Consider the following 1153433-nt stretch of genomic DNA (forward strand, 5'->3'; position numbering starts at 1 on the left):
CAATGGTCAAAAGCTCATGCACTGCAACTACTGAACCTGTGCACCATATTTACAGAGAAACCCACAGGCTGCAATGAAAGATACTGCATTTTGCATTGAAGATCCTGTGTGCCATAACTAAGACTCAACACAGCCAAATAAATAAATAATAAAAAATAAAGAGAGAGAAGGGAAAATGCCTATTTGGAACAGGTTTCAGTACAGCAGCCATTGTGGAAAACTGGTTTTAAATTCTGTACGACCTCTTACTAATCACTGAAGACCTTTTAATGCCAAGAAAAGTGTTTCCCATAAGGTTTTGATTAAGCTTTGAAGGCCATCCCAATACAGTTCACCTTTTCTTCCCAAGATCTCGTTTATATACAAAGGTTTCCATCTGAATCTCCTACAGTGTTTCTTTGTGAGAGGTGAGACACAGTCCTGGAAGACATAATAAAATGAAATGTATTGACTCTATATGTAATCCCAGTCTTTCCACTGGTTGTTCTCCTGGTTCCCCTAAATGAGTAAGCATGGCAATGCTCACGTTGGAAGGTCTTGGGAAATAGAAATAGTTTCTGAAATGATCCATGAGTCAGTTTGACCGACACAAAACAAAAATTTGGACTAAAAATAAGATTCTGGGCTCAGTGGAAAAGAATCCACCTTCCAATGCATGAGACACGGGCTTGATTCCTGGTCCAGGAGGATTCCACATGCCTCGGAGCAGCTAAGCCCGTGTGCCACAGCTACTGAGTCTGTGCTCTAGTGTCCAAGAGCCACAACTACTGAAGTCTGTGTGCCCTAAAGCCTATGCTCCACAATGAGAGAAGCCACTGCAGTGAGAAGCCTAGGCATTGCAAATAGAAAGTAGCTCCCACTCACCATAAAGAAAGCCCCACACAGCAGTGAAGACCCAGCACAGCCAAAAATAAACAAATAAAATTGAAAAAAAAACAAGATTCCATGGAGTTCCAATGTGCATCGTGTTTCAGTTCTAAAAATAGTTTTAGAACAAAAGTCATGTATGATCAAAATCGTCTGTTAAGACTTCCCGCAAGTATGGTATGTCTGATTGTGTGTTTACAGCCCTACTCACTTAAGTCATAGACAAGTCACGTGCTCAGACAAGTGTTTAAACCAGCAAACATCAGCCTCTGAATGTCTGGATATTAGATGGTTCTGATTTTATTGACTCCCTTGCAGGAAACAGAGATACATGCCCTCTTTCTCAGTGGGGTTTGTTTCATTCTATTTTCGTATTATCTCTCTAACCATTCATCTAGCCAGTATTTCTTTTTTAAAATTGAAGAACAGTTGATATACAATGTTATATAAGCTGTGTGTGCTATGTGCTAAGTCGCTTCAGTTGTGTCTGACTCTTTGCCACCCTATGGACTGTAGCCTGCCAGGCTCATCTGTCCATGGGATTCTTCAGGCAAGAATACTGGAGTAGGTTGTCATGCCCTCCTCCAGGGGATCTTCCCAACCCAGGGGTTGGGCCCGCATGTCTTACATTTCCTGCATTGGCAAGCAGGTTCTTTACCACAGGTGTAAAATATAGTGATTTACTTTTTTTTTTTCCATGCCACACAGCATGCGGGATCTTGGTTCTCTGACCAGGGCTTGAACCTACGCCTCCTGTAAGGGAAGCACAGAGTCCCAACCGGTGGAACCACCAGGGAATTCCCAGTGATTCACAATTTTTAAAGGTTATACTCCATTTGAAGTTATTATAAAATATTGGCTGTATTCCCTGTGCTGCACAATACATCCTTATAGCTTATTTCACACCTAAGAGTTTGTACCTCTATATCTGACCCCTTCATTGCCCCCACCCCTTTCCTCTCCGCTGGTAACCACTCATTTTTTCTCTGTATCTGTGAGTCTGTTTCTCTTTTGACATATTCACTAGTTCATTGCATTTCTTAGATTCCATCTATAAGTGATATCATGCAGTATTTGTCTTTCTCTGACTTATTTTGCTTAGCCCAATGCCCTCCAAGTCCAGCCATGTTGTTCCCAATGGCGACATTTCACTCTTTTAGAGAGTAGTGGTCCATTGTATTAGAGAAGGCACTGGCGACCCACTCCAGTACTCTTGCCTAGAAAATCCCATGGATGGAGGAGCCTGGTAGGCTGCAGTCCATGGGGTCACTAAGAGTTGGACACGACTGAGCGACTTCACTTTCACTTTTCACTTTCATGCATTGGAGAAGGAAATGGCAACCCACTTCAGTATTCTTGCCTGGAGAATCCCAGGGACCGAGGAGCCTGGTGGGCTGCAGTCTATGGGGTCACACAGAGTTGGACATGACTGAAGCGACTTAGCAGCAGCAGCAGCAGGTCCATTGTATATATGTATCACATCTTTATCTATTTGTCTGTAGATGGAAACTCGGTGTTTTCCATATCTTTGGTCAATATTTCTTTCTTTTTTAAAATTAAAAAAAATTTTTTTTTGGCCATGTCATGTGGCATGTGGGATCTTAGTTACTGGACCAGGAATCAAAACCATATCCTCTGCATTGGAAGCATGGAATCTTAACCACTGGACTGCCAGGGAAATCCCCTTAGCCAGTATTTCTTATAGCAGTTGAGACAGACACTGCTCTCTGGTGTGGATATCATAATGAACACTCCTTGCCCTTATTGGAGGGGTCACTTCCTAGTGGGCTCAACCATTCACACAGACATGGATGGATGATTACAAGCAGCCAGTGAGAATGCAGCCAATGCTCAGGAAGGGATCAGATCAAAAGTCCATGAGAATATGCTCCACAGGGCAGTTATTCTTCCAAAGTTAGAGTGAAAACCCCAGCTAAGGCACTACAGGTCATTTCCAAGAGAATTGTATTAGACTCTAAAGGAACTTCTGGTAAAAATGAATACAAAAAAAGTCTGTGTGAGGGGAGTGTGTCAACTTGAAAAAATAAAAATGACTTCATCTTTATCTGTGGCCACAATCTATTTTAAAGATATTATTTTACAATCTACTTCTTTCTTCAAACTCATTAATAGTCCTTAAAAATCCAGGCTGAAAGAAATATCTTCCCTCCAAATTACACAATTCTGCTAAATTACAAAATCTTTCTTCTTAGGAAAAAAAAAAACTTCATGATGCCATTATCAGTAGAAGCCTTCGAACTCTTTCTACAATCTTTAGAAAGCTCCAGCTATTAGGAGAGTCACGCTTCATTTAAAGTGGATTTTCTTCTTTAGCATCTAATATAAAAATATGCTAAGTATTTCCTCCAAATCAGAAAGGTTAATAACCAGGCATTTGCAAGAAGGCAGAGAATGAGGAACCAAGTAATACTAGGAGACTAGCTTTCTGACTTGGTATTTGGTGCAAATTCCCCCATTTTAGAAACAGCTGGAAAAACAACTCACAGATCTTCAGATTTCTGCTTGCTAAGAAGGGTTGCCTCTCTGTATTACAGAGTCTAGGCTCATATTGCTCATATTGACGTGTACAACAGGTCAATATATCAAGAGAGGAGATGTTGGGGCAAAGGAAAGCAACTTCATTTAAAAAGCCAGCAGATTGAGAAGATGGTGGACAAGTGTCCCAAAAAACCATCTTCCCGAAGTTAGAATTCAGACTCCTTTGATACTAGAAGGGGAGAGGGTGTGGCTGGTTGTTGCAAACTTCTTGGTGCGGGAATCCTTTGTTCTTGCAGTTGTCCATGTAGGTCAGGTCACCATGTTCCTCTAAAAGTCTAACAAGACAAATATTATTCTCTGTTCTGAAGCATTTTATCTCTGTATGGATGGAAAGGTGTTATACCTTTAAAGATCAGAGCCTTGAGAAGGGCCCTCCTGTATATTTTGGGCTATAGGGAGCATTCTTTTACAAAAGGTGCAGGGCCAGCGTGACTCAGCCCAGGCCAAAGAGCACAAGAGTTACAGCTAAAGGAATAGATCCAACATGGAGTCAGATTTGCTCCTCTCTGTTGCATTGTTCCTTTCCTATCCTGTCTCTCCCAGTGTCTAATAGACACTGCTGCTGCTAAGTTGCTTCAGTCGTGTCCAACTCTGTGCGACCCCATAGATGGCAGCCCACCAGGCTCCCCCGTCCCTGGGATTCTCCAGGCAAGAACACTGGAGTGGGTTGCCATTTCCTTCTCCAGTGCATGAAAGGGAAAATTGATAGTGAAGTTGCTCAGTCGTGTCCGACTCCTAGCGACCCCATGGACTGTAGCCTATCAGGCTCCTCCGTCCATGGGATTTTCCAGGCAAGAGTACTGGAGTGGGGTACCATTGCCTTCTCCACAAATAGACACTATCCAGTGTCTAAATGAGTTTAGAGGCTCAGTGGGCATATAAAAAATGATAATACACAAGGTGATTGAAAAAACATCTGTGTTTATGACTTAAAATAGTGTCATTACTCCAATTTTGTCAGTAATCACAAACATTAACTGGACACTGTGTGCCGGTCAGGGTGCTCAGTGCTGATGACCTTGAACTTCACCAGAGCTCTGTGTTCCTGGAAAACAGCAAAGGTTAAGAAATGCACTTCCCACGTTTATGTTCAGGGAAATGGTTTACTGAAAAGGACTTCCCTTCCCCACGTGGCTTACATGGACTCACAGATTGCCTACTCCCCCCACTTCCCATGCACCTCTCCTTTCTCAGGTTCTGGTCCAGCGTTAGTCAGAGGCAGCAGAGAGCTCATCCATCACAGCCTCCCATCCCCACCCCCAACAGGCTAGTCTCAGGACACAGACATCTCCCACACATCCCACTTCCCCATACCAGGCTCTTTTGAAGCCTTGTTTCCTCTTCCTAGATTTAATAAAAAATCCACTTTGCAAAACGCAGGAGATGCTTGCAAATCTTATTGTCAGAGAGTCCTCTCTATTGCAAGAGTCCTCTCTATCCCACTTCCCCATACCGGGCTCTTTTGAAGCCTTGTTTCCTCTTCCTAGATTTAATAAAAAATCCACTTTGCAAAACGCAGGAGATGCTTGCAAATCTTATTGTCAGAGAGTCCTCTCTATTGCAAGAAATCCTCACAAATCCACTCCAATAAAATCTCTCTTTGCTAACTCAAGATTTGCTTCTTTTTGACAGTGTCTAATGTGCGATGTCTCAATCCACACACCAACCCCATGACTTAACAGATGAGGAAACTGAGGCTCTGAAACTGGTCCTGAGTCACAAGGGTGGAAAGAGATGGAGCCAGAAAGCAGACACAGGGCTGCTTAGACTGTTTTCTCGTCTCTCTCATTCCCCTACCCCCCAACATTCTCTCTCTCTCTGTCTCATATTCTCTCTCTCATTCTCTCCTTGTCCCTCTCTCTCCAACACTACGTGTGGTTGTCTCCTTATCCCATGCACTTAGTCGTCAGCTAGACTCTAAGGAGTTTAGTTTGCACATGAACTAGACAACTGTGCAACCCAAGTCAAAGGGAACCGAAAAGGATCAGAGTGTGTGACACCCAAATATGCCTCTTGGTCATACAGATTATTCTGAACTGAAGTCGGTGCCAAGATGAGCGACTGAAAGTGGCACGGTTGTGTCTGACTCTGTAACCCCATCGGCTACAGCCTGCCAGGCTCCTTGGTCCGTGGGATTTTTCTAGGCAAGAATACTGGAGTGGATTGCCATTTCCTTCTCCAGGGGATCTTCCCAACCCAGGAATCAAAACCAGGTCTCCTATCTTGCAGGCGGTTTCTTTACCATCTGAGCCATCGGACAAACAAACTTGACTAAATAACATTCATCTTCCATTAGTTTCCCTATCTGTTTATCTTCCCAAAACTGATTGCCCCTAGAATCTCAAATCCCTTTTCCATTTGAGGCAGGAGGTAGATGCCTGCCTGCCATTCCAGGGTAAAGCAATTGTAGATTCATTCCTTGTGGACTGAAACTTCAAGACAAGAACACCAGAACAATTAAGAAAAGGCTAGGCCCTGCCCAGACTACATGCTTCTCATTCAGTCAGGAGACCTCCCTGACCATATGTGTGCAGAAGGACTCCTTGGAGGTCAAAGGGGAATGAGGCTAACTAATGTCAGGCTACCCATAGGCATTTGCAGTAGAATCCATCTTGGCTAAGAGATGCATGCACATACATGGGAGGATCCTGAGAGATACCAAAAATGGACTGTGAATCAGGCAAATCAAAATGATTGGCCAAAGGAAGCTAGAAGAATTGCCCTGTATAAGTGATTTAAACATGACTCAGGGATTTTCCCTCTGTGTCTAATGTGTCCTATACTCTTTTCCTCCTAATGAATACTTGCTTTACTACTTTCTGTCCTTGTGGAAATCCTCTACAGAGCTGAAAGACCAGGGCCCTTGTCACTGACCACTGGTCCTAGGTCTAGTGGCTAGGTTCTGGTGCTCTCGCCATGTGACCTGGCCTCAGTCTCTGGCTGGGAACCCGAGCCTTGCTTCAAGTCATTGCAGGCCGAGGCCACCAGAGATCATTTTGTCTTTTCACATCTCCACATATATCATGTCCTTTGTAGAAACTGTATATAAGTCTCTGCCTCTGTAGGAGTTTCACTTCTGTGAGCCTTCATATGCATGTGAATAAACCTGTTCCTCCTATCATCTGTCTTTTGTCACATTTGCAGGATTCTGGCCACTGAACCAACAGGGTAGAGGAAAGAGACATTTTCTCTCATGTAAGTTTTAATATCAATATGTTTATTTTGAATGAATTGCATAGTTAGGAGTATTGTTCTTTGTTGATCAGTAGAACCAAGATAGAATTTTGATCAATAGGTCTTAAATATGTCTGCAAGCATGTTAAGTCCCTTCAGTCATGTCTGACTCTTTGCAACCCTGTGGACTGTTGCCCATCAGGCTCCTCTGTCCTTGGGATTCTCCAGGCAAGACTACTGGAGTGGGTTGCCACGCCCTCCTCCAGGGGATCTTTCTGACCCAGGGATCGAACCCACATCTCTTATGTCTCCTGCATTGGCAGGCAGGTTCTTTACCACTAATGCCATCTAGGAAGCCCAGGTCTTAAATATAATAAGACTTTATCATTTTTAGGATGTTTTTAGCAGCCTGAAAACAACTGTTCTTGAGATAACCTCATAAACTACGATATTGCCATTATTCAAAATTTTTTCTATTTTGTGGTGGCAGAAGACTACACCAATATATTAACTAAGCACATATTTTTTTGCACGCTCACATACAGGTACACACTTACATTAATTCTTTGTGAAAATTAGACCATTTTGAGCTTATTACATATGGGACTGGAGGCAGGCATTGCCAGACCAGATTCAGATACAAAAGAGTCAAATTCTTGGCTTTGAGTTGCTAAGAAGCCTTTGGAACTTCCAGAGAGAGAAAACAAGAGTCTTGAAAACCAAGGCTTTTGAATTGCAAAGCAGAGGTTTCTGAGAGAGAAAGAAAGGTTCTGTTAGTTCAAAACAGAAGGTCTAGACAGTCATCAGAAGCAAAGTCCTGAAGGACTCAAGACATAATGTCTGTGCTTTAATGATCAGATTGGAAAGAAAACAGATGAGGACTCGGGTCACCTGGGCCTTGAAAATTTGAGGTGTAGCAAGGCAACAAATCAGCTGCCATTCAAAAACACTGATTCACTGTTGCCAGGAGGAGGGGGTACTTTGTGCCTTGAGGACCACACAGGAAGCACCAGGGTCCATCAGGAGGCAGAGGAAGCTGGTGAAGGGGATATGCATTAAGCCCACATTTTGCCCAGTCACGAGGAGCAGAAGCCTCCGTTAATGATTTTTTTTTTCATTGGACAATAGTTTTTTGTTTTTAAAAAATATTTATTTTAATTATTTATTTGGCTGCTGCGGGTCTTAGCTGCAGCACACAGAATCTTTTGTTCCGACATGTGGGCTGTCTCAACCATTGGACCCCCAGGGAAGCCCTGGAACACAGATGATTTACAATGTGGTGTTAGTTTCAGATGTACAGCAAAGTGATCCAGTGATACATGTATATATTCTTTTTTCAGATTCATTTCCCTTATAGGTTTTTACAAAATATTGAGTGCAGTTCCCTGGGCTATACAGTGGGTCCTTGTTGGTTATCTATTTTATATTTAGTAGTGTGTTTATGTACATCCCAAGCTCCCAATTTATCCCTCCCTACTTTTCTATTAATGATTTTGGTGCTTTTCTAGGTATGAGAAGATGTAAAAAACTGAGCTTATAAAATATTCTCCTGAAAAGGTCTAATTATCTGAAGGCATGTTCTGCCAGTATCTTTCGGAGCACAGAGGGCCTCCTTCCTGACTTCCACTCTCAATTCCTTTCAGGGTGTGTTGAAGATCAGTGGCTGCGGTGACCAGTGACTCTGTCTTTGTAGAATCAGAGGGTGAGTGACAGCTTTCAGCCATTAGATCTAGGACTTGGAACTCAGGACTACTTCCAGTTCAGTGTCTATTCTCCAAACTAAGGTAGTCCTATGCCCCATTTTGACAGGAAGTTATGACAGGTATAGTTGCCTAGTTCCCTAAATTAAAACTGAGCAGGTCTCTGTGGGGCTCTGGAGTACAGGTCTGTTCTGCGTTCTGCATTTCTTGTCTGTTTGATATAGGCTTCATTCAGCCTCCTCGACTTTCCCTGAGTTCCAAAGGGTGGATTCAAACACTTGCTAATCAGGGAAGGGAGGGGATACAAAAACAGAGGAGAAACAATCAAATGGTGGTACAGCCTTGAGACAGCGTCCTGGTTCCTATTTATCATAACAATATCTTTGAGTTCTTTTACAGAACTGAGGCCCCCACCTAAGTGGAGGATGGCAGCTTCAGGCTGAGCACAAGATTCCTGGAGCACAGCTCTGTTGCCTCACCACCAACCAATCAAAGTCACAAACTCTGCAGCCCTCACTCCAAATGTTGCTTTCTGTTTCTGGGGACCAGTGGTGACCATCCTGTTAGGTCTCCGGTTTGGCCCCTATCTATTTCATCTCTGAAAGGAGCCAACAGTTTTAAACTAAATCACTGTTATTGCAAGGGTGAATGCTGGTTTCAGACAAAAAATACCTTGATTTAGATCAGGTAGAGAGAGACTTCTGCTCTTCTAGGCAGGCCTACGCCCATGCACAGCAGGAAGAAGTTAGAGAAAAAAGAGACCTCCACCTCAATTCCCAAGAAGTATCTTGAGTATGAAGTCTCTCAGGAGGGAGTTGTTAGGGGAAGCACACTGACTGAAACTGCTCACCCCGGCCAGGCACCATAGTAACCATTTGCATGATTTGTTTTATGACAGGAGGTCCTGGTAAGGAACACAGAACTAATAAGCTACCACCAACCGGAAGAGTTCGGGAAAGGTCAAAAGGAGACACCACATGTCCGATCAACTCCCAGAATCCTTCTTTCTGGCATCCATCTTAGCTGAACAAGGCGTGCACCACCAGGAAGGACTCTGAGTCAGAATGATTTGCTAAAGACAACCTGGAAACTAATCCCATCACCGTAAAACCAGAGATTGCGAGCTGCAGAGCTGTACTCCTGGGTTCCCTTACCTTACTGCTCTCCACCCGGGTGCCCTTTCCCAATAAAATCTCCTGCTTTGTCAGCACATGTGTCTCCTCGTACAATTCATTTCCGAGCGTTAGGCAAGAGCCCAGTTTCAGGCCCTGGAAGGGGGTCCCCCTTCCTGCAACATTTCATATTTAGTAGTGTACATATATTCATTCCAAGCTCCCAATCTGTCTCTCCCTACTCCCTATTAATGATGTTGGTGCTTTTCTAAATATGAGAAGATGTAAAAAACTGGGCTTATAAAATCTTCTCCTGAAAAGGTCTAATTATCTGAAGACATGTTCTGCCAGTATCTTCCAGAGCACAGAGGGCCTCCTTCCTGACTTCGCTGTGAATTCCTTTCAGGGTGTGTTGAAGATCAGTGGCTGCAGGGACCAGTGACTTTGTAGAACCAGAGGGTGAGTGACAGCTTTCAGCCATCAGAGTAAAGTCAGGTCCCTGCCACTGGGCCGACCTGTGCAGGTAATGAGAAAGAATTCCCCAGGTGTCACCTCATATCTTTTTTTTTTTTGCATCTTTAAAAAAAATTATTTATTTCTTTTTGGATGTGTTGGGTCTCCACTGTTGTGTGTGGCCTTTCTCTAGTTGAAGCAAGTCGGGGCTACTCCCTACTTGCAGTGCTTTGATTTCTCACTATGATGCCTTCTCTTGTTGCGAAGCACGAGCTCTAGGATGCGAGGGCTCAGTAGCTGTGGCGCATGGGCTTAGTTGCTCTGCAGCATGTGGGATCTTCCCGGACGAGGGATCGAACCCATGTTCCCTGCATTGGCAGGCAAACTCTTAACACTGGACTACCAGGGAAGTCCCACCCCGTCTCTTTAATTCTCTCTGTTGGGGTTTCCTTTCTTACATTTATTTATGACAACCCAACACATGCAGGTAAATTTGTACTGAGACGTGTGTTTTGCAGTTACCCACTCTCCATCTTCACAACTCTCTAATAATTGTCCTCCTTTTGCAACCTCCAATCCACAGGCATGGGTAATATCACAAATAGAATTTTCAAGGTGTTAAAAACATAATTCTATGAATGAGACTATGTCAGGTTTCATTTAACACATTAGTGAGGGAGCCAGTGGGAAATCAAAACCAGTTTAAAGGACATGAGGAACTGATGTCTGTGCATCAATAAAATTCTAAAAATTATAAAATAGGATCATGTCAAATGGTAGGTATAGTGGTTGCTCTAAATCATTTGCGTTGAATTTGACAAAAATTATTTTTAATATCTAAATATTTAAACTTGTAACATGTCTGACTCCTAATCGATTACACACACACACACACACACACACACACACACACAGAGTCTCTCTTCCTTGGAACTCTTAATGGTGGCTACGATTAGCTGGTCCAGGAATGAACATTCGATCCAAGATAGGCAATCAATCTTTCTCTGAAAATTTTGAGCTGGAAAGAGAGAAAACTGCAACAAATGTTACAGAAAAGAGCAGAATGTGAAATGAGAGAGAGAAAGAGAGTTTTAAAGAATTCAATTACCAGAATTTGGTTGTTCAGGCTGTATTTCTTGTCCTTTGTTTTAAAGGGACACCTCTTATCTTTAAAATAAGTTCTCTGTTTTGCTTACATTAGTTTGGGTTGAATGGAAATGGCATTCTTGTAACTACCTAAGTGCTGTTGCTGAAGGAGCCTGCTTGGATGGCTGCAGAGTCATTAGTACAGGGCACCAAAAGGTCAAACTGAAAAGCTCTAAGCTGGCTCCAGCCTTTGCGGCTCCTGGCATTCCTTGGCTTTTAGCAGCATCACTTCAATCTCTGCCTCTTTCTTCACAGGACACCCTCTGTTTGTCTGGATGTTATGAACTGAAATGTATCAAATTCGTATGTTGAAGCCTCAACTCTGAATGTGACTTTTGTGTGTGTGCTCAGTTGCTTCAGTTGCATCCAACTCTCTGCGACCCCATGGACTGCAGCCCGCCAGGCTCCTCTCTCCATGGGATTCTCCAGACAAGAATGCTGGAGTGGGTTGCCATTTCCTCCTCCAGGGCATCTTCCTGACCCAGGGATTGAACCTGAGTCTCTTGTGCCTCCTGCATTGGCAGGTGGGTTCTTTACGGCTGAGCCTCAGCGGAAGTCCTTTCATAGATAAGGCCTCTAGGGAGAGGGTTAAGAATAAATAGAATCATTAGAATGGGTCCCTACTCCAGTAGGACTGGTGTGGAAGATGAAGGAGGAGGGAACACAGTAGGGAGCAGGAGCAGAAGCCAGAGGAAATATCAGAGATCTCTTTTGCTCCCACATGCTCAGAGGAAAGGCCACCTGAGGACACAGCAAGGAAACCGTGTATAAGCCAGAAGATGGGTCTCACTAGAGACCATCCCTGGTGGCTCCTTCATCTTGGACTCTCAGGCTCTAGAACCTTGAAAATAAAGGTCCATCGTGAGCCACCCCATCTTGTATTTTACCGTGGCACTTTAACTGATACACTATGTCTTCTTTTCTCTCTTCTAAAAGGACACTCATTCTTGGATTCCCCCCTCACCTTTATCCAGGGTGGTCTCATCTTGAGATCCTCATTTTATTTACATTTGCAGAGATGCTCGGTCCAACAGAATCATGTTCCTAGGTTCTAGGTGAACATACCTCCTGGGAGCTTGATTCAACCTGCTTCCGCAGAACATATCATTTTTTAGCCAATTTAAGACCACTTATATATAACCCAAGGCAGGGCCTCAGTATTTACAGAATGTAATGTGCCTGGCACACTTCTGCATTTATGCAAGGCATAGCCTCCCTCACAGACACAGGCAGCCACTGTGAATGTGGGTTATTTAGGTAGCAGGCCACAGCGTGGCTAGGAGGGCAGCTCTGGGAAAGGGTGGAGAGTGGGGTTATTTGACATCAAATCCCGTGAGATCAATCAGAGGGCTTGTTAGCTACCTCATGGAATTAGGAGGTGGGTGCCGCGGAAGAAAGGAGAACATCAAGGCTCTGGCGAAAGATGTGAGCGCTTTAAAAATCATCAAATTCTTGAGTGCTTATCCTGGAAGTGTAATGGCTGCAAACATTCTTTAGGACTATTTGGTTTTATATGTGTGTGTAAAAATACTGGAGTGGGTTGCTATGCTCTCCTCTAGGGGATCTTTCTGATCCAGGGATCAAACCCACGTCTCATGTGTCTCCTGAATTGGTAGGCAGATTCTTTTTCACTATGCCACCTGGGAAGCTCCATATATAAATCAGTTCAGTTCAGTCGCTCAGTCGTGTCCGACTCTTTGCGACTCCATGAATCGCAGCACGCCAGGCCTCCCTGTCCATCACCAACTCCCAGAGTTTACCCAAACCCATGTCCATCGAGTCGGTGATGCCATCCAACCATCTCATCCTCTGTCGTCCCCTTCTCATCCTGCCCCCAATCCCTCTCAGCATCAGGGTCTTTTCTAATGAGTCAGCTCTTCGCATGAGGTGGTCAAAGTATTGGAATTTCAGCTTCAACATCAGTCCTTCCAATGAACACCCAGGACTGATCTCCTTTAGGATGGACTGGTTGGATCTCCTTGCAGTCCAAGGGACTCTCAAGAGTCTTCTCCATCACCACAGTTCAAAAGCACCAATTCTTCGGTGCTCAGCTTTCTTCACCGTCCAACTCTCACATCCATACATGACCACTGGAAAAACCATAGCCTTGACTAGACGGACCTTTGTTGGCAAAGTAATATCTCTGCTTTTAAATATGCTATCTAGGTTGGTCATAACCTTCCTTCGAAGGAGTACATAAATATATGCACATATAGTGCAGCATGGAGCATGGAGAATGTTTCACTGAAATAACACTCTAATGATTTCATCCTGCAGCAGGCACTAAGTCTATATGTAGTTTGAATATATGTATATTTAAATATTTATCTAAATCCATATGTGAATATATATTTAAATAATTTGTTTTGATTTGTAAATTATTTTCTAAATTTATAATTATTTATAAAATTATAAATGTGTATTTATAAATGCATAAAGAAAATAATAACAATTAAAATGAACTATAACTAAAAATAAAATTAACTTTGTTTTATTGATTATAATTTATAATGACCTATATTAAAGATAAAATAGTATTTATAATTATTTATACATAACCAAATACACAAAAATAATTTTTATGTAGTTTATTGATTGTAATAAAAATTGTTTATAGTTAAGAATAAAATTATCTATGTGAAAGTGAAAGTTTCTCAGTTGTGTCTGACTCTTTGTAACCCCATGAACTATACAGTCCATGGAATTCTCCAGGCCAGAATACTGGAGTGGGTAGCCTTTCCCTTCTCTAGGGGAATCTTCCTAACCCAGGGATCGAACCCAGGTCTCCCGCATTGCAGGCAGATTCTTTACCAGCTGAGCCACAAGGGAAGCCAAAATTATCTATAATTATGCATAAAATATTGGATTGGTTAAAAAGTTCATTCAAGTTTTCCCTTAAGATGTTATGGAAAAATTGGAATGAACTATTGAACCAACCAAATATATCTTGTTTATAAAATACATGATTTTATATATATAAAAAAACATATATGTAACATATATAACATATGTGTGTATACATGTTATATATATATATATATAAAACCAAATTATACATATAACTTTGACCTAGAAATTTCACTTTCAGAGATTTATCCCAAAGACACAATCAGGGATGATTAAAAGTTTATATGAAAGGTAAATACAGCACAGTGTTAATTATAATGACCAACAATTCCAACAATGCAAATATCCAGAAATAGCAAATTGGTTGTTGCTGTATAGTTTTAACACGGATAACGTGCAGCTTTTAGAATTTAAAATATAAATGATATGATTGGACAAGGAAACATAGATCGCCTAGTATGTAAAGTATGATCTCAGTTTTATTGAAATTTACACCTCTATGTGCATAAATCAGAACTTGTAATGGTTCACAGGTGTGTATTTGGGTGATGAGGTTATGGGTAACATTTATTTACTTGTGTGTTTTTTCTGTGGTCTTTAAGCTTCCCAAAGTGAACATATTTTATTTTTGTAGGTTAAAAATGACATTTTAAAAATTATTATTAAACAATAATAATGATTATAGAATAATAAATGAAGAAGGAAAAATAATCACAAAGCCCTGAAATCTCCATCTGTCAGTGACTAATCTTGAGTCCCATTAAGTCAAAATGGTGATATGAAATGCTAACATATGTTTTCTGGAACCGACTAGCTAAGGCCACTACATAAAATGAAGGGCATCATTCCCTCTTATTCCTAAATGTCTCACTGGAGCTATCTCTTCAAAAAAGAGTCTTAAATATCTTCATCGAGAACAAAAACCATGCTTCGTTTAACCATTTCATTGGCATCTGGCTTAAGGCTGTATTTCGGTTGTCTTGGAAGTGGTTAATAAAACTGTAGTGAAGCAGAAGTTGGACATAGCCATAGGGCACATTTCAGGTACACTGCCATAGGCTTGAAAGTGGAAGTGCTTATTTCATCCCCAGACTAGCACCTGACTTTTATCTGAGTGGGTTTAGGGGGAGATTTGGAGTCTCTTTCTAGGAAACTATGGCATGATGGGTAAAGGATCCATATGACCAGTGTTGAAATTAACCTAATTGAAAGTAATGGTTCTGTGACTGTGGTGTCAGGCGTGTCAAGTCCACATAGACCCTACTTGGTGAAATCCTGGCATTGAGTGCGCTCTGTGGATTCATCGCAGGCATTCGGGATGCTAGCTTCAATTTAAAGACAGCTCTGAGCGCCCTCAAAAGAAAACTCTGCCAGTTGCTAAGCCTGCTTTGTTTTAGTAGCCACTATATATTTTTTTCATGTGTTAATAATCAAGATAAATTACAACGTGGCCATTTTGTTAGACTGCAGTTCCGAATTTTTGGTTAAAGGTTTTGGCTGATGTAGAAATGTTATTTTAAATATATTTTGAATTATAAGAACAGAAACTTTTTAATAGTTTTTTTCCCCATTTAATTGGAATGATTTCCAAGTTTCTGCAAATAAGGTAATTGTAAATTTAAAGAATTAAGCATTTATTGGTGAATAATGTATATCTTCTCATTCTGAGAAATATAAGTGGGTCAAGTCAAAATAAATCCTTTAAAGTTTACTATGCTGCCAGTAGTTTCACAGCCATTCTCTTGTATTTATTTTTCAGTTAAAGTCAAATAAAAATGATTAAGACTGAAAGAAAAGTGGTAGCCAGAGTCACCTAAGATTTAAGGGCCAGTCCAGGAGCACTGAATTAACCAAATGTAGGTGATTTCTGAGTTCTCAGAACTCATCTCTCGTTACCTCATAACCTCAGTTATTCGAATTTGAAAATCTCCAAAGAAGAGGCTTCATCTTTCCTGGTGGAAGGCAGGAGTGGTGAACTACACTGGAAGAGAAGAAATGAGCCCTCTTTCTATATGAGCAATTTGTAACGCAAGTCTCCTCAAAAAAAAAAAAAAAACCCCACAGGATTAATACTTCATTATCACTGGATGGGAAAGTGTCATCTATCTTTGGGCTTTCTGGTCCTGCCTCTGGCTGAGTCTTGACTGGTGAGCAGTGAAGCTCAGACAACAAGGCTGCAGTTGGGGAAAACCTTTTTGGTTAATCTTTCTCGTCCATAACATTTCCATGAAAAAATAAAGAAACCGTTTGTCAAGAGCTTGTCACAAGCCATGGAGGCTTCCATGTGGAAACCAACCATTTAATGCCTCAGTGGCAGCCGAGAATTTTTCATTAAGTTGTCCAGTATAATTTCATCATTCTGGGAAGTATTTCGCTTTCTTCTGTTCCTTTGTATTGGAGTGAAGCCAGTCATTGGAAAGTCGACAGCTCTATCTAGGTGCACGGTCAGGGTGAAATCCTTGAAGCATGCTCTTAAAATCCATTATTTACCACTTTGCTCTTAACTGATATGTGAGTATATCTTTTCATAATTTGTTCTTTCAAGATGGACACTTGGTTGTTATCTCCGTGTCTCCAATGACAATCCATTCTGATCTCTTCCAGCTTTGCTTCAAACGGGGTTCACCCATTTACCCATTATCTGTTCACTCCACAAGCAATCTTTGATCATTTGTTATGGATCAGATATTGGTGTAGACATTGGGGAAGTTGGCTGTGAACCAAGGAGGGCAAGACTCCTACCGTCACAGTGGGGTATATTCTAGAGCAGGGGTCCCCAACTTCCAAGATCTAATGCCTGATGATCTGAGGTGGAGTTGATGCAATAATAATAGAAATAAATAAATTGCACAATAAATATAATGCACTTTAATCATCCTGAAACCATCTCCTCCCAGTCCATGGAAAAATTATCTCCCTTGAAACTGGTCCCTGGTGGCAAAAAAGTTTGGGGACCACTGTAGAGGTCTGCGCTCCTCCCACTCCTGGGCATAAGGACCTATTTCTGGAAGTATCAAGGCTTTAGGGAGATGCGAACCAATGTCACATCTATCTCTTTACATGACACAGCTTTGATTTGTGTAATTACCCTTCTACATAAAGGTTATTTATAGTTTAAGCTTAATTGAATCAAGCATTAGCAGATATCTGATGGGATCTGAACAATTTTCAGAGATTACTTGTACTGCAGAATGGCCCACGTTATTACTGGGGCCCTGGGGAAATAAAATGAGAAGTGGTAACTTTAACATAAGTGATCCATCAACATTACATGTGCAAACGGGCCCATACATGCACATACATTTCTAAGAATTTCCTAGAGAAACATTGCCGACAGCTTCTTCTATAAAAAGGCTGTTGTTTCTTCCCCTGTCTTTGGATTCAATATGAAATGGAAATATGTGGACACCAGCTACTATGGCTTTTACTTTTTAATATATTTTTTAAAATATTTTTTATTTATTTGGCTGTGTTGGGTCTTAGTTGCAGCATTCAGGATCTTTAGTTGTGGCATGTGGAACCTAGTTCCCTGACCAGGGATCAAACCTAGGCCCCTTGCATTGGGAGCTCACAGTCTCAGCCACTGGACCACCAGGGACATCTCTACTGTGTCTTTTAAATGTATGTCTTTAAAACATATGTTTAAAGGTTCCTAGGAATCAAGGCTTTTTGTTTAAATTTTTAACACTTTAATGAGGTAACACTGTTTATAACACTCTATGGTCCCCATGTCCTGACTTCTGTGTACATTGGAGAGCACTCACCACCTAAAGTTTAGGTTCCCGGAGTTTCCTGGTGGTCCAGTCCTCCAGGTTTAGGACTCTGCACTTTCACTGCAGCAGCTGGAATTCAATCCCCGGTTGGGGAGCTAAAATCCCACAAGAGAGAAACTAAGGAGCTATCCAATAGACCAACAGTTTTTAGTTTTCATCCGTGACAATACAGCCCCTTCCCCTCTGATAACTACCACTCTGTTCTCTGTATCTGTGTACTTGCTTTGTTCGGCTTGTTCCTTTTCTTTCCTTCTTATGTCTCCATATAAGTGAAATCCTAAGGTATTTGTATCCTCCATCTGACTTATTCCACTTAGCATAATACTCTCACGGTCCACGCTGTTCCAAGAGGTAAGATTTCATCTTTTAGTATTCTACTGTGTGTTTGTGTGTGTGTGTGAGTATGCATCTCACATCTTCTTTATCTACACATCTATTAATAGACGCTTAGGTTTCTTGCATGGGATTCCCTGGTAGCTCAGCTGGTGAAGAATCTGCCAGCAATGCAGGAGAACTGGGTCTGATCCCTGGGTTGGGAAGATCCCCTGGAGAAGGAAATGGCAACCCACTCCAGTATTCTTGCCTGGAGAATCCCATGGACAGAGGAGCCTGGCAGGCTACAGTTCATGGGGTCACAAAGAGTTGGACACGACTGAGAGACTAAGCACAGCACAGCACAGGTTGCTTGCATATCTTGGCTGTTGTAAATATTGTTGTAATAAACATGGGGGCTGTGCATACAGCATGGGGGGCTCATGACCCCTTCCTTCATCCTCAAGTTCAGTTCAGTTCAGTTGCTCAGTTGTGTCCGACTCTTTGCGGCCCCATGGACTGCAGCACACCAGGCCTCACTGTCAAAACCAACTCTCCGAGTTTACTCAAACTCATGTCCATTGAGTCAGTGATGTCATCCAACCATCTCATCCTCTGTTGTCCTCTTCTTCTCCTGCCTTCAATCTTTCCCAGCATCAGGGTCTTTTCAAATGAATCAGCTCTATGCATCAGGTGGCCAAAGTATTGGAGTTTCAGCTTCAACATCAGTCCTTCCAATGAATATTCAGGGCTGATTTCCTTCAGGATGGACTGCTTGGATCTCCTTGCTGTCCAAGGGACTCTCAAGAGTCTTCTCCAACACCACAGTTCAAAAGCATCAATTCTTTAGCGCTCAGCTTCCTTTATAGTTCAACTCTCACATCCATACATGACTACTAGAAAAACCATAACCTTGACTAGACAGACCTTTGTTGGCAAAGTAATGTCTCTGATTTTTAATATGCTGTCTCAGTTCAGTTCAGTTCAGTAGCTCAGTCGTGTCTGACTCTTTGCGACCCCATGAATCATAGCACACCAGGCCTCCCTGTCCATCACCAACTCTCAGACTTTACCCAAACCCATGTCCATCGAGTTAGTGATGCCGTCCAACCATCTCATCCTCTGTCGTCCCCTTCTCCTCCTGCCCCCAATCCTTCCCAGCATCAGGGTCTTTTCTAATGAGTCAAATCTTCGCATGAGGTGGCCAAAGTACTGGAGTTTCAGCTTCAACATCAGTCCTTCCAATAAACACCCAGGACTCATCTCCTTTAGGATGGACTGGTTGGATCTCCTTGCAATCCAAGGGACTCTCAAGAGTCTTCTCCAACACCACAGTTCAAAAGCATCAATTCTTCGGCACTCAGCTCTCTTCACCATCCAACTCTCACAGCAATACATGACCACTGGAAAAACCATAGCCTTGACTAGATGGACCTTTGTTGGCAAAGTAATGTCTCTGCTTTTAAATATGCTATCTAGGTTGGTCATAACCTTCCTTCCAAGGAGTAAGCGTCTTTTAATTTCATGGCTACAATCACCATTTGTAGTGATTTTGGAGCCCCAAAAAATAAAGTCTCTCACTGTTTCCACTGTTTTCCCATCTATTTCCCATGAAGTGATGGGACCAGATGCCATGATCTTAGTTTTCTGAACGTTGAGCTTTAAGCCAACTTTTTCACTCTCCACTTTCACATTCATCAAGAGGCTCTTTAGTTCTTCTTCACTTTCTGCTATAAGGGTGGTGTCATCTGCATATCTGAGGTTATTGATATTTCTCCCAGCAATCTTGATTCCAGCTTGTGCTTCATCCAGCCTAGCATTTCTCATGAAGTACTCCACATATAAGTTAAATAAGCAAGGTGGCAATATACCGCCTTGACGTACTCCTTTTCCTATTTGGAACCAGTCTGTTGTTCCATGTCCAGTTCTAACTGTTGTTTCCTGACCTGCATACAGGTTTCTCAAGAGGCAGGTCAGGTGTTCTGGAATTCCCATCTCTTTCAGAGTTTCCACAGTTTATTGTGATCCACACAGTCAAAGGCTTTGGCATAGTCAATAAAGCAGAAATAGATGTTTTTCTGGAGATCTCTTCCTTCTTCGATGATCCAGTGGATGTTGGCAATTTGATCTCTGGTTCCTCTGCCTTTTCTAAAACAGCTTGAACATCTGGAAGTTCACGGTTCACATATTGCTGAAGCCCGGTTTGGAGAATTTTGAGCATTACTTTGTTAGTATGTGAGACGAGTGCAATTGTGCAGTAGTTTGAGCATTCTTTGACGTTGCCTTTCTTTAGGACTGGAATGAAAACTGACCTTTACCAGTCCTGTGGCCACTGCTGAGTTTTCCAGATTTGCTGACATATTGAGTGCAGCATTTTCACAGCATCATCTTTTAGGATTTGAAATAGCTCAATTGGAATTCCATCACCTCCACTAGCTTTGTTTGTAGTGATGCTTCCTAGGGCCCACTTGACTTCACATTCCAGGATGTCTGGCTCTAGGTGAGCGATCACACCATCATGATTATCTGGGTTGTGAAGATCTTTTTTGTGCAGTTCTTCTGTGTATTCTTGCCACCTCTTCTTAATATCTTCTGCTTCTGTTATGTCCATACCATTTCTGTCCTTTATTGAGCCCATCTTTGCATGAAATGTTCCACTGATATCTTTAATTTTCTTGACAAGATCTCTAGTCTTTCCCATTCTACTCTTTTCCTCTATTTCTTTGCACTGATCACTGAGGAAGGCTTTCTTATCTCTCCTTGCTATTCTTTGGAACTCTGCATTCAGTTGGGAATATCTTTCCTTTTCTCCTTTGCTTTTCACTTCTCTTCTTTTTACAGCTATTTGTAAGGCCTCCTCAGGCAGCCATTGTGCTTTTTTGCATTTCTTTTTCTTGGGGATGGTCTTGCTCCCCGTCTCCTGTACAATGTCATGAACCTCCATCCATAGTTCATCAGGCACTCTGTCTATAAGATCTAGTCCCTTAAATCTATTTCTCACTTCCACTGTATAATCGTTAGGGGTTTGATTTAGGTCATACCTGAATGGTTAGTTGTTTTCCCTATTTTCTTCAATTTAAGTCTGAATTTGGCAATAAGGAGTTAATGATCTGAGCCACAGTCAGCTCCCGGTCTTGTTTTTGCTGACTGTATAGAGCTTCTCCGTCTTTGGCTGCAAAGAATATAATCAATCTTATTTAGGGGTTGACCATCTGGTGATGTCCATGTGTAGTGTCTTCTCTTATGTTGTTGAAAGAGGATGTTTGCTATGACCAGTGCATTCCCTTGGTAGAACTCTATTAGCCTTTGCCCTGCTTCATTCTGTACTCCAAGGCCAAATTTGCCTGTTACTCCAGGTGTTTCTTGATTTCCTATTTTTGCATTCCAGTCCCCTATAATGAAAAGGACATCTTTTTGGGGTGTTAACTCCAGAAGGTCTTGTAGGTCTTCATAGAATTGTTCAACCTCAGCTTCTTCAGCCTTACTGGTTGTGGCATAGACTTGGGTTACTGTGATACTGAATGGTTTGCCTTGGAAACAAACAGAGATCATTCTGTCATTTTTGATTGAATCCAACTACTGCATTTCGGACTTTTTTGTTGACTATGATGGCTACTCCATTTCTCCTAAGGGATTCTTGCCCACGGTAGTAGATATAATGGTCATCTGAGTTAAATTCACCCATTCCAGTCCATTTTAGTTCGCTGATTCCTAAAATGTCCACGTTCGCTCTTGCCATCTCCTGTTTGATCACTTCCAATTTAGCTTGATTCATGGATGTAACATTCCAGGTTCCTATGGAATATTGCTCTTTACAGCATCAGACCTTGCTTCCATCACATCCACAACTGGGTGTTGTTTTTGCTTTGGCTGCATCTCTTCATTCTTTTTGCCCATCCTCAAAGCTCACAGCATATCTTCAAATCTTGCTCTCTGCCCTCTGCTTCTGTCTTCACATCTCTTGCTATGACCCTCTGTTTTATCCCTCTGATAAGAATTTTTGATGACACTGAGCCTACCTGAATGATCCAGGAGCATGTCTTCATATTAGGACCCTTCACTGAATCACACCTGCAAAGTGTCCTTTGCTATAAAAGGTAACATAATCACAAGGTCCATAGATTAAGATATTGGAATCTTTTTAGGGGAGGTCGTATTCTATTAACCACAATGTCTAAATCAAGAGTTAGGAGGGCAGAAACACAGAACTAATTTGATTAACCCACATTCCTGGCTTCTGCAAATCCATTTATCCTAGGTCCATCTTAAGAATATGTCATTTAGAAAACTGAATGGCAACGTGATCAGCTAATTTCTACTCAATGTCGTTGTTTTTCAGTTGCTAAGTCATGTCTGACTCTTTGCAACCTCATGGACTGCAGCACTCCCGGCTTACCTGTCCTTCACCATCTCCTGGAGTTTGCTCAAACTCATGTCCAATGAATGTTTATTAAATCTTACTGATACCTACCGGAGTTCTTCATCTTGTCCAATCAATGGAAACTGATACAAGGCCAGACAGGAAATTCAGGCAAAGTTTTATTGGGGCTCCTGCTACAGCAGAGAGGAGTGAGAACAAGTAACAGATTCCTTTGTTCTTTAGCTCCCTGAATGGGTGGCAAGCTTGTTCCTTATATGGGGTGTATCCAGAAGTCGGATTGGAGAGGTGGCTTAGGTGGTTTGCCCACTTCTCTGATGGCTTTGAGTGTAGGGGGCATGCGCCGTACCCTGTTTTTGCTCCCTGCTCTTCAGAAGTGGCAGTTGCATTTTTGGTCCTTTCGTATCTTTTGTCCAGAATTTGTCCCAACTATATGTACATGCAGTTATTTTTAGTCCCTTTAGGCTTTCTATTTTGTTGCTCAAGGGGACATTTGTCCAGATTCAAGCACCGTAGCAAAGGGTCCCAGGTCCCAGCCTGTCCAACTACAATGCACATTTGTGACATCTTTCACTAAGTAGGTTCTTAGTAAGATTTTTGCGGAATTATGAGTGATAATAGTGGTAGCTTGCACTCACAGAGTTCTTCCTTTGTTTCAGGTCCTGTTCTATTCCATTAATACATACGTGCGCATTCTAGGCAGAAGGTAGTAAAAGCTCTTTCTGGAGGGTTACAGTGCTAATATATTACTGACCTTTTATTTTAGCTAAGCCTATTCACTTTTTCCATTATTTTCAGAGAGTGCAATCTATAGAATTAACTCCCAGTGGTGTTGGGCTTCTAATTGCAACTTCCTTAGGTGACTATTTCCCTGGGAAAGGGAGCAAAGATTAAAATTGGGCTGGGACAGTGGGAATTTATCAGATGGCAATGAACCATTTTACTTAATAGTTCTTCTGAAAGCCTACTTGTTGTTTTCCCACACTTTGTCTTTCTTTAAAACAATCAGCAATGATTTGAGGGAGGAGCCCGGGAAGAGGAGGTGGGAGGGCTACAAAAATGACCCTAGCGTCTTGTCAGTACATTCATCTATAGTCTTATTTTCTGGACTTCTGTGATGGTCCAGTGGTTAAGAATCTGCCTGCCAGTGCAGGGGACACAGGTTTGATCCCTGGTCTGGGAAGATCCCACATGCCACAGGGCAACAAAGCCCGTGAGCTGCAACCACTGAGCCTCCGCACCCTAGAGACTGTGCTCCGAAACAAGAGAAGCCACCTGAATGAGAAGCCCATGTACAGCAACTAAAAAAAGCCTGCACACAGTAACAAAGACCCAGCCCAGTCAAAAAACAAAAGTCTGTTTTCCTACTCCTGGGTGAGAAACAGTCTGGCCTTTTGACCCGCCTTAGAGAAAAGAATGCAACAGAACCAGTGTCTTAGGAGTCCTGAGTCTGGACCCAAGAAGTGTTACATGCTCTTGATCATTTTCTTAGAAACCTTCAGAACCACTACGTAAATAAGCCCAGGCTAGCTGGCTGGAAGATGAGAGCCTTGGTGGGGCATAGAGAAGTCGTTCGAGCTGAGGCCTCCTTACACCATCCGGACCACAGCTGACCAGACACCCAACCACAGAAACATGGGCTGGTGATCCCAGCCACAGTCAGCCATCGTGGCTTAGATCAGTGAGACCACAGATTCCTGAGCAATAATCATAATAATTAACGAACCATTACATGCTTAGTCACTCAGTCATGTCTGACTCTTTGCGACCCCATGGACTGTAGCCCACCAGGCTTTTCTGTCCATGGGGATTTTCCAGACAAGAATACTGGAGTGAGTTGCCATGCCCTTCTCCAGGGGATCTTCCCAACCCAGGGATCGAACCCAGGTAAATCATTATAATACATTATAATTCATAAACCGTATGATATTACAGTTAATAATAACAGAATATGATAATGAAAAATAAGCTATCCATTTTCATTCTAGGTCACTGACATTTGGTGTGTGTGTTTGTTTTCTGCAATAATAAACAACACAGAGTTAACTTGGGTGGGCTCTTCAAGCTGGATCTGAAAGAATCACAGAACCGTCCCTGACAGTACAGTGGTTAGGATGCTGCACTTCCACTGACGAGGCCCAGGTTCAATCCCTGGTTGAGGAACTAGCATCCTGCATGCCGCACGGCCAAAATAATAAGAATAAAAAATATAAAAGAATCACAAATATGCTGGTCATGTTTGGGTTAACAATTTCAAGCATCATATTGTCGTAGCAAGTTCTAACTCAGAGGTTGTAATGTGATCTGTACAGTTATTAAAAACCAAACTGAGTCAATATTTTAGCACTGAGATATTTTATAAAGAAATCCTAATTTTGGTCTCTTTCCAGAAAACAAAACATCTGTCAATGCTGAGTGTGGCTTCCCCAAAGGCAGCAACTGACTCTCAACCATTGCTTCTGGGGGATGCAAGCTTGCATCCTCACCACCTGATTCTGACTCCTGTTGTCAGTTGTAGTGTTGAAAACCAAGCTGGATTGTGTTGAGATGTCAGGATTCCAGCCCCTGATTGATTTCATGCATGTAAGGTCATGCCTTCTGCAGCCAGACTGCTCTGTACTGAGCCCTAGACCTGCTATTTTCTAGCTATGATAGCAGGTACACTATTCAAGCCCTTTCTGCCTCGGTTTCCTCATCTGTAAAATGGGGCTATAAAGGTAATCTACTTTCTGGGTTTGTTGTGAGAATACAATAACTTATGATGTACAAAGTGATTGTCCAGTCCCTGGCACCCTGACAGCACTACGCAGGTGTTAACTATTCTTATCATTATGATCTTTATTAATTTCTGTTCCCTGTTATGCCCTGTAGGTATGTGAGGGTTTTTGAAAGTATTTATTTATTTATTTGGCTACACTGGGTCTTAGCTGTGGCACTCAAGATCTCTGATCCTCGTTGCAGTATGCAGCATCTTCAGCTGCAGCATGGGGGATCTAGTTCCTGACTAGGAACTGAACTCAGTCCCCAGGCATTGGAAGCATGGAGTCTTAGTCACTGGACCACCAGGGAAGTCCCACTATGTGAGTTCTAAAACTTCTGCTCGAATTCCCTTTCGCTGCTTTACTTCCTACCCTGCTCGTGTGCTGTTAATCTACAGAAGTGAAAAGAAAGGACAGCAGTCTAGAATACAGATTTGGGATACTGTAAGATTCCTAGGATATAGATTTTCAATTCTGTGTGAAGTTTTTCCATCGACTCCATGGTAGGAAACCTCCTTAAGGCTATGTTGCTTTTAAGAAAACTGCATGAGCGTAGCCACTTTGAAGGACAGTCTGGCAGAAAATATTAAAAGTAAAGATGTGATGCCTTGTGACTAGGAAATTCCCCTTCTTAAAGGCCACTCCAGCTCCCCTCCCATGGTGCATGGGTAGTCAGGATAGCAATTATGCAAGAGGAATAAACTTTCAAATTAATTTAATTAAAAATTAGCAAGCAATAAAATCAGCTTTCTTTGTGTATAGAGTTCCATGAATTTTAGATGTATGGATTCACGGAATTAACACCAGGATCAGGATACAGAAAATTCTTTGTGCCTTCCTTTATTTTTACAAGTCAAATAAATAGTTTTTATTTCTAAATTGAATTTCTTTTCTAGATCTTTGCCTCCTTTATTTTTAATAAACTTTCTTATTGGAATGTAGTTGATTTACAATGTGTGTTAGTTTCAGGTGCATAGTAAAGTGAGTCAGTTCTATATGTATATATATCCACTCTTTTTTAGATTCTATTCCCATATCGGTTATTACAGAGTGTTGAGTAGAGTTTCCTGTGCTATACAGTAGGTTCTCATCGGTTATCTATCCTATATATAACAGTGTGTATGTGTCAATCCCAGTCTTTCAATTTATCCCTCCCCCCTTCTCCCCCTTGTACCTCCCTTTTTAATTACACCCTCCCTCCCCCACCCCTTACCTCTGATGACCACAGTATCTTCTCCATAGGTGCAGCTTTTTTGAGGCTATCACAGAAATGGAATCGTACATACATCATGTAAGCTTTTGAGATCTGGCTATCAATATCTATAATAGTGCAAAACTGAAACTCACCTAAAAGTATACCAATAGGGGAATGATTTAATAAACTGCACATATATCCTATGAAATACCATGCAGCAGTTAAAAAAAAATTAGGTAACTCTATATATGCCAACAAGGATAGAATTCCATGACATATACTATTGGGTAAAAAATTGCCAATGGATATATTTGACATATTATCCGTTTATGCTAATTTCCTCCCTCATATATAGGTTCTACATAAATGCACAGAGAGGGGCTTCCCCAGTGGTCCAGTGGTCCAGACTCCATGCTGTCAGATCAGGGCCATGGATTTGATCCCTGGTTGGGGAACTAAAATCCTGCATGCCTCACGGCTCGACCTTAAAAAAAATGCATAGACAAAGGACTAAAAGGAAGAACACCAAGTAGATAACAGTGGGTATCTTTTCTTTTCTAACCTCCCCAGATGATGTTGACGTCCATCCAGTATTAAGAATCATTGCACTAGTTCAGTAGTTCATCACCTTGACTGTATATTAGCGTCATCTGGGGGGGCTTTTATTTCTTTATTATTATTTCTTGGGGGAATGCTGCAGGGCATGCAGGATGTTAGTTCTCTGACCAGAGAGCCAACCCACAGCCCCTACGTTGGAAGCATGGAGTCTCAACCACTGAACCACCCGGGAAGTACCAATAGTGGATATCTTATAAGACTAAAATTCTCTACCTGTTTCCCATCCGTGTCTGTCTCCCCCGCCCCCAACTGTCCTCACCTCCATCCCCTAGCCCCGGGGCTGTGCTGAATATTTCCAGTTTTGTTATGAATGTTGTGAAAACAGTTTCCAACATGGTGTCCAGTGATCCCTGCCATTTCCATCTCTATACAATTCCCCTCCCAAGTAGACTAAACCTGACCTGTGTAACTGTCTCAAGGCTCCAGCTGGGGAAGAGGGAGATGCTTCTAAGCCCACCCACGTGGCTGCTGATCATCCTCGCTGCTTTGCCACATGGACTTCCCATGGGGCTGCCACCAGAGCTGGCAACCCAAGAGAGAGTCTTTTTTTCTCTTTCTCTTTAAAGAGAGTCTCTTTGAAGACTGTAGCTTTCCGTTCTTCTGACAGGGAAGCTACAGCCTTCTTATAACCTTTTTTATAATCCATCTCTTCTGCCACATTGTATTAGTTAGAATTGGGTTGCTAAGTCCAGATCACATATAATGGGAGAGGATGGCCCAGGGTGTGAACATCAGAAGCCTAGGGTCACGGATTGGGGTGGGGGAAGCTTTAGAGACTGTGGCTATAACATCTGTAGACACCAACATAAATGACACAAAGCAACTTTCTGAAGACATTTCACTTCCATCTTTTAGAAACATTCAAACTATACCGGGATTTAGAAAGCAGTATTTTTGTTTTGTTTTTAAAATCTAACCCCATAGGTACTTCCATGGCAGTCCAATGGTTAAGACTGTGCTTCCACTTCAGGGGACACAGATTTAATCTCTGGTCAAGGAACTAAGATCCCACATGCTGTGTGGCATGCCCCCCCCCCCCGCCAAATCTAACCCCTTAAATAAGCAACACATTTAAATGGTTCAAAAATAATATCCCCATTGCCCTTCCTCCTTTTACCCCCAACAGGTCATTATTTTAATTATTTGTGTCTTATTACAGAGCATCTTCATGCAAGCAGCATCTTCATGCAAGCAGAAGCAAATACAAAATACATTCATATTTCCCCCATTTTTCATATAACTAGTTGTAGTGCTATGCATACTATTATGTAATCTTATTTTTCTCCCTTGTTGAAATGTGTCTCTGTCTTCATCAGTACACATTTACCTCTTTCCTTTTCTTTTTCAGATGCACTCTTTTCGATTATATATTCTGTTGGATATAATGCAATTTATCCAACCAGTTCCTTGATGATGGACATATGGGTTATTCTCAATCTTTTGCTCTCACCACATAAATGTAGCAGTGAATACTCTTATGGACATGTATTCCTGCATTTCAAATATATGGGTGGGATATATTCACAGCAGAAGAGTAGATGGGTCAAAGGTATGTGTATTTCTAATTTGATGAACACTGCCAAATTAATCCATATGGAGCTTGTATCAGCTTACGTTTCCACCATCTACGTAGGAGCGTCTGCTCTCCCTCAGCTTTACCAGCACAGTGTGTTGCCAGGCTTTGGGATCTGTGCCAAGCTGCTAGGTTAAAAACATAATATTTCAATCTGCTTCTAGTCTATACTTGTGATACTATGGAGTCAAGTTGAACCTTTTCCCATATGTTTGAGAGTAATTTTTTTTCCATGTCTGTTCACAAATGGCATTTTCAAGTCTCTGTATTTTCCCATACCAAATTTTTAAATTAGCATACCTTTGCCTCCTTACAGCTGGGGAGTTCCTTAACCCCACCCTTGAGTTCACGACTCATCAGAACTCCCAGAGCTCAGCAAAGCTATTACACTCATATTGTTGTTGTTAAGTCGCTAAATTGTGTCTGACTCTTTGCAACCCCATGGACTGCAGCACACCAGGCTCCTCTGTCCTTCATTATCTCAAGTTTGCTTGAACTCATGTCCATCCTGTTGGTGATGCTATCTAACCATCTCATTCTCTGTCGCCCCCTTCTCCTCCTGCCCTCAGTCTTTCCCAGCATCAGGGTCTTTTCCAACGAGTCAGCTCTTTGCCTCAGGTGGCCAAAGTATTGGAGCTCCAGCTTCAGCATCACTCCTTCCAGTGAATATTCAGGGTTGATTTCCTTTAGGATTGACTGGTTTGATCTCCTTGCTGTCCAAGGGACATACTCATGATTATGTTTAATTACAGAAAAAGGATACAGGATAGAATTAGCAGATAGAAGACATATATAAGGACGATAATGAGTGAAGAAGTACATTGTGGGTAGCTAGCTCAGCTTAGAGTGTAGATTCCTGGAAGACCCAGTTGAATTTGGGAATAGAGTTGGACACGACTTAGCAACTGAACAACAGAATTTGAGTACGAGGAACACTGGGTCAGGAATTTTGTATTAGTCAGGATGGGTTATCTGACATGAACAGTGGCTAACAGTTTGTTCCTTGTTCATTTAACAGTTTGGGGCATGTGTATAGTAGGCATCTTCCACATGGTGACTCAGGAACCCAGATTCTTTCCATCTTGTGGCTCTGCCCTCCTCTAGGGCTTCACCATTTAGCTGGTAGATGGGGGAAAGACAAAGATCATGCCCACAGGCTTTCTTTGCTCCATGCTTTAATTGGCAGATATCATTTTCTCCCATATTTCTATTGACCACGCCTCAGGCATTTGCTTTCTTCCACCACAAGGAACCCTGAGAAATTTAGTTTAGCTGTGTTCGCAAGTGGAAAGGAAATTGAGGTTTGGTGAACCCTTAGCAACTTCTGCCAGAGTCCCTGGACTAAACAGCTCTATCTCCTTGCTTTCCCCTCTCTGTTGGGTAGGATGGAGTTCACCTAAGCTCGCTAGTGTCAGAAGCAGGAGTGTGAGGTCAAGGAGGAGGAGGATGCAGGAGGGATGAAAGCACTTCCAATGGGGAGGCAGACAGGCAGCCAGGAGGCTTCCCTGATGAACTAGCAAACGCGGGCTCCATAGTCTTCCCTGGATCACCTGTAAGGGCCTTCCTTGCCGTGCAAACTGTTGCTAAGTATTTTTAGCAAGGCCAAAAGTTCCCTTAAGCACTGTAATTATCTCCGTTGGAGATGTCAGGAGAGTTTACTGTTAAAGCAGAAGTTGGCTTTCCGCCAGCGTGATAAGAAAGTACGCTCTGTGCGGTGTTTATAACTTTGGGACAGAGCGCTCCTGAAGAGATGTTACATACGGACTGGGGGCTCACTTGTCCTCTGGGGGAACCAAAGAGGCACCATTTGTCTTCAGTGGAGTAGGGTAGGGTACGTTATTCTGATCCACGCCGCTCCCACCTCGGGAGGGAAGAAAATCAGTCAACACTCTGTGCAAAAGCTTCCCTCCTTAGACCCAGCTCTGATGAGAACCCCTGGGGGTCTTGCTGGTCTGAAGGCAGCACCCAGGCTGGATTCCACAGAAAAAAAAAAAGTCTGAGGTTATGCAAGAGAGCTTTGTCAGAAACTGGGGACTGTGTAAAGAGAAATAGAACGTGAGTGTTTCACCAGGAGAGAAGTCATCTGTTGAAATAAATGGGCTGAGAGAGAGGAGGTTGATTGTGAGAATCAAGAGAGTATGTCCGGGGGAGTCAAACCCCCAGATCTGAGGTCAGGCTCCGCCAATGACCAGCTCTGTGACAGTGGGCAGGTCCTCTGTTACCTTATACACGTAAATGGGAGCCTGTAAGGTAAGTCCGTGACTAGCCAGCTGAGGCTGATTATTTTCCAGTATCAAATGACCCCAGATCCAGAGACCTGCAACCACTGAGATTCATTTCAGGCTCATATGTGTCTACCATGACAGAATGGCTCCTATTCACGATGCTTCCAATCTAGTGGTGGAAGAAAAAGAAGAAGAGTGGCGATCATTCAGCGATGCTCTGCCTGGGAAATAGTGAAAGCCACGTCTATTCACATCCCAGTGCCTAAAGCAAGTCAGTGGTGATGCCTGACCGCATGGTTCTCCCATAGAAACTGGACCTTAGGGGAGGAGCCGGAGTGATTGTTTTAAACAACAACCCATGGCACACGGGGCTTAGTTGCCCAGCAGCATCTGGAATCTTAGTTCCTAGACCAGGGATTGAACTCGTGTTCCCTGCATTGGCAGGTGGATTCTTAACCACTGGACCACCAGGGAAGTCCCCCTCTAGTAAACTTTTTTCTTTAATTTATTTTCGATTAAAAGATAATTGCTTTACAATATTGTGTTGGTTTCTGCCATTCAGCAATGTGAATCAGCCATAAGTATACATATGTCCCCTCCCTCTTAAACCTCCCCCTCCACCTCTTACCCCATCTCTTCCCTCTAGGTGGTCACAGAGTACTGTACTGTGCTCCCTTTGTTATACATATATTTGTTTTATTTCTAGTTTTTAAGGAATCTCTGCAGTGGCTGTATCAATGTATTCTACTTTCTGTCTTTGTGAATTTGAATTCCAGGTACCTTGTATAAGTAGAATGATGCAGTGTTTGTCCTTCATATCATTTATTCTACCAAGCACAGTGTTTTCAAGGTCCACCTATGTTGTAGCATGATATCAAATTTTCATTACTTTTAATGGCTGAATAACGTTCCATTGTAGATAGACACCACATTTTGCTTAACTACTCATCTCTAGATGGACATTTGGATTGTCTCTACCTTTTAAATATTGTGAATAATGCTTCCAGGAATGTGGTATACAAATAACCTGGAGTCTCTACTTTTAATTCTTCAAAATTATTCTTTTTTTAAAAAAAATATATTTATTTGGCTGTGCTGGGTCTTAGTTGCCACATGAGGGATCTTCAGTCTTTGTTGTGGCATGTGGATTCTTTAGTTTCAGCATACAAACTCTTAGTTGCTGCATATGGGATCTTGTTTCCTGATTAGGGATTGAACCCTGGCCCCCTGCATTGGAAGCACAGAGTCTTAGCCATTGGACCATCAGGGAAGTCCGTTTCAAAATTATTCTTACTGATTCATTACCATGCTAGAAAACTTCATAACACACTCTCTCTCAGAAAACCAACACACACATCTTCGTATTTCTCTTACTGAACAAGTGTTAATGAATCTACTCAATTTAACCATCTCTACTTTACTTTGGGGTTCTTCTGAATCATTAGTTTTCAGCAAATCTCTGTCATTTCCAGAAATTTATATGCTCATCTGTAACTGGGGACCTCAACAAAGCCATTCTCTTCCTGATATTTTCCCCCATCTTCACTAAAAACTTTCCAGTCTGGTGTGCACCTCGCCAAGCCTTGCTAAATAATGACAGCCAATTTTACTGAATCGTGTCAAAAATAATGGATAAAAATCCCTCCTCCCTGGGAACATATTTGCATCTGCCTAGGATCTAAAGCATCTTAACTTAGGGCAATGTTGAATGCAGGGAGTTTTGGCATCCAGCTACCATGATGGAGGGAAGGATAATTGGAGTTTGAGGACTTTTTTAGGTTAGGAAGCCCCCTCATCACAACAATTGATCATCAATCAGGCTGTCAGCTTTACACCAAGAAAGATGTGCAGTCAGCCCCAAAGTCTGCCCCTGCCCCCAGCCTTAGCTCGCTGCTTGCATCTGCTTTGCCAGGGAACCCTGTGGATTCTGAGAGAGAAGCTGTTTTTCATGGCTCCTCTCTCCCACTAACAGCCAGGAAATCCACTCAAAGGTCAGTTCTGTTTTTGAGAGATGTGACATTTTTTCAGTCAGTTAATGACAAACTGGGGAATTGAAGTGTGTTGGTCCGTGATGCTCAGATCAGGGGAAGACAGATGGCTCATATTTGAACTTCAGACTTTGGGTGAAAGAGTAGGAATCTGCTTCTGCGCGCACACACACACACACACACACACACACACACACACACACACACAGAGTCTCCCCAACTGGCCTCCATGAGTCACAACTGGTGACACACAAGTGCTGGCTGGTCCTCTCAGTGAGTGCTTTGCTTTCCTCTAGAGGTTTAAGTTCTCTTTGTACCTTTCATGGAGACCAGCGCATTCCAGAAGCACTGCTTACATTCCTCATCTGTAAGAGGGTGGAGAAGTGAAATGGTAAATGCCTCTTCACCTTAGTGGGTCCATCCTGACTCACCCCTCTCCAGCCCATGCTGCACACAGCACTCAGAGGCATCTTGTATTCACACAAGTTGTAAACAAGATGATGGCACAGCTAAGAGCTTCTCATTGCATTGAGAAGAAAAATCTTACCTCCCATCATAGCCACAGAAAGTAAAAAAGTGTCAGTTGCTCAGTCGTGTCCAACTCGTTATGACCCCATGGAGTGTAGCCCACCAGGCTGCCCTGCCCATGGGATTCTTCAGGCAAAAATACTGGAATGGGCAGTCATTCCCTTGTCTGGGAGATCTTCCTTACTCAGGGATCAAACTCAGGTCTCCCGCACTGTGTGCAGATTCTTTATTGGCTGAGCCACCAGGGAAGCCGCTAGGACGGCCCTGCCCCTCCTGTCCCTCGGGGACGCTGCCCCTTGACCCCTGCCATCCTCTCTCCTGCGGTAACTCCTTCCCCCATGCTCAGACTGCTGACTCGATTGTCACATCCTGTGCAGAGACCTCGTTGTTCACCTTCTCCAAAGAGCTGTCTACTTAAGACTTCACTGTATCACCCAGTTTTGTTTTTTGTTTTTAAATTTTATTTATCTACTGTTTTTGTCTGTGCTAAGTCATTGTTGCTGTGCGGGCTCTTCTCTAGTTGCATTGAGCGAGGGCTGCTCTTTTTCTGCGAGTATCACCCAGTTTTATCTTCTGTATGGCACCTGTCAGTGTCTGACATGACCTTGCCCATTGATGGCTTTCTTTGCTAACCGTTGGCCCCACCTCTGACCGCTGTGCTGGACTCCACACTAACAACACTACCCGCCAGCAGGGGCGCTCCAGCGAGACGTGAAAAAGGAATGAATCCTTCAGTTGAGTTCAGTCGCTCAGTCGTGTCCAACTCTTTGCGACCCAATGGACTGCAGAACACCAAGCCTCCCTGTCCATCGCCAACTCCCGGTGTTTACCCAAACTCATGTCCATTGAATCTATTGATGGCCATCCAGCCATCTCATCCTCTGTCATCCCCTTCTCCTCGTACCTTCAATCTTTCCCAGCATCAGATTCTTTTCAAATGAGTCACTTCTTCGAATCAGGTGGCCAAAGTATTGTAGCTTCAACTTCAGCATCAGTCCTTTCAATGAATATTCAGGGCTGATTTCTTTTAGGATGCACTGGCTGGATCTCCTTGCAGTCCAAGGGACTCTCAAGAGTCTTCTCCAACGCCACAGTTCAAAAGCATCAGTATTTCGGCGCTCAGCTTTCTTTATAGTCCAACTCTCACATTCAATGACTACTGGAAAAACCACAGCTTTGACTAGATGGACCTTTGCTGGCAAAATAATGTCTCTGCTTTTTAATATGCTGTCTAGGTTGGTCATAACTTTTCTTCCAAGGAGTAAACCTCTTTTAATTTCATGGCTGCAGTCACCATGTCCAGTGATTTTGGAGCCCCCCAAAATAAAGTCTGTCACTGTTTCCATTGTTTCCCCATCTATTTGCCCTGAAGTGATGGGACCAGATGCCATAATCTTAGTTTTCTGAATGTTGAGTTTTAAGCCAACTTTTTCACTCTCCTCTTTCACTTTCATTAAGAGGCTCTTTAGTTCTTCACTTTCTGCCACAATATAAAATAAAAATTAAATTAATAAAAAAAAAAAGATAATAATAGATTCATTTAAAATAGGAAATCAGGCTGAAACCTAGACTTAAAATGGACAGGAAAGGACCAAGGGATCAGAACAGGAGGATAATGCAGAAGCTGAGGGCACCTGGGTGGACATCCTCTGAATGGAGGAGGCTCAGGCAACTTGACTGACAGCTTCACCCGACTGCATCCAATCGGGCTCAGCCAGTAAAGAGTCTGCATGCAGTGCGGGAGACCCAGTATCCATCCCTGGGTTGGAAGATTCCTTGAAGAAGGCAATGGCTACCCACTCCAGTATTCTTGCCTGGAGAATTACATGGAAAGTGGAACCTGGCGGGTCACAGCCCATGAGGTCGCAAGGAATCAGACATGACTGAGTGACTAAACTTTCACTTTCAGCTTCCTCAAAGCAAATTTGAGATGCTGTCACCAGAGAAAGAGTGATACTAAAACTGCAAAACAACATGTGACCATGATGTCCTGTTTTATCATTTTTTTTTACTATGTAATTTTTTGGATGTAATGCAATACCTTTCAAAAGGCAATTTTTAAACTTAATAACTTAATATTAATAATGCCAAGTTTTGCTATCTAAAACTTACTGTTGCAAGTTGATACACTTCATGCAGGCATTCCCAATTTAGAAAAATGTGTTTTGCAAGCTTCACAGAAAAACATTTGACCACATTAAATATCACTGCACCAATGAACAGAGATCTCATATTCCTTTGATTTCCTCCTTTTCTGATTTCTACATCTTTTATTTATCTATTTATTTGGCTGTGTTGAGGAGTAGTTGTGGCATGTAGCACCTTTTGTTGCAAGCGCATGGACTCTCTAGCTGTGGCATGTAGGCTGAGTAGTTGCAAGTGGCCTTGGTTGTTCCAAGGCATGTGGGGTCTTAGTTCCCCAACCAGAAATCAAATCCACATCCCCTGCACTGCAAGGCAGATTTTAAACCACTGGACCACCAGGGAAGTCCCTCTACATTGATTATATTATGAGCAGACGTTGCCAAAGAAAAGGCAATAAATTACTATAAAAGACAACAATGATTCTTAGGAAGAAAGGATAGCAAAAATCAGCTCTTTTATGTGACCAAGGAATCTCTTTATTTAGTGTTCTTAATAATGTGAACTGAACCTAAAAATGTGAACATCTAGATATATATATATTGCTTAATTCCAGTTTTACCTGCATTAGATAAACTGCCTATAACTTCTTTTCTTAAAGAATAATTGTGTATGTTTCTTTTCCTCAATTTCTCACTAAACTTCAAATCATTTTGGGGTAAATAGTACAGTAAGGTATTATATAAATATGAAAAAGTTTAATACTACGTAAGACATTGTAAGATGCCTTCTTTTACATTTATTTTTTTTATTGAAGTATAGTTGATTTACAATGTTGTATTAATTTCTGCTGTAAAGCAAAGTGGCTCAGCTACACACCTATATTATACATTCTTTTTTAAATAATATCCTCTTCCATTATGGTTTATCCCAGGAGATTGGATATAGTTCCCTGTGCTATACAGTAGGACCTTGCTGTTTATCCATCTATATATAATAGTTTGCATCTACTAACCTTAAACTCCCAGTCCATCCTTCTCCCTCCCTGCCCCCTTGGCAACTACAAGTCTGTTCTCTATGTCCATGATTCTATTTCATAGATAAGTTCATTTGTGCCATATTTTAGATTCCACGTATAAGTGAAATATGGTATTTGTCTTTCTCTGACTTATTTCACTTAGTATGATAATCTCTAGTTGCATCCATGTTGCTGCAAATGGCATTATTTAATTCATTTTTAGTATTCCAGTATTTATGTGTAACACATCTTTATTCATTCACCTGCCGATGGACATTTAGGTTGTTTCCGTGTCTTGGCTATTGTGAATAGTGCTGCTGTAAACATTGGGAGTGCGTGTATATTTTTGAATTATGGTCATGTTTGGGTATATGTCCAGGAGTGGAATTGCTGGATTCTATGGTAATTTTATTTTTAGTTTTTTAAGGAACCTCCATACTGTTCTCCATAGTGGCTGCACCAACTTATATTACCACCAACAGTGTAGGAGGGTTCCCTTTTTCCTACACCCTCTCCAGCATTGGTAATTTGTAGACATTTTGATGATGACCATTCTGATCACTGAGAGATGATACCTCACTGTGGTTTTGATTTGCATTTCTCTAATAATTGGCGATATTGAACATCTTTTCACTATGCCTTCTTTTTTAAACTGATCCTCTTGATAGATGCAGTGACTGTATTCAAAATATTTAATGAGTAGTGCGAACCCTGCCCAATCAGAGTGGATGTGGGATAGCCCTGTAGTGGTGCAGCAGTGAACACCAGCCCCACTGCAGGTACACAATTATATTCTTATAGAAGTTTTTCCCTCTCCTGAAAGCTGGAGAAGTAAAAATAAACACACACTGGTTTCTTGTTTGTATCGTCTTCTTTTTCTGTATATTCATCTCTGGATAATTTTGGAGCCAGTGTGCCTAACAGGATGCACTGTGTTAGGACTCCTGACATTCTGTCATTTCGACTCACCTTCTTAAATCAGTCTTGTTGTTTTACCAAGGGTCTCAGGGTTCCCACTGTGAAACTGGGGCAAGGGACCTTTAAATCCAATTGACCTCAACAAGTTTCTTAAGATCCTGTTCACCTAGCATCTCTTAGCAACAGTTGACAGTCATTAATTGTAGAAAAGCAACAATTTCTGAATGAGTTGGCCACTCGGATTCTGTTTCTTTAGACTGATCAGTAAGATAGCCTAGAACTTGAAGATTTCTGTCTCTCACATGGATAAAAGTTAAAACTACACACACACTACTGTCTGTTTAGCATCTCTGCTGTCAGCGTTAGCTTCACCTGGAGAAACCTTCCCTTCCAAAAAAAAAAGACAAAACAATGCCAAAACAGGGTCTCTCTTCATCTTGAAGAACAACAGCTTAATTGGCTCAGCCATTTAGAAGCCAAATCACCGATATGTAGACTAATGAAATGTTTCATGCTCTTTGGAGCCTTTGAGGGGAAAAAAGAAAAACGTTCACGCTGATCTATAAATCACATTAAATAATTTCTATTCCCTTCCAAGGAAACTTTTTTCACTCCTTGTATGTTATATTATCTGCGTGAAACAGACACTGGCAGAGGGAAAAATGACAGGACACTCTAAGCAAATTTAATGAAGTAGCTCCAAATATTGTATCAAAATAAATGAGGTGACTAATACAAGAGCTCATTCCTGGGTCTCTTTTCACAACAATAACCATTGTGCGAAACACACACCAGAGGGGATTCCGATGGATGGCTGAGTCTGAAGGCGTCACTGTGATGTATCACATACCAGGACACAATAGGCAGCTTCAATTGCTACATTTAATTTCAGTAATTCTTTGAGCCTGGTAACTGGGAAATAGGAAGGGAGGGGAGAATGAGAATGACAGCCCTTTCGAGCTGTCTACAAGCAGTGTTTGCTTTGGCTTCCATCAAAAAAACTAGATGGGTTCTTGATTTTTTTTAAATTATTTTTAATTCTATTGAAGTATAGTTGATTATAATGATGTACAACAAAGTGACTCCATTATACATTTGTTACTAGTGGTGGTGTTTAATCGCTAGTCATGTCCAGCTTTTTTGCAACACCATGAACTGTAGCCCACCAGGCTCCTCTGTCCATGGGATTTGCCAGGCAAGAATCCTGGAGCAGGTTACTGATTTCTTCTCTAGGGGATCTTCCCAATCCAGGGATCAAACCGGCACCTCCTGCTTGGCAGGTGGATTCTTTACCACTGAGCCACCTAGGAAGCCCCCGGTATACATATGTGTGTTCTTTTTCATATTCTTTTCAATTCTGACTTATCAGTTCAGTTCAGTTGCTCAGTTGTGTTTGACTCTTTGCGAGCCCATGAACTGCAGCACGCCAGGCCTCCCTGTCCATCACCAACTCCCGGAGTCCACCCAAACCCATGTTCATTGAGTCAGTGATGCCATACAACCATCTCATCCTCTGTCATCCCCTTCTCCTCCTGCCCTCAATCTTTCCCAGCATCAGGATCTTTTCAAATGAGTCAGCTCTTCACATCAAGCAGCCAGAGTATTGGAGTTTCAGCTTCAACATCAGTCCTTCCAATGAACACCCAGGACTGATCTCCTTTAGGATGGACTGGTTGGATCTCCTTGCAGTCCAAGGGACTCTCAAGAGTCTTCTCCAACACCACAGTTCAAAAGCATCAGTTCTTCAGTGCTCAGCTTTCTTTATAGTCTAACTCTTACATCCATACATGACCACTGGAAAAACCATAGCCTTGAGTTGACGGACCTTTGTTGACAAAGTAATGTCTCTGCTTTTTAATATGCTATCTAGGTTGGTCATAATTTTCCTTCCAAGGAGTAAACGTCTTTTAATTTCATGGCTGCAGTCACCATCTCCAGTGATTTTGGAGCCCAGAAAAATAAAGTCAGCCACTGTTTCCACTGTTTCCCCATCTATTTGCCATGAAGTGATGGGACCGGATGGCATGATCTTAGTTTTTTGAATGCTGAACTTTAAGCCAACTTTTTCACTCTCCTCTTTCACTTTCATCAAGAGGTTCTTTAGTTCTTCTTCGCTTTCTGCCATAATGGTAGTGTCATCTGCATATCTGAAGTTATTGATATTTCTTCTGGCAATCTTGATTCCAGCTTGTGCTTCCTCTAGCCCAGTGTTTCTCATGATGTACTCTGCATATAAGTTAAATAAGCAGGGTGACAATATACAGCCTTGACGGACTCCTTTTCCTATTTGGAACCAGTCCGTTGATCCATGTCCAGTTCTAACTGTTGCTTCCTGACCTGCATACAGGTTTCTCAAGAGGCAGGTCAGGTGGTCTGATATTCCCATCTGTTTCAGAATTTTCCACAGTTTATTGTGATCCACACAGTCAAAGGCTTTGGCATAGTCAATAAAGCAGAAATAGATGTTTTTCTGGAACTCTCTTGCCTTTTTGATGATCCATTGGATGTTGGCAATTTGATCTCTGGTCCTCTGCCTTTTCTAAAACCAGCTTGAACATCTGGAAGTTCATGGTTCACGTATTGCCGAAGCCTGGCTTGGAGGATTTTAAGCATTACTTTACTAGTGTGTGAGATGAGTGCAGTTGTGCGGTAGTTTGAGCATTCTTTGGCATTGCCTTTCTTTGGGAGTGGAATGAAAACTGATGTTAAATATAGTTCCCTGTGCTGTGCAGTAGGAACTTGTTGTTTATTCATCCTATACATGCTAGTTTGCATCTGCTAACCCCCAAACTCCCAATCCTTCCTTCTCCTCCCAACTTTTGGCAACCACAAGTCTATCCTCTCTGTCTGTGACTCTGTTTTTGTTCTGTAGGTAAGTTCATCTGTGTTGTATTTTAGATTCCACATATAAATTGTATCATATGGTATTTGTCTTTCTCTGACTTAACTTGACTTAGTATGATAATCTCTAGGTCTATCCATGTTGGTGCATGGGTTCTTCAGTTTTTTTTAAGATGTTTACTTAAATTTATTTTTAATTATCTATTTTTTGACTGCACCACTCAGCATGTGGCATCTTAATTCCCCAACCAGGGATCAAACCCCTGTGCCAGCAATGGAAGTGCATATTCTTAACCACTGCACTGCCAGGGTTTTGACTCTCTGGATCTCTTGGTGGGACTCCCTCTGTTGTCTGAGGGAGCACTGCTTAGAAATTAGTGGCTCCCACTAGGGTGGACCTTTGTCATCGTTTGGTTGTCCAACACTGGTGATTCCCTTAGGGAAGCCCTCAGTGTGAAAGAGTGAGATTCCATCTCTGACAGTGAGGGGGTAGCACATGGCCTGGATTTGGCCAACCTCATTCTTTTCCCAAGAATTCTGATTCTTGAATGATAGGTGCAGGGAGTCTGGGAGTACAGAAGGTCACACAATATGGTGACATATAGAGGTCACATATAGAGGTGATCACTGTATGTCCTATAGCTGGGACATAAGTGGCTTTTGTCACCTTTTCTGTGGTCCCTGATAGTTGGTTCTCTTGGTTCCTGTTCATTTCTCGGGTTTTTAATCCCTGCCTCTGATATCCTTCTAATAATGGGTCACTTTCTGTTGCTTGCAACCAAGAAAACCAACTCTCTTCAACAAGCTTCTTGGAAGAACATGCCCTTTGTATTTTTGCCTTGGGGGAAGAAGAGGTGGGAGGTATTTTGAAAATATCTTGAGGCTGAAGATAAGAAGATAACATGCCGCCAATTCATTAAACTTGTGCTATGCGTCAGAAGTGGTTCTAAGCAGTTTGTATCTATGAACTCAATCCTCACTATTATATTTTTTTAAAAATTTATTATTCTTCCCATTTTAAAGATTAGAAAATGAAGGCAGAGAGATGATAAATAAATCATATATGTGGGTCAAAGTAAAAAGTAGAAGGGCCAGAAATTGAACTCAGGGAGTCTGGATCTAGCTTTTGTTTTTTAAGGATATCTGTTGCCTCTCTCAAATGATAAAACTGTCCAACTTTTTCCAAGATGGATTCCAGCCCAGAGGCCTCTGGGATCACTTATTAGCATCACATATTATGGGTTGGTGCCGTCTCCCTTTTGACCCCCACAGAGCCTTTCTGCCCATGAGCAGTGTCTCTCTTGCCCCAAGGATGGGAAATATGAGACCTCCTGATCCTTTACTCAGACAAAGCTTAGCCCATCTCTGTTCCTGCCATGACCATTATCTTACAGTGTCCACAGGAGGCAAAGCCTGGCTGTTTACCCTGTTTCAGTTGGTACTTCCATTCTAGAGAGCAAATAGCAAGCTGATTATAAATGCCTAACCTGAAGCCTGTCTATCTCTTGCTTCACTACCATTTAGATAGCACAGTAGGCTAGAAATATTATATTTTGGACATAATGGAGGTAGTTTTTGCTGCTTTTAGCAATTATCTGGCAGCTGTGTGCCCTCTGTTTAGGTCTTGGCTAAATTTGCTATACCTGGTCCTTCTCAAACCTTGTAGAATTAAGATTCCTCTATCCAAGGATATCATTATGCAGTTCCATCACAGTCTCGCATGTGTTACCTTGTTGTTTTTATACTATTAGTGGACAACATAGCACAAGGCCTAAAATTTTACTCAAAATGGCATGTGAGATTTAGGAGCTGTGGCTCATTCAAAGTTGTCTTTTAGGGGACTTCCCTGGCAGTCCAGTGGTTAAGACTATACACTCCCACTGCAGAGGGTATGGGTTCGATCCTCAGAGAACTATTATCCCACAAGCTGCATGCTGCAGGCAAATAAAGTATCAAGCAAGTTTTTTTTTTTTTTGTCTTTGAAATCAGGAAAGATGTTTTAGGGTAGTTTCAGAGTAGCACAGCTAGGGATGTAAGAGGCTTGAAAACCTTTCCTTGGGGTTTTCTGCAACGCTGGACAGACAGAATGGCACTGCCACCATTTTCCTTGGGGAAAGAGAAGGCTTTATTGATTATCACCCCTCCCAGACCTCTGGAATCCATTAATAAAGATTTATCCTTTGCATTGACTGCAGAAGTTGTAGCTTGTGTAGGATTTATGCATCAAATTACTCCTTCCTCCTTGTACCCCAGGCTTCTGCTTCTGTTCTTCATGGGATTACTTAAGCTTTACCTGGGGACCTCCCAGGTGGTACTAGTGGTAAAGAGTCCACTTGCAATGCAGGAAACCTGGGTTTGATCCCTGCGTCAGGAAGATCCCCTGGAGGAGGAAATGGCAACCCACTCCAGCATTATTGCCTGAAAAATCCCATGGACAGAGGAACCTGATGGGCTACAGTCCATAGGGCTGCACAGAGTTGGACACGACTGAAGTGACTTAGCAAGCATGCAAACTTTACCTAGCTACTTTTTCTCCAGGTATAGCTTTTCTGGCTTGGCCAATCTCCCTCTAGTCTTGCAGATTTGGAAATACAATCCAATTACTCTCAATTTCTCCCAACTACTGTCTAGGTCTTGCATCTGTAAGCACATATTTTTATTATTTTTTATTTACCATTAAGTTGACAAGCACCATGGACAGGTCTGCTCATCTACTTCTATTATACCTTGTGGTAATGATCAAGCTGAGTGAGTTTTGGGCTCAGCCTTGGTATCATAAGTGCATTATCACCAACCTAATCTTGTTAACAGATTGAGAAGTTGTAATTAATATGATAGCTTTTCACATAGGACATTTCATCTACAGAAATAAATCACAAGAAACATGCATTGCTTTCAGTTAAGGTGAACTCAACTGAATTACGGAGAAGTTATGGCCTCACTGGGAGAGCTGAGTGCCTTGAAAACAAAAGTAGGACATGAATTAAAGTTAGTCTTAAGGAGACAGACACAGATGTGAGTTGGGATTGTCACCTTGAGTTGCTGTGTGCGTATGTGTGTGTGTGTATCTACATGCCACATGTATCTATAGAACAGGGATTAAGAATACAGGCTTTGGAGGCAGCCTGTCTAGTTTCATACCGTGGGCCTGCTAATTATGAGCTGTGTGATCTGGGGCACATACCAGTGAACTCAGAAATTGAGCCCAGGCATTCTGGCTCCAAGTCCAACCCTTAAGCTACCATGCTCTACTGCTTAAGACAAACCAGTGTCCTTCCCACATCCCCTTTGGTCTTCTGATTCTCTTCAAACAAACTTACTAGTTTCTTATTTTTTTTAATTAATTATTGCTTTTAATTTTTTAATTGAAAAGTTTCAGGTGTGCTGTGCTATGACTTGATATTTGCATAATTATGAAATGATCACCATGATAAGTCTAGTAACTATCGGTCCTCGTGCAAAGTTATTACAATATTGTTGACCATATTCCTTATGCTGTATATTCCCATGACTTATTTAAGATATGAATGGAGGTTTGTGCCTCTTAATCCCCTATTTTGCTCCCTACTCTCTCTTCTCTGGCAACCCTCTATTTGTTCTCTGTTTCTGTGTATCTGATTTTTGTTTGATTTGTTTTTAAGATTCTACATATAAGGGAGACTGTGGTATTTGTCTTTCTCTGACTTATTTCTTTCAGAACAATACACTCTAGATTCATCCACGTTGCGACAAATGGAAAGATTTTATTCTTTTTTATGGCTGAGTAATATTTCATTGTGTGTGTGTGTGTGTGTGTGTATGTATGTGCTGTGTTGTGCTCAGATGCTCAGTCATGTCCAACTCTTTGCAACCCCATGGACTGTAGCCTGCCAGGCTCCTCTGTCCATGGAGATTCTCCAGGCAAGAATACTGGAGTGGGTTGCCATGCCATGCTCCAGGGAATCTTCCCAACGCAAGGATTGAACCCAGGTCTCCCACACTGCAGGTGGATTATTTCCCACCTGGACCACCAGAGAAGCCCATATATAAGTATATATATCATCTAAGTCAAAACATTTTGTGTTTATTTTTGTATATGGTGTGAGAAATTAGTCTAATTTTATTCTTTTGCATATAGCTGTCCATTTTTCCCAGCACCATTTATTAAAGAGGTTGTCCTTTTTCCATTGTATATTCTTTCTCCTTTTGACAGGTTAATTGACCATATAAGTATGGGTTGAGTTATGGTTTCTTATGTACCACTCCAGTAATATCGATTTTAATTAAGCGTGACCTAGTCCTCATATCTACATGTTTGGCTTAGCAACAGAACATAGAGTGTTCATGTTATGTAAAGACATCCTTCATTCCTTTTAGTATGCTTTATTTAAACTCCACTGAATGGAGCTGGCCCTGATGTGAGATAGGGTGTGGGCACTCCTACTAGAGTGACATCATGCTTGTGAACAGAGGGTGAGCAGCTCAGCCAACACCCAGGTTGACTTTTCCAAAGCCACTCACAATGACAAGACCCCCTATATGGCTGTGGTGGCCTTGTGGCCAACATCTTCCTCAGAGACATCTATTTCAATGATGATGGAAAGGAGTTCCTGGGAGCCTGTGGTGTCTTCATATGTCCAGGGAGACCTTATGGACCCTCTATTACCATGAAACCTATAGGTTCTATGTGGCAAGAGGAAGCCACACTGACTCTACAAATTAAGGAATCATCATGGTCTTACCAAGATGTATCAGTCAGCTATTACTGTGTAACATCCAAGCACAAAAAGTCCTATTGCTTAAATTAACAAACATCCTTTAGCTTCTGAGTCTGTGCATTGGCTGGACATTTCTTCTGATCTTGGCTGGGCTTACTGATATTCCTATGTCAGTTGGTGGGTCAACAGTTAGATTGATTTTGCTGATTTTGGCTGGGCTCTCGGGTGTTTGGAGTTTTGACAGGACAACTGCATTTCCTCTCCTGCTATATATGACTCATTTTTCAGCAGGCTACTCCCAGCTCATTGATGTAGAAGCAGAAAGTTCCAAGGAGCGAGCAGGATCAGGGCGCTTGAGACCTAGGTGTTTCCACAAGTGTCACTTCCACTATAATTTGTGGGCTAAGGCAAGTAACAAGACTAGCTCAAATTTGAAGGGTGAGGAAATATACTGGGAATATACTCTACCTTTTTTTTTTTTTTTAATCTTTTTAAGATCCTAATTGTTTACCATTTCCCCACAAGCTCAGTTCTTCTTTTTTTTTTTAAAAAAAAATTTTATTTATTTATTTTTGGCTGTGCTGGGTCTTGATTGCTGCACAGACTTTTCTCTAGTTGAGTTCAGCAGAAGTTACTCTCTAGTTGTGGTATGGAGGCTTCTTCTTCTTGTTGCAATGGCTTCTCTTGTTGTGGAACAGGGGCTCTAGGGTGTGTGTGGGTTTTAGCAGTTGCAGCATAAGGGCTCAGTAGTTGCAGTGCCCAATAGTCGTGGCACATGGGCCCAACTGCTCTGCAGCATGTGGGATTCACCTGGATCAGGGGACCCATGTCCCTTGCACTGGCAGGCAGACTCTCCACCACTGAGCCACCAAGGAAGCCCTCTACCTCTTAATAGAGGGAGCTTCAAAGTTACATTGAAAATGGTGTGTGCCTGGGGAAAAGAATTGGAGGCCCTTTTTGCAATCAATGCATCACACAACTAGAATATACTGTCCCAGAAGCTTGGAGACACTCACAGGTTGAAAAAAGACCTTGGAAGCCTCTACTGACTGCTAGCAGAAGTTCATGTGCCTGACACACAATGAGGCCAAGCAAACTGAAATGACAGAGTTTGGAGCAGAGAAATGTTTACTGTAGGACCATGCAAGGAGACGGGTGATTCATGCCCTAAAAAACCCTGAGCTCCCGAAGGGTTTTGACAAAGCGCTTTAAAAATCTAAGTTAGGGGATGGGTGGGGGTGTCACAGGATATATAATCAGCTTGTGCACAATTCTCTGGTAAAGCAACAAGGTGGTATCACAGGGGTTGACATTATCAGTCCTTAGGCTCCAGGAGGGCTGAGGCTATGAGCTCATGAATGTCAATTAGTTAACATCTTCCATTTGGTGAGAGGTTTTCACATCTGCAAAACAATTCAGGAAATGTGCATCAAATACTGTTATCTAGATACTTTGGAGAGGAGCTAAAGCAGAGGATATGGAGGAGGGCCTGTCCCCCCACCCTCAGGAAGGCCCTAAGGGGTCCTGCTTGGTTACCTGACCACTTGGGGCCTGAGAAGCTAGTTATAACCCAGAGAGCTAGAGATGCCCCTTGGACTCTGCAGCCAGTTCCCTTTTGATTGTTTTCAGTATTTTGTCACTCCAAAGAGCTGAGCAAGAAATATCCTGTCTCCATCTGTCTTTGTGCAAAAGTTCAGGTCCAGCTATAGGATAACTCCCATGGACAGAGGAGCCTGGTGGGCTACACTCCATGGGGCTACAAAAGAGTCAAATACGACTTAGCGACTGAACAAAAAAAGCAGGCCCTTGAAGAGATAATCCTCCTTTTTGGGGAAGGAATGTTTGGTAAGGTATCTAAATAACTCCATGCAGGCAGGGGCTTCCCAGATGGCTCAAGAATCTGCCTGCCAATGCAGGAGGCACAGGTTCAGTCTTGGGGTTGGGAAGATCCCCTGGAGGAGGAAATGGCAACTGGTTCCAATATTCTTGCCTGAAAAAATCCCACGGACACAGGAGCCTGTTGCGTTCCTCTGTCCATGGGGGTCACAAAGAGTCGGACACAACTGAGCAACTGAGCACGCACACACTGGCTCCATGCAAAACAGTTCTCCTTGAAACCTGTTCCTAGAGGCTGATTCATCATCAGAAGCACCAGTGTCTAGGAGCAGTGGTCATTCTCTGCGCCCAACCTCTGCTATCTCTCCCCGCCAGCATTCAGCATCAGTCTTCCAGACAACGTTCCATGGAGTGCCTCTCCCCTCTGCTGGGCACACAGAACCAAGGACTGAAACCAGATCTCGGTTGAATGGCTCAGTATTGCAGGGCATCCTGATTCCAGTCCCACAGGCCGGTGCTATTGTTTAAAGAGAGGATTCTTTGCCCATCTCTGACCTTGGGAACTCACCCAAGGCTTGCAGGTGAATGCCAAATGCTAAGAGGAATGCTACTGATCAGGACTAGAAGGAGGAAGGAAGCTGAGTCATAAATGCTTATTAATGGCTAGAAAAGGGACTGACGCTGGGATTTTTGGCATGAAGATAAAAGGGCAGAGAGCGAAGTTAAAGAACTGGAATTAAAAATCTCTGCCTTGGAGTAGCCAGTACTCAGACCAGATTTGCAACAGAATCAACTGGGGAAACTTTTAAAAATACAAGTTCCCAGCCTGGACCCAGCCTTATCAACTCAAAACTTCTTGAGGGAGAGGGCGTAGATTTTTCAAGTCATATTTTGTAAAAGCTCTCCAAGTGGATTTTAGGAACTGCTGACGTGGTCCAATGCTGTGATCCACTCCTCATCACCCTTGAAGGATGAACCCAGTGATATTTACAACCATGGTAAGTCCTGTTTGTGAGGCTGACTGTGGCCAGGCAAAGTGCATTATTTCATCATGCTTCCTGCCAAAGCTATCTATCTGTGTGTTGTTTAGTCGCTAAGTTATGTCCAGCTCTTTGCAGCTACATGGACTATGTAGCCCGTCAGGCTCCTCTTTTCCATGGAATCTCTGTCAGGGATTCTCCAGGCAAGAATAGTGGAGTGGGTTGTCATTTCCTTCTCCAGAGGATCTTCCTGACCCAGGAATCAAACCCACATCTCTTGCATTGGCAGGTGGATTCTTTACCACTGAGCCACCAGGGAAGCCCCAGTCCTATATAATGAACAATATAATCATTATTCCCATTTTCCACGTAAAATAATTGAGGATTAGAGGGATGGAGTAAACAAAGGCACACAGAAGGGGAGTGGCAGAAAGTGAAAGTGTTAGTTGCTCAGTTGTATCCCACTCTTTGCGACCCCATAGACTGTAGCCCACCAAAGAGTATATATGCGTATTGGGCTAACCAAAAAGTTCATTAGGGTTTTCTGCAAGACTTTTTTTAAATTGTTTATTCATTTATGGCTTCGCTGGGTCTCTGTTGCTGTGTGCGTGCTTTCTCTAGATGCGGCTAGCGGGAATTACGCTTCATTGCAGTGCATGGGCTTCTTGTTGCAGTGGCGTCTCTTGCTGTGAATCATGGGCTCTAGGCGTGCTGGCTTCAGTAGTTGTAGTTGGAGCACCCAGGCTTGGTTGCCCCTTGGCATGTCGGATTCTCCCAGACCAGGGATCGAGACTGGGTTGATCCTCTGGGTTGGCAGGTGGACTTTTAACCACTGGACCACCAGAGAAGTCCTTTTCCATAAGATCTTATGAGAAAAAAACAAATGAGCTTTACGGCTAACTCTGCATATAGTATTTATGCTTATATGTACTGAAACTGAAGCTGAAGCTCCAATACTTTGACCATCTCATGAGAAGAGTCAACTTATTGGAAAAGACCCTAATGCTGGGAAAGATAGAAGGCGGGAGGAGAAGGGGACAACAGAGGGCGAGATGGTTGGATGGTATCACCAACTCAGTGGACATGAGTTTGAGCAAGCTCCAGGAGTTGGTGATGGACAGGGAAGCATGGCATGCTGCAGTTCATGGGGTCACAAAGAGTCGGACACGACTGAACAACTGAACAACAAAATGCATATATATAAAGTGTGTGTATATGTATACACACAGTTGTGTATACAAATGTGTGTGTATATGTATGTATGTGCATAAACATTTCTGCATTTGTATGTGGGTATGTATGCATGTATAAATGTATGTATCAGTGTGCATAAAGGTATATGTGTTTATATATGTATAAATGCACATATATGTGTATATGTCTCTATATCATCTCCACACATACTTAGCCAAGGAAACTGGAATCTGTGTGCCTTCTTCGTATCACGTCTGGGAGATCCAGTGAGATGGCCTTTCAGGGCCTGGGGCAGAGCTTACCCATTGTCCCCAGAATCCAGTCTTCCTATATTCCCTTTAGAAAAAGGATCCCCCGCCTTTGAGCCAGGCATAGGGCAGCTCAGGTGGTGATATTTCCCGGCATCCCTTGCAGCCCTGGGTGGACCTGAGACAAGTACAGGCCAGCGGGATGTGAGTGGAAGAGAGGTGAGCACAGTCAGGGTCATGTCCTTCCGAAAGGAGGTTACTCACTCTCTACTGCTTTTCCTTTCTCCCTTCCTCCCTGAAGGCTGGAATGAGAACCCTGTTTTGGTGACACAGCACTGAGTGGTTCTCATCCAGAAGCAATTTTGCCTGGAGACACATTCTCCTATCACACGACAGAGGGGGTTGCTGCTGACATCTCATGGGTAGAGATGCTGTAAAGTATCCTGTGATACACAGGAACCCCCCTCTCCCAAATAAAGAATTGTTGTTGTTGCTGTTTAGTTGCTCAGTCGGATGTGATTCAGTCACATCTGACTCTTTGCAACCCCAAGGACTGTAGCCTGCCAGGCTCCTCTGTCCATGGAATTCTCCAGGCAAGAATACTGGAGTGGGCTGCCATGCCCACTTCCAGGGGATCGTCCTGACCCAGGGATTGAATTCACATCTCCTGCACTGGCAGGTAGATTCTTTACCACTGAACTACCAGTCCAAATAAAGAATCATCCAGCATCAAAACGTCAACTGTGTGTAAGCTGAGAAAGGTTGTAATAAATGTCTCTAAATAAATATTTCCTTTTTCCTACAAGCTTAGCTTGTACCACCATATGGGACTTTATTAAAGCATAGGGCATCAGAGATCCCCAAATGATTGTGGCCCAGATGCCATTCTGGGAGAACAGAGAAGCCCTTTTATTATCAGGAAGCATAACAGGAAGACCAGTTTTTAAAGATAAGATGTCTGATGGAAGGCAGGAAACTGACATGCTCATTAATACAAGCAAAATATAATTTCCTGGAAGGTGACTGAGAACTGTCAGAATCACTGGGGAGACTGGAAACAGGCAGAGAACAGGAGAGCTTTGGAGACTGGGAGGTAAAACCACAAAAATGTTCCCAAGCAGGAACAAATTGGATGAGTGGGTCCAAACTGGATGGATGCAATTTCATCTGCTTCTTCTGTCCTTGGGTCACTTGTTGGAGAGTTAATGTCTCTAGTTAGCATCTACCTGGTTCAGTTCAGTTCAGTTCAGTCGCTCAGTCGTGTCCGACTCTTTGCAACCCCATGAACTGCAGCACGCCAGGCCTCCCTGTCCATCACCAACTCCTGGAGTTTACTCAAACTCATGTCCATTGAGTTGGTGATGCATTCAACCATCTCATCCTCTGTCGTCCCCTTCTCCTCCTGCCCTCAATCTTTCCCAGCATCAGGGTCTTTTCCAATGAGTCAGCTCTTCGCATCAGGTGGCCAAAGTATTGGAGTTTCAGCTTCAACATCAGTCCTTCCAGTGAACACCCAGGACTGATCTCCTTTAGGGTGGACTGGTTGGATCTCCTTGTAGTTTAAGGGACTCTCAAGAGTCTTCTCCAACACCACAGTTCAAAAGCATCAGTTCTTCTGTGCTCAACTTTCTTTATAGTCCAACTCTCACATCCATACATGACTACTGGAAAAACCATAGCCTTGACTAGACGGACCTCTGTTGGCAAAGTAATGTCTCTGCTTTTTAATATGCTGTCTAGGTTGGTCATAACTTTCTTTCCAAGAAGTAAGCGTCTTTTAATTTCATGGCTGCAATCACCATCTGCAGTGATTTTGGAGCCCAAAAGAGTAAAGTCTGTCACTGTTTCCATTGTTTCCCCATCTATTTGCCATGAAGTGATGGGACCAAATGCCATGATCTTAGTTTTCTGAATGTTGAGCTTTAAACCAACTTTTTCACTCTCCTCTTTCACTTTCATCAAGAGCCTCTTTAGTTCTTCTTCACTTTCTGCCATAAGGGTGGTGTCATCTGCATATCTGAGGTTATTGATATTTCTCCTGGCAATCTTGATTCCAGCTTGTGCTTCAACGCTTGTAGCCCAGCATTTCTCATGATGTACTCTGCATATAAATTAAATAAGCAGGGTAACAATATACCGCCTTGACGTACTCCTTTTCCTATTTGGAACCAGTCTGTTGTTCCATGTCCATTTCTAACTGTTGCTTCCTGACCTGCATACAGGTTTCTCAAGAGACAGGTCAGATGGTCTGGTATTCCCATCTGTTTCAGAATTGTCCACAGTTTGTTGTGATCCACACAGTCAAAGGCTTTGGCATAGTCAATAAAGCAGAAATAGATGTTTTTCTGGAACTCTCTTGCTTTTTTGATGATCCAGTGGATGTTGGCAATTTGATCTCTGGTTCCTCTGCTTTTTCTACCTGGTTAACCAAGCTTAGACTCTGAGCCCACCTGCTGGCTGGGTGCCCAGTAGAGATAGGAGGGCGGTCACGCAAGAACTCTTCAGGTGACCTCTGACCTCTGTGGCAGACAATCCGCCACCTCCCTATACTGTCTGACCAAGAATGCACATAATGGGACATCCCTGGTGGTTCAAGGGTTATGAATCTGCCTTACAATGCAGGGGACATGGGTCTGATTCCTGGTCAGGGACCTAAGATCACACATGCTGCCAGGCAGCTAAGCCCTCACGCCACAACTGGAGAGTCTAGGTGTTGCAACAAAAGATCCACACAATGCAATGGAGATCCTGTATGCCACAATTGAGACCTGATGCAGCCAAATAAGTAAACTAAAAAAATAATAATAAAATAAAATTAAAAAGGGTATTAAAGAAAGAATGCCCACAATGGAGTAAGATAATAGCAAAGGAATTTGGAATCACAGTGAGAAATGGGATTGAATGCTATTGTAGCCCTAATGAATGATTCATGTTAGGAAGTCAAAAGAGGAGATTCAACCACTGGCTTTGCCACTTGCTAGCCATGTGACTCTGAGAAAATCCCTTTGATTTTTGGGGAGCCTGATGATCAAGACTAGAATCTCAAACGATCCACATCCTCCAACTTGAAATATCTCAGATCCACTCAAGCAAGTGCAAAAGATGATTAATAGCTGCTGGTAATAGATTACCCTGCTTGGCAAGATCTATATATTGACACCTACAGCTCATGCTATTTGTCTGTCCAATTACACATCCAAAAAAAGGGAACATTTTAATTGCACGTATTGATTTTGTCCTAGGGATTTGAGGGGCTTGGAGACGGACTGGGAATTTTCTTCAAAGCCTTCATGTGCTTGAAAGCATCTCAGAAGTTGGGAAGAAGCAGAGCAAGGTTTCCTGTGCTGTGAATAAGCCATCTAGCCATAGAGAGGCAGTGAGGAAGTCGCATCATCCCAATCGTGTGCTTAGGGACTTCCCTCGCAGCTCAGTCTGTAAAGAATCTGCCTGCAATGCAGCACACCTGGGTTCAATCCTTGGGTCAGAAAGATTCCCTGGAGAAGGAAATGGCAACCCATTCCAGTAGTCTTGCCTGGGGAATCCCATGGACAGAGGAGCCTGGTGGGTTACAGTCCATGGGGTCACAAAGAGTCGGACATGTTTATCCTACTCTAAATCTCCTGAGTTTGAACCACAGATGCTCATTATCACCCTGGGCTATGTCTAATCACACAGCCCCGAGAAATGTGGACTTTCTAATGCTTCTCGATGACATAGTTCTTCCAAATGAGGTTGTCTAAGATGAATCTTGGCCCATCCAGTTCTCATAAAAACCCTTTCTTCTTGGCATGGTGATTTGGTTTCTGTTTCCATGGAGGTGGCAGTCAAGCCAGAGATCATTATTTAACGCATGCTCTCTCTCTCTCTCCGTCTCTCTCCCAACCACAGTTATTTTCAAACACCTTTTTTGAGAACACTGAGTTTTGCATATTCCTTGAGGCTTTTTTAAACTGGAAGGATTGAGATTTTGTTTACTTATCCATGGAGAAAAGTACAATTTGGGAAATCTTCTCATTTGTCGGTGCCTGAGCTCTGCCCCAGGGGCCCCTCCAGGCTCGGTGTAGAGCTCTCCTCCATGTGGTAAATCGCAGGTGACAGTCATGTCTGGGAGAACAGCTCTTGGGAACACAGAGATTCATACCGAGAGCGGCAAGAACTGCCTGTAGTGTCAGAGGCAGCCATGAGTGCCAGAGCAAGCGATGGCAGGGGACCAGCAAAGGATGACCAGGTAGTTACCCCCTTCAGAACAGAGGGGGCCCAGAATCATCCCAAATAGTGGAAATGGGTGGTTCCATTCAGAGCAATGAAGATTTTGAAAAATTTGAAATATCAGTGGGATAGTAAGCTTAACCTGGTGACTTGATATATATTCTTGGGTCTATGTTTTCCTAAGATGGTGGGGGAAAAAGATAGGGCTAAAAGAAAAGCAAGGATCTCATCTTCTAGGACTTCCATCGATCTACTGGGAAGTTACAAAACTCCCCTTCCACCAGGGTCCAGGTCTCCTGGGCTGCTGTACTCTCTCATTCTTCTAAGGCTGAAAAAAACCCATATCTGTTTTGGTAGATGGATACAAGATTCAAATAGGTGGTTGGTTCGAGATCATGACCTTCTATAACTTCAGCTCCTGAAATATCTGGGGCTAGAGTGGTCAAAGGACAAAAGAATTGGTGCCAAGCTCATGGTCAGTCAAAGAGGATGCTGCCTTGCAGGGTCCCCAAGGATACTCCGTGCCCCATTCAAGACACTCACCTTCATCGAGGGCTATTGATGTCCTTGTTTTAACAGCTCTTTCTGCATCCACATCGAGAAGAGCTTGCTACTTGGCAAAGATGTCATGGATAACCTTACAAGGTCACCCCAATCATCTTAATGGGGTAGCTGTGGTCTTCTCATGACAGCCTTGCCTGTGATAGCAAACCTCTGCGTCATGGAGCAGGAAGCACAGGAGACGGAGTGGAGAAAAAGGAAGCCTCCCGCACTGTTGGTGGGAGTGGAAATTGGTCCAGCCACTATGGAGAACAGTATGGAGTTTCCTTAAAAAACTAAAGATAGAGTTACCATATGATCCAGCATCCCCACTCCAAGGCACGTAACTGGAGAAAATACTAATTTGAAAAGATATGTCCACCCCTATGTTCCTAGCAGCACTATTTACAATAGCCAAGATATGGGAAAAACCTAAATGTCCATTGACAGATGAATGGATGAAGATGTGGTACATATATACAATGGAATATTACTCAGCCATAAAAAAGAATGAAATGATACCATTTGTAGCTACATGGATGAACCTAGAGATGATCATACTAAATGAAATCGGAGAAAGCCAAGTATCATATGATGTTGTTTATATGTGGAATCTAAGAAAATGATTACAAATGAACATATTTGTAAAACGGAAATGGCTTCCCTGGTGGCTCAGTGGTAAAGAAACCACCTGCAATGTGGGAGACTCGAGATCAGTTTCTGGGAAGATCCCCTGGAGAAGGAAATGGCAACCCCACTCCAGTATTTTTGCCTGGGAAATCCCGTGGACAGAGGAGCCTGGCGGGCTACCGTCCATGGGGTCACTAGAGTTGAACACAACTTAGAGACTAAACCACCAACCACCATAAAACAGATATAGACTCACAGACATAGAAAACAAACTTACGGTTATCAAAGGGGAAAGTGGGGAGAGAGGGATAAATAAGGAGCTTGGGATTAACGGATACGCACTGTATGCATGTGTGTGCTCAGTTGCTCAGTCATGTCCAACTCTTTGTAACCCTAAGGAATAAATTAGATAACCAACAAGGACATACCGTATAGCACAAGATACTCAATATCTTGTAATAACATAGTGAGAAAGAATCTAAAAAGGAACATATATATATATATATATATATTATATTCACATATTCATACACACATTGTGTGTTGCACTTAGTTGTTCAGCCATCTCTGACTCTTTGTAACCCCATGGACTATAGCCCACTGGGCTCCTCTGTCCAGGAGGATTCTCCAGGCAAGAATGCTGGAGTGGGTTGCCATGCCCTCCTCCAGGGGATCTTCCCAACCCAGGGATTGAACCCAGGTCTCCTGCATAGGAAGGCAGATTCTTTACCATCTGAGCCACCTGGGCAGCCCATATATACATACACATATATGTAAAAAAGCAAATCTTAATTTTTAAAAGTACAATTAAAAAATTTTAAAAAAAAGATGAATCACTTTGTTGTCCACCTGAAACTTTATAAATCAACTATATTTTTATAAAATTTTTTTAAAAATAAAATATAACTAAAAATAAGCAGACACCATAGATGCCAATCAACTAAATGGGGTCAGCTGAGGTCAGCAGGCAGGAAGTGAGAATTTCTGTGGCTCAGTTATGAAAAGGGTGGTCCCTCAGAGAGCAGCAGTGGCCACTAGGCAAAGCACAGGAGTGAGGTCCACAGAGATTCTTCCAGGCAGGACCACTGCTATATTGTCAAAGATACAGTGGTGCAGGCAAAGAAGTGTCACTAAGCCAGGTGACATTCTCTCCATATCGCAGGTGATGCATTTGAGGCTGGCTTGTGTTGGTTCCCGGCTCCCTTACAGAATCTGATCTTAGCAGCACGAAACGCTTCAAACAGCAGCAAGAGGGAGCTTCCCTGGTGGTCCAGCGAAGACTCTGTGCTCCCAATGTAGGGGGCCTGGGTTCCATCCCTGGTCAAGGAACTAGATCCCACATGCGGCAAATAAGAGTTCACATACCATACCTAAAGATCCTGCGCGCTGCAGCTAAGACCCGGCACAGACAAATACATTTAAACAGACAAACAAACATCCACACGGGAACACAGAAGATTTCAGGCAACCTCAGCTTTCCTTCCAGCATCTGAGGCCACATGGACGTCCAAGTCTGAACGTCTGCCCACATCCGCTGCTCATAGGAGTGGGAGTTGGACCCAAGCTGCCTCCTGCTGTTTCCTGACCTTAAGCAGCCTGGTGGGTCTGGGAAGCTGGGACAGGAGCTGGGAGGCATGGCTGAGTGGAACTCGCCCCCTTAGAACTGTAGTACCCACATCCCCGTGCAGCATCGATACGTGTGCTTCAAAGAGGAGCTTGGGAGCAGGGCCACCAGGGAAGCTGGGACAGTCAACCAGCACAGAGGCCTTTGGGGATGGTCAGGCTGCTGAGCGACGTTGTCACAGACAGAGCAAAGCAGAGACACTCCTTTCTCAGCAGCCTAATTAGTTCACACCAGCCACGAGACACCGGCAAGAAAGTCCCTGGTCGTTTCCTCAAGTTGGTAATAAGAAGCCCAATTAGGCCTCGAGAGACCGCGTCCCTCTTAAGATGCTATGCTTGTTCCGCTCCTTCAGGCCAAGCCGGCATGAGCGTCCAAGTCACGCGGATCCTCAAAGGGGGAAAAAGAGCCTGGTTTGGCATGAATCCGGCCCCCTCCCTCTGCACTCCCATCTTTACAAGGAAGGTCAGCTCCCCGGAATACAGCCACTCTATAAGCCAAGAAGCTTCTACTGAACGGCTAGTGCATCAATCAGGCAGGAGTAGGCACTGCTATAAACAAACCAGAACAGCAGTCAGTGAAACCCAATAAAGGACTGTTTCTTGTCCAGAAGGGTCTGGGAGGGTCTGATCCTCTCTAAGGCCATGAACCTCCCACATGTCCCTGGGTCCTTGGGGACCTGGGCTCCCTCCAACCGGTGGCATGACATATTGGCCTGTGTCCTCCCCAAATACCATAGGATACCACTTATGTGTGGAATATAAAATACGACAAACGAACCTGCCTAGGAAACAAACAGAATCATGGCCATAGAGAACAGACTGGTGGTTGCCAAGGGGTGGGGATGTAGAGGGAAGGATTGGGAGTTTGGGGTTAGCAGACGCAAACTATTATATATAGGATGGATAAACAATAAGGTCCTACTGTAGAGCACAGGGAACTATATTCAATATCCTGTGATAAGTCACCATGGAAAAGCATATGAAAAAGAATATAGATACGTATATATATCTGAATCACTTTGGTGTATAGCAGAAATGAACATCATAAGTCAACTATATTTTAATAAAGAAAAGCCCCCAAACATGTGTCTTCCCAGTCACTGAGGCAGGATAAGAGAGAGCATGCACAGGTCACTCACCCTGGCTCCTGACCGCCTCTGCTGGGAGTGACCTGTCATCCCTGTTCACAGTCGTTGCCAGAACTACCAGTCATGCAGACCCAACTAAACTGCAAGGCCGATTGGGAAATGTATTGAGCAGGTGTCCAAGCATGCCCCAAGGATGTGGGGGCTCCAGACAAGGAAGAGAACCCCCTTCCTTTCCTGGGGGATGTGAAAAAGCCAGAGAGATGTCTATTTGTTTTTTCAGTAGACTCTGGAAATTCTGATCGAATGGAGCATGACTGACAAGATTTTGACTCAAGTGAAGACCTCCACACAATGAGGTTGACCTGGGAAGAGGGGGGGATGCTTAATTCTTACCATGCTTCACTCGCAGAGGGCTAGGCCTTGATGGCAAGCCAGCAAGGTCTGTATAGAAACAGAGGACAAGAGATATTGCCTTCTGTGCCCCTCTTGAGGGCAGGAGTTGCATCTAACTATTTTTGTTGCCCCCAGAGTGACCAAATCTAAAGACTCAGGGGAAGATGTTGGTGTTACATCCAAGTGGAAGCACACCTACACTGTATTAAAAAAGCCTCTGGCAGCAGTTTAGTTCCTGGTTCCCACTAGGTGCCTAGCTTAATTTATCAGACTGTGCTTTTGTCATCCATGCTCTGCAAACCATTCATTGTCTGTTTGCCCCACCATCCATTCATTCAAACATCCATCCATACAGCCAAACATTTCTCTATCCTTTCAAGCATCTAATCATCCAACTATTCATGTGTTTATTCATCCAAACATCCAGTCACTCAACCATCAATCCATCCATCCATTCACTCACCCATGCAAATATTCACTCATCCATCCAAACATCCATCCATCCATCTCTTTTCATCTATCCATCCAAGCATTCACCCATCCACCCAAACATTCATCAGTCCATCCAAGAATCTAATCATCCATCTATCCATCCATCCATCCAAACATTTGTCCATCTATTCAAACCTATAATCTTCCATCTATCCAACTGTCCATCCATTCAAACATCCATGAGCTCAACTACCCATCATTCCATTCATCCATTCACTCATCATCCAAACATCCACCCATTCCTCCAAACATCCATCCATCCAAGTATTCATCCATCTATCCAAACATTCATCTATCCATTCAAGCATCTAATCATCCACCTGTCCATCCATCTGTCCAAGCAAACGTTTCCTGATTGCTGACTCTTGCTAGGCATGGCTCGAGTCATGGGGTATACAGCAGAAGACAGGTAGGACTAGATCCTTACTCTTCTGGAACTTATCTTCTACGAGGGAACATGCATAGCAACAAGGAAGCAAATACTTGGAAAGGACAACGCCGGAGTTGTCTAGGAGATACAGAGACTGTAAGATGGGATGATGACTGGAGGTGAGGGGGGAGGTCAGGGACTTAAATGGAGGGGGTGTGAAGCTGCTCTCAGGTGGCTAGAGAAAGCCTCACTGAAGAAGCGACCTGTGAGCTAAGATCTGAATGGTGATGAGGAGTCCAGCCTGTGACAATACGGGAGAATAGAGTTTCGGAAAGAAGAGGGAAAAGGGACATAAGCTCTGAGGTGGGGATGGGCTTGTTTTACCAGAAAAAATAGACAAAAGGGAACCAGTGGGACTAGAGTTAGTGACCAAGTGTGGCTGCGGTGGGAATTGAAGGTGGGGTGATGGGCAGCACTGGTGACAAAGTCTGGATTTCATTCTAGGATTTATGAGCATCTATTGGAGGGTTTTAAGCTGGGGAGTGACATGATGTGAATTATGTTTCTAAAAGGTCACTCTGTTAATTTTCATTTAGCAAACATTGACTATCTGCTTAGTAGATTCATTTCAGAGGCATGAAATGTTCTGGAGGTAGGGGAAGCAGAGGAGAGCAAGACAGAAGCTTTTAAAGTTATAAAACAAACACTGGCCATCGTGTTTTGAGTCCATTAGCATCACTGGCGGACTTGATTGAACATCAGGGGAAAAAGGTCATGAGATGTTCAAAGTCTGAATGTCCTGGACAGAGGAGGTGACCCAGAGCCTGATGCCCCCAGGACTCTCTACGGGACACCCAGCCAAGACTGACAGATGGGTTTCCACGGTGGACCCACACAGTTTGCTTGTGAAGGGTGTTTGCTCTCTCCTCTTCAGCTTGGACCTCAATCTTCTGGGGTCCTGTACATGTGGTTCCAGAGTCTTCCTCAATGTCCAGAAAGCAAAGCTCATGGGAATGGAATTGGGGGTGGGGAAGCCAGGAAAAGGCAGTGAAAGGGGGGAGGGGAGCCATTGCTTTGCAGAACAAACATCCATTTTATTGCAAAAATATCTTGATATTCCCTTGGAAGTTAGTCCTTTCTCACTTTACTTTTTTTTTTTTTTAACCAAGATTTAATGTACATTTATTCTGTTTATTTAAAGCTGAATTTTATTTGTTTATTTATTTTTAAATTTTGGTTGTGCTGGGTCTTCGTTGTGGCATGCGAGCTTCTCTAGTTGCGACACTTGGGCTTAGTTGCCCCGAGACAACTGGGATCTTAGTTCCTTGACCAAGGATGGAACCTGCTTCCCCTGCATTGAAAGGCAGATTCTTAACTCCTGGACCACCAAGGAAGTCCCTTGTACATTTATTCTCAGTGTGTGGAACATATAGTATAAAGGTTTCATACTGAATAAAAGATATTCGTTAAGCCAAAAAGGGAGGAATTCACATCAAGTTTCAGTTACCTTGTTTGCAATACAAATATGCAGATTTACCACTGAAAGAAATCTCACTTGTGTTTCTTCCTCAGAAACTTCAACTGAACCTAGAACTTTTTAACACCTCGATCAGAAACAAAGTAAAACAAAAATATAGGAAATAAAAAAATGTAAGTTGATTGATTGCTGAGACAGCAAGGTACTAATCTCTCCCCCAGGCTCCAGGGTTAGAGGGAGATGCCTGTGATGGAGGCCTGGACATTGCATCTTGCAGGTGACAGATTTGACTTCTGTTCAGCTTGTGACTCCAGCCAGCCAATAGGAGTCAATTGAAGGACTTCATCTGAAAGTGTCAGGACACTTACTGTCTTTAACTCAAAATTTCTTTCATGAGAAATTACCAAGGCTAGAGTTTCCGGAGGCCACCTTCAATGCAAGAGCTTTGCCTGAGCCTGAAGTCAAATAAGCCAAGACTGGGCCAAGAGTAGGAGAGGGGAAGAGATAAAAGCCTGGGTCCGACCATTTCTGAAGCCAGCTTCACCTCCGCTTGTCCAGTCCTATGCTGTGTGTGCTTAGTCACGTACAGTTCTTTGAGGCCTCATGGACTGTATGTAGCCTTCCAGGCTTCTCTGCCCAAGGAACTTTCCAGGCGAGAACACTGGAATGGGGTGACATTTCTTTCTCCAGGAGATCTTCCTGACCCTGGGATCAAACCTGTGTCTCCTGCACTGGCAGGCAGATTCATTACCAGTAGTTCCACTTGGGAAGCCCGTTGTCCAGTCCTAGGGAGCAATAAATTCTGTCTACCGCCCCTATTATTCTTCCTGAAGTTTGGTTAGAAAATAATGTTTAAAATCACTTGCTGTATAGATTTTCTCCAAAGCAAACATCAAAACAGGACTTCTTCTCTCCTAAGGGGACTATTTCCTCCCTGGAGTGGGAAGAATTGTCTTCCTGAAAAGATATGTTGACAGTCCTAACCCTCATAACCTGGGACTGCAGCCTTATCTGGAAAGACCATCTTTGGAAAGACCATCTTTGGAAAGCGCTAAAGGATTCTACAGATTGCTAGTGACCAGCAAAACCCAGGGAAGAAGCATGAGACAGATTCTCTCTTTCAGAGCCAAGAACCAATTCGATTAACACCTCGATTCTGGGCTCCAGAATGGGGAGTAAATACATTCCTGTTGTCTTAAACCCTTAGTTTGTGATACTTTATGATGGTCACTCCAGGAAAAAAAGTACACCTCCCAGAGGACATGTAGCCTTAGTCCTTTCAATTCTCTTATCTACGGGAGGCTAGATACACAGCTCAGCACTTTTCTCCACATGTCTTGTGATAGACACGTCAACTGGGGCCAGATGTAGGCCAAGTGTACCATAGAGAACTTAAGAGGAAGGCCTTTGGGGGCCAAGCAGGGGTCAAACTTGCATCTGGACCTCTGGCCACAGCATGCTCTTCGCTCCAAATCCCCTGTCCATCACCCCTCAGGTCATCAATGACGGCTGGATTTGAGGAGCTGGTCCACCCTGTCAGGACATCCTTGCTTCACCCACATTTCTGCCAGAATCTCCATGGCTGCAGCCACAGCAAAGAGATGGAGTGGTCCCCAGTGAGGAGCTAATGACTGCTAATGACTGTGTCTCCGGAAGCAACACATGGGGTAATTAATTCACAGTTCAGTTCTGAGCTTCCCCAGAGGGAAACAGATAAACTGTTCCCTTCCCTTGCTCTCCCAGGGTGTCCTTGCACAGTCTCATTTGTAAAGTGGGTGTGAAATTGAGGATGAGGTGAGGCTTTTCAAAATAAGACAGTTTCCTGGAAGCCCAGTGCTCTGGTTGGTCCATGGAGCAGTCAATTGCTCTCAGTCTGCTCATGAGTTTAGCTGCCTTAGACCTCTGGCCAGAGGCCAGGGTTATGACTTTGTTTGTGCCCCTCACATTAATGGATTGAAGTCCTAACTGCCCAGTAACTAGATGTGACTTTGTTTGGAAATGGGGTCTTTGTGGATGTAGTTAGTTAAGACGAGTCTTCCTGGAGCAGGGCGGGCTCAACTCCAGCTTGCCTGGTGTTCATTTATAAAGGGGAAATTTGGGGACCTCCCTGGCAGTCTAGTGGTTAAAACTCTGCACTTCCAGTGTAGCAGGCACAAGTTTGATTCCTGGTTAGGGAACTAAAGGAGTTTCCCTGGTGTCTCAGATGGTAAAGAATCTGCTTGCAGGAGACATGGGTGTGATCTTTGGGTTGGGAAGATCCCCAGGAGGAGGGCCTGCAACCCACTCCAGTATTCTTGCCTGGAGAATCCCACGGACAGAGGAGCCTGGCGGGCTACAGCCCACAGTGTGGCAGAGAGTAGGACAGGACTGAGCGACTAACACTTTCACTTTCAGGGAACTAAGATCCCACGTGCCTCGGGGCCAAAACAAAAAAACCTGATGACCAAAGAACCCGCATAGCAGCTCTGAATGCAGACCTTCAGTCCTCTTCCCTATAAGAGAGAAATAAAATACAAATAAAAAACAAAACGAGGAAATGTGGACACGCACACACCCACATCACGTGGAAAACGCCATGTGAGCATGGAGGGAGAGATGGGGTGAAGCCGCTGCCGGACAAGAGCCACCACCAGGAGGCAGAGAGGGGCTGGATCAGAGCCCCGTAGAGCCTCAGAAGGAACCGACCCTGTGGACACCTGATCTTGGACTTCCGGCCTCAAGACAGTGAGCACATTTCTGTTGTTCAGGTCGCAGAGTGTGTGGAACTGTTAAGGGAATGGATTGCTCAACTCTGGGGCACTAAACGCTGCAGGAAGCCACGGCGTCCACCAGGGGGCGCTGGTGACCCTGGTTTTTGTGGGCTTGTTGTATTAAGTCTGCTGCTGCTGCTAAGTCGCTTCAGTCGTGCCCGACTCTGTGCGACCCCATAGACGGCAGCCTACCAAGCTGCTCCATCCCTGGGATTCTCCAGGCAAGAACACTGGAGTGGGTTGCCATTTCCTTCTCCAATGCATGAAAGTGAAAAGTGAAAGTGAAGTCGCTCAGTCGTGTTTGACTCTTCGAGACCCCATGGACTGCAGCCCACCAGGCTCCTCCGTCCATGGGATTTTCCAGGCAAGAGCACTGGAGTGGGTCGCCACTGCCTTCTCTGTCTCAAGTCTACTGGGTCGGAACTCACCACTTGGCGGGGTGGGGGGCCCACGAGGGGTGGCAATGAGCAAGCAGGTCAGGCTAGGAGAAACTGCGCAGCATCCCTTATTTTATTTACACCCCAAAGACACCCTGTTGAAAAGTCAGTTCGTTAAGATGTTCCCTATCATTTCTTTCTCCGACTCTGGGTACACAGATCACATTATGAGCTGTGTTTTTTAAACCAGCAGTCCCCAGCCTTTTTGGCACTAGGGACTGGATTCGAGGAAGACAATTTTTCCATGGAAGGGGTGGGGATGGTTTGGGGATGAGTCAAGCGTATTAACATTTACTGTGCACTTTTCTATTATTATTATGTCAGCTCCATTTTAGATCATCAGGCATTAGACCTCTGAGACTGGGGATCCCTTTAGACAACAATCTCTGTTTTCCTAGGAGACACGAGGGTACTCTCTTTAACATAACAATATACTTCTCCTAATTTTGTCTAGAGAACACACAGCTCTCTCCATTTATTTTTGTTTTCAGCACTTCTGGGTAGAGACACAGCTGGGGAGAAATATTTCCTTATTAGAAGAAAAATGGTGAAACAGATGGCAAATGAAATTTGCCCTCTGGGTCAGGGAGACAATCTGGGTGTGGAGGGACCTGCAGGGGCGTGGGGGCATCCTGCCTGGAGGTGATAGCAGTAAATTCAGGATGTCCAATTAGGGCCAAGGTGGATTCTAAGACCCACCTCGCCAGAATCTGAATTTTCATGAGAAGACATAAATTCAGATTTTTTTAGGTGCAATGGCCAAAGTCTTAAGCATTGATCCAGTCTTTTTCTATACCATAACCTACTTTATTATCCTTCATACAATGTATGATGATCTGAAAATTACACTGTTTGTTGTTAATCTCCTCCACCCCACACTAGAGGTCTTTGAGAGTAGGCATGGGTCTATTTACCACTCATCAGTGGCCTGCAAGGAGATCAAACCAGTCAGTCCTAAAGGAAAACCACCCTGACTATTCATTGGAAGGACTGATGCTGAAGGCGAAGCTCCAATACTTTGGCCACTTGATGCGAAGAGCCGACTCATTGGAAAAGACCCTGATGCTGGGAAAGATTGAGGGCAAGAGGAGAAGGGAGTGACAGAGGATGAGATGGTTGGATGGCATCACCAACGCGATGGACATGAATTTGAGAAAGCTCTGGGAGATAGTGAAGGACAGGGAAGCCTGGTGCGCTGCAGTCCATGGGATCGCAAAGAGCTGGACATGACAGTGAGTGAACAACAACTAGCGTATAGTAGGTGCTCAATAGATACCAGCTGAATAAGAGAATGATACGTCACTTGATATTGCTTGCATGAAGACAAAGATATCATGCAAATTCTTTGTCCATGGACTCATCTTGGGACTGCAACTGATTATCAGAGGAATCTGAAAATCAACCTTAAAAAAGTTATTTATTTGGCTACATTAGGTCTTAGTTGCAGCACATGGGATCTTCGCTCTGGCAGGCACACTTCTCTCTAGTTGAGGTGCAAGAGTTCAGTAGTTGTGGCATGCAGGCTTAGTGGCCCTGCAACATGTGGGATCTTAGTTCCCCGAACAGTTACTGACCCTACGTCCCCTGCACTGGAAGGCGGATTCCTAACCACTGGGCCACCATGAAATTCCCGGAAAAATCAACCTCATAAAAAAAAAAACCCAGCCCACAGTCACCGTGGGCACATACATCCTTCAGGAAATCGACCTCTGAACGTACATGAGCGATCCAAAGAGAGGACAGAGCCCATTCGTTCCCTCACTCCAGCCCAAAGGGAGGCTGGGATACACGCTTGCCTGCCGTGGTTCTCACTTACCGCCATCAGTCAGCAGGCTTTTAGCAGAGAATTGCATGTGTGATTGATTTGCAAATCCTTTCAGGTCCTGAAGGAGAGATACTTAGTACACAACGTACTTTGTCATCGTGTGTCAACATCGCCTCAATGCGGACAGTGGCATTACACGATGTAAGTGTGTAATTGGATTGTTGCTGGGATCTTTCCATCTGCATTTTCATTTACCCAGAGCCACAGCTTTGGAGGGTCATTTGCTGAGGATGCCAGCCACTGACGCGGGGGAGGGGGTGGTGTGAGTGCGTAGAAAGACAAAGGACAGCCATAGCCGCAGAAGGCAAACTTTATATTTACAGTTGGTAAGTTTATAAATATATATTACATTCTTATAATCTACAATACATTCTGCACGCAGACGGATTGGAGAGGGGGCATCGACTGCGGTATGAAAACGAGGGAAAGGCTGGAAGGAACAGGAGTGGGTTACTGAAAGCAAAGGATTATCATTGAAGAGGGGTGACCGTTTAGTCACCCAGCCAGACAACGTAAGTCAACGTGGGGACAGGAGCAGGTGGCTGATGGCTCCTGGACTCTCAGTCTTAGGGCAAACGGACAGCACCTTAGTTTGAGACAGAGTGCTGAGGTTGAGAGGATGAACTGGTGGAATTACACACTTGATCTCAGGAGAATTCAATTATATGCACACAGAGAGAGACAGAGACACAGAGAGAGAGGAAGCAGAGAGACACAGAGACAGAGGGACACACAGAGAAAGAGAAATTGACCTTAGAACCCAATTCTTGAATAACCCAGCTCTCTGCCCCATAGGCGGGTACCACGGGCCCCTCTATCCCTCGAAGGTGAGGAAGCAGCAGTCTCATGTTCCCCCTGCATGTGAGTGGGGCCAGATTTCCTGCCCGACCCTCCTCATCACACACACTGAATCTCACCCTGTACCCCGCTATGGGCACGCCCAGATTTATCTCAGCAGCCTTGGGCAGCAGACCAGATGGGACTGTTGAAAGACCCATCACAGACCATCACTCCTTCTTTCCAGAAAAGCCAGGAGAATGAGCATCTTTGGGTGTCGAATTCCTTGTGAGCACTGCTGACCCCCAAAGACTAGCCTTTTGAAAGCAACACACGTGTGAAGTTGGCCCCATGGGGCTTCAGTGTAGACTGTCACCTGGTGATTGACACAGAGGCCACAGTGGAAGAGACTCAGCAAACAGTGACACGGCTCCCCACTGCCCACGAGTGATCAATGACTTTTGGAAAGGTGGCGATGCAAGGAAGGGTACAAATGTGGACAGAGTAAATTTGCTAAAAAAAAAAAAAAAAGCCTGGTTCTTTGAACCTGACTGAAACTCTATGCCCAGGATCCCTAGTTTACCAATAAAGGGATGCTCTGAATGGTTCAGGGGGTTTTGTTTCCTGGGTGTTTGTTCTTGACATCTAGTTACAAAGGTATTGGTGACCTGTTTGCCCTCTTTTCCCCTTTCAACCCCTTGTCAACGATTGCCTTGGTTTGTCAATAACCCGGGGTTTACCCTGACCCAGCCTTTGGGAGAAAACTGGAAATCATGCTTTCCAAGAGCTGACTAGGCGGCGCTAGACTCCGCTTCTGCTCAGGCTCACAGCCAGGTGAGTTTCCATGACGCACTTCCTCCCATCCATCCCGCCCAACCTGAGTCTCCTTTTTCTCCTGTGGTCTGCAACATTGAATATTGCAGCCGTGTGGCTTTGGCAATATCCAAATTGCTTCGATTAAAGAAAGAGAGATGGCAGGAGAGGGACAGTTCTTTCCTGGAGGCTGTTGGAAGCTCAGTGACTCAGAACTCATTTTTCTTCCAAGTTGAAAAAAAATCTCGCCATGCGTGCTAAACCTCTTTTCATCGACTGAGACATCGGACCCTGGAAAGTGGACATCGATTCCAACTCGGGGCCTCGCTGGGGGAGCCAGGGTCGTTTTCTGGGGCTCTGAGGATAGTGTCAGCCTGATCGTGTCCTTTTTTTTTTTTTTTTGCCGCGCCTGGGGGCATGAGGGACCTTAGTTCCCTTACCAGGGATCAAACCCACGTCCCCTACAGTGCAAGCATTGAGTCCTAACCACTGAACAGCCAGGGAAGTCCCCCCTGTCTTTTCATTCCCCCCACTGCGGGTCCCCATTGCCCCAAATCCCCAAGTTAAAGGCCGAAAGGTGAGTGAGAACCAATGTCTGCAAATGCCCAGCTTACACATCTTCACGTAATCCTTCCCTGTAGCCACGTGACTCTTGGCCTCCCCCAGGGTCCAGATCCTGGCCGACCCAGTTCACGGTATCCTCGCTGCCCGCCGCTAGGGAGTTCACGGTTGGGCATCCATCCTCCGGAGAGAGGGTGGCGAAAGTGGTGAATTTGACTCTTTTCCTTTTTGAGGTAGGGGACGTTGGGGGCTCGCTTTTCTGATCTTTCCCGTCCGCGAGGGTGGGTCCTGAAGATCTGAACAGCTGTCCGTTGATGCTCTTTTGGGAGTCTGTGCAGAGCAGATATTTACTCTCTTCGAAGTCCATGCCCCTGTCGATGGCGGTGATCTGCTCCTCTTGGGAGGAGGCAAAGTGGAGCTGGCTCTCCAGCAGTTCGGTCCGGTGGCTCAGGCCGACCCAGTCGTGGGAGTGAGTCATCCCTTCCTGTTCTTCGAAGGGGACCTGTTTGTGCCTGTACTTGAATGCAAAGGTCACGCAGTTGATGAGGAAGACCACAATGGCCAGGCAGAAGACCCCCAGCAGGGCATACATTCCGATCTCCAGGTCGCTCAGCCCTTTGGAGGACTGGGGGTCGCTCTCCTCTGTTTCCCCGTGGCTTCTGGGCAGGTCCACCTGGGCTGGGAAGCTGGTGAGGTCGATGGAGATGGTCTGCAAATGGCTGCCATCATCCAGAAGGCTTTCCTGGCCTCTGTTCTTCTGGAAGGTGGACCTCTCCGTCGTGGAGCCCCTGCCTTCCATGAGGCCCATGGAGGAACTGCCGTAGTACTCTCCCTCCTGACTCCCCCATTCCTGCAAGGGCTTTTTGGGTCTTCTGTCTCCGATGTTATTATCCAGGGGACCTCCTGCCCCCGTGTGTCTGCTGTCGCTGGTGTTGGGGGTGGCGTCGTTTTGGCCAAACTTCACTTTGATGTTGGCTGTCCCCACCGCCAGCACGCTCTTTCGCTTGGATTTCTGGCACGATTCGCAAATGACCATTTCGATCTTCACCAGGGCCCCCTGTCCTTCAGCTTCAGCGGTAATTATAGGCCACTTGAATTTGGGGTCTTGGTGGATGGAGACCACCTTCTCATCCAGGGATGTGGCCATCAGGGAGAAGTCTTTTGCATCATAAATATCCAAGGGGGTGACAGAGCCATCACTGAATTGGACCCAGCAACTGATGGCTGCTTCCTGTTGAAAAGAATAAGTAAGTTCATCAAAGATGGACACGGAGGGGGAAGGGGAAGGTGGAACAAACTGGAAGAGTAGCATTGACATATACACATGACCACGTGTAAGATAGACAGCTGCTGGGAAGCTGCTGTATAGCACAGGGAGCTCAGCTCCATGCTCTGTGATGACCTAGAGGGTGGATGGAGTGGGTGGGGAGGAGGTCCCAGAGGGAGGGGATATATGTATACTTATAGCTGATTCATGTAGTTGTACAGCAGAAACTAACACAACAGTAACACTGTAAAGCAATTATACTCCAATTAAAAAATAAGTTAAAAAAAATGGGTCCCATAGCTCATTGCGCACAAAGACACTCTGTAAGCAAAGAGAATGCAACAAGAACAAAGGGAAACCTGTTACACAGTATAGAAGTAAGAAGCACAAAGGGTATAAAATGGAATGAATTCTTGTAAAGACAAGAGAACCTAAAGAAAAACCACAGCAGTAAAATGACAACCACGAAATACGACCAGGAATAAACACCTCCTAATAAGATTTGCTTTCTTTCCTGAGGTGTTGAAAGAAAGATTTTTTTTTTCCCCTTCACTGCAAGATCTACTTCTGCACAATAATAGATTGCATGTCAAAGGAGATTTACTGGCTAGTGGGTCATTCACAAGTACTACACGTTTAAATGAAACATATTTATTACATTACTTTTGAGTTGCTTTAATAGCCAGTCTCTGAACACTATCCACAACACAGATGAAAGCCCCTGATCTAGACTAGGGTGCCTCAGAGGTGCTGCCAGCTTTAGGCTTTAGTTGTGTTGGGTCCTGCCATATATGCCTCTAAGGATAGGCTTGTATTGGCTTGTGGACACAGTCCTGGCTTAGAGGTGAGGGGTAATGCCGTCCAGGCAGAGAGAGGGGTTGGGGTGAAGATTAAGGTTAAGAAGCTCTCTATTGGGAGAATCTTTGTCCCCCATCCATCCTCCAACCCACCCATTGGGGGAAATTGGGAGACCAAAGAGTAGCCAGGGCCAACGTTTGTGTATATCCCAATTTCTTTTTACTTTGTTGCTTTAGATCCGATTTCCTTGGGACTAGTCTGACCAGGGAGATCATAAGAGATGAGATAATCTCATCTCAGCCGCAAGAGGCTTATGCCCCTACCCACCTGGCCATAGCTGACCTAACCCAGAGGATGGCTGCTGTCAGAGCCATTCATCTCAGCAGCTCTGAGCCCGCCGGCATCTCCCCCTCCAGTTTGAAATAAGAAAGACAGTACTGAAGCTCTTAGTTGTGGACAGATGAGTGGGAGCTCTTATGAAACTGGGGAACGAAGCCCCACTTTGGAGCAACTACAATGGATCAAGTACAAGCACATGTCTGGACTCAGCATTCATCTAATGAGATAATGCATGTGAGAGAGACTTGAACCCATTTTACCAAGTTCTTACAGCTGGGCTTCTCTGCTGGCTCAGACCGTGGCGGATATGTCTGCAGTGAGAGAGACCTGGGTTCAATCCCTGGGTCGGGAGGATCCCTTGGAGAAGGGAATGGCTACTCACTCCTGGAGTAAGCCAAGTGTTCTTGTCTGGAGAATTCCATGGACAGAGGAGCCTGGCAGGTTATACAGTCCATGGAGTTGCAAAGAATCAGTCATGACTGAGCAACTAACACTTTCACAAAAGCCTTGCTAACCTCGTAATAAACCCAGTGTTATTTAAACTTGCTTGAGTGGATTTCTCTTTCTTGAAACCAAGGCACCCCCAACCGCAATAGAGTAAGTTTTCCTGGTGGTTTCTGGCCTTTGCAAGTGAGACGGAAGCTTCGCACATGAGACTGGTGTCTTTTGCTCCTTCTTCGGCTCAGTCGGGAAATCCAGACCTTGTTAGACATTGGCTTGGACTGGCTGCTAGGTGGAAAACACCACTGAGAGACAGTGCAAAAGCCACTGGGCATAATGCTGGTTTACAGGGTCTATTTTTTTTTTTTTTAAAGCTGTGCCAGGTCTTAGTTGGGGCCTGTGAACTTCTTAGTTGCAGCATGTGGGTTCTAGTTCCCTGTTCAGAGGTCAAACCCTGGCCCCCTGCATTGGGAGCACAAAATTTTAGCCACTGGATCACTAGGGAAGTCCTCTACTAGGGTCTTTCGATTGGCCATGAAATCACAGCAGGTAATGCAAATGCACACTGGATTTCTTGAAACTGAAATGTCAGAGCCAAGTTGCAGGCAGAGGCCCAAGCTCCATCCAAACCAAGCACAGAGCAAACCTCAGGGTCACATGGTTTGCTCTGCATGTGGGGAATGGATCAGCTCTGTGGCCTTATTCTAACTGCCTTATCGCTTCCTTAACTCCTCACTGGCCATCGTCTGATTGGATCGCCCCAGGAAGACAGGAAGAAGCCTCAGATTATTTCTCCTTTGCTACTTGGAACTTGCATCCTGGCTGGCATTGTGCCCTGAGAAGAGGGAGGTTTGCCTTCGGCAAGAATTCGTATCCGTTACTGAGATCACCCACTTTCAGGTGCTTTGTAGTCCAAAGTCTTGTGCACAGAGACCATAGTGAAAGGGCAATTGATTAGCTAACCCCTGATGGAGGAGCATTCAGTGATGGATATGGGCTGGGGAAACCGCAAGACTCTGCGTTCAGGGGAAGGTCCGGCTTAGTCACAGCCTCAGCGGGTGCACAAGGGGCCCAAGTCGTAATGCACCTGCTGAGCATAGAGCTGCCAGGAAAAGGGCTCTTGATTGACAAAGGGAATTGCCTGAAAACCCCCAAAAGGACTGGAGGCCTTCCAGCATCCCCTCGGGAGGACGGTCTGTTTCACGGGGCACAAAGAATCAGCAGCCTGAGACCACCGTCCTTGGGTGTTTGGTAAACAAGGCTCCCCAGAATCACAATCCAGGTTCTTTCTAAGAAATAATGTTTCTCCACCTCTGATGAGGGAGGAGATCAGATGACATTTCCAAGTGCCCTATTTGTTTGGAAACCGTGGTATCAACACACAAACATGCACTGCATGTTACAACATGTACACAACACACAGGACACACAAAACACACAGTACAAACATACACACACACAGAACACATAACACACAGCACACATACACATTCTATTAGCACATGCTCTTTTCCAATAAAGAGAAAGAACACCACGTACAACATAACCACCAGTTTGTTACTTCTGCTCAGAGCTAAATGTAAATGTAGAAGCTACAGTAAATGTAGAAGCAACTCCTCCAATCTCCTTCTGACCCCCTAGACCTGTGACCCCATCATAGAGGGGCAGGGACCTAACAGAAGGCTGGACACCTCCTAGGGTCTGTTCCTGCCCTTGCCTTCACCTCACCGCTCAGGGAAGTCAGCATGGTGAAGAGCCCGGACCGTCATGATGGTGGAGAAATAGCACACGTGATGTCCAATGGGATGTGAAGCCTGCATTGAGCCCCTCTGGCTCCGGGTGCCTAGAATCCATCACTCATGGCAACCTTGTTGTTCAGCATCTCCATTTAAGAGGGTAGGAAGCCTGAGGCTGAGCAGTCACTCCTTCACAAACCCTTTTCAAGACTAACAAGGACATACTGTATAGCACAAGGAACTCTACTCGGCACTCGGTAATGACCTATACGGGGAAAGAATCTAAACTAGAGAAAGAGTAGATATACGTATATGCATAGCTGATTGACTCTTCTGTACACCTGAAACTAACACAACATTGAGAATCAACTATAGTCCAATAAAATAAAATAAAAATAGACTGAGGAACACCCAGTGTGCAAGCCCACTCTTTTGTGGGAACCCCCCCCCAAACTGGTGACTCCACCAGATGGGCAACCTCACCTGCTACGTGACCTCAGCTGGTGTGCGACCTCACTTGATGTGTGTGTGAGACCTGCTCAGGGTAAGACCCCACTCAGTGAATAAACCCACCGATGTGTAACCCAACCCCACCATGTGGCTCCAAGACACGTAGGATTTCCCCCTGGTGTGTGACCCTCCCAGTCCCGTGACCTACCCATTCCCACCCCCACACCTGTTTGGGCCTTTGCAGAAGTTCTTGAGCCACTGCAGTGGCGAAGATGGCTCTGTTGCTCCCTGGGCTTAGCTGCAGGGAGAGGGATAGTCCCGTCACCAGCTGGACCCCGAGGTCCGTGATCGTCACCTTCTCGTCCAGCACGGTGACCGTCTTCTCGGCCAAGATGGCATCTGACAGAGGCGACAGGATCTGAAAAGCAGAAATGACATAGCTCTCTGGTTTCAGCAAGCTCCTCTTTGGTGTAAAGGATGCTCCATGTGGGGGAGGGGAAGAGGCAGACAGATGAGTGGGTCAGCTGCAGGAATTTAGATCTTTTGAGCAAAAGTCGGCTGTGAAGATTGCAAGTGCTTGTCTATGGGGCAGGTGTGTTTTGTTTGACATAGTACTTTAAAACGGGATGAATGGCCATCCTTAAAAAAGAGAGGATTTCATATTAAGGATAGCTTTCTAGCTTTTCTGGAAAACTGGCAATATCTCTCCATGCTGGGCTCCCATTTCCGCTTTGGCAGCTTTTGGAGAGGAATAGCAGCCTCTTCTTCATCACACTCCTCACCGCTCCCTATTGTGCTCCTCACACTTAGGTTCCAAATCAGTCATCTTTCATCTGACACCCATCCTGCTTTTCTCACTGACGGTTCCTTCTCAGCTTTTAGAGAGCAATGGAACATGTGACTCCTGGGTCCCAGTTCAAAGCAATCTATTTTCCTCCTTGATAAAATGATCTCTTTTATTTTCACTTTTTTTTTTACCAGTGGCAAAAGTACTTTATTAAATTATGTCGTTTGCAAGTGGTTTCATAAGAATATCTAAAGGGAAAGTTATAAAACATTCTCAAAAAAGTATAGGGTTAACAGCAAAATTACATTTTCTTGATCATATAAATGAAAACATTTTGTTTCAATAGGCTGTCTGAATATTTTATAACATATGTCCCAAATGACAGCTGCAATAAATCTATTTTAATGAGAAGTCCCATGGTTAATTAAGTCATTTGTTAATAACGGGTTCAAAAATGATCTCTTTTAAATTCAAGCCCGTTTCCCAGAGTGATTTAAATTTTCCACAATCTTTGCTATGCACAAACATTTTAGAAACCTCACTTGTTGCTTAAGAGGACGATCGCCTCTCCTACAAATGGGGCAGCCACCGAGGAACAATATTTGGTCTCAGACAGGAGGAAAATGACTAAACCCTAGTGGCCCTCCTGGAACCCTGTCTTGTGAAAGTGTTTGTGTCAAAACTCCCATGTTGCACACTGATCTACCCCATCCATTCCCAGGAGGACGTGCTCACAAGCCTGGTGGGGTCATAATAACTTTGTTACTCTCTTCAGCACATTTCTAGAATGTGTGGGAGGCTGTAACCTGGTGGATGCGGCTGAGCATCACGGCAGCATGCAGAGCTTCCAGGTGACAAGGCTCAGTGAGGTAGAGCGGCAGAGCGAGGAGCTGCTGGCCACGCCCCGGATACCGATGAGGTTAGTCCCTCTCCAGAGCTCTTGAAATATTTTTAATTTAAAAAATTTTTAATTTTTATTTTATATTGGGGTAGAGTTGATTTACAATGTTGTGTTAGTTTCAGGTGTACAACAAAGTGATCCAGTTATACATACCCACGTATCTGTTCTTTTTCAGATTCTTTTCTCGCATAGGTTCTTACAGAGTATCGAGCAGAGGTCCCTGTGCTACACAGTAGGTGCTTGCTGATTATCTATTTTATATATGCAGTGTGCATATTTTAATCTCAGATGCCTAATTTATTCCTCCATCTATTCCCTTTTAATAACTGTAAGTTTGTTTTCTATGTCAGTGAGGCTATTTCTGTTTCGTAGATAAGTTCATTTGTATCATTTTTTAGATGATACAAATGAAATTAATCTCATATGATATTTGTCTTTCTCTGACTGGCTTACTCCATTTAGTATGATAATCTCTAGGTCCATCCATGTTGTTGCAACTGGCATGGTTTTGTTCTTTTTAATGTCTGAGTAATATTCCATTATATATATGTGTGTGTGTATATATATATATATATCTCACATATTCTTTATTCATTCACCTGTTGATGGACACTTAAGTTGCTCCCATATCTTGGCTATTGTAAATAGAGCTGCTATGAACACTGGGATGCACGTGTCTTTTCCAGATATATGCCCAGAAGTACAACTGCTGAATCATATATATAGTGGCTCTATTTCTAGAGCTTTTGTTCCAAGATGGTAACATCCACCATGTCTTAGAGACAAGTAATGTCTTGAAGTTTCAGACATGATTCAACCCAAGAAGTCAGTCCAGTGTTGCTCAAATAAAAGGCATATGTAAGGGATTTAAAGGCTCTTGTCACATTATTATACCATTTATGTTATTTACTTGACAGTTCTTTTCAACCTGCTCACTCTGAAAATGGGCATTGTCAAATAGAGTTACCACATGATCCAGGGATAGCATTCCTGAGCAAACATCTAGAGAAAACTCTAATTTGAAAAAATAAATATACCTCTATGCTCATTGCTGCACTATTTGCAGTAGCCAGGGCATGGGAACAGCCTAACTGTCCGTTGACAAATGAATGAATAAGGAGATGTGGTACATATATTCAATGGAATACTACTTAGTCATAAAAAGAATGAAATAGCGCCATTTGCAGCATCATGGACAACCTAGACATTATCAAACTAAGTGAAATAAGCCAGATAGAGAAAGACAAATACATTATATCATTCATATGTTGAATTTAAAATATACACATACATATATACATACTACTACACACTACTATATATAAAATTGATAAACAACAAGGACCTACTGTGCAGCACAGGGAACTGTATTCAGTATCTTCTAATAATCTATAAGGGAAAAGAATCTCAAAGAGAACAGACACATATGCATGTACAACTGAATCACTTTGTTGCACACCTGAAACTAACACAATATTGTAAATTAACTGTACTTTAATTAAGACCAGATATTTTTCCAAGAGACAAATAACAGAGTTCTCATCGGAGATGTCTTACCTGAATGGTGGTCATCCCCAGTTCCTGGCCAATCAGGACTTGTCCCCCTTGCAGCTTGGCGATCCGGGGCTCCTCCACCTTCATGAAGTCATTTACCAGCTCCGTGATGTCCACCTGCCAATCGGAGCCCAGCAGGTGGGCCAGCTGCCCCCCAGGCTCAGCTGCTTCCGCCACAAACTGAGTCAAGACCCGCACCATGGCATGCTGGTATTGGAGCGCACATCCCCTGTTCCTCTTCTCGTCTTCATCCTCCTCCTCGCTGTCCTGAGCTGGCCTGTCAAAGGGGTGGTTCGGTTTAACAGATGCTGATTTGTTGGGTCAACAGTCGGGGGGCTGGGTGTGAAACATCACAGGGGCTGCAATGGTGAGTGGGCGTTAAGTCCTGCCGTCATGGAGTTCATAGCCTGGGGTGAGCTTCGACAGATGTGCAGGGGTGATGCTCAGAATATTTGACCACTGCTGTGGCCTGAGGATGGGCTTCCCCAGTGGCTCAGCGGTAAAGAATTCACCTGCAATGCAGGAGATGCAGGAGACTCGGTTTTGATCTCTGGGTCGGTATGATTCCCTGGAGGAGGGCATGGCAACCTGTTCCAGTATTCTTGCCTGGAGAATCCCATGGACAGAGGAGGCTCGTGGGCTACAGTCCATGGGGTCACAAAGAGATGTGACTGAGCACCCACCCACACACTTATGGCCTGAGTACACGCCTCCCTAGTGGCTCAGCCGCAAACAACCCACCTGCCAATGCAGGAGACACATATTAGATCCCTGGGTGGGGAAGATCCCCTGGAGAAGGAAATGGCAACACACTCCAGTATTCTTGCCTAGGAAATCCCATGGACAAAGGAGCCTTACATGGCTACAGTCCATGGGTCACTAAGAGTTGGACACGACATAGCGACTAAATAACATGGCCTGAGTACTGACCAGTCAGAATGGACTCGTGTGGCCAGCAGAGGTCTAAAGTGTCCCTAAAACCCCCCCTCACCTCCTAGTATTCATTTTGTGAAATCCCCTTCTCTTTGAGTGTGGGCTGGACCTAATAAATTTCTCCCGAAGTTAAGATAACAGCAAAAGTTACAGGATGTTACTTTCAAGATCAGATTTTAAGATATTTTCTTGTTTGGCTCTCTTTCCTTGGTTCTTCTCTCTTGCTTGCCCTGAAGAAGCCAATTGCCATGCTGTGGGCAGCCCAATGAGGACATCCCACAGCTAGAAACTGAGCAGCCTCTGGCCAACAGCCAGTGAGGCACTGTGGCCCTCAGCTCAGTAGCCTGTGAGGATCTGAGACTAGCCAGCAACCATGTGAGCTTAGCTGCAGGTCCATGCCCACCGAGCCTCATGATGGGACCACAGCTCTGGCTGACAACTGGATGGCAGCCTGAGAGAGATGCAAGCCTTGCCTCGGCTCCTGATGCAGAAGAACTGTGAGATGCCAGGTTTTTCCTTTAAGCCACTTGGTTTTGGGATAAGCCATTATATCATGTCGTGGCAGTCAATACAATAAGGCTCTGGATGACCAGTGTAGCCCTATAAACCTGTACACAAGGAAAGTGAGTGTTTCACTCAAGGTATTTGGTGACGATAAATGTTGAAATAACAAGGATGGTGGCCAGGAAGCAGATGTTAGCTGTTCCCTCAACATCTGATACTTATGCACTCTCAGACCTTCCCAGCACCATCATGATCTCCATCAGGTCAGCTGTTGATTCCTTGAAGTAGTTCTGTAGCTATATCTGAGCTTGAAAGTTGTGACATCATCTGGACTGTCCATAATGAGACTTGGCCAGTTCTTTCTTTTTCTTTTTTTTCAGCCAAATGGCATGTGGGATCTTAGTTCCCCAACCAGAGATTGAACCTGCACCCCTGCATTGGAAACATGGCATCTTAATCACTGGATCACTAGGGAAGTCCCCAAATCCTTGGTGAGTCTCTCCCTGCGACTGCCTGCCCTCAGGAGCATCAGTAACCATGCTGAATTCCACTCTCCCAACTCAACATTAGAAACCCCTGTGGTTAAGAAAAAGATCATGGCTGAAACCATCTTCCAATTGCACATGGAACCCAAACCTCCATTCCTGAAGTCACGCCCTCTCCCAGGGGCCACAAGAACTCAAAGGGGTGGACTTCCAAGGGCAAGAATGTAAAAGCTATCCCTCACATAAGTACCAATTCTCTCCTCTCTGTTGAGTACTCAGACTCCAGGAATATTTCCTTGTCTAATTCTGCACATGCTCACTTTTGCCTTTCTATAAAGTCACTTGTATATGATTCTTTAAGCATGGGTCTCTCTGAGATGACAAAGTTCTCTGAACAAAATTCTCTTTTTATCTGATGCCCGCTTATTTGCCTCATGTGGATAGTGCAGACTTGTCATTCCATCAAACACCATCAGAGTGATGCACCAGGCACACAGGTGACAAGCTTTGGACTTCATCTCCCCAAAGGAAAGCAATCTCAGAGTTTCTGGGGGCACAAAGAGACTTCCCAGGTGAGGAAGCATCTGTTCAGACAGGTCTCTAGTGAACCTCTGTGGCTTGGGTCCTCCCAGATCAATTCTCCCTTCTTCTGATATTGATCCCTTGGTTTAGGCAGGGTTGACCTTCTTTCTTTAGCTCCTCTGGCTCCAGCCAGAGGAACGTGGCTGCAGCCTAGCTGGCCAATCAGTGTATTCTATCTCCCCTGCTTCTCCTCCTCTTCTACAGTGATTAGATCAGGCATGGACACACAACCCAAGTAAGAATAACACTTAACTCCAAGTCTCTAGCAGGAATTATTGGGGAAGAGAGGATGTACTTTTTGCAGAGTCACAAAGAAGGTAGACTAGAAGTCTGGAAGCTCAGGAGCAAAACTTAATAGGGAATGAAGCTGATATAAAGCAAGCTGGAGCTGAGAAGGGGAGAGAGACACACACCCTTAGGCTACCCCTGCACCCCTGGAATGAGACATGCCTGAAGTTAGCTATCCTGTAAATTTCCACCTTTAGCCTAAGTGTACTTGACCTGGGTTGCTGCTGTGGAGCCTGATCAGCACACCCACCTCTTGCTGGAGACGATGGGGACTCTCCAGCCCTTGATCTGGTTGAGCTCAGTGTCCGAGATCTCGATCTGCAGGGGCAACCGGGGCACCCATACCGTCATCTCCAGAGGAGTGTTCAGGTGCTGGAAGGTGAAGTTCACCACCACGCCCACCTTGCCCTTCATTTCCTTCCCATTGACAAAGACGTAGTCACATCTGTCAGAAACCTGGAAGAAGAGAGAGAGGGGTGGGGGACCCATGAGTGAGTTTTTATCACACCCCCAAGTGGTGGAGAAGACTCTTGAGAGTCCCTTGGACGGCAAGGAGATCAAACCAGTCAATCCTCAGGGAAATCAGCCCTGAATATTCATGCAAGGACTGATGCTGAAGCTGAAGTTCCAATACTTTGACCACCTGATGCGAAGAGCCGACTGACTGGAAAAGACTCTGATGCTGGGAAAGACTGAGGGCAAGAGAAGTGGGCAACAGAGGATGAGATGGTTGGATGGCATCACTGACTTAATGGACATGAGTTTGAGCAAACTCAGAGAGATAGTGAAGGACAGGGAAGCCTGGCGTGCTGTGGTCAGTGGAGTCACAGAGTCAGACATGACTTAGTGACTGAACAACAACATAGGAACGGCAAGAGAAAGCAGAGGAGAAAACTGAAGTGTCGCAGCTCTTTTGGGGTCACGATCATGAGAAGTAAGTGGACACTGCTTTTTTTTTTTTGGCCACACCACATGGCTTGTGGGATCTTAGTTCCAGACCAGGGATCGAACCCACGCTCTTGGCAGTGAAGGTGCAGAGTCCGAACCACTGCACTGCCATGGAGTTCCCTGGATACTGGTTTTTGCTTTCTGATACAGCAGAGGCTACAGTGACAGATACCATGGGCCCCCCCACACCTCTCCTTGGAGCTCTTTGACTAGTTGAGGTCACTCATCCACACCGGCTGCAGGTGTTCTGCTGATAACTTATGCTGCACCTCCTCTGGGAGACTGCCCTTAGGTGATGGAGCTGTACCTGCAGAGTTACTTGTGTGTTACAGACCACCCATCCCATCCCATCCCATCTCATCCCATCCCATCCCATCTCTTTGCCCAGTGATGACTTCCTGGTTTGTCTGAAGGAGGAACAGACTGCGTATTAACACATCCAGGCACATGTTAGCTCATTTCATCCTCAGAACAACCCCGAGACAGGTGTTAGTCCCATCTTCCAGATGAGGAAACAGAATGGAGGAGTTTGACTACAGTCCCCTGCTGGGCAGGAGCAGCCATGAATCAGCCCTGGGGTCTGGTTTTGGAATCCACATTCTCACCTTGTGCTCACGTATGGGACGGCTCCTCTCCGTCAACAGTTGAGAGAAGAGGCAAGTTCAGAGCACCTTGTCCCCTCATCTTTGTGTCCCAGCCCTGCAGGGGAGCCCATGCTCGTCCTAAACAAGACTTGGGGCAAAGCTTTGGGGTCCTGCAGTAGGATGAATGATGGCCCTCAAAGATACCAAATCCTAACTTCCGGAACTGGTACATTGGTTTATTTGGCAAAAATGACTTCGCGGGTGTGATGAAGTTAAGGGTCTTGAGATGAGCAGGTAGTAGTAGATTATCCAGGTGGTCCCTAAACATAATCCGAGTGTCCTTACAGGAAAGAAGCAGAGGGACATTTGAGAACCTCGGGCGGAGGAAGGCTGTGTGTTGCCAAAATAAGATGCTACGCGGCCAGCTTTGTGGATGGAGGAAAGGGTCAAGGAGCCCAGAGAAAGCATCTCTAGGAGTTTGGGGAGTCAGGGAAGTGTTCTCTCCTCTAGAATCTCGGGGTTGAGGGGGAGTGCAGCCCTGCTGACACCTTGTGAAGCTGATGAAGGGTTTCTTCTCTCAGAACGTGTGGAATACATGTGTGTGGTTTTCAAGAAACTTTTTATTTTTTGACTTGCGAGATCTTAGTCCCCCAATCAGGGATTGAACCCACGCCCCCTGCAGTGGAAGTGTGGAATCTTAACCACTGAACCACCAGGGAAGTTCCTATACATGGATTTTTTCCCCCAAGATTTTTTGATGTGGACCATTTAATAAATCTTTACTGAATTTGTTGCAATATTGCTTCTGTTTTTACCCCTCTGGCCACCAGGCATATGGCATCCAGCTCCCTGACCAGGGATTGAAGCTGCATGCCCTACATTGGAAGGTGAAGTCTTAACCCCTGGACCACCAGGGAAGTCTCATATGTATGGTTTTAAGTCACCAGATTTGTGGTCATTTGTCCCAGAAGCCACAAGAGATGGATACTGAGAGGGAGAGGAGGACAGAACTAGAGGCCATGAGGGTGCCTTCCCTGCTCAGGGCTTGGCTGGTTGAGCTTGGGGCGGGATATGAACAGGAGTGAAGCTCTTGGTTTACTGAGCACCTATACTTGCCCAGCCCAGCAGGTGACACCTTCCATGTATGGTTCCAGTTAGTAGCCAGTCACAAGAACCCAGGAGGTGGGGCCATTACTGTCATTTCACAGGTCCAAGAATTAAGTACCATTTCCTAAGCACACTTCCCAGGTGGCGCTAGTTGTAAAGAATTCGTCTGCTAATGCAGGAGATGCAAGAGACGCAGTTTTGATCCCTGGGTTGAGAAGATCCCCTGGAGTAGGAAATGTCAACCCACTCCAGTATTCTTGCCTGGGAAATCCCATGGACAGAAGAGCCTGGTGGGCCATGGTCCATGGGGTCACAAAGAGTCAGACATGACTGAGCACACACACACACACACACTACACACACACACACACGACGCAGGGCTGGAAAGTGGAAAAGACCAGATTCAACCCAAGTCACCTCCCAGCTGCCTCCTGTTTCAGTACAGGCATCACTCTTGCCTGGATGCTCTGTTGTGGTCTGTTTTTTTTTTTTAAAGGATACAAACCTCCCTCCAGCACTTAGAGAGGCATGAAGAAAGCAATGCAGAAATGGCTAGGTTGTTCAAACATCTTAGAAAGGATTGCTGATGATGGCTCCTTGATCTTCCCAGTGAGGCAACAAGGGGGCCAGGGAGGCTCACGGGGGGCCAAGGAGGCTCGACATCCAGGGGATGGTCAGTGACTTGGAGGGAAACGTGGGCCCGGGTCCACTTCTGAGTGGAGTTGGTTGTCCTCCTAAATGTCTTGCCAATGGTGGGAGTACTGAAATCTGATTGGAAAGTGGAATGGAACCAGCCCAGGTAGTTTTATTGTAATTTGTCTTGATCACTGACATTTCATCTTCAGGGCTGCCAAGTCTTGAATCTTAGGCATTTTCTTTCTTTAAATATTTTATTCTTTTTGATGCTTTTGTAAGTGGAAATATTTTCTTTTTAAATTTTATTTTGGGTATACTGGATCTTTGTCATGGATTTGAGTCAGTTATAGTGAGGTGGATGAACCTAGAGCCTGTTATATAGAGTGAAGTAAGTCAGAAAGAGAAAAACAGATACAGTATATTAATACATTTATATGGAATTTAGAAAAATGATATTGATGACCCTGTGCAGAGAAGGAATGGAGACAGAGATATAGAGAATGGACTTGTGGACACAGGACAGGAAGGAAAGAGTGGGATGAACAGAGAAAGTAGCATCGACACACATACACTATCATGTGTAAAGCAGATAGCTGGTGAGAAGTTGCTGTATAACACAGGGAGCCCAGCCAGATGCTCTGTGATGACCTAGAGGGGTGGGGGGAGGGGAGGGAGGCTCAAGAGGAGGTGATATATGTATTCTTATGGCTGTTTGCGTCGTTGTACAGCAGAAACTAACTCAACATTGTCAAGCAATTTTCCTCCAATTAAAAAATAAAAAAGATAGTAACTAGAAAAAAAACCCTCAGTTTTTAACTTTGTAAACCACATCTGAGAGACTTGGCACTTCTGCATTATCATGTTTAATTTCTTTTTTTTTTTCTATTTTGGTTGAGGACAGTAGAAGAAGATTTTTCTGGCATTCTTGTTCAGTTGGTTACATTTGTCTAAACTTAATGATTACCAGTTGCTCAGATAGCAAGTGACAAGGCAGAATTCTTTAAAGTGTTCAAGTTCCTTAAATCTGAGGCTAAATCCTGAATACAGTACTGAATTGTTTAATATTCTGATGGCTAGCATTGACAGGTGCACATTTGGCATGCTTTGGTGTTCGGTTCTTGTTGGACTTTATTTTTCATTGCAGGTTTATGTGGTAACGTACAGTAAATTTTGTAAACTTGCATCAAGTTTATGAATAAAGAATCAGTAAAAAAGAAGACGGCCCTTCTGGTTTTCCATACCCGGCTCCCGTCCTTGCCCTGGGCGTGGAGGCATCACTAAAGTGTTTGCCAACCACACCTGGTTCTTCTTCGGTGACACAGTAGGGGAGGGAGGGGGGAGAGGAGGGGAGAGGAAGGAAGCAGGGGAGAGAGAACTTTGGAGAATTCCTCTGGCTGGTGGGGGATCCCTGGTGGTGGTGGGGTCTTCCCACCCCTGCTTATCCCCTGGGCAGCTTGTGGCCAAGCACTGGCTGTATGAGTATGCTTGAGGACAACGTCTCTAGTACATTTCAAACTCCAGAGCTGGCGTGGGGGAGTAGGGTCTCCCGAACCCTATCCGTGGAAGGCTGAATAATGGTTCACAAAGATGTCAGATCCCGATCCTTAGAAACTGTAAATGTCACCGTCTATGGAAAAAGGATGTAATTAAGTCCAGGATTTGGGGATGAGAGCATCCTGGATTATGGGCCCTGAATGCAATCCCAGAGTCCTTATCTGGGAGAGGCAGAGGAGGCTGGACATGGACAGAATAGCAGTCCACGTGGAAAGGAGCAGTGATGTGGCCACAAGCCAATGAAAGCTGGCTGCGCTGCCACAAGCAGTTGGAGCAACTTCTCCCCTGGGGCTCCCAGAGGGAGCATGACTTCAGTCTTCCGGCCTCCAAGACTGTGAGAGAAGGCTGTGTTTTTTTAGAGTCCTTTTTTTCCCCCGAAGAGTTTTATTTATTTATTTGTTTACTTATTTATTGGCTGCACCTTGAAGCATTTGAGATCTTAGTTCCCTTCAGTTCAGTTCAGTTCAGTTCAGTTCAGTCACTCAGTCATGTCCAATTCTTTGCAACATGGACTGCAGCATGCCAGGCTTCCCTGTCCATCACCAACTCCTGGAGCTTGCTCAAACTCATGTCCATCGAGTCAGTGATGCCATCCAACCATCTCATGCTTTGTCATCTCCTTCTCCTCCTGCCTTCAATCTTTCCCAGCATCAGGGTCTTTTCCAATGAGTCAGTTCTTCGCATCAGGTGGCCAAAGTATTGGAGTTTCAGCTTCAGCATCAGTCTTTTCAATGATCAAACCCATGCCCCCTGCATTGGAAGGCAGTGTCTTAACCACTGGACCACCAGGCAACTCCCAAGGTGTGGTTTTAAGACTCTAAGTCTGTGGTCATTGGTGACAGTGGCCACAGGAATCTAATATACCATCCTGGCTCATCTCTCCCCTTGCCCTGTTCTGCCCCCTCACCCCTTACTCCCATATTTCTCTGGGGTGGGGGGGTTTCATCAATGGGTCTCATACACAGTGCCTCAGCTACAGGGAATCTGACCTAAGACTTGGTGACTTTCAGTTGGGAAGACACCAGTCTGGTTTCCCAAGGGCAGACCTGGCCCCTGACCACTTCCTTGGCGTCTGCTCAGGACAGACGAGCTGAACTGTGTTCCCACAGGAGCCGATGGGGCAGAACTGGTCCTTCTAGCTTGACATCCATCTTTCCCTCCATCTCCTTGGCTATGGAATTCTAGCACCAATTCCTCCTCCCTGAGCAGCTGAACCAGAGAAACAGGACAGTCTAGGTGAGCTGACAAGACCTGTTCATTCCCTCTTGTTTAAATACAACTGACTGTACATGTCCAATAATTCATTAACCACCACTTTACAATGCTGAAGGTTTGAAGGAAGGATCCGTTAAAACTCTTCAATCCCTCTCATAATACATTTCCAGCCAGCTGCACTGTTCCATGATGGGAAAATGGTTAATATTTCTGACTCTGGGTGTGTACAATCTGGCACTTTCGTGAATTTAATGCCATTTGCTTCTTTTCTGTTTAAATGCTGTACAAATTTAAATCTTATTTAAATATCACCAACATTTGTGGTGAAACGTATGTTCTTCTGATGTTTTTCTTTTTTTTTTTTAAGACCGAGAGCTAAGGATATTAAAATTCCATCCCTCTTCCCTTTAAATTTGGCAAAAAGACAGTCTGCAGGAGTATTTGTATCCAATTCTCAAGTTAGGCATTACCTTCCTGAGATTAGTGTTTATCTTGGACAAAAATGGTACCATTAATAATAGCAGTAACAAGAAAAGCAGTGACTGATATTTATTGAATGCTTACTGTATGCCAGGCACTGGGTTAAGCATCATTCCATTTAGTCCTCATGATAAATCTATTAGGTAAATGCTATTATCCCATGTTTCAGAGGAGAAACTGAGGTGCCGTGTCCTATGGGCTTGAGGGACATGTAGTGAAGTGACAGTCACTCAGTCGTGCCTGACTCTTTGTGACCCCATGGACTGTAGCCCACCAGGCTCCTCTGTCTATGGGATTCTCCAGGCGAGAATCCTGGAGTGGGTTGCCATTTCCTTCTCTGAGAGACATGTAACACTGGGCTAATTAATGGGAAGAGAATTTCCCAAGCTTGTGACACTGGTTAATTTATTGGGAGACAATTTGTCTACCTCAGCGGTGTCTATAAATGCATAATAGACACTTTTCTGCCAAGAGAAAAGTTCTACATGAACACAATGGAGGAGGAAAAGCCAACGCAGGGAGTATATGCAGGTCCTGAGGCTGGCGCTCAGGTGGATGGAGATGCCTGGTGTTGTTATTGTTGTTGTTTATTCAGTAAGTGGAGTCCGACTCTTTGCAACTCCATGGACTGCAGCATGCCAGGCTTTCCTGTCTTGCACTATCTCCTGGAGTTTGCTCAGACTCACGTCCTAGTCAGTGATGCTATCTCGCCATCTCATCCTCTGTCATCCCCTTCTCCTCCTGCCTTCAATCTTTCTCAGCATTAGGGTCATTTCCAATGAGTTGGTTCTTCACATCAGGTGGCCAAAGTACCGGAGCTTCAGCTTCAGCATCAGTCCTTCTAATGAGTATTCAGGGTTGATTTCCTTTAGGATGGACTGGTTTGATCACCTTGGTAGCTTGTAGGAAAAGGTTTCTAAAACAACATGAGGGGTGAAGGTTACAAGGGTGAACATTGGTTGGGTGGTTAGGTAATAGGGTGGTGTTTCAAGAATTTCATTCATCAATTTTATGGCTCTAACAGGTCTGGGGTCTATGTGCTGGTGGTTAGCATACAGTCAACTTTTTCCACCTGGTAGGGATTTTAGTAAGGATATGGCTCAAGGAAATGGCTCAAGATATTATCTGTAGCCCTTGAGAAGGAACTAAAGATCATTGACTTTGCTTTATGGATAAACCATTATTATTCTGTCTTGCTTGACTGCTTTCCTTAGTTTCTACATTTTTCTCACTTCTCTGATTAAATTTGCTCTTTGGAGATTGGGGAAAGACTAGGAGACTAAAGCTTTTCTACAGAGAGGCCAGGGATGTGGTGGAGTCTGTCCCCAGGAAGGTCCTGTAGGATCCTATTCAGTTCCAAGAGCCCTATTTGGAAGGAGCATCTGAGGTCCCTTCCATGTCACCACAATGAATCTCTTCTTGAACCCAGATATTTTCACATTTTTGGAATCATTTATATTAGATCCTATTTTTCTTCCATTAATAAAACCCTAAATTTAAGCTCCCAAGAAGCTCTGTTATTTTTAACTCAAAACAGAACATTTTTACACAACGCTACATTCTCACTTTTCCTCTTTCCTGGGTCAGAAGAAATAACACATTCAGTGAATGTTCTCTTTTCTTTGTTCTTGAAATTACCCCATGTGGTCTGGGTCACCATTGTTTTCCCACAGTTGCCAATGAGTGCTCTGATAGAAAAGAATTTTCATACCAACCAACCCAAGCAGCTCTTGCCCTATGCCAGTCTCGGCACTGTCAACAACTGGGGATGGATAGTTCTTTGTTACAAAGGGCTGTTTCGGGCAGGCTAGAATGTTTAGCAGCATCCCTGGTCTCCACATGCTAGGAGCAACCTTCCCTCCAGTTGTGACAATAATATTGTCTCCAGTTATTGTCAAATGCCTCCTGGGCTGAAAAGTCACCCTCAGAAAACTGTCATTTTGAGCACTTCTAAATGATTCCTTTGAGCGTTACAAGACCCTATGTCACAGATTGTACAACTACGTACAGAGGGGGGTACTCTTTCAATTTAGAAACATTTACATGTTTCTACATTTTGCTTTTTAAACCATGTGATAACGAATGTCTTTGTGCACACTCCCTGTGCCCCAGTGTATGCCTGGCTTCAGTGCAAACTGAGAAGCTTGCCCTAGGGAATTCCACTAGGTCTTTCTGCTTTTCCCAGCAGTCCTGGGAGGTGGATGTGATGACATTGATTTTTTTTCTGGGTAGAGAACTTTGAGACTCAGAGATGTGAGGGAATGTGGTAGATTGTATTTCCAAAGGTGGCCACAATTTCTTCCAGCTCACACGCTCTTCCCCATGAGGCCTCACTGTACCCCACAGAAGAGGTGGAACCCAATTCCTCTCCTTGAGTTTGGACTGGTCTTAGTGACTTTCTGGACTTACAGAGTGTGACAGAAGTGGTAACCTGGGACTTCTGATGCCAGGTCATGAGAAGCCCTCCACCTATGGTTCCTGAAACACCTGCCCTTCAGATGCTCCCCCTCAGAACTCATGTGCCAATAACCTAAGAAGCCTAGGCCAGGTGGAAGGCCACCTGTGGGCTCTACCATCTACAGCTCACACTGGGCTCCCAGCTAACCACAAGTACCAGTTGCTATCTGCATGGGTGTTCCATCTTGGATGTTGGCCTGGTTCAACCTTCAGGTGGCTCCATCCAAGAGCCACCGATAGCAACCACAGGAGGTCATGAAAACTGCTCAGCTGTGTTTAGTCAACCCACAGAACTGTGGTCTGTTGTGCAAATAACCAGAACAAGAAAGTAAGTGTGAAAACCGAGAAGCTGGCCTTGAACCAAGATATGCCTTCCAATTGTTTGTTCTCAGACCCCAGGACAGTCAGCAGCGTGGCTCCCGTCTTGGTTATATCACATGCCTAAGAGAGTCCGCTCTTTTGGCTCTCATGGATAGTGTCTCAGGAGCACAGAATCTGTGTTCTGGCTTTCCATCCCCAATGTGTTCAGCACTTTGCTTCACCACATCCCTCTCTGTGTCAGAAATTTCAGATTTCCCCTTATATGAATGGTGTCCAGTGTCTTGGGTTCTTGTCAGCTCTGCCCCAATGCCTTGTTTGCCTCAGAGCTCGGTTCCTCAGCCTGGCCTCATCGGGTACAACTCTTCATTGAGACTTTTGAAGCCAGAAGATCTAGCATTGATATGTTCTGCTGCTGCTAAGTCGCTTCAGTCGTGTCCAACTCTGTGCGACCCCATAGATGGCAGCCCACCAGGCTCCCCCGTCCCTGGGATTCTCCAGGCAAGAATACTGGAGTGGGTTGCCATTTCTTTCTCCAATGCATGAAAGTGAAAAGTGAAAGTGAAGTCGCTCAGTCGTGTCGGACTCCTAGCGAGCCCATAGACTGCAGCCTACTAGGCTCCTCCGTCCATGGGATTTTCCAGGCAAGAGTACTGGAGTGGGTTGCCATTGCCTTCTCCGGATTGATACGTTCTAGGCTCTGCATTAACCACCTTACATACATTCACTTACATCTGATGATAATCTTCTACGTAAACAGAGGGGCAGAAAGGGAGGCCTCATTGCTGAAGAGTTGCAAATTAAGAATATAAAATTTCTACAAACTTATGGTTACCAAAGGGAAAAGGGAGGGGAACGGATAAATTAGGAGCTTGAGGTTAACATATACATACCAGGCCTCCCTGGTGGCTCAGATGGTAAAGAATCCGCCTGCAATGCAGGAGACCTGGACTTGATTCCTGGGTTGGGAAGATCCCCTGGAGAAGGGAATGGCTACTCACTCCAGTATTCTGGCCTGGAGAATCCCATGGACAGAGGAGCCTGGCGTGCTTCAGTCCACAGGATCGCCAAGAGTTGGACACGACTGAGTCACTAACACTGTTGAACTTTCAATATACACACTACTACATATAAAATAGATAACCAACAAGGACCTATTGTATAGCACAAGGAACTATACTCAATATCTTATAATAACCTACTATGGAAAAGAATCTGAACAGAATATACACACACATACAAACACACACACATATAAATAAAACTGGATCACTTTGTTGTATGCCTGAAACTAATATAAGATCATAAATCAACTACACTTCCATAAAAATTAAAACAAAAAGAATGCAAAATTTCTACAATCTGTGCTGGGTCTTGGAAGAGAGTCTGGGTAAGGGAGGGGCCGTCAAGCTTAAGCTGCATTAGCTTCACGGTAGATCTGCCTCTGGGTAAGAATGATTATTATCCCCAGTTTACAGATGAGGAAACTGAGGCATGGATTTATTTGCCTTGAAAATATTTATGTAAGCTAGAAAATGACAGAGTCAGAACTCTGTCCCTAGAAGACTAATAAGTTGTCAACACTGAGTCACACCCTCTCTAGGCAGTGGTCTTCTAAACAGTGTTTGTCCCCAGGCAATGGTGTGATGGTAAGTGTAACAACCAGCTCTCTGTGAAATAAAGACAAGCCTTATTTATAGCATGTGATTTCCGTGGTATAAACGCTCCTGATGCTATGCTATCAATCTAAAGTCACTGGATGCAGACTTGAGAAGAGATGAGCAAGGATGAGTCGTGCTAGATTTACAAGCCAACTCCCATGCACCTCCATCCCAGGACTCTCTGGTTCATGGGGTCCCACAATCCCCGATTGCCTTGCCACAAGCATTGGATTGGCAACCCCCTAAAAGAGGGGGCATCACAAGAGGGAGAGAATCAGCAATGCTACCAGACTCGAAACTCAGTTTTCCAGATGAGAGAACTGTCCGAAAGAGGAAGCCTTCAGGGCCATGAAGAATCACATACATTTCCCAGTGTTACTCAGCCATTAAATTGTAGATACGAGATCTGACCCAAAGGTTTCCCTGGCCCTGGTGTCCTTGCTCATTTCATCATCTCATGCTGTTTTCCCCCTTAGCCCTATCAGTTCAGCCCTTTCATCCATTTATCAGGAAAGAGCTATTCCAGAGAGAACAGCATTTGTACTGATAGTGAGAAATTGGAGGAGAAATGCTGATGGCAACCCAGATCCTTTGGCAACTTTCTGGTTATAAATGAGAACCCATAAATACAACAATGGTTATAAAAACACAGAGAAAGAGCTGGTCTTCGGGGCATGTCATCATAAACCCCATGCAACCTCATGCTGTGCAGGTGATGAAGCCTGTGCATCAATGTCGCTGCCTTCATTCCCCATAGAATGGAACAGACACGGGAACAAGCCAGCTTCAGGGCAGTGGAAGCCTTGGACGTGAGACTAAGAAGGTGGCAGAAGCAGCTCTTGTCCGACTGATGAAGCTCTTGACTCCATCCTCATCACCAAGGAACACAGGAAAGTAAACTGACGATGTATTTGTGAGTCAAACCAGTGAACTGTCAAGAGCCACGCTTACAGAAAGACTCTGACCCATCTCTTTCTGGGGTATGTATAGAAACACGTTCATCATTAATCATACACACAGAGATGAAAATATAGATAAAGAGGGGAAATTGGAAATCTCAAATCTCTAAATGGACGAATGCTTCTTTTGCTACCAGCTGTTGAGTTTTGTTTCCCTCCCTTGCTAAACCTTTCTTTAAATACCTTTTTAAAAAAATTATTCATGTATTTGACTTTGATGGATCTTAGCTGCGGCACTCGGGCTCCGGAGCACGTGGGCTCAGTAGTTGCAGTGCGGGGATGGCTACATCTCTGACCTCCTATCTGGATATTTAACTAAAAGCTTTCACGGTTGAGTAAAATTTTTGAAGATGGTTTTTGGGGACACTGAGTCCACTATCTCCCCAGATTGCTGGCTTTCTGATTAAAAGCATCTTTCCTTTCTACCAAAATTTGTTTCCCTTGAGTATTGAATTTTGAGCAGCAAGCAGCCAGACCTGAGTTTGGTAATACAGGTAGAGACCTTGTTTCTAATTCTCATTTCTCTTTTCATTCCTGACACTCCCCACCTCCTTGAATTAAGCACGGCTGTGAGATTTACTTTGGCCAATAAGGCAGAAATGTGTCTCACTTCTGATCAGAAGCATTTAGGGACCAGTGTATGTTCTTTGAGTCCTTTTCCCTGTCTGGGAGTCCCAAGACGCAAGTGCCCCCGATGCAAGAGGTCTGGGAGGCTGTGCTGTTACTCCATGAAGGATACTTCCCCTGGGGAGCTGTCAACTGCTGTCTCTGTGAGCGAGAAGAAAAGTCAACAGTGGGAACCTGCTGAGGTTCTGGTGCTGTTTGTTATCTCAGCATCTTCTAACCTATTCTGACTAATTGCCTGTTCATCCATTGTATTCACCGTGCCCAGAATTGGACCTGGCATACAATAGGTACACAAGACAGAAATGTTGAATGAATAAATAAAAGAGACCCACTTTGCAAGAAAGTCTTAACTGCAGCTAAGATAAAGCACACACTTCCTAACACCGTGGTTTTCAACCTTATCAGACATAATACCTCCATTGTTCAATGCATATTTTATAACGCCTTCAAAATTCTGAAGTGAAATTCACAGATAATGTAATCCATCTGCAAGATCTTTTTATTAAGATAAATATAATGCCCTAAATGGATACCAAGTAAAATAAAAATGAATTTATAATAGAATGATACATATTTCAACAGTACCTTCTTAAGTATAATTCGCTAGGATACGTAGTAAAGGCAGATTTTCCCCCTTCTCCCCCACTCAATAGAGCCATCATAAATGCTACAGCTATGAGGGTGCTGGTACAGAAGGTGGAGTGGTTGGTGGGGAGATTTTGTCCTGTGGGCACACTGTTGGTAAAGTTACAAACAAACACAAAATATTTCTTTTTAAAAACATTCATTCACTTATTTTTGGCACTGCTGGGTCTTATTACCACATGCAGGGCTTTTGCTAGTTGCAGTGAGCAGGGGTTACTCTCTAGTTCTGGTGCTTCTCACTGCAGTGGCTTCTCTTGTTGCACAGCATGGGCTCTAGACAGTATGTGGGCTTCCGTAGTTGTGGTGTACGAGCTCAGCTGCCCCTTCCCAGACCAGGGACTGAACCCGTGTCCCCTTATTGGCAGGTGGATTCTTTACCACTGTACCACTAGGGAAGTCCAAGTATTCTTTTGATTTACCCTGAGTTCGCATTACTGAGAAATTCTCAGTTGTGTGTATTAAGCTGCTATACAGATAATCACAGTTCCCCCCCCTAGTTTGGAGGGACATCTAAAAGTCAAGAAGGTATGGAATAATTTTCTATAGTGTGGAGCTGTCCTGGACATTACAGGACATTAGTACCTCTGATGTTTGCTGATTAGTACCTCTGATTAACTGCTGGTAATCCCTAATCCTTATGAACAACAACAAACTACTCTCACAAATGTGCCAAACACCCCTGGATCTCTATCACAATCTGGGGCTTCAGACTGAGTATTTTAATCTTAGTACATGCCCAGTCACTGCCCCCTGCTGGGTGCATGTCAGGCACTCCATGACCATGATAGATGTGGCTACTTCTACTGTCCAGGTCCCAGTGACCAAAAGGAAGATGTAAGCGGATGTAAGGGGAAGAGGACCATCTCTTTTGGGTGTGTGGGCACAGGAGTTAACAACAGTGCATTTTCATTCACCAAGTTCCAGGGGTGTGGAGGGATGGGTCAGGTGGAACACTCCATGTGCCTTATGTTTGGGTGGCAGGAAAAGAAAGAAAAAGAAGCTTCTGGCGACTGCAGAGAAAAAACACAGCTCTCTTCCATGCAAACAGGAACAAGGCAAAGCTTTCCTATTAATGGCCATCCTCTCTCCATCACTCTCATCCTGACCTCCTCCTTTGCGATGTGATTGGCACAAAGCAACCACGAAATGGTCTCTTTACATTCGAGAAGCCAGCTCGGTCCCCTTCTCTGGATATCAGGAAGCGGCTGCTTCTGGCCCCTCTATTGGCAGAGGGTGCCCAGGTGTGACCCAGGTCACTGCTCTGAGTTTTTCTTCAGGAAGGAGGAGGGGGTGCTCTTCAAACCAAGGCATCCATGTGAATGATACCCACCCAGAGTTCTGCAGTGCACAACCTATTCAAACATACACTGCAATTCCAGAAGGCAGTTCTTGACTTTATAACTCTGGAAAACAATATTAAGTCATCCCATCACTGGTCCTTTTGCCAAATGCATCATGGACACTTCTTGGTCAATTTCTTTCCTGGTGATGAGTCCTCCCACGCTAAATGTGCTGGGCATCCCCTGCGGTCATCCTGGCAGCTGCAAAGCACAGGGTTTCTGGGGCTTCTGTGTAGTATGTGTTTTGGTTAATATTTACAAGCAAATAGAACCGCCCACTCTTGTTTCTGAAACCATACAGACTTTTTTTTTTTTAATCAGTCAATCTTTATGAAATAATGCCATTTGTAGCAACATGGATGGACCTAGAGATTGTCATACTGAGTGAAATCTAAAAAGAAATGATACAAGTTAACTTATTTACAGAACATAAATAGACTCACAGACTTTAGAGAACAAATTTATGGTTGGCAGGAGGGGTAAGAATGATGGGAAGGGATAGTTAGGGAGTTTGGGACGGACGTGTGCACACTGCTGTATAGCAGTGTGCTGTATAGCACAGGGAACTCTGCTCACTGTTATGTAGCAGCCTGGATGGGAGGGGAGTTTGGGGGGAGAATGGCTACATGTATACGTATGGCTGAGTCCCTTTGCTGTCCACCTGAAATTATCACTACATTGTTAACTGGCTATACTCCAATATAAAATAAAAGTTTCTTTTTTAAAAGAAAAATAAACCTTCCTTTGATGTTTAAAAGAGGTGTGGGTGCAGAGCATAAGAGACGTTGAGGGGCGCAGCTCCAGAAGTGAGGGAGTAATCAACACAAACCAGACAGTTTTTACCCTTGAAGCAGGGGACTCGCTACCAGTCACCGAACAGGAAGACTTGCTTAGTTTTCCGGATGACTTTTCAGACTTTTAGGGGGAGAAATCCCACTAACATCCCAAAGAGGGCAGCAGTGCAGAGAGGCAGAGTGGGGGCTCTGCACCTGCTCACAGACCTGGCATCACAAGTAAGTGCCCTCCCTTCTCTGCTCCTCCTCTGAGCTGGTCTTCACTTCACAGGGATGGAGAGTCACATGGTGCCCTTACGGCACTTAGAGCAGGTCCAGAACACGGTGAAGGGCATACATTTATTAATACTTAAAACTATGAAAACTCAGGCTCATCACCTACAAATCCAGAAGCCTCTGGCATCCCGTATGTCTTTACCCCAGGTAAGGCAGCTTTTTCTGAAGTTGAAAGTCTAGCCTGAACCCGTGTTGCTGCGGAAGGTATTGATACCTACCTCCCATGCTTGGCCCTCACGTACCATCTGTGTTGTGCTTAGTCACTCAGTCGTGTCCGACTCTACGACCCCATGGTCTGTAGCCACCAGGCTCCTCTGTCCATGGGGATTCTCCAGGCAAGAATACTGGAATCGGTTATCATGCCCTCCTCCAGAGGATCTTCCCAATGCAGGGATCACAACTGGATCTCCCGCATTGCAGGCGGATTCTTTACCGTCTGAGCCACCAGGGAAGCCCCACGTATCGTCTCTCACACAAAAATGCCACAAGCTCTCCGGGGGTCCTTCCTGCGACCCCGCATTTGCCTTAGACTGTGTGGCTTCTAGGAAACTTCCTGCGAGTTCATTTTGGCTCTGATTTTGGCAGGTGGGTGTGACTCAGGCTGCTTGTCCCACATCCTGATCTGGTTTTTGGCAGCATTACTGGGTTTGGGAAGATAGGTCAGATCTCAAAGCCTTGGATGGCTTATTTGGGTGGCAGCTGTGAAGTTTGCAGGAAGAGGGGAGACCACACTGGTCAGATTAATGACCCCTCTTCCCCCTGAAGCTGAAGCTCCCCCGCCCTTAGTCAGGTCCAAGGAAAGCCTGAGCTGCTTGGTTTATGCAGACTTTTCTGTCTCCTCTAGCATTTGGGGGAGGACCTCTCTAGCCATCACTCACAGCTGTACTATTTTCCAAACTCCAGCAATGCTCAGTCCACCCACAGAATGACTACCAATCACACATCACCTACAGTTTAGGATTTTGATTAAAGCGTTGACCTCCTGTTTTTAACCATTTGTTATGACAAATTTTAAACAAAGAAGAATGAAATCATACAGCAAACACTCATGCACCCACGACCAAGCTTCTTTCATCAACGCAATCTGGATGGGCTTTATCACACATCTATCCACTTTTTAGCCTGCAGTCCATCTCCTTTTATGATCCATTTCAAAAGAAGTTGCAAACAATCAGTTTTCCCTAAATGCTTCAACCTGCCTGTTAATAACTAAAGTTCAAGAATCAATTTTTTTCACTTATAAACTTTGTACTATTGTCAGAGATGGAAAACTATCATCAGAATGCATACATAGAATTAATTCCTCTTAAATAAGAATAATGAAAACACTGCAGGGCTAGAAGAAACAAGAATTTGTTCAGAACTTTTACATGATGGAAAGGTCTGTGTGAGTTTTTCCTTCTGGGTAAATTCCAAGGCAGTCTAGTATCACTAGGTTCTGGATCCAGATGTTCCACGCATTTTACATTATACCAGCTCCTTCATTCACTGGCTGTGTGACCTCGGACAAATCACTTAACCTCTCTATGCCTTGGTTTCCTCACCTGTGAAACGGAAGTGGTGAAGGGTTCAAGCTTCATGCACAGTTTGAAGAATAAATGAGTTAATATACATGCAGTTCTGAGGCTTCTGCATGCATTCAGCAAACAACAAAAACTATTGACCACTGTTTGCTTTAGGGTCTACTCTGATGAGGGTGGCAGAATAGATGCTCAGCAGTTGTGAGGAGTGCCATTCAGACTTCCCTTCAGTGGGAGTCCACCATCAGGAGTGTCATTTGCTGACTCCATCTGCCTGCAGGGCCCCCAACATCTGCCAGCCAGTGTTCAAACACGGTGATGGAACAAGGATGACCATTTTGACCTAGCATCAGTTTTCCAGGTCCTCTGCTTAATGGCCTGAGAATTAGTCCATGGGGTAGCAAAGAGTCAGACATAACTGTGCTTGGACGCATGCATCCTCAATGGTGTAATAACAATGCTCTTCTGTTCAGTCTCATCAGAGGTGTCTATGTAAGAGGAGAAGAGGGGGGGAAATGCTGACAGAGGAATAGGAGGACCAAGGATGTGCTCTGCCTGCTTCCTGACTCTGCTCAGTATCTCCCTGTTGGCACAGGTAACATGAGGGCCACGCTGCTCAGGTGGACCTGTGACCTTCTATGTGAATCACACAGGTGCTAGCTGGACATACACCTTGTGGGCTATGGACACAACACTGGTAGGGCAAAGGGGCAGACTGGTCCTCTGCCCACTGAAATCAAGGGATCCAGGATACATCCAGAAATGAGAAAAGCCAGTGCCCACACAGAGGCCATCCTGGCTGATAGATCATTGAAAATCTCAACTGTATTCTACGGCATCGCTGTCCTCAGTCTCCAGGTCACCCCTGCCACTCCCGGGATTCCTGGGGCCTCTCCATGGCAGAGCAAGGAAGGGGTTTCTCTGTCTTGAAGGAGTCTTGGGGGTGGGATAAATTGGGAGATTAGGTCTGACACATATACACTATTGATACTATGTATAAAATTGGTAACTAATGAGAATCCAATGTGTAGCACAGGGAACTCTATTCAATGTTCTGTGGTGACCTGAATGGGAAGGAAATCCAAAAAGAGAGGATATATGTATATATATATAGCTGATTCACTTTGCTGTACAGCAGAAACTGACACAACATTGTAAAGCAACTATATTCCAACAAAAAAAGTTTTAAATGGCCAAACTGGGTGGTTTACAAACAGCAGACATTTATTTCTGACAGCTCTGGGGATGGAAGTCCAAGATCATGGCTCCATCAGATTTGGTGCCCACTACCTGCTGCGTAGATGAATGTCTTCTCTGTGTCTTCATGTGGTGGAACAGGCCAGGGCACTCTCTGGGTCTTTCATAAGGGTACTAATCCCAAAGTAAGGGCCCCATCCACCTGACCTAATCACCTCCCAAAGGCCCCACCTCCTGTGACCATTACATTGGGCACCAGGTTTCAACTATGGATTTTGGGGAGGACACAGACCCTTGGTCTAGAGTACCACCTATGATAAGAGCTTATTTTAAAAAATATTATTTATTTATTTGTTTATTTATTTTTGGCTGCCCTGGGTCTTCATTGCTGGGTGTAGGCCTTCTCTAGTTTCAGAGAGCAGGAGCTTTTCTCTAGTTGTGGTGCATGGGTTTTCATTGCAGGGGCTTCTCTTGTTGTGAAGCACATGTTCTAGGTTCATGGGCTTCAGTAGTTGCAGCATGCAGGCTCAGTAGTTGCAACGTGCAGGCTCTAGACATGCAGGCTTTAGCAGTTGCAGCACGTGGGCTCAGTAGTTGTGGTGCATGGGTTTAGTTGATCCATGATATGTAAAATCTTCCTGGACCAGAGATTGAACCTGTGTCCCCTGCATTGGCAGGCAGATTCTTATCCACTGCACCACCAGGCAAGTCCCAATGAGAGTTTCTTGGTGTGTCTTTCCCTCCAGGCAACTTTTGATTTGTCTTGCTTTAGTGGAGAAGAGTTCATATCGGCAGGTTCCTCACCTCAGATGGTCACAGACCAAGGTCATGGTTCTGATGGCTGAGTTTCCACTAACAGGGTGCTACATAAGATGAGGATTGCCTGAATTTCACTGTTATTTGAAGTCATGTGGACATATACCCAAATAAAAAAATATATATATAACAAATACAAATCCCTAGGCTCTTTTGCAGATCTATGGTAGTGGATTGAATCCTCCCAAATTCCTGTCTACCCAGAAACTCAGATTGTGACCTTATTTAGAAATAGCGTCCTTGCAGATGGAATTAGTTAAAATGCAGTCAGACTGGATTAGGGTGGATTCTAAATCCAAGGAGAGTGTCCCTGTAAGAGACAAAAAAGGAGACACAGAGACTCAGGAAACCAGGCCACATGAGGATGGAGGCAGAGACGGAGGGATGTGGCCGTGGGTCAGAGAATGTCCAGGGACGCCGGGAGCTGGAAGAGGCAGGAAGGATCCTTCTCTGGACCCTTTGAAGGAGCACAGCCTTGCCCACACCTTGATTTTGGAATTCAGACCTCCAGAATTGTGCGAGAGTGAATGAACTGATCCAGTTGGTGGCGATTTATTACAGTAGCCTCAGAAAATGAGCAGACTTCCTAGGCGAGCCCTCCCAGTTAAGCCAGTGAATCTGCATTTTGACAGATGGTGTGGCCCCACCACTGGAGTAAAGGCGAACCTCTTTACTGATATCATAGCTTAGTCTTCCTTGTTTTTAGTTAGGAATATCGAGTCAGCACTGGGTGGACACCAGGAGCCTGTAGGCACACCGACCTGGCAAGAAGGATGAGCACTGCCCGCAGGCTTGTGGAAGCCAGAGCCCAGGACAGTCAACGTCACAAGTGCCAAGGTGACACATGAGCGCTACCTGGATGACTTCCTGGTACTTCCTGGCAGGACTGGCTGCAGGCTTTGGTGCAGGGGGCCCTGCACATGGCAGGTGAGGGCAGCCACACCTCCTTTCGGCTCGACACACTCTTTTTTTTTTCTTTCTACTTTTTATTTTCTATTGGAGTATAGCCGATTAATGGGCTTCCCATGTGGCGCCAGAGATAAAGAGCCTGCCTGACAATGCAGGAGACTTTAGAGACGCACGTTTGATCCCTGGGTCAGGAAGATCTCCTGGAGGAGGGCATGGCAACCTACTCCAGTGTTCTTGCCTGGAGAATCCCCATAGACAGAGGAGCCTAGAGGGCTATAGTCCATAGGGTCGCAAAGAGTCGGACACAACTAAAGAGATTTAGCACAGCACAGCACAGGACACAGTCGATTAACAATGTGTGATAGTTTCAGGTGAACAGCAAAAGGACTCAGCTATACATATCCCTGTATCCATTCTCCCCCAAATTTCCCTCCCATCCAGGCTGCCACATAACATCGGGCAGATTTCCCTGTGTTATATAGTAGGTCTTTGTTGGTTATCCATTTTAAATATAGCAGTATGGACATGCTGATCCTGAGCTCTCTAACAGCAAAAACCAACCCTTGTCATTTATTAGTGATAATAACAGTTAATGTTTTGACAAACGACAGGCTGAGAGAAAATTTTTGCATGCATCTGATAAAGGCTGGCATCCAAAATATACAAAGGATTCTTAAAACTTAACAATAAGAAAAAAATTTAAATCAGTGAAAGATCTGAACAGATACCTCACCCAAGAAGGTACCCAGATGGCAAATAAGAATATGCAAAGATGCTCCATATGTCATCAGGGAATTGCGAATTAAAACAACAATGAGATGCTGCCACACACCCATTAGAATGGCTAAAATCCAAAACGTTAACAACACCAAATGCTGGCGAGGATGCAGAGCAAAGGAGACTCTTCTTCACCGCTGGTGGGAATACAAAACGGTACTCAGCCACTTGGAAGGCCATTTGGCAGTGTCTTACAAAGCTGAGCACATTCTTACAATATGATCCAGCAACTGTGCTCCTTGGTATTTACCCAAGCGAGCTGAACAACATATGTCTACACGAAAACCTGAGCACAAATGTTTGTAGCAGTTTTATTCATCATTGCCAAAATCTGGAAGCAACTAAGATATCCTTCATAGCAGGTGAATGGATGAATACACTATGGTCCATCCAGACAAAGGAGTATTTAGTGCTCAAAAGAAATGAGCTACCAAGTCATGCAAAGACATGGAGGAGACTTAAATGCATATTGCTAAGTGAAAGAAGCCGAACTGAAAAGGTTAGGTACTGTATGATTCCAATTCCATGACACTCTGGGAAAAGCCAAACTGCAGATGATAAAAGGATGAAGGGTGAGGAGGGAGGGAGGAATAAGTAGGCAGAGGACTTTTAGGGCTGTGAAATTATTCTGTATGACACTGTGAAGGCAGATACATGTCATATTGTTGTTGTTTAGTTGCTGAGTCATGTCCAACTCCTTGTGAACCCATGGACTGTAGCCCACCAGGCTCCTCTGTCCATGAGACCTCACAGGCAAGAATACTAGAGTGGGTTACCATTTCCTTTTCCAAGAGATCTTCCCAAACCCAAGGATCAAACTAGAGTTTCCTGCATTGGCAGGCAGATTCTTTACCACTGAGCCATCAGGGAAGCCCACACATGTCATGTACATTGGTCAAAATCCACAGAAGCCACAATGTAGACGTTTCACCAAAAATGAAGTCAAGAGAATGAAATAATGCGATATGCAGCTACATGGATGGAACTGGAGACTATCATTCTAAGGGAAGTAAATCAGATAGAGAAAGACAAATATCACATGAGATCACTTAAATGTGGAATCTAAAATATGATACAAATGAACTATTTATGAAACACAAACAGACTCACAAGCAGAGAAAACAAACTTATGTTTATTAAGGGGATGGAGGAAGGATAAATTAGGAGTTCAGGATTAGATATACACACTACTATATAGAAAATAAATAGACAACAAGCTCCTACTGTACAGCACAGGAAGCTATTCACATATTCAATATCCTGTAATAAAGTATAATGGAAAAGAATCTGAAAAAATGTGTGTAAGTATATATAACTTCGCTGTATACCAGAAACTAACATAATGCTGCAAATCAACTATACTTCAATAAAAAAGAGTGGAAACTATGGACTTCAGTTATTAATAAAGTATCAAGATTGGTTCAAAAAGCCCCCCAATGTTTATTATAGTATTTTATATATTGCAGGCACTATTTTAAGTGCTTTCCATGTTTTACTGAATCTTCATAACAACTCAGTGAGGTAAGTATTTTTATCATGATTTTTTTTTTCATGATTATTTTTTTGAGAGAGGAAACTAAAGCACTGAATGGCCCAAGTCACAGCTGGCAAGAACCTAAGCACTCTTGTTTCCTGAGGCTGCACTGTTAGGCTCTCTCCTATAACAGCCTCGGAACACACCAGTCAGTTCCCAAAGGACAGTCTGAGCTCAGACTCCATAGCCATGCAAAGAAACACTTCTATCCATGAGTACAGGTTTCCCTGCAATGATTTTTTAAAATTCATAAAACTTTGTCATATATTCTAAACATTTCAGATTGGCTTTTCAAGTCTGAATACCTCATTGGAGATTCTCAACTATTAATTATTTTTCAGTATAAAAATGGAAAGTTGATACAGGCTCATGGTTTAAAGTCAAATAGAACAGGAAGAAACATTTGCAGTGAAACAAGTGTAAATCCCTCCAACTCCAAGCTGGAGCTCCCCCTGCTTCCCACCCTGAAAGGAACCATAGTCAGTAATCTCTTGAGCCTCCTTCCAGAAGAGTCTATGCATGTACAAGCATTTACGTATACACCTTTCTCATTTTTTAAAAACGTGATGGCCAACATTCTATGTTCTGAGCTTTTCCCTTAAAAATACAGCTTGTGGGTAGTTCTAAGTTATTCTCAGTCCATTCCAGATTTCTAACATTCGGGCATCTAAGAATCAAAACCATACTTTTGAGTTGCCATATATCCCACTCCTGGGCATACATCCAGACAAAACTATAATTCAAAAAGATACATGCAGCCTTATGTTCATAGAAGCACTATTCTCAATAGCTAAGACATGGAAACAATCTAAATGTCCATTGACAGATGAATAGATAAAGATGATATGGCATATAGACACAATGGCATACTACTCAGTCATAAAAAGAATGAAATAGTATCATTTGCAATAACATGGATAGACCTAGAAATTATCATACTAAGTGAAGTAAGTCAGGGAAAGAAAAATGTCATATGATATCACTTATATGTGCAATCTAAAATACAACACAAAATGAACTTATCTACGAAACAGAAGCAGAATCATGGACAAAGAGAATGGACTTGTGGTTGTCAAGGAGGAAGTGGGTAGGGAAGGGATGGACTGGGAGTTTGGGGTTAGCAGATGCAAACTATGTACATAGAATGGATAAACAACAAGGTCCTACTGTATAGCACAAAGAACTACATTGAGTGTCCTGATAAACCATAAAGGAAAAGAACATTTAAAAAAAGAATGTATATATTAATATATGTATAACTGAGCCACTTTGCTGTACAGCAGATATTAACACATTGAAGACTAATTATATTCCCATCAAAGGCCATCAAAATCATACTTTTGAAGATGATGGTTAAATGTAAAATGGACACCAACTTTATTTTAAGCATAGGGGATGGACACGGAAAAGGTGTCGTGAATTAGGAAGCATATGGTACAGTTGGAGCACAAGGCAGCTTGCAGAGTGGCTTCCCCAGAAACTCTGGGGTGTGTGCTCTCAGTCAGCCAGGAATACCCATGGTGACCCCCTAGCCATCTCACTCCCCTGGGGGAGGGCACTGCACCCCTTTCATCACCTGCCCCTCCTGTAGCACTGGTTCCCAGTACCCTGACTGCTCTGGATTCCAGGGATGCAGAGACCCAGGAATGTCAGGCTGCCCAATGGCCCATTGCAATGGTGTGTGTTCTCTAACACCTTTCTTATTTTTAATTGGAGTATAATCACTTTACTACGTTGTGTTAGTTTCTGCTGTATAACAACGTGAATCAGCTGTAAGTATACATATATCCCCTACTTCTTGAGCCTTCCCCCCTCCCATCCCAGCCCTCTAGGTCATCACAGAGCACCGAGCTGAGTTCCCTGTGTTATATAGCAGCTTCTCTGATAACTTCTGCATACAATGATCAACCCCAGGTCCTTTGAAAGGACATGAAATTAAACAGTGCTGCTTGCAATGAACATCAAAGCAGAGTGGACTTGGGTGCTGCTGTTTGGAGATCAAAAAAGATCTTTGGTGAGATTGCTCTGGAATGAGACAGGCCATGGAGTATACTCAATGATGTCCTGGCAACACCAGGCAAGGGTCCATGTCTCACCAGCGTCTCTCCTCTGCGGTGAAAGCTCTGATGCGGTATATACCACAGCTCACACACAAGGGCACCGCAGAGAAAGGGACTCAGGGAGAGCAGCATCTCTGCTGCTCAGAGACTCATAAAAGATCCACTTCTCTTTTCTTCTGTCTGCAGAGGCAGCCTCACTGCTCTGACAAATGAGCTGTCCTAAAAGCAGGCTTTCTGAACTAACACTGTCCCCAGAGAAAAAGAATGCAAACCACGTCATCCTTGCTTTTTTTTTTTAAATTAATTTTTATTGGAGTACAGTTGATTGACAGTGTTGTGTTAGTTTCAGGTGTACAGCAGAGTGAATCAGTTATACATATATTGCCTCTTTCTTAGATTCTTTTCCCATATAGGTCATTATTTCCTGGTGGCTCAGAGGGTAAAGAATCTGTCTGCAATGTGGAAGACCCAGGTTCGATCCCTGGGTCAGGGAGATCCCCTGGAGAAGGAAATGGCAACCCACTGCAGTATTCTTGCCTGGAGAATTCCATGGACAGAGGAGTCTGGCAGGCTATGGTCCATGAAGTCACAAAGAGTCGGACACAGCTGAGTGACTAATACACAGACACAGACACACACACACACACACACACGTCATTACAGAGTATTGAGTAAAGTTACCTGTGCTGTACAGCAGGTGCTTATTAGAAATCTGTTTTATATATAGCAGTGTGTATATGTCCATCCCAGTTTCCCAATTTATCCCTCCCTCCCCCCTTGATAACTGTAAGCTTGTTTTCTACTAATGTGACTCTATTTATGTTTTGTAAATAGGCTCGTTTTTTTTTAGATTCCACATATTGTTTTTTTTTTTTTTAAATAACAGCTTTATTGAGACTTTATACTATACAATTCAGTTATTTGAAATGTACAGTTCAGTGGTTTTTAGTCTATTCAGAGTTGCACAATCATTGTTTTAGGCTATTTTTATCTTCTTGTTGCCAGAGTGTTTTTTTTTTTAACTTCATGTAGTTTTTAATGTATGTATTGAAGTCTAGTTGATGTACAACATTATATGTTACAGGTGTACAAGAGAGTGAGTCACCATCTTAAGTTATAGTTCATTTATAGTTATAGTAAAACATTGGCTATATTCCCCATGCTGGACAATATACCCTTGTAGCTTATTTTCTGCCTAATAGTTTGTACCTCTTCATCTCCTCCCCCCACCTAACCCCTCCCCCTTCATTGTCCCCATAGTAATCACTAGTTTGTTCTCTACATCTCCAGGTCTGTTCTTTGTTGTTATATTCACTAGTCAGTTGTATTTTTTAGATTCCACATGTAAGAGATTTCATACAGTATTTATCTTTCTCTGCCTGATTTATTTCATTCAGCATAATATTCTCCAAGTCCATCCATGTGGCTGCAAATACATTGCCCTTGTTTTTAAGCATCTTCCATAAGCTGTTCCATGACAGGACACTGATCACAGTAATTGAGGGGATTTTGATGGGGGCCACAGGACAGGATGAACTCAAGCAGTTGGTAAAATGCCAACTTGGGAAGACAAGGCCTAAAAATGCTGTCTCTTGACCGGATTTTACAGGTAGGCATTATGTTACCAAACCTGGAGGTGCTAGAATTAGGGCTCCCTTGGAGTCTGAAAAAGGTTGCTTGAATCAATGAAATGAAGTACTCCTTGATCTGATGTTGGCTAGAGCTATGAACAGGGCACACAGGATTAAAGGAATTCATTAATCCAACCCATGTTTTATGAGCACCTTTTAGGAGCCAGGTACTGTCCTCAACGCCAAAGATAAAGCAGTGAATGATAAGTCAGACAGAGAAAGACAAATATCATATGATCTCACTTATACATAGAATCTAAAAGAAATACAAATGGGTTTATTGGCAAAACAGAAATAGACGCACAGAGAAAACAAATTTTATGGTATACATATGTAACACTGAATTCACTTCGCCATAAACTGGAAACTAACACAACATTGTATGTTAACTATACTTCAAAAAAGCAGTGGATGGTAGAGATTAAGTGTTTGATTTCAAGAAGCTTATAGTGGACTGCCCTGGTGGTCCAGTTGTTAAGAATCCACCAGCCAATGCAGGGGACACGGGTTCGATCCCTAGTCTGGGAAGATTTCATATGCCGCAGGGCTACGAAGCCTGTGTACCACAATTACTGAGCCCATGCTCTAGAGCCCGGGAGCCCCAGTTATTGAAGCTTTCGTGCCCTTGAGCCTGTGCTCCACAGTAAGAGGAGCCCCTGCAATGAGAGTAGCCACTGCTTGCTGCAACTAGAGAAAGCCCACACGTAGCAACGAAGACCCAGCACAGTCAAACATAAATAAATAAATAATAAGAAAAGAAGAAACTTATGGTATCACTGGGGGCAAAGACATGCATTCAGATCACGGTGGGATTTGAGAAAATGAAATAGAACCCCACACTGGGCCACAGAAGAGTGAGGAAGGTAATAGAGACAGGGAAGGAGGTGATATTTTAACTGAGATCTGAATCCTAAGTCATGGATCAACCATGAGAGGACCTGAGCAGAGGGTATTTAGGAAGAGGGAAAAGCAAGTGTAAAAGTCAGACAATAGAAATGAGCATGACATCTTGGAGAAATAAACCAAATGCAGAACAGGATAACTGAAGCAGAAGGGAGAGAGGCAATGTGGGTGAAAGGAATTTGGCAGGGCCAGATCATACAAGGCCTGAAAGGTTAAAGTGAGGAGGTTAGATTTTAGTAACAGCACTGCAAAAGGCCATTAGGATGCTTTCTGCATGGGAGCGATACAGCTGACTTACATGTTTAAAATCCACTTTGACTACTTGGTGAGGTGTGGATTGTGGGGAGGAAGGGCGAAGGCAACATCCCTGGGTGACATTAACATCAGTGGGTGAATGTCTAAGGAGAAATGATATATTTGCATGGCATCAGAATACCACCCTGAGATTAATTGCAAAGGGAAAGAAGTAACTTCTCAGTGGAGAAATCTGGCTGACACTACCTACCTTAGCCACATAATCAAAGTGAACATCGCCAGGAAGAAAGCATGTTGATATCATCTCACCTCATTTCTGTGCTGTGTTTGCCAGAAAAGCATAACCTCTAATCAGGAGAAAATATCAGACAGACCCACATCGGGAAACACTCTACAGTGTTTCTGACCGAGACTTTTCAAAAATGCCAAGATCATGAAAAATAAAGCATGGACAGATTGTCCATAGTGCCCACTTGGCCTCAGGAGGATCAGTTTCACCCATGTCTTACTACCTGAATGTGCACACATCTTACCTGCACAACTCGGTGGACGCCTGCATGTGTACACACCTATACAGCCCTCCCAACTCCAGATCACCCGCAGCCCTCTCGAAGTCTCCCTCCTCCTTCTCTTCGTCACTCCCCGAACCGTTCACGACTAGTTTGGCTTTTCTTCCCAAGGATTAGTTTTGTGTCTTCTAGAACTCCCCAGAGGAGAAACGATGCCGTGTCTCCTCTCTTCTTTCCAGCTTCATTAGCTCACCTTTAAGCTTGTGGGCTGTGTCCATGCTCACTGCTCTCTCTGAGCAGCGGGTTGTTATACGAACCCCCAGCCGTGTGTTTATCTATCCTCCTAAAGATGGGCGTTTGGCTCGTTTCCAGCTTCCGGCGATCACACATGATGCTGCTGCGAACATTCTCATACACAACTTCTTTTTTCATCTCTTTTTTAATTAAAAAAATTTTTTTGAAGTGTAGCTTATTTACAAAGCTGTGTTAGTTTCAGGTGTACAGCAAAGTGATTCAGATTCTTTTCCTATGTGAGTTACTACAAAATATTACACCATACAGTAGGGCCTTGTCATTTATCTATTTTATATATAGTAGTGTGTATGATACTTTTGAACCAGGGTGCTGAAGAAGACTCTTAAATCCATTGGATAGCAAGGAGATCAAACCAGACAATCCTAAAGGAAATCAACCCTGAATATTCATTGGACGGACTGATGATGAAGCTCCAATGTTTTGGCTACCTGATGCAAAGAGCCGAGTCATTGGAAAAGATCCTGATGCTGGGAAAGACTGATGGCAGGAGTGGAAGGGGGTGACAGAGGATGAGATGATCGGATGGCATCATCGACTCATTGGACACGAGTCTGAGCAAACTCCGAGAGCTGGTGAAGGACAGGGAAGCCTGGTGTGCTGCAGTCCATGTGGTTCCAAACAGTTGGACACAACTTAGTGGCTGAACAACAACAGTGTGTATCTGTTAAACCCAAACTCCTAATTTATCCCTCCCCACAGCCCTTCCCCTTTGGCAGCCATAAGCTTGCTTTCTTTTCTTTGTTAAGGTTTATTTATTTTTTTTTATGGCTGTGCCAGATCTTCATTTCAGTGCATGGGCTTCTCATTGTAGCGGCTGCTCTTGTTGCTGAGCACAGGCTCTAGAGTGCGGGCTCAGTACTTGTGGCACATGGGCTTAGTTGCTCGGTGGCATGTGGAATCTTCCCAGATCAGGGATCAAACCTGTGTCTCTTGCATTGGCAGGCAGATTCTTAACCACTTTTGGGACATCAGGGAAGTCCTATAAGTTTGTTTTCTAGGTCTGTGAGTCTGCTTCTGTTTTGTAAAGTTCCTTTGTACCCCTTTGTTTTAGATTCCACATTTAAGTGATATCATATGATATTTGTCCTTTGCGGTCTGACTTACTCAGCCATAAAAATGAATGAAATAATGCCATTTGCAGCAAGATGGATGGACCTAGAGATGATCACACTAAGTGAAATAAGTGGTATACAACTTTTGATGACACACGCATGCCCTCATTTTTCTTGGGCGCATTTGCTCGGTTCTGGACAGGTCTATGTTTCATTCCCCAAACACTTGCCCTTCTCCCTCGGCCAATAAACTCAGTTTCTGCTCTGAGAGGAAGTCTTGTGCCCACTATTAACGTAATTACATTTCCCCATCTCGTTACAATGAAGTGGCTGCCGCTATAACTAATCCCAGGAGGAAGACGAGAGGAGACTGGACCGTTTGCCTTCCGAATGAAGCACATCCCGACAAGCCTGGGAGAGACAGGGAGATGCCTGATGTTTATTAACGATGTTTCATGCTCTCCTGTCGGTTCCCAAAGAGCGATAATGCGACCCAGCTCAGAAATAATGGGATGTGTTCCTGGAAGTGTGCTCATTTCTAGAGGGATTACGTATGTTGATATTAGAAAAATCTAGACCCACCATTAAGCACTCTTCTGGGACATGATCTCCCAATAGAAATTCTACCAGAGAAGTTGAGAGCCACATCCCGTAAACTCTTCCCCAAAGTTTAGCAAGAAACTAGCTCAGTGGGTCTGAGTTGTGTCAATTCAGTTCTTTCAGCTCAGGGCTCCTTCATCTCTGTGTAATAAAGAAAGTTGATTTTTTTCTTTGATTTCCAATCTAGCACAGACTAACATTTTTGTAAAACACAATGAAAATGTATTTGGAATCTAAAAAGAAATGATACAAACGATCTTACTTACAAAACAGAAACAGACTCACAGATTTAAAGAAGGAATTTATGATTACTGTGCAGAAGGCTGGGGGGAAGGGATAGTTAGGGAGTTTGGGATGGACCTGTACACACTGCTGTATTTAAAACGGACAACCAACAAGGACCTGTGTATAGCACAGGAACCTCTGCACCCTGTATGGGAGGGGAGTTGGGGGAGAATGGATACATGTATATATATGGCTGAGACTCTCTGCTGTGCATCTGAAACTATCCCAACACTGTTAACCAGCTATACTCCAACATAAAACAAAAAGTTTTACAGAATGTGTTTGGAGGATGTGATGATGCTGAGTTGCTGTAGCCTTACTGAGACAAGAGATGTGATGATGTCTTCCCCTTGGCCAGATAGTTCCTATCAAAACATCATTGACACGGTGTTCCTTGCCCTTCCCAATCTTCTGCTAATTTACACAGTGTCCAGGGCAGGTGACCCCCTGGAGGACATGTCCTGTCTGCCCAGCTGTGCCTGACCCAAGCACACCCCTCTGTGAGGTAACAGGAGCTTGGAGCATTGAGTGCATCTTAATTTTCCTTTTCTTTTGCTCAATGAAAAGCAAGAAGTACACGGGCTTTAAAGTTATCCCAGGCCAGACACACAGACAGAATATTGAAATGCACTGATATTAATATCTATAATTGCTCTCTATTTATATCTATATGCTCTTATTCATGGACTTCCCAGGTGGCACTAGTGGTAAAGAACCTGCCTGCCGATGCAGGAGACTAAGAGACTAAGTTCGATCCCTGGGTTGGGAAGATCCCTTGGAGGAGAGCATGGCAACCCACTCCAGTATTCTTGCTTGGAGAATCCCATGTGCAGAGGAGCCTGGTGGGCTACAAAGGGTTGCAAAGAGTCAGACACAATTGAAGTGACTTAGCACGCATATTCATATTCATGTAAATATCTGTGGTATCTATTTCAGTGGCATTTCAGAGCCAATTAAAAACCTTTGCCTTCAGTCATAAAAAAGAACGAGAGAATGCCACTTGCAGCAACATGGATGGACATATGGACGGTCATACTAAGTGAAGTACATCAGACAGAGAAAGACAAATACCATATGATATCACTTACATGTGGAATCTTAAAAATGATGCAAATGAACTTATATACAAAACAGACACAGAATCATAGACAGAGAAAACAAATTTATAGTTACCAAAGTAGAGAGGTTGGCGGGGGGCAGGGAGAATGGAATAAATTAAAGAGTTGGAGATTAACAGATACAAGCTACTATATATAAAATAGATAAACAACAAATAAGGTCCTGCTATATAGCACAGAGAAACATAATAACTTACAATGGAAAAGAACATGAAAAAGAAGATATATACATATATATATTTAGATATATATATATTCAGATATATATATATATATATATATATATGAATCACTTTGCTGTACACCTGAAGTTAACACAACAATGTAAATCAACTATGTGCTAAGTCGCTTCAGTCGTCTCTGACTCTTTGTGACCCCTGGACTGTAGCTCGCCAGGCTCCTCTGTCCATGGGGTTCTCCCTCCCCCATTGACAAGAATACTGGAGTGGGGGGCCATGCTCTCCTCCAGGATCTTCTCCACCCAAGGGTCAAATCCATGTCTGTTGCACCTCCTACATTGGTAGGCAGGTTCTTTATCATTAACGCCACCTGGGAAGCCCCAACTATACTCCAATAAAAAAAAAAAATCTTTGGGCGGTTCTGAGACCTTGGGGCCGTGGCTTTCCCTCTGTTGTCTCTACTTTTGCCTTTTCCAGCAAGATCTTTTTTGCAGTTTCTGGCCCCCAGGCCTCTCCTCCAGCAGAAGCATTTGAATAAGGAAGGGATAGACCTCAGAAGCAGCAAGAAACTCTCCGGTGGATTTCTTCTATCTTAGTTTAATTAACGTAGATAACATCTTGTGTACAGGAACCCACTCAATGCTGCAAGCCTCTCCTCTGTAGCTAAGGAATCTGGCTAATTGAAGAACAAAAATATGCCAGCGCTATCAGGCTGGTGGGTGAATGGTATGGGAATAACTACATCACAATATGTATGCATGTGGCAGGAATTTATATTAGGGAGTGAATTAGCATTCCTTGAATTAACTCAGGGTTCTAGTTTAATACATTTTTCAAGACTCTGATAAAATGAGCTAGAACAGAGAGTTTTTCCTCTTAACAGCACTACATTTTTAAACTTAAGAAAGAGCTTTTCTCTTCCTTATTAGCATCAGGCAGTTACAAGAGAGGACCAAGCTCTACAAGAAAAGACATGTCATTAGGGCTAACAGATCTGTCACTGGGATGCTGAGATGCCAAGAGTCATGAGAAAGATGTCGCATCTGATTCTGGGGTGTGGGATGCCCTGTAGTTGCGGATGACATTGGAGAGAGGCAGTCTGAACTAACCTGATGGCCTCAGAGAAATATTCAGAGGAAAAACATTTAGTGCCGAGGAATGACAGACCTGTCCATCCATCATGGAGCCAAGAGGGAGAGGGACTCATAAAATGAATGACATTTGCATTGTATCCTATCAACCCCCCAAAAGGTACTGGAGCGTGCGTGTCCTTGATGAAGCTTTTCATATTTCCAATCACTTGCATGCCAAGAGCACTTGTTCTCCACAACTTAGGATTTTTTTTTTTAAAGAAAGACTAGCTCATGGTGTGAAGCAGTGCACAAACGTCTCCTGCCTCCTTGTGCCAAATGCCTCACTAGTCCCAAATCCAAACAGCCCCGGAGCATCTGAGGCTAATTTCATTATAGCGGCTGAGATTCAACAATTGTCAGATGTGGGGAGACTTGGCCTGTGCCGGTGGCTTCCAGCAGGTCCGGAAGGTTTCCCAGGAGCCAAATTTTGGTCCTTATGCATACATAGATGAAAGCAAATAAGCCAAATGCCCAAGAAAATTGGCTGTTCAAGGGTATGTAAACAGCCCACACTCCAGGCATCTGCTAAATACTGGGGCTTTTGAAAATGCTTCTATTTTACCCTAGGTGCTTGGCCAGGTTGAAAGCAGAAAGCCACAGAAATGGTCCTTGAGCCAAGAAAGAAGCAGCTAATTCAAACACAGCAAAAGAGATTTTTGCCTAATTGGTGCATCTAAGTTTAAAGGTTCATATAGTCAAAGCTCTGGCTTTTTCCAGTCATGTATGGATGTGAGATTTGGGCCATAAAGAAAGCTGAGTGCCAAAGAATTGATGCTTTCAAACTGTAGTGCTAGAGAAGACTCTTCAGAGTCCCTTGGACAGCAAGGAGATCAAACCAGTCAATCCTAAAGGAAATCAACCCTGAATATTCATTTGAAGGACTGATACTGAAGCTGATATTTCAATACTTTGGACTCCTGATGGGAAGAGCTGACTCACTGGAAAAGACCCTGATTCTGAGAAAGATAGAAGGCAGGAGGAGAAGGGGATGACAGAAGATAAGATGGTTGGATGGCATCACTGACTCAAGGGACATGAGTTTGAGCATACTCTGGGAGACGGTGACAGACAGGGAAACCTGGTGTGCTGCAGTCCGTAGGGTTGCAAAGATTCAGACACAAGTTAGCGACTGAACAAAAACAACAACATATTTCTAAATGAAGATGTCTGGCTGATCAAGAGGAAGGGTAAGAATGGCTGGTGTTTTGTACTGGACACCTCCTGCATCCTGTCTCATACGCTCTTGCCTGCAGTTTAACCTTGATGGTTGCTGCTGGAATCAGCATCCTGCAGGTCTAGCCCAAAGGCTCTCTTTGGTTGCCACCTGGTGCCTGGAGGAACTGTCTGGGTTGCCCAGGATGGAAGAGTTTCCTTGGATGTGGGACCTTCAGCGCTCAAACTGGGGCAGTCTTGGGCAAATCAGAACAGCTGGTCACCTCCTGTTGGCCTCAGGAAGGCACGTGCATACTTGAAGTGCAAGGGAGTTAATGTCCCTGGTGGGCCCTGGACCAGTGGGGGAAGGAAGCTGGTAGGGAATTACTCCCCTTCCTGGGGTCATGGACACACGATTCTCAGATGTCTTCTGCATGCCTCCTCTGAGGGTTCTGAGCAGGATGGAGCCCTGTGGCCCACAGCTTGATGTGTTGTTTTAGTTATTAAGTTGTGTCTGACTCATTGCGACCCCATGGACTGTAGCCCGCCAGGCTCCTATGTCCATGGAATTTCCCAGGCAAGAATACTGGAGTGGGCTGTCATTTCCTCCTCCAGGGGATCTTCCTGACCCAGGGATTGAACCCATGTCTCCTGCTGATATGAATAAATACATCCTTCACTCTCCCCAGCCCTCTAAACCTGCTCCTTGGGTTAACTCTCCAAGGTGAAGTTTGTAAGCTTGAAAATCAAAGGTCTGTTTTGGGGTATGGGGAAGCAGAAAGTTCCTTTCTGAAGTAGTTTTGAGCACTGTGATGCTTGCTGTGATGCGCGCCGCCCCCCCCCCCCCCCCCCCCGCCTCAAACTCCAGACCCTCATCTCCAGGAAGGAAGGAAGGGTGAGTTTACTCAGCTGCCAGTGGTGCGGCTAGAAGATGGTCCTTCACTGTTACCCCTCAGGGGATGGCTTCAGCCGAAGAAAACCAAGTCCCCCAGGGTGGCTCTCCTTCCAGGGATGCCTGTATATCTGGTGACTGGTCAGTGTCGGGGTGCAGAGGTCCAGCCATCTCGCTCTAATTCCCAGCCCCAGGTCCTCCTGGGGGCCCCTCGCTGAGCCCTCCTGGGGGCTGCAATGCACCCAGCTTCTCCCTGCTCCCCACTGTGCTTCTGTCCCCTCTCTTTCACAGGTGTGGATCCCCAAGGAATATCATGCAGGCTTACCTCCATCTCGGGGTCTTCTCAGCGGAGCCCAACCTGCTAAAGCACTTTCTAGAATGTTCTAGACACTTGAGACATAACAGCTAAAAAGTCCTGTCTTTGTGGAACTTTATTCTAGGAAGGGATGTAGGCAATAATCAAAGAGACAGACAGATTTAGGGGCTTTCCTGGTGGTCCAGTGGCTAAGACTTCGCACACCCAATGCAGGGAGCCTAGGTTCGATCCCTGGTCAGGGAACTATCCTGCATGCCATAACTAAGACCTGGTGCTGCCAAGTAAAGTGAAAGTGAAAAGTGAAAGTGAAGTCGCTCAGTCGTGTCCGACTCTTTGCGACCCCATGGACTGCAGCCTACCAGGCTTCTCTGTCCATGGGATTTTCCCAGCAAGGGTACTGGAGTGGGGTGCCATTTCCTTCTCCAGGGGATCTTCCCAACCCAGGAATTGAACCCAGGTCTTCAACATTGCAGGCAGGTGCTTCACCCTCTGAGCCACCAGGGAAGCCCCTGCCAAGTAAAGAAATAAATATTTTTTTAAAGAAAGGAACAGATTCAGAGCACAGTGTCAGAGAGTGAGAGGCTCTATGAAGATCAGTAAAGCCTGGTAGGGTGTGGAGAGTGAGGGCTGTTCTAGGCAAGGTGATTAGGAGGATGTTCTGGGGGAGGGGTATGCTTTAAAGAATCAGTTAACCAATACCTGCTACAGAAATTAGCAAGAACCTCACACCTGCCGGTTATCCTGGATGTGTACTTAGACACTGACTAAGACTAAAATGTTGGGGCTGAGCCCAGAGTGTGTTTTTCCACACATTAGGATCATCTGGATAGCTTTAAGAAGGCCAATTCCTGGGCTTCCCCAGTGGTCCAGTCATTAAGACTCTGTGCTTCCCCTGCAGGGAATTCGGGTTCTATCCGTACTGGGGAATTAAGATCACACATGCTGTCCAGAGCAGCCAAAAAAAAAAAAAAAAGCCAGTTCCCAGGGTCCATGCCAAGAGGTTCTGATTCAACTGGACAAGAGTGGGGCCCAGGCATGAGCACTGTAAAGCCCCCGGGGTGTTTTATGTGCATTTGGGTTGATACTAGTCATCTAAACACTTGTTCAGTTGATCTACCTGGAGGAGTGTGACATACAGATAACAAAAATTACTAATGAGAAACTGAAACACAAATTGTGTCTTTCCGTGCAATTACATTATATTTATAGTCATATTCATCACATGTGTGCATGCTCAAGTAGCTTCGGTCATGTCCGACTCTTTGTGACCCCACGGACTGTAGCTCATCAGGCTCCTCTGTCCATGGATTCTCCAGGCAAGAATACTGGAGTGGGTTGCCATTCCCTTCTCCAGGGGATCTTCCTGACCCAGGGATCAAACCCATGTCTCCTGCATTGCAGGCGGATTCTTTACCATCTGAGCCACTGGGGAAACCCATGTATCACATCAGTTCAGTTCAGTCGCTCAGTCGTGTCCAACTCTGTGCGATCCCATGAACTGCAGCACGCCAGTCTTCCCTGTCTATCACCAACTCCCTGAGTCCACCCAAAGCCATGTCCAATGAGTTGGTGATGCCATCCAGCCATCTCATCCTCTATCATCTCCTTCTCCTCCTGCCCTCAATCCTTCCCAGCATCAGGGTCTTTTCCAATGTGTCAGCTCTTCACATTAGGTGGCCAAAGTATTGGAGTTTCAGCTTCAACATCAGTCCTTCCAATGAACACCCAGGACTGATTTCCTTTAGGATGGACTGGTTGGATCTCCTTGCAGTCCAAGGGACTCTCAAGAGTCTTCTCCAGCACCACAGTTCAAAAGCATTAATACATACATGACTGCAAAAGTGTGTATGAACTCAGAACACATTGGCGAGGTATTCCAGATTCCAGTGCATTTTCCTGCTTTTGGGGTCCAGAGATGCCCCCTTTGAGAAGAAACTGGCACCTACATGTTAGAGATTCTCCTAAAAATTGCAGGTGGTGAGCAGGTATCAGAATCCAGCACACTCAAAATATGTTTAATGAAAAAGTCATGAAAAAGAAATCACCAAGCGATGCTTACAACTTTATGCTTAAATAACAACCAACTCTATTTTCCTGAATTTTCATGGAGTCCATTAAACCCCAATAACTTTCTCTAATAATTAAATTCCTACTAAGAGCACATAATCTTTGCTCTTGGATACTTTCAATGAACTAACCCAAATTAAAAGCAAATATTTTCTTAATATTTTCAAATTTTTGCAGGAGGACAAACACTGAATTTTTAGCTAGTCTTCACTTGAATGCTTTCTCATTTAGCCAGCCCAAATAGTTTAAATCAAGACTGCAAAGATTCATGGGTGTAAAGCAATTATGCTCTGTGTATGAAAGAGCTGAATTCTAAGTTTTATCCTATCTTCACTCTCGTTTTTACTTGCAATGAGTAATTTAAAAAGGATTTTTAAGGGAAAGAAAAGCTGGTATAATTCTATTGCTCTTATAGAAATGCTTTCCTTTAAGTATGTTTGCCAGGAATCTGTTTGCAAAATAGTAGAAAACACACACACACATGCACACACACACATATATTACTCATATATATATATATGTACATATATATTACTATGTGTGTGTTAGCCGCTCAGTTATTTCCAACTCTTTGCTACCTCATGGACTGTAGCCCATCAGGCTTCTCTGTCCATGGAATTCTCCAGGCAAGAATACTGGAGTGGATTGCCATTCCCTTCTCCAGAGGTTCTTTCTGACCCAGGGATCGAATCCTGGTTTCCTGAATTGCAGGCAGATTCTTTACCATTTGAGTTACAGGGAGATCTCTCTCTATACTACTATATACATGTACATATAAAATGTATAACATATCATATACACATAATATACATATAATAAAATACATATAATTAAATATAAACTATATACTGTGTATATATTGTATAATGTAATAATAATAATATAATAATATATCTCTATATGATATATTTATATTATATATATCTTAAGTTCCTAAATTTATAGCAGTTAGTCTTAAGGAAACAGGAATGCAGCTCTCATACTTAGAATTTAAAAATAGTTATATTATGAGCAATTGTTTCTCTGGTCAGTTAAAAGCAACAATTTTCATTTTCATTGATATTTAATAAACAGACAAAAAGAGATTTGTCCCAAGCAAATGGTGAAGGACAGAGTGACCTGGTGTGCTGAAGTCCTTGGGGTCACAAAGAGTCAGCCACAACTAAGCTACTGAAAAACAGACCTTGAATCCAAGTCTCAGTGACTGCATGTCCCATATTATATTCACCCCTCTTCAACTCTGGTGTTCACCCCTTTCTGCCCTGACAGTGTTCAGTGCTGCAGTATGTCTTTCTACCTTTCTAACTTCCCTTGAAGGTGCCAGTGGCTATGTGATACCTTTTGGACAATAAGAAGGATGCTGTTAGGTTCTGGAAATGTTTTGCTTCCCTGATAAAGCCTGTGCCCCTTCCTGCTTCCTTCTTTTTTCTACTTAGAATGTAGACTTGTGGCTGGAGGTGTGGCAACCATCTTGTGACCATGAGGCGACAGATCTGAGCAACAAAACCATCACACTAAAGACAATGTTGCAAAAAAGGAGAAAGAGACGGCTTCCTGTTATCATTGCTGAACAGCTGCAACAACTCTGGACTCCAACTTCTGGACTCCTTGTCACAAGTCCAATCCTAAAAATAGAATTTTGGTTCTTCTGCATGCTGCTATTGTCAGATCCTTGTTATTTTAAGCCACATGTGACCCTAATCTGATTCCTGAATACAAATACAGCTTCCTTCTGTTTTAGGAATGCTGGTTTCTAAATTTTTCCCTAGAAGTTTTAATTGAATTTGGGGTCCAATAACTACAGAGGGTATATAAATAATAAATAATATAAATAGACAAGTGTAAACAAAAAGCTCTCTCCCAGGCAGAAGAAGGATAGCTATTAAGATTATCTGACTGTTGCCCTGTTAAAAAAAAAAGGGGTCACTGCTGCCAGCTATTTTATTTTCTAAAAAAAGCTATAAATCCCATTTTAAATGCAACTTTTAATATAACAATCCCAGATTTAAAAATTTTGGCCAATATTAAAAAACTTTAAGGCCAAACACAACGTGTGTATTGGCTGCACATAACCCAAGGACCTCGAACTGGCAACCTCTGACTTAGAATAAAAAGCTGGCATCATGACATTTATTTAGTATAGGATATTGGAGAAGAAAAGAGCCATAAGAAAGCAGGCTGGGACTCTGTGATCTTTGAACCAGCCGTAAAAACCAACAGCAAAAACATGTTGACAAATAGAATCTCCTCACATTGACATTGTTCATCACCATCAACACCAAGACTGGGAACCATGAAATACTGCGACGGGAAGCCCCATCTTCAGCTTCTGCTGTGTCTCTAATTGTAGTACCCACACCAATGACCCCGCCTTCACTCTGAGGACAAATGGGTGCCCCCAGACTTACACTTGGATGCTGACTTCTGGTGCTGTAAACAGCAGCCTTGACTATTTTAGTAAGAGCACATTAAAATCCCCCCCTTGCCCAAACACTGACTTTTTTTTTTTCAATATCAGTTGAAGCTTGCAGGAAGCAGGAAAGATGAGTCCCAGTTCAGTTAGGAAAAGAGAGAGAGGGGAAAAAAAATATATCAATTTTCCAAGGTCCTGCAGGAGGGAGTCTGATGCTGCCTGGATTTGGTTGCATAACTTTTAATATATATAAATTTTTAAAATTTATTTTAATGGTAATTAATTTTTGTTGGAGTATAGTTGATTTACAATGTTGTGTTAGTTTCTGCTGTAGAGCAAAGTGTATCACTTATACATATCCACTCTTCTCTAGATTCTATTCCCATATGGATCATTAAAGAGTACTGAACAGAGTTCCCTCTGCTATAGAGTAGGTCCTTATTAGTTATTTTACATATAGTAGTGTGCATATGTCAATCTCAATCTCCCAATTTATCCCCTCCCCCTTCCTTAGTAAGAGAGTCCCTTGGACAGCAAAGAGATCAAACCAGTCAGTCCTAAAGGAAATCAACCCTGAATACGCATTGGAAGGACTGATGCTGAAGCTGAAGCTCCAATACTCTGGGCACTTGATGCGAAGAGCCCACTCATTGGAAAAGACCCTGAAACTGGGAAAGATTGAGGGCAGGAGGAGAAGGGAATGACAGAGGATGAGATGGTTAGATAGCATCACTGACTCAATGGACATGAGTTTGAGCAAACTCATGGAAAGAGTGAAAGACAGGGAAGCTTGGCAGGCTGGGGTCAAAAAGAGTCGGACGTGACAGCAACTTATCAACAACCGTAAGTTTGTTTTCTACTTTTGTGACTCTATTTCTGTTTTTTAGATGGGTTCATTTGTACCACTTTTGTTTTCAGATTCCACAATAAGTTATATCATGATATTTGTCTTTGTTTGTCTGACTTACTTCACTTAGTATGATAATTATGACCTCGCCCACTTTTTCACTCTCAGAGGAAATTCCCTGGACATTTAATTTGGAGCTGTCTTGTGACAGCTGAGCGGCACCCCATTCATTATTTAGCTTTTCTGTTGTTGGACCCTTATCTACTCCAAGAGCTGATCAGTGGCCTGAGGGTTAAGATGGCATCTTCTTACCTTGCTTGGTACCCTCTCCTACGCCTAGCATCAAGGTTTCCTTGCAGAATCTCAATTAATGAAGAAGAGAAGTGGGGAGAAAGGAAAACAAGGATGCACTAGGGTGAAGGACAAGCCTTAAAACTCCAGAACAAGCAGAGCATGGAAAAGACACACCAGGAATTACATACTAGTCACTCTACAGTAGAGGTTGTGCTAATGGCCCCTAATCATTCCTGCCCCACAGTGGACAGATCCTTGGGGTTAGGGTCCCTTTCCATATTGACTCTGGGCTTCATGTCAAAATGATGATTTTCCAACTTGCTCTGGCCAAAGTAGCATCGGCAAGCACACAGAGGCTTGCTAGGTGCCTGGAGAGAAAGCCCTAGTTGGCCAAGCGGAGAAGCCTGGTGTAGGAGAACCAAGGCCACCAGCTGACAGTCTGGCTGATGCTCAGACCTGTGAGGGGGCGTCTGGGACCACCCAGCCCTGATTGGGCTGCTGGACGACTCTAGCTACCTGTGTGCTCACAGCAGAGGTAAGTTCAATTTGCAGTTATACCTATATTTATACAACTTAGAGACTGAACAACAACAACATATATTTACATATAAATGATTTGTTATTTAACACTCTGGCTTTTCATGCAGTAATAGATAATTGATGCACATTCCATTTGCAAACTCAATTTGTAATGATCTAAGGCAGTGTGTGTGTGTGTGTATGTGTTTATATATCTGTATATATAAATACAGGGCTTTTCTGGTGGCTCAGAGTGTAAAGAATCTGTCCACAGTGCAGGAGACCTGGCTTCGATCTTTCTGTGTCAGAAGATCCCCTGGAGAAGGAAATGGCAATCCACTCCAGTATTCTTGCCTGGAGAAGTCCATGGATAGAGGGGTCTGGGAGGTAACAGTCATAGGGTTGCAAAGAGCTGAACACGACTGAGCAACTAACACACACACACATATAAACACATATAGGAATTTATATGCATGCATTATTTTGTACACATATAGACTGAAACACAAGTGTTCATATATAAGCACATATAACCAAAACGAAAGTTGTAAAAATAAGACTTGCTGCTATTACATGCATGACAGTATTTTCTATGCCTTTCCTTTCCTTTATTCCATTCTTTCATTCTTTCTCTTTTTTTCTCTAATTCTGGTCAAAAACCCACTGAATCGATTTCATAACCCACTAATGGCTCATTACTCACAGTTGGAGTCCCTGATCTCGAGAAGAGCTTTTTAACTTGGACAAGGAGGGAGGGACTTCAGGGATGACCTTCCAAGGTCATTCCTTAAATTTATATGAATGTTTTTTTAGTGCAAGTGGGCTTCCAGGAGAGAATCCCAGATTTCATCAGATTAAAAGAACCCACCACTGATCCTGAGAGTCACCCTACCTGGTGACATCATGCACAACAGCATTGTCACCAAGGTGACGGTGATAACTCTGAGTCTCTGTCTCTGACCCTGAGCTCTGGGCTCCAGCCAACAGCCCACTGGACATTTCCATCTGATGTCCTTAGGGCACCCCAAATGCATTAAGTTTCCAAAATTTTTCAATTTTTTTACTGTGCAATTTTTGAAAAAAATTTAATACAGTCAATGTTTTTTCTTCCATTTATGCTAACATCCACTATAAAGTATTGTCCACTTCACAACATAAAACCATTTCTAGATAATTGTTGACTGTATCAAGAAGTAGGTAAGCTAAAACCAACAAATCTGTACAGTTGGGAGGAATGAAAATAGCTGGGACCCAGCAGAAGCATTCTGAACCCTCCTGCTTCCACACTGTGGGCCGATGGAGTCCATCTACAGCCTTTAGGATTTTTCAGGATGACAACTGCACATCCTCTGCCCCAAACCAGCTCCTCTTGCCATTTTCCAAGCCAGAAGCCTGGAGAGGCATTCATTAAAAAAAATCACTGAAGTATAGTTGATTTCTCACATCATGAGAAATGCCAGGCTGGATGAGATACAAGCTGGAATCAAGGCAGGCAGGAGAAATACCAACAACCTCACGTAAGCGGACGATACCACTCTAATGGCAGAAAACGAAGAGGAACTAAAGAACCTCTTGATGAGGGTGAAGGAGGAGGGTGTAAGAGCTGGCTTAAAACTAAATATTAAAAAAAACCTAAGATCCATTACTTCCAGCCCCATTACTTCATGGCGTATAGAAGGGGAAAAGGTGGAAGTAGTGACAGATTTTCTCTTCTTGGGCTCTAAAATAACTGTGGATGGTGACTGCAGCCATGAAATCAGGAAATAATTGCTTCTTGGCAGTTAAGTTATGATAAACCTAGACAGCGTGTTGAAAAGCAGAGACATTGCTCTGTCGACAAAGGTCCGTATAGTCAAGGCTATGGTCTTCCCAGTGGTCACACATGGTTACGAGACCTGAACCATAAAGAAGGCAGAAAGCCAAAGAATTGATGCCTTCGAACTGTCATGCTGGAGAAGATTCCTGAAAGTCCCTTGGACAGCAAGGAAATCAAAGCAGTCTATTTTAAGGGAGATCAACCCTGAATATTCACTGGAAGGACTGATGCTGAGGCTGAAGCTCCAGTATTTGGTCATCTGATACAAACAGCTGATTCATTGGAAAAGTCCCTGATGCTGGGAAAGATTGAGGGCTGAAGGAGAAGAGGGCATCAGAGGATGAGATGGCTGGATGGCATCACTGATGCAATGGACATGAACTTGGGCAAACTTTGGCAGATGGTGAGGGACAGAGAGGCCTGGCACACTGCAGTCCATGGGGTCACAGAGCAGGACATGATCTGATGACTAAACAACAACAACAATAGCTGATTTACAATGTTGTGTTCATTTTAGGTGTTCAGTTATGTATACATCATTCTTTTCATATTCTTCTCCATTCTCATTTATCACAGAATATTGAATGTAGTTCCCTGTGCTATACAGTAGGATCTGTTTATCCATCCTATATATACTAGCTTGCATCTGCTAATCCTAAATTCTCAATCCTTCCTTACCCTTTGACAACCACAAATCTGTTTTCTATGTCTCTGAGTCTGTCAGTTTCATAAATAAGTTCATTTGTGTCACATTTTAGATTCATCTTATAAGTGATATTCTATGATATTTGTCTTTCTCTTTCTGACTGACTTCACTTAGCATGATAATCTCTAGGTCCATTTGCTTTGCTGCAAATGGCATTGTTTTGTTCTTTTATATAGCTGAGTAATATTCCATTGTATATATGTACCAGATTTTCTTTATCCATTCATCTGTTGATGGACATTTAGGTTGTTTCCATGTCTTGGCTATTGTGAATAGTGCTGCTATGAACATAAGCTTGCATATATCTTTTTGAGTTACAGTTTTGTCTGGATATATGCCCAGGAATGGGATGGCTGGATCATATGGTGACACTATTTTTATGTTTTTGAGGACCTCTGTACTGTTTTATACAGTGGCTGTACCAACCAACATTTCCACAAACAGCATAAGAGGGTTGGGCAGGCATTCTTGAAGTTTCCTCATCACCCACCAGATCACATCACTCAAACTGTGCAGATTCTACCAACTGTATCTACTAAACATCTCCAAATCCTTTCCTCCCATTTGGTCTTCCTGCAGTTTCCCTGGTTCCAGTTTTCATTATCTGTTCCATGAATGGTCACCATCCCTAAGACTTGCTGTCACGTTATTTCAATTGGTCAGATCCATTTTCTACGATGACCGCCAGGGTAGTCTTTGAGAATTTCAAATATTAAGCCATCTCTCACCTGTGTGGACCTACATTAATCACTCAAACACCAACCACACTACAGAACAACTAATAACCTTCATTTGTGTGGGTGAAAGGCACTTCATCGTCTGGCCGCTCCTCACCTGTCCAACTTATGCCACATCCCACCTCTCACTAGTTTTCAGCAACATTTCCTGCAAATCGGCAATGCTCTTATCGTACATAGCCAGCTGGCAAACTTTTACGCATCCTCCAGATCTCAGCTAAATGTTATCTTTCCTGGCGATAATAACACAGGCAGTTCTGCTGAGCCCAGAACCCTCTTCCAGGGCCTTCATGTGAGTTAGTTCATCTGAGCCACACATGGTCCAACCAGGGAGGTGCTGTTGGAATCCTTATTTTACAGATGGGTAAACTGAGTCTCAGGGGAATCACAAAATGTGCTGAAGTTAACAGAGACAATGAGAGGGTACAGCTGAGACTCAATCCCAGGCAAGTCTGGCGTCTGAGCTCACATTGTGTTCATTAAAAATTGCTTTTCATTTGGAAATAATGTCAAGCTTATAGGAAAGCTGAAACAGTAATACAAAGAGGGCTTCCCTAGTGGCTCAGTGGTAAAGAATTCACCTGCCAATGCAGGAGACACCGGTTTGATCCCTGGTCCCTGCAGGAGACACCGGTTTGATCCCACATGCCGCAGAGCACCTAAGCCCCTGCACCACGACTACTGAGCCTGTGCTCTAGAGTCCGTACTCTGGCAACAAGAGAAGCCACCCCAACTAGAGAGCAGCCACCGCTCTCTGCAACTAAAGAAAAGCCTGAGCAGCAATGAAGACCCAGCATAGCCAAAAATAAATAAATAAAATTAAACAACAAACAATAATACAAAGAGTTTTCTTGACCTACATCCATCTACTGTCAATATTTCACCCATCTGCCATAATGTGTTCTAACCACGAATCTACTATTATCAATTTATCAATCATCTTCTATCCATCTATCTATAATCTAACATCTGTCCACAATTTCCTTTTGAACAATATGAGAGTGAGTTACATACATCGTGGCCCACTGCTCTTAGATACTCAAGTATGAATTTGTCAAGAGCAAGGATATTCTTCTTGAGAAATTCATACTTGAGTATTTAAGAGCAATGGGCCAGGATAACCACAGTATAGTTATCAAATTCAAGAAACAACCTTTCAGTTAAATTCATCTGATCTTCCATTCATATCCCAAGAATGTTTTCATAATTATTTTTTCTCTCCAGGACAAGAGCCTGGAGTCGTAGATTGGGCATTGCATTAGGTGTCATAGTTTTTCTTTAATTTGGAACATTTCATCATATGATAGCACTTAAGTGTGTGTGTGTGTGTGTGTGTGTGTGGTGTGTATGTGTGCGTACTCAGTCATATTTGAGATCCGATGGACTGTAGCCTGCCAGGCTCTTCTGTCCCTGGGACTTTCCAGGCGAGAATACTGGAGTGGGTTGCCATTCAGAATTGAAAAAAATGATACAAATGAACTTATTTAGAAAACAGACTCCGCAAATGAATTTATGGTTCCAGGGAGGGAGGGATGGTGGTCGGGAGGGAGTGTGGGTGGACAATGTACACACTGCTGTGTTTAAAATGGATAACCAGCAAGGACCCACAGTATAGCACAGGGAACTCTTCTCAGTGTTCTGTAATAACCTAAATGAGAAGTGAATTTGAAGAAGAATAGATCGAAGGACTTGGAACATTTCCTTGACCTTTTGTTCTCTTTCGCAATATTGACATTTTTGAGGAATTTGCCGATTTTTAAAAATAGGATGTTCCCCATCTGGGGCCAATCTAACAGTTTCCTCATGATTAGACAACTCGACGCCTTTCCAGCTGGGGATGCTGCTTAGGGGATGCTGTATCCTTCTTGGGAGAATTCCATCCACAGGCATGGGATGTCCATCTGCCCCTCATTAGTGGTGTGAATTTTGATCACTCCTGGTCAAGGTGTGGTTTGATTTCTTCACCCCAGACTTCCTACTTTTTCTTCTTCTTGTAACTTATAAGGATTGCGAGACACCTAAGACCGTGAGAGTATCCCACTCCATTCAACACCCTCCTACCACCCTAGATTTAGCGTGACTGACAATTGTTGTCAGAACTAACTTGAGTGTGATCATTTTGAAATCATGACTTTCCATTTCTAGCACTGTCTCCACATTTCCTGGCCAGCACCTGCACAGATGCCATGATTCCCTTCATTCTTCCAGACTTAGGCATCCCATATTTACATCCCCACGCTACTACGACCGTAATTTACTGCTTTGTGATTGCTTTGTTAACCTAGCTTTTTCTCTATTAAACCTCCGAGCTGACTGAAGGCAAACACCCCACCTTTTCCTCTTTGTATCTGCAGTGCTTTTAAAGAGCTTGTCCTAAAATAAGCACTCAGAATTTGCTTTTTTAAAAACTATTTATTTTTCTTTATTTAGCTGTGCTGGGTCTTAGTTGTGGCACATGGGATCTGGTTCCCTGTCCAGGGATCGAACCTGGAGGAGTCCCTGCATGGGGAGGGCGGAGTCTTAGCCGCTGGACCACCAGGGAAGTTTCAGCATTTGCTTTTGAATGAGATAAAATCTGTAGCCTACTAGGGTGGATAGACTAATGCCTCCCCTCCACCCCATAAGATGTCCACATCCTAAGCCCTGGAACCAGAGAATATATTGCTTGCACAGGAATGGGAACTTTACAAATGTGATTCAACTAAGGATCCTGAGATGGACAGATTATCTGCTTGGCTACCCCAGACCCCTTCCTGGGACCCTCCCTCTAGACATGCCCAATATACAGCAACTAAAGGTCCATCCTAAAGGAAATCAGTCTTGAATATTCATTGGAAGGACTGATGCTAAAGCTGAAACTCCAATACTTTGGCCACCTAATGTGAAGAACTGACTCATTGGAAAAAACCCTGATGCTGGGAAAGATTGAAGGCAGGAGGAGAATGGGAAGACAGAGGATGAGATGGTTGGAAGGCAGAGGATGAGATGGTTGGAAGGCATCACCGACTCGATGGACATGAGTTTGAGCAGGCTCCAGGAGTTGGTGATGGACAGGGAAGCCTGGCGTGCTGCACTCCAAGGGGTCGCAAAGAGTCAGACACGACCGAGCGACTGAACTGAATTGAACTGAACTGAAAGGGAAGGCCGGGCTTCTGGCACTGAAACTGCTGTCTGCCTGTGCTTGGTTAACAAAGGCACCTTTATGACATATCTGTATATCATTGATCCAAATCCATATGCTTTTAATTTTATTATTTGGTTACCCTGTGCCTTTTATAAATTCCAGCTTTACTGAGGTATAATATTATAAGATATTAAAAGTGCACATGGTGGTGATTTGATATGTATACACATTGTGAAAGGATTCTGCAATCTAGTTAATTAACACATCCATCACCTCACATATTTATCTTTGTTTATTTTTTGTTGTGACCATTTAAGTTCTACTCTTTTAGCAAATTTCACTGATACAATACAGTGTTATCACCTGTAGTCACATAGTACCTTCATTCCTCACACCTCATTCATCCTATGTACCTTTGAATCAAATTACTTTTGAAATCAATGTACTTTATGAATTATATGAAATATTTAAATTGCTAGTTTTCAAAATTTTTTTTTAAATATCTTTTTTTAGCTGTGCCCCTGGCTTGTGAGATCTTATTTCCCTGATCAGGGATCTAATCTGTGCCCCTTGCAGTGGAAGCATCGAGTCTTAATCACTGGACCCCCAGGGAATTTCCTTAATCAATTTACTTTAAAGGAAACAAGCAGTGCACTCTGGGTTTCTGTAGATGGGCTGGGACTTCTCCTGCAAGGTCTTCCAGTCTCTCTGTTACTGGGTGACAGGGTGTTGAAATAGAGCGTTTTCCCATATTCCTGCCAACTTGAAAATACCATCAGCCGAGGTGGTAATGCAGAGCCTCCAACCCATCTCATCGTCAATCTGCCTTTTGATCAGTGTCAGGGGAGGGGAAGCAGGGGCAGTTGGGTTGTTAACTCTGCAGTCCTCTTAACCTTCTGCCCAGTAAGGCAGGAGCACCGAGAATGTGCTTGAAAATCCCCCAGGTGGGGCCTGAGATAGGTCTGGGCTCCAGTGGGAAGGCATTGCAATTGCCAGCACTTTGTCTTGGAATGGCTGCCCTTGTGAGAATCTCCAACCATTGCTGCAAGGGCGTTTTCTAACCAGGAGGTGAAAGAGGTCTCCCAGCCATAGGGGTTCTGGAGCATCCAAGGGGAGAATCAGGATTCTGGGAGGAAGGCTCTCTCTCTCTTGTGTAAGGTAGAAGTGGTATCCTGGGTGCCTGGAGTTTCCTCCTGTGAATTTCACTCCCCCGCTACCCCCACCAGCACTGCTCTGAATCACAGGTCTTTGCAAACCATTCCCAGGCTTCATGGTCAGCTGGCTTCCAAGTAGGTTCAGCCAAGTGGAGGCATTGGTGGGGGTGGAGAGGGGTGGGGATACTGAGGGAGATCCAATAATATGATACAGGGTTATCACCTATAGTTACATTGTACCTCAAATCCTCACACTCACTCTCTCTGTGTTCAGGACAGCATCTCTGGTAGGGGCTGGGTGACTCTGTGGTTCTGGAGAAATCACCTCATCCATTCATCCTTCCAGACCCACTACTCATGGTGCTTGCTGCCCGCTGCTGCTAATCTCTCAAGTCTTTCACGATCTCCCCTTGGCCCTTTCAGCTACTTGACACCAGTCCCACACCTTAAATGCCCTCTGTGGAGGCTTTTGCTTTGGTTTCTGGTGTCCTGATTGCATGTGGCTTAATGCATCGACTTTGTATCCAGCCTGGTGCCCAGCATGGGGAGAGAAGGATTCAGACACGATGATGTATCATAGGTGCAGACCAGAGAGATGGTTGTACAACATCCTTGGGAGAGTTGATGATCACTGATCACAGACTTTAAATGTGATGCTGCCCATAGTATACAGAGTCTGAATATGATGGAATCAGGGATTTCTGCCTACATATATGGAAACGGATGTTCTGAAGCTTTTCTGTCTCCCCCTCTGAAGCTGGATCTCAGCGTTCAGGTCCCAGTGAAATGTCACAACCTCCTAGGTTCTGATGGCAAGACTGGAAAGACAGCTGTGTATACTAATTATTTATTTCTACCTTTGACTTTTCTGTGCTTTCCTTAGTGATTCTCAGAAGCTGACTTGGTGAGGAATTTTCACACTTGTAAATAGATATAATAAAGATTGCATCTGAAAAACTAATAATTGCTTTTCAAAACTGCCACATCAGAAGGAAGGAAGGTGACTTTTCAAAGAACCCCAGGCTTGGCTGGTGGTGACCACCACTGCCAGCCAAGACCAGGAGTTCCTGGGAATCCCATCATTTTAGTTGAGAATCAGTGACAGAGATAGAGGTATCAGGGGGAGTTTATTGGGATGACTCTGGGGGCGGGGATGGTGGTCCTGCATCTTCTCCTGTGTGCCCAGGATGATGTTGGCTCTTATTTCAGTTGGGAGTCATTTCACAGACTGGAAAGTGACACAGGAAATGTATTTTGCAGGAGTGGAGCCCATTAAAAGTCAGAAGACGATACATCACAGCTGCCCATTCTAGGCAAGACTTATTCAGAACATTGACTAAGTTTCTGGTTATTCTCTCATTGTTACAATTTTCTCTGAAAATCATAATTCATCTTATATTTAAAATGCATGACATCTGGGCTTTCTTGGTGGTCCAGTGGTTAAGAATCCATCTTGCAATGCAAGGGACACTGTTTTGACACCTGGTCCTGGAAGATCCCACATGTTGCAGAGCAACGGAGCCTGAGCGCCACAACTACTAACCCCGTGCTCTAGAGCCCTCGAGCCACAATGACTGACCCCATGTGCTGCAACTACTGAAGTCTGAGAGCCTAGAGCCTATGCTCCGCAACAAGAGAAGCATCTGCAATGAGAAGCCCCCACACTGCAATGAAGAGCAGCCCCTGCTTGCTGCAACTAGAGAAAGTCCGTGCGCAGCAACAAAGACCCAGCACAACCAAAAATATACAAATAAATACATCTAAAAAAATGCACGACATCGTCACATGTCATTGCCTCCTTCTCGACCAATGGGGACAGTGTGATAGATTGCTGGGGGGTCCACAGAAGGCAGTTTGAGACGTTCTGGGGATGCGGTGAGAGATAGTGAGCGAGAGACAGTGCTCCAGGAGAGCAGAGGGACAGGCTGGAACCTGTATCCAGAGGACCACATGTATCATTCCCATTTGAGTATTGCCTTCCTTCCCGTTTTTTAGAAATCGTGGAAAGTGTGCTTAAGTTTCCCCAATTTTGCAATGTACATTAGAGAGCTAGGATGAGATGATATAGATTGATTCGTTAATTCCACAAATACTGACTCTTTAGCATTGGTGATGTACAGAGTTGTATAAAGGGTGGATTTTGTTTTTGGGTACTGTGTCTTCAACATTTGGCATCCTCAGATTATTTAATCAGTGTTTGGATGCAGAGCACACGTTTATAAATAAGACATAATCTTTTGAGATTTAATAATAATGATACTAATATTACTAAGAATGATCATATTTCTGATGATTACACCTCTGAGTCAATGACAGGTAGCTTACACCCTAAGCTTGCTTGCTTGCTTCTTCTTTCTTTCTTGCCCTTTTTCTTTCCTCCCTCCTTCCTTCCTTCTTTTCTCCCTCGCTTCCTTCCATTCTTTCTTTCTCCTGGCTCATCAGAGACAGCAGGTAGAATGAATTGGTTCTAATACTTCTGGATGTCTGAAGTGACCACAGACTCACAGCATTTGCTGTGGCTTTTAATTGCCAACTGCTTCCTGAGAGTTACGTAATTCCTGCCCCTTTTGCTGCACACCCCTTGAATGGACACATTCCCACTCCATCTTTGATCATATCTACACTTCTCTGACATTACAGAGTCAAGATCAGGTAGCATATTGTCGACCACAAAATAATGAACAGAATATGAAGTATCTAACATTTCTTTCTCATACACACGAGAAACAGCACACACACTGAGAGCTGTTTTGTATGAAACAGGCATTTGTAAAATAAAATATTTGCGAGAACACACTGATACAAGTAATTGCTTTTCTGCAGAGAAAGTTGTCTGATAAAGGAACTGACCAATACCGTACTGCACTCTCTTCAGGCATATCTGGTATTCAATTTGCAGCTGACTTTGAAGGCTTCTTAGAACTAGTGTGCAAGGTACTCGTTTTACGCTACAAGGAAGACACACATCTTTGATGGTGATTATGTAATTTTGATTTCTTTACCTTTAAACATGATGCTAATTTGGTATAAAAAGCATTATGTTGCTTTTGCTATAAAAGGATTATTAGAGAAGTACTTCTTTTTCGAAATGTCACAAACATTTCCATGGCTTCCTGTCAGTTAAGTAAAATCCAATTTTCAGGGAGTCATCATTATTCTTACTAGTTACTTTTTTCTTCTTCATGAAAGCTCACCATATTTTCAGATTCACTGCCTCAGTACATTCAGATCTACATTTGGGATTTGCCCACTCTTTATGTTCATATCATCATTCTGGATAAAATACTAATATTACTAATTTAATCACTAAGTTTGATACTTAGTTAACCTGTGTGGAGTCACTGACCTATTTTTATGGATTTGGAGTATAATGACAACACGATAGAAACGATCCACTTTGCAAACTTAACAAATGCCAGCAAAAGCCGCAAATCATATAAAAATACATTGACTGATATTAATTCCACCCTGATCACTGAACATTCAGTGCAAACAAAAGCCCAGACCATCTGGTCTTTGCAATGCCTATACAACTTTAAAGTTGTAACGATTATTAAGAACATAATGTGGTTTCTTTGATAATCACATTCCATCTTACATTTAAAATTTATGACATCTCTAACTCCATTGCCTTTTCCTCGGCAGCTGTCAACGCACTAGCTAGATGGCTGGATGTAATCTACTAGGAGAAGAGGAGTGAAATTTATAGCACAGCATGTTGGTAGAAGTGTAGTTCAGTTTGGCTGGAAAAATACATTTTGACAGGTGAATGGGGACAAGGTGGGAGTAGGGAGGGAAGCAGAGGCCAGACTGTGACATACTTTGGTACCAGAGAGTGATAGGTCAGGTTTATATTTTAGTTGGCTCGGAGAGGGTAAAACTGGGGACCCAAGAATGATGTCGGAAGTTATTGTAGATGTGCAGTTGAGAGGTGATGGTGGCCTGGTTGAGGAGAGTTGTGACAAAGAAGGAGAGAAGGACTTCTCTCGTGGCCCAGTAGTAAAGAATCTGCCTTCAAATGCAGGGGATGCAGGTTCTATCCCTGGTCGGGGGACTAAGATCCCACATGCCACAGAGCAACTGAGCCTGCACGTTGCAACTACTGAGCCTGTGCACTCTGGAGCCCACTTCACAACTGTAGAGTCTGTGTGTCATAGCAGAGAGTCCATGCACCGCAAGGAAAGAGCCTGTGTGCTGCAACTAAGACCCAATGCAGCCAAATACATACATAAATAAAAGGAGGGAAGAAGACGTCTTGAAGATATACTAAGGAAGATAAGCCTCAGATCAGTGGTTGACTCCCAGTGAACAAGCACATGTATGTTTTGCATGTAGGAGGAGACAACTGAAGAAGTAGGAGGAATCAGAAATGGCTCTCCTTCTGAAGCAGAAAATGCAGCTGGATGAGGAGGTTGGGGGCGGGGGGTAGTGTGCTTTGATTCTGGACATTTTGCATTCAAGAGGTCCACATGGCAAGTGAGCAGGTATGTGGCAGAGACACTGGAGTTCAAGACAAACAACTGGGTCGGGATTCATACTTGAGGATCACCAGTTGATGTAGGACCATGGAAATGGGTGGGAACTCTCAGAGTGAGTGACACCATGAGAAATGGAGAGGCAGAGGACGGAACATCAGTCTTTAAGTTGCCAACTGAAGAATGTTGCCTGGCCACTGGCCCTAACGGTTGAGTCATTTGTCACTGCGGTCGCTGATTTTCAAGCGACTGGAAGGAGTTCAGGGTGGAGATCAGGATTAGGGTCCTCTGTGCTCTGGGAAAACTGGCAGAACAGACCTTCTGATAGATATTTTCAGGAGAAATTTTTTGTAAACCTGGATTTTTGCATCTTCCCATACATTGAAAAGCATCAAAACCATTAACTAAGACCTCTGTTCCTTATGACTAGCAGAAACCTTCTATCAAGATGTATGATTGGTTTTAAGTATCCCCTTCAGCAAAATTACATATACATTGATCTCCCCCCTTATCTTTTCAGATCAGTTTCTCAGAGGTACCTGAGAGGCTGTCTCCCTGGCTATAGTCCTCAGTACGATGCTGAATAAACCTGACTCACAGCTTTTACATCATGTATTTTTTTTTAAGTTGACAAAGTCTTGGCCAGGAGGATAAGAGCCAAATGAAGGGACAGGAGATAAACTGGAAGAATGTATCATGGAATTCAGGGAAGATGGCTTTTCAAGGAAGAGAGAATGGTCAGTTTTATTAAATGTTGGGAGTTCAAGCAGGATGTGGATGGAAAGTGTGTCTTTTTTTAACAGCAACTATTTGGTTCTGTGACCCTGGCAGGAGCATTTTTAACCCAGTGACATGACAGATGACAGTGGGTTGGGGGTTGAGATTGAATAGGGTATAATAGAGGACCTCGTGGGTGCAGACGATGCCTACAAGATTCTAAGCTGTGAAAAAGCCCCAAACTGGCCACTAGCTGGAGGACACCCTACGTAGAAGGTCACTCTTTTCTCCCCCTTTTAACATGGAAGGAGCTTAAACATGTTGATGTCTGGGGAAGAGAGACAGATGAGAAAGAAAAATATCACATGATACTACCTATAAAAAAAAGGTACAAATGAACTTATTTAAAAAACAGAAATAGAACCACAAACATAGAAGACAAACTGATGGTTACCAGAGGGAAAAAGGGGAAAGTATAAACTAGGAGTTTGAGATTAACAGATACACACTATCATTATAAAGTAGATAAACAATAAGGCCCTACTGTATAGCACAGGGAACTAAATTAAATATTTTGTAATAACCTATAAGGGAAAGGGCTTCTTCCCAGGTGGTGCTAGTGGTAAAGAACCCACCTGCCAATGCAGGAGATATAAGAGAATCCAGTTTCATCTCTGGGTCAGGACAATCCCGTGGAGGAGGGCATGAGAACCTATTTCAGTATTCTTGCCTGGAGAATCCCCTGGACAGAGGAGCTTGGTGGGCTACAGTCCATGGGGTTGGACGTTACTGAAGTGACTTGGTGCACATGCATAAGGGAAAAGAATCTGAAGATTTCATATGTATCTATGTGCTGTACACTTGAAACTAACACAACATTGCAAAGCGGCTATGCTTCAATGAAAGACGCAAGAGATGCAGCTTCGATCCCTGGGTAAGGGGGAGCAAATGGCAACCCACTCTAGTATTTTTGCCTGAGAAATCCCACGGACAGAGGAGCCTGGTGAGGCATAGTTGATAGGGTCTCAAAGAGCTGGACATGACTTAGTGACTAAACCACCACCACCACCACCACACACACACACACACACACACACAGCGCTACATGTGACATGCAGAATAGAAAAGGAGAAAGAAAAAGACAAGGATCGTTGGGATTCAGAGTGAAACAGGTTCAGCTACGCCTCTAAGCGGAGGATGGCCACACCAGCCCTGTGACAGGAGGGAAGGAGGGTGGGATGACTATAGATGCAGGTGGGCGTTTTGATCTGACTGTCTCTGGTTTCTCTGTAGACTAAGTACTGAGCTGTTGCCTGAGAGGGGTGAAGCGGCAGGATCAGAATAGGAAAGTGCGGGTCACGTGTAAAATATCCACAGCTGTACATGAGGTGAACCGTCATCAATCACAGAGTATATCACAGCTGACTGTGCTTCTGAAGGAATCTACACTTCGCCAGAGCACCAGTTCCTGGTGGATATTTGTTGGGCATCTGTTGTCTCGTTCCGTACCAGCCCACTGCATCCTCTCTTAGATACAGAATTCCTATTTTCCTTGGGGAATCACCTTTCTCCTTCTCTCAGGTCAGGTGGTTCACATGGCTCGCTTCAAAAGCAGCACACACCCATGTCTTGCCAATCAATCAATCCCATTCTATCTGGTCACACGGATTGGCTCAGAGATGGGCAAATAGCCCAGAATGCATTAATCAGACTCAGTTCTAGGGTAAAAATGATTGGAGAAAAGAATGTCTCTTTCAATTGTACTGCTGACTGTGTGGACCACGTAACTCAAACTGCTGATGTCCATTTTATTTGAGAATGAAGCCAACTTGTGGGCAACCAGAGTTGAGAGGTGGGTAGAGACTCGTATTGATGAGAGTGTTTGAAATCCTAGTTCAAGCTGTATCTGAAAGAAGCACCCCTGGATTTTCAGTTACACAGGTTAACAATTCCATTGGGATTAAGTTTTCTGATCTTCCAAAGGAAGGGTCCTGATTACTACACAAGGACATGACCTGATAGATTTGGGCACAGAATGGAAAGTTATCCGAGGTAACTCAAACGAAGAAAGCAACAGGACTTGACCGACTGAATATGAGAGATGGCAAAATGAGAGTTTTCCAGTGTGAGTGCCTGAAAGAACAGAGAGATGCTATTTACAGCAATGCAGATCACGAGTTGAGGGAGATAACAGATTTGGCTTTAGATGAGCTGGTCTGAGATGTGGTCGGATCACTGTAGGCAGACAAGTCCATGCCAACACGACTTGGAGAATTCAGGGGATGCAGTGTTCAGTGGAAAAATTTGGTTCATTTCTCTTAGAAATGAGAAGTGAAGCTGCAGGAATGGATCAGTAACTTGAGGAAGAGAAAGAGAGAAGGAATAAGGCTGAAGACAGGACTTTGCGAGGTGTCCAAGTTGCAGGATGAATGGATGGATGCAATCATAGAGGCAACTGAGAAATCACGGGTCCTGGGAAGTGGAAGGATGTGAATGTAGGCAGATATTACGAGAAGAATAAACAATTTACCAACATCACCCAGAAAGACGGGAGAAGACAGGTGACCAGGATGGTTTGAGGTGGGGACACAGCAAAGAAAAGATTTCATTCAATGGTCAAGACAGCAATTGGCTGAAGGAAAAGAATAGGCTGAACTGCTGAGCAGAGGGGTGTGTTCTGGGATCAGAGAGGCATGTGTGAAGTTAAGGAGCTGAAAAGTGGCACAGACTAAGCAATAAATTCAATACGTATAGAGGTCCTCTGCTGTTTCTTTTATTCCTCCAGCTTCATTGAGATTTAATTGACTCACAACACGGCAGAAGTTTAAAGTGTAGAATGTGATGATCCAATAGGTGGTTATGTTGCAGAATGATGACCACAATAAGACGAGTTAACATTTCCATCACCTCATACAGTTGTCATTTCTTTTTGTACTGAGAATTTTCAAGAACTACGTTCTTGGCAACTTACAAGTGTATGACACATTATTGCAACTACAGACACTACGCCATACATTAGCTCCTAGGACTTAATCTTCTTGTAACTAGAAGCTTGTACCCTTGTTCCCACATCTTCCCATCCTTCCTTTGCCCCATAACTCCCGTCAAATACCATTCTACTCTCTGTTTCTATGAGCTGTTTTTTTTTTTAAACAAAGAGTTTACATGTAAGTGATTTCATGCAGAATTTGCTTTTATCTGATTTATTTCACTTAGGGTAATGCCCTCAAGAGTAATTGATGTTGCCTCAAATGGTGGACTTTGTATGACTGAATAATATTCCCTTGGATATACATACTACATTTCTTTATCTGTGCATCCATCCATGGGCACTTAGGTTATTTCCACACCTTGGCTATTGTGAATAGTCAACACGGGGGTGCAGCTGGGTCAAGACAGTGTTTTCCTTTCCTGAACACATGATGAAATGCACATTTATTTCTTATGCTTACAATAATCCTGAAAAAAAAAATCAGAGTGGAAGCATTTAAATGAGCACCTTAGGCTTTTGGAACAGGCTTCCAGATATAAAAATCCAGAACTTTCTGGTGAGCAAAACTTTCTGTGGACATTTAGCATGATAACTGATTTATCTCAAGGAACTAAGAGGCCTGAGAAAAATTATAATAGATTCTTTTTATGTTAACAAAACGAAGTATATAATATCTCACTTCTCAACCAATCCTTTATGCATTTCCAGTAATTTTGCAATCTCTTATGTAACTGCTCATGTGCAAGAAGCTACATCATAATTCTTCTCTTCTCTTTCAGCTTCTGGTAAAGCATTACTTCCTAAGAACCTGCTGGTTTTCTGTTGAACTGCTAAGTTCTTCCTATATTTACCTTATCGCTTGGACAATTTCACTTTTTCCCTGACTTTTTATTTTCCACAGCACCAGCAATACCAAGATTTTTGTTAGGATTTTGTTTAAAAGCTAAAGCTTTGAGCAGATTCTGAGAAGAAACATTCTTCTTCCTTCATGTGCTCACAACTCGTTCTTTTTGCTGGGGGGTGGGAAATGAGTTTAATGTGTTACCTTTACCTTTTTAAAAAAATTTTATTTATTTTTAATTGAAAGATAATTGCTCATCAATACTGCATTGGTTTCTGCCATACATCAACATGAATCAGTCATACAACTAGTCCCATCTTGTTGTTACATCCTAAAGCCCCGTGTCACAAATTTCTTCTTGCTTCTCTCTACGACCTGGATTGATTCTGACCTGGTGGGTACATTAACATGCTGGTTGGCTTCTGTTCCAGTTATTTTCTTTGTTGTTGTTTAGTTGATGAGTTGTGTTTGACTCCTTGTGACCTCATGGACTGTAGCCTGCCAGGCTCCTCTGTCTATGGGACTTCCCAGGCAAGAATATTGGAGTGGGTTACCATTTCCTTCTCCAGGAGATCTTCCTGATCCAGGGGTCGAACCCGTGTCTCCTGCTTGGCGGTGAATTCTTTACTGCTGATCCATCTTGGTACCTTGGCCATTTGGAGTCAGACATGCTACCTTTACATGGTGAGGTCCTGGTACACCTGGCCATTCTGGACTATGAACTGCTTGAAATACCAGCTCTTCTACATAGGAACCAGCTAATCAATCCCCTGAATCCTCTGTCCTCTTCTCTCTTCTCAGGTCCTGGAACGAAAAACTTATACTCTCCTTTTGAAAATAGTTGTAATTGACAGGAAACATCTAAACACCCCTCATTAAGAAACTGATTAAATAAATCACGATGCATCCATGCCACAGAATACTACAGAGCAGTTACAGCAGAATGAGCCAATTCTATGCATGTTGGTATTGTGATTTATAAGAAATCACATTAGAAATATACATTTGGTCTTCTCCATGGTTCCTGGCTCATAGCCTCCCAGGCCTTTGAGATTTCCTCAGCTATAAAAACAATGAAAGCATCTTTTGCTATAACATTTGGCCTCTTGTCCTCAGTTCCTGAAAAACTGCTTCAGAACCATGAAGATAAAATGAGTGTCTTATTATTCATAACAAGCCCCTCTCAACCTCAACAGGGTTCATGCTAATGAGGCAACTTTTGGAAATCTTTTAAAGATGGGGAAGCTGGTTGCCAGGGGAACCAACCTTGAATAGAAGGTTAGAACTTTCAGTCCCATCCTCTGATTTTCTGGAGAAAATGGGAGCGGGGCTGGAGCCTGAATCAATCACCAACAGTCATTGATTTTGTCAATATTGCCTGTGTAATGAGGCTTCCATAAAACCCTAAAAGGATGGGATTCAGAGACCTTTCAGGTTGGGGTATCAGAACATGTTTTTGTGCCTTCTGTTGGGGCTCAGACTCCCCTAGGACAGAAGCTCCTTTGTTTGGGACTCCACCTTAAATATCTCTTCCTCTGAATCCCAGGGACAGCGGAGCCTGGTGGGCTGCTGTCTATGGGGTCGCACAGAGTCGGACACGACTGAAGCGACTTAGCAGCAGCAGCAGCTGCCTGTTGACTTGTATCTTTTAATACCCTTTGTAATAAGCCAGTAATCTAGTGAATAAACTGATTCCTTGAGTTATGGTCTAGCAGACTAGTTGAACCCATGGAGTAGATGCAGGAACCTCTGACTTACAAACAGTTGATCAAAAGCACAGGTGATGACTATGGACTTGCAATTGGTGTCAGAAGTGGGATGGGGGTGTCTTGTAAGATTGAGCCCTTAACCTGTAGGATCTGATGTCCCCAGGTAGAGTGTGTCAGAATTGAGTTGAAATGTAGGACACCCAACTTTGGAGAACTGCTTGCTGGTGGGGAATTCCACCCCACTCCCCCAACACACAGACACATTTGAATTGATTCCAGAACTTTTAGTATGCTAATCTGGTGTGATTACTGAATTTTAGGGTTGAGTGGAGAAAGCAAGGTACAGGACCCTAGAAATAGTGTGATACAGTTGTGTATCAAACAGGAGGGGGCTAGATATACAGAGGTCTAGAAGCTCACTGAGCATTTGAACTGGATGCTAAGTAGAATGGGTATCTCAGGTGGATGAGCTGGGCACCTGGGTTCAGGTGTGTCTTTACATCACTTCACTCATGAGAGGGCATTAAAGTCCTATACATGAGTTGATGTTAACACATGAGTCCTATAAACAGATAGCCTGGGTACCAATCCTAGCCTCTCCACTTAACCATGAGTCACTGCACACAAGTTATTTAACCTCACTGAGGCTCAGTTTTTCTATCTGTATAGTAGAGATAATAATAATAATTACTTTCTATGGTTGTCACAAAGATTATATGAATTAATGCATGATTTTTTAATTGGCTCATATTAAGTGCTATATGAGTGTTAATTATTATATGATCCCTTGTTGGAATGCTTTATCATAGACATGTAAAGCCTTTATTAAATTAGAGGAAAATGTGTGAAAATAGATGAAGGTAAAAAAGTAAAACATTTCACACACAGACACTGATTGGACTCAAAAGCACCTCTTGTCAAGCCCAGGAAATGAGTGATCTTTTCTCTTCACTGCCTGCCACCTCAGCTCCCAGCTTCACCAAAGATGAAAGCAGAGAGAAGCAAGGCTGCCCAGAGAAAAAGACAGCACTTTTGAAAAGGACTGAATAACTGTGTCTAGATGCAGTAAATGCCAAAGGAGATGGAACCCAGAGGTTCTCAAGCCAGGGGGCTCCAGTTGAAAGTTGACTGGAAAATTCAAATAAACTGGTTGGAACCTCCATCCCATCTTCTATGGTGAGACCTTCCTGGCCTGAGAAACAAAAAAATATCAAGGTCTTCACACTTTTCTGGTCAGTTCAGTTCTGAGCCCTCTTCTTCTTTACCAAGGCCCTGTGGTTCTTTTGTACATCCTATCACCCCTGCAGAACAATGCCAAATTCCCTTCCTCCTCCTCCAGGATACCTCCACGAGGTAGCAAACACACCAGACTTTTACTGATCTTTTGGAGGAAGAGTGAGGTCTGCTGGGCAGAGGACAGACATTTACCCTTGCATCCTGGACATTGGTGGAGAAGGAAATGGCAGCCCACTCCAGTATTCTTGCCTGGAGAATCCTGTGGATGGAGGAGCCTGGTAGGCTGCTGTCCATAGGGTTGCACAGAGTCGGGCATGACTGAGGTGACTTAGCATGCATGCATGCATTGGAGAAGGAAATGGCAACCCACTCCAGTATTCTTGCCTGGAGAATCCCAGGGACAGAGGAGCCTGGTGGGCTGCCGTCTATGGGGTCGCACGGAGTCAGACACGACTGAAGCGACTTAGCAGCAGCAGCAGCCTGGACCCTGGGCCAGCACATGTAGTTCTAAGTCCAGCCACTGGGGGGCGGTGACTGGCCGCCGAGCTCTGTTGTTTCTTCCTAGTCCTTTTCCTTCCCCGCCTTCCAAATGCCAGTCTCCAACCTCCACTTGATGGCTTCTATGCTTACAGCACTCACTTCATATCCATCCCCTCCTTCTAGATCATACCTTGTCCTTAGGGTTAAAGATGGTGGCAGGGAAAATAGTGCAAGGTGGAGGAGGGCACTGACTTATTTTCTGCCCTCTAACAGCTATTAAAGTGGTTTCTTAAATCTATCAACAATTTTCTGAACACATCTTCTCTGATATAGCTTTGCCTCTTTCTCCATCCCTCTAACAGGCAGAGATGTAGTTGGAGGACCACTGAAATGGTCATGGTCCAAATGGTCCAAATGAAGTGGTCCAAATGAGGCCAGCCTGTCCTATGCAATGAGTAGTAGCCACAGGCGCCCTTGAGGATGACCTACTTTGCTGAATCAGAATCTCATCATTCTGAAAACGAAGCACTATGAAGCATCTATTGTCCTGGAGAAAACGGATAGTAAAAATTCTTGTGGGCTTCTAAAGCAGAATCCTCCTAACACTCCTTTGGTGCTAGGAAGGAGGCAGATTTTTAAAATCAAGTGAGGGTATTGAATGATCCAAAGAGGGATGTTAATCAGTAAGGATAGTCTGACTGCTAGGAAGGAGGCAGATTTTTAAAATCAAGTGAGGGTATTGAATGATCCAAAGAGGGATGTTAATCAGTAAAGATAGTGTGACTTGGTGACTCAGGATTAGGACAAAACCTAATGGTTTGGGGACTTCCTTGGTGGTCCAGGGGTTAAGAATCTGCCTTGCAATGCAGGGGACCCGGGTTCGATCTCTGGTTGGGGAACTAAGATCCTACATGTCACAGGACAACTGAGCCCATGTGACTCAACTAGAGAGAAGCCTGACACAGCCAAATAAATAAATAAAAAAATTTTAAAAGCCTAATGATTTTGTTGCAGAGTATGTAGTCTCACCCTCTGAAGTGTCATGCTTGAGGATCAACAATTTTACCTTTAGACTAAATTGTATGTTTTCTCCACCTTCAGTTCCTATGTTGAAGCCCCAATTCCCAATATATTTGGAGACAACAAGTCTCCCCGCCCCGCCCCTTTCCTGAATGCACGGAGGGAAAGCCATGTGAAGACACAGCAAAAAGGTAGCCCTTTGCCATCCAGGAAGAGAGACACAGGAAACCAGCTCTGATAGCACCTTGATCTTGGATGTTCGGCCTTCAGAACAATGAGAAAATAAATTTCCGCTGCCCAGTCTGGGGTATTTTGTAACAACAGCTCAAGTAGGGTAAAGGAGTGAACATGTGAAGTAAGTGAGGATTGATCTTGGAGTCTGCGCAGCCTTGTCTCAGTCCTGGGTTAACAAGGTCTCCACCCCAACATCAATCACCAGGCGGCTGACTCTGCAGACGCACTACTCAGCAGTGCCGCCAAGTGGCCGCAGGATGCAACGGCAGCCGTGAACCCATCGCGCGGAAACCTCCCCCATGCTCCCCCTGGCCCACCCTCCTTGTTCTCTGCAAGCCACTGTAGTTCTTGGACAATGCGTTAGTGGGTGGCCATTGAAAGGAAGATTCTAAACATCCTGATAATAAGGCAGGTGTGTGCTTAAGAAATTAGCTTGCAACAATACAAGAGGTAATTAATTGTATTTGTGTCCAAATTGGTGAAGCGTTTCATGAGATAACAATGCTAAAGCAGCTGCAGCAGTTATTGTTTTAAATAGCATTTTAATTTCTTATTCCTACATTGAAGTAACAGCTTCTATGATTTCAATGAGCTTTGGGATTGTACTTTTTTTTTTTACTCTCTACCTCTCCTGATATATTCTCTGCCCTTCCCTTCCCTTGTCCTCCCCCAGGAAGTAGACTTCCATGAATCAGATCAATAGATTTCCTTTTTTTTTTCCCCCCAAAATATAATTTTATTTATATATTTATTTTTGGCTTTGCTGGGTCTTTGTTGCTGAGTGGGTTTTTCTCTAGTTGCAGTGAATGGGGGCTCCCTCTAGTCCTGGTACATGGGCTTCTCATTGCTGTGGCTTCTCGTGTTGTGGAGCATGGGCTCTAGGCCATGCAGGCTTCAGTAGTTGCAGCTCCTGGGCTCTAGAGGACAGAATCAGTAGTTGTGCACAGGCTTAGTTCCTCCACGGCATGTGGGATCCTCCGAGATCAGAGACTGAACCCCTGTCTTCTGAATTGGCAGGCAGATTCTTTATCACTGAACCATCAGGGAAGTCCCATCAGATATCCTTTTTCCACTAGATTCTGGGCTGGGTTTGACCAAAGGAACACAATGACAGGAAGTCTGACTAGCAGCAGAGAAAGGTTGGGATATTTATTCTCCCACCTACTCCCTGCCAGGCTGCTGATTGGTCCCTGGTGCCTTGCTTCCTGTGTCCATGTGCATAGCTGCTCCTGAGCAGTGTCTCTCCTGCTCTGACTTTGTCTGGAGTTCAGCACCGGCAACCTTTCCCTGTCCCTTTCCCCCAGGAGTTAACAGCTTCTCATTGTTACTATTTCCCGGGTTCTGCATCATGTTTGCCCACGCCTGTGAAAATGCCCTTCATTCAATTCTGTTTAGTTACCTCTGCAAGTTTCTTGCTAACCCTGAATGTTGTTGCTCAGTCATTCAGTCGTATCTGACCCATTGCGACTCCATGGACTGCCCCACACCCGGCCTCCCTGTCCTTCACCATCTCCTGGAGCTTGCTCAAACTCAAGTCCACTGCGTCGGTGATGCCATCCAACCATCTTGTCCTCTGTCGTCCCCTTCCCCTCCTGCCTTCAGTCTTTCCCAGCATCAGGGTCTTTTATAATGAGCTGGCTCTTTGTGCATCAGGTGGCCAAAGTATTGGAGCTTCAGCTTCAGCATCAGTCCTTCCAATGAATATTCAGGACTGATTTCCTTTAGGAATGATGGATTTGATCTCCTTGCAGTCGAAGGACCCTCAAGAGTCTTCCCAACACCACAATTCAAAAGCATCAATTCTTCAGGGCTCAACCTTCTTTATGGTCCAACTCTCACATCCATACATGACTACCGGAAAAACCATAGCTTTGACTATATGGACCTTTGTTGGTAAAGTAATGTCTCCGCTTTTTAATATGCTGTTTAAGTTTGTCATAGCTTTTCTTCCAAGGAGCAAGCATCTTTTAATTTCATGGCTGCAGTCACCATCTGCGGTGATTTTGGAGTCCGAGAAAATAAAGTCTGAAAACAAACCCTGAATGGTACAGGATAATTGACTCCTTATTCTACTCTAGTTCAACCATCTTTACTCCTTAGTCCTTTTCACCCAAAATTACAATCTACTCTGCAGGAAAGAGAAACGTTTAGGTGAATCAATGGGATGGAAAATGACGCCAAATGATTGTCCGTTCTTTGTCCAAGCATGTGGTTTCTGTGACACTGCGTGGCCTCCTTGTGACCAAGGGCCCCCAATACCGCAATCTTCTCTGGCAAGTTTCCCCGTGGCACTTGGATTGATATGCAAAGTCAACCAATTGTGGGGAAAACCCAGGATGCAGGGCTAGGGTCTGGAAGCTGGTGGGGCATCATTTCAGCTTCCAGCTTTGTGTCCCCAAGAAACACGTTCCCTGGTCAGCTGGTGGTAAGAACTGGATCTGACGCTTTTGTTCTGAAGCAAGTCGGACATTGTTGTCTCTGGTGCCCACAGGTCTGCACTGTTCTGGTGGCTCCTTCACCACAATGCGATCTGACAGCAACCACTGGAGTGGCTGCAATTAGAAGGGCTAAGAGCATCATTTAAATATTGCCTGAACGTTGGCAAAAATATGTAGCAATTTGAACTCAGACTTGGTGGGTGGGGAGTTTGGTTCTTTCTAATTGTAGGGCTTATGACCCAGATATTTCACTCATATTTACAGGAAAGCAATGAAAATCGTGTCCACATAAAGATTTCCATGTGGGGCTTCCCTGATGACTTAGTGGTAAACAATCCACCTGCCAATGCAGGAGGCACGGGTTCCATCTCTGGTTTGGGAATCCCACATGCCTCCGAGCAACTAACCCCGTGCATCACAACTATTGAGTGCTTTGTCAAGAGCCCAGGAACTGCAATTACTGAAGCCTGAACTCCCTAGAGTCCATATTCCACGACAAGAGAAGCCACAGCAATGAGAAGCCCAAGAACAACAGCTAAAGAGTAGCTCCTGCTTGTCGCAACTAGAGAAATATCCATGTAGCAATTAAGACCCAGCACAGCCAAATAAAATTCTTTTAAAAAAGATTTACATATGAATGTCCCTCTGTCCATGGGGATTTTCCAAGCAAGAACAGTGGAGGGTGTTGCCATGCCCTTCCCCAGGGGATCTTCCCAACCGAGAGATTGAACCCAAGTCTCCCACATTGCAGGCAGATTCTTTACTGTCTGAGCCACCAGGGAAGCCCCAAAATTATTTTAAAAAGGATTTACATATGAATGTCCATACCAGTACTCATATGAGCTAAAAACTGGAATCACACAAAGAGTGGGATATTCAGAGAAGAGAATGGAAAACTATCCAGCCATCAGAAGGAAAGAATTATTGATCCACATGATACTACGAATAAGCCTCAAAAATATTGCACTAAATGAAAGAAATGTTCCAGACACGATTTCATTTATGTGAAATTCTGAGACAAGGAAACTAATCTATTGAGAAAAATCTCAGAATAGTGGTTGCCTCTGAAGAAGGCTAGGGTTGACTGGAAAGAGGGATAAAGGAACTTTCTTTTTTTCTTAATTTTACTTTCATTAGAGTATAGTTGATTTCTAATGTTGTGTTAGTTTTAAGTGTACAGCAAAGTGACTCAGTTGTACCTATACAGATATTCATTCTTTTTTAGATTCTTTCCTCACATAGGTTATTCCAGAATATTGAGTAGAGTTCCTGGTGCTATACAGTAGGTGAACGAACTTTCTTGAACAGTGGGAATGTTTTGTCTTAACAAATGTTTTGGGTACAAAGGTATATGGTTTTGTCAAAACCCATCACTTAAGGGGACTTTCCTGGTGCTTCAGTGGTTAAGAATATGCCTACCAATGCAGGGCACATTGCTGGTTTAGGAAGATCCCACACGCCATGGGACAGCTAAGCCCATGAGCCACAACCATTGAGCCTGCACTCTAGAGCCCAGGAGCCATAACTACTGAGCCCGCATGCTGCAACTACTGAAGCCTGGATGCCTAAAGCTTTGCAACAAGAGAAGCCACCACAATTAGACGTCCAAGCACTGTGGTGAAGAGTAGTCCTCACTTCCTGCAACTTGAGAAAGCCGACATACAGCAATGAAGACCCAGTGCAGCCAAAAAAAGTAAAAATAAAATAAAAGAACTGTTTCCTTTAAAAAAATCACTCGGTACTGTTAAGATCACTGCATTTCATGCCATAAATTTCATGGAAATAAATTGAAACAAATACTGAACTCCAGTTGATGTAGACATACTTAAGTGTTCAGAGGTGAAATGGACTGATATCTGCAACTAACCTTAAAATATACAAATAAATAGGTCAGTGGTAGTAGGTATGAATAGATAATTAAAAGTAAAATAAAGTATGTATAGCAAAATATTAATTTAGAAAATTAGACCTTTCTTAACATGGTTTCTCAAACATTATTCTCTAAATGTACTCTGTGCTGTGTGCTAAGTTGTTTGAGTCGTGTCCAACTCTGGCTGACCCCATGGACTATAGCCTTCCAGGCTCTTCTGTCCATGGGACTCTCCAGGCAAGAACACTGGAATAGGTTGCCATTTCCTTCTCCAGGGGATCTTCCCGACCCAGGGATCAAACCCAGGTCTTACAAATTGCAGGCAGATTCTTTACCATCTGAGCCAAAATTACTAACTGATGAAATGTACTCCTACCACCCCCAAGTGGAAACAGACTGGCATCACAAATGTAGGTCTGGCCATGGGCAGGGCAGTGTCACAGCTTGCTACCCCCGCTCTTTTTTGAAATTTTTTTTGCCTGCAGAAGACATGCATGTTAAAAACAAAGCATTAGAGAAAGTTAAATAATGACACCAAGGATGCCATCCTAGAGAACCTTGAATTCTTCTGGCTAGATGTTCCCTAGGTTGTTTCTGTTGGTGTGTAAGTACAGAAAAAAAAAATCATAGAACTGATGCCTGTATGATCACTGGCAGAGGCAGGTACTGCCATGGGATGCATAATTTATGACTTTTTCCTTTAGAAGAATCATCCTACAGGGTCCTGGTAACTTGACAACAGCTAATGTTGCAGAGAGAAGTCAGTTCTGATTTCATGTCAAAGCTGTTTTTTTGACTTGCTTTCCGTTGCTTTTGTTATTATAATCACACATAAAGGCCCACCTCAGAGAATCCTGCCCCTCTGCCTGATACTGTTAAGCTCAAGTGCCTTTGTCGTAACCCTGTCTACCTGTAGATGGCAGGAAGGAAGAAATCAACACATCCCCCTGCCTGAGGCTTGCCATTCTAGGAGATATTTGCAAGATTGATGGCCCTTTTAGTTTGTTTTCTCCCCTCACATCCCCCATCTCTGATCCATAAAAGAACCTGGAATCCAGACCCAGACAAGATGGTTATTTTGAGACTTTAGTCTGCCATCTTCCCGGTCAGTCAACTCTCCAACTAAAGTTGTATTCCTTGCCCAACACCTCGTCTCTCGGACTCATCAGCCCATTGGGCGGCAAGCAGAACTTGGACTCAGTAACACTAAGACCAATATCTAAAGCCAAATGATGATGTTCTTTATTAAGGACTGAATATTTACTTCCTCCCAAAATTCATATGTTGGAGCCTTATCCCTTAACGTGTTGATATTAGGAAGTGGGGGCTTTTTAAAGGTTTAGATGAGGTCATGAGAGTAGGACCTCCGTGATGGGATTGGTGGCCTTAGAAGTAGAGGAAGTGACCAGAGCTTGCTGTCTCTCTCCCCCAAGTCAGGACACAGTATGAAGATCATCTGCTAGCCAGGTTCTGGGCTCTCACCAGGAACTGAACCTCCCAGGCTTTGATCTTGGACTTGCCAGCCTGGAGAACCTTGAGAAATAAATGTCTGTTGTTTATGCCGCCAGTGTATACTATTTCATCAGAGTAGACAGAACCAACTAAGACATTCATGACATTATTAATAGCGACCATTCATTTTATAGCTTACTTTGGGCCAGGCACTGATTTATCTTATTTACATGTATTCTTTTTAATTCTCACAGCCACCATTTGAAAGTACAGCTAGTATGAACATCATTTTAAGCATGATCAAAACTAGGTTCAGTGAAGTTATGTAAGTAGCTTCGTCACACAGTGAATCATTCGGGGACTGGGACTTGACAACTAGTCTTTAGGATTTAAAACCAGGTGTCAGAAACTCAAATGCCTGCAGGGCTCAAGCAGGAAAAGAGAAACAATGGGCTTTGTGCAAAGGGGAATGCCTGACAGGGCCAGCTCACCCTCACTTGATTCAGTGTTGGGGTTGAACAGGGGTTGGTGGGGACTGCAGCAAACCAGACACCCCATGCCCTGCTTCTGTTTAAAGGGCCAGATTGATTTCAGCTCCAGCTGACGTCTGGTGAGCATGTATGTGGACTGGGTGTTGCAGGCTTTTTGGTATCTCAACTGATGCCAAATATATATTCTGATCCCAAATACCTAAATACTTAAATATCAGAAATGAATTCAATATTAAAGTGCTGTAAATTAGCCAGTGTTACATTAACCTTAAAATACACTATTAAAATATAGACATGTACATGCGTGCATGCTAAGTAGCTTCAGTTGTGTCCGATTCTTTGTGACCCTACGGACTGTAGCCCGGCACGCTACTCTGTCTGTGGGATTCTCCAGGCAAGAATACTGGAGTGGGTAGCCATCTCCTCTCCCAGGGGATCTTCCTGACCCAGGAATCGAACTCCCATCTCTTACATCTCCTGCATTGGCTGGCGGGTTCTTTACCACTAGCGCCACCTGGGAAGCCCAAAATATAAAAGCAAACAATAACAAAAAAAACTAAAGCTTATTTCTGAGCAGAACAGGGAACTTCTATTGTAAGACTCTGGATGTAACTACTACATAAATTGCCAGGCATTTCTGGCCCTATGCAAAGGACCACTTATGGTGGGTAGCGGTGGTCAATGGCAGAGACACAAGAGACACAGTGCTGTTGCCTGGGACTGCTGGGCAACCACGCTGATGCTGAGATGGGTAGCAAGCAGAATATTTCTTAAGTGACCTCAGGAACTCCATATGTTCCTTGGCTAGCAGGCTCACTGGGGCCAGTGGTTCTGGCCATTGCACAGTGGGAGGCATGCAGTCAACTCAACATCTTCTGAGATCAAGGTGCCCCCCGCCAGGAGAGGCGGCAGAGTCACTACCTACTAGGCAGCTAGCTTCCCTGACAAGTCCTATAAATAACTGACATCTAAAACCAGACTGCTGCTCTCTAGGTTGTCGGCTGCTCTACCAGCTGACAAGGTTGCCTCACACCTGCCAGGTAAAAAGCAACTGCGGCAGCAGGAGTCAGGGCCCCTCTGCAGGTCCCCCGCAGCCCTTGGTCTCAGCACATCTCTCCATGGGATGAGGAAAGATCGGGGAAACTTGCCTTCTCTAGCTGCTGCTTCTTTTCTTTTTTTTTTAATTTATTTATTTTTGGCTGCGCTGGGTCTTCATTGCTGTGTGTGGGCTTTCTCAAGTTGTGGGGAGAGGGGCCACTCTCCAGCTGCGGTGGCTTTTCACTGTGGTGGCTTCTCTTGTTACGGAGCACGGGCTCCAGAGGGCGTAGCCTTCAGCAGTTGTGGCGCATGGGGTTAGTTGCCCAGCAGCATGTGGGACCTTCCCGGACCAGCGATCGAACCCTTGTCCCCTGCACTGACAGGCAGATTCTTATCCACTGTGCTCCCAGGGAAGTCCCTCTCTTGCTGCTCCTTGATTCATGACTTTCCCCACGAAAGCCCACCTCTGAAATACACAATGTGGCATTTTCACATTGACATTGTGGAATTCGCCTTAACCTATTTTGCACCAGAGTAGCCAAAACAAAGGTCTACAGGATAATGCAAGCATTTATGCAACATTTAAATAATCGAATTTTGAATTCAGAGAGTTTCTAAGATGTGCAAGCTTGGCGAAGAATTACCTTGACCCCAAATACTAGGGAGGCTGCAGTGAGCTCAAAGGGCTCCTGCACTTCTAGCTGCTTAAGGAATGTGTGAGGATGGGTGGAAGAAGAACTCTGTAGAAAACAGTCTTTTTCATAGTGATTATCAAAACAATCAAGCTTTTTGCAAAAGGTAAAAGTGACAGCCATAGTCACAGAGATAAGATGACATATTCAGAGCTAATAGAAGGAAAAGTATCCAGTCATGATGATTCTTGGAAAAATGTATTCTCTTTTCAAAAAAGCTAAGGCATTAGCAGCAGGAAAATTGCAGCTTTTTCTGAGATAGCACCATGGTTTCTCAACAGAAAGAAAAGTCTTCAGCACGGGAAATGGTTTCACTAAAGAGTCCTCGGTTTAAGCTTTTCAATTTATCCCCCCATCTTTTTCCCCCCAAGAACAGCTCTATTAAGATTTTGTTTCCATACCATGAAAATAATCCTTTTATGTGCACAATTAAGTAGTTTCAACCATATTCACAGAATTGTGTAATCATCACCACTTCCAGTTTTCATCACCCCAAACAGGAAACCCCCAGACCCATTAGCAGTCAATATTCTTTACCCTTCCTGCCAACTTTGGGCAACAAATAACCTTCTTTCTTAAGGATTTGCCTCTTCTAGATCTTTCATATAAATGGAATCCTAAAACACGTGGCCTTTTGTGTCTGGTGCCCTTCGCTTAACAGAATGTTTTCAAGGTTCAACTGTGTTGTGACATCCCTAGAGCCATTCCAGGGTTTCCCAGCCTTGGCACTATTCACATTTGGGGCTGGATAATTATTTTGCGGTGCTATCCTTTGTACTGTAGGCTGTTTAGCATCATTCCTGTCTTCCACCCCCTTTGATGCTAGTAGCATCTCCTCTTATTTTGATGGCAACCAAAAACATCCCCAGATACTGCCAAAGGTCCCATGATGAGGGGAATTGCTCCTGGTTGAAAACAACTGATCTGATCAAACCTCTTCTCAAAACTCCCCTCTCCCTCGCACTCCTTTTACCATTTAAATAAATGAAATCTGGGAAGTTAACTCAATTCCTCTAACCACACAGTTAGCTAGTGACCAAGAAAGGGACCAGAACCCTAGCACTTGATAACCTACTTTATGTCTTGTTAGCATCTACCTTTCAAATTTAACTTGACTAAAATCAGGCTGCTTTTTACCCGAACAGCATTTTTCTAAGGAAGTGGTTTTTAAACTTCATAATGCAACCAAGTCATCTGAAGGGCTTGCTAAAATATAGATTACTGGTCACCACCCTCGGAGTTCTAGATTTGGTTGGTCTGGGGTAGGATCCAAGAATTTGCATCTCTATGCAATTTCCAGGTGAGGTTGATACTGTGAGTCTGGGGATCCTACTCTGAGAATCAACGGCGGAGAGTAAACTCATCCTATCCTTTATTATGGACTAAGACTCTCAATCACAAATATCTTCTGTGGCCAGGCAGGAAACACAACTATGGGACATGGTGGTGTGAGGATGTTGTGGCTGGAGCTGTGGCAGCCATTATGTGACAGTGAATAAAAAACCAAGAGAATCACTAGAAGCCAGGTTGAAGCCCTGATATCAGGGGCTGCTGACACAGCTGCATCTGGAACTGGCAAGCTCTGAACACGTTGTCTTGTAGAATGGATTATCAGTTCAGTTCAGTTGCTCAGTCATGTCTGACTCTTTAAGACCCCATGGACTGCAGCACACCAGGCTTCCCTGTCCATCACCAACTCCCAGAGCTTGCTCAAACTCATATCCATCGAGTCGGTGATGCCATCCAACCATCTCAACTTCTGTTGTCCCCTTCTCCTCCTGCCTTCAATCTTTCACAGCATCAGGGTCTTTTTCAATGAGTCAGTTCTTCGCATCAGGTGGCCAAAGTATTGGAGTTTCAACTTCAGCATCAGTCAGTCCTCCCAATGAATATTCAGGACTTATTTCCTTTAGGATTGACTGGTTACTCCTATTATCAACCACTTTTAGTCTGTTATTCTGTTATTTTTATCTAATAGTATCCTGAAAGATACATTCCCACTTTAGGATGTAAATAGCATGATGGAAGTTACTTCATCTATTTTTTGATTATCTCTGTATTTCCACTACCTAGAGAAAGGTCTGACATTCAGAGGGTATTCAAGATGTACTTACTTACTGAATGAATGAAATTACTGCTTACCCTTGTCAAGCTTCAGTCATCCATGTATGCCATTTTTACCGTTACCACATATCTAAGCACCATTTCTATTATTACCATTTTTTTTTTCCTATTTTTTGGCTGCACCCTAGGGCTTCTGGGATCTTAATTCCCTGACTACGGATCAATCCAGATTTCCCTGCAGTGAAAGCATGGTGTCTTAACCACTAGAGCACTGGGGAAGTCCCTATTACTATTTTTTTTTTTAACCCTGACCTTCTTACAAGTAAAATATTTGCAATCCCAGTTTTGATATGTTACTTACAGTTTCTAAGAGATTAAATGAAACACACAAATATTGTGTTTCAAAAGCATCCATCTATGTACCACCTAGAATTCTTACACTGGCTATGAGTTGAATCATGTCCACACTTAGGGATATCCTGCTGGACCGCAGCCAGTCCTTAATTGGGTCCAGGGCGGTCTGACTTTTTCATGAATAATCAGGAAGTCTCCAAATCCCTTTCTCCCTTAGAGCTGCTCCTTCTAGGTTAGGGGTGAAGCAATGAGGGGAGACTGTTTCTGGAATGCTCTTAGCGTATGCAAACTGTGAATAAATAAAAGATGGTGACATCTGAGCCTGGCAGAGAAGATCCTCGAGGCAGTAACTAATCACCAACAGATGTGAGGTATGAATTACAGTGAAGAGAGTAAGCAAATACGCCCAGGATTTATTGCTACAAAGATGAATAAACCTTGCCTCCTCCAAAACTCTCTAAAATGGACTGTGTTTTAAGAAAAACTGCTTGTGAGATGAAGGGCATGATACTTTGTGTCCCTGGACATTTCTCTTACATTGTACCTAAAAAACTGTAAAAAAGGATGTTCTCTAATGAGACATTATTTCTCAGGCCAGCTCAAGCAGCCTGTTTCTAGCTGCCTCTTTTTGGTCCAAACCCTGTTTATTTCTCACCAAAGATTCCCAGCCTGGGAGACTCTTCATCCCGTGAGTAGATGATCTTTTCAACACCAGCAGGGCAGTTTCTGATTCTCACATTGCATTAATGCAATTTTCTTTTGTGATTTATATTTATGCCAATGCTCAATTCTTCCACTTTCTTGTTCCCACAGCCTCAATTTCCTCTCCAATTCTTTTCATCCTGATAATATCATTTTTGTAGCTAAGTCATAGGCTGTCACTTTGCATTTGTGAATGGAGACAGAGATGTGTGTGATTATTTTTATGAATGTCCGTAATGAGTAATGCATTGATTGAATCTCGAGGGAGGGGCTTTAACTTCTACCTAACTGAAGCGACTTAGCAGCAGCAGCAATGGATTGTCTCCTCCCTCCACGAAATGCTCAGCTTTTTAACAATCTGCCTGTGCAGAACAGGTGATGAAAATCTGTCATTCTTTTTCAGGGTTTTCGGAGATTGTGAAGAAAGGCAAGCCTATCTTCCAATTGCTTGAATTTCAGAATCATTTTAAGTTGTGGTTCAAAAGAAGAGGGAAATGCACTTCTATTTTAATAAGAATTGGACCACAATGAGCTTAGCCTGGCTATATAAATACTCCTTCAAAGTCATAATTAGGCCATCTGAAAAAACAGTGATCTGTTTTTCAAGGGAAATACAACATCGTGGGCTGAGATGACCCCAGAGCATGATATCCAGAGCTAGGTTTCTGTCACCTCTGACTTGCCCATCAGATATCAAGAGTGTCATTTAACATTATGTGTTTCCATTTCCTCATTTGTCTTACAAGTTTCTGTAAATTAGGACAATATAAGAAATTATTCAGAAACCTATAAAGTGCTATATAAATGAAATCATCCTAATACAGCAAAACAGCTTAACAAAATTGATTATTGTTGCAAATGCAATGATACTTTGTCTACCTAACATCCTGGAATTAGTATCCTTAGCCTTCCAAGTTTGTTTTTTTAAAAGAAATAATTTTATTTATTTATTTTTGACTGTGGTGGGTCTTTGCTGCTGCTTGAGCTCTCTTCTAATTGCAGAGAGTGGGGGCCACTTTCTAGTTGTGGTTCGAGGGCTTCTCATTGTGATGGCTTCTGTTGTTGTGGAGCATGGGGTCTAGGGCGAGAGGGCTTCAGTAGGTGCGGTTCCTGGGCTTGAGAGCACAGGCTCAGTAGTTGCAGTGCATGGGTTTAGTGATCCACTACATGCGAGATCTTCCTGGAACAGGAAGTGAACCCGTGTCTCCTGTGTCAGCAGGCAGATTCTTTATCACTGAGCCACCAGGGAAGGCCCCAAGTTTGTTTTTGTCACGCCCAAGAACCTTCTAGTTTTAGCAGAATGAAATCTTCTATAGGGGTGAGGATGTAAGGCAAAATATTTTGCAGAACTTATACTTCCACCTCCCTCATTGCAAACTCTTTGAGAAGCATTGCATTGGAACCAGAGACTGTCTCAATAATTCCAACATGGTCTGGCACCCTCCCAGCTCTAGAATTGGTCATCATTTTTCAGTTGAGTGCTGGATCCAATGAGGGGGCTTGGGTCAGGGACCATGCTGTGTGAAACTAGGCATTTTCAGAAGCTACCGCAGGGAGATGCTCACATCCTGAGAACTGTCTGGGGAAGGAGATCATCGGGGAAGAGTAGATTCTGGCTCCCTTCTCTCCATTGCCCCCAGGAAGCTCCTCTGCATGTGGAAGGTGTGAGATCTCCTTATTATTTGATTAACACTTCTCTTTTGAGGGACTTCCCTGGTGGTCCATGATTAAGACACCAATGCAGGGGGCACAGGTTCGATCCCTGGTCTTAGAACTAAGATCCCACAGGCCTCATGGCATGGCAAAAAAAAAAAAAAAAAAAATTTCTCTCTCTAAGCTCATGTGTATACTTGAATTTCCATGACAAATTCACATATGATATGGTTCTACTGGGCTCAGATGCAGCTGCCATTTATAACTATAACTCCTGAATATTCATTGGCAGGACTGATGCTGAAGCTGAAGCTCCAATACTTTGGCCACCTGATGTGAAGAACTGACCCATTAGAAAAGACCCTGAGGCTGGGAAAGATTGAGGGCAGGAGGAAAAGGGGGCGGGAGAGATGGGATGCTTAGATAACATCACTGACTCAACGGACATGAATTTGAGCAAACTCAGGGAGATAGTGAAGGACACGGAGGCCTGGTGTGCTACAGTTCATGGGGTCAGAGAATCAAACACGACTTAGCGGTTGAACAACAACTTGAACTTCAGAAAATCTTCCCACCACATGGCAAAAACCATAGAAGAAAGCAGGTCTCCAAAAGAAGTCTAAATATCAATATAATTTTTAAAAGATACTTATTACTTTTTGGCCACTCCAAAAGGCATGCACGATCTTCACTCCCCAACCAGAGATTGTACCTCTGCCCACTGCAGTGGAATCATGGAGTCTTAACCACTGGACTGCCAGGGAAGTCCCGAGACATCTAAATATCAGAAACATCACTTTTTTGTTCTCTGTGCTAGAACTAGGCAAATCCTGGTCTTCTGGAACTCTTCAACCCCTATTCACTTTGCTTGGATGACTCTTTCTGCAGCCCTACAGAGAATACATTTCTTTCCATTACAGGCATTAAAATCCATTTTGAGGCTTCTGCTGGGGCCTCTGAGAAAATGTGAAGATCTCACTGTCAGTAATTAGCTTTGCTGAAGGGTAGCCAGTGATGGCAGCCTGGCCCTGCTAGTCACAGGTGTGAGGACCAAGTTCAGTAATTAGTGTCTGAGAAATACAGCTACTTCCTCGACATGCGTCTTGGGCATTGCCCAGTCCCAGCTGTGACCAAGCAAAGTGCCAGGCACGGAGGTGTATTCAGGCCGAGAACAAAAGCTGCCATTTGGGAAACAGTCTGTCAAATACATTGGAAGGGAAATATGCCAATAAAGCCAAGGGTTGCCTTCAATGGCTTTGCTCAAACGCCATAGCTTTCTCTCTCTCTTTTAATATGTGTTTATTTATTTGGCTGCATTGGGTCTTAGCTGTGGCATGCAGGGTCTTTCCCTGTGGTGTGCAGGCTCAGCAGTTGCAGCTCACAGGCTTAAGTGGCCCACGGCACGTGGGATCTTAGTTCCTGGACCAGGGATTGAACCCACGTCTCTTGCATTGGAACACTGATTCTTAAGTGTCAGACCACTAAAGAAGTCCCACTAGAGTCTTCTCTAACATGGCACCTGGTGTGGAGATTCCAAAGTCCTGAAAATTATCCTGTTGGCAAAACCACAACGGGTGATATTTAATTCTCAGGAAATGGGGAATTAATAGGATGAAAGGAAAAAAATATCATTAAATACTTACAAGTGGAATCACAAGGAAGGGTTACTCTCACTTGTAAGTTGTCAATGAATTCATTCATTAAAACATATATTTTATTGAGGACCTAATGAGTGCTCAATGAGAAATGTCCCTGCATGGGCTCCATCAGTCAATAAAACAAAAATTCCTGTTCTTGTGGGGCACATATTCTAATGTGGGTAGAGACAATAAACAATCAATATGATAAATAAGTACACTACATAGTAGGTTGGAAAATAATGAATGACATGAAAAAATCAAGCAGAAGATGGAGAGCCCAAGTGGTTTTAAATGAGTAGGGATTCCCTGGTGGTCCAGTGGTTAAGAATCCACCTTCCAATATACGGGACATGGGTTTGATCCCTGATCAGGGAACTGAGATCCCATGTGCTTTAGGACAACTAAGCCCACACACAACTACTGAGACCGAGGGCCACAGCCAGAGAGCCCTTGCACTGCAACTATGTCAACACTGACATACTGAGTTCCTACTGTGTGCCCTGCACTGTTCCAGGCATCCAGAAGATGCTGAAGCCAAGGAAGTCAGCTCTTTGCTTTCATGGATATCACAGAGAAACTTTTGGATAGCATGGCAAATAGATGGGGAAACAATGGAAACAGTGACAGACTTTATTTTTGGGGGCTCCAAAATCATGGCAGATGGTGAATTCAGCCATGAAATTAAAAGACGCTTGCTCCTTGGAAGAAAAGCTATGACCAACCTAGACAGCATATTAAAAAGCAGAGACATTACTTTACCACAAAGGTCCGTCTAGTCAAAGCTATGGTTTTTCCAGTAGTCATGGGTGGATGTGAGAGTTGGACTATGAAGAAAGCTGAGCACCGAAGAATTGATGCTTTTGAACTGTGGTGTTGGAGAAGACTCTTGAGAGTCCCTTGGACTGCAAGGAGATCCAACCAGTCAATCTTAAAGCAAATCAGTCCTGAATATTCACTGGAAGGACTGATCCTGAAGCTGAAACTCCTGTACTTTGGCCACCTGATGCGAAGAACTGACTCATTGGAAGAGACCCTGATGCTGGGAAAGATTGAAGGCAGGAGGAGAAGGGGATGACAGAGGATGAGATGGCTGGATGGCGTCACTGATGCGATGGACATGAGTTTGAGTAGGCTCCGGGAGTTGGTGATGGACAGGGAAGCCTGGCATGCGGCAATCCATGGGGTTGCAAAGAGTCAGACACGACTGAGCGACTGAACTGAAACTGAACCGAATGTCTGTGAAGGAAATGATGGGAAATATTAAGTAGAGCAATGGGACTGCTTAAGATGGGGGTGGTCAGGACAGGTCTTTGAGAAAGTGACATTTGAGAGTCTTACCCCAGATGTGGGGTAAGAGCAGACAGGAAGCAGAAAGGGCAGAGAGCATAAGCCCCTTCTGTTGTCTCCTGGCTCATCAAGCACTGCCCTCCAAGAGAAAAGGAAAGCAGAACAGGGTAGTCATAATCCGGTAAGGGGAACATGGTAAGAATTAGGGTCAGATGACATTGAGCCTTATAAACCATGGAGAGGAGTTTAGACATTTTTTTTTTTTCCTGGGGGGATGACAAGATACTGGAGGGCATCAGCAGAGAGAGGACACAATTTGATGGACTTTATGGGATCATGGACGGAAATATGGAGACCCATAAGAAGGATGTTGCAATTATCCAGGTGAAGGATGATGGGCTGGACTCAGATCGTAGTAGTTTGGATGGAATATGTGAGCAGACACAGGAAATGCTTCAGGCAATGCATACTCATTATAAACAAACTAAGTTCATTTCTCTGCAAATTTGTTTCTTCCCTTGCTTAGAGGTCAGGTGCTACTTTCCATTCAGATTTGTGGAAGCCGGCTGAAATTCCTCCTCCTCCTTCATTTCCGATACCCAATCAGTCATCCAAGCTGGCAGACTCCATCTAAAATAAAGCCTCTAAAATACGTCCTCTTCTCTGTATCCCTACTTTATCATGTCTCACCCAGACTATTACAATGACCTCCAGGTTGATCTCTTGGCCTCTGATTCCTCACCCTGCTTTGATTGATTCTGCAACACGAGGGAGAGTTTTCTGAAATGGAAATCTGAAGATGCCATTGCATTTCTGAAATCTACGCAATGACTCCCATCCCTGCAGGATAAAGCCCAAACCTTAGCAGGGCTCATATATTGCTCTCTAGATGATCCCTTCCCACCTCTCCTGCCTGATTTCCCAGCAAGGTCCTAGCTCTAACTCTAGGTTAACCTGCCAGATGTAGGACCCAGGCTGTTTTCCTCTCTGCCTTGTGAAAAGCCATTTCCTTTGCTTACGATGCATCTCTTCTAAATCACACACTAGATGAGACTCTGTTTAATCTCAGCTGGTCCAGCTTCAGAGTCATCTTTTGACCACCCTCTTCCTCTGTGCAGCTGTGACTGTTCCCTCCTGTGTGGACCTGTTACGCTCCATTCATTTTTCTATCATCTCCCATGTAATACTTTAGTGCACTGATTTGAAAAGCTGTTTTTCTTTTAGTGCAGACAGATTCCTCTGTTTCTTACTGCCACCATGTGTTTTATTCATCTCAGTGTCCCTAGCACCTAGCAAAGCTTCTGACACACATCAAACACAGAACATAGGCGGGGGCAGGCATGAGCGAAGGTATGAAGGATTTCTCTGCCACCATATGAATGAAATGTGGAGCAAAAGCAACTGACTTTCCTGTTGAATGGTGGGTGTATCCTGCAACCACAAAATGAGCAAGACCAAAACCACCCACACTTGCCTTGGTGGAAAGGTGTATCAATCAGGGTTCTCTAGAGAAACAAAGCTAGTGGGGTGTATGAGTGTGTCTGTGCATGTGTGTCTCTGTGTGTTTGTACACATACATTCATATCTACTTCTGTAGATATGAGTGGATATCTATATCAGCTACCTATACCTTGTGTGACTGCTCAGTCCTGTCTGATTCTTTGCGACCCGATGGACGATAGCCTTCCAGGCTCCTCTGTCCATGGGATTCTCTAGGCAGGAACACTGGAGTGGGTTGCCATTTCCTTCTCCTGGGGATCTTTCTGATCAGGGATCAAACCCACGTCTCCTGCTTGGCAGGTGGATTCTTTAGCACTGAGCCACGAGAGAAGCCCACTGATAAAGCTGTTACCCCCGAGAGAGAGAGAGATTTTACCCCAAAACCTGGATTTCTAATTTCTCTTGAAGAGTTACTAGCTCTGGCAGCACTGGGCCAGTGTCTGGTCACAGGGACGATTATTTGGGGCTGGGTGGTGAGAGAGTCAGTTCCTAGGCAGGTTGATAAAAAGTCTGGGGATCCCCGGGGATAGAGGGGTCAGGGGTTCTCGAGGAGGAGATAGGGGTCTGGAATTCTCCAGGAGGAAAGGACAAACTTTTTTTTTTTTTCTTTACATTCCTTAGTCTTGTTACATAAAACAGTTATTTTCTTTAAGCCCGGAACTGATGATTACACAACAAACAACTCAATTTAAACTCTGTACTAAGGATCATATAACAACAATATATCCTGCTTGCGGACAGTTTCTCCTTCTTTAAAACCTTCTGACTAATCCTGATATCTTAGAATGTATATTATGGGAGTGGATCTGGTAGGATCTTTCTATTGTTAAGTTCTAGCAGGTCAGGAAGCAACAGTTAGAACTGGACATGGAACAACAGACTGGTTCCAAATAGGAAAAGGAGTACATCAAGGCTGTATATTGTCTCCCTGCTTATTTAACTTATATGCAAAGTACATCATGAGAAACGCTGGGCTGGAAGAAGCACAAGCTGGAATCAAGATTGCTGGGAGAAATATCAATAACCTCAGATATGCAGATACCATCCTTATGGCAGAAAGTGAAGAGGAACTAAAAAGCCTCTTGATGAAAGTGAAAGAGGAGAGTGAAAAGGTTGGCTTAAAGCTCAACATTCAGAAAACAAAGATCATGGCATCCAGACCCATCACTTCATGGAAAATGGATGGGGAAACAGTGGAAACAGTGTCAGACTTTATTTTTCTGGGCTCCAGAATCAATGCAGATGGTGATTGCAGCCATGAAATTAAAAGACACTTACTCCTTGGAAGGAAAGTTATGACCAGCCTAGACAGCATATTAAAAAGCAGAGACATTACTTGGCCAACAAAGGTCCATCTAGTCAAGGCTATGGTTTTTCCAGTAGTCATGTATGGATGTGAGAGTTGGACTATAAAGAAAGCTGAGCGCTGAAGAATTGATGCTTTTGAACTGTGGTGTTGGAGAAGACTCTTGAGAGTCCCTTGGACTGCAAGGAGATCCAACCAGTCCATCCTAAAGGAAATCAGTCCTGAATATTCATTGGAAGGACTGATGTTGAAGCTGAAACTCCAATACTTTGGCCATCTCATGCGAAGAGTTGACTCATTTGAAAAGACCCTGATGCTGGGAAGGATTGGGGGCAGGAAGAGAAGGGGACGACAGAGGATGAGATGGCTGGATGGCATCACCGACTCGATGGACATGGGTTTGGGTAGACTCCGGGAGTTGGTGATGGACAGGGAGGCCTGGCGTGCTGCAATTCATGGGGTTGCAAAGAGTTGGATACAACTGAGCGACTGAACTGAACTGAACTGAATCCTGTTATCCTAAAATGTAAATTGTGGGAGTGGGTCTGCTAAAATTTTTTACAACCTGAGACATTCTTTTGGTTTATTGTAATAACTAAATAAAAAAGTATGTAATTCCCTTCCTTGCTAACTCTAGCAAGGGGGGCGTTTTCCGTCCCCCTTCTGAGGTCTACGTCAGAAGCTTTCTCTGCCCCTTTTCACTGTAATAAAACTTCTGCCACATAAGAGCCCTGAGTGGTCAAGCCTGGTCTCTGGTCCCAAAGCTAAATCTTCTTTGGAGATCACGAATCGGACATCGTTCACTATAAGCTATCAGGGGCGGCTGCCCCCCTTTGGTGGGGATCTTCTCTGCAGTTTTACAGAAAGCCCTCCACGTTTTCCCTCTGAAAAGTAGTTACATGCTGGGTGCCATTTATTGTTGAGCTAATGTTGATGTGTATTATTTTTCTCCATAGAGGTAAATTTCCCTGTGGCCATGGTTTTATTACAAGAGAGACACAAAAGCTGCCTTGGGGGAACAATGTGTACACACATGCCCTCCACATCCCCCTCCCCAATCACTCATGTCACCATGCTCCCTGCCACCACTGAGTCCCTGTGCAGGCTGCACTGTTACTGCCTCCCAGCCTCTCCCTTCTGTCTCCTCCTTCATCACAAATTGTCTTCATCTGTGATGAGCAGCCTGGTGAAGCCTGGAGCCAGACAGCCTGAGTCCCAGCTTGGGCACAAGCCCCCAGTTTCTCATCTATAACACAGGACCTTCCTTATGGAGACACTAGGAAGGCGAAGTGAGTGATGGGTATAAGTGATCAGGACAGTGCTGGGACCAGCAAGAGCATGAAGGGTTACTGTGTACTCACCATTATTTGCTAAACTGTAATAGCAACTGCAAATTCATTGCAAAAGGACAACTTTATTGCTTCACAATTGATTTTGCGTGATATTAGTATCATTTTTTTGGGGGGGTGTTGCACCGTGCAGCATGTGGGATCTTTGTTTTTAGACCAGGGATCAAACCTACACCCCTTGCACTGGAAGTGTGGAACCTTAACCACTGGATGGCCATGGAAGTCTTAGTATAATATTAGTATCTTATGAAGGTTCAGAATTTATTAAAATAATGTTTATTCATAGCAGCACTGTTTACAATGGCCAAGACATGGAAGCAACCTACATGTCCATCAACAGATGAATGGATAAAGAAGATGTGGTATGTATACACAATGGAATATTGGTGGTTTAGTCACCAAGTAGTGTCTGACTCTGTGCAACCCTATGGACTATAGCCCACCAGCCTCATCTGTCCATAGGATTTTCTGGAGAAGAATACTGGAGTGGGTTGCCATTTCCTTCTTCATAACAGAGTACTACTTAGCCGTAAAAAGGAATAAAATAATGCCATTTGAAACAACATGGGGGACCTGAAGATTATTATACTAAGTGAAGTAAGCCAGATAGAGAACGACAAATATATGATATCACTTATATGTGAAATCTAAAATATTATACAAATGAACTTATTTACAAAACAGAAATAGGCTCACAGACGTTGAAAACAAACATGGCCACCAAAGTGAGGGTGGGGGATAAATTAGGAATACAGGATTAACATATACACACTGCTATATAGAAAATAGATAATCAACAAGGTCTTGCTGTATAGCACAGGGAACTATATTCATTATCTTGTAATAAACTAAAATGGAAAAGAATCGGAAAAAAACATAAACACACACACACACACGTATATACATGAAAGAATCACTTCACCATACGCCTGAAACACCATAAATCAACTATACTTCAATTTAAATTTTTTAAAAAGTGAATATTTAGTACATTTAGTACCATTTTAGATATCATATTTTTATGTGTGATAAAAATCTGGGGTAAATCATACCTTTCTAACATGACACACGTGTCAATTTAATATAAATAATTAGCTGCCTACAGGCTCTCCTACTTCTTGAGACCTGAGTCCCCTCCACCCCGAGAACTTCTTTGTCAGTACACACCTAGCCTCCCTTGCACTTAGGTAAGACCATGTGACTGTGTTCCAGCCAATGACAGGAGAGCAGAGGCACATCTCGCTCAGGCCTAGCCATCGACCACTGTGCGTGATTCGCCACGCTCTCCGCAGCTCCACCAGATGGCGCTAGAGGAGCCCCAGGGGATGGAGAAGCGATGAGCTAGAAGGAGCTCGGATCCCTTCACCACCACGTGGAGGATGACAACCAATGCCAAGATTGTAGAAAGGAAAGTAAACTCTGATTGTGTTAGGCTGTGTAAATATGGAGCTTTATTTGTTACAGCAGCAAGCCTTACTGTAACAGACACAGATGGAGAAGGGGAGATGGGAGAATACTATTAATAAGTGAGTAGCATCAAGGTTCAAGCTTCAAGCTGCAAGGAGATCAAGCCAGTCCATCCTAAAGGAAATCAGTCCTGAATATTCATTGGAAGGACTGATGCTGAAGCTGAAACTCCAATACTTTGGCCACCTAATGTGAAGAACTGACTCCTTGGAAAAGACCCTGATGCTGGGCAAGATTGACGGTGGGAGGAGAAGGGGACGACAGAGGATGAGATGGTTGGATGGCATCACCGACTCTATGGACACGAGTTTGAGCAAGCTCCAGGAGTTGGTGATGGACAGGGAAGCCTGGTGTGTTGCAGTCCATGGGGTCGCAAAGAGTCGGACATGACTGAGTGACTGAACTGAACTGAGCTTCACAGTCTTAGAAAATGGGGCTGGAGGGATTTAGGCAAGGGTGTCCAGGATGTGATGGTGGTGATGGAAGGGTGAGCAGCGAGAAACTGGAGTGAAAGTCTCAAATTGTATTACTTAAACGGTATTTTAAATTTAGCTTAGGTTATAAACCTCTATCATGAAACCAGAACTTTAAATTTAAATATATATATATATATATATTTATTTGGCTGCTTTGTGTCTTTGTTGTGGCACATGAAATCTTCAGTCTTTGAGGCAGCAAACAGGATCTTTAGTTGCGGCATGTGGGATCTAGTTCCCTGACCAGGGATTGAACCCGGGCCCCCTGCATTTGGGAGTGTGGTCTTAGCCACTGGACCACCAGGCAAGTCCCCAGAACCTTTACTTTTTAAAAATACGAATAAAATCAGCTATACAAAGTGGGGGTTTGTTTTTCGACAGTTAGAATGATGACCTCTAGTTCTGGCCTTCCAGGAAGTGACGGTGAATCATTGTATGACACTGGAGCCTTACCTGTGTCTTCTCCTACAGAGTCACACTTTTAATGAGTACACAACAGAGCCATCTCCCATTTCCATGAAGAGGGTTACCCACGCTTATTGAAGAAGGTAATGATTTCTCCACTTTAACGCAACCGTATGTCAAAGCGGCATCATCTGATCCCTTGTGTACCACCTTCACTGTTATTCTTCCCACGTACCACCTGTATTATCATTTACTAGTATGTTTCTTTACATCTTCTTTATACTAACAACTTTCTAAATTTAGTCTGGTCCCAAGGAAGAATATCCGTAAAATCACAGTTGGATGTCCCAGACATATGTTAGCCTAGTAAACATTAAAATAAATAGAAACCGCTAATATACAAAGTGTTCTTCTCACCCTCTAGAAAAATGTTGTATGTTCTACCTTAGGAAACACCGCATGAAAGGATCCAGGACGTGAATTTTCCTTAAACTGAACAGCTCAGTGTGTGAACCCCAGAGGCCTTCCAGAATCACTATCGTGTTCCTTCCAAGTCTAACCTCAGGGGTGACTTTTCCTTTGGAAATGGCATTCAATTATAGATTGCTTTTCAGTGAGAGACTGCTTTCTGGCTCTGAGCCACAGAACACACATCAGTGCTCACGGTTCAGTTTCTCTAAGCTCAGAATTCTTGCCCTAAATATCAGATGTACCCCATCCAGTGAAGCAAGCACAGCCTCTTGGCTCCTATTTGGGGTCACTGCACACCCTGGTTTGCCCAGGACAAGTCAGCTTTACATCTTTCATCATGAATACCATCTCCCTCCATTCTCAAACATGGCCCAATGTGAGAAATATACTAAATAACATTCTACCTATTAGCTGTCCTGATTACATTATTCCTTCAGCATCTGAAATATCAAACACGGCGTGGCTATACTGTTTGAACTTCACATCTCCTCTTGTCCCCACAAACTTGCTTCCTCAGTATTTTGGTGAATGGAAACACTGTCCCCCAATACGCTCAAGTCAGCCATGGCTGGTCAACGAGGGGATTGGGATTGCAGAATAAGGGGTTGTTTTATTGTGGGAGGATAGTGTTTCTGAGAGGAAAATTGCCCTGGTCCTCAGTTCCTCAGGAGAGAGGAAAGTCCTTGAGAGGTTACTGTCCATCGAACCATCAGAAGGAAGCCCCCCAAACACCTAAAGCATTTGGAGGCATCCAAACTATCCCCCTTCACAATGTCAGAGGCTGGTGACCCATCCTCTGAAAGTGTGGGAGCTCTTGAACCAACAGAGCATCTGATACTGCTTGGAGATAATGAAAGTGAGACTAAAAGGGTGGTTTGAGGTGAAAATTCTCAAGTCTCCAACTGCTGAGAAGTAAGGGAGAGGGTTCCTGCTCAGGCTTTGGAATTAAAGCCAAGAGATTGGGTGATGGTGGGGGTGAGCTTGCAAGAGGCAAGAGGGACAAGCAAAGGAATATGGCACATGGCTACCACCCACTCCTGCAAAGTGTAGCTGGATATGAAGGGCTGAGCTGGGTTGACCCAGTGCCCCCTACCGATGGATAAAACATGTGATGTTCAATGTGGAGGAAGGTGTGCATGGCCATCGCAAGCCATGGGAGACCACGTTTGGTTTTTCTCTCTCCTGTTGTGTCCCCTCTAAGCCAGAGATGTTCGTCAGGAGAAAAGGGTGTATGTGACACTTTGTCGTCTAAATATCAAGAGAAGCACATCAGGTTGGCGGAGATGCTGGCAAGGTAGCCTGTGGTGGGCAGGACAATGTGCCCCCAAGGATGTCAACATTCTGCTTCCTGGAAACTGTGCACAGATTGGGTTGCACGACAGAGGTTGTAGATGGAATCAAGTCTGTGATCAGCCGACTGTGAGACACAAAGACCATCCTGGGTGATTCAGGAGGGCCCAGTGTAGCCAGGGGGCCCTTGGAAGTGGAGGACAGAGGCAGAAAAAGGGAATCAGAGCGAGCACAGAGATGCAACTCTGCTGACTTCGCAGATGGAGGAAGGAAGGGGCCACAGACAAGATGAGGGTGGTCTTTAGCTACTTTCTTAAAGGCAGATTTTCAATTTTAAGTGGGAACACCTTTGAAGTGTTAGCCAATATGCCTCCTACTTTGAGCATTTAGACACACCTTCCCTAAGGACACTGAAAAGTAAAACCAACAAAAAGAACCCTTTTAAAAATCTAGCATTTGCCTAAAGCAGACTTTACAAGCCTAGTAGGATTCTGTCCCTAAAAAAAGGACTGAATTTCATCTGTCCTTAGACTGTTCTTCTCGCCTGCTCTCTGTAACATCACCAAAACCAGGACACGCTTCACAATCAACAGTGTCAGCCTTGGGTCACGTTTTACCTCCAGTATTTTTCTTTCTTAGTGGTATTTGAAATCAGTGTGAAAATCAATGATGGATTAAGTCAGATGAAATATGAAAATTGATTTATTCTTTCATTTTTATAAGCATCATGAAGGCTTATTTAAGTTTATTGTATTTTATTACTTTGTTATTACAGCTATTATAATCCTTCCTATTTTTATCCATTTTGTTTTCACAGAGACAAAAAACCAGAATCACCTCTGGTTTCAATATTAGACCTGTTTTTTGCTCCCTTTCCCCTCCTTGCTTTAATGAGATGTACTCAACATGTAACATTGTGTAAGTTTAAGGCATACAACCATGATGATTTGACACATGATCCCACATGCCACAACTAAGACCCTGACTTTGCCAAAAATTAAAATTAATTGATTAAAAAAGATGAAAATTTCTACAGGATATAGATAGATTATATAGACTATATATATAAATACGCACTATGCATCTGTAAATAAACAATATGCAAACAGGATATTTACACATATATCCTAGTTTTCACCTCCATGGAGAAAACTATATATATGAAACTACATATATATATGAAAGTATATATATAGGATATATATCCTCCTACACATAGGTGTGTGCTAAGTTGCTTCAGTCATGTGACTTTCGTGACCCTATGAATTGTAGCCCACCAGGCTCCTGCTCATGGAATTCTCCAGGCAAGAATACTGGAGTGGGTTGCCATGCCTTCCTCCATGGGATCTTCCCGACTCAGGGATCGAACCCGTGTCTCTCATGTCTCCTGCACTGGCAGGTGGGCTGTTTACTACCAGTGCCCCCTGGGAAGCCCACATCTGCTTATATATGAAACTATATATTATAGATTGTATCAGATATAAAATTTATAAGAAAATATCTCCTACTTTACTCCTCTGTAAAGTATATGAAATTATATTTGTGAAGAAATATGTATAAGATATAGGAGATATAGTATATATATGTGAAAATGGGGTTTTCTTTTTTCCTGTTGTAATCATGAGGGCAGGACTTTGTTTGGCTCACTCCTGAATCTACAGCACCTGAAAACCATGCCTTCTGTGCATCAAAAAATCAGTAATTATTTGTGGAATGATTTATGTTTATAATTAAGCTCTTCATTAGATTAGTTATAAGCTTTTCAGTGCAGTTTTAATTTGGAATACAATATGGTAGCCTCCACAATATTTTCTGAACTTTGGGCCTCTAGAGTCTTAATCTGACTCTGGAAAAAAAAAGATATTTCCATGGAGAGTGGTGGCCTGAATGCTCACCTCTGGTTTTCATCAATACCTGAGCATTACCTGGGCTGGCCTCTGCTATTTCTTATGGCCTGAGTTGTGCCCAGACTGGAGAGGCCTGGGACCTGGGATGGATCTCTGAACCCTCCAGCCAGTTCAGTGTTGCTCAGAGACTTGAGGGTCCAAAGAGGGTCTGCATGTGGGATCTGAAATCACACTGATTCTTCTCCTTGACTGTGACCACTGCCTACAAACTGAGAAATCTGACTCACTAATTTATTTGCAAGGGCCCCAAGCTGGGTTTTTGTCTTAGTCACAAACACTCATTATGCTCCTGGCATTTTCTCTCCTCTTCTTGGATCAAAGATCATTCCCTTGGGGAAAAGCCAGCAGAAGCTTCTGTAACTCACCCTAAAATTAAAGTCAAGTCTCTGTGTCAAGTTCTTATAAGGCAGAAACCCTCAGTGCCAGGCCTGGAAAGACAAATAATGAAAAAAAAAACAAACCCCAAACTCCACAACTTTTGGCTAAGTATAATATCAAATGTCAGATTTTGTAAGTACATTTTTGCCATCATTTCCCTCCCTCTATTAATTTTAACTCTGTAGAAGCAGAAGGTAAAGATGTATTGATGGGTTGGTACTTATTATCTCCTGCTGTCTTCATTGATGAGCGTTTCTGATGTGAGTTGGGGGTTGAATCACAGCAGTGTGTTCTACACTCACATACATTTTAGATGTGATGTGTGAGCTGCTAGCTGCATGCCTCATTTTACTACCAATGGAGGTCTGACTCCTAAATCATCATGCAAAACACCATCGTTCTTATGTTGGGTTTCAAAAGGAGAGTGCAGTTGCTCTGTGTCAACGACATGGACCCTATGCAGGACAGCGTTTAAATGTCTGAGCATTGACTCAGAGGATTTAAAAGGACTTAGGACCTATAACTCATGCCTTAACGCACCTGATGTCAATATGTTTTCCTTCTTCATATAACAACGTACTTGTTGCCACAAAATTGTAAGTCAAAGTAATAATTTCTATCACAGAAATGGAGGGAGGTTGAGCCAAGATGGCAGAGAGGGAAGACACAGGGTCAGTGTCTCCCCACACCCAGGATACTCGCCAGATGCTTGTGGGGGACCTATGAAAACTAGGTGGACAGAAGTAACCCCAGAGTGACCAGCACTGTTTACAATAGCCAGGGGATGGAAGCAGTCTAGATGGCCATCGACAGATGAATGAATAAAGAAGATGTCATACATGTATACAATGAAATATTACTCAGTCATAAAGAGGAGTGAAATTGAGTCAGTTGAAGTGATGTGGATGAATCTAGAGCTTGTCATACAGAGTTAAGTCAAAAAGAGAAAAACAAATATCGTATATTATTGCATATATATGGAATCTAGAAAAATGGTACTAATGAACCTATTTGCAGGGCAGGAATGGAGGCACAGACATAGAGAATGGACTTGTGGACATGGTGAGGGGGAAGAAAAAGGGTGATGAATTGAAAGAGTAGCATTCACATATACACACTATCATGGGTAAAACAGATAGCATGTGGGGAGCTGCTGTATACCACACAGGGGGCTCATCTCAGTGCTCTGTGATGACCTAGAGGGGAGGGGTGGGAGCATGGAAAGGAGGCTCAAGAGCGAGCGGATATGTGTATGCATATGGCTGATTCACGATGTTGTATGACACAAGCTGACACAATGCTGTAGAGCAATCATATTACAATTAAAAATAGAAGAAAATGGAGGGGAATTAGTTAGTCTCATCCTTATAGGCATTTTAGAATCCTGGAAGGTGCTATGCCTGCAATTTGGGCTTCTGCCACCAGGTAGTGCTCATCAAGCAACCTTTAGCTCATAATGAATGAGAGAGTCCTTTCCTAGGCAGGTTGATAAGAAGTCTAGGGGTCCCCAAGGAGAGAGGGGTCTGGAATTCTCAAGTAGGAAGAAAGGACAAACTTTTTCTTTTCTCTATATATTCCTTAGGATTATATAACAATAATGCATCCCGCCTGAGGACAGTCTCTGGATTAAACTTTCTGGCTAATTCTGTTATCTTAAAATGTAAATTATGGGAGTAGGTCTGTCTTTACAAGGATTGTATAACAATAATGTATCCTGCCTGAGGGCAGTGTCTGGATTAAATTTTATGGCTAATCCTGTTATCTTACAGTATATAACTCCACTGCTAACACTAGCAAGGGGGTACTCTTTCTGCCCCCTTCTGATGTCTATGTCAGAAGCTTTCTGTATCCCTTTTATACTTTAATAAACTCTATCGCACAAAAGCTCTGAGCGATCAAGCCTCATCTCTGGCCCCGGATTGAATTCCTCTCCTCCGGAGGCCAAGAATCCCGGCCGTCTTTTCGTGATTCAGCAACAACCTTTCAGTGAACATCTGGCTCCAGGTATAGGTAGATGATGCCTCTTGGCACCCAGCAAACAATACATCCAAAATCCAAATTTCATAAAGTATGTGTGTTAACAAAAAGTGTAACAGAAAATGCTATGGCAAGGGAATGGAGAGGATCTGATACTTTGTGCCTCACTGGATGTTTATCAATGCTCAATACAAATCTGGGTTTATTCTACCATGGATTCATTCCACAAACATTTATTTATTAAGAAACTGCTACAGCCAGACTCTCAGTTAAGTCCAGGAAGACAGAAATAAGTCAGAAAAGTCCCCGATCTAGAATGTCTCCAAACCTAACATGCAAATAGCTGAGGATAACCACATTCCACACAGAGTCACATCTTACCTAAGAGTTAAAGTCTAAAGAAAGGTGCATCCACCTAAAGTGGAAATTACTCTTGAAAATCTTTTAAATTGGGGTTTTTTTTGGACCACAAATGTATTGCTTGACTTCTAACATCTGACTTCTGTCATTTTGATCTTTAGCATCTTGGAAGTAACAGTGTACAATTCTCCTGCACAGTCTAATTGCCTACCCAGTGTCTGAGAAAGAACGCTCAGCCCCTGGCTTCTTGTTACCATTTAAGCTGCCAAAGAATCCTAATTAGCTGTCACAGTTCCTCCTTCATGTAGAAAACAGAAAATACGGAGGAGTAGCAGTGGAGCTGGATCCCTTTCTTTCTGACCTTGCCTTTACAGCCAAGGTATTATCATTTCTATAGCCACCCTCATCATATCTTTAGTGTTTTCTGAGTCAAACTAACAGAGCCATTTAAATACAATCCTGAAAGTTGTCCCTCAACTCAATATCCATCACCAACTGGAACTCCTGCATGTTTTCTCTTGGTCCTGGAGAAGATTCCCACCCACCATCCTTTAAATGATCTTGCTTTTTCATATAAAGGTTTGGAGAAATTCTGCTGCACAATGAATATATAGGTGTCTCCTCCCTTCAAAGAGGAGAATGCTGAGATGGGTTATTCGTTGATTTTTTTCCTACTGCAGGGAAGTTTGCCTTGGATATCAGAATCTTCCATGTCACAATCAAGAGAGATGGAACTCTTCTCCTTCATCTGCTTTGTGACTTCGTAGATTAGACCCTTCCTGTCAACAGTTATTGACAAAGCAGCAGGCATTGTTCTAGGCATTGGAAAATCATCAATGGTCAAACCAAAAAGGTCTTGGCCTCATAAAGGTGGACAGTGAACAGATGAACAAGGTTATGGTGACTACGTTCCAGGAAGAAAAATAAACCAGGGAAGCAGGGTGGCGAGTTGGGGAGTGATGGAGCTGGCATATTGCCATGTGTGCTGGAGACTCTGGAGGTAAGACCTGAAGGAAGTGAAGGGGTGAGCTGTGTGTGGATCTGGTAGAAGAGACAGCAGATGTTTGAAGGTCTTAGGCGGGAGCATGCCTGCGAGGCATCTGCAATCTTCAGAAGGCAGTTTGGCTGAAGGGAGAGTCAGGAAATGAGGTCAGGTGGTGAAGATCCAGGGGGGAGGATGGGGAAATCGGATGGTCTTAGTGGCAATTGTAAGGCATTTTAGCTTTTATTTTGAGAAAATGGAGAAGCCACAGGACAATTCTGAGTGGAAGAGTGATGGGATGTGTCTCACATTTCTAAAGGAATACTTTCACTGATGAGTTGAGAGTAGTTTTTGGGGTGGAGGACAAAATCAAGAGCAGTAACATGCTTGAGGAAGTTGTGGAAAGTTCATTTTACCTTCTAACCTTGACCCCACTTATTAAGTTCTAAATGAAACTTGAAAAGATTTTGTGCAGATACTCCTGAAGTTAAGACTGTAGCTTAGAGGCAAATTCCTACTTATAAAACAAATATACAAGTGATCAAAGTGGCTCTAATAGATTGCTCTCCTTACACAGTGCAGAATCAAATTTGTCATAAGAATGTTATATCCATTTTACAACTGAAGAAACTGAGGAAAAGGAATTTTAAATATCCAGACTCGATCCCATTTATAAATATCAAGAGCTAGGATTTAAATCCAGGCAATCTGACATGAGAGCCCAAACTCTTAAGCACCGTGTGTACTCTTTTTGTATAGCAATAATCACATAGGATGTGGCATTGGCTGCACCTTTAGACAGGATATATGCTGCTCAGTTTGCTGCAGTCTCTACTATTTCCTATCTCCTTTACACATTTAAGCTATTGTGTGCATCCTGTTTTCTGGGGTGATGATCCTTGGTCTAAATGTTTTCCAAGATCCTTTATGTAAACTGTAGGTCAGAGATGATGAAGAGGTTTCATTTCTTAATTCCATGATTGATGGTGTTGAGAAGAGCTCCCAGGAATGTGTGAACATAATAGAAAGATGTGTTATATTTGACTGGTGATGCTGAGTATTTTGTATGAGGTATGTTTGCTGATGCTGCTCTTGGCTAACCCAGGATGGAAGGCAAGGTTGGTTTGCCCTCTCTGACTCAATCTATCCCATTTCCCCAAAAGGCAGAATCTCTGCCTGTCCTGATTTTGACTACCAAAGAGCAAAGTTGATCTAAGCAAGTTCATTCTGACAAAATTTTCAGGAAGAGAGATATATATATATACAGTCTCTCCCAGAAGTACGTTCAGTTTGACAAAGGAGTGTAGGGAGAATGAGTGGTTAGTGCAATAGTATGATGTCTTGTTGGAGGGATTGCAAGCATCCATGTGTGGAGGAGTTATTTTTGGCTGGTAGTGTGGGCTTTCCATGTGCCATGGTAAATGATCATCCACAGAAGGAAAGCCTGGTTAGAGTCCTTGAACAGAGGTGGGCAAATATTTTCTGTAAAGAAATGGATGGTAAGCATTTTTGGCTTTGTGGACTGTGTGATTGTTCTCACAGCTACTTAAGTCTGCCACAGCAGTGCTAAAGCAGCACTGATAAATGGATAGATATTCCCAACTTGTTACCATGGCAGCCATAGTTTGCCAACCCCTATCCTGAATGATGAGTGATGGAAGCAAAAGCAAAACAGGCCTTGGAAATGGGTATCATGGGTCTTGGTTTCTGATGATGTGTTAAAACTCTGTGCATTCATTTTCCAAGAGAACTTTGCAGGGAGAATTCTTGCCCCAGCCCACTCCTGACAAAATCCATTTAGAAATACAAAAATCCAACCAGATTTAACCCAATCTTAGAAAATCCTGAGCATGTACAATTTTAAACATGTGGTTTCTTTAGAGAATATCTCAGGGTAGCACTAAGTACCTTTAGTTTCCTAGATACCTTTAGTCTGTCTGCAAAGGGAAGCCAATATTCAATAATTGATGCTTTAGTATCTTATTTCATTTGGAAACGATCTATCCATTAACCCCCCCCCAGCCTCCCCCCAAAACAAACAAAAAAAACTGTGTTCACAGCAGCCAATTGACAAAAGGTTGAAGCAACCCAAGTTCCCACTGATGGATGAATGGATAAATGGTCTGTCCATACAATGGAATATGACTTAGCCTTCAAAAGGAAGGAAATTCTGACCCATGCAAAAACATGCATGAACCTTGAGGATGTTACAGTCAGTGAAATAAGCCAGACACAGAGGACAAATACTGTTCAGTTCAGTTCAGTCGCTCAGTTGTGTCCGACTCTTTGTGACCCCATGGACCGCAGCACGCCAGGCCTCCCTGTCCATCACCAACTCCTGGAGTTTACTCAAACTCATGTCCATTGAGTCAGTGATGCCATCCAGCCATCGCATCCTCTGTTGTCCCCTTGTCCTCCCGCCTTCAATCTTTCCCAGCATCAGGGTCTTTTCAAATGAGTCAGCTCTTCACATCAGGTGGCCAAAGTATTGGAGTTTCAGCTTCAACATCAGTCCTTCCAAAGAACACCCAGGACTGATTTCTTCTAGGATGGATTGGTTGGATCTCCTTGCAGTCCAAGACTCTCAAGAGTCTTCTCCAACACCACAGTTCAAAAGCATCAATTCTTCGGCGCTCAGCTTTCTTTATAGTCCAACTCTCACATCCATACATGACTACTGGAAAAACTATAGCCTTGACTAGATGGACCTTTGTTGGCAAAGTAATGTCTCTGCTCTTTAATATGCTGTCTAGGTTGGTCATAACAAATACTGTATGATTCCACTAATATGCAGTACCTAGAGTGGTCAAATTCACAAAGACAGAAAGTGGAGTAGAGACTACCAGGGCAGAGGGAATTAGTGCTTAACTGGGACTTAGTGTTTAAATGGGTACCGAATTTCAGCTTTGCAAGAAGAAAAGAGTCCTGGAGATGGATGGTGGTGATGGTTGCTCAACAATGTGAATGTACATGACAATACTGCCCTGTACACTTTGAAATTGCTAAGATGGTAATCTTATATGTATTTTGTCAGTTTAAACAAAAGACCTCTGGGTGCCTCAATGTTCTTATTTGAAATATACAATAAAAATAACACTATTTCTTGGGGTCGTTGTGAGGATCAACGAAACGCTACCTTCTGTGTAATGAACACCCAGGATGCCTGAAAACATTGCTATTTCTATTATTATTATAATACTTCTCATGTTTAACCTGGGTCAGGAGTCAAGACCTACTGACAACTCTGAAATGATGCTTTGTGTATTAGAAACTGACAAGTGGATAGAAAGGAAGAGAATTAGGTCTAAAAGCTGGGTCTAGATTTGAGGAAGAGAAATATTGTTTTCTCTAAACTGCAACATTTATTCTCAATCAAGCACTAAAAAAGTTCTGACACTAGTGAGTCAACGTCAGGGAAGGAACACCGTTATTTGGTGTCCAAATAGGATGCTGCCACATGAAGAGAGATGGCAGAAGATGTACAAGCAGAGTTGATTGCAGCCTATACTGATGTGCAGCCTATAGGTTCTTTTTCTGCCTCTGCTGCTTCATTTGCATCCAAGAGTGTCTCTACTGATAGTGGAAGGACAAATATGAGTCCAGACTCTGCATCCTGCAGGTGGCTTCACCCCACTCTGTAGCTACAGATTCTATTCCTATATGAGAGGTTTATTTTAAAAATAACCACAGATACAATCTAAATGTTCATTGACAGATAAATGGATAAAGGTGTGGGATATTTATACAATGGAATATTACTCAGCCATAAAAAGAATGAAACAATGCTATCTGCAGCAACATACTTGGACCTAGAGATTATCCTACTAAGTGAAGAAAGCCAGGCAGAGAAAGACAAACATCATATGATATCACTTAGAGGTAGAAGCTTAAGAAAACACATACAAATGAATTTATACACAAAACAGACCCACAGACATAGAAAACGAACTTACGGTTATCAAAGGGAGAAGGAATGGGGGAGGAGGGATGAATTTGGAATTTGTGATTAACAGATGTGTGTGCTCAGTCACTCAGCTGTATCCAACTCTTTGGGACCCCATGGACTGTAGCCCACCAGGCTCCTCTGTCCATGGGCTTTTACAGGCAGGAATACTGGAGTGGGTCACCATTTCCTTCTCTAGGGGATCTTCCTGACCCAGGGACTGAACCCATGTCTCCTATGTCTTCTGCATTGACAAGTGGATTCTTTACCTCTGAGCCACTTGGGAATCCCAATTAGCAGATACACACTACTATATATACACTAGATAACCAACAAGGACCTACTGTATAGCACAGGGAACTATACTCAATATTTTGTAAATATCTGCAAGGGAAAAGAATGCGATATATATACACACACACATATATGTATATGTATAACTGAATCAGTTTGCTGTACACCTGAAACTAACACAACATAGTAAATCACTTATACTTCAATAAAGATAAAATTAAAAAAGAACAAATGCTAAAAAATGATATTGAGGAAACAACAGCAACAAATAGCTACCCAGTGCATGCAAGATGGATTGAAGAAGGGGAATATTGAGAGGTTATTCTAATCTAACAGTCTTGCTCAATAAAGGAACTCAAGGGATATGTCTTCACCAAATGAAAAGTGCGTCACCTATATCAGTGCCTGAAAAGCATCACGCTCCTTCTTGGAGGATGCCATGTCCTACAGCCAAACCGCTTTCCAGGAGCTCTTCCCCTGCAAGTAACACAGGGAAAGTCTGAAGAGGAGGCAGCAGGGCTGATCGAACAGGCATAATCCATACAATTTCCCGATTCCTTGGCTGGTATTTAAAGAACCACTTGGGGGACTTTCCTGGTGGTCCAGTGGTTAAGAATCCACCTTGCAATGCAGGGGACGTGAGTTTGATCCCTGGTCAGGGAGATAAACTCGCACGTGCCATGGAGCAACTAAGCCCACACACAACTAGAGAGAATCTTTATGCCACAATGAAAGAGCCTGCATAATGCAACAAAGATCCCACGTGCTGCAACTAAGACCCAAAAGAGCCAAGTAAGTAAATAAATAAAACTAAAAAAAAAGGAGCCACTTCTCTCTGGGAGGGGACAAAAACGATGAGCCCCAGTAAAGGATCAGCAGACTGAGAAAAAAAAAAAGAAGGGACTCAAGAGGATGCTCTCTCTGTGGCTGATCAGGTGAGGGGAAGTTCAGCAGGGGTCCCGAAAGCGGGCTGCATAGTGGGCAGGGCTCCCCTCCCCCACTTCCTCCTCTGGAGCAAGGCCACCGCCAGGACAAGCCATAGCCTGCAGCCCACAGCACAGCTCCCCGGTGGGGAGGCAATCTCTGCTACTCCTTTCCTCTCTCGGGTTGTTAAGTGTCTCATTCCAGTCCTGAAATCACCCTCTTTCCCCTGGCGGCGGCGGTCTGCTTCTGTGGCAGGAACATTTCTGCCTGGATCAGCCTTGGGAGAACATGTCAGGCTTGATTAAGCCCAGTTTCCAACCTTTGTGAGTTTCTGCTGGAAAGCGGGGTAGGTCAGAGTATTAGAAGATGCTGAAGCAGGCTCCCTGAATCCAGCTGCGATGAGCAGGGGCTGACCTCCCTTCACTGGTAACAGAGGACTTTTCTGCCATTTGGGGAAGATACTTGTCTGTTTAGGAGCAGTTAATGAACACTTTAAAAACAACTCAGCAAAAAAAGGAAACCTCCTACACTATTGGTTGGAATGTAAATTGGTGCAGCCACTATGGAGAACAGTATGGCGGTTCCTTAAAAAACTAAAAATAGAGCTACCATATGATCCAGCAATCCCACTCTTTGGCATATATCCAGAGAAAAATCTAAGATACATGCACTCAAATGTTCATAGCAACATTACTTACAACAGCCAAGATGTGGAAGCAACTCAGTGTCCACCAACAGGTGAATGGATAAAGAAGATGTGGTATATATACACTGAATTGAAGTGTTAGTCGCTCAGTCCTGTCTGACTCTGTGACCCCATGGACTGTAGCCCACCATGTTCCTCTATCCATGGAATTCTCCAGGCAAGAATACTGGAGTGGGTTGCCATTTCCTTCTCCAGGGGATCTTCCCAACCCAGGGATTGAACCTGGGTCTTCTGCATTGCAGGCAGATTGTTTACCTTCTGAGCCACTGGAGAAGCCCATATATACACCAAAATATATTAAAAAAAAAGAATAAAATAATGCCATCTGTAGCAACATGGATGGACCAAGAGATTATACTAAATAAAGACAGACAGAGAAAGACAAATGTCACATGACATCACTTATATGTGAAATCTAATTTTTGAACTTATTTGCAAAACAGACTCACAGATAGAGAAAACTAATTTATGATTACCAAAGGGAACATGTGGGGTAGGGGAGGGATGAGTTAGGAGTTTGGGATTAGAGATACACACTGCTGTTGCTGCTGCTGCTAAATCGCTTCAGTCGTGTCCGACTCTTAGCGACCCCACAGACTGCAGCCTACCAGGCTCCTCCGTCCATGGGATTTTCCAGGCAAGAGTACTGGAGTGGGTTGCCATTGCCTTCTCCGGAGATACACACTACTATATATAAAACACATAAACAATGAGATCCTACTGTATAGCATAAAGAACTATATTTAATACCTTGTAATAACATATGATGGAAAAAATGAAAAAGAATCTCTCTATATACATCTATAAAAATATGTATCTCTCTATATTCTATTACCATATATCTGAATACCTCTGCTGTACAACAGAAACTAATCAACATTGTAAATCAGCTGTTGTTCACTCATTAAGTCATGTTTGACAAATCATGTCTGAGTCTCTGAGACCCCATGGACTGCAGTATGCCAGGCTTCCCTGTTCTTCACCATCTTTGGGAGTTTGCTCAAACTCATGTCCATTGAGTTGGTCATGCTATCCAACAATCTCATCCTCTGTTGTCCCCTTCTCCTCCTGCCTTCAGTCTTTCCCAGCATTAGGGCCTTTTCCAATGAGTCAGCTCTTTGCGCATCAAGTGGGGTCAAACTATTAGAGCTTCAGCTTCAGCATCAGTTCTTCCAATGAATATTCAGGGCTGAATTCCTTTAGGATTGATTAGCTGGATCTCCTTGCTGTCCAAGGGACTCTCAAGGGTCTTCTCTAGCACCACAATTCAAAAGCATCAATTCTTCAGCATTCAGCCTTATTTATAGTCCAACTCTCATGTCCGTATTTCAATTAAAATAAAAAAAAAACTCGGCAAGCATTTCAGGAGTGACTCTTGAGCCCAAATCAGACTTCTTTGCTATGTGTAAAAGTGTAGTTTGGCTTTCCAGTACAGCAACTTCCCACAGGGGCTCTTAAAGGTCCTGACCTCCATAGCTCTGCCAGTCCTAAGTGGCTGTATGCGGTATATGCTGTTTCTGTTTCTCAGAGGCCCCTACCATATTCTGTGGTAAAGGCACACAGAATTCCTGGGGCGGGGGGGCCTGCCCCTCTCCCCACAACCCCTCCTTTTTTAGTTCGTGTCCTTTGGAGTGATGTAGGCTTTGGACAATCAGTGTTTTAGGGTGTCTGAGCTTCAAGGATAAGGAGGTGACCTAAACAGGTCCCATGAGAGCATATTCCAGGACTTACACTAGACTGGCCTGGAGGACGTAGATTCTCTCCTGTTGGATTTGAACCAGTTCTGAGGCATCCATTTTGCTCCCACAAGGGCAGCCTCTGTCAGAATGAAACTCACCCACAAGAAAGTGTGGCTATATGTGAGGGGGTGGGAAAGAGACAGAAAATGTTCCTGTGCATCTGAACAAAACTTTCAGAAACTAGTCCTGACTGAACTCTCCAATGACGTCAGCCACACTTTTTTCCTATTTAAACTTAAGCCAGTGTGGGTGGAATTTCCTGTTATTTCCAACTCCTAAGAATCACAATAGATATTCTCATCAATATCTGAAATGCATCCATGAGGGACCCGCTGCCTTCTTAAAAACCCAGAAGCCTTGGGAGACACAAGGTAACCTGCCTTCATGTAATTTACGATTCAGGCCAAATGAGTTTTCCAGTGGATCTCCTGAGAGGTGGTTTTGTATGGAGGGAGGAGAATGCAAGAGCTTATTGGGCTTCTGGCTAGGGAAAGAAGAGAAAGCAAATGAAAATAAAAAGATGTAGGGTGGGGGAGATGGGCTTTAAAGACAGACCTGCTGCTCAGAGATTTCCCAGGAGCCTCTGAGCAGGTTTTGAGATGCTTCTCCAAGGATTCCTTGGCTTTCTTTCTCAAGGGTCTACAAATGGCACCAAAACATTATCTACACCAAGTGATTCTCTTTCAACACCTGTGATTCATAGAGCAGCACGGTGACAGCTGTGCAGGCTGTGGGGTTTGATTTTCAAGTTGTTCACCAGGTGGTGAGGTCTGTGGATGGACGTGAAACTGAACACAGGAAGGTTTTCCACTTTTCTTGAGTCTCCGCATTTCTGACAATGATTTCATGGACTCCCGAGATGACCCAAGTCATTCTGTACTCTTTAGGGCACAAATATAAACACGGACTTCTTTGGTGACTGGTATTATAAGACAAACAGAAACTGCTTTACACAAAAAGGACTCCATCGGTTTATGTTTAGGCAGTAGTGTGGTGGGATTCGAGGTCTTGAGCAGTGTCATAAGTTCCTGATTTTTCTGCACAGTGGTTCTGACTTCCTCTATTGTTTCTAATTCCCTGGCAGGTTCCTTTCTCAAGATGGAATCTGGACATCCCTAGTGGTACAGTGGATTAGAATCTGCCTGCCAATGCAGGCGACATGGGTTTGATCCCTGGTCCAGGAAGATTCCACATGCTGTGGAGCAACAAAGCCTGTGCACCACAACTTCTAAGCCCACAAGCTGCAACTACTGAGCCCGTGTGCTGCACCTATTGAAGCCTGTGTGCCTAGAGGCCATGCTCCACAACAAGAGAAGCCACTACAATGAGAAGCCTATGCACTGCAGTGAAGAGTAGCTTTCAGTTGCAGCAACTAGAGAAAGCCTGCACACAGCAACAGAGTCCCAGGGCAACTGAAAATTAAAAAAAAAAAAAAAGGAACTTAATAACTCTGGCATATCCTCTCAAGGATAAGGAGTAAGGACAAAAGGAGAGAAAATGTTCTCTAGCAGGAGTTTTGGCCAAAGTCTCAGGATTGCATCCCACTGACTGGGATTGGAGACTGTGTCTCCCCCTGAGCCAAAGTCTCTGGAGGGATGCAGTGCTTTGATTGGTCACTGTGGGTCACATGACCACTGGAAGCTGGGTTGGACACCATACTATTTAAATTGCCTAGATTTAAAATAAATGAGGCATGGTTATGAAATACACAGCATGGGAATACAGTCAATAACTATGTAATATCTTCGTGTGATGACATAGTGACTAGACTTAAACCATGGTGATCATTTTGAAATATATAGAAATCTCAAATTACTCCGTTGCATAACACAAACTAACATGGTGTTGCAGGTCAGTTATACTCCAAAAAACAAACAGAGACACAAAAGAGATCAGATTTGTGGTTATTAGAGGCGAGGGGTGAGGTGAGAGGGAATTGGATGAAGGCAACCAAAGATACAGATTCCTAGCTATAAGATAAATAGGTGTTAGAGATGTAATGTGAAGTGAAGTGAAGTGAAAGTTGCTCAGTCGTGTCTAACTCTTTGAGACCCCATAGACTATATAGTCCATGGAATTCTCCAGGCCAGAATACTGGAGTGGGTAGCCTTTCCCTTCTCCAGGGGATCTTCCCAACCCAGAGATGTAATGTACAACATGATAAATAGAAGTAACACTGCTGTATGTTACATATGAAAGTTGTTATGAGAGAAAATCTTAAGAGTGAGGATCACAAGAAAAAAAAGTTTTTTTTCTGTTTATTTATGTATCCCCCTGGAGTGAGAAGCAACTCACTCCAATATTGCCTGGAGAATCCCATGGACAGGGGAATCTGGCAGGCTCAGACTGACTGAGCACACAATTATGTATCCATGTGAAGTGATGGATATTCACTAAACTTATTATGATCATCATTTTGCGACGTACATAAGTTAAAATATTATGCTGGACACCTTAAACCTATACAGTGCTGTATATCAATGATATCCCAATCGAACTGGAAGAAAAATTTTAAATAAATTTTAAAAGTTAAAAAAAATCGAGACTCTCATACAGTGAAGTTAAGTCACAAAGAGGAAAACACTGTATATCACTTATAGGAGGAATCTAGAAAAATGGTACAGATGAACTTACTTGCAAAGCAGAAATAGAAACGCAGATGTAGAGAACAAAAGTATGGATACCAAAAGGGTGGGTAGGATAAACTGGGAGACTGAGATTGGCATATACACACTACTATGTATAAAACAGGTAACTAATGAGAACCTACTGAATTGCACAGGGGACTCTACTCAGTGCTCTGTGGTGACCTAAATGGGATGGAAATCCAAAAAAGAGCGGATGTAGGTATACATATAACTGATTCACTCTGCTGTACAGCAGAAACTAACACAACATTGTAAAGCAACTATACTCCAATAAAAATTTAAAAAAATAAAGAATTTTGGGGGAGAAAAGGAAAAATCTTGTATGAATTCGGTGGAGGGATTTTTAGAGAATATCAGGTTATTGTTATCAGAAGAACAGCAAATGGCAGCTGCAGGACAAACCTTCCTGTCCACTGTCGGAATCAGTAGTACTTCCTAAAAGTGGCACAAACAGGAAGAAACTCACAGTGGATGATTTACCTAATTCATAATAAATAAGCAAGAAAGACTGTCTGGAATATAAAATGCCACCCACAACGTTGCAAACTGGAAGCTGGTACAAGTTTAAGCAACAGACCTCCCCAGGGCTATTTATGGTTTCCATGATCTTTCCCTTCTGTAGGTTCACCTTCAGAGTTTCCTTAGTGTTTTCCTGGAGCGATAATGGAGAGGATCCTTAGTAAATAATAAGCTAGATCGAATGGCATATGATTTTTACACAATTTTACAAAACTTACCCAGGGGGCTTCCCTGGTGGCTCAGTGGTAAAGAATCCACCTGCCAATGCAGGAGACACAGGATTGATCCTTGGCCCGGGAAGATCCCACATGCTGCGGAGCAATGAAGCCCCTGCTCCACAAATCCTAAGCCTGTGCTCTAGAGCCTGGACATGGCAAATACTGAGCATACATGCCGCAGCCACTGAAGCCTGCAAGCCCTAGAGCCCATGTTCTGAAACAAGAGAAGTTATCACAATGAGAAGCCTGCGTACCACAACTAAAGAAGTACAAGTGGCCCCTGCTTGCTGCAACTAAAGAAAGTCGGGCACACCAACAAAGACCTAGCACAGCCAAGAATAAAATAAATAATATCATATATATATATATATATATAACTTGCTCAGGAAAGAGTTTAGCAAGAAGATAAAGGGGTGAGCATGCTGGGCAACCGTTGAGGGGAAGAGAGTTAGGAGCTGGCGGAGCAGAAGGGTGTCTGAACTGTTAGAGGAAAAGTGAAGTCTGCAGGGTGCTTGGAACAGAAGTGGTGAGAGGGTGCATGACCAGAGTGAGGTCGGAGTTGAGGCAGGCACAGTAGGCTGGGCTGTACTTCCCCTGTCCTGGTAAATCCTTTGGCTTTACCTTTGAGGTGGGAGGAGGCCAGTGGATGGTTCTGAGCTAAGGAATGACATCACTAGGCTTTCACGTGAATCATCCCAGCTGCCGCAGGCGGCCACTGGGAAGCCAACAAGGTCACTGCTTTGACCCAGGAGAGTAATGGTGGCTTGGGCTGGAGTGTTGGCTGTGGGGACTGCTTGGCTCGTGGGTGTGTTTAGAAAGCACAGACAACGGGATTCGGTGAAGGACTGGATGTGGGGAGAGAGAGAGAACAAGTAATATGGGATGTGCCAAGACACTGGTTTAAAGGATGTGCCAAGATACTGGTCTGAGCCACTGGAAAGATGAATGTGCATGTACTGATGTTCAGGGAATTCTGGGTAGGATGTGTTGTATAATGTGTCACACGGCTCGGTCATCTCACAGCACTGCCTTCTCTCTGAGATGCCAAGGACAGGGCTGTGCCTCTAACTTGTAGTCCCAACATCTGAAACTGGACTTGGCACTCAGCGATGAATCAATCTGCATTTGTCCACTGCCTTCTCGTGGGTGGAAACGCTCCCTGGGGTTCAGTGGGGTCAGAAAGGCCCTTCAGTCCCTGAGCAGAACAGGCAGGAAGGCTGGTGGGCTCTGACGAGTCCTGGGACCACAAGGATGGGAGTCCCCCATGCTCCCCACCGCATCCCTTCCAGCCTGGGGCATTTGCTGGGAGGCTGGCTCAGAGGAGGTGCCAGGAAGCCTCTGTCTGCACAGTGGGTGGCAGCAGCGTGACAAACCCCTCTCCCCTGCCGACTGGCATCACACTACAAGCTGCTTGGCAGAGCAAACTAGGCGCCCCCTCCCTCCCCAGGCAACGCATCCCCCAAAGGGCCTTTGTTTTAGATCCCTTTGCACTCAATTTAAAAGGTGAAAGAAGCAGCCAGAGAGGAGGAAGGAATCTTCAGCATTTAAACTAGGGACGGGGAGAGCTGGTCACCCCATCCCTAAGTTATGGAGAATCCTGCTGGTTAGCCAGGGGAGTGGAACTGAGTTGTGAATCTTCACTGATCCTCCAAAAACGCTCTGTGCTATGAAATCATCCTAGAGCGTGGCCACATACTCCTCAACCTAGTTTCTGATTCTGCCTCCTCTCCCCTTCCGAGCCAGTGCGAACAGCGGCGGGGACAGTAAGCTCTATTTGGATGGTGGTCCCTCATCCCTTGGCCATCCTCCCTGGGGGCGCGGAAGAGGTCACAGCATTTGGAAACGCAGACGATGGTCAGGAGCATCACTGACCAGGACTAACATTCCCCACCACTCTCCCACCCCCACCACCCCCTGGAGCACCATTCCTTCTCATCCTGATCTAATCTCGGGCAGGGAATGGAAGCAGCAGGATAACCAGAGTGGGATGGGGGATGGGGGGTCTCGGGGGACCCCGTGGTCCCATCCGGTCGACAAGCACTGATGCTGACATGATAGCGGATTTCTGCAGGGACCAGGGGGTGTCAACTTGCCTTAATGACATCTTCATCAGACGATCGGCACTCCACGGACTTGAGATCTGTCACTGTGCCGTCCTCCTCCACAGAGACCACCTTCACGGGCACGGCCACCGTCTTCCCGGTGAGGATGGCTGTGTTCAGGATTTCCGCCTCCTGGAAGAGGGAAAGTATCCCGCCATCACATCCTGACGCGCATGCACACCGCCTTCCCCCAGGTTCCCTGCAGAAACCCGCCCCCACTCAGGGTCAGGAAGCCTCGCATTCAGCCCCAGCCGAGGGGTCACGGCGGCCCAGATAACGTTCCTCCATCACCCAGACTTTTGAGGGGTTGAATATGATGGAGAGGGGGTATGGGATGCAGAGGGCGGGGGAGCAAATTCATCATGAATATTGTATTTGCAAACTTCACCATGCACCAAGAGCTGTCCTAGCACTGTATAAGTACGGACCTGTGACGTCTCACAGAATCATTTAACGTGCATCAGATGTGCCCTACTATGTGGCTGGCACAGAGAGATTTCGTTACTTGACACAGCTAAGAAATGGTGAAGCTGAGATTAGAACCCAGGATGTTCAACCCCTGAGTCTACGTGTTCACGTTCCAACTGGTCTAAATTCACACAAAAGGATTCCATTGTAAGCAGCCAACTGTTGGCCAGGGAACAAGATGCCTAATGCGGGGGACATAAGGAGACTGAGAGACTGTTACTCTGTATGCTGTGGCTCTTGCTTTCTTTTACTTCCTGTCAATTTTCCAAGGTTATCCTGGCCTCTTTGTGTGTCTGGAATGCTATGATGACCCCAGTGACACTCCCAGAGCCCCATCAATGTGACACATGCACGCACAACACACACACACACACACTCACCCAAACGTGTATTTTCCCTGCTAAACACCTCCTCCAGAGCTCAGCTCAACATGTGTCATTTGGGACCTCCCTGTTTGCTTCTGTTATTTGCTTTCAGAGCCAAGAACATGACAGTCCCTCAGAGCCCAGGGAAGAAAGGCATGGGCTCTCCTCTGGGGCATCTGACACCACTGCAGTTTTGCTATTCCTTATAGTTGTTCAATCCTTTCATCCTCCTTCTAGACAGTAACCTCTGTGGGGCTGCCTCTGCTTCCTGCTCAATAGAAGCTCACCCAGAGCCTGTGGAAAGCATGGAGAAGGACCCAGCAAGGAAGGAACTGGAATCCACACTAGTATCTTCATCTCCTTGTTCTGTATGTTAGTCCTCTGTGCATAAGTCCCTTCTTTTTTATTTTTATTTTTTTACTGACATAGTTGCTTTACAATGTTATGCTATTTCTGGTACATGGCAAGGTGATTCAGATATGTATATATATATATATATATAAAATTTTTCAGATTCTTTTCCATTATAGCTTATTCCAAGATACTGAATATAGTTCCCTGCGCTATATGATAGGTCCTTGTTGTTTATCTCTTTTATATATAGTAGTGTAGAAAAAGAAATGGCAACCCACTCCAGTATTCTTGCCTGGAGAATCCCATGGACAGAAGAGCCTGGAGGGCTACAGTCCATGGGGTCACAAAGAGTTGGACACGACTGAGCGACTAACAAACACACACACATATAGTAGTGTGTACCTGTTAATCCTAAACTCCTAGTTTATCCTTCCCCTGCCTTCCTTTTTGGTAACCACAGTTTGTTTTCTATGCCTGTGAGTCTATTTCTGTTTTTGTAGGTAAGTTCACTTGAATCATTTTTTTTAGATTTCACATATAAGTGATATCATGTGACATATGTCTGCATGAGTTCTCTCTTCTTGGCAATGGGTACCTTTTCTCTGTGTCGAGATCTCCTGGAGAAGGAAAGAGCAATCCACTCCAGTATTCTTGCCTGGGAAATCCCATGGACAGAGGAGCCTGACAGAGTACAGTCCATGCTGTCGCAAAGAGTCGGATACGACTCAGCTACTGAGCACACATGCACCTTTTCCTGGACACTGAGCAAGAATCCTCTCTGCACTTCTGTCTCCAACAAGCCCGTGACATCTAGGGTTACTCTTACACTCTTGCGGTCTGTGAACTGGTGCAGTCCTATGAGATCCTGTGAGCCTATTTCTCTATTTCAACACTGGGCTCCAAGCAACAGAAATCTCATTCCTCTCTGCAAGGACCGGCTCCTCTAACCACGTGAAGATCAAAATTCCCATATAAGCCTCAATCTCTGTACAACAAGACATTCAAGTTCTAGCCCTCGACATTCTCGGTTCAATCCCCGTTCATCACATGTCAGTCATGCTCCTAAAAGATCTTATGTCAGCATGCACACTGAGTTTCTTCTATTCATCTGAACCCGACCAGGTGAGCCTTGGTACAGCAACAACAACATGTCTGGACGGGCCTTAGGAGCTAGTGAGGGAGCCTCTTACATCTTTTAGAGACAGGCTTGCAGAGATTCTTGTTAATTTGGTTTTCATGTGAAATCAAAATCGCCCATTTAGCCGTATGCCAGAAGAAGGCGTAGAAGTTTATCAGCTTAAAATTACATAACCGTTTTCCTTATGTTAACTTTCTATTTCTTATGTAAGATTTTACTTTTCCTTTATAGGAGTCAGTTCGTTTTATAATTAGTTCATTTGGCTTAGCCTTTGGATATGATAATATATATATATATATATATACACACATACATGGATATATATGTGTGTATATATATATATACATATATATTCTGTTTCTTTAATTCTAAAAGACAAGACTACAGTTTGTAATGTTCCTGAATTTCAAAGACTATGCCTCAAACTGTCTGAATATGCATAGGCCTCCAAATGCCCCATTGCTTATGCACCTTTTTTCCCTCCCCTGTGGGTTCCCAGTGGATTTTTATTTTATTTTGGGTACAAACATAGTAAAAGAATGAAGGAACCCAATCAGTGTGGTGTCGCTACTTCCTACTGCCTCTGGGGAGGAAAAAGGCCAGGCGTATTTTTTCACTCTAAAGGGTAGAGATCAAAAGGAACTGTTCACACTTCGAGAAGAAGTGGAAAAACGCAATTTAACTCTTGGGCCCAAACTGGCTTATCTCTAAGGGAAAAAGCAGACTAGAGAAACAGCATTAGAACATCAGCTTCAGGGAAAACAATTTTGCACACCAGTGGTAGAAAAGTAAAGAGCATCTCTGCTCCAACAATAAAACTCAAAAGGCCTGTAATGCATTTGCAGCCAGGTCAGCATTGTGGGAAATGACCCTGGGACAACCACTGAGCCACTATGAGCCCACAGGTCTAGGGTGTTTTCTTATCCTCTAAACAGAATGCATCAGTCCGTCTGCAAGATCTCAGTGGGGATTAGGGACCAAGCTTTCAAGCCTGGCATTTTCCTGCCTCCTCTGTGTGATTCTTTGATATCAAGCAACTTCTCTTCACTCTGCTTAATATTCAGCAACAATCTAAATGAGAAAAAGGATTTGAAAAAGAATAGACACATGCATATGTATCACTGAATCACTGTGCTGTACGCCTGAAACTAACACAGCATTGTTAACCAACTATGTGTATGTGCTCAGTTGCTCAGTCACGGCCGATCCTTTGTGACCCCATGGACTTTAGCTCACCAAGCTCCTCTGTCCATAGAGTTTTCCAGGCAAGAATGCTGGAGTGGGTTTCCATTTCCTATTCCAGGTTATCTTCCCGACCCAGGGATCGAACCTGTGTCTCCTGCATCGGTAGGCAAATTCTTTACTGCTGAGCTACCTGGGAAGCCAACTTCAATATAAAATAGAAATTAAAAAAGAAACCTATATCTAATCCACGCAATAATTCATGACTTCATGGTTATACAATGCAATATATTCCCTACTGCCTTTTTTTAAAAAAAACATTATAGCTGTGTTTTTTGGAATTAGTTAAGTTTGGTTCTTTCACTTGCATTAGTAAGGTTCTGAGGGACTTTCCTGGTGGTCCAATGGTTGAGAACCTACTTTCCAGTGCAGGGGACAAGGGTTCGATCTCTGGTCCGGGAAGATCCCACATGCCATGGGGGCAATGAAGCCTGGGTGCCACAACTACTGAGTCCCGGCTCTAGAGCCCGTGCTCCGCAGCAAGAGAAGCCTGAGTCCCACAGCACAGACCCAGCATAGACAAGAAACAAAGAAGGAAACATAAAGAAGTTCTGAGTAGTGCAAAAAGTAAAATAAAGATGAAAAGAGAAGAGAGCCTTCTCTTGTGCATCGCTGACTTTCTCCAGGAGGTGACTGGTGTGTGGATGGCTCACAAAAGTCTCTGGACAAGAGGATGGTGGTGAATGTGCCTGCAGAGGCCTGGCGTGGGTTGAGAGGTGATCCCATAAAACCCTTGAAGGCTCAGTTGCCTTATTGCCCTGAGTTCCCCTTATCACAGCCCCTGAGCCTCAGAAACAAAGGCAGGCATGTCTTGAGAAAGCCCTGTCTCAGTTCTTACTGGTAGCTCCATGCTTGTCTTCTGCCATCTGGACACCGTGTTCTTGCCAGTAAGTCCTTTCTGGGAATTGGACCACACGGCTGCAGAATTTCAGGGTCATCAGAGGCTAGGAGAGGGCAAGAGGGGGAAGAGACACTGACTGTGGCACCAGGAAAAGGGACGACCTCGTGAGTGAGGGTACAGATCCTTTCTTGAAATGTAACTCATTATCCCCTATTGTCAGGCAACAATGACTGTCCTCGTTTTACTTGAGAAACGATGATCCGCATCTTAGTTTGGAAAGGCCCCGGAAACAGATGCTGGAATGAGGATTCAAGAGCCATTTGTTTCAGAGACTCAGGAAACCTCAAGAAGGAAGTGGGGAAGTGATACAGGGAAAAAGAGGCAGCCAACAAGGATGTATGTCCTGCCAACGACCAGAGTTGGGAGCTAATCCTGCAAGAGTTGATCCCTATGATGAAACATATCGGGTACGTTACATATTTTAATATGTTGAAATGTTTTATCATATATTTTCCTGTGGGGGAAGCTATCTAAAAGACACAGCTGAGGGGCTCCCCTGGTGGTCCAGGGGTTAATGCTCCCAATGGAAAGGGGCCCAGGTTCAATTGCTGGTCAGGGAACTAGATCCCACATGCCCCAAACTAAGAACATTAGTGGCGCAGCCAAATAAAGTAAAAAAAAAACCCACCAAAATAATTACAAAACACCAAAAAAAACAAAACAGCTAAAAATGATTACACGGAAGGGAGAGGGAGCTCGAGTTTTATCCATCAGCTCCTGCGAGCTGACAATCCCCTGGCTCGTCCAGCCTGCTGTGTGTGCAGACAGACAATCTCAACAAAAGATCCTGGCAGACGGTGACGCTAGGATTGGTCTGGAGCACTCTGGCAGGGTGTAAGAGAAATGCACACAGCCCTGACAGTCTGCTGTGACTTAAGCGTGAAATACTTTGTCATATGGAGGTCTGATGGTTTGGAATCAACGTTAGGGTGTTTTTTTTTTTTAATTTCCTCTTGTTTCTAGGGTTCTGATTTTATGTACAAACACAGTCATTTCTTCATGTGCTCTCTTGAAAATTATTTTTAAAACAGAGGAGTGGAAGATAATGGATACAGGAAAACACTATTTTTGAAGGAGGACCCTCTAAAACACATGAAAAACAGAAATAGACTCCCAGGCATAGAAAACAAACTTATGGTTACCAAAGGGGAAAGGGCGGGAGGAATAAATTAGGAATTTGGGATTAACAGATACTGTATAGCACAGGGAACTATATTCAATATTTTGTAATAACCTATAATGAAAAAAGATTCTAAAAGAATATATATGTATGATTTAATAACTTTGCTGTATGCCTGAAACTAACACAACGTTGTAAACTAATTCTATTTCAATAAAAATCAAAAAAGAAAAACACATCAAAAGATGGATCTGTGTGTTATAGGTGGTTTGTAACTCATCCAGTGCATATTCTGCCTTCCTGCTTACCTAACAAAATGCCAATTTCCTTTAAGGCTGTAAAATGCCCAGCTAAAATTATTACATCTTTTTGGCTGCCCTTAATCTGTGATATGGTTTTGGTCCATGAGATATAAATGGCAGTCTCTGGGTGAAGTTGCCAGGGAAGTCTGTTTTAAAAAAGCAGATTCTGAAGGTTTGTTTTGCATTTTCCTTTGCTTCCAGCCCACCATGCACAGATGATGCTGGAGTTGGGGCTGTCTCGTGCACCCCCAAAGGTGGAGCTTGCTGTTAAGACCTACATGGTTCAGTGTAGTACAAAGGTTAAGAGCAGGGAGACTCTTGTAGGACCACTGCGTTCAAATCTCATTTTTGACATGACCCACTGGGTGACCTCAGGCAACCTACATAGCTTTTTTTTTTTAATCTCTTATTAAGTATACTATTTTTTTTTTAGCTTTTTGGCTGCGCTTCACAGCATATGGGATCTTAGTTCTCTGAACCCACACCACTTAAATTGGAAGCTCAGAGTCTTAACCACGGGACTGTCAGGGAAGTGTAACTAACTTAACTCTTGGTGCCTAAATTTTCTCAACTATAACATGAGGATAATAGTGCCCACCTCTTGCTTTTGACCTGAGTTTCAGTGGGTTAAGAATTGCCCGGTGCCTAAGAAGTTCAAGTTACAAACTTTCAAAGATGCTAACGTGCATTCCATCAATGTCAGGTGAGAGTGAAATTGCAGCTTGCCCTCCATCTCCTGTTGCTGACGATCTGCGGCTCTGCTATCGCCCACCTTCTCTCCCTCCTCCGGCCAGTGGCTCTTCTTGCCCAATCACCTGATGCCAGCGCTTGCATGCTAGCTGTTGCACTCTACTACTGTACTTTTCAAGGTCCTGTCCTGTAAGATTAAATATATTTTATTTTTTTGTATTTTTTAACATACTATTTGTGTGAAAAGTATTATCCTATTATAGTATAGTACTATACAGCCGATGCTGTTGGTTGGGCACCTGGCTGACTTTGTAGGACTTAGGAACAAATTGGATTTAGCAATGTGCTCTCAGAACCGAAGTCATTCATATGTAGAGAACTGACTATACCCAAAGGTGCATGATGACTGTGATGGGGTGAACAGTGATCCCCAGAGTTCTTTTCTACCCAGAACCTCAGGACATGATTTTATTTGAACAGAGAGTCTTTGCAGATATAATTAGTTAAAATGAGGCCCTAATCCAACAACCAGTGTCCTCATAGGAAGGGAAAACACAGTCAAGAGGCACAGGGAAGATGGTCCTGTGAGGACAGAAGCAGAGATGGGATGGATGCAGCTACCAGCTGAGGAACATCAAAGATGCTGGCAATGCCAGAAAGTGGAGGAAGCAGGAACCGTCCTCCTGAAGAACAATCAGAGGGAGCATGGCCCTGTCGACACTTGAATTTTAGGATTATTGAACTGTGAGAGAATAAATTTCTGGTTTTTTTTTTTAACTGAAGTATAGTTGACTTACAACATTGTGTTAATTTCTACCGTATGGCACAGTGATTCAATTATACATATCCATACATCCTTTTTCATATTCTTCTCCATGATGGTTTATCATAGGATACTGAATATAGCTCCCTGTGCTGTACAGTAGGACCTTGTTGTTTATCCATTCTCTATATAGTAGTTTGCATCTGCTAATTCAAAACTCTCAATCCTTCTTTTCCCTCTGCCCTTGGCAACCACAAGTCTGTTCTTTTCGTCTGTGAGTCTGTTTTTGTTTCATAGGTAAGTTCATTTGTGTCATAGCCTAGATTTCACATATAAGTGATATCATGATATTCATCTTCCTCTTTCAGACTTACTTCACTCAGTATGATCATCTCTAGTTGCCTCCACATTGCTGCAAATGGCAAGATTTCATTCTTTGTTATGGCTGAGTAATATTCCATTATATATATGTACCACATCTTCTTTATCCATTCATCTGTCGATAGACACTTAGATTGTTTCCATGTAAATTTCTGTTGTTTGAAGCCACCACATTTGAGGTACCTTGTTACAGCAGCCCCAGGAAACTAGTACCATGGCTGAGTCTCAAAGAGAAGCAGCCTGATGGTAGATGCCTCACAGCACGAAGCTTGGGCTGCTTCCTCTGAACACATCTGAAGAGAAGACTAAAGTCCTGCCTCTTCATCCTTTTGTGTGTGCATGTGTGTGTCCCTGTCACTCATAGATAATCACAGTCCTATCTGACACATCTTGGAAGGAAGAAATATTCATCCGTTTTCACAGGTCTTGGGCTAAAAGAAGTAAGTTAAATTGCCTATTGTTTCTAATGAGAAGAACATGATTTAGGAACTTCAACATTACTGTGGCTTTGGGAAATCATTTTAATATGTGGTTTTGAATGATCCCACAAATGTTAAACTCGAAGAACGAGGTTGGAATAGAATAAATGTGGTGTTAGCTGGGTTCACTGCTTCTTCTCTAAACAGAAGCATCACAGACAGAGCTTTGAGTGCCCCATTGGAGGAGGGCAGAGAAGGGCAAACATCCTATAAAACAAACAGGGTGAAGCATCAGTGGAAGCCCGGCTCTCAGCTGTGATGTGGGAAGCCTGGCTTAGGGTCAGCATTTGCAAAATCAGAGGCTTATCTGAGCAGAGTGCACACGATCCCATCCCCTTACCTCCAAGCAGGGCATTTCACATCTTTTTAACTCAGTGCGAGAGAAATTTGAAAGATGGGCGTTATGAGGAGGTGGCAATAAAAGTGAACTGGCACACTCAGCTTGATTTTACTTAGATGTGCACAAAGATAGCATTTCCTCTGGGGGCTCATGAGGACAGAAGAAGAGCATGCAAGCTCTCCAACAAATGGGGCTTGAGTGAAATATCAAAGTCAATTTCCTTATATTGACAAAAAACTCGTTTGGATTTTTCTGTAACATCTTTTGGAAAAAGCCAAATGAACATTTTAGTCAATGCAGTAATATTTTTAAAGAAATATAATGAGTTTCTGCGATGGACAGCTTTGATTTTCACCTGCCCCAAGTCCTTCTGGATAACAGGACTTCAGTTTTCTTTTGGAAATACAATCCCTTCATTTTTTAAAAATGTCTGAACATGATTCATTCTGGAGCTTCATACTATGGATTAGCACTGACATAGGGACTGACAAGTACATCTGTGTAACACACTAGAGGGCCTACAAACAGATTTCTATTATAAACAGCAATTTATAGTATTAATATAAATAAATTTCTATTTACTAGAAATTGGTATATGACATGGACCGATTTAGAAATAGCCAGGGAATGGCTAGACTGGCTGAAACCATCCGTTTTTTTAGGACTGAAAATCAGCATAACCCTCTGCCCCTAGTGACCTCTGAAGCTCTGCCAATCAAGCCCTCTAACCCTGGGATCTGAATTTCATTCAAGGAGACCGAGGCAAGAGCCAAGAATGTTTGGATTCTATTTCTTGCGTTGGGGGCACCTGGAAAAGTCTGTCATTTGTCCTGTTACCTGTATTTCCACTAAGGTCCTGGTTCCTGCCTTCTAAACTGTTTTATCCATTCTCCAATAGAGCCTGTATTCGTTAGGTAATTACCTTTTTAGAGCGTAGTGAAACTGAAAGCAGAAGTGTTAGTTGCTCAGTCGTGTCCAGCTCTTTGCAACACCATGGACTGTAGCCCAACAGGCTCCTCTGTCCATGGGATTCTCCAGGCAAGAATACTGGAGTGGATTGCCATGTCCTTCTCCAGGGGATCTTCCCGACTCAGGGATCAAATCTCCTGCATTGCAGGCGGATTCTTTACCATCTGAACCACCAGAGGGTACAGCATGTGTTAAATGTTCTCACCACATACATGAGTAATAATAATGATGCTAATAAAGGGGGAGGGAGGAAACATTGAGAGGTGTTGGCGCCGTCCATGATCTTAGTGGTGTCTATAGCTTCACAGGTATATGTGTGCATGCTGTTTCTTCAGTTCCTGACTGACTCTTTGCAACCGTATGAACTGTAGCCTGCCAGGCTCCTATGTCCATGGAATTTTCCAAGCAACAATACTGGAGTGGGTTGCCACGCCCTCCTCCAGGGGATCTTCCTGGTCCAGGGATCGAACCCACGTCTCTTTTGTCTCCTGCAGTGGCAGGCTGGTTCTTTACTACTAGTGCCACTTGGGAAGCCCTCACAGGTATATGTGCTGTGCTGTCCTTAGTTGCTCAGTCATGTCCAGCTCTTTGTGACCCTATGGACTGTAGCCCGCCAGGCTCCTCTGTCCTTGGGGATTCTCCAGGCAAGAATACTAGAGTGGGTTGTCATGCCCTCCTCCAGAGGATCTTCCCAACCCAGGGATTGTACCCAGGTCTCCCGCATTGCAGGCAGATTCTTTACTGTCTGAGTCACCAGGGAAGACCAAGAATACTGGAGTGGGTAGTCTATCCTTTCTCCAGGGGAACTTCCTGACCCAGGAATCAAACTGAGGTCTCCTGCATTGCAGGTGGATTCTTTACCAACTGAGCCACCAAGGAAGCCCTAAAGTACTGGAGTGGAATGCCTATACCTTCTGCAGGGGATCTTCCTGGCCCAGGAATTCAACCAGGGTCTGTTGAATTGCAGGACCATCAAAGGTATATCAGTTCAGTTCAGTTCAGCTCAGTCACTCAGCCGTGTCCGACTCTTTGTGACCCCATGGACTGCAGCACACCAGGCCTCCCTGTCCATCACCAACTCCTGGAGTTTACCCAAACTCAGGTCCATTGAGTCGGTGATGCCATCCAACCATCTCACCCTCTGTCAACCCCTTCTCCTCCTGCCTTCAATCTTACCCAGCATCAGGGTCTTTCCCAGTGAGTCAGTTCTTTGCATCAGGTGGCCAAAGTATTGAAGTTTCAGCTTCAGCATCAGTCCTTCCAATGAATATTCAGGACTGATTTCCTTTAGGGTGGACTGGTTGGATCTCCTTGCAGTCCAAGGGACTCTCAAGAGTCTTCTCCAACACCACAGTTCAAAAGCATCAATTCTTCGGCGCTCAGCTTTCTTTATAGTCCAACTCTATACAACAACATCCATACATGACTACTGGAAAAACCATAGCCTTGATTAGATGGACCTTTGTTGGCAAAGTAATGTCTCTGCTTTTTAACATGCTGTCTAGGTATATACTTATCCCCAAACTCACTGAGTTGTATCCATTAAATATGTACAGCTTTTTACATGTCAATCATACCTCAAGTGTGGTTAAAAAAGAAAAATTAACCAGCATCATTTTCTTTTGGTTACAAAGAATCCCAATCAATAAAGTTGACCAGGAAGGTAGTTAGATGAAAGCACCTTGGTTTACGAAGTTTCCTTCTACTTCTTATTGAGATGCAAACTTGGTGATTCTTTAACTATTATCAAGCTCACTTTGCCAATGTGCAAATTGGATATTGCATTAGTCTGAGTTTTCCCCAAAGCAGAGCCTGAGCCAAGGCTTTGGATGAAGTTGATTTATTTGCAGGGGGCAGGCGTCCCTATGGGTCATCAGGAGATGAAGAATTCACACACCCTGAATTAAGGATCCACCCTGGGAGCCTTGGCACCATCTGAGGAGCTGACATGGCTGAGGAGCTGACATGGCTCCTTTTGGAGCACAGTTTAGATCTACCTACAATTTGCAACATTCTTACTCTCCTCCTGATACTTCTGCAACTTCCTATATTGCTAATAGATTTTCAAAATGGGTACTTGATGTCTTACAATATTTACCCATTCTTCAAAGTATCTTGGAAATGATGTTCAGTTTTGAGAAAAACGTTGTAAGTCAGGGATCTTAGTTGCACACAACAGAATCCAATACAGCTCAATTCAGCTGAAAGGGATTTGTTGAGTGTGGACAGAGCCCTGCACTGTTTACAGGATCGAAGGAACGGACTCCAGCCCCACCTCCGAAGCTCAATGTCTGGAAACACAAAGTTGGCCCACTTGCTGCTTCTGCCTTGATTAGGAAGTTGACAAATCAGGGAGATTGTTCTAGAATCTCACCGCCTCTTCCAAAATCTCAGGCACACATCCTTTCTCATCGCAGCATTGGAAACAAAGCATCACAAGTGTATCCAACTGGCAGAGACCAAATCATGATCGTAAATCCCCATGGACACTTTGAGCGCACAAGCTCTCTCTCTCTCTTTCAAGGGAGGCTGCATGAAGCAGGTTTTAGGAGTTTACCTAGAGAAGATGAGATTTACACTGTAGGGTACAAAGAGGGTACTTTGGGGCAACTACAAATGATAGTTTTCCACACTACGTGCACTGGTATTTTCCTGATGTTAAAATACAAAGAGTATTCTATTAAGTCTGTTAACACTCTTAAATTAACATTCTATAAAGGTATGATTCACCCTCTGCTCTTGATGACACCTCGAACAACACAAACAAACAGTATCTTATGATTCTCTGTCCAGAGCAGACTGAATTCTAGGACCTCCAATGTCAAAAGGATATAAGGAGTGAGAATTTAGGTTTCACACTAAACTAAGCACACTGTTGAGTTAAAGATGGATGTCCAAATCAGGTATAGAAATGACTTTCCCCTTCTGCCAAAACATATCATATTCAAAAGTGACAATTAGAATATGGACTGGGGCAGGGGATCCCAACCTCTGGGATCTAATGCCCTGATGATCTGAGGTGGACCTGATGTAATAATAATAGAAATGAAGTGCACAGTAAATATAATGAACTTGAATCATCCTGAAGCCACCCCCTCCAACTCCAGTCCATGGAAAATTTGTCTTCCATGAAACCAGTTCCTGGTGCCAAACAGATTGGGGACCACTGGGTGGAGGGACCCTAAAACACTGGTATGGCATGGGTACCAATTAATCAGAAGGGATGCCTGGCAAGTTAGGCTGGATGTTGGTGAGTATGCTATGCAAGTGAGTTCCAGTTTATGGCAAAAAAGGAAGGCTCAGCAATATGTCATTTGCTCCTTTATATTTTCCTTACTTTCTACCCTTGCAGATAGAGCCATGCAAACACTTACAGCCACTAAAATGTGAGAGTCAATGTTATTTGCTACTTCTGGGTTGAAGCACTAAAGCTTTCATGAACAATTATCTGTTCTTTCTCATTACCTGCCCTGATGACTGAAAAGGCTATGCTTCCCAGTTGGTTCAGCTCCAAGACGGTACAGCATGTTAGATCCAAGTCAGCGTATGGAGAAGAGGTTCCTAGTGGCCCATGTAAGACATGACGCAGGAGTAATAAAAATGCTTTCCTTGTCTTAAGGCAACAAGGTGGTGGAGCTACTCGTGACTGCAGTGTAACCCAATCCACTCTAATACACAATACTTCCCAACTTCAGTTTCAAAAAATATATATTCATTGAGTTCTGGACTGTGCCCCAGGCCAAAGTATTTTAATAGACAGCTCAGGTATGAAAACTCAACATTGCTGGGTGGTTGGCCCTTCATCTCCTGGTTGACTGTCCTGATTTTTGTTGAAATGACTGGGGCAGACACAGAACAGGAACCTAACATCATCAATGCCATGTTTTCCTCAACGTGATTCCTTCACTGTAGTTAATTTCTTAAATCTTTTCAATCCACTTCCCAACAAAGATCAACAACCTAATAAATAGAATAGTGACTCATCATCTTGTTGATCTCTTGCTTGTTTGGACAAGGTCTGTTATTCCAACTCCCCCATCTGTACCACTAATGAATACCAAACAGGCCAATTCATACCACATTAAACAGAAAAGCCATTAGATGACCATGGAAATACTCTATCTCATTAGTGATAATGCTGCATCATGATAAATAACCTCTGTGCTTCTTTTAACAAGTGGGAGCATCAGTCAATTTGGCACCTGCTTTGCAAGCAAATTCATAAACCACTCCGTTTTTGAAGGTACATCAGCCCTCGGGTTTAATAGCATGGTATGGAGAATTATTTCAGCAGCCATACAGGCTGCTAAGAAAATAAAAATTTTCTCCCTTCCATGGAGAAGCAGAGAAATGTCATACCACAGAGCCCACAGGAGACTGGCAGGAGACTGGCGATCTGCTCATGCCTTTCATGGTTAGGCTGTCTTTCAAATGACATTAAGACGCAAACCCAATGCATGGTGTGTTTACATTTTTATGTGAATTAAAAAATTTTATCAAGGTTGTATAACCTCATTGTTAAAATTTTACACTTGTGAAAAGGTTTACCATAAAATACCACAAAAAGTCATCTCATCCGTCCTACTTTCAACTCTTCCACTATGTTAGGAAGGCTTTTTCCCCGTATATCTAAATAACATGCTCTATTATAGTTTCTTGACATAGTATGCTCAAGTATTATCTACTGATTTTCTGGGATGACATGGATGAAATCTTTCTCCCCCTGCAATTTCTCCTGTCCCAGTCCACACAATTAAGTTCCTGGTTTGATTCAACTATTAGCTGTCTTTTTTTCTTTTTAAGAACAGAACCTTGCTGTATAGCAACGTTAACTTTTTAAAAAAATATATTTATTTATTTGACGGTGCCAGGTCTTAGTTGCAGCATGTGGGGTCTTTGGTATGGCATGTGGGATCTAGTTCCCTGACCAAGGATTGACCTCAAGCCCCCAGCATTGAGGATGCAAAGTCTTAGCCATTGGGCCACCAGGGAAGTCCCTCGATAAGCTTATTTTTTTTTTTTTCATTTTAAGCGAAACATACCTCTCATCAAGAGACAATGTGTTGAGTCCCAAGTGGTTTAAAAGTCTGCCTGTCCAGTTTTTGACCCTGCCTATGCAGAAGTGGAGTCCAGGGAGCCTCCCCTGCAGTACAGCCTGGACTTAGTGACTCACATTCTGAAGCTGAGAATGCAAATAAAGTGATATGTTTTTTCTGAGAGTCAGTCATCCAGAGCAATACAACTTCTAGTTTTCTCCCTGGGGATCCTTGTTCTTGGAACTCAACCGCCACGCTGTGAGGGAACCCAGGCCACATGGGGAGGCCACTGGCATGTAAGTGGCTGAGTTAGCAGCAAAAACCCAGCACTGACCCACCAGATCCATCAATGAGGAAGACTTTGAGGGTACTCCCCCAGCCAAGTAGGAGCCAGATAGCTGAGTCCTGTCAACTCCCAGAACCGGGACAGAAACAATATAAATCACAATCATCATGTTATGCCACAACATAACACTGTTCTTTCTAATGCAGAGAGAGGTAACTGAGACCCCACACACTTTATAAGATGAGAATATTAGTGCGGCTTAAAGCCCCTTCAGCTTGTAATATCACAACGACCTTCCAAGTTTTTTTATTTCTAACTGTTCCTTGTATCCTCTTCAGGTTGATAACATCTCCTCTGAAATATAATAAAGCCTCCTTTGCTTGGCACAACGGTTGAATCTAAAAGTTAAAAACTGGTAATGGATCTATTACGCTCATATAAATATTGTTCACTGAAAGTGAAAGTGAAGTCGCTCAGTGGTGTTCGACTCTTTGTGACCCCATGGACTGTAGCCTGCACCAGGTTTCTCGATCCATGGGATTTTCCAGGCAAGAGTATTGGAGTGGGTTGCCATTTCCTTCTCCAGGGGATCTTCCTGACCCAGGGATCGAACCCAGGTCTCGGGGATCGAACCCAGGTCTTCTATGTTGCAGGCAGACGCTTTACCCTCTGAGCCACCAGGGAAGCTTGTTCACTGGGGGGCAGAAATTCTCCGTCTAGACTATTGATGTTTGGGGCTAGAAAAGTCTTTGCTCTCAGGCTATTCTGTGCACTTCATGTATTTAGCAACATCCCTGGGCTCAGCACACAGTGTCATTCTCCTGTCGTGATGACCAAAAATGTCTCCAGACTTCTGATGTCACGTCAGTTGAGAACTGTGGTACGGCAAAAGATAGCACTGTTTCATTGCTTTCCATGCTATTGATAATACTGAGTTGGCCAAAAAGTTTGTTTGGGTTTTACATAAGATGGGATGGAAAACTCGAATGAACTTTTGGGCCAAGCCAATATTCACAGATGCGGGTGTCTCTGAGCACCTATTTCTTCTCTTGCCTTTCACAATTCTCTTTATCATAGCCTTAATTGTTGTCAAGCTCTTCACTGACTTCTCCATTCTCCTGGGAGTGTTCCCAGGAGAACTTTCCATGCTTCTGTTCCTGCTAACACATCCTCCAAGCCTACTGCATAGATTTAACTTGGGGATTTTCCTTTCCTAGATTTAGGCTTTAATAAATACATGCACCAAAGGATAGAAAAAAGTTTATTGTTAAAGTAGGAGGGATGGAAATCCTTGATTTTCTTCATGTCAGTAACAATTACAATAGCACTGGTTATCTGTAGGAGATGTGCCTTTGAAAACTGAATATAAACAAATTTGAAAAATCATACTTTTTGTGCCAGTGGAGCTCACTGTTAAAAATGATCCTAAAATGTTAAGATCAAGGTCCAGCTCAAATGGGACATCTTTCTTAATCTCTCTGGGTAGAAACAATCAGTATGCTATTGTGTAAAGTTTATTACAGATATTATAGAAAATAAATTATATATGGGGACAGTATATCAAAAAGTGAATAATACTGGCTCTGAAGCCAGACGGGCTGACTTTGAACCCCACTTTCTGTCCCTACTAGCTCTGTGGCTCTAGACAAACTAGTGCCTGCACTGTGCCTCAGTTTCTCATCTGTACAATGGGAATTGCAAATATTTCCATATTATTGATTTGCTGTGAGGATTGTATGCACGAAAAGTACTTAGATCTGTGACTGGCTTGTGGCCAGCAAAAATGCATGCTAGCTATGTCTAAACACAACTCTAATTCAAAAAGATACATGCCCCCCTATATTCATAAGCAGCACTACTTAAAATAGCCAAGACATGAAAACAACCTAAATGTTCATTGAGAGATGAATGGATAAAGGAGATGTGGTACATAATGGAATATTACTCAGCCATAAAAAGAACAAAACAGTGCCATTTGCAGCAATGTGGACAGACCTAGAGATAATCATACTAATTAAAGTCAGTCAGAGAAAGACAAATATCATATGATATCATGTCTTTGTGGAATCTAAGATATGACATAAATGAACTAATTTACAAGACAGAAATAGACTCAGAGACATAGAGAACAGACTTTTGGTTGCTAGGGTGGAAGGGGTGGGGGAGGGATGGATTGGAAATTTTGGATTAGTGGATACAAACTATTATATAGAGAATGGATAAACAATAAGGTCCTATTGCATAGCACAGGGAACTATGTTCAATATTCTGTGATAAAACATAATGGAAAAGAATATGTGTGTGCTTAGTTGCTCAGTTGTTTCCAACTCTGTGCAACCCCATGGACTGTAACCCACCAGGCTCCTAGCCCATGGAAGTTTCCAGGCAGGAATATTGGAGCAGGGTGCCGTTTCCTGCTCCAGGGGATCTTCCTGACCCAGGGATTGAACCTGCGTCTCTTGCATCTCCTGCACTGGCAGGTGGATTCTTTACCATTGTGACACCTGGGAAGCCTATATCTATCATCTCTCTATATCTGAATCGCTTTGATGTACAGCAGAAATCAACACAACACTGTAAATCAACTACACTTCAATGCAATTTTAAAAAATAAAACAAAATCATGAATTTATGGCCATGTTTATTCTTCATGCAAATCCACATCAGTTTTATTTCTGGAGAAAACATCTGGGCAGGACTGCAGGACCATGTGCTCAGACCTGGAATATTTTTATTCATGTCCATGTTTCCTATTGAGATTTTCAGAGCCTCCAAGTGAGAGCTCACACAACATCTCAAGGGACAGGGCAATTCTCAGACAGTTTGCTCCTACCTTGAGTGGCGTTTTCTCTTGGTCCAGACCCTGGACTTGGTAACTCAGGTGTGTGTGTGTGTGTGCTCTGCCATGTCCAACTCCTCTTGACCCCACAGACTGTAGCCCATCAGGCTCCTCTGTCCATGGGATTTTACCGGCAAGAATACTAAAATGGGTTGCCATTTCCTACTCCAGAGGATCTTCCCGACCCAAGGATCAAACCTGTGTCTCTGGCATCTCCTGAGTTGGCAGGTGGGTTCTTCACCACTGCACTACCTGGGAAGCCCTGGTGTCTCTGGACGTGGTATCAGAGCTTTGGTTTCAGCCAGCCTGGGAGGTGATGAGGTAACACGGTGACCCTGGTTCTCCCATCTGATCAAAAGTGGGCAGTTTTAGCTCCAGCTAAGGGCTACCATGTAAAAATGTGGACCTGGAGTTTGCATGGTTTCTGATTTTCCAAGAGATACCAAGAATCAATATTTTTATGTGTTGTTCAAGCTCTGAGTTATGTCCGTATCTTTGCAATCTCATATACTGCAGCATGCCAAGCCCCCTTGTCTTCCACCATCTCCCGAAGTTTGCTTAAATTCATGTCCTTTGAGTCGGTGATGCTATCTAACCATTTTATTCTCTGCCACCCCCTCCTCCTTTCGCCCTCCATCTTTCTCAGCATCAGGGTCTTACCCAGTGTGTTGGCACTTCGCATCAGGTGGCCAAAGTATTGGAGCTTCAGCTTCCGCATCAGTCCTTCCAATGAATATTCAGGGTTGAGTTCCTTTAGGACTGACTGGTTTTTATGTGAGATCTGATTTTTTACCTTTGGTGAAAACCACTGGGAAGCCCAAACAAAACACATTTACCAGTTATGTTGACCTATGGGTTCCAGTTTGTGACTTCTGTCATAGTAGATAATAATCATTCATAACAGAGAAGTTCCTTTGGGATAAAAAGGGGGAAGTTCAAACTCTACTTGTCCGCACTCCCCAGCAGGGTAAGCATTTTCCCAGGACCCCATTTCATCTCTCTGTGTCACCCCATGACCCCTACTGGCTGGGAATAAGGTCCCCTTTCTTCTGGGCCATGAGAAGAAATCCCCTGGTATCACAAAAGCACTGCTTATTTTTGCATCACTAATTTCAAATCTCATTTAGCATCAAGTTTCAGAATTAAGAAACTAAGTGACAGCTGTTTAATTAACTCCTTAAGCTGATTAGACAGCTTTACTGAAATTCCCTCAAGGAGGAATGTATAACTGTAGGGAGAACCCAGGACCACGCTGCCGCCACCGTTTACATTTTGAAAGATGCTAAAATTGGCCAAGCGTTCTTGACATCCCCAAGGATGTGGTCAAACAGAGATTTTTATTTATTACATTAAGTGCTACAGAACACTCCAAATGATAACACTAACATGAACTTATTTACACCTGCTAAGCAAACGTGTCCTGCATGTGAAAAAGAAAAGGAAAAGGAATGAATTGGGGGTTTTCAAAAAGCACTTTAAGACGCACAGAAATTCCAAGTGTTTCGTTGTGTTGTTTAGAAGGATTTGGATTAACCCTTGGTCCTCACATAATGGGCTGTATATCCTCCTCCTGATTTATAAGACAAAAGCATATTAATGAATTTAAGACTTTAAGCCAATTTTGTCCTTAAGATTTCTGTTTCTAAAGTGAAATTTCCAAGGAAGAGAAGAAATCGTCATTTTTGCCTGATTTTATATGTGAGTCTGAGGTTGGCTGGACATCCTAGCCCTGGAGAAAGGGTGCAAAACAATGGATTCACCTCCCCCCGCCTCCCATTTTTCTATTCCCTATTTGGGCAACATTGAACAGATGAGAATAAACCATGGAGTGAAGAGAATGTCAAACATCTTGCAGACAGAGAGTCTAGCAGAATAAACTCTCATTTGCCTAAACTTCAGAAACAGAAGATAAGTTTAACTTCAGTTTTTAAATTCTTTTTCATTTAAGTATAGCTGATTGACAATGTTGTGTTAGTTTCTGATGTACAGTGATTCAGTCATACATGTATGCATGCAGGCTCAGGCGCTTCAGTCTGACTCTTTGTGATCCTCTGGACTGTAGCCCGCCAGGCTCCTCTGTCCATGGGATTCTCCATGCAAGAATACTGACATGGGTTGCCATGCCCTCCTCCAGGGGATCTTCCTGACCCAGGGATTGAACCCACATCCCCTGTGGCTCCTACGTTGCAGGCACATGTTTTATCACTGAGCCACCAGGGAAGCTTTCTACACGTATTCTTTTAAAAATTCTTTTCCATTATGGTTTTTCACAGGATACTGGATATAGTTCCCTGTGTTCTACAGTAGGACCTTGTCTTGTTTATCCCTTCCATATATAATGGTTTTTATCTGTTGTAAGTTTAACTTTTGAATTGAGTTTTAGAAGGATGTTTCCAAGAGGTTGAGGATGCATGGTATGGTGCAGATATGGTAGGCTGGTTTTGTATGCTGAAAATTTCAGTTCCTTGCTCAAGGCATAGAGGTTTTTGCCATTATTTGTTTTCTAGATGGGCTTCTCTGGTAGCTCAGTGGTAAAGAATCTACCTGTCAATGCAGGAGATGTGGGTTTGATCCCTGGGTCAGGAAGATCCCCTGGAGGAAAGCATGGCAATGCACTCCAGTATTCTTGCCTGGGAAATCCCATGGACAGAGGAGCCTGGTGAGCACACAGGGCTGCAAAGAGTCAGACAGGACTTAGCGACTAAACAACAACAACAATTTTTCAGACAGCTTCATGGAGATGTAATTCACATAATATACAGTTCACTCATTTAAAGTGTACTATTCTTTAGCTTTTAATATATTCACAGGTATGTGCAACCTTTACCATTTCAGAACATTTTTGTCACCTCAAAAAGAAGCCCTGTATCCTGTAGCTTTCTTCCCTTACCTCCTCCAATCACCATTTTCACTCTGACCTTAAGCAATTACTAACCTACCTCCTGTCCCTATGGATTTTCCTGTTCTGAATATCTCATAGGAATTGAATTATGCAATGTGTGATCTTTTGTTTCTGCTTTTTTTACTTGACTTTTATCCTTTTTAATTTTTAAGAATTGATGTACAATATTACATAAGTTACAGGTGTAAAATATGGTAATTCATAATTTTTAAAGGTTATACTTCATTTTAGTTATTATAAAATATTGGCTATATTCCTCATACTGATTCATTGATGAACTGACTCATTGGAAAAGACTCTGATGCTGGGAAAGACTGAAGGCAGGAGAAGGGGACGGCAGAGGATGAGATGGTTGGATGGCATCACCGACTCAATAGACATGAGTTTGAGCAAGCTTCAGGAGTTGGTGATGGACAGGGAAGCCTGGCGCACTGCATTCCATGGGGTCGCAAAGAATCGGACACGACTGAGAGACTGAACTGAACTGAATATTCCTCGTAGTGTACAATATATCCTGGTAGCTTATTTTATACCTAATAGGTTGTATTTCTTAATCCCTCACCCCTGTCCTACCCCTTCCCCCTTCCCTCACCCCACTGGTAACCACTAGTTTGTTCTTTATATCTGTGAACCTGCTTCTTTTTTGTTACATTCACTAGTTTGTTGTATTTTTCAGATTCTATATATAAGTGATACCATATGGTATTTGCCATTCTCTGCCTGACTTATTTCATTAAGCATAATATTCTCCAGGTCCATCCCCACTGCTGCAAATGGTAGAATTTCATTCTTTTTTTATGGCTGAGTAGTATTTCATTGTGTATATGTATCACATCTTCTTTTTCTATTCATTTGTCAGTGGACACTCAGGTTGCTTCCATATCTTGGCTATTGTGAATAATGCTGCTATGAACATTAGGGTGCACATATCTTTGTGAATTAGTGCTTTTATTTCTTCTTTTGTTTTGGATAAGTACCTAGGAGTGAGTGGAGTTGCTGAATCATACAGAAACTCTATTTTTAGTTTTCTGAGGACCCTTCATACTCTTTTCCACAGTGGTTGCACCATTTTACATTCCTACTGACAATGTATGAGGGTTCCCTTTTCTCCACATCCTTGCCAACATTTGTTATGTGTGTTCCCTTTGATGACAGTCATTTTAACTGGCTTCTTTTACAAAGTGTAATGCCATCAAAGTTCATCTGTGGTGTAGCATGTATCAGCACTTTATTCCTTTCATGGCTGAATAATATTCCTCAAGGCATGGAGTTTTACTGTCTTCCATTTTGTAGAAGACAATTCTAATGCTGTTCAAGTTAGAGTTTGTAAATTTGGGCTCTGCCCACAGATATACTTTGCTTTGATTGTACAGATTTAATTCTTTTTAATAGATCACAACATCTAAAAATTGGGACATATGCAGAAATCTGAATTTCTGATTTGTCTTGAAAAATGAGAAGTGCAGGCAATTCTGGGGCATCCTTCAGTGGGCATGAAGTAGTACCTCTTTCCATTTCACCAAGGTCCACTTATCCTTTGTACAACATAGCTGGCTGCAGCAGGCTTTGAAGCTGGGGTCACTTGTTTAGATGTTTGGAGACTGGCAACATGTGTATAATGCAGCAACGCCAGGATACAAATATTGCCCAATCCCAACAACTAAAGCTAAAACATATAGGAAAGTATGAAAGGCACAAGAGTTAAGTACTCAGTTTCCTTTATAACACTTCTTTTGGAAAGCAAATTATAAATCCAGTGATTCATTGCCCTCTCTGGTAAGAAAAGTCTGACATATGACAAAAATACTACTGAGTGCACTTAGCATTTATCAAAGATTGACAACTCTGGATGTTGGTGAGGGTTCTTCTAAGAAACTTAAACTTCATTTACTTCATTTATAGCCTCCAAACAGCAATTCCATGAAACTTGGCATGAATATTTAATTTATGTCTGTTGATAGAATCCTCTTGATATCATAAAGTATTGGCTTTTTGAAACTAGGGGAGTTTTTGCCTGTAGCCCCGAATGAAACCAGCTGTTGGACCATTTCCCCTATTGCTGCAGAAAAATGCATGTCAGGTTGTCAAAGGCAACAGAATTTTCTGTAGGCTGGAAGAAGCCTATTGGTTTTCTGAAACTAAGGAATTAACTCAGTTAGTGCGGAAAGGACATACGAAATTAAGAAACATGAAAGACTTCCTTTCACTGAGTGGGTGCACCTCAAAGTGGATCTAGAATCCCAACCCTCCAGAGGGACTGTAAGTGGTTCTGAGTGCTTTTCTGACCTACAAGCTATAGGGATCTCAACAAGACTTATTAGTGGGGCTTGGAGCCCAGCCTTGATGATCTATGCTAATGAGGATTCAGCGGTATGCCTAATTTGAGATGGTGTAAAGTCCAAAAGTCATTTGCAGTTTGGCCCCAGAATACACTATGTGCTTTTTCTTTTTTTTTTCCCATCAGACAACTTCTTAATTATGTTTTTCTTAGGCTAATATAAAAATGAATTTGCATGTCTTGAGCCCAAACTAATTAGGAAGAGAGGGGATGCAATTAACATTATTTTGGGAGGCAGGGGACATTCCATTTGGGATTTTAAATTGGCTACAGTCACTCATTCATTGACTTCAGCCCCATAATATCTTGGCCATGAAAATGCTTTTAAGGCATTGGTGGTGGCGGTGGTCGGTGCTACCTTTGAGAGGGACAAAATCAGTATTCTCTCATTTTGTCTTTGTATCTTTCAGTCTTTTCTCAGTATGTAAGCCTCGGATTCTATGATTCCTGGGTGTGGCTGCCCTCAGATCAGAAAGGCAGATGAGGATCACAGGAGCTAGATGTGAATGAAGATGCTTACAGACCCTATTTCACAATAAAGCTCTATGATCAAGCTCATGGACACTGATCTTATTCTCAACCTGTTTGAAAATACAGAGAAATGTGTGATCCTTTGTGGGCCACATTGCCATGGAAGACAGCACCCTGGAAGGTGATGTCATCCAGTCCCAGGATATTGAAACCAAGCAGGACCTTGTGGGTCTCCTGATTGCAAAAGCCCTTCTCTGTTCCCTTCCCTAAGTTCCAAAGGGTAGGTTCAAACAGTTGTTAACCAGGCAAGGAAGGGCATATAGAGATAAGGGAAGAGCAGTCAAGAAACACCAGTGCTGGGTTGGGGCAGGATCCTGGTTCCACCTTAGAGGATACACAGAACAATATCTTTGAGCTCTTCTGTTGAAATAAAACCTTCCCCAAGTGGGGTTAAGATGCTAACTTCTTGATGAAGCATTTTTCAAGCCACAAAAGGTCACAGTGTGAACATCACCACTTGATACCCAATGATCTCTAGATTGATCAGCAACCCTGCCCCTGGACTGTAAGACTCCAGACAACCACCTCTCCACCCCAGGTGGGAACACACAGTTTTGAGGGCATTAACCCACCGTGACTGCCTTTGTTTGGCAAAGCAATAAAGCAATTCTTTTGTATTTCACTGAAACTCTATCTCCAAGATTCAACTTGGTGCCAGTGTACAAAGGCTTGATTTTTGGCTACAATATTCACATTCTGTTCATTTCCAGATTATGTCTCCAGCTCTGACCTCTCCCATGAGCTCCAGACTCAGATGTTCCCTGGCTATTCAACCTCTGTTCTTGAGGGTGTCTCAAACTCTCCATGTTGTAGAAGACAGGCCCCTTCCTGAGCCCAAGAGTGGGCTCTTGTGAACACTCGGAAATGAATTGTCTGAGGAGACACACATGCTGACAAAGCAAGAGACTTTATTGGGAAGGGTAGCCCAGGCAGAGGGCAGGAGGGTAAGGGAACCCAGGAGGACTGCTCTGCCACGTGGCTCATAGTCTCATGTTTTATGGTAATTCGGTTAGTTTCTGGGTTGTCCCTGGCCAATCACTCTGACTCAGGGTCCTTTCTGCTGGCACAGGCATCACTCAGCCAGGAGGATTCTGGGAGGTTAGTAGTACATTGAACTGGCATCTCCTCTCTCCTTTTGTTATTTCCTGAATTCTCTTGGTTGGTATTAACTTATTAGTTTGGCATTTCTTACCAGGACCTCCTGTTGAAAGATAACTCATGCAAATGGTTACTATGGTGCCTGGCTGGGGTAGGTGGTTTTGGTCGGTGTTTCTCCTAATATCTGGGTCCAAGATAGAACTCATGAGAGCCTCCCTCAAACCTGCTCCTCTTTCACTCTTCTGAATGGCAAACTGTGCCACTGGGCACCTGGGTGCTCCAGCCAGAAACCTCAGGAGTCATCCTTCACTTTCTTCTTTAGCTCATTCCCATGTCTCATCCATCCATGAGGTCCTGGCCATGGAAATGGTCCTGTAAGCACTGTCCCAACATGTTCTGTCAGCCCAGCCACTTCCTTCCACCTCCACTGCTATCACCTTAAATTAACCACCATGATGTGAATCCAAGGTTATGAGAAAGTCTTTGAAACCACTCACCTTGTTTATTTTACTCCATTTAAGAGAGTATTTGTCCCTCTCAGAAATTGTTTTTTCCCCTATGAATTTATTGCCTGTTTGACCAGATCAGCATGTAAGCTCCAGAAGGGCTGGGCTTTTGTGTGGCTCCACACGCAATCCAGAGTTGACACCCGGACGCAAGTGGGACTCACACGTCAAACTTCGAAGTGCCACATGCTTAACAAGGGACTCATCAGTATCCCTGGAGTCAGCAACTGAAGTCCTTCCTTCCCTCAGTCCATCTTCAGCAGATACTCTGTATTACAATCAGGTTTTCTATCCCCCTCTCTTTTGTTTTTTAAATGATGGGTATTTTAAAATTTATTCACTTATTTATTTTTGGATGCCCTGGATCTTCACGGCTGCACATCAGATTTTTTGAGTTGTGGCGCATGAACTTGTCCTTGCATTGGCTTCTCTTGTTGTGGAGCACAGGCTGAGGATACACGGGCTTCAGCAGTTGTGGCACGTGGACTTTAGAGCATGCAGTGTGGTGCACAGGCTTAGTTGCTCCATGGCATATGGAATCTTCCTGGACCAGGGATCAAACGCATGTCCCCTGCATTGGCAGGCAGATTCTTTACCACTGGACCACCAGGGAAGTCCAGTCAGATTCTCTGGGATATTTTGTTCCACAGTGAAAGCTAAATACATCCTTGGTGGACCCTTGTAGAAAGATCTCTAGCTTGCCACATTTCCTGGCTGGACTTGGGAAATCTTGTCACCTCCATACACCTTAAAGTGAAAAATGAGTCACATATTTAAAGTGACCAGACTTCAACAGACTTTGTCCAATTCAGAGCAAGAACTTAAGGCAGGGTTACCTCATTTGCTGGAATTGCCATCATTATTATCATTATTTTTTACTTAACTGAGCTGGACTTTGGCAGAAGTCTTCCAATTGATGGGCAGCCAAGGAAGCATCTGTTGTTGATGAGTTCAGCTGGTCAGAGCACGGTGTTAATGAGTCCAAAGCCATGGGTCCATCCCCACCTGGCTGTAGGTTTGCTCAAAATCAGCCAGCTGAGATGATAACAGTAACTCTGGCCAACAGCTTAACGCATAGAAGAGGAAGCATGGATACATGAGAGCCAAACCGTCTTGTCTTTCTTAAGGCTCTGGGGCACCTGAAGTTGGCTCCAGAGCACTGCTTCTCAACCAAGGCCATGGAAGATAATCCTGCAGGGAGGTGTGAAAAATACCAAAGCCAGGAACCCATCTCAAACCAATTATATCACCATCTCTAGGAACAGAGGGGCTTCCCAGGGGAGTGGTAAAGAAACTGCCTGTCAATGGAGGAGATGCAAGTTCAATCCCTGGGTTGGGAGGATTCCCTGAAGAAAGGCATGGTAACCCAGTATTTTCCAATATTCCTTTCTGGAGAATCCCATGGGCAGAGGAGCCTGGTGGGCTATAGACTGCGGGGTCGCAAAGAGTCAAATGTGACTGAGCACGAGGGACAGAGACTCAGACACCAGTCATCTTCTGATATCTTCACGGGTGATTCTAACCTAATGGTCCTCAAACTTTGCTGCACATTAGAATCACCTGGGGAGACTAAATATACTGATGCTGGATCCTGTACTTAGGGAGTCTGATTTAATTGTTACGGATTTCGGTCTCAATTTTGAGAGGTTTCAACTCTCCCCAGAGTTCTCATGAGATCCGCTGAGAATCATCTCTGTCCATAAAGGATGGTCACTTCACCAGCCCACTCAGTCCAATGTATAAAACACGTGCACACACCAACATGGCCCAAGACAAATGACTTGACAGAGAGGGCAATCGGCAAAGCAGTGTGAGGCAGAAGGTTTACTGCTCAACGTTCAAGGAATATTAAAAGAGAGTGATGGTGCCATAAAGGAAACACAGAAGCAAGGAAAGTTGGCTGAGCACAGAGCTAAATTTAGGAAGAATCATGTGGGCTTGGACTTGCCACTCCCACCCAATCTGGTCCAGAGATTCCAAGATGCATCCTTGGGAGGCAAGATGTCAGGGGTGAGGCACTGCTTCCTTCCTCCAGCCCTTAATTCACGTTTTCATTCAAATACCATTGCCTCAGAGGGGCTTCTCAAACTGATACACTGTTAGTTGCCCTCCGCTTCTGGCTCACAACCACTGCCCGTCCATGAGGATGCCTCCTTTTTCATTTTGCCTTGAAAATGATCTTACTTTTACACATATTTAGTTTTAAAATGTAATTCATTAAATTAAATATTATTAAAGGTCTGTCTAGTCAAGGCTATGGTTTTTCCAGTATGGTTTTTCATGTATGGATGTGAGAGTTGGACTATAAAGAAAGCTGAGCGCCAAAGAATTGATGCTTTTGAACATAAATTGGTGTTGGAGAAGACTCTTGAGAATCCCTTGGACTTCAAGGAGATCCAACCAGTCCATCCTAAAGAAGATCAGTCCTGGGTGAACTGATGTTGAAGCTGAAACTCCAATACTTTGGCCACCTGATGCGAAGAGCTGACTCATTTGAAAAGACCCTGATGCTGGGAAAGATTGAGGGCAGGAGGAGAAGGGGACGACAGAGGATGAGATAGTTGGATGCCATCACTGACTCAATGGACATGAGTTTGGGTAGGCTCCTGGAGTTGGTGATGGACAGGGAGGCCTGGCATGCTGCGGTTCAAGGGGTTGCAAAGAGTCGGACATGATTGAGCGACTGAACTGAACTGAACTGAACTAAAGTGACTGAAACACAAAAGTAATTAAAATGATCAAATAATTCATCTTAATGAATTATTAACTTTGAAAGTTGTCTGCCTCCTATGCTAACTTTAAAATGTGTGAGCACAAGGATGGTGTGTGTTTTGCTCACTGCTCTGATCCCACATAGGATGTAGTGACACCCAGTGCTGGCTTTCAATCATCCTTGTATGAATGGATGGATGAGTGTTCCTACAATTTTTGGAAAAAAAGATTCTTTTCCTCCCTAGGCTTATGCTTCTTTTTCACACTCAGATCCCCCAAACAGTAATTTATCTTTTAAAAATGATGTCCTGTTTTAGTGGTTTTGAAAGCTCTTATATCTGGTGTCATTATAGGATATATTTTTGGTGAGAGCAGGATTTATTCTATGAAATATGCCTCCTAGTATCCTGGAGAAACTGAAGCAAACAAGGTGATATAGATACCAACGTACCTTGGGAGGACAGACTGAAATCACAAAGCAACAGTACTAATTTTATTTTAACGTGATTGGGTCTCTATGTTTCCAAGCGTCAATGGATTAAAATAAAAACAGCAAAGTACATATTTTAAAAATCACAACCTGGCTAATTGTTGCAATAAGTAGTCTAAGAAAAACAGAAAGAAAGAAAATGACACTGGATATAAACGTGTCCAATGACTTTCAAGCCAAATCTTTAATGAGGGTTGTAAAGAGGTCTTTGTTTTCCAGACCCCTAAGTCAGATATATGCATAAATACAGGTTCTGAAATGTAAACTCTGTTCAGCCTGTGGTGAAACGTGACTTTAGGAGTTTGAGGGTTGAGACGAATTTCTAAATGTGATTGTAGAAGAAAATTAAACCCACTCCATATCATCTCTATTGCCATGCAGGAAGGTTGCTCAGAAATTAAAGAATGGAAATTAAAATAAGGGAAAATTATGGAGATCATGCTGCCTGTTATTTGCAAATCTAGGGAGGTTTGGAAATGGGGAATTGAAGAAACCATTATGAAGAGACAGAATCTGTCTTGCAATAACATTCTTAGAAAGTCCTGCAAGTAAAGGCTTGCAAGCCTTTCTCACTGTAGCCTCTGCAGCAACAGTTAACTAGCTCATCTTTTCCGACTGCTTCCAAGAGAATTTATGTTAATGCTCACTATGTGCTCAAGAAAATAAATCTGAGCTTGACTTTGGCTTTCAAGCCCATGCCTTGAAAAATCTACATTTCTCCAAAATCTGATTTCTAATGACCTGTAATCTTGTTCTCACCTGCCCCGAACACAAAACCAGTATTTCTTTTCTGCTCTTTTACCAGAATGAAGTACATTTTGTGAAATATCCTACTTTATCTAAATCTCTTTAAAATACCATAGGCACACAGAATCACAAATCCATAAAGAGAGCCAATAGTAATGACTTCTTGTGTTAACTGGATAGGTTTTTAATAACTGATAGAAATAGAAGTACTATTATTACGGGTGAATATAATGATTTTTATTCACAAAGGCAATCTATGTGAGTGAAATCCATTATCTTAGAAGTATTTTGATAAGGATAAATCTATGGAGAAAGGGCTATGTATCTTGCCTGCAATTGTTAAACTCCATTAAACACGCTTAATAATTAGTTGGCCAAAGAATCTCATTAGATGTACATTAAATGCGTATTTAAGGCATATTTGAGACACTTCATTAAGAGTGACATGGTAAGCTTTACTACAAGACTTTAATAAAAATTCTAGTCAAATTAAAACTTGAATTTATGGTCAGTCTTACTATAGCTTTGAGAACAGAATACTGCCTTGAATTCTGTTTTTTTTTTTTTTCTCCACAAGGACCAGTCCTGGCCACGATACATATTTCATAACTGCTGTATTTAGATATAATTTACATATGATAAGGGCTTCCCTGGTGGCTCAGATGGTAAAGAATCTATCTGCAATGCAGGAGACCCAGGTTCAATCTCTGGGTTGGGAAGATCCCCTGGAGAAGGAAATGGCAACCCACTCCAGTATTCTTGCCTGGAGAATTCCATGGACAGAGGAGCCTGAAGAGCTATAGTCCTTGAGGCCACAAACAGTCACACACAACTGAGCGACCAACACTTTCACTACATACAATAAAGTCAATGACTTCAAAGAATTTGATGTTTTAGTAAAAGTATACAATTTTGCAACAATCACCATAATCCATTTCCCCAACCCTAAAAAGTTCCTTCAGATCCCTTAGTAGTCAATCCTGACTCCCAACCCACAACTCTGATTTTTTTCACTAGCTTTGCATTTTCTGGAAATTTCTTATATGTGTCTCCATACAATATATCGCCTTTTGTGACTAGTTTTATCTTAGTATAATATCTTCATGTAATCTGTGTAATGTAACTTTTGTTGCTGTGTATGTCTGAAGGTCATTTCTTTTTCATTGCAGAGTAATATTTAATTATGAGGATATATTACAATTGGTTCATACATTTGTCAGTTAATAAACATTCTGGCTGCCTCCTTTGGCTATGATAACTTTTTTGTGGGGGGAGGGGGCCTGCACCATGCAGCATGTGGGATCATAGCTCCTGACCAGGGATGGAACCCATACCCTCTTCAGTGGAAGTTTGGAGTCTTGACTACTGGATTGCCAGGGAAGTTCCTCATTTGGCTATGATGAATAATACCTATTTGAATATTCACATACAAGTCTCTGTGTGGACATATGCTTTCATTTTCTTTCTTTTTTTTTTTTTTTGGTTGGGTGGAAATGCTGGATCTTATGGAAGTTTATGTAACTTTAAAATTCCGCTGTTTTCCAACAAGACTGTACCATTTACATTCCCACCAGCAAAGATGCGGATTCTCCACAGCCTTTCCAACACTTGATATTGTCGATCTTTCAAATTTTACCCATTTTAGCAAGTGTGTAGTTGCATCTCATTGTGGTTTTACTGTGCATTTACCTAACAACTGATGATGTTGAATATATTTTTACATACTTATTAGTCACTTGTATATCTACTCTCATGAAGTGTTTATTCAAAAAGTTTGGCTATTTCTATAGGGTTCTTTGTCCTGTATTCTGATTTATAGGATTGACGATGAAAAGTGTTTTTTAACACACACTGGATACAAGTTCTCAAAAAGGTGTCATTTTTTGAGTCCCTTTGGTGTCTGTGTGTGGCTACAGTATTAGTACAATCCTGGCCTTATAAAATAAAGTGGAAAATTATTTTTAATCTTTGTAAGGATCACAGATTGGTATTAATTTCTTTAATTAAACACCTTTCTTGGGGTATATGTGTCATGTTCCTGCGTGCTAAGTCACTTCAGTTGTATACGATTCTTTGCAGCCCCATGCAACCCCACGTAGCCCACCAGGCTCCTCTGTCCATGGGATTCTTCAGGCAAGAATACTGGAGAGGGTCGCCATGCTGTCCACCAGGGGATCTTCCCAACCTAGGGATTGGACTTGCATCACTTATGTATCCTGTGTTGGCAGGTGGGTTCTTTACCACTAGCACCACCTAGGGAGCCCATATATGTCATGAAATCAACCACATATATTTAAAGTCCACTGTTAAGTGTTGTATGTATACACCAGTGAAGCCATCTCTACAAGCAATCAATACAATGAACATATCCATCAGCCTCAAAATTTTCTCGTAACTTTTGGTCATTCTTAACTTACACCTCTCTGCTACCACCTCTCTTCCCCACCCCATCTCTGGGTGGGGAATATGTAACTTTACACCCCAAGTATACATATACACCCCAAGTATATCTGTCCCTATAGATTAGTGTGAATTTTCTAGAATTTTATATAAATGGAATCATGTAGTATTATTGTACCATGCAACTAAGTTTGAGAACACCCCCCAAAAGATATATTCCAATCCTCATCCTCAGTTATTTATGAAGCTTATTTGGAAATGAGGTCATTTTTATGGAATTAAGGTGAGTTCCAACTGAATGAGAAAAAGTGAGAACTGTTAGTTGCACAATTGTGTCTGACTCTTTGCAAATCCCATGGACTGCAGCCTGCCAGGATCCTCTGTCCATGGGGTTCCCCAGGCAAGAATTCTGGAGTGGGTTGCCATGCCCTTCTCCAGGGGATCTTCCCAATCCAGGGATCGAACCTGGGTCTCCCTCATTGCAGGTAATTCTTTACTGTCTGAGCTACAAGGGAAGCCCTACTGAATAAGGGTGGACCTTAATCCAATGACTGGTGTCCTTGTGATGAAAGGGAAATTTGGACACTGACACAGAAAAGGGGGAATGCCACGCGATAGCTTGGGCAGAGACTGGAGTGATGCGTCTACAAGCTAAGGAATGCCAAAGATTGCACCCACCAGGGTTAGAGTTAGGGTTCGAGGGGAAAGGAAAGATTCTTCCCTAGAACCTTCAGGGAGAAAGCATGGCCCCACTGAATTCAGACTTCTATCTCCAGAACTTTCTGTTGCTTTAAGCCACCCAGATATGCAGGAATTTGCTAAGGCAGCCTTGTGTGTGTGCGTGTGCATGTTCAGTCATGTGCAACTCTTTGCAACTCCAGGGACTGTAGCCCTCCAGACTCCTCTGCCCACTGGACTTTCCAGGCAAAAATACTGGATTGGGCTGCCATTTCCTACTCCAGGGGGGTCTTCCTGACCTCGGGATCAAATCCACATCTCCTGCATTGGCAGGCAGATTCTTTACCACTGAGCCACCTGGGAAACCCAAGGCAGCTTTAGGACACTATCATACTTCATTTTGAACAACTGTGATTTCATTTCCCTGGGTCTGGACCCAGATTTCCTGAACATACTTCCTCTCAATAGCTTGACAAAACTGATCATGTTTTAGCCAGAAGGGAGAAATGACCATTAGGTCAGTGATCAGTGATGCCTGCCTCCCTGTTCAAAAACATGGACATCCTCTCTTTTGCATTAGTGATAAAAATTGACTCAGCATGAAAATCGTAGAACATTTGGAAGCTACATGGAAGCATAAAGAAGAAAACAGACATAAGCAGGAATCTTACCATCCAGACAGAACCTCTGTTAAATTGTCATTGCATGTCCTCCAGGACTTCCAATATGTATAAATATTTGTTGGTTTCATGTATAAAATGACTCCTTAGCCTGGTTGTGGCATGTGGATGCCTCTCATTTCCTATTCTATTGCTAATGTACATTTCTTCAAACCTGGTCCAGTAAATTGGTTTGAATTTCCCCCAGGGTAGCAATGATTATGACATTCAAGTAGAGGTTATATCACAGAGAGACTGAGCTAGCTGGGACCTCGTCAATTCTCAGACAATTTGTGTTGAATGAACAAGAACTTTAGAATTGTTCCAAATGACTTCCCTGGTAGTCTAGTGGTTAATACTATGCATTTTCAATGCAGAGGGCATGGATTCGATCCATGGTTGGGGAATTAAGATCCCACATGCCGAGCAATCAAAAAAAAATTAAAAAATAAAGAACTGTTCCAAATGAGCATGTATGCACTTAGACAATGTCATGTCTCTGAACTATAATATCAAGAAGCAGAATGAAGGGAGTTACCAGAATCAGCATGCAGAATAACCTCCTGATCCGTGATTTTTTAAAAAAGGCTTTGTGATCTGTGAGTGCTGAATTCACTGGTGCCTTAATTATATTTTTATGGATATTTTCTCCCCTAGACTAAACACTTCAAGGTCGAGGCAGTGAGCCTTGTTTATAATATTTACATGGATGCCCAATCTCTAAGGTACCTACATCAAATTCAGTATATGCATACCTGTGAACTTCCCCCATAAACTTAGCACACTTGAATTTTTCGCATCTTTGAGAAGGACATTACCTTCTCTCCAGGTGTGCAGGCTATCAGCCTAGGAAGCTCAAAGACATCTCTTCACCTCCCTGTCCATCCATCACTGTGTCCTGTCTCCATTCAACCTTCTGAATCTCCCCCTACCCCATCCCCTTCTCTCCATACCCACCCTATCCATCCCAACCCATAAACACCATCATCCAACCCCCATGTTCTCCTGCCTGGATTTGGGCAATAGAATGGACTCAGTTGTTGGCCCACCCACCTCTAAACATACTCTAGCCAGAAAACTCCTTCTCATCTCCTGGTTGCCCATTCCCTGCCCTTCTGCACCTCCAGCCCCAAACCAACTTCAATATGTTCCATTGCTCCTAGAACAGAAAATTTTCCTTGATCTGACTGACCCACAAGGTTCTGTTTATGACACTCTCCCTGTTCTCTGTTCTCCAGTCTCAGTCCTGCTTCCAGCAACCCTGTAAGATGCTCCCTCCTGCCTCAGGTTCTCTGCATATGGTATTTCCTCACCCTGGAACATGGTACCCTCCCCTGGGACCCTGGTTCCTTCACATCCACCCTTCAGATCTCTAAGCATCACTTACTTGGAGAAAGCTCCTCCAACTTCTCCTAACAAGTCAACCTCAGTACTGTACCTCTTCTAGCACATTCTATCTCCTTCAAAGCACTTGTCAGAGATAAATTTTGCTATTTCTTTGTGTAATTATTTGATTAGGATCTATCTTGCTCACAGAATTCTGTGGTCCCCGGGGGCAGAGACCGAGCATGTTCTGTTTTCCATTCTATCTTTGGCGTGTAACGATGTGTTTGGAAAAGGGCAGATAATCAAAAATATTTCCTGATTAGATGATGCATGTGCTCAGTTGTGTCTGACTCTTTGCAATCCCGTGGACTATAGCCCGCTAGGCTCCTCAGTCCATGGGATTGCCCAAGCAAGAATACTGGAGTGGGTTGCCATTTCCTTCTCCAGGGGCTCTTCCTGACCCAGGGACTGAAACTGCATCTCTTGTATCTCCTGCATCGGCAGACAGATTCTTTAGCATTGTGCCACCTGGGAAGCCCCCATACAGATGATGCCTAGAAGGTGCCAATAATAATAAAGAAGAATGCATGAAGAGAGAAAACCAAACTTATCTAAGGAAAGAAAAAAATGCATTATCCCCTTCGACCTAACTATTCTGAGTGTGTGAGAGAGACAGACAGACAGAATAAGGGAGAGAGGCCTTGAAGATTGATCCACTGATCCTGAGCTGTACTCTGTGACAATCATTCCTAGTGTTCAAATGGGTCTCCATTGGGACACTAGGGTTTTCAATAAGAATGTCATTGAAAAATGGCTGTCAGCTCAATTCTTTTCTTTTTTATTAATTTTTATTGCAGTATAGTTAATTTACAATTTGTGGTAGTTTCAGGTGTACAGCAAAGTGAGTCAATTAGACACACACACACACATTCACTCTTTTTTAGATTCTTTCCCCATATAGGCTATTACAGAGTATTGAGTAGAGCTCCCTGTGCTATTCAGTAGGTCCTTATTACTTATATATAGTAGTGTGTATATGTGGGAGGAGGGCATGGTAACCCACTCCATTACTCTTGCCTGGAGAATCCCATGGACAGAGGAGCCTGGTAGGGTGACAAAGAGCTGAACACAACTGAAGTGATTTAGCAGGCAGGCAGGCAGGCAGTGTGTGTATGTCAAGCCCACTCTTCCAATTTATCGTTCAGCTGGTAAAGAATCTGCCTGTAATGAGGGAGACCTGGGTTTGATCCCTGGGTTGGAAAGATCCCTTGGAGAAGGGAATGGCTTCCAACTCCAGTATCCTGGCCTGGAGAATTCCATGGACTGTATAGTCCATGGGGTCACAAAGAGTCAGACATGACTGAGCGACTTTAATTTTTCACTTTCACTTTTCCCTTTGGTAACCAGAAGTTTTGTTTTCTACATCTGTGATTCTATTTCTGTTTTGTAAATAAGTTCATTTGTACCATTTTTTTAAAAAGGTTCCACATTAAAGCGATATAAGCCCATCTCTGGACAGTGGGGTTTTATAGCTTATCCTATTGACTTGTTCTAGAGTTTAACCCTCCTCCACTTCAGGAAGGTTTCCTTATGTCCAATAAATTTGCTTTTCATCCCAGGAGAGGAGTAAGGTTTCAGAAGCCTATTATTTTTGATGAAATATATGTGAATGCAGAAAGGGTATAGAATACATATATGTGGGTACATAGATGGATAGATAGATATGTCTACTTATACTTTTTGCTTCAAATCTATTCACTTGATAGTTATATAGCCACACTAATTTTCTTTTAATTAGGATTTGCTTTGTATATAATTTTCCAACCATTTACTTTCAATCTTTCTTTGTGTGTATATGTTGAATGTGTGTGTTCAGTAAAAACATATAACTGGAGGATTATATTTTTAAGTAGTCTTATAATTGTGGTGTTTAATTGCAGAGTTTAATTCATTTTTATTGGTTATCATTATCTATATATTTGAATTCATTCATTTCATGCTTTGGGCTTCCCAGGTGGTGCTAGTGGTAAAGAATCCACCTGCCAATGCAGGAGACACAAGACATGCAGGTTTGATCCATGGGTTGGGAAGATCCCCTGGAATAGGAAATGGCAACCTGCTCCAGTATTCTTGCCTGGAAAATTGCATGGGCGGAGGAGCCTGGTGGGCTACAGTGCATGGGACACAAAAGTTGGACACAACTGAGCATAGCACTCTTGTGTTTTATATATTTTGTGTTTTCTATTTGCCTAGGCTTTTAAAATGTATGTGATTTCTTATTTTTCCTCTTCTTGCTCCTTGTTTGGTTTCTGTTTTTCTTTGGTTGTTATTTTCTTCCTTCTTTCAATTTTTTCCCCTCTATTTTCTATACCCTAATTTCCCCTCATTCCAATTTTCAGTAGTTACTCCAGAGATTTTATTTTTAATGGTCCACTGATTTGTTCTTAAATCATTTAATTGTTACTGAACTGTGATGAAATGCCAGACCCTGGAAATGTGAAAATAAATAAAGCATCCTTGAGGACACTATCATTTAGTGACAGAAGCAACAGTTTTAAATTAGGGTCTACAAGGATGGCCTGGAGGCTAGCTTTCCCAAAGCTTGTGTATAGAAACACTATTTTTAACTTTTTATTTATTTTTAGGCCATACCATCAGGCATGCAAAATCTTAGTTCCCAGACCAGGAATGGAACCTATGCCCCCTGCAGTGGAGGTGCATATTTTAATCACTGGACAACCAGGGAAAGTCCTTGGAAAACACTGTTAATGGGATGCAAAATCTAGACTTCCCTTCATGATTCTCTCAAAAATCAGTGGTTGGATTTAGCCCTTCAGCATAGTCTGGAGAAGCTAAGCAAGCACATGGATGCACCTATTCACACATTTACATGCATACTTTTGTCACCTCTGGTCAGAATGGATAAACCATAGTACAAATCACTAGATGCTTTTTTCAAATATGATATAAGCATATGGAGCCTTATAGTTGTAGTTAAAAGCCCTTTTACTTGCTCATAGCTTTTCCCCAAGGTTGGTAATTTTTTTCATTTTCTATCTTTTTTCTTTAACTTTATTTTTGGCTGTGTGGGGCCTTCTTTGCTTCCCATGGGCTTTTCTCTAGTTGTGGTGACTGGGGGCTGCTCAGCTGCAGTGTGTAGACTTCTTATGGTGGTGGCTTCTTTTATTGTGGAGCACAGGTCCTAGTCATGAGGGCTCAGCAGTTGCAATGTGCAGGCTTAGTTGCCCTACAGCATATGGGATCTTAGCTCCCCTGTCTTGGAAGACAGATTCTGTTTCACAGTGGTTTCTGATTCCATTTTACAGATGAGGACTTGCGAGTTTAGTAGTCAGAAGAGATGAACCTAAGATTTATGAACAACATGGCCCTCTTTCTATTATACTGCAGTTGTTGGATAAGCATAATTTGCATAAAGACATATTTAGATGATATTTGCCTTGTTGTGTGTAGGCTGTAAAAGTGTATATGGGTTAGAAGCCCCTAGGGCGGGAGGGTTGCAAATCCAGCTCAGTGGAGTCCTACTCTTTGCATACTTGTGCAACTGCTGAAGCAATATGATTTTGCACCCTAGATTAGAATAGCTGGAAAGAGTATGACCTTTGGCTGATTTCTTTGTCAACACAGGGCTTTATCTCCAGGTATTTTGTGAGTCGCATTCTTGTCATCAGGTGAGATTTGATTTTTATTCTTGTAAAGGTGAGTCTAATGCAAAGTAAATTAGATTCTGTAATGGGATTTTCTTTAGCATGAATGAGAAATAGAAAAATGTCAATATCAAATAGCAAATTATTCTTGATTAATTTTTTAATGGGTTTAGCTAACAACCGATTGAATACATCTTAGATAATTACTTCTATGACTCCCGTATCTTGGAATTTTAATTAACTGTTCAAATGCTCTCGTTTTGATGGATTTCGGTTTTTTTTTTCCTTGAGTAAATGAAGCAAGTACCTGGCTTAGTTTTACATCTGGAATCTTAACACCCCTCAGGGAGGGAGTACTAGAGACTCCTATGTTCACAGTCACTGTTCCCCCAAGGACAAGGGCAGTGGTGAAGAGTGAGGGGGGTGGTCACAGGAAGTTACCACCACTGACCACAAAACCAAGGACAAATATTTCACTGTCTGCATGCATTTTGAATTTATCATGCAGAAATTAGAAAAGGGCAAGAAATGAATTAGAAACTAGGAAAAATGAAGATGGTGAGCTTAGAAAGATTGACTTACTGTGCCAGAAAATAAAAATCTTAGGAGCAACTTAATATTATAACTCTCTCTTAAAGCACTGAATAGTATCCCATTGTCTGGATGTGCCTCAGTTTGACTTATTCACCTGCTGAAGAATATCTTGATTGCTTTCAATTAGGGGTCAATTATGAATAAAACTACTATAAACATTTGTATGCAGCTCACTCCTTATTATATTAGAACATATGTCTGGATAAAGAGAGTTTTTGCCCTCGGTCAATTTCTGATGTCAGCTGACATATTAACAACTTACACTTCCCATATTTTGGGGGGGTCGCGGTTTGTTTTTAAAGGACAATGACAGTGGGCGAAGTGGGAGACAGGGTATTGCCATGGCTACAAAGCCAGCAGAAGGCAAAGTGGCAGAGACAGAAAAAACTGACACGATATAAAACAGAATGTGAGAACCGGCATCCCAGAAGGCAGACCCGGCCCACAGATGGGTTCTGTTTAGCCTGCCTGTTTTATTTTTTTTTAAGAGAGTTACTTGCCAGCTTATAAAAATCAGGAAGTTTCACATAAAAATAGAAAATTGGGACTTTTATTGAAAAAAACTGGAGAATCTGTCAGCTTGAGGTACTCTTCTGGCAGGACATCAGCTGACCGATTTGAGAGGCAGCTGTCCCCTTTTAGCTAGAATATGTACTGGTGGACTTGTCATCTTTCCTGCCTGACCCTTTTCATAGCACCCACTGACTTCTACAGGCATTTAAGTTTTTCATTTTACAAAGCAGGTTACCATGTTCATAGACAACCTGAAGCAACTCTAAGTCCTTTTAGAGGGAAGATCACATGGTGTAATCACAGCAAGACAGCACCAAGCAGAATCATCGAGGCTGCTTTTCCTTTTCAACATACAAACCTGAGCTGGTAGAAAAAGAGACATGGAAACCTATGGAAAGAGATCAGGTAACAGCTCAACAAGGTCACAGTTGAGGGACTTCCTGGTGGTCCCGTGGCTGAGTCTCTGTGCTTCCAATGCAAGGGGTACAAGGTTTCATCCCTGGTGGGGAAACTAAGATCCCACATGCTGCAAGGCCAAGAAAGGGGGAAAAAAAAAAAAAGAAATAGGATAAAAAGATGCTCTACACCCAAAGACAAAGAAGAAGCTGTCTTCATTGTGGCTTCTTTTTTGTCTTTGAATGTAGGGTATCTATAAAAAAGTCACAGATGAGACTGTACATAATAGGATCAAAAGTTATCATGCCCAAGACGTGCCAAATACATTATTAGTGGCAGGCCAGTTCTGTTCATTTACTGGAGGGTCTTTTATGGTCTAGAATAAATTATATATTTAGCCAACCATTTTTTTCATTAAGCTGGTATTGAAGGTGTGAAAACTGTAACCGCTATAATATGGATTCCCTTTGTTTACAACCCTTGTTCCTTAATCAAAAAGATGCTTCAAAAGCCTTCTAAGTAGCTCATTTTACTTTCTTGAAAAATGTTTATTAGCAAATCGCTAAAGCTAAAAATCTGGAGGTCAAGGTAGATTTTCTTTGGGAAGTGGACATATTGTTATCAATTTATATTTCTCTAATTCTTCAGATGTGGACTTGGTCATAGAGGTTTTTCTGCATTTCAGGCCAGACATAAATGGGCAGACCTCACATGTGCAGAGGGCGAGCATTGGGATCAACATGTAAAATAATGACATTTACAAGAGATATACAGACCAGATTGCCAGTTTCTCTCTCTCTGGCTTTCAGAATCACAACATATATTAAGCTATCACCCTCCTAAAGTATTATTGAAATAGGTCATGCTCTGGATTTGGCAACTAAATGACATTTTCTGGTATTTAGATGACCATGAAAACCAAATCCTGAACTGCTCTCTCTCCTGTAATATTTTTCTGTGCTTCTCATTATTTTTCACAGACAGGGAACAACATTTGAGTGTAAATTGTCCTGATAAGATTCATAAGAATGTGGAACAAAGACAGATACAATACTATTGAAAATAACTACACATGGTTCTATCTAGAATAATGGTACATAATATTGTCTAGAATAATGAGGCAGAATATTATCTAGAATCACTGAAACAGTCACTAGCTCTCAGGAAAATTTCCTCATTGTGGATGAGATGTTTCAAGTCAAGGTATGGGGTTGGCTAATGTGCAAACTGAAAATGGTTCTGCCTGGTTAGAAAGGTGTCACTGAAATTGGAGGCTTCCAGCCTCAAGGAGCAGTTTTTCATGATACAACCTGAAGAACAGGAAACTTGTGCTTTGAAGCAACAAAGTTCCAAGCTAGCAATGACATCTTAATAGATAAATAAGATTGCATTGATTATTTACATACCTATAACATACAATTCAAGTCAAACCTTTAATTATTCTCTATCTTGATATCATGGACAACTTCTGCAAGTCTCTTTGCAAAGAAGGGCAAAATGTCTTCATATCAAATTCAAATACCTAATAATTTGTATCACATTTGACTTGTGATTTTGAGACAAAGGATGATCACTGAGGAATCTACCTGTGTTGAAATGTTTGCTGAAAGAAATAGCGTTTGTTCACTTAATGCTGAAACTGTGTCACAGGTGGTTGATTTCCCCATCAACTTTGTGCCAGTACTCAATATAATCCTCTGATCTCACACTAATTAACTCAGCTATCACGAAAGGCTGCTGCAGATACTCTTAATATTATAAAATAATGAAGATGTTCTGCCTTGCAAAATCCATTCTACAAGTGAAATGAAGACAACTCTAATGGATTCATTTAAAAATCGAATTCAGAATCCTCATTGTGGTCTAGCATAGAAATCACTGAAAGTGCTGAACTAGTACCAAATAAACGGCTATTTACTGCTGCACAAAGGACTTAGAAACTAATGAGAAGAGAGGGTTTCTTTTTTTTTATTAAAATGTCTGTTTTAAATTTCTTTTCAGACGAGATCAGTATTATAGAAGCTATCTCATCTCTAAAATCTCACGACGCTATAAGACAGCTCATTAAGCATAATAAAATCACCTTACGATCATGGAGGTACTTTGTCATGTTTTAGAATACTGAATTAAATTGAAAAATCATGTTTATAATCAGTGCTTCCTGGGGAAGCCCTAAAATGCTTTCCAAATCTTTGATTATCTAAAGAACCCTGTCACATCCAGGCGTCATACAGTTGCTTAAAGAAGGTCTTCTTAGCATTGAGAACTACTTGCAATTAATATGTTCATTTATAAGCTTACTCATTGTCCTGCCCCACTGAAGGAGGCACCAACAAGAAGCGGCTGGAGAGCACACTTGTTTGTGAAGGGTGGAAGCAGCTATTGTCCTCATGAGGTCACTGTGGGACAGAGGTGTGGCTGCCAAGCCCCTTCTACCTGCCTCCACTGGCCTTCTCCCATGTCCCCTTCCAGATGGAATCTCCCTTCTTCTGTCCTTGCTTGGTGACCTGGGTGGTGACTGGTATGGAGTCCCTTTGCCCTACTGGCTTCTGGTTTGGTTCCTGGGTGGGTTCAGCCCATGGGAAGCACCAGAGAAGATCTGATGGAAGGAAGTTAGCACCTGGTCCTCCTCCTTGAAAGGTGTCTCTGTTGGCTCCATCCTTTTTACAGAAGGTCTCAGTAGTTCTAAGTCAGCCTTGACCACACAACCCTCTCTGTCTTCCAATCCTGGTAGTTATTTTCTCTTCTCATCCACTCAAGTCTCAGCGGTCTGTGAACATCTTTGCTAAATTCTTTGTTAAACTTGCCTCAGATCCTCCTAATGTGAGTGAGCCAACTGTTTTCTACTGGGTCTGTGAATAACCCACTGTCCAATTTCTAAATGTGGTTCTAAGTTTTCCCTCTGTGATTCTTTGAGCCATTCGGTATCTTTTAACTTAAACTCCTTTTCTGGCTCTGTCAGCCAGGGGGAATATCTGTTATTGCAACTGAGAGCCCTGATGGACATAGAGATTGGTCACTCCACATGGGCAAGACCCTGGCCCATATTACCTGAACCTGTTATGGGGACTGCCACATAGAAGGAACTCAGTATGGATTTGTTGAATGACTGAATGAGTGTGGCCAATGAAAAAAGACTGATGGTTCAACATATGTCACAATTATATGCAATGCATTCTGGGACCTTCAAAGTTGTTCCTTTGGAAAGTCATCTATTTTTTTCATTGCTTAAAATATTCTTGGAATACGATGTGACTGACAAGGATTTAATTCCCAGAATATACAAACAGCTCATTCAGCTCATACAAACAGCTCATTCAGCTCAATAATGAAAAACCAAACAAGCCAATCAAACAATGGGAAGAAGATCTAAACAGAAATTTCTACAAAGAAAACAGATAGATGGCCAGTAAGCACATGAAATGCAAACCAAAACTACATTGAGGTATTAGCTCATGCTGGTCAGAATGACCATCATTAAAAAGTCTACAAATAACAAATGCTGGAGAGGGTGGGGAGAAAAGAGAACCCTCCGACACTGTTGGTGAGAAGGTAAATTGGTGCAGTCACTATGGAAAACAGTATGTAGGGTCTTTAGAAAACTAAAAATAGAGTTGCCATGTGATCCAGCAATCCCACTCTCAGGCATAGATCTTTTCTCAGGAAAAGATTAAAACTCTAATTCGAAAAGACACATGCATCTCAATGTCCATAACAGTTCTAGTCACAATACCCAAGACATGGTAGCAACCTAAATGTCCACTGACAGATGAATGGATAAAGAAGATGTGACACATATATACAATGGAATATTACTCAGCCATGAAAAAGTGAAATAATGCCATTTACAGCAACATGGATGGATCTAGAGATTATCATACTAAGTGAAGTAAGTCAGACAGAGAAAGACAAATATCACTGTCTTGATATTATTTATATGTGGAGTCTAGAAAAACAATACAAATGAACTTGCTTACAAAATAGAAACAAACTCACAGAAATAAAAAATAAACTTATACCAAAGGTGAAAGTGGTACAGGGAGGGATAAATTAGGAGTTTGGGATTAATAGATACAAACTACTATACATAAAATAGATAAACAATGAAGTCCTACTATATACCACAGGGAATTGTATTCAGTATCTTTTAGTAAACTATAATGGAAAAGAATCTAAAAAATAATATATAGGTGAGCATATATTCACATATATTATATATATATATATGTGAATCAGTTTGCTGTGCACCAAAAATTAACACAACATTGTAAATCAACTATACTTAAATTTAAAAATCCTTGGAAACTCTTCCTTTTAGAATTACCTTTAGAGTAAAACAGTTCATCATTTGTGTAAGTTGCATGGAGGGAAACACTTACTTCAGTTTGCTCAACAGCATAAATCCTACTCTACTCCAGTCTTCCTGGACTTCTGACAAGGGTCCAGGGCAGACAGAGTACTTCTGCACAGACTAAATAAAAAGAGGCATGACAGCCCCAAGCTTCTCTTGGACCAGTGGTTCCTCTTAGACCAAATGTCTACTTATGTAGAAAATGAGTGATTCATTCATTCTCTCTTTGGGGTGGTTGAAAACAATTTAGTGACAGAGATGCCCAAGTTTTCCAGGAGTATCCCCCGATACATATGGGCTGCTGGTGGTGGCTGGCCCTGGGGAGAATGACCAGATTCTCCAAAGACAAGAATTCAAGCTTAACTGGAGTCAGGCTCTGGTCCATTGGGGGAAGGTCATGCACCCCATGTTCACGAGTGGGAAGAGAGTGTGAGAGGCTAACTCATGGATTTCCAACCCCAGATTTCCTCGCGCAGAGGAGTTATATTTTACATAAGAGGTAGTTTATGTCAGCAAGTGCATAAGGTAAAGCTGTGTGTAATCAAAAGAAGTTTAGAAAATCAGCTTAGTTGCCCATAAATTTCAACTTCCAAGGTTTAATGTGTGCAACCCTGAACAAACAATTCTCATGCACGCTGAAGTTTGGAAGCACTGAACAAGACAAAAGGAAGGAGTGGAAAGGTAGCTCTGATGTGGTCACTGAAATTCCTCTGCCCTGAAGTTAACTATCAAATCCCTTGCATGGATGAAGGATGTACAAATATTTCTTAAATGTTCTGCTTGTCAGCAGGAAGTCCTTCATTTTACCTTATTGTAAGCCTCTAACTTTTACCTATTCACATTTTTCTTGAAGACTCAATGAGATAGAGGAACTGAATATGGTGTTAGAGTGTTAAGGTCAGTGTTTTTGGCACAGACTCTAACCACCTACCTTCACTCTCCCCTTTTTTCTAGGACACAAGGCTGGACTACATTTCCCAGCTTCCCTTGCTGCTGGGTGTTGTCATGTGACTTAGAATCACCAAAGAATGAGTTGAGATAGAATAATGAATGCTCTTTGGAACATCTCCTTTAAGAGAGCAAGGATGCCTGTTCCATGCTCCTTATTGGCCTTTGTGCCTGAACCCTGGATGTGATGACTCCAGGGACATGGCAGAGACACAAGATAGAAGGAACCCAGGCCCCTAAATCACTACTTGGATGAGAGCTCCTTGGTAACTGGAAGTGTCCACCTGTCCACCCTCTACCTTTATGCAAGTGAGAAATACTTCTATCATGGTTGGGTCATTGCATTTGGGGGCTTATTTGTTACAGCAGCTTAGTTTCCCTCACTAATACAAGGTAGTCAAATCATCCACCTATTTAATAAATATTTCTGTGTCTACATCCATATGATGAGTAGCACAGAACCTCCCTGACTCCTATATTTCAAATTTACAAAATCTTAGAAAATGAGAGGATTGTTTAGAAAATAAAAGGAGAGACATAGGCCTAAGATCTCAGGTGAGTAAAGAAAGAGAAGAACCAGAATATGAATAGGGTGTTTTGTCCAGAAGTAGAGGAATGGGTGTGGGATCTGCTTGTGCCCGAGATGGAGGGGTGTTTTCCTGGGTATGTATCTTTGGCTGTATCTTTGGATGAGGTGGCAGGAGGCAGGAGAATGGGGCACCAAGAGAGAAGGTGATTTCTGATTTCAGGCTTCTTGCTGACACTGCAGGAATCTGTAGACGCGACTGATGGTGAAGCCAGGCAGAAGACCACAGATTGCCCCCTAGAAGGATTTCAGGTTCCCAAGCAAGGCCTGGAATCCTCAGAGAACCCCCAGTTCAAGCTGCCAAGATGACCGAGGCAATGGCCTCCTAGCAGTGCCCTCACAGGGAGGGTGATCTGAGGACATTATGGGCCCACCCCACCCAAAGTCCCAGTACTCTCTGAGTTCATTCACCACACGTTTCAGTGACCTCAGAAACAACCCAAAAGACACCAGGGTTAATTTTTCTGCCAAACCATAAATAATGGGGACTAGGAAAAGTAATTAAGTTGAGTTACAGAAAAACAAAGAAATAAATATTTCTTGATGACTTGAGCCTGTCCACTGAGATTTATACCCACTGGAGTCGGGCTTTGGGTGTTGAGCAAAAAGGAAGACCTCAGATCTACCAGCCAGAAGCGAGTTTTCTGTTGCGCATCTCAACTGAACTCAGCCCGTTGCAAAGGGCAGGTGTCACAAAGCAGGGATGCATTGAAAGGAAGTGCAGATTTAGCTGATTCCTTTCTGGAGCCTTCTGAGGACTATCTCCTTTGTTTTCACTTCTCTTTCTGGGAGGGTGGTGGGACCGACTTTCCTGAAAACTCAAAGACTCCTAGCTGAGCATCTGTGCTTCCAGGTGAGGTGGGATCTGGTGATTCTTCCCACAGTAATAATTAGGAGGAGAAATAAAGGCGCAGTTGTGAAAAATTAATTTCTTACTGAAGCCATTTGAATCAAAAAGACTCTTTGAAAAGAGGTGGGAGTCAGTGGGCAATATAAAAGCTCCAAACAAAACCCAGCATCATAGACTCTCTTAGAAGTGATCAGACTTAGGGATGTTGGCTTTCCTGTCAGAAGTGGAGGAACCGATGTCGCAGTGAGGCCAATTATTATTGTACTGTGGGAGGTCTGGTGCCCAAAAGACCTGCAGGCACAAATCCTTCAGCCAGGGCATCCTCATCCTGTGGGAAGTTGTGGGAAACTCCCCAAATGAGAAAGTTGCATAACGAAGCTATACTCAAAACTGAGGAGGGTTTCTTTTTTTAATTATGTTTTCATTATTGTGGTACAAGTCATATAATATTAAAAATACTATTTTAACCATATTTAACTGTACATTTCAGTGGCACTAAGTACATTCAAATTGTTGTGCAACTGTTACCATCATCCAGACTTCGAATTTTTCCCCTTCCTAAACTGAAACTCTGTCCCTATTAAAGACTAACTCCCCATCTCCATCCCCCTATCTCACCCTCAGCCCCTGATATCGACTAATGTACTTTCTGACTCTATGAATTTGACTATTCTAGGTACCTCTTTTTTTTTTTTTTAATTTTTACAATGTTGTGTTTGTTTCTGCCATACAACAACGTGAATCAGCCATAATTATACATATATTCCCTTTCTCCAGAGTCTCTCTCCCCTTCCCTCTCCTATGCCTCCAGATCATCACAGAGTGCCAGACTGGGTTCCCTGTGCTACACAGGGGGGTTTTTTAAATGGTGCCGATGCTTCATAGCATCCCTTAGAAGAATGGAGAATTGAAGGAGGAGCATGGGGTTAGGTGGTCTGGTTCAATCCCATTCTGCCACTTCTTGTATCTGGGACTTAGCAAATTAATCTCCTCTGATTAATCTATCAGATCCCTCAGTAATCAAATGGAAATAAATAAGAGTATCTAAATTGTAGAGCTGCAGGGAGGATTCAATGAGATCATGTCTGTAAAGAGCTTATTGCAGTCCTTGGAGCATTCAAAGGCTCAGTGAATATTATGGAGCTTTGTTTTTCCTCAGACGGCATGCCTGTCAAGGACAAGGCTCTTCTGACCACTTCTGGGATGGGTCCTACTCAGGGACACTTCTGTGAATCTCTTTTCTCATTCTCCCCCACCACCTGCCTCCCCTTCCAGTTTATACATATCTTTATGTTGTTGTGTGGGTTTAGTCGCTGTACATTATTTGAACATACTTTTCCTAAAAAAATAATTTTTTATCTGAAATTTAGTAAATTTTACCTGCTAACTCTTGCAACCTTATAAAGCTGATACTTGGAGATGGAGAGGAATCAGGTCCCTACAGGGGGACAGTTTGAGCCCCTGGATCAAGTCTTGCCTGAACACATCCATTACAAAAACAAAAAATTCCCTTTCAGTTTAAGCTTGAGTTGGGTTTTCTGTGGCTTGCAACCAGAGACCTGACTATTTTCCATGGTGTAGAGGGAAAGGTGAGACTTGTAGGCTAGAATGACTGGATTGCAACCTGGTTAAGCTCAGTGGTGAAGAACCCAACTGCCAATGCAGGAGACATGGGTATGACCTCTGGTTCAGGAAGATCCCCTGGAAGAGGAAATGGCAACCCACTCCAGTATTCTTGCCTGGGAAATTCCATGGACAGAAGAGCTTGGTGGACTACAGTCCATGGGGTCTTAAAGAGTCTGACATGACTGAGTCAACACACACACATGTGTATAGGTAATATGCAAATACTATACTAATACTGCATAGGCAATACTACAGATGGATATGTGACCTAGACAGAGATATTGAAGTGTAACAGTTTCGATTTTCTAAGAGATGATTTTCTGGAGTTTCTAAGAGACGCCACTGGAATTGAATCTAGGAGGACTGAACTTGAACTACTGTGGGCATCTCGACACTACGTAGCTATGTATGGAGCTACCTGAGAATGGAGCTGGCTCAAGGGATGGAGAGAAAGCAGATCCTAGTGACCTTGTTTGAGCTCCTGGATCAAGCCATACCTGAAGTCAGTGCCCCCGACTGTCCTATTACATGCTATTTACATGAGCTGTACAGTTATGTGAGCCTTTTCTAAGCCATTTTGGGTTATGTTATCAATCTTTTGCAGTGAAAAAAGTCCTAACTGATACAACAATTAAGAGAGGGCGCACAGCCTTCTCACACCCCATTATTTAAATAGAACACATTTTTTTTTTTTCATAAATCTAGACACATGTGTTTGAATTCTATTCCAGTCCCTTCTGGATGGCTCATCCTGGCCAAGTCATTTAAACTCTGAGCTTCAGTAGTCTCACTTACAAAGCTGGGCTAGATCCCACTTAATTTACAGGGTTGTTTTGAAGATTAAATGAAGTCATCTATGTAAATCAGATAGTACATACATACATGAGCCACTGTCATGGGCTGTCACTGTCACTATCAAGGGTAATTATTATTATCAATGTCATTATTAATAGTGATTGGAATATCCTACATACATGTAGGTAGGGTGACTATTCTGGATCTTTTCTGCAAAAATGGCACATTCCACGCCTACAAGCTGCTTATTCTCAAATTAAGGAATAAATCATTCCTAATATGTATTGGCTTACGGACAGCCATTGGGAGAAATAATTTCTGAATGGGAAGTTATGTGATGGTCCTAAATGAATTCCGACTGACATCTGCAAGGGGAAGGATAATGACCCCAGCCATGTGTTCACTTTTTGCCTTGGTGCCAGAAGCCAATCAATTTACTAGTCAGTCACGGAAGACAGGCTGTCTGCTTTGCATGGACTCATTTGTTCAATTTTTCATTTTCTCATGTAATATTTTTGGGCACCCATTATCCACCAAGCACTGCTCTGGGCTTGAATGGCATTGGACATGGATCTCCTCCTTTCACAGAACTTACAGTGAGAAAAAAGAACAGGAAATAAGCAAACAAATAAATCAACTGCATAAATTCAGAAAATGATCAGTGATTCCCAGCGGCTCTGCTGATAAAGAATCTGCCTGTCAGTGCAGGAGATGCAAGAGACTCAGGTTTGATTCCTGAGTTGGGAAGATCCCCTGGAGAAGGAAATGGCAACTCACTCTAGTATTCTTGTCTGGAGAATTCCATGGACAGAGGAGCCTGGTGGGCTATAGTCCATGGGGTCGCAAAGAGTTGGACACAACTGAGCGCACATGCTTGCACACGTGCATGAAGTAAATAAACAGGATAATGGGACAATGTGTGTCTTGGGTTCAGTTTCCAGAAGCAGAGTCAGAGATAAGGTTTGTGACTTATCAAGGGTGTGATCTTCTAGAAATGCCAAAAAGTAATGAGGGAAGCAGATGAGCAAGAACGCGTCTCATGTAGAGAATGGACTTGTGGACACAGAGAAGGAAGGAGATGGTGGGACGAATTGAGGGAGTAGCACTGACATATATACTCAACCATGTGTGAAATAGAGGGCTAGTGGGAAGCCACTGTATAGCACAGGGAGCTCAGCTCAGGCGCTGTGGTGACCTAGGTGGGTGGGAGGGAGGTCCAAGAGGGAGATGATATATGCATACTTAGAGCTGATTCATGTTGTTGTATAGCAGAAACTAACACAACATCGTAAAGCAATTATCCTCCAATTTTTTTAAAAAAAGAATGTGTCTCAGGTGGAGTCTAGGATTGGTAGAGCCTCATAGGCTACTGGGGCATCAACCATACAGCATGAGTGTCCACAACTTAGATCCAGACATCAGCCAACCACTGGCTCTGAGCCACCCTCGGGAGGACCACTGCCTCCCAGGTTAGATGAGACCAGATCGGGAGGGGTGGGGATCAAGAGTTTCATCCAGCCATGCTGAGTCTGAAATGCATCCAACATCCTCAAGGAACTATCGAGTAGGTAGTTGGATGCAAGGGTATGAATATCCGTGGAGAAGTCAGGCTTAGAGATTAGGTTTGAAATTTCAAGCTTAGCAATGAAAGAAAAGAGCTGTGGATGGACACCTGAGGCACTCTAAACTGGGGAGCTCAGCAAAGCTACCCAAGGAGACTGAGAAGGAGTGGGCTTGAAGGTGGGAGGAGAGAAAGCAGGAAAGGCCGAGGATAAAGATGCTGAGACAACAACAAGTGTCTGGAGGCTGATGGAGGCACCCACCGTCTTAATTCCACTGAGAGGCGGGGTGAGATGAGAACAGAGGGCTACCACTCGACCAGGCCCACTGGAGTTCCTTGGTGGCTGTGAGAAGAGTGGTTTCAGTCAAGCGGTTGGGGTCACAGCTGACTCAGACCACATAGAAAAAAGTAAGAAGTGAACAGGGACGGGACTTCCCTGGTGATCCAGTGGTTAAGACTTTGCCTTCTAATGCAGGGCGTGTGTGTTTGATCTCTGGTTGGGGAAGTAAGATCCCCACACACCTCGAGGCCAAAAAACCCAAGACTTGAAGCAGAAGCAATATTGTAACAAATTTAATAAAGACTTTAAAAATGGCCCACCTCCAAAAACCTTGGAAAAAAAAGAAGTGAGCAAAGGATTCAGATATTCATTTAAAAATGTTTCCAGGAAGGTGGCTTGTAGCTTGAGGAAGAGAGGAGGTCTAAGGGAGGGTGTTTTTAAATTGAAGTCTAGTTACGTTACCATATTATATATTTCAGGTGTACTATATATTGACTATATATTGTACTATTTATTTATTATTGTACTATTTATTGTACTATTACTTATGCCAAAGCCTTTGACTGTGTGGATCACAACAAACTCTGGAAAATTCTTCAAGAGATGGGAATACTAGGCCACCTGATCTGCCTCCTGAGAAATTAGTATGCAGGTCAAGAAGCAACAGTTAGAACTGGACATGGAACAACAGACTGGTTCCAAATAGGGAAGGAGTATGCCAAGGCTGAATATTGTTACCCTGCTTATTTAATTTCTATGCAGAGTACATCATGCAAAATGCTGGGCTGGATGAAGCATGAGCTGGAATCAAGATTGCCGGGAGAAATATCATTAATCTTAGATATGCAGATGACACCACCCTTATGGTAGAAAGTGAAGAAGAACTAAAGAGCCTCTTGATGAAAGTGAAAGAGGAGAGTGAAAAAGTTGACTTAAAGCTCAACATTCAGAAAACTAAGATCATGGCATCTGGTCCCATCACTTCATTGCAAATAGATAGGGAAACAATGGAAACAGTGAAAGACTTTATTTTGGGGGGCTCCAAAATCACTGCAGCCATGAAATTAAAAGATGCTTGTTCCTTGGAAGAAAAACTATGACCAACCTAGACAGCATATTAAAAAGCAGAGACATTACTTTGACAACAAAGGTCTGTCTAGTCAAAGCTATGGTTTTTCCAGTAGTCATGTATGGATGTGAGAGTTGGACCATAAAGAAAGCTGAGGGCCGAAGAATTGATGCTTTTGAACTGTGGTACTGGAGAAGACTCTTGAGAGTCCCTTGGACTTCTAGAGATCAAATCAGTCCATCCTAAAGGAAATCAGTCCTGAATGTTCATTGGAAGGACTGATGCTGAAGCTGAGGCTCCAATACTTTGGCCACCTGATGTGAAGAACTGACTCATTGGAAAAGACCTTGATTCTGGGAAAGATTGAAGGCAGGAGGTGAAGGGGACAACAGAGTATGAGATGGTTGGATGACATCACTGAATCAATGGACATGAGTTTGAGCAAGCTCTGGGAGTTGATGGAAAGGGAACCCTGGTGCACCTCAGTCCGTGGGGTTCCAAAGAGTTGGACACAACTGAGCGACTGAACGGATATAGTGATTTACAGTTTTTAAAGGCTATAGTTCATTTATAACTTCATTTATAGTTATAAGATATTGGCTGTATTCCCCATGTTGTACAATATACCCTTTTAGCTTATTTTATACATAATAGTTTGTACCTCTTACTCCGCTACCCCTATCTTGCCCCTTTCCCAGCCTATCCCCTCTGGTAACTAGTGGTTTGTTCTCTAAATCTGCGAGTCCTCTTCTTTCTGTTGCATTCACCACTGTGCTTTATTTTTTTAGATTCCACATATAAGTGATATCATACAGTATTTGTCCACATATAAGTGATATCATACAGTATTTGTCTTCCTCTGTCTGACTTATTTCACCTAGTATAATGCTCTCCAAGTCCGCCCATCTTGCTACAAGTGGCAGAATTTCATTCTTTTTTATGACTGAGGAGTATTCAATTATTATTCAATTATATATGCACCACATCTCCTTTATCCATTCATCTGTGCTGGGACATTTAGGTTGCTTCCATATCTTGGTTGTTATAAATAATGCTGCTGTGAACAATGGGGTGCATGGATCTTCCTGAATTAGTGTTTTCCTTTTTTTCAGATATGTACCCAGGTTTGGAACTGCTGGGTCCTATGGTAGCTCTATTTTTAGTTTTTAGAGGACCCTCCATTCTGTTTCCCACAGGGGCTGCACCATTTTATACTCTGTATAAAATGTACAGTGTATGATGGCTCAAAGGAGGGGTTTGTAATAGTCTGTATCAGTGAAGCTTGGCTTCAACAACAGAAATGTATGTTCTCACAATTCTGGAGGCTAGAAGTCTACGGCCAGGGTGTCAGCAGGGTTGGTTTCTCCTGAGGCCTCTCTCTTTGGTGTGTAGACGGCTGTCTTCTCCCTGTGTCTTCAGTTGGTCATCCCTCTATGTGTGTCTGTGTCTTAACTCCTCTTCGCGTAGGGATACAGTCATTAGGATGGACCATCAACTTAATCACCTCTTTAAAGACCTTATCTCCAGTTACATTACCTTCTGTGGTGCTGGAGTTAGGATTTCAACATATAAATTTGAGAAGATACACTTCATTTCATTACAAGGTACTAGAGCATATTCTCTTGAAGATATAAATGGGAGAAATGGACGATGCAACAGAGAGGAAGATATCTCAGGTGGCCATGTCCATAGGTGGGTCAGAGGGGATGTGTCCAGGGGCACCAGCACAAGGGCTGGTCTTTTCCCAGAACCCATTTCCTCCAAAGCCTATGCCTGCATATCACTGCCTGTCGTGGCTGCTCATGTACTATTTGTTAAAAGGATTCACCAATAATGCAGAGTTTCAGCTAATTTCTTATGGTACTATCCGTGATCAAGGCAAACGACCTTAATTGAATAAGCAATTAGCTTTGAAAATATTAGTGCACACAAAGGCATAACAAATGAGTTTTCTAATTATTCTTTCCTGCCAGAAGCATCAGCTGTTTTGGTCTTTGACAGGAAGCTTCTAATCCTTGTAGGTAAGATATTAGCTTCTAGGTAGCTATTGAGTTCTGGGCATGATAAAGGTATAAGGCATATGTCCCAGACTCATGTGTCTGCTGGGTTGGGAAGGTAGTGATGGGGTGAATGAGCACAGAGAGTAAGAGCTATGAGATTCGAGAAAGTACACACTGCAACTTAAGAAATAATTGTGGAAGAACGTGGGCTCAGGGTGACCTGTTGAGTCTTTCACAAAAAAGGCAGCAGGACCCATGGAAACCATGAATGTATTCTCACTGATATGACCCGAGAGGCCCCAGTGTGCCACCTCTATTCTGGGGTACCACTACCCCTTTTGGAGGTTCATGGTCCAGATGGAGGAAGTTGAGGTGGTTAGCAAAATCCATGCACAAGGTGTTTTGAGCACAGGTTAGGACAGGACCAATGAGTAACAATAACTCAAACTCATGTTCTATATACCTCATCCTCCAGATTAGTCACCATGCTCAGTGATCTGGAGGCTGACCAGTATGGGCTAACCACAGCTCCTTGACCTTGGGTTTCCAGTTGGTTAGTCCAGTGGGGAGCTCCAGCAGCAGACCAGAGACAAGGGACAAAGTAAATCTGAAGATTCATTCCCCATTCCCCTGAGCACCTATTCTCTGCAGGGTCACCTGGGCTGGCTCTGTCCTTTGTCTGAGGCCACTGCTCCTGCCCAGTGACCCTCTCCACATAGTGTCTTTCTGGGTTTGAGTAACAGCATCCTCTACTCATTTCTTGAGATCCATGTATGGAAATGGTTCCTTGTTGTCACAAATCCTGATACATTACACAGAGCTTTGTTGTTTCTCTACATCCCTTTATTATACTCTTCTCAAATGCCCCGATTTGGTTATTCTTTCTTTTTTTTCTGATGGTGTCTTAGAAAACACTGGCAATATGGTTGACAATGTTCTAACTGGTTGGAGATCACTTCATCAAACATTATATCATTCCTATATTGCAGATGTTAAGCCTGAGGTGTAGATTTGCCCAACGTCACACAAATGGTAAGCGATGGAGCTGGAGTTTAAACCCAGGCAGTCCATCTGTAGATTCTGTGCTCTTGACTGATATACAGAAAGGAGTCATTTATACCAAGATAGCAGGAGGTCACAATGATCAGGAAAATCTTAAAGATGAACTATTTTAACAGTGTCTAGAAGGATGGACATATAGGCAGAAAGGCAGTGAGGGAGAAGAAGGAAGGACACACCAGACATACAACTGCTGTGAGCAGAAAAGGGGATTCTGTAGAGGTGTCAAGGTGCTGATGAAGCAACTCTTTTTACCCAAGAGTAAAATACCAATCCTTGAAGAGAGAGGAAAAGGAAGCAGAAGGACAGGACATGTAGGGTTCTTCAGAACAAAACAGAAGGGTCTGAATATAAGACAGGGAGTGTATATAGTCACCACTGTATCAGATTCAAGTGACAGGAAGTCAGTTGACAATAGATTAAGAAAAAGGAACTTGTGGACTCATGTGACTGGAAGTCCAAGAGGAGGCTCAGCTTTGGGGTGTGGGAGTCAGGATCTGTTTGAGAAATATGCTTTTGCTCTGCATGTGATGTGTAGAGCTCTACACACGACCAATAATCTACAATGTTGCCTAAAACATCAGTATGCCCTTTCTCACCTTACTTGCTCCCCATCTCCCTTGGAGTCACACCCAGTGATGTTCCTATGACCTGCGTAGCTAAACATGATGGGTCATGCTCCTCCTGCATTCTCACTGCTTCCATGACTCCATGTCTACTCTCCTCCCCTTGGTTCCTAAACTCCAGCCACTGTGGCCTCCTCTGTGAGTCTACATCACTCTTCTGCTGCAGGTGTTTGTACTCAATACCCTCTTTGCTTGCAGAGCTCTTCCCCAAGAAACCCAGATGCCCAACTCCCATCTTCTATCAAATGCCACATTCTTAGTGAGGTCTCCTCAGACCACCCTAACCAAAAATGTTAACCCCTCCCCTAGCTCCTTGGAAGAAAGGCTATGACAAACCTAGACGGCATATTAAAAAGCAAAGATATCACTTTGCCAACAAAGCTCCATACAGTCAAAGCTATGGTTTTTCCAGTGGTCATGTATGGATGTGAGAGTTGGACCATAAAGAAGGCTGAGCACTGAAGAATTGACGCTTTGGAACTGTGTGCTGGAGAAGACTCTGGAGAGCCCCTTGGACAGCAAGGAGATTAAACCAGTCAATCTTAAAGGAAATCAACTTTGAAGATTCATTGGAAGGACTGATGCTGAAGCTGAAGTTGCAGTACTTTGGCTGCCTGATGTGAAGAGCTGACTCATTGGAAAAGAACCTGATGCTGGGAAAGACTGAAGGCAGGAGGAGAAGGGAGTGGCAGAGGATGAGATGGATGAATGGCATCACCGACTCAAAAGACATGAGGTTCAGCAAACTCAGGGAGATAGTGAAGGACAGGGAAGCCTGGCGTGCTGCAGTTCATGGGATCTCAAAGAGTCAGACATGACTTAGTAACTCAACAACAACAACAACCCCTCCCAGACACTGCTGTCCCACTTACCTGCTTTATATTATTATTCTCTTTAAGGTCCATCATTAATAGAGCATTCATCTTACTCATTTATTATAGTTATTATGTCTTTCCAATAATGATGTAAAACAAAGATGTTTTGTTTGTTTTGTCCATTGCCTAACTTGGCATGCTCAGTCGTGTCTGACTCTTTGCGACCCTATAGACTGTGGCCCACCAGGCTCCTCTGTTCATTGAATTTCCCAGGCAAGAATACTGGAGTGGGTCCATTTCCTTCTCCAGGAGATCTTCCCAACCCAGGGATCAAACCTGCATCTCCTGCACCGACAGGCAGGTTCTTTACTACTGAGCCTATAGGGAAGCCCCTCATCAATTCTTTACTTGGTATCATAATGAACTTTAAATAGCTACCCCTCCCTCGTTTAAAAACCTCCAGTGGCTTCTGATCACACTCTATAATCAAATGCAACTTCTCACAAGTCCTGAGATAGGGACCCTCCGAACCCTTTGGGATGTCCTGTTTCATTCTCTGGATCATCACACTCCAGTCACAAGGGCCTTCCTTCTCTTTTCAAACAGGCCTGATACCTGTTTGGGTTTTTCCATTAGCTGTGTCCCCTTCTAATTACACTTTTTTCCTTATCTTTGCATAACTGGCTCTTTCATCTTACTCAGATCTCAGACTACGTCAAAGGGAAACTTCCCGATCCCCCAGTCAAAGGGCATCTTTCGTATTTCCTTACTTTATGTCCTTTCCCGAACAGTACTTATTGTAACATTCTCTACCCACTCCTTCTTTCCCTCCCTCCCCTCCTTCCTTTCTGATGTCGGTTCCACTGGATTGTCAGTTACACGAAAGCAGGGATTTTTACATGAAAGCAGGGACTTTGCCAACCTTGGACTCTGTTCCATTTTCCTAACCCTAAAAAGGTACTTCATAAGTCAGACATATCAATAAGCATTTGTTGAATGAATGGATGAGTGTATGAATTCCTTAGGTGTTCATGGACAACATGGCAGACAGAATGGGGAGGTGGGTTATCAGCACAGGATGACGGCAAAGAGAGAGGAGATAAGTCTGGCAACTCCATACTTAACAGAATCCTCAGGGATCCATGTTCTCAGATCTACTTCAGCTCCTCCCCCCTCCCTCCCACTGGCAGTCTGGTCCTTTGTGTCTCATACTGGGTCAGAGTTGGAGCAGGCTTCCTCTGAGCAGTGACTTGATCTAGTTTTCATGCTGTATGCAGAACCCAGCATCTTGTTAGTGAAAGTGCCAGAACAACAGGGCTTCAGCTAGTGCCACTTAGTGATGGATGGCATGTGACCAAGCTCCTCCAAAAGGGAAGGTGTAGGCGTGAACTCAGGGGGTACCATCTGGTGAATGAATGACACTGACAGCTGGGTCAGATTGGGACAATCCAGCGAGCCGGTCGGGGAAAGTTGAGGAAGAGAGGAGAGGCTCTCACAGGAATCTGACATGCTCTGGCTTTTCAGAATCGTCAATTTTTAAGTCTTGATTTCTGTTCTTGGTGCTGGTGTCCTGTATGCAGACAAGGTCATGCTGGTTCTGCATCTGCTCTGTTTTCTCAGTTTTCTTCCAGCAATGATTTATCATCTGCATCTCTGCCAGAAAGGTAAGTGATGTCAAGAGCAGGTCCTGTAACCAAAGCCGAACAGCAGCATCAGGACTAGAAACTGGCCCTCGCCTATCTGGCCTTGTTCCCATAGAATCGACCTAGAACATAGGGTACCACCTGAGTTTAAATTCTCAGACTTGAAGAGACACGGATGACTTCTGGAAAATGAAAGTATTTGGACAAGCTGTTCAAGAACTGTCTGCATCATTAAGCAAGGTGGTACTAGTCAACACATGCCATCTTATATTTCCTGTGAGAACAAAGCTTTGAGACATACCCCACTTAAACGCCATTAGAATTCAGTCTAGACAAATCTCCATCAAGTGACAGAATACGAAATGCAATTGCATATTTAGAGGGTTTCCCTTTGATTTTTTGAAATGCCTTACATCTTTCATGATCAAAATCCCACGTGGTTGGCGTGAGTGTGAGAGTGTGTGTCGAGGAAATAGGTGTGTACAGCCAATGGCTCAAGTTGCAAAAATACATACTTTTTGTTTTGCTAGGCAAGTGAAAGTCTAAACTGTTCAGCTAACAAAAGGCTGCGATGTTTTCAAATTAGTCCTCATCCTACAAGTTGGTCACATGTCAAAATATTAGCATCCCTTTAGAATTCATCACAGATAATTATGGGCATGACAAGGTTTAATGTGCATTTTAAAACTGGTTGTTGTTGAGTATCTTACTGGAGCATCTGTGGGCCTGGCTTTATCATAGGCACGGATATTTTTGACCTACATGGTGGTTCCCCATGACAGCTGCCTCAAAGGCTTCATTGTTGAGAGCAAATAAAGGACTAATGCTCATATTTTATAATGTCACAGAGGTGCACAAAGATTTTGTTGTTGTTGTTTTTTGGTGGGTTTTTCTGTTTTTGGAGTGTATTTTCCTTAAAGCTGTAGCTTTTGAGTTGTGTTTGTAAAGCTGATTAAAAAAAAAAAGACCAAGCCATGTTTTGCTGATACTGAGTGATGCTGTCAGGGAAAACAAGACAAAAAAATACAGACAGCCTACTCTCTCAAAATTGGGAGCTCCTTTAAGTGGGTATTCAAGAGGACTGTGATTCTTAGCTTTGTAACATCACAGCTAAAAGCAGGGTTAGAGAGCTTTCTTTCAATAATCTGACTCAAAACATTATATCTCTTCTGTGCAAAGAGAGATCTCACGAAGATTTTCCTTCTCCAAAGTTGGGATAGTTGAATGCCAGGTACTAAAACATTTCAGGGGTGATAGGACCAGAAAGCAAAAGACACCTCAAGTCATGTAGTAGTTGGCTCTTCCAAGGAAAGTCCTTAGGGCACCAGAGATAACATCGTCTGGGAGTTTGCCAGCAATGCAGAGTCCCAGGTTCATTCAAGACCAACTCCACCAGTCTTCAGTGTAACCAGATTGCCAGGGAATGTCTGCACATCAGATCTGGGAAGCACTGCTTTAGTGAGTCAGGGGATCTAGTCATCAATAACCCTTGGTTTTAACGCTGGAGGATCAACTGCCACCTTCATTAGATGAATTTATTGGAAACATGATTTGTGATTAAATCTGTAATAGAAATCCCACAAATCTTAACACTGGAGTCCCATGAGGCTCTTCACAAATTGGATATTTCTTTACTATTGAGACACAGTCTTGTCCTTAAGCATGTTTTGCATTTGACTTCTAATACAGGACTGACTGTGTCTTTATTTTGCCAGTTATGGAGACATGAAAAGCACACCTAATTTAGACACATTCTGTACTTGCCACGTTTAAGAAGATACATTCTTTTTGCTGTGCATCCCATTACTGTGGAATAGAGGATGGACTTTAAATGATCAGTTTGCTCCATAAAATTGGGAGCTGGGCATGAATGTTAGAAAGAATGGGGCCTTGCCTGTCCATCCCATGGGAATAATTTTACTCAAAACTGTGGGCTCTTCAAGCTTATAGAAAACAGGACAGAAAACTACCATGAGATACTGCCTCACACCAGTCAGAACGGCCATCAACAAAACCACTACAAACAATAAATGCTGGAAAGGGTGTAGAGAACAGGAACCCTCCCACACTGTTGGCAGAAAAGTAAATTAATTGGTGGAGCCAGGATGGAGAACAGTACAGAGATTCCTTAGAAAACCAAAATTAGAGCTACCGTATGATCCAGCAATTGGGCATCTATGCTGAGAAAATCTTGGTTTGAAAGGATACCTGCACCCCAGTGTTCATTGCAGCAATAACTGTGACAGCCAAGACGCGGAATCAACCTAAATACCTATCAACAGATGAACGGATAAAGATGTGGTACGTATATACAATGGAATATTACGCGGCCATTAAAAAGAATGAAGGAACTCCATTTGCAGCAACAAGGATGGACCTGTAGATCTTCACACTAAGTGAAGTAAGTCAGACAAAAATAAATATATGATATAACTTGATATATGATTTTTTTCAGGACCTAAAACAAATGAAACAAATGAACTTATTTACAAAACAGAAATAGACTCACAAACTTAGAAAACAAACTAATGGTTACCAACGGGAAGACGAGGTGGGCAGGATAAATTGGGAGTTTGGGATTCACATATATACTAAACTATGCATAAAATAAACAAAAAGGACCTACTGTTTAGCACAGGGAACTTTGCTCAATGTTCTGTAATGACCTAAAAGGGAAAATAATTTGAAAAAGAATAGATAACATAGTGTATCTATAACTGAATCACTTTGTTGTATACCTGAAACTAACAGAACATGATTAATCAACTCTAGGCCAATATAAAATAAATGTTGATAAAAAAGGACAGAGTCTGCTTCTGCAACAGCTGTTCCAGCAGCAGAATTCTTGGGTCTAGAGTTTCTCAGATGGTGGCACTGGGCCCGGTTTCAGCATGCACGGATGGCAGGAAAAAAACACAAAGAGATGTTGTAGGGTCCCCTCTTCAACCACCGTGTCCAGTGGTTCTGGGGACATTACAGAGTTTGATGCTGGTGTGACCATCCTTCAAACACTGCCAACTCCTTCCCCACATTTTTTTTTTCTTTTAACAAAGAATAAGACACCTTTTCCTGGCAAGGAGATGCACTGGGATTGTTTGCTTTATAATAGCACTATTTTTACAGTTATCTTATTGCAAGCAATCAGAGCAATAAAAGCAATACAAAATATCTTTAAAAACATTTATTAAATGAAGAGTTAAGTCTGCTTGCAGAAGAGCACAAACCTGTTAGCAGAAGTAGGGATACAGAACCACCCGAAGTCATGCAGGTTGAACTTGTGGTGACTGAAATTGGAGCAAGGCTGTTGTGATTTAAGCAATAACGGGTTTATTCATTATTTAGTATCAGTTTATTTCAGTGCCACTTGCCAGATTTGAAAAGAAGCTAAGAACGCAAACCACATGCTCAGAAAACTCAAACCCCACATAGAGTGGAGTTTCCAAAATAAATCATTCGAGAGGGACACAGAGCAGCTGAAACACCGCCCCCCAGGGGATGGGAGGACATGGTGGTAAAGGGCAGAGGGATTTGTGTTCCATCTTTGTTCATTCTACAGCTGCTATCAGACTCCTCCCAAGTCCCAGTGAAATGGAGCAGAGGACTAGGGTTCTTCACAGCGCCCCCCCCCACCAAGTCCTCCACCTGCATTCTGTCTTCAAAAAACTTCAGGCAAAGAATAAATTTAATAAGAGAAGTGAGAAAATGCAGAAACAATGGAAAATAGTCCAACAAGACTAAATAATAATTTAGTCCATAAGCAAAGTCAAGGACCTCTAGTTCCTTCTCAAGGGCTAAAGATAATATTCTGAGCCATCTCCTGTAAGCTGTCTTATAGATACTGAAGCCCCCATCCAGGGAGAAGTTAACTACATGATGACCAGACTGTAGCCATGACATAAGCTGCCACAATTCCAAGAATTGGCCTCAAGAATGGGAGCAAACTGAAGATTAACTGTACTTAATCAAGATGATGCTGGTCGGATCACAGATGACCAATTTCAAGATGACTGTCAGAGCTGACTATGCTGTTTCTGCACGTGGCCCCTTCCCTCTGTCTATAAAAGCTCCCGTTCACTGACTGTTCAGGGGTGGGAGGTGGCTTTTGAACAGGAGTCTGCCCTCCCCACAGGTTGCCAGCATACAAAATAAAACAAACTTTTCTGTCTACTAACTTGCTCCCTTTAATAGCTTTTGAGGGGTGAGCAGCCGGACCCCACTTTCAGTTATACCAGGTCCCTTGTAAGTCACTAAAACCATTCTTGAGATCAGGGACCTTTCCCGACCCAGAGGAGTAGCATCTACAAGGGTATGAGCCTAACCATTGAATGGCTTTTTTAGACTCTATCCATTTAGAAATATAATAGCTACATAGCTCCCTGATCACTCTTTCATGCAAACTTTCTCTCTGAATTGTTACCCAAAGATAAAATGTTTGCTACCCAAGGCACCATTTTATTGAATAGCATCTTTTATCAGGAACTAAGTAATTGGCAACTCTGAAAACTATACTGTTAATCTGTGGGGAGCGTGCAAATTTTTTTTCTTTTAGAGATAGCTTTCAAGGACACTGATGATAAATCTATGAAAAGAGCTCTTACAAGCCAGGGATTTATGGAATTTGCCAGTTATTTGTGTCTTTGCTTTTGTCAGTAACACTACGATCTGCTGTTGGTGTGGAATTATCCACTGACCCAAATCCTAGCAAGCTATCAAAATCTGTTTCTCAGATAAAGTCGGTCAGGGGGGAGATACATTTATCAGTGCCAGGCAGGCGGCCACTCCACAGAGGGGGCTATTTGTGACTCCTTTCAGTGCCGGTCGAAACGGAGAATTAGGGATAAATCACAACCCACTTACACAAATAGTTTTCAACCATTACTAAGCACTCATTGTTTAAAAAGTACCATCACAGAAAGGCTGTCTCCTGGTTTCCTGTGAACTTTTAAAGGATAATGACACCCAATTTGTTTATCTAATGCACAGCCCTGAGAATTACTGACACGGCCAACATGATGTATTGTTCTCACCTTATGCAAAGTACTCTGGGGAGATCATGGCTCATTATGCAAATTCAAAACCATCGCTGTTCACTTCAGTGAGTCTCAATGCGTCACTACCAGGTGCCCTATTTGACTGACAACCGTGTTTGTCAGCGACCTGGTGCCTAAGAGTTCAAGGCAAGACCGAAATGCCAAGTATAGAGCCTTATGTGGGGAGATGCCAAGTTGGACCAACATCTGGTCCAAATAATGAAAGGCAGCACACAGGTGCTCAATAATGAAAAGGTGAACCTCAGGGTCTTAGAACACAAACTGGAGAGAAAACGGTGGCTGCGTTTAACACAAAAACTTGAGGAAAAAAGCTGGCTTTCTCCCTTTATTTTTCCGGCTAGAGGGAAGTGGACTGTGTGCTTCTGAGTCTCTTTTTTTAAAAAGTTATTTATTTTTAGTTGCACTGGGTCTTCACTGTGGTGTGAGGGCTTCTCATTACGATGGTTTCTCTTGTTTCACAGCACAGGCTCTAGGCACGTGGGCTGCAGTAGTTGTGGCTCATGGGCTAGTTGCTCCATGGCATGTGGGATCTTCCTGGACCAAGGATTGAACCCATGTCCCCTGCATTGGCAGACAGATTCCTAACCACTGTACTACCAGGGAAGTCCCTAGGAGTCTCTTTAAAAAAAGGAAATTTATTCTTCTCAACTACCAGACCCAAGTCTTAGTGGTATCTATGTCAGATTAGAGCTTCATCGTTACTTTGAAATAGTTATTATAAAATAGTTCTATTAGTTTAGAGATCTACTCAGATTATCACAAGAGATTTCAGCATTCAGTTTGTCACGAGAAAAAGACACAGTTTCAACTGATGGAAATTTTTGAATGTTTGTAAAAATGATTAAATGTATTTTATTACCTATTTATCAATGCTGACTATCAAGAATTTGAAAGGCTCATTAAAAAAGGATTTGATGTGACCGTTTCAAGAATGAAACCAGATAGTTAAAAGTTATGCACAGGCATGCCAGCTAAAGTTTCTCATTAACAAATTTAAAAGGTTGTTATTTGGAAGTTATAAACAAATTTAGCATCCAACTTTTTAAATTGCTTGTATTGTGTTTTTTTTTAATCATAATCAGATCATTGTAAGAAACACACCACATTTTCAGGAGCTCTCATATATTCTCTGAAGATCCTCTCAATCCCCCAGAGCTGCTCAAAAATTTGTGTGGATGATAAAGTTTGGGATATGCTGACCCCAAGAATGATTTCATAGGTGTAAGAACTCTCCTCTCCTTGTATTATCTTTGAAAACTCCATCTCTATGTAGAGAGAAATGTCCAGACCTTAGTTGAATATCAGCTTTCTGGTCAACCCTCTGCCATTTGCAATGAGAGAATCCAAACCGGAGTGAGAGATCGAGAACTCAGGAACAAGTGGGGCCAACAGGTAAGAACTCAGATACAGGGTGGGGTCAACAACTGGTCCTCCTCAAGACAGATCTGGTCTTAGACTGGCTTGAGTCTTCTTCTTTTAATTTTATTGGTTTACAGTTGATTTACAATGCTGTGTTAGTTTCAGGTGTACAGAAAAGTGATTCAGTTATATATCCATTCTTTTTCATGTATGCATACATCCATACATATATCCATTCTTTTTCAGATTCTTTTCTCCTATAGATTATCACAGAATATTGAGTAGAGTTACATGTGCTATATAGTAAGTCCTTATTGGTTATATATCTTATATACAGTAGTGTGTGTATGTTCATCCCAAGCTTCTGATTTATAACCCCTCCCAAATTTCCCCTTTGGTAACTATAAGTTTGTTTTCGATATCTATAAGTTTGTTTTGTCAATAAGTTAATTTGTATCACTTTTTAAAAACTTAAATCCCATATATGAATGATATCATATGATATTTGTCTTTGATGTGAACGTAAATTAGTAAAACCATAAAGAGAACAGTATGGAGGTTCCTTAAAAACTAAAAATAGAACTATCTTATGACCTAGCAATCCCACCACTGGGCATATATCCAGAGAAAACCACAACTAGAAAAGACATATGCATCCCAATGTTCATTTCAGGACTATTTTCAATAGCCAAGACATGAAAGCAACTTAAATGTCTATGGACAGAAGAATGGATAAAGAAGATGTAGTACATATTAATAGATACAATGGAATATTACTCGGCCATAAAAATGAATGCAATAATGCCATTTGCAGCAATGTGTATGAACCTAGAGATTATCATACTAAGTGGCGTAAGCCAGCTTGAGTCTTAACTGTTCTCTCCTTTACATCCCATCTCCGCTCCTCCCAAGCCCTCAACTGTAATGCAGTCTAGCAGCACGTTTCCTTGAGATCCCTATTGCCTCTGTGAGTTCAACACAGCAGCAAACTTTGTATCACAGAGATGGATGTCAAATGAGTAATGAACTCAGAGCTGGGGGAGGGGGATTCAGGGACTGTCATTCCTGGGAATGACCCAATGACAGTAGCTGGACACACACAGACCCCTGGGTCATGCTGCTATGTTACTGCTAGGAGAAGGTCAATGAAAAATCTGGGGAGGAATTTTTCAAAGAAGGGAAGGGATTAGTTCAGAAGGGAGCAGTAATGATTTCATTCCAAACCAAGCCCTCCAAGGCTCCATTTTAACCCCAATCTTTCATCTGGGTCCCAGCCGTGCTTGGCTTCTAGAGGAGAGAGCAACTCTGCCAGCTTTCCAGGGTCAAGTGGCCATTTGACTGCATTGGATTCCTCTTCAGGAAACTAGATAACCATTGCTGTTTGAAAAAGGCACCTGTGGCACAAAGGCTTCTATGGATTTTGGCTCTGGGAGGAATAAAGAGAACTTGGTTTTAGAAAGAATCGTGCTTTCCTTCCTTCAAAGAAATCTATTATGTGGTCATAATGGCCAGCCCTGAATGGTAGATAAATAAGCAGGAGACATGATGAATGTTGTGTACATGAACAACTTGCTCAATCTGGGACAATATTTATTTAGACATCATTTTGCTATTGTTGCTGTTTAGATCAGAGGTCTCCCACAAATGGGGCCAAAATGGAGTGGATTGGGTGGGTCCTGAGGTCCACTGGAAAATGCAGTTCTGAATTGGAGAAGCTTCAGCAGGCTGTGACCAAGCAGGGTTCTCACCTGCCTGTCAGCTTCTAGTTTTACAAGACAACTCAGAAATTCAGAATTGACATAAGTTTGCTGATGTTAAACCTAGCAATAAAATTTATATATTTTTCTTTTAGAAAAAAATCTCTGTGAGTAATCAAGATACCCTTCAGTAGGTGAATGAATCAATAATCTGTGGTCATTGTAGATTTTTTGATGATAGCTGTTCTGATCAGTGTGAGGTGATATCTCATGGTAATTTTGATTTGCATTTCTCTAATAATTAGTGATATTCAGCATCTTTTCATATGCTTTTTGATCATGTGTATTTCTTCGTTGGATAAATGTCTATTTAGATCTACTGCCCATTTTTGGACTGGGTTGTGGTTAATAATGGAATATTGCTTGTGTGTGTTAAGTTGCTTCAGTCATGTCTGATTCTTTGAGACCCTATGGACTGTAGCCTGCCAGGCTCCTCTGTCCATGGGATTCTCCAGGCAAGAATAATGGAGTGGGTTGCCATGTTCTCCTCCAGGGGATCTTCCCGACCCGGGATTGAATCCATGTCTCCTGCATTGGAAGAGGATTCTTTACCGTTGAACCACCAGGGAAGCCCATGAAATATTATTCAGGAATTAAAAAAAAAAAGGCTATCAAGCCATGACAAGACATGGAGTAACCTTAAATCTACACTACTAGGTGAAAAGGCTACATACAGCACGATTCCAACTATATGATATGAAAAAGGCAAAATGGTGGAGAAAATAGCTCAGTGGTTTCCAGGGGTGGGATGGCGGGGAGGATGAATAGGGAGCACAGAGGATGTTTAGGGCAGTGGAAATACTCCATGAGACCGTAATAATGGATATATTTCATTATACATTTATCCAAATCCATAAAATGTAAATTACAGCCTTCAGGTAATAACGGATGTCAGTGCAGGCTCATCAGTTCTAACAAACGTCCACTTTGGCAGGGAATGTTGACAATGGAGGTGTGCTTATGTGGGAGCTGGGGTGAATGGGAAATTTCCCCTCAAGTTTGCTCTGAACCTAAAATTGCTCAAAAAAGTGAAATCAAAAAAAGGTCCTGTGTAGCCCAAGCACGACATATCTGACTGAGAGGACACCAATTTGCAATTTTTGATTCAAAAGGAGCAGTTAGTATCATCTATTTGGGGGCTTCTAAGGTGGTGCTGGGACTTCCCTCATAGCTCAGTTGGTAAAGAATCTGCGTGCAATGCAGGAGACCCAGGTTCGATTCCTGGGTTGGTGAGATCCGCTGGAGAAGGGAACGGCAACCCACTCCAGTGTTCTTGCCTGGAGAATCCCATGGACAGAGGAGCCTGGCAGGCTAGTCTACGGGGTCACGGCTCAGACGGTAAAGCGTCTGCCTACAGTGAGGGAGACCTGTGTTCGATCCCTCGGTCGGGAAGATCCCCTGGAGGAGAGCATGGCAACCCACTCCAGTATTCTTGCCTGGAGAATCCCACGGATGAAGGAGCCTGGTGGGCTACAGTCCATGGGGTCACAAAGAGTAGGACACGACTGAGAGACTTCACTTTCTGACTTTCTTTCTGAAGAGTCAGAAACAACTGAGTTGACGAAGCGTGCGTGCGCAATGTGGTGGTAGTGGTAAAGAAACCGCCAGTGCAGGCAGACATAGAAAACACGGATTCGATCCTTAGGTTGGGAAGATCCCCTGGAGGAGGGCATGACAACCCACTCTAGTATTCTTGCCTGGAGAATCCTATGGACGGAGGAGCCTGGTGGGCTGCAGTCCATAGGTTCGCACAGTCGGACAAGACTGAAGCGACTTACCACGCGTGCATGCAAGCCCTACCATCTAATTAGTATGTAATTAAGACTCTTATGGAAATAGGATTTTCTCTTGCAGAATAATGGTCACTACCTAAAACTCGGTGAACCAAGAGCATATTAAGAAAGTATAACCCTAGTGGACCTTGGCAAAATAATAAATGTTGTGGCAAAGTGGCAGATGTTTTTTTCCACTTCCTCTGCTTCCTAAAGAAATTTTTAGAAATGAGGACTTTGTACTCATTTAGGAATTACTGGAGAGCTCTGGCAATTTGTGAAACATCATCTTAAAACTGCAAACCTGGAATAGAAATCCTAACCACACTTTGCACTGTTTGAAAAAAAGGTGTGAAAATTCCCTAATGGCTGCAGTCTTTAATATTTGATTTTTTTTTTACCTTGAATTTTTTTGGTAGAAAAGCCCCAAACCTAGAAAACCTTTTACCAAGAGTTTAAATAATGAATTAGAGCCAATCCTTTAAGGGCACTAAGTCACTGGGAATCCTACCATTTCTTAAAATGTGGAACTCTTGGTCTCATGAGTGAAAACTGAGAAATCGTGAAAAAGAAATGTTCTGTCCACCCTTCTTCATGGCTCTGTCACACGACTAGGAAAATCAGTAACAGTACAAGCATCCAATGATGATCTCATTTTTTTTTATGGAGCTGCGTCAATTCACTGCTAAATGATGGCACTTCATAAAGGACACAGTCAGATAATTCCATTGTATCTGAAGTTGAGTACGTTAATGTAGCCTGAATTAATGTCCTTGGTGTTAAAGTGCAAACTGGGCTAATAAAAGTGACACATTGACTTTTCCAGAGAATAATGTGCAGCTTATGAGGAATGGCAGCGTAAATGAAAATTAGCCTCAAGACAATGTTAGTTATCCTCTACCCATTAGCAGGAGGGGAATTGAATGACTCATTTTACAGCAAAGAAAACCCTGCTGGCTCCGTAAAGGGAAACTATAGTATTTAATGTTCTAATTAAGGCTAACAATGTGGCTGTATAGAGAGAAGAAAGGGTGAAATATAGTACATTCAAGATACAAACTATGAGTGCCATCTTGTTGAGTTCTTTTAACACTCTCATCTTCCCTCTGATTTCTAAGAAACTGCTTTATAAAAAGCATTCAAGACAGGTACTGCGGACTTCCCTGGTGGTTCAGTGTTTAAGAATCCACCTGCTGATGCCGGGGACACAGGTTCCATCCCTGGTCCGGGAAGATCCCACATGCTACATGGCAACTAAGCCCATGTACCACAGCTGCTGAGCCCGAGCTCTAGAGTCTGGGAGCAGCCAGTACAGAAGCCCTCACACCTAGAGCTTGTGCTCCACAATAAGAGAAGCCACCGTAATGGGAAGACCACGCACCACAAATAGAGAGCAGCCCCCGCAGGGCAATGAAGACCTAACACAGCCAAAAATAAATCAATAGTCCTTTAAAACATTTTAAAAAAGAGAGATACTGTGATGGCAATAATTTCCATGACACACAGGGACCCTGGGAACACAAAGCTAGTATATTATTGCAGATACAATTGAAACCAATATAATTGCATTTACAGTGTATACATAATACAGTATTTGTTTTTTTCCAGAAAAATATAAAATGATTGATTTTTATAAAAAACAGACAGACATCTCCTTAGTTTTTTTTTTTTATAAGCAGGAGGTTCACTTTTAATTGTTAATTTTTGTCCAACATTTTAGAAAATAGAATACAAAGAGACAAAATTTCAGAAAGTACTCCATAGCTCTAATGGGTAGAATAAGAAGCAAATAATTAAAAATTTGGAGATCTTACTGTATGATAATTTTTAGCTTTTTCTGTAAAAGTCAATTACTGCATGCATGCCAGTGAAGTTCAAAAAGAGAGAGAAAAGTTTAAGCAGTAAATGCTGTGAACATTTAAATAAATATCACATGTATGTACATATACAGCTTTCTAGTAGGTATATATCATTTCTGCCTGGTAATTTTCTCCCTCCCCTCTGTGTCTTCCACTTCAGCACAATACAATATGACAAAAACAACAGCAATGGGGAAAAAAATAAAACCTAAAAATACAACTACCATATGACCCAGCCGTCCCACTGGGTTTTCCTTAGGTCTTTTATCAAAAAGTGAAAGTGAAAGTCATTTAGTCGTGTCCAACTCTCTGTGACCCCATAGACTACACAGTCCATAGAATTCTCCAGGCCAGAATACTGGGGTGGGTAGCTGTTCCCTTCTGCAGGGGATCTTCCCAACCCAGGTCTTCCCACATTGCAGGCAGATTCTTTACCAGCTGAGCCACCATGTTTCCTACCAACTCCCTACTTTGCTGTAGAACTTCAGGAGCTGGCTTAGATGGGTTCATGCCAAAGCTGCTGATGGATACATACAGATTTCCCACTGGCTTGAGTCTGAATCTTGTGGCTGGAGAGGCATTTGTTTTACAAAATTTGAAATCATGTGGTTAAACTAGATTTTGTTAACTCACTGAGTATGGAAAGAAATTTCTTTTATTTCCCTGTTTTTATTTTATTTTGGAGTATTGCCAATTAATAAAGTTGTGATAGTTTCAGGTGGACAGCAAAGGGACTGAGCCATATAAATACATGTATCCATTCTCCTTCAAATTCCCCCTCCCATCCAGGTCACCCCATAGCATTGAACAGAGTTCCTTGTGCTACGTAGTAGGTCCTGGTGGGTTATCCATTTAAAATATAGTAGTGTGTACATGTCCATCCCAAATTCCTTAATTATCCCATCCCCCTGTTCTTCTGACAATGGAAAGAATCTTCTTGATGCCTCAGTGGTAGAGCATAGTGCTCAGATGTATCCAGTTATCTTCTATCTTCTTTGTCTAAATAAACAGGACCGTTATTGACGCCCCCATCCCAACTCTGAATCTGCTGCTGGGGTTGATGCTAATAGCTTATAGTTCAGGAATCCTGAGAACTACCTTTGGACAATGGGAGCTGCCTCCCCTGGTATTATCTGCAAGATTCTGCTTTTCCTAAAAACCACCCCAAACCATGGCCCATGCCAGACTGATGGGGAAGACAAAAGACCGTCTTCCTTGCCCCCTGGGGCCTCCATTTAGTGATGCATTCACTAGGACAGCAGTCCCCAACCTTTTTGGCACCAGGAACTGGTTCATGGAAGACAGTTTTTCCATGGACTGGAAGTGGGGAGGTTTGGGGATGATTCAAGCACATATGTTTATTGTGCACTTTATTTCTAATCTAATGCTGCCAGTGTTCTGACAGGAGGTACCAGTCTGCCACCTGGAGTTTGGGGACCCCTAACCTAGAGCTTCCCATGGGGTCAGGCTGAGGATCGGCTTCCATGAACCCCTGGCTTGGCTTCTCACCTGGCTATCTGTTCCCCTCCTGCTTTCCTTATAGGTCTCTGCTGAAACCACCTCCTCAATTAGTCACTTAGATGAGAAACTTCATCCCACTTCTAGAAAACCCAACCTAAAACAGAGTCATAGGTGTGATATCCATAACTCAGAAATACAGTGAACAGAAAGCTGAGGGTTCCTGCAACCTGACTCCATGCTGGGCTGAACTGCAGAAGGAATAATAACACCTTCAGGTAAAGTGATGGCTCAGATGGTAAAGAATCTGCCTGCAACACAGGAAACTCAAGTTCAATCCTTGGCTCAAGAAGATACCTTGGAGGACCAAATGGCTACCCACTCCAGTATTCTTGCCTGGAGAATCCCATGAACAGAAGAGCCTGGTGGGCTACAGTCCACACAGTTGCAAAGAGTCGGACATGACGGAGAGATTAGTATATTACTATATTCGGGTCAAGTTGGGAATAGGAGAGCAGAGGGAAGAGAGCCATCTGCCTAGTTTTGCCCCACAGCATATACTGGGAACTGACATGGTTACCTTCTGAAGACAGCAGCTGAAGTATTAAACAAAATCTGCATGAACAGACATACAGACTTAGGAAACAAACTTATGGTTACCAAAGGGAAAAGGTGGGGGAAAGAATAAATTTAGAGTTTGGGATTGACACACTGCTATATTTAAAATAGATAACCAACAAGGACCTACTGTATGGCGCAGGGTACTCTGCCCAATATTCTGTAAGTAATCTAAATGGGAAAAGAATTTGAATAAGAAAGGGGACTTCCCTGGTGGTCCAGTGGTTGAGAGTCCACCTTCCAACGCAGAGGATGTGAGCTGGATCCCTGGTCGGTTGGGGAACTAAGAACCCACATACTGTGGGGAAACCAAGCCTGAGCACTACAACTACTGAGCCAGAACGCCAAAACTAGAGAGTCTGTGCGCAAAACTAGAGTCCGCGCGCCCGCGCGCCGTAACTAGAGAGTCCGCGTGCCAAAACTAGAGAGTCTGTGTGCTGTGACAAAAGATCCCACGTGCTACAACCAAGACCTGATGCAGCCAAATAAATGAATAAGCATTTTTTAAAAAGAAAGAAAAAGAATAGATACATGTATAACTGAATCAGTTGGCTGTACATCTGAAAGTAACACAACGTTGTTAAACTATACTTTAACATAAAACAAAAATTAAAAAAATAATCTGAGTGTAATTAAGGTTTGAGACAGCTTGGGAGCATGCTACATCTCCCAGTGGTAAGGGAGTAGAAGGGACATGGGCATGGCTCAGAACCATGGCATCTCTATAGACAGCAGTGGTTCAGACGAAGACCAGTAACATCTGGGTTGATTCACAACCCCAGGAGGAAAGAAGGATTGACACAGAGGTTTGAGGACCTCCCCTTGAACCCAAGGAATGACTTGGCAAATAAGAAAGTCCCTGGAATTTCTGTTGGATCCTGGAGAAAGAGAGAGTTGAAACTTTGGATCACCTGAGGTATAGGAGGAATGCAGGAGAAAATGAAAAACAAGGGGAGAATTATAGAATAATAGATACATTTCTTGCATGAGTAAGGTACTGAGATGATGGTCACACCTGAAAAAGAAGTGAAAAGTTAAAGTGTTGGTTGCTCAGTCATGTCCGACTCTCTCCGACCCTTATAGACTATAGCCCACCAGGCTCCTCTGTCCATGGAATTCTCCAGGCAAGAATACTGGAAGCCATTCCCTTCTCCAGGGATCTTCCTGACCCAGGGATTGAACCTGGGTCTCCTGCATTGCAGGCAGATTTTTTATCATAAGCCACCAGGGAAGTCCCATGATGGTGGCATCTAGTAGGCTTCAAAAGCATTTCAGATCCTGATCATCTGTTGGATGCTCCAGTCCCAAAGAACAAGCTATGAAAGCAAAAGTATCTAAACTATGAAGCATGGGGTTGGGGATGCTTTTGTCACTTGTGCCACCTAATAAAGGCACCTGGGTCAGTCTTATGGGTATAATATTAGCATTTCTGGGCACCTGTATCTGAATGGGTAAGTTTCCTGGGCACAAGAAGAGAAAAAAATCCTTGATTCTCAGGTCTGCTCAGAAGCTCTGTTAACACTGAGTCACAGATGGGACTTGTCAGGAAAGAGCTGACAGTCACAGATCTGTCATTCCTTCATCCGTTCATTCAGGCATTCATGAATCAAATGACATTTATCAAACATCTACTATAAATCAGACATTCTTTGGTTTGGGGCATTTAGCAGCTATGGCAACAGAAAAGGACTCATTCTCATAGATATTACATTCTAGAGGAGAAGAAAGACAATTCATAAATAAATACCAATATAATTTTAGATAGTGATAAGTGCTCCAAAAATTAAAAAAAAAAAAGTGCTCTATTTCCTATGCACCAGAACCTCTCATGAGTGTTTTAAGGGGTTCACTCACTTAATCATAATAAAAAACCCTCACAAGATGCATAAAATTGTTGTCCTAGCCACTCCAGGATTCTTGACTGGATGATCCCATGGACAGAGGAGCCTGGGACTCTACAGTCCAGGAGGTCGCAAAGAGTCAGACAGGACTTGAGCACGCACGCATGCACACACGTAATTTGATAGAAGTATAAATGGAGGGACAGAGGAATAAGAGATACGCTTAAGATCAAGGCTAGGAAATGGTGGAATGTAGTTTGCAGACTAGATGGTTCAATTTCAGTGTCCATATGACTGTGGTTGGCTGTTGCCAGCCTGGCATTATACTACAGCCACAATATAATGTGAGTCTATAGACCCCGCCTCACAGCACTGTGACTGCAACTGAAAGATCCACTTAAATGGTTACTTTTACATTATTTGACTCCACCTCAATAAATTATATTTAAAGGCAATTATATTACCTTCATGTCTAAAACAGTGTCCTTCCACAGTGACATGGTCTTCTGTACGGTAAAGACTGATAACAGTCTCAGACTGGGACCATGATTCAGGAACAGATCAACAGTAACCAGATGAAAGGCACCATTCTGATTCCAAGAACTGGGAAACCATCCCCAGGTCATGACTACTGATCTATGATATAACCAGAGAAAGTTATGTCATAATAAAAGTGAAATGCCTGAAAAACTTACTTTCACTTTTATTTTCTCAAATAAGTTTCTATTTTGATGTGTTGTAGCCAATTATATTTAAAATGAGTTGCCTAGAATATACATGTGAAAAATACCTTTTTTTCTCCTTCCATCATTATAATTCGGTCTACCTCACTCTTCCCTTCCTACACCAGCAGTATTCTCCCTTCTGCTTCTCCAGTTAGCCTCTCAAAATCTTCTCCTCTAATCTAGATTTTTCTTTAGCTGTAGTGTGTTGTAGAAACAATATAACTTTACTAACCACATCTCACAGTTTCATGTTTCTATTTATTCAGATCAGACGCTTAAAAAAAAAAAAACCATGTTATGAAGGCCTCTCATTTTCTTATTGGTAACAAGAGAGTTTTATTTTAAATGAACAGTTTATAGAAGGCTGTGGCCACCAACCCCTGAGTCCAATTATGGAGGGAAGGTTTCTGGAGTTTGGGGTTCATTAGGAAGAAAGTTGAACTAAAAATAAAATAACTAGAACCTGAGTTTCAGACATGCCAGCTTGCCACAATCCACTTTAGATTGTTTTACAGGGAAAACAGCTGATGATAAACCCCAAAAGAGTGCAGAACCCAAAATACATGTGGGCCATGGTGTTTCACTTTTGGTGGTGAATGAAATTCAGAAAACATCACCACGGCCAGATTTGAAGCTGTCCTGATCTCCTTATAGATCAGCTGAGATATTTTTTAGTGACAAGGGACATGGATAATCTACTGGGAATGTGACCAAGGAGACAGGCTTGAAGGATTACATTGCAGGGTTATTTTTAAGAGTGAAAGTTGGAAGCCTAGGACATGGGTAAATAAAGAGGGCTCAGCATACTCAGCGCTACTGTAATGGCAACAGTGCTGCATGCTCATCACACTGCATCCTTTTCTGGGTGTTGAAAACATAAGATTTCTCTGTCTCCCTGATCTTAGGTTGGGAGTGTGTGACTGAGAGCCAGCAACTGGGAATGAGAGCAGTGGATGAAGCACTGTGTCTGTTCCAAGACAGGGCAAGCCCCTAGAATGCAGATCTTGGAGCCAAAATAACGTCTTCAATAAAAGGAACCAGGGATCCTTGGAGAAATGGCAGATGCCAGTCTGTAACACGACAGGTACAAGATGAGCCTGGACCTCTTCTGAAAGTGAAAGTGTTAGTACCTCAGTCATGTCCGACTCTTTGCAAACCCATGCACTGTAACCTGCTGGGCTTCTCTGTCCATGGAATTCTCCTGGGTTGCCATTCCCTTCTGCAGGGGATCTTCCCAACCTAGGAATCAAACCTGGGTCTCCAGCATTGCAGGCAGATTCTTTACCATCTGAGCTACAAGGGAAGCCCACGACTCTCATGGTGGCGGGCAATTTTAAAAGTGCTCAAAAAAAAACCCCCCAAAAACCAGAATAATGGCATCCTGAAAGGGCACAAGGACCAACTGAAGGAGTTTTAAATGGACAAATCTGGGATAACTTGAGCAAGAAACTAAATCATGAGAAGGATAGATTGTATTCCACAGAATAAAACAAATATCCACGGGTCCTTAGCTGATATACACACATAGTGGAATACATAAATGAACTGCAATTAATAAACATAGAAGGAAGGATGGAAATAGAAAATCAGCAGAGGTAAACACTATAGCAATGATTGTTTCAGAGTTGAATCAAAGGATGCCACAATTTGTAGGCAAAGTATGACAATTAATAGGATATTTACATAGTCTCAAAGTATCTCTACAGTTATTTAATACACAGGGGAAAACAGAAAGGTGACAGTGTATAAGTCTGGAAGATGCTACCTTAACCAAATGCTCCAAATTAGCCTCCCCTGTAACAGGATATAATGATGCCATCCACCTGTCAATACAACTCACCAAGAAGGGCACAGCATAATTTCCATGGTATTCATGCCAAAAAAGGACATCCTGAATTTAATCACAAGGAAACATTAGCCAAACCCAAACTGAGGCACATCCTACAAGATAATTGACCCATTCTTACTGAAGGCAAAAGGAGAAGGGAGTGGCAGAGGATGACATGGTTAGACAGCATCACCAACTCAATGGATGTGAATTTGAGCAAACTTTGGGAGAGGCGTCTGGCATGCTGCAGTCCATGGGGTCACAAAGAGTCGGACACAACTTAGTGACTGAACAACAACAACTCATTAAAAATTGCAAGGTCATGAAAAATTAAGACAGTATAAGGAATTATCCCAGAGTAAGTGTGTGACTCGGAGAGGGCGATGGCACCCCACTCCAGTACTCTTGCCTGGAGGGTCCCATGGACGGAGGAGCCTGGTGGGCTACAGTCCATGGGGTCGCTGGGAGTTGGACGACTGAGCGACTTCACTTTCACTTTTCCCTTTCATGCACTGGAGAAGGAAACGGCAACCCACTCCAGTATTCTTGCCTGGAGAATCCCAGGGATGGCGGAGCCTGGTGGGCTGCCGTCTATGGGGTCGCACAGAGTCGGACACGACTGAAGCGACTTAGCAGCAGCAGCAGCAAGTGTGTGACTCATGCCAGAAAAGGGAATTAATGGGACAATGGTGGAATCCAAATAGGTCTGTATTGATTCACATTCCCATATTAATGTTTATTTCCTGGTTTTGATCAATTGCACTGTGGTTATGTAACATGTTGACATTTAGGGAATTTCAGTAAAGGGCCAATGGGAATTCTATTATTTTTGCAACATATTTTTAAGCCTAAATTATTTCAAAATGAAAATGGAACAAGTAAGGCCCATGTGTTTCCTCCACCCCTCTCTTTCCTTTCCATATTATTCTTGGAAATGATGCATTGAGGTGGGAGCATCACGAAATTGAAAAAGCCTGGATCCCCGAGTCAGCGGATAAAAAAGCTCCTTGCCAACCTGATGGTAACTCTACATGAGTGAGAAATACATTTTTGTTGTGCTAAGACCCTGGTCCAGGAACACTGGTTACTGTACTATAACCTACATTATTCTGGTTAACATAACTATGTGCCAGCTAATGGGAATAACTGGTTCTATGTGCAGAGACATGGGCAGATTGCTAGAAATGTTACTGGTGAACAAACAAGGAAGTTGCAAGGCAATAACTTCAGAATGACAGCTTTGATGTGGAAATAAAATCTCCAACATTCACTACAGATTTCACATGTGCATGAATGTGTATGTGTATGTGATGTGGACTAATGTGTATGATATGCATATATTCTACATGTGCATGAATGAGCATATAAAAGCCTAGAACAAGGTTGAAAAGAACACCCGGTTAAAACAGTGGTCATTCCTGACTGGGGGGAGGGGTAGAAGACAGTAAGATGGGAAACTTCTATGCAATACTTTAAAGGTAATAATATATTCAGCAATCATTCTTACAATTAAAATTCACAATAAAAGCAGGCCATTAAGTTGTTGACCTCAACCAGGTGATGTGTCAACCCATGGCAAAGATGTATTTTCATAGCAGACATCATTAGTCTGGTAGGGTCAGACTCTATTTATTGTATAACGAAGTTGCATTTCCCTAGAGGATTAAGCCTCAGAGTCAGAGCAAGACAGAAGCAGCATAAAGTTCATTACTCTTAAAACTTTCCTTAATTGTCCATAAAGTATGGTGTAGGTGGTTTCATGTGTCCAATCAACACAGCGATCTTTACAGACTTGAATGTTGAAGAATCACTGGGATGGGACTTCCCTGGTGGTCCAGTGGGTAAGAATCTGCCTGCCAATGCAGAGGACATGGGTTTGATCCCTGGTCTGTGAAGATTCTACATGCCTTGGGGTAACTAAGCCCATACGCCACAACTATCAAGCCTCTGTGCCCTGGAGTCCATGCTCCACAACAAGAGAAGCCACCACAATGAGAAGCCTGCGTACCACAGCTACAGAGTAACTCGAGCACAGCAACCGAGACTCAGTGCAGCCAAAAAGAAATAAATCAATAAGTAAAATTTGTGAAAAATCATCGAGCTAAAGAGAGAAACCAGACCAAATTCCAGGTGCAGACATCTAGGATAATGCCCTCCAACATTAAGTACACAATCCCTATGAGCCAGTGGCTGGAGAAACATCCGTATATGATTTCTTCTACTCTAATATTCTGTGTCTCAAGTTTAAAGCATGCTAAAAGATGTCCAGTATTGCAGAATTAAGTAAAATAACGAAGTTTCATCTTCCTGGGGTTCATTTCCAAAGATAGTTCTTAAATTAATTACAGCCCAATTTCATTTTACGAGGCTTTCTTTCATTTTTTTTTAAATTTTTTATTGGAGCAGAGTTGATTTACAATGTTGTGTTAGTTTCAGGTGTACAGCAAAGTGACTCAGTTATACACATACACATATCCACTCTTTTTTAGATTCTTTCCTCATACGGCTCATTACAGAGTTTTGAGCGGAGTTTCCTGTGCTATACAGTAGGTCCTTATTAGTTATCTATTTTATATATAGTAGTGTGTATATATATCAATCCCAACCTCCCAATTTATCCCTTAGTAACAAGGAGGCTTTCTCAACAGAGACTACATCTTGTCTGTAATCTTTCCATTTGGCTCTTTCTCACAGTGGTCTGGAATAATTACAATTCTCTTGTTTTCTTCTAGACTTTTTGTCTTAATCTGAACTACTGAACCCCGTCTGCCATCTTTCCCCGCCTCCCCTACCTGGAGGGACCTATTTTTAAGAAATATATTCATTACTTTTATACCAGCAGGTAGGCAATAGAAGAAGATGCTCAGTAAAACTTGGGGGCACAGGCTATGAAGTTGGAACTCAAGATCTTTGCAGGGTTGGTTTTGACTTGACTATTAAGATAGTCTGGGCTTCCCAGGTGGCTCAGTGGTGAAAGAATCTGCCTGCTGATTCAAGAGAAGAAAGGGATGCAGATTTGATCCCTGGATCAGGAAGATCCTCTGGAGGAGGAAATGGCAACCTACTCCAGTATTCTTGCCTGGGGAATCCCATGGGCAGAGGAGTCTGATGGGCTACAGTTCATAGGGTCACAAAAAGTCAGATGCGACTGAGCATGCAAGCATGATTAAGATAGCCCATGGGCTGCAGAGTCCCTTGCAGTGGCTCTAGGACTCCCTCTGGGGTCTTGTATCACTGGGAAGTGGGAGCTGGAGGGGCGAGAAGATCTTTGGGAGGAGGGCTCAGGGATGGCTATGAGGTTATGGTAGAGTAATGATTTGTAGCCTGAGAAGCGGCTGGGAGGCTGGGGAAGGTCAAAGTAAGCGTCGCATCTGAGGGAGAAGGTGGAAGAGTTTGCTGCAGGGAATCAGAAAGACAGACTGAATGGGTCTGGAGAAGCCCAGGTAAGAAAACCAGAAGGTTAGCGGAGATGGAGGAAGAAACTCTTTAATATGATTCCACAGCACAGCCTGTGGTGGGGAGGAACAAATGAAGCTGAGATGATTAGAGCATGCCTGTCACACAGGATGGGGTTTATAATGAGGATTGACTTATATACACTACCATGCATAAAATAAATAGCTATTGAGGATGTATATCATAGGGAGCTGAGCTTGGTGCCCACTGGGAATCCAGCAGGGTGGGATGGTGGGGTGGGGGTGGGGTGGGAGAGAGGTCCAAGAGGGAGGAGGTATATGTATACATATAGCTGATTCACTTCATTGTATAGCAGAAACTAATACAACATTGTAAAGCGGTTATTCGGTATGTCTAACTGAGTCACAACATTGTAAATCAACTATGCGCCTGCTCAGTCGCTCAGTCATGTCTGACTCTTTGCGATCCCATGGACTGTAGCCCACCAAGCTCCTCTGTCCATGAGCTTTCCCAGGCAAGATTGCTAGAGTGGGTTGGCCATTTCCTCCTCCAGGGGATCTTCCCGGCCCGAGGATCAAACCCACGTCTCCTGCATCTCCTGCATTAGTAGGTAGATTCTTTACCACTCCATCACCTTGGGAGCCCTCAAATCAACTATACTTCAATAAAATTTTATAAAGAGACATGGGAGAACATTAATAAAGGGCAAACTTATTTCTACTGGTGCTAGTCACAATCTTTGTATGACTCAGCAAACAAACTCATTCTTATCAGTGAGAGGAGAAATGATGCTCCTCTCCCACTTCCCAAACGTAGCCCTAATGTGGTCAGCAGAGCAAACAACAGAAGAAATCCATCATCATCTTCCCCCCTAGCCCTCCTGAGCAAAGCAAATAATGATGCCTGGGCAGACAAAGCTCCTCATAAAAAGAGGGAGCTACCCACATAGGCCTCTCATTGCCAGTCAAATCACACCCATGAGTGAATGAGGGTGATGCATCCTTTAAAGAGAGCCTTTAACTAGAGAAACGCAGGGGTTAATTACCAAAGGAAAAGGACCAGCAAGCACACTTCAGCCTTATTCTTGAGCATCTCAGTTCCAGACTCAGATTTATAAGCTTTACTTCTGGTTCCTTATATCTTGCACCACTTGTCCTTGGTATAGACAAACACAGAAAAATGCAAGTAGAAACACTCAGAGAGTTCAGCTGGTATTACTGAGGATTATAAAGACATTCTTTTTTAATGATGTATAATTATGAATAATAGAGACGCGCACGGACTTCCTAGGTGGCTCTAGTGGTAAAGAACCCACTTGCCAATGCAGAAGATATAAGAGATATGAGTTTGATCTCTGGGTCAGGAAGATCTACTGGAGGAGGGCATGGCAACCCACTCCAGTATTCTTGCCCAGAGAACCCACGGACAGAGGAACCTGGTAGGCTACAGAGTCTGACATAACCGAAGCAACTTAGCACTTACACAGGCATGCACAGACATACACATGATTAATTATGGCGTTGTGTGGAAGAGATGTGCAAATGAAATGTAGAGAAGAAAGCAAAATAAAGAGAGAAATTTTTTTCCTGGCTTCTGATTTCCAAAAATCTACACTGGAATGGAAAAAAAAATACAGCCAATGTTAAGGTTTGAAGGAATACTCAGTGAGTAATGGCAAGTGTCCTTTAATTTCCTGAATTTGCTTCCTCTAGCCAAGAAGAGGGGAAGACAGTCAGTGAAGAAGTGGGGTGGGATTCACACAGAGTCTTAAGACTTCAAACTAAGGAGAGATGAGTATGAGAGCAGCGAAGTGGCTCCATTTCTTGCTTCCTGAGGCAAGTTCCCAGGGATGTGAAGAGTCTCCAAAGATAAGATTTTCTTGAGATTTCACTAGGCTGACAGAGTATCTTGGACATGTGCCATGGGTTGTAGAGAAGCAGCAGAAATATTCTTGTCTGCCCAGGAGTGGCTTGGAAGTAGCCAAGGGAGCTTCTGGACCGGAAAAGATGCTTCACTATATAGATGAGGGTTAAAAGCATTTCCTAGTGGATTGTTTGCATGGAGACTTTCATGGGCCAATGTGTAAAAGCCAGATGGGAAAGTTGGCATCTCAGAAGATGCTTGCAAGAACACATTCTATGCATTCAGATGTCTCCATCTCCAGACACTTTAAATATATATATTCTGGGACTGGAATATATATTCTGGGACTTCTCGGTACGTAAACAACCCAAGAAGAAAAGGGGAAGTGGATAAGATTAGATTTCTGATAACTAGCCTAGCAGAAACTTGGAAACTTGAAAAAAATTGACTTATTGAAAAGCAATAAAAAATATTGATCTTGCATCTTGGCGTTTATGGCTCAGGACACTATTTCCATGGATGGATAGTGAACATTTATGTAATCAGAATACAGTGAGTGATACGGACCCAAATTCAATGCTTCTACCATGATTTAGAATACACTGTAAGATTTTAAACACCTCGAATACAAATTATATATATGGGGAAATCAACAGCTGGCATATCTTTATGTCTATTTCCTAATCTGTAAAACAAAGTCATTAGAGGAAATATTTTATGAAGTGAAACCATGCAATCAAGCTTATCATAAAATTCATCAATTGCTTGCCTTGTGTTAGGGACTTGGGGCTCAAACAATGAAGGCATCATGGGGAGGCATAGGGCCAGAGTTTTTCTCACTAACTGTGTCCAGACAGCCAACCCTCATTCTGACCATGGGGGCTTGGTGGACAGCTGACATGAGCAAGGACTACAGGAGGGACTCTGGGAGAGCTGAGCATTTCTTACACAGAAAACACATCGAAACTCTGTGTTCTCAGCACCACCTCACACTGATTTCTGAGATGTCTGGAACATCCAAGTAATGAGCAATTTTATTCACTCTCTCTCTCCACCCTGCCTCTCTCTATTAATCAATATATCCCCCTCACCCTTCTGTAGGTGGTTGGCTACCTCTGGTCTGCTAATTCAATTACCCCTGACAGTCATCGTTCCACTTTTCAACATTTTGTTGCAATCTCTCATATTACTGTTGACCTTTTTCTTCAGTTTGATGGGTTTTTTGAGAAAAAGAAAAAAAAAACACTTCACTGTTGTGATGGTTAATTTTATGGATCAGCTTGACTGGGCTTTGGGGTCCCCAGATAGTTGGTTAAACATTATCCTGAGTGTTTCTGTGAGAATATTTTTGGATGAGATTGACGATGAAAGCAGACTGTTCTCCATAACATGGTGGGCCTCATCCAATCAGTTGAACGCCTGAATTGAACAAAAAGAGCGGCGTCTACTGAGCAAGAGAGAATTCTCTTGCACGCTGCCTTCAGACTTCATTTGCAACAACAGCTCTTCCTGGCTCAGCAGAAGACAGCCTCTAGACTCAAACTGGAACACTGGCGGCTTGTATCCTCAGTCTGCTAGTCTATCCTGCGGATTTCAGACTTAACAGACTCCATAATTATTCTTTATAATAAGTGTCTTCGTATATATGTGTATACATACATATATAAGTCTGTGTGTATATATATATGTATATATACACATTTGCATATATGTATAAAAGTAAAAGTATATGCAGGCACACCTCATTTCATTCTGCTTTGCTTTATTGCGTTTTCAGATACTGTGTTTTTTTGTTTTGTTTTTGTGTGTGTGGTTTTCTCTCTCTCTCTTTTTTTTTTTTACAAATTCAAGGTTTGCGGCAACCTTGTATTGAGCAACTCTGTCAATGCCCCCTTTTTCCAATAGCATTTGCTCATTTTGTGTCACTGGGTCCCATTTTGGTTAATCTCTCAATATTTCAAACTTCTGCAGTATTATTATATTTGTTACGTTTATTTGTGGTCAGTGACCTTTGATGCTATAACTATGACTTGCTGAAGACCCAGATGACTGTTAACATTTTTAGAATTTTATTTATTTTTGGCCATGCTGGGTCTTCATCGCTGTGCTGGCTTTTCCCTAATGCAGTGAGCGTGGGCTACTTTGTAGTTTCAGTGCACAATATTCTCATTGCTGTGGTTTTTCTTGTTTCAGAGCACTGGCCTCTAGGGTGTGTGGGCTTCAATCGTTGCCGTTCCCCAGCTTTAGAGCACAGGCGCAATAGCTGTGGTGCATGCGCTTAGTTGCTCTGCGGCATTTGGGATCTTCCCAGACCGGGGCCTGAACCCATGTCTTCTGCATTGGTGCGTGGATTCTTTACCACTGAGCCACCAGGGAAGCCCCAAATTTTTATTAATAAAGTATTTTTGAATTAAGGTATGTTCAGTATTATTTTAGACATAATGCTGTTGTACACAGTAGACTACAGTATGGTATAAATATAACTTATGTAAGCACTGGGAAACTAAAAAAATTCATGTGACTCACTTTATTGTGATATTTGCTTTACTGCAGTGGTCTGGAACCAAACCCACAATATCTCTGAGGTGTGCCTATATATATACTATTGGTTCTGTTTTGCTGGATCACCTTGACCAATACAATAGTAAATGTAACTAAACAACCCGCCATAGAAGTCTAGATTTGATAACAATAAAGCCTTTGAATTGCCTTGTATGTGTTGGGAGAATCTGAATACATTATCCCGTTTAAACCTCCCAATGGTGTTGTAGAGAGATGCTTAGATTGGATAACTGGTTTGCCAAAGGGAAAAGGGCAGTACAGGTATTTCTTATATTAAAAATGTTTTCAGTTGTATTGAAGTATAACTGACAAATAAATTGTAGTATATTTAAAGTGCAGAATATGATGATTTAATGTATATATTATTACCACAGTCAAGCTAACACATCTCTCATCGCACACAGTTACCTTTTCGAAAAAAGGATACTTTGGATCTATTCTTAGTATATTTCAAGTGCATAATGCATAATTATTAACTATAGTCACCACACTGTCCCCAGAACTTGTTCACTTAATAACTAGAAGTTTGGGCCCTTGGGCCAACATCTTCCCATCCCCCACCCCCAGACACTGGTAACCACCATTCTACTCTCCGTTTCTATGAGCTCAACTCTTTCTTTTTAGATTCCACATATATGTGATAGCAAAGAGTGTTTGTGTTTCTCAGTCCAGCTTATTTCCCAGTCTCATACCCTTGGAAGGACTGCAAGTTGGTACAACTATTAAGAAAAACAGAATGGAGGTTCCCCCTACTCCCCAACTTAAAATAGACCTACCACTTCTCTCCAGTGACCCCACTTCTGGGTATACATCCAAAGGCAAAGAAATCAGTATCTGGAAGAGATATCTGCACCCCTGTGTTTACTGAAGCCTATTCACAGCAGCCAAGGTAGGAAGCAACTTAAATGTCCATTGATGGATGAATGGATAAAGAAAATGCACTATATGTATTCAGCCATAAGAAAGTAGGAAATTCTGCCATTTGTCACAACAGAACAGATATTTTAATCTAAGTACACCACACCAGAGTTAACTCTCTGATCACCTCTAAATCACCTTTACATTCCGTTCTAGAAGCAACAAGATGTCGTTTGGGCAGAATCAAAGAATCTCCTGTATTACGTACTTTGACTTCATGGTTTTCACAGCCATGCAGCCTCATTAGTGGACAAACATTAGAAGCTTCTGGACCATCCTACTGTTTCTATGGCTGAGGTGACTCTGGATAAAGCCTGTAATTCTGTCTTACTGAAGTTCCCTACACCTCCCCCAACAAGTTCCATAATGTCCTGGGTGTGTAAGGTACTTTAAGGTGTCTGAGAAAGAAAAGGCACCCACCTCTTCCAAATGAATCATACATAGTTGCTCAGCCTGTATTCTACAGAAAACCTGAGGCAGAGGTTATGTGTTGTGAAACATGAGAGTATGCTAGCCCTTGGGCAGGAGTGCAGAAAAGGGGAGAGAAACAGGAATGAAGGAAATTGGCATGAACATGCATGATGGAGCTGGTCAGTGTTTGATGTCAAGCATGACAAATTGCTCAAAGTTGCCAGACTCTCTTCTGGGACCAGACACATGGATGCTTCTCAGACCCATCCATTTGGGGAGGGATTTATCCACTAGGTTCCATCTTTTTTTGGTCAAAGATGTGTCCTGAAGGATGCTAATTCCTCTTTGCTTCTGGGTACCATGTGTATACTTGACCACAACATCTTTTCCATTTCAGAATGAACAAGACAGTTCTAGCAGGACAGCACAGACCTAAAGTCAGATGCTGATTTTTGCGTGTGTGTGACTCTCCAGAGTCACTAGGGAGCTTGTTACTACAGTAGCTGGAAAGAATGGCCCAATGCCCCTGCATCAGGTAGAGCTGAGAAGATCTGAAATGGCACAAAGATATATGACTGATACAAATTCTTTAGTCCAGCTCTTTCCCTGTTCTCCGAAGGCCATGCTGAGTGACTCTGGCCTGGCTAAATCTCCTAGTGGGCACAGAACAAGTATTCTGATGATACTGCTTAAGTTCCTGGATCAAGCCATACCTGAAATCCATGTGCAGACTGCTTCTTATGGAAGTCAATCAACATCTCTGTTTGGTTTCACCCAGTTGACTTGATTTCTGCCACATGCAACAAAGAGTTTTGACAGTTTAACACTGGACTGATGTTTCTCCAAAGCACATTTTGGTCCAAAACTATATAAAGAAAAACTTAGAGAAAGCTAGGGCAGCTCAGAAAATGTATTATATGTGACAACTCCTCTCAATTTCCCCCACCCCACCTCTCATCAAACTGGAATTACTGAACAATTGACATTTTTTTAAAACTTTTGGAACATGCAGACACTATAAATAAGAGGTCATTTTCACATCTTCACCGACACTAGATTTAATTCACTGCAGAGACAAAATAGAAGCATTTACTACGTCTTTCTCAGATGTCCTTCAGGATGTTCTCACAGTGGTGCTAAAGAAGAGGAAGCCATCATCTCTATGAACCTTTTGGTGCTGTAAAGTTAAGCAGGTTTCTTCAATGAACCATCCCAGTCTGACAGCTCTCCAATCGTGCTCCATCATTTCAAACACACAAAGATAACTTGAGCTCTTTAAAGACTGACCCAAAAAAAGAGTGCAAAAATAAAGAAAAAAAATAAAACCTCACACCTTTTCTTTTTTTCAAATCTCTGCACATTTGGAGTTTGGGCACAAAGAAGATTCACAGAATAATGACTGCTTTCGTGGGCATTTCAAGACATATGGGGGAGCCAGCTAATCTCAGAGGCGATGGTGAATACTTGAGCAGCTACTTAATAAAGATGCAGGTATGTGTGGTGTGAGTCCAATACTCCCAAGGCCAATCAGTGCTCAGAGAAACTATTAACCCACAGAGCAAGACACCTTGCCAGACAGTTATCCTGTAAAAGGAGAGAATTCTGAGAGTCATAAAAATGGGAATGTGGGACTTCCCTGATAGTCCAGTGGTTAAGAATCTACCTTGCAATGCAAGGGACCCCAGTTCAGTCCCAGGTCCAGGAAGATGCCACATGCTGAACAGAGCAGCTAAGCCTGTGCACCACGACTACTGAAGCCCATATGCCCTGGAGCCCGTGCTCTGCAACAAGACAAGCCACTGCATTAAGAAGCCTGCGCATAACTAGAGAGTAGTGCCCCTCACTGCAACTAGACAAAGCTCACGTACAGCAACAAAGACCCACCATAGCCAAAATAAATAAATAAATCTTAAGAAAGGAAAGGAAAAAAAGTGCGTGCGGGGGCGGGGGGGTCATTGATTCATTCAGGTAAAAAAGACATTCAATGTTGTTGGTAGCCAGGGCTATGAATGGAAAAAGAGTGCTACAGATAACCAGGGGCACCTGCCCAACTTAAGACCTCGCTCAGTTGAGTCTGACTCTGTGCAGCCCATGGACTGCAGTCCGCCAGGCTCCTCTGTCCATGGAACTTTCCAGGCAAGAATACTAGAGAGGGTTGCCATTTCCTCCTCCAGGGGATCTTCCTGACCCGGGAATTGAACCCGCATCTCCTGCATTGGCAGGCAGATTCTTTACCACTATTACCACCTGGGAAGCGCCACTTAAGAGCTTACACACATGCAAGCACCTGTTAACGTCCTTTTATTACTTTCCTGTCGCTGCTGTAACACATGGCCACAAGCCTGGTGGCTCAGAACAATGCAAATAAATTCTCTTTCACTTTTGCAGGTCAGAAGTATAAAAGCAAGGTGTCCTCAGGGCATGTTCTTCCTGGAGGCTTGGGGGGGGAATTTGTCTGCTTGCCGTTTCAAACATTAGAGGCAGCCACCATTCCATGGCTTGTGGCCCCATTCCAACTCCAGCCTGTCGCTTCCCTCAGCCTCCTTTTGAAAAATCCCCACATCCGAGTCCTCCTGTAGCCAAATTCTGCTGCTGCTTCTATCAGGACATTTGTGATCACATCCATACTGATGATCAGGGCAACCCCCTGTTTACTTCCTTAACAACACCTGTAAAGCCCCTTTTGTCACAGAAGTGGACATTCCTAGGTTCCAGAATCAAGGACATGGAATATCTTGGGGCCATTATTTGTTTATTTATTCAGCTTTGCCAGATTTTAGTTGCACCCCACAGGATCTGGTTCCCTGACCAGGTATTGAACCTAGGCCTCCTGCATCGGGAGCAGAGAGCCTTAGCCACTGGACCACCAGGAAAGTCCCTCCCACACAATCTTGAAAGCAGATGATGGAAATCAATGCACAAACTCCCATTTCAGAAAGGATTGTCCCATTAGACAATAGTCCCATTGGGTTTTGCTGTGTCATTTATTCAAGCTTCTTGCTTATGCTCAATGCTTTCCAGAGTTTTGTTTCATAGGTCCTTGTATTAAAAATATTAATATCTGGATCCTCTTCCATGTGTATACTGCATGTCCCTGTATAGAGCTTGGGAGGGGGGATGGCTCATGGCATTGTTCCAGCTCTTTTCTGTCTCAACATTTATTCAGTAATGTTGAACAAAGATCTTTCATGAGATGTTGAAAGAAAAGAGACTCATACAGAAGACTGAAGTGTCTGTGGTAATTTACTTCCTCGTCAAACTTGTTTCCAAAGCACAGACATTCCTGGGACTTTCCTGATGGTTCAGTGGCTAAGACTGTGTGTCCCCAATGCAGGAGGCCTGGGTTCAATCCCTGGTCAGGGAACTAGATCCTACATGCTGCAACTAAGTGTTCACCTGCTGCAGTGAAGACAGAAGATCCCGTGTGCTGCAACTAAGACCTGGTGCAGCCAAGTAGATGAATATTTTTTTAAAAAGCTTAGATGTTCTTCTTATTCTCCAGACTGAGAACCAGAGTGCCCCTGCTGTATGAGGCATGGTTTGGGGGCTTTTATGTATTATTTAATTAAATCTACCCTCCTCTGCAAGGCCAGTAGATGGGTATTATTGCCCTATTTAACAAATGACAAAACTGAGGTTTAGGGAGATTCAGTGAAATATCCAACACCAAGAGAGAGTAAGTGGCAGATACAGAATTCACTCTCAGCGTTGTCTAAATTCCAGGCCCTGCCTTTCAAGCACCATAATCTATTGCCTCAAGTGAAGATGTTGCTGGGAAGGAACAGAATATTTTAGGTAGGTGCATTGTTTTGCTGTCATTTTTTAAAATTCTTATTTTATATTGGAGTATTGGGCTGCCCTGGTGGCTCAGACAATAAAGAATCTGCCTGTAAAAGCAGGAAACCCAGGTTCGATCCCTGGGCTGGGAAGATCCCCTGGAGAAGGAAATGGCAATCCACTCCGGTATTGTTGCCCAGAGAATCCCATGCACAGAGGAGACTGGTGGGCTACAGTTCATGGGATCACAAAGAGTTGGACACAACTGAGCATGCGCGCACACACACACACACATATATACATCGTTGATGAACAATGTTGTGCTTGTTTGAGGTGTACAGCAAAATGATTCGGTCATACATATTCAACTACCTATTCTTTTTCAAATTCTTTTCCCACTTAGGTTATTACATAATATTGAGCAGAGTTCCCTGTGCTATGCAGTAGGTCCTTGTTGGTTATATATTTTGAATATAGTAGTGTGTATATGTCTATCCCAAACTCCCACTCTACCACTCCTGGTAACCATAAATTCACAGGTGCATTGTTTGAGACCTTCACAGCACCAAAAGACCTGGAGAGCTATCAACTCTTTTTTTTCCCCTTTATATCTTGCATTCACAGCATTTATCTAAAGGGCATAAACTGAAGCTATTGTGAATCTTAGCAGATTCTCAGGCTCCAAAGACTTTGCTTAAGAAGAGTCAGAACAGGACTTATCCATATTCATAAGGCGTGTCTGCCACACTTCCTACGGCTGGGACCGGTGTTTCTGAAGGGCTCTGACTCAGTTAGCCAGCGATGTACAACACAAAGCATTTATTCTCAGCATCCCTGATCCTTAGGTCAGCTGATGATGCTCTGCTTCAGGCTGTGGGTCAGCTGGGCTCAGAAGGTCCACAGAATTTGGCTCCAGGCTCCAGATGGCGTTCAGTTCTTCTCCACACATCTCTCAGTCTCCTGGGACCGCCAGACTACACGACATGCTTTTCTCATAATGATGCCAGAAGCACAAGAGGACAAGTCTGGTCACATAAGCATGTTTCCAGCACCTGCTCTGCTCACATCTGCCATCATCGCCTTGGCCAAAGCAAGATGCATGGCAAAGTTCAAAGCCAATGGGAGAGGAAGTGAACTCCACCTTCTAGGAAGCAGGGAGGCAAATACAAAATTTAGGATGGAGATCTGGGGTCCCAATGTAACCTACCGCAGCCTGTTCATTTCTGGTTATTTTCCTGACAGTGATTCTTTCACTTCTACATCTGCTTTGATGGAGGAAAAGCCAAAAAAATAAAACACAATGTATTCTACCCCACTTGCAATTTCTTGCTCTCAACTCCATCCCCAACCCTTAAATTCATCCCCAAGGACTAAGCGTCAATATTTTCACTTCAATGCCACCTGATTCTTTGTCCGTGCTGTCTCACTGCATCCCATCTCCATCATCACAAGATGTTCAGAGCTCCAAGCAGCGCCCTTGACTCTGTACATCCACCCTGTTTTCACACACTGGCTAGGGTGGTCCTTTGAAGCAGGGGTCCCCAACTTCCAGGATCTAATGCCTGATGATCTGAGGTGGAGCTGATGTAATAATAATATAAATAAGGTGCACAATAAGTGTAATGTTCTTGAATCATCCTGAAACCATCCTCCCACCTTCGGTCCATGGAAAAATTGTCTTCCACGAGACCAGTCCCGGGTGCCATAGAGGTTGGGAACCACTGCTTTAACGTGTAAACTCCCTACTTTACAACTGTGTACTTACAATAAAATTCAAATTCCAGATCATGCTCCAAAAGACCCCGTCTTCCCCAAGGTCCTGCCAACCTCTCTCGTGTCATCTTGTCACCATCCCCCAACCTTTGTGTCCCAAGCATACCTGGGTCTTGTCTTTTTTCCAGTTCATGACTAAGTTATTTATTTAGGCCATCTCTTGCTCTAAGCAAAGGGAAGATCAGTATAAAGGTCATCAAGTATGTGTCTACGTGCATGTGTGCTATGTTGCTTCAGTCGGGTGCGACTGTTTGTGATCCTATGGACCGTAGCCCACCAAGTAATGATCATCAAATATAATGGTCATCACTGGATATAAGAAGCTGAGCTATCGATCATATAATTAAACATTTCCAATAAATATCTTATACAACAACAAAAAAGAAGGTAGGCTCAAGGTCCCATACACTCTTCTGGCTCACGAGTGGAGAGCAGTGGTCCAAGTTAGCGTTGAGGTCCCCACTGGGTAGTGGTCCAGGTTCTCTTTGTTCATCTTCATAGCTTGGATCTGATGTGCCCGTGAAGATAGGTGACGAACTCGGGTCTCTCCTCTCCACAGTGAGACTTCAGGAAGAGTTCAGCTTGCTCATTCCCACCCCTGGGAGTGCAACGGAGTAGGAGAGGGCCTTCCACACGCAAGCTGAGCCCTCCTTGACATGGGCATCATTTGAAATAGGCTGACTCAACTACAGTCCAGAACAATCTTGCAGCTCAGAAACCAGCTGTCGCCGCCATCTTCCACCTCCATCACCGCCTACCTGGGTTCTCTAATTTGTTGTTAGAACTTGCTGTTCTCTTTATCTGGGGGCATTGCGACCCTGGATCTTCACACTGCTAACCCCTCTTGATATCCACATCTCTTAAAGGCTAACTACGGTGGCTCAGTGGTAAAGAACCCGTCTGCCAATGCAGGAGATGCAAGTGGCGATCCTTGGGTGGGGAAGATCCCCTGGGGAAGGAAATGGCAACTCACTCCAGTATTCTTGCCTGGGAAATCCCATGGACAGAAGACCCTGGTGGGCTACAGTCCATGGGGTCGCCAAGAGTGGGACACGACTGAGCGACTAGAGAACAACAACAACGGTACCTGCAAAATCACCCCCCCCCTCGCAACCACCACAAACTAAACTGTTCTTATGTTGGTATCACTTGGCGCTGCCAGTTTCTTCCTTAGAAAGGAACTTACCAGAGCAGGGACCTTATCAGCCCAATTCAGCACTGTTCCCCCAACAGCAAACACAGTGCCAGCTTATAATAACAGCTCCCTAAATACTGTGTCGAATCAGAAAAATGATCAAACAGAGACATCTGAACAAGAAACTCACACACAGAAAGTTGGAGAAAGTGATGCTTCGTAGAGATCACTGGACACTAAAGCAACATTGCTCCAAGTCTGAGCTGCTCATTAGTGTCAGCTCATGCCTACACGTACCGCTGGTATTTGGGAAATGGAAGCTTGATTGAGTTTCACAGAGTTCAAGGGCCACTGTGCTTTCTGAGGCTTGGTCAAGGGTCTTATGTAACCCCCAAAGAGTAGAACATCAAGATCTGTGTTAGTTACAAAGTCAAGGTGAAGTAAAAATGCATTCCGATAGAAAGTAGGTACAAATACTGTTCAATTCTCCTTAAACAAGATACACCCCCCCACCCCAAGAGTAGTCAAATTCATAGGGTCAGAAAGTACGTTGACAGATGTCAGGGGCTGGGGTGGGGCAGGTGGTGGGGAGGGGGAGTTAGTGTTTAATGGGGACAGAGTTTCAGTTTAGGAAGGTGAAACATTTGGGAAATGGATGGTGGTGAGAGCTGCAAGGCAATATGAATGTAGTTAGTGCCACTGAATTGTACAGTTAAGTATGGTTAAAGGAGTATGTTTCATATTATATGACTTTTACCACAATAAAAAACATTAAAAAAACAAAGTCAAGGTCATGTATGTCTGAGGACAGATAGTTACGTGATGTATTGCCAAGCTGATGAAAGATAGCCTGATAGGGGTCTGAGCTTTGGAGCTGACTGTCTGTGTTAGAATTTGGTCAGTTTCTTCCTTCTCTTAACCTCAGTCTCAGCATCATTAAAATGAGGATAATAATAGTCCCTACCTCCTAGGCTATCATGAAGATTAAATGGGTTAGTTCATGCAAAGCCCTTGTGAACACTGCTTGGTACATAGTAAGCAATCCATCTGGGTTGGCTATTATTAGTATAAATAAATATTAATTTGGATCAAATTGTAGATACAAAGTGGGGAGAGAGAGGGGAAAAATCATAATTAGAGCTGTTAAATAACACTTGTTATAATTTGCCTGTGGTGCCTTCTCAAAATAAGGTCTTCTGTAAATGCCACTTCAAATCTCAGAACTCAGCAACTCACCCACCAGCCAGCTGTCGGAAAATGGGTTTAACTCGTAGAAGTGATTCTGTTCAGCCATTTCTTTTTCTCTGACAATGTGATCTCAGGGTTACCCAGCAGAAAAGTTATACTGCTTATTATAACCATAGTACAAACAAGGCCTGGGATTTATGTAACACCTCGGATACCAAAAGCTAAAAAGCACATCTAAGTGAGCCAGTTCTGTCTCTTTTCACAACATCCATGAAAAATCAAGAGAGTTTGATAATATGGTTCCCTAAGCAGATAAAGAGATCAAGAAGAAATCAAAGAACTCCTTCCGGGTGACCCAGGAGAGAAGTTACATAGCTGAAAAGAAGTCTGAAAACCAATGTTAACATGCCAAACCTTCTGTAAATTACCCGACTTTACATTTTTGATCTGTTTACTTATATTTTATCTCTTTCCAAAAAAGGAATGGGGACTTCCCTGGTGGTCCAGTGGTTGAGAATCTGCCTTCCAATGCAGGGGACACAGACAGGTTCCATCTCTGGTCAGGAAGATTCCACATGCCGTGGGGCATTTAAGCCTGTGTACCACAATTATCGAGTCTGCACTGTAGAGCCTGTGCTCTGCAACAAGAGAAGCCACCACAGTGAGAAGCCTGTGCACTACAGCTAGAGAGTGGCCCTGCTCGCTGCAACTAGAGAAAGACTGCAAGCAGCAATGCAGATCCCGAATCCTACAACAAACACCAGACACAGCCAAATAAATAAGTAAATATATTAAAAAATAATAAAGGAATTGGAAATATATTTAATATGTCAAGTAAGATACCCCAAATTGCATCCTATAGAACAATTACAGATGGTGGTGATGGTGACTTGGGAAAAATCCACTGGCAAATAGGATTCCATGGTGAAGAACATCTTAACCCCCTTCATGCAGAAAAGGGTCATTATTTACAGTTCTGAGTGGCCCTACTGCAGAGAAGCCTGCTAACTTTGGTTAGCCCAGCATTTTACATCCCTGGCAAAGCATTTTTTTAAATACAAAATCAATGCTCTGCAGAGTGTTAGTGTTCCATGGATCATCTGTTTGGAAAATGCTGACTTGAAGAAATCATGGTACAGAGGAAAATAAGGATGATAACAAGAAACCCAGGGTCAGGCAAGTGCATGAGTCCAAACCACCACTGCTTTTGCATCCAGTGGCTGTGAGCAGGCTGCAAATGTGGCCATAAGCATCCTACAGGCCAAGGAAAAGGTAAAAATATCAGTGATTCTAAGCATCAGGTTATGAACAAAAGGTAAGTCTTGAAACAGCTCATTTTGGGGTGTTTGGTGAGCCTTTAACCTCGGCTTCTTCTTCAAATATTTTAAGATTCGAAATAAAGAAGCAACACAGGACGGTGAGTAAAGACTACCCTGGCTTTCTTTTTCCTAAATAAATTTAGCAATTCCAAACGCAACGCATGACATTCATAGAGGTACTATTTAAACTTGCTTTAAAATTAGTGCTACTAGTTTGAAAACGATAGTGTATATTAATGCAGAAAATTTTCAGAGTTCCTAGGAGAATTAGAGAGAAACTTGGAAACATTATGGAAAGGATAATAATTTATACAAATGACAGTAACTATAAGGCATCTATAATGCACCTAACAGAGACTGGGTATTCAGCGAATGACCCCCTGACATTATTATTACTGCTATTTAAAAAAATTAAAAAAACACTAGTGGAAATGTTGTAACTTAAGCTTCCATGTTGTGCTTAGTTGGTAATTCAAGCCTAGAGATCCTTTTCGGCAATAAACGCATGATTTATATGAAGGTTGTAAACTTAACTCGTCTTCCTATTGAAATGGAGCAATGAAATGGTCCTTGCCCACCATGGCCTCCACCTGCCTTCTGTCTGTGGAAAAACGTTAGCCACAGAATAACTTTAATCATAGAAGTGAGAAAATGTAGATACAAAGTAAAACAGTCCAACAAGACTAAATAATAGTAGTTTAGTCATTAAGCATAGTCAAGGACCTCTGGTTCCTTCTCAAGGGCTAGAAATAATACGCTAAGCCATATCCTGTCTCCTGTCTGATAGATACTGACACCCCCACCGGGTAGAATAAGTTAACTACATGATGACCAGACTACAGCCATGACATAAGCAGCCACAATTTTGAAAATTGGCCTCAAAAAATGGGAAACAAACTCACCCTGGAACTGAAGATTAACTGTACTTAAAACAATCAAGATAACACTGGTTTGACCACTGATGACCAATTTCAAGATGACTGTCAGAGCTGACTGTGCTGTTCCTGCACGTAGCCCCCTCCCTCCGTCTATAAAAGCCCTTGCCCACTGACTGTCAGGGGGAGGAGTTGGCCTCCGGACAGGAGTCCGCCCTCTACCCCAGTTGCCAGCACCCAAAATAAAGCAAACTTTCCTTTCCATCAATCTGGTCTTTTTAACAGCTTTTGAGTGGCGAGCAGCTGGACCACATTTTTGGTTACATATTTTCCAAGCATTCCCAAATGTACATATCAATAACTAAACTCTTGATTTCTCCTTGCAATCATGTCATCTGCTTCTTCACCTCTCCAGTTTGCAGCAACACTTCCTTATTTCTATTTATTTGAAAATCAGACACGGACTTCTCAGGATTCTCTTCCTAAATGCCCACATGATCACCCACCAGCAAGGCTCAACTTCTTCACCTCTCCAGTTTGCAGCAACACTTCCTTATTTCTATTTATTTGAAAATCAGACACGGACTTCTCAGGATCCTCTTCCTAAATGCCCACATGATCATCCACCAGCAAGGCTCAACAGCTATTCCTCTCAGGATAACCTCAGGTATCTTGACTCCGCCCCCTTCTCTCCGCCCACCCTCTGCCATGGTTTCTCTTCAGGACGCTGTAAAGTAGTCCACAGGTGGTCTTGCTGTCTCCATCTCTGCTCTGCTCCAATACAATCCCCGCTCACAAAGTATTTAAAATCCATAATATATATATTTAAAAATTCTTTAATTGACACTCCCCAAATTCTAACTACTGCACTTGAGATAAAATCCAGAGAGTCATTTCAAGATCATTCTGAGGTACTTTTCTCTAATTTCTTGCCTTCTGGCCTCGCAGGTCACCTTGAGTCCTTTTTCACCTTAGACTCCACCTGCAGAAGTTTCCTTCTGTCTGCAGTCACATTCTTTGCATTATGCAGGAGTAACATACCTTTATCCTGTAAGCCTCAGTTTATTAATTTTTACTGGAGTATATTTGCTTCCCACTGGGCTTCCCTGATGGCTCAGCAGTAAAGAATCTGCCTGCAATGCAGCAGCTGCAGGAGTCAAGGGTTCAGTCTTTGAGTTGGGAAGATTCCCTGGAGGAGGGCATGGCAACCCACTCCAGTATTTCTACCTGGAGAATCCCATGGACAGAGGAGCCTTGTGGGCTCCAGTCCATAGCGTTTCAAAGACTGAAGTGACTGAAGTCCATAGGGTCGGACACGAGTGAAGCGACTTAGCATGCATGAAATATAATTGCTTTACAATTGTGTGTGTTTCTGCTGTACAGCAAAGTGAGTCAGCTATACGTACACATACATCTCTTCCTTTTTAGATTTCCTTTCCATTTAAGACACCACAGAGCACTGACTAGAGTTCCTGAGCTACACAGGAGGTTCTCATTAGCTATCTATTTTATACATAGTATGAACAGTGTATATATATCAATCCCAATCTTCCAATTCATCCCACTCCCACTTCCCCTTGTGGTATCCCTATGTTTCCATAAGTCTCAGTTTAAACACCACCTCCTTAAGGCTGATTTTCCCTAATGTTCCAAACTAAGCACCCTCCCTTCCATGATCCTGAATTCTCTATCATGATATTCTGTTTGATATTTTATACTATGTTGTCTGATACTCACAATGTTTGCTTTACTTATCTGTTGCCTATGTCTTTACTGCTAACTTCATGGGATTGGGATCTATCTGTTTATTTACCAAACCTTACACTTTACCTAGTATATTCAAGGCATGTAAACACACACACACACAAACACACACACATACACACACATTTGCAGAAAATATGCATGACTGAATGAATGAGGAAAACGCCACAAAGGATTCTTTATGAAAAAGGAATATAATTTGAATTCATGGTACGTTATGTAGATGATTTTCAAAACATCCATGAAAGGCTGATTCATTAATTAATTCCATTTTTCTCTGCCACAAAACCCACTTTGGCCAGCATATCAAAACACAAGCAGGCCTTGCTCACTATCATTTCCCTTGAAAATAATCAATGACCCGTTGGCTTGTTTAGAAATCATAAATTGATTGCAGCAGCAACATAAAATAATTTTCTAGAAAGAGGAGAATACTGCTCAGTTAACTCTCGAGCGAATAAAAAAACATGATAAACAGCCCATGCCAGTTAGACGGATTTATTAACTAGGGTTTACGGAAAGAAAGAGCACTTGTAATTCAGCCATTCTTTCTGGACCAATCCCAGCTACACATGGGCAGATAATATTTGATGGAATGAAGATGTCCTAGGTAAGTGGTCTCCATCTGCTAGGACGGGACCAACAGTGGACTCTAGGTGGATACTGATTAATTTGCCATTTTAGATGTTAATCTAAATGACATTCTTAAAGGTGCTATCAATATAATGGAAGTAGGTAGTTGCTAGGAAGGGAATATCTGTAGCTTTTGGCCAAAATTTGCAAGGAAAAGTACATAAGGGTAAGTAGCTAATGTGAACTTACTCTTTAGAATACACATGGTCTTCACAACCTCAATTTACCCATCCACTGGAGGAAGATCAACCCTCCCTCTCTCTATGTCATTTGTGTAACCTCCTGAACAAACACATTCAAAAGCCAGCTATGTAGTATAGCCATTAATAGCAAAATCCATCATCAATATCTTCTCTAAAGATTGAGAAAAATGATACAGATGATCCTATTTGCAAGGCAGAAATAGAGAAACAGACATAACAAATGTATGGATATCAAGGGGGAAGTCAGAGTGGGATGAACTGGGAGACTGGGATTGACACAAACACACTACTGATACTATGCATGAAATGGGTAAGTAATGAGAACCTCTTGTATAGCACAGGGGACTCTATTGAATACATTGTGGTGACTTGAAGGGTGAGGAGGCCCAAAAAGGAGGGGATACATGTTTGTGCATAGCTAGTGCATTTTGCTATAAAAACTTTTGCAGTAGCAACTAACACAACATCGTAAGGCAACTATACTCCAATAAAAATAAATTTTAAAAAGTAAACACACACAAAAATATCAAACTTTTCCTGGGTCCCTCATCATACATTCCCTCTGGTTCTTTCTGAAAGTTGAGTTGATTCTTTTAATGTTCTTTTGGTGGTTGCTGGTGACATTTTGTTGTTAAATGCAAAGGAAATAAACTGTCCAATTACCTATTTAATTACTAGTTCAGTAATTACTTTATCACTACTTAGGTACCAAATTATCTCAATAGCTTGTGTTCCAAGATCTGTCTTGTAACAAATCCTCTGGGATTTGTCTCTTCGATACACTGGGTTGGCCAAAAAGTTCATTTGAGTTTTTTTTTCTGTAACATCTTATGCAAAAAGCTGAATGAGATTTTTGGACAGCTCAATACTTTTGGCGCTCTCTCTTTCCACGTGTTAATGTGGGTGGAGTCCTTACGGATGAAAGTTGGACTGGGATTGAGGTGTTCTGTGACTGAAGATGCTTCATAGGTGATGGTCTGACCTGCCATCCAGTTTCAGAGGCACTCCCAGCCTGACCATCTGGGGGAGACCTGGACTTCAGGCAGGACCCATGAAGTCTGACCCTCCTCTTTGTCCATATTTGTTAATTAGTCCACACACATTAGGAGGACAAGGAATCTTACAGCCTGAACAATTAAGATGTGCTCAGGGACTTCCCTGGCGGGCTCAGTGATAAAGAATTCGCCTGCCAAGGCAGGAGACATTGGTTCGATTGGTCTGGGAAGATCCCACATGCCTCGTAGCAACTGAGCCCATGTGCCACAACTACTGAGCCTGCAGGCTGCAACTCCCAAAGCCCACACATCCTAGAGTTTGTGCTCTGCAACAAGAGAAGCCACTGCAATGAGAAGCCCGTGCCCTGCAACTAGAGGAAGAGGGGGAAAACTGAAATTCTGCATTCAAAAGGCAAGTGATTGATAGAGGAAGAAAAGCCACAAACATCTGAAGGTCTAAGTTTGGCCAGGGAAGGGACAGGTGGGAGTCTTGTGGTGAGAAATGGGTCTTTTTAAAATCTTTTATTTTTTTTAAAGGTGGACATTTTAAAAATTATTTATTTATTTATGGCTGTGCTGGGTGTTCGTTGCTGCAGAGACTTTTCTCTAGTTTTGGTGAGCAGGGGCTACTCCCTAGTTGAGGTACATGGGCTTCTCACTGCGGTGGCTTCTCTTGTTGCAGGGCACAGGCTGTAGGGTGCCAGGGCTTCAGTAGTTGCAGCTCCCAGCTTCTGGAGCACAGGCTCAATAGTTGTGGCCCACGGGCTTAGCTGCTGTGCGGCATGTGGGATCTTCCTGGACCAGGGATCAAACCCATGTCTCCTGCATTAGCAGGTGGATTCTTTACCACAGAGCCACCAGGGAAGTCCAGATCTTTTTTTTAAATTAATTTTTATTGGAGTATAGTTGTTTCACAATATTGTGTTAGTTTCTGCTGTACAGCAAGGTGAATCAGCTGTATGTATATATATATCCACTCTTTCTCCGATTTCTTTCCCATTTAGGTCACCACAGAGCACTGAGTAGAGTTCCCTGTGCTGTAAAGCAGGTTCTCATTAGTTATTTTATTCACTGTTGTGTACATGTCTGTGCCAATCTCCTTGCAGGAGGATTCCCGGGGCATCAATCAGGGTTCCAATAGAAAACAGGAGGGCAGGTTGAGAAGGGTTCATTTAAGAAGGTGGTGACATAGAGGGACCATAGAAAACCCATCAGTAATCTGAAGCCAGCACCAGGCTGCAGTTGCCACCCCTTGGCTGGAGGGTAGGAGGGATGTTGGGAGGACCAGAGACGTTTAGTAGATGGACCCCTCCTCCAGGGCCTCCCCCAGCGTCCTGGGAAACTTGCAGAGAGGCAGTCAGGAGGGAAAATGTTGATAACTACTCTGCCTCCCTCCACTCCTGCCATCTGGACTCCTGCTGGGGCCTCCAGAGACTTCTCTTTGGCCAAGCCTGGCAACAGACCAGAGGGTCTTGAAGTCCTTTAATGTAGAAAGGGGATGACAAAAACAAATGGGTCTGCAGAAGCAAAAAGATTCCAGGCACACACATCCAGGAAAAGGAAAGCTTTCAGAAAATGGTATCAGGTACCAAAATGCCTCATTCCCATTTGTGCTTCCATTCTGTAGTCAGAGAATCGTCAGAGCAGAAGTGAGAGGGGATAAGAAGGAACTGGACTCCCAACTGGATAAATAATTTGCAAGCCATCACCGAATCTTTTTTTTTTTTTGGCCCCCACAGTGAGCCTTGCAGGATCTTAGTTCCCTGACCAGGAATCAAACTCATGCCCCCCCGTAGTGGAAGCATGGAATATTAACCATTGGGCAATGAGGGAAGTCCCTCATTGAGCCTTTTTAAATGAGATCAAGCCTTCATAATTGAATGTATCACTCTGGGGGACAGACAGACAGACTTTGTAGTGTTTTACTGAACCTTTGAGGAACCATAAAGAGGCAGAAAAACCCTTGAATAAATTCCAGTGAACAAAAATGGACAGGACAGAAAGTCGATTATAAAAACTATAGATTAGTAAGCCTGAAGTCAAAAGAGACATGGGTGTAAAACAGGTGATCATGGATAAAGAAAGTGTAGTATGTATAAACAATGGAATATTACTCAGTCATAAAAAGGAGCGAATTTGAGTCAGTCGTAATGAGGTAGATGGACCTAGAGCCCGTCATACAGAGTAAAGTAAGTTAGAAAGAGAAAAACAAAAATCATATATTTAATGCATATAAATGGAATCTAGAAAATGGTACTGATAAACCTATTTGCAAGGAGGGAATGGAGACACAGACATAGAGAATGAACTTGTGGACATAGTGGGGGAAGAAGAGGGTGGGACAAATTAAGTAGCACTGACATATATACACTACCATGTGTGAAATAGATGGCTAATGGGAAGCTGCTATATCAAACTTGGAGCATGGCCATCTATGAATATAGTTATGACTAATTTGCATTGTTGTACAGCAGAAACCAACACAACACTGTAAAGCAATTTTCCCCCAATTAAAAAAAAAACAACTGACAATCACTAGAAGTTGCTATGGCTTCATAAGGACATGCCATGTCTGAATAATTTCAGTATTAATTGGTTGGATGTTATACGCATCAACATTTAATCATCCAACAAATACTCTGAGCCCCTACAGTGTGCCAGTTAATATTCTAGGTGTGTAGATACCACATCAATCAACATGGACAAGCACCCTGAGCTTAAGAAGTTTAAAACCTGTGTGTGTGAGTGTGTGTGAGTGTGTGTGTGTGCTAAATTGCTTCAGTCATGTCTGACTCTTTGCAATCCTATGGACTGTAGCCCACCAGGCTCCTCTGTCCATGGGATTCTCTGGACAAGAATACTGGAGTGGGTTGCCATGCCCTTCTCTAGGAGATCTTCCAGGGATCTAACCCACATGTCTTGCGTCTCCTGCATTAGCAGATGGGTTCACCACTAACACCACCTGGGAAGCCCTTAAAACCTAGGAGGGGAGAAACAAACTCATAAGTCGATATAAAAATAGGGAGGATAATTTCAGACAACTAAAAATAAAACAAAGCAGATAAGCCATGGGATGGAATGTCTTGACGGTGGTGGAGGCAACACTGATTTCTTCACTGATTGAAGAAAGCTTATAAAGAGAGGACAGGTTGATGATGAGTCAGCTGTGAGACATGCTTGTGATAGAGACTTCCAGGCAGGAGAACAGCTAGTGCAAACCCACTGAGGTCAGAGTAAGTATCAGGAAGACCAGAGAATGGGATTGTGAAGCTTACCAGCAAGCGAGTTGGTTTTAGGAAATGAGGTCAAAGAGGCAGGAAGGGATCAGACAATGAAGGAGTCTTTGAGTCTCAGTAAGAACTCTGAATTTTATTTTAAGTGTGGATGGAAGTGCATGCAATGATTTCAAGCAGAAAAGATGGGTAGATGTCTCGTATTTTATAACGATTTTCCAGCTGATATGGGGAAAATGGATCAAGTGGGAGTAGGGGTGGAAAAAAGTGGAGGAAAGGAGACCACGTAATTAGGGCAAGACATTGAAATGTCTTGAACTTAGGGAATAGCAGAAGAGATCAAACTTGAGGATATACTTTGGAGACAAAACAAAAAACTGGGACTTCTCTGGTTTGATCCCTGGTTGGGGAGCTAAGATCCCACATGCCTTGCGGCCAAAAAATCAAAACACTAAACAGAGACAGTATCATAACAAATTCAATAAAGCTTTTAAATATGGTCCACATTAAAAAAAATCTTAAGAGAAAAAAATCCTAAAAACTAATGTGGTTATTGGTTGGCTTGTCAGATAACAAAAATCAGTACCACAAAGAACTCTTAGGTTATTGTGTTGAGAACAAGGTAGATTGAAGTATAATTTATTGAGATGCTGAACCCAGGAGAAGAAAAGGTTTGGGGGAAATTTTTATTAACTTTTAGAATATGATAGACTTGTTGTAGCTGGGATATTGGTCAGACTGTGATAGAATATCTCACTGTGTCATTTTAGACAATGAGAAATCATATGAATCTGAATGAGGGGACATCTGTCATTTACTTATCCATCAATTTATTCATCTGAAACATTTTTGAACACTTACAATGCATTACAGATTGTTTTAGATACTAAAAATAAACATGTAAAAAGACACACAAAAATTCCTGCCCCTTGGACTTATAGTTTGAGGAACTAGACAATGAACTGATGATCAAGTAAACTGGACGGCGTGTCAGCTGATGTCCTGTACCAGAATGAAATCAGGTTCTGGATTTATTGTGAATGTAGGACTATCAGGATCAACCAAGGGGTTAGATGTGAGGTCTGAAGGCAAAAGACTCCATAGTTTGGGTCTGAGCAATTGGCACAAGGGAATTGACTGAAATGGGGGTGTTTACAGAAGGAATACATTTGCAGAGTGAAGATCAAGGGTTTGGTTTGGGATGTGCTAGTGGGAAACACCTACCAAAAAGTCAAGAGTGGTTGTGGAAACTAGAATTCAGGGAAGAATTTCAGGCTTTAGACGCATATTGTGGAATTATCAGTGACTAGATGATGTTTAACATCCAAGAAAGGATGCAGTCACCAAAGAAGTCAAAGTAGGCAGAAAGGAATGCTGAAGACTTCCCTGGAGCAGAGCAGGTGGGTAGATGAGAAGGAATGAGTGAAGCAGGGTCAGGAAAGTAGCCCACAAATCAGGAAGAAAAGCTGGCATGTGTGCTACCGCAGAAGCTTTGGAATTCCACAGAGGGTGCTGTCCTAATCCCTTTTCTGTTCAGAATTCCAATTAATGAACTAAATGAGGATACTAACAGGATGCTAATTATAGTCATACATGACATCAAGCTGAAACATATCATCAAAATGCTCCAACACAGATTCAGAACCCTAAAATATTTCAAGGAGCTGAAATGATGATGAACTGTATCCAACGAGATTAGATTTGAGAGAGAAATGACACTTCTAGCTTTCTGGATCCAAACCCTCACTGATCCAGAACAATCATAGACAAGATGCGCTGAGGACCGTGTGTGAAAAGGACAGAGATCTGTGTAACTGGAGTCAGCAATGCCATGAAGCTTCCCAAGAAGGGTCATGGCAAATTGGCCACCATTCATGGGGATATGGTGACCCCAAATGAGATATTAGAGCCAAGCTACACTCTCTTGCCAGCTCACGCCCTCAGTGCTATTTTCAGTTCCAGGACTACAAATTAGTTCGGGATCAAAACTGAGACTCAAGCATAATTGAATGCTGAAAAGAAGCGGAGCAGTCATCTCCAAGGACACTAATAACCCAAGGGTATTTAGAGAAGAATGCCTGACATAGTTAGAGAGTAATAACAGTTGAAAGAACTGAGAGATATTTAAACCCAAGAAAGACTGGAGACTGTGCTGTGGATTCGCCAGCTCCTTCTTAGGCAGAGAAAACTACAATTTGCAATTCTCTTGCAGAAGAAAATGATGTCAGAAGAGACTGGAAAGGTAGGTAAGGTGTCGGTCACAGACAGTAGGCTTCACATCTCAGGTTAAGCATTCTGGTGCCTCTTCCCAGAGCAATAAGAAGTTATTCGAATGCTTCAAGCAGGAAGTAGTGACATCATCAAAGTTGAGTTTCTAAAAGATTACTATCTGCAGTGTAGAGAGCGACCTCCTGGAGAGGGATTAAAAGTGATGAAATATGAGACTTCCCTGGTGGTCCAGTGGTAAAAAAATAATATATGTATGTTCGTATAACTGAATCACCTTGCTGTGTACTGGAAACACTGTAAGCAATGATACTTCAGTAAAATATTTATATGAAAAAAGAGTGATGAAACATAGGTAATGACTAGAAATGAAGATGATTTGATACAACAGTGGCAGTACATATGGGAAGAAATGGATGGTTTTGAGAATTAGGAGGTAAAATAAAAAGTTCTTGGTAGTGGGTTGAATGTGAGGATATGGGACAGAGGAGAATCAAAGATGACTTGAGTGGGTAGCAAAATGGCAAGGAAGCTATCGACTAGGTGCTGAGCGTTACAAATCTCTCTCTGTGTGTCTTCATATGTGTATCACTTATAGCTAAATTATCTCTATCATCCATATTCATATTTTACCCATGTCTTTGCCTTCACCAATTATGTCTGTAGCATGGGTTCTCCTAAGAGGTAGTGCATTATTCTCTATACCCAGAGAGGATCAATAAAGGCCTACACAAGTCCCTGGTGAGGGGTGCCATAAGGGGAATTCTATCTTAATATGAAAAACTCATAGGTTATTGTCAAATATGCTACTACGGATCTAACAAAATGTCAAGAATTCTATTCAGTGGATGGGCTCAGTGTGGCATTATTTCATAGATAAGGAAAGGGAGACACAAATCAGAAACTTGCCAAAGTTACTGTGAGAAGAGGTGACAGTGACATGGGTTTTCTTTCATGGTAGTCTCATTTATTTTCTCCAGTCATTCAGAAAGCTCCCAACATCATCCGTCTACCATTTAGCCCGACCATAGCTCTGCTTTCTCGTCTTCTGTTTGAAGAGAAACATATCTGGGACCATTGCATGAAGTACACCTTTACCACCCATCCATGTATGGGATCGATGTTTTATATTTGCTTGTCTTAAGGCACATAGGTGTGTCTTATGTCCTATGTTTCCGTTCAGAGAAGAAAGGATGTTTCTGCATATTCTTAGTAGCATAATTCCACATTTAAACCCTGCTGGTTAACAAGTACCAGACTCTTTCTAACTGTATGACTTTTGGTAACTTATTTTCTTTCCACGATCCTCAGTTTTCCCATTTGAAAAATGGCCATGATGCTTCTCATGGTATTGTGGAGCATAAATAAGATCTAGAAAAATGGTACAGATGAACCTAGTTCCAAGGCAGAAACAGAGATGCAGATGCAGAGAATGGACATGTGGACATGGGGTTGGGGACAGGAGAGGGTGGAACAAATTGGGAGATTAGGACTGACGTATATTCACTACCATGTGTAAAATAGAAAGCTAGTAGGAAGCTGCCATATAACACAGGGAGCTCGGCTCACTACTCTCTGATGACCTAGAAAGGTGGGATGGGGGTGAGAGGGAGGTCCAAGAGGGAGGGGATATATGTATGGCTGATCTACTCTGTTGTACAGCAGAAACTAACACAACATTGTAAAACAATTATATTCCAGTTTTAAAGAAAAAGTTTTGTAAAGAGCCTACATGGTGACTCAGGCAATAGAACACAATGTAGATACTCAATAAATCAGAGTCTGCTTCTTCTTGCATGATTGAACCCTTTTCTTAGTAATTGAATTGCATGCTTACTATGATTCCACAACTTCATTAGCACAAAGAGAATTTAAAATCAAGGACAGATTTTTCTAGAAAGACATGGGAACTAGGTTCTATCACTCTACCTGGATTCACAGACTGGAAGGCTAAATTTGCCTCCTGTCCTGTATTTCAGAAATGAGTTCAACCTTTTTCTGTTTTTTAAAAAGATGAATCTGGTATTCACCATAAGAGGTAGGTAATACCTAATGCTCTGATATTCGTTAAAAGAATTAACTGGCTAGTCACACACATATTTTCAAAATGGAGAAAGGCAAGATTTATGGATAGAACTCTCAGATCTCTGGTAACATGCCTAGCAAAATCCTTTTCTTAATTATTCCACTGCTTTTCCATACGTTAGCTTATTATACTTTTATATAACTACAAATTCATAAGGACTGATGGCCCCCATTTCCATTTCACATTGTCAGGCAAGCAGATCTGCCTGGAACACACAGGGAAGTTTAAATATTTCCTGTCCCACAGTTTGCTGTTCACAGGTCTACGAAAAATAACTTCTGTTAAAAAAAGTCACTTTCAACTATAAGCACCACATCCCTCAGATAGTAATTTTGAAGAATTTTGCTGCAGGGCAATCATTGTGATGTTTTATCATGTAGCTCCCTTTTTAGACAAGGTGTGCAAAAGTCCCTTCTTCCTATTACTGTTAATATTTCTCATGTTTTTACAATTAAAAAAGCTTAAAGGCTAACTTCTTCCATCTTTTCTGATCTAGTCATGATAGTCTCTGACACATATGATCATTCTATTAGTAGAAAAATGAATACACACCCACTTGCTATGGCCCTGGAGACGAACACCAAGCTTTGAGAACATGTTCCAAACAGAGAAATAAACAGACAAACACAATCTAGCATTAGATAAATTAATCAACCAAAGACTCACTGCCGGTGAGCCATAGAGAATTAAATTGATTCTGAAGAAGAGTGCTGATTTATTAGGAAAGTAGGCTTAGAGGTAGTTTGGACTGGAGCTTAAGATGGTCAACTTATTCTGTTACATTTTGCTAAAATCCCTTTTGATGGGATGTTCACAGATCATAGATAAATACATTGCAAAGCTTTAAACCTTGGCTGAAGCTCAATATTCAAGTATTTTATTTTTTTAATTGAAATATAGCTGATTTACAATGTTGTATCAGTTTCTGGTGTACAACAAAGGGATTCATATATATGCACCTATTCTTTTTCAGAATTTTTTTCTCTATGCTATATAGTAAATCATTTTTATTTATCTATTTTATATATAATAGTTCATATGTATCTGACAATTCTGAACTCTTAATTTATGTCCCTCCCCACTTTCCCCTTTGGTAACCGTAAGTTTGTTTTCTATGTCTGTGAGTCTATTTCTGTTTTGTGAAGGTAAAATTCGCTCAGTCATGTCTGACTCTTTGCGACCCCCAGGACTATACAGTCCATGGAATTCTTTAGGCCAGAATACTGGAATGGGTAGCCGTTCCCTTCTCCAGGGGATCTTCCCTACCCAGGGATTGAACTGGGGTCTCCCGTATTGCAGGTGGATTCTTTACCAGCTGAACCAGCAGGGAAGCCCAAGAATAATGGAGTGGGTAGCCTATCCCTTCTCCAGCAGATCTTCCCCACCCAGAATCGAACTGGGGTCTCCGGCATTGCACACGGATTCTTTATCAGCTGACCTACCAGCTCTGTTTTGTAAATACATTCATTTTTATTATTCTTCATATCCCACATACAAACAATATCATATATCTGTCTTTCTCTTCCTGACTTACTTCACTTAGTATGATCCTCTCTAGGTCCCTCTGTGTTGCTGCAAATGGCATTATTTCATTCATTTACTATGGCTGAGTAATTCAGTCCTTAACTTTTAATATTACTAACCAAGCATTTTACATCAGCTATTGTGATGAACTATAGCAAGACCCTGATGGTTGCTTCATTAAGGACCACAGTAGCATTGGCAGTATCCCAAAGGTGGGGACTAATTTGTTTCATACTGTACACAGGTGTGTTTCACTAATGAAGGATGGTGTGTGGGTTCTTTCTTCACAAGTCTATTATTTTGATTTTTCAAGCACCTTCTCTATTGAAAAGTTTTCACTGTTGTTGGTTTTAAGGTGTGTTTTGTACATGATATGGAAAGGTGATTTATCTCCTTTCACCCAGAACTCTATGTGATAATATATATCCTGTGTTTTTCTGCTGGAGATTTTCCAGGACACCTCCATGTCATATGTTCCTGTTCTTTCTTCCCTCCTTCTTATCAGAAACCTGGTATTTTTTGAATACCCATCCTTACTTACAGCTAGTGGATTCAGAGAATGCTGACATCATACTCCATCATAGCCAAGCATTGTGGTACTATCCCCTTGGCTGGAATGAATTTAGAAAGTCAGCCTGAAACTTTTCATAGTATCTGGTGATTGTTTCGGGGGCAAGTGATCAAAGATTGAATCTGGCATGAGCTGATCAAGAGGAAGGACTTCTATCTGATAGTTGCAGGAGAGCTGCGCTTCTTTCTCTGGCTGAATGTGAGCAAAGAATCCCTTTGCCCAGGGGTTTGATGATAACCATGAAGGCCTCATGGAGGACAAGACCAAGCCACAGCAGAGCAGGACTGAGAGAAGTACAGCGAAACAGGGCGGGCACCCTGGACTGGTCCCACCCCAGAGACTGCTGCCCTACACTCCTTAGGAGGTGGCATGAGACATTTGCTCGTGGTGTTTGCACGTGTGAACTAGGTCCCCTGATTCTTGCATTCTGAAATCATCTCAACTGATGACACACTGATACCTCATAAATGCAGTAATAAGATCCTTAGGTGGCCCTCAATCTGCTGTCCGTAAGCTGGAGACCTAGGAGAGCTGGTGGTATAAGTCCAGGCAGGGTCCATAGGTCTGAAAAGCAGGGGAGCTGGTGGTATTAATCCCAGTCCAAAGGCAGGATGAGAGATGTCCCAACTCCAGCAGTGAGGCAAGGGACAAGGGGATAAATTTCCTCCTTTTCTTAGTGTATAATGTAATATTGATATGAAGAAAAGGAGAATAATAATATAATTATATAATATATATAAACATATGGAGATAGATATATATCTACATATCTATTTCTCTATCTATCATCTGTCTATTATCTATTTATCTATTTACCTATCATCCCCCTATTATCTCTCATGTATCTATCTATCTGGGTGTCCTGGGTAGCTCAGTGGTAAAGAATCCACCTGCCAATGCAGAATATGCAAGAGACACGGGTTCGATTCCTAGGTTGGAAAGATCCCCTAGAGAAGGAAATGGCAACCGACTCCAATATTTTTCCCTGGAAAATTCTACGGACAGAGGAGCCTGATCGGCTACAGTCTACAGAACCATAAAGAATTGAACATGACTGAGCAACTGAGCACATTTATCTATCATCTATCATCCATCTATTATTTCTATCTCTCTACCTACCTACCTATCTATTTACCAGATTTTCTCTGGAAAACCTTGACAAATACAGGAAGAGAGAAAGGAATAGGGGAGAGAGAACAGGAGGAGAGAAAAAGGGAAAAGATAGTCTCTTTCACCAAAGTAACAGTCGAGAAGGCATGTCTTCTGCATTTGTATTCATAATCTCTTTGAAGCAAAAGAGAAATTGCATTTAAGGATAAATCAATCTCTTTTGCTTAGGCTAAATTTAAGGAATAATTTAACCACACAACTGAAAATATTGGTTTATACCAACTGAAAAGACAGATTTTATTCCCTAATTTCCCCATATTGCAAAGCTCTAACTCTGCCTTTACCACCCATCACACAAAGATTAATAGAGCAAAGAGCTTGTGGAAATGTTACTTAAAAAGGAGTTTTCTTTAATTCTACACCAACTCAAATTTTCAGCATCTATTGAAATTTCCAGTTTTCTTAGCATCTGTCAAGAAAATAATGCTTTTTGTTGATCACTTCTGAGTTAAAGAACACTGAGAAAATAGTTAAGCCCCACATGAGAAAACCACTACTTTTTGAAAATACATATTTTAATGTGCTCTTTGGAAAAAATGTTCAAAAATTTTAATAATATCCTTTTCTCATGACTGACACGTAATTACCAGCATGTATATATTTAGACTCTTCATGTTTTGTATGAGAGTTCTCTGCCTTCCCTTATGCTTTACAGCCAACACTGGTGAATGCAGAATGACTTCTTATTTAAGATAAACATTATCTAAAAGAAAGAAACTAAGGTATCCTAGAAACTCTCTTATTTGGGGCTGTTCTTCACATGCTATTCTATTACAGGACATTTGTATTTTCAAGTCTTGATGTCTTATTAAAAAGACACCAGATGCATACTAAGTTAACCTTAAAATGCATTCCAATATACAGTACATGCCGGAGAAGGCAATGGCAACCCACTCCAGTACTCTTGCCTGGAAAAATCCCATGGACGGAGGAGCCTGGTAGGCTGCAGTCCATGGGGTCACGAAGAATCAGACATGACTGAGCGACTTCACTTTCACGCATTGGAGAAGGAAATGGCAACCCACTCCAGTGTTCTTGCCTGGAGAATCCCAGGGATGGGGAAGCCTGGTGGGCTGCCGTCTATGGGGTCGCACAGAGTCGGACACGACTGAAGTGACTTAGCAGCAGCAGCAGCAGCAGCATACAGTACGTGCAGATGAATACTGTTTGATTCCCCTTACATAAGGTATTGAGAATAGTCAAATCTGTAGCGTCAGAAAATACATTGGTAGATGCCAGGGGCCAGGGGGTGGGGTGGATGGGGAGTCAGTGTTTAGTGGGGACAGAGTTTCAGTTTAGGAAGGTGAAAAAGTTGGGAGATGGATGATGGTGAGAGTAGTACAGCAATGTGAATATCCTTAGTGCCAGTGAACTGTACAGTTAAATATGGTTAAATTAGTATGTTTTATATTATGTGACTTTTACCACAATAAAAAAAATTAAAGACAATAAATGCCATTTGTCATTCATGTCAAATGTCATTCACATCTTGACAATATTTTTGGATGGTGGAGTCACCAGGTTTCATAGAAGCTATGCAGTCAGACATCTGAATATTCAGTCTTGTCTGATGGATTTGCATGCTTCTTTGAAGAGTAAGTTTGCAAAATCTATGCAAGTTCACTTTGCCTGAGCAACATAAAGAGGCACAGTGGAATCCATGTGTGCCCCTTACAGCATCTGTGTCTTTCTTCTTGCTTTAATAGTCAGAGACATTTCTTTGAGGAACCATTTCTCATCTTTGGGAAATGGACTTGGGAAAATCAGGATTTGAGACCTGCATAGTCCTCAACATTGTGCTACCAAGAGGGGATCAGCCTGAGGGTGAAGCTGGTTCCTGGGTGACAACCAGTACGAGAGAATTTCAGGGAAGCAGACTCAGATCCTGGGTGATATCACATAAGTTTTTGGAATTAAATTGGTCAGAAGTCAGCCTTTGATCTTTGAAGTTATGTGTTTTCAGAAGACTTGGCTCATTGCTAGGGACATCTCGTCTACCCATTTCCTCAGTACTGGAGCTTCAGTTTTATTTAGGCATAGACTTGCCATATATTGCATACCCCCAGAATTGTACTATAATGCAGCCCTCTTTCAGAGCCCCTGGACTCAGCCCAAAGACTTCATTTCCCAGTATTCCCAAATATGACCATATAATTATGTTCTGACTGAGGAGATATAAGCAGAAGTGTAGGGGGAGGCTGCCAGGGAGGCTCCTTACAGGAAGCAGATTCTGATATTAGGTGAATTTTTGGTTCCTTTCCTTCTTCCTCTTTAAGTCTGTAACTCAGACTTGATGGCTGGAGCTTCATTAGCTGTTTTGGATCAAGAGGTGATTTGAGAATGGAGTCCCATGGTAGACAGACACATCCAGGTGGCTCCTGGAGCCCTGATAACCAGGAAGTTGCCATACATTTCTCAAAATGCCTACCTCTGGACTTCTTTCCGATGCAAAAGAGATAAACTTCCATTGCTGTTATAGTCATTGTGTTTTGGGGTCTCTTGAACGCAGCCAAATGAATCTAATTTTACACAGGGAGTCAATCAATTCTGATTTCTGCGTAAACCAATTTGGGTTGAATTTGAATATGTCCTCAGATTCATCATTGTCATTCTGTGCCCACATAACAGTTTACTTAAGTCTCTATGTACAGAACTTAGCTATTATTACTTACTATTTTTTTTCTTATTTTTTTAAATTGAAGTATAGTTGATTTACAATGTTGTATTATTTTCAGGTGTACAGCAAGTGATTCAATTATACATACATATTTACTTATTGTTTAAAATGTTAAAGTCACTTCATTTAAAATTGAGTCATTTCATCTCTATAAGGCATTCAAAGCTTATTTTCCCATAATTTCTTGGAAAGCTTGTAGAAGAAGAATATTGAGAAAATAATAAATACTTCAATATTTTGTGCTAATATCCACAAATACACCTTCTTTGTTTGTTATTATTCTTAATAGTAGCAAGAGTATTTATTGTACAGTCACTAAGTGCCAGATCCTGTGCCAAATATTTTACTTTGACTTATTAAATTTTACATCACTCTATAAGGTACCTTCATTGATGAAACCATCATTATCCCCATTTTCTAGATAAGAAAAGTGAGGTGCAGAGAGGTAGTTTAGTTTGCAAAGGGTCCACACAGTTATAAACTCTCATCCTGGAATACTAATTCAGCTCCATCTGATTCATTCTACATCACAAGCATGTTTACAGAGACTCTACTGTGGGCCAGACACTGGTCTCAGTGCTACAGATTCAGCATGAGCCCCACAGGCCATGCCTCTATTTCCTTGGTGTTTGTAGGCTGAACAAAATCAATCTATGATATGTTACGTGTCAAGAAATACCATGGAGAGAAAGAAAATAAAGATAAGGAGGTCAGAGTGAGAGAGCATGCTCTTTAGATGGTGGTGGTGGTTGCTGTTGTTCAGTTGCTAAGTCTTGCTTGACTCTTTGTGACCCATGGATTGTAGCCCGCCAGGCTCCTCTGTCCTTCAGCATCTCCCAGAGTTTGCTCAAATACACATCCATTGAGTTAGTGATGCTATCTAATCACCTCATCCTCTGCATCCCCTTCTCCTTTTGGCTTCAATCCCTCCCAGCATCTGGGTCTTTTCCAATGAGTTGGCTCTTTGCATCAGGTGGCCAAAGTACTGAGGCTTCATTTTCAGCATCAGTCCTTCCAATGAATATTCAGGGTTGATTTCCTTTGGGATTGACTGGTTTGATATCCTTGCTGTCCAAAGGACTCTTAAGATACAGTGGTGGAGGAAACTTTCCTGATGAAGTTGGATTTTATGGACCACAATGTGGACCATGTGGTATATAATGCCAAATTCTGACCCTAACATATAAGCAGGTAGCTAGTATCTCAAAAATACATGGATCCTGATATCTTCCAAAAGTTTGAGTTGGGTTTAGGTCATCTCTTTTGTGAGAAAAATATCAAGTTTCACAGATAGACAACAGCGGGTTGGTTGTTGGCCTAAATGTATGAAAAGCCCATGGATCATCTATGCAATCCTGTTTTCTGAGAGGTGTTTTCACCTTCTTGTAATTGCTGCCAAGATTGTGGAGGTACTGGAGTGAGCCAGCCCTTAGCAAATCATTCAAGAGACAAGGAAATGTTGACGCTGAGATTTAGTGGCAAGCATGCCCTTAGATCAGTTACCAGTTCTCTTTTTCTTGTACCACCTTCAACTCTTGGATAATGAGGTTAATTGGAAGGTTAATGGAAGCAGTACAGCCAACAAATTTTGATATCATCCAGTGGAAATCACCAAAGAGGAAGACGATGAAGTTAACCAAAGAATGTGAGGAATACTGAGACAGATTTAAGAAGAATAAACATCATGAGTGTGTGGGGGTTCTCCCAGGACTCTGCAAAGATGGAAGGCATTCATTTGATTCTAAGTGTCAGGAAGGTTTGTTTCGCTCAAGAGGGGAATTAACAAGTACAAAGTCAAGTAGTCAAAATTGAGATGTTGAGAGTGTGATTGTGGCTCAGACTACCTGCTCTGGCTACCCGGAATCTTTTGGAAACTCTTTATGCAGTGGCATATGGTGGGAAATGTACCATGTTTACGGCAGAAAATACACTTTTTTCATGCTAATGTTACTATTTAAATTTGTTTTTATTTTTAGGGAAGCTTTCATGCCAAGTGGTTTAGTCACTAAGTCCTGTCTGACTCTTGAGACCCCATCGACTGTAGCCCTCCAGGCTTCTCTGTCGATGGGATTTTCCAGGTAGGAATATCGGAGTTGCCATTTTCTTCTCCAGGGGATCTTCCCAACCCACGGGTCAAACCCTGGTCTCCTGCATTGCAGGTGGCAAAAAGGTCAAGCCTTACAGCATATCTGGACTCCAAGGGAGGGGATGTTCTCAACTTGCAGAAGAAGAAACTGAGGCAATGAAGAGACTACGTCTACATTAGATCAGCAATGGGCAAATTATGGCCAGCAAGCTATAGTTTTTGTACAGCCTGCAGCTAAGAATAGTTTTTATATTTGGGAGAAAAAGACAGTTTTCACATTTGGAAAAAAATCAAGAGAAGCATACTTTTTTTGGTGACACATGTACATTACATAAAATTCAAATTTCAGTCCCCAGAAATAGTTCCACTGGAACTCAGCCACGCCCATGTGCTTACGTGTTATGGCTGCTTCTGAGTTACAAGAATACGGCTGAATTGTTGCAACAAAGACTGTACGGCCTGCAAACCTGAAAATATTTACTATCTGTGCCCTCACAGAAAACATTTGTCAGCGCCATTGTTTTTGGCCCTTTTGGAGCTGTTGCTCCTTTTATATAACAAATGAAGTAGTGTTGACTTTATTATCCAAAATAAGAACCATAATGAATATAATCTTCCAACACACATGCTTAAAAAAAATATAACGTCGTAACTGAATTATAAAAGCAGAAATAAAAGTGAATCATTTATAATAAAATAATATGTACTTCAATGCATGCATTCGGGGGCAGGAACTATACAAAAAGACGTAACATTCAGGTTAATTTCACCTAATTGTTGAAGGAGTGCGAATAAGACAACTATTAGTGCACATGGACACTGATGCCTGTATTTGCAACACAAACTCTACAGCTGGTGTTGATTCAGTTCCTTAACCACACTTTTGACTGACAGGAGCTGGTGCTATTGATAGAACAACACAGTCATTGAGAAATGGTGGCTTATCAGGGAAGGAAGTAAGGGAAAACAAAAGCCAACCTTTCTTTTCACCCAATGATCTTCTTCCATTTACTGGACCCAACCAGTGGGCAAGACAGCCCACTGGAGGTGATCCATACAAGAAAGACTCCAAGAGCATAGCTCAGGGTGCAGAAGAGTGGAGTGTGGTCCACAGACCATGTGGAGATTGTACAGACCACCATCTCAAAAAACAGCACGATGGCCCTCTCAGTTTCCCAAACCAAAAGTTTAGCACTGTACTGTCTAATCTGATAGACACTAGCTCATATGAGTATTTAAATTTAAATTAATTAAATTACACGAAATATTCAGTTCCTCCATGATACAAGCCACCTTTCCAGAGCTCAATAATCCCATGTGGCAATGGCCACCATATTAGATGGCTCATATTTTAGAACATCTCAGCGCTTCCCAGGTGGCACAGTGGTAAAGAATCTGCCTGCCAATGCAAGAGATGCAAGAGAAGTAGATTTGCTCCCTGGGTTGGGAAGATCCCCTAGAGGAGGAAATAGCAACCCCCTCCAGTAATCTTGCCTAGAAAATCTCATGGACAGAGAAAACTGGCAGGCTACAGTCCGTGAGTCACAAAGAGTTGGACATGACTGAGTAACTGAGCAACAAGAGAGACCTATTGGACTATAAGGAAACAGTGACTAATCCAGCCTATTTCATCTCCCCATCCAGACACACTCCTTATCTATAAGCAGTTTCTGATGGCTACACTGAGAAAGGACAACCCAAGACCTTCCAGTTGTCTTCAGTATCGCCATCAGCCTAGCCCAAGTCCTCATCCTTTTTCACCTGGACCATTAAAGTAGCTTCCAGTGTGATATTTCCATTTTCATTGTTGCCCCCCTTCCAAATTTGTTCCCCCCTTGGTGTTCAGAGTGATATTTTAAAAACAGATCATGAATTACATGAGATTTAAGCACAGAGAAATCAGAAATCCTACTGCACACATCATGGCTGATAAGGAACCTACTCCAGTGTCTGCCTGCCCTGACCTCACCTCCCCATCTCACTGTTCTCCAGCTTCACTGGATGCTCTCCATTCCAAGGCTCATCAAGCTGGCCTTGCTTTGGGCTTTGGCATCCACTTCTCCTTCTGTCTGGAAAGCCAGCTCTTCTCAGATCTCTCCATTTGGGTCCTTTCTGGCAGCTCAAATATCACCCCTGCAGAGATGACCCCATCTCAAAGAGCTTGCCCAGACAGTCCTTCTCCTTCCCAACCTTCTGTTCTATTTTCTCCTAAACATATATCAGTTCTGAATTCACCTTGGTCAATTATTTTTACTTATTTTTTAAACTGAACTATGCTTGGTTTGGGCTTCCATGTGGTACGAGTGGTGAAGAACCCTCCTGCCAGTGCAAGAGACATAAGAGACATGAGTTTGACCCCTGCGTTGGGAAGATCCCCTGGAGGAGGGCATGGCAACCCATTCTAGTATTCTTGCCTGGAGAACCTCATGGACAGAGGAGCCTGGCGGGAGACAGTCCAAAGGATCTCAAAGAGTTGGACATGACTGAAGCAACTTAGCATGCATGCTTGGTTTACAAAGTTGTCTTAGTTTCAGGTATACAGCAAAGTAATTCAGTAATTCAGATCTTTATATATAAATATAAAGAAAATATATAAATATGTATATATTTATATATATTCTTTTCCATTATATGCAGTTACAAGATATTGAATATAGTTCCCTGTGCTGTACAGTAGGTCCTTGCTGTTTACCTGTTTGATATATAGCACTGTGCGTATGTAAATCCCAAACTCCTAGTTTATCCCTTCCCTTCCCCTTTGGTAGCCATAAGTGTGTATTCTATGTCTGTGAGTCTATTTCAGTTCTGTAAATATGTTCATCTGGATCATTTTTTTTAGATTCCACACATTAAATGATATCATACAATATTTGTCCTTTTCTGCCTGACTTATTTCACTTAATATGATGTCTAGGTCGATCCATGTTGTTTCAAGAGCATTACTGCCTTCTTTTTTATGGCTGAGTAGTAGTCCATTATATTAATATAATATGCACCACACTTCCTTTATCCATTCATCTCTTTATGGACATTTAGGTCGCTTCCATGTGTTGGCTATTGTGAATAGCGCTGCTGTGAACATTGGGGTGCGTGTAACTTTTCAAATTACAGTTTTGTCTGGATGGATGCCCAGGACTGCTGGATCATATATAGTACATTTTTTACCAGCCACCTCCCATGAGTGGGATGCTCGCTCTGTTATCCCATTCTCACAAAGGCCACTGCCTGGCATGTAGCGGGAACTCAGTAAATGCTTCTTCAATGAACTGCCTTTCTGGGGTGCCTGCAAAATGAGTTACATCATGAGCATTTGTTCACTGAGAACAATCAGTTGTACAGTCTCTGGGGCTGTAATAACCACACAACAAACAACAATAGCAGTAAGTCTCCCAATTTGTTTTGCACCATGTACCTTTAAAAGCACTGAGGTGCAGCCGCCGCTGTCTCATTATAAATCACCTCTGGAGAGGACAGCTCATTAGCGAGCATCAAAGGTAGCACAGTGGGCTGAAAAGAAAAGGCAGTGGCTTTGTGCGTAATAAATAATTCATTTTCAGATGACTTTTCCTATTTCAGTTGAGACTTCTCAATTTCATATTTTTACAAGTGCACGTTCTTGCATTTGCATTTTCCAAAGATCTTTCCACATATTGAGCTGATCAACAGCCTTAACTCTGTTTTCAGGGAGGTGCAGCGTATAGGTTGCGAGTACAGACTCTGCAGCCCATCTATCTAGAATCTAATTCCAGCTCAGTGTCTCAACTGAATTGCTTGGTGCCATTCTTCAAACACTGCATGCCTTCATCCATCTGTGAAATGGGCATAAGAGTAGTCCAGGGACATCCCTGGTGATCCAGGGGTTAAGAATCTGCCTGCCATTGCAGGCGTGGACATGCGTTCAATCTCTGGTCCGGGAAGATTCCAAACCTGTGGGTCTTAGACTAAGCCCATGCACCACAATTATTGAGCCCGTGTGCTTAGAGCCTGTGATCTGCAACAAGAGAAGCCAGTGCAATGAGAAGCCTGCACACCACAACTAGAGGGCAGCAGTGAAGATCCAGCAGAGCCAAAAATAAATAATAAAAGTAAATAAAATTATAAAAAGAGTAGTACCAACATTAGTGGGTCTCTTAGAATTGAATGAGTTAATCCCTGCAAGGAGTGACCTAGAGCCATACCTGGTACATAATAAACAGTAAGGACCTAGTGTCATTATGACTGATGGTGTTTTGGGGAGTCATAGTGACTCAACAGACACACAAAGAAACGAGTGCGTTTTGGAGCAGAGATTTTTCTCAAGGCCTGTTGCAGCATCTTAATTTGCACTTGGTTGAGAAAGTATAAAAATGAAAGCAGTGCTATGCCATCCAGTGTGACTGAATTTTCAAAAAGTCCGAGGAAAACAACGGAGGGTATCTGGCATATTAATTAGCAGGCTGACACAGGAAAAGGATATCATGAGAAGTCAAATAAAAAAAGAGCCAAGAAATCTGCTTTGATGACAAAAATAGAAAGAAACTTCATTACTGGAGCCAGGAGAGAGAGTTTTTCTTCCATAATTTGGAAGCCTTATCTCAAGTTCAGATCTCAGAAGGTGACTGTCATGGCATATGACCTGTGCTAAGTTCACAGTTGATGGGGGATGAAGCAGCTGGTGTGACCCTACAAGACCCGCATGGCTCTAGTGACAGATAAAACTGTTCTCCAGGCTTCTACTATGGGTGGTACCATGCCTTCAGCCAGGAATACAAATGTGAAGGGGACATGGTTTGATAACAATCACAGTGTTCGCAGGAGATCATCCAGGCAAGGTGGTGTGCAAGAAGATTAATTCCTGAAGATCTTAAAATCAGGGGAAGGTGCGGGGGATGAAAGGGCAGTTCATTTGCTTTAAGGAGATAAATGCATTCAATTCAGGAAAGCTTACTTAAAATGCATTTATTTCATCAGGAGCTTTACAATAGCAAATTATATGGTAATGAACGTGGGGGTGAGTTTTGTCTGTAAGGTTTACAGAAATGGCATTTCTGCTGAAGCCTGGATTTAGGAGGACATGCCTTGATTGGTAAGATTTAAGAAGATGCAAATGAGACCAGGAGGGAAGAGGTTACTTGATGATTACTTTCTTGAAATCCCCAAAATTGTAGGAGGAAGAACACAGGCCTCAGTCAAGTAAGAGAAGGATCTGGCTACGTCTAAACTGCATGGTTCCCTGGGACTTCCCTGGTGGTCCAGTGGCTAAGACACTGTGCTCCCAATGCAGGGGGCCCAGATTCGATCCCTGGTCAAGGAACTAGATCCCACATGCTCCAAATAAGAGTGTGTGTGTATCGCAACTAAAGATCCTGCGTGCTGCAACTGAAACCCGGCACAACCAATATATAAATAATAAAAATTTTTAAATGGCTGCTACCTGCTCTTGTCTGGCTTATGAGACCCTTAACTAAGGCAAACTCAAGAGAAGAAGGCATTTGGTTTGGACAGAAATGGTAAGTCAGGGGTGGTGTCCTGGAGTCTCGCTCCTTCTACTTTGGAAGAAGGACCTGGAGATCAGAAGGATTTAGGAGGAGTTCAAACAATAAGATGACATAAGGAAGGACTTTGAAGGTACGTGAAAGGACATCCTGAGTTTACGTCTTTCCAAGCATCTTGGGTACAGCTCTTGCTCCCAATGGTGTGATCTCAACCAGCAAAATGAATTGAAGAATGTTTGAATTCCCCAACTTGACCGTTACCCTCACTGTGTGCAAGGAAACTGTGCGGTAGTCACAGCAGAAGGTCCAATAAGCATCACGTCTGGCTGTGAAGATCCAGGAGGACTCCCTGGAGGAGGTGGCAGGGGAAATGGGCTTATACAGAGAATTCTGACTGATATCTGTTCTCCCATGAGTGTCATGTTTGAAGAAAGGTTTGGAATATATCAAACTGCACTTCATAAAGAGCACATGGCACATCTGACTCTGTTTTTGCTTAAAAACTCTGTTGGCCTTCCCCAAGCATCTTCAGGGCTGTGTCTGGCAGACACATCTGTACTCTTATGTCATCTTATGTAAATACCATGAAACGTCACCATCATCAAGTCACTTTAGGGTTAGAGTCCTCCTTTGGTTATTTTCAAGAATGACTGCCTGTCCAGACTGTATCTCGTGATTAATTTTTATCTAAAGTTCCAACTCAATTCTAATAACTAAAATTCAGGGACTTCCCTGGTGATCCAGTGGCTAATACTCCATGCTCCCAATGCAGGGTGCACGGGTTCAATCCCTGGTCAGGGAACTAGATTCCACATGCCGCAACTAAGAGTGTGCAAGCCGCAACTAAAGATTTCACATGCCTCAATGGAGATCGAAGATCTTGTGTGCCACAACTAAAACCCAGTGTAGTCAAAGAAGTAAATATTAAAAAAATAAAATTCAGTGGTCAAGGCTGAGACACAGCAAAATCAGAAACATCAGAAGCTCAGCATTAAGAGGAGGGTGTGCCGTTACAATCCAGGGGAGAGCAGAGTCACCCACATCCATCCTACATTCAGGACAGCCATCACAGTTCTGGTACCCAAATAGCTACTGCCCAGCACGAATGAAAACATTGTTTGTTTTATATTAAAATAAAGAACACATGTTAATAGGTTTGAAAGGATATTCAACTAACTGATACGGCATTCAAATTGATGAATATCAGTCTCATCATCTTTGAATCCCCACAGAAGCTCAAAACACTTGTTTTAGCCAAAACACAGGAGGCAGATAGGAGAGAATGATAAAGAACCTTGAGAAACTGGGTGCCCACTCCCCACCCCTGGAAGAATATTTTCTGACTCTTCTAAGAAATGCAAACATGCTCCCCAGAACCCACCAATGACATGCAGTTACAGACAAACACTAATTAGATTAATGGCAGTGCTCATTCAATGACCTTTTCTTCAGAATTTTCTCCCAAAGGGCAAAAAAAAAAAAAAAAAAAAAAGATTTACTCACGAGATATTAAGGGACCATTTTCTGAACAGAAAAACAAAATACTGTAACAACAGAGAGATACACGAATGGATTTAGGAAAAAGAAATACACAAGTTTTAAGGCCATAGACATCAGGAAAAATATGCAAAATATTGAGAAAGAAACAAACATCTTTTGGAAAATGAACTTTGAATGGAAGGGCTTAAGTGCATGTCACCTCAAAGCTTTCCTGGAGATGAAGTTACACATCTCAGAAAGAACAGAGGGGCCACGTGCTCACCCCATGTGTACAGGGAGTCACAACTGCATTTACTTTTAGCATTATTTTCTGAAGATTATGGTCCTACCTATTCAAATATGCTGTGGGGGGACATTTTAATATTTGGAGGTTTTACAAGAACGCAAAAAACAGGCATGATTTTTCCTCTTGGTTATAATTAGGGAGAGAGGAAAAGATACCCACTATGGAAAAGATCAGTAGATTTGACTGCATAAAAATTAAACAAATACCCACAAACTTCTGCATGCTATAATATATACAGTAAGTGACACCAGAAGATAAATGGTAAACTGGGAGGAATATTTACAGCGCGTCGATCAAAAGGCATGATAACAGAAAGTAGAAGGCATTTCTAAGGGCTGGGGCGGGGGGGGGCGGGGCTAGTGTTCAGTGAGTGTAGAGTTTCAGGACTGCCAGAGGAAAATATTCTGAAGATCTGTTGCACAACAGTGAAAATATTTAACACTAATAAACTGGACAGTTAAAAGGGACTGAGGCTTTCCAGGTGGCGCTAGTGGTACAGAACCTATCTGCTAATGCTGGAGACATAAGAGATGCAGTCTGTGGGTCCCCTGGAGGAGGGCAGTTTGGTGGCTCTTATAAAAAAATATTATAGTACTGCAAATTCTTTGATTCCCATCCTTTGATCCAAACGTATTTCTAAAAGTTTATCAGAGATGTGAGCAAAGAGGAGGGTGAAAATGAAGACCACAGGAAATTTTATAATAGAAAATCCTTTTAAAAAACATTTTAAGTTTTTGTGATGCTATCATATAATCACTGCAGATGGTAATTGCAACCATGAAATTAAAAGACACTTGCTCCTTGGAAGTAAAGTGATGACAAACCTAGATAGTGTATTAAAAAAGCAGAGATTTCACTTGGGCAACAAATGTCCATATACTCAAAGCTATGGTTTTTCCAGCAGTCATGTACGGAAGTGAAAGTTGGAAATGAAGGCTGAGTGCCGAAGAATTGATGCTTTCCTACTCGGGTGCTGGAGAAGACTCTTGAGAGTCCCTTGGACTGCAGGGGGATCAAACCAGTCAATCCTAAAGGAAATCAGCCCTGAATATTCATTGGGAGGACTGATGCTGAAGCTCCAATACTTGGCCACCTGATGCAAAGAACGGACTTACTGGAAAAGACCCTGATGCTGGGAATGATTGATGGCAGAAGGAGAAGGGGACAGCAGGGGATGATATGGTTAGACAGCATCACTGACGCAATGGACATGAACTGGAGCAAACTCCTGGAGATAGTGGAGGACAGAGGAGCCTGGCATGCCACAGTCCATGGACTGCAAAGAGTTGGACATGACTTAGCAACTGAACAACAACAATCATATATAGGGAACTTTGGGGTTGGGTCTAAAATCAGACTCATCTTTTCCCCCACATCCTTCCTTCACACCTATAACCAATGTATTGAAAAGTCCCATCATTCACCTGCTAAGATGTATCCTAAAATGGTCTACCTCTGCATCTCTCCACGGAGATCACCACAGTCCACTGGAGTGGTCCAGAATAACCTTAGTGTTTCCCCATTATACACCTCTCTATATATACATTCCCCATATACATTTTCACCAAATACATCTACAGCTGGCCACAGGGGTTCCTGTGATAAAGCTCACTCTCCCAGTCTCCCTTGCTCTGGACATTATCACTCAGCTGAGTTCACGGGCTGATGGGATGGGAGCAGAGGTGGTGGATTCAGAGAAGGGTCATGTCCTTCGTGGAGAGGGGCACACCCTCCCCTTGCACCCTTGTCCTAGTCCTGTTGGCTGCCACCTGGACATGTCTGTTATTAATTTGGGGCCATGTGGATAAGGTCAGTGTCTTTGGAGTCACTTGGCAAGAGGATAGAAGGATGCTATGTTCTACTCCTTGCGGCCACCTGATAACGCTGCTCACATTCAGGTGGGAGAGGTGGGGACAAGCAAACACCTCATTTCTTAAGTCACGGTTATTTTACAGCAGCCAGAGTAGCCCTCTCTGATGCCTCCTTGCTCTCCCAGGTCCACTATCTACATATAGCCAGAGTGCTTTCTAAACACATTCATCAGCACGTGGCTGCTGTGCTGAAAGCCTTTCAGTGACTCCTTATCACACTTAAATACCCACCTCTGTACTCTAGCTTACAAGCCTCCATGTGACCTTGAGCTCAACTCAAAGTATTCTCTCCTCATGGACTCATTATGGTCCAGGTGAGCTGGCCTTCCTTCTGTCTCTAACATCTCAAAAAAATGTAACACATATAAGTGATATCATATGGTATTTGTCTTTCCCTTTCTGGCTTACTTGACTTAGTATGATATCACTGTGTGCATCCATGTTGCTTCAAATGGCATCATTTCATTCTTTTTAATGGACAAGTAGCATACCATTGTCGGAGAAGGCAATGGCACCTCACTCCAGTACTTTTGCCTGGAAAATCCCATGGACGGAGGAGCCTGGTGGGCTGCAGTCCATGGGGTCGCTAAGAGTCGCATACGACTGAGCGACTTCACTTTCACTTTTCACTTTCATGCATTGGAGAAGGAAATGGCACCCCACTCCAGTGTTCTTACCTGCAGAATCCCAGGGACGGCAGAGCCTGGTAGGCTGCCATCTATGGGGTTGCACAGGGTCGGACACGACTGACGCGACTTAGCAGCAGCAGCAGCAGCATTCCATTGTATGTATGTATCACTTCTTCTTTATGTACTCATCTGTGGATGGACATTTAGGTTTTTTCCATGTCTTGGCTGTTGTGTTTCTGTGAACGTAGCAGGGCATGTATCTTTTTGAATTATAGTTTTGTTTGGTTATATTTCCAGGAGTGAGATGGCTGGATCTGGCACAAATGAACCTATCTATAAAACAGAAACAGACTCATAGACATAGAGAGCAGACTTGTGGTTGCCAAGGAGGAGGTAGGGGAGGAAAAGGGGTGGACGAGAACTTTGGGATTGGTAGATGCAAATTATTGCATTTAGAATGGATAAACAATAAGGTTTAATGTACAGCACAGGGAACTATATTCAATATCCTGTCATAAACTATAATGGAAAAGAATATAAAAAGAATGTCTCTATGTGTATAACTGAGTCACTTTGCTGTACAGCAGAGATTGGCACAACATTGTCAATCAATCATACTTCAATAAAAAAGAATATGTAGCACAAATGAGTAGATAAATAGACACAATGATATCAGATTTCTTTCAAATACCTCTTAAAAAACATATAATGAACAACAAAAAAAAGTAAAAATGAAAATAAATGGCAAAAAGTCTATTTAATGGCAACTCCCCTAAAAACAGGGAAAGCTTTTTCCAATCAAGTCAAAGGTGAAATGATGCAACTTTCTCTGGAAAGGGACTCAAAATGCTCCAAATACAAAAAGACTAGGGAGTCAGGACCCTGAAGATTTTAAGTTCCAGAGGAAGAGGTGCAGAGGGTACTAGTAAAAACTCCTCAGACCACATATGTTTTAATGCAACTTTAACGTAATTCACTCATTTCCGTTCAAGAATTAGAGAGCATCCCCCAATATTCAGAGCAGCCTATTCACGATAGCCAAGACATGGAAACAACCTAAGTGTCCAACCACAGATGAGTAGATAAGGAAGATGTGGTGTATATAAACAATAGAATATGCCTCAGCCATAAAAAGGAACATAATTTTGCCATTTGGAGCAACATGGAAGAACTTGGAAGGCATTATGCTAAGTGAAATAAGTCAGAGAAAGACATAAATTGTATGATATCACTTATATGTGGAATCTAAAACAATACAACAGACTAGTGAATATAACAAAAAAGAAGCAGACTCACAGATCTAGAGAACAACCGAAGTTGTCATTTGGGAGAGGTGGTGAACAAGCGATATAGGGTAAGAGAGAGGGCGGTAAGAAGTATTGACTGTAAGGTAGGCTCAAAGACTCATTGTAACAACATGGGGAATATAGCTGATACTTTGTAATAACTGTAAATGGAGTGTAACTGTTTAAAATTGTTTAAAAAAAAGAATCAGTGAGCATCTACACACTGCCTAGCACTCTTCTTATCCTGGGAAACATGGGGACTGGGAACATTCCCTTTCCTGAAAGACTTCACAACATAATTGCTAGGGAATTATTTATCTTTTGCATTTAGTAACTAAGTGATTGTAATAAGAGCAAATATTTATTGTATGCTTGACTTCACTGGGCACTCTTCCAGGCCCTCTTGAATTATCACTGTCTCTTACATCAACCTTATGAATATTACCTCTTTCACCCTTTGTAGATGAGGAAACTGAGCCAGGGTGAAATCAAGCATGGTTGCATAGCTAATAATGGCAACCCACTCCAGTATTCTTGCCCGGGAAATCCTATGGACAGAGGAGCCTGGTGGGCTACAGTCCATAGGGTCGCAAAGAGTCGAACATGACTGAGTGACTAAACAACAACCATAGCTGGTAAAAGGAGACTAAGATAAATGTATATTTTATTTTGCTTCCCCGGAGGCTCATAAAAATGAGCACAGAATGGAAAACAGGTGCCAGGATTAGGAACCGCTTCAAGCCTCAGTTTACTCATCTGGAAATGGAGAGGGATTGTTTCAAATACTGCTCATTGCCTTGAAATATCTAATCTCTTGTTGTCTCCTTGTAACAGAACCTGAGCAATGTGCCATGCTAAAAAGTAGACTTATCAGTCCTCCTTCCAACTAAGTATGCCCATATAACCAAGTTCTTGTTCATTGGATACACAGAGAAATATGGCTTCCTATGAAGACTTCTTGAAAGGGAAAAGGAACTGATCCAATTCTTTATCTCTTACTTTTTCTGGGTGGCAGAATATGGATATGCTGGCTGGCATCTCAGCAGCCATTTTGGACCATAAGGTAACCATGAGGATAGAATGTATGCCCTCGAGAGTTGAAGCAGAAATAAAGAGGAAGACTGAGTCTCAGATTGCATGGGGCAATGTACCAGCCCTGCACTACAAACCTTAGGAGTTCTTTTACATGAAAGAAAAACACACTTGTGTTAAAGCGACTATTGGCCTGGGTAAAGTGGAGTCAGTGGGGAGGGCTAGGTTTGGAGTTAAGGTTAGGGCTTGTTTGCAGCCAAATGCAATTCCTAACTGATAAAAACTGAGATTCTCCTAGCTCTACCATTACACACACTTCTACAATTACACGTATCATAGCCAGAAAGGGTGTTGCAAGGTGAGAATGGTTTCAGAGACCAGTAGAGGACAGAAAGTGGATTCATGTGAGCAGGGATTCATGTAGGTTATGAAGAACAGTGGGGTTTGAAACAGGCTGACAGTCTAGGCAGAAGAAATGCTGAACTCAGGAAACCAAGCAGACTTCTGATGCTGAGCCAAGCAACAGAAGCTGTGCAGTGTATGGCTAAAAGCTCATCAGACTAAAGGTGCTGAAAAGGGGAACAAATTCAAATAATTACTTATTCAAGACAAATGGTCTTGCCATTGCCAGTAATAGAACCACTAATAGCCTAAACGAAGGAGAGCTGCTGTCACATGTGAAATAATGTACCAGGGGAAATTTGGCGCCTTTAAAATATAATAAAAGAAATAGTTAATAAGAGCCCTTATCAACTGAAGGACCCCAACACCTTTACATCACCTAATGAACAGCATAATAACCAACTTAGTGTCACTAGGCAACTGTCCATGTTACCTTATATTGAAAGATTGATTCCTGACATCCTTTCATGGCCCCATAATAACGCTTGTCAATAATTTCTAATAGATAGTGAGGGGGAGACATGAGGCTGTCAATGGATAGATCAACCAATCCTTCACTTCCAACAGTAAAAGCACTTTTGTAACATGAGGAAGCTCAAAGTACGCTCAGCAGATTCTCAGTCCCAAGCATTTGCACTGTGAAAACTCACATTAGGAAAACATATTATTCCTTCGCAGAGAGACCCTGGGAAAACATTGAGGCTAGACAAGGCATTGGTGTGTTTGTTGAGGTCAGTCTGGGTGGTTAGTCTTCCCACAGGCAATGTGGTCCATTGCATAGTGACCAGGGGGTGGGTCCTTCTATGGATGAAAACCTATCTCTGTTCTACAAATTCTATGAAACACATGGACCGACTTAGAGACCCAAATCTTCTACAAGTTACAAATAGATGGCCTGTGAATGGATTTTAGCTAATCCTTTCCTAGACAAGCTTGATTTAAAATAAAATCAGTTCTAACAAGAAGGAGTTGATGGTTCACACTAAAAATACATGGATGTTTTCTGTTGAAAAGTCAGTAGGTCTTAAGAATTCAGACTTTTCCTTGGCTTTCCTGCATGGCTTTCCTGGATTTCCTGCATGGCTTTCCTGGATTTCCTGCATGGCTTTCCTGGATTTCCTGCATGGCTTTCCTGGATTTCCTGCATGGCTTTCCTGTTGGCTAGGCCTTTTCACTAGGTATTTGTCAAGTCACTTGTCACCTTTCACTCAGATTCTAGATCTGTCTGGTCTCTGCAGGTATACATGTTTAAGACCCCTGAATAGTCTCCAGTGTATCATACAAACGCCTTGATAAAATCATCAATACTTTTCTTATAGTGGAAGACCCAAATCCAATGCCTGGATTTTGATTATTTTCTAAGTAATATCTTAAAGATATATATAAGTATGTATTTAGAATCAGCAATTTGCAGTAACTTTGTCAGTTTTCCCTGACCCTGGTTCTGGGCTCACTGACATTTTCCCAGTGTGTTTAGGTCATGGTGTGATGCTTTGTCTTTCCCTGAGGTCTGCATTAACAGCCCAGGGCAGGGACTTTCTTACCATGGCCAGTGGGACGACTCCGATCAAGTCTTTCTGGCTCACGTAGATCTTGGAGACACCCAAGTCAGATGTGATGTCTCCTGGATATTCAACCTGCCATGTGACAAGCTGTGTGGCCGGCGGGTCACTGGGTTCTTCGATTTCTACGTCGATCTGCATGACTTCATAGGAGGCACCATTTGCACTGGACAGAAGGAGAGAGAAGGAGAGAACAATACTGAGGACTGGGTGGGCATGCCTGGCAGGCAATAGACAATTTTCATGTGCATTTATACTATCTTTCAAAGAGTTTGTTGGAAAAGCAATCTTCGATGACCATGGACAGATGAATGGATAAAGAAGATGTGATATATGCATATATATAATCTATATGATATATACATATATTTATATATAATAGAAAATTACTCAGTCCTAAAAAATGAAATAAATGCTATTTGCAGCAATGTGGATGGACCTAGAGATTATTATACTAAGTGAAATATATCAAAGATTAATATCATATGATATCATTTATATGTGAAATCTAAAAAAGATATAAATGAACTTGTTTACAAAACAGAAATAGACTCACAGACAAAAACAAACTTATAGTTACCAAAGGGGAAGGGGTGGGGGAGGGAGGAGAGATAAGTTAGGAGTTTGAGATTAACAGGTACACACTACTATATATATGATAGATAAGCAACGTGGATTTACTGTATAGCACGGGGAACTATATTCAATATCTTGTAATACTATAATGGAAAATAATCTGAAAAAGAATAGATACATATAAATGTATAACTGAATCACTTTGTTGTACACCTGAAACTAGTACAACATTGTAAATCAGCGGTATACCAATGAAAAAAGAAAGAAAAAAAAAAGAAATTCAGTATCCAAAAGAACAGCCTTTAAGAAGATTCACAGCCTTGGCCTGGCCTTAGACACCATTGCTCAAGCTTCCCCACCCTTGTTTCTTGTCAGCTGCTCAGAGTCCCCAGAACAGGTGTTTGTGGATGACTACATGAAGTGCTGATTGAATTTCCTAAATCTTTCTTCCGCGAGCTCCATCTAGGAGGACAGGATTCTTTCTCCCACTCCCAGAAATCTCTTTGCTGCCTATATTGGATTTTCCAAAGCCACAGTCCTTTCAAGTTGGATGCACAGAATTTTAAAGGTGTTTGAGGGTGATGTGGCTTTTTATTTCTGGTGGGAATGAGAAAGAAGTGAAGAGAATCAGAGATGAGCCATGAACAGAAGACCGGGGCTATGGGACCCACACAGATGAGCAAGGAGAAGTAGCCAGATGTTACCTGGAAACAGGAGTGATTATGACAATGATTAGTTTTCAGACGTCTTGGGTTTTCTGTAAACACATATCTGAAAATGAATCCAAGTCAGAATATCAGGATGATTTTTGCAGGTATTTTGGTTAGTTTAATTCACTGGCTACCTCTTCTTCTTTTTTATAGTCAGCTTTTATAAAATGACTGCTTTTCTAAGTGACAGGTGAAAAAGAGGCAGTGTGGTGCCAGCCACTCCCCAAGGGAAGATATGAAGAAATACAGGTGAGAGTTCACCAAGGAGGCAGCAAGGAGAGATGCTTTTTAACCCTACGTGACCAAAGCCACTTCCACCTATCAGATCTGTCTCTAGAGATTGGAATTTCACATAATTGCAAAAATGATCACTGACCTTGACATTTAAGAGGACAAGAATTGGCCTTTAGCATATGAAAAAGCTACTGAAACATTTATCATACCATCAGATCCATGCAAATGTACCAATAAGAAGCTCAGAGACAAATGGTGGGGAATGTGGAACATGAGGAGGAGGGCAAGAAAGAGAGAAGGAAGATCAGAAGATCTTCCCAAAGAGAGAGCACCAGTCACAGGGATAAACTTCCCGCATGAGCAGCGACCTCTCATATGGAACCAGAGTAGCTACAGTGAACTGTGGGCAACGGCGAGAACAAAATGGTGCCAGTTTTTATTTTATTTAATTAGTTAATTTATTTTTTATTTAACTTTTCTAGTTTTTATTGGAGTATCATTGGTGGGCAATGTCGTGTTAGTTTCATGTGTACAGCAAAGTGAATCAGTTATAAATCCATAATTCGAAAAGATACAAGCACTCCAGTGTTCATAGCAGCACTATGCACAAGAGACAAGACACGGAAACAACATAAATGCCCATTCATCAATGACAGATGAGTGGATATGTGGTGCATGTATACAATGGACTATTACTCAGCCATAAGAAAGAACAAAATAATGCCATCGCGGCAATATGAATAGACCTAGAGATGATCATACTAAGTGAAGTCAGAGAAAGACAAATATATATCAGTCATATGTGGAATCTAAAACAAAATGGTATCAATGAACTTATTTACAAAAGAGAATAGCACCTGGTTTTTAAATCCTACAAAAATCACTCTCTCTTGGCATCTGAAAGAAAGACGTTGAACTCTTTAAGAAACAGTGGCTGTGATAAGAATTAGAAACACATTGTGTCAGCCACTGTGGACTGATACCCTCTGTAGATTTCTTTTCCTAAGACACATGCCATTGCCTTTTTGGAACATTGAACAAGCATTTCCACAAGCACAGGAAACTTGGGAAAGTGATGCTAGAATGCATCTTGGTTTTTATATTTGGAATTTGCAAGCATTTCAGTATTCCTCTCCCATTCATGAAATGGGATAATCCTTCTTTTGGCTGTTCTGAGCCTTGCTTTCTATGTTTAGTCACAAGGAAAGGGAGATTCACAGAGCAGAACTGGTAAAAGTTGAATTCAGAAACTCAACTACACAATGGAGGCACGTGGGAATTCCTTCAGAGTAGTAATTCCTCGTATGCAGTATCGTGACCCTACTCCATACCTTACACTGTTCTCTTTTTATTTTCCCCTTCCAGGTGCCCTAACCTCAAGAAAACTGAACAATTCCAGATTCCACTGGAATATGGGACTTTTCTTACCGCCACATCCCCACATTTTACTCACAGAGTTCACGTTATCAGAAATACCTTTATAAATCTCTCCATTTAGTCAAATTCTTCCGATTCTGCAAGACCCATCTAAAACAACATCAGCAATGTATTTATTTTACTTATTGGGATAAAGTTGTTTTACAATGCTAGTTGTTAGTTTCTAAAATGTTAGTTTCTGCTGTACAGTGAAGTGAATCAGCTATAAGTTTACATACATTCCCTCCTTCTTGGATTTCCCTCCCATTGCCCCCCTTCATCTTACCCATCTAAGTCACCCAGAGCACCAACCTGAGCTCCCTGTACTATGCAGTAGCATATAATTAGTTATCTATTTTATACATGGTAGCACATATATGTCAATCTCAATCTCCCAATTCATCCCACCCCCTTACCCCCAACCCCATGTTCATACATCCATTCTCTAGGTCTGCATCTCTATTCCTGCTCTGCAAATAGGTTCATCTGTGCCATTTTTCTAGATTCCACATATATGCACTAAATATTTTTCTCTTTTGGACTGACTTCATTCTGTATGACAGACTCTAGGTCTATCTAGAATGAAATGACCCAATTTCATTCTTTTTCATGACTGAGTAATATTCTATTATATATATATACCACATCTTTATCCATTTTCCAAAGAAGACATACAGATGGCCAAGAGGCACATGCAAAGATGTTCAACATCACTAATTACTAGAGAAATGCAGATCAAAACTACAATGAGGTACCATTCCACACTGGTCAGAATAACAATAATGTTTAAAGTGCTCCATTTACTTCCTCTAATTTTACTCCTTCAGTAACCTTGCAGGTTCTCCCATCAAGTCTGATTTTCTCTTTGCCCTTAGACCCCTTGCCTGGCCAAAGGGTAAAGTAAGAAGTTTCTTTTGAGCTAACTTTCTTCTATTTGATTTGCTGATGAAAACAACCTAGGTTGGAAACTCTTAACCTGGTAGCTAGAGCAAACTCTAGGAAGGTTATGTATTCTGAAATTGTGTGTTTTTCTTGAATGATTCCTTAGCATGCAGGAGCTTCTCAATATTTCTGATCCAGTAGGGTATGCACCAGGTACCTGACAGTTTCCTCTGTAAATTCTGCATATGGTGATCTAGCTTTGGAAGATCTCAAATTGTGTGTCTTAGCAAATCACTGGAAATTTGAATTTTAATACCTTTTTGTAAATATTTAGCACTTGGGAGCTTCCAGAACTCTCGCATATTTGGCAATATTTATCACTTCTTCATGTTTAACTGGAAAGCTTAGGACTGTACTTTTGCAGTTGGAGTGTTTGGGTTTTAGCCTGAAATACTCCGAAAAGAGTAGTCATGCTTAGCCTGTTCCTAGAGTGCCTAGGGCAGAGGACAACACCTGGTATCTACTGTGTTATAGGAAACAGACAAAGTACTGTAAAGTAGAAGCTTATGAGATATGTCTGCATATATCATATGCAGTGTTTCTCCACTTTACCCAGGGATTAGAAATATCTGGGGAGAACTTCACAAATAAACTAATGACCAGGCAACACTCTGAGTTCTGATTGTTTCTGAGTGGGGTGAGGCACAGGTTTTGTTTTTTCTTTTCTCTTCTCTTTTTTTTCTTTTCTCATTTCCCTTTCTTTCTCTTTTTCTCCTTCTTTCTTTCTTCTCCTCCTCCACCCCTTTCCCTCCCCTTCCTCCTTCTTCTCTCTCTCTCCCTTCCCTTCCTTCCTTCCACCCTTGCTTCCATCTTTCTCTCTTTCCTTTATCCAGGTCATGCTATTATGCCACCAGATCATGAGCAACTATGTTAGAAGTTTTAAAATTTAATTACATGGATATCCACACTCTTCAAAATATTTTGTATATAATGGTATTTGAAATGGAATGGCCTAACTGAGCGGATTTGGGAAATATGGTCAGTAAAATCTGTGAAGACACAGATGAACCAAGAAGAAGAAACATTCAGGGTTTCCGATGTCCATCAGTGTGAGAATGAGGAAGGAAAACAACAGAGCTCCAGCCAAGGGCGCCTGGTGGTCTGGAGCAGCGTAAAGCGTTCAGATGCCACTTTCAGTGGCCCCAGCCCCAGCCCCACCCGTTCTGCCTCCTTCTTCTCCTTCCCTCACTGTTAGCCGCTCAGTCATGTCTGACTTTCTGTGAAACCATGAACTGTAGCTTGCCAGGTTCCTCTGCCCATGTAATTCTCCAGGCAAGACTACCAGAGTGGATAGCCATTCCCTTCTCCAGGGGATCTTTCTGATCCAGGGATCAAACCCAGGGCTCCTGCATTGTAGACAGATTCTTTACCACCACCAGGGAAGCTCCCTCCCCACAGAAACGAGTTAGATAATTAGCAAGAGGGATGGGCAACGCTCTGTGTGTGAACTCTGTCTGGAAGGCAGTATTGCTGTTGAGTTTGAGCAGAGTTTGCATGGAAAACAGTGCAGTCACCCATGGAGAAGCTCAGTTCTGGGTCACATATGGACCTCAGAGCACTAGATTCTTCCACTGGTGTGGCTCCTACCAGCACAGGAAGCCAAGAGCCACCTTCCTGCCCTGTCTTGCTTGCAGCTGTCCTTTGCACACAAGACAGAAATGGAAGCAGGAGTGGGGGAATGCACCCTCTCAGGGACTCCTCAGATCCCTACTGACTGGTTGCACCTGTGTTGGCTTGGAGGCATCTCTTAGTAGTTCTCTTTCACAGAGAAGTTGAATAATATATCTTTGATTTAAGGAACTCTTCTTATTTGCCCATAGCTTTCCCCCACATGGGCCACTTGGTGCACTGGGTTCAAAATCTCAACCTTCAATTTCTTAATTTTGAAAAAATTTTATTTATTTATTTATTTTTGGGCTGTGTTTGGTCTTTGTTGTCACACTTGGGGCTTTCTCTAGTTGCAGTAAGCGGGGGCTACTCTTTGTTGCAATGCACAGGCTTCTCATTGCAGAGGCTTCTCTGGTTGCAGAGCCTTCTCTGGCTGCAGAGCCTTCTCTGGCTGCAGAGCTTGGGTTCTAGTGCATGGGCCCAGTAGCTCCGGTGCATGGGTTTAGTTGCCCCTCAGCATGTAGGATCTTCATAGACCAGGGATTGAATCCGTGTCCCCTGCATTGGCAGGTGGATTCTTCACCACTGGACCACCAGCGAAGTCCCCAAATCTAAGCCTTTTAGATAAGCAATAAGGACCTACTGTGTGGCACAGGGACTGATATCCACTACCTCATAATAACCTGTAATGGAATCTAATCTGCAAAAACACTGAAACGCTATGCTGTACACCTGATACCAACATATTGTAAATCAACTATACTTTAATAAAAATCTAAGTGCTTTTCACTAGGAAGGGCTCTCTTTAAATAAAGACACATGGTTGTTGACATAGCCTGTTGTTGTTCAGTTGCTAAGTTGTGTCTGACTCTTTGCAACCCCATAGACTGTAGTCCACCAGGCATCTTTGTCCCTGGGATTTCCCAGGCAAGAATACTAGAGTGGGTTGCCATTTCCTTCTCGAGGGTATCTTTCTTACCCAGGGATCTGACCCCCGTCTCCTGCATGGAAAGGCAGATTCTTTACCTCTGAGCCACCAGAGAAGCTCCGCCATAGCCTGAGCCTTCTTCAGATTTAAGGAAAAGAAAACACCCTTTCAGAAAACAAGGCTCTGGGTCAGCTCAGATAGTCAACGACCACATCCTCCAGGATCAAATAGGACCACTCCAGCGCATCCCAAGGCCAAGGAAGGGCATCACTTTCAAGCAAAAAGAAAATCTTCTGGATGGATATGCATCTTTTCCCAAAGTGATGGAATAATTACCACTCACTGAGTACTTTTAATGTGAGCTGTTTTAAGGGCATTTTATATCTTACCTCTTGTTATCCTCACAGTAAGCAGATCAGGAAGCAACAGTTAGAACTGGACATGGAACAACAGACTGGTTCCAAATAGGAAAAGGAGTACGTCAAGGCTGTATATTGTCACCATGCTTATTTAACTTATATGCAGAGTGCATCATGAGAAACGCTGGGCTGGAGGAAGCACAAGCTGAATCAAGATTGCCGGGAGAAATATCAATAATCTCAGATATGCAGATGACGCCACCTTTATGGCAGAAAGTGAAGAAGAACTAAAGAGCCTCTTGATGAAAGTGAAAGAGGAGAGTGAAAAAATTGGCTTAAAACTCAACATTCAGAAAATGAAGATCATGTCATCCAGTCCCATCACTTCATGGCAAATAGATGGATAAACAGTGGAAACAGTGTCAGACTTGAGTTTTTTGGGCTCAAAAATCACCGCAGATGGTGACTGAAGCCATGAAATTAAAAGACGCTTACTCCTTGGAAGAAAAGTTATGACCAACTTAGACAGCATATTAAAAAGCAGAGACATTATTTTGCCAACAAAGGTCCGTCTAGTCATGGCTATGGTTTTCCAGTAGTCATGTATGGATGTGAGAGTTGGACTATAAAGAAAGCTGAGCACAGAAGAATTGATGCTTTTGAACTGTGGTGTTGGAGAAGGCTCTTGAGAGTCCCTTGGACTGCAAGGAAACCCAACCAGTCCATCCTAAAGGAAATCAGTCCTGAATGTTCATCGGAAGGACTGATGCTGAAGCTGAAACTTCAATACTTTGGCCACCTGATATGAAGAGCTGACTCATTTGAAAAGACCCTGATGCTGGGAAAGATTGAATGTGAGAGAAGGGGATGACAGAGGATGAGACGGTTGGATGGCATCACGGACTCAATGAACATGAGTTTGAGTAAACTCCGGGAGTTGGTGATGGACAGGGAGGCCTGGCATGCTGCAGTCCATGGGGTTGCAAAGAGTCGGACACGATTGAGCGACTGAACTGAACTGATCCTCACAATATTCCAATAAATAGCTGTTATTTACTCCCAGTTAGTGGATGAGGAACTTGGGGCCAAGGAGGGTAAACCATCTGTCCAGGGTCACCCATCTACCAAAAGAAGGATCCAGGAGATATGGGTACAGGATGCCCACTCTGGATCCCTGGGTTATAAACCCCTACCTCTTTTTCCAGTGCCAGGACAGGTATGCTTACTAGCAATGAAGATCAGTAAACCAATTTCTCAAAGCCTGAGAGAAACACAAGTCAAGGCATTACACAGGGCTTCCTCAAGACCCCAAACCGGATGCTTCAAGTGAATTCTGTATAACCAAAGCTGGGACATTTTTATAACAAGATGTTTTGAGATGAGCTTGCCTTTAAGGTCTTCAGCCAACTATTTTAAGTTCCACAATGTGTCCATGAATCAGAACAGAGATGTGGAAACAAAAGCATTAGATATAGAGGCCTACCATCATCGTTTGGAGAGATGAGAAACCATGCAGACACGGACCTCCCAGCATTAGAACAGTTAAGAACTAAGTATTTGAGAATCAAGTCAATGCATGTTGAAGTTACCCGTAATTTTTTTTCCAGTTTAGAAAATCAACATATTATAATAAAAAAAGAAAAAAAAGTGTGCCAACAATCAGAGTGCATTCTGTAACCAATCACGTGGACAATCGGTTTCCACCACAAGTGTGAGTGTCCCGGGTGATATGGCGGGGTGGGTGGGAGGAAGTAGAGAGTGAAATTTCATTTCCAACTTAGGTTTCTTTTTCCCAGATGGCACTCTAAAAGATAAATGGGTAAAACTGCTGGAAACAAATGTAAAGCTGGAGAGAGGTCGCATCTAGTATCTGAATGACTGTGCCCTTAAGAAACAGTTCGAGATGTGTTCTAAAAACTTCAGGACACTTTCTAGAGGTCATGTGAATGAGAGTCACTTATGACCGGGGAACAAATTGTGATGGACAGTGTCAGAGTTCCAACCAAATCTCCTCATATTCCTTCATCATTTCCATATGCCTTACTCCTGGATTGTAAGTGCTTTTTCTTTTTGAAATTTCACTTTTTAAAATTATTTACACAATTTTTAAAGGTTACTTTCCATTTATAGTTATTACAAAATTATCAACTATATTCCTTGTGTTATACAGAGAATCCCTGAGCCCATCTTACACCCAATAGTTTATACTACCCACTCCCCTCCCTCTGTCTTGCTCCTCCCCCTTCCCTCTCCCCACTGGTAACCACTAGTTTGTTCTCTACATCTGTGACCACTTCTTTGTAAAATTATATTCACTAGTTTGCTGTAAATCTTTTTAGATTTCACATATAGGTGCTATTATATATTATTTAGGAGAAGGAAATGGCGACCCACTCCAGTATTCTTGCCTGGGAAATCCCATGGACAGAGGGGTTTGGCAGGCTATAGTCCATGGGGTTGCAGAAGAGTCAGACACGACTTAGCGACTGAACTGAACTGATCCTCCTAGTACTGCAATAAATAGCTGTTATTTACTCCCAGTTAGCGGATGAGGAACTGGGTGTTCATTGGAAGGACTGATGTTGAAGCTGAAACTCCAATACTTACGCCACCTGATGTGAAGAGCTGACTCATTTGAAAAGGCCCTGATGCTGGGAAAGATTGAAGGCAGGAGGAGAAGGGGACGACAGAGGATGAGATGGTTGGATGGCATCACTAACTTGATGGACACGAGTTTGGGCAAACTCCGGGAGGTGGTAGTGGACAGGGAGGCCTGGCGTGCTGCAATTCATGGGGTCGCAAAGAGTCAGACATGACTGAGCGACTGAACTGAACTATTCCATCAGGATTTTCCAGGTGGCACACTGGTAAAGACTCTGCCCGTCAGTGCAGGAGATGCAACAGACATGGGGTTCGACCCTGGGTCTGGAAGATCCCCTGGAGGAGGGCACGGCCACCCACTCCAGTATTCTTGCCTGGAGAATATCATGGACAGAGGAGCCTTGCGGGCTACAGTCCATGGGGTCTCAAAGAGTCGAACACACCTGAGCAGGCACACTTGTACTGTACCATTCCACTGAATGTATGTACCACATCTTCTTTATTCATTCATCAGTTGAAGGAAACTTAGGTGGTTTCCATGTCTTGGCTATTGTAAATAATGTTCCCATGAACACTGGAGTGCATGTATCTTTTCAAATTACTGTTTGTTTCTTTCAGATATATACCCAGGAGTGGAATTGCTGGGTCATATGGTAGTTCTATTTTCATTTTTTGAGAGCCGTCTATACTGTTTTCTGCTATGGCTGCACCAGTTTACATCCTCACTCACGGTGTAGGAGGGTTCCCTTTTCTCCACATCTAAGTGCTTTCATTTGTAATGATGTCTACCTATGACTTTCCCTGGATGGCTTTTCTTGAGTTTCTGGAGCCATCTTGTCCACAAGTACAAAGGGCTGCACGTGCTGTAGAGATCACCACCCTTGGATGTTGCCCTTGGGCAGAGCTGATGGTGCAGAAGGTGAGCCCTGACCTCCAGTTGAATCAGTTGGAGGCACTGAGCATGCGCCATGGGCTCCCTGTGGGGTTAGGCTAAAACCACCCTGCACGTGACTTCGAAAACAGCACGAGTGCCTGGGTTCTTCTCTCCTTCTTCTACTCTCCCTGACCTCTTACTGGTTTATTGGGGACATTTCCCTTATAAATCACACACAGTCTTGTCTCAGGATCTGCTTGTTGGGAAACTGAAGGAATTTTTCAAGTAAAGAAGACACCACAGGCAAATGACAAATGCTATGTGAATGATTCTATCAATGAAAGAGACATGAGGAATGAGTGAAGGGGTGGAGGAGCCATCAGTCCAGGCACTAACCCTTTCCAGCTCCACATGCAGGCATCCTGCTGACCAAGCCAGTATTTTTCTGCAGTGGCATTTTGGAACTTTGCATCAAATCCAGACACGGGCAACCAGATGTCTCCTAAATGCAATAGACTTCCTTTTCCTTCCCTTCACATCTCATGTTCAAGATTAAAATAAGGATATTACTCAAACAAATTGGTTTTTCTCAGACATTATCACAGGATGAAAGTTTTCCATTACTGATATCTTTTTTCTAACTTTTTCATTAAACATTTCAGAATAAAAACCTCTAATTAGGAGGTAAAATATACACGATCCCTTTAATATATGTACTTCATAATTAGGGCTTCCCTGGTGGCTCAGTGGTAAACAATCCACCTGCCAATGCAGGAGATGTAGGTTTGATCCCTGGGTCGGGAAGATCCCCTGAAAAAGGAAAGGGCTATCCACTCCAGTATTCTTGCCTGGAAAATTCCATGGACAGAGGAGTCTGGCAGGTTATAGTCCATGGGGTCACAAAGAGTCAGACAGACCGAGCGATTGAGCTTGCACGCACTTTATAATGAAATTTTTGTCCCCATAAATTTGTCTTCTCATGTCCTCTGTTTCTACCTCATAATACTCTGAGGTCAGGTAACCAGAGTACTTCTGGAGAAGCAAAATGGAAAGCTTGCAGCTTGAACCAAATTATGCTTCATTTCCTCCTTTCATCTATGCTTTCTTGCTCTCCCTGCCAATATTTACTTCATTCATTCGTTCACTCAAGTGATATGTCAGGAATTCTTATTTACTGGCCACTGCTGGGTGATAGAGATGCAGATACAAAAGTTAGCTTAAAAAGATGAAGATCCAGTGGTTGCCCAGGCTGAGCTGATTCTGAACATCTTCCACCTCCACATGCACTGACGTCATTTTAGTAGCTTGACTTTGACTGGAGTGAAAATATTTTCTTTTCTAAGATTTTTTATTGAGGTATAGTTGATTTATAATTTTGTGTTACTTTCTGCTGTACAACAAAGTGCATCAGTTATATATGTATATATACCACCCTCCCCCTCTTTTAGATTCTTTTCCCACACAGGCCATTACAGAGTATTGAGTAGAGTTCCCTGTGCTGTACAATAGGTGCTTATTAGTTATCTATTTTATATATAGTAGTGTGTATATGTCAGTTCCAATCTCCCAATTTAACCCTCCTCCGCTTACCCTCTGGTAACCATAGGTTTGTTTTCCACATCCGTAACTCTATTTCTGTTTTGTAAATAAGTTCGTTTGTACCCATTATTTAGATTCCACATGTACATCGTGTCATGATTATTCTTCTTTATCTGTTTGATTTATTTCATTCTGCATGACAGTCTCTAGGTCCATCCGTCTTGCTACAAATGGCAATATTTTGTTCCTTTTTATGGCTGAGTAATATTCCATTGTATATATGTACCACACCTTCTGTATCCATTCCTCCGTCAATGGACATTTAGGTTACTTCCTGGCTATTACGCATAGTGCTGCAACGAACATAGAGGTGCATGTATCTTTTCAAATTATAGTTTTCTCCAGGTCTATTGCAGAAGCAAATGATGACCCACTCCAGTATTCTGGCCTGGAAAATTCCACGGACAGAGGAGCTTGGCAGGCTACAGTCCATGGGGTCACACAGAGTTGGACACAACTGAGCACACTACACACTGGATATATGCCCAGGAGGGGGACTGAGAGATCATACAGTAACGCTATTCTGCTTTTTAAGGAACTTCCATACTGTTCTCCATAGTAGCTGCACCAATTTACAATCCCACCAACAGTGTAGGAGGGTTCTGAGGTTGGGGGGAATAGTCGTATCATGGAAACTGGCAAATTTCATAATCCAGGGTTCCTTCTTAGCCCCCAAAGGGCAGATGGATAAAGATTCTTGCTCTTCCAGAGCATACATTCTAGTGAGGAAGATGGATATGAAATAAATGATCCAGTAAACAAATGTAAATTAGCCACTGTAAGAAGAGGTGAGAAACAGAAGCAGCTGGTGAAATGAGAGCTATGTTAGAGGACCCTGGTGTACTCAGGGAGATAAGGATGTGTTTCCTGGTGTAACAAGCCTCGGCTTGTGATCTCCAGACCAAGTTCCAGGACGGGTTCCAGGCAGAAGGAACTGCACATACAAATGCCCTGAGCTTGGAGGGGGCAGGGTGGGTTGAAGAAAACAAAAGAAACCAATGTGACTGGAACAATGCAGAGGCCTTGGAACTGAAGCATGAGAGACACAGCTGGAGGGTGGCAGAGGGAGAGAGTCCTTGTAGTCACATTCAGAGTTGTTGTTTATTTATTTTTTTTCCCAGAGTCAGCAAACTATGGTCAGTGGTCAAATCCAGCCAAAGCTTGTCTGTGCATAGATCCTGGGCTAAAAGCAGCTTTGCCATTTTTAAACATTGTTTAAAAAGAAACAAGATTATGCAGGCTAGAAAGCATATGGCCCACAAAGCCAAAAATATTTACTATCTTACCCCTTATGGGAAAAGTTTGCAAATCTCTTTATCATAAGAGAAATGGGAAATTATTAAACCTATAAAAAATAATAAACTAACATTGATTTCAATATGTAAATGGTTGGAAATTATCATCACTGGAAGATATTAGGAGGTGGGGAAATATTTATTCCCAAGGATGAAAAATAAATTTGGATTTAAGAGTTGATCTGAGACTGTTCTGAATGAGAAAAACAGGAAACAAAAAAACACAAGTGTGTGCACAAGCCCTGGAATAAAAACTGTACATAGGATAAGAATTCACAGACCAGACTTATTGTTATAAGATAATTTAAAAAGTACAGAATGACACAGAATTATATTCAATACCCTATGGTAAACCATAATGGAAAAGAATACTAAAAAAAATAGAATGTATATGTATGTATATCTGAATCACTTTGCTGTATAGCAGAAATTAACACAACCCTGTGGGTCAACAATACTTCAATTTTTAAAAAAGTACAGAATGATCTTAATTGAACTAGGAACAATAAGTCAAGCTAAATTATAGATAACTGAAATAGGGAAAAGTGAAAAAAAGTCACACTCTTTCAGGTGAGTTATGAGTCCTACAAAAATGTCTGCAGAACATTAGAATTTCAAACTGTATAAGGGACATTCTTCATTGTGTGGAACCATCTGCCATTCTGGACCCCGCCTACAGGTGCTGAAAGCAAATCCCAATCATCATGATGACTATTACTATGCTAAACCACACTCAACACTCTCTAAAGAGAAGTACAGGCTTGCTGTGTGTCTACGATCCTTATGTATTTTTTCTGTCTTTAGGAACTGCTTCTGTAAACCAGGTGGGGTTCAGAAATGGTTATTTCCTTTCTTTTCTTCCAGTTGCACATCCAATTTTTAGCACTGAGAGCCTTCATGTAAAAGTATGAGTGTAGGATCAGTGGGGAAGAAGTTGGGGAATGGATGAAACAAGAGGAGGACTTTGGATGGGAGGAGGCAGTGATTACTTGCTCATATCACCATGTGGCAGGGGGCAGGTTCCCCTGAAACTCATGACCACACCTACCCTCCATCTGAGCACCCAATAAAGCTTCCTGATCAGAGTATGCTGGGTAGGTTTGCAGTGGGAATGCAGATGGAGGGTGCTCCAGATGAGTCCATGATGGGTGGGGGTCAGGAAAGCCTGCCATAAGGAAGTCAATCCAAGAAGTGAGGACTCCCCCGGAAAAGTGGCTACCACCTTCTTGATCAAGCCATTTCTGATCCCTCACCTGGATGCCTCCCACTGTAGAGTTTGGCTTTTGTCTTCATTGTTCTGATGACAAAAGTGACTTGTAGAGTCTGCATGTCAGCATATAGCTCCTTCCTGGATAGACCCACTGCTGGGGTCTGACGGAAGGGACTATAGGGGTCAAGCATTCAAACCATGAATGGGTTTGTCCTTGTCTAGAAACACAAGTTTCCCTGGTGGCTCAGATGGTAAAGAATCCACCTGCAATGCAGGAGATCTGGGTTCGATCCCTGGGTTGGGACGATCCCCCGGAGGACGGCATGGCAACCCACCCTAGTATTCTTGTCTAGAGAGTCCCATGGACAGAGCAGCCTGGGAGGGGGGATACAGTTCATGGGGTCACAACTGAGCGACTAAGCACACACAGAGAAACACATATGAACTTTTGTAGTCAGGGCATCTGGGGGCACACCAAGACATTACACCTGCCAAAGCAGCCCCAGAGTCCCAAGTCTAAATAGGATTCCATCATAAGGGGGGATGGTTTGAAAACAACACGATGGCTACAGTGCTGAGAATGCATCACAGGTGAATCAGAGAATACCAGGTAGAAGTTAAAAGAAATAAGGCTGTGGGAGAGACACACTTAAGCTTGGGTGGGCAGTGGGAGTTTGCAGGACTGAGGCTCATGGTATATATATGAATTTCTGTCTGGATTTTTTAGTTTTTTTTCTACTTTATTAAACTTTTTTAAACTAAAATTTTTTATTTTGTACTGGAGTATAGTCGATTAACAACGTTGTGATAGTTTCAGGTGGACAGCAAAGGGACTCAAGCCATACACATACATGTATCCATTCTCCCCCAAGCTCCCTCCCACCCAAGTTGCCGCGTAACCCTGAGCAGAGTTCCCTTTGCTATGATGCTATGATGCTATGATGCTATGTGGCTCAGTCACTAAAGAATCCACCTGCAATGCAGGAGACCCAGGTTCTATCCTTCGGTCAGAAAGATTTCCTGGAGAAGGAAATGGCAACCCACTTCAGTATTCTTGCCTGGCGAATCCCATGGATAGAAGAGCCTGGTAGGTTAGAGTCCATGAAGATGCAAGAGTTGGACACAATTTAGCAACTAAACCACCACCACCACCCTGTGCTATACAGCAAGTTCCTGTTGGTTATCCACTTTAAATACAGCGCTGTGTACCTGTTCATCCCAAATCTGTGTTGATTTTTTAAACTCCTGTTGATAGAGTCACGATCTTCCTGCCCAATGATTGTGAAGACACTAGTTAACACCTATTATTGCAGGTTTGCCTGAAACAAGATACACCACAAATACATTCACTGCTCCTTATAACCACAAACACATGAAGGCATACAGACCAAGCTTCCCTACAGCAAGGAAGGGAAAATGAGGAGACAGAAGGCAGGGAAGATAGCAGAAGAAATACAGGGCCTCCTTGCACTGGACAAGGGCTCTGTGATGCCGTTGATGGAAATGTAGACCTCATTCGGTGATCTCTTTACACTCAGCATCTGCATCCTCAATGTCCATCATAAATGTCACTGTTGTGTGAACTCTTATATAGAGAATGGATGAACAACAAGGTCCTACTGTATAGCACAGGGAACTATATTCAACATCCTGTGATAAACCATCACGGAAGAGAATATGGCAAAGAATGTATATATGTGTGTAACTGAATCACTTTGGTATACAGTAGAAATTAAATCAAATATTGAAGTAAAAAATTAAATGTCATCACTGATTGCTATTTGTACACAGAACACAGTCACACGCAAACACCATGCAGATCTACTACAAAGGGATATTTTTAATTTTTTAAAAACTGTCACATTTAATAAAATCCACCAATGGAATTTTGAAGAGAATTGCTTGCATTACTTGATTCACACATGAAATGACTGACAAGCAAAGGCTTGGCAGAGTTAAACGTGTTAAGAGAAAATATACAAGGATGCTGACAATTTAGGAAGTCAAAAACATATGATGTAACAAAGGCACAAGATACGCCTTTGAGAAAAGTTAATGAAAACCTAGATTACTTTTTAAAAATTGATCAAAACTGAAAGAAGTTCCCCCTCCCCCAAAGATTACTTCTCCCACTCAATGAATACAGGTTTCAGTCTTTATCTGAGAATAAGACCATAATTCTAACTTTTGCATATTTAAGGTGAAATAACCTGATCTTCTCTGTCTTAAGCTTCATTTATAAATTGTAAGTTCCCTAATCAAAACTCATTTTAAACCACTTTTACTATGATATTTCAACCTCTATTTGACATAGATGGACTTTCCTGGAAGTATAGTTGATTTACAAGGTTGTGTTAGTTTCAGCTGTACAGCAAAGTGTATCAGTTATACATATACATATATCTTTTCCAGGTTCTTTTCTCTTGTAGGTTATTACAGAATATTGAGTAGAGTTCCCTGTGCTATACAATAGATACTTATTAGTTATCTATTTTATATTTAGTAGCGTGTATATGACCTAGATGGACTTAAAATTATTTTTTAAAGAGCATGTATTGTCCTCCGCGAAAGAGAGTTTCCAATACTCACAGTAAGAGAGACATGGGACTGAAGTGGGGGGAATGGAGGGTCAGAATCTATGAAGAGGCCCTCCCTCGTTGTCCAACAGCTAAGACCCAGTGCTCCCAATGCAGGGGGCCCGAGGTTCGATGCCTGGTCAGGGAATTAGATCCCACATGGGATCCAGTGAAGACCCGGCACAGCCAAATTAAAAAATAAATACTAAAAAAAAGGATCCATTAAAAGTCTCTGCTCAGAATTAGGAAAGAAAGGCAAAATTCTATCTGAAAGTGAAATGTTCTTGGAGTGATCCTAGAAGTGCCTCCCCCGGCCTTCCTCCCATCAGAAAGTATTTTCCACACATGAGTTGGAAGCGCTGCTGCAGATAAATACAGAAAGAAAAATACAGTAAACTCTTTTCTCTCCATAGCCTGACATTTTCTTAAACATATTTTATGTATTTATTTTTGTTGGGAGTATTATTTTTTACTTAAAAAATCCGATTTGTAGGGCACAAACACATTAGCATCCTTGCCAGGACTGCAGGCGGGTAGAGATCAACAACTCGTCTGCATAAACAGGTAATGAGAACGCCATCAACTCAGTCTGCTCAGCAGCTCCGATGAAACCCTTGGTACACTTTGGGCAGAACACACAAAATCAGAATAGAGTGGAATTGGCAGGGAAGGGAAGCAACCTAGTTATGTATAATTAACTCTAAATGTCTCAGTCTCTCCTCTTTGGGGACTGGGAAGAGGGTCTATCTGAAACAGCAGCTCTGTGCACAGGTTCCTTCACCCTTCTAAGTCAGATTGACAGCTGTTTATGGTACAGAATTTCTCCCTCATCTTCGCCCTCAATAATTCTTTAAAAATATCTTTTGATGTGGACCATTTTTAAAGTCTTTATTGAATTTATTACAGTATTACTTCTGTTTTATGTTTCTTTGGAATTTTGGCACAAGGCACGTGGGATCTTGGTTCCTGGACTGTGGATTAAACCTGAACCCCTCTGCATCGAAAGGTGAAGTCTTAACAACTGGACCACCAGGGAAATCCTTGCTCTCAATAATTTTCAATGAAAAATATTTCCTCTGCAATCTACTATATAACACAGGAAACTAGATTTACTATTTCATAATAATTTATAATTGAAAAGAATCTGAAAAAGAAAACATATATAATATATATATATATAAAACTGAATCACTGAACTACTGTGCTATACATCTGAAACTAACCAATATTGTAAATCAACTACAGTTCAATACAAAAAATTTTCAAATTAGTATTTCAAAAATTAAAAAGAAATTTTCCTCTAATCCCTTCACTTTAATGCATTTGTTAAGAGAGCACACTAAGAAAAAACTGTCTATAAAGACTCTGTCTCTGCAGGCTGTGTTACCAGACGGGTCAAAGGAAAACATTTTGCAATGAAATTCTTTGTGTCTTGACAAGGGTTTTAGTAACTCATCTTAGGGGCAGTGCTACAGCTCACAGGTGATGGCCAAAGAACTGTCTTCATCAGAAAAGCAAGGTTGGACTCCCTAAACAAGTACCTCTGACAGGTACATTGCATGCAAAATCTTAGCACAAAAATCTAACAACATCAGCTTGATCCTGGAAGTCACGATAAGCAGAGACAAATTTTCTTTAACTAGCCATGATCTCTTTAAGCATGCAGCTGAATTTGTGGAGTAGAGTCTCCATTCATGTGAAAAGGCAAACAGGACTATTAATTGATAGAGACTGGCTCTCCCAATGGTTTTCTCAACTTCCATCTGATGTGACAAACGAAAGCTGAGAGGCTCAGATGTTTTATTCTTTCACAACAAAAAGTAATTCAAATACGTATCTAGTGAATTTCTCCTCTGCAAGCGAGGGTTCTGTTTCTTTAGGCTTAGCCAGTCGATTCCCACATGACCAAGCCACACCACATCCCATGATCAATTTGTAACTGTGCTCCAGCCCTTCACATGCTCTAGGCCTGAGGTTGAAGAATTAATTTGCTGATCGAGGTTAATAGAATGTCAATGAATTTCTCAGTATAAATGTCAATACATTCAGTTAAGCTTCATGATTTAAATATAATTAAAGACAAACTTTAAGTCAGTGTTGCCTTTCTGGTTTGGGGTATGATGGGGGATTTGCTGAAATCTCGCAAAGCTGCCGTGAAGGAGAATTTCATCAGAAAGTTTGTTTTTCTCATAGAGGCACTTGGATGTGTTTGTTATCAGTTTCATTCGAGGAAAGAAAAATCACTTACATTATTTTATCAAAGGCTTCAAACATTCACCTATTAAGCTTCACAGGTCAGGCCACTCCCAGAGAGATTTTACAGCACGAAAGTTTATTTCACCATCATGAACATCCTCTAGACAAGATAGTATGCAGGCAAATATAGTAGTTGACAGAATGGACTTTGGAGTGAATTACACTCAGAATAGAATCCTGACTGCTACTAGTTATGAGATCTAATTTTTAATCTCCTTAAGCCTCGGGTTTCTCAACTCTAAAATAGTCAATAATCACAACTCCTTCTGCACACATGATCCCATTTAACCACCATCATCAGTGCTAGGATTGCCTCATACATTGGTGTAGGTTGTGCACTGCCCAACTCAAAGATACACCACACTGACTATGTGAATGATGTCCCTAAAATAGTTCAGTGCACATCTGCACATTGTACTCTGAGGGCTGATCACCACGCCAAGGGATAGATATGATTGTTGATTAATTACTCATTTACATATCCATTTCTCATAGCAGAGAGTGAATATTTTGAGGACAGGAAGTATTCTTTCCTCTTCTCGTTTCCTTCCATCTTTCATTGCTTTCTTCCTTCTTTCTTTTCTTCCTTATCTCCTTCCTCCGTCAGTCCCTCCTTTTTGTTATTCCTTTTGTTTTCACTGTTGCTGTTACTCAAACCTTATAGATCCCCATAGGTTCTAGGTACATGAGTATTCAATGATGGAATGATTCAATAACTATGTGACCAATGTTGGATCTACAGTAAGTTCCCTACATACAAATGAGCTATGTTCTAAGAGAGCATTCATTAAGTTCAGTTTGTTCATAAGTCCAACAAGGTTAGCCTAGCAAGGATGGTAAAGAATCTGTCTGCCATGCAGGAGACTCAGATTCAATTCCTGGGTCGGGAAGATCCTCTGGAGAAGGGAATGGCAACCCATCTCTAGTATTCCCGCCTAGAGAATCCCATGGACAGAGGAGCCTGGTGGGCTACGGTCCACAGGGTTCCAAAGAGTTGGACACGGCTGAGCGACTAACACACACAGATACCCAACAAAAGCAATCAGGTATATAACACTGTACTGCAATAGGTTTATAATCCTTTCCACACTAATAATACATAAAAAACAAACAAACACGAAAAATAAAGAAAACATTTTTCATCTCACAGTACCTTGAAATGTACAGTAGTATAGTACAACAGCTGGCATACAGGGGCTGGCACTGAGTGAATAGGCAAGAAGAGTTACTGACCGGAGGAGGGAGAGGAGGTGGGAGATGGTAGAGCTGAAGGACTGTCATGTGTATATTTCTGGAAATCTATTTTGTAGCTTCCGGGAAACAAGATTTTCCCTGATAGAGAGCTGAAATGTCAGAGGGCATACACTTTCCACCCTCCCCTCTTTCTCTTTCTTGCCTGGGATGCACATGTGATGCCTGGAGGTGCAGCTGCCATCTTGTGATGGTGAGATGGCACAGCAGGAAGGTAGAAGGAGGAGACCTCAGTGGGTCATTTAGCCATCATATCAGGCTCAGAGTACCTACCTATATCTTTTTGTTATTTGAAATACACAACCCCAATGTTTTAATGGTAACTATCTCCTCAATCAACGACCCAGTTTTAAAAAATCTAACTCGATAAAAATTATCTGTTCCTCATGTTTTTTTTTTTTTTTAATTTAGATATCAGTCTTGCTGTATTAGTAGTTCTATATCTGAGCATTGTCAGGTGAATTAGATAGGAAATTCAGCCAAGGGCACACTATACTAATCTTTGCTAGAATTCTGGAGAATACAATCACAAGCTCAGCCCATCGTGTTTAAATGCTCATATTTAAACATGTAGCTGGTAGCTGGATCACAGGAGCCAGTGCCCCTCTGTCATTTATTCTTTAAATGTCCCGCCTCACTGTTGAGAGGCAACTTGGGGCAGATCTAAATAGTTGGGGCTCTATCTGCCAGAAGCCTAATTTGCAAAGATCGCTGCAAGATGAAAGTGATATGAAACATGACAACTGAATTTTCCAGCAGTAAAGAGAATAGCCAAAGGGATGAACAGCCATCTTAAGCTACAAACAGGGAAAGGGAGGGGAAAGCTTCTCTTAGGAAAAGATTAAAGCCAGGTAAGATCAAGTAATTTCAGCGTGCTTGTAAGCTCTTTGTATTTGACACATATAAGGTTAGAGTATTGGGAAAAAGAACTCCAGTTTCAAACACTACAAAGACCAAACAGGTCACACAGTGAGGGGCACAGTGAGCTGAAGGAAAACAGTAGTGGTAGAGACTGTTGACAACTGGAGAAGGTTCTGAAAAGAAATGCAGTATTGGCAGATCTTCTAATCCTTTTAAAAGAAAAATCCATTTTTTTAAAAAAATTGAAAGCTCCTTATTACTAAACATGGATAACTGATTAAACATGTATAAGTTTTGTTTTTTTTAATTTCTTAAAACCAACATGCAGGCCAAACAAATATGTCTTCAGACCAGGTTTGGCACAAATGGCTTGCAATGTCTTCAAGGACACTTAGAGACTGGGTGTTTCACTCTATATTGCCATGAAGCTCTGAAAGTGATAAAGGTTTCCAGAGAATCCTCCTGACCTTTGACGTCATGGTCTCTGAGCAGGGCTGGTCTGTATGGCGCTTGTGTGAATTAGTGCACTGCTCCTTCTCTCTGAAGTGACAGCTCATGTCAGCCATGGCACTGGTAATAGAATGAAGTTGGGGTTCAGAGCCCCTTCCTGTAGAACAACTTAAATAATCAGCCTTGTCCATGAAGGGCCTCCATTAGGTCTTTTTTTAAAAGCTGGAGTGTAATTACTTTACAATGTTGTGTTAGTTTCTGTGCAACACTGTGAATCAGCTATATGTATACATATATCCCCGATCTCTTGAGCCTCCCTCCCACCCCAGGTCTTAATCTTAGTAGACAAAATACATGCTCTTCCTTCCAGATTTTATGAGTTCACTTTTTTACATAAAAGTTTTACACAATAAAGTAACACTAACCATCTGATCTTTAAAAAAGACGATTTTGATCATGACAATGATGATGACAAAGGCAGTGGTGATGATAACGATAATGATGGTGGCGATAGTGATGATGGTGGTGATGATAATTGATAACTGTGATTATGATGCTGATGGTGGTGATGGTGGTGGGGCACTGATTAGAAACCGAAAAATACTAGAGTCTGTACATCTCTATACTTATCTGCTAAATGTGGCTCAATGTTGTGGGGGTATCAAGAGACACTGAACAACTTATCTGCCCCCACATTATCTTGCCAAGTCATGATCATGAGCAGTAGGGCACTTCCTATTGGGCTAACATATATTCTGCAGCCCAGATCCTGACTCTACCACAATGTTTGTTTTGGTGGTAGTTAATGTATGGGTCAGTGTGAGCATGTGATACAATTTATCCCTCAGTGGTTGAGAAGAAAGAAGGGGCTGTTGCTGTCAGCCCCTGGGCAGGCAGCAGCAGGGAAGGTCTGCTGCTGGCTGGGGCCGTGGATGGGTGGGTGTCACAGGCAGAAGGATCATGGGGCATGGAGAAAAGAATGCGTTACCGCCTTTCACTTTCTTCTCTATCACATCCCCAATATTTCTTTCAACTAAGAACCAGTGTGGTCAAGCTGAATAACAACCCCCAAAGATACCTACACCCTAATCCACAGAACCTGCAAATGCTTCCTTATATGGCTAAGAAAGACTTTGCAGCTGTGATTAAGTTAAGGCTCTTGAGATGAAGAGATTATCCTGGATTATCTAGCCAGGTCCTGAATGTCATTACAAGTGTTCTCATAAGAGGGAGATTTCCCCATGAGAGAGAGAAGGCCATGTGACAACGACAGAAACTGGAGGGGTGAGCTTTGAAGATGGAAGGAGAGGTTATAAGCCAAGGAACACAGGGGCCTCTACAAGCTCAAAAAGACAAGGAAACAGTTTTTCCATCAGACCCGCCAGAAGGGACTAGCCCTGTGGACACCAGTGAGACTGACTGCAGCCTCCGACTTCCAGATCTGTGAGAGAATAAATGTCTATTGCTTTAAGTCTCACTTTAGTGGTAACTGGTTACAGAGGCCATAGGGAACAAATACAAACAGGGACCCTCTCATTGTTAGAAAGACCAGCCTACTAAGGCACCATTCTATTGCAAATATTTAGAGAACCAGATGCCAAGGGCTGCAGACTGAACGTCTGGGGCCCTCCAATATTCATCTGTTAAGCCCTAACCCTTAATGTGATGGTTTTAGGAGATGGGAACTTTGGAAGTGATTAGATCATGAGGGGAGCCCCCACGAATGGGATCAGTGCCCTTTTAAAAGAGACCCCAGAGAGTTCCCTGGCCCCTACCACTGGTGAGGACACAGCCAGGAGAAGCCAACTATAAACCAGGAGGAGGGTCCTCACCAGACACCGAATATACTGTCGCCTCGATCTTAGTCATTCCCATCTCCCAAACTGTGAGAGACAGATGTTTATTGTTTAATCCCAGCCTATGGTATTTGGTTAGAGCTACCTGAGAAGACTAGCACACCGAGTTTTCTTTAGATAGATACGTGCATCTGCATGCATTGTGGAAAATGACTTCACGTCATCACTTATGTGAACAAATCCTTCCAGCCTTCCACCAGCTTCTTTCGTGGCTCAGATGGTAAAGAATCCACCTGCAATGCAGGAGACCCAGGTTTGACCCCTGGGCCAGGATGACCCCATTGAGAAGGAAATGACCACCCGCTCCAGTACTCTTGTCTGGAGAATTCCATGGGCAGAGGAGCCTGGCATGCTACAGTCCATGGGGTCGCAAAGAGTTGGACAAGACTGAGCAACTAACTCTTTCCTTTTCCTTCCAGCCTAATTTATTACCCCTCCACTACCCCATCTGTCAAGCCCCCTTCCAATCATAACTGTATTTAAGTGATAAACATTTGGGCCTCATAAAAATAGAGAAATCTTACAATGAGCATCATGAATTTGTTAAAAAATATTATATAGAAACTTCTTGGCATATAATAAACACTTCCTGTTTCTTAATGGTGTCATCCAGGTCACATTTATATTAACTCTAGAAAGCAAAGATCTGGTTCATTCATTTTTTTTCTTTAAATAGGATTTAATTTTTAGAATAGTTTTAGATTTACAGAAAAATTGAGAACACATTTCAGAGAATTTCCATATATTCAACACTGAGATTCCCCAACAATTAACATCTTAGATTACTAAGGTATATTTGTTACAATATACCATACTGGGAAAGATCAAAGACAAAAGGAGAAGAGGGGCAGCAGAGGATGAGATGGTTGGATGGCATCACAGACTCAATAGACATGAGTTTGAGCAAACTCCAGGAGATGGTGAAGGACAGGGAGGCCTGGCATGCTGCGGTCCATGGGGTCACAAAGAATCAGACCTGACTTAGCGACTGAACAACAACAATAATTTGTTTCAATTAATAAACCAATATTGATACATTATTATTAACTGAAGTCCATAATTTACCCATATTTGCTTAGCTTTAATCTAATGTTTTTTTTCTGTTCAGGATCCCATCCAAGTTTCTACAAAATATTGAGCTTCTGCATCTCCTTAGCTCTTCTTGGCTGTAAAAGCTTCTCAGGCTTCCCATGCATCTGACGACCTTACCAGTTTGGGGGCATACTGGTAAAATATTCTGTAGTATATCTCCGCTACTGAAATATGTTTGATGTTTCTTCTCATGATAAGACTAGAGTTTTTGGTTACGGGGAGGAAGACGGATTGTTTTATACATTTGTAATAGAGTTAAATTGTCTTGTCACCTCTGCATTCCTTCCTGAGATGCTCTGACTTCCTACATGATTTAAGGCTCACTGTGCTGTAAGGCTCTATAGGTTCTGACAAATGCGTGTCATGGATTCACTCTGACAGTATCACATAGGATATTTAAGGACTACAAGGTACAAAATGAAGCCAAGCCACCTGAGGATTATGGTAGGGTAACATTTTTGAAAAAAAATTAACCAGCTATTTTCTTGATTTTTCTCTTTTCTTCCTTTCACTCTATCAGGCAGAGAGACTGTGGGAGCTTAGAGCTTCTGAGAAACAAGAAAGAATGGAGTTTCCTTCCTGGCTGCTAAATTTCAAAGGTCTAGAGTCTTAGGGAAATATTAAAAAAATAAATGAGCAAAAGAAAGAAATGAAAAGCTTAAAGAATAAAACAGAATGTGTAAGAATGCATTTCCCCCAGTCCCCGAAGAATTGTCCAAGGACAACTAATCCTACCAGATGAGGGCTCTACTCTTACGACCTTATCTAACTTTAATTACCTCCTAAAGCCCCGTCTCCAAATACAGTCCCAGTGGTGGCTGAGGACCTCATCATGAATTTTGGAGAGGGAGGGACATCATTCTGTCCAGAGTAGATGCTTTGGGCTGAGAGTAGAAGGGGATTCAGAGACGGTAGGAACAAGAGGTCTCTAGGTGAGAAGTGAGGACCAGTGCTGAGGAGAAAAGAGTCATGGAACAGTCTCACAGCTTTGTTTTGAGAAAGTCAAATCATCACTGGGACCCAAGCGCTGTGCTGGGCATTTTCAGGTTGCCTGTGGTATTTCCTTTTAGTGACTGCATCACAAGGCCTGATGGGTGACAGCAAGAAGGACACTAATTTTGTCCCAAGCCTGCTTAACATAGTTTGGCTTACTAGATGTAAACAACCCACTGACCCAATATTTCAGGAAGCATTAGAGAAGGAGGAAAAAGCTGGTAGGGTTAGCAGTGAAGTGGAGTATAATACTTCAAAAACTCTACTTGGGTGGGGCTTCAGGTCACTTCTGGGGAACCACTAAAATGTACCCCAGCTCCAGGAAACATCATAACAACTCCTACCTGGCACTCTCCCTACCTGGGCAGACCAACAGTACTCCAGCCACTTAGAATAGCTATGCCGGAACTTCCCCAGTGGTACAGTGGTTAAGAATCAATCCCTGGTCAGGGGACTAAGATCCCACATGCTGTGGGGCAACTAAGTCCTTACACTCTGGAGCCTAGGCTCCACAACTAGAGAGAAATCCTGCATGCTGCAACTAGGGAAGACTGTGTGCTGCAATGAAGCTCCTGGGAGCCTCAGCCAAGATCCAACACTGCCAAGTAAATAAAAAAACAAATAAATATATTAAAAAAAGAACAGCTCTGTCTTTGCATGGCCAACCAGAGGAATTCTCAAAGTGACATAAATGTCAGCCACAGCACCATGCACAGGGAATGTGGGTGCCCTTCAGCTTCCTTTATCTCTCATCATTTCTGCCACAACAGATCCAATAGTCATTTGCCACTGCATGTAAAGGAGATGATAAATCAACATCAAATGTATTATGTTCAGCCTTATAATAATTCAATAAATTATTCAGTACAGCAGTCAGTAAATACAGAGTACTTTACAAATAGCCTAATCATGAGAGATTGTGATTCAGGCCAAACATCTGCAGTTGTGTCTACACTGCAGACTCAAGATTGGTGTCGTTTCGGAACAGAGGTTTATGACGTGGGCTGCATACTGGGGACCACCTGCATTGCCAGGTAATACTGATGCCTCCCATAGAGTTTGATTTAATCTTTCTGGAGTGTGCACTGGGCATGTCTCTGGGTTTTAAAAAATTGCCTTGCACCAATCAAATATAAAGTCATGATTAAGAACCACCATTTTTGAGTACAAGGAAACTAAACTGCTTGGACCACTTAAACCAATCAGATTTGGGAAGAAAGGGTGGCAAAGGGACCACTTAAATCAATGTCCTCTCCTGGAGAGCATATTAGAATCACCTGGATCAGTTGAAGCCTCACCTACATTGGAGGTCAGTGTCCCCTTCTCCCATCCCCTCCTCCCCCACTTCCTAATAAGTGTTTTCCCCACAGCCTCACCAGTAAAACTTCTGCAGTCAACTCTTTTCCTTAAAGTCCATTTCCAAGGAAATTTATCTAAGAGTAAAGCTCTGAAGAATACGTAATAAAGGGAGGGAATAGACGCCCCACTTTTAATACAGCAGGCATAGAAGATGTTATCACAATCACAGAAAACTAATCAAAATGATCACATGGATCACAGTCTTGTGTAACTCAGTGAAACTATGAGCCATACCATGCAGGGCCACCCAAGACGAACAAGTCATGGTGGATAGTTCTGACAAAACGTGGTCAACTGGAAAAGGGAATGGTAAACCAGGCTGAAGCTGAAGATCCAATACTTTGGCCACCTGATGTGAAGAGCCGACTCATTGGAAAAGACCCTTATGCTGGGAAAGATTGAAGGCAGGAGGAGAAGCGGATGACAGAGGATGAGGTGGTTAGATGGCATCACCAACTCAGTGGACATGAGTTTGAGCAAGCTCCAGGAGATGGTGAAGGACAGGGAAGGCTGGCATGCTGCAGTCCATGGGGTTTCCAAGAGTTGGACACAACTTAGAGACTGAACAACAAGAAAAGATGTTATGGGCTGAATGATGTACCCCCAATTTTCATATATGCTAGTCCTATCCTTCCCACTGCCCAGTACTTCAAAATGTGACTCATTGGGGAGATACGGTCTTTAATGAAGACATTAAGCTTAAACAAGGTCTTTAGGGTGTTCTAATACCAAACAACTTGTGTCCTTATAAAAAGAGAAGACTGGGAAATAGACACACTCATGCAGAGGAATGACAATTGAAGACAGAAAGAGAATATGGCCAGGTACAAATCAAGAGGCGAGGCCTCAGAAGAAATCAATCACTGAGCTCATATTTCTAGCCTCTAGAACTAGGAGAAAATAAACAAATTAATGTGGTTTAAGCCACCAAGTCTGTGGTCCTTTGTTATGGTACTTCCAGAAAACTGATACAGAAGGCTTCTCTGGACATCAGACATTTCAAACAAATCTAATTCAAGAGAGATATAAACTATGGGGACGTCTTAGAGAATAGCATTCCAGAAAAGGGAAGAGCAAAGGCATTACATTCTCAACCTACATTAAGACATGTTAAATGAAATAGTAGAATTAAAAAGGAAATATTCTTCCAATTTTTGAGATATTGCCAAGGGCATGGTCCACCATATTCCATAGTGTCCCTTCTCTGAGGATCAACATAAAACCTCCATCCAGATCCTGTTACCAAGAGAAGTTGTGCATCCCTGAGTTACTGGTTTGGATTCATTTTGTGGTCTCTTTGAATCTTTTACTTGATTGAATTCTTTGATCTGTTGACCATTAGGATTTTTAGAAAGAAGCATCTGATTTACCACCTGCAACTGTGAAGAACCACGTGGTGTTTATTTCCATTATGAATCCTTACTTAACTTTTCTGTTTCCATCTTTGTTTTCCTTTCACTCCCTAATTCTTCATATTTTATCTTTTCTATAATTAACTATGGTCATCAAGCCACTTTAAGTCATCTTAAAGTGGAGTGAAGTAGGTATAAATACATGAACAGTGAAGTGTTCACATCATAAGAATGTATGAACTACAGTCACCATCTTCAAAGTCAACATTATTTTGCAAACTTACCAGTTTCTGTGCCTGCTGCCAATATCCTGAAATATCTGCACACATCTCTCTTAATGACATTTAATGATCACTACAACCTCTTTTCTTTTTCAAGGTCACATCAAAATAATCATTTTCTCAAAGTGAAACTTCAAAATTAGTGGAGAACAATCAGGTGCCCCAAAACTCAAAGGGTATTTTAATTAAAATTTGTGACGCTATTTTAAGGGCAAGACCATGCACATCATATATTCAGTTCTGCAGAGGCAGGCAAGTCCAGCCTTTGAGGCCATATTCTAGGTCTAACATGGATTCCAAAGTTGATCAAAGCAATGCTACTTTCAGTTATCCAGCACTTTGAGGGCAGTTCTGCCACCCAGCACTCTTCAAGCTAATTGAAAGCAGTGGTCAGGCTGTGTCCTGATACACACACACTTTCAAAGTTCTCCATAGCTAAGAGTCTATTTCTCAGGAGCTAATCAAAGGTTTTGGGGGGAACCTGAGACAAAGAGCTTCATCTGAAACAGAAAATGAAATAATAGGGTCTCTCCATGCTCTGCTAGCTACCTCTTAGGGCTCTCTGCCCTGAAGCTGAACAGGCCAGCTCTAAATGGAAGAATGCCGCCCCCGTTCTCCTTTCAGCTATGTGCAGGATCCCATTTCCTCGCTATAGAGGCTCGGTGAACTGTGGCGGAGTGGAGCTATTTTCAAAGGTAGCCATCAGCACCATTACTGATGGCTGTATGTTTTCAGTGAAGACGCACATGCCTTTGGAAAAGTTCAGTTGATACAAATGGCAGAGGTGGATGGAGTAAATTTTGAAATAAATGTCTTAAGCAGCTTCAGAGACAGAAACAAATAGAAGCAATGAGTGTTAGTTTCAATCACAACATGCCTTTGAATGTTGCAGGGAGCTAATTGCCCAGGAACACTGGTGTGCTCAATCAGATAGGTCTCCTCAGAATATGCCTTTAATTCAATCAATGGATTACATTTAATAAACCTGATTATGGGTAATAAACGATAAAAATGTGTTATCCTGGAGATGGTTTTCATTGCAACATGTGATTTAATGTTGTGGAAACATTCTTTCAGTCCCGTTCAGCCCATATCTGAATCTGCTCACAGCCCTGCACACAATTACACACACACATACACACACACAAACACATGTGGATAAGCGTAGGCAGTTAAATTACAGGCCTAATAGTCTGCATTCAATAAGAATAAAAAGAAGGTAAGACATTCTGCACAGTTTTCAAACCTGCACCCCCTGCATCAAAAGGTGGAGTCTCGATCACTAGAAGCAACTTTGATATAAATCACCAGGCCATTTAATCACCCCTGTAAGGTGATAAGAGGTAGAAGATACAACGGAAACTCATGGTTAATTCCAGAAGCTTAATGTGTGGGAAAGAATCCAGAGAAGACCCAAGAGATGCAGGTTCAATCCCTGGGTCAGGAAGAACCCCTCAAAGAGGAAATGGCAACCCACTCCAGTATTCTTACCTGGAAAATTCCAAAGACGGAGGAACCTGGAGGGTTATAGTCCATGGGGTTGCAAAGAGTTGGCCACAACTGAGTGACTGGGCACACACACACACACAAACACAGAGAGAGAGAGAGAGAGAGAGAGACACACACACACACATTGTGTTTGAAATCAACTTTTGAACACCTGTATTTTCTTTTTACAACACAGTTATCTCTAAGCGCAACTATGCCTTTTAGTATTTGACTCCTTGTTACTTTCCTCACAGAAACTCATAGACAGACTAATAAACAGTGATAATGTTACCCAGAAAACCTAGCAAATGAGGGCGATTTGGCTCTGAATGACTCACAAAAGGATTATCTGCCTCTGAGAACATTGGAAATCACTTCTATCCTTTCAAACAATCACCTGACTTGGCATTACAGCTTTTCATTACAATTAGGTTGGTAACATTCTTTCTGGTTTTTTTTCCTTGTTCTTTTTTTTTTTTTTAATGATTTATTTAACAAATGCTTCTAGAGTGCTTGCTGCCATCTCTGAGGTAGATTTTTCTTATGACTCCCACTTTGCACGTAGGGAAATGTAAACCCAGCGTGGTTCCAAGAGTTTCCTCAGGTTCCGTGGCTCTGAAGTGAAAACCCAGTATCTGACTCCAGGCAGTCTGGCTCTGGTGTTGGTTTGATTCCCTTATAATTGTTTAAACTTTGCCATGAAGAATATTATACCTTCACGAAAGTCCACATGGCATAGAGGCAAAGCCTGACACATTTTCATAAAATTAGTCAGGTAGTCAGCAACTGAATCAAGTAACAGGAAATTAACAACATCCCAGAAGTTCCTCTCCAGAAACTGCCCTTTTGCCCAACAGTAATCACATACCTGGCCTTTCAAGGGATGCATGTGTGCCTGCTACATCACTTCAGTCACGTCCAACTCTTTGCAACCCTATGTACTGTAGCCCGGCAGGCTGCTCTGTCCATGGGATACTCCAGGCAAGAATATTGGAATGGGTTTCCATGCCTCCCGCTTCAAAGCACAGATTTGTTTCCCTGTCTTGGTACTTCATGTAAATGAAATGACAGTATGGACTCTCTTATGCTTCACTCCTTTCATTTAACATGAGCTCATCCCTATTGTTGAGTACAATCATGGATTGTTAATTCTCATAGCAGTATTGTGTTGCCTTGTGTGACTACACTGGAATTTATTCATTCTACTCTTGAAGGGTATTTCAGTAGTCTGCCAGTTTGGGCCATGTTCTATGTACATTCTAGTCCATATCTTCTGGTAACATGCATGCACCCATTTCTTCTGGAGTATAATTCACTCAGGAGTGTAACTGATGGGTCAGAATCCATCATCCTAAACATGGCACCATGTTCTTGGAAAAATTTGTTGGTGGTTGAAGTACTGTAAAAGCCTACGAGATTTCAATAACAATTGGAATTTCCATTCTGCTACTGAAAAAGAACTTCTATGCTAAAATATTCAAGAGTCAGTTTAAATATCAAACCTTCTAGCCGATAATCAAATGTCAATTCAGAAGCCAGTTTACAAGACTCTTTCTTTGAAATTTACCACTTTTCAAGCCACTGTCATTTAAGTCAAGATTAGAACATCCGATCACAGTTTTTTGAGCACTTAAATTCTTTCCAGCCCATTAAACTGAAAAGGGGTATTCAATTACCAAGTATTACTGTAATCATCCCTGAAAAATCACCTCTATATAGAGACTCGCTCCAGCAAAAATAATAATTGTCACTTGTTCACCAAATTGACCAGTAGTGCTGGACTCGAGATCCCTTTAGCAGGGCAGTTTACAGGTAAGGTGATCTGTGAAGTGGAAAAGTACAGGCTACCCACTGTTGCACTGTACTGCTTGATAGTAGAAACATAAAGTCCTAAACCTCAAGTGTTAAAGAAAATATTGATTCAATTGAACCAGAAGGAAGAGGATACCCTAATTATTAACCCTATGAAGTGCTATTAACTAGAAATCATTACTTTTCCATGATTGTATGCATCACTTTCATTGTAGGTAAAAACGCTAGGCTAGGTCAATTTTCACACCATGGCATCTTCAGTTTGTCAACCTTGTATGTAACTTAGAAAACTGGCCTCTTTTCACGATACAGAGTTTTTTGAAAGAGTGAAATATGAGAGTTGGGGTGAAGGCATGTTTAGACCGCACATTCCCCCAAAAGCCAGGTGCCCAGGGACAGGAGAAATTCTAGTTTTCAGACTTCCCTGGTGATCCAGGGGTTAAGAATCTCCCTGCCAATGCAGGGCACACAGGTTTGGCCCCTGTTCAGTGAAGATTCCACACGCCGTGTGTCGTGGTTCGGGCGTGGGTTGGAAAAGAATTTCCAGACATGAGACAGAATGAGAGGGAATAAAGTTTAACAGAGTGGGAGACACTGTTAAAACAGCGGGCCAGCTCAAGGGAGAACTGACATTGAACACGGGTCCTCAGTCCACTTTTATACCCAGGGTACAAGAAGTGGGATAGGGGTCTTGCGGGTTGTTTGCTGATTGGATGAGGCACGTATACTGGGTGGGGCGGGGAAGAGTAACGCAAATACCTTCTCCCTATGGGAAAGGAAGGGAGACAGGTTACACTGATCAGGAGGACCTGAAGTCTGTTAATAGTTACAGCATGGGGGAGGGAAAGACGATAAGGGTCTGGTTTTTTCCGTTCCGGCATTCCAAGACCCTCCTTGATTTTATCTGCTCTTTCATCCTTGGGCCACTACACCATGGAACAACTACATCTGTGCGCTGTGACTTCTGAAGCCCATGCTCTAGAGCCCATGCTTGAGAAGCCACCACAATGAGAAGCCTGAGCACCGCAACTAGAGAGGGGCCTCCATGCTGCTACGAAGACCCAGCACAACAGCAGCAAAACCAACAAAAGTATAGAATTTCACAGAATCAAACTCAAGACCAAATGGCAAACAGAGATGATACACCAATACAGAGATTCAACAACGTGCTCCCAACACTCCTACAGCACGTGCTCATCACGAGAAACAAGGAGGTGCAGACCAAGGGATGCACTGAAAGTATCTGGGGGCGAGCTTGATTAGAAGAACCTCGTGTACAAAAACGCAACATTCGGCTGCCAAGTCAACTACTGAAAATTTAAAAGAGCTTATTGAAACTTTAAGATTGACTTAAAACAAAAAGGAGCAAAACAAACAGTGGAAAACAGACAAAAGACAGCTGGCAACAAATTGCATCACAATAGGAAGGGCTCCACAAAGCTGTCTGCGTGTAAATCTCCAAGAAATTAACATTCAGTAGAACTCATGGGGATTTAGACCATGCTTTTTTTGTCTTTTCTGCAGGTCAAAATGTCTCAAAATTCAAGGTGATCGGTGGGTTCCTAGAAAACAGATGACATGGCAGCGCTTTGCTTTCCTGGCTCTGTTTATGGATAGAAGGTACACATCAGGTTATCATTCCACTTTTTCCTCAAGGATGAACCTTGGCTACTCAATGTGTGGTCCACAGACCTGCACCTCTTAGAACTGGTTGAAAAGAACCTTCTCAAGCTTGCTCCAGACCTCCTGGATCACAGTGAGCATTTGAACACAATCTCTAGGTGATTTGTACATACAAAACAGTCTTGAAGCACCGGGGAAAAAGTTCCTATACTTCCTTCCATGTTAGAGCGCAAGTGTTTATGCTTCCATTTTAAGGTGTCACGTTCTATCTTAAAGTCATGGAAAATACAAAAAAGAAGCCAATTATCGCTCTTTCCCAAGACGGCATGTGTTGATGGACTCTTAGAGTCAGAAACTATTCCACTCATCTCAAATTGTCTGTAATATACATACATCATCTGAAACTGCAGCTTTGTCCCTCTCTGTATCCCAATGAGCATTTTAAATGGTTCAAGTGCTTCTTAAACTTACTGGATTATAGATTTAGTGGGACACTTGGGAAAAACAGTTTTGTATCTTTGTTATTCCCAGTGACCTGAAAATAAACAGATTATTCATTCATCTCCCATCCATCAGACTGTCTGGTTGATTTTTAAGAGAACAAGACTGCAATCTCCCTCTTCTTTAAATATGCAGCAAGAATTAGTCAAAAACACAAATCAAATTTCCCAGGCACTGACAGGAGAGTTAGGAGACAAGATTAACTGCTAAAAATGTCTCCCTTTCTTATTTTCAGGTTTAATAATTTAGAGCTTGAATTGTTTGCTCAGAAAGCAAACAATATCTTCTGTTGCATATTTTATGACTGTGTATTACAGAGAGCAGCGGGCCAGCAGCCAAACCATTGGTGCATACTTAACTGACTCCCCAGAGAGAGAATCTCTATTAGGAAAAGAAGAGGAAGAGCCTGGGATCAACCCTGACATGCTGGCTCAGAGGCTCAGAGAGGATCAATGCATCAGGGTGAGTGTTAGAGAACCTCTTAATTAATTTCCACCGAAGACAGGCCACTATGCGGTGTAAATAGTTCCCACACCGTTCCTGCAGGTCTCTGTCTCTGATGGTCTCTCTACACAATGGCCAGTTAGGACAACACTTCCTGATAATTCACTGTGGCTCAGTGCTGTGTAATGAACTGATTTATGAGATGCACACAGCCCTAAACCCCCTGTTACGTCAGGGTTTCTGATGCTTGCAATGGAACATGCTCCTGACCAATCATGGAAACAGGAACCAAAGTGCAGAGTGATTGTTTCTCAGGACTGATGACACAAATACTAATATCAATACCAACATTAATACTGACCTTGGCCCAAAACCCAACACTGATACTAACACTGACCTGGCGCCAAATCCAACACTAATATTAATACTAACTCAGACCCCAAACCCAATACTAATACTGACACTAACCTTGACCCTGAACCCAAAACTAACACTAATGCAAATACTAACACTAACTATGATACTAACACAAGTACTAACCCTAATACTAACAGCAACACTAACCCCAACCCTAATCCTAACCCTAATATGATATTAACACTGATTCTGCTACCAAAAGAGTGTGTGGGGATCTGGCTGCTCACCACTCAAAAGCCAATAAACAGGCCAGGCTGGTGGAAAGGAAAGTTTGCTTTATTTCAGACGAAGGGATGCATGCCAGTGATGGGGCAGGGGGAGGGCAGACGTCTGTCCAAAGGCCCACTCGCACCCTGTCAACCAGTGGGCAAGAGCTTTTATAGACAGTAGGAGGGGGCTACATGCAGAAACAGCACAGTCTGCTCTGACAGTCATCTTGAAATTGGTTACTGGTGCTTGGATCAGCATCATCTTGGTTATTTTAGGTATAGTACCCACTCGACTATCCTTGCCTGGAGAATCCCATGGACAGAGGAGCCTGGTGGGCTACAGTCCACACGATCACAAAAGAGTCAGACCCAACTGAAGTGACTTAGCACGCACACAATCTTCAGTTCCAGGGTCCATTTGTTCCCATTTCTTTAAGGCCAGTTCTTGGAACTGTGGCAGCTTATGTTGTGGGTACAATCTGGTCATCACGTAGTTAACTTCTTAAACTTCTTCCACCTGGGGTTTCAGTGTCTATAAGACAGCTCACAGGATATGGCTCAGAATGTTATCTATAGTCCTTAAGAAGGAACTAAAGGTCCTTGACAATGTTTAATTACTCCATTATTATTACTTGGTCTCCTTTGACTTGTTTTCCTTTGTTTTGGTACGTTCTCATTCCTCTCATTAAACTTATTCTTTGACTAAAGTTTTCCACAGACAAAAGGCAGGCAGAGGACATGGCGGGGGGAAGGGGCGGCAAGGACCCATAGGGTCCTGCTCTGTTTAAATTCCAACAGGAACACAAATTCTAATACTAACTCTAATACTGATATTAACCCTAACACTAATATCAACTAACACTAACACTATATACCAACCCTATCCCTTACCCTAGTCCCAATACTAATACTAATGCTAGTGTTCATGCTAATACTGTACTATATTTATACCAATACATTCATTAATACCAGGCTTCCCTGGTAGCTCAGCTGGTAAAGAATCCGCTTGCAATGCAGGAGACCCTGGTTTCATTCCTGGGTTGGGAAGATCCCCTGGAGAAGGGATAGGCTACTGACTCCAGCATTCTTGGACTTCCCTGGTAACTCAGATGGTAAAGAATCCACCTGCAATGTGGGAGATCTGGGGTTCCATCTCTGGGTTGGGAAGAGCCCCTGGAGGAGGGCATGGCAACCATTCCAGTATTCTTGGCTGGAGAATCCCATGGACAGAGGAGCCTGGCAGGCTACAGTCCATGGGGTTGCAAAGAGTTGGGCATGACTGAATGACTAAGCACAGTGCATTCATTAATACCATGCTAATATTGGAACTAATGATATTCTATAAATAAAGTTATAAGAGCTACCAAAGTTTGAGCATTTACTATCTGCTCTATGCTATACAAACTATTTGATCATTTAATTCCTAAAAACCTCTTGAAAATAGAGATATTACCATTCCCAGGAAATGCTGAAGAGGCTGAAGCAGAGAGTGGCTAGGTTACTTGTCCAAGGTCAAATGTATGAAGAGAAAGGATGTGAAGATACACAGCCTGATGACATAATTGAGGATTGTTAATTCCTCTTCTACTACTGGAAATTTCAAGTGTAAACCCCACCAACAAGTTTCCAAGAAATGTTATATTCAGTCTGAATGGGAGGGGAGTTTGGTGGAGAATAGATACACGTTTTCCTATGGCTGAGTTCATTCCCTGTTCACCTGAAACTGTTACAACATGGTTGATGGGCTACACCCCAGGATAAAATAAGAAGTTTGAAAATAAAATAAAAACTAAGAAATGCCATATAGGGACCATTGCCATCAGCGACTATCAAGACCTCCTCCTAGAGCATCAGGACCACACCTCCCACATCTGAATCTCACCATCAGCTGCGATGCTGGAGGACCAGCTGAGGAGGAAAATGACAGGGATTATCATCTTGTGGAGGCACAGATGCTCCTATACTTTCTAACACCAACAAACTCCTCTAGAATATAGTCTACACCAGAGGCTGACAAACTAGAGGCAAGAGCAAATCAGGCCTCTCTCTGTTTTTGTACATAAAGTTCTACTGGAACACAGCACATCCACCTGTTTACAGAGTATGTGTGGCTCTTTAGGATCACAACGACTGAGATGAGCAACTGTGCATTTCTTTTTCTTTGTGATGCTTCTGGTCACTGCCTCCTGTACAATGTTAAAGACCTCTGTCCATAGTTCTTCTGATACCCTGTCTGCAGGATCTAATCCCTTGAATCTATTCATCACTTCCACTGTATAATTATAAAGAATTTGATTTAGGTCATACCTGAATGGCCTAATAGATTTTGCAATAAGGAGCTCATGGTCTGAGTCACAGTCAGCTCTCAGTCTTGCTTTTGCTGACTGTACAGAGCTTCTACATCTTCAGTTGCACTATGACCCATCGGTCTTGGATGGCCCTGAACGGCATAGCTCATAGCTTCGTTCAGTTACGCAAGCCGCTTTACCACGACAAGGTTGTGATCCATGAAGGTGGGATCAGCTATATGTATACATAGATTACCTTTTAAAAAAGTTTTCCCCTTTCATTTAGGTCACTGGAGAGCATTGAGTTGAGTTCCCTGTGCTGTACAGTTGGTTCTTATTAGTTACCTATTTATACATGGAAACAACATAAATGTCCATCAACAGATGAATGGATAAAGAAGATATGGTACATATATACAATGGAATATTACTCAGCCCTTAAAAGGAATGAAATTGGGTCATTTGCAGAGATGTGGATGGACCGAGAGACTGTCATACAGTAACGTACGTCAGAAAGAGAAAAACAAGTATTCTGTATTAACACATATATGTGGAATCTAGAAAAGATGGTATTGATGATCTTATTTGATGCTGATATTACATGTGGAAGGATCAGAGATTCCTGATGTCCTCTCTTCTCTCCGTGGTTGAGCCATGAGTCAGGGCAAGCCTCCAGAGGAGAACTCAGGTGTACTCACTGGCAGGGCAGGTACATATGCTGGGAGGAAATCCAAATGACTGTCCATTATCACCTCCTATTTGCGGGTTTCAAAGGACTATCCTTGGTCCTCATGCTTCTTCCTGGTGACTCTGTGATCACCAGTCCCTAACCCTTATTGTCACTTGATCTCATCTGGGTCAGCCTTTTCTATCTAGGGTATAGTATAAGAGCAGAGGGGGGACTTCCCTGGTGGCTCAGTGGGAAAGAATCTACCTGATAATACAGGAGATGCAGGTTCGATTCCTGGGTCGGGAAGATCCCCTGGAGAAATAAACAGTAACTCACTTCAGTATTCTTGCCTGGAAAATCCCAAGGTTAGAGGAGCCTGCCGGGCTACCGTCCACGGGTTCACAGAAGAGTTAGACGTGACTTAGTGACGAAACAACGACATAGGAGCAGAGTACATCTGTTGAAGATAAGGATCAAGGAGCCAGGCTGTGTTCTTACCCTCAGCTCCACACTATTGCTGGGGTGTTGAGAAGGTTACTTCAATTCTTCTTATGTTAGCTTGTTTACTTTTAAAATGTGGGTCTTAACATTACACACATGGTGGGATTTGTGTGAAACAATTATTTAACATGTCTTAATATTCATACATACATATGTACCATATATATGTGTGTATACATATATACATATATTCTAGCACAATGTAGGTTCTGTATACTGTTGATTATTATATCTGTAGATTAATAAGACCATTATTCTTTCAATGGTTACTTTTTTCTCTTTACCCTACGAAAAGTGAATCTCAAGGTTCTGCATTAGCATGCTTTTTGTAATTTCACTATTTTCCTTCGATGAACTTATTACTACCTGAACACTGACACAATAATGACATAATATTATTATTATTAGCAGATGATATGGCGTGCTTGCCACTTGTATATATGCTCAGTCACTCAGTCATTACAGATGGTTTTGATTTTTCAAGATGCTGGAAGCCTAGATTTTCACATGAAAGCCCTTGACTTTTCAAACAAGGTGTGTAATGAATTTTCATGAACCACATCCTGGTAGCAACCTAAGTGTCCACTGACAGATGAATGGATACAGGTGTGGTACATATATACAATGGAATACTACTCAGCTATAAAAAGAATGAAATAATGCCATTTGCAACAACGTGGGTGGATCTAGAGACTATCACACTAAGTGAAGTCAGTCAGAAAGAGCAAGCCAAATACCATAGGCTCCCACTTATAAGTGGAATCTAAAACATGATATAAATGAGCTCATTTACAAAACAGAAACAGACTCACAGACATAGAAAACAAACTTATGGCTACCCAAGGGAAAAGAGGGTGGGAGAAGGATAAATTGTGAGTATAGGATTAACAATATAAACTACTATTAACATATATAAAATAGATAAACAAGGTCCAACAGTATAGCACAGAGAACTATATTCAATATCCTGTAAAAAACTGTAATGGAAATGGATATGTGTATATAGAGATATTTATGTATATCTATTATCTATATCTATATATACATTGTTAGTTACTCACCTGCATCCAACTCTTTGTGTATGTATATATACGTGTGTGTGTGTGTGTGTGTGTGTGTGTATAAAACCACTTGGCTGTACACCAGAAACTAACACATTTTATATCAACTATACTTCAAAAGAAAAAAGTCTCATTGGACAACAGAAGTGCTATCTGTGGGTCACACTCAGCCAGTGGATGTGAGTTTCTGATTTCTGATCTAGACTGTCAGAGTTCCTGGAAGGAAGGGCTATGTCATATGGACCATCTTTGCCCAAGGTGTGTGACTGCAGGGGTACAAAAGTGTGTAAGCTAATAAATGAGTGAATGAATCAATGAAGGTGAGTGAATAAACCAACCAGCTCTGTGTTGAAAATGTCCATCAGCCATGCTGTGTCAATTTGTTTCACTGGCCAGCATTTAGATGTAGTGACTTCTGTCTTTTTCCAGGAGAGTGGTGGTTGTGTCTGAGGAGTGGCTCAGAGTATGTTACAGGGTTTGCTGAAGGCATACTTAACCTTCTTCCACTGGGATGGCATAGGGCCAGACTGCAGCCTCCGTGTTCTCTTTTTGAGGGGAGCAAAGTTCACATACTTGCCGTAGGCTGCTTCTCAGAAACTTGGCTAAATTGAAAACTACTTCCTTTTACCTAACCTTGAAAAACTTTTCAAAAGCCCCTCCGGAAAAGTCTTGAGTGGCTGTATTTTCATGAAAGACTCCAGCTGGCTTGAACACCTCAGCCAGCAACTCATGGCAAACTGAAGTGGTTTTCCTTCGGTGGAGTACAGTAACATCCATCACTCAAAAATGTCCATCACAACCCACAGTGACACATGGACACAGAAGGAGCAAAGCAGTGCTAAGTACCAACCACTGTCACGCTCTTCCTTGAGAAACATAAATTGTTGTTGTTCAGTTTCTAAGTCATATCTGACTCTTTTGCGACCCCATAGATTGTAGCCTGCCAGGGTCCTCTATCCATGGGATTTCCCAGGCAAGAATACTGGAATAGGTTGCCATTTCCTTCTCCAGGGTATCTTCCCAACCCAGGGATCAAACCCACGGCTCCTGCATGGCAGGCAGATTCTTTACTACCAAGCCACCAGGGAAGCCTGGAAACATAAATATCATCCCAGAATTCAATCACTTATCTGTCAGGCTTCTCCAAAGAGACATCCACCTCACAACCAAATAGAAATACTTTTCTTGACAGGACCATCATTTAAAATTAATATTGAAATAAGCAGCAAGGCTTTTCATCATCACCTCGTTAACAAGGCAGAATTACAAATTGAATTAAACGGCTTCCATCTCAAAGCAGTTTTGTGGCAGTGTACATTTTTCAGTAACAAGCCGAGAACGCTAAACCATTGATCAAATTCTGCCATCTCAGAATGATGGGCGGGGAAAGAAATAACACTGGCCTCTGAGCTGGGAGTTGTAGCTGTTACTGTCAATTATGGTTTCTGCTGAGAAACATGAAGAGATTTTATCCCTGCTGGCTGCTGCTTCCTTCAATACATTTTTGAAAGAACTGGGGATACAAACCCGGAACATGAAAAGAGGTGATTACGACTGCCTGCTAGGCTGAAATACTACTCAGAAACTCAAGGACTGGACCCGGTTGGTCGATAAAATTATTGAGATCAGTTGGCTCAGAAATGACAGTAAGTGTTTTTCTCCCTGATTACTAACTAAAGAAACAGCTAAATCTCTGAGATTCTGCATTATTTCTTGGAAACTTCTGTGGAAGGTTCTGCTGCTGCTGCTGCTGCTAAGTCGCGTCAGTCGTGTCCGACTCTGTGCGACCCCATAGACGGCAGCCCAACAGGCTCCCCTGTCCCTGGGATTCTCCAGGCAAGAATACTGGAGTGGGTTGCCATTTCCTTCTCCAGTGCATGAAAGTGAAAAGTGAAAGTGAAGTCGCTCAGTCGTGTCTGACTCTTCGTGACCCCATGGGCTGCAGCCTACCAGGCTCCTCTGTCCATGGGGTTTCCCAGGCAAGAGTACTGGAGTAGGGTGCCATTGCCTTCTCTGGTGGAAGGTTCTAGGGGTGATAAAGAACTCCCAAAGCTGGGTCACCCCAGAGTTGGGAGAAGTCAGAAGGAGTTTCCCAGGGGAAGGAGTTTAGAAGCAGGGGAACAGCATTTGATGATGTTTTGAGCTTGGTGCCTCTGTTGTGCTAAACCATGCACATAAGATGCCCTAAAGGAACTTCCCTGGTACCAATGGTTAAGAATATGCCTGCCAGTGCAGGGGACCTCAGTTCGATCCTTGGTCAGGGAACTAAGATCCCCCGTGCCTCTGGGCAACTAGAGAAGCCCATGCATTGCAGCGAAGAGCCTGTGCAGCCAAAAAAATTTTTCTCTTAAATAATAAAAATTTTTAAAACGATGCCCTAAACACAGTGACATCACACCACCTAGAAACACAACAATATTGAAAAGACCACATATTATATGATTCCATTTATATGAAATGTCCAGAAAAGGCAAATCTCTAGACAGAAATTAAGTGTGTAGTTGCCTGGGGCTGGTGGCGAAGAGGGAGATTGACTTCAAAGGCTCCCTGTGATCTTTTTGGGGTGATGGAGGTGTTTTAAAGTTGGATTGTGGTGATGGTTACACAATTCTGTACATAAGCCAAAATGCACACTGAATTGTACACAAAAACAGGGAATTTGACAAAATGTAAATTATGCATCTGTAAAGTGTTTAAAAAAACACGACATTGAAGACTCTGGCATCTATTCACTGTCCTCTATGTAAGTACCCCATCAAGGGTATGAGTACACCAAATCATCTAAGAATTTCTACCACCAAGTAGAACAGGAGATTCAAAATAGAAATTAACTTTTATTATGAAATATTTGAGATATCATTTTTTTTTAATCCATTTGCATAGCGTGTATGCTCAGTCATGTCTGACTCCTTGCTATCCTATGGACTGTAGCCGGCCAGGCTCCTTTGTCCATGGGATTTTCCAGGCAAGAATACTGGAGTGGGGGCCGATTGTGACTTTTGACAGTAAGAAGGAGAGCAAAAACGAGGAGGTGGTATTCTAGTGTAACTTGGTGGGGTGGTGAGTTGCTAAGACCACACTGGGGAGGAATTATGAATATGTGTTATGTGCTAAGTCGCTTCAGTCGTGTCCGATTCTCTGCGACTTTATGGATTGTAGCCCTTCAGGCTCTTCTGTCCACCAGATTCTCCATGCAAGAATACTGAAGTAGTTGCCATGCCCTCATCATATATGAATATGGGTATGGATTAATCTCAGAAAACAAATTCAGTGAAAGGAAAAATTGCAAAACACTATGTTCAGTATATTTATTTATGTAAAATGAAAATTAATTCACATTCACATAAAATAGAGATGCACACCAAACAAAGGACAGAGGTGAGTCATGGGACGGTGGGGAAAAGGATGAGATTGGAGGAGGTGGTTGTGGAAGAAACTGCTAACTGTCTCCTCCAATTCATTTCCCTTCTTCCTGCTAATAATAGGACCCTGATTCATAAGCTGAGTTTATGATCTGCTATATTCATAACATCAGTTCAGTTCAGTTTCTCAGTCATGTCCAACTCTTTGTGACCTCACGGACTACAGCATGCCAGGCTTCCCTGTCTATCACCAACTCCCAGAGATTGCTCAAACTCATATCCATCGAGTCAGTGATGCCATCCAACCATCTCATCCTCTGCATCCCCTTCTCCTCTTGCTTTCAGTCTTTCCCAGCATCAGAGTCATTTCCAGTGAATCAGTTCTTCGCATCAGGTGGCCAAAGTATTGGAGCTTCAGCTTTACCATCAGTCCTTCCGATGAATATTCAGGACTGATTTCCTTTAGGATGGACTGGTTTGATCTCTTTGCAGTCCAAGGGACTCTCAAGAATCTTCTCCAACACCACAGTTCAAAAGCATCAATTCTTCAGTGTTCATTGGTTGTGAATTGGCCAAACCTGAACAAACTTTCTGGCCAACCCAATACCACTTAGCTGTAGACATGTGACTAAGTTGTATCCACTGGAAGATGAGAAAAAATCACCTGTGTAACCTCAAGGTCACATCTGTAAGTGGAATTTCCTTAATGGCCACCTGTTCTTTCCTTTCTTTCTAACTGAAAGAAGGACTTGATGGTGCTGGGCCATTTGTATCCATGTGGACAAGCGCACTGTCCTAGAAAACAAGACACTAGAAAGAGTCTAGGTCTTGAACAACCATGTAGTGTGGATCTGCCTTCCTAGCCTGGGTAACTAGGCAGCTGGATTTTTGTAGAAGAAAAGAATAAAATCTTTATCTTTTTCACATTGCTAATGATTCTTTCTTAAAGCACCTCAACTCAACACCCTACATAAGGTCCTATTTAAAGATGATGTTATATCTGAACATTTTTATTTCTTAACAAATCCAAGAGCAAATATGATAAAACCATATTGCTGTTCATTTTGATGGAAATAAGCTATGTATACAGAGTTATTTCTACAAACGTGCTAGTTTTTACACTTTCCTGAAATTTTATCTTTGTCCAAGAAAATATAAAGACAGTCAAACTAATTGTGCACTCAAAATTATAACTTAAGATCCGTTTCCAGGGACCTGCTTGGTGGTCCAGTGGTTAAGAATCCAAGCTTCCACTGCAGGAGCCTGAATTCAATCCCTAGTTGGGGAACTAAGATCCCACATGCTGCGTGGTGCAGCCAAAAAAAAAATCTGTTTCCACAAGGTGTCTATGCTATCTATCCTATAAACACACTTATTTGATTATTTTGTTTGTGGGTTGTTGTTGTTCAGTCGCTAAGTCATGTCCAACTCTTTGCGACCCCATGGACTGCAGCACACCATCTTACCTGTCCTTCACTATCTCCCAGAGTTTGCTCAAACTCATGTCCATTGAGTCAGTGATGCCATCCAACCATCTCATGTTCTGTCACCCCTTTCTCCTCCTGCTGTCAATCTTTCCCAGTATCATGGTCTTTTCCAGTGAGTGGGCTCTTTGCATCAAGTGTCCAAAGTATTGGAGCTTCAGCTTGTGGGTAAGTTTATTTAATAACTCATATCTTCTCCCAAGCCCTGATCAGAAGAATAAACCGATTCTTAATCTTATAGGAACATTGCCAATATATTCTTAGTTTTTTTAGTACTCTGGGATGTAAGAGCCTGTAGTCCACTTTGAGCATCTCACCTCACACAGTGCATCTCAGTATAGAAAACACAATGAATGTTTATTGACCTCTCCAAGTGGCCTTTAATTAATTCGTCTTTGCCCAGTGAGCTTTCTAAGGAGTCTTGCTTGTCTGGGAGATGGAGTTTTCCATGCCCATCGCTCACCAAGTGTGTGGTTGTGTCATTTAGGGTCAGAAAGTATATTTAATTGTGTTCTTGATGAACAGCATTCTTTACAACAGCACCGATCCTTAACTGTGTTATGCATTTAACCTTTCCAGCAAACACCACAAAACTTAATGAAAAATAGCCCTAGAAGGCAATCAGAGTAGTATCTATCAAAAACTTGGTTGAATACTTTCTCATTTCTTGATTCTATTATGCCCATCCTGGGACTGAGGATCAACAGAGAAAAGAATCTGGGAGCTGAGAATTCAGGAAAACTGCAGTCAGTATCTTCATTCATCTTTCTCGATGTCTGGGAATGTATCTGATGCAATCAGTGATCATTCTGGGGTGGTTGAATGATTTTCCACTCAACAAACAATTCTACTCTTCTGTCAGCCAACATTCTTTTCCCTAAAATGGCCTCGACTGGAAAGCACAGCTTAATAGCAGCATCCAGTCTGGAGAATCCACATCTGCTTTGGCTCCACTGAGCTCTACTTTGATTCATCTCAGGTTGTGGAACCACAACCACAACCACAACCTGTGGAACCTCGCTAGAAGGCAAAAGTCAACCCACAGTCGTGGAGTTGACAGACCACTGCAATCAGGGCCTTTTATTTAGGGCCAAAGCTGTGGTTCCTGCATGGGAACATCTTAGGGAAATAGTATATGTAATACCTGAAAGTCACAGAGGATGAGAGGAGAAGAGACTGGGGAAACCTGTACCCCAGGAGTTAGAGGGAAATCCAGAATGAAGACTAGGTGAAAAGACCAAGTTCATGGTTAGTGGGAATAAATATGTAAGGGCAAATCTCCAAAATTATTACTCAGTTGAGACAGGCTGGGACTGGGACGCTTTGCTGCAGTGCTTGTATCTGGACAAACAACTCCTCGAATAACAAAATACAAAGAAATTATAAGGGACTAGAAATAACTCTGCACATGTGTAGTTGGGGCAAATTATGGACAAGATACAAAACGATAAAAAAAAACCCAACTGCTGCTTCTGAAGAGCTGGGAGCTAAAACAAGGGTTCAGGAGCTAAAGCAGGGTACTGTACAAGCCCCCTGCACACAACACCAGCAAAGGGGTAGGCAAAACACCTAAGCCACCCCTCCAGCTGAACCTCAAGACACATCCCTCCCTTCACCCCATATAAGGAACCAGCTCACCCTCGACTTGGGGAGTGAGAGCACAAGGGAGCCTCTTATTTGCTCTCTCTTCCCTCTGCTGCAGGAGGGGCCCCAATAAAGCCTTGTCTGAATTTCTATTCTGGCCTCTGATAAATTTCTATTGATTAAGGAAGGCCAAGAACCCTGGTTGGTATCACAGATGTGGGCACATTAGTTAACACAGAATCCTTTCAGTTTGAATCTGTAACCTATGCTGGGTTGAACCACAGTCCTGCCAATGGGTTAACATGGCCCACACCTCTTTATATGCAGGGCCACCTGGGCTACTTTGGCAGTAAAATTGATTCATTCTGCATCTCCAAGTTCCAATCAATGAACTGCAGGGTCCAATCCACTCAACACTGATGTTTTCAAATCAGTATGATGGGAAAGGAGTTGTATAAGTTGCACTTTCTGGAAGAAAAACTCTTGGGGAAAATATATAATCTGGATGCCAAGTTACATATGTAATATTTTTCGCATTAACTCTCAGTTGTTCCATTCGAGTGGGAAAACTACCAAGATCTTTGTGGGAAAAACGTGAATCACAGCAGGTTGGTCATTTAGAAATTATTCAACGAGGGAAAAATACAGCATAATTTCTTCCAGTCTGACTTCCCAAACATGAGCAAAGTTCTGAGCATGCATGCAGTCCTCTGAGGCTATTTCTCCATCGACAGACCTAGGGTGATGCTTCTCTTCCTTTACACCCCTCAAGTTTTCACTGAACTCCGCTGTTGGTTTAATTTTTCTGCACTGAGTTTGGCTGTGAGGGAGATGTGTGATTTGGGGCTGAAGAATGAACACATAACACTCTGATCTGTCAGTGCTCGACCACCACAGTCTCTTTATGGGAAATCGGTGGAAGGGCTCAGGATTATGCAGAGCCCTCTGAGGAAGTGTCCACATAAAAGTGATAGTTATAGGACCACCCAAGGTGCCAGTATCAAAAACTGTGCTTTACACACACTAACCCATATAACCCTCATCCTGACCCTATGAAGAAGGCAGGCTGTTCTCTACTTCACAGAAGAGCGAGAGGCGGCACAGAGAGGTCAAGTAACCACTCCTAGGTCACACAGCAAATGAGTTGGGATTGGAGCCCTGGCTTCTGGATTAAAGTCTCAGCTTCTGGCTTGAGTCTGGATGCCCTTCCCTCTACTCCCCCACCTCCTCTGTTCTCTTCAGTCTCAGTGACCAGAACAGTCTGGCTCTCTATATTCACCTGCACGTGTTTAAGGATGTGAACTGACCCAGTGAGGTCAGCCTGTAGACTCAGTTCCTCTTCTCTTGACGGGTCTGCTAGCTCTGTGATGGTGGGTGCCCCAGTCTCAGTACCACCAGGGGAAGCGAATGGAGGGAAATGAGTTCACTAAGAAGCCCAACCACTCAGGCTCCAATTCCATCCAGTTCTACAACCCAGCATCTCCAAGGGCAGAAAGCAACTACCCTAGACTCCATGCGGGGGCGGGGGGGGGGATGAGTTTCTTCACTAGTCGGGTTTCCCGTGTGTGCATTTACCATCTACTTTTGGAATTTGTTGTTGCTGTTGTTTGTCTGGAGGATGACAAAGAGAGAAAGATGGGAAACTCTTAGGAGCATCTTGACAACCAGCTTTGAACAGATTTCCTAGAAGTCTGCCCCTAAGGCTTCATAAAAGAAATCAAACTCAGGGTGGTAGCTAGAATCCAACATTCGTTTGAGCCTGCATAGCTCCAGTTCAATGACATTTTCACTGGGGACCAAAAGAAAGATGGTCTGTAAGAGTCCCTCTGAGAAGATGTCTGGGAGGTAGAGGTCACTGCTTGTCACATGGGTCTATGAGCTTTCTTACTGAGGTTCTCAACCAGAAATGTTAAATCTCAGCTAATCAACATGCCTCAGCCCTTCAGTTCAGGGATGAGATGTGATTCATCCATTTCATTCTGTAATTGATGGGGTAGAGAAAGTGTTTATTTTCCACTGGCCATTAGGCTGAGAGGATGGCCAGGGAGTCTGGTGGGACAGCTGGTGAAGAGCAGAGAGATTGAGGATCTAGTCCTGGGGGTATATTTCTGTCAGCATCTGGAGGCAATCTTATTTCTGAATGTCCACTTACTTACATCGATGAATTCTCCTTTGTTTACCAGTTTGAATTGTGTTTTTCAGCCACGGGTTGTCAAAGAAGACCCATCCAACAGAATCATTTACCAGGATTGTGGTCAGCTCCTTGAAAGTTCCAACTGAGTGCCAAATACAAATTATTAAAGGACTTTGTCATAAATAAACAATAGTCATCACTTAGCAGGTCCCTCCAAGTCACCTCAATTCCCAAAGGATAAAGTTCCTATGGCTTGAGTAATTCCATTGCTTGTTATCAAAGACTTGTCAGGCAAGGTGACTGCTACAGTGAGTCTCCATGTGATTAGAAGACTCATCTGGAATGCTGAAAAGCAGCAAATGGCTTTAGAAAATGTTCCCAGGCATGTCTCTCTTAGGAGAATGTAGACACATCCTTTAGAATACACACGTATCTCCTTAAAAAGAGTGTTGTAAGGAGGAAATTCACAAAACAGATGTTAGGAAGTGATGGCAGAGCATTCACGTGAAGTGAACAATCTCAAATAGAAAACTGCACTAATGCATTTTAAATAGATTTTCACCTGCAAAAATTCAGGTCATATGTAACTGCTGAAGAACACATCTGCTGTGGAAAGTGCAATGCACTTGTAATGAGGGAAAAAAATCAGACAAAAGCAAGGACCTCTCCTGAACAATTTGTCACTGTTCATTTATGTGTGCAATTGCTATCTCTGGAGCATCTACTACTTGTCAGGCAAGGTTGTAGCAACTGTGGATATAGAGGAATGTGAGATGGAAAAGGTCCCTGTTATTGGCATTCTGCTGAGTGAGTGACATCGTGTTAGTCTTTATTTTTAATTAAAATTTTTAAAATTTAAACTTTAATTAAAAACTAATTGAAATATAATTGATTTACAATGCTGCTTTAGTTTCAGGTGTATAGCAAAGTGATTCAGATATATATATTGTTTAGTCGCTAAGTCGTGTCTGACTTTATAATCCCATGGGCTGTAGCCAGCCAGGCATCTCTGTCCATGGGATTTCCTATGCAAGAATACTGGAGTGGGTTGCCATTTCCTATTCCAGGGGATCTTCCCAACCCAGGGATCCAATTGGCATCTCTTAGGTCTCCTGCATTTGCAGACAGGTTCTTCACCACTAGCGCCACCTGGGAAGCCATATATTTGTTCTGGACAAAAGATACAAAGAGACTTAAAAAAAAAAAAAAAAAACCTAACTGAAGAGCCTGGAGCAAAAATGGGGTGTTGGGAGCAAAAGTACAATACTGCACATGCCCTTTGCACAGAAAACCACCAGGGGGTGGGCAAACTACCTAAGCCACCCCTCCTGCCTGACCCTTGGACACACACCTACCCTCACTCCATTTAAGGAACCAGCTCACTCCCTCCTTGGAGCAAGCAAGGAAATCTGTTGTTTATTCTTCCTCCCCATTGCTGCAACAGAGGCCCCAATAAAACCTTGCCTAAAAATTTTTTTAATTGAAATATGACTGCTGTACAATTTTATTTTCATTTCAGGTGTATAGCAGAGTGATTCATATATATATGTAAATGTATATGTATATATATGTATATTCTTTTTATAGATTCTCTAAAACTCATAAATTCATGATAATATGTAAAGTAGATGGAGAATAAAGAGGACATTAATTAGGAAGATTGATCAGGAAAGGCTCTTTGCAGAGGTCACCTTCAAGAAAGGAGCTGGATGATGTGCGAGAGCCAACCAAGAGAGAGCAAAGAGAAGTGTGTTCCAGGTGGAGGGGAAGAGCATGAGCAAAGGCCCTGAGGTTGGTGTGTGCTGGGCATGTGTGAGGGATGGCAAGGAAAGAGACAATGGGCCAGAAACTATAAGGTCTTTCTCTCTGATAAAGATTCTGGATTTTATTGTGAGTGACACAGGAAGTCACTTTAGTTCTTTAGCACAGAGGCTATCTGATTTGAATGTTAAAAACAGTAATCATTTTTTGAAATGTAAAAATGGATGGAATATAAAAATAAAGGTATAACATTCTAATCGTGGGACCATGGTGTGGATATGAATGAAATGGGGACAAGACTTCTCAATGTATATATTTCCATGTCATTTTGTTATTGGAGTCTAATTGCTTTATAATGTTGTGTTAGTTTGTACTGTACAACTCATTGAATCAGCCACATGTATACAAACACTCCCTCTCTCTTGGGCCTCCTTCCCACCCTCCCCACATCCCGCCCACTGAGGTCATCACAGAGCACTGAGCTGAGCTCCCTGTGCTGTGTAGCAGGCTCCTACTAGCTGTCTGTTTTACACATGGTAGTGTACATATGTCATGACCCAGAAATCCCACTCCTGGGCATATATCAGGAGAAAACTCTGATTTGAAAAGATACGTACATCCCCATGTATGTACAATACAATGTACAATAGCCAAGACACGGAAGAAACCTAAATGCCCACCGACAGAGCAATGGATAAAGACGATGTGGTACATATATCCATCATTTTGATTTTTGAAAAACTTAAATGTTAGTTATTGAGTAAGACCATACATACGAGATTTATGAGAATCTCCCTGGATGTTGGGTGAAGAGGAGGCCGTGGGGACAAGGGAAGAAGCAAGGAGTGACGTTGGGGGGGGTGAGCTGACAAGTGGCCAGATTCATGATTTCTTTTGCAGAGTAGACCCAATGGCATTTGCTGATGGATTCAGAGTGGGTGAAAATAAGAAAGTCAAGGATGACTCCTTCAAAGACTGTCATATTTCTTTATGAGGACGAATCCCTCCTCCCCACCTCCCATCCTCCCACAGTTCATCACCTGTAGAGATACAGAGTAAGTAGATGACTTCCTTTGAATCTTACAAAAGAGGAAAAATGAGAGTTCATGAAAGTGGGACTTCCCTGGCAATCCAGTGGTTAAGACTGCGCTTTCATGTCAGCGGGCATGGATTCAATCCCTTGTCAGGGAACTAAGATCCCGTGTAGCCAAAAAAGAAAGAAAACAAAAAGAAAAATTCTTGAATTGAATAAAAATGAAAATACAACATATAGACTTAAAAATCATTTTAAAAAAGAATTTATGAAAGATACCAGGTATTTTTCTTTAGAATTTCTTTTTTTCTTCTTAAAGGAAAATTTAATCATGTTCTCATTTTTTTTAAGATAATGGTTTATTAGACAATTTAATTAAAATGCCCAAATTTCCATAGAATCCAATTAGTTTGATTCACTCAGTTCTGTTCCATCACTCAGTCATGTTTGTCTCTTTGCGACCCCATGGAGCGCAGCACGCCAGGCTTCCCTGTCCATTACTAACTCCCAGAGCTTGATCAAACTCATGTCCAACGAGTCGGTGATGCCATCCATCCATCTCATCCTTTGTCATCCCCCTCTCTTTCTGCCTTCAATCTTTCCCAACATCAGGGTCTTTTCCAGTGAGTCAGTTCTTCACATCAGGTGGCCAAAGTATTGGAGTTTCAGCTTCAGCATCAGTCCTTCCAGTGAATATTCAGGACTGATTTCCTTTAGGATGGACTGGTTGAATCTCCTTGCCAAGGGACTCTCAAGAGTCTTCTCCAACACCACAGCTCAAAAGCATGAATTCTTCAATGCTCAGCTTTCTTTATGGCCCAAATCTCACATCCATACATGACTACTGGAAAAACCACAGCTTTGACTAGATGGACCTTTGTAGACAAAATAATGTCTCTGCTTTTTAATATGCTGTCTAGGTTGGCCATAGCTTTTCTTCCATGAAGCAAAGGTCTTTTTATTTCATGGCTGCAGTCACCATCTGCAGTGATTTTGGCACCAAGAAAATAAGTTTGTCATTTTTTCCATTGTTTCCCCATCTATTCACCATGAAGTGATGGGACTGGATATAATGATCTTCGTTTTTTGAACGTTGAGTTTTAAGCTAGCTTTTTCACTCTCCCCTTTCACTTTCATCAAGAGGCTCTTCAGTTCCTCTTCGTTCTCTGCCATAAGGGTGGTGTCATCTGCATATCTGAGGTTATTGATATTTCTCCCAGCAATCTTGATTCCAGCTTGTATTTCATCCAGCCCGGCATTTCTCCTGATGTACTCTGCATATAAGTTAAATAAGCAGGATGACAATATACAGCCTTGATGGAATCCTTTCCCAATTTGGAGCCAGTCTGTTGTTCCATGTCCAGTTCTAACTGTTGCTTCTTGACCTGCATACAGATTTCTTAGGAGGCAGGTAAGGTGGTCTGGTATTCCCATCTCTTGAAGAATCTTCCACAGTTTGTTGTGATCCACACAGTCCAAGAAGGCTTTGGCATAGTCAGTAAAGCAGAAGTAGATGTTTTTCTGGACTCTCTTGCTTTTTCTATGATCCAACTGCTAAGTTGCTTCAGTCGTGTCCGACTCTGTGCGACCCCATAGACAGCAGCCCACCAGGCTCCCCCGTCCCTGGGATTCTCCAGGCAAGAACACTGGAGTGGGTTGCCATTTCCTTCTCCAATGCATGAAAATGAAAAGTGAAAGTGAAGTCACTCAGTCATGTCCGACTCTTCACGACCCCATGGACTGCAGCCTACCAGGCTCCTCTGTCCATGGGATTTTCCAGGCAAGAGTACTGGAGTGGGGTGCCATTGCCTTCTCCATATGATCCAACAGATGTTAGCAATTTGATATCTGGTTCCTATACCTTTTCTAAATCCAGCTTGAACATCTGGAAGTTCTGGGTTCACGTACTGTTGAAGCCTAGCTTGGAGAATTTTGAGCATTATTTTGCTAGCGTGTGAGATGAGTGCAGTTGTGCAGTAGTTTGAATATCCTTTGGCCTTGCCTTTCTTTGGGCTTGGAATGAAAACTGGCTTTTTCCAGTCCTGGGGCCACTGCTGAGTTTTCCAAATTTGCTGGCATATTGAGTGCAGCACTTCCACAGGATCATCTCTTAGGACTTGAAATAGCTCAACTGGAATTCCATCACCTCCACTAGATTCACTCAGAAGCCTCATAAAAAGAGAAGTATCCTTCTTCAATACATTCATTAATTACATTAAATACATTCATTAATATATTATAAATACATTTTTCATGATGGTTATACAAAAATAAAATTCAAACTTGTCAAGAATCTAGTCAAGTACTTGTGTTTTAGAGTAATTCAACTTTAGTCTTACAAACTATACTTTTGGAAAACAGTGCTTGTTTATATACTTTAACTGAAAGTGAATTAGGAGCAAAGAAAGTTTTTAAAGCAGACTTCAATGTATATTTTTACAAAATATGTACACATATACATATTTATACAAAAGTATTTATATATACGGGCTTCCCAGGTGGGTCAGTGGTAAAGAATCCACCTGCCAAGACAGGAGATTTGGGTTCATTCCCTGGGTTGGGAAGATCCCCTGGAGTAGGAAATGGCAACCCATTCCAATATTCTTGCTTGGGAAATCCCATGGAGAGAGGAGCCTGGTAGGCTACAGTTCATAGGGTCCAAAAGAGTTGGACAGGACTTAAGAGACTAAACAGCAGCAGCATTTATACAGACACATACAAACACATAATTACACATGCATGTGCCTATATGCATCCATATGTTTTGTATGTATTAATGCATACATGGATATTTATGATAAGTAGACACACACGCCCATACACTGCACATTAGGCACGCACCTGAAGCTTCAGCATTGAGACAAATGAGACCAGGTTGCTTCCTATGTCTCACGGGTGGTGGGTCATATATTTAGACTCTTGTGTGAAAGCATCCTACTCACCTCAAACTGTGCAATATACCAACTATGCTCCCAGGAGTAGTGTTCTCAGGTACAGACACAGAATACAGAGCTCTGTTGGAGCCTGTTAATCTTTCTCCTTGCGTTGTTTCTCTCTTCCTCCAACATACCCTGCATGTTAATGACAGACTAATTTTCTTTTAACAATGCTCTTATTAGATAAAGCAAAGGTCCCCTTGATATAAGAAAAATGCTACCAGAAAAGGCAACTTGAAATTAAGCATGTAAATTATCATATGTGAAACGAATCGCCAGTCCAGGTTTGATGCATGATACAAGGCGCTCGGGGCTGGTGCACCAGGAAGACCCAGAGGGATGGGATGGGGAGGGAGGTGGGAGGGGGGTTCTGGAAGGGGAAAACATGTACACCCATGGTGGATTCATGTCAATGTATAGAAAAACAAATACAATATTGTAAAGTTAAAAAATAGATAAATGAACTAATTAAAAAATAAAATAAAATAAAGTTCATCATTACAATGTTAAAAAAAAAATGAAATTACTTTTCCTAAACCACGGTCCAACTTTTCTAAATCAACAATGAAAGAAAAAATTAAGGCTTGATTAAGACCTAATTTAGGAAGCTAAAGTTATTAAAATGTTTGCTATATATCACTTTAGCAACATTTAGGTTTTAATTGCAATTACAGAGTGAGTCGCAGGAAAAACAGAATGCAAGCCAAGTCATTCTCTAATTAACACGATTTTTACAGAGGTTAAAAATGTTAATTTGCTAAATATAAACCTTTAAAATACAACATGACACTTGTAACTGTCTTTGCCATTTCTTCATTAGTTAGAATAGTGGAATTCTTACAAATGGGAAGTGACCCTGGCACTCTCTGTCTCTGAGAAGCTCAGAGAAAAAGTCATAAGATTGAAGTTTAAATTAATGTATTTAGGCATAAATGATCTTATCTGCAAAGCATAAATAGAGACCCAGACATAGAGAACAAATATATGGATACAAAGTGAGAAGGTGAGTGTGTGTGGAATGAATTAGATTGGAATTGACACATATACACTATTCATACTATGTATAAAATATTAATAGATAACTAACGAGAACCTGCTGTATAGTACAAGGAACTTTACTTAATGCACTGTGGTAACCTGAATAGGAACGAAGTCCAAAAGGGCGGGGTACATATATAGGGATAGCTGATTCACTGTATCCATACAGTAGAAACTAACACAACATTGTAAAGCAACTATACTCCAATAAAAATTAAGAAAAAAAAGTCCCCAGGGAAACCAAAGGTAAAAATAATGCCCCACTTAACCATATAATGTGCCTGGATCTTACTTAGGGCAAGGCTGATTAACCCAAAAGGCAATGAGTGTATGTATATCAATTCTAACTTTTTAATAATAATCAATAATAACTAATACTTATTGAGATTTTGTAACAAGATTTGTTCTAAATGCTTTGTACTTTTTTGAGTTTTTAGTGAATAAAAATTAAATTTTCTTTACAGAATATTCATGTATTTATTTTATTAGACACAAATACAGACATATCTAGATAACCACGGTGGGATGATTTGAAATGCCACCATGAATAGATGCTAAATTACTAAAATAAACAAGTTCATTTCTGGATTTGAAAGATCGGTGCCATTGACCCATAGTTCTTAGAGAAACCTTTCCAAGCAATCCATCCTATTTTAGCATTGTATTCTCCCTGGACCACCACCCTTTACACTGTTTTATTTTTACCATCAGTCTGTCTGTAAGACAGCGTTTTCCCCTCCATTTTCCACACATTAGAACATAAAGGATCTTGCCTTTCTTGCTTAATTTCAGCACTTGGACAGTGTCTGGCATCATGTTTACTCATAGAGTATGAATTTTTCCATTCTATTTTTTCATGATGTAGTTATTAGCATGTAGATTTATAATTTATTTGCAGGATGTAGCTTCCTTTTTTGAAATATTTTGGTTATTTCATTACTTCTCTTTTTTGAAATACTTTTGTTCTTTTAAGCATTCTTTTTTCTAGATGAATTTGAGAATTATTTGGTTATTTTTCTGACCACCCTGTTAGGATTTTAATGAGCAGAATACTGCATTTATAAATTAATTTGCTGTGAATCTGCCACTTCTTGGTATCAATTTTTTTTTTAATCATCCAGGAACATGAATAAGACTTCAATGACTAAAGTCTTATTTCTTATCACTTAGTTGAGTTTGGGGACTTTTTTCCATATTGTTGCCAACTGTCCTTGTGTTTATTCCTGGGTACCTTATATTTTCACACACGGTCATTTAATACCATTGAGAGATGGTCAAAGGAAAAGCAATAAAGCATGCTCTGGTCAGTGGCTCTAAAATTTTTGGGTCACTAATTTCTTTGAGAATATGAAGTTCATGACATTTATGAACTCTCTGTACATATAGATGTGTGTATATGTGTGGGTCTGAGTTTCATGGGTTCCATGAACATAGGTTGACCATAGGTAGGTAACCCTTCTGTAATGACTTTTTAAAACATTTTTATTTACTTGGCTTTCCTTGGTCTTCATTGCTGCATGCGGGCTTTTTCTAGTTGGCGGCGAGCAAGGGCTACTCATCACTGCAGTGCATGGGCTTCTCATTGCAGAGCACAGGCTCTAGGCGCATGGGCTTCAGTAGCTGTGGCTCTCGGGCTTAGTTGCTCTGCAACATGTGGGATCTTCCCAGACCAGGGATTGAACCCGTGTCTCCTGCATTGGCAGGCAGATTCTTAACCACTGGCCCATCAGGGAAGTCTTGTAATGACTTTTTAAGTATAGAGACTGATAGACATTCAGAGAGGAAATCCTCTTTTATTTAAAGGAAGCATTATGTCTGTATGTCTCTACTCCAACTTACTTACGTCTTTCTTGGGAAAAAAGAATGTGTAAGAAATAGAAGTGAGTAATGCTTAAAATTCTCCAAGCCAGCCTTCAGCAATACGTGAACCGTGAAATTCTAGATGTTCAAGCTGGTTTTAGAAAAGGCAGAGGAACCAGAGATCAAATTGCCAACATCTGCTGGATCATCGAAAAAGCAAGAGAGTTCCAGAAAAACATCTATGTCTGCCTCATTGACTATGCCAAAGCCTTTGACTGTGTGGATCACAATAAACTGTGGAAAATTCTGAGAGATGGGAATACCAGACCACCCGACCTGCCTCATGAGAAACCTGTATGCAGGTCAGGAAGCAACAGTTAGAACTGGACATGGAACAACAGACGAGCTCCAAATAGGAAAAGGAGTACGTCAAGGCTGTATATTGTCACCCTGCTTGTTTAACTTATATGCAGAGTACATCATGAGAAATGCTGGGCTGGAGGAAGCACAAGCTGGAGTCAAGATTGCTGGGAGAAATATCAATATCCTCAGATATGCAGATGACACCACCCTTATGGCAGAAAGTGAAGAAGAACTAAAGAGCCTCTTGATGAAAGTGAAAGTGGAGAGTGAAAAAGTTGGCTTAAAGCTCAACACTCAGAAAACTAAGATCATGGCATTCGGACCCATGACTTCATGGCAGATAGATGGGGAAACAGTGGAAACAGTGGCTGACTTTATTTTTCTGGGCTCCAAGATCACTGCTGATGGTGACTGCAGCCATGAAATTAAAAGACGCTTACTCCTTGGAAGGAAAGTTATGACCAATCTAGATAGCATTTAAAAAGCAGAAACATTACTTTGCCTACAAAGTCCGTCTAGTCAAGGCTATGGTTTTTCCCGTGGTCATGTATGGATGTGAGAGTTGGACTATAAAGAAAGCTGAGCACCGAAGAATTGATGCTTTTGAACTGTGGTGTTGGAGAAGACTCTTGAGAGTCCCTTGGACCGCAAGGAGATCCAACAAGTCCATCCTAAAGGAGATCAGTCCTGGGTGTTCATTGGAAGGACTGATGTTGCAGCTGAAACTCCAATACTTTGGCCACCTGATGTGAAGAGCTGACTCATTGGAAAAGACCCTGATGCTGGGAAAGATTGAGGGCAGGAGGAGAAGGGGACGACAGAGGATGAGATGGCTGGATGGCATCACTGACTCAATGGACATGGGTTTGGGTGGACTTAGGGAGTTAGTGATGGACAAGGAGGCCTGGTGTGCTGCGATTCATGGGGTTGCAGAGAGTCGGACACGACTGAGCGACTAAACTGAACTGAAGATAGAAAGTCTGTCTGTCTGAAACACACATATACACAGACAAATTTGTGTGAACACAGGTTCAGAAGAGGACAAGCAAAGCAATATGAATATTTTACTGGATCCTCTTAGAGAAAACATAAACATTTTCTGTGTCTTTAATCATTTCTGTTCCAGTGACAAAGACACCACGGGAGAAAATTTTTCATCCTGTGGATGCTGAGAACCTAGTGGGTGAACCACATGTAGGAAATGTGAATGACAGTGTTCAGCAATTCAGGAGATTATTTTGCCAGCAATGTTCTGAAATTTCCCTATATTGTTCTAACTTCTGTAAGATAAACAGAAACATTTCTTTACATATAGAGTGTGAAAGCACTGGTACCTATAAATAGTAAATACACATATTTGAGCACTACGTTATTTCATATTTATATGTTACAGAACTCTGACGGTGGAGCTTAATAAGGCCTATAAAATAGTAAACATCATTCACTCACTTTGATACAAGCACAGAAACACAACCGAAATGCCTGAATGGCCCAGAAAGTCAAGCATGTTTATAAATGGATAGAAAAAAAAAAAAAACTAGAGGAATGTAAAATCTGCCAAGCTCAGTAATGCTCTGGGAAGCTGACATGCTTTTAGAATAAATCTTTGGTTTTCAAAAATATTTAATTTATTTACTTTTGGTTGTGCTAGGTCTTTGTTGCTGCCCCTGAACTTTCTCTAGTTGCAGCGAGCGGAAGCTACTATCTAGTTGTGGTGTGTGGGCTTCTCGTTGTGGTGGCTTCTCTTGTTGCAAAGCACGGGCTCTTGAGCTTGGTAGTTGCAGCACGTGGCTTAGCTGTTCTGAGGCATGTGGGATCTTCCGAGACCAGGGATCAAATCCACATCCCCTGCATTGGCAGATAGATTCTTCACCACTGGACCACAAGGGAAGTCCCAAATCTTTGAGTTTTTTATACATTTTCATTTTAAAATATTTTTATAATGAACATACACATAAAAATCATAATCATCATAAGCAATATGGCTATTTCCACTTGGAGAGAAAATACAAAATTTTCTAGCACAAAAACTGTGGCCAGAGTGACTGAAATCACTTAAAATTTTAATTTAAATAGCCACAGGTGTCCAGTGGTGTCCATAATGGACAGTGTGAGTTCACTTCCATGGAACAATAGTGAGAAGCAAGAAAACAAAGACTATATGGATTTAAGATACCTGGTTTATTTATATTTATATTATTATATATTCTCCTAAGAGAATCCCATGGACAGGGGAGCTTAGCGGGCTATAGTCCGCAGCATCGCAGACGCTACATGACTGAGCAGCTGAGCACACACACGTAAGGCTGCTCCTAAGGATGTCCGCAGGATGAACAATGCTGATGCCTGAGGCACCCTCAAGCAAGCAAGCAGGCTCCTATATTCTTTCATTTACCTCCCAAGTCCTACTTGACACGTTCTTACACTTGCTTTTTGCAAGCTCTCCCGATCTATCTCCCAATTCCTCTTTGCAGGTGGAGCTCACAAAACAGGTGTTACTATGGCAAACTACTGTTGATATCATCAGCAGGAGCAGGGACCAATGAATGAGTGCATTGCAGTGGTACCCGAGTGGTTCAAATGCAGGCAGAGGTCACCTTTCAGGGGTGAATTCCGCACATCTTTCCCTATGACAAACAACCTTGCAAGATGCACATCCAACTTTTCATGTATTAATATTTGACAGTGTCCATTGAAGAAAGGTCTCTTCACCTGGAATTGCTGGTCAAACAGCACATGCCTGTCTAATCATTGGGATATCATCAAATTCCCTCCCTTAGGAGTTGTGCCATTTTTAATTCATCTGCTCACTTCCTCACGGCTATGCCAAAAGAGGATGCTATGAAACATTCGGTCTTTTATTAATTTGGTTGTAGGGATTGAGATGTGGTATCTCAAAACACTTTTAATTTACATCTCCCTTTATATGAGCAAGAGTGAGCATATTTAATATATTGAGTGACCATGTGCTTTTACTTTCTGCAAACTGTTTACACCTCTGAACGTTATGCTACATGGCCAGTGACCTTTTTTCTCTCTGGTTTTAAAATTCCTCGTAGGTATATGGTTAGGTCTGTCCTACAATTTGTAGACATTTTCTAAAGTTTGTTATGTTTGCCTTCTTGCGAATTTTTCCCCATGCATAGCTTTGTTTATGTCATCCTATTTGTCTTTTTTTTTTTTTTTTTTGCTCTGAATTTTGGGTCCTAGAAGGGTTTTTTTTCCCTCAGTTTCAGATTATGGAGGAATTCATCTATATCATCTACTAGTATTTGCATTTATTGCTTCAGTGTGTTTTGGTTTTACCTTTAAATCTCTGATTCATGTGTTATTTACCCTGTTATGATATGTGCAGAGCAGCTACAATCATGTCATTTTCACGAGGTGTATTCAGCCATTCCTACACCTCTTATTAAAAAGTTCTTTTCTCCACTGATTTGTAATGCTTTCTCATAATAAATTTCAGTATGACGAATTTTTTTCTACTATGATCTATGGATTTATCTCACTACCCATGTAACAATACTGCAAAGACCAATACTATGATCCTGCTTTAGTTATAGATTTCTGATAGGTTTTTTAAATTTTTTTTATATTTATTTATCTATTTGGCTGTGGCAGGTCTTAGTTGCAGCATGCAAACACTTAGTTGCAGCATGTGGGATCTAGTTCCCTGACTAGGGACTGAACTCAGGTCCCCTGAGTTGGAAGCATGGAGTCAGCCACTGGACTACCAGGGAAGTTCCAGTCTCATATGTTTGAAGATTAGGTAGGCTTCCCTGGTGGCTCAGACGGGAAAGAATCCACCTGCAATCCAGGAGACCTGGGTTTGACCTCTGAGTTGGGAAGATCCCCTGGAGGAGGGCATGGCAACCCACTCCAGTATTCTAGCCTGGAGAATCCCCATGGACAGAGGGGCCTGGTGGGCTACAGTCCATGGGGTCACCAAGAGTCAGACATGATTGAGTGACTAAGGACAGCACAGCACAGGTATACTGCACCTTGTTTTTCTTGTTCAGTATATTCATGAATCTTCTTGTTCATTTAGTTTTCCAAATGAACTTTTAAAGCAACCTGTATAGCTCCAGAAAAAAAAAATATGAAAGCAATTTTATTGAAAATGCACTGAGTTTATTCCTTTCAGGAAAACTACCTTCATGCTGTAAAGGCTTCCTATTCAAGGACATGGTATATCTTTCCATTTTGAAATAGGGTTTTCATTTTTCTTTTGAACTTTAAAGAAGATTTTATAATTTCCTACATTTTGGTTTTGAATTTTTTTTCTAAGTTTGTGCTTCAGCACTTTATGTATTTTTTGCTGTTACAAGAGCAGTCTTGTTAATGTGTTTTGTTGTTGTCTGCATATAGAATGCCTATGAATTTTGCGCTGATTTTTATAAATCCATTATTTCATTAGTTTGTCTTACTGTTTTTCTCAGTTTTCCCATTGATTCCTTGGAATCTTCTGGGTATATAATTATATCATCTGCAAAGAGAGATGCTTTCATGTCTCCTTTTCCAATTCTTATGCCTCTAATTGCTTTCATTTGTCTAATTAATGAAGTAATATCACCAACACAATGTTAAACACTAGCTTTCTGCTAGACTAGATCTTTTTGAGTCCTAAGCTCTCTGAGGTTCTGTGGGGACACATTGCCCTTCAGCTGTTCATCCCTACACCTGGGGCCACACTGTCCCCGGCCCCTCCATTCACACAGACACTGCATCCCCTCTTCCCAGGCCCCTATACCTCATCTTTCTCTGATCCGTGTTCATAGCCTTTTCTTTTCTTTTCTATATTTTATATGGTACCTTGGCAGGGAAGGATATAATATGCATGTACAAACGTGAAAGTTGTGCAGTTGTGTCCAACTCTTTGTGACCCGATGGACTATAGAGTCCATGGTATTCTCCAGAGCAGAATACTGGAGTGGGTAGCTGTTCCCTTTTCCAGGCGATCTTTCCAACCCAGGAATTGAACTCATGTCTTCCGCATTGCAGGTGGATTCTTTACCAGCTGAGCCATAAGGGAAGCCCAAGAATACTGGAGTGGGTAGACTATCCCTTCTCCAGTGGATCTTCCCAACCCAGGAATCAAACTGAGGTCTCCTGCATTGCTGGTGGATTCTTTACCAACTGAGCCCCTATGGAAGCCCATGTGTGTATAAGCCTCACTTTAAGCTAGATTTACCAAACGAGAAGTTGACTGAAATGTAGTTCTCCTCTCAACCACCTTTTTTGTTGTTGCTGTTCATTTGCTTTGAAAATTAGTTTATCAACAGTCTGCATTGGAACAATTAGCCAAAATGTCAGAGAATCTCATTTGAAAGACAGTCTATATATACAATATCAATATTTATTTTTCAATGTATTTATATTTAAAATATAAGTGTATTTAATAAACATATATGACCATCATATGCATTATATATCATATATAATAATACATATTATATATCATAGATACAACATACGACATATATAATATATATATATGGCAGACAAATTCTATGGTAAATGCTATAATAGAGGTTTTAGACGGTGAGCTAAAATTTACAAAAATACTCATTGCTTTTGAAGAGTCTAAAGTCTATTTTTTAGAAAATAAAATATGACTGAGCTGTCTCTCTGAGGCAGGAGCAGTTTGAATAAATTGACTTGTTTACTCAGGAACCCCGTGTGGATGACATTGCTAGTCGTCTATCCAAAATCCATTTCCCCTTTTCTCTTATTATAAGAGCCTTGATTTTGCTTGAGTTGGCAGTGATCCTAGCTTTGATAAACACAAACAACGACTTCCCTCGCCTTTAGGGTGGCCAGGGCACAGTTCTGCCAGGCGCTTAGGATGCAGAAGTCTGCTGGGGATTCTGAAAACACTTAGCTTTCCTGCTCTACGTGTCACTCCTGCCTCGTTCTTCCTTCAGAGAAGGAAGGAGGAGGAAGAGCTGTCTGAAAACCAACAGGGAGAAAGCCATACTTTGGGGACAGGATAGTGGAAAGATGGTGCCAGCCTGGGACATCGAATGCGTCAATCCTGGACCATCTTCCTCTGGGCTGATTTTCTTTTTGAGAAAACTGTAATCCTCTATTGGGTGAAAGAAGTTAAAGTACAGTAGTCCAGTTTCAGCCACACAGATTCAAACAACATCTAGTGAAGGCAGATTTCTGTATACTTAATATCTTTAGTTTGAGATTGAAAATTCCTCTAGAAAGTAAGCCATGTTATTTCCTACAGTTTGGGCATCAACCCCTTTGGGAGGATGGGGTGATTTTTGCACCCTAAGAAATACAGGCGATATTAGAAAACAGTAGATAAATCCCCTTTACAGCAAGCACCATTCTAGAACCTTTAGTCTTTGAAAGATGGTAATACATCCTCAAGGTTTCAAGTTCCACAAATATTTATTGCACGCCAAGTACTTCGCTGAGTGCAACATGAATAGGAAACTCTTATTTTGACCTTGGAGAGATTACACTTTATCTATTCTAGGAGACAGACAATCAAACAATATGGTAAATACTGCAATAGAGGTTTTGGACAGTGATCTATTGAAATACAAACAAAGGAGTAATTATTCTTTCCATGAAGTCATATGAATTAAGTATTAAAAACATCTTAGCTGGCCATGAATGAACAATGTCTTACACCCAATAAGCCCTTACAAAATATTTTCTAAGCAGAATTAAACCATTTCACTATGCCTCCAGTGAGAACACAATCCACACATACCTTTGAGTGTCCTAGCTCTGTGATGCAGTATTATAAAGAATCAAAATCAAGTCACTAAACTTCTCTGGTGGCTCAGATGGTAAAGAATCTGCCTGCAATGCAGGAGACCCCGGTTCAATCCCTGGGTTAGCAAGATCCTTGGAGGAGGGCATGGCAACCCACTTCAGTATTCTTGCCTGAAGAATCCCATGGACAGAGGAGCCTGGTGGGCTACAGTCCACAGGGTTGCACAGAGTTGGACACGACAGATGCAACTTAGCACAACGTGGTGTTAAATACTGCCCCTCAAATAGTCGTGATTACAGACTTTATGATGATGTCAAAGTGATATGCATTTAATAGAAACTGTACTTTGAGTTTTGAATTGTGATCTTATCCCAGGCTGGTGATACGTGATGCAATCCTCTCTCAAGATTCTGGATAGTGGCAGCTACATCTCGCATCAGCCACACCATGACCAGAGTAAACAACCGATACACTTAAAACCATCCTTGACCAGACAACCTTTCTGTTTTTCACTTTCACTACAGTATTTAATAAATTACATGAGACATTCAACACTTTATGATAAAATAAGTTTTGTGACAGGTGATTTTGCCCAACTGTAGGCTAACGTATGTGTTCTGAGCAGGGCCAGGCTAAGTTACGATGTTCAGGAGTTTAGATGTATCAAATGCATTTTTGACTTACAATATTTTCAACTTAAGATAGGTTATATTAAGACATATTGAGACATAATCCTATTGTAAATCGAGGAAGATCTGTACTTGGAACCTGAAAATGTGACCTTAAATAGAGTTTTTACAGTTGTAATTAGTTAAGATGAGATCATAATGTATCAGGGCCCTAAACTCAACAGCTGGTGTCCCTAAATCCAATGGCTGGTCTCAGAAGCAGATAAAAAAGCCATGTAAAGGTCCAGTGGTGAAGAAACTGTCTGCCAATGAAGATGACACAGGTTTGATCACTGGTCTAGGAAGATCTCACGTGCCACAGAGCAACAAAGCCCATATGCTCTAACTACTAAAGCCCACATGCCTAGAGCTCTGGAGCCACAACGAGGGAAGCCACAACAATGAGAAGCCCACACACTGCAACAAAGAGTTGCCCCTGCTCACTGCAACTAGAGAAAAACCTACAGCAATGAAGACCCATCACAGCCATAAATAAATATACATAAATCAAATAATTTTTAAAGAGCCATGTAAAGACACAGGGGCAGATACACACTCAGGGAGAAGGTCATGTGATGATGGAGGAGGAAATTAGACGGATGCACTACAATCAAGGACACCAAGGATTCCTGACAACAACAGAAGCTTGAAGGAAACAAGGAGAAGTCCAACCCTGGAGGTTTCAGAGGGAGCAGAGCCCTGCCAGCACCTTGATTCCAGATTTCTAGTCCATGCAACTGTGAGAGGATGAATTTCCATTATCTGAAGCCACCTAGTTTGTGGTACTTTATTCCTACAAATTAGGTGCAGGAAACTAATCCACCATCTTTCCTGAATTTTCCTTGAGGAGTCACCATTTCCCCAGCTTCACTCCCAGGTTCCGGAGGTGCTAATGTCATCCCCATGTTTCCATGGTGGCTGTAGGACACAGATCTGGCCAATCAGTCTTGGCTGTGATGGGGTCACATGGAGGACGGATGTGACCCAGTTTTGGCCAAAGAGAGAGGACTGAATTCCAGAAATTCCATGGAAACTCCTGAAGCATTTCTATTTCCCTTGGATGCGCTGGGATAAAGATGTAAGTTCAGGTGCAGCAGCAAGCATTTTGCCACCATGAGGGAGACAGGTACTGACAGAAGACATGTGTGGAGCTTAAAGACAAAGGCTTCCACAGAAGTAATACGGCAAAGAAGATAGAAACCCTGATCCTGGTAACATCACTCAGGGGTATTAATGAAGCTTTGCCTCAAACCAGAACCACCACTCTACTTTTCAGTGATGCAAGCTAATGTTACCTTACATGGGCAACCTACCTCAACGTGTACTATCTGTTAGTTATAACCAAGAAAATCCTAAACAAGTAAATAAATAGTGTATATATATGTATGTATATAGGCTATACTACACTATGTTTTCTTCACTGCATCCACAGTTAAACTCTATCACATATGAATATAAAATGCCAAGTCCACAGTCTTTCACTTCACAGGTAGCAAGTAGCCATTAGAGATTTTATTTAGTCATATATATTTTTTTTAAATGTAAATATAGATTGTATGATATCACTTATATGCAAAATCTAAAAAGAAATTACACATATGGACTTATTTACAAAACAGAAAGAGACTCAGACTTAGAGAACAAATTTATGGTTACCAGGGGGCAAGGGTGGTTGGTAGGGGAGGGATAATTAGGGAGTTGGGATGGACATGTACAAACTGCTGTATTTAAAATGAATAACCAACCAGGACCTACTGTACAGCACAGGGAACTCTGCTCAATATTCTGTAACAACCTAAATGGGAAAACAATTTGAAAAACAATCTATACATGTATATGCATAGATGAATCACTTTGCTGTACACCTGAAATTATCATAATGTTGTTTATCAATAACACTCCAATATAAAATAAGAAGTTAGAAAAAAATGACCTGAATGGGAAGGAAGTCCAAAAAAGAGGGAATATGTGTATATGAATCAGCTGTACGTACAGCTGATTCACTTTGTGGTACAGCAGAAACTACCACAACATTGTAAAGCAATTATACTCCAATAAAAATTAATTTTAAAAAACTGTCAATCATCTCCACACACATCCTGTCGCTGACAGTTCCAAATCATGCCTGAGAAAGCAGACTGTCGTTTCCTGGGCACAGCATCATGGCAGACCTGTCCAATAAATGAAGAAAACAGCAGGGGAAAATTGCGAGCCAACAGGACAGCCAGAAAAACCGAAACCAAATCTATTTCTTTCGCTGGATTGTTTACGTACTTTCTCACCACGCTCAGGTCCAGCAGGCAGTTACAAAGGCAGATAATCATCCCTGCTGCCAAAAGCTGTCAGTACAACCAACAAAACGGTGAAGGATAAAGGCCCCCCATCGCCCCAGTACACACCCTCATTTCTGCCTCCCTCCAAAATCTATCTCCAACTAAACCAACAGGAGTAGGTGCAGCCTCCAATATTTTTTGCGTAGTGACATAGGATACTCAATATAAACCTACTCATTGGTGAAAGATTCCAGGAACGTTTTTATATTTCCATATTTAAGCATTACATATGGTGTCTGATGTGGAGTTTTGGTATCTAGTCTTCACATAGTTAAAAAAAAATTCTCATCCATTCCTACAATTTGAGCTTTATTGTGTATTTTAAAAATCAAGAAACGGCATTAAATTTTGAGACATTTTCCCATGTGCTAGCCATTGTAAATAGTGCTGCAATGAACAATGGGATACTTGTGTGTCTTTTTTGATTTTGGTTTCCTCAGGGTATATGCCTAGGAATGGGCTTGATGGGTCATATGGTGGCTTTATTCCTAGTTTTTTGGGAATTTGCTGTATGGCTCAGAAAATTCAAACAGGGGCTCTGTATCAACCTAGAGGGGTGAGATGGAGAGGGAGATGGGAGGGAGATGCAAAGGGGAGGGGATATATGTATTCCTATGGCTGATTCATGTTGAGGTTTGACAGAAAAAAACAAAATTTTGTAAAGTAATTATCTTTCAATAAAAATCAATAAATTAAAAGAAACCCAAAAACCTTAGCATAGGGCATCAACAGCCACATCCCCAAAGAGAAGCTGCCAGAGGCCAGCAAACATCTGGAAAATGCTCTTCCTTATGAGCAGTCAAGTCAAGGCAAAATAGAACCACAAAGATTACACAGTTCCTCATCAGATTAGGAAAAAATAAGCTAACATCTAAGTCCAGGGACCTTATGGCTAAATAAGAACTTTCACAAAACGTTGTCAGACAAATGAATTGCTTCGATGTTCTGAAAATTAATTTGGCCTTGCTTATTATCTTAAAGAATTAAATGTTCTTTGACCCATAAATCTCAATTGGGATTTTATCTTCAGTAATAAAATCACGTACTACGTAAGGATGTATGCAGAATTATTCACACTGACAAAATATTGGGAAGAGACTTACCTGTCAGTAGGTGAATGGCTGAAGCAATTATAGTAAAACTATCCTTTTGATTATCACGCAGATTTTTTTAAAAAAGAAAGAAGTAATTCAGTATGTATTGATGTGGAAGAAGAAGAATACACAGAATATATCTTTAAGCCAAAATATGTTAATCTTTTATGAAAAGCTATGCACATATACAAACATTCACTTAGATAGTATAGCTGACATTTCAGGCTTCCCTGGTGGCTCAGTGGTAAAGAATCCACCTGCCAATGCAGGAGACATGAGTTTGATCCCTGGGTCCGGAAGATCCCCTGGAGGAGGAAATGGCAACCTGTTTCAGTATTCTTGCCTGGAAAATCCCATGGACAGAAGAGTCTGGTCAGCTACAGTCCATGGGGTCACAAAGAGTCAGACATGACTAAAGCGACTTAGCACAGCTGACATTTTAAGTCTGAAATCATATCATTTGATAGTTTCCTTTCTTTGTTTTTCCTCTCCTGCACGAAAACATGAAAAAGCGCTCTGCAGATTATAGTCGAACTAGGACATGTGATGGAGGATGAGATGGCTGGATAACATCATAAATTCAATGGACATGAGCGTGAGTAAATTCCGGGAGATAGTGAAGGACAGGGAAGCCTGGCCTGCTGCAGTCCACATGGTCGCAAAGAGTCAAACACAACCGAGTGACTGAACAACAACAAAAAGATGGAAACAAGCCACAGTGGACTGACTTACATGACTGAGCGCACTGCAAGTCTTTGCACTGGTAACAATCACTGTACCTGTCCTGTCTTGTCACAGAAAGCACACTGTCTTTCATGACATTTTGGTGACATTCTCCTTAGGGGGCCTGATTCTTCCAGAGTTGGGCTAGCAAATAGATTGAATCTCAAAAGCAAACTTGGGTGATTGGTGGTGGCAGTCTGAAGCTAGGTCAGGGCTCGATGGAGAAACATCATGATTAATTACCAAAGCCTTCCTTCCACAGATGGAGGCAGGGACTGTTGAAGAAGAGTCTGAATGTTGACAATCTAGTTACAGATGCTGTTTAAGACAGGTGTTCTGGGGATTTCCGGTGGTTCAGTGGTCAAGACTCTGTGCTTCTACTGCAGGGGGGACGGGTTTGATCCCTGGTCAGGGAACTAAGATCCCCACATGCTGTGGTATGGTCAGAAAAAAAGGAGATACAAAAGAAAAAAACAGACAGGTGTTCTGTGATGGGAAACAGAAATCACTGTGTCCATTAGTAGAAGGAACTAATACCAGATACCTTCAGAATGTCTCTACATAAATATTAACTTGTAATAGCATCATCTATTGACTTGAAGTAGAAAGATGTCACAAATTTTGATAAGGAAAGCCCATCACATTCTGATTTTTTAAAACATATTTTTACAATCACAGCCATTTAGGGCACGAAATCCAATTCATTAAAGCCAAACAGATCATAAGTGTGAAATTCCTTCGATTTATAATAGCCTCATGGGTAAGTCTCCTGGGCAGCTTTGGCTGATAAAATACTTGACATTTTTAGAAAATTACATAAAATTTTTCCAACCTTTAAAAAAATCTTTACAAAGATGTATTATTTCCTATGAGTATTATATCTGTTTGATACTAATGACACTTGGATGATGATAATCAAGAAATTGAGAAGCATTTCTGTACACGGATGACTTACTTCCCAAAAAGTTACCGCTAAGTCCTTTCATTTGTGTTCAAGGTGAGTCTACGACAAAACTTTCTTAATAGGATTTCCACTCTTTTTACCATGAAGTTTCCCAAGAATCTTGTAGTTTTCTCTCAACATCACACCAACGATCTAGGTGTTCAATATTGGGGCTGACTCTCCAATATAACATTAACAGTTTCTTCCATCCTATCACCCTTCCCTTTCCTCACCCTAATTTTGACTTAGCCAAGGCATTTCTACCTCTTATTTGATAATACTCTAGCCTTCAGAATTCTTCCTATTTTCCATTGACTCTTAAAATACACAAAGAATTCTTCACCATGAAACAACTTTGGGGTTTTAAAACATATGTATTGAAGTGCATTTTAAATAGTATTTAATACAACCATTGCTGGTGTATATTTCAATCACTGTAATTACATTTACCAAATTGTGCAATCATCATTATAGACCATTTTGAGGGTATTTCCTTCATCCTAGAACGATCCCTCATGCTTATTTACAGTTAATCTCCATTTCTACCCTAAGCCCCTGGCAACCACTAATCTACCTTCTGTCTCTGTAACAATTTGCCTTCTCTGGACATTTCATATAAATGGAATCATGTAATATGTGGTTTTGTGTCTGCTTCTTTCACTTAGAATAATGGTTTTGAGGTTCAGCCCATGTTGCCATCTTTATCAACCGACCATTTCTTTTTATTGCTTAGTGTTTCTTTGCATGAATATCGCACTTTGGGTTTACCCATTCATAAGCTGATGGACATTTGTGCTGCTTCCAATTTTTTTATCATTGTTAATAATGGTGCTGAAATCATTCATGTGCAAGTCTTCGTGTGGACATAAAATTTCATTTCTCTTGCATACATATCTAGTGTTGAAATTGCCAGGTCATGTGGTAAAGCTATGTTTAGCATTGTAAGACAAAGTTTTCCAAAGTTGCTGCACCTTCTTCCATTTCTACCAGCAAGGTAGGAGGGTTCCTGTTCACCATATGCTTACATTGTAGGTTTGTTTTTTAATCCCTATGTTTGTTTCATTATAATGGAAGTTTTTATATTGCAGTTGGTTTTACCCTAATTGGCATTATAAGATTAAGATACATATGTCCCAACCTTCATAGCAGCTCTATTTACAATAGCCAAGATACAGAAGCAATCTAAGTGTCCCAAAACAGACAAATGGATTAAGAAGATGTGATATATACTTGATAGAATATTACTTAGTCATAAAAAGAATGAAGTAATACCATTTGCAGCAACATGGATGGACCTAGAGAATATTATGCTTAGTGAAATAAGTCATACAAAGACAAATACCATATATCATTTGTATGTGGACTTTAAAAAAATAATACAAATGAATATATATATATATACACAAAACAGAAACAGACTTACACATATAGAAGACAAACTTCTGGTTACCAAAGGGGAGAAGAAAGTTGGGAGGGACAAATTAGGGGTATGGAATTAACAGATAAAAACTACTATGTATAAAATAGATAAGTAACAAAAGGATACTGTAGAGCACAAGGAATTATATCAAATATCTTATAAAAAACTTACAATGTTATCTAATCTGCAAAAAAAAAAACAAAAAACCACCTAAATCACCATGCTGTACACATGAAACTCATATAACATTTCAAATCAACTCAGTTCAGTCGCTCAGTCGTGTCTGACTGTGACCCCATGAATCACAGCACGGCAGGCCTCCCTGTCCATCACCAACTCCCGGAGTCTACCCAAACTCATGTCCATCGAGTCGGTGATGCCATCCAGCCATCTCATCCTCTGTTGTCCCCTTCTCCTCCTGCCTCTAATCCTTCCCAGCATTAGGGTCTTTTCCAATGAGTCAACCCTTCCCATGAGGTGGCCAAAGTATTGGAGTTTCAGCTTCAACATCAGTCCTTCCAGTGAACACCCAGGACTGATCTTTAGGATGGACTGGTTGGATCTCCTTGCAGTCCAAGGGACTCTCAAGAGTCTTCTCCATCACCACAGTTCAAAAGCATCAATTCTTCAGCGCTCAGCTTTCTTCACCATCCAACTCTCACATCCATACATGACCACTGGAAAAACCATAGCCTTGACTAGATAGACCTTTGTTGGCAGAGTAATGTCTCTGCTTTTCAATATGCTATCTAGGTTGGTCATAACCTTCCTTCCAAGGAGTAAGCGTCTTTTAATTTCATGGCTGCAATCACCATCAGCAGTGATTTTGGAGCTCCAAAAAATAAAGCCTGACACTGTTTCCCCATCTATTTCCCATGAGGTGATGGGACCAGATGCCATGATCTTAGTTTTCTGAATGTTGAGCTTTAAGCCAACTTTTTCACTCCCCACTTTCACTGTCATCAAGAGGCTCTTTAGTTCTTCTTCGCTTTCTGCCATAAGGGTGGTGTCTAAAAACATTAATCTCTTTCGAAAAACACTCTGGAAATACAACAACATGCAGATGACTAAACAAACATGGTGCTCAAGAAAAAGTGACCATCAGACTTCCCTGGTGGTCCAGTGGCTAAGACTCCACACTATCAATACAGGGGACCCAGGTTCGACCCCTGGTCAGGGAACTAGATCCCATATGCCACAACTAAGAGTTCACATGCTGCAACGAAGACAGCAGATCCTGAGTGCCACAACTATTAACAAGATCTGTGTAGTCAAATAAACAAATATTTAAGAAAAGAAAAAGTGACCACACATACATATCCTGACATAGCTTAATCACGCCCTTCTTTTTGAAGCAGAACTTTGTTCCTGTTTATATAGTCAAATAGAAGTGAGTTTCTGATACTGATGTGAGGTGGGCAGGATATGGTATTCCCAGTTGCCATTCACCGAACATGTTTCAAGAACAGGAACCAACTGTGATCATTTCAGCTTTATTGTGTGTGGTTTAGAACAACCCAGCGAAGCAGCTTCGATTGTCTCCATCTACACGCTCAGAGACTAGCATTTGGAAAAGTTTAGTACATTTCCCAGGTCTGCACAGGCAATGCAGGACTGAGATGACATGTGAAGCCTTGCCATAACATGTGAAGATCTCATGTTCCGGCATGAGATCTATGGGAGGAGAGTATGACAATTGGTGTACATTTGAAGAAGAATGGGACGTGGCTGTGTTTGGTGCACACAATTTCAGGGACCCAGGAAACTGGCAGCTGAGAGACACCCATCTCTCTATCTAGGTCCACTGAAGGCCACTGTTAGTATTGGCTCGAAATTGTGCTCAGGAGCTTGAAAGTGAAACCAGAGGAGTGATTGCTTTTTCTCAAGCAGCCACGAGTCCAGAAGTAGGCACTTCAGGTTTGCATAACATCTTGTGTCTTCATGACCTAGTGCATGGCCTTCATCTTATAACTACTGCCTCATGGTCACAAGATGGCTGCACCACATCCTTCCTTCAGTCAGCAATTCAGGAAGGGAGATTATGAAGGAGAAAACAACAAGGAGAAAGAAGGCTCCTTGAGCAAAAAAGGAAAACCTTTCCAGAAACCTTTTGGAATCCCTTTCATAAGACCCCACCTAAGACCAGAGGAGGCTCAGAAATGTAGTCTTATAGCTGAGACAGTTGTTTCTCTGCACTGACTCAGGATTCTGTAATATGAAAGGAGGCAGAAGGAGGATGAGGAAGGTAGTGAGTAGCAGTTGCCACGTTAATGTTTAAATGTCTCTCATCTTAAGATAAGCTGAACACACTCCCTTTCCAATCCTGTCTCAAATTGTTAAAATATTGGAAGAACCACTTGCTGAGCATGATATTTATAAATAATAATAATGATAATAGCAACCGCTAACACACAGTGCTTACTGTGAAACAAGGGCTCTTCTAAGCTCTTTACATATATTAATTAAATTTATTTAATTTTTATTGGAGTACAGTTGCTTTTTTTCCACACTCTGCAGCATGTGGGATCTTAGTTTCCCGACCAGGGATTGAACCTGCAGCCCCTGCAGTGGAAGCTCAGAGTCCTAACCACTGGACCACTAGGGAAGTCTCAAAACATTAACTAAGTTTAAATCCAACAATCATGTGAGGGAAGTAATATGTGAGTATCATCACCATTATTCAAATGGGGACACTGAGGCACAGAGAGGTTGAGTAATTTGCCTCAAGCCACACAGTCTGGAAGTAGCAGAAGTGGAAGGAGCCACGGGTGCAGTGTGGCTGCAATGTATGTGTTTCATTCATCTGAAACTCTTTCACAAGCAGAATGTGTGGTCTCGTTTAGAGACCTGCAACCTCTTAAGAGATACATGACCTTGGCAAAGTCACTTTCCTCTTGCTGAAGTTTTCTTGCTCATGTGCCATGAGGGTGATGACAAAAATCTCAAAGGATGTTTGTGAGGAATAAATAAGACCTCATATGTGAAGCACACATACTGAGCAATCTTTGCATCATCAGTGCTTATGCTGAAGTGTTTATCATCTCTTCAATTTGAATCTCATTTAGGGTAAGAACAATGATGTGTGGATGGTAGGAGATAGGGAGGCGGATGACCCAGGGGGTAAACTTGCCAGGTATGGCAGGGTGATAACACTCCATCATTTCTTCTCTTGGTCAGAATATAAAGCCAGGGCTTCCCTGGTTGGCTCAGCGGTAAAGAATCTGCCTGCCAATGCAGGAGACATGGGTTCAATCCCTGATCTGGGAAGATCCCACATGCCGAGGAGCAGCTAAGCCCATGCACCACAACTACTGAGCTCAGGAGCCACAACTACTAAAGCCCTCATGCCTAGAGCCTGTGCTCCGCAACAAGGGAAGCCACGGCAATGAGAAGCTGGAGCGTCATAACTAGAGGGTAGTAGTTCTTGCTCGCTGCAACTAGAGAAAAAGCCTGTGCAGCAACGAAGACGCAGCACAGTCAGTAGATAAATAAACAGAGGAATATAAAGCTTACCGTTAAGAAAGCCTCCTTTGCTTTTCATTTGATCCCAGTCATTTTGACTCCCTATGCACCCCAGTTTTTTTTAAGAATACTGTAAAATTAAAAAGCACTTTAAAAAAATAGCATTTCTGGGAGAAAGGGAGGCTTGTAAATTTCCTACAGAAGGAAAATAAAATAGTGGATCTGGGGATACCGTAATGCAAGAGGTATTAAGACTTTGAGTTTATTTCAAGGGGGATTTTCACTTTAATTGCTGAATTAACAGATCTTCCAGGTATTAAGTCCCACTGAGCTGATCTCAATCATCTTTTCACATCCTGTCTCTGCTCTTATTGCTGTGTTTTCAATCCTTTCTACGATTAATGGAAATTTGTAGATGGGTCACTGAAGCTTCTATAAAAATTTATATACAATAGTATATGTTTTCAACTACCTGATAAACAAAAACACAAAATCCAGGAAGGGAAGAGTGAACAGAGGGACAAAAAACAAACACAGAAACACAAAGAAGAGAAAACCAAGAACACGGCAGGTCAGATGTGACAGAATTGGGGACAAGAAATTGGTTTCTTTTATGTGAATTTAAAAATCAATTTTAAAATTGGATAGTTCAGCGTCCAGGTGTATTTTACAAATATGTCACAACACAACAACATCTTGTTATAGAACATCAAAACACTTTTCCTTTAAAACAAAAACAAAAGGAAAAAAGAAACCCTTCAGGGCCCAAGTGTGAAATTTGAATGATGAAGACCAAAGAGGTGAAGTCTTCGAATTTGCATTTTTCTATTTTACAACTTTGTGATTAATGTGATCCATGTTCAAGAATTCTTAACATGTGTTATTACTGGGATGAGGGAGTCCATTGCTTATACACGACAGAGAGGGTTCAAATAGAAACTTTGATTTTTATTTACTTTTATGGCCCTAGGACAAAATCTAGTTTTCCTTGGTAGAGAAATGGATTAGCCATGGCCAGTTCTCAATTTTTCATATTCATGAAGGCTGACATCAAACACCCAAAGACAACCCAAAACAAAACAGAAAATAATATTTGGCTTCAGGAGGCATTATGCTTTTTAATGTAAATACATGTCTTGGACATTTTCTCAAGGGAAAAGCTATTACCTTTCATCACCTGGTCCTCAATCCTTAAGAAGGCACTTGAGAACAATGAATTCCTCTCACCACTGTGGGGGAGGGGATGGAGAAAATGCCATCAGCCATGGCTAGAAGTTCTCCTTGGGAAAAAAGCCCCCTTGAGAGCAGCTGAAGAAATGTGAATTTTGCCACTTAATTGCATTCAACAGCTCATCATCACTCATCGGAAATCTCTTAGGTTGGTCTGGCCAAGTGTTTGGGAATTGCGCCCTAAACTCTACTGGATGCTGAATTAGATGAGCTGGGTCTGTCAGTAGGGGTTCAGCTGCCATTCACAGAAAGCCCCCTCATCGCGATCCACAGCAAGGGAAGGTTACTAGATGGAATGACTTTACAAAATCATTGTTAGATTAATATGATTAATTAATCAAGAGCTGGAGAAACCAGCTCCAGAGTGGGATTAGAAACCCACAGAGAAGGACCACCAAGGAGTGGCTGCAGCCTCTGCTGATTAGGAATTCAGACACTCAGGAAACACTGTCCCGCCAGTGGCTCCTGGAACACACTTTAGCTCTTGTTGGGGAAGTTTGGCCAGAACTGCTGGATCCAGAGCACTGACACTGGCCCTTGTTAGATCCACATCAGGTAAAGGTTGCTTCGAGCCTGCTGCTTATCACCTTATGAGGTAGTTCTGAGGTTTGATTGTGTTTGAGAGCATCTGATAGACAAATCCTTAATCTGCAGGATCTTGGCTTCCTGGGAGTCTGGAAAGTACGGTTTTTAGATTTTCCATCTTTAAAGTCTCAAAGGATGTTGACTGGGCCAGCTGACCGTTCCTACCTCATCTGGGTTTAAACCCAGTTCTGCATTTTGCCTGTGGAACAGCCCTTAGACACCACTCTGCCTTATTTTTCTGATCTGTAAATAGTGATAAACTACCTCATGGGGTTGATTGTGAGAATTAAATCACTATAAAGCCCATGACAATGTGCAAGCTCACAGTAAATGCTGATTAGCCCTGACTCCCCTGATCTTTTCCCATGGGTACTAACTTCCAGCTGGCAACAAGAGATGGAGACACACAGGAAGGAAAATGTTCTTGCTCCTTAAACTTGGGGAGGTAAGGACGGATATTGCTAAGGAGAGTGGAGGAGACAGGCATATGTCTCAGCCAAATTAGACTGAATACCCAGTGCATCCTCTGGCTAGGCCTTGGAGTGCATGCCTGGTGGTGGGAACCTGGCTTGAGATGAAGGATCAGTGATGGCTAGCTTAGACTCACTGGGTACAATCCTAGGACTCAGTCATGTCCAGCTCTTTGTGACCTCATGGATCATCACCCACCAGGCTCCTCTGTCTGTGGAATTTTTCAGGTAAGAATACTGGAGTGGGTTCCCAACATCCTCCTCTAGGGGATCTTCCTGACCCAGGGATCAAACGCGTGTCTCTTGCATCTCCTGCATTGACAGATGGATTCTTTACCACTGTGCCTCCAGGGAAGACCCCAGATTCATGTTCTTCTGGCTTTATTCTGGGGAGCTTCCAAAAATGGAAACTGGTCCTGCACTTCCTTATCACAGCAAGTAGGATGGATGCCTCCCACCTCTATTTCATCAGGTACTCACAACTTCCCCTTGTGGGGGCCACTGTCCTTGTCCCATATTTGCAAAAAAGGACACCGAGTTTCAGAGCGATTGAGTGACTTACTCGATGATCCCAGCAGCTGAGTCTAGTGCTCGCATGTTTCCACGTCAATGTGCTGCTCATCTGGATTTCCCAAAGGATTATTCTTCTGGGCTTCAGATGTTACAGAAAGTCAATTTCCTTTCAGTTTACCTCCCATGGGAGATGAAGGGCAAAGACCCATCTGTCATGTCTGGGCTGAGAGCCTGAGAACCCAGCTGCCTGGAGTCTCTCGTCTTCTCCAAGTGATGCACATGGGATTCTTTTTGGGTATTGGATCCGATCAGTGGGTCTTACTTTACACATCAGATCTGGGTTCCAACCACGTGTTCCCACCTTTATCACTTGCTCTGCTGGAAGCTATCATCACCTCCTCCAGAAGAATTATCGGGTTGGTCAAAGAGTCCATTCAGGTTTTCCATAAGATCTTACAGAAAAAGCCAAATGAACTTTTTGGCCAGCCCGATATAGTAGCCTAAGAGCCTAAGTGGACATCCTGTTCCACCGTGACCCCTGTAATTTTATTGTTCGTGTAGCAGCCAGGAAGGACTCAGAACAGACCTCTCATCTCCACTGGTTTCCCATCTCACTCTGAACAAAACTTGAGTGCTCATCACCTGCCCAAGTCCCCACATGGTCTGGTCCTAGGCTCCTTGGTTGGCTCACCTCTCATTCCCTGCTACTCCTCTGCTCCATCCCATTGGCATCTGCACTTTCCTCAATTCAGTTCAGTTCAGTTTGGTTGCTCAGTCGTGTCCGACTCTTTGCGACCCCACGAATCGCAGCACGCTAGGCCTCCCTGTCCATCATCAACTCCTAATGCACAGCAATTGCATGCCTGCCCCAGAGCCTTTGCACCTGCTATTTTCTCTGTCTTTTCTCCTCCCACGTACCTACAGAACAGTCAGATCTCTCTCTGATGTGACACCATCAGAGAGAACTTCTTCCACCATCCAACACAAAATTCCACTGAAACTTACTTCATCATCTTGCTTTATCCATCTCCAAGCATTTACCCATACTCACAGGTTAAGTAGCTAGGTATGTTTGGATTTTACTTCCTCCTACTAGCTTTCAAATTGTGCTGAAGAATACTCTTTAGAGTCCTTGGACAGCAAGGAGATCAAACCAGTCAATCCTAAAGAAAATTAACCCTGAATATTCATTGGAAGGACTAATGCTGAAAGTGAAGCTCCAATACTTTGGCCACCTGATTCGAAGAGCTGACTCGTTGGAAAAGACTCTAATGCTGGGGAAGACTGAGGGCAGGAGAAGCAGGGGGCGACAGAGGAAAAGATGGAGGGCATCACTGACTTGACATGAGTTTGAGCAAACTCTGGGAGATGATAGTGAAGAACAGGGAAGCCTGGCGTGCTGCAGTCCATGGGGTCACAAGGAGTCCAACGTGACTTAGCAATTGAACAACAACGAGGATGTAAGCTTCTTTTCATGACATGCATAGGTCAGAATTCCTTTCTACTTTTTAAAAATGTATTTTATGGAATTAGAGTTGATTTAGAGTTGATTTACAATGTTGTGTTCATTTCTAGTGCACAGCAAAGTGACTCAGTTAAATATATACATATACATTCTTTTTCATGTTCTTTTCTATGATGGCTTATCACAGGACATTGAATATAGTTGCCTGTGCTACACAGTAGGACCTTGTTGTTTACCCATTCTCTATATACTATTGCATCTACTAATCATAAACTCACAATCATTTTATATTTATCTATCGATATATATATATATATATATATATACACACATCACATCTTATTTATCCATTCATCTATCGATGGACATGTAGGTTGTTTCCATGTCTTGGCTATTGTAAACAGTGCTGCTACGAACATAAGGGTGCATGTATCTGTTTGAATTACAGTTTTCTCTGAATATATGTTCAGGAGTGGGATTGCTGGATCCTATCACAACTCTTCAGTTTTTTGAGAAACCTCTATACTGTTCTCCACAGTGGCTGCATCAATTTACATTCCCACCAACAGTATAAGAGGGTTTCCTTTTCTCTACACCCTCCCTAGCATTTGTTATTTGTATATTTTTTTAATGACGGCCATTCTGGCTGGTATGAGGTGGTACCTCACTGTAGTTTTGCTTTAAAACACATGCATGTTTCTGACAAGCAGAAAATTCTGAGCTCACCTGGGTAAAAGCTTAGTATCTGCCAAGGGAGGTTGCTGCTTGGGGAGCCATCACACCTCACCTGGCCTGCTTTCACACCTTTACGTTACTCTCCTGGCTACTTCAGGCAACTGAAGGTGATGTTCAAATCAGTCCTAAAGGTTGGTTTCTTACCTCCTTGCTTTTCTCATACCACCTCTCTACCTCAAATATTCTCCACTCCATTCTCCCTGGTCAACTCTTGATTCTTCTTAGGGTTTACCTCCCCAGGAACCTCCGGGGACCCCTTGGGTTTGTACACTCTTACTCAATGCTCAAAGAAGGCATCTGTGCAGACCTGTATTCCTGCCCTTGCCCCATCACTCAACCCTCCTGTTAGGACCTAACGTCTATTGACTGGTATTGCTCTACAAATATTACATATAATTTACTCTTTCCAACAATCCCACAAGGAAGTGTGGTGCATATCATTACCAAAAGCATCTGTACAAAGGCTGGCTCCCTCCAGCTGACAATGAGTGGGCAAAAGATTTTATGGACAGAGGGAGGGGGCTATATGGAGAAACAGCACCGTCAGCTCTGACAGTCATCTTCACACTGGTCATCAGTGGTCTGACCCGTGTCACTCTTGGTTGTTTTAGGTACAGTTAATCTTCAGTTCCAGGGTCAGATTCTTTCCATTTCTTTGAGGCCAGTTCTCAGAACTGCAGCAGCTTATGTCATGGCGACAAGCTGGTCATCATGTAATTAACTTATCTTCCTGGTGGGGGTTTCAGTACCTATAAGACAGCTCACAGGAGATGGTTCAGAATATTATCTACAGCCCTTGCTGCTGCTGCTGCTGCTGCTAAGTCGCTTCAGTCGTGTCTGACTCTGTGCGACCCCATGGACTTTAGCCTACCAGGCTCCTCCGTCCATGGGATTTTCCAGGCAAGAGTACTGGAGTGGGGTGCCATTGCCTTCTCTATAGCCCTTGAGGAGGAACTAAAGGTCCTTGATTATGCTTAATGAGTACATTATTATTATTATTATTTGGTCTTCTTTGACTGTTTTCCTCTGTTTCTACATTTTCTCGCTTCTGTGATTAAACTTATTCTTTGGCTGAAGTTTTTCTATAGACAAAAGGCAGACAGGGGACATGGAGGTCAGGGGCCATAAAGTCCTGCTCTGCTTCAGTATCACCCTCATTTATAGAAGGGGAAACAGGACAGAACAAGCCCGGCCAAGAACATTCACCCGGCACATGGCCAGGTCAAGATTTAGTATCAGGACGTCTGGCTTCGGACTCCAGGATCCTATTTACTATAGGAGACTATCTCTCCTGTACACTGGAGTTTATTTATTGAACAGTCTCCTTCATTAGTGAGAGAAATTCTAGAAGGGAGAAGATGCATCTCTTCCATCCTCTCCTGGTTGCTGCATCTCATCGTCTGACCTAAGAAGAATGTTTTCATTCTACAGCAACTCATGTCTACAGTACATGAGATCTTAGAATGTCATTCAGGTATGTGCAACCCTGGAATGAATATCAGGGATGGTATTCCAGTTGGGTTTATCCCCCAAAATATTGCCTAGTGACACTTCCCTTGTTCCTTGGTTACTGGGTACAAATTTAGGCTCATAAAATGAATTGTGTAAGAAATATCAGTATCTCTGTTTGTGTGTGTGCTAAGTCACTTCAGTCATGTCCGACTCTTTGCGACCCTTTGGACTGTAGCCCACTAGACTCCTCTGTCCATGGGATTCTCCAGGCAAGAATACTGGAGTGGGTTGCCATGCCCTCCTCCAGGGGATCTTCTGGATCCAGGGATCAAATCCTCATGTCTTATGTCTCTTGCATTGGCAGATGGGTTCTTTACCACTGTCCCACCTTGGAAGCCCACGTCTCTTTACTGCAACTCAAATCACTTTTTAATTCCAGAACCCATCAGTCTCTCTGCTGCTGCTGCTAAGTCGCTTCAGTTGTGTCCGACTCTGTGTGACCCCATAGACGGCAGCCCAACAGGCTCCCCCGTCCCTGGGATTCTCCAGGCAAGAACACTGGAGTGGGTTGCCATTTCCTTCTCCAATGCATGAAAGTGAAAAGTGAAAGTGAAGTCGTTCAGTTGTGTCCAACTCTTAGCGACCCCATGGACTGCAGCCTACCAGGCTCCTCTGTCCATGGGATTTTCCAGGCAAGAGTACTGGAGTGGGGTGCCATTGCCTTCTCCGACTCTCTGGTGGACATTTAAACTCTACTATGCTCAGGAATTTTCCCCCAATCTTTTTGTTAAAGTGTTTTAAAAGATTGAAAACATGGTCATACTTGTGTTTAGAAAAGATCAAAAAAATCAACTAAAGAAAAGACCTTTTGATGATGTCAAGTGTTGGTGAGGATATGGAATAACTGGAGCGCTCCTACACTGCTGGGGAGATGAGTGGAACTTGGCATAACCACCCTGAGAAAGTGTTTGCCAGCGTTCACGCTAAACATACCTACTCTGTACAAATGTATGGTATCCATACAAATGTGTGGATACCAAGGGGGAAGCGGGGTGGGGTGAACTGGGAGATTGGGACTGTCATATATACGCTACTATTATAAAACAGATAACTAAAGAGAACCTACTGTATAGCACAGGGAACTCTACTCATTGCTCTGTGGTGACTTAAATGGGAAGGAAATCCAAAAAAGGGGATATATGTATATGTAGAGCTGACTCACGTCACTGTACAGCAGAAACCAACACAACATTGTAAAGTAATTATACTCCAATAAAAATTAATTTAAAATGAAAAAAAGAAAACATATCTCCTTACAATATCATAGATAAATCTCACTGATACAATTTTAAGCAAAAGAAGACAGACACGAAAGAGTGTATACTGTGTGACTTCATTTCTGTGAAGCTCAGTAACAGGGAAGACAAGTTTATGATGAGAGAGGTCCGAATAACTCTTCTCCTCCAGTGGAGGCGGGTCCTGGCATGCAAGAGCGAGAGCATCTGCTGGGATGGTGGAGAAGTTCTGGATTTAGATCTGGGAGGTGGGGACCCGGCTGCACATCTGACATGTCATCACGATTGACACTTGAGACTTTTGCACATTTACTGTATATGTTAGAATTTGCTAATTTTAAAAATTATATTCTCCTAGCATCAATAAAGTGCTGAACAGGAATAAACTGTAATTAAAGGGTAACTCAGACATAATATGACAGAGCAGTATGTGTTTTCAGAATCAGTTTACTTGTCAGTTCCATGTATAGTATGCCATATGGTATCTGCTTTGAAAGTTTTTTTTAATTTCAATTCTCAATGGAATTGCTTATGCAATAGCTTCTGGCCACTGTTTTCTCATTCCAAATCCCCAGGTTTTATGCCTGGTATAGGGTTAAAAACAGACCAATAGTTACAGGATTCATAACTCCCTTTCGGGATTTTCCTCCTATAAACATTGCTGCAGGAAATTAGGGGGAAAGCACACTATAGCAGGAATTGGGACTTTGGGAATTACTCTTAATAACAACATTAACACATTAATATTAAATACCCCAAACTGGAAATGTACAAAATTAATCAGGTTTACTTTGGGGATCACATTCCTTTCTTTAGGGGCTCTGAAACGCAGTACAAGAGGTTCTGTTTGGGTCAAATATCCCCACCTGGTAACAGACAAATCCCGGTAAGAATAAGGTCAGTCCAGACACCTGATGGTCACGATTCTGCTTGCATATATGGCAAGATCATGTTTTTTTTTTAATTTTTTTTACATTGAAGTATAGTTGATTTATAACATTGTGTTAGCTTCTGCTATACAACAAACTGACTCCATGATACATACATATATATACACATTCTTTTTCATTGTAGTTTATCACAGGATATTGAATAGAGTTGTCTGTGCTCTACAGTAGGACCTTGTTGTTTATCCATCCTCTATAAAACAGTTTGCATCTGCTAACCCCAACCTCCCACTTCATCCCTCTTCCACCCCCTGCCTTCCCTCTTGGCAACCACAAATCTGTTCTCTATGAGACTATTTTTTAAACATTAGCTTAGGTCTGCCCTACTCCCTGCTTTTGTCTCTTAACCCACTTTATCTTCACCATTCACCCATAATCTAGTCGGTTCTGTTCTTAATGTTCAGCATAAGGGCAGACACAGACTGTTTCCCAGGCAGTGAAATTTTCAAAAGTGTGGCAGATTATTCAATTGTTTCCAAATATATGCTGGCCCTCCTTTTGGTAGGATTCTGTTTTCCTGCCTGTTGATATCAAGCTTGGACACGTGACTTGCTTTAATCCATGAAGAGTTAACAGAAGTGACATATGGCACTTTGAGACAGATGCTTAAAGAACTATGATGTGTTTCCACGATATTTCTTTATCCCCAAACAAAGCTGTCCTTGACAGCAATGGAACATAGATAGACTGGAAAAGAGGTGCCCTATAGCTACCTGTCACCAAGCATGGACTGGCAGAGAGAGCAAAAAGCAAGCTTTGGTTGGCATGAGCCCCTGAGACTTCAGGGTCATCTGTTACCTAAGCTGACTTGCATAAAACATAGTTCTCCTAGGAAACAAGAAGGACACAGGTGCACAAAAGTCAAAATGGATTTTGAAGTATCCATGATAATGTAAGAGTGAAGCATCCAGTTCTCAAAACAAAAATTGTTTTTTTTTTTTTTTTTCCAAATGAATTTACAAGATAGACAATTGAAAAGAAAGCAAGGAATGAGTAGAAACTGTGGGCATCTGGAAAAAATGGCCAAGTCTGTCTCCCTAAGTCTCAGAGAGAAGGCTGTAGACAATGAAGAGATTTAGGGAGTGAAGAGCCATGGAGACCATGACTCTATCTCTTAAACAGGAGCAAGAACCCAGAGAGGAAATGCTTGTGCAGTGTGATGAGGCAAAGGATTCAAACAACAGGAGGTATTTTTCCAGATTCAGTGATGTAAGGACATGATGATAAACATCTCACATGTCCCATAGAAGCTGTGGAGTCTTTGAGGCATCTCTGTGCGTTGGAGTCATTCTCCATGACTTGTAGAATGAAAGATTCATGATGTAGAAAAAGCCTAGAGAGACCCATACCTGAAGCCCAGGTAGACCTCAGACATCTCAGATGTTAGCTGGCTAAGTGATGAGCAAATACAATTTCCCTTCACTTTCCTCTTGAACCCTTGGCAACTGCAGATCACTCAAGACTTAGATACAATTGTGCAAAACAACTGGAAGCCTGGATCAGCAGGGTGAGTGTTTGCAAGAACCTGACATGATTGAGAGTGAAGTGCCTTCATCCAAAAGAATGGAAGTCTGAAGTAGATACTAAGAGCAACTATAAAAAAATAATATTAAGTCTTCCCCATAGGAGTTTTTAGATTGAGATTTGTATTCATCTCTATTCTATTTACCAATTATTTTGAGATTTTCATTTATCTAGCTTTGATTAGTGATCTTATGGGTTTAGAGTCCATTCAGGAAAACAGTCTTTGTCTAGAGTTAACAGAGAGAATTTAATCCAGGGGATTAGTTTAGAAGATGTTGGATGTCTATGAAGATGTACAAAATCATATGCACTTAACTGTATACATAATACACTTTAGCAAAAAATTAAAAAGGTATTGGAAGAACCAAAAACCATAAAAAGAAATAGTGAGGCAACTCAGGAAAGCAACTAACATCTCCAGGGATGGAGGCGACCAGAAGGAGGTGGCCTTCTTACTAGAGTCAGAAACTGAAGCCACCTGTTAGGAGCTGGAGTCATAGTGGAGGATGTTTGGTATGAGATGGAGCCATAGGGGAGGGATGGCCACTGAGTGAGATGTTGCCCACAACAGAGACAGAGAGACAGAAAGAGACAAAGCGACAGAAATCCTGGGTTCTCTATTCTTCCTGCTCTCAAATCTCCTAACCTTTCTTCCATTGACTAAACCTTATGAGCACCCAGTGGGCAAGAGAGCTTGAAATATGGGATTTGGAACAATCAACCCTATGTGATTGAAAGCAGAGGAAGGAAAGTGTGAAGAAGGGGTCTGTGAACAACTTGCCAGGAATACCTGGTTCTACATGTGCATCCCTAGTGGCTCAGAAGGTAAAGCATCTGCATGCAATGCGGGAGACTTGGGTTCGATCCCTGGGTTGGGAAGATCCCCCAGAGGAGGGTATGGCAACCCACCCTAGTATTCCTGCCTGGAGAATCCCCATGGACAGAGGGGCCTGGCGGGCTATAGTTCATGGGGTTGCAAAGACTCGGACATGACAGTGACTAAGCACATTCTTAGCTCTCTCTTAGGAGAGAGCTCCATGCCTCCATGGTAAAGTAGAAATGTTCTTGGACTTAGATGTCTCAAGACCCTTCCCTTTACCCCACTGTGTAATTCTGGGCAATTCACTGAACAGTCTCCATGTTCTGAAGGATACAAGCCAGGACTTGACAAGCTGTGAGGGAGTAGTGGAGTCTTGAAATATTCCACCTAATTCCCCTTCCGTTTTGTCCTGGTGCCTCTTGAGTGGTACAGATAGGTTTGGAACAGGGTGCTGGAATTGACTGTAGTTTAAAAGCACAGCAAAACCCTGAACACACATCTGTGGTTGATGATGCCAGAATGTACACCCAATGCAGTACAACTGCATCTGGATTAGATGTGGGAATTTCCTTCTATGAACACAGTCAAAACAAGGAAAAGGGAAGAGCCACATGCATTTCATTCATGACCCAGAGTCCTTCCAATTCCTTATCTTTATTCAGTAAATAAAGTATATAATGGGCTTCCCCAATGGCTCAGTGGTAAAGAATTTGCCCACAATGCAAGATACATAGGAGACATGGGTTTGATCCCTGGGTCAGGAAGATCCCCTGGAGGAGGAAATGGCAACCTGCTCAAGTATTCCTGACTGGAAAATCCCATGGACAGAGGAGCCTGGTGGGCTACAGTCAACAGGGTTGCAAAGAGTTGGACACAACTGAAGCGACTAAACACACACCATGGATGTCGTGGGGTGCTTTATCTGCCCTGCTTCCAGATGAAGGCAAGGATCCCCAGCTGATTGGCACATTGGGAGTGGACAACTTCTAGGAACTGCCCCCAGATGAACAGACCCACCGACCCACTGCCTCCCACCCCATGCCAGGTCACGCTCCCTTCCAGACAGAAGCTGCTGTTGAAAGACTGGTCGAGGTGGATACAAAGATCTGGTACCCTGGCTTCACCCCAGCCTCAGAGCTCCCCTAGGGATGGACTGAGACCTTTGCTGAAATCACACTGACTATGCCCAGTCCTGCTTCCTCCATAAGCTTTTCCCAAGGACACACCCCTAAACACCTCCTGCACACACAAATCTCCATCTCAAAGCCTGCTTCCTGGGGAACCCTGGCTAAGATAAGGGTGACCTTCAATAATGGGATTGTCAAGGTTATCTTCCTCCTCCACTGTCTCCTACACCTCAAGGTCTCTATAAATCCATGAGCCCTGAAGAACTCTAGAATTTGCAATGTTACATCCCATTCTGATATCACCAAAAGCTGCTTTGCATGATCTCTGATTTGATGATAAAGATAAAAGCGAGGCTTGGTGAGAACTTCCCTGGTGGCTCAGAGGTTAAAGCGTCTGCCTCCAATGCTGGAGACCCGAGTTCGACCCCTGGGTCGGGGAGATCCCCTGGAGAAGGAACTGGCAACCCACTCCAGTATTCTTGCCTGGAGAATCCCATGGACGGAGGAGCCTGGTAGGTTACAGTCCATGGGGTCGCAAAGAGTCGGACACGACTGAGCGACTTCACTTTGGTGAGCAATGACTTATCCCACAGATGCGAAGCCCAGGTGTCCTTGAACACCTTCTCCCATGCCTGCCTCCTTGTTCTCACCCTGATTCTGCCTCTCCCTTTTTCCCTCTCTCTTCTCTTTCTCTGTTTCCTCTCTTTCCGCCCCCTCTCCTCTTCCCAACTACAGTTAACATATTTAATTTCCATTCTCTTGCTCAAAACTTCTCTCTCCTCTAGAGAGCCTCTGTCTGCCACTACTGGTCTATGTGGTCCAGGAGCTGTGTATGCTTTCCTCCTCAGATCCAGAAGTGAGCATCTAAATTAGGCTTGGTCAATAAATATATTTCATATTCTTTGTCCATAGAGATTGCTTTCAGTATGACCATTTGATCCAAATGACTACAATGATCTAAATCCAGAATATATATATTTTTTTCTGAACTGACAAAGGAAAGATTTTCTTTCTTTCAGAATCCAAAGTGCTAGGATCTAAGCTTCCAATTTCTGGAGGCCATCTCCTCACTGCCCAAAGTATCTGCCTAAGACTGAAACCAACCCAGAGAAAAGAGGGGATAAAGATGGAAACTGATTAAATGATGGTGCCATCATATGAACCCCTGGATCCAGCCATACCTGAAGCTCCATCCACTGATTTTTATCAGTGTATGAGTCAGTCAATTACTATACAGGCTTAAGTCATTGTGGGTTGAGTGTCTGTCTCTTGCAGCTTAAAATCCTGGCCTTCATCCAAATAAATCAATCACAGCAGAACTCACTGCGTAGCCCATGTGGGACATTTTTATTGTTATGCATTGCAGGTCAGGCTTCCCAAGAAGCTGACTCTGAGATAGATTCACATGCAGAAATTGTACTGAGGAGTGTTACTGGGGTAAACATCTCTAGGGAAGGGAAGGAAGCAGAATGGGACAGAGGGAAAAAATCAAACCATGATACAGTCACAGGGAGCCTATCCCCAGGGAGGTATGGAGCTGGGATGGTCCTTAAAGGGTTGCTCCAAATTGAATCCAGGGCCTGAACCTTTATACAGCTGTGTCCTCCAGTCAGTGGACACATGCTGCTCCAGTAAAGGAGCCAGATACCCTGAATGCTGCTCAGGGCAAATTCAGAAGAGGGTATAAGCTGATAGGTATTGGCTGACCCACCCTAGCAGCTGGTGGGGGAAGAACCGCAGGGCTGGAGCAGAAGAGGTGGGTGGTGCACCAAGACACACACCACTAGTCCAGCGAGTCCTTCAGGGAAGAGAGAATGGGAGACCTTGCAGAGAATGTGACTTGGTCAGTGCTTCCATCCCTATGACCCAGGGTTGCAGGATCGCTGCTTACACTAGATACAGCTTGACTTTCAGGGCTGTGCACCTTAGCTGCCCTGCTGGTTCCCATGCAGAAATGATTTATCTATTCATTCAAAGCTATGTGCTGAGAATACAATGTCCCAGATGTGGGAGGTCCAGCAGTGCATGAAGGAGACAAGATTCCTGTCCTCACAGTAGAATAAGACATTGAATCAGCACATGAATATACCTATGGATGTATTTATGAATTGACGCTTAATGTCTCCTGTTGACATGAACATTTCTCAGATCTCTGCCCTTTAAGAACCCGGTCCTCCCTTGCCTTCTGAGCCAGGCTGAGCAGTAAACTACATCCGCTGTTCCACATCTGGCCGAGTGAGGTGTGTGAAACTGATTAAAAGCAGGCTATTGAAAGCTGGTGTCAACGATATCTTTCAGGCTTTGGTTTTTCTCTTTCTTTCACTTTAAGAAGAAAGATGCTGTAGGGAGTAAGTTCTTCACTGTGCTTGTTTGTGGTTGTGCTTAGTCGCTCAGTCGTGTCAGACTCTTTGCGACCCCATGGACTGTAGCCCGCCTAGCTCCTCTGGGCATGAGGATTCTCCAGGCATGAATACTGGAGTGGGTTGCCATGCCTTCCTCCAAGGGATCTTCCCAACCCAGGGATTGAACCCAGGTCTCCTACACTGCAGGTGGATTCTTCACCATTCAAGCCACCAGGGAAGCCCAAGAATACTGGAGTGTGTAGCCTATCCTTTCTCCAGGGGGAGCTTCCCGACCTAGGAATCAAACCAGGGTCTCCTGCATTGCAGGTGAATTCTTTACCAGCTGAGCTACTCGGGTCTTCATTAGAAACAGCAATTGTACCTGCCAAGCCTTAATAATTTGTCTGGCCGTGAGACCAGGCTGGCATTAGCTATCTTTCCCAGGAATGAAATGCCTCTGATTCTGACCACACAGCAAAGCCCCGAAGTGGACCACACATGGCATTATTTAACCATTATTTGAACTCTAAAATAGGGTAATCTACGATGATAAAAGCCTGGAATCCCAGGTGCTGAGTTTGTCCTTCTCAGACACAAACTGACAATTTCTCTGTTTCTCTTCTCATCTTCCTTGACACAAGGAAAGTGACTTTTTGGCACAGAAGCCACTGAACACATGCACAATTTGCTTTTCCAACTACTATTCAAAACGCAGCACTTTCTCCAATTTTATCTTTTCTTGAAAGAGTTATTTTTAGCTCAGTAAATAGTCTGGCTCAGGGCTTTTCTGCTTCAGTCATTCTGGAATCCGATGTTTGCTCCATATGCATACAAGTGGCACTGTTAGGCAAACTTAATATTTTTATTAAATTGACTTGCTTTCTTGACTTAAATACATTCATTTGGAAAGGAAGTTTTATTGCACGGCTGTTAAGTTAAAATCGTGCTATTTGCCATAAATAGAAGGCAGTCATAAACACAACCAAGGCGAAAATAAACAACATGATTAATTCTAACTGTATACTACTGCCTGCCAAAGGCTCTGCCTCTGACTTGTACTTCACTGTGAAAAATGAGAGAAGCAAATATGGGGATTTAAAGTCACCCGAGTATGAATGGATAAAGAAGGTGTGGTATATATACATACAAAGGAATATTACTCAGCCATAAAAAGAATGAAATAATGTCATTGCAACAACAGGGATAGACTCAGACGTTATCATACCAAGTGAAGTAAGCCAGACAAAGAAAGACAAATATCATGTGATATCACTTGTATGTGGAATCTAAAAAATGATGGAAATAAACACATTTACCAAACAGGGAAAAGAAAAAAAGCCTCACAGACATGGAAAACAAACATATTGGTTTCCAAAGGAGATGGGGGGAATAAGTTAAGAGTTTGGGATTAACAGATAACACACTACTACACTACTAAATATAAAATAGATAAACAACTAGGACCAATTGCATAGCACAGGGAACTATATTCAATATGCTATAATAACCTATAAAGGAAAAGAATCTTTAAAAGAATATATATATATACACACATATATGTATATATATACACATAAATCACTGAACCGTACACCTGAAACTACTACAACACTGTAAATCAACTATCTTCAGTAAAAAAAAGACCTCCCTAGTATCAAATAGAACCTTTCTACATGGGGGGATTATGTATGGCTGGAAAAGAAAGGAAAAGAGATTCACATTCTCACTCCATGAATTACCGTTATCTACTGCTGTGTCCATGTTCCTGTACTGCAGCACCTTCAGCTTTCCTAGATATATGATAATGCAAATACATGGTTGTTCATCTGGTGATGTGGAAGCAACATCAGAATCAGGAGCCTTTAGTTCCTGGTCTCTGCCACTAACCAGCTGTGTGAAGCTACCTCGTCATCACTCATCTGGGTACCACTCATCTGAGTTGTAATAATCTTTAAGCCTGACCACCAGTAAACCGTGAGTTCCTGGAAGTTGAAAATCACACTTTGTGTGTTGCTAGCTTGAGGACAGGCAGAAAAAGAGAGGAGAACTTTCAGCATGATGCTCAGTGCACTGTAAGTGCTCAGTGAATTTATGTGTGCTGAATGTCCGGGCACCGGGCACTTTACATATTAATGACTTTATTCTTGACAATTACACAACAGAGTATTCATTCTCTGTGCTTCACAGGTGAGGAAACTGAGACTTACTTTGGTTATTATTCTTGACAATTACACAACAGAGTATTCATTCTCTGTGTTTCACAGATGAGGAAACTGAGACTTACTTTGGCTAAACAACTTTTTCAAAGGAGGTACCAATATGTGGTGAAGTATATAGTTTTTTAAACTTTTTTTTTTCATTCTGAAACACTTGAAGTCCACAGGTATAATAGAGGGAATGACATAATGAAAGCTTGCAAATCCTGCACCTGGAAGTAAACAGCTGTCTCTGCTCTGTCATATTTGCTCTGTCTCATACTAAAAGGCAAAAGCACTTGAAAGTAATGTACAGTAAATCCCCTACATACGAACCTTCAAGTTGAGAACTTTCAACAATGCAAACATACATGCCAGCCCTTGTATGACAGCTGTTGTACTATATTACTGTACTATTCAAGGTACTGTACTGTAAGATTAAACATGCTTTCTTTATTTTTATATTTGTTTGTCTTCTATGTATTATTTGTGTGAGAAGTATTATAAACTTGTTGCAGTACTATAGAGTCAATTGTGTTATTCTGGTACCTGAGCTAACTGTGAAATTAAAAGATGCTTGCTCCTTGGAAGAAAAGCTATGACAAACCTAGATAGCATATTAAAAAGCAAAGACATCACTTTGCTGACTCTATCTAGTCAAAGCTATGGTTTTTCCAGTAGTCATGTATAGACTGAGAGTTGGACCATAAAGAAGGCTGAGCACCAAAGAATTGATGTTTTCGAACTATGGTGCTGGACAAGACTCTTGAGAGTCCCTTTGACAGCAAGATGGTCAAACCAGTCAATCCTAAAGGACATCAACTCTGAATATTCATTGAAAGGACTGATGCTGAAGCTGAAGTTCCAATACTTTGGCCACCTGAGGCAAAGTGCCAGCTCACTGGAAAAGACCCTGATACTGAGAAAGATTGAGGGCATGAGGAGAAGGGGGTGACAGAGGATGAGATGGCTGCATGGTATCACCAATTCAATGGACATGAGTTTGAGCAAACTGTGAGAGATAGTGAAGGACAGGGAAACCTGGTGTGCTGAAGTCCATGGGGTCACAAAGAGTTGGACATGACTGAGGGACTGAACAATAACAAGCTAACTTTGTTTGACATCTGAACAAATTGGACTTATGAGCGTGCTCTCAGGACAGAACTTGTTTATATGGAGGGGACTTACTATAGTAGTTTCTTATTCATTCCTACACTATACTTACTGCTATAGATTGAATAGTTGTCACCTCTTCCTCCACTAAAAAATGCACATGCTGAAACCCGATGCCCAGTGTGATGGTATCAGGAGATGGGGCCTTTGGGAGGTGATCAGGTCATGAGGATGGAGTCCCCATGAATGGGGTTAGTGCCCCTATTAAAGAGGCCCAAGAGCTCCCTCTTTCCTCCCACCATGTGAAGATGCAGCGACCAGAATTCACCCTCACTGCCCCCTGATCTCAGACTTCCAGGATCTAGAATGGTGAGAACTAAATTTCTGTCCTTTGCAAGCCACCCAGTCTGTGGTATTTCTCTATACCAGCCCAAACAGACTAAGTTCCTATTTGATGTAATGCCAGTAACATATCACAACTCAAATATTTTCAAAAGACTGAATGTATCAATACTCTGTGCTCAAATCTGCTAACAGAAAGATAAGGGACCCCAGTACTCCATTTAGCCATTAGTCACCAATCAGATAGTGAGGAAGATTTTGAAGCTCTCTCTCACCCCCATATGACTTGCCTGTTTTTGATCTTCTGATAAGTGAGATTTCATTGTTCACAGTGGGTATGGAGTTTGGTTGGGGGGTTGGAAAGGGTGTAGGAAAGAGCAGAGCTATTGGCATTGGGAGGTCCAAGGTTCAAATCCCAGGTCAGCCACTTCGTCAGTCTTGTGCATTTATCTATTAAATGGTAACAATTTAAAAAATCAGCTTCATAAAAAATGCTTTGAGAATAAGTTACTTGATGACAATGTTTAACCCTGCCCAGCACTCAATCAGGGAGCTCACTGGTCCAGTGGAGTAAACTCGCAGGGGATGGTAAGATTGCAGTGTAAGTGTCCACCACGTCCAATGGGCCTTCAGAGGCTTAGGAGAAGTCTCTGCGGTGTAACACAGCTTTACACCTCCAGATTTTGTTGGAGAAGCAACTATTATATGAGCTTGCCCTCCCAATCAGCACCCTAAGTGTGGAACAGTCCTTAGGTGGAGGCCAGATGAGAAGTTTCGTTCGGTCCATATTCTTCTTCCAGATTAGAAGAAACATTTCTGCTGTTCCAGGCACCCAGTGAACTTCATAATATTGACCAAGAATGTGGCCATGTGGCACCTGACATCAACCCCATCAGTATATCTGCCCACCTTGGGGAGGAAATGGGTCTTTGTCTGCAGCACGAGTGGGGTACCTGCAGCCCATCAGTTGGTGGGAGCCTTTAGGAGGGACCAGTCACTTCTTCCTGCCACTGGTGCCTTGTGTGTTAAGCCTTCCTTGGCATCTCCAAGCCTGGAGATGATGCAATGGCCTCAGGTCTGTGGGCGCCTACTTCTTGTGCTTGGCATCATCGGGATCTTTGTCCTTCACTTGGTGGGAGGCCTTCTTTGGGGTTGATAGGTGAATCTTCCAGCCTCCCGTGGTCATGCTAGACAGTAACACAAATCCTGTAGAATTTCAGCGTACGTGTGGTTACTTATACAAATGCAGCTTCAAATGACATTGACAATCAGGCTGATCGTCCATCCAACTGATCAGCACCTTGGAGAGTGATTCGATGGGTGGCATGAATACGCTGTCTTCTAGAATCTCACAGTATGACAAATCTCAGCACACCAAGTATGAGTCCAGGGTGTGAAAATGTACATTTTCCTACAGCGTGCTCCTTGGTGTCAACCAGCCAACCAGCGACTTCTTTGGGTACCTCAGAAAAACAAAACAAACCTCACAAGCCAGAAACTGTAATCTGCTCAGTGCTGGGGGATAAACATATGTTTGATTAGTTGAAAGTGAGTATACTTGTCTTGTGATAAGGATTTTCAAAAGTGATTTTGATTCTAAGTGATTTTCAATGATGCTTTGATTTCAGTCTGATCCTTATGTAAGTTAAGATTCCAGGTTTGATTTTTAAGTAGCAGTGAAACGTACTCCTATTAGAAAAGAAAAAAAGCAAACAGTGCTATGCTTTGCAAAATTATTAACTATAATGTCCTGATAGTAGCATCAGCTGTGAAACTTGCAAATTACTCTGCTTCTTTGCAAATAGCAGATATTAGGGCTCATTAAAGAAATCACTTGGCATCCAGACAGGCATTTCTGCCCTGGGAAGTTTCCATAACTTCTTATCAAGGTTTCCTGGGCTTTCTGGCAAGTGTCTGACTTTTGCTTCCCAATGCAGTGAAATGCAAATCATGGTCCACAGACACTCTGTCTTCTGTGAATGTTCACTTCATGGGTTTCCCACGAAGTGACTGAAGCTCCTCCATGTTGTCAAGGAAAACAAAATACACAGATGCTTGCAAGAAGGTCTTCATAAATATACCTCCCCCAAAATATGTTGGAATTTACCCAGCTGGCAACACAGACCTCTGATAAACAGGCATTAATCATGGTAGAAGCATCATTAAAACTCCGATCTGTATTGCTGCATAGCTGCCCCCCCTTATGCACCTTGTTTCCCTGTGTAAACATTTTGCTGCATATCTGGTGCCTGCAGACTGCACATTAGTTATAGCTTCTATGGAACTCACACAGAAGTTTGAGTGGCAATTACAGGGCAATAAATCATGTAAACTAACTAAATCTTCAGAAAGAAGGGACCCAGCATATTGATAACTGAGCAGAAACAGTTTGCAAAATATGTAAAGCCAAAGAAAGAACTTTAAGAACAAAGCAGAGATAAAGTAAATTCATTAAAGATGTCAAAAATCAGAAATCTGACTATAGAGGTTTGTCAGTTTAATGCGACCTGCCCAAATTAAGGTTCTTCTCCTGTAACAAGTAATCCAGATAAAGAACAGCCAGGGGCTTTCCTGGTGGTTCAGTGGTAAAGAATCCACCTGCCAATGCAGGAGACACACGTTCAATCCCTGGTCTGGGAAGATCCCATAGGCTATCGGGCAGTTAAGCCTGTGTGCCACAGCTGTTGAGCCTGTGCTCTAAAGCGCAGGATCCACAACTACCGAAGCCCACATACCTAAAGCCTGTGTTCCACAACAAGAGAAGCCACCGCGATGAGATCACATACAGCAACTAGAGAGTAGCCCCCGTTTGCCGCAACTAGAGAAAACCCTGTGCAACAATGAAGACCCATCACAGCCATAAACAAACAAAATTATATACATAAGGACAGCCAGGACTGGGCAGCAGCTTAATGATGACAAGAGGAACCCAGGCAGGAGGGGAAAGGATCCAGACTGAAGATGTATGTTCCTTAAGTATATCCTCCTAGGAGCTCCACCTGGAAAATTCCACCTGTACTTACTACAAGAATTATGTCACATGACTTCTTAGTGGCAAAGATGTCTAGGAAGGTGGTTTCACCTGGAACACTGTTCTGTCCCATGGTGAGTGGGGAGGAAGGGCAGAATTGACATTAAGCAGACAAACAGCCATCTGCCACAGTGACATAAAAGGTTGGAACAAATAGTTCATCTTGAATCTGGGTTCCTTGAGCTCAGTATAAAGAGATGAAATGCTGTCTCCCAGCCCTGGGGAACGTTCCTCTTTTTCCTCATTTCCTCAAAGACACCACTCAGGAATCATGATGGATGATACTTCCCCCTACCCCATTCCACTTGGCCCACTTTTCAGAGCAGCAAGGAGAATTGTGGGATTTTGCTTGAAAGGAGGGCAGTGTGGAATAGTGCCTGCTTGGGGAAAAAAATAGTGTGTGGACCCTGGAAAGAAATTCTGTTTATTGCAAGGACAACTATAAATGGACATGAGTTGATGGAGAATCAAAAGTCTTCACACTTGCTTTCTTATCTATCAATAAAACTTGGAAGTCATCTCCAAAAGGAAGGATGCTGTTTTCGTCAATCACACTCAAGATGAGATGCTGATTGCATTCTTTCTTTCTGCTTTCCCTGGATGTTGACTTAACTCTTGTCACGGTTATAATCTTCATCACAACCCAAGTCTCTGTTTATGTTTCCCAGCCAGTGTCTGCAGAAATTAAAGGGCGTTCACATCGGTGGTGACACTGTCCTAACAGAAACATCCTGGTAATTCACGAGTTGATCATTTTTACTTTTAAACCTTTGTTGAGCCGTGGTTTCTGAGTACTTTTTTAGAATGAAGGATGGATGGGAGGGAGGAAGAGAGGAAGGAAAGAAGGAGGGAGGGAGGGACAGAAACCTGTTATTTACCCTTTGTTTCCTCAGATTCACTCATACCCCCATCCCCCACCCTCTGCAACAGTTTAACCAGGATGCAGTGTACAGATTCTTTTACCATATTTTAGGATTACCTTTGCATTCTACCTCTTAGCACAAATCCAGGCATATTGTAGATGACCTAAAAATCTTTGCAGACTAAAAAGTGAGTGACTATATCTGTTCGTTTCTGCCTCCTGGCTTCTGTGCGTGGCAATCCTTGGCCTGGAATTTCCTACCACAATATTCAATCGTTTCTAAACCCAAGTTGTATTCAAAGAAGGGGTTAAAGCTGCTTCCTCCAACTGAACAAAACTCTTTCCAATAATCATCTCGGTTGGTTGCAAATACTAGAAACCTTAAACTAACTGAAGCTAACAATAATCATTTTAAAAAGAATGTATTCGCATGCAATGAAACAGTCTAGCAGTGGCTGGACCCAGGGGTTCAAACCAGGTGCGGGCATAGCATAGCTACTTCCTTTAGCTGTTTCTGTTTGTTTTCTAGCTTTATTGAGGTGTAATTGTCATATATTTCAAGTATACAGCGTGGTGATTCTTCCAGCTCTTGACTGCGTTATCCATCTCCTCTGTGACTCCATTCCCTTGGACAGGCCCTGGGAGCTACAGGCTTCCATGCTCAGTGCCATTAAACCCAGGGTATTAGAACCGTCTCATGTTTAAGGTCTACCCAACAGCCCTAGAATTAAATCTCATCGTGTCCTGTTGACTTGGCTTGGGTCCTGCACTCACACTGGAGCTAATCACTGTCACTACTGTCTGTGTGTGTGTGTCTCGTTGTGTGCATGCTTGTGTGTCTATGTGTGCTCATCTGTCTTTGTGCCTGTGTGTGTATCTGTGTGTTTGTGTATATTTGTGTGTCTGTGCATATGTGTGTGTATCCGTCACGTCTCTATGTGTATCTCTGTGTGTTTTTATTCATGTGTGTGTCTCTGTGTATATCTCAGTGACAGTGTCTGCGTACATCTCTCTGTGTTTGTATCTGTAAGTGTGCCTATGTGTGTCTCTGTGTGTATATGGGTGTGTATCCATGTGTGTCTGTGGGTGTATCTGAGTATGTGTTCATTTGTGCAAGTGTGTAAGTGTCTGTGCATGTGTGTGATGCTCTGTTTGGTTTTCCTTTGTTCTCACATCCCCTCCCCAACTCCCATCCCCAAGCCAGGGTCCTGTCAATTACTCCTTAACCACATAACAGGAGAGGTAGTTGGAGTTCTATTTCTAAAACGGCTACTAAGTAGCAACCATAATGCTTCCTCTCTATCACCACTCATGATATACCTTGTTGAATAAATCTCCGCAGAGTTCGATTATCTCTCAGGCAAGAACATAACTCCTCCAGGTCACATTCTGTGTCTTCCAGCTTGTTTCCTGCCGGTGCTAAACGGAGTGCACAACTATTATGCATCTCACTGAATGACAGTTTTGAGCATCATTATTAGTATTGAAGAACATTCAATTCTTCTTAAACTATTATATTGGAGACATTAAATTACTCCTAATATTGAAAATACACTATGGGGGCTTCCCTGGTAGCTCAATGGTAAAGAATCTGCTTGGCAATGCAGGAGACATGGGTTTGATCCCTGATCTAGGAGATCCCACATACTGTGGGGCAACTAAGGCTGTGCACCACAACTACTGTGCTCTAGAGCCCGGGAACCACAACTACTGAGCCCATGTGCTATAACTACTGAAGCCCACTGCCTAGAGCCTGTGCTCCGCAACAAGAGAAGCCCACACGCTGCAACTAGAGAGTAACTAACCCCTGCTCGCTGCAACTAGAGAAAAGTCTGCATAGCAACAGAGACCCAGCACAGCCCAAAATAAATAAATAAATAAATAATTTTTTTATAAAAAGAAAATACACAATGGAATTTTAGAAAAGATGAGACTTCGGATGTAGGGCTTTCAGTGTAAGGTCCTCCCCTGACCGGTGATGGAGCAGTGGGTGTGGTGCAAAGTGACTGACTCGAGGAGCAAAGTCAACAGGGGCAGTAAGATCTGGGAGGCACCAAGTCACACTCCTGTGAAAGATTTTCCCTGTGAGGAGATCATATAGGCGCTGCCACTGACTTTAAGAGGTCTCCATTTTTGCTTCTAGCTGGGGGATGAAATAGAGTTCTGTGGTGGTTAATTTAAGGCTCTCTAGGCACAATGATACTTCACTAGCAAGTGAAAAGTGTCTTTACCAATGTGCTAAACCAAATAATCCCTCAGTTGGCGTAGGAGCATTGCATTTGCCCTCCAAAATAGGAGCTTTCTCCCCGGAAATCACCTCTTCAGTCCTTGCATTAGCCAAGGATAGTACCATCTAAGAAGGAGTTGATTCTCCCACAAGAAGGTGTACTTCCTGTCCCTCTCTGCCCCTCCTCTCCAGCTCACAGACACTGCGTTCTGAGCCACTGTCTGTGACTATCATTACCGTTCAAGATAGCAGGCAGTCTGTCTGCCTGTTTGTTTTTCTCCAAGAACTCCATGGCTGCAAACACTGGACGTGACCTCCCATCTCTCATGCATGACAACCAAAGTTAAGTGCAAGAAATTCAGCTAATTAACAGCTGATCTTTAGAGAGTTTGAAAAGAGTCCAAAAGGCAAAGGGGACTCATAATCCAGCATGCTTGCTCAGAACCACAGGCAACATGTCTAAAGTAGACAGGTGTAGGTATGGGAGCCCGAAAGCTCACAGGGTTCATCAATTGACAGCCAAGTGTCTGGGCTCTGGCTGCTGATTCCAGGAGCATTTATCCAATAAATATGCATTTGGGTTTTATCAGGGTCTAGAACTATAAAAGTTTAGGGCGTCCTGGGGGGCCTCAGTGGTAAAGAATCCACCTGACAATGTAAGAGGTGTGTGTTTGATCCCTGGATAGGGAAGATCTCTTGAAGAAGGAAATGGGAACTCACTCCAGTATTCTTCCCTGGGAAATCCCATGGACAGAGGAGTTTGGTGTACTAAGGTCCATGGGGTCACAAAGAGACAGGACCTGGTGACTAAACAACAACAACAAGAAGGACAGTCAGCGATAAGCACACAAAACCATGGGATACGACACACACGCTGTAGAGGGATGAGTGATGCCATAGAGCAGTAAGAATGAGCAAAGCTAGGGGCTGGGGTTGACATCCTGGCTCTAACCCAACTTCAGCACTTAAATGCTGTGCATCTTTGGACAGAGTACTTGACCTTTTTAAGTCTCCACTTTCCCAACTTGAATTGAGGATAATCATACACTTGTCTCACCAGGCTTTTCTTTTTACTACCGGAGGTAATATGAATGATTGTGTTACCATTTTAAAGATCACAGATTTGAGGTGGAAGCTGACTTCAGCAATGTGATTACAACACATTGTGATGACAAACATAATGAGGAGAAAGGGCAGAAGAGGAGGACAAATAACTTAGAAGGAGGGAGCTGGGGAAGGCTTGTAAGGAGAGCATCATTTCCCTGGGTGTTGAATTGTTACTAAGAATCCTCCATGTGGGGAGAAGGAAGAAGGGAACTACAAGCAGAAATCACAGCATGTGCAAAACCATCGAGTGTTCCAGCAGAGGTCTGATACATGGCTGTAGCTTAAAGGGCAGAAAGCAGTGCCTAGGGAGAAGCTGCTGGTGAGAATGGTTTGGATCGTCTTGTGATGATGACCTTGCCTTGGGGCGAAATGGAGGTTGTACTTGTCCTCTGGGGAGCCAGAGGTTTTCAGTTCAGGGGACAATGGTTGTGTTTTTTCCCAGAAGGACAACTCTACTCTTTGCGTGTAGGACAGGCTTCTCACAAGAAGAGACAGGACAAGCAGGAAAATGATTTAAGGGCTCAGCACAATCACCCAGGAAAGACATGATGGCGGGAGGTGAAGAGTTCAAAAGATGCTTAGTAGACAGAACAGACAGAACCACATTATTGATTGGACATGCAGACGAAAGGATATTGAAGAAGTTAGGAGAAAAATGAGGATATGTAAGGAGATATATATACATATAGGCTTCCCAGGTGGTGCTAGTGGTAAAGAACTCTCCTGCCAATGCAGGAGACATAGACATGTGGGTTCGATCCCTGGGTCAGAAAGATCCCCTGGAGGAGGGCATGACAAGCCACTCTAGTATTCTTGCTTGGAGAATCGCATGGACAGAGGAGCCTTGTGGGCTATAGTCCATAGAGTGGCAAAGAGTCGAACACGGCTGAAACGACTTAGCGTATATATCACAAGAAACTCTGTTCCAATATAATGGAACAACCTAAATGGGAGGAGAATTTGAAAAACAATCCATACATGTATATGAATAACTGAATCTCTTTGCTGTACGCCAGAAACTAACACAAAATTGTTAATCAACTTCAACATAAAATACAAATTAAAAAAAAACAACAAAAAAGTTAAGGGAAAAACCTCGAGACTCAAATAGCACCAACCTCAGATCCTGAGTTTGCCACCTAATCACTCTGTGTGGATATATTATTATGCGTGTGTACACCGTTTCCTCATTTCTCAACTGGAGACGATTTTAGTGGCGCTTTTATTTTTTTAGGACCATCAAGAGGATTAAATCAAAGAACATTAAAAGTTGTTAGCATAGAGCCAGATTCATGGAAAGCGTCCAGGAGATGTTAGTGGCTATTATCACTGATTTTATTACCATTGTCATTATAATGATCGTGGTGACACGGTGGGGGGGTGGGGTAGAGGGAGGCACGAGGGGCGGGGGCTGGAGCGGGGAGGGAGAGGAAATACACTGAGTTCTCCCGACTCCTGGTGAGCCTGTCTCAGGGTCCCCTGGCTTAGACGCCAACCCCAACATCTTCCCTTCTTTCCAGTCACTGACACCCTAGTATCTTCAGATTCTTCCTGGGACAAATGGAGCTGGCCTTCCAGATGGCCCTCTCTCTGCAGATATAAAACAAACAGTCCCTGAGTACAACATCAAGAGCCTGTGTTTGTCCCTGAAAAACGAAGTAGTGGGCCCACCACCCATTGTCTTTTTAGCTGCAGGTCTCTTCATCTGCTCCCTTTATCAATAAGTAATTAATAGAGCTGGGTTTTCTCTATTTATATCCCTCCCCCACCTACCCATCTGCCACCCCAGTTCCACCCCCCTTCCTTCTGCTCTGTTCTAGAACCCCTAAGGGCTGCAGCTCTAAGATCCTTTACTTTCTGGCTTCTGGTTGGTTCTGGACAAAGGATAGAGGCACAGAGGGGAAGGGTGTTTATTCCCCAACTCTCCCCTGATCAGTTGCCCCATTTATGACAGCAGTTGAATCTCTCTGGGCTAACAGCTCTTATCCTGGGGTCCTTCTCCAGGAGTCCAGCTCCACCTTCACTTTGGATAATGTTTTCTCTCTTGGTCCTCAGACCCAGGGAGGTAAGCGCTTCCTGCTGCTTTAGTCACTTATTGGGTCTTTCTCCCTGCCCACACCTCTATGAATAATCTCTCTGTAACTCTTTCTCTCCACTCTCACTGTATCTCTTCTATTTCCTGCTGTGACTTCAGGTGTAACAGCAATAAATGGAGCAAAAACTCAGCCAGGCTGACTCATCTTTTGGTGTAAGTCCACTCCACTGCAGAGGATATTAAAGGGAAAAAAGAGCATAACAACAATATAATAACATTGCTATTTCACAAGCTAGTATTTGCCTTACATCTGAGTAGGAAGAGGTTTGTGTTTTATTTTTTTTCCTCAAGATGGGATTTGAGTCCACTGATAATGATACCACAAGACACAAGCTAAAATCATTACAATTTTCTTTCTTTTCTACTAAAAGACCTTCTGATGTGGTTTAATCAGATACCTCGGAGAAGGATAATTACACAGACAGCTTTGGGCATCACACAGAGAAAGAAATAGATTTCGAAGATCTGCTGATGAAACTCGGTCCTAAAGGGGTTTGAACTCACAGCCTTCCAACCAGGAGTTAAGAGGTTCCAAGAAAGAGGCAACAAACTAAACAGCAGAGTTCATAAGGAACACCCTGGACTTCCTTGGTGGTCCAGTGGTTAAGAGTCCACCTGCCAATGCAGGGGTCACAGATTCCCTCCCTGGTCCAGGAAAGATTCCACATTGTTGTTTTTCAGTAGCTAAGTCTTGTCCGACTCTTTGCGACCCCATGGGCTGCAGCACACCAGGCTTCCCTGTCCTTTACTATCTCCCGGAGTTTGCTCAGACTCATGTCCATTGTGTCAGTGATGCCAGCCAACCATCTCATCCTCCGTTCCCCTCCTGCTCCTCTTATCCTCAATCTTTCTCGGCAACAGAGTCTTTTCCAGTGAGTCAGTTCTTTGCATCAAGTGGCCAAAGTACTGGAACTTCAGCTTCAGTATCTGTCCTTCCAATGAATATTCAGGGTGGATTACCTTTAGGATCTACTGGTTTGGTTTCCTTGCTGACATGCCGCAGTGCAATTAAGCCCCTGAGCCACGACTACTGAACCTGAGGACCCTAGAGCCTGTGTTCGACAATAAGAGAAGCGACTGCAATAAGAAGCCTGTGGACCACAATTAGAGAGTGACCCTGGTTTGCTGAAACTAAAGAAAACCTGTGCACAGCAATGAAGACCCAGTGCAGCCAAAAATAAATAAATAAATAAATTTTAAAGAAAGAAAGAACACCAGGTCTCTGCTAAATTATTCCCCCAGAGAGGCTCACGGTAGTTCTGAAATTCACCAGATATAACCTACAGCAAGACTGGAACTGAACACACACACACATAAGTCAGCTTTCTACTCTGACAGTTTCACCCAGGAAGTTGAGAGAAATGACATCCAGCTCAGGGTCGGTAGGTAAGACCCACTGAATCATGAACCTGGGAGCTAGAAGGCAGCTCAGAAACCATGGTCTTCATGCTCTCCCGTTTGACAGAAGAGGGAAAGACATTTTTCTCAATTACCAAGAAAAAGCCCAGGGCTAGTGTTTTCTGCCTGAGGTTTGGAACATCACAAGTTTCCTGAATGAGCCCACTGGGGCTCTTTGCTCAGCAGGTTGTAATGACACCAGAAACACCTCCCCGTGTGTTCTCTGAATATCTCCAATGACGTTCCTGTCACTTTGGCACCTGGTGACACTCTGCTAGATGGATATCCTGGGGAAGCTCAGAGAATCCCCCGGAAATGAGGACAAGCTGCAGGCTGGTATTCCTGCTGACGTCCATAAAAGGATTCTTTCTGCAGTCAAAATCAAGAAAGCATCCATTTTCTTCAATGACTAGGATCGGAACACTCTTTCCTCATTTGCAATGCTTTGTTTTTGCACAGTGTAAACGACTGGCCATGCTAATTCAGTCACAGATCCATCAAATGTATACTGAGCCCCTAAAACTTGGCAGGAGCTGTTCTTGGGTGCTGAAGTTACATGGTGGACAAGGCAGACAAGATTCCATGAGGATGGGCAACACAGACTATAGGCAAAATGATTTCCATTTGTAATGGTAATATGAGTATTTTACAAAATGTGAATTGTATGGCTAGACATATTCTAGAACACTGGCTAAAAGCGAGACTTCACCTAGGTTGGTGTTCTGAATTCTTGTACAATATGAATATTTGGAACTTGCAAAAGAGAAAATGAATGTCCCAGGAATTCTCAGAGGATTTTTAAAATCATAGGTTATTCCTAAAATACTACCAACACTTCACACTCTCTACTCATCATTATGGATAAACAAAGTGTGTCTAATAAGTCTTACATTTAGTTGAATTTATAGATAACGATACTCCATGGTGAATATTGCAAATCTAGAAAAACACTAGCGAACATTTTGGGGTAGTCTATGAATAATTTTACATTAATATTTCGTATTAGGGTGAATGGTAATCACAGAAATGGCCAATTTAAGCACTTAATTTGCTTTGAAGATGTGTTATTTCTTGATATGTTATTCCAAGGGTTGATATAAAGTGTGCTGTGTGTACAAACATATTGTTATTTCTTTTATTAGCAATAGTGACACTGTTAATAGAAGTCAGGGCCACCAGCAAATATCAAAAGGGACACAGTTACAATAAAGACCCATTAGATCTCAAGGGATTTACCCCTACATCCTGCAACTTCAGTGTTCCCAAATGTTCACCTTACCCTTCAGTGCCACTCTCAGTGTTTCCGCTCCTATTTTCACCTTGACTTTGGTGAATTTTCCTGAAGCAGGACATCTCTGTGTGGTTTGTTAAGTTTGAATACTTGTGTAAGAACTGCCATACTTCTTCTCAATTTCCCCACTCATTTTTCTCAGGATTCAAGATTCGAAACATCTCAAGATGTTTCTCAAGACAGGCTGGGAAGAAATTCCTGCCTGGGAACACTAACTCATGCTGTCTGTGTTCAAGGAGCAGCTGTGTTATTCACTGGCACGGATCAACTTTTCAAGTTTGGATGTTTCGCTAACCTTCTATGGGACTCCCTCTCCTTGTCTGAAAAGGGCATAATAATTGGCACTTGTGTCATAGAACTGAAGTGAGATTAGATTCTTGAATGGGTAGAAAGCAGTGAAAACAGCATTTGGTATGTAATTAGCACTGAATAAATGTTAGCTGTTGTTAAAAAGGTTACAGTTGGGATTGCTGACAAATGTATGCAGAAAACGAGGGATGAATCAGTGAAGACTTATGTGTTTGCATATGTGTGTGATGAGTCACTACAGAATTCAGTGAGCTGATTAGGAAGGCCATACAGAAATGCCTAAGGTGATTATAAAGACCTTACTTCTCACCGGGTGCTGAGGACACCCCCATTTTCAGATACCAATGGCTATAAGGCTAACCCAGAGTGCTAAAGGCCCCCCCAAAACTGAAAGTGAAATTGAAGCAAGTGTGTGAAGCATGTTACTGGATACCTAACATACATTAAATGAGAAGAGTTAACTTGGGCTGGCCGGATGTGAATGGAGGTGGTCCTTGAAGAGGTTACAGACTTTCTGGTTACCAAGTTCACCAGTGTGAGTTTGATGGCAGAGCTGTAACTTTTACAGTGACTCTGCTGATCAAGGTTGAAGGTGATGGGAAGTCCAGTCAATATAACTATGAACAGTAAAGGCTTAGAAGAAATCAGTTGGATGGAGGAAATAGAGACAAGAAAGCACAGAGGCTTGCAGTTCAGGAAGGTTTTTTATTTTGCTGGAAGGTTCCATTCAGGAATATGCAGCCTAAGCCAAGAGAAAGACCAAGAACTAGAATGGGGACTCCAGGAACAAAGTCAAGTGTGACCGATGACCTGAGCTTTTCAGTGGATGCAGGGAAAGAGATTCAAATGGAAACTCTTAAAGGGCAGAGTTAGACATGTGGATTGAGAAACAAGACCCAGAGATTCAGTTAGCCCAGTGGCCTGACAGGTAAAAGGGGTGTTTGGTTTGTAAACAGACATAGATGGACTCAGATAAAAAAAGTAAAACCAAAACAAACAACAAAAACAAACCCAGGGACTTCTTTGGTGGTCCAGCGGTTAGGACTTTGCCTTTCAATGCAGGGGGTATGGTCTAGGAGCTGGTCAGGGAGCTAAGATGCTACATGCCTTGTGGCCAAAAAACATAAAACAGAAACAATATTTTAACAAATTCAATAAAAACTTTAAAAATGGTACACATAAAAACAATTTCAAGGGGAAAAATAAAAAAAAACTCAAAGAGAATCCCGGTAGGTGAGAAAAAATCTCTGTCCTTGTGTTTCATGAAAGGATCAGTCTAAAAATTCCACCTTCCTTCTGACTCGTTCATCTTTCTGAGGGTCTTCACATGAAACTGGAAAGGCTAGAGGGGCTGAGCAGATGTGTAAGCTCTTTTTCCAGGGACCAAGAAAGAAGAGAAGACAACCAATTGATGGATGATCGATAGATTCATATAGGTAGACGTGTACATATGGACATGTTCTTCTCAAAGATGGAAGGCTCAGTTCAAGAAGATTGTGTAAGGAGGCACCAGAGGCTAGACGTTCCAGGAAACTTTATCTCATTTAATTCTCCAAAATTCTAGAAGGGAGGAGGCATTGCTAGCTTGGGTTACAGACAGAATGTTTGAGGGACTTCCCTGGTGGTCCAGTGGTTAAGAACCTGACTTTCGATGCAGGAAAAAAAGGGGGTTCAATCCCCGGTTGGGGAATCAAGACCCCACATGCCTGCAACTACTGAGCCTGTGTACTCTAGAGCCTGTGCTCCACAACTAGAGAAGCCCCCATGTGTCACAACTAGAAAAAAGCCCACAGACCACAATGAACAGCCTGCATGCTGCAGTGAAGACCCAATGCAGCCAAATAATAATAATTTGAGAATGGATAAAGAAGCTGTGGTACATATATACAATGGAATATTGCTCAGCCATTAAAAGGAACACATTAGAGTCAGTGCTAATGAGTGGATGAACCTAGAACCTTTATACAGAGTGAAGTAAGCCAGAAGAAGAAAAACAAATATTGTATATTAACACATACATATGGAATCTAGAAAGATGGTACTGCTGAACCTATTTGCAGGGCAGCAATGGAGATCCAGACATAGAGAACAGACTTATGGATGTGGTGGTGGTGGGGAGGGGAGTAGGAAGGAGAGAGTGGGACAAATGCAAAGAGTAGCTTGGAAACATATACACTAACATATGTAAATTAGATAGCCAATGAGAATTTGTTGTATGACTCAGGGAGTTCAAACTGGGGCTCTGTACCAACCTAGAGGGATGGGATGGGAAGGGAGGTGAGAGGGAGGTTCAAGAGGGAGGGGACATAGGTATGCTTATGTCTGATCTATGTTGATGTATGGCAGAAATCAGCACAATATTGTAATTATCCTTCAATTAAAAAGTAAGAAAAACAAACAGAAAAAGTAATTTGAGCAGGAAGAAAGAGTTAAGTGACTCACTCTGAGTTTCAGAGCTGGGATCTGAACCAGATCTGAATGACATTAAAACCCAGGGCCTTTCTTCTGAAGGGGTAGGGGAGAAGAGAAATTCACAAACTGAGGAGAAATGAATCTTTGCAGTGAGATCACTGTAGGGGCACTTTTTTCCAAAGTTTAAAGAGAGGGATGAATAGGAGACACTGATGAAGGATATGCTTAAGACGGGCATTCCATAGACAGAGAGAGACAGAGACACAGAGACAGAGACCAATGGAAGGAGGCAGAGACAGGAAAAAAAAAAAGAAGGCAGGGCGGACACATGGAGAAACCCTGAAAGTACAGGGACTTGATTTTCTTCTTAAAATGGACAAGGAGTTTGAGGAATTGAAATGGTATCACAGACCAGAATAAGAAAAAGTGTTACAATTGTGAGTTACAAATCTGAGTTGTCATTTTCACATTTGTATAACAGAACTAAAATGGTGCTTAGGACAGGGTTTTATGGCTGACTTTGCAAAGGAAATTATTATGAAATCTATGCAGTTAATAAACACTATTCACATTACCAGTCTCTCAGCCCTCTGACTACTGTGGGGGTTGAAGCATAACACACCCAATTAATTTTACAACAGCACTAAATATCCCTCTTTGTTAGACAGAAATTGCCTGCACAAACAAGGCTGCAGCAATTAAATTTTGGCTACCCTTGGGATATGATAATAAAGAATTCTTTTGTCCAATTAACAACCTCAAATTGATTATAAATGGGACTTTTCGAATGGGAGGTCAAGGCAATAGAGAATTAACCCGTTGAATTTTAAGCCTTCCATGGAATGAGACGTGTAGTCCATACCCTGCTCATCTTATGCCTTTCACCACTTTTATGGGAAGCAGGTCTTGGCAAATAGAGAGGCTCCATTGACTTTGATTCAGGGAATCCATCCAGGAATCTCAGAGCATACGTGCGTGCATACTCAGTTGCTTTAGTCATGTCCAACTCTTTGTGACCCTATGGACTGTAGCCTGCCAGACTCCTCTATCCATGGGATTCTCCAGCAAGAATACTGGAGTGGGTTGCCATGTCCTCCTCCAGGGCAGAGCCCACAGCAAACCACAAAATTTCAAGCTGATAGACATGCGGAATTCTTATTTTAAGACGTCTGATCTAAAGGGCACACAAAAGGATATTGGATCCAGCCAACATCACTTATTCCTCAGATACAGTTGATCAGATTGTTTTGAACAAGAGCTCAGAATAGAGACGGTCCTTCCTGGTTTTCCCTCCTACCAGCCTTTGAGCACGCATATTCACTTAACTGGAGGATAAACTGGAGCCTTGTTTGTACAGGCAATTTCTGTCTATCTGGATGAACTTGGTCTCTTAGCCTCATTTCTTTCATTTAAAAAATGGAGACAGTTTCCTGGTGGTTCAGTGGCTCAGGGGCTTCCCTGGTGGCTCAGTGGTCGAGAATCTACCTGTAATTCAGGAGACATAGGAGATGTGGGTTCGATCCCTGGGTTGGGAAGATCCCCTGGAGAAGGAAATGGCAACCCACTACAGTACTCTTGGTGGGAAAATCCCATGGATAGAGGAGCCTCGTGGGCTACAGTCCGTGGGGTTGCAAAGAGTCAGACATGACTGAGTGACTAAGCACTCACTTACTCGGTGTCAAAGACACCAAGGTCCCAATGCAGAGGGCGTGGTTCCATCCCCGGTCAGGGAACTAGATCCCACATGTCACCACTAAGACTAGGTCAAGTTAAATAAATAAATAAGAATAAAATATGAAAATAAAAATAAGAATATTCATAATTTCTGTATCTCTGGATTACTATCAACAATGATTGACACAATGCAAGTAAATTGCTTAACACAATTCCTAGCACAGAGAAAAGCCTTCACAAATAACAAATCATTGCTGTTAAGAATACTTTTGTTATCATTTGCTACATGCCCAATCCAATTAAATGACAAAGGCTGTCATGTCTGGTCTCTCATTCACAGTTGGTTTGACGAGAAAGACTAGTATAACACTGGTTGGTTGAGCAAATTTTTAATTTTCACATAACAATTTATTTATCTGAGCCTCAATGAATCATTCCTTCTCACAGTAGCTGTTATGAATTTTCTACGACCTGTAGCAGCACTTGACAATGATGTTCACTCATTAACTCACTCACTCACATACATTCCTTTGGGAAAGTACTGCTCCTTAGGTACTTCAGAAATCAGCTGGGGGAATTCCCTGGCAGTCCAGTGGTGAAGATTCAACGCTTTCATAAATACCATATATTTATATGGAGTTTATTTGGAGTTTAGAAAGATGGCACTGATGACCTTATGTGCAGGGTAGCAAAGGAGATGCAGGGGGCTTCCCTGGTGGCTCAGACAGTAAAGAATCTCCCTGCAATGCAGGAGACCTGGGTTCAATCCCTGGGTTGGGAAGATCCCCTGGAGAAGGGAATGGCAATCCACTCCAGTATTCTTGCCTGGGAGAATCCCATGGACAGAGGAGCCTGGTGGGCTACAGTCCATGGGGTTGCAGAGCTGGACATGACTGAGAAACTGACACTAAATGAGACACGGACATAAAGGACAGACTTTTGGACTTAATGGGGGAAGGAGTGGGTGGGAAGAATGGAGAGAGTAGCATGAAAACATAAAATAGACAGCCAGTGGGAATTTGCTGTATAATGCAGGGAACCCAAAGCCGGTGCTTTGTGAAAACTTGGAGGGGTGGGATGGGGAGGGAGGTCTAAAAGGGAGGGGATGTAAGTACACCTATGACTGATTCATGTTGATGTATGCAAGAAACCATCACAATATTGTCAAGTAACTATCCTCCAATTAAAAATAAAATAAAATAAAAAAATTTTAAAAAGACTCCACACTTTCGATGCAAGGGGCATGGTTTAGATCCTTGGTCAGAGAGCTAAGGTCTCACATTCTGTGTGGTGCAGCCAAAAAAATAAAAGTGGGGATCAGTCAAGAACATTGGACAGTCTCCCTGCCATGACGAATTACGTGTACTTTCCCCCCCAAATCACTATACACCCTCTTATTTGTTCTCACCTATTATTTCCTTAGCTTGGAATGCTTAGTCCCTGGTGACCTGGTAGGAAACTCTTATTTATTCTTCAACATCCAGCTTAAATGTCACTACCTCCAAGAAGTCTACTCAGTTATATATGGAGTTGCAGGAACAAGGCAGATTCTCCAAAGTGTCTACTAAGCTACATTGCACTGCTGAAATTATTTACATCTCCCCCATTTAGTTGGATCAATAGCCCTTAAGAGGCAGGAACTGAACTCAGTGCCTAATAGGGAATCTGAGAGATACTACATACTTCATAAAAAGTATGTTAAGTGAATAATCGAAAACAAAATTTAAAATATGCATCCACGATTATAATCCAGCCAAGAAAATAAATGCTACTGCTTTTATAAGTACTTACATGGAAAAGTCAGTAACACAACTCTGGCTTAGATCAAAAAGAAAATAATTTATTGGGTTATAGCCCTGGGAAATTCAAATGGTGGGTCTTAATCCAGACCCAGCTGAATCCACAGTTTAAATTCTGTCGCCAGGATGTGCTTTGAGCCTTGCTTTTCTCCATCTCAATTTTATTCCCAAGCAGCCTCTCAGAGGTTGTGGAGAGCAACTCCAAGCTTATGTGATACCAGCTCTGTTCTCTCCCTAGAAAGAGAGGGATTTGCCTCGTAACTTCAGCCAAAGTCCAGGGATGGAATCTTATTGTCTATACTTGAATCATATGACCACCCCCAGCCAATCACTGTGGCCCAGGGGAATGGGTTGTTCTGATTGATGGGGCCTCAGTTACCTGCCCACATCTCTCAAAGAGAGCAGATTCCCCTTACACACTCAGGATGCAAATAAGGGGAAGAAGAGGCAAGGATGCTTGGCAGCCAGAGGAGCAAACCTCTACCTTACGAACCTCATAAAGAAAATGAGATATCTCCTAGGAATTCAGAAATGATGACAGGGCAGGCATGGAGGGGTCAAGGCATGTGTACATGGCCTTCAAACCAGGAAGAATTTAGACAAGTAGACGGGCCTCCTATTGGAAGGCACCAAATGGTGATGGGTCCAGCTCTGCGCTTGAACAACTTTGTTGTTCAGTCACTCAGTTGTGTCTGACTGTTTCCGACCCCATGGACAGCAGCACACCATGCTTTCCTGTTCTTCACCATCTCCCAGAGTTTGCTCAAACTCATGTCCATTGAATGGGTGATGCCATCCAACCATCTCACCCTCTGTCAGCCCCTTCTCTTCCTGCCTTCAATCTTTCCCAACATCAGAGTCTTTTCCAGTGAGTCACTTCTTTGCATCAGGTGGCCAAAGTATTGGAGCTTGAGCTTCAGCATCAGTCTTTCCAATGAATATTCAGGGTTGATTTCTTTTAGGATTGACTGGTTTGATCTCCTTGCAGTCCAAGGGACTCTCAAGAGTCTTCTTCAGCACCACAGTTCAAAAGCATCAGTTCTTCGGTGCTCAGCCTTCTTTATGGCCCAACTCTCACATCCATACCTAATTACTGGAAACACCATAGCTTTGACTAGATGGATCTTTGTAGGCAAAGTAATGGCTCTGCTTTTTAATACGCCATCTAGGTTTACATAGCTTTTCTTCCAAGGAGCAAAGGTCTTTTAATTTCATGGTTGCAGTCACCATCCACAGTGATTTTGGAGCCCAAGAAAATAAAATCTGTCACTGTTTCCATTGTTTCCCCATCTATTTGCCCTGAAGTGATGGGTCAGATGCCATGATCTTAGTTTTTTGAATGTTGAGTTTTAAGCCAGCCTTTTCACTCTCTTCTTTCACCTTCATCAAAAGGCTCTTTAGTTTCTCTTCACTTTATGCCATAAGGGTAGTGTCATCTGCATATCTGAAGTTATTGATATTTCTCCTGGCAATCTTGATTCCAGCTTGTGCTTCATCCAGCCCAGCATTTTACATGTATATAAGTTAAATAAGCAGGTGACAATATATAGCCTTGATGTATTCCTTTACCAATTTTGAACAATTACAATGGGCTAGGCATTTGGAAATGCAGTTTAGAACCAGTGCCCCAAAGACCTTGCATGCTGGGCTGCAGGAGCTGAATTTTATTGAGAAGCCAGTGGAAGACCACTGTAGCTTTTCACTTGCAAGGAGGATGGAACCAATTGCTGCTTTAGAAAGCTGGATCAGGCAGCTGCATGCGCTATGCCTGGGGGAGCATGAAGAGAGAGGTTCAGTCATCCAGGTAACAGATAAGGAGAGCCTGGCATTCTAAGAAAAGCACATGGGACAGTGGGATTCGGGAGCGACTGGGAAAGCAAGGGCTGCTTCTGAAGTAGTGTTTCCACACAGAAAGCTCCTCACTTCAGCCACTCGGCATCTGGGGATGGCATTTAGGAGAGAAAGCAAAGATGTTTTCAAGGGCTAGCGTATTAGGCATTACACACAACTACTTTTGTTTTTTTTTTCCCCTGGCTTCTGCCTCCCAGGAGTTGCTTTTTCTTTCTCTTGCAGAGAGAAGAGGGAGATGAGCCAGGAAGGCGATTTCCATCACTCTTTGTGGTGCTCTGACTCTGAGTGAGGCAACTCGTGGCTGATTCCTCTGGATCGTGATGACTGGAGACAGAAGGTGGGAAGCCCACGTTCCTGGTTCCCTTCCTGGACACATGCACATCAGCATCCATTATCGCAAAGGCGACGTGGAAGGTGCTGATTCCACTGTGGCCCGCCCATCATTCCCACATCCCCAGCAGGACAGTGAAGCAAAGAGAACTTGTCACCACCCCCAGCCTCAAAGAGGCTCCAAGCATCCACCCAGCCCCTTCAGAAACCTTCCATCGATAGCTTTGGCTTCCCAAAATGCAGTTCATGAGGCCTTCATCAAGAATGCAACTTGGGCTTTCCTGGTGGCTCAGTGGTAAAGAATCTCCTGCCAATGCAGGGGACACAGGTTCGAGCCCTGATCTGGGAAGATCCCTCCTGCCAAGGGGGAACGAAGTCCATGTGCCGCAACTACCAAAGCCCAGGTGTCTGGAGCCCATGCTGAGCAACAAGAAAAAGCACTGTAATTAGAAGCCCACACCCTGCAACTAGAGTAGCCCCCGCACACTGCAAATGGAGAAGGCCCACGCACAGCAACCAAGACCCAGGGCAGCCATAAATAAATCAATCCGTAAAAAAATGCCAACTAGATCAGAAATATTTCCCCAATTGTATCTCGGTGATTACATTTCTTTGAAACCCCCCTCAGCAGCCTCTCCTGTTCTGTCTTCACACTTCATGAAACAATATTTTCCATGTGATACTTTGCAAACTACTTTTTACCCTGACACTCGTATATTTCTAATTACTCCAAGCTGAGGGTGCATGCTGCATTTTATTTTGCCTTATCTTTATGATTGGATAAATCAATTTTAATGTCATGCCTTTAAAAATCTGGCTTCTTCCAGCTGGAAACAGATGTTTTGTTTTCTTGATGATACCTTAATGGGTCATTCTTTGAAAGAGGCCCCAGTGGTAAGACAGGCTTCTTAAACTCTCATATCTTACATGATGCTCCAAAGCTGCATGTCACCTTACACATTAAAACAGCAAGAAAACAAAACTCCTCCCTGACTTAATGAAGAAAAATAGCCCACAGACAAGGGACCATAAGATCAAAAAGAAAGAGCTTGATTACATGCTCTAAAGATACAAGAGACTGTATCTTTTTTTAAAAAAAAAATTATTTTGTACTGGAATATAGCCAATTAACAATGTTGTGATAGTTTCAGGTGCACAGCAGAGTGACTCAGCCATATATACACATGAATCCAACCTCCCTCTGATGGCTCAGACCATAAAGAATCTGCCTGCAAGACAGGAGACTCGGGTTCAGTTCCTGGGTCAGGAAGATCTCCTGGAGAAGGGAATGACAACCCACTCTAGTATTCTTCCCTGGAGAGACTCATGGGCAGAGGAGCCTGGTGGGCTACAATCAATGAGGTTGCAAAGAGTTGGACAAGACAGAGGGACTAACATAATCTCCCCCAAATTCTCCTCCCATCCAGGCTGCCACATAACATTGAGCACAGTTCCCTGTGCTATACAGTAGGTCCTTGTTGGTTATCCATTTAGAATACAGCAATGTGTTCATGTCTATCCGAAACTCTTAACTATCTTTTCCCCCACTCCTTTACCCCTGGTAACTATGGATTTCTTTTCTAAGTCTACAAATCTGTTTCAGTTTTGTAAATAAGTTCATCTGTATCATTTCCTTTTAGATTCTGCATATAGGGGATAGCATACCATATTTCCCTTTCTCTGTTTGACTTACTTCACTCAGTATGACAATCTCTAGATCCATCCATGTTGCTGCAAATGGAGATTGTATCTTTTTAAAAATTTTTTTAAAATAAGTTTTATATTCTTATTTCAAAGTAATACATGATAATTGTATAAAATTAGGAAAATGAAAATAAGTAAAAAGATGATAAGTATTCTTGCCTGGAAAAAAATCCCATTACCAGAGGAGCCTGGTGGGCTACAGTCCATGGAGTCACAAAGAGTCGGACATGACTGAGTACGCATGCACACACAAAAAGATGATCAAGCATCAGCTACAAATATTCCACTCATATATGAGGTGTTTTTGGTGTTTTCTTGTTTCACTTTACAATGTGTACCTGTGTAATCTATCTACCTACCTGTCTATCTATCATCTGTCTCTTTGTCAATGTCAGACTATATTGTAAGTAGTTTCCTTTATTTTTCATCCGACAATACGTTACCGATAGCTTTAACAGGATGACTTTCAGGTGGTCCTTTTCTCCCATTCTCTTTCATAGAACGGCCTGATAGCTCTTTAATACAATGCATTCATTTACTTTGAATTATCAGGTATGTTTTTTAGAAGTGTTTTGTGAACCACCTTGTTCTAAGTTCAATTGGTTGATGAGGAATTTTAATTGAGAAAATTTCAAGGCAGAAAAAGAAAGCATAAGAAAAATGACCAGAACTAGAGAATTATTAACTAGAAACAAGTTAATAGCTTTTGAAATTTTTTTCCTGATTTTTAAATAAAAACAAAACAAAACCACTCCAATTCCCAACTTGTCTCCGAGCTCTTGTGATTTATATTTCAATTCAACCTCTACTATTTGTAAATTGCTATTGTAAATGTACTCCTGTGGGTGACACATGGACCTGATTTTCACAGAATGAATACTTTTTAGATATTTATTGCATATTTCACCCATAAGAGACCGTCAATTATGCAGTCCTTGAGAGAAAGCAAGACTGCTACTTTTTTGTCTTCCATTAGTACAACAGACATTTATTCATTGCCTCGAATCAAAAGACTAAAAATGTCTGTCTTGAAAGGATAAAGAAGAGGTGGTACAAAATATACAATGGAATATTACTCAAAGAAAGAATGAAATAATACCATTTGTAGCAACATAGATGGACCTAGAGATTATCATACTAAGTGAAGTCAGACAGAGAAAGACAAATATCCTATGATATCACTTATATGTCAATCTAAAAAAAGATATACAAATAAACTTATATACAAAAACAGAAACAGGCTAACAGACATAGAAAACCAATCACTGGTTACCAAAGGGAAGACAAGGGAGGGAAGGAATCAAGTAGAAGGCTGGGATTAACAGATACACACTATATACAAAACAAATAACAACAAGAACCCACTGTACAGCCCAGGGAACTAGACTGAATATTTTATAATAATCTATAAGGAGAAAAATTCTGAAATTGATTTTATATATATGTACGTATATATACATATGTATCTGAGTCACACTGCTATAAACCTGAAACTAACACATTATAAATTAATTACATTTTAATTTTAAAATGTCTGTCTTTTCTAGCTTCTATGCATGTAAGACATTTTTGTTTTTGAGTCTACAGATGTTTAAAACAATTGAGGGGTTGAAACGTGATAGGAGTTCTCGAAGTGTGTCCCACCACCTGGGAGCTTGTTAGAAACACAAAGTCTCCAGACCGATTAAATCTGAAATTCCGAGAGTGGGCCTAGCAATCTGTGTTTTAACAAGCCCTCCAGGGTGATTCTACTAAGTGTTAAAATTTAAGAACCACTCCTGTAGGGTAATTGAGAAATTAAAAATTAAAACAGTCTAATGAGAGAACAGAATGTTCATTCCATCCATCATCACTAACAGAATCACTGATCATGTATTCATTTCAAGATACAGGACACTGACCACCCCACCGGGCACAGAGACTGAGAACAATATTCATCATCATTGCTGCTGTAGTATAGCTTTTTTTTTTTTTATGGAGAGAATGTAGGATCTATGAGATTATTAATAATTGCATTTCTTTTTTAAATATTTATTTATTTAGTTTTGGCTGAGGCAGGCTTACTTGAGCCACAGCATGTGGGATCTTAGTTCCCTGACTGGGGACTGAAATCACCTCCCTTGCACTGGAAGGCAGATTCTTGACCACTAGACCACCAGGGAAGTCTCTGTAATATAGCTCTTGCTTTCTTACAAAGTCAGACAGAAAGACCTCTGTATGTATCCAAAATTTACCTCAGGGACTTCAGATTACAAAGATCCAAACATTGTGGACTTTCCACTGGGGTAAACCTGTGCAAAAGGAAATAAGAATTTCCCCCTACAAAGCTGAAAGGACAGACTTCAGCCTATGTTTTCACATCACTTTGAGTTGTTGCCTCTGTCAAAACCCCAGAAGCACCTCTAAAGTGAAATCACAGAAAACGTTTGGCAAGGTGATGTTGGGAAACTTAAAACTACCCCCCCTCCCGAGCCCCTGTTGGATGCAAAATTAACCTTTATGAACTGCCACTCCCAAAAAGGAAGTGAACGTTTGGAGCTTCCCTAGTGGCTCAAATGGTAAAGAATCTGTCTGCAATGCAGGAGATCTGGGTTCGATCCCTGGATCAGGAAGATGCCCTGGAGAAGGGAATGGCAACCCACTCCAGTATTCTGGCCTGGAGAATTCCATGGACAGAGGAGCCTGGTGGACTATAGTCCATAGAGTCGCAAGGAGTCAGACACGACTGAGCAACTAATGCTTCTCACTGGGGTCATAGTCCCCTTCAAGCCTTCGTAAAACATGCTGAGTGGAAAAGGTATCGACTATGTAATTTTGAAGAGGGATGGAATGTAGCTGCCTGGCCTGAAAAGAGCATGTGAATTACCTGGAATCTATAGATGGGAAGATACTGGGCTGATCAATCTTTATTCCCAGGCAATCAAGCAAGGTAGCGTCTTCAGTTCTCTCCACCGACGGCTCATAAAATGGGGGTATTGATCAAGGGGTCTAAATTTGTCATTTTGACTATAAAAGCAATTTGTTTTTGTGGAATGGTCATAAAAGATGAATGCATTTGGGTTCCGAACTTCAAAAACTATTCCTCTGGATAACTTTGCTAGGTAGGTTTTGCCACAGGTTTCTTTGGGAAGTTACCAAGCCGTTTTCAAGTATTTTTATGGGTATTTTTACGCACGTGTAAATTACTTTAGGTGATTGAAGTGCCTACCAACACATCTGGAAGCATATTTCATACAGAAGATCATACTTTTCAACCCTCTGAAAGACATAAGCTAGCATTTATTAAGGGTTCCCTACTTTGTGTCAGGCATATTATGAGGATTTTGCTTATGATTCCTGATTTAATGTATCCTCCTGATAAGTCTATGTGTGGGATATTTGGGTTTTTGTCTTTATTTTTTGGGTGAGGAAACTTTTGCTACAACAGTGATGTAATGTGCCTAAGGACACATAGCTAGGAAGCCAATAAGGGACTCAGGGCTGTTCCTTTCAAAATCCTGTATTCCTTAAGAAGATTAAAAATATTGTGGAAAAGGTACATGTGGGTTCCAGGCCACGTATACCACAGGCAAAGATGTATACAATTTTAGAAACAGCTTCTTTCCTCCAAAACGGACATTTATGAAACAAGTTGCTCCTTCATGGAGCTAAAAACTGGCCTATACGTTGTCTTAGCACCTTTTGTCCCTAGAAAAGTAGAGGAAGAGTGTAATTTGTGGTGAGAGTTTGGAGGTAATCAGCAGTATATGTAAACATACATCAGTAAATGATTCTGGTGGCTCAGATGGTAAAGAGTCTGCCTGCAATGCAAGAGACCCGCGTTCGAAGCCTGAGTCAGGAAGATCCCCTGGAGGAGGGCATGGTAACCCACTCCAGTATTCTTGCCTGGAGAATCCCATGGACAGAGGAGCCTGGTGGGCTACAATCCACAGGGTCACAAAGAGTTGGACACGACTGAGTAACTAACATACACATACACACACACACACACACACACACACACAAGTATCTGGTAGCTCAGTCGTAAAGAATCCACCTGCCAATTCAGGAGACGCAAGAGATGCAGGTTCTATCCCTGGGTCAAGAAGATCCCTGGAGAAGGAATAGGCAATCTTCTGCTCCAGTATTCTCACCTGGAAAATCCCATGGACAGAGGAGCCAGGTGGGTTGCAAGAGTCAGACACAACTGAGTGACTGAGCACGCATACTTCCCTTCTAACGGTTCTGATGCCTGTATTAATTCAGGTCAGTGGGTGACAGAGCTGTTTCTCAATGCTAATCCTTCAAAGACATCTGCAGTATAGTAGAGGATTCTGGCATACAGGAGTTCTCAAAATTGTAGAAATACTATAGCGACATGTATGCATATAGCAACATGTATGCATAGATACATTCTCTTCTAACATGTTACCTATTAATTTGCTGAGTGCTCGCTCTGGACCAGGTCCAGTGGTGCTTTAGGTAATTTATTATGTTTGATTTTCACATCAATCCATCACTCGGGTGAAGCAGGTATGATTATTCTCTTGTTAGGGCTGTAGAAACTAAAGCTCAGAGGTAAGATAGTTTCCATAAGAAGTTCATGGAAAATAAGTAGAATCACTGGTGCCAAGTGATGTCCATGGCACCAAAGTGTGTAGGGCTGACATGCAGCTCACTTTCCTTTTGTGAAGGCTAAACTTGTGTCTCTACCGACCCACTGTTGAAAGTAGAAGGGATTCGGTGACAGACACACCAAACATTGTGTCACACTGGCAGGTGAAAATTCCATCAATGTGCACAGCTCACGTCGACCATATCTAACCTACCGGCCACAATACGGTGAAGACTAAATCATAGGATATCTCTACTGGCTCAGTCTGCTGGGCCATCTTGTCCAACTCAGGTATCAGACTGAGATATTTTCTGGAATGTGTGACATCGGCCTCACGAGGTTAGCACCATAGTCTAGCTTTTAAATATTTGGGAGAGGACAGAAAAAGAAAGAGGAAGGACTTCCTTGGTGGTCCAGTGGTTAAGAACCTGCCTTCCAATGCAGAGACAAAGGTTCGATCCCTGGCTTGGGAACTAAGATCCCACACACTATGAGGCAACTAAGCCCATGCATCACAACTAAGTTTGTGTTCTAGAGCCCAGGTTCCACAACCAGAAAAGCCACACACTGCAACTGGAGAGTAGCCCCATTCACCATAACTAGAGAAAGCCTGTGAACAGCAACAAAGACCCAGAGCAGCCAAAAATAAAACAAATATTTTAACAAAAGAAAGGTGACATTAACTGAGACATAAAGAATAAGCCGGACGCTGCTCAATAAGTAGCAAGGTGCCAGCATAGATGAAGGTCCTGGTGTGGAAATTGCTTGGTGTTCCAGGAACCTCAAAAAAGGTCACTGTGGCTGGACGTTCCTGGATGATGAGAAGGTAGGATGCTGGAGTTCAGAAGGCATCTCCCATCGCCCATCCTTGTGTTAACTCACTCTGTGTACATGACCCTTCATGAAGCAGGGCCTACTAGAATAAGCTTGCCTCCACAAATCAGGGCGTATAGGAAAGAACACACACAAAACACAGAGAGGGAAAATAAAGGGGTCATATCTTTTTAAAAAAGTGGATTTTGCTTGGAATCTGCCCAGGATAGTATTTTCAATGCCCCTTCTTTATAACAAATGTGTTTTGTACTCTTTCCTCTCTAAAATGAAATTCATATATAACAGGATTATCTACATGCATAATTCAAAAGAAATATAATGACTTATCCAGAAGGTAATGAACCCATGAAAACAAAGTGATTTCGAATGAAACAATATGCATTTCAATGTGAAGATGCACCAACATGACTACTCTGAAAGGCACAATGAAATCGTCAAAGGCTTTAGCCATTGGAAGAGATATCATAAATGTGGTACCATACAAAGTAATAGACTTCTCTAGAAAGCTTAATAACTTTTGAAACTGCTCTGAACTCAACAGAATGCAATCTTATCTTGATTTGCCCAGTGATTGCATCCCCCAAATTTGGTGTATATTGAAATGATGCAAAATATTGTATTTATATATCAATGGTGTCAAGCAGTAAGACCCACTATTTATATATGGGCTTCCCTATCTGTCATCATACTTCCCTGATGGCTCATCAGTAAAGAATTTGCCTGCAATGCAGGAGCTGCAGGAGATGTGGGTTCGATTCCTAGGTCGGGAAGATCCCATGGAGGAGGGCATGGCAACCCACTCCAGTATTCTTGCCTGGAGAATCTCATGGACAGGGGAACCTGGCAGGCTTCAGTCCATGGGGCTGCAAAGAGTCAGACATGGTTGACGTGACTGAGCATGCATGCACACACGCATCTATCATCACCACTGTCCTGTACAGTATTTGAAAACTGACTCGATTCTCTGTTGGATGAACAGCCCCATCCCATCACTATAGGAGATTAAACATCCCTGGTCTTTGTCCACTAAACATGAATGACATCCCCCGGCAAGTATGTCGACCAAAAATAATGCCTCCCACACATTATGTGGTGTGTGCATGTGTATCCATGCTTGCAGGCAGTGCGGGCGGAGAGGGGCACTGTTAGGAAAATCTGTGGGGCTGTAGCTTTTGATTGGGGACTCACCATGCTGAGAAGCGATGCTCTTGTGACCAGAAGGATGAAGATATCAGCATGACTTCCTAAATTGTACTTGACCAGGTGACCCACAGCCATATTTACATATATTTGTGTATTAATAAAGGAGAATGAAAACAGCCTGATAAATGAAATGCTATATTCCTGAAAGGAAAAACTCATGATCTCAAAGATGTCTGTCCTCCAGCCAACTAATCTATAAATTCATCACAGTTCCAATCCACATACCAGTGGTATTTATGAGGGGATCTTCCAGACGATTTTTAAATCCACACGAAGGAGGAGGGATCTGTAAGAATAACCACCACGATTCTGCAAATGGTGAACCATTAGGGAGGAAATGTGGTACCCACTATCAAAGACAGAAGTATAAAGTTCACACAATTAAAAGAGGGTGATATTTGCTCAGTGGAGCGGGGACTGGGATGAAACAGAATAGTGAGTCTAGAAATAGGTGGACTGGATTCGCACACAGTGATCACTACACAGCAAAATTGGATATTTCAGATTAGCAGGAAAAGGAGATTAGTTATTCCATAAATGGCCTTAGAATATTTTGGATATCCAGGGCAGAACTGGTGGAGGGGGGTCTTTAAGGTATCTGTGAGATTAAAAAGAAAAATGAGAAAATTTACATGAAAGTCGTTATGGTAGGATAGGGACTTCCCTGGTGGTGCAGTGAATGGTTAAGACTCAGCGCTCCCAATGTGGGGGACCTGGGTTCCATCCTGGTCAGGGAGCTAGATCCCACTTATCACAACTAAAGATCCCACGTGTGGCAACTAAGACTCGGCACAGACGAATTAATTACTTAATTATAAAATGAATTTGTTAAAAAAATTACTAATACTGTTGGAATGTAACAGTAGATTCAATGTGAAGAATGACTGTCATCCCCAAATGAGCCAGTGTTGAAGTTCAGGATGAAAGGCTGCATGACAATTAAAGGTTTTAGTTGCCCTGACCATTCATTTTTCAAAAGATATTTTAGCTTCTTCTAAAAATGAAATAAAATATAATAATTAACTAATTAATTAATAAAATATAATGATATGTGCATTATAGAAATAAAAATAAATTATAAATAATTTATAGTTATATTATTATAGAGATGGAAAAATAAATTATAATTAATCATCTAATTAATTAATTAGTGGATCCACTGCACAAACACTAAATTAACTCCCGAAGTGTCGTCTCTCTGACTGTGAGTGTTCCACACTTTGCTTAGGTAACAGCGTTGTTCGGCTGTGGAGAACCTGGCCCAGGTTACTCCGACCTTGATCTTCCCATCACTCTGTGGGGCCAATGGATGCCACCTGTTGCTCAGTTTTATGCTAAAGCTCACATTCTCTAAATTAATTAAGAGCACATCTCTGAGCTTGCCATGCTGAAATACTGTCAGGTATAGTTTCTCAACCTGGACATCTCGGGCCAAATAATTCCCTGTTTTAGGAAGCCCTTCTGTGCACTGTAGGCTGTTTAGCAGCATACTGGGGTGGCATCTAACCACTGGATACCAGTAGCAAATCTGTCTCCTACAAAAAATGTGCTGAAAATCTGCCAATCTACCCAACCTGAGAACCACTGGAGTAAAATGTAATATTTGATTTCTTTTGGTGTTACCAAAAACGGGAATCCAGCTGCTTGCCATTCAGCAGACAATAAAGAGGCCAAGTTGGTGGCAAGGAAAGTTTGCTTTATTTTGGATGCCGGCAACTGAGGGTTGGTGGGGAGGGCAGACATCTGTCCAAAGGTCGACTCCCCCACTGACAATCAGGGGGCAAGAGCTTTTACGTTACAGATGCAGGGAGAGGGCTCCATGCAGAAACAGCACAGTCAGCTCTGACAGCCATCTTGAAATTGGTCATCAGTGATCTGACCAGCATCATCTTGATTGTTCTAAGTACAGTTAATCTTCAGTTCCAGGGTCGGCCTGTTTCCATTTTCTTGAGGCCAATTCTTAGCATTGTGACAGCGTATGTCATGCCTACAGTCTGGTCATCGTGTGGTTAACTTCTTCCACCTAGTGGGGGTTTCAGTATCTACAAGACAGCTCTCAAGATATGGCTCAGAATATTATCTTTAGCCCTTAAGAAGGAACTGAAGGTCCCTGACTATGGTTACTGCCTAAACTACTACTATTTGGTTCCTTTGTTTCTGCATTTTCTCACTTCTCTGTTAACTTATTGGCTAAAGTTTTTCCACAGACAAAAGGCAGACTGAGGACATGCGGGGCAAGTTCTATAGGGTCCCGCTCCACTTCCCTGAAAAGACTCTTCAGCTGTCTTAAGAGTCCCCTTGTGCTTTACAAGCTTGACATGCTGAGATATCCTATGCTAACTCTTATAACTGCCCCCGGCCGAAATAGAGATGCAAAGGGAGAGACAAAAAAAAGATAATTTTTTAAAATCTTGCCTTTTCTTCACTAGATCATCATCTTCTGTTTCAAAAGTGTCTCCTCCTCTTAAACCTGGCCTCTGCCTCAAGGTGTAAGTTTGGAGATCATCAGGTTAAAAATATATATCTATATATATACTGGACCAAACTGACAAGGCTGGGGTTTGTAGTGGCCTTTTATCTGTGGGGCAGTTCAGAACATGCAGGCAAGCATTTCATCTGAAACCAGACGGAGGCACCCATAGTGTCTTTCCATCTCACTTTCCAAAGCTCCTTGGCTGTGCTGAGAAAATTTCCCACTTGGCTTCAAAACTGACTACACATTTAGCTGTAAGGGATGCAGGATGCTGACTTCAAATTTTAGAATCTGAGCTTCATAAAGAAGTTTCCTTTGGACAAGACTGAAGGTACAATAAAATGTGACTCAGTTCAGTTCAGTCGCTCAGTCGTGTCTGACTCTTTGCGACCCCATGAATTGCAGCACGCCAGGCCTCTCTGTCCATCACCAACTCCCGGAGTCTACCCAAACCCATGTCCATTGAGTCGGTGATGCCATCCAACCATCTCATCCTCTGTCATCCCCTTCTCCTCCTGCCCCCAATCCTTCCCAGCATTAGGGTCTTTTCCAATGAGTCAACCCTTCGCATGAGGTGGCCAAAGTATTGGAGTTTCAGCTTCAACATCAGTCCTTCCAATGAACACCCAGGACTGATCTCCTTTAGGATGGACTGGTTGGATCTCCTTGCAGTCCAAGGGACTCTCAAGAGTCTTCTCCAACACCACAGTTCAAAAGCATCAATTCTGCGGCGCTCAGCTTTCTTCACCGTCCAACTCTCACATCCATACATGACTACTGGAAAAACCATAGCCTTGACTAGACGGACTTTTGTTGGCAAAGTAATGTCTCTGCTTTTAAATATGCTATCTAGGTTGGCCATAACCTTCCTTCCAAGGAGTAAGCGTCTTTTAATTTCATGGCTGCAATCACCATCAGCAGTGATTTTGGAGCCCCAAAAAATAAAGTCTGACAGTGTTTCCACTGTTCCCCCATCTATTTCCCATGAAGTGATGGGATCAGATGCCATGATCTTAGTTTTCTGAACACTGAGCTTTAAGCCAACTTTTTCACTACCTGCCCCTTTTTCATTTTTCAGGTTTTTAGGGTTTGGTATTCTTCCCTGATAGCTCAGCAGGTAAAGAAGCTGCCTGCAGCGCAGGACACAGGAGACATAGGTTCAATCCCTGGGTTGGGAAGATCCCCTGAAGAAGGAAAATGGCAACCCCGTCCAGTATTCTTGCCTGGGAAATCCCATGGACAGAGGAGCTTGGTGAGCTATAGTCCAAAGTGTAGCAAAGAGTCGGATACAACTGAGCAACTATGCACACATGATTCTGCCCTCCAACATCACAATGACTTAAAATGTTAGAAATACATACAAAGAGAAATCAACACCTGTGAATGAGGACATATTTGCTGGGCACTGCTGGAGCAGAATTCATCATTTAATCCTCTCTGTTCTCTGCCCTCTGATGGGTTTCCAGTGACTGCATCTTCGATTTACATCCAGTTGGTTGGGACCACCTCAAGAACTCACTGTTGAGAACAACCTTTTCAGACAAGGATATTCTGTCAGTAGCCTTTGAATCCTCAGCACCCAAAAAAGTACAAGAAATGAATTTGATTTCATTTTGTTAAAAAGTCTGCTGAAAACCAGTCCTTATTATTAAGGGAAGCAGGAAGAGATTCCACCATATGGACAAGCCCAGGCAAAGAAAAACGAAACCAAACCTTTATTTTGCTGCAAATTTAAGGACTCTATGTCTAAATTGGGAATAAAGAGAATGATCTCCTTTACTGGTTAAGTGTCTAGCCTGGAGATCAGAATCTGGGGTTTCTGGGAGGTTGGAATCCCAAAGAACACTACTGGCCTTCATGTTGTTGTTTAGTTGCTTCAGTTGTGTCCGACTCTTTGCAACCGCATAGACTGTAGCCCGTCAGGCTCCTCTGTCCATGGATTTCCCAGGCAAGAATACTGGAGTGGGTTGTCATTTCCTCCTCTAGGGGATTTTCCTGACCCAGGGATCGAGCCAGGGTCTCCTGCATTGGCAGGCAGATTCTTTACCCCTGACCCACCAAGGAAGCACCTCTTAAATATTTACTGAACTTCCAAGATATCCCAGGCACTGCAGGTACAGGAATAAAACAATAAAAAGTAAAATAATATCAAATAAATGATCTAGGGTATAGCTGAAGTCTAGGGATCTAATAGAACAGTTCTATTGAACAAGAACTTAAGGAAGAGTTTAATACACAAAAAGATTTCCCCCAAAGTATACAACAACCACCTATATATAAAAGAAGAAAATTGTAAAACAGTTTACAGAAGAGGGGTATCTGGCTGAACAGCAAATACATGAAAGATTCTCAATCTTAGTTTTGGTAAAGGAAATGGAAACTAAGCAGATAACAGTTTTCACCTATAATATTGTTAAATTTAAAAATTAACATTTACTATGTGCATCGATTTTGGAGATGAGCTCTCACAGGTTCCTTGTGATAATGATAACAGCCGCACCTTTTTGTAAGGTGATTTGCAGGGTTTACTAAGATTATAACTGTATATACTCTTTGACCAAGTAAAATTGCTCTTGGGACTTTGCTGGCAGTCCAGTGGTTAGGAATCTGCGTTTCCATTGCAGGGAGTATGTCTTTGATCCCTGGTTGGGAACTAAGGTTACACATGCTGTGGAACAGAGTAAAAAAAAATAAGACTGCTCTTAAGTGGCTCCAGGGGGCCACTTCCCCTGATAGCCATACCATTCTGTACCCATCCCCCGCACCACACACATGCAGACATTGGACTTGACCATGACACTTGCTTTAGCCAATGGAACATGAGGATGTATGAGGCAATGACAAGGCTTGGATCATTCCCTCTTGGAAACCTAAAAACCGCCATGTTGTTACACTCCAGCCATACTGAGAGATCTTCTGAGACAAAACAAAGTGGTCCAGCTGATCAGACAGAAGGAGGTCCCAGACCTACAGCCTTAGTAGAGCTGGGTCAGTCACACCCTAGCCATTCAGGGAATCCTAGCTGAGACCTCAGATGTCATGCCCCAGAGTTGAACCATCTCCACCACAGTTGTATCCTTACTGCAATGAGTGGAGTGGTGAAAAACAGATGCAGCCAGAATGTCTACCAACAGGGGAGGGATGAAGGGACCAGGCTACATCCCTTCTATAGACTCAAGTGTGAGGACCACAGTAGAAAAAATCTTACACCTGCCCATCTGAATACATATCATCCTACGATAAATGGAAAACGGCAGCATTGTAGACAATCCTGGTGTTGTAAAAATACGTTCAAATCCTTAAATAAATGCAAAGTAAATCTCTGTATGAGCAGGAAGAATACGGAAGACTGTATCAGGTTGTTGATACGAGCTATTTCAGGAGGATGGGAGGAGGGACATGGTGAGGTGGAGATTATTGCCTTTTTAAATCTGTTTTTAAAGTAATGCAGTCATTACACACACGATTCTGGTAATTAAAGGAAATCTAATGAAAAAATGGGAGCACAAACAGCGTTTTAAAAAGATTAGCCTCTGAAATAAATCAACATAAAAGAAAAAAAAGCTGGGAGAGTAAAACTAAGGGTGCCTGCAGGAAGGTTCTTTCACAAAATTTAAATGAGCATTATTTTTTTTTGGCCAGCCTTAAATTCAGATTAATTATGTGAAAAGTTTCAGTAGCTTTTTTCCACCTGGGTTTTCAAGATTCATTTAATATGATTATTTGGCATTTTTCCTAGCAAGTTCCACTGGAAAGGGCAAACATCTGCTTTTATCTCTGTGAACATATTTACTGTGTGTGCGTCTGGGTGTTGCAGGAAGTGCACTAAATGATCAATTTAAATCCTTTTGCTCTGGAATTCAAATGACCTGGAAGCTTAAGAAAATATTTTGTCTTCTAAATATCATACACATGGAACAAATGATCCCAAAATGTTGCTGTCTGATACCTGCCATTGTGTTTCTTTTTTTGTAGGAAACTTCTCCATGTACAATAGAATCTAGACAAATTCATGCCAATATGCTTGACTTTTTCCTTCCTTTGTCTAATACCATGGTTCTCCACTTTGCCTTCCTACTGCAAACTTCTAGAAGGCTTTGCAAATATACAAGTGCCTGGATCTTACCCAGGGATTTTGACTTAATGTGGACGAAGCCTCGGCATGAGCATTTTTGAAAGAAACCTCAGGTGATTTTAATCTGCACTGTTTCACTTTTCCCTTTCATGCACTGGAGAAGGAAATGGCAACCCACTCCAGTATTCTTGCCTGGAGAATCCCAGGGACGGCGGAGCCTGGTGGGCTGCCGTCTATGGGGTCGCACAGAGTTGGACACGACTGAAGCGACTTAGCAGCAGCAGCAACATTGAGAACCACTGTTGTTACGAGGAGTACGAGTAATAATTATTCTCAATGAACACTTAACATATTTTTATCTTTTCTTTCGAATCCATGACAAATTGAATACTATTTCACAAAGTTTTAACATGAATTGTACTTTACAGGAGTTGAGTTGTTTGAAAACTGGTAAAAGAAATTATCATTTAATTAAAAAATTCAGCTAACCAGGAATATCATTTAATGTGAACACAAATCTTATGTGAATTACAAGAGGTTTTCAGAGGCTGGCATGTGTGTTTCCATATCAAAATATCAAAGCCTCACTTGATAGTGACACAAAACAGTGTTCAGGACTTGGTGCTATAGTTAGGTTGGCATTTCATAGCTGTGTTGTAATGTTTAATCAGGTTGTAGCATTTCATTCACAAAACTCCTTCCATGAGGTAACCTCTGATTCATGTCAATGTATGGCAAAACAAATACAATATTGTAAAGTTAAAAAATAGATAAGTAAACTAATTTAAAAAAAATAAAAAAATCTGTTTCACAATAATTTTTCTCTAATTTAGTTTGAACTTAACAAAACATATGTGGACAAGCTCCCTTTAAAATCGTGAACTTAGAATAGCATTGACATGGATACACCACCTTTTGTAAAACAGAAAGGTAGCAGACACCTGCTGTACAGCACAGGGAACTCAGCTCAGTACTCTGTGATGACCTAGAGAAGTGGGTTGGGGAGATGGGAGAGAGGCTCAAGAGGGAGCGGGTATATGTCTACATACAGCTGATTCACACTGTTGTACAGCAGAAGCCAACACAACACTGTATAGCATTATACTCCAATTAAAAAGACACACAGAGAATCATGAACTTGCCCTGAATTGATCTTCACTCATTTCTTTACTCTTAAAAGCATCTTTGAGCAGTTGATTTTCCGCCTCAAATGCTTCTAAACTCTTCCCCTGGACTGTACATTTCTCCAGGAGACAGAAAGTTTGTGTTCACAGTGCTAGGCACATAATAGGGTAATTAAATGCCTGTTTCCCTGGTTAATCATTTTTGCTCAGCAACTTTGTTTGCTATAAAATATCATCCTATGCACTAGAAAGGTCGTCGAGATTCTGGCATATTTGAGGAAAAGTCATCAGCTCCCTGGGGTTTTGACAAGTGGCATATTTACTCTGTGAGTGGTGAGACAGACTTCATCTTGTTGCTTTTCTCAAAAAGTCTAATGTGTTCTCTTGTGACTCTTGGGTCTTCATCAGCCCAGTATCAGCCCACCATAACAAAGAACCTCAGACTGGGTGACTTACAAAAATCAGACATTAATTTTTCACAGTTCTGGAAGCTGAAACTCCAAGATGTCAGTGCCAGTAAGGTCAGGATCTGGTGAGAGACCTCTGCTAGACTGAAGCCTTCTTATTGTGTCCTCACACGGCTGAAAGAGAGATTTCTGGCCTTCTCTTGTGTATTCATGCATGCTAAGTCACTTCTGCTGTGTCCAACTCTTTGTCAACCCATGGACTATAGCCCGCCAGGCTCCTCTGTCCATGGGATTCTCCAGGCAAGGATACTGGAGTGGGTTGCCATGCCCTCCTCCAGGGGATCTTCCCAACCCAGGGACTGAACCTGTGTCTCTTATACCTCCTGTATTGGCAGGCAGGTTCTTTACCACTTGTGCCACCTGGGAAGCTTGTGTCCTCTTAAAAGGGCACTAATCCCATTTGTGTGACCTCCACCCTCATGATCTATTCACCCTCCAAAGGCCCCATCTCCTAATACCATCACAGTAGGGATTATGACAATGACTTCTTGGGGTCATTTGGCTGCTGTGAGGTCAGCTTTCATGGGTACAGTAAGGACAGAGGCGCTAGCAGTCAGGCACTATCAGTGTTCAACATCTGGGGACCATGAAAGCTGTTGTCCCAGTGGACCAAACCCACTTCTGCATCTGCACATCCTCTTCCCTGGATGCATTCTCAGCGAACCCACATGGGTCCACTGCCCATGTGTTTACAGCCAGACCCGAGGGGTGGCGAGGGGCAGCCCTTTGCAGAAGGCACTGAAGACGCTCTCCAAATGCCTGTGTTTGCCGCTCATGGTTGGCCAGGTGGTGAGGCTTGGAAGCGGGCCCAGGCTGATTGTGCCATGGGACACAGATTCCAAGGCAGAATCTGAGGACTTGCATCCAAGAATTCTGGATCCTAACGTGGCAGCCCAGGTAGTTACAAAGGTAGATTAGTCATGGTGGGAGGACAGAGCATCTTTTATTTATCAGTTTGTTTACTTGATTTATAACTCTTGAGTATGGAGACATATGTTGTATGCAGCAGATGCTGAGGGTGCCCCACCCCCTCGTGTTCCTAGGCTTCCCCATTCAGGTGCACTCAGCCTGACTTCCAGTTGTCAAGACTGCATCTCTGTGCCTCGGGGCTTCAGGCTCCTGCTGGGGTCTGCTCTGCTGCTAGAACAGCAGACGGGACATGAGAGGAATGGGTCTCCCAGGAGCTACTTCCAACAAAAGACCGATGGGCATTGGGACAGAAGTACCCCAGGTTCTCCACCCAGGGGTGTTCGCCCTCAGAGTTACCCCATCAGGGGAAGTCTGCCGTCATCCACATGACTGACATGCTTGATGACACCTTTTATTGGCTCTACACCCTCTCTTGTCTTACTTCCCCTCTCCTTCTTGTCCACAAAATACATCTGCATTTCAATGCTTGTTTCAGCTGCTGCTTCTGGGAGACTCCAAACCAAGATGGTGCACAAGCTCCATTTTTGTGCTTGTCCCAAGTCCACAAATGTAAGGAGGTGGGCCTGGTGTGACCGCTTTGTCTCCCTCATCTTGACTCCTCACTTCAGCCAAATGAACGAGGTTGTGATGATCCCCGTTTGAAAAGGCTTTGAGCATGAAAGTCATTTGTCCAAGGCCCCAGATTAAGACATAAGACAATAATTAAAAGTGTATATAATCTCATCTGTCCCTTACTTGCTGTGTATCCTTGTGCAGGCAGCATCTGATGCACAAGATGGAGATGATGGGTAAGTCGTATCCATCTGAACTGTTTACTGGGCTGCTGCCAAGGTCCAGGGAGATGATGGCAGTGAGAGATCAGATACACTATGAACCGCTTTACTTCTCAGGATTATTACATCCACACTGCCCTAACCTCAGGACAACGGAATTGGGTTCCCACCTCTTCTCTACCTCTTTATCAATTTCTTATTTCTTCTTCCCTTTCCTCTCTTCCCTTCTGAGACTTGAATGATAAGAATTAAGATTTCTTATTTTATGACAATCACAATTATCTAGACTCAAGTAAAAAATATAAGACAAAATTTTCTCCTTGAATGTCCCTCTTTTTCAGTATAACTTCAGTTGAACAAAAACTAAGGTCTTGACTGTGGCCTAACTGCTGTGCTAGAACCACGGAAACATCAGATATTAGTGTCCCTAGTCAAAGAATTCAGGGGCTTCCCACGTGGCTCAGTGGTAAAGAATCCACCTGAAAATGCAGGAGACTCGAGTTCAATCTCTGGGTCAGGAAAATGCCCTGGAGAAGGAAATGGAAACCTCCTGCAGTATTCTTGCCTGGGAAATCCCACGGACAGAGCGGCCCGGCAAGCTACAGTCCAAAGGGTCGCAAAGAGTCAGACAGGACTGAGAGACTAAACACCACAAAGTCAAAGAATCCACTAGCTCTTGGGAATGCATGTCATCTGTAATAAATGTTGATTGGTTCTCAAACAGTATCTGAGCATCGAGAAACAAAAAACACAATTATGTAAGATTCTGTCTTGTGTGCATGCTAAGTTGCCTCAGCAGTGCCCAACTCTTTGTGACGCTGTGGACTGTAGTCCACCAGGCTCCTCTGTCCATGGGATTCTCCAGGCAAGAATACTGGAGTAGGTTACCATGCCCTCCTCCAGGGGATCATCCCAATCCAGGGATCGAACACATATCTCTTAAATCTCCTGCATTGGCAGGTGGGTTCTTTACCACTAGCACTACCTGGGCCACCTAAGATATTATCTTATTTATTTAAAATAAAATGATCAGGGATACTTGTGAATGTATATGTGTCACGTGTATATGTTAAGTGACACACATTCCTTGGCCCTATAGTTTTGACAACTGCAGTTGTAAATGTTATTTGGCCTTGACCTTTTAAAGAACACCATTTTTATGTGCTATATTCCTGTGAGATCATTTGAGGGAAATGGGAATCATTAGGGTAGAATATAATTATCTCTTTAAAAACTTTTTTTATTTTCTAAAATATGCAAATAGTATTTCTAAACAGTAGACGAGCTCATAATTACAGATATGCAAGTGGATTCTTAAAATCATCATTATAAAATCCCACCATCCAAAGAGAATCACATTAACATTTTGATACAGATTCTTTTAAAGTCTTTTGTATATAATACAACAGTTGTCCACATGACTAGCTGACCCATTCTTTCAGGACAGAGACTAAGCCCTCCTTCCCATTGCTTATCTGCTGAGAGAGAGAAAGCGTATCTAGGCAACCAGAGGCCCATGGGGACAGAGACTAAATCCATGTGCCTCTCGAAATTATAGTAAGCAGGTTCTTTCTTAAAATGCTTTGGGCTTAAACATATACCAAGTAAAGCTTTCCAACTATTTCATCATATCTAATGACCAGACGATATTCTGTTTAATATAGCTCTATAATCCATTTGGTCAATTCGGAATGAGTGGATATTTGAGCTTCTCTAGTATCAATCTACTATATACAATACTCATAAATAAATAAGTTTCTACACCCATTTCAGGGCACTTGACATAATTTGCCAATCTGTTTGCTTCAGATCTCCAGATACCCACTTGGCTTTGTAAGACCCATGAAAACATCAGTTCCTTCAACTACCAGCTAGAATTTGCAGACAGATGACCCACAGAGGTATTCTATTTGTTCTAGACGATATTTTCAATATTTGAAAACTCCACCTGAATATATGAATGTCTTCTTTCTCAGAAAGAACTCTGGCCACTGTAGATCCATAACCCCATACAGCAATAAGCAGCAGGGTCTGAGTTTCAGGGCCTCATTAGTGTGTACCCTGGTTTCCACAATATCCTCCTCCCCACACCCTCACTCACAATTCGTTTGCTCATTCCTAGCTCCTGCCTGCCTCCCTCCTCAGGCATTTCAGTGTGTGGCCCTCTGTCAGTCACCATGGATTTCTTAGTCAATGAATGGCACCAGCCTGTGTTACCCTGTAAGCACTGGAGTCTGGGCTAAAACGTAATGTCCCAACTCTAAATTTAAGAGATGTGAGACTTCAGACAACTGAGTTTCCTGCCCTCTGATGATATAATGTCATTAACTCATGGTCTTTATGAATATCAAATTAGATAACTCAAGTTGAAAGCCCCTTGAATACAGCACAATCCCCAACAAATGTGCACTATAATTATCAGCCCATGGGAGAAAGCTTCTTGTTCCGTTAATATGACCACTCTTAGTGCAAGATAAAAATGAGGGCAAGGATAGCGCAAGAAGACCAAATAGACTATTAACTTACAGTAAAGAATAACGAAACACCAAATTTACATTATTGGTGTCACCAATGCTCATTGGCTGTTCACCAAAACCATTTCTTCTTATTTGTGGCACAGAGATAGACTACATTTCCCAAGCTATCTTGCTGCATAGATGGTCATGTGACTGAGGTCAACAGAATGTGAACATAAGTGATGTATGCCACTCAGGTCTATCCCAATAGCTTCTCCCATGATCCTCACTGCTTTCTTCCTCCCTTCACTTCACCCTGATAACTTTGGTAAACTTGGAACCTACGTACCAAAGGCAATGGGATGAAATTGGACTTGTCAATCTTTGCTTAATGAGAGCTATCTATTGGCAATATCTGTTTATATTTTATATGCAATAGAAATGAATGTCATGTGTATAAGCCATTATCATTTTGGGTGTGTTTGTTAACAATTGTTTTTTTAAGGGAGTATTTTCCAGTGGTCCAGTGGTTAGGACTCCACATTCTCATTGCTGAGGGCCCAGGTTCAATTCCTGGGCAGGGAACTAAGATCCCACAAGCCAAGCAGTTCCTCAAAAAAAATGTTCCTTAATAAAGAGTATTAATGGAAATAACCAATAAACCTACTTGTAGTAGGAAGAGAAAAGGATTTTATTCACTCCAAACTGAGGACTATAGCCTGGGAGACACAGATTCAAGAAGCACTTGAATTCTATTTTGTTGAACTACAACATGGAAGAAGCTTACAAAAAGCAAAAATTGCAAAATACATAAGCTGTTTGTCAAGAATTAGGATTGGAGCTGGCAAGAAGTAAGGTGCTTGTTAAGCAAGGTTTGGTTGGGGTCTGAAATGGTTGCTTAGTTACAAGAGGAGGCCTTGAGATGCAGCTGGCAGCTGCTCACAGATACTGTTTTGAGAATGGCTGCTGGTGTCCTTGAGTCTAACAGAGTTCAGAAATTTTAAGTTCTCAGTATTATAGGAACATGTCTACAAATATGTCCACAATGGCCACCCAGATCCATTTTTGATGCATGAATGCATTCTTTTATTTAATGGTTAAAGTCTAAGCACAATGCATGTTTAATAGGCTACAAATAGGCAATTTTTTTTATCCTAAAGTCCATGGGGGGCTTCTCTGGTGGTTCAGTAGTAAAGAATCTGCCTGCAATGCAGGAGACATGGGTTTGATCCCTGAGTCAGGAAGATCCCCTGGAGAAGGAAATGGCAACCCACTCCAGTATACTTGACTGGGAAATCCCATGGACTGGCAGGCTACAGTCCATGGGGTCACAAAAGAATGGATGCGACTTAGCAACTAAACAACAACAACAACAAAAGCTGAGGTGAAATCATGTAGAAGTCAGAATGGCATCCCCAAGGGTCAATGCGTGAAAATTCTTTCCATCAATAGCTTGCAATGTCTGAAATATTATAGGTAGAAAAACTCCCTGAATTTAGTTATGAATTTCTTTTCTTTTTCTGCCTTTTATTTTTTGAGTTAAAATCAGTAAGAAAAAAATAGCAAACGTCAGTTTCAAGCCAATTAAGGATACTTTTGGTTACAAATGCAGTACTTGGAAACTGATTATGAAATACTTCCTGGGAGACACATCTTCTTGCTCACAGAGTTAGATGAAAAGCAATTAATTTTTATTTTAAGAAAACATGAGAGAGCTTTTCAGTACAAAGCAGAGAAATCAAGAAAGAAATGTGTCTATAAAGTGATAGAACATAAGTGCACTTAGACGGATAGCAGAGAACATCTAATTATATATCATATCATTAAGTACACTGTCACAGAGTCATAATTCGTGCACAAAATATAACTATATGCAGTCCCATTTTTCTACATTGCACACTCCACTCATTACTTAAGCATGACTTATAATTTTCTTTTTGTCACTTTACTCATCAGAAGGTCTTTTTCCTCGGATGTCCAAAGGAAATGCAGTATACATGCAAGACAAAGTTGACTTTGTCTTTCATGTGATGATAGAACATTTTTGTTTTTGGGGGGGCAATGACACCTTACATTTTGTGGGAGGGTTATCTACTACCCATTGTTTAGGTTCCCGAGAGGTTGCCCTACCCTCAAGTACGTAAGGCTGCCATGAACCAAGCCTGGACAGTAGGGCCCATCTTTTTAAGGCTTAATACTTAATTAAAGGCTTAATACTCCTTAAGGCTCAAAGGACACATGGCCCAAGGCAGATCAGAGAGAGACTCGAAACTTTTGCTGTGACTCTTGTGAATTAGTAATCCTCATTCTAACTGAGATTATAATCTAAATGGTGGGCCCAAGCCACTGCATGGAGTCTCCTGAGAATAAGATGATGTGAAGAATGCTGAGTCCATTGGTGGAAAACCCATGCCCTCATGACACCATTTGTGCCCTCATATCCAGCTGAAGCTATGTATGCTGTGCACCTGGAGGTCCTTGAGCCAATAAATGCACTCTCTCTCTCTCCCATTTTGTTTTTGTTTAATTTTGAGTTTGGATTCCATCACTTGCAAATGAAGAGTCCAGATTAATCCAACAGTGAATGGGAAAATATTTTCTTATAGCTACCATGATTAACTATCTATTCTATGACAGGCATCAAATTTGGTCAGGCATAGACCCACTTGAATCTCCAAAACAACATTGAGGGTGATGTCAGTTAACATTTATTAGGTACTTGCTTCATACTGAGCAGTACTCTGTGTAATTTTCATTGTTGGAATAGTAATTGATATATAAGGCTCAAAAATCCAAACAGTACAAATTGGTGTAAAATTAAAATCAAATCTCTTCACTCTCCCAGACCTCGTTTCCCAGTTCTCTGGCTCAGATGCAGTACTATAGCCAGCTACTCTGTAATCTCTTGGAATATTCAATATAAATAAATGTGCAGAAGAATAAAATGGATGTGAGGGTGTGTTCATTTTTAACACAAATAACACCAGCTAATAATAACAGACTGGCTATCATAGACTGCTGCTGCTGCTAAGTCGCTTCAGTCGTGTCCGACTCTGTGCGACCCCATAGACGGCAGCCCACCAGGCTCCGCCGTCCCTGGGATTCTCCAGGCAAGAATACTGGAGTGGGTTGCCATTTCCTTCTCCAGTGCATGAAAGGGAAACGTGAAAGTGAAGTCACTCAGTCGTGTCCGACTCTTAGCGACCCCATGGACTGTAGCCTACCAGGCTCCTCCGTCCATGGGATTTGCCAGGCAAGAGTACTGGAGTGGGGTGCCATTGCCTTCTCCTATCATAGACTAGGTACACTTTTAAACACATGACACTTAATTAATTAAATTTTATTTTAAATGTAATTTATTATTAAATTTAATAAATTAAATCTTATTTAATTATCATGAGACTCAGGACGTGAATCATCCTATGAGGAAAATAAAACACGGATAAATCAGGGAAACCAAGCAGGCCTTCTGAGCATGAACTCTGTGGATGTGTTAAGGGATCAGTAGATAATATTCCAGTTTTCCACCTGAGTCTGCAAGAAATTGAGAGGTGAAGTTCAACTCATGCCATCTTGGAATCAGGGTTAGGTTGTAGGAAGCAGCTTGGGAATATAGTCATGTCAGCAGTGGCGGGGTGGAGTTCTAAAACCTTTCCCTCACATATGTACTGCCAGTGGGAATGTAAATTGTACAACCACTATGGAAAACAGTACAGAAAAAGGCTAATAATAGAGTTTCCATATGATCTAGCAATCCCACTCGGGGGCATATACCCAGGAAAAACTAATTCAAGAAGATACAAGCAATCCAGAGTTCAAAGCAACATTATTTACAATAGCCAAGACATGAAGACAACCTCAGTGTCCATCAACAGATGACTGGATTAAGAAGATGTGGTACACAATAAAAAAGAATGAATTCTGCCATTTGTGGCAACATGGATAGACCTAGAGATTATCATACTAAGTAAAGTAAGTCAGAAAGGGAAAGACGAATATACGATACCACTCATTATGTCGAATCTAAAAAATAATACAGATGGATGTATATACAAAATAGAAACAGACAGACATAGAAAACAAACTTGTGGTTTCCCAAGGGGAGAGGGAAGGAGGAGACGGACAAAGGGGTTTGGGGTTAACAGATACAAACTACTCTGTATAAAATAAACAACCAAGATTTACTGTACAGCACAGGGAACTATACCCAGTAGCTTGTAATGACCTATGAAAGTGAAAGTGTTAGTCACTCAGTTGTGTCCAACTCTTTGTGACCCCGTGGACTGGGGCCTGCCAGGTTCCTCTGTTTATGGAATTCTTCAAGCAAGAATACTGGAGTGGGCTGCGCTTTCCTTCCAACGGGGATTTTCCTGACCCAGTAATCGAGCCTGGGTCTTCTGCACTGCAGGCAGATTCTTTACTGCCTGAGCCATATAATCTGCAAAAATACTGAATCACTACGCTCAACACCTGAAACTAACAAAATACTGTAAATCGACTACACTTCAATAAAATTTTTTCCTCTTTCCTACTCCCACTATCCAGCCTAGAGTTTGGGGCAGACCCCCTCTTGAAAAGTTAAAATCAACAGAGGCAAGCTCATCCAATATTCCTGCCTCACCCTGTTGGGGATGGAGAGGAAAATTAAGAGAAAATCTTCATGGTTCAGGCATTTAATAGAAACTTGGATTTAGGTGGGAAATTAGGTGGATGTCACCTACCTAGTAAGTAAGAGGACAGAAGTGCTTCTCTAGTGCCTGTATATGGACTCATATGCTGGGACGCTCAGCTGTGTCTGACTCTTTGTAATCCTATGGACTGTAGCCTGGAAGGCTCCTCTGCCCATGGGTTTCTCCAGGCAAGAGTACTGGAGTGGGTTGCCATTTCCTCCTCCAGGGGATGTTCCCAACAAAGGGATCAAACGCCCTGTCTCTCATGTCTCCTGCATTGGCAGGTGGATTCTTTACCACAAATGCCACCTGGGAAGCTGACATGGATCCATGAAGGGTGAGTTATTCATGTTTTCTTTCACATCCTTAGTCAGTTTATGAGGAATTGAGGGTCAGAGGAGTTAAGGAATATGCCTAAGTCATACAGCTAAGTGTCAGGGCTGGAAAATCTCTGGCTCCAAAGTGTGTATAAATTCACTATCATGAGCTGCCTCCCAGAGACAAGCTGCATTGAAAGACAGGAGCCGCCTACCTGCAGGCACACCTTTTCTTTTTGACATGACTCATGAATCTAATTTTCTTAACATTGCAAGCATGTGCCTGCCGGGTGGACAGAATATGTAAATGACTTGTTTACATTTCCATATTAAGAAATGTACAAAGAAGTATAAATCGGCTTATGTGTAATGGATTTTTCAGTTTCAGTCACTGGCATTGCCTCGAATTCTGTCCCTGTGCCTCTGCTGGTCTTTGATAATATTTTATTGTAGAATGATGATCTCCTCCCTTTAAAAAAAAAAAAAAGGACAATGCATGACATATCCTCCTTCAATCTCTTAAATGTCTTCACCACTGAATCAAACCAGATGTCTGTATCTTGGCCTTGTGTCTGTCTTCTCCTTCTCTCAGCTCTAAAGATCCTGGCCTCTTGCTGATCCCCAAACACTTCAGTAGTCAGCCCTGTGTTCAACAGTGGATGTCCAGTGTCTAGAACAGTGTTTGGCATGTGGTACATGCTTAGGCATTACCAGCTGAATAAACGGGCAAGCATTTCTAAGCAAGGCAATGAGCACACAGAGTCCCAGTGTTTGAGGCCAGTAAGGTGTGAGAGGTCTTGTCTGAAGAGGAATGAGACTGGACAGAAGTGGACTTGGGCATTTTTTTTTTATTATTATTCTTTTTATTTGACTCCATCTTGTGGCATGCAAGACCTTAGTTCCCCATCTGGGTATTGAACCCATGCCTACAGCAGTGGAACCGTGGAGTCTTAACCTCTGGACTGCCAGGGAAGTCCTTGGTTGTATTCTGAAAAAGCTAACTTTCTCAACAAAGGGGTAAGGAACTTAGCAGTAAGATAATATGCGTTTTGATGATCAAAACAGATTCACACACACAAAAAGGATGAAAGCCGTCATCAAGCTTTACCAATAATTTCAAAGGATACAAACAACTGATAGACACAGGCAGAACAGAAACAGCTTCGGAACAGAGGGTCAGGCATCCAGATCTTTCTCCCCACTTTATTTATTTTTACTTTCATTTTCTAATTCTTATTTTCTTGGCCGTGCCGGGTCTTCATTGCAGCACGCAGGCTTTCTCCAGTTGCGTCCCATGGGCTTCTCTTGTTTCAGAGCATGGGCTCTAGAACACACAGGTTCAGTTATTTGCAGCACGTGGGCTCTCTAGTTGTGGCTCACAGGCTTAGCTGACCCTGGCATCATTAGTGGGATCATTAGTTCCCCAACCTAGGATTGAACCTGCTCCCTCTGCATTGGAAGGCAGATCCTTAACCACTGGATCACCAGGAAAATCCCTTTCTCCCCACTTTGCACAAAGCAGCCCCACGTGAACATCTGAAATCTCCAAGTGGTGCATGTACATAGTGAATGTCACTTCAAAGAAAGTTGGCAGTCACCAAGCATCTCCGGTTTATTAATATAAGCAGATGGTCACCAGCTTATGTGATTGCCCTACGAGCCATGACTCATAACTCCATTGATTCCAGCTTTGTTTGTGTGGAAATTTTGTTTTGACCATCAAGATACTGCAGCCACCCCTGAAGATGCATGCACTCTGGGGGGGATTGGAATGGAGACAAGCAGGATACTGGCCCCAGATAGATGGAGTGCACATCAAAGGAATGATTTCAGTGAGCCCAGAATCTTGCATCTTCCCATACATAGAAGAACACTAAAATCATTAACCTGAGATGTCTGGTTTTGTGACTAGCTGTCATCTTTTGAAGTTTCACTACATGCTTTGTTTGTTTGTTTGCTTGTCCCCCCACCCCGCCCCGCCCAGCAAAACCTTCTATATATCCTGGCTGCCTCTTCGGAGCAGCCCCTCAGATTGATCTGAGAAGCTGCCATTCTGTGCTATTGCCTTCAGTAGGGTAATGGACTAAAACATAGTTCTCAATATTTAGGTTGTGTTTGTTTGGTTTTTTTTTTTTCCCAGTCTATACTTACCTTTAGCAATATTAGGCTTAAAGCATTAGCAAGATAAGGATACTTCTGACTGCAAACACTAGGGAGTCTGTTATTAAGTTACTGAACTGGTTGACTTGGACCCACCCCCAGGGTCCTAACCCCAGTTGAGACCCCCTGTGCTGGCCAGAGAGATTCTTTTTCCACTAGGATTTGCCCAATCAATAATGAAACCAATGCAGAAACTGGAACAGTAGTAGCTCTATTCAACAGTCAAAACATGAAGAAATGAAAATTTAACTCACAAATCAAATTCTCGATCTGATTTGAGAGGGAAATCACATATTTAAAAGGGAGGGAATTCTAAAGAATGGAAGGAATATTCATTACTTATCCAAAAACAGAGGTGTGGTTTGGATCCCAAACTGATACAACTCTCCTTTTCAGTCCTTGCCTGGGCTTTTCTGGTGGTTGCTATGGTAAAGTCAACTGTGACATCCATGGGTGTGTCATTTAGCTAACACATTACAATGAGCAGGTGAGGTTCAAGGTTTACAGGAAGTCAAGTCTTCCGCCATCTTGGACCTTGGATGATCTAACCAGTTTTGCTTTTCTCTTTGCAGCTTTCTCCTGAAACTGAGATTAGAGTAACTGGTTTCCATTTGAGGGAGGGGCAGGGGTATGGTCCTGGGGTGATGGCCTTGGTAACAATTAGTGTGAACAGAAGGTGAGACGTGATCGCCTGCCTTCTTTCTGGTGGTGTCCCCACCACTCCCTACTTTAACCTAGGGAGTGAATTATGAACCTACTGGTTAAGCCTTTCATTTCAAACCAAAATCTGATAGAGATCTTTGAAGGGTTTTATAAAGAGAGTGACACGTGACACAATTAGACTGTCTTTCTATTATGAAGTTGCTTCTGATCACCTTCTAAAGAAAGGGGCACTGTTTTAACATCCTTAGGGTGAGGATCACAGCTTAGTTCTTTTTGAATCTCATTTCACTCTGGGGTAAAAATGCCAATCTCTCAACAAATGGTTTTTGAAGTGATTACGAAATAATGAGGAGTTTCATTTTGACTTTTACAAAAGTATTACAAAAGAAGATATGATAAATAGAAAACACAGTAGGAAGGGGGTCTAGAAATTCACAATGAACACAAAGAGAACAATATTCATTTTTTTTTTTTTGGCAAGAGATTTATTTGGAAGCTCTGTGAGCAGAGAGATTAAATTGTTTCATTCATCATCATACCCCTCACATTTAGTACAGTACATCCATACAATTAATATTTTCTTGAATTTATTGGATGAATACCTACAAAAAATTGGAAGTTATTGAGAAGGATAATGGCTATATTTAGAAGCACACATGGTGGGGGGGTGGCAGCAATAAAATTTAAGATATATATGCACTCAGAGAAAATTATTAAGCCCTTTAGGAGAGAATCTGAAAATTCAGGAGTAATTCTGAACTAGTTTTGGCAGTGACGGAAAAAAGAAATCACTAATGATGACAAGGCTAGCTTGTGGAAGAAAGGACATTTGCTTGGCTGACTCAATCTGGACCCCCTGATGTTGAAAGAGTAAGGCCTTAAGCAGATCACAAAGGAGGAAATTACACTCATCAATGTGTGAAAAGATGTTGGCATGAATAATGATCAGGGTAAGGACACATTTTGGAAACATTCCAAAGATGGTAAAAGGCAACTCACCAGCCAGAAATATTCACGTGGGAAGAAAAGAAAATATGGATCTCTGCACTACTAATAACACTGTATTTCCCAATTGCAACTTACAGTGGGGGGAGAGGGAGTCATGAACCCCCAGTATAAGGAGAGGAAGAAGAAAATCCTAAAGGTTTCCATGGCTTTCTTGAAAATAAACACTACACATTGACTGAACCTGAAAGGTAGAAGTCTATTGAAAGTCATGGTGCACTGATTATTTTCTATTTATCTCTTCTTCTGTCCAAGATTCATTCTCCACCTCCTGTGAACCCAGGGGCTGACTCAGATGGACCACATCACCCAGGGGCTCAGATCAAGGTCCCCATTAGCCTTCAGCTTCCGACTGGGTTGCCAATGGGATTTCCTTGCTTGCGAATAGAACACAGGAGGACAGGTGTGGGATTTCTTTCCCACTTCTCTGCTATATTCCAGATCCTGACCCAGGGATCGAACCCACACCTCTTATGTCTCCCACATTGGCAGGTGGGTGCTTGACCACAGCGCCATCTGGCGGCTGTCGGGCCTCTAATCAATTTCTATTGGTTGGAGAACACCAAGAACCTTGGTCAGTAACAAGAGTACAGGTTCAATCCCAGGTTGAGTGCAGCCAAAAAGAAAAAAAGAACCCAGGTTCCTTAATGATTCACTGAGATTCTGCACAGTCTTCGGAGATGGCCTCTGGACATGAGTTCACCTTCTCCCTTGATTATCAGCTTTTCTGACTAAAGCAACTTTCCTTTCTCTTGACACTTGCCTCTAGAATTACCAGCTTTTGAGTGATGAGCAGCTGAACCTGAGTTCGGTAACACTGCTTGTTCCTGAGTTGGATTCGTCTCTGGCAGGAAAATGGACACTCTGCTCCTAAATGGCCAACACGACCCAAGTACCTAATTGTGTTTATGGTATTATGCATCTCATTTCCAACACTGATGACCCTGGTCTTTTACGGGCATCTGATAACACATCACATGGGAGTGATCACATTTTATGGTGATTCCAATGGTTCACAAGAAAACGGGGCTGGTAAAATGAGTTTAGCTTCAAAACACTGTCATTTTAATTATGATAGCATTTGTTTCTTTTCTGTTTTCTCCCTACAAACTCCCCGGTAAATGAGGGTACAGTTTGAGCACCTTTTGTCTACCCCAAAGTACAATGCCCTACATAGAGAACAGAAACTTGAAATTACAGCATCAAAGTAGAATTAAATTTCAGGCTATACATAGAGGAGCAAAATGAAATAAAGCTTTCAGGATTAAGGGGAAATTCATACTTAAAATGACAACCAAAGTGAAAATCATTTCACAGAGATTGAAAGACTCAAGATCTATCTCCTTAGATTAGAAAAATGAGGCAGGGGAGGAGAGATGGAGGTTTACTTAGACAATCCTAAAATACAATCTCATGTCTCATGATTTCTGAGGCTGCTAAGAAAAGTAGCTTGGGGAACCACCCTGCAATTTCTCTTCTGAAAAAAAAATCTGATTATATCCGAGAGACGTGCTTATTTCTCATTTAAAAACTTTCTAAAATCTCCAGACTTCTAGAATATCTTCAAAGTGATACATGGCAAGAACTATCAAAAGTTTGCAGCAGATCCTAAATTCAACTAAGGCTAACTCCCAGATGGGAATTGGTGATGATAACTGCCTTGAACATCCTGAGACCTGGATTCTAATGATCAAGGCTCAGAACAATTTCTCCATCTGTGAAATAGATGTCTTGGACCAAACACTCCTTACTCACAATTTCTGTGATTTTCTTAAGTGATGTTGGCGACCATGGGAGAGATTAAATACCAAGTATTAGATAATGGCTTTGCAATTTGGCCAAAGATGCAAAATCACAGAAAAACAGATGTTAATATATTCCCTACTTGAAGCCACAGATCAAATGAAGAGACACTCAGAGGGCACCCTCCCAAAGATTTAAAATTTTTTGCATAAGAAGTACCCATATTTAGAAACCTAGTAATCTCAAGCTCTATATCTTTAGTCATTTTAAATAAATGCTTTTGCACACTGGCTGGAACCAGAAGTTCTTCTTTTTGTGCCATTGTTGCAATTCCATGATATGTATTCCAAAATAAAAATGGACATTTTTATACTAATTTGTGGTTTATAAGCAGAACGGTAACCTGGTGTATAAGACAGGTCTGCAAATAGAAGAAGCCCAGCTTCAACGGGTTTTAGCCAATAGACATTATTGGCGAGTGTATGTGACAAATCCAGGCAAAGTACTGACTTCAGGTAAAGCTTGATTTAGGTGTAAAACATGGCTACCTAGACGACACATCTAATTTGATGTCTTTCTCTGTGCATACTATTCTCAGGAAGAGTCATGCCACATTATGGCAAATTAATTACCAGCAGCTCTGAGTCTGCATTCTACCATTCCAGGATGGAGCAGAAGAAAACCGAAAAGCTTATTTCCTATAAAAGTTGTGGAAATAGAGACTTCACTGGTGGTACAGTGGCTGGGCCTTCTCACTCCCAGGGTGGAGGGTGGGAGTGGAGGTTCATTCCCTGGTCAGGGAACTAGATGCCACATGCTGCAGCGGAAGATTCCACATGCCATAGCCTAAAGATCCTGCGTGCGGCAACTGGGACCTAGCATAGTCAAATAAATAAATATTATTTTTAAAGTCATGGAAAATGATATTCAAATACATGTCTCATTCATCTACCTAGACCAGGGGAATTATGTAGATTTGGACCATGTCCCTGTCTCCTCTAGAGTCAGAGGGTGGGGTTGGTTCTGCTCCAAGCAAGTGAACTGAGAACTGGGGGAGGACTGGTCCCGATTTTATCTAGTTATGCATTAGTCTGTGTTTGGCCCCAAGAATATAAGCTCCCTGAGGGCAGGAAACTTGTCAGTCTTCTTTACTACTGTATCCCTAGTACCTATAATACTGACTATCACATCATAGGTGCACAATGAGTATTTCATGAATGAATGAAAAGAAGAATAGACGACGGTCAGCCAAAAGCAACAGAAGTCCAGTACCCTAGGAAATCTGTTTTGTAAATTCATAATAAGTATGGAGTATCTGGCTGTAGTCAACAAATCTGTAAATCAACAGAAACAGACTCACAGATATCAAAAACAAACTTTTAGTACCAAAGGGGAAACCTGAGGTGTGTGTGGTGGGGGAAGGGGGGATAAATCGAGAGCTTGGGATGAACAAACACACACTACATAATAGAGATAACCAACAAGCACCTACTGTTTGGCACAGGAGACTTTATTCAATATTCTGTGATAACCTATATGAGAAAAGAATCTGAAAATGAAAGAACATATGTACATGTATAACTGAATCACTTTGCTGTACATCTGGAACTAACACAAACCAATACATTATAAATCAACTATAATCCAATAAAATTAAAAAAAAAAAAACCAAATCTGGAAATCACCAAGAGTGATTTTCCAGTTGCCTTAATATTTACGTGCGACATGCAGAGTCTACAGAGGAAGTCTAAAGATTCCCCAAGTCTGGAAACAGAGACAAAAGTCCCAAACAGCAGCACATACACACTGTCGTTGTTGTTCAGTGACTAAGTTGTGTCCGACTCTTTGTGACCCCATAGACTGCAGCACATTGGGCTTCCCTAAAATAGGTATAAAACAACAAGGACCTAATGCATAACACAGGGATCTATATTCAATGTCTTGTAATAACCTATGATGGAAAAGAATCTGAAAATAATACACATACACATATAAATATATATATATATATACACACACACACATAAATATAAGAAGAAAAGCTATGACAAACCTAAACAGCATAGTAAAAAGCAGAGACATTACTTTGCCACCAAAGGTACATATGGTCACAGCTATGGTTTTTCCAGTAGTCATGTATGGATGTGAGAGTTGGACCATAAGGAAAGCTGAGCACTGAAGAACTGATACTTTTGAACTGTGGTGTAGGAGAAGACTCTTGAGAGTCCCTTGGACAGCAAGGAGATCAAACCAGCCCATCCTAAAGGAAATCAAAGCTGAATATTCATTGGAAAGGCTGATACTGAAGCTGAAACTCCAATACTTTGGCCACCTGATCTGAAGAACAGACTCATTGGAAAAGACCCTGATGCTTGGAAAGATTGAAGGCAGGAGAAGGGGACAACAGGATCAGATGGTTGGATAGCATCACCGACTCAATGGACATGAGTTTGAGCAAGCTCTGGGAGTTAGTGATGGACAGGGAGGCCTGGCATGCTGCAGTCCATGGGGTCGCAAAGAATCGGACACGACTGAGCGACTGAACTGAACGTATATATGTAAAACTGAATCACTTTGCTGTATTCTTGAAGCTAACACATCATAAATTGACTATACTTCAATCTAAAAACATGATAAAAAATAAATAAAAATAAAATTTACAGTGGTTAAAAAAGAAATCTAAAACAGCAAATTAACAACTGTCAGTGTGTTATGGGAGCAGAGAGGAGAAGCAGTTCCATTTATCTTTGTTCAGGAGGTTAGGGTTGAAGTCACCCAGAAATGAGGACATTTAAACTAAATAATAAAGGATGTGTATATTTGGATAGGAACCCAGGTTTGATCCCTGGGTCAGGAAGATGGCTTGGAGGAGGGAATGGCAACCCACTCCAGTATTCTTGCCTGGAGAATCCCATGGACAGAAGAGCCTAGAGGGCTACAGTCCCAGGGGTTGCAAAGAGTCGGACACGACTGAGTGACTAACACTTTCACTTCACATATCTGGATAGGCAGAGGAGGGAGGGAAGGACACTGCAGGCAAAGGAAACAGTATATATAAATGCACAGAGAATTTCTTAAAAACCTGCCTTATATATTGTATTCACAGATTTTTAATCTAGAAATTGCTCTTGTTTTATAGATGAAATTTCACAGCATCATAACCTACCCCCTGAGTGATAACCACCATCATCTGTACAGTCAATTTTTTTTAAACCTACATAAGAATACCACAGAGTGGGGTTGAGATGCGGGTAAAGAAGGATGGGAAACAAGCCAAAAGATGGACCCAAGCTTCTGGAATGTTTCTTCTGTCTGAAGTTTCAGCTTTTCCTTCTCTTTTGAAACATAATGGTCCAGATTCCTGTCCTCCCCTCCTCCTCCTTATTCTTGTTTCCCTTCCCTTCCTCCTTCATAATCTGAGCCCTCATCAGATTGTTCTCTTATCTCTCTGGAACCCCAAAGCTTCCACACCCACTGCAACTTCATCTAAAAGCCTGTTAATCCCGTTTCTAACACTTCATCACTGACGACCTGTTCCTCTCGGGCTCTTCCACTCATTCTCTCTGGTCCACCGCCAATTAGCATCCTGGTCTCCCCACCGTCCCTCTTCTGGGTACTCTTGGGTACACAATCCAGCCCACCAGCTTTGTGAACGACTGCTTATCCCCTCCTTTAAGAGAATGGGGTCAGCTGTGATCAGCTTGAGGATGGCAAGTGGTGCTGGTACATCTGTGGACCAAACATGCCGAAGGGACAGAGAGATTCTAGCATCTGAAGTTTTCTCAAGAGCATGCTACAGAGTCTTGTTTCTGTTACACAATACTCTTTTCAGTTTTTAAAACAGTGTATAATACATGAAAGGTAACGCTTTGGAACGCTTTTTTCAAAACTTGACATGGAGGGAATATTTGATTAAAAAAAAAAATGAAATGGGGGAAGGAGGTGACTTCCCTGGTGGTCCAGTGCCTAAGACTCTGAGCTGTCAATGCAAGGGTCCCGGGTTCGATCCCTGGTCTGGGAAGTAGATCCCACATGCTGCAACTAAGACTCAGGGGAGCCAAATACATAAAAATGAGCGAAGGGTCCTGGGTCTCAGGGCTGCATACTGATGTGAACCGGACTGTGATTTCTCCTACAGAGGGTGACCCCTCCACTCGCACTGACTGCAGTCACAGCCCAGCAGACCCAGGTCATACCGACTTGCAGGAGATGCAAAAGTCTACATTTTGAAGTAAAATTTCCCAAATTCTGAAAGAACAGTGTGAGGGAAATAAAAAATGTGTATGGAGCCCTGATCTGACGGGTGGTTCACCCAATTGCAACCCTTGACTATACACATTGTTTACTGAAGCTACCACTTTGCACAATCAAAACAATGGAAACGGTTCAGAACCTCCCTGCCTGCTGTACAGAAATGTCTAAAGCTCAAATTCTCCAGGGCCACTTGAGAGCACTTCACTTCTACTCAGCACCAGAAGGCTGTTTAAACCCTTGAAAGGTCAAAGGAGACCACAGTGAAAAGTTACCTTACTTTTCAATGAAATTTATTGAAGTACAATTTGCATATAATAAAAAGCCACCACTTGAGGCATATAGTTGGATGAATTCTGAGAAATGTACATAGTCATGTAACCACAATCAAGTTATAGAACATATCCATCAATGCAATAACTCCCTTGTGAATCCGTGGAGTCAATTCCCAGCCTCTCCACTGCCCTAGGTAAGGCCTAACATGCTTTCTGTCACCATCGTTTAGCTTTTCCATTTATCGAGTTTCATATAAATAAAACAGTACACTATGCACTTGTTTGTTTCTGGCTTCTTTTACTCAGCAAAATGTTTTTGAGATTCATCCATATTGTGTGCATCAGTACCCCATTTCTTTTAATGTTTGAGTCTTATTCCATTTATAGATATATAGAAATGTGCTCACCAATTAGCCTGATGACGCATATTGGATTATTGTGAATAAAGCTGCTGTAAATAAATGTAAGTATAAGCCATCCATCTTTTAAAACTCCATTCAAGTGGATGTGTATGGTACCTCATTGTAGTTTAAATCTAGGTTTCTTTGATAACTAGTAGTGAATATTCTTTTCATGTGTTCATTTGCCATATGTATATATTTTGGGGGAACACTCTGTTCAAATGTTTTGTCCATTTTTCAAATTGGTCCTTTGTCTTCTCTTCTGGATACTGGCACTTTGTCAGCAGTATGATTTGCAAGTATTTTCTCCCAGTCTGTGAACTTGGTTTCAATATCGAAAACAATATTCTGTACTTCATACATTATTTCCACATACATCACCTCATTTCATCCTTAGGGTGGGGGTGGGGAACTTACCAATAGAGAGAAGGTTGTATGACTTATTCTGGGTCACACAGCTGTTAACTTGATAAATATCGCACCATTAGTTAGATTTGCAGTATTTTTAACCACCTCAGAATTCATTTGCTGAAACGTAAGCAATACAAAGTGGAAGTTTTTGTTCTTTTTTCTAAGCCCTGATGTATCTTCAGGGCTTAGAATTGTGCCTGCACATAGCAGTTGTTAAAATAATTGTTGACTAAATTCCTCTCTCTTTTCATAATAAGACCATGTTCGACTGGAAAACTGCCTTGCATCCCACCTCTTTCTGTGTTTCACTGACTAACTATTCCCTCTCTCCATCATGGAACCTAGGTCCCAGCTACACTGATTGGTCCAGAGAGAGGCACATGACCAAGGCTGGTCCAATCAGAGTAAGTCTCAGGATTTCTGGAGGAATTAACTGGAGAGACACTTTATCATGTCTTTCCTACTGTAAAATGAGATGATTTGATGTTGGGGCAGTTGTAATCAACCTGCCATGAAGAGAGGTAACCTTTCTGAGAATGTAGCCAGCCCAGAGAAGAGTCAGGGATTAGACAGAAATTCAGGACTGATGCCGTTTTTAAGCTACAAATCCAGACTGTGTAGCAAAACAAGAGTAAATGTTTATCATTCTCATGTTCTCTGAGGTCAGAGATTTTGGAGTGGCTCAGTTGGGTTGTTTTGGCTCAGAGTCTCTCAGAAGGCTACAGTTAAGATGTAGCTGGGGCTGCAGTTATCTGAAGGCTTGACTGGGGTGGAAGATGGACTTCCAAGGAGCATGATGCATAAGACTGGCAAATTGGGTTGGCTGTGGCCGGGGTGCTGTGTGCATCCCCACATGACTTCCCCATCAGCTACTTGAGTGTCTACATGTCACGGCAGCTGGCTAGCTTGTCCCAGAGCGAATGTTTCAACAAAGATAAAAGTAGAAGTGGTGAAGCCTTATCATCTAGCTTCAGTAGTCACACATCATGAATCTGCCATGCTCTATTCATTAGAGAAAAATAACTGAGTCTGACCCACACTTAGAGGGAGGGTTATTAGACTGTGCCTTTTGAAGAGAAGAATGTCAAAGAATTTCAAGACGCTTAAAATTTTTATGTTATTGAAGTATAGTTGTGTTACTTTCTGCTGTACATCAAAGTGATTCAGTTATACATACATATGCATCCTTTTTCATATTCTTTTCCATTATGGTTTATCACAGGATACTGAAAATAGTTCCCTGTGCTATACAGTAGGACCTTGTTGTTTATCCATCCTATATATAATAGTTTACATCCGATAATCACAAACTCTCAATCCTTCCCTCCCTTGCCACCCCACCATGGAAACCTGAAGTCTATTTCTAGACATATTTTAAAACCATTACACCAGCCATACTTGAAGCTCCACATTAAGACCTGTTTACCTGTTTCATGAGCCGATAATTCCACCACCATCATCTCCACCAAATCTCCTAGTTTATTCTCTTTTTTGTACCTTGAGCAAACTAGCTGGACTTGGGTTTTCTGACACTTTCAATAGAAAGAGAGACTCCTAGCTGATATAGAAATCAGAAAGACATTTTCTCACTCTAAATGTAGTGTTCCTTCTGATACACCACAGTAGTAAAATTATGGTCTGATTTTTGACACTGATGGGCTAGGTTTTTATGTTTTGTAGAGAACACTGGGGCTCCTTAAAAAAAAAAAAATTGATAGTCAGCTCACATCACTCATCTTGCTCACCTCAATGAAATGACCTGATTTATCTGTGCCTGTGAGCTGCATGAACATGCAAGGCTGTATTTTATTATCTTTGCATCTCCAGTGCCTAGCAAAGTGTCTGCTGTAAATTAGACGCTTAATATATATTTGCTGAATAGGGCAAAACTGATTGCATTTCACTGTGTGAAATGAGTGCCAGTATTTAAGATGGTTAGAATTCTGCGTTTATGATACATTCTTTTCATAGCCATGATTTGTTGGAAACTGGAGCCCTCCATCAGGAATGCGACCCTCCAATTGCAGTGCTGTTCTTACGGGAAAATATGGTCCAGTGTGAGACAATATGCTATATGATTAGTGATGTTCCAGAATGCCCAGTGATGGAAAACAAGGACTGCCTATAATAGAATTGCTCTTTAGTCATTCGGAGAGACTCATTTAATCAAAGCCTTCCAGCACCAACTGCTGCTCTGTACCATGAGAGGCAGTTTCCAAAGAACATTAACCCTTGCATCTCCCCAGAACCCCAATTTAGCATGTTTGGAAATCAGCAAAAAGAAAGTCAAAGTGTTGGTCGTTCAGTCATGTTGGACTCTTTGTGACCACATGGACTGTAGCATCTGTCCATGGAATTTTCCAGGCAAGAATACTGGAGTGGGTAGCCATTCCCTTTTCCAGGGGATCTCTTCAACCCAGGGATTGAACCCAGGTCTCCTGCATTGCAGGCAGATTCTTTACCATCTGAGCCAGCAGGGAAGCCCCAGGGAAATCAGTTTATATATATCCCATAATAACCATAGACACAATACTACCCACTTTATTTCACTTATCTCTTAATCTAATTGCTTATCAATTTTCCCAGTGTGAAACCAGGTGTCCATATACATAACTCTCCCTAAAAGTCAAAACTCTGTCTCATGACTATCAGTAACTTGGCTTTCAGCCTTTCACTGTCTTTTAAAATTCATTCCAGGAAAGACTTTTTGGACACACACCTCCCTTCACATACTAGTTACACATAAAATAAATACACACTGCTCTATTTAAAATGGATAACCCACAAGGACCTTCTGTATAGCACAGGGAACGCTGATCAATTTTATGTGGCAGCCTGGATGGGAGGGGAGTTTGGAGTAGAATGGATACATGTATATGGATGGCTGAGTCCTTTTGCTGTCCACCTAAAAATATGACACGTTGTTAATCAGCTATATTCCAGTGCAAGATAAAGAATTTAATAAAAATAATAAAATTAGTGTGAATGAATGAAGAGTCCAAGAAATGTTATTGAAGCTTCACACTTGAAAACTTAATTGGCTTTTCAAAGTCTTCATGTGCCTTCTGTTACTAAATGTGATCGTGACATTGACAATGAGATAAGAATCTTGTAAAGTGCTTTCCAGTCATCGATTCCTCCATCCTTAGGATCCCTAAATGCATGTGTGATTTCATGTCCCTTTCTCATGTGGATAGTGAGATTAGGAAGCCATATATCTTGGCCAATGCCACACAGCTGACAAGTGCCAGGACAGGGACCCTGTGAATCCACATCGCTATTCATCTATCCACTAAGCGTTCATAACTTTAGGGGACTTAAGTTGAGTCAAATGATCTTTAAGTGCAGCACTATGGCTAAGAGCTCCAGCCTAGGGACCGTCTCCCTGGGGTTTGAGACCTCATTATACCATTACTGCAGGAGTGAATGAAGGAAGTGTTCTAGATTCCTGCTGCTGCTGTAACAAACTACCACCAACTGAGTAGCCTAAACCATACACATCTACTCTCACAGTTCTGGAGGTCAGAAGTCTGAAATCAAGGGTCAGCTGGGCTAGTCCTGAAGTTTGGAGACATCACTGGAGAATCCACTGCCTACATTTTTCAACTTTTAGAGGCTGCTTGCATTCCTTGTCTCCCTCTCTCTTTTTGAATTCCTCAAACATCTAATTCCATTGTCACCTCTTTACTTCTGTAGTCAAACTTCCCTCTACCTCCTTCATATAAGGACAACTGTAATCACATTAAGTCTGCCAGGATGTTGCTGTTGTTAATACAAGAGTTGTTGTTCAGTCGCTAAATTGTGTCCGATTCTTTGTGATCCCATGGACTGCAGCATGCCAGGCTCCTCTGTCCTCTACTATCTCCCAGAGGAGAGAATTTGCTCAAATTCATGTCCATTGAGTCAATGATGTGATCCAACCATCTCGTCTCCTGCTGTCCCTTTCTCCTCTTGCCCTCAATCTTTCCCAGCATCAGGGTCTTTTCCAGTGAGTCAGTTCTTCCCATCAGGTGGCCAAAGTACTGGACCTTCAGCTTCAGCATCAGTCCTTCCATTGAATACTCAGGGTTGATATCTTTTATGACTGACTGATTTGATCTCCTTGCAGTCCAAGGGACTCTCCAGAGTCTTCTCCAGCACCATAATATGAATACATCAATTTTTTGGCGCTCAGCCTTCTTTGTGATCCAACTCTCACATCTGCACATGACTACTGGAAAAACCATGGCTTTGACTGTGCGGACTTTGTCGACAAAGTGATATCTCTGCTTTTAAGTACGCTGTCTAGGTTTGTCATAGCTTTCCTTCCAAGGAGCAGATGTCTTTTAATTTCATGGCTACGGTCAGTGTCCACAGTGATTTTGGATACTAGGATAACTGGATAACTACCAGGATAACTCGCTGTAATATGCCCATCTCAAGATGCCTAATGTAAGCACATCTGTAAAGTCTTTTTAACCTGTAAGGTAACAAATTCACAGACTCCCAGATTTAGGAGATAGACACATTCTGCAGAGAGGGAAGGAGGAAGGCATTATTCAGCTTACTCCAGGAGTCATTTAGCTTACCAAAATTTACCTGGGTCTCCACTTCAGGATGCATAAAACGAGGGTGATATTTTTACCTCTAGTGTTAGGAAGATGAATCAAATGAACTAACTGTACAGTAGTACAGGTAAAACACTTAGAAGACATTGGATCATTACTCATCTCTTAATAAGTGGAAGACATTAGCAGTCAAGTGACTGTTTGGAGGTGTCCAAAAATAGACACTAGACTGTAATGAAAAGGGCTCATCTGAGATCCTGGGAGTATCTAAAAATGGAAGAGATGAGGGAGAGGGATAAAGACAGACAGCAAAGCCATTAGGGTTTGAGGGACCACAACTGCCCACCCAGGGTGGGGTGAAGCTGGGGGTCATCTTCAAGGGTGTCAAGCCATCCCATTGCCCTATGTTAAAACAGCACTTGACAACAAATAGTAAATGAAATTTCCCTTCCCCATGCAAAATTCAATTCACATCTTCTCATAAATCCTGCCTAAGGCTCCTGCTACAATTTCTTAGGCTATAACCCCATCACAAGGTTATTCTGAAATTAGTTTGGAGGAGATTTTCTCTGTGGCAAGCATAGGCGAATAAGGAATAGGGGGAAAGCATGCTTTTTTAAAAAAATATTTTGTCTTAAAAAGAAAATTGAACTTTTGATGCAATCTGTTGAATCACAATTTGTTGATTTCTTTTATTTTATATTATTTTGATATATGTTCTAAGAATATTATATAATAGATCAATTCCAATATATCTTACTAAAAGATAAACGAGGTACATTGTATTGCATGAGTATTGCAAATATTTTCATTAATCCAATCCAAAGTGAATTTAGCTTTGCGTTCTTAAATGTAAACAGACACAAAAATGCACAATGTATGTAATTGCCAAGATAATCAAAAGGCAATCATTTTCAAAGACAGTTCTTTTTCCAAGGAGAAGAAACGATTTCACAAATACGTTGACAGCTCCCTTCAAGCCAACATTGATGTCCTGAAGAAAATGTGTGTATTTCTCTATAGCAAGTTTGGAATAACAAAAATCTAAAATTTCTGGATAGGGCCTTCCTTGGCAGTTCAGTGGTTAAGGTTACCTGTCATACAGGGGACACAGGTTTCATCTCTGGTCTGGGAAGATCCCGTGTGCCCCAGAGCTACTAAGTTCACAAGAGCCCAAGCTCTGCAGCAAGTAAAGCCACCATAAGGAGAAGCCCACGTATCCCAACTAGAGAGTAGACCCTGCTCCCCACAACTAGAGAAGCCTGCACACAGCAACCAAGACCCAGTGCAGCCCCCCCCCAAAAAAAACAAAAAAAAACTACTCTGGGTATTTTATATAATTATTAAAACAAATCTATGTTCATTGTAAAGACTGGCAAATGTCAACAAATTAAAGACAGACTTTAAGATCCATGAGAACAGATGCTCTGTTTTGTTACCATTGAACTCATGTACAATACAGTACCACACACATACTAGGTTCTCAAAAAAAAATAGTGTATAGACTGGATTGAGGACAAAATAAATATGACCTATAATCTCACTGTTATTAAAATTCTGTGTTACAAATTTCATTTTTATAGCCTTTTGACAGTGTTGTATGTGTGTGTATGTGTGTACGTGTTCAGTCATGTCAGACTCTTTTGTGACACCATGGACTAGAGCCTGCCAGGCTCCTCTGTCCATGGGATTTCCCAGGTAAGAATACTGGAGAGGGTTGCCATTTCCTCCTCCAGGGGATCTTCCTGACCCAAGGATCAAACTCTTGTCTCCTGTGGTTCATGCATTGGCGGGTGGATTCTTTACCACTGAGCCACCTGGAAAGCTCCTTATATTTGTACACATACCAGTCAAGTAAAAGCAATTTCTTGTACCAATAAATCTTTAAAATAGCATTCCATTGGCCCTGTCATATTCTGCTATGTGAATATCCTCAAGTTTTATTTTAATCACTCCCATCCTTAATATTTAGTGAATTCCAAAATTTTTATTAATGCTATTAATTAAAGTGTGAAGATCATGCTTGTGCACAATATTTGTGATTAATTATTTAGAACAAGTTCCTAGAATATAGGACCAAAGGGTGAGTAACCATTTTAACAAATTCTGGCACATGCAGATATATTATTTTTCTGTATAAGAACTTTTGTGAAGACTTTTCTGTTGTGTACAAATACACCCGAGTGGAGCTGTACTAAAATATACTTTTCTCAAATGCAGCAGAGAGAGGGTTAGGTTTTGACTTGTTACAAATATTTTGTCCTTGAATTTATGTCTTACCCCATTTTAAGAAACCTAAACTCCTATTTTTAAAAGAAAACATTCATTTATTTATTTTGGTAGTAATTTACCTGCATCGGGTCTTAGTTGTGGCCCTTGTCATCTTTGCTGTGTCATGCATGAGGTTTTGTTGCGGCACACGGGCTTTTTAGTTGCAGTTCTCAGGTTCAGCAGTTGCCATATACAGGTTTAGTTTCTCTGAGGCATGTGGGATCTTTGTTCCCCAACCATGCATCAAACCCAAGTCCCTTGCATGGCAAGGCAGATTATCAACCCCTGGACCACCAGGGATGTCCCCAAACTCCTTTTAAAGAAGGGTCATTAATTGACTGCTCATGGAGATGGAATTCAGGGATGCTGGAGTAGAAAAATACACCTTTAAATTAATTAATTAATTCAGTCTTGAACTGAAATTTACCATATCCTTCAAAAATGAATGTAGGCAACAAGCAAAATAGTAATGACGGTAACTTCCAGCACCCAAAGTCATGGTGATCTTCATATCACACTGTATTTGTAAAAGAGATTTGATTCAAAACAGGATGGGGAGGGAGGTGGGAGAGGGGTTCAGGATGGGGAACACATGTAAACCTATGGCTGATTCATGTCAATGTATGGCAAAAACCACTACAATATTGTAAAGTAATTAGCCCTCAACTAAAACAAATAAATTTATTAAAAAAAAAAACATATTCTGCCCTTCACACTTATTTAAAAGCATTGTACTTATCAGACATGCTGCGAGCCTTTCTTTTCAGACCTATTTTAAAATACTTATTTATTTATTTGGCTGTTCCTGATCTTGGTTGTGGCATGTGAAATCTTCAGTTGTGGCATGTAGGATCTAGTTCCCTGACCAGGGATCGAACCCAGGCCCCCTGCGTTGGGAGTGCAGAATCTTAGCCATTGGACCACCAGGGAAGTTCCTTTCCACGGTTTTATTAAGGAAACACATACAATAAAAAATATTTTGAAAGATGTAAAAGAAAAGTCTACGCACACAACCACGAAGCTGTGCATGTTGACAAACATCTTTATTCCTCCAACTTCTTATGGTATTTAATACTGACATTCATTCTCTCCACGTAGCCCCTTCAGGAGCCCATGCTGTCTCATTTCTTTCCTAGGACTTCACACAGGTTTTCTCTGAGAGGATTTGTTATAATAAGCACCTGCATACCACGCAAAGTGCTTCTCTCATCCACATTCCATTTGGCTCCAGGAGTGTGTAATCAAAACCACATTTAGCAAGTATCTCAGATTTCAAGAGTTCCACAAGCAAAATGCTAAGTGGCTATAGACAAACACAACATCCATGACAAAAACTGATTTCGACTGAATTGAAAGAAAACCTTGGTATGTTTAGGCAATTCCCATGTGAATTTTGCACATTGTGAAATTGATCCTAATACAATTAAATCCTCTATAGGTATTCTGTATACAACTGAATAAAACAGACATTTTTTCTTCTGAAATATTTCAGACTTCAGATTATATAGGAAAGGGGTCTCTGACTTTGCAGTGTGAGTTAAAGTCATCCTTAGCATCTCATTTCTATGATATAAAGATTTGGATCTACCTTTATGACAAAGATGAATGATCTAGAGTTCCCTGCATTTATTGATTGGCATCTTTTGTTTAAAGAAACAAACCTCTTCAAAATAGTAAGATGAAAGCTTTTCATACTGCCTTAATTAGAATGGCCGATCAGAGGGTCATTTCTTCTCCTGATGATTGTGTGTGTGCTCAGTCATGTCTGACTCTTTGCAACACCATGAACTGTAGCCCCCCATCCCATGGCTCCTCTGTCCATGGGATTTCCCAGGCAAGAAAAATAGAGTGAATTGCTATTTCCTTTTCCAGGGGATGTTCCTGTGGACTTCTCTGCTGCTCAGTGGTAAGGAATCCACCTGCCAATGCAGGAACACAAGAGACGCACGTTCGGGCCCTAGGTCGGGAAGATGTCCTGGAGAAGGAAAGGGCAACCCACTCCAGTATTCTTGCCTGGGAAATCCCATGGACAAAGAAGGCTGGTGGGCTACAGTCCATGGAGTCACAGAGTTGGACACAACTGAGCACACACACACACACAAATATATATGAAAAAGTGAAGTGAAAGTGTTAGTTGCTCAGCTGTGTCTGACTCTTTGCGACCGCATGGACTGTAGCCCACCAGGTTCCTCTGTCCATGCTGTCCATGGGATTTCCCAGGCAAGAATGCTGAAGTGGGTAGCCATTCACTTCTCCAGGGGATCTTCCTGAACCAGGGATCAAACCTGGGTCTCCTGAAATGCAGGAGGATTCTTCACTGTCTGAGCTACCAGGGAAGCCTGTATATACACATATATACAGTCATTCCTCAATATCTGTAGGGATTAGTTCCCAGCACCACCCCTGAGGCTACCAAACTCTGAGATGCTCATATCCCTTTACATACATGGTGTGGCATTTGCATATAATCTACACATCCTCTTATATACTTTAAATCATTTCTAGTTACTCACAATACTTAATACAGAGCAAATGTTTCGTAAAGAGTTGTAGATACAATGTAAATGCTATGTACATAGTTGCTGGTGTGAGCAAATTCAAATTTTGCGTTTTTGGAACTTTATTGAATTTAAAAAGAATATTTTTGATCTACAGTTGGTTGAATTTGTGGATGTGGAACCTGCAGATATGGAGAACTTATTGTAAATGGATTCATAGAATAGGTCATCTCATGTGACCGGCTCCTTCCAATCAGTGTAATACTTCTGAGTTTTGTCCAGGTTTTTTGTCTGATTTTTCTTTTTTTTTTTTTTTTTTTTTGCCACACTTCATGTTTGTGGGATCTTAGTTGCCGACCTCGAATTGAACCCCGAGCCCTTGGCAGTAAGAGCACAGAGTCCTAAACACAGGACCATCAGGGGATTCCCTAACCATATTTTTTCATGCATCAGTGGCCACTTCCTTTTCATTGCTGTGTAGTATTCCATTGCTAAAATGTAGCACTGCTTTTAATCCACTCACCAGTTGATACATATTTGGATTGTTTCTGACTTGAACTATTATAGAAAAAGCAAACTTATGGATTCAGAAAAGAGACAAGTAGTTGCCTGAAATGGGGGAAGAAGTGGGGTTTCATGGCAAATTTGTAAAAAGGGACTTTTTCCAAAGATGGAAGTCTTCTTAAACAAGATGACTGGATAAAAAATTTTTTTTTCTAAAATTCATTTAACGGCACTCTTAAAATGGGTGAATTTTAGGTTACATAATTTATAACAAAACCTGTTTTTGTTTTTTTTTTTAAGAGCTCTAGGTAGGAATATAAAGTCCCATGCCCGATCACTAATTTTCCCAACTATGTCTCAGCTCAAGTACCATTTCAAAGAAGACAAGACCCACCAGACTAACTGCTAACCAAATCAATCACCAGGGTTAAAAGACAAATAAGTTACCACAGAAACTTTTTGAACAGGCACCCAGCATGGAAGATGAGAGCTGTCAGAAAAAGATGAGTTTAGAAATGATAGCAAATCCAAAACATGTGCTCTTAAAAATAAAATAAGACATCCTGGCTAAAAAAACAATAATCAGAGTGAAATTTTTAGAACATAAGAAACAAGATGATACTTTTCACAGTTGGACTGTAAATAAAGCTTCTTTGGATGGATCCCATAATTTTTCTTTTGTTCCTTTTTTAATGCTCCATGAAATACTATTATCTTTCTAAACTGCTCCCCAGGCCCTCAAGAAAACAGATAATCCAAATACAGCATTTGTTTCTTCCAGCTAAGCACACAGAGAAAACCTGGGGATTTTGAGAGGTTTGGTAGGGTGCTGACAGCAAAGGTTTGTCATCGAGGATGAATGCACAGATCAGAGACTGTGGAGGCTCATACAGGTAAATGATCAAAAAAAAAAAAAAGACTTTCCCAAAGAACTTGGCCCCTAGAAAACATCTAAGTTATGCAGAAATCTGTGCACCATTTTTGTAATGGATACTTAGCAAAACAAACTTGACTACAAAAGCCCATGACCCTTTCAAAATAAAAATAATTTTATTTTTTGCATGATGCATATTTATTATGCATACATGTGTAATCATAAACTTAGACATATATAGGTAAGTTATCAGTATGGATATATATGAAAATACAGACACAGAGACAAACATATACAGATATATACATATCAATGTAGATACAGACTTGTTTTTTTTCCTTTAAGACTTCTACTGATAATGTTCTCCATGTTTGGAAGGAAGGACACTAAGGACTATGAATTTGTGGCTGTAGGCACATATATACATACGTGTACACACACATATCCAATGAAGTTTCAAGTTCAGAAATTTACTGTTTAATATTGTATTTAATTTACTATTTAAATTTAATATTGAAGACAAATATTAGCCCATGGTTTTCTTGATGGGATGTTACATGTCACACCAAATACTTCTGCTACTGCAGACATTTTTCATCATTCCAGTGAAGGAAGAGGCAATATATAGTGGCTTGGTAGGACTCTGTGAAATCACAAATCCAGGGCAACCCAACATTAGCCATAATCTACAACCCTGGAGTGTGTTTATGAAATATTCTGATGAACACCAGCCAGTGGCATCATATAGTTATTGCTGCTATTAGGTTATTATTTATGTTGCATTCGTGTGGCTCTAGCAGAGAAAACAGTTGGCATTTTTTATTACAGCACCCTGGATATCCTACCCAAAACAAAGGCAGATTCTCCAGTAAAGATGTACAGTGGTAACTCACGTTGTTCCCTGCTGAAAGTGGGTGTTTAATAATTTAATTCTAATCTTAGTACTCTACTTGGAAATGGGAGATGTTAAATATCAAATATATGGATGTAATAAAAGTAAAGCCACACAAGGGTACATTAAGGCAAATCTCACACTCCCCCCTGCGACCACCTAATAAGATGGTGTATGTGTCAGGAAGTGGTAAATGAGTCAGCCCAAGGTATAAATTCATAGGGAATTGGGCTCATAATTTTCCTTCACTGTAATGCCATGGGCTTGAAGGATTGCTGCCTCCTTTCTCAGTCTATATGTTTCTAGAGGAAGTGACACAAATAAGCTTATCTTTCCAGGGATACAACTCGGATGCTATTTTAGGAAAATCTTGAAGCTCTCCCCTCCATGATGCCTGCCTGATACCCTCGCACACCTTCCTCTGGGTTATCTTTCAATGGTTGGTCTTTTAAGAAGCAGCCATGGCTCATCCCATCTATATCTGTATTAATCCAGATTAATATAGATAAAATGACTTGAGTGGAATCATACTCTACATGTTATTTTTTTATTTTATTTTTAGTTGGAAGAAAATTACTTTACAATATTGTGATGGCTTCTACTATACATCAGCCATCACTTCAATTCAGTTCAGTCTCTCAGCTGTGTTTGACTCTTTGCGACCCCATGGACTGCAGCATGCCAGGCTTCCTTCTCCATCACCAACTCCTGGAGCTTGCTCAGACTCATGTTCATCAAGTCCGTGATGCCATGCAACCATCTCATCCTCTGCCTTCAATCTTTCCCAGCATCAGGTTCTTTTTCATGAGTCAGTTCTTCACATCAGGTGGCCAAAGTATTGGAGCTTCAGCTTCACAGTCCTTCCTTCCAATAAATATTCAAGACTGATTTCCTTTAGGATGGACTGGTTTGATCTCCTTGCTGTCCAAGGGACTCTCAAGAGTCTTCTCCAACAGCACAGTTCAAAAGCATCAATTCTAGCCATAGATATACATATGTCCCCACCCCCGTAAAGCCCCTTCCCACACCCTCCCCGTCCCACCCCTCTAGGTTGTCACAGAGCCCCAGGTTGGGGTTTCCCGCTTCATACAGCAGATTCCCGCTGGCTGTCTATGTTGCATATGGTAATGTATATGTTTCAATACTACTCTCTCAAGTCATCCCACCCTCTCCCTCCCCACTGTGACTGTAAGTCTGTGCTTTGCATCTTCGTGACCTCTGCTGACTTGCAAATAGGATCATCATTACCATATTTCTAAACTCCATATATATGTGTCAATATATGATATCTGTCTTTCTCTTTCTGACTTAACTTCACTCTGTATAATAGGCTCTAGGTTCATACACCTCATTAGAATGGATTCAAATGCATTCTTTATATAGTCGAGTATATGTACCACAACTTCATTGTGTATATGTACCGCAACTTCTTTATCTATTCATCTGTGGAGGCACCTCAGCAACCTCTCCAGCTGGACCCCTGGATACACCCTTGTCCTCACCTCTTATAAGGAAACAGCTCTCACGCCCTCCGGGAGTGAACCTGGGGGTCTGTTACTTGTTCTGGCTCCCTCCTGCTGCAGCAGGGGCCTCACCGAAGCCTTGCTTGAATTTCTTGTTTGGCCTCTTATCAATTTCTATTGATTAAGGAAGCCAAGAACTCTGGCCAATCAAAACGAATGTTAATAAACATTCATTAATAATTACACGTAGGTAATTCTTCATAATTGTCGTCGTATTGCTGCAAGTTTCAATTAGATAAATGTACAAATTTAAAATCAATTTATCCTTTGATGGATATTCAGGCTGCTTTTAACAGTTGGTTATTTTTTAAAAATGCAATAATGAGCATTCTCATACCCATCTCTCCATCTCCATGGCTAAGTGTTTATCTGGAGGAGAAATATCTAGACCTATCCTTTCTGGGTCACATGGATGCATGTTTTAAACATGCATCAATAGCCAGTAGGTCCCTGTTGATTATCTATTTTATATATGGTAGAGTGTTTATTTTTATCTCAACCTCCTAATTTATTACTCTCCCCCACCTTTCCCCTTTAGTAACCATAAATTTGTTGTCTATGTCTGTGACTAAAAACCTACTGTATAGCACAAGAAACTATATTCAATATCTTGTAATAACTTAGAAGAGAATGTGAAAAAAGAATATATATGTTTAACTTTGCTGTACATGTGAAAATTGTTGTTGTTGTTCAATCTCTGAGTACTGTCTGACTCTTTGCAACCTCATGGACTGCAGCACACCAGGCTTCCCTGTCCTTCACTAACTCCGTGAGTTTGCTCAAACTCATGTCTATTGAGTTAGTGATGCCATGCAACCATCTCATCCTCTGTTGCCCACTTCTCCTCCTGCCCTCAGTCTTTCCCAGCATCATGGTCTTTTCCAGTGAGTCAGCTCTTCACATCAGGTGGCCAGAGTATTGGAGCTTCAGCTTTAGGATCAGCCCTTCCAGTGAATATTCAGGGTTGATTTCCTTTAGGATTGACTGGCTTGATCTCATTGCTATCCAAGGGACTCTCAAGAGTCTTCTCCAGCACCATAGTGAAAGTAACACACTGTAAATCAACTACATTTCAGCAGAAAAAATTTTTTTAAGTCAGTAGCTGGATACTGACAAGTATTTCTCCAAGGAGAATGAACTATTTTACAATTCCTTCAATGGTGTACGAGGATTCTGTGTTCTTCCTCCTTCTCAGAAAAAATATTTCATTATTTGTATCTTCGTTTTGCTGATATAATTAGGACAAAGGTCCATATAGTCAAAGCTCTGATTTTTCCAGTAGTTATATACAGATATGAGAGTTAGACCATAAAGAAGGCTGAGCACTGAAGAGGTGATGCTTTCAAACTGTGGTGCTGGAGAAGACTCTTGAGAGTCCCCTGGACAGCACAGAGATCAAGCCAGTCAATCCTAAAGGAAATCAACCTGGAATATTCTTTGGAAGGACTGATGCTGAAGCTGAAGCTCCAATACTTTGCCAGATGAGGTGAAGAGCTGGCTTATTAGAAAAGACCCTGATGCTGGGAAAGAATGAGGGCAAGAGGAGAGGAGGGCAACAGAGGATGAGATGATTGGATGGCATCACTGACTCAATGGGCATGAGTTTGAGCAAACTCCTGGAGATAGTAAAGGACAGAAAAACTTCCTGCTGCAGTTCATGGGGTCACAAAGAGTCAGACACGACTGAGCAACTAAACAACAACCACAAATAACTAAATCACTATGTTGCACAACCATTCAATATCACGGTAATCCAAGTCTATGCCCTGACCAGTAATGTTGAAGAAGCTGAACTTGAATGGTTCTATGAAGACCTACAAGACCTTTTAGAACTAACATCCAAAAGAGATGTCCTTTCATTACAGGGGACTGGAATGCAAAACTAGGAAGTCAGGAAACACCTGGAGTAACAAGCAAATTTAGCCTTGGAGTACAGAATGAAGCAGGGCAAAGGCTAATAGAGTTTTGCCAAGAGAACGCACTGGTCATAGCAAACACCCTCTTCCAACAACACAAGAGAAGACTCTACACATGGACATCACCAGATGGTCAACACTGAAACCAGACTGATTATATTCTTTGCAGCCAAAGATGGAGAAGCTCTATACAGTCAGCAAAAACAAGACTGGGAGCGGACTGTGGCTCAGATCATGAACTCCTTATTGCCAAATTCAGACTTGAAGAAAGTAGGGAAAACCACTAGACCATTCAGGTATGATATAAATTAAATCCCTTATGATTATACAGTGGAAGTGAAAAATAGATTTAAGGGACTAGATCTGATAGACACAGTACCTGATGAACTATGGACGGAGGTTCGTGATATTGTACAGGAGACAGGGATCAAGACCATCCCCATGAAAAAGAAATGCAAAAAAGCAAAATGGCTTTCTGAGGAGGTCTTATAAATAGCTGTGAAAAGAAGAGAAGCAAAAAGCAGAGGAGAAAAGGAAAGATATTCCCATCTGAATGCAGAGTTCTAAGGAATAGCAAGGCGACACAAGAAAGCCTTCCTCAGCGATCAATGCAAAGAAATAGAGGAAAACAACAGAATGGGAAAGACTAGAGATCTCTTCAAGAAAATTAAAGATACCAAGGGAACATTTCATGCAAAGATGGGCTCAATAAAAGACAGAAATGGTATGGACCTAACAGAAGCAGAAGAGATTAAGAAGAGGTGGCAAGAATACACAGAAGAACTGTACGAAAAATATCTTCATGACCAGATAATCAAGATGATGTGATCACGCACCTAGAGCCAGACATCCTGGAATGTGAAGTCCAATGGGCCTTAGAAAGCATCACTACGAACAAAGCTAGTGGAGGTGATGGAATTCCTGTTGAGCTATTTCAAATCCTGAAAGATGATGCTGTGAAAGTGCTGCACTCAATATGCCAACAAATTTGGAAAGCTCAGCAGTGGCCACAGGACTGGAAAAAGTCAGTCTACATTCCAATCTCAAAGAAAGGCAATGCCAAAGAATGCTCAAACTACCGCACAATTGCACTCAACTCACACACTAGTAAAGTAATGCTCAAAATTCTCCAAGCCAGGCTTCAGCAATACGTGAACCGTGAACTTCCAGATGTTCAAGCTAGTTTTAGAAAAGGCAGAGGAACCAGAGATCAAATTGCCAACATCTGCTGGATCATCGAAAAAGCAAGAGAGTTCCAGAAAAACATCTACTTCTGCTTCATTGACTATGCCAAAGCCTCTGACTGTGTGGATCACAATAAACTGTGGAAAAGTCTTAAAGAAATGGGAATACCAGACCATCTGACCTATCTCTTGAGAAACCTGTATGCAGGTCAGGAAGCAACAGTTAGAACTGGACATGAAACAACAGACTGGTTCCAAATAGGAAAAGGAGTACGTCAAGGCTGTATATTGTCACCTTGCTTATTTAACTTGTATGCAGAGTACATCATGAGAGACGCTGAGCTGGAGGAAGCACAAGCTAGAATCAAGATTGCCGGGAGAAATATAAATAACCTCAGATATGCAGATGACACCACACTTATGGCAGAAAGTGAAGAACTAAAGAGCCTCTTGATGAAAGTGAAAGAGGAGAGTGAAAAAGTTGGCTTAAAGCTCAACGTTCAGAAAACTAAGATCATGGCATCTGGTCCCATCACTTCATGGGAAATAGATGGGGAAACAGTGGAAACAGTGTCAGATTTTATTTTGGGGGGCTCCAAAATCACCACTGATGGTGATTGTAGCCATGAAATTAAAAGACGCTTACTCCTTGGAAGGAAAGTTATGACCAGCCTAGATAGCATATTAAAAAGCAGAGACATTACTTTGCCAACAAAGGTCAGTCTAGTCAAGGCTATGGTTTTTCCAGTGGTCATGTATGGATGTGAGAGTTGGACGGTGAAGAAAGCTGAGCACCAAAGAATTGATGCTTTTGAACTGTGGTGTTGGAGAAGACTCTTGAGAGTCCCTTGGACTGCAAGGAGATCCAACCAGTCCATCCTAAAGGAGATCAGTCCTGGGTGTTCATTGGAAGGACTGATGTTGAAGCTGAAACTCCAATACTTTGGCCACCTCATGCAACAAGTTGACTCATTGGAAAAGACCCTAATTCTGGGAACGACTGGGGACAGGAGGAGAAGGGGATAACAGAGGATGAGATAGATGGCTGGATGGCATCACCGACTCGATGGGCATGGGCTTGGCTAGACTCCGGGAGTTGGTGATGGACAGGGAGGCCTGGCGTGCTATGATTCGTAGGGTCGCAAAGAGTCGGAGACGACTGAGTGACCGAACTGATGTTGTACAACTGAAACTAACACAACACTGTAAATAAACTAGAGTCCAACATAAAATATAAAAAATAATAAAGACAGTGGGAAGACTTTCTTCATACTCAAGTATGAAGCTCCATATATAACTCAAGCTCCATGTACAACTAATGTAATTCATCTGGTACATTGAGGAATTTTCAGTTAGGCTATGAAAATAAAGCAAAATCTTTCATGATAAAGGAGAACTTGGATATGTGTTCTTTTTTAAATATTATTTATTTATTTTGCTGCCCTGGGTCTTCATTGCTGCACACAGGCTGTCTCTCTCTCGTTGCGGTCAGAGGGCTTCTCACTGGGGTGCCTTCTCTTGTTGCAGGGCATGGATTCTAGGGTGTGCAGGCGCCAGTAGTTGTGGTGCATGGGCTTAGTTGCCCTGAGGCCTGTGCGATCTCCCTAGACTAGGGATTAAACCCATGTCCCCTGCCTTGCACAGTTTATTTTTAACCACTGGGCCACCAGGGAAATCCAGGTATGTATTCTTGATTATTTCAGTGTGTCTGTTCATGTTTAGGATCACATGAGATTCTCATAATTGTCCAGTGAAGGCTGACATCGATAAGGTTGATGTTACAAAACAAGATGTTTTATCTCTTATTGCCTCTTTGGTGAACTGTGAGATGGCCAGAATGAAAATGATCAATGAATATTAGATTCCCTTACATCTTACATCTGTACCCTTTCTACTCTTCATGAAAGAATTATCATTCAGATGGTATTACGTACGACTATCGTAATCCATAACAGTCAATTATAAGGATACTGAAAGCAGTTAAGGCATCAAAAAAAGAAAAAAAAATTCCACTTTCCACAAGAAAGACATAAAATTTTGATAACTTTATACCATTGTCTCAGGTCTTGTTGTTAAACTCAAGTTCTGGATGTCAGAAGACCTGAATTGCCTTGCCGAAGAGAAATTGCTAGAAAATAACTCTAATCAAATCATTACATTAATAAAAAAAAAAAAACAGATCTTTTTATTTCTATCACTTGATCTGTCATCCTGACATTGTCAAGTAGCAGTAAATTGCAATCATTAAAACTTCACTTTCTAAAGCAAAACTTAACATTTTTAACCGATCTTTAACATTTCTATTACGAGATTTTTGCCTGGAGCAAAAAAGAAGGGCTAGCTCTTTCCGGCTTCAAATTTGGACATGTCAGCAGATGAGTAAGGCATTGCTAAATTGTCAATATTCCACTCCACAATGACAAGAGAGATGTACAGACTCTATTAAACAATTTTTCTAACCATAGTGCATTACAACTTCATTTTTTGTTGTTTGTTTTCCATATCTGATATTTTCCTAATTAAAAAAATTTTATGTTCACCATGGGAATTTTCAGAAATACATACTGAGTGAATGAAGGGTACATTATGAATCACGAGTAATGCTGCCATCTGGCAACATCCTGATTGAATATCTGCTAAATTTTCCCTTTCCTATATTTATTGATAAAATTTGTGTTATCTCATAAGCTCTTTTGTAATCAACTGACTTTATAGCAGATTTATCAAGATATAATTCATATACTATAAAAGTTACCATTTTAACATTTACCATCCAGAGGTTTTTAGTTGAACAACCAGCATGTGTGCACGCATGCTAAGCTGCTTAAGTCCTGTCCAACTCTTTCAGACCCCATGGACTATAGCCCATCAGGCTCATCCGTTCATGGGGATTCTCCAGGCAACAATACTGAAGTGAGTTGCCATGCCCTCCTCCAGGGGAATCTTCCTGACTCAGGGATCGAATCTGCATCTCTTATGGTTTTCACATTGGCAGGCGGGTTCTTTACCACTAGCACCATCTGGGAAGCCCTGAGCAAACCTCAGCACTATCTAATTTTAGAGTATTTTTTATTACTTCCAAAAGAAACCCCATATTCACGACCAAAATCTCTCCGTTCTCCCAGGCAACCACTAATCTACCTTCTTTCTTTAAAAAAAAATTTTTATTGGAGTATTGTTGGTTTACAATGTTGTATCAGTTTCTGCTGTATAGCAAAGTGATATGTACACATATATCCACCCCCCCTTTTATGATTTCCTTCCCATTTCAGTTACCACACAGCACTGAGTGGAGTTCCTTGCATTCCTTTGCATGGATAGACCATATGTTTATCTGCTCTTCTATTAGCTGTGATAACAAATGCTGCTGTGAACATGTTTGTACGTAGGTTTTGTGTGGACATTTGTTTTCATTTCTCTTGGGTGTAGAACTGTAGTGCCGGACTTTATGGTAACAAGTTATCTTAAGCTGTTCCTGTGGTCATTCTTTCCATATAGTCTTGTTTGATTGGTTTTTAGGGATTTCTTTCTTATTTTCAGTTCTTTCATTCTCTGTTCTGAAAATTCTTTCTCCCAAAGTTTTCTCTCAAGGTCACTGACTTTATTTTTTCTTTTAAGAATTTTTTAAAGTGTACACCATTTTTAAAGTTTTTATTGAATCTTTTACAATACTGCTTCTGTTTTATGTTCCGGTTTTTTGGCGTGAGACTGCACTCTTAGCTCCATGACCAGGGATCGAAACTGCACCCCTTGCATTAGAAGGCAGAGTCTCAACCGCTGGACCACCAGGGACCACCATTGTATCCCTGATTGCCTTTTCTACAGGAGCAAGTCCAAAAGTCACTGAGTTTCTCATTCCATCTTTCTTATCTCACGGACTTTTTCTCCTTGCTGGCTTCATCTGTCTTTGATGACATCATGCTTATTTAGAATCTGAGACCACTGGTCAGTATTTAAAATTATCTGTATTTCATGCACAAAATTCTGTTTCTGTCTCTGAGTTTTAAGAATTTTTCCCAAATTTCTTGAGGTGCTATTTTTAAATGCTTATGGGTTTTCTGCAGCTTCCCAAGTGGTGCTGCCAATGCAAGACACAAGAGACTTGAGAGCGAGTCGGGAACATCCCCTGGAGTAGAAAATGATAACCCACTCCAGTATTCCTGCTTGTAAAATCCACTCCAGTATTCCTGCTTGTAAAATTCCATGGACTGAGGAGCCTGGCGGGCTACAGTCCATGGGATCACAAAGAGTCAGACACGACTGAGGGACTGAGCACCCACACACGTGGGTTTTCTGCCTGCTTGAGTACCTGCTCCAAAAGTGTGTTCCTCGTCCAGTAACTGCCTTTTATTGTTACCAGTCCAAAGAGGAAATCTTACTGGCTTTGACATGTCCATGCCCACCTGTGCCAGCACCTGCTGTCAATATTAGGAAATAGTCCTGATTTGCGTGTGTGTGTGTGTGTGTGTGTGTGTGTGCGCGCGCACTTGGATCTCTTCTACTCACATTCCTGGTCCTTTTCTTTTTTTAAAAAAGTTAATTTATTTTTTATTGAAGGATAATTGCTTTACAGAATTTTGCTGTTTTCTTTGAAACCTCAACATGAATCAGCCATAGGTATACATATATACCCTAAAGCACAATTGAGATTGGCAATCTTGGTATCTTCCTTCAATCCAGTCCTGTACTTTTCACAAATATGTCTGTACATTTCTAACATACGCATGATAATTTTTTCCTATATATGTATGTACTTATTTATTTAATTGGAGTAGAGCTGATTTATAATGGTATCTTAGTTTCTGGTGTACAGCAAAGTGATTCATATACATATATAGACATATATGTGTGTACATGTATATATCCTTTTTCATATTATTTACCATTATAGTTTATTATATGGTATTTAACATTGTTCCCTGTGCTATACAGTAGGACCTTGTTATTTATCTATTTTAAATATAATAGCTGAAAATTTCCATGGGAACCTGGCAGAATGAAAGGAATGGTTAGGTACCATGTCCTTTCCACCATCCTATTGGAAATCCCACAAGATTTACTCTTTATAAATTGCTGAGATCAAGGTTTCTGGTCCCTTAACCCATCCAGTCCACTTCTCTCTTTGGAGCAGAAAACTGATTCTGACTTAAGTATCCTGCTGCCTGCAATACATGATGTTTCTTACTTCCCTTTGAAGTCTGGTGTGGCCATATGATTAAGTCCTGACCAATGAGAAGCAGGAGAGTGTTGGAGGTTGGCATAAGTTTCTAGAAAAGTTGCTCAAACGGAAGTGATCCAGTGGAGAAGGCTCTTTTCTGTCAGTTTTTTGAGTATTTTTTAGCCTGCAATGCAGATATGATGACTGGCACTCCAGCTTAATCTATGAGGATAAGAATCATGCATTAACATGGTGTTAAAGAAAGATAGGTGGCTGGGACCCTGATGGTACTGAGGAGTTGCCAGGCCATCTATGGCCTGCCTGTATCACGGTTTCTCCTATGAGACAGAAAAGTAAACTTTTACTTTACTTAAGTCATTTTATTTTTTGTAAGTCATTCATTAAATTATCAAAGTAATCCTAATAAAAGTATTACGAGATGGATTTATCATGCCAGCATATATTTTTTGAACATACATTCATGATTGTAATCATATCTGTGTATCCTTTAAATATTACTTTCTATTTATGGTACCTCATGCTATTACTTAAGCTATATTTGTTTAAAATGAAACATATTGTAACAGGGAAGAACAAATCTGACTCCATATTGGATCTCTTTATTTTTATTTTAACTTCTGTGTTCTATTGCTTTTGCTACAAGTTAAGAATTTGCCTATAGCCTGAAATATACAGCATAGCCCATTCTCAAGGCTCTGATCTTTAAAGCTTTAATACTTTATAGAGATTAAAAGGTTGCAGAATGGACTGTAAGGTTGTGACCTGACTTACATGGATAGTTGCAAGAACAAAGGATTCTTTCACCAAGAAGTATGTAACAGTCAACACGTCCCCCAACCCTTTTAGTATAAAAGAAGCCTGAATTCTAACACAGGTAAGATGATTCTTTGCAACACTAGTCCACCATCTTCTCAGTCTGCTGGCTTTCTGAATAAAGTCACTATCTCTTTCCCCAACAACTCATTCATCAATTTATTGTCCTGTCATGCGGCAGGCAGTATGAGCATGAAGTCGTAACAAAATTACCTGTAATAAATGGAAAAGCAGTATCTTATGAAGTAAATGGATAATCATGAGAAAGGATTAAGCCTAACTATGTACTCTTGCTTGTCTACAATCTATTAACAAACGATAGAGACTTTTAGGACACATTAGCCCCTAAAAGAGATGAATTTCTCTTCAATTAGAAGTCTAGCTGGATAACTGGAAAACACACACATTTCTGTCATTTAAGTTTATTTGACCCTGTTTCTTTTACCACCTAAAATCATTTAAATAGAAACTATGGCACACTTTGGAAAACACTCATTTATGCAAAAAAAAAAAAAAAGCAAAGAAATAAAAAAAAATACATGACTTTTGTTACACATTTATCTAAGTTTACAAAGTGCTAGAGTGAGCAAGATTTAGAAAATGCCAAATGGAATTTTATGGATGGAGCATAATTAGTTATTCTCCTTCTGTTCCATAATATTTCCTGGCAATGCTAAGTCAAAACAGATCTGATAGCTGTGGGTAACATTCGTATGTTAATACTGTGATGATAAGGCTTTGAACAACCACAGTTCTTTAAAAAAAAATGAAGGATGTATTTCAACTTAGATAAGAGATCTTCACTTACTCCTGTTGAGTTCATCATTAGACAAGCATCTTCTTAATCCATAAAATTACACCTGTCACAGGAACTTAACTTCATTAATGCAACTTCACAGTCCATGGTAAAGTATTAGCAATTCACAACCCATGATTCTCAAGTTCATTAAGACTGACTCTTGCATCTTTATGATCTGACTCTGACTTTTAAGAATAACTGATGGATTTTCCTGGTGGTCCAGTGGTTAAGAATCCACCTTGAAATGTAGGGGACATGGATTCAATTTCTGGTCAGGGAACTAAGATCCTACATGCCATGGGGCAGCAAAGCCCATGAGCTGCAACTAGAGATTCCCTGCCCCACAACGAAAGATCCCACATGACACAACAGAGATCCCTCATGCTGCAACTAAGACTCATCGTAGCCAAAATAAGTAAATAAATAAAGTTTAAATTTTTTCTTTTTTGCAAAAGAAAAAAAAGAATAACTGAAAAACATTCAAAGAGATTAGGGAGAATGTATAAAGCAAAACTGCTTTTGAAGCAGAACCTATTAACATGAAAACATCCAATCCATCTTATATTTTCCAGTTATCCTTCAAGGAAAAGGAAATGGATCTTCTGGTGTGCTCACTATCCCCAAGAGTGGAGCATGATTCTTCTGCATTTAACTCTATAAAGACAGAAGCAAAATAAAAAGAATATAAAGGGAGGATAAAATTTGAACATAGAAATGAATATATCATATTCAGAAAAGCCTATCTTAACTATATACATAATATTAAATGGTAATACATGCACATATTTAAAAAAAAATCATAGTCCAAATGGCTCACAGTAAAAAGAAATTTACATTCAGCTTTCTTCCCCAACTTCCCAGCTCATTCCAAAAGAAATCACAGTTGCCAGTCCCTCTGCTGCAAAAGTATCCTTTTCTGGGTTTTCCCCAAATAGGCCATCAATACAGATGCTGTTATGCACCTTACTTGACATGAACAGGTATGTCAGAGACTATTCAGTATGTGTAGTTACAGATTTGCATCATAATACATAAAGTAATGGAGATATAGTTTAATTCTAAGATGTCACTAAAGGAATATTCACGGAGACTCTCACATGTAACAGATGTTGCTGTAGGGTCTGGAAACAGCTACCAACCAGACCGGTGTGGTTTTCCATCTAAAAGAGTATGCCTTCTACAGCTTCCTCATTAAGCAAAGCCTTCCTGGCTGTAGTGTAACAACTAGAGTGAAAAACACTAAATAAACCTCTGCATCATAACATACTTTTCTGTGTCCTACTATGGGTCCAGATGATGAAAGAAAGCATATGTACTCATGCAGACATACACAAATACATATAAGCATGCCATGTATACATGCGGATACTGAAAAACCTATATCACTTCTATGTCCTATATACATATACTATATATATGACATATTACAGACATGTAATATACTGCATATGCACATACATATAATAGTCTACATATGCACACAAATATATTATATATATAGACTTATGTGTGTTTGTGTATGTCTACATGAGTCCACATGCTTTCTTTCATCATCTAGACCCATAGTAGGAAATAGAAAACTGATATCAGAATCTACAAATGGATAAGGAACAGTCTCCATAGTGAGTGGCATGATGGTATCAGAACTGTGAAGGAGTAGCTTGACATTCCATTCAGGGAATTCGTTTCTTAAAGAAGATACTGATACAGATGAAAAGGCGGGAAATGGCAAGCACCATACATTTGTACGTTTAGATACGTCCTAGAGCTGTTGATTTTCTGTTTCGTCTGAGGAAGTGTTAAAGCCCCTTGAGAATGCCTGTCTTAGTTGATGCATAAAAAGGCAGCTTACACCTTACATCTTAATGGGACGAGCTACTCTTGGAAAGTTTCCTTAATTTCTCCATGCCCAAGACAGACTGAATGAATGGTTAGCCAGAAAGTCAATAAAATGTTTCAAATGATTCAAATCTCTTTGCATTTCACACATAACACTATAATCACTGCTACTCCCACTAATCCATACAGTAAATGGCAAGAACAAACAAGAAGGAAAAAAAGCACCTAGGCTGGGATTTCTCCCAAGTCTCCCCCAGACTCCTGCAACTTTCTGATAAAGAAAAAAAAATATGTCGTCTATAAATCTATCTGTATATGTATCATTTATCTATCCATCCATCCATTCATCACATTATCTATTATTTATCCATCATCTATTTATTGTTTATCTACTAGCATTATTCATCTACCTACCTATCTGTCCTCCTAATTTTTGCTAACATTACAACACAAAGGAAACCCTTAAGGGAGCTGGCACCTTACTTCCCAAACCACATCACTGCCACAGACACTTTTGGATGTGACCTTATTTATAAGTTCTTGAAGGTACTCCATGTGGCAGACCATTACTACATAAAGATTTAGGGCAGAACTCAGATACAGATCTCTTCTTCTCCGCTCTCATTAACTCTACAAGCAAATCTTCAAGAAAAAAAAATCCTTGAAACACTGGTCACAAAAGGAAAGTCTTGCCACAGCTTGACAGGTGATAACCCAAATCTCAGAGCACCCACGTGAAACAGGACCATGGAGGGAAATCCACATCATGTCACCCCCAAATTCGCATCAAATGCTCTTTGGAAATAAATCCCCAAAGGCAAACTAGACATCAGCTGAGATTCACAACCTCTATATTAGAATAAACAATGGAAAATAAACTTTCTCTAAACATGGAGCTGCTGCTGCTATGTCGCGTCTGTCGTGTCCAACTCTGTGTGACCCCACAGATGGCAGCCCATCAGGATCCTCCCTCCCTGGGATTCTCCAGGCAAGAATACTGGAGTGGGTTGCCATTTCCTAGGAAGTTTAAAAAACTGACTCCAGAAATAATGCTATATAGGTAGGGTTGGTCCATTTATTATTATTTCAATTGCCAGTAATACAATGAGCAAAAAACCCCAACCAACTCCAAAGTGGCAAAAGCAGGTGACCAGACCAGAAATATTTTGGAATCACAAATGCTGCTGCTGCTGCTGCTAAGTCACTTCAGTAGTGTCCGACTCTGTGCAACCCCATCGACGGCAGCGCACCAGGCTCCCCCGACCCTGAGATTCTCCAGGCAAGAACACTGGAGTGGGTTGCCATTTCCTTCTCCAATGCATGAAAGGAAAAGTGAAAGTGAAGTTGCTCAGTCATGTCCGACTCTTAGTGACCCCATGGACTGCAGCCTACAAGGCTCCTGTGTCCATGGATTTTCCAGGCAAGAGTACTGGAGTGGGTTGCCACTGCCTTCTCTGGAATCACAAAAGGTTTCAGGAAACAGAAATAAATCAAGAACCACTGAGTTTCCAAGTCTCTCTGCCCAGCTATGAATCGACTGTTTCTAATTTGATGAGTATCAGAGACAGAGTCACAATTCCCTATAATTCCACAGCAGATTGTTCACAGGCCCATCAGAAAATGCCCACACAAAATGCAATCCTTGCATTATATTTAAATTGACACAGCAAATGTGGAAGGCACCTTTTCAGGCTAGGAAATCTACAAACTTTACTTGTTTGTTTGTTTGCTTTCTTCAGAAACTCTTGTTTGGAACACTTGCAAAATGGGCCATTTTATCAGAGCTGCCCAGACTTTCCGTTTTCTCTAATCCTACAGATTAGAAAGAGGTCGCGTTGCCATGTAACATCATTTGGCGATAAACTCCATCTGCATGGAGTAGTCCCTGCAGGTGACCCAGAGCTGCACTGGGACTGTAAGCAGGTCCACCGTGAATAATAGCTCACCTTTTTCCAAATGAAGGATTTCATCCATCTTACCTAGACACGCTAATAATACAGACGCACAGAAAATGCAAACCGCAATGAAAGTGGCTGTTAACGATTTGAGAAAAAAGGAGGCCACCATCACTGATAATCTGAATATACGGCAGGCCATGGGGACTCACCTTTTTTCTGAGCCAGCCGATTTCTTCTGACAAACAATGACAGCAGGTGTGTACTTCCCAGCGTGATCTGTGCTCTCCTTGACTTCCCACACGGAAGGGCTGCTGGCTCTCACCCCAATGATGTTCATGCCTTTCATCACCTTTACCCTGTTGGAGACAGCAAGTGCACAACTGAAACGCCAGTGGGGCATCCCTGGGTTATCTCTGCTTCTGGGGACACCCAGCACTTAATGGCACATTGTCGCCTGGCAGGTATAACCTCATGTTTAATAGAATTTAATCACACGTTGGCAATTCCATTCCAATCCATCCATCCTCATTTTTTCTCCTGGTCATTCCTTCCTTTAACAGAAGAGCTAGAAATAGAATAGTGACACAGGCAAGGATTGGTCACATAAAAAAATAATATTCTGATAGTGGATGGCTTTCATTAAAAAAATAAATTACCTGAATATCCGTAGACTGTTCAAATTAGATAGAAAAAAGAAATTCATTCAAACTGCAAAAGTGAATTAATAATAACAATGCACAGTTTTGGAATGTCTTTTCCATGCCAGGTACTGATGGGCCCTTCCTCTATATTATCTAATTTCCCAAGCATCGTTCCAAGTTCAAGGGCGGAGGACAGGCCCTGCCACTCAGACAGTTTTGAGAAGCATGCTAGTTCATAGGGAAACAGATGCTGACAGGGTACAGAGGCATGCCTTAATTCCCTTTTTTTTAAGATTATTTTTTATGTGGACTATTTTTAAAGTCTTTATTGAATTTGCTGTAACATTGCTTCTGTTTCATGTTTTGGTTTTTTGGCCGCAAGGCATGTGGGATCTTAGCTTCCCAACCAGGGACTGAACCCACAACCCCTGCATTGGAAGGCAAAGCCTTAACCACAGGACCTCCAGGGAAGTCCCTGCCTGACTTCTGCTCTTGTGTTCCTCCCACGACATACTCATCATCATCACTGTCATCACCAGGACCATCATTCCATCATCATCACTACCACTTCTCGATTCTTTTTCACAAACTGGGCACTCTTCTGAGTTCATGACGCTTTTATCGCATTTCACTCCCACTCACACCCTTTGAGGTCAGGACCATTTTAATTTTCACTGAGAAGCTGAGCAACCAGGGGATCTGGCTGCAGATGATCCAGGATTTGAAACGGTTCCTGAGTCACAGTGTTGGTCCAAGGAGTCTCAGGGCTTTCTTTGGCATCACATAAAACTTCCTCATGTTGAAGCCACTTATTTGAGCCAGTCAATTTCTTTGTTAGCTGACACTGGCCAGTACCTGTCCTGAGATCTAACATCTTCTCAGACTTAATGACAGATTTGCCAAAGCAGGTGAGGCCTCCATACCAGACTGCTTATTATTTCTCTCCTTCCCTGGTGGCTCAGGCAGTAAAGAATCTGCCTGCAATGCAGAAAACCTGGGTTTGACCCCTAGATCAGGAAGATCCCTGGAGAAGGGAATGGTACCCACTCCAGTATTCTTGCCTGGAGAAGGAAATGGCAACCCACTCCAGTATTCTTGCCTGGAGAATTCCATGGACAGAGGAGCCTGGTGGGCTACAGTCCATGGGGTCGCAAAGAGTCAGACAGGAATGAGGGACTAACATTTCATTCATTCACAGAAAGGGACAGATGACACTCTTGCAAATTTTTCTCCCAGATAGCAGAGAAGCGGGATGAGAGAGGCGGAGGACACATGGCAGAACTGGTTTCCTCGTACACCCTTATTTTTCTCTAAGAGATTTCAAGTGAATAAATATATATGAAATTGACAGGATATAGTCAAAGGACAATGCAATAAATCGCAAATAGCTGGATGCACAAGCTGCTGGGAAGAGTCGTGCTTCCTGTTGTGTTTTCTTTCCTTAGTCCCTTGAGGAAAACATAAACGGATCTGAAGCAAGGTCAGGGGACAAATAGGGCAGGCTGATGAGTGACCAGGTGAAAGATGCTGCCAAGAGGGGAGCCCCAGAGGGTATACTCCCCAGATTTATAGCTGTGGTACCTGTAATGACACAGAGGCAAAGAGGTGGGTTCTGAGTCTCCATCTCTAAAATCCTCACTCTTATCACCAGATGAGACAAGCCAGGTCACCTCTAATATTAGGAGCAAAGCGGGAAGAAAAGATGCCACTTTTAGGACTGGGGCTTGGTGAGAAAAGGACTTGCCTGCAAGCACTAAGAATGTAATTTCCCACAGAAACAATCTGAAGACAGACTGTGCAAAGAAAAGTGAACACAGAAGGTCTGAGACTGCCACCCTAGAAAGGCATGCTGGCAAGGCTGCCCTCTGGTATCTGGATTTTGAAAGGGGTTTCCTCAACTCTTTAATAAGAGGGGCTCACTAAGTCTAAATTTTTTGTACAAGCAATACGGTTGATGGCGGACTCCTGCTTTCTTTCTGGTGGGCTGAAGTTACCATGTCTGCCAGGCAGGTGGTATCTAGGGGTCCTGCCCCCAGTAAAAAATACTTGGTTCCCAGGCTTGGATGAGCTTTCCAGACAGACAACTGTTTACCCATGTTGTCATAACTCGTTGCTGGAGGGATGAAGAGCATCCTGTACAACTCCCTGAAAGGGGACTTTCCCAAGCTTGTGCCTAGTACCCCTAGACTCCACCCCCATGTCTCTTTTCCTTCTGCTGAACTCGCTTTGTGTCCTTTTGCTGTAATAAATCTTAATTCCAATTATGACTGTACGCTGAGTCCTTCGAGTTCTCCCAGCAAGTCATCAAACCCAGGGGTGGTCCTGGGGACCCCAAAATACATATTACTTTGCCTCATCTAACAAAGACAAGAGGAATCACTTCTTACATTTGAACCCCAGGGCTGAAGCTAGCATTTTTAGGTGAGTGCCATCCATAGCATTGCCGCTAGAGGAAAAACAATACAGTGTTTGTGTGATAAATAATCCAAGTAGAAACCAACATTTTGAATGCAGTCATTTATAAATTGGGGATTGTATGCACAGACTAAGAAGTCACCTTCTGGTGACTTGAGCTAGGATTCCTGCCTCGAAGGAACTCATTTAAATTGTAAGCAACCAAGAAGGGCGATGAAAAGAAGTTCAATTCACTACGGACAGCTGCTATTCTATGAAGATGAATTCTAAGGGCTGTTCCAATTACTGTGCACTGGAATTTTGTTGAGTCAAATTTACTTTAAATAAATAGGTCATCAACCTGGATTTGGCAATCTTTTTGTGATACAGGAGTTATTAGTACCTAAGCTTTTTCTGATATAGAATGGGCTCTTATTTTTCTTAAGTTTTATTCATAAGTAGGTTATTTGGAATTCAGATACTGTTTCTCCATTGAATCATTTTTAAGTTCTTAGGAAAGAACATGGTTGCTTATTTAACCCATGAAGTACCCAATATCTGTTGCCAATAATTTTAGTGCAGCTACCCGAAGCTATAATTTTATATAGCATTATTTCTAAAGGGGGACTATGAAATTGAGTGCTGGGCACTAAGAAATTGTGCTTTGTGGACATAGAATGTTTTCATAAGAGAAGACACATTTCTATAGCATATTTCAGATGTTCTGAACTGGGCAAGAGGTCCCTGCTCAAGAAACATCCAGTGAATAGAGTACAAACATCAAGAATAAATGTGTGCAAGAAACGAGAGTGGTTGTTTCTCAGAGACACATCTATGGTACACACTGAATATGGTTTGTGTTGGGTGCATCATTTTGAAACATTCATCTCAGCGATGCAAGTAGCAGCGTTTTGGAACTATTAAGATAATCCTCAGAACACATGAAATTTGGCTCCGCTGGGTCTGTACCAAATGCTACTTCCTTCTTTTGTTGATGACAACTGGGTTACTTACACTCATTAGTGGAAGTTTTATAATCTACTTGTAGTTCAATAAATACAGGTTACACTGACAGCTTCACTACATAGAGATAAACACAGCACTTGATTTCCAAAGACATTTACTATATATTTACACTTAATTGAATGTCTACTGTAGTGGCTGGGGAAAAAACCATAATTTCCCCCCACAGAATGCACATGGACTGTGGACTGGAATAAATAAACACTGCTTGGCTTAAGGGTATATTTTATTTCAAAAACATAACAGAGTTATTGTATTTATATAGGTATAAACACACAAATATATCCATAGGTAGATATAAATACACATACAAACATAAATACACACACACGCATATACACACAAATATAAATGCATAGATATACACACCATTTATACACATAATGGACATATACATACACAGAGACATATACAGATGCATATACACAAACACATATACATACACATGCACAAGCAACATATATGCACATATGCACACAAAAATATACATGTATATACACATAGACATATATACATGAAAATATACGCACACACATATATACACAGGTATATACACACATTGGCATACACAGACATATATACATGCACATAAACACACTCATATATACACACATATGCACACAGTAAGATACACAAGCACAAATATAAACGCATATATATAGACACATACATGCATACGCACATAGACATATAGAAACATAATAAACATATATACACATACACACATATGTATATACACATATATCTCCTGCATTGCAGGCAGATTCTTTACCATCTAAGTCACCAAGGAAGTCCATATATATATACATACAGATATATATAGACATACATAAACAAATATTATGCATGTATATATGCATATATTTATGTATACATATAGACACATACCCATATACACACGTGTGTGTGTTTCAAATACAGTATCCAGTAACTGTTGAAACAGCCAGAAGCCTGGGATCAGAGCTGTGGTGTGTACCTGTTATTTCTGCTCTCCCACATCACATCCCTCATATCCTGGGTAACAGAAGGATGCTACATGCTTCCAAGTGTTGTGGATTTGGTTAGTGGCATCCTTTCCAATTAACTGATGGGAAACCTGTCACTTCTCATTGGTTCATAGCCCAAAAAACCCCTTTGGTTCAAAATAAAGCTGTTTTGAATTCCTCCCTGTCTCCTTACTTATCTTCCCTCATTAATTATGGAAAAGAATTAAATATATTGTGTTTTCTCATACGCAGTAACTTTATTGTAATATTAATAGTCCACAATCACTCATTATTCTAATTGATGAGGATCAACTTATGACCATATTATGTCCCACCAAGACCACATGTTTTATAGCCTGTAACATTTCATTTAAGAACCATTTTCAGACAAATAGCATATGATATCACGTAGATGTGGAATCTAAAATATGACACAAATGAACTTATTTATGAAACAAAACAGACTCTCAGCCATAGAAAACAAAATTATGGTTACCAAAGAGGAAAGGTGGGGGAGAAGGAATAAATTAAAAGTTTGGTATTAGCAGATGCCAATCACTATATATAAACTATCTCGAAAAGGTCCTACTGAAGAAGGATTTCATGGGGCCTGGACTCCATCTTAGGCCGGTTCGTGCTGATCATCTTCGGCCGCCTCTCTAATGGACTCTGAACTCTGTGCTTGGTGCCTGTGGAAACGACAATAGAAGGACAAGACCCCCTCCGGACAGGGGAATCTTGAAGATTGTATTCAGGTTACTCATCACCTAAGGGAAAACATACACTAATCCCCCTACCTCCGGACAGGTCATACATTTTTTCTGTCACCTCGGGCTTATTGATAATTGATTGTTTGAACACATAATGGGGTTATTGTGATTGTATTTACCTTTCCTTTGTTTATGTAAGTCACAAGGAAATTGGGGTGGTGGGTTCAGACACGTACACATGGGGTATAAAAGATTTTCACAAATGCTAGTCGGGGTCTTTGGCTAAGAGGAGACTCTGCCTTGGGCCCGCCGGTGTAATAAACTGCACTTCACTATCTGCATTGTCCTTCTGAGTGAGTTTGTTTCCTGGAACGCGTGGCTATAACATGACTATACAGCACAGGGAACTCGACTCAATATCCTGTAATAAACCATAATGGAAAAGATTAAAACATAAAACAACTTTCAGCCCCATCCCTACATCTTGGCCATGACGCAGCCAAAAATTATTTTAACATGCTCATTTATGATGTAATTAACAGTCCTTTGTTAATCTTGTCCCATTTTCCCTTCCTGCGACACTGGGCCTCTCTTCCCATCACTGGAATGTACTTTGCTAAATTTCTCTTCCACGACTTTAGGACTAACCTAATATATGCAGTTCAAGGCCAACAATGCTACACAGGAGCGAACCCTAGTTAAAGCTGTAGTGTAAATTAGCAGGTTCTAAACCATTTCTTTTAAAACCAGGAACTCATATCAGTAAATTATTTTTTAGCATTTCACTTTAATATAGATATATTTATTTATGAAACGTATACTTGAACTATTGACATAATAACATGCATGCTAGAAAATACACAGAAAAATATAAATAAAAATGAGATTACAAAACAACATGGTGAGAGGTCCTATTTTTGCATCATTGCAATTTTTTGCATCACTTTGCATATCTCTTGGGGTGCACACACCCCACTTACAGGGAATTGCTCAAATCTTCTGGAACCTTTAGTTCCCAAGCATAACATGAATAAACATAATGAGCAGAAGTTCTGTTATATGGAAGCAGGTAAATAAACGCACATTAATAAGGAGATAAAACTCTACCACTGATTCCGTGTGTTCCTGTAAGTATTAAGAATCTGTTTCCACACTGTCATTTTGGTAAAGTTAAATTCAGAATGAAGGCCAGTCACTTCAAGACAAGTCGTTTTTGATGTCTTGCTATCTTGAGGCATTGCAAGTCCTAGGCTGACACAAGGTGTGTGTACCATCATCCCAGCTGTCAAAGGACCACACTGTGAAGGGCATTAAAGAGCAGAAGATCAAATACAGAGTGGATCTGGTTCACACAGGTAGGGGCATTCCCCAAAACCCAAGGTGGGAGGAGCCAACAGTGGAGGAAGAGGGGGACATGGCCTCCAGGACCCCCTGCCAGCCAGGTGGGAGGGAGGCGGACACTTTTCAGTCATTGGCTGATCAACTGAATTTTCAAAGGCCCTGGAAATGGAGATGATGTCATTCCTTATAAAGTGCAAACTAAAGGAGGGCTGGATAACTCAAACTGTGAGCCCAGGCCTGGTGTTGCCAAGTCTTTAAAACACTGAGGGAGGGCAGAAATTCTCAGTTGTATGTGAAATTCCACAAATGTAAAACAGCACCCTCGCTAAGCTAAGCAAAGTCATTCAAGGATTGGAAGCTGCCCAGCGTTTGTGACCTCTGTTAGCTGGAACGCAGTAAGATCAATCCATCATGAGTGAGTGAATGAATCAATGAGGTATGTGACATCATGTCACCTCAGAAGTATCACTGAGGTCTCCAAGCGCAGAAAAGCACACCTACATCCTGCCCCTCTCCACATGCGCACTGGACACGATTAATAGCTTTATCATTTTTGTCCTGATTAAGGGGTTGGGATATGCTCACTGCAGAAAAACACTGAGTAATACACACAGGTCTAAGGAAAAAAGTAAAACCTGCCTGAACTCCATCACACTGAACTTAGATCATCAAAATTTTAGTCATCATCCTGCTTTGTTCACACCTGTGGATAAAGAATGTCACCTGCCATTACAGTAAACAAAGGATGCTCTAGACAGCAAGCCCTCAGCTACTGCAGCCACCCTGACTGTTCACCCTGAGGGGACTCAGGATGGATAAAAACAGGATACTGGCCCTGGACAGCTGCAGTGAACATCAAAGGAATGATTTCAATGAGCCCAGACTCTTGGATCTTTCCATACAAAGAAAAACACCAAAATTATTCACTTGAAATGTCTGTTTTTGTGATTAGCAGTAATCTTTCAAAGTTCAACTACTTTTTTTTTTCCGGCAAAAACTCCTATATATCCAGTTCCTCCCAGACCTCTTTGGAGCAGTTCCTCAGAGCGATCTGAGAGGATGTCTTAAAGTCCACCGAATAAAATGTAGTTTTTGACTTTGAGGCTGTGGTTTTTTTTTTGCAGTTGACACACCCAGGTTATAATTCTATAATTTTCCATAAATAAGATCATGCCCAGGATTGTCATACAGCCATATAACATGTGCCCTGACCAACTTCAGGAAGTACCATGCATTATGGCGAAATGCATATGTGAATTATGACGTGAATGGGGTCTCATAGAGTTGAGCAGTGTACAACCTGTACAACTGTATGCAACAATCCTGGTCATATAAAAGATGCTGCTTTATTCACAGATCACCCTGGCCGCTCTTCTCAACTGAATCCAAGGACAAATTAATAGCTGAAAGCAGGAAGCAGGCTGGCCGCCAACCAACTCAGGAGAGCCCACTGAGGAGAAAAGCCAAAGCAACAGAACTCTGAATCTTGACCCAAAAGGTGAGCGGCATGTGATGCCAGTCTCTGGCCAGGCTGGCTGCTGGTGCAGAGGCTGAGGACTTACTGTTTCTCCTGGAACTTCCATGAGTCACCGCTTTTTATCCAGTAAACTCAACCTGTGGGCTACCTTTGCCAGCACAGAGAGATACTCACTAACTCTTTAAAAGCCGTTGTAGAACTAAATACGTTCTGTACATAGTCCTTAGTCTCTTCAAGTATCTGGTTTTCCTCTGACTCTCAGTTCATTCACAAGAAGGTTCCAGAGACCCGTCTTTCCTATGGGCACATGTCCAAAACAGATGTGGTGAGTAGAAACAGGACAGGAAGGACCGCACACCACATGGAAAGCATACCAACAGGATGAGTATGGGTGCTAACTATTAGAAGCTTTGGAGGGAGATTTCCCTGGTGGTCCAGTGGCTAAGACTTTGCACTTCCAATGCAGGGGGCCTGGGTTCAATCCCTGGTCTGAGAACTTGACCCCGCATGCCAAAACTAAGAGTTTGCATGCTGCAACTAAAGATTCCACAGTCAAATAACAAAATAAAAAATAATATTAAATATTTATTTAAAAAGAAGCTTTAGAGGAAGTGATGATCCCCCCCCCGTACCTCCCTTCCACCAAAATGTTCAGCTATAAATGCCTAAGGCAGGTCATGAATGTAATGAGTAACACTAGGTGAGTAAACCAGAACTGTCTCTTTCTCTGCTTCTTCAGTCATTGATTCAGTCAACAAACACTGAGTCCCACCTGTTCTCCAGGCATCATTCACAGTCCAGGAAATCTGTTAGGCACAAAACATGCATACTTCCTATTGACAGGGAACTAACATCTTTGAGGGAGAGACAGAACACACACACACAAACCCACACACATTTCTTACGTTGATAAATTCTATGAAGAAAAAAAGAAGCAAGGCACAGAGATGGAAATCCCAGGATGAGGATGACTATCTAACACAAAGATGGAGCTCCCAGGATGTGAGTGACTATCTTAAAAAGACTTTATCACGCACATAATACAAAATGGTAAAGCCAGGAACCAAAACGTGGGAAAGTAGAAGGGAAACGTATATATTTGGGGGAAAATTTGCCAGCCCAAAATGTCTCTGGCATGAAGATTATTTTCAGATGAAGACAACCACAGGCCCAAAAACTCAGGAAGAAATTCTGACCCTTCCCTAACTGCTTGAAGAATTTCAGTAGTGGTCCTGTTGCAAGAACAGAGCTATCACCAGAGATAGAGGACCTGAGAACAACAGAGACTAGGTGTGGTGGGGGGAACTCTTAGAGATCAGAGATGTCTCTGCATCCCATGGTCTCTACCTGGCCCAGCAAACATTTGTTCACCAAACACTTGCCTTTCCATCTCCATGTCAGTTGCTTTCCTCCCCACCAAAGTACCAAATCCCTATCCCCAACATCCCCTTCAGCCATCAGCTGAAGCTGGTGCTTAAGGTGAAGACCTTGGTCTTTTTTCGAGTTTCCTGGTTTCTCCAATGTATACATGTGATTACACTTTTGTTTGACTTTCTCCTGTTCATCTGCTTCATCTCAATTTAATTCTTGGACCAGCCAGAAGGACCTAGAAGGGGAGAGGAAACTTTCCTCCTCCCTCCAAAATACACATATGAATGAATGTCTTCTAGATGTGATTTGCCTGGCATGTGAGCAGGAAGTACACTTCTTGTTCCTACTGAAAAATGTCAGACCACCATCCAACCATCAAGGATGCAATTTAAATATTTCATAGCTTATTATGTGAGACTAATATCTAACATCGGAGAAGGCAATGGAACCCCACTCCAGTACTCTTGCCTGGAAAATCCCATGGACGGAGGAGCCTGGTGGGCTGCTGTCTATGGGGTTGCACAGAGTTGGACATGACTGAAGCGACTAAGCAGTATCTAACATACAGGACTTCCCTGTATCTCAAACTGTAAAGAACCTCCCTGTTATGCAGGAGACCAGGGTTTGATCCCTGGGTGGGGAAGTTCCTCTGGAGAAGAAAATGGCAATCCACTCCAGTATTCTTGTCTGGAGAATCCCATGGACAGAGAAGCCTGGCGGGCCACAGTCCATGGGGTTGCAAAGAGTCAGACACAACTGAGCAATTAACAAACAGTATATAACATAAATATGTTATATATATGTTGACAGAACTTGATAGAACTCTGTATGTGTTACAAGAATACATAGATCGGGGCTTCCTTGGTGGTCCCGTGGTTAAGAATCTGCCTGCCAATGCAGGAGATGTAAGAGATGCAAGTTTGAGCTCTGGATCAGGAAGATCCCCTGGAGGAGGAAATGGCAAACCACTATAGTACTCTTAATTGGAAAATTCCATAGACAGAGGAGCCTGGAGGGCTACAGTCCATAGGGTCGCAAAGAGTCGGACACGACTGAACACACACACACATGCACAGTGTTTCTGGATTCCTTTGAAAAACCAAAGCCTTAGTATAGACAAGGTCCCTTAACACAGCTTCCCAGGAAATGATGGCTGAGTTCAGAGGGGTGGCAAAGGCATGCAGAAGATGCCACATGAGCACATCACGTTTCTGGAAAAGCAGGAGAAATTATTTGCCTCATTGTTACCAAAGCAATAAGTGACTACAATCTCTGAACTGCCCATATGTCCATGATCAGAATTAGGCCACCCCTTTCTTTACATGCTATTGAGTCTCTCATCACAGAGTCACAAATACATCAGTCAAATACATCAGCATTCATGTAAGAAAAAAAGTCCTATTCTTTGTTGAACATAATGAACTCTACAAGATACAGTCTGCACCACTATACTTAAAATGGATAAAAAAATAAAATAACCAACAAGGACCTACTGAATATCACTGGGAACCCTGCTCATTATTAGGTGGCAGTCTGGATGGGAGGGGAGTTTGGGGGAAAATGGTTACATCTGTCGCTATGCTATGCACCTGAAACTATCACAACATAGTTAATCAACTATACTCCAATATAAAATTGAAAGTTTTTTAAACAGATACAGCATCCCAAGTCCATAATGTCCACAAAAATAGTCTATTATTATTATTACTATTATTATTTCCCTTGTTACATAAAAGTTTACTAGGTGAGTAAGTCAAACTGGTCTCTTTGTTTGCTTCTTCAGTCATTGATTCATTCAACAAACACTTCCTGAGTCTCATCTCTTTTCCAGGCACCATTTTGAAAGCTGGACAGCTATTTTGAATCAAGTTTCACTCTCTTTCCATCTCATCCATACAACAGTCACTACTCAATGGCCTGGTTTTCCTAAAAAACCAAAACGAAATGAAATAAATCTGAATCCACGCTGTCCCGTGGGAGGTAGAAGATGTGGAGTCAAAGTTCATGTTGGTCTCAGGAGTTCCAAATTCCCAAGGGCAAAATCTCAGCAGGGCAAGCACGATGAGTATCTGTAGAACAGTAAGCGTGGGTGGTTTTCCTCCATGGCTCATGTTTGGAACATTAGACTCCCCGCTCTGTCCCCAGGGTACCGAGATGCACTGGGGGCTGGGAGGGGTCTGGCTCCTGGGGGTTGGAATAAGACCTAATTTTCTTATCTGTTATGAGCCCCAATCCTCTAATTTCACTACACCACATAATAGAACTGGATGGCCGTTTCCTTCAGCTTTCAAGGTTACCAGGGTTTTAGAGGGATTGTTTAAATATATTTCTTTAATTAAGGAAAACATTCTAAATCAAAACCAGAGTTATGGTTAACAAACTCATATTTTCAGGGGCCCTTTTTGAAGGGATTTGTTGTTAATTAACTTTTTTTTTTCATTGAAAAGAATCACACAAGCATGTTGGTAAATATTTCAATGTAACAAAAGCAGAAACACAAAAAGTTTCACTGCAGACTTCTCTCCCCGGACCTCTCCCCAGTTTAGTGCCCATTTTCTAGGAGATTAACACATTTAGAAAAGTAGATCTTTGGAGACTTCCTTGTGGTCCAGTGCTCAAGACTTCACTTTCCAGTGCAGAGGATGCAAGTTCAATCCCCAGTAGGGGAGCTAGGATCCCACATGCCTCGTGGCCAAAAAAACAAAAAGATGAAACAGACACAATACTGCAACAAACTCAATAAAGACTTTACTAAAAAAAAAATAAAGAAGTATAGATCTTTTAAAAATACCAACGGCAACACACTGTACACACTTTTATGCATCTTATCAGTTCAATTCAGTCGCTCAGTTGCATCCGACTCTTTAAGACACTGTATCTTTTCATACATCTATATCAGTGTTTATATTCTCACTTCCTTCGATGTATTACTTCAATGTGTAGATTTATTTGAATAAAATTTAACTGCCTGTTGGCCATCTGATGGTCTTATAGGAAGTGTCTGATCTTTGCTACTATAACTAGCACTTCAGAGAACTTCCATATGCTCCCAGCTTTGTAGACACATACAAGCAGGTCTACAGTAAAAGTTCTTAAAAAAGAAATTGCCAAGTCAAAAAAGATGTCCACATTCAATTTTGATAGAACTTGCTAAATTACCCCTCAAAGAGATTCTACCAATTTGCACATTCACTGAGAATGTCTTAATGTGCCTTTTGATCACTACAGATTTAATACAAACAAAACTTCATTAAGTTTGAGTTTCACTGAATATTTTTCATATACCTGTAACTTTTTTTTTTTTGCTACATATCTGTTCACATACTTTGTCTACTTCTCTATTGTTTTCTTGGTCTCGGAGGAGTCTTGAGAGTCCCTTGCACAGCAAGGAGATTAAATCAGTCAATCCTAAAGGAAATCAACTCTGAATATTCATAAGAACTGAGGCTAAAGCTGAAGCTCCATTACCTGGGCCACCTGATGCAAAGAGCCAACTCACTAGAAAAGACTCTGATGCTGGGAAATATTGAGGGCAGGCAGAGAAGGGGTCAATAGAGGATGAAATGGTTGGATGGCATCACTGACTCAATGGACATGAGTTTGCCAGCAAACTCTTGGAAATAGTGAAGGACAGGGAAGCCTGGTGTGCTGCAGTCCATGGAGTCGCAGAGTCAGACATGACTTAGCGACTGAACAACAATAAGAACATGTATTAGTAAGGAAATTAGTCCCTTGATCCATCAGGAACTCATTTTAGTGCAAGAAGTTAATGAAAGAGGGATCTTCCTTTATCTTTTCTCTGTATGGGTTTTATCTGCACTGTTTATTAAATGATTCCCTCAGTACTCGATTTAAAATGCCATCTTCAATATGCACTAAATTCGCCTTTTTATGTTTATTTTTGGCCTCTCCACTTACTTTCATTGATCTGTCTGATCTGTCTTCACATGAGCCAGTACCCAAATGTTTTACACACAATAGCGTATGACGTTTTAATATCTGACAGAGCTATTTCCTTCTTATTCTCCCCATTTCTTCAGAAGTATTTTGATGCCTATTTCAACAGGAAGCATTTCCGTCAGCACATCTTCAAAGGTGGCCTTTCAGTTTCCAAGAAAAAAGAAAAATGTGCCTTTGTAATACCCCTCTCTGAAACTGAAGTGCATACACGTCAATCAATTATGACAGGCGATAGCCACAGCAGAAGTTATCTCTTGCAAAGAAAACAGGTATGTGTGTTAGCATTAGGGTGACAGCTGGATTCGAACACGACACTGGCTGCTTCACACACCAGGTATCGAGGACAGTGATAGCCTTCCAGGGATTTGTGGTTTGCCTTGAAAGTATTCCAATTCTTTGGGAACAGCCTTGGGTCCATGTGTCAAAATGGGGCTACCTCAGCCAATCAGCACTCTTCTTCCTTCTGGTTACAGTGGCCTGGTCCAATCAGACTGATGCGCTCAGGAATTTTCCAAGAGCCGCAAGAAAAGACTATCCCTCCAACCTCAACAGACCCTCACTAGCACGTGCGTTGTCATATAGGACCCTTTGGGACCCTTTTTTGGGACCCTTTAGACCGTAGCCCTTCAGGCTCCTCTGTCCATGGGATTTTTTTTCAGTCAAGAATACTGGAGTGGGTTGCCATTTTCCTCCTCCAGGGGATCGTCCCCATCCAAGGATCAAACCCAGGCTTCCTGCATTGGCAGGAGGATTCTTTACTCACTGAGCAATCAAGGATGCCTGACCTAACCAGAGCCTTTTCTTCTTTTCATTTTTATCTTTACTTTTTTAAAAAAGCAGTAAGAATACTTAACCTGAGATCTACTCCATTAACATATTTTAAGTGCACAATACTGTATTGGATTTATTATATTTAAAAAGACTCTATTTCCAAATAAAGTAGCATCCACAGGTACTGTGAGGTAGGAATTTAGGGGGACACAATTCAACTCACAGCAAGGTCAATTCAGTTCGTTCTCTGCAAACTCTAGTGAGCAGCCTCTTATTAATGCAATTTCACCCAAACATGATGGACTATTAAAATTTGTTCTACATGATATTCTCCAACTAGAAAGCATCCAGTGCATAAGTTAGTGCATGGGTCTTTGCTTAAAATTTTAATGTTGAAATAGCACTTTTTAACAAATTAATAAACTTTATTTTTTAGAGCAGTTTTACATCTACAGCAAAACTGAGCAGAAGGTAGAGATTATTCAGGTATTCCTTGCAAGCTCACCACACACACACACAAACACACACACACAACCTTCCCATTACTGACATCCCAGAGTACAGTGGATAGACTACAATAACACCTCATTATAACATCTCATATTGTGTTTCTGGAGAGAAAAATCAATACACCATATAAAAGAATCTTGTCCAACATAGAGAGTAGACATACAGTTGCCAAGAAAGAGGGAGAAGGAAGGGAGGGATGGGTCTGAATTTAGGGTCAACAGATGCAAACTATCATATACAAAATGGATAAACAACAAGATCCTACTGCGAGCACAGGAAACTCTATTCAATATCCTGTGATAAAATATAATGGAAAAGAATACAAAAATAATATACATATACGCATAAGTGAATCACTTTGCTGTACAGCAGAAACTAACACAACATTGTAAATCAAATATACTTTGATTCAAAAAAAAAAGAATCCTTTTTCCAAGTCTTCTGTAAATGTCTTATCATACTTCCATAATTTAAAAAGGAAAAAAGAAAAAAAATTCCTATCTGAAAATGGTATAATTTTGCAAGGGCTCTTATGGAGACAAGATGTAGCCCCATTTTATAGATGAAGACTGAGGCACAGGGAAATTAAGAAAGTTGCTTAAAGCCACACAGCTAATAATGGTTCTAGGAGCCCTACTCTTACCCATTATGTCCTATTGCTACTTTTTTTCTCCCTGTAGGACATCTCCTGGCTAAGTTGACAGTCCATGCCCTCAGCTACCTCCCCTGTCCCTCCAAGAACACATGGGGACTTGGTCCATGGATACGCTATCCCACACTATCACAATCGGGCTGACATAAATTTAGACCTGGGCTTGCCAAACACTGACGATTGAGTCATTGTGTAATCAACCACTGAGGCAACTTCCTTCCAGAACCTAAATGCTACTTGCTAGCAGAGGTCCTTCTGCCCTTGGAGTTCCTAATGGCTTTTCTGGCAAATTCCTGTCACCTTGATCAGATTTTCTGCCCCACTGGTGGCAACACAGACATGCGGCTCACCCTGTTTCCACTATTTCTGGCCCTTTTCTTCTTTCCACAGTCCCCCAGGACCACATTTACGTCCACAGAGGTGGGATTTGGTCTTTCGACATCCTCTTCTCCCTGTTCTGGCCCCTGCAGTGTAGCAGAATCTATTAATATTATCTGTTGGGCCCCCATCTTAGTGGGTTACAAAGTGGGAGATAAACAAGGTTTTCAAGAGATTTTTCTCCCACTCCATAAACCTGGCTTTCCAACGAATCATCTGAGGACAAGAGAATCCCACTTTGGAAATTAGAATCTGCACATTGACCCTTTCTCTTTCTCTCTTTACCTTCCGGCTGTACCACTCTCCCCCACGACACCACGGGGTGGCTTCCATTCCTCAAACTCCCCCCTGAACTGCACACCTGTCACTTCCCTCCACATTTTATCGGCGAAAGCAAGTCACGTGACTACACCTACCTTCAAAGCAGGGGGTGGGAAAAGTTGATCCTGCCTTCTGCCACACTTAGACAAGAGTTTGCCTTGAACTAAGAAGAAAGCTATTTTCCCCCTCATGGAAGTATTTCCAAAAGTTTTTCAACTTTCTCATTGCACAAATGAGAAAACAAAGATTTAAAAGAGATTAGAGGGACTTCCCTGATGGTCCAGTGGTTAAGAATCAGCCTGCCAATGCAGAGGACATGGGTTCAATCCCTGGTCCGGGAAGATTCCACATACCTCAGAGCAACTAAGCCTGTGCACCACAACTACTGAGTCCGTGTGCCTAGAGCCCACGCTCCACAACAAGAGAAGCCGCAGCAATGAGAAGCCACGCGTACCACAACTAGAGTAGCCCCTAATCATTGGAACTAGAGAAAGCCCAAGTGCAACAACAAAGACCCAATGCAGCCAAAAATAGGTGAATGAATTTTAAAAGGTTTTTAAGGTTTAAAGAATATTTTTTTAAGAAGAGATCAGAAAGATTGGCTGTTTCCTTAGAACACCTGATGAATTGTTAGACACTCAAAGGAAAGGGAAAACTTAGGACATGTACTGTCCCTTGCAGAGAGTGGCAGTTGTATGACTTTCCTCAGTTTTTTCTTCCAGGTGCGTGGTATGATTTATCTCTCCACCTCTCTTTGAAGTGAGGTCTGAGTTTGTGGGCTGGAGAGATACGCATCACATTTGGTAAGGCTGGAAGAGATAGAGCGTCCTTGGTCTGATGTCTTCCCCTTCCCCCCAGAGACAGTGAATGTTCCAGGTGGTGACTTTCCCATCATCCCAGATCCCAACTGAGGACACACCAAAGCAGGGGCACCAGCAGATATGTAATGTGATAGAGAAATAAAACCAGCTGGCTTCAAAACACTGCAGTTTAGGGGTTGTTTGTTACAGCAGCATAACCCGGACTATACTCTCTCTTAGAGAAATTCTACTCTGACTCCTTTCCTAGGAACATGTAAACTGAAAGCTTGAGTAAGAATCTGTGAATGTTTCTTCAGTTCTGATTAGATAAAAAACAAATGGATCTCTTTTCTTTGGGTGGAAGAGAGAGAATTTTCCAGATTCAATGGCACTCACTGGGTAAAAAAAGGATAATTCCAGTCTTAAAAATTTTTATTTTATTGAAGTATCGTTGATTTACAATGTTTTGTTAATTTCTGACATACAGTAATGTAACTCAGTTATATTTCTATATACATTCTCTTTTCTTTGAATATTCTTTTCCATTATAGTTTATCACAGGATACTGAATATAGTTCCCCATACTCCACAGTAGGACCTTATTGTTTATCCATTCTCTATACACTAGTTTGCATCTGCTAACTCCAAAATCCCAACTGATCCTTCTTCCATCTCTTTTCTCCCTTGGCAACTACAAGTCTGTTCTCTATATCTGTGAGTCTGTTTCTGTTTCAGAGATAAGTTCATTTGTGTCATATTTTAGATTCCAGATATAAGGGATATATTCCATTTTTGAAACTAATTATTATTTCATTCTGATGGGTTTTTTCATATTTTTATATTTAAAAAACCCTGACAGGGACATGCCTGGTGGTCCAGTTTAAGACTCTGCCTTCCACTGCAGGGGGTGCGGGTTTGACCCCTTAGTCTGGGAACTAAGTTCCCACATGCCGTAGCGTGTGGTCAAAAATTAAAAAAAAAAACAAAATCCTGATAGAGAAACTTGATGTTGAAGCCTTGGGAGCCAAGGGTAAGGACTTAATCCCTCTGATTTCACTACTGGAAAGTGGGATTTATTCAACAAAGAGAAGGCTTGGTATTCATCCTCCCTGATTGCGCCTCGGAGATTGTTCTTTCCTGTTGCGATTCAGAAGGCTCTTGAGAGACAGCAAACAGGGATCCTCAGCTCACATGTGAACCAGCATCTCTGTTGACACTGCGCAGCGGCCCCTTCCAGCCCACATGCTGCAGGGCTGGTATTTGTCAGCAGCCAGCTGTTTCACTTTCTACAACACTTAGGTAACAATTTCACAGCCATTACCAGCCTGCAATCACAACATTGGCTGAAAGCTAAGTGCTAAGCCAGTTGTAAACTACAAAGCCAACCAGGGGAGGTGAAGACAGAGGCGCTGATAAACAGGAAGAGACAGCCTGTACATTTTAATGGCTTGATTTAAATCTCCGTTCAGCTTTGCTTTCATCACCTCAGTCCACTGGTTTTTAGCAGATAGGGAAGGTTGTCTTGTCCAAAAACGACCGTGAGAGCATCTATCTCTTCCTACAGCGTGAGCTTGTCTCTCCTTCCGTGAAGGAGGGAGGCTTGCATGTCGGGCAAAAGAGAGGGTACAAGACTTGTGAATTAGGTCAGAGAAGATCCATCGGCTTCCATGGTTTTCCCACGATGCTGAGCCTCTCCTGAGCAGTCTGAAGCTGCCATGTTGTGATGCAGCCCTATTGCTAAGGATGCCATGTGCCAGGGCTTTGGAGGACACGCCCAGCTGAGGTCCAGGAATGAGCCAGCATCCACCATCAGGCATGTTTGCAGTGAGACTTAACAGGATTCCCACCATCAATGGTCTTGTCATCTCTTTCAAGCTTTCCTGGTTGAAGCTGCAACTTTCATGGTGTAAGCACCACCTTGGCCTGAGAACTTAGTTGTACTTTATACTCAAAGCCTTTACATAAGATTAAATATACTAGTTTAGTCACTAAGCAAGGCCAAGGACCTTTATTTTCTCCTCAATGGTCATAGGTAATATTCTAAGCCATCTCCTGGGAGGTGTTTTACAGATACTGAAGGCCCCACTCAGAGAAGGCAATGGTACCCCACTCCAGTACTCTTGCCTGGAAAATCCCATGGATGGAGGAGCCTGGTAGGCTGCAGTCCATGGGGTCGCTAAGAGTCGGACACGACTAAGCGACTTCACTTTCACTTTTCACTTTCATGTATTGGAGAAGGAAATGGCAACCCACTCCAGTATTCTTGCCTGGAGAATCCCAGGGACGAAGGAGCCTGATGGGCTGCCATCTATGGGGTCGCACAGAGTCGGACACGACTGAAGCAACTTAGCAGCAGCAGCAGCAGCAGAAGGCCCCACCAGGTGAAAGAAGATGACCTAACTGAAGCCATGGCATCAGCTGCTCTACTTCACACAGTTCTAAGAACTGGTCTCAAAAAACTGTGAATAAACTATGGAACTAAAAATTAACTGTACTTAAAACAAGAGACATTATTTTACCAACAAAGGTTCGTCTAGTCAAGGCTATGGTTTTTCCAGTGGTCATGTATGGATGTGAGAGTTGGACGGTGAAGAAAGCTGAGCGCAGAAGAATGGATGCTTTTGAACTGTGGTGTTGGAGAAGACTCTTGAGAGTCCCTTGGACTGCAAGGCAATCCATCCAGTCCATCCCAAAGGAGATCAGTCCTGGGTGTTCATTGGAAGGACTGATGTTGAAGCTGAAACTCCAGTACTTTGGCCACCTCATGTGAAGAGCTGACTCATTGGAAAAGACCCTGATGCTGGGAAAGATTGAGGGCAGGAGGAGAAGGGGACGACAGAGGATGAGATGGTTGGATGGCATCAGCGACTCAACGGACATGGGTTTGGGTGGACTCCGGGAGTTGGTGATGGACAGGGAGGCCTGGAGTGCTGCGGTTCATGGGGTCTCAAAGAGTAGGACACGACTGAGGGATTGAACTGAACTGAACTGAACTGAAAACAACCAAAGGCTCTCCTGGTGGCTCAGTGGTAAAGAATCCACCCGCCAATGCAGGATACACAGATCCGATCCCTGATGTGGGAAGATCCCATATGCTGAGGAGCAACTAAGTTCACGCACCACAACTACTGAGCCTGTGCTCTAGAGCCCAGGAGCCGTAACTACTGAAGCCTGCACACTCTACAGCCTGTGTTCCAGAACAAGAGAAGCCACAGCAATGAGAAGCCCGAGCACCGCAACTAGAGAGTAGCCTCTGCTTGCCACAACTAAAGAAAAGCCCGCACAGAGATGAAGACCCAGCACAGTCAAAAATAACATAAATAAATAAAACAACCAAGGTGACATTGGTCAGATCACTGCATTACTGATGTTGAAATGACTATGCTGTTCTGTTCCCTCCCTCTGCCTATAAAACCCTTAAACTCCCCTTTAAAATCTCCTGTTCCCCGAGCAGCGATTGGGGTGTGGTTCTCAGATGGGAGTCCACCTTTTCCTCCTGTTGCCAGCCTCCACAATAAAGCAACCGTTCCCTCCCTATCAACACTGGTCACTAGAGAATTGGTTTTCGAGCAGCGGGTGGCTGGACCTGGGTTCTATAACAATGGATCAGAGATATTTACTCTAGATACACTGCTTCTCAATGCCCAACATACAGAATCCATGAAGATAAGAAAATGGCTGTTGTTTGGAGCACTAGATGTGTTATGTAGCAAGAAAAACTCACGCTTGTTGCTCAGTTGTGTCTGTCTCTTTTGCAACTCCATGGACTGTAGCCCTCCAGGCACCTCTGTCCATGGGATTTTCCAGCCAAGAAAACTGGAGTGGGTTGCCATTTCCTACTCCAGAGGATCTTCCCGACCCAGGAATAGAACCCATGTCTCTTGTGTATCTTGCATTGCCAGGTGGATCCTTTACCACTGAGCCACCTGGGAAGCCCACAGAGCAAGAGAAATGTTCCAATGCAAAACTGGAAAACCACTGCCTGCCTGTCCTTAGTCTACATTGGAGGCTGGGCTCTACCTGGGAAGGTGGGTCTCTCCCTCGGGAGTCATAAATGGCGGCCCATGGACTGAACTGAGCCTACACATCTCTTGTCTGACATTGTTCTATTCCATTTTGATAATATGAACCAGTTATTTTCAAATTAAGGCATTTCCTTTAAGAATCCACATCACTGACTCATCTTGAAACATAGTATAATAGTACTTGATCTTGCTGCCTTAAACACCAATCAACTGAGGCTACCACCTGAAATGTTACACAAGTTGTCCAGTTTTCCCTGGTCTCCACCATCCCCTAGTGAATCTTCATCCACCAACAATTTTCTTAGGCCCATCCTGAACTAATTCACTCAATTTTGTTGTCGTTTAGAGTCGGACACGACTGAAGTGACATAGCAGCGGCAGTCACTAAGTCGTGTCTGACTCCTTTGCCACTCCATAGACTGTAGCCTGCCAGGCTCCCCTGTCCATGGGATTTCCCAGGCAAGAATACTTGAGTGCATTGCCATTTCCTTCTCTAGAGCCACCAGAGAAGCCCAATTCACTCAATTTTATTACTTGCCTGCCCCTTGAAGGCAACCAAGTTCAGGACCCCTGCTTTTGTCCTTAGAATGAACAGAGTCCAATGTTGCATTTGCATCAGTGAGCACAGAGTCTAACCATTTAATTACAGTCCTGTGACACTTAACAACAAAGAGGACTCGATGTTCTCTGATGTTTTGGTTAAGGTGATGAATATATCACTGGAAAGAAGAAGTAATACACAGGACCAGAGGCAACAGTAAGTCCTCCTCTGATTGAGAAGTCCTTGTTACAGGGATTAGTGAGGTTTCTCTCCTGCTCTAAATTCCTTCCCATCAGACTGGAACAGAGTATGTCTGTTGGGGCCTGAGGGTAAATGAACAAACTGTGTTCAGAAAGAAACGTCACAAAGAAACGAGGAAGGTAAACCTGTGTGTTACGTGGAAAACTTCCAACAAAGCCATTTAAGTGTACGAAGATTGGCAATTGAAAGATTCAATTTGCAACAGGAAAGTAACATTGCAATGGTATTATCTCCCATATTAAATCCTATCTACCTATTTAACCATGTATCTGTCTTTCTACAGAGGATGAGATGGTTGGATGGCATCACTGACTCAATGGACATGAGTTTGAGTAAACTCCAGGAGCTGGTGATGGACAGGGAGGCTTGGTGTGCTTCAGTCCATGGGGTCGCAAAGAGTCAGACATGACTGAGCAACTGAACTGAACTGAACTGTCTTTCTACTATCTTTCTAGGTACCTGTCTACCTATCAATCATCTATCTACATATCTATCAATTGTCTATCTACCTACCTACTTATCTTTTATTTATCTACTTACCTACCTATCAATCATGTATCAATTATCTAGCATGTATCTAACTATCGATTATCTATCGATCTATCACCTCTGGTCATTAACTGTTTCCCTTCTAGCTTCATGCATGCTCCTTAAATTGTGTTCTCTTTTATGAATCAAAAATCCTGATCCCTGCCCTGTCTATTACCACCTTCTCTTCACCATCATCCCTTACATAGAGACCTATAAAATGTGACCATGCACTGAATTTGATATTCCCCAGCAAGTAACTCTGCTTTTATGAGGAAGAGAAATCTGGAGACCTGCATCCAGGGGGAATCCAACCAGCTTCCCTGTAGGAGGCAGACTGTAAGGCTTATGGTGCATAAGATAGTAGCACCTGAGTTCAACTTCCTAAAATTTTTCAATGATATGGACGCAAGCTAGATCAGACCTTCAAGTCACCAAGCCTGTGATTCTGAGATGTTGAAGGTCTGATGTCCTCTGGCGCTTTCTCCCTATTCCTGATGAAGTTCCAGTCACTTGAATAACCTTTCCTCTAGCCCTACTGTGACTTAAAGCATCCAGTTTTCCAAACAGTGTATCCTCCCCAGCTATTTTGCTGTCTCTCTCTGTCCTTCCAAGACACCAAATATCCTGCCAATTCTTAGGCTGCCAGTGAAAACATGCCAACAGGAACTGCACCACATCACTAAACCCATCACAATGTCTTCTTGTCCAACTTGGAAAGAGAAGCTGATTATACAGAACTTAAACTCATTGTTTACTGGAGTTTGACAGCCCCATGGCATCGATAGAGAGCTGGCAGGGTATCAGCCAGATTGGGTGCATAAGAAAATATTTAACCTACAACAGAGCATATTTGAATTTGAAGATGCCTTAATGAAAAGGTAGATCTGTTCTAGGCAGTATCTTTCAAAGAACAAGCTGCCAGGTGGTATGATTTGGGTCCGCAGCCACAGAATTAAGCCTGGGTTGACCCGTTAGCAATCAATAACTTGAGAAGAGTTCATTGTTTACTGTGAAGAATATGTGTGAAATATATACACAAAAAAGCTAGCGAAACAAGAGACATTTATTTTAAGGTCATTGATCTAAAAAGGATATTAGATCATCATCAGAAGATTTTTTGGGCCTTTGAAAATGTTTTTTGCCTTTCATATTTTATTTCTATTTGAAAATAATTAGCAGAAGAAAGTGGTTCTCATAATCTGACAGTGCCTAGAACTTTTAAGGTTCTTAATGTGATTCTGCTAATCTATGTCATATCTCCCCTAGAATCTGAATACAGTGAAAACAAAAGAAGAATAAAGAAAATAAACTTATGATATAGATTTAAGTGAGCAGACTTTTCTGACATTACACTTTTACTTGATACATTCCTCCCTGTAGATACTATAGATGAATGTATAGATACGTATAAGAAGGCTGGGCATATATGTCAAAACTGAGTAGTGATATCTTGGGCAATTGGGTTACAAGTGATTTACATATTGTGCTTTGTACTTCCTCCATAAAGACACTGGTTTTCTCTCATGAATATGCATGAATTATGAATGAAGGCAAAGTTTAGAGGATGTCGCAGGGAGTTTTACATTTCCTTTCTGCCTTCATTGCTTGCATATATAACTGGCCTTAATACAGCCTTGAGGAATGTGCAGGGCAATGGGAAAAATATTCACTTGTTTTTTGAGCTGTTGGTCCTTGAATGTAAACATCTGCAGCAGTCCACACCCCCACCAACCCCATCACTTGCCCGTGTATCAAAGTGAGAGGAGGAAGTGGTATCTCTATCCAGAACACCACTTCTGCCAACACCAAACCACTTGGCACCTGGATCCGCATTGGGTTAAAAGAAGTCTCTGAAACTCCACCCCATCAGTCCAAGTTGAGCCAAATCCCAACACATCCCTCATTACAATGGGGCTGCCTCTCACTGGACTTCCTCTGGCAATAGAATGGAGCTTTACCTTCCACAGGTGCTGAAGTGAGAAGGACAGGGTTGTCTCTGTAGTGGTTAAAAATTGCTGAACACACCTCAAGTGCTTACCCTTCTTTTACAGCAGTGAACGTAAATAATTCCACAATTTTACTTGGCCCTTTTTTTGCTAGTTTTTAAAGCTTTTTTTTTTTTTTAATGTTTACTGAAGTATAGTTGATTTACAGTGTTGTTAGTTTCTTCTGTACAGCAAAGTGAATCAATTAAACATGTACATGTATGTATGGCTCTTTTTTACATCTGATAGCCCATAACCTAATCACCTGGCTTGCACAGACCCTGAAAATGCACTATTCAGAAAGGTAGCTCTTGGACATGTGAATCTATTTAAATTTAAAATTGTAGAGACTGGGACTTCCCCAGAGGTCCATTGGTTAGCACTGTGAGCTTTCTTTGCCAACAGAGCCCAGGTTCAATCTCTGATGGGGGAAACTAAAATTCCTGCAAGCTGCATGGAATGGCCCCCCAAAAAAACAGTAAAGATAAAATAAATTCAGTTCCTCAGGGGCATAACCATAATTCGAGAACGTAACACATGCAGATAGGCACTACTCTGTAAGCTAGGACAAGTAGAGAACATACCTATGTCATAGAAAATATCGTGGGATAGTAATGCTCCAGAATAATGTTTACAAAACAAGGTCTCTGCAGGCACATTTGAAAGTTGGCATTTAAAACTTTCCTTCTCAGTGACAAAGGTTGAAATTTTCAGTATATTGTAACCACTGGCATTTTAAAATTAAACTGTGATATCAGAGTATTCACTGGAATCTAAATATCATAGTGATTTGATAGCTATCATTACTTCTTTTAAAAAAGTACACAGACCACCTCTTCTTTACCAGGTTTGAATTTTATATTCCTTTTTTCTCTTTTAGTTTGCATATCCATTTTATTTCTTTCACAGAAGTTTACTCTAATGTGTTCTGTTTTTGTGCCTGAAAGTTTTTTTATTGATTACTCTGTCACACTCCTTTGCAATAAATATATGTATATAAATTCAAATTTATTTTTCCCTGTGTCCATGTCTCTAAATGTGGTTTTTAAAATTCTAGACTGAGATACATTACAATTATGTTCAGTACACATTTAAGAATATATATATGTATATATGTATTTGAAAGAATAATTATTCAACACAAGACAGTGAAGGATTATTGGGAATGAATTGATTAATAACAGGAAGGGGGTTCTATAGTCAGGAGAGTCCTTCTTATGCTGATGCAGCAAACAACCCTGACGCTTACTGGCTTAGAGTAACAGATTTATTTTTTGCTCAGATCTGACATTCTATGTGCTAATGGTAAAGAACCCGCTTGCCAATGCAGCAGACATAAGAGATGGGGGTTCGATCCCTGGCTCAGGAAGATCCCCATAGAGGGGGCCTGGCAACCCACTCCAGTGTTCTTGCCTGGAGAATTCCATGGACAGAGGGACCTGGTGGGTTACAGTCCATAGAGTCAAAAAGAGTTGAACACAACTGAAGTGACTTAGCACGCGTGCATGCAGACAGGGACGAATTCAGACTGATGGGATGAATCCACATTATGATGGTGCCATCAGTGCATGGCGCTTCAGAATTTCTCAGCCAAAGGAAGAGAGAACATGAAACATCATCCCATGTTTCACACTTTCTTCTACATGGAAGCAACATACATCGGATTGGCCAAAGCAAGTCCCATGACTGCAGCATATTCCGTGGGAGCAGAGAAATGCAAGGTTCCTGTGGGTCCCATCAGGGTAGAAGAACTGAAGCAAGTCTAGAATATTCCAAGTGGAGAGTATTTAATACGAGGAAGCAGAAACTATTGGCAAGCTGGAAATGAGGGCTGGAAAGCCCCTTCCAACTATCTCTACCATCTGCTGCAGGAAAATGGATGATTCCCAGCACTAGCTCCCCAGCTTCTAGGAATATCTGGAATCTTCAGAAGCCACACAAGAGAACAATGCCTACTCTCTTCTACTTTCCAAAGCTTCATGCCTCTGCTTGGCAGACTCTAATCCAGCAAGACGTGGGGAAAGGGCATCTGGAAAGCATAGATGCAGGTTTCTGCTCTGAGATGAAGAGAAGAATACAGAAGGGGTATCAATTACAGCAAACTGATAAAGATGTTCTAGTTCAGGAAGCTTCTTCCTGCGTTAGCACACGTCAGTGGATGTGTTTCACTTGATAGGATGTGTTTCATGAACTGCAACCATGAGATGGCCAGCTTCCATTCCAATCCCGCAACTTGACGTCACCGGTGTGGTCCCGGGCACTTTGTGACAGAGATGTCACACGTAGTTCTCAACTCTTCAGAAGAGAAACATCACACCGTGATTCATCCTCAGAGGGGATGTTTAAAGATCTGACAGTTTGATCAGGAGCCCCTTCTCCTGCTTTGTTGAAAGCAAAGGATTAGAAATTCTGTGGCTTACAAAGGGATTTGTTATCTAGTCATTAGAGTAATCTGCTTTCTCAAAGGCACTAACATCACTAAACTGTCTAAAGCTCGTAGGCTTTTATCCAGGGCAATCCATCCAAGTGAGATCCTAGATGGGTGCATACAACAAATAAGAAGCTGACGGGTACTTTCGTGGTAGATCAACTTCAGGAAAGACAATGTATGGAAGTAAAGAACTCAGAAAACAGATTCTGTTTTTAAGAGAATGTCTTAAATGTTCTCTTTAAGGGAACGACTTATGTCTATATACTCTTTGAATGGCTTGGCATAACATCAGGCATACGTGTGCCCCAGGCTGAAGACCTTTATAATTTAAAACTGTCTTCAAAATTGCAAAAGAGGAATAGAGCTCTGGTAGATGAATAATCACAGACAACCCACCAACACCTAACTGAACACACCAGCTATTTTTTCCAGCAACTACAAAGACTTGAGTTTTCTGCACATGTAATATTTTATACATGTTGTGAGGTTACATGAGGTACTACCTGAGAGAACAGATAGGAAATCTGTTTTAATTTTCATCCCTTTTCACCTAACATGCAGAGGTTATGATTTAATCTAGAATACTTCTTCCTCCCTAAATCAGAAGTGTTTATTAATAGTCTTTCTACTTTGGGTTCAATGTTGGAAGACACCCTGAAAAATGTCAACCAGACAGATTCTTTGATATGAAGCTCACCTAAAAAGACTTCCATTTCTCTATAATATTTTTTTGATGTAGAAAGAACAAGTATAACCTTGCTTCCTGTCATGTGAATCTAATCTAAAAGATATAAGGAAAGTTTTCATATTGAAAATCTGCTGGTAAAATAAGAAAAGACATGAGCGTGGCTTCAAGCAAAATGAGAAGTGTGAAGTGAAGTGGGCTGTAGGTGGGAAGTGAACACCTGGAGAGGCCAGAGAAAGGTAGAAACATTGAAAGAGGTGCAGTTTGGTTCAATATGAAGAGTGTCAGGCACTCGAAGCTAATTGCAGCTTAAAGAGGCAAACTCATGAAGTGCAACCATATGTAAATTTCTAAGAATGAGCCCAGTTCTCCATTGATGAGATCCCAAGGGTTTTATCTGTAAATTAAAAACATTTACTATGCACCATCTGTGTACCTGGCCTTGTTAATTGCTAGCGGTACAGTGGAGCACAAAATAGTTCCAGTTCCTGCTCTCATGGAGCTTATCAAGTTAATGGGAATGAGCAGTCAGGTTGGGGCATGTGATGCTGCAATAAAAATTAATGCCTACAAAATAAATGATGCAAGGTTATTTCTCATTTGTGTACCTGCTCACCCAGGGTCAGTGACATGTCAGTGGATGACAGGACACACCATCCCCCTCAGGGAGAGCCAAGAGAGGCTGTACCATCTGGAATGTTGCCAGACCCCCACTAGGAAGAAAAGATGGACACTTTTTCATGTCAGTTTGCCCTTGCATCCATGGTGGAGTGACACGTCACTGTCACTTATTTGTCTTTAGTCTGAGCAAGTCATAGAGCATGCCCACCTTCACGGTTATGGGGAAACATAACCCAGCTCTCTTCCTAGAGTAGATATTAGCCTACGACTGTTGTTGTTTTAGTTGATAAGTCGTGTCTGACTCTTTGTGATACCATGGACTGCAGCCCACCAGGTTCCTCTGTCTATGGGATTTCCCAGGAAAGAATACAGGAGTGGGTCGCCACGTCCTTCTCCAGGGGATTTCCCTGACCCAGGGATGGAACCCATGTCTCCTCATTGGCAGGCGGATTCTTTACCACTGTGCCCCCTAGGAAGTCCCATTAGCGGTTGGTAGCAATGGCCAGTAAAGGAAGACAGATGATAAACCAATGATTACATGACGACAGATCCTGGTGAATGAACTGAAGAAGTCTCAGGTGTCATGAGAAAGTAAATAGAGGATCTAACTGATGTTGAAGGATTCAGATAATGCCTCTCTGAGGGATTGAAAAGGGGCAAGTTAAGAACCTAAAAATTCTGTCCCACTTTGAGAGTCAATTCTGATTCTAACTAGGCAATGAAAAGTGAAAGTCACTCAGTCGTGTCTGAGTCTTTGTGACCCCATGAACTCTACAGTCCATGGGATTCCCCGGGCCGAAACACTGGAGCGGGTAGCCTTTCCCTTCTTCAGGGGATCTTCCCAACCCAGGGATCGAACCCAGGTCTCCCACACTGCAGGCGGATTCTTTACTGGCTGAGCCACAAGGGAAGCCCAAGAATACTGGAGTGGATAGCCTTTCCCTTCTCCAGCGGATCTTCCCGACCCAGGAATTAAACCAGGGTCTTCTGCATTGCAGGAGGATTCTTTACCAACTGAGCTATCAGGGAAGCCCCACGTAGGCGATACCTATGTCTAATTCAAAATAAACCCTCCAAACCATTCATCTAACCAACGTCTGAGCACCTACTATGTGAAGTTCATTCCCGACGACCATGTGTGATAGCCTGTGTGTCTCTTCTCTTCCTGTGCTGCTATTCACCAGGGACAGAGAGCATGACTAGTTTCTCCCGAACTAATCTCATTTATGGAACACTAGGCATGCAATCAGTGCTGTTCTTCATAGAAGTAGGCTCAGAGTTGCTTCATGTCACACTAATAGTCTCACTGATTGAAAATCCGCAGCAGACAAGAGCTAGGAGTCCCCGAGATACTGCTGGTGTTAGAATAATTTATGGAGAGCAGTCTAGCACAACATAAGCTATTTAGAGCTGCATAATGTACCCCCAAACTCTTATTAAGGGCTGCGGTTTTCAACTCTAGGAGACAGAAACCAGCTATCATTATGCATCACCATGAAAGCAGATTGAAATTAAATCAATTTGTTTATCTCTGGGTTCTCTGCACAATTAACAGATCAGAAAGAAAAGCATTCTGTCCAGATACCAGGACAACCCTCATTCAAATTGAGATATTAAAAATATAAATCTCGGGAGGTTTCAGGGCTGAATTCAGTTATGAAAAGGGCAGAAAACTAGTTTATGAATGATTTGTACTATGAGATAGAGCTGGAATTCTTGGACGCCATCCACTTGGATTAATGGTAGGTAAAAGTTTTCTATATATAATGATTACAATAATATATAATAATTCAGAATATAAGTGGATTTCTCTCTAGAAATAGAAAAAGCAGTTTATTTTGATGGCTTTATACATACACATACATATTTCTTGAAAAATGCTTTACAGTGAAATATTGAAACTTTGGTAGAATAATCTATGTATTTATTAATAAATTTCATAAAGTGTATGGAGGACTTCGGCTTCAACCGGGCTTCCCTGGTGGCTCAGATAGTAAAGAATCTGCCTGCAACGCAGGAGACCTGGGTTCAATCCCTGGTTGGGAAGATCCCCTGGAGAAAGGAATGGGTACCCACTCCAGTATTCTTGCGTGGATAATTCCATGGACAGAGGAACCTGGCGGACTACAGTCTATGGGATCACAAAGAGTCAGACATGACTGAGTGACTAACACATTGGCTTCCACTACCAAGGATTTCCTCCCTCTAAGTGTGGATAATTTTTTATACCTTGATTTCAATTGGACAGTCCAAGTCCAGGTTCTTGGATTCCCAGATCATGTGTTTGGAAGGTGACATTGAATTTAGCAATTTTTCCATGGTAGAATGTAATAGGGTGAGAGTATAATTTACTCTCAGTCAGAAAGCTAATGATACTTCAGACCAATTAACCCAGTTCAAAGAGCCCTTCCTACTAGCCAGAAACCCTACTTTTCATCAAATGAGTTAAGAAACCTTTCATAGACAGATAACAAGACAACAAAAAATAGATTAGACCAGAGAGGCTGTGAGCAGGCCCTGAGTCCCCCAGACCTCTTGGAATCGCATGGAATAGAGACATCCCCATCCTCGTTGAAGGAAGACCCAGATTCCAGCTCAAGATCAGGTACTCACCAGCCCTGTTTTCTTTGACAATGGATGTGACAATCTTCCTGGCCCTGAACTTCCTCTTTTGAGATAACCCAATGGGGTTATCTCAAATTAGTCTCAAGAATCAGCAAAGCCTATGTGCATATAAGATCTCAACCACTGCATCCTCTGCAGTTACCCAAGTTATCCCATGCTCTCATCTGGGTGTTTAAGTGCCCATGCTCTTCCCTAGTCTAGAACTGGGGTCCCTAATTCCCAGGCCACAGACTAGTTACCAGCCTGTGGCTTGTTATAAACCAGGGCACCCAGCAGGAGGTGGGCTCCAGGCAAGCCAGAGAAGCTTCACCTATATTTACAGCTGCTCCCCATTGCTTGCATTACCACCTAAGCCCTGCCTTCTGTTCTATCAGTGGTAGCATTAGGATTGGGAACACTACTGTGAACTTCAAATGTGAGGTATCTAGGCTGCAAGCTCTTTTTGAGAATCATCCCCAAACCATCCCCCATCACACAACATCTGTGGAAAAACTGTCTTCCACGAAACCAGTCTCTGGTGCCAAAAAGGTTGGGGACCTTGTCTAGAATGTATTTCAACCCTTTTCCTCACCTGGATAAATCTCATGCTTCCTTTGTGACTTCCTTTATAGCAAGTCCTCTAGTGAAGTCTTTCCTGATTTATTCTTCTTTGACCAAGTCGTATAAACTTCCCTGTTCTCCACAAGTACTTCTATTAGGCATCTACTGCTTTGCATATAATTGACATGCAATCAATGTATAATTTATCATACTAAGTAGCAAACTTCTTTATCTGTGTACTTCTTATCAAGATTGCCCTAGACTCTAGCAGAACCTTAGGCATAGGAGGTGCTCAATTAACAGGGTGACTTATCATATGGATTAATTATTTCAGGGGGTGCTTTCATTTATTGAAGATATAAAACTAAGATGCTAAAATAACACAATAGAGAATAACCACAAGCTATAATGTCCCAAAATAACATTTAAACAGACAGTATTTCTCTGCCTTCTCCAATCCTCTGTTCATTTTCATAAAAATTCCAAGACCTTGTTCAAGGACCATGGTGACATAAATGTCCACTTTCCTTAAGATGGTAACATAAAGGTCCACTTTTTCAGAATGCACACAGCTTTGGTTTGCTCTTTTATATATTTTTGATCCTGAATGCTTTGGTTCTGTGTAAAGGTTTACCTGTGCATAGTTGAAGATATATATGGATATTTTCCCCCATCCTTCTTTCTTTTAACCCTCTCCGCTTAACCCTTCTTGAGGGGTACAAGGATAACAACCCACTTCTGCTACAGAGACCCAGAATTGGTCAGCAGAATAGAACAGTTAAATTATGAGGAATGTTACAAAAGAGATGTTCATTTTTCTGGAAGGTATCTCTTTCTGTAAAATCCGAAGGACCTAAAGCTTCCTCCTGAACTGAACGTCACAGATCAAATAAGGCTGTCCTTTCAGAATGAATTCCTGGAGACCCTGGGGGAAGAACAGCCTGACTGGGAAAAGATATAAGACTGTCAAGGAGCAAAGAAAGAAGCTTAACAGAGAGTTAACCTTATCTGAATGCCCATCTGAGATGATGCCTTCTATCTGGGGAGTAGTAATCAAAGTATTTATTTTTAACAATTGGTATATTACTAAACCAGTCAGGACAGCCATGAATTCTTTTAGTTGCCCTGACTTGTGATGGTGTGGAGTGTAAAAGGAAATGACTAAAGAAACAATCGAACCCTTGGCTGATCTGATATTGAGGTAAGTGGTGTCTATTTCTGAAGACAGACATTAGGCACTTTTACACACTGGTAATATTTCAGGTAGACTGACGGAGTTAACAGATCAAAAGGAACATAGTACAACAGCCTAAGGCATTTCACAGGATTTTCACTTATTTCTCCCAGAAAATCTGGTCTATGCAACAATTTAGTGATGATCTACTCAACCTGCTGTATTTTTTAGACAAGAAGACAGAAACAAGAAGTTGAACAACAACCCAAAGTCAAAACCACTGATCAGTGGCAGTGCTGGCCTTCAAATTCTATTCTCCTTGACTTGTTGTATTTATTGAAATAGAAGCAGGCATTCTTCTGATGGGTCACGTGACACAGCTGCAGCGTGGTTATAGGATCTGACAAAGTTAACAGACTAAAAGGAACTTGAACCAACAGCCTGGTGCCTTCTGGCAGGACAGGGCTTGAATCATCTGGGTCAAGGTCGTCTTTTTGGTCCTCAAGAACTTTGTGGACAAAGGGCCCCATGACCTCCTTGGACAGCTGTCTGAAGCATCTGCTATTTTATTTAATATTTATTTGCTTATTTGGCTGTGATGGCTCTCAGTTGCAGCACTCAGGATGACGAATCTTTAGTTGCGACTTGCTAACTCAGTTGCCACACGTGGGATCTTGGTTTCCTGACCAACAATTGAACCCATGTCCCCTCCCCTCCATTGGGAGCATGGAGTCAGCTCCTGGGGCACTAGGTTAGTCTTGCATGTGTTATTTTTGTCACTCTGCTTTCTTTTACTCTGACTCAGATGGTAAAGAATCTGCCTACAGTGTGGGAGACTCGGGTTCAATCCCTGGGTCAAGAAGATCCCCTGGAGAAGGGAATGGCAATGCACTGCAGTATTCTTGCCTAGAGAACTCCACAGACAGAGGAGCCTGGTGGGCTACAGTCCATGAGATCGCAAAGAATCGGACATGACTATGCAACTAACATTTTGTTGAAACAGTACATTTTTGTCTCTCCAGACAATATTTCCCTGCAACTTAGTGGAAATGACCCATCTCTCAGTTGTAACCAGGGTTCTTGATGGCTTCCCTCTGTGATTCTCAAAGTATAGCCTGGGAACCCCCGGGAAATCTCTCAAATGTTTTCAGGCACTCTGAAAAGTCAGAACTATATCCATAATGAAACCAAGATGCTATCCACATTTTTTACTAAGTTGTCATTTGTAATAATGGTGCAAAAGCAATGGTGGATAAAACTGCTGTCGCCTCAGCATAAACCAAGGCAATGAAATCGACCTGTACTCCTAATAATGCTATTATTCAAGGTAACACACTCAAAAGTAAAAATGCCAGTTTTACTGGAGGATGTCCTTGCAGTTCAGTCACTCAGTCGTATCCGACTCTTTGCGACCCCATGAACCACAGCACACCAGGCCTCCCTGTCCATCACCAACTCCCTGAGTCCACCCAAACCCATGTCCATTGAGTCAGTGATGCCATCCAGCCATCTCATCTTCTGTCGTCCCCTTCTCCTCCTGCTCTAAATCTTTCCCAGCATCAGGGTCTTTTCAAATGAGTCAGCTCTTTGCATCAGGTGGCCAAAGTATTGGAGTTTCAGCTTCAACATCAGTCCTTCCAATGAACACCCAGGACTTATCTCCTTTAGGATGGACTGGTTGGATCTCCTTGCAGTCCAAGGGACTCTCAAGAGACTTTTCCAACACCACAGTTCAAAAGCATTAATTCTTCTGCGCTCAGCCTTCTTTATAGTCCAACTCTCATATCCATACATGACCACTGGAAAAACCATAGCCTTGACTAGATGGACCTTTGTTGGCAAAGTAATGTCTCTGCTTTTTAATATGCCGTCTAAGTTGGTCATAACTTTTCTTCCAAGGAGTAAGTGTCTTTTAATTTCATGGCTGCAGTCACCATCTGTAGTGATTTTGGAGCCCAGAAAAATAAAGTCAGCCACAGTTTCTACTGTTTCCCCATCTATCTGCGATGAAGTGATGGGACCGGATGCCATGATCTTAGTTTTCTGAATGTTGAGCTTTAAGCCAACTTTTTCACTCTCCTCTTTTACTTTCATCAAGAGGCTCTTTAGGTCTTCTTCGCTTTCTGCCATAAGGGTGGTGTCATCTGCATATCTGAGGTTATTGATATTTCTCCCAGTAATCTTGATTCCAGCTTGTGCTTCTTCCAGCCCAGCGTTTCTCATGATGTACTCGGCATAGAAGTTAAATAAGCAGGGTAACGATATACAGCCTTGACGTACTCCTTTCCCTATTTGGAACAGTCTGTTGTTCCATGTTCAGTTCTAACTGTTGCTTCCTGACCTGCATACAGGTTTCTCAAGAGGCAGGTCAGGTCGTCTGGTATTGCCATCTCTTTCAGGATTTTCCACAGTTTATTGTGATCCACACAGTCAAAGGCTTTGGCATAGTCAATAAAGCAGAAATAGATGTTTTCCTGGTACTATCTTGCTTTTTCGATGATCCATCGGATGATGGCAATTGGATCTCTGGTTCCTCTGCCTTTTCTAAAACCAGCTTGAACATCTGGAAGTTCATGGTTCACATATTGCTGAAGCCTGGCTTGGAGAATTTTAAGCATTACTTTACCAGCATGTGAGATGAGTGCAATTGTGCGGTAGTTTGAGCATTCTTTGGCATTGCCTTTCTTTGGGATTGGAATGAAAACTGACCTTTTCCAGTCCTGTGGCCACTGCTGAGTTTTCCAAATTTGCTGGCATATTGAGTGCAGCACTTTCACAGCATCATCTTTCAGGATGTGAAACGGCTCAACTGGAATTCCATCACCTCCACTAGCTTTGTTCGTAGTGATTCTTCCTAAGGCCCACTGGACTTCACATTCCAGGATGTCAGGCTCTAGGTGAGTGATCACACCATCGTGATTATCTGGGTCATGAAGAACATTTTTGTACAATTCTTCTGTGTATTCTTGCCACCTCTTCTTAATATCTTCTGCTTCTGTTAGGTCCATACCATTTCTGTCCTTTATTGTGCCCATCTTTGCATGAAATGTTCCCTTGGTATCTCTAATTTGCTTGAAAAGATCTCTAGTCTTTCCCATTCTATTGTTTTCCTCTATTTCTTTGCATTGATCGCGGAGGAAAGCTTTCTTATCTCTCCTTGCTATTCTTTGGAACTCTGCATTCAAATGGGTATATCTTTCCTTTTCTCCTTTGCTTTTCACTTCCTGTCTTTTCACAGCTATTTGTAAGGGCTCCTCAGACAGCCATTTTGCTTTTTTGCATTTCTTTTTCTTGGGGATGGATTCCTGTCTCCTGTACAATGTCACGAACCTCTGTCCATAGTTCATCAGGTATTCTGTCTATCAGATCTGTCCTTGATGGAACAGTAAAAAAGTCTGTTTTTATTAAATGTGTCTTTAAATACATGTCTTTTTTAAATATTCTCTGTGACAAATATATACAAACTTATATCTCTCTTTTTTTTAATTTTTGACCCCAGCAGGCACAAGTGGGATCTTTGTTCCCTGACGAGGGATCAAACCTGTGCCCCCTGCATTGGAAATACGGAGTCTTAACCACGGGATCACCAGGGAAGTTCTGTAGATACATATAAACTTCTATTACAGACTGAATTCTTATGGTCTTCTTGAGGAAACATGCATGCTATTCTCTGAGCTGTGAGTTAAGCTGGCTACTTTTTTTTTAATGGAATACCATTTTTCATTAAAAAAAAAAAAAAACTAACAAGCTATGGGTATTCAGTTTGGGTATTTTACAAACAAATACGACAAATTGAGCTTGCCACTCCAAGAAAAACATCTAACAGTACTTGTTACCAGTGAGCCAATAACAGTTTTCTAGCAAAAAAGTGAATTTTGGAAAACTGGTATCTGCCACTGTGATTTTGAAAGTGTCACAGTGGGTATAGGCTTTTACTGATGAGATTGCTACTGATGTTTAAAAGAAGATGTGAATTTTTAATTCTGTGTAATAAACGGGGCAGCATTTGAAAGTTGTAAATAACCAGTGAATCAGTATTTTCTAAATAACCAATGCACGATGTTATAATTTATGAATGGTTTTTGAACCATACAAAAGTTTTAGTATCCACAATACAACTAACCTGTAAGAAGCTATATGACAAGTTTTGGTGTAGTATTAAAAAAACATACACATATACACACACAATGACCTGAAAGGTTATTAAAAATTCCTCTCTTTTCCAACTACATCTACATGTGAGGCCAAACTCTACCTATATGTCAATAAAAACAATGTTATCACCACAGCTTAAATTTAGAAGCCGATATAAGAACGCAGCTCTTATTTGTTAAGTCAGATGTTTTAAAAAATCGACAAAAATGTACGTGTGCTGCCTTTCTCATGCATTTTATTTGAGCATGGAAAATAAAGTTGCATTTCATAAAAATATACCGTTATGTTCATGTGCATTGGCTTTACAACTGTTTTTTTTTAAATAAATTCATAAATACACATTTTTTGCATTTCTCAGTTTTAATTTCTAGTGGGGTAAGTATCGATAGGTACAACCTAAATAAACAAACATTTCTTGGAGTCCTCAACAAATTTAAAGAGTGTAGCTAGAGACTTACATAAAGTTTGAGAACTTTAAGCCAATTGTACAAAAGAACTGTACAAAAAAGATCTTCACGATCCAGATTATCACGATGGTGTGATCACTCACCTAGAGCCTGACATCCTGGAATGTGAAGTTAAATGGGCCTTAGGAAACATCACTACGAACAAAGCTAGTGGAGGTGATGGAATTCCAGTTGAGCCATTTCACATTCTGAAAGATGATGCTGTGAAAGTGCTGCACTCAATATGCCAGCAAATTTGGAAAACTCAGCAGTGGCCACAGGACTGGAAAAAAGTCAGTTTTCATTCCGATCCCAAAGAAAGGCAATGCCAAAGAATGCTCAAACTACCGCACAATTGCACTCTTCTCACACGCTAGTAAAGTAATGCTCAAAATTCTCCAAGCCAGGCTTCAGCAATACGTGAACTGTGAACTTCCAGATGTTCAAGCTGGTTTTAGAAAAGGCAGAGGAACCAGAGATCAAATTGCCATCATCCGCTGGGTCATCGAAAAAGCAAGAGAGTTCCAGAAAAGAAATGGGAATATCAGACCACCTGACCTGCCTCTTGAGAAACCTGTATGCAGGTCAGGAAGCAACAGTTAGAACCAGACATGGAACAACAGACTGGTTCCAAATAGGAAAAGGAGTACATCAAGGCTGAATTTTGTCACCCTGCTTATTTAAGTTCTATGCAGATTACATTATCAGGAACGCTGGGCTGAAGGAAGCACAAGCTGGAATCAAGATTGCCGGGAGAAATTATCAATAATCTCAGATATGCAGATGACACCACCCTTATGGCATAAAGTGAAGAAGAACTAAAGAGCCTCTTGATGAAAGTAAAAGAGAGTGAAAAAGTTGGCTTAAATCTCAATATTCAGAAAACTAATTAAAAGACGCTTACTCCTTGGAAGGAAAGTTATGACCAACATAGACAGCATATTAAAAAGCAGAGGCATTACTTTGTCAACAAAATCCGTCTAGTCAAGGCTATGGTTTTTCCAGTAGTCATGTATGGATGTGAGAGTTGGACTATAAAGAAAGCTGGGCGCAGAAGAATTGATATTTTTGAACTGTGGTGTTGAAAAAGACGCTTGAGAGTCCCTTGGATTGCAAGGAAATCCAACCAGTCCATCCTAAAGGAAATCAGTCCTGAATATTCATTGGAAGGACTGATGCTGAAGCTGAAACTCCAACATTTTGGCCACCTGATGTGAAGAGCTGACTCACTTGAAAAGACCCTGATGCTGGGAAAGATTGAGGGCAGGAGAAGGGGACAACAGAGAATGAGATGGCTGGATGGCATCACTGACTCAATGGACATGGGTTTGGGTGGACTCTGAGAATTGGTGATGGACAGGGAGGCCTGGTGTTCTGCGGTTCCTGGGGTCGCAAAGAGTCGAACACGACTGAGTGACTAACACTTCCACTTAACAAAGCCAGCTTACACTTGGAAATTTCTGTTTCACAAGTCATATATTCCCTTTGCTGTTAAGTCAGTTTGAGTGTTTTCTGTCACTTGCCACCAGAAACCTAATTTATACAGTTGGCTCTAATGACAACCTATTACTTGATAGTCAATAATTGACGACAATGACATGTCAAACTCCCTCATGCTAGAAGCTGAGGAGAGTCTTGTTTCTTGGGAAATGAACATCAGTCTAGAGTACTCATGAATCAGTATTTTATGACATAATTTCCCCTACTATTGTGTTTTAGACATTAACTTTGATCGCCTTGACATTATATTTAAATGTATCTGTTGTATTTTAAAATCTCATATCAAATTGTTCTCTTCCCTAAGAAGTCCCACTGCACATCTGTGGAAAGGCAGGTCATTTCTTAAGAAAATTTGTTTCTAAAAAGAGATCTTTCAAACATATTAAGCAATGGATTAAGCAACAGAAACTTCTTATGTTTGTTTCATTATTTTATTGTATTTTATATCTGTCATATTAATACATTATTATTACAAATATTGTATTAGTATAGCATGATATTGTTATTTTCTTTTTCATCCATCGTATGTTTGTAGAGAATCAGATTAATTTTTTTATTGTTCTGTTGATTCAACAGAAAACAAAGTAGATAAAGGTATACCTGCGGACTTTATAAAATAATTATTGAAGTATAGCTGATTTACAATGTTCTGTTAATTTCTAGTGTATAGAAAATGATTCAGTTATACACACATATATATATTCTATTTCATATTCTTTCCCATGATGTTTATCACAGGATGCTGAATACAGTTTCATGTGCTGTGCAGTAGGACATTGTTGTTTATCCATCCTATATATGTTCTGTGTTCAGTCACTTCAGTCGTGTCCAACTCTTTGACCCTACAGACTATAGCCTGTCAGGCTCCTCTGTCCATGAGATTCTCCAGGCAAGAATACTGGAGTGGGTTGCCATGCCCTCCTCTGGAGGATCTTCCTGACCCAGGGATCGAACCCTCGTCTCCTGTATTGTAGGCAGATTCTTTACCTGCTGAGCCATTGGGGAAGCCCCCATCCTATATAGACTAGTTTGCATCTGCTCACCCCAAACTCCCAATCGTTCCCTTCCCCACCCACCCCCTTGGCAAACCTGTGGACTTCTACAGTAACTAACTCCACAGGTCAGGAAGTTCAATATAGTATAAACAGGGATACACTGTCCACTGCTAAAGCAGTGGTCCCCAAACCCTAGCACACATCAGAATCACACTGAAGGCATCAAATCACAGAACACTGGCTCCTGCTCTCACAGCCTCTGCCTCAACAAGGCTGGATACTGCAAGTCTCCACTGCCAAGTAACCCTAGAGTGACTCGGGGTCATCTCACATGATACGGGAAGTTGTGAGATATTAAAGTTCTACCAGTTAGATTTAGAAACACTAGAGGAGTGAGAAGAGTCGAGGTAGGAGAGCATATTTGTTTAGTAAATAAATAAGTAAGATTTCACATGGATAGTCCTCTGATTACAACATAACAGGGATCATCTCACTTTGACCAATGTACCTATCATGACAGCAGCATTAAAAGTGCAAAAATGGAGGAGCTCCCTGGTAACCTAGTGGTGAGGATTCTGGGCTCAAGTTCAGTTCCTGGATGAAGAACTGAGCTCAGGCAAGCTACATAGTATGGCCAAAAGTAAATAAATAAAAAAAAAAATCAAATGCAAATAAATAAAAGTGCAAAAAATGACCTACTGTATAACACAGGCAACTATACTCAGTATCTTGTAATAATTTATAATGGTAAAGAATCTGAGAAAGAAAATACATATATTGTATATAATACATATATATAGCATATATGAGACTATATATTACATTAGTGTATATAATATAGATATATTATATATATAACTGAATCGCATTGCTGTACATATGAAACTAACACAACATTGTAAGTTAACTATATCAATTTTAAAAAATCAACTATATCAATTTGAAAAACAACCCAGATTAAACGAGTAAAAAAAGTGATGAAAAATATGTGACTACCACATTGTAAAAAGGGTACTGAAATTTTCACCAGTTGTATGATTGCAAACTTTTCTCTATCAAAACATTCTTTAATCTTCTTTTTACAATTTTCATCCCAATTTTTCAGAAGTTTATTAAACTTTATATTGAACAAAGAAAAAAGTCCAATAAAATCAGAGGTTAAACTTGGACATCTGGGGGCATTTTCAGTACTTAGGCATAAGAAATAGACAATGGTTTTCAGATCGGCATTACAGTATGATGTTTGCCGCTGGCTGTAGCACTTAAACAAATGTTACCATCTTCTGGATTTGATCACTGATTTCAATGGCCACTAATACTCTCCTGAGTGCTCGATACTATACGAAGGGCAGGGTGGCAGAGAGATAAATAAGCATAAAAGAGCTTCTCCTCCGTATGACACTGTAGAATGAAAACATGGCAGTATGTAAAATTTTAAATACAGATTTATTTGACTTTCCAAAACTACATTTGTAAAAGGTGTAAGCACAGAATGAAAGTACTGCTCAAGGTTATACAACCTGCCAATTTCCGGAACACGCATCAAAGCTGAACCTGCAGGCTTTGCAAAGGAAGTCAAATGAAGCAAGTGCTTCATCTCAGCAAGCGGCACTGGGAGATGACTGCCTGCTGGAAATGGAGACCTGGGACCGATACTCAAGGTTAACTACCACACAGTTGCTGCTACCATATAGGGAAGAGGGAGCTTTTTATTTTCATGGTTGCGTTTTTGTGGGAGGTAGATGAAACCGTACACTGAGCGTTTTTAATTAAAGTGGACATAGCTAACGACAGCTTGTCATCCCCGTAAGGCAGTTGTGTGTTTTTCACTAGATGGCAAATAAAACCAAATGTTTCTTCAACTCTAAGGAAAACAGCTCTTAGTTAAAAAGAATGAAATAATGGCTTTTGCAGCAACATGGATGGAACTGGAGACTATTGTACTAATGAAGAAAGTCAGAAGAGAAAGACAAACATCATATGATATTACTTATATACGGAATCTTAAAAAATAAAACAATCTTCTTTACAAAACCGAAACAGACTCACAGACTTAGAGAACAAACTTCTGATTACCAGGGCTGGGAGTGTAGGAGAGTGGGACTTTGGGATTGACATGTACACACTATTGTATTTAAGACAGAAAACCACAAGGACCTACTGTATAGCACAGGTAACTCTGTTCCATAATCTGTAATAACTTAAATGGGAAAAGACTTTGAAAAAGAATAGATACATCTATGTGTATAACTGAGTCACTGTGCTGTACACCCGGAATTAACAGAGCATTGTTAACCAACAAAACTAAAATATAAAACAAAAAGTTTAAAAATTTAAAATATAAAAATTATTAAAATGAAAATAGAGAAAATTAAAGGAAGGAACCCTTGGGAAAGGAGCAGAATGACGGAATAAATCTTTAATATTTTTTGGTTGGCTAAATAGAGCCACCCAGAAATGACTTAATAGAGACGATGGTGGGATCAAAGACAAAAGAAACATTGGGACAACACTCAGGAAGCTCTGGCTTGAAGTAACAAAAGACCACCTACAAGGTGCTTAAGTAAATAAGGAACTTGTCATCTCACAAACCATTAAATCTAGAGGCACAGCAGCATCAGGGGTGGTTAATTTTGCAGCCCAGTAAAGATTCTGTTTTGCCACCATCTAAGCCCAAGGGGTTCCTCTCCTCACGGTTCCAAGATGACTATGGTACTTCCAAGCATCTCAGGGGGGTGGAAAGGTATCTATCTTAATTTAGTTTTATCTAGAATTATACTCTGAAATGGAGGAGATCCCAGTTCAATTTCTGGGTCAGGGAGATCCCCTGGAGAAGGGATAGGCTACCCACTCCAGCATTCTTGGGCTTCCCTTGTGGCTCAGCTGGTAAAGAATCTGCCTGCAATGTGGGAGACCTGGGTTTGATCCCTGGGTTGGGAAGATCCCCTGGAGAAGGGAAAGGCTACCCACTTCAGTATTCTGGCCTGGAGAATTCCATCAAATGTATAGTCAGTTCATGGGATCACAAAGAGTTGGACACGACTTAGCAACTAGACACGCTGCAGTCACCAAGGGAGTAAGAACAGAGGAGCTAATGGAGGAAATCAATCATGGTTGCTATAATTAGACTAAGTTAGAGAGAATTCCATTCCATTTAAATGTAACCAAAAGAGAGGACCTCTTCTTCTGTGTCCTCAAATGGACACTGTTGAATAAAAAATTAAAATTTTTTTCAAGTTGCCAAGCTTTATTTAGGTTGCAGTGGTGATGCCTTCTTGATGAGCATGAAGCAATTTTTTTTTTGCCCATGCTGTGTGGCATGTGGGATCCCAGCTCCCTGATCAGGCATTGAATCCATATCCCCTGCACTGGAAGCATGAAGTCTTAACCACTGAACCACCAGGGAAGTCCCCAGAAATTTCTTACTGTGGGGTGGCTAAAAGTCCCTATGAGTGCTAGAAGTTATTTGCATATTACTTCTCATTCTTCATTCAAATATTAATTCAAAATTTAAATGTGCGTGGGGAAAGGAGGGATTAACAGATGCCAACTATTATATACAGGATGGATAAACAAGAAGGACCTACTGTATAGCACAGGGAACTATATTCAACATCTTGTGACAAATCATAATGGAAAAGAATATGTGCTGAATATATATAAAAGAATATATAAAAGAATCACTGTGCTGCACACCAGAAATTAACGTGACATTATAAACCAACTATACTTCCATAAAATAAAAATTTAAAAAATAAACACATAAATAACATCTTGCTACATGTGTACTATTTGAAATAGCATTGAACTGACTTGATATTAAACATGTTAAATGATGTGGAGTTGGCAGGTATAAGGTTGTCCAGGTGTTTTCTCTGAACAAATAGGTGGGGTGTTGCAGACTGTAGACTAGAGTGAGAAGGTGGGAAGAATAGGGGGAGACAGGTGTGGATTGAGGGCAGCGGGGTCTCTATGAACTGGAGGTACACCCACTGCAAGACTTCCATTTCAAAATAATCACTCCTTGAATACTGCTACTTGGATTCTGGGGAAAGCTAGTTTAGTGCTCTTGAAGTCTTTTCTCTCTCTCTTTTTTAACTGAAGTAGAGTTGATTTACAATGTGTGTTCATTTCTGCTGTACAGAAAAATGAATCAGTTATACATATATATATATATAGTCTTTTTTATTCTTTTATAGTTTATCATAGGTTACTGAATATAGTTCCCTGAAATATACAATAAGACCTGTTGTTTATCCATTCTATATATAATAGCTTACAACTGCCAACTCCAACTTTTCTCTTTTCAATTAATCTGATGGCCACAAGAGAGCAAAGCAGCTTTGTGTGGGGGCCTTGGGACGACTGAATACCCAGGGTGGCAGCCTTGGGGACAACACACCCATATGGAGTGGCCAGTTCTTATCAGAGGATGATGCTTCAGCCAGTGGGCTGGATTCATTACTACGAGGAATGGTCCACAGCATGGCCGTGCTAAGTTGCTTCAGTCGTGTCTGACTCTATGCGACCCATGGACTGTAACCCACCAGGCTTCTCTGTCCATGGGATTCTCCAGGCAAGAGGCAAGAATGCTGGAGTGGGTTGCCATGCCCTCCTCCAAGGGATCTTCCTGACCCAGGGATCGAACCCATGTCTCATGTCTCCTGCATTGGCAGGCGGGTTCTTTACCACTAGTGTCACCTGGGAAGCCCAAGCTGGGGATGATAAAATAAAACAGCAGAAGGCACTGAGGTGGACAATCCCAGAGAGAACTAAGCCTGAAGCTTCTGTTTTCCCACATGGACCAGAAGTACCTGATCTCAGAAAAGGAAGTCGTTTTCATGGCCCCAGTAACAGTTATCAAGTACCCAGTAGCTTTAACTTCTAGAGTCTCTACCATGCGTAATTCAGATGTCAGGTGAAGCAACATTATCTTTAATTTTCACTAGGGCTTACCTCCATCTGTATCTCAGGAAGTTGGAGCATCTGAGGTTCAATGACTAGCCCAGGCTTACTGCCTTAATAAGTGGAAGAGGTGGCATTTCCCTGCAGGTCTCTCTATCATACCAATGTCTAAAGTTCAAACTCTCCACCGACACTTTAAAAAATAAAACTATGGATCATGACAATTGGGAGGGTTTGTGTATGATTTTTTTTTGTTCACATATTCATGGTAGCTTTATTTCATGTTTTTTTCCTGTTTCTGTTTTGGCCACATTGTGTGGCATGTGGGATCTTAGCTCTCTGACCAGGGATTGAACCCATGGCCCTTGTACTGGAAGCACTGGACACCGGGTAATTCCCCACAGCAGCTTTATTTCTAATAGCCCCAAATGGAAACAGCCCAGGTGTTTACCAACAGGAAAATGGAGATACAGTAGATGGTATCTTCAAACAATGAAAAATTGCTTACTAATAAAACTACTGATACATATAGTTACATGGAGAATCCCCAAATATTATTCTGAAGGACACATTCATTACACAAAAAAGCGAATGTTGTATGACTCTAGTTATAAGAAAATCTATAGGAGATAAATGTGATTTGTGATGGAAAAGAAAAAACTAGAACAAGGATTGCATCTGGCAGGGGAGAGATGAACTGACCAGGAAGGGGCATGAGAGAACTTTGTGGGGTTGAGCATATTGATCTTTGTCTTGAGAGGGTTCTGCACTGGTTGGAATTCATCAACTAGTACATTTCAAGGGTATCGACTGCTACATTTCATTGTATGTCAGTTTTACAGTAGGAAGAACCATAAACAAATATTGAACTCTAATTAATAGTATGCATGGTGAAATACTTAGTTGAAGTGTAGAGATGCTTGCTATTATATTGATTTTGGAAAGCATCAAAAATAAGATGGATCAATAAATGCAAAGAAAGATATATTGATGGATGTATGATAAAGGAGACATTATTAAAAAGTCATTTGTAGGGACTACCCTGGTCCAGTGGATAAGGCTCCATGCTCCCAATGCAGGGGGTCTGGGTTCAATCCCTGGTCAGGGAACTAGATCCCACATGCTGCAACTATGAGTTCACCTGTCGCAACTAAAGAAACTTCATGCTGCAAAATAGGACCCAGTGCAGCCAAATAAATCGTATTTTTTTAATATTATTTGAAGAATTTCGATGAAGGATATGGGTGTTAAATCTAACATTTGATTAATATAACTGCATGTTTAAAATTTTTATCAATATAATAAAATGTTGGGTGGAATATATATGCCTGAACTCTATCCAGTTTGAATCAGAATCTTTAGGGATATGAAAACTCCAAAATGTTAAAAAAAGAATTGACAAAAGGCCAAGACACACTGTTTTTCTTGAGAGGGAACAATGCTACCTGAACAGAAGTGGCAGCTGTGTGCAGAACAATTCCCATTACAAAAGATGCTGACACCCATTCACTTGTCTGACTCTTGCGACCCCATCAGCTATAGCCCACCAGGCTCCTCTGTCCATGGGATTTCCCAGGCAAGAATACTGGAGTAGGTTGCCTTTCCTTCTCCAGGGGATTTTCCAAACTCAGGGATCGAACTTGGGTCTCCTGCAGTGCAGGCAGATTCTTTACTGACTGAGCCACCAGGGAAACCAGACAGCACATGGTGAGACTTCATGGATGCCCTTGTGAGCAGAAAGGAAGCTAAAGCTCAGAGAAGGAAAGTGATATATTTCCAAGCTCCCTCAGTAAGTCAGCATCTGAGTTCAAATGAAAATCTAGGAATCGACTTCACAGCCCTTTCCAATATTTGGGAACCCGAGGTTTGCAGTATCCCTCAGTGTTTTCAGATATCAGATGACAGATGGTGAGATATGAAACAAAGTAAATAAGAAAGACTTCCAACTAAGGAAGCAGCAAAGTCAGAATGAAAGAAGCTAAGGAGAAGCTTGATGTCAGAGAAGATGAGATGTAGATGCCAAATATTCCCCCAGGCTCGGCTGCCTCTGTGTAGAGATGGAATCAGAGAAACTGTAAAGCCAAAATTCGACAGGAGGGCAGCTCACTTCCTCATCACATATGCAAGGAGCTACATTTTAATTCTAAGCAGATCCCTCTGCCACCCAGAGTGTGTAAGGAAGTTTCTCAGAAGAACAGGTCATTGAAATGGAAACTCAGTTTCCCAGAAAATTTTCCTCACATGAGCCTGGTTACTGGTCCCTGCATTATTATGGCTTCCCAATTGCTGCTCGTTGAAATTATTCAGTGCTCTCAGCTTCCATGAAGTAGTTAGAAATCTCTCCCTGAATTAGTGAGCGAATAACTCTTTATGGACAAAAGTGAAATGATTACCGAAGCTGGGCTGCGTGTCAAAAAGGAAATAAGAAGTGATGGCACCGATCAGAATGGCTATCATCAAAAAGTCTACAAATAATAAATGATAGAGAGGGTTGCACTGTTGGTGGGAATGAACGTTCCTACAATGTTGGTGCTTCCACTCTGTAGAACAATATGGAGGTTCCTTAAAAAACTAAAAATAAAATTACTGTATGATCCTTCAATCCAATTCCTGGGCATATATATGCAGAAAACCACAATTTGAAAAGATACATGCACCCCAATATTCATTGCAGCACTGTTACCTACGATATCCAGGACACAAAAGCACAATGGAATATTACTCAGCCAGGAAAGAGAATGAAATAATGTCATCTGCAGCAACATGGATGGACCTAAAGATTATCAAACCAAATGAAGTCAGACAAAGACAAATATCATATGATATCTTTTATATGTAGAATCTGAAAAAAAAGATACAAATGAACTTAGACACAAAACAGAAAGAGATCCACAGACATAGAAAGAAAACTTATGGTTACCAAAGGGGAAATAGGGAGGGGAGAGATAAATTAGGAGTTTGGCATTAACATATTCACACTACTATCCATCTACCGCTTACATGAGTGTTCAGTCACTTCACTTGTGTCCAACTCTGCGACACTATAGATGGTATCTGCCAGGCTCCTCTGTCCATGGGATTCTCCAGGCCGGAATACTGGAGTGGGCTGCCATGCCCTCCTACAGCGGATCTTCCTGACCCAGGGACCGAACTCACATCTCCTGCATTGCAGGCAGATTCTTTATTCACTGAGTCCCCAGAGAAGCCCATCTATCTACAAAATAGACAACCAACAGGACTACTATATACCACAGGGAAATATATTCAGTATCTTGTAACAAGCTATAATGGAAAAGAATTTTAAAAAGAATCACTTTGCTATATAGCCCTGAAGCTAACACAACATTGTAAATCAACTATATACTTCAATGAAAATGTTTTTTAAAAGCATATTTAATCACTGAATATAGCTGTCATGCAAACAAGCAATAATATAAAAGTAATTTGTAGTACAAAAATGTAAAATAAAATAAACCCTTAAAAAAAAGGGAAATGGGAAATGATAGGAATGTGTGCTCAACTGGATTGCTAAAGCCAATATTGGCTAGAAAGTTCCAACCAATTTTTGCCCAGTGTAAATATGGACAGAGTGTTGTCAGATCTAATTTTTTGATGAAATAAAAAAATCCAGTTTTATCTGAAATCTGTACATATGTCGGAGATTAATTCAATTACACATACTTATAAATAAACAAAGTTTTCAGGACATTTTTCCCATTTGTGAGTCAGTTTCAACCTATAGACCTTTGTGTACAAACTCGACCATTTTTTCTCAAGAGAGAATTAGCTGTCTTCACAATAACACTGACTAAAAAACCAACACAAAATGTAGCAGCTAAAACAACAATAATTTTTCCTGAATGTCACCTGAGGGTATTTCACTATGATTTTTATCAATTTTTCTGAATTTCTAATTGAAATAGACCCATACAATAAGCTCCCTGAAAATAGCCATTTTGTCTTATCACCACCATACTCCCATTACCTAGAATAGCACTTAGGTGTGGAATATCTGTTGAAAAACTAAATAAATACATGCCTCTCTGATTTTAAATACAGTTTTCCTGGGGAAAAATCCATTTTAGATCATCAATGCAAATCCTATTCCACTTTTCACCCCTTTCAAAGACAGAAACATCAGATTTATTGACAATATTACCAGAAGAGGAAATTGGAATGATTTCAACTAAATTTACCTTCCTTCACATGTTCTGAACATTTACAGAGAGTTTTTCCTGTTAGAGGCATCTTAGCTTGAATTGCTACAGAAAGAAAGTCAAAGATAAAGTCTGATCACATATATGGCAGTGTGATCTCAGGGTGTGGAGTCAGGGATAAAGGCGTGAGGAAGAGGAGAGAGTAAACAAGAGATGTGTTATCAAATCGGCAATCAAAGATGCAGTAGTTTCCTGACCAGGGAACTCTCTGAAAGCCTTCATGGAGACAATGGAGAGCCAACACTGGAGAGAGAAAGAAAAGGTGATGTGCTTGCTTCAGTCCCCTAGTTATTCAAGAGTTGCCCCAAGAGGCATATGCTTTTCCCAAGTTTCTGGGAAGCCCACACATGAATGTCAAGTGGATCCTTCAAGGTGAGAGGAACCTTGGGGTAGAAACACATACAACATGCGTGAACTGGGAGCCTGTCAGACAGAGCCTGGACCCATCGAACTGAAGCCCATGTAGAACTAGTCTCTGCTTCCATGCCTGGAGCAAGAGCTGGATTTGAGGGACTTCCCTGGTAGCCCCATGGTTAAGAATCTGCCTTCCAATGCAGGCGATGCAGATCCGATTCCTGGCGGGGAAACTAAGATCCCACATGCCGCGAGGCAACTGAGCCCACATGCCACCACCAGAAAAGCCTGTGTGCCATAACAAAAAACCCAGCACAGCCAAAATAAAAAAGAGCTGAACTTGACAGAACTTGAAGGAGTGCCCCAGAGGTGCCTCATATAGAAACGTCTTGTGTTATAAAAGAACACCCCTCACATAAAATGTTGGGGGGAGGTGTGGGGTGGCTAACATAATTTTCATTTACTAACAGAAGTCTACATTCTTCTAAGCATTGCCTTAAAATTTTCCAGATACGAACACTAAGATTCTAGAAAGACTTACAGTTTGTCTTGACCTTTTTCTGTTCATGTAAATTAGATTGGCAGAGTCTATTATTGATTTTTTAGAAATTTCAAATGACAGGCAGGATCTTGGTGTGAAAATGTCTACCTCTAAAACTGGTACCAGGTAGACAATGGCTGCTTGACAGTGACAGCAACTGATGGTTCCAGATTTTTGGATTTGGGTCATTCTCCAATGCACTTTGACGAAGTTTGTGGTTAAAAACAAACTCTGCTTTAACATTATTTGCCCAGAACAGCATCCCTGACGGTTTCTTTTTTATTTTTTTACATGGATAAAGGCATATATGCTGATGGGAAGAGTGTCAGAGAGACAGAGCTGGAACAGACCAAGTGTTCACATTGGATGAGTTATGCCAAAGGGCTCACAGGTCCTGACTTTATTTCCCATCTCACTGAAAAATGTTGAGTTTTGACCTCTTGGCAGAACAAAAAATTGTGGTTCACACTTCACAATTTTCATGGCCAATCTCATGTACTATTGACATTTTCCCCCCTTTAGCCAGTATTTTTTAATTGTTCTTAATTGACATAGAGTTGATTTATAATGACTCAACTGTACAGCAAAGTGATTCAGTTATACATACACACACACACACACACACGTATTCTTTTTCAGATTCTTTTCCATTACAGATTATTACAATATACTGAATGTAAATCCCTTTGCTATAAGGAGGCCTTGTTGTACACCTATTTTATATACAGTCGTGTATATCTGCTAATCCCATACTCCTAATTTATCTGTTCCCCTACTTTCCCCTTTGGTAATCATAAATTGGTTATCTATGTCTGTGAGTCTGTTTCTGTTTTGCAAAGAAGTTCACTTGTATCATTTTTTAAGGTTCCACATAAAAGTGATATCATGTGTTTGTCTTTGTCTGACTTACTTCACTCAGTGTGATAATCTCTAGGTCCAAACATGTTGCTGCAAGTGGCAGAATTTTATTATTTTTAAGGCTGAGTAATATTCCATTGTATATATAAGCACTGCTGCTGCTGCTGCTGCTAAGTCGCTTCAGTCGTGCCCGACTCTGTGCGACCCCATAGATGGCAGCCCACCAGGCGCCCCCGTCCCTGGGATTCTCCAGGCAAGAACACTGGAGTGGGTTGCCATTTCCTTCTCCAATGCATGAAAGTGAAAAGTGAAAGTGAAGTCGCTCAGTCATGTCCGACTCTTCGCGATCCCATGGACTGCAGCCTACCAGGCTCCTCCATCCATGGGATTTTCCAGGCAAGAGTACTGGAGTGGGGTGCCACTGCCTTCTCCATATAAGCACTACATCTTCTTTATCCATTCATCATCTATTAATGGGCACTTAGGTTGCTTCCATATCTCGGTTATTGTAAACAGTGAGGGCAGGAGGAGAAGGGGACGACAGAGGATGAGATGGTTGGATGGCATCACCGACTCAATGGACATGGGTAGACTCCGGCAGTTGGTGATGGACAGCGAGGCCTGGTATGCTGCAGTTCATGGGGTCGCAAAGAATCAGACACGACTAAGCGACTGAACTGAACTGAATGGACACTGGGGTACATGTATCCTTTTGAATTATTTTTCCAGATACACAACCAGGAGTGGAAATGCTGGATTATATGGCAACTCTATTTTTAGCTTTTTAAGGAATCTCTATACTATTTCCACAGTGGCTGTACCCATTTACATTCCCGCCAAAAATCCACAAGGATGCCCTTTTCTCCACAGCCTCACCCACAAATTTGTCATTTGTAGACCTTTGTATGATAGCCCTTCTGACAGGTGTCTCATCCTTATTTTAAAAACTAAATTTGAAATATGTTATTTTTACTGCTGTTAGTAATCCTCATTCTAAGCATGGTAGACACAGGTGAAGTACTTGCTTTCATAGAAGTTACATTCTGGAGGGAACAGAGCTGTAAACAAGGAAGTAGGGTAACTCTGGTGATAAAAATAAAATGTGATAATATAGTAGGAAATGATCGGTCTGGGTACATGTTTGTTTTAGAGAGTAGTGAGACAGCTGTCTCTGAAAAGGAATCAAGGTCAGACTGGAAGACTAGAAAGAACCAGTCTGGTGCAAAATTGGGGAAAAACTATGTCAGCTTTATTACACTTATAACAACATTCTGGGTGTTTTCATTTAATAATGTCTCCTGATTCAAGAGCCCAAAAGGAAAAAAAAAAAAGGCAGCTGTCTTTGTTTTATCTTTTTTTCATTATTAGTTCAACAGGCCACTCTTACACATTTTCTTATTTTATAAATAAACATTTCATTTTTGAAACTCAATAGCTTTTGTTCAATGTGAAAAACAATTTTCTCATTATAGCTTCAGTTAGACATGGTTTAAAGGTTAGAAGTTTTAAATCACACTCTGTTGTAACTGGAAGGGAGACAAATAATTTGCTGATAACAATTTATCCCTATTTTTTCAAGTTTTGACTGAAGGAGCACATAGCAAGAAATTCAGATTGTCATAAAGCTACACAGGAGAAAAATATAACCCTTTTCTCTTTTGCCAGTCTTCAGATGCAACTTCTATTTCTAGCTTATTATTAACATAAATGATAGCTTTCTCTCATTCCCTCTGCTATTATTTTTTCACTTAATAATATACCTGGGAGATTGATTCAGATTGGTCGATTTATACACTGATGCTTTCCCCTTCAGCACACACTACCCTATTTTAAAGTAGACCATCATTTATGGAAGCAGATCTTTTTTGATAAGCATTCACCTACTACCAGTCTTTGAAAGTGTAAATGATGCTACATTAAGTGTCCTTTATATAATCTTCAGAGGCCAAGGCTATAGGTTATGCCCCTAAAAATGGCATTTCTGGGTGAACAATGATTCTTCTTTGACAAATACTGAGGGAGGTCAAATTGCCTTTCAACCAACTCCCAAGAAAAATGTGGAGAGAGCTTTCTTTTCACATCCCTGCCAATACTTTTCTTTAAGAATCTTAATCCTGGGCATCCCTGATGGTTCAGTAGTAAAGAATCCACCTGCCAATGCAGGAGACATGAGATCAAAGCCTGATCTGGGAAGATCCCACATGCCACAGAGCAACTAAGCCTGTGGACCACAGCTACTGAGCTTGTGCTCTAGAGCCCAGGGGCTGCAACTATTGAGCCCACAGGCCGCAACTACTGAAGGCTGAGCACCCTACAGCCCATGCTCTGCGACAAGATACGTCAAGGCAGTGAGAAGCCCAAGCACCGCAATGAAGAGCTGATCCCACTTGCAACAACTGGAAAAAGCCCTCACAGCAAAGAAGACCCAGTACAGCCAGAAATGAATGAATAAAAATGTTAAAAAAGAATTTTGATCCTTATGAATCTGTTGGATGAAAATTTACACTCCTTTTCTGAGTAAGGCAGGGTACCTATTTAATGCTTGAAGCCACTTGTTGAACCTCATGGTAAATTTTCTGTTCCAGACATCTGACTATTTTTATATTGAATAGTTAGCAGTTTTGTTATTGATTTCTTAGAGTTCTTAATATAATGAAGAAATTAGCTCTTTCATCCCATATTTACACGTGATAGTTACTCTGTATGTTCAGTTAAAGGAGGTTACTGCTTGACTCAAGCCCAATTGATTCCCCTTCCAATTTATAACCTTTATATCAGGGGTTGCCAGTTATAAGTGGATGGGTCAAATCCACTGATCATTTGGTGTTTTTGAACTTTTTATCTTTTATAGTATAGCCAATTGACAATGTTGTGATAGTTTCAGGTGGACAGCAAAGCAACTCTGCCATAAATAAACATGTATCTATTTTCCCCCAAACTCTCCTCCCATCCAGGCTGCCACATAACATTGAGCAGAGTTCCCTGTGCTATATAGTAGGTCCTTATTGGCTTCACTTTCACTTTTCACTTTCATGCATTGGAGAAGGAAATGGCACCCCACTCCAGTATTCTTGCCTGGAGAATCCCAGGGACGGGGGAGCCTGGTGGGCTACAGTCCATGGGGTCGCTAAGAGTTGGACACGACTGAGAAACTTCACTTTCACTTATTGGTTATCCATTTTAAATACAGCAGTATGTACATGTCACTATCAATCTCAGTTTTTTATTTTATCAAAGTATAGTTGCTTTACCATGGTGTGTTAGTTTCAGATGTACAGCACAATGGTTCTGTTATATACACACATAGACACACACAGATATGTTCTTTTTCAGAGTCTTCTTCCATTATAGGTTATTACAAAATATTTGGTATAGTTCCCTGTGCTACACAGCATGTCCTTGTCAACCACTCATTTTTTAACAGCTTATAAACTAAAAAAAAAGAAAATTACATTTTTAATTGTTGAAAACAATCAAAAGAAGAGCAGTATCTCATGACATACGAGACTTATATATCATTCAAATTTAAATGTCTACAAATAAAATTTTATGGGAAAAACAGCCACATTGAATTCATGATTCCTACATTGACTCTAGTTGCTTTCCCACTAGAATTTAGGGGCTGAACAGCTGCCGGGAGGACCATACGGCTCACAAAGCCTCAAATTTTAGTATCTGGCCCTTTACAGGAGATGTTAACGTAGACCGGAATTTATAGCTGATATTGGTACTTTTTCTAGTTGAGCAGGAATTCTATAACAGACTCAATTTCAAAATGTTGCTAGACAGACATTAACCAGTTGGTCAAGTTCAGCACAAGTGATAAAATTCATTACCACCCAGGTCTAGGTTCAATTCTTTCTATTCTTTCTTCATATTGTTTCATTTAGAAATTTTCATACATGGAAAGTTCAAAAACAGTCTTTTATGAGACAAACCCAAATGCTCATGGAAAACATTATAGTATCTTGCTGGAAGTCTCTTATTGACTTAAGTGCAAAGTCTTTAAACTCACTTTCCCACTTAAAAAATATATATATTTATTTATTTATTGGCTGGGTCTTCATTGCTGCTCAGGCTTTGTTCCCTAGTTGCGGTGAGCGGGGGCAGTGTGCAGGCTTCTCATTGCAGTGGCTTCTCTTGTGGAGCTCGGGCTCTAGAGTGGGGGCTCGGCAGGTGCAGGTCTGGGGCTCTAGAGCACAGGCTCAATAGTTGTGGCACACAACACTAGTTGCTCCACGGCATGGCGGATCTTCCGGGACCAGGGATCAAACCCATGTCCCCTGCACTGGCAGGCAGATTCTTAACCACTAGACCACCAGGGAATTCCCCCACCTTCCCACTTTTAGATACCTTTCTTCCTCAGTTAGAATTTTCCATCCCAAGAATGGCTAACTTACCAAGATGAGTATCTTCTTTGATAAGAAAAGTATTTATGAGGAAGTAATCTGTCTTATTCACCAAAATCTTCAGACATTTTTAAAAATGCGTTTTTGTTTTTGTTTTTTTAAACTTTGCTTCCTTTATGTATATGCAACTAAGGGTCATTTTCAACGGAATGTTTTCCAAAATAATATTTTTACTTTGATATGAGAAAACTAACCATCCACACTAACAAAAGGTAACATCTACCATCTTTGAATTTCTGCCATTGACCTATATACAATGGATTCAATGTTTTAAACCAACGTTTGAGAAGAAGGTAATAAAATGCCCCAGACTGCCATATGATATTTCCTGAGGTTTTCTCCCTGTGGAATCACAGTGAGATCATAAACCTTGGTATGAATTTAGTAAATTTCTAGTGGATTCCTATTAATACATTCAGATGAGAATTTTCACCTGGTTCCTCTGATAGTGTCTCCTAGACATTATTTCATATCCATTTACTTTCTGTGAAGAGGAAAAGCAAAACACATCATTCATGTACTTTCTCAAACCTATCACCTTGCAAACTCACAGGAAAGGTTTTTCTGAAGAAACAGTTTTATGTTGCTTTAAAAAATTCTATTAGTGTTTACCCTTACTCTCTGAGAAAGACATTTTCTGCTCCTTTAGAAAAAGCTTGCTCCCCATCAGTTATGTATTTAGAAGTGCTATCTTAAAAAGAGTAATGGAAGCCTGTCACTGATGTTTATCCCCTCTCTTTAAGAGAATCACGAACAATTTAATATTTTTAAGTTTGAAATTATTGTTACTGTTTTAAGAAAGCTTCTAGAATAATGTATCCTAAAGGAAAGTAAAGAAACTTTGAAAAATATGCTCATGAGCTCCCATCAAATAAAATTTCTGAAAACGACTTCTACAAAGAGTTGGCAGATACGCTCCTTATTAGAAAAAACAAAAATACTTTTATTTCATGTTATGTAGTTTTACATTTTTTTCCCTCTGTGTGAACCATTATACTGAACTGTGAAAACTGGCATCTTGTTGGATTTTGTTTTTGGTGATTCAGGAACTAGCTTGGGCTTTGTGTGTGTGCTCATATTTATTTTGTCTTAGCAATACTCCAAAGTCTTTGGCTTAGGGAAATTTGTCTGTGTTTTTAAATTCCAAGGATAGTACTGGCATTGTTCCTCAAATGAATATATGGTAGGTAAAATTATCATGTATAAATAACAGCCCACTCTTTCCAGAGAAGAAGCATATTTTGCACCTTACTGATCTTTGAATATGGCTACATGAATTCCTTTAGGAGCTCCCCTAGTGGCTCAGCGGTGAAGAATCTGCCTGTAACGCAGGAGATGCAGGAGATGATCAAACCCAGGTTTGATCCCTGGGTTGGGAAAATTCTCTGGAAGATGAAAAAGAAACCCACTCCAGTATTTTTGCCAGGAAAATCCCATGGACAGAGAAGCCTGGTGGGCTGCAGTCCATAGGGTTGCAGAGTCAGACATGACTGAGCACATGCACATGAATTCCTTTAGCCTCATGAGGATGGCAGTCACATCCTCATCCCTTGCCTTTGGGCTCTGCCATGTGACTTGCTTTGGCCAACGGGATGTGGGCAGGTGTAACATACGCAAGCCTGAAGCAGGGTGTTATGACTGCTGCTGCTGCTGCTAAGTCGCTTCAGTCGTGTCTGACTTTGTGCGACCCCATGGATGGCAGCCCACCAGGCTCCGCCGTCCCTAGGATTCTCCAGGCAAGAATACTGGAGTGGGTTGCCATTTCCTTCTCCAGTGCATGAAAGGGAAAAGGGAAAGTGAAGTTGCTCAGTCGTGTCTGACTCGTAGCGACCCCATGGACTGTAGCCTACCAGGCTCCTCCATCCATGGGATTTTCTAGGCAAGAGTACTGGAGTGGGGTGCCATTGCCTTCTCCGACTGGACTTTGTCTATTTCACTTTGACCATCATAGAGAAGTACCTTCCTTGGCTACCCTCCACGGTCCAAGTAGCCTAAGGGAAACAGCCTAAGCTGGGCACCACAAGGTTTGGCTCCAAGCTGTAAATTGGGTTCCCTGCATTGATTCAAATGACTTTCTGTATTTATCAAAGATGGGAATGTTCCAGGAGATTGTGGAAAAGATCAAGGCTTTCTCCAGTCACTAGACATTTATAATGAGATAGTTAATAGTAAGAATAAGAATAACTCTGAATTTCTGTGTAAGCTACCCAAAGAGAACTGAAAGGGAATGTCATTCCATGAGTGGAAGGAGCGTGAGGACAGAGCCTGAGGACTGGAAACTGAATATTGGCTCTGGGCTTGCAGTTTGAGAGACTTTCAAAATTACTCACTCTGTCTCAGTTTCCACCCCTGAAAAATGACAAAAATAATGGTGCCTACTTCACACATCGATCTGAGGATGAAATACATTGATGCAAATAAAACAATGAGAATGGTGTTGACACATAACACACACTTAATAAACAGTAGCTTTGTTGTTCTCATGATTAATTAGACAGAAGCTTAATTAGTCATTGAAGAAGACTTCATCTATATTAAAGAAGCATGTGTGATCATTGGAGTGGCAGAGAAGTTTAAAAATGATTTCAGTAAGATGCATGAAAAGGCTTAGTTGCAATGAATATCAGTGGAATATTTGAACAACTGCAGTCTCCTTTCAAAAGAGTTAAGGGCGAACTAGATATATTGCCATGCCCCTGTCTTGCATATAGTGGGGATGAGGTTTTGAGAGAGAGAAAGCATATCCTCAAGCTCTCAGATCTATCAGTTTGTACTGGATCACAATTTAGGAATCTGAAAACAAGATGAGCAATTTTTTAAAACATTTGAAAACGGACCAGACCCATGGCAGGTAGCAACCCCTGCCATGTGTGGGACAGACATTCGACCAAGGTTCCCTGGGCATGATTTACCATGAAGGAGAGACCCTTGCAGGATTGATTGATATGTCATAATCTGTCACCAATGATTCTTCAAATGCACAAGGGCCTGGTGAACTGTGTGATTTGTTCACACAGATTTCCATGTTTGATTTCTTTCTACTCCATTAAATAATGTTATCACAGGATAACTGTCTCAAAAATTCTTTCAAAGGGACTTTGGGTTAAAATTCATATATTTTTGTTTTGTTTTCAAAATATCAGCAACTGAAGGAAAGAATGAATAATATATAGATATTGATGTTTCTCCTTAAAATGAAAATATGAATGTAATACATTTCCAATCAAAACGCCAATGAGATTGTGTGTATGTTTGTGTTGAGAATATCTTCATCATTTTATTAAATAAATTTAAATAAATTAAATAAATTTTATTAAATAAATTGCATAAGAAAAGCCAAGAATATTGAAGGGTAAAAAGACATAAAAGAAAAAGATTTTTTCCTACTCTATGTCAAAATGTACTGGAAAAATGTAATAATAGTCAATAAAAGAGAACTGTGCTAAAATAAGAATAGGTAAATAGTTCTTTGGAACAAAATGGAGCACCTAAGATCAGAACCATGCATGTGTTGGTCTAGGGTTGAGATACTGCTATATGCTCACCAAAGCTTCTTTTCTCCATATATATACAGGATGAATAAATCTCTTACCATTTTCCAAAATTAGATTGGAAACATGCAACTGAGTTTTGCCTATGAAGGGTGGTAGAAGTCACATAAAACACATCTAGATTTAGCACTTAAACTCATGTCTTTGTTTCTGCAGCCCATTTCTGACCTATAGCATCCACCTTGAGGGCCATCTCTTCATCTCTTCCAGATGGCATAACTTTAAGATAGAGGAGGATCCGATGACCAACGTCAGAGTGAGCTGCGTGTGGCAAACACATGTTTATATGCTATGCCAATGATTTCCTAAAGCTTACAGTGCTACGATACCATAGCCTGGCCTATCTCGACTAATACAGGTATGTAACGTGTGATAAAGGTCACAACAGCATTTACAAGGAATAAGGAAAGAATAGATGACTCAATAGATAGTGTTCACATAATTAGTCACTTTGAAAATGAAAAAAATGAGAGATAGATACCAAGAACCAAATGCAAAAATTAATTTTGTTGGTTTCCCACAACAAAAATGTATTAAGGGCTTCCCTGGTGGTCCAGTGGTCAAGAATCTGCCTGCCAGTGGAGGGGACATGGGTTCAGTCTCTAGTCCAGGAAGATCTCACATGCCAGGGAGCAACTAAACCCATGTACCACAACTACTGAAGCCTGCACTCCTAGGGTCTGTGCTCTGCAACAAGAGAAGCAACCATGATGAGAAGTCCGTACATCACAATTAGAGAAAGCCTGTGTGCAGCAACGAAGACCCAGCATAGCCATAAATAAATAAATAAATTTTTAAAAAATGTACTAATCCCTCCCGAGGCAGTCAGAGATGGGTCTAAAGACCATGAAATAAGTTGGAAAATACTCATTAAATACCAAATTAAAAATACAGATTTTAAATAATATTTATGTAGCAATATCAACCAGGCTTCCCAGGTGGCTCAGTCGTAAAGAATCCACCTGCCAAAGTAGGAAACACAGGAGACTGGGGTTCGATGCCTGGGTCAGGAAGATTCCCTGGAGGAGGAAATGTCAACCCACTCCAGTATTTTTCCCTGGGAAATTTAAGGCACAGAGAAGCCTGGTGAGCTATAGTTCATGGGGTCACAAAGAGCAGACACGCAGAGCGTGCACACACAGCAACATAGTAATATCAACTAGAGTAAAAGTTATCACTGGAAAGAGAATCAATCCAGAGATCTCAGAAATTACATTTGCAAACCTGCAAATAAGGAAGGATTTGTATTTGGACAGATGCCCATTTTGTCCAGAATCACATTTCCATTAAGACTGCACACTCGCCTTGGTGTACACTGCCAGGCTGGAGAGCTCTCACTATCACAATTTCCTCTATTCAACAGGGGTTTTGCACAAAGAAGCACTATTTTAATCAATGCAAAGGGTTATGACAAAAAGCAACTAGAAGGAAAAAGTCATACCTTCAAGGTGACAGAATGCTGGTCAGTATTAGTTTCCTGCTGTTGCTGTAATAAATTACCACAACCTAGTGGCTTAAGAAGAAATAACATGAACTAGCCATCTCATAGCACTGAAAGTCAGAAGTCCAAAATCAGTCTCCATAAGTTAAAATGAAGGTGGCAACAGGCTGCATTTTTAGGGGAAGGATCAGGGCTTCCGAGGTGGCGCTAGTGGTAAAGGACCTGCATGCTAATGCAGGAGACAAAAAAGATGAGGGTTCAATCCCTGAGTGGGGAAGATCCCCTGGAGGAGAGCATGGCAACCCACTCCAGTATTCTTGCCTGGAGAATCACATGGACAGAGGAGCCTGGTGGGCTAGAGTCCATGGGGTCGCAAAATAGACATGACTTAGTGACTAAACAACAACAAGATTCTGGTGTAAACATAATTGCTTTAAGACACAAAAAAGGAATGGAAGAAAATAACACCTGAGGTAACACACATAGAGTTGCAAGAGTGGTTGAATGAATGATGAACTGTATCTTCTCTACTCTATTTTCATTTTTTAACAATCAGCTACACTCTTATAAAGACAAATGATATCTTACTTTGAATATATTAATAATGATGGCTCTAGAATCACATCTAAAAGGTAAATAGCTACAAAAATCACAGCTAAGGAAACTATAAGCAAGGTGAAAAGACAACCCTCACAAATGGGAGAAAATAATAGCAAATGAAACAACTGACAAAGGATTAATTTCAAAATACACAAGCAGTTCATACAACTCAATACCAGAAAAACAAACAACCCAATCAGAAAGTGGGAAGAAGACCTAAACAGACATTTCTTCAAAGAAGACATACAGATGGCTAACAAACACATGAAAAGATGCTTAACATAATTAGAGAAATGCAAATCAAAACTACAATGAGATCTCACCTCACACCAGTCAGAATGGCCATCATCAAAAAGTCTACAAAAAATAAATGCTGGAAAGGGTGTGGATAAAATGAAACGCTCTTGCACCATTGGTAGGAATGTAAATTGATACAGCCACTATGGAAGACAGTATGGAGATTCCTTAATGCTAGGAATAAAACCACCATATGACCCAGCAATCCCACTCCTAAGCATATACCCTGAGGAAACCAAAACTGATAAGACACGTGTATCTCAATATTCACCACAGCACTATTTACAATAGCTAGAACATGGAAGCAACCTAAATGTCCATTGACAGATGAATGGATAAAAATGTTGTGGTACATATACTCAATGGAATATTCAGTTCAGTTCAGTCGTTCAGTCATGTCTGACTCTTCGCGACCCCATGACCTGCAGCACGCCAGGCCTCCCTGTCTATCACCAACTCCCAGAGCCCACCCAAACTCATGTCCATTGAGTCGGTGATGTCATCCAACCATCCCATCCTCTGTCATCCCCGTCTCCTCCTGCCCTCAATCTTTTCCAGCATCAGGATCTTTTCAAATGAGTCAGCTCTTTGCATGAGGTGGCCAAAGTATTGAAGTTTCAGCTTCAACATCAGACCTTCCAATGAACACCCAGGGCTGATCTCCTTTAGGATGGACTGGTTGGATCTTCTTGCAGTCCAAGGGACTCTCAAGAGTCTTCTCCAACACCACAGTTCAAAAGCATCAATTCTTCAGTGCTCAGCTTTCTTCACAGTCCAACTCTCACATCCATACATGACTACCGGAAAAACCATAGCCTTGACTAGATGGACCTTTGTCGGCAAAGTAATGTCTCTGCTTTTTAAAATACTGTCTAGGTTAGTCATAACTTTCCTTCCAAAGAGTAAGCGTCTTTTAATTTCGTGCCTGCAGTTACCATCTGCAGTGATTTTGGAGCCCCAAAAAATAACTCAGCCATAAAAAGGAACACATTTGAGTCAGTTCTGATGAGGTGGATGAACCTAGAACCTATTATACAGAGTGAAGTAAGTCAGAAAGAGAAAGATAAATATCGTATTCTAACATATATATATGGAATCTAGAAAAATGGTACTAAAGAATTTATTTACAGGGCAACAGTGGAGGAACAGACATGGAGAATAGACTTATGGACATGGGAAGAGGGGAGGAGAGGGCGAGATGTATGGAAAGAGTAACATGGAAACTTACATTACCACATGTAAACCAGCCAACAGGAATTTGCTGTAGGCTCAGAAATTCAAACAGGGGCTCTGTATCAACCTAGAGGGGTGGGATGGGGAGGGAGATGGGAGGGAGGTTCAGAAGGGAGGGGATATATGTATACCTATAGCTGATTTATGTTGAGGTTTGACAGAAAACAACAAAATTCTGTAAAGCAATTATCCTTCAATAAAAATAAATTAATTAAAAAAATCACTTATCATTAGTATTCATGTAAATATTTCCAGAATGACCTTCTAAGTGTGGCTCTATAATATAATATCAATTTTTAAAATAGGAAACTGCCCTGTAGCAGTTCAAATGTTTCAAAGTCCTCAATCTTTCAAATTTTTTAGACAAGGGAGAGATCTTTGCCAGAAATTCTTTATTTTCTGATGAATTTATTTATTTTTATTGAAGTATAGTTGATTTACATTGTGTCAGTTTCTGGTATACAGCAAGATGACTCAGTTATTTATATAATATATATATATAATAATTTTTATACTGTATAATGGAGAAGGCAATGGCATCCCATTCAGTACTCTTGCCTGGAAAATTCCATGGACGGAGGAGCCTGCTAGGCTGCAGTCCATGGGGTCGCTCAGAGTTGGACACGACTGAGCGACTTCACTTTTACTTTTCACTTTCATGCATTGGAGAAGGAAATGGCAACCCACTCCAGTGTTCTTGCCTGGAGAATCCCAGGGTTGGAGGAGCCTGGTGGGCTGCCGTCTATGGGGTCGCACAGAGTTGGACACGACTGAAGTGACTTAGCAGCAACAGCGCAGCAGGTCCATCTATGTTGCTATTAATGGCACTCTTTCATTCTTTTTATGGCTGAGTAATATTCCACTGTATATATGTACCACATCATTCTTTATCTATTCATCTCCTCATGAACACTTAGGTGGCTTCCATATCTTTATTATTGTAAATAGTGCTTCTACGACCATTGGGGCGCATGCATTTTTTTGAATGAGAGTTTTCTTCATAAGTTTTCTCCTTGGAGAGTGTGGGGGAAGAATTGGTATCTAGCTACAGATTCAAGAACTAATGCTCTAGATACATAGATAAAATACCTTTGTCCAGCTGCCCTTTTTGCTAGTTCCTACTCCAAGTCTAGATCCCTACACAGATTTCCACAATCAACCAGCACAGCAGAGAAAGAAGATTCAAACAGGTAACACATATTCTTGAGGAGAGTCCCCTGGTTGCCACGTGGTTATTCCGGGCTGGTGCAGCAGATTGATCTTCACAGCTGGTTTAGTAAATTTACTGGCACAGTCCCACAGTGAGCAGAGAACAACCACATCTCAACATAAAAGCATTTATCCCATTCTCACCAATAGGATTAAGTCCATTAGGCACTGAATCTTCTGAGGCAAAACTGGTGTGATCAGAGGGAGTTCATCACCTGGATTGTTCCCTGGACAATTGGAGTACATTTCTCTTTTCGGAATTTCACTGTTTTTCTTCCTTTCCTCCCGGGTCAATGACGTTAAATGATTCCTTCCTGTCTTTGTCGCTTCAAGTCTGTATAGTTACCATGAAAGATACATATTTAATTGGTTTCATCTTCCTTCATGATCAGTTTCTTCAGTATCCTGGTTCATGTGTTGTTCTTTTTGCTTTCTATTTTATTTTTCTTCTACAAACCCCTTCTATTTGCATGTGTCTCCATCCTGTGGGGAAAAGATCCCCTGGAGAAGAAAATGCAGCCCACTCCAGTGTTCTTGCCTGGGAAATCCCATGGACAGGGAACCTTGGTAAGCTACAGTCCATGGGATCACAAAAGAGTCAGACATGACGGAGCATGTACGCACGTTCTGAGAAAAAGGTATCTCAAATGAAATGTGTTTTTCCAGTTTCCATCTCATTTGTGAGACTGAGATGGCTACACCTCTCCCAAAAATCTTTGTCACAGTTTCTGAGTCACCACGAAACGCCAGATCAGGACAGTCCCTTACCTGACACAGCCACCACTGAAACAGATGTCTTTTAGCACACGGCCACCCCTAAGTCTCTTTGAAAACGTGTGAGGCCCCTGTACCCACCAATCACCCATTTTTCATATCACAAGTTCACTTTAAGGTACAAATTCTTTCAAATACCTTTTCATTTTTTGCCCCACTTTCTCACAATTCTTGCAAGAGTCTGGCCCACATGTCCAAAGAAGAGGAGAAAATTTTACTCCCGTTCCTCTTGGCTGGCTATGGGAGGAAAGCTGAGAATTGTATCACTTAGGGTAAAGTTTCAGCAGCTGGAGCAGAGATCAAAAGTAATGGTGGCGTCAATAAAATAAAATAGCAGTTTATTTTTTATTTTTAACATTTTTTGTTGAAGTAAAGTGGCACCAGTAGTAAAGAACCCACCTGCCAATGCAGGAGACATAAGAGACTCAGTTTGATCCCTAGGTTGGGAAGATCCCCTGGAGGAGGGCATGGCAACCCATTCCAGTATTCTTGCCTGGAGAATCCCCATGGACAGAGAAGCCTGGTGGGCTACAGTCTATAGGGTCACAAGGAGTTGGAAACGACTGAAGGGACTTAGCACTCACATAGATGATTTACAAAGTTGTGTTAATTTTAAGTGTACAGTAAAGAAATTCAGTTATATATTTATACACACACAAACATATATATATACACACACACAAACATATACATATATATATATATATATATATATATATATACACACACACACACACAAACATATACATATATATATATGAGAGAGTGAAAGTTGCTCAGTCGTATTCAACTCTTTGTGACCCCATGGAGTATACAGTCCTGGAATTCTCCAGGCCAGAATACTGGAGTGGGTAGCCTTTCTCTTCTCCAGAGGATCTTCCCAACCCAGGTCTCCTGCATTGCAGGCAGGTTCTTTACCAGCTGAGCCACAAGGGAAGCCCTTATATATATATACACACATATATATATTCTTTTTCAGATTTGTTCCCCATATTGGTTATTAACAAACATTGAGTAGAGTTCCTTGTGTCATACAGTAGGACCTTGTTGTTTATCTGTTTTATATATAGCAGTGTGTATGTGTTAATCCCAACCTTCTAATTTATCTACCCCCCCCAACATTTCCCCTTTGATAACCATAGTTTGTTTTCTATGTCTGTGAGTCTGCTTCTGTTTTGTAAAGAAGTTTATTTGTACCATTTTTATAGATTCCATATTTAAGTGACACCATATAATGTGTCATTGTCTGATTTACTTTACTTAGTATGATAATCTCTAGTTACATCCATGTTGCTGCAAATGACATTGTTTCACCCTTTTTATGGCTGAATAATATTCCATTGTATATACGTGCCACTTGTTCCTTATCCTCTTATCTGTTGATAGATATTTAGGTTGCTTCCATGTCTTGGCTACCAGCAGCTTATTTATTCCACTGTGCAAGCGAACCAACACTCATATGGTGGTTCAGAGATGATGGGTTTGGGCTCCTTATGGTTTCACTCTCCTTACTGTCCTATCCAAGACACCTTGCTTCCACATTCTCCTTCCAGCCAGCAGGAAGGAGGGAGGGAATCTTGAAAGTCTGCCTCTTTTCTATGGCACAAGTTGAAAACCACACACATGGTCTTCATCATATGGCATATAGCATCACCCAGTGAAACGGACATTTAAATGTCCCATCTTTATGATCAGGTGACCAAAAGAAGTTGTGATTGTGTCATGATGAGGAGGAACAAGGGGAAAAAAAAGAACATTAAGGATAACTAATCTCAAGCATCCGTAAGGATGAAGGTAGAATACCTTCAGATCAGTGGGAAGGGAGGAAGGGATAAATAAACTCTGAATAGCAGGAAAAACCCTGCAATGAAGTTGAGAAAGAATGTTCAAACTACCACACAACTGCACTCATCTCACACGCTAGCAAAGTAATGCTCAAAATTCTCCAAGCCAGGTTTCAACAGTACAAGAACTGTGAACTTCCAGATGTTCAAGCTATATTTAGAAAAGGCAGAGGAACCAGAGATCAAATTGCCAACATCCATTGGATCACTGAAAAAGCAAGAGAGTTCCAGAAAAACATCTACTTTTGCTTTATTGATTATGCCAAGCCCTTTGACTATGTGGATCACAACAAACTGAAAAATTCTTCAAGATATGGGAATACCAGACCACCTGACCTGCCTCCTGAGAAATCTGTATGCAGGTCAAGGAGCAACAGTTCATGAAACAACAGACTGGTTCCAAATCGGGAAAGGAATACGTCAAGGCTGTATATTGTCACCCTGCTTATTTAACTTATATGCAGAGTACATCATGCAAAATGTCAGGCTGGATGAAGCACAAGCTGGAATCAAGACTGCCAGGAGACTATCAATAACCTCAGATACGCAAATGACACCACCCTTATGGTAGAAAGCAAAGAACTAAAGAGCCTCTTGATGAAAGTGAAAGAGGAGAGTGAAAAAGCTGGCTTAAAACTCAACATTCAGAAAACTAAGATCATAGCATCTGGTCCCATCACTTCACGGCAAACGGATGGGGAAACAATGGAAACAGTGAGAGACATTTTTTGGGGGGGTGCTCCAAAATCACTGCAGATGGTGACTGCAACCATGAAATTAAAAGATGCTTGTTCCTTGGAAGAAAAGCTATGACCAACCTAGACAGCATATTAAAAAGCAGAGACATTACTTTGCCAACAAAGGTCCGTCTAGTCAAAGCTATGGTTTTTCCAGTAGTCATGTATGGATGTGAGAGCTGGACCATAAAGAAAGCTGAACGCCAAAGAATTGATGCTTTTGAACTGTGATGTTAGAGAAGATTCTTGAGAGTCCCTTGGACAGCAAGGAGATCAAACCAGTCAATCCTAAAGGAAATCAGTCCTGAATACTCATTGGAAGGACTGATGCTGAAGCTGAAACTCCAATACTTTGGCCACCTGATGTGAAGAACTGACTCACTGGAAAAGACCCTGATGCTGGGAAAGATTGAAGGCAGGAGGAGAAAGGGATGACAGAGGATGAGATGGTCGGATGGCATCACCAACTCAATGGACATGAGTTTGAGAAAGCTCTGGGAGTTGGTGATGGACAGGAAAGCCTGGTGTGGTGCAGTCCATGGGGTTGCAGAGTCAGACACAATTGAGCGACTGAACTGAATACAAATACTTATTAGAGAATTATATAGCTTACTTTCAACATACTATCATTAAAAGGAAAGAGAAATAGAGCAAAAAGTACATCACCAAATTGGGTTTTGACCAATATCCAGACTTAGTCCTGGGAAGTCCTGTGTCACAGCACATCTGGAATCCCAACTGGGAAAGGGTCCCAGGCAGTGCATCCCCTCCATGGCTGAGACTTCAAAGACTGCAGTTCAGGGATCCCACTTATAATCCCAGGAGGGTCACAAACTGAGATCTTCATCAATCTGTGACAAATTGCAGCTCTGGTTTCATGTTAATGCTGTTTGTTTTGTTGTGTAAAACTTAGAACATAGTTAAGCCTGGGGCTTGGTTGGCCAGGCCCCTTCCAGGGTCTCAACAATCTCAAATTCCTCCCCCATCTTATCTATGGTGCTGCAAGCCTTGTACTCACAGCAGGCCTTCACTCCCAGGGTCTAGGCAGGTTAGAAGCAAGGTCAGAGGCCTGCTCTGCTTTGTCTCTGAAGCCTAAACAAGACTATTCATTTAATTTCTCTAACAGGGGCACGGGTTCAATCCCTGGTCTAGGAACTAAGATCCCATATGTTGTGTGTTATGGCAAAAGATAAAAAAAAAAAGAAAGAAAGAAACTGATCAAGTTAAATATTGATCTAACATTTGAAAAGAACTAAAAATGGTTTGCTTTGTTCTAAATCACACTATTTGTTCTATTTCCCATTATAAAATGTAGAGTATTTCATTGAATCTAAGACCTGGGTTCAACCCCTGGGTTGGGAAGATCCGCTGGAGGAGGGAATGGCTACTCACTCCAGTACTCTGACCTGGAGAATCCCATGGACTATAGCCCATGGGGTCGCAAAGAGTCGGACACGACTGAGCAACTTTCACTTCACTTCACTTCACTTCACTTCACTTCAAGACACTACTGATTTGCAAGACACGCCATGGTTCATGTATGATTCAGTTCAGTTCAGTCGCTCAGTCGTGTCTGACTTTTGGCGACTCCATGGACTGCAGCACAACAGGCCTCCCTGTCCGTCACCAGCTCCCGGAGTTCACTCAAACTCATGTCCATTGCGTCCGTGATGCCATCCAACCATCTCATCCTCTGTCATCCCCTTCTCCTCCTCCCTTCAATCTTTCCCAGCATCAGTCTTTTCCAGTGAATCAGTTCTTCACATTAGGTGGCCAGAGTATTGGAGTTTCAGCTTCAGCATCAGTCCTTCCAATGAGTATTCAGGACTGATTTCCTTTAGGACGGACTGGTTGGATCTCCTTGTTGTCCAAGGGACTCTCAAGAGTCTTCTCCAACATGTATGATTAATAAGACAAAAACACTGCTGAATCTAATTGTAAGCCATCACGAGTATAAAATCCACTGATTTCAGGGAGTAGGAAGAGAAAGTGACTTGGAACTGGTAAAAAGAAAAAAAAAATAGTGAAATATCTTACTTTCTTGTTCTAGATGGTTCTCTGACCCCCAGTTCTACTGATCAGCTTTCTAGATGGAACAAGAGGTCATAAGAAAAACTATAAGGTATCTACAAATTACAGGGTGTTTAAAGATAACTCTTACCCATCCTAAGCACTATGAAATTAGCTTTACTTGGAAGTCTCCCATTTCATAGGATAATCTAATAGTCCTACAGAATTTGGCAATATTGTTCCTTTGACCCAACTTCTTTTTTTAAAAGTTTTTAAAATTAAAAAAAAAAAATTGAAGTATAGCTGAATTACAATATTGTGTTAATTTCTGCTGTGCAGCAAAATGATTCACTTATACATTATTAAAGGGCAGTGACTGCAGCCATGAAATTAAAAGACACTTGTTCCTTGGAAGAAAAGCTATGACAAACCTGACAGCATATTAAAAAGCAGAGACATCACTTTGCCAACAAAGGTCCGTATAGTCAAAGCTATAGTTTTTCCAGTGGTCATGTACAGATGTGACAGCTGGACCATAAAGGCTGAGCAACCAAGAATTGATTCTTTCAAATTGTGGTGCTGGAGAAGACTCTCGAGAGTCCCTTGGACAGCAAGGAGATCAAACCAGTCAATTCTAAGATAAGTCAACCATGAATATTCATTGGAAGAACCGGTGCTCATGTTGAAGCTCCAATACTTTGGCCCACCTGATGCAAAGAGCTGACTCAGTGGAAAAGACCGTGATGCTGGGAAAGATTGAGGGCGGGAGAGAAGGGGAGGACAGAGCTTCCCAAATTCCCCAAGGTCTTTCTTCTGTTTTTAGCAGAAGATGACATATTTAAGGTGATGGTTTTGGTCATCTCAGGGAATGACTCAGTTTTCCTTCAAATCAACCCTGTATAAAGGAGGTATACATGTTATTAAACTTTTGGTTTTGTCTTGGTTTAAAAAGAAAAAAGCTTGCATGATTTCAACTACTGCTCACCAACGCTTTTCCTTGGCCCCACCTTTTATCACCCTGATCCTCCTATTATGTATCATTTGATGTCAGACTAAAAGAAATCCTTAGAGATTCCATTTTGACAGATTTCCAAGGCATGTTATAAAAACAAGGGGCTTGCTTCTGGGCTCTCGTGGTTCGTGTTTAAGCGATGAGTACATGTCACTTTGACCTGTGGATACACCAAAGAAACAGGAGTGGCTTAATGCCAGAAACACAAAGCACTTCCTAGGGCTTCCCCCTCCATATTCAGAAGTGGTTTTAAAAGCTTTTCTAAGCTGACTCAGCTTAGTAACTCCATAAGCCACATGACCTTGTTTGAGACCATAATTTGCTTCTATGTGATTTTTGTATTTCAGGTTTGTCAAGAGATTTTATTGACATTTATCAAATAGATTGTCAACTAAATGAACATTAATGGTCATGTCCAGAGGAAATTAATACATTTGTTTACCCAACTGTCAGGAGGAATGATGATCAAGAGAGGTTCTCAGTGATACACAGCAAGTTGCCTTCAGTTTTCACTGGAAGTCATGTAAAAAAGGATATATCACATATTCTATATTAAGCCAAACTATAGAGAATATTTGAGCTTCCTTGGTGGCTCAGACAATAAAAAGTCTGCCTGCAATGCAGGAGACCGAGGTTCGATCCCTAGTCTGGGAAGATTCCACGTGCCCTGGAGCAACTAAGCCCATGCACCATAACTACTGATACCTGCGCACCTACAGCCTGGACTCTGCAATAAGAAAAGCCACTACCGTGAGAAGCCCGCACACCACAAGGAAGAGTTGCCTTCATTTCGTCACAACTAGAGAAAGCCCACTTCAGCAATGAAGACCCAGAGCAGCCAAAAATAAATAAATGAAAAATTTTCTAAAGTGGCTACAATAACTTCCCACTGAGATTAGAGATGTGTGGCCAAAAACAGTTGCAGCAATCATATTCAGCCTTGCACCAATAGTCTCTAGAGCCTTCCTAAATCCTGTAGAAGTTACTCCTCGGTAGGGTACACTCTACCTTTTCATACCAGTGTTTCACATTTTCTATTCTCGTAACTTTCTTGGAGCAGATTCCTTGGCATGCTAGTATATCCTGTCTTTCATCTCAAATACACTATGTGTATTTAGTATGAGCATAACTGACACTTGCTGAAAAGCTTTCCATATCTGGGGCTGCTGCTCCAATTGTGGACAGATCATTTCCTGGGGCTCTAAGAACGAAAGCAATGTAAATTTACCTTATTCAACAGACTCAGGGTCTATCATCAGAGATGGGGAGAATTGAAAGCAAAGTAACAAGCCATATGAGTTAATAGTTTCCTTTTACAGACTGAAGAAAAGAAGGCTGGAGAGAATTAACGTGCTTCTAGACACAGATTGTGTTCAAGGCTGACCTTGGATAGGAAATCTGATCTCCTAATTAATTTTCAGAGAAATCAGATACTATGCACACATAAATGTGAATAGAAGCTGACATTTAACCTGTCATTGATGCAACAACACTACATAAAGTGCCCGCTTTGTACTTATGCTGTTAGGGATCTTATATTCCAGGGAGGTGGGAGAAGTAATACGGAAACAAGATAACTTTAGAAGGGAGGAAGTAATATGGAAACAAAATAATTTTAGGAAGTAAAATGCAGTCTTGTAATAGGGAAACCCCTGCTTGAATATAGAGATCACTTCTGTGGGGCATCTCCAATGAACTAATGAGAAGCTCTCAGCCAGGATGGTAATGTGAGTTATTGGACCCAATTCTTCACCCAATTCTTAACCTTTGCTATACAACTTCACAGCTTCTCCCATAAGAGGGGCAGGGACATTTCTCCACCATTGACTTTGAATTTAGTTCACGAGACATGCTTTGGTCAACAGAATGAGGTAAGCATGCCTTTGAGCCAGCTCTCAAGAAGTCTTGTGCATTTCTACCTCCTCTCCTGCCCTTTTGCTCTTGCCATGAGAACATCCCTGGGCTGGCCTGCTGATCCTGGGAACTGGAAGAGAGGCATGTGGAAAGCAGCCAGCCCCAGAAGAGCCAAATGGTTGCAGATGTGTGAGTGAGACCAGTTGAGGCCAGCCCAGCCACTGAACTGAGCCCAGCCTGAATCAGCCAATCTCCAGCTGACCCTCAGCTATCCCGTAACATAGGACTGATAGATGGGCAGACTCTTTCATGCTGCCCATCTTTGGGGGCTGTCCACTCTGCAGCACTGTGCCATCAAAGCTGCAATATATTTGCACACAGCTGCACTCATACAGGAGAAGGCAATGGCACCCCACTCCAGTACTCTTGCCTGGAAAATCCCATGGGTGGAGGAACCTGGTAGGCTGCAGACCCACGGGGTCGCTAGGAGTCGGACACGACTGAGCGACTTCACTTTCACTTTTCCCTTTCATGCACTGGAGAAGGAAATGGCAACCCACTCCAGTATTCTTGCCTGGAGAATCCCAAGGACGGCGGAGCCTGGTGGGCTGCCGTCTATGGGGTCGCACAGAGTCGGACACAACTGAAGCGACTTAGCAGTAGCAGTAGCAGCACTCATACACTTTGGAAACAGTTGATTTCAAAAATGGAACAACTTCAAATATCCCAAGAAAAGTACAAATACTTTGAGGAACAGAAAAGTAAAAGTACTTTGAGGAACAGAAAGGGGTCCAGTGAGTCACTCATTAAGTGTGTGAAAACTTGCAGAATGTGGTTCCAAACAAATAGAAAAGGGCTAGGTTGAGTATGGTCCTATGGGACAGGGTGGAAATTTCATCACAACTACAATGAAAAGACGTTGGAAAGTTATAAAACTAGGAACTACAGAATCTCTTTACCTTGTTGATATGTAACTGGATACTCTGCAAGCATCAGATACAGGCTGGTGAACAGAGAAGCAGGTAGATGAAAGGGTGCTATTTCCATAGCTGCCATGAGACAATATACCTCTTCGTGTCTCTGAACAAGTATATTATATATGTGTGTATACGTGTTGAGTGCACATATATATAAATATAATACATATATATTTAATTATACTACATTACATATATAATCAGATTTACATATGCATATATTATCTTTAAACTATATTACATATATATTTTATATATTATGTATTATATACACTATATATAATACATAATCACTTTTATCATATATGATATATATCATACATATATACTATATATGTATATAGTGATATCTGTATTTAATAATGGATAATATTATCAAGCTAATGGACCACAGTTGTGCTAATATCAACTGGGAGGACATTAAAAAGAATAGTGATATAATCCTCTCCAATTTATTTGTGTAAATTGGTGACCAGAACATCATAAAATATTTTTCAGATCCCAAAACAGGTACACTTAGAAATAAAATATAGCCCAATCTTCTATAATGAACACCCAGTATTTACATAAAACAGAGATGTAGAACTTCCCAGGGTCATAACTAAAATGATGTTATAAAGAGAAATGTTCCATCAGAATTCCCCAGAAGCAAATAACACATTCATGTGGTCCAGGTAGGAGTGTCCCCTGAGAAAGCAGCATTACCTCTCAACTCATCCTTTACACGGGTTCCCTGAGACAGTCCAATGACAAAAAAGTCATTCCCCTTAGAGGAACATGGGAAAATTCTTTAAAAAATAAAAACGAATAGTCAGGAAATCCAAATATCATGTTAAGAGTCTTACCTGCGTTTCAACCACAATGTAGCATTTGAACTTATAGCTATATTGGCTGAACCATTGTCTGCAAATCACAAAATGTCTCAAAGGTGGGCGTGCCATTATTCACAGATCGACCATTCCCCATCTAGCTTGGACCATGGGTAAAGTTCAGACAATCTCAGAATTTCCTAGAGTTCAAGCTGGTCCTACATTAGACGTGCTTTATTGGGGGGTGATGAGTCCCTTCAAACATGTTTTTTTAAATCATTTGAATAAGGTCAGAGACACATCAGAATTCAATGAAAGCAGTAGGGAATATAAGAATTTCAAAGATGGAAATCCAGTCATGACATTCTTCGCAAAAAAAGAAAAAATATATATATATAAATATATCTACAATAAAATTCTGTCACAGGGATTTCCCTGGCATCCAGTGGTTAGATTTCAACTTTCAAAGAGGGGGTGCAAGCTTGATCCCTAGTCGGGGAGCTAAGATCCAATATGCCTTGAGGTCAAATAAAACAAAACATAAAACAGAAACAATATTGTAACAAATCCAAAAAAGACTTAAAAAATGGTCCACATCAAACAAAGTTTAACAAAAAATTCGATCACAAATATAAATTACATATATTTTTGAGGTGTAGAATCCTGGCACATGGTAAGCCAGATTTCTAGGATAGATTCTAAGGAAACACAGGAGTGTTTTCACACATTTCAATCTTCCATGAGAAAAATGCACCCTACAAAATGCTCTTCCTCCCTTTCTGGGCTGTTGAGCACAGTGTAGCCTGGAATGACTCTAAGAAGTGGCTGAAAAAGGGCTGTAAAAATAGACTTACTTAGGTCAACCCTCAGACCACCTAAACACATCAAACCAGACTGACATCTGAGCAAGGCATCCAGATCTGAATTTTCTGATTTTTCTTCATTCCAAATAGAATCATCACTCTCTCTCTCTAAGCCAAAGGTTCCTACCACTGTTGAAAAATTAAGATAGACTTTGTATGTGTTTGTATTTTCTATTGTTGCTATAGTTCTAGGTGTGTATTGGCACTAATGGCAGAAAATAAGCAAGAAATGGTACAATCAAGATAAATGTAAGCCAAAGTAATACCACCAACAAAGGAACAATAAAAATATAAAACAACGAAGATGGATGGAAAAGTCACAGCTTATAGAAACATTGCTTTGATTTCTAGATAGTGGTGGTCATGGGTACTGGATACCAGTTTCCCTGTTTTCCAAGACTTTGTTCTCTCTTTATCTGATGCTGGGGACTTCACTGATGGTCCATTGGTTAAGAATCTGCCTGCCAACGCAGAGAACATGGGTTCAACTCTGGTCCGGGAAGATTCCACGTGCTGCATGGCAACTAAGCCCATGGACACAACTACTGAAGCCTGTGTGCCTAGAGCCTGAGCTCAGCAACAAAAGAAGCCACCACACTGAGAAGTCCATGCTCTGCAATGAAGAGCAACCCCCACTTGCTGCAACAAGAGAAAGCCCAAGTGCAGCAACGAAGACCTAGCACAGCTAAAAATATAAAAAATAAATAAATACATTTTTAAAAATCTGATGCCACTAGCATCAGTTTCCACTTCTTCACCCAAAGTCCATGTGGTTTGGTGGGGTGATTCTATCCCAAGCTAGGCTGGGCGTTTGATCAGGGCAGGACCATCATAACTTTTCATAGCATTGCATCGTATTTGACTCGAATTCTCATTTTGTATCATGTATTTGGATACCTGATGTCTTTAAACCAGTCACAGGAAATCCCTAGGCTTCTGAGGTATGCTGGGGACTACTGACTTTCCCCTGCAACTGTTCAGGGACAGAATGTAGGCTTGGGGTTTCTGGAAGCCATATTTTCATCAAGAAGGGGAAGCAATGGAGAAAGGAGAGCAGGGCTGAGAAGCAGAGAAAGATTTATTGCCCTTGGCTCCTAATCCTAGAACTAGCCATGCATGAAAGCGGGGCCACCCTTGGAATTCCCAGTTTTATGAACCAATAAATCCCTCATTCTGCTTAATCTGGTTTCAAGAAGGTTTCTGTCCCCTGCAATTAACACATTCACAACTGATACATTTTGGTGCATATGACTGTCATTCTTTGTGTATAATCCAAGGTGAAAGCAATAATAAACATGTAACTTGGAGCTACAGAAGCTTTTAAATACCAGTGACTATACAATATTCATACAAAAAATTCCCTTCCAGTCAAATAAGAAAGAATTTAAAAACAATACATGACTACTGCTATTGTATAATTTGTTTCATCAGTTGAAATGTATAATTGCCCCAAAGAGGTCACATTTTAGTTTTATTTTTTAATTACTTATTTATTTATTTGACTGTGTCAGGTCTTAATTGGGGCACACAGGATCTTCATTGTGTTCTGCAGGGTTTTTCGTTGCAACGCACGGACTCTCTAGTTGTGGCGCGTGGACTCCAGAGCATGTGGGCTCAGTAGTTGTAGTCTGTGGCTTAGTTGCTCCTCAGCATGTAGGATTTTAGTTCCCTGAAAAGGAATTGAACCCACATCCTCTGCATTGCAAGGAGGATTCCTAACTACTGCACCAACAGAAAAGTCCCAAGATGTTGCATTTGAAATCACAATTCAGAACCACCAAAAAGCTCGCCATCATCAATCAGTGGAATTTCTCCTGTATTTTATAATTCATGCATTTTAAATGTTCCAACTATATCTTGTGAATGTTGTCATTAACGCTTGTACTAAATGGATTATAATTATTTATTTCTGCCTTCTCAGTTGGAGTCTATTCAAACTTGTAAATTCAGTACCTAGGACAGCACCTGGCAAAGCCTGTGCTCTGTCAGAACATCTTTAAGGGCCAACTGATAACATTAAAAACAATCAGGGAGAGAGGTTAAAGGCAAAACCTGAGCAGCTTATCTCTATTTATTACAAGCACACTGTATAAATTAAGAATGTGCAAACATCTACCCATATTTCCAAAAACAGTGCACCAAAAAACAAATACTGATGCCAGGACAGACTAATGAAACTATCAACAGTCAGTTCAAATTTTGTTTTTAAAAGCAGACAGCAGTTATGCCTGGATGCTACTGGCTTATTTAAATGTAGGGAGGAGACGATGATAAAATGAAAAGTACGAGAAAAAATAAGAAAAAATAAGTGAAGAATAGAAATAATAAGAACATGAGAGGGAAAAGAGAAGTTGAGGTAATACCAGAGGTTTATACAGGTCACCTCCAGCTCTCATGACATCAACTTTGTGGCCCACTGACTGCATTTCTTTGGGCCTCATATTGATTGCAGTCACATGGGAAAAATGCCATTTTTGATTCAGAACATCACAGATGTCATCATTTCCAGACCTGACCCAACTGTCTAGCCTCTGGTAATTGTTTTCAGTTGAATGAGGAAAGAATGGACGCATTCAAATCACTATAATGCAACTAACCAATTGGAAAATGACACAGACAGGAAAAAACTCCCTCCCTCATGCCTGAAGCACTATCATACTTAGATGCTGAAGCATGAGATTTCATTATCATTATCGTTATCTAAGCTTGACTAGCTGCAAATGAATTTCAAGTTCCAGGTACCCAGCCAAGGCACAAAATGAAGACAGTGTTAGCAGACAATATTAAACAATACAAATGGATACCTTCCTAAGAAAACAGTTTTAATTAAAATAGCCTTGCCCTTGAGGGAGTCAGGGTAGGGGATGAACACACTGAGATGTGAAATAACCATTTCAGAGCAATTTTTTTTTTCCTCCACTTGAGTGACCTATCCGCATATAAATTTCAGAATTTTCCTCTTCATACTGTAGATATTTATACAAACGAATCATTTGCCCTTAAAATATACTAGAGGTATAAATCCAAGACGACCTTGATGGGGCTCACTCTTAAAGGTTCTCATCATTGGTCCCCTTCCAGATTTTCTTCTCACGTACTTTGTAGTTTGTGTTCTGCTGTGTCACTGAAGACTTAAACATGATGGGTGTGGTTTTTAAAATGATGTGTACTTGTGGAGACATGACTTTTTATCATGGCATTGTGGATTTCCTCTCCTACCGAGTCATCCCTAAATGGGTACGTATCAAATATAAAGTAACAGGCAACTGGAAAAGAATACAGATGCCCTTGCTTTAACTCCTCAACAGTCATGAGGGTTCTAGCCTCTCTTTCACTTCCAGGGAAAAAAGACCTTGTCTCATCTTCTATTCTCCTGAACAGTCCTTGAGTGACACTGGATCTAAGGGCTAGAAAATTCTCCAGCTTCTCTTGCAATATCTTCATGCCTCCTACATAGCCTTTTGATGATTATGGGCAATTAGGGCTCCATGTAGAGTAGTTGTATTTAGGGAGAAAATGTGCTGATTGGCAAATACTCATTTGGAAAACTTGAAGGTCACATTGTCCATTATAAATTAATAACTAGGCAATGCAGTTTTTCATATATCTTTATTTTTATGGGTTGGTGTTCTTGGTTGCAGTCAACAGCTGCCATATTGAATCTGTGAAGGCCGGATAAACAGGCTTAGTTGTTTGGAAGCCAGAAACAAGGCAGCCAGGAAGAACGCTCAACTCTGCCCCAATGCTGCTGTCACAATATCACAGCAGATGCTCCTACTTCTGTGCAGCTGTCCATGTTAGGGATTGGACGACACACAAACCAACAAAGCTGGTTAGGGAGGACCAGACCCTCAGCCACTCAGCTTGATAATTTCCCTGCACAGGGTGAGCTGAGCTTGTTTAGTACCCACCCATCTCTCCCCCCTGGTCTTGTGAGTGGTGTCTCCTTGGGAAAACAGGTTATAGATGGAACCCGAACTAAAAAGGCCTTTAGGAAATATCATTTTAGCCTATTTTTCACCCTTCACAATATAAAAGGAAAGTTGGAAGTGGGTCACAGTGGGTAGGGATGAAGACAAACTACAGATGCCTCTACAGACTTTCTTAAAACCTGGGAAGATGGAGGAAACTGACAAGGAAGATGTAGAAGGATGAGACAAGTCATCACACACAGGTGCAGAGACTCAAGACAGGCCCAGAGTTTGCCAGGGTCCCCTAGCCATGTGGGAAAGCTGCTAAAATTCCCCTGTATCCAAGAGACGGTGTGGACTGGCTCAGTTACCAGCCCAGCTAGAGAGAAGCTTGCAGAGAACTAAGTAAGGTCATAGCTTTGCTGGGAGTGGATGAATACCCAAGGACCCAAGATCACACCAACTTCACTCTCCATCACTCTCACCCAAAGGCAGGTACTACCAAACTGCCTGAATCTTAGAAGCAACTACCCAGAAAAGGCAAAGAGAACTCAGAATCGACCATAACAACCATACTGAACCTATGACTGATTGAGATAACTTTTCTGCTGTTTGGGTAAAAAGTAGGGAGAAGAAAAAGAAATTACCTAAATTTGGAGGACTACAATTGCATTTCTTACACACTTGAGTATATAACTTGATGTAAGCACCCTCTACAAAATACTTAACATAGAGTATAACTCAGAATGCAGCCTTATCCCAAACAATGCATTTGGAATAGAAAGGGCATTCTAATGCCCTTTCCATAGAAAGGGCAGTAAGTATACCTGTTCCCTTGTATACAAAGAGCCTTTATTATGCTCTTACGCCATTGTTGGTTTCCTTTTCTCTCTTGGAAATGAAGAAAGAGACTTTGTTCTCATCTCTGTGTCTCCAGCTCTAACATAGTCCCTGACTTTTTGAGCAAGCACTGAAATACAGGAGGTCTCCAAGCTTATCCTGAATAAGAATTAACTAGAACTCAGCAAACTCAGTAAAGCTATAATACTCACAGTTATGGTTTATTACAAGGAGAGAACACAGATTAAAATCGGCAATGGGGGAAAATGCATAACGGCAGGGTCCAGGAGAGACCAGGTGTAGAACTTTCTGTGGTCCTCTTCCAGCAGAGCCTGCAGACAATGCATATTTCTCCCATCAGTGATGTGTGATAATATGCACAGAGTATTGTCAACCAGGGAAGCCCAGGGAAGCTTGGTGTCCAGAGATTTTATTGGAGTTTAGTCCTATAGGCATGGCTGATCACCTGCATGGTTGACCTTAGTCTCTAGCTGCTCCAAAGATGGAGTTGGTATCTTCTGGATGAATCAAGGGCTCCACCATAAATCATATTGCTGCCATTGACTATCTGGCATGACCCAAGGTCCTCAGGTAAACAAAGACACTTATCAGGCAGCACATTCCAAAGGTGTAAAGTTTAAATCCCAGGAGCTGGGGACCAAGGACCTGTCTTCTGAAGAGGTTAATCTTTTAGTGCACCTTTCAGTATTTGTTTAATAAATAGAATGGCTGATGAATAAATGAATGACAATTCCCTGTTGCTGTCCAGTCACTAAGCTGTGTCCAGCCCTTTGTGACCTCATAGTCTGCACCATGCGAGGCTTCCCTGTCCTTCACTACCCACCAAATTTACGTCCATTGAGTCGGTGATGCCATCCAACTATCTCATCCTCTGCCAACCCCTTCTCCTCCTGCCCTCAATCTTTCTCAGCATCAAGGTCTTCTCCAATGAGCCAGCTCTTCGCATCAGGTGGGCAAAGTATTGGAGCTTCAACTTCAGCATCAGTCCTTCCAATAAATATTGTGGGTTGATTTCCTTTAGGATGGACCCACATGACCAGTATGAAAAAACAATTCTATAATAAATATGTATTTTTAAAAGCCCCTTTCTGTATTTGTGGGCACTCAGGTGTCACACAAGCTTTCTCCCACATCTCTCAAAAGATATAGAGGTTCCTTGTTGAGTTGTTCAAGGCATGAATTCACCTTTTAATTCTACCAATCAGCTTATAACATGCTTTACCAGGCCAGAATCACTATCGTCCAAGTGCACTGTATCACATAATGATTCCCAGACCCCAGTGGTTGTACTGGATGGGGCTGGGGAGGCTGACAGACAAAGAGTTGTTTCTACTAGATTCTATAAGATATTGATTGCTATGGGGAAACCAGATAACACACTGCAAGAACAGAATAATCGCCCATGAATCCCTGGCTTTTAAATGAAAATCACTGTGAAGGAACAGTGAAGTGTGGTTTAAGGAGTTTTAATTCAGCACTCTTGACCCTGCAGTGGCAGAAACAAGAACGCTGATGTTTACTCACTCGAGACGCACTGACTTGCCACTTAACAGAGTAGAGGAGTCTGTAAAAGCTAACAAAATGCCAACGTTTCTGCAGGGAGTGGGCTGAGATGCCCAGCTGGGGAGACTAAAAGCTCTCTTTTGAAACCCATCTTCATTCTATCCAGATCCAGAGTTGTTTTTCATCTGCAAAGATGGAGCCTAACTATGTCGATGATGGATGAAGGTTCAAATGTCACCAGAAAAGATAAGAAAATCACGAGGCAGGAGAGCCCTTAGATAAGCACAGCTCACATTTGACAAATGACGGATGCTGTTCATAAAAGACCAGTTCACTGGATGGAAATGCAATTGTTTTTTTTTTTAAGATTTTTCTTAATGTGGACCATTTTAAAACCTTTATTGAATTTGTTACAACATTGCTTCTGTTTTATGTTTTGGTTTTTTGGCTCCAACGCATGTGAGATCTTAGCTCCCTGACCAGGGATCAAACCCACACCTTCAACATTGGAAGGTGAAGTCTTAACCACTGGGCCACCAGGAAAGTCCCTGATTTTCTTTCTGAAACCTGTACAGAGAGTCTCCTTTTAATTCACTTTGTTTCTGGGGGAAAATACAGAATTTGGAGTTATAGAACAAAAACTATGTGCCTTGTAGAAAACCAGATGACTTCTGTTACTGGATAAATCCAAAACATCAATTTATTGACCCATCAGCTCCTGTCTTTCTCCCTCTCTCTGCACCATCCTCATTCCATCCCATCCCACAATTTCCAACCAACTCCCCTCCTATTTTGTCTACAAAGAAACCTATCAGAGGAGTGGCTCTCAAAACTCAAGTATACCTCAACCACCTGGTGGTTTGTTAAAACACAAATGGCTGGTTCCCACCCCCAAATTTTCCAGTTGAGTTGGTTTCGGTTGGGGTCGCCACATGTTCATTTCTAATTTAAGTTCCCAGGTGTTGCTGATGCTCTCGGTTGGGAAACTACCCTTGAGAAACACTCACGGGTAGTATTAGAGTTTCATCAATATATCACTCGAAAGAAAATTAGGTGTCTTCAGTTAGGACATGGAGGTAAGGCACAAGGGCATCATGAAAAGGAGCAGCAGAATTGAACTCGTCTGACCTCTAAGAGTCTTGTCGAAGATCTATGCCTCCTTCCTCCTCTGGGTGTGAGTGGTTTCCCAAGAAAGATGGTGGCCTCTTGCAAGGTTAGAGGAAAACTGACAGTGGTTCAATAATTGATCACAGTCATTGACAAGCCTAGACTCTGTGCTCTTGAGACAAGCTGGGACCTGGGATGCTTTGCTGCAATGCTTGCACTTGGACACACATTTTCTCCAACAACAAAATACAAAGAAACTATCTGGAACTAAACATAACTGCATGCATGTGCAGTTGCGGAAAATTCTGGACAAAAGATACAGAAAGATCAAAAAAAAAAAACCCACTTCTGAAGAATCAGGAGCAAAAGTTGAGTGCATGCCCCCTGCACTCAACACCACCCAATAGCTCAGTAAACCACATAAGTCACACCTCCGGCCCAACCCCTGGACACATCCTTGCTCTCACACCATATAAAGAGTAACCTCACTACCCGCCCATCCTGGGGAGCAAGAAAGCAAGGGAACCTATTGTTTGTTCTTAGTCCCCCCTGTGCAGTAGGTGTTGCAATAAAGCCTTCACTAAATTTCTTCTCTGGCCTCCCAGTTCAGCTCAGCTCAGTTCAGTCGCTCAGTCATGTCCGACTCTTTGTGACCCCATAGACTGCAGCACGCCAGGCTTCCCTGTCCTTCATCAACTCCCAGAGCTTGCTCAAACTCATGTCCATCGAGTTGGTGATGCCATCCAACCATCTTATCCTCTGTCATCCCCTTCTCCTCCTGCCTTCAATCTTTCCCAGCATCAGGGTCTTTTCCAGTGAGTCAGTTCTTCGCATCAGGTGGCCAAAGTATTGGAGTTTCAGCTTCAGCATCAGTCCTTCCAATGAATATTCAGGACTGATTTCCTTTAGGACGGACTGGGTGGATCTCCTTGAAGACCAAGGGATGCTCAAGAGTCTTCTCTAACATCACAGTTCAAAAGCATCTTCGGCGTTCAGCTTTCTTTATAGTCCAACTCTCATATCCATACATGACTACTGGAAAAACCATAGTTTGACTAGACGGACCATTGTTGACAAAGTGATTTCTCTGCTTTTTAATAGGCTGTCTAGGTTGGTCATAGCTTTTCTTCCAAGGAGCAAACATCTTTTAATTTCATTGTTGCAGTCACCAACTGCAGTGATTTTGGAGCCCCCAAAAATAAAGTCTCTCACTGTTTCCATTGTTTCCCCATCTATTTGCCATAAAGTGATGGACTGGATGCCACAATCTTAGTTTTCTGAATGTTGAGTTTTAAGCCAACTGTTTTCACTCTCTTTCACTTTCATCAAGAGGCTCATTAGTTCTTTGCTCTCTGCCACAAGGGTGGTGTCATCTGTGTATCTAAGGTTATTGATATTTCTCCCAGCAATTTTGATTCCAGCTTGTGCTTCATTCACAATCTGGAATCATCTCTGGCCTCTAGTCAAGTTCTATTAATTGGGAAAGATCACGAACCCAGGTCAGTATCACTGTGATCACGCCAGGAAGAGTCTGGTCCTCCTCAAACCAAATGCTGGGATGGTAGGTTGGGCACGAGATTCTGCTATCACTTGTGTCACTTATGCTCTGGCCCGAGATCATGCTAGAGGCGGAGCCAGTGTTTAATCTTTAAAGCTGAAGAGTTGGGCACCCTCCCTTTTAACCCTGTAACCATGCTAGGTCTTCACATGCTGCTAAGTGAAAGTCAAAGTGTTAGTCACTCAGTTCTGTCCGACTCTTTGCAACCCCACTGACTGTAGTCTGCCAGGCTCCTCCATCCATGGGATTTTCCAGGAAAGAATACTGGAGTGGCTTACCAGTAACATAGTGCTGCTAACACAAAGCTAACAAACACCCACACACCTGCCACTTCTCCTATTTCTGTGATTCCTCTCCTCCCCCTGACAAGCCATGTTCTACAGTTTGGTGTATGAGCCTCTCGCCTATTTGCCATTGTTTTAAAGACAACTAGAAAAAACAATGGTCCTTTTTTGGGGAACATGAAAGTATGATCCAAAGCATTTTTCAGAGGCAACAGCAAAGTTAACAGGTTTTTCTCCCTGGTTATTTTGCTCCTATGCCTTTTACTTGCAATTATATGCATCTCTTCAAACACAGTGATTTGTTTTTTAAGAGTAAAGATTATGTGCTCACTCAACAGTTCTCAATGTTGTGGTTAAAATGGAGATTCGGATTCTGTAGGTCTGGGGTGGGGTCAGAAATTTTATGTTTCTAACCAACTCCCAAGTGACGTGGTCCAAACGTACGTAGCATGGTCTTAGCTCACATTTTTCTCTTTTAATCTCATGGCTATAGAAGAATAATTAGTACACAATAGGTCTCAAATTCAATAAACACTTCTTTAATAGGAATACATAAGCATTCTACTTCTGAATCAGTCAAAATCTGTTGCAAGCAACAGAAAGCAATGCTGGTTAACTGCAACAAGAAATAACCAATTGCAAGGACACTAAGGGACTACAGAACTGATGAGAGCTTTGAGGATGTGCTTCCGTGGTAGCTCAGTTGGTAAGGAATCCACCTGCAATGCAGAAGATCCTGGTTCAATTCCTGGGCTGGGAAGATCCCCTGGAGAAGGGATAGGCTACCCATTCCAGTATTCCTGGGATTCCTTGGTGGCTCAGCTGGTAAAGAATCTGCCTGCAATGCGGGAGACCTGGGTTCTATGCCTGGGATGGGAAGATCCCCTGGAGAAGGGAAAGGCTACCCACTCCAGTATTCTGGCCTGGAGAATAATTCCATGGACTGTAGAGTCCATGGGGTTGCAAAGAGTCAGATACGACTGAGTGACTTTCACTTTCACACTTGAGGATATGCAGGAGGTTAAAAGAAGGAGTAATAGGAAGGGATTAGAAGCTGAAATGGTCCGCTTAGAATCATGTCACTCAGAGGGCACCCTCACTATCATCTCTTCGTGCCTCTGTATCGTATTCCTAGTTCATGGAAGGGATGTCTGGCTGACTTGGTTTGAGTCGTATGCCTGCTCCACACAGGAAGATGAGCAGCCCTTGATCTATCTCCCGAGACTGTATTCAGTTGGTGAAAGTAATTCCACTGAAGGAATCAGGGCTGCTCTGAAAAAAAAAAAAAGAAAATGCCTGATGGATGTGGCGGAGGGCACCCATCCTCTTAATTCAAGAGAAATTAAAGGGACCACATTGAAAATCATTAGTTCATGTCCTAAGTCACTGGTTTTAAATAAATCTGTGTTGACCAGCCTTGAAATGTTAGCATCATAAAAAGAGTTTATCACAAGAAGTTTTATAGAAACTTAGAAATCAGACCTGCTACGTCAGCGTATAGAAATCAATAGGTTTCTGACCTTAAGCAAGTTATTTCACCTCTGAATATGAATAATAAGGATAATAATACAGGATTTAAATCTTATGGATCAAGTGCCCATCAATGGATCAATGGATGAATGGATAAACAGGATGTAAGGTTTATAGACAATGGCATATTATTCAGCCTTAAAAGGGAAGGAAATTCTGACACACATTATAACATGGATGAACTGTAAAAAGAACATACAAATGAAAGAAATGAAACACCAAAGAAAATCATAGAGCAGTCTCACTTACGTGAGGTCCCCAGAGCAGCCACATTCATAGGGCCAGAAAACAGAATGGTGCTTGCCAGGAGAAAAGGACAAATGAGGAATTATTGTTTAATGGACACACAGTTTAACTTCTGGATGATGAAAATGTTCTGGAAATGGATAGTTAACACAACACTGGAAATCAACCATATTTCAATGAAGTTTAATGGATAGTGCTGAGTGTCCAAAAATGTCAAAGTACTTAATGCCACTGAACTGTATTTTTAAAAATTGTTAAAATGGTGCGCTTTATGTTGTGTATATTTTATCACAATAGAAAAACTTATTGTAAATGGGAAAGTGCACAGGATCAGAACGCACTCAAAATGTAATGGGTAGATTTAATTTTTATGTTCACTCAAATACCATATGGTATCACTTACAGGTGGAATTCCAAATATGATGCAAATGAACTTATCTGTGAAACAGAAGGGAATTCCCAGGTTAGCTCAGTGGGTAAAGAATACCTCTGCAATGCAGGAGACACAGGAGATGCAGGTTCAATCCCTGGGTGGGGAAGATCCCATAGAGAAGGAAATGGCTCCCCACTCCTGCATTCTTGCCTGGAGAATCCCATGGACAGAGGAGCCTGGCAGGTTACAGTCCATAGGGTTGCAAAGAGTCAGACACGACTGAAGTGACTAAGTATGCACAGGCATGAAACAAAAACAGACTCACAGATGTAGAGAACAGGGGTGTGGTGGCCTGGGAGGGGGCAGGAGGTGAAGGAGGGATGGATTGGGAGCGTGGAATTTGGGCAAAGTAGTAGATATAGGATGGATAAACAACATAAACAGCAAGGTCCTACTGTATAGCACAGGGAACTATTAATATATTCAACGTCTTATGATAAATCATAATGGAAAAGAATACTATATATATATATATACATATATACACACACACACATATCTGAATCACTTTGCTATACAGCATCAGTCAACACTACATTGCAAATCAGCTATACTTCAACGAAGTTTAAAAAATACATAAATAATTCTTATGTCCACTTAACCAATAGAGAGTTTTCTATGGTCTGTGTATCCTATGAACTGATCAGCATTAATTCACCCATTTATCCTATGTCTGCCCTGGGTCAGACAGTGGACCTGGTAGCAAAAAGACAAATGAATAAGACACAGTCATGAGACCAAGGAAATGCTCTCCAGTGGGAACTGATCTCTCAATTCCTGCCTGAGAAGGGAGCTTCTGCTAAAGCTCATGAAGACAAAGGCACATTTCTCTCTTTTAAAAACCAGATAAAGAGAAAGAGGGATGGAATGCAGTAAGCTGTCATCTTGAATGGACACCTGTGTTGTCCTTTTGGCATCTTAAAACTTATAACCCAATACTATAAATAGCTTCAGCAACAGCACTGCCCTACACATTAATGGATCTATTCCTTGTTCCAATACAGAATTTCACTTCTTTTTATTCTTTGTCACCCAGTTCAATAAAACACTGAAACAACTCAAAACACTTGAGATTCATTTTCTAGCAGTAAGGCAGTTAGTTTCCTGGCGGCTTGAGGATTCTGTTAAAAATGCCCTGAAAAGCTGTTGTCCAGCCAAGCAGAACAGAGCAAAGGGTTCTGACCACTTCATTCCACAGTGCATGTCCAGCATCACTTAAAATTTCAAATGTATGAATTTGGGGGCTGTATTTCTCAGGTTACAAGCAGGCAAGTGATGGATGATGTTAATAGAAAGAAAACTATTAGAAGGTGGCTCTGTTCATGCATAAGTGAATTACAGATGTGTTCGTAGGATGTGTTAGCAAGTAAACAGCACATAATCGGAGGGATTTACAGGACGATTAGGTTAAATACCGACAAAAGTGCATTAGTCTGACACTGCACTAATATTCTGATAACAGACCTGCAAAGCATTGGTCCAAATTGCCACCAAGGGGAAGCTTGTGTTCACCTAGATCCAGGAAGAACAGCAGAGCTCATTAATCCCCAGTGTCGGGATCTCAGCTGCACCCCACCTGACAATGCAGGAGTCAAAAATTCTGCAGCAGAATTCAAAGCAGGATTGCTTACTAAGTATCGGAAGATTCCTCTCTCTGTGGGTCTCTCTTCCCCTCTCCTCTCTCTCTCTACATTTACCATATATGAGATGCTGTCCAAAGCTCTTCATGTATGCATTACATAACTCTTGCAGCTCCCCTGAGTTAGATACTATTTTTGTTGTTCAGTCGCTAAGTTGTATCCAACTCTTTGAGACCCTATGGATTGGAGCACGCCAGGCTTCCCTGCCCTTCACTATCTCCCAGAGTTTGCCCAAACTCATGTCTGTTGAGTCCATGATGCTATCCAACCATCTTATCATCTGTCTAGATTTACATCTAATCCTCTGTATTAAAGTCTAGATTTCATTTACAAGGAAACTGAGACAAGGAGAGGTAGAATGACCTGCTCAAGCATGACCATAATGCTGGTGTCTTTCTAAGGTAATTAACATCAGCTGCCATCAACCTTTCTGTCCTGACCATGCTACTCTATTCTCTTGTCTGTAGCTGACATTTGCTTCTAGATTTGCATCTTGGCGGGTTTTCCTCTCAGGTATCTCCCAAGTACATCTGAAATGGAAGGTGGAGGAGCTGAAGAGCTGCACAACATTCATAGCTGTTCCTTCTTCCTGGAACCTGGGGCACCCAAGGTTTACTTTAAGCCTAACACAACAAAACTTTCATTCTCACTCATACCAGGTCCAGTGTGTGTTGACTGGCGCTGTTCTCCATCAGTGACTCAAGGCTCCCTCCATCCTGGGATGCTATCCTATCAACTCACAGCTTCCAAGTCCATCCCACTGCAGGAAGAGAGGGATGAGGGAGGCACACAGATGCTGGCGCTTCCTGGACCTACACGCCTGGGATCCAAGGTGATGCACTGTCTTTTTACATCCCTACATGTCAGAACTCAGTCCCAAGGACCCACCTCATACCACAAAGGAGGCCAAGGATATAGACAGGCAGATGGATAGCAGATATGCACGGTCATCTCAGCAACAGCTAGAATGCAGAAAAGCCAGGGTTGATACCCAAGCAATGTGGCTCCAGAGACAATGCTCTTGGACATTCATCAGTTAGCGGTGTACTTGGGTACAAATAACAGGAATACAAGCAGAGTGGCTTAACCAAAGAGGTATTTCTTTTTCTCACAAGACAGAAAGTCCAGAAGCAAGCTATTTCTATGATAGTTGCAACAGCTTTTTCAAAGCCAGACTGAGTCATCCCACCTGTAAAGAGGCTGGGAAGGTGGGTGAAAACTTTGTCATGAGTGACCTGGGTCAACCAGACTTTGGATGCAGAGGAAGAAGATAAGGCAACAGTTGGCAGTCAGTAGGGACATATCCAATCATTCTGTCCTCCTCCCTCTTGCAGCACCCCTCTACTATTACTATCTAGAGCTCATTTGTAAGGAAACTGAGGCGTGGAGAGGTAGAATGATCTCTTGGTTGGAATACTTCTACCCCTGGAGCTAAAATTCCAATCACATGCATCTAAAATATGTTGGCCACTATGAACTATGGTACCAGATGATGCTAAAAGAGAGCTGAACTTGAGCAGTTACAAACTCAAGGGCCCACAGGGCAGGTGGATAGAAGGAATGAGTGAAACAGACTGGGTGGGGAAAACTGAAACATGGCAGGTGGCAGCTCTCAAGTGTCAGCAAGTCATGGGCAGGCAAACCAAATCAGGCCACATCTTCTGGGACTGCAAATGACAGCAGAAATGGAGATTTTTGTGTGACATATCCTGATTCTAAATCGTTGGCATTTCCTAATTAATTTCTGATTCACATTTTGGTCTGCAAACCTAGAAAGGTTCTGTGTTCCTAACCACAGCTGAGATGGTAACAGAATAGATCTGATCAAGCAGGACCGCTGGGATTCAGAGAAGGACAAAAGTCCTGATGGACAGGAATCCCCACCCTCAGTCCTAAGATCACAATCCTGTTAAGGGACTACTGGAGCCAGGCAGATCTTGCTTAACGACAGGGAACAAGGTTAAAATTCGGGGTTGAAACTACGACCCAGGCCAAAGGACCTCCAGGATATCTGCTGATGCTGAAAGAGTCACTTGCAAAGAACCCATGATATCACCTCACCTAAAGTCTAAGGAGTGACTGAGTCCTGAATTCCATGCTTGTTGAGATTTGGACCTCAGATAAGCACTCATGCACCAAAGCAAGACCAGGGTGCCAGCTGCTCTGACATTCTAGAAACATACAGTTTCAAGGCTAACACAGAAAATGAATGATAGAAAGACTAAAAGAATCTATGAAAAGAGATTCTAGACCCCAGACTCAGGCAAGAGAGGGTTCATCTACCTTCCAACCAATCACTGGCATCAGGTCTTAGATTTCCTCTTCACCCTCTTACACCTCGTTCTCCATCTATGGGATGAGGATGTGGCTGGGGAAGCAGGCTGGCTTCATTCAACATCTCAAGTCTGATCCATCCTGACACCTCCTAGCTGTATGGCCTTGGGCAAGTCACTTTGATTCCCTGTGTATTAACTACCCAGCCTGTAACAAAGCAGAAAGGAAACCTACTTTGTACTGTTGATATGAGGACCACAATGAAAGCAGGAAAACTGTCCAAAACAAGGCCTGCAGATGGTGATTTCTAAATTAGATAAAACAACGCAAAAGGACACAAGTAGGAAATACACGGATGCAAAGAAGGCTGAGCACTGAAGAATTGATGCTTTTGAATTACAGTGTTGGAGAAGATTTTGAGAGTCCCTAGGAAACCAAGGAGATCAAACCAGTCAATTCTAAAGGAAATCAACCTTGAATATTCATTGGAAGGACAGATACAGAAGCTGAAGCTCCAATACTTTGGCCACCTGATGCGAAGAGCTGACTCACTGGAAAAGACCCTGATGCTGGGAAAGATTGAAGGCAGGAGGAGAAGGGGATGACAGAGGATGAGATGGTTGGATGGCATCACTGACTCAACGGACATGAGTTTGAGCAAGCTCTGGGAGATGGTGGAGGACAGGGAAGCCTGGCGTGCTGCAGTTCATGGGGTTGCAAAGAGTCAGGATGCAACTGAGTGAGTGAACAACAACAACAATGGCCATGTCATTCTTTTAAAGGCTGAGCCCTGTCTACGTCCCTCCTGTTTCATACAATTTCTGTTGTAACTACTGTACTCAAGCTAAACTCAATAACTGAGAGAGAAACATATCTAAACAGTAATATTCAAATCCTTAAAATTTGTGCAGTTTCAATAATAACTTAAGACAACATAGGTTTTTTTCTGTATTCAGTAAATTTACTATTATTATTCTTTATTTTTATTGAAATATAGGTGATATCTATATGTATTCTTTTTCAGCTTCTTTACTACAGGTTACTACAAGCTATTGAGTATAATTACCTCTGCTATACAGTAGCTTGTTCATCTATTTTATATATGGTAGTGTGTATCTGTTAATCCTATACTCCTAATTTACACTCCCCCCACCTTACCCTTTGGTAGCCATAAGTTTATTTTCTATGTCTGTGAGTCTATTTCTGGTTTGTTTATTTACTAGCTCATTTGTATCATTTTTTTAAGGCAATATGGATTTAAGATTTTTAAATACACACACACACAAATGCAGACACACACACAAGAACAGATATACCTATGTCCCCGAAGAAATTCATTATGAATACAGCACCTTATAAGGGACAAGTTTCATTGCTCTGTGACACCCACATCACCTCTAGAGGGGGACTCCACCGAGACACAGTGTATGTGCAGGAATGTTTCTGCCAATGAAGGACTTATCACTTAATTAAATATGCAAACACTTAGCCCATTTCCCCACACTTAGCTAATGTCCCAAAGTATTTCCATTCATAGGCATTCATCTGTCCTGGGTTATCACAACCTCTCCACCACTGTTTGATTTTTTTTTAGCTTCAGCCAAATTGTCTTAATTTAAACTCAATTAACTTTTGCAAGGAAAGGTATCACTGTAATCCCATTTGCTGAACTAAATTCTCTTAATGTTCCCATTACCAATTCCTGTTTTCAGTGTTTTAAATATGAGGATCATCTGACATTTGGTGTAAAGGTCTCCATCAGTAGTGTTAATGAAAATCATTAAGTGACTTGCTTTGATTCAAACTGAGTTACAGTCATCATTTTCTTCTTAATTTAAACACTGTCAAGACTTGTTTTTTTAAGGACATTTCATTTTACAATTGAGTGCATTCCCCTAACAGGAGAGGGACATTTAGGACATAAAAACCAAACTCCCCTCTAGAAAGACAACCAGAATTAGTTGTATTTTATTACAGAACCCTAAAATAGCCCCAAGTTACCCAATCCAAGTCAGCAATGTGTCTCTGTTCTATACATATTCATTTCTACTTTTGTCCCCAAGCCTGTTCCACCTACAAGAACCGTCTGCCAAATCTTTGGGGTCATCTTAGACTACGCTCCCTCTTTCTAGCTCACAACCAACCCACTGTCAAATTCTGGCAACTTACCCTTTGAGGTTGACCCAACATCCAGCCACCTGTTTCCCCCTCCTCTGAACACCCCTGGGGAGAGCCACCCTCGCCTCATTGCAATTAGGCAAGAGATTTGTGGGGCCCCAGCACAAAGAGTTGGGGTTTGTCCACTGTGGATCGATGTTCCAAGATGAAAGCAGCAGGACAATTGCGGGGAGGAGGGCTCTGCCCAGATAGAATATAAGAGACTACATATTTCTCATACATGAAGTCAGGAGATCTCCCCGACTATGCATGTGCAGAAAGGCTTCTTAGAGGTCAAAGAGGAATGATGTTAAGTGATGCTAAATACCCATATGCCTCTGGGGTAGAATCCAGCTTGGCTAGGAGATGCAGGCGCACACATGGGGGGATTCCGAGGTCTACCAAATACGGACCCAGAACCAGGCAAATCAAAATGATTGGCCAAGGAAAACCAGAAGAATTGCTCCACAAAAGTGATGGAAACTTCCACAAGGGTGTGACTCAAGGACTCTCTGAGCCCACCTGTGTGTCTGTCCACACGTACTGTACTCTTTTCCTCCTAATAAACACTTTACTTGTTTCACTACTTTACGTCTTTGTGGGAATTTTTCTCTGCAAAGTCGAAGGACCAAGGCCTGGTCACTGACCACTGGTCTAGTTCCTAGGATTTGGTGCTTTCACTGCCATGACCTGGCCTTAGTCTCTGGCTGGGAACCAAAGACCTCTTTCAAGGAGCTGCAGGCTGAGGCCACCTGACATCAGTAACAGCCAAACACAAGATCATGTCCCCGATGCACAGCGAGGCCAAACAAGCCCAAACGTCAGAGTCTGGAGCACAGAACGGTTTAGTGCAGGGTATCACAAAGAGAATGAGTGGCTCCTGCTTAAAACTCCTGAACTTCTCAGGGATTTTCAGGAAGTTTTCACAGGCAAAAATGTGGGGTGAGAGCCGCAGGGAGTGACTTTCTTCTGATTGGTTGGTGTTGAGGTAACAAAGCTCTATTCCAGCAGTTTTGTGCTCAGCCTGAAGCTACCATCCTCCATCTGAGCGGGGGCCTGAATTCCTGCAGAAGAACTCAAAAGTATCATTAGGTGTATACCACGTGTACCTGGGAGAGACTCAGGAAAGCTGAGTAAGTTGCCGAGATGGCTGAAGCCCTCACCTTAAATACCATCTTCAGCTAAAGACAAAAGAGGATGCTGGGGATGGTGGTTTAGATCTCAGAAGGAAGGAAGACAGTTCACATGGAGATGGAAAGCAAATGTTTGGTGAACAACTGTTCTCTGGTTCAGAGACTATGGGGCGCAGAGTGGACCCCATCTCTCCCTCATCATGCCAAGACCTTATTCTTCACAAAGATCTCTGGTGATCACTCTATTCCAGAAACAGCCCTTCTATCTAAATTCTTTTAGTCAGTTAAGCGGGGATGGACTGGAAGTTTCTTCCTGTGTCTTTTCAGTCTTGATTATTTTCAGCCTGAAATATCCACTTGCCAAAGAGGCATTTGGGGCTGCCAAGTTTTGTTCCCCTACAAATGCCTTCACAAGTTTATTTTCTCTCTTGACTAGAATGCACATTTCACGAGGTAGGGACCTTGCCTATCTTTTCAGTATTGGATCCCCACTGGCCATAACTGCATGCTTGGCACCGTGTCTGTACTCAACAAATGATGCACATGAACGAGGCCCCTGGTCTCCGGCTTTAGCATCCTAATAAAGTAAGATGATGCCGAGGGCCTGCTAGCAGGTGCCAGGCATGGTCCCAAGTCGTTGAAAGATTCACATATTACATCTTCCAACTGTGCAAGATAGGTTCATTATCCCATTTACCAACAAAGAGTCTGAAGCCCAGAGAGGCAAACAAACTTGCCTGAGGACACACAGCTGCTTGGCAGAGGCAAGCTGTGAACACAGGTGGTCTGGGTCCAGGTTGCCTGTGCGTAACTGCCCAGGGCCACTCCTGCTGAGTGCTGTTATTTTATTTATCTATTCATTGTATTTGTCTATGCTACGTTTCATCTTCTACCCAACACCCACTTGACTTTTTGGAAAAGTGAAGAAGGTTGTACTTTCTGGGACTTAAAACCCTGAAAGGTGGTCTGTTCTCAGAAAGAGATGCTCTGAGCCATAGAGAGGGATCTTGTTTTAGCTACGCTCACTGAGTCCAATGAAGGTGGAAATGTTGAGAACAGGAGTATGCTAGACCCTGAAGGTATAATGCCACCAAGGGAGGCAGGCTGTGCTCTCAGATCTTCATTCTCAACAGGGAGGCCAGGACCAGAAAACTGCAAATATATTAAAAATAGCTGTGACCCTGGAAGTCTACTGACCTGCCAGCACACAGGAGATGCTCTATGTGCAAATGCAGAGGAGCTCTTCAAAATCTTAACATATCATATGAGCAACTGACTGTGAATAAATTTGGGGGAAAGTATACCTAGGAAAACGTTCAAAGGTCAGACACAGAAAAGGTGTTCTGACCACCTGTATCCTATGCCAGATTCATCTTCTCAAAATATGAAAAGAAAAAAAAAAAAATAACAGTTAATCTCCAAGTGCCCTCAGGTGGGAGAGGATCCATAACTATATCAGTTAATAGGGCTTTCCCTCTTCTCTGCACTCCTCTACTAAATGTTCTTGTAAATCTCACGAGTCATTGTCTACTTTTGTAGGGGGGACATGCCTGCTTTATCTCAACATCATCCTATCTTATCCATGTGGCACCGGTAGGGCTGTCAATCATGGAACCCTGCCTGCTAGTTATGAAAGCGATCACGTGACATGGGATGGCCAATCAGAATAACCCATTCTCACTGTCTTGGTGCTTGGCTAGGCTACGGACAAATGACCTAACCCAGGATGGTAAGAGCCTTCCTTTGGACTCTGTTACAGCTAGTGGGGGTAAGCCTCGCTTTGGTTAGTTGGGGAATAAAGGTTAAGGCTGGCATAGGCATCTTCCCAGGATATATGATGCCAAGGAAGTTCATCAGTAATAGAGGAAAACGAAAATAACACACAGACAAGTCAGAGCTGAGAGGAAGGTAAGAAAAAGACAGGAAGGGAGAGAGAGATATCAAATGATAGCACTTGACTAACTGGATCCAGCTGTCCCTACAGCCAGAAGCATGCCTTCTTGCTTAAACCAGTTGGATTTGGGTTTTCTCTCTTATTTAACAGCAACCAAAACAAAGATCTGTAAAGTCAAAGCTATGTTTTTTCCAGTAGTCATGTATGGATGTGAGAGTTGGACTATAAAGAATGCTGAGTGCCAAAGAATTGATGCTTTTTAACTGTGGTGTTGGAGAAGACTCTTGAGAGTCCCTTGGATGGCAAGGAGAGCAAACCAGTCAATCCTAAAGGAAACCAATCCTGAATATTCATTGGAAGGACTGATGCTGAAGCTAAAACTCCAATACTTAGGCCACCTGATGCAAAGAGCTAACTCATTAGAAAAGACCCTGATGCTGGAAAAGGTTGAAGGCTGGAGGAGAAGGGGATGACAGAGGATGAGATGTTTGGGTGGTATCACGGACTCAATGGACATGAGTTTGAGCAAGCTCTGGTAGATGGTGAAGGACAGGGAAGCCTGGAGTGTTGCAGTCCATGGGGTTGCAAAGAGTCGGACACAACTAAGGGACTGAACAACAAAATAAGCTCACTGTAAGGCATCAATAGGTGGCATTAGTGGTAAAGAACCCACCTGCCAGTGCAGAAGACATAAGAGATGCTGGTTCGATCCCTGGGTCAGGAAGATCCCCTGGAGAAGGAAATGGAAACCCACTCCAGTATTCATGCTTGGAGAATCCCATGGACAGAGGAGCCTGGCAGGCTACAGTCCATGGGGTTGCAGAGATTCAAACAAGACAGAGTGACTAACACACACACACACAACATATCAACAAGCTAAATGACACACCCATGGGTGCCATGACAGTTCCAAGATCAACCATCAAAGACCAAATAGTGGGCGGTGACCCAATTCCTGGAAATCTCTGTCCCCTTCCCCCCAATAGTTGGAATAATCCTCCCACTCATTAGCCTATGAAATTATCCAGCCCATAACAGCTAATCACATCAGATTTCTAGGCTACTCTTGCCTTCAAATGGCCCACACTCTGCATGTGGAGTATGTTTTTCTCAATAAATCTACTTCTTACCTATCACTGTCACTGAATTCTCTCTGTGAAAAGACATCAAAAACCTGAGTTTCATTAAATGCTGAAACCAGGTGGGTGATCTCAGTTGGAAGAAGGTGGGTTCAAGTCCCAATCTGAGGTGCACAGTTTCATCACGAACTACTCCAATATCCATTTTGGGATTGCCCATTTATCTTTTGGGTATCCATCAATTTTCCATGACTTGTGAGGAGGTCTTTATATTTTCTAGATTTTACTGAGCCATGTTTTTCAAGATCATCCAGTTCTGGCACTGGTACCCAGTGTTATTTAAAGTTTCAAGAAAAAGATACAGAAATGTAATTTTCCCCAATCAAGTGACATTATTCTTTGAACCGGTTTTCACTTTTTAAGAACCACTGTTCTACTCCACCCTAGGAACACACACTCCAAAGGTTTGCTTTTGTCGTGCCAGTACGCAGAACAGCTATTGAAAGGTAAAAACAAAATCAGAGAAGCCAATTCTATCTCCAGGATCAGAATGTTTGCATGACTCTGGTCTCCCCAATGAGCACCTCCTCTGTTTCATACTGCTGGTAGTCTTACAGTTTTTGCAACTGCGTCAGCCCACAGACCTGCAAAACAATTACCATGTCTCCAACAGTTAGAGTGTGGATGGGCTCTGCCCCACTTTAGAAACACTAGTCAAACATGAGCTATTTCAAAGAAAGCCCTGCACAGTAGCTGCATTATTTAAAGACAGGATTTATTACTCACAACACAATTAGTTACTGTACACCCACAGGAACTTCATAGCCCCTCCACTTGTGAGGTTGCGTTTAACAACACCTACTCAGAGCGAGTATGTGAAGTCTCTATTCGGGATGTTTAAAGAAGATTGCTGTTATTGCAAATTACATAAATAACTGTCTAACTTCAAAGGATTTAACTTGGAGCACTGCTCTTCGTGTTGAAAAGGATATGATTCACTGAAGCTGTAAGTGGTCCGTGGCTATTATAAACTTATCAACTTACACTTGTTTCCCAATTGTCTTTCCTTGGAACACTAGCTTCTAATGGAATTTTAATCAGTATTAGGCTGAAAACAAAAAAGCTCCATGGTCAATTAATTTCGAGAAACACCGAGTTAAATAAAGCTACACAGGTTTCTCCTGTGTGCCTTCTCAGAGGCTCTACTGGTCCAGGGCTTTGAGATGCTCTGGGATAGAGATGTAGAATGCAGTGTTCTCCAAACCTGTTTTCTGATAACCTGTGTAATGGGCTGCCTGTGTTCCTCCAAATGATTTTAGAATATCAACTTCTATAGTTTCAGAAAAACTCTGACCAGGAAAGAATCGGCTGCTGCTATTTATATTATGCTTCACATTTTGCTGAGTGTTTGAAGGACAGGTCCAGAAAAAGGGCAAAGTGATATTGCAGGAGGCAGGAAGGGTGGATGGACAGAGTGTCTGTTGAGTAGTGACCCCTGGATGTCACTGGATATCTTTCCAGTAGGTGGAGTTGGCTGTATAACAGACAAAGTGGTTGTTAGACTGAGAGCCTTGGCCAGTCACTCATACACTTTCCCTACATTCAAGAAATATATACTAAGCACCTACTCTGTGCCTGAAACTGTGCTTGGCAATGGAGATTCAGCAGTAAACAAGAAGGACTTGGTCCCAGCTTCGTGGAACTTACTGTCTAATTGGGAAACATACAATGGGCAAGTAGATAAGTAAATGAACAATGCAGTTGCAAAAAGGGATTTGTGTCACTTAATGAGCATGTAAAATGAGCACAATGGGTGTGATCACATCTCACCTCCCCTCTTTCATCTTCTAGTGAATTTTCTTCACTTACTTCCTATTATCTTGAAAAAAGTCAGAATTCCTTACCAAGGATAGAAGACCACAAGGGGTCTTGCTTTTACTACATTTCTATTGTTATCAATTTCTCTTTCTCTCTCTCTCACACACAGACACACGTTCTCTGTCTTGCCCTCCATCCTCCTTCTGCTCTAGTCAAGCCGAAGCCCACCTACAATCCTCCGCTCCACCACAGTGGCTTTGCACATTCCGGGTCCATCATCTGGCATATTCTTCCCCCCTCTCTCCCCTAAATAAGCTTCTTGTTTTTCAGATCTTGCCGAGATCATCTCTGCCCCTGGGCAGGTTCTCTTTACACTCCCTCAAACCTTCTCAGAGAATCAGGTAAGGCTCTTTGGTGGCAGGTACCAGAATTATAATGGTGATTTAGAATGATTTAGAATTAGAATGGTGTCCGCGTCTGCTCACCATTGTAGCCCTTGCACCCAGAGCAGTGCATGATATAAAGTTACGCTGGGCAAGTTTCTGATGAATGAACCCATCAAAACTCATGTGTCTTCTCCCACTCTCTCCTCCTACCTGGAAGACATTATCCTTAATTCTCTTAATTTATCTCCGCCTCTTCCGTGATATCTGTCTGCCACCTTCTTCCCTAGAGTTACTAAAGCTCATGTCTTAGGTTTCCTATGACTTTATTTGTGCTGTTGTATTTTACTTAGGAATTAGGTCCTCCAATGAATTCATAAGAAAGAAAAAACTATACAATCAAAGTCATCCTTGAAAATCTCCCCGACAAGGTCAGTATTTATGAATTTGAACACAAACATGTGGCCATATATTGTCCCTCAGTGTGACCAGAGAAAAGGGGCAGACTGCTGGGTTTCAGGAGAGCAACCAGATGGCGTAGTGTGGCTTGTGTTTAGGATACACTTTGTATAAAAATATGGGAACATATAGTTGAATGTATGAAGTTAACCATTTATTTGGTAAAAGTGCAATGTATTCAAAGGCAAGAGGCACATTGCAGTATGGGGTTAAGAGGTACAAACTACTAGATCTTAAATAGGTAAGCAACAAGGATATATTGTACAGCACAGGGAATTAAACCATTGTCTTGTAATAACTTTTAAGGGAGTATCATAAAAAAAAATACTGAATCACTATGCTCTACACCTGAAACTAATATTGTAAGTCAACTGTAGTTCAAGTTTTAAAAAGTGCAATGTATTCTTGAAAAACAAAATTTGTTTCTGATTTATCATTGGGTCTAGATAGACAGCAATGAGAAAGAGTTTTGCACATAGCAGGAAGTTAATGCATGTCTGCGTAGCTGGTTAAATAGTTTTTTGAAAGTGGCATATTTGGATACACACCAAATACACAAAATATGTTTGCGTGTGAGGTCAACATGTGATTTTCCAGATGTCCCAGTTGGCCTGGGAGCTTGGGTTTACTCCTGTTGTCTTGATAAAATAATGGGTGCTGTCTGTTTTCAACTGAAAAGTGCTCCAGTTTGGAACGTAATTTATATGTGGCATGTGTGTGTTGGAGAAAAACAGACAGATGGAAACAGTACAACTCAATGGTTTATGTTTGGAGTTCAGGGCACTAGGCATGGAGGAAAAAGAAAGGAGGAAACTACACTGCAAAGGTTCAGAAGACATCCAAGAATCAGATGGGGAAACCAGGAAAATAAGAACTGACAAGGCTGTTCATTCTTTGTACAGGGATTACGTTGGAATAAACAAAAACAATCTGAATGTTTCCCATGTCATAGAGAAATGAGGTCTCCTGGAACATTTCTAAGAAGCAAGAGTTTGGAACACTGAAGGAAAGCAAATAGAGACAAGGCAGTTAGCCTGATCCAATAACTGCCACCTAATCTACTGTTCTAGTTACCAGAGTAGTTCCTAATAAGGACTGATATTTACTTGATATTTACCAAAAGCTCATGATGTGTGGATCAGCTGGTAAAGAATCCGCCTGCAATGTGGGAGACCTGGGTTCAATCCCTGGGTTGGGAAAATCCCCTGGAGAAGGGAAAGGCTATACAGTCCAGTATTCTGGCCTGGAGAATTCCATGGATTGTATAGTCCACGGGGTCGCAAAGAGTCGGACACGACTGAGTGACTTTTCCTTTCTTTTCCATGACATATCAAGCTACTGGTGAGTCCACCCCAGGCTTATTCTTTTCCAATGACTATATGAGGTATAATACTATACTTATGATCATGACACCCATTTTAGATGAGAACACTGGGGCTCAGAGATGTTCATTAACTTGCCCAAAGCCACCAGAGGAGGCATTGGAAAAGCCAAAACTCAACCAAGGGCTGTGATGTCAGAAGCAGCTCTTCCTTCAGGGCTCCTGTATGCTTGTTCCTGGAGACAGGTGAAAGGTTAAAAGGTCTGCACAAAAGTCCTGCACCATCCAGACATCTCACCCAGGACCATCTCACGAGAAAGAGCAGAAAACAGCAAAGTCCAACCTTAACAGTAAAGGCTTCATCAGACCATCAAAAGAAGCAGAAGGGATTTCAAGGTTCTCATCTCACAAACCTCCAAACTAATAGACACAGCCAGACATGGTTTTAGAAACATGCTACCTATGAACAAATTCATGTCCTGGTGAGAATGACTGAGGGAAATTCTGAACATCCAAACTGAGAAACACACACTTAGAAAAGCAAAGAAGTTTTCTTCAGGAGTGAAGTAAAGGGAGTGGGAAGGAAATCACAAGACTGATGATCCTTGGTAACATATTTGACAAACTCTTAGCTGGGAAAAGATCATTTGAAAAGATCAAAATGAGATATCAGGGTTCCACAAAGTCTCACTCTCAGACAAATGAAACTTCACCAAAGAGCAGCCAAACTGTTCGCATCTTTTTGACTGACAGTCATGCTCAGTTGCTAAGTCGTGTCCAACTCTTTGTGACCCCATATATCCTGTCAAGCTCCTTTGTCCAAGGGACTTTCCAGGCAAGAATACGGGAGTGGGTTGCCACTTTCTTCTCCAGGGGATCTTCTCGACTCATGGATTGAACCCATATCTCTGCATTAACAGGTGGATCCTTTAGTACTGTGCCACCAGAAAGCCAATTTGGAAGGATGCAACTTTGGTGAGCAATGTCATTCTGAGGAAGAATCCCTTGTTAATAGCAGTGAATGTGACTTGTGGGCAATCACAGCTGCCATTTCAGTAAAAAGGACGTTGCAGCCATAAAGCCATCAGGCTCAACAGCAACTCCACCCCACCCTCACCAAGGTACACCCAAAGAGGAATTCAACATGAATAAAAACAGGATACTATCCCTACATAATTAAGGGGGATATCAAAGGAATAATTTCAACAAGCCCAGACTCTTGTATCTTCCCATTGTTTCTGAGGAATTAAACAGCTGATCTAAGAAAAAAATGGAGCCAAATTTATCTGAGCCAAATCAGAGGATTATAACCTGGCAAGAGCATCTTGGAAAGCTCCCAGAACTGTTCTGCCCAGTAGAAGTCAAGGCACAGTTATGTAAATTTTTTTGCGACAGAGGGCTGTACACTAAATGATGTATCAGTAACAGTTTACACAATCCAGATCTAAGCATCATCATGGCCCCTTAAGATTATGAAGGAATGTTCTCAGTTAAGCAACTGTGATGTTGATGCTAAGAGAATGTTGCTCTCTATGGCTGAGCAGGTATTCCTGCCAATGGGGGAGGTTTGGTGGATGTCTAATGCAAATATACAGTGTACTATGTGGGGGGAGAGGAGGCCAAAGAGTAGATAATTTTTCACTTTTCAAGTTTTGTTTTCTTGTCTTGCCAAGAATATGAATTTGATTTCACAATTTCCCCCTTTTGTTCATTAATCTTTTGTTAGAAAGCATTAAATGATCAAATATAGTTCCTTGAAGCTTGGGTGGCTCCTATCCCAACCATACCACACAGGAACCTTAGAATTTAAGACTAATTCACATACAAGAAAAAAAAAAGGAACTATTTCTAGGAATAAAAAAAAAAACCGTGCCAAAGAAAACGACATGAAGATGTTCGCTACAGCACTGTTTACAACCAGAGAACCAGACAAGCATCATCAATGCACTGTGACTAGGAAGAGTCCTTTCTCTGTCTCCTGTTTCTTGTTAGCTGGTCAAGGCATACATAAAACAACATCTTTGAGCTCTTCTGCAGAACTAAACCCTCCAACAAATGGAAGACACTAACTACTTGATGAAGCATTCTTCAGAGTTCAAGAGACCACTTGAGGCCAGATTAAAGGAACCATAGAAGTTCAACAGGAGACCACTTGAGGCCAGATTAAAGGAACCATAGAAGTTCAACAGGAGACCACCTGAGGCCAGATTAAAGGAATACAGGCCCTGCACACACCCCAATCCTTATCATCAACCCTACCCTTGATCCATTGCTATAAAGCTCCTCACCAAATCCTTCCAGGTTGGGACACACCATTTTCCAGGGCATGAGCCCACCATGTCCCCCTTTGCCTGGCAAAGCAATAAAGCTATTCACTTCTACTTCACCCAAAACTCTCTGAGATTTGAGTCCTAGTGCACAGAAACTGAGCATTCAGCTTCAAATTTTCGAGCATTTTGCTGCTTACTCACAAAAGATTATTAAGGGCATTGAAAGTTATAATTAAAAAGTTTAGCACATTGAGAAACAGTTACATATAAATGGGAAAAGCTAGGCCTACATTGTATTTGTATACAATTATGATGAGATAAAAATCCTGCCCATTATAGCCAAGGACTGACTGAGAAAAAGAACACAGAACACATGCAAAGTTTGCTTAGTCCCACCTCTGGGTTGAAGATTTATTTGATTTTTTTTAATGCTTTTTAGAAAAAAAGAAAAGAGAGAGAGACGAAAAGGATGAAAAAGAAAGGGAGGGAGGAAAAAGTAGAAATACTATTCTCAGCTCTGATGATATTAACCCTCAACTCAAAATTCATTTATGATCCTCTGTTTCTCTCGCTCCTGTGTCCAGAGTTGGACCCGATCTTTGAAGCTCAATCTTAGAGCTGTTAAGTGTGTGTTTTAGACATTCAGTCCTGTCCGACTCTTTGCAATCCCATGGACTGAAGCCCACCAGGCTCCTCTGTCTGTGGAATTCTCCAGGCAAGAATACTGGAGTGGGTAGCCATGCCCTCCTCTAGGGGATCTTTCCAACCCAGGGATCAAACCTGGGTCTCCTGCATTTCAGACAGAATCTGTTATAATTAGGAGCTAACCTCTCTTTCATTTTATACTCTGTTTTCATCCTGGCTGTGTTTTACTTCCCCTGGATCAGCCTCCAGGCCTGATGGTGAGCCGGGAGGGAACTTAGGTTAGAAATAGGATGCCCACCATCCAGCTCTCAGCCACTGCAGCCACCCCAGATGATGTGCCCAAAGGGACTCAAGATGAGAGAACACAGGATACTGGCCCCATACAGCTGAGATGCTTATCAAAGGAATGATTTCAGTGAGCCCAGACTCATATCTCCCCATACATAGAAAAGTGCTAAATTCCTTGAGATGCCAGGTTTTCTTTAATTAACAATAATCTCTAGATGTTCCAACTACCTGGTCTTTGTTGAAGAAACTCCCCTCTTGCTTCTTCAGCGCAGTCTCTCAGAGCTAAGATGCTGTGTCCCGTGCTTAAGTCCTCAGTTTTATTCACTGAATAAAACATAACTCTCAACGTTTCAGTTCAGTTCAGTCGCTCAGTCGTGTCTGACTCTTTGCGACCCCATAAACCGCAGCACGCTCGGCCTTCCTGTCCATCACCAACCCCTGGAGCCCACCCAAACCCATGTCCATTGAGTCGGTGATGCCATCATCTTTCAGTGTCCTATCTTTCTGCCTTTTCATACTGTTCATGGGGTTCTTAAGGCAAGAATACTGAAGTGGTTTGCCATTCCCTTCTCCAGTGGACCACATTCTGTCAGACCTCTCCACCATGACCTGTCCGTCTTGGGTGGCCCCACACGGCATGCCTTAGTTTCACTGAGTTAGACAAGGTTGTGGTCCGTGTGTGCTTTTTTTTTTTCAGCCAATACCCACATTGGGACAAGTATGGAGCTCAGCATATAACAGAAGGCAATTTACATGAAGATGGAAAAGTAAATGTTTGGGAAACAAAGTTTGCTGCGCCTGGCAGAGACCTTGGGACACAGAGAGGACTCTGATCTCTAGGCTTGTTCCCCGCACCACATTCAGCCCAGTTTCTTTGCTAACATCTCTGGTGATAGCTTGCTGGGAACAAACCCTCTAAGTTTTTTCAGTAAGGTAGGGCCAAGGTCAAAATTTCTTCCTGAGCCTATTGGGGCTTTGATTATTGTCATCTTGAAATAATCTGCTTGTTAAAGAGACATTTGGGGATGACATATTTTGTTCCCCTACCTCCCCTCACCCCACCACACAAGTTATAAATGAAACAAAACCATGGACCGAGAGATAAGCTTCCTCCCCACAGGCTTTGGCTGATTTATCCCCTGTATTTTTTTCACCAATGTCTCAAACACTAAATGCATCAGGGAATCAACCATCTACAGGTATTCTGAAACTAGGCAAATTCAAGGTTTCAAAAGTCACATACTTTCCAATTCTTTTTTCTTTTAACTTATTTTTAATTGAAGGATAATTGCTTTACAATGTTGTGTTCGTTCCTGCTGCACAACCACTCTGTGTAATGGTTAACCACTCTATGAATCAACTCTATGTAAACATGTATCAGCTCCCTCTTGAGCCTCACATAACAATGTTGTGTTATGTGAGCCATCACATAACAATGTTGTGTTAGTTCCTGCTGCATAACCACTCTATGAATCAACTCTATGTAAACATATATCAGCTCCCTCTTGAGCCTCCCTCCCACTCCCCACCCCACCCCTCTAGGTCATCACAGAGCACCCAGTTGAGCTCCCTGTGTTATTCAGCAGGTTCCCAATAGCTATTTTACACACGGTAGTGTATATATGTCAGTGCTACTGGGGTGAACGGAGAGAGCTTCCAGTTCTTATAAAGAGTTTCTTATCTGTTTAAATTCAAGAAACAATATAAAGCCAGTGATCTGATGTTGGTCTAAATTACAGAGATGCCGGAGACTGGTGAGGAAATCTGATTTGTGGGAGAAACTTCTGGGTAATACCTGGGCAGCAAGAAAGCTCACAACATGTTTTATATTTGTCACCTGAGAACAAACAGAAGCACTAACATTTGAATTCCACAAAAGATGGGGCGTGCTAAGGGTTCAGTGAACACAGACTCTGTGGCTTCTATTTCTTGATGGGGTTAATTCAGTTTGAAGTCCAGGGGACCAGGATTAACGCACAACCTAAGCCTTTTTTAACTGGATTCATTTTATCAGCTTTTTGGGAATTAAAGTACATCCAAATGGCATCTCCCGCTCCTGGTAGAAGTGTGATGGATGAGGGCAGAGTGACAGCAAGGAAGCCTGTTCACATGCTGTCAGGACTCATCACATCCACCATCCATCTCCTGTTTACCCCGGGGCCTGACAGCCTTCTTTCAAATGGGCTCATTTTCTTATTGCTGAAGAACCACTAATGCGTTCTTCCTGGATGCTAGGAAGCTAGAGAAACATAACCATGGTCATTTTGGAGGTGTTTGTCCCTGAAACTTAAAAATAGTCAGGAGCAGGTAAGCCAATAAACTTCCGAGTCTTAGGTTCCCATCTAAGTTAATAGAACAATATTTAAAAAAAAAAAATTTTTTTTAAACCCTTTCTCCCCTATGATCTGTCTCTGTTACAGAAGAGGCAATGAACTTGTACTGAAACTATTATGATTCTCAGGATATTATCTATTCTGCCCATCTCCCTTCCCTGAGGTTATCCAGTCCTGTGGGAGGGGAGACGGGGGCCCTCCTGGAGGTGCATCCTTTCTGTTCAATTCAGTACCTTGAACTGAACTGTCCAACATGGTCACTTTTTTTTTTAAGTTTTAGGTTTATTCATTCTCCTGTAGAACTTCAATTCTATCAGCCTTGGATGCAAACTTGATGCTTTTCATGTCTCTTTCTTGTACTTTACTAAACGGTTCATGGGATTGATCATTCCGTGTTTAAATGAAAATGTCACGCAAAGAAAACAAAATTTGGACATGTCAGTATCAGAATATGTTATTTTTGAAAATTTGTTTTAAGTATTTGCTTTATAAAAAAAAACTACATCATTCGTATTCTCTTAGCATCTTCTGGGCTTTCACGTTAAAGTGAAAATAAGAGGTTTTGCCTTTTAAAAAATGTACGTTAGAGTTCCATTAACACCTAAGAGATTATGAAAAGAAACAAATTTAAGCCAGTAACCTCTGCTTTGCAATTTACTTATTTTAGAATATTATACTGCTTTGGGGAGCGGAAACCATGTTCAGGAAAGAATTTGTATTTCCTGGGCTTCTGCTATTCCTTTATTGAAAAGTTTAAGTTTCCAAACCAAGTCTACAATTGTATTCTCTTGTTACATTTACATATACATAATGTAGAATGAATTACGAAAGAGAATACTTTTTTTTATTCTGCATTTTTTAAAACTTTCTATTTTATATTGGAGCATAGTTTATTAATGATATTGTGTTAATTTCAGGAGTCCAGCAACATACGTGTGCATGTATCTATTCTTTTTCAAATTCTTTTTCCATTTAGGTTGTTACACAATAATCAATCTCCCTGTGCCATACAGTAGTTCCTTGCTGGGTATCCATTTTAAATACAGCAGTGTGTACATGTCCACCCCTAACTATCCCTTCCCTCCCTTCTCCCCTGAGAATCATAAGCTTGTTCAGAGAACATTTCTAAACCTCATATCTGATGGTGACCCTCACCTTCCCCCACGGTCCCAGCAACTGTGTATGTAGATGTGGCATCTACATTATTTGCTTTAAAAATGTTGGTGGCTTAGATTCCGAGTCATTTCGTCTTTGCAGATATCTCTACAATAGTAAGTCCTCAAATTACTGAAACAAACAAAAGCAAAGGGAAAACAGACTGCCCCACAGAGAGATGGAAGCAAAGAGGGACAAAGAAGCCTCAAAGAAGAGGAAAAGAGACCCAGCCAGTCATCTGTCCGTCCCCACGACCTCCATTCCCCACAAGCACCACCTCAGTAAATACCCTCCCTCTTCTAAGTATCTTCACTCCAAGCAACAGCTAAAATAGAAGCCATCACTCAGAAGACAAGTGCTTAATTTTCATTTGATGGCAAAGAGCTCTCATCATGCAGAATCAAAGCAAGTTTTAACTGAGTACGTTAGGCAGAGATGACAAATATTTGGAGAGGTAGTCTGTCAATGCAAAGCGTTGTCCAAATTCCCAATCTGGTTGTTCCCTGGCATTTTCCCATGGGGTGAACAAGTAAGTATCTTTGTACAGATGCAGAGTGACTGTGTGTGTGAGAGAGAGACAGAGAGGAAGAGGAAAGGGCAGGGGGGAGATGGCTTGAATTCAAAAGTCAAAACTGTTAAAAAGAACACCACAAGCCTGGACTTCTCTGGTGGTACAGTGGATAGGCATCCATCTGCCAATACAGAGAATGAGACTATGATCCCTGGTCCGGGAAGATCCCACATGCCTCCATGGGACAACTAAGCCCATGCACCACAACTACTGAGCCCATGGCCTGCAAATACTGAAGCCCCTGTGCTCGGAGAGCCCATGCTCCGCAACAAGAGGAATCCCCGCAAGGAGACACCCATGCATTGCAACAAAGAGTAGCCCCCGCTGGCTACAACTAGAGAACCCCCACGCGCAGTGATGGAGACCCAGCAACACCATAAATAAATAAATAATTTTTTAAAAAAGAAAGAAAACCGCAAGCCCAAGATGGAGTCACATGTGTGAGGCCACCAAACTGGGGCTTAATATATAACTTATCTAACTGACTTCCAAAAGTGGAGTCTTAACTTGTCACTCAGCAACAATGAAGTCATCTGTCACAAGGGCTCTTTCCATCCCCCAAAGGTAAATGGAGTATCTGCCACATAGACCCCTTCCTTCCCTGTGGGTTACCTGAGCCTGAAACACTCTTTTTTTGCTTATTATCTCCTTGTCTTGCCTTTAGAAACCTCCCCCTTTCTTTAGCCCTCTGGAGATGTCCTCTCCATGATAGATAGGAGGGTCTCCCATTCATGAATAGTTCAATAAAGACAAGTAGATTTTTAAAATACACTTGGTTGAATTCCGCGTTTTGTTTTGTTTTTTTAAACAAAAGTCACAGCTGAACCTCCTTTTCATTTTTCTCCATTTTTTTGGACATTTGAAGACCATATCAGGATTTAGGGAAACTGTGGATCAGTTATAACACGCTTTGCATTTATAAAGTACCCATAATGAGAAAGGACTTCAAAGATGTCACATACATAAAACGGCCGGGGACCAAATCCTTCAACCCTGACACACACCCAGTGCTGCCATATGAATTTCTCAGCGCTAAATGGAATCACGCACACACAGGTCAGATTTCCAAAGCAAAGATGACTCAGGTATGCATAACCACTCTAACTGCTTTGGATAACAATCCCCATGCCATCCTACAATAGCTTTTTTTTTTTTTTCTCAAAAAGCTTTTATTTAACTAAAATAGACTTTTTGTTATGGAGTAGCCATCATGGTCAACAAAAGAGTCCAAAATGCAGTACTTGGATGCAATCTCAAAAACGACAGAATGATCTCTCTTCGCTTCCAAGGCAAATCATTCAATATCACGGTAATCCAAGTCTATGCCCCGACCAGTAACGCCGAAGAAGCTGAAGATGAACGATTCTATCAAGACCTACAAGACCTTCTAGAACTAACACCCAAAAAAGATGTCCTTTTCATTATAGGGGACTGGAATGCAAAAGTAGGAAGTCAAGAAACACCTGGCGTAACAGGCAAGTTTGGCCTTGGAGTACAGAATGAAGCAGGGCAAAGGCTAATAGAGTTTTGCCACGAGAACGCACTGGTCATAGCAAACACCCTGTTCCAACAACACAAGAGAAGACTCTACACGTGGACATCACCAGATGGTCAACACCGAAATCAGATTGATTATATTCTTTGCAGCCAAAGATGGAGAAGCTCTATACAGTCAGCAAAAACAAGACCAGGAGCAGACTGTGGCTCAGATCATGAACTGCTTATTGCCAAATTCAGACTTAAACTGAAGAAAGTAGGGAAAACCACTAGACCATTCAGGTATGACCTAGATCAAATCCCTTATGAGTAGACAGTGGAAGTGACAAATAGATTTAAGGGACTAGACCTGATACACAGAATGCCTGATGAACTATGGACAGAGGTTCGTGACATTGTACAGGAGACAGGGATCAAGAAAATCCCCATGGAAAAGAAATGCAAAAAAGCAAAATGGCTGTCTGAGGAGGCCTTACAGATAGCTGGGAAGAGAAGAGAAGCGAAAAGCAAAGGAGAAAAGGAAAGATATTCTCATCTGAATGCAGAGTTCCAAAGAATAGCAAGGAGAGATAAGAAAGCCTTCCTCAGCGAGCAGTGCAAACAAATAGAGGAAAACAACAGATTGGGAAAGACTAGAGATCTCTTCAAGAAAATTAGAGATACCAAGGGAACATTTCATGCAAAGATAGGCTCGATAAAGGACAGAAATAGTATGGACCTAACAGAAGCAGAAGATATTAAGAAGAGGTGGCAAGAATACACAGAAGAACTGTACAAAAAAGATCTTCACGACACAGATAATCACGATTGTGTGATCACTCACCTAGAGCCAGACATCTTGGAATGTGAAGTCAAGTGGGCCTTAGAAAGCATCACTACGAACAAAGCTAGTGGAGGTGATGGAATTCCAGTTGAGCTATTTCAAATCCTCAAAGGTGATGCTGTGAAAGTGCTGCACTCGATATGCCAGCAAATTTGGAAAACTCAGCAGTGGCCACAAGACTGGAAGAGGTCAGTCTTCGTTCCAATCCCAAAGAAAGGCAATGCAAAAGAATGCTCAAACTACCGCACAATTGCACTCATCTCACATGCTAGTAAAGTAATGCTCAAAATTCTCCAAGCCAGGCTTCAGCAATACGTGAACCGTGAACTTCCAGATGTTCAAGCTGGTTTTAGAAAAGGCAGAGGAACCAGAGATCAAATTGCCAATATTCGCTGGATCATCGAAAAAGCAAGAGAGTTCCAGAAAAACATCTATTTCTGCTTTATTGACTATGCCAAAGCCTTTGACTGTGTGGATCACAATAAACTGTGGAAAATTCTGAAAGAGATGGGAATACCAGACCATCTGACCTGTCTCTTGAGAAACCTGTATGCAGGTCAGGAAGCAACAGTTAGAACTGGACATGGAACAACAGACTGCTTCCAAATAGGAAAAGGAGTACGTCAAGGCTGTATATTGTCACCCTGCTTATTTAACTTATATGCAGAGTACATCATGAGAAACGCTGGGCTGGAAGAAACACAAGCTGGAATCAAGATTGCCAGGAGAAATATCAATAACCTCAGATATGCGGATGACACCACCCTTATGGCAGAAACTGAAGAAGAACTAAGGAGCCTCTTGATGAAGGTGAAGGAGGAGAGTGAAAAAGTTGGCTTAAAGCTCAACATTCAGAAAACTAAGATCATGGCATCTGGTCCCATCACTCCATGGGAAATAGATGGGGAAACAGTGGAAACAGTGTCAGACTTTACTTTTTTGGGCTCCAGAATCACTTCTGATGGTGACTGCAGCCATGAAATTAAAAGACGCTTACTACTTGGAAGGAAGGTTATGGCCAACCTAGATAGCATGTTTAAAAGCAGAGACATTACTTTGCCAACAAAAGTCCGTCTAGTCAAGACTATGGTCTTTCCAGTGGTCATGTATGGATGTGAGAGTTGGACGGTGATGAAAGCTGAGCGCCGCAGAATTGATGCTTTTGAACTGTGGTGTTGGAGAAGACTCTTGAGAGTTTCTTGGACTGCAAGGAGATCCAATCAATCCATCCTAAAAGAGATCAATCCTGGGTGTTCATTGGAAGGTCTGATGTTGAAGCTGAAGCTCCAATACTTTGGCCACCTCATGCGAAGGGTTGACTCATTGGAAAAGACGCTAATGCTGGGTAGGATTGGGGGCGGGAGGAGAAGGGGACGACAGAGGATGAGATGGTTGGATGGCATCACCGACTCGATGAACATGGGTTTGGGTAGACTCCGGGAGTTGGTGATGGACAGAGAGGCCTGGCGTGCTGCAGTTCATGGGGTCGCAGAGAGTCAGACACGACTGAGCGACTGAACTGAACTGAACTGATTCCTTCCCTATGCAAATGACTCAGAAATTTTTTCAGTTAGTTACACTGTATTCAAATCTACAATTTTTCTCTAAAACTTACACTGAAAAATGAGTTTGCAGATCTGCTATTCTGTTGGATAGTTATAAAAGGAATTATTTGAATACCTTGCGAAGATCATTATTAGGAGGTTTTCTTTTTTTCAATAAAAACCATGGATTAAATTGATCTTTGCTCTTCAATTTACTTTCCAAAAAGATCTAAAAATTCTAGGATGAGGTTTGTATTGTGGAAGCTGAGGTTCTGAGCATTGTGTCCATGACCCAGAGGGCTTCATACTTGCCTCAGCTACCTACACCTTAGCCAGGCCTCCCCTGCCCCCAGCCCTTACTGAATCCAGACAGCCTATCCAGTGAACCCCTCCTCCTTTTTTTAGAGCACACACTTTGAAAAACTTGTCACCAGTAAGTTCTTTCTCCACCCCTTTGAGATGTTTTAAAATCTTTTTGAAAGCCTCTTACCAGGGACCTCCCTGATGGTCCAGTAGCTAAGACTCCAAGCTCACAAGCCTGAGTTCGATCCCTAATCAGAGAACTAGATCCCACATTCTGCATCTAAAAGATCCTGCATGCTACAATGAAGATCAAAGATTCCCGGGAGCCACACCTAAGACCTGGAGCAGCCAAGTAAACTTTTTAAAAAATTAAAATAAAAAAACAAAGTCTTTTGCTAGTTTTGCAACCCAGCGATGTCTTTATCAAGGACCTGGGGGCCAGCCCTTAGAAAACTTCAGGGAAGACAGTGCCACCTGCCTCTTGGTTTTCCCAGAAGAGAGGAGCCTAAAGTGGGTGGGAACTTTGCTCTGAGTTGTCAATCTCCCTCCTGTGGGGAAGAAGTAAGAAAGTTACCTTTCCTTTAGATTAAGCTGATTAGCACACACAGTATCAGTACCAGTTCAGTCGCTCAGTTGTGTCCAACTCTTTGCGACCCCAGGGACTGCAGCATGCCAGGCTTCCCTGTCTATCACCAACTCCCAGAGTTTGCTCAAACTCATGTCCATCCAGTCAGTGATGCCATCCAACCATCTCATCCTCTATCATCCCCTTCTCCTCCAGCCTTCAATCTTTCCCAGCATCAGGGTCTTTTCAAATGAGTCACTTCTCCGCATCAGATGGCCAAAGAATTGGGAGTTTCAGCTTCAACATCAGTCCTTCCAATGAATATTCAAGACTTATTTCCTTTAGGATGGACTGGTTGGATCTCTTTGCAGTGCAAGGGACTTTCAAGAGTCTTCTCCAACACCACAATTCAAAAGCATCAATTCTTTGGCGCTCAGCTTTCTATATAATCCAACTCTCACATCCATACATGACTACCGGAAAAACCATAGCTTTGACTAGATGGACCTTTGTCAGCAAAGTAATGTCTCTGCTTTTTAATATGCTGTCTAGGTTAGTCATAGCTTTTCTTCCAAGGAGCAAGCATCTTTTAATGTCACGGCTGCAGTCACCAAGGCTGCAGTGATTTTGGAGCCCCCTCCAAAAAAAGTCTGTCACTGTTTTCCACTGTTTCCCCATCCATTTGCCATGAACTGATGGAACCGGATGCCATGATTTTGTTTTTTGAATGTTGAGTTTTAAGCCAGCTTTTTCACTCTCCTCTTTCACTTTCAACAGGAGGCTATTTAATTCTTCACTTTCTGCCATAAGAGTGGTATCATCTGTGTATCTGAGGTTATTGATATTTCTCCCAGCAATCTTGATTCCAGCTTGTGTTTCATCCAGTCCAGCATTTCGCATGATGTAGTCTGCATATAAGTTAAATAAGCAGGGTGACCATATACAGCCTTGACGTATTCCTTTCCCGATTTGGAACCAGTCTGTTGTTTCATGTCCAGTTCTAATTTTCTTCTTGACCTGCATACAGATTTCTCAGGAGGCAGGTAAGGTGGTCTGGTATTCCCATCCCTTGAAGAATTTTCCACAGTTTGTTGTCATCTACACAAAGGTTTTTGCATAATCAATAAAGCAGAAGATGTTTTTCTGGTATTCTCTTGCTTTTTTCGATGATCCAACAGATGTTGACAATTTGATCTCTGGTTCCTCTGCCTTTTTTAAATCCAGCCTGAACATCTGCGAGTTCACAGTTCATGTACTGTTGAAGCCTGGCTTGAAGAATTTTGAGCATGACTTTGCTAGCGTGTGAGATGAGTGCAATTGTGTGGTAGTTTGAACATTCTTTGGCATTGCCTTTCTTTGGGATTGGAATGAAAACTGACCTTTTCCAGTCTTGTGGCCACTGCTGAGTTTTCCAAAGTTGCTGGCATATAGAGTGCAGCACTTTCACAGCATCATCTTTTAGGATTTGAAACAGCTCAACTGGAATTCCATCACCTCCACTAGCTTTGTTCATAGTGATGCTTCCTAAGGCCCACTTGACTTCACATTCCAGGATGTCTGGCTCTGGGTGAGTGATTAGCATCCCCACCTCAACTCATACAAACCCTTCCACCTTCTTCAGTGGAGCTGAGCTCAGACTGTGTTCTGGTCTCTCTCTTCTCTGTTACAATAGTTTTGAATAAAATCCTCTTGCTTGTTTTAACTCCATCCAGTGCAAGGTTTCTGCTTAGATACCTGTTTTAATTCATTACTTCCTACAACAAAATTGTTATCTAAGTATTACTGTTTCTCTGTTTTACAGGTAAGGGGTCATATCTTACCCCAGATCCCACCAAAGTGTAACTCTTGTGATTCAAATCCGGGTTGAGACTCAAATTTCACAACACACTTCTTTCCCTACACAGATTAAAGAGATATGCTTCCATGGAAATATTTCACAGGTTAAATTTCTTAATTCTCATACTCAAGCCAACTCCCTCACTGTAAATATTGATGGCCACTCCTCCTCATTTGCAAAATTCAAAGTGAAAAAACATCAATATTAGCTATAAATCTGCGCTGCTTCTATTAAAAAGACTCCCAAAACAGTCCTATAGTGGGTTTTGTTTTGTTTTTGTTTTTGTTTGGTAGACTTTGAGAAAAGGGCAGAGTATTAACATAATGCCTCTTCTCAAAGAGGTACCCACAATGACACAGGGGTTAGCCTGCCAGCCAGGAGCTTGAAGACATTCTCTATCTACCCATAGAAATTTCAAAGCAACACAATACAGCATAAAGAAGAGGACAGAATAGCTGGAAGCTTGTGTCATTATTTGTTTTATTAGTTTGATTTTATACTACTATCTTATTTCTGGAGCAGGGGAGAGCCCTGCATGAAACAGCTCCAATAAGTGAAATTCAATCAGATTGCAAGTTATCTGACATTCTTAGTCCTCCTGTATCCAGGTTTTTAAATTCCATGAAGACACACATTGTTCCGGAGGAAAATGAATCATCTAATTGTGAGGATGATTTCCCCCATGATAGCAAGGCATAAGAGCAAACCCCACATTGCATAGGAAGTCCTGATTAGCTGCCTAGTGGCTGATAAATGACCCTCCAACCTTCATCCACAAATACTGAGGCACATCTAAGGTAAGAGGGGGAACATTGTTCAGTCCAACCACTTAGATGAGTCTGAGAGTAAAAGCGAAGTAAAGACCATACCTGGAATTTTAAAACTACATTTCTTCGCTACCAAAAGTTTAACCAAGAATATTATTTGTGAATCACTGAAGGCACATGGAAGATGGAACTCTCAAATGTCTTAACACTTGTGGATAATATGGGTCCCTCTTTATAGAATGTCTTCTTGGCTTTGGACGGGGAATTTATCAACCACACAGATGCGATCTTGTGAACATCATTCCTGGGTAAGCCTAATGTGATAAGCGCTCTCTGCACTTATGTCTCTAAAACGTAATTAACACTGAAGGTGTCCACATTGCTTCCTCACTTAGAATGGCAAGGGTGCAGGCACACTAGATTAAGTGGAGATTCCTGGAGCCCTGGGTAAGTCAGGAGTTTCCAGCAACAAAAACAAAACACAGGGGTGATGTGTCCAAAAACAGGATGCATTTCTAATCATCATTCTAGCCCTCAGGTAGCAAGAAGTGCATCACAAATGGGTTCAAATGAGCTGGCAGTTTCTAATACTGTGTGGAAAGTAATAATTTTGAGAGATACTGCTCAGTCACTCAGTCGTGTCCGACTCTTTGTGACCCCATGGACTGTAGCCTGCCAGAGTCCTCTGTCCATGGGATTCTCCAGGCAAGAATATTGGAGTGGGTTGCCATCTCCTTCTCCCGAGAGATACTATGCATAAGGAAATACTTACAGTAAGTCCCAATCATATGAACTTTCAAGTTGTGAACTGTCAGAGATGCAAACGAGCGTTCACACGTCCAATCACATAAGTTAGTCCGATGTCTGGCATACATTGTCATATGCATGCATCCTTTACCTGTGGTTGTGCTGTTGTATACTTTACTGTCCAGCACTGTATAAAGTACCATAGGACAGTATCTTTATTTCAAGCCCAGGATGTCCAGAAGCAAATGTAAAAGCAGCTGTGATGTAGATGGTACTACTGTACTTTTCAAGGTCCTGTACTGTATGATTAAAAGTGTTTTATCTATTTTTGTTTGTTTTTATGTAATATTTGTGTGAAAAGTACTATAAATCTATTACAGTATAGTGCTATTTGGCTAATTGTGTTAGTTGGGTAGCTAGGCTAACTTTGTTGAACTTACAAACAAATTGGACTTACGAACATGTTCTCAGAACAGAACTCATTTATATGTAGGGGACTTACTACATTTCTATTGTTTCACATATACCTGTACAAAACGTCCTTGTTTGAGCTCTTGCCAATTTTTATTCTTGATTGCCGTCTGCTCAGCTCACAGCTCTGGTGGCTTAGGCTGCTGTCAGAACATCCTACCTGAGGTCCACGCCAGCTTCCGTGTATGGATGCGAGAGTCGGACTATAAAGAAAGCTGAGCGCCGAAGAATTGGTGCTTTTGAACTGCAGTGTTGGAAAAGACTCTTGAGAGTCCCTTGGACTGCAAGGACATCCAACCAGTCCATCCTAAAGGAGATCAGTCCTGGGTATTCATTGGAAGGCCTGATGTTGAAGCTGAAACTCCAATACTTTGGCCACCTGATGCGAAGAGCTGACTCATTGGAAAAGACCCTGATGCTGGGAAGGATTGAAGGCAGGAGAAGAAGGGGACGACAGAAGATAAGATGGTTGGATGGGATCACCGACTCAATGGACAGGAGTTTGGGTAAACTCTGGGAGTTGGTGATGGACAGGGAGGCCTGGCGTACTGCGGTTCACGGGGTCACAAAGAGTCGGACATGACTGAGCAACTGAACTGAACTGAACTGAACTGCATTTAATACCATATTCTACAAGGCTACCAGCAAGCAACATCTTTAAAAATGTAAACCACACACACACAAAATAGAATTGCCATGTGATCCAGCAATCTCACTATTGGGTATATAGCCAGACAAAACTATAATCCAAACAGATACATGCACCTCAATGTTCACAGCAGCACTATTCAAAACAGCCAAGACTCAGATGAAAGCAAGCTAAATGTCCATCAACAGCTGATGGATAAAGAAGTGGTACCTATATACAATGGAATACTACTTGGTCATAAAAATGAATGAAATTATGCCATTTCGGCAATGAGAATGTAATTAGAGATTATCATACTAAGTGAAGTAAGTCAGACAGATATCATATGATACCACTGATATGTGAGATTTAAAATGGGCTTCCCTGGTGGCTCAGATGGTAAGGAATCCGCCTGCAATGCAAGAGACCCAGGTTCACCTGTGTATGAAATAGAAAGAGAATCAGGGACATAGAGAACAGACTTGTGATTGCCAAGGGGGATGGACATGCAGGGATAGAGTGGGAGGTTGGGATTAGCAGATGTAAACTTTTATACATAGAATGGATAAACAACAAGATCCTACTGCATAGTAGAGGGAACTCTATTCAATATCATGTGATAAACCATAGTGAAAGTGAAAGTCACTCAGTCGTGTCCAACTCTTTGTGACCCCATGGACTATACAGTCCATGGAATTCTCCAGGCCAGAACACTGGAGTGGGTAACTGTTCCCTTCTCCAGGAGATCTTCCCAACCTAGGGATCAAACCCAAGTCTCCTGCATTGCAGGCGGATTCTTTACCAGCTGAGCCACCAGGGAAGCCCTAATAAACCATAACGGAAAAGCACATGAAAAATTATGTATGCATATATATAATTGAGTCATTTTGCTGTACAGCAGAAATTAACACAAACATTAAAAATCAACTATACTTCAATTAAAAAGAGATAAAAAAAAACTAATCTGCTGGCCTCCTGCATTTCACATGATTTCCAATTAAGCTGTCAAGACCCATCAGGAAATTCTGCACCCCACTGTGTCCTGACTCAAGTGAGTTTCCACTGGAGAAGGCTGACTGTAGCCACAGACCCCGAGACCCTTCCCTCTCCTGCACGTGCTCTGTCTGGACTCCAGTGACACAGAGCCCTACCACACCCACCTGAGGAGCTATTGTCATAACATGTGGAGCAGAATTGGGGGCAGAGGTGGGCAGCAAGACAGGCTGAGATTCATTCCACTGCCCTTATCTTTCAGATAAGTTCAAGCAGCTCAGAATATGCTTTTCCTTGTACAATGGCAAGTCCTGCAACAGTGCCTTTTAAGAGCCCATTATACTATTTTCAGATTTTAACTGTGCAAATGTCTCATTGCAGCTCATTTTGTAGCTTACTGAGCTGTGTTATACCATGAAAATTCTCCAAGTACAAACTGAACATGTCTCACCGAACACGATTACAGCTCCATCCCATCTTAAACCAAGCAGAAAATCCAGTGGTTCAGAGGTGTGGGAATGGCAGTGTTGTAACAGACAGAGGAGATACTGGCGAGAGGGCTATAGGCTACATGGGTAAAGATTAATTGGGTAGCTCTGAATTGAAGTGGTTTCTGCTGTGAGAAAGAGAGATGGAGACAGGTGAAATTTCATCACACTCTTTGAAGAGTTACAACAGCAAACACATTAGTTCACCTTTTTTAACTACAGAAAATACTCCCAAGTTTCACTTTCTATGATTGTAAAAACAAACTCACCAGATCCCACACAAGAGAGGGCAAAAAGCCCTTACACACAGCAAGTGTTGTTACAGATGTTGGCCCTAGACACAGGGGCTGGTTCATGTCCAGCGAGAAAGAATAGCCCCAGGACAAAGTACAGTAAACCACTGACTGTAGCCAGAGTCACTGCTTTACAGATGCCTGGACCAACCAGGTCAACCCTCTCACTCCATCCTCTCACCGTTTCCACTCTGACCCCTGCGTCCAGCTCACCCTGTGTTCTTTAACCATCCAAACTCAGGCCAAGCTTCCAGCCCGCAGCTCACAACCCAGGTTCTCTCTAAGATGAATTTGTACCCAACTGGTTCCATGGTTTGTGATCAGCTACCTTGCTGAGCTTCATTTTCTTCAACAACCAGAAAAAGTGGAATTTGGACAAGAACTGTGTCTTCCACACCTCAGATACTTAGGCAGATCCTTCGTGATTTTTTTTTCAGAATGTATATACCACCAATATTGTAATAGTGTAAATATTACCCTTTAAATCAACTCACTTTAGAAAAAATCCATTTATTTTGAAAAGAAACCTCATATTAGTACTGCATATGGAACCCCATTAGCACTCTAGAAGAAGTCTTAGCTTGGTGGCAGCTTGTCTTTGATGTCTATCCTTGCTGCAATCAGAAATTTTCAAGAGTTAGAGACATGTTAAACGCATTCTGATCACAATTGAGCGATTCTCCTTGACATCACCAAAAGGACTCACAAATTGTTTGAAAGGGAATGACTTGCTCAACTCGGGCTCAACTATTATGTGTGCTGAATCACTGAACTACCTCAGATCGTTTCACACACCCTGATGAAGGGGTTGGCAAACTGCAACCCCTGCATCCAATCGTGCCCACACTGCCTGCTTCTGTGAAGAGTTTTATTGGAAGACAGCCCAGTAGAGTCATTTATGTATTTTCTATGGCTGCTTCCGCTACACAATGGCAGACTTGAATAGTCACAATAGAAACCGTGTGACCCACAAAGCCAAAAATATTGACTATTTGGCTTTTTAATGAATATGTTTGTTCACACCTGCACTGACGGATGGATGCAATTCGTAGAACATCGCTGTATATATAAAGCTCCTTGCCTGTGTATATTAAGCTCCTCCCCTTTGCTCCTTGAACCCATTTCTGATACAGCCTCTTTACTGCCTTAATTGTTTGTCTGTGCATCTTCTGGCTTTAATAGACTATCAGGCCCACAAGGGCAAGAAGGGCACAAAAAGAGCATTGCCATGGGAATCAAGAGAGGGTGAAAATGTGAACAAGGACAAGTGATCACCCTCAGGAGCTAAGGTCTGGTTCCTATTATGAGAGGAAGAATTATAATAATCATTTTGACAATTAAAAATAATATAGGTCCAGAGAAAAATCTAATTCAAAAAGATACATGCACTCCAATGTTCACTGCACCACTATTCACAATGGCCAAGACACGGGAGCAGCATGTCACGTGAATGGATAAAGAAGACACGGTAAAAGAATGAAATAATGTCATCCAGCAACCTGGACAGACTTAGAGATTGTCACACTAAGTCAGAAGAGAAAGACAAACACCGTATACTATCACTTATATGTGGACTCTTTAAAAATGATATAAATGAACTTATTTACAAAACAGAAATAGACTCATAGACATAGAAAACAAACTTATGGCTACCAAAGGGGAAAGGAGGAGAAGGATAATTAGTCTGGGATTAACACATACACACTACTATTAATGAAATAGATAATCAACAAGGACCTACTGTATAGTACAGGGAACTATATTCAATATCTTATAATAGTCTATAGTAGAAAAGACTCTGAAAGAGAAAATTAAATCTATACATATAAATACATATCTGAATCACTTTACTGTACACCTGAAATTAACACAACATTGTAAGTTAACTATAATATAATTTAAAGATGGTTAAAAAAGAATAATATAGGTAAACCACCAACCACATCCTATCACATTCAATGAGTATTTTGAAACTAAATGAACAAATCTATAAATCAATGTATTTGTAACACACTGATTTTTTCTTCACTCCAAGTTTAAAGCCATTAGATCTGGTTTGTAATTAGAACTGTTTGCAATTATATCCGATCAATGTTAGCATAGGCCTCCAGGGCTGCAATGTCCAATAAGGTAGACACTAGTCAAAGAGAAGCAGGGCTCTTCTGAATTGAGCTGTGCTGTGAGTGTAAAAGCCACACCAGATTTCAAAACCAAGTACAAAAAAGAAGAATGTATCATGAATATTTGTATATTAATTATATGTTAAAATGAACCTGATTTGAGTTTCTTGGATTAAATAACCTATCTCACTAAAATTCATTTATTTTGTTTGTTTTTGTTTTTAGCATGGCTACTGCTGCTGCTTAATTATTTTGTTGGAATATATCTGATTTACAATGTTCTGTTAGTTGCAGGTGTACAGCAAAGTGATTCAGTTATACACATACATGTATCAGTTCTTTTTCAGATTCTTCTCTCATATAAGTTATTATAGAGCACTGAGCAGAGTTCTCTCTGCTGCAGAGGAGGAAATTTTAAATTCTGCACGTGGCACACACTTGTGGCTCACACTGTATTTCTCATGGGCAACACTGCTGCAGAGTTGACAAAGTACATTCTCCATCATTGTTCACAACTACCATTGAGAAGGAATGACCTTGCCCATCTTGCAGAATCGGATGCTGAGCATCCAAGAAGGTAAGTATTCTATCTGAGGAGGCCTTCCTCATAATTGTTGGTGCCTGGACTCCCACTTGTGACCTTTCCACCACACAGCCAAGCCTCTCTTGGTCATTTAGGTCAGCACTTCGTAGGACTTTCTGGCAGCATCTCTTCATATCCACATAAGGGAGGGACAAGGGCTTTCGTATCAGGGAATATTTCAGGAATACAAGAGATGTCACTGTCTTAGAGTCAACATCCATGTTGCCACCACCCTGTTTGAGAGAAACACTTCCCAGATCCCACTACCCTCCTTCCCTCAAGGCAAATACTGTCATAAACTTGCATTCATCACCACAACTTGTGTTTATCACTCCTAGATTTTTTTATACAAATATATGTATGCTTATAAATTTATATTTATATAAATATGCATATGCATACATATACATATGTGAATATAAATACATGCATATAAGCACACAGATACACACACATATGACACGTAAGGACAGGGAAGCCTGGCGTGCTGCAGTCCACAGGGTTGTAAAGAGTCAGACATGACTGAGCGACTGAACAACAACACATGATATAAAATGTATGCATATGTTTTTAATATATATACACACACAAGCCAGAGTATTGCTTTGCATGTTTTTCAAATTGCTACAGGGTCATATCATAAGTTTTCTACAACTTACTTTATTTGCTGTTTGTTTGAATTTTGAGAGGAATTTGTCCATTTTGATGCATAAGCTTTACTTTATTTTAACTCACATACATTGCATGACTGTATGCATAAGTCGCAAGGTTTGTATCTAATTCTTTCCTGGGTGGAAGTTTAGAGGGTTTCTAATATTTCTCTAGGGCTTCCCAGGTGGCTCAGAAGTAAAGAATCCACCTGCCAATGCAGGAGATGCAGGAGACACAGATCCCTGGATTGGGAAGATCCCTTGGAGGAAACAGCAACCCACTGCAGCATACTTGCAGGGAAAATCCCATGGACAAAGGAGCCTGGCAGGCTACAATCCATGGGGTCACAAGGAATCAGACATGACTGAGCATGCACACATACAACCTTTATTGCAGTAAGTGGACATCTTTGTAGCTGCCTCTGGATCCAGATGCCAAGAATATCACAAGTGTCTGTCTAGCAGAACTGCTGGTCACAGAGGAAGACCCTCTGCTTGGCTTTATTGCCAAATTGCTCCCTTGAGGAGACACACCAATTTACACACCCGTCCTCAGTGAACCCCAGTGAACCAGCATGCCCATTATTCCACTTCTTGTCAGAATTCTCTTTCCACCAATATGATAAATGTGAAATGACATTGTGTATTTTGTGTTTCCCTGATTCCTGGAGACAGAGAGCATCTTGTGGGCTGGTAACATTTTTTCCTCTAAGAATTGCTTACTCAAGCCGTTTGCTAGATTTTCTATCGTGTTGTTTAGTTTTTCCTTGATGATTTGCGTAAGATCTTTAACTATTTGAATCTTTAGTTATTTTTACTGTTTCAGACTGAGTCTGCTTTATGATTCTCTCATCATATACTTTGTGCATAGTGTACCAAGCACATGGCCTATGCTTTTAAAAATGAGAATTAACGATGAATTGGTTTCTCCCTTAAGGATGCATCTATTTATGTTCAATTGTGATACAAGTCAATTTTATTTGCAACAAATCCTCAATGCCCTGTCTAAGCAACTGCATTTTATTAACAGATAATTTGATTTCAATGAATAATGCATCACATAAATGGGAAATTCCATTCTAAAATTTTCATACGATACACATTTTCACTCCAACAAGATATATTAGAATAGGGTTTTACCTTTATAAATTCATATGTATAATTGGCAAATGAAAACCTCAGGATGAATGAACAACAGAATGCAAAGCAAAATGGACAAGTCTCCCAAATCGAATGGGAAACACATTTCATACAGACTCACTGAGGATGACAGGAAGGAATATATAAACACCTACTGCAACACACAGTAACTCTGTGTGTCTCTTAAATGAAATGAAAATGAGTCCATCTTTCATTTAATCCCCACAAGAATTCCGGAAGGTAGTGTGGGGTAATTTGGGGTAGGCTGCCCCCAAATGAGCCTCAATGGCACATTACTTTGAATTAAAATTACTTAAGAAATGGCCAAGGCAAGAGAGACACTCTAACCCTCCACTGTCATCTCCCTGAAGCAGAAGTAAATCTCCCCAAATGAGACTGAGATTTGTGTCTGTATGTAGAAAGACACCTTATCACCAGAGATGGAGAATTCAAGTCAAGAAGCCTACATAAAGAAACCTTGTTCCTGCTTTAATTGACAACTCCAGCACCAACTCTGTTTGGATTCTTCATTAATTGAGCACCAAAACCTAAGTTTCTCTGTCCTGTCAACTCTTTACCAACTAATGGTTTCTTTGCCTAAAACATATGAAAGCTGCCTGCTTTGGCCAGTTTTAAAGTCCCATCTCTATAAGACTGGAACCGAGCAGGCTCCTGGGCACAAAAGACTTTCCGTGTTCCCCATTTCTTGATTACAAGAAATAGGCTTCATTTAGCCTCCATAACCTTCTCTGAGTTCCAAAGGACTGGCTCAAACAGATGCTAATCAGGGGAGGGAGGTGATGCAGAGACAAGGGAGGAGAACTCAAGAAACAATAGTGCAGTCTCAGGGCCGAGTCCTGGTCCCCCTCAAAGGATGCACTTAACATCTTTGAGCTATTTTTCAGATACTGAAACCCTCACCAGGTGGGAGACGTTAACTGTCTGCTGCCCACAAGCATGTAGACCTCAGACCATTATGGACCAGGAGGTTGATGATGCTGACTCCCACTTAGCTTATCAACAACCAAACAGAAGAATGTCCATGAGTTGAACACACCCTCTTTGAACCATGATGATTAAACTCCTCACTACCCTCTTCTGGTGGGGACACACAGTTTTGAGGGCATTAGCTCTCTATGACCCCCTTTGCCTGACAAAGCAATAAAGCTGTTCTTTTCTACTTCACCCAAAACTCTGTCTCCGAGGTTTAATTTGGTGTCGGGGTACAGAGACCAGATTTGGCTTCAAGACCTCCATGTGCATGATTCAAATGTGTTTATTTTTCTCGCATTCCTCTGTCTTGCATCAGTTTTATTATTAGTCCAACCACAAGCAACTCAAGAGGAATAGAGGTGGAAACTTCCCCCTCCCTCACAATAGGTATTATTTTCCTGTGTTTTTAAATGAAACTAAATACTCAGATAGGAGAAGAAACTTTCCTAAAATCACACCCTGAGTGATAGAGTTAGGACCCATAGCTTTTATTTCTTATTCAACAAGATCTTTCTTCCAGAAACTGAGTTCTGACAAGTCAGATAAATGAGGAATCATCGCTAACCTGGCTTCCAAATGCTTTCTCTTGTGATCCATCCCCAGATGTTGAGGGTGGTAGTGGGTAAGCTTGCAGTTGCATTGTCAGCTATTTAAGCTATGAAATACCCTATGTCCCTTCCCTGCAAAGTCATCAATTAGCTAAACACAACTTAGGCATAAAAAAGCACTTCAAATAAGACAGGGCATAGGATGAGACACAAACCTTTTTTATCATTTCATAGTGAACTTGTTATCACCCATCACTCTACAGTCTTTGCCAAAGAATTATAATGAATAGAACTCTTTTTCTCTAATCTCCAGAGAAAGCTTAACTCTAGAAAATGCGGTTTCGGTTACATTCTTTATTAAATTTGCAAACCGTTTCAGATATACAGTAAGACATAGGTACCTAGCACTCAGCTAAAGAAATAAAATGTTACAAATGCAACTGAAGTCCCTAGGGAGCTCCTCCTCCTACTGTTCTACTGTCTGTTTTACCTCGTGCATCCTCTCACTTCCCCTCTCCCACAGCCAGGTACCATCTCTTACCCTGTACTTGGGGCTGCCATTCATATATATATAATTATGCTTTCAATACACATGTTAATCTTCACATATGTTTATATATAACTATTTTACAAGTTAGTAGAAAGTACATCATATTGTCCACGCCTACCTAGAATTTTACCTTTTTCCCTCACTATCATGTGTGATATTACATTAATAACAGGGAAGGACAAAATCTGACTCTATGTTGGATCTGTTTCTTTTATTTTAACCTTTACTTCTCACTGCTTTTGTTACTATGATCACTAAAAGGATGCTGTCTATAGCCATAAGCATACATAATGGCCTGTCTCCTGGCACACTGCCCTCTGCCTGAATGTTAAAAGTGCCTTTTTTCAGCTCACAGGGAGACATTGAGACCATGTCCTCCTGTAAATGGCTGCAGAAAAAAAAGAAATTAACAAATCCCCTCCCCGATGTTGGCCAAACTAGGAGATATTTTACAATACTTATGGCCCTTTTACTTTACTTCTTCACCTCTTCCCCCATCTGTTTAATAAAAGAAACTAGCATCCAGACCCCCATAAGATGGTACTCTAGGCCTCTAGTCCACCATCTTCTCAGATGCCCAGCTTTCTGAAATAAGTCACTGTTCCTTGCCTCAACACCTCATCTCCAGATTATTGGTCTGTTGTGTGGTGAGCAGCCCAAGCTTGGACTCAGTAACAATGCTGACTCCACTGTAGTGCATTTATTTTCTCTGCTGTGGAATACACGTTAAATAAGCATTTCCAATTTAAGTATGCATTACTTTTTTATGCATTACTTTTTGACAAACGTACGTTTGTTTCTCGTGTTTTTCTATTAAAAGTGATGCTGTTTCAAACAGTCTTGTATTTATCCTAGTTTAGATGACCAAGAGCTTACTCTGGGTCAGGTCATTAAAAAAAAAAAGAACTACTGGGTCATTTAGATCGCGCAACTTCAAATTAACTCTATGTGGGCAAATCACTTTTCAAAATAGTTGTAACATTTGACCCTTTCACTGGCAGAATCTTGGAATTCTCATTGTTTCATTTTATTTCCAACAGTTGGTCTTGTCACATTTTTTCATTTTGTCAATCTGACGGGTGTGAAATTGTACCTTGATGTGGTTTTAACTTTCCATTTCCATGACTTTATTTCACTTTATTTCTTTGTGAAATTGAGCATCTTTTCTATGGCCATTGACGGGACGATGAAGGTTTCCTCTCTTACGAATCACATGTTCACATGTTGTGGTTTAGTTGCTAAGTCGTGTCCAACTCTTTGCGACCCCATGGAATATAGCCCGCCAGGCTCCTCTGTCCATGGAATTCTCCAGGCAGGAATACTCGAGTGGGTTGCCATTTCTTCTCCAGGGGATCTTCTTGACCCAGGGATTGAACCCAGGTCTCCTGCATTGCAGGCAGATTCTTTACCAACTGAGCTACGAGGGAAGTCCCTCCTGTTCACATACATTTTCCATTTTATCTTGAGTATTCTTTATAATAGAGCAGCTGCTAATGACTTTTACACCTTGAACACTTAATAAGTTACTACTATGTTTGAGTTTGAATATTGGCTGACTCATAGGTAAACAGGGGAATCAGAAGTAAGTATATATAAAGCCCCAGGGCACCGCAAAATCACTTTGCTTTCTTCACTATCTTCAACCCAGCATCCTTACATACGTATCAGCCTCTGCTCATGGAGTTCCTTATCTATTCTATAACCCCAGGCAATGAAAGAGTTTTTGCCTGGTCACACTATTCCTTTCTAGATATGCTGGTATACTTCTGATCATTTTGGGTTTTGTGGGGGTTTTAAGATTTTTTTTAAAGGAAGCTTTACACTGCTAAAGATAACAGAAAACCAGTATCAGTGAACGCCAACAGAAGGTGTCTTCAGAAATAAACACGATGGAAAGAAAAAGCTGTTATGAGAAACCAGCCTTGATGGCATTCCTTGGCTGTTCTTATGTTCGTTTTGCTTTTTGTCTTTTAATTTTTCTTTTATACTGGACTATAGCTGATTGACAATGTTGTGTTAGTTTCAGGTGTACAGCAAATGATTCAGTTACACACGTGTCTACCCGCCTTCTTGCCTGGAGAATCCCATGGACAGAGGAGCTGCCGGGCTATAGTCCACTGGGTCACACAGAGTTGGACATGACTGAAGTGACTTAGCACATCCTTTTACAAATTTCTTTCCCATTTGGGTTATTACATACAGACTATTGAGCAAAGTTCTCTGTGCTATACAGTAGGTTCTCCCTCATTATCTATTTTAAATATAGTAGTGTGGACATGTCAATTCCAATCTCCCATTCTATCCCTCCCCCACCCTCAACCCTGTAACCATAAATTCATTCTCTAAGTTTGTGGGTCTGGCCTTGCTCTACAAACAAGTTCATCTGTATTTTTTTTTTTTCCAGATTCCACATATAAAGAACATCATAGGATATTTGTCTCTCTCTGTCCAACCCACCCCATCCAGCATGGCAATCTCCAGTCACTGTATTTCTTTCTGGGTGTTATGCTGATGGCTGATATGCCTGTGGTCATTTTGAATACTTAACTCTCTCTCCCAGATAGGAAAGTCACTGTGATGCCAAGCAAGGACTTAATCACTTTGATTCAAAGATAATTCCCTGAGTTATCTGAATTTATTCTTTTCCTTCATGACTAAGCCTCATTAATGCTTTATGGGAGGAGGACAGTGCATACCCTTGATTCCCAATTTATTTTCAATCTTGGTTCATTTAGACAAAACAATAGATCCATTTCTTAGGCTGTTTCCCCACCATTTTCTATTCCCCAATGGGGGAAGGAGGTGGATTTAACCAGTACAAATAACCACAGTTTTTGGAAACACACATACTTTGTGTATTTAATGTAATAATATTACCTATATAACATATAAACATATTTAATATAAGATATACTATGTACTTAAGATAACATAATATAAATTTCCCAAAATTGGACTTCCTTTATTTATATATATTGCACTTAAATTTATATACATACTTTAAGCAAACAGTTATATTTAAACCACAGAATGTCTTCAAGGGCAGCTAATGGAAAGTTCCAAGTTGTTAAAGAAATAGTTTCTCCAGTATCACAATGACTCTGAAGCTAAACAAACAACCCCTAACAAACTGAGTGGATAACACTGAGCATAAACTGAACAATCATTCATAATTGAGAAGCAAGAGCAGCAATGACTGAGGACTTCAAACAAGCCAGGACATCCTCTCCCAGCTCTCCCCTGGCCACTCATGCCCACAGTGGGGACTCTGCAATATTACAGAGGTTATGGGGCTGCAGCCTTCATAGGAGAATGACAAGGTCTTCAGCAAACTGTAGTAGAATATTGATTTTAGTCTTTGAATTCCAACCTTCTGTAACTTTGATAACTCACTTAGTAGATTCCTTGGAGTAAGCTTTAGTCACATGTAAAAGTGGAATCTATGGCCTCACAAATCATTTAAAGAATCAAAGCAAGGATATGTACCTTTAGATCAGTCAGCCTGTAAGGGGGCTCTGATAATCTCTACCAAGTGCTTTGAAACCCAGTTTAGAAATCACCAGGGTAACACATTCTTTGAACCAAGGTAGCTCATGGGAATCCTTTCTTGGTTCTCTCAATGGAGAAGAGGATCATTTATTTTCTAATAAAGTTCAGCAGGAGATTATGAGGCCACCTTTACTTAAGAACTTTGGTTGTAGAACACTCATTCATTCATTCATTCACTTATTGATTCACTCAACAATAGATTGAGCATTGCTGGTAAGCAGAAAAATAGCCCCCAAAGATATTCATGTCCTGTTCCTAGGATTCTGAGACAATGTTATACTACTAGGCAAGAGGGATTAAGGTTGGACTTCTCTGGTGGTCCAGTGGTTAAGAATACGCCTGCCAATGTGGGAGACATGGATTTGATCCCTGGTCCAGGGAGATTCTACATGCTTTGGGGCAACTAAGCCCACGTACCATAACTACCAAAGGCTGTGTGCTCAAGGGCCTATGGTCCACAACAAGAGAAGTCACCACAATGAGAAGCTACACCCTGCAACTAGTGAGTAGCCCCCACTCCCAACTAGAGAAACCCCATGCACAGTAAAGGAGATTGGCACAGCCAATATATAAATAAAGAGGGATTAAAGTTGCAAATGAAATTAGTTGTCAACAAGTTGATTTCATCTTGAGATGACCCTGGATTATCTGGGCAGCCTGATATAATCATCCAGTTCAATTCAGTCACTCAGTCATGTCCGACTCTTTGCGACCCCATGAACCGCAGCACGCCAGGCCTCCCTGTCCATCACCAACTCCCTGAGTCCAACCAAACTCATGTCCATTGAGTCGGTGATGCCATCCAGCCATCTCACTCTCGGTCATCCCCTTCTTCTCTTGCACTCAATCTTTCCCAGCATCAGGGTCTTTTCAAATGAGTCAGCTCTTCACATCAGGTGGCCAAAGTATTGGAGTTTCAGCTTCAACATGAGGCCTTCCAATGAACACCCAGGACTGATCTCCTTTAGGATGGACTGGTTGGATCTCCTTGCAGTCCAAGGGACTCTCAAGAGTCTTCTCCAATACCACAGTTCAAAAGCATCAATTCTTCTGCACTCAGCTTTCTTTATAGTCCAACTCTCACATCCATACATGACTACTGGAAAAACCATAGCTTTGACTAGATGGACCTTTGTTGGCAAAGTAATGTCTCTGCTTTTTAATATGCTGTCTAGGTTGGTCATAACTTTCCTTCCAAGGAGTAAGCGTCTTTTAGTTTCATGGCTGCAATCACTATCTGCAGTGATTTTGGAGCCCAGAAAAATAAAGTCAGCCACTGTTTCCACTGTTTCCCCATCTATTTGCCATGAAGTGATGGGACCAGATGCCATGATCTTAGTTTTCTGAATGTTGAGCTTTAAGCCAACTTTTTCACTCTCCTCTTTCACTTTCATCAAGACGCTGTTTAGTTCTTCTTCAATTTCTGCCATAAGGATGGTGTCATTTGCATATCTGAGGTTAATCATAAGGGCCCTTTTTATGTAGAAGAGGGAGGCAGAAGGTCAGAGTCAGATAGAGATTTAAAAATGCTACGATGCTGGGTTTCAAGATGAAAAAAGAGGTTACAAGTCAAGGAGCACTGACGGCCTTTTAGAAGCAAAAAACAAATTCTTCCCTAAAACTTCTCAAAGAAACACAATACATCCCTGCCCACACCCTGAAGTTAGGCCAATGAGATCCATCCATTTCTGACATACAGAACTTAAAATATTATATTATTTGTTTCAAGCCATCACGTTTGTGGTCATTTGTTACAGCAGCTACATGAAACTAATACAAGCATCACTGTTTGCCAGGCATGAACTAGGAGCTGGGTGCAGAGTGATGAGCCCAATGGGTCTGTTCACCTGTCTCTGTCCACCATCCCACTATCAGTCAACAGTCCAAGGCAGTCATTAAGAAAATAAATCATAATATATATTTTAAATTGTCTTCAGTCTTTGAAAGAAGTCAACCTGATTGTTAAGGAATAAAGTAAGTTGACACGTTATAAGTCAGAAGGTCAAGGAAGCTCCCCTGGACAAGGTGAAGGCAACCAGGTGAAGCTTGGAGGTCATGATGGTTGGGGACACAAAAGGAGAAATCGCCAAAATGGAGTTGGAGAGGAGGCAGGGCCCAGAACATGCCAGGCCTGCTTGGTCTGGTTTCAGTCTAAATGCAGTGAAGCCACTGGAAAACTTAGCCTGATCGCCAGCTTGCAACTGAAAGTGGGATCCAGCTGCTTACCACTCAAAAGCCATGAAAGAGTCAGGTTGGTGGAAAGGAAAGTTTGCTTTATTTTGGAGGCTGGTGATGGCGGTGGGGTGGGACTCCTGTCCAAAGGCCAACTCCCTACCTCCACCCCCACCGGACAATCAGGGGCAAGAGCTTTTATAGATGAAGGGAGGGGGCTCCATGCAGAAACGGCAGTAACTCTGACAGTCATCTTGAAATTGGTCATGCAGTGGGCTGACCAGCATCTTGATTGTTTTTAGGTACAATTAACCTTCACTTTCAGGGTCGGTTTGTTTCCATTTCTTGAGACCAATTCTTAGATTTGTGGCAGCTTACGTCATGGCTACAGTCTGGTCATCATGGAGTTAACTTCTCTCACCTGGTGGGACTTGCAGTATCTACAAGACAGTTCCCAGGATATCGCTCAGAATATTATCTATTGCCCTTGAGAAGAAACTAAAGGTCCTTGACTTTGCTTACTGGCTAAATTACTATTATTTAGTCTTACTGGGCTATTTCCCTTTGTTTCTGCATTTTCTCACTTTTCTGGTTAAACTTATTCTTTGGTTAAAGTTTTCCCACAGACGAAAGGCAGGTGGGAGACATGGATTGGGGGCAGGGGAGAAAGAATAGAGGGTCTGGCTCCGTTTCAAGCTTCTGGTGCAAAACAGGCAAACAAGTGCATTGTGAAAGATAGTTCTCCTTGGAAGAAGCCTCAAGTTATCTTGCAGTTTGTTCTGTTTTGCTACTTATACTTTGAAACTAACTGATCAAGGGAGAAAACTGAGAGTAGGTAATCTTGGATAAGACTAATCCACATCAGAAAAAGCCAGCAGTCACTTCGGGACTGGAACTGAGCCACCCACCAGGATAAACGGTGCCTCCAACTGCAACCAGCTGAGTTTCTCCATATTTGTCTCTGGATCAGGGTTTCTCAGCTCTTATTTTTTCATTATTGCTCCCTAGGGAGACCTTTTCAAAATAAGCTTTGCAAAATTTTAGAACCGTTTTAGAAAAATGGCTAAGAAAGTACAGAATGTTCTCATCTACCCCAAATCCAGTTTCTCCTATTTTATAGCATCTTCTATTCCTACAGTACATGTGTTACAAATAATGAACCAATATTGCTACATGAGTAACTAAATTCAAAAAGGTATTCAATTTTGCATAGTTTTTAAACTAATGTTTTTTCCCCTCATTCCAGGATTCCATCTTGGGTTATCACATGACATTTACTCATCAAATCTCCTTGGGCTTTTCATGGCTGTGACTGGTATTCAGATTTTCCCTCTTTCTGATGACCTTGACAGTTTTCAGAAGTACTCACCAAGTATTTTGTAGAACATTTCTTAAATGAAACTTAATGTTTTTTCCTCCTGATTAGACTGGGGTGAAGTATCTTTCGAGAAAGGCCATACATGTAAACCGGCATTTCTCTTATATCACATCAAAGGTACATGCCCAGCTGTGGCCTTTGGGACCTTTTCCCAGGGGGCTCCTGTGTCTCTGACATGTTCCCATCTGGGTGTGGATCTGTCAGCGCTTCTTTTCTTTCTGCCACTACAAGGTGCTCCAGGTCTGATGCTATGTATAAAATAAAGAACTAATGAGAATATACTGTACAGCACAGGAAGCTCTACTCAGTGCTCTGTGGTGACCTGACTAGGAAGCAAGAACAAAAGGGAGGGGATATAACAATATGCATATATATAGCTGACTCATTTTGCTGTGTAAAAACTAACCCAACAAGGTAAAGCAACTATACTCCAATAAAAATTATTTTCAAAAATTAAAAAAAAAAAAAAGCAAGATGCTCCAGGTCTAAGAAGCTTTGTCACACTTATATTTCCTAATCACTTTTTCCTATAAAATTTTAAGCCCACAGATGTCCTGTACATCTGGTAAGTACTATGAATATATCTGTATTTTCTACATAATAAGGGTAAGATTCTTTTTGTCCCCACCCCGCCACCCCCCCACCCCCGCCGACTGAAGTTACAATTATATGTATGCCCTTCTAGTTCAATCCTTGGAGAAGGCAATGGCACCCCACTCCAGTACTCTTGCCTGGAAAATCCCATGGACAGAGGAGCCTGGTAGGCTATAATCCATGAGGTCGCTAAGAGTCGGACACGACTGAGAGACTTCACTTTCGCTTTTCACTTTCATGCATTGGAGAAGGAAATGGCAACCCACTCCAGTGTTCCTGCCTGGAGAATCCCAGGGATGGAGGAGCCTGGTGGGCTGCCGTCTATGGGGTCGCACAGAGTCGAACACGACTGAAGCGACTTAGCAGCAGCAGTAGTTCAATCCAACTGCACTGAAAATGCATGATCTATACCTATATTTACACTTTTTAAAAAGCTATCACAATAGTGGCGCTGGGTCACCATATACAGTTTCCAGCCTGCTCCTTGCAGAGGAGACAATTGGATAAACCCTGGACTCTTATCTAATTTAGAATGACTCCTATTTTTTTAAGGGCTGCTCTAAGACTCAGGGTATTTGACATTTGACAGAGAGGGAAATGTATGTATTTTCGAGAAATAAAAAGGGTACCACTGAAATGGAAGGAGAGACTCTAAAAACCAAAGAAACGAACAAACCAAAGCCCCTCTGACCTCAAACACTTTTCTTTCATTTCTGTCTCCTCTAATTTCCTGTATTCCTCTCCTACTCTTCCTTCAGTGTTAGATGACTCTGAGTTTTCAAACTTCACATAAGGACACCGGGAGCTGACTTCACAAACCGTGAGAGCGTCATTCATCACCCCAGCGTGGTCACAAAGCCCTTCATTTGTTCTGTAATCTGGCTAGAGTGGCAAATGAGCTGCTGACAGCTGAACCGGAAAACAGCATCATCTTAAAACAGCCATTTCTGGGATGGGGCTGCATTTTGTCTCTCTTTGGATAATGCAATATTATGAGAAGAATGCAAACACATAGAAGCAAGTGTGATGACTTTCTGTGTGCTGAACCATCTGGATACAGGTGAAAAAGTAGCCACGGAGATACAATTTTAAGTCAACAAACTTCTCATTCGATTTCTCTAGCCTTCAGATAGGCTCCCATGAACCCAGGCTGTTCCAATGCCAAGAAAGACCAGCTCCCCCTCCCCCAAGAGCTGTCTCTGATTGCTTAGGTAACAACAGGACAGAGCTGACCCCACATTCCCATCATCAGTAGGGAAGTAAAGTCTCTAAGCAGCCCTTTAACCATCCCTCAAATATATTTTTGCAATTAAAATAAATTCTGAAGGTCATCATTTCAGAAGGCAGCCTCCCCTTTGAAAGAGCAAGGCCTTGAATTCTATAAAACTGCATGGGTAAGTTAATGGCAATGAGTGCAATGGGCCATTTGCCTTTCTCTCATTTTCAAAGCACTTGGCATCTGGTCATGGGTGGTGGGGGTCTGCAGGAAAACAGCTGTGGTTAAAGGAAGGAAAACCTGAAACTGAGACACTGAGGGGTGAACATGAGTCAGTGCTAAGAGACAATTTCCTGAGCTTGCAGACAAATCATATGGGCTGCTGAAAATGAGGCTTGGTACCTGGCATTTTCCTTTGCGTGTTCAACTATTTATTTATTTATTTTTGGTTGCGCTGTGGGATTCTCTGACCAGCGTTTGAATCCATGCCCCCTATACTGGAAGTGCAGTACCCTAACTATTGGACCACCTGGGAAGTTCCCTGTGTTTGACTATTAATTCCAAACATCAAGAGAGCATCACCAGCTGGACTGGGTCCAGAGCTGGGTTGTAGGTGTGAACCAACCAATCAATTCAACCTGTCTTTCAGCAACTTGGGACAAAGGACTAACAAACTCAAGTGATACACATAAATAATACAATTTCAGATAATGATACATGCTCGAGAGAACTGCCATGGAAAGCATATTTCAGGAAGTGATATTTGGAATGAGACTTGTTCCTGGAAAAAGCACAAACTATGCAAAGATGATAGGGAAGGAACAAGCTTTCTAGGCAAAGGAACCCACCAGAACCCAATAATGCCTGGTGAGGACAGTAACCACTAGTCTGAGCAATTTAGATAAACAGTTGCAAATAACTTAGATATTAACTCAGAAGGGTCTTAGAAGGTCTTCTTTCATCTCTCCCACAAACCTTCAACAAACCTCCTTCATCTAATGGGGGAATTTAATCTTTGTCTTTACTCAACTATTCATGGTTTTCTCTCTTCCCTTAAATTCATTCTATGGTTTCAAGGTTCTCATCCTAGAAATGTCAGCTCCAAAAATCAGCATTTCAGACTATCAGGGAAAATAGTAGCAAACATCACATGGTTGAACTAAAAATGGCTCCAAAATTCTTTGCTACACCTTCCATTGGAAGGTGATGTCTGATTCCCTTGACCTGAAACCTGGACTGGCTTCTGTGAATTGCTTGATGGACAGGATGGCTTCTGAAGCTAGGTCCTAAAAAAGACTGAGGGACCTCCCCAGTAATCCATGACTAAGACTCTGAGTTCCCAAGGCAGGGGGCCTGGATATGATCCCTGGTTAGGGAACTAGATCCCACATCATGCAACCAAGGGTTCAAATGCCACAACTAAAGATCCCACATGCTGCAACAGTGATCGAAGACCCTGTGTGCCACAATGAAGACCTCATGGCTCAGATGGTAAAGAATCTGCCTGCAATGCAGGAGACATGGGTTCGATCCTTGGGTCGGGAAGATCCCCTGGAGAATGGAATGACTATCCACTCCAGCATTCTTGCCTGGGAAATCCCATGGACAGAGGAGCCTGGCGAGCTATAGTCCATGGGGTCAAAAAGAGTCGGACATGACAGAGAGACTAACACAAGACCCAGGTGTAGCCAAATTAATTAATTAATGTTTTTTTAAAGACTGAAACTTTACCTTAGCTCCTTGAAACACAAAACTTTGAAAGGCAGCCTCTAGGTAAGTTGTGTGACTGTTCTAAGCCCACCAAGCTGTGTGAAGATTGGAGATGGAGAATGCAAGTTCATAGGTAAAGAGGTCAAAGGCACCACGGTTCAGGTATATGGGTTTAGAAGCCACCTTGGCAGTGGGTGCCCCCCACCAGCTGTCCCACTGATGCCATATGGAGCTGAGCTGAGCCCTTCCTGAGCTTTTGACACAAAGACTGTCAACAAATGCCAACAAATTTAGTGCTGGTTTAAGTCACTAAGTCGGGGGTGGTTCCTTACACAGTAATAGAGATTCAGAATACGTGTGGTTTTTTGGGGTTTTTTTTTTTTGGTCAAGAATCCAAACATTATCAGATTGATTGCTATACTGGGAAAGTGTTAGTCACTCAGTTGTGTCCAACTCCTTGCAACCCCATGGACTGTAGCCCACCAGGCTCCTCTGTCCATGGGATTTCCCAGGCAAGAATACTGGAACGGGTTGCCATTCCCTTCTCCAGGGGATCTTCCCAACCCAGGGATCGAATCTGGGTCTCCTGCATTGCAGGTAGATTCTTTACCATCTGAGCCACCAGGGAAGATCCCTCACAAAAGGAAACTTCCTAAAATGTTTGCCATGGGGGCGGAAGAAAGATCATTTTCTTATAGTCCAGCTACTTAGAAATTTCCAAAAACTAATGTGTTTACTCATGTCCCTTGCTCTAATAAACTATAAAGGCAGTCAGTTTGAAAAGTTATTTTGTGAAGTGAGAACAACTTGATTTTCTCCTAATAATGGGTAAAATAACAGGTGAGCAAAAACAAAAACAAAAGCAAAAACCCTGTTGTTCTTCTCTGTTTTGTGCAATTAACCTTAAAAACAGAGAATACCTTTTTTGCAGATTATTATAAATAGCTTTAGCAATATTATAATATACGACAGGGTGGAGTAGATTTTAATTATGACTATTTTCTTATGAAATGCAGTAGAGCTCTTTAAAAACTAATAGCTATTTCAGAGAATGGTTCAGTTGGATGTATTGAATGGTATTCTCTAAATCTTCAAAGGAGGTCTAATTTCCAGCTAATCAACAAAAAGATTCCTGTTCTTTTAAGTGAAGACCAAGGAATTTTATTTGGAAATGCCTGTGAATTAAGAACAAAGTGGATGGGATTACCAGGAGCATTAAGCAGATGACCCAGAAAGAATGTTATCTGAGTTGTCAGGGGAATTATCACTGGGACATGATTCAGAGTCGCCATCTCCATTCCCAGAAAAAGAGGAGTTATGCTTTACAGGAAGGGTGAGAGTAATGGGTCGTGGAGGTGGATGGAAGCTAGTGGATGGGATAAAATACATACCGTAAAAAAAGAGATATGCCCCAATTCCTGGATGTGATATAGTAACATTATATGGATAGATGAAGAAGCAACAAATGGATGAGAAAGGCGATTCATTCTGTCCCCAAGTGCCCTGAGACCTCCAGGAGGTCTTGTGTCTAAGTTGTAAATACAGCTCCAAGGAAAGTTATATTCACGTAGCTTTCTTCTCACCTCTGAACAGGCCTCTCCTGCTTCTTTTGCTTGCATCTCCCATTCATAATAATCCAGAGGGTGGTCTGGTTGAATTGGCTTGTGGCCATCCAATATGGAGAACCACGTTGGGTGGAAGGTTATGACCAGTGCTGTACTGAATACAATTTTGACATGACCTTGCTTAATGTTGAATTCTGTGTTGATCCCAGACTTTGATCTGATCAAGGGGGTAAGAATGAAAGACTCATGATAAAGTTCAGCCTGGTGCTTTTATTAAAAAGAGAGCTGTCCACAACTTCCCTGGTGGCATAGTGGATAAGAATCCACCTGCCAATGCAAGGGACATGGGTGTGATCCTTGGTCCGGGAAGATCCCACATGCCATGGAGCAACTAAGCCCATGTGCCGCAACTACGGAAGCCCACGTGCTCCAGAGCCTGTGCTCTGCAACAAGAGAAGCCACCGCAATGAGAAGCCTGAGCACCTCAAGGAAGGGCCGCCCCTACTCTTCGCAACTAGAGAAAGCACGCATGAAGTAACGAATAGTCAGTACAGCCAAAAAATATATACATATAGATTAAATTCATTTTAAAAAATAAAAGGAGAGAAATCATAGAAAATATGCTTTAAAAAAGAGGGCTGTCCAGTACAGAACAAGGAGCAGCTCAAGCCTGGGGTGGGGGGTACAGACATACTTACGCACTTTGTACCAAAATGTAGCACCTTGATACCCCTTGCATGTGGTGCTGAGGAGGCACCATGTACTGGCAGGAGATACACCAATGGATTTGTCAAGTGAATCTCCAAAACAGATAGTTTCTAGCTTAATTTCTCAAGTCGACATCCTCTTGACACAATTTGGCTAAAACATCACTATCGCCACCATTGTGACTGAGGGAGGAGGGGCCTGGGGGACCAGAACCCACTATCACCAACATCTCTCTCTAGACTAAGACTGACACCTGCCCCATCAGTAAACAAGCCGCCAGCCACTGAAGCTGCCCTGCACTCAACTGCACACCCTGTGTGGATTCAGGATGGAGAAAAACAGGATTTCGGCCCTAGATTTTTCTGGTGCATAATGAAATAGAAGAAATGAATTCAATGAGCCCTGACTCTTGCATCTTCCCATCCATAGAAAAGTGCTCAGTTCTTTAACTCACATTGTCCAGTTTTCTTTAATTAACAGTACTCGCTTGATATTCTGACTACCTGGATTTTGTTGCAAAAACCCTTATATATCCTGGCTCCTCCGTTATCACTTTGGAACAACCCCTCATAGCTCTCTGAGAGGCTGTCTCCTGGGAATGAATCCTGAGAAAGTCCACCTAATTTAATTCTAAACTTTTAGGCTGTGCTTTTCTTTTTACAGTTGACATCCCCTTCAATGTTGATATTTTCCACAGCTCTATTTATTTCCCGAACCTTACTGGACCATCCAAACACCACTGCTAAAATACAAGCCATAGTGTAGCAAGTTGAGAAAACAGTACCTAAAAAAGAAAAGAAGGGGCTTCCCTGGCAGTCTAGTAGTTAAGAATACTCCTTCCAATGTAGGGGGTGTGGGTCCAATCCCTGGTTAGGGAGCTAAGATCTCATATATGCCTTAGAGCCAAAAAACCAAAACATAAAACAGAAGCAATGCTGTGACAAATTCAAGAAAGACTTTTAAAAATGGCTCACATCAAAAAATCTTGAAAGAAAGACAGAAAAGGTTATAGGAGAAGCGGTTTGCATGTCTGGATTAAAGAAAATCTCCCACCAAGTGTATACAATGGCCAAGTGTATACAATGTCTCTTAACTTGCAGCTGATGTTTGAAAGCCAGAGATACGTGTACAACTGAGTGGCTATCCCAAGGCCACTTACATTTTCAAGGAAATGAAGCTTTACTTCTGCTCTTCAGGGGCTTCTGGAGTTGACAAATAAAAACAATTGCACTGAAAAGCTAACTTTCACAGACTGAAAAACATTTCAAAAACGGAAGAGAAGGTGGAAAGGTTATTCGGTGCTCTGGAAATACAGTGTTCTGATGATGAGCTGAGCAACTAGTCCCTGCAGCCCCATTAGCCAGGAAAGTGGTTCTCAAGTCTGCACCTCCATAAAGGCCAAACTGTAGTCCACCAACATCCCCATGACTGAAGGGTGATTCGATGAATCTGATAATTCATCTCAGATTGTAGGTGACAGCAGGGTTGCATTTGCCTTTAAAACATTCTCTCCAGCTGGGTCTTTCTGTTCTCACCTGTTTTACCTCTGAACACTGCAGTACTGCTAAATGAGCAAAGAATGAAGGCACATGATTACTTGCATATCTATGGGTATACACACATGTGGTTAGTTGACAAGTGAACAAAACACGTCACTACGCTTTGGCCAAAATATACGCTCCCCTATGAATCACACCCTTCTTGTCATCCAGGTTAAGGAGAAAGAAATACAACAGCCATGCAGCCAAGATAGAGCCAGCGTTGTCTTCTCTGCTTCAGGAGTATGTCCCCACTGGACTGCTCAGATAACACATTTAATTATTGAATTTATTTATTTATTTTATTTTTGGCTGCACTGGGTCTTCCTTGCTGCGCACGGAGCTTCTCAAGTGGGGGCTACTCTCTAGTTGTGGTGCACAGTCTTTTCAGTCCGGTGGCTTCTCTTGTTGCGGACCACAGGCTCTAGAGCGCAGGCTCAGCAGTTGTGGCACATGGGTTTACTTGCCTGATGGTATGTGGAACCTTCCTGGACTAGGGATCAAATCCGTGTCCCCTTCATTGGCAGGAAGATTGTTAACCACTGGAACACCTGGGAAGTCCCAGATAACACAGTCTGACTGAGTCCACAAATCAGTAGCAGGCTAGGTATGTCCTGTGGAATATTCAAGTTATATAAAAAGTCTATGATATCTTCATAGACAATAAACTGGAAAAATAAATACAAATAATATTTGAGCAACAGAAAGAAACAAGTTCTAGCATGTGATGCACATCAGAAATGTAATGAAAGTGCAGATGAGGGAATATTCTCAGGTGAGAGTCAGTGGATTATCTATTCTGATAGAACACAGGCTAAGAGCCTTGAGATCAAACACCATCCATGAGCTGGATGTAAGTTGGAGCTTTCTCTTTGTGCTACCCGGGCCATACATCTCACAAAGAAGATAAGGATAGGTCTAAATTTTGCCTTAAGCTCAGAGGTCTCTTTAGAGTGAACCCAGTACCAAGGCATCTTGAACTTGTATGTGAGCTGTTTCCACTCTGTGGAACTGGCTGGTCTTACCTGGTCTGTCTCTGCTCCCTGAGTTACTCACAAGGAGTAGCCACGTTCAAGCATATCTGTCTTGTGATCCAGTAAAGGTAATAATTTATGGGAATAGAACACATTATCTTGGCTCTTTCTGCCCAAGACTCAAATCAACTGACCTTGTAAGACAGGTAAAAATACGAGTCATTAGGGACTTCCTTGGTGATCCAGTGATTAAGAATATGCCTGTCAATGCAGGGGACATGGGTTCCACCCATCCCTGATCTGGGAACTAAGATCCCACATGTCACTGGGCAACTAAGCCCATGCGCCACAACAACTGAGCCCATGCGCGGTAACGAAGACCTAGCACAGCCAAAAATAAATAAATAAAATGACTAAAAAATATGAATCATGAACAGTTAGGGCTGCGCTGGGCTACAAACAGGTCATAGATTTAATCACAGCAGTTCAAAAAAAAAAAAAGAGGGGGGAGATCATTTTCCCATGTAAAAGAAATGCAGATGAGAGGCAAGGCTCAAGCTGTGAACTGAAGTGGTTATCAAGGCCCCAGGCTCCTTCTAGCTTTCTGCTACATGTCTAGGTCATGACACTCAGTCTTGTGGTCTCAAGTTTTATTCTCTACACCCACCCTTATGACGCTGTGCCAGGAAGGAAGAAGGGTGAAAGGCAGACGGTGTGTCCTCCACCATCTTGGACTAACCAGGAAGTAAAGACTTGAGCAGGACACTCTGCTCCCCTGAATTAAATCAGAATTTTATTAGCAAGGAATAGGGGGTAAATGAATGTTGGCTAGGCAACTAGCAGCTTGGCATGGCAGACTGACCATGAATTAATTCTAAGTAATTGATAGCAAATCAACATACAGTCCATCTGTGACTATCCAAGTAAAGGAATAAAATCTCTGGCAATGGATATAGTCCCCTCCCCCAAATATTTATATTTGGATTACGAGATTCTCTTGGGGGAAACTCTCCTCCACGTGATTATGTACTGCCCTTTACTTTCTGTTCTCATAGGCACAGATCATACAGAACTTTTGACAATGATTCTCAAATGAGAGAAAATCACTCTTGGGGGGCCTTTTTCAAAAGTTAGCCTATAGTATTTGTCTTTCTCTGTCTGACTTTTTTCACCCAGCATAATGCCCTCCAAGTCCATCCATGTTGCTGCAAATGGCAAAATTTCATTCTTTTTTTTATGGCTGAGTAGTAGCCATAAAAAGACAAATACTCTATGATATCACTTCTACATGGAATCTGAAAAAATACAACAAACCAGTGAATATAACAAAAGAGAAACAGACTCAATGGACATAGAGAACAAACTAGTAGTTCCCAGTGGGGAGAGGGCAGCAGGGAGGGGCAAGACAGAGGTAAGGCATTAACAGGTACAAACTACTAGGTAAAAAATAGATAAGCTACAAGCATACATTGTACAGCACATAGAACAGGGCCAAATTTTTTTTTAAATTAGTCTATATATTCAAGATGAAGGATGACAAATGTAATGTTTACACATCTCCTTCATGGAGACTTTTGTGATTGGAAATTAACTACTACTTGCTTTTTTAAATTTCTATTAATGAAAAAAAGAATAATAGTGAAAAATTTGCCCTGAGACTTTAAACGGAGGTAAGAAAACTGGGATTAGATGCCATTGAGGACTCACTAGAGAAATCTTGAGAAAATCAATACAAGATCTGGGACCACAGCCCTCCTGGAAGGGTGATGGACCTCTCTCCACATCCATGGCTCAGGCCAACAGTCTGGGGACCTTAGGACAATGAAAGGATTCCACCTCTAAGAGCTGTGGGACTAGCAACTAGCTCCAGCTCGGAGCCAGATTTGTGAGGCAATAAGAGAATGTCTGTATGCAGGTCACGAAGCAACAGTTAGAACTGGACATGGAACAACAGATTGGTTCCAAATAGGAAAAGGAGTACGTCAAGGCTGTATATTGTCACCCTGCTTATTTAATTTATATGCAGAGTACATCATGAGAAATGCTGGGCTAGATGAAGCACAAGCTGGAATGAAGATTGCCGGGAGAAATATCAATAACCTCAAATATGCGAATAACACCATCCTTATGGCAGAAAGTGAAGAACTAAAGAGCCTCTTGATGAAAGTGAAAAAGGAGAGTGAAAAAGCTGGCTTAAAATTCACCATTTAGAAAACTAAGATCATGGCATCCAGTCCCATCACTTCATGGCAAATAGATGGGGAAACAGTGGAAACAGTGGCTGACTTTATTTTCTTGGGCTCCAAAATCACTGCAGATGGTGACTGCAGCCTTGAAATTACAAGACGCTTACTCCTTGGAAGGAAAGTTATGACCAACCTAGACAGCATATTAAAAAGCAGAGACATTACTTGCTGACAAAGGTCCATCTAGTCAAGGCTCTGGTTTTTCCAGTAGTCATGTATGGATGTGAGAGTTGGATTATAAAGAAAGCTGAGCGCCAAAGAATTGATGCTTTTGAACTGTGGTGTTGGAGAAGACTCTTGAGAGTCCCTTGGACTGCAAGGAGATCCAACCAGTTCATCCTAAAGGAAATCAGTCCTGAATATTCATTGGAAGGACTGATGTTGAAGCTGAAACTCCAATACTTTGGCCACCTGATTCGAAGAAATGACTCATTTGAAAAAAACGCCAATGCTGGGAAGATTGAAGGCAGGAGGAGAAGGGGACAACAGAGGATGAGATGGTTGGATGGCATTTCCGACTCAATGGACATGAGTTTGAGTAAGCTCTGGGAGTTGGTGATGGACACGGAGGCCTGGTGTGCTGCAGTCCATGGGATCACAGAGTCGGACACAACTGAGCGACTAAACTGAACTGAAGATAATATCCTAATCAAACAACTAAGGGACTTCCCTGGTGGAATGCAGGGGAAGTGAGTTCGATCCCTGGTCGGGGAACTAAGATCTCACATGCCATGCAGGGCAACAAAGTCTGCACACGGCAACTGCTGAGCCGACATGCCTCAACTACAGAGAAGCCTGTGCCACAACTATAGAAATCCATGTGCTGCAACAAGATCCTGCATCCACAACGAAGATCTGACACAGCCAAATTAGTTCATTTTAAAAGGCATACCTTAATGGTTGGATTAAAAAAAAAATAAAAAGGAACTAAAACTCTGTGAACTGCTTTCTGTCTCTTGGTGTTACACAATTTAAAAAATAAAATAAAATCTCAAAAAATGAGGCTTGTACAGAGAAGATGGGAATCCTCAATTTTGGTCAGTCCTGAAACACTCTGGCATAAAACTAGGGACATAAAATCATTCAGCCAACGAACATGACAAAAACAATGTCAATAGCATTAACAAGAACAACTAATATGTATGGAGTACTTACTATGTACATGGCACCATTCTAAGTGATTTGGATGCATTCATCAGTATGAGGGGCGGATGCTGCAACTACCCCTATTTTGTGGTTGAGGAACCACACATTGAGAGGACCCAGGCAGCCTGGACTCCTAACTATAGCACCACAGTTGCTTCTTTACACATAGAAGTGGTTACACGTGGTTAACACAGTTAGTTTTCTCTGGATATAGGTCCAGGAGTGGGATTGCTGGATCCTATGGCAGCTCTATGGAGTTGGATCCTATGAACCAAATATAATCCAGGTATAAAACTAAGAATCAGAGGGATGTTTAGATGTATCAGCTTGTGTCACCCATGGAAGATGCAGCCCTGAGAGTGATGCAGGACTCAGTTTCGACCTGATCAATACAAGAGAAAGTCAGGAAACCAGGGCACATGCAAATTCAAATAGGACAGAAGGCAGCAAAACACAGTACTCATAGAAAATTAGAAGCAGAAAGCAGAGGAACTCAGAAGGGGACTTGTGTTATGTTCCTTTGTTTGCTTTGTTTTGATTTTTATTTTATATTGGAGTAGAGTTGATTAACAACATTGTGTTAATTTCAGGTATACAGCAAAGTGATTCAGTTATACATATACATGTATCTGTTCTTTTTCAAGTTCTTTTCCCATTTAGGTTATTACAGAATATTGAGCAGAGTTTCTTGTGCTATGCAATAGGTCCTTGATGGTTGTCTATTTTAAATGTAGCAGTATGTGTACATAAATTCCAAACTCTCTTTTAATATGCTCTCAATTAAAATATTGAGAGTATTAATATTGAGTATTAATCTCAATTTAATACTCTCTCAATTTAAAATATTGACCCCTTTCAGACACAGAATAATTGAACACTTCATCATTTCTGAGGCATTTACAAATAGTTTCATAAGGGTTTTTAGATTTTCTAACTAAGATGTGGAGCTTCCCTGGTGGCTCAGACAGTAAAGCGTCTGCCTGCAATGCAGGAGACCTGGGTTTGATCCCTGGGTTGGGAAGATCCCCTGGAGAAGGAAATGGCAACTCACTCTTACTAGAGTAAATTTTCCTTGCCTGGAAAATTTCATGGACTGACGAGCTTGGTGGGATATAGTCCATGGGGTCTCAAAGAATCGGACACGACTGAGCGACTTTACTTTCTTTCTTTCTTTCAACTAAGATGTGAGCTCTCTATGGGTAGAGATATTTATATTACCATTTTTCTACAAGTCATATATGTAGGACCACATATGGGACCAACATTTCTGTACATATATCTATAACATAAGTATTTTTTTACACAGAGATAGGTGGACAGTAGATAGTCAAACACATTTTGATTTATTACCTAATAGTTCAGAACCTCAAGGCATTAATCTATTTTAGCACGTTTTGAAAAAAATCTGCAAAATTCATGTTCGAAGCCTTTCTTCTGCATTTGATAACTACCCCGGTTGAACCTGGGAAGTCTTGAGGAACCTTCAATCACTCTCTCTTCTAATATGAAGTGCATTCTATTTTAATTCTCTTGAATCAACTGTACAAAGAAACAGAACTCATTTCTCTCTTAAGCACACTATTGAAACCATGGCTCAGAAGTCCTCCCCATCATGCCACCAAAAATCTGAACTAAGTTTGAGCCAGAGGGAGCCAAGAGCTGGGGGAATATTGGGAAGACACACATGTTTACATTTGGCAGGAATCTGTGCAATATTTCTTCCCCATTTGGCAAAGCAAAAGAAAAAAAGTGGAATTTGGAAGCTTTTGTTTTAAAATCTTGGAACTCTTTCTGATGTTTCCATCTCACTGGAGTGACGAGGTACTAAACATTTGTTTGGCAAAAGAGAGAGGAAGCAAAGACAAGGTAAACACTGAGATAATGCATAAAACTATTGTTTCAGAATACTAGCAAAGACAATAGAAGAGCAAACGTTGACAGCCAGAGGAAAGAAGCCACATGTGGAACACTTTCCGTATTCAGCAATTTGTATAACTTTGGAGGGAAGACAGAAACTTAAAAGATCACTGGTGGATCACATTTTGTGGACGAGAAGAGTTCCAGTCCCTGTCAAATAAAAAATGAGTTTCCACTATGTTCAATATCCTGCAATAAACCATAATGGAAAAGAATATACATATATATATAGATATATGTATATATATATGTAAGTGAATCACTTTGCTATGCATCAGAAACTAAAATAACATTGTAAGGCAATTATACTCCAATTAAAACATAAATACATTTTTTAAAAAATCACTGCTGGATATAGATTTGTGGAATAAATGTGCTCCAATCCCTGGTAAAGTGGTTGCTTCCAATTGGTTTCCAAAATAAAATAAAAAATGAGTTACTACCACATTCAATATACCATAATAAATCATAATGGAAAGCAATATTATATATACATATTAATATACTATGCATAATATATATGAAACTGAATCACCTTGCTGTCCACCAGAAACCAACACATTGTACATCAACTACACTTAAATTTTTTAAAAGTTTCCATAAAAAATGTACCCCAATAAATTAAGGTGAGTGCATTTTTAGATAAGAAGTAAATATGGCTGCTTTCAAATTGTGGTGCTAGAGAAGACTCTTGAGAGTCCCTTGGACTGCAAAGAGATCAAACCAGTCCATCCTAAAGGAAATCAACTCTGAATATTCATTGGATGGACTGTTGCTGAAGCTGAAGCTGCAATACTTTGGCTACCTGATGCGAAGAGTGGACTCATTGAAAAAGACCCTGATGCTGGGAAAGACTGAGGGCAGGAGAAGAGGGTGATGGAGGATGAGATGGTTGGATGGCATCACTGAGTCAACAGACATGAGTTTGAGTAAACTCTGGCAGATAGAAAAGGACAGGGAAGCCTGGTGTGCTGCAGTTCCTAGGGTCGCAAAGAGTCAGACACGACTTAGCAATTGAAAAACAACAACAACAAATATGGCTAGTACTCTGGCCAGGGAAGGCTTTATCATCACTGTCAGAAATCAGAAGATCAGCTATTTAAATTAATTAAAGAATGTACAATATTGGTTTAGTACCAATGGGAATGCAAGAAAGTGAGAAAACAGAGCTGGCTTAAGGAATAACGGAAGACTATATAGGATAGATAAGATTATGAGGCTGAAGCATTTAAACAATTTGGAGCAGGGCTGGGGAACCAGGCATGATGCCAGGAGTGGCCGGGTAAGATCAAAAGGGAGAGGAGATTCCCAAGGAATCACAGACACAATTCTGAGTGGAGGTACTGCCTTCGGTGTAGCGGAAGGAGCAAGGCCCCCTTAGATATTAAAACAAAGAGTTCATTTATAAATTTAGCAGACACTGTACCTCATCTGACCAGGAAGAAACGAGATGGAAAAGCAAGGTAGCACTGAGTTCGATATCAGCTCTGGGTTTCTCAAAAATACCCTGTATCATATTGAGCACTTTCCTTGCTGTTCCTAGCATCTTGAGAACTTTTACCAGGGGAGAAATTGGATTCCGTCAACTTCCTTTTATGTGTAAGTTGAAATGATCATTTGTTTTACTTTTTCCTTTCATTATACTCATGTCATGTATTATACTGGTTGATTTACTTTTGGTTAACCACCCAAATATAATTAGAATAAATACTATTTTATTACGGCAGAAAAAAATAAAAGCAAAGTAGCAAAACAGCGGCACTGCATGGTTAATATTCCTCTAAATCACAAGACCAAGAGTAGACAACAGAACAGTGGGGAATCAGACCACCAAAGATGAAGAGTTAAATGTCAAAAGAAAGGTTAAGAATTGCTTAATGTCATGATGTACTTCCCAACTCCAGGTTGCTGTAGTGACAGAATTCCCACCTTATATGGTGATGTTGGATGTTAAAAAAAAAAAATATTCCCACCTCATAGTAATGACATGATAATGGGAGAAAAATGCAAAAGAGGTAGACAGTGATTAAGGGTAAAGTGCCATGTTATCTACCTTTGGGCACCAAGAATATAATTATAAGGGATGTAAGAGAGATGACCACGGACCAAACCATCATTATTGGAGTACACAGCCAGGTCTTGTGTTTTCATGGCCTATGAGTGATGTGTAATCACCTGACCAGTGGAATCTGACCAACAGCATCAGAACGAAAGTGATGTGCATTTCCAGAAGTGTCAAAACTCCCTACATGACCCTCCACACTTAATTTCTGCCCACTGGCTGGAAGTGAAGGACTTTATGTCCTATACGAAGGCAGAGGCTCAGAGAAGCATGGGTCCCCACGTCCTCCGTGGATGCCTCCTAGTGAACACTGGACTCTGTGTGAGCAAGAAGCACACACAGTATTGTGAGAGGCATCTGAGATGTAGTGGTTGGCTTGTTACAGCATCTGGAGATACCTAGTCTAACTAACACAAAGAGGAAGACTAGGATTTAGGTAAACAAAGCTAACCGGAGACTGTATACTTGAGAAGAGACAAAAAGAAACCATCAATGGGACATCTCTGGTGATCCAGTGGCTAAGACTCCGAGCTCCCAATGCAGGAGGCCCAGGTTCAATCCTTGGTCATGGATCTAGATTTGGAATGCCCCAACTAAAACTTGGCACAGCCAAACAATAAAAAGAAATCTTAAAAAGCAAAATCAATTATTTAAAAAAACAGAGAGTGACCACATGGATAAGACTGACAACAGTAAGCTGTTAGATTTTTTTAAATACACGGGGTTAAAGATAGATAGGGTTTCGTACAATTAAATTCATCCATTTGACATGCTTATCGAGTTCTGAAAATTTTATAGACCCATGTGATCAGGCAATGTACATACATGTGTATCTGTATGTCTGTACACGTATATAAATATTTTGCAGACCATTGCTATGAGTTTCAGACCTGTATTGATTCAGGCAACCACCCACACAATCAAGGCAAAGATGTTTCATCAGCCCCCAAATCTCCCGACTGTTTCTCTTTGCAATGAAAACACCTCTCCTCCCAATCTCTAGCAACCATTGACCAATTTTCCATCCCCATACTGTGCCTTTTCTGGAACATCACAGAAAAACGGGAGCACACAACACCTGGCCTTTTGTAGCTGACTTCTCTTACTCGGCATATTGTCTTTAAAGTCAATTTTTAAGAAATATTGGTGAGAGGGGAAAATAACACAAAAGTGGTGAAAACTGGCAACCAATAGATCTGGGAAACTGGTAACAGGAGGCTCATTAATCCATTCTCACTACTCTCATACGTGTTTGGAAATTTCTATAATAAAAGAAGGTTTCAAATTTTGAAAAAAAAAACGTGTTTTCTCTGGTCGTATATAACCATTTGCTGCTTAAAAGGAATCTAAAGACGGGACTTCCCTGGTGGTCCAGTGGTCAGGACTCCATGCTTCCATGGCAGGAGCCATGGGTTCGATCCCTGGTTGGGGAACTAAGATCCCACAAGCCACACAGCCAAAAAATTAATAAGTAAAAACAAACAAATAAACTAGTATCTCTTAAAAAAAAAACAAAAAAAAACTAAAGAAACAAAAGACCCTGGACTGAGAAAAAGCCTGGACTCACTCAGTTCAGGCCACCAGATACTGGAATTATGCTGGTACCCTTGCAAGAGGCAGGCAGTAAATAAAACAGTTCCTGAGTCTGCGTGTTCAGGATTTTACTATTTCCAGCATCTAACAAAGCCAAGAGGCAATGTCCTATTTCTCCAGCGAAAAACCAATATCAAACCTTTGCTCTTCACCATTCTGAGAATCCCTTAAGTTTCTGATTCAAAAGTTCCATAAAGCAGAAATAGGCCAGCTCCTTCTCTAGGATGAAACTTACCAAAATGAGGGAACCTACTGTAAAAAAGGAATTTGTCCCCTTTTCCCAGATGACACAGATCTGCAAGGAGAAAAGACCTAATTTTAGGCATGAGGACTGTCACCCCATCAGCCCAGCACAGAGAAAACTCCTGCCTCCTGTCTGCAGATGAACAGGGGAAGCCTTAAATCTGTACCTCCTAGATCCGCTCCATTTATACTTGTCTGAAATATAAGCCCTCTTGAGTTTTCTTTGCTGTTAATATAGTCAAGAGTTTGAAAAGTAGAATTAAAATAAATCTTCCTCAAACCAATGGAAAAGGCCATCAGGTGCTAATTCTGGAGGCAACAAGGAACTGAAATAAGCTTTGAAAAGGGCACATTTTCCGAGCAGCAGGTTGGAAATCCAGGCAGTCCTGCCATAGGTGTCCCTTCTGGCAAAGAAAACAGATAAATCCAGTGCTTTTCAAGCACTTTGATTTTTACTTAGGTAGAGAATGTCAGATAATTTATTTTCTTCTGAGAATGCGTACTTACTTTCACCAAAGTAAACTGCGTTTTCAGACATCTTTTCCCAACAAATCATGTCTACAGTAGCACAGTGATTTCCTTGTTTGATCAATTCTTGGTTTAAAAGATACTTCAATACTGAATACTTACCTCTACATTTATTTTACATTTTAACCCTAAACCACATCAATTCTGGGGAATTTTCCACATAAAAGAGGATGCTGAATTTTATGATACAGAATCAAGATTACTCTCTACCATTCTGGTTGCTTTATTTTTCTAAGTATGTATTTGTTTGGCTGCACCGGGTCTTAGCTGTGGCTCACAGGATCTTCCATCTTTGTTGGCACACGAGATCTTTAGTTGCAGCATGTGGGATCTGAGTTGGGGCATTTATGATCTAGTTCCCTGACCAGGGATTGAACCCAGGCCCTCTGCATTGGGATTGCAGAGTCTTAGCCACTGGACCAGCAGGGAAGTCCCTCTAGTTGCTTTTAGCATGTAAGTTTTGGTCCCTCAACAAACAGTTTCCTTCTGTTTTCTTTCAACAGTATCTAGAGAGTGCTAATATATGTGTCTTCAGAGCCAAATGAAATTGTTCACTATGAGGAATGAGGAAATGCCTAAAAAACACCAGAAGATTATGGTAGAAGAAGTTAAGTCATGACAAATCAAGGTATCAGTGAGAAGACGGCAATAGATTTCACTGAAAATTACTGTGTAGGTTAGAAAGGGAATCTGGAATTCAACTAATATTTCATTCCATGATAAGAAAATGTTTCCTTAGGATAATGGTCTCAGCCGAGGGTGATCTGGACTTCTGGAGATATCTGTCAACCACAACTAAAGAAGGAGGAGAGCTACAAGTGGCGAGAGGCCAGGGATGTTGCCCCAAATCCTACAATTCTTAGAACACCCTCTCCCGCTCCCCGCCCAACTCCTTAGCTATAAGAAGTATGTGCTGGGGTTCAGAAACCCTGCCTCAGGATAAGACCTGGGAAAAACTCAGGTACAGAATCTGAGATGTAGGACCATAGGTAGGTGGCATTAGTGGTAAAGAACTCGCCTGCCAATGCAAGAGAGAGAGACACCAGGGAGTTGGTGATGAACAGGGAAGCCTGGCGTGAAGCAGTTTATGGGGTCACAAAAAGTCAAACATGACTGAGCGACTGAACTGAACTGAAGAGACGCCAGTTCAGTCCCTGGATCGGGAAGATCCCCTGGAGGAGGTCATGGCAACCCACTTCAGTATTCTTGCCTGGGAAATCTCATGGACAGAGGAGCCTGGCCAGCTACAGTCCATAGGGTCACAAAGAGTCAGACACACACACAGGTAAAAACTGATCCAGATTTCCACATCATCAAACCTGGCCTCTGTCAACATGCAGAGAATCTTTCAGGGCCTTTAAATTTGCCATGGTTTCTGACTTTACATGAATCAAAGCACTCGATCCCCAGAGATAAACTGTGATCGACTATGTGTCAGAAGCTGCATGTGGGTTTTGAGGATGCAAAAGAAAGGAAAGAGGTCTGCTCATGTGGCGCTCACAGGAAGAAGAGCAAAAAATGGTCAAAGCACAGAGACCTAAACAGCTGAATACAAGGCAGTGGTAAGGTCTACTGAAGAACAAATTACAGAAAGATAATGAAGGGAAGAAAAGGACCTGACTTGAGTTTCAATAGTTATAAAAGACCTCTCAATGTCTATTATCTATATATGATGCAATAAAGTACACCTACAAGTACCTGTGTACCTACTCAGCCAGCCAACCAGCCATCATTCACCCACCCATCCACCCATACATGTAACCACTGATACATGCACCTTAGTATCTGTGTATCTAGCTACCTACTTACCTCCCTATCTACTTATCTATCCATCATCTATCTATCTGCCCTTCCATCCGTCCATCTATCCATTCTTTATCTATCTGCCTTTCCACCCATCCATCCATTCACCCTCTGTCCATCTATCTAGCTAGCTAGCTATCACCATCATCATCATCAATCTATGACCTCTCTGCCTTTCCATCTGTCTATCCTATGCCATTTTCTGCCCTTCATGTTTCTCACCTAATGTTTTGGAAAACTTACATATCAGAAAAGCTAGATAGTCATTTGGGAACAGTATAATGCAAAGTTAAAATAACCGACATCCCTTTAATGAGCCCTTTAGTCGCCTGCAGATATTGCTCCATTATCTTCTGCACTGATGCCATGGAATGTTTCTGTGGAAAAGTCTAAAAACAGCCTGAAATTCTCCCCCTGGTAAATGACAAGTGACTCATTTTCTTTACAAAGCATTTTGAAATCTGGAATGTATCACTCACATACATACACAAATGTACATAAGTCTATACAAAACTTTCATTGAAATTACATATATGTAGATTAAAGAAAATAGTGTATACCATACAGGGACATTTTAAAAGACAACAGTAAACACTACTGTATTAGAGCCCAGGTTAAGAACTAGAATATACCCAGTATCTTTGAAGCCTCTAGCGTGTTTCTCCTTATTAATACTTTCATCCTTCATTCTGAGACCGATTACTCTAAGTTTTATGTGCATCTCCTTGTCATTTTTTAAAAATTTTACCTAAATGAATGTATATATCCATCATCCACAAACACTTTGCTAATTTATGCCTAATTTTTAATCTTTACATAAATGCATTTTTCTGAAGCTTTCCATTAAATTTAATATTCCAGATCAGAGGTTACCCATAGGGACGTAATTGAATCATTTTCGTGAATGTATAGGATTCCACTGTAGGAATATGTCAACATTTATTTATCCATCCTCTCAATGGTCATTTGGGACATTTCCAGTTTTTTCCTATTAGAATGGCACTGCTATGAATATTTATGGATGTCTTCTGGTGAACAAATATAAGAGTTTCTCTAGGTTCTATACCTTAGAAGTGGAAATTTGGGGTCATAGTGTATACATATCTTTGATATAGCTGGGTGATTCCGTATTGTTTTCTAAAGAGCTTACATCAATTTTGCCCACCAGCAATAAAAGAAAGTCTCCTTTGTTCCACATCCTCTACAATTCATATTACCAGACTTTTGGAAATCAGGTGGATATAAAAATGAAATGTATAATAGTATTCATTTGTTCTTCTCTGATTTCTAATGAGATAGGATATCTTTGCTATTCATTGACTACTTTGTTTTTCTCTTCTGTGAAATGTCTGCTCATATTTTTTGCCCTTTTTCTCTTTTCAGATATTTTTTTACTGAATTACAGGCATTCCTTATATATTCTTCATCCTAATTGTTCATCAGTCTTTCTTTACATGTTACAAATACCTTCCCTCAAATTATGGTCAATTTTTTATTGTAAAAAAAGCACTTATTTTAAAACATAGCTAATTGTATCATTTTTTCCTTTGTGGCCAGGGTTTTGGTGTCTTGTTTAAAGAAATTCTTTCGTCTCAGAACTTGTAAAGATATCTTTCACTATATTCTTCTGTATTGATTTCTTTTTTTCCTTTGAAAAAAGAATCCTAACTGATCTGGGATTGATGTCTCAGACATCTGATTCTATTTTTCTCGTTTGGATAATCAATGTGCTAGTACCATTTTTGAAAAATGCATCTCTTCTCACTGATCTGTAATTTTAGTTCCATTACACAAACTCTCCTTTATTTATTTGGCTGTGCTGAGTCTTAGCTGCAGCACACAGGATCTTTAGTTGCAGCATATGAACTCTTAGCATGTGGGATCTACTAAGCATGCTTTTCAAACTCTGAATATGGCATATCCATTTCTTTGGGGTTTTGGGTGAATATTTGTTCTACCTGAATAGCTAATTATTTCACTATGATTGAAATTTCATAATTAGGATATGTCTTGGTATTTACTTTTGCATTATTTTCTTTTTCTGTAACACGAGAATGTCCTTTGGATCTATAGATTTAACTATTTCTTAATTTTAGAAAAAAAATGTATTTGTGAATTTTCTTTTTTTTTGCTTCATTTTGTGGGATTCTCAGCTCTAGGACAGTAATCATCCTTATATTGGATTACCCTTCTTCTTCATGTCTATTATTCTCTTCCTAATCCTCTTTTCCTTTTTATTTTTTGAGTTGTAATCTACATACAATTTACTTTCTTTACTTGCAATGATTTTTGGTATACTTACAGAGTTGTGTAACTATCACCACAGGCATAGATTTTGTTTTGTTTTTGCTGATGCAACATGTGGGATCTTAGTTCCCCAACCAGGGATCAAACCCACTCCCCCTACATTGGAAACACGGCATCTTAACTGCTAGGCCACCAGGGAAGTCCCTCGTCCTAATTCTTTACTTCTTCATATTTCCCCAGCACTCACCAAGATTGTCTTCATCTTTTCTATATATGCCAATAATTCTGCTTTAAACCATGTCTATCTTATTTCTTGTTTAATTTCTATTTTTTACTTTTGGATCTTCAATTCATGTGTTAGCTCTCCGGTTTACCTTATTATCTTTATCTTTATTTTCTTTTTATATTCTAACTCTCCATTTATTTAGTTCATGTCCTTTAAAAATTTTCTTCTACCTATTTAAACACTCAAAGAAAAAAAAATTACCTTTGATTTATGTTTCTTCCCAAATAAATTCCTCCTCTCTCTTATATGGTTGTATTTCCATCTTTACTTCCTTTCTTTCTTCCTTTCCCTTCTGCAGTATATTTACATACATGGATGGCCATGCCATTTGTAATCTGATTCATATCCAACTTGGACAACTCTGAGCCACACCCAGGCCTTCTATGCATGTGGAATGTGGATGAATTTTACTTAACAAGCTTTTATCTTGCAAAATATATACCAACACCTGAGTTTTCAACAGCCCGGGGTTTACATAGAGAGGGTAGAGAGGAGGGGAGTTGGGTCAGGGCCTGATGGGTGCGGTTAGGATCTGCCTCCTCTTTCTGCAGGTTTTCAAATGCTCTGTGCCTGAGTCCACTCAATGCTTTGTGTGTGCATTTGTGTTGAGACGGGGAAATGAAAGGGGGAGGGTTAGTATTGTATCGGGTCGGCCAAAAAGTTTGTTTAGGGTTTTTCTTGTGTGTGTGTGGCGGGGGGGTTTCTTCATACGATGTAACGGAAAAACCCAAACGACCTTTTTGGCCAGCCGCAATATTTCTTCCATCTACTTGGGCTTCAGATAATCCTTCCAATCCATCTCTGGGTCCAGAATCCTTGCTTTTCATAAAGACAAACATCCCTAGATAGTCTTTTATCATCATCAATCCTGCCACCACCCAAAATGAGAACAGGGAAACAAACAGAATCATTGATTTTTCACTTTTGCATAAGGAGTTCACAGACTGGAGAGAAAAATATTACCTCACGCCTCGTGTTCCCTTTCTTCTGCCTCTGGGTCTTTCCAAAGCTGTTATCTTGTTTATGATGTTTTCTGTTGGAGTAAATTCATTTCTGCATTGCTTACAACCCTTCCGCCTTTGCTCCCAGCTGGGGTCGACACAAATGACAAACCCCCATGACTGTCTCTGCTTTTGGTATAATGTAGAGTTGATCGGAAAAGATAGTCGGCTTTCATAAAAATTATCTTTTCCGACTGCTGCTACACCCACAGGGTACAAAAACCACAGCAGATAACTGACCAGAAGCACTTGTGACAGAGAGGCTGAAATTACTGACAAAACAAGTAGATGATGGTGATGCAGCCATGATGCTCTTAACCGCAGGAAGTCTCTTCTCCTCGGGTCAGAAGGACAAAGCAAGGAGGGGGATTCTAAGGGGCCATCAGCGAGATCTCACTGAAGGGTTTGGAGCCGTGGCACCGGTTGCCTGGCGGGAGCTGGAACCACAGATGGAGGAGATGGATGCAGGAGCTTTCTGGCCTGAGTAGGGACCAGGAAGCAAGGGAGAAAACTATCCAAACTTCTCCCATCTTCCAGGCCGTAAGATTCCTGCCATGGAGTCACACTGGTTGAACCCAGTTAAAAGCCAGATCTGGGTAGTGTAGGGCATCTGGAAGATGCAGGTTACAGAGGTGGACTTAATCACAGCAGAGCAGGAGAAGGGTGAGAAGTGAACTTCAGAGCAAGCAGCTCCAGGGCATCACCTCTGCGCTTTTGCAAGTAGAGTTCACTGGCAAAATTTTTCTTGATTACTATTGGGTTGGCCAAAAAGTTTGTTTGGGTTTTCCAGGTTAGGGAAAAACCCAAACTTTCTGGCCAACCCAACAATTACTGATTACTCCAGCTAACAACCTACCCCAAAACTTAGTGGCTTAGAACACCACAGTTTTCATATATATCATGATTTTATGTACCAGGAATCTAAGCAGGGCTCAGCTGTGAGATGTCTCCGCTCCACCTGGAGGTGGTGAGGTTCCCTGGTTCCCTGGTGGTTCTGAGCTGTCATCTGGCTGGTCTACAGCACCCAAGACAGCTTCACGCACGTGTCTGGGATCCGGACAGGAATAGCTAGAAGACGGGGCTCACCAGGTCTCCCCTCTCTCCACGGAGCTGCAGAGCCTTCCAGAGGATCTCCCAGAAGATGAGCTGGACTTTCTATAGGTGGCTCTGGGCTCCCAGAACAAGTGTTCCTGGAGACTAGGGTGGAAGGTCACAGCTTCTTATGTCTCATCTAAGATGTTCCAGGTCCTCACCTCTGCTGTCTTCTACCAGGAAAGCTATACACTAAGGCCAAATTCAAGCGGATGGGGAAGAGTATCCAAGTATGTAAGCCAGAGTCAGGTGCTATCTCCCCTTGAAAAGCCACTGAAGGAAAAGAACTGCACACTTGTGATCTGTGATCAGATCAGATGCACTGAGCTGCTTTTTGCACTTGCATCACTCAGCTGATTTCTGTCTCACTCTTGAACTGATGCCTGCCCGAGTCCTTTGTTTGTACATTGATGCTGGTATTATTTTTGCTGGATTTTTTTTTTTAAAGAATCAATTTACTTCCATTCCTTCAGATTTGGGAGACAGGATTCTGACATCTGGGTTTGCTCTCCCATCTCATACTGGAAGATGCCGAGTCAGTTGCTTTTCGAAGTTATCGAAGAAAATGCCTCCTCAGCAGCTTCCAACATGTGCCTTCTTTTGTTTCTTCTTCACAGTTTAAGTCAGGGGTGACCTGTTCCTTGTGTTAGCATGGCCCTCTTTCAGAATGAATTGACACTGCTCAGGGTGAAGTGACCTGAAGTCATCTGTTTGCATTTCAGTGGATACCTAATACATCCCTTGATTGATTGGTTATTTCCTAAATGCCTGATCTGGAGCCTCACAAACTGCTCAAGGCTCACCTGTCATCTTTTATTTACACCAACAACACCTGGAAAGGTAAGAGCCCAGAGACTGAGGCTCAGTGACCTTCGATGACCTTCCCAAAGGTGCAGTGGCAGTGAGGATGCCAAGAGAGGTGCCCATGGTCCTGTCCTGTCTTCTTCCTCATAAATCCATGTGGTCTCCAAGAGGTCAATTCTGCCCCCAGATCTGAAACTGTCATCCCATGTGATAATAATCAGTGTCTGAAGACCCTGGAAAGAACCATGAAAATCCATCTAGCACCCTTCAGAGCTCTTTACTCTGCAATGACTTGTAAGCCTGACAGATGTTCATGACGGTGGACACACCTTAATCTACCTATGCTCCAAAGCACTGCCTGAAGTTGGCATCTCATCCCTGTAAAAGACACCCCAGGTTCACATTCACAGCACCAGCCACTTGCTACAGGGCTGTATCCATGTTTTATTCTCTGTTAACATCCCCAGCACCAAGCATCACACTCAAGAAACATCTGCTCAATAAGGGAAATGTTTCAGGTAATTCATTTCCTTAAGTGCTTTTATAAAAATGAGATTTTGGAGTATCTGTGTCTGCCTCCCTGCCTGGCACTGATAAGATGGATTTTCCAAAACATGTGCTCTGCAGTGTAAGTCCGGAGAAGGCAATGGCACCCCACTCCAGTACTCTTGCCTGGAAAATCCCATGGACGGCGGAGCCTGGTGGGCTGCCGTCTATGGGGTCGCACAGAGTCGGACACGACTGAAGCGACTTAGCAGCAGCAGTGTAAGTCAGCGAGGGTGAGTTCGCAGAACCTCAAAGTAAATGTGGTATGAGCACAAGGGCATCTGCCAGGCTGTTCACCTCTTGTGTTTCTGTTTCCACTTCTGGAAAATCAAGGTGATAATAGTACCTACTTTGTGCGGTTGTTCTGAGGATTAAACATGTGAAAAATATTTTAAGCAATTAGAAGAATACCAGGCACAAATGCACAAATAGATACTTAATAAATGCTTGTTATTATACTATCATTCTTATTATCACTATCATTATCATTAACATTATTGTATTCAGCAATCTCCCTCAAACCTCTTAGCCCCCGCATGTTATTCTTGTGTTCCCATGAGTGAACCAGAAGAAGTACACAGAAAAACCACGTCTGAAGGTGACTGGCAAAGGATATCAAGATATTCAGTCAATAGTCTCTGTGGGCTCCTGACCAAAGACCACCTGGGAAATGGAATCTCCATGGATACCAAATGCACAGATGACATCAAGGACCAAAACCCATCCCTGACTCCTCCCCATTAAGGTCGTATAATCCTTCACTCAGTCCTTTCCCTCTAGCTGCTTGCAGCCTGGTTGAAAAGGAGACTATCAGGTGGGTCTAGCATGCAGGGGATGTGAGATGAAAGTCAGTTGAAGATTACAGAGTACAAACATCAGTGACGAGAAGCTGGCACAGTCAAAGAAGATCACAGGGAGCTTTGGTTGCAAGACAACTTTTCAGTGTGTACATCTCTAATATAATAAATTTTTTTTTAAATACACAAAGGCTAAACATACTGAAAAAATTATTTCCATAAAAATCACTGCACCCACCCCACAGTCAAAGGATATAATGGTAGCCACCCAGCTCATATCCTTATATTCTTTGAAAACCAAATTCCACACAATCACTTCTCAGAGAACCTTCTAGAACTATATGCAGAGAGGAGCAGCCATGTCCATTCATATCTACTCATATCTTTTCCTCTTCCACATTTCTTGGACGCTGCCTCAACAGACAGGGACTTGAGAAAGAATGTCATGACCCTCCTTCCTGGGGCCCTGTTACCTGCCCTACTCCAACTCCCAGAAGAATAAACAGATTGTGGCAAAACACTTCCCTGCGGTTTTCTGTTTTCTCCTTCTGGCTGTTTTCCAAGTCCAATGAATATAGGAATTTCACGTTGACAGCCACCTTTTGACTCCCTTGAGGTTTTATGCTTTGAGGCAGGGAGGAGAAAATTGCTCCTTTCAAGAGGGGTGGAGATAAATTAGGAGTTGGGGATTAACAGAAACACACTACTATTTATAAAATAGATAACAATGAGGTCCTACTGTATAGCACAGGAGACTACACTTAATAGCAGGTAATAACCTATCACGGAAAAGAATCTGAAACTGTACACCTGACATTAACACAAGATTGTAAATCAACTATAATTTAATAAATAAAAAAGAAATCGAAGGCATTAGATGAAATGTTGCAAATTTATTCTGTCAGTGTTTTGTATATCCTGGCCACCATGGTGAGCAAAATGACATTCAGAATAAGCAGAATTTGTCTGCAGATGCATTTCATAAGGGATTTTGCTTTTTCCTGAACAAAGATGAAAGTGTCATGTGATGTAATGGGTAATGAACAGCCCCATCTATAATGAAAAAGAATTCAAAAAAGAACATGTGTGTCTGTGAATAACTGAATCACTTTGCTGTGCACTTGAAACTAACACAACACTGTAAATTATCTATAACTCAATTAAAAAATTGCTCCTTTCAAACGCGCTTCTCACCAATCCTTGAAGGCAGTGTCCTGACACCACACAATCATTCCTTAAAGCCCCAGGGGCCTTGAAGACACACAACAGTTACCTGCAGCACCTGCATTTTCTGGACCTAACAGAAGCTCAAACAACACACACACAGTGGATTCTAGGGGATTTCAGACAACACTGAACAAAACGTGAAGAGGAGTGTGGAGGTATATTCACCCTGCTCTTTTTGCGTGTGCAAATTAATTTCATTTCCAGGACCTACTTCCCTCCTGGAAGCTACTGAGGGGTCAGATATTTTCTCTCACTGCTCTGGCATGGCCAAGGGGTGGACACAGGACTCAAGCTTGAGAGAATGACCTCCTCCCTAGGTTGGTGAAGTCTAGGCTAGAGATAAAACAATGGAAGAAATGTACGAAGAGCACTGATTTCTGCAGGAATTCTTCCTGTTACAAAACAGCTGCTTCTTGTTTCAACTCCAGCTCCCCAGAATGGCCTAGATCCTACTTCATTCAGCATCTTTTCTCTAGTCCTATCATTGATTTCTTTTTGTTTTCTGGCTTTCTTGAGATGTAATTGACATATAACACTGTGTAAGCTTAGGGTGTACAGTGTGATAATTTAAAGCATAATGTGTAATATATATGATACACATACGTAGTGTAAAATGATGATTTTACAACAATAAGGTTAGTTTATAACTCCATCATCTCATTTAGTTATCTCTTTTTTTGTGATGAGGACTTTTAATATTTACTCTCTTAGCAACTTTCAAGTATGCAATGCAGTATGATTAACTGCAGTGACCACGCTGTACATTAAATCTCCAGAACTTGTTTATCTCAGAACCAGTAGTTTGTACCCTCGGACCAGCATCCCTTTTCCCCCTTCCTCAAGCCTCTGGAACCATCCATCTATTCTCTGGTTCTATAAGCTTTTATAAGATTGCACCTGTAAGTGATATTATACAGAATCTGAATTTCTTGGACTTATGTCACTGAACATAATGTCTTCAAGGTTTATCCATGTTGTTGCAGAAAAAAATGAAATCACTGTCTCAAAGAGATATCTGCTCCCCGATGTTCACTGCAGCATTATTGGCAAGAGTCAAGACATGGAAACAACCTGAGTATCCAGTAATGGATGAATGGATAAAGAAAATGTGATGTATATACACGAAGAAGTATTATCCAGCCACAAAAAAAGAAAGAAACCCCTTCCATTATCTTTCAAAACTTCCAACTCTGCCAAGTTGGCCAAGGTCAATTTCTCTTGCTCATGAGATGAGCCTCCTGCTAGAACATGGCAAAGAGATTCAAGGAAATCTCAAGCAACTGTCCCAGTATCAATATCAGAGCAGAGCTTGCACAACAGTTAACATCTTCCTTCTTTACTCTCTTCCCCAAAAGGGTCAGAGCCATCAGTTTGTTTAACACAAAAATGGACGTATAGCCATCAACTTGGGTCAAAAGGTAGTGTTAGTGGTAAAGAATTCACTTGCCAATGCAAGAAACATAAGAGACACAGACTGGATTTCTGGGTCAGGAAGATCCCCTGGAGAAGGGCACAGCAACCCATTCCAGTATTCTTGCCTGGAGAATTCCATGGACAGGGGAGCCTGGTGGGCGATGATCCACAGGGTCACAAAGAGTCGGAAACAACTGTAGTGACTTAGCATGAACACTTGGTTAAAACAGTAGAGCTGAAAAGGAATGGGAGCTATCAGCGGATGGAGGGATTCTTGAGTTGGAGATCACTATGGGCTGACATCTTGAAATATGTGAAGCTCGTGAAGCTGTATGCAGAGAGGCTGTGTGTATTGTTACACAGTGGAGTTTGCACAAAAATTCATTAAGCAGTGTGATTCAATTATATAGGGGGAGAGAGAGGAGCGAGCAGTTTAATTAACTTAAAAATTTCTAACTTCACCATTCAATTCAATAAGCATTGACCAGAATAGCAAGAAGGGTAACATAAACCCAGTGGCTCCCAACTCCAGCTGCAAGTTCATATCTCTTGGAGAGGTTTTTGAAAATGCCAGTACCAGGGACTTCCCTGGTAGTCCAGTAGTTAAGAATCCACCTGCCAATAAAGGGGACACAGGTTCGATCCCTGATCCAGGAAGATCTCACATGCCGAGGGGCAACTAAGCCTGCTTGCCACAATGACTGAAGCCTGCATGCTCTAGGGCCTCTGAGCCACAAGTACTGAGCCCATGTGCTGCAATCACTGAAGCCCACTAGAGCCTCTGCTCTGCAACAAGAAGCCACTACAATGAGATGTCCATGCACCGCAATGAGACAGCAGACCTGGTCCCCACAACCAGAGAAAGCCTGCTCACAGGAATGAAGAGTCAGCACAACCAAAAGTAAATAAATAAACAGAAAAAATACCAGCACAATACATAATATTATAAATCAACTATATTTCAATAAAATAATAATAGTAATAAAAGAGATAGTGAAAAAGACTGAAGAACATTTTTTTAAAAATCAATTCACAGTATAGTTTTGGATTTCCATTACCTTAGGGTACATGAATTATAACCGATGGATAAATTACTTAAAGAATGAAATGTGCATTCATTTAGGTTCATGGATATGTGTGCTCAGTCACTCAGTCATGTCCAATTCTTTGCATCCCCATGGACTGTATCCCACCGGGTTCCTCTGTCTACGGGATTCTCCAAGCAAGAATACTGGAGTGGATTGCCATTTCCTGCTCCATGGAATCTTCCCAACCCAGAGATTGAACCCACATCTCCTGTGTCTCCTGTATTGGCAAGCAGATTCTTTACCACTGAGCCATCGTGGGTATTGTTGTTACTAAAAAAAAAAAAAAAATTACTAACACCAAGGCTTCACCCTAGACTGGTATGGAGGCCAGAGTATCCTAGAAGCAGTCATTGTTGGAAACAATGACCTCAGATCATCTCAGATTGGGGTTCCTCTTACAGTGCAAGTATCTTAATAGGACTACACCTGACTCTGTTATTTTATATTGTTGTTTAGTCGCTAAGTTCTGTCTAGCTCTTTGAGACACCATGGACTAGCTCACCAGGCTCTTCTGTCCATGGGATTTCCCAGGCAAGCATACTGGTGTGGGTTGCCCTTTCCTTCTCCAGGGGGTCTTCCCGACCCAGGGATTGAACCCAGGCCTCCTGCTTGGCAGACAGACGCTTTACCACTTGAGCCACTTGGAAAGCCCATTATTTTGTATCCATGGCCTTGAAATACACACCAACCACTTCATCTCAAGTCTAAATGAAGAACCTGCTTTCTGGCCCCTTCCTAAATGGAAGATACATGGAGTGAACTCATGGAGACTGTAACTACTGCTCAATCCTCCAACAGTTACTGAGTGGCCTTTTAGGCCAGATATTGTATGAGAAATGAAGAAACAACAGCAAGCAGATGGAAGATTCTGTCTCATGGAACACGTGCTCAGGTGGAAGTAAAAACATATGTTGGGTACAACATCAGGGATTTTCAAGAAAAATTTGACCCAACACAGTATTTATTTACTCTAAACTTGGTACCTCCCTCTCTGTATGAGCTGAGCTTTTTAATTTTATTTATTCACTTATTTTTGGCTGTGCTGAGTCTTTGTTGCTGCGAGCGCGCTATCTCTGGTTGTGGCAAGCAGGGGTTATTCTCTAGTTGCGGTGCCTGGACTTCTCACTGTTGTGGCTTCTCTTGTTGGGGAGCACAGCCTCTAGTGCTTAGGTTCAGTAGTTGTGGTCCACAGGCTGAGTTACTTCAAGTTATGTGGGATTTTCCTGGAGCAGGGATTGAACCCATGTCCCCTGCATTGGCAGGTGGATTCTTATCCACTAAACCACCAGGGAAGTCCAAGAGTAGAGCTGTTTCCCAACAACCACAGTCATAACTTTTCAATTGTAAGGGTGATTCTATCCCCACCCAGGAGATATTAGGAAATATCTGGACCATCTTGGGATATTACAATTCAGGGTTGTGTCAAGTCAGAGATGCAGTTAATCAAACTACAATGTACAGACCAGACAGCACCTCACAACAAAGCATCATAAGATCCAAATGTCAACAGCCAAAGACTGAGAAATGTCTATTCTATGGGATTATAACCCAAACTGCAAAGTATTAACAAATATCCAGATGTCCTTATTGAAATCAATGATTGAATAAATATATGCATGAGGGAAAATAAACAAATTTCCCCGCAGAATTCCACATGATTTATATAGATATACCACTAGCAAGAAGGCACAGTATAATTCCATAACTGTGAGCTGTGGATAATTACTTCCTTTTGGAGAATACTGTATAGGACGTGTTGAAAAAACAACTTAACAGTGGAAAAAAACCAAGAAATATCACCCCAGCCAGTGACCAAAGTTTGCATCAACAATGACTAAGTCAGATTGGGAGTAAATGTCCTTGATATGATGAAAAGAAAATGACACTTTATTTTTATGTGTTTATTTTTTGTTTTTAAAAATCCCAATTGGTTTTTATTTCAAAATGATTGGGGATAAAAGAGCACAGAGATACACCTGATGTCTTTGTGTTTTTATCTGTACTGTTCCCTTTGCCTGAATTTCCTTTCTTGGAAATAGAAGTACTATACAAACAACAAGAATCTACTGTACAGTAAAGGGAACTCCATTCAATATTCCACAATGATAGCATGGGAAAATAATCCAAAAAAGACCAGATACATGCATATGCACAACTGAACTACCCCACTGTACATCCGAAACCAACACAATACATCTGCAAACCAACTATACCTCAATACAAAACAGAAATCAAATTAAAGTGAACCACTACATATTCTCCACTCTCCCAGGGCAGGGCTCACTCTCTCATGCTCCTGTCCCTCAAATAGGAGTCATTTTTCCTTTTTACTCATCTGTGTACTTTCTGACATCTTCAATCAATGTTTATTCAATGAAAAGGTGAAAGAGAATAGTTTGCAGACAAATACAAAACATTATCCCTGTGGTTTTACCCCCAAGCCCACTCTTCGGTCTAATCACAAGAAAAACGTCAGATAAATCCCAATTGAGGGACATTCTTCAGAAAGTCTGAACAGGACGTCTCGGAGCTGTCAAGGTCAACAGAAAGCAAATCTGAGAAACAGTCACAGACAACAGAAATTAAAAAGACATGATGATTACATGTGATATCGTGAGCAGGAGCCTGGAACAGAAAAGGGGGTATCATGTAAATACTAAGGGAGCATGAATGAGTGTGGACTTCAGTTAATAGTAATATTGGAGCATTGATCGTGACAAATGAATGAAGCTAATGTCAGATGTTAGCTGACGTTGACAGTGGGAAACTAACCATGAGGCACCTGGCACTGTCCTGTATTGACTTCACAACTTTTTTCTGTAAACCTAAATCTATTCTCAAACAGAAGGTTTATTGAAAAAAGATGGAATGCCCTCCTTTCTCTGCCTTGCACTCCAGTCTGCTCCAGAAGCAACTCCCTGAATCCCCATCAGATGACAAAGGGAGACACAGTGCTAGGCATGGATGTCATGGACCTTTGTGGGGTTTGGAGATACCCAGCATCATCCTCTTCCTTAAAAGCACCCTGCTGTTCTTAGGAGGTAAATACCACCTCCCCTGGGATGTGCTCTTAGTGACAGGTGACTCCAGAAGCCCACTCTCATTCTGGAAGCACACCAGGTAACTCTGCTACCCTGGACTCAGACAGCAACTAGGTCTGTGAGCCACTGGGAGCTTCCCAAGAGTCTTTTTTTTTAATCTGAGTATTTTATCTTGTTTTATTTTGTACCACCTATTTTATTCTATATTTATGTAACCCAAGATTAAGTAACTTGCATGACTGTCTTAATCTCACAGAATCTAATTCACTGTTATCCTGCAGGCACTGCCTATATTTTCCAGGTATATTTTTCCAAAGCAAATAACAAATAAAATGAAAGCTGTTTTCATTCTTAAAATATACTGGAGATATCTCTTCTTGCTTTCTTTACAATCTAAATCAGTTAAACTTCATTCAGGTCTTAAAGCAGTAATTTTTCCACATCATGAGTTTTCTTGCTTGACAATACTTCATCTATGTCCACTTTTCCTTCTTGTTGTTCTTAAGCTGCTCAGTTGTGTCTGACTCTTTGTAACCCCATGGACTGCAGCACGCCAGGCTTCCCTGTTGTTCACTATCTCCCAGAGTTTGCTCAAACTTATGTCCATTGAGTCAATGATGCCATTCAACCATGTCAACCTCTGTCAGCCCCTTCTCCTCCTGCCTTCAATCTTTCCCAGCATCAGGGTCTTTTCCAAAGAGTTTGCTCTTTGCATCACGTGGCCAAAGTATTGGAGCTTCAGCATCAGCAACAGTCTTTCCAAAGAATATTCAGGGTTGATTTCCTTTAGGATTGACCTGGTTTGATCTCTTTGCAGTCCAAGAGAGTCTCAAGAGTCTTCTCCAGCACCACAATCTGAAAGCATCAAGTTCTTCAGCACTCAGCCTCCTTTATGGTCCAACTCTCACATTCATATATGACTACTGGAAAAATCATAGTTTTGACTAGAGGGATCTTTGTCAGCCAAGTGCTCCCTGGTGGTCTAGTGGTTAGGATTCTACACTCTCACAGCCACAGCCCCCACGGGGTTCTATTCCCAGGCAGGGAAGCCTTTCGTCTCCCTCTCTGCCTCCCACTTTCCCTTATTTTGCACTAATTCCTGAAATTTTGGACTCTATTCAATAAATTTCTTTGTTGTCAATGCAGTTCATTTTAATGTTCAACTTCATCAATGGGATTAACTTTTGTAAACATTCTGCCATAAAGTTGGACGTATTTAACATTTAGCACATGAGAACCCTGAGCCTTGAGATGGTTGTGAAATTTCTACAGCCACACTAGCAGCAAAACATATTACAGTCAAGCTAGACTATAGCTCCTGACTTTTTTAAAACTTTTTATTTTATATTGGAGTAGAGCCAATTAATGGGGCAAAGCTACAGTCATCAAAACAGTATGATACTGGCACAAAACAGAAATACAGATCAATGGAACAGGATAGAAAGCCCAGAAATAAACCCATACACCTATGGTTAATTAATCTACAACGAAGAAGACAAGAATATAATGTTGGAAAGACAGTTTCTTCAACAAATGGTGCTGGGAAAACTGGATAGCCACATGGAAAAAAAATAAAATTAGATCATTCTTTAAACACCCAAGAGTCTTTGCACCTTTGATTATAATAAGAACAGAGGGAACTATTGGAGGAATTCATTATGTCAGGTGGGGAAGGGGTGCTGGGCAAGCAGGCTGTTGCATCTAAACCAAGGGCATCCTCCTCCTCCCACACTATGCATTGTCAAGGCCAGTGGCCCCATCCCTTATTAATTCTTAAGACCAACAACATACATTCAGCTAACCCTTTCATTTATTTCTGTTCTTAAATTATGTAGGCTGGGATTTATAGCATGCAACTAAGAATATTATTGGGTACACCAGGGCATACTTTATCTGAAATAGAATAAGGAGAGACTTTTTCTGCTTCAAGGCAGGTTCAAAGGCTACATCATTCAAGTGAATCAAGTTCAGGGCCAAACCACCAAAAAACACCACATATTATTTCTAACAAGCTCAAAACCTTCTGCAAAGCAAGCTTCCCAAACCACCAAAAAATACATTTGAGCCTTATCAACCCCAGGCCCACTTTGTCCTCTTGTCAATTATTCTTTTGTTTTTTTTTTCCTCTTTTATATCTCTCATTTTTGCAAGAATAGTGAATATCTACTTAATAATGTCTTATTCAGAGACCTGCTCTGAGATCTGAACACCTTCTGAGCACAAGATTCTTGACAAATTCTTGAATATTTAGCATATAAAACTGCAAAGACTTCAGCAAAGTATATGCATTGTTAATAATTAACAAGACGTCTGAACTTCCCTGGTGGCTCAGTTGGTAAAGAATCCACCTTCAATGCAGGAGATGTAGGTTCGATTCCTGGCAAGATCCCCTGGAGAAGAAAACGGCAACCCATTCCAGTATTCTTGCCTGGAGAATCCCATGGACCGAGGAGCGGGCTATAGTCCACGGGGTCACAAAAGAGTCGGACATGATTTCGTGACTAAACCATCACCACCAAGACAGCCATTCATTCATTCATTCATTCATTCATTCATTTAACCAATCTAAAAATATCTCTGACTTTGAGAAAGGCACCCAGACAGATCTGAGTGCTGTATCTCTGTTTTGGACCTTCCCACCTCCCTTGCCTGAAGTGTCAGAGAACCAAGCTAATACTATGCAAATATTTGGCTGCAGGCTTACATTCAGATCAGACAACCAGAAGCCTTTGAAACTGACTTCTTGTGGGAAGAAGCAACCAAAGAACAGGTGGGGAAGATGAGCAAGAAAGAGTTCTTTGATTCTCCAGACACATACTCAGGTGACGAGAGACCTCAGATGCTTCTGAAATTGACTCTCTGTGGGAGAAGGAAAAGGGATGGAGTGGTGAGAATGTGCAAAAAAGTCCACGTGCTGGGTGATGCTTCTGTTGTTCACTGGAAGGAAAACATTTTCTGAAATTTAAAGGATCCTTAGATGTTTAAAGAATGAAAGTGCTTTGCCTTTCTTCCTTTGTGGAGGTCTGCTTTGGAAGGCTTGAGCTCCAGGAGAGAACAGAACTTCTAAGATGACAAACAGCCCCATCCTGGTTTTCCTCTTTGCAATGGCTAATGCACACACATGCACACACCCAGCTATTTTTGTAAATTGCCCTTGGAGATAATTTGCACCACAAAACTTGGTTCTCAGGATGGAAGACGAGCCTCTGTGTGTCAGCTAGAAATGACAGGAACAGAAGTGACAGGGAAGTGGTAGTTTTTAGGTGGTCAATCCCTGTCTGCACCAGGAGTCCTCGATCCAGATGGGTTCCCTTCTGTTGCTGGCAATTAATCTGGTCCCCTCTCCACCCTGGCCATCCTTAAGTGGCAAGCTATATCCTACTGGCACCTGAACTACAAAACATGAGCCCACCTGTGGACTTCATAGCACTGTCACCTCTGAGTCTAGAAATAAGTCACTATTGCAGAGGAAAGCACCCAAGGATACATGGTTGTATCCTTCAGGGTTTTATATACAGCAGATGGACAGATAGAGCTGGGGCTTCCTGGTGGCTCAGTGGTAAAGAATCCACCTGCCAAGGCAGGAGACATGGGTTTGATCCCTAGGTCGGGAAGATTCCCTGGAGAAGGAAATGGCAACCCACTACAGTATTCTTGTCTGGGAAACCCCATAGACAGAAGAAGTCTGACAGGCTATAGCCCGTGGGGTCACAAAGAATTGGACACAATTGAGTAACTAAGTACAGCGCACAGCAAAGCCATCAGTTCATGCTGGATATTACAGAAATGCCTCTAGTCATTTAACAGGTATCCATAGTATTTTATGGATATATTAATACATGTATACACACACACACACACACACTTATGGGCTTCCCAGGTGTCTCAGTGGTAAAGAACCTGCCTGCCAATGTAGGAGATGCAGGTTTGATCTTTGATCCCTGGGTGGAGAAGAACCCCTGGAGAAGGAAATGGCACCCTACTTCAGTATTCTTGCCTGGAAAATCCCATGGACAGAAGACCCTGGCAGACTACAGTCCATGAGGTCACAAAAGAGGCAGACACGACTTAGCATCTAAACAAGAACAACAGATCAGACGCAGGCTAATGCTAAATATTTGGAAGCTCTGCTAAATGAGTGTCAAATTGACTTCATTAAAAAAGATACACAGCTTCATTATTTTCTAATTATGAGAATTCCAACTAAAGGCTAATGACATTGCCAGATACAGGTTTCCTGCCAGCTGTTTCCATAAACAGATAAGACTCATTCGTAATTAGTGCGTGTTAAGTATTCAGCAGGCATATTATTAATGCAACTTTTAAAAAGATGGAAAGCGTGCTATTTTACCAACTTAAACACACATTTGGAGAAGGCAATGGCACCCCACTCCAGTACTCTTGCCTGGAAAATCCCATGGACGGAGGAGCCTGGTAGGCTACAGTCCATGGGGTCGCTAAGAGTCGGACACGACTGAGCGACTTCACTTTCACTTTTCCCTTTCATGCACTGGAGAAGGAAATGGCAACCCACTCCAGTGTTCTTGCCTGGAGAATCCTAGGGACGGCGGAGCCTGGTGGGCTGCCATCTATAGGGTCGCACAGAGTCAGACACGACTGAAGCGACTTAGCAGCAGCAGCAGCAAACACACATTTGTAAAGTACTTACTGATTTATTTTACTATTGTCTTAAATGGAAAGCACCTTTCTAATTGATGGACTCTGAACAAACACACTTTGGCTCTACATCCAAAATTTTCCAATCTTTTGACTTCTAAGTGGCAAGATCCTTATTTCTGAATCTGCAAAGACTTGGATCCCTCAGAATACACAGCCCAGGAGCAAACCTCTCTTGGCCATGGCACAGCTTGCCAATGGCAGGGCTGCCCTCAGGACTCATGTGAACACGCTAGTGGGCAATGGATTGTGGTCAGATGCACAGTATTTTGTGAAATTTAATTCTACACTGATAGCTGCTTCCCAATAAAGACTGATGTGAATATCATCTACTGGAGAGTTAAAGCTTTCGGAGATTCTACTTTGTAACCCCGGGTCCAGGAATTCAACAAGCAGTAGTTGGCAAATGGAAAAAAATGGCAGAGAATGAAATTGTTTGACTTCAAGACCTTGAGTTTCCATTGGCAAAATGTTTCTCTATATAGGCAGTCATCTCTACAAAGAATATTATGTAAATGTGTCAAGCCTGAGAAAACCAAGCACAAAGCTACACATCAGGCAGAGGGAGGGCCCATGACCAGCTGAATCTAGGTCTTATTTCCAAAGGACAGAAGGGAGCGATCACAAGGTCTCAGTCCCACAGATGCGTTGTTCATTCTAAATCCTTGTGTTTAATCCCCAGATGTACCCTCAACCCCAGCTGAAGGTTTTTCCTGCCAACAATCAGCCAGGTTCAATCATGAGGTTAATGCTGTCTATTGGTTTCTATGTCTTTGGTTGAGATTAAAAGGAAATTTCCCAGCACTAGGTCACAAGCAACAAAACTGAAATGTGCAAATGATAAGCAAGAGAATGATTTCTTTTTTAAACTTACCCACCCCCTTAACAAACACAGAATTTTTTTTTAAAGGAAAGAACAGTAGGGGACTTCAACATCCCACTTACATCACATCAAGAATCTTTTCTTGATGTGAGATGCTATGCTCACAATGCTACAAGATTAAAAATCAATTATAGGAAAAAACTGTAAAAAAAAAAAAAAAAAAACAAACATATGGAGGCTAAACAATTTGTTACTAAATAATCAATGGATCACTGGAGAAGCCAAAGAGGAAATCAAAAAGTACCTAGAGACAAATGACAACAAAAACATGACGATCCAAAACCTATGGGATGCAGCAAAAGCATTTCTAAGAGTGAAGTTTATAGCAAGATAATCTTGACTCAAGAAACAAGAAAAATCTCAAATAAACAACCTAACCTTACAGCTAAGCAACTAGAGAAAGAAAAAATAAAACTCAAAGTTAGTAGAACAAAAGGAATCAGAAAGATCAGAGCAGAAATAAATGAAACATAGACAAAGTAAAAAAGAAAAGAAAGAAAGAAAAACAGCTATTGAGCCCCGGGGAGAGGGACAAGAGGGCTTGTCATCGTTGGATAAGCTTTAAAAACCCACATATAAATGTTGTCCCATGTCCAGTAACACTCAGGGGTCATACTAAACTTGATTAGATGGCACTTCAGGTCAAGTTTCTGGACTGTGTAGCAATGTGAGGACACATTTAGTGATCTAACAACACTTATACCAAATAGCTGTTATAATCAGACTCATGTGTGTTTAAAACAAATGCAGCAACAAGCAAAAAAAAAAACCTGTTATGAAAATCCAATCAAGCCAAGGCAAGTAGCTTCCCTCACATGCTACTGTATATTCCAAAGAGAAAACTCACCCCTTCTTTTTTCTTAAATCCCACAGGACTCATTTTAAATGCCTCCTCTTGGTATAATTTTTATATAAGACACTCCACAAACTCTATTAAATATCCTTCACACTTTCTGCTCTTTAATATTTTGAACACTAAGTTCTATTTCCAAAGAGAAACAAAAGGATAACTTTGAGGTTGGCACCACAGAGTGTACTTAGAACTCACACGCTTGGAAGAGACTGTGAGTTGGTAAAACTCTATCCTCCCTGACAATTTTTGCCAACCCATTTGCAGACTCATATCAACTCTGAGCCATTTAACTTTAAGACCTGCTGAGAACCACCTAAGCCAAGTCCAAGACAGAATATCAGCGTGCTCCTGACTTTTCTGCGACAGCCTAGAAAACCTATTAACAACATCTTCACCGAATCATTTGCCAATTCAAAGAGCTCTAACTGGTATTTCTACTTGACAGTGAACATTGGAGTCGCAAAAAGTGGAGGGACGTTTCTACCCTCGACAGCGCTAACACAGATCTACGCATCACATAGAGGGGAAGGGTCTCAGAAGCGCCCTTGACCTTGGAGATGCTACCAGGAGATAATGAACTCACCTTAACGTGAAGCGGTCCTCGGTGGAGTTTTTGGAGATGGAGACAGGAAAAGTCAGCACGTCTCCCTGCCTGACTGTCTTCGGCACGTACTGCACGGCCACATGGTTATCCAAGCGCAGCTCTCTCAGCGGCGGCCGGCTGGGGGTCTGGTAAAGAAAAACACTCCCGATCCTGTGCAAGGGAGGCCCCGACTCATCGATGTCATTACGGCCCGTCCGCATCCCGCCGGCTCTCCGGGTATCCTCCTTGGTGCAGTCTCCACGCTCGTCCCCGGGCTGCACGGCGTAGTAGAGCTCCACGGGGCTGCCCTCGGGGGGCTCTGGTGCCTTCTTCCTCCCCGCCACCACCGTCGGGGGGCCGAACCAGCTGGCCGGGAGCTCCAGCTGCGCCACGCACAGCCCCAGAGCCCCCCGCAGGCGGCAACTGCCACGCACCTCCCGGGTCTCCCGGAAGGCGAACACCCGCAGGCAGGGCAGGCTCTGCACGGGGCCAGGGTCGTCCCAGTCCCTGCCCACCACGTGGAACAGAACCTGCACGCGGGGCCGGCTCAGGTAGATCTTGTCCCGCAGGATGTGCGCCTTCAGCTTCCAATTCAGAGAAAACGTGCTGGTGAATCCAAAGGGGCTGGAGGGGAGCATCAAGTCCTGGGGTACCACCTGCTCAATGGCGAAAGGCCCGTAGCTGGCATTCAGGACTGGCAGCCTCTTGGATTTGTAAATCAGAAAGGACTCCACTCGCGACTGTAGACTGGAGTTTCTCATGATGTCCTGGTTGGCTTCCTTGAGGAAGAAAGACACGTCTGCGTGGTGGATGTGGTAGGTCACCGGGAGGTAGGTGGGCAGCAGAGAGAACCTCTGGATACTCTCCAGTATGCCTCGGCTTTCAGCCACTGTTGGGAGGAATCGGGGTTCAGGGGTTAGAAACTTGAGGGCAGTGGTACCAATATTTCAGACCTCTTTGCACCCCCTTTATAGTGGATAGCCCTGCCTTAACATTAATTAAGCAATTCTTTATCCAAAATGTTTTAAATCAATTCATTTTATATTAAATGTATTTCTTTAAAGAAAAACTGATGCCACTGGAGTAAGTAGAGAACCTAGAGAACCAGCCACCAGCCTCATTGGCCATGCAGAGAAGCTGAGCAACCAAATACAATGGAATATTACTCAGCTGTAAAAAGAACGATTTTGAGTCAGTTGTAGTCAGGTGGATGAACCTAGAGCCTGTTATACAGAGTGAAGTCAGAAAGAGAAAAACAAATACCATATATTAATGCATATATATGGAATATAGAAAAATAGTACCGATGAACCTATTTACAGTGAAGAAATGGAGGTGCAGATGTAGAGAAGAGACTTGTAGACACAGCAGATAAGGAGAGAGAAAGGAGAAACAAAGCACAAATTGACAAAGTAGCATTGTCATTTATACACTATGCTAAGGCAACCTAGACAGCATATTAAAAAGCAGAGACATTACTTTGCCAACAAAGTAATGTCTAGTCAAGGCTATGGTTTTTCCAGTAGTCATGTATGGATGTGAGAGTTGGACTATAAAGACAGCTGAGCGCAGAAGAATTGATGCTTTTGAACTGTGGTGTTGGAGAAGGCTCTTGAGAGTCCCTTGGACTGCAAGGAGATCCAACCAGTCCATCCTAAAGGAGATCAGCCCTGGGTGTTCATGGGAAGGACTGATGTTGAAGCTGAAGCTCCAATACTTTGCCCACCTGATGCGAAGAGCTGACTCATTTGAAAAGACCCTGATGCTGGAAAAGTTTGAGGGCAGGAGGAGAAGGGCATGACAGAGGATGAGATGGTTGGATGGCATCACCAACTCAACGGACATGAGTATGGGTAGACTCCAGGAGCTGGTGATGGACGGGGAGGCCTGGCGTGCTGTGGTTCATGGGGTCGCAAAGAGTCGGACATGACTGAGCAACTGAACTGAACTGAACTGAAGGCATTTCAGTCATATCTGACTCTTTCTGACCCCATGGACTTTAGCCCGCCAGGGTCCTCTGTCCATGGGATTCTTCAGGCAAGAATACTGGAGTGGGTTACCATGCCCTCCCCTGGGGGATCTTCCCTACCATGTGTAAAATAGATAACTAGTAGGAAGTTGCTATATAACACAAGGAGCCCATCCTGGTGCTCTGTGACGACCTAGAGGGGTAGCATAAGGAGGGGAGGCTCAAGAGGGAAGGATATAAATATAAATTTATATTTATGCATATTAATTATATATTTATATACATAAATAATTATGTATATATGGGAAAGGGAGGCTCAAGAGGGAGGGGTGTATATATATATATATATGTGTGTACATATATACACATATATAATTATGTATATATGGGAAGAGGAGGTTCAAGAGGGAGGGTGTGTATGTGTATGTATATATATATGTATGAGGGAGGGGTGTGTGTGTGTGTATATATATATATATATATAGATGTATGATAGATGTATGACAGAGACCACCACAACAATGTAAAGCAATTATCCTCCAATAAAAAAGAAAGAAAATTCAAAGTAATGCCTTTAATTTTCAACTAGCAGTCCTCATGCCTTTTAGGAGGTGATGGCTTATGCCTAAGACTTGCTCTCTTTCAGTCAGAGGGAAAGATCCTCATGAGAAAGGTCTTAAGAAACTGCTGGCATCCAACAGAGAAGAGTGCTCCCATTACCTCCCCCAGATGGACTGAGACTGGAAACAAGAATGACTTTCTCAGCATGAGGCTTGATGCTGTGTCCACATTTTACCCAATACTATTGCCTGTTCCACCAGATACATACTCTACACTTGACACATTTACCATGGGAACATGATGAAGGAATTTAAAGATGGACAATCATAAATCACTTGGACATCACATATTTTCCTCAGGGCTAAGCTGAGAGATGGAGAGAAAAGACCTTGGAAAGATACTGCTGGTAGGAAACCTTCTGAAATAGATGGGATGAGCCAACCCCAGCATGTTGGGTCCATGTGATCCTAAAAACCCAAGAATCAAGGGAAGTCCATTACTTTTGTGACCCCCACATTCTTCATGAAAGCTGTGTTGACACCAATGCACAGAAAGTCTTCTTTCCCCCGCCCCCTTCCTGAACATATCCCGCCCTCAGGGAGAAAAAGAATCCAAAAATGTTATTTTTACAATGTGCCTTATATTCTGTAAGAAGAACACAGACACAGAGATTACATAATTCAAGAACCAATTTAAGGGGCTTTAGAAATGGAAATTACTGGCTCTGGAAACACTGACTTTTTAGGCAAAGCTCCACAAATTATCCAGACCCCTTCTCATTAGCCTGTCACTCTCTCTGGTTACTTTGCAATAAAAGCAACTCAGGCCTTGACATTCATCAGGCCGACCTGTTTCAGAGGCCCGTTTCAGAGGCCTAGGTGATGACATTTTCTGATACATGACGCCTACAGGAGTCTGGACCCCTCCTGGCAGTTGTCTGTGAACAGAGAAGAAAGCAAAGAACTTGGAGAAAGGAGTCTTCACTGTGGCTTTGCTGCTCAGATCTCGCGACAGAACAGGCAAGCCCCTCAGCCTCTCTGCCTCTCTGGGGCTGCTCTGTAGGAGGGGCCTGACCAGAGGGTGGAAACCCCCCATTCAGTTCTAGCAGCGCAGAGCACTCAGCTGAAGTCCATCCTACCCTGGACAAGGAGCCAGCTTGGCATATATTCATCCTGAGTTGATGGGCAACCCCTGAGGGAAGGGCTCCCTCCATTCCATGGCATCACCCAGCTCAGGCCAGGCAGAGCTTCACTTCAGCAGTGAAGGCTTCTATGGTCCTGAACCATCTGAAACCTCCGATATATTGAGGAGTTTTGATTCACCCAAGCACTGATTTCATATGATTCAACCTAATACCTAGGAATTCCTTTTTCAAACATCACAATATCATGGACTTCACAAGAGACCTCATTCCTTAGGAGAATTACATTTTTCTTAACATTCTGGAAATCTCTCAGGATTTACATTTTCAATAAGCATGCACTGTCACTTGTGAATTTTCATGCAAGGAAAGCACAGGGAGTGAATTTTGTGCTCATGTTCAGGGTTGAAGCTTCCTCCTTCGTCCCTTCTCTGGGTACCACCTCCCTGCCCCGACTCTGCTGGGACATCGCAGGCTGCGTCGTAAAAGTCACTTCTCTTGACTGCACAATTCTGCATTATATGCCCCACTGATGTCCTCCTGTAGATCGTATACTTTCCTATCACAGGACTTCATTCTCTGCTGTAATTCCCTCCATGCCCCAGTGGGTTATATGCAAGTGAGCAGACATGACACGTCGGCCTTTTCTCTGTTTTATTCACAGTCCTCAGAAGAGCACCTGGCAAATATTAGGTTCTCAGTAAATATTTGAGAAATGAAGGAGTCAACGAATGAATGGTGCTTCCAGTATTACAAAAAGCTGATTATATTTTGGGGACTTTATACACTGTCTCCTCTGTTGCATCCCTCTATAATTAGAATCCCCCATTCTTTCACCCCATGAGTAGTTCCAAGTAATCTTGATGATAGGGGACTAACGAAGGGAGGCACCTCTCTATGGAGTAAGGTCCCTGATTCTCTTTTATAAATTTTATTAGATTATAGTTGATTTATAATATTGTGTTGGTTTCAGGTGCACAGAATAGTTATACATATTTATATATATATTCATTTTATTTCAGATTCTTTTCTCATATAAGTTATCAGAGGATACTAAGTAGCGTGCCCCGTGCAATATAGTAGGTCATTGTTGGTCACCTGCCATATATATAGTAGTGTGTATATGTTTATCCCAAGCTCCTGATTTATCCCTACCCCCACCACATTTCCCTTTTGGTAACCATAGGTTTATTTTCGATACCTGTTAAGTCTGTTTCTGTTTTGTCAATTTGATTTTAAAAAATAACCACTGATTAAGAATCCACCTGCCAATGCAGGGGGCATGGGTTCAGTGTCTGGTCTGGGAAGATCCCACATGACGCGGACCGGCCATGCCCCTGAGCCACATCAAGAGAGAGCCCCCATGCAGCAAGGCCCAAAATAAATAAATAACTTTAAAAAAATGATACAGATGAACTTATTTACAAAATAGAAACAGATTTACAGATCCCCTGATTCTTAAAAACACATCTGGGCACCACGTGGAGCAGTTACTCTGGTTGTCATCACACCAGCCTGTCATTCATTCTTTGTAGACACTGCTGAAGCCAAATAAGCGGTCAGGTTATCGATAAGGAATAATATCAGACTCCGAGGCTCTCTGAACCTTCCTGTTGAACATCTGACCCCTGCTACTTGAGAACCCCTAACTTTATTGTGCAACTAATGACATATCCCAAGGGCAATGGCTGTGGGTCCCCTGACTTTACTTGGGAAAGTAATCAGGGGTTACCATGGGCATCATTCAAAGGGAAGTAATCTCTAAGCTGCATTCCACAAATGGTCTATTTGTCTTTTCACCTGGTTATCTGACCTCAATGTTTATTGCTTAAAAATGCTCCAAGTTGACCCAAAGCTAGTTGGTATTTCCTTTTCCAGTCATTCCTTTTTAAAAAAACAAAACTCAAAAAAAAAAAAAACACCGGTGTTCCACAATGCACAGAATGGACTAAGAAGTAAAACTGAGTATCCTGGAATCCCCATAGGGATGGCTATTATAAACGAAGAACACCACTTCCATGTAAAAAAAAGAGCAAGGTGTCAAATAACAAAGAAGTTGCATCTGGTAAATCTCAATTAATAAGCTATTAAGGAAAAAAAAATACATTTGATTTTGGTGCTGTGACTTACATGCTTATTTGAAAGGAAGTGACATGTTCCCATCTTTAAGCAACTCAAGCAGCCTCACAGAGATTTTCTATTAATTTTAACATTTTGAAAAAAAATAATTTCCCCTAAATAATACCTTTAAGAAACCTGAGGAAGATGGCAATTTGAGCAAAGACCTTTAAAATTTCCCCTGACTGGACTCAAAAGCAGTAGCTAAGAGAATATGGTAATAAGCAAAAATCGGCATCTGTGCTGAACATTCAGTGCAAACTGCAAGCCCTGGCCTGGGAGAATTTCTGAGAAATCGCATGGGATGGCAACACCTCATGCAGAAAATACAGCATGGTGAGGGTTGCCAGATGAAATACTGGAAAATCAACTATGTTTCCTTTTCTAATTAACAGAAAGGTTGCATGGGGGCATGCTTATAATTAAGAACCAAAACAAAATTTGTCACGTATCTGAAATCCAAATGTAACCAGGGACCCTGTATCGTTATTGGCTAACTCTAGTAGCCCTAAGCATGACATCATAAAAGAAGGTAATAGCCTGGTAGAAATAACCTGACATTTTTAAAAGCAAAGGGCATGCATCCCAGGGATGCTCTGCACTTGGTAATGCTTCCTGATGCTGACTGCCGACAACATTTGTAATCAGCCGAATTGAACGACTCAAGAGTGCGTGTGACCACACAGTGCAGAAAACCCCAGAGTCAGGGCTTCTTGCTGACTTGGAGTGGGAGGTGTGAAACAGCCTTACTGTGGACTGAGTCCAAGCCACACCAAAACGATTTACAGGAAACTGACCCCCAGTGCAGCAGCTGTACCAAACTGAGAGAAGGGCTGTTATAGCGACGGTCTGGGAATATCAGCAAACCCAATGCATCCCCACGCTGCTCCAGCTGCAGCATCACAGATACAGGAATGTAGTACCACTGGCCCTTCCAGGTGGACATTTCCTGTACAGCTCTAACAAGAGCAGGTGAAAACCAAATGGAGAGAAGAGGAACCCACTCCACTGTGCCAGGGAAATGCCAAGGCACAATGAGATGACCCTCATTCAAGGACCACGAGAGAGAAGGCAAATATAAACAGAAAACAGAAGGAGAATAAAATGTTTTTTCTTTTCATAAATAAAAACCGCAAAATCAAAGAAGGACGTTTGAAATGGTGATGAAGAGGTAGTTTCAAGAGTAGTTACCGCAGAGGACTAAAGTATATTTCACACAGAATAACTTTTACACTCTCACTAATCAAGGAAATGCAGGCCCTTTGTTACTTTATAATGAAATAAGACCAAGATGGAAGAAGATATGGCAGTATTAGAACTAAGGGATTTAAAATGGTTTCAGAAGCAATCAAATAGATATGAAAAAGCAGAAAATTGAATTTATCCTAAAAAAAAGGAGAATTTGTGAAGCTTTCCCTAAAGCTAAACGGCAAAGACAAGAAATGAAAATGACAGTGGCAGACTGCAAACAAATATTAGACACATTAGATATACATACAGATAATAGAGCTTCTAAGAAAAATAGCAGAAAAATGCAAAAGAAGAATCATTAAAAGACAATAGAGAAAGGAAAACAGTCCTGGGGTAAAAATAAATATTCCACTAAATTCCAACAAAAACTGTAAACACCAACTTTTAGATATTTCCTAAAGGCATTTCTTAATGTCACAGATAACAAATAATTCTATAAGTGCTTATTTAAAAATAAAACTTTAAAAAGAAAAAAACTAATGAAATTGGCCTCAGTCATGTCCACTGTACAAAATTAAGTATTATAAAATAACAAGTACTTCCCCAAATCTTATGGGGAATGTTCTAATTGAACAATTAATTCTCTAAACTAGAGATTGTCCTGATAATATGTGAAGACAACAGAAAGATGCAAGGTTACATCCTATCTACCTTTCCTTAAAAACATCACTGAATCAAATTATTCAGACAACTAGGAAGTGGACCAAAGTATAATAGTCAGTAACAAGAAAATCATAGCATAAATACAAAAACATTTAAGCATAGAGTAAATTCAAATAAAGTTTAAAACATAGGCAAAACCAAGAAGTTAAAAATACTTATTGATCAAAAAAGATTCCTAATCCAAATATTGTTTCTTTTAAAAATCAAAAACTTGGTAAAAATCCCAAAAGAAGCACAAAAAGAAAAAAAAAGTAAAAATGTAATTTTGCCATAGAAATGGTTTATTTTTGTCAACAGTAACCAAATAAATATATATTTAATGTACTTTTTTTAAGTTTAAAATCAAGCTGTTTGGCTTACAAACTGGGAAGGGAAAGAGAGAAAACAGAAACAGTTCATCAAGTGATATATGGAAAATAAAGAAAATTGATCATCAAGAAAGAAAATTGATAAAAATTATAAAATATGATGAAAGGAATAAGAACAAATTTGTTAATTATGACACTAAATATAAATGAGTTAAACTCTCCAGTGAAAAGAAAGACTGACAGAATGACTCAAAAATCATAAGAAAGTAAGTTTAAATTGTCTGCAAGAGAACTCCTAAATAAAGTGACTGAGACATTTTTTAAAAAATCCTGAGCATAAATATTTCATAGGGGATGAAAAAAATAGCACAACTTTAATATCAGAGGATAAAGTAAATTCCAGAGAAAAAATAACTACCTGGGTTAAAGGTCTTAATTTTTGTGGAAAGACACAATTTATAGTGCATATGTAGTAATAAATATTCTATGCAAAAATATATCTCCAAAATTAAAGTTACAATTGGAAATTGACAGCTACTAATTTTTTGAAAATTTTATATACATTCTTTTCCAACCTCTGACTTATGAAGGATGAAAAAGTAAGGCTTTGAAGATATAAATAATATGAATTATAAAGTTGTAAACTCTACCAAGGATACTCATATATACTGTTCATGACCCCTTGCTAAACATCATAGACAAAGTCACAAGAAAAACCAAAAATTTCACAAAAAGAATTTAAGTTGTAGTCCATGAGCATATATATTAAAATATACATCAATAACAACAGAAAAATAGAAACAGCGTTACTCCCTTGGAAAAAAAAAAACCCCACTAAACTGTTCTTTAATTGCACTATATTTACAAATCCTAATAACAATGATAGTACACATCAAAACATATGTGAAGCAGCCAAAGTGTTAGTTGCTTAGTCGTGTCTGACTCTTTGCGATCCCATAGACTGTAGCCCCCTAGGCTTCTCTCTCCATGGAATTCTCCAGGCAAGAATACTAGAGTGGGTAGCCATTCCCTTCTCCAGGGGATCTCTCTGACCCAGGAATTGAACCCAGGTCTTCTGCATTGCACGCAGATTCTTTACCATCTGAGCCACTAGGGAAGCCTGTGAAGCAGACAAAGATGTAGTCAAAAGGAAAGTCATCTTGCTGATGAATATAATATGGCCAAAGCCTTGCTTGGCTGCAAAGAGAAACCAGAGAAAAATAAAGATGTGCTTTTGTTGGTAAAAAAAAAAAAGGAAAGTCATACAATCTTCAATACTATCAGTATTAAACAAAACAGAAGGAAGTTGGTAAACTAAGCATTCTACTCAAGAAAAGAGAAATCCCAAACAAAACAAAAAAATTATAAGGAAAAAATGATAAAACCAAAGGTAAGAAGTAATAATATAAAAGATAACAAAATTGAAAATTAAGCCAAAGAAATGCTAAATTTAAAAAATAAACATAAAATGGATTGTTACAGATGGATGCTTCCACAGAAAACCCTCATGAAACAGCCTAAAAGAAAAAAATAGGAAAAGCTGGTATAAATCTGGAAAGCAAATATCCAATATCAATGGGCCAGAGATACTGATAAGTTCTAAAAGATATCAGATGGGATGAATTGGTCCCATATTGTGGTCTTTTGGTAACTGTACTCTCAATTTTACTACAGAATCTCTTAGTTTTGTCTGCTATATTTATCAATGTCTGAGAAAGGTATGTTAAATTATTTCCCAGGGATTCTGAAATGGTTAGGTTCTTATATTTCAAAAACACAAGACCATACCTGTCCTCAATATGTCAGACACTACCTAAGGAATCATGACCATGATAAATTCTTGTGTATTATGTCCCCTGTTGCTAATAATAAAATTTTCCTTTGGTCCTTCTTAATGTTTTTGGCTTTGAAAATATTTTCTTTCCTGAAATTAATACAGCCATCCATCTCAGATTTCTCTGATTCTTGTAAACATTTTCTTAATGCAACATTTTGCCTGCTTTTATTTTCAGTGATCTGTGTATTTTTCTTTAGTGTTGATGTCTAAATAGATTTTAAGCCTTTACTTGATTGATTTGTTTGGATTTATTCCTGCTATCTTATTTTATGTTTAAATGTCCCACAATAGTGTGTGGATTTTTTTTTCCATTTCTTCTCCACTGGATTTATTTTTATATGCCCTTATTTTTTTCTGTCTAGTGATTGGAAAATGCTATAGAAGTTCTTTATTGCCAAGGAAAAAATATGCATTCAACTTGACTAATGATCAAGGAGAAAATATACAAATTTGAATAGATTCATAACCTTATTACTATGGGAAAATATTTTGGAATTTCAGTTTAATAAATCAAACTGAAGGAATATTAGCTCCACTCCGGTCCTCTCTCTTAAAAGTCAGTGAAAATAACAACAAAATCTTACATGAAGGAGAGAAAATTTTGCTTCTTCAATATAAGAAGAATAAGAATGCATTCCAAAATCCCAAAATCACAAACAATATCCAACTTAACCTGAATTGGATAGCTTTCCCCAAGAGTGAAAGAAGGTCTCTTCTTGGACCAGGAAGGTCTCAGCGTGCTTAGAATGATAAGACCTAATTACATAGCAGACCCCACAGTCACTGTGGTTTTTGGGAAACCTTGACACTTCCTGTTTCCTGTGCCCTTATACTGGGTCACAGATGAATATGTCAGAGACGGAAAGCAGATGGCTTTCCTGAGAGCTGGGACACACTAGATACTCTATAAGTTTCACTAAGTTCCTAAAGGCCCCAGACTGAGATGAGAGGTGTGCCCTCTGGGAACTTGGATTAGAGAGTATTTAACACACAAACCCAAATCAAACTTCCTGATTGGCTCAGCTCACCCACTTTGCTCCTTCCTACTCCTGAGTACCAGGGCTGCCCTACACAGAGATGAATAATCAACAGTCAAAATCATATCATCCCACTGAACCCCAACACATGTTCAGTTGATGACTTACAAAAACCAGAAAGGAACTCTCTCCTCTTCCCTCCAGAAAATCTGCCAGCAACTTAGAATTTGTTACCTGTCTTTGTCTGTGATGATAAGCATCTCTTTCTCCTTCAAAAAGCAGTCTTTACAGTCCACTTTTCCCTCTCAAGCTTTCACATCATCTCTTTCTGCCTCTCAACTATCCAGCTTGCCTCAGTTTAAAAGCATGGTATACTCAAACTTCAAAAACAAACAAGCAAAACTGGTCCTTGATTCTAAAGCCTCTTCTATTTTATCTCTGCTCCTTTGTCTATACATGAAAGTGAAAGTCGCTCAGTCAAGTCATGGACTGTAGCCCTCCAAGCTTCTCTGTAAATGGAATTCTCCAGGCAAGAATACTGGAGTGAAAAAAAAAAAGAAGAATACTGGAGTGAGTTGCCATTCCCTTCTCCAGGGGATCTTCCCAACCCAGGAATCAAAACCGGATGTCTTGCATTACAGGCAGATTCTTTACCATCTGAGCCACCAGGGAAGCCTTTGTCTATACATATTAATGTACAATATATAGACACTATTATACATATGCTTGTAGACATGTTGGTATTTATGCCAATGATTGTAGACAGCTCCTCAAACACATGCGCGCGCGCGCACACAGTTGTCTCTGGTTACTGTCATGGGCTAAAAAATACCTCCCTCCAAAGATATCCATGACCTAACCCCAGGAACCTGAGAATATGGGACCTTCATAGCAAAAGGGACTTTGCGGTTGTGATTCAGTTAAACATTGTGAGATGGGGAGATGATTTTGGTTCGTCCAATGGGACCAATGTCATCACAAGGGTGTTAATAAGAGAATGTCAGGAGGTCAGAGAAGAAGGAGATGCTTCTTGCTGGCTTGGAGGATGAAGGAAGGGGCTGTGAGTTCAGGCATGGAGGCAGGGAGCTTTAAAGGCAGGGAGGCGATTGTCCTCTGGAACAATTGCTGGGACAACACTAGCCCGGGGAAAAATTTTACATTTCTGGCCTCACTGCCTTTCTCTTTTTATAACTGCAAATGTTATTTATGCTGTTTTACATTATTTTCCTCCTTTTGTAGATAAGGAAACTGAGAGTCAAAGGGATTGACTGCCTGACCAGGGTCACACAACTAGTCAGTGCCTGGGGGACTGGAGGAGGTAGGTCTAGTCAATGGTGTGCTGGACTTGGCAGGGGCAGACTCTCAAGAGCTGAGTCTATGCATCTCCTTCCAGCTCCACATCCAAGAACTTCAGGAGCCAATCACCCATGCCATGCTGACAGTGTTTACACCATGGACATTGGCAAACCCTACCAACAGCTGTCTCCCTCCTTTGCACCACAGACCAACATGTACCCTGTTGGTCTGCTGCCTGGGTATGAATTCCCCACAGTCTACTGTGGTCCTGTCACTTTTTCTGTTATCAATAAAAAGATGTCCTTAACTCTTCAATGACTTGCATGTGAAATTTAGTAGCTCAGCATTCAAAATCTCTGGGTTTCGATTCTCCCTTCCCAGACTCAGGATCTTGCTGTCTGCCACATCAAACCTATGCTCCAACCAGACCACTGCTCGTCATTCATCAAATGCAATCCTAGGTTCTCTCCTCTGTTGCTCCCACCCTCCAGGTTGCCATGCCCTTTTCCCCAAAGCAAATCTCTAGCAGATAAATGCCCATCTGTTCTAGAACATTGCATAGTAGGGCCTCCAGATCTAAGAAACCCCCCCTAGGAACCCCAGTCAAATGTCATCTCCACATCTATGCAATACTTTGATTCTGTGCTTCTCCTTGGGTAGGTAGCAAACTGCTTTGTGTCACAGTTACGTTATAAAATTATTTAATGATTACACTTACTTCATTCTGGACACTGTTTTACATGCTCCAGAATGACCAATGAACATAATACTCCCAACAACCCCATACATTAGGTGCTTTTTATCATCCTCACATCACAGTGAGGAAACTGAGGCTCAGAGAGGTTAAGGGACTTGCCTTAAGTCACAAAGGTAGTAAGTGACAGAGACAGAACTCTAATACAACAGTCTTGACTCCTTTTCCACAAAGTAATGCAGCCCTCAAGGATTCATTAAGGACCCAGCCCTACTGGGTTCATCTTCCTGGGTTCAATCAGGCTTTTCCAAGAATATGGCTTGAGTATCAATGACATCATGCTTAGTTAATTCACAGTGGTATGCAGAAAAACACTTTTAAAATTTTTAACTGGCCATGCATCTCTCTTTTTTAAAAAAATAATTTTATTTATTTTTGGCTGTATTGGATTTTCATTATTGGTGAGGTTTTTCTCTAGTTGTGGTGAGTGGGGGCTACTCTCTAGTTACAGTCCATAGGCTTCTCACTGAAGTGGCTTCTCTTGGTGCGGACCACAGGCTTTAGGTACACAGGCTTCAGTAGTTGATTCACGTGGGCTCAGCAGTTGACGTTCCCAGGCTCTACCGCAAAGGCTTAATAGTTGTGGCACTCAAGCTTAGTTGCTCTGCAGCATGTGGGATCTTGCCAGATCAGGGATAGAACCTGTGTCTTCTGCATAGGCAGGTGGATTCTTGACCACTGAGCCACTGGGGAAGCCCCATGCATATCTTAATGAATACTGGAAAAATATAACTCACACATCAAGTCCAAGAGTCATAATTGTTAAAGCTGAGGTTGACATGAAAGTAGGTACTTCTTGGTGATTGGTCTACAGTGGCTGCTTGACTTTCAGGTCCAGGGCTTACAGGACATGCTGCTGTAGCACAAATTGGAAGATGACAACTGTCATGCCCCGAGGACCCAGCACAGAGCTGGACACATTTGGGGGGCTTGTCATGTCATCTTTAATTGAGAAAATGTTAGCTCCAGGGAAAGACACACGCTGTCCTTTGGGATTTGCATCAATAAAAGGATACTTCTTGAAGACCTTGGAAAAGCACGGTATCTCTCCCCCCACTCCAAGGACACCATACGTGAAGTATAGGAGAAAGGTCCAGATATGCAAATGAACACATTTACTTTATTTTTTAATGACATCAAATATATTTAAATATAAAACATGGAACTGCATTGCCAAAATAGCTTTTTTCCAATTTTTTTCAAATTTATAATTGTTGAAATTTTGACACAAAATATTAACTCTGATATTAGTTAATTACTCTCTAAAAACTTACATGATGCTCCAGATCTTTAGAATAACACAGAAGATAATTTTATAAATCTGGAACCAACATACTTTTCTAGATCATTTAATCTAGAAATTATCCACACAAAAAATTAACCAAAACGGACAATTAATCATTTTTCTAACTTCATATGGGAAAACATACTTCATTGAAGGAAAATTTCAATCTCTAGGAATCATGCCCAGAGATATTTATGCATATTTTGCTATTACAATAAAATATCTTCCTTCCTCATCTTCTCTTATTCCAGTCCCTTCATATTTGTCCCTTCTAGATTCAGCCCCTTCTAGATCCATCTTCTCTTTTCTCCTTAGGATGAGCACATTTACTTTATACACATGGCTCTTAATTTGTTTCTAAAACATTGAGTTTGTCGCTTCTGATATTTCAGAAGGGAATTTGTCTTCATTTCTCAAACACATTTTCTTTCATACTTTGAATGATTCAGGAAGCTGGTATCTGACTGCAGCTTCCCCAAGGAGCATAACAACTAAAGAATGTAGCCAGTGGCAAATGCAGCCGATTTAAGTGTAGATTTAAGTGTGAGAAGCACTCTAGCTTAAAGAATAATTTGTTATGAAAAATATGTTTGGCATCTGTAGAATTCTTTTAAAAGCAAGATACCTCTCTGCCTTTATTCATCTTGTCATTCATGGCACTAATAGATGTGTCGGGTGCTGTCCAAGGTGCTGGAGAGATGGAATTAAATAGAAAGAGTAATATCCCTATCCTCACGAGGCTCACATCCTAGTGAGGAGGGCAGATTAAAACACAAGTAAAGAAATAAACCCACGTAATGTAATTTCACGCAGCAGTAAGTGCCATGAAGAAAAATAAACCAGGGTACACAGATGGAAGCATGGCCAGTCAAGTAGGTCTGTAACCTGAGACAAGAAGGCTATAAGGAGAGTTACACATTCCCATATATATTAATCATATTTAGTCCCTGTCAGCCTTTACATTTAACTAGCTAACTGCAAAAGCTGGGAAGTTAAACAGAAATTCAGACAGTCTTAACCAAGGTCTTTCCACCCCAGCACTACTGAGGCTAAGTCTTTCTGCGGATGGTACATTGTTGAATATTTATCAGCATCCTTGACCTCAACTCACTAGATGCTAGAACTCCCCTGTCCAGTTATGACAACCACAAATGTCTCCAGACAGTCCCAAATGCACCTTAGGGTAAAGTTGCCTGATAAATACAAGACACCCATTTAAATTTGAATTTCAGAATAATAACGAGTACTCTTCTTAGTGTAAGTCACTCTCAAATATTTCATGAGCCATTCAATGTTTATTTGAAAACCAAATTTAGCTGGACACTCTGTATTCTTATTTGCTATGTCTGGCAACCCTAATTGGGAAGAAAAATCATTTCCATTAGAGAACCACCACTCCAGGTTTACAATTTAGGAAACTGTACATATGTATGCCAGGTACATATATATGCATGCCAGTGACATATGTATATACATGTCACTATCATCACGGTGGCTTCTCTTGTTGCAGAGCACAGGCTCTAGAGCAAGGGCTCAGTAGTTGTGACACGTGGGCTTAGTTGCCCCCATGGCATGTAGAATCTTCCCAGACCAGGGGTTGAACCTGTGTCACCTTCATTGGAAGGTGAATTATTGACCACTGGACCACCAGGGAAGTTCTCTGCAGAAGAATTTTTTGTGTTTATTCAAATGGAGGTCGCTCTTACCTCAGAGAATTTTTTTTTCTAACTAAAAAATTGCAAGACTACTTTAAATAATGTGTGTAAAAGCTCTTTTAGGAAAAAGGGGGAATGATAAATCCAAAGTAATTTTGAAAAATATAACTAGCCAGCCATCCTAGACAATCTGATGAGAAGGTGTGGTCCCATCCTCGCCAGTCAGGTTTCACTTGAATTTTTGCATACAAATTCCATAGAAACTGTAAGCCATGAAATTAAAAGACACTTCCTTCTTGGAAGAAAAGCTATGACAAACCTAAACAGCATATTGAAAAGCTAGTCATCACTTTGCCAACAAAGGTCCATATAGTCAAAGTTCTGGTTTTTCCAGTAGTTATGTATGGATGTGAGAGTTCAACCATGAAGAACACTGAGAGACAAAGAACTGATGCTTTTGAACTCTGGTGCTGGAGAAGACTCTTCAAGAGTCCCTTGGTCAGCAAGGAGATCCAACCAGTCAATGCTAAAAGAAATCAACCCTGAATATTCATTGGAAGGACTGATGCTGATGCTGAAGCTCCAATACTTCGACCACCGGATGAGAAGAACTGACTCACTGGAAAAGACCCTGATGCTGGGAAAGATTGAAGGCAGGAGGAGAAGAGGCAACAGAGGATGAGATGGTTGGATGGCATCACTGACTCAACAGACATGAGTTTGAGCAAACTCTGGGAGATAGTGAAGGACAGGGAAGCCTGGCATGCTGCAGTCCATGGGGTTGCAAAGAGTCAAGACACGACTGAGTGACTGAACAACAATAAAAACAAACTATGATGACTATATCTGGCAAATATGGCTGAAAGAGGAGGTCTGTGAGTTCTGACCATAATTTCTAAGACTGCAAAGAATCAAACAGAGAAACAAAACCCTCTTGCTGTCATTGCCTACAAGGATTCTCACCTTCTGGTCAGCATTGGGAATTACTTGGAGGGCTTGCTGTGGTGGGGCTTCACCACAGAGCTTCTGATTCAGAAGGAGTAGGTATGTGGTGGAACCAAGAATTTGTGTTTTAACAAGTGAGGCTGATTGACCTGGTCCAGGGGCCACACTTTGAGAACCACATACTTACTGCATCCTTGACCTGGGAACTCATTTGAGAACTGTTCAGAGGGAGAATAAGGGTGAACAAAACAGATAACTTGAGATATCATGCAAGACCATGTACAAAGTCTTGCATGACATAGCTGTGACCTCTGTCTTCCACTGTAACCTTCCCCCACTCCCCAGCCCACACGTATCCACGCACACTGCCCTGCATGCCCTTTTTCAAATGCACTGACTCCTGCCTCAGGGCCTTTGCAGTGGCCCCTTCTTTCTGAAATTCTATGCCTTCTGCATGGCTAACTCTTTCTCCTTGTACAGGTCTCAGCATAAGAAGGACATTGAAGTGGCCTATCTGGTCACTGCCTCCTGCCCCGCTTAGTTTCCTCCCATCTTAAATTGCCTTTTCTATTTGTTTTCTTGATTAAACCTGAAGACCCCGCCTTCGTTGCTGGGACCTTGGAGGCAGACATCTGACATGACTTGTTCATAGCTATAGGTTCAGGACCCAGAATAATACCAGGGCACAGAAGGACATTAAGTAAATGCATGAATGAAAGAATAAATAAATGGATAAATGAAAGGATAATGGGCAAACAGCTCAAAGCCAATCTCTTGGTCTCAGGATCAGCAACTCATTAACCCCAGACATTCCCCTGAGATGGTCATTGCTGTTGAAGCTCCCTGAAAGCCCAGTGAGACACACTCTAGTGAGGAAGATGAGGCCTGAATACAGAGCACTGACTTCATTTCTAATCTCTGAGCTGACAATGAGTAAGCACCCCCAGTAGCCTGGATGTACACACTCAGTATGCAGGGAATGTGCTTCATGAAGTTGCTTATGTTAAAGCTGGTAGAGTGTCGCATCTCGTAATTTTAAAAAACTTGTTTATATTAATATTTAATTAGTTCAGGGATTAAAAGCCCCGTAAACAACTTTTTCCTCTCTCTCTTGTTTTCTGAGGGCCAAGTGGATTTGAGATTTTTAATCACTATACCAAATTCTCTGAAAAGAAGGTAAGAGAAAGCAAGGGAACAAGAAGGCAAGAGGAAAGAGAAGGAGGAGATAAGAGGAGATGGAGAAGGAGGAGGGGGAGGGAGGAGGGAGAGGAGGAGGGAGGAGGAGAAGGGGGAGGGGATAACAGGGCAAGAAAAATAATACCATCAGAAAATAGCAACCACTGCCATTCACGCCACTCTGAGGTTCACGGGAGAGCAAACGCAGACCTGCAATCAGAAAAGTCACGAGTGCCAACAGCGGTACAAGCTGCTCGGAGGAGAGTTTATCTAGTAGAAATGGGGGCAGAGACAAAACTCTGCGCTTTCGTGGAAACTTTTCATGCCATTGTAGATTTTCAGAGTGTGATGCTATGGGAACTATTTTATAAGGCTGTAGATAACAGACAGTAATTCAAAGTAAATTTTGTCTATAGGAATTCACATCAGCTCTCTCTGGCAGAGGGACCACCCCTCTCCAACTACTGGAAACGTCAGGTTTGTGTCTGCACGCGTTCATTTTGACATTCCTCGTGTGCTTCTCTGCCTTCTCCTTGGGATCAGCTATCACATCTGCTGGGTGTCCCCACTTCATTAATGAGCTCCATAAAAATTTTAACGTCTTCATTTTACATCCGTAGGACAGTCATGACTTTACCTCTTTCTGAAAATTATCTTTTAACAGGGAAGAAGAAAAGAGGCTGGGGGTGTCTTCCAGGTCCCATGCCTGTGAGGGTATGAAATTTTCCGTCTCACTCGGCCCACTCCTGCCAGCCACCTCTGCACTCTCCAGCAATGGCTCACACTGGTACCACTGGGATGTTCCACAAAGACCCAGCACAACATCAAACAAAGAAACATAATCACAGAGTATAGCATGCATACAAAGTCATCATGACCATCCCAGAAAAAAACTGAAAACCTCAATTGAACAATAGAACAGGTATATTTCCAAGCAGAAAATGATCATTTACTTATCACATTGCAATATCCAAGTTACCAGAGGTGAGAGTTCCTAATTCTGAAACGGCAGATACAGCAAGGTAACCCAGAAAGATGTCAGTCCTGGAAAGATTCAGGAATTACTTCTCTAGTCTAAGCAGCTTCAGATTGGCAGTCTCAAGTGTGATTTGAATGCAACTATAAAAACATGGAATCTGTACGGACTGAAAACAACGCAGCTGGGGAAAAGGCCATCCCCTGAATCAAAAGGACACAGGATGATGAATGAGCTCCTCCAGGGCAATGTTCTGACTCAGTTACCTGGAAAGTTAGATGAGTTCTGATTGCCCAGCTGCATAGAAAAAGGGCTCCCAATGTGAAGTGAGCAACGGGGGCTGTTGGTGAGGGTAACAGTGACTCTCCCTAAACAGTTAACTAACTAGTTAGCTACACGAGAGCATGTGCCTGTTTGGAAACAAGGTCCATTGAATTTAGCCCAGAAATTAAAAATCTTAAAACAAGTCCGGGAATAATTGACCAAATTTTCTAAAAAATGTAGTAGGTGGAAGAACACTGCTCCAAAGAGTACCACCTGACTCCAGTGCTTGTGAACGTGTACCTGACACAACAAAAGGAACTCTGCAGATGCAGTGATGATAAGGACCAGCAGATGAGAGCTCCTTCTGGAATATCTGTGTGGGCTCAGTGCCATCACAGGGGGTCCTTCAAAGTGGAAGACGATCTATCCACTGATGTAAAGGGGTGTTAAAGTCCCCTCTTTTATCTATTATTGTACTCCTGTCTATTTCTTTCACATCTGTTAATACTTGTGTTACATGGTTAGGTGACTGCCAAGATACGGAGGCAACCTAAGTATCACAGATGGATGGATAAAAAAGATACGATATGTACATACAATGGAATACTGTGCTGTGCTCAGTCACTCAGTCATGTGCAACTCTTTGTAACCCCACGGACTGTAGCCCACCAGGCTCCTCTGTCCATGGCGATTCTTCAGGCAAGAATATTAGAGTGGGTTCCCATGCCCTCCTCCAGGAGATCGTCCCAACCCAGGGATCAAAGCCAGGTCTCCTGCATTACAGGCAGATTTTTTACCATCTGAGCCACCAGGAAAGCCCAAGAATACTGGAGTGGGTAGCCTATCCATTCTCCAGGGGATGTTCTCAACCCAGGAATCAAACCAGGGTCTCCTGCATTGCAGGTGGATTCTCTACCAGCTGAGCTACCAGGAAGCCCATCAAAATACTACTCAGCCATAAGAAGAATAAAACTCTGCCGTTTGCAGCAACATGGATAGACTTTGAGGCTATTATGCTAAGGGAAATAAGTCAGAGAGAAAGACAAATACTGTTTGTTAGCACTAATATGTGGAATCTAAAAAACTACAACCAACTAGTGAATATAACAAAAAAAAGCAGACTTACAGATACAGAGAACAAACTAGAGGTTACTGTGGGGAGGGGGAAGCAGGAGGGACAATAAAGGGCTGGAGGAGTAACAGATACAAAGTATTAGGTATAAAATAAGCTACAAGGATATACTGTACAACACAGGAGAATGTGGCCAATATTTTATAACCATAAATGGAATATAAACTTTAAAAATTGTGAATGACTGTATTATACACCTATAACATATAATATTGTATATCAACTATACTTCAAATTGTATAAAAGTGAAAGAGGGAGGTAGAAGTGGAAGCTGGAGTGATGGGATATGAAAGACTCAACATTTTGTCTTGGATGTTGGAGGAGGTAGTGAGCCAGGAGCCAAGGAATGAAGGCAACTTCTAGAAGCTGGAAAAATCAAGGCAACATTCTCCCTTAAAACTTCCAGAAAGGAATGTTGCTGCAATGACACCTTGTTTTTAGCTCAGAGAGACCTCTGTCGGACATCAGACCTACAGAACTGAAAGATGACAAATTTGTGTCATCTCAAGTCACTAAAAGCAATAGAAAACTAACACAGCTGTCAATGAAGAATTGACAGGGGGACCAATCTGCATGATCATAGCATCTAGTTTTTAGGGACATTCAGCATCTGGGGGTAGTAATGGAGCAGGTTAACACTAAGGTGGAGTTCTGCCAGGCCTGAAACTAACTAACATACAAGACATTTGTGTTAATTAGAAGTAAGTGTCCCTCTTCCCAGGCCAATACATGCTCATGATAGCCAGCACAGTTCACTGAGTGCAACACAGACTGGCCTTTAGCTCCACAACTCCTCTAGCACGAGAGCATTTGCACAGTGCACAACCTAAACAATCATACATGGCAGCCCATAAAAGGGATCATGCGCCATTTCATCATGGAAGGCTTTTTCTCTCCATGCAGATGAAGGAACTTATTCTGCATTCTAGAGAAGAGAGTGCACTCAGTTTCTTATGTGCCATGAAATCTGTCATTTTGCACTTCTTGACAGAGTCGTTTGGAGCTCTCACCTGATTTTGCCCATGCATGCTTTATGTCTCAGATCAAAAATCTGCACATAGATGGGGACAGGACCCACATTTTCAGGTGTTTGGTAAGTGTCGCTTGCTTGCTTATCTGCATTTTTGTAAAAGCTGTTCAAAATTCCAAATCTATCAACTTAGGCAAGTAAGTAATTTCTTTAACCCAAAATCTAAAAAAGTCCAGAAGCATGAAAAGTCAAGGTCCAGGCACATTAGCAGCACCATCTCTTGTAACTGTTTCCTACAAAATGACTGGATCTATTTTCAGGATGTCTCACTCAGGCCAGTGGCCCCTAGCAGCTTCTGGCTTATCCTCTCCCAAAGACAAATACACTGAAAGTAGTAGCTTCTCTTCCTTAAACACTTTAAAATCCCAGACCTGATGATCATTGGCCCAGCGCAGGTCATGTGCTCACAACTCAGTCAATCACATAGGCCAAGGAAATGAAGTATGCTAATTGGCCAGGCCTGAGTCACATTTCCATCCTGACACTGTGGTGGATTCAATCCCACATGTGTCCTGGACTGAGGGGTTATGGCAGGAGATGCAGGAGGTTCCCCAGAGGATGTCATGGAGCTAATAAAAACAGTAGTGTCTGCTACCTCAGGTTTGCTGTGAACACTTTATTCCTAGTTAAAGTACAAAAAGTTGCTTCCCAGATGGTACAGTGGTAAAGAATCTGCCTGCCAATGCAGGAGATGCAAGAGACGTGGGTTTGATCCCTGGGTCAGGAAGATCCCCTGGAAAAGGAAATAGCAACCCACTCCAGTATTTTTGCCTGGAAAATGCCATGGACAGAGGAGCCTGGGGGCTACAGTCCATGTGATCACAGAGTCGGACACAACTGAGCATGCACACACACAAAGTAAATAAAACCTGAACAGTCCTATTGTCCTTATTTTACTCTTTCTGGTATTTACATTTTTGCATTCTGGTTTCTTTGGAGGAAAAGTGAGGGAGAGAAAGTAACATCTGTTGTGTTTTTGCCATGTGTCAGACACTTTTTATTTATTCATGATATTGTTCAATGTTCACATGATATTGTTTAGGGTTTCTCTGGTGGCTTAGCTGGTAAAGAATCCGCCTGCAATGAGGGAGACCTGAGTTTGATCCCTGAGTTGGGAAGATATCCTGGAGAAGGGAAAGGTTACCTACTCCAGTATTTTGGCCTGGAGAATTACAGGGACAGAGCAGCCTGGCAGGCTACAGTCCATGGGGTCGAAAAGAGTCAGACACAGCTGAGCGACTTTCACGTTCACTTTCTTTCAGTGTTCGTGTAGTACCAGGCTAGGGAGTGTATTGTTCCCATTTAGCAGTTAAGAAAATTAAGGCCAAGACAACTGAAGATGCTTGGCTCACTGAGCTTGAAAGTACCTGTGCCTGGATTTGAAGGAGCCTGTCAGATTGCAGAATGTGTGCTCTTTACCTAAAATGCCTGGCTTCGCAGCAAAATGGGAACTGATTTACTGTCAAAGCACTAATTAGGGCATTAGAAAGAAGAAGTAATTTCCTTTCTATGCATCTCTGAGCATAAATATGAGTTCGAGAAACCGCCACACCCCAACACACACAAATACTTAATTTATTTTCCTCCCAATTTATGTCCTTTTAATATTCATCAAACAAGGAATAAACAGCCAATGATTAACTCATTTTCTACCACCATTTTAAGAAAAAAAATTGAACACGAAAATCAGGCAGTGAAAGGAAAGTTAAGAAACAGGCTCTACGGAACTTCCCTTGTAGTTCAGTGGTTAAGCATCTGCGTTGCAATGCAGGGGACTCAGGTTCGATCCTTTGTCAGAGAATTGAGACCCCACATGTCACAGGGCAACTAAACCCACAACTACTGTGTCTGCCCCCCCAAAAGAAGACAGCCTGTGTGCCCCAAGGAAGATTCCGCGCGCCTCAACCAAGACCCAACACAGCTAAATAAAAAGAAAAGAAAGAAAACAGGCTCTGGGTCAGGTGGCCTGAGTTTCTGACCAGGTTGTATCAAAGCATAACCCTTCAATAGTTTTCTGTCTCCCAGGATCAGTAACATTAGGAAATCATTTAAAGTCTCTTAAATTCAGTTTCTTTAATCTATAAAGTAGGGATAATAACAGCATGCACCTCATACAGTTGTTGAGAAAATTCCATGAGCTGTTTTGTATAAGTGTTCAATACACATGAGTGAATATATTAATCTTACTGCTTTCAGAAATGATAATCTGGCCGTTCTATTGAAAAAGCCACCAAAAGCTACCAACATACTCAAAACATAGCCTTAAAAAAAAAAAAAAAAAAAAGAGGTCAACTATATGCCAATACAAAAGAAAATTAAAAAGAAAAGAAAACCTAGCTATGCAAAATGGACCAGAAGCACTTGAGGGACCTAGGAACTTATTAAAAATGCAGTGGTATAGGTCCCACTCCACGCTTACTAAATCAAAATTTGGATTTTAGTAAGATCCCCAGGTGATTTATACATTAAAGTTTGAAAACTACTTTCTTAGATATCATCAATTTTGCCCAAAATTTTTAGAATTCTTTAGCAACATTCAGATACAACACAGTCACGAGTTTCCAAGATGCTCATTTCTTCTCTTTTGGAATTCAGACGTTTCTGGGGTCATGTTTACAGTGCTATGTGCTGTGCTGTGCTTGGTGGCTCAGTCAGTATCTGACTCTTTGTGACGCCATGGATTGTGGCCTGCCAGGCTCCTCTGTCCCTGGGATTCTCCAGGCAAGAATATTACAGTGGGTTGCCAAGCCCTCTTCCAGGGAATCTTCCCAACCCAGGAATCAAACCAGGGTCTCCTGCATAGCAGGTGGATTCTTTACCAGCTGAGCTCCCAGGGAAGTCCTTACAGTGCAATACTTCCTTGTTAACTAATTCCTTTTTAAAATTTTAAAAAGCCAACAAGGGAAAAAAATAAAGAGGTGGAAATTTGTTAGAACCAGCTCAGTTCTATAGTAGAAAATGTATTTCCTAGAATGGAAAAAATGCTCAAGTCTAAAAACAAAACTAGAGGGATACCATGATTCACAACACTATTACAAAATTTTTTCAGTGGTTCTCTCTAGAAAGGTCTCAGTCCACACGAATGACAGATGCAGGGAAAACCTTAATGATTTGTTTTTACCATCAGACATTTCTTCAGATAGTACACTTTTCTGGAAGCTTCAAGAAACATAGTGTTTCCCATCAAGGAAAAAGCACTCTTTCAAGTACTGAGTTGTGCAAACATTAGGTAACTGAGATGCTTTAAAAATGATTCCATTAAGTTATTTATTCTATCAGAAAGTGCTTATTTGCAAGCCCTGGGTTCTTCTGTGGAGTATTTGCCTAAAGCAGTACTCTCCATTATTTTAAACTTTTGATTAAATGTTATGCTTCTCGGTGACAAGTTGATTTCACCCTAACAGAGGAAATACATGGTTCTATATGTGAGTCTTTTTAAATAGAGCTTCTGGGACTGACTTGTTTGTGGACTGCCTTCTTCCAAGTATTCAGTGGCTGGAATTTGCCAATCAAATTTTATAACCAGTAGTCTGGACCCATGATCCCACCAAAACAAAGAGAGTCAAGTGTGCCATTAAGGATTCATAATCAAGAATACAGTAAGTATTCTAATAGGACTAGATTTTGGAGTCATCTTCAGCATGGAATGGATCCACACTAGACATGTGACACATCATTATGATTTTTAAAAAAATAATTTTATTTATTTTTATTTTTGGCTGTGCTGGGTCTTCATTGCTGCATGCAGGCTTTCTTTAGTTGCAGCATCCATAGGCTGCTTTCCAGTTACGGTACACAGGCTTCTCTCATTGCAGAGCACAGGCTCCATGGCATGGGCTCAGTAGTTGTGGCACACGATTTAGTTGCCCCAAGGCAAGGGGGATCTTCCCGGATCAGGGATTGAACCTTTGTCTGCTGCATAGGCAGGCAGATTCGTAACAACTGGAACCACCAAGGAAGTCCAGTAAAGGCAGATTCCCAACCACTGGACCACTATGGAAGTCCACATCATTAGTTAAAGGCAAGATATTTGTAAAAATGTTGCACACATGAATAATGTCAGGCTAATCTCAACAGTGTTCTAAATGAAAGTGTTGACATGACTCTGCAATGGTAAGTCAGATGTGTAAAGAACACATCCATACCCAGGACTATCCTATTCGTCAAAGCATCCAATCACAAGAGGGTTATATCCACATAGTGCCTGGCATGAAATTTGATAGGAAATGAAAGGGGGTCAGGGAGGATGCCCTATTCATGTCAAGTGATAGGGAAGAACAAATCTCACTCCACATTGAATCTGTTTTAATTTTTTTTTAACTTTAACCTTTGTATCTTATTGCTTTTGTTACAAGTTAGAAATGTTGCCTGTAGCTTGAAATACACTGGAGAACCCTTCTCAAGGCTTTGACCTTTGAAGGTATAACACTTTCCCATTCATAGAAAGTTAAAAAGTTGCAGAACAGAAAATGCATTTGTCTTGTTGGAGATTTACTGGAACATCATAAGGTGACCTACGTGGACAATTGTAAGAACAAAGGGTTCCAACACCAAGGCGCCTGCAACAACCAACCATCCCCCTCCCTCACCTTGCCTTTAAAAATGCTTTGCTGAAACACTTTGTGGAGTTTGAGGTTTGGGGGCACGAGTCACCCGTCTCTTTGTGTGGCCCTGCAATAAACCTTTCTCTGCCCCAAACTCCAAACTTGTGGTGTGACCTCACTGTACATCGGGCACACCAATGGCATCTGGTAACAGTCATGCCTCTCCATTAGAAAAGATCCTGATGCTGGGAAAGATTGAGGGCAGGAGGAGAAGGGGGCGACAGAGGATGAGATGGTTGGATGGACATGAGTTTGAGCAAACTCTGGGAGATGGTGAAGGACAGGGAAGCCTGGTGTGCTACAGTACACGGGGTCATAAAGAGTCAGACACAACTGAGCCTCTGAACAACAACAATGCTTCTCCTCGCCCAGGAATAAGCCATGTCATTGTGTTTCTTCTCTCATAGCTCAGTTGGTAAAGAATCTGCTTGCAACGCAGGAGACCCAGGTTTGATCCCTGGGTCAGGAAGATACCCTGGAGAAGGAAATGGCAACCACTCCAGTATTCTTGCCTGGAGAATCCCATGGACAGAGAAGCCTGGCAGGCTACAGTCTATGGGGTTGCAAGAGTGGACATGACTTAGCGACTAAACCACCACCACCATCACTGGGTTTCTAAAAACAAGACCCTAATTACAGGCTTGCCCAGAGAGGAGAGGTTCATTCTAGTACGTCCTTGAAGCTTGCTACTGGAATCTAACTGCAGGTGCTCTGTGGCCAAGGGGAACTCTGCTGACACACACAGACGAATCATAGCCCTTCCCCAGTTGATCACCAAGAATAGGGTCCCAGATGTGCCAGCTGGGACCCTTCAGTGACAAATGACTGTGGGGATGGGAGTGACACACCAGAACTTAGGACCCACCGTGTATCCTCAGAATGCATCCCATTATGGGGTGCATTAGGGAGGAACTCCCACCAGAGGGTTTTCCCACTGGGCTTTCCTGCCTATTGTCCACCAGTGGGCCATGATTCTTATGCAGAAGGTATGTGACAAAGAAGAAAAGAATCTGACTTCATGTTGGATCTGTTTCTCTTACTTTAACCTTTGATCTCTATTGTTTTTGTTACTGTCATAACTAAAACGATGCCATCTACAGCTATAAGCATACCTACTGGCCTGCCTCAGGGAATCTGCCCCTCTGCCTGAATGTTAAGAGCCTTTGTTATTTCATAGGGAGACATTCTGACCCTGCCCACCTGGGAATGGCTGCAAAAAATAAATAACACATCCCCTCCCTGATGCTGGCCAAGCAGGAGATACTTTGAAAGACTTACGGTGTTTTTACTTTACTTCATCGCCCCCCCTTCTCTGTTCTCTAAACAAAAAACTGGTATCCAGACTCCAAAAAGATAGTACTCTAGGATGCTACGGTGCTAGCCTGCCATCTTCTAGGATGTCTGACTTTCCAAATAAAGTCACTATTAATTACCTCAACACCTTGTGCTCATGCAGTCATCTCCAACTCTTTGCAACCCCATGCACTGTAGCCGGCCAGGCTCCTCTGTCCATGGAATTTTCCAGGTGAGAATTACTGGAGTGGGTTGCCACTTCCTATTCCAGGGGATCTTCCCGACCCAGGGATTGAACCTGCGCCTTCTGCATTGTAGGTGGATTATTTTACCACTAGCACCATCTGGGAAGTCCACCTCCACACTTTATTTCCCAATTATTGGCCTGTCATGTGGTAAGCAGACCATGATTAAATTCAGTAACAGGTATAAACTTACATCACAAACCTGAGGCCCTGTAAATCTAATTTTCTTAATTTGTCTACAATATAATTCCATTGCGTCTGTGCTTCATTCTGTTACGCGGTGCAGGCTGAATTTCAGTCCACCTGGAGTTTCTCAAGGTTGTGTCCAGTTTCCCTTGTTCAGGTGCTAAAATCCCCAAGAACCCAAATGACTAATCATCTATTTCAATCCCAGGCTGTTTTTCCTATGTTGACAAAGTGAAAAGTGAAAGTAAAAGTCACTCAGTCATGTCCAACTCTTTGCGACCCCATGGACTATATAGTCCATGGAATTCTCCATGCCAGAACACTGGGTAGCCATTCCCTTCTCCAGGGGATCTTCCAAACCCAGGGATCGAAACCAGGTCTCCCGCATTGCAGGCAGACTCTTTACCAGCTGAGTCACTGGGGAAGCCCATGTTGACAAATCTGATTGATTTCTTTCTCTCTCTTATCAATAAGCCATTAATTCCTAATTCCTCTCATCCAGTGAGAAATAATGGGGCCCTTGAAGGGCAAGCTGCAGCTGAAAACACAAGACTGGCTTGAGAATCCATCCAGACAAGGCAGAGAGCACCAATGGTTCTCAGCTGTAGCATTTGGTGAAAACTGAAATGCCAAACACTTGTCCCTCTTACCCCAGCTGGTGCCACACACATCTGAGATCCCCCACACCCTTTAAGCATCTGTCCCATTAGTGACAAACTCCATGTATTAGTTTGTTTCCTACAAAAGGCTCTTCCATATCTCCTTTACCACCAGACTATCAGACTGTGAGAAGTTAGCATCGTGAATATCTCAGGGGCAATTTTAAGAAATGCATGGTCCTCCATTTCTGGATCTAGATGCTGCCCCCCTGCACCCCTGACACAGGCTCCCTGGGTAGGGAACATCTAAACAGAGACCCAAATGAAGATAGGAAATGGCCAAGTACATGCTGCTGGAGATGCTTTCCAGGCTGGATAAACAGCAAGTGCAAAGGCCCCGAGGAAGGAGCAACGCCACCAAGCACATCAAAGGCACTGAAAACTTAGGGTGTCTGGATAGAGATGCAGGAGGCACCGAGAAAGGAAGATGAGGTCAGACACAGGCATGGGCCAGACCAGGCAAAGTCTTTGGGGCCATCATGAAGACATTATACTTTATTCTATGACTGATTAAAGCCCATGAAACACTTGGAGCCATACTGAAGCAATTAAATTAATGACCAAAAGGTTCTCTCACTGCACAGGAAGTCAGGTTAAGAGGCAACAGCAGTAATGAACCCCAGTGGTTTAGTGTGGATGGCAGAGGTGGTAAGATGTCCTTGAATATGGCAACTTCAGCAAATTCAGAGAGGAGATCTGGGAACCCTTCCTTCAGTTCAGTTCAGTTCAGTCATTCAGTCGTGTCCAACTCTTTGTGACCCTGTGGACTGCAGCACGCCAGGCCTCTCTGTCCACCACCAACTCCCGGAGTTTACCCAAACTCATGTCCATTGAGTTGGTGATGCCATCTAACCATCTCATCCTCTGTCATCCCCTTCTCCTGCCCTCAATCTTTCCCAGCATCAGGGTCTTTTCAAATGAGTCAGCTCTTTGCATCAGGTGGCCAAAGTATTGGAGTTTCAGCTTCAACATCAGCCCTTCCAATGAACACTCAGGACTGATCTCCTTTAGGATGGACTAGTTGGATCTCCTTGCAGTCAAGGGACTCTCAAGAGTCTTCTCCAACACCACAGTTCAAAAGCATCAACTCTTCGGTGCTCAGCTTTCTTTATAGTCCAACTGTCACATCCATACATGACCACTGGAAAAACCATAGCTTTGACTAGACGGACCTTTATTGGCAAAGCTAACCCTTCCTTAGCTGAATGCATTTGCACAAAGAACCAGGGCTCCATCACCAGCTCTGAACTCAGGTATTAGCATCTCTGACTCCAAATGAGAGGACTAAGGCATAGCAAGATTCTCAATTCTGGCAGCAGGTTGGGCCATTTTAAAGAAATATTAATACCCAACCAGACATCCATGCTCATTTGTTTGCATACATGTGACCCAAATATGTAATTTAAAAAAATATATATTTTTCCTGGTGGGGCTTTCATGGTGACTCAATGGTAAAGAATCTGCTGGCCAATGCAGGAGACACAGGTTTGGAAATGTCCTGGTCTGAGAAGATCCCACATGCCACAAAGCAACTAAGCCCATGTGCCACAACTATTGAGCCTGAGCTCTAGAGCCATGGAAGTGCAACAAGAGAAGCCACCACAACAAATCCCTGCATCACTGTAGCCCCCACTTGCCGCAACTAGAGAAAAGACCACAGAGCAACGAAGACTCAGCATAGCCAAAAATCAATAAATGAATAAAATTATTTTGAAAAATTTCCAAATGATTCTAAAATGCAGCTGAGATGAGCAGCCCCCGACCAAACAGTCTCCAAGGTTCCTTTTTCAATCTCATATGACAACAATGTGACTGTCCTTATTTGAGTGACTCAAAGACCAAGACTGAAAACTAAACAAAGCAGAACAAAATATCGGGGATTTGCATGTCCTGGTCCAAGAGAGAGTAAGAGGGCTGGCTGGAACCATGTGAGTCTCTCCACTAGCCACCCCAAAACCACTTAGTGGTTTATACCACTAAGATCTCGTTACTCAGCACAAGCCATTTTTTTTCCTAAAGTGACTTATAATCAAATGAAATTAACAGCTCAAATGTTGGAATGTTAAGTGTGGGAGAATTAATAGGTATCACTGTAAGAAATTGTGAAACCACAACCTTAAAAGCCTGAATACTTTTTGAACTGATGGGGGAAAAAGAGCAAGGAGACGCCTATTAGTACTGCAGACAGCTAACCCTGCCTGGTTTATGCAAGCTCCTCTCCCTCCCTCACCCATCCTTTTCAGTCAGGAAATTATATTCTTTTTGGATCACAGGGCTGTATCCAGCTTGTCAGCATTTCTCTTCCAAGGCCATTATGCTGCCTCTATTTCTGCATCTCTTTTGTATAGCATTTAAATTTTTTTGAAAGATAGAGTAAGAAACTGGAAGGATGACAGCCCATTGAGGGTATTGTCGGAGGGAAGAGGGGTCTCCCAAGAGTCTCCCACTTCATTGCATCATAAAGGAAGAATATAGACACAGAAAGTAAAGGACGCAATATGACAGGGTGGCAGAGGAAGTTCATTCATACAGAAGCTTCACTAAAACCAGAACAGAATTAAAATATGCCGTTTTCTTTAAAGTGTTATCAAACACATTCACATGTAACAACAATTTTTCTTCCTGTTTCTCAATTCACTTGCCAACAAGTTTTGTTTCTGAGTGAGCGCAGCTCACAGTTTTATTGCTGGTGGCACCAGTGGTAAAGAACCCGCCACCCAAAGCAGGAGACATAAGAGACACGGGTTCGATCCCTGGGTTGGGAAGATCCCCTGGAGAAGGAAATGTCAACCCACTCCAGCATTCTTGCCTGGAAAATCCCATGGACAGAGGGGCCTGGCAGGCTACAGCCCACGGGGTCACAAAGAGTCAGACATGACTGAGTACACACATAGTAAGAGTAATTATAATTAATGTGCAGATCACTTAATTTTGCCTGGAAATTCTGCTCCAGCTGCTTTCTCTTGTGAGAACTCCAGGACAGGGACAGCACAGGGTAAAGAGCAGTCAGGACCTGGGAAACCCTAGCAGAAGCAGCAGCCTGTGAGCCGTGGCCACTGAAGCAGGTCAGGAGCCTGAGAAGCAACGGGGCTTTTACTTTGGGGAGTAAATTATGTTTCCCTGAGCTCAGGTTCTGGCCACTTGGAAAGGAAAAGAGTCAGTTTCAAGTCCCCTTTTAAAAATTCTACTCACTAGAAGTAGAAGAGCATCTAAACAGACATTTCTCAAAAAAGACATACAGATGGCCAACAGGCACAAGAAAAGACTCAACATCACTAATCAGCTCAACATCGCAAATTATTAGAGAAAGGTGAATCAAAACTACAATGAGGTACCACCTCATACCAGTCAGAATGGACATCATTAAAGAGGCGACAAATAGTAAAGGCTGGAGAGGGTACAGAGAAAAGGGCACCCTCCCACACTGTTGGGTGGAATGCAAATTGATACAGCTTCTACGGAGAAGACATGGAGGTGCCTCAAAAAAGTAAACATACAGTTGCATATGATCCAGCAATCCCACTCCTGGGCATACAGCCAGAAAAGACAAAACCTTAATTTGAAAAGATGCATACACCCCAATGTTCATAACAACATTACTTATAACAGCCAAGACATGGAAGGAACCTAGCTGTCTATCAACAGAGGAATGGATAAAGAAGACGTTACATATAGTTTCCAATGTAATATCACTCCCCCATAAAAAGGAATGCAATAATGCCATTTGCAGCAACATGGATGGACATAGAGATGATCATACCAAGAGAAATAAGTCAGACAGAGAAAGACAAATAACATGATATCACTTACACGTGAAATCTGAAAAATGATACTAATGAACTTATTTACAAAAGAGAAATAGACTCACAGACATAGAAAACAAACTTCTGGTTACCAAAGAACGGGAGGCAGGGAATAAATCAAGAGTTGGGATTAACAGATACACACTGCTATATATAAAATAAACAAGAACCTACTGTACAGCACAGGACTAAGTCTACTCAGTATCTTATAATAATCCGTAATGGAAAAGAATCCGAAAAAGAACACCACATAACTGACTCACTTTGCTTTACACCTAAAACTAACACAGCATTGTCAATCAACTATGCTTCCAAAAGAAGTTCTATTGTTTTGAAAAAAATTCTACTTATTAAATTCCAGGGTAGCTTTCATCTGGGCAAAGGGCATCTGCAGTCATGAAGGAGGATCCAGGTGGCACTTGTTCTACAATAATCGGAGAAGAAATTGTCATTTCCCCAAACTCATGCTGCAAAGGGAAGCCCAGGTAGATGATGGCAGAAGGTCATCCTCACAGGTCTTACTTCTTGTTTTAAAACTCTCCCCAATGCCCACAGCAGAGTTTGTTACCTGGGTTGAATCTGGCTCCAAAGAATTTTAATTGATTCTTCATGGTGTTACTGAAATTCACAATTAGCTCTTAATGCCAAATACTGATAAAAACAGATGATTTCACATAAAAACCTGTTTCACATTTTTCTTTAAAACACTGCAATATGTGAGAAATCGGGGAATCCATCACCATCCAGCCACAAACCACAGAGCTGTGCCCTGGGGCAAGAATTCACTAGTTGGCCACAGTCCCCACCCAACCCTTAAGCCTCATTTATGTCACATACGTATCCCAACAGGCATTTGATTTTTTTAATCTTTAGGCCACAGGATCACTCACAAACCCCAGCTGTTTACTTTCTATGTATTTTTTCAGTTTTACTGAAAAATAATTGACATGCATCACTGTGTAAGTTTAAGATACACAGCATGATGGTTTGATTTATATATATTGTGAGATGATAACCATAGCAAGTGTAGTTAACATCCAGTAATAAGAAAAAAAAAATTATCATGATAAGAAATCTTAGGATTTACTCTATTAAGAGTTTTCCTACATAGTATAAAACCGGATTAACTATAGTCAACATGTTGGACATTACATCGCTAGTACTAACCCTGCTGCTGCTGCTGCTGCTAAGTCGCTTCAGTCGTGTCCGACTCTGTGCGACCCCACAGACGGCAGCCCACCAGGCTCCGCCGTCCCTGGGATTCTCCAGGCAAGGACACTGGAGTGGGGTGCCATTTCCTTCTCCAGTGAGTACTAACCCTAGATGTTTAAAATGACCTGGCTACTATAGCGAGATTAGACGGGGGTAGGGGTGGGACAGATGAAGAAGAAGGACTAGATGGGGAACGTGGCAGCAATCCAGACTAGAGAGGATGGTGGTTTGGGCCAGGATGGCAGCGGTGCTGGTGGTTAAGAAATGTCCATGATGTGGACATGGTTCAAGATAGACACTCTGCTGATGGACTGGACGGGCCGTGGAGGACGCTGTGCACTTGGCCAAGTCACTCTTGCCCATTTTACTTCCCATCCCACCCTCCCCAGTTCTCGTCCTCCCTCACAAAGCATAATGGAAGAGTCAGGAGATAAAAAGTGAAGCAGTTGGCCTTCCAGTATCAGAGACGATGACTCAGACAGTTTGGCACTAAGAACATCGGTCACTCATGAGTCAAGAAGGACAATAGTGGCCAGCAATAGGAGACCCCATGCCAGCTCCCCTGATGAATAAAAAATCACAATACTTAATTACCCTTAATTAGGTATCATGGATGTCTACTCATGCTGCCCTTGCCTTTGGACCTCATGAAAACGTAGGATGTCATAGATAAAGAGAATATATTTACAAAAGCCACAAATGATGTCCAAAAAAACCCTTCACCTATTGTTTTAAGGTGTTCCAGTGACCTGAAATGAGCTTTTGCCTCTATCACCAAAATTCCATTTGGAATATAAAGAATCAGGTCAAATTCCACCTCTTCAGTGAAGCTTTCTTTCTGATCACCCAATTTGATCCCATTTTTCTCTGAACTTCTACAGCAATTATTATTTGTTCCATTCACTGTGCAATTAGCTGCTGAGTTCCATGCAACAGCCCTTCTATTATGGTGGAACTGCTATTTAGATTGTTAATTGTTATGAACAACAGAATACTTTATCAAATCCATAACCTTATAAACCCAATCAAAATCAAGTTTACCACAAATGAGATCACATATTCTTTGGTATGTAAGATTTTGGTTTCTACACTGATAAATTGGAGATTATTTTATTTAATTTAGAACTTAATTCCCAGAAAAGTCTCCACTTCCATCCACCCACTGTGTTCTTAGGGCTTGGAAAAAAAAAGAGGATGAAGCTCTAAAATGATGAAGAATTTGGTTTCTTTACTCACAGAAAGGTAGACTCATACAGAAGACATCCTAACTTAAATTTCTGAATCTAAACCAACATCCAGTTTCTCAGTGGTAAGATAGTTCAGAGACCAGGAGATAATCAAATAACAAAGAAAGTGCATATACTCTAATCCTTACAAATAAAAAGTATCAAGAATCAATGTTATTTCCATAGTTGCTAAGGTATTAGATGTTAGAATAAATGAGTCACCCTGTAACAGGGTGACAACAAAAAATTAAAAGTTACAAGGATCTGAAAGTGACATACCCCAAATATTACAATTTAGGAAAAAATACTAAACATTCACAGTAATTGTTTGGCCACCACTTAATTACATGGCAATAGGAACTGTTAAATGAAATTGTGTTAACATTCCCTATCCCAGTTTTTATCATATTTTGCATTCTTGCTTATTTAACTATCTGTGAAAGGCAAGGACTTTATTCTGCTCATATTTATCCCCAGATTTTTGCCCAATGTCTGAAACGTAGAGAGCCTTTATCCAGTGTGCAATTGTGGGGTGAAGCACAACTGCTATAGAAATCAGGCAGCTGCTCAAAGGACACATTAGAATAAAGACATTTAATGGTATGGAGATTTTCATCATACATATATGTCAAAATATACATTGATACTACATTTTTGGAAACAAAAATGCAGAGCCCTGTATATTTATGCATATCTTGGTGGTGTTGCTGTTCGTTAGTTGCTAAGTCATGTCCAACTCTTGCAGTACCACCACGGACAGAGTACACAATGTCCATGGGCTTTTCCAGGCAATAACACTGGAGGGGGTTGCCATTTCCTTCTGCAGGAGCTCTTCCCAACCCAGGGATCGAACCCACATCTCCTGCATTGGCAAGCCAGTTCTTTACCACTGAGCCACCAGGAAAGCTCACTTAATACATACAAACAGGGCTAAATGAACAAAAGAGTAACAGAACAGAAAACCCAATAATAAGTCAGGCAAAACATTGGAACAGACATAACAACCAACAGAAAACTCATGAACATCATGTAGCTGTAAGAAGCCATACACAAACAGCCACAGAGTATAGGATGCTCCTTGCATAAAACTCAAGAAGAAGAAAAAGCAAAATGTGTTCAGATAATGATTACCTTTGAGAAAAAAAGACAGTAACTGGAAGAGGGTGACAGTAAGTTCAAGGATGTTCTCTTTTTTTTCCTTTTTCAGCTTGATGAAGGTATAATCCACATATAACATTGCAATATATTAATATATGAGCACTGAAGGGCTACCCTCTTAGCAAATTTCAATTACGTAATACAATATTATCATCCATATGACCATTGCATTAGAGGCTCAGATTACTGTTTCACATTAGATCCCTGGAACTTATTCATCTCATAGGTGAAAGTTTGTACGCTTTTCCCCAGCCTCTCCCTACTTCCCCATTCCCCAGCTCCTGGCAAGCACATTTCTATCCCTTGATCATGGAAATGTTATATATAATGATTCATTTGTTTCATTTTCTTCATAGACATTATACTTTCAAAAATAACATTTATTTTAAAATATTGATATGGGTTCTCACTGGATATCGAGTTTATGACTGATTGCTAATTTTCTTTTTTACTATATTTATTTGTATTTTATTTATTTGGTTGTACCAAGTCTTAGTTGCACTATGCAGGATCTTTAGTTTTGGCATATGGGATCTAGTTCCCTGACCAAAGGTAAAACCTCAGCCCTCTACATTGGGAGCATGGAGTCTTAGCCATTGGACCACCAGGGAAACCCCTGTTTTGCTGATTTTCTTATTTTTTGCCGATCATTTTTGTTTTCTATTTTCTACAGTGATCTAGTATTACTTTTTTTTAACCTACTTTTTATTTATGAGACAGTTTTCTATACCAGTATATATCAATCACATTTTGTATGATAATGTTCTAGTACATTTAATCCACCAGTCCTCTACTGGTAGACTTTAGGACTATTTCCAGATGTTTTTTTTAAATAACATTATTGTGATGAATAGTCCTATATTAGTTCAGTTCAGTTGCTCAGTCGTGTCCAACTCTTTGCAACCCCATGAACCGCAGCACACCAGGCCTCCCTGTCCATCACCAACTCCCAGAGTTTAGCCAAACTCATGTCCATTGAGTTGGTGATGCCATCTAACCATCTCATCATCTGTCGTCCCCTTCTCCTCTTGCCTTCAATCTTTCCCAACATCGGGGTCTTTTCAAATGAGTCAGCTCTTTGCATGAGGTGGCCAAAATACTGGAGTTTCAGCTTCAACATCAATCCTTCCAATGAACACCCAGGACTGATCTCCTTTAGGATGGACTGGTTGGACCTCCTTGCAGTCCAAGGGACTATCAAGAGTCTTCTCCCACACCACAGTTCAAAAGCATCAATTCTTCTACGCTCAGCTTTCTTTAGAGTCCACCTCTCACATCCATACATGACTACTGGAAAAACCATAGCCTTGACTAGACAGACCTTCGTTGACAAAGTAATGTCTCTGCTTCTTAATATGCTGTCTAGGTTGGTCATAACTTTCCTTCCAAGGAGTAAATGTCTTTTAATTTCATGGCTGCAGTCACCATCTGCAGTGATTTTGGAGCCTAAAAAAAATAAAGTCAGCCACTGTTTCCACTGTTTCCCCATCTATAGGTATCTTTATATAATTGTGCTGCTCTCCATAGGATGACCAAGGACTGCTTTCAGAATAATACTTCCATAATATTCTAAAAAGTATTTTTATTATAACTATAGTATTTTTGACTAGTATTAAGTCCCACAGATCAGCATGCAAGAGTAGGGTCACTGTGGAGCTTTTAATGCAGCAAAATCCACGAAGGGGAGTTGCAGTACTTCAGATCATCACTAGAGGGAGCCACCATCGCCTCGAGAGGAAGCCCTCTGTGATGCCCAGAGAAACAAACCTGACCCTTCTCCTCCCTCCTGCAGTCCATAGGGATCAACCTCCTGGGGCACCAGGCAGACAGAGAAGGCAGGAGACTGAATATGATGACTCAGCGAACAGAAAGTGATCCTCCCCACTATGTGGAATCCCTGCTCCAGTCCGTAAGCTCATCTTGTCTGTGTCCTCTGAAACTCATGAAAGGCTGGGTCCATCTCTCTCTCTCTCTTTCCTTGGAATGTTATCTCACTCGCCTCTGGATTCCCACTTTTACAATCACATTGTTCTTTGGCATCCATTATTTTCTTCCATTTAGGTAACAGACTACCTTAAAGACAAACTTCATTTATCGCTGTTTCTTTAAAAAAGTATGTGCCCAACAGAAGTCACCCTCTTTATAGACTGTTCATTTACAACAATGTGATCCTTCTTTTTTATGGTACAGCTAGTTTCCCTTGATGTTGGTTTCACAGAAGCAGGAATAAATATTCTTTTACTCATGGTAGTAATACAATTCACATGAAGAAAAATATAATTCATATCTGAAATGTCGCTCTTCCCAAGTATTTTCATAAGCACTTTACACATAACATAAAACACTGGGTAATTCTGAAACAAATATACTATATCTCAGGGGTAGTGAAGAGACCAGTAGGAAAAGGAATCAGGTCATTGATTAGAGAGGAAGAAAGTCAGCAGTGGGTAATGGAGTGACAGGCTTCCTGAGGAATTAGTGTTTCAACAGAGAGTAACAGTTAAGTTTTTCTATTGAGAAAAACTTATTTACCACATATAATCCCTTAGATAAAAAAATGCTCTAAGACAGATGACAATGGCCTTTTGTTGTTGTTTAGTCGCTAAGTCATATCCAACTCTTTGCGAACCCATGGACTGTAACCCTCAAGGCTCCTCTGTCCCTGGGATTCTCCAGGCAAGAACACTGGAGTGGGTTGCCATTTCCGTCTCCAGGGGATGTTCCTGACCAGGGAATCGAACCTGTGTCTCCTGCTTGGCAGGCAGATTCTTTACCACTGAGCCACCTGGAAAACCCCAACTGTGGCCTTCCTTTATATAAAAATGAATTTTTACTTCTTAAAAGTGAAAGAAAATGTTTGAGACAGATATTTAGAGAAACATTGATATACTAGGTGGCCCATGCTCAAAATCAACCTAAAAGAAAATGTTTGAGACAGATATTTAGAGAAACATTGATACACTAGGTGGCCCATGCTCAAAATCAACCTGTTATTGTTGTCTTAAAAACAATTTACATTGTGAAAGTTGTGTGTTAAGTTTTATTTGGGGCAAAATGAGGACTACAGCCCAGGAGTCTGTGTTTCAGATAGCTCTGAGAAATGCCCCCAAGGAGGTGAAATGGGAGCCAAGGTATATAGGAGGTTTTTGCAACAAAGGGCAGGTAGTTGAAACATCAAAAGATTACCGTTAATTAAAGAAAACAAGATATCCCAAGTTAAGGAACTTAGGACTTTTCTATATATATGAAGATGCAAAGTCTGTGCTCACTGAAATCATTCCTTTTGTATGCACCTCAGCTCTCTGGGGCCAGTATCCTGTATTTCACATCCTGAGTTTCCTCGGGGCTCACCATCAGCAGTGGCTGCAGTCTGACGGCTGCTAGATGGCAGGTATTCTTTACTTTCCTGAGTTCCCTCAGGGCTCACCAGTTCATAGTGGATGGCTGCAATTGCTGATGACTATGACATCCTTGCTTACTGATAAGGCAGGAAATATTCCACTTCTCAATATGGTTTCTCAATGGACACTGAAGGCTGGATAATAGTCTTTGTTGTGGGGGCTGTTCTGTGTGATGTAGAATGTTTAATAGCATCTCTGGCCTCTACCCAGGGGCCAGCAGCATCTCCTGCAAGTGTGACAATGAAAAATGTCTCCACACATTACCAAATGTCCTTTTAATATTTTTTTAATTAGTTGCCACAATGAACACTTGAGATATTCCACAAGGAAATTTCAACTTCTTACTCCTCTTGAGTTATCAGAAGATAAGGAATCTCTACACTTAGGTACCACTGTTGGGCTGACCGGTTTGACACAACTAACAGCTCCCTTTAGATGGTGCCCAACCTCTCATTTATTTACAGTCCATACCACTCCCTCTAGTTCTTCAATGACAGTGGTCCATTGCCACGCACTATGTGTTTGAGACTATTTTTTCCACTTTACACTTGTTAGTTTCACTCCGATTTCACCTCTGGCCACTACGAAATCTGAAGAATTTGCAGCATCTCCTCCAATCACAAAGGGCCTAGAAATTTCTGCTATGAACAAGAAAATAACTGATTTTTACTGCAAATAAAATATAAATAGCAATAAAGAAAATTACCTAAAGGGCAAGGTTAAAAACAGTCATCATGGTCTCACGGAGACCCAGGGCAGTGGCCTGTTATCTGATTTGTTGGGGAAAGCTAGCCCCATCGTCTGTTCTTCTTCAGTTTGTAGCCACCGTGACAATATCACCATGAATCATTTGCAACCAAAATTGGTATTTTTTTAAAAAATTGGTCACTCACTGCCCCCCTCAATAATCTACATGGCCATCCATCATGTGACAGAGCCTGCAGCATCTCTATACCCAATAATGCACGGTATTGATCGACCATTACTGACCAAGCAGATTAAATGACTCCTGCGTTCATTTATCAAAATCTTATTTAAATCGCCTCAGCTATAACATCCAACCAAATACCAAGAAAAATCAATGAGATTAGCGATCTTGCCACGAAACCTAAAATGGCCATGTTAGTCCTTGCTGCGTAATGGATGGAATTAATATAATCACTCTCTGCAGCCACAGTCCCACCAGACACAGGGACAGAAGAGATGCTTTTGCAGGAGAAAAGAAGAAAGAATAGAAAAGAGGGTAGATGGGTGATAAGGGGAGGGAGGGCAGGAAGGAGTCTGTGTAAACACAACAGACACCAAACATTTGCTATACAGCCTTTTACTAAAGACTCCAGAGATGCAAAAACAAGAAAAACAATCCCAACATATTATAGCAAGACATGGGGACACCCATGCGGCAGGGTGAGCTATTCGCCCGCTACTAGGAGAAGAGCTGTCCTCGGAGATGGAGTCTCTGCCCTAAATGACTCAGTCAGACCCAGCTCCTTGACGCTCTGTCTTGTCTCACAAAAGGAGATCCAGGTCAAAAGCAAATTCTCCTGAGCACAGTCAAACCAGGGATTTTAATTTCCAAAAGAACAGGGCCATCTGAAGAGTAGAACACAATTTTCCTGTGCAAGAAACTTCTGTTAGAAGACAGTGAACCCCTGTCCCAGGGGGCTCTGTTCACCCTACATAAACTAGGAGGAGGAAGGGGGAGTCAGAGCTGGTAGGGGCACTAGCTGGTCCCAGTCCTACCCGCCCCCACCCCCGCCCAGGTGATGGGGCCAGAGGCGGCTCCATCCCTCTGCAGGAGGGGACACAAGGCTCCACTCCTAAGGCGGGGTTGCACACCTCCTCCTCACCCTGCCCAGGACCAGGAGGAGCAAGCGGGTGGGTGCGTCACCCACAGACGCACACAAGTCCCAGCCCTGCACCTGCCCTGTTCTGCTTCGGAGGTTTACCTGCCCTTTCAGAAAAAGAACTGCTTCAACTTCATCTGAGTTCACACGAAGGGGGACAAGTGATGGAGAGTACTCAGGGGGGAGGAATTTCTGCCTCCCAAAGAACTGATGAGCTCTCATCTGAGATAAGGGGTGTGTAGGTGGGGGACACAAAGAAGAGCAAGATGGAGGAGCCACTAGCCCCTCCGGCACACGTGGGCCTCCCCGGAAAAAGGAGAAGAGATGCTGATAAATCCAGTTCCCTTGGAGCTCTCTCTAATATAAGAGAGGAAGAATAACTCTCTACTGGGGACAGAGATGGGATTTCCTGGGCCACAATCATCATGGTCCACTGAATTCACATACAGCGACACTAGTTTGGATGCAGCATTAGGAAGCTACACTTAGTTAACCATCTCAACGAACAAGTTGGATGCTCTGCTTGCCCATTCATATTTGTGCAGCACGAGTCTGCTCTGTGTGGACTGGACAACACCTACTGGTCATCACAGCTGCTTCAGCTGAGTGCAGGCAGCGGAAGGGACCAGCAGGAGATGCGGGAGGGGGAGCAAAGGAAGTGGGGAATTTCCTCTGTCTTCACTCCCCTTTGAGACCCAGCTTCAGTGGAAGAACCTGGCTCCCGCAAGGACCCCTCTCCTAGTTCCAGGCTCAAATTTTCCCTCCCCCACCCCACCGCGGGGCCGAGTGGCAGTGACTCCACCCAATCTGTGCTGCCCCCCAGGTTTCATCCCTTAACTCTGACCACACTTCTATCATTAACCCCACCAACACATTCCCTGCAAGCACCCATCTGGAGTATGTTACCTATTTCCTTCTAGGATTTTGACTCATGCGCTGATGCAGAAGAACTCTGTGGCTTTGATAGTTAAAGCTTTTAAGATACTCATATATCTTTTCTAAAATACTTTTATTTATTTATTTTTGTCTATGCTGGGTCTTCCATGCTATGTGGGCTTTTCTCTTACTGCCTTGAGCATGGCTCCTCTCTAGCTGTGGTGTGCGGGCTGCTCACTGCAGTAGCTTCTCTTGTTGCAAAGCACAAGCTCTAGGGTACACAGGCTTCAGGAGCTGTGGCACGTGGGTTCACGGATTCTAGAGCGCAGGCTCAATAGTTGTGGGGCACGGGCTTAGTTGTTGCCTGGCATGTGGGATCTTCCTCGACCAGGGATCGAACCGACGTCTCCTGCATTGGCAAGTGGATTCATTACCACTGAGCCACCAGGGAAGCCAATATTCATATATCTTATCAATACTTCTATAATTCATTTGGCAAACATCCACACCTTTAGTGGTTATTATAAACCAGGGCATCATTGCTGGACCAGGGAAATTCAAATAAATAAGACATGGTATCTACCCAGAGTCATTTTCAATGCCGGCAATCTCTCTCGTTTCTGATATGTCCATTTCTACCCCAGCAGCTGCAGGAGTTTTCATCACTCCAGGTATCAGCACCCTTTTTCCTCGTACACAGACATATCCTCCTGATTGACACCTAATTATTGATGACTGAAAAAAATATTCTATGGCTTTTGAAGATCTCAACCTGACAGAGCATGCCTGAAAGCTTGAGAGAAAAACACATTATATCCCGGCTTGCGCTACAAAGTCTTTTTTGTAGCCACCACAAAATCATTTTAAAACCACTCAATTCCTTTAAAAAATAGTAAGGTGATTCTATTGTAAGATGAATAGAGGGTTCACGCTGGAAAAGTCAGCTGATGGGATGGGGGTGGATTTGTACATTTCTGCTGCTTTCTGTTATCTCAAGGATTCATTCTGTACACCATTCAGTTACCCTCAGCCCTTCCAAAGTAATTATGACATTAAAAATGGATGGTGTCATTTTCATATTTGGGAGTTCTGAAATGAAGTCCAATGTACAGCTTTTGTTGAAGAACTTTGGAAAAATCACGGTTTATATCATGTCGACTCCAGTGTGACCTCCCAAAGAATTTTTACCCTGGCTTTGTTTAAGGTTTTTCTGATGTGGACATTTTAAAAGTCTTTCTTGAATGTGTTACAGTACAGCTTCTGCTTTTTTTTTTTTTTTTGGCACCGAGGCAAGTGGGATCCTAGCTCCATGACCAATGATAGAACCCACACACTTCTGCATTGGAAGGTGAGGTCCTAACCACAGGGAACTCCCTCTATCCTGGCTTTGATGTCAAGTATCTCCCAGGTGGAAGAGCACAAATTCTTGAAATACCAATGGATATGACTTCATGTCTCATAAACACAAATATACAGGGCAGGTGTACCAGGCTAATATTGGAAACGTGAAGTTGCTCTCCCCTCTGGAAGCCTGACACCTGGGTATCCTAGCCCCCATTTTCTGGCAAGAGATACACCATTTCCAGCTATTTTCGCAGATGAAGGCAGAGCCCAAGAATTTCTTCCTTGTTTTTCACTGTTAAAATGCACACGTGCTAAGTCGCTTCAGTCATGTCCAACTCGTTGTGACCTTATGGACTGTAACCCACCAGGCTCCTCTGTCCACGGGATTCTCCAAGCAAGAATACTGGAGTGGGTTGCCATGCTCTCCTCCAGGGGATCTTTCCGACCCAGAAATCAAACCCACATCTCTTACCTCTCCTGCATTGGCAGGCAGGTTGTTTACCACTGATGCTACCTGGGAAGCCCCTTGTTAAAATGAACTCCTTTCAAAGACGGGAAAGGATTCATCGTGCACACCACAGAGGATGAGTGCCAGTGAGGCATCTGGAGACAGAGATGGAAAGAAACTATGCACGGACATTGACAGGGCCTCCCTGGAAGGGATCTGGCCCCTACCCCCTGGAGGAAGCCAGGCCTCAGCTTTTTTTTACGTTCTGAGAGATCTTTCTTTTTAAAAAAATTTTTTTACATTGACGTATAGTTGATTTACAACATTGTGTTAATTTCTGCTGTACAGTAAAGTGATTCAGGTGTACATATTTATATACTTTCTTTTTCATATTCTTTTCCATGATGGTTTATCACAGGATATTGAATACAGTTCCATGTACTCCACAGTAGCGCTTTGTTATTTATCCAGTCTATACGTAATAGTTGGCACCTGCTAATCCTAAAATCCTAATCCACCCCTTCCTGAACACCTCACCCTCAGCAACCACAAATCTGTTCTCTATGTCCATGATTCTGATTCTGCTTCATTGCTAAGCTCAGTTGTGTCATACAGATTCCACATATAAATGACATCATGTGGTATTTGTCTTCCTCCTTCTGACTTACTTCATTTAGCATGATAACTGCTAGCTGCATTCATGTTGCTGCAAATGGCATTATTTCATTCCTTTTTATGGCTGAGGAGTATTTCATTGTTTATATGTACTACGTCTTCTTTATTCACTCATCTGTCTGGGGATAGTTAGGTTGCTTCCGTGTCTTGGCTATCGTGAACCGTGCTGCTATGAACATAAGGGTGCATGTACCTTTTGAATTAAAGGCTTCTTTCTGGCCAGGCATGTGCTTTGAATGAGGGTGGGCCCTTGGGAGTGAGGAAACCGAAGACTCAGAAAGGCAACAGCAGTCCAGTGCTTGGAAAACCTCCTAGACTCTCCTGTGCCTTAAGCCAGGACCCGGCTGAGACAGGCACTGGATCCCCTCATGCAAATGCAAGGAAACCTCAGCAGGAACCTATATGGATGGATGTGCAAGGATTAGGGAGGATGATGAACATTTCAGAAGATGCAAGTGCAGGCAAATGACACGAGGAGCCCAGAGGGCCACCCCAGATACTCCCGGGCACAATGCGTGTTCCCCTATTGGGGACAGAGCAGTGGCACCAGACCAGCTGGGGGCTCGCTCCTGCCACCCTCCTGAAATGGGGTTCAGAACAGAAGGTGACTGAAGTTATAAGGAAGGACTCTCTGGGGCAATCAGATCCTGACCTCAGATCTTCAAATCTCATTTCCATCTTCTGCTGATTCTGTGACTTTAGTGACCTGTCTCGCCCTTTCTAACTGGTTTTCTCCTCTGTCAACTATGGGGATTAGCAGCAACCATATCTTATAGTTAATGGATTTGATGTGTTGATCCATGAAAACTAGTGCCCAGCACTTTGTTAGTCCGCAATAAATAGAAGCCACTGTTACAAAACAATAATGAAAGACACATTTATTTACCAACTGCTCCTCATATGAGAAAGAATAACCAAGTCTCAAAGGACTCTTAAATCACCAATAAGACATTGACAAAGATCAATGAGTCAATGCAAAATGGCAGCAAGTTAGGAGAAGAAGACCATCATCTCTCAGGATGGCAGGAAAACCAAGAGGAGGCACTTCAACTGTGACTCAAATTGTACTTCTGCAAAATGAAAACCATGTGGGAGGACCACTGGGGCCATCAAGATGGAGTCTTTTTGCAAAGTCCTCTGAATCAAAAATTAGGAAATACAATTTTAAGTCCCATGTCTGTTGCTTTGTATGAGCCATGCAAGATCCCAGAGACTTCCGTAGTTTATCTACAAAATGAGAACAGTCTTCAAGGTGCTGTTCTACCTTTAAATGTCTGAGATATTGACACAATGGGCAGAGATTCTTGATGTTTTCATCCTTGAGAAAAAATGACAAATAACCACAGCTGACCTTAGACACTTTTAAAGAAACAGATTCCAGGACCATGACTGGGATCATTACTTTTCCTAAACTAACAACATCTGTATCTTTAGCAAATCACAAAGTATACACAATGATGACCTGAGGGTATTAGTCAGGGTTCTCCAGAGAAAGAGAACCAATGGTAGATAGATTCAGTTCAGTTCAGTTCAGTCGCTCAGTCGTGTCCGACTCTTTGTGACCCCATGAACCACAGCATGCCAGGCCTCCCTGTCCATCACCAACTCCAAGAGTTTAGCCAAACTCATGTCCATTGAGTCGGTGATGCCATCTAACCATCTCATCCTCTGTCGTCCCCTTCTCATCCTGCCCTCAATCTTTCCCAGCATCAGGGTCTTTTCAAATGAGTCAGCTCTTCACATCAGTGGCCAAAGCATTGGAGTTTCAGCTTCAACATCAGTCCTTCCAATGAACACCCAGGACTGATTTCCTTTAGGATGGACTTGTTGGATCTCCTTGCAGTCCAAGGGATTCTCAAGAGTCTTCTCCCATACCACAGTTCAAAAGCATCAATTCTTCTGTGCTCAGCTTTCTTTATAGTCCAACTCTCACATCCATACATGACCACTGGAAAAACCATAGCCTTGACTAGACGGACCTTTGTTGACAAAGCAATGTCTCTGCTTTTTAATATGCTGTCTAGGTTGGTCATAACTTTCCTTCCAAGGAGTAAGCGTCTTTCAATTTCATGGCTGCAACCATGATCTGTGGTGATTTTGGAGCCCCAAAAAATAAAGTCACCCACTGTTTCCACTGTAGATAGAGAGATAGACAGATAATTGATAGATAGTAGATGATGGATGGCTTCCCTGGTGGCTCAGACAGAAAAGAATCTTCCTGCCAATTGGGAGACCCGGGTTTGATCTCTGGGTTCGGAAGATTCCCTGGAGAAGGAAATGGCTACCCACTCCAGTATTCTTGCCTGGAGAATTCCAAGGTCAGAGGAGCCCAGCGACCTATAGTCTATGTGGTCGCAAGGAGTCAGACACAACTGAGTGACTAGCGCCATGCCACCAAATGATGGATGGATGGATAGGTAGATGACAGATGTGATTAGTCACTCAGTTGTGTCTGACTCTCTGTGACCCCATGATTGTATCCCCAGCCTCCTCTGTCCATGGGATTCTCCAGGCAAGAATATTGGAGTGGGTTGCCATTTCCTGTTCCAAGATGATAGATAAATAAATGATAAATAGATGAATAGACAGATAATAGATGATTGATGGATGGATGGATAGAAAGATAAGTAACAGATAATATATGATTGATTGATGGATGGATGGATAGATAGACAGACAGAGACGAGAGAGAGAGATTGCTTACAGGCACTGGCCCATGCAGTTAGAAGACCCATGAGACTTCTGCAAGTCGGAGGCCTGGGAAAGCAGGTGATGTAATTCATTCCAAGTCAGAACATCTGAGAGTCAGGAGCACTGATGTCTGAGGGCAGGAGAAGGTAGACATCTCAGATCAACCCAAGAGAGACAGAGAAGGTTTGTCCTTCCTCCATCTTTTCGTTCTGTTCAGACCCTCAAATTGGTAAGACGCCCTCCCACATGGGTAAGGGTGATCTTCAGTTCACCAATTCAAATGCTAATCTCTTCCAGAAACACCCTTGCAGACACACCCAGAAATCTCGTTTTAGCAGTTCTTTGGGTGTCCCTAAGCCCAGGCAAGTTGGCACCTGACATGGACCATCACATGGGGTAAGAGGGGTCCTCTGCAGCAAGTACATTAGAACGACTTCAGACAAAAAGTTTTTAGTCAAATACTGAAAAGTTTCATCAACAGCCTTCTGAGAAAAGGAGGCCACACAGAAAATTCATTCCTTCTGGGTCCTTAAACAAATAAGATTTGCTTCTTGTAAAGGTAACAGAAAATGTATTCTACTTGAACAAAACCTGCAGTGCACTCCACGAGGAGTCGCTTTCCCTGGGGTGCCTGTCATCTTCTGTCCTCAGAACCCTTTAGAACAAACTGTCACAGGCCGGCATGCTTGGTGCAGCCCTGCGTCTTCCAGCTCTGTGACTCTGCTGATACCCTCCATCCCTGAGACCAAAATTGATGAAAACCTCGTTCTTTGAAGCACTGGAATGCAAGAATCTCATCAATTTCAATTGCCTTCTGGCTTCCAGAAGAGGAACCCACTGGGAAGTTAGACCGAGGACTCTGACCCGGCAAAATTGACAAAATGAACACATCACCTTTGTTTAAAGTGACTGAGGATCCACCAGGGGAGTCACACTGTGAAAGCATCCTGAGAGGGCTTCTAGGAAACTCCGTACAACTCCGGGGCAAAAATCCAACTTCTTGTCCTATGTCTTTTATCACAACCACCTTGGCACATCTTGATTCGGGCACCTGCTTTCCGTATCTCTGCTTGAGACAGGCTGGGACCTGGGACCCTTTGCTGCAATGTATCTGCCCGGACACACCTCTCCTCCAGCAACAAAATAGAAAGAAACTATATGGGATTAAAAATAACTGGAGCAAATTCTGGACAAAGGATACAAGAAGACCAACAAACACCTACTGCAGCTTCTGAAGAGTCTGGAGCTAATGCTGGGTACTGCGCATGCCCCCTGCACACATCACCAAAGGCAGGGGCAAAACACCTAAGCTGCCCTTTCAGCCTGACTCCTGGACACACCCCTACCCTCACTCCATATAAGGAACCAGCTCGTCCACACCTTGGAGAGCAAGCCCTGTGCAGCAGAGACCCCAATAAAGCCTTGCCTGAATTTCTTATCTGGCCTCTAGTCAATTTCTATTGATTGAGGAAGGCCAAGAACTCTGGTCAGTATCATGTACATGATAAGAAAACCTGCCCATCATGCAGCCTCTCTGCTGTGTCGGAAATTTCCTCATTTGTTCTTAGCAATTATAGTAGACAAAAGAATGACTTCCGTCCTCTCCACCAACAAATTCACATTCAGATCCTCGGAGCTTGTGAATATGCTACCTTACAGGGCAAAGGGGCTTTACAGATAAGATGGAGTCAAGACTCTTGAGATGGGAGATGCTCCTGGATTATTAAGGTGGGCTCTACGTGATCCCAAGCGTCCTTACCAGAGGGAGGCCAAAGGAGTTACAGTGGTCAGTGCATGTGAGACCAGGAAGATGGAGAAGAACCAGGAGCCAGAGGGCAGCTTCTAGAAGCTGAACAAGGAAGTAAGCACTCCCTGGGAGCCTGCAGAAGCGATAGAGCCTTGCTGAAACCGTGATTTTAGCTCACTGAAACCCATTTCAGACTTCTGACCTCTGGAAATGCAGGAGGGAAAAAAACATGTGTTTAAAGCTACAGAATCTGTAGAAATTTGTGAAGCCACATCAGGTAATTAATTCAGGTTGCCATGTTGTAAATTGCCTGAGGGCTATGAACCCAGACGATGTGTTGTGTGAGTAAATAATTTCATCTCCAGTATATAAACACTGAGAATATACAAAATGGAATATTACTCAGCCATAAAAAAGACAAAATAATGTCACTTGCTGCAACATGGATGGACCTAGAGATTATCATATTAAATGAAGTAAGACAGAAAAAGAAAGAGAAATATAATATGATATCACTTATATTTGGAATCCAAAAAAGTGATACAAATGAACTTATTTGCAAAACAGAAACAGACCCACAGACATAGGAAAAAAAAAAAACCTATGGGTAAACAAAGGGGAAAGGCAGTAGGATGAATAAATTAGGAGTTTGGGATTGAGAGGTATAAAAATAGATGAACAAGGTCCTACTGTATAGCACAGGGAACTATACTCAATATGTTTCAATAACCTTTGGTGAAAAACAGAATCTGAAAAAGAATATATATATATGTATACACACACACACATACACACACACACACACACATATATATGTACATACAAACTCAATATATATATTGAGCAAACTCCAGGAGATAGTGGAGGACAGGGAAGCCCAGCGTGCTGCAATCCACTGGGTCGCCAAGAGTTGGACATGACTTAGTGACTGAACTACAGCAACATATACGTATATAAAACTGAATCACATTGCTGTACACCTAAAACGAACACAATATTGTACATCAACTATACCTCAATTAAAGAAAATCATCTTCCTTATCTGTGCAATGGGGGTAATAGCAGTTGCTAGCCAATGGGTTATTTTAAAGATTACTGGTGGCGTTAGTGGTAAAGAATCCACCTGCCAATGCAGGAGGTATAAGAGACATAAGTTCGATCCCTGGGTCAGGAAGATCCCCTGGAGGAAGGTATGGCAACCCATTCCAGTAATCTTTCCTGGAGAATCACATGGATAGAGGAGCCTGGCAGGCTTCGGTCCATAGGGTCGCAAAGAGTCGGGCATGACTAAGCAACTTAGCATTTGGCACATTTTTCAAACAATGCCCAGCATATATCAAGCACAAAATAAATGTTAACTATTACTATTCTACTGAATGTCAATTTTCACTGTTTAATATTGCAAATTCTACAAAGTTAGGATAGCTCGGGGATGTACTTTCCTCAGCTCTGTGCTGAAAGTATTATCGTTACATTTAAAGATTCTACTCCAGGATCTCATGTGCCTGGATGATTCCTATTTAATGATTAAAAGTGGGTGGAGAGGGAGATTTTATATAGCCCACAGCAAGAGGAGACAGGCTGAAACGAAGCCTGTGACAAATATATATGTCTGTGGGTAACTGGAAACTGCAGTGCTAAATGTAGAGATTATGTATTTGCAGCCTTGCATATATCCCAACGTCTAAATAATCCAGGCCTTAAGAGCTGAGCAAGGGTGAGACAAGTGGAGGGTCCAGGTTCAAAACACAAGGAGGCCTCCACTGCCCAGCACAATCCTTGGACTTCAAGAGATGCACTGAGTGCCAGGACACTGTATTGGGCTCACCCTGGTCCCACCCTGAGCAGACTCCAGTGAGGAGGAAATCCTCAAATTGGAGACTCATAAAGACCTAGGGAGAAACACGCAACAGCATCCAGACAGGGAAGTTGGATTCATCTACACAACGTCACCTTCAAAACCAATCAGGAGAATTGGCTGGAAGTATTGGGTAGGCAAAGCTCTATCACAGCATTCGCTTATCTTTAGACAATTTCCTTGTAATACTGATGCTTACAGATGGATGACAGATAGATAAACAGACAGACAGACAGATACATTGTTGTTTAGTCACTGAGTCGTGTCCGACTCTTTGGCAAACCCATGGACTGTAGCCCGCCAGGTTCCTCTGCCCATGGGATTTCCCAGGCAAAAATACTGGAGTAGATTACGATTTCCTTTTGCAGGGGATTTTCCTGACCCAGGAATTGAACCCACATCTCCTGCATTGCAGGCGGATTCTTTACCACTGAGCCACCAGGGAAGTCAGATACATACATACATACATACATACGTACGTATGTACGTACGTACGTACATACATGATAGATGGATGGATGCAAAGGCAGAGATATAGATGATAGTTAGATGCATAGATGGCTGGATAGATAGATGACAGAGGGATAGGTAGGGGGGGAGGGAGATAGATAGACAGACAGATAAGAGAGACAGATAGATACACTTCCCTGGCGGTACACTGGTTAAGACTCGATGCTTCCACTACATGGGGCACACGTTCAACCCCTGGTTGGGAAACTGAGATTCTGCATGCTGCACGGTGAGGCCAAAAAAAAAATATATATATATAGGTGATAGATGGACAGACAGATAGACATATGTATAGACAGATAGATAGATAGGCAGACATTCTATCTATCTATAGACATCCACAAACACAGATCTGGTCATTTTTCCAAGACCCCAGATGGTCCTGCCCAGGGATCTGGGGATCTCTTCCAGGCCATGTGGTAGTTGTCACCTTCTCACAACCAGGCCACCTGGATGGTCCTCTCATTCCACCCATTCCCCAGCATCTTCTGGTCCTGCTGCTCTAAGCTAGGAGGTGGAGCCCAGACTGCACGGATCCAAACCCTCCAGCTCTCTCACTATTCTAACTGCTTTTTCTTCATTTAAAAATGGAGATCCTAACAGTGGCAAGATGAAACCACACGAGTTAAGGTCTGTCTGTGTCCGGGGCTTACAGACGGTTCTGGCAAGTGAATGACAGCTGGCAAATGCCAGCTATTAATATCATCATAAAGAACAGCAGCTGGGCTGCTCCTGCTTACAGATCCCTCAGGACAAAGAACACACCAAACATGGTACATGCTCAATATGACATATGCTAAAAAAACAAAACAAGGAGCAAATTAATGAGCTTGAGGGGTGACTTTCAAAGGTAAGGATGATGAAAATTGTTCACGTGTGTAGACTGAAGGTCTCTGATTCTCTCTTTTAGCCCATAAACCATTCTTCCTCACCTCCAAACAGACCTACCCAGCCCCACTGAGTAAGGATGCTGAGGACACTCTTAGGTGGGCCAGGGGTGGACAGAGCTCATAGAGGCTGTGGCCATCAGTCAGGGACCTGCCCCAGAAGAGTAAGCGAGGCCAAGGAGCAAACTTTCCAAGACTGAGAACAACATCTACAGATGAATAAAGTCAACTAATCAACTTTTCCAGGTAGAGGAGAGACATTTACAAGGGCTTTCGTGAAACAAGAGGTTTAAACAATCCAATCAGGGAAGCCAGGATGACTGGAGCACAGGGAGGTAGGCTGATACCAGCTCGTGCAAAACCTTGCAGGTCAAGAACCTGTGTCTTCTCTTGACCACAATGAAGTCATTAAAGGATTTTACACTGGAGAGGGAGTCTTCCCTGGTGGTCCAGGGGTTACGAATCCACCTTGCAATACAGGGGATATAGGTTTGATCCCTGGTCAAGGAACTAAGATCCCACGTGCTGCATAGCAACTAAGCCGCGTGTTCCAGCTACTGAGCTCGCACAATGCGAAGCCCATGAGCCACAGTGAAGATCCTGCATGTCACAACTAAAACCCAATGCACCTAAATAAATAAAAGGGAGAGAGATTTGATTTCATGTGCCCTGAAAATCACTCCTGCTGCTGGGAGGGGAATGGCTTGCAAGGAGCCAGGAGCAGAATTGGGGTGGATCCATGAGGACACTAACAAGGAAGAAAGATGCCATCAACCTGTACCAGTGTAGTGAAACTGGATATAGGAAGATGTCATTGGGCTCACAGCTGACTCACTGGAAAAGACCCTGATGCTGGGAAAGATTGAAGGCAAAAGAAGAAGAGGGTGGCAGGGGATGAGATGGTTGGATGGCATCACCGACTCAATGGACATGAACTTGGGCAAACTTCAGGAGACAGTGAGAGACAGGGAGGCCTGGTGAGCTGCAGTCCATGGGATCGCAAAGAGTCAGATAAGACTGCACGACTGAACAGTGACAACAACTTTGGGCTCAAAATACATTAAGGAGAACTCAGGACTTGAAAAGAACCCTAAAGCATAGGGGTGGGCAGTGGGCTGGGGTGCTTTGTAATATTGAACAAAGAATGTTCTGTTTTCTTCTCTATCAAGAAACACTATTTCTCATGTATACACACAAGCCATTTTTGCCAGGAGGAAAGAGATTTCATCATTTATGTAATCCTTTATTGAAAGCCTCCCAAGGCTGATGATGAGGTAATGGGGGCAAAATGCTTTCTACTCTAAAGAGCCCCTGTATAGTGTGGGAGAGACAAATGGTCTGGGCAATGTCAGGATACAGTCCTGGTCACCCCATTCCTGAACCTGCTTCTCCTACAGCCTCCCCATCTTTGTGGACAGAGCCCTATTCTTCCCTCGGTCAGGACCCTCAAACACTCTTGGTCTCAGCCAGGCAGTTCAGTTGCTCAGTCGTGTCCGACTCTTTGCAACCCCAGCACACCAGCCTTCCCTGTCCATCACCAACTCCCAGAGCCTGCTCAAACTCGTGTCCATCAAGTCGGTAATGCCATCCAACCATTTCATCCTCTGTCGCCCCCTTCTCTTCCTACCTTAAATCTTTCCCAGCATCAGAGTCTTTTCCAGTGAATCAGTTTTTCACATCAGGTAGCCAAATTACTGGAGCTTCAGCTTCAGCATCAGTCCTTCCAATGAATATTCAGGGCTGATTTCCTTTAGGATGGACTGGTTGGATTTCCTTGCAGTCCAAGGGACTCTCAAGAGTCTCCTCCAACAGCACAGCTCAAAAGCATCTGTTCTTTGGTGCTCAGCTTTCTTTATAGTCCAACTTTCGCATCCATACATGACTACTAGAAAAACCATAGCTCTGACTAGACGAACCTTTGTTGGCAAAGTAATGTCTCTGCTTTTTAACAGGCTGTCTAGGTTGGTCATAAGTTTCTTCCAAGGAGCAAATGTCTTTTAATTTCATGGCGGCAGTCACCATATGCAGTGATTTTGGAGCCCCAAAAAATAAAGCCCCCAAAAACAAATAGAATAAAATAAATGTTTCTATTATTTCCCCATCTATTTCCCATGAATTGATGGGACCGGATGCCATGATCTTCATTTTTTGAATGTTGGGCTTACTTCAGCAACAGAATAGAGGCTTGTATACCAAAAGAGGCAGGGAACAACAGTGGCTCTCTCTGTCTGTTAAAATGAAACAATGTTTCAAAATACAACTGAATCCAAATCATCTCCCTATGGTTTTGATTTGCATTTCTCTTAGGATGAAGGATGCTGAGCATCTTTTCATGTACCCTTTGGCAATTTGGATATTTCCTGGTTAACTTTCCAAAACCAAGAGTTTCGAGTTTAGAAATCATGTCGGGGCCCCATTCCCACTCAGCCAGGATTGAATACCCACTACTCTCATGGGCATATTCCCCCATCCTTCACATGTCCCATCACTTCCTGCCTTTCCCAGGCTCCCTGCACTCATCAACTTCCTTGTAGGCATGGATTTCAGGCCCTAAATGCTGGTTGGAAGTCATTTGCCAAGGCTGTTATCACTCACATACACAGAACTGCTTGTTTGTTTTTGCATTACATGTAGACTGTCTAACAAGACAATCTCTGCATCTATTCAACAGGATTTGCAACTTAAGCAGAAACACGGTGATGATTTTGTTAGGGGAAACACTGGCTGAAACCACTCACCCTACCCAGGCACCATGGTAACCATTTGCAGGAGTTATTTTACAAAAGGAGGTCCTGGTAAGGAATGTGGGACTAACAAGCCACCACCAACCAGAAGAATTTGGGAAAGGTCAAAGGAGATGCCACATGTCTTACCAACCTCCCAGAATCCTCCTCACTGGAATCACCTTGGCTGAGTGATGTGCACACCACGAGGAAGGACCCTGAGTCAGAGTGATCGGCCAGAGACAACCTAGAAACTAACTCCATCACCATAAAGCCCAAGGCTGTGAGCCACGTGGCGGAGCAGTCCTCCTGGGATCCCTTGTCCTTCTGCTCCAGCCCAGGTGCACCTTCCCAATCAAGTCTCTTGCTTTGTCAGCACACGTGTCTCCTCAGACAATTCACTTCCAAGTGTTAGACAACAGCTCGCTCTTGGGCCCTGGAAGGGGGGCATCCCCCGCTTCCTGCAACAATTTTGTATTGTGTTAAAGCGTTTTCCTAAGAAAGCTTAAGGACACTTCCAAATAGATTTGCTGGACAGAAAACTTGTCTTAGTATAATTTCACTCTTTCACTTTGCTGTCCTCACTCAGCCTTGTGATCTTAATTAAAACCAATCTCATCAGAGACTAATTCATACATTAATCTTGCATGATGCATCGCCAAACTTCAATTATTATTTGCTTGATAGAATCCTAATTCTTTAAAATGATGAGGAGAGAAACATCAATTTGCAACCACTCTGTCCTTGTGCCACCCCCCTATGACATTCCTGCTAAGATTTTTTTAAGTGGATTATAGTCCACCTTCTCAGATGTGGTGGGGAGGAGGGGAACAGATGACTTCAGTATTTTTTAAATATTAAAAGGGGAGTTAAAAGTTTACTACATTCTAAATGCTTAAGTTTACAATTTTACATTCCTACACACACACACAATGTGTGTGTTCCATCACTGGAAGATAACTCAAAATATCAAATGTAACAAATACCAAGGATGCGAAACTTAGGTCCAGTGGCACCTCATATATTGTCCTCTTACTTCCTAAGAAAAGACTGTCAATATCTTGACAGCAGGAATTTCTGAAGGAAGAGCCAGCAAATCCAACTTCATGCCTCAGAACATTGGGAAAAATAAACCTTAAACTCTCTGTGGCCAGATAAGCTCTATCAAATTACCCTTTGACACTATTGGAATCTTCAAGACTCTCTAATATTGCATCCAGAGGTTTTTGCTGACTGAAACACAACTCAGGACACTCCAGCTGTAAGCAGGAGCAGCAGAGTCCCTAACCTGCAAATCAGAGAGATTTGAAAGGCTCCTGGCGTTGGTCACTGTTATACTTTTATTTATAAGAATAAATATACATTTGGCCTTTCTCTCCATTTCTGGCATAAAGCTTCTAAAACTCCCAGAATTTACCCTTAGAAGAGGTGTAAAGATATCTTTTGTTACTGATATATTAATGAGATGACTTTGGGACCACATCGAAGGGTGGAGGCTGGTTGCCAGTGGAGCCAACCATCTGACTGAAGGGTTGGGGCTTTCAGTCTCCCTAGCATCCCCTACCCACCCCTGACTGCCCGGAAGGGAGAGAGCCTCGAAGTTCAATCAGTCATCAGTGGTCAACGATTTAATCAATTGTGCCTAGGTAATGGAGCTTCCCTGGTGGCTCAGCGGTAAAGAATCTGATTGCAATGCAGGAGATCCAGGAGACACGGGTTTGATCCCCAGGAATTGGAAGATCCTCTGGAGGAGGGCAGGGTAACCCATTCCAGTATTCGTGCCTGGAAAATCCCATGGACAGAGGAGCCTGGTGGGCTACAGTCCATGGGATCTAAAGAATCAAACATGACTAAAGCGACGGAGCACACATGTACGCCTATGCAATGCGTGCTGTAGGCTGTGCTTAGCCACTCGATTGTGTCTGACTCTTTGCGACCCCATGGACTATAGCCCGCCATGCTCCTCTGTCCATGGGGAATGAAGCCTCCATAAAAACCCAAGAGATAGGTATATGTATGTCTGAGTCCCTTCACTGTTCACCTGAAACTATCGCAACACTGTTAATCAGCTATACTTCAATACAAAATAAAATAAATAAATAAAATAAACCCAAGAGGACTAGATTGGGAGAACTTTTGGGGTGATGAACACTTGGAAGTTTGGGCATCGTGGTGCTTGAAGAGCTCGTGCCCTTCTCCCATTCTTGCTCTGTGCTCTTCAATCTGTCTGTTCCTGAGTCATAACCTTTTATAATAAGCCAGTAATCTATGAGTAAAATGTCTCTCTGGATTCCATGAGTTGCTCCAGCAAATTAATTGAACCCAAGGAGGAGGGGTGTCATTGGAACCTACAATCTATAGCCAGTCGGTCGCAAGCACAGATGACCTAGGGTGGGGCCGTCTGGGGGACTGAGCCTTTAACCTCTGAGGTCTGATGCTGTCCCCTGGTAGACAGGGTGGGAACTGAAGTGAACTGCAGGACATCCAGCTGGCGTGGGAACAACTGCCACGTCAACACACTCTCCTTGGAACTGGTCTCAGAATAGCAGTCATGGAAACAAAACTCAACCTGGAAAGGACGGAGCCCTCAGCAGCTTTGGAGATTCAGGCGTGAGAACTGAAGAAATCACATCCAAGATGCCCCAGTTTTGATAAAACAAACCCCGACCATTCCTGAGTGTTTTTTGTCATTCCACTGGGAAATAACGTCTTATTGGTCCAGTAGTGGCAGGACCAGCTGCCCTAGCCAGGAGAGGTGAGGGATCTTAATCAATAATTCCACCAAGCCTGTATCCGAAGGAGACAGTATGATACCCCAAGCAACTTTAGCTGGAGGTTGTTGGATGAACGGAGCGTGGATGCTGGACAGGCAACAGCCACAGATCTCCATCAACCTGTCTGTTAACATTTAACTTTTAGGACCCAGGGGTATGGTTGCTTGTTCTTTTTTATGAAGGAATCTTTTATTTCACATATAGTTGTTGTGCGTGCATGTTCAGTTGTGACTCTTTGCCACCAGTCCACCAGGCTCCTCTCCATGAAATTTTCCAGGCAAGAATACTGGGGTAGGTTGCCATTTCCTACTCCAGGGGATCCTCCTGATGCTGTGTCTCTTGCATTGTCAGGCAGATTCTTTTACCACTGAGTCACCTAGGAAGCCCACATATAAATGCATATATGTATAAGCTGCAATGCACAGCATGTGGGATCCTAGTTCCCTGACCAGGGATTGAACCCATGACCCCTGCAGTGGAAGTGCAGAGTCTCAACCACTGGATTGCCAGGGAAATCCCACGGTTGCTTGTTCTTGATGAGGGTTTGCTCAGGGCAAGCAGTAGTGAAATTTCTCTCTAAAAACCTAGAGATGGTTATTTAAAGCTTCTCTGTAAACCCAGATTTACTGGAAACATTTCTATCAGTGCAGCCATCCTCAGAACTTAAGGATACGATGCTTCCAAATTTCCTTTGATTTGCACCTCGCACTAACATCAGGGCCCTCTCCCCGCTGCAAACTGAAAACCCCACAGGCATCCTTTCTCATCATCATTGCTCTTGTCTGAAAAGTGCCAAAAGCACTGCAATATCGAAAAATTCACAAAACACAATGCAATATATAAAGTCCTTTAAAGCCAATAGCTCTTGCATTATTCAGATCTGAAAGAAATCAGAAAGAATCTTTTCCCCTAAACTTCATCCAATTGATTTAAAGAAAGATTTTTTTTTTTTTAAAGGCCTTCCAAATGTCCTCCAAATGACAAAGAGATTCCGGTAAAAACACGGCAGACCAAATCCTGGATTTTCACAAATCAGTAAACACATTTATTTAAACAATTTAGAATAATTTGAAATGCTTTCTTTCCATGAAAAATAAGGGTAGACTGACAAGTTAATTGAAAAAAGACATACACACTCATACACAATCACACAATGTTCAGCAAGTACTGGAAATGACACACTTAGAATTCATCAATTTCAACAAAAGGAAATTAAAGAAGCCCATATCCTTGTGTTTTCTGTTATATAAGGCACATTTGTTCACTTGATGACTATATATATATAACACTCTACTGGTGCAAGGCACTCTGGTAAGTGTAGCGGAAAAATATTTTTGATTATTACTTGATACATCCCTCCCTATAATTCTTTTCTCATCTCTGTCATAACATTTTATTATTTCCCTTGGTGCCTCCCTCTCCCACACACTCTCTCTATCAGATCCTGATACTCCCAGGCCACAAATACCCTATTCACTTGTAGCATAAATGCAATGAATAAAAGCAAAATCTTAGCTTTTGAGTGTGAGAAACTATGGGCCACCCAGCTCTAAACAATAGACTTTGAAGAATAGGTCCTTTATTCAAACACTTAGAGGATAATTTTCTCATTCAAGGAAGGGGGACGGATACAAAGCAAAGAAGAAGAAAATATACGTTGGGAAGAGATTCAGTGGAATGGTATTGGACTCTGCCTGCTGTTCAGAATTGCCTCAAAGGGCAGGTGGAGTGAGGTGAGATAGAATTTCACCCTGCTTCAAATATACTGGAAGATCTCTCAGCAGAAGCCATCTGTGCCCTAAATTTTCATTGAAAATCTTGGACGTCCAAACCTACCAGAATCCCCTACTCTTCCATGGCAAGAAAACCAAAGAACTAATACAAACAGCTGTTGAGTAAGGATGTTTGGGAAACTGAAGCAACATCACTAACAGTCTGTTTGGCCCCAAAGAAGAACAGGAGAGCTAGTCCCCAAGGGGTTCATGCTCTGTTGGAATCACGAGTCTAAATGAAGGGACACTATGATAGAATGACATCTGGACCAGTCAGCCAGAGAGCAAACAAGGAGATGATGTTCTCAGAAGATGCGAGCATGGATGCAGACGTGCAAAGGGCTGAAAGCCAGCTGAGATAACATGCCTCTAGCTGAAGCCCCATGACCTGGGACTCAGATCCCACCCAAGGGGAAAAAAGAGGAGGCCAGAAAATCTTCAAGGATTACATATACTGCGGTGCTTCTACACTTGGTGAAGCAGCCTGAAAAATCACCTCCATTAAAGGGAGTGGGATGAACATAAAAACTAAAGAGACAGCAATTCTGCCTTTAGTAGCCTATGGTCTAGACGAAGACCAAGCACTTAAAATCGAGAAACATCCCAACTTAACACTTACACAGGGACTGGAGGCATCTTGTGGTGTCTTAAGTAAACAGAGCAGAAATGGGAAGTCTGCCACATTTTTCAGCAGGACAACACAGAGACATATGGGTATTTTCCGATAACAATGACACTTCTGTTAAGAAATACTGTCCAGGGACTTCCCTGGTGGTCCAGTGGCTAAGACTCTGCGCTCCCAAGGCAGGGGATCTGGGTTCAATCCCTAGTCAGGGAACAAGATCCCACATGCTGCAAATAAGACCTAGCATAGTCAAATAAATAAATTTTGCTTTCTTTAAAAAGAAATATTGTTCAAAACTTGGAAACAAGACCATGACTTCTGCCCGTCCATTATTATTGATTAACAGGCTCACCTGAGGGCTGTTCAATTTTCTAGAAGGAGGCATCTATGTTTGGCTTGGCTATTTACTACTAGTTTGGTGTCTGTATACAGTGAAGCTATATATTACTTGGGGTTACAGCTAATTTGCCCTGTAGGGCATAAACCCTCCTTGCAGCTAACTCAGTAGCTCGATATAACATCCCTTTATCAAGTTATCTGTAAATATACAGCTTTTCAAAGTTGACCTTCAAAGGTCCTGAAAGACAACCTTGCACCTATCTGGTTCCCTCATTAATGAAAGAAAGGTATTGTGCTCATGTTATAGTTGACACATGTTCATGCATATTTTATTTTTTGGGCCATGCTGCACAACTGGAAGGACCTGGTGTGTGTGTGCTCAGTTGTGTCCAACTCTTTGCAACCCCATGGACTGTAGCCCACCAGGTTCCTCTGTCCGTGGGATTTCCCAAGCAAGAACACTGGAGCAGGTTGCCATTTCCTTCTCCAGGGGATCTTTCCAACCCAGGGATCGAACCCAAGTCTTTCACATCTCCTGCATTGGCAGGTGGGTTCTTTACCTCTAGACCACCTAGGATCTTAGTCCCACTCTAGTATTCTTGCCTGGAAAATCCCATGGACAGAAGAGCCTGGTGGTTTACAGTCCATGGGGTCACAAAGAGTCGGATGCAACTGAGCACACACACAACACAGATGTGTCTGTCATGCACAGTGAAGTGAGTCAGAAAGAAAAAACAAATATCGTATATTAACGCACACATGTGGGATCTAGAAAAACAGTACAGACGAACCTATTTGTAGGGCAGGAATAGAAAAAAAGACTTGTGGACACACAGGGGAAAGGGGAGGCTGGGATGAACTGGGCGATTAAGACTGACATATATACACTATTGTGCATAAAACATGTAGCTAGTGGGAAGCTGCTGTACAGCACAGGGAGTTCAGCTCGGTGCTCGGTGGTGACCTAGAGGGGTGGAGTGGACTGGGGAGGTGAGGGGGAAGTCCAAGAGGAAGGAGATACATGTGTACACACAGCTGATTCACTTCACTGTACAGCAGAAACCAACACTGCCTTATAAAACAACTATACCCCAAGTTAAAAAAAAAAAAAAAAAGACTTGAAATGGTAAATTTTATGCAATGCATATTTTACCACAATTAAAAATAAAAATTCAAAAAGAAAACAGAAAAAGAACAAGTGTTCTAAGGAATGATGTTACACAGTGCTAGAATAATTCAGATCGAGTTTATCACTCACCCAGCTGTCCAGCACGAGGTTCCCAGAGCTCCACCATCAGTAGTCAGCATGCCACCCTCTGCCTCCTTCTGGGTACGGCTCTGACGTTCCCTTCCTTAGTGCACACCACTGTCCCTCACCCTCTCCAAGCATCTCTTCCTCCTCCTCTCATCCTCCCCTCATCCCTTTCCCAACTGGTGGCTATCACTTAAAAGACACTAGGTCTTTATCGTAACAGACATGTGGATTCAACACACACAAGAATTATTTTTAGGGGGCAGATTCCTTTTATTCTTTCAATTTAGTTTTTATTTCCTATTTATTTCATATATCATATTTAATTTTTATCTCATAATTGATTTACAATGCTGTGTTAGTTTCAGGGGTACACCTAAGTGATTCAGTTATACATATAAATATATCCATTCTTTTTCAGGTTTTTTTCCCATGTCCGTTATTACACAATATTGAGTACAGTTTCTCTGTGCTATTCAGTAGGTCCTAGTTATTAATCTATTTTATATATAGCAGTGTGTATCTGTTCATCTCAAACTCCCAATTTATCCCTCCTCCCCATCTTTCCCCTTTGGTAAGCCTAACTTTGTTTTGAAGTCTGTGAGTCTGTTTCTGTTGTATAAATTAGTTCATTTGTATCATTTTTTAGATTCTACATATAAGTGATATCATATGATATTTGTCTTTCTCTTTCTGACTTATTTCACTTAGTATGATAATGTCTAGGTCCATCCGTGTTGCCTCAAATGGCATTACTATGTTCTTTTTTATGGCTGAGTAGTGCTTATTTAACTTACATGCAGAGTACATCATGAGAAACACTGGGCTGGAAGAAACAAGCTGGAATCAAGATTGCCAGGAGAAATATCAATAACCTCAGATATGCAGATGATACCACCCTTATGGCAGAAAGTGAACAAGAACTAAAGAGCCTCTTGATGAAAGTGAAAGAGGAGAGTGAAAAAGTTGGCTTAAAGCTCAACATTCAGAAAAATAAGATCATGGCATCTGGTCCCATCACTTCATGGCAAGTAGATGGGGAAACAGTGGAAACAGTGTCAGACTTTATTTTGGGGGGCTCCAAAATCACTGCTGATGGTGATTGCAGCCATGAAATTAAAAGATGCTTACTCCTTGGAAGGAAGGTTATGGCCAACCTAGAAGGCATATTTAAAAGCAGAGACATTACTTTGCCAACAAAGGTCCGTCTAGTCAAGGCTATGGTTTTTCCAGTGGTCATGTAGGGATGTGAGAGTTGGACGGTGAAGAAAGCTGAGCGCCGCAGAATTGATGCTTTTGAACTGTGCTGTTGGAAAAGATTCTTGAGAGTCCCTTAGATTGCAAGGAGATCCAGTCAATCCATCCTAAGGGAGATCAATCCTGGGTGTTCATTGGAAGGACTGATGTTGAAGCTGAAACTCCAATACTTTGGCCACCTCATGCAAAGAGTTGACTCATTGGAAAAGACCCTAATTCTGGGTAGGATTGGAGGCAGGAGGAGAAGGGGACAACAGAGGATGAGATGGTTGGATGGCATCACTGACTAGATGGACATGGGTTTGGGTGGACTCCGGGAGTTGGTGATGGACAGGGAGGCCTGGCATGCTGCGATTCATGGGGTCGCAAAGAGTCAGACACGACTGAGCGACTGAACTGAACTGAACTGAGTATTCCATTATATATATGTACCTCATCTTCTTTATCCGTTCCTTCATCAATGGACATTTACATTGCTTCCATGTCTTGGCTATTGTGAATAAGGCTGCTATGAATATTGGGATGCAGGCATCTTTTCACACCACACACAAAAATTTGGTTGCCATAATCATGAAAATGAATGCAAGCCAAAGTCCGAGTCAAGGGAAAAGTAGACCACTATCCAGATGTGCTATTTAACCTGTCATTTATCAGATGCTGTCTCAAGTTTTCACATTAAAAATGAGCTTTAAATGCAGCCCCCGTTTTCCAGGAGGCAGATTCTGCCATTATCTAAAAAATTAACAGAACCTGTGGGATGACCCGTCTTGGTATTAAGAATAACCCAGTATGAGATGTCTTCTTTTTTTCCTTTCATCTCATGCTCTAGCAGAGGGGTCATTGCTGAAAGGTTGCCTGCCAATTTAGTTTGTTCTGACTATATGTCTGTGGATTCAAATACCATCTATATGCCAATGACTCAAAATCTCAGCCAAAATCCTGCCTGTGAGCTTCAGACCCTTGTATCTCGCTGCCTACTCACCAGCTTCTTCTGGATGTCTTGCTGGCATCCCAAATGCAACTTCTCCAAAGCCAGCCTCAAGACTGCTCCCGCCCCCACCTGCTTCTTGGCCAAAGTTTGTTGTCTAAGCAGAGAATGGGAATCTTGGGGACCTGCTTGTCATTCCTTTTCTTTCAACCTCAATGTCATTCATTTGCCAAGTTCTCTTAAATCCATCTACTCCTCTCCACTGTCATCACCCCAATCCCAATTGCCTTCCAATGCAATGAAAGTAAACTATTGTTTCCCTCTCTCTCTTTTTTATTTTGGCCACACCTTACAGCTTGCAGGATTTAGTTATCCAACCAAGGATCGAATTTGCACCCACGGCAGTGGAAGCACAGAGTCTTAACCACTGGACTGCCAGGGAAGTCCCTGTTCCTTTCTCTTTAAGGAAAACATGATCATGCCTCACCTCTGCTGAAAAGCTTGCAAGAGTATCCACAGCATAGGAAAAAGCAAGATGTGTCCACCCTGCACCACTGTGCCTCCTACTAACCATCCTTCTCACCACCTGCTCCCCTGCCCTCTCTGTGTTACCCACATGGGCTTTTCTTAATTTAAACTTTTTCTTTATGTCTGAGCTCAAATAGCTGTATTTGTGTAAATTTTTATTCATTTTTTTCACTTTATTATTTTTATTGAAGTATAATTGATTTACAATGTTGTGTTAATTTCTGCTATACAGCAAAGTGATTCATATATACAAATATATATGTGTGTGTGTGTGTGTATATATATATATATATATATATATATAGAGAGAGAGAGAGAGAGAGAGAGAGAGCGTGCCATGGAAGCAACCTAAATGTCCGTTGACAGATTAATAGGTAAAGGAGATGTGGTACATGTACCCAATGGAATATAATGGAATATTACTCAGTCATAAAGAACAAAATAATGTCATTTGCTGCAACATGGATGGACCTAGAGATTATTATAATCAGTGAGCTAAGTCAGCCAGAGAAAGACAAATATCATATGATATCACTTGTATGTGGAATCTAAAAAAAAAAGATACAAATGAATTAACTTACAAAATAGAAACAGACTCACAGACTTTAAAAACAAACTTATGGGTACCCAAGGGGAAAGGTGGTGGGGAGGGTAAAATTAGGAGTTTGGGATTAACAGATATGCACTACTATACATAAAACAGGTCACCAACAAGGACCTACTATATGGCACAGGGAACTCAACTCAGTATTGTGTAATAACCAAAATGGGAAAAGAATCTGAAAAAGAATAGATATATGTGTGTGTGTGTGTATACATATATATATACATAAAACCAAAAAAAGAAATTAATTAGGACTGTGACTTGGTTTCTCCTTCCTACACTAGAATAAATAGCCCATGAGGGGTTACTCTTCTTTAAGTCACCTCTGTATTTCCAGAACATCTAAATGCCTGGCAAGAGACAGCCACAATATATACATTTGTTGTATAAATGAGTGAAGGAATGATGATAATAACATATATCCAAAGTGGTGCCAATCCCTCTAATAACACTTATGAAATTCAATTCATTTGGCAGCTTTTATCCTTATTTAAAAATCCTTCCAACCTAAATATTTTCCGGATGCCTCCATAACTAGAAATATTGGAATCTCAATGCCTTGGAACTTTCTGGAAGGTCCAGAATTAGAAATATTGAAACTTTCATGCCTTGGAACTTTCTAAAGTGTTATTTTTGGAAGACATTTTTTGCACTTTCTGAGCATTCCAAGCCTCAAATCTTTCAAGGTGATCTACTAATTTTATAGAAATATGAACCGAATCTCTAGAAGGACAGTGAATCTTCAGTAAATCTCAACCTTGCAGCACTCCTTTCATTTCTTGGCCGCTGAGCTGTGTTCCCACACTGAGACTGTTTCTATGGACAAAATTTAAGAAAAACATTCATTGTAGTTGGGCCTTTGGTTGTTTTTCTATGCTGTGAAAAAGTGTAAATTAATATAATCTTTCTGAAGAGAAACTGGCTCTGAAGTCCAAAGACCCTTTGAACCAGCAGAGAGAGAGGAAGCTTTGCCCTCAGGAGACAAGAACTCAAAGGCTGGACCAACTCATCTGCAAAACAGAGATTATTACAACGTCCTGCTCATTAAATGAGAGAGCATCTAAGTATTACAGAGCCAGACATACATAGGAATTAAATTTCTGTTATTATTTCTATCACTCCTACATGCAGGGATTTATCCAAAAGGAAGAATCAAAGATAAGCAAAAGTTGATGTGTATCACCATGGTTACTGACACACCATTGACAACAGTGAAATATCAGGCACAAAGTCACTTTTAGGCAAATAAGCAAGTGAGAGAAGACCAGATAAGCCACTAAAATCAGATTCAACAGAGACTACTAAACGTGGTTGTGGACAATGACATTTTCTCTCTGGATGCATAGGATGTCCACCCTGAGATTCAGAGAGGGGTCACATGTCGGAGATTTAGTCCAGGGAATGAACAGACGCAATTAAGCCAATTCTAAACCTGGACCTTAAAACGGTGCCTTTTTGTTCCTAAAAAAAAAAAAAAGTAAACTAAAAATACAGTTGTCATGTGACCCAGCAATCCCATCCCTAGGCGTATATCTGAACACAACTCTAATTTGAAACGATGCATGCACTCTAACATTTATAGCAGCACTATTTACAACAGCCAAGGCACAGAAGCAACCTAAATGTCCATCAACAGAGGAATGGATAAAGAAGATGTGGTCCATATATACAACGGAATACTACTCAGCCATAAAAAAGAATGAAATGCATTTGCAGCAACATGACTGGCCTAGAGATTATCATGCTAAGCGAAGTATGCTAAAAAGAGAAAGACAAATATCATAAGAGATTGCTTATATGTGGAATCTAAAATACGATTCAAATCGGTATGCCTAGGAAAAACAGACTCACATACATAGAGAACAGACTTGTGGTTGCCAAGGGGGCGGCGGGTTTGGGAGAGGGAAGAATTGGGAGCTTGGGATTAGCAGATGTAAACTATTATACATAGGATGGATAAACAACAAGGACCTACTGTACAGCACAAGGAACTACATTCAGTATCCTGTAATAAACCATCATGGAGAAGAATATGAAAAAGAATGTATGTGTATGAATGTATAACTGAGTCACTCTGCTGTCAGCAGAAGCTAATACAACATATAAGTCAACTGCTCTTCCATGAAATATCAACTAGAAAAAAAATCACTCCCTTTTGAACGTGCAACTCTCTCTTCTCTTTTTACATGGATCCTGGAAACCGTATGGTCCAGAAGGATCAAACAACCTGAATACTTGGTCAACGCTTGAAAGAGTTTCTCAAGAGAGATGCTTCAACCAGAAACTTTACAAGGAGACTTTTCATAAGGATGAAATATACATTTGCTGTAGAAAACTACTAATAGTCACAATTTATGAGTCACTGCAACCAAACCTCTATCTTGATGAATAGCTATGACAAAATGCATACATAAAATGGAAAATAAATCTGTTCATGATCCCAGATAAATAACAATTCATAAACATGCATAGAAAAATGGAAAGATATTCACCAAAACGTCAACAGTTGCTGTATCTGAATATAATATTGTGAATTTTATGTCCATGTTTTCCTATAATACTGGTCCTATGAATAGCACTCATAAGCCATATTTAATTTCAAAATAAAATTTAAAATAGTAAAAACATATAATCAAGCAGCCAAATTCACTCCGGGGGTTAAGCTTTTGTCATTGACTTTATCTGGATCATCATGATATCAAGACACATTGAGAGAAATGATGTATGTGGCTATGATTATAGAGTGGGGAGGAATACATACTTTAAATACAGGGATTTAGCAAAATAAGCGCACTCATCCTGAGCCCATTTGTATAAGTGTATTTAATAGCATCTGGCATAGTGCATGGCACATTGAAGGCATTTAGAAAACACTAATTTTCCTATGGTTTGTGTATCTTCACTCTTTTAGTCCATTAGGAGATAAGTGCCTTACAAATGGTAAGAATAACTCAGTAAACATGGGCTGACGGATCCAACTGTAACATCTAAATATTGTTTTGCTCCTGGTACATGTCTGCAGTAACGTTAGAAGGAGGAGAGAGCTTTATCCTGGAGCAGGCACTCCCACTGCCCAGCATGGGGCTGGCTGCCCCCCACACAGGCCTGGTACATGGTACCCTGGTACCCTCCTCCTAAATACCGGATGGCATCCCTTACATGTGGAATCTAAAAAGAAATAATACAAATGAACTTATTTTACAAAACAGAAACAGACTCCCAAACTTAGAGAACAAACTTATGGTTGGTGGGGGGAGGATGGGGAGAAGGGGTATTTAGAGTCTGGGATTGCCACGTACATACTGCTATATTTAAAATGGATAGCAAACGGGATCTACTGTATAGCGCAAGGAGCTCTGCTCAATGTTATGTGACAGCCTGGATGGGAGGGGAGTTTGGGAGAGAAAGGATACATATATATATGTATGGAGGGCTTCCCACATGGCTCAGTGGTAAGAATCCGCCTGCCAAAGCAGGAGATGCAGGTTCGACCTCTGGGTCAGGAAGATCCCCTGGAGAAAGAAATGGCAACTCACTCCAGTAATCTTGCCTAGGAAATCCCATGGACAGAGGAGCCTGACGGGCTACAGTCTATGTGGCCAAAAGACTTGGACATGACTTAGAGGCTGAACAACAACAGCAACATACGTATGGCTAAGTCTCTTTGCTGTTCGCCTGAAACTATCACAACATCGTGAACTGGCTATGCTGCTGCTGCTGCTAAGTCGCTTCAGTCGTGTCCGACTCTGTGCGACCCCATGGACTGCAGCCCACCAGGCTCCTCCAGCCATGGGATTTTCCAGGCAAGAGTACTGGAGTGGGCTATCCCAATATAAAATGAAAAGTTAAAAAAATGTACCCTCTCCCCTGATCCTCAGATTGAATCCACAAGCCTGAACTCTGTGCTCAGAGCCGAGATCCCAAGATAAGCCCCAGGGTTGGACCACCCCACATGAACCTGGAGAATATGGCCTCCCCCACCACCTGTGAACTAACCTGGAGCACTACCATGGATTTGCTTTGCCAAGTATTCGCCCGGGAAGCGTTGATAACATCTGGAATTGCAGGGGCATTTCATCCACTAATATTTGGGAGTCAATAAAGAATTGGCAGATAGATCCACTTCCATCCTACCAGTTGGACTACCCAGCCCCATCCAAACACACAGAAAAGTTTTTTAGGGCTTTTTAGGGAAGGTGGGCTGACAACCCTGAGCACCCACGTCTCTCCATGTCCTGTTTTAAGTTCCAACAACTTCTGTTTGCAGCTATGACAGATTCCTAGAAGCTGAGTCATTATCCCTTCCCGAGAAAAGAACCTGCAGTCCTTGGCTATGTCATCAGACTATCGCATTTCCTGCCGACAGTGATGGGTACACCATTGAGTCCACAGCCAACATGGATCCCAACAGGGTGACCATCAAGATACACTACTCAAAGGCTGGACTACTGTGCTCCCTTCCCTTCAGGACTAGGGTCAACGCAGTGATTTTTTTCTGCCATGAGACACTCTAGCCCGAGGAGGAAGCAAGCCAAGAACAGAACTGGGACAATCCAAAAGAAGTGAAGCCATAGCTTCCAATGTACAGTTACACCACGAGATCAATCTATACCCGAATCTGACAATTCCTAAATGTTTCAATTACATGTGCCTATAAATTCTTCTCATTGTTTAAGTCAGTTTGATTTGACTTTCCAATCATTTGCAAACAAAACATGCTCAATGAAGGTAGGGATGGATATGTGACTGCAAAAAATAGTTCAAATCTAAATTTCCTAATGAGAGGGACAGAGTAAAGAGTCAAAGTGAGTGATTAAATAGTTAATCCCACCAGGGGACTGTAAGTAGAAAAATATGGGAGACCCCCATAAGTTAACAATTACTCAAGAGAGGTTTGCTTCAAGGTAAAACCAAGCAGGCTTGCTTAGCAACAAAACCACGTGACAGAAGCAGGAGACACACACACAAACAGTAAAACAATGGTGGCAGGAGACCTACATCCTGCCCAGTGAACTCAGTACGTTAATGATCCCTAGGACACGCTCTCTGCACACATGAAAGACAATCATCTGTGCACCCAGCTTGACCTTGTAGAGAGAAAACCTCTGTGCTCAACCTGCAGGAAGAACTGATGATGGAAGCGTGACATCCATTCCAAGAAAGACAAAGTCGATCTTGTCCCCATCCCCACTTTTCCTTTGATTATAAAACTGTAGCCTAGTAAGTTCTGGGGGCGTGGCATTTCTCACCCGCCCACTTGTAAGTCTCACAAGCATCCTAGTCTAACAAATCGCTTTTCATCTATCACTTTGTCTCTCACTGAATTCTTTTCTGCACTGAGACATGAAGGACTGAGGTACCGGAGCTCTCCAAAGCTCTCGAAATGACACCCAAAAGGTTTCACTAATCCCAGTGGTAACAAGAGCCGACAACTTCTGCCTGCTTAAGATGAGCAGACTAAGTTCTTTTAAAAATCAGCAATGCTTCTCCAAAAGGGTTGGGTTTTTTAAAATCCTACAATCAAGCTATATTGCAGTGACAGTTCCATCAGAATACAGAGAATTATTCCAATGCTGCTCACAGTCCCTATTCTGTGAAGGTATTTTGCCTCTGTCTCCTTCTCAACCTCCTGAAGTCTCTGGCAGTTGTGCTCATTTAAGGGCAGCATTAGCATTCTGCCTTCATAAGCAAGTAGGTGAGACAGACAGGGCTAATGGCTGAAGATGCCTCATCAAAGCTGCAAACTCCAGGGGCCTCCTGTCATGCATACCTTCTCCTGACTTAGCCTGGCCCAGTTCACCAGAGTTAGGCAGACTGTTTCTGGAGTCTTTAGCCATTGATTGTGCAAATCAACTGGTTTATCCCAGTTTGGAGAGATGGATCGAAAAGCAATCACTGTCACTCTCACAGCCCCGTGCATCAAGCCACTGAAAAAGCGATCCAATGTGTTTTGTGCCATCCAGGCAAACACACTAGGGTGGGTGGAAATACATCTATTGAATTCTTACAGTTGTTTTTCCTACACCTTGCTTGAAAAGTACAAAAGGATCCTTTCTGTGCAGATAAAATTACCAGGCCGCTAACTCACAGAGTACAGTTTTTAGCAATTACATTTTAGTTACCAAAGTAAAGAAGAAGGCAGTGGCACCCCACTCCAGTACTCTTGCCCGGAAAATCCCATGGATAGAGGAGCCTGGTAGGCTCCATGCAGTCCATGGGGTTGCTAAGAGTTGGACACGGCTGAGCGACTTCACTTTCACTTTTCACTTTCATGCATTGGAGAAGGAAATGGCAACCCACTCCAGTATTCTTGCCTGGAGAATCCCAGGGACAGAGGAGCCTGATGGGCTGCCGTCTATGGGGTCGCAGAGAGTCAGACACGACTGAAGTGACTTAGCAGCAAAGGCTGCAAACAGGCTTAAAGGTGACCTATATTAAAATGTTTAAAATTTTTATTTTTAAATTGTACTAGAACTCAAAATTTTTAAATAATTTCCACATGGAGAGCTAGACTTTGGGGTTTTTTTCTAAAGTAGTAAAACATCAGCCGCCCTGGGTGTGGCATCAGAATGCCAATCATGAGTTGGCAAGGAGTCATACAGGCTTTCTTGTTTAGTCGCTAAGTCGTGTCCAATGGTTTTGTGACCCCACAGACTGTAGCCTGCCAGGCTCTTCTGTCCTTGGGATTTCCCAGGCCAGAATACTGGAGTAGGTTGGCATACCTTCCTCCAGGGGATCCTCCTGACCCAGGGACGGAACCCACATCTCCTGCAGTGATTGGCAGGTGGATTCTTTAAGAATGAGCCACCAGGGAAGCCCCATAGGCTCTTACTCACACTGTTTTATACCAGCCTGCTTTACACATATGGGTCACCTAACAGCAACCCACTGTTCTGAGAGTTTGTAAAACTTTGTTTTAAAGCATGTCCTGTGGATGCCAAGGAGGAGCTGGGTGGGATAGGGATGGATTGGGAGTTTGGGGTTAATAGATGCAGACTAGTACAGTTAGAATGGATAAAATAAGGCCCTACTGTGTAGAACAAGGAACTATATACAATGTCCTGTGATAAACCATCATAGAAAAGAATATGACAAAGAAAGTGCATATATGTATAACTGAATCACTTTGCTCTACAGCAGAAATTAACACAACATTATAAATCAACTATACTTCAATAAAAAAAATTTAAAAATAACTAAAGCATGCCTTGTTTTTGCTATGGTTTCTAGATTTTGAGAAACTGACTGTTCATGAAAATCTTCCCAATAAGACACGACAGTGTTGAGAAAAGCTTTGAATAAATGAAATCCTTTGTATTTACAATGCAAACTGTGATCATCTCATCATATTCTTTTTTTTTTTTTTCTTCCTTTGGCCTCCTAAGAATTAGAAGCCTGTAACATATACTAACACAATGCACATGGATAATCAGGACAGGAAAATAGGAAACCATAAAGTCCTTTCTCTCCTCCTAGATTTCCACTCCAAATTCAAACTCTAATAAAACAGTGGGGTCGATAAAGGTGAAAAAGCAGAATTACTTCCACACAACAGAAAAATAATTTGAAAAAGAACTTCACAAGTTGTAGATTTTTCTCACCAGGGATCTTTTCAATGGATATAAACAGGTTACAATTATTCTAGCAACAATCAGATTTTGAAAAATCAATAGTGTATTCGTTGTGGAGAAAATAGTAACAAACATGCACAGACACATATTCACATATGAACGTATGTGTGTGATAAGGCAACATGGCAGACTATTCATTGTCTGCTAATAATCAACCTCTATCACTTCCTTGAAAATAAACACTCTACCTGTTCAAGTAGTAAAGACATATGGGTTCCTCTCAGGCAGTAGCCAACCCTACACCAGCCCCCCTGGTCTAATCCAACCAGGGAGAACCGATTTTTGGCCTGGGATTGGTCTAAAAGCAGGCATGTGATCTGGTTCTGGCTACAGGAAAATTCATGTACTTCCGTGGTGAAGTGTGTATTGTCTAAATTCTAGAGGGAAGCCCTGGGGACATGTGATTCTACGGAAGCTGCAACTCTAGGTGTTAGATAACTTATCCTCAGTAGTGCCCACTCCCATTCCCCAATAAAATGGCAAAGTCATTTTAGAATGCCCTGTGTGTGTTTCTTTATTCTGTGTTTTGTTTTTCTTATTTTTATTTTTTAACTTTTTATTTTATATTGGAGTATGAGCAGTTAACGGGCTTCCCAGGTAAAGAACCTGCCTGCCAATGCAGGAGCTATAAGACACGGGGTTCAAGCCCTGGGTCGGGAAGATCCCCTGGAGGAGGGCTTAGCAACCCACTCCAGGATTCTTGCCTAGAGAACCCCATGGACAGAGGAGCATGGAAGGCTATGGCCCATAGGGTTTTACAGAGTTGGACAGGACTGAAGCAATTTAACATGTACACGCACACAGCCAATTAACAATGATGTGACAGTTTCAGGTGGACAGCAAAGGGACTCAGACATACATATGCATGTAGCCATTCTCCCCTAAACTCCCTTCCTATCCAGGCTGCCACATAACACTGAGCAGAGTTCCCTGTGCTACACAGTAGGTCCTTGTTGGTTATCCATTTTAAATATAGTAGTGTGTACACGCTGACTCAAACTCCCTAACTATCCTTTTACCCCATTCTTCTTCTCCAGGAACCAGAAGTTCATTCTCTAAGTCTGTGAGTCTGTTTCTGTTTTGTAAATAAATTCCTTTGTATCATTTATTTTTAGATTCTACATATAAAAGACATCATACAGTATTTCTCTTTCTCTTTCTGACTTCACTACATATGACAATCTCTAGGTCCATCCATGTTGCTGCAAATGGCATTATTTCATTCTTTTTAATGTCTGAGTAATATTCCACTGTATATATGTACCACATCTTCTTTATCCATTCCTCTCTCAATGGGCATTTAGCTTGTATCCACGTCTTGGCTATTCTGAATAAGGCTGCTATGAACATTGGGGCACAGGCATCTTTTGCAATACACACAAAAATTCAGTTGTCACCCATAAACAGGGCTTTCTAGTTTTTTAGCCCAAAGTATTCATCAGGTACTAAGAGAGCTACAAAGGATTTTCAGCAAACTTTTAGGATATGTTGGGGTCACATCCTATGATGGCAATTTAGTTCCAAATTCACCAGGCAAGGAGGAAATGACATTTGTTTTCACCTATCTTGAAAATCTCCTCCAACACACATAAAATGCAGTCAGCAATATGTGGACATAAGTAAGGCTCTATAGATTTGGCTAGTGTAGAGGAAAAGATGACTGACTTGGGGTTGGAAGAAAATATATTTTCATTTTATGAGAACCGTGCTGATGAGCTAGAAGAGGAGACGCTTGTCAGCCAGAAGCTGGTGCCCCCTCCCCTGAGGTTCTAACACAGCCCAATTTCAGGCTGTTTTATTACTTCAGGACACAAGACTCCCCCTCAAGAACGGCTTTGATTGCAGAGAGAAGCAAGACCTCTTCACACTTGGAAAGAGAAGATTACAAAAGATGTGTCTTGGGAAGGACTCCTCTGGAAGCTAACCTAAGAAGGCCGTTAGAAAGGGGTGTTTCCCACATGCATCTGAAAGAAGGCCCAATACTCATCCAGGAAGAGTCAGAGGATCTATATCAGAGGGTGCCAAGAGTTCAGAGTTGGGGACTTCCCTGGTGGTTCAGTGGCTAAGATTCCAGGTTCCCAATGCAGGGGGTGTGGGTTTGATTCCTGGTAAGGGAACTAGACCCTTTAGGTTGCAATTAAAGAACCCGAGTGCCACAAGTAAGACCACATGCAGCCAAATTAAAAAAAAAAAAAGAAAGAATAATTCACACAGTCATCCAGGGATGTAAACCATTAAGGATACAATCCCCTGGAGTAGGAAATGGCAACCCACTCCAGTATTCTTCACTGGAAACTTCCATGAACAGAGGAGCCTGGCAGGCTACAGCCATGAGGTCACAAAGAGTCAGACATGACTGGGGAACTGAGCAGACACACATATAGGTGAGTTAGGATACACCGAGTGGAATTCTGCTGATGATGGATGAGCTGATTTCCTTATTTCAGTCACATCTGTGCACCATGCTGGAGATAGAAATTCTCTCAGTGACATTAGAACATGACATGAAAACATGCCACTGGGAACCAGGTGCAGTAGGTATCTTATGTTTAATTAAATAATTACATCTCACAGAGATTTGAGAGATACACAGAGCCAAAGGCCTCCGAGAACACAGCTCATTCTTGCTTCCCAGCTCAATCTCCTTCCAGACTCTATGAGCAGAAAGAAAGGAGGGTGACTGTCTTCCAAGGGCATACCTCACTAACTTTACCCAAGGTAAGCATCCTACTGTAGGATGCCTCTTCTGGGCATTCCAGGTCCCAAGACAGGTGATAGAACTACTTGATTTTGTGTAGACCCACACCTGAGAGGCAGGGCTTCCCTGGCACCTCAGCTGGTAAAGAATTTACCTGCAATGCAGGAGACCGGGGTTCAATCCCTGGGTCAGGAAGATCCCTTGGAGGAGCTAATGGCAACCCACTCCAGCATTCTTGCCTGGAGAATCCCATGGACAGAGAAGCCTGGTGTCTACAATCCATGGAGTCACAAGAGTCAGACGTGACTGAGCAACTAAGCACAGCTGAGAGGCACCCCAGGCTCGTGTTTCAAATCCCAGCTCTAACACTTCTCAGCTCTGTGGAGCTAAATAGGTTTAACCACTCTGTGCTTCAGTTTCCCCATCTGTAAAATAAAATGTAATATGAGGCACCTGCCTCAGTGGGTTTCTGTAATGATGAAGGGAAGTAAAATAGATGGTGTTTAGTAATTGTCATATCAGTGTTTGCTATTGCTATTGACATGGTGAATCATAGCAGCATGTCCTAGTAACTATTGGAACCAATGCAGCTACTCATCTCACCTCAGTTGGGCTTACGTGTGTGTATTAGTTGCTCAGTCATGTCCAGCTCTTTGCAACCCCATAGACTGTAGCCCACCAGGCTCCTCTGTCCAGGGATTCTCCAGGCAGGAATACTGGAGTGGGTAGCCATTCCCTTCTCCAGGGGAAATTTCCAACCCAGGGATCAAACTCTGGGTCTCCTGCATCGCAGGTGGATTCTTTACTGTCTGTGCCACCAGGCAAGCCCAACAGACTTGCACAAGAAGACCATATATGAGCTTCAGAATAATCTTCAGTGTTTCTGTCAAAGCCACCAAGTTCCTTAACTCCAAAGTCTCAAGAAAAAGAAAAGTATCAAGTTCACACTGTGATCTCTGGAATCTAGTTCCAGATACTGAGCCCATTTCTATAATCCCCTTAACCACTAGATGTTTCTACTAGTTGCACATTGTACACAGTGTAGAATCTCTGACAGCTGGGATTAGGGTAAATCTACCAATCACACTCACATGGAAAAGTTTAACAAGACATTTAGTACTTTACAAATATTAGCTCATCAATTTGCACAACTCTATGAGGTCAGTAGTATTATCCCATCTTCCTCTAGTGACTGCCAAAGTCACATACACAATGGATGATGCTGATACCAACCTGGGGGGTGGGGGGACTGCATTCCCACCAGTACCAACAGGAGGAGATGTACCTGAGGTGTACCTTTTGTGATTTGCAAATGGGATCCCACAGGGACATGAAATGTGTCTTTATTTCACTTAATGAGTCCTAAGACTATTTCTGCGTGAGAAACTATAAAACTAACTCATTCTTTTTAACAGGTGTACAATGTCCCAAAGTATGACTGGAATAAGATTTTTTTGAGTAATTTTATAAATACACAAATGAAATATAATAGGATATACACCAAAAATTTATTCTTTATACATTTTGCGCACGAAAGAACAATTTTTGTAAGAACACAAGCTTTGAAGGTTTTTTTTTTTTAATTATTTGGATTCCAGACACTTGGAATGATTTGAATTTGAAATTCCAGATGATTTAATGATTTGGATTCCATATACCACGAATGATTTAGACTTGGAATTCCAAATGATTTAATGCTTCAGATTCCATGTACTTGGAGCCACTTGGGCCATTTAATTTGAAAAAAAAGTCAGGAGATCAAGGATAGAGACCAGTGAAGTATTTCAAAGAAAGTAAATGTATACACTCAGTCTATATCTCAAATATTTAAATCCTGCCCACAACTTGCAGAAAGGGCTTCACATCAAAATAACAGTTGCATTCAATCTCTGTTTCTAAAAGGCAAAGGAAGTCCTATCAGAGTCTGAAAGGAGATGATTTAAGGTAGCAGAAGCACAGGACCATGTAACTGTGTTGCTCACAATTCCAAGGTCTGGGTGAGCCCACATTCCTGGACCTGTGAGAACAGAAGCACCATGCCCTTAAGCCAGTCGAGGCTGGGACTTCTCCCCCATCATTTATCTTCCTTAACATCTTAGAGGAATGGAGGAGACACAGATGCTGACAGAGTACACAAGATTCATGGCTGTGCCACTGAGAAAGGGAAGCAAGAGGACACAGAACTCTTTTCATCCCCGGGGCTGAGCAGCAGTAGGGAGGAAGAGGCAGGGGATTGTTTGAGGGAGCCCGGAGGGAACACAGGCTGCTTTTTTTGTGCATTGGCCACGCCGGGTGCCTGGGGATCTTGGGCACAAACGCCCTCTGGGCAGAATTATCCCATTCCTGGGGGATTCATTCAGATGAAACACTTGTATAAAAATCCAAAGAGGTATAGTCAAGCAATCACATGTTCAACATGGAAAGCCTACTGAGTGGTATGTACTGAACCAGGGCTGCAAAGGTGAATAGGCAGATGTGCTGCAGTGGAGGGAGGGAGCCAGACAAGACGGAGAAAGCAGCAGAGGATGGTAAGTGCTATAAAGACAACAGAAAATGAGCAATGAGCAGTAGCAGGAAAGGGCATCCAGTTTCGATGGACTCGGGAAAGTCCTGACTGAAGAGGTGGAATTTGAGCAGAGGGCTGGCTATCAAGAAAGAGTTGGGTGGGTGAAGATATGAAAGTAGCAGAATGTTACAGGCACGGGAACAGCTAGTGCAAAGGCCCTAAGGTAGGGTTAAGTTTGTCTTCTCTCAAGAACAGAAAGAAGGTTTAAGTGGTTGGAGTGTGTAGGTTAAGAGCATCTTTGGAGACTTCCCTGGTGGCACAGTGGATAGGAATCCACCTGCCAATGCAGGGGGCACAGGTTGGATCCTTAATCTGGGAAGATTCCACAAGCCTGTGCACCACAACTTCAGAGCTCTACTCAAATTCCACCTCTTGGGTCAAGGCTTTCCCAAGTCCATTGAAACTGGATGCCCTTTCCTGCTACTGCAGCCCTGGTACAGTACATAGCACTCGGTAGGCTTTCCATATTGAACGCGTGATTGCTTGACTATAGCTTTTTGGATTTTTATGCAAGTATTTCACGTTCTAGGGCCCCTGAGCCACAACCACTGAGCCTACATGCTGTAACCACTGAAGCTCTCATGCGTAGAGTCTGAGCTCCTCAACAAGAGAAACCACTGCAATGAGAAGCCTGTGCACCACAACAAAAAGTAGCCCCTGCTCGCTGCAACTAGAGAAATCCTGAGCACAGCAAAGAAGACCCAGTACAACCCCCCCCCGCAATTAAATAAATTAATTAAAAACCTTTTTTTAGAAAGAGTATCTTTGCACACCCCCAAAAATGTTCAGACTGTGATCATCCAGACTAAGGAAGAATGGAACCAATCTAAATGCCCATGAATGCAAGAAAGTTTAAACAAACAGTGGCACATCACTGGATACAATGTTTCTGTATTAACCCTGGACACCAGTCAGATGAATGGGATGTAAATTCCAGCCCTACCACTTATAATCCACCAGAATTCAGACAAATTTCTTAATGCCTCCATTTTCTCAGAAGTTAAATGGGGATAATAATGTAGCTCTGTGGGTTATCATGAGTTTAAAATGCTTATAAAAACTGTGTATGGGGCTGGGAATATAGTACATCCTCAGTAAATGTTGGCTGTCATTATGAGGTGGGGGTTGGTGACCCTATAGTGAATAAAAAGGAGAAGAGTATCGATCAAGTAATCACACAATCAATGGAAAATTGCATCTGTCCTAATATCTGTGGTTGAGAACTGCTGGACACTGTGACAACATCAAGAAGAGCACCGATCCAATCAGGGAGGTGTGAAAAGAAGGTGTGCCCAAGGAAGTGACAATTTCCCATGCTCACATGGTAACACATTACATTTCACATGTCCATGGGCTCCATTTCCTGTCTTTCATCTCCACTGCTTTGGAACTCAGATTTCTTTCATCTTTTCTCCATTTACAGACCCATGTCCCTTTACTTCATGGGCCCATCCTGTAGCTCTTAACAAATTATTTACAGGGGATTTTTGCAGAAACTAACACCTGTGGCTACTGATTTGTTATGTAAAAGAATATTGAAGCACTCTGGTCAATAATATTTGGGGAACAAAAGGTGTATTCATATGTCTCTGGTCAATAAGCTGTTAAGAAAATCCACCTTGGGTCACAAATACTGACTGCCCACAGGTCTTGGTGCCAAGTCTGTGTTTGCCAGGAAAGGACTTTCAGGGATGCTACCTAAGTCAGCCATTATCCCAAGGTGAGATGGAGTGTCACTGTATTTGCTGTACTGTGGTTGAAATCATTGCTGCATGGGGTGGAGGATAAACAGGGATGGGAAACCAAAAACTGATGGTAAAAATTAGGGACTGGGCTGGCACTCTAAACATGTGACTGCTGTTGTTACACAGATTATAATAAGAACAAAAATGTCGAGTTTCTAATAAAATGAGAAGTGAACAAAAGCAGAAAACAAACACACACAAGGGTTGTACCTACAATAAAACATGCACAGATGTGGGCAAAAACTAGGAAGGAATAGATGGAAACAGGAGAAAAAGGATTGCCCTGAATCTGTTACTGGCTCAGCCTCTAGAATCAACTGGATTCCAACCAGTCCCTGCCACGCTCTGTGGATGGCCTGGGTGAGCTGAGTGATCCCTGTGCCTCAGTTTCCCCATCTGCAAAAGTGGGGTAATGACAGCATGTTCCTCACTGACCAAGAACATCAACAGATGACTAGGATAAATAAGGGGCAGAGAACAATGCCTGAATTCATTTGGAAAGCATGACTCAGTGCTAGCCATGAATGCCAGAGCCCTGGAATTAATTGGATTGCAGCTTCCTTTTCTTTTATCAAGTTTTTCTTTTTTTTTTTTTTTTTTTTGGCTTAAAAAACAGAAAGACTACTCTCCATAAGTGCTTAACTTTAATTCGCACCAAAGTTCAATAATCCAAAGAAAAAAAGACCTGTATTCTGCAGCTGTTGAGAGGTTAGAGAGGAGTTAGAGAGGTGTTGCTATTAACATAATTCTGATGTATATCCTGACTTTATTCAAGGCATCCTTTCTTTTCTCCTGCACTCTTTTCTACCCCGCATCCCCCCCACCTTCTGCAACCAGGGCTCTGTATAAGCAGCACCCTCACAAAATCAAACATTCGGGCTCAATGTATCTGATGGCTCCCCAGCTGTACACCACAGGCATCGATCTTGCAAAGTATCTGGCTGAAGGGAACATCCTAATTCCCCAAAGAATCGGGCTTCTGAAGCCTATCCCGGCTGCACAGAGGGATCGCTCTGAGGCTGCTGGAGAGAAGTACAAATGGCCTCTGTTCCAGGCTCAGAGTCTCGCTAAGGGATTCTAGGGGCTGTCACATTTCTGCTGCCATTAGCATTTCTGTGACAGACACGGAGACCAATTAACAAAGCAATGGAAAGCAACCTGGGTCTCTAGAAGAGATGGGGGCAGATAAATACAAGAAGGAAAAGCGCAGGAGAAAATCAAGGGAGTGAGGGTAAAACCACATAGACAACATCAAGTGGCACTGTGTTAAATGTGATTTCATTCTCACCCCTGGGACATCCCTCCCTTTGCACTCTTGCCATATAGCAGCTACCAAAGGCGTTAAATCCATCACATACACAAACACACACACACACACACACACACACACTAGTTGCAATTATGGTAAAAAAAATACACGCACACACACGAATATGTATACACATATAAACACACACACACATATATATACAAATGTATGTGTATATATGTGTGTCCATATATCTGTATATATGTGTGTGTGTCTATATACACACATATATGTATATTTTTTGACACTGAGTACTCTATGCTACGCTACTTCAACAATAAGGAAAAAAAATTCTCTCCTGTCTTGGTGAGAAACCAAGATCCAACAACTAATGAGCCTTGAAACCAAGCTGTAATGAATGAATTTTGTATTTGTGCTGTGATTTGAAAAAAAAAAAAAAGATCATTCCAGGAATGCTGAAAAAAGGCATGTATCCTTAAACTCTTTGCTCTGTAAAAGTAAGACCGTAAGAAAGAAAAAAGGCAAAGATGATATTCTTGTGCGGGGATGCTGTAATGTCCTTTAAGATGCCAAATACTCCATAATCCCTTGATTTCAATCCCAGGAACCATGAAACACCTAGTTGGGTGAAAACTCTACCCCCAGGGTACCTGGTTTAACAGAGCTGATGCTTGAGTTCAAAGGGTTAGTATGCAGGAGATTTTAGGATTGCTGTTTGGGAAGTCTTTTCAGAAGCTGAGATGGAAAAGCTCCATTCTTTTCAACACTTTCGTTCTTTCATTATTTTCAAATACTAGTCCAGCCCTGACCACTGTCCTCATTCTGCCCCGTTTCCCAAAGTCTCTCTCCGTTCTTTCTCGGGTTCTTCCCCTTTCGGTTCTTTCTCACGCTGCCAGTGGAGTGAGCCAAGATGAGCTCTGAATACTTCCTGGCTGTGAGTCCATGGGGTGGCAAACATCGCGCGTGCACCCACACACACACACTCGCTACTAGTTAAGAAAGCAAGGCGTTAACCTGCCATTCTTGATACATCACAGAAAAATGTCAGCTTTACCTTGCTGCTTCTATCTTGCTAGCTGTTTTGTAAAAATTGCTCAATTCATTTTTTCAAGCAGACTTGGTGATAAACATATTTAAACTGGATACTTAAGAAGGAAAAGACTCCCTTCCTTCATCATTTATGCAAGTTCTTGCTTCTTAACTAGGAAAAAAAGTAACAAGAACAACTTGTCAGGTCTGCAGCTACATTTTTAGATAATAGGCTTCAAAAAAATTTCATCTTTCCAAGGAAGGGAAAAAAAAAAAGACATCCTCTTTAATCATCAAGTCCATTGCTTCATTAGCTGCTCTTAATCGACCTCTACACACTTGAGTAAGAAAATAAATCTGTACCTTTGAACAGTGGCATTTCTAACAACAAAGTCAGACACCAGGATGTCTTTTTTATTAACAGAGGTGTTTTTAAATATCTGCCATATATATATGTTCAATTCAGATATTTTAGAAAACCCTGGAGAATAGCCGAGTTGGGTCTATACACTGTTAGGCTGCCCCAGGGCAAAGTGTCATTTGTGATGTTTGTTACTCTTATTACTTGTGGCATTTAGCTAAACAGGAAAAAGAAACCCAAACTCCTATGGGTTCAGGGTGAGTCTAATATCACGCAGGTGAAAAATGAGTCAGGTAGGAGCTTCAGGGTATTAGAGCTCATGCCCCATCTCAAGAAGTTAGGACTCTGCTGATCATTATACAGAGGCCAGACACCCTTTCCCCCCCTATGTGACGCTGATAGATTTTTTAATGGCAAGTAATCCAAACTTTAAGACAAACAAAATACATCTGTGAGACTTAACGGTTACCAGGCGGGAAGAATAGGGGAAAGAAATAGGAAGTTTGGGATAGACATGTACACACTGTTATATTTAAAATGGATAACCAACAAGGTCCTACTGTATAGCACATGGAACTCTGCTCAATGTTGTGTGACAGCCTGGATGGGAGGGGAGTTTGGGGGAGAATGGATACATGTATATGTATGGCTGAGTTTCTTTGTTGTTCACTTGAAATGATCACAACACTGTTAATCGACTATACCCCAATATAAACTAAAAAGTTAAAAAAAATACTCTGTGAGTTAGATTCAGCCTGCAAGTTCTCAGTATCAACCTCTAATCAACAGGTTCTCCACTGGACCAGAACTGTCACCTAATGTGTCCCATCCCACCTCTGACTTTTCATTATCAGAGCTACCAAAGAGTGACCATTTCACATCCTATGAATATGGGACCATTGGGGAGCTTTCATAAAGCGCCTCTCAAGAACTTTCTTCTTTTCTTGTAATACACCGAGTTCTTATCACTCTTTCAGAAAATACAGAGGCATCATCAACTATCACCAAGAGCACCCCAAATATCAAACAAAAACTCTCAAATGCAAAGAAATGTACATGTGATTAAATTTGAAGGGCAAAATGAAAAATGACACGTTAAAATCACTCTATAAAGCGTGTATCATTTTTAACAACCTAAGATAAAAGGAACTAACACCCAAAAAAGATGTCCTTTTCATTATAGGGGACTGGAATGCAAAAGTAGGAAGTCAAGAAACACCTGACGTAACAGGCAAGTTTGGCATTGGAGTACAGAATGAAGCAGGGCAAAGGCTAATAGAGTTTTGCCACGAGAACTCACTGGTAATAGCAAATACCCTATTCCAACAACACAAGAGAAGACTCTACACGTGGACATCACCAGATGGTCAACACCAAAATCAGATTGATTATATTCTTTGCAGCCAAAGATGGAGAAGCTCTAAACAGTCAGCAAAAACAAGACCAGGAGCAGACTGTGGCTCAGATCATGAACTGCTTATTGCCAAATTCAGACTTAAATTGAAGAAAGTAGGGAAAACCACTAGACCATTCAGGTATGACCTAGATCAAATCCCTTATGAGTATACAGTGGAAGTGACAAATAGATTTAAGGGACTAGACCTGATAGACAAGAGTGCCTGATGAACTATGGACAGAGGTTCGTGACATTGTACAGGAGACAGGGATCAAGAAAATCCCCATGGAAAAGAAATGCAAAAAAGCAAAATGGATGCCTGAGGAGGCCTTACAAATAGCTGGGAAGAGAAGAGAAGCAAAAAGCAAAGGAGAAAAGGAAAGATATTCCCATCTGAATGCAGAGTTCCAAAGAATAGCAAGGAGAGATAAGAAAGCCTTCCTCAGCGATCAGTGCAAAGAAATAGAGGAAAACAACAGATTGGGAAAGACTAGAGATCTCTTCAAGAAAATTAGAGATACCAAAGGAACATTTCATGCAAAGATAGGCTCGATAAAGGACAGAAATGGTATGGACCTAACAGAGGCAGAAGATATTAAGAAGAGGTGGCAAGAATACACAGAAGAACTGTACGAAAAAGATCTTCACGACCCAGATAATCACGATGGTGTGATCACTCACCTAGAGCCAGACATCCTGGAATGTGAAGTCAAGTGGGCCTTAGAAAGCATCACTACGAACAAAGCTAGTAGAGGTGATGGAATTCCAGTTGAGCTATTTCAAATCCTCAAAGGTGATGCTGTGAAAGTGCTGCACTCGATATGCCAGCAAATTTGGAAAACTCAGCAGTGGCCACAGGACTGGAAAAGGTCAGTTTTCGTTCCAATCTCAAAGAAAGGCAATGCCAAAGAATGCTCAAACTACCGCACAATTGCACTCATCTCACATGCTAGTAAAGTAATGCTCAAAATTCTCCAAGCCAGGCTTCAGCAATATGTGAACCATGAACTTCCAGATGTTCAAGCTGGTTTTAGAGAAGGCAGAGGAACCAGAGATCAAATTGCCAATATTCGCTGGATCATTGAAAAAGCAAGAGAGTTCCAGAAAAACATCTATTTCTGCTTTATTGACTATGCCAAAGCCTTTGACTGTGTGGATCACAATAAACTGTGGAAAATTCTGAAAGAGATGGGAATACCAGACCATCTGACCTGTCTCTTGAGAAACCTGTATGCAGGTCAGGAAGCAACAGTTAGAACTGGACATGGAACAACAGACTGCTTCCAAATAGGAAAAGGAGTACATCAAGGATGTATATTGTCACCCTGCTTATTTAACTTATATGCAGAGTACATCATGAGAAACGCTGGGCTGGAAGAAACACAAGCTGGAATCAAGATTGCCGGGAGAAATATCAATAACCTCAGATATGCAGATGACACCACCCTTATGGCAGAAAGTGAAGAAGAACTAAAGAGCCTCTTGATGAAGGTGAAAGAGGAGAGTGAAAAAGTTGGCTTAAAGCTCAACATTCAGAAAAATAAGATCATGGCATCTGGTTCCATCACTTCATGGGAAATAGATGGGGAAACAGTGGAAACAGTGTCAGACTTTATATTTTTGGGGTCCAGAATCACTGCTGATGGTGACTGCAGCCATGAAATTAAAAGACGCTCACTCCGTGGAAGAAAGGTTATGGCCAACCTAGATAGCATATTTAAAAGCAGAGACATTACTTTGCCAACAAAAGTCCGTCTAGTCAAGGCTATGGTTTTTCCAGTGGTCAGGTATGGATGTGAGAGTTGGACGGTGAAGAAAGCTGAGAGCCGAAGAATTGATGCTTTTGAACTGTGGTGTGGGAGAAGACTCTTGAGAGTCCCTTGGACTGCAAGGAGATCCAATCAATCCATCCTAAAAGAGATCAATCCTGGGTGTTCATTGGAAGGTCTGATGTTGAAGCTGAAACTCCAATACTTTGGCCACCTCATGCGAAGGGTTGACTCACTGGAAAAGACCCTAATGCTGGGTAGGATTGGGGGCGGGAGGAGAAGGGGACGACAGAGGATGAGATGGCTGGATGGCATCACCGACTCGATGGACATGGGTTTGGGTAGACTCCAGGAGTTGGTGATGGACAGAGAGGCCTGGCGTGCTGCAATTCATGGGGTCGCAAAGAGTCGGACACGACTGAGCGACTGAACTGAACTGAATTGAAGATAAAAAGGAATCTATGCAAAAGGACAAACCAACAGAAATCCTTTCTCCTTGCCCCAGCAGAAAAGAAAACTTGTCTCATCAACTGCCCTCTTTAAAAGACTAATGTCATTTGAAGCAACATGGATGGACATAGAGATGATCATACTAAATGAAGTCAGACAGAAAGAAACAGACAGATACCATACAAAATCACTTACATGCAAAATCTAAAATATGGCACAAATGAACTCATCTACAAAACAGAAACAGACTTACAGAAATAGAGAACAGATTTGTGGATGCCAAGGGGTGGGAAGGTGGGGTAGGTGTGGATTGAGAGTTCTGGGTTAGCATATGCAAACTATTATGTATAGATTAAATAAAAAAGTCCTGCTGTATAGCACAGGGAACTACATTCAACATCCTTTGATAAACTATAGTCGAAAAGAATGTGAAAAAGAGTATGTATATATAATTGAGTCACTCTGCTGTATATTAGAAATAAACACAACATAAATCAACTCTACTTCAATAAAATAAATTTTAACATAAACTCTCCTCTTTCAATTTTAATAACTTCTCCTAATCTACGGTGCAAGCTTAACCACCCAGACTACACCGTTCCCAAGCATGATGCTCAAACAATCTGGGGTAGACTCTGATGTGTGCATTCTCAGTTGCTCAGTCGTCTCTGACTCTTTGTGACCCCATGGACTGCAGCCCGCCAGGCTCCCCCGTCCATGGGATTTTTCCAGCAAGAATCCTGGAGTGGGTTGCCACTTCCCACTCCAGGGCAGCATCTTCCCAACCGAGGAACGGAATCCGCGTCTCCTGCTTCTGTTGCATTGGTAGGAGGCTTCTTTACCACTGAGAAACTAACTCCTCAAGACTTTTACAGGATTGTAGACTCTGGGCTCAATCCTATAAAAGTCTTGAGAATATGCATTGATCTAAAATGAACTCAGCTGCCAGCATACTGGTAAAAAGCATCTGGAGAATTTGTCGGTAGTTATTCCCAGCTGTTTATCATTCCTGGAAGACTCCTCTGAACACTCGGCACCATCAAGTTAGCATTAATATGACTCAGTCACCCCACTGGGTACAGTAAATCCCATGCATCAAAGATGCTTTAGAAAATTGTTTGCAAGTCGCTTGTTGCACTGGGATGATTTTTGACAATCTGAGACTTTTACACTAAATAGATGTTTGGAACAGGTGACTATAAAAAATAGTAGCTTGAATCCCGACCCAGATATGGTTTTATTTTTACTTATTTTGGGGATGCAGTGCTGTGTGGAGGAAGGTGCTATCTATAATACTAACATTGAGGAGCTTAAGTTTTTGTACATTTGGGAGGCTTTTAAATTTTTTTTTTAATTTTGGGATGGGAGTTCTAACACTTTCAACCACCCCTGGACTGGTCCATCATCATCAGACAACTCTTTCTACTGTACATGACAATGGACACCAGATATGAATAAAAGGACAATAATAGAGGCCAAATGAACAAAAAATGAACAGTGGTTTCAACAAGTTTACCTGTCATGTAAATGCCATCTAGTGCTAAGCATTCTAAGGCTGGAATTGTGCCTTCATGATCAGAAAGGATCCTGGCTCCTTTCATCTTTTCCCATCTATGTCTTTAAAATTCTTATGAAACACAATGATTGCAACAGCTCCAGCCATCACATCCAAAATCCAGAGAGCAGAAAGGATGGAGGATCAAAGAGAGGCACTTGCATTTTAAGGACACTATCGGACATTTCCATTTGACACTTCTGCTTACAATCAAATGGCTATACCTAAATACAAGGAAATGTAGCATTTACACCAGGTGGCATGTGCTTGTTGTAAAATAGGGTCCTGTTTTTAAGGAAGGAGAACATATACTGGGAGAGACAATGAGACAGCTCTCTTAATAAGGGTTCTAGCTATTTTCCACTGCAGCCCCTGTGCTGGCAAGTCTCATATACTTATGGTTTATTATTATCACTATTATTATTATTGCTGTTATTGTTCAGACACTCAGTTGTGTCTGACTCTTTGTGAGTCTACCATGGACTGTAGCACACTAGGCCTCCCTGTCCTTCACCATCTCCTGGAGCTTTCTCAAACTCATGACCATTGAGTCGGTGATGCCATCCAACCATCTCATCCTCTGTTACCCCCTTCTCCCCCTGTCGTCAATCTTTCCCAGCATCAGGGTCTTTTCCAATGAGTCAGCTCTTCTCATCAGGTGGCCAAAGTTTTGTAACTGCAGCTTCAGCATCAGTCCTTCCAATGAATATTCAGGGTTGATTTTCTTTAGGATGGACTGGTTGGATCTCCTTGCTATCCAAGGGACTCTCAAGAGTCTTCTCCAACACCACAGTTCAAAAGCATCAATTCTTCGGCACTCAGCCTTCTTTATGGTCCAACTCTCACATCCATATGTGACTACTGGACAAACCATAGCTTTGATTATATGGGCCTTTGTCGGCAAAATGATGTTTCTGCTTTTTAATATGCTGTCTAGGTTGGTCATAGCTTCTCTTCCAAAGAGCAAGCATCTTTTAATTTCATGGCTGCAGTCACCATCCAAAGTGATTAATAATAACAATAACTATTATTATTAATCACTGAATATTGTGGGACCACATGCATTTACATGTAATTTTTAGAGCCAAACTCCAAGGTAGCACACTCAGCATCATCGGGGAGGAACTGGGGGCCCAGAATTTGGAGCTGCACAAGGTAACACAGCAGGATGTCTGAAGCGCTGAGTGTCCCCTCCAAGGTGAGGAGCGTCCTGCAGCCTCAGAGATGCCCTACAGTGTACCACTTCCCGCTGACTCTGGTCCTCACACACCTTGCCCAGCCTTCCAAGCCTGGGGACTCACTGCTTTTCTGACGTTTAGGTATCACATACCCAGTCTCACTTGAACGACGTGATTTGACCCATCAAGTAATTATTCAGCCTGACTATGTGCAGGGCACTGTGATGAGATATGACATTTTTATCCATTAGGCATCGGCAGGCCAGCCAGTCATAAACAGGCAGCCAGGGTTTTAATTTAGCTCACAGTTTATTGGGGGGTGGGTAAAATGTTTTAAAAACTTTTTGTGAAAATTAGTTATTCACCTTTAAAAGTCAGGTTTTTCATCAAAATATGAATTCCTGTCTTCTCTTAAGAAAGAGGACGGTCCAGTCACCCTGGGTCCACACCCCAATCAGGATGGAGAACTGGCTGCCTCCTTAAAGCCAGGATGCATCTCCATGGAGACCAAGTTTCCACCTGGCCTGCTTCACTTAAATTTACTCTCCCTGCCTGGATCTGTGGGCATTTGAGTTTATGACCCATTGGAAAGGGGGAAATTATACAGGGAGCTAAGCTCCAGGCAAAAGGCTGTAATAACTGAATTTCAAGCTTCCACAAACCCCAGTACCTGCTACATAGATAAATAACTAAAAAGCACCTCAGGGCTATTAATCCAGGACCTTTTTATCATCATTAAATTGAAGAGAAAATTGAAACAGTGGCTGGAATCTCTCTTTGATCTACAGCAAAAGGATGTTAATAACCATGTTTCTGGGGAGAGAGCTTATTAACACGGAACTTAGTGGTATTCCTGTAACAGCCATTATCAGGAATGTTCCCAATAAATGAATTTCAGACTAGCTCGTGAATATAAGAATGAGGGGATTCTCTGGGTTGCTATGGCCATTCACTCACAGCAAGTGAAAGCATTTTGAGTTTTGTGGGCTCAAAGGCATATTTGTGAGTTGCAGTGTGAATACAAAGGGCTATTTAGTCAAAGGCTCTGTTGCAAAATACATTTTTAAAAATATATAAAATTTACATAAATATATAAAAATATATAAAATTCTAAGATCAAGGTTTGGTTTTAATTTTCTTAAGGATCCTAATAGAAACTAACAATACAGAAATTACCACATTTGTTTTCTTAGCCTTTTATCTATAAATATTGAAGTGATTCATCTGTCTTAATTCATGCACACCTCACAAAATTTCTAACTTGTGTGTGACAGAAACAGCTCCAAGCATGAAATGAGAGAGACGGTGCAAAGCAGTCTGGGGAAAATTCTACAGATGGCCAGACTTGAGGCATACTTCTGAGTGTACCACTTGGGGTACAATACAAAAGTGACCCTCCAATACAGCAGCTTATACAAGACACAAGTTTACATTTTTTCTCACGTAGAGAGTCCTGGGCTAGTAGGGCAGTTCCAAACTCTCACCATGTGGCTTCTAACTCTGGGTCCAAAGTGGCTGCTTCAGTTCCCACCGTCACATCTATATTCAGACAATGGGAAGCAAAGATCCAGGAACCACTTTAAACTACTTCTCCTACCTCTCTGATAAAAGTTTAATCCCTGGGGCTCAATGAACTGTAACAAAGGTCAGGAAATGTAAACTTGAGCTACATCCAAGTGCCCAGCTAAAACTTGGGAGCTACATGATTGAAGAGAGTGAGAAAAGATCCTGGTAAGCTATCATCAGTCACATTCGTACTAGAGAAGGGAGCTCTTTCTAAATGTAAAACACAAAAAGTCCAAAACATTCATAGCCTTTCTGAATACAACCTCATATGCAATGCAATAATAACTCTAGAAAAAAAAGACAGATGGACATTCAAGAAGAGATTAACACATAATGTGATCCCCAAGATAAAATACAGGGAACCATGTGTAGCATAGCACTTCAGACCATGCACTCTGCAGTAGGACCCTTTGTATTGGGGATAGCAGATATTTGGTCCTATCAAAATACACACAAGGTATTTGATCAACTCCAAAATGTCCTTGATATTTAGCTCTGTCCAAAACCATTTGCCATAAGCCAAATATGCTCATGGACATTTTGGACAGGACCAAATTTCAAGGACGTTTTGTGTGCTTAGTCCTTCAGTCGTGTCCAACTCTTTGCAACCCCTTGGACTGTAGCCCACCATGCTTCTCTGTCCATGGGGATTCTCCAGGCCAGAATACTGGAGTGGGTTGCCATGTCCTCCTCCAGGGGATCTTCCCATCTCAGGGATCGAACCCAGGTCTCCCTCACTGCAGGTAGATTCCTTACTGTCTGAGCTACCAGGGTAGGAACCAAATGCCTTAGGGACATTTTCAGTAAGTTCAGTTTAGTTGCTCAGTCGTGTCTGACTCTTTGCGACCTCATGGACTGCAGCATGCCAGGCCTCCCTATCCATCACCAACTCCTGGAGTTTACTTAAACTCTTGTTCATTGAGTCAGTGATGCCATCCAACCGTCTCATCCTCTGTCGTCCGCTTCTCCTGCTTCCTTCAATCTTTCCCAGCATCAGGGTCTTTTCCAATGAGTCAATTCTTCACATCAAGTGGCCAAAGTATTGGAGTTTCAGCTTCACCATCAGTCCTTTCAATGAATATTTAGGACTGATTTCCTCTAGGATGGACTGGTTGGATTTCCCTGCAGTCCAAGGGACTCTCAAGAGTCTTCTCCAACACCACAGTTCAAAAGCATCAATTCTTTGGCACTCAGCTTTCTTTATAGGCCAACTCTCACATCCATACATGACTACTGGAAAAACCATAGCTTTGACTAGATAGACCTTTGTTGGCAAAGTAATATCTCTGCTTTTTAATATGCTGTCTAGGTTGGTCATAACTTTTCTTTTCTTCCACGGAGTAAGTGTCTTTTAGACAGGACCAGATGTCCTGCAAGATGTATTTGAGTTCTGCTTCCACTCCTTTTCCTGCTGTTTGACCTTGAGGAAGTGATTCAACCTCTCTGTGCCTTTGTTCTTTATTGGCAACAGCATAATGATTGCCAAGCTATAAAATCATGCCTCACTTCAATCCGCAGCATCCTTCCTGCCTATCTCCCAGACAGTGGGAAAGAAGGGAGATGGCAGGAACCCATGCTTATTTCTTACAAATCAAGGTCCATGGTGAGGCATGTGTTACTCTCACTCACATCTTTGTGGCCAGAAATGAGTCACAGTTTCACCTAAGTTGGCAAATGAAGTCTTGATCTATTTTGTGCTCTGAAAATTCCAACAGAGTCAAGCGCTCCACAATGCAGCTCAATTCTTGCTCCTGAGAACCCCCCAATTCTATTTCCAGGGCTGTGCACTTTTTTGTTTGTTGTTGTTATCTTGGTCGTTGTGGTCAGTAAGTGAAGTCTTTGCTAGTAAGTGTCACCCTAAACTTGGAAACTGAGTACCTTTATGCTTCTCTGAAATGGTCATTCCAGTTTCTGAAAGTTTTGTGGTTTGAAGATACATGTGAGAGCTTTCTGGAAAGAGCCACCTTGTCAGATTCACAGGTTTTCTTTTCAGAGCCCTCCAAACAGACAACTCTGAGAGCCTGGGGATAGATCTGATTCAACCTTTGGTTCATAGGTTAAGTAAAAACTAGGGAGCTTTGGTTTTGTCTCCTTTTTTGGAATATAATTGCTTTACAATATTGTGTTAGTTTCTGCTGTACAACAAATTGAATCAGCTACATGTATAAATATATCCCATCCCTCTTGAGCCTCCCTTCCACCCTCCCCCATCCCACCCATCTAGGACCTCATGGAGCACGGAGCTGAACTCCCTGTGCTATGCAGCAGCTTCTCACTAGCTATCTATTCTATATATGATAGTGTATATGTGTTCATTGCTACTCTCCCCATTCATCCCACCTTCCCCTTCCCCAGCCCCACCCTGTCCACATGTCCATTCTCTACATCTGCGTCTCTATTCCTGCCCTGCCAATAGGTTCATCTGCACTGTTTTTCTAGATTCCATATACATATGTTAATATACAATATTTCAAGACCATAATTCAAAAAACACACATGTACCCCAATGTTCATTCAGCACCATTTACAATAGCCAGGACATGGAAACAACCTAAATGTCCATCAACACATGAATGTATAAAGAAGATATGGTACATAAATACAATGGAACATTACTCAGTCATAAAAACCAACAAAACTGAGTCATTTGTAGTGACATGGATGGACCTGGAGTCTGTTATACATAGCGAAGTAAGTCCGAAAGAGCTGTGGTCTCACCTTAGAGGATCAGCAGGGTTAAAAAAAAAAAAAGCAGTAAACATGTCCTATGTTCAAGATGCAAACTGTCAAAAATAGGATCATAAATACCATCTCATTCTGCAAAGGATGTTGTTGGTAATAAACTGCTTTCCTCCCCATCATCCATGTTCTATTCTCAGGACAATCCCACAGACATGATACAGTCTTGGAATCACCTTTTTCTCATGGAAAGTCAAGGGCTCCTGTGTGGTCAACCCAGAATTCTATTCCAGGTTCAAGTACTCTCACTGTAGGGTGTCCAGGGAAACTGTTGCAGACAAACGCAACTGGGAAAACAGCTCTTTTGTGTTCAAGTTCTGAGAGTTGTTTGCATTTGAACTCCATGTTTGGAATAACTTTAATTTTGAGTATTTTGGTTGGAGTCAAAAGCTCAGTATTTGATGAAAAGTAAAGTCAGTGGATAGCACTAAAGCCAGTGTGAAAACAGTACAAATAATCAAACTATTTAACAACTGGTTGAATGGTTCTTGCTGGTATCCTGTGCCAAGCCTAACAGCAAAGATCATTTCTGTCTGTGACATAAGAAAGCATCACAGATTATCTTTGAAATCCCTCAGCAAGGCTCACTATAAATGATCAGGATGATGTCTTTCCATAATTCCAACAGAGTAAGAATCTTCCTGTTTGCTTTTATCCACCTTTTTCCTCTTCCTAGATCAGAGGAGATGATTATTTCTTTAGCACATCTCCAGGTAAAGCCACTGGCTGGCATTTAGTGCCCGTTTTCTAGGAAAAACTCATCTTGAAATCTGAAAATTACTCTCTGAGTAGCAGGAAGCTCATTCTAGGAATGTTAAGTGGGAACTTAATATCAAAATAGAGAAAAATGAAGCAGCTTCTATTCGCTTGCACAGGGTGTAATTGCCCTCATTGGTGGTTTTTATTTTTTTCATCTTCCTTGTTCAGTTCTTAACTCCCTAAAATCCATTTCGTTTATCATTCATGTCTTTCAAAAGTATTTATTCTCATGGTATGGTATGGCATGAGTCTTTATTCTCCATGGAGCTAAGGTAATAAACCCACACCCAGCCAATGTGCCAACCACGCAATTTCTTTTTTTCTTTCTCTTATCTTTGTTGTGTCCAAAAGCACATATTTAAACTCAAAGTCAATGAACTTGAAAAGTGTCTGATTTAATTCCCTCCTATTAGTGAACAACCTCTGGGTGAGCTGAAGATCGATCCTTTTACCTCGCATCATTAGGAGGCTTATCCTGCAGCGATCGCTCCTCAGGGTCCAGAGCAGAGGGCTTGCATTTCCACTCCATAAACCACTGACAGTCAGGAAGTCCTCCTGTGCTAAACGTCACACCATGTGTACACACACAAGTAACTTTCTGAAGGATGGGCCACAGGCTTCTAGCTAATCCTCAAAAGCCATCTCTGGCATCAGCCATGTGACAGAGAGCTGAAACACTGGCGGGGTGAATTTCATGAGACCCATCACTGTTTTTACTTGAATAATGTACTTTCAGCCCAATTACTGGCAAGTTTATCTTTGTTGCCACCCATCTACTGAGAGCTTTTAGAATCACAAGCTTTCACAGGAAATTCCCTTGCACCAGTGGCCTCAGAGCCCCTTTTCAGCTACGATGTATCACTGTGTGCCAGGCTCTGTCCAAGGTGCTACGATTACAGGGATGAGCTGAGCTGAGGGCATCCGGGCTTCCTGGAGCCCCCAGTCTGGCCGCTGCATCCCACAGCCAGTCCGATCCCCTCACTGACATCATCTTCCTTGTTCTGTAGGTTCTCAGGTCAGCCCTGCCCCTCATTGAGTGTGATATCTGAGCGCATACAACCTTTAGGGGACCAGGTAAAATTCCATTTCAAGAGAAAAATGGAACTAACAGGACTTCCCTGGTGGTCCAGTGGTAAAGAATCCACCTGCCAATGCAAGAGACATGGGTTCGATCCCTGATCCGGGAGGATACCACACACTGCAGAGCACCTAAGCCCATGCGTCACAACTACTGAGCCTGCACGCCCTAGAGCCCGTGCTCCGCAACAAGAGAATCCACTGCAATGAGAAGCCCTCCCACCTCAGACAGCAGTCTCCACTCACCACAACTAGAGAAAGCCCGAGTGCAGCAACAAAAACCCAGTGCAACTAAAAAAAAATAAGTGAATAAATAAATTATTAAAATGGAAATAATAGTATCTACCTCCATAGACTCCATCAGAATTAAGGTAACACACAGGACTGCCTGGTATAGGGATGCTGCTAAATAAATGGTGTTTCCTGACTCCAATCACACTCTATCTGCTCAGTTGCTAAATATGCCAAGGAACATTGCACACATGAGACAGAGTGGCCTTAAGAACCCCAGACCCTGTTCAGATTTATAGCTCTTCTCACGCAGTGTGAGAAGGCTTTTATGAAAGGTGGCTTCATCTTTCATGGCTGCCATGGACTGAATTGTGTCCCCTCAGATGCATACATTGAAGCCTTAACGCTATCCCCATGATGTGTTTGTTAGGGGGCCTTTGGGAGAGAACTAGGCATAGATAGGTCATAAGGGTGGGGCCCCATGAAGAGATTAATGTTCTTTGGGCGGGGGGGGGGGGGGCCATGTCCTGAGGCATGTGAGATCTTAGTTCCCTGACCAAGGATTGAACCTGTATTGGAAGCACGGAGTCTTAACCACTGGACCGCCAGGGAAGTCCCAAGGGATTGTGTGTGCTGTGTGCTCAGTTGCTCAGTCATGTCCGACTCTTTGGGATCCCATATGCTATAGCCCATGAGGCTCCTCTGTCCATGAGGATTTCCCAGCAAGAATACTGGAGTGGGTTGCCATTTCCTACACCAGGGGGTCTCTCCAACCCAGGGATCGAACCTGCGTCTCCTGCATCTCCGGTATTGGCAGGCAGGTTCTCTACCACAGCGCCACCTGGGAAGCCCTTTATATTAATAAGAAGAGGGAGAGACACCAAAGCCCTCTCTCTACCCTGTGAGGACATGGTGAGAAGGTGGCCGTCTGCAGCCAGGAAGGGAATCCTCACCAGAACCCACCAGCCTGGCACCCAGACTTCAGACTCCCAGCCTCCAGAACTGAGAGAAATAAATCTTTCTTGCTTCAGTCCCCCAGTCTATGGTACTTTGTTACGGCAGCCCACCTGGATAAATCCAGTATCTCATATGGGATAAATACTGGCTGAAGGATGCACAACGCTCTTTCCTATTGTAAACAATTAAGTTGCCTCTTTAAAGTGTGACTGTCAAATAAAGTGATCTATGGAACAGAAACAGACTCTGACATAGAGAACAGACTTGTGGTGGCCACAGGTGAAGGGGAAGGTTTGATGGGGACTTTGGGACTAGCAAAAGCAACCTTATATATAGGATGGAAAAACAACAAAGTCCTACTGTATAGCAGTATCTTCAGTATCCTGTGATAAACCATAGTGGAAAAGAATATTAAAGAGTATATATATATATATATATATATATATATATGTATACACACACACACATAGCAGAATCACTTTGCTGTACAGCCAAAGTTAACATGTAGATCAACTATACTTCCATAAAACAAATTTTAAACAAGAACTACTCAGTAATGTGCTTTATCCTCATCTACTTCTAACACTACAGGAAGCCCCAAGCTCCCTGGCCATCCTACATCCTTCAGGCTCTAATCCACATGCATTAAAACAGATACAAGTGTGAGTACCTCCCAACCCACCCCACTTCCTGTCCCCTCTCCCACATCCTTTATATTTTACTTGTTTTTCTGTCTGCCTTCACCAGACTATATGGTCCATGGGGGCAAGGATTTTTATCTTTTTTTATCTTTTTTTCAACTGGTGTGTATCCAGGGCCTAGAACAGTGACTGGCATGCAGTGAGTACCAAAGACTACACAGTGAACAGATGTGTAAATGAATGACTGCAGGAATAAATGGATCAGTCAGTCAGTCAGTTCAGTCGCTCAGTAGTGTCCAACTCTTCACGATCCTATGGACTGCAGCATGCCAGGCTTCCCTGTCCATCACCAACTCCCGGAGCTTGCTCAAACTCACGTCCATCAAGTCGGTGATGCCATCCAACCATCTCATCCTCTGTTATCCCCTTCTCCTCCTGCCTTCAATCTTCCCCAGCATTAGGGTCTTTTCCAATTAGTCAGTTCTTCGCATCAGGTGGCCAAAATAAGTGGATGTGTAAATCAATTATCTTGTGAATAATGCATGCATGAATGCTGAAATAAATGAATGCATGGGTTCATGAAAGAACCAGGAATGAACAGTGAAAATGAAAGTAGCTCAGTCGTGTCCAACTCTTTGCGAACCCATGAACTATAGCCCACCAGTTTCCTCTGCCCACGGAATTCTCCAGGCAAGAATACTGGAGTGTATTGCCAATCCCTTCTCCAGGGGATCTTCCCAACCCAAGGACTGAGCCTGGGTCTCCTGCATTGCAGGCAGATTCTTTACCATCTGAGCCACCAGGAATAAACAGATGGATGCATAAATCAATGCACTGGACGATGCCATGAATTTAAACCTGGAGTTTAAAGTCCACACTTCTGCAGTGGTCCAGTATTGGGCTTTTGTAGATAAAAGGTATCAGGATGAGTGGATCAGAGCACGCCCATTTATCTTTCTATTAGAGACTGGGGTTTTGCATTAAGATTTTAAATGAAAACTTAAAAACTGGTACTCATATTTTAAAAGTGTGAACCATTGCTGTCTGAGTTGAGTAAAACTGGAAAGAGAAAAAAAATGTTACCAAACACAGGCATGAACACACAACCCAAGTTGGTGAGAAAGGTATAAATTACACAACTCCTTCATGAACAATAAAATACAATATGATGGGGATGAGCTATTCACAAAGCTCTGCTCTTTCACCAGTTCCTAAGAGACAACTGGGGTATTAAAAATACAGATTTTTGACCTGAAGGTGTTTTGCATAACAGCAACCCCACAAACCCCAGCCCATCTTTCTCTCTTACAGAACTTGCTCAAGAGGGCAAGCCTATGAAAGTACACAAGATTAAAAGATTCCATTTCACTTGGTCTGAACAAAGCATAAAATCTCTAGGGTACAAGAAAGCATGCCCCTCTCCACAAACTTTTCAATGTGTCCCTGACTTCCCTGGTAATCAGAAATGAAGTTAATTCTTAATTGGATTTCCTGACAGCTAGCCTCATCGAGTTTTTAAGTTTTTCTGACTCTACTTATTACATTCATGTATCAGAATCTATTTTATCTGTTCTATCAGAAATATGTGGGTTGTAAGTGTCACGGCTGATGCTTGTCAATCAGAGCTGCTAAGGAGTGGAAAGGACCCCACGTACCAGAAAGAAACATACAGAAAAGGACGTGCAATCAATCAGTTCCCTGACAGGAGAAAAGACAAACTTTCACGGCACCATCTCCTCATGTCATGTTTCTTCCTTCACTCCAGGACAATGATTTCATCCAACTGGAGGGTTTCCTGTTATCACATAAAATAAAAGGAAAATAGTGAAGATGGGAGCTCCGAGTGCATCTGCATGGGCCGATTTGAGAATAATAAGATGCTGGCCAGGCCAATGGGGTCTCTACTCACACAAGACAAGAAGGGACCAGGCAGGACACACAGCAAGTGAAAAAAAAAAGGAAAGCATTAGCCGCTCAGTTGTGTCCGACTCTTTGCAATTCCATGGAGCCCACCAGGCTCCTCTGTCCATGGAATTCTCCAGACAGGAATACTGGAGTGGGTAGCCACTCCCTTCTCCAGGGGATCTTCCCGACCCAGGGATCAAACCTGAATCTCCTGCATTGCAGGCAGATTCTTTACCATCTGAGCCACCAGGTAAGCCCAGACAAGAGGCGGGGGAAGTGGCTGTGGAAAGCTCTACTACCTCCCCCAAGTCAGGGGATGTCGACCCACAAAACACTACTTCCCTTCCTTGTTGCAATCTCTATCAAAATACATAAATAAAAATGTGAACCGTGTTACTCCAAAATGCTTTCATCTTATTAAAGAATGGTCCTAAATTTACAGACATGAACATTTTGGCTACTGATGACTTGATGGAAGGAAGGAGGGAAAGAGGGAGGGAGGTAACAGTGAGGCAGAAGGCAGATGGGCCCCAGGTTGAGCAGCTGGAGTCTGTCCGCTGTGGACAGATACTTCATGACTAAGAAAAGATAAGAGCAGGAGCAGAGAGGGGCTGAGTACTGCCCAGATGAAAGATCACACATTTCTCATCCTGGAGGTCAAGGACACCCAACTACACATGCACAGAGAGGCTCCCCGTGGGTCCAAAAAAGGAGGGGCGCCACCCCATAGCAAGTAGAGTCAACCTACCCATGGGCCTCTTCACTAGAATCCATCTTGGCTAAGAGATGTGTGTGCACAAAGGGGAGGACTCTGAGATATACCAAAGACGGACTCAGAGTCAGACAAAGCAAAATGATTGGCCAGAGGAAACCCAGAAGAAATGCCCCATACAAGTGATTCAGACTACAGTAAGTCCCCTACATATGAATGAGATCCCTTGTGAGAGAGCATTGGTAAGTCCACCAAAGTCAGTCTAGGTACCTAACTAACACAATCAGCTAAATACCGCTGCTTTTACACTTGCTCCTGGGCATCCTGGGCTTGAAATAAAGATGCTGTCCCACTGTACTCTATACAGTACTGTACTCCCAGGTGGAGCCAGTGGTAAAGAACCTGCCTGCCAAGGCAGGATACATAGAGATGTGGGTTCGATCCCTGGGTCGGGAAGATCCTGTGGAGGAGGGCATGGCAACCTACTCCAGTATTCTTGCCTGGAGAATCCCATGGACAGAGGAGCCTAGCGGGCTACAGTCCACAGGGTTGCACAGAGTCAGACATGACTGAAGTTGTGACTTAGCACGCATACAGTACTGTACAGTAAAGTGCACAAAAGCACAACCACTTGTACAGGAGGCATGCACAGGACAACATACACCAGATATGTGAACTAACTTAGGTGACTGGACATGTGAACACATGTTTGCATCTTTGAAATTTCACAACTTGAAAGTTCGTATGTATGGGACTTACTGGACCATAAAGGCATGATTCTCTCTCTGAGTCTGCTCATGTATGTATGTATCCACACATACTCTTTTTCCTTCTAATAAACACTTTACTTGTTTCATGTCTTTCTATCTCTTTGTAGAGATTCATTTCTACACAGCCAACAGGCCATGGCCTTGTCACTGGCCACGGGCCCTCATGGTCTAGTGGTCAGGATTCAGTGCTCTCACTGCCATGGCCTGACTTCAATCTCTGGCTGGGAACAAAAACTCTGCTTCAAGACACTGCTGGCCAAGGCCAGCCCAGATCAATGACAGGGGAGAGAGGGAGAGGGGAGAGATCACAGGGGCAGATGAGAGAGGAGGAAGGAATGAAGTAAGTAAAAAGAATATCTTCCATTGACAGGGCCTTGCCCCTTTTACAGATGGTATTAGGATTCTCTCTAAACTCTAACTCCACCAAAGACTGGTTTTGTGACCTCGAGGATATCTTGTCTCTTTGCTGGGCCTCTTTCTTCCCGGTATATGGAAGCATTGCACTAGATGTTCTCAAAAAAATTCTGTAGCTCAATCTTATTACAGAGAAAGGGGAAGTTTAATTTGTCCAAACTGACCTGAAAGTAGACACAACATTTAACTGATTTTTCCCTAAAATCTAAGCCCTTGGACTTCCCTGGTGGTCCAATGGCTAAGACTCTGTGCTCCCAATGCAGGGGGCCCAGGTACCATCCCTGGTCAGGGATCTAGATCTCACATGTCAAAACTAAAAGTTCACATGCCACAACTAAGATCCAGTCAAGTAAATCAATAAATATATATAAAAAAAAAAAAAATCAGTCCTATGCACTTCAAGAAGGGTCGCTTTCCTCCAAAGAGGCCAAACCATTCCAGATGCTCTGGGCTAAGTGTGTAGTGGGTTTATCTCTGCTCTCCGCTCGCCCCAAATCCTACGAACTTGAGTGAATGGAGTTCGAGAAGGAAAAGGAAGAAGGCCACCAGGACAAAGAGAAAGCATCAGATGGATGATAACTGCCTGGGGAAGATAAAACACTGATGAAGCATTAGGACAGCTGGGTTTCTGGAGCAGAGGAGTCAGCAGCCAAAATGCCCAAAGGGAGGGGCGGGTGCCGGAGGAGCACCGGAGAGGATGGGCTGGCTCATCTCAGAAAGATCCAGAGGCAGAAACAGCAGGTACCAAGGGAGGTGGGGGGCCAGGCAGGGGACTGAGAACAGGAAAAATGATTCAAGGTGTGTGCACCAATCCAGACCTCCCCCACCCATCACCCACCGCCCTCTCCCCACACGAGGGACCCAGGTGACTCCCCTCCCCCACCCAGACACTTCAGGAAGCAAGAAATTCCACACAAGCTTGAATAGAGCCATTCACTTCTCGAGGGGGTCTTCCCGACCCAGGGCTGGAACCCAGGTGTCCTGCACTGCAGGCAGATTCTTTACCGTCTGAGCCATCAGGGGAGCTAATGAAGGAGACCAAGGCATTCACACCTTGGTCATTCATTCACTCCTCTCAGCTCACTGATACATGGTGAGACAAAACCATGAGAAAGGTCAGCACGTTGTCAGATACACGTATTCCCAGAGATGCAGACGTAGAGAAAAGACATGTGGACACAGGGGTGGGGTGGGGGCTGGGATGAATTGAGAGATTAGGATTGACATATATACAATACCATGTGTAAAATAGATAGCTTTAGTGGGAAGCTGCTGTATAGCACAGGGAGCTCAGCTCAGTGCTCTGTGATGACCTAGAGGGGTGGAATGGGAGGGTGGGAGGGAGGTTCAAGAGGGAGGGAATATATGTACACATATAGCTAATTCACTTTGTTTTATAGTAGAAAGTGACACAACATTGTAAACAATTATAATCCAATTAAAACAATGGGTATCCCTTTTCTCTCTTTTACACCCAAAGCCATTCAGGGAATTGGATTTTTTTGAAGAGTAGCTTAGAGTAGACCCCCCTCTAGAATTTTCAGTTCAAACTACTATCTCCTGTGTTCTAATGAATATCCTTGGGATCAATTCCAAACACTAGATTAGAAGCTATGAGAGAGTGGGAATTTTGTCTTTTGAGTACTAACATCCTCAAAAGCACGTAGCTTAATAACCTACATGTAGTTGCATAAAAACAGGAAGAATGAATCAAAGATTGGAGGTTCAAAGTCAAGGATGGGAGATTATAGCCCATTCTATTTTTTGAAAGAAAAAACCATTATTTTTCAGCAAGATGGACAGATACATATGTACACATACACACACCAAGATCATCATACTCAACTTAGAAGATTGTTCATACACCTAACTCAAGTCTTCAAGAAGACTTTCGCACACAAAATATTTAACCAAATTATGATTAAACTCAGGAGGGACAAATATGACCTAGGGTATGGATTGGTCTATCCACCCACAGAACAAACATTTATGGAGCATGTACTTTGCACTAGACATGGTGCTAAGTTTTGGGGGATTTGTCAGTCACAAGCAAGGGAGCCAACACTGTCTCTGAGGAGTTGGTATTTAAAATGATCCAGCTATGGAAGGAGCTGGGGAAAGAGTTTTTCAATTGGATGGAAGACTAAAATAGACAGACAGGAGCTTGGTATTCGTAGGGAACAGAGAGAAGACTAGTGAGCCTTGACCACTGTGAGGAAAGAACAAATGATTAAGGAAGTCTGGGAGATAAAAAGAGATCAGCTCCTGTAGTGAGTCACAGTAAGGAGTTCTAAATATGACTGCAAACCATGATTGCAATCTTCTTATATTTATACATTGACAGCTATTTTCAATGAATGATTAGAGATGAGTGTGGAGGACAAGGGTTACAGCAAGGAGTCCCAGTAGGAGGCTGGAGTACTAGCCAGGCAAGGACATAATGGCTTGAGGATGGATGGGGTCAAGGAGACAGGAGAGGTCAATGGACTGAGGATCTGTGGATGTCTACTGGGTATCTTCTACGTTTTTGTACTATAACCACAACATGTATGTGCTACGTAGTCAGTCATGTCTGACTCTTTGCAACTCCATGGACATCAGCCTGCCAAGCTCTGCTGTCCATGGGATTTTTCAGGCAAGAATACTGGAGTGGGGTGCCATTTCCTTCTCCGAAACCACAACATAAGGAGTCTCAAAATCTTTTTAATTTTTAAAAAATTCTCGGATTCTTTTCCATTATAGGTTATAGCTAATATTGAGCAGAGTTGCCTTTGCTATACAGTAGGTCCTTGTTGGTTATCTATTTTATACATATAGTGGTGTGTATATGTTAATCCCAAACTTCTAATTTATCCGTCCCTCAAGATCTTATAACCATGGAAATCCCTCAATAACCCTTAGAAAGCCATGAAGAAACAGAATGCATCGTTCATCCTGGGTGGTCCACTCGGATGGCATGTATCTACGCTCGATAAGTGAGCACAATGACGACTTTTTGCACTGGCTATGCCATCATCACAATTCTATTTTCTCTGCAAATAAAACATCTTAGATCTCCCCCACTCAGCAAGCCCAGTGTCTGAAACACAAAGAATGCTTCATAGATACTAGCTGAACTACATCTTAATAACTCTCCAGAGAGTCAGATTATCTTGCTTTAGGTGTTTCTGAATTTGTTTTCAAGAGGAAAAAAACAAAATTGTAAACTGGCAACCTTCCAAGAGTCAAAGATACCAAGACCTCTAATCCAGTATTTCCTTTCTGTCATCCATACTCTGCTGACACATCCCCATTTCCATCTCCACTGGACGTGTCGTAAGTTTAATGTCTATTGCATACGTTTTTTTCATTTCAATAGTTTGTGTAAACTGCCCTGCAAGACACAATCAAATTTGCGCAGTGTCTGGTAAAGGCAACAGGAGAGACAGACAGTAAAAATCAGTGGTCCTGTCTCATTAGACTCACAAAGGCTTACATTTTTCTGAGCTGCTCCAAGCAACAAGGTCTGAAATATATTGATCAAAAGCAAAATGGAAATAAAACTTATAAAGTATACCTGCACATTGACGACAAAAGAGAAATTGACCTTTAACAATTAATTATGTGGAGCATTTATTTGAGTAGTACAGAAAATTATAGAACCAGTTTCATCTTTTTTTCAAATAAAATGTTGCTTCTAAAGCAAAGGAATGGAGAGAAATAAAGCTATTCATTTTGAATGTCAAGCAAGAGAGGTAGTGAAAAATGGTTCAAATGGCTTAAGAAACTATCATTGCCTTGAACTCTGACCGCTTTAGAATACAAAGGAAAATATTTTAATTTAGATTTTTTTCTGGTCCAATCACAAACATCCCCTATTCCTTGGGAGGAATGACTGAATTAACTTCCACAGTATCCAATCTATGCTTCCCCACACATTTCAAGAACCAAGGTCATGATTTCTCAAAATCTAATTACCAAATGAATCTCTCCATTTCAGGCCAGCTTTGAGTTTTTTTAGCCACTGATACCTGGAATCTTGCCTGAAAAAAAAAATCAATTTGAAAAGCAAACATTCTAACAGCCATCATCAGAGTAAGAAAATCCACAGATCATTTCAATAAAGCAACTATTTTGCTACATGTTAGGGCAAAGACCAAAAGAAGCTATAGGACCTCCTTTTCTGATACTCGCCCTTGAAGAGGAGAGATACCCCCTTTTTATTTTTCCAGGGTGCTAAAAAAGTGTTTGTTATTTGTTACAGTGCTAAGTTACAGGGATAAGAGAATTGACTGACCTCAGAAGGTGCCATTCAGACTCCAAAGTAAATGTTTGAATCACTCTGGGAGAAAAGCCCCACATCAGTGATTTCCAGACAGACTAAACATCTCAGCATAAGACATGATTCCCCCGTGGCAGCCTAGCTCACTCTATATGCACTGCTATTACGTTTCCCTTCCGTTTTGTCGGATATTGGAGGGCAAAGAAGTTGAAAGTCCCAGCGTCAGAGTTCATTCTAAATTCCCCTTCTCACCATCTATGTAATCTTCAATAGGGTCTTTCATCTCAATGAGCCTCAGTTTCCTCACCTGTAAAATGGGAGCCACTTATACAGGGTTGTTATGGGAATGAATGAAACAAGACATGTTAAATGAATAACACCAGAAGTATTCCACAGATTCCATAGATGTTAGCCATTTTAATGACCATTCATCCATTCACTCATCCATTCATTCTTCATCCAGTAAATGTTTACTGAGAACCCATTAGCTGCCAGGTGCTAAGTACAATGTATGGGAAATGACCAGACATAGTCCCCAGGAACCTGGGCCTCACGGTCTAGTGGAGAGGGATAGGTACTGAACAAATCCATACACCAATAAATACAGAAATAAAATCTGTCATAACTGCTAGAAAAGAAAAATGGTTCTGTAAGAAACTTACTGAAGGAATCTCACTCAGATTGAGTATTTCGGGGGTGGGGGAACGCTCCTTAAAAAAATGACTTCAGAAGATAATCCTGGTGTTTCAGTGGCTAAGACTTTGTGTTCCCAAGGCAGGGGCCCTCGGTTCAATCCCTGGTCGGGAAATTAGATCCCAACTGCCGCAAGGAAGACCCGGTGAAGCCAAATAAATAAATAAAAATATTTTTTAAAAAGAGTGACTTCTTTTTGGAGTATAATTGCTTTACAATGTTGTTTTAGTTTCTGCTGTACCATAGTGTGAATCAGCTATATATATACATATATCCCCTTCCTCTTGGACCTCCCACCCATTCCCCATCCCACCCCTCTGGGTTACCGCAGAGCACTGAGTTGAGCTCTCTGTGCTACACAGCACCTTCCCACTGGCCATCTATTTCACACATGGTAGTGTAAATATGGCAATGATATTCTCTCCATTTGTCCCAAGAAAGTGACTTTAAGATGAAGCCTGAAGGATGAACATACATTATCAGAGGGAAGAGTCAGGAAAGCTCACGTATAGCACTTTTTTCTGAATGTAATTTATTACATTTTCACTAATACAAGAGAATATAGAAAAGTCCAAAGAAAATTAATATCACTCATGATCTATCACCAGGAGGCAAATGGGTATGCATTCTACCAAATGTTTTCTCTAGAAAATATATATTACATGATATATACCCAACACATGAATTCCTAGCCCTGTATATGAATGTGTGAATTAGAACTATCATTTTTACTTACTAATATGTCTTAAGCCCTTCCCCATGCCCTCAAGAATTCTCTAATGAATAAATATGCAGAAAATATATTTGCAAATCATCTGATTTTATTTCCATAGGAAAAATTCTCCAGCTGGGTTGTGGTATGAAACAGCAGGAATGTTTTAATGTCTCTCCTAAGAACTGCTAAACTGTCTTTGACACTTTTGTTTGATTTTCCAAGCTCCATTCTCACGACAAGTGTGGGAGCATCTTTTTGCTCTATTGCATGGTAGGTCCCTAAACCTCTGTCAGTGCATTAGGGAAAAGCAGTCCCACATCATTCTTATTCCTTCCATTTAAATAAAGATGACTGTATTTTTCAGATTTTATTTTAAATTATTTTGTGAATTGCCTATTAATAGCCAATCTTACTTCTGTGTCAGTGTTGCTGTGTGTCAATGTTAGTCTAGTTGTTAAAAGCACAGTGTATGTTGTCAGGTATTTTGACAATGTTGTTATAGGTGAGCAAGTCAGCAAAGACACTTGCTCTGTGGAAGAAAAGCTATGACAAACCTAGACAGTGTATTAAATAGCAGAGACGCTACTCTGCCAACAAAGGTCTGTATAGTCAAAAAAGCTATGGTTTTTCTAGTAGTCACGAATGGATATGAGAGTCAGACCATAAAGAAGGCTAAGTACCAAAGAACTGATGCTTTCAAACTGTGGTGCTGGAGAAGGCTTGAGAGTCCCTTGGACTGCAAGGAGATCAAACCAGTCAATCCTAAAGAAAATCAACCCTGAATATTCATAGGAAGGACTGATGCTGAAGCTGAAGTTAGAAAACTTTGGCCGCCTGATGCGAAGAGCTGACTCATTGGAAAAGACGCTAATGCTGGGAAAGACTGAAGGCAGGAGGAGAAGGGGACAACAGAGGATGAGATGGTTGGATGGCATCACGACTCAATGGACATGAGTTTGAGTAAGCTCCAGGAGACAGTGAGGGACAGGGAAGCCTTGTGTGCTGCAGTCCATGGCGTCACAAGGAGTCGGACATGACTGAGCAACTAGACAACAACAAATTCACTTTTAAAATCTTGAATATAGTGTTTTAAATATATGTAATTTTTTTCTGTAAGTAATCAGAGCAATAAATGTTTTCAAAGTTGTTCTTTTATATTAAATACATACACATAACACACACATTCTATGACCGGCTTTCTGTTTTATTCTATTAAACTTCTCCTTCTTAAGCTTCTAATGCAGTATTTTATTTATTTTTATAGGGTGTTTTAATATCTTACAGCGCAGTGTCTTCAAAATTATTCTTCCTTCAAATATCTGCCTCATTACATATAGTCATATGTTTTTCTAAATAAAACTCAAAATTACTTTGCCAAGTTATCCTTAAATATAACACTGCTAGTTTGATTGGAAAAGTAAGATCACAGATTAATTTCAGAAAATTACACTGTATAATACTGTGCTCAGTTGCTCAGTCATGACCTACTCTTTGCAACCTTTTGGACTGTTGCTCACCAGGCTCCTCTATCCATGAGATTTTTCAGGCAAGAATGCTAGAGTGGATTGCTATTTCCTCCTCCAGGAGAAATTTCCAACCCTGCGTCTCTTGCATTGCCAGTGGATTCTTACCACTGAGCCATCGGGGAAGCTCCTATGATATCGATCCTTCCATAATTTCACTTAAGTGGTCTTTTTTGTCTTCATTTACACTTTGTAGATTTTAGTTTTGTGAACCAGTTAATTCAATTTTGTACATTTTTATTAAGTTCTTCCTAGATCGTTTATTGGAGAAGGCAATGGCACCCCACTCCAGTACTCTTGCCTGGAAAATCCCATGGACGGAGGAGCCTGGTAGGCTACAGTCCATGGGGTCGCTGAGAGACGGACACGACTGAGCGACTTCACTTTCACTTTTCCCTTTCATGCACTGGAGAAGGAAATGGCAATCCACTCCAGTATTCTTGCCTGGAGAATTCTAGGGATGGCGGAGCCTGGTGAGCTGCCATCTATGGGGTCGCACAGAGTCGGACACAACTGAAGCGACTTAGCAGCAGCAGCAGCAGCAGCAGATCGTTTATATTTTTGTTATTTTCAAGTGGGATCTTTTTTCCATGTCATTTGCAAAGTAATTGTTGCTATTTTGGGGCAAAATGACAGTTGTCTGAGCTTCTCTAATCCCCTAAAATGATATCACATTATATCTTCTCTTAATAATGATTTTCCTCTTGTGTAAATAAAAAAGAATACACACACATATATGTATATGCATTTCTGGAAGAAACTTAAAGAATAGTACTAAACTATTTCATGTGAACAGGCAGGGTGAAGGAAAGTGGCTTTGGTTTCCTATTTGTCACCAGTGCATATATATATTAATTTGAGTAATATCATCTTGTACATGTGTTACTATTATTATTTTTAACATGAGGGAGGTTTACCAAAGCAAAGTGAATTATTGAATTGTATTCTTTATACGTCTTCATATTAAAGACATTAATGACAGCTTACAATCCTTTTCATCCTTTCCAGTGCTTAGTCTGATCCTTTTTTGTCTCATTGCATTAACTATGATATGATTGTTTTAAATATTTATCTATTTGTCTGCACTGGGTCTCATTTGCAGCATCTTTATTTATGGCATAAGAACTCTTATTTGCGGCATGTGGGATCTAGTTCCCCGATCAGAGATGGAACCCAGGGCTCCTGCATCGGGAGCGTGGAGTCTTAGCCACTGGGCCATCAGGGAAGTCCCAATATAATATGATTCTTGATTGTTTTTCAGCCTCTGCCCTGACAGAGGATGCTCACAGGGCCAGAACATCTCCAGGCATGCACAGTGCACCTGCTGAAATGCAGACACTTCAGGCAGAAGCCACAACTCACACCTAAGAAAGTAAACCAGACAATGGCTGAGTAGGAAGGACCAGGTTATTCAGGTACTATATCCTCTACAGTAAATCACTTATAAACATTGATAAACACACACAGTAATCTAAAAAATCATTTTGACCAACTTCACAAGTGATGCTCATAAAACAGTATTTTATGGCACCAAAGCTTACAAAAGCACTGCTGCATCATTGTGTCCACAACCTGGCATCCGACATTGTGTTTTACTTACATTTTGCCCTTACATGTAACATAGTTACTGCACTCAGATAGACACAGTGTATAACTCTAAGAAAGGATCAGCAATTCCTATAATACTGTTTCTATTTCTTTAACTCAGATACACCTATTGGATTTAATCAAAATTATTGATATAAATCAAGAAGTCAGCTTCACCCTTAATAATCGAGTTACCATATAATCCAGTAATCCCACTTTAGGGCATATATCTGGAAAAGAGAAATACTCTAATTCAAAAAGATACATAAATCCCATAGCAGCACTGTTTACAAATAGCCAAGACATGGAAACAATCCAAGTGTCCACTGACAGATGAATGGATAAAGAAAATTATATACGAAATATTACTCAGTCATAAAAAGGAATGAAGAAATGCCATTTGCAACAACATGGATGAACATAGAGATCATCATATTAAGTGAACTAAGTCAGACAGAGAAAGACAAACATCACTGCTATCTGGAGTCCAAAAAAATGATACAAAAGAACTTACAAAACAGAAACAGATTTACACGCATAGAAAACAAACTTATGGGGGAGGGAGGGAAATATTAAGAGTTGGGGATTAACAGATACACACCACTATATGTAAAATAGATAAGCAACAAGGATCTACAGTATAGCAAAGGGAACTATTTCAATATCTTGTAATATCCTATAATGGAAAAGAATCTGAAAAAGAATGAATTACTTTGCTGTATGCCTGAAACTAACACAGCATTGTAAATCAATTCTACCTCAATTGAAATTAGTCACCTTTACTAACACATTTCTTAATATTATACCATTCTTGCAGATTTTTAAAAAGTTTTTGGCTTTACTGATGTATTATATTACTCCACTTGACATGTAAGTATTTTATTGAGGATTTTTACAGCTATTTTTATGGGTGAGATTTTCTTTAAAATTTCTTTTACTATTTTTTCGATTTTCATTTGAGGATTATGTGGCCTCATAAGATTCACTGAAAGAGTTTTATTTTTGCCTATGACTTATTTATATTTCCTTTCCATTTATTTCTGTTAATATAAAATGGAAATGAACATTTCTTTTAAACTAACAGGAAAACATAATATAAAACACCTAGGCCCAATCTGTTTTTTTCAGAGTAGGAAGATTCAATAATACTTTGGGTTTTTGGTTACAAACTCATTTATTACAAGTTGTGTTTTTGTTTTAAAAAAAAAGTTTACCTACAATAGCATTAACTGTTTCTGTAGTTTTCATTTTTGTAAACACTTTTCCTATCATATCTAGCTGTTTTAATTCTTGCTTTCCCCAATTTCATCCAATTCTGTTACCTTATCTCAACTTCCAGTTCTTACTTTATAAAGTCTGCCTTTCTGAAATGCTAATGTGATGTCTTCTAACATTTACTTGTCCAGTGCATCAACATTTTCTTTCAAAACCATAAACACCCTCTGCATCCTTAACACCACACTCTTCACTTATTATGTAACCAAATCATTCTATTCTGTAACTGTTTCTCTTTCTTCAACTTTGATTAAAATTCCTATTCAGCCCAGGTACTATTTGGGTGACGGAAGATCTTTTCCGAAGATATTTTACTGCTTTCCTCTTTGCTTGTCAGATCCTGTACTTACATCTTTTTCTTTTCATTTTCAATAAGATCTTTAACTTTTTTAAAATCTTATATTGCAGTATAGCCAATCAACAATTTTGTGATAGTTTTAGGTGGACAGCAAAGAGACTCGGCCATACATATACATGTATCCACACGTGTATTAGCCGCTCAGTCTTGTCCAACTCTCTGACTGCATGGACTGTAGCTTGCCAGGCTCCTCTGTCCATGAAATTCTCCAGGCAACAACATTGGAGTAGGTTGCAGTATTGCACTCCCTTCTCCCTGGGATCTTTCAGATCCAGGGGTCAAACCCAGGTCTCCTGCATTGCAGGCAGACTCTTTACTATCTGAACCAACAGGGAAGCCCATACATGTATCCATTCTGCCCTAAAATCTTCTCCCATCCAGGCTGCCACATAAAATTGAGCAGAATTCCCTGTGCTATACAGTAGGTCCTTGCTGGTTATCCATTTTATATAGTGTGTACATGTCAATCCCGAACTCCCTAATTATCTCTTCCCCCATTCTTCACCCTCTAGCAACTACAAGTTCATTTTTTATGTCCAGAGTCTGTTTCTGTTTTGTAAGTAAGTTCATGTCTATCATTTTTTTTTAGATTCTGCATTTAAGGGATGCAATGATATTTTTCCTTTCTCTGTCTGACTTGCTTCACTCAACTTGACAATCTCTAGCCCCATCCATGTAGCTACAAATGGCATTATTTCATTCTTTTTCAGGAGTAACATTCCATTGTAGATATGCACCATCTCTTCTTCATCCATTCCTCTGTTGATGGACATCTGGGCAGCTTCCACGTCTTGGCTATTGTAAACAGTGCTGCAATGTAGCCTTTGGTCTAACCCACTTCAAATGTTTTCAGTTCCATGTTTGGGGGGCATCTGTTGTCCTTTGGAATAATTCCATAATCCTGTAGTACTTTTTTTTTTATAGTACTTTTTTGAGAAACGTTAATTTCCCAGCAACACGTCATACCATTATCAGCTACTCCCTTCTCAAGAGCACCCAGGGCATCCTGTTCCCATAGACCTTCTGGGTTCACCTCTCACCATGACTGCTGGGACCTTTGTCTGCCTGCACAGATGCTTCATTACTTCACTGACTACAATCTCAGGTTAATAGGAACGGGGGATTCCTGACTTGGGGAGGCCAGGTAGGAGAAGGCTCTAAAAGTGTCTGCTGTGCATTTATCATTAAAGACCGCAAATGTTTCCAGGCCATGTTAGAAATTATAAATGAGTTATGAAAATTCACAGTCTCCTCCCATAGCATCCTGTACCCAGGAAGAAGCCAACATGGCTGAGGGCTTCACCAAAGCTCTGTCCAGGAACACTTTCCTTGACAGCCCAGAAGGCTATAGATATTCTAAATTCTGGGTCCCATGCCTATCTTGGTAAGAATACCCCATTTGCTGGTAGTGTTTTTTTTAAAAAAAACAAAAAAGATGTTCAATTTCTGCATTACCACTGGATTCATTCATCCTGTATGAGAAAAACAGAGTAATACATTTTTTCAAAAATCTCTGCAGTTTGGCAACAAGACAGAACATGATTAAATTGACGTGTTCTATTTATTAATCTAAACATTCTGCAGAGCCAAACAGGTTAACTGTTTTTAAGTTCTGTAAAGGAATTAAAAGAGCTACAATAATTAGTAGCAACATATCTAAGCTCATTGAATTAGTATTAAGTTAACTGCATGGAATTAGCCCAATTAAAGAAAAAAAAAGAAAGTTAGGTAGAGCAGTAGAATTCTCGATCAGAACCCTATCTAATTTGTGCTTGCCCTGGAAGAAGCAGGGAATGGGAGACAGGCTTCTGGTGTGAACTCAGGGGATCTTGCCGCCCAAGGTCGTTCTAACCTGGGGGAGCATCTCTGAGAGGGAATGAAGAGAGGTGAGTGAGGTGCGGGTAGGGAGGGGAGATTAAGTCTGACTTTCCAAGGACCGTGTTTCCAGGGTTCTTGCCTTCTGGCTTGAGCAAAAGTTGCAAACTGATAACCCAAGGCCAAATCCAACACACACAATGGTTTTGTCTGGTCTGTACAACATTTTTTCAGTAATGAGTTTTTAAGACTTGGGAGATTTCAGGGACTTCCCTGGCGATCCACTGGTTAAGACTCTCTGCTTCCACTGTAGGGGGCACAGGTTTGATCCCTGGTCGGGGAACTAAGATCCCACATGCCACATGGCACAGCCAGAAAAAAAAAATAAGAATTGGAAGGTTTCACATAAAATTAGAGATTTCAGGGACTTCCCTCGTGGGCCCACTCGTTAGGAATCTGCCTGCCAGTGAAGAGGACACAGGTTTGATCCCTGGTCGGGGAAGATTTCACTTGCTGCAGAACAACTAAGCCCGGGAGTCACAACTAATGAAGCCCGCACACCCTTGAGCCCATGCTCTGCAACAAAAGAAGCCAGCCACAAAGACCCAGCACAGCCAAAAAGAAACAAACAAAAGACGTCAGGCATCCTTCGGATAGGGGAAGCTCTGGCAATGTTGGGCCTGCATTCAGGATCAGCTGTCACCTGGCAAAGGCGGATCCAGTCCCTGGTGGGACACAGGGCCCTCCTCCACCTGGTGCCTCCCCATCAGCCTAGTTTTGAGTCACTGGGTCTCACACCTGCCCGCATCACTCACTCTCATGATCTGCCTGGTCCTTTTGAGTGTGTGTGTTTTTCACTCCTGCTGCAGGGAAACCAAGAGACCATGATGTTGAGGATTATCAGGACCACAGGTACGGGTCTAAAGAAAAGAGTGAGCCTTCTCCCCCAGCCTCCGTGAGGCTGACCCAGGGTGGGGTGGTACTTGTTCTCTGAAGGTCCTCTGTGCTTGGCTCTGCAGCCTGGGGCCTCGGACTGTGCCCCTCATAGAAGGCCTTTTGTATGAGCCCTCTCATCCTACTTCTGTCAAAACTCATTTCACCCTGAGATGCTGGCATAAAAACACTCTGGTCACAGGACACACCGCCCCAGGCTTATGTGTTGATTTGTTATACCAGCTACAGAATGGAAAGTGTCCTTAGTGATCATCAAAGTCCAAGAGAGATTTCTCCGTGACATGACACCCCACCGCCAATCTCCCTACTGATGCCTGCATGTTCCCAACAGGAAAGTCCATCATCAAGGAAGTGAATATGAGGCTTGAGAGCAATCTCTCCAGAAATGCTAAGATACAGACTTCACGAGGGGTGACATCTTGCTAGTGATAAAAGAAATGTTCCCATGTTGAGGGACAGAGAAGTCATTCTTGCTTATCCATGAGTTCACTTGAATTCAACACTAACTAAATTAGCCTGTGTGTGGCCTGTCAAACATGCATTGTCTAGCTGCTTTAAATATTAAAGAAAAGGGCACATTGACCAGAAGTAAAGAATGACCATGTTAAAAATACAGACTAAGAGGGTAGAATGAATAGGGAGATTCTAGGAAGACGGTGAAGGACAGGAAGCCTAGAATGCTGCAGTCCACGGGGTTGCAAAGAGTCAGACACGACTTAGCGATGGAACAGGATAGCTGATTCACTTTGCTGTACGGCAAAAACGGACCACAGCAGTGTAAAGCAACTATACTCCAATGAAAAAATAGTACATTAATTAATTAATTAAAAATAAATAAAGACTAAATGCCTCCCTTCCTGGGACACCTGTGCTGGTCCTCCTTCAATGACAAGACTCCCTGCCCAGGTGTCACGGCCAGGCTGACTTACTATATACATGCTAATCGGTTTGCTTTTTTAAACTTGAAGGGATATATCTCTGACTTGTTCGATGGTCTTTGAAAACCCTGATGTGGGAGAGGGAGCAATTCCACAGAGCTATCTGAGGGGCTGTTTTCCAAGCTAGAGTCTTCAGTTTGTTTCAAATAAACCTATTTTCTATACCTACTATAGATTGTTTATTGATTACTTTCATCAACATTATTAATCTTTCCAAGATTTTAAATGGGGGAGGAAGGGGACAGTGGGGAGGAATGTGTAAAGGAAGAGGGTGTATTTAGAACCCAAGCCTATATACAGCCTGTACCTATGTGCTTAGTCACTTAGTCATGTTCAACTCTTTGCGACCCCATGGACTGTAGCCCACCAGGCTCCTCTGTCCATGGGATTTCCCAAGCAAGAATACTGGAGTGCATTGCCATTTCCTCCTCCAGGGGATCTTCCCAACCCAGGGATCAAACCCATGTCTCCTGTCTCCTGCACTACAGGCAGATTCTTTACCCACTGTGCCAGAGAGCAAGCCCCAAGCTTTTAGTCTAAACTCCTGAATTAAGAGGAAGGGAGTTCATAAATGGAAAATTAAAGTAACAAAGGAAAAAACATTCATCTTCCAATGAGTCTATATTGAGATCATTGCATGTCAGGCTCTGAGCCATACTCTGAGGCCCCCTGAGCTCTTGGATCTCTCTCTTCCTGGACTTGTCTGGCTAGGACTCCAGATATGAAACTAGCAATTCTGTCCCATTCACGGTACACATAGGGGAGAAGTGATGTGCGGGAGCCTGCAATTGAGCAACCATGTTTAGAGCTTCAAGGAAGGAGTAACAGGTACCTACCCCCTGAGCAACTTGACAACGGCCAGAACACACTTTGGCCTTTAATCAACGTAGCTTGTGAGGCTTACAGACATGTCTGAACATGTAGGATTTGGTAAAGGGTGGATTTTCCCCACCTTTGGGTTTAAATTAATTGCCAAGTGAAAAGGGAGAGTTTTACATGAAGATGCAGATTTTCTGGGTTCTCTTGGCAACCAAGACTGAAAGACCTAAGCAGGACTTGGCTGGTGGTCCAAGTGGTTAAGAATCTGCCTGCCAACACAGGGAACACGGGTTTGATTCCTGGTCTGGGAAGATTCCACATCCACTAAGGCCAGCTGCCACAACTACTGAGCCCACACGCCACAACAGGAGAAGCCACCGCAATGAGAAGCCCGCACACCACAGCTAGACAGCAGCCCCTGCTCACTGCAGCTAGATAGAGCGCATGCAGCAACAAAGACCCAGTGCAGCCAAAAACTGATTATTTTTTAAAAAAGAAAGACCTAAACACCACTGGACATCCATTGGCTGTGACCATCATGACCTGCCACCTGTAGCCGAGGCCAGCCTGCTCCTAGAAATGAAGGCCCCCCCACTCCTAGCACATCACCCTGGGCTCTGTTCTGTGTTGTTACCACCTGACCAGGAAGGCTTGTGGCCATAAATGCCCACTCCGCTCCAAGGTGGCATTCACATAGCAGCCACAAGACTCTCATCCTTCCACTGAAGTTAACAGATGGACAGACATACTTCTCCACCCCCAACTCCCCCTACACACCCAGTCCCCACAACACTACTTCATGGAAAAGTAAAAATGGAATATTGTTTCTCAATGGGTCATACCATGCAGTCCTTTTTCTCTCACAGTCCTCATGTAGAAACTGCTTCTATTTGGCACTGCTGCTGTTAGCTTTTATAGCTTATTTTTGTAAAGTTAAGAGCGGATATTCTGTTAGTTGTTCAAATCCATCTTTGGTTTCTCCTTGTGTTCTACCTGAAAACAATTCACGCTGAACTGTTTCTGATTAGGTTGCACCACTAGGGATGAAAATAGCTCCATGAGACTGAGGTCCAAGAGTAGCTGGAAAACAACCAAATAGCCATTTGCTTACAGCTGCTCAACATTATTTCATCATCATTCTTTTTCCAGCAATCTGTGCTATCTTAGATAGCACTCCGGCTTAATATTCAGCGTTATCTGTGGAGGTTGACTTAAGGGTGCTGACTTAGACAGAACAATGAACTCCAGAGCAGCAGGAAGTCTTGGGAATTAGCATGAGAAAAACCTTGAAAATGTAATTATTTTGGCTAACAAAACTCATACTGTCAGTCTTGGCTTCTGACTTAATACCATGTCATTACAAAATATAGGACTCTATTGAGGAAACAATGATTTCAATTGCCAGCTGAAAGGAACGAGGTACATGTGGAATATTACTGTTAATGATGAAAGAAATTTAAATCGCACAAATATTGTACAACACAGCTTAATCACAGACATCTACAGAAAACTACACTCTCCTACCCTTTCTGCCTAGTGAACACTATTCTTTATCCAAGTCAAGGGAATAGCAGAATTAGATCTGGAATGGAGACATAGTATAAAAACAAAAGATCTCAAACTGCCATAATTTATCTATTATTAACAAAAGAAAAATACTGTCAAATTGAGTCAGAAAACAAAATATACCTCTGTGCAAACTGCAAAGGGTAAAAAAATAAAGATTGAGCACAGGTCAGTCAATCGAGAAAGCAGGAGTTGCAATAGGAATATGAGATAAAGTTAAATTCAAGATCAAAAGAACAAAACGAGGCAAATACAAGTTATGAATACAAAGAGTAAAATGTACAGTGTCAACACAGTGATTATAAATGCTTAAGGGCTTACTTGCATAGCACTGAAATATTGAAAACAGAATTATATACTGAAATATATAAAGCAAAAGTGGATAAACATAGAAATAAGGAGAAATTGGGTAGAACTCAGTAGAAACAAGAAATACTTAACATACTTCTGACAGATTATGTGCATGAAAAAAACATAAGGAAGGGAAAAGCTACAAAGACTGTGGAAAATATAAGTAACAAAGTTTAGTTAATAGCTATCTCTACACGTGAAACTAAGTATTACAAGGACTGTACTTTTTCTTTTTTAAAAACTGATTTTTAATTGGAGGATAACTGCTTTACAATGTTGAGTGGTATACTTTTTCAAATGTGCCAAACCATTTAGGAAAAATGTTCACAAGAAATGTCAATAAATCCCTGAAGAAGAAATAAGAGAGTAAACTTTTAGACCACAGTCTAGTGATTCTGAAAGTAGCTCTTTTGCCCTTTTCTGTTTGCCCATTTTTGTTCCCCTCTGACCTTAAAAGAACCTAATAATGGGAAAGAGATCACTAGGTAATTGACTTGTGCTCTCCTGAATGAAAACCATGTTTTGCCTAACCTGCTGATTCTTTCCTAGATTAAAAGAAATTAGAATGAAGCATGAAGTAGTTAAAGAATGACCAGAGATCTAACCCCAGCAGCCACCTTATCAAACCTGCAAGAGATCACGTGGGCAAGATAACATCTAAAGAGAGAGCCAACCAGTCTGCACCCAGTGGAGAAGCAAGCCAAACCCACCAGCATGCCTCCATGATTTCCTGAGATTCTCCCCACTATTTTTTCCCTTTTTAAAAACTATCATGCCCGAGCAGATAAGTTTGAAGTTGGTTTTAGCTGCTTTCACATGAAAGCAATGTTCCTTTCTGCCAATACTTGCCTCTCAAGGACTGGCTTTTGAGCAGTGAGCAGCTGAACTTGAGTTGGGTAACAATATTCTGCTATTATAAAATAGGAAGAAAATAAAACCAACAAGCCAACTAGTTAGAACTCGTCAAGCAAATCTTGGGTCATAGTGTAATCAAAGGCACTTGTAGACTGGCTAATAAATCATTTGGATGAGAACAGGATGTATGGAAGCCTATAGCAGACACCCCTGGGGAGCTCACTCCATGAGTGAGCTGGAAGACAGTCCATTGGGTTGGCTGGAAGACAGTCTCCTGCAGAGAAGTAGGGCAGAGTTTTTCTCTAACACTTACTGTGTAATAAACACATCATCAATATTATCAAGCCCTTTGTTTTTGAAAACCTACTGAGCCTCAATGTAACTCAGTTATAAAGTAGATCTGAATCTCTGGGGAAAATGGTAGCTGCTGTGTATTTTCTTTAAAAAAAAGAATCCTGTACAAAGACCAGTAATAAAAAAATGCTAAGCCTCCAGTTACCTTAATCTAGAAAACGTGAGCAGAAAAAATAAATGATGAAAATTAAAAATGAGAGAGAGTAAATAAACGCAGATGCTCAGGAAATTTAAAGGCTTATCATACTGTGTAAATTAACCCAAAGTTAATAAATTTGAAAAGCTGGAGCAAAGGGATGTTTCTAGGAAGCTGGAAAAAGACAAAAATGGACTTGGGAAAAAAGATAAGATTAAAATGTGAAAATAAGTGTCTAATAAGTTATAAAACTTATTGAGGAACTGTTCCTAAGAAAAAGCATTTGTAATTAGAAGGAGAAGAGGAAGTGGAGTACCAATAATAGGAGGCAACTCTCCAACCTGCAGTCTACCAAGACCTACAACGAAACACAGAACCCATCCTAACGGTGAAATGAGACCAGCATTTTTATCAGGAAGAAGGGCAGAATACTTTTATCACCAGCATTGATCACTAAAGATCCAGTGAAGAAAGGAAACAAAAATAAATAAGCAAGAGACACACTGGATTTGAAAATAACAAACATATTATCCTTTGCAGACAAAGCATTCATGTATTATTAAAAGTCTAAGCTACTCCACAAATCTGAAATACTGTTTTTACATATTTGAAAAATCTAAAGAAAAAAAAACACAAAATGTTAACATTTCTTCTGTGATAGTCAATAAAGAAAAAAGTGACAGTTATGTTGCTTCTGGTTGTGTGTGTGGTATGTTTTTGTCTCTGTCAGTACCTGTCTATGTGTGTGTGTATATATATATATATATATATATATATATATATATATATGTATGTATTGTGTGTGTGCTCAACATTTAGCAAAGAAAAGGTAGCAGGGGATGGAAATCAGACTCTTGGCGGTTTCAAATGTAAACTGTTTTACACATTCAAGGAACACCATCACTATTTAATCTGTTCCCCAGCACATAGAAAGAACATTCCAGAAAAATACAATACAGAAATGTATCAAAGATTGGACTTAAAAAATTAAATTAATTTTGGCAGGATTATATCTAAATGGAACCATTCGAGGACATGAATAGAGTGAAGAAGAAACACACAGATACATTTAACAAAAATCAAAGCATCCCTGACTAAAAATTAAATCCTAACTGAGCAAGATAAAAGAAACAGGTAATCATAAAGAAAACAAACTGTTGATATTTACCACTGATGACAGTGCATGCATAAAAAATCCAATCAAACCTACATGAAAACATTGCTGCTTATCTTTTAATTTAATAAACTACAATACAAATAATCTGAAAATATATATATATATAAACACAATATAACCAAATCACTTTACTGTACACCTGAAACTAACACAATATTATAAAACTATATGCCAATAAGAAAAAAAAAAAACTACAGGAAAGGGATGATAAAAAGCATTCAAGGAAGAAACTATTGACATAATTAAAACACAAAATCAGGGAACCTCTCTGGTGGTCCAGTGATTGACAATCCGCTTGCCAATGCAGGGAGCATGGGTTCAACCCCTGGTCCAGAAAGATCCCACGTGCCACAGGGCAACTAAGCCTGTGCACCACAACTACAGAAGCCCTATAAAGCCTGTGCTGGGTAACAAGAGAAGCCACGGCAGTGAGAAGCCCATGCACCTGAGCTAGAGAGGAGCCCCCACTCACCACAACTAGAGAAAGCCTGCATGCAGCCACAAAGTCCTAGCAGAGTCAAAAATAAATTAATTAAATTGTTGTTCAGTCATCCAGTCGTGTCCGACTCTTCACAACACCATGGACTGCAGCACACCAGGCCCCTCTATCCCTCGCCATCTCCCGAAGTTTGCCCCCAAGTTCACATCCACTGCATCAGTGATGCCATCCAGCCATCTCATCCTCTGACGACCTCTTCCCCTTCTGCTCTTCTAATTTAATTTAAATTAACCAATTAAAAAACCCACAAAATCAAGGACTTTTTAATAAGAATACATAAGTGGTTACTCAATATGTCAGCAAACTTGGAAAACTCAGCAGTGGCCACAGGACTGGAAGAGGTCAGTCTTCGTTCCAATCCCAAAGAAAGGCAATGCCAAAGAATCCTCAAACTACCGCACAATTGCACTCATCTCACATGCTACTAAAGTAATGCTCAAAATTCTCCAAGCCAGGCTTCAGCAATACGTGAACCGTGAACTTCCAGATGTTCAAGCTGGTTTTAGAAAAGGCAGAGGAACCAGAGATCAAATTGCCAACATCCACTGGGTCATCAAAAAAGCAAGAGAGTTCCAGAAAAACATCTACTTCTGCTTTACTGACTATGCCAAAGCCTTTGACTGTGTGGATCACAATAAACTGGAAAATTCCGAAAGAGATGGGCATACCAGACCACCTGACCTGTCTCTTGAGAAACCTGTATGCAGGTCAGGAAGCAACAGTTAGAACTAGACATGGAACAACAGACTGGTTCCAAATAGGAAAAGAAATACGTCAAGGCTGTATATTGTCACCCTGCTTATTTAATTTATATGCAGAGTACATCATGAGAAACGCTGGGCTGGAGGAAGCACGAGCTGGAATCAAGATTTCCAGGAGAAATATCAATAACCTCAGACATGCAGATGACACCACCCTTCTGGCAGAAAGTGAACAAGAACTAAAGAGCCTCTTGATGAAAGTGAAAAAGGAGAGTGAAAAAGTTGGCTTAATGCTCAACATTCAGAAAACTAAGATCATGGCATCTGGTCCCATCACTTCATGGGAAATAGATGGGGAAACAGTGGAAACAGTGAGAGACTTTATTTTTTTGGGCCCCCAAATCACTGCAGATGGTGATTGCAGCCATGAAATTAAAAGACACTCCTTGAAAGGAAGGTTATGACCAACCTAGACAGCATGTTAAAAAGCAGAGATATTACTTTGTCAACAAAGGTCTGTCTCGTCAAAGCTATGGTTTTTCCAGTAGTCATGTATGGATGTGAGAGTTGGACTATAAAGAAAGCTGAGCACCGAAGAATTGATGCTTTTGAACTGTGGTGTTGGAGAAGACTCTTGAGAGTCCCTTAGACTGCAAGGAGATCCAACCAGTCCATCCTAAAGGAGATCAGTCCTGGGTGTTCATTGGACGAACTGATGTTGTAGCTGAAACTCCAATACTTTGGCCACCTGATGCAAAGAGCTGACTCATTTGAAAAGACCTTGATGCTGGGAAAGATTGAGGGCAAGAGGAGAAGGAGACAACAGAGGATGAGATGGTTGGATGGCATCACCGACTCAATGGACATGAGTTTGGGTGGGCTCTTGGAGTTGGTGTTGGACAGGGAGGCCTGGTGTGCTGCAGCTCATATGGTCACAAAGAGTCAGACACGACTGAGTGACTGAATTGAACTGAAGTGGTTATAAATGCAATGACAGAAAGATTCCGTTCATAATTTGTAGAGAAAAATACAACATCAAAGACTAGATTAATGAGAAATTTGTCAGACCTCTATAAGAAAATGTTTACATTCTACTGAGGAATATAAATTGTCTGGTCAAAAAATGACAGATGTCAGTTCCTTTCTAAAGTAATCTGTTTGCTCCTACATTCAGTATTGCTCAGAGCACAGACTGGGTTCAGCTTGACCTGAGGCCCCATCCCCTTCCTCTGAGGTGTCCACCAGTTGATGATATCCCACGTCCCGCTGGGGGTCCCTCCCCCCATCCTTGCTTCACCTGGATCCTCAGTGCCTGTCACATCCACAGTGACCTCAACAGTCACAAATGTGAGCCTCCCACCTCTGGGCTCCCACTTCCTTCACTCTACCTTCACCTCCTAGGCGGGGAAGAATTACGGACTCCCCAGAAGATTCTTGCTAATCCCAGGGACCATGAGGATATTGAGATACCATCTTTGAACACATTGCCTTACATGGCCAAATGGACTCTGCAGATGTGATTAAGGTTACTGAATCACTGACTGTCTTTATAATAGAGCGGTCACTCTGGATCATTGCAGCAGACTCTGTGTAATCTGGGGAACTCTTAAAAGTAGATGCAGGAGAGGAAGCCAGGCTGAAAAGTGAGAAGGCAGCACCATGCCAAGGCTGACTTTGAGGATGGAGACAGGAAGGTGGTCCCAGGAAGCAACAGGGACCTCAGTTCTACCCCTCGCAGGAACTGGACTTTTCCAACAGCCTGACTGAGTCTGGAAGCAGATGGTCCCCCAAAGCCTGTAGTTGAAAGCCCACCCTGGCAGACACCTAGCTTTGTGAGACCCTGGGCAGAAAATCTAGCTGGTTTTCTAGCAGGTTTCTCACCGGGACTTCCAATGCAGAGAAACTGGGGGAAACACACTGAAGAAACCGCATCCACTCTGCCATTCATTCCCACTCAGTCTTTGTAAGAAAGTGCACCAGACTCCAAATGCCCACACTCTCACCATCAAGTCTTGTCCGAAGCTCTCCCCCTCCACCAGCACTCCTTCTTCTGCCCTGATGGAGGTAATTGTCTCCATTTCGGTGGTGTTTCCAGAAAAAGCACATCTGTGCTATCAATGAACGTAATTCCTGGCTGTGGAGTTTCAACAACCCTCTCAGAGTCTCTGTGTATTGCAAAGGTTCTTTTAAAAAACCATTGTTCTGTTTAAAGTTACCAGGGTGGCTTTGCTCATGGGTATCAAACAGCCCGACTCACACAATCATGTCCTACTCTTCTGCATCTTAAAAAAAAAATCACTTTTCCATTTTAAACACCTCGTTCAACCCTCTTCATCAAACCTCTTTAAGAATCGTCTCTGGAAGATGTCTCTGTTTCCTTCAGCTCAGTCCTCCAGATTTTCCAGTTTCGTTCCTTATTTAATAGTTTCTTTATTGATTTGACTGTGCCAGGTCTTAGTTGTGGCATGTGGGATCTTCCATCTTCATTGTGGCACGCAGCATCTTTGGTTGCAGCATGCAGGATCTATAGTTGCCACATGTGGGATCTAGTTCTCTGACCAGGGATCGATCCTGGGCCCCCTGCATTAGGAGAATGGCTCTCAGCCACTGGACCACCTGTGGGAAGTCCCTCCAGTATGGTTTCTGTCTCTACCACATCTGCCAAGATCACCAGTCATCACCATCTCTGAATTATAGGAACAGGATCTATCCTGTCTGGACTTTCAATAGCATTTGATAGTATCAGCCCTTCTCCCAGTATGGAAACATCCTTCTTTCTGGGGTACCACCAATTCCAGATATTCCTTTTACCTCTCTCTCTGGCCACTTCTCAACCTCTGCCTAGATAATGCTTTGCCAAATGAATATTAAATGCTGGCATCGCTCAAGGCATTGCCCTTCAAGTTTCTCTCTACTGTCTCCCGAGAAGAGCGCATCCATCTCCTGAATCTAAGCAGCATCCACAAGTTGTCCCTTCCTGAACATATACGCCCAAGTCTAAAAATTCCACGAAACTATGGATTTGAAAATCCTGTGCCTACTTGACAGAGTCACTCAGAGGTCATCCAAGTTTATCAAAAGTTCAAAAATCGAGCTCATGCACTGATCCTTAACTCTCCACTTTTCCCATCTCCATCAGTGGCACCTTCTCAGTGACAGTTGCTCAAACCAGGAACAGTTGAGTCATTTTTTCATGGCTTCCACTCCCTCACCACTCAATCCTTCGGGAAAACTTGACAATCGGAGATACTCACTTGCTAAATATCTCCCGAATCTGTCCACTTCTCTCCAGATCCAGTCACCACCCCGGTCAGACTCGTTCTCATCGCTTTTGTGGACCACGGCAAAGAGGTACCATTGGTTTTGTATCTTCCTCCCCTCCAATTCATGCTTATCAGTTGTCAGTATGAATTGAGAAACATAAGACCATCTCATTTCCTGTTTAAAACCCTTCACTGGCTCCCTAGCATCCTATGAATATAATCTAAAGTCCTTGGTCCAGTGGTCCTATGGGCACCGAGCTCTAGGTTAGCTTCCCAGTGGCTTTTCCAAAGTCAAAGCCTGTCCCAGTTATCACCCACTTTACTAGCAAAGCACTGATCATGCCAGTCAGCGTTCAGTCCCCCTCACGATCCTCTTCCTTTACCCAAGATCAGAGCTCTGCTTTCATTCTATGATGCCTTTCTCCTGCTATTCGTTTAACTGACACCTTCGCATCTTCCACGATTCAGCTTAAAACTTAACAGGAGGCTGCTCCAGAAAAGCCTACCTCAAGCTCCTCCATCACCTGTTATTCTCCATCAGACTGCCTTTTCATTTCCTTCCATTTGTAATCACGGGCGCCCCTGTTTTTCCTCAGACTCCTCTACTACTCTAAGAGTTCCAAGAAACTGAAGATTTTTCCTAGAACACTCAAAATGCATAATGGCTGTTTATTGTCAAACTATTCAAGATGTAAACAAGGGTGTTAATGGTGCTGGAATGATTTACCTAAGGGCATTTGTTATATAAAGCTCAGCACATACATACAGAAGATGATCACGCAGCCATTAAGAGAGTGATTTAGTTCCTGGTTCTATAAGAACGTGGCAGAATCTAGAATATATTGCTGAGTGAAAACAGCAGGTTGCAAAACAGCAAATATGATATGATCCTTCCAGGCACCACTTGGGAGAATCGTTAAGCAACATGATAAATAAATAAGTCCCTGCCACCTCTCCAGGTGGTTTGCACACGGACGCAGCAAGCAGGACCAATCCACGCCTACAGCTCTTCGGACGGGTGAATGTTCTAGGTCTGCTCCCACCCTTCGGAGCTCTAGTTGCATCACTAGAAGACCATTTTATCAATACTCTATCAGATGACTTCAAGCATTTCTCTTCAAACAGGTGCATTTGCAATAGCTGTCAAGGACTTAATTTTTGTTTCTTAGCATAGGCATGTGTGTGCTTGGGTGTGTGTCCGTCTGTCTGTATGACTATCAGCAAGTCTCCCCAAGCATGAGCGGTATTTTCTTCAGGTGATGAGATTTCAGATACTATTTGTTTTTCTGCTTTTGGCCTGTCTGCACTGTCTGAATTCCTTACAATGACTCTGTATTCCTTTTCCAATTAGAAATCAGAGTCTCTTTTCTTTGGAAACAAAGACAATTACTGAGAGATGGTTTGAATTCAGTGTCAGTTCAGGAAAGCTACTGACCACCGAGAAGCATCAGTTGGTCACTACAAACCAGATGACTCAGAACGATTTGCTTGGTCTGACTTTCTCTCTCCTCTACACCAGACCACTGGCAAAGGATAGGATGGTGAAGGAAAGTAAGTACAGGAATCTGCACTGACCATGATCACCTCTTGCCTACCTACTTCGTACAAGAAAACCTGCCAAGCAGGAACCCAAGGTCAGACTCTTTCTCAAGAAAACTGCCTTATCTCTACCTCGACACTTCAAAATCTATTTTCTAGAGCCCTTGCCCTCTTTTTTGCTTTTGTTGTTTAGTCACTAAGCTGTGTCTGACTCTTTCGACCCCATGGAGTGTAACCCACCAGGCTCCTCTGTCCATGGATTTCCCAGGCAGGAATACTGGAGTGGGTTAGCATTTCCTTCTCCAAAGGATCTTTCCGACCCAGGAATTGAACCCTGGTCTCCAGTGATGCAGGTGGTCTCTTGCGCTGCAGGCGGCTTCTTTACCGACTGAGTCACCAGAATGCAAAAATGTATCAGCCAGAATATAAATATCTGTACACATGAGACTACAAATACAAACTTCACCCTTTTACAAATAGGATTTGAATTTCTCACCATGTGTTGGAATATCTGTCATTTATAAACCACACAAAGAAGCAAGAACACAGGGAGGTACTAACTCCATTTTCCAGATAGAAAAATTGAGTCACTTACTATGTCAGGGAGCTAACCAATGCTCCCCTCTTAGACACTGTGGGACTAAGTGATTACAAAAATCATACACAATCTTCCAACCTACTTGCATCAGAGAAAAACTAAATATTAATTACAGGAAAACAGGCGCAAAATAAAACACACACAAACAGGAAAAGGCCAAATAAAAGAGAAGCAAATTCTATCTCTGAGCCATAAAAGGATGATAAAAATGATGAATACCACAATTAAGATGAAAGGGGAGAAAGATCTATTTTGCAATCATCAGTCTTCCCAAGTCTAGGAGAAAGGTTTACTTCTAAGATACGTCATGGGCTCCTTGTGAAAACATCCTAAGATGATTTATTCTGTAGCCTCTGTCTCTTCGCTGATACGAGGCCTCTGATTACAGCATTTGCCAAAACATGCATGTGATGCTCTCATGCGTGAATGAAGACCTCTAAAATACTGAGATCATTTAATCAGAGACAAAAAATCTAAAAAATAATCACAAACAGGAACATAAATAGGTACCATAATTTCCTATTCAAATAATGAGTCAGCTTTTATTACAGTCATCCAATTTGATCCAAAAATAGCACTTGGCTAATTAGACAGGAGTCAACTTAATAACTAGCTGACATTAATAAGAAGAGAAATGGATTACATGAAAAAGTGTTTACACCTGGAAAAGAATGGTTAAAAACTGGTACAACGTTGTATGAAGTTGGAGGAATCATATGTTCATTTCTTATCAATATGCAAGGGCTACAATGAAAATTCCTGGCAGAAAAACTTCATGGCACCTTAATATATTCATGCATTCATTCACCAAATGTGTTATTTATTAAAGACCTACTAAGTGTGAGACATTGTTAGGTTTTTCTAATGATTTCTTTATGCAGGAGACAAGGAACTGAATGCTTTAGCAGTCAGTGACTATAAGTGAAAGGCACTCTATCATGTCCAACTCTTTGCGGCCCCAGGGACTATACAGTGCATAGAATTCTCCAGGCCAGAATACTGGAGTGGGTTGCCATTCCCTTCTCCAGGGGATCTTCCCAACCGAGGGCTCGACCCCAGGTCTCCCACATTGCAGGCAGATTCTTTACCAGCTGAGCCACCAGGGACACTCAAAGACCATAAACTTCTTGGTAATCAGTTTTCACTGGGAAGACCAGAAGCAAAAGAGGTAACAAATTCACAGAGGCAGAAGTTAACAAATGCAGGCACTGTGTTGAAGAGCTTGGGAAAATCAAGCTGGATTTTGACCAACCAAGCGTCTTCTATCTGGGAAGCCTCAGAATGTTCTGGCTCCATTTTCAATTTGAGAAGTGAAGGAGGTGAGAGAGTCAATTCCTAGGCAGGTTGATAAGAAGTCTGGGGTCCCCGTGGAGGAGAGAGGGGTCTGAGGCTTCTGAGGAGGAGAAAGGGGTCTGGAATTCTCAAGGAGAAGGAAAGAACAAACATCTTTTTTTTCTCTACATTTCTTAGTCTTAGTCACATAAAGCCTTTTTTTCTTTAAGCCCAGAACTGATGATTACACAACTCAGTTTAAACTCTGTACTAGGGATTACATAACAACAAGTATCCTGCTTGAGGACAGTTTCTCCTTCCTGAAAACCTTCTGACTAATCCTGGTATCTTAGAATGCATATTATAGGAGTGGGTCTGGTAGGATCTTTCTATTGTTAAGTCCTAATCCTGTTATCCTAAAATGTAAATTGTGGGAGCCGGTCTGGTAAAATTTTCACAAACTTGACACATTCTTTCGATTTACTGTAATAATTAATTAAAAAGTACATAGCTCCCTTGCTAAGACTGGCATCCTTTTTATACTTTAATAAAACTCTGCAACACAAAAGCTCTTGAGTGATCAAGCCTGGTCCCTGGTCCCAAAGCTAAATCTTCTTCGGAGATCAAGAATCCGACACCATTCATCCTAAACTATCAGAGGCTACATTTCACCCAACAGGAAGAATAGAAGAAATCATTTCACCCAACAGGAAGAATAGAAGAAATCAAGACAAAAAGTGAAGATAAGAAGACATGCATGTTTATGGATTTTTCCAAGATGGCGTATTGCCTTGAACCCACCATGTTGGAAAAATGGTCTTTAATACTTGAAGGCTATATTGATAAATGTATGCATTTATGTTCACACTCTGCACCTGTGTTCATGGGACACAGTGTAGAACGTGTGGCTCTCATTCCTTAGGAGCCACTGGAATTTATTTAACAACCTGTCCCCACCCTTCCTCTGTCCACTGCATACAGTTCCTACCTTGCTGATGAAAGCCTTCACATGGAATGAAAACACAAGTTCATGCCATCAAATACAAGAGTGCTTTCTTGTAATATAAATTGTTAAAAGACAAGGAAATTTGTCTTATTCTTCTTCAAACCACCCCATCCCAGAGTGCCAAATAGCACACTTCACTCACAGAGGCTGACTTATCAAGAACAAGAGCTAGAAAGGAGAGCCGACCTCCAGGTTCAACTTTCAATAAAAAATAATTGGGTAAATAAAATATGCTGAGTCTTCCATTTCAAGACGGTGCAGTAGAAAGATGCGCATACATCTCCTCCTGTGAGAGCACCAAAATGGAAACTAGCTTTTGAACCATCATCAACAGGAGCACACTGCAACACACCAAAAAAAGATACCCCTCGTCCAAAGACAAAGAAGAAGCTGCAGTGAGATGGTAAGAGGGGCACAATCACGATAAAATCAAATCCCATACCCACCAGGTGGACGACCCACAAACTGGAGAACAATAATATCAAAGAAGTTCTCCCAATGTTATGAAGGTTCTGAACCCCACGTTAGGCTTCGCAGTCTGGGGATCCGACAAAGGACTGGGAATACTTTTGTCCAGGGAATCTGGTCTTGAAGGCCAGTGGGATTTGATCACAAGACTTCCATAGGACTAGGGGAAACAGAGACTCCAGTCTTGGAGGGCACAAGCAAAGTCTTGCGTGCACCAAGACCCAGAGGAAAGGAGCGGTGACCCCTCAGGAGACGGAACCAAAACCATCTTCTAGTGTTGGAGGGTCTCCTATGGAGGCATGGGTTGGCAGGGGCTCACCACAGGAACAGGGGGACTGAAAGCAAATGTCTTAGAAGGTCCCCTTTGGCATAAACTGCTCTTGGAGTTTGCCATTAACAGTACCCCAGGCCCTGGTGGCCTCAGGCCAAAAAACTACCAGGGAAGGTATCCCACACATCAGCAAATAATTGGGTTAAAGCTTTACTGAGCAAGGTCCTGCCCACCAGAGCAAGACCCAGTTTTTCCCACCACCTCTCCCTCCCATCAGGAAGCTTACATAAAACTCTTAGCTTCCTCCATCAGAGGGCAGACAGAAGAAGCAAGGAGAACCACAATCCCAAAACAACTAAAACAGAAACCACATTACAGAGCAGAAAGTCATGTCCCAGATGAAGGGACAAGATAAAACCCCAGAAAAACAACTAAATGAGGTAGAGATAGGCAATCTTCCAGAAAAAGAATTCAGAATAATCATTGTGAAGATGATTCCGAATCTCAGAAAAACAATGCAGGCAAAGATTGAGAAGATACAAGAAATGTTTACCAAAGACCTAGAAGAACTAAAGAACAAACAAACAGAGATGAATAATACACTGGACAAGGCCAGTTTTCATCCCAATCCCAAAGAAAGGCAATGCCAAAGAATCCTCAAACTACCGCACAATTGCACTCATCTCACACGCTAGTAAAGTAATGCTTAAAATTCTCCAAGGCAGGCTTCAGCAATACGTGAATCGTGAACTTCCAGATGTTCAAGCTGGTTTTAGAAAAGGTAGAGGAACCAGAGATCAAATTGCCAACATCCGCTGTGTCACTGAAAAAGCAAGAGAGCTCCAGAAAAACATCTATTTCTGCTTTATTGACTATGCCAAAGCCTTTGACTGTGTGGATCACAATAAACTGTGGAAAATTCTGAAAGAGATGGGCATACCAGACCACCTGATCTGCCTCTTGAGAAACCTGTATGCAGGTCAGGAAGCAACAGTTAGAACCCGACATGGAACAACAGATTGGTTCCAAGTAGGAAAAGGAGTACGTCAAGGATGTATATCGCCACCCAGCTTATTTAACTTATATTCAGAGTACATCATGAGAAACGCTGGGCTGGAAGAAACACAAGCTGGAATCAAGATTGCCGGGAGAAATATCAATAACCTCACATATGCAGATGACACCACCTTTATGGCAGAAAATGAAGAAGAACTAAAGAGCCTCTTGATGAAAGTGAAAGAGGAGAGTGAAAAAGTTGGCTTAAAGCTCAACATTCAGAAAAATAAGATCATGGCATCTGGTCCCATCCCTTCATGGCAAATAGATGGGAAAACAGTGGAAACAGTGGCTTACTTTTATTTTTCTGGGCTCCAAAATCACTGCAGATGGTGACTGCAGCAATGAAATTAAAAGGCGCTTATTCCTTGGAAGGAAAGTTATGACCAACCTAGAGAGCATATTAAAAAGCAGAGACATTGTTTTGTTGACAAAGGTCCGTCTAGTCAAGGCTATGGTTTTTCCAGTGGTCATGTATGGATGTGAGAGTTGGGCTATAAAGAAAGCTGAGCGCCAAAGAATTGATGCTTTTGTACTGTGGTGTTGGAGAAGACTCTTGAGAGTCCCTTGGACTGCAAGGAGATCCAACAAGTCCATCCTAAAGGAGATCAGTCCTGGGTGTTCATTGGAAGGACTGATGTTGTAGCTGAAACTCCAATACTTTGGCCATCTGATGCAAAGAGCTGACTCATTTGAAAAGACCCTGATGCTGGGAAAGATTGAGGGCAGGAGGAGAAGGGGACGACAGAGGATGAGATGGTTGGATGGCATCACCGACTCGATGGATATGGGTTTGGGTGGACTCCGGGAGTTAGTGATGGACAGAGAGGCCTGTCGTGCTGCGGCTCATGGGGTCGCAAAGAGTCAGACACGACTGAGCAACTGAATTGAACTGAACTGAACTGATAGTAATTTCTGTCCTTCCTAATTAGTCATATTAGTTGTTGTAACCCATCTTCTGAGCAAGGAACCTCCAAGGAAACCTAGCATTTCTTGTTTCCTATTCTGACGTTTCATGAAGTTAAATTTTAAAACGTTGCTCACTGTAGATGGAGACAACCTTAACCAACAAATTAGAGCAACTCTCAAATGTAAAAATGTGTCTGAGAAAGTTGTTGTTCGTCACTAGAAGAGAAAAGCTCCTTTTTAACCCTCCTCACCTCAATTAAGTGCATTCTGAGCTAACTGATGCAAAGTGCCTAGAATTATGTTTTTAATGTGAATATGGAAACTGAGAAAGCACAGCCATTAAAAAATAAAATATGTAGACGCTGCCTGCTACATTCACTAAGTGATTAAAAACGCAATCTTCCTGAAGAAATGTGCCACATATTTGTTTATATTAATGTTAATAACTTGCTAACTAATGATAAATGTATGATAATTTATTCTAAGTGAAATGAAGTGTGCCCTAAAGACAGACTCTGTAAATGAAAGCTCATGCTCACCCTAGTTTTGAGTGGGCATATGAATAACTGTATTCTTTCACTGCAGTGAAAATGACTGTATGCAAATTATATGCAAAGGTACCCACAGTCACCAAATAATGACAAAGCAAGGGGTTGGGAGGGGTCTCCAAAGTGGAAACTACTGCAAAGACTTTGTGAAATGATTCTGGCCTCTTTGCAATGGCTCAGAAATTCCTCTCACAAGGCGAGAGAATTTTCTAGAGTCTGTCCTATGGGCATATTAAAGATTCAGGATTCTCAGTCTTGGTTTCTCCCTACATGAACAGCATTAATAAAAGCCTCCTAATGTGATATTGTGTGCATTTAGAAATCATTAAGCCAAATTATTTCTGTGAATTTAGAAATTATATAATTGTCCATATAAATAATGTTAACAATTCTAATTTATCCACACAGCTACATTCAAAATGTCTGTTAGCATTTACAATGGTCTTTCTTCCGCTCTCAACATCACAGCCATCATCTATGATGCTGGTACCATATGACGCACAAATTAAATCCATGGTATTATTTGTGGCAAACGTGGGTGGTGAGTAATCCAAAGACCCTTCTTTGCTGGAAGAGAGGAAAGAAGGAAGGGAGAAAGGGAGAGAGGGAGGGTAGCAATCACCAGTGTCAGTGCTCAGAATGTCACAGCAAACATCATTCAAAACTCCAGGTATAATGCCAGGCTCTATGTGTGTCTCTTTTCGGGTTATATTTCATTTCTTACTTGTGAAATAGAATTCAGTGTGCAATCTCACTAAGTTCTGTGTCTTTCTGGAACAGAGTGGTCCAGCGATCAGGCTACATTGCCTGCTGGCACCTCCATTTCCAACTATAAACTTAGGGGAATAATCTTATCCTGGTAATAATCTCATGCTACTCCATGCAGTTGTTGGATGGATTGAAAGAGGAGACAGAAAGAGGACAGAGGACAGAGAAAGCAAGAGAGATATGGGTGGGTAGATGGATGATGTATGCACATGTCTTCTAGAATTGCACATGGAATACAGAAATTATTTTATCAGGCTTGCTGCTGCTGCTGCTAAGTCGCTTCAGTCGTGTCCGACTCTGTACGACCCCATAGACAGAAGCCCACCAGGCTCCCCCGTCCCTGGGATTCTCCAGGCAAGAACACTGGAGTGGGTTGCCATTTCCTTCTCCAATGCATGAGAGTGAAAAGTGAAAGCGAAGTCAATCAGTCGTGTCCGACTCCTAGCGAACCCATGGACTGCAGCCTACCAGGCTCCTCCGTCCATGAGATTTTCCAGGCAAGAGTACTGGAGTGGGTTGCCATTGCCTTCTCCATTATCAGACTTAGGCTTAGTTATTATTATTACAACCTCAGTGTTTTAGCCAGAATTTTCAGTAACTGGTGACAGAAAAGTCAACTTAATTGGACACAGCCAAGAGGTGATTTTCATTGCTTATATGTTACTTAAAGTGTCCAAATGGCCTCAGTATTTTCTTTCTTTCCCTCTCTCCACCTCCCTCATTTTCTCCTCCCTCCCAGTCTCAGATTATGAGTCAGCTTCACCCACAAGCAGCCCCCTTGCTACCTTGACCTTGGAGGGATCAAGGTGAAGGGAGATGTAACAGGGACCATATGTGATTTGCAAAAAGTAAATAAATAAATACTATTGAGCCCTTAATAGGAAAAGTTCGCCGACCTCTATCCTAAACCAATAAGAGTTTCTTTACTCATGACATGGAGATGACCTCTGTCCAATTTTTGGCACAGAGCAGCGGGAGAACTAAGCCAGATGATGCTTATGGAAGTGCTGTGTGGCTTACCCATCAGCAAATAAACACCAGCATTGTCTCTCTCCCTTCCACATCTCTGTATTTGTTACCTGCAGGAAGAAGGGCTGAGTAGGTAAGTTCAGATGCAGCTGAGTCTGACGCCAGGATGTATTCAGCTCTGCCTGCAACTGTTGCAAACCTGACCATAATCCCCCAGAAAACTTCCTTTATTGAGTCACCACATGTCTGAGTCCCAGGAAGTGCATCGTAAATGATGACCAGAAAGATCTCACTTTCACCTCTCAGGGAGCTTTTGCCCATGTGGTCCAGACCTTCTACTGCACATCTTTCTTGCAAAGAACTAGAAAAATCCTCTGAAGCTTTCTACTGTTCAGCATCTATCCCAACTCGAGTTGGTCACCAGCAGAGAATTGCTCTTGATACACAGGATTCTTCACAGGGAAGTCACTTGCAAATTACAAACAGCTCTTGCAGATTTCCACATCTTGTTCTGAAAAACTCTCCTGCCTGAGTTTAGGTTGCCCTTTGGTTTCTATGTACTTGACCCCTGAGACATTTCTCTAATTAAAGCTATCCTCGAGTTTATTTGTGAAATCTGCAATGGAATTATTTTTAATATAGACCATACTCAATCACACACACACTCAAATGCAAACCTATTTCCCTTAACTCACCATTAAAGAATGTTTCCTGTTTGATTCACTTATCTATTTGCATATTTTTTGTTGTTGTTTACTCGCTAAGTTGTGACTGATTCGTTTGCAACCCCATGGGCTATAGCCCACCAGCCTCCTCTGTCCACGGGATTTCCCAGGCAAGAATACTAGAGTGGGTTGCCATTTCCTTCTCCAGAGATCTTCCTGATCCAGGAATGGAACGCTCATCTCCTGCATTAGCAGGTAGATTCTTTACCACCAAGCCACCAGGGAAGCTTGTTTTTATATTTTAATTTGAATTAGTGCTTTTTATGACTAATAAAATTACACCAATGGGATGCCCACTCCCCTGCCCCACAGAAACCTTCCAAATACAGCATGAATTTCCATCCTCTCCCCTGAAGCAACACATCAAATCATTTGGTGTGTGTCTTCAAGAAACACAGACTTCCCAGCCAATACAAACATCAGGTCTGTGGATCTCCACTGCTGTGTCCAAATGCCCACAGCCCTAAAACTAAAGAGATTTTTTTTAATTCATGCATGCAGCATAGTGGGGGTTAGGGGTGTGTATGCCCAGAATTCTTTACTTTGGAACCAAACTCTCCAGAAGATCCTGCAGCTCAGGCTGGTTTTAGAATCGCTGGCGAGGGTGTCAGCCCACTTGCCCTCTGCCTGGTGGGACTTTGGGAAGCTAGTCAGAGTCTGGAGCTTGTCTGGAACTTTTCCTGCATCAAAGGCAATAGACCTACAGATGGGACCCAGCCCACAGAGGGACTGTGGACCTGTTGGGAACCGTTCTGGAACTACTGCCGGGTGACAAAGTCACGGCACCAATCAAGAAGAAACCGCAAAGCGTTTCTCTCCAGGATCGGAACCTTCACTCCTTCCTGTTTCTATGCTTCTGTTGTGGCTAGCTGTGTTTCTTTCTTTCTGTTGGGAGCCGTTCTGGATCTACTGCGGGATGACAAAGTCACGGCACCACTCAAGAAGAAATGGCAAAGCGGTTTCTCTCCAGGATCGGAACCTTCCCTCCTTCCTGTTTCTATGCTTTTGTTGTGGCTAACTCTGTTTCATTCTTTGATGGCTGGAGTTGTAGGGGCTTCCATGATGAGATCATGAGAGTCCAGTAAAAAGAAAAATGATCCCTTGCCCCAGAGAAACATTTCAAAAATGATTAAACCTACTGAGGCCCCTGACTGGTGGGTGCCTAACATTCAGCCAGGGAATAAGGCCATGATCATTTGGAAAACAAGCCCTAAGCCTATTGTGACCTGGCCTCATGAGGAAATTGTTATTGATGACTGGAAAACTTGGGTCATGTATCAGGGAAAATTACAGAAACTAAGCCAATTGCCTTTTCCCCTCAGAATCTAAGCATAAACAGAAAAGATATATATAAATTGTATTGTAAATAGTTTCTAGGTAAACTGCAAAAGACTTCCCCCTGCCAGAAATAGTCTTGTGGTATGTGGGTAGATGGTAAACAAGCCACCACTGACAATGGCTGTATTATGAAAAACTCTGCCCTTAGCCACCGCTATAGTTTTTAGTCATTGAAGCAAGACGCTGTACTCGCTGTAGTAGCAGGCTGTACAAAATAAGTAGATGGAATAATATGATTTATAGATTATGTTTTAGTAAAATAAAAATAGGTTTCGGGGTAAACATGTAACCAAAATGTGACAACAGACTAGGAAAAAACTTTTAACACATCTTAGAATCAGGGGATGTTGATCTGAATGGAAAAATATTGTAAGAATCATTACGTAGAAGATCATGTGCTATATAAATAGAGACTAAAGCCATGGGAAATAGATGGGGAAACAGTGGAAACAGTGTCAGACTTTATTTTTTTGGGCTCCAGAATCACTGCTGATGGTGATTGCAGCCATGAAATTAAAAGACGCTTACTCCTTGGAAGGAAGGTTATGGCCAACCTAGATAGCATATTTAAAAGCAGAGACATTACTTTGCCAACAAAAGTACATCTAGTCAAGGCTATGGTTTTTCCAGTGGTCATGTATGGATGTGAGAGTTGGACGGTGAAGAAAGCTGAGCGCTGCAGAATTGATGCTTTTGAACTGTGGTGTTGGAGAAGACTCTTGAGAGTCCCTTGGACTGCAAGGAGATCCAATCAATCCATCCTAAAAGAGATCAATCCTGGGTGTTCATTGGAAGGTCTGATGTTGAAGCTGGAACTCCAATACTTTGGCCACCTCATGCGAAGGGTTGACTCATTGGAAAAGACCCTAATGCTGGGTAGGACTGCAGGCGGGAGGAGAAGGGGACGACAGAGGATGAGATGGTTGGATGGCATCACTGACTCGATGAACATGGGTTTGGGTAGACTCCGGGAGTTGGTGATGGACAGGGAGGCCTGGCGTGCTGCAATTCATGGGGTCGCAGAGAGTCGGACACGACTGAGCGACTGAACTGAACTGAAAGCAATAAAGATTATGGTCTTTGGGCCATCAAAAAACTCTCTGTCTCCTTGCTTTTCCTTTCGCCGACATCGTTCATCCCTTGGGGACCCCTGGACCAGCTGGTGCGGGACTCTGGCATGGACCAGCACAACATTTTAAATAATTTGAATCCAGCCATCATAAGATGGTTGGATGGCATCACTGACACAATGGACATGAGTTTGAGCAAATTCTGGGAGATAGTGAAGGACAGGGAAGCCTGGCATGCTGCAGTCCACGGAGTCACAGAGTCAGACATGACTAAGTGACTGAACAAAAACTACCCACAAAAAGCCTCAGCTCTCCCTGGAGCCCCCCACCATAGTTCTAAGAGCATCTCCCGCTCTAGTAAACTCTACTCTCCCTTCAGTTGGCTCTCCCTGGCCGGTCAGGAGGTCAGCCCACTGTGCTTGCAGCACCCACATTATCTCTGCTCTTTGTTCTTAATAAACTCACTCTCTTCTTCAATACTCTGTGTCTAGAAATTCTTTTCCAATCCCCACTCCGACTGCCACGACACTCTAGTTTTCCACAAGCTGCATACTGGACCATTTTATTCTCAAGACCTACAGGTTGAGCTTCCCAGGTGGCATTCGTGGTAAAGAACCCACCTACCAATAAAGGGATGCAGGTTCGATCCCTAGGTCAGGAAGATCCCCTGGAGGAGGGCATGGCAATCCACTCCAGTATTCTTGCCTGGAGAATCCCATGGGCAGAGGAGCCTGGTGGGTTACAGTCCATAGGATTGCAAAGAGTCACACATGACTGATGTGACTTAGCACACACAAACTAGGGACACACACACACAAACTTAGCACACACAAACTAGGGACACACACACACAAACTTAGCACACACAAACTAGGGACACACACACACAAACTTAGCACACACAAACTAGGGACACACACACACAAACTAGCACACACAAACTAGGGACACACACACACAAACTAGCACACACAAACTAGGGACACACACACACAAACTTAGCACACACAAAAAAGGGGTTTTCCGCCTTCTACCAGAAGATGATAAACATGGCAAATGAATGCTATGGACAAACAAAACTTAGATAAACAGCACGCCTAGATCTTAAAATATACCAAGTGAAACAATAAGAAACAGAAGCAAGGAAGTAAGATAATACCCATCAAATGCCTTAACACATACCTACACACCATAACTATGTATTTTACAATAATAATGTAATAATATTGGCAGCTCCGTATCAAATGCGTTAGGACAGGAACCCATGGGTAAGAGAAATGGACTAGGGTTAGAAGGTAAGGGAAAAGCAGAAAATAAAGCAAGAAGGGGTCTTGCTAGGGGTTAATGACAGTCTGACCTTAAACTGTTAGGTTAACTCAATTTTCTGTACTTTAGGTTTTTGGTTTGTTTTTATAAAGACTGTTCTTTACAGCAGTTTTAGATTCAGAGGAAAAGAGAGGGGCGAATACAAAGTTTTCCCTTCCCCCTGCGCCACAGGTGCACAATCCCCCTTCCCCACAATCAACATGCCCCACCAGATGGTGCATTTGTGACAACTGATGAACCTAAACTGACACATACATCAGCATCACCAGAGTCCATGGTTCACATCCAGGGTTAACTCTTGGTACTGTATCTTCTATGAGTTTGGACAAATGAACAATGACATGCAATCCACCATTAAAGCCCCAAACCTCTCTGGGCTTTGCCAGATTCATCCTTTCACTCCCACCCCTGGCCACCAATGATCTGTTCCCTGTCTCCACAGTTTTCCCTTTTCCAGGATATCATCAATCCGGAACCATACAGCATTAGCCTTCTCAGATTGGCTTCTTTCATTTATTAATATGTATTTGATATAAAGGGCTTCCTAGGTGGCATTAATAGTAAAAATGCATCCCTTGCATCCCTGCCTCCCGATGTAAGAGACATAAGAGATCCTGGGTTGAGAAGATTCCCTGGAAGAGGGCACGGCAACCAACTCTAAGATTCTTGCCCAGAGAATCCTATGGACAGAGGAGCCTGGTGGGCTATGGTCCATAGGATCACAAAGAGTCAGACATGACTGAAGCAACTTAGCATGCATGCATGGTAAAGAATCCACCTGCAATGCAGAAGACCCTGGTTCAATTCCTGGATCGGGAAGATCCACTGGAGAAGGGATAGGTTACCCACTCCAGTATTCTTGCCTGGAGAATTCCACGGACATGGGAGCCTGGCAGGCTACAGTCCATAGGGTCGCAAAGAGTTGGACACGACTGAGTGACTTTCACAAGACAAGATGCATGCATTTGATATAAAGTCATAAAAGCAAATCACACAAAAGACTATTCTATGAAAAATTTGTATTGATTAGAAAACTGAAAAAAACTTGAAATGTATAGCTGTTAAATTACATGGCAGGACATTTGCTGAAGGACAAATAACCATGTGCTTTCCCCATTTCTCCAGCACTTCTGTGGTTAGATGCAAGCCCCTGACCAGCTGTGACCAAGGGTTCCCACAGACCACAGACATGGTCTTACAACTGAGCATTACAACTCATCTTACAACTGAGTCTTACAACTCAGCATTGTGGAGCTGGTGTGCAACCAGGAACATTCTTCCCTGCCACAGGGAGCCTCTGAGCCAGAGGATACACCAACCAGCTGTCCCAGCTTCCACGAGCCTGGACCCAGCACAACGGGACTCTACCAACCTGCAGGAAATGTGTGATGAGTGTTAGAAATAAACCATGTTCAGTCCTGAGCTGTACTCATCAGGTCTTAAGAGTTCCAACTGATGTAACTGTAGGGACACATCATTTGTGATACACCTATCATATTTTTATCTATTCATCACATTTAATGAGGAGCAAGCAGGTTTCATATAACTGAGAAGACAGAGGTGAAGCCTCTAAGAATATGGATGCTGCCAAGTCCTTAAAAGTCTCTGGTACGATTATTTCACACCTGTGTGTGTCTGTCTGTGTGTGAATACCGACTCAGTTCAGTCAGTTCAGTCGCTCAGTCATGTGCAACTTTTTCCGACCCCATGAACTGCAGCAGGCCAGGTCTCCTCGTCCATCACCAACTCCCAGAGTTTATCCAAACTCATGTCCATCGCAATGGTGATGCCATCCAACCATCTCATCCTCTGTCATCCCCTTCTCCTCCCACCTTCAATCTTTCCCAGCATCAGGGTCTTTTTGAATGAGTCGGTTCTTCGCATCAGGTGGCCAAAGTATTGGAGTTTCAGCTTCAGCATCAGTCCTTCCAATGAATATTCAGGACTGATTTCCTTTAGGATGGACTAGTCAGATCTCCTTGCAGTCCAAGGGACTCTCAAGAGTCTTCTCCAACACCACAGTTCAAAAGTATCAATTCTTAGGTGCTCAGTTTTCTTTATAGTCCAACTCTCACATCCATACATGGCCACTGGAAAAACCATAGCTTTGACTAGACAAACCTTTGTTAGTAAATTAATGTCTCTGCTTTTTAATATGCTGTCTAGGTTGGACATAGCTTTTCTTCCAAGGAGCAAGCATCTTTCAATTTCATGGCTGCAGTCACCATCTGCAGTGATGGTGCAAAAAAATAGTCTCTCACTGTTTCCATTGTCTCCCCATCTATTTGCCATGAAGTGATGGGACTGGATGCCATGATCTTAGTTTTCTGAATGTTGAGTTTTAAGCCAACTTTTTCACTCTCCTCTTTCACTTTCATCAAGAGGCTCTTTAGATCTTCTTCGCTTTCTGCCATAAGGGTGGTGTCATCTGCGTATCTGAGGTTATTGATATTTCTCCCAGCAATCTTGATTCCAGCTTCTGCTTCATCCAGCCCGGCAATCTGCATAATGTACTTTGCATAGAAGTTAAATAAGCAGGGTGACAGTATACAGCCTTGACCTACTCCTTTCCCAATTTGGAACCAGTCTGTTGTTCCATGTCCAGTTCTAACTGTTATTTCATGTCCTGCATACAGATTTCTCAGGAGGCAGGTCAGGTGGTCTGGTATTCCTATCTCTTGAAGAATTTTTCACAGTTTGCTGTGATCTACACAATCAAAGGCTTTGGCATAGTCAATAAAGCAAAAGTAGCTGTTTTTCTGGAATACCCACTGGGAGCTGGTAAATTACACAAGTACATTCTGCATTTCGTAAATGTAAAGACATATACATTAGCTCTTTATCAAGCAAGAATAGAGCTTACCTACCAAAATAATGGCATTATTTTCCTGCTACGCACATAAAAACAATTCCTATGAATCATTAAAATCAGAAAAAGGGTCCCCTCCCCAACACCATAAAAAGAGATGAATTACCAGGAGTAAAACCACTCCCTGGCTGTCTATTGATATTTACATACACTGTTAGCAAAATACAGCACTCTGAAGCAATGATTATTTTACTTATATCTCTACAAACCTAAAGATTCAGGAAGCTTGGAAAAAATTACTTTGTGGTTATAGCTATTAGCAAACTAATTAAGGCAACAGTTAACAAATCTATCCCCCTAATTGATTCCAAATTTTGCAAAGCAATGAAGAAAAAGCAAATGAAAAGGGGAAAAAAATCTATTCTTCACCCAGAGGGAAAAGAATTTGATTCAAAGACACTTGCCAGGAAATGAAAAACATGACTTTAGTGTTTCATGTTTGTGACCACTGTCACTTAAAGTAATGTCTCCGAGGGGAAATTATGTAATTTATACGGCAACAGATGTGCCAACCAAATCTGAAAATTATTTTCTTAAAGGCACCGCTTGCTTCAGTTGAAATGTGTACATTTGTGGCAAATACTTTCTGATAATTTTCTCATCTGACATCTCTCCCAAAAGAATTTATTCTCAATATTACTTTTTAATGGGAAATAAATCTGGAAATACCCAAACTAAATTCAAGCCCTGAGTGTTAATTTCCAAGGTGGGGAGTTGAGTGGTGAAGATTTGAGTACAAAATTCACACATGCAAATGAGTTTAATTACTAGGTTAACAAACAAAATGCCTTCTAAAGTTTTCTGTAGTAGAATCAGGTTCCAAAACAGCACCTTGATTTTGTCTTCCTCCATGAGGCAAGTTCTCTAAACAGAAGCATCTATGCTTTTGATGGAAAAATAAAGATGGAACTGTATTCCTACTCCAAACTTGCTCAGACCTTACTAATACTGATTTCTCCACCAAAAAAAAGTTTTGGGGCTTTGCTGTTAATATTTTTAACTCAAAACATAAATGCAGACAATTTATTCCCCCATCACGTGCCAGCGTCTGCTTCAGAACTGCGTCTACTTCAGAATGAATGGGCTGAGACCTCACATTACTGCACGGAGTTTTCTGGCTCTTCAGAGCCCATGAAATATACATGAAATGGTTTCATACCACCTGCAAATGAAAAAGTCAAGTAAAATTTACAGTTTGGAGGCAGAACTCCAAAAGCCTTGTTAAGGCTAATTTAATATATCTGTCATACAGAATTACACACAAAATGTAATCCAAAACACCTATTTTTTTCCCTCTCTTCAGACAAAAAATAAAGCATCTTCCCAGATTTCTAATTAAACAGCTGTCCCACCAAACAAAGATACTCACCTCTGACATTTTTATGAACTAATATCCTCTGAACATTCAGGCTGCTTTTCGGGGCAATGGTTCGCTCCATTACATAAATTGCTGCACTGGATTCCTGCTCTTAAACCATAGCCATAAATCAGGATTAAAAGCCATGGGTGAGCGGCTATTAACTCAGAGATGTCAATACCATCTTCCCTAAATCACTCATCAGCCCAGATAAAAATAAGTAAATAAGACTGCCCTGAGGTATCCTCTACAATAGGAAAGCCCTTTCTAATCTTCTTCCTAAAAATCGGCAGTGAAAGACTTCCTATCCCGTCTAGACCCAAATTTAGTGAATTCAGCAACCTCTCCATCTGCATGCAGAACTGGAAGCCACATCACAGAACTCCACCTGCAGGAATGACTAATGTACCCCTTGCTGTCTTTCTTAGGTCTGATTCCCCATCAGCCTCTCAAATTTTCAATCCGTCCCTCCGTACTGAATTATAAGGGAAGGTAGTTTAAAAAAAAAAGGACCAGTTTAACATAGATGCAGTTCTGAAATTATTGCTAACCTCTCTCTCTGTATATATATATATCACACATATATATGTGATATATTTGAGCAAGGTTGTCCTCAACACAAAAGAACCTCTAACTTTTTTTAAAAGATGGCTGCTGCTGCTGCTAAGTCGCTTCAGTCGTGTCCGACTCTGTGCGACCCCATAGACAGCAGCCCACCAGGCTCCGCCGTCCCTGGGATTCTCCAGGCAAGAATACTGGAGTGGGTTGCCATTTCCTTCTCCAGTGCATGAAAGTGAAAAGTGAAAGTGAAGTAGCTCAGTCGTGTCCGACTCTTGGCGACCCCATGGACTGTAGCCTACCAGGCTCCTCCATCCATGGGATTTTCCAGGCAAGAGTATTGGAGTGGGGTGCCATTGCCTTCTCCTTTTAAAAGATGGACACCCCAACAAAAATCAACCTAGGATATAAAGATGCAAAGGTGATTCTTAAAAGAAATAAAGGGGGAAAACCAACAAGAAGATGATTTAACCTACTAGCAATCAAAGATATACAAATGAAAAGAATTTGGGGACCTCCCTGGTAGTCCAGGTAGGCTTCCCAGGTGGCACAGTGGTAAAGAATCCACCTGCCAAGGCAGGTGACACTGGAGACACTTGTTCAATCCCTGGGTCTGGAAGATCCCTTGGAGTAGGAAATGGCAACCCGCTCCAGTATTCTTATCTGGAAAACTCCATGGACAGAGGAGCCAAGTGGGTTGCAGTTTGTCGGGTCACAAAGAGTCGGACATGACTAAGCATGCACTCCCATGCACTGGTAGTCCAGTGTGTGAGACTCTGCCCTCCCTATGCAGGGGGCGCAGGTTCGATCCCTGGTCGGGGATCTAGGATACCACATGCCACAGGGTGCTACTAAAAAACAAATAAATAAAGGTTTAAAAAAAAAAGAATAAAGAGATATCCTTTTTCCTCTCGTCATGATACCAATGTAGACAAGGGGACAGGGAACTGCGATATATACACAGATAAAAGTCATGGAGATGTCTACAACATTTTGGAGGCAAAGGTGGAAGAGAATTTTCCAAAATGAAAGACTTTTAAACATACTCTTGGCCCCCAGAAATTCTAGTTTTTGGGAAAATGCCTTTTTAAAAGATTGGACAAATGTTATGGAATATGGATATGAAGAGAGTTATCATAGCACAACTCACTGCTGCAGCAAAAACAGAAACGAGTGAACAGCTTTTGGCACATACCAGCCAAACACGCCTTCAAGAGTTAAGCAATCTGGATTACTCCTTAGCTGTTACTACTAACAAACACTTGTAGCTGGACTTGTCTTTAACAAAGCTAATTACTCTCTGCCTCCATATAGGTGATACACTGCATCCAGCATTCTTCTCCCCCTACACTCTCTTGCAGCATTCTGCATCTCAGAAAGAAGATCAGAGGCTGATAACTTCAGGGACACCAGACCTGATTGCTGACTTGCCCAATGCCAGCTGTGGCCATTCTGAAATTCTGCAGAGGAAAAAAAAAGTAAGATCTTCACCGATCTACCTATAGGTAGATATAAAACCTCTACCTATTCACCCAGAGGGGAGGCACAATTCTATGTATTCCCCTTTGCTAGGCAAAGAAAAAGCTATTTTGCTCATTCCTCTGAAACTCTGTATTCCTTTTGGTCCTCGGTGCACAGAGAGTGAAGAATTTTGGCAACATGCAGAAAGATGAGAAAGCCTGCACCAAACTACAGGAGGTCACCTGGAAAGTCTGAAAGCAGAGAGAAAGCATGCTTCCAGGGCATCCTCTACAGACACACAAGGGGCGCTCAAAAGTGTTTAAGCCCAGGGTGCATCTAATTTTAGCAATAAAACATGTGAGGGCAAACCAGGACAAACTTCCCCGAATTCTAGACTCAACACACCAGGCCAGCAAGGGTTCAACCCACCAGCTTCTGAATTTTTCATTGTAAAATCAAATGCACCCTGGGCAGTAAACAGTATTTTAAATACCCACTGTGTGTATGTCTGCGTGTGTGTGTGTCTGTGTCTGTGTATAAACCTAGTCACACATTATTCTATACAAATATATTCTCTACATAAGCATATATACTCTATAAGAGTATAGTAGTACAGCAGTCTATCACATAATTCATACAGAAGCAATATTTATTTATCTTTATATACAAGTGGGCCTCCCAGGAGACCCAAGAGAAGCCATTTTGATCCCTGGATTAGGAAGATCTCCTGAAATAGGAAGTGGCACCCCACTCCAGTATTCTTGCCTGCAAAATCCTATGGACAGAGGAGTCTGGCAAGCTACAGGCCAAGAGGCCGCAAAAAGTCGGACATGACTGGGCAAGCGAGTGAGCAAGAGAGCCTTATCTATGTATATACCAAATATTCTGTACTATATAGGTATACATGTATATAATAAAATATTATATACTTATATTTTCCCTTACATGTGAATTAGGTACACAAAGTACTGTAATAAGATATTATGTTCATTACAAAATGGAACAGCAAAATTTTTCTGTCCTGTGATAAACCATAATGGAAACAAAAACGAAAAAGGATGCAGGGACTCTGGTGGTCCAGTGGTTAAGAATCCACCAGTCAATGCAGGGGGTGTGGGTTCGGTCTCTGCTCAGGAAACTAAGATCCCACAGGCTGTAGGACAACCAAGGCCCCACAACACAACTGCTGACCTGGCATGCTGCAACTAGAGAGAGAAACCCATGTGCAACTAAAACCACATGCACCCAAATAAAAAAAAAAGAATGTACACATATGTATAAATGAATCACTTTACTGTACAGCAAAATACATTGCAAATTAGCTATACTTCAATAAAGTAGATTAAAAATACCTTTTTCTAAGCACTGATTGTTGCTGTTTGGTTGCTCAGTCGTGTCCAACTCTTTGTGATTCCATGGACTGCAGCACACCAGGCTTCCCTGTCCTTCAGCATCTCCAACGGCTTGTTCAAACTCAAGTCCATTGAGTTAGTGATGCCACCCAACCATCTTGTCCTCTGTCGGCCCCTTCTCCTCCTGCCTTCAACCTTTTCCAGCATTAGAGTCTTTTCCCATGAGTCAGTTCCTTGTATCAGGTGGCCAAAGTATTGAAGCTTCTGCTTTAGCATCAGTCCTTCCAATGAATATTCAGGACTGATTTCCTTCAGGATGGACTGGTTGGATCTCCTTGCAGTCCAAGGGACTCTCAAGAGTCTTCTCCACACCACAGTTCAAAAGCATCCATTCTTCAGCACTCAGCCTTCTCTATAGTCCAACTCTCACATCCACACATGACTACTGGAAAAACCATGGCTTTGACTAGATGGACCTTTGTTGGCAAAATAATATCTCTGCTTTTTAATATGCTGTCTAGGTTTGTTATAGCTTTTCTTCCAAGGAGCAAGCATCTTTTAATTTCATGGCTGCAGTCACCATCTGCAGTGATTTTGGAGTCCAAAAAAATAAAGTCTGTCACTGTTTCCATTGTTTCCCCATTGATTTGCCACGAAGTGATGGGACAGTATGAAAATATTCTTTAGGAAGATGTATAAATTATATGTAAAGAGAAGCTCCACTATTTTCCTTCCACAGCCCCCGCCCCCCTCCATCACTCTCTTTGGAGAACACTCCTCCTTTCAAATGTGGTTGGTGTCCTGGAAAAGCAGTGAGATTGGTAAGGTAAGATTCCTGGCCAGCAGGTGGCCTTGGGCAGTGACACCCCTCCCCCTGGCCCCTGCAGGCTTCAGTCCTCTTATCCATCAGGGCCCAGACAGAACCCATCTCACAGGCCCAGAGTGACGATCAGTGATGATTAGTGACACTCATGTATCAAGTTTCTGGTGCCAGGGAGTCCTTTATTTGAATACTTTGAGTTCTCAGTACATAACAAGTGGAAATAAAAAAGAAAAACATTCCATGTTCAATCCAGGAAGTAAATAATCCTTAGACAAAACTAAAAACGGATAATGCAGACTTTCTAAAATGCACAAAGTGCAAATAAAATGTCCAGCTCCCTGCGTTGTACAAATAGCCCCCAGGGCTTCCTGAGGCCCCAGTGGGGGCTTATCAAACAATTCCTCCTCCAGCAACTGCAGAGGTGGGTCCAGCTAACCCCTCACCGCCTAAGGCAAGCCACTGATGCTCTTAAGTCTCTCTCCCTCATCTGTCTGTACAGATAACAGAGACCAGCCCCTGGCAAAGGACTGCTGTGACAGTTAAATAAGGCAACACCCAAAAGACCCACTGTATAGCACAAGAAGTATGTGTGTGTTAGTTGCTTAGTCGTGTCCGACTGTGTGCAACCCCACAGACTGCAGCCCACCAGGCCCCTCCGTCCACGGGACTCTCCAGACAAGAACACTGGAGACGGTTGCCATTTCCCTCTCCAAAACGAACTATAGAAAGAAAGAAAGTGAAGTCGCCCCATGGACCGTAGCCCACCAGGCTCCTCCATCCATGGAATTTTCTAGGCAAGAGTACTGGAGTGGGTTGCCATTTCCTTCTCCAACAGGAAGTACAGTTATACTCAATATCTTGTCGTAACCTAAATAACCTACAGTGGAAAAGAATATCAATGTATTGATACTTAATAGTTTATCATAACTTACAGTGGAAAAGAATCTGAAAAAGAACACATATATGCACAACTGAATCACTTTACTGTACATGATACTGTAAATCAACTATGTTGTGGCTGTTATTTAATTGCTAAGTCGTATCTGACTCTTTCACAACCCTACGGACTATAGCCCGCAAGGCTCTGCTGTCCATGGGATTTTTCAGGCAAGAACACTGGAATGGGTTGCCATTTCCTTTTGCAGGGGATCTTCTCAACTATATTTCAATAGAAAAAAAAATTATTGAAAAAAAAGACAACACCCACTACAAAGGCTAACATGTAGTACATGTTTAAATACTTGAAAGGATTACTGTTACTATAATCACTAAATTTAAAAATAACCATTCACTGAGCTTGTTTGGTCACAAAACTGTGGAAGTCTTTAGGAATAGTATAACTTAGGCTTTATCACAATGCAGGGGTACAAATTTGGAAACAAGAGTATGGGCCTAACAGAAGCAGAAGAAATTAAGCAGAGGAGGAAAGAATACACAGAAGAACTATACAGAAAAGATCTTAATGACCCAGATAACAATGATGGTGTGATCACTCACCTAGAGCCAGACATCCTGGAGTATGAAGTCAGGTAGGCCTTAGGAAGCATCACTACAAACAAAGCTAGTGGAGGTGATGGGATTCCGGAGGAGCTATGTCAAATCCTAAAAGATGATGCTGTGAAAGTGCTGCACTCAATATGCCAGCAAGTTTGGAAAACTCAGCAGTAGCCACAGGATTGGAAAAGGTCAGTTTTCATTCCAATCCCAAAGAAAGGCAATGCCAAAGAATCCTCAAACTACCGCACAATTGCACTCATCTCACACGCTAGTAAAGTAATGCTTAAAATTCTCCAAGCCAGGCTTCAGCAATACGTGAACCATGAAATTCCAGATATTCAAACTGGATTTAGAAAAGGCAGAGGAACCAGAGATCAAATTGCCAACATCTGTTGGATCATTGAAAAAGCAAGAGAGTTCCAGAAAAACATCTACTCCTGCTTTATTGACTACGCCAAAGCCTTTGACTGTGTGGATCACAACAAACCATGGAAAATTCTTCAAGAAATGAGAATACCAGATCACCCGACCTGCCTCCTGAGAAATCTGTATGCAGTTCAAGAAGCAACAGTTAGAACTGGACGTGGAACAATGGACTGATTCCAAATCAGGAAAGGAGTATGTCAAGGCTGTATATTGTCACTCTGCTTATTTAACTTCTATGTAGAGTACATCATGTGAAATGCCAGGATGGACAAAGCAGAAGCAGGAATCAAGATTGCCAGAAGAAATATCAATAACTTCAGATATGCAGATGACACCACCCTTATGGCAGAAAGCAAAGAAGAACTTAAGAGCCTCTTGATGAAAGTGAAAGAGGAGAGTGAAAAAGCTGGCTTAAAGCTCAACATTCAGAAAACTAAGATCATGGTATCTGGCCCCACTTAAATTAAAGTGAAGTCGCTCAGTCGTGTCCGACTCTTTGCGACCCCATGGAATGTAGCCTACCAGGCTCCTCTGTCCATGGAATTTTCCAGGCAAAAGTACTAGAGTGAGTTGCCATTTCCTTCTCCAGGGGATCCTCTCAACCCAGGGATCGAACCCGGGTCGCCCACATTGCAAGCAGAAGCTTTACCATCTGAGCCACCAAGGAAGCCTGTCAAACAGATGGGGAAACAATGGAAACAGTGACAGATTTTATTTTTTTGGACTCCAAAATCACTGCAGGTGGTGATTGCAGCCATGAAATTAGAAGACGCTTGTTCCTTGGAAGAAAAGCTATGACAAACCTAGACACCATATTAAAAAGCAGAGACATTACTTTGCCAACAAAGGTCCATCTAGTCAAAGCTATGGTTTTTCCAGTAGTCATGTATGGATGTGAGAGTTGGACTATACAGAAAGCTGAGCGCCAAGAAATTGATGCTTTTTAACTGTGGTGTTGGAGAAGACTCTTGAGAGTCCTTTGGACTGCAAGGAGATCCAATCAGTCCATACTGAAGGAAATCAACCCTGAATATTCATCGGAATGCTGAAGCTGAAACTCCAATAATTTGGCCCCTGATGCAAAGAACTGACTCACTGGAAAGGACCCTGATGCTGGGAAAGATTGAGGGCAGGAGGAGAAGGGGATGACAGAGGATGAGATGGCTGGATGGCATCACTGACTCGATGGACAGGAGTTTGAGCAAGCTCTAGGAATTGGTGATGGACAGGGAAGCCTGGCGTGCTGCAGTTCATGGGGTCGCAAAGAATTGGACATGACTGAACTGAACTGAATATACATATATATATATATATATATATATATATATATACACACACACACACAGAATATATATACATATATATATATATACAGAAACATATACATATAAAACACATTTAAGATCACATAATACATATGCTGTATACACATGCATACACACACATGTGTGCATGTATGTGTGTATACATATACATTATATATAAATTTTATACCTGCTATATTTTGCAATGCAAAGATGAAAAAGCAAAAGAAAGGGGGAAAAAACCTATTGTTCACCCAGAGGGGAAAAGAATTTGATTCAAAGACACTTGCTAGGAAATGAAAGACATGACTTCGAGTGTTTCATGTGTGTGATCACTGCCACTTCAATTAATGTCTCCACCAGGAGGCTTCCCTGGTGGCTCAGATGGTAAAGAAATGCCTGCAACCATGAGAAACCAAGGTCAGTCTCTGTGTGGTAAGATCCCCTGGAGAAGGGAATGGCTAGCCACTCCAGTGTTTTTGCCTGGAGAATCCCGTGGACAGGGGAGCTTGGCAGGCTCCAGCCCATGGGGTCACAAAGAGTCGGACAGGACTAAGCAACTAACACTTTCACTATATTTTGATATTATATGTTTTAAAAGTGTCAATAATGTAGCCACAAAAATTTTTCAAGGTGTGAAGAATCATGTGTTTCCTCCACAGAGAGGAGCAAATCGTAACTGAAGAAAAAAAGACTCTGAAAATCCACTTCTAAGATTAAAAGAAGAAAAAAATCAGCATAGGTGGGTGTTTGGAAGCCCCCATAAGACTATCTAATTAGACTGAATGACTTTTCGTCCCTCTCATCAGAGCTGAGAGATGCTGGAAATCCCAGTTTAATCAACCCTAAGCCCCCTGCTCCTCAGAGGGAACTTTTTTGCCAAAGTCATGAACTTGAGCCAAGAGTGTGTTAATTTTACCTTTTGTATTTCCTGCCTTCCTCTATGATAATAATGAAGTGCGCTGAAATGTTAATGCTATTTGAATTTTCATTTAAAGTCTTTCTTAAACTTTTGCCCTAAGTTCCCTCCTTTTAATAGACAAAGTTAGGATTCACAGGGAGTGGCAAAGAGAGAAAGTAGGAGCAATGAGAGTCTGAGAGATGAATCCATCAACACTAAAATATTAACTGTATTTAAAGGAGAATCCCCCAAAGTACAAAAGCAATAATCTCAAGACTATTCTGTTGGATAACAGGTCTCTAGTCTCTTTAATAAAAATTAAAGTAAGACATAAGAGAAGTAATAATATTAATGATTATGTATTTATATGTGCATACATGCTAAGGCGCTTCAGTCATGTCTGACTCTGCGACCCTATGGACTAAACCTGCTAGGCTCCTCTGTCCATGGGATTTCTCAGGCAACAATACTGGAGTGAGTTGCCATTTCCTCCTCCAGGAGACCTTCCTGACCAGGGATCAAACCCATATCTCCTGTATTGGCAGGTGGATTCTTTACCACTGAACCACCCGGGAAGCCCTAAATAGGTCTTTAGTCCCTTTAATAAAAACTAAAGTAAGATATAAGACAAGAAATAATATTAATGATTATATATTTACTGTAACTATATTTAATTAATATAATTCTATATTGTGTATTGATTACAATAAAATAGTAACAATAATCATAATGCTAATATTCATTAAGTGCTTACTCAGAGTGAGATCCTGCACCTTTGTGTTTTAACTTTATGTAACTTAATATGACAAGATCCCATTTTTCCACCAAGTCCAATGGGCACCCCTGAAGGTCCACTCAGGGATTTCAGGTAGGTCACACACTGGCATCAAATAGGACAAAGCCCCACCAGGAGGAAGTTACCCTCTTTTCCACGGCTTTCCCTCTCTCCTGATTTACATCAGAACATTCTCTTTCCTGCTGCTGTGCCTTTGGTCTCTTTCTGGTTGCTCACCTGCCCTTTGAATGGAGCTAGAACAGATCACAGTATCTAATGAGAGAATCTTCACCTTGTGTCCTTTCACTGCATTTAACTTTATTTCCGTTTTTCATAAATAATTCAGGTTTCCCATTTATATTTATAATATAAATTTTACTGTAAAATTAATTTTCTTTAAAAAGTATCTCTCTACCAAAAAAAAAAGAATACTCAGCTAACAATAGTACTTTTGGTTTCAGATAGGATAAAAATTGTAAAGATGAGACACAAATAACTCAACTTTGGAAATCTTTGGCCAGGCTCATGAATGTGTGTAGTGTCTGAAAAGTACCGTCTTCAACAGACTGCTTCACCGTGACGGTATTTCTTCAAAATACATGATGGCAGGATCCACTTGCTAAAGAAGACTCTTCAAAGACTGATCTACACTGTATCCCAAAATCAGTCCTTGTAAGACTTTCATTTCAAAATTTTTTTAAAGAAGCTAGATTTATTTATTTTTATTTACTTATTTAGTTATTCCACATGGCTTGTGGAATCTTTTTTCCCTGACCAGGGACTGAACCCAGCCCCGGCAGTGAAAGCTCCGAGTCCCAACCACTGGACCTCCAAGGGGCTCTCATCGCTTCAGAATGCTTTCAAACATGAAAAATAACATGCTTTAAATAAAACAGGAATACGACTCAATAATAGATGAAGATTTTTAAGAACACACCTATGGCAAATATTCGAGTCCACAAATACGCATTTTTCAAACATGTATCATATTCATACCACCATGAAATATTTAAAAACCATGAGTCCAGCTCATAAGTCATTATAATTTCCCTGGAAACATAAGACATAGTTCAAATATGGGGAATGGACAACAACACAATAAATGACCCAATGAAAACCGTCAAATGCTGAAATGAATGATATTGACAAAGTACTACAGTCAAAAGGGAAAAGGATCGAAATTACCTGAAGAAACAAACAACAAAAAATAGCTCTGGGGTCTGCAGGCAAAATGCTTGGAAGAAAAGAGGTGAAACTCAGATCTGAGGAGTTTGCTGCAGTTTCTGGACTTTAAAACCTCTCTGTTTTTCATTCTTACGAAATATTTGGTCAAATCGATGCTATGTTTCTGTTAGAACTGAGTCCTTTCTGGATAATGTGAAGGGCTGCTGTCCCTTTTCTAAACAGGAACAAAGACCACCTACAGGATGGGTCCAAGTGACAATTAGCATATTTAAAACTTTCTTTTTTTTTTTTACTGCAAATAGATTGTGTTTGTAGTAAGAAAACACCATTGGTATACAAAAAAATGACTACTGGTAAACTAATAAAATAGAAACGGAAAGATACTTTCATGGCCATCTAACTAATGCGTAACCTAGAATCTATCAGAACTTATCTGGTCCACAGAACAGGTATCTTTTTCTATCTTGTCAATATGAAGATGCACATTTTCACATATCAGAAAACAGGATAAATCTTACAGGATGACATCTTATTTTCAGTGAAATACAGCAACTTAAACCAATTTCATTTTATGTGCTTCTAAAATTGAGAGGGAGAGAAAGGCAGAATAATTTAAAAGATGCAGGTGCATGTGTGTGTGCTCAGTCGCCTCCAACTCCGTGTGATCCCATGGACTGTAGCCCACCAGGCTCCTCCTCTTGCCTGGGATTTTCCAGGCAAGAATACTGGAATGGGTTGCCATGCCCTCCTCCAGGGGATCTTCCAGACCCAGGGATCGAACCTGTGTCTCTTGTGTCTCTTGCATTGGCAGGTGGATTCTTTACCACTGGCACCACCTGGGAAGCCCAAAAGATGCAGGTAAGCCTGCTAATTATTCTGCTAAACAAGCCTCTGTCCTGGCAGGATTGTGAGATGAAGACATACACCTACCCTTTCTTCAGACTGCTGAGTCCCCCATACCTCTTAGACAGCAAGCATCTTGCTGAAACTAGTGCGATCCCAACATTTAGGGACAATGTTATTGTTGCTATTAATTCTGTTTTTAAAAAACAAGTATTTATTTGGCTGTGCCAGGTCTTGGTTGCAGCATGTGGGATCTTTAGCTGCAACACATGAACTCTTAGTTGTGGCATGTGGGAACTCGTTCCCTGACTGGGGATTGAACCCGGGGCCCCTGCACTAGGTGCTCGGAGTCTTAGCCACAGGAGCACCAGGGAAGCCCCTAAAGAACCTGCCTACCAAAGCAGGAGACCTAAGAGACATGGATTCAGTCCCTGGGTCTGGAAGATTCCCTGGAGGAGGGTTTGGCAACCCAGTCCAGTATTCCTGCCTGGAAACACTTAGGGACAGAAGAGTCTGGCAGGCTGCGGTCCATAGTGTCACACAGAGTCAGACACGACTGAAGGGACTTAGCATATATGCACAGTCTAAGCAGCTGCCTGAAGCCCACAGTAGTGAAATCACGTTCTTCGTTCCAAAAGAGCCACGCCCTCTCCCTCATACAGTTCCAGAATGCATCCATCTCTTAGCCAAGGGACTGAATCACAGCCCTTCACTGACTAACAACAATAGCATGTTCAGTTAGAATGCACACTGCATTTCAGCTTTAAGTACTGTAAGCCACACAAAGCGCTCTCCATTTTAAAAAGGATGCAGTCACCTAATTCATGCGACAGGAGGGACAGTCAGGACACTGGGTCATTGTTATGCTTCATCGTCAGCTAGCACTGACCTCCTTCACCACTGATGTCAGGTCAGTGAGAAAGCTTGGGACTTCCTGTCAAAAACTCTCATGGAGGAAACAGGTGAAGGAATCTAAATACTCCCTTTCTCTGTGTTCTCAAACAAGAAGTTTATCTGTTGGAAGAGAGAGCACTGGTTAGGTACGCCACTTTCCTTATTCATTATTTTTCAATAGGTAGAACAAAATATTCAAACTACCCAAAGGTAAATAAACATGAAATTGAATATATATATTTTGTTTATCTACAGGATGAGGTGGTTAGATAGCATCAGTGACTCAATGGACATGAATTTGAGCCAACTCTGGGAGATAGTGGAGGACAGGGAAGCCTCGTGTGCTGCCATCCGTGGGGTCGAAAACTATAGGACATGACTAAGTTAATGAACAACAGAACAACAATACATTTTAAACATGCATCCAAAATAAATCTGTTCTGTGGCTAATATTTCAGCAATGGCTAATAGTCAAAACTCTTATAAGAATGTTGAGATGCAGAATAAATTGCTAAAAAATAGCCGAGTCTAAGAGTAGTTTCTAAAACAAAAGTAAGCTTGAATGTTTTTCCCTCGTGTTCTAGAGATATTAAGACTAGCATGTGTCAGTCAGAAATCAATAAAAGAAAACCATTTATAACCATTTGGGGGAAAGCAAAAGACAAGAAGATCATACAGATCATCACCACAAATTGCCCTCTATCTTACTTCCTGGATATTTTGTATTCAAATATCCCCACAAAGACCAATCAGCTGCCCCACACAGGCAAGGCACACCTCCAAAGTTAGTTACAAATGCATATTACATTTATACCAAAATAAAATGATTCTCAAGAGCAAAATCGCAGTGTCATACACAGATTTTATGTGTGTGCTCAGCAGTGTCTGACTCTTTGTGACCCCAGGAACTGTAGCTCGCCAAGCTCTTCTGTCCATGGGATTTTCCAGGCAAGAATATTGGAGTGGGTTGCCATTCCCTTCTCCAGGGGATCTTCTCAACCCAGGGATGGAAACCCTCATTTCCAGCCTCTCCTGTACTGGCAGGTAGATCTTTACCACTGAGCCACCTGGGAAGCCATCAACAATTTCTAGTCAAATTCAAATGAGATAAAAAAGGTTTCTCATTATTACTTTGTGTGGTCCATTGTCATTTCGATTACCCACATACCTACCATCACTCCATCACCTTCTGCCTTTGTATGCTTCCCACTGTGAATCATGCTCTTTCTATTTGAAAAAATACGTTTTAGTATCCCTTTCACCGCAGGTCTGCAGTGTCAAATTCTCTTTGTTTCTGTTTGTCAGAAAATATCATTATTTAGTCCTCATTTTTGAGTCATATATTCTTTATATATCAAATCCTAGGTTTTAACAGTTAATTTTCTTCTGTACTTTAAATACATGTTTCCACTGTCTTCTGAATTTTATTTCTATTGAAAGTCAGCTGTAAGACTTACTATGGTTTCTTTCCATTTAAATGTCATTTTTCTCTTTTTAGCAGTTTGATGATGATATACTTAGATGTGCTTTCCTTTGCATCTATGCTGGGGGGTGTCATAGCACTTCTTGAATCTATATCTATGGCTTCATGTTTTCCACCAATTTTATAAATTCCTCTCTCCCTCTCCTCTTGGCTCTTCACAATATTCTGTGACCTGTATTTCAGTTCTGAGTGCTCAGTCACTCAGACGTGTCTGACTCTTTATGAACCCATGCACTGTAGCCCACCAGGCTCCTGTGCCCATGGAATTTTCCAGGGAAGAATACTGGAGTGAGCTGCCATTTCCTACTACAGGGAATCTTCCCGGCCCAGGGATCAACCCACATCTCTTGCAGCTCTTGCATTGGCAGGTGGACTTTTTACCACTGCGCCACCTGGGAAGCATATTCCAGTTCACCTCACCTCTCCTAATTTACTCATTAAGTCAACTTAATATATTCGTACCTTCAGTTACTCTATTTTTCAGCCCGTGAACTTTCATCCAATTACTTTGTATTTTAATTCCCTGCTGTCATGACATCTATTTTCTTGCATACACGTCTTACAGTTACTTTAAAATCCTTTATGAAAACCCCAGTATCTGGACTGTCATGGTCCAGGCGCGGGTTCGAAAAGAATTTCCACACATGAGACTGAATGAGAGGGAAATGCAGTTTATTAGAGTGGGAGACGCTGTTAGAACAGCGGGCCAGCTCAAGGGAGAACAGACATTGAACAAGGGTCCTTAGTCCACTTTTATACCCAGGGTACAAGGAGTGGGATACGGGTCTTGCGGGTCATTTGCTAATTGGATGAGGCACGTATACTGGGTGGAGGGGAAGAGTAAGGCAAATATCTTCTCCCTATAGGATAGGAGGGGAGACAGGTTATACTGCTCAGGAGGACCTGAAATCTGTTAATAGTTACAACATGGGGGAGGGAAGGATGATAAGGGTCTGGATTTTCCATTCCTGCATTCCAAGACCCTCCTTGGTTTCACCTGCTCTTTCGTCCTTGGGTCCCCACGTGGATCACCCCTGGGTCTCTTTCTGCCCCCTCGCCAGTGGTCCTGGCCTCTGGTGTCCCCAGCAATTTTTTGATTGAATTTCGGACAATGTATATGAAAACCTGTAAAGATTCTGTGGAGTATGTTAACTTCCCCAGAGAGGACTTATTTTGCTTCATGAAGACACTCAGAGTAAGGGCAGACGATCTTAATCTAGCCTACCGCTGAACTATTTCAAGGCTGATGCTGAGTTTTTTGTGAGGGTTAATCTGTTTCTGGTTCACTCTTACTGTTGGCCTCTGGTCCACTGGGAATCCAAACTAAAAGCATGTTTATGGGTCCAGGTTCCTTGGCAGCTCCTGAACTGCGTCTCTGTCTCTCCTGAGCAAATGCGTAATGAGACCTTGCCTATCAGCTTCATCAGCCTCTGAGTCGCCACTTTCTCTTCAATTTCTCAGCCTTTCAACTGCTGCTGTTAGTTGGCAAATACTTCAAGAGAAACAGGAGAAGCAGTGATGCAGAATGTTGGGCATACTTCTAAGCTTTTCCCTCCTGCCTGGGTTCTTAATCTCAGTCCCTGCTGCCTTCATAACCTTGAACTCCAGTTTTGATCCGTCCAGGTCCAAAAGACTTCCAACATTTGTAATCTACTTTGTTCCTTCTCAGCTGGGGCTCAAAATCAGGACGTGCCTTGAGTCAAAAAGTGGTTCAGAATATCAGGAATGCTCAGTGCACGAGTGGATGTAGTTTTCGCCGTGGGTTATAGATATCTGCACATCCATGGAAAGGCCTGACTTTGAAGCTGGGCAGGTTCTGTGATTGCTTTGACCTATAGACTATGGCTGAAGTGATGCTCTGCCACAATCCAGGCTCAGGCCTGAAGAGACTGGTACCTTCCCCTGCCTGTCCCTTGAGAGTAATTGTTCTGCAATAAAAGAGGTGCCTTCTTATAGAAGTCTGACTCCCCTAAAACCACCAAGCTTGAGGAAACCCAAGTTTGCCACATGAACAGACAAGACATGAGGTTAGAGAAGACTCAGTAACTCCAGCCTTGGCACCATCTGCCTGTAATGGTAATGGGGACCCCAAGCAAGAATGACCCAGCTGAATCTGTCAACTCCAAGAACCATGAAGGATAATGATAAATTTTTAAAAAATTTTTATCAGAGTAAAACTGATTTGCAATGTTGTGTTAATTTCAGGTATACAGCAAAGTGAACCAGTTATACATACACATACATCCACTCTTTTTTTTTAGATTCTTTTCCCATTAGAGCCATTACAGAGTATTGATAAATTATTGTTTTAATAGTTTAACTCTGGGGGTAGTTTGCTTCTCTGTAACAGATAACCATACATCTTCTTTCTTCAAGTTTTAGCCTTCTGGTAGTCTCTCCAGCAAGCGAGAGAGTGTGTGTGCACCCATGTATACGTGTATGCATGTGTGGGTGGGTGGGTGGGTGCGTGGGTGGGTGCACAAAATGTTATTCCATGTCATTGCTTGACCTCAGTAATTAGACCTCAGTCTAATTTGAGACATCCCATCACACAGCTGGAAATAGAAGTCGTGTCCATGACAACCATAAAATCATTCATTAAGCCTTCAATGCCAGCAACTTTCACGGTGTCAAAGTAACAGAGACAGAACCTTGTGGCTGATCTTCTCATTCCATTCAGGCCTCTCATCAAGTTAGCTCATCAGATGCACTTTCCAACTTTCCTCTGTTGAACAATATCCTCTGTCGCTTTTCACTCCTTTCACCATCTTTAACTTTCTTCATAGTTTCCTCCCAACATCATACATCTGTACTTCTCTCCACAAAGTCGTTTCCATAAATTACATGGAATGACAATCGTGAAGGATCTTCACAATGTCTGGTTCCCATTTTCCTTCCTGGCATATGCTAATAATTCACTTCCCTATCCTGGCCAAGTGGTTGGTCGTGGCCAATGGAAAGTGAGAAATCGACATATGTCCCTTCGGTGTGAAGAGCCAGGGCACACTTTGCTACCCTCTCTTTCTCTCCACTATGTGATCAGCCTGGGCCCCAGGGTGAGAATAGCGACAGAATCCACAGTTGAAACTCAAAGAATGCACAGAGTGAAAAGACATAAATCTTTTGTTGTTTCATTTTTTACAGTTCAATATATGTGTATTCTTTTAATCCATTTATTCTTTATTGAGGTTGACAGTGCCTCAACCTAACAATATCATATTAGTTCCAGGTGTGCAGCACAGTAATTCAGATATATATAGATATAAATATAGATATTCACTGCCGGAGACCAGTCCCCTTAGTAACTAGAGTTTTACACAGAAGTAGCCAAAAATGGTGAACAAGTTTAAGGAACTCACATACTGATGTACTGAACATGTAACTAAGTTTTATAGATGACAATTCTCTCATGATACACTTCAAGCCTAAGAGTAGAATTCCATTGAAAATTCTCATTCCCTAAGTTCACCATCATTTTACTAGATTTTATTCACAAGTAAATCATCATCCAAGCATGACATTTTCTCCGAAGAGAGTCATTCACCTTCACTCACCCAAATTACCATGTTTTTAAAGAAGGAAAAACAGAATATTATCTGCAACGAGTGTGCTGGCTCTACATCAGTTCTCATTACCTGTAATTTGTGGCTCAGCCACAACTTTGCATCATCTGCACATTATTAATCTATTCAGTGAACTTGCAAATAAGCGAAAGTTGACTGCCCTCTGGATGGACCACGAGCATCATAACTCATTCCAGGAGGATTTCACCTCTGAGCTACAGGTATTTTCTTTATATTTGATATCTGACATACTCAAAGGTAATTTCCTCATGGTTCCTTTGAACATTATCACAGCAGTTTTGTAAAGACTTCAGGTGAAAATGGTCCCTTAAGGATCTGCCCTTAAAGGAAACCGAGGAGGAATCAGGACAGAGAAGTGACAGTTTTTGTTCCTTGATATATAAAAAGAACTGTCACCTAGGACATAAACACTTCAGCTTAGTCTTAAGATAAAAATGGCTTGATAAGTTGGTCCTAGCAGCAAGGAGATTTGAAAATTTTTAAAAAAAAAGTTTTTTCCAATGAGGAAGAATGAAGAAAAATATCCTATGAAGGTAAACCCAGGCCACATGACTCTCAACCAGGACAACTGGCTTGGGTAGAAGCATGGATGAGGCATCTGCAAATGAAAAGTTTTATTTTAGGAAAATTTGAGCACTTTGGTTTTAGTTTAGTTTGACTGGTTACTTCAATTTCTTCAATTTCTCATTTTAAATTATGCAAATTAAAAGTAATTGTGAGGGGTCATGTGAGTCATCACTCTCAAAAGATTCAACTGACTCCCTGAGTATTCTGAGATGAAGCCAACAAGTTTTAAGGTCCCTTCCCTGATGGCTCAGCAGGTAAAGAATCCGCCTGCCAATGTAGGAGACAGTAGGAGATGCTAGCTCAATCCCTGGGTCAGGAAGACTCCCTGGAGAAGGAAAACAGCAACCCACTCCGGTAGGCTTGCCTGAAAAATCCCAGGGACAGAGGAGCCTGGTGGATGACAGTCCAAAGGGTTGCAAAGAGTCGGACGTGACTGAGCAACTAAGCAGCAGCAGCACCCCATGTAGATCAGCACATCCCTGAAGCAAGAAGCCCACAGGGAAGAAATAAGACCCTCAGGTTCTCACACATCTTCCTTTTTTTTTTTTTTGGCTGCACCATATAGCATGTGGAATCTTAGTTCCCCTACCAGGGATCAAACCCATGTCCCCTGCAATGGAAGTGCAGAGTCTTAACCAGTGGACCACCAGGGAAGTCCCCACATCTTCCTTTTATGCTTTGCTCAATTTCATCCCATTGTCCTTATCAAAATCCCTTTTCTTGTTATACCCCAGCCATCTTCCTTCCTGTGTCTTATAATTGGAAAATTGTCATTTTCAGGTTGCAAATCATTCTTGCACCAGACTGGAGTATGGACTCAGTAATTAAAAGGCAGATGCTCTAGAGGGAAAGAAAAAGTTATCTGTGCAATCATGGGCAGGAGTTTGTTATGCAACAAATCAGACTATAAGCATCTCTGGTTTTCCAACTTCCACCTTTACAAAGAGACATCTCAAAGCCCTTGTGGTATTATGGCCACATCTGATCCATTTTCATGTTCTAAACTCCAAATTATTTCATTTTGGTCATTTTTCTGTATAAACATACAGCTTTTTCATATAGCTTTTTAAAATACTACTTTTAAGGATACACATGAGCTATTCTACAATGTATAACTAAATACCAAGCACATACAAGCATAAAACCATATTTCTGTTTTTCAGAGGAAAAAGCAAATCCCTCCTTTCATTTAAGGCATGAATCTAAAACCAAACCAAGACCAAAAATCTTGGAATGAAGTATGCTTTGACTTTACAAAAAGCTAACTGTTTTATTTATATAATTAGATTTGGTTTTACTACAGTTGTGTGCATATAGTACCCATGATGCATACATACACAATATAATTACTAAATTACAACATTACTGACTCCTCCCCAAATATATAGTTTTACCACTTAGAAAACCTATTTGGTCTAGTTGGTCACTGTGTGAATGTTATTGATCAGGGAGGCTGGAGACAAAATAGCAGTAAGGAATTGATTTTTATGGAGGTCAACTCCTTGCTCAGTATTTCCTACATGATGACTCATTTGAATCTTGCAACATTCCCATGAGTAACATATCCGAATACCCATTAAGCAGATAAGAGAACTGAGTCAGAGGATGTTCACGCTCAACAGTTAATACATAAGCAGAGCTGAACTATTCACAGTCGCCAAGACATGAAAGTAACCTAAATGTTCATCGACAGATGAATGGATAAAGATGTGGTACATATATATAATGAAATATTACTCAGCCGTAAGAACAAATGAAGCAATGCCTACTGCAATAATGGATGGACCCAGAGATTATCAAACTAAGTAAGTCAGAGAAAGACCAATACCATATGATATCACTTGTATGTGGAATCTAAAATATGACATAAATGGAGTTATCTACGAAACAGAAACAGACCCACAGACATAAAGAGGCGTCTAGTTGCCACTGAGGGTGACAGAGGGGGGGATTGGGAGTTTAGGATTAGAAGATGCAAACTAGTATATATAGAATGGATAAACAATAAGGACCTACTATATAGCACAGAAAACTATATGCAATATTCTGTGATAAACCATAATGGAAAAGAATATGAAAAAGAGTATATATACATAACATATATATAAATGAATTACTTTGTTGTATACCTGAAACTAATACAACATTGTAAATCAACTATACTTTAATAAAGTATTTTTTTAAAGAAATATGCAGGAGTTCCCTGGTAGTCCAGTAGTTGGGAGTCTGCCTGCCAATGCAAGAGACACAGGTTCAACACCTGGCCTGGGAAGATTCCACATGCCTTGGAGCAACTTAACCCACGTGCCACAGCTATTGAGCCTGCGTGCCTTAGAGCCAAGTTCCACAACAAATGAGAAGCCCGTGTGCCATAACTAGAGAGTGGCCCCAGTTTGCCACAACTAGAGAAAGCCTGCGTGCAGCAACAAAGACCCAGTGCAGCCAAAAATGAATACAATTTAAAATAAAAATGGTAAAAAAAAAATAACCAGAGCTGAAATTTTCCCTTCTCGCTGAATGACCACCTGAAAGCACCCACAGGCTCTCCACAACGCCACACTGCACACCACTTCCGAGCTTGTCGAATAGGGATACGTGGGAATATTTGTAATAGCCAAGAGAAAACCACTCACAGACACAACCACAGCCTTCTGTTTGCTCAGAGCTTTCACTGCAATGGAAGCTTCCACGTATTAGTAGACCTGAGCTTTGAAAACTCGGACCTCTGACTTAATTTTTGGAGTTCTTGAATGTGAGAACTGAGGAATGTAGATGCCCAGGTCTGAAAGCAGGGGTGGATCTCTCTCCAGGGCTCACACTGACATTGCCAGGGTCATGACGTGGAGCATGACTTGAAGACAGAGGAGGGACCAAACCAACAGACAAGTTTCATGTAAATATGAGATGTACACTGTGTGGGGTCTGGGGAGTTGTTGTTCAGTCACTCAGTTGTGTCTGACTCTGCAACCCCATGGACTGCAGCACGCCTGGCTTCCCTGTCCTTCACCAGCTCCCGGAGTTTGTTCAAACTCATGTGCACTGAGTTGGCGATGCTGTCCAACCATCTCATCCCCTGTCATTTGGGGAGTGTTGAGCTATTAAACATTGTTTTGATTTCTCTTTGTTCACAGAGGTCCAGGTGTGAACAGCACATCTTACAAACATGTTCTTTGTAGACACCAGATGTTTTCTCAAATGCTTCCCTGAGTAAAGAGCCTGAGGGGTCATTCCATCAGAGCAACTTTCTGCAGATGGATTAAGACTTTTTAGGAAGGTTAGCAAGTCAACAGGCTGAGCTACATATTTGGTACTGCTTTTGGTATGTTTTAATTACTATGAACTATGAGTTATTAATATGTAAGCGAGTACACACAAACTGAGGACCTTTCCATGGCAAAAAACAAAGCAAATACTTTTCTTAATTGTTGTTGTTGTTCAGTCACTAAGCCATGTCCAACTCTTTGTGACCCCATGGGCTGTGGCACGCCAGGGTTCCCTGTCCACTATTTCCAGTAGTTTGCTCCAAATCATGTCCATTGACTCAGTGATGCCATCCAACCATCTCATCCTCTGTTGCCCCCTTCTCCTCCTGCCCTCAATCTTTCCCAGCATCAGGTCTTTTCCAGTGAGTCAGTTCTTCACATCAGGTGGCCAAAGCTGAGCTTCAGCTTCAGCATCAGTCCTTCCAATGAACATTCAGGGTTGATTTCCTTTAGGGAAATCCCTTTAAAAGAAAAGGGCTATCAAGAAACAGCAGCAGCCACTTTGATGGGTTCCAGCAGATTCTGTCACGATAAAAACACATTTCATAAGCAGTTACTGGTGCACGTTGATATCAGCACTGAAATAAGGGTGAAACTCAGGTCGATTATTTACCTTGGAGAGAACAACATCTCAATATTCATGCAAATATTAGCGCCGTTAAGAAGATACAGTCTCTATTCTGGATCCTTTTGTCCAAACATCCAGCTTAGACGTAGACAAAGGCAGATGTTGCTACCCGCAGGGAAAACTGACTTCTACAGAAGGAATGAGGACCCAATTTGCATACGGAGCTAATCCAGGCACGTGCAACAAGATATTTTTTCCATGCTGAACAGTTTCCCCATTATTTGGAAATGAGTTGACTCACTTTTCACATTTACAATTTGAAAACCTCCCAACTCATTATAGACATTTTTTTTTTCTTTTTCCGCCACTCAGAAGAGATTTTCCTCTTTCAGGCTGCCATCATAAATAGTAAATTGAAAAATTGTTCATTTATCACAAGTTGCCACATTGTGGATGACATGGTACACATGCCGGCATTTATACTGCTTTCAGCTGGAGATCATTGTAACTTTAGAAACATACAGAAGCTGGTCTAAAAGAACAAGGATGTTGACTACAGCATTATTTGCCATTGTGAAAAATTAGAGACAAGCAAGCAGTGCAGTGCAATACAAGTCGCTCAGTCGTGTACGACTCTTTGCGACCCCACGGACTAGAAAGTCCATGTAGTTCTCCAGGCCAGAATACTGGAGTCGGTAGCCTTTCCATTCTCCAGAGGATCTTGCCAACCCAGGGATCGAACCCAGGTCTCCTGCATTGCAGGAGGATTCTTTACCAGCTGAGCCACAAGGGAAGCCCAGAGACAAGCAAAGGGTCTGCCTTTATAAAATAAATTACAGGATGATAGCATCGTTTGATTTGTAAAATAAGTGTACGTCTACATGCTGCTTCCCTACAGCTGCGCATGTTGGGCACTGCACAATCTCAGCAGGCGTCCACATCACAGTCTGTATCATGGGCAGGAACTCCTTCTGAAAAGGATCAGATAGTCAAGGTCCTTAATGTCAGTTCCACAATTACTCAACTCTGCATGTGTGTGTGTGCTCAGTTGCTAAGCTGTGTCCGACTCTTTGTGACCCCCATGGACTGTTGCTCACCAGGATCCTCAGCCCATGGGATTTTCCAAGCAAGAGTACTGAAGTGGGTTGCCATTTCCTCCTCCAGGGGATCTTCTCAACCCAGGGATTGAACCCATGTCTCCTGCACCTCCTGCATTGTCAGGCAGATTCTTTACCAGTGAGCCACCTGGGAAGCCCATTCAACTCTGACGCTGTAGCAAAAAGCAGCCAAAAATACAACTGAATGAGTGTGGCCGGATTCCAATAAAACTTTTTATCCAGACACTGAAATGGGAATCTCATCTAATTTTCACCTGGCATGAAATATCATTCTTTTGATTTTTAAACCATTTTCAAATGTGAAAACTGCTTTTAGTACAAGGACCTCCCCAAAACAGGTGTCAGACTGGTAATGACCATTGACCGAAGAGCCACAGATGTCTCACCCTGATCTGTGTGAAAGTCGCCAAATGAACTTGTGTTCAATGCAGTCTGCACTGCCTGACATGAAAATCTCGTCTTGCCGAAACAAAGTTGGAGGATTTTCATACCTAAATGCAAACACCTGTTATCTCTAAAACCTTTTGGGGTGGGAGTACTGATGAGAATTTGCAAGTTTTACCTTATCTGCTGAGTGTACGCATTTTTCTAAGTAGAAATACACAACCAGTTCTTTCCAAAGGCTATAGAAGGAGAAGCTAACACTGATTGTTTAGGGTCCACACTCAGGTAAAAGTGACTCCCCTGTGTGTCTGAGTAGTGGTGTACGCCTGGAAATGGACAGGAAGCGCTGGGTTTAAGCAGCAGCACACTGGGATTACAAGGTTTCCTATGTTGTCCTGGACACAAAGCAGTGCTTTACCACAATTCACAAAACTGTCACTGATGTTTTATGAACTTTTCAGTGTGTCTATTACAGTGGATGATGGAAAGATGAAAAGATTCCTCGAGAGACTAATCTTCCTTCCTTTAAATACTCTCCAAACTTCCCTAAAACAATCAAGAGGCTGAGTCTGCACATTAAAAATTAAAAGAACTTGTGCAGTAATTAAACGATTACATCTAAAATACCATCCTTAAGTCCAAATCACTGCCACAAAGCCTCCTTTCACTATGATGGAAAACAGACGGATGGAAATTTTTTCTGAACTGTGTAGAAAGATCTGAGATCCCATTACAGTTTAACAAATGCCCACTGAAAAATGACTCCACAAGATTTCTTTGTATCTCACCTCAATCACGCTTGCTGGAACTGGCAGTTACAAAAGAAAAGTTACAAAAACTGCTCTGCGTAATCCACTCTGGTGTACATTTAATTTAGGAAATCAACATTTCTTTTTTTTTTTTTTTACTTTTTGGCTGTACCTCACCACCATGGAAGATCTTAGTTCCTCAATTAGGGATCGAACCTGTGCCCCCTGCAGTGAAAACACGGAGCCTTAAACCCTGGACCGCCAAGGAAGCGAACATTGTTTTTAAATGAAGTCGACATTGGTTTTAAATGACAGATGAGGGTTTCCTAGACACTGACAAGGATGCTATGGTGTCCTAAACCTCCAAAGAGAAGCACAGAAAACACAGACCAGGGATAAGGGGGACAGTCAGCCGGCTGGAAGGACAGAGCTACGGTGTACCACATGCAAAGGCCCCCAAGAACAACTCCTCACCAGCCACAAGCCTAAAGAGGACAGATCTCACGGAAAGTAATGACTTCTTCAAGCGTCAGTGGGGCTGGTGTCAGATGCCCGGACACTCCTCCCTGTTCACTGTAGACTGAGCCTCATTCTTGAAGAGCCTGCTGTGGGATTGATTGGGAATCTGGAAATAGAAGAGGCTCTGGGGGGTTCTTTGATTGAATCCTTTCAAAAGGACCATCAGCCTCTGTCTAGGAGGGCAGATGCCTACTGCCAGCCCTCCGCATCCATTCCCCTACTCTGCCCTCAGCTCCTTTAGGATCCAACTATGCATCTCATCTTCTGCGCAGTTTTTAAAATCACTCCAGATGCACTGGTACTTCTGTCTTTTTCTAACGTTTATTTATGTGACAGACTTGTCTCATTCTGAAAATGACTCGAAGTGTCCTGCCACTGGTGACCACTTGGTTATCACATGCTGGGCATCTCACAGGTAGGGTTAGGACCAGCATGGCCCCAAATCATTTTTTCTCTCTGCGTGTGTGTCTACTTCTCCACATGTTGGATTTCTCTCACCTTCTCCTCTCTTTCCTCTTTCTAATTCTGATGCCTGTTTCTGCGTTGTATCTGTATAACAGCTATCTCTCCACTCCTGATTTTAGAGTTCTTTCTGGAAGAACCAATTTCTCAACCTCTCTCGCCCTTTCTCTTCCTCTCTGCCTCCTCCTCTTCCTCTTTCTGGGTCTCCCACATCCCACTCATGATGGCAAAAACTTACAGGAACCAGTAATAAACCTGCTGAACTTCCCAGGGCAGGTGTTTTCCCCTGAGTCTTCAGAATGAGTGTGATTTAAAATATACATACATATATATATATATTTATTTATTTGTTTTCAGCTGTGCTGGGTCTTTGTTGCTGCACAGGCTCGTGGTGAGCAGGGGCTACTCTCTGGTTGCGGTGCACAGGCTTCTCACTGCGAGGGCCTCTCTTGTTGCAGAGCACGTGCGTTCAAGTCTCGCGCATTCAGGTTTCAGCAGTTGGGGAACGTGAGCTCAGGAGCTGTGGCTCCCGGGGCTCTACGGCGCAGGCTCAGGAGCTGTGGCTACCGGGGCTCTACGGCGCAGGCTCAGGAGCTGTGGCCCACAGACTCAGTTGCTCCACAGCATGTGGAATCTTCCCGGATCAGGGATCAAACGCGTGTCTCCTGCATTGGCAGGAGGATTCTCTACCGCTGAGCCACCATGGGAGGCTCAAGTGTGATGTTTTAACTCAAATAAACAGCCCACGGAATAGAAGTAAGGAGGTCTGGAAAACACAGAAGAAACTTATGCACAGCCACAGAGCAGGACACAGATGGTGGTTCCAGAACATAGCTGGACCACCTTCTGTTTTGTAACTTTCATCTTTTAATGATGTTTCCTGATTTTCTGATATGGAAAGATCCTAGACTTTGGTATTCCTAAAAACATTTCCACTGGGTAAAAGAGAATAAATTTCATTTATTTAATAGGACATCTGTGTGTCTCCGGCCCCCAGCGTTTACCATGTGAAGTGGAGGAGAGAGAAGAGGTGAGAACCTCATTTACTCTGTATGACAGAGTGAAATAAAACAGAAAGAGAAAAGCAAATATCGTATATTAACATATATGTGGAATCTGCATGCGTGCGCGCTAAGTCGCTTCAGTCGTGTCTGACTCTTTGTGACCCCATGGACTGTAGCCCACCAGGCTCCTCCGTCCATGGGATTTTCCAAGCAAGAATACTGGAGTGGATTGCCATGCCCTCCTCCAGGGGATCCTCCCACCCATGGATCGAATCCGGGTCTCCTACATTGCAGGCAGACTCTACCATCTGAGCCACCAAGGAAGCCCTATGTGGAATCTAGAAAATGGTATAATGATCTTATTTGCAAAGTAGAAACAGAGACACAGACGTAGAGAACAAACGTGGACATCAAGGGGGTAGAGGGATGTGGGATGAACTGGGAGACTGAGATTGACATACGTGCACTATTGGTACTATGTATAAAATAGATAACTAACAAGAACCTATGTTACAGCACATCAAACTCTACTCAGTGCTCTGTGGTGACCTACATGGTAAGGAAACCTAAAAAAGAGGGGACATGGTATATGCACAGCTGACTCACTTTGCTGTACAGCAGAAACTAACACAACACAGTAAAGCAACTGTACTCCAGTAAAAATAGAAAAAGAGATGAGAACCTAAGGTAAAAATTGTACATACTCCAGATCATCTTGAAAAATCCCTTACGCTTCCAATAACACACAGTACACATTCTAGTGCAGAATTCTCATGCCTTCTGATGTGTCAGAACCACATGACGAGACAGAAGAAAGGTTATACAGATACCTTGCAACCAGCCTTCTGCCCTAAGCTGGCTGTCACCACCTGGGGCCCATTGCTGGTGACCAACACTCAAGTTGGCCTGCACGTCCAGAAGTTTCACATCTTCTGCATTAACCAAAGCTTCTATACTATCCAAAGTCAGTTTCCTTTTTTTTAATTTTATTAAAGTACAGCTGATTTACAATGTCACGTTAATTTCTACTATACAGCAAAGTGACTCAGTTATATATATACACACACATTCTTTTTCAATTCTTTTCCATTATGGCTTATCACAGGATATTGAATATAGTTTCCTGTGCTATACAGTAGGATCTTGTTTATCCACCCTATAACAGATCTAGTCTCTTCTATTTTAAGATTTTTGTGTGTGTGGACCATTTTAAAAGTATTTGTTACAAAATCGCTTCTGTTTTGTTTTGGTTTTTTGGCCTCAAGGCACGTGGAATCTTAGTTCCTGGAGCAGCGATCAAACCCATACTACCTGCATTGGAAGGCGAAGTCAATACTAGACTGCCAGGGAAGTCCCGCAGATCTGTTTTCTTAATACAAGTCTTAACAGAGAACCTAGGCTTGAAAGCACCTGTCACATGTTTTGCACACAGGCACTGGGTTGACACTGCCAGGTGTGAATTTTGCAGGGTCCACATGCAAACTATTCTGTTCTCTGCAGAGTTACAGGAATGAACCCTTTTGCCCTTGGTCTTAGGTCCCTGCTAGATGTTGTCTACCTGAGATTTGTATCTTATTGGGGATGGAAGTATGTTCTAGGGAAGGGGAAGGTTTTGTTTGGCACCTAAAAGTAAGGAGAGCACACTTGCACCTCCACTGACTCCTCACAAGGAATCGAGAAAAACCCAGAGCGACTTCCAAGTAAGAGCACTCCATCATGTTACAAAGGCATGACATTAGGTGACCACTGTGACCAAGAAGGAAAGTAACACAATGATGCAAACTAAGAGAATCACCACAGGGAAAGGGGGGCTGGCCTCAGTTTCCTCATCTGTAAAATGAGCTAGCGCTCAATCAAGTCCTCACCTGCCCCGAACACCTTGCATCACACTCTTCATCTGAGTGTGCAGTGTGCAAGGCGAGCTGATAAGGCTTCAAGGTGGTCCTGGGGGGCTCTCATACACCACCTCATGTATATCATCTCTCATACATCACCTCTCATACATCATCTCACCCATCAGATGCAGTAAGCGCTAGAGTCACCCCACGTTACAGAAGGAAGAATGATACGGAGCCCCAGGCAATAGGACCAGTGATGGGCAGGAGGAGGCTTCCACCCGCACCAAGAACAGCAGGCTTTTCCTGGATCTGTAAGCATCTCTCCACACTCTAGAGCCCTTCAGGAAACGCACTCCAATGAGATGAAGCAAAGGGCAAGAGAAACCAACCTCATGGAACAAACCAAAACCATAACGCATGATCTCCACTGGGAGAGAGTCTTGAAATCCTTTTCTCCCCACGGCACACAAGGTAGCATCTACTGGATGCCAGGCACGCCCCTATTCATGGATGCCATCCTCACCTTGTAACTGAGCAGGACCCTATGAGGTCTTCCCAGAATAAATTCCCTCCCATGTCCTCCATCTGCCTTTTGTCTGTAGAAAAACTTTAGTCAAAGAATAAATTCAATCAGATTAAGGAGAAAATGCAGAAAGGAAAACAGTCAAGCAAAACAAAAGAATAATACTTTAGGCATTAAACAAAGAGGACAGGCTGCCCCAAAATGTGTCTCAACAGCATACTATTTTGAATTTAAATCACTTGAGAAACATGTGGTGCCAATGAGGAGGAGGGGGAAGGGAGGGAGTGGGAGTTTGGGGTTATCAGATGCAACTATTTATATATAAAATGGATAAACAACAAGGTCCTACTGTATAGCACAGGGAACTATATTCAATACCCTGTGATAAACCATCATGGAGAGCAATACAAACAAGAATATATATTGCATAACTGAGTCAACTTGCTATACAGCAGAAATTAACACAACATTGTAAATCAATTACATTTTAATAAAATTTAAAAAAGAAACGGCCAATGCGAGAGGGACACTCTGACCCTCCTCTCTGTCTACCTGAAGCAGAACATAAAGGTCCATAAGAAAGGTACCCTCCCCGTATTTGCATGTAGAAGGACACCACTGGCACCAGAGATGGGGGATTCAGATCAAAAATGCTTGCACACAAAACCGTGTTACTTCTGCACTTCATGACCCCAAGCCCCAGCTCTGCTTAGATTCTTTGCTCAGTGAGCAGCACCCACACCTAAGTTTCTTTTTCCTGACAACCTCAAATGTATTGTTTCTTGGGATATATATGTATACACACAGCTGATCCACTTTGCAGCACAGGAGAAAGTAACGCAACACTGTAAAGCAACTATACTCCAATCAAAAAATAAAAATAAAATTTCAAGAAAAGTATGGCTTCTTTATCTAAAAAGTATAAAAGCTGCCTGCCTTGGCCACTTCTTAGGTCCCATTTCTATGAGACCTCCATGCACATGAATTAAAATGTGTTTCTTTCCCTCCGCCGCCGCCCCGCTCATTTGTCTTGTGCCCATTGTATTATTAGTTCAGCCACTAGCTCTGAAGAAAGGTGGGGGTGGGAAGAGTCTCCCCCTCCCTGACACTCACATATGTTATCCATTTTTGTTAATGAACTAGTTGCCCAAATTTTTAAAATCGGGAGTTTTCCCATAAAGACCTGGATTGACAGTTTCTTGTGGGCACTTGGAAGTTCTAGCCACAGGGCACTCACCCTGCACCTGGGAATGAGTCCTTGGCCCTGAGTCAGGGCCTCCACACCCCAGGTCACCACCCTCAGCCCGCCTCCTTTCCTCCAATCTTTCCATCACCCCATCTGCCTTTAAGAATGTAACCTGTTAAGATAAACTGTGCACAATTTGGAAGTAACGCAACAAGTTCACCACGTGCCCTTTCAAGATCATGTGAGAACATTCAACAGCCACATGAAAATGTCACGGGATTCTCCTGGGAAAGAGGACTCCACTGGACTCACTGTTTACTATTGATCAGGGCCCAGACTCTGTAAATAGAGATGTTAATTTGTGGAAGACTGACAAGCTGAAAACGACTTTTGTCCAGGAGAGATGCAAATCGTTTCTGCCACATGGAAAAGAAAACCTCAGAAGTGATTTTTTTCTTAATGCCCAGGGGGCATCAAACTTTACAATTCTATTCCAGCATCCTTTTACTTTTTCCACTGAATGTGTGTGTGTGTGTGTGTCTATGTATCAGTTTCTCACAATCCCCTTTTCTTTAGCTCTACCATGTCACCAACTCCAAATTTGGTTTATTTTGTTCCATTATGTTTTGAACTTTTGAAATTGTTACACTTTTGAACTGTGGTGCTAAAGAAGACTCTAGAGAGACCCTTGGACAGCAGGGACATCAAACCAGTCTATCCTAAAGGAAACCAACCCTGAATATTCATCGGAAGGACGGGTGCTAAAGCTGAAACTCCAATACTTTGGCCATCTGATGCGAAGAGCCAACTCATTGGAAAAGACCTTGATGTGGGGAAAGATTGGGGGCAGAAGGAGAAGGGGACGACAGAGGATGAGATGACTGGATGGCATCATCAGCTCACTGGACATGAGTTTGAGCAAACTCTGGGAGATAGTGAAGGGCAGGGAAGCCTGGTGTCCTGCAGTCCATGGGGTCGCAGAGTTGGACACGATTGAGTGACTGAACAACAATGTTTTGAAAAATCACACTTTTTAGAATGTTCTACTCTGACCAACCTTTGACTCTTCCAATGGAATAAAGCTAGAGATGCTCTCCTTGCAAAGTTGCTTTGAAAAGACTGACTTGGATCCAGACCTTTCCCAGAACACAGAAGTGGAGGAAACGCTTTCAAACTCATTTGACAAGGCCAGTCTTCCCCTCATTACAAAACCAGCAAGGCCACCACAAAAGAGAAAGAAAGAAAGAAAGAAAGTGAAGTCGTTCAGTCATGTCCTATTCTTTGCGACCCCATGGACTGTAGCCCACCAGGCTCCTCCATCCATGGAATCTTCCAGGCAAGAGTACTAGAGTGGGTTGCCATTTCCTTCTCCAGGGGATCTTCCCGACCCAGGTCTCCTGCATTGCAGGCAGAAGCTTTACCATCTGAGCCACCAGCGAAGCCCCACAAAAGAGAAAATGACAGGCTAATATCCCTGATGAACACAAATACAAAAATCCTCAGCAAAATATTAGCAAAATGAAATTAACAACATAAAAGAATCATAGGCCATGATCAAGTGGGATTTATTTCAGGGAAGCAAGGATAGTAAAAATAGACAAATAAATAAATAAAATAAGGGACTTCCCTGGTGGTCCAGTGGTTAAGACTCCACACTTCCAATGTAGGGTGTGAGGGTTTGATCTCTGGTCAGGGAACTAGATCCCACATGCCACAACTCAGAGTTCGCATGTGGTAACTAAAGATTCTGTGTACCTCAGCTAAGACCTGGTGTAGCCAAATAAATAAAGAAAAATAGAAAATGTATATACACACACACACACACACACACACACACACATATATACATATATAGTTTTTAAATAAATAAAATAAATGACTGACTTGGAAAGCCACAAAAAGCAGACACTCTCACCCCTATATTTCAGGCCCTAAATCAGGCAGGAAATTTCAAGTTCAATAACCAACCAGGGACAGGTGAGATCTTAGTTCCCAGACCAGGGATTGAACCTGCACCCTCCTGCAGTGGAAGCCGGGAGTATCAACCACTGGAGAAGGAAACGGCAATCCACTTCAGCATTCTTGCCTGGAGCATCCCATGAAGAGAGGCGCCTGGCAGGCTACAGTCCATGGGGTCACAAAGAGTCGGACACGACTGAAGCAACTTTGCACGCAAGCACACACGGGCTGCCAGGGAAGTCCTGATGCTGCATATTTATGGTATGCTCAATGCACGTGCATCTCTCCACTGATAAAGCACAAAGTACACCTGTCCTTTCCATTTACTCCAAGCCACTAGTTCAATCTATTCCTTCTGTGCTGTCTGAACTGTTCATTTCCAATAGATTCAGACTAATTCACCACAGCTACCGAAGTTGATCACTTGTGCCTTCTCCTCACATCCTAGGGTGCTACCTGCTGACATCCTTAAGAGAATTTAGAAATAAATCTAATAGAGGGCCTTTCACGCCAGAGAACTGTTTATTTGAATTCCATCAAGAGGCGACACAAGTAGAATCCAAGAATGGGTCTGGGATTCAAAAGCACTTAGCTAAGACATTTACCTATGCGCTGCCTTGAACCATTCCATGGTAATAAAATAAAAACACCATTGAAAGTTGACACCGCCTGGGCTAAATGCTTGCTGTTTGAAGATGAAGCAAGATGAGCTTAGTTTAAAAAAAAAAAAAAAGCCACAGTAGCCAAGCTACAAGACTAAAGCATCCGACAACACGCCTTGTGTCTCGATGAAAAGAGAGGATACTGGTGGATGCAGACCAGCAATGGACGAATTCAGGGCAGATTGAAATGGGGATCCAAGGCCACTCATCAATCCACTCCGAGAACCGAGGCATGGAAAAGGAACTTGGTTCATCAGTACCGTCTTTCTAGATACCATATATATGCGTTAATGTATGATATCTGCTTTTCTCTTTCTGACTTACTTCACTCTGTAAAACAGGCTCCAAGTTCATCCACTTCAGTTCAACTGACTCACATTCATTCCTTTTTATGGCTGAATCTATTTGCAGGGCAAGAATAGAGACACAGATATAGAGAAGAGACTTGTGGTTACAGCGGGGGAAGGAGAAGGTGGGATGAATCGAGAGTAGCATTGAAACATACATATTACCATATGTAAAATAAATAGCTAATGGAAAGTTGCCATATAACACAAGGAACTCAACCCAGTGCTCTGTGACCATCCAGAGGGGTGGCATTAGGAGGTGGGAGGGAGATCCAAAAGGGAAGGGATATACATATATATATACTTATGGCTGATTCACGTTGTTGTATGGCAGAAACTAATACTACCTGGTAAAGCAATTATCCTTCAATTAAAAACAAATTTAAAAAAAAAGAAAGAAAAGGCACTGACTTGGAGCAGGCAACAGGGTGGTTGTCAGACAAATACAAGCTGTGTCACATGAAAGTGGCTGTAATTTTTAGATCGGGCAAGAGTCTTAATTACAGACTTTGTATCTGTCTTAGAAGCTGGGTTTAAAAGGAGATGGTTCTAGATGGCTAGGGGGAAGCTGCTGTGTAGCACAGGGAGCTCAGCTCGGTGCTCTGTGATGACTAGAGGGGTGGAATGGGGGATGGTGGGAGGAAGATCCAAGAGGGAGGGCATATATGTATGCCTGCATGCATGCTTTCGCTCCAGTCATGTCCAGCTCTTTATGACTCTGTGGACTTTAGCCCACCAGGGATCTATCCATGGGATTCTCCAGGCAAGAATACTGGAGTGGGTTGCTGTGCTGTCCTCCAGGGGATTTTCCCAACCCAGGGACTGAACCCGTGTCTCTTATGTCTCCTGCATTGGCAGGTGTGTTGTTTACCACTAACACCACTTGGGAAACCCAGATATATATAGATAGCTATAGCCAATTCACTTTGCTGTACAGCAGAAACTAACAAAATATTGTAAAGTAACTATACTCCAATAAAAAAAAGAGGACACTTCTTCTATGGGAATACTTGTGGGGAACATTGGGAATCCTTACAAAACAGAAAGGGGTGGATCCTCTACCACTGCTAAGGGACCAGCCCACAGTCACAGAAATCAGTAGATGCTCAAAACTGCATCCTTCCCAAGAAACTCACAGGTGCTCACCTTCCTTCCTACGGGGTTACCCTTGCAGAGACTGAGGTGCACAGTGTCTGACACTTCATGTTAAAATGGGGAGTCTGCTATTTTAAGTAACCTGCTGGTCAGCTCTTTTGTAAAATGAAGAGCCTTAGTTTACAGAGCCTAATACTCCCACTTTACAAGGATGGGGTTTTGTCTTTGTTTTTTTGTGTATATCAAGTTTGCTACACAGCCCTTACACATTCGCACCCAAGTGAGACATCCATGAGCCTGGCTAAGTTCTGCTTCACAATAACGCATGTGTCCTAACAGTTATTAGAGAGCCAGAGCACAGGGAACTATGTCTAGGATCTTACAATAATCTATAAGGGAAAAGAATCTGAAAAAGTATATATATATATATATATATATAAAAACTGAATTCTTTGCTGTACACCTGAAACTAACACAACACTGTAAATCAACTAGATTAACGGTGAACACAAGTAAATAAACAGAGCTTCACTGGTGGCTCAGTGCTAAAGAGACCGCCTGCCAAGGCAGGAGACGTGGGTTCAATCTCTGATCCAGGAAGATCCCATATGCTGCGGAGCAGTTAAAGCTGGTGCGCCACAACTACTGAGCCTGTGCTCTAGAGCCCAAGGGCCGTAACTACTGTAGTCCATGTGCTGCAACTACTGAAGCCTGTATACACCCTAGAGCTCGAGTTCTGCAATGAGAAGCCCCTGCACCACAACTGGAGAGTAGCCTCCCACTCACTGCAACTAGAGAAAATCCTGCACAGCAATGAAAACCCAGCACAGTCAAAAATAAATGAATAAATTAAATTAAAAAACAAATAAACAGACATAAAATATATATGTATATATTTGGGGGTTGGTATAAAATCAGTGGCTTTCTGCAGAGAAGAAGAAAGTCTGTAGCTCCAGTGTATTTTAGTATATAAAATACCCAGCGTGGTGACATCATGGTTTGGGGGGTTTCTTCCAGGAGGGGGTCTAACAGAATTTTTCCTTTTGTCCTTTGCTGGTTTCAACACTCCCAGGCACTGCTGCAGCATCAATCACCAGAGTCCAGCAACTGTGTTTAGTCTAGGGCTGTGGTGGTTTGGAAATACGCCTGTGATTCTTCTACCACTCATACTCTTAAAGTCGCAGGCTGACTGTACTACTGGCAGCCCCAGTGAGGCTGGAACTGCTATTACCTTCCAAAGAGTAGCACATGGTGACTCCAGCAGAGGTCACAAGGGACATCGCTGCTCCCAGCCTGCCCTCTCTGGGTCACTCTCTCTGGGGGAACCAGTGCCCCCTTGGAAGGAGACTAACAGCCTTGACAACTGACCCAGTTGGGAAGGAACCAAAGCCAACTTGCCAGGAGAGATGAATGATTCTCCAGCTCAGCCAAGTCTTCAAATGATTGCAGGCTTCAGGCTTCAAGTCTCCCAGCTGAGGACCCCGACATCATAAAGCAAAGACAAGCCACCGCCACAGGGCCCTGCCTGAATTTCTGTCCTACCTGAAATGATAAATGCTTATCTTGCTTTACCTTACTGTCACCATCTGGAGGTTGTTTGTTCCTGTCACTGTTATCATCCAGAGGTTGTATGTTATTGAGCAATTGATAAGTAACACAAGGGCTGAGCACACGCCCAAAGGCAAGCCAACAGAACTTTCTGTTGTAACCATGGAAAAGAGGTGTTTTTCCTGCTGAACATGAGGCTTGCGGGGATATAATTCAGGAGCTACTGGAGGCCACCATGTGAGCAGACTGCCTGAGGAAAAGTCAATCCGGAGAACAGAAACAAGACATGGGGAGTGACTGAGTGCTGATGATGTCATTCAAGCTCCTGGATCAAGCTATACCTGAAGGCCACTCTGGAATTTTTAGTTGCTTGCACCAATATATCTTCTCACCACCTGCGCTTTTACCTTAAGTCAGTTTGGGTTGGATTCCTCTCATTAGGTGTTCAAAAACCCCTGACTCTACACACTCAGTGTTTCCTGGGCTGCCCCTAGCATAGCAGACCAGATAGTATACTTGATCACCTATGTCCTGAGATAAATGGGTAGGTCCAAATGTTTGGAGCCAAAACAACCCTGCTACATTAGCCACAGCCAATTAGACTAAGGATTAGGCAAAGACAGTCCAGAAGAGGTGAGGTGTAACCAAACTCCATGTGAGTTCCTTATGGAACCAGTTGTCATGAACTTCTGCTCCTTACAGGGTCTCCTATGACAGAATCTGTTTCCCAGTGGGAAGAGACAGAAATCTAGAAAATAAGCAGGCACACAAATAAATACACAAGATAATTCCAGGTGTAGATGCGTGCCATGAAACAGAAAAGTGTGTGGCCCTGGGGAGCTACGTGCACAGACTGGGCAGGGAAGACCCCCTCACTGCATGACAATCAGGCTGGCACTGAATGCAAAGGTGCAAAGCCTGGGGAAAGATTTCCAGGCAGAGGAAACAGCAGGTGCAAACCCCATGGGAATGAAATGAACCTGATGCTGGGCTTATATGAACAGAAAAATGTGTCCAGTGTAGCTAGAGCATAGAGAAGGAGATGGGATGCCAGGAGTTGAGTCCAAGAAGAGAGAATGACCGCATCTGCAGTGACCAGTAGGAATTTGGGCTTACTGTATGTGTAATGATCTCTTTTGCATTTCCTTTTAAGCATCCTGGCTGCTGTGTGAAGAATGAATTGTCAGGAGTACAAGCCATCAGGTTAACACACAGGCTGCACTGACTTATTACACCTGATGGGATTACTGGGGCTTCCTCCGAGCCCACTCCCTAGTGGACTTCCGTGGTGGCTCAGACAATAAAGAATCTGCCTGCAATGCAGGAGACCCGGGTTCAATCCCTGAGTCAGGAAGATCCCCTGGAGGTAGGGCATGGCAACCCACTCCAGTATTCTTGCCTGGAGAATTTCATGGATAGAGGAGCCTGACGGGCTACAGTCCATGGAGTCACAAAGAGTTGGACACAACTGAGTGACTATCACTTTCTGAGCACATTCTAAGCTCTTTATGGTATCATCTCACTCAATTCTCACAATCTCACAAAGGAGGTATTTTCTAATTTGCATTTTGCAGTCAAAGAAATGGAGGAACACCTTTGCCTGTGGTCAGATGGCTAGTGGGTTGAGGAGCCTGGATTTGAACATGGGCAGTCTGTCTCCAGATCCCGATTCCTGAGGGACACTTCCCTTACTGTATTTTGGGACAGGAGTTGTCTCACTGTTTCAGATGATGTCCACCAACAACCCAGAGGCCATAGTTAGGGGATGAGTTGAGCTTTCTTTCCTATCACACTTCTATGGCTCCATTCAACACGCCTGGGGGTAAAAACGTTATGTTCCAGACAAAACCAAACCTATGGCAATAAACAGTTGGCAGCGTGAGGCCAGGGATGTGGTAGGGTTGACATCAAGAGGGTAGAAGGTACTTCTTGGGATGACAGAAATCATCTATGTCTTGATTGTGACAATGCTGACATGGTGCATATATGTGTCAAAAAATCACTAACTATACACTTGAAATGGGTGCGTTTGATTGTATGAAAATTACACCTCAATAAAACAGATTTAGAATTTGTTCAGACTATGTTCACTTCTAGTAAATAACTACTTCTTTGGATTTCAGTGGGTGTATACTATATACACATGAAAAGCTATCTGATAACCTCCAGGAGGAACTCCTAGAAGATGTATGCATGAGAAAATGCTGTTTCAATCAGTTCCTGAGGTCCCAACAAACTCCATCCATGCAGGATTTCATGTAGCGAAAGTATCTGGGCTGATCCACCCCATTCCACCACTATGTCCTGCACATCTGTGAGCAGGTGCCAGCTGTATGCGCAGCTGATTCCAGCAAAATCTGGCCAGATGTTTCAGAACCCCAAGACTGCAGGACTGGCCTTTTAAGGCTACAACAAGCTGATATTCTGGAAGCTCATTTCTCAGGCAGCTCGGGATGTAACAGACTACCCCTCCCATGCCAACCTTGCCCCCCATGCTGTCCCCAGCATTCCGTCTGTCCTCCAGCAGAAGAAGTGAGTTCAAAGACGCCTGTCTGGCCGAGACAAATCAAGGAGCAAGGCAGGAGCCCCTAGCGACAGAGCGACAGCAGCTTGACATCAAAGATCCAAACTTCCAGAGACCTGGACCCTGCTTCACCTCTCCGTGGGCTGCAAACCAGTCTCTTCTTCACCATACCCAGCCCTTAGAACTATTCTCAGCATCACAGTGTTTCTGTTTTGCTTTGTTTCTTATTTATTTTTGGATGTAAATGTCTTACGGCAGGACAAGACTCTCCAGCACCACGCACTCCATTATACTTTGTCCTATGCCCAGTCAATCCTCAGAATAAAACACCTCCTGGTACCTAAAGATACATGTCCATCAACTCCTTTATACAAATCACAGCAAGCAAACACCTGCTCACAGTCAGCACCAAGGCATGGAGTGGCCTGTCTTTTTCAGCTTCATTTTATGCACCAAATTAAATATAGTAAACGAGAAAAAGTAATTCTTTTTCAAAGTAGGCACAAAAATCCTTTTTCGTCTGAATTAGGAGCAATTATCTTGCTATGCTTCTTGAGCTCTGCATTTCCCAGTGGAGATTTATGGAAGAAAGGGTTTAATGATGAATTGTTCCACCAATGGATTTGCAGCACAAGACGAATGTACACACACATCTATATCTATACCCATATATGTCATACCCATATTTAAATCCATATCTAATATAATAAAGACTCTACCTGATCTCGGTCTGAGTCCTTGTCAGGAGCTTCAAAAACCCTTGGAATTTGCCTCAGTGATAACAGGCTTCGTTATTCAAAAGCACAGACATCACTTTGCCAACAAAGGTCTGTACAGTCAAGGCTATGGTTTTTCCAGTAGTCATGTATGGATGTGAGAGTTGGACCATAAGGAAGGCTGAGCGCCAAAGAATTGATGCTTTCGAATTGTGGTGTTGGAGAAGACTCTGCAGAGTCCCTTCGACTGCAAGGAAATCAAACCAGTCAATCCTAAAGGAAATCAGTCCTGAATATTCATTAGAAGAACTGATGCTGAAGCTGAAGCTGAAGCTCTAATACTTTGGCCACCTGAGCGAAGAGCTGACTCATTGGAAAAGACCCTGATGCTGGGAAAGATTGAGGGCAGGAGGAGAAGGAGGGGCAGACAATGAGATAGTTGGATGGCATTACTGACTCAATGGAAAGGACTTTGAGCAAACTCTGGGAGATAGTGAAGGATAGGCAGGCCTGGTGTGCTGAGATAATGAAGGACCGCGTGCTGCAGTCCATGGGGTCGCAAAGAGTCAGACATGGCTGAGTGACTGAACAACAGCAACAATTCACAAGCTTATGCTAATGAGGTGATTCGTGGGTGGACCCTTAGAAAACATCAGTGGAGGAGCTGCCCAAACCAGAAACAGCAAGCAGGACGGACCTTTCAGCTCACACCCCAATCTTTGGAAGATAAGTAGATCAATGAGTGAATCAGCCAAATCTACATAATGGATTCCATATAATAACCCTGGACCTTGGGACTTCCCTGGTAGTTCAGTGGTTAAGATTAAGACTCTGTGCTTCCACTGCAAGGGGCACAGGTTCGATCCCTGGTTGAGGAACAAAGATCCCACATGCTGCACGGTGTGGCAAAAAAAATAAAAATTATAAAACAAGCAAAAATAAATCCCAGACCTCTACACTCAGTGGAACTGCCCAGGGAGGAACCCATCAATAGCTGAGATCATCTGCCCAGATTCCACAAAGAAAGTTCATCCCAGCTCTGCATCCACCCCCTAGACCTTATCCTGTGCCTCTCTTCCATTTGTCTGTTCTTGAGTCATGGCCTTTATAATAAGGCAATCATTGGATTGATAAGGACAGTTTTCTGGATGAGTTCTGTGAGTCATTCTGAAACCAAGCAGGACCCTGTGGGGCTACTGGGCAAGAAGACCTTTTTGTCCCCTGCTTCTTGTAGGTAAGACTCCAGCCTCCATGACCTTCCCTGAGTTCCAAAGGGCAGGGTTACTGATCATGGGAGGAGCAGTCATGAAACTACCTAAGGCAAGATTAAAGGGACCAGAGAAGCTAGCCAAGAATAAGATACTAACCACCTGACACCCTGCACACAGCCTAATCTTGTCAACAAACCCACCCTGGAACCATTCCTATAAAACTCCTCACCAAGTCCTCCCAGGTTGGGACACACAGTTTTCCAGGGCAGGAGCTCCCTGTGTCCTCTCTTTGCTAGGCAAAGCAATAAAGCTATTCTTTTCTACTTCACTCAAAACTCTGTCTCTGAGATTCGATTTGGCACTGGTTTACAGAGGCCATGCTTTAGGCATCAGTTCTAGCAAGTTATGAAACCCAAGCAAACATCATGGGAACCCCAAATTTGCAGTCAGTTGGAGAAAAGTGTGGATAGCCTGGAGAGCCTCCCTCACCTTGCAGCTGGTGTCTGAAATGAGGGGGGGGGGGGATCTGGTTGGAACTAAGCCCTTAACCCGAGGGTGTTCACTGACTCTGGGGAGTTATTTGGGACTGAACTGAACTGTAGGACATTCAGTCAGAAACATGACCAATGCCCACATTTCCTGCCAATGCAGGAGACACAGGTTCAAGCCCTGGGTCAGGAAGATCCCCTGGAGGAAATGGGAACTCACTCCAGATTCTTGACTGGATAATCCCATAGACAGAGGAGCCTGGCGTGCTGCAATCCATGGGGTCACAAAGAGTTGGGCACAACTTAGCAACTGAACAACAACAATAACCCCATTTCCAGCCTCCATAGGTAAGGTCCCAAGAACTGGAGGGGAAATGGATGGGTAAAAAATGCAGCATCCTAGCCACATCTGTTGGGTCTACAATCACCACTGAGCTGCCTCCCTTTTTCACCGTCTCTACTCAGACAAAGATATGGGCTCCCAAAGGCTCAGATTCTTCAGAGCTGCCTAGACACACAGGCTGCCAAGCTCCTCCCAGCAATTTCCACCAAACACCAACACAAGACCACGTTCTAACTGAGGGAGTTCTCAGCATGGACAGCAGGCTATACACATAGGATGAAATCTTGCTTTGCTGATATTGTTAAAGAAACAGACAGCAGAACCTGTTTTAATGCCTGTTCTCTTTTTTCCTGATAGGAGGAACACTCTCCAAGAAAAATGGGAGTTGAAAAGCACAAAATCCCTAATCCAGTTTGTACAGGGAGTGGAAAAATGGAAGACATTTACAGCCCGGGAACGTGAACTTTGCGATCAAGCAGCCTTCTTAATCTCCAAATTGAACAACGCAATCCACGGTGCTACAGCCTCTGCTCAGGGCCCCCAACTGCAGTATTATCTCCCCAGCATTAGCTGTTCAAAAAGCCTTTATATCTGTCTGCAGGATAACTTAAGAACTTATCTTCCTCCCAGTCTGAAAGCTTTAAAGGTCAAGTCTGCTCCCCTCAAGGAAGAAAACAAATATAAAGAAGTTGTTTAGAGCCACATTGTTCATGTTATGTGTCCATCTATAAGTTAAAACTGAAAATTCCACAGCAAATGCCAACGAACAACGAACAGTTCTGAAGCCAAGCAGGACCCTGTTAGGCTCTTGGGCACAAGTCTTTTTGTGTCCCCCTTCTCTTCCCGCTGCCCCTGGCCCACCCCCGCTACTTTCTATTTTGCAGGAAACAGGCTTCATTAAGCCTCCAGGACCTTCCTTCCCCAAGTTCCAACAAGCAAGTGCAAACAGTTGCTAATCAAGGATGGGAGGGGATGCAGAGACAGGGAGAAGCAGTCAAGAACTGCAGTCAAGGCTGCAACAGTGCAGCCTTGGGGCAGGGTCCTGGTTCCTCCTTAAGGGATCAGTTCAGTTCAGTTCAGTCACTCAGTTCGACTCTTTGCGACCCCAGGGACTGCAGCACGCCAGGCTTCCCTGTCCATCACCAACTCCTGGAGCTTACTCAAACTCATGTACATCAAGTCGGTTGATGCCATCCAACCATCTCATCCTCTGTCGTCCCCTTCTCCCGCTTTCAATCTTTCCCCGCATCAGGGTTTTTTTTTTTAATGAGTCAGCTCTTCGCATCAGGTGGCCAAAGTATTGGAGTTTCAGCTTTAGCATCAGTCCTTCCAATGAATATTCAGAACTGATTTCCTTTAGGATGGACTGGTTGGATCTCTTTGCAGTCCAAGGATCTCTCAAGAGTCTTCTCCAACACCACAGTTCATAAGCATCAATTCTTCGGTGCTCAGGTTTCTTTATAGTCCAACTCTCACATCCACACATGACTACTAGAAAAACCATAGCTTTGACCAGATGGACCTTTGTTGGCAAAGTAATGTCTGCTTTTTAATACGGTGTCTAGGTTGGTCATAGCTTTTCTTCCAAGAAGCAAGTGTCTTTTAATTTCATGGCTGCAGTCATCATCTGCAGTGATTTTGGAGTCCAAAAAAATAAAGTCCGTCAGTGCTTCCCCATCTATTTGCCACAAAGTGATGGGACCAGATGCCATGATCTTAGTTTTCTGAATGTTGAGTTTTAAGCCAACTTTTTTACTCTCCTCTTTCACTTTCATCAAGAAGCTCTTTAGTTTGTCTTCTCTTGCTGCCATCTGCATATCTGAGGTTATTGATGTATCTCCCAGAAATCTTGATTCCAGCTCATGCTTCATTCAGTGTGGCATTTCACATGATGTACTCTACATAGAAGTTAAATAAGCAGGGTGACAATATACAGCCTTGATGTACTCCTTTCCCGATTTGGAACCAGTCTGTTGTCCCATGTCCAGTTCTAACTGTTTCTTCTTGACCAGCATACAGGTTTCTCAGGAGGCATGTTAAGTGGTCTGGTATTCCCATCTCTTGAAGAATTTTCCACAGTTTGTTGTAATCCACACAGTCAAAGGCTTTGGCATAGTCAATAAAGCAGAAGTAGATGTTTTCCTGGAACTCTCTTGCTTTTTCGATGATCCAACGGATGTTGGCAATTTGACCTCTGGCTCCTCTACCTTTCCTAAATCCAGCTTGAACATCTAGAAACTCAGGGTTCACATACTGTTGAAGCCTGGCTTGGAGAATTTTGAGCATTACTTTGTGAGCATGTGAGATGAGTGCAATTGTGCAGTAGTTTGAACATTCTTTGGCACTGCCTTTCTTTGGGACTGGAATGAAAACTGACCCTCTCCAGTCCTTACAGGACACACAGAACAGTGTCTTTGAGCTATTCTGCAGATACTGAAACCCCCACTGGGTGGAAGCAGTGAACTGCAAGCTGCTCACCAGCACGTAGACCCCAGACCTGTTGGAACCAAAAGGTTGATGAGGCTGACTCCCGATTACCTCACTACCAACCAATCAGAAGAGTGTCCATGAGCTGATCATGCCTTCCTCTTTGAACCATTTCTATAAAACCCCTCACTACCTCGTCCAGGGCAGGACACACAGTTTTGAGGATATCAACCCATGCTGACCCCCTTTGCCTGGCAGTATTAAAGCTATTCTTTCCTACTTCACTGAAACTCTGTCTCCCAGATTTAACTGGGTGCCAGGGTACAGAGGCTGAATTTCAGCTACAGTTCTTTGTGCACCATTTTCAGATACCTCTATGTCTACAGGGTGTAAATTTAAACACAAGTTTCTGGGCTAAATGCTGAATGGGATGTTGACTGTCCATGCTTGCACAGTGCTTTTCAATAAACACCAGAAAGCATACTCCACAGAGGCAAAGGTTTCTTCTTTCAGAACAGAGTAGGCAAGCTCTCCTGGGAATACTTAAATCTTCCTATTATCTTGTGGGAAGACCCTAAGCCAGTCACAGTTCTGGCCTCTGATCACTCCATTACAAAAAGAAAGTTGGAGAAACTCTTAAAAATTCTTGTACTACAATTGTTGTAAAGGAGGCACTATTTTGATTGAATAGTTCAGACAGTTATTTTTCCTTTAATTCATTGCGTCAGGCATGCAACAAAGACTATTTATCTTCAAATCTCTTTGTCTCTCCTTCTAAGATCTGATAGGAGAGGGGCCCTCTGAGCAGATGCACTATTCTGATTGTGATTAACAAAATGGAAAGGAGCCCTGCATGCCAAGAGGGAAAAAAGCTGTTGTGATTGTCATTATCACACCATTTCACTGATTTACAGCAACTCCAATAAGGGCAGAAATGAAGACAACTAAAAGAGCACCAGACTGCTGTCGCCTACTTGATTATAAAAACAAACAACAGGAAGTTAAGCTGATTTGTTAAAAGCAGCAGGAAGTTTCAACAAAAGAATTTTTTAAAAGCCCAGCTCTTTGCTGAACTATTCCAATGATGAGACTCTAAACCAACGTGAACTCCTTGCTAGATGTTGAAAGTGAAACTGTTAGTTGTTTAGTCGTGTCCCACTATTTGTGACCCCACGGACTCTAGTCGCCAGGCCTCTCTGTCCATGGGGTTTTCCAGGCAAGAATACTGGAGTGGGTTGCCATTCCTTTCTCCAGGGGATCTTCCTGACCCAGGGATCAAACTCAGGTCTCCTGAACTGCAGGCAGATTCCTTACCATCTGAGCTACTAGGGAAGTACCTTGTTTCAAATCAGCTCCTCTACAAAGAGACTCAAGGAGCAGATAAATTACAGAGAATCAAATCCACTAACACTTAAATTCACAAAGATCTGATTTCACAAAAGCAGAAACGTACACTTGTTTTCATCTTTGTGGGTAGAAAAAAAAAAAAACACACAGGTTCTTTCTGAGGATAAATTTCATATAATTTGAGAGAGAAAAGTATTCCAGGAAGAACTTAGGAGTTAAGGAGATGGTCAACTTTTTTTAAAATGTAAATTGGATCATGTCTTTCTGTTTTTTGAAAACTCCCCAAAAAAGGAGCTCGAGGGATAATGGATACAGGTACATGTATGCCTGAGTACCTTTGCTGTCCAAATAAAACTACTACAACATGGTTAATCAGATATACTCCAATATAAAATAAAAAGTTTAAAAACTCCCATCGACTTCCCATTGATTTACCCTCTGTGAACTGTTTTCCACCTGCATCTCAGATTGCACTTCCTACTGTTCTCTGTATTGGCTACATACTGCCCCCAGCAACCTGCTTACAACAGGGGTCAGAAAATCAGGGCTCTTGGATCAAATCCAGACTGCTGTTTCCATATAGCTGCAAAGTGAAAATGGTCTTCATGTTTTTAAATGGCTCAAAAAAAAGGGGGGGAAGAATATTACCTGGTATGTGAAAAGCATATGAAATTCCAATGCTAGAGATTATAATAAAGTTTTATTGGAAGAGAGGCAGGGACATTTTGTTTATATAATGTCTGGCTGCTTTCGCATTGGAAAAAAGATGACTAGTTGTGACAAAGATCGTAGGGCCCACAAAGTCTCAAAAACATGCTAGTCTGCTGAACCTGGCTTAGAACATCAAGTTTACTCACACTCTACGGCCTGCCTTCACTAGGACTCTAGGAAGTTCTGGCTCAGTTGGTAAAGAATCCGCCTGCAATGCAGGAGACCCATGTTCGATTCCTGGGTCAGGAAGATCTGCTGGAGAAGGGATAGACTACCCACTCCAGTATTCTTGGGCTTCCCTTGTGACTCGGCTGGTAAAGAATCCACCTGCAATGTGGGAGACCTGGGTTTGATCCCTGAGTTGGGAAGATCCCCTGGAGAAGTGAAAGGCTACCCACTCCAGTATTCTGGCCTGGGGAATTTCATGGACTGTATAGTCCATGGAGTCGCAAAGAGTAGGACATGATGAAGCAGAGTTACTTCACTTTCTTTCTGAAAGAAAGTCACTTTCTTTCACTTCCAGATATCCTCACAAGGGCCTCAGATCTTGGCTTAACCAGTTCAGGCTGCCATGACAAAGTGCCATAGATAAGATGGCTTAGAAAGAACATAAATGTATTCCTTACAGTTCTGGAGGTCAAAGTCCAAGTGAGACAGGAAGGGGGCTGGGCAGGAACTTTAACTTTTGCCCAAGGACAGTACAAAAACCGATTAGAACCAAATAGATCCAAGATGGTGACTAGCTCACTACCATTGTAACATATCAGCAAGATAAATGACACACCCACAGAATACATGACAGTTCTAAGGGGGATGCTAACAGGAAAGAGGGCAGTGGCCCAATTCCTGGAAATTCCCACTCCTTCCCCTAACAGGTGGAATATTCCTCCCCTTCGTTAGCCTATGAGATTATCCCCCCCATAAAAACTGACAACCCTATACCCTGGGGCCTCTCTTGCCTTCCCAGATGGGCCACACTCTGTCCAGGGAGTGTGTTACCTCCTTGAATATATCTTCTTTCACACTACCATGGCTCACTCTTGAATTCTTTCCGGCATGAAACCAAGAACCCACATTTGGTGGCCATTCCAAGGACTCAGCCATGACCTGGGATGGGACCACCCCCTGGCGCCCCCGCCCCTCTTTCCTGTAACCCAAGATCAGGGCACTAGCAGGGTCCATTTGGGGGGAGACACTCTTCCTTCCAAGTTGCAGGGAACCATTCTCTCACTGTATCCTCCATGGTGGAGCACAGAGGCAGGATGTCCGCCCTCTGTCACTGGTAAAGGCTCTAACCCTATCTACAAGGGCCCAAGCTTCACAACCTCACCTAATCCTAATCACCTCCCAAAGGCTCCATTTCTTAAGACCATCACATTGTGGGGTAAGGTTTCAAGACAGGAATCTGGGGGAGATGCAAACATAACAGGTCTCTACTTAAATATCACCTCTATGGGGATGTACCTGACCACCTCATCCATAGACCGTCCCTCCTCACTCTTGACTCACTCCATATTATTTGCTTCCTAGCATATAGCATTTCTGAAATTACTCAACATATCACTTTTTTATTGTCAGCCTCCTCATTAGAACATAAGCTCCATGGGGGCAGACACTTCCATCCTGTTCACCAGAGTGCCCTGTACCGGTAGGCGCTCATCAAATATTGAATGAATGAACAAACTGATAGCAGAGAAAGCATCAAGATAGCTATTTGGCCTGAACTTCCATTCCCAAAGGACTTACTAGGAAAATAAACATTTAACATTGCTTACAAATGAGACGTGAAAGGTGCAGTATGTGGGTTTTTTTATTATTATTTACTCATATATTGTGCCAGGTCTTAGCTGCCACTCATGAGATCTTCAATCTTCATTGTGGCATGTGGGGGTCTTTAGTCTCAGCATGTGGAATCTAATTCCCTGACCAGGGATCAAACCTAGGCCCCCTGCACTGAAAGCATGGAGTCTTAGCCACTGGACCACCAGGGTAGTCCCCAAGCCATGTTATGTTTATATGTGTATGTGAGTGTACCAAGCAGGACCCTGTGGGGCTCCTAAGCATGGAAGCCTTTAAACAGTTACTAATCGGAAAGGGAGGGGATGCAGAGACAAGGATTGTTGTTCAGTCTCTCGGCCGTGTCTGACTCTTTGCGACCCCACGGACTGCGGCACACCAGGATTCCCTGTCCTTCACTATCTCCCAGAGTTTGCTCAGATTGATGTCCACTGAATGAGTGATATCATCCAACCATCTCATTCTCGGTCACCCCCTTCTCCTCCTGTCTTCAATCTTTCCCAGTGTCAGGGTCTTTTCCAACGAGTTGGCTCTTTGCATCAGGTGGTCAAAGTATTGGAGCTTCAGCATCAGTCCTTCTAATGAAACAAGGAAGGAACAGTCAAGAAACAATAGTGCAGCCTTGGGGCAGGGTCCTGATTCCACGTCAAGGGATACATGTAACACCATCTTTGAGTTCTTTTACAGAACTAAGTCCCTCAACAAATGGAAGATATTAGCATTCTTCATTCCAGAGAGAAGGTCATATTTGATAGCCTTGGGAATCAGAAAAGTTTATCAGGAGACCACCTGAGGTCAGAATAAGGGGTGCTGGCCCTGCCCACACAAACCCTGATCCTCGTCAGCAACTCCATCCTTGAACCATTGCTGGAAAACTCCTCAACAAATCCTCCCAGGATGGGATACAGTTTTGAGAGGCAGGAGCCCGCTGTGTCCTCATTTGCCTGACAAAACAATAAAGCTTTTCTTTTCTACTTTACCCATAACTCTCTCTGAGATTCAATTAGCCACCAGTGCACAGAAGCTGAGTTTTCAGCATCAAGGGAACCATCAATTATTAGATGTAAATGTAAATGCATAATAGAATTTGGGCACTTCTTTCATTTCTGGTCCTCTTCCATCTTCTTCCTAAATGTAATAACAGACTCAAAACCTCATGAAATGATGCTGTCCTGACTCACACTTAGAAAGGCCTTGTCGGTTCAAATTAAGACAGTGTTAAGGGACTTCCCTGGTCATCCAGTGGTCAAGACTTTGCCTTCCAATGCAGGGGAAACCAGAAAATAAAGCAGAAGCAGTATTATAACAAATTCAATAAAGATTTTAATATATATGTAACATATATAGTTTTAACATACATATATATATATATATATATATAAAGACAGTGTTAAAGGGAAGACAGGGACATCAAGCAGGCATGGCTCAGAAGAGAGATACTGCCATCCTGACAACTCAAAGTCCTGGAGTACAGTTCAGGGTAGAAACAGATAACAAAATGAGTGAGACCAGCTTCACGGGGGTGTATGAGGGACACAGAGGTGTGCACGCACCATCAAAAGGAGGAAGCAGCCTTTCAACCTCCACTGAGAGGGGACCATGGCAATACCAGCTCCACCTGGACTTACGACTTTCAAAGTCACCAGAAACCCAACAGCATGGAATTCTCCTGATTTGAAAATGTTGACAATTTAATTAAGAAAACAACATCTATTGATCCAACACATGTCCATAGGCAATGTCTGACGTATCAGCTGCCATTTTGTCAACTCTGGCCTGGAGATTTCCAAATTAATCAACATTTCTATATGTACTCATTCATTATTCACCAAGAGCTTTGCAAGTCCTTCTGCAGCTATGCACACAGCATTGGTTAAGTGGTGTCCCTCATGCTGTACATGAATTTTCAGAACTAAAAGGGCAAGGAAATGGCAACCCACTCCAGTATTCTTGCCTGGAGTATCCTAGGGACAGCGGAGCCTGGTGGGCTGCCGTCTATAGGGTCGCACAGAGTTGGACACGACTGAAGCGACTTAGCAGCAGCAGCAGCAGCAGCAGCAGCAAAAGGGCAAGATAAGAGCCCAGAAGTGTTCATTCTATTCCAAATACAATTGTTTGGTGATTTATACTAAGACCTTAGCATCCTCATCAAATCATTATTTCCAACTCAGCAAGAACTCTTACTTATAAGTTTGTTTTGAGATTCAGTAGGCAAAACGGCTGGGGATGATGTGATGACTGGCATTTCTCCCAGCTGTCTCCATGACTATGGCTGTACTCCCTCCATGAGTATATCTGTCAGGACTCTTTTAGCAACACATGACACAAACTTAAATTAGCTTAAAGGAAAAAAACAGAGAGATTTTATTAACTTATGTAACTGAACAGTTCTGGAGTCAACCTGGGAGATTCAGGCATGGCTGGATCAAGACTCAAGTAACACCATCATGCTGGCCTTCTCTCTGTGTCTTTGTGTTGGCTTCATTCTTGGCTCTGTGAAGTGGCCCCCGACAGCCCCAGCTTGCATCATCCTTACTGCCAGTGCATCCCCACATAATGGGAAATGGGGTAGGGCACAACATTTAAAAGAAGGACAAAGTCCAAGGAAGCAACATGAGCTGATTAGAACCAAACAAGTCCAAGATGGCAGATCAGCTGACTTCCACTAGACCTTGCATCTCAGTGTACTCTCACTGTAACACATCAGTAAGCCAAATGACACACCCACAGGCACCATGACAGCTCTAAGGCCAATCATAAAGACTAAAGAGTAGGCTGGATTTAGAAAAGGGAGAGGAACCAGAGAGCAAATTGCCAATATCCGATGGATCATAGAAAAAAGCAAGAGAATTTCAGAAAAATATCTACTTCTGCTTCACTGACTATGCTAAAGTCTTTGACTGTGTGGATCATAACAAACTGTGGAAAATTCTTCAAGAGATGGGATTACCAGACCACCTTACCTGTCTTCTGAGAAATCTGTACATAAGTCAAGAAGCAAGTTAGAACCAGACATGGAACAACAGACTGGTTCCAAATTGGTAAAGGAGTATGTCAAGGCTGTATACTGTCACCCTGCTTATTTAACTTATATGCAGAGTACATCATGCAAAATGCCAGGCTGGATGAAGCACAAGCTGGAATCAAGACTGCTGGGAGAAATATCAATAACCTCAGATATGCAGGTGACACCATCCTTATGGCAGAAAGCAAAGAGGAATAAAGGAGCCTCTTAATGAAGGTGAAAGAGGAGAGTGAAAAAGCTGGCCTAAAGCTCAACATTGAGAAAACAAAGATCATGGCATCGGGTCCCACCACTTCATGGCAAATAGATGGAGAAACAATGGAAACAGTGACAGACTTTATTTTGGGGGGCTCCAAAATCACTGCAGATGGTGACTGCAGCCATGAAATTAAAAGATGCTTGCTCCTTGAAAGAAAAGCTATGAAAAACCTAGACAGCATATTAAAAAGCGGAGACATCACTTTACAGACAAAGGTCCATATGGTCAAAGCTATGGTTTTTCCAGTAGTCACATACGGATGTGAGAGTTGGACCATAAAGAAGGCTGAGTGTCAAAGAATTGATGCTTATGAACTATGGTGTTGGAGAAGACTTGTGAGAGTCCCTTGGACTGCAAGGAGATCAAACCAGGCAATCCTAAAGGAAACCAACCCTGAATATTCATTGGAAGAACCAATGCTGAAGCTGAAGCGCCAATACTTTGGCCACTTGATGCAAAAAGCTGACTCCTTGGAAAAGACCCTGATGTTGGGAAAGACAGAAGGCAGGAGGAGAAAGGTATGACAGAGGACGAGATGGCTGGATGGCATCACCGACTCAATGGACATGAGTTTGAGCAAGCTCCAGGAGATGGTGAAGGACAGGGAAGCCTGGCGCGCTGCAGCCCGTGGGGTCGCAAAGAGTCGGACATGACTGAGCAACTGAACAACAACAACAACAAAAAGAGTAGGCAGTGGCCCAGTTCCTGAAAATTCTCACCTCCTCCCCAAAATAGTTGGAATAACGCTCCCACTCAATAGTCTATGAAATTACCCAGCCCATAAAAACTAACCATGCCATAGTTCAAAGCTGTTCCTGTCTTCTCAGATGGCCCACACTCTGCCTGTGGAGTGTGTTTCTTTCTAAATAAATCCATCTCTTACCTATCACTTTGTCTCTCATTGAATTCTTTCTCTGATGAGACACTGATAACCTTAGCTTCCTTAAGTCCTAAAACCAGGTGTGTGATCTCAGTTAAAAGATCAGGGGCTGGGGCTTCCTGGTGACTTGGAGGTAAAGGATCCACTTGCCAATGCAAGAGATACAGGTTCGATCCTTGATCTGGAGAGATCCCACATGCTTAGGAGCATCTAGGCCCGTAAGTCACAGCTATTGAGCCTGTGCTCTAGATCCAGGGAGCCCTGACGGCTGAGCCCACATGCAGCAGCTACTGAAGCCCACATACCCTATAGCCCGTGCTCTGCAACAAAAGAAGCCACCACAACGAGAAGCTTGCGCACTGCAACCAGAGAGTAGTCCCCACTTGCTACAACTAGAGAAAAGCTCGTACAGCAATAAAGACCCAGCAGAGCCAAAAATAAATAAATATTTTTTAATAACCAAATTATTAAAAAAAAAAAAAAAAAGACCATGGGTTTTGCTGGGTTTGAGTCCCAAGCATATGGGTTCAAGTTCCAATCTGAGATGCACAGTTTCAAATGTGACCTTATCTTTTTCTGATGTTTCCACCAAAAGCTATGAAATGAACCTGTCTCTCCTTTACTGAAACTGAATCAGGTACCAAGCCCCTGCTCAATCACTGTGGTTGGATGGACGGAATGTGGTGACTGCCTCACTCCGGGTCCATGTACCCACCTCTGGAACGAGGCTCACTCTACGAATTGATACTGAGAATGGGGTTTTGTTGTTCAGTCGCTCAGACGTGTGACCCCATGAACTGCAGCATGCCAGACTTCCCTGTCCCTCACTGTCTCCTGGAGCTTGCTCAAACTCATGTCCATTGATTCGGTGATGCCATTCAACCATCTCATCCTCTGCTGCCCCCTTCTCCTCCTGCCTTCAATCTTTTCCAGCATCAGGGTCTTTTCTGATGAATCTGTTCTACGCATCAGATGGCCAAAGTATTGGAGCTTCAGTTTCAGCTTCAGGGGATGGGGTGATTTCCCCCAAAAGGAAACCAGATGATGCTGTAAAAAGTGGAATGGAGACTGGGTGTGCAAGCACACTTTCTGTCCACATCGATAGGTATGAATCTCCTCCCTACTCCAAAAAGCAGCATATCTTTATGAAGAAACAACCTCCTTCTGCCTCCGTACAGGAAGAACAACAGGAAACTATCATTACTGTCCAGAGCTGAGGCCAAGTGAAGAAGAATGTTTGCTCCGGTGCACACACATTTGGACAAGCACACACAAGTGAGACGAATTACAGAGCAATGCTGTGACCTTTCCTCAGCCCCAGCCATTTCCTCCACACGTGTCAGATCCAGATATCCAGCTGATCAATAGCTGACTCTACAAGGCACTTGAGAGCAGAGGGGGAGCATATGTCCCATTGGCTCAGCTAAGAAGCATCCACCCTGAAATGCTCCGGACAAATAAGGTCAGGGAGTGTCATTCATCCGCCTCCCACGGTCAGCCTGCAAATAAACAGCAGCTAAACAGCAGGCACCTCTACTGAAGAACAGCAGCCTAATTCTACCTGTTAACCACACACACACACACACACACACACAGCAATAACCTAAAGCCTCATCTTGCAGTCTCCCCGCACACACACACACACACACACACACACACACACACACACACAGCAATAACCTAAAGCCTCATCCTGCAGTCTCCCCGCACACACACACACACACACACACACACACACACACACACACACAGAGCAATAACCTAAAGCCTCATCCTGCAGTCTCCCCGCAGAGCTGTTAGCACTAATGACAACCCATTTTGGAAAGCGGACTCCTGGGTATCTGTGATTTGGCTCAGAAGTAGCTGCTTCTCCTCCAAGCACACCAGAAGTTATTCTAATGTCTTCATATCAACCACTCACTAGAACATACACGCGTGAGGTTGCACTGATTTAGCTTCAACCCCAGAGAGATGACTGAAGCCTAGAATCTATCTTATGGATAGGGAGCAGCAGTTTCTGTCCCTTTCGTCCTAAGAACTAAGACTCTCCGGATCCCCAAAGCTTAACCAAGACGAATAAGAGATCATCTATATCAAAATGGCTTTACCATCCATTTCAGGAAATTCCCACCCAGGAAGATAAGACTATGAAACAATACATAACCTCCCTGTTTGGCGGCAGGAGATTCCTGGAAACTGATTTATGGAAACCATATATTGCTCACCTCGGCAAAGAGGCCCCTTTTCAGAACAAGAGATGGCTCACTTGGCCTCAAAGCTCACTTATAAGATAACTGGGGATCCAGATTCCCCACAAGCTCCTCACTTTGCCATCTACCTGATCCCCAAAGTGAAAGACTCGCCTTAAGCTACTGGGCCCTAAAATTCTAAATATCCATCCCCGACCTCCCTTTTCTGGGATACTACTGACAGTCTGAACAGGTGCTTTTGGGGTACGGGTGCCGCCCCACATGGCTTGCAGGATCTTAGCTCCCCAACCAGGAACTGAACCCAGGATCCAGCAGTGAAAGCACCAAGTTCCAACCACTGGACCACCTGGAAATTCCCAAGAAGTGCTTTTTTTAAGCTTTATCACAGTAGGGAATAAAGTTTTCTCTGCCTAACTAGACAGTTATCTAGGAGGTCTTTGGGTGATGAACAGCTGCCACCTCAGGGCATCTCCTTAACTATTGCTGTTCTGTTCTGCCTTGTAGGTGGACTGACCCCAGCAGCTTGCATTCCCAGGCTCCCATGTCAGCTGGCTGTAAGCAGGGCTGGACCAATGAAGGCACTGGCAGGACAAAGAAGGGTGAGAGAGCGGCCAGGGCTTCTGTCCACCTCACCCTGGGGTGGCTTCCCAGGAGTCAGCTGCATCTTTTTTATTGGCAGTTCCAGAAGGTAATACTTGTCCTGGAAACAGGGCTGTGGGGACACATCTCCCCGCCTTGTCCCTCTCACCTGGAGATGGCAGGGGTCCCTGCCATTAGAAATCTCTGAATTCCCTGAGCTTCCCCCAAAATGAAACAAGATGGTGCTATGAGAAGTGAGACGGAGGCTGGGTGTGCAAACACACTTTCCGTCAGTGATGATGGGCGCGAATCTCCTCCCCACCTAAGAATGCAGTACATTTTTATGCAGAAACAACCCCCTTCACCACTGGAAAGAAAGAACAACAGGAAACTATCACTGCTGTCCAGAGCTGACTCTGATTTTGTTTTCTACTAAACTGATGTCTTCTGCTAAATTCCCCATGTGGACAATATTTTGACATGTTTTGTGTTCTCCTGGTTAAACCAAAAGGGATACATAAAATAATTGCACTAGGGAAATATCATGAAATAAATGCCAAACATCAGACTTTGCACCTCATCACCACATCACAGCCCCACAGCATTTAAGCCTCAGAATCAAAATTACTGGGAGGCTTTTAGAACTAAACCTTTGCCTGGGCCCAACCACAAATCAAAAGAATCAGAATCTCTGCATCTGTTTTTTTTTTTTTTTTTTTTTAAGTTTTTGCCTAAGAAGCGGAGAACAGGAAAAAGGACCGAGCCCATCCTAACAACAACAACAACAGCAACAAAAAACACTGGATGAACTACCGACTAATAGAGCTCCTGGGACACATCAAAGAGCTGAAGTTGTGGAGAAACCAACTAGCCTGAAATCCAGGAAAAAAAGAGATCCCTTCAAGAAGACAACAGACATTGGTTCACCTGGGCCAAAGACTGGGTAGAAGACACTCCAGGTGCTATGCAAGAAGGTTCTGGTGGAAAAGGTGGACAACTGCATGCCCACATGGGCAATCTGGGCAACGAGAAGGAATAAGAAAATGTCCAGATGGAAACAACAGAAATAACATAATAATGAAAAGCCCACACAGTCAGAGATGAAGAATACCTTCAATGGGTTTATTCATAAACTAAAAATGGCTAAGAGAAGAGTCCGTGATAGAAAAACTGGTCAAAAGTAGTTACTGAAACTGAAACACTAAGTGAAAAAAGAGAAGGGTGAGAAAACCGAACATCCAGGAGCTCAGGGACAATATGAAAAAGTCGACCACATGGGTAATCGGAACTGTAAGAGAAGAGAGAGAGAAAAGAAGGAATAACTGAAAACAGAGCAAGTGCTATTATCCCAAAATAATGAAAGTTATTAAACCACAGACCAAGAAGCTCAGAGAATCCCAAGCAGGATAAATAAATTCAAAAGAGCACATCTTGGATCTCCCTGGTGGTCCAGTGGCTAAGATTGCGCATTCCCAACACAGGAGGCCCAGGTTGGACCCCTGGTCTAGATCCCACATGCCACAGCTAAGAGTTCACATGCCAGCTAAAGATTTTGCATGTTATAATGAAGACCGAAGATTCCACATACCACACCTGAGGCCTGGCACAGCCAAATAAGGAAATAAACATAAAGAGAGACAGACAGAAAACATCTTGACACATCATATCCAAACCCCTGAAAGAGAAACATAAAGAGAAAGCTTAAAGGGCAACCCAAGAAAAAAAAGACACATTACATACAGAAGAACAAAGATAAGGATCTCAGTAGACTTCCTGTCAGAAGCTATATAAGCCAGGAGACAGTGAAGTGACATTGTTAAGTAAATATTTTCAGAAATAAAAATAAAGATATTTTCAGAAAAGTAAAAGCCAGGAATGCCTTACCATCAGATCTCTGACAAAAAGATATGTTACAGGATGTTCTTCAGAAAGAAAGACTATGTTACCAGGCAGAAACGTGGATCTACACAAAGAGATGAAGACTTCCAGAAATTGTTAAAATGTAGATAGATGTAAAATCCATTTTTTTCTTATTTACAATTGCTCTAAAAGATGACTGAGTGTATGAAACAAAAATAATAACAACAAGAAAAAGCATAAAAATGCTTGATCTCATGATCCATCATAGAAACTAAATATATATTCATTTCCTTCCCATTTCATTTTTTTCTAGTAAAGAAAATATGTTAAAAAATAATAACAACAATATACTGTGGGTTTATAGCATGTATAAAAATTTTAAATGACATTAATATAACTAAAAGTGAGAAAGAAAAAGTGTAAATACACTGTTTAGAGCTTCTTACACTCTATGTGGTGTAATAGTATTTGGAAATTAATTTTGTGATAAATTAAGAGTCTGTATTTAAAACTCTACAGCAATCACTGTAGTGATTTTTTTTAAAGGTACAAGTAGTAGCCCAATAGTAGAGATAAAATAGAGTTATAAATAATGTTCCATTAACTTAAAAACAGTCAAGGGAGGGCACAAGAATCAGAGAATATATCACAGAACTAGGAAGATGGTATATTTTAACCATTAAATAAGAAATTACACAACATGAAAATTGTCTAAACCCACCAATTAAAAAACAGATTGTTGGAGTGGATATAACGCAACACCCAGTTAGATACTATCTATAAGATACAAACTGTAAATATAAAGCTATTAACTGGTTAAAAAATTTTAAACAGGGGAAATATAACATGCTAACACTAACCAAAAAAACTGAAGGAGCTACATTAATATGAGAAAAAACAGACTTCCAAATAAGCACTAATACAAGGGGGAAAAAATATTATATGCTCATAAAGGAGTCAATTCACTTACAATATGTAACAATCCTAAATGTGTATACACCTAACAACAGAACTCTAAAATACATGAAACAGAAACTCACAGTACTAACAGGAGAAACACAAAAACCCATAAATTTAGTTGGAGGTCAACACACACTACTGGAAGGAGCAGGTAGACAGAAAATCAGGAAGGATATAAAATATTAGACAACAATATAAATATAACATTCTTTTCAGGAACACAAGGGGTAGGTAGCACATAGACCAAATTCTGGAACATAAAAAAATACTCAAAAACATAAATGAATTAACATGCTACAAAGTCTATTCTCTGAGTAAAATAGAATTAAATTTTAAAAAACTAAGATCATAGCATCAGATCCATCACTTCATGGCAAATAGATGGGGAAAAATGGAAACAGGGATAGACTTTATTTTCTTGGGCTCCAAAATTACTGCGGACAGTGACTTCAGCCATCAAATTAAAAGACACTTACTCTTTGGAAGAAAAGCTATGACAAACCTAGACAGCATATTAAAAAGCAGAGACATCACTTTGCTAACAAAGGTCTATAGAGTTAAAGCCACGGTTTTTCCAGTAATCACATAAAGCTGTGAGAGTTGGACCATAAAGAAGGGTGAGCCCCAAAGAACGATGGTTTTGAACTGTAGTGCTGGAGAAGATTCTTGAAAGTCCCCTGGACAACAAGGAGATCAAACCAGTCCATCCTAAAGGAAATCAGTCCTGAATATTCTTTGGAAGGACAGATGCTGAAGCTGAAACTCCAATACTTTGGCCACCTGATGCGAAGAGCCGATTCACTGGAAAAGACCCTGATACCGAGAAAGACTGAAGGCAAGAGGAGAAGGAGGTGGCAGAGGATGAGATGGCTGGATGGCATCACCAACTCAATGGACATGAGTTTCAGAAAACTCCAGGAAAGAGCAAAGAACAAGTAGCTTGGCATGCTGTAGTCCATGGGGTCACAAAGAGTCGGACACACCTTAGTGAGTGAACAAGTCAATAACAGAAAGGTATTCAGCAAATTCTCAAATATTTTAAAAGTAAACAACAAAATCCTAAAAAATATATGAGGCAAACAGGAGGTAACCAGAAAAATTAATTTAAAAAATATAAATTGTATGAAAACAAAAGTATAACAAAAAAGTTTGAGAAAGAAAGTGAAAGTTGCTCAGTCATGTCCAACTCTTTGCAACCCCATGGACTATACAGTCCATGGAATTCTCCAGGCCAGAATACTGGAGTGGGTCACCTTTCCCTTCTCCAGGGGATCTTCCCAACCAAGGGACTGAACCCAGGTCTCCTGCATTGCAGGTGGATTCTTTACCATCCAAGCCAGGAGGGAAGACAGAGCTAAAACAGTGCCCAGAAGAAAATGGGTAGCAGTAGATGCTTATGTTAGAAAAAAAAGTATCTGAGAAACTGATCCAAGCTTCCAGGAGAAGAAACTACATAAGGAGGGGAAAATTAAAGCTGAAGTCACCAAAGGAAATAATAAAGATTATCACAGAAATCAATAAACATACTATAGAAAACAACAGAAAAAAAAGAAAATTGAAATCTGTTTCTTTGAAAAGACAGATAAAAGTCTTAAACCTCTAGCCAGATTGACCAAGAAAAAAGAGAAAAGAACATGCAAATAACTGCAGGAATGAAATAAATGGCATGAAAGAGGCTAGTAAAGCAACATTGTGAATATTACTTCCACAAATTCAACAATTTAGATAAACCAGACCCATATGTAAAAAACACAACTACCAAAACTCACTCAATAAGATAATCTGAACAGTTTTAACACTATTATACTGAATCTGCAATTTAAAAGCTTCTAAAAAAAAATCATTAAACAGAAGCTGTTTGATCAGAAAATTTAAACCAAGCATTTAAAGAAATAGTAGTGCTGAATTTATACAATCTCCTCCAGGAAACAGAACAGGAGGAAATGCTCCACACCTCCTTTTATAAAACTGGTATTACCCTGATACAAAAATTAGACAAAACAGTACTTAAGAGAAAAGTACAGAAAATAACTCAGACACAAAAGCCCCAAACAAAATATCAGCCAATGAAATACAGCAATGCATTAAAAATTATACCATGACTAAGCTGGATTGGTACAAGGAATACAGGGTGATTCAATATTTGAAAAATCAATGTAATCCACAGTATCAACAGACTAAAAAATAAAATCAGCTTGTGGCAAGTGACACAATAAAAGAATTGGACAAAGTTCAACATCCATTTATGATAAAATCTCTCAACAAATTAACGAGAGAAGTTCATCTCAATATTTTGTGAAATTACATATTTCATAACATATATATGCGTCTAAAAGAAACCTCCAACTTCATAGATAGTGGTGTAAGACTGAATGCCTTTCTCCTAAGACTGGGAAAAGATAAGGAAAAAAACCCGTACCACTTCTTCAACACGAGAAATGGAATATTTCCTGCCATATCTGTAAACAAAGGATGTCACAGTCATCAGTGATTGCAGCCACCAGGGATGGTGAGCTGGTGAGCCCTGAGGAAACTCAGGATGTGAAAACACAGGATACTGGCTCCAGATGGCTAAGGTACACATCGAAGGAAAGATTTCAGTGAGCCCAGAGCCTTGCATCTTACCATACACAGAAAAGCCCTAAATTCCTTAACTTGAGATATCTGGTTTTCTTTAATTAACAACAATCTGTTAACAATACTGACTACCTGCCCTCGGCTGCAAAACTCTTACATGTGCTAGCTCCTCCCCTTAGCTCCTCAGAGCAGTTTCTCAAAGCTATCCGAAATGCTGTCTCCCACACTGCAGGACTCATTTTGCCCCAAATAAAACTTAACCTGCAACTCTTACGTTGTGCAGGTTTTTTTTCAACAAACATCATACTGGCGGTTCCAGCTGGTGCAAAGGGAAGGGCAAGGGAGGGGAAGGTATATAGACTGGAAAGTGGGCAATAAAAACTATATTGACAAATGACATGACTGTCCATAAAATGTCCCCACAAGTCTACCAAAAAACAGTTATTAAATGAAATAAGTAGCTTTAGGATATAAGGTCAACATATGAAAATCAATTTTATTCTATATGTTTGCAATAAAAGTCATAAGTTCAAGTTTTAAAAAGAATACTATTCTATTCACGAATAGCACCTCAAACCCTGGAACACTTTGGCATAGATCTAAAACTTTTGTGTGGTATCTGTATGCTGGAAACTATAAAAGAGTGATGATAAAAAATCAAAGAAAGCATAAATAAATTGTTAGATATACCATGTTCATGAATTAGAGAGTTCATTACTATTAAAATGAATGTTCTCATTATTATGAAGGTGTGTTTTCTGCACATTCAGTGCAATCCCAATCAAAATCCCACCAGGATCTTTTTTCAGAAATCAACAAACTAGTTCCAAAATTTATATTGCAAATTGCAAAGAAACCAGAATAGTCAGAACAATTTTAAAAAAAAGACCTGGATGATCCCCGTTACCTTATTTCAAGATTTATTATAAAGAATAGTAATCAAGACAGACGGGTACTGGTGAAAGGACAGACACATAAATCGGAGGAACAAGACAGACTCCAGAATACGCCTACCACACACAGTTAAACGATCTTCACAGAAATATGTGAAGCCAATTTAAGAGAGCAGCAACAGTCTTTAGCAACAAAATATGCTGGATCAATTGGTACATTCACATGTAAAAAGAGAAAACATGACGCATACATTGTACCACATACAAAAATTAACCCAAAAGAATCATAGCCCTCAGTGTAAGACCTAAAACTATTAAATTTATTAGAAAATCAAGCAAGAGGAAAGCTTTGTGATCTTTCTTTTGGCAAAGATACCTAAGATATGATGACAAAAGCAATTCCATTAAAAAAAAAACAAACAGTAAATTAGTCTTCATCGAAATAAAAAGTCTGGGGATTTCGCTGGCAGACTACTGTTTAAGACTCCACACTTCCAATAGAGGGGATACGGGTTCTAGTCCTGGTCAAGTAACTAAGATTCCAAATGCCACGGGACTCAGCCAAAAACTTAAAAACAATTTTTTAAAGTCTACTCTGCCAAACATCTGTTAAAAGAAATGACACGTTATAGACTAAGAAAAAATATTTTCAAACCACATACATAAGAGATTTATATTCAAGATATACAGACAATTCTCAAGACTGAATAAGATAACCCAAATTAGTTGCCCATTTTAAAACAGAAATGATTAGATCAGATACTCAACAAAGAAAAAAAAAGATATACAGACAGAAAATAAGCCACTAAAAACTGCTCAACATCATTAATGATTAAGGAAATGAAAATTAAAATTACCAAGAGATACCATTACACATGTATTACAGTAGCTACAATTAAATCACAAGGTGAAAACACCACATGTTGGCAAGGATGAAGAACAGCTGAAACCTTACACAGCTCTGGTGTAAATGCCAAATGGTTCAACCATTCTGCAAAACAGCCTGGCACTATCTTATAATGTCAAACATGCAGGTTCTGCATTTACCCAGTAATCTCATCCCCAGATATTTACCCACTAAGAAATGAAAACATAACTGACACCAGAACTTGTCCACAACCACTTAAGAGTGGCCTTATTCATAATAGCCAAAACTATTAGCCACTCTGGCATCTGTGGCCTGGAGAACAGATAAACAAACTCTGGTACACCTGTACCATGGCATACTACTTAGCAGAAATGAACTCCTGACACATCTGTAGCAGAGAGGAACAAACCTGCCTCCATACTGGATCTGTTCTTACTTCTGTGCTCTGTTACTCTGGTTTAGTCATGCTGGTTCTGCACCTCTGTCTTGTCAATCAGTGCCTGAAATATACATAATAACCCTTTCTCAAGACTTGGCCTCCCAGACTTGACCTTTAAAGGTATAACCTTTTATATTCATACAGAGAAAAGTTGCAGAACAGAAACTAACAATTGCCAGTGTTGAAGGTTTAAAGGGACATTGTGACCAGATCTACATGAGCAGCTGCAAGAACAAAGGATTATCACATTTCTTCAGAGTCTGGCCTCACCAAGAAGTTTGCAACAACCAGCCACACCTCCTCCCCTTTTAGAAAACAAATGTTGGAAAGAGAGTGGAGAAATGGGAACCCTAGTACACTATCTGTGGAAATTTAAATTGATGCAGCTACTGAGTATACAGCTAAAGAGTATGGAGGTTTCTCAAAAACCCTAAAGAGAACTACTAAAAAGAGATCCAGCAATTCTACTCCTGGGTATGTATCTGAAAAAACACCAAAAACACTAACTTGAAAAGATACACTAATGTTCAAAGCAACATTATTTACAATTGCCAAGATAAGAAAGCAACCTAATCGATGCATGAGACAAATGCTCAGGGCTGGGGCAATGGGATGACCCAGAGGGATGGGATGGGGAGGGAGGTGGGAGGGGGGTTCAGGATGGGGAACACATGTAAACCCATGGCTGATTCATGTCAATGTATGGCAAAAACCACTACAATATTGTAAAGTAATTAGCCCCCAACTAAAATAAATAAATTTATTAAAATGTAAAAAAAAAAAAAGAAAGCAACCTAAGCGTCCATCAACAGCTGAATGAATAAAGATGATATGGTATATATACAATTGTTGTTGTTTAGTCACTAAGTCATGTCTGACTCTCTTGTGACCCCATGGACTATAGCCCGCCAGGCTCCTCTGTCCATGGGATTTCCCAGGCAAGAATATTGGAATGAGTCACTAGTTCCTTCTCCAAGGGATCTTCCCGACCCAGGGATCAAACCTGCCATCTCCTGCCTTGGCAGGCTGATTCTTTACCACTGAGTCACCAGGGAAGCCCCAAATATATACAATACTCATCCACAAAAAAAAAGAATGAAAGTTTGCCATTTGCAACAATGTAGATGGACTTGGAGGGCATTGTGCTAAGTGAAATAAGCCACACAGAGGAAGACAAATACCATATGACAGCACTTATGTGTGGACTCTTAAAAATACAACAAACCAGCGGATATAACAAAAAGGAAACAAACTCATAGATAAAGAGAACAAACTAATGGTTACCAGTGGGGACAGGGAATGGGGCAGGGGGCAATGTAGAGGTGGAGGAGTGGAAGGTACAAACTATTAGGTATAAAATAAGTTAAAGGATATATTGTACTACACAGGGAATATAGCCAACATTTTGTAATAATTATAAATGGAGTATAACCTTCAAAAATTTTGAATCATAATACTACACACCCATAACATCTAATATTGTACAGCAATTATATGTCAATAAAATATAGTTTATCAAGATTTATTTTATGAAAAAACTTTTAATTTAAACTTTTAAATTTAAATTTTTTTTAAAAAAGTATTTAAAAAGAAGCCTGAGGGCTTCCCTGGTGGTCCAGTGGCTAAGCCTCCACACTGCCAAAGCAGGGGGCCCAGGTTCAATTCCTGGTCAGGGAACTAGATCCTGCATGCCACAACTAAGACCTGGCATAGCCAAATAAATAGATTACTTAAATATTTTTAATTAAATACAATGCTAACTCAAGTACACCACTCAAAAAAAAAAAAGAAGAAGAAGAAGAGGAAGTGGTCTGAATCCTACCTGGGTAGGCTGGCTCTTTGGAACACAGTCTTTTGGATTTCCTGACTTTCTGAATAAAGTCGCTATACCTTGCTCCCTCTCAATGTATCATCTCATCCTGTGGTGAGCAATAGGAGCTTGGACTTGGTAACATACCCAACAACCTGGACGAATACGAAATGCACTGCACCAAGTGAAAGAAGTCTAACTCAGAAAGTTACATAAGGTATGGTACCATGTATATAACACTCTGGAAAAAGCAAAATTTTATGGACAGGAAACAGATCTGTGGTTGCTAGGGGATGAAGGTGGAGAGAGGGGTAGGAGAAAACTTGGGGTGGGTGGGTGATGGAAATGTTCTGTATCTTCACTATCTTAACTGTAGCAATGGTTACAAGACTATATGCATTTGTCAAAATTTACAAAACTGTACAAAGAGGTGAATTGTATGCCATGCAAATTGATCTTATATAACCTGACACCCACTCCAAATATCTTCTCAGGAGATTTCAGTGTGCAGCCAGAATTCAGAATCTGTTTACCTCTTCTCTACATGGACAGATGACTTTCTCTTGATGGTTTTGTTTCATGGTTCTCAACCTTGATTTCTCAAAACCCCCAACGCTTGAATGTGACCCAAAGATATTCTGATTTCCTTGGGCAACAGTGGTGAAAAGTTTGAGGGGCAACTGTAATGTGTAACCTAGGCTGAGAACTACTATTCAAAAGGCAATGGTCTTCCAAGAGGATTGTTCCTCTCACTCCTGGGAGAAAACTTCTAAAACTATGTAGTCGCTGGTACATTTTAGAGAGGGGAATGGCAACCCACTCCAGCATTCTTGCCTGGAGAATCCCTATCGACAGAGGAGCCTGGCGTGCTACAGTCCATGGGGTTGCAAAGAGTCGGACACAACTGAGCAACTAAGCACACACTGGTATGTTTAAAAACCGATTTCTAATAGTTTTCATCAGAGTTTCAATAGTTGCTAAGGATAAAGTTCACAGTGTATTGTAAATCTTGACATTTAAAATGAAACTGTTACATCACTCTTTTAAATGCATCTATTGTAATATAAATAACAGAATGACTCCACACCCACCATCATCCATTTATAAAATCTTTTAAAAATCTTCATTAACAATCAAAATGTTACACTGTTCCTTTTCCCCCTAAACTCACATTTCCATTCTGGTTCCTTTACAGAATTTTATCCTAATGTAATATACCTTTTTTAATTCAGTTACAGTGGATTTACAATGTTGTGTTAGTTTCAGGTGCACAGGAAAGTGACTCATATATATAATATTAATAAATATAATATTTTTCAGAATCTTTTCCCTTATAGGTTATTACAAAATATTGAGTATAGTTCCCTGTACTATATGGTAGGTCCCTCTTGATCATCTATTTTATACACAGTATTGTGTATCTGTTAATCCCAAACTCCTAATTTATTCTCCACCCCCTCATTTCCCCTTTGGTAACCATAAGTTTGTTTCTATGTCTGTAGGCTTTATTTCTGTTTTCTATAAGTTCTTTAAATGATGCTACCAACAAGGTATTAATGTTCAAAATATACAAACAGCTTATACAGCTAAATATTTTTAAAAAATCCAACCAACCTAATAAAAAAGTGGGTAGAAGATCCAAATAACATTTCTCCAAAGAAGGCATACAGATGGCCAAAAGGTACATGAAAATATGCTCAACATCGCTAATAATTAGAGAAATGCAAATCAAAACTACAATGAGGTACCACCTCACACCAGTCAGAATGGCCGTCATCAAAAAGTCTACAAATAAAAATGCTGCAGAAGGTGTGGAAAAAAAGGAATCCACCTACAGTGTTGGTAGGAATGTAAATTGGTCCACCCACTATGGAGAATAGTATGGAGGTACCTTTAAAAACTAAAAACAGAGCTACCATAGGATCCTGCAATACTGCTCCTGGGCATATATCCAGAGAAAACTATAATTTGAAAAGATATATGCACCCCAATATTCACTGCAGCACTATTTACAGTACCCAAGACATGGAAATAACCTAATGTAATATACTTTAATCTTGAAAGTAATGTATACCCATCACCTTTAATACATTCCTACAATAAAAATATAAGTGTGGATACTGAACTTAAGTTTTTTCATTTCTTCTTAAGACTGTAATTCTCAGGATTCACTAACTTCATCAAGTTTGGTATAATCATGATTATGATACAACATAAGTACATTACACATTTTGATAAATAATTTTTTAAAAAATAAAAAGTAATTCTCTTCTTGTAAATGTACCTCTCAATCAACTATGTGGGGGGAGTATTATGCTGCACTGGTTAAACTAATTATTAATTTTACTGGGGGCACTGAGGAGGTTTGAACACCTGGGAGAAATGCATCATAGATGAGAGGTTAAATTTCTATTCCAAAATCAAAGTTCTGTGTGTGCGTGTGTGTGTGTGTGTGTGTGTGTGTGTGTGTGTGTGTGTGACAGTGCAGGAGAGAGAGACAGAGGAAGGGAGAGAGAAGATGAACAGCGTAACTGCAAATTAATTTGTGGATGTCAAGTTTAAGAGTGAATACATACAGAAGCTGAGGATTTGTAAATGCATCTCCTTTAAAATATCTCTACTTACATACCCCTCGGAAGGTCTTTTCATGACCCCTCTGTGCATATATTAAAATATATCTCAAGGGCACTGCTCCAAATAAATAAATAATGTAAAAACAAAGCAGAACACAAAATCAAACAATTCCTGGAAATTAAGGTAAACATGATCCAGCAGGGACTGTCAATTCACACATCTCCAGAGCCCAGCAAAATAACAGAAATGAGTGAAGCTCTGTGGATTCAAGAAACAGAGGGATTCCCATCCAGAGTTCATTTCCCCACTTTTGACAGACACCCAAACCCAGGGTACCAGTTCTCACTAGAGTCCAGGGATAATGTAACTAGGAAAACAAAAAGAAGAGATGTGTAGTAAGATGCACCCAGTGCAGAGCAACTGGTAGGAATAGCAGATGCCCAGCTTGGAACCACTGTTGACATGCAGAAATATCAGGGCTGCTCCCCACTGAAAAGAAACCAGAAAAGCCACACTTTATGAAAATCTCCTATCTCAAAATATTGACAGGACATTCACCACGAAAGCCACATATAATGTATTTGCAGGCCACATGTACCACCACACTTATCTGTCAATCAAAAGGCACACCTCTTTCCTAGAGATTATCACAATGAATGAAGTAAGTCAGATAAAGGAGAAATATTGTACGAGATCCATTATATGTGGAGTCTAAAAAAAAAATGATACAAATGAACTTATTTACAAAACAGAAACAGACTCACAGATTTAGAGAAGGAACTTAAGGTTGCCAGGATGGGGGGAAGGGATAGTTAGGGAGTTTGGGATGGACACGTACACACTGCTATATTTAAAATGGATAACCAGCAGGAACCTACTGTATAGCACAGGGAACTCTGCTCGATGCTGTGGAGCAGTGTGGATGGCAGGGGAGTTTGGGGGAGAAAGGATACGTGTACATGTACGGCTGAGTTCCTCGGCTCTCTACCTGAAACCATCACAACATTGTAAACTGCCTATACTCCAATACAAAAAAATCGAGTTTAGGAAAAAAAAGCCACACCTCTGACATATAAGTACAGGTGGAAACCTGAAAGCTTTTTAAAAACATACTCAATAGCTTTTAATAACTTATAATGGAAGAGAATGTGAAAAAGGAATATGTATATACATATGTAGGTATAACAGAAGCACGCTGCTGTACACCTGAAACTACAACATTGCAAATCAACTACATTTCAATAAGCAATTTTTTTTTTTAAAAAAAGCATTTTTCCTTCCCTACCAGTTAAAGGCATATGGCACCCTATCGCTGTATTTGTTTTGCATCCTTTAGATTCAAGAGGCCTGCTTTTAAATTTCAATCATAAAAGAATAGTAACAATGTCCTTTCCCTATTAAATATCTCTTTACCACATCCAAAACAATTCCAGGAAAATAACTTTAGGATAGTAAAAGGGTGACATTTGGCCCAAATGTGTACTGCAAGCTTTGGTCTGTTCCAAAATGTAAATATTAGGTTATCTGTAATACCAAAATGCCCTGGAAACTGTTTTTCCCCTTTGTTTTAAGGTTAAATTTATCTGAAGTACAGGCAAAAACCCAACTCCCTAATGTGTATTACCTAATTAAGGAAATCAAGCAGAACACTAGCTTTATGGGAACCAGATATGCAGAACTTAAAGGGCTAAGGCAGAACTCAGTGGTGAGCCGCTTTTACATTTCTGTACATCAAAATCACTGTTTTCCCTCCTTTTGTTGGCGCTGCTCCCTTGAAAATGTAAATAATATGATTTAAGCTGCTCTCTCTCCCTTTCAATAGAATTCTCAGTCATTTCACTGATCTCACATTTCAAAATATTGAATGCTTGTAAAACAAGCAATTGTGTGTTTTGATGCTTGCTTTTAACAGCCCATAATGCAAATATTTATTCACAATGGTAATTTCCATTGTGCATAGTTTTTACATCTCATTAAGGACTCTGAAAAATTACAATCATTGGAAAGAAAGCGTACATTACATTTAAATAAACATTCAAAGGATAAAGTAACTTATCAGAGAGGGGACAGTTCTGTACTGGGAGTTGTCATCTGTGTGAGAAAGGATGCCTTCAAACTGTGGTGCTGGAGAAGACTCTTGAGAGTCCCTTGACCTCTAAGGAGATCAAACCAGTTAATCCTAAAGGAACTCAACCATGAATGTTCACTGGAAGGATTAATGGTGAAGCTGAAGCTCCAATACTTTGGCCACCTGATGCAAAGAGCCGACTCATTAGAAAAGACCCTGATGCTGGAAAAGATTGAAGGCAGAAGGAGAAGGGGGTGGCAGAGGATGAGATGGTTGGATACCATCATCAACTCAATGGACATGAGTTTGAGCAAACTCCAGGGAGATGGTGAAGGACAAGGATGACTGGCGGGCTGCAGTCCATGGAGTTACAAAGACTCAAACATGACTTAATGACTAAACACAACAAAGGAGAGAACATGTGAATATTTTCATATTAAGTTGGAAAATGAAAATGATCCTAACAGTGGAATACTGCTGTTTATCAACCATCTAGCATCCGTCTCCCCACTTTTGGCAAAAGTATTCTGAATTATTTTGCATAACTTGCCCCTCATTTTCATAGCAGGTGGTCTCAGTGGGCTCCTCCTCCAGGCTCTAGAGGGGGAGCTTACTGGCTAAACTGAAGCCAATCAGCCTGCTCTATCCGATCCTTCTGTGCTCAGGGACTGACTCAGGAAGGCTCATGGAGTAATGCGGGCCTTTAAGAGTCAGGACCAGAACTTTGATGGAACTGTTAAGAGAAACTCTCTAATTACTAAATTTAGGGTTAAAAAGGTGTAATTCTGAGCTGGTGGAGCATCTTGCTTAAATGAAGGGCAGTGTGTCGTAGACCAGAATGAATATAGTTAAAGAGGAGCAAAGAGATTCCAGGCATCATGTGAGCACCTGGATCAAGCCTTGCCTGACACCTGGGATTTCAGTTGTGTGAATGAGTTCATTTCTCTTTCCCTTAGGCAGAGACTGTTAATGATGAACAACTATATACATTCTTCTCTACATGTCCCAGTCCTCCCTGCTGTTAGATGGAGGCTCTGTTTCTAATGCTGATCAATGGGATGTGGGTGCAATGAAGCCATTTCCAAATCTGGACCTTAAATGCATCCCACAAAAATCCCCTAGCTCTCTCATCCCCTGCTGCCATGTGTCCAAAATGGCATAACCACAAAGTCAAAGAGAACTGACTGGTCTCTAAGTGAACAAGAAATAAATTTTTGTCAAATTATGCCACAGAGACATGGACATTTATTCATATATTAATATGAGTGTGTGTAATAGATGTGTGTATGTATAATGTATGTATGTAATATATTGATATATATGCAATATATATATTACATCATAGCCTACCCATCATTCTAGCCCATCCTCACTAATGTATTCCTTAGGCAATTGTAGATTTTTGTTTTGTACCTGCAACCAAAATATGTCTAGTTATTCATCACTAGAAAGTATTTCCTTAAATAAATCAAACTCAAGCAGAATTCTCCCATCCAACCCATGGCTTCTTGGCGGTTCTCTTACACTTTGCTTCCTATTTCAAAAAAAGGATCCTCATGGCTGAAGACCCACTTTGATTTCTCCCTTCAGAGCATCTGTTAAAGGCTGACTGAAGACAGTAATCTAGAGGCCTTTGGGAGGATAAAACAGTATCTCCTCTTGAGAGCCTCCAGTTCAAAGAAACCCAAGGAATACTTTCAAATCCTAGAAGGCTGTTTAGAAAAATCAAAATCGAATCAGCCCATTCGCTGAGCACCTGTTCACCAACGTCACGAACATGAACGTGAGAAACACACATTAAGGTCTGTGTTTCCTTCCCACAGTCCTCTTGGGAAGAGAAAAGGAACACAATTGAGTTACTTTAACATGACTTTTTGCAATGTCATGAAAATCGGTTTTAACAAGATGAGAATTTCTGCAGATACTGAACACTGGCACATTTCACACCCATTGCAGATCCCTTCTGGTGTGCCTTTCTGAACCGAAGAGACTGGAGTCCTGATAGCAAGATATTGGCAGGAATCTCTGGGTGCTTGGGTTCCAGATCTGGCTTGGGCTCCATTGAACAGATGCATCCACTTGAAACCCAGGAGGGAGGAAATGAGCAGGTGAGGCAGTAGCTACACATGAGATCAGTCCTGCTTACAGTTAGAAAGTAGAAGAATGTTTGGTTCTGTCGGGGTCGCCCTGAGATCCCACAGGAGCTGAAAGGCAACAGTAATGGTGGGATCTGAGCAGAAACAGATTCTGTGGTTGGGGGGTCTCTGCCAGCTGCTGCTGCTCATACCCCAGGCTGGGTCTCTGGTGCACATGGCACATCTACAACCCCTCACACACACACAATCCAGGAAACCCATCTCTGCCGGAGCAGTCTGCTGTCAGCAACTGAGAATCTCAGCCAACACCAGAACCAGCTTTCAAAGCCTATAGAAAAGATCTCTAAGAACTTCCCCTGTGGTCCAGTGCTTAAGTCTCTGTGTTGCCCCTACTGGAGGCCTGGGTTTGATCCCTGGTCAGGGAACTAAGATCCCACATGCCATATGGCACAGCCAAAAAACAAAAAAAAAAAACTCTAAAGGTCTTTAAGGGGAAACCAAGGCTGCTTTCCTTCCTTTCTCCACCTTGTCAATGACTTTTCCTTATCTGTATTCAGCTGCTTACTAGAGACAGGTAGGGGTTCACATCTCAGTCTCCCCCACTTCAAGGGCAGAGTTGATTTCATATGCATTGCTATATATTCGGAGCCTGTCTCACTGTGTTTATAATTTGGCCTCAAAAAATAATTGTTGGATAAATAAATGAAAGTCCTTGGTGCTCAGTATGAGTGACAGTCCCAGTTGGAGGCAAAATATGAGAACTAGGTCAATCTCGGGGCTGAACTTGAATATTTTTTGCTGTATTTAGGCAGCAGGGGGCCTTTCAAATTCTATCAACATCACAGAATCAAGAAATTCTGGGTTTAAATGTCCACCTGCTGTTTCGATTCTGTTCTATAATGGTGATTCACAAACAGCTCATCCTGGAGGGGCTTCATCTTCCCCAGGTAACTAAATCAATTCCTTCTTACTCCATTTCTAAATGCGTTTTCATTTTCCCTCATCACCTTGAAGCCACAGTCTGTTTGCCTCCATGATACCTGTTGACTGAGGTCCTCTGAGCAAAGCATCCTGGGAAGAACCCTCTATAAACAACTCTGCGTCTTCCCCACTGGCCACAGATGTGAGCCTTAGACACAAAGCATCTCAGGGGGCTCGACCACACTTCAAGGAAAACCTCTTCAGGCCCATAGAAGCCACATTCTTGATGTGACTCCCTCCATGTTGCGTCTTTTTTTAAACAACAAAAAAAAGTCTTTTTATACTATATTGGGGTATAGCTGATTAATAATGTTATGATAGCTTCAGGTGGACATCGAAAGGACTCAGCCATACATATCCATGTATCCATGCTCCCCCAAACTCCCCTCCCATCCAGGCTGCCACACAGCATTGAGCAGAGTTCCCTGTGCTATACAGTAGGTCTCTGTTGGTTATCCATTCTAATAGAGCAGTGTGTACGTGTCCATCCCAAACTCCCTAACTATCCCTTCTCTCATCTGTCCCCCTGGTATCCATAAGTTCTATCTATGTTTTGAATACTTTTCAGGGCCACCAAGGCACTCTACGAAGATTGTGGGGGTACAGCGGACACCCACAGTGCCATCACTAAGGGCAACAAGGTTCATCATGATGGTCGCTCTCAGGCATCACTAACACCTGTACAAAAAGGTGAGCCCTTCTGAAAAAGAATTTGGCAGCAAATCTCTATCTATATTCTTTGGCCCTGTTATTAACTAACTGTGATTCTAAGAAAGTAACTCAAAGCAAAAATTATGCATAATGATAATGATTTCCTCACAATAGCAAAAAAAAAAAAACATAAATTATATAATTGTGTAGCAAGAGTTGAAAATTTTAAGCTATGGCACAGACATTAAAAATATATTTGTGATACATTTTTAAAACATGAGAAATATGCTTACATAAACAAATGAACTCAAAAAAGTAAAAAAACCAATTATGTGTCCCAGAGACCATGTGAACACAACTGTTTCAAAAATTCATAGAGAAACAACTAAAATGAAAGACATCAAACTGTTGCAGCAGTCATCTTCAGGGAGTGAGATTATTTATTTTTACCTCTCCCTTGTGTCAGGATTACTTTGAAGTAGCTTACAAAAAATAAATGCACTGGGATAGAAAAAGTAGGCAAGGAGGCAGACAAGAGAGACAGAATAAGGAAAATAAAATAAAGCCAAGGCTGGAGCTGAGTCACAAGATGTGTCTCTTAAGTTCCTAGACTTATAAATAGCGAAGTTGGCTCCGAGACTCCTAGGAGTTCAAGCAAAGACAGACAATTGGAAATTCACTTAGAAAATTCATGGTGTTCTTAGGATGAAGTGTAAACTATTTCTCAGGATAAACATAGCTTTTTTTTTCTTTTTTTTCTCCCTGGTACTAAGGCCTAAGAAGAATTTCTTAGAAAAGGAACTTGGAAAGAAGACTTATTTATTTGAATGTATCAGGTCTTAATTGTGGCACCTGGGACTGTTGCAGCGAAAGGACTCTCTAGTTGGAGCTCACGGGCTTAGTCACTCCACAGCATGTGGGACCTTAGGTCCCCAACCAGGGATCGAATCCCAGGCCCCCTGCATTAGGAGAGTGGCATCTTAGCCACTGGATTACCAGGGAAGTCCCTGTGTCCAGAATCTGAGAACCTCAGCAAGTTGTATTATAATTTAAGCATCCCCCCACAACCTACCAACATTGCTTTCCTGACCAAACACAGCAGCAAAAACAACAAAAATGAAATCTAACTGCCACCTTCTTTACTTAGTGAGTCTGCTCAGCAACTTTCCCTGAAACATAAGAATGTATGTTTCTCACATGGAAAACAACTAATGTCGCTAATGGCTAAAAATTCTTTGTGTCGTCCTGTCTTTTCAAATGTATATCTCAGTCTCATTTCTAAGCTTCGGTTAAGAAAAAGAGAGGGAGAAAAGTTTTATTCCCTTTCAACTCTTTCAAATGTATTTTTCACCCTGGTTACTGCTGTCCTGTCACGACAATATGTGCTTAATCTCTTTTTGAATGTATGTCACAAATTTGTTTAAGTTCAAGGGCCTTCCTTCCTTATAGATTCTTAATTTCTGAGAGTTAACAGGACAGACATATTGGATGATACATGGTAGCCCACTCCAGTACTCTCGCCTGGGAAATCCCATGGACGGAGGGGCCTGGTGGGCTGCAGACCATGGGGTCACGAATAGTCGGACACGACTGAGTGACTTCACTTTCACTTTTCACTTTCATGCACTGGAGAAGGAAATGGCAACCCACTCCAGTGTTCTTGCCTGGAGAATCCCAGGGACGAGGGAGCCTGGTGGGCTGCCGTCTATGGGGTTGCACAGAGTCGGACACGACTGAAGCGACTTAGCAGCCGCAGCAGTGTATAAAAGGGACTCTTGAAACCCTCCTACACTGTTGGTGTGAATGAAAGTTGGTGCAGCCACTATGGAAAATATGTGCAAGTTCCTCAGAAAACTAAAAATAGAATTACCATATGATCCAGCAGTCCCACTCCTGGACATATATCCAGATAAATTATAATTCACAAAGATACAAGCACCCCTATGTTCATAACAGCACTATTCACAATAGCCAAGACATGGAAACAATCTAAATGTCCATCAACAGATGAATGGATAAAGATGTGGTACATATATACAAGGGAATATTACTCTGCCATAAAAAAAAGAATGAAATGATGCCATTTGCAGCAACATGGATGCACTTAGAGATAAATGAAGTCAGAAAGAGAGAGACAAAAATCATATGATATTACTTGTATGTGGAATCTAAGATATGACATAAAGGAACCTATCTATGAAACAGAAACAGACTTACGGACATAGAGAACAGACTTGTGGTTGCCAAGGGGAGGAGGGGGAGTTAAAGACTGGGAGTTTGAGAATAGCAAATACAAAATGTTATATATGGGATGGATAAACAATAAGGTTCTACTGTATAGCCTGGGGAACTATAATCAAGATCTTGTGACAAACCATAATGGAAAAGAATATTAAAAAAGGATGTTTATACAGATATAACTGAATCACTTTGCTGTATAGCAGAGATTGGCACAACATTATAAATCAACTAAACTTCAATAAAAAAAAACAGTAAAGATTTTAGGAACATATCAGTCCCCTGACATTTAAATTTTTTAAATAAATAAGATTTTAAAAGTAGCCAGATCTTGAAAAACAGTAAAATTAGAAAGACCAAAAAAATTTTTTTAAATAAATAAAAGGGACCCTTAAAATGGACATAGAAATGAATACAACCCTGGCTTCAAGCTGTTGGGTGCTCCTCTTAATTCTTTCTATAGATTTTTTTAGAGCAGATTTTTAAATGAATGATAAAAGTGATATCAAAATATCTTGTCTCTGGTCTCATGTCATGACAAATCCATGCTGGCTTCCCATGATCACCACTCACTTCTGCCAGAACCCGCACAATATTCTCCCCACAACTCATTCAAGCTTGTGGTCTGGCATCATAAGTTAAACTCGCCAATCCATATGTTCACAGAACCTAACATTCTTCTTTTGGAAACAGGAAAAATATTTGTCTGCCTTCATGTTGCACGCTTCTTTCTCTTTTTTTACAATAGTACTAAAGAGTCACCTGAGTCACCCAGAGTTTTCGTCTTGTTAGAACAGAGGTCACGTCAGTCTCCCCTCCACCAGGACCCATGCGTGTTAGCTGAGGTGATGAATTAATGATGGGAACCTTGGATTCAGGAAGCACAACCGAAGACGCTTCAGCATCCTGGCCTCGGAGACAACCACACCATGTCTCAACATCAGATCACCTCCTCTACCCCTGTGACAGCCTTGGGATTAAAATCTATGTTTTAGGGGCTTCCCGGTAGCTCAGCAAAGAGGAATCCGAATTTGCCAGTGCAGGAGACATGAGTTCAATCACTGATCTGGGAAGATCTCACAAGCCACGGAGCAACTAAGCCCATGAGCTGCAATTATTGAGCCTGTGTTCCAGAGGCCACATGCCACAACGACTGAAGCCCTTGTGCCTAGAGCTCACGCTCCACTACAGTAAGAGGCCCATGCACCGCAACTAGGGAGTAGCCCACAGCAGCAACAAAGACCTAGCACAGCCAAATAAATAAATAAAATTATACTTAAAAATCTATGTTTTAATCCCTTTTTGGTATCTTTCCCAATTGCTGTTGGAAAAATGAAGACTGAGAAAATTAAAAAAAAAAAAACCAGGATATTCACTTATTCATTTCCTGCAACTAATAATGAGCACCAACCACATCCACAGCTTGGAGCTGAAATTCCGGGGAAGCCACTCTGTACACAAAGTTTATCAAGTCCAGCACCAGACGTAATTTTTGCCTGACAAAGGGATTCGTGTTTAGTAACATACATAAACATGAGCAGGATGTAAAACAGCTAACAGTGAGGTGCTTCGGCATCAGAATTGAGACTGTGCTGCTTTAGTTGTAAGATCTTGGGCACTATTTCTCCGAGTCTCCATTTCTGCATCTACAAAATGGGGTGAATAAAATCCACCCCACTGGGTTTATCTGCAAATTCACAAAAACCATTTTCATCAATCACTCAGCTCAGTGTCTGGCATACAATAATTACTTTAAAATTCGCTGTTATTATCGACCAAAGTATGTCCTGCAGCACTTTGAATTACTGGAGAAAAAAACAAAACCAACATCAAACCATTTTACTGTCACACAAAGTTTCTTTTAACAATAATTTACAGTCCTAAGGATACTTAAAAACTTATTGTGCCCCTGCAGGGTCCAAAGCACTACACTAAGTACTGGAGAGAAAGCAGAAAAATACACAGACGTTTCTTCTAGAAGTACTGAAAACTTAAAGAGAGGAGACAGAAAATAGTTTTAGAATGTTACCCCTGTAAAAGGTGCCCTCCAAAAGATATCTATGTGCAAATCCCTTGAACCGGTGAATGTCCCCTTATTTAGGGGGGAGGGGGAAGGGAGGGGGTCTTTGCAGATATGATCACAGTAGCATGGGAGATTATCCAGATTATTCCCAGGGGTCCCTAAATCCAATCACTTGTATCTTTACGTAAGAGGGAAGCATAGGAGGTTTGACAGTTTGAGGATGGAACAGAGAGAGATGGGAAGACGGCAACCTTGAAAATTGCAGTGATGCTGCCATAAAGTAAGGACTACAGGCAGTCACCAGGAGCCTAAAGATTCTTCCCTAAAGCCTCTAGCTGACACCTTGATTTTGGCCCAGGGACACTGATTTTGGACTACTGGCTCTAGAACTATACTAGAATGAAGTTCTGTTGTTTTAAGTCATCATGTTTGTGGCAAGATGTTAAGGAAGCTACAAGAAATTTACAGACCCTCTGATTAAAGTCGGTCTGTACCCAACATCTGGGCTTTTCCTGGTGACTCATGAATGTGTGCTAAGTCACTTCAGTCGTATTTGACTCCTCACAACCCCGCTGATCTCCTCTGTCCATGAGATTCTCCAGGCAAGAATACTGTAGAGGGTTGCCATGACTTCCTCCAGGGGATCTGCCCAACCCAGGGATAGAACCCGCGCCTCTTATGTCTCCTGCATTGGCGGGTGGATCCTTTATCACTAGTGTCACCTGGGTGATTCAGAAGTAAAGAATTCACCCGCCAATGCAGAAGACTAGGGTTGGACGCCATGGGTACCTCCACACCCCAGCTGACTGCTGCCTATTCCCAGGTCAGTGTGGCCCCTTCCCATCCTGTCCCTTCATGCAGTACCACAAGCTCCATTGCTCTCTCTGTCCAGCCACACTGCCCTCTGGAGTCCACGTACGTGTCTGCACCCTCCCTTTCATATACCCTCTCTCTGTTAACACTAAGCCACTCCCCGGATGCTCTTAAGTTCAAGGCCAACGTACCTGCACTCAGAGATGCTTGCTCTGTGCCTCTAGCACATCGCAGTTGAAAGCTGGCATTCCTTTATATAACATTTTTATGTAATGTATAATTACTTTTTTTTTTTTTTTACTGTGCCAGGTGGCATGCGGGATCTTAGGTCCCAGACCAGGGATCAAACCCATGCCCCCAGGATTGGGAGTGTGGAGTGTTAACCACCAGACCACCAGAGAAGTCTTACAATTTTATATAGTTAAACACTTTTCTCTGTCTCCTCTATAAACTGCCAGTTCTGTGAGGATAGTGTGGGTTCTTCTCACTGCTGTAATCCTACGGCCAGCATAAAGTGTGTAATAACACAATTGGTGCTCCAAAAGCAGCTACTGTGATAAAATAAGGAAGCAGAGGGGACAAGAAAAGCAGAAGAGGAAAGTAACAGTGAACTGAACATGGAACGGAAGGGGTTTGAGCTCATGACTTAAAATCATGGATGATTTGCGCGCTTTACTTGACTTTACATCTTCCTAATCCTGTGTCCTCAGAACACTGGCAAATAGTTTCTGCATGGCTTTGTGCTCTTTGAAATGTTATTGAATTATCAAACTTTTGAGACTTAAGGATGGATACGTGGCTACATAGATGAAAGAACAAATGGATGGATGGACACATGGATGAAAGGATGGATAAATAGAGGGATACATGGATGAATACATAGATGTATGGATAATGACTGGCTGAATAAATTGGTGAATGGATAAATGGATAGATGAATTTTAAAAATGTAAAAGTCAAGGGTAAAGTACAGAAGTGTAAAAATGTAAAAGTCAAAAGTCCATATAGTCAAAGGTGTGGTTTTTCCAGTAATCACGTACAGGTGTGAGAGTTGGACCATAAAGAAGGTTGAGCCCCAAAGAATTGATGCTTTTGAACCGTGGTGTTGGAGAAGACTCTTAGGAATCCCTTGGACTGCAAGAAGATCAAACCAGTCCATCCTAAAGGAAATCAATCCTGAATATTCATTGGAAGGACTGATGCTGAAGCTGAAGCTCCAATACTTTGGCCACCTGAGGCAAACAGCCAACTCATTGGAAAAGACCCTGATGCTGGGAAAGACTGAAGGCCAGATGAGAATGGGGCGACAGAGCATGAGATGATTGGATGGCAACCCTGGGAGATACTGAAGGACTGGGAAGCTTAGGCATGCTGCAGTCCATGGGGTCTCAAAGAGTCAGACATGACTTAGCAACTGAACAACAAGTAAGCTTCTGCAATAGGGTATTTTTGGAGTTTTTGTTTTGTTTTTTACTTTCCCTTGGCTTTCAGAATTGAACTATTTAATTAAGCAGATCTGAATACTTAAGAATTCTAACTTTCTATGCATTTAAGTATTTTTTGTAAAATCATAGTTAGCATTTAACTTTTTAATTCAGGAAAAATGAAATTTCATGGTCTCCCCATTTCCTAGACCTTTAATTTTGACACTGTTTAAATGTAAGCAGTGAAGTCTAGTCTGTCCCTGTCTCTCTCTCAAACACACACACACACCCCAAAATCTCCCTCCTGGAATATGTCTTCCTCCCCGAGAGCCCAGACAAAGTGTCACTGTAAACTGAAGCTCCTTCTAGTCCAGAAGGACGGGATGTGGGAGGATATTCCTAAATAAGAGGTGATGCTCGGCCACCCGGACACTTCAGTTCTGACCTAAGAAGAAAGCTATCAAGGTGGAAACTTTCTGCAGAAGGTGCCCTCACAATGCCACTGCCCAGCAGGCTGGCTGTACTGCCCGGGATGCAGGTGGAGCACATGACTGGCACAGCCTGGAGACGGTGCCCCATCGCCCCAGCATCTCCCCTCCCGGATCCCAGGCCTCTGAGTGTCTGCTTCTCACTGGCATTTGCAAGAAAACACAACTCTGGGGGATGCAGGTCAGGGTCATGACAAGCAGCCTACATGTGGCAGCCTTCCTGATTTTGTATTGAAAGACTGTCCAGCCCTTTGCCCCTCGCTAGTCTTGTAAGTCTGGTAGTTCAGATGGTTAAGAATCTGCCTGCAATGCAGGAGACCAGAGTTTGATCCTTGGGTCAGGAAGCTCCTCTAGAGAAGGAAATGGCAACCCACTCCAGTATTCTTGCCTGGAAAATTCCATAGACAGAGGAGCCTGGCGGGCTACAGTCTATGGGGTCACCAAGAGTCAGACATGACTGAGCAACTAACACATGCACAGTCTTGTAAGAAAAGGAATCCCTGGGACCTTCCTGGGACAGGCCTTTCCCCATATCCTCTGCTTTAGCTCCTCTCTGAAGTACCTAAATAAAGTATTTGATGCACATTTCCTGAGTTGTTTTGCAGATAAGAAACCTCACCACCAAATGGAAAATGTTAACTACTTGAGGACCAAGAGCACATAGCCCCATGCCCCCTGGAGCCTAAAGATAGATAAAGTTAACACCTGTGACCCCTCCTGTTCCCTCATCACCAGCCAGAGAATTGTGCACCATTTGATCAGGTACCCTGTGACCCCACCACCACCTCCCTTCCTTGGCTTTTAAAAACACTTTGCCAAAACTCTTCAGGGAGCTCGAGGCTTTTTAGGGCATGAGCCACCTGTCTCCTTGCATGGTCCTGCAATAAACCTTTCTCTGTTCCAAATTCTGACGTTTCAGTTTGTCTGGCCTCACTATGTGGCCGACAGGTGAACTTGCTTTAACAGTCTCATTAATTTGTCTTTGGGCCCCTTTCCTTTCCATGCCCTGCCCCCTTCCACGAAGCCAACAGCAACACAGTAAACCACATTTGCAAGCTGGCACAGCTGTAATCTGCATGAAGTTTTCAAGTAAGATTATATCCTAAACTTAAGACACAAGCCCTCTGATGACTTGATATAAAAACCATTCTCCAGTAAAGGCTGGGACAGCCTGACAACAGTGCTGATCAAACTTTTTGTGTCATAGTAGAGTTCCCAGTTCCCAAGGGATAGAAGTGCAATGACATTTTATTTTTATTTGATTTTCAAAAGATCTATGAGGTTGCTCTATGTCCAATCACTTCCTGTGCATAAAATTTAAACAAATGTGAAGTTCAAAGACTTTAGCCTGTTATTAAAATGTGCACATCTGTTCCTTTAAGGCTTCATCTTTAGAAAGAACTCGAGCAATGCAGTAAAAACAATTATATGTTGAAGCATTATTTAGTATTTAGTAATAATCTCCATCTTTCCATCAGACCCAGATAAATTGGGCACTTTGGATGGGTGTGTGTCTATGCATATGTTTTCTTCCAATCAAAATCCTCTGAAATATAGTCCATCTTGGATTTCAAGCTGGTTCAGAACTTTCAGGCAGTCAGAGGATCTGAAAGTGCAAAGTGACTTAAACATAATGGAACAAGAACTGCATGGTCCCTGCATTTAAAACACCACTATTATCGGCACCAGGAAATTTTATAGGACAGAATGATTTTAGGGGTGTTCAACTCAAAATATGCCATAGGCTGGGCTTACAGCATCTTTCCATAAGCCAAGACCTTCACATCAGAGTTTCTCATTTTAAGGACATTTTCAGTGTTTCCACTTGAAAAAGTTCAAGAGAATATCAGGCGAAATACATTTCTTTTCAACCCTACTCAGTCTAATAAGGAGATCAGTAAGAGAACTATGTACCTAATCAAGGAAACACAATAGTCAGGTCATATTTACAAAGCTATTCTCTACCTTTCTTAATAAACCTTGTTACTGCAGCATAAAACACAGGAGTCCATTCCTATTATCAAATCAAGCGACAACCAATAAAAAACATGCCTCGTAGCAAAAAGCAAGTCTGCTGGGCTGTTGTTGCTGTGGATTCAGGTTTTTTTAACCTCACGTCTGCCTGGGTTGACTTCGCCAAATTCATCAACCTTTTCTTGCGTCTTCTTGTGCACATCAAAAACCCCGGAGGCGTTGGCCCTCAGAATTGTTCTAACTCATAATTAGGAGACATGAGCCCATTAGACCACACTTGAAAAGACAGCCAAGCAGAGTGGGCACGGGTCACCCTCTTCCTAAATCACACCCGCACAAAAGCCGGCTATTGTCAGATCTAAAGCAATGTAACCTCAGCGATGCCGGAAGGGCTCTGAGACAGAAAATTCCTGTAATTAAAAGGCTCTGTGCATGATAATTGGCTTTGAAGTTTCTGAGAGCAATCTCATCTCAGAAATCTTCTCGGGAAAACAAAAATCTGTTTACAGGGATTTGGGGACACACATGGGAGACCTAAAAACTTCCACGTTTCTTCTCTTTCTCTCTGTAGGAAAGAGGCTCTTGGGAGAAGGAACCACACACAAATAAAGAGTCCTGATCAGTAAGCAGGAAGAACTGCTGATCCTTTCTACAACCTCACGTGTGAATCAAATAATTTCCCTTCAAGGAATTCGTGCCCTGAGCATTCCAACTTGCTGTACCAATGACAGAGAGGGATGCTGACAGAAGGGAAGCAGATGGGGAATCCCGGCTTTTCTGGCAGCCGCAAATCAGGGGCTCTGCTGGGGGAACTCAGGTGATAAGCACGGTTTAAACTCCGCGCCCAGCCCTCACGGATGCTGCCCCCGGACAAACAGCCACAGAAGGCAAAGGAAGAGAAGCCTGCCCCCCAAACCTCTCTTCGAGAAACTCGGGGCCATCTCTCCAGAGCGGGCCCCATCTCATAGGCGTCGCAGCCGACGGATACACTCAACTGCATTCCCATACAGAGGCGCGCTCTGGAATTATATTCTCACGGGTGCCTGCCAGCAGAAAAAGTCAAGTCCAAATTCCAGAACCTTTCCAGGAGGTCATTTCAATCCCTTCCTCGGACATCTTCCTCAGCCCTCCCAGGGCCCATGTCTCCTTTCAAGGTTCTCCACGCGACCCCCTCCCCGAGACTGCCAGGTGGACCGGGCTATTTTTCCGCCCTTGGCACTCTCACTCAGGGCCTCCCGCCCAAGTCTTCCCGGGAGGCACCTGATGCAAAGGGGCCGCGGAGGACCTTGGCTGCCGCACGCGCGCGCGTGCACACGTACCAACGCACACCCACACCCACTCTCCCGACCACCCCCATCCACGCACACCCTCCCACACACTCACTCCCAGCAAAGTTCGTCCCGGGGCCCCAGGTGGCGGCGGCGGCGGCGTCTCCTCACCTTTGGAGAAGAGGGCGGCCAGGCTGATGAGCACGGGGGACCAATGGTGCCACAGCGTCCCCATCTCAGACGCGCACATCCCGGAGACCCGGAGCGCAGATCCTCGTCTCCCCGGCGCTGTCTGGGCGATGAAGACACGGTCGCCAAACTCCCCGAGGGCCGGAGCGGGGCGGGAAGGCGAGGGAGCACCGGGCTAGGGGCGCGAGCGGCCGCAGCGCCCTGCGCCCTCCTCCCGCCAGTCCATGGCCGGCCGGGAGGCGACACCGCACGCCGCTCCGGAGTTGCTCTCCCGAGTCCAACGCGCGCGCAGGCAAACCCCACCTCTCTTTCACCCCCACCAGGATATTTTTATTTTCATCCACGCGGATTTGCTCCTTTTCGTTTACCCAGCGAGGACTGGCCCCCAGGTGGCCCCCAAAGGGCGCCTCTGGGAGCTCGGGGACGCGGGTAGGCTAACGGGCGGCCGGGCGGCCGGGCTGCGGCGCCTGGGGCGCGGGCGGAGGCGGCGCGAGGACCTCCGGCCTGGTGGCCCGGCGCCCGGAGCGGCGCGGGGCGCCCGGGCGCACGGCCCCCATCCCGCCCGGCCGCGCCCCGGAGCGCGCACCGGCGCCAAAGTTTGGCTGGGAGCAGTCACTCCCCGCGCCGCCCGCCCCGGCCCAGCTCCCGCCCGGGCTCAAGCTCGCGGGGCCCTAAACGCGCGGCGCGCACTACCGGCTCCGAGGACGCAGGGCTGCCCCCGCCGCCTGGGGGAGGCGCGCCAGCCGTGCGCGGAGGAGGACCCGCGGGTCCGGGGACTTAGCCGCCCGGGAGCCGGCCGCGCTCCGCCGAGACTGCATCCGGCACGGACGCGAGCGCCACGGTGCCGGGTGCGGACTCGGGGTCTGCCTTAAAAATTTGTCTTTTTTAAAAAAGCCCCACCCTTTCAGAGTGACAGCCGCAAGCCCCAATCCGCACAGTCAATCCCACCTCTCCGGGTCTGCCCCTCACCCACCCTCCCGGCCACCCCTCCCTGCGCGCGGGAGCGGGAGTGGAGCGGCTGGAAGGCGGGCTAGTACCCGGCCAGCTCGGCCAGCTCGGAGGAGGCGGCAGGGAGCTGCCCACTCTCCCAACAGGTGTCAAGAAGGCCATTTACCTTCTGCTAGTCAGACCTCAAGCTAAGAGCAGGTCCTCTGTCCTGAGGGTTTCTAAGGCTCTCCGCCTGCCAGTAAACGCGAAGATGGCTGTAAAGGGCCCCTCACCCCCGCCCTGGATCTTCCCCAACAGTATCTGGGGAGGAGGACTTCCGACTTGCCAGCCGTCCTGAGGGTCATGCTGGCCTCACCCCGCCTCTATCCTGGAATGACCACCAAGTCACTGATCCTAAAAGAATTCCGTCCTGAGTCCCCTCTGGCCCATTTGGAACTGGGAATGGATCCGTTAGGGGCCAACTTGGCCTTGAGTAGATAAAAGACGAGTTCTTCACTTATCCTTCCTGAATGCCTAATTAAGACATACTGGAAACCAAGGCTACAGAGCATCAGTGCCTCTGATTTTAGCCCAAGGACTTCTCCATGGGAGCCTTTGAACTACCCGAATCAGAAATCAGAGAGAGAGAAAGCGTTCTGAATATGTAAAGAATATTGTAAACCGACAACAACTAAATCAAATGAGGTGACTTTACCTCAGTAGGTAAAAATGGGTCATTATCATTGTGCCAAGGGAGCCACGGAAGTTTTATTTTATATGCCCGTCATTGCAAAAATATATCAACACTTTGAGTGCTTAGCTTGCAAATTTTCAAGAGTGTCTGGGTTTCATTCTCTGTGAGATGTGGCTTCTACTTTATTCTATATTTACTTTTCTGAATGTCTGTATGTCTTTCTGGGTGATTTTGTTGTTGTTGTTGTTTTCAATTACTTTTTAAACTTTCTGCCTTTTCACTTTGCATCTCTCGCCTATAAAACTCTATAAAGAGTTAATACAGCCAAGAACCTAAGAGATTATGTGTTTCAGTGCTTGCAAAATTTGAGTAAGTATCAACATCACCTGAGATAGTGAGTCCTCCACCCCCACCCCTAGAGCCTCTTATTTATCAAGTCTAGGTGACACGAAGAATCTACATTTCTAACAATTGCCAGGTGATGCTGCCCATCCAAGGACCACTGGTCGAGTCCGCTATCCCCTCCACCTCAATGATGGGGAAACTGAGGCTTAGTCACTGGCACACCTCCACCTGTCCTCTTAATGGGGGAGCCAGTAGACTGAACAAAATGCCAACTCCAAGTTGTCAGAGTCCATTTCAACGTGAAACAGAGTCTATTTCTAAAACATTTTTCAAATGTATTGACTAGGATCTAATGATCCTATGCTTTATTAAAAACAATCATTTTATGTATTCTAATTCAAATTGGTTTTTGGTTTTTTTCTTCAGAACTGCAATCACCGAGTACATTTGGGGGGAGGAAGGGAGATATGTCATGGCAAAAAATTTTCTCTATCTGCATCCTCAGGGCAAAAAGTAACAGGTTCCAGGGTAAACTATTTCCCCATTATACACAGTTGACTCACAAAAATTTTTTCTACTCTTTGGTGTTCAGGTTTTGGGGAGCTGCAACTCCAGGTACTGGATCAGTGGCTGAAATACGATGTAAGCATGGCTACTCACTCTCCAAGACGCTATTCTAGCTAATATATCTAATCTTCTTTGGGTAATTAGCACAACTAATCCTGGGAGAGGCAACGCCTTAGAAAGACTTCAGAGAAGTAGGCTGAGGCCTGCCAGTTCTTCAGTAGCATCCCAGGCCTCTGGGAGCACTTCCCATCCGAAAAGCCTGCCTCAAATTAATTGTGAGAAATCTGCTTTCCTCCAAGAATATCTGTTTCCTCTGCAAGGCCATAAATCAATCTGTAAGCCTAATTCTGTCAGTAATTAAATAGTACTAACTGTTCCCACTTTGTGCATTAAGCTGGGACACCAGGCAGTTTGGATTGGGTCGTCTTTCCATAAAAACAAAACGTTTTTCTGCAGCAGTTTCCAGAAAGACCAGGAAACGATGAAGGTGGAATTCCAGGATGGAAGGGAACTATCCCACGAGTGGTTATAGGAGGCTTCTGGATACCACAAAGATGGGGGCTCCTCTAAAACGGAATCCGTTCCTCTTCCAACCCTTCTGATCACATCAAGGAGAAGGGCCGAAGCGTGAGCAACTCTTAGGACGACTTTTCACGATTATAAATGTCCTTGGTTTCAAAACAGAAGGCAGATCTTTCTGTGCAGGGTGATGGTGTCTAGCTAGAATTTTTGAATGCTAGTTTTATTTTTACTTTGGCTATTAATGTGTTTGATGTCTCAGTCTCCCTTTAGTGATGTAAGTTGCATTTTCAATTACGTTACCTAAGTTTTTGAAGCATTGGGCTTATTTCAAGGAGAGCATTGAAGCACTAGTAACACGAGGACATTTGTCATCATCCCCCCCTTGACAGAACTCATGAAGATGGTGAGAAATGCCTGAAGTTTGAGAATCATGGGGATGACACGCAAGCTACCAGATCAGTCGTCCCTGAGGGTGCAGAAGAGCCTTTCCAAAACTTCTATTAATTTTTTTTAAATGGTTATTTTGATTTATTTATGTTTGGCTGTGCTGGTCTTCATCGTGGCAAGTGGGGGTTGCAGTGTGCAGGCTTCTCACTGCGGTGGCTTCTCTTGTTACGAGGTACGGGCTCTAGAGTGCATGGGCTTCATTAACTGTGGCTCCCGGGCTCCAGAACGGGGGTTCAATAATTGTGGCGCACAGGCTTCCTTGCTCCATGGCGTGTGGAATCTTCCTGGATCAGGGATTGAACCCATGTCTTCAGCATTGGCAGGCAGATTCTTTACCACTGAGCCACCAGGGAAGTCCCCTGAAACTTCTTTTCTTCTCAGTTTCCCCAAATCCGTGGGCTGGCCTGGAAATAGAATGGCCAGATCCAAGGACTTGTCTCTTTAGAGAACGGAGACAGCATTCCGATGTGGAGGGCATTGTGCACAGCAGTGATGCCTCTCACCCTTCCTGATGAGGCTGGGCAAGGTCATCCCTTCAAACAGAGCATCCTGGAGATCCCCCGTGAAGTGCTTTTGAGGACGGTGCAGGGTCTGCTGGTCTCTGCTTCCTGCACGTGGATGACGATGTTTCTCAGCCCCCCTTCAGGGGACAGTTAAACACTAGTGGAAATCATGAGGGCCCTTCCGAGATGAGGCAGTGGCAAACCCACCTGTGACTGTCCACTCTGCACCTCCCCACATCCCTGCCAAGGGGGATGAATAGACGACATGCTTGAGATGGTACAGCTGCTCCAAGACAGGGACCCCCATCAGCCAGCCCAGCAGCAGACTTAGGGAGACAAAGCCCCCTCCAGGTCACATGAGACATCCAGCAGGAGAAAGGAATCACCATTCCGTAGTTCTGGGGTCTTCTGGGTCACCAGAGTGAAATGTAGACTCTTCTACTCATCTCCTTCTGATTCATGTCCTCCCAGGGGTCCACAAGCAGATGTTAAAAAACCAGGTGACTCCTGGTCTCGCCAGGTAACCCCAAGGTGACCCTAAAGAAGTAGACTCTTTAGCAAAGATTAATAGTAGGGTGCTCCTTTTGCCTTATTTTACTGATTCATGGATCAATACAGAAAGCTCAGCAGGGCCTTAAATAGTCTTCTTTGAAGTTATACGCAGTGCTGCATGGAAGAAATCCTGCATTTCTACCTGTAGCCTCACCAGCCCTTGGGGGCCCTTCCATCGGGGGTGAGGCTTCTATCGGAGGGCAAAGAGAGCCTACAAGGCTGCCTCTGCCATAAATGCACCATTGAAAGACCTCCTGGACTTTTCACTCACTTGTTCACTCACGGGAGCTTGTGATGGATGCTCCCTGTTCACTAAAACCCCCTTTATCTACCTGTAGCCAAATCAGGTGCCTTGGCCTTCCTAAGGGCTTCCCTTGTGGCTTAGCTAGTAAAGAATCCACCTGCAATGCAGGAGACCTGGATTCGATCCCTGGGTTGGGAAGATCCCCTGGAGAAGGGAAAGGCTACCCACTCCAGTATTCTGGCCTGGAGAATTCCGTGGACTGCAGTCCATGGGGGCATGTTAAGTGTGGCTATAGATTTGAGTTGTGGCCAAAGGAATGCAGGCGGAAGTGATGCCCATTCCTTCCAGGAAGAGCCTACAGTACCTTCACCCGGCATGACTCTTTTCCTCTATCTTCCAGGTGGAGATGAAAGTCCAATAGGGAACTGGGACCAAAGGCCGAGTGATGAGAAGGAAGGAGGCTGGCCCCCTAAGTGTGAAAAGTCTGGATTTAGCACATTCAGCGCTGAATTTAGGGCCAGCAAGAAATAAGACTGTATCATGTTGGGACTTCCCTGTGGTCCAGTGGTTGGAAATCTGCCTTCCAATGCAGGGGACACGTGTTTGATCCCTAGTTGGGAAACTAAGATTCCACATGCCGTGGGGCAACTAAGCCCAACTACTAAGCCTGTGAGCTGTAGAGCCTGTGCTCCAAACCCAAAGAAGCATGAGTGCCACAACTAGAGAAGCCCCCACATGCAGCAACGAGAGAAAGCCCACATGCCACAGAGAAGACCCAATGCAGCCAAAATAACAAATTAATTAAATAAAAATAAATTTTAAAAAGATCATATCATGTTATGTCACTGGAGTTTGAGGGCTTGTTATGACAGCTGATGTGAAAAATCCTAACCAATACACCTCCATTGATCTAGCCTGCCTCCACAGAAGCAGGAGTGGGGTACAAGCAAAGCATAAAATAAACCCCACACCCCTCCAACTCTACTCACCAAGAAATGGCTTATAGTCCAGTGGAGGGAACCATAATTAAGCTTTGGATCACTTATGATCCAGGAGAGCTCAAAGGAGGAAGGTATGGTTTTGCATTAAAGTGATGGCTGTAATTGGTGAGCATGTAAGGTGCTCTGGGTCCCACAACAGGCTGCAGTGTGGAGCACCTTGCCGCCCTTCAACTTGAGTCTTTATTGATCTCTTGGGATCTTTTGAGTGTACCACAGAGAAGAAGTGCTGGAACTTCCAAGAGAGGGTCCTCATGGCTGGGGTACTCTGAGGAAAGGAATTTATACAGATCCCATTTTCCATTGAATATGTATTTATTATATGCCTATTATTGGCCAGGCACTGGAGGTTTAGCAAATGTAAAAGCCACCACTGAGCTTATATTCTCCTGAGGATGGACAGACAGAAGACAAGCAAATAGTGAACAAGATACTTTCAAAAATAGCCTAAGAAGACACTCAAACAGGACAGTATCTACTTCTACTTCAGAGGGGTCAGGCGAGGCTTCTCTGAGAAGGTGACCTTAGAAAGGAGACCCCACTAGTGGGAAGGCCCCTCCGTGTGCAGATCTGAGTCCTAAGCATGTCTGATGGAGGGAACAGCAAGTGCAAAGATCCTCAGGTGCGAAAAAACTGGGAGAATCAGATAGAAGATAGTGGGGTGAGGCTGAGTGAGTCTTGGAGAGCAAGGCAGGAGGTGAAATCAGGGAACAGGTGGGAGACAGATGCACACCCTAGATTTGGGTTGGTGTAAGGGAATAGAGAGGCCTGTGTGGGATGTCAAGTCATATGAACCAATTCACATTTCTAGAAGGTCTCTGGATGTTCCAATAGCACCTAAGGGGCAGGGGCCAAGCATGAGCTCTCCAGCATCTCATCTTCTCCTGGAGCCCTCACCTTCCTGCTTTCACAACATGGGGTCTCTATGTGGTCATGTGGGTGCCAGGGAGGCTGGAAAGTTAAGAATCACATACACAGAACCAGATCGGCTTTGCTGTGCCCAGGGTGGCTGGTTCAGGCCGGCCCCCGGCACAGTGAGTCCTTTTCCACTTTCCTGTCTGATTTCAGGTCCCTGTGTTCTGGCTTGAAAACATCTGTGTTCATTCCTCAGCTAACAAGTATCAATCATGAGGCTCACATACATGCCTTGCACTGGCCGTATTATCCTCCAGGGTGGAGAAAACAGACTGGTGAGGCTGATCAGCACTGAAGTCCAGGCCAGAGCTGGAGATCCGTCTGACGGCGTCTCGCTGGGCAGCTGGTAGCCATCGCGATATGGAGCTCCTGCCTCTGTGGTCCTTAGGAGGGGCCACTTCTTAGCCTGGTTCCACGAGGCTCCTCGGTTGAGAGTGGGCTGAGCACATCATCAAAAAGAAAATGAGGGTGTCAGGCTGAAAGTCTTATTCCAGAGAGCATCCTTCCCAGAGAAAGAACCAGTCCCCACCTATTCTTCGAGAGCACTTGAAAAGTGAAAGTGTTAGTCGCTCAGTCATATCCAATTCTTTGTGACCCCATGGACTGAAGCCCACCAGGCTCCTCGTCCATGGGATTCTTCAGGCAAGAACACTGGAATGGGTTGCCATTCCCTTCTCCACGGAATCTTCTGGGCCTAGGGGTCAAATCCGGGTCTCCCACACTGTGGGCAGATTCTTTACTGTCTGAGCCACCAAGGAAGTACTTGATCACAGAGGAAAGAGAACACTGGTGTCTGTATGGCCTGAACCAGCATCCCACGGTGAGTCTGAGTCTGACAGTCAAAAGGACCCATTTTCTCTTCTGAGCTCAGCATCAAATGGTCTGATTTCTTTAACCCCTTTGAAATCAGTGTTTCCAGTAGGTTTGAAAGGCTGGGTCTTGGGTTCCATACACCTTTGTCAGGGAGCAAATGAGCCCCTTTGCAGACCTTTAAATAAGATGTTACACATCCCAGGTTGTAATGGAAGGAGATGGCTTCCTGCCCCCCTGCCCCTCTGCCAAATGCTTATGAAAATGACACGGAGGGAGGCGGGGCTAAGATGGCGGAGGAATAGGACGGAGAGACCACTCTCTCCTCTACAAATTTATCGAAAGAACATCTGAACGCTGACCAAACTTCACAAAACTACTTCTGAAGGCTGGCTGAGGACGTCAGGCTTTCACAAAAACTGCGCATTATCTTCAAAAGAGAGAGCAGAAATCCAGCTCCACCCACCGGAACACCGACACAAGCTCCCCCAACCAGGAAACCTTGACAGGCCACCTGTCCAACCCCAACCGCAGTGAGAAACCTCCACAATAAAGAGGAATTTCATACTACCAGAATACAGAAGGGCCACGCCTAACACAGCAATCTAAACAAGATGAAAAGGCAGAGAAATACTCAGCAAGTAAAGGAAAATGAGAAATGCCCACAAAGCCAAACAAAAGAGGAGGAGATAGGGAATCTATCTGAAAAAGAATTTAGAATAAGGATAATAAAAATGATCCAAAATCTTGAAAGCAAAATGGAGTTACAGATAAATAGCCTGGAGACAAAGATTGAGAAGATGCAAGAAATGTTTATCAAGGACTTAGAAGAAATAAAAAGGAATCAATATAGAATGAATAATGAAATAAAGGAGATAAAAGACACTCTGGAGGGAACCAACAGTAGAATAACGGAGGCAGAAGATAGGATAAGTGAGGTAGAAGATAGAATGATGGAAATAAACGAAGCAGAGAGGAAAAAAGAAAAAAGAATCAAAAGAAATGAGGAAAACCTCCGGGACCTCTGGGACAATATGAAACGCCCCAACATTCGAATCATAGGAGTCCCAGAAGAAGAAGATAAAAGGAAAGGCCATGAAAAAATACTCGAGGAGATAATAGTTGAGAATTTCCCTAAAGTGAGGAAAGAAATAGTCACAGAAGTCCAAGAAACCCAGAGAGTTCCAAACAGGATAAACCCAAGGCGAAACACCCCAAGACACATATTGATCAAATTAACAAAGATCAAACACAAAGAACAAATATTAAAAGCAGCAAGGGAAAAACAACAAATAACACACAAGGGGATCCCCATAAGGATAACAGCTGATCTTTCAATAGAAACCCTTCAGGCTAGAAGGGAATGGCAGGACATACTTAAAGTAATGAAAGAGAATAATCTACAACCCAGATTACTGTACCCAGCAAGGATCTCATTCAGATATGAAGGAGAATTCAAAAGCTTTACAGACAAGCAAGAGCTGAGGGAATTCAGCACCACCAAACCAGCTCTCCAGCAAATGCTAAAGGATCTTCTCTAAACAGGAAACACAGAAAGGATGTTTCAACACGAACTCAAAACAACAAAGTAAATGGCAACGGGATCATACTTATCAATAATTACCTTAAATGTAAATGGGTTGAATGCCCCAACCGAAAGACAAAGGGTTGCTGAATGGATACAAAAACAAGACCCCTATATATGCTGTCTACAAGAGACCCACCTCAAAACTAGGGACACACACAGGCTGAAAGTGAAGGGATGGAAAAACATATTTCATGCAAACGGAGACCAAAAGAAAGCAGGAGTCGCAATACTCATTTCAGATAAAATAGACTTTAAAATAAAGGATGTGAAAAGGGACAAAGAAGGACACTACATAAAGATCAAAGGATCAATTCAAGAAGAAGACGTAACAATCATAAATATATATGCACCCAACATAGGAGCACCACAATATATAAGGCAAATACTAACAAGTATGAAAGGGGAAATTAACAATAACACAATAATAGTGGGAGACTTTAATACTCCACTCACGCATATGGATAGATCAACTAAACAGAAAATTAACAAGGAAACACAAACTTTAAATGATACAATAGACAAATTAGATTTAATTGATATTTACAGGACTTTCCACCCCAAAACAATCAATTTTACCTTTTTCTCAAGTGCACATGGAACTTTCTCCAGGATAGATCACATCCTGGGCCATAAATCTAGCCTTGGTAAATTCAAAAAAGTTGAAATCATCCCAGCCATCTTCTCTGACCACAATGCAGTAAGATTAGACCTCAATTACAGGAAAAAAACTATTAAAAGTTCCAACATATGGAGGCTAAACAACACGCTTCTGAATAACCATCAAATCACAGAAGAAATCAAAAAAGAAATAAAATTATGCATAGAAACGAATGAAAATGAAAGCACAACAACCCAAAACCTATGGGACACTGTAAAAGCAATACTAAGGGGAAGGTTCATAGCAATACAGGCGTACCTCAAGAAACAAGAAAAAAATCAAATAAATCAACTAACTCTACACCTAAAGCAACTAGAGAAGGAAGAAATGAAAAACCCCAGGGTCAGTAGAAGGAAAGAAATCTTAAAAATTAGGGCAGAAATAAATGCAAAAGAAACAAAGGAGACCATAGCAAAAATCAACAAAACTAAAAGCTGGTTTTTCGAGAAGATAAACAAAATTGATAAGCCATTAGCCAGACTCATCAAGAAACAAAGGGAGAAGAATCAGATCAACAAAATTAGAAATGAAAATGGAGAGATCACAACAGACTCCACAGAAATACAAAGGATCATAAGAGACTACTACCAACAGCTATATGCCAATAAAATGGACAACTTGGAAGAAATGGACAAATTCTTAGAAAAGTATAACTTTCCAAAACTGAACCAGGAAGAAATAGAAGATCTTAACAGACCCATCACAAGCACGGAAATCGAAACTGTAATCAGAAATCTTCCAGCAAACAAAAGCCCAGGACCAGACGGCTTCACAGCGGAATTCTACCAAAAATTTAGAGAAGAGCTAACACCTATCCTACTCAAACTCTTCCAGAAAATTGCAGAAGATGGTAAACTTCCAAACTCATTCTATGAGGCCACCATCACCCTAATTCCAAAACCAGACAAAGATGTCACAAAAAAGGAAAACTACAGGCCAATATCACTGATGAACATAGATGCAAAAATCCTTAATAAAATTCTAGCAAACAGAATCCAACATCATATTAAAAAGATCATACATCATGACCAAGTGGGCTTTATCCCAGGAATGCAAGGTTTTTTTAACATCCGCAAATCAATCAATGTAATACAACACATTAACAAATTGAAAGAAAAAAACCATATGGTTATCTCAATAGATGCAGAAAAAGCCTTTGACAAAATTCAGCATCCATTTATGATTAAAACCCTCCAGAAAGCAGGAATAGAAGGAACATATCTCAACATAATAAAAGCTATATATGACAAACCCACAGCAAACATTATCCTCAATGGTGAAAAATTGAAAGCATTTCCCCTAAAGTCAGGAACAAGGCAAGGATGCCCACTTTCACCACTACTATTCAACATAGTTTTGGAAGTTTTGGCCACAGCAATCAGAGCTGAAAAAGAAATAAAAGGAATACAGATAGGAAAAGAAGAAGTAAAACTCTCACTGTTTGCAGATGACATGATCCTCTACATAGAAAACCCTAAAGACTCTACTAGAAAATTACTAGAGTTGATCGATGAATATAGTAAAGTTGCAGGATATAAAATTAACACACAGAAATCCCTTGCATTCCTATACTCCAATATTGAGAAAACAGAAAGAGAAATTAAGGAAACAATACCATTCACCACTGCATCAAAAAGAATAAAATACTTAGGAATATATCTACCTAAAGAAACAAAAGACTTATATATAGAAAACTATAAAACACTGATGAAAGAAATCAAAGAGGACACAAACAGATGGAGAAATATACCGTGTTCATGGATTGGAAGAATTAATATAGTGAAAATGAGTATTCTACCCAAAGCAATCTACAGATTCAATGCAATCCCTATCAAGCTACCAATGGTATTTTTCACAGAACTAGAACAAATCATCTCACAATTTGTATGGAAATATAAGAAACCTCGAATAGCCAAAGCAATCTTGAGGAAGAAGAATGGAACTGGAGGAATCAACCTGCCTGACTTCAGGCTCTACTACAAAGCCACAGTCATCAAGACAGTATGGTATTGGCACAAAGATAGAAATATAGATCAATGGAACAAAATAGAAAGCCCAGAGATAAACCCACGCACATATGGACACCTTATCTTCGACAAAGGAGGCAAGAATATACAATGGAGAAAAGACAATCTCTTTAACAAGTGGTGCTGGGAAAACTGGTCAACCACTTGTAAAAGAATGAAACTAGAACACTTCCTAACACCGTACACAAAAATAAACTCAAAATGGATTAAAGATCTAAACGTAAGACCAGAAACTATAAAACTCCTAGAGGAAAACATAGGCAAAACACTCTCCGACATAAATCACAGCAGGATCCTCCATGACCCACCTCCCAGAATATTGGAAATAAAAGCAAAAATAAACAAATGGGACCTAATTAAAATTAAAAGCTTTTGCACAACAAAGGAAACTATAAACAAGGTGAAAAGACAGCCTTCAGAATGGGAGAAAATAATAGTAAATGAAGCAACAGACAAACAATTAATCTCAAAAATATACAAGCAACTTCTGCAGCTGTATTCCCGAAAAATAAACGACCCGATCAAAAAATGGGCCAAAGAACTAAACAGACATTTCTCCAAAGAAGACATACAGATGGCTAACAAACACATGAAAAGATGCTCAACATCACTCATTATTAGAGAAATGCAAATCAAAACCACAATGAGGTATCATTTCACACCAGTCAGAATGGCTGCTATCCAAAAGTCTACAAGCAATAAATGCTGGAGAGGGTGTGGAGAAAAGGGAACCCTCTTACACTGTTGGTGGGAATGCAAACTAGTACAGCCACTATGGAGAACAGTGTGGAGATTCCTTAAAAAACTGGGAATAGAACTGCCATATGACCCAGCAATCCCACTGCTGGGCATATACACCGAGGAAACCAGAATTGAAAGAGACGCGTGTACCCCAATGTTCATTGCAGCACTGTTTACAATAGCCAGGACATGGAAGCAACCTAGATGTCCATCAGCAGACGAATGGATAAGGAAGCTGTGGTACATATACACAATGGAATATTACTCAGCCATTAAAAAAAATACATTTGAATCGGTTCTACTGAGATGGATGAAACTGGAGCCCATTATACAGAGTGAAGTAAGCCAGAAAGAAAAACAACAATACAGTATACTAATGCATATATATGGAATTTGAAAGATGGTAACGATAACCCTATATGCGAGACAGAATAAGAGACACAGATGCATGGAACAATTTTATGGACTCTGAGGGAGAAGGTGAGGGTGGGACGTTCTGGGAGAATGGCATTGAGACATGTGTATTGTCATATGTGAAACAGAGCACCATTCCATGTTCGATGCATGTGACAAGGGTTCAGGGCCGGGGCAATGGGATGATCCAGAAGGACGGGATGGGGAGGGAGGTGGGTGGGGGGTCGGAGAAGGGGAACACATGTAAACCCTTGGCTGATTCATGTCAATGTATGGCAAAAACTATTACAATATTGTAAAGTAATTAGCCCCCAACTAAAACAAATAAATTTATAAAAAAAAAAAAAAAAAAAAGAGAAAAAAAAAAAAAAAAAGAAAATGACACGGAGGGAGTTGATCTTGCCCCAGAGGAACTCAGAGCGGCCACGGAGGGAACGCTTTATTTGGCAATTTGTAGAGTTTGCCAACATCAAAGAGAAATTGAGTGCCGGGAGTTGTTACAAGCGAACATTCCACAGCTTCAAAGCTGAAATCTGAGGATGTTTTCAACGGACTAATTTGGAAGTTATTTAAGGATGCTTTGGGGAATAAATAAATGGAAAGAATAGGGCTGGGAAGACTTCTGGCTTAAAAAAAAAAAAATCCTATCTTTTCCTCTTAATAAAAGTCCTCTACAATCACTGAGTAAATCAGGTATACACTTCAGTTTCCTCCCCACGGCTAGTTTGTCTCAACAGTACAGTGATTTCAATAACTTGCTTTTGTCTCATCTCCCACAAATTTGTTGGTCCAAGTCAGGACATAGAGTCCCCTCCTCCAAACAGCCACAAAAAAGTCTTTCAAAAGATTATTTCTAACAATTCTCAAATAGCAGTTTTCCATTTTGTCAAAAGGTCTCTGTCTGGTGTTTAAATTGATCGACATAGGAGTCATTCAGTGTGATTAAATAAGATCAATTATTTTAGATTGATCTTTGTCTTATCAGATGAGACAGGTCCATCTCGAAAAAATGACCAGTGACATCAATAGCTCTTTATGGGTCTTAAATGCAGTGGCTGATGCTATAGTATCATTGAAGGAATGATTTAGAAAATCATTTTCAACTATTACCCCCCAAATAATAAAATATATATGACACTGGATAAATGTTGTTTTTGTTGTTATTTTAATACATCAGAAAGGCTGCAAAGCAGCACCTGGAAACAGGACTCTCTCAAGGTTTCCTTTTGCACAGCCAGCAAGAACAGAGGTGCAGCGATCTGGTGCTGGAACCCTCTGGGCAACTGGTTACACCACCGCGTGGACTCACAGCATCAGTGGGCATGCAGCGACCCCTAGTGCTTAAGCGGTGGCAGCGCATCTTGTTTTCCTATCCAAGAACAAATGAGTTAGCTCTTGCTGCAATCAGCAGTCACAGGCAGTCATGTTTTTAATTATAGCCAAATTATATTTTAAAAAACTGGAAATGTAAGTTATTACATCATTTTAACAAACAAAGAGGATGACCAAGCCCATGACTGTGATGAAGGAAATTCTGAGTCTGGTCTTGAGAAATGAGAGTCACCACCTTGAGCCTTACATGCTCCTAAAAAATGAAAATAAAAACATTGTGAAATTAACTTAAAAATGAAAACATAAGCTTTTATATGGTATGCGCCCACTGTAATACTTGAGTTTAACTTGGGCTGTTCTTTAAAATCTGCCAGTGTGTTAGTTACTCAGTCATGTCCGATTTTTTGCACCCCATCAACTGTGGCCCGTCGGGCCCCTCTGTCCATGGGATCCTCCAGGCAAGAGTACTGGAGCAGGTAGCCATTCCCTTCTGCAGGGTATCTTCCTGACCCAGAGATTGAGCTTGAGTCTGCTGCACTGCAGGCAGATTCTTTACCATCTGAGCTACCAGGGAAGCCCCCAAATCTGCCAAGTAACTGATAATTTCAAATAGGTATAGGCAACCATGTTGATTATTCAAATGAATGTTTCCAAACAAGAGGAAGCTGGCAGCCTCCTCTACTTTCTCAGGAGCAAATGCGTCTCTTAAGAAAAGGCAAAATCCCCAGTACCTTTGTGGGGAGTTTAAAGAGTTGCATAAGATATGTTCATAGCAGCACTATTCACAATATCCAAGACATGGAGTAGATAAATGGATAAAGGACATGTTGTATATATACAATGGAATACTACTCAGTCATAGTAAAGAAAGAAAGAATGCCATTGCCAACAACATGGATGGACCTAGAGGTGATCAAACTAAGCAATGTCAGAAAGAGAAAAACAAATGTCGTATGATATCACTTGTACGTGGAATCTAAAACGTGACGAGGTAAATTCACATAAAAAACAGACTCGCAGACAAAGAGGACAGACTTGTTGCCAAGGGGGAGCGGAGGGATGGATTGGCAGTGTGGGATTAGCGGATGCAGACTAGTATATGTAGAATAGATAAACAAGACCCTACTGTACAGCAGGGCGAACTATATTCAATATCCTAAGACAAACTATTATGGAAAAGAATATGAAAAAGAATGTGTGTGTGTATGTGTGTAAAAAGAGTCGCATAAGAAGAGATCTCAAATAGGGAGCACCTTGGGTTTGACTCCTGGAGGAGAGAACTTTACAGGTGATGGTTTAGAGCCTTGTGGGTTTGTGAGACGACCAGAGTCAGTCCAGTGTCATTGACAGTGGCAATGACCAGTTAAAAAAGAGAACCTTAGAGTTGGGGCAGCCTGGCATTTCCTGCTTCAAGCCTCCCATGTTGAATTTGAGCAGATAAAGACCAGACAGAGAATTCCTTAATTTAGTTATTGCTGCCTTTTAAAAACTCTGCTATGAGGATAAAATAATTTAGGAAGTAGAAATCTGAGCATGAACCACTTCTGATCATCAAAATTGGCCCCTCCTAGTCATCATTTTCAGTTAGATCTGAAAGGGACTACTAGGGAGCATCTGCAGGTGTTATATGTTTCAAATAAACTAAAATACAAATTGATGGGGTTTCTTTTCTTTTCTTCGCCTTTGATTCTGGTGTCTTGTACTGGGACCACTATGGAAATGACTTCCGGAAAATCCATTATGAGACCTGTGTGATTAAAACATATTTATTTAGCAAACATTTCAAAACTCTTTCCAAACTTAGCCTTCAAGAAGTTACCGTTTTGTGGACTTGCCCAGCGGTACAGTGGATGAGTCCACCTGCCAGTGCAGGGGACCTAGGCTCAATCCCTGGGCCAGGAAGATTCCATGTGGGGCAACTAAAGCCCACGCGCCACAACTACTGAAGCCCACTTGCCCTAGAGGCTGTGCTCTGCCACCGGAGACGCCCCTGCCATGAGAAGCCTGCATACTGCAACTGGAGAAAGCCCCAGCGCAGTAAGGAAGACCCAGCACAACCAACAAACAAATAAATTTAAAAAAAAAAAAGAGGTTACACCTTGGCTAGAATTTCCATGCTAGCACAACTAGAGGTGGTCACATATGTACCCACCCTGAATGGGTGCTTTTGAATAACTGACAGGTTCTCAAACCACATGTCTTCTTGGCATATCTGGCACTGTTATGTTTCAACCACACGATGCCTGTCTGGAAGTGGCATCTAAGCCCGACTCACCACAGCCCTGCCCCGGGACATTTGCATGGAAGTGAGGTGTGGGGGAAGCCATCTCCCTACATGATACAAGACAGAAGCCGCTGGCCATGCTGCCCCCTCCAAACAATCTGGAGGAAGCAACACGAGGAGAACAGATTTAAGAGACAAAGTCTGTCTGCTCTTCTGGTCCCTCATTCCAGTCATTTCTCACCTTCTGTGAAATATCTGTGTTTCACATAAACTCCACTTTAAAAAAATATGCTTATTTATTTGACTGTGTCAGGTCTTAGCTGTGGCACACAGGACCTTCATTGCGACACACAGACTCTTAAGCTGTGGGGCACAGGCTTAGTGGCTCCACGGCATGTTAGATCTTAGTTCCCAGACCAGGGATCAAACCCACATCCCCTGCATCGCAAGGCAGATTCTTAACCACTGCTCCACCAGGGAAGTTCCCAAACTCCACCTTTTAAAGCTAGTCTAGGTGGAGTTGGCTCCCCATTACTGGAAGATCATCTCTCCTCTCTCCTCTCTCCTCTAACGTGACCCACTGGTTGAGCTCCTGCTTCTCCTCTGGTCGAGGAGAGACTGAGTCAGCTCTTGCCACTCTTTAATCAGACCCTCCCATGGCTCCCATCTCAGTGAAAAGCTCAAGTCCCCACAGCGCCCTTCAAGCTGTTGGTGGGGTGTCCCATTCCCCTCCTCCGTGCTCAGTGGGACCCCTCCTCCTCTCCTGCTTCAGCCAGCCCTGCCCTGCCTCCACCACACAAGATTTGTCCCAATGCATGGCCTCGCCAGACTGTTCTCTCTGCCTGGAACACGTGTTCATCAGATACCCATATAGTTAGTTCCTCCCTCACTTCATTCCAGTCTCAGCTAAGCATCCCTTCGCCTTCCTTGGACACAATGTTTAAGTAGCAACCTCCACGGCTTTCTCTCCTCTTATCCTGTGTTGTGTTTCATGTCACTGGTCAACACCTGTCTCTCTCCGCCACCTGGAGTGCAAGCTCCCTGAGAACAATAGCTGTGTTTGCTCACTTCTCTATCCCCACCGCTCAGAACACTACAGAAAAACCCAGTCCTTCGGTAACATTTTTAAAAGCAAGTCAATCAAAGACAGAAATATAATATGATATCACTTATACATGGAAAGTAAATCAAAGAAAGAGCAATATCATGTGATATCACTTATATACAGAATCTTAAAAAAAAATGATACAGATGAACTTATTTACAAAACAAACAGATCACACAGACTTAGAAAATAAACTCATAGTTACAAAAGGAGGAAAGGGGGAAGGAATAAATTAGGAGTTTGGGATTAATATATACAGACTACTATGTATAAACTAGAGAAACAACAGGGACCTACAGTATAGCACAGGGAACTCTATTCAAAATTCTAATTTTATAATAACTAAATTATTAGAATAACAAAATTCTAATTTAGGTAATAACCTAAATGGAAAAAGAATGTGAAAAGGAATAGATGCATGTATACCTGAATCACTTTGCTTTGCACTTGAAACTAACACAACCATACTCTAATTGTCGTCAGCTGTAAATTGTAAGTCAACCACATGCCAGTATAAAATTTTAAAAATCAAGAAATGAATCAGTTACTCCTTCCCCACCTCCCCCAGCCTGCGGGAACATGCATTCTCTCTCCTATTGGAAGAGGACACTGCTTGGGGACTGTCTACCTGCTATCTCTGGGCCAAATAACTGGTCAACTTAATGAAGTTAACATTGAACTCCAGCTTGGAACTCAGTTAATTAGACCAGTCCTTTCACTGGTAGGGAAATGGATACTGAAAGAAGCAATGTGACTTGCCTTGTCTGTATTTCCTTTTCCCACGGGAGTGAGAGGGATGAGTTTTAATATGAAGCTCACCACATGGCTATTTCCCAGTTCTCCTGTCTACCCAGTACCATTCTGAGGCAGGGCAGTGGGGTGGTTAAAGCAAAGCCTGTGCTTGGATTTGAATTAATAGCTGTGTGACCTTGGTCATGTTACTTAACCCCTTTGAGCCTCAGTTTCCTTAACTTAAACAATCTAGGCTATTGTATCACTTGATATGTCGGGCTGTTACAGAATGAAGAAAACCCATATATAGCATCTACATGATATTCAGCATCCTAGAATATAGACAGCATTATAATAGAGAGCTATTGCTAGTTATTGTTTCCTGCAGGAATAGAAGTGTATCTTTTTTTTTATCTTTTGGCCATTCTGCATGGCATATAGGATCTTAGTTCCCCCACCAGGGATTAAACCCGTGCCTTCTGCATTGGCAGTGCAGACTTTTAACCAACGGACCACCAGGGAAGTCTCAGAAATATATTTTTCTTTCAAAATGTTATATTTATCCTCGTCCAATTACCTGTATAACTATCCACATAATTTATTGGGTTTCTGCAGGGTCCAAGCCAGGAACAGATTTTCTTAGCATGATGTTAAATCAGTATGTCTGATCCCTGAGGATCAGACTTATAAACAAAAGTCTTGTTTGTTTCATGCCCACATGAGAGCTCTTAAGAAACACCAATCATTAAGCCAGAGAAACAATGCATATAAATCAACTTTACTCATCTTGGAGTTTAAGAATCTTGCTCTTTCTCAGTTAAAGTTTTTCTTTTCTCCACAAAAAAAGTTCCAAGTCTTGGAGAACAAAAACAAAATAACACATGTACTTGCAAATTTTCCAAGATGAAGCATCTACAGGTGTAAGTTCTGTTTGTTGATTTTTCATTTTGGTGCACACGGTTAGGAAAAAGTGCTGACTGGGATGCAAACTGTTCTGTCACGTAGCATTTCCAGGTTTCATTCCTGAGTTGTTGCACCTCCAAGTTCAAGTTGAGTGTCAGACTTGCCATTTTAAAATGGTGTTGCTGGGGTGTGTATATAACTGTTTTGCAGTGTAGCAAGAAAACAGAGTTGCTCACCTGAGCTGGGGGATGGCGCCCTTTCCTAAGCTCAACTCCAGCCCTGCCCCCACATTCAAATGACTCATTGGAGAAAGGAACACTTGCCCTTCATCTTCTCCAAGGTCAGTACAGATGCCTGCTTCCCCCTTCCTCCTCCAAAAAATCATTGCCCTTACTCTCTACCTTCAAGCTGGTTGGAGAAAGCCAGACCACTTGAACTAATGCTAATAAATAATAATCACTGCTAATTCCAATCATTTACTTCATCCAACATGGCCAGTCTCCCCCCACCAGCCTCCAAATAAACATCCTATCCTTAACTATGGCATTGTTTTTTCCAAAGACAACCACAACCATGTCCCCAACCATCTGATCTTTTCAATGTAATCTCAACTCCTTCCCCCATCAGGAGGTGGGGTCTCTGCCCTTTCCCCTGGAATCTACATGGGCTCGTGCCTCTGGGTAACCAACAGAAAAGTGATACTGTATGACTTCCAGGGTAAATCAGAGAAAGTAGGTCACCTTGCTCGCTGGAGCCCTTTTTACTAGAGCCTTGAGGTGCTAACTGCCTGTGGCCTGGGACAGCTGGGTCACATGGAGAAGTTATACATCATCATTCCAGGGAGCAGTCCTAATCTTCAGGGTCTCTAGCTGAGACCCCAAATAGACAAGTGTAAGAGCCTTCAGATGACGCCAGTCCCCAGTTAACTGGTCAACCCCTGCTCAACATGTCTAAATGAGCCCCTGGTCAGTGTGGAATAAAGACCCAACCCTACAGGGTGAATTCCTGAGCCACAAAATCTGTGGCCATAACAAAAGAGATTGTTATTTTATGCCATTGAGTTTGAGTGGTTTGGTAAGCAGTATGGGTAACCAGAATCCTTGCTAACAGCAAAGTAATCCTTTGCTCATTTCAGCACAATTCAATAAACACTAATTGAACACCTACATTCTGCCAGACATTAGGAGTACAGAAATCATAAGTGGTCCCTGTCCTGCATCAGTAAAAGGAACTCACGAATTAAAAGTTTGAGGGAGAATCCTTCAGGAATGGCTGGATCCAGGTGGCTACCTGGCCTTAGTCTCTCTCCACCTCCAGGCTTGACTTTCCTTGGTATTGACATCTCTCTCTGGCAGCCCCTCCCCACCCAGTGGCCCCTGCAGCTACTCTCTTACAAATCTACAGCCCCAAATCTAGGTGAGAGGGAACTCCTTTTTCTGATGATTCCAACAATATTTCTCAGCCTGACTGTCAGCATCTCAAATAGGACCACAGGTCCATTGCTTAATTCCTGTGACTATAGCATGGGGATAGCCTGGCTGAACTGGATTTGAGGTGGTAAAGCTACCCAAACCACACGAACTGAGAGTAGGAAGGACTGTTTCACCAAGGATAATCCTACTGTGGTTATGTAAAGCAATGATTTGTGGGCATCCACTAACAACATGGACATCCACTAACAACACAGGTCTGCACATCATTTTCCAGTGGAGGGGAAAATGGTTACATATGTGCTCAAGAATATCCAAGAATATGAACACAAAAATTCTGGGGACTTCCCCCTCTTTTAGCAGATAAAGTCAAGACACAAACACTGCAATGGCAAGTCCAGATTGCACTTGTAATTGGCAGCAAAGTCAAGACTAGATACAGGTCTCCTAGTACCCAGTGCCTGGCTCGTTCTACTGCCCTGTCCCAGACCATCACTTCCACATACTTCAGATACACCCTTGCTCTCTGATCTCCAAATGAAAGGGATTTAAGCTCATTGTTTTTTTAAGGTAAAGTATAGTTGATTAACAATATTCTGTTAGTTTCAGGTATACAGCAAAGTGATTCAGTTTTATACATACATATATTTTTTCAGATTATGTTTCCTTTATAGGTTATTATGAGATATCAAATATAGTTCCCTGTGACATACAGTAAGTACTTGTTTTTTAAAAAACTATTTTATGTATAGTATTAGAGTTTCCATCCATGAATCCCATACTCCTAAATTATCCCTCCCCCTCTCTACCTCTTTGGTAACCTAAAGTTTGTTTCCTAGGTCTGTGAGTCTGTTTCTGTCTTGTGGATAAATTCATTTGTATTAATTTTTAGATTCCACATCTAAATGATATGATACAACATATGTCTTTCTTTGTCTGATTTGTTTCACTTAATATGATAATCTCTAGGCCTACCCGTGTTGCTACAAATGGCAATATTTAATTCTTTTCTTTTCTTACGGCTGAATTACATATACACCACATCTTCTTTATCCATTCCTCTGTTGATGGACACTTAGGTTGCTTTTGTATCTTGACTATTGTAAATAGTCCTGTTATGAACACTGGGGTACATGCATCTTTTCAAATTAGAGTTTTTGTATTTTCCTGATATATGCCCAGGAGTAAAATTACTAGGTCATATAGTAACTCTATTTTCAGGTTTTAAAGAAACTTCCATATTATTTTCCATAGGTAAGCTCATAATTATTGATTCCAACCTCAGATAAGTGTTAGTTGCTCAGTTGTGTTTGACTCTTTGCGATCCCATGGATTATATAGCCTGCCAGGCTCCTCTGTCCATGGAATTCTTCAGGCAAAAATATTGGAGTGGGTTGCCATTTCCTACACCAGGGGATCTTCCAAACCCAGGGATCAAACTCCAGTCTCCTTCATTGCAGGAAGTTTTTTTTTACCATCTGAACCACCAAGGAGACAACCTCAGATAAATAGAATAGCAAATCAGAAACAAGTTCTGTTAGTTTTTCCTGATTTCTACCTTGTCAAACTCAAATGCTTAAAGCCCCCAAATCTTGTGAAGTGTGATATGTGAATGGCAGCATTGTCTCCTTCAGTCAGATGGCTCACAATTCTGTTCCTCTTAAAGTAGATACGGCCACAGGCAAGGTATTAGCCCATAAACATTTCTTTACCTGAAAATGGGGATTGGAAGTGAACGTGAATCTCTGAGCCTAAGCTGAGATGTGTTTTTGAGTTCATGGGATGGATGAGAAACAGCATTTGTTTTGCACGGGTTGACTTGCAAGGTGCGGTGGGGCTGGTCAGGAAGGTTTTCTGACCAAGCACTCCATGGTAGAGGTGGGAAGCTGGTTGCAGTCACAGGTGTGTTTTCCCAGAATCTCTCTGAAAATCCTCCTATAGCTGCTTGTCCCAGACATAAAACTGCGCCTGTGGTCTGTACTGGACCCAACATACCAGCTCTTTGCTCTTCCTCCAGGCAACAGTGACTGGTCCATTGAAGGGATACGTAACCCAGAAGGCAACAGTGACTGATACATAGAATGAATGGATGTGTAACCCTGGAGGGCCAGTAAGAATCCTTCCCTGAGAATTTTCAAATTAGATCTTAGAAGTATAAGCTCTTTTTTCTTCTTGCTGAAAGGCTGAAAAGCTGTAGGATCCCTGGACTTCCCTGGCAGTCTGGTGGTTAAGATTTCCCCTCCCACTGCAAGAGGTACAGGATCATCACTGGTCGCTGGTCAGGAGCTAAGACCCCAGATACCTTGCAGCCAAAAAACCAAAACAAAACAGAAGCAAAAGCAATATTGTAACGTAAAGTTAAATAAAAGAAAGAAATGTCCCACTTAATGATTGTGCTGTTGGTTACACTATTACATACATTTGTCAAAACAAAAAGACCCGTTCATTCAAGAAAAGTGAATTTTACTGCATGTAAAATATACCTTAAACCTATTTAAAAAAAAAAAAAGAATGAAATAATTCCATTTGCAGCAACATGGTAAGACAGACAAAGAAAAATATAATATGATAGCATTTACATATGGTCTCCAAAAGTGATGCCGAGGAACTTGTTTACAGCACAGAAACAGACTCACAGACTTAAGAGGTGGGCTTGTGGTCGCCAAGGGGGAAAGATGTGGGAGGGATGAATTGGGAGGTCTTGACTGGCATATGCACACCTCTATAATGTAAAACGGATAATCAGCAAGGATCTGCTGTACAGCACAGGGAATTCTACTCAATACTCTGTAATGACCTATATGGGGAAAGAATCTGAAAAAGAATTGATATGTGAATGTGTATAACTAAATCACTTTACTGTATACCTGAAACTATCACAAATTGTGAATCAACTATACTTCAATACAAAATTTTTAAAAAAGCAATGTTGTAACAGATTCGATTAAGATTTAAAATGGTCCACATCCCCCCAAAAAAGCTGTAGGGCTGTAAGATTCAGAGCCACCAGTAACTGGGTCCTCCACATGGTAGAAAGCAAATATAAGAGAATGCAGCCAATGTTTAGTGAGCAAAAGAAATCCCAAGGGAATCTGAGAGCCTGCTTCCAGTTTTCTTGACATCAAATCTGTGCCTCCATTTTAAATCATTTTATAACATGAACCAATGAATTACCATTTTGCTTGAGCTGTTTAGAGATGAATTTCACTGAGTGATGGCCAACACCATAGAGTCTTCTCCAACTCTACCCATCCTAAAAGAAGTAGTGACAAGTAAGGGGAGAGCCAAAAAAGTGAAACTGGGGGATCGATGTCATGGCCTCATTTGTTCTCCGGGACAAGGACCCTGGAGTTATAAGGATGGAAGAAATAAAACAAGAGATGGAAAGTTTCTGGCTCATAAGATTTACTCAATAAACATTAGCTCTCTTGATTGTACTTATGACATATGTAAGTACCTGCAATTTGCACCAGAATATTGACATTCCATTGGCCTTAAAAGCTACAGTTCCCACTACAACGAATGTTCAATTTTGATTATTAATTTTGTCATTATTCTGCACGTGTGTCTAACGTTAAATCTTCTGAAGAGTAGAAGTCTCTTTCATTACTTGGTCGTAGAGTACAAATAACCATTTATCCTTCATTGCTAGAATCCAGGGTTCCTGTTGAAAATCTCTTTTGTCTGCCAATACTAAATAGATTTTTCACTCTTCAGCCAACTGCAATTTATCTTTTCCCCATCAGTCTGTGGACACAATTTCCAGTCGTGTCACAGGTGACCTACTAATTAGGAATCTCAAAGATGTGTTTAATTTCTCATCTATCTTATTTTTCCATAACACTTAACATGACCCACTTCTTTCCTCCTGAGGCTATGAGCTCATGGTTTTGTCATTTTTTCCACCTTTTCTGATTCTTCCTTAGTGTTAATCTGTGAGGTTATTTCCCTCTATACCTACCTCTTAAGTATCCTCTGGGAATATATTCTTTCTTCAATTCTTAGTACCCTCCTTGGACTCTTATGGACACCAAAACCTCCACCAGCAACTATGAAAAGATGGCCCCATATTTATCTAAGAAATTGCTCTTGAGATCCAGACTGAATTCCCAAGTGCCTATTGGACACTTTCCATAGGCAATTAACATTTCATTTTTTATAATATCCCAAAATATATACCTTCTATTTTCTTTTTTCTGCCCCTCGTAGCTATAAAATGGCCTTAAAAGTTCCCTAGTTGCTCATTGCATTTGAAAATCTTCTCAAAGTCTTACCTACTCCCTACTCCTTACCGTCTACATAGAATTAATCATCAATCTCTACTGACACTTCACCCTAGATACATAAGGATTTTCTCTTCCCTTCCTTCCACACTGCTACCCCCCTGGTTCAGGTCTCATCTGTTTCTCACATAGAATATTGCAGGAATCTCTCAGTTATTTTCTTTGCTTACCTCCTTAATGTGTGTGCGTGTGTGCTCAATCATGTCAGACTCTTTGTGACCCCATGGACTGTAGTCCACCAGGCTCCCCTGTCCATGGGATTCTCCAGGCAAGATTACTGGAGTGGTTGCCATTTCCTACTCCAGGGGATCTTCCCCACCCAGGGGTCAAACCCGGGTTTCCAGCATCTCCTGCACTAGCAGGCAGATTCTTTACCACTGCACCACCTGGGAAGCCTTGCTTACCTCCTTCACTTCCACACAATCACAAGAGTGATGTTATTAAAGTACAAATATGATTGTGTTCTTTTCCCACCTGAACTTTTAATGACTTTTCAATCCCTTCTGGATCATGCCTCAAGTCCTCATAGGAAGCTTGTCTCCTGTCAACCCTGACCTCCCACCTCTGTTCCATATATTCAGAGAGTCGAACTCTGCAAAAGCAGCCTCTTGGGCTGATGGAGCTCTTTTTCAGTTCCACGCCTTTGTGGGTGCAACTCCATTTTCTTGGAAAGACAGACGTTTTCCTTTGTCTCCCTGGTGAACTCACTCTTGAAAACTTAGGTCGTGTGCCATCTGTCCCAGCAAATCTTCTCTGACTTTCCCAGGAAGAGTTACACTCACCACCCCCAAATTCTCGAATGATGAAGCCTAATTCCCCTCCCATGGAGGGTGAGCTGGACAAAGCAACTCACCTCTAATGCCTAGAGGGTGGCAGAAACTATGAGGTGTGACTTCAGAGACTGGATCTTTGGAGGCATCCTGTCTTCCTCCTTGCTTTCCCTTTCCTGGAACATGTGCTTTGAGAGAAGTCACGTGTAGGCTCATGAAATTCCTCAAACTGCCCTGTGGAAACAATCAGGTGGCAGAGAATTGAGGCTTCTGTTGACTGAAAAACACGCATAGCCTAAAAACTGAGAGTAATGTTTTATTGGGTGGACAAAACTGAGGACTTAAGCCCAGGAGCAGCCTCTCAGATCTCTCTGAGGGACAGTTCTGAAGAGGTAAGGGAGAAACCAGGATATATAGGAGGTTTTCAACAAAACAAAAGATAATCAGAGCATCAAAAGATTACTATTCGTTAAAGAAAACCAGGTAGCTCAAGTGAATGATTTTTAATGCTTTTCTTTGTATAAGAAGATGCAAGAATCTGAGCTCCTTGAAATCATTCCTTTGGTAAGCATCTCAGTTATCTGGGGCCAGTGTCCTTCATGTCACCATCCTGAATCCCCTCAGGGTGCAGTGTTGGGGGCAGCTGCAGTGGCTGATTCATTTGATGGTTGCAACATCCTTTGTTTTCTGATATCAGGGTGCGTGCAGGCTCCGTCATATCTGACTCTCTGTGATCCTATGGACTGTAATCCGCCAGGCTCCTCTGTCTATGGGATTCTCCAAGCAAGAACACTGGAGTGGGTTGCCATGCCCTCCTCCAGGGGATCTTCCCAACCCAGGGGTCGAATCTGCATCTCTTTTGTCTCCTGCATTGTGGATTCTTTATCCACTGAGCCACCTGGGAAGCCCATTTACTGATAGAGAGGTGTCATTTTCCATCCACACCTCCTTCCAATAGCAATGCAAATGAGGCATTTAAGAATGTATCCTCCAGCCACAGACAAGCCTTCAGATGATGCAACCTCAGCTGACATCTTGGTAGCAACCTTATGAGAGACTCTGAGCTAGGACCATTCAGCTGATCAGACTCACCTGGAATTCCTGGCCCACAGAAACAAAGAGATAATGAGATTTGCTTTAAGCCAGTTAATTTGTGGCTCATTTTATAGCACTAGATAGCTAATATAACCAAAACTTACCATCCAGCAAACAGTTTGATGATTGTCCTGGCAGTCTTTTTCTGTGCACATTTATACCCCACTCCTCTCCCCGCTTCCTAAGCTAAATGTTGTTTCATAGCTAGACACTTTGTGTGCACTGGTCACGGTTTTATTTACAGTTATAGAGATCCCAGATACGATGTTACTGTTCTATACCAAACCACTCACTCCTTGCTGTTCGAGATTATGTGATTTATTATTGTTTGCAATTAAAAACAGCCTTTGAATATTATAACACATTCAAATGTTAGTGCTGCAGACTTCAAAAAAATGCAAAACATGAGAGTTGCAGGTTAAGTTTTATTTGTGGCAAAATAAGGACTGCAGCCCAGGAGAGAGCATTGATAGGACTATAGCCCGGGAGATAGCTCTGGGAAACTGTTCCAAAGAGGCAGGGGGTAAGGTCAGTATATATGTGGTTTCGGTGAAAAAGGAATACATGCAATCAAGCACATATTCTTTTGCAGAAGGTTTCTGCTGGTCATGAGGAGCAGACATCACCATGAAGGATTTTGGTACTTTTTTAGATATGAGGAGATACAAAAATTGGGCTCATAAAATCAGCTTCTGAGAATATCTAACTATCCAAACACCTGCTCTGCCAGATTTTCCAGGACACAGAGACCCTCATCTCTGCTTTCCACCCTGAACTTCTTTCTGGGGATTTTGAAAATCAGTAACTGCAGCAGCACATAATTTAATCCTTGTAGAAGTGGATGGCAAGTGCCAATGGCAAGCCAATTTGTAGTTGACAGTGCACAGATACTTTCCTCAGGATAAATACTATGAATATAATTGCTAGGAAAAAGAGGATGCATGTTCCCAGGTCTTTTGATAAATATTTCCATGTTGCCTTCCCAAAATCTCTCTGAGCCAGAAATGTACAAGACTGGAAACTTCCTTGTAGTCTAACCAAGTGTGCAATTTTGGGCCCAAGAGGATATGGGATATTGTCTGGAGACCTTTCTCAGGGTCAGAGTGAGAGGGTGCAAGGGGCATCTGGTGGGTAGAGACTCAATGCAGGATGTTGCCCCCCAAACTCAGCCTCTGTTCACTGGTGCCAAATAGAAACGCAGAGACAGAGCTTTGGAGGGGTAGAACGGAGAAGCTTTGTTACTTTGCCAGGCAAAGAAGGTCACAGACTAATGTTCTCAAGACTATGCCCCACTTCCTGGGAAGCTGGAAGAGGCCTTACAGGTTTAGAATGGAAAACAGAGCTGTAGATAAGGATTGGGGCTAATATAGTTCTTGCATTCTTCTCCTTCTCCTGGGGGCATTGAGATCATTAGGGCTGGTGTCAGGTGATTCCAGAACATGTGGTCCTCAAGGCTATCCTTCTCTGATCTTCTATCTGAAATGAAGAATGCTCCCAGGGGAAAGGAGTGTTGAGGAGTATTATCTTGGAAAAGTAAACATCAGGTACATAGTGCAACCTTAGCTAGAGGACAATCATTTTCAGAGTGTGATTAAGCAAGAAAGGTGGGGAAAATCTATAGTTTGCATGAGTGGAGAGAAAGCACTAACATAATGGGGTACCTCAATTAATTTCTGCTACAAGGATAACCCTTCCCCACAATAATTATCCAAAATTATTACATAATAGTGCCAAAGTTGGGAAACGCTGTTTAATGGTGTTATTTCAAAACTGGTTTGCCACTTGATAGTTGAAAAGCAGTATCTCAATGTTTTAGATTGTTTTTATTTTTATTTTTTGTTTTTACTACTAATAAGCATTTTTTTTTCACAAATTTTCAGTCCTGTTTGATCATTTGCCTACTCACTCCTTTTTCCTCTTTCTTCAATGTGTGAGACTGTTAAGGTGGTTGGTATGAGTGCTTAATGAGATGTTAATGCTTTGTTGTACTTAGTATTTTACCCAAGTGGTTCATTAGCTCTTTAATTTTATTTATGGTCATTGGGGCATGTAGAAATTTGTTTTTATCTTATGTAGTTGAAACCATAAACTGAACTGTCTTCCTTGGCTCTCGGGCTTGGGAAGGCTAGCTTCACACTGAGAACTACTAATAAACCACCTCTGTTTTCTTGGTTTCATTTCCTTAGATTTAATTCTTTCTTTTATCTGAAATTCATCTCACTCTGTGGTGTGAGGTGAGGCTGTAGTTCTTTTCTACATCAATAACCAGTTGTCTTGTTGCCAGTGATTAAACAATCTTTGTCTCCCCTCTGAATAGAAATATAAACATAATAGAAATATAACCAGTATGTTTGAACTTCTTAAGAGACTAAAAATAACACTTGTGAGGTGATAGGTATCATGAGGCAATAAGTCACAATTTTCCTTATGCATTAACTTGTCTTAATCATGAGAAAATGTAATTATAGACATATGCTGAGTGTATTTTATCTGAAATGGTACTTCACATGAATGATTAGGAGTTTAATATTTGGCAGCCAATCCAAAACCAACCCATTTTGCTTTTCTGGTATACGGTTACTAATGAAAGGAATTGCTTTGTTCCAAGTAATGCATTGTTGGCTACTATACAGCATGAACACATACAACAGAATCTTTTTGTATTTCATGGAGTTTTAATCAAAGCTATTTCATGTGCCATGGCAGAAATAAAGCTTTTTTCTTCTCAATCTCCATTGCAGGATTTTAAGAACCATATTTAATCTTAGTTGAATAAGGAAAAAGGAACACTTCCCCCTACCCTCAACCAAATTTACAAGTGTCCTCAGAAAGCACTGTGGGATCTTGTTTCATTATTAAGTTTTCTATAGACTGGACACAAGGCTGGTAAATGGTGCAGTAAAAAGGACTTCATTAAAATAAGGAGGTAACTCGCCAGGTAAACTGTGTCTTATTGCCATCTTTATTTTCTTTATTATGCATTTATATTTCCAAGTGCATTTATTTATTCCTTGCTCCCTGGCAACTAGGAACAAGGTGATGCTTGTTTCAGAGAAACGTGACCTTGCCCTGGGAACTCTTAATCCATATGCAGAACGGCCTTGTGGAAGATGGGTTTATGAGAGCCCTGAGCGTTTACAACCTGGACTGAGGAGTTTCATGAATGATTTGGACCACACTTGCACTTTCACTCCCACGGTCTCAGGCTCCCCTGGAACCCACCAAGTCCCCTGCATTGCTCCATCCTCAGAGGACACAGCTCCCCATGTAGCACTTTCACTCCCACGGTCTCAGGCTCCCCTGGAACCCACCAAGTCCCCTGCACTGCTCCATCCTCAGAGGACACAGCTCCCCATGTAGTCCCCAGCCTCAAGCATGCACGATTTCCTTTACTCTCACACTATCACTCCTCTTCTTTCCCTCTGCCACTTCTCCTCCTCATCTGTGTCTCCTTTCACTCGTGAAGAAACATCCTTTGTGATATCAACATAAGTCCAAAGGGTCCTTTAATCTGTCCTTGTGTGATGGGCTCCTGGCAACTATGTTTCCACAGTAGGAGACTTTTTCTGTTGGCCACTGTTGATTAGACCATTGGTAGGTCCCTGTCACAAGCCAGATCTGCCAGAGAGCTCTCCTACAGGAGCATCTTAGAACCTGCAGAAAGGTGTCTTCCATCTGCTGCAGGAGCTAAGCCTCACAGGAGGGAACATCACAGACAAAGAAGAGCAGAGCTCATATGCACAGAGCAGTGGGCACATGCAGAGCTCTTACAGCTGTATTCCATGGAGTTTTCCATATTTGTTCAAATTCTCATGAGGTTTCTGTCATCTGTGTCAGTCCCTTCAATCATATCTGACTCTTTGTAACCCCATGGCCCATGGCTCACCAGGCTCCTCTCTCCATGGGATTTTCCCAGCAAGGATACTGGAAGTAGGTTGCCATGCCTGCATCCAGGTGATCTTCCTGACCCAGGGATCAAACATGTGTCTCTTTTGTCTCCTGCATTGCAGGCAGATTCCTTATCACTGAGCCACCAGGGAAGCCTGGTTTCTGGTTTCTTGTTTCATGGAAGCCATCACGCAACCTCTGATGGAGGTTTCTGTTACTTCCATCCAAACACACAAAATTCCCCCACAAAAATCTTCCCACCATAAAAAGATGAATTTAGCTTGCTTGTTTTTAGGGATGATATTAGGATTATTAAAATGATTAAGATTGCCACCAAATCTATATTTTGTATAGGTTTTCTTGCTGTGTGAAGAGAATATTCCATTGTGGTCTAGATGAGGGTTTATGTATATGTTTATTTGAATTGGATAAATGGGACTCTAGAAACTTAGAAACAAGAAGATAAATAATGGATAAAAATAAAATGTAAAGTCTAATAGGTAAACATAAAATTTGAAATTGCCTGAAATAATCTGTGAGTAAGGGGAAAAGACAAGGGAACCAGATCAAGTTGAGGAACCTTCGTATATTCATGGTAGAATTTTTAAATGATGCTTCAGCCATAAAAAGAAATGAAGCACTGATGCAGGCAATAACATGGACAAACTTTGAAAACATGATACTAAGTGAAAGAGGCCAGATGCAAAAGGTTACATACAGTATGATTCCATTTATATGAAATAGCCAGAGTAGATAAATCTATAGCCACAGAAGGCAAATTAGTGGTTACCAGGAGCTGGGTATGGGGGGGCATTGAGGGGTGACTGCTAACGGGTATGGGGTTGCTTTTGGGGTGATGCAAATATTCTAGAATACATAGTAGTGATGATTGTACAATCCTTTAAGTATGCTAAAAAGCACCAAATTGTACACTTAAACATAGTGTATTTTATTTTATGTAAATTCCATGTCAATTCCAAAATAGAAAAAGAAAGCATCCAGGAAGGAAGAATAAGTGCTATTTGCCCATTAGACTGAGCCTACCGAGATCTCTCCTTGCTCTGGACCCTTCCGTTCACAGTTCTCCACTGGAATGGTCTGTTCTAATGGCCCTCTTACAAGAGTCTGCTTTTCATGATAGCAAGGGTGTGAACTCCTTGATGTTGGAGGCTGTGTCTTGGTATCTCTCTGTTGATTGGCTGACTGTTAAACGACTGATTCCATGAGAGCTGTAAATACCTAGCCACTTTGAGTAGGATAGGAATGTTATTTAGGCAAAATTGAAAGACAAGACAGCAGATTCAGGCAGGAGTGTGATTCCTTGGTAATCAGGGAGTGAATCTAAATAAAAAGGCAAGTTTGGGGGGCTGGAAGTAGAAGAAATAGGAGACATTGAACAAGAAACAAATTTCTCCCAGACCCAGACAGACACTGAGCTGGAAAGAAAAAAAAACACAGTTCTCAGTCCTCTCTTTCTTCCAAGATGAAGGAAACTCCATTAAAGAATTGTCAGTATGCTCTGTACCAACAACTCCTTCTCTCCCCAGAGGGGCTCCTCAAGTCTTTAAGTGATAGTTGAAGAAATGAGAAGAAAAAAAAAACATAGCTTAAGTCTAGGATTTTATCCTAGTTTGATTCAACCCCCTTAAGAACAGCAGCAGCAGTGAATCACATACAGAACACACTAAACCCAAAAGAGGTAAGACAAGTCTCCACCCACACCTCAGGCATCCTACTCGGATCTTGACACAAAGACAATGGAGATTGCTAGAAGCCTCTAGAAAAGTGACTCAAACACCAAGAGCAGAAGATATAATCAGAAGTGACAAGCGTCCTCAACAAGTTTCTCAAAATTCAACAAGTGAACAACACACTTAGGTGTTTTGCCTGATCTGGATTCATTCTTTTAAGACAACCCACCTTCCCCAGTCAAGCCAAGCAGTCTGGATGGTGCTAGTTCACTAGGGTGCTCAACCCTAGTCCTGGCATGGGTGTGTGGTCCAGGGATGGATCATCAAAGCATCACACTCCTCCTCTGCAGTGACTAGCTGAAGGATGAGCACATTATCTCATCTAAGCCCATCATACCTCTTCCTAGGTCTTTTGCTTGATCCACCAGAAGGGCACTGAAAAAATTAGGCGGTGGATCTGAGCTGCTCCATTTGCCATCTCAACACCAAAAGGGAATATGCTCCCTCGGAACAAAAATAACCCAGAAGACTGGAAATCTTAGTAGTGAAAAGAGATCAGTCCATTGTTTGAGCGTCTGAGTCCAGCCATACCTGAAGCTAACATTTCCTATCAACTTTATGGTTTTTTCGACCAAATTCCCTTTTTATTTTTTTTTGCTTTTGTCAGCTTGAATTGCACTCCTGTAACTTGCTACCCTGAGTCCTAACTAGTAAACCACCAAACTGTCCACAGCATTAAAGACAAAATGAATTGCAGGATCACTAGGTGACATCGTACCCTTTTTCAGAAGTCGCAAGACACCTCTCCACTGCTGCATTTCTTCACTGGTTCACAAAATAAAGTATTACCTGGTATTTATGATTTGTTGGGCTTCCCAGGTGCCTAAATGTTAAAGAATCCATCTGCCAATGCAGGAGATGCAGTTTTGATCCCTGGGTTAGGAAGATCCCCTGGAGGAGGAAATGGCAACCCACTCCAGTATTCTTGCCTGGAGAATCCCACGACAGTGGAGCCTGGTGAGCTACAGTCTGTGGGGTTGCAAAGAATCAGACACGACTGAGTGACTAAGCACAAGCACATGATACATTCAGAGGAGATGATTAATGGTTAAAATAACAGGATATTGAATGGCCAGAGCCAACTGTGCGCTTGGAGTGCTTTCTTAGCCCTAGATCACAATGTTATGGTGAGAATTTAATCAGATCATATTTGTAATCCACACAGCATAGTATCTTACACATAGTTTACACCCTTAAAGGTTATCCAGCATTCGTAAAAAGTTCAAAATGTGGCCCCTGCTCCCAATCAGCATACAATCTTGGAAACTTTTTTGCATGAAACAGTTGCAGTCAATTTCCTTGACTAAAAAAAAAAAAAGGCCATGCGTGGATTTCAAAGCATTCATACAATCATTTATCTAAACAGAAACTATGACCACAAATGAAAAGAAATCTAGAAAAAATAAATATTAAGCCAACTGCTAATGAGATATCTGCTGTTGTTTCATTTAGGGATGGCTAATTGACTTCTGGCAGCCTCAATAAAAGAGGAGAAAATGACACACAGCCTCGATATAATCAAAGTCCCTCAAAATTAAACAATTCCATGAATAATTCACTCTCAAATCTGTTTAATAGGAGTAAAAAATGGAAAACAATGGTCTGTTTCCCAAATGACATCAGACACAAACAGAAAACACCCAAGATATCAAATTAAATAAGCACCATTAATAAATAATTTGAACTGCATTGCCTAATGTGTTGAATAAACAGCATTTGCATCCAAAAGGCTCAGGGGCCCTCAATGAAGTCAGAAAAGAAGGAAATTCAGATTCCACGGGGGCCTGGTTAATATTTTAATAATGTATGACCATAAACACTGCATTTTCCTTTTCTATTTAATTATTATCTAATAACAAAACATTTGGGCACTAATGGGATTTTCAAAAGTAATTTTTCTTTAATTGCATCCCTTCCATCCATGCCTCTTATTCTCAGGCAGAGACTTGAGCTCCAGCTTTTCCAGGCATGGGATGTGGTTTCTCCCCTCCCCCCGCTCACCATCCTCAATCCTGCATCACTGAGTTTGCCTTCAGACCCAGTCCCAGATCCGCCCCTGCCCTCTTCTGCATCTGTGAGGCTTGATCCTTGAGGTTTACTTTTCCCAAGACCCCTGGTCACCTGGTTTCTCATGATGTTGGCCTACAGGGACTCAGGTGGCAGGAAAGATGTCCCCACAGGACCAGTTCTCTCCAGGGAGTCTCAGGACTGTCACTTCCCTCTGGTCCTTCAAGCACTAGGATTTCTGGTTTCCTCACCATCCTCTGTTGGGCTCTTCCTCCCTGCCCATGATTTTGGCCAGTGCTCCAGCTCATGCTGTCCTGGCAAGTAGCTGATGTGGACTCTATTCCTAGCCAGAATCTGACTAAGGTACCATCTCTCATTCCTTTTCCACTCACACTTATCCCCTTATACCTCCTGATGCCTCGTGATCAGAAGATGCTATTTCTTCCTCCCTTGAGACCTTCCTCTCCCCTGGCAACACCACCTTCAGAGCAGCCCTCTAGACTGTCTATTCAATGATCCTCAAAGAATGTCTCCATCTTCTGGTTCATGGTGTTCAGAGAGAAAACATCTGCTGAAGCTCACACCTGCACATTCTCCACTCATCCTGGCATCTCTTCAATTCTGATCTTTAAGACAACCCACCGGTTTTATGGTGGATTATGAGAGCTGCTCCAAGGCACTTTTCTAGGGTTGCTTTGGGGCCACTTCCATCTGGGAGCCTCGTGTGATGCTCTGTCCTCTTTTCCCCTTTACATACTCACATTCTAGAGGTTATAAAGAGGAAATGCATCCCAGCTCTATTGATAGTGCAATCTTGAGCAACTTACCTCATATCTCTGAGCCTGGTTTTCTTATTCTTACACTAAACTGTTCCTGAAGTCCTACAACACACAGGAAAGTAGCAGTAAACAAGATTATATCAAAAACTATGTCTTAATGCAGTTTTATTCTAGCAGAAGAGAGAAGCAGTACAATTAATTTTCCTTCTGATGCTACTAATAATTTAATTAGTGTTGTGATAATATAAGGGAGAAATATAAGAACATATCACAAGGGGGAAAAATTTATATATGTATACATATGGGCTTCCCTGGTGGCTCAGATGGTAAATAATCTGCCTGTAATGTGGGAGACCTGGGTTCAATCCCTGGGTTGGGAAGATCTCCTGGAGGAGGGCATGGCAACCCGTTCAAATATTCTTGCCTGGAGAATCTCCATGGACAGAGGAGCCTAGAGGGCTACAGTCCGTAGGGTCACAAAAAATTGGACATGACTGAGGGACTAAGCACAGCACAATATAAATATATATGTTTTTTTTTCCTGAAGCCACCATCTTTTCCCTTGGACCTTCCAACCACAATGCCTTGGGATTAGAAATCAACTACAAGGGGCTACCCTGGTGGTCTAGTGGCTAAGTCTCTACATTGCCAGTGCAGGGGGCCTGAGTTCAATCCCTAGCCAGGAAACTAGATCCCACATGCCACAAATAAGACCTAGTGCAAGTAAATAAGTAAGTAAATATTTTTAAAAAGAAATCAATTACAACGAAAATAAGCTATAAAAAACACAAACACATAAAGGCTAAGCAATATGTTACTAAACAACAAAAAATACCTGGAGACAAGTGGAAATGAGAACACGATGATCCAAAACCTATATGATGCAGTTAAGAAGTTCTACGAAGGAAGTTTATAGCAATACAATCTAACCTCAGGAAACAAGAAAAATCTCAAATAAACAACCTAACCATATACCTAAAGCAAGTAGAGAAAGAAGAACAAACAAAACCCAAAGTTACTAGAGAGAAATAAGTCATAAAACTCAGAGCATAAATAAATGAAATAGAGATGAAGAAAACAATAGAAAAGATCAATGAAATTAAAAGCTGGTTCTTTGAAAAAATAAACAAAATAAACCTTTAGCCAACTCATCGGGAATAAAAAGGGAGAGAGATCAAATCAATAAAACTAGAAATGAAAAAGGAGAAGTTACAACTGACATCACAAAAATACAAAAGATCATACGAGACTACTACAAGCAACTGTATGCCAATAAAGTGGACAACCTGGTAGAGATGAGCAAATTCTTAGAAAGGTACAGTCTCCCAAGACCGAACCAGAAAGAAATAGAAAACACGAACAGACCAATCGCAACTACTGAAATTGAAACTATGATTTAAAAAATTCCAACAAACCTTATTGTCATTTACTAGTTCAGGTGAAAGCAAACCATGTATTGTTGCCTTAGGACTCAGTCTTTTCACTCTCTGCACAAATCAGTGCCTGCCCTCAAGCACAGTGACACCAACACTTAGATCTCTAGGTGAACTCAAAGGGCAAGATTGCAAGTGGCAGGTGGTGAAAGTTCTCTCTTAATAATGAACACAAAGGCCATTTAACCAATAAATGGACCATCTTTTCTCCTTCGTATCAAAACAGATAGTTCAAGCCATCCATCAACCTTTGCCCATTTGATGTCTCACTTAGAAATCAAACTTTTACAACCCAACCCAAGTAGGCAGAAGGAAAAAAATTTATTAGACCATGTAACCAGAAAGGCTCAGATCTGGCTTTACACATGGCTTAATCTGAGTTCAAAGGATGACATAGAAATCAGATTTCTCTCTCTCCCTTTCAGCTGTACTTTGATGCAAACACCACTGTCTGCCATGCTCTCTCCTCCTGGGGGCACAGTGGTTGCAGAAGTGTCACCCACATCCTCCCAAATACAGGTTAGGGTGATCAGCAGTCTTCTTCTCTGGTGGATCTTACAAAGCCCTGAGCTTCATTCTGATTGGTCCTGCTTAGGTCACCTGCTTGTTCTTGAGCCAATCAGCTCATTTGGAGGATACTGTGTGTGGCTGCCTGGATCACTCAGGCTAAAAACTGATAGAAGGGAAGTTGGGGGTTGTGGATGACTGACATTTTTAGGGGTCCAGAAAGCCAAATCAAAATGACTTCCTGCACCTCAAAAGAGTATGAAAGTGGAAAATTTCACCATTGCTTCTGCAAAGTTCTTAATCTCTAAAAAATAAGAAGTCAAAAATTAATTATATGTGTTAATTATATTATAATATATATTATTGTATATATTAATATAATATACTATATAATTATTGGGGAACAAATTATTTATGTTATAAATAATTATAATATGCTATACTAGATGATAATAGGATTTATATATATGATTATATATATTACTCATACATATAAATTAATTTATAATAGGTATCATTAATTCTGGCTCCTACATGGTAGCTTGTCAGTGTCACTGAACTTCTGTTTGCACTTCTGCAACTCTGAGCTCAGTGAAACACCAGAGCAGCCAATAAAACCTGCACAGCAAACCACCTTTTAAAAAAAGCATCACCTGTTTCCTACTGAATTTTTAATGATGCAAGCAATTAATTCACAAAATTTTCTGGACAATTAATCTTACAGACAGGTTCAAAAAGCAAGCAGTCTGCCTGCTTGCTGGAGTTAAGAAAGAGAGAACTTCTGAAAAACAAGCAAAAAGAACATTTAATACATGTGAAAGTTGCCCAAACTTCTATAATAGGACGCACTGTCTATTCTCAGACAGGAATTACAGAGGCTGTATTAGTTTGTCAGGGCTGCCATAACTAAGTAACACAAGAAATTAATTTTCTCACATTTCCAGAGGCTCTAAGGCTGAGATCCAGGTGTCAACAGAATTGATTTGAGACCACTGTCCTCAGCTGGCCGTCTTCTCCATGTGTTCTGATGGTGTTCCATCTGTGTGTCTGAGTCCAGATTTTCTCTTCTTCTCTACTCAGTGCCCTGTGGTGACCTAAATGGGAAGGAAATCCAAGGAAGAGGGGATGTATGTATATATGTGGCTGATCCATCTTATTCTACAGCAGAAACTAACACAACATCGTAAAGCAGCTATACTCCAACAACAACAACAACAAAAAATTTCTTCCTCTTATAGGACACTGGCTATATCGGATTGGACCACTCATATGACCTCATTTTACCTTGCATGTGTGCGTGCTAAGATGCTTCAGTTGTGTCTGACTCTTTTCGACCCTGCGGACGGTAGCCCGCGAGGCTCCTCTGTCCATGGGAGTCTCCAGGCAAGAATAGTGGAGTGGGTTGCCCTGCTCTCCTCCAGGGGATCTTCCCAACCTAGGGACCAAATCCGTGTCTCTTATGTCTCCTGTATTGGCAGGCAGGTTCTTTATCACTAGAGCCACCTGGGAAGGCCTCATTTTCCCTTAATTACCTTTATAAAGACCCTCTATCTCCAAATACAGTCACATTCTCAGGTACTGAGGGTTAAGACCACAACAGATGAATTTGGGGAGGAGTGCACAGTTCAGTACGTCAAGGCTGTATATTGTCACCGTGCTTATTTAACTTATATGCAGAGTACATCATGAGAAATGCTGGGCTGGAAGAAATACAAGCTGGAATCAAGATTGCCGGGAGAAATATCAATAACCTCAGATATGCAGATGACACCACTCTTATGGCAGAAAGTGAAGAAGAACTAAAGAGCATCTTGATGAAAGTGAAAGAGGAGAGTGAAAAAGTTGGCTTAAAGCTCAACATTCAGAAAACTAAGATCATGGCATCTGGTCCCATCACTTCATGGCAAATAGATGGGGAAACAGCAGAAACAGTGTCAGACTTTATTTTTGGGGGCTCCAAAATCACTGCCGATGGTGATTGCAGCCATGAAATTAAAAGACGCTTACTCCTTGGAAGGAAGGTTATGACCACCTAGATAGCATATTTAAAAGCAGAGACATTATTTTGCCAACAAAGGTCCGTCTAGTCAAGGCTATGGTTTTTCCAGTGGTCATGTATGGATGTGAGAGTTGGACGGTGAAGAAAGCTGAGCGCCGCAGAATTGATGCTTTTGAACTGTGGTGTTGGAGAAGACTCTTGAGAGTCCCTTGGACTGCAAGGAGATCCAACCAGTCCATCCTAAAGGAGATCAGTCCTGGGTGTTCATTGGAAGGACTGATGTTGAAGCTGAAACTCCAATACTTTGGCCACCTCATGTGAAGAGTTGACTCATAGGAAAAGACCCTAATGCCGGGAAGGATTGGGGGCAGGAAGAAAAGGGGACGACAGAGGATGAGATGGTTGGATGGCATCACCGACTCGATGGACATGTGTTTGGGTAAACTCTGGGAGTTGGTGATGGACAGGGAGGCCTGGCGTGCTGCGATCCATGGGGTCACAAATAGTCAGACATGACTGAGCGACTGAACTGAACTGAACTGCACAGTTCAGCCCATCCCAGCAGCTTTGCACTGTTGCTGATAAGAACAGTGCTCTTTCTGTATAAATGAGAATGAGACTCATGATACATAAAAATCCTATAGTTGCATAATATTGCCTTCGACATCAAAATGTGAACATATTTTAACCATCTTCTCCTCAAAGGAGATTGCAAGGGACATGAAGAGATTCAGATTCAAAAGTCTGGAACCTTCGGTTCAGACCATGTGGGACCAGCACGAGAAGGACCTGAGTGGCCAACTGTTGTGTGTCCACCTGGCATTGCTCCACCTGCTCTGGGAGCCGCACCTGTTCTCCTTGGGAGAACCAAACCCCACCCCCAGGCCCTGGTTGCATGTGGCCTCGGTAGGCCTGTGACCCAGGCTAAATGCATCAGATCTTTTCTGTCCAGAATCCAAATCTTGAGCTCTGTGACAAAGACGGGAGATGGTGGGGGTGGCTCCATGCTCAGGTGTCTGAGATCTTGCTCACGGCCCTCTGTCCCCTGAAATCCACCTTCTCTGACTTGTTAACAGCTCTTTGGAGCTGCTTGCAGGACATTATTTATACCCGTGTGGATCCCAATGCTGGTAGCACACCCACCCACCCAAACCACCTCTGTGTACTTTACACTAGAAGACTCAAAGGACAGGAGGAAAATGCAACCGCACATAGGACCCCATGGGGCCTTTGAGGCAGGGGTAGGGTGGGGGCAAGACTTCCGCCATATCCTCCACTCTATCTCCTCTCAGAATTAACTAAATAATAGTTTCTGATGCACATTTCCTGAATTGTTTTGCAGATGTGAAAATCCCCCACCACATGGAGGATGTTAACCCCCTGATGACCATGAGCATAGAGCCCCAGGCCCCATGGAGCCTAAGGACTGATAATGTTAACTTCTGTGACATGGCACTGTTGCCCTACCATCAGCCAATCAGAGAATCATGTACAAGCCCATCACAGACCCTATGGCCACCCCCCTCCACCGCACATTGCCTTTAAAAATGCTTTGCTTCGGGGAGCTTGAGGCTTTTTAGGGCCTGGGCCACCCATCTCCTTGCATGGCCCTGTAATAAGCCTTTCTCTGCTCCAAACTCCATCATTTCAGTTTGTTCAGCATCACTGTGCTTTGGGCACATGAACTTGTCTTAACAGAATCATTTAAGAGAAAGGCCTGAAAGGACCTGTCTTTTTGTGGGAATGTACCTCTGCTGTTTATTCCTGAAGAGCAACTCTGAAGGACACACCTGGGCCTTCAGAGCCTGAGACCTGCAAGGCTAGCTCCAGCCAAAACCCTACGTGTGATCTTTCAGGTCCATCATAGGTCATTGTAAGGCTTTGACAGACAGGCGCTGCCCTCCCCACACCAGACTTGGTGAACAGCCATTGCTCTGAGTTTTCTGAAAGGATTTCCATCAAGGACTCAGGTCCCGTGGGCTGGCCATGCCCAGGTGACATCTGCCTTCCTAGCCCAGGCATCTGTGTGTGGAGGCCTTTTGAGGGGGCCCTTGGCTGGGACACTTTTGTCTGCTCTGACTCTCTACTTTTCCACCCCCAGCCCTTCCTCTCCTGCCCCCCCTCATCCCCTGACTCCAATCAAGAGCCTTTTGTGGGGGTCTTCTTAGCACTGACCTCATCTAACTGACCCTCACCCCATTGCAGTTCTGTGCATGTATGCTCAGTCACTTTAGTCGTGCCCAACTCTGTGCGATCATATGGACTGCAGGCTCCCAAGCTCCTCTGTTCATGGGATTCTCCAGGCAAGAATAGTGGAGTGGGTTGCCATTTCCTCCTCTAGGGGATCTTCCTGACCCAGGGATAGAATCCAGGTCTCCTGCATTGCAGGCAGATTCTTTACCGCTGAGCCACTGGAGAAGCCCTGCAGTTTTGTAGGGAAATAAAAAACATTGAGAGCTGGAACATTTCAGTGTTTATCTTTTCCTCTTGCCTGCACTGTTGCAGGGCTTCCCTGGTGGCTCAGCTGGTAAAGAATCTGCCTGCAATGCGGGAGACCTGGGTTCGATCCCTGGGTTGGAAAGATCCCCTGGAGAAGGGAAAGGCTACCCACTCCAGTGTTCTGACTTGGAGAATCCCATGGACTATTCCATGGGGTTGCAAAGAGCTGGACACGACTAATCTTGCTCATTACATTATCCTTATCCTTGCTGTCAGTTTGGCTCATGGTCCTCAGTGACCCCCTTGACACCTGGAAGCTTGATAAGACCCCCTCCTAGGGTGGTCTTCTTCTGATTCCTGCTCAGTTAGCCTACCTCCTCCAAATGGCGATGACCAAGGCTGTGCTGGCCACCAGGCTCTGAGGACAGATACTGGGAGTTACGCGATGCTCAGAATCAGCAGGAAACATGGAGGGCACACCTTGCAGACGTCACCAGTGGAGTTCCTGGTGGCAGAAAGTATTTGGATGAGACTTCCTTGGTGGTCCAGGGGCTAAGACTCTGCACTCTCAATGCAGGGGGCCTGTGTCTGATCCCTGGTCAGGGAACTAGATCTCACATGCCACAAACAAAGAGTTCACATGCTGCAACTAAAGATCCCACACCCCACAAATGGAGATCGAAGATCCTGTGTGCTGCAACTAAGACCTGGGACAGCCAGATAAATAAACAAATGAAAGTATTTGGTTATCATGCTTGCTTTGACAGCACATATACTAAGCTCTATAAAGAGACAATTAGCGTGGCCCCTGCGCAAGGACGACACACAAATTCGTGAAGTGTTCCATAAAAAAAAAGGGTATTTGGTTATTTTTCCAAGGTCTTTCTGGAGGCACTGGTTCCAACCCCTCTCAGTCTTCTGGTCACAGTGTTCATGATCTGAATTCCAGGGAAGGAACTCGAGCCATCCCCCAATGCACTTGGAAAGAGCAGGTTGTCTGGGTCAGCAGCCCGCTGGAGAGCATCCCATGTGACACTGATTATTTCTCAATGGGGAAATCAGGGTGCTGTTTCTCAAAGTGAATAGATGCTGAACTTCCACTAATTAAAGGTCCACTGCAGTGAGACACCTGCAAAGGAAAAATCCCAGGGCCTGAGAAAGAGTGTTCTACAATGAGGTTCTCATCCACAGCCTTTTCCCTCTTATGCCTGGAATAAACTGATGGGGATCTAGACCACGGAGACACTAAGATAGACAGGAAGTGGGGAAAGAGCATATTAGGACTAAATCACATCAGGCTGTGGGAGCCTGAGTGGTAGTCCTAATACCACTCATAATTATCTCATGTCTTCCTGGGAACCATAAGATGAAGTGTCCTCTGGCCTCAGCCTGAAGCCAAATTCAACCTCTGCTGCTGCTGCTAAGTCACTTCAGTCGTGTCTGACTCTGTACAACCCCATAGATGGCCCCACCAGGCTCCCCCATCCCTGGGATTCTCCAGGCAAGAACACTGGAGTGGGTTGCTATTTCCTTCTCCAATGCATGAAAGTGAAAAGTGAAACTGAAGTCGCTCAGTCATGTCCGACTCTTGGCGACCCCATGGACTGTAACCTACCAGGCTCCTCCGTCCATGGGATTTTCCAGGCCAGAGTACTGGAGTGGGTTGCCATTGCCTTCTCCAAAATTCAACCCCAACACTGAATTAAAACTTGGACACAGAGTTTCAGATAAAGTGGAGATGAATAGCTTTGTTGCTTTGCCAGACAAAGGAGGCCACAGTGGGCTAATGCCCTCAAGACTGCATGCCCCCACCTGGAGGGGTAATGAGGAACTTTATAGTAATGGTTCAAAGAGGGTGTGGCCAGCTCATGAATATTCTTCTGATTGGTTGGTGGTGATATAATCTGAAATCAGCCTCATCAACCTTCTGGTTCTAACAAGTCTGGGGTCTACCTGCTTGTGAATAGCAGACATTTAGCTTCTCCCACCTGGGGTGGGTTTCAGTATCTGCAAAACAGTTCAAAGATATTGCTCTGTGTATCCATTGAGGGGGAACCAGGACCCTGCCCCAAGGCTACACAACTGTTTCTCCTGACTGCTCCTCCTTTGTCTCCACATCCCTTCTTTTCCCTGATTAGCAACTGTTTGAATCTTCCCCTTGGAATTTAGGGAAGGGCATGGAGGTGGAATGAAGACTAGTTTCTGTAATCAAGAAATGAGGGACACAGAAAGACTTTGTGTCCAGGAGCCCCACAGGGTCCTGCTTGGTTTCAAGCCTTCATGCTGCCCCCCTTTCAGAGACACTGGTTCACTGGCTGGTCCTCCTCCATCCCCATCCTCACCCATCACCTCAGCCCACTCCCATCATTGGAGACTCTCCTTTTGCCTTTAGGGGAACCAAAGTTTCTCCTTTTAACTGCAGCCTCCTGGACAAGCTCCCTGCTTTATTCAGCACCCTTGGCTCTAACTTCTGGAGTTCAAGTCACCCTCGCTTCAGAGAGTCATGGTGCCTAAGAGCTTAAGCTTGGTGGGAGCAGGAACCTTGGTCTGAGTCCTGACTCTACCACTTGCTGGCTGTGTGACCCAGAACAAGTTATCTGACATCTCTGAGGTCATTTTCCTCTTGTACAAAATGGAGATGATAACAGAACCTTCCTTAAAGGGCTGCATGAGGATTAAATGAGAAACTATAAGTTAAATACTTAGCACATAGTGTTCACTAGGGAGCATTAATTGTTAATGATTTATTTTTATTAATATTATCCAGCTTGCCTGTATCATACAGCAGTACAATAAAGTAATCCATTGTTCTGGGTCATTTTCTTCCCTGGAGGGATTCTAAGATGACTCAGAAAGGGCCTGGAGGACTTTGAAGTTAAGCAGGGAACTTCCCAGTTGAACCACAAAAGGCTTACAGCTTTTCAAGTTAGCTGTAGACTTGCTACTATATATAAACTATAAATTACAAAACCCCACAAAACCCAGTAATGCTTCAACAAAGAAACTAGGATTCTAGACCTGGGAATAAAGAGAGAATCCACGTTGCCCAAGTTGGCAATAGATTTACGTTGACACCAACAAAAATCTCTGAAAAACAAACAGGAGCCCCCCACACAGATTTCTGAACTGCACACAGCAGACTGCAACTGGGAAAGATAATTCATCGTCATAAAAACAAACATCCATTTTACACTTGCATGGCAACGAGGATGTTCTTATTTGCATAATGATGGTGATTTGCATATGATAAAAATTTGCCTGAGTGAGTCTCAAGCTCGGAATACATTCAAATATGATGCTGTCAGTACAATTTTCTCAAGGATGCCAATTTAATACTATTTATTTAATGAAAAGAAAAAATAAATATTGGCCGTAACATCCCATTATGCTCGAGTTGGTTTTAAATTACACTTAAGCAAGTAAGCAAGTGAGTGCCTTTGCCTTTCTTCATGGGCAAAGTAAAGACTATTATCTATAGGTGAGAACACCTCCACTCAAAATGGAGACTTTCAACCACACACACGCAAAATGATCTGTAATAAGCATTTGATGCATATTGACTTAAAAAAAAAAAAGCACAGTGTGAGAGTTGCAAGTTAAGTTCTATTTGGGGCAAAGTGAGAACTGCAGCCGGGGAGACAGCACCCCAGAGAGCTCGGAGAAGCTGCTCCAAAGAGGCAGGGGGTGAAGCTTAGCACATATATAATTTTGGTGAAGGGGGAATACATGCAGTCAAGCACATATTTTTCCAAAAGGTTTCTACTAGTCTGGTGAACTTTGCTAGTCACAAAGAACAATCATGACGGTGAAGGATTTTAGTGCTTAATGAGGAGATATAAGAATTGGACTCATAAAATTGGCTGAGAATATCTAACTATCTGAAGCCCTGTCCTGCCAGTTTTTCCCTGAGCACCAAATACCTCATTTCCGCTCTCTGTGCTGAACTCAGCAGCTGCAGCAGCACATGATTTAATCCTTGTAGAGGTAGATGGCAAGTACCCATGGTAAGTGCCAAGTTGTAGGTGACATGCATGAACCCAAAGCTTGCACTGTAGGTCAGGTGCAAGTCAAGAGCAGGAGATGTGTCTTGAAAAGAGGGACATCCTCAAGGAAAGGGAAGAGAAGGGAAGGGAAGGGAGGAAAAGAAAAGATACTCTTAAGGTGTGTAAAAGGTGGATAACTTTCAAACCTGCAGCACACACAGAAACTGAAGTACAATGAAGTGGTTTCTAGGCTCCATGTCTTACGACCGAAGGGTATGGGAAACTATCTTCCATCTGGCTCAGCAAAATAGAGAAATGCAGCGTGAGACTTTGTGGGTCTGATTGCTCTTGGGAAGTTTCCCATGTGACTCTCTAAAAGATGCTGTGTTCCTCTCTGCTTCCACCTGCCTCTGAGGGTGGGTGGACAGAGCCTTCCTTTAATTTCAATCTCTGAGAGAGGATCTCTGGGGCAATCAAAGCCAAAATAGGACTTGTCTAATGCCCACATGATTACAGCATGAGGCGGGTGACCACACACAGTCCCCGTTACCGTCCTTCTCACTCAGATGGGATGTTGCTGACGGGGACGTTCTCTGAGCACAGCTGGGGAGGGGAGGGGTGGGGGCAAGGGTGAAGAATCCTTTCCATATAATATATGCCATTCACAGCGGTTTTCTTTTAAAGATTTTGACTGCAACCCAGAGTAAGAAATAGATTTGACATTACTTGAAATATACAAATTTGTGCCTCCTGGTGAATCACAACTGAAACACAGACATCATAACTGAAACACAATTTCAAAAAATGATACTTTTCCTACTGTGCTGGTGGTGCTCTGTTGTGTCCGACTCTTTGCGACCCCATGGACTCTAACCCACCAGGTTCCCCTGTCCATGGGATCTCCCAGGCAAGAATACTGGAGTGGGTTGCTATTTTCTTCTCCAGGGGATCTTCCCAACCCAGGGATTCAACCTCTCTCTCCTGCATTGCAGGCAGATTCTATACTGCTGAGCCATCAGAGAAGTCCACCTTTATTTATGTGAAGCATCTTCTTATTTTCTATCCCATCCTGTCCCGTGTCAATTTACATTACACCCTGGTATGGGATGGCCTCTCATTTCTTTTTAAATGATGACCACATCTCTCTACATTAATTTCAACACCGACAAATGAACTAAAACAACATTGATTGAGATTCTAAAAAAGGGAGGGGGCTGCAAATCTTAGAATTTATATGTTAAAGACAAACTCATATACCCTGTTCCAAGTGTTGCAAGTTCATTTCTACTGTCTACTCATCTTCCTTCTTCTCTGCCTTTAACAGAGAGAAGTCAGTTCTTTGGACCCATTATCTGTGAGTTTTTGAATGACTGTGCAAAGTCTTATAGGAAAACTAAGGTTTACACTTAGAGAAATGAGATGGTGGCTAATAAAGTTTATAGAAATAAAGAGCTTCTTAACCAGAACTGTGGTACAAGCATAAGAACTCGCCTGTGGATCTGGGAACTAATTTGAGCTTTTATCTTTAAAGGAAGGCACATTTTGAGCTGATAAGTGAGAAATGTCCTCGTCAACTATACTTTAAATATCTGTATGTAAAAAACAAACCTATCAATCTAACCATGTGAAACTGCTAAAAGCCATTATTCCAGTGGGGTCAAATTTGTAAGAAGTGTGATGCTATTCCTTACCTCTCTACCCACAGCAGACATCAATAGTAGATCACGCTGGAACTTCCCTAGTGGACCAGTGGTTAAGAAGCCACCTTATGCGGACTTGATCCCACATGCCATGGAGCAAGTGAGCCCACACTCCAGAGCCCCTGTGCCACAACTAGAGTCTATGCATTGCCACAAAAGATCTGCATGAGGCACTGAAGATGTGTGCTGCAACTAAGACTTGATGCAGTCAAATAAATATATAAATAAATAAAATATTTTAGAAATAGTGGATCAGACCACTCGTGGCCTGTGAACCCAGATTAGACTTCAGAATCCCTCTCCCTGGAAGCGCCCACCTGTCAATTTTAGTTGGCAAAGTTGATGAAATATACATGAACCTCAAGTCGACACAAAGACAAGGGCGAGGGCTTTCAAGTAAACATCTAGATGGGTGACAGGTCCTTATGTAAGCGAATATTTCACTTTTCATCCAGGACAGTCTGGTCTTGATTAATCATGGCTAATGTCTGAAGTGTCTTTTTTATTCTTTATGAAGAAAAGAGAAAAAGATTGGTTTACTGTAAAAGTTCTGGGTGGCAAGGAAAAGAACTTCCTCAAATATTACTGGCAGTTGTTCAAAGTTATCTTTAAAATTCCTTACAGTTTTTGTCTTTAATAATTAAATAATAAATAATGAATCAAAAGCAGCTGATGATTTTAGTTTTACCAATTCCTAGCACCAGAAAAATACTGCTTAATAAAGAAAGAAGATATTTATTTCTCTGTATGGCTTCAACAAGTATGTATTAAGCATCTACTAAGACAAGTAGATCAACTGGTTTATAGTCATCTTTCTAATGACGGAGTAAAGTAGCTAAAACTTCTATAAAATAATAGATTTATAGATTTTTATAAAAATATTTGGAGAAATAATAACAAAATGAGATGCCACCTCACAAATGAGAAATCAAGACTTACCTGGTGGTCCAGTGGCTAAGACTCTGCACTCCCAATACACTGGGCTCAGGTTAGATCCTTGGTCAGGAAACTAGATCCCACATGCTGCAACTAAATATCCTGCATGCTGCAACAAAGATAGAAGATTCTACATGCTGCAGCTAAGACCGGTGCAGTCAAACAAGCAAATAAATATTTTAAAAAAGAGAGAGATAGAAACCACCAAGGCAGAAAACACAGCTGCACCCTGTGCAGTGTTTGTTGACATTCGTATCCCCTGGGGAAAGGGACTGAGTTTGCCCTGAGATGTCCATTCACAGAGTCAACTAGATGCTGCTTTGATTTAATTTAAGTAAGACCTACCATACTGATCAGCCAAGTGAGTTGTTCAGAGTCTCCCAGGGGGAATTTTTCCCCTAGCAACATCCATTAAGATGCTTTATCCATCTTAACCATTGACATACCTAGAAATAATGTTTAGCTACATATCTGGTCATCCTGCACCCTGCTCAAGATTTATATGTATACATACATTTAATATATATAAGTATCATGTAGAAAATTGTCACATATAGAGAATATATATCATATATAGAATATATCATATGCATAAGATATATGACATATATGTAGTTGGAAAATTAGGTCTGACATATATACACTGCCGTGTGTAAGATAGATAGCTAGGGGGAAGCTGCTATACAGCACAGGGAGCTCAGCTCGGTACTCAGTGATGACCTGGGTGGAGGTTTGGGGGGTGGGAGGGAGGTTCAAAAGGAAGGGGATATATGTACACATATAGCTGACTCACTTCGTTGTATCGCAGAAACTAACACAGCATCGTAAAGAAATGATACTCCAATAAAAAAAATTAAAAAAAAATAAATGCGATGTGGTATCCTGAGTGGGATCTGGGAACAGAAATAGGACAATAGTGGGAAAATAGTGAAATTCAAATGAAATTGGAAAGTATAGTTAAGGGCTGAACCAATGTTAATTTCTTAGTTTTGATAATTATATTATAGTTATGTAAGATATTAACATTAGTAGAAGCTGAGTAAAGGGTATATAAAAAAAGTCTCTGTACTTTCCTTGCAACTTTTCTGTACATTTACTGTATTATCTCCAAATAAAAAGTTAACAACACAATAAGAACATATGTATCATCTATAAAATATATATGTATATAGAATATATCATATATAGAATATATAAGTAGAATATATGTATCCTATATAGAATATATGCATCATATATAGAATATATCTATCATGTATGGAATATATGTATCATGTAGACTATATCATAGAAAAAATATATAGAATATATATAGCATATATAGAATATATGAAGAAAATATACCATAAATAAGGAATAAGGTGGCATAGTGGTAAAAAATCCACCTGCCAATGCAGGAGACACAAGACACATGGGTTCAATCCCTGGGTCAGGAAGATCCCCTGGAGTAGGAAATGGCAACCCACTCCAGTATTCTTGCCTGGGAAATTCATGGACAGAGGAGCCTGGCAGACTACAGTCCATAGGGTCACAAAGAGTCAGATATGACTGAGCACATACGCACCATGCATTGCATATCATATATAGAATACATGTCATATGTAGAATACATATCATATATAGAGTATATATATATATATATATATATATATATATATATATATATATATACGTGTGTGTGTATATATATACTCTTTGGAGAACCCTAACTATACACCTCCTCTGCCCAAAAGGTTGCAGCGGCTTTCATCTCATGCAGCATAAAATCCACATTCCTTACAGTGGTCCACATGGCCCTGCATAATCCCACCCCATCATCTTGATGTCTTCACCTCTGCCACTCTGCACTCTCTCTGTGAAGCACCCAAAGTGGCCTCCCTGCATTCTGTCCCCCTCTTTGAATCTCTTTTTCTCCAAACTCTTTGTCACCTTCTCCAACTTTTTTTTATCAATTGCCACTCTCTGTAAAATATCCCTGGAAACGAAGAACAGCACCCCACAATGACAGGGGTGTACACCAGTGCTGTACCCCTGAAACTAGCACAACATTGTAAGTCAATTATACTCCAATAAAAATTTTTAAATGATTATAGGTCTACCAGGCAGTTGCCACTCTTGCATCTTTTGAAGACATCGCAGCAGCCTTTGAGTCACACACCCGTTCCAAGCCAGTGTTTGCAAGTCTGTCATCACCAAGTCCTCCTTCATATAAACAGCTGCCTCTTTCTTTAACCCTTTGTTACAATAAATGTACTCGGAGCTAACAAATTATTTAACATGCTATTTCCTTAACATCTCAGTAAGAAAGATTATGTCAGATAAACTTTTCTTCTAGCCAGAGAAACAAAGTTTAAGAGGGGAGTATGAAAAACATCCTTGTCTCTCCCCAAAAGAAGGTGGTACATTGCTTCTATTTTACAGGTTTAAGTAGAGCCCCATCCTGAAAGAGGCTCTTAACTTTTCAAGCTCAGCAATTTAAAAATCTGCCAATTTTAAAAGCTTTTTATTTATTTATCTACTTGTCTGTGTGGGTCTCAGTTGCAGCATGCAGGACCTTGGATTTTGGTGCAGCATGCAGGATCTTTAGTTTTGGTAAGCAAACTCTTGTTGTGGCATGTGGGATCTAGTTCCCTGACATGGGATCAAACCCAGGCCCCTTGCATTGGGAGTAAGGAGTCTTAGCCACTGAACCAGGAGGGAAGTCCCCAGATTTGCTAATTTTAGAGTGGGTTTTCAGTACAAATTCTCATTTCAATCATAGAAAAAATTTATTATTTATTTACTAATATATAGTGTATTTATTTACTACGGTGGTTGTAACAATTTACCAACAAGCTGGTACATTCTTACAATTCTGGAAGCAGAAGTTTGAAATCCATTTCGCTGGATGTCAACATGTGTCAGCAGGGCTTTTCGTGCTGAAGGTCCTGGAGGAGAACCCATTCCCCCAGGAACTCTTCCAGTTTCTGCAGGTAGCCTGCATCCCTTGGCTTGTGGCCCCCTTCCCGGCATTACTCCAATTTCTTGCTCCCATGGTCACATCTCCTATTTCTGTAGTCCATCTCCCTCTGCCTCCCTCTACTAAGGAACTTGTGATTACATTTCAGATCCATTCAGATAAACCAGGAAAATCTCTTCATCCCTAAATCTCTAATTTAATCATCTTCCTAAAGTCCCTTTTGCCTTGTAAGATAACATCCACAAGTTCATGGATAACTTTAGGCATCATTATTCAGCTTACACAGGGAAATTCTCCTGCATTGTGACAGGTTGATTTTCACTGATGGTATTTTATTTTTAAGTTTTTTAAAAAAGGTTTACTTTTTGGCCATGCAGCACGTGGGAGCTTAGTTTCCCAATCAAAGATCAAACTCGAGCCCCCTGCAGTGGAAGCTCATAGTCTTAACCATTGGATTACCATGGAAGTCTCTCACTGATGGCATTTTGACACAGATGAAGAAACATTAGCTGAACTCGAAAGCTGGCAGAAAAGATTTGGGATATTAACTAAATTCAAGATAATTCAGGGCTTCCCTGGTGACTAGGGAAGTAAAGAAATAAAGAATCAGAAGTAAAGAATCTGCCTGCAATACAGGAGATGCCAGTCCAATCCCTGGGTCAGGAAGATCCCCTGGAGAAGGAAATGGCAACCCACTCTTGCCTGAAAGATTTCATGGACAAATGAGCCTGGCTGGCTACAGTCCATGGGGTCACAAGAGTTGGACATGACTAAGTGACTGAACCACCACCAACATGATTCAGGCAAGTCAAGCAAGGTTTAGGGGATAACTTTCAAACAGAAAGAATTAAGGTGTAACTTTCAAGTCAAGGGTTGGTTCATGGGGTAGCCTTTCCTTTCTCATAATTAAAAAAAAGAGTTGCTTCATTTTTATTTTCAGCATAGGGCTATCATTGGAATTACTGAATAGGCAGGGAAGATAACTGTCCTGAAAGGGACAGCCATTGTTTGGCAATACTGTTTATTTCTAATATGTTCATTTAGAAATCTGTCCCCATTACCTTGCAGTCACAGCTTCTATAAATTAAAAAAAAAAAGTCATTCAACTCTTAATGTAGTTGAGATTTCTAGGATCCTTACTCCAATGGCCATTTATGTTTCAGGAATAGAAATGAATAAAATAAAAGATTTGCAACAAAATGTAAGTAAGTTTAATACATAGATATTCATATACATCTCTTATGTCTCCTACATTGGCAGGCAGGTTCTTTACCACTAGCACCACCTGGGAAGCTCATGAACAGTTTATACTCTCCCCCTATCATGGCTCAAATCGTAAAGAATCTGCCTGCAATGCAAGAGATCCAGGTTCGATCCTGGGTCAGGAAGAACCCTTGGAGGAAGAAATGGCAACCCAGCCCAGTGTTCTTGCCTGGAGAATCCTGTGGACAGAGGATTCCGGAGGGTTACAGTTCATAGGGTCGCAAAGAGTAGGACATGACTGAGTCACTTTTATTTTTCATTTTAACCCAAAATATACTTGTACAGTGGTATTTTATTGGTAATATAGTTTTATATTATTTAAAAACTTGTGAAATATTATAGTAAGCTAAATATATTTAAAGGCATAGCGTTCTTTTTTAACTTGTAGCCATATAATGTCTAACATTTATATAACACTAAAATACATCATTTGTTGTGCTTCATTTGATTTTTGCAACTCTTTCCAAGGTATTTTGCTGGGTTTTTTTGTTTTGTTTTTTGCTTTTTCCACTTGAAGTTCAAGAAACCGAAGCACAGAGAGGTTCAAAAATTTACCCAAAGTCACACAGCAAGAATGCGTCAGGATAGGAACCCAAACCAGGCTTTCTAGCTCCAGAGCCTGGACTCTCAACTTCTAGGTTTTCTGCCCCTCCTTACAGTTTTATAATAGATATTCAGGTACCTGAGATCATAATCTTCTCACAAATTCAAATAACACATGGTTCAGTAAAGTTCCGCTTCTTTTTTTTTTGTCATCAGGTTTCCTTTCTGCTGGAAAGCAGGCATGAGTGAGGAGGTGGACTTTACATCTTTTAACTAAATCCATCCCATGAAAATGGGTTAAGTTCCACCTCTCAGGGTCCCCAGTGCTCTCCCTCTGGGCAGCCCCCCTGGCTTCCTAGACTGATGGCTGGATTCCTTCTGTCTCTTCCTTTTTTCCTGGAAGGCAGTGGTCCAGGGTCCCCAAGCACTGCTGGAGGAATCTCAGGGTTCCCAAGATCTGAGCAGTCTGTATCATGACATCCATTCAGTCACGACCTCCTTGTCCCTGAGGATCACTGCTCCCCTCCTTTGAATGTGAAGGGTTATCCCTGAATCACCATCTCAGTGCATTGTGTGCTGATCATTAATTCAGAGGCCAGAGCATCTGTCACCGTGAAGATTCACTGAACCTGTCCCGCGGGACCTTGCAAGTCCACAAACAGGACACCGCGCCCTCCCGAGATGTACACATCAGGGGTTCGGTTGTCAGGCGGGATGACTTCCATGGTTATTAGTATAAAACAGAGCAATCAGCTGAAACCCTGGCACCATCTGGAGGAAAATCGATGTCTCTATATTTAGACCAGCTGGGAGCCCATTCAACCAAACCAAATGCACATGTCTGTGCAAGTACGTGTCAACTGCACATTTGACAGACACCGCACATCTCACTTTTGCTCTTTATCAACCTGGGAAAACAAGGGCTCCAGCCAGACTCCGGGCAGGCCCCTTGTTTATAAGGAATGAAGAGAGCAACCCATAAAAATAAGAAGAGATGTGGACACAAACAGCACCCAGCAGACATCACAGGAAAACACAGCTTTCATATCCTACCCTGAGCTCTGTTTAAAAGGAATCCAGCGGCCAGCTCCTGCTTCATAAACAAAGGACGTTATGCCATCCTTTAGACCTCACTGTCCTTGTTCAGGCTTGAGTCATTAGAGCTCTGTGTCAGTTCCATGGATGCTTAACTGAATCCCTGGTACTCAGGAGGTGTTTATTAATTTCATCACTTATTCAGTGCAACCGACATTAATTGTCAGCTGTGAGCAAGGTGGCTGGATTAAGTGTCTGTAGTGGACAGTTGTATTTTTTATAGCTCTATTGAGATCTGGATGACAAATAAAAATTGTATGCATTTAGGACATACAATACGATGTCCTGGTTTACATCGTGACATGATTAACATAATCAAGCCACTTAACAACTTATTGACCAGAGACCTACTAATAAGAGTTTTGTTACCTGAATATTATTGACTAGGGATGTTCCAATATTCAGTTACATAACAAATTGCCAGCCACAGGTGTTAGTTTATGTAAAAATCCCCTGGTCAATAATGTGTTAACATATTGATGGGAATGGCAACCCATTCCAGAATTCTTGCCTGGAAAATCCCATGGACAGTGGAACCTGGCATGTCCATGGGGTCACAAAGAATCAGACATGACTGAGTGACTGAGCATGGATGCATGCATCAGTAATTTCACAATTACCCTTTTATTGGGCTGAGAACACTTGAGATCTCTCAGTGGGATTTATTAGGCTTTGGAGTTGCAGTCAATAGGAAGTCTGGCTAACTGAAGCAGAAAAGAGACTGAGAAAATCTTGGGTAATTCATAGGAGTTCTGTGTGCTTCCTAGGTGGTGCTAGTGGTAAAGAATCCACCTGCCAATGCAAGAGACATAAGAGACATGGGTTCGATCCTTGGGTTGGGAAGATCCCCTGGAGGAGGGCATGGCAACCCACCCCAGTAATCTTGCCTGGAGAATCCCATGGACAGAGGAGCCTGGTAGGTTAGAGTCCATGGGGTCTCAAAGAGTCAGACATGACTGAAGCGACTTAGTACCAGCTGTGTGTAAAAACCATACAGAGAGCAATGCTGCCCAAAGTGGTGCTGAGGATGAGGTGGGAGAAGACACACGTCCCAACTATTGTGCAGATACTGTTCTGCCTGAGTGGCTGGTGTGGCATCTCTGATCCACAGAGGAACAGAGATCTGCCCATTTTAAATCTCTCTTCCTGGAGCAGCACAGTGTGCCTTTAAGAGTGCTAACCTCACCCTCTGGCATTCCTTCTGGCAAGGGCACCAGCCAGCTCTTGGCTGACCTCTCTTTTCTGCAATGATGGGCACACATGCATTTCCTGACCTCCCCTGCCTCTAGCTATGGCCATGTGCCTGAATACTAGCCAAGGAAATATGGGGAAGTGGCACACCCAATCCCAGGCATGCCCAGAAACACTGCTATGCCTGATCATCTTTCTCTGCCTCCGTGCACTGCATTATAAAGAAGATCTGGAGGTGGACAGAGCCAGAGGATGCAAAGGATTGGGTCATCGTCTTCCAAAGAAAAGGCTCTATGCCAACTCCCACTGGATTGTGACATGAAGGAAAAATAGACTTATTGTGTTAAGACACTAAGATTCTACAATGTAGTTTATCTGTTTGACCAGCCATATTATCTGTCTTACTTAATATAGGGACATCATGGGAAGTAACCCATTCCATATTCCAAAAAATTCATGGGTTTTTGTTCTTTTAGTTTTCCACTTACAGATTACCAATGACTTGTATGTATTTTCCTGAGTTTTTCTGTATTTTCTAAATCTTTATAAAGGAAATATTCTCAAATATGGGAAAAGTCTAACAAGTTTGGTTATGAAGAATTTAAAAAAACATTCATTCAGCAATTACTACATTCCTGGTGCCATATCACTCTGTAATGGAAAACTAATAACCTTTATTAAAACTTTAAAAAGGGACAAAAGAGACCCTCTTCCTCCCACCAGAAGTAATAATATTGGGACACAAGTTACTTGAGACATTAGGAAATCCATCGAGATTTCAGCAAGAAAACATTAAACTAATGTGATGTTGAGATATGGATGAGATCAAAGATTCTATGATTTTATTAAATATATATATCCATAAAATATTGTTGATATCTATTAAAATGTCTGAAGCATTTCTGTAACATTCAATGTGAACTGATGGCTTTGCTAGACCAATATAAAAAGAGGATCATCAATACTCATGCACACCTGAGTATTCTGTATTTATTATTTATTTAATCTTCACAGTGCCACTTAGTTAACCCCAAATCCATTTACAAATTCCCTTTTTTCTGCTGCTTTCAACAAGAATGGAAAACCAAATATCCCAAGGGAGGCCTTATAATATAGTACTGGTCAATAACACATAAAGAGAAGTTTAGAGAATAAGATAGGGTAAGGCAGAGGCAAGTCTGGTAAACCTTGTGGGTTTTTTTTATTATTAAAAAGCAACATATCTGGGAGAAAGGGAAAGGAAAGGAACCCCACAGCTACCACCATCCCCAACTAATTCTTGCCTTGACCCCTGATACGATGGCGGGAACTCCAGCAGCCATACTATGAAGATTAGGGGAATCATAGACATACTCTTTGGACATGAGTAAGCCACTGAACTGCTACATCAGGACTTCTTTTTGTGAGAAAAACAACTCCCTACTTGTGAAAATTACTAACAATTCATGTGTTTATAATTAATATATCTTATCTCCGTATTGTAGACGAGGAATTTGAGGCACAGGGAGATTATGTGACTTTCCCAAGCTAGTGAGCCACTAAGCCAGCATCAGATCCTGGTCTGTCTGAATTCAGAGTCTGTATAATTAGTTGCAATCCTACAGTATAGAAAGAGCAGAACAGGCAGTCAAGAATATGAGTATTTGTTCAGTTTTATTTAGCAGCGAATTATGTTAACTTAGGTTAAAAAATTTGATCACTAAAAACACTTCCTATAATGAAGCAGGAGAAATTCATCAGGTATTTTTTTTCATAGCTTCGATGAAATATCCTTCAGGGTAATCTATCTTCCCACTTGTCTCTGTATCCATGTATACCAGACCTCTCTGCTAATGAATTAGCCTGGGAAGTAGCATTGTGTGGGTCTCTAGAAAGTTCTAGAATGTCACAGAGGAGCTTTCTTATGTTTTTGGAGCCTGGGTGTGAGGGCTCATGCATGTGTCCACAGCCAGGTCCTCCTTGGATAGCTGATTTTTATCAAAGCTGAGAAGCAGAGCGTGGTGAAGGACCCCTCTCCGCTCAAAAGCAAAGCTGTGAGTCCTCAGTGCTGCTGAGCATGGCTGAAATGAGGGCAAGAGACAATTACTAGAGCAGCGCCCTTCTAGAACATTCTGTCATGAGAAACTCAGGCTGTAGACACAGAGCCAGTCTTTTACACTCTCCTTGAGTGGAAAACATAATCCGATATTTATTTCATAACAATGACGTGATGTGATGGGTTCAGGAGAGGCACAGTAACCTTGAAAATGTTAAAGCAGTTAGCTGGCTTCTCTTACATCTTTTCTTGCCAAAAAAGCTGAAATTCTTAAAGGCACCAGGGATTGCTTTGCTTCAGCCCAGATTTCAGAGACAAGGGTAGAAGCTGTTGTGTGTGGTTATTTAGTGATAGGAGAAGACCTCCTTGTAATTCCTGTATCTACACTCCTACGACAGGGCTCACTGGAGTCCTTAAATTAGTCAGGACCCTTTTCTGCAAGATGGGAAATATACAGGCTCATGACTCTGATGAAGGAGTGGATGAGTAACAGCAGGAAGGGCATGAACGTCAGGAAAATCAGAAGTGGGATTTGAAAGACAGTTGGATCCTTTCTTCCACGTCTCATCCTTCTCTATGCAAATCAGTTTATCCTCTCTCTCCAGGGACTCGAATTCTCTGTCCAGTGGGAGATGTGGCTGCCAACAATTCCCAGGTTTTATGGATAATGGTTCCACTGACCTCAGAGAGACAGCAGTGGGCGGTGACTTGAAGCGAGATCTTAGTTCCCTGTCCAGGAATTGAACCTGGGTACCCACTCCAGTACTCTTGCCTGGAGAATCTCATGGACGGAGGAGCCTAGTGGGCTGTAGTCCATGGGGTCGCTAGGAGTCGGACACGACTGAGTGACTTCACTTTCACTTTTCACTTTCATGCATTGGAGAAGGAAATGGCAACCCACTCCAGTACTCTTGCCTGGAGAATCCCATGGACGGAGGAGCCTGGTGGGCTGCCGTCTATGGGATCACACAGAGTCAGACACGACTGAAGCGACTTAGCAGCTTAGCAGCCTGGGTGAAAACCAGGAATTCTAATCACTAGTCCACCAAGGTCTAGAGGTTAGAAGCAGAGTTCCACCAGCTGTAGACCCCCTTGAAAAAAAATGCATTTCTCAAGGAGGCAAAAACTGTACAAACAAGTACAAAGTTTATTATTAGAGACACAGCTCAAGGAGGAGAGCACACAAAGAAACAGCTTGTTTAGTTAAGATAGAAGCAAGGTAGAGGGCTTCTCTGGTGGCTCAGTGGTAAATAATCCACCTGGCAATGCAGGAGACATGAGTTCAATCCCTGGTCCTGGAGGATCCCACCTGCCTCAGAGCAAAGAAGCTCGTGCACCACAACTAACTGAGCCTGTGCTCTAGCGCCCACAAACTGCAACTGCTGAGTTTGTGTGTCACAACTATTGAAGCCTAAGTGCCTGTGCTCAACAGGAGAAGTCATCACAATGAGAAGCCCACACACCACAGTGAAGAATAGCCTCCACTTGCCACAACTAGAGAAAGCCCTCACACAGCAATGAAGATCCAGCACTGCCATAAATAAATAAATAAATAAATAAATAAATAAATAAAATTACTTTTTTAAAAAAAAGAAAGAAGAAGCAAGGCAGAAATACACACCTGGAGAAAAAGGATGTGGGTGGCTCCTCTGACGAGGAGCACATATTAAAGAGGTGGTTAAATCACTTATACAGGGCAGTTCTTCTGGGTCTTTGCTTACCTTTGGCCAATTATCTGGTTTCTTTTTCCACATCTGACCTGCCATAGGACCCTTCCCAACATGCGTGCTCAACTTTTTCCAAGATGAAATTCCAGGCCCAGAGGGCCTTGGCATCATGTATTATGGGTGGGTGCCACCTCCTTTTTGACCTCCCAAGGAGCCTTTCTGCCCACGTGCAGTGTCTCCCTTGCCCCAAAGATGAGAACTATGTGACCTCCTGGTCTTTTCTTCCAATGAGGTTTAGCCCCTCTCTACCACTGCCATGGCTATTATCTTAAGGTGCCCACTAAGTCCTGTTATTTACCCTGTTCCTGTTGTTATTTTCATCTCCGTGTGAAGACAGGAGGCTGCTTGTGAATGTCTAGCCTAGAGCCCACCTGCCTCCTTCCTTAGGAAATGTAAACAGGAGGCTAGTTGTAAATGTCCAGCCTGGAGCCCATCTATCTCCTGCCTCACCATTACCATCAGGAATTCTTTCCCAGTTCCAGTTCTATACATCCTCCTCTGATGGGTTTCAGTGGGGTTGGTCGGCCGCCATGGACTCATCCACTGTGGCGGCATAGACGGACGGCATGCGAAAATGTGGTCTCTTCTCTAGGATCTTATGGTTTAGCAGGACCCAGAAGGAACTTGTTTCTAGAATAAGGGGAGAGGCTGACAGCAAAATAAAATGTCTCTTCATCCCCTGAGGCACAGGTCAAGTCAGGTGAAAGCCTTTTCCTCCTCCATCTCTGCCGTCTCATAACTCTTCAGCTCCTATTTGTCTCCAGGCTACTCTCACAAGAAATGCTGCATAAATTCAATCCAGAGCACAAAATGCACGGTCTACAATGACAAGCATCAGCAGCCTGTGTTGAGTGAGCTATTTCCAGAAAGCCTTTGGCCATCTCTTGTTGTTAGGAATAAGAAAGAATCTTAATCTCACAGAACAAGTCAGAATGTGAGTATGACATCGTTAGCTGGTGTTGTCATTTCTTCCCCCACCCGCACTGCACACACAATTATGTTTGGTTTTCTGATTTATAACCATGCGTGTGAGTACTAAGTCTCTTTAGTCATGTCTGACTTTGTGATCCTACAGACTGTAGCTTGCAAGGCTCCTCTGTCCATAGGATTCTCCAGGCAAGAATACTGGAGTCGGTTGCCATGCCCTCCTCCAGGGGATCTTCCCAGCTTAGGGATGGAACCCACATCTCTTATGTCTCCTGCTTTGGCAGCATGGGTCCTTTACCACTAGCACCACCTGGGAATCCTGATTAACAACCATAGTATTTTCATTTTTTATTTATATATTTTAAAGAGAAAAAATTTAAATACTATTAAAAAATTTTTTGTTTACTTACTTACTTTTGGCTGTGCTAAGTCTTCATTGCTGCTCGGGCTTTTCTCTAGTTTCGGCAAGCGGGGGCTACACTGTAGGTGTGGTACATGGGCTTCTCATTGTGGTGGCTTTTCCTGTTGTGCAGAACGGGCTCTAGGGTGCTAGGGCTTCAGTAGTTGTAGCACGTGGACTCAGTAGTTGCGATTCCTGGGCTCTAGAGCACAGGGTCGATAGTTATGGTACACAGGCTTAGTTGCTCCGAGGCATGTGGGATCCTCCCAGACCAGGGATTGAACCTGTATCTCCTGCATTGGCAGGTGGATTCTGTACTTCTGAGCCACCAGGGAAGCCCATAAATATTTATTTTATTTATTTATTTGGCTGCACTGAGCCTTAGGTGCAGCATGTGGGATCTTCGATCTTCGTTATGGCATGTGGAATCTTTAGCTGCAACATGCAAACTCTTAGTTGTGCCTGTGGGACCTAGTTCCCTGACCAGGGATAGGACCCCTGCGTTGAAAGTGAGGAGTCTTAGCCACTGGATCACCAGGGAAGTCCCAAACAGTAATTTTAAATTAAATTTTAATTGCTGGGAATGCATATATTTATACTGCTTGTAAGAGGCTGAAATTCAAGGATGGCACCGAAGTTCTCATCTACTTCTCCTTCAAGCCCAGATTCCTTTCTTTCTTCCCTAGAACCATTCATTCCTGTTTGTTTTGTATCTTCTTGGACTTTTTTCTATGAATTTCTATGCATGTATCAGAGCAGAAGATTTGAGAGGTGTGTGTTTGTTGTATCAGCACAGGTTTATCATTAAAAGTCAATAAATTTAGATATCTTTACATCATTTTTTTATTCAACAATATATCACGGAAATATTTATACATCACTATGTGTAGGCTTGCTGCATTCTTTCAAACTACATTTTTCTTCCTAATGGGTATTTTAGGTTGTTTCCAGTTTTCCCCTGTTAACCTAGGATGAAATAAATATCCTTGTGTGTGGAGGGGAGAATTACCCTAGTGGAAATTTTTGATATATGAAATTGGTGTATGCTTTTAGCTGTTATCAGTGGCATACCTGTTTCCAACATACTCACCAACACATGATACTAACAATTCTTTTAACTTTTTATTATCATTTTCTCGAGTGGCAGTTTTAAAATCTGAAATGTGATCCATGAACATCGGGTTTGTATATTATAGGCAGTTGATGGGCACTTCGAAGACACAGAGATGATTTGAGGAAAGCATACAATTTCACTAGCAAAAGATGACTTTTTAAAATTAAATGGCCTAATAGTTGCAGGATTTTAGCTATTCACTCATCTTAACAGTTATTTGTAAACTGGACAGTCTTTGTAAGGGGCATACACTTAGAGTCAAACAAGGTGTCGTTAAGAGGCTTCATCTTACATGGGTGATGGAACAGCAGCTGTTTCTTCGCCCACAGAAGAACAGTATTTTTTAAGGGCCTTAAATTAAAGTCAGAAAAACATTCGCGGATGTGATTCTGTAATAGATGGCACTTTGGATTCATGCGTTGGGTAGAAAATTGGGCTGGGAGAAGTTTAACATCCTTCTCAACTTTGGGAGTCTGTGTGTCTGTGATTCACTGGGTGATTCTCAATCATGAGGATGACTCATTCATTCAACGAATTTTGATTTCTTTTCCTGCCATCTGCCAGCCCTGCTCTGGATGTTGGGAAAGAAGGAGGGAACAAGATGGTCACGGCACCTGCGGTGAGGGCCGGGAGGAAACGTGCAGGTTGTCACAATGCAGGGGGAGAGGGAGTTTAGGGTGCAGGACCAGGGAAGGGAGGTCAGGCTCAGCTGCTGAGAAGAGCCTCATTTAGAAAGATTTAACGGAACTAAATTCTGGGATGAGGTCCTGAGGGAGGGTCTAGAGCCTACCTGCTTGTCCTCCAGGACAGGGAGGATCATCAGCTTTATCTAAAGGCAGAGGACTTGGGACTTCCCTGGTGGTCCAGTGCTTAAGAATCTGCCTTGCAATGCCAAGGATGAGGGTTTGATCCCAGGTTGGGGAACTAAGATTGCGCATGCCGCAGAACAACTTACACTGCAACTACTGAGCCCTCGAGTTGGAACCAGAGAGTGCATGCACCGCAAGAAATGATCCCACGTGATGCCTTCTTTCTCTGAGGTCTCGACACCTTCACGTCAATGCTAGAAGGTCCATAGAGCTGTTGGCCTGTGGAAAAGCCCCTCCATGGTCCTTCCTGCTTCTGAAGTCAATAGTATTTGAGACAGGCCTGGGACCTGGAATCCTTTGCTGCAGTGCTGCAAAGCTTGCACCTGGACATAGCTCTCCTCAAGAAACAAAATACAAAGAAACTATAGGAGACTAAAAATAACTGTGTGAATTCTGGGCAAAAGATACAAAGAGACCAAAACACCCAGCTGCCATTTCTGGTGGGTGGGCAAAACATTAAGCCACCCCTCTAGCCTGACCCCTGGACACGCTGCTACTGTCATCCCATATAAGGAGTGAGCTCGGCCCACCTTGGGGGAGCCAATGAACAAGGGAAAATGTTACTTGTTTTAGCTCCCTCCTGCAGCCAGTGCAGGAGTCCCAACAATAAAGCCTTGCTTAAATTTCTTGTCTGGCTTCTAGTCAATTTCTATTGATTGGGGAAGGCCAAGAACCCTGGTCAGTATCATTGATCCCCAAGTTTTCTCTCCAAGAGTAATAATTTGGGATGAAATCCAAAGGATTTCCCAGGCCATTTCTGCTTTCTTCTCCATCACTTCCTGAAACATTGAATACAGAGCTGACTTTCAGCTGAGGGAGGGAGCCACTAATGCATAGATGGTGCTCCAAAGGGGAAGTTGGGGAGAGGTTGGTAAAGAGACCATTGACAAAGGTGGAGGCAAGATTACAGGAACCAGACAAAACAGGAGGCCAGGGACAAAGAAGCCTGAGGCCACCTCAGTTCCTGCTGGCACAGGAATCTTCCCTATGGGGAGCTGAGAAGATAGGTGGACAGACGCAGCCAACTAGGGGTGACCCTCCTGGAAAAGAGCCAGGGGATCAGTCACCCCATAATCTGTCTTTCTCTGCTCTCTCTTCTGCCAGGGTGTCTCCTTAAGCCAGTTTCAACCATAAGACAACTAAACCACTGATGCCGTTTATGAAATTTAGTCTCCCGAGGAATACAGCAGCACAGAAGAATCTGGAAGGACAGATGGGAAATGCCTAGTCCAACGTGCTTCTGTCAGACCTGCAGTAATGAACACTAGAGTCTTCTTGGCAGGAAAGGGTTTTTGTCACACTTGATATAACTTATACATTCAGAGGAACAGACTGAGAAATTCAATCTCTGCACACCCCTGACTCCCACTAGTGAAAAGTTGACTGATTAGGAATACATGTATAGGAAAAGTACCAATGTGGTGACAATTACTGCTGCCCTTGATGGTGGAAAAGGGGCAGCCACCGAACACACAATGTTGTCTGAGGGATGGGCCTTCTATTCACAGATCGAATCATATTTAATCACAAGCTGGAGAGATTTTGCCACCTCACGTCCCATCCATAAATTATCCCAGTATACTTAAGAATCGGGCTCATTGATTTATAATACAGTTCACTTATAAAAACCAAACTTATTTCACAGATGACAGCAGCTTCTTGAAACACTCTTTAAAGTGAAGGTGGCCTACAAATGATCTAGTGGTTTCAACTGAAACAAATTATTCATGAGGAATGCAGTGTCAGCAGAAAAGAGGCTACATATTAATCCCCCGACAGGAGGAGACCATATCAGTATCTGATAATTATTTCAACACTTCAAGATGCGAATACAACAGTTTGATGGGAGAAGGGGGAGTGCCAAGGGAGGTGACAGATCCATGGTAGCAGAGAAATGTCACGCACAATATATTTAAAAAAGCATTTCAGGGGCTACTGATTTTCTTCTTTACAAGAGGCAAGGTGGGTATAGCCATTGCTTTGTAACAAATTATTAGGAATTTAGGACCTAAAAGGAACTCACTTTTATTATCTCACAGTTTCTGCGAGGGAGGAGGATTGTGGATGTGGCTGGGCTGAGTCCTCTGAGAACATAAGTAAGGGAGCCAATGGGGATGAGGTCTCATCTGAGTACCTGGTGGGGAAGGGTCTGTTTCCAAGCTCACCTTGGGCATTGGCAGAAGTTCCTCCTGGCTGCACTTGGCTCTTTGCCTTGTATGCCCCCAGCATGGCCACCTGCTTCATCGATAAGCCCACAATAGGATCCTAGCAAGATGGGTGTTACAGAGACTTCCCTGGTAGTATAGTGGTTAAGAATCTGCCTGCCAATGCAGGGAACATGGGTTTGATCCCTGGTCCAGGAAGATCCCAAGTGCTGTGGGACAACTAGGCCTGTGCACCACAACTACTGAAGCCCACGTGCCCTAGAGTGCTCAGCAGTAAGAGAAGCCACCGTAATGAGGAGCCCCGCCAACACCACTGGAGAAAGCCCATGCATGACAACGCACAATCACTCCAGCCAAAAATAAATATATAATAACAAATTTTTTTTAAAAAAAGATGGATGTTACAATACTGCATAATATACGTATGTACTTCCTTTCACTGACCGTCTGCGATTTGGTTAGAAAAAAGTTGCAGTCCCCACCCCCCATACTTGGGGAGGAGAGCACACAAGATGTGAATATCAGGTATGAGAAGGGGGCCCCTTGCAGATCGTGCCCCAAGGAGAAAGGCAAAAAAGGGCGCTGGAGGAGGAAAAGGAAGCTGAGAAAAGAAAAAGAGAGGGATAGAGGTAAAAGTTGCAAGAAAATAGCTCAAAAACATTGGTTCTTTCTGGATATCTGAGAGCCTGGTGCAAAGTAAAGGAATAAGACAACAGTCTTAACAAACACCAGGGAACCTCCCTGGCGGTCCAGTGGTTAAGAATCCACCAGGCAATGCAGGGGACATGAATTCGATCCCTGGTCATGGAACTAAGATGCCACAGGCTGTGCGGCAGCTAAACCCATGTGCTGCAACTACTGATCCTCTGCGCTCTAGAGTCCACACTGCAACTAGAGAATTCACGTGCCACAACGGAAAATCCTGCATGACAGAACAAAGATCCTACACGCTGAAGCTAAGACCTAATGCAACCAAATAAATAAATATTTTCAAAAATACATTAAAAAATGCTAGGAAGAAAGCTCAGCTCTTATTTAATTTAGTGTAAAACAGACTGGCATCAAGTGCTAACCAAAGAAATTCCCACTGACTTCAGAGGAGAGAGCTTTTATCTTTTTCTTCCCAAGAAAGTCTGGTCAAATACGGTTTCCCTCACAGTCAGTTCTAAAGGGAATCAACCCTGAATGTTCATTGGAAGGACTGACGCTGAAGCTGAAGCTCCAGTACTTTGGCCACCTGATGTGAAAAGTTGACTCATTGGAAAAGACCCTGATGCTGGGAAAGATGGAAAGCAAAAGGAGAAGGGGGTGGCAGAGGATGAGATGGTTATATAGCATCATTGATTCAATGGACATGAATTTGAGCAAACTCCAGGAGACAGAGGAGGACAGAGGAGCCTACTGGGCTGTAGTCCATGGAGTCGCAAAGAGTCAGACATAACTTAGGGGTGGAACAACACCACCAGTACACGTTTATATCTCAACACCCCGAGATGCACATGAACTCTACACAAACAGACCCGCCCCTCCTCATCTCCTGTAGTAGCTGAGCAATCCTGCCCTAAAATAGTGCTAGGGAGCCTTAGGGAGAGGCTGCAGATGGAAACATCTGAGCTGTTTTCTGAAGTTCCCCTGGAGTTGTTGACAGAGAGGTCCAGGAACTTTGCCTGGCCCCAGGAGCCTCGCAGTATCAGCCTGGTGACAGAGGAAGAGGCGGTGAAGACATAAAATGAAATTGTGAATGTCCACGGAAAGCCCAGAAGGGAGGAAGAGCCAGCAGGGCACAGAGAGCAGGGAAGGAAGAAGGCTGGAGGGAAATCAGTAGAAACACTGACATAGTGCTAGGTACCCTAGGTGACCAGATCTCCCATCTGAGTCTGCGTTACTGATTCGGTGACTCAGTAACTTAGTTGAAAGAGTCTCAGGCTGATCAGTCCAGCTTTGCTAAAACAGCAAGAGCACCTCCCCTCAGCATGTCATGTTCCCAACACAGAGATGCTCAATTTTTTGAGGCGCTTTTAATTTCATGACCACTGATGGTCATGAAAAAGGGCTTCACTTTGGGAAGATGGCTTCCAAAGAGCTTCCTTTTATTTTTGGCTGCACCTCACGGCATGTGCGATACTGTTAATTCCCTGACCAGGGGTCAAACCCACACCCCCTGCAGTGGAAGCATGGAGTCCAAACCACTGGACCACCAGGGAAGTCCAAAGAATTTCCTTCTTTCTGAAGCTTGTGAGGAATATCAGGACATTGCTATCCCAAAGCAGGACACTGCACCTTTGGTATATGTGACATAGTTATATCACACAGTGAAAAGAGTTCTCCTTTGTAAACCCTCTAATTAATAAACTCCGTGGGTAGGTTGGCTTCTTGGGGATACACTCACTATATGGAACTGCAAATTTGGTCTTTGTGTTTTCACCCAGAAATCACTCATGTTACAAGATCAGAGAATCACCCACTCTGTTTCACAACTTTCCAATTCCTTTTTAAATTGCTGGGTATACACTCAGCAATCCCACTCCAGAGTGTATAACCAGAGAAAATCATAATTCAAAAAGATACAAGCACCCCAATGTTCACTGAAGCACTGTTTACAACAGCCAGGACATAGAAGCAACCTAAAAGTCCATCAGCAGATGAATGGATAAAGAAGATGCGGTACATATATACAATGGAATACTACTCAGCGATAAAAAGGAAAAAAATCTGTGCCATTAGCAGAAACATGGATGGACCTAGAGACGGTCATACAATGAAGTAAGTCAGAACAACAAATATTGTATATTAACACATATATGTGGAATCTATAAAAATGTACAGATGAACTTATTTGCAAAGCAGAAATACAGACTCAGATGTAGAGAACAGATGTATGGATGCCAAGGTGGAAAGGGGAGTGGGATGAATTGGGAGATTGGAATTGACATATATGGTGGTGATTTAGTCACTACCTCATGTCCAACTCTTGTGACCCCTTGGACTGTAACCCACCAGACTTCTCTGTCCATGGGATTTCCCAGGCAAGAATGCTGAAGTGGGTTGCCATTTCCTTCTCTAGGGGATCTTCCCAACCCAGGGATCGAAACTGGGACTCCTGCATTGCAGGCAGTCTCCTGCATTGCTGGCAGATTCTTTACCTACAGAGCCACCGGAGAAGCCCTGACATATATACACTACTGTGTATAAAATAGGTAACTAATGAAAACCTACTGCATAGCAGAGAAGTCTACTCAATGCTCTCTGCTGATCTGCATGGGAAGGAAATTTTTTAAAAAGAGGGGATAAATGTATACATGTAGCTGATTTATTTTACTGTACAGCAGAAACTAATATAACACTGTAAAGTAACTACACTCCAATAAAAAATAAACAAAAAAGATAAAATGTCTTTCATTCTTTGATTCTCCAGGCAACTTGAAAGTAAGCATGGGTTACACATGCCCTGGGCAGAGATTTTGGAGGAGGTGAAAAGATTCATGAATCTTCTCTAAACAGTATTGAGAGAGTTGAGTTGGGTGGTTATGACAGGATATTAATGATTTCAAGCTCAGTCTCATACAAACCCACTTCTTTTACCAAAGGTAGCTTCTTCAGGGGTCAGAAGGACCTTTGTCACTGGTCACAGGAAGGCAAGCACATGACTGATCTGATATGACCCAGCCAACAGGGTCAAACAACTCAGAGCTGGGTTCCCAGCTGAAAGACACTCTTCAATCCCCTTAATCAGGCACAGAGAGCAGCCACCGATCATTTCATGTCAGCGATGGCACAAAGGAGATGATGGTTTTCAGTGGTGTCCGGGAGGATGATGTGAGTTGGCATCAGGGGGTAATTTGATGCCAAGAGGGTGGGTCCCATGGGCAGAACCATCCCAAGGAACAGCATGGGAGCTTCAGGGATTGTAAAAAAAAAGGGTGACTTCATATGGCTTTGCTGCATTCAGATTCAACGTGTCTAAAGTAATGATCACTGCATTTTTTAAACTCTGTGAAAGAAACCCATTTACGGTCATCATCCAGTGTCAGTATTGCTGATCTCCCTCTCAAGCATACAGCAGCACTGCCCTTCCTGGTGGGTCCAAGTTCAGTTCTGACCAAGCACAAATGCCATGGGGACTCTTCCCTCGTGGTCATGGTGGGCAGCAGAATTGGCAACACCATTGGTAAGAAGATCAGCATTAACCAGCTTTTATCCCCACTGTGACTTTTTACCAAACATGGAGGAAGTTGAACTCCTCCTGTTACTTCCTTGTCTGAATGAGATGCTCAGGTTCAGAGCTTCTCTTGGAAATGAGCCTACACTGCGCTGCACTGACTTGTAGGAAAATGGACTGTGATCCATAGCCACACAATAGGAAATTGAACATTAAGGTAATATCGCAGTAAGGGACACTTGGAATAAAATCCATTCAATTATCTCCAGTTCAACTTTAACCTGAAAGAAGCTTCTTAATTGCCTTGGCTGGACAGCAGGTAATGGAAAGGTTAAATTGGCTTTAGACTTTTATTTTATTCATTGTGAGATAACTGATTTCCAATATTGAACTTCCTTCAGAGGAAAAATAAATTACTTTTTGAAATATAGATTATGCCAATAATGGATGAGCTGGATATAAATGGAATTCCAGCATCTTTGGAATGTATCTTGTGTGCATTTTTCTAGAAATTGGAAGAAAGGAGAGCACTACCATGGTGAAATAAAACAGTATCGCTGACATATTATTATACACTCTAAAAATGAATGGCCAGTGCTGATTAAACAGAACAGAAGTTGAGTATGCTCAAGGAGATGAAATCTTCAAACTTTAAAAGAATGAAGAAAAATATTAACCCTTCTAGTTTATACAATAACTGAGCCCCACCACCAAGAATATAAAAGGTCATTCTTTTCTGGGCTCTTTAAGATGTTGCAGAACTAGACAGTGTCTTGAGAACACTGGGAAGGTAGTTACTAGCTTCTACAAATAGGCTCTCAGGGGACTTCCTTGGTGGTCTAGTGGTTAAGTCTCCACATTCTGAAGCCAGGGGACATGGGTTTGATCTCTGGTTGGGGAGCTAAGATCCATAGGCTGTACAGTGCAGCCAAAACAAACAAAAGACAACACACTCCTGTAACAAACAAGTATTCAGTGTTTACCATTTTATTCTGTTTTCTAAAGAAGTACAATCAAAACCCCAAAAGAAAATATTGTCTGAAAAGAATACCCAATGTTGATCCTATTTGCTCCATGGATGCAGGCAGAACTCATTGGTAGAATGCAATTTCTTTCTTGGTTTGAGAGTAACACTTAATGAGACTTTTTAGATCAACAAAAGTGAAACAAATTTTATTCTAGAAATAAGAAGTGAAGATAGAGGTGCTAACTACTCTGTTAAAAATTTCATTTTATCCATCCAAAAAACCATTTATGGAGTGCCGACTATGTACCTGGGCACTTCTCCATACACTTGGGAAAAGGCAGAACACGAAGAGACAAAACCAACATCCCATGAAGCTTAATCCCTAATGGAATGGACATAATATTAATGAAAAAATGTCATAGTATGAGTAAGTTCCCTGCATATGAATGAATTCCATTCCAAGACTGCGTTTGTAATTCCCATTTGTTCATTAAGTCCAACAAGTTAGCCTAGGTACCTAGCTAACAAAATCGGCTGTATGGTACTGTACTGTAATAGATTTATAATACTTTGCACACAAATAATGCATAAAAAACAAACACACACAAAAAAGAAAACATTTTCATTCTTACAGGACAGTACCTCGAAGAGTACAGTAGTACATTACAAGAGCTGGCATCAGGGTAACTGACTTCAGAAGGAGCATGGCCCTACTGGCACCTTGATTTTGAATGTCAAGGCTCCAGAACTATGAGAGGGTACGTTTCTATTGTTTTAGGCCTCCCAGGTTGTGGTAATTTATTATGGTAACCCTAGGAACGTAGAAGGCAATGGCACCCCACTCCAGTACTCTTGCCTGGAAAATCCCATGGACGGAGGAGCCTCGTAGGCTATAGTCCATGGGGTCGCTAAGAGTCGGACACGACTGAGCGACTTCACTTTCACTTTTCACTTTCATGCACTGGAGAAGGAAATGGCAACCCACTCCAGTATTCTTGCCTGGAGAATCCCAGGGACGGCGGAGCCTGGTGGGCTGCCGTCCATGGGGTCGCACAGAGTTGGACACGACTGAAGTGACTTAGCAGCAACCCAAGGAAACTAATACATCTCCTTACACAGAAATTTCTAGTTTGACAAGTTATTGAAAGAAATATGAATTGGCACACAGTTAAAGCTTGACTGACATTGTCTTTTCTCTCCTCCTTGTTCTTGTAGGAGAGATGTAGAGAGAAACCCAGTGACAACAGAATACATGGAAGATTCCAGAAGTCATGCTTCAGGCAATGTGCAATGGAAAAAAATAAAACACCTGAGATATAATAGCTAGAAACTTTGAAAGAGGTGAAGATGATTGAATTAAGGAGAAGAGGTCAGTTTTAAGGTGGAGAACTTTTTTCTAGCTGTACATAGATGAAGCACTGTTGCAGACAAGGGAAGAGATGGACATTCTTCTCCCTACTGCCAAACTTTACCAATAAATAGAGAATTTCCCAAAATCACAGAAAGATGGATTTAAAATCTCGTATGTGGCAATTATCCAATGGAGATACAAGTAAGCACGAAATACGTCATTTCCAGATAATCCGTAAAAAATAAGTGCACCCTTTTCCTGGGCAGTGGAATTAGAGTGATTTTCTTCTTTATATTATGTGCCATCCAAAACAATGGACATAGGTTACTTTTATGATCATAAAGAACAGACACTGTAAACTAAGTGGCCCATCTGTCTATACTGGAGTACAAGAAGGACTGGGCATCTTGCCCAAAGGACTTGAGCAAGACAATGCCGTGAAAGCACCTAAGTGGTTTCCTGTGACTCAGCACACTCACTGTTGCTTCTTCCCTTGTGATGCTCTGCTGGACATCTTCTTTTTGTCCCTCCAGATCCAAGCTCTACTCTTCTCTGTCTGACTGAACCCTTATGTATTGCATCAGTGGGCTCCCTTAGTCGCTGGCTTCTTGTTGGGTTTGGCCAATGGTAGCCAAGAGATTGGGGAAATCCAAGGTATTTGTGCTCACAACTCCCTCCCTGCTGGTCACCATGGGTTATCTGCTCTTCCTCTGCCAAAGACCACAACCCCTATCAGGTGGCCCTCTCTACAGCCACACTGCCTGGGTTCTGGCACCACTTCCTTCCCATAGTCCTGCAGGTATAGGAGGGCAATCGCCATCCTGTGGCAATGGTCCCAAAGTACCACACGATCCCATACTCTTGTTGGCTTCTCTTGATCTTCTCCATCCTAGTCTTCTCAATATCAATTTTATGTTCCGTTTCCTTCTAGGACCCCAATCAATGCAACGTTCATGCATTAATTTCATGTACTTTCTAAACCTAGGAAAAATGAAAAGTTGAGCTTACCCTAGTTTTCCTAGGGTCGCATCCCCCTACAAGGACATGTTTTACACCTCTTTTCTGCCTGATGCTGCTAGCTTAAGAATTTTCTTAAAGAAGCAAACAGAAGCACACAACAAAGAAACACATTTGGCTTTTAAAATAAACCTTGTTAAATAAAAAGGCTTCCAACAAATTCAATAGCTGGAGGCTCTCCACCATATTGATAGGCACGAGAAACATGATGGCAGCTTTTTCTGAAGTTTGCAGCTTTTCAAACTTCTACGGGGGCGGGTGACATGCCTGGCAGCTCATCTGCAGCCTGGGAGAGGGCAGTGTTTCCATTTTGTGCCTGTGGTACTCTAATTCCAGGGGCCATCACCAGCAGACAAAAAAAAAAAAAAAAAAAAATGAAAGCAGGAATTAAAGTTCCTGCCCATAGGCTGGTAATTTGGGATGAGAGATTTAGACTGAAGGTTTGGGAAAGGAATCCAATGGTTTAAAGTCGACAAGGCAAGTATTGACCATGCACTTTTTTTTTCTTTTCTGATAAAGCACCTAAAATGAGTAATAAGACAGGAGGAAAGCAAAGGTAACATATTAAATAATAATGATATAAACAGCTTTGAGTCCAGGGGGATAAGGAGTTGGTCAAACATGAGAGACTGTTGTTCATATCACCTAGTATTTTCTGACCATTAGAAATTCAGATTTCCACCTTTGCAAAGATGGATTAGATGTACTTTTTCCTAGTCCTCTTTCTATGTACAGCTAAATTGCATGGACACTGTATATGTAACAAACACAAACAGATTCTGAATGGTCAAGAGAAGAGAATAGATTTCACACAGACATCAGGACCCAAATGGGTCAACAGAATGGTCATTTTCCTGGGTTTTCTTTATGCCTCATATACCAGATTGCTTAGTACTAAAGAAGCTGGTAACCAGAAATGCCAGTGGATGTAGACAAAAGGCCCCTAGGACAGGAAGAAAGAAAGAAAAGACCCCCAGAACAGAAAAGGAACAAGCCCCCAAGACAGAAAACCTTCAGACAATTACTACTCTGCTCCAGGCACATACCACAGAAAAAAAACACGTGGCCTCACTCCCCACTCTTCCTGCAAAGTTTGAGTAGGGAGCCTAGATTTCCAGACTCACGTGGTTGAAACAAGGTGTTTCACTGCCTTTTTTGGATGAGTGTCAAAGAAGGTCAAATGGGGGCCTGCACATACACAGCTTCCAGGGCTAACAAGGCCAGACTCCCCACACTGGCAATGGATGAGGAGCAGTAGGAAGCAGATCTCCTTCTCCTTAAAAAATGGTATCAGTAGAGCCTAGCAGATCACTTGAATTCCCACCTCCACCCAGCAATAATGAGGGAGTGAGTCTTCCCCTAGGTTTCAAAGGAGGTTGAGTGAGGAATCTAGACAGAAATGAATACTACTTGCTCCCACTCCATTGGAATTTTGTCAGAGGAGTCCTGTTAAAACAGAAGATTTAAACAAGATCTAAATTATACCTCAGAGAAGGCAATGGCACCCCACTCCAGTACTCTTCCCTAGAAAATCCCATGGATGGAGGAGCCTGGTAGGCTACAGTCCATGGGGTCGCTACGAGTCGGACACGACTGAGCAACTTCACTTTCACTTTTCCCTTTCATGCACTGGAGAAGGAAATGGCAACCCACTCCAGTATTCTTGCCTGGAGAATCCTAGGGACGGCGGAGCCTGGTGAGCTGCCGTCCATGGGGTCGCACAGAGTCGAACACGACTGAAGCGACTTAGCAGCAGCAGTAGCAAATTATACCTAACACGACCAGATTTGATAAAAATCCTTCTTCATAGAAATAACTAGGAATGTATCAACTTGAAAGAAACAAACACTCAATAGAGGCCAACTTCTCCTAGACAGCACAGGATTTTAAAGCAGCCATCTTAAAACTGCTTCAACAATCACTAACAGACCTGAAACCAGTGAAAAACAGAAATCTTCAGCACATAGGTATAAAGTCTCTGCAAAGAAGTAGATGATGTAGAGAAGAGCCAAACAGAAATTTTCCAACTAGAAAATACAGTAAATGAAATTTAAAGCCTCACTCAATGGGCCCAGTAACAGAATGGACAGAACAGGGGAAGGAATTGATTGACTACAAAATAGAACAAGAGAGATTGTTCAATCTAAACAGAGAGAATAATAGACTAAAAATGGATAGAGATAGCTGGGACTATAATAAGAGAATTAATATTTGTATCATTGGAGCTTTAGAGAAGAAAGATGAGGTTGAAAAAGTAATGGCTTAAAATGTCTTCAATCTGGCAAAAAAGAAGAAACAAACAAACATCTGGCCAATCTTATGAGGATGTCACCTCTGAAATGAGTTGCTTCAACTACATCCCTTTCCTGTATTACTCTGCTAAAGACTCAAAGTGCTGAGAAAGAGCATGATGACACACTAGAATGGGCTACTTGCTCACTGCTGGTAAGGGAGAACCCCACACAAGGCCATATGCAATAAGGAAGAGCTCATTTGAAAAAAAAAAAAGAAATAAACTATAGTGTGTCTTAGTCCATTAGGGCTGCTATAACAAAAATATCATAGACTATCACAGTGGCTTAAACAACACACCTCTATTTCTCACAGTTCTGGAGGCTAGAGTCCAAGATGAAGTCACCAGCAGATTGTATGTCTGGTGGGGCCCACTTCCTGGTTCATAGATTCCATCTTCTTGCTGTGCCTCACCTGGTGGAAGGGGTGAGGGAACTCTCTGGTGTGTTGTTCATAAGGGCACTAATCCCATTCATGAGGGCTCCAACCTCATGACCTAATCACCTCCCAAATGTCCTACCTCCCAACACCACCACATTAGAGGCTGGGATTCCAACATATGAATTTCGCAGGAAGGAGGGTGGTTGAGGGGACAAACATTCAGTCCATAATAGAGAGCTACTGCACAAAAAACTGGAATGGATACTGGTCCACACAATGCAGGAAACATGTCAATGTGACCAGTTATCATTATGCAAGTCACCCATTGCAGGTCATCTGTAGGTGAGAGATGAACATGTTCAATAGCTTTACTAGTTGGAAGGACAGGGATTTAATACAAATCAATGACTTTCACAGTTTTGAGTACCTGTAAGAAAAGGCAAAGAGAAAAAAGGAACATCATAAAAACAGGATTGCCTTTTTGCTTCCCAGAGAAGTTTTCTAGTGGCGGTTGTTAAGAAACTAGTTTGTCGGTTGTTCCAGATGAAATACCTAATCTCTTCCACTGTCCAAAGCATCACATGAGTCAAAGATGGGGACCGAGAGGCAGAACAGAGGCAGAAAAGAGATGGGAGGCAGATCAACAACAAAAAGATGGAGAGATACAGAAGCAGAGCAATGATCACAGCAAGGTCTCACAGTAATGCATATCTATTTGTATCTGTCTGTCCGGTTCCCATTTCCCTTCCTTATGGAAACAGGATTCCCGGGCTTCTGGTTGGCATAATCTACATGAGAAGGCAATTTGCCTACTGCTGAACCCCCAACACCCAGAACAGTACCTGGAGCTCAAAAAACATTTCTTGAATGGATTATCTGCATGAATACCCAGATTGACAAGCTGTAGTCCCACATTTTAATTTTTATTTATTTTTCTTGTTTCCCATTTATTCGATTCTTTTTTTTTAACTTTTAATTTTATACTGGAGTATAGTGGATTAACAATGCTGTGTTAGTTTCAGGCATACAGCAAAGTGATTCATTTATACATATACATGTATCTATTCTTTTAAAAAAATTTTTCCCATTTAGGTTGTTATATAACCATTTACTGTATTCTTACAGGTTCCTTAAAACAGGGTATAATGCTTGCATAGAAACTGAATCAGTACCATTTTCCTTCTTAAGAGTTGAAGAGATCTCTCATGAACTGCTAGTCTCTTATCTTAATAACCACATGGCTAGAGATTATGAACCTTCTTTCTTCTCTTCTTGTCTTCCTTTTTTAGTTTCTTCTTACATGACTAATATTATGATAAAATATGGATCACTGATTTTTAAATCACTCCTCTTTTGCTGTTTCGATGAATCTTGAACTTTTTTATAAGGTTCCCACCTTAGAGCCCATAGAACAGAGATCCTTGCTTCTGTAGTCCTTTCCACAAATCCACTGACGACTCTATTAAGGCTTGGTTCAGAAAATAATTATGCATTGGTTCCCATCTCTTGGAAACCCAAAGAAGTTAATTTGGCTGGCATTATGATGCCATTGGACTGTGACACTCACATTGCTTTTTTCTTCTCTTGAGTGAATCCCTCAGTTAGCAAAGTGTACCTCTTTGTCGCTGGATTTACATTTATTTCACGAGGCTTGGAGAAGACCTGATGCCAAATCTGGCCTCTGTACGCTGACACCGAATTAAACCTCAGAGGCAGGGCTATGGGTGAAGTAGAAAAGAATAGCTTTATTGCTTTGCCTGGCAAAGGGGGCCACAGCAGGCTAAAGTCCTCAAAACTATGCGTCCCAGCCTGGAAGGAGTAGTGAGGAATTTTATAGAAATGGTTCAATTCCTATAACATGAAATAAAATGAAACACCCTCAAAGAGGGTGTGATCAGCTCATGGACATTCTTCTGACGAACTGGAGGTGAGATAAGTGGGAGTCAGCATCATCAAGCTTCTGGTTCCAACAGATCTGAGGTCTTACATGCTTGTGAGCAGCATACAAGTAACTTCTTCCACCTGTTGGGGGTTTCAGCGTCTGCAAAACAGCTCAAGATATTGTTAGGTCTATCCCTTGAGGGGGGTGGGGGTGGGGGGCGTGGGGGCAGGGGGAACCAGGACCCTGCCCCAAGGCCACACTAGTGTTTCTTGACCGCTCCTGCCTTGTCTTTGCATCCCCTCCCTCCCCTGATTAGCAACTGTTTGAACCTGCCCCAGGGAAGGTCTCGGAGGCTGAATGAAGCCTATTTCCAGCAATCAGGAAACAAGGGACTCAGAAAGGTTTTGTGCCCAGGAGCCCCACGGGGTCCCGTTGGTTTCAGACCTGCAAAGCTGAACCGGTTTAGTCCCTTCCCAATTATGCAAGGGGTGGGGGGGCTGCCTCTCTGGCCCCCTGTGTCCTAAGGCCAGCCATCCTCTGTTCCTTGGTCTCTGGGTCGGCTGCTGCTGCTAAGTCGCTTCAGTCCTGTCCGGCTCTGTGTGACCCCGTAGACGGCAGCCTACTAGGCTCCTCTGTCTCTGGGATTCTCCAGGCAAGAATACTGGAGTAGGTTGCCATTGCCTTCTCCGGTCTCTGGGTCTAGTGTGCCCTATTATAGCACAAAAGTGGGGTTGCACCAGCAGCTGAGGGTGAAGGAGACCAGTCCTCTTCCCAGGTGAGCTGGAATTGAGGTCAGGTCTGGACATGGGGTGGAGAATTAGAAAGACTCCCAGCTGCTGTAGAAAATAGCGCTGGGTTATAGGTGGCTCTGGATGTGGGCAGCTCCCCAAGGCGTGGAAGGGGCCCTGGAGTCTTGTTGGCTACAAACAGCCCTGTTTCATCCCAGCTAACCCTCCTAGCAATTCTCCTTCTCAAAGGGAGACTTTTTTTTCCTCTCTGTGGTCATTTTGCTATGTGGAGCGGTTCTGCTTTTGTGATGCAAAACATTTCTCGGCTGTCAAATCCAGTCCCTGTGAATTCCTTCCAGCTCAGCCAATTTAAGAAATGAGATGACGGGAATCAAAACAGGGGGAGGGGGAAGCGTGTCGCGGAAAGAAGAGAACAAAGCACGAGCATCACTTTTCTCCCCACTCTGCGAATATCCTGAAATTTGCAGAAACGTGTTTTTCTGGGTGTGTGTGTGAAGCGGGTGAGACGTTTCTCTCCGTAATTTGAATCCAAACAGCATCTCGCTATCAAGCCCATAACAGCCAGTATCTGAGGAGCCACTACACTGTATCTGTTAAACGAAGGCGCTGGGTTATTCGGGAAAGTTTCTTCACTTCACTCACCATATCTGAAATGATAGAGATGGTTGTGAGAGGAGATTCAAAAAACTACAAGAAGCTACTGCAAAAGGGGTTGGTGGCAGCCAGTGTAGATGAATATGGTGGTGGTGGTTTAGTTACTAAATCGTGTCGGACTCTTGCGACCCCATGGGACTGTAGCCCACCAGGCTCCTCTGTCCATGGGATTCTCCAGGCAAGAATACTGGAGTGGGTTGCCATGCCCTCCTCCAGGGAATCTTCCTGACCCAGGGATCAAACTCATGTCTCCTGTGGCTCAAGCATTAGCAGGCAAGTTCTTTACTACTAGCGCCACCTAGGAAGCCTGGATGGGAGGGGTGATCGTGTCTTTTGTTATGTTAATGAGGCGACTTTCGGAAAGTGCCTATGTGGAGGGGGTGGATACTGGTTGCCAGTGGAGCCTCTGTTGAAACCTTTCCTTTCAGACTGGGACTCTAAACCACATGGCTGGGACTCGAAACCGCACAAAACCCTGCGTGGGACTCCAACCCATGGTTTGTTTTTTTTTTTTTTTAGAATCACTCACCTGGTGCCTCGACTTACTGAGGCTCAGATTCTTGATGTCTCATCACAGAAAGAATTCAGTGAGAGACAAAGTGATAGGTAAGAAGTGGATTTATTTAGAGAGAAACACACTCCACAAAGTGTGGGCCCTCTCAGAAGGTAAGAGGGGCCTTGAAATCTGATATTGTTAGTTTTTAAGGGCTGGGTAATTTCATAGGCAGGCTTCTCTGGTGGCTCAGACAGTAAAGAATCTGCCTGGAATGCAGGAGACCTGGATTCGATCCCTGTGTCTGGAAGATACCCTGGAGAAAGGAATGGCATCACACTCCTGTATTCTTGCCTGGAGAATCCCATGAACAGAGGAACCTGGCAGGCTACAGTCTGTGGGGTTGCAAAGAGTCGACTTGACTGAGTGACTAACACTAATTTCATACGCTAATAAGTGGGAGGATTATTCAAATTATTTTAGGGAAGGGATGGAGATTTCCAGGAATTGGGCTACTGCCCACTTTTTGACCTTCATGGCTGGCCTTGGAACCATCCTAGTGCCTGTAGGTTGTCATTTAGTGTGCTGAAGTGTTAGAACTCTGAGTGTATACTGAGGCTCACAGGCTTTCTTTGTGTCTCAGCTGGTAAAGAATCTGCCTGTGATGTGGGAGATCTGGGTTTGATCCCTGGGTTGGGAAGATCCCCTGGAGAAGGGAAAGGCTACCCACTCCAGTATTCTGGCCTGGATAATTCCATGGACATAGTCCATGGGGTTGCAAAGAGTCGGACATGACTGAGTGACTTTCACTTTTCATACTGAGGCTCAAGGTCTAGTGGAAGTCCACTTGTCCACCATCTTGGGCCCATTTGGTTCTAATCCGCTTATGTTGTGTCCTCAGGGCTATGTCATTCTTTTAAAGTTTGCCCTGCCCCCTTCCCTCCTGTTTCATTGTGATTAGAGAGATGGACCTTTTAGCTCCACCCCCCTGACCTCTGGGAGGGGAACATGGGCTGGAGGCTGAATCAGTCACCAGTGGCCCATGATTTAATCAATCATGCCCATGTAATGGAGCCTCTATAAACACCCAAAAAGAACCCCAAAATGGGGTTAGAGATCTCCCAGGTGGGTGAACAGGTGGAGATAAAGGGAGAGTGGAACCCGGAGCTTGGACGCTCCATATCTTTTCCCATGCCTCACCCTATGCATCTCTTCCATCTGGCTGTCACTGAGTTATAGCCTTTAACCTAGTAAGTAAAATGTTTTTCTGAATTCTGTGACCTGACCTAACAAATTAATCAAACCCAAGGAGGAAGTCGAGGAAACCTCTTAGAGTTCAATCAATAACCGGTTGGTGAGAAGCACAGGTGACAGCTGGACTTGCCATTGGCATCTGAAGTAGGGGGAGGGGGGCCATCTTGTAGGACCAAACTCTCAACTTGTGGGGTCTGATATTGTCTCCTGGTAGAAGGTGTCAATTGAGTTGAATTGTAGGACACGCAGCTGGTGTCTTGAGAACTGCTCTCTGATGGGGAAAAACCCACACATTGTAATTGGTGTCAGAATTGGATCTTCTGTTAAGAACAGGACACCTGGGACATTTTTAAATGGAGTTTCTAACACCGAGCAGAGCCCTGTGGGGCTCCTGGGTACAAAGCCTTTCTGTGTCCCCTATTTCTTGGATTATAGGAAACAGCCTTCTTTCAGGCTCCATGACCTTCCCTGAGTTCCAATGGGCAGTTTCAAACAGTTATTACTTAAGGAAAGTAGGAGATGCGAGACCAGGGAGCAAAAGTCAAGAGCAACCTTGGGGCAAGGTTCTCTTTGCCCTTCGTGTGTGTATCATGTTGGATACACACAACATCTCTGAGCTATTTTGCAGATACTGAAACCCCTGCCAGGTGGGAGAAGTTAATGATTAGTAATGGTATGTATGCTGCCTGCAAGCATGTAGACTCCAGGCCAGTTGGACCTAAAGGCTGATGATGCTGACTTCTACTGTCTTCACCACTAACCCATGAGAAGAGCGTCCATAAGCTGATCATGCCCTCTTTGAACAATTACTATAAAACTTCTCACTATCCTCTCCAAGTTGGGACACACGGTTTTGAGGGTGTTAGCCCACTGTGACCCCTTTTGTATGGCAAAGTAATAAAGCTATTTTTTGTACTTCACCCAAAACTCTGACTCCAAGGTACAATTGGGCACTGGTGTACAGAGAAGGTGAGCTTTCAGCATCATTCTCAGAAGGCAGAATGAAGAATTTCAGTCATTAAAGATTGCCTAGGAATTACACTAAAGAGTTTGGAGATGGCAGGAAGAAGTTCCAAAGGGTCTTAGCTGGAGGATGTGGCGGGGGCGGGGGGGGCGCGGATGAGGTGGAAAGACCAAAAGAAAACACCTCATCTCATTTAGCATTCTTCTTTCTATTTTTCCTTTATAATTTTAAAGAAACCACACTCTGAAGAGAAAGACAACTTAGAGATAGAAACTCAATTGACATATATTTCCTTTGAGGGCTGGGAGGTGGCAATGCAAACGCATCTGGAAATCGTGGCGGGGGGGACCTTACATGTCAGTATTTTAATAAAAATAACAGACATGGAAGTTATTTTCACACACAAAAAAGGCATACTAGAGTTTAGTGACTAACCACTTTCTAGCTGCTGGAATATTTCAACTCTGACTAAAGACCCCCCTTTCCTCCAAAACTTTGAAGACTGAATAAGTAAATAAATAAATAAACATATAAATAAATATATGTTTAAATAAGTGTAAACATATAAATCTTTACCCAGGTGGCACTAGTGATAAAGAACTCATGTGCAGATGCAGGAGATGTAAGAAACTCGGGTTCAATCCCTGGGTCAGGAAGATTCCCCTGGGAGACGGAAATGGCAACCCACTCCAGTATTCTTGCCTGGAGAATCCCATGAACAGAGGAACCTGGCGGGCTACAGTCCATGGGGTTGCAAAGAATCAGAGATGACTGAAGCGGCTTAGCAGGCAGGCATGTAAATTTTACTCTCCTCTTTGATGAGGTGTGTTTCAGTTAGGCTTAATTCCATTTTTGTTTCATTAGCACCACCATCTCTCCAATCATTCTTACTCTTTTGTCACATTCAGGACACAGAAGAGAGAGATTCTTCTCATCACATTTTGCCAAATCTCTCATTATTTTAAAAGAATTCTTTAAATAATAATTTTACTTCTCCCACTCAGACCCTACTTTTCTTTCAAAATATTTATTTATTTATTTGGCTGTGCCTTTTCTTAGTTGTGACATGTGGGATCTTCCATCTTCCTTCTGGCATGTGGGATCTGTTTTCCTGATTAGGGATTGAAGCCCCTGCACTGGGAGCATGGACCCTTGGCCACTGGACCACCAGGGAAGTCTACCAGGCCCCACCTTTCTGAATGTTGCTAGATGACCAATTGTACAGCAATTTCAAAATAATAATAATGAAGTTATTCCTTTATAGTTTTCTTGGCTATTGTCAGTTAGGGTCACTTTAAAATTTGACTTGTTTGAACAAAGCAAAAATGAGTACTCCACAAACATTTTCCCCTATGTATGTGATCACAGTGGCATGTTGGTTTTTTCTTAAAATCTACCGCACATGCAAGTTAATGGCGGGGCCAGGGGACTCCAAGAAATCAATGAGCTGAAATACTGACAGATAAGTGGTGTGCAGACATTAACTACATACTCAATTATGGATAACACAGAACTCTAAGCAGCTTCCTCTCGAGGTTATTAGTGACTATGACACTATTACTTTTAATTATGCCTCTGCTGTCTATTCCAGAACACTAACTCCTTAGAAAAGGAATGCATGGAAATTCCATGTTAAGCACCGGTGGGAGCTCTACTTGCCCAAATAGTGATTGTAGTCTGTTAATGTGTTTACTTCCCAAGGGTTGAAACCTGTTAAGAAATCTGCTTACGGGAAAACAGTCTGACAGCTAACAGCAAATCCATTCTAATGGTGTTGCAAAGTTTTGTAGTTACCAAGGGCTGAGCTTTTCTGGTGGCTCAGTGGTAAAGAATCCACCTGTCAATGCAGGAGATGTGGGTTCATTTGATCCCTGGGTCGGGAAGATCCCCTGGAGAAGTAAATGGCAACCCACTCCAGTATTCTTGCCTAGGAAATCCCATGGACAGAGGAACTTGCGGGCTATAGACCATGGCATCGCAAAAGAGTTGACACCACTTAGCAACTAAACAGCAAAAGCAATTACCAAGGGCAGAGCCTTGCAAGAAAGAGTTGGGGGAGGGTAGAGGATGTGAGTCTATGAATCCATTTGCTACAGAAAGAGGGACCCCTTCCAGGGCCTGAGAGTGGGCTCTTGTCTAACACTTGGAAATGAATTGTCTGAGGAGACACACGTGCTGACAAAGCAAGAGACTTAATTGGGAAGGGGCACCCAGGCAGGGAGCAGGAGGGTCAGGGAACTCAGGAGTACTGCTCTGCCCCGTGTCTCACAGTCTTGGATTTTACTGTGATAAGATTAGTTTCCCTGTTGTCTCTGGCCAATCATTCTGACTCAGGGTCCCTCCTGGTGGTGTGCACATTGCTCAGTTAAGATGAATTCCAGGGAGGAGGATTCTGGGAGGTTGGTAGGACATATGAACGGGAGTCTCCTTTTGACCTTTCCCAAATTCTTCTGGTTGGTGGTGGCTTGCTAGTTCTGTGTTCCTTACCAGGACCTCCTCTCATAAAATAACACATGCAAATGGTTACTGTGATGCCTGGCTAGGGCGGGCAGATTCAGTCAGTATTTCCCCTAACACACGGGGGGGAAGGTTGTCTACTGCATGTCACTGTATCCATGTTGGTGGACTAACAATTGCTCAGGGAGAGGAGTACAGTCACACTGCGATGCGGCAGACTGAATTCACACCTAAGATTATTTCATCTCCAGTTACGTGGAAGCAGATATAGGTGAATAAATCAGTGAAGGTTCACCTATTCAGAACCTGAATTCAGGAGCTTCATGCGTGCATGAGAGCAGGGGAGTGTGAAACAGAAGGGGAGCTAGTGGGAAGATGAATTTATTTCATCAGAGGAATAAGTAAAATGATCTTTCCTGAAAAGGTAAAAAGAGAATGGGAAATATGAGATGTGACAATATGATGAGCAAAGCTCCAAGGCACAATTAAGTGCAACCTACAAGATAAGGCAGATTGTTTTTTTTCCCAAGATGGCCTTAATGACATTTCCTTCCCATGTGATTGTCTATACATGGTCCTTGCACTTGACACAAGCTTGAGTCTATTTTTTCCCCCTTTGGGTTCAGCTGGGCTTCTGATTGTACAGTGGAAGTGACACTGGCTTTCACAAAAGGCCACTCCTTTTGTGAAATAGGAAAATATTTCCTATTTGTGAAATAGGAAAATAGGAAATAGGAAAATGTTTCCTTTTGTGAAATAGGAAAACATTTCCTATTTGTTGAAATAGTCACATTTGGAGCCCTGAGCCACCATGGGTTAAATCAACTGGCCGCCATGTTGTGGGGCAGCCACGAGTAGGCAGGCAGGCAGCCCTCCAAGTCCTCAAGTGTTTCCAGCCCATACACCTTGAGACTTGAGAGTGAACAAGCCTTCTGATAACTCCAGGTTCTGGCCTCAAAGTCTTCCCAGGTGAGACCCAGATTCATGGAGCAGAAGAAAGCATTATGCATGCCACTCACTCCAAATTCCTGGCCCTCAGAACCCATGAGCATAGGAAATAGCTTTCAGTTGCTAAGTTTTGCAGTAACTTACTACTCAGAAATAGTAACTGGGGCCTTCCCCGGTGACTCAGTGGTAAAGAGTCCATCTTGCAATACAAGGGTTGGAAACCTGGTCTGGGAAGGTCCCACATGCCAAGGGACAGCTAAGCCTGTTGCCACAACTACTGAGCCTGTTTGCTGCAACTACTGAAGCCCATACACCCCAGAGCCCATGCTCCACAGCAAGAAGAAACCACTGCAATGAGAAACCTATCCATTGCAACAAAAAGGAGCTCCTGCTCACAGCAACTAGAGAAAAGCCTGCTCAGCAACAAAGACCCAACCAAAATAAATAAAATAAAATAAACAAAATAAATAAAAAACAAACAAATAGATATATCTAAATTAAAAACAAAAAAGAAATACAAACTGAAAAACAGGGATTTCTGGTCTTCTCAGGAGTGGAGGGCCTGGTATTGTTTTGGAAAACTTTGTAACATATGCTCACTTCTCAGGCCAGTAGATTATAAATTCAAAATGACAATAGTGAAGAAAGAGAAGGTAGGAAACATGTTAAAAAATTTTTTTTAATACTCTAAAAGATACTTGAGTACATTTGGGGAAATCAGAATATGGGCTGAATATTAGAATATATTATGAAATTAAAATTATTTTGATAAAGGGCAATAATAATTTTATGTTCTGTGGTTATGCAGGATGAAATCCATCATTATTCTTAGGAGATGCATATTTAAGGATTAAGAGGTGAAGCATCCTGTGTCCCGATGTCTGTAGTTTACTTTCAAGTGGTACAATGTCGGCAACAAATTTGAGAGAGAGAGAAACACACACACACAAACACACACACACACACACACAGAAGAAAGCAAACATAGTAAAATGTTGACAATCCTTGAATCTAGATGGAAGGTATTTGGGATGAAAATAAAAAGTGGAGGAAGAAAAGTGATGGGAATGAAAACATTCAAGTGACCTTTTAGAATCATGAGAAGTAAAACAACAAAAAAGATTGTGGAATAGAGGGGAAGACTAAAGACTCCCATGGCATTCCTATTAGTCCTGGTTCCTTATGCTGATCAGTTTATTTGGTGACAGATGACAGGTAATTATCTATATTGATAGCACCAGGAATTTAGCAAAGTAGCCAGTTAGTTCAATAACAGTGATCAAAACAAGGGCAGGACTTTTTCCTCTCACAATTCCACAGCTGCAAATTGGAATGCCTACAGGGTCTAGGAAAATACTGAAAATGAGGGAACTCAGTGTTTAGAAAAGAATGAATGAAGGCTGATGTTCTGTCTGCAGTGGCAGCCTGCACACAGCTCCAGTCCATTGCTGCCATTCAGAGACAGGAGCCAAGCATGGTCTGATCTTCCTTTTTAAAAATTTTTTTAGAAGCTAGAGATCAGAATTGTTATGTGAAACCTGATCATTTTTTTTTGACATTATAAAGCTATTGATTAATTGAAAATAGAGCTAAAACATGAGTATGGACTCCATAGATGAAGTTTTTTGCCATCCTAAATATATTTTTTTTAAATTTTTATTGGATTATTGTTGATTTAAAGTGTTGTGTTAGTTTCAGGTATACAGCAAAGTGACTCAGTTGTACATATACATATATTCATTCTTTTTCAGATTCTTTTCTCATATATGTTATCACATAATATCAAGTATAGTTCTGTATGCTATACAGTAGGTCCTTGTTGGTTATATATTTTATACTCAGTAATGTGTGTACATTAACCCCAAGCTCCTAATTTACCCCCCGCTTCCCCTTCAGTAATCATAAATTTGTTTTCTATGTCTGTGAGGCTGTTTCTGTTTTGTACCTAAGTTCATTTGTATCATTTTTTAAAGATTTATTTATTTATTTATTTTGTTTATTGGCTGTGCTGGGTCTCCATTGCTGTACGTGGGCTTTCTCTGGTTGCGGTGCATGGGCTTTTCCTTATGGTGGCTTCTCTTGTTGTGAAACATGGCCTCTAGGCACTTGGGCTTCGGTAGTTGCAGTGCATGGGCTTCAGTAATTATCGCATGTGGACTTAGTTGTTCCACAATATGTGGGATCTTCCTGGACCAGGCATTGAACTGGTGTCCCTTACATAGCAAGGTGGATTCTTAACCACTGGACCACTAGGGAAGCCCTGTGTCCCTGTTTAAAAATTAGACTTCACATAAAAGTGATATCACATGGTATTTCTCTTTGTCTGACTTCACATTATATGGTAGTCTCTACTTCCATCCATGTTGCTGCACATGGCATTATTTCATTCATTTTTATGGCTAATATTCCACTGTATATATTCAGTTTTGGACATAGCTAATATAAAAACTGTCTAGGCCAAAATGGTGCTGTTCTCCTCTCATTATATTATCTTCCTCCCTGATGGTGAGAAGGAGCATGGTTACATTTTCTAGAATCAAAGTCCCCCACATACAGAACCCTGGACTCTCCTGCACTCCATAACACTTTCCCACCAAATGTCTGGGACCTCCTCTGGGCCTCTGAAGGGTAAGTTCCCATACAGAGTGAACTGATCCAAGTCTTAGGGAGAGACAGGTGTCATTGTTGAGCCATGGGTGAGTTACGGATTGAAGGAAGGACACCAAGGGTAAACATTATGGTGGATGTCTGATGGAGAACAGTTTGCCTGAGGATGATATTTCTAGCTCTGTCTGAGAGGAGGTTTGGGCTCATAACTCTGTCTCCCTTGTCACTTCTCTTTGCTCCCTACTCTCCCAGGAAAACACTATCTGTCCCTAAAGGTAGCCTGGATGTAATGCATTGTGTTCATTTTATACCTCAACTCCCCTCAGAGCCCAGGTTCTAAGGTTAGTATTCTTTCTTCTGCTGCAACGTCCTTTCTCTGAATCAATGCCAGGGGCACAGACCTCCAACCAAAGGCTAAGGGTGAGAACGAAGAAAAAACACCATGAAGAAAAAAAAAATTAAACATATCATCCTAAACCATACATTGTATAAACATGAACAGAACAGTTGAAAGGGAATAAAGGATTTAGAAAAAGAGAAATACAGAGGAAAGATTCATAAAATTCATAAAGTGAATCAAGGGAAGACATTAGTCCACAGAAAGACTCCCTGTGATTATTACCTTGGAATGGGCCATCAGTTCAGTTTAGTTCAGTCACTCAGTCACGTCCAGCTCTTTGCGACCCCATGAACCACAGCACGCCAGGCCTCCCTGTCCATCACCAACTGCTGGAGTTTACCCAAACTCATGTCCACTGAGTCGGTGATGCCATCCAACCATCTCATCCTCTGTCGTCCCCTTCTCCTCCTGCCCTCACCATCACATTACCTCTAAGCTTCCTTGAATCTACCTTAACCAACCATGACGTTAGGTTCAGTTCAGTTCAGTTCAGTCTCTCTGTCGTGTCCGACTCTTTGCAACCCCATGAACCACAGCACGCCAGGCCTCCCTGTCCATCACCAACTCCTGAAGTCCACCCAAACCCATGTCCATCGAGTCAGTGATGCCATCCAGCCATCTCATCCTCTGTCATGCCCTTCTCCTCCTGCCCTCAATCTTTCCCAGCATCAGGGTCTTTTCAAATGAGTCAGCTCTTTGCATCAGTGACGAAAGTATTGGAGTTTCAGCTTCAACATCAGTCCTTCCAATGAACACCCAGGACTGATCTCCTTTAGGATGGACTGGTTGGATCTCCTTGCAGTCCAAGGGACTCTCAAGAGTCTTCTCCAACACCACAGTTCAATTCTTTGGCCCTCAGCTTTCTTTATAGTCCAACTCTCACATCCATACATGACCACTGGAAAAACCATAGCCTTGACTAGATGGACCTTTGTTGGCAAAGTAATGTCTCTGCTTTTTAATATGCTGTTTAGGAGGTTAGGTTCACGTCAATGCTATTGTCTCTTTCAGATATAAATCAGGTTCTTAGCAGTTTGCTGATTGAAACTCTATGAATATAGAATTGGACCATGTGAGTAACTTGCTGAGTGTTGCCCTTTTTGTTGTTTTCCTTTGCTTGGAGAAGAAGGGGATGGTTGCCACAGTGGTCCTAACAGGGAGTCCAAGGATAAGAGACGACTTGGTCTCCTGCACCATCTGCTGAAGTGCGTGGGAAGGAAAGGCTCCTAGGTCAGTCACCCAACCAAGTCAAACCTAGATTTATCAATTGGCTTTTTGATTGGTATTTGGTGGCTTTGTCTTCTATGAGACCGTGCTAGGCAACAACCATGATTCATGGGATACTGTTGGATCTGGTCTACTAATACATGTAGGCAGTGGTCCTACTTGTTCAGACGTGGGAGTGACAAGGTTGGGTGAAGTGAGCCCTTTGCTCATGGTGCCAGTGCCAACGGAAACTTGACTTACATTCACAAACCATAGCAGGTTTCTATGTTCATTTTCAAGTTCTAGCACTGGCCCACTTATTACAAGGTTTTCTTCCCTCTGGGAAATTGCAGACGTGGGGTAGGAAGAGACTTGCCTCTGTGCCTTTCTGATGCTGAGCTTATGGTTACATTTCTCATTAAGCATATAAAAATGGACCTTATGAAACTATATTTACAAAGAGGTACTAGGTTACAGTAAGATACATATATAGATATTATTTCTTTTCCATGTTTCATTACGGATGAAGCACAGGGGGTGGGCAGCCATGTTGATGAGCGGGTGGGTGTGGGCGGCCATGTTGGTGAAGGGAGAGTATGAGCGGCCATGTGAGGTGATGGGATGATTTGAATTAACATTTACAGTGTCTTAATCACATTGGGCTCATACCCCACTACCTCATATGTCCCCTTTCTCCTTTTCTTACTAAAGATGAAGTTGCTGATGTAGCAGTCTTCTTGCAACCACAATATCTTTGCTTTAATCATCTCTTTGAGAGAAGAATATTAGAAGGGCCCTGTAGATACCATAGTGAAGGTCATCCAAATGATGATAAAAAGCTCCATAGAAATCATAAAGCTCCTGAGGGAACAGAAAGTAGCAAGCACTTTCTTGCTGAAGGGACTAATAAGCCAGTAAATGACTGACCCTGGCCTCATCTCACCAGCCTATTTGTTGCACGGATGATGGAGAAGTTTTGGTATTTGCAATGACAGTGGCAAACCACGGCCTAATGGGGGCCAGGACAGAGGCTGTGTAGGGTGTCGTGGTCTGTGACACTTGGTAGCTGTACTCTGCCTCTAGTAGAGAAAGCCAGCAAAGTTTCTTCTGAGACAGAAGTCCGCAAACTTTTCCTGGAAAGGGCCGGAAAGCACACGTTTAGGCTTTAAAGGCCACACAGGCTCTGCCACAACTACTCTGACTGCTGTAGCACAAGAATAGCCATAGGTATTAGGTGAATGTGCATGACTGGGTTCCAATAAAACTTTATTTACAGATACAAGCAGGGTCCCTGATCTGGTCTATTCATAGATTGCTGATTATTTTTCTAAAGCATCACTAATTTCTAGGTATTTTAGGAAGGCAAAATGTATATTTTCAGGTCTCACCCAGCTGGGCTGCATTGTATAAAGGGTAGACAATTGTCTTTTTATTTCAGTTCAGTTTAGTTCAGTTGCTCAGTCATGTCAGACTCTTTGTGACCCCATGGACTGCAGCACATCAGGCCTCCCTGTCCATCACCAACTCCCAGAGTTTACTCAAACTCATTTCAGTTATTGGCCACTAATTCCCATTTTGAATGCGTTCATGCTGTCAAAGTCTCTAGGAAAAAAACTAAATTTTTGATTTTCATCACTAATGCAAAACCAGGCAAGGTGATCAAAATCACAGAGTAGAAATTCAAAAGGCCTGGGTCTACATTCTGATTAGGGGGTGGAAATCTCAGACTTTCTAAGAGTTGCCCAAGTATAAGCTGTCCTCCAAAATGAAATGCCTCCATTCAATAAAATTATTTATTTTTTAAAAAAGGACTTTCCTGGTGGTACAGTGGATGAGAACCTGCCTGCCAGTGCAGGGGACACAGGTTCGATCCCTGGTCTGGGAAGATCCTGCATGTCAAGGGGCAACTAAGTCCATGAGCTGCAACTACTGAAGAACATGAGCTTAGAGCCCAGGAACTGCAACAAGAGAAGCCACAGCAGTGAGAAGGCCATGCACGGCAACTAAAGTTAGCCCTCGCTTGTCGCAAGTCGAGAAAGCCTGTACACATCAGCAAAGACCCAGCACAGCCATAAATAAAATTATACATGCTTCTACCCTCCCAGGCAGGATTGCACCCAGCCTGGCCACTGAAATTAATCTCACTGTGGAGAACAGGAAATCCTCAGAGGAAGGCAGCCTATAGCTTTTTGTGTGTGTTTTCTTCTTATTTTATAAAATTAGTCAGCCATGTGCCTGTGTGTGTCATGCCATAAGATGGCAATTCATAGGAGAAAATAATGTCACTTTTCAGAATTCAGAGGCTTGAATGATTGCAGTGCTCCTCCTAAAGATGAATATTCCCAATCATTATACAAGCATAATGGTATTTGACAGATGCATGGGAAACACCATGGAACCAAAGAGTCATTTGTCACTGCTGGCATTTCAGTTGTCAAAGTCTGGGAGTTCTGTTGGACCTTAACACTTTGCTGCTGATTAGAAACAATAAAATGAAAAGTGCTGTGTTAAAAGAAGTACAGGAACCCTTAGAAATGTACAGGTATCCTACTTTTCCAAAAACTTACCAAGAAAATCCACATGTCCATGTGGGATGAGTTCAAATGCTGAAGGCATTGCTAGCATTGTTCTCGGTGAACACATGGGTCCTTTTGCGGTCAGATCAGGAACATTTTAAGCTGTGGCCACCAATGATCCCAGAAAAGACTCCTTTTACAGGCAGGAGACTGATCCTGGGATCTAGGACTGGAAAGAGCCCTAGTGTATGTTTACAGATTCTGGGAATAATGGAGGACGGGTGCAAGGAGGAGGAGAAGGCTGTATAGGATCACCTTGGCAATAAGAAAGGCCTTTCTTTTTACTATTTCTGTGACCCTGAGAAATTCACTGTTTTCAACTCAATCAGCCCAAGTACTTGAAGAATATAGTTTTAATTCTACACCACTCAAGATGCAAGTTTTTTGTTCCCTTCTCTGCCTCACGGAAACAAAAATATTATCCCTATAAGTCAAATCAGCAATCATCTTTTAAAGATACACATCCAATGATGGCAAAGAAATGAAAACTGCATGACAGAATTGTTCTCTATTCTCAATAGGGCTTCCAAGGTGGCTCAGTGGTAAAGAATTTGCGTGCCAAACAGGAGACACAGGTTCAGTTTGTGGGCTAGGAGGATCCCCTGGGGAGGAAATGCAACCCATTCCAGTATTGTCTGGGAAATCCCATGAACAGAGGAACCTGATGGGCTACAGTTCATGGAGTCACAAGAGTCAGACACGACTTAGCGACTAAACAAACAATATTCTCAATAAAAATGTCCTCTCTAGGTTTGACAGATGAATTTAACTGATTCATCAAAAGAAAAGTGACAAAATGAGGAAAAATTTGTGTTTCATAAATATAAAAATAAGGCTAAATCTCTGATATGTAAACATCTTTTACAAATCAATAACAAAAAAAAGTCCAAAACCCCATAAGGCTATTCCACAAGAGCTATTCAAGTGGAGAACACATATGTTATCTAGGACCACACATGTGGATATGAGGCACATGCTTGCATCCATGTACATACAATGAGGGTTGTCATGGCTTTCCTTTAAGTCCACGGGTCTTTGTGTAAGGCAATACGGGGTGGACAAAAACAATTATTCCTCCTGTGATGATGTTTGTGCTGTTGAAATTTTGGCTACTCCACTGGTTTCACAGATGGAAAAATCTCATCCTAGGGCCACTGAGAAGTCCAGCTGCCAGAGCTAGACTCTAGAATTGAGAGTTTTAGTCAAACTGGTTATTATCCATAAGGCATACCAGCTGATTTAACTTATCTCTTGGCCAAAAGCATTGGATGATTAGATGCTGTGAAATATAGTCTGAGTCTGCACCCAGGGGACAAAAACTAACCAGACAGCTGTTCCCAGGCAAGGGGATGGGAAAGGTAAAGGGTTCATGGACATCTGGTGTCTCTATAACAAAACTTACAGGCAAATGTGGGTCAGATTGCTTGGTCTCTGATTATCTGTAAAGTGAAAGCATTGTCTCAGTCAAAGGTTCTTACCTGAGAATGTACATCAAAATAACCCAGAGAGCTCTTTCAAAATCCGATTCCATTTTTCTAGATTCCACATATGTGTTCATATATGATATTTGTTTTTCTCTTTCTGACTTACTTCACTCTATATGACAGACTCTAGGTTCATCCTCAACACTACAGACGACCCAATTCATCCCTTTTTATGGCTGAGTAATATCCTATTGTACACATGTACCACATTTTCTTTGCAAGGCAGGAATAGAAACGTGAACATAGAGAAAGACTTGTGGACAAAATCAGGAAAGGAGAGGGTGGAATGAACTGAGAAAGCATTCACCTATATACAGTACCCTGTGTAAAATAGATAGCCAGTAGGAAGCTGCTGTTTGGCACAGAGAGCTCAGCTCAGTGCTCTTTGATGACCTAGAGGAGAGGAATAGGGAGGAAGGAGGGAGGCTCAAGAGGGAAGGGATATATGTACAAATATAACTGATTCACATTGTTGTACAGTAGAAACTAACACAACATTGTAAAGCAATTCTACTCCAGTTAAAAAAAAAAAATCTAATTCCAAGAAGCCACCAGGATGGAGACATTGCTTTTCTGATTTCAAAACTCTTCCTCAGTGATTTTTAGGCAAATTGAGGTTGGAAAAATTAAACTGGGTGATCTAAACCTTCTCTCATCTCTTATGTTCTTTAATTCTGTGCTTTTCTTTTTTAATCTACAGGTAAAGAAACACAAGGAGAAGACTCATCCTCTGCCACCCCTCTGCCATCCATCAAATTCTCAGAAGATTGAAGTCTTAGGATTCTGTGTTCTTTCCTAGCAGAAGCTTATTGAGATTTCCATGTCAGATCCTCTCCTGACCTCACTGTTTTATATTTCGCTTGAGTAGGAAATGGCAACTCACTCCAATATTCTTGCCTGGGAAGTTCCATGGGCAGAGGAGCCTGGCAAGCTACGGTCCATGGAGCCGTAAAGAGTCAGACGTGACTAAGCACATCCTTCTATACTTTCTGATTCACCAAAGCTCTACCCAGTGTCTTTGCACCAGAATCCTACCTGGAAAACCAGTCCTCCCAACTCCTGCAGTTTTTTATGGGACCTTAAATGAATTTACTTCCCTCTCTCTCTTTGAAGAGTCTCATAGTTATCAATGTGCATTTAAGTCTCTATATCTAAAATATTGGAATGTCCGTAATGTTTCGTTCAATAAAACACACAGAGAACTTTCTTACTGTGTCAAGGTTTGTAAAACTTTACTTGAATTGATAGATCACTGGCACAAACTGATAAAAGTGGTTGTGCTGTGTCAGAAGAAAACGGTGAATTTTTTTTTTTAATTGACTTTAAACTTTCTTTCTTCCTCTTTTGAAAGAGTTTGGCCTATTCTCTTTAACATATTCTTTCATGAAATTAAATTATGCAGACTATTAATAAATAAATGACCAAAACAAAAAACATTGGGATTATGAGAGTTAGGAAGGGGATGCACAGGCTAATTTAGGACTATTTAACAAGAGGACTTGGGACTTCCTTGGAGGTCCAGTGGTTAAATCTCTACACTTTTCACTGCAGTGGACACAGGTTCAATTCCTGGTCAGGAAACTAAGATCTCACATGCTGCATAGCATGGCCAAAACAGAAAAACAAACAACAAACAAACAAAAAACACCCTAAACCCAAGAGCACTTGTCTGGTCTCTGGGTTCTAGGATGCCCTTTCTGAAAAATCTAATCTGAGAATTAATGATGAGAAGTTGGCAAAGGGAAAGGTGAGGCTTGGGTGGGATAGAACATAGGTTGTTTTTGTCCTTGATCTCAGTCCTATTCCTACCCTTCCTTGCTCTGCTCCATTATAGGGGGCTAAGAGTTGGAGAACTACATTTCCCGACTCCCACACCCAGCCCCTTCCTGTTAGGTTCCACCAATGGGAGCTGAAGATGCGAGGCTAAACAGAAGAGGAAAATGCTTCTCCTCCTGCTTCTTTTCTGCTACAGCTAAAGACAGGACAATAGTGGCAAGAGTGGTAGTGGCAACCATAGTGCTGGTCCAGAGAACACCTCTTGGAAAGGGGCCTTTAGGGGGACTGATGAGCATTGCCCAAGATAACACCCTTGAATGTTGATTCCATAAGTATCTGAAATAGCATTCAAGGCACAAGAGGGCATCTTCCAATCAGTGATGGGAAAGAGCTCAATCCCTACCACCAACCCTCCCACATAGTCTAATCTTCTATGTCTGGTTTCTGTAGAGCGAAAAGAAGACATTTCTCAAAAGATACCTCTAACTAGAAGAAAAAAAGTATGACTTACATGGACTGAAAGTAGCAGATATGCCTGGAACGGAGAAAAAAATGTGTTAATTTGTCTTGGAATAACTAAACTTTTAAGATAGCAGTCATAGAAACAGTTGATCCTGTGTGGAGTGACAAGACATGAGCCTTCTCTGTGTGTTTTTCTACCTGTAATTTAAAAAAAAAATCACAGAGTTAAACACATGAGGTGGATGAAGGTTTAGAAATCACCTAGTTCATATTTTCTATTTGTCTGTAATGATGGAGAGGTGTTTAGTCTATAAAAATCTTAGTTCTCACTCTCCTCCTCATCTCTCATTTTGACATATGTAATCTTCTGGTTGAAAAACATGGATAGCTGGCAAATAGGCAGATTTTATTGTTGAACAGGAGCTAGATATCTCCAAAACAAGGGAATGATGGAAGCAACAGAGTTGCAGCTGGGACTCAGAGAAACTGGAACCAAGGACTTGAATCTGGTGGGGAGATTTATTTTTGTGGTTGCTTCTTGTCCTTATCTCTGTTTTGTGAGCTCTGTCAGCTTTATTTGTCGTTCTTCCTGCCTACCCAGTTGCGCCACTCTCTGAGTCCCATTCCTTCATCTACTGAAAGGTAAAATAAAACAACTCACATGACTAATGTGCAGATTAAATGTAATAGCATATGCAGAGAGCTAGGCATACAGCAAATGCTCAGTAAATGAAAGTTAATCACTCAGTTGTGTCTAACTCTTTGTGAGCCCATGGACTGTAGCCCACCAAGCTCTTCTGTCCATGAAATTCTCCAGGCAAGAATACTGGAGTTGGTGGTCATTTCCTGCTCCAGGGGATCTTCCTGACTCGGGGATCAAACTCGGGTCTCCGGCACTGTAGGAAAGGTGAATTACAAATAGCTTTATCATTTTTGGCTGTGCTGGACAGCTTGTGGGATCTTTGTTCCCTAGCCAGGGATTGAACCCCTCAGCATGAAAGTGTGGAGTCCTAACCACTGGACTGCCAGGAAATTCCCATAAATCTCATTTTAAAAAATTAAATTGTTGTTAGACTTATTTTAAAGTGTAAAGGATTGAAAAGAGCTCTGGACCAAACAAGGACTGAAAACAGTTCAAATCTCTTTAGAGGTCAGTTAATTGAAAACTCAATGGATATATTGGTGTCAGGACTTAGGGACTCCAATAGTGTCCTGACTTAGGGACTCTAATAGTGTCCCCAGAACTCAGTTTTTTTTTGTGCCATAGCTCTCTTGTCCCCAGAGGGGCTTCATTCTAAGATTTCACAAGGAGGCAAGATGGCAGCCAGCAGCTCACAACCAAAGCCATCCAGGTCAATTCTCGAGAAAGGTATATGGGATGGTGAGAAGTATGAGTGTATGTTTCTTTTTCTGTAGTATCGAAAATATCTCAAAACCAAAACAAAATCATTTCTTTCAAGCCATAGGTTCTGATTGATTACCTTGCTTACTTCTGAACCAATCATTATCCTTGGGATTGTGATGTCCTGATTGGTCAGGTCTGAGTCATGTGACCAGCCCTGGTGAGGGTCAACTCAAACCAATACACATGAACTGAGTAAGGAAGAAGCAGGAGTGCATTCCACACAGATAAGTCAAACCCATCCTCTCTGAAGAAAAGGAAATGGATGGTGGAATACCAAACACCGATTATCTGCTATAACCAACCCTCCACAAAACAAACCACACACCAAAATAGGAGGAATGGTATACATATACATTTTTGTCTACTTAACAATTCCCTCTATCTAAGAACAGTAATCCCTTTGGTAAAGTTAGCCCTTTTCTGAAAATTTCCTCTTTGTTACCTGCAAATGGCTTTCGGCTTACATGGGAGCTGACATGTTCATTTTTTTAAAAAACATTTTTTTCTAAATTGTGGTAAAAGTCAAGTAATATGAAACATACTATCTTAAGCATATTTGACTGCAGCCATGAAATTAAAAGACACTTGCTCCTTGGAAGAAAAGTTATGACCAACCTAGACAGCTTATTAAAAAGCAGAGACATTACTTTGCCAACAAGTTCCATCTAGTCAAAACTATGGTTTTTCCAGTAGTCATGTATAGATGTGAGAGTTGAACTATAAAGAAAACTGAGCATCTAAGAATCGATGCTTTTGAACTGTGGTGTTGGAGAAGACTCTTGAGAGTCCCTTGGACTGCAAGGAGATCCAGCCAGTCCATCAAAAAGGAAATCAGTCCTGAATATTCATTGGAAGGACTGATGCTGAAGCTGAAACTCCAATATTTTGGCCACCTGATGTGAAGAACTGACCCCTTGGAAAAGATCCTGATGCTGGGAAAGATTGAAGGCAGGAGGAGAAGGGGATGACAGAGGATGAGATGGATGGATGGCATCACTGACTCAATGGACATGAGTTTGGGTAAACTCCAGGAGCTGGTGATGGACAGGGAGGCCTGGTGTGCTGCAGTCCATGGGGTTGCAAAGAATCAGACACGACTGAGTAACTGAACTGAACCTGTGTAGTTTCTTTTTTAAAAAATATTTATTTTTATTTATTATGTTTTTACTTATAAATATTTATGTAAATATTTATTTTTTGACTGTGCTGGGTCTTAGTCATGACCTTGGAATCTTTAGTTGTGGGATGTGGGATCTAGTTCCCTGACCAGGGATTGAACCCAGGTCCCCTGCATTGGGAGTGTGACATCTTAGCCCCTGGACCATAAGGGAAGTCCCTTAACTGTATGGTTTCTTAACATAATCCAACACCCATGGATACCTGGTTGTAGCTATGTCAATAAAGTTCCTCCTACAAAATTTTATCCTTAAAAGGAAGAAAATTCAGTTCATTTGTCTTGGGATGACTAAAGTTTCAAGATACTAGTCACAGAAACAGTTGATATCCACGTGGAGAAATTGTGCATGCAGAAGGAAAAACAAAGCTGACACACAGCTCACAAAGCAGAGACAAAGAGAAGCAACAACAACAACAAAGATAAATCTCCCTGCAGGATTCACGTCCTTGATTCCAATTTCCTGGGGACCCAGACGTAACCCTGTTTCTTCATCACTTCCTTGTTCTAGAGATATCTAGCTCCCTTCAACTATAAACATGTCAATTTTCTGGCTACCTAAGTTTATCAACCAAAAGGTTATGTATGTTGAAGTGAAAGATGGCGAGGAGGGAGAGAACTAAGATTTTATAAACACCCTTCCATCCTTAGGGACGAATATGATTTTTATTACCGGCTTCTGCCTTCTGATCAATGTCCACAAAATGGTGGATAAACGCAGATCACCATGGAGGTGATCTCATTCGTATCTTGACCCAGTTTTGAGTCCATGACTCAAACTTCCACATCTTTAACTTAGTCTGTGGGGAAATATATTTAGCACACTCTTTGCTAAGCTTCTCTTTGCAAAGAGAAATGTTCTCCATTCAGGCGGTGGGAATATTTTTCATGTATTTTTACATTTTATTTATTTCAAAATTTAGAGACAGGAGAAATCCTGCTTACGGTGTACATTTCTAAGAGTGTGACAAAGGCACGCAGTTGAATAGCAATCACTAGAGACAGAACACAAGAGTTCCATCAGCTTCACCATCTCCCTTGTGTTACCCATTTAAAATCAATTCCTCTCAAGCTCCTGGCAAACTCTGACGTTCTTTCTTTTAATTGTGGCTACGCATTTACCTTTCCCAGAAGGTCATATAAATAAAATTCTGCAGCATGTAGGTTTTTTCAGCCTGACATTCACCTGCACAATGCATTTGAAATTCATAGAGTTGTCGTGTACATAAGTCCATCCTTCTTATAGCTGAGTAGTGTTGCATGTCATGGATGCATAATGGTGAGTTTATCTACCCATTAGCTGAAGAGCATGAACATGGAAATAGGAAGCAGACGGATCAGTCTTGGAGGGGGGGTCCTAGTAGCACAGAGGGAGTTTGAGTTTTCACAGAACCACCCATCATAGTTGTGGCTGGAGTCAGAAGTGGGCTGGGGATTATGAAAAGGATACCAGTGGTGGGTGGGACTCTGGGGTGGACATTGCTGGTTTCCTATCCAATAGCCATTCCTCTTCCCTTTCTTTCTCTCTGCCAGAACCCACCAGATATTCAATTAGAAGGTCAAGTTTTTCACAACTCCCATTGTTTCCATTGGTCATGGACTTTATTTAGCCACTGCTGCCTACTCATTCCTTCCACAGCTATTTATTAAGCTGAAGCAGGCCTAAAGCAGAAGAAATAGAGACACCAACATAGAGAACAAAAGAATGGACACCAAGGAGGGAAGTGGGGATGTGATAAATTGAGAGGTTGGGATTGACATATATACAGATTGCTGGATGGCATCACCAACTCGATGGACATGGATTTGGGTGGACTCAGGGAGTTGGTGATGGACAGGGAGGCCTGGCATGCTGCAGTTCATGGGGTCGCAAAGAGTTGGACATGACTGAGCGACTGAACTGAACTGAACTGAACTGATGTATAAAACAGATAACTAATGAGAACCTACTGTATACACAGGGAACTCTACTCAGTGCCCTGGGGTAACTTACATGGGAAGGAAATCCAAAAAAGGGGATAAATGTATACGTATAACTAATTCACTTTGTTGTACTGCAGAAACTAACACAACATTGTAAAGCAACTATACGCCAATACAAATTAATTTCAAAATATGCCTGAAACATGACTGGAGACTCTGGGGGCAAAACAGTGACTAAGAGAGGTTGGGAGTCTGCCTGCTTGATCACACAGACTTGCACATTAGAGACATCTAACCAGGCAAGGGGGCTTTGCTGGTGGCTAAGTGGTAAAGAATCTGCCTGCCAATGCAGGAGACATGGGTTCGATCCCTGGGCTGGAAAGAACCCCTGGAAAAGGAAATGGCAATCCACGCCAGTATTCTTGCCTGGGAAACCCCATGGACAGAGGAGCCTGGCAGGCTACAGTCCATGATCGCAAAAGAGTTGGATACCACTTAGCAACTAAACAACAACAATCAGGCAAGGGGTCATGACAGCAGGCTCCCTGAGCTACTACGGGGAGAAAGACATCACAGGAACACCTGTCCTTATCAATGACATGGGCACAAGGGAAAGACGTTTAAACTGAGCCTTACAAAACAAAAACAGCTTCCCAGGGAAGACAGGTCCTGGGGTCATCTGGTCCACTGCCTCAAAACATCTTTTGTTTCCTGAGAGAAACGAAAATGCTTTTAAGGGCAGCGTTTTAGGAAGCTGGCAGCCCCGTCTGTTCTGCTCTTTTGAAGAGCTGAGGAAGCACATTTTGTTTCCATGCGAATGATCTGACAACAATCCACCCAACAGTTATTTTTTCTTACAAGCATCATAAAGGAACTGAGCTCGGGTCGTTATGGAAACTCCACCTGACGTTTTAATGCATCCCAGGTGGCAAGACAGGAGTCAGAAGCTGCCTGGTGTCCGGTTCCCAGAACATGACGCGCTGGGAGGGGGCGGTGGGGCCAAGGACCAGAAGGGCAGCTGTGCGGTCCTCCCCAGGCCACACCTGGAGAAAGTCTCCTCATTGTCCAGAGAGGCTGAAGCACTCCAGATCCTGATCCACCAAGAGCATCAACCAGCTGCAGGCCTCAAATGTGTGCATTGGCTCTGGGGACCACTCATCTACCTTACAGTCAAATGCACAGAGAAGCCAAAGCACAGTAGAATGAACCTTCTCTGGGCAAAAAGCCCAGGCTGACTACTGCATAGCCAGACCGGGGGACTATTTTCAGAGACAAGTTAGGAAGTGGGAACCAAGTAGCTACACAAGAGCATCATTTCTAGAAGCCTTGGGACTGAAAGTACTCTCGGGTGTATAAGAGTCCAAGATAATGCATCACTAGTCACCTAACCCGTATGTGTGGAGCCTTGACACATGCCCAAACCTTCCAGACACCCAACCCCAGACTTGGCAACACAGAGTTCCAGACAACACTGCTTTAAGAGCCTTTCCAAGCCCTTTCTTCATTCCTGCAGTTTGTTAAACCTTCTCTGTGGAACATTGTCTCAATCTTGGCAGCCATCCTGTGACACAGGTCATCACCAGGATGCCCGTATGGCCTTATTTGTCCAAGGGTGGGGCTCTTCCATTTACACCTGTTGTCTCAGTGTCATTATTTTTTAATTGATTTATTTTATTCATGTTTGGCTGTGCATGGACTTTCTCTAGTTGCGGCGAGTGGGGGTTACTCTCTTGTTGCAGAGCACGGGCTTCAGTAGTTGCAGCTCGTGGGCTCAGTAGTTGTGGCACACAGGCAGTATTGCACCCTCCCCTCCCCCACAACACATGTAGAATCCTCACCGACCAGGGATCGAACCCACGTCCCCTGCATGGCAGGTGGATTCTCAACCACTGGGCCACCAGGAAAGTCCTCAGTGTGATTATTAACAGTGCTCCCTTTATCTCGCAGAAGTGTTCCAGTTTGGATGATAATTTGTATGTCCTTCTAACTATCATCTGATTTTATTAATACATATGAGAACATATGAGAATACAGAGCCCCGGAGCTGTCTCTAGGAAGCAGTGCTCCAAGCTAATAGTATGATTTGGATGGAGAAGTCCTTGGCTCTTGAAATGAGCACTGTCCACTCAGAATTTCCATTATCCTGGCCCCGAGGGTTGTAAATAAAGAGGACTGGCCCTGGACTGAAGCCAACAGAGGAAAATGGAGCCAAGAGAACCAGAGACTTCCAACACCTCTATACAGCATCCCCTCAGGTCATTAACCCCGGACCTTTTCAGTTAGGCGTGCCATTTAACCCACCCCACCAGTTTGATTGGGTTTCTGCATTTGACAAACCTTTATAGCATATTAAAAAGCAGAGACATTACTTTGCTGACAAAGGTCTATATAGTCAAAGCTATGGTTTTTCCAATACTCATGCACAGATGTGAGAGTCAGACCATAAAGAAAGCTGAGAGCCCAAGAATTGATACTTTTGAACTATGGTGCTGGAGAAGACTCTTGAAAATGCCTTGGATAGCAAGGAGATCAAACCAGTCAATTCTAAAGGAAATCAACCTTGAATATTCATTGGAAGGACCAATGCTGAAGCTGAAGCTCCAATCCTTTGGCCACCTGATGCAAAGAACTGACTCAGTGAAAAAGACCCTGATGCTGGGAAAGATAGAAGGCAGGAGGAGAAGGGGACGACAGAGGATGAGATGGTTGGATGGCATCACCAACTCAATGGACATAAGTTTGAGCAAACTCTGGGAGATAGTGAAGGACAGGGAAGCCTGTCATGCTGCAGTCCATAGGGTCACAAAGAGTCGGACATGACTCAGCGACTGAACAACAACACCTTCATTTGAAACTGGAGGAGTCATGACTAATGCAATGATATATGCAGAGAGGACCAGGGGCCACAGACTCGACCTCAGACCTACCTGAGCATCCTTTCCAAGCCACTACCATTCAACCTCTGGGCTGAGGACACTTGCCAGCCCTAGGTTCCCCTCTGGTGTCCATTCAGCCCCCGCCCCACATCAGTGCATGAAGGTTGCTGATTGGGATTTATTTTTAAGGGAGAAGGATGCATGCAGACACCCTCTGGTAGAAGCTGCGGTCTGAGCATCTCACCCTCCGTCCCCTTCCCCTTGCTGCCCCCGCCCTCATGTGTACCAGGCTCCAGATAACTTGGCAGCAACATTTGACTTCTAAAGACAGCCCAATCAGGTCCCTTTCTTGAGGTAATAATGCTTCATTTTCTCTCTTTTTGTAGGAAGGAGCTCATCTCCTACACCCTCCTTCCCAGCTAAGCACATCATCAAAATTTAACTTCCTGCATCTGTGAGATAAATAAGGCTTTGCAGAAATGGGCTGCAAACCAATATTCATCTCTCTCTCCCCCTCCCCGCAAAAGGACAGCAGCCAATAATTTCCTTTTGAAGGAAGAAAAGGAAAGATGAGACGAACAAGCCACAGGAAACTCACGGTTGATCTGCACTCTCCGAGTCACAGGAAGGGGTGGGGGGAAAAAAAGGGTGGTCATGAAGACCAGTTATCAAGTGATCAGGCAAGAGAAAACGAAGACTTTTATTTTACTGAGCATCATTTAAATGAAGTGGATCATCTCTATAAACTTTACATATTGTAATTATCCATCAGCTCCTAGAACTATAGAATGCCACTCCAGCATCATTCCCTGAAATAGATAACACACTTGATTTGATTTTTTGCTTCTTCTTTATGATCATTTATTTTAAGGATTGAAAACATATCTATCAGACTCACAGACTCAGAAAATAAATGTATGGTTACCAAAGGAAAAGGTGGGGGAGAGGGGATAAATTAAGAGGTTGAGATTAACAGGTTCGTACTCCTAAATATAATATAGATAATCAACAAGGACCTACTGTATAGCACAGAGAACTCTACTCAATGCTCCATAATAATCTATATGGGAAAAGAATCTGAAAGAGAATAGATACAAACTAAACCACTTTGCTGTACACCTGAAACTAATGCAACATTGTAAATCAAACATACTCCAATATAAAATAAAAAATAGCGGGAAGCTGCTGTATAGCACAGGGAGCTCAGCTTGGTCCTCTGCGATGACCTAGAGGGCTGGGATGGTGGGGGGAGGCTCAAGAGGGAGGGGATAAATGTATACATATAGCTGATTCATGTTGTTGTACAGCAGAAACCAACACAACGTTGTAAAGCAATTATCCTCCAATTAAAAATAAATTTTAAAAAAGAAAAGAAAACATATCAACAAAGCATGATCCAAGAGATAAAAGATGTCACCCCTCACCACCCAGTTCTTCAAAATGCTGGGAAAAATTTCAAACTATCCAGAAGCATAGAAAGAAAAAAAGGGGACCCTCCTTTCCTCACCTCTGACACCCCCCTACCCCCACAGTTACTCAGGTAACTGCCTTATTTTCAGGGCTCCCACAGCAGTGAACACAGTGATAAAAGCTGAGCCTCACTGCAGGATATTTGCAGTCGAGGTGTCGCAGGGCTGATTCGAGAAGAAAAATATGAAATATGAAAGCCCCGAGTAGATATTGAGGCAGAAACGGCTAGATGTTAAAATCTCTCCTTCCCCTTCCAATGTGAGCCCGGCTGGCTACCAGTGTGCCTGGCTAACCTTTGACATCATGGTCTTGCTAGCAAAACGGGCCAGCATGTCTGGGGATGATCTGTTTCTCCTCCACCTTCTCTCATGGGCCTGCTGTCCAAGGCCATCCTTAGTCCTGTTGGTGTGTCACAAGGCAAACTCCCATTGTGAGAAGCCATAGGGGCCTGCTTGTTACAGCAGCAAGTGCAGCTGTAACCCACCAAGGTGCTGCCTCTTCCTCCCTCGACACACGCAAGTGGTCCAAGCACAAGTGACTTTCCTTCAGTCTCTAACAGTGAATGCACAATCCATTTATTTTATTTTTTTTGGCAGTGCCCCACAGCATGTGGGATCTAGCTCCCGGACCAGGGCTCATACCCACGCTTAGCCACTGGGCCACCAGGGAAGTCCCCACAATTTATTATTATTATTTTTAATCTTAAACTTCTGCAAAAATCTGCTCCATACAAGTTTGCTTAAAATGAGATATCCTGTTACAAAACCACGAGTTCGGTTCTGCCTTAAGCAAAGTGACAATGGCTCAAAGCTTGGTGTCCTCAAGCCTCAGGCTTCCCCTTGGGAATATGACAATATGCCTGTGTCAGTGAGGGATCTCCAGAGACATGGAACCAATGGGATATATCTATATAGATATAGTGTTGTTGTTTAGTCACTAAGTCGTATATGATTCTTTGCAACCCCACGGACTGTAGCCTGCCAGGCTCCTCTGTCTATGGAATTTCCCAGGCGAGAATACTGGAGTGGTTGCTATTTCCTCCTCCAGGGTAACTTCCTCACCCAGGGATCGAACCCACATCTCCTGTGGCTCCTGCTTTGCATGTGAATTCTTTACCACTGAGCCACCAGGGAAGCCCATATATGTATATATATACACACATATAAAAATATCTAATCATGTACTTAGTCATGTCAGACTCTTTGGTAACCCCATGGGCTCTAGCCCACCAGGCTCCTCTGTCCATGGGATTTCCCAGGCAAGAGTACTGGAGTGGTTGCCATTTTCTTCTCCAGGGGATCTTCCTGACCCAGGGATCAAACCCACGTCTCCTGCATTGGTCGGCAGTTTCTTTACCACTGAGACACCTGTGAAGTCCCACATATAATAATACTTATATTACATACAGGATAAAAGATAGAGATAGAGACTGAAGTCTATAGGGCTGGCCAGCAGGCTGGAAACCCAGGATTTCTATGTTACAGTTTTGAGGCAGAATTTCTTCTCTGGGAAACCTCTGTTTTTACTTGTAAGGCCTTCGACTGACTAGGTGAGGTCCACCCAGAGGCTAGAGGGTCATCTCCTTGACTTAAAGTCAAATGGTTGAAACTATCAGCCACATCAACAAAATACCTGCACATGAGCGTAGCATTTGACTAAAGAATGGGGCCCCAGAGCCCAGTGAAGCTGACACATAGAAGTAATCATCACAAAAAGCCTCATAGCATTTCAGACTCCTTGGGACAAGTGTGAACCATGTGAAGATTAACCAGCAGAGTCACTGGACTCTTTGCAGTCAGATCAGGGTGAGGAATGCACGGCTGGGATGTGATTCACATTGTCAAGTCCTTGATAGAAATATCAGTTTTCTTTTGCAAGGGTTTGGGGACTGGGTGGGTGCAGGTCCTTGAAAAAGGTCATCAGAGCCTTCTAATCCTGGAAAAGGATCTTTGTATCTTTGGTTCTTCCGACCCCAAAATAAGCTGCTTTGGACAGGGGCTGGAAAACCGCAGAACTGGGAGAGAGGAGGTGAAGGAGAGAAGGAAGAGGATGGTATCTTGAAGACACGGTCACTCCAAGGTCAGGTTACAGTGAAGGAAGTTGGGAAAGAAGGTAGTGGGTGTCAGGGTATGAAGGAAGCACCTGTGGAGGGATCCGGGGAGCCCAGAGAGGCAGCAGCTGTGGTGCAATGCTGCCACCTAGTGTCCATGAGGAGAATTGTTGCCATAAGGTTTATTGAATTCACCAAGCTTGTTCCCTGCAGACCTTCTATAGGAATGGTTTTGCTGTTAGCAGATGCAGGGCGAAATAAAAAAATGCAAGCACTAAATGACCATCCAGAGAGCGATAAAGAGACGCACACCCTCCTATTGTTACCGGGGTTCGATCCCTGGGTCAGGAAGATTCCCAGGAGGAGGGCATGGCAACCCATTTCAGTATTCTTGCCTGGAGAATCCCATGGACAGGGGAAACTGGCGGGCTATGGTCCGTAGGATTGAAGAGTTGGCCATGACTGAAGTGACTTAGCATGTATGCAGGGAATCAAACTAAGTGCCCATCAGGAAGTGAAAGGATGAAGTTACTATTCCACACAATTGAATATTCACCATAAAAAAAGAATGAAATTCTGCCACTTGCAGCAGTGTGGATGGATCGAGAGTATTACGCTTAGTGAAATGTCAGGCAGTGAAAGACAAATACTCTATATTATCACTTAAATGTAGAATCTAAAAAATAGACCCAATGTATATAGCAAAACAGAAACGAACTCACAGGCATAGAGAACAAACTAGTGGTTACCAGTGGGGAGAGGGAGGGGGGAGGGGCATGATGGGGGTAGGGGATTAGAAGGTACACAGTGCTATGCATAAAATAAACAACCAACAAGAATACATATCACAGCGCAGGGAAATACAGCCATTATTTTGCAGCAACTTTAAATGAAGTATATAATCTATAAAAATATTGAACCTTTAGGCTGTATCCCTGACGCTAATATAATACTGTAAATCAAGTACCAGGCTGGCACGCTCAGTTGCTGAGTCGTGTCCGACTCTGCGACCCCGTGGATGGTAGTGCTCCAGGGTCCTCTGTCCATGAAATCTTCCAGGTTGTCATTTCCTTCACCAGGTGATCTTCTCGGCCCAGGGATGGAACCCATGTTCCTTGTGTCTCTTGCTTTGGCGGCAAATTCTTCACCATTGCACCACCTGGGAAGTCCAAACCAAGTATACATCAGTGAAAAAAAGAACAACTCTATATTTGGTACAGATTTTCTGATGAGTTGTGATTCCAATCAAAACTGTGTGAGTGAGCACTGATTTGAGCCTTGCGATTTTAGGTTGTAAAGTTTAAGAAAAATGTAAGTGTAAACCTAGTTACATGATTTGGGATTTTTTTTTTGAGAACCTAAGATTCATTTCACTTGTAAGAGTTACTTAAATCCCTGATAAAGTATGTTAAACAGAAAACTGAAGCATTTTTTAAAATATGAGATTATTCTGTTTACATGTGCTGTGGAAATATTGAATGAAATTTACTTAATAAAGGTGCAAATGTTTATTTAAGATATAGTGTTGAAATGTGCTAGGTTCACATATAAACTAATATGATTTATAAGATGACCTTGCAACACCAAGGAAGAAACTGAGTTTTGTTGTTGTTGGTTTTTAATTTATAACATTAAAAAGCCAAAAAGCTGCTTCAAAGACACCACAGTAAATCCAGGCTTAGGTATTAACAGATCCTTACTCCCAAACCCACTGCGCTTCCTGAAAAGCCAAAACAAGGCCCAGAAGTATTACTGGGTCTGCCAAAAAGTTCCTTTGGCTTTTAAGTAAAAATAAAAGACACATTTTTCAATTCCACCAAGAACTTTATTGAACAACATGTTCACCGTTTTGTTCTAGTACTTTCTGCGGTTTTTCAGGCAACTTCATGATTCCATCTTCCCAAAACTTTTCATCTTTTTGAGCAAAGAACTATTCCAGGTGCCTTTTACAGCCTTCCAGGGAGTTGAAATTTTTTCCATTAAGAGAATTTTGTAAAGACTGAAATAAATGGAAACCCAATGGTGCAATGTCTGGTGAATATGGTGTGTGAATCAAAACTTCCCAGTCAAGCTGTGATAGTTTCTACCTGGTCATCAAATAAACATGTGGTCTTGAGGTGTCTTGATGGAAGATTATGCGTTTTCTGTTGACTCATTTGTGACACTTTCCATCGAGGGCTGCTTTCAGTTAGTCCAACGGGGAGCAGTACTTGTTGGAATTAATCGTTCATTTTTCTGGAAGGAGCTCATGAAAGAGGACTCCCTTTCAATCCCACCATATATGCAACATCACCTGCTTCCAATGAAGACTGGCCTCCGGTGTGGTTGGTGGTGGCCCGCTTCACTTACCCCATGATCTCTTCCGTTCCACATGACAGTACAGTATCCACTTTTCATCACCCAACACAATTTGTTTCAAAAACAGAACAAGAACCTTTCACTACATTTTAAGTAGAGAATCACGTTTGGAAATAAGAGTCAAGAAGTTTCTTAGGTTTTTTTGCTTAACTAATTTGGAACCCGAACATCAAAACAACTAACATAACCAAGCTGATTTTCATTTGGTCGACTTGGCGATTTTGAGTCTGTCGGCTATCTCTTGAGTGGTGTAAAATCAATTGTTCTCAATTAGTGTCTCCATTTGATCACTATCCTCTTCAGTCTCTCTACCTGACCACAGAGCATCCTCCAGGGAGAAATCTCCAGCAAGAAACTTCACAGACCACTTTTGTCCCTTTCCATCAGTTACAGCGCCTTCTCCATACACTGCACAAACCGTTCTTTTTTCGTTTCAGTTGCATTTCTACTTCTCTTGAAATAATAAAGCATAATATGCCAAAAATGTTGCTTTTTTCTTCCATCTTCGATATTGAAATGGCTACACAAAAGCTCACTAATTTGCTAAGTTTTTTTTTAATGCATGGTGATATGACAGTTTTCACAATACAATCCAAAAAAAAATTGTTTCAAATGAAGGTAAAGACAACTAAGGGCTGCTGCTGCTGCTGCTGCTGCTGCTGCTGCTGCTGTTGCTGCTAAGTCGCTTCAGTCGTGTCCAATTCTGTGCAACCCCATAGACGGCAGCCCACCGGGCTACCCCATCCCTGGGATTCTCTAGGCAAGAATACTGGAGTGGGTTGCCATTTCCTTCTCCAGAATTAAGGGCTACTAGAGCCATTTTATGGGGAAAAAAAAATGACAGAATGTTTCCACCAACCCAATAATAAAGTGAATGTGTTTTAAGGAGGCTTAGAGGGAGAAACAAGATAGGGATTTACATCCCGATGCTGAGCGGTGTTGTAATATAATCCTTCTTGGACGTCTACGTTCCTCTCCTCCATGCTTCTTCCCTTTATAAACATCTCGCTTCACTGTCTTTTCTTAGTTATATATGGACACAAGTTTTATGTGGGCTTCCACATAATTTTCAAGTAAGTTTATCTATTTCCTTGAACAGAGATTTGCATTGGAATTCCACTGAATTTAATTTGAGAAGATGATATTTTCTCTTCTGTCACTTGCAGCCTACGGCATCCTGGGGAAGACACATCTCTTCTTCAAAGGGAGTTCTTCTTTGTAATCTCAGAATTTAGCCCAGTACCTTGTGTATAATTGGTGCTTGATAAATACTGGTGGTTTGAGACAGGCTGGGACCCGGGGCTTGGGACCTTTTGCTGTAATACTTGTACCTGGACAAACACTTCCTATAGCAACAAACTACAAACTCTCTGTGTGTGCGCGCTCAGTCGTGTCCGACTTTTTGCAGCCCCATTGACTGTAGCCCGCCAGGCTCCCCTGTCCATGGGATTTCCCAGGCCAGAATCCTGGAGTGGGTTGCCATTTCGCTCTTCAGGGGATCTTCCATAGCCAGAGATCAAACCTGCGTCTCTTGCGTTGCTGGAGGATTCTTTACCACTAGTGCCACCTGGGAAGTGTCTGCACAGTTGGATAAAATTCTGGACAACAAGATACAAAAAGACAAAAAAAAAACAAACCCTAAACCCAACTGCCACTTCTGAAGAACCTGGAGCAAAACCAGGCGGTCGGGAGCAAAACAGGGTCCTGTGCATGTCCCTTACACTCAAAACCACAAAGGGGTGGGCAAACCAACAAAGTCATCCCTTTGGCTCAACCCCTGGGCACACCCCTCCCCTCACCCCATGTAAGGAACCCTCTCACCCACACTTCAGGGAGCAAGCAAGGGAAACTGTTACTCGTTCTCGCTCCCCCTTGCTACAGCAGTAGCCCCAGTAAAGCCCTGCCTGGATTTCCTGACTGGCCTCATCAATTTCTATTGATTGGGGAAGGCCAGGAACGCTGGTCAGTATCAGACTGAGTTAATTTAGGAGTCGGTGGCCTGGCACCTAACCCCATCTGACAAGAAGTCAAGGTTTCGGATAAACCCCTCTGCACCTTTGATAACTTATTACAAGCAGTTTGGCCTCTGTGTATGTCATCCACAGCCCGAGACCTGAAAATACAGCTCACACTAAGTAAGCCATCTGAGAAGAAAATGAACAGGGAGTAATTTAGGAGATGAAACGGGCAGGGCTGCGGATGCTTATCACTGTGACTGAAACGCTTCTTCTCTGGGACTGGGGTGAGGGTGGGACATCTCAGTTTAGGAATGCAGGGACCATTTTTCAGCCCTGGACGTTGACGTAAAGTGAAATAATGTCGTTAGCTTGTAAAATAAAGGATTTTGTTTTTCCTACATCTGTCCATCTATTTTATGGTTGGTTCCGCCCTGCAATAAAACATGAAGGATTTAGGGTGACTGCTGGATTCACTGCTCTTAGAATACACTTTCTGAAATAATGGCCATGTGGATGTGGGTGTTAGGTCCCAGTCCAGAACTTTTTATGCAGATTGTGCCTTCCAATAGCCTTCTAGTTCTTGAGCTTGACTGTGGGGTGCTGCCTGTAGCCGGAGTACCATGAGAATGTACGTGCAGCCCATTGAGTTCTACCTTCAAGTGACCTCATATATAAGAGGCAACTCATGACAATGTTGTCTGCTTCAGCATCGATTTAAAAAGAGAGAGAGCGAAGTTACGCATATCAGCATGAATTGAGCTCAAAATATTATTCTGCGCAAAAGACATCAGACCAATCGGAGAGTACATATTTTATGATTCCACTTATATAAAAATGTAGAAAAGGCAAATCTAATCTATAGTGAGAGAAAACATACTGAGTGAGGGGCAGGGACATTGCCTTGGTGGCTTGGTGGTAAAGAATCCGGCTGCCAATGCAGGAGACGTGAGTTCAATCCCTGGGTCAGGAAGAACCCCTGGAGAAGGAAATGGCACCCCACTCCAGTACTCTTGCCTGGGAAATCCCATGGACAGAGGAGCTGGTGGGCTTCAGTCCATGGGGTCACAAGGAGTTGGACACAACTTAGTGACTGAGCATGTGCATGATGGAGAAGGCATACAAGAGAACTCTTTGAGGTGATGGAAATGTTCTTCCATATCTTTTTAAAAAAATATTTAATTCTGGTTTCCTCGGTGTATATGCCCAGCAGTGGGATTGCTGGGTCGTATGGCAGTTCTATTCCCAGTTTTTTAAGGAATCTCCACACTGTTCTCCATAGTGGCTGTACTAGTTTGCATTCCCACCAACAGTGTAAGAGGGTTCCCTTTTCTCCACATCCTCTCCAGCATTTATTGCTTGTAGACTTTTGGATAGCAGCCATTCTGACTGGTGTGAAATGATACCTCATTGTGGTTTTGATTTGCATTTCTCTAATAATGAGTGATGTTGAGCATCTTTTCATGTGTTTGTTAGCCATCTGTATGTCTTCTTTGGAGAAATGTCTGTTTAGTTCTTTGGCCCATTTTTTGATCGGGTCGTTTATTTTTCGGGAATACAGCTGCAGAAGTTGCTTGTATATTTTTGAGATTAATTGTTTGTCTGTTGCTTCATTTGCTATTATTTTCTCCCATTCTGAAGGCTGTCTTTTCACCTTGTTTATAGTTTCCTTTGTTGTGCAAAAGCTTTTAATTTTAATTAGGTCCCACTTGTTTATTTTTGCTTTTATTTCCAATATTCTGGGAGGTAAAGTAATTAGCCCCCAACTAAAATAAATAAATTTATAAAAAAAAAAAAAAATATTTAATTGTTTATCTGTTTGGCTGTGCTGGGTCTTAGTTGCAGCATACAGGATCTTTAGTTATGGCATGTGGGATTTAGTTCCCCGACTAGGGATCAAACCTGGGCCCCTTGCATTGGGAGTGCAGTAGTAACCACTGGACCTCCAGGGAAGTTCCTCTTCCATGTCTTCATTGTTAAGATAGTTCCTTGAGTGTATTCATTAATCAAAACTCACAGCACATGAAGAGATGTGCAACATGGCTAATCATCAGGAAAATGCAAGTCAAAACCAGGAAGAGATGTCACCTTACACCCGTCAGAATGGTTCTTGTCAAAAAAGAACACAAGCAACCAATACTGGAGAGGGTGTGGGGAAAAGGGAGCCCTTGTGCCCTGCTGCTGGGGATGTAAGTTGGCGCAGCCGCTGTGGAGAACTTTGCTGTTTTGACTGCCTGGATCGTTCTTCCTCCAATTCCTCCCAAGGCATTGGGAGTGTGGAGTCTTAGCCTCTGGACCATCAGTGAAGTCCCTGGGTTGCTTATCTATTTCACTTGTCGAGGATGTGGCTGGTACATGGTGGGCTTCACTCAATAGTTGTAGGTGCATGAATGAGGGAATGAATGATGAAGAAATGATGCAGGTCTGCTCTGAGGTCACTCAGAGCTTCATAGGAAGTTGGGAAGAGGGTCTTTAACCAATTTTTCAGCCCCAACATCATCCTGAACCTTTTCCTTTTAACTCTACACATGGAGAAATATCTGGTGCTTCTGTGTGAAGCTGTTGCAACCTGGGTTCCCCTACCCCTCCTTGGTCTACCCCTTTTGCTGGCCCATCACAGCAGTCCCAGGCCAGTTACCCTAGTCAGAGCCAGCACGGGTCAGCCAAGTCCCCGTGGGTTACAAGGAACTGGAGAGTGAGGGGCTTATGTGCCCCTAAAGATGACAAAACCAATAACTGCATATTATATATATTACAAAGCAGGTAACTGACAAGCCTGACTGGTCATGAAACCCAGGGCCCCTGTCTCTCTCCCTGGGCAAAATCCAGAGGGTTCTTGCGACAGCACAAAGATTGCATGTCTGGAAATGAGACTCTGAGAGGAGAAAGACTTGCCCAGGGGATGCGTCTGGACAAGGACCTCTTCCAGGGTGGTGGGGGACATTTCATATACACTGAGTCCCCTTCATACAAACAAGCTATATTCCAAGAGTGCATTTGTAAGTCTGATTTGTTCATGCATCCAACAAAGTTAGCCTAGGTACACAGGGGCTGACACAGGGATGCTGTGCTGATGGTGGTGGTTATGCTCTTAGAGCCATGCCTGGACCAAAGGTGCACTCACTGGGTGCTGGCTTTACCATCAGGATGCACCCATGATGGTCTGTGCTTTCATTTCTGTCCACCGCCCCCTGGCATTTCCTCTGCTGCAGCCACACTCCCATCATTTCCCAACCCCTTCTCCATTCCCAGGGCTTCCCTGGTGGCTCAAAAAGTAAAGAATCTACCTGCAATGCAGGAGACCCAGATTCGATCCCTGGGGTGGAGGAAGATCTCCTGGAGGAGGAAATGGTAACCCATTCCAGTGTTCTTGCCTGAAGAATTCCTTGGATAGAGGAGCCTGGCGGGCTACAGTCCCTAGGGTCACAAAGAGTCAAACATGATTGAAGTAACTTAGTATGCAGGCCCATCTGGACAGAGAATCAGAGCAAATACAGTCTGGGATGCCAGGATGTTCTGATCCTTTCCCTTTCTGCCAGTCTGAAAATCCAAGGCAAAATGATTCATTCATAACATGTATCTGATGGGAGCCCCCACATGCCCTGTGCTGTTTAATTGCTTGGGATTTATGAATAAGCCATTTGAAACCATCTTTTGACTTCTGCTCACTGAGCACAGAATCAGGAAACTTGTCACCGCCTGTCACAGTCACAAGAGACTGTTCCCATTGATTAACCTGGGGGAGGTACCACTATACGGATCATAAGGCAATCTACAAACCTCCTTGTGATCTCATGAAGATGTAAATGAATACATAAATGACTAGGCCTGTGGGACAATGCTTGTGGATTTTAAACTACCTACCAACTAGTCTGGAATCTCTTGCAAGTGGAACTAGAAAATGCCTACTCTCTCCTCCTACTCAAAGAGGGAATTGTTAGCATATTCACTCCAGGGTGTAGAGCACTCCTGATTTCTAGCCATGGATCTGCAGTTGACAGCACACAGGCCACTTCTTGTTTCTATAAGGTTTTTAAAACAAACTTTTAATTTTGTTATGGTATATCATTGATTAACAATGTTGTATTAATTTCAGGTGAACAGGGAAGGGACTCCACCATGCACATACATGTATCCATTCTCCTCCAAACTCCCCTCTCATCCAGGCTGCCACATCACATTGAGCAGAGTTTTCTGTGCTATACAGTAGGTCCTTGTTGGTTATCTATTTTACATATAGCAAGGTATACAATTCCATCCCAAACTCCCTAACTATCACTTCCCCTCATCCACCTCCTACCCTGGCAACCATAAGTTCCTTCTCTAAGTTTGTGAGTCTCTTCTGTTTTGTAAGTAAGTTCATTTGTATCTTTTCTTTTTAGATTCCACATATAAGGGATGTCATATAATATTTCTCCTTCTCTTGTCTGACTTATTTCACTCAGTATGACAATCTCCAAATCCATCCATTTTGCTGCAAATGGCATTGTTTCATTCTTTTTAATGGCTGCATAGTATTCCGTTGTATATATCACAACTTCTTTATCCACTCCTATGTCAATGGATATTTAGTACAAATAAAATCTTATTAGAACACAGCCACCCTTTCATTTCACATGTTGTCCGGGGCTGCTTTTACCATATGATGATGGCAGGGTTGAGTAATCGCAGTGAGGATGGCAAGTCCCACAAAGCCAAAATTATTGACTATTTGGCTCCCTGCAGCAAAAAGTTTGCCAACCCTTGATCTGTGCTGCTTGTCTGTTGGAGTCAGGACTCACTTACTGGAAACAGAAACCGCCCTAGTTATTTCAGGCAGAAAGGGATTTCATGCAGGGAATCGGATACTTCTGAGAACATTGCAAGGGGCGGGGAGCAGCAGACAGGAACCAAGATTTCAGAACAACCCACAGATCTGACTCACTAGGGGAGTCCCTACCTTAGCTACACTCAGTGCAGTGAGCAGCCAGGACACAGTCAAGGGTCAGGAAGCCATTTATGTTGCCCCAGAACTGCCTCGGGACAATTGTGAAATCAGTGACTATGCACTGGCCACAGGTGCAAAAAAAAACAAAAACAAAAACAAAAACAAAATGCCACCTTATCTTCCCTTTCATCATGCTTGCCAGCAGAAACAGCAGAAGCAGGGACTTCTCTCATGGTCCAGTGGCTAAGACTCCAGGTTCCCAATGTAGGGGCCCAGGTTCTATCGCTGGTCAGGGAACTAGATCCCGCATGCTGTGACCGAAATGTCCTGCATGCCACAACCAAGACTTAGTGAAGCCAAATGAATATTTAAAAAAATAATAAGAAGAAGAAATAGCAGGAGAATCAGGAGGCTAGCCTTTTCTAACAAATGCAGGTCTAACGTACATCCAGACTCCTCACATCAGGGAGCTAGGGGTTTTCAGCCATGGTGTAGGACACAGTGGGTGCTGAGTGTCCATCCAAAATGGGCTTCCCAGTGAGAGAGTCAATTCCTAGGCAGGTTGGTAAGAAGTCCAGGGTCCCTGAGGAGGAGAAAGGGGTCTGGGGTTCTCAAGGAGAAAAAGACAAACTTTTTTTTTTTTTCTACATTGCTTTGTCTTAATCAATATAACAATGTATCTTGCTTGAGGACATGTTTCTCCTTCTTGAGAACCTTCTGACTAATCTTGTTATCTTAAAATGTATATTCTGGGAGTGGGTCTAGTAAGATCTTTACAACCTTGAGACATTCTTTTGGTTTATTGTAATAACCAATTAAAAAAGTATATAGCTCCCTTTTCTAAGACTAGTGAGGAGGGCACTCTTTGTCCCCCTTCTGACGTCTATGTCAGAAGCTTTCTCTGTCCCTTTTTATACTTTAATAAAACTCTGCTACACAGAAGCTCTTGAGTGATCAAGCCTCGTCCCTGGTCCCAAAGCTAAATCTTCAGAGATCACGAACCCAACATCATTCACCGTAAGCTATCATCAGGTGGCACTAGTGGTAAAGAATCTGCCTGCCAAAGCAGCAAAGAGACATGAGTTCCCTTCCTGGGTTGTGAAGATCCCCTGGAGGAGGGCACGGCAACTTGCTCCACTATTCTCGCCTGGAGAACTCCATGGACAGAGGAGCCTGGTAGGCTGCTGTCCATGGGGTGGCAAAGAGTTGGATGTCACTGTAGTGACTTAGCATGCATGTCTATCCAAAATATCTACAGCAATGTTGATGAAACAAAGCACAGACCACATGGGTTCTTGTGAGAAGATGCCCAAATGAACACAGATACTAACATGAGACAGTTCCCTTCCTTCTGTCTTCTCCAAGAAAGTTTCCCAGACTTGTTCTGTGCCCACGATGCAACAGAAGACACAAATGAAACTTGAAATGTGATGGACCAGAACGCCTCCCAAGAGTGGTGTCAGCAACACAAACTATTTCAGCAAAGATGCTGGTTTGACACCCTTTCCACAGTTTTCTTAACAGAACTGACAAACTATAGACACACAACTAATCACAGGTGGAGATTAAGTTATAGTCCAACATTTGGATTTCAATTCATGACTGCCATAATGCATGACTCACGAGCAACATCATGGTAATTGTGATCTTTCAGTTCAGTTCAGTCACTCAGTCGTGTCCGACTCTTTGGGACCCCATGAACTGCAGCACGCCAGGCCTTTCTGTCCATCACCAACTCCCAGAGTCTACCCAAACCCATGTCCATTGAGTTGGTGATGCCATCCAACCATCTCATCCTCTGTCGTCCCCTTTTCCTCCTGCCCCCAATCCTTCCCAGCATCAGGGTCCTTTCCAATGAGTCAACTCTTCGCATGAGGTGGCCAAAGTATTGGAGTTTCAGCTTCAACATCAGTCCTTCCAATGAACACCCAGGATTGATCTCCTTTAGGATGGGCTGGTTGGATCTCCTTGCAGTCCAAGGGACTCTCAAGAGTCTTCTCCAACACCACAGTTCAAAAGCATCAATTCTGCGGCGCTCAGCTTTCTTCACCGTCCAACTCTCACATCCATACATGACCACTGGAAAAACCATAGCCTTGACTAGACGGACTTTTGCTGGCAAAGTAATGTCTCTGCTTTTAAATATGCTATCTAGGTTGGCCTTAACCTTCCTTCCAAGGAGTAAGCGTCTTTTAATTTCATGGCTGCAGTTACCATCAGCAGTGATTTTGGAGCCCAGAAAAATAAAGTCTGACACTGTTTCCACTGTTTCCCCATCTATTTCCCATGAAGTGATGGGACCAGATGCCATGATCTTAGTTTTCTGAATGTTGAGCTTTAAGCCAACTTTTTCACTCTCCTCTTTCACTTTCATCAAGATGCTCTTTAGTTCTTCTTCACTTTCTGCCATAAGGGTGGTGTCATCTGCATATCTGAGGTTATTGATATTTCTCCCGGCAATCTTGATTCCAGCTTCTGCTTCATCCAGCCCAGCGTTTTTCATGATGTTCTCTGCATATAAGTTAAATAAGCAGGGTGACAATATACAGCCTTGACGTACTCCTTTTCCTATTTGGAACCAGTCTGTTGTTCCATGTCCAGTTCTAACTGTTGCTTCCTGATCTGCATACAGGTTTCTCAAGAGACAGGTCAGATGGTCTGGTATTCCCATCTCTTTCAGAATTTTCCACAGTTTATTGTGATCCACACAGTCAAAGGCTTTGGCATAGTCAATAAAGCAGAAATAGATGTTTTTCTGGAACTCCCTTGCTTTTTCGATGATCCAGCGGATATTGGCAATTTGATCTCTGGTTCCTCTGCCTTTTCTAAAACCAGCTTGAACATCTGGAAGTTCACGGTTCACGTATTGCTGAAGCCTGGCTTGGAGAACTTTGAGCATTACTTTACTAGCATGTGAGATGAGTGCAATTGTGCGGTAGTTTGAGCATTCTTTGGCATTGCCTTTCTTTGGGATTGGAACTAAAACTGACCTTTTCCAGTCCTGTGGCCACTGCTGAGTTTTCCAAATTTGCTGGCATATCGAGTGCAGCACTTTCACAGCATCACCTTTGAGGATTTGAAATAGCTCAACAGGAATTCCATCACCTCCACTAGCTTTGTTCGTAGTGATGCTTTGATTCAAGCTTAATGTGACCCTGTTTTGAAAGAACAGGGTAATAAAGCTATTCTTCAGTCTACCATCAATCTGAAAAACAAAGGACTCCCTTTCCACCAGTATCCTTAAGTCCAAAGAATCTTATAGATGAATAAACACCAAGTTTAGAAAACTATTGAGGCTGCTGCCGCCTAGAGGGAGTTCTTGGAACAGGAACTCTGAAGCCAAAGTAGTTTCCTATCCTATTGGTGACATGAAGTTAGATGATCACAGCTGCAAATACTCTTGGTTTAGCCTTGATCAAAATTAAGGTAAGAACTATTTGCCACAAGTTTTTAATCACTTGAGACAATAAAAAGCAACTGCTGCTGCTCTGCTGTGTTCAGCTGTGTCGGACTCTGCAAAACCATGGACTGTAGCCCACCAGATTCCTCTGTGTTTACATCTGTGTAGTACAGTCCATCTTCCTATAATGCTCCTTTATGAAAGAGTTCCTTTAAAAAAAACAGCAAAAGTGTTTAGCCAAAGAACTCCTTTCAAATAACATATTATTTTCTATTTTCATCCCTTTCAATTGCATTTTGAAAGAAAATCTTTGAGGATCCGCTTATTTCTCAATCCCTCCAGTGGAAATAATTACAGAACAATTGGTTCATACCTTTGTTGTATAATTTATCACAACCTCCCCCACATCAGAATTATATCTATGTTATGTCTATCTATCTATGTTATGTCTATGTGTCAGTTGAGTTCCATCCCCTCTCCTTATGGACCTCGGAGAGGGCTCATCCTCCCCCGCTTCTGTTTAAATCCCTGTCAATCCCTAAACTCAGCTGTTTTGCACCTTGAGGTATAGGAACCTCACTGCTGGATGAGTTAATTGATCATCTTGACAAGGCATCAATGGTGGTGGTGCTGACAATCTTCTATTCAATCAGAGCAATCTTCATCTCCCAGAATTCCCAAGTGAATCTTTTTACAGATTGAAAAGACAAGAAAAGTTGTAGTGAATGCTTAAGAAGCGTGGAAATGCTGATTTTTATATCAAGAGGATTCTCAGAGGTGGCCTTCCAAGGTCAAGGCAGAAATCCAGAGAAGACACCAGATTTGCATGGCCAGGAGCCAGGGCCAGTTCACAGTTCAACTGAGTCCCAGCCTGACCTGTGGTCACTTCTCTAGCCTCGATCATGTTGGCATTGCTGAGATGAATGTGTACAGGTAGGCCTGCTAAGTGTTAGTCACTCAGTCGTGTCTGACTCTTTGTGACCCCATGGACTGCAGCCCGCCAGCTTCCTCTGTCCATGGGATTCTCCAGGCAAGGATACTGGAGTAGGTTGCCATATCCTTCTCCAAGGGATCTTCCCAACCCAGGGACTAAACCCAGGTATCCCACACTGCAGGCAGACTTTATTGTCTGAACCCTAGGTGTCCATATCTAAGAAGGGGAGCCCCAGGCCCTGAGGATGTGCACTGCTGGATATGAGTGTGCAGAATGCCTACAATGCACCCTGAAGGTGGGTGGTGATGGATTCCATGTTTTTAAATTCGCTAATTTACTTGTGGTTGTTCTGGGTCTTCATCGCTGCCCGTGGGCTTTCTCTAATCGCTTCTTCTTGTACTGGCACCTCTTGCTGCGGAGCGCGGGCAGGGGTGTGGGCTCAGTAGTTGTGGCTCACAGGCTTAGCTGCCCCAAGCATGTGGAGTCTTCCCGAACCAAGGATCCAACCCATGTCCCCAGCATTGGCCGGTGGATTCCTAACCACTGGACCACCAGGGTCTGATTCCACATTTTCGTAAATCTGAGGGTGTGGTTGTTGTTCTTTATCGTTGTGGAAATCTCAAAATGGTAACCTGCTGGCAAGAATCAGCTTGGACATAACTTTTCTTTGCCCTGGACATTTTTTTTTTCCTTGACCCAACTTTTTCAAATTGGGAGAGTTCCTAAATAAATAAGACTTTTGGTTTCTCTTTAGAAGTCAGGATGTCTGCCAACAAGCGCTCACATTTTGACATCTCGGCATGATTGCCCAGGTCAGCAGACCATGGCCCACCGGCCAAATCCAGTGCAAGACTTAGTATGCCAAATAAAGTTTTACCTGATTTCAGCCTCATCCATTTCTTTTCTGTTGTCTACTGTTGTTTTCCTGTGACAACAGCCAAATGGAATAGTGGGTCAGAAAGCTTGAAATGTTTACCCTCTGGACATTTACAAATGTTTGTGGAAACCTGGTCTCCAGATGTTAGGGCTGTACTTAGGCAGGAGATCTACCCTCTAGTTAGCCACAGTCCCCACCATTCCCAATTATCTCTCTACTGCTGACAAAGATGTCAGTGGCCATTTCTTACCACGCACTTTAAATTTTTTGTTATTTTGTTATTCTCTTGTAGGAGGGACACTTTCCCCTTGAGTCAATTATTGATCAAAATGAACAACAAAAGATAAAACTGTTTTACAAAATAAAAGCAAGCATATGAAGCTATTTCATGACAGAGCTGAATAATAACACTAAATGTTAACACGCAAAAGATGTCTGTACTCAAAAAATAACACATTTTGAGAATATTTCAGGGTGGCTTCCAATGCTTGCTGAGGCTTTCTGGCCCCTGAAGAACTGGTGGTTGCTTCTCTGTCTTTACATTAATTAACATCTACTAAACCTCAGTCCTTGCATCTCCCTAAGTGGTAGTGTAGTGTTAGTCACTCAGTCATGTCGATTCTTTGGGATCCCATGGACTGTAGCCCACCAGGATCCTCTGTCCATGGGATTCTCCAGGCAAGAATACTGGAGTGGGTTATCATTTCCTCCCCCAGGGGATCTTCTCAAGCCAGGGATCAAGACTGAGTCTCTTTCGTCTCCAGCATTGCAGGCAGATTCTTGGTCGTCTGAGCCACCAGGGAATCAAAGGTATTTAAGCATCTCCCTAAATCGGCCCTTATTTATAAAATATTCCAGGATTCTTGGAATATTATCTCCATCCCAATCTATCACTGAGAGGATGTGGGGCGGAGTACGGATATTAAAACTAAGAAATTCTTTGCCAGGAAACTTCAGAAAGCCCGTGGTAATTCTCCCCTGCAGACCCCGAGATGAATAGCGATGAACCACCGTGGGGCTGGGGAGCTCAGACTTTGCCCCATTCAGGCGCTCACACTGTGGACAGAACCTCCCGCGTCTGTGCCCTCCGGTCTCATCCCCACCCCCTCACTTCCGGAGGTGGGAGTTCCGAGGGGCCCGGGCTCAAACGTGAAGAGCTGGTCCTTTCTGAAGGGAGGCGATGGAGGGAAAGGCGAAGGCAGCCACTTGATTCAGCGAGCATCCTCTCTGCCTATTAGGGCCGCTCTCCATGAGCAGGCGCACCGCGGGCACTGGCAGAGGGGCACGCAGACCCACACTGGGAGACCCGTCCTCCTGCCAAGGGGGCTGATTGGTGGCTGGCTTCCCTCCAGGCTGAGAGTGCCTGCCAGCTTCCTGTGTTAACTGCATCCTTGCCTGCGGCTCAGCTTCAGTCTGGGTGCAAAGAGCAGTTACCCATGAGGAGGGTCACGGCGGTGCAGGACGCCCCCCGAGCATCCCCTCCCATATCCACTGATCACAGGGAGGAAGGAGGTCGGCAGGGTAGAGGTGGCCACGCTGGGGGAGTTGGCCTGCAGCTGACCCCTTATAGAAACCCACAGTGAGGCCCTCAAGATTTTTTGTGTGTTTGGAGTGAGGGTGTTTATTTTGTGTTTTTACTTTGCAGGACATTATGAATTTCCCCAGGTACTATTTCTTTCCCTCCTATGGGTGAACAAGGAGGGATCCAGTAAACAAAATAGTAGTGTCTTCTTGAGAAATCTGTAAGCAGGTCAGGAAGCAACAGTTAGAACTGTTAGGACATGGATCAACAGACTGGTTCCAAATAGGGAAAGGAGTACGTTAAGGCTGTATATTGTCACCCTGCTTGTTTAACTTATGTGCAGAGTACATCATGAGAAACGCTGGGCTGGATGAAGCACAAGCTGGAATCAAGATTGCTGGGAGAAATATCAATAACCTCAGATATGCAGATGACACCACCCTTATGGCAGAAAGTGAAGAAGAACTAAAGAGCTTCTTGATGAAAGAGAAAGAGGAGAGTGAAAAAGTTGGCTTAAAGCTCAACATTCAGAAAACTAAGATCATGGCATCTGGTCCCATCACTTCATGGCAAATAGATGGGAAAACATTGGAAAGAGTGACAGACTTTATTTTTCTGGGCTCCAAAATCACCGCAGATGGTAACTGCAGCCATGAAATTAAAAGATGCTTGCTCCTTGGAAGAAAAGTTACGACCAACCTAGATAGCATATTAAAAAGCAGAGACATTACTTTGCCAACAAAGGTCCATCTAGTCAAAGCTATGGATTTTCCAGTGGTCATGTATGGATGTGAGAGTTGGACGGTGAAGAAAGCTGAGCGCCGCAGAACTGATGCTTTTAAACTGTGGTGTTGGAGAAGACTCTTGAGAGTCCCTTGGACTGCAAGGAGATCCAACCAGCCCATCTTAAAGAAGATCAGCCCTGAATATTCATTGGAAGGACTGATGCTGAAGCTGAAACTCCAATACTTTGGCCACCTGATGCGAAGAACTGACTCATTAGAAAAACTCTGATGCTGGGAAAGATTGAAGGGGACGACAGAGGATGAGATGGTTGCACGGCATCACCGACTCAATGGACATGAGTTTGAGTAAACTCTGGGAGTTGGTGATGGACAAGGAGGCCTGGAGTGCTGCAGTCCATAGGGTCACAAAGAGTCGGACATGACTGAGCAACTGAACTGAGCTGAACTGAGTGTCTTCTTAAGAATTATCTGTCTGGAAAGAAAAGCTTCACTCTTCCCTCTCTGTGTCACAATAAATCTGGGGGAGATCTTCTGGGAGAAGGAATTGTAATTGGTGTGGCTACATGGAGGCAAAGACAGGTGAGATATAGAATAAGACAAAGTTGTGTCACACAGGTGGGATCATGAGTGCTTGGCAAGTTCTAATTATTTTTCTACAACGTTACATGGGATTTTTAAAAAATGATTTGTTTTTGATTGCACTGGGTCTTCGTTGCTCTCTCCTGGGCTTTCTCTGGTTGCAGCGAGCGGGGGCTACTCTTCGCTGTGGTGCACAGGGTCCTCATTGCAGTGGCTTCTCTTGTTGTGGAGCGCAGGCTCTAGGCACATGGGCTTCAGTAACCACAGCTCTTGGGCTCAATAGTTGTGGCCTTCGGGCTCTAGAGCACAGACTCAGTAGTTGTGGCTCACAGGTTTAGTTGCTCTGTGGCATGTGGAATCTTCCCAGACCAGGAATTGAACCCATGTCCCCCGCATTGGCAGGCAGATTCTTATCCACTGTACCACCAGGGAAATCCATACGTGGAATTTTAATAAACGTTCTTCATGGAGGGACTTCCCTGGTCGTCCAGTGGTTAAAACTCAATGCTTCCACTGCAGGGGCACAGGTTTGATTCCTGTTCAGGGAACTATTAACAGATACCACATGCTGCACAGGGTGGCAATAAAAAAAATCTTCATGGAAATTTATTGGAATTTTGGATCCAATTTCCCGTAAACAAAAAGGAAGAAAAATAGAATAATGACCTATAAAAGGATCAGGCATCCTACCCATTAGAATGGCTATGATGGGAAAAAAAAAAACACAAAACAGAAAATAGCAATTGTTGGAGAGGATGTGGGGAAATAGGAACCCCTGGGGACTTTTGGTGGGAATGTAAATTGGTGCAGCCACTGTGGCAGACAGTATGGAGGGTCCTCAAAAATTAAACAGGGTTGCCATATGATCCAGCAATTCTGTTTCTGAGTATATATGCACAAAGAGTGAAAGCAGAGATTCAAAGGGATATTTGTTCATCGAGATTCATAGCAGCATCACTCACAATAGCCACAAGCAAACCTAGTGTCCACTGATGGATGAATGGATAAGCAAAATATCGTCCATCCATACGATGGAGTATGACTCAACCTTAAAGACATCCTCAAGGTTCATTTATGCTGTACCATAGGTGTGCATGGGTGATTAGACAATCACAAAAAGCAAGTACTGTATGACTCTACTCATTTGGGGTCCTTAGTGTAGTCAAATTCATAGAGACAGGAGGTAGGATGGTGTGTGCCACGGGCTGGGGGAAAGGGCAGGGGGGCTGCTATTTAACACAGACAGAGTTTCCATTTGGGAAGATGAAAAGGTCTGGAGGTGATGGTCATGATGGTTGCAGGACAGTGTAAACACTATTGAACTTAAAAATGATTAAAATGGTGAAATATACATGATGTATATTTTATTAAAAATTAAAAATTTTATTTGCAAAAAACGTGTCACAAGCCAATGATACTTTTGGATAATTTGCCATCATTATGGAGAATTTACTGTATCATTCCATCTCAGGTACATTAGAAGGATTAAGAGACATAAACCACTATATGTAAAACAGATTAGCAACAAGGATACATTGTACAGCACTGGGGGTTAGAGCCTGTGCACAGAGAATTATTTTAGTTATTATAAGATAATTATAACTTCTAATGAAATCTAATCTGTAAAAATACTCAACCACTATATTGCATACCTGAAACTAATATAATATTGTAAATTAATTATGCTTCAGTTAAAAAAGAGAAAGAAAAAGAAGATAATCTTCACATGCACTCACATATATAGTAACGGCTTAATGCATTTTTTCTCTACTTATAGCCAACAAGAGAGGATGCAAGTATGTAAGCGCAGAACACAGCACTGAGGAATGAACGGGGTCGGCTGAACCACCAAGCCAGGAAGCCTTTCTCTTGGGATGGATTAAAGAGTGAGGTTTAGAATACCTCTGATGAGGTTGTTGTTCCACAATTCATCACTCCATTCCTTTGGGACAGGGTATTTTTTATACTTCTTGCTCCTTTATTTCACTCGCCTCTGCCAGCCCCTGGCACCCACATTCCTACTTCTTGTCTCTATGAATATGACTACACTACATACCTCCCATGAGTGGAGTCACACAGTACTCATTTTTTGTGATTGTCTTATCACATATGCAGACCTATGGTACAACATGAATGAACTTTGAGGGTCCTTTTTAAAATCGAGTTCATATTCCATTTTATGAACTGACCATATTTGCTTATCCATTCATCCATGGTCTTGGTTATGTGACTTGCTTTAGTCAATGGAATGTGAGCAGATATGATGCAAGCAGAAGATTCATAGGGTCACACAGTTGGCATGTGCCCCTGCTTTCCTGCCACCCACTAGGAGAAGACAATGCCAGGGCTCATCCCAGGGAAGACCCAAATCCACAGCCTGCAGTCTGGGGCTCATCCCAGCCTAGCCTAACTGAGATTAGTCACCTCCCTATATGAGCAAGAAAAATTATATATGTTCTTAGAAATCAGAGAGATTTATTGCTTGGTTGTTACACAGCCCAAACTGACTGATACACTTCTTATAACACTAAGTAAAATCATAATATGTCACCATGCTCTGTATAATGTGGTCCTTGCGTAGGTCTCCAACTCATGCACTATTCTGCGACTCTATTGGCTTCTGCCTGTTACCTCAATTCACCAAATTCCTTTCTGCTTCTGGATCTGTGCACTTGCTGTTTCCTCCTCCCATGAAAGCTTTTCCCTACATCTTGCCTTGACGAGCCCTTTCTTATGATCATAGGTCTCAGCTCAATCATCTTCCTCCTCCAAGAACTCTTCCATGACTCCTCTGTGTAATTGTGCATCCTCTAGTTCCCCTCTGCCCACTGCTCCATTTCAGGTCCTTCATGGCCCTCATCACTACCAATCTTTAAAATGTATTCATGTATTTATTCTTTGTCATCTGTCTCCTCCCTACAGACTATAAGTATTCAGAGAGCATAACAGGGCTCTGTCTGATCCCTGATGCTATCTCCTGGGCCTGGCTCATAGTAGCTGTTCAATAAATTTATGTTCACCTGGACCTTGACTGATTTCCATCTCAAATTTCATAAGGAGAGGATGTGGTTATTACACCCATACATATACCCACCAGGTCAACAAACACCCTAGTTCCTGTGCTCTTTTAAAGTCCAAAGAGAGAAGATTATAAAAAGAATCAAGACAAGGAGTTCCTTGGAGAGTTGCCATGAAGTATTCAGAAGAACTCACCCCATGAGATGGATGGGTGTGGAGTTCTGAAGGCAGGATGGGAACCTGCCTCCTGGCAGGTAAGGTCCTCTAGGTCTGTTTTCATGCAAACTGGTGAGTGACCTGGAATGAACTTCTCAGATCTCAGTCCTATTGGAGAGCTTTGATTGTTTGGGTCAGACAAGAAAAAAAGAATTTTATTATTATTTATTTATTTGTGGCTGTACTGGGTCTTCATTGTTGCATGGGCTTTTCTCTAGTTGTGGTGAGTGGGGGCTACTCTCTAGCTGGGGTGCACAGGCTTCTCATTATTGTGGCTTCTCTTGTTGTGGAGCACAGGGTCTAGGGTGTGTGGGCTTCAGTAGTTGTGGCACATGGGCTCAGTAGTTGTGGCGCATGGGCTTAGTTGCTCTGTGGTGTGTGGGATCTTCCTGGGTCAGGGATTGAACCTGTGTCTCCTGCATTGGCAGGTGCATTCATTACACCGAGCCACCAGGAAAGCCCCCCAAAATCCTTTCTTGATGGGAACCCAAGAGGTAAGGCAGCCTTCAGACTGGGCATCTCACCGCCCCTACCCCATCAGTGAGAAAACATGAGAAAGTCTCTCGGGAAGTCATAATCTAGTTAATAACATGCTTGCCTGATGCTATTTCTTTCATCTGAGCATCTCGGAGCATTTAGAAATATTAATGATTTAATGAGCGCCACTGGGATGGGAAGGCATTCTAAAGCAGTCTGTATCTTGATTCTACATCTGGGAACTGGCTTAATATGATCCATTATAATGACAGCCTGGCAGGAAAGGTGTCATTAGACTGTTTCACCGCTTTGGGGGAGGGAGACACAGGTGATGTTAATAACCATGTAACCTACTCTCTGCCTCACAGGGAACGTTGTACTGGCCAATATGTCATGGGAGTCCCTGGCTGGGGGGCTCAGGAGTTAGGGTTGTGACTTAAGAAACAGAGAACCAGGACTTAGTGAAGTCCTGTGGGTAGCATCTAAGGGGCGATTGACGTGAACAGCAGAACAAAAGCAGCTCATTCACTCCATAAGGATGCGCTGAACAAGAGACACACAACCCAAGTTAAAAGTGGGCAAAGGAATTGAATAAGCTTCTCTCCAATGAAGATGGACAAATGGCCAGTAAGCACATGAAAAGATTCTCAGCATCATTAAGTCATCAAGGAAATACGAATCAAAACCATTGATTAACCACTGATTACAGCTGCACTCCATTGTTGTTTGAATCATCCTGAAACACTCCCCGACTCTGTCTGTGGAAAAATTGTCTTCCACAAAACTGGTTCCTGGTTCCAAAAAGTTTGGGGACTGCTGCACTAAGACACCTATAATTTTTTTTTTCTTTTTCGCTGCATTGCATGGCATGTGGCATCTTAGTTCCCTGACCAGGGATGGAACCCGAAGTGGAAGTGCAGAGTCTTAACCACTGGACATCCAGGGAAAGGGAAAGTGTTAGTCTCTCAGTTATGTCCAATTCTTTTCGACCCCACTGAGTGTAGCCCATCAGGCTCCTCTGTCCATGGGATTCTCCAGGCAATAATACTGGAGTGGGTTGCCTTTCCCTTCTCCAGGGGATCTTCCCAACCCAGGGATTGAACCCAGGTCTCTTGTATTGCAGGCGGATTCTTTACCATCTGAGCCATCGGGGAAGTTCCTATAATTTTTTTTTAAGAAAAATAAGAAGCGTTGGGAGAAGGTTCTGGAGAAATTAGAACCCTCCTGTGGCTGGTGGGAAGGGAGACGGGGCAGTCGCTGTGGAATATAGTTGGTGGTTTCTTAAAAACTAACACAGAATTATCATCGGACCCCAAGACTCCACTCCCAGTATAATCCTCTCAAATTGAAAACAGGTACTCACGCAAATGTGCGCACCCACATGTTCACAGCAACACTTCACCACAGTCGAAAGGTGGAAACAATTTGTGTTATAAACAGTGATGTACTCCTCCAATGGGACTTTATTTAACTGGAGGAAGGAACGTTGTCCTGATACTTGCTATGTGACGGATAAACCTTGAAAACATTATGTTAAGAGGAAAAAGCCAGACGCAAAAGGCCACCTATTTTATGATTCTGTTTATATGGAGTGTCCGGGATCACTTAATCCGCAGAGACGGAAAGCAGATGGGCGGTTGCCGGGGGCTGGGGGCAGAGAGCAGTGGGGAGTGGCTGCTAATGGTTGGGAGGTCTCCTTTAAGGATGGGGATAATGTTTTGGAAATAGTCGGCGATGGCGGTTGTAAATGTACTGAATGCCATTGTTCACTTTAAAACAGTGAATTTCACATTACACGGTTTCCATTCCATTCTTCAGAAAAGACGGCATTGAGCTCCTTTACAATAAAAACTGTAACATCTGGCATTTACGGGCACTGACCACGGGCCAGGCTCCATCCTGGGCTGGGGAGGTGCACTTAAGCCTCACCCCAGCCTCAGGCGAGGGGTCTCCTGTCAGTTCCACTTACAGATGAGTGCATGGGGGCTCACGGCATTAATAAGATGCCCAAAGTTAATGAGTGGCGCAGCCTACATGGTACCAGGCATCTAAAAGCCAGAGGTCCTACACTGACGCTGTGACCTCTGCCGGATGGGCTCCGGGCACTGGAAATTCACCAGGACGACAGCAACTTGGTGGCTGTTTTTGAGTTCCTTCCATCAGAGAGGTGGTGGGGCAGAAAGTGAACTAGTTAGTCGCCCTCCACGTGGTCAGCCCTGGGATGTATGGGAAGAAGGGGAGGAGCCCCAGATGACTGTGGCCCCTTGGGGGGCTCCCCTTGAGTCTCCACTTGGGCTGAACTCCATATGAGGAGATGCTATTCTATGGGGTGGGGACTAGTGGACCCGCAGATGGCACCGCACACACACAGAGACCCGGGGGCTGAAAGGAGCCCAGCAGACATGGGGAAGCGGAGAAAAGACCAGAGCAGGAGCTGGGCCGCCCAGCCTGCGGAGGTGGGTGAGGGGAATTGGGTCCACGGGCCTTTGGACCAGGCGGATCAACAACTGAAGAATCAGAGGTCTTATTTGGAGCCGGGGATGCAGGGGGGTCCGCTGACTTCAGAGAATGGACAGACAGCTGCTCTTTCCCACTTGCCTGCTTGCCTGGGGGACTCAGTCTGTCAGGGCAGATGGTTGTCTGATGGTTGTGCGCCCAGGCTTCCCTGAGGGGAGTTAATGGTACCCAGACCTCCAGACATTGATCCACAGGGATCCTCCCCAAATGGTTCCCAGTGTCTGCTCATTAACAGACTCAAGAATAGCCCGGTCGCCCTGGAAGGAACGGGGAAGCAGAGAAGGTGGACGAAGCCAGTGGGAGGGGCATTTTGAGAGAGTCAGTTGGGAACGTGGCAGCAAACAGGCGGGTGCCTGGCCAGCCTGGCATTGGATCGGGACCTCCATCAGGCTGGGGCCCCGGGGAGCTCTCCCTCCCCCGCAAACCAGGCATCCCTTTAGATCCTGAGTTCCAAGCCTCCAGCCCCTGGAGCAAGCCTGGAGTACAACCCCCTGTTTCACACTCACTGTACTCACTCATGTAAAGGAAAACACCAGGGCTCCACTGGAAGCACACTTCCTCAGTCACAACCAGAGGCCGGCGAGGGACTCAGGAGTCTGGTGAAAATGAAAAGAAGAATTCTATGAGAGTTAATTGTTTTTAATGAAATTTATAAGAATAAGATGTATCTTTTATTGCTTGTAAATTGTAAATTGTATGCTACACACCTATTACATCTGTAAAAGTATTATTTATGTGTATAATGTGTATATGCATGATGTATATAACATATATAAATGTATGTATATATATATGTCTGTAAAATACACACAAATATGAATGTGTATACACACACACAGAGGCTTCTCTAGTGGTTCAGATGGTAAAGAATATGCCTGAAATGCAGGAGATGTGTTCAATCTCTGGGTGGGGAAGATCCCCTGGAGTAGGAAATGGCTACCCACTCTAGTATTCTTGTTTGGAGAATCCCATGGACAGGAGCCTGGTGGTCTACAGTCCATGGGGTCACAAAGAATCAGACATGAAGGAGCAACTAACACTTTCATTTTCTCTTTCTCTCCCTCTCTCTCTCACACACACACACACATATATAAATATATCCATAAATATATTATTTCCCCCAGAGAGCCTGTTATTAAACATTTTCCAGCAAGAATATTGCACAATGACCTTGGCCTTCATGGAATTCACAGCATTTTCATTCTGGTGTCAAACACAGGGTGACAGCATAGGGACAATGGAAGAAAATTCAGTCTAAAGAAAAATATGTGGATGTGAACCTGATGGAGAAAGTTAGAGAGAAAAAGCAGTTAGTATCAGAATCCCTGGGTTGCCATCCTGACTCTGCAGTCAACCCAACAGTGTGAACTTAGGCAACTTACTGGATCTCTCTAGGACTCAGTTTCCTCATCTGTAAAATGGGAGTGTGAGTATAACCACTCAGAGTCCTCATAAAGATGAACAGTCATTAAAACTAAGAACCTGACTCTGAACTCAGCATGGCAGATGAACTCATTGTCTTCTATGAGGCAGAGAGAGGCAAGGACAATTTGTCTCCAGGACACAGAACTACGGAAGTGAGGATTTAGGCTCTGGCCCCAGAGTCAGCACGCACATCCCAGATCTCTATGTTCAGCTGTCTGGGAACATGCCCAGCTCAGAACAGGTCTGATAAACATGCCTGTTCACTTTCTCTGAACTCTGTCACTTGCCTCCTAAACATGAAATCCACAAAAACACAAAGAAACATGGCTCATCAGAGGTCCAAGAAGATCCCAGCAGCCTCCTGGGAGAGCCCACAGCCAGAGGAAGAGGATTTTCCCATCAGGGATGGCAAGGAGAGGGCTTCCCAGGTGGCGCCAATGCTAAAGAACCTGCCTGCCAATGCAGGAGATGGAAGAGATGGGGGTTCGATCCCTGGGTCCGGAAGATCCCCTGGAAGAGGGCATGACAACCCACTCCAGTCTTTCCCAGAGAACCCCACGGACAGAGGAGGCTGGCGGGGCTACAGTCTAGAGGGTTGCAAAGAACCGGATGCGACTGAAGCGACTTAGCACACAGGCAGGTATGCATGGCACGGAGAGCGTCGTCAGCTCTGGCCTCTGGCAGTGTCTCAAACATACCACCAGGTGGCAGAATTTGCACGAGTTACACAAAAGTTGGCAGCGGGAGCCACAGCAGAAACTTGTGAAACTTGCTTTTTCCCACTCTGCTCCCTTTGTTCCCCGAACCAGACTCTGGAAGCTTACCAAACCCTGGTGCTCAGCGTCCCATTCCGTGACGCCCAGACAAGCTCCTGTAGTCCCTTGCTGTCTCCACCCTCAGAGATCTCCTCTGTACTCCCATCTCTGCTGACTCACCCCAGCCCAGGAATCCCTTCCACCCAACAGCTGGCTCCAAAGGAACACTGCAGCCTGACGTCCAGGGTTACCAGCGCCCAAGAGAAGCATCTGCGGCAGAGCCGGACATGCCAGAAAGACCTGGAGGGGCTGTTGTTAGGAGATCACCCATCCCCACATGACCTCCCATGTACACACATGTGCATGCACACGCATGAGCACATATGCATGTTCACACACGTGCACATGTTCACACGTGCAGATAACACACACGCATCCACTCATAGGTGCATACACGCTTGCACACAATGCACACATGAATGCTCATATACACGTTCACACTTGACAGGCACGCATGCACATATAACACAAGGACACAGATGGACACAAGGCACACAGGCATGCATATGCACACACACACACACACACAAAGCCTCCTAAATAGCGGGCAGAACCTACAGAGTTGAATAAACAATTTTTTTCTAGTCTCAATGGGTGAGAATGACTATTTACTATGTAAGGGTTCAATCTCTATCTTTAGGAAATAGCAGTAGTCGTGCAACTGTTGGAAAAGATCCACAGTGAGTAGACACTACTATATGCAAAGTCAGCTTTTCATTTGTTTTTGGTTTTGTTTTCAGTGGTTAACTCCGTTTGTTGTTAGGTGTAGTAGATGAATGTGGTTTTATCACAGCATTTTCCAAACATAAGCTCCACTTATTTTAAGCTGATAGGAAGCTACCTATTCTAGAACATAACTAAGGGTTTATTTTCCAGGTAAAACCTAATTTTGCAATTTAAAATATTAAGTGCCATATATTTTTAGTTAGACAATTAGGATATAGTCGTAAAATGCAGTCAAAACCATCACTTCTTCCACAGTTACATTAGGAAAAGAAATTGTCAGATGCTCAGTTAATTGAGTGAATGGAGATCTACATGGGGTCACCGTGGCTGCTCCTCCTCCTCCCCAGGGCCTTTGAACCTGCCCTTTTCCGGTCTGTTTACTACCTTCTCACCTGGCAAATTCTATTAGACCAGCTCTGGCAATGTTGGTTCTGCAGGATGCACTTACCCACAGAGGCTTCTATTGTGGTCCACGGAGTGCTAACAGTTGTGTGCGTTGTCAACAGTCACAAGCTGGGAGATTCCACACACACTCACCAAAGTCCTGTGGGCTGGGAAAATCAGAGACCTGGTGAGATGAGCTGGTGTCCCACCACCCAGCAGCGGAGCGAGCTGAGCAGAGGCCGTACTCTGGACAAGGGCTCACCTTCTCCCCGGGATATGAGCCCGTCGTCCTACTCTGCTTCATCTGCAGGAGTTCATACCTGCTTGTTGCCTGCAAGCTTCTGAATTTGCAGCTCCTGGTTGCCACCTTACTTTCTCTTCCGGGAAGCCCACCATGAACATGTACTCCAGTGAGCTTTTTTTTTTCCATCAAAGAAAAAAGTTTTGTTTACACAGGCCAACCTTGGAGATAGTGGAGACTCATTTTCAGTCTACTGCCATAAACTGAGTCACGCATTTTTTTTGATTTCCCTGTGCTTGTCAAACTTGTGTTTACCCTAGACTGTAGGGTAACAGTCCTATATCTTGGGCTTCCCTGGTGGCTCAGATGGTAAAGAATCCCCCTGCAATGCAGGAGACTTGGGTTCAATGCCTGAGTTGGGAAAATCCCCTGGAGGCGGGCGTGGCAACCCACTCCAGTATTCTAGCCTGGAGAATCCCTATGGACAGAGTAGCCTGGCAGACGATGGTCCACGGGGTCGCAAAGAGTCAGATACGACTGAGCGACTAAGCACAGCCAGGCACAGTATGGCAGAGCCCTATATCTTACAGAAACAGTGCACATTCCTTAATTTAAAAATCACTTATTGCTAAAAAATGCTAACTAGTCTCTGAATCTTCAACTAGTTACAGTAATCACAGTGATCACAGATCGGTGTCATGAAAGTTTAAAATACTGAGAGAATCACCAAAAACGTGACAAAGACATGAAGTGAGCAGAAGCTGTTAGAGATACGGCACCGATAAACTTTTCGACGTAGAGGTGATCACAGACCTTCAGTTTGTAAAAAACACGCTATTTGTGAAATTCACCAAGTGAGGTCTGCCTGTATTTCCTTTCGTTTTCTACAAAGGGGACTAGCGTAGTGGTGTTAACAACAGCATCAATCCCCTGCCTACCTGACTCCTGTTTCCCTTCTAGGACCTGGCGAAGCAGAGGACTAGCCTATTCACAGCAGGGAACATCCGGGAGAACCCACACCTCCCGGGCTCTGTTCTAAGTCCTTTCCGAAAGTGCGAAAGTTTCCAGAGAAAGGGACAGAGTGCAGAGAGGTTAAGTGACCTGGCAAAGCCACAGGGCTCTGAGCTACTGCCTTATCTGGCTCTTTGCTGACCTCAGGTGCACCTGGGGGCTACAGTCCACTCCAGTATTCTTGCCTGGAGAATCCCATGGGCAGAGGAGCCTGGCGGGCTACAGTCCATGGGGTTGTAAGAATTGGACGTAACTGAAACGACTTAGCACGCACACAAGTGGTGTAAATATTCCCACCATGGCCAATTTCAGTCTAACCGCTGAGACATCACTGAATGAGAATTAGGAGGAGGTTTTCAAAAGCACAGCTTCAGCTTTAATTTCACCACATGGATTCAATGGACAGAAATCACCTCGAGAGAGCCGATAGTAGGAAAACGTAGCAAAATAGTTAGGAGCTGATAAGTTTCTATATTGGTCACCTTCAGTGAAAACAGAATTCATTTAATTATAAGTTAATATCGTTTTTTTTTTAATGAGATGTCGTCTTTTTCTGCTTCTGCTTTTAAAAAGTATTTTTTATTTATATTTTATTGCCTTTTTAAAAAATATTTATTTGGCTGTGCCAGGTCTTAGTTGCAGCTGATGGGGTCTAGTTCTCTGAACAGGGATGGCGCCTAGGCCCCCTCCACTGGGAGTGTGGAGTCTTAGCTTTGGACTGCCAGGGAAGTCCTCCTTGTTTTTAATTAATAAGAACTGTGCTTAACCAGTAAATACTAAAGGAAATCAGTCCTGAATATTTATTGGAAGGACTGATGCTGACGCTGAAACTCCAGTACTTTGGCCACCTGATGTGAAGAACTGACTCATTGGAAAAGACCCTGGTGCTGGGAACGATTGAAGGCAGGAGGAGAAGGGGACAGCAGGGGATGAGATGGTTGTAGGGCATCACCAACTCAATGGATGTGAGTGTGAGCAAGCTCCGGGAGTTGGTGATGGACAGGGAGGCCTGGCGTGCTGCAGACCATGGGGTCACAAAGAGTCGGACATGACAGAGCAACTGAACTGAGCTAAACTGTGCTTAACAAATGGAGTGCAATATTCCTGAAAATGTGTCTGTTGGTTCTTGGAACTGCTCTGAGCAGTCTCCAGAGCCCCCCAGGCTGAGTCATGCTGCATCCCTGGCTCCCATCCGGCATCTCTCTCGTGATATGCACTCCATTAACCCATGGCCATTCCCGGCCTCGTGGAACCAGAGTGTCCCAAGTGAGCCCACGTGCCTCAAAACCCCACCCTTCTCTCAGAAGCTCAGAGAATGTTACCACGGGAAAAGAGCCACAAAGTAATCTGGTCCTGTACTTAAAGGAGTGATCCACAGAAAACCAAGGGTGCACTGGAGCTGCTGGAGAAGACCAGGAACCCTCACCCCAAGTGGGGCGATTCCAGTACATCCACTTCCTGTGCTGGAGTTCTGGGCTGAGAGACACATGCATAGTGTGTGTGCATGCTCAGTTAGGGTGTGTGTGCTCAGGTAGGGTGTGTGAGTGCTCAGTTAGGGGGTGTGCGTGCTCAGTTAAGATGTGCGTGCTCAGTTAAGGTGTGAGTGCTCAGTTAGGGTGTGCGTGCTCAGTTAGGGTGTATGCGTTCTCAGTTAGGGGGTGTGTGCGCTCAGTTAGGGTGTGCGCGCGCTCAGTTAGGGTGTGCGTACTCAGTTAAGGTGTGCGTGCTCAGTTAGGGTGTATGTGTTCTCAGTTAGGGGGTGTGGGCGCTCAGTTAGGGGGTATGGGTGCTCAGTTAGGGTGTGTGCGTGCTCAGTTAGGGTGTGTGCGTTCAGTTAGGGGGTGTGGGCGCTCAGTTAGGGTGTGCGTGCTCAGGGTGTGTGCAGGCTCAGTTAGGATGTGTGCGTGCTCAGGGTGTGTGCATGCTCAGTTAGGGTGTGCGTGCTCAGTTAGGGTGTGTGCGTGCTCAATTAGGGTGTGTGCGCTCAGTTAGGGTGTGCGTGCTCAGTTAGGGTGTGTGCATGCTCAGTTAGGGGGTGTGGGCGCTCAGTTAGGGTGTGCGTGCTCAGTTAGGGTGTGTGTGTGCTCAGTTAGGGTGTGTGCGTGCTCAGTTAGGGGGTGTGCATGCTCAGGGTGTGTGTGTGCGTGCTCAGTTAGGGTGTGTGCGTGCTCAGTCCTGTCTGATTCTTTGAGACCTCATGGATTCTAGCTCACCAGGCTCCTCTGTCCATGGGATTTGCTAGGCAAGAATACTGGAGTGGGGTGCCACTCCTTTCTCCAAGGAATCTTTCTGACCCAGGGATCGAACCCGTGTCTCTTCTGTCTCATACATTGGCAGGCGGATTCGTTACCACTAGCACCACCTGCGGAGACACGGTTCGGGGTTCTACTGCCTTGCTCCTGGGTGGGGAAGATCGCCTGGAGTAGGAAATGGCAACATATTCCAATATTCTTGCTTGAAAAATTCCATGGACAGAAGAGCCTGGCGGGCTATAGTCCATGGGGTCGCAAAGAGTCATACACGACTGAGCAACTAAGTACATGCATAGACACACAGGCATATGCACATGTATGCACACACACCCTCACACACACACACCCTCACACACACACCCTCACACACACACACCTTCACACACACACTCTTACACACACACACTCACACACACCCTCACACACACACACACCCTCACACACACACACACCCTCACACACACACACACCCTCACACACACAGGCACATGATGCTGATTTGTCCAACACTTGGGAACACACAGGCTCAGAAGCCAGCTAGAGTTCAGGTTTTCCTTTTTCTGTCAGCCTTGTCTCCGGCCCCTTCTCCCTGCCTCTCTTGCCAGAGCCGTGACCTCCACATTCTCTGCACCTCTGCACCTCAAATCCTCAACAGCTGATGCTGCCCCATCTTGGCCTGCATTTCAACTGCCCCCAGAGCTCACAGTTGATAGAAATTGCATGGAAATATGGGGTGAGGGTAATTCTGGCTGACATTCATGATGAGTGGTCCATCCTTGGGGGCATCTTTTGTGGCTGGGGTTGAATGCAGAAGCAGAGAAGGGATGAGGGACGAGGAAGATGAAGGAACCGGAGACCTTGAGAGAAAAAGAAGCTTCCAAGGTACAACCTCCACCCAAAGTCACCAGCACGACATTCGTATCAGCATTTCCAAGGAGAGATTCTGTCAAGGACACGGGCGTGCAGGCCTGTCTTGCTCCTGCCATTGAAGCAGGCAAGGCAAGAAAGTGGATATTTCTAAGGCCTGGATCCCTCCAGGTAGTGTCTGAATTGACCTGGACTCCGGAACAAGGTAGATTAGGAGCAGGAAAGGCATGGCCCCCATCAGCCATGTGTCTGCGGGCAGGGATTCGTGGCTGAGGTCTGCACTCCCAGGGACCAGTTGGAAGGGGCAGCCACAGATCCAAGGACGGCTCCAGCCTCCCTGGAAGCTAGTGGAGAAGCTTCCAAGGGCTTCATAAAAAAGGCAGAAAGTTCAAGATCCTTTTAATGAGTTTACTCAGCCTGTGGAATATCAAGTATTTGTTTTCCTAAGACAGGAAAGAAAGGGTCAACAGCCGGCCCCCTCCTGGGCAGCCCAGCTGGTTTGTCCTCAATTTGCTTGGGCCTCCAAAGAGCTCACCGTCATCAAAGGCCTCTCGCACCTGAGGCCCCATCACCCCGCCGCCTGCAACACAGGGTTGGGTAATCCGCTCAAATCCCCAGGCCAAACACTGGCACCAAACAGCCCTGCCCCACTGTCGCTTTGAACTTATCCCGGAGGCGTTCTGGTTTAAGCAGGATGGTCTTTGAAGAGGAAGTCCCTGTCCGTCTTCTGGGGGCCGGTCGGGAGGATGGACCCGGGCGGGGCTGAGGTGTGGATTGGCCTGGTCGGTCCCTCATTCTCTGTGGACTGCCCACCAGCCCCCCTTCCTCAGGCTGCTTTATCCCTTTAAGGCTTTTTGTAATGTTGAATTTTTAAAAACAGTTTTATTTCTTTATTCATTTTTGGCTTGCGGCGAGCGAGGGCTACTCTTCCTTGCGGTGCACTGGCTTCCCATTGCAGCGGCATCTCTTGCTGTGGAGCGCAGGCTCTTGGCATGCAGGCTTTAGTAGTGGCAGCACGTGGTCTCTGGAGTTGTGATTCCCGGGCTCTAGAGCACAGGCTCAATAGTTGTGGCACACAGGCTTAGATGCTCTGAGGCATGTGGAATCTTCCCAGACCAGGGATCGAGCCCTTGTGTCCTGCACTGGCAGGCAGATTCTTTACCACTGAGCCACCAGGGAAGCCCCTGTAATGTTGAATGTTGACATACTTTCAGGCTTATGGAAAAATTGTAAGAACCGTACAGAGAATTTCTGGATACGCTTTATTTAGGTACGCTACACGGTAACATCTTACTTAACATCTTACTACATTTTCTCTCTCTCTTCCACACACACACACACACACACACACACTTACATGCTTAGTCACTCAGTCCTGTCCAACTTTTTGTGACCCCATGGACTGTAGCCCATCAGACTCCTCTGTCCATGGGATTTTTCTGACAAGAACACTGGAGTATTCAACTATACTGGTTGTCATTTCCTCTTCCAGGGGAGCTTCCTGACCCAGGTATAGAAACTACATCTCATGTGTCTCCTGCATTGCAGGTGGATTCTTTACTCTCTGAGCTATCAGGAAGCCTATCTATCCATCTACCTATATATATATGTATATATATATATATATATATATATATATATATATATACACACATGTGTACGTATATATTGGAGAAGGCAATGGCACCCCACTCCAGTACTCTTGCCTGGAAAATCCCATGGACGCAGGAGCCTGGTAGGCTGCAGACCATGGGGTCGCTAAGAGTTGGACACGACTGAGCGACTTCACTTTCACTTTTCACTTTCATGCATTGGAGAAGGAAATGGCAACCTACTCCAGTGTTCTTGCCTGGAGAATCCCAGGGACGGCGGAGCCTGGTGGGCTGCCGTCTATGGGGTCGCACAGAGCTGGACACGACTGAGGTGACTTAGCAGCAGTACGTATATATACATGTATATATATACTATATATGTATGTATTATACTATACATAGTATGTGTATATATATAGTACTCTCTATATATGTATGTGTGTGTATATATATATACAGTTTTCCTTAAGCTTTTGAAAAATGAATCTCTGATGATATAAAGTGAAATCTTTCCAGGCACAGGTGGTCCCGCTTGGCCACACCCCCTCCCCCTTGGTCCCCCTGCCCTCTCCCCAAAGGAGCTTTCTGTCCCTCTGCGGGCGAGTGGTACGTGTGACTGGAGTGATACAGCTGATCCTCTTGTTTCTTGTTTCCATCCGTCTGCACCGTGTTGTTCTACATCCTGCAACTTGTCTCATTCACTCAACGATTTATCTCAGAGATCTCGCCAAACTGGTATGTAAAGTCTGCATCATTCTTTTTTAACTGGTGCCATTTCTTTTTTCTCATCGGATTGGCCAAAAAATTAAAGTTTGATACTATCAAGTATGAGGGAACGTGTTGGGGAGACATTCTCATTGGTGGGAGGGTAAATTAGCCAGAGCTGCTTTAGGGCAACTTGGCAAATCTACTGAAATTCAGAGTATGTCTGCTGTCTGACCCACGACTGTAGCTCTCTGGGTCTGAGAGACGCGGGCGCTGGCTCACAGGAGCACGCAACAGTGCTCGCCCACAGCCTGGCTGCCTGCCAGCTTGGACGCTGAATCACACTTCAGCAGAGGATGATGGGGCGGGGGGAGCCACGGCCAAGGTAGTTCTCTGACCTGGGTGCCCGTGAGCACCCCGTGGAGGTGATTTCACAAGAGAACATACTCGGGTCACATCTCCAAAAATTCAGTTTCACTTGGTTTTTGGTGGAATTTGGTTATCAGTATTTTTTAAAGGCTCTTAGGTATTTCTACTGTTCTGCCAGAATGGTGAACCACTGAGGTCCTCAAACCCAGAAAGGGGTCTGCAACGAGCTCAATGTGTAGCTTCCTTGTTGGCCCACAGAAGGCACAGATGCGCAAGAAAAACCAGAGTCACTTGACTTTTTTCATTACTCTGGCACCGCTTCTATACTGGATGGTGCACTTCATGTACTGAGAATGGTTCAGATTCCTTGGTTTAGTCCAAATCCCCACTGACCACAGACCAGTGTAGAGTCTTCTGCTGGATCTTCAGCTATGTCCCGTTGAGCAGGTTGTATACTGCACAAAGATAATGATGATGGTGATGATGCTGGTGATGGTGATGGTGGTGGTTGTGATGATGGTGATGGTGATGATGGTAATGATGATGGAGAGGATGATTATGGTGAAGATGGTGATGATGATGGAGAGGATGTTGGTGGTGGTGATGGTGGTGGTGCTGGTGGTGATGATGGTGAGGATGTTGGTGGTGATGGTGATGATCCCTCTGGTAGCCAGAGTGTATGCCTTTAGTATGTGACCAGACCTAGGGGTGACTTCAGACACCCATCTTCCTGACTGTGGGAAAGGTGACAGTCTCCAGGTGGGTCCGTGCTGCAGCTCTGGAGGAAACCACCCACTAGGCCTTCCAATGAGTTTGCAAGAGCACAGTCTCCTATGTTCAATCCTTTTCTGCTCAAGATATCTGGAGGTGTTTCCATTCCGAGTGACAGAATCCAGACTGGTAAACTTCCTCTCCCACTTCGCACATCTCAGCCTTACTGACACTGGTCTCACACTTTCTCCACTAACGTGGCATCCTCCCAAGGCAGGCCTGTGTTACTTCTTCCTGGAAATCCCACAACAGCAGTCTCTGGAGTCACCTTGCCTCTGGTTCTTCACATTTTAATCCAGCCCCTTATAGGCCTCAGAAACCCCATGATTTCCCTCCCCTGATTAGGTTCACAGCTGCTGAGGAAGAAAACACTTGAAAAGATTTAAACATTTAAAGAATTGACTTATCTTCAAAACCCATGGCTGATGTTTGTTATCACCTGTTGAGCTTCATCTTAAGACCTTGCTTCACTGCGTTGTCTTCAGAACCTTTTGGGGTTGGTACAAGTATGATCCCCCTTCTTATGAGGAGTCTGAGAAACAGAAGAGATAAGTGATGAGACTTCTCATATATTTAGGGGAGAGTGGGTCTAGGAGTTAAGGTCAGACTTTGTCACAGCAGAGAAAGGAATTCATCCTATATCATGGTCCACATGCATCAAATGAAACAGACACCTCATCAGCTGTTACACTTGGCAAGTATTATGCACTACAATACTTTCTGATCAATTCTCTTCTGTTGTGTTGATCTTACTCTAATTTACTTTATCCAATCCTGTTCTATTTTTTAAAATCTGTTCTATTAATGTGCCATGGACTCTGATACTGTCTATTCTATTCCAACTTTTTATTCCATCCTCTTTTCATCACTTTAATTCTTTTCTTTAAAATTTTTACTAAGCCACATGACATGTAGGATCTTAAGTTCCCCAGCCAGAGATCAAACCTGCAACCCCTTCAGTGGGAGTGCAGAGTCTTAACCACTAGACTGCCGGTAAATTCCCATTCTTTCCTTCTTAACTAGATTCTACAAGAAGTAAGCCCTGGCCCCAGTCTCTGCTATACATAAATAATTAACTTACCCTAGGCATCTCCAAGGGTAGTATTGCATCCTTGAGAGAATTGAGGAAATGTTTACAGATCATTTTGATGTTCCTGGATCAGATAAGAAGCCCTGGTGGAGTCTAAAGTGATTTTACACCACTGCTGGGTGACTCACTCCCTCTGCCCTTCGGCCTCTTAGGTGCATAGGAGAGTCACACCCTGGCAGGGCTGACAAGGTTTTTGCAACCCTGAACATTTGTTTGCTTTTTTTTTTTAACATACGAGGAGTTCCTCAAATTGATTGCCCCCCCACCTCTCTCAATCTTCAAGATGTCCAACCCCTCTGTAAACCTTTTCCATGGCTCCCTGCCCCTTATAAAGTACAGTCCCTGCATTTTGATATATAGATGCTTCATGGCTCGATTTCTAGCTGCCATTCAGCCTGGTGATACCTGGCTGCACCCACCCCTCCTTTCTGTCCTCTGACCACACTGCTGCCTCTGCCAGGCTTCCCTCAGGGACTGCACCTGGCCTTCCAGGCCTGGCTCTGGTAGCCCTTCTCTCCACACTCTTCATTCCCCCAGGGGGAAGGGGCGGCCATCTGTCTGTCCTTCTGAAGCTGTTTAAGCATCAACTTGAGGTCGGGTGTGCCAGACCTGGTGCTAGGCAATGGAGATGCAGCATTGAAAAAAAAGAAGATACTGGTCTTTGTGCTCATGGAGCTCAGGGTCAGATTAAAGAATATTCATGATTGATAACATCTTTATGTTGTACTTACTAGGTGTCAAATATTGCTCACAGCACTTTACACGTATGTGCTCCGTGAATCCTCAGAACAACCCTATGAGGCAGGTCCCACTGTAACTCCCATTTTGCAAATGAGGACAGAGGTAACAGAGAGGGTGAGTCATTTCTCAAAGACCACAAAGCTTTCAAGTCACCAAACTAGAACTGAACCCTTGCCATCGAGGTCCATAGCTCATGCTCTTAAACACTTCATTAAAAACCAGAGAATGCACCCAAAGGAGAAGCACAGAGACAATCCCGGGGTTTGACTTGGTCTGTGCACTCTGGAAAGGATGTACTTTGCCCCAGGTTGATTTTGCCCAGATTTATTTGCTGATGACTCCAAATTTACCTCTCAGACTTATTTGTGCAGCTGCCCCCTTGATATCCCCACTGAGATGCCTAATATACCTCTCAAAATTTACATGCCCCCCAAAACTCATCATCTTCCCCTTTCCCCTCTCTCCATCCCCATCCTAGAACCAGTAACCTGGTCCTTCCCTTAGCTTGGCCCCCAAACCCCAGCATCATCCACCTCACTCCCTCTCATGCACTCATGGAATCCATCAGCAGATTTTCAGATTACACCCAGCCTTCTGCCATACTTGCCTTCTGCCACCACTGGTCTAGCCTCGGGGCCTCTCCCCAGACTAACCAGGTACCCTGGTTCCTCTCTCAGTTTCTTTCCAACACAGTAGCTACAGTGCTCCTACTATGATGCAAATTAGAAAATGCCACTTCTTCACTCAAAACCCTTCCACACTCAAACAAGTGCACACATGTGTTCAGAGCAGCAATGTTCACAGTAGCTAAAGGATGAAAATTGCCTGTGTCCATCAACAGATGAATGAATAAGCAGATTCTGTATATTCCCATGGTGGAATATTATTCAGCCATAAAAAGGAACAAATGACTGATTTCCTTGACAACATGGATGAACCTCAAAAACATCATGCTAATGAAAGCAGCCAGTCACAGACAGTTGCATATTATATGATTCCATTTGTATGAAATATTCAGAATAGGTGAGTCCATGGAGACAGCAGGTTGACAGTGACTGGCATCTGGGGGAGGAGGCATCCGAAGGAACTGTTTAATATGTGCAATTTCCCTTGAAGATGATGGTAATGCTTTGGAACTAAAGTGGTGGTTGCACGACATTGTGAATATACTAAATACCAATGAACTGTTTCCTTTAAAATGGTTAATTTCATGCTATATGAATCTCACCTCAATAAATTATTATTTTAAAAAAATCCTCAATGGCTCTCTATTGATCCAGAGAGAAGTTCAAATCCTGACAGTGCTCACAGGCTCTGGGCCTCGGGGTTGAGGCCCTTGCCACTTGCTTTGGGCCTTTGTCCACTCCCCATCCCTCCATTCCCCTCCTGACGCAGTAGCCTCCACTCCTCCAAGAGGCCGGGCATGCTCCCTGCAGAGGGCTCCGCATTCCTCTTCCATTTCTCTGGACTCTCTTGTCTGAGCCCTGCCTAAGATTCCCCTCACCCCTGGTGGGTCTGTACGGATGTCTCTCTTTCCCCAACCACCATGCTGAAAATGACAACTTCCATGTGTCATTCCCATCTGCTCCCCACCAAGCCCTCCTCCTCACTGAAGACATGATGCTCTTTTCTCATGTCTCTTGTTGACAGTCTCTCCCACCCAACCAGTGCTTCTGCAAAGACAGTGAGTTTTGTCTGGGATTTTTGTTTTTCACTTGTGCTCATTGCTGTCTTCCCAGTGTTTAGTTCAGGGCTGGGCAAGTGTTCTCTGTTGGGGTTAAGATAATAAATATTTTTGGCAATGCAGACCACACGGTCTCTGCTGCAGCTACTCCGTTCTATGGGTGGTGGTGGTGGTTTAGTTGCTAAGTCATGTTCAACTCTTGCAACACCATGGACTCTAGCCCCCCAGGCTTCTCTGTCCATGGGGTTTCCCAAGCAACAATACTGGAGGGGATTGCCATTTCTTTCTCCATCCGTTCTATGTGGGGTAGTTCAAAAGCATTCACTGATGGTATGTGAGTGAAGGAACTTGGCCATGTGCTAAGCTAAAAAGGTTCATTTTTAAAAGTATGTATTTATTTATTTGGCTGCATCAGGTCTTAGTTGCAACAGGTGGGACCTTTCGTTGTGGTGCTTGGGCTCCAGAGCATGTGGGCTGAGAAGCCCCTCAGCACGTGGGATCTCAGTTTCCCAATCAGGGACTGAGCCCCTGTCCCCTGCATTGGAAGGCAGATTCTTAACCACTGGACCACCAGGGAAGTCCCTAAAACTTTGCTTGTAGACACTGAAATTTGAATTTCATGTCATTTTCATGCATCATGTAGTATTTCTCTTCTTTTGACTTTTTCCCCAACTAGTTAAAAATGGAAAAATAATCTTGGCTGGAGTGTCATGGAAATGTGTGAGTTGGATTGTCCCTCGGGCTATAAGGTGCTGACCCCTGATCTGAAACAGAGACTAACACATTGTAGGTGCTCAATAAATCTTTTCTGAATGAATGAATGAAGTGACTTTTGGTCTCTGGTGTGAGGAATAGTGGCTTCCCAGGTGGCTCAGTGGTAAAGAATCTGCCTACCAATGCAGGAAACACAGGAGATGAGGTTTGGATGCCTGGGTCAGGAAGATATCCTGGAGGAGGAAATGGCAACCCACTCCAGTATTCTTGCCTGGAAAATCCTATGGACAGAGAAGCCTGACAGGCTACAGTCCATGGGATTGCAAAGACTTGGACATGACTGAGCATGCAGGCATGCACACATGCACGTGAGGGATAGAGGGATTAACCAGGTAAGGAGGAGAGAGAACCACCGAGATGGAAGGAATAGGATGGGGAAAGTCCTGATACAGAAAGGAAGGCAGAACTTCCCTGGTTGTCCGGTGCTTAAGAACCTGCCTGCCAATGCAGGGGACAGGGGTTGGAAACCTGGTCTGGGAAGATTCCACATGACTCAGGGCACCTAACCCTGTGAGCCACAACTACTGAGCCCATGTGCTGCAGCTACTGAAGCCCAGACATCTAGAGCCCATGTCCCGCAACAAGAGAAGCCACCACAATGAGAAGCCCGTGCACTGCAACGAAGAGTAGCTCCTACTCGCCACAACTAGAGAAAGCCTGCATGCAACAACAAAGACCCAGAGCGGCCAAAAATAAATCAATAAATCCTTTTAAAAAAAGAAAAGAAAGGAAACCAGCTCAGCTCAGGACAGATGGAATAGAGAAAGCTGAGTGCTGAAGATGAAGATGGAGAGGAAGCAGGGCCTTTGATCACGGCTATTGTCACAGTGCTTCTGCGTAGTGATGACAAATGCTGATCCAGGGCTGACCTGGACGAGACACCCTTAGACATGCTTCAACAATAACTTCATCCTCCCAACTCTCCCGTGGGGCAGTCACCATTCTTATCTTCAATCGAGGATAGTGAGGCAATTGAGGTACCTAGGGGTTAGGTAACACACACAAGGTCACACAGCTTGTAAGTGGCCGAGGTAGGAAGCAAACCCAGGCAGTCTGCCTCCAGAGCCATTCCTCCAAGCACTGGGCTCTCACAGCTAAGCAGGATCACCTTAGATAGCAAATAAAATGCAGGAGCCCCAGTTAAACACAAGTTTTCGATAAACAAGGAATAATACTTTAGTATATTTTATATCCGGTACAATATTTGGGACATACTTGTGCTAAATGGGTGAGTCAGATGGTAAAGGATGCAAGGGCCTCCTGAAATGCAGGAGACCCAGGTTTGATCCCAGGGTCAGGAAGTTCCCCTGGAGAAAGGAAGGACAATCCACTCCAGTATTCTTGCCTGGACAATTTCAGGGACAGAGGAGCCAGTGGGCTATAGTCCATGGGGTTATAAAGAGCTGGATAGGACTAAGGGACAAACACTTTATGCTGAATGTTTCTCCACTGTTTATCTGAAATTCAAATTTAACCAAACATCCTGTATTTTACATGGCAATTCTATGGCAGAACCCAAGACAGAGCAGAGCTCAGCAAATGCTGAGAGTATGAGGACTGGACTCTCTCTTGTCAATCTGGCCTGTTGTGCTCCTAAGAATGCCAGCAGTGGAAAGTGCAGGCATCCCACGTGTGGGGTGGTAGCATCACATTTAATGACCTCAGAGATGCTCAGTGCAAAGGAGCAAGCTGGAGATGGGGGACCATACTGAGAGTGCCCCAACCCCATGCCTACCTGCGAGCACCCTGGCTGAGTCAGACACCCTGATTCCCCTGTCTTTCTTGGTGATGTGTCACTCCTTGGGCTTTGGGTGAGAATCAGAAGCCACCTGGTGACCTGCACAGGACCAGGTAACAGAACAGGGAGGCAGAGCCCACCTGGCCTCCCGCTGTCTGCAGGGCATGGTGGCTTCTACTATAATTCAGAGGAAAACTCATCCTTGCAGCTCAGGTCTTCACTGAGGAGACAGAGAAGAAGTCTTCTCTGCTGCTTCTTTCTCTGCAGCTGCAAAAGAGGGCTGGAGGGTAGTGGGTGAGCTGCAGTCATTATCCAGAAATGTTGGCAGGGTTCCCCAACTCACCCAGCTTCTGGATTGAAAGTGTGGGGAACAGGAGTGATCATGAGCCTTTGATGCAACAGACACATCTTCTGTAAGCAGAGCTTTTGCTAATGATGTCATCAATATACTCCTTGATTTTAGTAATATTCTCTCTCTGTTTATTTTTTTTGTGGGAGTGGGGAGGTGGGTAAGGGGTGAAGGCTGGGCCACGTGGATTGTGGGATCTTAGCTCCTGGACCAGGGATTGAATTCAGGGCCAAGGCAGTGAAAGTGCTGAGTCCTAGCCACTGGGCCTCCAGGGAACTTCAATACACTCCTTGAATCCACCTTTTCCACTGCTCATTAGAACAATTTTTGCCCAAACTTACAACTGCTAAACAGTTTTGGGGGAAGAGTGCCAGGCATGGCCTAGGGAGGGAGTGAGCTATCACTTTCAAAGTCTTCTCTTTGTGAGGATCCAGGTGACAAGCTTGGGGGTGGGGCTTTGTGAAGGGCGCTGGGAAACCATACTTATGCAGAGCAAAGTGGCTTAAACCTTGAAAAAGTTGGAAAGTATTAGGTGTGTCTATTGGAATCAGGCGAGTACATGATTTAAGAGAACCTGATGTGTTACTATAGGGAGTAGTGGGGACTGGGGCATATTGGAGGCTTTGTGTCTCATCTGAGAGGAAAACTGCTACTTAGCCTGGCCTGAAAGTTGCTGTCGGTGAAGTGTGTCAGAAATTCCAACTTTTCAACCCAAGTTGGAAATCTAGACTTTTTAAAATGTAGGTTCTCTTAAATTCTAATTATTGTTGACTAAACAACAACAACAAAAAAAGAAATGTATGGGACTTCCCTGGTGGCCCAGTGGTTAAGACATTGAGCTTTCACTGCAAGGAGTGCAGTTTTGATCCCTGGTCTAAGAACTAAGATCCCTCATGCTGCACAGTGTGACCAAAAAAGAAAAAGAAACAAACAAGAGAAACGTAATATCATATGAGAAAACAGAATACATCTGTGGGCCAGATTTGACCTAAGGACTGCTAGTTTATGATTTCTTATTAAAATATACTGCAGCCTCTGTGTGTACCAAGAGCCATGACTACAATTCACAAGCGTGTAGAGAGATGTAAGGTGCAGTGGTTAAACACAAGCACACTTACACAGGTGCACACAGTGAGAAAGATGGGTTGGAGAAATTTTATTCAAAATTGAGCGATCAGAAAATCTGGATGGAAAGTATTATACCCCAGAGTCCATGATTAACTCTAACCGTAGGCTGACTTACAACGTAAGCGCTCTTACAGTGAACACTTACTGGGTGACCAGCTGGACTCTTGAGATTGCATATGCTCCCATCCCATCCTCAGGAGCATCCTGAAAGGTAAGCGCTGCTATCATCAGCCTCCTTTTGCAGATGGGGAAACTACTTTAGATTTTCACTGGCCAAGCATCTCCATCCACTTCTTAGAAGGGCAGAGGGAGGAGAGGTGCCGAGAAACTCACCCGGGGGATGTTCTGACTTGAAGGATGCTGTTTCCCTACTTGAAAGATACTGACCCTGGGCTTCCCTGGTGGCTCAGTGGTAAAGAATCCGCCTGCCAATGCAGGAGACACGGGTTTGATCCCTGGTCCAGGAAGATCCTACATGCCGCAGAGCAACTAAGATCGTGTGCCACAGCTACTGAGCCTGCACTAAAGAGCCGGGGAACCACAATTACCGGAGCATGTGCTTTACAACAAGAGAAGACACCACAGTAAGAAGCCCATACACTGCAAAGAAGAGTAGTTCCCACTCACTACAACTAGAGAAGAGCCTGGTCAGCAACAAAGACCCAACAAAGACCCCAAATTTATATTTATAAAATACAATTTATAATTATAAAATATAATTATAAATTTATAATTTAAAATTATAAAACATTATAATTTATAAAAATTTTTTAAAAAGAGAAGAAAAGAAAGGCTCTGACCCTACCTGGAAGATCCTGAATGCCAGTGCATATGTCATACCCTCTCCTTCTACGAACTGCTGAAAGCTGGTTGTGTATATTCCTAGGTGTGTTTAGGCCAGCTGCATCTGTTTCTGTCAGCACATGATTTAATCAAATAGAATCTCAACCAGGGAAATATGAATGCAAAATTGTTTCTGTGAAAAATACTTGGCATGCTTTGGAAAAATTTAATCAAAGCAGGTTGCAAAAAAAATGACCTTCAAAGTCAATGTGGACCAGAAATATATGAGCAATAAATCACAGGATGCATAAAAGAATCCTGGGCTTGGATTGTTCCTGAGATGCCTTTGTGATCTCATTGCCCATTACAGACATGTGAAATCACACGAGTGCCTTTTGGATAGGGTTTTGTAATTTAGAAAGTAGAAGACCTGTCAGGAGACACACTCTCAAGAAGAGAACTCATTCCTGCATCAAACTGTTGGCAAGTAAATGCACATTTCCATATTTTCAAGTTAAAGGAAACTATTTCTGTCTTTTTGCATTAACTCATCATCATATGAGATGATTTGGCTTCTGGCTGTTCTCAAATTTCCACAGCTGAAATAATATGAGTCGGACATTTGTTGTTGTTATTCAGTTGCTCAGTCATGTCTGACTCTTTGCGACCCCAGGCTACCCTGTCCTTCACTATCCCCTGGAACTTGCTCAAGCTCATGTCCATTGAGTTGGTGATGCCATCCAACCATCTCATCCTCTGTCGTCCCCTTCTCCTGCCTTCAATCTTTCCCAACATCAGAGTTTTTTCCAATGAGTCGGTTCTTCACATCAGGTGTCCAAATGTTAGAGCTTCAACTTGAACATCAGTCCTTCAAATAAATATTCAGGGTTGATTTCCTTTAGGATTGACTGGTTTGATCTTACAGTCCAAAAGACTCTCAAGAGTCTTCTCCAGCACCAGTTTGAAAGCATTAATTCTTTGTCTCTCAGTCTTCCTTATGGTCCAGCTCTCATATCTGTATATGATTCAGACATGGGCCACATAAATTATTTTTGAAATTCAAAAAGTCTACATTCAGGCAGATCTCATTTCACTGCACTTCCCAGATTTTGCATTTTTATAAACAGAAGTTCTGTGGCAACTCTGCCACAAGTCTATGGTTGCCATTTTCCCAAAAACATCTGTTCACTTCATGTCACGTTTTGGTAATTCTCATATTTCAGACTTTTCCATTATTATTATATGTGTTATGATGATCTGTGATCAGTGATCTTTGATGTGATTATTGCAAAACGATTATGACTCATTGAAGCCTCAGATGATGGTTAGTGGGTCTTTTTTTTAGCAATAAGAGAGTTTTAAATTAAGATGTGTATATTTTAAATTTTTTTGATGTGGGCCATTTTAAAGGTTTTTATTGAGTTTGTTACAATATTGCTTCTGTTTTGTGTTTTGATTTTTGGCCTCTAGGCATGTGCGATCTTAGCTCCCTGACCAGGGATTGAACCTGCGCCTCCTGCATTGCGAGACAAATCTTCACCACTGGACCCCCAGGGAAGTCCTTGTACATGTTTTTTTAGACATAACGCTATTGTGCATTTTACAGACTACAGTTTAGTGTAAACATAACATTTATATGCGCTGGGAAATCAAAATATTCGGGATTTGCTTTATTGTGGTATTTGCTTTTTTGAGCAGGGTCTGGAACCAACTTTGCAACATCTCTGAGGTCTGCCTGGATAAGTGAAAAGGAGGCTCCTTGAGTTTCTGTCAAAAGTACTCTGTGGGAGCTTTTGCTGCATAACTGGGTTTCTGTTACCACATCATTTGGTCCTCTGGTGTTTCAGTGTACCATTTTCATCTTTTTGCTATCCCCACCTGCCTGACTCCACCTGAAGTGTGACCTGAATGCCCGTCCCCCATCCACCTGCAGAGACCCACTGATGGCTTTTGATCAGGACACAAGACGCATCTGGTCACTCTGTACTGGTTTGAAGAGCAAAGAGTCAGTTTGCAAGGAATAGCCCTCTATCCCAACTGAATCTCATTAAAAATACAGGATGAGGGCAAGAGGGCAAGCTGTCTTATAAGGTTTCCTTTGGAGGGAACTGTCTCAAAGAACACTAACTAAATCCACAATGTTTTTTTCTTAATTTAATCTTTATTTTATATTGGAGTATAGTTGATTTACAATGTTGTGTTAGTTTCAGGGGTACAGCAAAGTGATTCAGTTATACATATATGTAGACCTACTCTTTTTTCAGATTCTTTTCCCATTTAGGTTATTATGGAATATTGAATAGAGATTCTTGTGCTATAGAGTAGGTCCTTGTTTATATCTTCTATCCATAGTAGTGTGTATCTGTTAATTCTAAACTCTTAATTTATCCCTCCCCTGACCTTTCTCCTTCAGTAACCATAAGTTTGTTTTTGAAGTCTTGTGAGTCTCTTTAGTAAATAAGTTCATTTGGGTTTCAGAAAGCCTACAAACAACAAATGCTAGAGAGGATGTGGAGAGAAAGGACTCCTCCTGCACTGTTGGTGGAAATATAAATTGGAAAACAGTATGGAGGTTCTTCAGAAAACTAAAAATAGAACTGTCATATGATGTAGCAATCCCACGCCTGGGCATATGTCCAGGGAATATCCTAATTTGAAAAGATACATGCAACCAGTGTTTATAGCAGCACTATTTACAATAGCCAAGGCATAGAAGCAACCAACATGTCCATTGACAGATGAATGGATAAAGAAGATGTGGTACATATATGTAATAGAATACTGCTAAGTCGCGTCAGTCGTGTCTGACTCTGTGCGACCCCAAAGACAGCAGCTCACCAGGCTCCCCCGTCCCTGGGATTCTCCAGGCAAGAACACTGGAGTGGGTTGCCATTTCCTTCTCCAATGCATGAAAGTAAAAAGTGAAAGTGAAGTCGCTCAGTTGTTTCCGACTCTCAGCCACCCCATGGACTGCAGCCTACCAGGCTCTCCATCCATGGGATTTTCCAGGCAAGAGTACTGGAGTGGGTCACCAGTGCCTTCTCCAAATAATAGAATACTACTCAGTCATAAAAAAAAAGAATGAAATACTGTCATTTGCAGCAACATATATGGACCAAGAGATTATCATACTAAGTGAAGTCAGACAGAGAAAGACAAGTATCATATGATATCACTTATATGTGAAATCTAAAAAAGTGACACAACTTTCTTTAATATTAGTCTACGAATACATCAGGGCTTCCCTGGTGGCTCAGCAGTGAAGAATCCGCCTGCCAATGCAGGAGATATGAGTTTGATTCCTGGGTCGGGACATGATCCCTTGGAGAAGGAAATGGCAACCCACTCCAGTATTCTTGCCTGGGAAATCCAACGGACAGAGAAGCCTGGTGGGCTATGGTCCATAAGGTTACAAAAGCGTTGGACACAACTTAGCAACTAAACAACAACAGCAACGAATGCATCTCTGCCAGTCCTCTAAGATAACCTGCTAATGTTCATCCTCAAAGTTCAAAGTCCTCCCTTTGAATCTGGCTGCAGATTCAGAAGGTACTTATTAGGGCCATAGTTATTCAGATGCACAGGGCAAACAATGATATTTTCTAGGAAAAGCTCGGGGTGGAGTGGGGTGAGGTGGTCCCTGCTTCATTTCCTCTGCTCTCTGTCTTGCTGATAAAGATGTGGGTGGCCTGTCTTTTCCATCCAACCAAGCTTCAGACAAATGTAGCTCAGATGCCACAGTCTGAAACAACTTAAAGACTATTTTTAAAGAAATACATAGATGAAAAGTTAATTACCTTCCATGTTGGACTTTATAGAAATGAGATTGAGGACATCCAAATCAAAAGGGCTTGGGTGTGTTAAAAATCAAGGAGAGGGACTTTCCTGGTGGTCCAGTGGTTAAGAATCCGCCTTCCGATGCAAGAGATATAGGCTCAGTCCCAGGTTGGGGAACTAAGATCCCATAGGGTGCTGGGCAACTAAGCCCATATACCACAACTAGGGAGCCCATGCAACACAGTGAAGAACCCATGTGCAGCAACTAAGACCCAGCACAGTCCCAAAAATGATTTTTAAAAAATTATAAAAAATTAAAAAAAAAATTAAAATTAAGGAGAGAGATAAAAGTCTCTTATGTGGCCATATATTTGCAGAAATGTCAACCTTTCCTCCTTGCCTTAGGACTACAGGAAGTCAGTACTCTGGTACTGGGTTGAATAGCACCCTCCTCCCCCCAAATTCATGTGCATCTAGCATCTGCCAAGGTGATCTTATTTGGAACTAGTCTCTGCAGATGTCATGAGTTAAGGATTTTGAGATGAGATCACTTGGATAAATCCAATGACGTGTGTCTTTATAAGAAAAAGGAGACAGTGATTAGGACACAGAAAGATCCAGAGATGAGGCCATGTGAAAACTGAGTCAGAGATGGGCTGATGTGGCCACAAGCCCAGGAGCCCGGGGCCACCAGCACCTGGGAGAGGCAGGCAGTCTCCACCCCTGGAGCCTCTGGAGGGAGCAAGCTTCTGCTGACACCTAGATTTCAGGCTCCAGGGCTGTGAGAGAGTAAATGCCAGTTTTTGGAAGCCCCTGAAGTTGTAATTTGCTTTGCCAACCCCAGGAAACTAATATAGCACCTCGGTCTGCCGTGTAAGCCTCCCACCACTAAAATACGTTTAATTTCCAAGAGCCCTAGCCACCTCCCGTTGGTATTTTTCTCCTGGTTCTCTTTATACTTTGGGCTGCTTATCCTTCCAGATGAAATCTAGAGATCACTCTGTCCCGTGGGCAGGAGCACCGGGGTCAGACCGGGTCAAATTCTGATCTCACCGCTTAGGAGCTGCTTGATCCTTCTCGCTGAGTCCCAGCCTTCTCATTTGTAAAATGGACATAAATAAGAACAGTCCCCAGCTCAAGGATTTGTGTGAAGGGTACTATGGGACCACGTGAGCCTGAGTGGGTGGAGTGTCTGGGGCTTGGCGAGTGCTGGTGAGAAGTGATGACAGCAGTGGTAACAGTTGGAGATGACGGAGTTGTTCCCTCCATCTGTAACACAGCGCCAGGGTAAGATGACCCTGTTCCAGGCCCTTCCTCATCCTCCAGGTGCACATGGTGGGGAAAACCCACCCATCCTCATCCAGAGAGGTTTTGGGCAGAGGTTGGAGGGTGCTCCTGGCTCAGAGCTCCCCTGGACCTGTTCCCTTAAGCTTCCCAGCACCCCAGGGGAGCCTGCTCAGACTGCATCCTCCAACTCAGCAATCCTGACTGCCCACCCCAACCCACCCCACCAAAGCTCAGGGCCACTGCCCATGGGTGTGGTGGTTCTAACTGGCCTTCGTTGGGACCTGTCCAGAGCTGAAGGGAGGGAGTGAGACCTGGGCTCAGATAAGCATCTGTCTGCAAACAAACAAGCTGGGAAGGTTGGCTCAGCCTCACCGCCTCCCTGGTGCTATCGCTGCCCCCGCAGGTGCTTAGAAGTACTGCCAAGGTCTCTAGGGAACAGAGAGGCGAATCCCTGGGTCACCCTGCAGCGACTGTGGCACAGTTGACTTTTTGTCTCGTGCTCCCTTGGGTCCAGTTCAGGAGGCGAGCAGAGAGCAGAGGTGGCCAGGCGTGGATGTGCGGATCCTGGGGTGGGTGAGAGGGGAAGTAACAGCCCCATAGGTGCAGCCAGCCAGGCAGAGATCTCAAGAGGCAGCCACCAGGACAGGGACCTCTGCCCGTCCCTTCTCACTATCGCCACCCACAATTTAGGGGGTTAGAAAATGCTTGCAGAGCCTGTTAGATTGTTCCCATGAAGCAGAGGCTGGAGCCAAGGGACCTTCGGGGCAGCCAAGATGGACAGAGCATCAGTGTGGTGTGGCCACATCTCCTGCTCAGCCCAGGTGTGAGGCTGTGCTGAGTGGGTTGAGAGGGTGAGAGCCAAGCACCAGGGAAGAGGGGAGGTTCTGTTCTCCTGGCATCAGGCCCAGGAATGGAGAAAGTGAAAGTGTGAAAGTGTTAGTCACTCAGTCATGTCTGACTCTTTGTGACCCCATGGTCTGTAGCCCACCAGGCTCCTCTGTCCATGGGATTTTCCAGGCAAGAATACTGGAGTGGTTTGCCATTTCCTTCTCCAGGGGATCTTCCCAACCCAGGGATACAACCTCCATCTCTTGCATTGGCAGACAGATTCTTTACCACTGCCACCTAGGAAGCCTATATATATTACCATATATATATTACCATATATGTTGGTGGTTGTATGTAGCCATATATATATATATATGTATATGGGCTTCCCGAGTGGCTCAGTGGTAAAGAACTCACCTACCAATGCAGGAGACATAACAGATGCAGGTTCAGTCCCTAGGCCAGGAAGATCCCCTGGAGGAGGGCATGGCAACCCACTCCAGTATTCTTGCCTGGAGAATCCCCTGGACAGAGGAGCCCAGCAGGCTACAGTCCATAGGGTCACACAGAGTTGGACACAACTGAAGCAACTTAGCAAGCAGGCACACATATAATATAGTTCAGTTCAGTTCTGTTCAGTCACTCAGTCATGTCCAACTCTTGTGACCCCATGGACAGCAGTATACTAGGCTTCCCTGTCCATCACCAACTCCCTGAGCTTGCTTATAGCAACTATACTACAATGTAGTGCTTTACAATGTAGTATTAACTTCTACTGTGTAGCAAACTGGAGGCTCCGAGGGAAAGTCTAGTCCAGGCCTCTTCCTGGCTCTGGTGGCTGCCTGGCCCTGGGCATCCCTGGACTTGTCTCTTCAGACTCTGTCCCTGTCTTCACGTGGCCTCTCCTCTCTGTCCCTCAGATACTCCTCTTCTTTCTCTTATAAGGACATTCTTCCCTGGATATAGGGCCCATCCTGTAACTCCACAGTGACCCTTAACAAATTACATCTGCAGAGATTCTATTTCCAAGTCAGGTCCTGTTCACAGGTACCAGGGGTTATAATTCAGACTTACCTTTTGGGGGGACTCTATTCAATCTTATTTAATCCACTACAATTCCCATGACATCAGTATTAGTGTTATTCACTGATCCAATTATCTACTTCTGCATAATAAACCACTTTCAGTGTACTGGTGTAAGACAGCAACTGCTTCAAGGCTCAGGGATTCTGTGGGCTAGGAATTCAGACGAGACACAAGAGGATGGCTTTTCTCTGCCTTTGATGTCTGGGGAATCAACTTGGGAGCCTTAAAGATTGGGGAGACCTGAACAGCCAGAAGTGGGAAACACCTGGAGGCTTTTTCACCTGTATGTCCAGTCCCTGGACTGCAACGGCTTAGAGGCCGGGGCCCCCTGGGTTTTTTTTGCAGAACCTCCACGTGGTCTCCTCATGTGCCTTGGGCTTCCTACCTCATGGCAGACACAGGCCAAGACGTCGGCTCTTGGACGGACTCTTAGAGAGCTGGGGTTCCAGGTGGGTGCTGTGTGGCCCCCGACCTGGCCTTGGTTTCAGGCAGTGTCCCTTCTATCCTATTCCTTGGGTTATAAGAGAATCATCTTGGCTAGCCCAGATCCAAGGGCAGAAGAATTAGGCCCTGTGTCTTAATGAGGAAATGGCAGAATCACACGCAGAAAAGCTCCTGGGGTGAGAAGTACTGTGTGTTCACCTTTGGAGAACAAAGGCTGCTGCATCTCAGAATTAAAGACAAGAAATAGAGATATTTGTTGTTGCTGTTTAGTCCCTAAGTTGTGTCCGACTCTTTTGTGACTCCATGGACTGTAGCCCGCCGGGCTCCTTTGTCCATTGGACTGCCTAGGCAAGAATATTGGAGTGGTTTGTCATTTCCTCTTCCAGGGGATCTTCTCAACCCAGGGATCAAACGCATGTCTCCTGCACTGGTAGGTGGATTCTTTACTACGGAGCCACCAGGGAAGCCCAATGGAGACATTTGGAGGTGAGAGATGTTCCTGGCCTCCCACAACTGGGGGGGTGGGGGCAGGCGTCTGCCTTCAGAGCCTGTGTTCCTAACGAATGTGGTACCTGCTCCACCTGGGGCCACCTGCCCTGCATCGCCCTCCGTGTTGGTTCTGTGGTAAATAGGAGGAACTGGCACGTCTCCTGAGTTACTGCTTTGCTGGCCCAGCTGGCCTCATCCATGAGGATGGGGGACCACTGACAAACTGAGGAGTTCCCAGGGGAAGCCTTGGTACCTCGGGGAATTCTGAAAGGCAGGCAGGATTCTGATTCTTCAGTTGAGAGCAAACTCAGATACTTCAGACCTGTGTATCTGTCCCAGCCTCCTCAGATGATGCGTTAGCAGTGAGGTCAACACCTAACAGGAAGCTTCAGGTGTTTAGGTAAGAATTCATCCTCCCTTGTGTCCAGCCTGATTCACTACCATGTCCTACCACAAATGAGAGTGGAGAAAGTGACCCCAGGGCTAGTGGTCTATAGTGTCTTTGTGCAAATTAGGAAAACATACCCCTTTGGGGCTGACTCAGCCACTCCAAAATGGGGATTAGCTGGCAAACAATGGATGGTGTGGATTAAAAAGAAGAACCCCTTCCTCTGTCTGCTTAACTAGTGCTCTTATGCAGTGTGCAACCTGCTCAACAGCACATAGCAACCCTGAGTAATAGGAGTCCTGGCTTCCTTTCCAGCTTATGGGACTTTGTAAAACCAGGGTCACCTTGAAAGTCTCGATATCCTCAGAGGTTCCTTAGAGTTACTGAGATTCAGAATGTCTGGATGGGAGGCCCAGCCCAGCCTGTCCTGGTCAGGTTTCATAGTGAAGCCACCATTATAAACATGGGACAACACTGGCAACTCTCCTTTGCTATGAATTATCTTGTCTTTGTTTTTTTTTTTTTCCTGACTAAAATGTTAAAAAAGAATTGGCATAGACTCAACTCATCATTTTATTTCAATCACCAAAGTACTATTCAAAATGAAAACAAGAAGTTTTGCACTAAATAAAAGGATTTGATTAATGTTTCATTGTGGCAGACAGGATGGATGGAAAATAAACCAGCATTAAAGACTGAGGGGCAGCAGGGGCCTCCCAAATGGCTCACATCAAGTGCTAAATTTTTAGGAATTTTGTGAACCAGTTGATATCAAGTTGCCAGCCTGAACTTGGCCATGGTTGGAGTATTTACACTGTGGGGATTGACAAGTGCTTAAGAGGAGGGTGAGTGCTTCGTAAAAACCTGTTAACACTTGCCAGCCCGTCAGCAGCCCAGGATCAGAATGCCTGCGTCCTGGTTTTGGTTGAGCTATGAATAGTCACTGGGGCGGCTCCCCTTATTCATGTTGATGATAGGAATAAAGGGACTTCCCCAGTGGCCAGGTGGTTAAGAATCCACCTTTGCAATGCTGGGGAGGTGGGTTCAATCCCTAGTCAGGGAACTCAAATCTCATATGCCTTACAGCCACTAAGCCGAGCCTCTCAACTACTGAGCCTGCACACTGCAGCTAAGACTGACACAGCCAAGGAAATAAAGAGATAAATATTAAAACAAAATAGGAATAGAAATAATTGACTCCACCTGCAGCACAGAATTGCTGTTAGAAGCTGATCCAAGGAAGTGCTTTGTTTATTAATTTTTTGTTTTAACTTAAAAGATGCATAGGAAGGAGGTAGAGGGCGTGTTTTGAAAGAAGAGTCCTCAGAACGTCTGAGAGTGAGTCTCCAAGCTTCCAAACAGCGCACTTCTCGAGACAGATCTGATTTCTTTGGTCACCACATGGTCTGCCTACATCGCCTTCTGGACATCCAGGCACACACTGCTCTGCCTTCTTTCTGGTCCCCACTGAGACCCCAGACCTGAGGTGTAATCAAAGCAAAGGTTCCCAGACACTTGAACCTGAGCAGAATGGTATCAGAGGCTTGGAAGGACCCCGGATAGAGGCGGCCTTGGCAGATCACAAAGCACAGGATCCTGGGCTGGGATCAATCTCCCCAACCTGTTTATCTTCAAAGCGAGGAGAGGTGATGTATGTCAGCATACCTGTCATCAAGAGCATGTTCACGCATCTCGGAGTGGGCTGCATCCCTGGCGGGTCTGGGATGGGTCTGGTTTGGAGGACAGCCTGCTCTGTCTGCTTCTGCAATTCCACCAAAAGGCCTTGCTGCTGTGCCCTCTCCCTGTGTTTTTTTTTTATTATTATTATAAAAACTTGTTTTTGGCCTCTGCATTGCTGCATATAGGCTTTCTCTAGTTGTGGTGTGCGGGCTTCTCATTGCTGTGGCTTCCCTTGTTGTTGAGCAGAGGCTCAGTAGTTGCAGTATACACGGTCTTAGTTGCCCCCACAGCATATGGGATCTTCCCGGACCAGGGATCAAATCCATGTCCCCTGCATTGACAGGCAGATTCTCAACCATTGGACCACCAGGGAAGTCTATCCTTGTGGCTTTAATTCTGAGAAGTTGGCAGTTTTGAGGCTGGAAAGGAGGCTGAGGAAAAGTCAGCTTTTATCATCTTGATGGTAACTCAGGGAGCTTACGGGGACACAGAGGCACTGGGAGGGGGATGTGGGTGGAGAGAGAGGGAGGGGGTCACTGACCACCTGCCTCAGGGATGGAGCCCACCTCAATGAGGGGACCTGGCCCAGGGATTCTTACAGACACCCCCACCTCTTAGAATGGCTGAGCTCAATGGTTAGGGTGACTGAACCCCTGAGTCAGCACTCCTGGAACAAACAGAGCTTCGAGCTCTCAGAAGCCCCCCGGGGTCCCCTGTGGTTGCTCCCTCTGAGCGGATGATTATTCTATTCTGACTCTGTCACCATCACTTAGTGGTCCCCTCCTGTGAACCTGGCATCAGTGGATACACACAGGAGTGTGATGTATCCACGTGTGTGTGGTTGAAGAGCTCAGTCTCCCTGCCCTTTGTGCAAACACATCGCAATTGACCCACCCGTTCTAATTCCTGATTGGTAAATGTGTTGCTTCCAGGTAAGGCTTGTATGTATGTGTTTGTTCAGGGTTTCAGTAACAAAGAAGCCCAGGTTGGGTGGCTGAAGAGAACAATAATCTGTTTTCTCACAGTTCTGGAGACTGGAAGTTCCAGATCAAGATATCAGCTGGGTTGATGTTTTCTGAGTCTGAGGGTGAGTCTGACCTAGCTCTCCTCCTTGGTTTGTAGATGGCTGCCTTCTCCCCTCATCTCACATCATCTTTTCTCTGCATGTGTCTGTCTATGTATCCATATTTCCCCTTATAAGAACCTTGGTCACATTGCATTAGCACCCACCCTAATGACCCCACTGTAACTGGATTTCCTCTGTACAGACCCTGTCTCCAAATCAGATTGCATTTTGAGGTGTTGAGGGTCATGATTTCAACATATAAATTTGGGGGATGGGGAACACAACAGGTCTCTTACAAATCAGATGGCCCATGGTACATGCGTATTTTCTTTGGTGAATGAATATATGCCCTTCTATTGGGTAATGAGTTTGTTTTGAATTGAAAATCATGGTTATTTCCATTTAAAAAAAAATGTATTTGGCTTCACTGGGACTTTCCAGGTGTCACCAGTGGGAAAGAACCTTCCTGCCAATGCAGAAGACATAAGAGATGGGAGTTCACTCTCTGGGTTGGGAAGATCCCCTGGAGTAGGGCATGGCAACCCACTCCAGTATTCTTGCCTGGCAAATCTCATGAACAGAGGAGGGTGGTGGGTTACAAGTCCACAGGGTTGCAGAGTTGGACATAGCTGAAGCGACTTAGCACTCACTCACACACTGGATCTTACTTGCAGCACCTGGGATCTTTGATCTCTGTGAATCTTTAGTTATGGCATATGAGATCTAGCTCCCTGACCAGGGATCAAACCCAGGCCCCCTGCACTGGGAATGCAGAGTCTTAGCCCCTGGACCTTCCCTTAGCCACAGGGAAGTCCCAGTTATTTCCATTTTCAAAGGAGATTTAAAAGAGTTCAACTCCACCTCAAATGAAAATCTATAAACCTCAAGACTCAGGGAGAGTCCCAAAGCCTTAACCTACAGAAGCTGGTTCACACAGATGCTCAGAAATTTCTGGGCTGTGGGGCTTTGTGTCTGAATGGGCATGAAATCCTTCCGACCAATGGCCAACTTTTAAAACTAGCTAAAATGTATTGAGTGCTCACTAGTGGGTAGGGACTGTGCTAAGTGCTTTCTCCCCAGCACTTCCTAGAATCCTACCAGCGTCCTGAAGATAGATGAAGCTCAGAGAGGCTAAGCATCATGTCTGCAATCACACAGTAAGTGAGCAGCAGAGCAAAGACTGGGACTCAGGTCTGTCTAACTCTAAGCCTGGGCTTTTCACCCTGGTCATAATGTCCTTACTTACATATATAACAGGAACTGACTGCAAGAAAAGGAATACACAACTCAAAAAGACATGAGTAGTTGGATATTTATTATTTCACATTATGCTTGCTTGCTTGGTTGCTCAGTTGTATCCAACTCTTTGCAACCCTATGGACTTTAGCCCACCAGGCTCTTTTATCCATGGGGATTCTCCAGGCAAGAATACTGAAGTGGGTTGCCAGGCCCTCCTTCAGGGGATCTTCCCAACCCAGGGATTGAATCCGCATCGCCTGTGTCTCCTGGGTTGCAGGCAGATTCTTTACCCACTGAGCCATCAGGGAAGCCAAAGACCGCAAACAGATTCAGGATTGGTCATCTCAGTGGAGCAGGGAACATCAGCTTCTTTGCATCATTCTCAGAGTATTGGCCTGTATCCTCAGATGTCTTCTCAAGGTTGAAAAATGGCAGCTGCAAGAATCATCACCTCAACCAAGAGCTTCCAAAGATCTGAAGGGGAGAGGTCCCTCTGTGGGTCCCTTAGAGAGCAAGGGAACCTTTCCTAGGAGAGCCCCTACCCAGCAAACTCCTCCCTGCCCTTGATTAGAATTATGTCATGTGCCTATTCCCAAACCAGTCATGGTTTGAATTACCATGACTGACTCAACTAACTCAACTCACCCCATAAGATAGAGAGGGGCTGGAGATGGGGTTCCTGAGCACAAGCATCCATGTCAGAATGTGATTTGGTAAGCCCCCTCTAATGCTTGGTTATGTAGTTATATAAATATTCGGTGGTTTAAAATCAGCTTTATTTTTCAGTTCAGTACAGTTGCTCAGTCATGTCCAACTCTTTGTGACCCCATGGACTGCAACACACCAGGCTTCCCTGTCCATCACCAACTCCTGGAGCTTGCTTTAACTCATGTCCATAGAGTCGGTGATGCCATCCAACCATCTCATCCTCTGTCATCCCCTTCTCCTCCTGCCTTCAATCTTTCCCAACATCAGGAAAGTATTCTTGCCTTGAGAACTCTATTTTTATGTCAGCCCATATGTTAACATGTTCTTTTCCCAAATGAATCAGAATTATAACAGCTGACTGCAAAGAGTGTTATACAAGAATAAGTAAAGGTAGAATTTGATCCAACTTATTTTGCATATTGACCACAAAATTTGGAAATCTTTGTATTTTAAAAAAGTACGCACATTGTCAACGTGATTTGGTTCATGTCAACAGGGAGAATGGTGATGCTGAGGGCCCAGCCATGGCGATAATCTCATGAATATGAGCTAATCTCATATTCACAACCCGACCTCATGCTCAGCCTGGTTGCTGTAGATGAGAAAGCAAGAGAAAAAAACACAATGCGTGACCCAGAATGCACCCGCATCCTGTTCCAGCGCACACAAACGACTCCCCAGGCTGGCTGCGCTCTGCGCATGCGCAGGTTTCTATGCCAGCAGAGCAACTATGAATCTGGGAGTCAGCTGTCCTCCGTGCTGCCCACATGGCTTCCTGACAAGTCTACAAATGCGTATGTGTGCACTTGGGGGCAAGTTCCAAGTCCACAATCAAGTGTGGACACTAAAACACTTCACATTGTGGATCACCCTCCCCCACTCCCGCTCGCCCTTCTCTTGGGCGCTTGCCATATATAAGGATTAATATTTGATGAACTAGGAAAATATCAGTTCAGTTCAGTTCAGTTCAGTCGTTCAGTCGTGTCCGACTCTTTGCGACCCCATGAATTGCAGCACGCCAGGCCTCTCTGTCCATCACCAACTCCCGGAGTCTACCCAAACCCATGTCCATCGAGTCAGTGATGCCATCCAACCATCTCATCCTCTGTCATCCCCTTCTCCTCCCGCCCTCAATCCTACCCAGCATTAGGGTCTTTTCCAATGAGTCAACTCTTCGCATGAGGTGGCCAAAGTATTGGAGTTTCAGCTTCAACATCAGACCTTCCAATGAACACCCAGGACTGATTTCCTTTAGGATGCACTGGTTGCATCTCCATGCAGTCCAAGGGACTCTCAAGAGTCTTCTCCAACACCACAGTTCAAAAGCATCAATTCTTCGGCGCTCAGCTTTCTTCACCATCCAACTCGCACATCCATACATGACCACTGGAAAAACCATAGCCTTGACTAGATGGACTTTTGTTGGCAAAGTAATGTCTCTGCTTTTAAATATGCTATCTAGGTTGGCCATAACCTTCCTTCCAATGAGTAAGTGTCTTTTAATTTCATGGCTGCAGTCACCATCAGCAGTGATTCTGGAGCCCCAAAAAATAAAGTCTGACACTGTTTCCACTGTTTCCCCATCTATTTCCCATGAAGTGATGGGACCAGATGCCATGATCTTAGTTTTCTGAACGTTGAGCTTTAAGCCAACTTTTTCACTCTCCTCTTCAGTGCACCTAAAAAACAAGTTGGATTTTCCGGGCCTCAGTGCTTGGTGAGTTTCCGTCTCCTTTCTGAAGATCACATGGACAATTAATTCATTTACATCACACACAGGGAAGTTTCTTAGAGGCAAATAGAAAAATAAGCTCTTTGTTGAGAACATCCATGGGCGTTTTAGCTGTTCTGCAACTAACTATCATGGTGAACAGCTTTCTTCATTTTTTTATATTCCATTTTATCTTATTTTTAAATTTAATTTTTATTTTATATGAATGGAGTATAATTGCATCTCAGTGTTATGTTAGTTTCAGGTGTACAACAAAGTGATTCAGTTATACATATGCATATATACATTCTTTTTCCAATTCCTTTTCCATAGAGGTTATTATAGAATACTGAGTAGAGTTCCCTGTGCTATACAGTAGGTTCTTGTTGATTATCTATTTTTTCTTTTGTTCTTGAATATGATGCCTTTACTCAAGCCATACAGATGTTTGGTCTTGGTCATAGGAAGTAAGACTCTAAGAAATGTGGACTCCTTGTGTATTCTCCTTAATTTGTGGAAAGAAAGGAAAATTGGAAGGAATTTGGCTAGTGGATTGTGGCAGTTGAGTAATAAGGCCCTTTAAAGACTCGTGTTTACAATAGCCAGGACATGGAAGCAACCTAGATGTCCATCAGCAGATGAATGGATAAGGAAGCTGTGGTACATATACACAATGGAATATTACTCAGCCATTAAAAAAAATACATTTGAACCGGTTCTACTGAGATGGATGAAACTGGAGCCCATTATACAGAGTGAAGTAAGCCAGAAAGAAAAACAACAATACAGTATACTAATGCATATATATGGAATCTGAAAGATGGTAACGATAACCCTATATGCGAGACAGAATAAGAGACACAGATGCATGGAACAATTTTATGGACTCTGAGGGAGAAGGTGAGGGTGGGACGTTCTGGGAGAATGGCATTGAGACATGTGTATTGTCATATGTGAAACAGAGCACCATTCCATGTTCGATGCATGTGACAAGGGCTCAGGGCCGGGGCAATGGGATGATCCAGAAGGATGAGAGGGGGAGGGAGGTGGGTGGGGGGTTCGGGAAGGGGAACACATGTAAACCCATGGCTGATTCTTGTCAATGTATGGCAAAAACTATTACAATATTGTAAAGTAATTAGCCCCCAACTAAAATAAATAAATTTATAAAAAAAAAAAAAAAAAAAATAAAGACTCGTGTTCCCAGTCTTGTTGGAGATAAGCCAAGAACAAGTGAAATGGAAACCAGGCTCCTGATGACAGAAGTAATGTTTGGGGATCACTCAATTATAATCATGGAAAATGGGCACTACAAATATGACATAAAAAACGCATGAGTGGGGCTTCCATCGTGGTCCAGTGGTTAAGATTCCACATTTCCACTGCAGGAGGTGAGGGTTTGATCTCTGGCTGGGAACTAAGATTCCACATGCCACTCAGTACTCCCACCGCAAGAAAAAAAAAAAAGAGTGTGGTTCTTTATGTTATTATTTTTATTATGTAGCTAAATTATTTTTATATCCATACCCTCAGATATACAGATGACACCACCCTTATGGCAGAAAGTGAAGAAGAACTAAAGAGCCTCTTGATGAAGGTGAAAGAGGAGAGTGAAAATGATGGCTTAAAACTCAACATTCAAAAAACTAAGATCATGGCATTCAGTCCCATCACTCCATGGTAAACATGGGGAAACAACGGAAACAGTGACAGATTTCACTTCCTTGGGCTCCAGTCACTGTGGACAGTGCTTGCAGCCATGAAATTAAAAGGCGCTTGCTCCTTTAAAGAAAAGCTATGACAAACATAAACAGCATATTAAAAAGCAGAGACATTACTTTGCCGACAAAGGTCCATCTAGTCAAAGCTATGGTTTTTCCAGTAGTCATGTATGAATGTGAGAGTTGAACCATAAGGAAGGCTGAGCACTGAAGAATTGATGCTTTTGAACTGTGGTGTTAGAGAAGACTCTTGAGAGTCCCTTGGACTGCAGGGAGATCAAACTAGTCGATCCTAAAGAAAATCAACCCTGAATATTCATTGGGAGGACTGATGCTGAAGCTGAAGCTCCAATACTTTGGCTACTTGATGTGAAGAACTGACTCACTGGAAAAGACCCTGATGCTGGGAAAGATTGAAGACAAGAGGAGAAGGGGACGACAGAGAATGAGATGCTTGAATGGCATCACCAGCTCCATGGACATGAGTTTGAGCAAGCTCCAGGAGTTGGTGATGGATGGGGAAGCCTGGCGTGCTACAGTCCATGGAGTCACAAAGAGTCAGACATGACTGAGTGACTTATCAACAACAACAACAAAGTATTTTTAAAGTTCATTTTCAAAATAACAAAAATAATATGATTTTTTTACTTTTCTATGAGGAGGAGATGACTTCTTAAGCCAGTCAATGCTACTGTCTAATTTTAAACTGCAAACAGTTACTGGGATCTACCTACATAAGATATTAATGCAAAACTGAAAAAATACAGCCAATTGTCTTCATGCTTTCAAAAAAGTGACTACAAAGTAATAAATGTTTATATGGATTACTTATTTATCTTGTCCCAGGCACTGCAAGCAATTTACATGAATTAACTCATGGAACCCTCACAACGAAACCCCTACCTAGTGCTGCTGTTACGAGAATTTTACAGATGTGGAAACTAAAATAAAGTGGGTGTAGGAACTTGACCATGTGGTCCAGCAAGTCCATAACTTTGAGCCCCGGTGGTCTGCTTCCAGGGCTTACCCTTTCAACACTACATCCTAACCTGTGGCCCTTGTGAATATAGTGTTTCCTTAATCACTTCTATTTTTAACCAGAATCATGGCATCACATAGTAATATAAGGCAAGCATTTGTCTAAAATATGATTTGTGCAGTAAGTGACAATTCTACAGAATGACTAGTCCAATTGGCAAAAAAAAAAAAAAAAAGAGTTCAAACCCAGATTTGCAACTCCATGGCTGGGTGACAAGGGAAAGCCCCTGAAGCGGTCTATATCATATTTCTCTTATCTTTAAAGTGAGCAGAAGCCCATATACACCTGGACAACGTCAGATTGCAGCCAAGATGCTCAAGCGTGGCAGTGCACAGGGTCACACTGAGGAGCTCAGGCCAGCTTTCAAGGGCTGGCACCACAGTGACAACCACTGCCCTACTTCCAAAAGGCAGGTACGTCTGGGATGGATCCCAGACACATGCTTGTGAATGGAGCTGACAGCGGGGAAGAACCTTCCAGGTGGTGACTTGATGGAACCCTCAGCTTACTGCTGAAGAGCCCAGGAGACACCAGGAAGCACTGAGTGAGAGACAGGAGCCCTGACCCCACTGTTGTGTGGAGCGTGGCACCTTCAAGGCTGCAGGAATGTGGCTCCATCTCAGCCATTTCACTGGAGACTTCAAGGATTCCCCATCATCAGCATGGCCATGCCAGTCACCAGTCATGTTGCTCAGCAGGGATGGAGGTCTGTCCTTGAAAGAAAGTGATAGACGACTAATGAATACTTACTTCATGGGCTTCCCTGGTGGTCCAGTGGTTGAGAATCCACCTGCCAATGCAGGGGATGAGGGTTCGATCCCTGGGCCGGGGAAGATACCACATGCCCCGAGGCATCTAAGCCCATGAGCCACAACTACTGAGCCTATGCTTAAGAGCCATGCTCTGCAACAAGAGAAGCCACTGCAATGAGAAGTCCAAGTACCACAACTGAAGATAGTCCCCACTCCCCACAGCTAGAGAAATCCTGTGGGCATCAATGAAGACCCAGGGAAGCCAGAAAAAAGGAATACTTACTTTGTGCCAGGCATTGTGCTGAGAATTTTAGATGCATTGCGTGTGTGCGTGCTAAGTCGTTTCAGTCGTGTCCGACTCTGTGCAACCTTGTGGACTGTAGCCCGCCAGGCTCTTCTGTCCATGGGATTCTCCAGGCAAGAATGCTGGAGTGGGTAGCTGTTCCCTTCTCCAGGGGATCTTCCCAACCCAGGGAACTAACCCAGGTCTCCCACATTGCAGATGGATTCTTTACCAGCTGAGCCACCAGGGAAGGACTAAATAAAATTTAAAAAAGAATACTCACTTTGTGCCAGGCATTGTGCTGAGGACTTTACATGTATTGTGTGTGTGCATGCTAAGTTGCTTCAGTTTCGCCGACTCTTTGTGACCCCATGGACTGTAGCCCGCCAGGCTCCTCTGTCCATGGGATTCTCCAGGCAAGAATACTGGAGTGAGTTGCCATGCCCTTCTCCAGGGAATCTTCCCAACTCAGGGATGGAACTCACATCTCTTATGTCTCCTGCATTGGCAGGCAGGTTCTTTACCACTGGAGCCAACTGGGAAGCCCTTTTAGATGTATTGTTTTAAAGCGATTCCCCACAACACCCCTATAGATGTTATTACCCACAGTTTAGTGGCAATGGGAACTCAAAAGGGCAGAGGTAGGTTGTCAGTGGGCATGCCAAAGGAGAGAATATCAGAGATGCCAGACAGCAACTAAGGCTGGGGGTGGGAGTGGTCCCAGACATCTAGAGATGTTGTATTGGGTATCCACCACTTTGGAACAAATCGCCCCCAAACTTAGCAGCTTAAAACAGCAAGTGTGCATCGTTTGTTTCCTCAGATGAGAAATGTGGGGATCTGGTGCAGGGTAACCCCAAGGCTAGGCTGAGTCCTCTGAGGGAAGGGAGGAGGATCCATTTCCAAGGCGAAGTGCTGATGTGGTTGTTGGCAGGAGGCTTCAGTTCCTTGCCTCTCAGACTTCTCCAAAGTACTGCTTGCTGCTTGTGTGTCCTCATGACGTGGCATCTGGCTTCCTCCAGAGTCAGTGATCTAAGCAGAGTGAGGAGGAAGGTGGAGTGCCTCCAGGACCTGGGCTCAGAAGACCCACACTGTCACTTCTGCTATTTTTTATTTCTTAGAAGTGAGCCTTTAAGCCGCTCCCACTCTCAGAGTAGAGGAGTTAGTTTCCACCGATTGGGTAGAATGTCAAAGAGATTGTGAACCTATTGTTTCACCACCAGAGATCCTTTTAGGGGCGGGGTCTCCATGGAAGCAACTGGGAGTAACAGGCTGGTGAAACACTTCTGCAGAGCCCCCCTCTTTCACTGGGTTCACACGGACACAGGCAGCAGAGCCAAGGTCTCTTAGGGAACAGTTTTTGTGTTTAGTCACTCAGTCGTGTCCGATTCTTTGCAACTCCATGGACTGTAGCCCAGCAGGCTCCTCTGTCCATGGAATTCTCCAGGCAAGACTACTGGAGTGGGTTGCCATTTCCTTCTCCAGTGGATCTTCTGGACCCAAGGATCAAACCTGTGTCTCTTGCATTGGCAAGCCGCTGAGCCAGCAGGGGAACAGTACACAAGCTTAAAAAAAAAAAAATTAAAAGATGCAATACTATTCTACTTATTAACAAAATGTGACAGAATTTGCCTAAAATCCACATAGGTAAGGCAATATTCCTTCCTTACATGCTGTGGAGTAAATACAGTATAAACTCCAGTTTTCTCATTTTAAAACAACATCCTATTACAACACTGTAGATCAACTATACTTCAACAGAATAAACTTTAAAACAAACAAACAAGCAAGCAAAACCCAGCATCCTACGGTCAGCCAAGTAAACAATGAGAGTCCTTTCAAAGGCTCCCTTTGACTTTCTTTTGTTTTCAAATAGTCCAAAGACTATTCTTTGTTTTCTCTCATTAATACTTCACATCCCTAGTAAAGCGAAACCGTTTAACTCACATTGAACCCATGGCCTTTTAACTGAAATCACACACTTGGTCTCAGGACTCAGTGAAGATCAGATTCTTGATGTCATCACAGAAAGAATTCACCGAGAGACATTAGGTAAGAAGTGGATTTTTTAAGAGAGAAATACACTTCACAGACAGAGTGTGGATCATCTCAAAGGGTGAGAGTGACCCCAAAATGCAGAGTGGTTATTTTTTATGGGCTGGATAATTTCGTAGGCTAATGCGCAGGAGAATTAATCCAACTATTTTGGGGAAAGGGTAGAGATTTTCAGGAATTGGGCCACCATCCACATTTTGATCTTTTACGGTTGGCCTTGGAACTGTCATGGTGCTGGCGGGTATGTCACTTAGCTTGTTGATGTGTTATGTTGAGTATGTTCTGAGACTCAGGGTCCATCAAGGTGTAGTGGAAGTTGACTCATCCTCCATCTAGGACCTATTTGGTTCTCATAAGTTTATGTCTTGTCCTCAGGCTATGTCATTCTTTTAAAACTTGTGCCCTGCCCCCTTCCCTCCTGTTTCAAAAGTAGATCTGCTATAAGATCACTCTATTGTTTTTGTTCCTGACTATAAACGTAATACACATTCATCTGAGAAATAATCACTAGTAACAGCCCAGTATATTTCCTTCTCATCTCTCTTTCCCCCAGAGCTTATGCAAATGCCCATTTGTGTGTATGTGTAACTGAAAATACTGTAATTCATGTCCGGTGTGAGAAGTGTACCTTAAAGAAGAGAGAAGTTGTCTCATAAATATGAGGTGATGTGAGCGTCCCGGCTGGTCCCAGACAAAGGCAGTCCCGGAGCCCCTTGGATGCCAATGCTGCCCCACTGGCCACCCCACCCTTCCTGGAGGCATGATGACAATTTCCTCTCCTCGTTGACCAGACAGATGACATCATCATCCACTCAGCCCTTTTGTTTTGCTTTGTTATAGACTGTTTTTGAAGTCTCCAGGCTTCCTGTAGACTTGTTTGTTTTCTAAACTTTTGCTGCCCATTCTTCTCTCCCTTAATTGCATGGATCCAAGCAACACTCTCAATGGATCCCATCCCTCTGGCTCTATTTAATGAGGAGCCAAATCTATCCTAGGGAAAACAAAGATCCTCAGACAATCATGATAGTGACCATGATGATGATGATGGCAGATAATCCATTTTCAGACGCACTAACTTGCCAGCTGCTGTGTTGAGAGGGTTCATGCATTCAGTCATTCAGCCCTCATTACAATGGCCATTTTTCAATTGGAGACACGGAGACTTAAGCCATTTGCCTGAGGTCACACAGTCAGTAAGAAACAAGCACTAGTCTCTTTGACTCAAAAACCCGTATTCCTAATCACTTATTAATATTGCCTCCAGGATGGTAAAGGAAAAAGAATAAGGAAAAAATAAAGAAAAACAAGGGAAGATAGACGCATCGATGAAGAATGTCTCTTGGATAAGACAACCAATAAAACCATGAGGCTTCTTTTGCCTTTGCTCAAAAGCTGATTGTATCAATGTTCAAGGAAGTCGCCCGGTAAACCAAGCAGTTAAACAGCAAAGCGGGGCAGAGGGTGAACAAACACCAAATGAATGTATGACTAAAGTTACCAAGTAGAGCGATCAATAGAAGTATGGGGTGAAGAGTAAAGGCTTCTTGAGGTAGCTATGAACCAAGCTTTGGAGAATGAAGAGGTCTAAGAAGAGTTACAATTCTTTGATAACCTTCCCATGAAGAGAAAGAGACTGTTATTTCCCCTTGAATCCCAGCTGGCTTGTCACTGCTTCACGTCACGTCATGACCACAGAAGTGATCCCTGAGGTTTGGTCCCCAGAGGCCATGCAGCTCTCCCCTCATCCCCTGAAGCACCCTCTGTGGAGTCCCTAGCTGCCACATCAGCAGCTCAGCTACCCTGAGACCCTCACACTGCGCAGTCTGATGGACAGTCCCGGGAAAGCCCAGCTCTGCTGAAGCTTTTAGAGCCAGAATATTTTGTACTTCAACAGTGAGACTATCAATTGCCAGCTTTACAAAATACACTGCAGAGAGCAAGACTACCCCGTGAAGATATTACTTCTGGATTATTTGTTCTCACAGAGTTGGGTTCGGAGAGACAGAAGAGATTGAAGTGTTAGAACTAATTATTGTTATGTAACTTACTAGTTTATTTTTTCTAGTGTTATGAGGATTCTGAGGCAGCCTGCCCTAAGTGCACTAGAGACCAAGTTCTTCCTCTCACCTTGCTCCACTGTTTTTATTTGTGACTTTTGTCCTTATGGTTGCTAGATGACTGAGCATTAAATCATACTCCAGAAGGTGAAAAGTTAAGGTCAACAGGCAGAGACAGATCAGCCCACCTCCCTTAGAAGAGCTTTCCTGGAAGCCCCACTCACTAGCATCTGCTTCAATCTCTTTGGTCAGGACTGATCACATGACTTCCCCAAGCCCTGCGGGAATCTGGGAAATTAAGCTCTTTAGGTGCCTCCAAACAAATTGGATTTCTGCTAATGAGGGAGAAGAGGAAACTGAATATTGCTGACCAGTCCTTTGAAATTATCCCCCCTGGATTATCTTGGTCCAAATACCGTCCACGAAAACAGGGGTCTTGTGCTCTCTGCTCCTCTTCCGGGTGAGTTAGAAGGAGGCTTGGCACACAGTTGGGCTTCCCTGGTAGCTCAGCTGCTAAAGAATCTGCCCGCAATGTGGAAGACCTGGGTTCGATCCCTGGGTTGGAAAGACCCCGTAGAGAAGGGAAAGGCTAGCCACTCCGGTATTCTGGCCTGGAGAATGCCATGGACTATACATGGGTCACAAAGAGTCAGACATGACCAAGTGACTTTCACTAGCACATAGTTAGGGGCTTGACAAATCTTTGCTGCATTTTAAAAATAATTGTATTTATTCATTTATTTTTGTCTGTGCTGGGTCTTCATTGCTGCACAGACTTTTCTATAGTTGCAGCAAGTGGAACTACTCTCTAGTTGCAGTGCGCTGGCTTCTCATTCCAGTGGCTTCTCTTGTTGCAGAGCACAGGCTCTAGGGCATGAGGGCCTCAGTAGCTACAGCTCCCTGGCTCTAGAGCACAGGCTCAAGAGTTGTATCGCACGAGGTTAGTTGCTCCATGGCATGTAGGATCTTCCCAGATCAGGGATCAGACGCACATCTCTTGCACTGGCAGGCAGATTCTTTACCACTGAGCCACCAGGGAAGCCCTTGTTGGCTGCATTCTGCCAAGTGAGTCCATACTAGGGTTCTCTCGGTAGTCAGACTCAGTGGTCAGGGGACGAGGAAGACCAGTTCAAGGCTGAAAGGGGAGGGTGGAGCACCTCAGACTCAGGAGCCCTGCTTTCTTTTTCAACCTGTTGATGTAAGCTCCCAGCTCTAATAAGCCAAGAAAGTACAAATGTAGAAACAGCAAATACCGTTATAACCTGAGTCAGAAACAAATTCAGGTCAAGTTTGTTGCAACAGATCTAGAGAAAGAAAGACATGTTGCTTCCAAAATTCACTTAAATAATTAAGAGAAATGGGGTGCAAGGACCCCAGGAGGCTCCAGCCCTATTCTCTGCTGGAGGGACATCCGTTTCCTTACAGATGTCTTTCCGAGTGGGGATGGAAGCAAATTGCTGCTGAGAAGCAAGTCTTCAGAGGCTAATTGATTTCATTCTTGGGAAAATTATCCTGACAATCAGCCTCAAGTTTCCTTTGCTTTCATCCTCTAGTCTCTAATCCTGCCTTCGTGGACCAGCATGAACAATGGGCATCCCTCCTTGATGTTTGTCTTGGGTGATGCTTATCACATCGCTCTTTGCCATCAGCCATCAGCCGCCAAGAGGTTTTAATGCTTACAGTGTAGGAGACATATCTGCCCCAAAGGCAGTTAAGCTTCATTGGTGGTGAGAATCGGGAGGGGGCTGGGAAGCTACCAAAAGTCATTAAAAGTAATTTCATTCCAGGTAACAATTATGCCCCAGCTGCATGGCTTTCTTCCCACCCACCCAGACAGCTCTAGGCACTCACCCTGCTGTTTTAGGAGTAGGGTCCAGGAAGTCTCAGGAGAAACTGGCGGGACAGAGAATGACAGCAGAAGCCTAGAGCAATGATGAAATTCTGAACGTGAGGTTTACAATCCTCCTGCCCATGCTCAAATAAAGCAAGTAGAGGTGAGAAGACAGTGATGCAGGGTTTGATGGACACCTCCATGGACCACAACGGATCCTGCTATTCCTGGATTCAGTCATGATCCCTGAATGCGGACCCCACAAAACCCACACTAGGGGTTACAATGTAAATGCCTTATTTGCCTAAAGAGGGAGCTGTTACCCAGCCCCTGCCTAAAGTTATTCTGAAATGATGAAGGTACAAAGTAGCAGAATGTTGGATATTTTCAAGAAAAGGAGGAAGTCAAAACGTTTACTTTACATTTCCTGGTTTTTAAAGTATGGCAGTTTAAATGATTCAAACACTGTGTAAGTCAAACACATATCTGAGGACAAATTTGGTCCACATGCCACCAGCAGATAACCTCCACCCGACATCCATCATGTTGATTTAGGACATTCGTGTCCTGGAATGCCTTTTTGCTTCAGCTGAAGTTTTTTTTTGATATCGCATTTTGTTTTACTATTTCAAGTTCTGATTGACCTCTATATGTTTCCTACTGGTTTTACTTTAAAGCAAAAATATTTTACATATGGCTAACATTTGTACTTTTAAAAAACATTAAAGACTTCCCTGGTGGTCCAGTGGTTAAGAATCCGCCTGCCAATCCAGGGGACACGGGTTCCATCCCTAGTCTGGGAAGATCTCACATGCCTCGGGGCAACTAAGCCTGCACGCCACAACTACTGAAGCTCTTGTGCCTAGTGTCCATGCTCTGCAAGAAGAGAAGCCACCTCAACGAGAAGCCTGTGCACCACAACTAGAGAAAGCACGCAGGCAGCAACAAAGACCCAGTGCAGCCAAAAATTAATAAATAATTTGTTAAAAGGTGTTAATACCTTTGAAGAAGATGTTAATATCTTTCATCACATTTAGTCTTCACAAAACTGGAGGGAGAGTAGGTTATCCCACTGCCAAATAAAATGTAAGCAACTTTAGTGACTTACATAACACTCAATAATTGCAAGATCCATGTCTAAACCCAAGGATTTCATCTATTCCTGAAAATAGAATTGATGGACTTACAAACTTCTTTCCAAGTCATCCTAAAACTTATAGTCCTGAGCCTTTTCTACTCAGCCACACCAAATTTCCATTTGCAGGATTTATTCTCATGAAACTGACCAAGGAAGACCCAGGGAATACTTAAGAACGAGACACAGCTATGGGTAGAATTTCCCAATGCGTCTTCTGCTGGCGTGACATATTGTCAAGCTGGGTCAACCCAAATTCCTCCGAGTTCAGCTCCCCATGCCAGTGAGCACTCTTTGTTGCTTTTCGCAACATCTTTGTCTAATTAAAGCAAAGGATCGTTTACTGGAACTCTACAAGGGAGCTCCCATCACGCATGGGAAGGCCTGGAGGACTGGACTTGGAAAAAGAAAGTGGCTCCAAGGGACCTCCGTAGCAGGAAGAGCTTGGAGGTCTCATCGGCTGCCACTGGGATTAATCTGCTTAAATTCATTAAAAGACGAAATAAAACGCTTTTATTTTTCTGTCCTGGCAAATGTCACTCAGATTTAAAAGCCATGGGAAAAAATCTGCTGCCCATCAGTGCTGGAATTTTGATGACCTGTTGGAAAAGATCTGGGACTGCCTGAAACTAGTGAAGCTTTCCACCAAACCAAAAACCAGTTGCCAGGTCACACAACCCCAGTGGTGGATGCCTTCCTCCAGGGCCACGGTGGAGGATTTCTGCATGAAGACTCACAAAAATTTATCAAAGAATTAAAATATTTAAATACCCTCTGGGGTGGGATCTCTCTGTGAAACATAATCTTCAAAAAGTGGGTACAGACCATATGTCAGAGGGAGAGGATGTCATTCAGACTTTGAGCAAGTGACACAGCCCCCTTCCCCATTTGCTGGGCCAACTGTAGGAGCTTTCCCCATGATCAAATGCCCAGCTCTAAGACCCTCCTGCGGAGAAGGCAATGGCACCCCACTCCAATACTCTTGCCTGGAAAATCCCATGGACGGAGGAGCCTGGTAGGCTGCAGTCCATGGGCTTGCGAAGAGTCGGACACGACTGAGCGGCTTCACTTTCACTTTTCACTTTCATGCATCAGAGAAGGAAATGGCAACCCACTCCAGTGTTCTTGCCTGGAGAATCCCAGGGACGGCGGAGCCTGGTGGGCTGCCATCTGTGGGGTCGCACAGAGTCAGACACGACTGAAGCGACTTAGCAGCAGCAGCAGCAGCAAGACCCTCCTGGCTTTGGCAGCCACTGGATCAGGATACAGGGGAGAGAGATGGAAGCACCTGCATTGGAACTTCGCTTGCCTTTTAAAAATTTTAATTATTCTATAATTTTTTAATGCAAAAATTGTATAATTATTAATAAACAGCCTAATATATGAACTTTACTTGTCTTTACTTGGTGTTACCTTGTATGCTGAGCTACATAAAGGACCTGATAGGCCAAAAAAAAGAAAAGTCCAGTTTGTCAAGTTTGGATCACATGCCCCCATGCCTTGATTAGAGAAGACAGAATGACATTGAGGGGAGAATCCTTAAGAGGCTGCTTTTTTGTTTTTTCAAGTCTTTGTTGATTTTATTACAATACTGCTTCTGTTTTATGTTCAGTTTTTTGGGCCATGAGGCATTTGGCATGTTAGCTCCCAGACCAGGGATCGAACCTACACCCACTGCATTGGAAGGAGATGTCTTAACCACTAGGCAGCCAAGGGATCCCAAGAGGCTGCCTTTTGAAATCCATTCTCCCCTCCTCCTTTCTGGCAGAGAACCATTTCTGCACTTCCCAGCCTCCTTTGCAACTAGATGTAAGCACGTTCCTCAGTCCTGGCCAGTACAATGTGAGCAAAGGTGATATCACCTAGCTCATGAAACACCTCATTGTCACCAGGCTCTCTCTACCAATCAGCTCGTCAGAATGGTGGATGCGGTAGGTGGTCTTCGAAGCTGTGTGTTAAAGGTGGTGGAGCCAGGCTTGGCCTGGGTCCCTGAATGGCCACATGGAGCAGAGCGCCCCACCCTTCACTGCCTTGTGCTTGAAAAGGCCATGAACTTGACGGGGCTGAGTGATGCCTGCTGTCTATTTGCTACCGCAGTTTGGCCTACCTTATCCTTGGTGGCTCAGACAGTAAAGAATCTGCCTGCAATGTGGGAGACCTAGGTTCGATCCCTGGGTCAGGAAGATCCCCTGGAGAAGGGACTGGCTACCCACTCCAGTATTCTTACCTGAGAACTCCCATGGACAGAGGAGCCTACAGTCCATGAGATCACAAATAGACACGACTGAGCGACTTGCACTTTTTTCAACCTATAAATGCTATTCCATAAATAAGGATAAGTGGTTGTTTGGTGATCAGAAAACAACAAGCCTTGGCTGTATTCACAGAGAAGGAATACAGGAAACTTATGTGCCTGACAAGAAAGTACCAACTCTCCTTTTTTCAACATGTGAGGAAGAATTTGGGGAATTAGAGTAACCTGGCTTCTCAAGGACCATCTGTACCAGGTCACATGTAACTCACACACTCCTCAGAGACTCTCCAAGGAGCCAGTGCAGAGATCATGGGTCCTCTCCTGCCCCACCACCCCAGCTGGTCTATGAATTCTCATAAACCCTGATTAGCAGGGCTGGTCTCCCTGCTAAGCGTTCTGACTTTTCTCTCCTCCCCTGGCATGTCTTCTGTCTAATCCTGTGATAACAGCAAGCTAGAGGGTTTCCCCCACCTTCTGCCTTGCCCTTGAGGTTACTGAAAAACATAACTCAGAACCCTGGCCCCACTGGGGGCCTGACACTCTGACACACAGCCACAAGATCTTTTCTGAACGCTTGTGGGAAAATCAGAGAGAGAAACGGCTGGCCCGTGCAAGCATTCCAAGCCTAAACACAATAATGAATTTTGCACACATCAGTGGGTTCTGACTCTGTTGCCAATTAAAACCTCCGTGGGGGGCAGGCAGTCCACTTAATCTTCGCTGCCAAAGACACAATCCCCCCAGATACCACAGGGATGGGGGTGGGCGGAGGACTGGAAACTGTATTACAAAGACGACCCAAAATCCTACCCTACTTCTCTGAAGTTTTCCTCATTCTTTTTCAGTCTATTCACCCCTGACTCTGCTCATCAGTAAGGAATGACCAAAGACACGGAGGGGAATGAGTCCCCCCATGGACCAGCATTATCAGAAGTGGGAATATGTGTATATAAGGTGCCCAAAGAGTGAGTGCGTTGTGTAACATGAATTCAAGGGAACTTCTGAAACAGTAATGAAGGGGATTTGGAAGTTACATAAGTTGTGGTATGAGATTTGGCCAATAACGTCATTTAGAATCAAGTGTTTGCGTTTTCCTTCCTTCTTTTTTAAAATTAGAATAGCCAAGGGGCTAAAAAATCAAATTTATATTTAAAATAATCTTCTTTAAAAAACTTAGCTTAAAAGAAAAACTGCCTCCAATTTTAATGATTGAGCTGGAGGCGAATGACAGTCTGGGAGAAGCCCGTCATTGGAAACAGGGCCTCCTGGGTTCAAGTTCATCGATGCCCTACACTTAGCTCTTTATCCTGACAAAGTGCTGGCTGCCTCCAGCATCAGGTTTCTTGTCTGTAAAACAAAAACAACGATTTAAAGAGATTGCATGAACTTCAATAAAACAAATCAATGGAAAGAAAAAAGATTGTAAAGTTTCTGGCACATAGTACGAGATTATTAAATGTTAGTTATTACTATTATGAGCAAGGATGTTTAGACAGAGCTCAACTTGCATTTCCTGTAGGGACTTAATTAACTTCTTGGCTTTTAAAGAAATTGTTGTGGTTGGCCTGGAAAAGTCTGGTAGAAAGAAAGAAATACTAACCAGCCTTTGTATAATATTGCTATTTATACATGCAGAAGAATTTTTGTACAGAGCACTGTGTTTCTCATTACAACTCTATGAGGAGAGTAGAGTCAAAGCATCCTCTCATTTTCTGTTTATTTTACAGAGGAGGAAACTGATTATATATTAGATATATTAGGTATATATGATTTTATATAGTATACTTAATATATAGGGGCTTCCCGGGTGGCGCTAGCAGCAAAGAATCCACATACCAGTGCAGGTAGATGTAAGAGATGTGGGTTTGATTCCTAGGTCAGGAAGATCCCCTGGAGGATGGCATGGCAACCCACTCCAGTATTCTTGCCTGGAGAATTCCATGGACAGAGGAGCCTGGAAGGCTACAGTCCGTGGGGTCGCACAGAGTCAGATACACTGAAGCAACTTAGCACACGTGCACGCATGCATTTCATATATAATCACTTTCTTCTCTGTAAAATATATTTTACACATATATGTATATATATGAAAGTATATGCACACGTGTTTATATGTATGTTACATGTTTACACACCATGCATGTGCACACACGTGTTCTATATGTACACATATGTTTGTGTGTATTGTGTGTTTCCACACGTATCATGTGTGTGTGAGCATGCTTGTTTATGTGTGTTGGGCATATATGTATACATGCACTTGTTGTCATATGTGTATGAGTCTGGACACCTGCATGTACAGGTACACATGTGTGTATACTCACATACACACCAAAGTCAAGTAGATGACAATAGTTAGTAGTGACCGTTTACTCACTGAACAAAGAGCATTTGAGCTGAAATTGAAAGAATGAGCAGAGCTGGCACAAGAAAGCAGTTTTTAAACAGGAACAGAAGACACACAACCTGATACGACCAAACAGAAAACTCTGTACAACTTGAGTGACCCCAAACCAAAGAGAAGTTAGAACAGGAAGAAAGTACTTGAAAGTTGTTCAGAGGTAAAGGATCCTTAGCCCTGGGAGCCCACGGCCCATGCAGGGGGAGACACACAGCAGGAGATCCAGGGGACAGGGCCTTGGGAGTTGGGAAAAGCCGGCTGGTGGTGGCTGCAGCCACCAGCCTGGAGCCGGTGGACGAGGAGGGGTGCGCAGAGGGTGGGGATGTCCCTGATGGCCCAGTGGTGAGAACTCTGTGCTTCCACTGCAGGGGCATGGGTGAGATCCCTGGTCAGGGAACTAAGATCTTTCAACAACAATTAAAAAAAACCCCACAAAACAGTGGTTGGCGGGGGGGAATCCCAGCCAGGGCAGAGGTTGGAGGGCAGGATCTTAGAAGGGAGAGATGGGGAGGACAGAAGGGAGTGAGGCAGCAGGGTGGGCGGATGGCAAACTGGGGAGAACCAGGAAGCAGAAGCAGGGCCACCTTCCAGGGCAGTGACGGGAGAGAGATGACAGCCGTGGGGCCGTGGTGTTTTGGGAAGATTTCTCTATTGCCAGCGGTAGGTTTTGTTTTGGTTTCAATAATGCAAGAGGCTTAACCTCTTCCTACCCTGCAAGGAGGTGGACCTGGGGACCAGAGCCTAGAAACCTCGGCCATCAGCCCAAACTTTAGTCTCTTTCTATAGAAAAACATTGTCTTCATGGGACGGTCTTTTCTCAAGACCAAAGCAGTCCTTGGGACAGTGGGCCCTAGATAGACCATGAAGTAAAGTTCTCTTTCTGGGGGAAGGAACCAGGACCCAGGGTCTGGTGAGACACAGGTTTACCCACCTGCCCACCTTGATGAAATCACAGGTGCCTGCCAGTCAGATTTGAGGCTAGAAAGAAATGTTGGCCCAAGTGATGGGAAAGCTCTGAGATTCCCACAAAGAGGATCTGGGAAGATGTAGGTCCTAAAGCTTGGCCTGTGCCAGGACCCCAGGTCATGCTAAGGGGATAGTACCTGGCAGACCCCAGCATTACAGAGTTTAGACGTGACTATCCTATATTATATACAGGATATAATATATCCTATATTAATGCTACATGAATATACAGGAGACCTGGGTTCGATCCCTGGGTCGGGATGATCCTCTGGAGACAGGAATGGTAACCCACTCCAGTATTCTTGCCTGGAGAATCCCATGGACAGAGGACCCTGGCAGGCCATGGTCCGTGGGGTTGTGAAGAGTCGGACATGACTGAGCAACTAACGCTACACTACTACATTTTAAAGCAAATCCCTGACAGCATGTCACTTCACCTTTGATTTTGCTCCCTAAAAAGGAACACCATCCACTTCTTTAAGGTGATGGGGGTGATGAGGGGTGGTTTCAAGAGAGAGAACCCCATTTCTCATCCTGGGAGACAGATCTCTTGGCGGTTGGTGCTCTGATGCTCTGTTCAGCAGGATGACAGATGCCTACGCTGGTGAGAATTGCCATTGTCATGATCACTGCTGGAGAATGTGCCCCAAATCACGGGAGGAAAGCCACAGCTCTCTCTTAACTTTTGGAGGCCTCATATTCCATCACAGTTGTTACAGGTGTTTCAGAAACTGGGACTCAAAGACCACCTGAGTGCACTGGGTCTCTTCCGTTGTCAGCTAAGCTTGGTAAATCCCTGCCAACTCTACAGCACCTTCTGGCACCCAAGGAAGAACCTCCCACAGATTTGGCAGAGATGAGATGGATGTTCAGTACGTAGACATGCCCTTCCTTGCTGGGGATGGGAGGATGCTTGCTATCAATAATGCCATTCCCCATATTTTTAAAAAGCTAACAAAACATTGCAGTCGGGCATCCAGGGAGCTGTCGGATGGAGGGAGACGACATCACCCGGCAGGGACCCTTGGTGGGTGGCAGTCACTGCTGGATGACAGCTGGGCCATCTTCTTGCCTGAGAACTCAGAGATCAGCAGCACTGATGCCCTTGGCATCAAAGTTCTGAAACAACCTCCCTCCCCAAAGAGTCTGGACAAGGGGTGGTTGCCCAGTCCAGGGGCCTGTCTGTCATCCTCTGGGCAGTGAGACTCTTTCCTCCATAAGAGGGCTCCGGAGCCCGCCTGAGTGGGTTCGGCTCTGAGTTTTCCTCATGTGCCTCAGTGTTCCCAGCTGGACAATGGGACAACAGTGCACCTGCCCCCCGCTCCACCCCGTCCCACCCCATGCATTTATCACTGAGTGAATGGATCCAGAGCAGAGCCATTGTTGTTGTTCAGTTGCTAAGTCATGCCCAATTCTTTGCGACCCCCCAGGCTCTCCTGTCCTCCACTATCTCCCAAGTTTTCGCAGTTTCATGTCCATTGAGTCAGTGATGCTGTCCAGTCATCTCATCTTTTGCCACCCTGCTTCTCCTTTTGCCTTCAGTCTTTCCCAGCATCAGGGTCTTTCCCAATGAGTCAGCTCTTCGCATCAGTTCAGTTCAGTTGAGTCGCTCAGTCATGTCTGACTCTTTGCAACCCCATGGACTGCAGCATGCCAGGCTTCCCTGTCCATCACCAACTCCTGGAGCCTGACCAAACTCATGTCCATCCAGTCAGTGATGCCATTGAACCATCTCATCCTCTGTCGTCCCCTTCTCGTCCTGCCTTCAATCTTTTCCAGCATCACGGTCTTTTCCAATGAGTCAGTTCTTTGCATCAGGTGGCCAAAGGATTGGAGCTTCAGCTTCAGCATCAGTCCTTCCAATGAATATTCAGAGTTGATTTCTTTTAGGATTGACTGGTTTGATCTCCTTGCAGTCCAAGAGGCTCTCAAGAGTCTTCTCCAGTATGACAGTTCAAAAGCGTCAATTCTTCCGCTCCATTCTACAAACGTTCGTGGATATTCATCTGCTTAGGAAGATGGTGGGGAATGATGGTGGGGGGAACACATGAGGAGGCTATTTTTCTCCTGACAAAGATTCTTTGCCACCACCCAGAGGCTACAGGGAATTGCTGACCTTGGATTCACTAGAATATTCCAAAGCACGGTCGGCCTTTCCTGCCGAAGCAGAAAGAAAAGTCCAGGAAACTCAGGAGCACAGCTGACACAGGTCCGGATCTTTGAGGCTCTGGTGGCTGCCAAACTCCAGGCATTCTTCTTGAGTCTGCTCTTCTGAGGCTAGTGCGAAAAGCAGCAACTATATCCCTCCCCCCACCTTCCTCCTACCCTCTCCCTCCCCCCCACCTTCCCTCCCCTCTCCCTCCCCTCACCCCACCCTGAATTTTGCAATATCTCGATGCTCCCCGCCCCCTCCACCCCCAGGAAGGGCTGAGAAATAGCTCCATAGCCTCGCATCCCATGAAACGGCCGGTGTTTGCTGCCACCCCCATCCGAAGCCACGGCTTTGCACAACTCCATCTGAAAAAAAAAAAAGATAAAAAAGGAAACCCTTGAGGAAGATAACGGCTACACAACGCCGCGCGTCCAGCGCCCGCCCTCGTTCAAAGGCCGTTTGCTTGATTTTACGTGCGTTTCCTGCGTTCCTCACATCCTCCTCCCTGCTTTGTCTTTCATGTCCGAACTGCAGAGATTCGCGAGGACCCATTAGGACTTTCTTTCGAGGTGAGATCAAAGGGTCCGTGAGCGCGCCTGCTTGTCTTTTTCTGACAAAGCAAACTTCCCAACATCTGTTCTGGCCGCCGGACGGACAGCCCGGCTATCAAGAGGCTGCAGACCCGCCGGACTTTCCGGGCGGATTTTCACACCCTGCCCTCCCCGGGCGGAGGTAAGAGTTGAGCTGGAGAAATGCTGGGGCCCGGGTCTGGAGGCTGAAGACACACCCGCAAAGCCGGCAGGCCTGCGCTGGTTCTCATCCCACCAACAGGCACACACCTGGAGTGTGACGTCGTGCTGTTGACAAAGGGATGCATCCGCGGGTACCAGGGTGGGCTTCTGTCTTCTTGAAACCAGCGTATATGAATCCCACCTGCACCGCTCGAGGAATCTCTCCACGTGGACATCCCCGAAGTCACCAGCATCCTGCTCTACCTTCAGACATTCAGATTATCTCTCTGACCCTTGGAAGCTGCCTTTGGCTCTGTACCTGTTTCCTGGAGGTTTAAGTAAAGTTTGTTTAGTCGCTAAGTCGTCTCCGACTCTCCTACCGGCATGGACTGTAGACAGCCAGGCTCCTTTGTCCCTGGAATTTCCCAGGCAAGAATACTGGAGTGGGTTGCGATTTCCTTCTCCAGATCTCCCCGACCCGGAGATTGAACCTGCGTCTCCTTCATTGGCAGGTGAATTTTTTTTTTTTTTTTTTTTTTACCACTAAACCACTTGGGAAGCCCCTGGTTTACCACTTTGGGGCTGTGGGACAGTAATAAAAGCAGCTGTGTTTTCTTTTATTTCAATTTTTATTTTATATTAGAGTATAATGTTGTGTTAGTTTTAGGTGTAGAGCAAAGTGATTCAAAAGATTCATATACATGTTATCTATTCTTTCTCAAATTCTTTTCCCATGTAGATTATTACAGAATATTGAGCCGAGTTCCCTGTGTCATACAGAGGGTCCTTGTTGGTTATCTATTTTATATATAGAAGTGTGTAGCAACTGTGTTGTCTTATTCTGCAGTCTTGAGTTCATCTCCAAGATTTGTTCCAGAGGCCCTGGTAAAGACTGTGCGTCTATATGTCTGCTCTGTATGTGTGTCTATACATGTGTCTTTTAAAAAATTTAAAAAAAAAGATTATTATTACTTATTTATTTTTGGCTGTGCTGGGTCTTTGTTGCTGCCCGGGGACTTTCTCCAGTTGCAGTGAGCGGGGGCTACTCTTTGTTGCGGTGCACGGGCTTCTCATTTTAGTGGCTTCTCTCGTTGCTGAGCACAGGCTCTAGGTGCTTGGGCTTCAGTAGGTGTGTCCCGCGGGCTCAGTAGTTGTGGCAAAAGGGCTTAGTGGGCTTAGTTGCTCCAGGGCATGTGGGATCTTCCCAGACCAGGGACTGAACCCATGTCTCCTTGCATGGGCAGGTGAATTCTTAACCACTGCACCACCAGGGAAGTCCTACCCATGTCTTTTGTATGTGTGCATGTGTCTGTGTGTATCTGTGCGTGTTTGTGGGGGGGGGGGTGTACTGAAGAAAAAGGCAGTGTTTGCCCTTGTTCTGTTTGGAGTCAGGTGTTGTAGAAAGCGCTTGCTCTTTCAATCTCAGCCCGAGCCCTTCGTGTCTGAATGGCACTCAACGCCCTTGTTCTGAATTTCTCCACCCCCTCAACAGGCCAATCACCACAGGAAAGAGAAGAAAGATACAAGGACCTAATGCTTTATTTAGCACCTCCTCTCTCAACAAGGCTGCCTGCCTCCTTCACTTACTGGCATCATCCTGGTTCCTTTGATCCATGCAGTGGCTCCTGATCACAGCCAGGAAAACAATAGGGCCCTGAGTTGACCTGTTAGGGGCCCAAGACCCCTGGGAGGGACCTACTCTCTCCTAGCAGGTCCCTGAGTTACACTGGGCCCACAGACCCAGATTCGAGTCTCCACAAGTCCCGCATCCAGCCAGGGTTCACACAGGTGAAAACCCCTCAAAGATTTGCCAGATTTTTCAGTCAGGCTCTGTAATTGTTACCCACCAGGGTTCTTGGCCGCCTTAATCTGTAGAAATGGACTGGAGGCCAGACAAGAAATTCAGACAAGGCTTTATTGGGGTTCTGGCTGCAGCAGGGGGAGCAAGAACAAACAACAGATTGCCTCGTGGCTTGCTGAGGAGTTGGGGGGAGCTGGTTCCTTATATGGGGTGAGGGTAGGGGTGTGTCCAGGGGTGAGGCAGGAGGAGGAGTGGCTCAGGTGTTTTGCCCACCCCTGAGGGGGTATTGTGTGTCGGTACCTGCTTTTGCTCCAGGCTTTTCAGGGGTGAGAGTTGAGTTTTTGGTCTTTTTGTATCTTGTCCAGAATTTGCCCCATCTGCACATGCAAGCAATGGCTTAGCGGGTAAAGAATCCGCCTGCCAATGCAGGAAGCCCTTGTTACACTATTGTTTCTGTTTTATGTTCTGGTTTTTTTTGGCCCTGAGGCATCTGAGGTCTTAGCTTCCTGACTAGGGGTCACACCTGTACCCCCTGCTTTGGAAGCGGGAGTCTTACTCACTGGACCACCAGGGACGTCGGGACAGAGCAGTTTAAACAACAGAAATGTACTTTCTCACTGTTCTGGAGGCCAGAGGTCCAAGATGGAGGGGTCAGTAGAGTTGATTCCTTCCAAAGGCATTGAGGGAGGGATCAGGTCAAGGCCTCTCTCTTTGGCGTGGAGACAGCCGCCTTCTCTCCCCATATCTTCAGGTCATGTTCTCTCTGGACGTGTCAGTGTCCAAATCCCTCTTGTTACTAGGACCCCCGGGATGTTGGATTAGGGACCCCACATAACCTCATTTGAACTTCATTACCTTTGTAAAGGCCCCACCTCTGGACTTCCCTGGTGGTCCAGTGGTTAAGACTTCACTTTTCAATGCCAAGGGTATGGGTTTGATCCCTGGTTGGGAAACTAAGATCCCACATGCCTCAGGGCCAAAAACCCAGAACATAAACAACAAAAGGAATATTGTAACCGATTCAATAAAAAATTAGAAAATGGTCCATTTAAAAAACATATATATTAAGAAAAACAACCTACCCTCAATACAGTCATATTGTGAGTCATACTGTGAGTCTACCCCACCCTGGAGGTTAGGACTTCCATGTGAATTCTTGAGGGGACCAGATTCAACCCATAAAACTACTCTGAGAAATTGCTTGGCAAGTTCTTAAAATGTTACACATATACTTACCATACCATCTACTAGTTCTGCTCCCAAGTATTTACCCCAAGAGAAATGAAAACATATGTCTCCACAAAGACTTACATATGAATGTCAAAGCAGTTTTATTCACAGTGGCCCCAAACTGGAAACCAATGTCCACTAACGGCTGAGTAGACATACTTCACGGTCTGGTCATAAGTGGATCAGAACTCAGAAGAAAGGGACTGGAAGGTTCATTCAGTGACATGGATGAACCTCCCGAAGGATTAACTTGCTTCCTTTATATGTCCAGGCATTTACAAAATGTTTTAGGGGGTAAAATAAGGGAAAGACTAGACTCAGTTGAACATTTATCTGTTAGAATGAGAGAATCTGCTCAATCAGAGTTATCTTTTTCTTTCTGATTTGCCAATTCTGAACTTCAAGATGGCCTTTGTACTCAGAATGAAAACATCTTCTATTAAAAATATCAAACAGGATGGAGAAGATGTGTGCTCTCCAGGGTCCCCGGTCCTGTGGGTGTAAGAACAATGGTCTGGAAGGCGGCCTTAATGGGGAAGGAGGAATGGCAGCTCTGGATCAGAAGAAACAGCAGAAAAGATTCCATAATTTGAAAGCCCATGGATACTTGCAACGAAACCACTAGTGAATGTGTCTGTGGGGAGGAGAGTGCATGTGTGTGCGCTAAGTCACTTCAGTCATGTACAACTCTTTGCGACCCTATGGACTATAGCCTGCCAGGCTCCTCTGTCCCTGGGATTCTCTAGGCAAGAGTACTGGAGTGGGTTGCCATGCCCTCCTCCAGGGGATCTTCCCAACCCAGAAATCAAACCTGCATCTCTTACGTCTCCTGCATTGGCAGTCGGGCTCTTTACCACTAGTGCCACCGGAGCCCACAGGGAGGAGAGACGTCACTGCAATTCTGTAATTTAAATAAGAGCAGTTATATGGCTTCCCTGGTGGCTCAGTCAGTAAAGAATCTGCCTGCAATGCAGGAGACCCGCATTGATTCCTGGGTCAGGAAGATCCCCTGGAGAAGGGGATGGCAGCCTACTCCAGTATTCTTGCCTGGAGAATTCCATGGGCAGAGGAACCTGGTGGGCTACAGTCCACAGGGTCGCAAGGAATTGGACATGACTGAAGCAACTTAGCAGCAGCAGCAGCAGGGCGACTAACACTTTCCTTCACTTTCAGTAATACGGGGAGTAGGCTCCCCCATCTCAGTCCCTGGTTGTTGAGAGGTTTTCTTTTCCAATAGAAGTGCCCTATGACACCACGGTTTCATCTACTTTTTTTTTTAATTTTGGCTTTGCTGGGTCTTCGTTGCAGCTCTTGGGCTTCTCTTGTTGTGGACCACGGGCTTAGTTGCCCTGTAGCTTATGGGATCTTAGTTCCCCGACCAATGATCGAACTCACATCTCCTGCATTGGAAGGTGGATTCTTAACCACTGGACCACCAGGGAAGTTCCGTCATCTACTTCTATTGTAAGAATATGTGTCCTTGTTAATAAGACACAGAACGCTGACCAGTTATAACGTGGATGCTTGCAGGGGAGACATAGAAATTGCTTCCTACAATAGGAGGTCACAAGCCTGAAGGTTAGCTGCCAAAGTGATGAACAAGTAGAAACGCAGTCATTTCATTTACTATCAAAGGTTGTGTCATTAAAAATTGGGGGTTGTATTGAGAACAGTGAACTTCTTCCCTGAATGCTTTCCCAGCTCCAGCCAGATCTAAAGATTTTTTTTAAAAATCTTTATTCATTTGGCTGTACTAGGTCTCAGTTGCAGCATGTGGGACCTAGCTCCCTGACCAGGGATCAAACCTAGGCCCCCTGCATTTGGAGTTCAGAGTCTTTGCCATTGAACCACCAGAAAAGTGCCCCAAACCTAAAGTTTGATTGTGCATCCACCCTCTTACCTCCTGGATCCTTGCCCACATCAGCCTTTTCCCATCACAATGCTGCTTGTATTATAGTTAAGTGTAAGTGCCTCCTCCTTCATGCAGCCTTCCCAATTTCTATCATAGCAGCTGAAGTACATCACTGGTTATTGGAAAGCCGCACAGACAGCCCCGGGGCCACTTCTGGCCCACAGACATGTCTCTGACTTGTTATTTTATGTTGAAGCTGAACTCCTTACCAACATTTTACAAATAGGGAATGTCACATAAAAAAATCCAAATTTCCAGCTTCTCTTAAAATACATGGAAAGTTTGGCAAAAGCAGGACATATTTTATTGAACATGGACTTCTATAGATCTTGCAATGCACCAGGCAGTTTTTAGTGCTTGGGTTTCTAACCCTCCTTACAAGCCTGTAACTGAGAACTGTAAAACCCCCATTCTGTGGCTGAGGACACAAAATCAGAGAGAGTTTAAATAATAGCTCAGGCATGGGTAACCAGTAGGGATAGGAACCCGGGTGGTCCTCTCCAGGGTCCACGCTCTTAAATTATCCATGATTCTGTGCAGCTTCCTGCATGGCTGTGTTCCCTGGGGCAAATATTACTGTTTCATGTCTCCATCCAAAGGGGGACAGAACAATAGTGTAGCCACCATGGAAAACACTATGGAGGTCCCTAAAAAAATTAAACAGAATTACCATAAGATCCAGAAATTCCACTTCTGAATAGAGACTGAACTGAAAGCAGGGTCTAGAAGAGATATTTGCATCCCATGTTCAGAGTAATATTAATTCACAATAGCTCAGAGGAGGAAGCAATTTAAATGTCCTCCAAGAGATGAACAGATAAAGAAAATGTGACGTATACATGCAAGGATGTACCATTCAGCCTTAAAAAGGAAAGGAGCTTTAGAGATGCAGATGCAGAGAATGGATGGGGATGAATTGGGAGAGAATGGTGTTGGGAGCGGGGATGAATGGGGAGATTGAAATTAGCGTATATACACTACCATGTGTAAAATTGATAGCTAGGAACCTGCTGTACAGAACAGGGACCTCAGCTCTATGCTTTGAGGTGATCTAGATGGGTCAGACGTGGGCAGTAGGAGGCTCAAGAGGGAGTGGATATATGTCCATATATAGCTGATTCACTTCACTTTACAGCAGAAACTAACACAACGTTGTAAAGCAACTATGTATGCTAAGTCGCTTCAGTCATGTCCAACTCTTTGCCACCCTATGGACTATAGCCCACCAGGCTCCTCTGTCCCTGGGACTGTAGCCTGCCAGGCTTCTCTGTCCATGGGATTCTCCAGGTAAGAATGAATACTGGACTGGGTAACCATGCCCTCCTCCAGGGGATATTCCTAACCCTGGGATCGAACCTGGATCTCCTGCATTGCAGGCAGATTCTTTACCACTGAGCTACCTGGAAAGCCCCAAAGCAACTATACACCAATACACTGTAAAAAAAATTTTTCTTTAATTTAAAAAGGAAGGGAATTCTGACTCATGCTCTAACATGGATGAACCTAGAGGACATGACGCCAAGGAGAAATAAGCCAGTTTTGGACCAAAACTGTGCTTGTGAGGAGATTGAAAGTCCAAGAACTGATTGTTCCTCTGACATGTCTCATCCACCATCTCTCCCCTAATGCAGAAGGCAGTGGTTGGACCACCGGAGATGCTCAACAATGAACCAAGAGATGCCACTGAAATGGCTGGGTACAAATATGGTCTTCAGGTAGATAGAAGGTTATTTGTTATGCCTTAAACCTAGGTCTCCTGCATTGCAGGCAGATTCTTTACCAGCTGAGCCACAAGGGAAACCCAAGAATACTGGAGTGGGTAGCCTATCCCTTCTCCAGCAGATCTTCTGGAACCAGGAATCAAACTGGGGTCTCCTGCATTGCAGGCTGAGGATTCTTTAGCAACTGAGCTATCAGGTGAAGTGAGGTGAAAGTCGCTCAGTCATGTCTGACTCTTTCTGACCCCATGGACTATACAGTCCATGGAATTCTCTAGGCCAGAATACTGGAGTGAGTACCCATTCCATTCTCCAGGGGATCTTCCCAACCCAGGGATTGAACCCAGGTCTCCCACAATGCAGGCAGATTCTTTACTAGCTGAGCCACCAGGGAAGCCCAAGAATACTGGAGTGGGTAGCCTTCTCCAGTGGATCTTCCCGACCCAGGAATCAAACCGGGATCTCCTGAATTGCAGGTGGATTCTTTACCAACTGAGCTATCTGGAAAGCCCGTTAAACCATCAGGAGTTATTTAATTAACATGTACTTCTAATTCTTCCCAGGTCTGTAGATGTGACATGAGCATTCACGTTGTGGTTCCCATTAAACCTGGGACATGATGCTGTCTTAGAGTGAACATTCTCGCATGAAGGCAGCCTTGCTGGAGCCGGGCAGTGGCTGCCCTTACTGACAGAGCATGTGCCCTCCCATTTGCCACAGTCCTCACCTCTCTTAGCCATGGGCCGCTCAGCCCATGCTGTAACCTCTCATGTCACCAAGTTGTACCTGGGAGCATTTGCATTTGTAACCCCTGCTCTAAAATATGAGTTAGGAGTCCTGTAAAATTGGCAACAGTGCCTCAAAGAAGAGTCCCTCCTTTTAGTTAAGATCCAGCTTCAGCTTAAGGGCACACCTTGGTTTTGTTCTGGTAGAATGACTTTTCAGAGAAGCAATACCACTCCTCCCATCTGTGGGGTGACTCCCCCACTGTGCCCAGAACCCCAGCCAAGCCAAGGCCGTAAAGAGACAACGAAATCTGAGTCTGCAGTCTGGTCTCTGATTTAAGAAATGACTTGGTGTCGTGAGTTGACACCTCCAGCACTGGTCTCCGAAGGGAGTCCTGCCTCATGAGGTGCGGTGAGATCCAGAGGGTAATGCTCAAGAAAGCAGAGATTCTAAGGGGGTCATAGGTTCTGGATGAAAAGCTGAAGCAAGCAAAATTATATGCTTTGGCTGCACAATGAATGGCTTTTGATTGTAGCAACTGAAGACAGGGAAAGAAATCAGGGAGTACGGCATAGAAAGCTGGCAACGTAACAGTGTGGAAGATGGACCTTAATGTCATCAGACTCTTAATGGCCTGGACATTTAGTGATTCACAAAGTAATTCAAGATTGATTCCTGCAAGAATCTTTGATTGTCAGATTGATTAAAAGTCTATAATTTGCTCTAACTGGCCCAGAACTTTGGCAGCGTCCACCATGGGCTTAATTTGGGCTCTCATTTTCCCTGCCCTCCATCTGCACCCCATCAAATAGCCAAAATGCTTTTTGAATCTGGAGTTGGCCCAGCCCTTCCTGAAGGCACTTGAGGGGCCAGAGAAAAACCATTTCGTGCACACCGTGAGCTGTCATCTACCTCTTTCTGGGTTGATGTCTTGGACTAGTGAAGAGACTTTCCTGAAGATGTCTCCCCGTCTGTTAATTGGGGATAATTATGCCTCACCAGGAAATTATTTTTCTTAATATTTATTTATTTGGCTGCAGCAGGTCTTGGTGCATCATGGGGAATCTTTCTTTGTAGCACACAGACTCTAGTTACAGTATAAAGGCTTAGTTGCCCTGAGGCCTGTGTGATCTTAGTTCCATGACCAGGAATCAAACCCACGTCCCCGGCATTGCAAGACAGATTCTTAACCTCTGGACCGCCAGGGAAGGCCTTCACTAGGGTATTATGAGGATCAAATGACCTAACAAAAAGGCAAGTGCCCAGGAAATGACCAGTCCCAGTTACTGCTGGTGGAATACTTGTTGGGGAGGGAAAGGGAGAAGGGTCCAGGCTCTAAAGGCAGAGGTTCAAGTCCCACCTCTGACATTCCCAAGCTGGGTGGCTTTGTCTCCCAGTAGAAGAAACAGGTGTAATAATAGTATTCAGTGAGAAGAATTCCTAATTCTTGAGCACCTACTGTGTGTTTGGTTGGTCCTAAGCACTGACCATACCCCATCAACGCAGCCCTCAATCTGGTCCTCTGAAATGCAGGTGACTTTACACCTTGGGAAGAAGGTGAGCCACAGAGAGGGCCAGTGACCCAAATAAAGCCTTCCAGCCAGTTGTTGATGGAACCAGAAGTCAAACCAGGATGTTCATTCCAGGACAAGTTTTCAGTGGAGGGGGACATCATCAGCCAGAACACCCAGGAAAACAACTTCTAGACACAGGAATTGATCTTAACCCAGATTCCGTTGTTTTGAATTATTAATTGTGCCCTGCCTGCTCCCCTGGAATCTCTCCCCAGACAGAAAGCAAACTGGTCATTCACCCCAAACTAATTTGCATCTTTGCACTTCTGTGTGCCATAGACCAGGAAGAAAAGTCAATATCTTAATTGACTTTCATAAATGTTTAAAATGAGAGTAATTCCATTTAGGGGCAATGAATACCATCATTAACTCACTAGAATACACTTCATCTAATATGGAGATCTTTGCAAATTTATCTCTGGGCATATAATTCAAGCCAAAGGAATTATTTGAAGGCGTTCATCCCTTCCCTTCCTTCCCATCTCCTACCTTCCCCTCTCAAATGCGCACATCCTTAAAAACAATTCCAGGGACTTCCCTGGCTGTCCAGTGGTTAAAAATCAGTGCTTCCAATGCAGAGGTCATGGGTTTGATTCCTGGTCAGGGGAACTAAGATCCCACATGCCCCATAGCTTGGCCAAATTAAAAAAAAAACAAAAAACTACACACATCCCAAATTATTTTGCCCACCCTAATAGATCCCCAGTGGCCCTTACGCAATCACTGTTCCCATGGCAACAGTCTGGAGAAGGTAAACTTTTAATTATACCACATTAAAATGGAGAACTCTTTGAGTTATCGTCTCTGGCGCTTTCTTTTCGTGCAAATACGATTCCAGGTTCCATGGGCAGTCTTGGTTTTTAAGAACTCCAGATGTTCAAAGGAAGGAGATCATCATACTTCCTCTCTAAGTGCCTTAATGGAGAGTTTGCATCTAGTGTGTTTCGAAGTCCCTGAAAAAGAAGCTTTTATACTTCAGAGCAAAGTAACTAAATTCAAAAATTTTATTAATAATGTAAAAGGCTTGTGTGACACACAGAACCTAGAAAAATAAGGGAAATCAGAGGGGACTTTGCTCTATCAAAGAGAGGCCAGAATAATGGTTGGTCTTGATTAGAGGGAGGGAGGGGGCTGTGGGGGATGGATGACGTCAGCACAGAGGAGGTCAATGTCTCAATATCTTTCTCTCGCTAGAACATGAGTGCTTATACAACTTTGAGGCCAGGGTCTATCCTGGGGAGTGCCCAGAGGCTTTACAAGGACACTGTGGGTTTTGGTTTCCAATCCTGTTCAGCTGGCATCCTTTCTGGGGGCATTGAGGCTGTTAAATGTTTTCCCTCAATGCCTAAGACAGACCCTCAGCTTGTCCTACCAGGTGAAGAGGCATCATTTGCTTCTTACTCTTTTTGAAGTGGGAGGGGGCTTCCCTGGTGGTTCAGCAGTAAAGCATCCGCCTGCCAGTGCAGGAGATGCAAGTTCGACACCTGGATTGGGAAGATCCTCTGGAGAATGTAACGGCAACCCACTCCTGCACTCTTGCCTGGGAAATCCCATGGAGAAAGGAGCCTGTGTCTACAGTCCATAGGGTTGCAAAGAGCTGGACATGACTTAGCAACTAAAACAAAACAACTTTAAAAACAACTATTTATTTTTGCCTGCACTGGGTTTTAGTTGTGGCAACTGGGGGCTACTCTCTAGCTGCCTTGCACAGGCTTCTCATTGCACTCCAGGCACGCCGGCTCAGTAGTTGCGGCTCGTGGGCTTAGATGCCCTGTGGCATGTGGAATCTTCCAGGACCAGAAATCGAACCTGTGTCCTCTGCATTAGCAAGTGGATTCTCAACCGCTGGACCACTTTGGAAGTCCCTTCTTTTTACTCTTAAAGCAGCAAATTGCCCACATTAATACCAGGTGCTGACTGAAAGGATGTTCCAGACTCCCATAGCTGCTTTCTCCAGCTCCTTAGTTTCTTACCAGAAGTAGAGTCTGGCTACTTGCTCCTCAAAAGCTAATACTTAAGAGGCAAGGTTGGTGAAAAGGAAAGTTTGCTTTATTTTCAGTTCAGTTCAGTCGCTCAGTCGTGTCCGACTCTTTGTGACCCCATGGACTGCAGCACGCCAGGCCTCCCTGTCCATCACCAACTCCTGGAGTTTACCCAAACTCCTGTCCATTGAGTTGGTGAGGCCATCCAACCATCTCATCCTCTGTTGTCCCCTTCTCCTCCTGCCTTCAATCTTTATTTTAGATGCCAGCAAACAGGGTGGTGCGTGGGGAGGCAGTCTCGTGTCCAGAGGTGACTCCCCACTGACAGTCAGTGGGCAAAAGCTTTTAAAGGGGAGTTTCAGGGGTGCACAGGTAGAGGGAGGGGGCTCCATGCAGAAACAGCACAGTCAGCTCTGACAGTCATCTTGAAATTGGTCATTGGTGGTCTGACCAGTGACATATTGATTGTTTTAAGTGGTTAATCTTCAGTTCCAGGGTCAGTTTGTTCCCATTTCTTTGAGGCCAGTTCCTGAAACTGTGGCAGTGTATGTCATGGCTACAGTCTGGTCATCATGTAGCTAACTTCTTCCACCTGGTGGGGGTTTCAGTATCTATAAGACAGCTCACAAGATGTTGCTCAGAATAGTATCTCTAGCTCTTGAGAAGGAACTAAAGGTCCTTGACTTTGTTTCATGCCTTCAGTTCAGTTCAGTTCAGTCGTGTCTGACTCTTTGCGACCCCATGAACTGCAGCACACCAGGCCTCGCTGTCCATCACCAGCTCCCGGAATTTACCCAAACTCACGTCCATTGAGTTGGTGATGCCATCCACCCATCTCATCCTCTGTCGTCCCCTTCTCCTTCTGCCTTCAATCTTTCCCAACATCAGGGTCTTTTCAAATGAGTCAGCTCTTCGCATCAGGTGGTCAAAATATTGGAGTTTCAGCTTCAGCATCAGTCCTTCCAATGAACACACAGGACTGATTTCCCTTAGGATGGACTGGTTGGATCTCCTTGCAGTCCAAGGGGCTCTCAAGAGTCATCTCCAACACCACAATTCAAAAGCATCAATTCTTCAGTGCTCAGCTTTCTTTATAGTCCAACTCTCACATCCATACATGACTACTGGAAAAAGCATAGCCTCGACTAGATGGACCTTGGTTGGCAAAGTAATGTCTCTGCTTTTAAATATGCTATCTAGGTTGGCCATAACCTTCCTTCCAAGGAGTAAGCGTCTTTTAATTTCGTGGCTGCAATCACCATCAGCAGTGATTTTGGAGCCCCCCAAAATAAAGTCTGACACTGTTTCCACTGTTTCCCCATCTATTTCCCATGAAGTGATGGGACCAGATGCCATGATCTTAGTTTTCTGAATGTTGAGTTTTAAGCCAACTTTTTCACTCTCCTCTTTCACTTTCATCAAGAGGCTCTTTAGTTCTTCTTCGCTTTCTACCATAAGGGTTTAATGCCTAAATTAGTATTATTTTGTCCTGTTTAACTGCTTTTCTTTGCTTCTGCATTTTCTTACTTGTCTGATTAAACCTATTCTTTGGCTAAAAGTTTTTCTACAGACAAAAGACAGATGGAGGACATGGGTGGGGAGAAGGGCCGGGACCATAGGGTCAGGCTCCATTTCAAGTTTGATTTCAGAAAATGTGGATGTTTGATTTCACTTTGGATGTCTCCAAATAAAAGATCAGTTAACCAACCTTGATGAAATTTACTGAGTTATTGAAGTTAACTCAATAACTATATTAACTTATATCACTCTCCTTTTCTCCCCAACCCAATGTTAGAATTATTTTTATTCTAAGGAATTTTTTTTTCATAGGTATCTGCAATTAGGAAACAAAAAGAAACTCAACTATCTTTTTTTTTTTTTTACTTTATTTGGTTAGTCTGCTTGCAGAAACTTAGGTAAAGGCCTGATTCTGTTTGATTTGATTTCTATTTGATTTTAATCAAATAAATATAGTATCATATTAATAAGAAAGCCCTAGTTTTGGTAGAAGATTTTTTTTTGAAGATTACATGTATATTATTTCTATGGGTATTGCAAATAGAATCCATCCAGGGAGAGGACAATTAATAGGCCCTCCCAGGCTTTTCATCCTAAGCATTTTTGTTTTATACTGTTTTGACCACGCTGTGTGGCATACACACCCTCAGTTCCCTGACCAGGGATCAAAACCATGCCCCCCGCAGCAGAAGTGGAGAGTCTGAACCTAAGTATTTCTTGTGGAAAAAGGACAGGTAGCCTGTTCAAATCTTAACTTTTTATTAAAGTGTAACGTACAAGGAAGTGTCAAAGTCATCAATGTGCTACTCAAAGAATTTTCTCAAAGCGAACACACCTTTGTAACCAACACCACACTCATAAAGAGAATTTTTTCATCTTCCCAGAAGTCCTCCTGTGCTCTGGTCACTAACTCCCACAGGTTAACTGTATTTCTCACTGGTATCATACTATGGATGTTGCCAAAATTGCTTCCAAACTGCTTTCACCAATTCACACTCTACCTGTGGGAATCAAAGAGTGTATGTCCCCCACACCTTCCCTAGCCATGGCTATAGCGAAACTTTTCAATCATTGCCAATCAAGAGATCAGTATCACCTTAATTTGGACTTTTACAATGATTAGTAAAGCTAAGGCTTTTTTCCCTTGTTTACTGACCTTTTCCTGGGACACATCTGTATTGCTGTCTTGTTACAATTAAAAAAGAAGAGAAAAAGGAAAAACTAACAAAAACATCTGGTATACCCATTGGCATCTGGCTAAATAAATTATGGAAGTATACTGGCAAGCTATGATACTTGGAAGAATGAGCACAGCTTTAATTGCTCTACAAAATTACCACCCAGATATGAATGAAATGAAGAAGACAAGAAATCGAAGCTTGTATGATAGAATTCAATCTTGATTCATTTTTTTTTAAAGTATGTATTTCACAGAATTTTGGATGAATATTCCAGAAATTGTTGACAGTGGTTATCTCTGTCTACCGAGACCAAGGAGAAGATGGGCGATTTTTAACCTTTCATTTATTCTTAGATAAATGTTTCATTTGGAAAGTTTTTGATTTACAGAACATTTATAAAGATAATACAGAGAGGCTAGGAACGTAAAACTGCTCTAAAAATGAAAGTGTCCTCATTTTGTAAAAAGTAGCAAAGAGATTGTATCCTCTTTTATTCCCCCCATTGTGCTATACAGTAAGTTCTCGTTAGTCATCTATTTATACAGAGTAGTGTATATATGTCAATCCTAATTTCCCAGTTTATCCTACACACTCTTTCCCCACTTCATGTCCACACATTTGTTCTCTACATCTGTGTCTCTATTTCTGCTTTGCAAATAGGCTCATTTGCCCTGTTTTTCTTGATTCCACATACATTCCACTTATATGAGGTATGTAGAATAGTCAAATTTACAGAGTCAGAAAGTACATTAGTAGATGCCAGGGACCAGGGGGTGTGGGAGGGTGGGAAGAGGCAATTGGGACTTAGTGTTTAATCAGGACAAAGTTTCAGTTAGGAAAGTGAAAAATTCAGGAGATGGATGATGGTAAGAGTTGCACAACCATGTGAATGGACTCAATGCCATTGAAATGTACAGTTAAATAGGGTTAAGATAGTATGTTTTATAATATGTGACTTTTCTCACATGAATAAAAGTACTACAGAGGGTTCCTGTGTGTCCCTCACTCAGACCCATTTTCCCCCATGCTGGCGTCTCTCATTGCCAGGCACATCTGTCAAAGCTAAAATGCCAACCCCAGGACATTCCTGTGGCCTGGACTCCACATGCTGCTCAAATGTCATCACTGCCTTCACTAACATCCCTCTTCTGCCCCAGCATCCCATCCAGGTCCCACAGCGGATGCAACCCTTGGATCCCCTCACTCTCTTCTCACATCCATGGGCATTTGAATCTTTCCTCCTTTTCCAGAACTTTTGATGATGATGTTCAGTTCAGTTCAATCCCTCAGTCATGTCTGACTCTTTGCGACCCCATGAACCACAGCATGCCAGGCCTCCCTGTCCATCACCAACTCCCAGAGTTTACCCAAACTCACGTCCATTGAGTTGGTGATGCCATCCAACCATCTCATCCTCTGTCGTCCCCTTCTCCTTCTGCCTTCAATCTTTCCCAACATCAGGGTCTTTTCAAATGAGTCAGCTCTTCTCATCAGGTGGTCAAAATATTGGAGTTTCAGCTTCAGCATCAGTCCTTCCAATGAACACACAGGACTGATTTCCCTTAGGATGGACTGGTTGGATCTCCTTGCAGTCCAAGGGGCTCTCAAGAGTCTTCTCCAACACCACAGTTCAAAAGCATCAATTCTGCAGCGCTCAGCTTTCTTTATAGTCCAACTCTCACATCCATACATGACTACTGGAAAAACCATAGCCTTGACTAGATGGACCTTTGTCGGCAAAGTAATGTCTCTGCTTTTTAATATGCTGTCTAGGTTGGTCATAACTTTCCTTCCAAGGAGTAAGCGTCTTTTGATTTCATGGCTGCAATCACCATCTGCAGTGATTTTGGAGCCCCCCAAAATAAAGTCTGACACTGTTTCCACTGTTTCCCCATCTATTTCCCATGAAGTGATGGGACCGGATGCCATGATCAGAAATGTTATAAGGAATCCCTCAATTTGGGTTTGGGAGATGGCTTTTTCATGATGAGACTGGATGTGGGGAGAATGCTGCAGAGATGCTGGGTCCTCCTCTTTGCATCACATCAGGGATACAGGATGTCCACCTGGTACCCTGAAGATGTCACCCTTGACACCTGCAGTGCCTCCACAAAGGACACTGCTTGTCCTGCATTCTTATCTCACAAATGAATGTCTATTAGATTCTACAAAAAAGTGATATGATATTTATCTTTCTGTACCTGACTTATTTCACTTAGTATGATAACTTCTGGGTCCATTCTTGTTGCTGTAAATGGCATTATTTCATTCTTTTTATATGACTGAGTAATATTCCATTGGGTATATGTACCATATCATCTTTATCCATTCATCTGTTCACAGATATTTAGGTTGCTACCATGTCTTGGCTATTGTAAACAGTGCTACAATGAACACTGGAGTGTATGTATCTTTTCAAATTATAATTTTCTCCAGATATATGCCCAGGAGTAGGATTGCTGGCTCATATGATAATTCTACTTTTAACTTTTTAAGGAACCTCCATACTATTCTTCATAATGGTTGTATTGACACAAATGAACTATTTTTACCCCAAACTTACAGATCCTGGAATCCAACTTATGGTTACCAAAGGGGAAATGTGGGGGGAAGTGATAAATTAGAAGATGAGGATTAACATATACATGTTACTATAAATAAAATAGGTAACTAACAAGGACCTACTGTATAGCACAGGGAACTTTACTTAATACTCTGTAATAACTTATGGGGGAAAGAATCTGAAAAAGAATATATATTTATTGCATATATAACATTACATATATAACCAATTATATGCATGTAACTGATTCACTTTGCTGTACTCCTGAAACTAACACAACGTTGTGAATAAACTATACTCCAATAAAAAAATTTTAAATATTCATTAAGCAAAAGAAAAAAGAAAGAAAGAGAAAGAAGGGAGTCTCTAGTGCAGCCCAACCTGGAGGGGTGGGGGCGGGGGCCGGAAGGGCTCCCCTCCCGGAAGGGGAAGATCCACACGTATTTCCCATCTTTCTTTTACTTTGAAGCCTTTCTGTAGCATCATCAACCTGAAGCAAATGGGAGCAGCTGATCAAAAGTCAAGTGAAGGGCTCCTTCAAATTTTGCCAAAAGCAAATCTTTCTGTTCTCCAGAGAAAATACACACAGTTCACTTCCGGATAGATCCTGGGCAGGGGAGATCAGGATGACTCCATCCATCTGTCACAATGGGCAGGCAGGTGTCCCAGATGAAGGATCAGTTGAGCCAAGACCCCAGCCCGGGGCTGGAGAAGGCTTCCAGCCAGCAATTCGGGGACCTGCTGGAGGGGCCACGTGTGGAATGCAGAAGAGGAGAAGAGGCACAGAGGCGCTGTCGGGAGCACGGAAGAAACCAGAAACTCATTAGCTGCAACCCCAGCTGTGACCTCCGACCCCCATGTGACCTTGAAAAATCCTCTTAGCCTCCATGGCTGCTTCCGTGGGGATCAAGTGAGCATTCCGAGTCCTGCCTGCCTGCGTGGAAAATATCTTTTGATGATTGATTAGCTAATGCTTGGAAACAGCGCGGGCACTAGAAGCCAGTTCCCCAGAAAGTGCTAAGCAGTGTTATTAAGGGATCAAACAGGAGGGCTTTTGTATGTGATGCCAAGATGATTTTGTTAAATTATGAAACTTGCTTTGATAAACTGCCTGGAGGTGCCATCTGTGAAATGCTTAATGTTTGTTTTCCCCACTTCCCTGAGCTTATTGAATTATTTGTACACAATTTATTTTACTTTCATAGGGCATTAAATTACTCTGAGACCTTGAAATATTTTATAGCCAATTCAAGAGATCTGGAGACTGTCAGGAGAGTTTTTTCAAATTTTTGTCTTTTGGAGATGAAAGAGGGGGGAGGATTCTGCAAATTGGGGGGGACCCATGGCATGGAAAAGGAGCTTTCAACTCTGTTGGATGTGAGTCCTTTAAATTTGCAGCTGCTGCTGAAATGTTTTTATGAACTAGATGAAGGCATCTGAGTACATTTCGTCATCTCTGTATCTTAACCAAAAATATGATTGAAGTCTTTTATTATAAGAAATTATAATATATATAGGAAATTATTATATATATATACACACACACATACTCAGTCATGTCTGACTCTTTTGCGACCCCATGGACTGTTGCCTGCCAGGCTCCTCTGTCCACGGAATTTTCCAGGCAAGAATACTGAAATGGGTTGCCACTTCCTACTCCAGGGGATCTTCCTGTCCCAGGGATTGAAGCCATGTCTCCTGTGTCTCATGCACTGGCAGGCGGATTCTTTACCACTGTGTCACCTGGGAAGCCCATATGTATGTATGTGTGTATGTGTGTATATATATAGGAATATAATGAATCCTTGTCTGTATCATACAGCATCTGTGATCAGCAGCTGAAGTTCAACCTCATGTTATCTCTACCCCTTCTCACTCCATCAACCCCATGGGTTATTTTGAAGCCAAGTCCAGATATCACAGCATTTCATCTGAAAATAAAAGACATCTTTTTTAGTCTAAAAGAGTGGTAGTCACTTCCCCCTGGGATGTGCCACCTGTGACTTTGAACAAAGCCCTGGTCTGTCCCTGGCAGGCAGTTGAAACCGCTATGAACCCTTGTTTTTGTTCTGGCGACACTGAAGCAGCTCAGTGGCTGGAACGATCCAAAGATGAAAAGGGCACTGTGGTCCTGGCTGCTCCGCTTAGAGGGAGGGGTGTCCCGACAGGTGGGCGAATCCCTGGGCAACCCCACCTCACGCCCACGCCGAAGCCCTCGTCCTGGGAAAGCGAACAGAAACGTTTTTCTTGGATCACGTGTGACATCACAGAGCTGGTCCTCCCTACTCGACTGTGCTAGCCTATCACCTCGCTTTCTTCACCACCTACCTGCAAAGCAGCCTTCTCTACTTTTCCTCGGCTATGACTTTCACAAGCTGACAGCAGTACTTTGTCCTAAGCATCACAGCTCTCAAACTTTTCTATGCCTCAGGATCTCCCAGGCAGCTGGTTAAAAATCTTACTGACATATACACACTGCTATTTATAAAAAGATAACCAACATGGTCCTACTGTAGAGCACAGGGAGCTCTGCTCAATATTTTGTAATAACCTATAAGGGAAAAGAACCTGAAAAAGAAAGAGAAACTAATAGATATAGATGTATGTATAACTGAAATCACTTTGCTGTATACCTGAAACTAACACAACATTGTAAATCAATTATATGTCAATCAAAAAAATAAAGTCTTGTTTACTCTCCCACATCACTGATGGAAGTGTCCATTAAGGCTGCAAGCCATAGGGAGCGCAATTAATCTGAAACGATTACAATTTTAATATGCACATATATTTGACCCTGAAAGAGGACCCTGTCTTAGGAAGACTTGCCCGTGTGTGAATGACATCCATGTGGCATATTTCTCATAGTCAAAGACTGGAAGCAACCTACATTGCCTGTGGCATAATAACATAAGTGATCCATCCACACAGGGCAGTATGGTACAGGCATTCAAAAGAGAAAGGAACATTCCCAGAAATGTATGGTTACATGAAAGATCCAAGGTGGGGAACTACAGAAATAGAATGTTGCCATTTGAGGAGGGAAATAGAATATATGTGCATGTATTTATGTGCAGATACAGATATATACATATGGACACGTATATCTGCTCTCACAAAGAAGACCAAACATATTTATATACATTGGTTATGCACACAAATGTTTTATAGACACAGACTTGCATATGCTCATATCTACTATTTAAAATCATGCATGTATGTTCTGAGAATGGGAGCTCACTAGTGAGGATCAGGGGCGAGTAAGAGGGAAGCTTACTTTTCATTCTATATTTTCTGGTCCTGATGAATCTTCATGCTAAATATACATGACCTTTTCAAAAAGATAAATAATTTGTTCAGTGAAGCTGTATGGACCCACTCCCCATATCTACAGAAGGAAAACTTCAACTGTGGGACCCAGGAACTCCTTATTTTTAAGAGACCTGCTCTGTACTTCCTGAATGCACTCTGACGCTGAAAATCTCTGCCTTCTGGCTCTGCACTTCTGGTCCAGATTAATCTGCACTTATATCATGTGCACCTAGAGCCAGACATCCTGGAATGCGAAGTCAAGTGGGTCTTAGGAAGCATCACTCTGAACAAAGTTAGTGGAGGTGATGGAATTTCAGTGGAGCTATTTCGAATCCTAAAAGATGATGTTACAGTGCTGCAGTCAGTATGCCAGCAAATTTGGAAAACTCAACAATGGCTACAGGACTGGAAAAGGTCAGTTTTCATTCCAATTCCAAAGAAAGACAAGGCCAAAGAATGTTCAGACTACTGCACACTTGCAGTCATCTCACACACCAACAAAGTCCATCTAGTCAAAGCTTTGGTTTTTCCAGTTGTCATGTATGGATGTGAGTTGGGCTATAAAGAAAGCTGAGCACTGAAGAATTGATGCTTTTAAACTGTGGTGTTGGAGAAGACTCTTGAGAGTCCCTTGAACAGAAAGGAGATCCAACCAGTTCATCCTAAAGGAAATCAGTCCTGAATATTCATTGGAAGAACGGATGCTGAAGCTGAAACTCCAATACTTTGGCCACCTGATTCAAAGAACTGACTCATTAGAAAAGATCCGGATGCTGGGAATGATTGAAGGCAGGAAGAGAAGAGGATGACAGAGGATGAGATGGTTGGATGGCATCACAGACTTGATGGACATGAGTTTGAACAAGCTCTGGGAGTTGTTGATGGACAGGGAAGCCTGGCATGCTGCAGTCCATGAAGTTGCAAAGAGTCAGACAAAACTGAGTGACTGAACTGAACTGAACTGATAGCGTGTGCAACAAAAGATCTTGTCAAGTGGGTATGCTTTGTCTCCCCAATTACCTAAGCTTCTGAAGGCAGGGACCGATTTTTACATTGATGCATGGAAGATAGGAAGGTTTCAAAATGCATTGACTTAAATTAGTGCCCAAATGCAGAAAGACTATAGCCTAGCACTCGCATCACTTCTTGGTCCATGTGGGATAGATAAGAGATGACTGAAAATTCTTTGCTACTCCTCCCATTGAGTGATGGAATTAAAGTCACTTTCTCTTGAATATAAGCTAGCCTTATTGATTGGCTTAATCCATAAATATGGTAGAAATAATGAGACTTCTAGGACTTCGTGGTAGGAAGCCTTGCAACTTGGAACACTCACTCTGGAGGAAGCCAGCCACCTTATAGGTCAATCTACCACAAGACCACCATGCTCTGAGGAAGCTCAATAAACTTTTGCAGAGAGACCTGTAGCCAACAAGCCCTGTAGAGCTTCCAGTCAATAGCCAAGACCACGTTCCACCCATAGAGGGTGAGTGAGTCTCTTGGAAATGGATTCTCCAGCCCTGGTTGAGTTGTGACAGCCAATAGTATGTAGAGCTGAGACAATTCAGTCCAACCATCTTCCACTCAAACTGCAAAGTCATGAGCAAAACAAATGCTTGTTGTTTCTTTTTTAACCACTAGACTCTGGGAGTAGCTATTTGTTCAGTAATAGATAACTGGAATATTCTACGTTCATGAGGCAATTGTATACAAGTGTTGATTATACTATTTTAATCAAAAGGTTCTCTGAGCTCTGATGAATAATTGCTCTCAGTTTTGAATATTTACCGTATGCCAGCCTCAATGCCAAGTACTCTCAGGAAAACCTATAATTATCCTATTTTACAGGTTTTTCAGGTAATATGGAGAAAATAAATGTGAAGCACACTGCCAACAGCAATGTCTATCCAGCCCTCCCTCTTCCTTGCAACAGATCCCTCAACCATATGGATGCAGCAGCACGTGATCAATAATCGTGTTGGGATAATATGAGTTGTCATCTAGACAACTGCTGATGGAACCAGGAAGGAATGTTTTACCTAAGCTGGACCACAATTCCTCCTCTGGGAATCAGGAAATGGAACTAAGAGATTGTCAGCTCAGTCTGACTTGAAGACTTGAAAACAGGAGAGAAGTGAGTGGCTTTGCCATCACATGGACAAAGAAGTGATGAGGCTCAGGTCTGAACTGCAGGCGACACGCCTGGGTACCACTGAGATAAGACTAGGACACAAACATCCCCATAGCAATCCTGGTCCGAGGTCCAACCAGTCTGGAGGCATCTGTCTTCTTGGATTTTCCCAGTAAAGTTTCCATTCTTTGTTTCTGATGGCTCTAACTGTTTTTTTGTTGACTTTGGTAAAAATAAATACTATGAGGTTCAAAGAGAATCATTTTCCTCAGGCCCCAAAAGTCACAGCTCTCAAACTTTTCTGTGTACCAGGATCTCTTGGGCAACCAGTCAAAATCTTGCCTGCTCTCACACATCACTGATGGATGTGTCCATTAGTGCTGCAACTCATGTATGAGTTAGTTGTTCAGCTGTGTGCCACTCTTTGCGACCCCATAGACTGTAGCCCTCCAGGCTTCTTTATCCATGGAATTCTGCAGAAAAGAACACTGGAGTGGGTAGCCTTTCCCTTCTCCAGGGGATTTTCCAGACCCAGGGATCAAACCTTGGTCTCCCGCCTTACAGGCAGATTCTTTATCATCTGAGCCATGCTGCCACCCATAGTGAGTGCAGTTAGGCTGAAACCATCACAGTTTTGAAATGTGCACACCATTTGACCCTGAAAGAGGACCCTGTCTTAGATTTTCCCCTCTGTGAATGACATCCATGTGGCATATTTCTCATAGCCAAAGACTGGAAGCAACCTACATGAGTTGCAACATGATAGCATAAATGGGGCTCCATCCACACAGGGTGATACGTGCAGGCATTCAAAAGAATAAGGACCATTACCGGAAATGTATGGTTAAGATCCAAGGTGCAGAACTGCAGAAATAGAATGTTCCCATTTAAGGAGGGGAAACAGAACATATGTGCATAATGTAGATATATATATATATATATTTATATGGATACTTATATATATCTACTTTAATAAAGGGGACCAAACACATTTGTACACACACACATAAATTTTAAGACATGTGCTCGCATATACAGATAGGAAGGTCAAGATGAAAACCCGAGTCTGTGCTCCTGACTCCTTAATCACCATGGTAGGCTGGTAGACTTTCTTCTCCTCTCTCTATGACTTAACGTCAATATCAGCAAAATTAAAACACCCACAACAGCACTCCCTCTCATTCGACTCTAGGAGTGCAGCCATCTCTCCTTCCATTCAGCTGATCTTTTGGATACACTTTAGAGTAAGCTGCAGACATCAGTATCCTCCACCCCTAAACAGGGCAGTATGCAACCTTCTAAATTTAATCTTCTGTTCCAAAACCTTGCCACATGCATCCCCATGACTTGGTGTTTACAAAACTTGCTGATTTATCCAGCCAGGTGAGTGGTGGGAATTTGTTACAACAAATTATTAAGAGAAGATGTGGTTACTGCTCCAGAACTTTCACACCCAACATTCTATGACAGAAATATTAAATGTACAGAAACATCAAAAAACTCACACAACATATCTGTGCACCTACTATCTAATTTCTACTATTGATATTTTCCTAATTTAATTTACCATATCTTTCCAGCGATTCAGGTCAGCATTAGCACATCTTTTATTTTTATTTTTTATTTTTTTTTAATAAATTTATTTATTTTAGTTGGGGGCTAATTACTTTACAATATTGTAATAGTTTTTGCCATACATTGACATGAATCAGCCATGGGTTTACATGTGTTCCCCTTCCTGGACCCCCCACCCACCTCCCTCCCCATCCCATCCTTCTGGATCATCCCATTGCCCCGGCCCTGAATTTTATGGACTCTGAGGGAGAAGGTGAGGGTGGGACGTTCTGGGAGAATAGCATTGAAACATGTATATTATCATATGTGAAACAGAACACCATTCCATGTTCGATGCATGTAGCACATCTTTTAAAATGCATTTTCAGGTTGGCTGCAAACATGAGGATCATCTACCTCATCCCAAAACCAGCACCAGACCTGTCCTTGACTGTGTTCTATAACTAAGGCATCTGATGTTCATTCCCACCATCACCACAGTTATCAGTAAATCTAAAAGGAGAAGGAAAAAAAGTCAACTTTGGGTCATTAATTTAGAATAAACTGTGATGTTTATCGTTATGTCAGGAAAGATCATTAGTGGCCTCTGTTTCTCAATTACATTTCCTCCATGTTAAATTCTCCCCGTGAACACAGACAGTGAAATAAAAGGAAATACAGCATAGTTTTGGGTCTTTAACATTGTCTGGAGTTCAATAGCAGATCTGATTTTTTAAAATATTTGCTTGTATTTACCTATCAGCTGAATGACACTCCTCCTTCTCCCCCATCTAGGGAGCACTTTTATTAGTTACTAGATCTCTAATATAAAACATGTGGCTAAGAGAAAATAGTCTCTTCCTTCCTCCCCATGTCTGAGGTCTGCATCTACAGACTGACAGAGATTAATGGACAGTTAACCACGTGTGTTTTCTCTCGGCCTCATGGCCCTTCAAGTTTTACTTTCCCAAGCCTTTGTAAACTTTTGGAGATCAGATACACTGGTAGATCTTAGCAGTGCTGAGCAAAGATAAGAGAGAGAAATCAAACGGAGAGTTATAAATAGTGATAATAGTACTAAGATGTATTCAGCAATTACTATGTGCCAGGCCTGTTGCACATGCAGTCTTTTCCAATCTATTTAATCCTGTCGACCGTGCCGTGAGATGTATCACAAGCAGTGAGCCCTCTTTAGGAGGAAAGGCTGAGCAAGTGAGCTGAAATTTACTTGGACGTGGAGCATCTCTCTGTTGGGTACACAAAGCCCAGCTTAGGAATTTTCATAAAAATGAACTCTTAAGGATGGACCTCGATTTGGAAAGAGTAACAGAATATTCATAGTGCCTTGCTATATCCCAGGCACTGACTGAACACTGACTGACTCCTAGAGTCGAATGAAGAAGTTCCTCCCTTCTCCGAGGGAGGGCCTATTATTTCCCCCTACTTTACACATTAGGAATGAGAATTACAGAAAGTTGAAAGGATGTCAATCTTTCTGGAGAGTAAATGTTTCAGAAATGGGCTGTCTATGGTCTAGGTGATGCTGAGTGTGAAGAGTTCAGGAATTTCATCATTCAGCTCAGCAGACACACTGATACAGGGCCTGCATTGTACCTGGGGCCGGGGTCAGGAAGCTGAATAATGTCCAGCCTTACTCACCCTCCTTGATCATTTAGTCCCACTAGATGGATCCATCAATATTCCACTCACTCATTCTGTGATTGGCCCCAAAAAGAACTGGCCAGATGGTCCAGAACCACAGGATATGAAATCAAATGATGGCTGTAGGGGCAATGCGTTTCACAGTAGAAGGTGCGTGGACAGCAGCTCTGTGGGAAGACAGCACCAGAATGGGGGGAGGCCGGAGGCGAGCTGAGCTGTCGTCCTGTCACGTGGAGCCTGCGCCACCCCTCAAGAGCCCTGTGGCTGGGATGGCCCTAGAGGTTGTCCCACACAGGGGCACAGGACATGCCCGCAGGCCCTGGCATGTACTGGTCACCAGATGCCTGCTGGCCCTGTGGAGCAGTGTGATCTTGGGCCAGGAGTTCTCTGTAGCCTGGAGATTGCAGGGCAGTCACTGGGAGGGGACGATGGCGAGCTGTCAGTCACCAGCTGAGGGAGGAAGGGTTTTTGTCCAGAAAGGATGGAGTCTGTCCGTTCAGGCCCTGGGCATGCAGGACGACTCTGACTCCTTTTCAGCAGTGTCTGTCAGATCCATGCAGACCAGTGGTTACCGTGATGGAGGGCGCTCACTGTGGAAACAAGCTGGCAGTTCCTCAAACGTTAAACAGAGGGGCCACGTGACTCAGCAGTGCCACTAGTTGGATCCGAGAGAAATGAAGCCACACGTCGGCACGTGTACATGAACGCTAAAAGCAGCATCACTTGCAACGGCCCAAATGTGGGAACAACCCCAGAGTCCCTTCACTGACGACCCGACACACACAATGGAAGGTGACTCCGCCATGAAAAGGGACAAAGCACCTATGCCAAGGTACCGCGCACCTTGAACTTCGAAAACCTTGCACTCAGTGAGGGAAGGCTATCGTTGCATGAGTCCATTTACATGAAGTATCCAGAATAGGTGAATCCACAGGGGCAGAAATGAAATAGTGGTTGCCAAGGGCTGGGGTGGGGGAGTTACCGTTCCTGGGTAGGGGCTTTCTTTTGGGGGCGATAGCCGTGTTCTAACCATGAGACAGTGGTGATGGTTGGATAATTCTGTGAATATGGTGAAAAGAAATGAAAGTGAAAGTTGCTCAGTCGTGTCTGACTCTTTGTGACCCCATAGCCTGCACAGTCCATGGAATTCTCCAGGCCAGAATACTGGAGTGGGTAGCCTTTCCCTTCTCCAGGGGATCTTCCCAACCCAGGGATCGAAACCAGGTCTCCCACATTGCAGGCAGATTCTTTACCAGCTGAGCCACAAGGGAAACCCTGTGAATATAGTGGAAACCACTGAATTTTACACATTTAAAGTGATGATGGTATATGGATTCTCTTTGTATATGTATATACATGTATATTATATATTTTATATTTATGTATCATCTATGTTTATATATGTAGAATATACACATACACATACACAGTAAGTCCTTGAAGGTTATATACGAACCTTCAAGCTGTGACTTTCAAAGATGTGACTGTGTGTTCACATGGCCAGTCACACAAGTAACTTCACATGTTTCGTGCTTGCATCCTCCACAAGTTGTTGTGCTTTCGTTTCCTTTACTGTTGAGCACTACGTAGAGTCTCCAGTGTCTTTATTTCAAGCCCAGGATGTCCAGAAGCAAACGTAGAAGCAGCAATGGGGTAGTTAATACTGGTGGGAAGCATCTGTGGTTGCACTGTACTGCTGTACTTTTCAAGGCACCGTACTGTAAGATTTTAAAAGTTTATTTTTTGTGTGTATTTTTTAACGTATTATTTCTGTGAAAAGTATTATAAACCTATTATACTACAATACTCTATAGCCGATTGTGTTAGTTGGGTACCTAGGCTAACTGTTGAAATTGGACTTACAAATGTGCTCTTGGAACAGAACTCATTTGTATATAGGGAACTTACTGTACGTGGAAATACTATGCTTTTTACAGAGCCAGATTAAGACTTTAGAGACCAAAAGTTCAGAAAATATTATGAAGGCTCCCATATTGTATTCAAAAGTAAAACTGTACTGAAATGCTTATAACTAGTCTAATGAAGAGCTTAGTTATAAATATAAATCATTCAGCAAATACTGAGTTTTTGATGCACAGAAGGCATGATTCAGATGCTGTAGATTTAGCAGTGGGCAAAACCAAGTCCTGCCCTCATGATTCAAGGAGGAAAACAGGAAATCCTACATTCATGTATATACACCTCCTATGCTGTGTGTTACTTGTTCAGTAGTATCCAACTCTTTGCAGCCCTCTGGGCAGTAGCCCACCAGGCTCTTCTGTCCATGGAATTCTCCAGGCAAGAATGCTGGAGTGGGTTGCCATGCCCTCCTCCAGGGGATCTTCCTAACCCAGGGGTCGAACTTGGGTCTCCTGCATTGCAGGTGGATTCTTTACCATCTGAGCTACCAGGGAATTACAAATGTAGTTTTTTTACAATATAGTTTCATATATATATACTTTACAGGGGAGGAAAGTAGGAGATATTTCCTTATAAATATTATATCCTGTATAACCTATAATACATAGTTTCATATACAGGCAGTATATACCCTATATATATATATATATATACTTTCACATGCATATATAGTTTCACATGCATACTTTCCTCCATAGAGGTAAAAAAATAGAATATCTATGCAAATATATAATTTGCATATCATTTATTTACATATTAATATGCACATCACACATATATATGTATATTATATCTATATCCTATAGAAAGTTTCACCTTTTTAAAATTAATTAATTAATTAATTTTATTTTTGGCTGTGTCTGTTCTTAGTTGCAGTACCTGGAATCGTTCGTTGGCAGCCTGAGTTCTATCGCTGGTCAGGGAGCTAACATCCCACAAGTTGTGTGATATGGTCCCCAAAAAAACAAAAAGAAGGGCTTCTAGGTGCCGGGGACGACTGCTTCTCATTTCACCCTCACTCTGTGTGTGTTAGTCGCTCCATCGTGTCCGACTCTTTATGAGCCCATGGACTGTAGCCCACCAGGCTCCTCTGTCCATGGAATTCTCCAGGCAAGAATACTGGAGCGGATAGCCATTCCCTTCTCCAGGGGATCTTCCCAACCCAAGGATTGAACCCCGGTCTCCTGTATTGCAGGGAGATTCTTTACCATCTGAACCCCGCCCCTCACCATAACGCCTTTGAAAGATGAGGAAGCTGAAGCCAGAGAGGTTCAGTCACCACCTCAGGGCCACACAGGTAACAGGGGCCATACCAGGTCCATGGGCTCAAAGCTTGTGCTAATTCCACTACACACCAGTGTAGTGATGCTGTGTAATGGAATTAGTGGTGACACATATGTACCTTTGCAGGCACACAGAGATTTTAGGTGGAATGCAGGTAGACATTAGCACATAAAGGCTACTGTATTTATGTACATTTTATTAACAGGAAAAATATTTCCAAGTGGTCATTTCACAGATATTTTTGCTTAGCATGAAGCCAAGATGGAAAGCCAGACAATTTTTTTTTTGAGTTATCATAAATAAGTTTTACTTTGGATTTTTTAAGTTTAAGTAAATAATACTGTGTTTCCCTGATGGCTCAGTGGTAAAGAATCTGCCTGCCACTGCAGGAGACGTTGGTTCCATCCCTGGGTTGGGAAGATCCCTTGGAAAAGGAAATGACAACCCACTCCAGTATTCTTGCCTAGGAAATCCCACGGATAGAGGAGCCTGGCAGGCTACAGTCCATGGAGCTGCAAAAGAGTTGAACATGACTTAGGGACTGAACAACAACAAGCAAAATGATATTGCAGATAGTACATGCCAAAAGAAAAAATGCAGGAGTCATAAGGGACACAGGTTCGATCCTTGGGTCAGAAATATCTCCTGGAGGAGGGGATGGCAATCCACTCCAGTATTCTTGCCTGGAGAATCCTGATGGACAGAGGACCCTGGCGAGCTACAGTCAGTAAAGTTGCAAAGAGTCAGACACGACTGAAGCGACTTAGCATGCATGCACACGTACGTATATACATGAATATATATATATATAAATATATGTATATTTTATTTGTTTATTTATTTACTTTTGCCTGTGTTGGATTTTCAGTGCTGCGCAGGCTTTTTCTCTAGTTGTGGCGAGCGGGGGCTACTCTTCATTGCGGTGTGCAAGCTTCTCATTGCAGTGGCTTCTCTTGTGGAGCACAGGCTTTAGGGCGCACAGGCTTCAGTAGTTGTGACGCACTGGCTTAGTTGCTCTGTGGCATGTGGGATCCTCCCGAATCAAGGATCGAACCCGTGTTTCCCGCATTGGCAAGTGGATTCTTTATCACTGAGCCACCAGGGAAGCCCCTACAGATTGCTCTTTTAAAAACCATTTAGATAACTTAGTTATTTGCCTAAATGTTTTAAAAGGATTTAAATGGAAATAAAATGGTCCTGATTTTATTTCAGTTACTCTAAGCAAAGATATGAACCGTAAGTTATCACTCATAGATCATAGACCGTAGTAAACGTGGGGAACTCAACACAAGCCTACAGAAGAATAAAGTCTTAAACATTTCAATTGCTGAAAGATTGACTGGGCTCTGTGTAATTATTAGTGCTATAAAAAGTGTGTAATATTTACCTGGCCATAATAGAACTGTGTAAAAGTCACTTATCTTTCCAGTCACATTTCTCACAGTTATTAAAAAGAATGAAAAGAAACCTTGTAAATGGCCTTTAAATACTGTCTTGTAAACGAAACCAGCAATTAATAATAACGACAATGATAATAATAATAATAGCTATAATTACCAGCTCGGTGCCAGGGATGAAGTGAGCATTTTTCTAGCATTCCCTCTTTAATTTTCACTGTAGTCTTAGAAGATTGTCTATCTTCTAAGTCCCTTTAGGACTTGGAAAAAGCAACTTTCTCCAGCTCACACACCTAGTCAGAGACAGAACCAGATTTTAAACTCATAGCTGAGAAGGTCCCTGCAGGTGGGGTTTTAGGGAGCTCAGCTCCATCCCTTAGCCTCACACAGCCTCTGGTGTGCACACAGGAGGGACTCAAAGAATACTCTGTGAATGAATGAATGGATGTCTGATGCTAGCGCATCTCATGCAGAGGTTCTTGGAGACAAGCCATTATTAAATGAAAAACCCCCAAAGGAGGAAGGAGGATACTGAGGAATGCTTGTCCAGGCTTAACTCAGCTCCATATGTGCCAGCGAGCTCAGCATGAAAGGTTATCAACTCTAAGTCCACCCCTGGGTGCAGCCGGCCGTGTCCTAGTCCATCCATCGCCACCTGCCATCAGCAGCCCTTCTGTGCCGACCAAGCAGGTCGTGGCCTGAGCTGTGGCCTCCCACAGAGGAGGCGGCCGCCGGTCCAGGGAGCTGTGCATAGCTTCACACGTCCATCCTTGTGTGAGCTGCTTGCGGGCCCCTTTCTTGTGAGCAGCAGGGGTGAAGCGGTGATGATAAGCTTGTGCGCTTCAAAGGGCAGGGAGCCCAGACTGAGCTGTGCTCTCCGGGGCTCCCTCCCAGCTCCTGGCTCCCTGCCAGGCAGGTCCCCAGGCGGGGCAGAGCCCCCGAGCCCTCTTGGGGGCTGCAGACCCCAAGCAAAGGCCCGGCCTCGGCCCTGGGTTCCCTGCTGGCCACTGCTCTTTTCTTTCCCTGGAAACTCACCCTGAGATGCTGGGGTCACAGGAGGAGGGGGAGGAGGTCGGGGCCAGCCTCACCCCTCAGGGGTCAGCAAAGAGCACTGCCTCTCATTGTCTGAACTCCATCACAGTCTATTAAGAAAGGAAGCCTGGGGGCCTCAGGACCGTGCCATCTTTTATTATTCTGAACTCAAAGAATGTAACAGTTGAAGTAAATGTGGCCAATCCAGACGGTCAGGATTTCTTCAGAAAAGTAAAGACAATTTTCTCGAGAAAATGCCTTATCGATCTTGGCCTTAATATTAGCTATTTGCCCTTTATAACACAGAGGGTGAATTCTGCTTAAGTGTTGCCTATCCCCACCCCCCACCCCCATGGTGTAACGTCCTAGGCACCAGAGTGCTGCTTGTAAGATAACCACATGGTTTATTTTAGAAGTACTGACTTCTGGTCAGTACTGAGTACTCAGTACTGAGTACTCGTCCTGGTAGAATGCAGCCTTCCTTCCTGCAGGAGTGTTTGAGGCCGTGGCAGGACCCCATTTAGGGCCTGGAGGTCCTGGAGGTATGTATGCTGGAGGTCTTTTCTGGAAGTGAGTTCATGCCAGGCTGAGGAGAAGGAGGGGGTGGGGGTGGGGGGCTCCGTTGAACCCTCCCAGTTGGGCCAGCTCTGATCTCCATGACTATGGAGAATGTTCTAGAAAAGCCAAGGCAATGTTCACCTCGGGGCAGAAGGCCTGGTGAGCAAGCTACCCATCAAACTAATTATGTTGTGGGTTCAACGTGAGCAAAAGTGGAAATTCCCAGGAACCCCTTGGGGGACTGAGACCTCCAGCGCTGGGATGGGGGAGCAGGAACTTGGGCATCGGTTGGATGTGCCTTCCCTCCCCCAGCTTCCTACGGTTTGTGTGCCTGTATTTTTTTTATTTTATTCTCTAGAAAACTGCTGTTTTCCAGGCAGCTTCAATTAAAACTGGGGCCCCTTACCTCCAGTAATTGCACTGCTGACATTTCAAAGGCCTGATCCTCTTGTTCAGTTGATGTTTTTTATTGAAGGATCCTTGATGAAGAGCATTTGTTTGGGATTATTTCTGAGCAGCGAATGAGTTCCTCTAAGACAGTCAGACTCTGAGAGACAGGCCTCCTGGCTCCAGCAGGGGCGAGGGGACCTTGGCAGGGTGGGTCAGGGCCGGCCCGTTAACCTCTGCCTTCCCTTGGCTGGGACGCCCAGGCCAGGCTGGAAATCTAGGACATATCACCATGCTAAGGGAGCAGGCTGGGAACAAGTTCTTGGTGGTAGGATGCAGGAAACACAGAAAAACTTGGTTTTCTAGTGGGCTGTTTGGGTTTTGAGTCTGTGATTCTGAAATAGGAGGAAAGAAGGCAGGGCACAACCTTTAAAAGAATAACATGGTTATAGTATACGACAAATTGGTTAGAATCGGCACTTCCTTGCTGGTACAGTAGATAAGAATCCACCTGTCACTTCAGGGGACATGGGTTCGATCCCTGGTCTGGGAAGGCTCCACATGCTGCAGAGCAACTAAGCCCACACACCGTAACTACCGAAACCCAAGTTCCTAGAGCCTGTGCTCTGCATATGGGAAGCCACCACAATGAGAAGCCTGTGCATCGAAACTAGAGAGTAGCCCCCACTAAGCCACAACTAGAGGAAGCCCACACACAGCAATGAAGACTCAGGGCAGCCAAAAATAAATAAATAAATAAACTGATAGAATCAACTAGGTCCAAGATGGTGGAAGATTCAACTTCCAGTGGACCTTGAGCCTCATTATACACTCAGTGTAACATTGCTGTTGTTTTTTAGTGGCTAAGATGTGTCCGACTCTTTGAGACCCCATGGACTGCAACCTGCCAGGCTCCTCTGTCCATAGGGTTTTCCAGGCAAGAATACTGGAGTCAGTTGCCATTTCCTTCTCCAGGGGATCCTCCCAACCCAGGGATCAAACCCACATCTCTTATATTGGCAAGCAGATTTTTTACTGCTGAACCACCAGGGAAGCCCTCGTTGTAACATACCAACAAGCTACACACCTACCACTGTCACAACATTTCTGAGGCCAGCCATCAAAGATCAAAAAGTGAGTGGTGGCCCATTTCCTGTAAATTTCTGTTCCTTTCTCTAAATAATTGGAATAATCCTTCTACTCATTAGCCTATGAAATTACTCAGCCCATAAAAACTAACCACATCATATTTCAGGGCTTCTCGCCTTCTGAGATGACCCACACTCTGTCCGTGGGGTGTGTTTTAAAATAAATCTACTTGTTACCTATCACTTTGTCTCTCAATGAATTCTTTCTGTGACAGGACATCAAGAATCTGAAATTCACTGGGACCAGGTCCCCCTGAAAAATGTTTATGTCTTGATCCCCAGAATCTCTGACTATGGGGCAGGAAGAAGGCATTGCTGGCATGGTAGGCTTGCAAGAGGGTAGTCACTGGTGGAGATGATGAGATGGGCAAGAAGGTGGGAAGAGGAGGCAGATGTGATAACACAAGCAAGAGGTCAGAGCTATTTCTGGACGGGCTTGAGAGCCAAGAGATGTTGGCAGTGGCCTCCAGAGCTGGATGAGGCAAGAGCACATTTTCCCCCATAATAGTCTTCTGGAGGGACACAGCCCTGTCCACATCATGATTTTATTTTATTAAAAAAAAATGTTATTGGAGTACAGTTAATTTACAACATTGTGTTAGTTTCAAGTGTACAGCAAAGTAAATTGGTTATACGTATATATATATCCACTCTTTTTAAGATTATTTTCCCATATAGTAATAGGTTATTACAACTCTACTGAGTAGAGTTCCCTGTGCTTTACGGTGGGTCCTTATTAGTTATTTATTTAACACACACACAGTGTGTATATATCAGTCCCAGTCTCCCAATTTATCCCACCCCCTCCCCGACCCTCTTTACCCCCTTTACCCTCTGGTAACTGAAAGTTTGTTTTCTATGTTTGTGACTCTGTTTCATTTTTGTAAATAAGATCATTTGTACCTTTTTTTAGATTCTGCATGTAAGTGATATCATATGATATTTGTCTTTCTCTATCCAACTTACTTCACTCAGTAGGAAAATCTCTAGGTCCATCCATGTTGCTGCAAATAGCATTATTTCATTTGTTTTTATGGCTGAGTAATATTCCCTTCTATATATGTACTACATCTTCTTTATCCATTTGTCTGTCAATGGACATTTAGGTCATTTCCATGTCTTGCCTATTGTAAACAGTGCTGCTATGAGCATTGGGGTGCATATATCTTTTCAGATTAGGCTTTTGTCTGGATATACACCCAGGAGTGGAATTGCTGGATCCTGTGGTAACTCTATTTTTAGGTTTTTTTTGTTTTTTTTTTTTTAGTTTTAGTTTTTTAAGGAACCTCCATACTGTTCTCCATAGTGGCTGTACCAACTTACATTCCCACCAACAGTGTGGGAGGGTTCCCTTTTCTCCACACCCTCTCCAGCATTTATTGTTTGTAGATATTGTGATGATGGCCATTCTGATGCAACATCTTAATTTTAGCTTGGCAAGATGGGTATCAGACTTCCGGCTCCCAGAGCTGTATGAGAACAGACTTGCATTGTTTAAGCCTCCAGGCTTGTGGATGCTTGTCCAGCAGCCAGAGCAGACCGATGCAGACAAGGTCCTGTCCCCTCCTTACCTTGACCCTGCTCAGTGCCCCACAGCCGGCAGAAAGCCCTCCTTCCATAAGGATCCAGCTGGAAGGCAATTAGCAGATGCAGCCTCAGGACTCTACAAGCAGGAATTCTTATCCACCCCCCATGCAGACACAGCTTTGGACCCCAAGAAACTGGGATCCCGGGTCAAGGTGGTCTCCAGATGGGCATCCAAGGCTGTCTCTGCCACATTCAACCCCACCCCCACCCCCTGCAAACCCCCTTTGGACTCACTTTCCCCTCCCCCTCCTCTCCCCTCTCCAGTTGACCTGCGGCCCTCCAGCAGAACTAATCAAGAAGATTACAGGGCAGGCCGTTGGAGAGGAGTCCTCAGCCCAGCTCGCAGGGAGAAACCAGAGGAAAATCCCCTGGCCTCATTTCTCCAAACTTTGCTTTGATTTTTTTTTTTTTTCATTTTTTTTCCCAAAAGTTTCTGCATCATGGATTTCCGGAAGCATCATCCCTGGCGGCTCACACGACAAGTTTTGGCAAAAACCAAAGTCTTAGTTTTCATTGGGCTGGAGGAAGTTTGAACCATGCCTCCCCACCCCACCAGATGCACAAAGGAATAAACTCCCCCAGCCCAATTAAGGAGCAGGGGCTGGGATGAAAGGAATTCCAGCCTGTTGACAAACTGTATTTCTCATTTTCACATAAAAGTCACAAGATGGAACTTGTTGGCTTGGGGCAGGGGATGGGGGTTGGCACCCGAGTTGGGGTTTAGAAATGTGGGGGGCAGGAGGCTTACAGGGGAGGTGGAAGCTGGAGCATCACCAGCTGGGGCCCAAGCTGCCCATCTCTGCCTGGCTGTGTCACCTGCGCTGTGGGTTCCCACCTGGCACACTCCAGCCCTCTCCACAGAGCAAGGCAGGTGTGGGGTGGCTGGGGCGACAGGTTCCTAACTCTTTGCACGCTTAGTCATGTCGTGTGTAAGGCAGGGACGATAACACCACCCACCTGTGGGCTGTGAGCAGGTTCAAGTGGTATCGGTGTGAAACACAGCTTCTGGCAGGAGGATGCTCCTGGAAATAGTGGTATTGGCCTTTTTTGCTGTGGTTACTTATTCCTCATCAGGACCACTCCCACATGCCACCCTCCTGGATTAGGAAAACTAGCTCCTCTGCTTCCTCCTCACAGAGCTTCCCAAGGCCCAGGGGAGAGCTGGGCACAAAATAGGTGCTTAATAATGGTTCAGCGCTGCCTGGCTGCTAGGGGCTGCCTTTATGATGTGGGTCCCATGCTGCACTCCCCCAAGTGTGGGTGGCTGTCCCTGTTAGACGCTACATGACCAAATCGCCTGGGGCCTGAATCTGTGCTCCTTATACACACTCTCCTACACACACTCATGCACTTACATACACACACTCACATGCTTGCCCACATGTTCACACAATCACATATTCATTCACACACACTCACATGTTTGCACACTCACACACGCCAACACTTGTTTGCATACATATGCACACATGCTCATGCAATCACACACATATACACAATCCTGTGTGCTCACACTCTAACACGCACGTGCTCATGCGTTCATACACATATGCACACTCCCAGGTACTCACACTCTAACACTTGTTTGCACATGTCTGGACACTCTCCCACTCACATACATCTTTATTCACTCACACCCCTTAATGCTCACATACAGCATATACACTCGCCCACATGCTCACACCCAGCTTCACAGGACCAGCTGTGCAGCCTCTCCAGAGGCACTTGAGGGGGGGTTCTAGGGGAGGGGCCACTCCGCTGGCTGCCCAACATTCCTCAAGGCAGGAGGCCTGGCTTAGGAAAATTCCAGTCCCTCCGGCCAGCTGACTCTGCCCTTCTTTCTCTGGTGGCCTGACCTCATGCTGGGGACGCTGCCCACAGGCCAGCCCGGGGGACGCCATTCCTTCCTGAGCCTTCTCGGGGGCCCTGGGACACATCTGCTGCTCACAGAGCTGGCCCGGGATCTGACACCTGGTCTAGAAAGCCAGGCACTGGCTCATGTGGCGTCCACACCTGTCACGCCCGCGATTCCTCCCATGCCCTTCTCAGCACCACGGGTCACATCCCAACTGAGGGCCACAGTCTACTCACAATCGCTTTTCACAGACATTCTTGGAAACTGTGTCCTTTTGGGAGCCCTCAAAGCAGCTGCCCCTCACCATCCTCTCCACTGCTGGCCTCTCATGGGTCTTGATGGGCGTGTGCAAGCGAGGGCCTGCTCACACCCTCCTCTCCCCCACAGAGGTCATCACGCCCAGGGCCACAGCCAGAGGCTGAACCCGAGTGAACTCTGGAGCCTGGTGACAAGCTGGTCACCTGAGGGTGGGGCTGTGATTCTGCAGCTGCTCCTAAGGCTGAAGCTATTCGGAGGAGGGGGAGTCCTCCTGGCACATGGATTCTCCCCAACCACGCGGGAGTCCCCATCAGATCCAGGGTCTTCAGGGATGGTGGGGACCAATTCTCTCAACAAGCCCTATGAGAGCCAGCTTCCTGGTGACAGGGGGCAGAGCTATTTCTGAGCAGGCCTTTAAAAACGATCTCTGTGGAGACAGCCCACATATCCGTCAATGGATGAGTGGAGACACACATGTGGTCCATCCATACAATGGAATATTATCCAGCCCTGCAAAGAAACAAAATATTGCATGCTACAATGTGGATGAACCTCAAAAACACTAGGTTAAGTGGAGGAAGTCAGGCACCCAAAGCCACCTATTGTAGCAATGAATTTATAAGAAATTGACCAGAGGAGGTATATCCATAGAGATAGAAAGGAGAGTGTTGGTTGCCAGGGTCTTGGAGGAGGGAGGGCTAGGGGGTGATGGCTAAGGGATACAGGGTCTCCTTTTGGGGTTATGCTAATGTTTGGAACTAGACAGAGGGGGTGTTGGGCTTCCCAGGTGGTGCTAGTGGTAAAGAATCTGCTTACCAATTCAGGAGACATCAGAGACACAGGTTAAGTCCTTGCATCGGGAAGATGCCCTGGAGGAGGGAATGGTAGCCCACTTCAGTATTCTTGCCTGGAAAACCCAATGGACAGAGTAGCCTGGCAGGCTATAGTTCATAGGGTCGTTAAGAACCAGATATGACTGAAATGACTTAACACACAGAGTAGGTGTTTGTACAACATTGTGGATACTAAATGCCACTGAATTGTACACTTTAAAATGATTCATTTGGTGACGTGCATTTTACCTCAATTAAAAAATATGTGATCCCTGAGTTTTAAAAGGATATTCCTTATTCCAGAGGACACATTTGACAACAGGAAAATCTATTTGATTTATGGCCCAAACACTTAGAAGTCAGGATCTCTGCCCATCATGGAAATTTCATAAATAACTGGGCATTGGTTTTACTTGGAAAATTGGACCAGGCTGCTTGCTTGGGTGTTAACTTAGTTATGTGTTACATGCAAAGGGTTGGAAACCTCTAACTCACAATTTCAGTCAAGTGGGGGAAATGAAGCTGCAGCATCCTACATTACTATGTTAAGGTGGAATCCTTTAGCATGCTTTTCCAGAGGGCCCCTTATGAGGGGCACCTAACCTGTCCTGTGACAGCAGAGGGGAACATGATCACCCAGAATGTCGGTGTGAGGGGCAGGTGGTAAGGGACCCGGAGACTGGCACAATTAAGAAAATGAAAACAGAGTCATTTGACTCATGCAAGATTTTCCTGTTGTGTATTTGCTGAATGTCTTCCAGGCATGAGAATTATTCTGGGTTCCAGGGGGGTGGGAAATTTAAGGATAATGGTCACCATGGCCCCAGCAATAATAATAACACCAATAGTGATAATGCCCTATACCAGGCGGTTACACGTGTCAGCTTATGAAGTAACTGGTATGACATTGGGTGACCCAAATGATCCTTCTAAGTCTGCGTGTCCACATCTGTACAACAAGACAAATAACAGTGTTCATGATGCTGTTATAAATATTAAACTAAGGCTCAATGACTAATAGTGCATTTTTAACAAAACTCACATTGATTGCCAGCGTTAATGTCATCTGGGTCCAGTTCAGCCATGCTGATAGGAGAGACATGCATTCATATAACACAATATTTCTAAAGAGTTTCACCTGCATTTGGCAAAGTGAAGATGCAGTCACTAGTCTTAAGAAGTGAGGTTGGGCTTTGTAGCATGAATGATAAAAGAATGCAAAACAAAACAGACAGTGCAAAACTAAGTAGATAATATGAAATAAAATAGTGCTCTAATAAAACTATGCTATTTCCAATGTGGTCATGGGAAGGCCATTTCTAGATTACTGTCCCAAGGTGAATTTAAAACATCTACTGAAGGTGGAAAGAGGAGGGTGGAGGAAACAATGGTGGACATGGACCAAGAGCAGGAGTCTGAAAGGACACGACATGGGGAGGAGTTGAACACTCTGGGAAAGGCTATAATACCATGCTCCCTGCAGACCTGGCCGAGGTTATGAAATGCCCTCTGGGCAGAAAGAGCCCTAGGCAGAGAACATGTCAGCCTCCACCAAGGTGGAATAGTTTGTGCAGCATGGGCAGGAAAGGCACATTGGGAAAAAAAACAAAAAACCAATTCTATCACTGTCACCATCAGCAGCATCATCATTACCATCACCGCCATAATCACCATCATTCCCACCATCATCAGAGGAGCCTGGTGACTACAGTCCATGGGGTTGCAAAAGAGTCAGACACAATGTAGCAACTAAAAACAACAACAATCACCACCATCATCACCCTTAACAATTTCTGAGCACTCACTCAGTTCCAGACATAGCACAATGTACTCCATGAGCATTATTCATTTAATCCTCCCAACACCCTTATGCTGCAGGTTCTACAATGACCCCTTTTAACAGATAAGAAAACTGAGGCTCAGAGAAGCTAACTTGCCCAAGATCAGACAGCTGGGAATACCAGGATCAGGATTTGGTGGAACCTGGCTGTTGTAACCACACGTAGCCACTGTAAGTGTTCAATGATTAAGCCCTGTGCAAGGGAAGCTGGGTTCTCTCCATGCAGCCTGGTAGGGGGTATTTTTTGCTGGGGATAATTACCATATGTGATTCTGCCAACTCACTGCATTTTACTAATTCTAAGACACATGTTTTTCATATTTTAACATCTTTGAAGTTGGGATGGTGTGTCATAGTTTGGTCTTGGATGACATACAATAATGGAATCAATGATGTCTTCAACTCAATGAAAAGTGAAGACTTAAGTTCCTGGAACAATTATGTTTGCTTCTCATGGCAGACACTGATTGTGTTGTTGTTGCCATTGGACTTAAACAGAAAAAGTAACTCCTAGATTAACTGTATATATAAATGATTTGTTGTTGTATAACAAATAATCACAAATTTAGCAGCTTACAAAACCATTGTATTTTATCTTGCAATTTTGTGGGCTTAAGCGCATGTGGGTGACTTTCTTTTCTACCTGGCATTGACAGTTTCCTTGGAGGTATTCAGCTATGGGAAGGGATGTTCCAAATGATGTCCAAATGATGTCACTCACACCTTGACAGGGCTGGCTGAAAGGCTGGGCTCAGCTAGCAGCATTGACCAGAGCCCTACCTGTGGCCTCTTTAACGTGTTGGCCCTAAAGTATAAGGGCATCTTCCATAGTGGCTGAAAGCTTGTGTTTCAAGATCCCAAGGCAGAGCTGCAAGGTCTTTGATGGACCAGCCTTGGAAGGCAAGTGACATCTCTCTGATTCCATGTGGCAGAGAAGTTCGTGAGGGAGGGAGTGCTAGGAGGTGAGGCTTGGGTACCATCTTGGAAGCAGGCTCCCACCCTAGGAATGAATATGTCCTCCTTCACCTCTCTCTCTGGATTCACTCAAGGGCTGTTATTGGATACCGACTCTCTGTCAAGCATTGTCCTCAGCAGCAAGCAAACAAGAGGCACAAAGTCCTGTCCTCACAGCAGTGACACTGCAATGGGAGGTGGAGTAGAAAAAAGCAGAAAAAAGGCCTCAGTAGGGGAGTGGGGAGTAGCGACTACCATTTTAAATAAAGATCTAAAGGGAATTCCCTGGTGGCCCAGTGGTTAAGACTCAGCATTCTTATTGAGGTAACCTAGGTTCAGTACCTGGTTGGGGAACTGAGATCCCCGTAAGCCATGTGGCACAGCCAAAAAAAGAAAAAGTCTTAGAAAAAGGATGGAATTTTGATTTCTCTGAATGATAAACAGGAAGTGAATTTACTGGAAGAGCATTATGGGTGAGGGGAACAGCGTATGCAAAGGCTGTAGGGTGGAAAGGAGCTCAGGTTTTCAAGGGACAGAGGACAGGCCAGTGAGCAGTGGCGTGTGGGGAGCTGGGGTGAGCAGCAGGAAGAGGTTTAGAGGTGGGGAGGCCAGACCGGGTGGCACTGGGGACCATGCTAAATGGTGTGGGCTTTATCCCAAGTGCGTTGGAACTGATCCAAGGACTTGCCCCAAGGCGCGAGTCACTGGGTAATTAATTGAGTTCTGTGCGGTTTGCAACCAGCTGGGCACAACCAGGGGTGAGGTGGTTTGGCAAGACCAGCCTGCCCTTAGCACAACTGTGACACAGGTAAGGCCCGTCTGCTGTACCCACTCACCTCCCAGGCCCTCCCCAATGGCTGGGTTACTCCCTCCTGGGGCTTGGCACTCCTGCCCCCTCTTGGGTCATGCATCTCACACCCACACCAGGAAACCATATGCAGGGGCTCGGCCAGCCAGGCAGGGAGAAAAAGGTGCTGAATGAAGCTGATGACATGAAAACTCCAGAGAGAAGGGCTGCCAAGCTCAGTCTGGGAAGGATTCCTCCAGTTTCTCTGTGTTACTTCGGATGTGCCTTTCAAAAAAAATCAAAGAAGGAAAAAAGTGACTCTTGTTCTGGCTGTCGGCAAGGAGCCCCAGGGTTGCTCCTAAGTTCAGGGGAAGCAGTTCAGTTTTCAGAGTTCTAAACACATCAAACCTTCAATCATGGGACCCTCTGAACCTGTTGTTTCACTAAACTTTCTTGATTTGATTTTTTACTTTTTCATAACCCCTTTAGTGGGCTTCCCCTGGTGATTCAGTGGTAAAGAATCTGCCTGCCTATGCAGGAGACACAGGAGATGCAGTTTTGATCCCTGGGCCGGGAAGATCCCCTGGAGGAGGAAATGGCACCCACTCCACTGTTCTTGCCTAGGAAATCCCAGGGACAGAGGAACCTGGCAGGCTGCAGTCCATGGGGTCACAAAAGAGTCAAACACGACTTGGAGACTAAACAACAACAAATCCCTTTAGCCCTCCCCAAAGAGCACGGTATACAATTGGTGAATAATAAATGCTTGAATAATAATTGTGTGACTGTGGTAGGGAGAATAATGTCCTCTCAGCCCCCTCACTCCCAAAAGATGTCCACATCCTAAACCTGGACCCTGTGGCTATGTTACCTTCTAGGATAAGAGGGGACTTAGCAGATGTGATTAAAGTTAAGGATCTTGGGAGGGGAAATTGTCCTGGATTATCTAGGTGGATCCAATCTAATCACAAAAATACTTTAAAATGAGGAACATTTCCCAGCTATGGTCACAAAGAGACAGAATTATAGAAGAAGGGTCAGAGAGGAGAGACAATGATGACTTTGAAGATGGAGGAAGGGGCCGTGAGCCAAGGGATGTGGGTGCCTCTAGGAGCTGGAAAGGGAAGGAAATGACTTCTCTCCTAAAACTTCCAGAAGGAACACAGCTCTACTGACACCTTGGTTTTAGTCCAATGAAACACATTTTGGACTTCTGACCTTCAGAACCATAAGAGAATAAAAATTGGGGTTGTTTTAAGCTACTACGTTGGTGATAATTTGTCATGGCAGCCATGGAATCTTGTCCAGAAATTATAACTCATACCTCTTTCTTCTCTGCCCATCATTTTGGAAGATATGTTATTTTTGAGATGGCATAGGTTTTAGCCAGGACTTTTTCATTTGTAAGCCCCTGAGACCCAATTCAAAAGGGCTTAAGAAATAAACAAACAAAGGAGTGTATTGACTCATTTTAACGGGAAGTTAAGAGTCTGGGGCATGGTTAGACTTGAGTGCTATCATCAAGAAGACATGATAGATTCATACAATAGAATATTACTCAGCCATAAAAAGAATGAACTTAATGCCATTTGCAGCAACACTGTTGGGCCTAGAGATTATCATATAATACTAAGTGAAGTAAGTCAGACAGAGAAAGATATCATATGATATCACTGATGTGTGGAATCTAAAATATGATGCAAATGAACTTATGAAACAGAAACACATTCACAGATTTAGAAAACAAATTTATGGCTACCAAAGGGAAAAAGGGGAAGGAGGGATAAATTAGGAGTTTGGGATTAACATAAACACATCGCTATACATAAAATAGATAGCCAACAATGTATAGCATAGGGAACCATACTCAATATTTTGTAGTAACCTATAAGGGAAAAAATCTGAAATATATATATACATATAGATATGTATATGTGTGGGTGTATATAACTGAATCACTTTGCTGCACACTTGAAACTAACACATTTTAAATCAACTATACTTCAATGAATAAATAAATCTGTCTCCCCTCCTGCCCTCTTCTGTGTGTCCCCAAGCTCAGCATGTAGCCTCGCCAGGTATCCCTAACTTAGAATCCCCAGCTGACAACCTCTGTGCTTCAAGCCCAGTGGAAACAAAACATTCTCTCCCTCACGAATGTGAATTGAAGTTCTCAGCCTGACGGTTATTGGCCAGGATTGGGTCCCACAGCTATCCCTGAACCAATCGTGAGGCCAAAAAGATACAGTGCTTTAATCAGCCAGGTTTGAGTTCCATGACCATCCCCTGCAGTCAGTGAATGATGGAGCATAAATGGAGAGGGTTTCTCAAAAAATTTTCATAGACTGTTACCCAAAGATGGAGAAATGGGTGCTGAGTGTCAAAACAAATGTCTACTACAGGACTGCTGGGCTTTCATTTGTTCACTAGAAGGCCAACTGGTCCACCACTGTGGACGCTTCCCTGAAACGGTGTTTGGGAGATATATTCGGGCACAATTTGTAGAAACCATACTTGCAGCGACCCCTCAGATCCACCCTTCCTGGCAACTCCAACATGAGAAGAGGACATGTCACAGACGCTTTATTCCCATGTGAAAGTTTACCTCTGGGTCCCGAAGCGGGCACTTAACCTTGGGGTCTTTTCCAGTTTCTCTGCAAACAAGTTTCCCATCCTGCAGCCGCCCTCTTGGAATCCCTCCTGATTGTCTTCTGTCATGCTGGGACTGGGAACATTCACTCGTGTTTGTTTTCACAGAGTTTGCAAACTTAAGTCTTGGCCCGAAACCAGGGAAATAATCGGCTTTTTCCATCCGCCCACCGTCATCTCCAACTGGCCTCCAGAAAAGCCCTGGGAACACTGTGGGCAGGACTTCTGATGAGCTAGAGAGAAGGGTATCACAGCTGAAGCTTCCCAACAAGCTAGGCTTGTTTGCCAGCCCTTAGCACCTGCCCATCATGGTTGGACTCCATGTCTATTGCCTAAGCTGAATCCTTTCCCATGAGTGAGGATATATCCTGTCCCAGCGACCCTGGTACCTTGTCAGATGCTCAGCAATGACTCCAAAAATGGAGATTCCATTGGCATATAGATCCCAGGGCCCAGGCCCCCTCCTGTTTCTCCTAAGTCTCTGTGATACCACCCCCACCGTCAAGGTTAGACACTACAGACCGAAGGCCAAAATAGGTTCACCCCAGGACGTTGGTTCTTCAGTTCAGCAACAGAATGAGTCACAGATAATTCTGCTTAGGCTACACTCAGTTGGCACAGCCAGACCAAAATACTTTGGGCTAATTCATTTGGCAAGAGCATCAAAGCCCAAAGAGGATTGAGTCCAAGTTTTCTCCTCTTTTAAAAATAAAATAAAACAGAAACAAAAACAAACCCTGGCATGAAGAGAAGCAAAACTCTGATTACCTTTCATCTTCTGCATTTGTTAGAACAGAGGTGCCACGAGGGCATGACTCCTGGCTGGTTTTGCTCACCATTATATCTCTCACCCCGCACTGAGCATCATCCCTGGTGCATAGTAGGTGTTAAAGAAGTGTTAGCTGGATGGTGCGTCGGTTACTATTGTTAGATAAGACACCACTTGAAACCTAACAACCTTTTATCCATGAGTCTGTGGGTAAAGAATTTAGATATGGGGACTTCCCTGGTGGTATAATGGATAAGAATCGCCTGTCAATGCCAGAGACACAGCTTCAATCCCTGGTCCAGGAAGAATACACACGCTGCGGAGCAACTAAGCCCATGCGCCACAACTACTGAGCCTGTGCTGTAGAACCCGAGCTCTGCAATGCAGGGTAGCCCCACTGAACTGCAAATAGGGAAAGCCCGTGTGCAGCAACAAGGACCCAGCACAACCAAACAATAATAAAAACATAAATAAATAGATAAATAAAAAATAAAAATGAGTTACAGAAAAAAAGAAAGAAAGAAAGAAAGACTTTGGATATGGTACAGCAGGGATGCCTTGCCTCCACTCTACAGCATCTAAGGTCTCAGCTATGAAGACCCAAGGCTGGGGGGTGACTCAAAGTCTGGAGACTGGAGTCACCTGGAGATCTTGTCACTCAACATGCCTAGTGTTTGCTTTCTGTCAGTTGGGAACTCAGTGGGTTGTCAGACAAAACATCTATATGTGGTTTCTCCATGTGGTCTTTTCCAAGGGGGTAACTTGAACTTCCCCACAGCAAGACAGCATTTTGAAAAGAATCAGGAGGAAGTGGCATCACTTTTGTGACTTATTCTCAGAGGTCTAGTAGCATCACTTCTGTCATCATAAGCCCGCTCAAATTCAAGGAGAAGGAACATTGATTTCTCCTCTTGATGAGAGAATTTGGGTCAAAGTCAACCTGTGAGAAGAGCGTATAGGATGGATGGTGATGCTGCAGCCATTCTGTGACATATGGTCTACCTCAGATGGTGAATGGATGAGATAGTCCATCAAGGCATCTTTGCAGTGACATGCTCAACCCATTTCACCTATGTTCAACTTTTTAAAAGTAGCCTTAAGCATAATAAAATAGCCTTAAACATCATTAAAAGTGGACAGATTGATCTCAGATTCAGAGTTGGATTCAAAGCATCTTCCTGGAGAAAATCAACCTGGGTGGTAACAGTGTTGGGTTAAAAGTAAAGCCAATTCCATATCAACTTCCTAGTCATGATATCGTGCTATAGTTTTGCCAGACATTATCAGTACTGAAGAGACTGGGTAAAGATACACCGGATCTCTCTGTGTTATTTCTTATGACTCTCCAATTATTTCAACAAAAATTTCAGTGAGAAAAATGTAAAGACAGGCTCTGGGGATTTGAATCCTAATTCTGTCACTATTCAGCTGGGTCCATGCACACCCACAGTCTAATATATCTGTGCCTAGTTTCTCACCTTTAAGATGGGGCCAACAACAATATAGACTCCCCATAATAGGATAAAATGCCTTTCCATTGGATCCACAGGCATTCAAGACAACACATACATTCTGAACAACTGGAAAGAGAAAGCTAATGCCTACCCTGGAAATATTACCACGCCAAAAGTTTTGCCCCAGAGATCCACTGGAAAGTGGTCTGTTAGCTGACTGATGTTGACTGCAGGCTTTGCCTGCTGCTAAGTCGCTTCAGTCGTGTCCAACTCTGTGCGACCCCATAGATGGCAGCCCACCAGGCTCCGCCATCCCTGGGATTCTCCAGGCAAGAATACTGGAGTGGGTTGCCATTTCCTTGGGACATTAGTAAAAAGAACCAGGGTGAGAAAAGATAGCAAATGTTTAAAATATCTGGTCTGGGACTTCCTTGGTGGTCCAGTGGTTAAGAATCTGCCTGCCAATGCAGAGGACCTAGATTCTACAGCTGCTCCAGGAAGATTCAACATGCCAAAGAGCAACTAAGCCTGTGTGCCACAACTACTGAGCCTGTGTGCTGTGATTGCTAAGCCTGTGTGCTTTAGACCCCGAGCTCTGCAACAAGAGAACCCACTGCAATGAGAAGCCCACACATCCCAACTAGAGAAAGATTGTGGGTAACAACAAAGACCCAGCGCAGCCATAAATAAATACAGAAATAAATAAAATACCTAATCTGTGGCCAAGGAGTCAGGACACATGCAACCCCACAGAACAACTTGACCGAGAACCTACATACTCACCTTTTCCCAGGTGCTGAAAGGCCTGTGAGTGAAAAATAGAACATCTTAGTTCAGGATCTAGAGGCCCACATGATGTGTCAAGCTCTTTGGCTCTGGTCTCCTATCTTATACTTAGAACAGCTTATAAGACACTGTTACGTTTTCCATCTCTTGACAGATTAGCTCATGGAGGCTCAGAGAGGCCGCTACGTGCCTAAGGCCACACGGCTCAGATGTGGACCAAAACACTGATGGAAGCCAGCTGGCTGGCTCAAAAGTCAGGTTTCTTCTGCTGTTCCTTCTCCTAGGCCTGCTCCTCCTTGCTGTCAGAATCAGAGACAATCCCCTAGGTGCTCTGCACACCAGGCTCCGACCTGCCCCAGAGGAGCCTTGCTGTTAACTCCTGTGCTTGCATTTTGCCTGTAGACATGCTCAGATGGGAGCCTCACCCCTGCCAGGTGCACCGATGCTGCAACTGACAGCAACAGAGTCCCTCCGTGCCCCGTCCCCAGAGCTCTACTGGGGCCAGCTGTGCCTGACAACCATCACACACGTACCAGTGAGGGTGACTCCAGAGAGGCATCCAGAGGGGCACTGAAGCCAGACCACATGCATTTAAATCCTAGTAGGGCAATCGTGGCCTCAGTTTCTCCATCTGTAAAATGGGACATCACAAGAATGCCAATGTCATGGGACGCTTTTGTGGATGAAATGAGGTGATTCCTGCACAGAGCTTTGAGTTTCCTAGAGAGAAATCTAAAGTGAGCAAAAGAAAGGAAACACAAAGCATGACATTCAGTGGCATGTCCTTCTTGGACTGCCCATCTTACGAGGGGAGGATTTGAAAGCCTTTTCAGGACCCTTCCAAACAAAGGTGGAGGAGTTTGTTTGCTCTCAGATCCTGTCTGCAACCTCTCCACTCTGCTGGCATTAAAGCGAGCTTCACTTCTGGGCTCCCTTGCCATCTGGCTTAGGGTGAGTTCCAACAGAGGAAGAGGGACCATAGGAGGCAGAAGTCCGGAGGGCGGGGCAGAGTCTTGCTCCCCTTCCCTCTGCTCTGGCAGGTGTGGCTTTTCCTCCATGGCTTCAGCCCCACTGGAGGGTCTCTCCTCCTGGGTCCCACTGCTACCTTGGAAACCCCTGCCTCTGGTCTAGCTCCAGCTGGTTTCCCAGGTCCAGTGACACAGTCTCCTCCCGTTGTCCCTCCTGCCCAGGCAGGTGGTGGCTCCCTGCCCCTGCCACTCTCTGGGTGCTGAGCATGCCCCGTTGGGATGCTGCTGGATCCTCTGGGGGCAGGGATGGAATTTGAAGCCAGATATCCGTGTGAAGTCAAGAACCACCGGTCTCGGATCACAGCATCCTTGACCCAACGAGCCCCTTCCCCACTAACCTCAGATACTCTTGGTCAGGGGTTGAAGGGTGTCTCCCCAAAATGCGTGTTCCCCCAGAATGTGACCCCATTTGGAATAAAGGTCTTTGCAGATGTCATGAAGGTGAGGAGCAAATGAGATCACACTGGATTAGGGTGCTTGCTAAGTCACTTCAGTCGTATCCGACTCTTTGTGACCCTATAGACAGTAGCCCGCCAGGCTCCTCTGTCCTTGGGATTCTCTAGGCAAGAACACTGGAGTGGATTGCCATTTCCTCCTCCAGGGGATTTTCTTGGGGATTGAACCTGCGTCTCCAGCATTGGCAGGCAGGTTCTTTACCACTAGTGCCACGTGAGAAGCCAGGATTAGGGTGGGCCCTCTATTCAGTGAGGGATGTCCTTAAAGAAGGGGACAGACAGAGACACGTGATGACAAAGGTAGAGACTGGGATGAAGATTCCACCAAGCCGAAGAATGTTGGCCACACCAGGAGCTGGAGAGACAAGGAACAGACATCCCCTCTCCCCAGGGGTTTCACCAGGAGCCAGCTCTGCAGACACCTCGGTTTTCAGACGTCTGGCCTCCAGACCTGTGACCCTTGGGCCCTTCCTCTGGGATCTGACTCCACCAGCCCCTCGACCAACGCGGCGCCCCTGGGAAGTGGGCTCTCAACGAGAGCCAGGTGCAAAGTGCACAGTTGCCCTTTAAATACATGAAAAGGGATCCTGTGAAGAGTGAAAACAAATAAACCTGATGAACAAGATAAGAATTCAACTTGGACTTGAAACACGAGGAAAGAACAAGATGAAGCTGGGCTGGGCAGAATCCACCCGGCTCTACTCCCTCTGCCTCAGGCCATAAACCGGGGGCGATCCCGGGAAGACGGCTCAGCAAGGCAGGCTCCTCCCGTGTGGATGTCTGCGGCCTGTGCCGGCCCAGCCCAGCCATCTGTGTGGTAATGGCAGACACTGGTCAGTGCAGGCCGAGCTGTGGCCCACAGTCCCGACCCCAGGGCCAAACACACGGAGGTTGCTTCCGGCTCATATCAAGGTCTGATGGGGGTGGGGCTGTAATGACAGGTGTGTGTATGTGTGTCTGTGAGCATATATTTGTGCAGGTGGGCAGGGGTATGTATGTGTGAGCATGCATGAAGGTATTCACATGTGATGTGTGCATGCGTGTGAGCATACACATGTGAGTGGGTGTGTGTGCATACATTTGCAAGCAAGCATACATGTGTGATGTGTGTACATGTATGCATGTCTGTGTTTGTGTGTGTGCATGTGCGGTGTGCATGCATGTGTAAGTGTGTGTGTGTGTGTGTGTGTGTGTGTGTGTGTATGGGTCTTTTCCTTCCAGCCACTGGTTCCGCCATCCCCTGGGGCTCTGAGACCCCACCAGTCCTCCGTATGTGGCTCACGGATAAGGAAAGGGAGGGCACATCCAGGAGAACTGGAGAATTCACAGGGCCTGCCCTGGAAACATGATGTCACTGCCTCCCAATGCCATTGGCCACACTGGGTCACATAGACACATCCAGCTATTGGGTAGCAAAAAGTTCTTTTGGGGTTTTCTGTAATATCTTATGATAAAACCTGAATGAACTTTTGGCTGATCCAACACAAGGGGACTGAAAAGGGACCCTTTATGCATCCCCAGAGGAAGGGGAATGGGGCCTGGGGGTCACACAGCACTGCCTCCACCACCCGGCTCTGACGTTCCCATTCTCAGTGCTTGTTTCAGGTGTGGCCAGCCTCCTACCTCTCCCAGCTTTGGGGGTGAGGGGAGAGGGCCGGTCACAGGACCCAGGAAGGCAGCCAGAGCCCTTGACCCACTAGACAACAGCGGGGATGATGGATAAGAGTGTGAGTTGACCTGATCAGTCAGAGTCAAAAAGGATTGTGTCCCCAGAGTTTTGCTGGAACTACTGGGGAAAAAGTGCCCTTATGTCTACTCTGTTCCAAATGCAAGTGTGTAGCTGCCAAAAGCAAGCTTGCTGTCAACAGATAGGAGAATAGAACCCAGAGAGAAGAAAGATGGATTCTTGATGTCACCCCTTGAGACCCTGGATCCACCCATACCTGAAGCTCTTCCTGTGGACTTAATGCTGGCTCAGCTGCTAAAGAATCTGCTGCAATTCTAGAGACCTGGGTTCGATCCCTGGGTTGGGAAGATCCCCTGGAGAAGGGAAAGTCTACACATTCCGGTATTCTGGCCTGTGATTCTGAAGCTTCCCAGGTGGCTCAGATGGTAAACAGTCTGCCTGCAGTGTGGGAGACCCAGGTTCGATCTCTGGATTGGGAGGATTCCCTGAAGAAGGAAATGGCAAGCCACTCCAGTATTCTTGCCTGGAAAATCCCATGGACAGAAGAACCTGGCAGGCTATAGTCTAAGAGGTCACAAAGAGTCGGACATGAATGAGCGACTTCAAATTCAGGGGGCTTACTTAAGTTAGAATTTTCAGGGTTGTTTGTCATTTGCCACCAAAGAGTTCTCATGAAGGTGATATGGGGTGTGGTGGCTCTGCCTGGTTCTAATCTGAAACATGAAGTTTTCCTCCTTGGTAGAGTGTCTGTTGCACCATCTTGCTGTCCCTCCCCCCCTCCCCATGAACATTAAGAGATAGTGATGCGTGGAAAAACACAACCAGATTCAAAAGTCTTTTCAGCCAGTCTTCCTTGAGAAGGAGAAGACACTGTTGAATATTGTATGGGGTTTTTACAAGTTTGACAGCATGTAGGTAGCAGGCAGGAGAGGAGGCCCCAGGACAGCTGGCCCCAAGCAGGCCCCTCACTGGGGCAAGAAGATTTATCAGTCTTCTATTGCTGCTGTAATAAATGACCACAAACAGAGTGGCCTGAAGCAACATAAATCTATTCTCTTACAGTTCTGGAGGCTGCAAGTCCTAAATGAGTCTAACTGGGCTAAAATCTGGGTGTTGGGATGTGTTCCTATGGAAACTCTAGAGGAGAATCTGTTGCTTGCCTTTTCCAGCTTCTGGAGGTTGCCTGCCTTCTTTAATCCATGGGTCCTTCTTCTGTCTTTAAAGTACATCCCTTGGACTCAGCTTTCATCACCATGTCTTCTCTGACCATGATCCCCTGGCTCTCTCCTATAAGGACCTCATGATGACACTGGGCCCACCCAGATGATCCAGGATAATGTCCTAACTCACTTCCTTTCTGTCATCACATCAGCAGAGTCTCTTTTGCCAGGAAACAGCATCTTCACAGGTTCTGGGGATTAGGACACTGGCCTTTTTATGAGGCCACTCTTTGGTCGACCACAGAAGCGGTCCAAGACCTCCATCAGGCCGCCCTCCACTTCTTCCCTCCCACAAGTCAGAAAAAACAAAACACAGAGTTCTTAACGAAGTCTGTTTTGTTACCAAGATCTATAATGTGGGCAATCTCACACCACGCCCTAATGCACAGCATCTGCTGGAAAATCAAAAGATCCAGCCCTCCTGAGTTGCCTTTCTCCATGGTGAGAACTGGTTGGAATTGCACAGGAGTTGCTTCTTGCAATGAAGTGTGGACTCTCCAGTGTGCCCCAGACCTCACCACTCCTTCTCATCTCTCAGTCCCTGAGACCAGCAGTCAGCTGACACCTAGAGCAAACTGATGCTTCCTTTTAAAATGTCTTCTTATAGAGGAGATAAGATGAAAACGAGATGTTTCTTGTACACACATCTTGACTGCAGGGCAGAAATCCCAGCTGGAATTCTTACACGTGGCTGACCTCCCTGACAGATGCTCCCAGTCAGGCCCTACAGGCATGTTTGTTTGTGATCATCACGCTGAGTATTTGTCTGTCTTGCCATCTGCAACCATATCCTTTATCTACCTTCTAGCCTGACTGCGGACCTCCCAATTTTAATGGAAATAAACATAGTTAAGTGTTTCAAGTTGAATTATGCCCCCTCGAAAGGATTAGGTTGGAGTCCTAAGCCCCAGAATCTCAGAAGGTGACTTACTTGGAAATAAGATCATTGCAGATTAAAGGATGCTTGCTCCTTGGAAGGAAAGTTATGACAAACTTAGACAGCATATTAAAAAGCAGAGACATCATTTTGCTGGCAAAGGTCCGTATAGTAGAAGCTATGGTTTTTCCAGTAGCCATGTATGGATGTGAGAGTTGGACCATAAAGAAGGCTGAGAGCTGAAGAATTGATGCTTTTGAATTGTGGTGCTGGAGAAGACTTTTGAGAGTCTTTTGCACTGCAAGGAGATCAAACCAGTCAATCCTAAAGGAAATCAACCCTGAATATTCATTGGAAGGACTGATGCTGAAGCTGAAGCTCCCATACTCTGTTGTTGTTCAGTCACTCAGTTGTGTCCAACTATTTGCAACCCCATGGACTGCAGCACGCCAGGCCTCCCTGTCCTTCGCCATCTCCCAGAGCTTGCTCAAACTCATGTTCATTGAGTCAGTGATGCCATCCAACCATCTCATCCTCTGTTGTCCCCTTCTCCTCCTGCCTTCAATCTTTCCCAGCCTCAGGGTCTTTTCTAATGAGTCAACTCTTGCATCAGGTGGCCAAAGTATTGGAGTTTCAGCTTCAGCATCAGTCCTTCCAATGAATATTCAGGATTGATTTCCTTTAGGATCGACTGGTTTGATCTCCTTGCAATGCAAAAGACTCTCAAGAGTCTTCTCCAAGACCACAGTTCAAAAGCATCAGTTCTTTGGCACTCAACATTCTTTATGGTTCAACTCTCACATCCGTACATGACTACTGGAAAAACCATAGCTTTGACTAGACAGACCTTTGTTGGCAAAGTAATGTCTCTGCTTTTTAATATGCTGTCTATGTTGGTCAAAGCTTTTCTTCCAAGGAGCAAACAACATTTCAAGTCTGCAGTCACCATCTGCATTGATTTTGGAACCAGAAAATGAAGTCTGTCGCTGTTTTCATTGTTTCCCCATCTATTTGCCATGAAGTGATGGGACTAGATGCCATGATCTTCGTTTTTTGAATGTTGAGTTTTAAGCCAGCTTTTTCACTCTCCCCTTTCACTTTCATCAAGAGGCTCTTTAGTTCTTCTTTGCTTTCTGCCATAAGGGTGGTGTCATCTGCATATCCGAGGTATTGATATTTCTCCTGGCAATCTTGATTCCAGCTTGTGCTTCATCCAGTTTGGGATTTCACATAATGTATTCTGCATTAGTTAAGTTAAATAAGTATTTAAGTAAGTTAAATAAGCATAATGACAGTATACATCCTTGATGTACTCCTTTCCCAATTTGGAACCAGTCCATTGTTCCATGCCCAGTTCTAACTGTTGCTTCTTGACCTGCATACAGATTTCTCAGCAGGCAAGTAAGGTGGTCTGGTATTCCCATCTCTTGAAGAATTTTCCACAATTTGTTGTGATCCACACAGTCAAAGGCTTTAGCGTAGTCAATGAAGCAGATGTTTTTCTGGAATTCTCTTGCTTTTTCTATGATCCAACCTATGTTGGCAATTTGATCTCTGGTTCTTCTGCCTTTTCTAAATGCAGTTTAAACATCTGGAAGTTCACGGTTCATGTACTGCTGAAGCCTTGCTTGGAGAATTTTGAACATTACTTTGCTAGCGTGTGAGATGCATGCAATTGTGCAATAGTTTGAACATTCTTTGGCATTGCCTTTCTTTGGGATTAGAATGAAAATTGACCTTTTCCAGTCCCGTGGCCATTGCTGAGTTTTCCAAGTTTGCTGGCATACTGAGTGCAGCACTTTCACAGCATCATCTTTTAGGATTTGAAATAGTTCAGCTGGAATTCCATCACCCTCATTAGCTTTGTTCATAGTGATGCTTCCTAAGGCCCACTTGACTTCGCGCTCCAGGATGTCTGGCTCTAGGTGAGTGATCACACCATCATGGTTATCTGGGTCATGAAGATCTTTTTTGTACAGTTCGTCTGTGTATTCTTGCCACCTCTTCTTAATATCTTCTGCTCCTGTTAGGTCCATACAGTTTCTGTCCTTTATTGTGCCCATGTTAGCAGGAAATATTCCCTTGGTATCTCTAATTTTCTTGAAGAGATCTCTAGTCTTTCCCATTCTATTGTTTTCCTCTATTTTTTTGCATTGATCACTTAGGAAGGCTCTCTTATCTCTCCTTGCTCTTCTTTGGAACTCTGTATTCAGATGGGTATATCTTTCCTTTTTTCCTTTGCCTTTCTTCTCCAAAACTTTAGCCACCGAATGTGAAGAGCTGACTCATTGGGAAAGACCCTGATGCTGGGAAAGATTGAAGGCAAAAAGAGAAGGGGTCGGCAGAGGATGAGATGGTTAGGTAGCATCACCAACTCTATGGACATGAATCTGAGCAAATTCCAGGTGATCGTGCAAGACTGAGGAGCCTGGCGAGCTGCAGTCCATGGGATCCCAAAGAATCAGACATAATGTAGTGACTAAACAACAACAAAGATAATTAGGTTCATATGAGTTAAACTGGAGTAGTCGGGACTCCTAATCCAATATATATGATTTCCTCATAAGAAGAGAAGAGACACACGGGAGAAAGTCAAGTGCGGAGGGGGCTAGACGTTGGAGTGATGCAGCTTTCAGTCAAGGACCACCAGCATCCAACAGAGACCAGGAAGAGGCAGGACAGATGCCCCTTAGAAGCATCAGAGGGAGCACAGCTGTGCCGACACCCTGATTTCAGACCTCTGGCCTCCCAAATTGTGCGAGAATAAATGTCTGTTGTTTCTAGCCACCCAGTTTGCGGTATGCTGCTTTGGCAGTCCTGCGAAATGAATACATTCAGTAAATAAATGTAATCATATCATGTTCTCCATCTGAACTGAGATGATTGCCAGCTGAGTACAGACAGTTCACTGACATCTGAAAACAAATACTGTCCACACTGCAGTAAAGAGCTATTAAAAAAAAAAAAAATCAGTTAAAGCCTCCAGGCCAGTTTTCCTAAATGGGATGCAGTAAATGTCTTCCTGGCACAAGTCTCCAAGGACTTACCTGCAGCAAACGCCCACAACAGGCCCACGCAGCATCCCTAAGGTGCATGTAATGGTGCTTGAGCACTTAAACAGTCCAGGATCAGCTGCTCCAGGAGACAGCCTTCTGAGTCGTCGGGACTGCCTTTGACCTTGCAGTAGCTCACAGGGCAGAACGATGACAAACTAAACAGGGCACTCTCCATATTGCAAAAGTGTGCGTTTAAGCCTAAAAGCTATGTAGTGTGTTTACTTTCATAGCCTGGCCCACCTTGGTTACACAGTGAGCCCTGTCTCAAAGATTACTGGCACACTCGCTACCCAAAACAGCTTAAACTGGCCCAGTTGCCAGGGCATTTAAAAAAAAAGCATTTTCTATGGATGATTCAGACTCTCCAGGTGTTCTGGCAGTTCGTTGTTGGAGATGAAGAATAAGGAAGCTCAGACTCGGGGCAAGCCATGGGCAGCTCTTGGGATAAAAGTGCTCGAGGGCAGGGCCAGGTGTGGGATGGACCAGGTGGGGAAGGTGTACCTGGCTTCCAGGTCTTCTCAAAGAAGCTGAGAATATGGCAGAGGGTTGGTCTGAAACTCAGGCAGTGGGGAGGCCACTTTGCTTTGAACAAGCCTGATTGGGGAGGGGAGCAGGAAAGGAAGGCAGGAAAGGAGAAGGACACAGGAAGCTTACATGGCTGATCTGCCCCGTTGGTGACAGAACTGAACCACAAGAATGCACCCCAGCACATGGGGTGTCTCCTGAAATCTTCTTGCTCTCAGGTATGAATCCAATGTGGTCATTAAAGGGAAAAAAACGGTGCTTTCTATTTTCTTTAGAGTGTGTCCCCATGACAGTTTTCATCCAGACACATAAGAACCTAGTTAGACAGGTTCCTTACCCAAGTTCCCCCAAAGAATCGATTTCCATGTGCTCCTGGAAATTAATTTTGTCTGTGGTTTTCTGGAGTGTGTGTCAAGCTCTCTCCTTCAAATCGCATCTTAAATTGCCAAAAATGTCGTCTTGAACTTGACTTAATGTAATTCTGCTTCTCACTGTCATTTACTGAAGATCTATAGTGTGTCTGGACCCAAGGCTAGATCTTAGTAGAGTGACTCCTCGAATTCTAACTACTAGCTCTGGGTATCAGCCAGGGTTCCCCAGAAAACAGAACCAATAGAATATATGGATACAGGCATAGATATATATGTATTTATTTAGACAGATGTTAGATTAGATGGATCGGTAGACCATCTATCCATAAATGAATAGATGGATAGATGCATGGATGGATGGATAGGTAGATGATAGATATTTCTTTCAAGGAACTGGTTCATGCAGTCATGGGGGCTGGCAAATCTGAAATCCTTTGGGCAGGCCAACAGGCTGGAGACTCCGATACAATCTCTATGTTACAGTCTTGAAGCAGAATTTCTTCTTCTTCGGGAAACCTCAGTGTTTGCTCTTAAGGCCATCAGCTAATTGCATAAGGACCACCCACATTACAAAGGATAATTTCCTTAACTTAAAGTCAGTTGGTTGTAGATGCTAACAATGGCCACGAAGGGAATTTGCAGCAATACCAAGACTAGGGTTTGACGAAACCCCTGGGTAGCCTCACTGAGTTGACACATAAAACTGATTATCACACGCTATGTTTTTCAGATGAGAAATTAGAGGCTCAGAGAGGTCACTACCCTGCCCAAAGTCACAGAGCTAGCAATCAGCAGAGCAGACTGGGTGGCTGCATCTTTGGGTCTCTGTTGTCTGTGTTTCAAAACCAGCTAAGTGTTACTTACAAAAAAGAAAGAGACTCACAGACTCAGAGAACAAACTTATGGTTGCCTGGGGGAAGAATGGGGGAAGGGATAGTTAGGGAGTTTGGGATGGACAAGTACATACTGCTATATTTAAAATGGGTAACCAGCCAGAGCCTACTGTATAGCTCATGGAACTCTGCTCAATGTTATGTAGGAGCCTGGATGAGAGGAAAGTTTGGGGAGTGGATACATGCATATGCATGGCTGAGTTCCTTCAATGTTCACCTGAAACTATCACAAATCATTTGTTAATTGGCTATACCCCAATGTAAAATAAAAAGTTGAAAAAAAAGTTAAGTTTCAACCACCTCAACTTCTGTTGACACGAGTCCCAGGTGTGGGGCATAAGGGTGACCCGAACTCCAAGGGGGACCCAGAAAGGCAGAACCTCCACCATTAAGCACACGTTGTCGCCAAGAACTCTTTCTTGCTGAGAAGTTCCTCCGTGCAAGAGGATGAATGGGGTGGTGACCCTTAGAAGATCACAGTGGTACCCCAGCCCTGTCCTAGCTTTGCAGACCACCCAGAAAGTTCTCCCTTGCCTCTTCTCCTGAGCCCTCCTGCCACACCCAATCCAGCCCCAGCTAATGGATCTCTACATTAAGAGAAATTTTCAGCAAAATACCATCTCGTAATCCTTTTAAGAGGGGCCCTTGCAAAAGTAGGCATGCAACAACACTTAGCTCTCAAAAGCAAAGCAAGAAGAAACCATCTGTCCCCACATCTTCCGCAGATCCTCCCTCAGGGTCTCCATGGGTTGTCATATTGTTTCCAGTTGTGTTTATGGTAAACTTAGGACCATAAATTGCCTCCATCATAGCAAAAAGATAGAAGGAGCTTAGGAGACAAATTTTCATTCCAAACCTTTCAGGCACATTTTCCAGGTGGTAGATTGAAACGGAAAACAAGAAGCAGCTCAGTTTTTTTCCCTCGGAGCCACAGATTAAAAAGTGAAAAGCATTAGGTTAAGATGGAAAGGTAGAGAGATATTTTGCACATTGAATGTATACAGCTCCCAAGGAAAGGGCTGGGGGTTTAGCCTATGGAATGTTAAAAACTCTCCAAACACATGCAGAGAGGGGGAGGAGAGATGGGGGATTGGCTTCAGAAAGGCTGATGCATAGATCCTGGGTTATGAAGAAGAATTCGGCAGAGACCCTATTCAGAACTGCCAAAGGGAGATGGAGGTGCTTGTCACGGGTGAAGCTTGAGGACGGAGTCCCAAGCCGGGGAGGAGCTACCCCAGGGCTCTGGGCATCACTTGGCTGTGTGCCCTGGGGTCAGTGTCTCCACCTCTCTAGTTTTACCTTGTCTCACCCCTGGAAACCTGTCCATCCAGATAGGAGATTGGGGTTGCATGGGGCTTGCCCACTCCCACCTTCTCAGCCCAACCCAAAAACTAGATGAACAGCCAACTGGCATGCTGCAGCAGAAACAAAAATCAAGCTAGCCTTTTGTGCACCCCACACCAGAATTAAACATCAGCCTCCTGCTGGCCCAGAACCCCAATCACCAAGTGTTTCATGGAGAACAAAAATCAAAGCTAGGGTGATTTTCTAAAATGATGTAAATAAGATATTGAAGATTAAAAGTTACATTGAAGGCTTCCTTGGTGGCTCAGTGGTAGAGAATCTGCCTGCCACTGCAGGAGACATGGGTCCAATCCCTGGTCTGGGAAGAGCCCACATGCCGCGGAGTAACTAAGTCCGCGTACCACAACTACTGAGCCTGTGCTCTAGGCCCAGGAGCTGCAACTACTGAGTCCCTGTGCTGTAATTCCTGAAGCCCGGTGTGTCCTAGAGCCTGTGTTCGGCCATAAGAGATGCCGCTGAAATGAGAAGCCCGTGCATCACAACTGGAGGGTAGCTTCCGCTCACACCAACTAGAGAAAGCCCACTCAAAGCCACAAAGACCCAGCAAAGCCAGAGGTAAATAAATAAAAATCTAAAAAACAACTTAAAATATGTTACTTTGAGAAGTAAGAAACTGGAAATTATCTACATGTCCAGTACTGGGGAAATTCATAAAACAGTATGACACAAGGGAGTGTGGACTGGCCATCACAATGAACTTTTAAAAGAATATTTCATGATAGGAAAAGATTTTCATGGTGTCTTATTAAGTGAAAAGTAAAGCAGTAATGAAAAGGTAGGTACAGTAAGATCACACTTATGGAACCATGTATAATTATGGCAGGCAGCCTTTCAAAAAAAAAGACCCAAACCAAAAAAGAAGGCTACCATAAAACAGCAAAACCATGGGGGTCTCTGAGGGTAGATCCCAGGGGATTTTTAGTTGAATCTTTTCCCTTGTATTTCATGTTTTACACACTTTATCTACTAACATGTACTTATTCTGTGGCCAGAAAATGTCTATTATTATTATTAGGACAGCTTTGTAGAAGGAGTTTCTGGGAAGGATCAAATTTCGAGTGCCAGTTTCATGATAGCTCCATTAGGGACGTCCGGTCCCCTCCCAGGGTGCACGGCCAAGTCCACCCTTGGACTGGATTCCCGCCAACATCATCATAACCTCGTCCCTTCGTCCTGCGGCTCCACCCACCGACCCGCCTCCCTGTGACGTCAGCAACCACCAGGCAGGCCCGCCGGAGGACACATTGGTTGAGTGACAGGAGAGCCGCAGGTGTGTCTCTGCCGGCGCCGTGGACCCAGCAAGCCAGTGAAAGCCCAAAGCCCCAAGTTCCAGAGCTGGCTCAAGCCATCGGAGTGCTCCGCCGCCGTGGGTTCTCCACCGCGAAGGGAGATTATCAGTTTCCAGGGCTACATCAACGCAAACCGTCCTTGTTCTTTTAAACCTGTAAATAGCTTAGACGTCAAACTCTGACTAGTCCCTTCAGGGGCTTTTCCCTCCCACCTAGCACCAGCGAAAGATGACAGTTACAGGGTTCTGGAGGCAGTGGGGTACAGGCTCCGCCCCATGGTGGCTCTCAGTGACCTTGAGCAAGTTGCTCAGGCTTCTCAGCCTCAGTTTTCCAGGCTGTAAAATGGGGACAGCAATGATCTACCTCTGGCTGTTGTAGGGAGAATTAGATGATGTAAAAACACAAGAAAGTTCTTCTCTCCACGGAGGGAGCATCTTCAGAGGTCCAAGTCAAAGAGAAGAGGACAGCTCAAGCCACACTCAACAGAATGACCCCGATCGGAGGAGAGATGGGGGGAGGGGACAGTCAACCAAGGTTGGCAGAACCAGGTGCTCAGCTGTGACTGTCGGACTGTACAGAGCAGGAGTTGGGAAGCTTAATTACTGTTTGTGAAGCTCCACATGGTGGCTGGCTTAGGGCATGTGGGAAGGGCTCCCATTGGGATTTTGCCTTTGGTTCTGGCTCCAAGCTAAACCCAACCGACCTCACGGCAGTATCTCCATGCTGTGTCCAAGGACAGACTTCTTAATTAAGTGCCGTCGCCTCCCTGTCACCATCACTGTGCCCCCTGACCCCCCACAGGTGACTTAATGGGGACCCAGGCGGTAACCTCCTTAGTAAGCTGCTTCCACAATGCCAGCCTGAGGCCTGGGGTCCTGCCTTCTCCTTTCCTGGCTTTAATCTGGGCACAGGGACCAGCAGAGCACAGCCCATGGGCCCTTAGGGCCCTGCGGAGAGGCAAGAAGACCCCCCCCCCCACAGCTTGTTCACCTCCCTCACTCCCTCCATCCATGCAGGGGCCTCCTGAAGGCCTTGCCAGCCCCCAAGTCCAGATCCACCACCATCCTGGCCAACAGCCAGCCTCGTGGGGCAGAAAACAGGCAAGGCCTGCCGCAGAGCCCACGTTCACATACGGAGAGGATCTTGCAGAGCGAGACAGCCACTTCGACCTTCCCACCTGGCTAGGGGGATTACCTCCCCTTTTACCCAGAGTTCCCATCTGGTTAGGGTCCTTTTCCCTTCTGGAAGGTGCTGAATGATCCCAGGGCAGGAGGGTTGCCCCTGTCTGGTCCCGAGGCAGTGCTGGGAGACCTGGCTGATGATGGGTGGGGACCTCAGAGCAGCGGGCATTTGGAGTCCAAGTATTAATTATGCTGCTGTTGGCGAAGTGCCCTGTGCACTTGAAACATCCATCTCCACGGTGCGTTTGAGTTGAAGGTCTGAAGATAAGGGGGCATCTTTTCCCAGACCTCCTCCACAGTACTGGGCCCCAAGGCTCTTACAGGGGAAAGCCCAGGAGATTCAGATGAGCTGCTCAGCCCTAAGTCAGGGCAGGCCACCTTCCTGCAAGGCCGCTGCAAACAGCCCTCTGTTTGTGTTGGCAGGGCTGCCTGCATCCATTAACCCAATGACTCACCTGGGTTTAGCTTGGAGCCAGAACCAAAGGCAAAATCCCGATGGGAACCCTTCCCACAAGCCCTAAGCCAGCCACCACGCAGAGCTTCACAAACAGTAATTAAGCTTCCCAACTCCTGCTCTGTACATATAATTATGCCCACTTCACACATGGGGAAACTGAGGCAGAGATCTCTACTGGCTCAGTCTTGGGGATTAGTTCATCTCCCGAGTGATCTTGTCTCACTGTCTAGCCTGGAAGTAGGGGTCATCCTAGATGAACTGGGACGTCTTTCTCCCAGCCTGGGATCAGGGTCAGCCATCACCTGTTGTAGCCCCGAAGCCATGCCCCAAATGAAAGTCTCAGCAGTGGCGTGAGGCCCAAGGAGAACTGGACCCTGGGGGTCCTGTCCACAGGGACAGTGACTACTGTCTCCAGCCATATCCATGCCCAGATCTGGAGATTTCCCTAGACTTGGAAAATTTCCTTTGAAAACAGGGCAATGTTGTTCATTTACTAATCAGTTAAAATTTCTCTAAAACACTGTACAGGCTAAACAAATCATGTGTGTGGAGTGGATTTAGAAACATGTTAACCCTAACCTTGTTTAGGGTAAAGAATCTGCCCGCAATGCAAGAGACCTGTATTCGATCCCTGAGCCTTGATGAGATTCAGCACAGTCTGATGGAAATGTGATGTGGGCCACATATGTGAGTCTACACATTTTCTAGTTGACGCTTTAGTTTTTATTTATTTATTTGTTTTTGGCTGCGTTGGGCCTTGATTGTGGCATGCAAGATCTTTCTTTGCAGCATGTGGGCTTTTCACTAGTTGTGGTGCTTGGATTCCAGAGCTCCTGGGCTCATTAGTTGTCCCACAGCATGTGGGATCTTAGTTCCCTGGCCAGGGATTGAACGCGCAGCCTCAGCTTTGGAAGGCAGATACTTAACCTCTGGACTACCAGTCAAGTCCCTAGTTGCCACTTTAAAAATGGAAAGGTAAAAATAAATAAATAAATAAAAATAAAAATAAATTAATAAATTAAAAAAGAAAATGAAAAGGTAGGGAGTTCGCTGGTAGCCTAGTGGTTAAGATTCTAGGCTTTCACTGCTATGGTTCAGGTTCAGTCCCTGGTTGGGGAACTGAGATCCTACAAGCTGCAAGGCATGGCCAAAAAATGAATAAATAAAAAATAAAAACGTGAAGGTAAATTGCAGGTACGATTAACTGTGATAATCTTTTGGTTAACCCAATAACCCAAAATATTATCAGTGCAATGTGAAATTAGTATAAGGACTGATAATGAGAGAGTTATGTCCTTGAAATTCTGGGTGACTTTTCCCTTACAGCAGTGGTCCCCAACCTTTTTGGCACCAGGGACCAGTTTCATGGAAGACCGTTTTTCCACAGACATGGGCTGGGGATGTTTTTGAGATGATTCAAGTGCATTACATTCATTGTGCACTTTATTCCTATTATTACTACATGGTGATATATAATGAAATCATTATACAACTCATCCTAACACAGAATCAGTGGGGTGATCAGTACTGAGCTTGTTTTCCTGCAACTAGATGGTCCCTTTTGGGGGGTGCAGGACAGGTGAGCAGTGGGGAGTGACTGTAAACACATATGAAGCTTCACTCCTTGCCACTCCCCTCCTGCTGTGTGGCCTGATTCCTAACAGGTCACAGACTGGCACTGGTCTGTGGCCCAGGGGTAGGCGACCTTTGCCCTTAGAGCATATCTTCATCTGGACTAGAACTGTCTCAAGAGAGGGCAATTTGGACAAGTTCCCAAGGGGCCTGTGGCTGCTCTTGGGGACAGTTTGGCTTGAGATCCCCTCCTATGATTAGTATCTATGATTAGTATCTTCAGTAGTCTTCTCCTCCCCAGCACACTTTGCACCCAGTGCTCAGGCCAGAAATTCCTTTCTCCATAACCCCCACCTCAACCACCAGGCAGAGAGTATTTCCAAATGTTCCTTGAATACATCTCTTTAAAAAAACGTCCTCACTCTCTTTGACCTAAACTATTTGAGTGCCTGTGTGTTCAGTTGCTCAGTCGTGTTTGACTCTTTGAGACCCCATGGACTGTAGCCCACCAGGCTTCTCTGTCCATGGGGATCCTCCAGGCAAGAATACTGAGGTGGGTAGCCATTTCCTCCTCCAGGGGATCTTCCCAACCCAGGGATGGAACCCGAGTCTCCTGCACTGGCGGGTGGATTCTTCACCACTGAGACCCCTTACCTACTAAACCTAACTTCTGTCACTACCTCCTTAGCCCCAAGCCCTTCACAGCACTGCCAGAAGGATCTTTGGAAAGCCAACATCTGACCTCACCACACACACAAATAAGTCTCTCTGCTCCCCAAACATGCTACTAAGTGCTACAAAACTTTGAGACACTGTCTTTGTGTGTGCTGTTCCCTCCACCTTGCATGCCCTTCCCCATTGCTCAGTCTTTGGAATTTCTACTCACTTTCTAAGATTGTTGAAATGTTGCCTTTTCTGGAAAACTCTCTCCTGTCTTCCAAAGCAAAGCATATTGTCCTTGCCTTTATCCTCCCAGCCCCTCTTTAGGACACTTGTCATGCAGTTCTGCACTTTTACATGTGTTCTCTTTCTTCCACTCCTAGTCTGGGTTATTTGAGCCCTTGTTGTGTGGGGCTGCCACCTGCCTGGGGTGAAGATGATGTGAACTGCACCCCTAGGGCTGTGTGGTACACAAACTGCGTAAGTGATGGAGTGTTCCTCATACGAGACACTGCCGTTTGCCTTTACATGTTACCATGGCTCACTGAGTCCTACTATTATCATTCCCATCTTGCTGTTAAGCAAACCAGCGCTCAGAGAGCTGAAGCAACTTGCCTAAGGTCACACAGCACTTAAGTGGTAGAGCTAGACTTCAAACCTGGAAATCTGGTCCAATCACTAAGTTAGGCCACTTGTGAATTCCTGAATGGCAACAGGGGCTATGACTTTGTAATATTCTAGCACCATGATTGGCACCCAGAATGTGTCACGTGCTTATTGAGTAAGAACCACGGGATGGCGTACTCCAAGCCTCAGTGCTTGAACCTTTGCCTGCCAGGCTTGTTCTTGTCGTCTACATTCAGGACAAATGTTACCTCTTAACAGATCATCCCTGACCACTCCACTGAGGTATTCACCCTCCCCTCACTCAGCAGGCTCCAATATATCAGAGAGTCAGGACAAAGTGCAGGAAGACTGGCAAATCTGCCCAGAAACAGGCAAATAGAATTGTGTGTCTCTGGGATCAGCCTCCTGCTCCAAGAGCCAGCAAAGATTTTCTCTAAAAGTCGAGATACTTTACACCTTTCAGTCTGGACAGTCTCTGTTGCCATTACTAACCCTCATTATCTTGGGAGTATAGTCATCTGCAAAATGTCAAGGAATGGATGTGTTTTCAATAAAACTTTATTTACAAAAGCAAGCATTGGGTGGACCAACTCCTTGCCAGCTCCTGCCTCCCCTAAGGAAATAGTTTTCATATAAATAAAAGAACCAGCAGACAGCTGGCACTGCATTTAAACATTATCCTAAAATACAGGGCAGAGGCATTTTATACAGAGGATTTGTTCATGAAGATCTTGCCTTTTGCAAATCTTCTGCATAATTCAAGGCTAATTTTTGCAAAGAAGTACATATTGAGAAGGACCTTTTTCAGTATTTCTAGCTCAAAGGGGACAGAGCTGCAGCCGTAGAGTAAATACAGTTCAATATTAACTTAATCTGCCAGGTTTCACATGATTGGATTTTTTAATTGAATTTTAAAATTGGAGTGTGGGTACTACTATATATAAAACAACCAATGAGGACCCAGTGTATAACATGGGTAACTCTAAGCAATAATCTATAATAACCTCTGAGGGAAAAGAATCTGAAAAAGAACAGTTATGTATCTATGTAAAACTGCATCACTTTGCTGTACACCTGAAACTAACACAACATTGTAAATCAAGTATACCTCAAAAAAAAATAAAGCAAAATAAAATGGGGGTGTAAATGACATTCTTCTCAGTTTTGTTTTAGTGAATCTCTATTTTTATTTTCTGTAACAGCCTCGTTGAAAAGGCAGCCACATGGTATCTGCCCTCACCCCACCATGCAGGCATTCATGTGTGCATGGGTACATGCTGTTGCTTCAGTCATGTCTGACTTTGTGCAACCCTATGGATTTTAGCCTGCCAGCCTCCTCTGTCTATGGGATTCTCCAGACATGAATACTGGAGTGGGATGCTATGCCCTCCTCCAGGGGATCTTCCTGACCCAGGGATCGAACCCAAGTCTCTTATATCTCCTGCATCAGCAGGTGGGTTCTTTACCAGTAGTGCCACCTGGGAAGCCTGCCTCACCAACCCCACCCCTGGCCATAAGCTCCCCAAGAACAAAATGTCCTCTTCCTACCACCCCTTTCCTCCCTGTGGGGGTCCCATGCAGGGTGTGTGGCAGGCACTCAACACACATGTGCGCGTGCATGCACGTGCATGCGCACACACACACACATGCACACACACACACACACACACACACACACCAGTGGTCTGAATGGAGGATCTAAGAGCAATTCAGGAAGGAAAAAACTTCAACTGTAGCCGTGGTGATTTCAGAAAGATATTGGTGCTTTCTGATTATAAGGAATGTTGAACGCTGCAACTTCTGGTATTTCTGCAGTCTTTTCCCCTGAAACTCTTTGCGAGTTTGTTTGTTTTCTAATAGCCATTCATGTCAGATGGCATAAAGACCCAGTCAGGCAGGAAGCACAAGGAGGGAGCAGAAAATATTCCCAGCCTCTTTCCAAACTTAGGATCCAGGATCTGAAATTTCCTTCTCTACAAAGTATGTGACTTTTTTTCCCCCGAACTGCACCAAGCACTAAAAATTTACATGTCACTGTGGCCTCGTAGCTTAATAAACCACATCAAAAGCGTTTTGCAATGATGCTTCTTCCTCTATGAAACCTGAAGCCATAAGTGGACCTGCTATTAGGCGGGTAATTAAGCCGCTCCCTGGGCCCAATGGATATGCATTCAAGCTGCCAAAAAATGATGAAACTCGTGCCTTCCTCAGCGGGATCCTCGCGGCCTGACTCCCATGTTCCCCCGGACACCTTGCTCCAACAATGAGTGCAGTCAGGGAGATACCAGCATGTGAAACTCGGTTTCAAGCACACCCTTTCAAAACCCAACTGACTCCAGCAAGCAGCTTACCAAATAGCCATGGGGGAGACCAAAAACAAGGCTTTCCACTGTGCTCCCTGAGGAAAAACCAGCCACTGCAGTCAAAATGCTGCCTGCCTCAGCTGGCCTCTGAGAAAGCAAAACAGACCCTACAGATGCCTGTCTGACCCTGTCCATCTCCTCCTCTGCTGTCCAGGCAGAGCTCTGCTTGGGTAACTGCCGTCTTCCACAGGACTCCAGGGCTGCATCCTGGTGGTCTATGCCAATCACTGGGCTCTTATTTCCCCAGCTTCTGCCAAAGCATCACCCTTTGAAATCCCAGATAGAGAAAATTTCTCTGGTTTAAGCCAGTTCCAGTTGAGTTCTGTCACTTGCTAAGGAGATGCCTAATTAATGCAGTGAGAAACAAATGCTCTAACACTGTGTGTGTGTCTGTGTGCATGCGTGTGTGTGCAGATGCACGTGCTCAGTCACTTCAGACTCTGAGACCTCATGGACTGTAGCCCACCAGGCTCCTCTGTCCATGGGATTCTCCAGGCAAGAATACTGGAGTGGCTTGCCATGCCCTCCTCCAGGGAATCTTCCCAACCCAGGGATCGAACTTGCATCTCTTGTGTCTCCTGCATTGGCAGGCAGGTTCTTTACCACTAGTGCCACCTGGGAAGCCCACTCTAATACTAACAGATACTATTATCTATGCATGCCCCATGCTAGTTACCATGATAAGTTTTTTTCATGAGTCATCTCATATAACCCTCTCCATTTTGAGGATATAACTCCTATCTTATAGATGAGGAGACAACACTCAGAAGGATTTAATAACCTATCCAAGGGGGTCCACAATATAGGTGCTTGTGTGAAGAAGAAAAAGGTGAAACCTCTCAGAGGGGAACACACCATTTGCTGGAATGAGATTTCAGGATCTTTGGGCAAACTGGAGTAAGGGACAGACACAGATCCAGACCAGGAGGAACAACTTGGGAGTGAGGTAGGGGCTGAACTGCAGCCCCTTTCCCTCCAAAGCTAAGTGACTTTGTGCAGGTCACATCTGCACACTGGAACAGGGTACTGATGACCCCACTTGGATGTCATACAAGCAAACCTGGGATCTCCTGACCCCAAAGCCTTTTGACTGGTGTATCAGTTAGAGGCAGCCAGAGAAATGCAGCCTACAGTAGGAGATAGAGATTTATTGTAAGGCAACAGCCTACATAGTTTTGAGGGCTGCTGGCTGGGCAAGCTTGAAATCCACACAGCAGGCTGGAAATCTCACTCTTACGACCTTTCACCTCTTGGATGAGGCCCACCCACATTATTGAGGATAATCTCCTCTATTTAAACTCAACTGATGGAGAATTTCCTGTGGTCCAGTGGCTAGGACTGCACTTCCATTGCAGGGGTCATGGGTTCGACCCCTGGTTGGGGAACCAAGATCCCACATGCTATAATATGGCCAAAAAATAAAATAAATAAACTCAACAGACGGTGAACGTTGATCACTTCTATTAAAATACCTTCCTAGCAGGTTTTTCTGCAACCTCTGGATGCAAGTTTCATTGAAAACCAGGGGATGATAGCCTGGCCCAGTGGACCAGTGCATTTCAAGCTTGCCCAGCCAGCAGCCCTCAAAACCATGTAGGCTGTTGCCTTACAATAAATCTCTATCTCTTACTATAGGCTCCATTGCTCTGGCTGCCTCTAACTGATACACTGGTCAAAAGGTTTTGGGGTCAGGTGATTGGAGACCCCAGGTTTGCTTGTATGACATCTGAGTGGGGTCATCAGTACCTTGATCAGGTGTGCAGATGTGACTTCCACTCAAGCTGACCATCTCAACCACCTGCGATTTCTCTTTTCACTGTGTCACAGGTATTGGGCTGCCAAGGTCTCTGGTCATTCCTCTCCGTCTGTGGGGGTGGCCCAGACTTGCCTGGCTTCCCCTTCTTATCCCAGTGTAATTAGTTATATGGGACATTAATCACACATAAACCAAGCCCTGCTAGCATTTTTTTTTTTTTACCCTCTTGGAGGATCTACAAAATCTACTCCTTCCTTTCTGTCCCATCTTGTAAGCTGTGGCATCTGGCCTCTTCTGCTTCTACTATCAGAGGCTGAAGGGCAGCAGAAGGGAGTGATGGGGAGCCTGGCTTCAGGGTCTGCTTGAGGTCTTCGTTCTTCTGCCTGAGTGACTTAACCTCTTGGAACTTTAGTTTTCTTCTCCGCAGATTGAAGATAGCAATAGTCCCAACTAAGTGGGGTGGTAGCCAGGATGAAAAATGTCAAGAGTTCCTAAGGGGCTGAGAACAGTGCCTGGCCAGTGGCATGTATTCAATAAACAGGGGTCACCATGGTGATCGGGAAGTTGAGGATGCTTCTCTGGCTCACTCACTTCCTCCTGGTCCAGGCGGCATCTCTCCAGCCCTAGTCCTTGTGATGCAGCCATCCAGAGCCTTCCATCGCAGAGGGCATCTCAGGACGGACCAGTCCTTCCCACTGCCTACATCCGAGGGAACAAGAGTGGGGAGTTTCCTCAACATCTTGAAATTATTTCAATTTGTTATTATTACCTAGTCTTTCAAGAATGAAGGAAAAATAATATTTTCTAATATTCAAGAAAAAAAATGAGGCTCCTCTTTCAGCTGCAATCTCAGGGCCAATCCAGCTTTCTGGGTCCCTCTTCAGCATGTAGATAGGTCAGGAGCAACTTCAGCATCTCCCAGCCATCAAGAAGGGCATGGCCTTTTGTGTAGGATGTCAGTGTGGAAAAAAGTCACCCATAGAATTATTGAAAAAACATGCATCAGGCGTGGTTCTTGGTTCTGGAGCTACAGAGAGGATCGAGTTTGGAAATTGAGCTTCAAAATTAGATTGTGATCAGTATAAAATAAAAAGTTAAAATAATTTAAATATCTCTTCAAAAATGTTAGATTTTGAGTATGTATGTATGTATGTATATTGATATTATATAATTAGATTACATATATAATACATGCATATTAGAAGAGAGAGAAAGGGAGACAGACCAACCAGCAGACAGACACTGTCAGGACAGAGAATCTTTATTCTTCAAGTCACCATTCTCAGCTACAAGAACAGGCACAAAGAACTTCCCAAGTGTTATTTTAGAGAAAAAAAAAGGGGGGGGTGAAATGTATGCAGGGACAGAAAAACTATCTTCTCTACCCTATTCTGGACCTTAGAGAAAAATGGGATTTTGCATTTGAATTGTCATTTACAACGAGGAGAGCAGAGCAGGTGATCTGAATGAGTTTCTTTTCTTGCTGTGAAATACACAAGGGAAACTTGAACTGTTTCTGAAAGCAGCAGAAATTCATCACTGAGTTTCAGATCTAGGCTGGAGGGAAAGGAGAAGCAGCCCTCCTGGAAAGAGATGTGCAGCAGCTGAAGGTGGTTCCAGGGGGAGGAAGGGACTCCGCAGCTGTGTCGCCAGGCCCACCCCCATCGTTGCTTCCAACTTGTCAGCTGCTTATTCCTGGCTAAATTCAAGGAAGAAGCAGGAAGCTATGAGTGTTAGCAGTTCAATCTGGAAAGAAAAATCCTCGTAAGTGATGCTATTGGCAAACCATCTTGCCTTCGAACTGGTGAAAATAAATGAAGAATTTAACAAAGAAAGTCAAAAGGCAACTGACCAGAGAGTTTACACACTGGCTAATCCCAGTGTCAGACACTGTTTGAAGCACTTTATGAGTTGCCTCACTTAATCCTACCCCAGATCTTATTAAGGAGGTGTTGGTATTATCCTCATTTTATAACAAAGTTCAGAGAGGTTAAGTAACTTGCCTGAGGTCACACAGCTGAAGACAGGGGTAAATCAACCCAGGAACCTCCCACACGGTGTTTCCTCCACTTTTTCTTCACTGTTTGTGACCCTAAAGAATCGCTTCAAATGTAAGAAAGAGGAACATCAAGATGATAAGAAAGTGGCTGATGCCTTCCAATTCAGGAGGAAAGGAGAAAGGCCATAAACCAGGCCTTTATCCTTTTACTGGGTGCTGACATGATACCCAAACAGGGCCTTTTCTGAGAATCCTGAGTTTCTGTGCACCAGAGGCAGGCAGGGCAGTGCAGAGAGTACAGAGCCCACTGCCTGGTTTTAAATCCTGACTTTGTCCCTCATCTGCCATGTGGGCTTGGCAAGTTACTCTTAGACTCGCACACTTCAGTTCCTCCTCTCAAAAATGGGAATCTTCCTACAACCTGCTTTATGGGGTTACATGAGTCATTTCACATAAAAGGCTTAGAATAGTGTCTGGCATGGGTCAAACGCTCAATCAGTTTCCACTTTTATTAGCACTTCATTGTGTTTAGTTGCTAAGTTGTGTCCAACTCTTTTGTGACCCCATAGACTGTAGCCCGCCAGGCTCCTCGGTCCATGGGATTTCCCAGGCAAGAATATTGGAGCAGGTTGCCATTTCCTTCTCCAGGGGATCTTCCCGACCCAGGGATCAAACCTGTGTCTCCTGCATTGGCAGGTGGATTCTTTACCACTGAGCCCCCTGGGAAGATCTAGCACTTAATTGATATACAATTGCTGGCTTGTACTATTTTAGTTCTGACACATGTCATGGTTCCCAACCCCTGCTCACAAATGTTATGCCCTGTTGCATCCTTGATGGTGTCCCTGCCTTCCATTGATGCTCTACTGCCATCATCATGACAGCCGCTGTGAACCCAGCACTCATCAACGTAGCTCCAAAAGCCTCTTGGTGTATTACAGCAGCATCCTCTCCATGCCCTGTGAGGTTGCAACCCCACCGGTGCCCATTTTTCAGATGAGAAAACTGAGGCAAGGTGACAGGAAAGAACTCTCCCTGGGTTGCCGGGCTAGAACCTGGAGGTAGGGATTCAGACTCTGATCTTACACAGTCACCACCAGGGGTTAGGGGTACCCACGGTTTGGGCCAAGTGGTTTCAGATTCAGCCGATGTCAGGGCGAAATCAGGAGGCTGGCTCCTTTTCCCTTTTTTTAAGGCAGGACCAGGCTTCTGAGTGTCCCTGCTTTGTCCCTGAAGGGAAGGTTTCCTCATCTTATCCGCCTCCCTCACCTGTGCAGGGGCAGCAGCCTGGGGTGGGGTGGGGGTCAGAGCTGACCTCTTTCTTAGCATCCTTCCTCCAGACAGGCACAAAGAAAGGGTCCCAGGGTGGAGGTGCAAAGCAGAAAGGAAACAGATGGGAAGGTGAGTAGTTAAATAAATATATACGAAACAGCCAAGGGAGAGGGAAAAAGAAGCAAAGTAATTATGTCCAAAAATGAAGTTTGAGCTCGAACGTTGTGCATTCATTTCCAAAACACTGTTTCTTAAAGTTGTTTGGAATATAAATGCAAAACAAAATAAAACACACCCCCTCCCCAACACACGCATGCACGCACACATACAAGAATGCTCTTTTGTTTCATTTTTCTGGAATTCTGTGATTTTTCTTCCTGTAGACTTCCTCCCCCTTCCTCCCCCCTCAAAACAGCTCCTTACAGAATTACAGGTTTAAGTGCTTTTGATAGGGGCCAGTTCTGTCAGAGGAAAAGGGTCAATTTGTTTGTATTTTACAGCAGACATGTGCTAAGCCTTTCCTATATTTTAAACAGATAATGTCCTTGTAATTTGGAAGCACTTACATGGAAGGCGGGCTTTGTCCCCTCTTTCAGTGTGTGTGTCGCTCTTGCCCATCTCTGTTGAGATGAAAAAGAAATACTGTATCTTTAAATTAGGAGGCACTGAATAATGAATCTCGGGCAGTGAAAAGGCTAATGCCATGTGGAGGAGAAGGAGTTTAATCTAATTTAGTTGGAGGGTGTCTGTCTGCGGTGTTGTTTTTTGGAGTGTGGGAATAGAGGGGTAAGCTGTCCCCTTGAATGGTCCCTCCAGCGCCAGAAGCAGTGGGGAGCCGCGTAGACGCCAGTGATCCAAAGCCGGGCCTTGAAAGGGGGATTAGAGACAGGCTGTGATTTGCAATTCACACTAATGCACCCTGTGGAACCTTTGGTAATATTTCAAACCACATTTCAAGGGAAGTGGCCTTAAAATCGCTGCCTAAATTGTATTGGAGCAACAGAGGACCCTCCAGTCATCCGTTTTATGATGTGGATGCTTTTCTGTTTGTTTCTTGCCGCCCCGCCCCCACCCCAACATCCTCCGTCGAGTGTTTTTAGGTGGAATGAAAAACTTTTGTGCCCGGTGAATTTGCCGCAGCTTGTGTGGCTTCTGGGGTGGTACACGCTGTGTGTTTTCTTTAGTAAGTATCCCTTCGGATGACCAAAGGTATTTTCTCCTAGGAGAAAAATGGGGGATGGCGGTGGGGGGAAAGAGCATGCCTGCTTGGTTAGAAAACAGAATTTTCAGTGCCTGTTTTTTGTTTTTGTTTTTTTTTTCCCTCCTGAATCTCATAATAAGCTTCTGCACAAACATAACCCAAGATGAAATCAGGGAAAAAGGCACGTTTTGGTATCAGAGATCCCTCTACATGTCAGGCCATTATTAGCATCGCATTCCTACTTGAAAGGAGAATTGGAAAAGTGCTGATGAAATACGAATATTGATGATAATAGAGGCTAAAAGAAACATCAGACTCATTTTACCAGATCATCAAACGCCAATGTGCTGAGAGAGATACTCCAAGCAAGAGTTCCTAGAAAACATGTATCACCTGAACCACTTTCTACCTTCAACCCTACAACATGCTTCTCTTTCTTTTCCTAAGCTGTGCTCATAGTCTACAAGTTTACTCTTGCAATTAGCGTGTAACGTGCTAAGTCTACGATTTAATTTTTCTCTACTGCTGAAAGAGTCAGTACTTGTTATCTTAAAGAGATTACTGTGGGCTTTCTTGAATCTCATTTCAGAACATCTCACACAGTGCTCATCATTTCCACTGACTATAACATCTTAAGAGGAAATACAACTTTGATTTTTAGCAATATCCCTGTTAAGGTCTTTTCGACTTTGGAATTTGCTAGAAGGTGATGAAACTCTGCCTCTGTCTCAGTCTCCTTCCATCCAGAAATACTTAGCTCTCGGTCAAAATACTGTCTGACTGCTGAAATCATGTTCCTGTTCAAAAACCTTATACTTTTTCTGGGCAAACATTTGCAAGAATTTGAAGGTAGTTAATGTTTAAGAATGTCTCTCCCATATACATATATTTTTAGATAGTTGGTGTATAAAATATATATATATATATATATATTCCTTGTCCTTGTATGTTATTTGAAATCATGTTTAATTATAAAGTTTCATTAAAAACCTTTGCTCAAAATTTTAGAGGCCTAATAAGATTTCCATTAATTTAAACATATCACTATTCCCACGACAGCCCCAAATGCTTTCTTTTCCCCCTTTCATCCATGGTTAAATATGTAAATAAAATGTCTAAAGTCATTCTTCAAAGAAGACAAAAGAAAAAAGAGCTGAGGGGAGAGACAGCCATAAAATTCCTCCCAATTCTCCATAACATTTGCCAGAGGGGGGCCAGTTGCCAGCCAGAGCTGAGCAGCAGGGAACCCCGCCGCTCCTTAGAATCACACATCTCAAATCCCACACACAGGAAAAAAAAAATAAAATAAAATATCTTTTCAGCTGGAGCCATCAAAAGGGCCTTTTCATTTATTAGTTACAGAGTTATCTTGCAGTTGGTGATTTCTCAGAGCCCTCATTTTTCTATCATCATGTCTATTTGTTGGTTTCCATCTCAGCTGGGCAGAGAGTAGCACTTCTGCAGACATTTTTTTTCTTCTAAAAAAACGAGAGAAGAAAGCAATCTGAAGTGGTTATAGCGAAAATAATGGGTCTGAACATGGCTGAATTAAAACAGCACATAAAAGATCAATTAGGAGACGCTTTCTCAAATAGCTCACACCCCCGGCTCTTGGTGTTTGGCGCTGTCAATGACTCTTCCCCATGTCTATTTTCAGAGTTTCTGAGGGAAGGAAAAGAAAAGGAAAAAGAAGGAAAATGATGTCCAAGGAAGAAAATTGGCAAGAAAAATTCTGGAATCTTTTTTAATGAAAAGGTTCGGAAAATAGCTCACTAGACTTAAAAAACAAAAAACAAAACAAACACAACTATCTTAAGAAAAATGACAGCCTTTAAAAAAAGCATCTCAGAGAAACAATCCAGTTGAAAGCAGGTTGTTCTGACTGCATTAGCGTTTATTTACCTCGACCCTATCCGCCCCCCCCCACCACCCTTTTTTTCCACTTTCTATCTCATCTCCCACCTCCTCCAACACCTCACACGGAGATCCAGGGACACTGATTCAGTGCCAGGTGCAAATTCCCAGCCTCGTTCTTCTCTGTTTGCTGAATGGATGGATGGATGGATGGATGGATAGAGTAAGTGGGTATGTTTTAGGTTTTGAGTTCTCTCTCCCAAGTTTCTTATTAGATGTAAAATCATACGACTTGTTTCAAATAAAAGCCAATATTCTAAAAAAAGCCTTTTCAGAGGAAGGGCGCCACTTCTGCCACCGCTGACAAAAAGCTTCCCAGAGGACGAGCGACTGGCAGGAACATCTCCTTTCTGGGCGCTTCCTAGAAATAACCGGGAAACCCGTAGCGCCAGCCGCTCCTGCAAAGCCGGGCGGGCGGGGGTGGGGGGTGGGGGGGAGTGGAGAGCGCAGCACCGACCGCCAGAGATGTCTGTGCAAATCGCACATCCCTCCAGGGTGCTAACCTCAGAAAGGGAGGAAGGAAAAGGAGGCCCTAGCGCGTAGGGCCGGCTCCTCTGACCTCTCCTCCGGCTGGGTTAAGTCCTCCAACGGACCACTCTATGCGTGGTCCTGGGAGTTTCAGAGAAACTTTCAAAGATCCCGATCTCGAAAGCGTTTAAGAGGAGAGAGACCCGGCCACCTCCGAGGGGTACTGTTTACTGAAGGGTTAATACGGGAAGCCAGGTAAAGCGCTTCTCTGGAAGTGGGGCGTGGGCATCGGCGCCCACCGCGCCCGCCCAGGTGCGGGTGTGTGTGGCCTAAGTGACTCTGTCCCGAACTCGCCCCCATCCGAAGGGCGTGCTCTAAGGGCACTGGGCCGGGACACTCCTTCCCCACTTTTAAGAAAACTGAGCGAGGCAAAGGCGCCGTCCCTTTCCCGGGGAGTTGGGGACCCTCGGAAAGAGCTGACTCAGCGCCCTCCCACCTCCAACTCCGCAGCATCCCGCTGGTCCGCAGTCAAGGAGGGAGCAGGCCGGGCAAATCACTCGCCAAATAATATAAATACCCGACGAGCGAATGACTTCCTATAATAAATAAACTCAGCCGCCTAGAAGAAATTACCAGGCCTGCCTGGCGCGAGGCCCCTCAACTCTGCGGCTCTGGTGGGGGCGGGGGTCACCCTTCTACAAACCAAGCCCCCAGCTTCCCGAGGCCGGGGGATCGGGAGGGAGTGGCACCTAAGAGTCCCAGGAAGCTGCCCGCCCTTCCCCTCCCCGTCTTCTCCGCGGAGACCTCGGAGGAGCGGCCCTAAAATCTAGATTCCCAGAGCCCCTCCCCCTGCCCTTAGCGCTTCTCTTTGAAATTTCAAAGAGACCCCCTCCCCGGAGCCGGAGCCCCGACGCAGGCCTGGTAACTCCGCAGCCTCAGGAAGATGCGGGCAGCTTTACAAGCTAAGGGGCGACTTTATGGTCGAGGCCATAAAACGCAAATCCCACCTCGCTTTGAAAGCTCCCTCCGCCCGGGACCCACCATAAAAATCAGGGGAGATAAGCCCCCAGCCTGAGTTGGACCAGCCCACCCCTTCCTCCGGCCAGTCTCCGAACTTCCAGTAACCCCGGCGCCCTTGGGCTGCGGGGGACGAGGCCGGGGGCGCCCCGAGAAAGGGAGCGCAGGCGGGGAGGCGACGAGAGGCCAAGTTGGAGGCTGGCGCAGAGGGCGAAGGAGCAGCGGGCGGGACGCACGGGAGGGCGGCGACGCGGGGCCGGGGGCCGGGGCGCTGCGCTTTCTCATGCAAAGCAGCGGCGGGGCGGGGCGCGCGGCCCGGGGGCGGGGCCTGTCAGCGCTAGGCTTTTTCCCACTTTGCCTGTTAGCTAGTCTGCTCAGCCTGGGACCAGACTCCGAACGGCTGCGGGCCGAGCCGGGCCGAGGCCGGCGCGGGGAGGGCGGAGCCGCCGCGAGTCGCCGGCCCCGGTGCGCCCGCGCCGCCCGCCCTCTCCGCGCGCTCCCACGAGAAGCCAAAGTTTGCGGCGGCGGCGGCCGTGAGTTGCAGCCCGCGCCGGCCCGCGCGCCGAGAGCTGCGGGGCTCCTCTCGCTTCCCGGTATTGTTCGCAAACTTTGCTCCTCTCCTCAGCGGCTCCACCTCGGCGAAGGCGGGCGCGGAGAGCGGGGCCGGGGGGCGCTGTGCGCACCGCTCGGGCGGGGCTGGGCTGGGCTGGGCGGGCATGGGCGGGGGCCGGAGCGGGGACGAGGAGCCGGGGCCGGCAGCCCGAGCCTGGGAGCGGCTGCTCTGAGGGCGGCGGACCTCCCCGCCCGGGCACCTCCGACGCCACCATGCAGCGCCCGGGCCCCCGCCTGTGGCTAGTCCTGCAGGTGATGGGCTCGTGTGCCGCCATCAGCTCCATGGATATGGAGCGGCCGGGCGACGGCAAGTGCCAGCCCATCGAGATCCCGATGTGCAAGGACATTGGCTACAACATGACCCGCATGCCCAACCTGATGGGCCATGAGAATCAGCGCGAGGCCGCCATCCAGCTGCACGAGTTCGCGCCGCTAGTGGAGTACGGCTGCCACGGCCACCTCCGCTTCTTTCTGTGCTCCCTGTACGCGCCCATGTGCACAGAGCAAGTCTCCACCCCCATCCCCGCCTGCCGGGTCATGTGCGAGCAGGCCCGGCTCAAGTGCTCCCCGATCATGGAGCAGTTCAACTTCAAGTGGCCCGACTCCCTGGACTGCAGCAAACTCCCCAACAAGAACGACCCCAATTACCTGTGCATGGAGGCGCCCAACAACGGCTCGGACGAGCCCGCGCGGGGTTCGGGCATGTTCCCGCCGCTCTTCAGGCCGCAGCGACCCCACAGCGCGCAGGAGCACCAGCTGAAAGATGGGGGGCCGGGTCGCGCCGGCTGCGACAACCCGGGCAAGTTTCACCACGTGGAGAAGAGCGCGTCGTGCGCGCCGCTTTGCACGCCCGGCGTGGACGTGTACTGGAGCCGCGACGACAAGCGCTTCGCGGTGGTCTGGCTGGCTGTCTGGTCCGTGCTCTGCTTCTTCTCCAGCGCCTTCACCGTGCTCACCTTCCTCATCGACCCAGCGCGCTTCCGGTACCCCGAGCGCCCCATCATCTTCCTGTCCATGTGCTACTGCGTCTACTCGGTGGGCTACATCATCCGCCTCTTTGCGGGCGCCGAGAGCATCGCCTGCGACCGGGACAGCGGACAGCTCTATGTCATCCAGGAGGGCCTGGAGAGCACGGGCTGCACCTTGGTCTTCCTGGTCCTTTACTACTTCGGCATGGCCAGCTCCCTGTGGTGGGTAATTCTCACCCTCACCTGGTTCCTGGCCGCAGGCAAGAAATGGGGCCACGAGGCCATCGAGGCCAACAGCAGCTACTTCCACCTGGCCGCCTGGGCCATCCCGGCCGTGAAGACCATCCTGATCCTGGTGATGCGCCGGGTCGCGGGGGACGAGCTGACCGGCGTCTGCTATGTGGGCAACATGGACATCAACGCTCTCACCGGCTTCGTGCTCATCCCCCTGGCCTGTTACCTCATCATCGGGACTTCCTTTATTCTCTCGGGCTTCGTGGCCCTTTTCCACATCCGGAGGGTGATGAAAACGGGCGGGGAGAACACGGACAAGCTCGAGAAGCTCATGGTGCGGATCGGGGTCTTCTCCGTGCTCTACACGGTGCCGGCCACTTGTGTGATTGCCTGCTACTTTTACGAACGCCTCAACGTGGAGTACTGGAAAATCCTGGCCACGCAGCACAAGTGCAAAATGAACAACCAGACTAAAAACCTGGACTGTCTGATGGCCACCTCCATCCCCGCGGTGGAGATCTTCATGGTGAAGATTTTCATGCTGCTGGTGGTGGGCATCACCAGCGGCATGTGGGTCTGGACATCTAAGACTCTGCAGTCCTGGCAGAACGTTTGCAGCCGCAGATTCAAGAAAAAGAGCCGGAGAAAACCGGCCAGCGTGATCACCAGCAGTGGAATTTACAAAAAAGCCCAGCATCCCCCCAAAACCCATCTCGGGAAATATGAAATCCCCGCCCAGCCTCCCACGTGTGTGTAAATGGGGCTTGGAGGGATGGCAGGATTGGAAAACTTTCCCAGAGAGGATTCAGTGGCTGTCAGAGCCAAAACATGGTGCTTTTCTCCGTTGGTTGTTTGCTTGTTGTTTTTTTTTTTTTTTTAATAAAAGAAAAAAATAAAAAGTTTTTACTCTGATATTCAGGATGCTGTGATACACTGAAAGTCCAAATGTACTTAAAGGGTATGGTTTTAGTTTTTGTTTTCCGTGAAGGAGAGCCCTCCCAGTTAAATAGCCTCTTGTGTAACTAATTTGTGGTAGCATAGTTGATTCAGGCCCCCAGAAGAAAACTTTTGTTTAGAACCTTCCATAAATATACATCTGTATGTTTGAGTTGGCTTTGCTATCCATTTACAAATCAGGGAAGAGATAACTTCTTTGCAAATTAAAGAGCCTCTGCTGAGTTGCAGAGAGAGAGAGAGAGAGATGCCATCTCTTCAGCCATCCCAGGGGCCCACCCTCAGAAGGCGGCTTGTAGACAGCAACTACTGTGCAAACAGGAAGAAAGAGAAGGCCTGACAGCTCAGCTCGCTCCAGTAGATTTGGAGTCCCTTAAAATAGACTCGCGCCTCCACAAATGGGTCTTTCTCCCAGATAGAGACTTCCATCTAACCTCATATTGGTACAGTGCCAACGATGTGCAATGCATTTTTTTTCTCTTTCCATAAAAATCAAAAGAGAAACAAGTATTTTGTGGTAGTAAAGACAACAAAAGAAGTATGCTAACAAAAGAACTAAGGGGCCCAGCCCTCAGAACCCTTTTAGTTTTACAGTTTGTGGCTTTTTAATGGAAACCCAGCCTATGTGATACACTGTTCGGACTGATTTGTAGAAGGGTGGGGGTGGGGGGAGGAGAGGGGAGAGGGATGATTCAAAAGTGCCCAAAGGGCTTATTGACTCTTTCTATTATTAAACAAATGGTTTTCATGAATAGACCCCAGAAGCCTGTCTACAAACGGTGGAGTTAATTCTCCTCACCAGAAGACGCCAGGAAAGAGTGGTCTTGCTGGTGTCTATTTGTCATATATGATATTTTTCATGCTCCACTATTTTATTAAAAATAAAAGATATTCTTTAGTTTGGTGTGGTCCCTTGTGCGTTGTGAGGGGACCCTTCTCTGTGAGTGGGAAGAACAGAGAAAACTTTCTCCCTCTGTTTACTTTTCATGCAAATCCCGAGTGTACATTTCTGTCTAGAGATCATTGGTTATCTCTGTGAAATAGCAAATGGACAGATTCCAAAGTGGGCAGAATGATTTAATTTCAGGCTGCAGAGGAATTACATGCAGGAAGCAGGTATGGTTGGAAGTTGTCTCTGATTCTGGGTGGCAGGATGCAAGGGCCCAGTTTTAGCCCAGTTCATTAAACAGCATCTTGGATATTAAGCATGGATACAGGCTCGTGCCCCTAGACTAGCGTCTGGAGAATGGATCCAGCCAATTAGGAGAATTAAATCAGAGTAGGGCTCGGTCGACCTGCTGAAGTCAAAGTGTACAGAGAGAAAACGGTATACAATCATCCAAAGTATGCTGGTTTCCCACAAACACCTGGACACATTTACAAAAGAGACTGTAGATCAGGATAGCATAAAATAATCTGCTAAGGGGAAGCTAATCAGCTTTGTGCTTCATTGTGCTTGCTTCTCCTCCAGTGTTTGCTGCCTGAGGTGTGTAGCTGTAAAGATTTGAAGCGAGTCAGAGTCGAGCTGGTCTGGGGCACAGCTAAACTCAGGTTCTAACCAGAAGGACCCAAGGGCAGAATTTGGAACAACTGCCGTGGGAATCTGATAGAACAAACCCAGCCATCCGTGGGTCATCCTGATGTCAAGCTTCAGGTTGAACAAAGAGCTCTTAAGAATTTTGAGCATTTATTAACACTTATTAATGATGGACAGAAGCCTACAGCCAGGGTATCTTGTTTTCCTGAAAATGGTGTTTCGGAATGAAGCCTGATGACCCAGACCATCCTTGCATCAACAATACTAGAATTGAACAATGGTCTAAATAATTTTTTGTGAGGGGTGGGGTGGGGTTCCACGTAGCATGCATGAGCGAGGAGCATGGATGATTTTTGACCAAGTTCGAGAAATGCCAAGTAGATAGGTTAAATAATTTAAGGTAAAATCCAGAATAGCCTTCAGTGCATTAAAGAAAAAAGGTTTTTAAAAAATATGTCCACAAGTAAAAACTTCTTCGTTGATTGTTTCCAAACAGATCTTGAAAAGACTAAAGACATTTATGTACGTGTGTATTAATGCTTGCCTTACTCCCTTTTGGTAACTTTTAGGAAAAATAAAAATGACATTTCTGGAATAGGTCTTGGGAAAGTCAAGAAAGATAATTATCAGAGCACTGTGGTGCATGTCCAAGCTGGGTATGAGCTTAAAATACTCAGTTTTAAAATCATTAGACTATTCAGTGGTTTTGGGTCTGTCCCTGTTCAGGTGTGTAGGCTTCAGACGGTATTCCCAAAGAAAACCAAGTTTAAGAGCATCCATGAGTGACTTTGCTGTTGTTTAGAGTGTATTTCAATGTGAATTTATACCTCAGACTAGTGACCTTGTTTACAAATGTCAGCGAGTTTTACCATTTCCTTGGGCTTGGAGCATTGGGATGCCTCATCTCCCAGTGGTCATTACAAGTAGCAGCAGAGATTTCTGAGTAAACTGCGCGCTCTCTCTAGGACTGAAATCTGACCCTGGGTCTCATACAGAAGGTGAATTTTAGGAGAAGCATCCAGGCCTAAAAGTTAGAAAGCAGCCAAAACATCCTGCTAGTCCTTGGATTCTCTAGCTCAATGCAGGATTTCCAAAAGAATTGTTGACTGCCTTCATCTGGAGATTTCTCAGCATCAGAGGCCATGGCCTCAGCTCCAGGAAAATGGAAACCTGTCTTGGCTGACAGATCTGAGGGGTGACATCTCGGTTAGAAGAGGCTCAAAGAATGTGATGGCCAAGGTCATGCTGCCATCCACATCTGTCCATTCCTTCCCTCATTCGTTCCCTTATCCACATATCAGCGTGCCTGCGTGCTCAGTTGCTTAGTCGAGTCGAACTCTTTGCAACCCCATAAGACTGTAGCCCACCAGGTTCTTCTGTCCTTGGATTTCCAAGGCAAGAATGCTGGAGTGGGTTGTCATTTCCTACTCAAGGGGATCTTCCTGACCCAGGGATCAAACCTGAGTCTCCTGCATTGGCAGGCAGATTCTTTAACCACTGAACCACCTGGGAAGCAAACATCTCACTACCTAGTAAATGCCAGAGTCTGGGAGACAGAGAAGCAGGCTTTGGCTTGGAGAAGTTCACAGACTGGTTGAGAAGACCTGCATAGCTATAATAGGAGCTTGTGTGTGACATATGTACTTCTATTTTGCGTCATGGAGGCCTGTTGAAATTCACAAAAGGCAGAAGATTCAAGACATATAATTTCATAGCACAGTGAAATTGCAGGGACCTGTTGATGGCTAGAACAGAAGTTATGAACAAGTAATGGAAAACTCCATGAGGACCTAGACTGTGCCCAGCACCTAGCAGGAGGCCTCAGAGTCGTAATAGTAACTATTGATACAACAATAACAGTGATAGTCATATGTAGCAGACCCTTCAGAACACTTCCTCTGTGCTGAGTGCTTGACAGGGACTGTCTCTTTTAACTGCCAGGACAATTCAGGTAGGTATTCGTTTCAGCCCCACTTTATAGGTGAAGACTCCAAGGCACAGAGAGGTTATGTAAACTCCCAGGGTCACACAGAAAGTAATTAAAGCACAGGATGGGAAGGGGGCAGTCTAATAGGTCCTGGACCACTGGTTCAAAAAGTGATGAATGAATGAATGAATGATAGCTTAGCACTTTATACCAGTTACTATGCTAATCACTTTACATGTATTCATTCAATTCTTTAGCAGATTTTGGTGGAGCTATTCTCATCCCCCATATCAGATGAGGAAATTAGAGCACAGATAAGTCACTTGGCCAAGGCCACAGGGGTAGCAGGCAGGCAGCCCGGAATGTGAACCCTGGCTGTGTGCCTCCAAGCCTGCCTCTCTGACCACTAGGCCCTCCTACTGCTCTCAGTGGTTCTGAGGACTTTGCGTGGACCAAATCATTTCATCTTCACAGCAGCCGTCCATGCCTTTGCTGCAAGCAAAAGAGGCACAAGATCACATTGGCAAAGTACAAAGCTCCCTTTGCCAGCATGGGAGAACGGAAGAGCAGAGGGTGTGAAAAACCGCCTTTCTGCAATAGTCCCCAGAGTGAGCTGAGGACACAGCAGTGGGGATGAGAAAAGAGGGTAGACAGAGAGACACTCAGAAGGGAGAAGCAGCAGGGCTTGACTTCACACAGAGAAGAAGCAAGAGGGAAGGGATGGTCAGGGAGGACCGTGTTTCTAACTCGGGTGGGGACCAGGGTGAACATCACTGAGACAGGAGGAAATAAACAAGGGGATGGGGCGGGCGTGTTGGTGGAGAAGGAAAGATGAATGCAGCGTAGACAGTTTGTGCCTGAAGGTCGCTGTTCCTTTCAGGTGGTTAAGGTTGGTCTGTAGGCTGTAATGGGGGTGTCGCATAGGTGGGTGTCCAGAGATGGTCAGAGTTGCAGGAGAGGTGAATCAGGCTGTGGTGGTGGGGTCTCTCCAGGGACAGAGGAAGAGGAGGACAGAGCAGGCTGCAGAGGGGGCCTGAACTGAGCGCATCCCCTTAGCCACTCAGGCTCCAGTTTCTCATTTTTAGAGGAGAAGGACTGAAGGAGATGATGTCAATAGTCTTATCCAGAGTCCATATATGTGATTCAGACAGAGATAAGATAAGGGGTGTTAGGAGGGTGAGTGCCTGAGACCCCTCCTCTTTTACCCTGGGGCACTGCCTCCTTCTCTTTAACCCTTGGGCCAGCCAAGCAAAAGGAACATGAGCACCACAGGCTGGCATTCTCTAATCCCTGAACCTACTGAGTTGCTGCTCCAAGACCGAAAACCAGAAAACAAAAATCAAGAAGTATTCTTGAGGCAATAGATATTATCCTATTTTCCATATTATTTTCTTAGAAAGGAGAGAGAGAGATACAGAAAAGAATAACAAATCGGAGTGCAAATTGGCATCTTACACTTGAAGGATGTGAAACTATAATATAGTTTAGGATTGAACGTTATCTGGCTCCTACTGTGCCCAGATACCCAGTCTGACTCAGTGCCCTTGGAAGTTGCTTTCCCCTGGGCAAGCTGCTGGAACTTTCATCCTTAAAATGGGGGGTGATAGTGGACCCCCTCCCTAGGCTGTCACTTTCTAGGTGCTCAATTGTTTTAATAGCTCTGTATCATACCTGGCATGCTGTGGTTCGTAGGGTCACAGAGTCAGACGTGATTTAGCGACTGAACAACAACATGTGTTAATCCATCTGTCCCTCACTCCAGTCCAGGAGATAGGATTCCATAAAATCATACGTATAAAGTGTTTCGAAGACTGTTGCCATTGAGCTAGGTTCAATAAATGTTATTATTATGTTTATTTCCCCTCCCCACAAAAGATGAACCCAGCATGCTAATGAGTAATGATCTTTAAACAGAATGAGTTTTTTTCCCCCCCTTAGAGAAACACTTTTTCCAATACCCATGTTCAGGTTCCACAGAATACCCGCTGATCTTTCAAGTTTAAAAGGCAGGCACAGTGCCTCTGCAGCAGTGGAAAATATTCTCTGTCTTTTTCTTTGAACACAATCACATCATAGCCAACTTCCCAGGAAATCAGACCTCATGCGCGGACACCTCTGTACGCAAATGGATGAAGATGGCTGTAATATGGAGATGGAGAAAAACGCCAGACTTCAGGGAAGCTCGTGGAACATGCTCTGGCAACATAGTGTGGAGTGTTTTTTAATGTTTTATTAAGAGTGTGAAGGCCAAGCTGGAGGGAGGAGGGAAGGAGATGTGTTTGAAATGTGCAAAGAATAAGTTTCAGTTGTCGAGGTGAGCGGTCGTAATTGGGGACTTAAACAGTCCCACCCCTATGAAGATGATGCTGTTAGATCTTGCACAATGGCCAAAACCCAGTTGGACTTTTCCTGTCACTGAGTTTCACTTTGTTATTATAAGGCTTTTTTTTTTTTTTTTTGTACCAGGCTGGCATTCAGGGGGCTTCAGTTTATAGGAAGGGATTCAATAAAAACCATGCTTGGAACACACCCACCTCCACCCCACCCAAAGGAACTTTTGCAATTGGTGTCTTCAAGGGTTTCAGTAATGATGGGAGGGGATGTTCTCAGGGGGTCTCTGACGACAGGTGGTCTCTCACAACAGATGTCCTCAAACGGAGAGATTGGTGGCATTTTTAGGGACTATGTGCACTAAAAAAAACCACCTTAAAAACCTATTCTGACAATGTTTTCAGTATTTTAGGCAGAACTACAAAGTCATCAACCCTGACAGATGATAAATCAGTGTCTGTTTTAAAAGGTGGGAGCTGGTGATTATGAGCTGCAGGAGCCGACTTTGATCAGAAGTGACAAGCCCTGGGGTTGGGGCCATTCTCCTCCCCTGCTCACCCCAGGGCAGAGCAGCACCTGTGTACCTTCCAGGGCCACTACTCTCATAAAACACTTGGATTTTGTTGGCTTTGGGTAAGAATCTTCATTTGCAAGCTGCTTTTCTTCCTGTAGCCCATCTGAAGCCATAGTCCTGAAGCTGTGTCGATATGTTGTAAGTTTCAATGGCTTCCAGGCTCATAGCAGAAGGCTTTAATTTGAACTAAATTCAGAAATAGTTAAGGCAGCTAAAATGTTGTTTTTTTCTCCAAAGAGAATTTCTCTAGGTATTGAGAAACTAAAATCCACACTTGGCATAAAGAGAACATAAAGAGATTTGAGGAATTTGTGATTCTAATACTGTTGTAATGATGACACAGGTCGATGAGGACCAGACAAAAACAATATGAAGGGCAGAAAAAGTCACATACGATTTTGCCATTCTTTTTGGGTGTCATGATTGCAACCCTTTTTTCCACCATTAAAACCCGATATTCAGTAACGTTCAGAGTACTGAGTCACATCTGTTGTGTAAACAGAGGGTGTTAGAAAAAACAGGAGAAAAGAAGGGACATCGAACAAAGTTAAATGCATTGGTTTTACTTTCAACCCACCTCTCCCTTCTAAGGATTTATTCTTGCCAGGGCAAAATTTCCCCATGTGTCCCAGGGGATGAACCAAAATTATTAAACCAAGTAAAATTATCCCACTGGATTGGGGGTGTCCATGTCACTCAGACCAGTCAATGAGATGTAAGGTAAGTTCTTCTGATGTGATAGAGAAATGAGAGTGTGCAGGTAGGAATCTGGGAAGAATCAAGGAAAGATTTTCATAGGTGATGAAAAGACAGATGTTGAGGGAGCCTGTCATTTTCCTTCATGGAATGTGGAGCATGAAAGCTGTATGTGGAGTTGCTGCAACCATTTTGTGACTGTGAGGCAATAAACTCAATAGTAACACCCACATTCCAAGGATGGTAGGTGAGAAACAAGGGGCAAATTTGTGATGACTTCATTGAGCTACTACACTTACAGTCTTCTTGTTATTCAAGGTAATTAACTGCCTGTATTCTCCGAGTGTCAGCAAGTTTGGTGTTCTGTGACTTGCAAGAAAAACCAACTAGTCCAGTGCTTTTCAAACGTTAATGTGCATACAAATCACCTGGACCTTTTGCTGAAATGCAGATCCTGATTCCATAGGTCTGGACAGGACTCAAGAGTCTGCATTTGTAATAAGCTCACTGATGAAGCTAATGCTGCTGAATCCTGACTCTACTATGACCTACTAATGACCCACCATCTGAAGTTTAAACCACTCTATCACTCCTGACCGTAATTATATGGACTTATCTTGGGCACCACCCCGTGGATGTTCTATCTTGGACTAGCTCTCAATTTTAAGACGTGTCTTATTTTGAGTTAAAATCTGCTTCCTTATGACTATTTCCTACTAGTTCTACTTTTATGATGTCGTCCTCCTATAAACACATCTAATTCGTTTTTCATACGAAAGCACCTTATGTCTTTGAGTGTTATGTGCTCTCTGCATCTATTTTGATCTTTAAAACTGTTAACTCAAATAACTTGGTTTTCCCCTTGCTGACTGTCCTCAGAGTGTTCTTACTTTGGTATAAGCTTTTGTTAAGGAAGATGCTCACAAGTGAATGCTGTTCTCCATGAATTGTCTAACAAGGAGACAATAGAGTGGGATCATTGGACACTTACAGCAAATATTGTACATAATAATGGGGCATTTTTATCAAACCTGGAACAAAAGAAGACTGTCAACTATGATTCAGTGTTACCCTGGCTATGCTAGACATGAAGTAAAGCAAGAGGAAAGAAGCTAAAACCATTGGAAACTGTTATTATTTGCAGCTGATGTGATTGAAAGGAGAATTAGCCAAAAATGGAATTGATGAGAATTGATAAGGAGACTTGGACAAAACAAATCTACAAAAATCAGTGGTTTCCTTGTATACCAGCAGTAACTAGTTGAAAATATGAATAAAATAAAAGACCACCTTTAAAATACCTACAAAAAGCACAGGTACTACATATAAAATAGATAAACAATAAGGACCTACTGTATAGCACAGGGAACTATATACAATACTTTGTAACAACCTATAAGGGGAAAGAATCTAAGAAAAAATATATATGAATCACTTTGTTGTACACCTGAAACTGACAACATTGTAAATCAACTATAGTCCAACAGAAGTTTTTAAAAAAAGCATAGGCAAACTACTGTCTTGCTGATCACTGAACCCAGGGGAGGCAAGGGACAAGCTGGGAAGCAGATGGGAATAAACTGGGAGAAGATGCAAGAAGCCATAGGAGCTACAGACATTTCTTTATTCTCTCATGGCTGACACAGCAGCAAGGCATCATGCTTTCAACGCAATTACAAGAGCATTTCAGGCGGTGCTTATATAGGTCATGATACAAGTGTGCAGTGCTATAAATGATCTCTGCTGTTACATAACCATGCAAAGTCATTATTTACAAGATGTGGGGCAAAGGGGAGAGAACATGGGGCAGGAGAGCCTGACCACCACCATCTTGGCTGATCGCTCTTTCCCCACATTGCACCCCTTCAGGGTCTCTTGCCTCATATCCACACACAGTCCATCTTTTCCAATATTCCCTTGGCGAGTGACGCCGACCCTTGGATCCACATCCTACAACAGCAGTAAAGGCTACAACAACAAAGGACTAGTGTGTAAGCCACACCCCCAATACACGCAAAACTCAATGCCATGTGTCACCTGGAACTCATGTTGCAGGCCTTGCCCCCATGGGGCTAGAAGAG

At 42.7% G+C, this 1153433-nt stretch overlaps 2 protein-coding genes, 5 long non-coding RNA genes and 1 pseudogene across 7 annotated transcripts; 6 read left to right on the forward strand and 2 right to left on the reverse strand.

Moving 5' to 3' along the window:
• Window positions 1-65149: 65149 nt before the first annotated feature.
• TMEM132D (transmembrane protein 132D) lies at window positions 65150-884156 on the reverse strand. Its single transcript, XM_081544711.1, has 9 exons — window positions 883323-884156; window positions 659594-660482; window positions 487585-487731; window positions 310984-311167; window positions 182840-182980; window positions 78322-78527; window positions 75283-75556; window positions 72264-72455; window positions 65150-68237 (listed from the first exon to the last, which is right to left on the reverse strand). Exons 1-9 carry the CDS (start codon window positions 883399-883401, stop codon window positions 67056-67058), a joined length of 3294 nt encoding a protein of 1097 aa, XP_081400837.1. The 5' UTR covers window positions 883402-884156; the 3' UTR covers window positions 65150-67055.
• On the forward strand, window positions 169555-179070 carry LOC145525435 (uncharacterized). The gene is made up of 2 exons (XR_014068207.1): window positions 169555-169773; window positions 178446-179070. It is a non-coding gene; the product is annotated as an uncharacterized LOC145525435 (long non-coding RNA).
• Window positions 441108-454462, forward strand: LOC145527174 (uncharacterized). The gene is made up of 3 exons (XR_014069551.1): window positions 441108-441480; window positions 444096-444187; window positions 454327-454462. It is a non-coding gene; the product is annotated as an uncharacterized LOC145527174 (long non-coding RNA).
• LOC145527175 (uncharacterized) lies at window positions 617915-620745 on the reverse strand. The gene is made up of 3 exons (XR_014069552.1): window positions 620498-620745; window positions 619204-619460; window positions 617915-618274 (listed from the first exon to the last, which is right to left on the reverse strand). It is a non-coding gene; the product is annotated as an uncharacterized LOC145527175 (long non-coding RNA).
• Window positions 884157-925724: 41568 nt separating the features above from the next.
• Window positions 925725-925822, forward strand: LOC145528045 (U6 spliceosomal RNA; annotated as a pseudogene).
• A 78591-nt stretch (window positions 925823-1004413) lies between these two features.
• On the forward strand, window positions 1004414-1009182 carry LOC145525835 (uncharacterized). Its single transcript, XR_014068438.1, has 2 exons — window positions 1004414-1006151; window positions 1007929-1009182. It is a non-coding gene; the product is annotated as an uncharacterized LOC145525835 (long non-coding RNA).
• Window positions 1009183-1082776: 73594 nt separating this feature from the next.
• LOC145526336 (uncharacterized) lies at window positions 1082777-1087754 on the forward strand. The gene is made up of 2 exons (XR_014068859.1): window positions 1082777-1083019; window positions 1087270-1087754. It is a non-coding gene; the product is annotated as an uncharacterized LOC145526336 (long non-coding RNA).
• Window positions 1087755-1142344: 54590 nt separating this feature from the next.
• FZD10 (frizzled class receptor 10) lies at window positions 1142345-1144090 on the forward strand. Its single transcript, XM_081538131.1, has one exon. It carries the CDS (start codon window positions 1142345-1142347, stop codon window positions 1144088-1144090), a length of 1746 nt encoding a protein of 581 aa, XP_081394257.1.
• Window positions 1144091-1153433: the final 9343 nt, after the last annotated feature.

This window comes from Giraffa tippelskirchi, chromosome 11 (assembly GCF_054371585.1).
Source record: "Giraffa tippelskirchi isolate mGirTip1 chromosome 11, T2T-mGirTip1v1.2.pri, whole genome shotgun sequence".
Classification (NCBI taxonomy): Eukaryota; Metazoa; Chordata; class Mammalia; order Artiodactyla; family Giraffidae; genus Giraffa; species Giraffa tippelskirchi.

Coding starts and splice junctions, on each gene's coding strand:
- TMEM132D (XM_081544711.1), bottom strand. CDS start 883,401: ATGTGCGCGTCTGAGATGGGGACGCTGTGGCACCATTGGTCCCCCGTG. Junction 660,483..883,322: donor GGCCGCCCTCTTCTCCAAAG/GTGAGGAGACGC, acceptor TCCTCCCAACAG/TGGCTGAAAGCCGAGGCATA. Junction 72,456..75,282: donor TGGGGATGACCACCATTCAG/GTAAGACATCTC, acceptor TCTGCTTTTCAG/ATCCTGTCGCCTCTGTCAGA.
- FZD10 (XM_081538131.1), top strand. CDS start 1,142,345: ATGCAGCGCCCGGGCCCCCGCCTGTGGCTAGTCCTGCAGGTGATGGGC.